This window comes from Typopeltis vanoorti, chromosome 7 (genome assembly GCF_054136105.1).
Source record: "Typopeltis vanoorti isolate ZY-2024b chromosome 7, IOZ_Tvanoo_1.0, whole genome shotgun sequence".
In the NCBI taxonomy this organism is placed as follows: domain Eukaryota; kingdom Metazoa; phylum Arthropoda; class Arachnida; order Uropygi; family Thelyphonidae; genus Typopeltis; species Typopeltis vanoorti.
The window spans coordinates 16,329,762-17,202,273 of NC_143555.1; the positions used below are offsets into that span (position 1 = coordinate 16,329,762).

Sequence of the window (872,512 nt, forward strand, 5' to 3'; positions counted from 1 at the left end):
ACCCAGCCTGCTTGAAATTACATAAACTTGGTTGATCACTTCTGAGAAGAAAACAGGGCAAAAATATCAGAAATGTTCTCTATAGTCAGAAACATTTTCAATGTATAGTTTCTATAATCATTCCCAATATCCTCACATAACGTATAATTGAAAAGTGAATTGTGCCTACAATAAAAAGGATATGAAACTGTAGATTTCTTGTTCAATTCTTTCCATAACCTTTTCAGCTATAGTAAATTGAAAAGAGATTTACAGTATCCTGTTCTAATACAGCAACATAATAGGATGTAAACAAATATAAATATGTTGTGTCTATATTCTAAGTGTTAGAATGCTTCACTTTGATTTAATGCACTATTTCTGAATTCAACAGAACAATGTTTTATGGGTATCTCACTTTTAATAAGTTAAATCATCAGAAAGTAATCGAATATTATTCAAATAGAGGCTATTATTATTCACAACTTTTTTTTTTTTTTTTTAAATAACAGCATACAAACAGTTTCAGATAGTGATAACTTCTTTACAAATGGCATGCTTTTAATTAGATGAATTGTGTACATAATAAATGACTTGTATTAACTACTGGTAAATAATGTTATTTCTTCCAACTTTTGACCTTTTTTGTTTCACGATATACAGCTGGCATCTGAACTAAAAAGAAAAATAATTAATTTGCACACACACAAAATTTCATAAATGTACACCAAATATCCATCCTTTAAAATTATCTGCACTAGTAGATATCAAAACTTGGTTTTAAAGTTGTTTAGATGGGAGTGTTATAAAATTTGCTATCATTTTAGTTGCACATTAGACTGGGCTAAGCTTATATCTCATTCAATGCATCAAACTCAACAAAAAGGAATAGATTATGAAAGTTAACTGAAATGATTCCACTCAGCATTACATATTGGCCTGCCAATACGGTAAAATGAAGTTGTCTAGACAAATAAATCGCTTAACTTTCCTAAAATGCTGCCGAGATAATCAGAAAATCCCGAATTATGTAAAATTCAAGCACCGTTTTGTTTCACAAAAAGCTCTCCGTATCTATAACCATGCCAGCTACGCTTTGCTCTGAGAACAAATTGCCGCCACCCCCCGGTTTCTCTTAACGGACATTAACAAAGCTATTCGTGCTTTTGAAGAAGAGCTTTCGTGCACTTTAAATCATGAGCTTTGGTCAATTTTACATGAGGTCTCGTGTACTGCTGCAGACAAAGAATTTGAAAAAATTCGAACAATTAAAAAAGAATTCTACCGTCAATCTTAAACTTCGTACCAACACTGTAATCAACCTTTCTTCAGTCACCCTGCAGCACTCAACGTGCTATCACGTGGCCAAAACTTCGCCATTGTTCCCAGAAAAATACCTAGTGAGAATATTATGATCCAGATCGAATGTGGAATCCGCCACCTTCCAAATCAAATCGCCAACAGTGTAAGACTGGATGTAGCTTGTGTCCTCTCCAAAGAAGGACTACCAAAAACCAACATATCCAACAAGGAATATAAAGCTCTGCAGGAAATTAGGAATAATAAAGAAATAGTTATCACCAAACCGGATATGGGAAATGCAACTGTAGTACTTAACCAAAAGGACTACACAGGTAATCTTAATGCTCTTCTATTAGATCGGGCTACTTACCTCCCTATCGAATACAATCCCACCAACTCGCAAATCAGAAAACTTCACAGGCTCCTTAAGAAAGTCACTTCTTGGCCTGTAGAAGTTACCAACAGATTAAAGCCGTTTAACTCTATACCCCCCCCCCCCCAGTATTTATGGACTCCCCAAAATACATAAAGAAAATGTGCCATTACATCCCATTGTGGATGGCATTGATTCCCCCACATACAAATTAGCTAAACATTTGGCCAAAGCGCTCACACACTATACTGGCAACACACCATCACACATAAAAAAAAACTCAGCCCACTTCAAAGACAGCATAGAAAACCTTACACTCAAACATACTGACATAATGGTCATTTCAGTTCACAATGAACTGAGGCTATTTCGTTTGGCAGGAAAAATTCTACAAACAGATAGAGGGGACAGCCATGGGTTCACCACTCTCCCAACCCTTGTCCAATTTCTTTATGGAGGCCTTTGAAGAAAAAGCCTTAGCCTCTGCCCCACAAAAACCAACCATATGGCTTCGCTATGTTGATGATGTGTTTGCCATTTGGCCACATGGCTCTGATACACTCCTCTCCTTCTTAACACACTGAAACAACCAACACCCTAGAATCAAGTTCACCCTGGAAAAAGAGGAAAACAACAGCCTCCCTTTCCTAGACAGACTAGTCACCCACCAGCCTGATGGACCCTTGGTTTTCTCAGTTTATAGAAAACCCACCCACACAGGCAGGTACATTAACCAACAATCCCCCCCCCCCCTCACAACAATATGGAGTGGTGAAAATACTATACAACAGGGCTAAACTAATCTGTTCTAACGACATGGCCATAAACACTGAACTAAATCACATCTTCAAGACTTTCTCAGCCAATGGCTACCCCCCCCCCCCAAAAAAAATATTGAAACCTACAAACCACAACCCCCTTCCTCCCCTCCACAACAAGGATTACTCTAAATCCATCACCATTCCCTACATCCGAGGCACCTCAGAAAAAATTACCAAAATCTTAAAAAAAAACGACTTGACCTCCTGTTACAGACCATACAGAAAATTGGCATCCCTTATCTGCTCCACTAAAGACCAACCACTTCCCCTAGGCCTACCTGGTGTATACCAGGTCCCTTGCAGCTGTAAACTGTCTTACTCTGGCCAAACAGGGAGGACAGCGAATATTAGAATTTCGGAATACAAGGACTACATCTGGTTTCACAAGTACAGCCATTCTGGTCTTGCAGACCATGCTCTGGATACACGCCACAGAATATGGTGGAAAAAAGCTACAGTAATACACCGTAGCAAATACAAATTTGAAAGACTATTTATGGAATCAGCCTCAACCCTAAGAAACTCTCCAAACCTCAACAAATTTGGTTGTATGAGACTGCCTTAAATTTGGGAGGCTTACATCAGCAGACCTTCAGCCCAACGGCCAAGAACACCTACTTAGCCTGCCAGGGGGCACCATCAGGACTTTTAGGAGAACAATAGCTTCATCACTTCATTCTCATTACCGTGTTGTAGTGCCTTTTGAAGATGGTAACGTGACACTGCCGAAATATTGGAAATATTTATTAAAGTGTAATTTAATTTATATTCGTATCTACGTTGTCAATTCCTTAAGTGATTTAGTAATGAGAATACAAAGTTGATTTTGTGGCCTGAAAAATTCCAATTCAAACAAAATATGGCCCACATCAACATTTGGGTGTTACACCATAGAATGAGGTATTTCACAGAGCTCTTATGCCTTATATGATATGTTTCATATAATTTCTTATATTAACAAAGATGATAAACTTCAATGAATTTCTATTGTTCAGTCAGTAGCAATATGCCCTTTGATGCAAAGACATTGATTTGGATTATCAGGATGCAAGAAACCATTATAAAAGTTTGTGTTCGAAAAAAAAATACACAAACCAGCAGAGAACACATTAATTAATGAACAGAGCATACCATATATATGGATAGGATTAATTACTCCTATCAGATTAGTTAGGTGCAGTAATAAGGTGCTATATGTAGTAATAAGGTGCTGAGAAAGTAATAACTTTCTCAGCCAATGGCTACCCCCCCCCCCCAAAAAAAATATTGAAACCTACAAACCACAACCCCCTTCCTCCCCTCCACAACAAGGATTACTCTAAATCCATCACCATTCCCTACATCCGAGGCACCTCAGAAAAAATTACCAAAATCTTAAAAAAAAACGACTTGACCTCCTGTTACAGACCATACAGAAAATTGGCATCCCTTATCTGCTCCACTAAAGACCAACCACTTCCCCTAGGCCTACCTGGTGTATACCAGGTCCCTTGCAGCTGTAAACTGTCTTACTCTGGCCAAACAGGGAGGACAGCGAATATTAGAATTTCGGAATACAAGGACTACATCTGGTTTCACAAGTACAGCCATTCTGGTCTTGCAGACCATGCTCTGGATACACGCCACAGAATATGGTGGAAAAAAGCTACAGTAATACACCGTAGCAAATACAAATTTGAAAGACTATTTATGGAATCAGCCTCAACCCTAAGAAACTCTCCAAACCTCAACAAATTTGGTTGTATGAGACTGCCTTAAATTTGGGAGGCTTACATCAGCAGACCTTCAGCCCAACGGCCAAGAACACCTACTTAGCCTGCCAGGGGGCACCATCAGGACTTTTAGGAGAACAATAGCTTCATCACTTCATTCTCATTACCGTGTTGTAGTGCCTTTTGAAGATGGTAACGTGACACTGCCGAAATATTGGAAATATTTATTAAAGTGTAATTTAATTTATATTCGTATCTACGTTGTCAATTCCTTAAGTGATTTAGTAATGAGAATACAAAGTTGATTTTGTGGCCTGAAAAATTCCAATTCAAACAAAATATGGCCCACATCAACATTTGGGTGTTACACCATAGAATGAGGTATTTCACAGAGCTCTTATGCCTTATATGATATGTTTCATATAATTTCTTATATTAACAAAGATGATAAACTTCAATGAATTTCTATTGTTCAGTCAGTAGCAATATGCCCTTTGATGCAAAGACATTGATTTGGATTATCAGGATGCAAGAAACCATTATAAAAGTTTGTGTTCGAAAAAAAAATACACAAACCAGCAGAGAACACATTAATTAATGAACAGAGCATACCATATATATGGATAGGATTAATTACTCCTATCAGATTAGTTAGGTGCAGTAATAAGGTGCCAGAACTACTTGGCTATGATGACAAGCCATAAAACTAAGTGCATCATGGAAAAGAGAAGATGAAAAGAGATGAGACACAAATCCAAGTTAAGTATAACTGTGATACAGCACTCCCGATTATTCTCTTATATGATAACACCCACAAACATCATTAATTTATTTATTACATATTATTTTCTTAACCTCCAAAGAGCAGACTTTTACAAACATCCATGCCCATGGTGAGTTGTGAACCCACAATCTTGGAATGAACCAAGCTGGTTGGCCAGTTGCTAACCACTTGGCCAACCAGCCGAGGGCCAAGGCACTTGGCCTTTTCCCTTTTACTCACTACTTCCTTTTGTAACTTCCAGGGTTACAAAAGTTTTTATCAGTGATAATCTGATAACAACCCATCAACATCCTAAATGTCTCAATCATATGCCTATCCCCTTGTCTTCTATCTGAAACTCTGAAGTCTGTATGCCCCTCAGTCTATCCTCATAATCAACACTGCACAGTCCTAATATCATCCTCGTTATCCAATCGCTGCACCTCTCCAAAGTGACTTCTTCCCCTTAAAATCCCAATGACCATATCTGAGTGCAGATAACCAAGATTTGATTTGATTTGACCAAAGCTTTATACATTGGAACCACCACCTCTCATGGTCAATGTCCTTTTCAATATTGAAGCAATTCTCTGAGATATCTTCACAACCTTTGCAACAGGTCCTTGGAACTTCAAATTTTTATCTCCAATCACCACATTCCACCACTTCTTCCAGTATAACTCTACATTTAGTTGTATTAAATTGACATCCCAATTCATTTGCCCACCATTCCAGTTTATTCAAATCCTTCTGAAGAGCCAAAACATCAGCACTATTACTAATAACACTTCCAAACTTCACATCATCTGCAAATAACTGAATATATATGTGAAAGTAGTCTCGTGACAATATCAGTGACATAAAGATTGAATAGTAATGGTCCCAGTACTGAACTCCATTCATCCCCCCCTCCCCCATATAAAGCACACTGATATCTATCAGAAAGCCAGTTACCAATCCAATACAGTGACCTGATAACCAAATCTATATGCTGAAATTTAAAAACCAACTTGATATGTGGCACCCAGTCAAATGTCTTTTCAAAAAAGACAGTGTATGCCTTGCCCTCATCCACAGCTCTTGTTACTATATTGCAAAAGGTTACTAAATTACTAAAAGATCATCCTTTAACAAATCCATGCTCACCAGCATAAGTAATATTGCACTTATCTACCCAATTCTATAAATAAGTTTTTAGCAATTTCTCCAAAATCTAAACTACAGAAGAAATACAAAGAGGCCTATACTACAGTTCGATATCACCATTCTACACCACCTTTACGCAATTGCTCTGTCTCAGCCCTTTTAACTCTCCAGGAACCATGCAAGGCTTTTATTATACAGCCAAGTCAATGGCAGTCAGTTCCACAGCACATTCCCTTAAAACACATGGTGAAATTTTACCCAGTTCACCTGCCTTTCTGATATTTAGCATATTCAGTATTTAGAATACATCCTCTTCATTCACTTCTTATCCTTCCAGGAATAAAACCTGCTAAAGCAGGATGGATCACTCCGCTATCTCATCTTCATGGTCACTTGAGTCCCTTCTCCATCCAGCAAGGTAATTCATCCACAATTATTGTGGATTGTGGTGCTAGTGTCATCTCTTATTCTAATTTTTCTCTCTTTACAATAAGTCACTTTCCTGGTTTGAGAATGATTCCTCATGCAACTGTTCTCCGCCCCGCTCTCTCTCTCTCTCTCTTTATGTCTTCCATGATCTCTTTTTCATCTGCAATTCCTCTTTAATTTCTCTTGTAATTCATCTGACTACAAATTGCTTTATCCTCTTCACTCAAGGCATGTTGAATATAACAGATACAACTGGATACAATATCCTAATAAAAGACCATGCCAATCATATAAAAAAAAGTCAATTTCAATAGAGCAAACTTAAAAACAAGTATTGGTAATGTAATAAACACAAGCATTAGTAATAAGGAAGGATTTTATTATCTTTTTTTTAACAACAACTGTCAACTAAACAGCATATGCCTTCACATACTATACGTGCAATGGCTATTGATTATACAGATTACATCATGAAATGGTAAACATTAGATTCTATTATATTTCATTAGGTTCTTAACATTGCATTACATTATTTAAGTTAGCAAAGTGAGTTTGCACGAAGTTTTTTTTTTTTTAATATGTCTGTAAAATGGAAATTAACATGTATAACAATTTTTTGATAGTGTTTAAGATCAATAAAGACTAACTCAAAGTTTGTTAGCAAGTTCATTCTCTGTTCTCAAGATTCTATTCATCCCAAACTTTGATATGCAGTCAAATCTTCAGAGCTGTATATTATAAATGTCAGAGGAGATCTAGTAGTTGTGAGAACAGTAAATATGATTGATAATTAAGAATTTTATAAAGGAAAACTGCCAAAGTATTTCTGCTTAGTGAGAAATGTGCAAGCTCCAAGAGGCTTCTGAAGCAAACATTAGAGAAATTCATGTTGGATTTTTTTTTTTTTTTTTTTTCAATTTTATCTGAATATCATTATACTGTCATGTCACTAAGGTCTTGTTTAAATGAAGTATCTTCCAGTTAAACAAAGCCATGGTGCTTTCATAAAGAAACATGGACAAAAAGTGAAGAGTTAACTAGAAAAACTTACTATAAGAAGAAATGAACACAAGCCATAAACATGAGTCACTAGAATAAAAAAAGGGGAACCTGAAAAAGAATCAGAGAACTATCATGGATGTAAAAATTTTACAGTGGCTAACTGCATAGCTCAGAGGGGTCTGATCGGTGAAATTGCAAATGACTGGAGTATAGCTCATAGTTTAAATCCATAAAAAGGGGAATACAGCTGAATATGAGAATTACAGAGGAATTTCTTTACTAAGCGTTCCAGGTCAGATTCATGCAAACATAGTTGAAAGGAAGCTAAGAAAAATTATGGAAGAGAAACTTGGAGAAGAACAAACTAGGTCAGGCCAAATAGAGATTTCAGAGATCAAATCTACTACATGGAAGATGTTCTTCATTGCCTGATGAAACATCACTGCTTGGCTTATTAGAGGTGTGAAGTGACAAATGCCATGTTTGGTCTCTAGAGCAGGGATCTTGGTTTCTGTTATTATTATTCGTGACACCTCCAAGGAGTCCTTAGACCCATTGCGGGAGGACACCCACTGTACAACTCTCTGTCTTCACCACTACACCGAACCTCTGCTACCAATTATCTACATCAACTCCATCTACTGCCCACCACCACCATAACTAGTATTTTTTGTCTGTAAATTGTGTGTGTTCTGAAGGGCCGATTTGTCTGTATGCAGGATGAAAAACCTGAGTTTCCGGGAGAAAAAAAAACCTCCAGCTGATTATGGTTAAACTTATGAAGACTTCTACAAACAATGACAGTAACACTGCAACAAAAATGAATCTCCCTCATCAACCAATCTCATTAAAAAAAGTCGCATCCCAAGCCATAATCTCTTCATTAAAAACTCACTTTCACATCCACTTATCCATGACACTAACACAACCATAAATGATGTTTAGCACCACTCTCAGTCTTTCAGACCAGACATGTTGTTCCTGACAGAAACCCACTTTGCAGCTACATCCACTACTGTAAACATCCAATGTCCACACTACGCTTAATGATTCTTTTCGCTGTAAGGGTGGCACCTGTGCCTTTGTGAATTGACAGCCTGACACAGAATGGCTAATTTAGAATCACCCGTTAGAATCTTCTCTGGTTCAAGTTTTTTTTTGCTCATGTAAATTCATTTGTTGCATTTACAGGTCTCCAAACACTGATAACCATTCAGACTCTTCACATATCCTTTCCATGAAACTCGATAATCAACTACCTAGATTTCTAAATAGTGAGGGCATCTTTCTGAGCAACCTCAGCATCCAACACCACCAACCTTGCTATCAGTAATGACCAAACACATTTGTATATCTATTTACTCTAATTCCTGCTTCATTTTCCGAACACTTTGGATCTCTTTTTGATAAATTCTCCATCTAGATATACCATAGAAGTCACCTCTCCTCTTGGAACTCAGACCACAATCTTGTACAAGCTTCCTCTCTTACAAAACACCCCTCTTCCAATTACTCACAACCTCACATTCTCTGGAACAAAAAAGGAGCCAATTGGGATGACCTCCAGAACTTCTACTCTCCCTTTCTGTGGTTCAACTATTGTTTCTGCTTATCTGACCCTAACACCTGCTGCAAATGAGTTACAGATATTATTCTCACTGACATGAAAACCTTCATCCCCAATTCCATCTATAATCTTCACCTGCTTTCTGAGCCCTGGTTCAACCGAAAGTTTATCAAAGAAAAAAATTTAGCTTGCTCCATGTGGCTCACTTCAAGAACTTCAGCTTCATACTCTCCATATACCAAAGCATGGAACATATGTAAATCACTCATGAGCAGATCCAAATCTGATTTCATAAAGGCAACAGCAAAAATTTGCCTCCTGTCCAAATGGACAAGAAGCAAGGAGCCTTCTAATTCCTCGGTAAAGCCTTTGGAAGCAACTTCTGAGTTCCTGCACTTCTACCTCTCTCTCACTCACTCATCCTGATAAAACCACTGTTACTTCACTCTCAGATAAAGCTGACCTCATTGCTTACATCACCCACCACAGAACACATGCCATGGAAAGGTTTGGCTATTGCCCTTGATATTTCCAAAGCTTTCAAACGTGTGTGGCATTGTAGTGTGCTTAACAAACTGACAGCCTTCAGTTTCCGTCATCCTGTAAAATTGGGTAGCCAGCTTTCTCTCTGGTCATTCTTTGAGAGTAATGGCAGATGGTCCCTCTTTTTGAGCTTCACCATCAATGCTGGAGTGTCTCAAAGCTCCGTTCTATCACTTTCTCTCTTCCTCTTGTTATAACCTATTCACAATCGCCACTAACCTTATCCACAGCTCTGTAGAAGATGGTACTCTTCACTATCCTGCTCATTTAACAAACCATGCAGGACTCTGACATCCCAGACTACAAGATCATCTACAACCAGTGCCTTAAATATTGATCTACATACTATCCTTCAATGGGGTGAGGATAACTTTATGTTTGCTACCAAAACCAAGTCATACCTTTTCTCTCACAAAAGAGATCTCAGCTTACCTACCCTTACCCTCAGTAATACACAAACCTCCAGTCTCTCCTGGCATAAACATGTCATAGCCAACTCAGCATCCAAACCAGGCATTCTATTTCATTCAAGAGGTTGTTTTATAACCAACCAACCAGACTTCTAACTATATACAAATCCCAAATCTGCCCATTCTCAGAATACTGCTCACATGTTTGGTGTGGTCCACCTAAAACTTCCCTTAAAATCTTGATGCTATCCAGAGGCAAACAATCAGGCTCATTGATGATCCATCTCTTACAGATTGACTTCAGTCTCTATCTCTCAGATGCAGTGTTTTTCTTCCCACATCCTCCTGTCTTGGGCTGTAATCACATCCAAGTTCTTCATCCTCAAGTCCTCCTCCATTAGCTCCCTCCATCTCTTCTTTGGATACCCGAGCTTCCTCCTTTCCCACATCCATCTACACGATCTTTCTTCCCACATACTTGTCCTACCTCCTCATCAGCATTGTGTCTATTCTACAGAACTGGCAACTATCATTGATATAAGGGTAGCAGCTGCCTAGTATCCCTTCACTATGCAACTGCAAACACAGTGAATCTGCAACTCCCCTTCCTCTTTTATTCCGTCCACCTGTGTCCTCTCGAACAGCCTTCCTCATGAAGTATTCACAAACAACTGCAACTCTTAACTTCACCACATACAGCACTGATGTGTTTATAGGTATATCGACCTCTCATGTATAGGATCAATATATATATATATATATATATATATATACAGGGTGGTTCAAAATTCCACGTACAAACTTTGAGGGGAGGTAGAAACATCAAAATCAACCATATTCACATAGGAATGCATGACTGGAAACACCACCAGAAGGTACTAACAGGGACACAAAGATACAGAAATAACACAAGGCAGTAAGTAGTGTAAAAAACTTTATTAGGCATAACTGAACATTTTAATAGTAGTTGGATACATAATATGGTTTCACATCAGATGCTCAAAGTTATGACCATCAGCAGTGATGCATGCCTGACACGGACGACGCATCGATTGCCGTACATTTTCGAAAATACCTGGAGTTTCCCTGATATTAGCAATGCCGATGATAATTCTTGCCACGAGATCCATGTCAGAGGCAATAGGTGTTTTGTACACCATGGCTTCAAGGGTCCCCCACAGAAAGAAATCAATGCTCAATAAATCAGGTGAGTGTGGGGGCCATGCAACGGGTCCACCAAGTCCCAAAGGACCTGTTCAAATACTGATGCACAGAAATGCCAAAATGGGCTGGAGCCCCATCGTATTGGAACCACATCTGTCGACGCACAGTCATTGGAACATTGTTCAGTAAATCCAGCGGAACTTCTTCCAGAAAGGTCCAATACTTCTGGGACCCCATACATTAATGATGAAGCGTTGTTGTGCAGCATGTGATCGCAGAGCATGTGGGTTTTCATTGCCCACACACGAGCATTGTGGTGATTGAAGATCCCTTCGCGGGGAAATGAAGCTTTATCCGTGAACAAAACACAAGGTGGGAAAACCCGGGTCTACGGCACTTTTCTGGAGAAACCGCTGCGCAAATTCCACACGTTGAGGATAATCTTCGGCCATCAGTAACTGAACCCGTTGCAGATGAAATGGATGTAAGGAATCAGAGTGAAAAACGCACAATACACTGGATCGAGATACTCCTATAGCAGAGGCAACAGCATGTGTGCTTGTCTCTGGATTATTGTCCATCACATGCAACACCTCCTCTTCCACGGCAGGATTTTGCGTCGATCGTGGCCGCCCACTATCATGCCTGCGATCCCTGAATGATCCATAGTCGCACAAATCCTGATGCAAATGTGCAAACAATTGGTGATGCGGTACATGTCTGTTTGGGTACCTTTTATGATACATTCATACAGCAGCTCGTCCATTACCGTCAGCTAACCCCGCAAACGAGGTGCATGTCTGCCATCTCAGCGTTCATAAAACGATGTATGTTCTTTGTACGACGTCGAAAGTTTGAATGAGGAAGCCCCAATTGCTCACCTGGAGCGCTGGCAAACAGCGCCACCTATCACTTTCAGATGGCATTTCCAGTCATGCTTTCCTATATGAATATGGTTGATTTTGATGTTCTCTACCTCCCCTCAAAGTTTGTACGTGGAATATTGAACCACCCTGTATACATATACACACACACAGTCGGGTCTCTTTTTATGCAGTAGATACGTTCCACAGAAAACCGCATATAAAATTCGCACAAAAAAGGCCTAACTTATGATGAAAAATTAGGGATACTTTACATAATTTTCTAAAACCGAAGCAATGAATTAAAATAAACCTAAAATCACATAAAAAAAGTTTATGAAAATTCAGGAAAATAAGAATGTCTAAGTTTGTTATAAAGCTTTATTCATTTAATTTTATTGAAAAGTAACATTTCTTTTTTTAACATTCTGTCATCAGAATTATCATCACTATTAGACAATATTCGGCAACGTTTGTGAACTGGTGCAAAATCACTTTCATCACCAGAAGAGATAGTCAGCGCATCAGATCTGTATGGTAAAGGCAATGGTTCTTCACAAACAGAATTAGCTTCATCCTCGTTCTGTGCTGATTTTTTTCTTCTGACAATGTAATCAGTGATTAAACTTTGTGATGATGATTTCACTAATTTTTTATACAGCTCATAATATCCAGACATACAGTTCTTCAGCTCACGCTGGAATTTAAAGGCTCGTTCAGAATTCGCGTCATTAACAAGAAAATGATTTTCAAATTTATGCACAGTTCAAGACCTTCTCGAATTATATTTGCAGTGAAGGAGACAGGTTTTTCTTCTGTTTCACTATTGTTTTCCTGGATCTTCAACGATATCTAAAGTTAATTGATATCCAATAATATCATCGTCATTTAAGGCATTATCCACAAGCAATTCGTCTACACCGTTCTGGCTAAATGTATCAAAACCTTCCCCACCAATTTCATGTGCCAAAGTAATGATTTCAGCTGATAATGTAGATGTTTGCATGGTTGCACTGTTTGCAACACATCCAGGCCAAGCTGCTTTCCAGCAGGTATTTACTGTTTGTGGTCTTATTTCAGCAATAGCAGATGCAACATGATTTAAGCAGTCCAAAATAGAAAATTTTTTTCCAAACATCAGTTACTCTTAATGATTCATTTTCTAGTTTATCCAATATAAATTGAAAAGTGTGCTTAACGTAATATTTTTTAAAAGTAGGAATTATGCCTTGATCTAATGGCTGAATAATGCTTGTTGTATTGGGGGGAAAAAACACCACCTGCACATTTGGGTGTTCTAAATGTGGATGACTTGGTGCATTGTCAACAATTAATACAACTTTAAACTCTAGAGCTTTTTGCTTCATATATGTTTCCACTTCTGGTACAAAGCAATTATTGAACCATTCAGTAAATAGAGAGTTGTTACCCAGGGCCTTTGTATTAGCCATTCAATGTACCAGCATTTGTTTTAGATCTTTGCCTTTAGAGTATGTGGTCTTAGAAATTGATTTACTAGGAGGGGTTTCAACATTCGATCTCCTGATGCATTGCAACAAAGTAACAACGTTACTCGATCTTTGCTTGCTTTAAACCCACTTGCTTTTTTCTCAGACTTTGCGATGTAAGTTCGACTAGGCATTTTCTTCCAAAACAATCCTGTTTCGTCAGCGTTAAACACTTGATCAGGACAATATCCACCATCGTCAATAATTCTCGCTAACTTCTCTTGAAAATTTTTGGCTGCTTCTTTATCTGCTGCTGCAACCTCACCTGTAATCTTCAAGTTATGAAGTGCATTCCTTTTTTGAAAACCCAGTTAACCATCCTTTGCTAGTCGAAAAATCTTTATCGGCCTGGGAAGCGGAAGTAGACGGCTCCAATTGTTTCATATGTTCATAAAACCGAAGAGCTTTTTGTTTAATTAAATAACCACTTACAGGAATTCCCCTTTGAGTTAATTCGTCAATCCAAATTACGAGCGCTCGTTCTGTGTTTTCTAATAAAGCATCTCTTGAGTACGGTGATAATTTGGCACTTAGTTTTGTGCCAGAAATGACAGATTTTCTTATTGGGCCTTCATTCTTTTTAATTGCTCTTATAGTAGCTTCAACTAAATTAAAATTTTTACCAATAGCCGTAGATCCCTCTCCTTTTGCTAAGTGATCTAAAATTGCAATTTTCATTTCCAAAGAAATTGCTTTTCTTTCGTGCTTTTTTTTCTTCACTGGGCCAAATTAAATCTTTAAAATAACAATTAGCAAAATTTAGACTTTTGATAATAAAAAGACAAACACTTATTACCATATTATCGGAATGGATTCTCCTTCTGTTGACATGCGCAGAAATGTCGAAAGGTCTCGTATCTGTGGGCGTACTATACTGCATAACTTCAAAACCGCATAAAAAAGATCCACATAAAAAGAGACCCGAGTGTGTGTGTGTGTGTGTGTGTATATATATATATATATATATTTTTTTTTTTATTATATATATAATAAAAAAAAAAAGATTTTTCACTTTACAAAAAATAGCTGAAGAATCATGAAATATGACAAGGATCTGTACTTAAGTTTTGTGGATCTGGAAAAGGCATACGGCAAGGTGTCCAGAGAAAAGCTTTTCAAAACACTACAACTTATGGGGTAAATGGAACATCATGCAGAGTAATCTTCCTCTTCTTCTGCAGCTTGTCCCACTTAAGTGGGGTCGCTGTTTGTAGGTAGTCTCCTCCATATTCTCCTGTCTTGGGCTGTAACCACATCCAAGTTCTTCATCCTCAAGTCCTCCTACACCAGCTCCCTCCATCTCTTCTTTGGCTGCTCACACTTCCTCCTCCCCCTGCACATACATCTGAATGACCTTTCTTCCGTCATACTCATCCTCCCTCCTCATAACATGACCAAGCCATCTCAATCTTGCCTCCTGTATATTCACTCCTAAGTTTGTAACTTTCACCGTTCCCCTAACATAGTCATTTCTCAGAGACTCCTTTCTGGTCACACTGCACATCCACCTAAGCATTCTCATCTCTGCTACCTCCATCCTGCTGATGTTATTTTTCCTTAGGGCCAGTTTCCATAGCATATGTCATAGCTGGTCTCACTACTATCCTGTAGAATTTGCCTTTCTGATCGACCGGCATCCTCTTATTGCATAGCATTCCAGCCATCTCTCTCTCTCCAGTTCCTCCATCCTACTTCCTTCTCAGCCTCTCCATTCTCTTTCAATGTTGAACCTATCTAAAGTCACTGACATTCCTGATGACAATTCCTTCCAGCTCCAGATCTGTCTCTTGGCTGCCATCCACTTTGCAACATATATACTATGTCGTACTTCTGTCTCATACTCTCTCTCTTCCAGTACTTTCAATTTAGCTGCCACTTCTTCTCTTGATTCTGCACACATCACGATGTCATTTGCATACAACATAGTCCAAGACACGTCTTCTCTCACCACCTCCATCACAATATTAAACAGGAATGGACTTAATGCTGACCCTTAATGCAAGCCAACTGTCACTTGACAACTTTCTGTCTCTCCCAGGAAGGTCTGAATTCTGTCTTCACATTTCTGTACATCTCCTGAACGAACCTAACATATTTCTCTGGTACCTTCTTCTCTCTCTCTCAGACATCTCCAGACTTCTTGCCTTGGCACTCTATCGTATGCTTTCTTCAGATCAATAAACACCAGATGTAGCTCCCGTTGTCGTTCTCGAAACTTTTCCATCATCTGCCATAACCCAAAGATAGCATCTGTTGTTGATCGACCAGGCATGAAGCCAAATTGCTCCTTTGCAATCTCCACCTCTTTCCTCAGTCTTCAATTAAGTACCCTTTCTAGGATTTTCATTATGTGGGACATCAACTTTATTCCTCTGTAATTCTTAGTCTTGTGTATCCCCTTTACCCTTGTAGATGGGGACAAGAGTACTTTCCTTCCACTCCTCGGGTATATTTTCCTGTTGACAAACTTTTATGAACAAGTTCCCATAGCAGGTCAATTCCCTCTTCCCCCAGTGCCTTCACTGAGATCCTGTCAAGGGCTCCACCGATTTTCCATTCTTCATCCTCTTTATGGCCTCCTTCACTTCCATTCTACTAATGTTCTGCACATCCCCTCATAAGGCTGCCCATCTTCTCTGTGAGTCCTTGCATTTTCTTCATTCAAAAGCCTTTCAAAGTATATTCTCCATCTGTTTCTTATATCCACATCCCTCCTTAATACCCCTCCTCCAGAGTCTTTGATCTGCCTCACCTGTAAGATGTCTTTTGATGCCTTATTTCTACATTTTGCCAATCGATAAATTTTTCTCTGTCCTTCCTTTGTTTCTAATCGATCATAAAGATCTCGATATGCTATGGCTTTCACCCGCACAACAACTCTCTTGGCTTCTTGCTTTCTCTGTTTGCACTCCTCTCTGTCCTCTTCTACTCTTGACTCATTCCACTTCTGCTTTGCCTTCCTCTTAGCTGTCACAAAAATTGCACAGCTCAGAATTGCTTTTGAATTATGTCTCCACCAATCTTGTACACTTTCTAGTCCATCCAAAATCCTCTCTAACACCCTCTCCATAAAACGGTTCCTCACACTCTCTTCTTTTAAGCAAAACCACTTAATTGTTTTCATCCCATGGCTTCCAAAGGTTCTTAACTTCAACCTTATTTTAAAGTCTGTGCACAGCAGCCAGTGTTGCTGCGCCACTTGATCTGTTGGGATTACCTTACAATTTGTTACTGCCTTAAAATGTTTTCTTCTAGTCAAAATGTAGTACTTCTTGCCACTTCTAAATATTATCAAACGCTCTTTCCTCTCGCAAAAAAACGAATTCACAATTGCCAGATCCAATGCTACCAAAGTCCAAAATCCTCTCACTTTCCTGGTTCATCATACCCACTCCATGGCAGACATGCACCCTTTCACAGTCCCTATTCTGGCTCCCTATGTGTCTGTTCAAGTCTCCTCTGACAATCACCATCTTTCTTCCGGTTCTCTCATTTCTTCATCTAGCATGTTCCAGAACTCATCTTTCTCTCCAACTTGCAGTGTGTATACACATTAGATGACCACTTGCTCTTCTTCAAGACCCAGTTTCATTCGCATGATCCGGTCATTCCTCCTACCTACTTCCAATACTTCGCCCTTCATTCTGCCACACACCATAATTCCGACACCATTTCTTTCCTCTTTATTCACTCCAGAATAGAACAATTTATACCTGTCTCCCAGTTCCTTTGTCTTTTCCCCCTTCCACCTTGTCTCCTGCATGCATAAAATGTCCAACTCCCTCTTCCAGCCATGCTTCCAACATTCAATGTTCCCACTCGACTCCCAACATTTTCTCTGACTGCTGGGCTCGCTTCTTTAACCGCATCCACCCTTGATGCGGTAGCCCTTCTCCAATTCTCACAGCTGTAGGGCGATGTAGCTGCGTGTTGCCTAAGGGATATGCTCTAGCCCTTCCTGACATCAATCCTCACCATTTATCTGGGCTTGGAACGGCACCTACTGGGGGCTAGCTTGCCCCCTTTGGTGGCTGCAAAAGCAAAATGATATAGCAAGATAAGAAAGATTCACTCCTAGCCCTTGAATACTCTAATAGCATTGGGGGAAAGAAGCAAGAAGAGAAGAAAGAGGAGGGACCAGTCTACAGATAATATAACAGATGTATATTACATGAAATGTCCAGCATACATCATATAAAATAATACATAGTCTATATTTAAGTTGTAAGTCAGCAGTTAGAAATGAAAGAAATACAGGATGATGTTTGATGTAAAGTGAGGAGTAAGAGACAAGGACACACATTATGTCCACTACTATTCATCATCTGTATGGATTGCATTACGAAAGAAAGTAGCATTAAACCTGATATTAGAATCAGATATATCAAACTTACATTAGCTGCTTTATGCAATTGATTTACTTCTAAACACATCAAGTACAAGTCTAGAGGATTTCCTAACTAAATTGAATAACAGCTGTAACAAATTTGGCATGGAAATCGGCACTAAAAATACCAATACTATGAAAATAGGTAGGAACAGAACTTCATATATATATATATATATATATATATATATATATAGGAATATAACTTCAACTATATTCTAATTGGAGAACCTATAGAACAAGTAAAAGATTTTAGCTAGTGAATTTCACTAGTTTCTAGTGAATTATAATATGGAACATTTTGAATAACATATTCTTAATGTTTTTTCTCCTAATCCTTCTATTTTTTGGTGTACATACGTTGCTGTCTGGAACTCTTCTTTGTCAGTACTTCATGAATTACTAGAAAAAAAATTCAGTTAACTCCAGAATTAAATTTACCATTCAAACAGAAAAATACAACTGACTCCCATTTATGGATGTTCTTATCTTATGACAACCTAACGGCAGTATATAGTTCTCTGCATATAGAAAACTCATCATTGTGGCATCACATCTTCACCCTTGTCAGAAATATGGCATTATTAAAATTTTGGTTCATCATGTGCATGAACTATGTTCTACTGGTTCACTTTTAAATAAAGAAGTTCTTTTAACAGAGCCTTCATTTTGCTGGAAAGAACTGGAGCGACTTCTTTACCAAATCAACATCTTCAAGTTTTTCTCTCTCCAGTTTTCAGAAATTAAATTCCTTCCTAGACAAGTGAAAAGATAAATATCCTCCACATGCTCATCTTGGAGTTTCCAGAATTCCATGCTCATGCAGCTTTTGTTAATATGGGCAGACAGGTTGCTCAGCTCAGTTATATTTTGTCTAAAAGAACATCAAGATTATATTTTACATCATGAGTCTGGTAAGTCTGGTTTGGTCAGCCACACCTTATCTACTAGGCATAGACTTGTTTGTAATAAAACTAAAATTCACTAAAGTTATTTTTAACTTGAAAGACTATATAAAGAAAGTTGTGAAACCCATATTCACACACTGAACCACCAACAAGAATGCCTTACACTTTCCCAAATTTGGCAAGTCATCTTAAGTAATATTTCTTGTTCCAGGCATCTAATGAATAAATATTTATTATTTCAAGTTATTTCACTGAATTCTAAAAGTTATGGATGGGGTTTAGCTCTTGCAGTTCATAGCATATATTGTTACATGCACTTAGATTTCAAGTGTTATTCTAATTTATTTCTTTTCATCTGATTGCATTGAAAATGGCTATGAAATAGCCAAAAATTCTGTATCCAATAAACAAATATTTTTCTTATTTAAGTATTATTATTTCTTCACTATTTTTATCATTAGATCTCTCATAGTACTCTTCTATAAAAAAAGATATATGAGAATTAGAGGAAATTTCCTACTGAGTGTTTCTGGTGTGTTTGCTTGTTCGCTTTGAATATTTAAGATGGAAAAACAGATATGGTTACACCATGCCAATATCGAGGTAATACATAAAAGGCATAAATAGGTATAAATCAATGTATACAAACAAATGTAAAAGGGAATATAACAATAAGTGTAGAAAAATTCATAAAAATACTCTTAAAAAACTAAGTGTGAAAAACTTATATACATTACATTAAACCAATAAAACAAATATGTTTGTTTTATTAGTTTTATAAAACACTAATAAAACATATGGAATTCTGTTAAGAAAATTAGAAAAAAATGGGGATTGATAATGACATTGGTTATAAGAATAGAAAGTGGTATATGTAGGAGAGGAATCCAGGAGAATGCAGGTGACTAGTGGTGTGCTGAAAGGTTCTGTGCTAGGCCATTACTGTTTAATTTTGAAGGAAATATTCAGTTGTTTGTTGATGATGCAAAACTGGGAAGAGTTTTGCTAATCAGTGAAATACAGAAAGGATGATTTAAAGAGACCATCAATATGGGCAAAAGATAATGAGTATCAGTTTAATGTGGAGAAATATAAAGTTATTCATTTTGGGATAAATCAATTACGAGCTGCGTACCACAATGATGGAACAATACCTCCAGGAAATAGATGAAACTAGAGATTTGGGGATAGTAGCAGTAGATAGAGAGTTGAAATTTAGAGGGCATTTTGCTAAGGTTACCAATGTAGTTCATATAATTAATTATTGAAGAACATACTAACAAGCAGAAATAAGGAGGTTATCATGCCTCTTTATATGACCTTGATATGTCCACATCTAGATTATCATGCTCAGGTTTGGTCACCTAGGGATGAGGAAGTAGTAGAGAGGATCCAGAGGTGTGTGACTAAGATGGTAAAATGGTTCTTCAACCCATAAATCTATAAACCATCAATCTATGAGGATAGATTGAGGGTTTGTGAGTTGCAGAATTGGTTGACAGGCAAAAAAATAGAGGATATGATAGAAATATTTAAGTTACTTAAAGGGTTTTATAGGAATAATATAGGGGAATGTTTCAGCACTTGGCTGAAGTGGGACAAAACAAGAGGTCATCCCTAGGAATTAAGAGTATAGTCAGTGGGGAGAAGTGAGGACTAGATTTATTGCTTGGAGAGTGGTGAAAATGAATGGAATGGGTTGCTAGAGACAGTTGTGAGTGCTTTGTCTGTTAATGGGTTCAAGGAGAGGTAGGATAGTTTTAACTCTTCTGTGATGAGTCTTTGGACTCCATGGAGGTGCCTGTACAATAATAATAATGATTACATATATAATTTATATAAGATGATATACATTGATACTCTGTAAAAATTTAGAAACAGTGGTAACATGATGAATATAATAAAATTGGCCTGAGCCTATCGAGCTCAGACAGATTATGAATATGACTGAAACAGTGACTGTGCTCATTCAATAAATTAAAATATGAATGGTTAGTCCGGTACCACAAAACTCACACATAAGTATGTCATCATCCCCTCAACAGACGAAGTGTGTCAGATGACTATGACCTATGTACAGCCGAGCAAGAACAACTTCCATTTTATAGTTCCTGCATAGACTAGACTGCCACATTTTGATTTGATGGGGCTTATTATTGGTCTCTCTATTCCATGATGACTGCCACTGTGATAAGAGTTTGTGGCCAATGATCTTCCAGTGATCACTGGAAGATCATTGAAACAAAAATCACAGGCAGATGATGAAAGCTTGAGAAACGAGTTGACCTAGCTCCAGTTCCTACAGTCTCGTTTCCTTTATTCCAATTGGGCTTGAAATCCCACAGAAGCATACATCCAAGTATAGCTTATAACTGAGAGAGAGGACACGTTGGATATGACAGAGCAAAGGGTGTTTTGTATGTACGTACGCACACACACACACACACACACACACACACACACACACACACACACACAATGCACCTTTGGTAGCATTGCAGTTTGCTTTGAAATGTAGTTTTAAAGCAAACTCTACCTCATACAGCTCAGCAGTGAAGTTGTTACATTCCAGTGGGATTTGAGCAGACATTATGCCATCTAGGAAGACAGCAGAAGATTCCACTAGATCCTCTGATTTTGAACCATCTGTATAAAAAGGCACAAAGTCTGAGTACACCTTCCTATGTACTTGGAAAAGTTGCTTGCAGACAACATGAGGGGTAGAGTGTTTGGGTAGCCTGCAGAAAGAAAAGCTAGTAGTATGTATGGATGCCATGGCAATAGTGCATTTTAGCAGTGTCTGGATCATGTTGTCAATCCCAAAAATCTAGAGCTTGTAAAGTGTCTTTGTTTAAGTTACTTGTAACTTAAACAAAGTTACAAGTGTTGTTTACTTGTAAAGAGTCTTAGTCTATGGCAGTCTGATGAGTGTTATATAGATTTTCCCATCATGGGCAGAAAATAAAACCCTGAATCTTGGCATCCAGTCTTGATTATTGGTCATGTGGGAAGGTATGGCAGGGAATTTATTTTTGTAGCATATAATAGACACATCTGGTGACAAATGGGGTTCATTTGCCTTGGCATTCAGAGTAAGAATCAGTGATGTTCAGGATGCTTCAGTTACAATTTTGATGGCTTGATGGTGGATAGGGTTCAGCCAACAGGGTACTTTCTCTTGCAGGAGTATATTGAGACCCATAATCAAGACTGGATCTGCTCAATGCAATGTACCATGCACTGATCAAATCAGTGCATGGTACAATCGAAGCAAAGAAAATCTGTCAGCATCCCAAGAGGTGGAAGATAAGGTGTTAAAGATGTTCACTTCTTCATAGCACTATCTTGCAATTGACCTATGTGAGGGAAGAAGCTGAATTTCTTGTCAAATATAAGCCTGAAGAACTAAGCTTCTGGTGCAACAGTTTGTCCTAGTTTGAGTTCAAATGAAGAGCAGGTACATGGCAAACTGTTTCTGCTGGCTTACTGCAGCTGTCTTTCTACAAACCTTATATTACATGAATGACATAAGATAGTAAAGTTATCCACATAGAAAGCATTACTTACAGTTGGAGGAAGTTGTCTGGTTATCAAGTTACCCTTGATTGCAAAAAGTGTGACACTTAGAACTGAATCTCGTGGAATTCCTCTTCTTGAATATACGATTGGGGAGAGAGAACTTCCCACTCAGACTTGGAAAATTCAGTTGGATAAAAAAGTTGCTAATAAAAGAGGCAGATTTCCAATGAGAACAAAGCTATATAGGTCTTGTCTTTCAATATGCCAAATCTCCATATCAAAGAACCAGTACTAAGTTCTCATGTTTTAGGAATGCATCTCAAATGGATTCCAGTCAGGCTATATGATTGGTTGTTGAATAATATTTGTGGAAACCATATTGAGTTCTGGAAAAAAAGGTTCTTTCTCTCCAGAAACCATAAAAGACAAGAGTTAGCCATTTTTTCCAGAATCTTACACAAGCAGCTTGTCAGAGTAATTGACCAATAGTTTATTTTTGATTCTCCCCTGGCCATGGGGAAGACTATGATAAATCACTTTTGGCCAGGTATCCAGAAAAATGTACTCACAAAAAAATTCTGTCAACCAAGCACAATAACTGATCCTTGACAGCTGATGACAGAAGTTTGATAATTTCATTATGGATGTTATCTGGTCCAACAGTAGTTGGATAGCATTTAAGCAAAGCAACTTTCATTTTTCTTCCTTTGTAAACAGCCTATTGCATTCTTCTCTACTGTTTGAAGAAAACAGAATTTGCCATTTTTCTGCTTTGTATTTTTGGGCAGGTATTCCTGGTAAGATTTAAACACATATATTTAAGGAAAGGCTAAGAAAAATGGTGGAAGGAGAAAGTAAGAGCAGAACAAGCTGGGTTCAGACCAAACTGAGGTTGTCACTACAAGATTTCACTTTAACCCGGCATTAGTAAGGTTGGGTGTCACAAATCCCCAAAGATTTTAAATTGATTATAACTTTTTAACAACACATGGTACTGAATCATGCCTCAGTATAGCTTCCCCGCCTGTAACCCGCTACTCGATGCCATAGACGAAAGGCTGTTGCGCGCAAGCAAGTTTAGTGTGCAGAGGTGCGAAGTGTGCTGGAGTCCACCAGATCCCACCTTACCAAAAGTGACTATATTTACTTCCAAAACATAAGTTGTTTTCATGTATATTCTACTAAAATATTATCGTTACTGCTGTGTCTTCTATATTTTTACATATCAACTATAAGCAAATACATTTTTCTAAATATTTAGAGGGTATTTTGAGAATAATATCTTTTTTTTACCAGATGAGTTACGAGCAGGAAGAACGCAGGTTACGTCAACTTATAGATGATGCTAAAAGTTTTAATTAGTAAAGTATTTTTGAGTAATAAAAATTTAATTTTGTGGATCTGCATTTTTATTCTGTAGAATTACAGGACACTTAAACAATACGTAATCTAATATTGATTAAAAAGATATGGATTTCTATAATACACTACATTATTTGGGTGGGTCTGTGGGACCCCCCACCTTACCACTTTTGTTACAATTTCCCACCTCACCTGCACCGGGTTAAGACAAATGGTTGAGAAATCATGGGAATATAAGATATGTATTTAAGTTCTGTTGATCTGGAAAAGGAATATGACAATATTATCACAGGAAAGTTTTTCAAAATGCTACAAATTAAAAGCGCAAATGGGACATTATAATGTTGGAGTCTTCACAGGTAACAGACTGATTTGGAGGAAAATTGTAGATGAAGTTAGTAATGATGTAAATTTTTCATGTAGTACTATCATATCCTATACATCCCTTGAGGGTATATATCAGGAATTTGATGATGATAGGACATTATGAAATATGTCGTATATTATATAAATCAATTAGATATTAAATCCATCATTATTTCAAAGCCTAATGTAGAAACTATGAAAGTTTTGGAATTAATATCCGCTTGATATATATAATTTTGCATTGCCGAACTGAAGCCTTTTGGCTCTTTATTTTAGTAAATGTAGTATATTTTTGAATTGTAAAGTAGCAGTCAAAGTGGAAAAAAGAGCAGAAAGATGGTTTGATGCTAAATTAGATGTGAGACAAGGATGAATATTATACCCACTAATATTCATCATCTATAGGGATTACATTATGAAGGAAAGTTGCATTAGACAATATCAAAATTGGATATGCTAATCTCACTCAGCTCTTCACTATATGCAGATTATGTTACACTCCTAAATAAATGTGATAAAAGACTGCAGGATTCCTAACTAAATTGAATAACTGCTGTAACAGATTTGGTATGAAAATAAGCAATAATTAAAAATATAAACTGCATCCTGAATGATGAAACTACAGAACAAGAAAAAATTTCAGGCACAGTTTCTAGTGGAGATTATTATTATTATTCTTCCGGGCAAATCCAAGGAGTCGACAGACTCATCGAGGGAGGACCTAACATCATGTCAAGAACAACTATTCGACATTCACACAGTATCTATCATACCTTGCCTTGAACTCATTCACGGTCGTAGCACCCACAACAGACTCTGGAAGCTTATTCCACTCATTCACTACTCTCCAAGTAAAAAACCTAGCTCTAACACCCTTGTCAACCACATTCTTGCCCAGCTTCCATGCATCGCCCCTAGTCCTCCTACCACCAGTCATATTTTCAAAAATATCTTCTGGATCAATCTTATAGAAACCCTTCAGTAATTTCAATGTCTCAATCATATCACCCCTCCTTCACCTATCGACCAATTTCTGCAACCCACAAATCTTCAACCTATTCTCATAAGATTCATTCCCCAGACCTACTATCATCTTGGTCACTAGTCTCTGGATCCTGTCCACTTCCTCCCCATCACGAAGAAACCCTGGTGTCCATACCTGGGGACATTAGTCCAGATGGGGTCTTATCAAGTCTCGATACAGAGGAACAACAACTTGTTTGTCTCTGCATGTTAAAGTATTTTTCAGAAGCCAAGTGATTTGGTGAGCTGTTTTAGTCACTTTTGCAATGTGCCCCCTAAACTTCAATTCCCTATCCACCAACACTCCCAAATCCCTGGCCTCATCAATCTCCTGGAGTACAGTTCCACCAACGCGATATACTGCTGCTATTCTTTTCACCCCAAAGTGCATAACCTTACACTTTGGCACATTAAATTGACATCCATTTTTCCTAGCCCAGTCCTCCAAACTATCCAAATCATCCTGTAAAATGTTGACATCCTGTGCACTCATAATTGCTCTACCCAACTTTGCAACATCAGCAAACAAGTGAGCACTTCCTCTCAAATCCTTTCCTATATCATTGATGAACAAATTGAAATGCAGTGGTCCAAGAACAGAGTCCTGTGGCACTCCACTAGTTACAAGCCGTCGTTTAGACTCCACTCCTGAATAAACCACTCTCTGGTATCTCTCCTTCAACCACCCTCCTATCCATCTCATCAACCCTATATCTATCCCCATCTGCTCCAGTTTACTGATTAGGGTTCTATGTGGTATCCTATCAAAAGCCTTGGCAAGGTCCAGTAGTATTACTGTAAACTCATTAACCCTATCCAGTTCAGCCGTCACTGTGTTATAAAACGTGAGCAAGTTACTGAGGCATGATCTACCCTTCACAAAACCATGTTGTCCCCCATACAATATCCCATTTTCATCTATCCAATCCTGTATTCTTTTCTTGACTAATTTCTCTACGACCTTGACAATGATTCCTGATATGTTAATCGGTCGGTAATTTACAACAGCAGTCTTGTAACCACCTTTATGCAGTGGAACAATTTTCCCCTCTTTCAACCCCCTCGGGACTAACCCAGACCCGAGACTCAAATTAAACAAAATGGTCAAGGGTACTGACAATTCTTTAGCTGCTTCTCGTACAACACGAGCTGGTATACCATCCAATCCCACAGATGTATTGACATTGAGGTTATGCAATAGACTACTCACCTCCACTTCATTCACCACAATTCCCGTATAATCTACCGGTACATTCGTTTCTGCAATGTCACCACCTGGATGATATATTCTTGCAAAGTGCTCACTCAGTAACTCAACTATATCAACTGATTCAGTTACCTCCCTACCATCGGCATTCTTTAAAATCATTCTGCCATGTACATTTTTCCTTTTACTTGCTACATATCTAAAAAACTGTTTAGGATTCATTTTCTTTAGCCTGCATGGCCAATGTTCTTTCGTAATCCTTTTTTGCTTTTCTTACCACACTCGTTACCCTTCTGGCCTGTGCTTTATACCGTTCGTGTGCCTGCCGGTCACCTTTCTCCATAGTTGTTTCTTTTCTCAAGCTTAATGGTGTTATTCATCCATTTAACCCCTAGTTGATTTATTATTCGGACTCTAGGTATACAGTCAGCCATTGCTTCATACAAACACTTCTTAACTACCTCCCATGCACTATCGACTTCTAGTCCTTGCAGTTGTACATGCCATGGCACTGAACCAATCAAACTCCTAAGCTCGTCATACTTTCCAGCCCGATAATTCCACATGTACCCTGTCTTAATTGAAAATTCTACACCTTTAGCCACCTCCCAAGTCAAAACCCTATGATCACTCTCACCGATTGGTGGCGATGTGGTCATATTTGTTACAGCCAAATCCTCAGATGTAATTACTAGGTCAAGCACTCTCTGACCCCTAGTATTTTCCATTACATGCTGTCGCAGATAGTTATCTCTTAATAACCGCATAAAATCCAATTCCTTCCTCCTGTGTGTCCTCTCCTCACTCCAATCAATGCGACCATAGTTGAAATCTCCCATAATAATCACCCTCCTTCCATACATTTATTCTATTTACTTGTGCATACTGTCACCACCATCCTTTCCATCACCTGGTCTATAGCAGCACCCAATTGTATATTTAATTCTGCTAGCCACAATCTCACACCAAATGGCCTCAAATGTGCTCTTTTCTCTATCCTGCAATTCAACTTCTATTCTCCTTGGCTGCAGCTCATCAGCTATCATCAACAATACTCCTCCCCCCCATTTTATTCTCCCTCTCATTCCTGAACACACTATACCCATCACATTCAATCCCACTAGCTATATCATCTCACTAATACCAATAACCTATGGTCTGGAAGTGCCAACCATGGCCAAAAACTCTTTCTTCTTGTTCCTAATACTCCTAGCATTAGTGTACATGAATTTAAGACCCCCATTACCCCCAACCCTACCATGATGCCTTATATTAACTATCCCACTTTGATTTGTTGTCCTTATTTGCTTGGGCATATTATATTCATTCTTACATTCAACTGCCTTCCTAAGGACTGTATATCTACTCCCCCCCCCCCTTAATAAATCTAGTTTCCCTGAATTTGCACATCGACCACATTCAGCAACACTTTCTCAAGTCTTCTTACACCGTAACCATTCAAATGCAAGCCATCCATCTTATATAGATCCTTTCGCCCATCGAACTCACTCCACACGTCCACAAATTCCACACCACTTGTCATACATAACCCACGCATAAAGTCATTCGCAATTATGGCCCTCCTTTTAAACATTTCACTGTCATACCGTAGCAAAAGACTAATCATTCTAACTCTCTCACTCTTTTCTTTTGCTACCTCAAACAATTCATTCAGGTCTTCTATCATTTCCATTTTGTCTCCTTTCAAATCATTCGTACCTGCCACAACAATCATTTCTTTCACCCTTTCCTTTTGCTCTCTAATAGACTCAGTACGTCCTTTATGGTCGCACCAGGTTGGTACAATTTTGTCAAATCCTCTACTATCACACCTCGTACTAACGAGTCTCCATACAGCACTCTATCCTTCATTTTGTTCGTGTTCACACTCATAGGTCTATTTTTCCTGTCATACTTTTTATTATTCAACAACGCGATCTCACTCATTGCGTCTATCTCATCTTTTTTTTTTTATTCTCAGTAAAACCATCATTCACACTCTCACAATTCTCTGGTACAACCTCGCCGTTTCTTGTCATATCCCTATTTTCTCATTCTGAAGTTTGACAAAAATATCACACTCACGATCCGAAATACTCTTCAATTTCTCATTCTCCCTACATTTTCTACACACATTCACTCCTTTATTATCATCGAACCACACTCCGACTGCACTCCGCAAAGCGTACATTTCGCAGCTAGTACACTGAATCATCTCTTTTATACTACCGTTTTTTGATAAAGATGGCGAACCATCATTACTGGCCGCCATTTTACTTTGTACTGGAGCCATACTTACTTGCAACGTATTTTATCAAATTATAACACACCAAAAACACACAAAAAGATGCACTAAGTGACGCAAGGCAAACAAAACTACGCAATATTAAATAAATTTATCAACGATAACTGAAAATAATACTTATCTTATCCGGAGCTTTAATGAACACTACACACTACGAATCCCTCTAGCGGCGACAGCCCCAATAAAATATGTTATAAAGACACACAAAATACTCTAAAAACACGAAAATCGTTCTAATATACTATAAAATCAACACAAAAAACACCAAAAATCACCAATTTTACATGAGCGCTAAATTACACCGACCACTCACCATATAACCTCGAACCAAAATCCGAGATGGCAAATTAAATATGGAAACTGACAACAGAAAAAGTAAAGCTGGATGGAAACTGACAACAGAAAAAGTAAAGCTGGGATGGTAGGAAGCTAGTCGAATAAAAATATGAAATAAAAGAGATATCAGCCGAAACATTAAAACAGCAGTATACAATACAGTCTGCAAACCAGTTTTATGTTATGGATCTGAGAGTTGGATTAGAAATGAAGCACTTGATCAAAGATTGGAGACCACAGATATGAGAATTCTGAGAAAAATTAGAGGAGTAAACACATGGCATCAATGGCAGATATTAAAAATGCTGATATTAGAAAGGAATTAGACATTATTAGCATTCAAGAATGTGTGAGCACGGCTGATCTAAGGTGGTATGGTCACTTAAACAGAATGGGGGAGAAATGGTTAGCAAAATTTTTTTTTGTCAGAATGATAAGAATGTCACTAAGACCAAGACGTAGCTCAACTGATACAATAAGAAGTGCCATAATATATGACAATATTGGAGTCCTAACAAATAAAACAATAATAGAAGGAAACTGCTAATAGGAAATCAATGTAATCTTTTCATATTTTACATGAAAAGGTTACATTGTATTCTAGTTTAATCCTTTACCTGAATGCATGCAAAGAAAGTTTCTGCACGAAGTATCTCCACAACTAGGCTACTTGTAAATAGAGGCTATTGACTTCACATCAATTGCCTCAGTATCACATAACACAAAGCACAATCTTCCTTTTGGACAGAGTTGCTAGACATTATGACAAAATAGTGCCAACTTCAAACCACCAAAATGAGATTTCTCAAGAAGGTAAAAGGCAAAAGCAGAAGAGACAAGATAAAAAACAAAACTAAGACAACTTTAGGAGGAAACCACTAAAAACAGTTATCCATAATTCAGATGATTTGGATAAATTCACAAAATGAAAAATTAGAGATATCCAAAGAAAGCCTGGCAAGCAAGACTCCAGGAAAAAGACCCAATCAGACAGGGAGAGGAACATCCAAAACACACTGAAAGAGAGAGGAATAGGTGAGAATGAGGCCAAGATACTAGACAGAAACTGAAAGAAGAGGTGTGCTCTTTGTACTTTGTAGTACATCTACACCATCAGGTAGAAGAGGATCGTCTAAGTAATATGGAAACTTTTTCTAAAAAGCATTAAAAAATACTTCATTAACAATAAATATACTCCTTTTATTTGCATTAAATATATATTACAAAAATACACTTACTAAATGGATCATATCTCATCATTTCAAGCTTATCTTCAAGTTTGTTTCGCAAAAAAAAAATTCTGTGACCACTGACCATGCTTTCTAATGCAACAAGTACAAGCCTGAAATGAAAGACTTATTACAGATGATCAAGGATCAACAGCACACACATTAAATCTATTATAAAATAAAATTTATTTCTTCTTAAAACAGAGGCTAAGTGGAATACAGTAATTACCCTTCATGCAACCTTCAATTAACTGACCCTTGCATGACTACTGACGTCTAGTACAGTATCATGTAATTGTACTTCAGTTAAGCAACCCTTCAATGTGATGAGATTAATGGTAGAGTACTGTACATGATTAGTAATACTAGAATGTAGTAAATATTCCTTTTCTTAAAAAGAGAAATGCTATTAGTGAGACTTGGTTGACAGAGGAAGATAGAAAGAACTCAACCGAGGAGTGATACTGCTAATCACCGCAAAAGACTGTGAATAAAGCCCAGTAGGACAAAATATATAGTTGATTGTTTCTGTAGACCAGGAAGAGAAAAAGGAGATATGGATGGTATGCATCACAAAATTAACTCAATGAGCACAGGGTAAGTAATCATTTTATATATATATTCAACTATGGAAATATATGGGGGGGGGGTTAAGTTTAACTTTAGTAACGACTCTGAGATATAATTACCTAAACCATTGATAGAAGTTATCCAGAATTTAAGAGAGTATTAGATCCATGATAGTATCACTGAATTCGTCCATAACTAAGTATGTGGAAAGTTCAACAATGGAAATCCTCCTTACTTTGAACTACAAAGATGATTACAAAAACTCAGGTGACAATGTGGAGCAGTACATGGCATAAGAAACTGCTAGGTATGGATGTCAGTAATGCATTTAACTTAGTATATATAGGAAAGGCAATATTAGATTGTATACACAGGATCAGAAAAATAAATTAGATAGATGTTAAATAGATGAGTACATAAGTACCATTATTAAACTGGATTTCCAATAACAAACAAAGTTTGTGCATGAAGTAGCAGTATCTTCACGAGTAGGCTACTTATATGTAGTGGCTGATGTCTTCACTACTTCATTTTGGATTAAAACATCACTGCCCAGACCAGTTTCAACATTTATTGAGGATTTAATTGGTTCAATATGTTCATGATTACAAAAAAACTTAGGAGTGACATTAAAAGGTCACTCTCTCACTCAGCTCTAACAAAAAAAAAAATAAAAATAAATAAAAACTGTTAAAAAATTTCATTTCTCTTAAATCTGCCTGAAACACTGTGCCATACCTCAGACCAGCAGTCAGAGTCCACCAAGCTAAGCATCAGCATTGCACAGCAGCAGGCAAAGTCTGCAATGCACAATGGCCTACCACTCTGCTCAGAGAATGGGAGGTACCCTACAGGGCAGCTCTCAGATGAACATTATAGCATGATATCAGTGCAGGCCAGACCGAGGAAGATACCAAGGTTGAATTAGTGAAAAAAGGTATGTCAGCTTATTATTAAAATACTCTGGATCATAGATATGTAAGTTTTGTTACTTGGTTACAAAGTGAATTATTTTGCCAAGAAATTGTTTTCTTGTTTAATCCTCTACCCAATTTGGATCAAGGATTAAACAAGCTTCAAATTATAAGCCAATTTGAGTGTGTCAGGTGTTGAGGTTAAAGTACTAGAGAGACTTATGAGGACCAAAATCCAAAATTGCTCTGACAACAGTGACATTCTCTTTGATGGACAGTATAGATTTTCTAATGGAAGTTCATTTTTGAGCAATCTGCTCACTAATTACAATAAGGTGATAGGTGCATCAGACAAGAGAGATGATTATACAGCTGTATGCTTAGATTTTGCAATGGCTTTTCACACTGCCATCCCATAAGTTGATAGTTCAATTAGAATGGATGGATAGAATTGAATAATAGATTGGTACATTTGATTGGAGATTAGCTCTTTGATAGGTAAGAGAAAGTTATGTATGGAGAAGCAATATCCCTAAAGAGGAAGGTCACTAGTGGTGTATCACCAGGGCCGACTTAACACGGTAAGCAGGCGATGCGTCGCATCTTGTATGGAGAGTGATGAATCATTAGAATGCAATGCCTGAGATTGTGATGACTGGAGAGAATATATTTAAAGCACTGTATGATAAGCTGTGTAACAAAGAGACATTACACAATGAGTCTCTCACTCCATGGAGGTCAGAAGATTATTACCATTATTAATATTTCTTGCCCGCAGAGTCAAAAGAATCATCATGGTAAGTCAAAGCTAATCAACAAAAAAAGTCTACTGTACAACCCCTTAAACTCATCCACCATTTGCACTTTTACCACCCTCTCAGGCAATGCATTCTATGCTCTTATCACTCTCCATGCAAAAAAAAAAAACTTACTTCTAACCATTTTACTCACTATTTCTTTTTGCAACTTCCAGGGATGGCGGCATGTCCTTCTTCCTTCTCCTAATTCTACCATAAGAAAAATCTCCAATAGTGTTACTCCAATAATAACCATTCAACAGCTGAAATGTCTCAATAATGTTCCCCTCCCCTACCCCTTTGTCTTCTATCTACCAAACTCTAATTTGTGTGTCCTAAGTATATCCTCATAACTAATATCGTACAGTCCTGATATAATTTTTGTTATCTGTGTCTGTAAGGTTACTTCATCCCATTCAAATCCTGGTGACCATATCTGAGCACAGAAATCGAGGTGTGGTCTGATCAAAGCTTAATACAATGGGACCACCATCCTTTTATCTCTAATGGTCAATGTCCTCCTCAATATTGCAGCAATTCTCTGAGATGACTTCATAACATGTCATCAGAACTTCAAATTATTTCTATCTACAATCAATGCAAGATCCCTTGCTTCTTTTACTTCAAGTATAACTCCACAAGTGAGCACGAAGCATTCCATCTGTGGATCCCAACTTTCAAAACCTTAGATTTCAGTGGATTAAACTGAAATCACAATTCATTTGCTGACCATTCCGGCTTTCTAATTCTCTTGAAGAGCCAAAACATCACTTCTAAAACTAATTAATAATAGTTCACTAATAACCCTAACAAGCTCCACATCATCTGCAAACAACTGAATATTTCTCAGCAGTCTCATGAGAATATCACTGATGTAAAAACTGAACAGTAATGGTCCCAGTACTAACCCCTGTGGACCTCCACTTGAACCTCCATACTTCCTAATACTGCTTCTCCCATATACCACTCTCAGATATCAGAAAGCTACTTACAAATCCAATCCACTAACCTGATATCCAAACCCAAATGTTGCAATTTAAAAACCAACTTGTCATGTGGCATCCTGTCAAATGCCTTTGCAAAATAAAACGACAATGTATGCCATACCCTCATCTACTGCTTTTGTTACTCAATTGTAAAAGGTAACCAAATTACTAAAACAAGAGCAACCTTTAATAAATCCAAGATGGTGTGCAACCTGACAAGTTATTTGTTTCTTAGAGATAATTAAGATTTCTCTAAAATCTTAACTGCAAAACAAATATAAGTAGGCTTACAGTTTGATACTTCATTCTACCACCAACAAAATTCTAGAATGGAGAGCGAATGGAGTATAAAATAAAGGTGTCCGTCATGAAGGACACCTTTATTTTACACTCCATCCATTCTCCAGAAACTTCTACCATTGCCAGACTTTCATTAAACAGTCAAGTTAATGGCACACTCAGTTCCACAGGACATTCCCTTATTACATGTGGCAGCATTCTATCTAGTCCTCCTGCCTTACTAACAACAATGCTCAGAATTCACAATACATCTCCTTCATTCACTTCCAACACTTAACCCTTTATTCCTCTAGGAACAAAGCCTGCTGAATTAGTATGGAACACTCTAATAAACTGATTGTTAAATAGCTCAACATGTCATTAGCTTTGTATGTATCCAGCAAGATAATTTATGAGCAATCATTCTTACTGCTACTTGCCACATAGCAAAAAAAAACTTCTTGGATTGCAGTAATAGTCTCCTCTCATATTCAAATTTTCCTATTCTACAATTCTTGTTACTTTCCTAGCCTGTACCTTGTATACCTTATGCACCTATTCTCCATACCTCTCCCTTTATATGTCATCAATAATATCTTGTTATCTGCAATTTCTCTTTTATTTCTTTAATTACCATTTGACTCCAAATTGCCTTATCTTCTCAACTCCCAGTATACAATCTGGCATTGCTGTCGACAATTACCTCTCATCCTTAAAGTTCTTTCATTCATTGTACTGCTGCAAGCTGGTTTCAAAGTCTATGATAGTTGCCTGCTTTATAATTACAAATAAATTCCTTCTGCATTGCTACCTGCACATGCACTGTTCATCCTCTAAGCTAGGATTACATGGTCACGCTCACCAATTGGGGAATAAGTATGATATCTCAGTCGCAATCAGACACTTGACCAAATACAAAACTCTTGATCGCAGTGTTCCTGCCACCAAATGTCTAAGACAGTTGTCTCTCAGGAAACCTAAAAATTCAGTTCCCTTAGTAGTGCATGCTGCCTCCTCTGCTCAGTTTATATTGCTATAGTCGAAGTCACCAATAATGATCACTTGCTTTGCAATTTCCGAACTGAACATTTTCTTCTTATCGCCATTTATATTTGTTGGTCTGTTGCAACATCCCACTCAATATTTGGTTCTATAAAGTGCTATCTCACAACATATATTCTTGAAGTCATTAGAGTCATTTCTGCTGATTCTCTCCCCTGAGTGGGCACAATTTAGCTCTTTCTTCACCACTACATTTACCTTCCCTATTCTGCCAAAATATGCTATACCCTTCAATTTCTATCCGGCAGAATATTCTCTTAAGTTAATGAAGTTTTTATTATCTCTCCAAAGACTGTTGATATCAACAGTCTTTGGAGAGAGAGAGTCAATCAATGACACAAACTCATTCCCTTTATTCCTAATGCTCCTACATTGTGTACAGAAAAAACAGTTAATTGCCAGTATTCATATAGTTATTACTTTCCACATACTTAACCTGGCTCTGCAATATGGTATTCATCCTCTCAATTCTCAAGTAACCATCCCCATGAGAGCATTCCTGCTATTTTCTTCCCTTACAATTCTAGTTTTCCTGCCCTAACACACTCTCTTGTGCAGAAAACAAGAGTTTCTTCAAATGCTTGTGTCCTACACTCAAAGGTAATCTATCTGTTGCATAAAACTGTCTTATGTCTTTAAATGTTCTCCAGGCATTCACATGTTCCAGACCTCTCTCTTCTTACTTGTTCTTGCTATCATATTTTTCATTATTGCTGTCCATAGCTCACCAATGGACATGACCATGAACTTTTAACAGCAAAATTAAAATTTAAAATCACAAAATCAGCTCCACAAACTAAAAGAATAGATGTTTTAAAACTAAAATCAGGAAATCATAAAAAAGAATATATCGAACTTTTAGAAGAAAATCTCAATGATAATCAAACAGAAAATATAGAAAAGTTATGGGAAGAAGGAAGAGAAAGTATTTTAAAATTAGCAACTGAGGCCCTTGGTCATTCTGTTAGGACTAATAATGAGTGATTCTGAATCTGATTGATAAAAGAACATAAATGAAACTAAAAATTGCAAAAGAAAACTCAACAGAAAACAGGAATACTTACAGTTTAATTAAAAAGGAAATAGATTTAAAATGTAAAAAACAAAAAGAAAAATACCTTGAAGAAAAAGCCAAGCAATGTATGTTCCTAAAATCACACTAATAGATCTAAATGGAAAAATTACAGGAAACAAAAATGAAACATAAAGAAAATATAGTACAACTATTTCACTGTAAACTTTGGAAACAATAACACAAACCATTTACCAGAGCCTAACGCAAGCCCCATAGAACCACCAAAAATTCTTCATGGAGAAATATATTAAGCACTCAACGAAATGAAAGATGAGAAAACTACTGGTTTTGATAATATTCCCAAAGAATTATGGAAAGAAGGTGGAGAAAGAGCCAAATTACCTAGGAAAACTATTTAAAAAATAATTATTGAAGAGAAATTTCCTAAAGATTGAAAGATAACAAAAATAATTCTCATTGCATAAAAAAGGTGACAAAAGACTATGTGCTAACTATAGGCCTATCTCTTCACTTAATTATGCTTACAAGATTTTCATCCATATTACACAAAACCGAATTAAATCTATCTATGAAGAAATCTCGGAAGAGGAACAAATGGGCTTTAGCAGTGGCAGAGGAACAGCTGAAGCAAATTTTGTAATACAGAATAGATGCAAATTTTATTATATATAGATTAGCACAACTTACAACTGAAAATCAATTCTTTATTGCTGTTTCATCAATTATAAACAGGCTTTCAATACAACAGATAAAAAGCACATGATCAAATTCCTTGAAAAACACCAACACAGAACCAATATTATTAATCTGATTAAATTAAGCAATATTATCAAGGCACAAAAGCAATGGTGAAATTTAATAAAATGGAAACAGAAGAAATACATATCGTAAAAGGAGTTATGCAAGGCTGTCCACTTTCACCATTGAGGATGAAGAGTTCATGCTTAAGGAGTTTTTGGTTTGGCACTGGAGCTTCCCACCAACCACAGAGCCACATGGATGCCCACTGACTGGCAAGCAATGACTGTGCTCAAGAGTGAAATGCCAGGGCTACCCCGGACGCTATAATAGCACAACAGCAAGCCATGGGGTGAGAAACGTACTGCAATCATTGACCCCCCCCCACTAGCTAATTGATCCTGGCTGGCCCATCCAGGACTTCCTGTCTTGCTGAAACAGAGGCCAAAGGAGTGAAACACTACCAGGATCCCCCCCACCCCCAAGATGTTCATGGGTTGCATGGCAAACACAGCAGCAGGGCATTGGATCCCAGTGATGGTGGTCAAGAGCAAGGTTTCCCAAACTTTTTTTCTGTGGCCCGGTTATTTTAATACTTCATCTTTGCGACCGACTAAAATTTTTATGGCCAATAGGTAAAATAAAACAGATTTGAATGTTCATAGAGTTTTCAATTATTATTATTATAATAAAGAAGCATTTATTCTTACAAAAATATAAAGAAATTAAATTATAAAGCCAAGTAATTTATTAATGAGAAGTGTGATGCTGTTGTTTGTTAACTAGAAACATCAGGTTTAGAGGAAAATATGATAACTTTATTCTTAAATCCGGTTCGACTTCCAATTGGTTTCTATATTTATATTTTAGAAAAACCTGTGTTGAAAAGCCTGTTTCACACTTAATAGGTTGTGACAAAAGGCATTAGAAATTTTATCGCTTTTTCTGCTAAAACTGGGTACTCCTGATGGCAAGACAGTCAAAAATCCATCAATGGTATTGTACTGAAGATGAGTGACGTATCACACGACAGTTCAATTATAGATTCAATATCTGAATCCGACAATTCTGTATTAGATTCTGCGTTCACTGTAAAAGGGTTCCTTATCCATGCTTTGTTGCTATTGATTGGGAGGAAATATTCCTTCAGACTAGCCTGCAGTCCTAGCGTATGTTCCTTGAAATGGCGACATGGAAGTGGACAGAGCGCATTTTTCATCTCTATTAATTAAATTATTTATCCATTAGTCCAGATTAAATGCTATTTACTTGTATTTTAGAGTTTCGTGAAAAAAAGAAAACTCAAAAACCTAGGCTTTCGAGAGCTTTTTTTTGGCAACCTGGCATTTAGCTTTTGTGACATGGTGCTGGCTCGTGACCCACCATTTGGGAAATGCTGGTCTAGAAGAAAAGATAGTATAAAAGATACCCAGGAAAAGTTGAGCAAAGAATATGGGAAGTAAAGAAAAACAGGAAGATTGAAAAGGGGGCAGTACCATTGCTGGGAGGTCCCCCTCCACAATGAACAGATACCCCACAGGAAGGGCCATTCAAAGGGAGAAAAAGGAAGAAATAAAATACTGATAAAAAATAAAATATTAGAACAAGTAAATAATTCAGATTGCTGAGATGTGCTCCATCGTATAACGGCTAACAGTGTCATCATGTGTAGCTAAGATGAGTTGTGCGTTGTTGGAAGATTATGTACCAGCGGAGACAGTGAGATGTGTGTGTAGTTGAGTAAGGAGCCCTCCCATCATGAGCCCTCAGATGTGCTGTGCCACATAATAATAGTAATATTAGTTCAGCATAGGAGTACAGAGAATTTGAAACTGGAAGTGGGATTATTTGCTTATTATTTTTAAGTAAGATAAAAATGGATATCATATTGAAAAGAATAATATTTAAGAAAGGTTAGTTACAAAAAGAATTAAAGTTGAGTAGCTTTTCCAGGGGTAAACTGTAGGCTCAACTATACTAACATGCAAGAAAAAAATGAAAGAATGAAATGAAAAACCAAACCTTGCAACAATATCTCTTTTAATTTTTGCAGGCCCATGTGCACATCAAAAACATTTTGTGCATATGTTTCTAGTCTCGGACTTGATGTTTGCAGTAGCCAGTTTATTAAGTTTACAGGTCATCATATTCTTAAAGAATCTGCCCATCATCCTTGTCAAAAAATAGGAATCATAAAATGTCTAATCAGAAGAGCCAAAACTAATTGTTCTACTTCTAATTTTCTACAGAAAGAACTTTTTACTATCCAACAGCACATGAAACTCAATGGCTTTTCTGAAAAGAGTACACAACATCTTCTTGATTCTAATAATCCATCACTAAACAACAAAGATTCAATACGTCGAGTTCCAATTCCATATATCTCCGGGATTTCAGAACCTATTTCAAGAATTCTGAAGAAATATGAGTTAACAGCTACTTATTCACCTATTAACAAATTATCTTCCCATTTTCCTTCTTCTAAAGATAAATGCTCAACTATGTCTCTTCCTGGAATTTATCAAATTCCCTGTGATCTCTCCTATTTTGGACAAACTGGACGCTCTCTAGAAAAAAGAATCCAAGAACATCAATCCTCCATTCATCACAACAAACCCGAAAAATCTGTATTGGCTTAGCATGGGATAGAAACTAACCACAAGATCCTTTGGTCAAAAACTCGCCCGTTACATAGATCCTGCTATAAATTTGAACGTTTATTCAAAGAAAGCGTAGAGTCCTTACTCCATCGCCCTAACCTGAATCGGAATGACTGTATATCTGTATAAATAATCTGGGAAAGTCTAATCAGGATAACTCATTAATTCATATTAATTTTGTCATTTAAAATTATTGAAATTATTAATTAATATTTTTAATTCAATCATGTCTCTGCATAAAAATATTTCTCTTTAATACTTAGTGATATAACATCACGTGGCTTGTTCTACTTATAAATGATCTATTGTTAGTATTCCACCTTGTATTTTTAAAACTGTTCTTGTATTGTCACTGAAGATGTCTGCAATTTTCAGACCGAAATATTTGGCTAATTAAATATCTTTCTTGTGTGTACGTGCTTATATTATACAATCTTTATGTCAGAAGTATCCTTAAAATATCAGTTTATTAAGTGTCGTGGTAGGCTATGTTTAAGAAACTCCGCTTCAAATAAGTAATTTCCTGATTTAAATCTTTGGGACCTGTTGTGTAATTGTATGCATTATGAATTGAGAGAGTGCAATTGATTTTTTTTATGGCGTAGGGATGGTACGAATCAAAGTGTATATAATTCCCTACATTTACTGGTTTATGATAAATTTTTATATTGATATTATTCCCAGATCTAGTGATTTTTAGGTTTAGCAAGTTTATGGAATTATGTCATCTCAATAGTGAAATACAATCTATCACTAAAATTATTATATGTGAATAAATCTGAAATACTTTTATCTATTCCCAATACACAAGATATTGTCAATGTAATTGCCATAAAAAGAAATACCATATGGTACGGTAAGGAACAATAAATTAGACTGCAAGTGGGCCAAAAATAACTTGGCAAGCTGACAGATAATATTCTGGCCCATTGGTAATCCAAAAATTTGTATATTTATAATTTGTATATCTGTGACAATTAATTTTATTAATTCTGGGACATCTAGAGGAGTTAGTTTTTTGTGTAACTCAAGACTTGAGTCATATTATAATAAACTGTAAATGATATCCATTGTTTCGGGGATGTTGACATTGGTATAAAGAGAGGTGGCATTGAAGGATGTAAGAATAATGTTGGAAGAAAGTCAGAGGTTTTTTATTCACCTGAAAAGGTCATCCATATTTTTGATCATGAATCTTGATGTTTTCGCTAATGGGTTAAATAGGTTAGCAATAAATTTTAATAAAGGGGATAATGTGGTGAATATGATAAATCATATCGGATATCCTTCTTTGAGTATCTTAATTTGCATAAATATGGTGGGAAGGAGTTTGTTCAAGATAAGTTTTTAAATTGTGGATTTATTTATGTTTTCTTTAATTTGTGTAGAAGGTTATCTATTTCCTTCAGCAGACTAGAGGTTGGATCAAAATCTATGTTCTGATATGAGTAGGTATCAGAAGAATGGCAGGGAAATCTCTGTTTAAGATACTGTGATAGATGATCTTAAGGTTCAGATAATTCATATGCTTATTTGAGAAAGTGTGGATTGCACTATCATCAGAAAAATTATGAGTATGATTTGAGGACAGTGAGAAGTCAGAGAAGAGGACAAACAGACAAAATCTGAAATAGTATTCATTATTTTATTTCTATAATCCGGTTTATTAATAAGTATCACAAGTCTCCTTTATCAGTTTTTATTACAATTATATCTCTGTTATTTTTTTACAGATTTTATTGCATTTAAAAGATGTATTTGTATTGTGGGGAAATTTGATTTCATGATTAATTTATTGTTAATCTTTTTAGAATAGATGCCTTTGTTAGGATTATTTTCTAAGTTCGCTCGGATTTGTGTAATAATTTCTTCATGGGAGGAGCGTTTTTTTTTGGTATGTGTGTGGGGGGGGGGCAGTAAATATAGGCCTTAAGGTGGTGTTTAGAAAGGTTCACTATTGAGCTAATGTTTTCTTTCAGGAAAGTATTCATAGTGACTATGGTATAGGATAGGAGAGTTATTTGTATTCTGTCTTGGATGATTTGTAATAATATTCCATTTTCTATTCTTTGTTTAAATTTGAACAGTAATAGTGGCAATTTCGATTCACTTTTATTTCATCTTTTCAGTGTTTATCCTTCCTTGTTACTTATAATCAATATGATATCTATTCATTATCGATTTTTTTATTTAATCAATATCATACTCATTCATTATTGATCTATTTATTTAAGCAATATTACACTCATTTATTACTATCACATTCATTCATGACAGATTTATTTTATCCCATTGTCTTTTATCTCAAATTTAATAAATCTCAACTTCTAGGAATGTATCTACATATTTTACTATCAATACAGAAAAGGTATGCAATGATACCGATTTATAATTGCTTTCATTAATGATTTTTAATACTTTCTAAATTGAAAAAGAGTTGTAACAAAAAAAGCATTTTGTATTGTAGGGTGCTCCATAGATTGAAGATTTGCTTACGATTGTATAATATATATATACACACACATACACAGTGGATTCCAGGTAACTGGGACACATCAGGACTAGAAAACTTCGTCCCAATTAAGCAGCTGCCCCAATTATGTGAAATTTTATGGAAAAAGCTAAAATATCACAAAAGTTAAAAATGTTTAAAAATAGACAAACTTTTAGTATCCCTTTGTTAATCATGTTTTCATTTAAAAAAAAAAAAAAAAACTAAATTTACATGTGTCAGTATGCTTAAAGAAGTTAATTATACATAGATATCTATCAAAGAAACATATTTTCCCCTAACAATTATTTTGGAGAAATTATTCGAGTGTAACCTGACGTGTTCCCTTTCTATGCAAGTGAACAAAATCAGCACAGGTATCTAATTCAGATAAAGGACTGCCTTCTTGCATAAAGCAGTGTTGTAATTCAGCAGTAATTTCCTGGCTTCCTTGTTAGTCACTTGCTCAATGTTCTGGTGTGTCATCCTCATTTCTTTCCTTGTCTTCCGAGGTCTTGAGATGTTTTGTTGCAATTTGTTCAACAATAACATCCTAATAATCTTCATTTTAACATTGAAGGCTATTGTCAATGCATAAAAACTCTTGGTAGTTTCAGATGTGTTGCAGTTCCAAAGGGATTTCATTTTCATTATCAGTCATACCTGGCATTTCCTGGTCTGAATTATTATTATTATTATTATTCCACGACCCCATGGGGTCAAAGACTCATCTAGGAGGTCCTTTTGTCATACACACAGCTCATCATACTGCGCCTTTAAACACACATTCAATGCAGACACCACACTATCAGGCAAGGTATTCCAAAACATTTACAACTCTGCATGCAAAAAACCTGATTCTCACTCCCCTATTCACACCCTCCTCATATAGATTCTAGGGAAGACCCCTGGTTCTCCCCTGATCTCCCACCATTTTCTGTAAAACCTGTCCAACATTGATCCTATAACAACCCCTTACTAACTTGTAGGTCTCTATCATATCACTCCTCATTCACTACTCTGTAAACTGCATCTTCTCAACCTTTCCTCATATTCAACATTCCAGAAATCAGAAACTACCTTAATCAATCACCTCTGGAATCTTTCCAATATCCCTTCGCCTTTTGAAAACCAGGTGACCAAATTTGAACAGAATAGTCGATGTGTTGCTTAATCAAAGCCTTATGCAATTGGAACAAGAATCTCCTTACTTCTACAAGTTAGTGCCCTCTGCATTATTCCCAGAAGTCTTTGTGTTGTCCTCACAATTTTGGCAATGTGCCCACTAAATTTTAGATCCTTATCCACTATCACCCCAAGATCCCTTATTTCCTCCACCTCCAACAATATATTCCCACCAAGAATAAATTCTACATCCCACCTTTGTTTCCCAAATTTTAAAATCTTACATTTTGCAACATTGAACTCACATCCCCATATCTGTGCCCATTCACTCAATTTATTCAAGTCTTCTTGTAAGGCCACAACATCTTCTCTGCGCTTCATAGTTCATCCCAATTTAGTATCATCTACAAAAACAACTGAATATCCACATCCAAATCTTCGCCAATATCATTAGCATACAAGTTAAACAGCAATGGCCCTAAAACATACCCCTGAGGCACACCACTAGTGACGTTCCTCTTTCTGGATATTGCTCCCCCACATACAACTTGCTGATACCTATCAGATAGCCAGTCTCCAATCCAATGCACTAAGCTAATATCCAACCCCATCTGTTCTAGTTTGGCTATCAACTTATGTGGTAATCTATCAAAAGCCTTCAAGAGGAGAGGGATACTACTGTGTATCCCTCTCCTCTGTTCAAGGAAGCAATCACTTTATTATAATAAGTAGATTATTAAAACATGACCTCCCTTTAGCAAATCCATGGCATCCATCAAAGATAATAACATTGTTGTCAACCCAATTCTGGATCCTAGTTCTCAACAGCTTCTCGAACAATTTAATCACAACACCTCCCTTATGAAGCTGCACAATCTTGTCCTCCTTCATATCTCAACCCAGTGCAAGATCATATTAAAAAAATATGTCAAAGCAGATGTCAACTCCCTGGCACATTCCTTCAGAATACGTGCCAACATATTATCAAGTCCAACAGCCTTATTAACATCAAGTTTGCTCAATTCCCCATACACCTCTTTCTCACTTACGGTCAATCTCTCCTCCCTATCATCAACTGCTCTCAATCTCTCCATGATCATCATATTCACAAGAATGAAAGACCTTTATGAACTGCTCATTAAGTATCTCCATTATATCTTCTGCAGTAGTTGTCCTTATACCATTTTCTCTAATCACTGTCATCTTTCCATAATCATTCTTTTTTTTTGCTGGCTACAAAAGAACTGCAAAAGAACTCCCTAGGATTCTTTCTGGCTTCATTAGCTCATACATCACTTTTGCTACCCTTGCAAACCAAGTCACCCTCCTTGCCTGGTCTTTGAAATCCTCGTGGAATTGGTTATTACCAGTTCTCTTATGCTGCCTTCATAATGCCTTTTTTCTCTGTATCACATGCTTAATCTCTTCATTCATTCATTTCCCACCTACCTTATTTAACCTTCTGACACTTGTAATACATTTAGACATTGCTTCTACTAGAGTGTTCTTGAATATCCTCCAAGCTGCACTAATCTCTTTTCCTACACCTGTAAGCTGTCTCCTAAGCTCTTCATAATCACCAGCCTCAATAGTTCCACATATACCCTTTTCTCACAGAGGTCTTCACACTGCTGGCAACCACCCAGGTAATCACTTCATGGTTACCCTCACCAACTGGAGGGTGATTTGACATCCTCTGATGAGATGATCAAAATCCAAGACCCTCAATCCTCTTGTGCCCTCTGTTACATACTGTCTGAGGTAGTTGTTCCTCAAAAACTCAAGAAACTCATTTTCTTTACTTCCAGTTGCTATCTCATCATCCCAGTCTATATTGCCATAGCTAAAATTGCCCATAATAATCACCCTTTTTTTATTTGCTTGGCTAATTTGATTATACATTTCATAGTGGCAGATCTATAACAATATCAACTAAGTATTTCATTCTATTCACCTCTATCTTACACCATACTGCCTCAAATCCACATTACCAGATCTATAACAATATCAACTAAGTATTTCATTCTATTCACCTCTATCTTACACCATACTGCCTCAAATCCACATTACCAGATCTATAACAATATCAACTAAGTATTTCATTCTATTCACCTCTATCTTACACCATACTGCCTCAAAACCAATGGCACTATTTCCCTCTTGCATCTCTACTTTGTATGAACATAACTCTTTCACTATCATCAATAGCACTCCTCCTTCCTTTTACCTTTTCTATCCTCACTAAACTCATCATACCCTTCCATCTCTGTTTCTGTCAGGATGTCGTCCTCATCCAACCATGTCTCACTTATTCCAACAATTTTTGGGTAAAGAGACTCAATTAATGCAACCATTTCATTTGCCTTGTTTCTTACACCTCTAGCATTTTTATACAAATACATTTTACATTTGTATAAAAATAATTTTATACAAATACTTAATCCTGGATCCATAGCTAGCTCCACTGACACCACTAATTTGATGTAACTTCTCCATACTTAACTCAAGCCATTTCTTTTTCTCCTTATTCATCTTGAAACCTTTTTCAGATCCAACTGTTTTCCCTTGATCCCAGGTCATCCCCCTTCCCTTTTTGTCTGCACATACATTCACATCATCTTGGAGCATCTATCTTTCTCACGCTGTGTTCCTCTGTCCATCCTGAGCTTCCCCATTTCCCTGTCTGTCTTGCACACCTGTTCTCTCATTCTTTATACTCATGCCGCTCTCTTCTTCATTCCAATTAATTGGGAGACATTGGGACTAGAACACTTTGTTCCAATTAAGCTGCTGCCCCAATTATGTGAAATTTTTATGGAAAAAGCTAAAATATCACAAAAAGTTAAAAATGTTAAAAATAGACAAACTTTTAGTATACCTTTGTTAACAATGTTTTTTATTTAATGAGAGATGTGCTAAATTTACACCTATATATCAATATACCTAAAGAAGTTAATTATATGTAGGTATCTACCCAAGAATTCGTAAAGCTACAATGAAAAAAGCAATTTTTGAATTGTTTGCTGCTAATTTCTCCCCAACTATCTGCAACAAATTGTACTGTTTGTAAAATGGTAACCTTTGTACTGATTTCTTTGGCCGTTGAAGATGATGTCAATAGATTTTCTTCAATTGTCTAAAGGATGTAGTGTACCAACCTTCTGCGATACAATGTGTTCAAATTTTTTATGATTCCCTTGTCCAGTGGCTGTACCAAGGGTGTAGTGTTAGCAGGAAGAAATTCAAGTTCAAACAATCCAATTGAGTATGTGCTGCACAACTGTCTAGAAGCAGAATTTTTCTTGAATTTCATTGCAATAATGCATTCCAACTCGTTAACCATTACTGAAAAATAACAGAAGTCATACATGCATTCTTGTTGGCATAATACTGAACTGACAAACTATCCATTCTAATCCCTTTAAAGCATCGAGGCTTTGGCACTTTTTCCAATAACCAACAGTTTCCATTTGTCACTTCCCAACATGTTACAGCAGCACAACACAGTAACACGATCCATTGCTTTTTTTGAACCTGACGGTGTTGCAAATTTATATCTCAGGGGACCATCTGGTGTGGCACGGTAAAACAGACTGTTTCATCAGCATTATGGATTTCATCAGGACTAAACTTCTGCAGCAATTCGGGTAGTTTAGTTGATTTCCACTGTTCAGCATTCACAGTATCAGCATTGTCCTTCCCTAATGATGAATCCCTAATCTTGTTTAAAGATAGGGATTCATCATATTCTATTCTTCTCTCCCCATAAAATTTCTATCTTTCACCTTCTTCCCAAAAAATTCACCGCCCAACCTTAAAGCCCGGGTTTTAAATTTCACATACCTTGTGTCTTACCTGCAATTCTCCCACATCTATCTCCACATTTCCAACCCTCCCTCCACTTCCTTTCAGCTATAATGCATTAATATTGTAAAATGCTGGATGCCACGAAATAAGATGACAACCAGGAATATCCTACAAAGGTATGTTCAAAATTATTCATTCTTTATATTCTTCATATATCTGTATCTTTAAAACATTAGTAATGCCCTAAAAATTGAGTAAAAAGCCAATGACATCATAAAAGGGATGGTCCTAAGGAAAAATAGCCATAAAAATTAATATTAATTTAGAGGAGTAACATGGAAAATTTTCCAGAAATAATATCTACTATTACAAATTACATTATAAAAATATGTCGAACTTACTTTGCTTTTGACTTCCCCATTTATAACTGCAAAAAAAAAAAAAAAAAAAAAAAAAAAAAAAAAGTATTTTTTATTTTCATCAGGTCATTTTTTTCCCTAAGTAGCAATGTTATTATATGCTACAAATCAATATTAAATTCTGCACTATAATATCCACCTTATCCTAAGAATCAAATGCTTAAAGGCAAAATATGAATAAATAAAATAGTTTAAATAATTTTTTTTTCATCTTCTTTGGAAACCTTAAGAATTCATTTTTAGGTTAATCCAACTAGATATTATTAATTTGCTAACACAACAGTGAAGATTGTTATTCCTATGCATAGCACACATTTATGAGAGATGTGCTAAAAATGTCCAATGAAACATTTGAAGTGAAAAATAAATTAATTAAAAAAAAAATATTGCCTGAAAAGTAATGCATAATCACGCTTATGAAACATTTGAAATTGCAATTCTAAATCCTATCACACCTATGCAAGCCAATTTTAATAAACAGGAATGAAATGAGGATACTCTAAAGCTAGATAGAATGAAAAGAAAATTAAAAAAAAAAAAGGAAGAGAAAGGTGTGAAGTTGCACTGGGAATTGATGCAAAACGACAAACTTGTCATGTTTTTATATGCTTGGAGAAAAAATACAGGCTCAGAGGAAAATTATTATCAACTGATGATTATTCCTCCACTCTTGAAGAATAAATGAAGCCAGTCTAGCAAAAGAGCACTCTCAAAAAAAAAAAAAACCCATAAGATATGTGGCTCAGTGAACTGGCATGAGACAATCATTATTTAATCAGAATGTCCTCTGGAAAGAATCAAGGATTTTTTAACAGAAGTTTTTAGAGTACCATTCTAATTTATATATTTGACGCCTATCTTATTCAGCCTTCTGACATTCAGAATACATTCACACACTGATGCTGTTAAGCAATTCTTTGTCAGTCCCCAAGCATTTATTTCCTTTCCGCTCAACTCCTCATTCCATGCTATAGCTCCAAGCTGTCTCCTAAGCTTGTCATAATCACCAGCCTTATATTTCTTAATTTGCCAAAAATTTGAGAGAATGTTATCTTAAGATCAACTGCTACACAACTATAATACTTCTTTTTAACAACATTAAAGGCACAAATTAAGACTTTAGATCTTTTGTCATTACAATTTGAATTGTTTCACTTACTCATTGTTGCATGTAAACTGTAACATGTTGCTTTTGCTCTAAAGATACTGGTTTGAAACTCAGCAAAATATAAACCAGTTAATAAACATCTTTTTATAATTTAGTTCATTTGATGTTGTAATACCAAATAAGTTATGAATAATGTCCAACACCTAAGCTTGTCTATTAGTGTAATACAACTCGTGCTGTTTGCTTAGACCCTCATGAACTGAAACTAGAACATCCAACCTATTATGCAAAAGAATGGCTTCTCCCCACAGAAGTTTCAATGGATTTTAAACTCTTAAAGACCTATTCCTAAGAACTCTAGACATGTGTGAAAGGTTTCAGTTCATTATGCTGCTGGAATCTCAGAACCAATTTTGAAGGTTCCCAAAAAATATAATCTAGCACCCATGTTTTTTCCTGTCAACAAATTCTTTTCTTTGTCACTTTTCAATTGGTAATGGGTTGGTAACTTAACTTTGTTAAATTTTTTATGTCTATTTCAGTTTTTTTTTTTCAGGAAAGTTATTATTTATTAGTCAGAAGTTATTATCTTGTCTGAAACATTGGATATTATGAGAGGAAATTTGTGATAAACCAAGATCTTTCTTGCAAAGAGGACAGGAATGAGTTTTGACAGAAATGAAGATGAGGAAATTGTTCTCACCTCACAGAAGAAGCATGGAAATCACTGTTTAAAATACTGTGATGGATGATCCTTAATGTTCATATGCTTATTTGAGAAAGAGAAAATGTGGAGTGCACTATCATCAGAAAAATTATGATTATGACTTGAGAACAGTGAGAGGTCAGGGATGAGGACAAACAAAAAGTATGGAAGCCTGTGGTAAACCTACACTGAGAGTGAAATTTGAAGAAAGGAGGCCATTGCCATCATGTAATGACTGACTGTATAACTGGCTGCTTGGAAGGATAAAAGAGAATAGTGTGACAGGAAGGGTAGTCAGTGTGTTGCCTAGGTATGACTGTGGTGAAATGAGATGGAGAGCAAGGATTATGAATGATATGCTGGCTGAAATGTGTGAGGAGATGGGAGTACAGTTTGTTAATGTGTGGAATGAGTTTGAGGGGCAAAGTGAGCTGCATGGGAGTGATGGACTGCATTTGAGTGGTTATGGTGCGAGTCGCTTGGAGAGACTGCTGCTGGAAGGTAGAGAAGTGAATAAAGAGAATGGATCAGATCGAGAGGGGGGAGTGATGTGGAAGAGCAGGAGATGGAAGAGGTGGATATGAATGGGGAAGTGAGTGTTATGAGCAGAGAAAATGAGAGAATGAGTGTGCAAGAAGAGCAGGGAAACTCAGGTTGGACAAGGGTACACAGTGTGAGAAAGGTGGAACATGCATGTGTAGGAAGGGAAGGTATGGGGTGACCAGGGATCAAGAGGAAACAGTTGGAATTGAAAAGGGTTCTGAAATGAAGAAGCAGAAAGGGAAATGGCCCCAGTCGAGCATGGAGGGAGCACATTAAGTGAGTGGTATCAGTGGAACTAGCTGTAGATCCAGAAATGAGCTGTTGTGTTTGTATACAAATTCTATAAGTATAAGAAACAAGGCATATGAAATGGTTGCACTAATTGCATCTGTTCACCCAAAGATTGTCGGAATAAGTGAGATGGTTGGAAGAGGATGACATCCTGACAGGAATAGAGATGGAAGGGTATGATGTGTTTCGTAAGGATAGAAGGGGTAAAAAGGGAGGCGGAGTGCTATTGATGACAGAGAAAGAGTTATATCCATATAAAGTAGAGATGCAAGATGGAAATAGTGCCAGTGGTTCTGAGGCAGTAAGAATGTATGGTGTGAGATAGAGGTGAATGGAATCAAATACTTGATGGGATGTTGTTTTAGACCAGGTAAGTGGATGGTGGTGATAGTGAAATGTATAGCCAATTAGCCAAGCAAATAAGAAAAGGGTGATCATTATTGGTGATTTTAATTATGGCATTATAGACTGGAATGATCAGATAGCAACTGGAAGTAAAGAAAATGAGTTTCTTGAGTTTTTGAGGGATAACTACCTCACAGAGTATGTAACAGAGGGCACACGAGGATTAAGGGTCTTGGATTTGGTCATCTCATCAGAGGATGTAATTATAAATGAGGTGAAAATTATTCACCAATTGGTGAGAATGACCATGAGGTGATTACCTGGGTGGTTGCCAGCAGTGCGAGGACCCCTGTGAGAAAAGGGTATATGTGGAACTACAGGGGGGGAGGATGATTATGAAGAGCTCAAAAGAGATCAATGCAGCTTGGGGGATTTTCAAAAACTATCTAGTAGATGCAATGTCTAAATGCATTCCAAGGATGAGAAGATTAAATAAGGTAGGTGTGAGATGGAAGATTAAGCATGCAATACAGAGAAGAAGGGTATTGTGGAGGCGGCATAAGAGAAGTGGAAATAATCAATTTTATGAGGTCTACAAAGACCAGGCAAGGAGGGTGACATGGTTGGTGAGATTAGCAAAGAGAGGTATGAACAGCAGTTAGCTAACAAAGCCAAAAAGAATCCTAAGAAGTTCTTTCGATATGTAGCCAGCAAAAGAAAGAATGATTATGGAAGGATGACATTGATTGAAGACAATGGTATAAAGACAGCTGTTGCAGAATGTGTGGTGGATATATTAAATGAGCAGTTTATAAAGATCTTTCAGTCTTGCGAATGTGACTTAATGGAGATATTGAGAGCAGTTGATGATGGGAAGGAGAGACTGACTGTAAGTGAGCAAGAGGTGTTTGGGGAGTTGAGTAAACTAGATGTAAATAAGGCTGTGGGACTTGATAATATATCACCGCGTATTCTGAAGGAATGTGCCAGAGAATTGACACCTGCCTTGACATATTTTTTTAATACGAGTCTTGCACTTGTTCAAGTTCCTAAGGAGTGGAAGGAGGGCAAGATTGTGCCACTTCATAAAGGAGGTGATCGAACTTAAGCATCAAACTATAGGCTAAATCTGTGTGTCAGGTGTTGTAGTTAAGTTGTCTGAGAAGCTTGTGAGAACTAGGATCCAGAGTTCGGTTGACAACAATGGTATTATCTTTGATGGACAGCATGGATCTGCTAAAGGGAGGTCATGTTTTAGTAATCTACTTACTTATTACAATAAAGTGACTGCTTCCTTGGACAGAGGAGAAGGATACAGAGTAATATACTTGGATTTTGCAAAGGCTTTTGATAGAGTACCTCATGATAAGTTGACAGTCAAACTAGAGCAGATGGAGTTGGATACTAGATTAGTGCATTGGATTGGAGACTAGCTATTTGATAGGTATCAACAAGTTGTGTACGGTGTTGTGATATCCAGGAAAAGGAAAGTCACTAGTGGAGTGCCTCAGGGGTCTGTTTTAGGGCCATTACTATTTAACTTGTATATTAATGATATTGGTGAAGATTTGGATGGAGATATTCAGTTGTTTGCAGATGATGCAAAGTTGGGACGAACCATAAAGAGTAGCGAAGATGTTGTGGCCTTACAAGAAGACTTGAATAAATTGAGTAACTGGGCACGGAAATGGGGATATGAGTTCAATGTTGCAAAATTTAAGGTTTTAAAATTTGGAAAACAAAGATGGGATGCAGAATTTATGCTTGGTGAGAATATATTGTTGGAGGTAGAGGAAATAAGAGATCTGGGGATGATAGTGGATAAGGATCTAAAATTTAGGGGACACATCGCCAAAATTGTGAAGACAACACAAAGGCTTCTGGGAATGATGCGAAGGACACTGACGTGTAGAAATAGGGAGATTCTTGTTCCGTTGTATAACGCTTTGATCCACACATGGACTATTGTGCCCAGATTTGGTCACCGGGTTTACAGAAGGATGAAGAGATGTTGGAAAGGGTCCAAAGACGACTGACTAAGGTAGTTTCTGACCTCTGGAATGTTGAGTATGAGGAAAGATTGAGAAGATGTAATTTGCTGAGTCTGGTGGACAGGAGGAAGAGGGGGAGATATGATAGAGACCCTACAAGTTGGTAAGGGGTTGTTACAGGATCAATGGTGGAGAAGTTATACAGAGAATAGTGAGAGATCAGGGGAGAACCAGAGGTCATCCCTGGAAACTATATAAAGAGGGGGTGAGTAGGGTAGTGAGAGGCAGGTTTTTTTGGTGCAGAGTTGTGAATGATTGGAATGCTTTGCCTGAGAGTGTGGTGTCTGCATGGAGTTTGAGTGTGTTTAAGACACAGTATGATGATGGTGTGTGTGTGTGTGTGAGAGAGAGAGAGAGAGAGATAAAAGGACCTCCCAGATGAGTCTTTGACTCCATGGGATCTTGGGGTAGTAATAATAATAATAACTTTCCACTACTAAGTAAACTTCTATGCCATATCTGATCAAAAATTTTGGCATTACTAAAAGTGACTACAGTTGTTACTCTACAGCATTTCATGACTTTTGCATATTCACATAGGCTAGGAGATTCACTGTGAACTGAGAAATTAGCATCTACAGTCATGTTTGAGGATTAATAAACAGGCCTCCAGGTGAGAGAACTAAGAAGTCAACAGAGGTGCTCTTTATCCCTCCCCCCCTTTTTTTTGGAATGGGATGAAATGCTTTCAGATAAAAAAAAAAAGAAAAAAAAAAGTCTAACCTTGATCTACATGAAAAAATACAGAGATGACAATGTATGGATAGATTATGCATACAAATCTCAGGAGGAGCAGGGACAATCAACTATGAAGCTAGTATATTTGCCTATTTAATATTTTTAAAGGACTATTTAAGTCCTTTATCATCCATGTTATTTTATTATTATTGTGTGACACCTCCAGGGAGTCCAAAGACTCATCAAGGGAGAGTGTGCCAACAGCAACAAGCGACTGATCCCTTCCAGCTACTAACCACGCTCAAACTTGCTTAACTTTTATCATGAGCCATTAGTAGCAGAGGCTCTACCAATCAACCAACCTTTGCTAACAATTAAAAGAACACAGTTTTGGTTTAACACGTGTTATGTAAAGGTTTGTGAGATTTGATAGCAAATTGTATCTGAGAGATACCGTGAACTCCAATGCTGGTATAATATTTGTTTATTTATTTTTTTTAAATGGCTGGAAAAATATATCGAACAGGATAATGCATCAGATGTTGAAGAGATTCAGTGAATGTTACTCAAGTCCAATAATTATTATTATTATTATTATTCCTGATACCTCCAAGGAGTCCGAAGACTCATCGCGGGAGGACATCTTCAACTGTCTCTACACCTTACCTCTACTACAAATCAACGCCATCTACCGCCCACCTCCAACACCACCACAACTAGTAATTTTTGTCTGTAAATTGCGTGTTCTGAAGGGCCGATTTGTATGTATGCGGGATGAAAAACCCTGCCACCTCCGTATGAGATCGGCTAACTCACCATCGATTGAAATCGACCAGATAAAGATCCCTCCCGTCACGACGAGAATCGAACTTAGGCCTATTCCAATCGAAGGGTGCAATGTACCGTCGTTCTTCCAATTGCGCTACGGAGGCGCTATAATGAGAATGATAGAGTCGAATGCAAACTGAAAGTGATTTAGAAGATGATGATGATTATGTGAAAGTTCATTCAGAAGATTCAGATACCGAAAAAGACATTTCAAGTGAAGAAAGGGAAGATGAATTAAACACAAATGAAGAGTATTTTCTTGGAAAGGATAAATAATCAAAATGGAAGAAAAATTCCAATAAGAAGACAAATTAGAAAACAGCCACAGAATATTTTGTGTCAACTTCTGCCAAAAGCAAAAAATGCCAAAAAAGTTTGAAACCTGGAATTGCTTTATCACAAATGATATTTTAGATTTAATCTTATTATATACAAATAAATACATCGATTCTATTTCGAACCAGTATTCAAGAGAAAGAGATGTTAAACGAATAGACAAAACAGAATTGAAAGCATTTTTAGGCCTCTTATATCTAGCTGGTTTACATCGCAACATTCGGCTAAATTTTTATTCTTTATATTTCTGTTACATGCAACTTAAGCTGCAATTTTTAAGACCACGACCTCCGCAGTGTTCACATGGATGTGTTTAAACCAATCCCAAAATTCCGATACTGTTTCTCCTATTGATGAACTGAGCGGATAGCTCTTCACTCCACTGTGAATTAACTATTCATATGCATTTTGGAGAAAATGTTTAGGTAGCAGATGTTTTAAATTACCTGGTATTAGAATACGGTGCTTAAGGGTCAAAGCTGTATAACTGAGAGGAGGCCTCCACATAGCCTTTAAAGGAATGCAGAAAACCGACCAGGACTTCTGACCTAATGTCCAATCCTCACCTTCTCATGGTGCACCCTGTTGGGTATCTACTGGGATACTGAATGAATGAGGATGGGTTGGCAATTTGGGATTTAGCCGACCAAATTGTATTCTTATTGGCTTAAACCACAATACAAAATGATGGTACAACATGACAAAATTTCATGCCAGCTGGGGCGTCGTCTGGTTAAACAAGGCCCCGTTGTTTTCACCAGGGAACCAAGGCAAAAAGCGAAAAATCAGTTACTGGAACTAACCCTAAAACACACCCCCAACTCAATATCACCAGAGTTGAAGATCGGTACTATCAACATAAGAAGCCTGAATGGTAAAGAAATGGAGTTGGCAGAGGAATTAGATAAGTACAAGATCGATATAATAGGGGTGACTGAAACAAAAAAGACAAAAACTGATGAGACCTTTCTGAGCAATAAATACAAAATGTTATATTCAGGCAATGACAATCAAGGAAAAGAAGGAGCAGCCATAGTATTCAACACTAAATACGAGGCTAATCTTCTTGAATGGCAAGCAGTCTCAAGTAGAGTGATTTTGGCAAATATCAGAATGGGGAACTGGACAATGAGACTTATTTGTGCCTATGGTCCCACAGAAGACTCTACTAAGGTAGAAGTGGAAGAATGTTTTGAGGCTCTAGAGAAAGCTACTGACACAAGGAAAAAGGGAAAGTTGGTCCTTGTTGGGGATCTAAATAGCAGAGTAGGAAGTGATTGTGAGACATACAAAAATATTTTGGGAAAATTTGGAGAAAAGAGCAAGGCTAATAATAATAGCAAATACCTGTTGGATTTCTGCTCACGACATGGACTGGTTATTACTAACACCATGTTCCAACATAAAAATGTGCACAAATTCACATGGAGAGAAGAGGGAAGGAATAAGAAAAGTCTGATTGACTATGTTATTGTTGATAGTGATGTTACAGTGGTGTCCTCCCTTGCGCAGGACACCAGTGTGTACACAGGATTTGAAATTGGAAGTGATCACTATTTAGTCTTGAGCAGGATAAAATTGAATTTCATATTGAAAAGAATAACATATAAGAAAGTTTTAAAGCGAATAAAAGTTGAGCAGCTCTCAGATGTGAACTGTAGACTAAAATACACAAAGATTATTGAAGAAAAAATGAAAGAGTTTGAAAACAGGAACCAAACCTTGAAGAAAACCCTGACTGATTCAGCAGAGGCATGTGGTGAAGTTGTCTGCAAGGATAGAAAAATCAGAACTTCATGGTGGACACAAGAAGTAAAAGAGGTAGTGAAGGAAAAGAAGAAAGCATATCAAAAGTTACTGACAAATAAGTCAGCTTGTGCTCTTAGAGAATACAGAGACAAATATAAGAAAGCTAAACACTGTGTAAAACTAGCTAAACAAAAGTCATAGGAGGACTTTGACAAGAACATAGAAAATAAATATCAAGAAGTTGGCAAAATATTCTGGAGGTTGTTGAAGAAGCTCAGAAATGGAGGAAAGAATGCTGTAAAAGGAATTAGAGATGATAAAGGTGACATGAAAACAGGAGAAAAAGATATCCTTGAAGTATGGAGTAATTATTATTATTATTATTGTTGTTGTTCCGGGAAACTCCAAGGAGTCGACAGACTCATCGATTAATCTCAAAAATTATTACTCAACAATTATTCATCTCAAAAATTATAATTTATTTAAAAATTTTGACATTATATTGAGCAAATTATATTAAATTTCTTACACTGTAATCTTTTTTACGATTCTATTCATAGTATGCACATGGGATGTATTGCCAGATGAGGGGCTCAAAAGAAATTATCATTGTGCGCAAGAACAACTATTCAACATTCACACAATATCTATCATATCTTGCCTTGAACTCATTAACGGTCGTAGCACCCACAGCAGACTCTGGAAGCTTATTCCACTCATTTACCACTCTCCAAGTAAAGAACCTAGCTCTAAAACACCCTTGTCAACCACGCTCTTGCCCAGCTTCCATGCATGGCCCCTAGTCCTCCCACCACCAGTCATATTTTCAAAAATATCTTCTGGATCAATCTTATAAAAACCCTTCAGTAATTTGAATGTCTCAATCATATCACCCCTCCTTCGCCTATCGTCTAATTTCTGCAATCCACAAATCTTCAACCTATTCTCATAAGGTTCATTCCACAGACCTGCTATTATCTTGGTCAATCGTCTCTGGACCCTCTCCACTTCCTCCCCATCACGAAGAAACCCTGGTGCCCATAGCTGGGCACAGAAGTCCAGATGGGGTCTTATCAAGGCTCGATACAGAGGAACAACAACTTGTTCGTCTCTGCATGTTAAAGTATTTTTCAGAAGCCAAGTGATTTGGTGAGCTGTTTTAGTTACTTCTGCAATGTGCCCCCTAAACTTCAACTCCCTATCCACCAACACTCCCAAATCCCTGGCCTCATCAATCTCCTGGAGTACAGTTCCACCAACGCGATATACTGCTGCTATTCTTTTCACCCCAAAGTGCATAACCTTACACTTTGGCACATTAAATTGACATCCATTTTTCCTAGCCCAGTCCTCCAAACTATCCAAATCATCCTGTAAAATGTTGACATCCTGTGCACTCATAATTGCTCTACCCAACTTTGCAACATCAGCAAACAAGTGAGCACTTCCTCTCAGATCCTTTCCAATATCATTGATGAACAAATTGAAAAGCAGTGGTCCAAGAACAGAGCCCTGTGGCACTCCACTAGTCACAAGACGTCTTTTAGACTCCACTCCTGAATAAACCACTCTTTGATATCTCTCCTTCAACCACCCTCCTATCCATCTCACCAACCATATATCTATCCCCATCTGCTCCAGTTTACTGATTAGGGTTCCATGTGGTATCCTATCAAAGGCCTTGGCAAGGTCCAGTAGTATCACTGTCAACCCATTAACCCTATCCAGTTCAGCCATCACTGTGTTATAAAACGTGAGCAAGTTACTGAGGCATGATCTACCCTTCACAAAACCATGTTGTCCCCCATACAATATCCCATTTTCATCTATCCAATCCTGTATTCTTTTCTTGACTAATTTCTCTAAGACCTTGACAATCATTCCTGATATGCTAATCGGTCGGTAATTTACAACAGCAGTCTTGGAACCACCTTTATGCAGTGGAACTATTTTCCCCTCTTTCCACCCACTCGGGACTAACCCAGACTCAAATTAAACAAAATGGTCAAGGGTACTGACAATTCTTTAGCTGCTTCTTGTACAACACGAGCTGGTATACCATCCAATCCCACAGATGTATTGACATTGAGGTTATGCAATAGACTACTCACCTCCACTTTATTAACCACAATTCCGGTCTAATCTACTGGTTTATTCGTTTCCGCAATGTCACCACCTGGATGATATACTCTTGCAAAGTGCTCACTCAGTAACTCAACTATCTCAACTGATTCAGTTACCTCCCTACCATCGGCATTCTTTAAAATCAATCTGCCATGTACATTTTTCCTTTTACTTGCTACATATCTAAAAAACTGTTTAGAATTCTCTTTAGCCTGCATGGCCAATGTTCTTTCGTAATCCTTTTTTGCTTTTCTTACCAAACTCGTTACCCTTCTGGCCTGCGCTTTATACCGTTCATGTGCCTGCTGGTCACCCTTCTCCTTAAATTCCCTCCATAGTTGTTTCTTTTTTTGCAGCTCAAGCTTAATGGTGTTATTCATCCATTTAACCCCTACTTGATTTATTATTCGGACTCTAGGTATACAGTCAGCCATTGCTTCATGCAAGCACTTCTTAACTACCTCCCATGCACTATCAACTTCTAGTCGTTGTAGTTGTACATGCCATGGCACTGAACCAATCAACCTCCTAAGCTTGTCATACTTTCCAGCCCGATAATTCCACATGTACCCTGTCTTAATTGAAAATTCTACACCTTTAGCCACCTCCCAAGTTAAGACCCTATGATCACTCTCACCGATTGGTGGCAATGTGGTCATATTTGTTACAGCCAAATCCTCAGATGTAATTACTAGGTCAAGCACTCTCTGACCCCTAGTATTTTCCATTACATGCTGTCGCATGTAATGGAAAATACTAGGGGTCAGAGAGATAGTTATCTTTTAATAACCGCATAAAATCCAGTTCCTTCCTTCCGTGTGTCCTCTCCTCACTCCAATCAATGCGACCATAGTTGAAATCTCCCATAATAATCACCCTCCTTCCACCCATTTCTTCTATTTGCTTGTGCATACTGTCACCACCATCTTTTCGATAATTACTCTAATAAATTGCTAAATGAATCAAGCAGTGATAGCACAGTGGTAAAAAATACTCAACAGGCAAACAGTCAGGAATACATATCCATACTTGAAGTAGAAAAAGCCATCAAAGGCTTGAAATGTGGAAAGGCAGCAGGGAAGATGATATTCGACCAGAAATGCTGAAGTATGGTGTTATAAAAGTCTTACAGTGGCTGCACTGCATAGTTCAGAAGGCGTGGACAGAGGGACGAATTCCCAACGATTGGAGTAGAGCTCTCATAGTACCCATATATAAAAAGGGAAATAAAACTGAATATGAGAATTACAGAGATATTTCTCTACTGAGTGTTCCTGGTAAGATTTATGCTAGTATACTTGAGAAACGGTTGAGAAGAATTGTGGAAGAAAAGCTTGGTGAAGAACAAGCTCGATTCAGGCCAAATAGAGGCTGTCAGGATCAGATCTTCACTTTACGACAAATTTTGAGAAATCATGGAATTATTTAAGTTTTGTAGATCTGGAAAAGGCATATGACAAGGTGGCAAGAGAGAAGCAATACTTAGTATTTTTGAGTTGTAAATCAGCAGTTAGGATTGAAGGAAGTACTGGAAGATGGTTTAATGTTAAATCTGATGTGAGACAAGGATGCACATTATTTCCTCTTTTATTCATTATCTATATGGATCACATTATGAAGGAAAGTGGTATTAAACCTGATATCAAAATTGGAGATGTTAATGTCAGCTCTTTGCTTTATGCAGACGATGTTATACTTCTAAATAAATCTGTTACAAGTCTGCAAGATTCCCTGACCAAATCGAATAACTGTTGTAATAGATATGGTATGAAGGTCAGCAATAAAAAGACAAAGACAATGAAAATAGGCAGAGTCACTGAAAATGTCAACTGCATTGTTAATGGAGAACCTGTAGGACAAGTAAAAAATTTCAGCTACTTAGGCACGATTTTTAGTGAAGGTGGTAAATTAAATATTGAAATAGACAACAGAATCAACAAAGTTGGTATGATAGGAAGTCAACTGAATAAATTCATATGGAATAAGAGAGAAATTAGTCAGAACACTAAATTAGCTGTATACAAGACCGTGTTCAAACCAGTTTTAACGTATGGATCTGAGAGCTGGGTCAGAAGTAAAACACTTGACCAAAGACTAGAGACCGCAGATATGAGTCCTGAGAAAAATTAGAGGCATGAACAGATGGCATCAATGGCAATATCATTTTAAAAACGAGGATATTAGGAAAGAACTTGACATTGTCAGCATCCAGGAATGTGTTAGCAGAGCTAATCTAAGATGGCATGGACACTTCAACAGAATGGGCGAGGAAAGATTAGAAAAACAAGTGTTCTCCGCCAGGTTGGCAGGAAAACGACTCAGAGGAAGACCAAGATATAGATGGATTGATACGATACAAAGTGCCCTAGACGATGGAAATATAAGATCTAATAATGTTGGAGTCTTGACAAGTTACAGACAGATTTGGAGGAAAATTGTAGATAGGAAGTTAGTAATGATGTAAATTTGTCATGTAGTACTATCATATCCTGTACACCCCTTGAGGGTATATGGCAGGAATTTGATGATGATGATGGTTATTAGAATGCCACCTAGTTTACAGAAATTCTGTAGTGGCCTGAAAAAATTCCATCTGGTCTCTAAGAAAAGGTTTCCAGATTATCTAACCTTTACTCCACCCACAGCACTAAAAAAATGATATAGGTTTCCAACCATTCATGGGTGAGAGTGACATTAAAAAAGAAACAAAAAAAGTAATGATGGATATGGGTATGGAGATTTTGACAATCTTTGCTGATTTCACCAACTGGTAGCTGAGTTAACACCTGATTCATCATTATTCATTTAGTGTCACTCAAGGAGATATCCACATAGCCTTTTGAGAAATGCACAGATGGTTCCAAGAAATTGCTACTGAACATTTAAAAGACAGGGTAATCCAACTAAGCCAGAAAATTGGCAAGCCCATAGAATCAAAGGATATTCAGTCGGTACATAGATTACCTCAAAAAAGGAAAAGAGAAGGGTTTTTTCAAATTGCAGAGGTTGGAGAAACCCCTCCCTTTCTCCATCATGGTAAGACTTACTAACAGCCCAACAAAAGTTAACCTCATGAAAGCTAGCTGGATTAAAAAAACCAGTAGTCAAGGGTCTGAATGGAACTCACGACAATACTTCAATGTACTTGTCCAAATACTTAATGCCATATTATCAGAAATTATTCTATTATACCCAATAATGGAGTGTATTGTGTATTGCAAATTCTTCACATACATTGAAAAATTCCAAATCATCCCACAAACACAATATGGCTTTCAAAAAAATAAAGTAACAGCAACACTCCTGGAAGATTTCACAGACCTAATAAACACTGCATTAGATAAAAACAGAATAGTATTAGTCGTTTTTATTGACCTAACATAAGCATTTGACACACTAACAGACAAAGCCTTGTTGAACAAACTGACACATGTCGGAATCAGAGGTCATCTACTCCAGTGGTTCAAAACATACATGAAAAACAGAAAGGACATCATACATATAGGATCAGCGCAGAGCAAAGAGGTACCAGTAACAGGAGCTGTTCAATCTCCCATTCTTTTTATCATATACACACACACACACACACACACGATATTAGCCATCTTCCCCTAAAAAGTAAAATCTTCCAATATGCAGATGACACGGCCATAGTATCCATTCATAACAATGTAAATATCACTTACACAAATATGCAACAGAACATCAATCAAATTACTAACTGGCTAGCTGAAAATGGCATATATATAAACCCTGAAAAAACAAAGCTAATGATATTCAAAAACCTTCAAACCCCACCTACAGAAACTAAATATCTCACTATCCAACATCCTATACAAAGCACTGATCCTAAAACCACAACCATCACACAAGTGAAATCAACACGTTATCTAGGACTCTTCCCTTCAATGCTGATCAAAGTTGGAATAGCCATACAAATTATCTACACAACAATTTCAGGATAATAGCAAGCAAACCATACCAATTAAAAGACATTGCTCCGACACACAAAAATACCAATTTATAAAGCATTATGTGAAAACATTTTAACATATGCAATTACATCATAAGCATTCTGCACACAGACTACAAACTTAACAGATTGCAAAATAAAATGGTAAAACTGATATTCTGGGAACAAAGTGAACAGCCCACACTTATACTGGCAGCAAGGAGAGAACACAAAATATTTAAGGTGAAACAATTATGCCACTACACAATCATGTTAAAACATTACTTCAGTCCAACCTACAGAGTAACTACAGAGAACAACATATCAGATAACAAGACCACAGTCAATAAACTACATAACATATAAGTATAATAATCACTATAGAAAAGCTACCTAAAACTTCTACATACTTGACATGATAAACAAACTGCCATTCGACGACAGAAACCTAGGGACCTACAGAGAGCTGAAACAGGTGCTATATAAATATTATAGCGAGACTGAAAATTAGAGGGAAAGCTCTCTTATATATACCCCCCCCCTTGCAAAAAAAAGTTAAACTGTGCTCTAGCAGTGGTAGTCTGTGGGCATGTGTACTCGCCTCTACACATTAACTGAAAAAAGCATTCTCTCTCTCAACACACACACACACACACATATATAAGTTTCTAAGCACATACAAAGAGACAGTTAAATTTATATCTGGCTTGCAACGGGTATTGAAACAAAACCAACACCATCTGTTATCTTCCTCGCATAAGCTCTGCAGAAACTTTAAGGATGAAAGCAGAAATGTCACTCAAACAAACATTATTATTATTATTATTCATTCAAAAAAATAGCGATGTTAAAAAGTGAAATGAATCCATTCAGCATTCCCTACTGATAACAAAAATAAACTCTAAATATAATTTGTAAATTAAAATGAACTGCAAATTGAAATATAAATGTAAATAACAAAATGCAGCAAACAATTATGTATATATTTATGTAAAATTATTCCACATCTAATATCGTTATTTTGAAAAATCTCTCTCTCAATACATTAAATGAATCATCATAAACATATAAGGGAAAAAATGTAAAATACATTGTTAGTATTATTATTTACACACATTAAATAAGATATTCACTTAACATTAAGTATGGAATATTTGTAGCGAACAAAAATGTAACAGTAACACTCAAATTGTATATTTGTAAATAATCTGTATATGTGAAGATAACAAACTTTGTCAAAAAAAAAAAAAAATTATTGCACCCTCCATGGAGTTGCCAGACTCACTGTGGGAGGTTCATTCAACTGATAACATTTATCATACCGAATCTTAAAATTTTTAACACTCCTTGCACTAACGATGCAATGCATTCTATCCACTGACAATTCTCCATGTAAAACATCTACTCCTCACACACCCTCTTCACCACATTCTTACATAACTTCCAGGGATGATCTCTGGCTTTTCCCCCTCTCACCTTCTACTCTTTTTATAATCTCATCTGAATAAATCCGATAAAATCCTATCACTAACTTAAATGTCTATCATATCATCTCTTTTCCTCCTATCCGCCCAACTCTGCAATCCACATTTTTTTTATCCTCTCTCTCTCTCCATAGCCAGCAATCCAGTCCTCATATTGTTTTACTCACTCACCTCTGGACCCTCTCCAATGTCTCCACATCACACTGAAAATCAGGTGACCAGATTTGAGCACAATAGTCCAAGTGTGGTCTGACTAGTGCTTTATACAGTGGACACAACTACTTCCTTATCCCTATGTGTCAGAGTACTTATCATAGCATCACTACGATGTGCAGCCTTTGCAACACGCACTCTAAACTCCAGTCTACTGTCAACCATCACAACGAAATCTCTAATCTCATCCACTTCCTGCAGAATGGCACCATTGATATAGTACATAGCCTTATATTTCTGCACTCCAAAATGCAACATCTTGCACTTATTGATATTAAAACTACAACTCCACTCCTTTGTACAAGTAAAAAAAAATGTCTATTCAAATCTTTCTGAAGGGAATTAACATCTGCAGTGTTACTTTTATAAGGAGATAAAAAGAGATTTCAATGACATCCAGCAATGGTGGCAACACAGACACAATCAGGAAATGTGACAAGGAGAAACATCAGACAAGATAAGAGAAAACAAGAAAAGCTGGTGGGGAAAGAAAATGTACAAGCAGCGATGCAAAGGGAGAAAGCAGCAAAGAAAGTTTGGGATGTCTCTCAGAGGGATGAAGATCATGAATTCTAGAGAAAAGAAGAAAGAAGCAAAAAAAAAAGTAGTGGTGCAAAAGCATATAAAAATGTGTATAATGAATTAGAAACAACAGAAGGTTTACAGGTGGGCTAAATATCAGATAAAAGCAATCTTCAAAGTGAAGCAGATGAAATTATAATAAGAAAATCCAAATGTATTCAGATCAGGTGGAAGGAATATTTTGAGGAGTTGTCTGTACCAAATGAAGGAATGACTAGGGGAATTGATTGAGGGGAAGTGGTGAGAGTGATAGCCAAAATGAAGAGTGGAAAGGCTGCTGGACCAGAGGAAATACCAGTAGAGGTCTGGAGAGCATTAGAAGATGAAAGCAATGAATTAATATGGAATGTGTTAATGTGGAATACAATCAACAGATTGTACAGCAGGAGGAAGATAGATATGAAATTGAAGATGTGGTTGCAACAGCACAAGGAGATGAAATGCATAAAGGCAAGGATGAAACAGGTTATAAAAAGAATGGAAATCACAGTCAGGATCAGGGAAACAAGAGTGGTCAAGAGGGGTGTAGTATAGCAGCCAGAATAGAGAATGTTGGTGCTGGTAGGATGGCCTCCAACACACAGTAATTTTGTTATGTTTATACACAAATGTAAAGAATATTAAAAGCAAAAGAGCTGAGTTTGTGGTTGGTTAAGACGACATGTCCAAAAGTAATTGGAATAAGCAAAACTTGGTTGTCTGAGGAGGATGTGATGTCGGGAATAAAATTAGAAGACATATCATTTTCCAGAAGGATAGAAATGTGAAAAGAGGAGGGGGAAGCGTTGTTAATGATTGCAGAGGAATTGTGTTTGCAAAAAGTGGAAGTTGATGGTACATGCACAGATTTTGAATCTGTGTGGTTGAAGTTGAAATAAACAAGTTAGTATAGCTGACAGGATGAGTTATAGGCCAGGGAATGCAGAGAATACCGATTGTGAAATGTTTAGGCAAATTAGTTGGGCATTTAAAAAGAAGGTGATCCTGATGGGTTATGGAGAGAGGTTGAAGAGATGTGGACTGCAGAGTTTGGTGGATAGGAGGAAGAGAGGTGATATGATAGAGACATTTAAGTTGGTGAGAGGATTTTATCAGATTAATCCAGAGGGGATTATAAAAAGAGTAGAAGATGAGAGGGGAAGAACTAGATGTCATTCCTGGAAGTATAATATGTAAAAGTGTGGTGAAGAAGGGTGTGAGGAGTAGATTTTCTACATGGAGAAGTGTCAGTGAATGGAATGCATTACCAGAATGTGTTGTTAATGCAAGGAGTGTTAAGATCTTTAAGATTCTATATGATAAATATGTTATCAGTTGAATGAACCTCCCACAATGAGTTTATCGACTCCATGGAGGATGTAATAATAATAATAATGTGTTGAAGGAGATCTACAGTCGAGGTAATTCCCGAGGAATGGAAAAAGAGTGTGATGGTACCTATATATTAGGGAAAAGGAGATATATAGTACTGTAGTAATTATAGAGGAATTAAACTACGTCTCATATGATAAAGTTATTTGAAAGAATCATAGAAAAAAGGTTGAGAGAAGAAGTTAATATTGTAAAAGAACAGTTTGGTTTTATGCCTCAAAGAGGAACTATGAATACAGTATTTATTCTGAGGGAGATGACTGAAAAATACATGGAAGGACAAAGGCCACTACATGTCATTTTTATAAATGTAGAGAAGGCATATGACACAGTACCTAGAAAAGAGATACCGAGGAGTTTAAAGGAAAGATAGGAAAAATATGTTAGACTGCAGTTATACAGAATGGTCTATAATTGGAAACTTCTGTCCTAGAACCATGTGGAGTGGTACTATTTTGCCTTCTTTCCATTCCTTAGGAAGCCACTGCAAGAATTTAATTAAATAACCAGGTTAAGGGTACATCCAAATGTGGTGCGCATTCTTTAAAAATATGTGGTGATATGCCATCATTCCCACAGCCTTATTCATATCTAATCTAACCCAACCAACATCTGATACACCTCTGTTTCTTTCACTTCCAATTCTCCTAACACTTGTTTCTCTTCTATATATTGTACAGGATCGTTAATACCAGTATGAGATATGCTGATAAAGTGCTCGTTCAATAATTCCACCATATCCTTTGCAGTTAGTCTGCTGCCATGACTATCCACCAATGTTAGTCTGCCATAATTTTTCTCTCTCCTGCTTGCCATATAGCAGAAAAATTCACTTGAATTAACCTTCACCTAACTAGCCAATCTCCTCTCATACTGCACTTATTCTTTCTTTACCATGCTCATCAGCTTTCTAGCCTGCACTTTATACTCTTCATGGATCCAATCACCACCAACTGTCTTGTACAACCTCCATAGCATTTTCTTTCCCAGCACAGCTTACTTGATTTCACTATTCATCCATTTCACTCCTACTTACTTGCTTAAACTTGGTATGCAGTTACACGTTACTTTTGTCAGATATTGCCATGTAGGTTTCCATGCATTGTCAACATCTTTTCTGCTCAGCTCCTCTACTCAACGTCTGATACTCATCTGATACTGACTACAAAACTTCCAATAATCACCTGCTTTGTACTTACACATATACATCCATTTTTGGCAGTAACCTTTTCTTGTTTCATCACTTCCCAAACAAGCACCTCAATGATCACTCTCACGAACTGTGAGCGTCTCACTCTTCACAAGTAGACTCTGATCATTTACAACATTAACTTTTTGACTCTGTGCCTTCTCAGAAAACAATAGCCTTTCTAAATGCCCTACACCAAACCCATTCAAATGCAATCCAATAATGAAAGAATTCACCCAGTCCAATTCTATTTTACCATTTTCTCATGTGTTTCTTAACAGTAGGTGTTCTAGAGAGAGGGGGGGGGAGAGAGAGAGAGATTAATTTTATGGTTTGCTATTTGGTTCAGATGCATTTGGCTTTTCATGGTGTTCAGGATTTTAGCACTTCTTTTTGTGATGCTGTGTATTGGATTTTGAGATCACAAAATCCAAAGTACAGCATAGTTTTCAGTATAATGATACACATAGGCAATGAAATATTATCATTCTGATATTATGACTGATAAATGCTATAGATTATCAATGCAATTTCTTTTTTCTACAAATATCATAGTATGTTCTTAAAGGATGTTTAAACTTCATAAATTTACAGTACAAAGCATTATAATATTTAACAGCTTAAAATGGATCATACTATAAATATTGCATTATTATTATTACTATACATGTATCTGTATAGTCAGAAGATTCATTTTAGAAGACCCATAATAATCATCATCACACAAAACTTATCATACTTCTTAAACACACAAATACCACTTTATTACTTTACTCCATAAATACTTTATTATTCAGGACTTGTATGGGGTCACAATAATCATCTTGAGAATTGCATCTTAGACAACTCAAAGTCAATCATACCACTCCATTAACTCATTCACCGTTCCTGCTCTCATAATCCTATTAAGCAATGCATTCCATGGTCCAGCCACTCTCCATGCAAAAAAAAAAAAAAAAAAGCCACTTCTCACCGCTCATGTTCACTACTTCCATTTGCAACGTCTAGGGATGGTTTTTGTCCTTGCTCGTTCCCCCCTGTTTTACCATACAAAAGATCTCTCAACTGCTTAAATATCTTAATCATCACCTCTTCATCTGCTATTCACCAAACTCAGTGGTCTCCATGCCCTAACTAAGTCAATCTTCATAACTAACTTTGTACATTCCTGATATCGCTCTTTTGTTATATGCTTCTGCAACTTCTCAAAGGCTAATTTATTCCCTTCAAATCTAGTGATCAGATTTGAGTACAGTAATCCAGATGTGGTCTGATCAGTGATTTATACAATGGGAATCGTATCTCTGCTAGTCGGTTTCATTCTAAATATTGAGGTAATCCTCAGGGTTATCTTCACCAACCTGTGTTATGTCCTTCATATTTCTATCAGTCATCATCCCAAGCTCCCTAGTCTCGTCCACTTCCTCTAATACAGTTCTACTAACACAGTACCCTCTATCGGTGGATCTCAAACTTTTATCTAATGTAGTCCCTCAAACTAATATTCCATGTAGCACTCTGCCAAAATTTCACAATGCCTTGGTGAGAAAAAACAAAACAGTATATGCCTTTTCCCTCATTAAATGCTCTTGTTACTTTATTATAAAAGGTGGTCATATTACTAAATCCTAACTACAGAAGAAATACTAACTGATCTATAGTTTGACGAGTGAAAAGCCAGACCAATGGAGATGCAATTCCTTAGCATATTCTCTTAAAAAATGTAGTGAAATCTCTGGATATTAAGGTAGCCAGACTGGATAGTATTTGAAACACACTTTCATCAAGCACTTATAAACCTCGAACTCTTCTCATCCCTATAGTAATAAAACCAACTTTTCCAGGATGAAATAGGTCAATAAAATTATCAATGGATAACTCCATTACATTTTCTGCATCAGTCACTTGTGACTGATGCAGAAAATGATATTAGATGAAAACTCCCATTTTCATCCAATATCATTCTAGCACATTCACTCCTCCTATTTCTTACTATGCTAGTCACTTTCCTGGCCTGAGTGATATTCCTCATACAACTGCTTTCACCCTTCTCCCATAACCTCTTTTTCATCTGCAGTTCTTGTTATATTTTGCTTTATTTATTTTACTTCACTTACTTGACCACTAATATACAGTATACAATAAGATATTAAGAATACTGTATATCATCATTAACCTAATTATTACAAAACACAAATTTTAGTACCACTGGTGGATAACAATATTATTTTTCCTGACCTCCATGCAGTCATAAGACTCACTGTGAGAAGTTAATAGAAAGTCTATCATACCACTCCTTAAACTCATCCACCATCTGTACTTTTGCTAACCTCTCAGGCAATGCATTCCATGCTTCTACTGTTCTACATGTAAAAATCTCTTCAGGATTAAACTGATAATAAATCTTCAACAACTTAAATGTCTCAATCATATCCCCCCCCCCTGTCTTCTATTCACCACATTCTGCATGCCATTACTGTACATTACTGATATCATTTTTGTCATCCATCACAACAAGGTTGCTTCATACCCTTCAAATTACTGTGACCAGATCGAAGCACAAAACTCGATATTGTATTAAAAAAGATACAACCATACTGAATTTGAAATATTTCTTAAAGTTTAAACATACGAAATCTTGAATGATGCTTATGAATATTAATTTAGTTTTTTTGAACTCAAAAATTTGTGTATGTATTCTTTGGCAATAAGAATATTGCAACAAAACTATGTCATTCAATATTAAAGACTTAAGAACAAAGTACAAACAGTTTTACAATATATAATTATGTTATTTTAAGATATCTATCTTTTTTACACATTAGATTCATTTTGTCTAAGCAGGAAAGTGGGCTACACTGTATGCTTGGTAAACTCAAGCAGTCACATTCACTAATAGATAACTCGCCTGACTTCAGTCATTTAAAAGGCGTAGCAAACCAAAATATTTGCCATGCTTATTTAATCTTTTTCGATGATATTAAAAGATAAGGGGTTGTCACGTGAAATTAGTAATAAGAGCCCTTATTTTTTTGTATAAATGAATGAAGTCATTTACGTCAAACCTACGAGTATAATGGACTCAACGTGTACTGTATGAGTGGAGGCTGTCGAAAATATTAATTTTCTGTAAAAAATAATTTAAGTTCTTTAAAATTATTATCCCTACTGAAACAAAACACAGATTTCAAACTGTCGTTTTCTGATTACTTTCCAAAATCCAACTATCAGTGAGAGTACGCTGAACTACCTACCGCTATTCCCTGATAATAAATATATTATACTCTCGTCATCCAAAGTATTGGATTCCTATTAACCGACTATGTGAGTGTTAACACGCAGTTTTCTTCTAAATCAAAATCTACTAAATTATTTGGTATTGTCTTCAGTTTCGAAAAGAGAAACTTAGGTAAGTCAGTACGTGTTCGTCAAATTTTTGTGATTTTCAAATAGCAGATTTGACGAAGCAAAACATCCATATCATTATGTCATATCTGGAAACAAAAACTCAACATATTAACATATTTGCTTAAGAATCAAAAATTCGTCCTTTAATAATGTTAATATTAAATTAACATTAATTAAATCACGAAAGAAATTATAATAATAATATTATTAAAAATTCGGGTAGCCTGTGAACCCCTTTGGAAGTGGTGTATGCCGCCCACGGCACTAAACCGACAGAAGAATATTAAGTTCAATTCCAGTCGCCGAATAGAATTGAAACGGTCCAGAGATCTGGACTGTTTCAATTCTAGTCGGCGACTGGAATTGAACTTACGAGAAGCATATAAGGGATCTGATCAATGCTGAGGACTGACAGGAAGGGAGAAATTGAGGAGTAAACCGTGGAAAAATGTAATATGTGATGAGTTGAGGGGTTTGTGAGTGCATAAAAAAAATCAGCTAACGCCTTTTTATTCCCGTATATAGGGAATAGGCGAGGCCGTTGGCCCTATCTAACTTTTGGAGACTGAGTGGGCAGTTCAATCTCCACTGGTACCCAATAAGAGATAGCTTGCCCAAGGCTATCACTAATTAAGCGGCACGCAGTGAAGAGAGATTGGCTCTGCAAGTCTCGATATCACGTGGTCTCTAACCCTAACTCTTGTATTTAATGTCTGAAATAATGTGGGTTCTAGGTCGATTTTCTAGAGTTTACAGGACGAAAAACCTGAGTTTCCGGGAGAAAAAATCCGCTTGCCAGTGCGAGAGATCGACTAACTCGGAAACCGATCGAAAAAGGCTTAGAAAAATTTCTTCTAGTCCCCGACTAGATGCGAAACCAAGAAGACTTCCTTCGTGCGGTCAAGCGCCGTGGTATGCAAACTCCACATCCTTTGAGCTACACAGGCTGTGCATTATCAGCGAATGAATTTAAAGAGAGTCATGCTAAGTGTTGTGTGAATAATGAGTAGTGTGTGAGTAATGGGTTCCCCAGTTAGTAAGCCTTCTAACTTCATGAGTACAATAGTATTAATTTTTAATAATCCAATCGGTTAATCTTAATCAGCTAACCCCTTTTATTTTCTTATTGGAAGTAGGCGAGACCGTTTTTATACTGTATAAATTTTGGGAACTAAGGGGGAAGTTCAATCCCCACCATTGGCCAAAGATAGCTGGCTCAAAAAGAACAAGAATTATACATGGTATCCAGTGAAGATAGCCGGCTGACAACTGCCGCCATCTTGTGGTCCATAATCCTAATACTATGTTTACTGTCTGAAAATAGTGTGGGTTTTAAGATCGATTTCCTTCAATTTATGGGAATTAAAAACCCTCCCAGAGATCTAGACTGTTTCCCTATATGGAAACAGTCCAGATCTCTGGAAGTGAATTTTCCGAAAGCACCTGAAAGGGAAATGGATTAATTAATGCACCGAATGACGCTGTCCACAATACTGAGAAGCAAAAATCAATCCCGTATCAAAATGAGGAAAAGTAAGTCAATTCTGAACCTCACTGTACTTGATATTGATAATTTAGATTTCTTTAATAACATGCTAAAGGAAATACTTAATTCCCAAACGGAGCAATTCAACCAAAAGTTTAAGGATTACGAACATTATTTACAATACAATAACGAGATCGTCAAAGAAATGTTTGGAACTCTGTGTGTGTGTGTGTGTGTGTGTGTGTGTGTGTGTGTGTGTGTGTGTGTGTGTGTGTGTGTGTGTGTGTGTGTGTGTGTGTGTGTGTGTGTGTGTGTGTGTGTGTGTGTGTGTGTGTGTGTGTGTGTGTGTGTGTGTGTGTACGTGCGTGCGTGCATTAAATTTGATGTGTTAGCTGAATGGAAGAACAGCAAATTCTTAAACGTAAGATCGAAGAGTTTGAGAAAATAAGTGAAACACTCAAATCTCAAATGGAAAAAGTCGTATGGAAAGATTATTACATGATATCATCATGGAGTCCAAGGGCTCATCGCAGGAGGAAACTTTACTCTACTTTTGTAAATATATATCTGACCATCTCCACTACTACTTAATTCTCCTACTACAACACTATTACCATTAATCCCATCTACTAACCATCATCACCAACAACACTATTTTCATTTGTAAATTGTGTGTTCTGAAGGCCGATTTATCTGTATATGGGACGAAAAACCCCAGTTTCCGGGAGAAGATACCTGCTGTCGCCATATGAGATCTGCTAACTCACCTTCAAATTGATATAGCCCATATAAGGATTTCCTTGTCACATCGAGAATCGAACCCCTGTCATTACAATCAGGGGCGCCAGGTTTTCGAAAGGATGATGACATGTTGGATAGAATCAGAAATGATTGGCTAAGTTGCTTTCTGGTCTCTGGAATGTGAAACATGAGGATAGTTTGAGAGAATTCAAATTACAGAGTCTAATGGCAAGAAGGAAGAGGGTAGATGATCGACACATGTAAGTTGGTAAGGGTTAGTAATTACCAGATTAGCGTGGATGAGATATTTCATAGAATACCTGGAGACCGAGAGGCCATCCCTGGTAGTTGTATAAGGTGAGTACGAGAAGTAGATTTTTTTGCATGGAAAGTTGTAAGTGATTGGAATGCATTACCCGACAGTGTGGTGAGTGAAGTCGAGGTATGATGAGCTGTGCATGTGAGAGTGGGAACTCGTATGAGGAGTCTCTTCACACCACTCAGATCTGTTGTTGCTGAAGATAATAATAATAATTATTTATTTATTCTTATGGCAAAATCAGCTATATAATTTCTGGTCAATGTCCAGACAGAAAGCCAATCCAGGGCCTCATCTGTCACCTCGTGGATGTCCTGGAGGCCATCACCATGAAATTGGCTCCTTAAGCAGTCATTCACAGTATGAGTGATCGTTTGGGCCACAGGGGAACAGTCACATTAACGGTGGTCTGACAGTCTCCATTTATGTAGTAGGTAGCCCTCCTGGTTAGTTCTGATTCTGTTGCGAGATGACAAAATCTTCCTAAGAAGGGCAAAACGAGGATGCAGAGCACAGGGAACTTCAATCAGAAAACTATTTGTTGGGAGATTGATGGACCAGTGTTCTCTCCACATGTCAGATGTTGCTGGTAAGGCTGCTGAAGAGAGTTCGTCCATGGACCAGAAAGGATTTCTTGATTTGATTTTAGGCAAAGACTAGGTGGATTTATAAGAGAATGGTGCAGGAGCTAGTTGCTTATTACTTTACTGACGAAAAGTTACATTACTTCACAAGTCTCGATTAAATCCTTTTAATCGAGATTTGTCTTCTCCGTATATATGGTGGAGCAATGATGAGAATTTTCAGAAAGCATTTGACAGTATTGACCAGAAAGTGACATTAGCAGTTCTGGAATCCTATGGAATTGATAAAAAAAACTAATAGCTGTATTAAAAGATGTTTATCAAAATGCGGTTGCAGCAGTTAGAATAGGTGATGATTTGGGGAAATGGTTTAAAACAAGCAGGGGTACTAGACAGGGAGACCGAATATCACCAAACATTTTCATCTCACATTTAGAAAGAACAATGGATAAATTGAAGGAAGATGCCAAAGGAATATCTGTACACGGAATGAGAATTAACAATCTGAGATTTGCAGATGATATTGCTATTATTGAAGAAGACGAAAAAGAACTACAAAAAACATTGAAACTGTTAAATGAGGAAGGAAAGAGATTTGGACTTGTTATGAACGTGGAAAAAACAAAGACAATGGTATTTGGTGAGAAGAACATGAAACAAAAGATACAAGTGGATGGAACTGATATAGAAAATGTAGAACAATTCACGTATTTGGGAAGTAAACTAACATATGACTTGGACTGTAAAAAAGAAATAAAGATCAGGATCGCAAACGGAAGAACAAATTACAAGGCCATGGATAACATCTGGAAAAGTAAAGTGATCATTCTGCAAACAAAACTAAGAGCACTGGAAACATGCATCTTCAGTGGTGTACAATACGGATCTGAAACGTGGGTAATAAATAAAGAAACAAAATAAAGAATTTTGGCATTTGAAAGAACTTGTTACAGGAAGATGAAGGGTACAGAAAATCACCAATGAAGAGAACTATCAGAAGATACAACCAAAACAGAATCTAATGCAGAAGATTATAAAACGAAAGCTGCAATTGTTTGGACACATCTGTAGAATGAGTGCGGACCGGAAGATAAAGACATTTATTTTTGGTATTTTGGATGGTTTAAACAGAAGACCATACAGAGAATGGATAGACGACATAAAAGACTGGTGTGGAATGGGTGTACAAAAACTGCGACACTGTGCACTGGACAAAGAAAAAGTGGAAGAAGATAGTGAAACAGGCATCAGACATCAACGGGCAGTGAACCCATGGTTCGTGATGATGATGATGATGATGATGAATGACAAGAATGGAAAACTAATAACATTAAACCAATATCGGTCAAGAGCGAAGCAAGTTCGTTAATAGTTAATGGCATTAAATTGTTAAATATTGAAATAAAATATTTAGACCTTTCGAAATCGTTAAATCTATCATCAAAAATAGATTTTGAAATGTGACCAAAAGTATGGCCCTTATACAGAGGAAGATATAATAATTACATTTTGTAAAAGAAATAACAGGAATTCACGTATGGCACCATGGTCAATTGAAGTACAGGTAATCCCCGTATAAAGCGGATGTTAGATCCATTGAAATGCCGCGTTATATAAATGCGTTATAAGAGACTTATATCACATACAAAAAGTAGGGTTAGGTTCCGAAATTGTTTTTTTTTAAAATTATATAAACAACAATGACATATCCAACGAAAACAATATTTTTATTTAATTCAGGTAATTCATGTAATTTAAGAAAACATAAACTATGAGACAAATATGTACTATAAAATTATAAAAATCACGAATTATATATAAATTTCATTGTTTTAGACACAATAAAACAAAGGGCATATTTTAATCGTCATCACTGTCTTCAGAAATAACATTTCGTAGATGTTCTTTAAGTGGCCAGAGGACGTCACCACTTAAAATCTCTTGGACATCATTTGTGTAATTCTCATTGCATACTTCAGCTGGTTTAGTCATCAAGAAGTCATTAATAAGACTGTTGCTTTCCACTATGCTGCAATTTTTTATTAAGTTCATAACATGACGCTAAACAAATATCCAATTGTCTCGTGAATTTTCCCGAGCGCTCCATTGAGGGATCATTATCCATAAAATAAGATCCTAACTTTCTTGCCAAGTCCAATCCTTCTGCTAATTTCTTTAAACTGAATTCTGTGTAGCTCAGTGGATGTGGCGTTTGCACACCACCGCGCTAGGCCGCACGAAGGAAGTCTTGGTTTCGAGTCTAGTCGGCGACTAGAGGAAATTTTTCTAAGCCTTTTTTCGACCGGTTCCCGAGTTAGTCGATCTCTGGCACGGGCAAGCAGGTTTTTCCTCCCGGAAACTCGGGTTTTTCGTCCTGTAAACTCAAGAAAATCGACCGTAGAACCCACATTATTTCAGACATTAAATATATTGTGTTAGGGTTAGAGACCACGAGATGGCGGCACATTTGAGCCGTCTCTCTTCACTGCGTACCGCTTAATTAGTGATAGCCTTGGGCCATCTGTCTCTGATTGGGTACCAGTGGAGATTGAACTGCCCACTCAGTCTCCAAAAGTTAGATAGGGCTAAATGGCCTCGCCTACTCCCGTATATACGGGAATAAAAAAAAGGCGTTAGCTGATTTTTTTTTTTTTTTGAATTCTTTAACGGAATTCATCACAATCAGAATCTTTGGCAGAACTTTCTCCGCCATTTGGTTAGACGTCATCTATTAATTGTATCAGTTCCTCCACACTTAAATCTGTTTCTGCATCAATTAATTCACTAATTTCGTTTACAACCATATCGCAATAGCCTTCTCCACCAAAAATGTGTGCGACGTTTATTATACGGCGTAGCGCGGCATCCACAGGAGGTACGAAATTTTGTTCCAGAACGGCTTCAGGCCATATTTTTTTCCAGCAAGCATTGAGAGGGTTGTAATTCCTTAATGGAAAGAGAAATAATTTTTACACAATTCAATATTAAAAACTCTTTTCACGCTTCAGGCAGTGTCATGTTTGGATTAGATTCCATTTTTTCCAAATTTAATTGAAATGTTCGCCGAATATAATATGACTTATATTATTCCTTAAATCTTGTCAACATTACTCAATGTTGATATTATTCCTTGGTCGAGTGGTTGAACAAGTGAAGTAGTCTTAGGCGGCAAAAAAGTTATTTCAATATTCGGATGGCTTAAATCTATTGGGTGGCCTGGTGCGTTATCTAAAATTAGTAGAATTTTGAAGTCCATATTCTTTTTCTTTGTGTAGCTTTCTATATCGGGTACAAAACACTTGAAAAACCAATTTTCAAACATGCTAGCTGTAACCCATGCCTTTTTGTTGGCCCACCAGTAATTAGGTAGGGTGGACTTGTAGAGCCTTTTCATCGCACGAGTATTTGCGGATCGGTTAATAAACATTGGTTTTGTCATGTAATCACCTGATGCATTACTACAAAATAGTAGGGTAAGTCTATATTTGGAAACTTTGAATCCAGGAGCTGATCTTTAATTTTTCAAAATATAAGTACGTTTTGGCATTTTTTCCCAATATAACCCAGATTCTTCCGCAATGAAGACCGGTTTGCATTCTAATCACATTCATTAATGATTTTTAAAAGTTCTTCTGGGTATTTCCAGGAAGCTTCAACGTCTGCGATGCTGATTCTCCCTGGATTTTAAGATTATACAAAGAAAAGTGTTTTTTAAAGTTTTCGAACCAACCCTTACTGGCACAAAATCCATGCTGAGAGATGTCATCTGAAGAATCTTGTTCGAGTTCTATTAAATGTTTATAAACTTTGAGAGCTTTTTGCTAAATAAAGTGTCTATCCAAAGGAATTTTCTTTTGAGTTCAATCGTCTATCCAAATCATTAGAGATTTCTTTATTTTTTTGCTATTAGAATATCGCGAACACGAGCAACGCGCTTTGCACTTATCGTTGACCCAGCAATAAACATTGTTCTTATTGATTCATTTAAATTCAGCATCCTTGCAACAACTCCTGGTGTTTCTCCAATTTTCAAACGATCAAAGATTTTAATTTTTTCTTCGAGAGAAATGAATTTCCGCTTCAATGTTGATTTTCCCCCCCTTTCATTGCAGTTTTAGTGGTTATTACAATAAAAATAAATTTTACATAAAAAAAGCATTAAATATTGTAAGTAACTCACCAGAAAACAAAATGCTCAGCTTGAGAATAACACACTTATGATTTTAAATGCTTTTTCCTGGAAAAACGATGACAATTTTCAACAATAAACACTTTATACAGTAAACCCTAGATGGCGAACCTATGGCTCTCGTGGCAGAGGTGGCACGTCTGTGAATTTTGCTGGCATGTCAACGATTTCCAGGTGATATCCTTTTATACGCTTAAAAATTATTCCAGTTTTTTTTTTTTATTGTTACAATACGTACAAGCTGAATTTTATTTTACACAAGACAGCAGCTATAAAGACTTACATATGATTGGTGCGGTATTAACAGAAGATCGCGACCCAAAGACAAAAGCAACTGACAAATGTTGTGTTGAAATGCTAATTCTCTTCAATCGAATTCCAACATCTGAAACTGTCATAACAAGAGTCACTATTAGTTTTAACACTTTCACAACAGGGTGTTGTTATCATTCCGACGGAAATTCTCATTACTGACTGGCTAAACTCAAACAAATGTTTCAACCCTTGGTTTAATTTTATGACTTCTTGGAAGGCGAACTCACATATTCATTATATGGCATGTTTCAATTCTTGGTAGTCTTTTATTTTAAGTTAGCCTTTGTGATCTGTCATAATGACATCGAGAATTTCAAATGCAATAAAACAAAGACTTATTTCATAATTGAAAAATTGGACAATAATTTTTAGATACTGTTTTGGGTGCAATATATGGTTTTACTTAAGTCTATACAGTATAGTTTCTGTGAGAGGGGACAGTTAGCGTCGTTTTTATTCCATCTGTCTCTAATTGCACTATTGTTGAGAATGACACAGACTGCAAAAGCCTCTGTACAGTACCTATACAGTGATACAAGAAAACTAAATTCGATACTTATAACTACATGCGCGATACCGGCAGACACAAATTTAACGAAGATAAAATTTGATTTTTAAGTCCCTAAGTGAAAAATATGAAAAATAAATAAATAAAGAGTTACTAGAAATTGTATACCACGTTATATCGAAACCGCGTTGAACAAGGGATACTACAATTTGTAGACCGCGTTGTATAAGTACCGTGTTATACGATGGTTACCTGTATAGCAATGTTTTTCTTTTATCTTTCAAACAGTTGGCTGTTAAGGCAAGGATTCAAAAAATTGGTAACATTAAAGTGAGAGAGGAGCTTGTGATATTAATTTTAGAATAAGATTACACTGGATTTTTATTGATCAATAAATTTAGTGATAATTTTGAAAACAAGTTTCACCAACTGGTTCATTGGCTTCTTCAGGTCATACAAATGGTAAAGACAACTCAAAGTCCTTAGTACATAGGACAAACGTATAAAATATAACAAAATTAAAAAGAAGCGTAACATCATACACATGGAGCGTGTGTTTCATTACTTATTGTTGTGTGTGTGCACGCTCTGTAGTTTGCAGCAAAATCAAATTCTTTCAAGCTTAGTGATTGTATTAGGATTTTCCATATGTCAGGCAGGATCATTCCTTTATTTATGTTTAGGCTTCTTTCAGAACGTAGAACCACGTTGCCTTCTTGGATATTGCGACACCCGAAATTTTTTTCTAGATAAGGCTAGGAACGTTTGTCCCATTCAATGGTGTGGCTTCTGTTGAAGAAGTGGAGGGCTAATTCGGAACTATTCTGTTTTTTTTATACTTCCTAATCTATTCTGTTGTTTTTAACATCTCCCCCAGATCTACAGGTTGTAGATCTGTAGACTAACTATTCATATTATGTAATAAATTATTAGTGGCCCCGTGGTTTTTCCATGTAGGGTCTGAGTTTAATATCCGATAAGTTGATGTATCTGAGCCATTTTTCTTATTTTAAGACCTTGATGACTGACGTATGTAGTTTAGACCACAAGAGCATGGGATGTTGTATACTCCAGCGTATTTGAAGAAGACATTGCTGTCTTATGGTGACCTTAATATGTTTCGTATCGTCTTGATCGGTTTTAAAGTAACTCTAATTTCAAAACGTTTGAAAGTGTGTGGCAATCTTTTTTGACACTGTTACCGCATAAGGGATGGCAACTGAGGATTTATATTGAGTCTTAGTAGATTGTTGTTGTGTGGGGTTGCTACCAAGAAGCTTTTTAATTAAATTTCTTGTATAGCCGTTGTTTACCAGGGACTGTGATATGTGAGTTAATTCATCCTGTAGGTCTTTTTCTTCTGATATGATCCTGGTGGCTCTATTTTGAGCATGAGTATGATGCTAAGTTTTTGAGAAATGTGGTGAGTAGATGAGAAATGAAGATAACGTCCAGTATGGTTAGTTTACAGTAGACTTTAAGGCCGATATGTCCATCTGCTTGTTTTTTGATTAGGGTATCCAAAAATGGTAGTAGTCTATCCTTCTCAAGTTCCAAGGTGAATTTGATTTTCTGATGGAAAGAATTTATATTTTCAGACTATTCATATTTGGTCTTTATATACTTAAAGGAAAAATCAGACAATCAGAATCTTATGTAAGGAACTCTCAACACTTTGTTGAGAAACTCAAGAACGTTAAACTGTCAAAAATAGACATAATAGCCAGTTTGGATGTGCTTTCCTTATTCACGAATGTTCCAGTTGAGGAGCTCATAGACATTATAAAAGATCTCTTTCCTAGTGATATCATACAACTTTTCCAACACTGCCTGAATTCCAATTTCTTTAAATTCAACAACATCGTTTATCAACATTTGGCAGGTCTACCACAGGCACCTGTCACCACCATGTGCAGACTTGTTCATAAAGAAATTAGAAAAGGGAATTCTAACCAACATTGTTCCAAAACCATTAGTCTGCTAGAGATTCATAGATGATGTTTTATCATTTGGAAAGAAAAAGTAGAAAGATTACATGTGTTCCTAAATAAAAATGAACTCGGTTCATAACAAAATCAAATTCAGTTTAGAATTGAAAAACAATCAACAACATCCTTTTTTGGATATGCCGGTCAAACAACAAGAGAATGATAATATTAAACTTACTATATATAGAAAACCAACAGATACTGGACGGCAATTGCATTTTACTTCAATCATCATCATACAGCATCATCCATATGTTACGAAATAGAGCCCAAAACATAGTCACACACAAACAAGATGTACGTACAGAACTTTCTGAAATGTCGATATCGCTTTCTCAAATGGGTATCCACTAATAATAATCAACAAATTGCTTTATAAAAATAACCTCCATCAACAACGGATAGCAACTCAGTATGTTTTATCCGTTGTCATCCCGTATTTTGGTTCAGTATCCACTAAAATTGCTTGAATGTTGAAGCCTTACAACATCAGAGTTGTATGTAGATCAACTGCAACCAGTTTTTAACATCCCCTAAAGAGAGAATTCCTTTTTGCAAATATGCAGGGGTTTATAGAATACCATGCACTTATGACTTTTATGCATAGGCAAAACTTTAAGAACGTTGAAATTAGACTGAAAGAACATGTTGGAGATGTAAATCACAACGTGTCAGATACCTGTGGTTTAGTACATCATTTCTCAACTTCTAACCACCCAATAGACTGGGAAAACAGATCAATGCCATATATAGAAGACGATTACCGTTGCCGAATTTTCAAAGGAGCAGCAGTGGTTTTACGAACAGGTAATAAACTGAACAGAAATCAAGGAGCAGTATTGAAAGATACATGGAAAAATCTGATTAATTCATTAAGTATAGCAGAACTACAGTACGACAAAAACTATCTAACGTATATTCATAATAGTGACTGAAGCATCTCGCTTCATGCATACATTGTCACGTGAGCTGTCAAATTTGGTTGCTAACCGTTATTAAGTGTTTACTGTATTCTTTCGTTTTTTGTTTTGCATTTATTATTTTCTTTCACCTTTTTACTCTTGACAAAGCTGGACAGTATGCTAGTGAAAGTAGTCGGCGTTCTTGCACATATGTGTATAAAACCGGTGGTCTTACAATCAAAATAAGCTTTTATGTTTACTTAAGGAATTTATCTTTGTTAGAAAGTCAAAAAGCGCTGTTTTATTGTTTCTCCAAATAATAAAAATGTCATTAACATACCTCCACCATACTAATGGCTTTGGGTCTAATTCGGTAAGGATGTCTTTTTCTAATTTCTCCATGAATAAATATGCACACGGAGACAGGTTACTGTCCATGGTCAAGCCAGTTAGTTATTTGTTGTGCCGTTCTATTTAAAGTGTTTGATTTGAATGAATGACTGAAGAAGTTAGCAGTATCTTAAGGATACAGTTTAAATAAAATTATTATTATTATTACGGGCAACTGCAAGGAGTCCATACATTCATCGAGGGAGGCCCTCACTTAATGTCAAGAACAAATATCCGACATTCACACAGTATCTAACATACTTAGCCTTGAACGTATTTACAGTCATGCCACCCACAACAGAGTCTGGCAGCTTATTCCACTCATTCACCACTCTCCAAGTAAAAAACCTAGCTATAACACCTTTGCTAACCACACTCTTGCCCAGAGTCTATGTATAGCGCCTACTCCTCCCACAACCAGTCCTATTCTCAAAAATATCTTCTGAATTAATCTTATAGAAACAATTCAGCAATTTGATTGTCTCAATCATATCTTCCCTTTTCCGCCTAGCAACCAATTTCTGCAACCCACAAATCTTCAACCTGTTCTCATAAGTCATTCCATAGACCTGCTATAATCTTCGTCACTTGCCACTGGATGCTCTCCATAAACAAGAAACTCTGGCGCCCTGATCTTGGCACAGTACTCAACATGGGGTAATCAATAATCGATACAGAGGAACAATAACCTGTTTGTCTCTGCTTGTTAAAGTATTTTTCAGAAACCAAGTGATTTGATGAACTGACTTAGTCACTTTTGCGATGTGTCCCTTACACTTCAACTCCTGTCCACCAACACTCACAAATCCCTGGACTCGTCAATCTCCTGGAAAACGTTCCACCGATGTGATATACTGCTGTTAATCTTTTCACCCCAAAATGCAAAACCTTACACTTAGCCACACCAAATCGACATCCATTTTCCTTAGCCCAGTCCTCCAAACTATTTAAATCATCCTGAAAATTTTGATATCCTGTGCACTCACTATTGCTCTAACCAACTTTGCATCATCAGCAAACAAATGAACAGTTCCCCCAGATCCTTTCCTGTATCGCTAATGAATAAATTAAACCGTAGTGGTCCAAGAACAGAACTCCGCAGCACAACTCTAGTCACAGGCTGTCTTTTGGACTCTTCTCCTGAATAAACCACTCTCTGATGTCTCTCCATCAACCACCCTCCTATACATCTCACCATCCCTATATACATCCCCATATGCTGCAGTTTATTGATTGGAAATCCATCTGATATCCTGTCCAAGGCATTAACAAGGTACAGTAGAATCACTATAAACCCATTACCCTTATCCAGTTCAGCCGTCACTGTGTTATAAAACGTTAACAAGTTACTGAGGCATTATCTACACTTCACAAAACCATGCAGTCCCCCATATAGTATCGCATTTTCTTCTATCCAATCCTGTATTTTCCTCTTGACCATTTTCTCGAAGACCTTGAGAACGATTCCTGATATGCTGATCGGTCGGTAATTTAAAACAGCAGTCTTGGAGCCTCCTTTATGCAATGGAACTATTTTCCCCTCTTTCCACCCCCTCGAGACTAACCCAGACCCGAGACTCAAATTAAACAAAATGGTTAAAGGGCACTGACAATTCTTTAGCCGCTTCACGTACGACACGAGCTGGCATACCATCCAATCTCAAAGATGTATTGACTTTGAGGTTTTGTAATAGATTATTCACCTCCACTTCATTCACCACAATTCCCATATAAGCTATTAGTTTATTCATTCCAATGTCACCACCTGGATGATATACTCTTGCAAAGTGCCCGCTTATTAATTCAACTATATCAACTGATTCGGTTACCTGCGTTCCATCGGCATTGTTTAAAATCATTCTGCAATATACATTTTTTCTTTTACTTACAATATATCGAAAAAACTGTTTAGGATTCTCTTTGGCCTGCATGGCTAATATTCTTTCATAATCCGCATTTGCTTTTCCTACCACACTTCTTACCCTTCTGGCCTGCGCTTTATACCGTTCATGTGCCTGTCGGTCACCTTTCTCCTTAAATTCCCTCCATAGTTGTTTCTATTTCTTTTTTGCAGCCTAATCTTAATGGTGTTATTCATCAATTTAACCCCTACTTGATTTATTATTCTGACTCTAGGTATACAGTCAGCCATTGCCTCCTGCACTTCATAACTGCCTCCAATGCACTATCAACATCAGCACTTGCAGTTTTACATGCCATGGCACTGAACCAATCAAACTCCTAAGCTTGTCATACTTACCAGCCTGGTAATTCCATATATACCCTGTCTTAATTGTAAATCCCACACCTTTAGCCATCTCCCTTGTCAAGATCCTATGATCACTCTCACCAATCGGTGGTAACGTGGTCATATTCGAATTCTTAGATGCAATTACTAGGTCAAGCACTCTCTGACCCATAGTATTTTCCATTACATGCTGTCACAGATAGTTATCATTTAATAACCACTTAAAATCCAATTACTTCCTCCCATGTGTCCTCTCCTCCTTCCAGTCAATGTTACCATAGCTGAAATCTCCGATAATAATAATAATTAACCTCCTTCTACTCATTTCTTCTATTTGCTTATGCATGCTATCTCCACCATCTATTCCATCACCTGGTCTATAGCAGCATCGAATTGTAAGTTTTGTTCTGCTAGCCTCAAACTCACATCGAATAACCTCAAACGTGTTCTTTTCTCTATTCTGCAGTTAGCCCTGTAGTTGTAGCCCTCTAGCTATTAACATAAAATGATAATAACTTCTTCTATCGGGATGTTGGTGAATAAAGATACAACGTCCAGGCTCGCAAGAATATCTGTTTCAAAAATGGAGATGTATTTCAATTTAGTAATGAAGTGCTTTGAATTCTTTATGCAGGTATCAGAATTTCGAATACGATCCCTTAGGAGACGGGGAAGGTGTTTAGACAATAGGTAGATTGCAGAATTTCTTCCATCTTCTATGGGGCATAGAGGGACTCCACTTTTGTTAACGTAAGGAGAACCGTATAATCTCGGTGTCACTGGGTGCAACGACTTCAATCTCTGTCGTAGAATTGTAGACTAACTATTCATATATTTCATAATAAATTACTAGTGGCCTCGTGGTTTTTCCATGTAGGGTCTGAATTAAATATATCCGATAAGGTGATGTATCTGAGAGTAACTCTTTGATCTTAGCTGTGTAGTCGTTGGTGTTGAGGATAAGCGTCGAATTTCCTTTATCTGCCTTTATAATGATGGTTTTTTGTCCTTCTTGAAGTTTGAGAGAGCTATTTTATTTGAAGGTGCTATATTTTGGTTTGGTGGTCTTGCTGACGAAATGATAACATCGCTCTTTAATCTAAGATCATTGGCTATTGTTTCGGACAAAGGCTAGAATACTGTCTTTATGTTTGAAATAATGTCGACCTTTGGAATATGGTTAGGTGCGATAACAAAATTGAATCCTTTTTTAGTGTGCTGATTTCTGGTTGTGTAAAGGAATGGTCAGAGAGGTTAAAGCTTACAATGTCCTCTTAAATGTGTTAAACACATTCCTATAGCCTTCAGTGATCACGACCTGTTATATGCCAAACTTTAGTTTTCCCAGAAAGAAAAACCAAAAAAAAAAAAAACATTTATTAAACTTAACTTTCCAGTTTGGAAATTCAATCAAAACTTACTGAGAAAAGTGAATTTGATACAGAAATGGAAAAGATAATAACAAAAACAGTAAAACTGGAAAATGAAATATGTGCATGGGAAACGTTTAAATCCAGTATTAAAAAGGCAGCTGTCAGAATAGGAAGCAAAATAAAGCACCAGAGGAAGGGAGAACGAGAAGAATCTATAAAAAAAATATCGAGTCTATTCTACTCAGTCAGCAAACAGGCAAGTAAAAATAGAATTAGATAAAAAAAATCAGCTAACACCTTTTTATTCCCGTATATAGGGAGCAGGCGAGGCCGTTAAGCCCTATCTAACTTTTGGAGACTGAGTGGGCAGTTCAATCTCCACTGGTACCCAATAAGAGATAACTGGCTCAAGGCTATCACTAATTAAGGGGCACGCGGTGAAGAGAGACGGCTCTGCAAGTCCCGCCATCTCGTGGTCTCTAACACTAATACTCGTACTTAATGTCTGAAATAATGTGGATTCTATGGCCGATTTTCTTGAGTTTACCAGACGAATCACCCGAGTTTCCGGGAGAAAAACCCGCTTGCCAGTGCGAGAGATCAACTAACTCGGAAACCGATTGAAAAATGGCTTAGAAAAATTTCTTCTAGTCGCCGACTAGAGTCGAAACCAAGAAGCCTTCCTTCGTGCGGTCAAGTACCGTTGTGTGCAAACGGCACATCCACTGAGCTACACAGGCTGTTAAAAAAAAAATAAAAAAGAACTACAATGCAAGGAAGAGAAGCTCATGGCTATTGACACATTTAACAGTTATAGAAAATGATGAAGTCAAATTATCCACTTTGGCTGTTTGAAAGAAATAACAATGAAAAAAGAAGCATGAATGCATTGTATTATCAAGAGAAAATGTAATAAGAAGATGCAGACTAACTGAAGGTGACTCACGAACACTTTACAATTCTATTCGCATAAAAAGAGAACGAAACCATCGAACGCAGTAATTAATGAGATAGTTACCTAAGCTAAAAGGAAGGAAGGCAGAAGAAATTGACGTCCTCATTAAAATCGCAGAATGCAAGAATTCAAGAAAAGAAGAAACTGCCAGATCAGGTGATCTGACAAGACAATTCGATAAATTTTGAAAACATGTTTATGTGGATCAAAACTTGTTTATAAGGATTGATGGCATGTTAGAAACTCAGGCAAAATTGGGAAATTCGAACACTGGATTCATTACCTTAATAGCAAAACTTTATTATCAAGAAAACTGAAGGGTATTGAAAATGGTGCATTATAACTGTTAAATACAGATTATAAATATTATTTAATTTCAAAAAATTCTGACAAACAGAATACAGAAAAGTATTATTTCTGGAAAAAATTCAATGTTACTCCTCTATATAAATTTCTCCTCATCTCTTCTTCTTTTTTACGCTCTTTTACCTTGCGATGTCGAGGGTTTATTAATCATCAGACCTCAAACTGTTCACAGGATACGGTGGTCACTCCTACGTCCCGGTGTATCCTATGTTCGTAGTTTTGAGTTCTCAAGGCCGTTTGCCTGCTTTGCGAGATGAAAAATCGCAGGATAAACTGGGTAATAAACCCTAATGTCCACGACCGGCTAGCTTAGCTATGGCCGAGGAAAATCCTCCAGCTTCTCACTTCACCGATGGGAATCGAACCTAGGAAAAAAGTGCACAGCCGCTAGGCTAATCGCGAGGACCCTCTAAATAAATATTAATTTTATGGCTATTTATATTTGTTTAGGATAACCCCCAAAATAGACAAAAATAGCCATAAAAATTAATAGAATACAGATATTTCTACAGAAGATTGTATCACCTACACAATAAAAGGAAATATAACTGTAATCATAACATCTGAGATGCATATATGATTACTATCAATCGACAAACAGGCTATGTGTATTACTAAGTAGATATCGAAAGAGCATTGACACTGCGAGTCAAGAGTACATCTTCGAAGTAATAAAGGAAATAGGTTTTGTAGCAAACTTCAATACTGTTTGAAAGTTTCTATGTGAATTGAGAAAGCTGTGCAATATAAAATAAAAATATCTCCGCACCTTTCCAAATAAACTGTTCCATACAACAAATATGCCCCACCCTCTCTCTCTCTCTCTCTCTCTCTCTCTCTCTCTCTCTCTGGCTCCCTTCGTATTATCACTTGAACCATTAAGTAGAGCAATAAACACAAACAAATAAATTCCAGGAAATAATCATGGAGAAAGTGAAGCAAAAGTGGTTGCTTAAGCCGATGATATAACGCTCACCCTTAAAAGGGCCATGGAAGAAGCAATCAAAATTATATTCCTTTGTAAAAGCCTCACTCTTAAATTAACCATGATAAAATCTTACTGTATCATAATTGACAACTTGTAAGAGAACCCCCAAATATCGACAGGAATATCGATAAAAATCAGTTATCTGTAGTAATGAAAATTGTAGTCCAGATCCTTATGCAGATCAGTAGAAAGAGTTGTATGAAGCAACATTTTTTCAAAAACAAGCAATATGAGCAGAAGGCATCTTTCTGTGAGAGTCAAAGCCATGATTCGTAATATGCACTCAGTTTCTCGAGTGTTACAATTAATTCCAATAACAAAGGTTATTGGCATTAGTGAGATATTGTTGACAAAAGATGATAAAGTTAATGGGATAGAATGTGTGCTCAAGGAGAATAGAGAGAAAAGAATGGGGGAAAGGTGTTCTTGATGATAGTCGATGAACTCTAACCAAGGAGAGTAGACGTACAACTGGAGTCCAGTGAAAATTTGAGGATGCTCCTGCAGACTAGCAGATGGAAAAAACGATGGCGATAGTATGCATTAGAAAATAGGCTCAATTTTTGGAGTGCAGGTAATTATTATGGGAGATTTCAGCCATGGGAACATAGATTGGAAGGATGAGAGAATACATGGTTGGAAATGGGATTTATTCAGTTATTAAGGTATAATTGCCGAAGACAACATGTGATGGAATATACTAGTGGTTCAAGAGTGCTCTGTTTAGTATCTGAGAATTTGTAAGTAACCCATATGAAAACTTTGCCCCAATTGGTAAAAGTCATCACATGGTGTTGAACTGGGAAGCGGCTAAGCTCTGGTATATTCCCAAGCAGTGGCGTAGCTAGGGGGGGTGCAGAGGCGGAGATCCGCCCCGGGTTGCACTTTTTTGAACTTTTGCAGTTAATTCTAAAATAGAGTCTCGAGAACTCAGTTCCAAATACTGTATTGTAATACTACTGCAAAATTTCCTCACAATAGTGTAAGTGTTGCTAGTTGTGAGAGGAGTTTTTCTAAATAAAATTGATTAAGAATTACCTACATTACTATGAAATAGACTTCGCCAATGTCATCGACTATTTTGCTGACAGAAAACAAGAAAAATAACATATTAGAATTAAAATTAAAGTTTTACTTCAAAAATAAAAAGTGCTTTAACTTATTTCCCTCTATGTCGTTTTGACTTTTTGTAGTATTTTTGATGTGTATTGAGAGGGGCGGCAAAATCAGGGATCGATCCTGGCGGCAAAAGCCCTAGCTACACCACTGGTCCCAAGGTAGTGGAAAGTGGGCAAAATAGTTCTACTGCATAAAGGAGGTTGATGTTAAAAAGCCATAGAGGCTTTTTGACATCAACCAATCATCATATCAGGAGTTATTGTCAAAGGAAAGAGTTTGTCAAGAGAAAAATACAGGAATATATAGAAGGAAATAAAATACTGTGTGGTAGTATCATGATTTTGGGAAGGGTTCATAATGACTCAGTTGCTTGCCTCCGTTTTATAATACACTGATAAGTGAGTTGAGGGAAGGTAATGGCTTTACAGTTATAGTTCTGGAGTTTGAAAAAGCATTTGACAGGTTACCATATGGAATTCTGATATCAGTAAACTTCAGTTCATAGGGATGGATATAGGGTTGGTGAGTTGGAAAAGAGGGTGGTTCATGGAGAGATATCAGAGTGTAGTTTATTCAGGAGTAGAGTCCAAATGAAGGCATCTCACGAGAGACATGTCACAAGATTCTATTCTTGGACCAACACTATTAATTTGTACATCAACAATATAGGAAAGGATCTGAGAGGACCTGTTCAGTTGTTTGTCAATGATGTATAGTTCGGTAGAACAAGAGTTAATAAAATGATTTTGCCAAAATTTTGCAGGACGACTCGGGTTGATTGGAAGACTGGGCATAGGAAAATGGATATCAGTTTAATGTGGCAAAGTGTACGGTTGTGCATTTTGGGGTGAAAAGATTACTAGCTGTATACCATTTTGATGGAATGTATTCCAGGAAACTGACGAGGCTAGAGATGTGGGAGTGTTAGTGGCTAGAGAGTTAAAGTTTAGGTGGCATATAGCAAAAGGCGCTCAAGCAGCCCACCATATTAGTTGGTTACTGAAGAATACTTTGACGAGCAGATGCAAGCAGGTTATTATTCCTTTTTAATGAGCCTTGATAAGACTACTTCTGTACTGCTGCATGCAGATCACCAGGATTTCTTAGTGATCATGAGGAGATGGAGAGGATCCAGAGGCGATTGACCAAGATGGTAGCAGGGTTATGGAATGAGCCTTTGAAGAACAGGTTGACGATTTGAGGGATGATAAAGTTGGAAATTGATATATACAAATTACTATTACAAGATTAATTCAGAACAAACTTTTCAGAATAGGTCTGGTGGTGGTGGAAAAACTAGGGGCAATTCATGGAAACTCAGTAAGAGTATAGTTACAACTAGGTTTTTTGCTTGGGGAGTAGGAATTAATGCAATAATTTGCAGAGTCCGTTGTGGGTTCTTAACTGTGAATGAGTTCAAAGCAAAGTGTTATATATTTTGCAAATGTTGAGTAGTATTTGACATGACAAGTAACGCCACGGATATGCAATTTCTTTCTACAAAAATATCTTCCTGACAAAGTGATCAGCTCTTTTTCTTCGATAAAACAATGACAACCAAATATCTTTATTGAAATGGCTGAAGGATACTGATTTATAGAAGGAAATTACAGAATGGAGAGGTTATTAAATTCTAGATCACAAGAAATATATATACAAAAATATCTATAGCCAGTTTTCCTATACCGCAGCACCGAGAACAAAGAAAAGCAGAGATTATTCTAAGCCCAGTAGTCCGAATTCATATGAGTCCAATCTACAAATCGTTTACTTGAATGTTCATCGTGCATGTTTCCCTACCGAAATGTTGGTTGTGACAAAAGGTTGATGGCTCCGCAACCTGTCAGTTTTGTAAAAAAAACAAGAAACACCTTACCACATGATGATTTATTGCAATAAACTAGAATAAATCTGGAGTGTTGTGAAGCAATGGATACCACAAATTTCAATTATAAATAAAAATTTATTATTTTCGCTAAATGAAAGAAGGTATTTATGCGGGTGGGTTGAGAAGTTCTGACAAACAACTAGAAACAAAAATGATATTAAATCAACTAATATCACCAAAAAAAATAATAATAACATACTAGTAGCAGAAGCATACTAGTGTAGCTCAGTGGATGTGGCGTTTGCACACCACCGCGCTAGGCCGCATGAAGGAAGTCTTGGTTTTGAGTCTAGTCGGCGACTAGAGGAAATTTTTCTAAGCCTTTTTTCGACCGGTTCCCGAGTTAGTCGATCTCTGGCACGGGCAAGCAGGTTTTTCCTCCCGGAAACTCGGGTTTTTCGTCCTGTAAACTCAAGAAAATCGACCGTAGAACCCACATTATTTCAGACATTAAATATATTGTGTTAGGATTAGAGACCACGAGATGGCGGCACATTTGAGCCGTCTCTCTTCACTGCGTACCGCTTAATTAGTGATAGCCTTGGGCCATCTGTCTCTGATTGGGTACCAGTGGAGATTGAACTGCCCACTCAGTCTCCAAAAGTTAGATAGGGCTAAATGGCCTCGCCTACTCCCGTATATACGGGAATAAAAAGGCGTTAGCTGATTTTTTTTTTTTTTTTTACTAGTAGCAAGGTTTGGAAAATAAGACTGCAGAACCCACATTATTTCAGAGTAACATATTCTGTTAGATACCAATAGATAGCAACATTTGCTGGTCTCTTTATTGTTTCCAGCTTATATTTAGTGATAGTCATAGGACAGCTATCTCTGATTGGATTGTGACGGAGAATTAACTGCCACTCAGTCTCTAAAAGCTAGATAGGATTAACAGTTCTTGCCTACTCCGTATAAGGGAATAAAAGCCGTTAACTGATTTATTTATTTTTACTATTATGTCTTCTCTTTAATATCACTTTTGTTTTAGGTGTTGTTCAGAACTATTTGGTCATAGAGGTATAATGATATGTATATGTATAAATGAAGGCAATCAAAATATTTTGACTAAGTTTCTTCAATACCTTCAAGTTGCCATGAGAAACTCTATCCTTTTGAAAGAGTTCGATGCATAAGAAAGGGAGTCCTTAGGATTTTGTTTACAATTAACCTACCGAAGTCAATCATCTAGATAGTTGAAAAGAATGAACTTTGAAAGAGATAGAGAGATTATTTATAAAAAAAGAATAATCAAAATCACTTACGAATACGATTTCTGGAACTGAAATTTAAGAACACATAATGTGTAATTAAACAGAAGTGAGCTAAACTGATTAACACTGTCTTCTGTGTTAGGCTGCCCTCATATGGGCTTCAAGTCAATTCGCCGAATGGAGGAACTTTTCAAAGCATTTCTTCGACTTGTTCCCGAGATAATCGATCTGCAGCAGGGCAAGGGTTTTTTCTCCCTGATTCTCGAGATTTTCGTCCAGTAAACTGAGGAAAATCAACCGAAGATCCAGATTATTTTAGCCTTTTACGGTTAGGCACAAAGAGATGCAGCATTTGTTTGCTCGTCCTCTTCATTCGAGGACGCTTATAATTAATGAAAATCATGGGCCAGCTCTCTTTTATTCGATACTTCTGGAGAGTGAACTGCACGCTCAGTCTCGAAAAGCTAGCTAGGTCTTTTAAACCTCGCCTATCCTCCTAGTAGGGAATAAAAGGCATTAGCTGATTTTTATTATTATTATTAGTAGTAATCCATATATTTGTACAAAATTGAATGTAACTAGGAATAAATTATTGCTACGTAACTATTTCTTACGTAATTAGAAATAAGTGTGAAAAACGTGCCACAAGTGTAATAAGAAATAAGTCTTAATTTTAAAATAATTAAAGAAAACATTCATCAAACAAAAGCCAGAAAGAACTTTCAAGGAAACCAGAATGATTTTCAGTACTTAGAATTGCGAAAAGCAATTTGACAAAATTAATTAATTGCAAGAAATAGTGATACCCCTGAAGGAAAAAGAAGCTGCATATATTGTCAATGTTTACTATGATGTATATACGTACTTTAATAAATACTTGATAAAATATTCATAGAGGAAGTGGCAAGTGTCTTATTTCTGCTAGGCCGCCTGAAGAAAAATCGTCCTAAAGAAAAAGCGCCCTGCCATGTTGTCCCTCGTTCAGGATAATATTTTTATTTACCCTTTGTTGATTCTCTTTTTGATCGATTTTTCCAGTACTTTTATAATCACTACTGAGATTTGAATCGCTCTATAATTTGCCTCTGCATTATTAGAATGTCTGATATGTAATGGAATTATTTCCAATTTCCCTCTTGGCACTCTGCTAGAGCTGAGACGTAAAGAGCCATTGCCAAAGTCAGATGGACTACAAGTTCCCTTGCACTTACTCGCTAAACGCGAGCTGAAATGTCATCTAATCCCACAACTGTATTTACATTGAAATTTTGAATATCCTAATAACCTTCTATTCAGCCACCTCTCTTTCCACATCAATCATATAACATATGTGACAGCAGAAACCTAATTGGGATGATACACCCTTGCAAACTAGTCACACAGTAACTCAACTATTTTATCTGCTTCTGTCACTTCGTCACCATCAGCACTCATTAGGGTTAATCTTTCTCTTAAGTGCTACTTAAGGAAGAATGCCTTGGCTTACTGGACTAGTTTATTCTCGTAAAATCATTTTATCTTCATTATCATTCTGGTCACCTTTTTCATTATGTGACCTCGACAGCATTTTCTTCTTCTGCATATCATGCTTAACGATGTTGGTCCATCTACCTGCTACAGTGGTGAACCCTCCTTTCGCTAGGTATACGATTCAGTATTCCTTCCAGTAGAGGCCCCTTATTTATCTCCTATGCTCTAAACCATCGTTTCATTGCAGGGTTTTATTCCATGACAAAGAGTCAAGATTCATCCTTGTCGTAATCATCTGCTGTGAAATTCCCAATATGTCCTTTCTTGACAGAATATTCCTCATACTTCGCAATCTCCCAAGTGAAGACTATACGTTCACTTTGCCAATCGAAAGCCATGTGGCTAACTTGGTTATGGATACATATTCCGATCCTATGACCAGGACCAGTACTCTAACACCTGGCGTTTTCTCTATCACATGCTGCCGCGGTTAACTATCTCTTAGTAGTTGTGTAAATTCCATTTCCTTCTTGCTCTATGATCTTTCTTTCTTCAAGTTTATATCTCAATATCCCTAATAATAATCAATCGACTTGCATCATTTTACTCATTTGCCGATTAAAATCTTTCACATCATATCTGGAACCATGTGGCTTATAACAGTAACCAACTGTATATCTCTTACTGGCTTTTATCTCACACCAGACTGCTTCTATTAAACACTCACCCTCTCGAGTATCTCATATTGTTTTTTGGCATTTCATTTGCTATCAGCAGGAATACCCATCTCCCTTCCTATCTTCTCTATCTTCCCTGAAAATACTCAACCATTCATATTCTTACCCTGTAACCAAATCATCTGCTGTTTGCGAAGACTCACTAATACCTATAATATTTGGCGGTGTTACACTAATCGGAGTTACACAATCAATTGAGTCCAACCTAATTACCCCACAATATTCTCCAAGGCCAGTCATTGTCGACCTCCATTCGGGAAAGAAACGATAGCGCGAAGGTAATGCGCTTATTTGTGCTCAATACAAAAAAACGGTAGTTCGTGCTTGTCCACGACTGAACCTATACGGATATTAGTTAAACATTTTCCTTAAGATTTTCCAGACTGTACCATAAGCCATATCAAATTTTCTAGCAATGGCACGAGCGATTGGACCAGTACTGGTCCCTGTAACCCCAATCCGTCGAACACCGCAGTAACAAAGTCTGTTACTGTCTCTGCTTGCATTGCTTTCCGTCCTCTGCCAGGTCTAACTCAAAGTGAACCAGTTTCTTCAAACTTCTTAATCATAGCTCTCAGTGCTACAGCTGACATAGGACCTGCACGCAGGTTATGAAGCCTACTAAATTCTCAAAGGGCAGCTATGGCATTGCACTGTTTAAGGTAAATTAACTTAACAAGTAAAACACGCTAAGGCAAGGTAGGCCGCATATTGAGCACAATTCGTCAGTCATTTGAATAACTGCCCGAACGTCCCCAATCCCTTTTTAAGTGGAATTGGTGGCGCTGCTGTCACGTGAGCACAGTAAATTTTGCATAATCCTTTTTACCTGCGTTTACTGCAAATAGTTGACTCCACCAGCGTCAAAATTTCCCCTATCTGCGACTTTTGCTACTAAATCTTTTTTTTTGCGAAGTCATCTGCCATATCTTCGAAAGTCTCAATATAAAATGTGGTGTCATGTTAGTTTTAGCTACAGATACCTCCAAAGAGCGAAAGTTTCTTTATGGCCTCCCTGTATAATTTCATAAACTTGGTTTTAATCATTTTTCCCAAGTAAGCAAACAAACAGGTAAGTCAAGTTCGCACTTGAAGTATTCTCAGGTCTGAGGCAACTTGGGGTAAAGGTGAAGTAAGCTCTGATCTCTTTCCTTAGATCTCCTAAGGAAGCACATCTCCTTGCGGATATGTATGATGCTATGCATTAATGGAAGGGCTACTATCCAGACCGGTTTCGACCTTTATTGAGGTGTCTTCAGTGGGAGCCAGACCCTAAGATTCCAAGGTTGAAGTAATGCAGACAATTTATAAATTTTACCTATACAAGTTGCCACAAGGTGCTTTGACCTTAATAAATAAAAATCTGAGGATGAGAGAAGGATCTAGAAAGTTTTTTACCTTGGGTATCAGGAGTGGCTCGTGCATAGGCACTGTGGAATTGCAGCACCCCAATATTTCTCGATATATATAAATATATTTACTAATTTATTTATATTTGCTTGTAATATTTAATTTAATCATAAAGAATCCTATACAATTCTCTTATTTTGCGATTTCTACCACAGTGTCATATTGTTACGCGCGCAAGCATATGAACATTATAATGAGATGCGAGCTGGTGGCGTAATACGGCATTGTCCGTCGTGCAGATCCACTGTTGTTTATATGTAGTTTGCGCAAGTAGTAGAGTGTTCGTAGTGCTCGTCGTGTTTACTCCGTCTCTATAAATATTTGGACGTTATAAAAGGCATAACATTTGTTACAGTTTTTATTTTAGAACATTATTGGGGTTATGATAATGGCTTTTATTATTATTATTATTATTCGTGACACCTCCAAGGAATCCGAAGACTCATCGCGGGAGGACACCTACAACTGTCTCAACCACTACACCGAACCTCTACTACGAATCATCTCCATCAATGCCATCTACCGCCCACTCCACCACTACCACAACTAGTATTTTTTGTCTGTAAATTGCGTGTGTTCTGAAGGACCGATTTGTCTCTATGCGGGATGAAAAACCCGAGTTTCCCGAAGAAAAACCCTGCTTCCTCCGTATGAGATCGGCTAACTCACCTTCGATTGAAATCGTTCAGATAAAGATTCCTCCCGTCGCGACGAGAATCGAACTTAGGCCTATTCCAATCGAAGGGCGCAATGTACCGTTGTTCTTGCAATTGCGCTATGGTGGCGCTTATAACGGCTTTTATTTTTAAGTAATACTGAATGATACTAAACTGTATAATTTTATCTATAATAAACAATATTGTTTTATGTTTAATTTTTTAAATTTGGATTTATCTAAACACATATACACTGCACTTATAGTGTGTATGTATATTTCGAAAGTTGCAGCAACCCCACGATTTTAAGCCACGACCCGCCACTGATATTAATGCGTAAGACTGTATTTTTGTGTTGTGTAAAGGTGTACAATGATAACCGATTCTTTCGATAGGTAATACCAGAAGTTCCGAAAGATATGTGATTTTTGAATATGATTGCGATTTTAGTATGTCAAGAAGGTTAGGTAACTTTCTACTAATTTTACCCGGTATATGAAGGAAAGTAAAAATGTAATTTTATTTATTTTAACTCTGAAATAACTTGCTATTTGGCTACTTATATCATATGAAACACTGCAAGTCATAGCAACTTTGTCTACAAATCGCTATTTCTGCTACATAATCGGGATAAAAATTGCAATTTCGCAGTGGACTTCCCTCTTACTGAAATATTCCGTAAGTGGAAATATCGATCAAAAGGCACCGGAGAAGTAGATTATAGTACAGTTGTTGCAATCGCGTGGGTTCTAAATCTAAAATTGTATATTGTTCTCTAAAAAAAATGTCAGTTCTATAATCGATAATCTCGAGCCGAGGTGATAAACACCTCAGTTACTAAGAGAAAAAACCATAGTTGCCCATGCGAAAGATCGACTGATTCGGGATCCAGTTGATCCCAAACCACTTAAGTATTCTGCAATTCATTAGGTTCTTCTTTCAGTAGCAAAACATTCCTTCCACTTTCTTCTCTTCTGAGCCTTCTCTTTCAAGGTTTGGTATCTGTTCCCATTCAACATATAATCTAGCAAGTGCTATTATTATTATTATTATTATTATTATTATTATTATTATTATTATTATTATTATTATTATTATTATTATTATTATTATTATTATTATTATTATTATTCCTGACACCTCCCAGGAGTCCGAAGATTCACCGCGGGAGGAGACCTACAATCAACCTTATAACGATTCTTCCTGCAGCCGCCTCTATATTTGAAATCATTTGCTTCCACGTCTCGAGGCCGGAGAGAATAATGTACACTGAAAATAAAAATAATTTAAAGATGATTAATATTTAATAGAGAAAAAAAAATCAGCTAACGTCTTCTTATTCTGTATATAGGGTGTAGGCGAGTGTGTTTTAATCCTATCTAACTTTTTGGAGCTGAGTGGGCAATTCAATCTCCACCTGTGATTGAATTGCCCACTTGAATAGCTGGCCCAAAACTATCACTAATTAAGCGTCACGCAGTGAAGAGAGATGGCTCAATAAGTGCCGCCATCTCGTGGTCCCTAACCCTAACACTCGTATTAAATGTCTGAAATAATATGAGTTCTACGGTCGATTTCCTTGAGTTTACAGGACAAAAACCCGGGAAGAAAAACCCGCTTGCCCGTGCCAGAGATCGACTAACTCGGGAACCGGTTGAAAAAGGCTTAGAAAAATTTCTTCTAGTCGCCGACTAGATTGGAAACCAACGTCTTCCTTCGTGCGGTCAAGCGCGTGGTGTGCAAATGCCACATCCACTGAGCTACAAAGTTTTAGCATGTTTGATGCCAAGATGGCAGGAAAGAGACCCAGAGGAACACCAAAGTCTAAGTGGATTTATTCGATCAGAATTATCTTAGATATAACAATATAGGAGTGCTCAGTAATAGACTAATTTGGAGGTAAATTGTTGACATGAGATTAACAATAATGTAAACTTAATCATGTAGTGCCGTCATGGTAACCTGAGCACCCCTTGTGGGTGCATAACAAGAAATCGATGAGGATGATGATAAGTATTGAATTTACTGTTCCAGAATGTATTCCGGATGGATAATTCAATTTTTTAAGTTAAATGTCTGTTAAATCGAGAGTTTACTAATACAGTAAACTCTCGATTTAACGTAGCCGGATTCAACTGATTTCGATTTAATAGACATAAGTTGACAAATAAATACAGGTAATGAAATAATTAATAAAAATAAATAAAATAATACGATCGGCAGTGTTTATAAATTGCTTCTTGAGATATATTCGTGGTATTTTTTTTATTTATCTATTTAAATAAATCAATAAATAAACAATAGATAAATAAATATATAAGATATTTATTTATCATATTTGCTTAGTGAGGTGTATAAAGATGACGGTTGCCAAGTGCTTATATATATGATCCGTGATTCTGATATTTGATATAAAATGTGATTCAAGGAAATTAACAAGTATATTTATTGGCAGTGAATAGTCCTACTGGTATAGTCAACCGGTTTGGTTCTCAAACAAGTTCAAATAATCAACTTAGTAGGTAAGTCAACCTTTTTTTCAAAACAACGCTAGGCCTACTGCCATCAGCATCGCCATTGTTTCATTGCGTCACTATTATTATTATTATTATTCCTGACACCTCCAAGGAGTCCGAAGACTCATCGCGGGAGGACACCTACAACTGTCTCACCCACTACAGTGAACCACTACTATGAATCGTCTTAATCAACGCCATCTACCGCCCACCTCCACCACCACCACCACAACTGGTATTCTATGTCTGTAAATTGCGTGTCTTCTGAAGGGCCGATTTGTCTGTATGCGGGATGAAAAACCCGAGTTTCCCGGAGAAAAACCCTGCTACCTCCGTATGAGATCGGCTAACTCACCTTCGATTGAAATCGTCCAGATAAAGATTCCTCCCGTCGCGACGAGAATCGAACTTAGGCCTATTCCAATCGAAGGGCGCAATGTACCGTCGTTCTTCCAATTGCGCTACGGAGGCTATTAGAAAATTTATTATTAGAAAAGGCTATTATTACTGTATTAGAAACTGTCTATTATTACAATACTGTGGAAAAGGAAAGTCATGTCCTGTTCCACAGAACAAAACATGAGTCCAACCATAGATGCATCGTATGAGGAACTTAATTTCAAACAGCTCCTGGCAATTTTCAAGCATATAGGAAATTTGCTTCATACAAAATGCCCAGGTAAGGTAGTAGTTCACGAAATACAAGAAATTGATACAGACGACGCTCAACTTTTAGAACTACTTCAAGACAGCGCTACTGAAAAAGCAGCAACGGCTGAAGATCATTCCCTTACTGACCACATTGATTATCAGGAGGTTCGCTCACGCAAAAAGCGCAAAATTGCGACCTCCGAACCACCAAATGTGGATGTAATGGAAGAAAATGGCTCTGTCCAGGACTCTCCTACCTCCTCAAGGGAAAAGATCCCCCGATTATTCTGCGTGAACAGAATAAATGGATCTCACTAAGGAACACAATGAACAACTTAAAGATCTCTTACCACAATGCAATGCAAAGAATGTCACAGATGGTGTTAATATTCACCCCAAGCTTGTTATGGACTATCGTTGATTAACATCCGAATTAAATACCAAAGGAATTCAGTTTCATACATTCTCACTTGGTTCTGAAAAAAATATCAAAGTAGTGATCAGATGTGTATCTGAGGATGTCTCCACAGACGAAATCACTACAGATCTGCAGCTGAATGATTTACCTCCAATATAGGTCAGCAGAATGATCAGGAGGGACAAGACCCCAATGCCACTAGTGTTGATTGAGATCAGTCAAACCTGTAAACACATATATGACTTGACGACCATCTGTGGATTGAAAATCTCGGTAGAACCGTTAAGGAAGAGAGCTTCAACTGGGTAATGCCATAGATGTCAAAAGTTTGGGCATGCCCAGAAAATGAATTTAAATGCTTGAAGTGTGGGGTCGGTCACCCAACGAAGACATGCTCTAAGCGAAAATCTACTCCGGCCAAATGTGCCATCTGTGGCGGTCCTCACACTGCCAACTACAGAGGATGTTTGCATAATCCACGTAATAGAAAATCTGAAGAAGGAACATTCTTTTCTTCTATTAGCTCACCTACATCAGCGACTACTTCTCAGCCAACTAAAGTTCAAAATAAAGACTCAGAAGCCCATCTGCTGAAAACTGAGGCCCCCCCAAAACAACTCAAAAACCGCAGTCTAGGACATATGTGGATGTAACCCGCCCTAAGCAGACATCCCTAGAACAGTCAGCATCATGCCCAAATTTGACAGCTGTCTTCCTTGGCAAATATGCTATTAGATTATAGCAGATCTAATCCTTCACAAAGTTCTACTAATAGATTTCTAAAAGATTCCCAAGTCATCATTTCAACACTCACTAATGAACAGTAAAAAACTAAAACCAGACTCCCTAGAGATAATAGCCTGGAATGCAAACGGCTTGAGAAATAAGATCCTAGAACTTCAAAATTTTGTCCTCAGACATCAGCCAGATGTCCTTTTACTAAATAAAAGGCACCTAAGACCTGCAGACAATCCCAAAATTTATGGATATCAATCCTACAGAACTGACAGATCAACCCACAGAGGTGGAAGCACGGCAATTTTCATCAAGAATTTTATCTCTCATCACTCCACAAACATCCCTCCTACCTCCAATCTTGAGGTCACTGGCATTGAGATTCTCACGAGTTCTGTCGGCAAATTAAAAATTTTTGCAGCATACCATCCCCCTCAAAAATCATTATTATTTTCGGATTTGAACGCCTTATTTTATCTGAAGCGCCTACCATTGTGGCAGGTGATTTAAATGCCAAGCATTCTACCTGGAATAGCCATTCGACCAACAAAAATGGACAGATACTACAGAACTATGCTGATTTCAACAACCTTCATGTAATAGGTCCTGCTGATCCCACCCATCACAACACTTATGGTAGGGCTGATGTATTGGACATAGTCATACTGCAGCACATCAGACTCCAATACAATTTAAGGACAATCAATCATCAGATCATAACCCAATACGGTTAAAATTAGGAAATCTTGAAAAATTATCCCCACCCCCTCACTCATTTATTCCTTGGGAAAGGCTCTCCAAGGTGCTTCCAAAATATATTGGTCCTGTTTCCATCATTAAATCAAAAGAGGAAATTGAAAAAGCTGTCAAAAATCTAACAGAACAGATTACAGCAGCCTGTGCAGCAGTTACTACCCCTACAACTACTCACAAATCCAACCACTTGCCTGAAGATATTATGAATCTGATTAGAGAAAAAAATAAAGCTAGAAAAAGATACCACAACACCAGGGCGCCACAAGACAAGCGGTCTTAAACAGGTTCAATTCTGCAGTGAGAGATGCACTCGCAGCTCAAAGAACTCAACTCTGGAAAGAAAAACTGACCTCCATCTCCACTGACAATCACTCTGTATGGAATCTTATCCCAAAGATTAAAAACCTCTTCTCCCCCCTCTTCAAACAGATTCAGGTCTCATCCACACTGATGCTGATAAAGCTGAGGCAATAGCAAATCATCTTGAAAAACAATGCAAACCCGCATACGACCACCTTGATATTAATCATATCTACAAGATCCTCCGTAACGTCAGATATTTGCTCAATTCAGCTCTCACATATTCCATTCAAATTGCACCCACCTCACCTGCTGAAATATATGCTATTATTCAGAAATTCAAGAATAAAAGGCTCCTGGACCGGATGGTATCTCCAACAAAGTTTTAAAACTTCTACCACGTAAAGCTATTGCTCATCTAGCAAATATAATCAACTCCAACCTTCACTACAAATATTTCCCTTCCTACTGGAAATTGGCGTATATAATACCAATTCATAAACCTGGAAAAGATCCCACTTTGCCTCAAAATTACAGACCAGTCAGTCTCATCTCTAATCTCAGAATAATTGCTGAGAAGGTAATTATTACTATGCTTCAAGATTCAGTACTCCAATTAAATTTCCTGCCTGAGGAGCAGTTTAGCTTCCGATAGTTGCATAGCACGACACAACAAATACACAGATTGGTGGAGCATATCATCACAGGTTTTAACTGGCGTCAGTGCACTGGGGCTGTTTTCCTAGGCTTAGCCAGTGCTTTGACAAGGTTTGGCATTATGGTTTACTATATAAACTAATATCATCCGGTGTACCAATCGGAATCATTCAACTTATCAAGGCATACCTCTACGATAGGCGCATGCAAGCGAGATTAATTGGAGCAGTCTCTACACAGAATCACATCTTGGCTGGAGTTCCACAATGGTCCTTACTAGCACCAATCCTATTCTCCTTATACTTGTATGATATACCACACAACCCATTATCTTCAATTAAAGCTCTTTACGCTGATGACACAGCGATATTGGCCAGATCATTAATGCATCACCTAGCCATCAAGAAACTGCAAGAAAACCTACTGCAAATTGAACAATATTTTGCCAAATGGCGACTCCTGATGAATCCTCTGAAGAGCGTAGCCGTCCTCTTCTCTAGAAGATCAGTGCTTCCTAAAGAAGATATTCTTCTATTTAACACAAAAATTCAGTGGAAAACAGAGATCAAATATCTTGGTGTAGTACTAGACAGAAAACTGACTTTCACCTCCCATATCAAGACTCTCTGTGCAAACACATCAAAAACCATAGCTCAGCTCTACCCGTTAATTAACAGAAACAGCAAGCTGAGCACCAGAATCAAACTTCTCATATACAAACTGATGGTTCATCCAATACTCACCTACGCCTCACCGGCCTGGAGCCGTACTTCAAACTCGAATATTATCAAATTACAACGCATTCAGAACAAGTGTCTTAGAATGATCCTGGGCGCTCCATGGTTTATCCGAACTGTCCAACTGCACCGGGACACGGAGATCCCCAATATTTATAGTTTCATGCAGACTATAGCAACCAAATTCTTCTCAAAAGCAAGTGTGCACCCTAACAGACTGATCCAACTGGCTACTGACTATGATGCAAAGGACTATTCTAAGCACAAAAGACCTAAAGCCATTCTCAACCCCAACACTGAGGATTAATCTCCTAGCCCACTCAGGGCGAGCAATTAGCTCATAAACTCTCTCAACTCACAGTCTCTATGAAGATAGCCGGGATTATGAAAAGCTTTTGCTTCACCCGTTAAGCCAGTAATGTTAATAGTTATTTGCTTAGTCGAAAACGTTCGCGCGCGCGCATGCGCTTTGGTTCGGCAACATAGCTTCAGTAACGTTGCTAGCGCAAAACAGGTGGTGTTTGGGTGTTGCTGGTGTAATTTTTAATTAATTAAATCATTATTAATATCAATTAATATATCTGGGGTTAAAAGAAAACGAGTATACCCGACAATTGTACAGAAACTTGAGTTAATAAGTAAGTTGGTAAGTGATGCATTTGTTGCACATGTTTGTAAGCTATAGGGAGTGAAAAAGCAAATAGTTTCTGACATAAGCAAAAATAAAGACAAACTTAATAGATTTTTCTTTAAATTATAGCATTGAAAGCTCCAAAAGTGATTTCGCTGTAGCGGAGAAGTAACTTGAAGTTGGTCAAGCAAAAGAATTTATTTAAAAGAAGATGTATACAAGTAGTTCTTTCAATAGCGGTCTAGTGGTGTTGATATTCGTGGTGTTGAACTAAGGTTGGCTGCTGAAAAACTGACACAACAAATGAGCATGCAGTTCCAGGCGAGTGATGAGTAGCTTTGGCGCTTTCACAAAAGCCATGGCATTACGTATAAGCAAACATATGATGAAGCACTGAGCGCCGATATTGAACAAGCTGAGCCCTTCAGAAAATACATCAATGAAGTAATTAAATCTGAGGGTCTTATTTTGTCTCAAGTTTACAATGCAGATGAGTCCGGCCTATTCTATCGTGCTGTTCCCGAAAATATCTTCGCGAACAAACATTACATTAGGACACCTTCCCGCAAATTAAATAAGGAGCGCATTTCAGCCCTACTCTGTGCTAATGCCGATGGCACGCATCGCCTCATGCCTATGGTATTCGGAAGAGCAAGAAGCCTTGATCTTCCGACGCTTTGAAGAATATTATGACCTAGTTGCTTGTCATCTATGCCATCCTAATGCTGAGAAGGTATCACTAGGAGTGGAAGAATAAAACGTATCATCCTTCCTCCAATTCCAGCACTTCTATAATACAGCCTATAGACCAGTGAGTCATTATTGCCTGTAAGAAGTTGTATAAGAAGTTTCTTGAAGAAGTTATGGTTGACATTATAGGAGTCAGGACGCCTTCGAATTTGCGCGCATACAATTTCAAATGCGCCATCTTTAATTTTGCTGCCGCTTGGAAGGAGATAAAGACTACAGCATTGTCTAATGGCTGAACCGATTTACTGAACGGGTGTGAACCAGAATACAGTTTTAGAGGTTTTGAAACCTCTGATTTCTGTAAAACGTTGATGTAAGCTGGTGATAATATCATTCTTCCTATTTCTTGCCGCTTAAGAAAAAAATCTGTTTGTAGATATCCTTTTTCCTGCTCACTTAATTTCTTCTCATAATCTGGTTTTGCCTTCGTTACCATGTTGGTCTCTTATCTTGCCTGATTCTGTACTGGTCTCATGTTTGATTGTCAAATGTCAAATATTTCTTTTGTGAAGTTCATTCTTAATGATACCTCATTCATCTAACTCGTATCAGATTTTTCCTGCTGATCTTGGCCTATAACGCATGATTTTATACCTACATGTACCGCTTAAAGGTTCAGAAAAACTTCCTCTAATCGGTTTGTAGAATGGAATTTTTGTAGCGTTTTTTGACCGACCTAGCTATGTGTATGAGTACGCCCTTTCTTCTGAGCTACCCCGGTTCTTCGGTTAGTCATAACGTAAGCTTTTTATGCAGTACTATCATAGTATTCTTTTCGCCTTTTGACGATATATTTTTAACATATGATTAAGTTGAAAAACATGCATCTCATATATAAATAAACAAAAACAAAATCAAAAATAGTTACCGGTATTAATTTTAATCAAAACGAAATACTTTGTATTCTGCTAGTGTTTTAGTGCCGGTTTAGAATGAAATACAAAGGATACTAACTACTCTATGGAATCATTTACTGAAGGCTATATATATATACCTTTGTCGCTCAGCTGAAAGGAAGTTTAACATACCTGCTGTGGGTATAAAAGATCCTACTTCGATTTTTGTTTTGTAGTGATTAATATCTATGTGAATTTTCCCTCCTTCTTTCATAATTCACTCCCTGAACAGACTCATTGACCAGAATACATACTCACTTAACTGAAGAAATTACATGTGTATGCATATGTGTTTATGAGGGGTCAATTCTCCATATTTGCTGCCCAAGCTCATTAATTGAGAACGAAGTAATAGTTACTTGTTAATAAATGCATGCATTTATAAGCATTCCATTTACGCTTTTATTTTTGAAGACAGAAAACGTCTTAAGGTTGCGGAGCAATAATTGAGCTTTGTTTTGTGTATCGAAGGCCGATGCTTTCTCATGTAGTCTTACTTGGTTGTAGGAGCGTCCAGGTCCTCACTGCAGCACTGTGATTTCATGCGCGCGTATAGCCATTTCCGCTCCCTTCACTTCGTCTTAAGCACAGGCCATATGCAGTCAAAGTAGCTCTAGACAGTGAGCTTCAGCCAGCCTTTACAAGTGTGCGTGTTGCTTGGGAAAATTAAGTTACAACCAACTTTTTATGACGATGTTATTGACCAGTTCATAAAGAAGAACCGTAGGGTAGAATTTGTATTCAAGTAGCTAAATTGAAAAAGATAGAATATCATTTGTAAAATAAATGTTGTGAGCCTGTGTAGCTCAGTGGATGTGGCGTTTGCACACCACCGCGCTTGGCCGCATGAAGAAAGTCTTGGGTTCGAGTATAGTCGGCAACTAGAGGAAATTTTTCTAAGCCTTTTTTCGACCGGTTCCCGAGTTAGTCGATCTCTGGCACGGGCAAGCAGGTTTTGCCTCCCGGAAACTCGGGTTTTTCGTCCTGTAAACTCAAGAAAATCGACCGTAGAACCCACATTATTTTCAGACATTAAAAATATATTGTGTTAGGGTTAGGGACCACGAGATGGCGGCACATTTGAGCCGTCTCTCTTCACTGCGTACCGCTTAATTAGTGATAGCCTTGGGCCATCTGTCTCTGATTGGGTACCAGTGGAGATTGAACTGCCCACTTAGTCTCCAAAAGTTAGATAGGGCTAAATGGCCTCGCCTACTCCCGTATACGGGAATAAAAAGGCGTTAGCTGATTTTTTTTTTTTTTTTTAAAATAAATGTTGTATTTGTATGATTAATGTACATACATTTCTAAATTTATGGTTTGCGTAGTGTAGTTTTTTCTGTGGAATCCTCAGAATTAATATTGGTACCATGTAATAATAATATTACTATTATATATGCATATAGGTGTTACTATTATAAATTATGAATGTACACATATGCATATAAAAATTTTGATTTGTAATTATTGGGCTGTTATCTGGCTAATTCTGTTGAGAGAGAGAGAGGGATAATTTTGAGTTAAGTGTTCTGTTAGGTTGGGTCGTATTTGTGTGGACGGTCGTTCCGAACTTTTATTTAGTGAAGTTTTTAGTGTATTAAGTTGATATGAATAATTTGAGGATAAAAATAATGTTGAATTAAGATCAGTACTATAAATTTTGTGTTGCAGTTTGTATAATAGAACGATACATATTTATATAAGTACGTATCTATTTATTTTTGAATCTTAGCTGTTACCTCTTAACCACGTAATGCGTTCATTACATTTCACATATAAATTTTATGCATTGCTTTTACTTTTGAAAATGTGATTCTGTGATATGTTTGTTATACTTGCATTCTACTTTGTATATATATATTTATGTATATATTTATTTTTATTGAATTTTCATGGTATGTTGTTTCTTAACATTGTGGAGTTGATTTCTAACAGTTATTTTTTTTCCCATTTGATAGTTTATGATAATATTCGAGAGGTGGTTAGATTAATCGACAGAGGTTATAAACTAGTACAGAGGAAAGCCGGATATACAGGGTGTTCGGGATAAATTTGACAGTTTCGTAAGGAAAAAGAAAATCTTCTTTGTATCTATTAAATTTAATGAATTGACAAAAAAACATTACAGGCAGAGTTAATTACAATACTATCAACAAGATTTACTCAAAATAACCACCATTAGCATCGATCACAGCTTCAATTCTGCTTCGGAACCTCGAACAAGCTGATGCTACAGTCTCCCTGGGAAGGGCCGCAAAAACTGTTTTAATTTTATCCATTAACTGGGCTTTTGTATTACTGGAAGTGCGATTGGTGTCTTTTTCAACTGCGCCCCATACAAAATAATCCATGGGGTTAAGGTCTGGGGAGTTTGGAGGCCAAACATTTGGACCTGTGAAGTCGTAGAAATTTTCAGACAACCATTTTTGACTTTTCCCAGAGGTGTGGCAAGGGGCCGAATCCTGCTGCCATACATACGGCCTACCATTGGCTACCCTTGTTATCCAGGGCTTGACTACAGTTAGCAACTCCACGAACAAAGCCCGAATTCCAATGCCAGGGTTCTTCAACACCTGTTCCTGCAGATTTGCGAGGAATTCTGCTGTACGAACGCAATCAGATCGTCTGCTAGGGATCTTTCTTCTTGCTACATCCTCGTAGTCACCATTGCAAGTCTCTAGTTCATGCCTGATTGTTTTTACTGTATTCAGGGAGCATTGGGCAGCAGTCGTAATATCCTTATTTTGATGGCGGGCACGAATCATCATGATACAAGTTATTCTCTTACATGATTCAGGTGGGTTCCAGCTATCCATCCTTTCTGACATCTTGTATATGAATGAAGAAGGGTCCAAACTTTTAAATGAAGAGAAGTGTGTGTTAATACATGTAACTTACGGAAAAATATAATTAATTATAAATATGTCAAATTTATCCCGAACACCCTGTAGGTTGAAATAGAAGACTCTCCTTAGCGACAGGACTGTCCCTTTGAATGATACGTGCATATTCTTAACCCTTTTCTTATATATTTAAGAACCTCGCTGGAAAAAGATTGGGGGGGGGGAGAACAAAAAACGTAGTAAGCTCTTAGTATGATTTTTTTTTCTTCTTCTAGTAATACTATTCCCACTGAAAAAAGTTGAGATGCACAGTTGAAATATTTAGACTGGGAGAGTGTTTATAGATGCCTGTTTTGTTAGCAGTGCTCCTGAAGTGAAGTAAGTGTGAGCTGTTATTTCATTTATTTCTGTTAAGAACTTTACACAAAGTTTTTGGAGATTCGCCTACTGAAGTTGTTAAGGAGTGAAATAACATTGAGAAATAAAATTAGGTACTAAGATTTTTTTTTTTTTTTTTTGAAGCTAATAAAATTTTTCCTATAGTGTATCCTGGAAGGATGGGGATCAGTGCTTGTGTTAATGAAAAGATGCAAATGTCTCTCATTTAATGAGAAACATTGCATTTAAGACAATAAGTATTTCAGTAACTTTTTTTTATCACAAAAAGAGTCTTCTGGGCTTGATTGGATTTCACTAACTCTACTCCAAAGTTAAATTCCACAATCACACATTGTGTGTTATTTTCCTTTTATAATCAGCTGATTTTCCTTTTATAAACACACTTATACCAATATTTATTATTGTACAGGTATCTTTGTGGAGTGATAGACTCATTGCACTTGTCTCAAACTAACCATTATTCACACTGTACTTATCACACCTCACCTCTTTTTAAACTCGTTCACTGTCAGGGTCAACTCCCTGTGGCAATCCATTCCACTCATTCACCACTCTGCATGCAAAAATTCTATTCCACATACGTTTACTAACCACACTCTTACAGAACTTTGAGGGATGACCCATTGTTTTCTCCTTGCCCATCACATGTTAAAAAAATTTGTATAAATTTTATAGAATCTATTTGGTAACTTATAAGTGTCTGTCATGTCCCCCTCTCTTCCAGTGAACTGTTCAATTCACACATCTTCAACTTATCCTCATAGGGAGCATTCCACAAACTGGTCACCAACTTGATCACCACTTCCTGATTCCTAAAGAATCCAGGTGATCAAATTTGTGTACACTAATGAAAATACAGCCAAATGGTAGCCTCATAAAGAGAGAGAGAGAGAATTTTTATCATTACATGTCAATGTATTCTTCAGTATCCAAGTAATTCATCATTGAGCTTTTGCCAATTCTTCAATATGCTTTCTCAACTTTAACTCTGTCTTCCATCATTTCGCATTCCTAGCCTGATCAGTATCCTGTAATCAGGTACCATCAATATGTAATCTTTTCAACCCACAGTGTGTAACCTTATGTTTTGCAAAATTAAATTGACAACATCTCCTGCACTCATGTTCCCAATTTATTTAAATCATCCTGCAGTATATCTACATCACTTTAATGAACTGTTGCGCTCACCAATTTTGCATCCTCAGCAAACAGCTGAATCTCCCTTAAATCACTGCTTATATCATTAATGTACAAATTAAAGCATAGTGTTCCCAGTACAGAACCTCGAGGCACTCTGCTAGTTACTCACATCCTCCTAGATTCCAACCCACCATATTCAACTGTCTGTCTGTCAGCCACCCCATCCATGCTATGAGCTTCATATCCATTCCCATTTGCTCCAATTTATGTAATAGTTTTGCATTTGGTATACTGTCCAACTCTTTAAGTTCAGCACTATTATTGTGTAGCTATTTCCTTTATTCATTTCTGCCATCACTTTATTATAAAATATAAATAAATATTCCTAAGGCAGGACTTACAAGCTGTGCTACCTACCATAGAGTATTATAGAACATCTATGTACATAATGAGGATATTTTAGCCCGTCAGTATACAGATGATCTACAGTATCATATTCATATCCACCCATTCTTGAATTTTAACTTTAATGAACTTTTCCGTTAAGGTCACTTTTATGTAATGGACCAATCCAACGTTCTTTCCACTCCTCTGGAACCTTGCCATAGCTTGAGACTTAGATTAAAAAAAGTTTGTCAGAGACAGTTTTCTTCCACATTGTTATATCACACAGGCTACCATTCCATCCGGTCTGACTACTTTATTCACATTTATGTTTTCAATATACTGAACACTACCAGTTCATCAATCCCAACTCTCACGTCGTTCTCTATCACATCAGCAGCTCCGAAGTCTCCATCACTTTTAGTTCAACTATTTCTTCTGCTAATGGAACTTTCTTATCCATAATCATTCTTTCTCTTAGTCGCTACATAGCATAAAAACTTTTGGATTTACATTACCCTGTTTAGCTAATTTTCTGTCATAATCTGATTTTAACATATCGGTCACCTTTCTTGGCCACTTTTTATTGCCCATCCTTCGAAAGTGTTATTTTTTATTTTTTTTTTTCAGCCCTTGCTTTTTATTGCTACTCATCCATTTAACTCCTCACCCTCAGTATTCATTCTACTGCCACTCTCAAATAATCCCTGACCGCTTCCATTGCACTACTGATATTCTTTCTTTGTAATTTCTCACGTGGTGGCACGCTCCAGGTTTCCTCTTGAGTTTTGTCATAATTGCTAGCTTTGTAGTTTTTCATAAACCCTTCTTGACTGAAAAATTCCACATTTAGTAGCCTCCCAGAACAAGACTGCATCGTCACTTTCCTAATTGAAGGATGAGTTGATACCATAACCTGGTTATGTATAGATCCTTTGATGCTTTTATCAGATCCATCGCTCTCAAACCTTTGGTCCTCTCTATCACATTCCGTTTCTGGCAATTATTTATTAGTAACTATAAATTCCATTTCCATCTTGCAATGTTTCCTTTCAATCTATATCCCCCAAAGTTCCTCCTAATTCTTTGGCTTCCACTCATTGTGCTAATTTGGCAGTGCATGGTATCAGCATCTACCAGACCCCTGGTCTATAGTAGCATTTTGTTCTTTGGCCTCTTCACATATACTCTTAAATGAACCATCTCCCTCAGATCTGAAATCTTCCATTTCTGTTTTTGTAGGTTCATCTAGCATTTGTAATAATCATCCTCTTGTCCCATTTTTCCAAAAACACAATTTTCTCTTACATTCTGTGACTTTATCATTCTGTCAACCAGGTCGTGCTGAAGTTTTTATCTGGTCAAATTAAGCTGATCACTACCAGAAATGCCTTTCCTTTATTTCAGATACTTCATGCATTTGAACATTTCCTTGAGCCAACAGTTACCTTGCATGATATCATTATCAACCCACTCAGATTCAGAACTGGGAAAAAATTGTACACAGCTGTTCATGATCATTTTTATACTTGCACTCATTTGTCCTTCTGGAACGACCTGCAAAAGGATCTACAAAAATGAAGCAATACCTACTGATCGGACCAAATCCGTTATAACTCCTATATACAAAAAAGGAGATAAAACAGAATGCAATAACTACAGAGGCATTAGCCTCCTCAGTATTTCAAGTAAGGTTTTTACAAAAGTACTCCAGAAACAAATTAAGCCATATATAGAACTAGCATTAAGAGAAGAACAAGCAGGTTTCAGACCAGGACAAAGCACAATTGATCAATTATTCACCTTAAGACAGTTAATAGAAAAGATGCTAGAGTACAGCCAAAGTTGCTATATAAATTTCATATGCTTTCTTCAGGCATTTGATTCAATCCGCAGAAGAGAACTATGGGAAACTATGAAAGAATTTGGAATTCCCAATAAGAATAATAAAGAATCTATACAAGAAATCTGAAAGTGCAGTATGAGTAGAGGACACCTTAACTAATTGGTTCCACACAGAGAGTGGAGTAAGATAGGGATGCAGTCTGTCACAGACCTGTTCAATCTTACACTGGAAGAAGCAACCAGTAAGGCCTTAAACAAAGAAGACTCTGGAATCAAAATATTTGGGAAAATTATAACAAACTTAAAATTTGCATACTGCATTTAATTACTTGCAAGCATGGAAGAAGATCTGCAACGAATTTCTGATAAAATGAAGGAAGACTGTATGAAATTTGGATTAAACCTAAATATAGACAAAACAAAAATGATGCAAATAGGAAAAAGAAACACCACTCTGAAAAGTGAAATTGATAGTAACAATCTAGAGCAGGTAGAAAACCTTCACCTATGGTGAACGCTTCAGAGGAGTAATTGAGTGCAACGGTGAAATTACAAAAGATATAAACAGACGAATTAGCCAAGCATTCCAAACTTTTGGATGACTAAATAAAATATGGAAGTCGAGAGACATCAAACAAGTAACAAAAGTAAGAATCTACGAGACAGTGGTCCTCGCAATACTTCTCTATGGAAGTGAATGCTGGAATCTCAAAAAAGCTGAAGAGAAAAAATTATTAACTACTGAAATGGGTTGGCTAAGAAGATTACTTGGAGTATCTCTGCTGGATAGACTAAGAAACAAAGAGTTAAGGAAACGACTAAAACAAGAAATAACGATAATAGACAAAATCCAGACTCCCCAGAGAGATAGACAGAAGTGAGTAGAGTTAATTTGGCCTCATTATCATCTACATAGATGATGGAAGAGAGAGAGGACTCATTTGTCCAGTCATTGCTAAACACATGCTTGCCCCCCCCCCCCAGTACTTGTAGTTTTCCTTAATTTGAGCTTCCTGTACATCTATAAACTGCACACCATTTCTCTTGTACACTGTTCTCATTGATCCTTAGCAATCATGGCCCTTCTTCTCAATTTTGTCTTAACATACTGAGGCAGCTGACTCACAGTCTTTATTTCCTCACTTTTATTTTTGCTTCTTTCAACAACTCCTTTGTATCTTCTCAAATTATATATTCTTGCCTTCCAAATCATTTGTGCATGCTAAGGCAATCAACTCTTTCATCTCATCTTTTGCCCAAATAAGAGTCTCACTAACATTCTTGATCTTTGCGCCTAGGAAGCTTGCTTTTGTCACCTTGTTACGAAATACATCTGTTATCATTGAATCTCCATACAGTACCATTTCCTCACTCCCGGTTTCATGATGTTGAGTTGCATGCCAGATGTTTCTTGTGTCACTTGGACTTAAATTTTTTTCCTGTGAAGGAAACTACATAAGTCTGCTATTTCTCTCCTCATTGCCACTTCATCCATATCACCTTGATCCAGATCTTTCATGCTTTAATTCATATTTCATTCACTATTGCTTTCCATCCACTACATTTTCTTTGACTGTCCTGCCTAACACTTGGAACATTTCATTTTCCAGCTTTTGACATGCATTACTTCTTGCAGTGCTAATGAAACATTTCCTACACATCTCTTTGCACCCACTTTTATAGTGCCAATGGCTTTAGTAGCTAGACAGACAGTTCACTGAAACTGTACCAAGATGCTTCACTACAGTATGTTCAAATATGATTGTCTATTTTTTGAATCGTGTGAAGCCCTATGCGCTGTCCTAATCTTAATCGGACTGACTGTTTGCCTATTTCTAAGTTTTGGGAAGTGATCGCTGTTAATTGTTTATATTTTTATTTAATTGTGATTTTTAAATTAATTATACATCTATTCCCACTTTTGTGAACTCTAATTAAGTTTCCTCTTACTGTACAGCTGCGACTGAGACACATGATATTATATGCATGCTGTATGACTCGTTCTTGTATTCAGAATTTATATGTTACCAGTTTTTCTGTCTTCTCCCTGAAAGAAGCTCATGACATATTAAGCGAAATATATATAGTAGTAATAAATTGTATAGTTTTCTCTTACATGTGCGAAGCCATTATTCAAAGAAATATAGTATGGCCAATGTACATTTCTGTACTATATTTCTTACTTTTGATACACCCAAAACTCCAGTATCTGTAAAAGCAGGTTTCAACTGTCTTGCTGGACTGTTATCCCTAATTTCCTGAGATGCCTTAAATGTTCAGAATACAGGCATGTCCAAACTGTCTCTTGTTGCTCTACTACCTGTGCCTGATGTGACAGTAAAGATCCTAATAATAAATCTAGCTCTGTGAAAAAGCTGAATGTGTTTATAAACTTGTCATCATTTTCTGTTCAAGATGCTACTTTTCTCCTGTCTGGCTATTAACTCTGTACAAATTTCAGTCTCTCCATTAGAATGATGTTCATGCATTTTGGGTAGTGCACCAAAAACTTCACAAAAAATTCTTCTTCATGCTGTCTAATTTGGCTTAATTCCTCTCTCATTGACTGATTTCAGCCACTCTTATAGTTTGCCCACCATTTCTAGGTCCCTGCTTCACGTCTTTCCAAGAATAGTCGATTCATGCTGAAGGGGAGAAAGAAATGAAGGACGTCCGAATTGGTCGCCAACACGCGAAATCACGTGCTTTATAGGTAAAATTTTCCAACTGTTATACAAGCAACCTAGTTAACTACAATGATCATAAAAGAGAAGTTAATTTTCCGACGTATAATAATAAACAACTCATCCCACAATGCGGACTGATTACCCTATTATCGGAATGGATTCTCTTTTTTCTGAGATGCGCAGAAGTGTCGAGGGACCTTTAATCGGTGGGCGAACTATACCAGTGGCTTATTTCATGTTTGTTTCTTCTATAGATACTACTTCTGTGGATACTGCTTCACCAGATTGGTCTCCATCATTGCTCAGCTTTCAGTTGAGCCTTTTAAAATATTAGCAGTAGCTGCTCACCATCCATTTATACTCTTGCAAATGGAAATGTGCAGAACCTGTTTCTGCAGGTTCCATCCACCTCTGTGCTCTCGAACATCTTTCCTCATGAAGTTATTCTCTAACAGCTACAACCTCCAGTTTTCATTAAAATGTCAGTAGGATCCTTCCAAATTCCCAGTCACATCATATATGGCACTCATGTAGTGTAGGTTCTTCTACTTGTTTTGAATTGATGTGTGTGTGTCTGTAAATCAAATGTTTTAATTGTGATCTTATGCTTGTAACACTAAGTTAGTTGTATTTTTATTCTTAAAAACTATTCGTTGTTTTGGCAATAAGGAAAATTTTAATTTATTTGATATCCAAAGGAAAACACATTTTGTTGGATGACTTTAGGTTGGAATCCTAAGTTTGGATCATTACCATTTATTATTATTTTTTTTTTGGAGGGGGAGGATTATTATCTTTCCCTGTTAGTCCTTTTTAAATTGAGTGCACAGCATTTGATATAATACATTTTTAGGAACAGTTATCATTTTAAGTAAATCAACTTTATTCACATTACTGAATTGATCTTTTGACAATCATATCATAATTATCGCATGTGTATACTAAAAACAAAAACTGAAAAAATTAACATTGGATTGTCTGCCCTTTTATATTGAGAGGGGAGGGGCAGGAAGTTTGTACCTTTTCCCAGAGAGAGAGAGAGAGTCAGAGACTTAAATAAGAGATTGCATTTCATTATAAAAGACCTCAAGTCCTGTTGTTAGACTTGAGATCTATACACAGCTTAATGCTACTCACAACTTGTTAATAAACTTGTTTTTAATTAGAAAAACAATCCGTCTGGGTGACTACTTTGGCCAAGGTGATTTAACCAAAAAGAAATGAACTTGCATGAAAATTACATTAAATATCTCAACAAATAAAAGTTGCGCTTGCGACACACGTATTATATCATTGTATCACGCACAGTGATAACTTTATATACTTTTTAGAATTGTCGGTTAGTTTCCCAGTTTTTGTTTCTTTCTATTGCTTACTAGTGTATTCCTTTGAAAATGCTGACATATCAGTCAGTGAAACATTGGATATTAAACTAATATTTACTTGACTAACATACAGAATTAAGTCTTTAATTTATTAAATCTTTATATAGTTTGTATGTTCATTGATATGCTATATTGTAGTTCATTGTTATTAAATAGTATACAGTCTTAGGACCCATTGCTGGTGGTCACTCCACATGACATAGTCTCCCCAAAAATGTATTTTTGTTACTTGCATAAATTTTCTGGCTGTTTTCGTAGTATAAAGCACCCTTCATTTCTGGAGAGAAATCCTGGTTCTGTTTGGTCTCAGCTTGGCTTGGTCTTCCTGTGATGCCCTTGTACTTTGTTTTATTTTCCATTTTGTAATTGAGTACTATGAGAGTTCTACTTTATTTACTTGGATCGGACTTCCTTATTAAGCCTTCTGAATTCTGCATTGTAATTGTAGTGACATAGCTTTTATGCCTCCATATTTGAGTGTTTTTAGTCATATCATCTTCACCTGCTGTTTTCCCACATTTTATATTTCTGATAGCTTCTACTAGCTCCAGTAGTGTAATGTATATATGATTGCATTCTTCCTGGATATTTCCTACCACTATGTAATACTGGGTATTTTCTTTCACTGCTTAGATTTTTTCAAGTAATCTTTTCAGACATATAAAACATTTTCAAAGTTGTTACCCCAAAATGTTCAGTTTTTATGCTACATTTATTACTTTGATTCCTTTTATAGTACATTATGAATCTTTTCAACACACTTAAGAACAAATTCAACACACTCAATTTGTGTGAAAGAGAACCAGATGAACTATGGGAAGAGATTAAAGATATAATTAAAACAGAAGCAAAGAAGAATATTCCAAGAGTTTGTAAGAAGAAGAAGTCCAAATGGCTGTCAGAAGATGCCATCAAAACTGCTCAGGAAAGGAGGAAAATGAAGGCCACATGAAATTTGCAGGAAGGACGGCATTTGAATGCAGAATTTCAACGACAAGCCAGAAGAGACAAGGAAAAATGCTTTAACCAGGAATGCCAACAAATAGAAGTCCAAAACAAGAAAGGAAAAACAAGAGATTTTTTCGAAAAGATCAGAGAACTAACAGAGAAGTTGCCAATGTGACAATATTGAAAAGTAAACACAAAGGATATCTTACAGAAGCCGCAGACATCAAAAAAAGATGGAAAAAGTATACAGAAAGGACTCCAAAATTACTGAGAAGAAGAGCAGGATTATACACAGGAGCCAGTACCACTGGAGAGTGAAGTGAGGTGGGCACTGCAACAGCTATCCAGTAAGAAAGCACCAGGAGGAAATGCAATACCCATTGAGCTGCTCAAACCCTTCGGAGAAGAGGCAGTTAAAATTTTAACAACTATGTCAGCGAATTTGGATCATAACTACATGGCCCAGGGAATGGAAAAAATCAGTTTATATACTTTTATTGAAGAAAGGTGATGCAAGAGAGTGCAAAATTCATGATTTCGAAATCCTGCCAGATGAACAGGCAGGATTTCGAAAAGGCAGAGGAACAAGAGATCAAATCGCCAATGTGAGATGGATAATAGAAAGAGCACAGGAATATCAAAAGAATGCCTGTCTTTGTTTCCTTGACTATAGCAAAGCTTTTGACTCTGTAGATCATGTGAAACTGTGGAATGTGTTAAGAACAATGGGAGTCCCAGAGCATTTCGTTATCCTTCTGAGGAATCTTTATTATGAACAAGAAGCTACTGTCCGGACAGATCTTGGAGAAACTGAGTATTTCACAGTAGGTAAAGGGGTGCGACAAGGATGTATTTTATCTCCATACCTGCTTAACTTGTAGTGCAGATACATTTTTAGAATGGCAGGGCTGGAGGAGTCTTCAGTTGGAATTAAAATTGGTGGAAAAAATATGAATAATTTGAGGTATGCAGATGATACCACCTTGCTAGCAGAATGCAAAGAAGATTTGGAGGAACTTATTATGAAAGGTAAAGAAGAAAGTGCTAAATATGGTCTTAAAAACCTCAAAAAGACAAAAGTTATGGCAACATGTGAACTTAATGATTTTGAAGAAGATGGGGAGAAAATGGAAGCAGTTAACAATTTTGTGCTGCTAGAATCCTGAATTGATAAAGATGGTTATTGTACTGAAGAAGATTATTACTCGGAAAGAAAGCAATGACAAATTTAAGCAAGATCTTTAAAGATGAAGACCTTGCAACAAAAATCAGAATTGTGAAAGCGCAGTGGTATTCCCTGTGGTACTGTATGGATGTGAAAGTTGGACCCTGAGAAAAAGTGAAAGAAGGAAGATAGATGCATTTCAATTATGGGTTTGGAGATGCTTACTAAGAATACCATGGACTGCAAAGCAAACCAATAAATCAGTGATAGGCAGAATAAAGAGAGATTGCATCCTCGAAACTATGATCACCAAGCAAAAATTGTCATACTTCAGATATATGCGAGCAAATGACTGGAGAAGATGATGATGCTTGCTAAAGTTGATGGAAGCAGGAGAAGAGAAAGACCAAGAATTAGATGGGTAGATGGAGTTAAAGAAGCAACTGGAGTGCACTTGGAAATTCTGAAAGACATGGTCAGGGACAGATCTGAATGGAGAATGTATGTTCATGGGATCACCAGGAGTCGAAAACAACTCAATGGAACATAACAAACAACAACGAACCTTTTCATACTTTCATATTTTCCTACATTTTTACCAGTCTTTTTACAATTTGCATGCATTCTCTTCATGTCATAACATATAGTACTGCAGATAAACTAAGGAAGGGAACTGGAACTGAAGGAAGGGAACTGGAAGAAAACGAGATGATGATTGTCGGAGGAGACTTGAACGGACACATAGGGAGACAGAATAGAGACTGTGAAAGGGTGCATGGTGGCCATGGAGTGGGAATGATGAAACACGAAGGAGAGAGGGTTGTGGACTTTGCAGTAGCGTTTCATCTGGCAATTGTGAACTCGTTTTTCTACAAGAGGGAAGAACATTTGATAACATTTAGGAGTGATAACAACAGTTCACAAATTGACTACATTTTGACTAGAAGAAAACATCTTAAGGTTGTGACAAATTGTAAAGTAATTCCAACAGATCAAGTGCACAGCATCACCGACTGCTGTGCGCAGACTTTAAAATAAGATCGAAGATAAGAACCTCTGGAAGCCATGGAATGAAGACAATTAAGTGGTTTTGCTTAAAAGAAGAGAATGTGAGGAATCGTTTTAGGGAGAGGGTGTTAGAGAGGATTTCGGATGGACTGGAAAGTGTACAAGATTGGTGGAAACATAATTCAAAAGTAATCCTGAGCTGTGCAATCGACGTGCTTGGTGAGACATCCGGAAAGAGTAGAGAGCAGAAGGAGGGTTGGTGGTGGAATAATAATGTACAAGTGGCAGTGACAGCTAAGAGAAAGGCAAAGCAGAAGTGGGATGAGTCGAGAGTGGAAGAGGACAGAGAGGTGTACAGAGAGAAAAAGCAAGAAGCCAAGAGAGTTGTGGCACAGGCAAAGGCCATGGCATATCAAGATCTGTATGATCAATTAGAAACAAAGGAAGGACAGAGAAAAATTTACCAACTAGCGAAATGTAGAAATAAAACAGCAAAGGACATCTTACATGTGAGGCAGATCAAATACGCTGAAGGAAGAGTATTATGGAGGGATGTGGACATCAGAAACAGATGGAGAATATACTTTGAGAGACTTTTGAATGAGTAAAATGCAAGGACTCACAGAGAAGATGGGCAGCCTTCTGAGGGGATGGTGCAGAACATCAGTAGAGTGGAAGTGACAGAGGCCATGAAGAGGATGAGGAATGCAAAATTGGTGAGCCCCGACAGGATTCTAGTGGAGGCATGGAAGGCACTGGGGGAAGAGGGAATTGACCTGCTGTGGGACCTGTTCGTGAAAGTTTGCCAACAGGAAAATATACCCAGGGAATGGAGGGAGAGAGTACTCTTGTCCCCATCTACAAGGGTAAAGGGGATGCACAAGACTGTAAAAATTACAGAGGAATAAAGTTGATGTCCAACACAATGAAAATCCTAGAAAGGGTTCTTGATGGAAGATTGAGGAAGGAGGTGGAGATTGCAAAGGAACAATTTAGCTTCATGCCTGGTAGATCAACAACAGATGCTATCTTTGGGTTACGGCAGATGATGGAAAGGTTTCAAGAGAAACAATGGGAGCTACATATGGCATTTATTGATCTGGAGAAAGCATACGATAGAGTGCCAAGGCAAGAAGTCTGGAGGTGTCTGAGGGAGAAGAAGGTTCTGGAGAAATATGTCAGGTTGGTGCAGGAGATGTACAAAAATGTGAAGACAAGTGTTCAGACCTGTCTGGGACAGACAGAAAGTTTTCAAGTAACAGTTGGCTTGCATCAAGGGTCAGCATTAAGTCTGTTTCTGTTTAACATTGTGATGGAGGTGGTGACGGAGGAGGTGAGAGAAGATGCGCCTTAGACAATGTTGTATGCAGATGACATCTTGCTGTGTGCAGATTGAAGAGAAGAAGTGGGAACTAAACTGGAAAGATGGAGAAAAGTAATGGAAGAGAGAGGTATGAGACTGAGCAGAAGTAAGACAGAGTATATGTGTTGCACAGTGGGTGGCAGTCAGGAGACAGATCTGGAGCTGGAAGGAAATGTCATAAGGAAGGGGAAGGACTTTAGATTCAACAGTGGAAGAAGATGGAGGAGCTGAGAAGGAAGTGGGATGCAGGATACAAGCGGGTTGGAGGAACTGGAGGGAGATGGCTGGAGTGTTATGCGATAAGAGGGTGCAGATCAATCTGAAAGGCAAAATCAGTAGTGAGGCCAGCTATGACGTTTGCTATAGAAACTGTGGCCCTGAGGAAAAATAACATCAGCAGGATGGAGGTAGCAGAGATGAGAATGCTTAGGTGGATGGGTGGTGTGACCAGAAAGGATCGTCTGAGAAATGACTATGTGAGGGGAACAGTGAAAGTTATGAACGTAGGAGCGAAGATACAAGAGGCAAGGTTGAGATGGTTTGGTCATGTGATGAGGAGGGAGGACGAATATGTGGGAAGAAGGGTCATGCATATGGATGTGCAAGGTAGGAGGTGTGGGCAGCCAAAGAAGAGATGGAAAGAGCTGGTAGAAGAGGACTTGAGGATGAAGAACTTGGATGTGGTGACAGTCCAACACAGGAGGATGTGGAGGAGACTCATCATCAACAGTGACCCCACTTAAGTGGGAGAAGATGCAGAAGAAGAAGAAGACTGCAGATAAACTAAGGGTTAGACATTCTGAAAACTCTTCTGTAGGACCAAACATGAAATTTTTTTTTCAAACAATTTCAGCATTTAAGCAAGGTGGTAAATCCCAAACTGGTGATTCAATTTATCTTTCACTTAAGATATTTACAAAACATTCATTTCTCAGTGGGATGCAAACCCACAGCTTAATTACTCTGGCAACTTTTTGTTTTGTTTAGCTACTTTTACATAACTTGTCTTACATTTTTTCTCTGTGCTCTGCTGATTAGCTTACCAGGAACTTTTAATAAGATTTCTTCTTTTCCAGAAATGCCTCTTTTATGTCCTGCATCTACCATGAAGTTCTGATTTTTCAATTCTTGCAGACAACTTTACATCTTTCCAGGCTGAATTAGTCAGATTTTGCTGTTGGTCTTTAAGGTATGTTCTTGATTTCAAATTTCATCATTTTTTCTCCATATAATGTAAAGAAATCTGATTCTTTTAAAACTTTTATATGCTTTTCCCGGTTACAGGCAAATTTATCGAAAAATGGTTAATCGAAAGACATTTCATCGGACGACAATTTAACGAATGGCAATTCATCGAATGACCAATTCCTCGAATGGCAATTCATCGAACGGCAATTCATAGAAAAAACAATTCGCCAAAATTTTTTCGACGAATTATGAAAGAATTCATCGAAAGTCATTTTTCTTGCAAACTATTGTTTAGAAAATGTTCAGTAACAAGGCGGAACGTTACTCATGATATAGACAACATATGGAAGCGGTCATTCAAATGTAATAATTATTTTCTTGCATTTTAGAACATTTAATGTAAGTGTACATCCTGCTACATTGTACAGTTAGCGATTTATCTGTAGGGAAGACAAGAGTACCACATGCACTTATCTCCCGAATAACCTCGAAAACATGTAATTGCAGTTAACAAGGGGAGGAATAGGCTAAGAATTTCGTTCTACAAATTGAAATTAAAATTTTCATTAAATTTCATCCAGCCAGAGCGAAATTGCTAATATCATTTAGGAACTTTTTACAGAAATGTCATGATAAAAGTGTTCCATTACGAACTAAAACTGAACCATTCAGACAGCTTCTTGTTCTGAAAACTTCTTCGAAATCTGCTAAGTCTGCGAGTTATTGTAATACATAATTTATACACTTTTCTTTGTAGCCCCAAATACAGCTGAACTGAAAACTGATACGGTTCGACATTTTTTTGTAAAAGTTTCAAATACGGAATCGAAATAAAATTTTTCCATTAATAAATGTAATAAATAAATAAATTTACTGAACGTAAGTTAGTAGGCCTAATACTGAGATGACTAGGCTTTTCCTCCTGGAAATAGGCAAATCGGTCAAGAAAGAAAATAAGAATTCATATTCTGTAATTATTCCTTAGTAAAGCAGCATTGCTATACCAACAATCATATTGAGGAGGAAGAGGGAAAATAGTATTAATCATTAATATTACAACTACTACTAATAATAAATTGATTCTTTGATGTAAATATTTTTCACAATATAATATTAAAATATACAGGAATTCAGTGTAAAAATATTGGAAAACTTGAAAAAGAAATCATTCCTGAAGACAGGAGTGACACATGCACTTATCTCCCGAATAACCTCGAAAGCAAGTAATTGCAGTTAATAAGGGGAGGATTAGGCTAAGAATACTGAGATGTATTCTTAGCCTAATCCTGGATATATTTCTGTGTTTTGAGGAGGTGATCGATGTAGTTTGTTAAAAAAAAACAAACAAAAGTGTAAAATATTCTCTAGGAAAATAATAAAATAGGAATGATGAATAAAGAGTAGTAAAAAACAAACCTATAAACCTTTTTGAAGCATACTCATTTGGTGTTATATTTAGATGAGCAGCGATTGGAAGTCTTAAGGATGCCAGTGGTCGGCGGACTACAGTTAGAAAACACAGTGCTAAAGGAAATTGGAATTGGGTTGAGTTGTTTTGAATTAAGGAAGAAGCAACTGGCCTTAAATCACTGCGCGTTTTTCCTATTTGGTTCACTTGTTTTTCGGCAAGAAAAAAAGTTTCAGAGAGGAAAAACCTTCCTTCCTCGTATGAGACAGGCTAACTCACCTTCAGGTTCAACGCCCTGATAAAGGCTCTTGGCATCCTTGATAAACGTAGGATGCTGAAGCCCTTTTCAGCAGTTTCATTAAATGAGTTGTAGAATTTTTCTCTTCTCCGTTTCTGCAGTTTTGTAGAAAATAAGTTTAGGATTGAGGACTTTTTTTTGTAGTCTTCTATTTTCTAGAGATGAGATGTTTCTTTAAAGTTGATTTTCTGTTTTGGAATTTTAGAGTTAGTTCGAAAAAATTGCTCAACAATGTGATCATGCATGATCACAATGTTGAGCCATTTTTTCCATGAGGAGACGATTACGAGAGTGGCATACCTAAATATGCTAGAGAAATTTGTGTTTCCCCAGATTGAGAATGTGTAGGGCCTCATTTTCCAACATGTCCCGATTTGATTCCGACGGATTTCTTCTTTTGTGTATATTTATATTTGTATATAAATAATTAAGTAAAAGAGTTATTTTCCCAAATGATTACTTTTTCCGATTTCTACATTTGGCTATGTTCGTATCCGGACAATTCATCGCGAGGAAAAATCAGAAAAATTCATCTTGTGAACCATTAATTGCAGAAAAAATTCGCTGAAAATGTTATTCGCTAAAAAATTGAAATGATATTGCATTGATACCGATATGAAAAGTAAATGCAGTGAAGATAAATTTCACAAAACATAATTTTAGTTGGTGCCCTCTCTCGATGAGTCTTTGGACTCCCTGGAGATGGAGATGTCAAATAATAATAATAATTTTATTATGTTTCTGTGTATTGGTTCTCGCAGTTAGCCGAGTAGCTGGTGCTTCGCAACCATATGCCTGGAAAAGGAGTGTCCTGGGTTCGATTCCTGTCACTGATGTGAGAAGCTTACAATCTTTCTCAGACATAGCCAAATTAGCTGGTCCTGGACGAGGACTGTAGGGTTTTCTCTCCAGTTTATGTTGGGTTTTTCCTCCTGCCAGCAGGCAAACCGTCCTTGAGAACAGAACGCTTTTATAGATGTTTACACACTGGGAGACATGGGGCCAACCACCTTATCCTCGTATAACGGCTGCGGTTATAAGGAATGGAAGCCACCGTAAAGGTAAAAGAGGGAAAGAACTATGTATTATTTATTTAGATTTTCATAGGGATATTTTTATCCTTATACAGTGAAAGTAATATTTTATTGATCTTTGAGTTTCCTAATTTCTGTTTCGTCTCAAAAAGGTATAAATATTCTTTCTTTCTTTGATACTACAGGTTTGTTGATGGAATATTAATATTTATGAAATTATAACCGCAACCGTTATAAGAGGATAAGGTGGTTGGCCCCATGCCTTACAGTGTATCTTATGTCTGTAGAAGCGTTATGCTCTCAAGACTGATTTGCCTACTTGCGGGAGGAAAAACCCCACATAAACTGGGGAGAAAAACCCTGCAGTCCTCGCCCAAGGCTAGCTAACTTGGCTATGTTCTGAGAAAGATCGTAAGCTCCTCACGTCAGCAACGGGAATCGAACCCAGGACACTCCTTTCCGAGGCCAGGGTGCGAAGCAACCCGCTACACAGCCAACCACGTGGACTAATACATAGATACATAATAAAATTAAATTTTGTGAAATATATCTTGCAGTGCATTTAGTTTTCACATACCAGTATCAATGCAATATCATTTCAATTTTCTAGCGAATAATTCGCGCGATGATTTTTCCTCTCGATTTCTTCACACGATGAACTGTCCATGCCATGGATTTTCTGGTGATGAATTGACCGTGAACCGGCTATATTTAAAAATCGTATCAAAAAATTCCAATTATCCTTGTCTCACTCTAGTATTTGCCAATGATAATTTGATCTCATCACGAAGTGTAAACCCTCTGTGTTTTCTTTCCGTATTTAAAATTATATTAACACATCACGTTTGCACCTGGGTGTCTGAAGTTCCTTTTTTCCCTGGCGGGTACTAGCTTTTAGCAGATGTATGCAGCCTCTGCGTCCAGCAGTCGCATTTTCACAAAGTTTTTCGGTATATTAGTAGGAACTAGTTTCGGGAGAATTTTATATCCAAAATTAGCATTTAAGTATCTGGATGACATCGAGTTTCTGAAATGCTAGTCAAACTAATTTCAAGTTATACGTTTGCTTTTTATAAATTGAGGCCTTTCTGTATTCACTGATTATTATAAACAACTGTTACACAATTTTTAGCTGCAACTGAAAATTGAAAGTGTATGTTACAAATGCCTTTTACTTAACTATGTATATTGCTACAATAAATGTGTTCTGTTTGTTTGCATGCAGGATATTCTGGGAGTGCAGAGTGTTTTTCCATTTCGTTCGAAATTGTCTCTAATTACACTAATTGTTACTAAATATAGTATTGGGTTTGCATATAAGTTTGTTCGGTTTTTCAGATTGGAATGAAACACATTTAATATATATAATACATACTAGTCGGTTATGTATTGACCCCTCTTTATCAATGACCTCTTGCTATCTGTCCACCAACTTCATCTTCGTTATGTTTATGAAACACCTGAGGTTTACTGGCGAAAAACTACTGATCCAGGTGTCTTTTGACAGCCTCCTCATTGGCGAAGGTTTTCCTGTTCATAGAATTCTTCATGATCGGAATAAGTGGTAATCAGAAGGTGTCAGGTCCAGTGAATACAGAGGATGTGACAAAACATCTCAGCCAAGATGTAACAATTGACTACAGGTTGTTAACGATGTGTGGAGTCTGATGTTGTTGTGGTGAAAGACAACTCCTCTCTGATTTGCCAATTCAGAACGTTTTGTGCTAATTGCACAGGCCACTTGAGTCAATTGTTCTGCCTGACGGTAACACCTCGTAGTGGAGAACACCTTTATAATCTCACCATACAGAGCATGGTCTTCTTTGGGTGCAATCCCGCTTTTGAGGTTGTTTGCGGCAGTTCGCACTTGTGCCCATGATCATTTACATACCACGTTATCGTACATGACCCATTTTTCATCTCCCGTAATCATCTGCATCAAAAATGGGTCATTTTCTTAGTGATTTCGCAGCGAATCACAGACGGATATGGGAGCAGTCATATTGGCCTCAGGCAATTCATGCGGCACCCAAACATTGCATTTTGAAACATATCCCAGCTTGTGCAAATGGTTTTCAATGCTTGTGTGGAATATGTTCAGTACTGCAGCAATCTCCTGCACTGTTTGTGATGGATTTGTTTCGACGATATCCTTCACAACACTCGAATCAACCTCGGTCAGGCGACCGGCCCATCACTGATGTTGAATTCTCCAGAACGGAATTTGGCAAGCCACTTTTGGCATATGCGTTCTGTTAAGGCACCATCCCATATATGCTGCATATTTTTTATGGGCCTCCACAGCTCGTTTGCCTTTTTTGAAATAAAAAAGCAAAATATGCTGGTAATGTACATTATTCCCTTCCATTTTTAAAAATATGTCACACACACATGCAACTGAAGTAGGCCGAACGAAAATTCCCTGAAAGATGTGAAATGTTGCCTTTCAACTGCACAATAACGTGGCGTAAACTTGTACTAACGCATAAACCGAACAAACTTATTTGCCAACCCAATAGACATAAACGTCTTTTTACTGTATTCAGTGTTAAACAAAGCCACCTGTTTTCTGGCTTGTGCATTATAGCATCTGTTGAAGTGAAAGTTTCTTTAATGGTACATGGACATTTTTATTGTAGTCTTCGGACAAAACAGTAGTAGTATAGTTCGCCCACCATTTCTAGATCCCTTCTTGGCTTGGTGCCAAGAATAGTCGATTCATGCTGAAGGATGTACGAATTGATCGCCAACATGTGAAATCACGTGCTTTCTTGTCTGTCGCTGTACTAGTACTAGCTTGATTTTTGTTGTTCTCTTTTTGCATTATTTTTTTATTATTAATTTGTATAATGGATCCAGTACGGTCCACAAGTTCTATTGTTACACGTTTCAGTAGCTCTTGCAAAAGAATATTGAATAATGTGCTGACATTCTGCGAAAAAGAATCGTCAGAAGGCCGTCTTCTTGTTCCCCTTTCTCAAGTAATAAAACGTGCAAGTGTGGGTGTATCGGGGGTGACTGTTAAAAGAATTCGTAGGTAATCAAAAGGTGAAGGTAAGCCAAAATTTAAATTTCCTAAAAAAAAAAGCGCCAGAGAAAGAAAACCATCGAAACCGTAACTTTGAATGATTTTGATGTTGACGTTATAAGAACTATTCACGAATTTTACGTGGTCGAGAAAAGAGTGCCAACTGTTCCGAAATTGATTCCTGTGCTTAAAGAAAAAATTAATTTTCCTTGGAAAAGAGAAACTTTAAGGAAAATACTTCATGAAATCAGATTTTGTTTTAAAAAGTCACAGAATAAAAGGAAACTTATCATGGAGTGAAGTGACAATGTTTTATGTAGAACGCAGTATTTGCACGTATTAACACTCTACGTATACATTTTTCCAACTGTTATACAAGCAAAATAGTTACACTTTAAAAACAGCAATGTTCGTAAAAGAAAAGCTAAATTTTCTGACATGTAATAATAAACAAACTGAGTTTGTTTATTGTTATATCCCAGAAGACAGACTGATTACCCTATTATTGGAATGAATTCTCCTTTTTCTGACATGCGCAGAAGTGTCGAGGGACCTCAAATTTGTGGGTGAACTATAATAATTTATCAATTCCTGAGTAAAAATGAATACTTCTGTGTGTTATAAGAAGTTGATTTACAACAAAATATCAGCATTTTTGAGATATCTTCTATTATTGATAAGACATAAGAGCTGCTGACAGTAAAAAAAAACCTAATGTATCGAGATTAACAAATTGTTCAATGCTAGCAATGTTGAGTTCTTTTCTCATATCGTTGTTTTTAATATGATATTGCCATTGATGCCCTCTATTTACGCTCCTAACCTTTCTCTCTAATATCTGCGGTCTCTAGACTCTGATAGTTTTTTTTTCCCCCCTAAACCAGCTTGCAGATCCATAATTTTTTAAAACTGGTTTGAACACTGTCTTGTATACAGCTAATTTTAGTGTTTTGAATAATTTCTCTAATTCCATGAAACTTTGTTCATTTCCTTCCTACCGTACCAAGTTTGCTAATTCTGTTGTCTATTTCCATATTTAAATTTGCCAACTCTACTAAAAATTGTGTCTAAATAGCTGAAATATAGTTCTCCATTCAGGATGCAGTTCATAATATATATATATATATATATTTTTTTTTTTTTGTAGGATGCTCATTACGATAATATCCAGTGCATAACCACCGCAGATACGTTGAAATTATAATATGAAGGATATCATATACAGAATGATTAAAAATTTATGCTCATTTTGAAAAATTTCTAATGCTTACGCCCCCCTCTCCTGGAATTCAATTACATAACCACTCTAAATTTCTACAGTTTTGAAAAAGTTTCCAGATAATATTCAAAATTAATTACTTCATTTTACCATTTTGACAAAAGAAATAAGGCTTAGCTACTCTTTCTTTGCCTTCTAAAATCAGCTGTTCTACTGTCTGCTGAAATTATTTGAAATTTTAGAAATGCTATGCTATATTTTCAACGTGTAAAACTGCTTACATGCATACCACACAATAGAAAGTTCAGATTTTTGTTTGTTTTTCTTAAAATAATCTAAATATTTTTACTTTTACTTCTGATGCTGGTTGCTATTTCTGAAGTAATCTATGTCTTAGAAAAAAAAAAAAATCCTCTTAGCTGGAGGAAAAGGGTAAAGGCTTAGATTACTCTCGGTGCTATTGAGAAAGAAAAGAGAGAGCACTCAGCCAGAAGGGACACTAAAATGCCTCAAGCTTTAGTGCGAATTACATCAAGAATGTCGTGTTTTGTTTTCATTTGTTGATTAGTAGACATCCTAACATAGAAAAAAATATAGATATTTCTTTCACAGGCTGATACAGTATTTATGCTAAAATAAGTTCTTAATTTGTAATGATCAGTTTCATTTTTATTATCGAAAAATTATAAATTATTTCTCACAATTATCTTGAAAAAGAGGATTTGAATTGTTTTTGAAAGAAAAGGAGCATATGCATAATCTTACTTTTTTGTGGGGCGGGGAGGGTTATAGACTTATTCAGTTTGCAGATATTTCAGAGAATTTATTTTATAAATCATTCGCAAGACAACTGTTATAAACATAAATCACGGGGAAACATGTCCATTTATTTTAGTGTAAATGGTAGGAAAGGTTTAACTACTTTAACAATGCCATGTAAGCTGGAAGAAAAAAATATATATACAAGAGTAATAACATTACCAGATATAAATCTGCTGATGTTAGAACTCTTACATAAATAATTTTTTTCTGCCATGATTTCTCTATTAGTTATAATGTAATCAATCTACAGATTTTTGCCCTCTTGTATTCTACCATCTTATGGGCAGAGATTTCTTCTTTGTACTACAAGGAAAAAAAATCAGATAACACAAGAAAAATATGTAATATTTTCTTTTTCATTGGGTGAATTTACAATGTTCTTTTTTTGTGTTTTGAAAGGAAAGTGTAAATGATTATTTCCTTACTATTTTTGCCATTATAACATCTGATACAATTAGCATATCTGAACTAGCAGAAAATATATACATATCAATTTAAATCATAACCGTTACTTTCATTTTGTAATGACCAATTATACAAGGAAACCAAGAAGATTACAATATAAAGAAAATAAAGAAAAAAAAATTAGTGATATGATTAAAGAATTTCATTTTATTCTCTATAAAGCAGAGTCGCTCAAGCAGGTCTTTCAGGAAATCTGTGAAGTATTCTTCGAAACATGATTTTGAACAAAAATATAACATAATCTTCAACCTCCGCAGCCTGTTTAAATAATTCAAATATTTTAAATAATTATCATGAATTAATTTTTTTCGAGAACAAAGAAAATGTTTTGTGGAGTAAGCGATTAGAAAAAATTAGCAAAAATAAATAAAAATGAAATTAGTGCTCCAAGGTAAGGCAATATTTAAATGAAGAAACTATGCAAGAATCTTTATTTTGTCCAGGCTTTAAAATTGCTGTGTACAATAAAAAGAGAAAATAAAAATAATTTCTATATTTTTAGTTTATCCAATATAACTAAGATTCAGTTATCCAGCATAGAACAAGGAACTGCATTCCTTGTTATAGACAACTGAGATGCGGCTATGAGCGTGAAATAATCCAATTAACTGTTCTCTTCAGCGGGAAGGTTTATCACACCTTCTAATGGACATGCTGGCCGAATTTCACTTCTTATAACTTCAACAGATAGCATGCATCGTATCCAGATTTATCTGGACTTCTATAGATATCCTGACTGGTTGGGGGGGGGTTAAATGAGGAGGAACTGGTACAATTAATAGATGATGTCGAACCAAATGGCGGAGAAAATTCTGCCAAAGATTATGATTGTGATGAATCCGTTAAAGAATTCAGTTTAAAGAAATTAGCAATAGGATTAGACTTGGCAAGAAAGTTATTTTATGGATAATGATCTCTCAATGGTGCTCTCCAGAAAATTTACGAGACAATTGGATATTTGCTTAGTTCCATATTATGAACTTAAAAAATTGTAGCATAGTGGTAAGCAAGGTCTTATTACTGACTTCTTGAATTGATAACTAAACCAGCCGAAGTATGCAATAAGAATTATTGCATATATAAATAAAGAACATCTACGAAGTATACGTACAATTTATAATTTTTATAATTTTTTACTATGTATTTGTTTCATAGTTTATAATTTTTTTAGTTTATAACGTGAATTACCTGAATATGTCATTGTTTATATAATCTTAAAAAAAAGAAAAAAACGATTTCGGAACCTAACCCCACTTTTTCTATGTGATTTGAGTCTCGCATAACGCGATTTATATGACGCACCATTCTTGTGGAACTTAACATCCGCGTTATACAAGGGTTACCTGTACTTCAATTTGTATCTTACCTTCCAAGTCAGCAGACTTCATTCCTGCCCAATGTGGAAGTGTTTAAACTATTTAAGATTATGCAAAAAAATTGACCTCTACTATAAGCCAATGGTTCTAATTTTTTTTTTTTCATTTTTATACAATTTACATAACTGTTTACTATTAATTTACAAGTATACATACACATATCATTTGTAGAGAATTATCCAAGAACTAAAATTAGACAAGATTTTTGCATGTGCATCTTAAATATTTTTTTTATGTTATTTAAATATTTTAGTTATCATCTTTATGTTAAGACCAATATCGTAGATAAAAATTCCTATTACCCACAGATTTATCATTTTTGTCAACAAATTTATTTACCAAGTATTGAAACTAATCGATTTTCAGTAATAATAATAATTGTATGATGATACACGGCCATGAGTCCCCTTTATGGGGAGGTACGGCACCATCTCATGCTCCCCCAAATTTTATCTGGGCTCTGGAACTGGCAAAGCTCACTAATCAGACCTATGGCTGGGTCAGTATTCCTGACTGTAAACAGTGTATGTTCACTGGACCGGTTTGCCTGCTTGTGGGATGAAAAACTCCAGATAAACTGGTGGAAAAAACCCTGCTGTCCATGACCAAGACCGACTAACTTGGCTATGGCAGATCCTTAAGCTCCTCCCGTGATTGACGGGAATCGAACCTAGGACACTCCTTCCCCAGCCATACGGTTGCGAAGCGCTAGGCTAACTGCGTGGACTGATTTTCAATGATGTGATATTACACTGTAAATGGATCATATAGCTTATATGTATGTTATCTGATTTTGCTGAACTTTTTTTTTTCAAATAACTTCCATTTTCATTCAGTTTACGTGACTTATTTTACAGTAGTGCATTATCAGTTTACGTAGTGATGCATTGTTTCTTGCTTTTATAATATGTATAATGTAATAAACTTGCCCTACTTTTATATTCCAGTTATTTTTCATATGTAATTGCAATTACCAGCAACTTTCGTATACTCATAATAAATTAATCATATGAGAATTACTAAGGAAATACAATTATTCAGTGACATATATTATATATATTATTATATGTATTATATTATACATTATGTTACATTTCAATTTTTGCAATAATGTGCATTTATTTTAGAATACTATTCAAAAGTCTGTGGTCATCAGAGGATTATTATCATTGGGGGAGGGGGATACTAAGGGAAAATGATCAGAGCTTACTTCACCTTTAAGACGAGCTGCCTCATACCTGAAAATACCTCAGGCACAAACTTCACTTAACTGTCTGTATGCTTGCTTGCGAAAAAAGGATTAAAACCGAGTTTATAAAATTGCTTGGTATCTTTAACATAGTGTATACCCAAGTTAAAAAAACTTTCCACATATATATTATTATATATATTATATTATATTATATATAATTATACTATATTATACATATTATATTATAAGCTGTTGATTATCCACCATGACAACTGGAAAGTGTAGTTGACATGTTGAAAATGTAGTTTTAATAATTTTACAAATTATTAAAAATCAAATCAAGCTATAAGATCCGTCGCATTAAATAAAACATTCAAGATTTCTGCTTGTGTTAATTATTTTGAGTTTTTGTCTGCAGCTTCGTGATGTGACTTTTTTTGGTTTCTTGTTTTGTTTGTGGTTGATCGCTTTAAAACTGCTATCTTAGGGTATATCTTGGGGTATATTCCTGTACATCTTAGGGTATATTCCTAAACAACTAAATGTTTTCGACGATGCCATATGTGAAGTTTCTTCATTTGAATTTTATGGGTTTCACACTAATGTCTTTCCATATGCAAATATCTGCGGCATAAATATGCTTCGGCCGAATGGTCTAAGGCTTCGATGACTGTGTAATGTCTAAGTGAATATTGAATGTGTTCTTCTGGCTTGCTTGCTTTTGATAGAATAAATAAATAAATAAATATATGGGATGCACTATGGAATCTGTGATGCTTGTAGCTTTCTAGTGAAAGCTCTAAGTGTATTCTACAAAAATTCTGAAGGAACTTCGACAGTGGAAATAACTTCAACCCTGATACTCCATTATGAGATGAAAATTAAATTAAATGTTAAATATATTAAATAATAAATATCTTTGTGATAATTTCAGCTTTCTTTTACTATTTCTTTTAACTGCAGAGAATATGATATGTAGTTGTATCTCATTAAAATCTCAGTCTGAGCTAATTTCATAATTTTTGATTGCATTTCTTTCTTAATTGTGGAGAGGCTCTAGGTTTCCCATTGCTATTGACACTATGGAAACTGTGATGCTTGTAGCTATCCAGTAAAAGTTCTAAGTGCATTCTACAAAAATTCTTTAAAAGATGGGAAAACTTTCCTTCAATAATCACATCTCATATGTTGCTGAAAAAAAGCTTACAAATAGTAAACCTTCTAGCTAAGTCAGCAAGGATTGAGGGATTAGGCCGATGAACGCTGAAAACAATATATACAGGAGCTATACTACCGTTGATAATTGACGGTAAGCTTAACAGCACAATGCAACTTATATCTAAGACTTCTCAACAAAACTAACGGCCCCAAGGGGGCCGCGTCCACAGTTTGGGAAGCGCTGGTCCAAAGTACACCACATCTGTCGCAAATAATCAAAACAACCCATAACGGTCTTCCCAAAGGTCGAAGTTCTCCAGGTAGCCAGTCAGTTAAAATACCTAGGAGTAACAAGAGATGGAAAATTGAGATTGAGGGATTAGGCCAATGAACGCTAAAAACAATATACAGGAGCTATACTACCATTGATAATTGATGGTCAGCTTAACAGCACCATGCGACTTATACCTGAAACCATTAAAACAACTCCTGTTTATTGACTTACAATGCTAAGCAACATAATACCACCAAATCTAAGAAGAATGATACTCTGTCATGAGAATATGACAAAGTACTCAGAAATACTGAATTGCCTATACATAATGACATATCACTATAGCTTAAAAATCAAGAAAGCCCCCTCTTCGTAAAGATAAACATCTGAGAATGACTAATTAAAATACTAAAAATCAATGGTGTGTGGAGAGTGTGGAGCCTAAATACTAATGCCCAACTTGAAATTTAGTTTGATAGTTGCTGCCTCAACATCCCAGCAGGGGCACGCCAGCAGTAGTGTCCAGTGCCTGTGTGCAAAACTGTAGTTGGCACCCCTATCCCCCCCCCCTCCAATAAAAAAATTCACTTTAAAAAAACGTTTTTTTTTTAAAATATTTCCTCCTCTTTGGCGCCTTTACTATCCTGGCGCCTGTGTGCATTGCACATATGGCCAGCGTGCCCATGTATCCTGGTTGTGGAATTGGAAAGACATGGATAACACTGAACAGGATTCATACGCCATAGAAGATGTGCAAGCTTTCTGTACAAGTGGAGGAAAATTCCCTCACTGGAGTGTGACTGTAGCCACCCGAACCAATCAATCCATCATATTTGCATCGAGTGCAGCCTTCACGCATATACGGGTCAAAGGAGCGACTTCCCAGAGGCAATACTGCCTTCTATAGACTGGATCAGAGAACATGATCTTAACTTATAAGTGCTTTGTCCATCAAACATGTAACTGCCTGTTTTACTGTAATTATTTATCATTTACACTTTTTTTATTTTACTTTTTACATATCTGTACCGATTTTTGTAAATGTACTTTTATAACTTAATGTAGATTGCCATATGATAAACAATAAATAACCTCCTGATAGGGTTACTGTTGGGAAGAAAACGAAAACACCACACACACACACTTAGTAATCTATAGTTTATTAGCCATCTGAAACAACTATCGTTCAAAGATTTTAACCGTAGGTCAGCTGACCCCAGAAACTGCACTTTCTCGCGATAGTTTAGGGCTCCTGGGCAGTCAGTCGAAATTATCAATTTATTGTGTTTTTCCTTAACACTAGATATCACTCTTTCTAGAGATGTAGAATGATGCTAAGCTGCAAACTAACTTTAACTAGGCAATATAACTGAAAATATCACAACATTTTCTGCAAAAATGGTATGGCGCCGTAAACGAATTCATTTTTTATATTTAGAAAGACATCCCAACTAATGTAATTCTGATTTATATATGTGGTCTCTTTGAGTTTACTTAGGTAGGGCGATATCGATGTTTATTCTTCTTTTCGTCAATTTACTATTTCAAGCGAAGACTCTCGTTTCATTTTAGTTGCCTAAGAAATATCAATGTTTATTTTAATTTTCTAAATTTAGTAAAAAAAAAAAAAGATTACAAGCATTTATACGTCCAGTCTATTTTTGACATTCGTGCACCATGGTACGTGAAGAAATTTCATATCGAATGCTTGGCTTTCTCTATGTTAAAAATGTGGCTAATATTCCTTTCTTAATTAAGTTCATGTATTTCTCTAATGTAAACTTGAGGCTAAATACATACTGCTCATTTGTCATTTGTGTACTACAGAACTATATATGTATATATATATATATATATATATATATATATAGAACGTTTTTTAACTTGGGTATATTATGTATTCAAGATATCAAATAATTTTATATAAACTTGGTTTTAATCCTATTTCTCAAGTAAGCAAACAGACAAGAAAGTCAAGTTTGCACCTGCAAGTAGTGCAAGTCCAAGGCAACTCTTGGTAGTGGCAGCCGGGGCAACTTGTGGTAAAGGTGGATAAAGTTCTGATCACTTTTCTTAGTGTGTATAATACTAATAACTAACTAATATATAATATATATAATTATATATTATATATAATATATAATATAGCTAACTAATAAAAACTAATATACTAATAAAGTATACTAAGAAAAGTGATTGGAGCTTTATCCACCTTTACCACGAGTTGCCCCGACTGGCACTACCAAGAGTTGTCTCAGACTTGCACTACTTGCAGGTGCAAACTTGACTTTATTGTCTGTTTGCATACTTGGGAAATAGGATTAAAACCAAGTTTATATAAAATTACTTGGTATCTTGAATACATATATTTTTCACATATATATAAATATCTTCTTTCTTAGCATAAACTTTCTCATTTCCTGATAACATGATCAGAAAATGAAACTGTCTATTGGCAATTTATTCTTACAATTCATTTGTAAATATATAGGCTGTGTATTTTTTAATGCCTGGGAAAGAAACTTTTTTCCCCCCCCTGGAATCATTTCATTCATTATTTGGTGCCACAAGTAAACATGTGGAGAGCAATTAATTTTTTTTAAAAATTAACTAGAATCTACACAACTCTTAGTGACTGATCTTCAGGGCTGTTCCATGGGTTTGTGCCACCTGAGTACAAACTTTTTGTGCCCCCCCCCCCTTCTATTAAAAATTAAAAGATTCCAAAGTACAATAACACGTTACGAATCATTTTAATATACTGTACACTAAGAGGAATTGTCTCTCTCTCATTCTCTGTAAAAAATATAGTTTATGATCCTTTTTCATTAATGTATGAATTTTTATTAGCTAATGCTGCTATTTAGAATTTATGATCAGAGATGTTGAAGCCTAGCTTAATATGATGGCTTTTAAGACGTCATTAAAAGAGTTTTTTTAAGGGGAAGGGGCGGAAAAATATGCTACTGCACATAGCGACAAAATTTCTAGGGTCGGCCCTGGGGCCAGTCCTGGCGAATATGGTGTTTGAGGTAGATATTGAAATCCCAAGTCGTATATTGTCTGTTGGATTCCATAAGCAGGTGCATTGTCCTGCAAAAGCAACACGTCTCTGCTTAGTTTCTTGCACCGTTTTTCCTTCAGTACCTCCTTCAATTCCTTCAGAGCTGCTGTAACAGTTTCACCTTTCTTGAGGTATTGGTAAGGATTACACCATCCATATCCTAAAAGACAGTGACGAAGCCATGTTTCATCAACAGTTAGAATATGAGCTAAATTTCAAGAGGATGAAATCCCTTTATGAAATGTTCTTTTAACATCTCAACTATATTCGCCTCAGTGGATATCATTCACTGCAACCAGTATGCCCTGCTAAAAAATCGCTTTCCGAACGAAGTAGGATAAATAGTACTTTACCATATATAAGTGACCTGAAAGATATATACCTCTCAAAATAATCCAAAACAAACAAACAAACAAAAAAATTTGCACACATATCTTCGCCCCCACATGCCTTATAATTCATTTTTTGGTGAACTGTATTTTTGATGAATTGTTGCTTTTCAATCAATTGCGTTTTGATGAATTGTGTTTTCTATTAACTGCTCATCAAGGAATTGCCTTTCGATTAATTGTTGTTTGATAAACTGATTTTCGATGAATTGTTTATTCGGTGAATTGCTTTTTCGATGAATTGTCGTTCGATAAATTGCCTTCAATGAATTGTCTTTCGGTAAACTGTTTTTCGATGAACTCTCCGGATACCATTTTTCCCATCGCAATAGTCATTTTTATCATGCTTAAAACTAAATGGTAATCCTTTTTTGTTTCAAATTCCATGTGTAGATTTATATCCTGAAGGAGTATGGAAATATCACTGTAACGTTTTGGAATTTATTGTTTATTATATTGTTTATGATGTTTCTTCTTTACTCTATATGTTTCTCCCTCTTTCATCATAATTTTCGTGGTTGCTTACTCCAATCTCAAACTCACATACAATACTATTATTTGGCTTTATTCCTTTCGTAATCTACTTAGCTTTACCCCCCCCCCCTTCCTTTCAAGGCTGTAAATATATTCTCACACATGTTAGTATCATAGACTTAGGAAAAGCCTCTGGCTGTGACCAAATCTACTATAATTCAAATGTATTAATTCTTAAAAATTTATTTTTTTAACAACTGCACCATTAAGGATCATGTAAAAGAATTTTCTATCTTTCCCTTAGATACAAAAGAATAATTTAACTAAGCACGTTTAATTAACCATTAAATCAATTTTATCTCAGGCAACTCCGAATTAGTCAGTTGTGGCTGTTACTTTACTTAGGTCACACACAGGTTTGATTTGCTTTTATGAGACAGTGCATTGGCTAACAAAGATCAGGCAAGTTATTAACAAAACCAAACATGTTTATTCTAACTAAGACAATTAATGTACAAAGGAAATATTAAATAAACCATTAAATCAATTTTATCTCAGGCAACTCCGAATTAGTCAGTTGTGGCTGTTACTTTACTTAGGTCACACACAGGTTTGATTTGCTTTTATGAGACAGTGCATTGGCTAACAAAGATCAGGCAAGTTATTAACAAAACCAAACATGTTTATTCTAACTAAGACAATTAATGTACAAAGGAAATAGTGCATATCACATGCTTGATTTTCCACACATTCACTGAAACAATAATAAAAGTAAAAACAATCGTAAAAGAATAATACATGAACATTAATCCAGCAGATATTATTCTTTTCTCTTATAAAAAACAAAAATACTATGTGGTATAAAAACTGAACTAAAACAATTCAATTAGACAAAGAAATTATTCACACTCAACATAATAGACACGTGGATGGATCTTAGCACACATAAACTTGCTCTCATTACAGCTTTCTGACCTCTTCAACACATTATGCATTAGTTACACAGAATCAATTAATAACCATTAAATCAATTTTATCTCAAGCAACTCCGAATTAGTCAGTCGTCACAATCTAGGCTATTAACATAAAGCAATCTACTTCAAGCTCACTATTTCATTGTACAGTCCTGAATCCAAAAGGATTAAGGGTGAATTCCACTGGCTCCTTTCTTTTTCTTGAGCATTGGCTGTGATTGGGCACTATCCAGTGGTTGTCATCTTGCAGATTCCTTCCTCGTAACTTTAATGCATTTTTTTCATCGATGTTAGGAACTTCACCGGCTGCTACAAATCAGCACACACGTCGATCGGTACATTCATCGAAGAATTTCATGGAAGGATATCTTGTAATACTGCCAGCAAACTCCCAATGATCTCCAGAAATTTTGCTTGTGGGACCATGCCTCCTCGAAAAGCTTGCCACAGGAACAAAAATACAAGAGAGCCTTTTCGTCCCTCACTCTCCACCTTTTATATTATTATTATTGTTCCAGGCAACTCCAAGGAGTCAATAGACTCATCGAGGGAGGCCCTAACATCAAGTCAAGAACAACTATTCGACATTCACACAGTATCTATCATACCTTGCCTTGAACTCATTCACAGTCGTAGCACCTACAACAGACTCTGGAAGCTTATTCCACTCATTCACTAATCTCCAAGTAAAAAACCTGGCTCTAACACCCTTATCATCCATGCTCTTGCCCAGCTTCCATTCATGGCCCCTAGGCCTCCCACCACCAGTCATATTTTCAAAAATATCTTCTGGATCAATCTTATAGAAACCCTTCAGTAATTTGAATGTCTCAATCATATCACCCCTCCTTCACCTATCGACCAATTTCTGCAGCCCACAAATCTTCAACCTTCTCATAAGGTTCATTCCCCAGACCTGCTATCATCTTGGTCACTCGTCTCTGGATCCTCTCCACTTCCTCCCCATCACGAAAAAACCCTGATGCCCATAACTGGGAACAGTAGTCCAGATGGAGTCTGATCAAGGCTCGATACAGAGGAACAACAACTTGTTTGGCTCTGCATGTTAAATTATTTTTCAGAAGCCAAGTGATTTGGTGAGGTGTTTTAGTCACTTTTGCAATGTGCCCCCTAAATTTCAATTCCCTATCCACCAACACTCCCAAATCCCTGGCCTCATCAATCTCCTGGAGTACGCTTCCACCAATGCGATATACTGCTGCTATTCTTTTCACCCCAAAGTGCATAACCTTACACTTTGGCACATTAAATTGACATCCATTTTTCCTAGCCCAGTCCTCCAAACTATCCAAATCATCCTGTAAAATTTTGACATCCTGTGCACTCATAATTGCTCTACCCAACTTTGCATCATCAGCAAACAAGTGAACACTTCCTCTCAAATCCTTTCCTATATCATTGATGAACAAATTGAAAAGCAGTGGTCCAAGAACAGAGCCCTGTGGCACTCTACTAGTCACAAGCCGTCTTTTAGATTCCACTCGTGAATAAACCACTCTCTGGTATCTCTCCTTCAACCACCCTCCTATCCATCTTACCAACCCTATATCTATCCCCATCTGCTCCAGTTTACTAATTAGGGTTCTATGTGGTATCCTATCAAAAGCCTTGACAAGGTCCAGTAGTATTACTGTAAACCCATTACCCCTATCCAGTTCAGCCGCCACTGTGTTATAAAACGTGAGCAAGTTACTGAGGCATGATCTACCCTTCACAAAACCATGTTGTCCCCCATACAATATCTCATTTTCATCTATCCAATCCTGTATTCTTTTCTTGACTAATTTCTCTAAGACCTTGACAATGATTCCTGATATGCTAATTGTGCGGTAATTTACAACAGCAGTCTTGGAACCACCTTTATGCAGTGGAACTATTTTCCCCCTCTTTCCACCCGCTCGGGACTAACCCAGACCCGAGAGTCAAATTAAACAAAATGGTCAAGGGTACTGACAATTCTTTAGCTTCTTCTCGTACAACACGAGCTGGTATACTATTCAATCCCACAGATGTATTGACATTGAGGTTATGCAATAGACTACTCACCTCCACTTCATTCACCACAATTCCCATATAATCTACTGGTACATTCGTTTCTGCAATGTCGACACCTGGATGATATATTCTTGCAAAGTGCTCTCTGATTCAGATACCTCCCTACTATCGGCATTCTTTAAAATCATTCTGCCGTGTACATTTTTCCTTTTACTTGCTACATATCTAAAAAACTGTTTAGGATTCATTTTCTTTAGCCTGCATGGCCAATGTTCTTTCGTAATCCTTTTTTGCTTTTCTTACCACACTCGTTACCGTTCGTGTGCCTTCCGGTCACCTTTCTCCTTAAATTCCCTCCATAGTTGTTTCTTTTTTTGCAGCTCAAGCTTAATGGTGTTATTCATTCATTTAACCCCTACTTGATTTATTATTCGGACTCTAGATATACAGTCAGCCATTGCTTCATGCAAACGCTTTTTAACTACCTCCCATGCACTATCGACTTCTAGTCCTTGCAGTTGTACATTCCATGGCACTGAATCAATCAAACTCCTAAGCTTGCCATACTTTCCAGCCCGATAATTCCATATGTACCCTGTCTTAATTGAAAATTCTACACCTTTAGCCACCTCCCAAGTCAAGACCCTATGATCACTCTCACCGATTGGTGCGAATGTGGTCATACTTGTTACAGCCAAATCCTCAGATGTAATTACTAGGTCAAGCACTCTCTGACCCCTAGTATTTTCCATTACATGCTGTCGCAGATAGTTATCCCTTAATAACCGCATAAAATCCAATTCCTTCCTCCTGTGTGTCCTCTCCTCACTCCAATCGATGCGACCATAGTTGAAATCTCCCATAAAAATCACCCTCCTTCCATACATTTCTTCTATTTGCTTGTGCATACTGTCACCACCATCTTTTCCATCACCTGGTCTATAGCACCACCAATTGTTTTATTTAGTTCTGCTAGCCACAATCTCACACCAAATGGCCTCAAATGTGCTTTTTTCTCTATCCTGCAATTCAACTTCTATTCTCCTTGGCTGGAGCTCATCAGCTATCAACAATACTCCTCCCCCCCATTTTATTCTCTCTGTCATTCCTGAACACACTATACCCATCACATTCAATCCCACTAGCTATATCATCTACAGTCAGCCATGTTTCACTAATACCAATAACCTGTGGTCTGGAAGTGCCAACCATGGCCAAAAACTCTTCCTTCTTGTTCCTAATACTCCTAGCATTAGTGTACATGAATTTAAGACCCCCATTAGCCCCAACCCTACCTTGATGCCTTATATTAACTATCCCCTCTGATTTGTTGTCCTTATTTGCTCGGGCATATTATATTCATTCTTACATTCAACTGCCTCCCTAAGGACTGTATATCTACTCCCCCCCCCCTTAATAAATCTAGTTTCCCTGAATTTGCACATCGACCACATTCAGCAACACTTTCTCAAGTCTTCTTACACCGTAACCATTCAAATGCAAGCCATCCATCTTATATAAATCCTTTCGCCCATCAAACTCACTCCATATGTCCGCAAATTCCACACCACTCGTCATACTTAACCCACGCATAAAGTCATTCGCAATTATGGCCCTCCTTTTAAACATTTCACTGTCATACCGTGGCAAAAGACTAATCATTCTAACTCTCTCACTCTTTTCTTTTGCTACCTCAAACAATTCATTCAGGTCTTCTATCATTTCCATTTTGTCTCCTTTCAAATCATTCGTACCTGCCACAACAATCATTTCTTTCACCCTTTCCTTTTGCTCTCTAATAGACTCAGTTACATCCTTTATGGTGGCACCAGGTTGGTACGATTTTGTCAAATCCTCTACTATCGCACCTCGTACTAACAAGTCTCCATACAGCACTCTATCCTTCATTTTGTTCACGTTCACACTCATATGTCTATTTTTCCTGTCATACTTTTTATTATTGGCTGGTTGATTCAGTCGACTTTTGCTCATACGCTGTAGCTGCTGTTTTGCCGTTTGTATCACACCATTCAACAACGCGATCTCACTCACTGCGTCTATCTCATCTTTTTTTTTTTATTCTCAGTAAAACCATCATTCACACTCTCACAATTCTCTGGTACAACCTCGCCATTTTTTGTCATATCCCTATTTTCTTCATTTTGAAGTTTGACAAAAATATCACACACTCACGATCCGAAATACTCTTCAATTTCTCATTCTCCCTACATTTTCTACACATTTACTCCTTTATTATCATCGAACCACACTCCGACTGCACTCCGCAAAGCGTACATTTTGCAGCTAGTACACTGAATCATCTCTTTTATACTACCGTCCTTTGATAAAGATGGCGAACCATCATTACTGGCCACCATTTTCCTTCGGACTGGAGCCATACTTACTTGCAACGTATTTTATCAACTTATAAATTATAACACGCCAATAACACACAAAAAGATGCACTAAGAGATGCAAGGCAAACAAAATCAATCAATATTAAATAAATTTATCAACGATAACTGAAAATAATACTTATCTTATCCGGAGCTTTAACTAACACTACACACTACGAATCCCTCTAGCGGCAACAGCCCAGATGACAATATATCATTTGCATCCCTCCAAACAAATTCCAGGATTTACTGGAAGCACCCTCATCACCCACGTTTACGTTAGGTAAGTGTCAGCGATAAGGCAAAACTCATAATCTGGTGACCTTTGAGGCTATTGTTGACCTTCAGCTTACTAGCCTAATCCTGTCTGAGCTTTTTTAGTTACAATTGCTTGTGGTTCTACATTCAGTTGTTTTAACATTATATTACAAAATTTATTACCTTACAGTAGGTTACATGCATTTCTAATTGTATGTATTTTAATGACCATTGTAAAATCAATATAGGTGAAAAATATTTCTGTTTTTCACCACGAGATTTTACATCACTGTCAACAATAACATAACTTTTCTTATTTCTTTTTTCTCTATTTTATTGCTGTTCATGCATTATTCTCTGAATAATACATGAACATCATTTCAGCAGATATTATTCTTTTCTCTTATAAAAATCAAAAATACTGTGAACAAAACTGTTTCAACATTATTTACCACTGACTTGTTCTATTTTTTTAACTGAGTCTCAAATATCAACTAAACAATCACATATCTTTACTGTCTATTCTATTTTTTGTAATATTTTTTACCACAAGAATGGTACTTGTGCTTTTGTTATTACTCTTGACATTGGATTATCTAATATGGTCTGCTCAGTGAAGTAAGAGAAAAAATACCTAGTAAAGCTATTCTTTGGTTTTACTTTTCACTTTTTATAATTTGGTGGTCAGTCTTTCTTTTTGGTTGATTGCTGCATGTTATAGAGAAAAAAAAGTTCATTTGAAAAAGCTTGCACTGGAAAGTTTTTCAAATGAGCAAGCAAAATGTAGGTGTACATCATACAGCAATGTATGTACACCACACTATGGGAGCCTCAGCAACACATGATGTGAACACGGACTTTCCTGCTATTCAACATAGCACCTTCAATGCTTCCAAAACTCAGCCTTGCCTTTTTTCTTGTAGAGAATCTCAGTTCATCTTCCTTTGCATTTTGATAATACAAATTACTAGACAGTATCACATCTCTCTTCTTGGACTGATGTTTACCTTTTGTTTTTCCTGAGCCTAAGCTCATCAGCCTCTGAAAAATTTGTCTTCTTTTTTCACTCAAATGCTGCTTTTCACATTTCCATCAAGAGACGTCAAATCTTCCCTAACTTAGAATACAGTTTTTGTGTTTGGATGGTGCACAAAAACATCCCTAGTGATTCCGTCAGTCTACTTTACCAGGTATTTGGGTCTGTTTCTGTCTGATATCTTTTTCAAGTACTGTGGATGCTCTTCCACTGAACTGGCATCCGTCATTCCTCTCCTTTCTTATAAGTTGATTATAACATGACCAGTGGCTATCCAGAATCCTTCTAACAGTTTAACTGTAATCTCCTTACTACTGTATCCATATCTTCATGTGTTGTAGTTTCTGTAGCCTGTCATGTGTAGGAGATATATTATTATTTGACACCTCCAGGGAGTTCAAAGACTCATCGAGGGAGGACACCTGTTCTACAACTCCATCTCCACCATTCAATTGCCAACTGGCTGCAACTACACCAACGGCATCTATTGCCAACTACCACTGGTATTTCCACAGACAATCACAAACATCCATGCTCAAGGCAGAATTCTAACCTGCAGCCTTTTGGCTGGAGAGCGGCTACTCTAGCCACTCGGCCAACCAGACCATTTATATATATATATATATATATATATAAATCTTTAAAAAATGAATAAATGAGATGAGTAGTGATACAACAGAAGTTGAAAAGAAGAATGTACTCTTATTATAACACCATAATAACTATAACACCAAATTCTGGTAAAACCAAATGATTTTGCTTTCACCTTAATAATAGACTTGTAAATCAAAAACCAGAGATATATGCTATGGAACATTAATTTCGTTTAATTCGACACCTAAATATCTGGGAATAACTCTGGATCGAACTCTGTCATATAAATAGCATATGATTAATAGTGCTGCCAAAGTTCGCACCAGAAATAACATAGTTCAGAAGCGTTGTGGTACTATATGGGGTTCAATTGCCACAACTTTGAAGTGCACTGGCATGGATTTAGTTTACAGTGCAACAGAGCATGGTGCTCCTGTCTGGCTCAAAAGTTACCATGTCAATAAACTAGATGCTCAACTTAACTCCACTCTGCATTTAATAACGGGTTGCGTTATGAGTACACCCTTACAATGCTCTCCACTTTGAGCCATATTGCTCCTTCGGAACTGCGACGGCAGGAAGCCTTGCTTCGTGAATATAAAAGAATTTTAAACAACCAAAACCTTCCAACACGTGAATTTATCCCAGATGCTTTATCTAATAGACTAAAATCCAGAAGACCTGCCATAAAAACCACTCCTAATCTTCTTAGACAGAATGACAGTATGGTGAGTAGAGGGGATGTATTGTGGTCCCAAGCAGTATTACCTGAAGTTAGTAATTTGTGTTTTTATATTTGTTTTCTAGTGATGACCTTGATATAGAAGTTGAAACATCGTGTTTTTTCCTTAATTGTAAGTAAGTAATTGCTGTAACGTATGTTTTTTCTCCATACATATTGAATTGAATTAGAATCTTTCCAACCAGAATTCAGTAATTAGGTCATTCTATGTGAAAGCATCAAATTAAAAATTTAAAAAATTTGCATTTATTTGGAAATAGAAGTTAAGGTATTATAATCTAGCTACTAAATGCAGAACCTTGTGTTGCCCATGGAAACAGTATATTCACTTTTTTTCCTCATCATGAATGATTTTTAGTATATTTCAGGAGCGATAGTGTAAAGAATAGCTGATCTGATTCCGCAAGGGACTTCACGGACTTCCAAGATCATATTTGTACTTCATAATGAAAATATCAGTGATAATATAATTATTACCAAATGTGTCTTGCTAACTAATGTGTAGTGAGTAAAAATTATGAAATTTCAAATTGGTTTTAAATATAACGTTAATATTTATATTGTTGCTTGATAAAGAAAGCAAGCGCTTTAGAATAATAGTAATCTGTAATTACCACGCAATTTAAAGTCTTTGCTTCCGATGTAACTTCTTTTTGGTTATAAAGACTTGGATACCTTCATAGAGACTTTTCAGTTGAGGGTAATGTAGCAGGGCTTTTCATCACACAAAACGAGTAATCTGCAGAACACACAATTGAGATATACACTGTTGAAAGTTTATTTTTCCCTTGGTTAGAGTATAATAAATTTAGTTTAATCCTTTATCCAAGTGTAAGCAAACAAAGTTTGCGCCTCTGCAAGGAGATGTGCTTTGCATTATGGGAGATACTGAGACAAGGAGTGATGAGAGCTTGGTTCACCTTTGCTCAGAGTTGCCTGGTGTTGCACTACCTTATCCCAGGCCTGAAGATATTTTCAGGCGCAAACTTTATTTGCTTACACTTGTATAAAGGATTAAACTAAATTTATTATAGATATACACTGGCTTTTAAGTTGTAATTCAAATCAATTCAGGATATGTTCATTAGCACAAAGTTTTGATAATAACATGCACATCCAGGTACATGGATGAAAAGAGTGATACTCATTGTCCTACAAAAAAGCGCCATAAGTCGAATTCGCGTAACTCGGGATATAATTTTGCATGCAATTTATATATACAAACATACAATTGGGACCAAAGGTTTACAAAAACACCTATATTTTTAAGAAATATAATCATAATTGTAGTTTCTCGTACATAAAAAAAAAGTTATTTTGATGTCGCTGGTTTCATAAAATCTAATAGATTTGTCTGACGGCATAATGTCTTTTTCTTGTCACGCAAAATTTCTTCATAGCAAGCTAATGATTTTTTTATTCCTTGCCTTGTGGCTACAATTTGTTCCTCGTTAGAATCTATGTCCTACAAAATCTGTGAACCTTTCTTTTTATGATTGTTCTTACTGTGGTCTTAGTGTTATCACATAAAAAAATAATAACGATGACATTATTATTTTTTATGTGATAAAATTTTTATCAAGAACATAACATTAAACACTCGCAAGGTTTGTAGACTTTAAAAATCGTGTATGAATGGAGATCACGCGAAACACGTTGGTGCTTGTTCACAGCATGTTCGACACTGGTGAATGCAGCCAGCGCCTGAAAGATACGACTAGTGGTGAGGCGTGAAGTGGGACGGGAATACGTACATATAAGAAACCGTGTAACTCCGAATTCGCGTAAGTCAGGGTATGACTGTATTATATTGTTAATCTTACTCCGCGACTGACTTTAATATAGAGGTTGGATATAGGTGGGGAATAATAGTTGGAGTAGTCAAGCTTCACATATAACAAATTGGCACAGCCCATTTACAGGATTAAATATAACATAGAGATGTGATGGTTTTCAGAAACAGTGTCTTGGATTTAAATCAACTCCTGTAAGAGTTTCCACCTTCCATTAGATTTGATAATTAAGCATTGGTGGTGATCTACAACAAATCATTGGTTAGAGTGTAGGTACTGGACATTGTTTTATATGCTCATTCACGTGAATGTCGATAGCTATTTTCACTGAAATAGGATGGTTTGTTGATCCCTGATATTCTGTAGAGATGCCTGGATCATGGTTATTGGAGTGAACTTTTTGATATACTATATTTTGTCAAACTTGTGGGTCAAAGAAAAAAAAATGAAAAAAATTATAATAATAATAATTATCTGAGATCTCCAGGGAGTCAAGGACTCATTGAGGGAGCTATAAATCACCCAAACCAGCTATCATACTTCCCTTAAACTCATTCATACTAGATACACTCACTACCCCTAAGGGCAAATTATTCCACTCATTCACTGCTCTCGGGGAAAAAAACCTAGCTCTTACCCCTTTCTTGACTACAAATAAATTTAACTTCCATGGATGCTCCCGTGTTCTCCCCACTTTCCACATAATGAAAAATTTCATCAGCTGATATCGTATAACACACATTCAAAAGTTTATAGACCTGTAACATATCACCCCCTCTTTCTCCTGTTAACCAGTCTGCAATCCACATACTCGCAATCTGTCCTCATGATCTAAATCCCATAATCAAGATATAATTTTTGTAACTCTTCTTTGCACCATTTCCACAGCTTCTTTATCCCTTTGGAACCCAGGAGACCAAATCTGTACACAATAATCCACATCTGGTCTTATCAAAGCCTTATAAAGTGGCAAAATGACTTCCTCATTCTTATATGTCAAGGTTGGCTTTAACATCACAATTATCCACTGAGTTGTATTTGCAACTTTTACTATGTGTAACGTTTGAACTTTAAATTCCTATCCACTAATACGCAAGATCCCTTGCCTCTTGCAACCCTTTGTTTCCAGCTGGTGATAAAATATTTAATCCTCAGAAGTTGGGAATAGTTCAAGTTTTGTTGAATTATTATTGTTTGGTCTGTCATGTGAATTGTAATCTTATGTTGTTTATCTAATTTAAATTTAAAGTGTAGTATACTTCCCATGGTCCATAACAGGACTGTTGAAAAGATATCATTCAACATTCCTCACAGAAATCCTTAGTTCATGATTTACAGTAAGCTTTCAGCTCTCTGTATGAATTTGCCCAATTTGTTATATTATAAATTAAAGATACCAAGAAATTATATATTTTGTTTAATCCTTTATCCAAGTATAAGCAAACAAAGTTTGCACCTGAAGTATTTTCAGGACTGGGGCAATTCATGTATAGAAGCTAATGACTTCATATCACTTAGTATCCCATAATGCAAAGCACATATTCTTACAGATATGTATGATTATTATTACGGGTGACTCCAAGGAGTTCTTAGAATCATCGAGGGAGGCCATAAACATCATGTCCATCACAACTATTCGACATTCACACAGTGTCTATCATACTTTGCCTTGAACTCATTCACTATCATAGCACCCACAACAGACTCTGGAAGCTTATTCCACTTAGTCCAAGAACAGAACCATGCGACACACCACTAGTCATAGACCGTCTTTTGGACTCTACTCCTGAGTAAAATACTCTCTGGTATCTCTCCATCAACAACCCTCGTATCCTCTCACCATCCCACCAACATTCCCATGTGTTGCAGTTTATGGATTAGACTTCCATGTGGTATCCTGTCAAAGGCCTTAGCCACTTCAGCAGTATCACTGTAAACCCATTATCCTTATCCAGTTCAGCCATCACTGTGTTATAAAACCTGAGCAAGTTACCGAGGCATGATCTACCCTTCACAAAACCATGCTGTCCCCCATACAATATCTCATTTTCATCAATCCATTCCTGTATTTTACCCTTGACTACTTTCTCCAAGACCTTGACAACGACTCCTGATATGCTGATCGGTCGGTAATTTGCAACAGTAGTCTTGGATCCTCCTTTATGCAGTGGAACTATTTTCCCCAAACAAAGTTTGCTCCTGAAGTTCAGGCACACACTTTGTTTGCTTACAATTGGATAAAGGATTAAACCAAGTATATATTTCTTGGTATCTTTAATTTATAGTATAATGAAGTGGAAAAACTTCCAACAACTTTCTCTAATCCAGAGTATTTTAATAATAAATTGTGACACCTTTTGTCTACTTGTATATGACAATATGAGTTCTGTATTACTTCAACTTTAGCATCTCCTGGGTGATCAAGCTGCTGCCTCGAAAAGCTATAGTGCATCTGACCAATATAATAAATGCAATCTTAAGACTTCACTATTTTCCTTCCACCTGGAAAATGGCTGATGTGATTCCTATACATAAGCCAGGCAAAGACCCACACTTACCGCAGAATTATCGTCCAATCAGTCTCATCTCCAATCTGGGTAAGGTCGCAGAAAAGGTCATCCTCTCACGACTCCAAACCTCAGTAAATGACCTAGACATCCTCCCTAAAGAACAGTTTGGATTTCGACAACACCATAGTACTACCCAGCAAATCCACAGAATTGTGGAATATATCACCACCAGCTACAACTGGCGCCAGTGCACAGGTGCGGTATTCCTAGACCTATCTAAAGCATTTGACAAAATCTGGCATTTTGGACTCCTGCACAAACTTATCTCAGCCGGTATCTCACTAAAAATGGTTCATCTAATCCGTTCATATCTTCAGAATAGATCAATGCAAGTTAAAATTAACGGTTCTACATCGTCCCAGCGCCATATCTTTGCTGGAGTGCCGCAGGGATCTCTACTGGCTCCATTGCTGTTTTCTGTATACATGTCAGACATCCCACACAATCCGATGACTTCCATTTTAGCACTGTATGCGGACGATACGGCAATACTAACCAGATCTCTCAGACCCCACTTCGTTACCAGAAAGCTTCAAGAAAATCTTCTAAAGCTGGAGGGTTGGTTCTCCAAGTGGAGATTGGAAGTCAATCCCCTGAAAAGCTCAGCGGTTCTCTTCTCAAAAAGGCCAATGTCTCTTGCTGGAGATGTGTTACTATTCAATACTAAAATTCCCTGGCAGAAAGAAACAAATTACCTGGGTGTGATTCTCGACAAAAAGCTATCTTTCAACCAACATATCAAGTCTGCATGTGCAAAAGCATCTAAAGCCATAGCTCAGATCTACCCGCTAATTAATAGAAATAGCAAACTCAGCAACAGAATCAAATTGCAGCTATACCAGATGACGATTCGTCCTATAATCACCTATGCCTCTCCAGCCTGGAGCCACACCTCTAATACTAACATTATTAAGATACAGCGAGTGCAGAACAAGTGCTTGAGAATGATTTTGAATGCCCCGTGGTATGTTAGAAACAGCCAACTCCACAGAGACACAAATATTCCCTATATTCTCTCTTATCTACAATCCTTAGCTTCCAAATTTTTTCTAAAGACGTCCACACATCCCAACGATTTGGTTCAACAAGCTGCAGCATATGAGCCAACGGACATATTTAAATATAGAAGACCAAAAACTATATTAGCCTCCTATAGCGATACATAATCTCCATGCCCATTCAGGACGAGCAAACTGCTCCTAAATTTTACCCTCACTGTAACCACGACAGATAGCAGGGAATATGAAAAGCATCTTGCTTCACCCCTAAAGACATAAATGTCAATTGTCAATTTAGCATCTCCTCTGGGTCTTAGTCTCATTGATGAGACCTTAATAAAAATTCGAAGCCAGTGACCCTTTCCATAATGCATAGTGTTATTTCTGTAAGAATATGTGCTTTGCATTATGGGATACTAAGGCAAGCAATATGAAGTGATTAGCTTCTATATACGAGTTACCCCAGTCCTGAAAATATTTCAGGTGTAAACTTTGTTTGCGTATGCTTCTGGATAAAGGATTAAACCAAGTATATAATTTCTTGATATCTTTAATTTATAAGTATAACCAAGTGGAAAAACATCCAACAATCTATATTGTCTGTCCAATTTTTTCTGGAATTTTATTTTTATTTTTTAATATGTGAAGTAAGTCCTTCAAGGGCTTGTAAGCAGGAGTCTACTGGATCTGCTTATGTGACCAAGCTGGATGAGTTGTTCAGATTGTTGTACAATATTTTTTGAATGGCCAAAAGAACCGATTCTTTGCTCATCTTTAAATTGGTGATATGATCATTGTATAGTATTTTTAGAGGACATCTGTAACACCTCTTTTCATCCATTAAGAGGGGGGGGGGATTCAAGTTTTACTTCCATAGATGATTACTGAATCAGCAAGTGTCATTAAATGTAATGTGTTTGCACTCCTACAGTTTAATGGAATAATTACAGCACAAAGAGAAATAATTAAACAGCAGGTTTAATTGTTTCAATATTTCATTTCTGTCACAGAGACTTCAGGCATACAATGTTAAAACTATAACAAAAACAGACATAAAAACACAGACTACAAAATGACTCTGTTACAGAGATGAAATATTGAAACGTTTAAACCCACTGTTTAATTCTTTCTCTTTATGCTGTAATTATTCATTTAAACTGTATTGTGAATGTAAACAAGCCTAAGTACTCATTTAATCTGTTTGCAGTTGTAAGTTTATGTGTTCCTTTGGAAATATTTGTTCTAATATCTTCCATCTTTATTTAAAAAAATATTGTCTATGTGTTTGAACTTCTCTAAATTTATCTCAAGCAAGGATTTTTTCAGTTTCTGCTACATTTCCTTTTTGATGTGAAGCACAGATACAGGCAAACCATGATTTATGGACCTTACCCTGAAAGAGCTACGGAGTTATCAAAATTTCATGTAATGTGCTCACATGCCATCTTCATCAATTTTTCACGAGTAGGCAGCCAACATGTTTGTCCATAATCACCTTTGTCAGTTTTCCTTTATGTTGAACATGGGTGTGTTGTGTACTTGTATTTATATGCTTAAATAATTCTTAATGTTTGTGTGCACTATCGCAAAGCACAATCCTGCCTGGTAAAAAGAACACAAGTGGAAAAAAGTGAGTCATGTGTAAATGCACTGAAATTGATCCAGAGATAAAAATTATAAAGAAATATAAAGGCGGACCAAAGACGGATCTTAATTCCTTATGGTTCTTCAACGTCTAAAGAGAAATAATTGATGTCTTAACCTCATAAGGAAATGCTGAATGTCAGTTTATGAATTTTTTTATTTTTCAATTTTCTAATACTATTTATACTTTATTATATCACTTTACGTTAACAGTTACATGCTGAAATGTAATTTGTGTGTGCTTCCTGTGAATGCAACCAACAGTAATAACCTTTAAAACTTGTTAATGTTCAACTGCATACATTTACTATAAACATATAAGCACTGCGTAGATTAACAAGTGGGGCCCATTAAATCCAGTTTTGTAACACGTGTATCACATAAAAGTTTGTGAGATGTAACTTACATAAGTTGGGGTTCATCTATAGTTACCATTGTTTTTGATTTTTGGATACTTGGTTAAGCCATATGAGAATATGATCTGGCTTCATAGTGATTAATTTTTTGCTAAGAGGTAGATATCATCAGTGGACTTTAGGTAGCTTATTATTGTCCTTGCTACCAATCAATATCACATTTCTTTAGGCCTTTTTAACTGCTTCTACGACATATTTGAAGAAGCAGTTAAATAACATTGGAGATAGCTTGCAACCACCACACTACATCATAAAGAAAGTGTTATAGTTTCGTTTGATTTCAACTATCATTTCAGAAGTCAGTCATATTATCTTGTTGTTTATCAATAATGCTGTAGATTTTCCAGACAGCATCATGCAAAATAGTCAAAGATTTCTGTGGGTCAATAAAATTATGGTCCATTAAATGTTATTATTAACAATGTTGTAATAATAACAGGTTTACACCACTCTTGCATCCAGATGGTACTGTAGTTACCTCACCAAAAGACAAAGCCAACTTATTTTCACTCTTCTCTTCCTGTTCCTGCATTGATGACCTGGGCAAAGTTCTCTCCACAAAGGACAGCTCCCATCATGTCTTACAATAAAAATAAATCTGAAGAATCCTGAACACAAACAAGGCATCTGGTCCTGATGGTATCCCACCTATTTTGTTACAAAAATTGTCCTCCAGAACTAACACCTATTCTACAGGGTGTTCGGGATAAATTTGACAGTTTCGTAAGGAAAAAGAAAATCTTCTTTGTATCTATTAAATTTAATGAATTGACAAAAAAACATTACAGGCAGAGTTAATTACAATACTATCAACAAGATTTACTCAAAATAACCACCATTAGCATCGATCACAGCTTCAATTCTGCTTCGGAACCTCGAACAAGCTGATGCTACAGTCTCCCTGGGAAGGGCCGCAAAAACTGTTTTAATTTTATCCATTAACTGGGCTTTTGTATTACTGGAAGTGCGATTGGTGTCTTTTTCAACTGCGCCCCATACAAAATAATCCATGGGGTTAAGGTCTGGGGAGTTTGGAGGCCAAACATTTGGACTGGTGAAGTCGTAGAAATTTTCAGACAACCATTTTTGACTTTTCCCAGAGGTGTGGCAAGGGGCCGAATCCTGCTGCCATACATACGGCCTACCATTGGCTACCCTTGTTATCCAGGGCTTGACTACAGTTAGCAACTCCACGAACAAAGCCCGAATTCCAATGCCAGGGTTCTTCAACACCTGTTCCTGCAGATTTGCGAGGAATTCTGCTGTACGAACGCAATCAGATCGTCTGCTAGGGATCTTTCTTCTTGCTACATCCTCGTAGTCACCATTGCAAGTCTCTAGTTCATGCCTGATTGTTTTTACTGTATTCAGGGAGCATTGGGCAGCAGTCGTAATATCCTTATTTTGATGGCGGGCACGAATCATCATGATACAAGTTATTCTCTTCCATGATTCAGGTGGGTTCCAGCTATCCATCCTTTCTGACATCTTGTATATGAATGAAGAAGGGTCCAAACTTTTAAATGAAGAGAAGTGTGTGTTAATACATGTAACTTACGGAAAAATATAATTAATTATAAATATGTCAAATTTATCCCGAACACCCTGTATATCTCCTCTTCGATCTATCATATTCAATTAGCATCTACCTGACAATATGGAAACAGGTCCACATCCAGCCCATCACCCAAGAAAAGTTATAAAAGTCAACCAAAGAACTACCATCTTATTGCTCTCACTTTTGCTCTCTCAAAAATTATAGAGAAGGTCATCAACAACCAACTCTTGAACTATCTAGAGACATACCAACTAATCAGTGACCTGCAGTATGGATTCCTGCACTTGGATCTACATCTGATCTTGCTTTCACCACCCACCAATGAGCTCAAGCCATGGAGAAATTTGGAAAAACTCAAGTGGTTACCCTCGACGCTTCAAAGGCACTCGATCAGGTTTGGCACAGATGCATACTCACCAAACTTCCATCCTCTTGTCTGCCTTATCTACTCTGGAACTGGATTGCCAACTTTCTCACTGGTCGCTCACTACGTGCCATGGTGGACGACTTACTATCCTCACATTTCCCAATCAGTGCAGCAGGAGTACCCGAGGGTTCTGTTCTTTCACCCGCTCTCTTCCTCTTGTATATAAATGACCTGTTCTCACAGACTCCCAATTCTATCCATAGCTCTTTCCTGACGATAGTAAACTTGATTCCTCCTTTTCATTCTACAAATCTGTTAGTGCTCAAGTATTAGAATCCTCAAGATCTACCACGACCAGGGAACCAAACTCATGTCTCCTAGCTGTATCCCAGTGGGGCAAGGACAACATTGTAATGTGACCAAAACTCATTTCGGTTGCATTACAACCCTTGATCTCTCGCAAGAATGAGCTCACATCCCTCTCTCTTACATTCAGTAATACTGAGATATTACTGCATGTATGATCTTTCCTGGCACAACCATATTTCAACTGTAGCTTCTGCAGCCGCTGAAAAACTCGGTGTACTTTTTCACACAAGACACTACTTCACATGCTCACAGCTGCTAAATCTATACATTGCCCAAATCTGCCTAGCGATGGAATATTTCTCTCATATTTGGGGTGGCACACCAAAATCCTCTCTAAGATTGCTTGATTCTATCCAGAAGAGGTTAGTCCGGCTAATTAATGATCCCTCTCTCACAAACCCACTTCAACCTCTCTCTCTCTCATAGACGTTCAGTTTCTCCTTGTGCCCCTTCTACAGATACTTTCATGGACAGTGCTCTGCTGAATTGGCCACTATTATTCCTCCACTTTCCTCCAAAATTATTAAAACAAGAGCCACTGCTTACCAACACCCTTTACAGTCCATAGTAAAGCTCACTGAACCAACTTCACTTTCTCCTATTTTATTTCATCTACTTTTCTCCTTCGGAACAGTCTCCCTCACTCTGCCTTCCCCAAAAATTGAAACCCTCATCTGTTCAAGCAAAATGTGAGGAGACTCCTCCTTTGTTCTATTCCACTTGACCACACACAGCACTAGTGTGCTATAGGTCCTGTGGCCTTTTTGTGTGTGTGGACCATATATATATATATCCCTAAATAAGTATACTGGAACAAAATAAAAAGAACTCAAGAAAACCTTGCAAAAAATTTCTTCGATATTCACCAGCATTTGTAGTTTGTGCGCCCACCTGAATGATATGCACCATCATCTATAGACAACCAGGCCTAATCCCTTGTTTTTGCTGAATTTAAGACAACTGTAGTCTGTCTTAAGTGTCCAAACTTAAGACATGCTGTGGACACACAAGTGTCAAAACTTGTGTGATTCCTTCTGCCACTTGTGCTTATGTGTAAGACGATATTCCTTGGAAGAGGATGCCTAATCTAGAATCTCCTATTTCGTCCTGCGGTTTAAGAATCCTTTCTTTCATTATCTGTGCTGCTCCCATAATTCAGAAAGTTATTCTAACCCCTTTGACTTCTTATCCTTGAAGCTTGATTTCCTGCAACTCCCCCCCCCCCTCCCCTTTTCACACACACAGTAGAAGTCAACTTGCACGCCTCCATCAGGATCCCTTTTTCTCACTGACCTAACTGGAAGAGACACTGAGTATTTGCTGTAAACGATGGCCTAAAGCAAATTGTTGAATCTCCTAACCAGAAATTCCTGGTAATTCTCTCCACTCACCTAACAACACTGGATCTTTTCTTAAAGAATTCTCCTTCTGTTTATGCTGTTCAGGTTACCTCTTTCTTATCTTTGTAATTCAGATCACAATATGATGCAAGTTTCCCTAGTGGATATACCTCCCTCAGCTATTCATACCGTCTTGTCCTTTAGTGCTATATCAATCCTGTGGAAAGATTTCTTTGATTTTGCTCCTGTTCCTATCCTCCCACATATGGCATTGAAATATTTACTAAGCTTTTTGGTCTCATCAGTGTTGGAGTGAAATTAAAATAAAATAATAATTAAAAAGACATGTTCTCCCACTTCGCTTAGTTATTCTAATGGATTATTGTCAAATTTTGTGATATTTCATAATTTTGGGTTTAAAAGATCCCTTTGTACTTCTGAGTATATGATAATATCATTCTCAGTTATTAGAGCATTTCCCTTTAAATTATGTTCATGGAAACTGTCATCATATTAGAATTGTTTACTTGAATGTTCATACAACAAGCTATTCATAATCAGTAATATTTATTCAATCGTCATCTCAGTAGTTCAGCTATTGTGAGCAAGAGGCTTTACTAATTTCTTAATTACAGTGATATCTCACTAATCTTTAGTCCGAACCCTCCAGTAATCCGAACTGCGGATTGAAAGAAAAATTTTTTTATTTATGACGTATTATTATTTTGTGTACTATTTTTTTAAATAATTATTATTTTAATTATTATTATTTATTTTATTATTATTACAGTACAGTATAACTATGGTGATACACAAAAAGAGGAAATTCAAAATGTGCATAATTTGGTTAAAAATATAAATCCAGACGTTGAAATTTCTCAAACAGATGTTATGGAATGGATTAAAGGTAGAACCGAAAGTGAAATCGAAATGAAATCAGATGCTGAAATTATAAATATCACGTTACAGAATGAATTAGATGATGATAAAGAACTTGAAGAAAAAAAGTAAAACGTGAAGGGCAGCTGACAGTTTTAATATGTGTATACAATGGGCTAAGCACAATGATACGCCATTCCACAAAATTTTATTGCTAATGCAGCTCCGAGAAGAAGCATTCGAAAAAGAGTTTAGCTTGCAAGAAGCCAAAGAAAATCAGTGACTTGTTTACAAACAAATCAAAAACCTTTTTTTGTGTTATTTTGTGAAACTTTTTTTTTGTTTGTGTACCAGAAAGTGATATTTTTACGCAAATTAATTTATGTACTGAACTATGCAATTTTATTAAATCGGAATCCTGAACAATACAGATACATACAAACTAAATGTTTTACTAAAATAAACTTGTGTGCTGTATTAATTTTTATTTTTACATTATAGTACAGTAGCTTTTTTTCTATCAGTTACTTCATTTATTTACAGAATTAAATTGATGTACCATTAGAATCTGATTATTTTTGTCTTAAACGCTAGTTATTGTTGTCTCTTGGGGGGAAATTCGTTAATCCGAACAAGCACGGTTTTTATTAGTTCGGATTAGCGAGATACCATTGTATTTGGTGTTCTTTTGTATGGTTATTCCTTCAAAGATCTTCAGTTTCTTTGCATAACCACTTGCCTATTTAAATATCTTTAAATCATAGGCTATTTTTTCCACTTGTTTTTTGAATAATTGTGATCATTAGTAACTGATTCTAGTAACCTTCATTTGTTGCTAGTTATTTGTTCTATCAAACATGAAATTTTTGATGTAGTGACTTTTGTCCTTACTGCATACTTATTAATACATGTTCATGTATTATCAGCATACAGTAAGGATTTTGATTTCTGATCCTTAAGAATTTTTGAGAACTTGATAATGAATTAAATCTAAGACTAATGCAAATGACTTTTCCCCTTTTTTTTAAATAGATATCAAAGATGTCTCATAACCCTCCGTTGCCAGCTGGTGAGTTAAAATTTAACCCTTCTATATAAATTTTATTGGGAAATGGTAATTAATTAATTATTTTTAGAATTAGAAGTAATTATATTCAAGTTTATTTTGAATTCTTTCTTTCATGCTTACACGGTGATCAGAATACATTTTGAAAAATTATGGAGACAACTGCCGTGTTATAGAGTAAAACTTTAGTTTAATATAAACCAAAATCAACACTCGATGTTTTTACCTTATATGCAGAGAAACAAGCTGTACTACAATCTACATGGTTTGCTAAAGTTATTGACCAACCGTTACTACAATTATTGGCCTGACCTCTGGTGAAGGAAAAAAACACCTTTACTATATCAAAGCTAGAGGCTTATTATCTGTTAGGTTAGAAAACTAAGAGTTGGGCTGAAGAGCAACAAGTTTATATATATATTAAAAAAAAAAAAAAAATGCGATTATACACATAAATTTTAACCAATTGCTATGGAATGGTTTCCTAAAGTAGGCTAGATACTAAGTGGGCTGAATATGTGCCATCCAAATTCTTGGAATTTTTATGCCACCGTTATTGTTGAGATTAGGGTGGTTAATCAGAATTTCTTTAAATTTTCTTACATACCAGGTTTTTGTACGATGTAAAGAGCAGGTACTTTTCCAATCAATTTGGTGTAGGGTGTTGAGAGCGTGATCTGAGAGGCCTGCTTCACCAAAATTGTTATATTTAATATGTCTTTTGTGTTCTTTTTTACGTATAGGAATTGTACGTCCAGTTTCACCAATATAAGGTAAGTTATGGGTGCAGTCATGGTTTGACAACATCAAGACATGGACAGGAAAGAGCAGTGCACAACTGCTCAGATTAGCACAAGACCGCAGTTTGTTCGCCAAGATGGTCGCTGACCTTCGATAGAAGATAGCACAATAAGAAGATGGGTGCAGTAGATGCAATAAACTCCAGGATGTGCCAATGGGAGGAGAGGATCCTTAGAGGAGTTGAATATGTTTTTTAATTTTACAGGTGGTTTAAAAGTGGGATTGTGATTATAATGGTGTAGGATCTATTGATTTTTTCTGATAACCGTGTAATGTATGGGATGGCTATGGTTTTACTGTAATCTATATTCTTTTTTGAAGTTTTATGAACAACTTTATTAATAGTATTTTTGTTATATCCATTATTTATAAATGTGTTGCTAATAATTTTTAATTCTTGTTTAAGAGCTTGTTGATTAGAGCAAATTGTTATAGCTCTGTTTTTAAGGGTGTTAATGACTCCAAATTTTTGCGATGGGTGGTGATATGAGTTAGTATGTATATATTGGCCAGTGTGTGTCGGTTTGCCAACTGTGAAGAATAGTTCTCCCAGGCCTCTCAGATCACGCTCTCAACACCCTACACCAAATTGATTGGAAAAGTACCTGCTCTTTACATCGTACAAAAACCTGGTATGTAAGAACCTTACACAATGCAATAAAAAATCATGACTTAATTTTACAAAAAATATGGTCTGCTTTCATCAAAATTTAACTGCCATGGACTTAGGATGTAGCACGCATGATACCACAGAATGTGATTAGCATAATTATATACTTGAACATGGCATGAAGGACAGCAATAAAAAGACAAAAACAATGAAAATAGGCAGAATCATTTGAAATGTCAATTGTGTTGTGAATGGAGAACCTGTGGAGCAAGTGAAACATTTCAGCTACTTAGGCACGATTTTTACTGAAGATGGTAAATTAAATATGGAAATAGACAACAGAATCAACAAAGCTGGTATGGTAGGAAGTCAATTGAATAAATTCATATGGAATAAGAGAGAAATTAGTCGGAACACTAAATTAGCTGTATACAAGACAGTGTTTAAACTGGTTTTAACTTATGGATCTGAGAGCTGGGTCAGAAGTAAAACACTTGACCAATAACTAGAGACTGCAGATATGAAAGTCGTGAGAAAGATTAGAGGTGTGAACAGATGGCATCAATGGCAATATCATATTAAAAACGAGGATATTAGGAAAGAACTAGACACTGTCAGCATCCAGGAATGTGTTAGCAGAGCTAATCTCAGGTGGTACGGTCACTTAAACAGAATGGATGAGGAAAGATTAGCAAAACAAGTGTTCTCTGCCAGGTTGGCAGGAAAACGACCCAGAGGAAGACCAAGATATAGGTGGCTTGATACGGTACAAAGTACCTTAGACGATAGAAATATAAGATCTGATAACATTGGAGTCTTGACAAGTAACAGACTGGTTTGGAGGAAAATTGTAGATAGGAAGTTAGTAATGATGTAGGTTTTTCATGTAGTACTATCATATCCTGTACACCCCTTGAGGGTGCATGTCAGGAATTTGTTGATGATGATGATGATAACTAGCAATGTTCCAGCACACATACACTAAAGAATTTACCATTTCTATTCTGATTTATCAATTATATTTAACAGTTGTGAAGTTATCGAAAACATCTAATATGTGTAATTAATTGTTAATAGGGTTTTATTGTGTAAAACCTTAATGTAACACTACCCCTGATGATATAAGTCGTACAATGTATGAAACTTGTCGGGTTTTAATTGTTTATTTTATTAAACTCCTTATTTATATTATAATGTGATTTCAATACCAAAAACTACCTACAAGACAATTTTTCATTTATTTCATTGAAACAAAATCTTCCAGCCTCTTTTTTAACATGCAGTTGTAATGCGGCATTTCAGCTTATTTTCACAATTCACAAAATGAATTAGCTTAGGATAATTACATACTTGAACATAAATTATGAAAAGATGAAAAGGCTTTTTAATAGTAGTATTTTAAAAAAAAGACTTTCTTGCAAAGACAAGCCAGAGACTGGACCACATTATTGACATTACTTACTTATTTATCCTCTTCACTCTCTGCAGAGCATAGAGCCTCAATCAATGGTTTCCATCTGACTGTTTGCTGCCTCGTTATTGACATTACATCATGAAAAGATAGTGTGGTTCTGTTGATAACATTGACCAGTTTTTTTTTTTTTTTTTGGTTTCCTAACAGAAAATGGATAAGCTTTATAATTTTATGGCTAACTTATAAATTAGCTCTTATTTATGGACAATAAATGAAATGCAAACTACACTTTTTAGTTTTGTCATCATCATCAAATTCCAGAATATGTATCCACAGGGAATCTACAGGATAATTATGGTAGTACTATAGGAAAAAGTTACACCATTACTAACTTTTAATCAACAATTTTCCTCTAAATTAATCTGTTCATTGTCAAAACTCCAATATTATCAGATCTAATATTTCAATCTTTTAAGGCCCTTTTTACTATATCAATCCACCTTTATCTTGGTCTTCCTCTAGGTCTTTTTCCTGCTAACCTGGCATGTTTTGCTAACCTTTCCTTACCCATTCTGTTTTAAGTGACCATACCACCTGAGATTAGCTCTACTAACACATTCCTGAATGTTAAGAATGGCAAGTTCTTTCCTAATATCTTCATTTTTAATGAGAGACGGCCATTGATGGCATCTGTTCACTCCCATAATTTTTATAAGAACACTTTTATCAAGTGTTTTATTTCTAACAAAACTCTCAGATCCATAAGTTAAAATTGCTTTGAACATTGTCTAGTATACAGCTAATTTAGTGTTTTGACTAATTTCTTTCTTATTCCATATAAATTTATTCAGCTGACTTCCTACTATACCAGCTTTACTAATTCTGTTGTTTGTTTCTGTATTTAATTTACCATCTTCACTCAATATTGTGCCTAAGTAGCTCAAATGGTTTACTTCCTCATTGGGTTTACCATTCAGGATACAGTTGATGTTTTCAGTGTTTCTGCCTAATTTCATTGTCTTCGTCTTTTTATTGCTGATTTCTTACTGAATTTATTACACCAGTTATTCAGTATAATCAGGGAATCTTGCAGACTTATACTGGTTTATTCAGAAGTATAACATCATCTACATCAAGTAAAGAGCTAAGATTAACATTACCAATTTTGATATCAGATTTAATACCACTTTCCTTCATAACGTGTTCCATATAGATAATGAATGACAGTGGAGATAATGTGTATCCTTGTTGCACACCAAATTTTACATCAAACTATCTTCCTGTACCTCCTTCAATTCTAATTACTGACTTACAGCTGAAATAGAGACTATGTTTTGCTTGATATTATGTCCAAGTTACACCACATACCTTGTGCATTTTGAATGGTTTCCCTCTTTGCACTTTGGCATATGCCTTTCCCAGATCAACAAAACTTAAAATAAAAATCCTTGTTATATTCCCAAGATTTCTCAACTATTTGTCATAAAGTGAAAATCTGATCCTGACGACCTCTATTTGGCCTGAATCCAGCTTGTTCTTCACCAAGCTTCCCTACCACAATTATTTTAGCCATTTCTCAGGTATAATTGTATAAATCTTACCAGGAACACACAAGTATTTCCCTACTGAATAATTCTCATATCCAGCTTTATTTCTCTTTTTATAAATGTGTACTATGAGAATCTACTCTAATTATCTGGCATTGGACCCTCTGACCAGACCTTCTGAATTATGCAGTGCATCCATTGTAAAACTTTTATACATCCATATCTGAGCATTTTTGGCAGAATTTCATCTGCTCTAGCTGCCTTCCCACATTCCAGGTTTTTGGCTTTTTCTACTTCAGTATGAATATGTATTCCTGACTTGATGCCTGTTGAGAGTTTTATACCATCATGCTGATACTGCTTGTTTCATTTAGCCGTCTTTTAAAGTAATTGCTCCAGACATCTAGAATATTGCTATCTTCAGTATTCATGTCACCTTTATCATCTCCGATTCCTTTTACAGTTCTTTTTCCTCCATTTCTAAGCTTTTTCAATAGCTACTGGAATATTTTCCCACCTTTCTGATATTTATTTTCAGTGTTTTTACAAAAGTTTTTCCAGGACTTTTGTTTAGCTAGTTTTACACAATTTTTTGCTTTCTTACATTTTTCCATTTTTCTCTGTATTCTCTAAGTGCATAAGCTGACTTCCTTGCCAGGAACTTTCGATATGCTTTCTTCCTTTCCTTGACCACCTCTTTAACTTCCTGAGTCCACCATGGAGTTTCGATTTTTCTATCCTTACAGATAACCTCACCATATGCCTCTCAGACTGAATTAATGCTTTCTTCAGGATTTGCCATTGAATCTCCAAGGTTTTATTCTTGTTTTTAAATGCTTTCATTTTTTCTTGAATGATATTTGTGTATTTGAGTCTACAGAGACAAATGCTGTTGCCAATTTTGTCATCTTCCTTATACCCTCTTTTACCTTGCGGTGTCGAGGATCCATTGATCATTGGACCTCACTCCGTTTACAGGATAAGGTGGTCAGCCTTATGCCCCGGTGTATCCTATAGCCTGTAGTGTTGAGTTCTCAAGGCCAGTTTGCCTGCTTTGCGGGATGAAAAACCCCAGAATAAATTGGGGAAAAAAACCCTGCTGTTCACGCCCAAGACTGGCTAACTTGGCTATGGCTGAGGAAGATCCTTCAGCTCCTCACGTCACCGACGGGAATCGAACCTAGGACACTCCTTCCCCAGCATATGGTTGCGAAGCGCATAGCCACTAGGCTAAACCGTGTGTTGCCAATTTTTTCACTGTAAACTTTTTTGAGGACTTCTTGTAATTTTGCTTTTTTTTTTTCTTCTCTATCTTTTGCAACTTTCTGTACTTTTATCTCTATAAGGTCTTCATCCAAGACTTCTTACACAGCTTCCAGCAGTGCACTACATTTTCACTTTCACCCTTCAACTCTTTAGCTAGCAGCTATTTTGTCACCAATCTTTTGTAATGCTTTGTCAAATCCTGTGAATCTATGAACATATATTTTCTGCAGCTTCTTTTAGACATCATTCATATGCTCTGTCACTTCACTCCATGCTGCATCAAAATTCTTTGTACGATACAAGAGGTTATCTTCCCACCAAAAGTCTGATGGGGTTTTTTATCCTCAGTAACAGCAATATTTTGACCAAAAGTATTGTTTAAATAACGTGCCTCAAAGGCATCAGTAACACATGAATTACAGGACTGAGTTCTTAGTGAAGTGAACTGTTAATTGGATCACAGTCATAAGTTGAATATGTTGTAAGTTAAGGATTCACTACTTGTGATGTGCATTTATGATTGGCATAATTAGAAAAACTTATAGGGAGAGGGAAAGAGATTTGATTGCAAAATATAAATAACTAACCAATAATGAACAATGCCTGTATACATTCGTAGCTTAGTAAATGTGTGTAGGGAGGCTTATTCATTGAACTAACAATGTCCATCAGATGATTCAACTAGTCGTGGCATAAAGACATCGATAGAATGCTAAGTGAGCATATAATCTTGCAGATTGTTGTGCTTATGTGTATTTCTATTTTTTTTAAATTTTAGTGTACACTTTTCTTACCTGGTAATATATACTTTAATAACTTCCATTCGTTATGCAGAGTTTTTTTTTTCTCATCTCACGAGATTTACAAGAACCTAGAGCCCATCAGTGCTGTGTGTGAGATGCAAATAAGGATTTAGAAAGAAGAAATCTATTGACATTTTTTAAAGAGCTGAAGTTGTGCAACACATGAAGAAGGCTGTTCCAGAGGACAGGTGTAAATGGGATAAATTGACCGAGGCAAAGCAGGTTTGATGTGATTGCAGTTGTACTGAAAAAGGATGCTGAACAGCATCCTTGTTTTAAACAGGCCAGTAGTAAGTAAAGGAATGAGGTTTACTAATTCACTGGTGTGACCATGGAAGTACCTGTAGAAGAGACAGCTGAAACATTGCGTTCTGTGAGATAAGTTGAAGTTAGCTTGTGAGGGAAGGGTCATCTATGAGTCAAATTGTTCTGGACGGCATCAAGAATTTTTAGGCAGGTTTTAGGTGCACCATCCAAAATGTGTGAACATTATTCTAAGGATGGGTGGATTTAGGATTTATATAGGGTTAATGTGTGTATCAGTTATCCTTAGTGTATTAATGAGGATAACTGAAATCCCTTTTGTGAGAGAAAATGCATTGAAGGTGACCAGGTTATCTTTGCTCCACTGAAGGTTTGTATGGAGATCAGTGTTTAAGATATAGTTGCAGACTTTTGATGTTGGAAACTACATGATTTGTGAAAGGAGTAGGGTAAATGGAGTGTGCTATCATCGTCAAAGCTGTGGACAGGATTGGTGGTGATTGAAATTTGGTCATTTATGTATAAGAGAAAGAGGATAGGTGATAAAAAGGAGTCTTCAGACACTCCTGCATTGGTGGGAAAGCTTAAAGAGAAGGTGCTGTCCCCATGACGTTCAGTGACAATGAAGGGAGGCAGTTTGCAAAACAGTTTTCCATGACAAACACAATTGAAAGCCCTGGAAATTTCAAGGGTGATAGCACTTGGATTTTAGAACCTTTCCATTGCACATGTCCAGTAGTGAGTGATGTAGGCTCTGTGTATTCACAGTATGGATTAGCAAAATCCATATTGGTGGTTGTAGATTAACTGGTAGGCTTCTAGGTAGTGAAAAGTTTACCATTGATAACTTCCTCTTATTTTGGAGAGGATTTAGGTGATGGCAGTTGGTAAGCTTTTATCTCCCTTTTTGGAATGGATTGGATATATGTTTGCTTCCATATGGTTTGGCAGGATAAGTGCCCATTGAATATAGAGGATTGAATATATCATAGAGGTAAGCTTTTATCTTCCTTTTTGGAATGATTGGATATATGTTTGCTTCCATATGGGCATTGAATATAGAGGATTGAATATATCATAGAGGACAGGTGATAGCTCTGGAGCACAGTGTTAGAGTACAATAGGAGAAATGCCATGAGGACCAGAAGAATTTGTAATGTCCAACTTATCTAATATTCTTATGTCTTATTGCTGAAAGACCACTGGAGGCATACGATGCTCAGTTTCTAGCATGGAAGGTGATTTGCTTTTGTCTTTTATGCAGAAGCTAGAGGAAAAGAGTAATGCCAGAAGGTCAGGTTTATCTTTTAGTGCTGTAATAGTTTTTGTGAGGGACCTGAAGGCACTACCTCCATTTGGATAAGAAGCAGTTTTTCTGCTATTGCTATTTATGAAGCTTGGATTCACTCATATTTTTAGATTTATTGCGTGCTTCAGCATAGGCTGAGTATGAAGCTGGGGTTCTTGATGCAAGCCACTTGTGGTAAGCTGAGTTTTTTCCTCAATTGCTTTTATTCATTTTCTGTTGAGCCAGTGCATGGAAAGTGAATGGGAATTTTGGATGGAATGAGAGATGAAGACCATGCTAGCGTGGATGATTTCTGTCACTCACTGAACACAGGTGTCTGGGTCAGAAGAGCGGAAGCAACAGTCATGCCATGGAAAGGAAGAGTAGTAGTAGTTCCAAGTTGTTCCACTTGGCATATCTTTCTCGTGCCAAAAGACATGGGTATGGTTGGAGGAGGGGAACGTTCTGCGTGAATGGAAACTTGCACAAGATTGTCGTCTGAGTTGCTGAGAGGAGAGGTAACCTCTAAGTGTATCTGGAAAAGCTTCCACATGACACCAAGCTTGATTGGTAGTATTGGAGAAGGGGAATCAGTTGGAGGTGTGGACTTCAGGTCATTCAGGAAGATGACTTTCCTATTTGGATGGTTGAATTGAAGATGGTTGAGCTTAATATAAAGGAAGGTGAAGAGATCTGAGTGGTTTTCAGAGTTTGGAGTCTGGTAAACACAGCAAATAAATGTTAACAAGTGGGACAAGGAAACCTTGAATCGGAGGAGGTCAAAAGCAGGGTTTCTAAATTTGGCATTCTGGCAGGCAGTGTCAGAATGCACAAAGGCAGAAGTGCCCAAATTATATTCACTAAGAATATAATTTGGGCATTAAAGATGAACTGTGGTTGATGTAGCTGCAATTTGGATTTCTGGTAAAAGAAGGAAGTCTAGTTTGGATCTCTGTAAGTGGTGATTTATACCATAAATGCTCGTGAAATGGATGTGAAAATGATTTTTAGTGATTCTGGTATCTTTGGAATATTGTGGTAGGTTTGATTTGTTTCGAAGAATTGGTTATTGAGGGAAGTGTAAAAGACTTGTTAATGTCATGTCTGTGCTGATATTTTGCTGGAGATCACCAGACATACTCCTTTTCTTATAAAACATGGGATTCATTTTTATTAACAGGATTCTTGTAGATAAACTTATGCATTGGTTACACATGACTCTAAATTTTTCAGGAAATGACAACATATACTAAAATATGTTTCACCAATACAGCCACTCAGGACTTGCGGACCATTCACTAGATACCCATCACAGAATATGCTGGAAGAAAGCCACTTTACTACACCGTAGCAAATATAAATATGAAAGATTGTTCTTGGAATCAGCTTCAAGCTCTAAAAAACTTCTCAAATCTCAACAAATTTGGGTGCATGAGACTGCCCCAAATTTGGGAAGCATACATCCTTAGAACATGAGCCCAACAGCCAAGACAACCTGATTTAACCCACTGGGGGGCACCTTTAGGACTCTAGGACCAATACCAGTTGCTTTCTTCAGCCTCATTTGCCATTGTTAGTACCTGTGCACATACCATAGTTTTATGTTCCCAGAAGTTGGAAGTTTTTTTCACTTAGTTAGACTAATAAATTTAGTTTAATCCTTTATCCAAGTGCAAGCAAACAAAGTTTGTGCCTCAAGTATCTTCAGGACTGAGGCAACTTGTGGTAAAGGTAGACCAAGCTCTCATCACTACTTGTCTTAGTATCTCCCATAATGCAAAGCACATCTCCTTACGGACATGTATAATGCTATGAATTAAGGGAAGGGCCTTCAGGTGCAAACTTTGTTTGCTTACACTTGGATAAAGGATTAAACAAAATTTATTATAGTCTAACCAAGTGGGAAAAAACTTCCAACATCTTTCTCTAAATCCAGAGTAATTTAATAATAAGGTGAGACACCTTTTGGCAACTAGTATAGGTAAATATGACTTCTCCCTTGCTTCCACCTTAGTATCACCACCTCTGGGTCTGGCTCCCACTGACAAGACCTCAATAAAGGTCGAAACCGGTCTTAGTAGTGGCCCTTCCCTTAATGCATAGCATTATACATGTTCCCAGAAGATAGCAATGTAACATTGCCGAAATATAGAAAGGTATTGATTAAAGTTTTTTAATTAATATTTTACTATACATTGTAATTTCCTGAAAAATTTGAAGTCATTATTAACAGGATTAAACAGATTTTTACTCACTAAATCTGTTTTGTCAAGAGACTGGTATTAAAATGACCTTGTACAAGGATGAACATTCCCTTCTCAACAGACACCATAACAGGATATGCCCCAAAAGAAGTAGCTTTGTTGTATCACTACATACAGTACAGAGACAGAATATGTACTGTACTGTATCTAGTGCCAATTAGTGTAATTAGAAACATGGAATGAAAATGATCCTGATGATGAAAAAGAACTGCCCTCCCACACTGGTGCATATAAGTAAGCAACACAAAGTTTTATTGTAGCGCCAAACACAGTATCTAACTAAATCTGTTGTCCTGTTCATAATGCTGTCATTGGATGTAGAACCACCCAATTTTTCATAAAGCAAATATATATTAATATATCTTGAAATCAGAATTGCATTCAAGATTTTCTATATCATTAAGACAATTCAAAAATACTGATTTTTAAAATTTTAACTGCAAACATTCAAACCAGTATGCCATATATATATATATATATATATATATATATATATATATATATATATATATATATTGAAAACTTTAAAAATGTACCAACCTGATGCAGAAGGACCATAATATTCCACCAAGTGAGTTCCTGCTTGAGTGAAACATGCAGGAAGCCACCTGACATGAACATGTTAAAGCAAGGAGTTTTCATTTGAACTGACTGTAGTACCTGTGATTATAGTGGCTAACTGATTTGTGTAAACCTTAAAAGGATTAACAGAAGGTTTTTACTTTGTTATCAAAATTATTTTTTTTTTAATCTTAAGTTAATTTGTGTGCCAGAAAATATCTCATGAATTATTTTTTAAATCAAAGTTTTTGTAACAGTTATGTAATTTTTTTTATTACATTTCTTATTTCTGATACTAAATGAATGTAATTTAAGATTTTGAGGAAAGTATTATTCTTTTAATATTAATATATTCAGCTACTGGAAAGTAACTAATTCTCGTGGTGTCAGCCTTTTAGGTACAGTAAAACAGAAATTAATAATTTTTTAACAATGGTTTTATTATACTGAATTGTTATATGTTGATTTCAGATTTTTATTTTTTAATCATTATTTTCTGTATACAGCATTTTCTGTACAGAGGATGTCATTTCCACCACCAGGTCCACCTATGCCTATGCCTGGCATGCCACCTGTACCACCAATGATGCCTCCTCCATATGCTGTTCCACCAATGGGTAATGCTTTGATTATTGTGAATTAATAACTATTTTGGTTTACTTTGCATAAGTTTTTCATTTTATCATTTTTGCGCATTTTAGCAGTTGTTACAAACTGAGATGCATGCTTTCTGGTCAGTACCACTTGTGACAGTTTCACTATTGAGATTGCAGTACTGCTTTATTAGTCCTCTTTTAAGCTTTTTTTGCAATGTCGTGCAATATTTGGAATGGGGAAAAATGTCAGCAATGCATGGGAATCTTTGAAAAAGTGCTGGTATCTGAATGTATCCAGAGATAAAAGAATAAATAGGGTGGGAGTGAAATGGATGTGAACCTTATTAAACAAGATATCCACAAGAAGAAGAAGATGATGTTGGGGAAAGAATAACATGAGAATAAGAGTGAGAGGAATTATGAAATAAATCAAGCGTTGGCTAGAAAAGTAACGAATATTGTGTCAAAAGCTAAATCGGAGTATGAAAATAAATTGGTTATTCAGACTAAAGGCAACCTAAAATAATTTTATCATTATGCCGCAAGCAAATGAAAAAATGAATGTAGAAGAATAACTTTACTGAATGCAGATGGTACTCTAGTGTCAGAAGCTAATGAGATTGTTTAATTAATTAGTGCTCACTTTGCTAAGATGTATCAACCAACTGTATGTAACATGGTGCACAGTGGTATTTTTGCATTGGATGAAGGGTTAAAGGCTATGGAAATTTTGGAAGTGATGAGCTATGGAAATTTTAACAAAGGGCTCACATCATCGAGCAAAAAAAAGCCGTATTTCACACAAAAACTTTTATTAATAGTTTCTGTGTGAAAAGTGAATTCACTTTTGAAATAAAAGTGAATTCTTGTGTACAAATGCCAATCAAAAAGTATGAGGGGATAATCAACCTGTAAAGACTATTATTTTAAACAAATATTTCATGATCTGAACATCAAATATTTGCACACAATCATCTGTGTTAATTTATCTTACATAAATTAACACAGATCTTACATTTTTTAACTATCAAAATATAATAAGAAATAAGAAGAAAATCTTTTATAATCACACATATGAAATAGTCCACATTTTTTATAAACAAAATAAATTTCTTTTGTTTGCGATAGACGTTTTTATGACAAACAATCTATAAATAATAAATAAATATTATCTAAACACAATAATATTGAAGTACATTATATTTCTCTTTTGTTTTTATACTTCAAGTGTTAATCAATGGTACCAATCAAGGGGCATTATTTTATAGTCCTATTTATTTATCTGCGATTACCAAAAGTGAATTCTTATTTGTAAAATGGTAGTAACAGTAACTGTAATATTTTATTTAACAAAATCACTTTGTTAGGTTATCGTATGAGTTTGTTGCTTAATATATTTCAAAAAATTGTTTTTTTTTTTTTTTTAAAAAATAAAAAAGTAAACTTGAAGAACAAAGGGCTCACAAATTTGAGAAAAATTTAACAAAGGGCTCGGGCAAGCCCATTATAGCTCACCACTGGTTACAAATACATGAGAATGAGGTTGAAGAGCTGTTCTTTAACCTGGATAAGAATTTGTCAATAGAGACAAACGGAATATCAGCATTTGCTAAAGGAATCTTCATCTGAACTGGCTATGACTAGACCTTTGACATGCTTGTAACTTGAGTCTCACCTTAGTGATGAACTGCAGAATGAAAGGAATGTGTGATAGTTCTATTGTACAAGGGTGGTGCAAAAACTGATGTCTAACTACCAACTTACATCTTTGGTCTATAGATGTATAGTGATGGTGAAGATTTTAGAGAAGATGGTAAGAACTTGCATACAGAAATGGATAGACAAACAACCTTTAGTAAACCTATGCAACAAGGAGCAGCAGCATGGGTTTACTAAAGGAAGGTCATGTTTTAGCAATTTGCTCATATTTTATAACAATGTTATGACTGAGTTTGATTAAGGGATTGCTGTGAAAATTGGATTTTGTTAAGGCATTTCATAGAATGCCACACGAAAGGCTGTTGCATAAATTGGAGAATATGGGATTGGAATATAACCTCTTCACTGGATAAGTGGATGGGTGATAGATATCAAAAAGTGATATACGGTGGCTGTGAATCTTCCAGATTTAAGGTGACCAGAGTTGTACCTCAGGTTTCACTCCTTGCACCATTGTTGTTTAATCTATACATTATTGATATTAGGAAGGGTCTAACAGGAGATGTGCAGTTATTTGCCAATGATTCAAAGATAGGCAGAGCAATCAGGGATGCTACTGATATTCAGTATTTACAGAATGATTTAAATAGGCTGGAAGTTTGGGCAAACAAAAATGGCTGTCAGTTTAATGTTAGTAAATGTAAAGTTATGCATTTTGTTGTGTTGAGATTTCCAGCAGCATGTTATATTAACAGAGTTATGCTACAAGAAACTGATGAAGCTAGGGATCTTAGCATAATAGTGGATAGGAATTTGAAGTTGGAAGATCACATAGCAAAATTTGCAGTTACATCTCAGATGATAATTGTGGATGTTGAAGCGAATCATGACATGTAAGGATAAGGAAGTCATTTCGCCTCTTTATAAGGCCTTGATGAAACTACATCTGGATTATTGGGTGCAGATTTAGTCTCCCAGATTCCAAGGGGATCAAGAAGCTGTTGAAAGGGCACTAAGAAGAGTTACAAAGATTATATCTCGATTATGGAATTTAGATTATGATTATTATTTAGAAAATGAAATAGATTATATACTGTGTAATAATAAAGAAATAGTTCGAGATACTTCAGTACTAAATCAAGTAAACACAGGAAGTGACTACAGACTGGTCAGAGCCAAAATTAAAATAAACCCCAAATTGGAAACAATAAAATGGCTAAACAACAAAAAATCAAGAATTTTTAACCTAAACTCTATCGAAAACAAGAAGAAGGATTACGAAGAAAAACTCGATCAAAAACTAGACTTAATAAATTTGAAAACAACAAAAGACCATTAACTTTCAGAGGAAACCCTACAACTACTAAAAAAGAGACGAAATATGAAACAAAGCAAAAACTTAATTTCTAAAATAGAATATGCAGAACTATGCAAAACAATAAGGAAAAAGATGAGGAAATGAAATAAGATCTTATAACACTAAAAAAAAAAAAGAAAGAAACAATCGGAAATAATAAAAATCTGAAAGTACTAAGAAAATATTTATCAGTTGACAAAATCCAAATAACTGCAATAAAAGATAAGAATGGAACTACCATAAGGAACCAAGAACAAATCCTACGCAGGCTAGAAGAATTTTATAGAGAACTATAGTGATCCTTCAACAGATAAATCAAATATAAATAACTCCTCTCCATCGTATATGGAATTCATCCCCCCATTCACTTCAGATGAAATAAAACAAGCATTAAAACAAATGGAAAATGTCCTGATGAAGACCTAATTCACATAGAATTAATTAAATGCGGAGGAAACAATATAATTCACCATGTCACAAACTTACTAAATTTATGCCTAGAAGAGGGAAAGATACCGGAAAATTGGAAAAATGCTACTCTGATACTGTTATTTAAAAAAAAGGGAACAAAGAAGAAGTAAAGAACTATAGACCAATTAGTATTCTCTCTAATCTGTACAAAATTCTCACAAAAGTGATAACAAACAGGTTAACACCTCTTCTAGACTGAAATCAACCAGTAGAACAAGCAGGATTCTGTAAAGGCTTCAACACAGCTGATCATATTCATGCAGTAAAACAAATAATAGAAAAAGCAGAAGAAAACCAGTTGCCTCTCTGTTTAGCCTTCATTGATTATGAAAAAGCATTTGATCCCATCAAAACTAATGCAATAATCTATGCACTCCATAATCAGGGAGTTCCTGGAGAATATATGGACCACTTCCAGGCAATATACCTCGCTGTAACAACAATCCAACTTCACACAAGTAGCAATAAAATATCAATTGAAAAGGGTGTCCGACAAGGAGACTCTCTATCACCCAAAATCTTTACAGCAGTCCTTCAAGAAATATTTAATAATATAAATTGGACAAACCTTGGTATAAAAATTAATAACAGAAATTTAACACATCTAAGATATGAAGATAGCCTTTAAAGGAATGAGGAGAACCGACCAGGGCTTCTGACCTAATGTACAATCCTCACCTTCTTGTGGTGCACCCTGTTGGGTATCGACTTGGATACTGAACGAACGAGGATGGCCTGGCAATTTGGGATTTAGCCGACCAAATTGTATTCTTATTGGTTAAACCAAAATAAAAAATGATGGTACAACATGACAAAATTTCATGCCGGCTGGGCGTCGCCTGGTTAAACAAGGGCCCCCCCCCCCCATTGTTTTCGACAGGGAACCAGGGCGAACAGCGAAAAGTCAGCTACTGGAACAAATCTGAAAACAAACCCCAACTCAACATCACCAGAGTTAAAGATCAGTACTATCAACATAAGAAGCCTGAATGGCAAAGAAATGGAGCTAGCTGAGGAATTAGATAAGTACCAGATCGACATAATAGGGTTGACTGAAACAAAAAAGACCAAAACTGGTGAGATCTTTATGAGCAATAAATACAAAATGTTATATTCAGGCAATGACAATCAAGGAAAAGAAGGAGTAGCCATAGTATTCAACACAAAATACGAGGCTAATCTTCTTGAATGGCAGTCAGTCTCAAGTAGAGTAATGTGGGCAAATATGAGAATGGGGAACTGGACAATGAGACTTATTTGTGCCTATGGTCCCAAGAAGGTTTTACTAAGGTAGAAGTGGTGGAATTTTTTGAGGCTTTAGAAAAAGCAACTGACACAATGAAAAATGAAAAGTTGGTCCTTGTTGGGGATCTAAATAGTAGAGTAGGAAATGATGGTGAGACATACAAAAATATTTTGGGAAAATTTGGAGAAAAGAGCAAAGCTAATAATAATGGCAAATATCTGTTGTATTTCTGCTCAGGACATGGACTGGTTATTACTAACACCATGTTCCAACATAAAAATGTGCACAAATTCACATGGAGAGAAGAGGCTAGGAATAAGAAAAGTCTCATTGACTATGTTATTGTTGATAGTGATGTTTTCTCCCTGGTGCAGGACACCAGAGTGTACAGAGGATTTGAAATTGGAAGCGATCACTATTTAGTCTTGAGCAGGATAAAATTGAATTTCATATTGAAAAGAATAACATGTAAGAAAGTTTGAAAGCGAATAAAAGTTGAGCAGCTCTCAGATGTGAACTGTAGACTAAAATACACAAAGATTATTGAAGAAAAAATGAAAGAGTTTGAGAACAGGAATCAAACCTAGGAGATTCAGTGGCAAACTCTGAAGAAAACATTGATTGATTCTGCCAGAGAGGCATGTGGTGAGGTTGTCTGCAAGGATAAAAAAATCAGAAAGAGGCAGTGAAAAGAAAAGATGAAAGCATATCAAAATTTCCTGTCAAATAAGTCAGCTTGTGCTCTTAGAGAATACAGAGACAAATGCAAGAATGCTAAACACTGTGTAAAACTAGCTAAACAAAAGTCATGGGAGGACTTTGGCAAGAATATAGAAAATAAATATCAAGAAGGTGGCAAAATATTCTGGAGGTTGTTGAAGAAGCTTAGGAATGGAGGAAAGAGTGCTGCAAAAAAGAGTTAGAGATGATAAAGGTGACATGAAAACGGGAGAAAAAAGATATCCTTGAAGTATGGAGTAATTACTTTGAAAAACTGCTAAATGAAACAAGCAGTGATGACAGCACAGAGGTAAAAAACACTGACCAGGCATGTAGTCAGGAATACATAACCATACTTGAAGTAGAAAAAGCCATCAAAGACTTGAAATCTGGAAAGGCAGCAGGTGTAGATGATCTTTGACCAGAAATGCTAAAGTATGGTGGTATAAGAGTCTTATAGTGGTTGCACTGCATAGTTCAGAAAGCCTGGACAGAGAGACGCATTCTTGATGATTGGAGTAGAGCTCTCATAGTACCCATATACAAAAAGGGAAATAAAACTGAATGTGAGAATTACAGAGGTATATCCCTACTGAGTGTTCCTGGTAAGATATATGCAAGTGTACTTGAGAAATGGTTGAGAAGAATTGCAGAAGAAAAGCTTGGTGAAGAACAAGCTGGATTCAGGTCAAATAGAGGCTGTCAGGATCAGATCTTCACTTTACAACAAATAGTCGAGAAAGCATTGGAATATAACAGAGATCTGTATTTAAGTTTTGTCGATTTGGAAAAGGCTTATGACAAGGTTCCAAGAGAGAAGCTATTTAATATGCTACAGTTATATGGTGTCAATGAGGCATTATATCAAGCAATACTTAGTCTTTATTTGAGTTGTAAGTCAGCAGTTAGAATTGAAAGAAGTACAGGAAGATGGTTTAATGTTAAATCTGGTGTGAGTACATTATCCTCTCTGTTATTCATTATCTATATGGATCACATTATGAAGGAAGTGGTATTAAACATGATATCAAAATTGGAGATGTTAATGTCAGCTCTTTGCTTTATGCGGATGATGTTATATTTCTAAATAAATCCGCTACAAGTCTGCAAGATTCTCTGACTAAATTGAATAGGTGTTTTAATAGATATGGTATGAAGGTCAGCAATAAAAAGACAGACAATGAAAATAGGCAGAGTTGTTGAAAATGTCAACTGTGTTGTGAATTGAGAACCTGTGAAACAAGTGAAACATTTCAGCTACTTAGACACGATTTTTACTGAAGATGGTAAATTAAATATAGAAATTGACAACAGAATCAGCAAAGCTGGTATGGTATGAAGTCAATCGAATAAATTCGTATGGAATAACAGAGAAATTAGTTGGAACCCTAAATTAGGTGTATACAAGACAGTGTTCAAACCAGTTTTAACTTATGGATCTGAGAGCTGGGTCAGAAGTAAAACACTTGACCAAAGACTAGAGACCGCAGTTATGAGAGTTTTGAGAAAGATTATTGGCGTGAACAGATGGCATCAATGGCAATATCATATTAAAAACGAGGATATTAGGAAAGAACTTGACATTGTCAACATCCAGGAATGCGTTAGCAGTGCTAATCTCAGGTGGTATGGTCACTTAAACAGAATGGGCGAAGAAAGATTAGCAAAACAAGTGTTTTCTGCCAGGTTGGCAACAAAACGACCCAGAGGAAGGCCAAGATATAGGTGGATTGATACGGTACAAAGTGCCTTAGATGATAGAAATATAAGATCTGATAATGTTGGAGTCTTGACAAGTAACAGAATGATTTTGAGGAAAATTGTAGATAGGAAGTTAGTAATGATGTAATTTTTTTCATGTGGTTCTATCATATCCTGTACACCCCTTGAGGGTACATGGCAGGAATTTGATGATGATGATGATTTTTGGGCGATTATAGCCATTAGCCAAAGTGTGGTTGATAGTAAGTGAGTTCAGTGGTAAGAGCAATACAGATGGATCTGTGTGTTAGTGTTTTTAGGTTACCATCGTATTAGGATGTAACACTTACATACAATTCTTATATATCTATATTCCAAGAAAAAACATCAATATCACATGTTTACTCACAGTTCTTTCTATATATGCACACTCTTCTTTCATGAGCAAAGCCTCATGAACACAGATACTTGAATCTTTTCTTTTACACAGGATATGTTCTTATCTTGAATGTTTCTGTACTCTATTGTTTCTTCCTCCTCTGGTGGCTACTCATTGACTAGGGATCTTCCTTTCGCAGGGATCGCGTTCAGCTACACTGTGGGCAACATATTCTTGGACACCCTTGGAATTCTTTCCTGAACTTTGAAGAGTTATTGCTGTCTACGTAGTTCTGGTGATGGGTACCAAGCCTCCAGTCACATGCTCTGAGTCATCGCCTCTTCCTCTCTTCCCGTACAGCCAATAAGGGAAGCAAAACACCAGCAGTTGCGGCGGTAGCAATCCTCATAGTAACCCCCTCTCTTTCTCTTCCCCTTTCAGCCCCTTAAATATGCTTCTTTCTCTTTGTTCCTACCCTGGCATGTCTGTGATTACCTGTTGGTGTGGTGACATCACTCCAGTCTTCTCTCCGAAAGTCTTTGTTTCAGGTGCTCAATTTGTTCACAAGTGTTTCGAACTTTTCTGATACACTATTTTTTTGCTGTCTCACTGTGGTAATATCACTTAATCCATTTTCTTTAATTTTAAATACAATATTCAAACAGTAACTAACACATTTCACAAGGTAGTCGTAAGTTTTTTCTCTTGATTAAAGGCTTTATTTAAGCCTTTAATCCTTTATCTAAGACTTCACATCACCCACCTTAGTATCCCATAATGCAAAGCACATCTCCTTGCAGACATGTATAATGCTATGCATTAGGGAAAGGGTTACTACCCACACCATTTTGACCTTTATTGAGGTGAAAAAGTAAAGGGTTGCTCATCATAGGCCTAGAGTAGTTAGTATAGGGGTGCAAGAGAGCCTGATAGTATTAGGAGAAAAAAAGACAGATACATAGCATGAGAGAGAGAGAAAAGACCTCAGCTCTTTTATATTATCATATAGCAAAAAACTATCAGTTTTCCTTTTTCACCAATCTCATATAGATGAACAACCAGAAAACCAATTGAAACCAAAACACAAAGATGACTGACACCTCGGTGGTTTACCCCATCTGGGTTTAACTGCAAAAAAAATAACCTGTTCTGTTGTAAATAGGGACATGCCGAACACATTACTTAATCTGTTCCAAATATGCAGAGTAAGAGGGCAGTTGGAATGCATGTTCTACTGTTTCCAATTAGTAACAGATATCACAGATCGGATCTCTGACCTACCTCCATTTGATGGCATTGACTGGAAGGCAACCATATGCAATTCTCCAAGCAAGATCCTTCCTGTTAGGGTAGCTCTTGGAACTTCATCAAATTATGAAACATATTGTTGTCAGCATCCAACTGTGGAACTTTGAGCGAAAGACATTAAAGCTTTTTTTATACCAAATTTTACTTTTTTTAATGGAAAGAAAGTCAATTCCGGAGTGTTTTAGCAGTCTTAGAGTTAAGCACAGAGTGTTGAAGTATTCAGGAATCTCAGCTTTTGGACCTTTATAATCATTAACTCCAAACAGGAGAAGATGAAAACCCAAGTAGTGCTGGAGAAGGTCTGCACATGTGTGATTAGTTTGCGATATTTTATGGATTTTTGAAACTGTATTGCTTAAATAGCAGAATTTTAAAACTGGAAGTCCAAATCCTCCATGCTTCGTTGATAGTTGAAGAAATCCCTTTTTAACTACTTGTTATTGGCTAGACCAAAAAAATTGCACAGGTTTACTGTATAATTACTTTTCTGTAATATTTATTACGTACAACTGAGCAGGAAAGATTATGGTTTTGAGTACTGTAGCTTTAGAAGAAAAGGAAAGCGGCCCTGTTTTCCACTCCTTGAATATTTCCAAGTTCTTAGACTGATAATATAGGGTAAGTGGAGAAGGAAATTCCAAGTATAATGAGGGGTTCTCTGTTAGGGGTCAGTCCAAAAGGGAATGCCTCCAAGATCCCACTTTCTATAAACTTTTAATTTTGTCTTGTCTGCATTAATAATTAATCCACTGTTTTTGCTGAATTTTTCCGAAATACCAAAAAATATATATATGTAATCATTATCCTTCAAAGTTCCGAATACATCATCGGTATATGCTAATACTTTATTTTCCTTTTTAGTTGAAGGAAATGTTATTCCTCGCACAACACGTGCATTGTTGACTTGTTGTAAGAAAGGTTCAAGAACCAATGCAAAGAGCAGTAGACTGAAAAATTCAAAACAGAGTCAACCTTGCTTGACTCCATTTTGAATTTTTACTGGGTCTGACAGGAACCTATTAATTAGGAGGCAGGTGGGTGAATTGGCATAGGCTCCTTTGATAACAGATAGCAGTTTTTTACCTACACCAATTTGCTGGAGGATGTGGAATAGAAAGGGATGGTGGACATTACCGAATGCTTAAATGAGGTCTACTGCTTTTTTGGCTGCTGCCATCGACTGCTTTTTCGTATTAACTAAGCAGATTAGATCATGTAGCAGAAATAGATTTAATTCTACTGCTTGACCTAGTACTTCATACACCTGTGTGCTTTTAATTATATATTTCATTCTTCTTTGAGCCTGTTAATGCAGAAAAATATCTTGTAGTTAGTATTAGATAGAGAAATAGGTCTCCAGCTGCTGATTAAGGTGTGATCTCTATAGGTTTAGGAATGAGGACAGTATGGCTTGCTACAAATTCACTTGGTATGTGTCCTGATGAGAGAAAGGAATTAAATAGCGTAACTAGAATGGGAAGAATAAAATCCTGGGCTTCACGATAAAGTTCTATCCCTTGCCAATGAGGGCCCTGGGAACGTTCTTGTCTGGCATTCTTTATAGGCTGTGGTAACTTCAGATGCTGTAATGGGGCTGTAAAGCCCTTCTTGGATATGAACAGGAAAGCCATTAATGTTCCATGAGTTATAATTTCCAACAGTACTATTATCTTCAAACAGATTTTTGTAGTGTTTTTGAAAGGAGTCAAGGATGTCTTTAATCGTTGACATGTCTTCTCTATCAACACAGATTTGAGTGATAGTCCTTTCTTTGCAAAATTTTGTAAATTGTCTATTGAAGAATGCAGCTGAAGGGCTGTCTGCAAAGTGCTGTTGTATTCTTATCTTAAAATTTCTTTCTTCTACTTGTTTCTGCCTTTCCAGTTGTATCTCTATGTTAATGTTTCTAATGTTGCTACATCCTATACCATTGCATTGGCTTGTTACAAACCAGCTTCTCTCTTTATACAGATCTTTCAACTTTTTCCATTTGAGGAAAGCCTGTTCCTTTCCCCATTCCATCATATTCTGCTTTACTGTTTGTTTGAATTTTTACCACCTATTCCAATTCCAGATAACATTATTCCAATTCAAATGAGGGTCTGGAATTTAGTTGAAAAGATCAATGGAAAATTTGGTGGAAGTCTCCATGGTCCATAAGAGATCTCTACTTTTCCCATGCAGTGGAACTTAAGTATAACTGGATTATGATCTGAAATGTTATGTTAAGATGTTTTATCTGAATTATCCTATTTATAAGGGAAGAAGAGAGATAAATTCGATCAATACGAGTACTAATACCATTATTCATGTATGTGTATGCCTGGAGATTAGGACTACGAATCCTCCATGTCTACTAGTTGAGCATTGTTAAGATGTTTTTTTAACTGTACATATCCCACTTGTGCATATACTCCTAGGGTGGCCTCCTATTTTTTCTAATGTGGGGTTTTCAATACAATTCCGGTCTCGAACTGCTATGATGTAGTGGGCACCATATCAATATGGCTCCAATTCCTGGAAGAATTTTCGTCTCACTGTTCCATTGGATGGAGCATAAACATTTATAAACCTTATTACACATCCACAGTATTTCCAGTCTCTTGTCAAGATTTTCCTTCTGCATCCCTTTGGATAATACAGAATGACCCAAGGAGGGGGGGCAAGAATAAGAACTCATACTCCAGCCCTGTTAAATCTTTCAAAGCTCCAATAAGAAAGAAGTGGATATCTATCTGTTAAACTTTTTATATCTTTATATCTGCAGAAGTATATTTCTTGGAGAAACAAAAACCTGATATTATGGCATAGCATAAGCAAGAAACTATATTTCCATATAGTTTCTTGTTTAATTTGCCTGTGGAATATTCATACATTTAATGAAGCAATGCAGAAAAAAGATGCTATGATTATTGAACTCTCACTGGTAAGTCTTTAACTTCTAAATTTTGGATGAACCTGATGAGGTCTTCAATCTGTGAAGAAGCAGTTGTGTAACCTGCTTCTTGTAAACTGTTTTCCAGTTTTTTACGGTTTGCTTTCCATTACTTCAATTTCATGGCTATCATTTTTGATTTGGAAGCTAGTTATTTTTTTATTCATAGATGATAACTGTACTGAGAAAACTTTGAATCAGTAAATTTTATTATATTTTCTTTAATTGTATCTCTTGCTTTCTCTCTATTAGCATGAGTTGGCTCTTCATAATCCATGAACTCTTCTGAGCCTGAAGAGTTTTCATTTGATGATCTATAGCCTTCTCCTTCTTTACATTTTTTTATTACTTATTTTTCTTTTAGTTGTAGTTATTTAAAAAAAAAATTTTTTTGTTTATCTTTAATTTTTTTAAAATTCGTCTTTCCTTTTTGATGATCTTGTCTGCATATTAAGTTCTTTCAGTTATCTTACTTGCTTTTTTGTTTCTTCTCCAGATTCTCCTTGTAGAACAGTTGAATGTTTTTGCATTTCATTGTGTACCTGTCCAGTTTTTATTTTAGGTTCATTATTGGTAATTTCAACTGATATTCCATCAGTATTTAACTGGAAAAGTTGCTCCTGCAGATCTGGAATTTTGGGGCTAATTTCTAACTGATTTGGTCGGGAACTTTTTGTGATTTTACCAAGTGTAGTTTGCTTAAAAGTGCCATCTTTACTAGACTAAATTGGAAGATCCGGGAATGCTTCATTATGCCTCTCTGATATATATGGTGTTCTAATTGGCTCTACAGGAGCTCCCACTCTTTCCGTGAAAGTTCTAAAAGGACAGGTGTTTAGCATAGTGTTCAGAACTTTCGCATTTCTAATGCGAAAGTTTGAATCAGAGTTTGAGGCACTGGTTAGAGATATGTCCGATCTCCATGCAGTTGAAACATTTAGATTTGGGACAGTTACCACCTAAGTAATCATATGAACCACAACGCAGGCATTGACATTGTACTCCAGGATAGTTTACCATAACTCGGGTTGTACCGATGTTGACAAAATTTGGTACGGGCGTCTTCATATCCATTGTGAAGGTGGCATCACTAGAAAACCAATTTGGATCTTCTCTTGACAAACCCTTTCGTATATTACTAATCTTATCCCATTTCAAAAATGTCTGTATAAGAATTTCATTACTATTCTCTATATATTCCATCGGAAATCTTTCGATTTTTACTGTTTTTACCTGGATCCTGACCATTATGGGAATAACTGTGCTGCCTTTGAAAGTAAAACTCTATAATAGTTTGTCTCTTGTTTCCACATTTTTAACTACAATTAAATATTTCCCTCCCCGTAAGGGGTAAAAGAGTAAATCTTGTTTGCGCTGACCATCTCTTTTAAAACCTTAGTTACTCATCTTGCTTCTTCACATCCAGGTATTTTAATTCCTAGAGTTCGCACCCTTGGAGGAATTTGTACCATTATCTCAAGTGGGAAAAAGACTATAAGCTCTGCGTTTAATTGGAAGAAAAAACTTTCAGTCATAAGACTGAGAATAAAATAATCCCGTGATACAGAAATAATTCTACACCACCAGCAAATGTTTGTTTGAGCTACTATAAATGGCGGCCGTGATGCCGCTAAAAGTAATCCTGTAATGCAGATACAAACTGCACTACCAGCAATCCTAATATTTATTAAAAGAAACCAGTGCTAGTGGGGACAAAACCACCACTAGCACCAGTAAAATAAATTAAAGTGAAAAACTAACGAAAGAAAACCAAAGTACAGTGGGTGATCGTTTAACGAACAGTTCGGACTGCGAACAAATCGGACAACGAACACTTTCGCGAAAGATTTTTATGTTCGGACAACAGACACCTTGCAGAACAAACACAAGATGAAGCAACGCTGTGTGTAAGATTTGTAGAACTGTATTTTACTGCTATCAATGAACGGTTTCTGGGATGAGACTTTGACAATTGTATACATTACCTTTTTGTGCACTAGTTGATTTCTGTTCTCTGAATTTTTGTAAGTGCTTTTCTGAACTTTCTATTAAAAAAAAAAAAAAAACTGATATTATGCGGCCTAAAAAGAGTGGAGTGTCAAGAACTGTGCTCGCCATAGAAACAAAGCAAGAGATAATAGCCAAGGTAGAGAGTGGGCAGAAGATGTCTGATGTTTCTAGGCAGTGTGGCTTGAACAGGGCTACAGTAGACACAATCTTAGCTAAGAAAGATATAATCAAGAAGACTCAAGCAGCTAAAGGAGTAACGAAAATTACATCTGAGAAACAAAGATGTGCCATCCATGAAAAAATGGAGAGATTGTTTTTAGTTTGGATAAAAGAAAGGGAAATGAAAAGAGATGTAACTAGTATGACTATCATTCAAGAGAAGGCGAGAGAAATTTTTGAAGAACTGAAGAAACAAACTGCACATTCGTCACATGAGGAGATATAATTCAAGGTTACCACTGAATGGCTTGCAGAGTTTAGAAGGAGATCTGGCATTAAACATGTGGTAATGCACAGTGAGTCTGTTAGTGCAGATAAAGAAGCTGAGAAGTTCTGTATCAAATTTCAAGAATTCATTAAAAATGAATGATATTGTCCGCAACAAATTTTCAATTATGATGAAACTGGTTTATTTTGGAAGTGCATGCCGAACTGTACGTATGTAAACTTGTGGTATTTTTTTTTATCTATATTATGTTTCCTTGTTATCCTTCATTTTATTTCAGTATCCTGTCGTTCTTTAATATTCTTATTATCCTTATTTCTTTTATCCTTATTACTTTAATATCCTCTTATTTTTATTTCTATATCTCTCTTCTATATCTTATATATCTTATCGTCAATTCCCAAATCTTTAACCTGTCTCTTTCCCTTATACAACTCTATTAACTTTAAACTTATATCCTCCTGTTCCTTATTTTTACCTCCAGTATTCCTATTTTTATTATACCAAGGATCTCTAGATATTTATTTGAATTAGTGACTGCGCCTCAGGAAATCCTTTTATGGCATTAAATATTTCTATTTTCGGTAGATATCATTCCTTACTCTTATATACAGTCGTGGCTATCCCTTTATCCAATTCTCGTATTAATTATCTGTCTTCCCTGCTCACAAGCTCGGTTTTTTTTTTTTTTTTTTTTGAACAGCGCATCAAAGAACTAAAATCTCAGGCAACACTCTATTAATATTTAAACAACAAAATTTTAATTCACATAAGACAAATTTTACACTGCATTTTCAATAATAAAAAGAAACATCACAATTCAAATCTGCATAAATAGACTAGTTAAGTTCCTGCATTTTCTCACACAAATCATATCACATATTTAACTAATTTTCTTAATATCACATAAATCATTTATACTGAGCAATTGTACTTATTACTTAAATGCTAACTCTTACTCATCGAACACATAAACAATATCTTTTACACACAATTGCTCTTTCCCTTCTATGCTGGGAATATTCTATAGGCAAGTTTTACTAATTCAGCAAACAGTTGCACTATGACTTAATTCAAAATACAAATTCCTGACAAATTTCTTTATAATCTTTAACTGTTAGCTTTGCCTATTTAGATCAGCCTCTACTTACAGTCCATTAATAAGTGTTCTCTTAAAAGCTCAAGGAAATTTAACAAACGGGTCAACTCACTTTATAGCTGCTACCCTCTGTGTGTTTGGCTTTGAACTGGACTTCCGTTCCGTGTCAGGTTTTTCAATCCCTCTTTACGCCGGCGATAGGTCACTGATGCTTCCTTGGGACGCTGTACTGCTGCACTTCGGGCGAAGATTATCGGCTTGTGGAATGCTTGCATGCACGTTGGATTAATGGAGCAATTTCTTCCCTCTGACAACAGCTCCCGACGAAGACTCGTCAATTCGAACTATCAGTTTTGCCTGGCGGATTGGCTCCTCATCATCTTTCTTTCAGATCACTGGCATGATTTTTCCTGACGTTGCGTCCTCGATGGCTTACATCTGCCGGACAACCGTTGGCGATTTCTCGATCGTGACCTCTGGATCACTGACGAAAATTTCTTGAACTGATGATGCGATCTTTTCGCCCACGCATTTTATTCGGTCACTTCCAAATCCTTGTGCGGAGATATGTGAACCCCGAACATTTCGGCGAAATTCCTTGATCCCTTTCTCTGACTGACTCTTCCTTTGTTTTTCTCCTACACTCCCTAAATCCTATTCGTTCTGGTAGCGGACATTCGTTTGAAGCTTTTGTCGGTCCACCTAGCACCGACCTTGAGCTTTCCATGTAGAACACGCATCATAAAGTTTGACGTCTTTACAAAGCTCTAAAATTATACTGTTTACTAATGTCAAGGTATTGCTTTAATACTACACTTTCTAGAATATTCCCTTATTTGGCATAGAGCAATATAAAAATTCCCATTGGGATTATTTACATATAACATACATCTATTTACAAGTTACAATTCTTACTGGGCTTGACCTTGGTAAACTTTATGTAAAAATATTTAGACTTCTTATAGCTACATAAATATTTTTACATGTACATCACGAAAGATCAGAAAAATATTCCTGAGCATAAACCCATGAAAGACCGATTGACGTTATTTTTGGGAGCTAACTCTAGTGGTGATATGAAGCTTAAACCACTTTTTGTCTATCACTCTGAGAACCCTAGAGCATTCAACAAAAATTCCATAATTAAAGAAAGACTGCCAGTGATGTGGATATTGAATGAAAGGGCATGGGTCACACAGGTTCTTTTCAAAGAATGACTGTTTAAAGTTTGTGCCCCAAGCATCAAGGATTACCTTCAGACCAATGAATTGCCATTGAAAGCACTGTTGCTATTGGACAATGCACCAGGACACCCAAAAGACCTTGAAGATAATTTGCTGGAAGAATTTCCTTTGCTGACAGTTCAGTTTCTGCCTCCAAATACCACTTCGTTGATTCAGCCAATCGATCAGGAGGTTATTGCAGGTTTCAAGAAATTGTACACTCGCGTACTGTTTCGTCTGTGTTTTGAAGCATGCCAGTTCTCCTCAACGATGACATTAAAAACGTTTTGGAAAGAAAAATTTGATATTCTTGAAACTATCTGGCTCAACCAAAAGGCATGGTCAGAAGTCACTCAACGACAGCTGAATTCTGCTTGGCGAAAGCTGTGTCCATCCTGCATTCAGGAGACGGAGATGATGTCCCTGAAATTATGGATGAAATTGTGATAACTGCTAGAGATCTGGAATTGGAGGTGAATGAAGATGACATTGAAGAGCTCATAATGGAACATGAAAATGATCTGACGACAGAAGAACTCCAAGAACTCTTGAACGAAGAACACCAAGAAACTCTGCGAGATATGTTTTCTTCTGAAAAAGAGGAAGATGAAAGAGGACCAATGTAGACATCTGCTATTGAAGATCTTTTGAAGAAGTGGGAGGATGTCAGAACAAGTCTTAGAATGGCACCCAAACCAGGTTGAGGTCAAGAGGCTTGGGGATCTCTACAACGACAATGCTATTAATCACTTCCGAAAAATCCCTAAGAAGAGAGAAAAGCAATTGACATTGGACAGATTCTTTAACGCCCCACAAACAAAAAAAAAAACAAAAAATGACTGATGAAAATGCATGACTGTGTATGTATGTATTATTGTTATTATAAATAAACGTAAGAAATTATATAATTATTATTTTTTTTTCTTGGGTCTCCAGAACGAATTAATCAAATTCCCATAAAAATCTATGGTAAATCGATGATCGGTTAACGAACAATTCGGGTAGCCGATATTGTCTTTGAACGAATTATGTTCGTTAACCGATCGTCCTCTGTACTTATCTTATCTTGCCGAAAACTGAGATGTCTTTTCAGTGGGAGCTAGATTCAGAGGTGATACTAAGGTTGAAGTAATGCAGATGTCATATTTTCATAAATAGCCAAAAGATGTCACACCTTGTTATTAAATTACTCTGGATTAGAGAAAGTTGCTGGAAGTTTTTTCACTTGGTTATACTATAAATTAAAGATATCAAGAAATTATATACTTGGTTTAATCGTTCATCCAAGTGTAAGCAAACAAAGTTTGCACCGTAACTATTTTCAGGACTGGGGCAACTCGTATATTGGAGTTAATGACATCACATGACTTCCCTTAGTATCCCATAATGCAAAGCACATAATCTTACGGGTATGTACTTTTGCTAATACTCCTGATTTAAGTCATCTGATGACATCAAATTTGTAGGATTATATTTGTTTATTTTGTTAAACTCAATATTTATCAAAAACGTGGTGTCAATACTGGAAAGCTTTCCACAGATCTGCTAAATCACAGAAACTTATGCATTCAATTTATTTTATTTTCTTCTGGTGAGCTTACTATGATATCCTTTTTATGTTTTAAATATCATAATAAAATAGAAACTTTTTTGATTTAAATGTTTCAGTTATACTAATTGTTTTTTTGTTAGAAATACGGGTTTTTTCCTTCTTTCATGTGTTTATATAAGAGCACATTTATTCTACTAGACAAGACTCAATACATTGTTTAAAAAAAAAAAAAATTCTTTTTACCACATTGCAAAGTCATGTTGTTTTCTCCGTTTTGTTTCAGCTGTTTACTGCTAACATCTCCTCTACTCCCCAAACCAATAATGAGGCAGGGTTTTTATGCATGCTTAGAATAACTTCTAGTCATTACGGTTTCACGTAGCATAAGTAGATGATGAACCTTATTCAAACATAATAATAGTTTTCTTTTTCTTTTGCAAATAGTGAATTCATCAGTCTTTGCTATATTTTATTTATTAGTTTGATTGGGTTTCTCACATTGATTTACAGATGAAGCAATTAAATCACTTCATTTTTTTATATATAATATACTACGGACATAGGACACCCCCCCCTGGAGGCATAGGGCTAACCACCTTATCCTCGAGTGGTAAATGGAGAAGTCCAAGAGTAGTTGGAATTTAATATGTGCTGACCTCTTAAGTGCCTGTTAGGACCACTGATGGATGGATAGTACAGTGTTATTGATCAAATTTACATTTTTATTGTGTGAGACTTACAATATCGGTGTAATTGATTATATTGATAATGGAATTCATGTCAGTTCTTCACATTAGTTCCTAGAATTCATGTGTTATATATATATATAACACAAAATACTAGTTTTTATTTTACCGAGTAACACAATTTACTTACAGCATAAACTTAAAACACCGGCTTTAATTAAAGTCAAATATTTGTAATAAAAATACTTTTTTGTTTGTGTGTATTAAATGCACATGCAGCTCTTAGCAGTTCATGATGTTTCTAGGAATTGAGTGAAACCTGTTTTTTGTTTGATTGATTGTAATTGAACATGATCAGTACAGGTATCTAGTACAGATATAGCACTTCATTCATTGTCTTCCTGTGTGAAATAGTTGTAATCCAGCAATAAATTTTGTAGAGTCCTTGATATTCACTTGTTCAAGCATGGGAATATCTTCTTCATCGCTTGTTCTTCTAATGTCCTTTGACATTTTGTTACAATTTCCAATCCGGTTCACTTCTAATGGAACATTATTTTCAGTGTTGGCTGTATCTGACATATCTATGATTGAATGCTAAAAACAATGAGCAGAACAGTTTTGAAAATAGTCTTGTTGCTCATTTCTTGCCATCAATCAGCCGTAAACTGTATTGACTATAAAAGATTTAATTTGTACTGACCTCTTAGCAGTTTCAAGAACCAGTAAAAAAAAAAAAAAAATTTTTTTTTATTCCCTTCTAATTCTGTCTTGACTCTTAAACCAGTTCTTAAAAATATTCAGATGTCATCCATGCATTTTTGTTGGCATGATACTGAACTGGTAAACTCTCTGTTCTAATCCCTTTAAAGCATCAAAGCCCAGCCCTTTTTCCAATAACTATTGGCTTTTGTTTACCAGTTCCTGACAAATTTGAACAGCGTAACACTGTTACATGATGTTTTGCAAATTCCTTCTCTTAAAAATGATACACTCTAAACAGTGTATCATTGTAAAGAAGGAACCGTTCAGTATGGCATGATAAAATAGCCTCATTTCACCAGCACTAAATTTCTGAAGCAAAATTATTTAATTTTTCTAGCACTCTGTGGGGCAGAGGATACTGATTGCTCACTTACGGTGTTGGTTCAAGTAAATAAAGCAATTCTTGTTATATTCTCATTTTATCCCCAAAAAAACTGCTGCCCCGAGTAACTAGTAGATTAGTTAACCATAATCTATATACAAATGATTACTGAATATATACAGAATTAAACTTAATCAGTTTAAGGCCTTGTAGAACACCATCCAGTGGTCCAAATGCTACGAAATTTTGCAGGATTATGTTGTCATCATGTGGAAGTGATATCTGAGAGGGGAGGGGGGGGTAGTTCCAAAATTCATCACCAGGAGCACTGTAAACACCAAATGCATGGAATTTTTACATCATGCAACTTGGCGGGTGCCAGGAGGGTTTAAAAAGATGGACGTGAGATTTTCCCCCCTCATTTTGGTTGTTAATACTGTCCACAGTGATGTTAATACTGTCCATCACTAACCTTTCCCCGACGGGCTTTGCTTGTGAAGCTGTACTACCTTAACATTTGCAATGCTGTTGCTGCACTGCAAATTTCATTGCATGAATGAATGTCAATGAGGTACGCTATCTCCACATGCTCTGTGATGAATGATTAGTCATTTTGAAGAAATGAGATCGTTGGCAGTTAGACCTGGCAGAGGTTGCAAACCAATCAGTTCACAACAAGTGAATGAAGTTGCTACTGCCATTGTGGAGGATCATGAATAATAGCATTGGTTTCTGCAGTGCAAGTGCTATATGAAGACACATGGATGTGCTTTATTATACAGCTGTTTGGAAAATTCTACAGAAGATTCTGCATTTCTACCCATTCAAGATAACCCTGACACAGGAGTTGCACCTGCAGGACTTTGAAAGTTGACTGACATTCGCTTTAATACTCCTTGCTTCAGTGGAGCCATGGATGATTTAGTGGGGAAATAAGGCTCACTTTCAGCTGTGAATACCCACAACTGCCAGTTATGGGCTATGCAAAACCTGCATGCAATCCACCAAATTCCTTTGCATTCATCTGAAGTTACTGTCTGATTTGAGTTTAATGCTTCATTTATCATTGGACCATTCTTCTTTGAGGACATTTGCCAGTCAGGTCCTGTGACCTATTCAGTTACTGCCAAGAGGTATTGTGATAGGATAAACAATTTTGTTGTGCCACAGCTACAGTAACAGTACATGGGTACATGGATTCAGTCATTTTCATGCAGGATGTGACCCTCCACACATCAGTTGACCTGTATAGGAGGTTCTTCAAGAACATTTCATGGAAACCAGAGTAATTAGTTGTGCATTTCCACTGCATAGCTGCCTCGTTCACCTGAATTGATTTCATGTGACTTCTTGCTCTGGGAATTTCTCAAAGATAGACTTTATCAGGATCATCTTGATAACCTGCCAGCACTGAAGGACAACATAACACGGCATGTGAACAACATCAGCTCTGACCACCTGCATTCTGCTGTTGAAAACATTGCGCAAAGGATGCAGTTTGTGGCCTATTGGGAAGGGCAGCACATTGAACAGTACATCTCATGAATGCATAATGAAAGTGAATAAAATGTGTTATTAATGCTTGTTGCTTTTCTCCTTCTTACAGATAAAGAAAAATTACTACATCTACATTCGGCACAGTATACACCACTACGGTAGTGAATTTTGGAACTACCTTTTTACCCCTCCCTCCTAATATCACTTCCACATGATGTACAATTTATTTCTTCCAAGTTTTGCAGCATATTTGAATCACTTGGACGGCATTCCACAAGACCTTAAAGAACGATATTTTCATTTTGATCACTCTGCACGTGTGTGTGTGTGTGTGTGTCATCATCATTCTCAGCCATTGTCGATCCACTGCTGGATGAAGGCCTTTCCAAGATTACTCCAAAACTGTCTGTCCATGGCTTCCTTTTCCATGTCACTCCTGCAAATCTGATGATATCATCAATCGACCGTGATTTAGGTCAGTGTCATGGTCGTTTTTCCTCTCGTAGAATCCAATCCAGTACTTCTTTTGTCCATCGTTGATGTTGTCTTCGAGCAATATGCCCATTGCCTATTCAGCTGTTTCACTCTTCCTGTGATGTCAGAGACTTTGGTTTGGTGTCTTATCCACGTATTGCTTTTGTGATCCAGTCTTGTGATATCAATCATACTTTTTTTCAATACTAAATTGTGTTGTTCTTAATTTCTGAATTTCCTTTGCATTTAACACGTTCGCTGCCAACTACGAGTATACTCGTAGTAGGTGAACCTGCTTCACAAGCCAGCTACGAGTATACTCGTAGGATGCTTACCGCCGGGAACGAGATTATTGTAGTGACCTTGAAGAAGCCAAAATGCTTGGCTTGTGGGGCTAGCATCAAAACTGTGTATTCTCATAGACCGTATATGCTCCGTACAAGCCAACTACGAGTATACTCGTAGGACGTTTACCTCCGGTAACGAGATTATCGTACTGACCTTGAAGAAGGAAAACTGCTCGGCGTAGGGGAACAGACCAAGCAAAAGTAGCGTGGCAGCGAACGTGTTAATGACCATGTTTCACAGCCATATGTTAATATAGGAAGAATACATTGGTTAAAAACTTTTCTATTCAGGCATAATGGTAGTTGGCTTTTGAATATTGAATGTAATTTTCCAAATGCTTTCCACCCAAGCATCGTGCGCCTTTTAATTTCGCCCGTGGTATTTTGCTCCATTGATATCTGTTGTCCTAAGTATATGTAATGATCTGCTTGTTTAATTTCCTCATTATTAATTTTTATTATTTCTGGTTGGACATAGCTATTGAACATAACTTGGGTTTTCTTTAGGTTTATCTTTAGGCCATCTGTTTTGCTAGCAATTTGGAATTCATGGATGCAAGTCTGTAAATCATATGCAGTTGAAGTAATCTTTGTATTAATTTATTTGTAAAAATAAAGTTGAAGTAATAGTTTATCTTTGCAGATAAATGGCTTAAATATCTTCCATTTATCTTCAGACCTTCCCCTTCGCTTCCCAATCAAGAAGTTTGAATATTTCTTCTAGGCATGTTGTGAATAATTTTGGAGCTACTGTGTCGTCCTGTCTTATACCTTTCTGTATTTCCACAGTAGAGCTGTTCCCACTGAAATGAATTGCTGCTGTGGCATTAGTGTATGCTGATTTGACAGTCCCAATGCATGGCCCCCTCCACTTGTTGATTTCATAATGCTTTAAGTATTGCACAAGTTATAAGTGAATCAAAGGCTTTCTCATAGTCATTAAAACCAAGACATAGTGGTAATTGATATTCATTACACTGTTCAATAATCTGCTGTACAACTTGAACATGGTCCATTGTACTAAAGCCTCTTCAAAAGCCTGCCTGTTCTTCTGGTTGTGCTAGGTTTAGAGTTGCACAAAGCCTATGAGTTAAGACTTTTGTAAACACTTTGTAAACCACTGATAATAGACTGATAGGTCAGTAGTTCATCAAGTCTTCTTCCACCTTTTTTATGTATCAGAATCAGAGTAGCCTTCTTCCATGTTCTTGGTACATCATTTTTTTTTCAGGCATAAAGTAAATAGTTTTGCTAAGAGTTTGTAGATTATTTCTCCACCTATTTTCAGAAGTTAAGCTATAACTTCATCCTCACTTGCAGCTTTCCCATTTTACAAGCTTTAGATGCTCCACATAACTTCTTCTGGTAGAATCTGTGGTATTTCAGCTGTTTCGTAGTTGTCTTCTTCTTCATTTAATTCATCATCCTGATATAATATTGAGTAAAATTCTTCAACTCTTTTTGCAATAGCATATCTATCTCTGGTGATGGTCTCATCTTGTAGTTTGACTGCAGCCATCTGTTTATTGCTGTTCATCGATTGCTGTTTGGCTTTTTGAGACTACGGTTGTTTTCAATTGTTTGTTGTATGAATTTACAATTGAATTTCTTATTTCTTCTGTGATACATTTTCTGATTGTTTTGCACAATTCAATATATTCTATTTTATTCTGTAAGTTAATTGATTGTTTCATTTCTCATCATTTCTTGATAAGATGTTTTGTTTCATCAGAAATTTTGTCTTGTTCTGTTCTGTGGTACCATCTATTTCAAGTGAGCATTGTAAAAGATTTTGGGTAATGATGTCATTACTTTCTGATAGATCAGCATTGTCATCTATAATGAGATGTTAAAATCTGTTGTCTAGTTCGTGTTGGAATATATCTTTTTCAATGTTGATTTTGTGTACATCTTGTTAGATCTTGAATAAGGACTCTTTCAACAAAAGAATCATTTAGTCAAGATTTAACAAGAAACAAAATTCTGAGCTAGAAATACTTATACTATTAGTTAAGAAAGCAAAATATAAAAGAAAACATGTTAGAATTACCTTACAAAGAAGTAAAGAGGAGAAAATTGTATGTCTAAGTAGAATTATATTGTTTAAAGTTATTGATGTCAAAATTATACTCTATCTAAGAATGTATGTCTAAGTGCAAACAAAGGTCCAAAGGTTGCTAACTAGCTGCCTACGATGACATAACGCCTGAAGCGAAAGCGTTCGTGGAAGGCGAACTGAACTCGCATTTGGCGAAAAGAGCACTCTTCAAGGAGCAGAAGTGTGATGCAATCACGTAGGGGCGAATAGGAGAATGCAATGAGAGATCCTCTGATACGGATAGAGGGCGCTACAAAGAAGAATAAAAGGCAAGTTCATGTGAGTTTTGACCCCCTTTTATTCTGTTCCTGTTTCTCGTGTGGACAAGCAGAGTGCTGGCCGATCGATGGTGCCGGAAGTAATCTCCTTCCTGGTTGCTAGCTGAAGGAGTCAAGCATGCTATACGTGAGCTGACGGCAGACATCAACTAGGGCCATCGTTAAGAGTTACCGATGCGAGACAGCAGAAAATCCCCCTCTGAAGGATGGCTGAGAGGATGACAGCGATCCAGTAGACGAGCGTTTGTATGGCAAAAGTGCAAGGAATGGCGATTTGTGTCGATCAGCGTAACCTCCACGTGGACACGACTTGATAAAGCAGAAAAGACGTCTGACTTCAAAGGATGGACGAAAGAAGCACAGTATCCTCTCAGGACACTGGTTATGTACAGAAATTTCCTTATTCATGTAACAATTAGTGGTGGAGCAAAGAGAGAAGAAGAAGATTTCTAATTGAAAGGAGAGAGAACTTTTAAGTGACTTTTGTGCTCAGTAATGTGTTCATATTGGACTAGTAGTCTGAAAGCCTGAACGTGTGCAACACTCAGTTGAATGTGAATTGATCTTTGTTAGTGAGCTTTACTTAGAATTTTGAACTAGTGTTTTATGATGAATGCGTACTTATTTAGCCTAGAGATGAAAATAGAGTATTTGATAATTAGAATGTTCCTTATTGCTTAACTAGTGATTAGAATTTTGATATGACATTCCTTTGATGTTTGGAAGTTCATTTGTATGCAATTTGATATTTAATAAACATGTTTTTTCTATATAAGCTTGTGTTTGTCTGAGCATGAGACTGATTTTACCACTCGCTAAAGTTCGAACCTGTGAATAAGGGGAAATTAAAGAAAGTTTAGGAAGTTTTTAAGCCACGACTGCAATGTTGAATTTTCTATAGGCACTTAATACTTTAACAAGATTAGGTAATACTTGAACTCTGGGAAGGTTTCTTTGTACAAGAATTCTTCTGTACTAGGACTCTGGCTGGCATAGCTATATCAAACAAATTTTGTCAGAGTTCCAAAAGGAGAAGCGGCCCCCAGAGAGATAGGTTAAAGATTTCGAGTTTGGTAGGTGTGACAGGGAATAGGATAGAAAAAATAACAGAAAACCAATGACCTAACAATCTGTACTTTGCTTTGATCTTTGAAACATTTTTCTTCTTCCTTTTTGGCAGTTTATTTGGATTTTACTGCATACTATACGATGGTCACTTCCAATGTTGAAGGTGTTTATAACAGAGCAGGCTTGAAAGATGTTTTTCTTATTGCTGAGGATAAAATCAATTTCACTAGTTTTTTTCATTTGGACTTTTCCATGTCCATTTCTTATGTGGTTTTTTTTTTTTTTTGAAAAAGGAATTCATGATATACAGGTTTTCTTTTTCTGCAAATTCTATTAACCTTTTACCTCTATTGTCTTTCATGCCATATCCAAAATTTCCCATTGAGCTTTCATCTGAATGTAGTATATCAATTCTAGCATTAAAGTCTCCTATTACAATTCAGAAATGATGTTTTCCTTTATTGTAGAATTGAGATACATTATGATAGAAGACTTCAATTTCTTCATCAGTATGACTTATTGTTGGTGCATAGACTTGGATGATCTTAAGAGTGTATCTTTTTGAGATAAAACAATAATACTTGTTATTCGATCAGAAATGCTGTCAAATTTTATTATGCTATTCTTCAGTTTTTTGTTGATCATGAATCCAACTCCATCGATTCTTTCCTTATCTTGGCCTCTATAATATGTCTCTGTTTTTTAATTGAAGAATTTCTTCGATTTAGCTCTTCAGTTAGTTCAGTTAGCCGTGCTTCACTGCTCAGAGTCCGTGCAATAATTCATGCTAAAAATTTGATGCCAACCATTAATTTTTTGAAGTGGTATTTCACTACACAGTGAAGATGATTTACCACCTAGGGATCTGTTTGGCATTTCTTCCATCCAGGAAGTCTGGCCATCAGAGGACCAAAAAGTAAGCAGGTTATGTAGATTGATTTCCTCCTAGTGTCATTATTTTTTGCATGGTAGGAGGTGATTTGCCATAGTCAACATATATAAAAATTTGAAGAATAAAATGCCAAGAGTTGACCTTTATATTGTAGGTAGTGTTGTCAGATACCCATCTGAATTACAAAATAATGGTTTAGTTTATTTATGGTATGAGTATCTCTCTCTCTCACACACACACACACAGTCAAATCAACCAGAAGAACACATGCAATTTTCAGCCATAGGGCAATGTGGATAAGATTAACCTCCCTGTCATAAGTATTATTTAATTTTTGAGAGCCATGTTACTTGTCATTGAGCTACCATGAAAGGGAAAATGTAAAGGGTATCATAATAAAACCATTTTAGACCCTTTTCTGTGTTAATTCTCGAATGAGTAATGTGACAATGGTCAGTCCAGTAAGTATTATTGGAGTAATGTATGCTGACTTGTATTTGGATTGGAAGATCAAAGTAATACAACCTGAGAATGAAACAATCCAAATTAAGGGGAGGTCTAGTGAGTTTGAACATTTTTGATCATATGCACTTAATCTTGACATTCCGATGTTAAAATCCTGTCATAGACTGAAGCATAATCATATTTTTTAATGAAATTGCAATGTAGACTAATTATTATTCTACATTTAATTAATATTTCTGATATTTTGCATAGTCAAATTGCCATTAGGGAACAGTGATAAAATAATGTGGACATAGCCACTTGGTGAGAGAAGCATGGCAACTGAATGTGGACTAGAATTGGTGTTTGTTGTTGGGCAGAAGTTCTGAGGATGGATGCTTTCCAAATTTAAGACAGTGTCATGCAATTAAGCTGCCTCATCCTCTTGGTCATACCCAGGAAAGATACCAAGGTTGAATTAATGCAGAATTCATATATTTCCCATATCCAAGTAATAGTAAGGTGCATCACCACCTTATTTTTAAAATACTCTTGATCAGAGATAGTTGTAGAAAGTTTTCCCACCTGTTTACAAATTTAAATTAAACTCACCAAGAAATTATATTGTTTAATCATTTATCTAAGTGTCAGCAAACAAAGTTTGCACATCTTCACGACTAGGCTACTTGTATATAGAGGCTGTGTAAAAATATTTATGTAGCTATAACAAGTCTAAATATTTTTACATAAAGTTTACCAAGGTCGAGCCCAGTAAGAACTGTAACTTGTAAATAGTTGTATGTTATATGTAAATAATCCCAATGGGAATTTGTATGTGCTCTATGCCAAATAAGGGAATAATCAAATTTAAAGCTTCCTTAATCCAGAGGTATTAAGGCAATACCTTGCCAATAGTAAGCAGTATAATTTTAGATTTTTGTAAAGACGTCAAAATTTGTGTGTACTACATGGGAAGCTCAAGGTCAGTGCTAGGTGGACCGACAAAAGCTTCAAACGAATGTCTGCTGCCAGAACGATTAGGATTTAGGGAGTGTAGGAGAAAAACAAAGGAAGGGTCAGTCAAAGAAAAGGATCAAGCGATTTCGCCGAAATGTTCGGAGTTCACATATCTCCACACAAGGATTTGGAAGTGACCGAATAAAAGGCGTAGGCGAAAAGATCGCATCATCGGTTCAGAAATTTTCGTCAAGGATCCAGAGGTCATAATCGCAAAGGTGCTAGCGATTGTCCGTCAGATGTACGCCATCGGGAACGTGACTTCAAAGGAAAGTATGCCAGAGATCTGAAAGAAAGATGACGAGGAGCCGATCCGCCAGGCAAAACTGATAGTCGATGACGAATTGATGAGTCTTTGCCAGGAGCTGTTGTCAGAGGGAAGAAATTGCTCCGTTGATCCAATGCGCATGCAAGCATTTTACAAGCCGATCATCTTCGCCCGAAGTGCGGCAGGACAGAATATCCTAGAAACATCAGTAGACCTAACGCCGGAATAAAGAGGAATTGAAAAACCTGACATGGAAGTAAAAGGGAAAAGAAGTCCAGCCAAGTATACAGAGGGTTGCAGCTATAAAGTGAGTTGACCACTTTGTTAAATTTTCTTGAGCTTTTAAGAAAACACTTATTAATGGACTGTAAGTAGAAGCTGATCTAAATAGGCAAATCTAACAGTTAAAGATTATAAAGTAACTAAGTGTCAGGAATTTGTAGGTTGAATTAAGTCATAGTGCAACTGTTTGCTGAATTAGTAAAACTTGCCTATAGAATATTCCCAGTATAGAAGGGAAAGAGCAATTGTGTGTAAAATATATTGTTTATGTGTTCAATGAGTAAGAGTTAGCATTTAAGTAATAAGTACAATTGCTCAGTATAAATGATTTATGTGATATTAAGAAAATTAGTTAAATATGTGATATGATTTGTGTGAGAAAATGCAGGAACTTAACTAGTCTATTTATGCAGATTTGAATTGTGATGTTTCTTTTTATTATTGAAAATGCAGTGTAAAATTTGTCTTATGTGAATTAAAATTTTGTTGTTTAAATATTAATAGAGTGTTGCCTGATAATTTAATTCTTTGATGCACTGTTCTAAAAAAAAAAACAACTGAGCTTGTGAGCGGGAAAGATAGATAATTAATACGAGATTTAGATAAAGGGATAGCCACGACTGTATGTAAGAGTAAGGAATGATATCTACCGAAAGTAGTAATATTTAATGCCATAAAAGGATTTCCTGAGGTGCAGTCACTAATTCAAATAAATATCTAGAGATCCTTGGTATAATAAAATAGGAATACTGGAGGTAAAGATAAGATATAAAGAGGATATATATAAAAGAGAAATAAGAGATATAGAAGAGATATATAAGATATATAATAATAGAAGAGATATGCAAGATATAGAAATAAAATATAGAGATAATACAATATAGATAAAGAAAAACCCTAAGATATTAGGAGGATATTAAAGATTTAACCATTCGTTTTAAAAAGTATTAACCATTCATTTACAGATGATGACTTCACATCAGTTCTCTTTGTATCTCATAATGTACAAGAATATAATTTCTTGGTGATTCCCATAAAGTGAATTACACTTATTTCCTGTGCGACTGAAATCCTAACATAAATGATCAAGTTGTGATTACATAAGCTTAACTAGAGGATAACTTGGAGGTACTTGCTGGATACTGTTATGTTGATTATTTTTGAAGTATGTTTCACGAGTTTGGGATTATCACCATTTCTTGTGGAAAATTACATAATTTGGTTTAGGGAAAATAGCAAGGTGAAAAGTTGAAATGTAAATAATCACTTTACATTTTAAAATAGCAGTTACAATTTCCTGTGTTGATTTTTTTGGTGTCTTTCAGTTTAAATTTTTATTAATTTATTTATCTGACATATTCAAATATTTAGTTCCATTTTTAATTACTTTTATATTTTTTTAGGTGGAATGATTCCGATGACTGTAGGAATGATGCCTGCTCCAGTAAGTTGAATGCATTTATGTTAAAACTTCCTGAATATAAAATTACATAAGGTAGTTGTGGCCTATTATTTCATATCAGCAATCCTAAGCATTAAATTAGAATTATTAAATGTTTATAAAGAGAAGAATATTCTACCTTTAAAATCCATGATGCTCTCATTGAAAGTAGGTATTTAAATTTTGTATAAATATAAATGGTCTCATTGAAAGTAGGCAACAAGATTGTTTATACATTAAGAGGAAATTGTGAACTCCAAGAGGTTAGTAGGAAGAACAGAAAGAAGAGGGAAAAAGAAAGGAATTTATGATAGGAGTTTAAGGTAGGATAGGGGCGGTGGCGTTGTGTGCCCATTTAGGTTGGGTGTGCTGTCATGTGGCTTATGCAACTCACGCTACAAAATTCATGTCAATTTGACCGTATGATTGCATTTTTATCGATGTATGAAAGTTAAGAGTGAAAAGTATCACTCATCTTAATTAGTCTATTGCAAGTAATTGTATGATATCTTTGAATACTTTAATTTATCAATTAATATAATTTTAAATATGGATAAAATAAAGGCCAAATGAACAATAACTCTGCTTCACACACAACATTAATGTGAGAAGCACGATGAGTTATGCTTTGCGTTGAGATTAGATTATCATTATTATTCAGAGAGCCCTCCAATGAGCCATGGATTCATCGAGAGAGGCCACATACTACATTGCACCAGCTATCATAATTATTCTTGACTTTATTCATACTGCTTGCTCTCTCAACCAATCACACACCACCCTATTAGAGAAAAATCTAGTCCCCACCCCTTCTTAGCGGCATTCATTTTCAGCTTCCAAGGATGCCGTCTTGTCCTTTCCACACCCTCCATATATTGAAAAATTCTGTCAAATGAAATCCTGTATAACCCTTTCAGAAGTTTGTAAGTCTCAATCATATAACCCCCCCCCCCCCCTTCTCCTGTTTGCTAGTGTCTACAAATTCTCAATCTGTTCATAACCAGTATTTCACAATCCTGATATAATTTTTTACTAAGTAATTTAAGGAAATTACAACGTCAGTAGGATATACATTAAAATAAATTTTAATATACTTCAATATTTCGGCAATGTCACGTTGCCATTTTCAAGAAACTTAAGAACAAGACCCGTGCACGCAGGCACAACAAACAGTAAATGAGGAAAAGCAGGAAGCTATTATTTCTCCTAAAGTCCTGATGGTGCCCCCTAGCAGGCAATGTTGGTATTCATGGACAATTGGGCTGAAGGTCTTCTGATGTAGGTTTCCCAAATTTGAGGCAGTCTCATGCAGCCAAATTTGTTGAGGTTCGGATTGTTTCTTAGGGCTGAAGCTGATTCCATGAAAAGCCTTTCATACTTGTATTTACTATGGTGTACTGTTATTATTTATTATTATTATTATTGTTGTTCTGGGAAACTCCAAGGAGTCGACAGACTCATCGAGGGAGGCCCTAACATCATGTCAAGAACAACTATTCAACATTCACACAGTATCTATCATACCTTGCCTTGAACTCATTCACGGTCGTAGCACCCACAACAGATTCTGGAAGCTTATTCCACTCATTTACCACTCTCCAAGTAAAGAACCTAGCTCTAACACCCTTGTCAACCACGCTCTTGCCCAGCTTCCATGCATGGCCCCTAGTCCTCCCACCACCAGTCATATTTTCAAAAATATCTTCTGGATCAATCTTATAGAACCCCTTCAGTAATTTGAATGTCTCAATCATATCACCCCTCCTTCACCTATCGACCAATTTCTGCAGCCCACAAATCTTCAACCTTCTCATAAGGTTCATTCCCCAGACCTGCTATCATCTTGGTCACTCGTCTCTGGATCCTCTCCACTTCCTCCCCATCACGAAAAAACCCTGATGCCCATAACTGGGAACAGTAGTCCAGATGGAGTCTTATCAAGGCTCGATACAGAGGAACAACAACTTGTTCGTGTCTGCATGTTAAAGTATTTTTCAGAAGCCAAGTGATTTGGTGAGCTGTTTTAGTTACTTTTGCAATGTGCCCACTAAACTTCAACTCCCTATCCACCAACACTCCCAAATCCCTGGCCTCATCAATCTCCTGGAGCACCAATGCGATATACTGCTGCAATTCTTTTCACCCCAAAGTGCATAACCTTACACTTTGGCACATTAAATTGACATCCATTTTTCCTAGCCCAGTCCTCCAAACTATCCAAATCATCCTGTAAAATTTTGACATCCTGTGCACTCACAATTGCTCTACCCAACTTTGCATCATCAGCAAACAAGTGAACACTTCCTCTCAGATCCTTTCCAATATCATTGATGAACAAATTGAAAAGAAGTGGTCCAAGAACAGAGCCCTGTGGTACTCCACTAGTCACAAGACGTCTTTTAGACTCCACTCCTGAATAAACCACTCTTTGATATCTCTCCTTCAACCACCCTCCTATCCATCTCATCAACCCTATATCTATCCCCATCTGCTCCAGTTTACTGATTAGGGTTCCATGTGGTATCCTATCAAAGGCCTTGGCAAGGTCCAGTAGTATCACTGTAAACCCATAACCGCTATCCAGTTCAGCCGTCACTGTGTTATAAAACGTGAGCAAGTTACTGAGGCATGATCTACCCTTCAAAACCATGTTGTCCCCCATACATTATCCCATTTTCATCTATCCAATCCTGTATTCTTTTCTTGACTAATTTCTCTAAGACCTTGACAATGATTCCTGATATGCTAATTGTGCGGTAATTTACAACAGCAGTCTTGGAACCACCTTTATGCAGTGGAACTATTTTCCCCCCCTTTCCACCCGCTCGGGACTAACCCAGACCCGAGACTCAAATTAAACAAAATGGTCAAGGGTACTGACAATTCTTTAGCTGCTTCTCATACAACACGAGCTGGTATACCATCCAATCCCACAGATGTATTGACATTGAGGTTATGCAATAGACTACTCACCTCCACTTCATTCACCACAATTCCCATATAATCTACTGGTTCATTCGTTTCTGCAATGTCACTACCTGGATGATATACTCTTGCAAAGTGCTCACTCAGTAACTCAACTATCTCAACTGATTCAGTTACCTCCCTACCATCGGCATTCTTTAAAATCAATCTGCCATGTACATTTTTCCTTTTACTTGCTACATATCTAAAAAACTGTTTAGGATTCTCTTTAGCCTGCATGGCCAATGTTCTTTCGTAATCCTTTTTTGCTTTTCTTACCACATTCGTCACCCTTCTGGCCTGCGCTTTATACCGTTCATGTGCCTGCCAGTCACCCTTCTCCTTAAATTCCCTCCATAGTTGTTTCTTTTTTTGCAGTTCAAGCTTAATGGTGTTATTCATCCATTTAACCCCTACTTGATTTATTATTCGGACTCTAGGTATACAGTCAGCCATTGCTTCATGCAAGCACTTCTTAACTACCTCCCATGCACTATCAACTTCTAGTCCTTGCAGTTGTACATGCCATGGCACTGAACCAATCAAACTCCTAAGCTTGTCATACTTTCCAGCCCGATAATTCCACCTGTACCCTGTCTTAATTGAAAATTCTACACCTTTAGCCACCTCCCAAGTGAAGACCCTATGATCACTCTCACCGATTGGTGTGAATGTGATCATATTTGTTACAGCCAAATCCTCAGATGTAATTACTAGGTCAGGCACTCTCTGACTCCTAGTATTTTCCATTACATGCTGTCGCAGATAGTTATCCCTTAATAACCACATAAAATCCAGTCCTTCCTTCTGTGTGTCCTCTCCTCATAATAATCACCCTCCTTCCACCCATTTCTTCTATTTGCTTGTGCATACGTTCACCACCATCTTTTCCATCACCTGGTCTATAGCAGCACCCAATTGTATATTTAGTTCTGCTAGCCACAATCTCACACCAAATGGCCTCAAATGTGCTTTTTTCTCTATCCTGCAATTCAACTTCTATTCTCCTTGGCTGGAGCTCATCAGCTATCAACAATACTCCCCCCCCCCCATTTTATTTTCTCTGTCATTCCTGAACACACTATACCCATCTCATTCAATCCCACTAGTTATATCATCTACAGTCAGCCATGTTTCACTAATACCTATATTAACAAATCTAGTTTCCCTGAATTTGCACATCCAAACCTGTGGTCTGGAAGCGCCAACTATGGCCAAAAACTCTTGTTGTTCCTAATACTCCTAGTATTAGTGTACATGAATTTAAGACCCCCATTAGCCCCAACCCTACCTTGATGCCTTATATTAACTATCCAACTCAGATTTGTTGTCCTTATTTGCTCTGGCATATTATATTCATTCTTACATTCAACTGTCTCCATAAGGACTGTATATCTACTCCCCCCCCCCCCCCTTAACAAATCTAGTTTCCCTGAATTTGCACATCCACTACATTCAGCAACACTTTCTCAAGTCTTCTTACACCGTAACCATTCAAATGCAAGCCATCCATCTTATATAGATCCTTTCGCCCATCAAACTCACTCCACACATCCACACATCCACAAATTTCACACCACTCGTCATACATAACCCACGCATAAAGTCATTCGCAATTATGGCCCTCCTTTTAAACATTTCACTGTCATACCCTGGCAAAAGACTAATCATTCTAACTCTCTCACTCTTTTCTTTTGCTACCTCAAACAATTCATTCAGGTCTTCTATCATTTCCATTTTATCTCCTTTCAAATCATTCGTACCTGCCACAACAATCATTTCTTTCACCCTTTCCTTTTGCTCTCTAATAAACTCAGTTACGTCCTTTATGGTCGCACTAGGTTGGTACGATTTTGTCAAATTCTCTACTAACACACCTCGTACTAACGAGTCTCCATACAGCACTCTATCCTTCATTTTGTTCATGTTCACATTCATACGTCTATTTTTCCTGTCATGCCTTCTTTTATTATTGGTTGGTTCATTCAGTCTACTTTTGTTCATGCACTCTAGCTGCTGTTTTGCTCGTTCTATCTCACTATTCAACAACGCGATCCCACTCAATGCATCTTTCTCATCTTTTTTATTCTCTGTGAAACCATTTATACTATCATTCACACTTTCTACATTCACACTCTCACAATTTTCATGTACAACCTTGCCGTTTCTTGTCATATCCCTATTTCCTTCATTCTGAAGGTTGACAAAAATATCACACTCACGATCCGAAATACACTTCAATTCCTCATTCTCCCTACATTTTCTACACACATTCAATCCTTTATTATCATCTAACCACACTCCGACCGCACTCCGCAAAGCGTACATTTCACAGCTAGTACAATGACTCATTTCTTTTATACTACCGTTCTTTGATAAGGCTTTCTTCCACCGTATTCTATGGCAGGTATCCAGTGCATGGTCAGCAACAACAGAGTGGCTGTACTGGTGAAACCGGATGTAGTCCTTGTGTTCTGAAATTCTGATATTGGCTGTCCTGCCTGTTTGGCCAAAGTAGGACAGCTTACAGCTACAAGGGACCTGGTATACACCAGGTAGGTCTGGAAGGGGGGGGGGGGGTCTTTAGTAGAGCGGATAAGGGATGCCAATCTTTTATATGGTCTGTAACAAGAAGTTTTACAAAATATACAGCAGAATCTTAAATAACAAACTAATGAAATATTCTGAAAACTTTATTCTAGAGGTACAAAATGGATTTAGAAAGGGACAATCATGTATAGACCCAGCCTTCTGCCTAAAATTAATAATAGAGAAAAGAAGAGAATATAATTTAGAAACACATATTGCATTTAATAAAGTTAAAAGAAACATATTATTTAACATATTAAAAGAAAGACAAATACCAAATAATATCCTTAAAGCTGTCACAAGTATATATGAAAATAATCAAATACAAATAAGATTAAATCATGAGCTATCATTATACAAGAGAGATAAACCAAGGGGTCCGACAGGGATGTCCCCTCTAAGCAACTCTTTTTAATATCTACTTAAATTAAATAATAATAAAATGGAGTAAAAATTTACATCAAGGAATTAAACTTTCACCTACAGTTAACTTAAACACTCTCCTCTTTGCAGCCGACCAAATAATAATTACAAATTCTGAAGATAACTTACAGAAAGCTGTTTTAAATCTAAATGAGATACCCAAAGATTACGGTATGATAATATCAACGGAAAAATCAAAAACTATGGCATTTAAAGGACAAGATCCAGCAAGAACTAAAATAGTATTAGATAACAAGATCTTAGAACAGGTGAATTCATTTAACTACCTAGGATGTATGATCACTTATGAAAATGAAAAAGATATAAACATAAAAATTGCAAAATATTTAAAAATAACAGGAGTAATTAATGTATGGAAGCGAAATCTGGACAATAAAACAAAAAGACAAACAAAGATTAACAACAGCAGAAGTGAAGTTTATGATAAAAACTGCAAAGTATACCCTATTTGATCACAAAAGAAACGAAGATATTATGTAAGAATTAAACCAAGAACCAGTAATTGAAAAAAATTAAAAAATATAAACATAGATGGATGGAACACATTCAAAGAATGAAAACAGAAAGATTACCAAAACAAGCCTTAAAGTACAAGCCATTAGGAAACAGAAAACCAGGACGTCCTCTTAAACGATTCAACGATGACTTCTAAGGCCGGAACAGGCCATACTAGGCCTAAATCCTTGATACGTATGATGATGATGTAACACGAAGTTAAGTCGTTTTTTTAGGATTTTTATAATTTTTTCCGAGGTGCCTCGGATATAGGGTATGGTGATGGGTTTAGAGTAATCCTTGTTGTGAGGAAGGGAAGGGGGGGTTACTGGTTTCAATATTTTTTGGATTTTTTTTTTTGGGGGGGGGAGGTAGCCATAGGATGAGAAAGTGTTGAGAATGTGGTTTAGTTCCGTGGTTAGGGCATTGTCATTTGAACAAATAAGTTTAGCCCTGTTGTGTAGTGTCTTAATGACTCCATATTGTTGCGAGGAGGGGTGGTGGGATTGTTTTCTATAGACTGAGAAAACCAAGGTTCCATCAGGCTGGCGGGTGACTATTGTGTCTAAGAAAGGAAGGCAGTTGTTTTTTCTTCTTCCAGGGTGAATTTGATTCCGGGGTGTTGGTTGTTTATATGTGTTAGGAAGGAGAGGAGTGCATCGGAGCCATGTGGCCAAATAGCAAACACATCATAGCGAAGCCAAATGGTTGATTTTTGTGGGGCAGAGTTTAAGGCTTTCTCTTCAAAAGTCTCTATAAAAGCTGGCCAAGGGTGGGGAGAGCAGAGAACCCATGACTGTCCCCTCTATTTGTTTGTAGAATTTTCCTTGCCAAACAAAATAGCCCGAGTTCATTGTGAACTGAAAAAGGGCTGTGATATCAGGAGGAAATTTAGCTTGGATTAGCTCTAAGGATTCTTTGAGTGGGACATTTGTAAATAAGGAGGAGACATCAAAACTGACCATATTGTCAGTGTGTTTGAGTGTAAGGTTTTCTATGCTGGCTTTGAAGTGGGCAGAGTTTTTTATGTGTGAAGGTGTGTTGCCAGTATAGTATACAAGGACTATATATATATACAAGGACCACATCTGGTTTCACCAGTACAGCCACTCTGGTCTTGCTGACCATGCACCGGATACCTGCCATAGAATACAGTGGAAGAAAGCCACAATAGTACACCGTAGTAAATACAAGTATGAAAGGCTTTTCATGGAATCAGCTTCAGCCCTAAGAAACAATCCTAACCTCAACAAATTTGGCTGCATGAGACTGCCTCAAATTTGGGAAACCTACATCAGAAGACCTTCAGCCCAATCGTCCATGAATACCAACATTGCCTGCTAGGGGGCACCATCAGGACTTTAGGAGAAATAATAGCTTCCTGCTTCTTCTTCATTTACTGTTTGTTGTGCCTGCGTGCACGGGTCTTGTTCTTAAGTTTCTTGAAAATGGCAATGCGACGTTGCCGAAATATTGAAGTATATTAAAATTTATTTTAATGTATATCCTAGTGATGTTGTAATTTCCTTAAATTACTTAGTAAAAAATGCATAACCAACGTTTAAGACTTTCCACGAGAAAGATATAATTTTTAATGCTCACCTTTGCACTCTCTCTCTCTCTGCTATATCAAAATTAAAATGGTGGATAACCAGGAGACCAGACCTGCATAGAATAGTCCAAGTGAGGTCTTATCAAGGCCTTGTAGAGAGGCAAAAATGACATTCTTATCTTTACATGTAAACATTTATTTTGGCATTGTAATTATTTATTAGGCAATCTTTGTTACATGTCCCCTCATCTTCAACTTCCTGTCTAATAATACTTCAAGATCCCTAGCCTCATCAGTTTCTTCTAGCATAATCCAATCATTATAATACAACATTGGTATCTAATCATGCCAAAGTGAATGACTTTACATTTACTGACATCCATTTTCTCATGCCCACACTTCCAGCCTATTCAAATCATTCTGCAAGTACTGCATATCAGCAGCATTCCTGAATACCCTATCTATATTTGCATAATCAGCAAATAGCTATGTCACCTGTCAGATCCTTCTCAATATCATTAATGTACAGATTGAATAATAGTGGACCAAGCACTGATCCTTGTGGTACACCACTGGTTACCGTAAATCTTGCAGATTCACATCCCCAGTGTACCAGTTTTTGATATGTCAAACAGACATTCTCTTATTCATGCTAATATTTTATAATCCAATACCATATTCTTTAATTTATGCAACAGTCATCCAGGTTGTAATCAATCAAAAGCCTTAGCAAAATCCAAACTATCATGGTATATCCATTCTCCCCCCCCTTTGTCTATCTCAATGGTAAACATTATTATAGAATATGAACAAGTTGCTAAAACATGACATTTCTTAGTAAACCCATACCATTCATTGGAAATGTAGAGATTCACTGTCAACCCATTTCTGAATACAAGCCCTAACCACCGTTCCAAAATCTTCACCACAACTGCTGACATACTAATTGGTCGATAGTTGGATACATCGGTAATTCTATTGCACCTTTGTGCAATGAAATTACCAAACATTCTTTCTGTTCCTACAGAATACTCCCTGTTTAGAGACTCATATTAAACAGCATGGTCAAAGGAATAGCCAGTCCAGCTGAACACTTTTAGCACACGTGCTTATATCCCATTGCTGAATTCTTATTCAGCTTGTGCAATAGCTCTATTACCTCCTCCTCATATGCTTCAGTTTCTTCATCCATTGAAGAGGTACCAGTGAGCTCGATGTTGTGTACACCAGGTTGATAGCTTTTAACAAAATGGGCACTCATTACTTAAACAACCTCTTCTGCATCTGTGACCCTCACACCATCTGCATTTAGAACAGTTATTCTTTCATATTCATCTTTCTTTTACTTGCAGTATATCGATAGGATTCTTGTAGGTTGTCTTTAGCACACAGTGCCACTTACTTTTCATTCTCAGACTTTGCTTTCCATACAACAGTTGTGACTGTTCTAGCCTGCTGCTTATAATTTTCATAACAGGCATCATCCTTATGCACATGGTTTTCCTTCCACATCATCCTTTACTTACAAATCTCTTGCTTAATAAGACTACACATCCATTTGACTTCTCTATTTATTCTTTGACCTCTTGGAACAGCTCATCTGTTTAAATGTTTCCCATGCATTGTTAATATTCTTGCCATCCAGTGCATATCAACCGAACCCATTCAACTCGACTCATTGTACTCCTCAGTTCGTCATAATTTCCTACTTTGTAGTTCAGCATGTAACCTTTTCTGAATGCATTTATAAACTTAGTCATTTCCCAAGCGAGTTCTGCACAATCACTGTCATCAACCAGAGAGAGAATAGTTACATCTTTTACTGAAACACCCTCTGACACTATAATTAAATGTAACACTCTTTGACCTCGAGTTCCTTCTGTCACATGCTGCTTGAGGAATTTGTATCGTAACAGCTCGTAAATGGAAATAAAAATTCATTTTCATTCTACCAATGAATAAAACTAGTCCACTAGGTCTGTAACAACACCACATTATGTAATTGATCTTGTTAGATTCCACCTCACACTAGATGGCTTCAAACTCACCGCCACATGAAACATTGTTAGTAGTGATACTACAATCATAGGTCTCAACTCTAACTGGATTCAAGTCATCTGATATCATTGGCAGCATGTCCCAACTCTGCTCTCTGGCCTTCCTAAAAATACTGTACCCTTTACACTCAATGCCAGTTAATATGTCTGATTTTGATAGCCAGATCTCACTAATTCCTACAATCCGAGGTCCCAACATATTGACCATGGCAACAAACTGTACTCCTTTGTTTCTGATACTCCTAGCATTCATGTACAGACATAATAATCTATGTGCATGTTCTTTTGTATACTTTTTGTCTGCAGTCTACATGACAGTTGGACAACTTGCAGATCTCTATTATTCTGTGGTGCGTTTTTGCACACGTTTGATGGGTCTAATCCTGACGAACTTAAAGTCGAAATCATTCTTTCCTTGTCAGCATATCCATAATAAAGCCCATTCACATCATTAACACAGTTAGATAACATTGTCGCTCTTACCCTCACATTCTCATCATTCCTCTCTTTATAATTTAGTTTCCCTGACTCTGTGTTAGGTCTCATACCAGTTATTAGTTTTTAAATACTCCTGATACCAAACACATTCAGGTGTATGCTATCACTCTTATACAAATCCATTCTTCCGTCATACTCACTCCACACATCCAAAAACTCACATCCATTCTTTCTACTCAGCCTATGCATCAAATCATTTGCCATTATAGCCCTTCTTCTTATTTCATTTTTATTCATATCAATGTAATATACTGATGATTTTCACTTTCTCACTCTTCGATTTCACTTCTTCCAACAACCATTTCATGTCCTCTCTCATACTGAACTTATCGCTAGTTAAGTCATTAGTACTTACTATAATAACGATCTCATTTATTTTTCTTTTTTGTTTTTGAATTGCTTCCTTTATATTCTTAATTTTTGCTTTGGAAAAACTCGAAGATATAACTCACTCATCAATAGCATGCTTTATTATAGAGTCATCATACCAAATAACATCCTTTTTTTTTTACAAACAACATCACTTAACTGATATCCATTACTTCCTGGCTTACCTGTTTCCATGCTTTGTTGTTTCTTATTTTACTGTTTCATTTTATTACCCTACATATGCTCATTTAATGCCTCTAGACTTTTGGTAATTCCTGCATCGTCTCTCTGATGATCTGCTTTAATTTTGCTATTTTAGAGTTTAATTCATTTTCAATAGCCTCCTCCACATCTTCAATAATCTCTTTAGCGAGGCTAGCCTTCTTGTTCTCAACTGTGCTGCTCTTCTTAGTATTATGTTTCTTGTGCGTTTTTGGCACCATTTTAAAGTTATACTTATTATGGAAATATCTTAATAAAAATTCGTTATAAAAACACTAAAATCTACACTAATATACTATAAAACACTGATTTTCTAAGGGAAAAACACAATAAAGCAGACAAAAATCACCAATTTTACACAAGCTCTGAATTCACTGACTAATCACAATGTATCCTCGAATGAATTGCACTGTATCAGAATCACAGCGAAAACCAGGAGACCAGACCTGTGCACAATATGCCAAGTGAGGTCTTCGCAAGGCCTTGTAAAGAGGCAAAATGACATGTTTACATGTGAAAGTTCGTTTCAGCATTGCAATTATCTTTTGAGTTGTATTTGTAATTTTTGCTACATGGACCCTGAACTTCAACTTGCTATCTACTAACATTCCTAGATCCCTAGCCTCATCAGTTTCTTCTAGCATAATCCTACCTATCTAATCATGCTAAAGTGCATGACTTTATGTATACTGACATTGAACTGACATCCATTTTTCCCATTACAATAATTCCAGCCTATTCAAATCATTCTGCAAGTACTGCTTTTAGTCAGCATTCCTGACTACCCCACCTATCTTTGTATTGTCAGCAAATAGCTGTATGTCATCTGTCAAATCCTTCCCAATGTCATTAATGTACAGACTGAATAACGGTGGACCGATTACTGATCATTGTGCTACACCACTGTTACCTTAATTCTTGCAGACTCACATCCCCCTATATACCATGCTGATATTTTATAATCCAATTCCATATTCTCCAATTTATGCAGCAGTCTACCATGTTGTATTCTCTCAAAAGCCTTAGCAAAATCCAAACATATCCTAGTGTATCCATTCCCCTTGTCTAGTTCAATAATGACATTATTATAGAATGTGATCAAGTTGCTAAAACATGATCTTCCAATGAACAGCATGGGAATTGGATTTATAATCCAATTCCCATGCTGTTCATTGCAAAGTTAGAGATTCATTGTTAACCCATTTCTGAATGTGAGCCCAAACCAATTTTTCCAATATCTTCACCACCACTTCTGTGATACTAATTGGTCAATAGTTGTATACACAGGGCTTCGTACCACCCTTGTGCAATGTAATTACTGTATATTCTTCCATTCCCGCAGAATTTTTCATGTTCTGATATTCATATTATATAGCCTGGTCAGAGGAATAGCCAGTCCTGCTGAACACTCTTTTAGCACCCTTCCTGATATCCCAACAGTCCCTATTGCTGAATTCTTATTCAGTTTGTGCAATAGCTCTAATACCTTGTCCTCATACACTAGTTTCTTCATCCAATGAAGAGGTAGCATTGAGGCCAATTTTGCATACATCAGGTTGATAGCTTTTAACAAAATAGGCCCTCATTAGTGAATAATCTCTTCTGCCTCTCTTTCTCTCTCTCTCTCTCTCACCCTCATCCATCTGCATTTAGATGAGTTATTCTTTCATATTCAGTCTTTTACTTGCAGCATATTGATAGAATTCTGATGGTTTTTCTTTAGCTTTCAGAGCCAGTTTCTTTTCATACTCAGACTGCCTTCTACAGCATCCTTTTCTTACAAATATCTTCTTTAATAAGATTGCAAATCCATTTGACTCCTACCCTATTTCTTCTTTGAAATCTCAGGACTCATTCTGATATTGCATCATTGAAGTAATTTTTAAATGCTTCCCATGCATTGTTGTTATTCTTCTTATCTAGCAACCAATCCCATTCCACTGAACTCAGTATACTTTTCAGTAAGTCATAATTACCTGCTTTGTAGTTCATCATATAAACTTTTCTGAATGGAACATTCATAAACTTAGTCACTTCCCAGGTGAGTTCTGCATGATCACTGTCATGAACCAGAGGCAGAATAGTCATCATCATCATCATCATCATCAAATTCCTGCCATGTACCCTCAAGGGGTGTACAGGATATGCCAGTACTACATGAAAAAATTACATCATCACTAACTTCCTATCTACAATTTTCCTCCAAATCAGTCTGTTACTTGTCAAGACTCCAACATTATCAGATCTTATATTTCTATCGTCTAAGGCACTTTGTACCGTATCAATCCACCTATATCTTGGTCTTCCTCTGGGTCGTTTTCCTGCCAACCTGGCAGAGAACACTTGTTTTGCTAATCTTTCCTCTCCCATTCTATTTAAGTGACCATACCATCTGAGATTAGCTCTGCTAACGCATTCCTGGATGCTGACAATGTCAAGTTCTTTCCTAATATCCTCATTTTTAATATGATATTGCCATTGATGCCATCTGTTCACACCTATAATCTTTCTCAGGACTCTCATATCTGCGGTCTCTAGTCTTTGGTCAAGTGTTTTACTTCTGACCCAGCTCTCAGATCCATAAGTTAAAATTGGTTTGAACACAGTCTTGTATACAGCTAATTTAGTGTTCCGACTAATTTCTTTCTTATTCCATATGAATTTATTCAATTGACTTCCCACGATACCAGCTTTGCTGATTCTGTTGTCTATTTCTATATTTAGTTTACCATCTTCAGTAAAAATTGTGCCTAAGTAGCTGAAATGTTTTACTTGTTCCACCGGTTCTCCATTCACAACACAGTTGACATTTTCAATGATTCTGCCTATTTTCATTGTCTTTGTCTTTTTATTGCTGACCTTCATACCATATCTATTACAACAGCTATTCAATTTAGTCAGAGAATCTTGCAGACTTGTAGCGGATTTATTTAGAAGTATAACATCATCCGCATAAAGCAAAGAGCTGACATTAACATCTCCAATTTTGATATCAGGTTTAATACCACATTCCTTCATAATGTGATCCATATAGATAATGAATAACAGAGGGGATAATGTACATCCTTGTCTCACACCAGATTTAACATTAAACCATCTTCCTGTACTTCCTTCAATTCTAACTGCTGACTTACAACTCAAATAAAGACTAAGTATTGCTTGATATAATGCCCCATTGACACCATATAACTGCAGCGTATTGAATAGCTTCTCTCTTGGAACCTTGTCATATGCCTTTTCCAAATCGACAAAACTTAAATACAGATCTTTGTTATATTCCCATGCTTTCTCGACTATTTGTCGTAAAGTGAAGATCTGATCCTCACAGCCTCTATTTGGCCTGAATCCAGCTTGTTCTTCACCAAGCTTTTCTTCCACAATTCTTCTCAACCGTTTCTCAAGTATACTTGCATAGATCTTGCCAGGAACAGTCAGTAGGGAAATACCTCTGTAATTCTCACATTCAGTTTTATTTCCCTTTTTATATATGGGTACTATGAGAGCTCTACTCCAATCATCGGGAATTCGTCCCTCTGTCCAGGCTTTCTGAACTATGCAGTGCAGCCACTGTAAGACTCTTATACCACCATACTTCAGCATTTCTGGTCGAATATCATCTACTCCTGCTGCCTTTCCACATTTCAAGCCTTTGATGGCTTTTTCTACTTCAAGTATGGATATGTATTCCTGACTGCATGCCTGGTCAGTGTTTTTTATCACTGTGCTGTCATCACTACTTGTTTCATTTAGCAATTTTTCGAAGTAATTACTCCATACTTCAAGGATATCTTTTTCTCCTGTTTTCATGTCACCTTTATCATCCCTAACTCCTTTTACAGCACTCTTTCCTCCATTTCTAAGCTTCTTCACCTCCGGAATATCTTACCACCTTCTTGATATTTATTTTCTATATTCTTGCCAAAGTCCTCCCATGACTTTTGTTTAGCTACTTTTACCCAGTGTTTAGCATTCTTGCATTTGTCTCTATAATCTCTAAGAGCACTAGCTGACTTAATTGACAGGAACTTTTGATATGCTTTCTTCTTTTCCTTCACTGCCTCTTTAACTTCCTGTGTCCACCAGGGAGTTCTGATTTTTTTATCCTTGCACACAACCTCACCACATGCCTCTCTGGCAGAATCAATCAATGTTTCCTTCAGAGTTTGCCACTGAATCTCCAAGGCTTGATTCCTGTTCTCAAACTCTTTCATTTTCTTTTCAATAATATTTCTGTATTTTAGTCTACAGTTCACATCTGAGAGCTGCTCAACTTTTATTCGCTTTAAAACTTTCTTACATGTTATTCTTTTCAATATGAAATTCAATTTTATCCTGCTCAAGACTAAATAGTGATCACTTCCAATTTCAAATCCTCTGTACACTCTGGTGTCCTGCACCAGGGAGAAAACATCACTATCAACAATAACATAGTCAATGAGACTTTTCTTATTCCTAGCCTCTTCTCTCCATGTGAATTTGTGCACATTTTTATGTTGGAACATGGTGTTAGTAATAACCAGTCCATGTCCTGAGCAGAAATCCAACAGATATTTGCCATTATTATTAGCTTTGCTCTTTTCTCCAAATTTTCCCAAAATATTTTTGTATGTCTCACAATCATTTCCTACTCTACTATTTAGATCCCCAACAAGGACCAACTTTTCCTTTTTCATTGTGTCAGTTGCTTTTTCTAAAGCCTCAAAAAATTCCTCCACTTCTTCTACCTTAGTAGAACCTTCTGTGGGACCATAGGCACAAATAAGTCTCATTGTCCAGTTCCCCATTCTCATATTTGCCCACATTACTCTACTTGAGACTGACTGCCATTCAAGAAGATTAGCCTCGTATTTTGTGTTGAATACTATGGCTACTCCTTCTTTTCCTTGATTGTCATTGCCTGAATATAACATTTTGTATTTATTGCTCAGAAAGATCTCACCAGTTTTGGTCTTTTTTGTTTCAGTCACCCCTATTATGTCGATCTGGTACTTATCTAATTCCTCAGCTAGCTCCATTTCTTTGCCATTCAGGCTTCTTACATTGATAGTACCGATCTTTAACTCTGGTGATGTTGAGTTGGGGTTTGTTTTCAGATTTGTTCCAGTAGCTGACTTTTCGCTGTTCGCCCTGGTTCCCTGGCGAAAACAACGGGGGCCTTGTTTAACCGGGCGACGCCCCAGCCGGCATGAAATTTTGTCATGTTGTACCATCATTTTTTTTTTTCTCCTATTAATCTGTAATCCACATACTCGCAAATCTATCCGCATAATTTAAATCCCATAATTCCAATTATGGGATTTAAATAATGAGGATAGATTTATAGAATTATGAACAGCAGTCATAATTCCAATTATGGAGCCTCCGTAGCTAAGTCGGTATAGACAAAGCCCCTTTGGTCGGAAAGACCTGGGTTTGATTTCCGTACATGACGTGAGAAACCTTTATCTGGTCTCTTTCAATAAAGGTGAGTTAACCAGTTTCATACGGAGGTGGAGGGACTTTTCATCCCTCAAAACAGTCAAAACCAGTCCCGTGAACATACACAGCTGCAGTCATAAATACTTACGGCAACAAGGAAGGCAAACGGGAAGCCATCTTGCATCATCTCCCTAGTAATCAGCTGCAACCCTCTCAAAGAGAGGAAGCCACAGGATTAGGAATCCCAATTATAATCTTTGTAACTATTCTTTGTACCTTTTCCACAGCTTCTTTATATCCTTTTGGACCCAGGAAACCAAATCTGCACACAAGTCAGGTGTGGTATTATCAAGGGGTTATAAAAAGGCAAGATTAATTCCTGATCCTTACATGTAAAGGTTCGCTTCAACACTGCAATTAATCACTGAGTTGTATTTGCAACTTTTACTATGTGACCTTTGAATTTCAAATTCCTATCCACCATTATGCCAAGATCCCTAGCCCAATCAGTTTCTTGTATATAACCCTGCTAATATAAATATGCTGCTGGAAATCTCATCACGCCAAAGTGCATAACTTTATGCTTGCTAAATTGGCAGCCATTTTTGTTTGCCCAAATTTCCAGCCTATTCAAATCATTCTGTAAGCACTGAATATTAGCCTCCTTGACTGCCCATCAACGCATCATTAGCAAACAATGCATTTCTCATGTTAGATCGTTCCTAGTGTCAATGTATAAACTGAACAACAATGGCCCAAGGACTGAACCCTGAAGTACACTACCAGTCACCTTAAATCTGGCAGATTCACATCCACCATATACCACTTTTTGATATCTGTCTGCCATCCGTCCACTTATTCAAGTGGAGAGTTTATATTCCAATCCCATATTCTTCAGTTTACATAACTGGAGTAGTGAAAAAGAAACAAGAAGCAAGAGAATGGAAATTTGAAAACACAGACCAGATAATGTTGTTTTAAGAAGTTTTTGGAAAACTTAAGCCTGAATTTATTAACAAGATTCTGAACAAAAATCTTAGTAAAGTGAATCCTTTGATTAGAAAAGTTAATACTGTCAACAAGGGAAATATTCAACAGACTTTTTTCAATGTTTAAAAAGATGCTAAATGGAAAGTTTCTTCTGTCTTAACGACACTATTGCTATTGAATTATTTCTCAGAACAAGTGATGGAATTGGAGAAATCTGATACTGTCAAGTGGCATGAATAAGAGCTCTACTTTGATATGTTTTGTTTATAAAATGGTAAAAGAAACCGTTTCTCTGGTAAAGGATTTGTGCTTATAATTAAATTGCCTGAGATAAGAATATTTATACTCAGTGAAACAGCAAGGATGAATGGAACAATATGCTAAATAAGAAAATACTGCATAGTCTCATGGAAGTTAATAAATTTTATATTTTAAGAGGCTTGATAAAGAAGTAATTAGTGAACATTTATTTTTGTAGGAATTTGTTGTGAAAAACAAATTGCACTGATTAAGTATACATTGAACAAACCAATAACAAAATGAGTCGGCCAGTGAATAAATTTATCATCTAAAGATAAAGATCTCTGAAGTATAGACTGAATTTAGAAGTCTTTGGATTCAAATAGTTTTGTGGTTATTAATTTAATTATATTTACCATGTGTATAATTTTTAGGTCAAAGCTGTATAACTGAGAGGAGACCTCCACATAGCCTTTAAAGGAATGCGGAGAACCGACCAGGGCTTCTGACCTAATGTCCAATCCTCACCTTCTCATGGTGCACCCTGTTGGGTATCTACTTTGATACTGAACGAACGAGGATGGGCTGGCAATTTGGGATTTAGCCGACCAAATTGTATTCTTATTGGTTAAACCAAAATAAAAAAAAATGATGGCAGAATAGTTAAGTCTTGTAATTGAAATCCCCTCTGACTCTATAAACAAATCTAACACTCTTTGACCTCATTCCTTCTCTCACATGGTGCTTGAGGATGTTGTCTTGCAACAGCTCAATAAATTCATTTTTGTTCTCATGAGATTTTACTGCTACCCAATTAATCTTTGGATAATTAAAGTTACCCATTATAATTACTCTTTTTGTGATTCCTCTTTTTTATTTGGTGATGCATTTCTTCATCACTAACAACTGATCCACCAGGTCTGTAACAACACCCCACTATGTAATTGATCTTTTTTAGATTTCATCTCGCACCAGATGGCTTCAAACTCACTGCCACATAAAATACTGTTAGTAGTACTACAATCATACGTCTTAAAACTAACTGGATTCAAGAGTCGTCCAATGTTATTTGCAGAACATCCATTCCTCTCCTATCCTCTCTATTCTTCTTAAAAATACTGTACACTTTACACTCAACACCAGTTAATATGCCTGATTCTGATAGCCAGGTCTCACTAATGCCTACAATCTGAGGTCCCAACATATTAGCCAAGGCAACAAACTGTACTCCTTTGTTTCTGATACTCCTAGCATTTGTGTACAGACATAATAATCTCTGTGCATGTTCTTTTGTATACTTTTGTCTGCATGACACAGTTGGACAAGTTCCAAATATCTATTCTTCTGTAGTGCCGTTTTGCACATGTTTGATTGGGGTCTGAACCAGATGAACTCAAAATCGAAATCTTTCTCTCCTCGTAATCATTTCCACGAAAATGCCAATTCCTGTCATCAACATAGTTATATAATATTGTCACTCTTACAATCATGTTCTCACCATTCCTCTCATCATAATTTAGTTTCCCTGATTCTCTGTGTTAGGACTCATACTAGTTATTAATTTTCAAAATATCAGTTCGTGATACCAAATGCATTGAAGTGTAGGCCGTCCCTCTAATACAAATCCAATCTTCTCTCAAATTTATTCCACATACAAACATCCAAAAACTTGCACCATTCCTTTTACACAGCCTATGCATAGAATTGTTTGCCATCGTAGCCCTTCTTCTTAATTTATTTTTATCATATTGAGGTAATATACTTACTATTTTTACTTTCTCACTCTTCAATATTAGATAATGTATTACACATTTTCCCAGAGGAATGGACATTGGTTTCCAAAATATATCACAAATCCAAGCCAATATATTGGAAGTAAGATAAGTCCATAAAGCCAAAGCAATAGGGAAAATTTTTATCATGGAACTATTGTGGATTTCACCAAAATACTGATGTTAAGAAACTTCTGGAGAAACAAAAACATGTTTTTGTCTGTAGGAGACATATTTAAAACCCAGTGAAGGTCAATCTCAGTTACTCAGAATCCAGTGGTAAATAATTGCAACATAAAGAAGTGATCACCATGTAATTCAATATGAAATTGAAACTTCATATTGAAAACAAGAACATGTAAGAAAGTTTTAAAGTGAATAAAAGTTGAGCAGCTCTCAGATATGGACTGTAGACCTAAAATACACAAACATTATTCAAGAAAAAATGAAAGAGCTTTGAGAACAGGAACCAAACCTTTTCAGTGGCAAATCCTGAATAAAACATCGATTGATTCAGCCAGATAGGCATGTGGTAAGGTTATCTGCAAGGATAGAAAAATCAGAACTCCATGGTGGACACAGGAAGTTAAAGAGGTAATGAATGAAAAGAAGAAAGTATATTGAAAATTCCTGGTGAATAAGTCATTTTGTGCTCTTTACAGAGACAAATGTAAGAAAGCTAAACACTGTGCAAAACTTGCTAAACAAAACTCATGGGAAGACTATAGTAAGAACATGGAAAATAAATATCAAGAATGCAGCAAAATATTCTAAAGGTTGTTGAAAAAACTCAGAAATGGAGGAAAAAGTGGTGTAAAAGGAATTAGAGATGATAAAGATGACATGAAAACTGGAGAAAAAGATATCCTTGATGTATGGAGTAATTAATTCAAAAAATATTGTTAAATGAAACAGACTAGTGAGAGCACAGTGGTAAAAGACACTGAACAGGCATGCAATCAGGAATACATATCCATACTTGAAATTGAAATGCTGTCAAATCCTGATATATGAAAAGGCAGCTGGAGTAGATGATATTCGACCAAAATGCTCAAGTATGGAGTTGTAAAAGTCTTACAGTGGCTGCACTGCATAGTTTAGAATGCCTGGACAGTAGGATGATTTCCAGATGGAGTAGAGCTCCCATATACAAAAAAAAAAAAAAGGAAACTTGATGGGAGAATTACAGAGGCATTTTCCTACTGAGTGTTAATTGGTAAGATTTATGCAAGTATACTTACATAAATCTTATGCAACACGGTTAGAAGCATTTTGGAAGAGGAGGAGCTTGGTGAAGAACAAGCTGGATTCATGCCAAATAGAGGCTGTCAGGATCAGATTTTCACTTTATGACAATATTTATGTTTTGTAGATCTGGAAAAGGCATATGACAAGGTATAGGAGAGCCCCCTAGTAATATTATATATTTACTGGGGGGCTCTTCCCCCCTAATGCCTACGCCACCCAACACCCTGTGTTCCGAAATGGTAGGCGGTTCTCCTTGAATTCTGATGACTCAAATTTTTAAGACTCAACACTCAAGGTAGCCCCCTGCGTGTCGATTCTTCAAAAGGGGAATATGGCCCCCCCCCCTGCATCCTATGGCGCCCAACCACCCGTGTTCTGGACTGGTAGGCCGGTTCTCCTTGAATTCCGATGACTCGAATTTTGAAGACTCGACACTCAGGGTAGCCCCTGAGGTTCAAAACGTTTCAAATAACTTGACAAAAATGTTGCACAAAAACATTACAGCCTACATCCGTTTCAAGCCAACCTCACATCCGTTTCCAATTTCAGCTTATCATTTTATAGTATAGAGTAGATATATTTATATATAAATTTTAATATTAAATATTTATATTTTAAATATTATTTATATATATATATAAAATAATAAGTAATAATAAAAATAAAAATACTAAAATATAAGCCAATTGGAAAGAGAAGGCAGGGTAGACCTCAAAAAAGGATATTGGATGGATAATGAGACCGGAACAGACTAATATGGTCTATACCCATAATTAGTATTATGATGATAATAAAAATAAAATCATTGCCTGACCATCTTTTGTGGATTAGTATTTTTTCTTACCATTAGTAACATCAATGTGATACCAATAATGCAAATAAAAGTCTGATGTGTATGTGCGAAAAAAATTATGCAAACTCTTGGCATGAAGGTACTTCATGCCAAGAGTTTGCATGAAGTTTGCAATACATTACTTGCATTGAACATTGTGATTTGTCTTTCCCCCATTGTGATTTGTACTCCAAAGTGATACTTACCAGATAGGAAAGTTGTTCACTACCTTAGCTTTACTATCAGCCCACCTAATACTGTTTAGCGCACAGAATGGTGTACTTTGAGTTGCTTACCTTTCTATACTGAGGGTATTAGTTCTTAGCCTACTGTTGGATGTGGTGCTGTTTTTCCTGACATATTGCAGTGAGGCCATATTTACTGAGCTCTCTGCCATACAACTTCAGCACATGAAAGAAAACAGCTACCAGAAAAGTCTGATTTATATACAGATGGGCTGAGTTCTTTGCAAGCTGTCTGTTCTCATGTGTACAATCCACATCCAGTACTCTGTGATGTTCTACAGTTATTGCATTGAATGAAGGTTCTTACTTTTGATGTTTGCTAAATTTCCAGCCACATAATAAAGAGAAATAAGCCTGCTGATGAAGTTTGTACTTATACAGACTCCAGACAGTTGATAAAAAAGTTCAACTGATTATTGATAGTTATCCAACAGTTAGCACTGAAAAATAACTTGCATAAGATTTAGCCTTTAATTAATCCCTTGCAGTTTAATGTATGTAATAACAAAGGAGAAGTTTTTATTGTATGTACTCTGAAATACGAGTTGCTGAATATGCCCCTACTTCATTTATTTCTAGTGCTAGTAGCATTTGTTTCCTTGTAGCTGTTGCAGGGTATCATTGTATTATACATTGACAAAGTGCTCATTAATTAATTACATTCCACTGCATCTTCTGCATTAGTCAAGTTTTCTCCCCCCCCCCCCCTCTCATTTTTTTTTATGTGCTCACATAGATCCTACGTAAGAATCGGAGCTTAATTTTGCTTCATATTTGGAAACACCTAATCAGATCCTGCAGTATCTGAGATCTTATGGATGCTGCAGGATCTGATTAAGATCTGACTATTCCATCAGTCACAAGCAATTCATGGGAACAAAATAACCGGCAGTGATATAACATATGCAGTATACGAAATCATTCCATTATCAGTGTTTAATGTACTGCATTTATGTATATTAATTCTTCCTTTCACCTGTTTAAAGATGTCTCTTACCCTGAAAGTACTAGATATAAAAACATGAAACATGTTGGAAATCAGATTTGTATTAAATGATTCAGTAGTGGAGAGTGTATTTACAGTCCATCCCCCATGCCTTGCTTGGGTGGACAGCAGATACATTATCTACTGTGGGCTTGGATGTGAATATCTTTAGATGGTAGATAATTTCATATTGTCCATTGTTTACATTTTTTCCCCTTTTCCCCATAATTTTAGATGATGACTCCAGTAGCAATGTCTGTACCACCAGCTATACCACTTCCACCTCATCAGAAAATACCACTGAAGAAACTTACACCTAATCCACCTTTTAGGAAAATGGAGGTAAATTTTGCCTTTTCTTTTTTTCCCTCCCCCCTGTAATAACTTTCAATGTTAGTTTCTTCAAATAATATAAATATAAATTGAACTTGCCTAATAATACAAATTTATAATGTAAGTTGTCCGAATGTGTTTGATAACAGCAAAATCTTGATAACCGTTGATACAATTAATGCAGTTTCTTGCTTTCAATTTTTAAACAATGGGTATTAATATAGTGAGAATATCAATTTCAATTTTGATATCACCTGTGTCCAAAAGTTACCAATAGGATTACTGTAAGTTTTCATAGCAAATATGATTTGCTATGAAAATTTAGATGAGTGTGTCAAAGGGAATATTAAAGAATTCTTTTGCCATGCAGTAATTTAAAAAAGGAATGAAAATAACTTTAAATAGTTGCTTTTTTCACCTGCTTACAAAATAAATTAAACTTGGCAGGAAATTATGTTCTTGTTAATCCTTCTTTATCCAAGTTACAGCTGTCTCTGATGCAGAGTATTTAATTAAGGTGATACATTTTTTCAACTTTTTATTACATAATTCACTATGAATAGTTTATATCAACTTTGAATCATTAACCAGGTTTGACTCATAGATGACTAGATACATGTTTTTATGGCTGACAGCATTCATTTAATAAATAATTAATTAATTAATAATAAATGTTAATAAATTAAATTTATTAATTTAATTAATAAAATAAATTTTATTAATTAAATTTAATAAAATTTTATTAATTTTAATAATTTTATTTTAATAAAATTTTATTAATTTTAAAATTTTAGTTTTTTTTTAAATTTAGTTGGCTAAAAATTTTTTAGTCAACTGAAAAGGTTAGTTGACTAAAAAAAAGTTAGTTGAAAAATACTGGATTAACAGTTGACTCATTCATATCATTAAGCATCATCATGAACAGTAAATATTATGCAAACTCTGTATGTGATTTCTGGCATAGGAGAGTTTCTGTCCTTGGTTTCTGTTTAGTTGATGTATGAGCAAATATCCAAAAGACTTCTTGAACAATCTCATGAAAGTATTCTCTTCTAAGTAAGGAGTGAAGGAAGCTTGCCAAACTACTGTGTGATGTTCTGCTAGGATGTGTTGCTTCTTTCTTTCTTTGTGCTTTTTAGCATTGCTTACATTTTTTTTTTTTTTACGGATTTCAAAACTTCTCTCAGTTTGATCTCCATACACTTTTCTGCAAGTACAAAGAACTTGTATATCCCAGGTTGTTTGTAGATTAGAACATTATGTTTAGGGAAACATAAGAGACTTTGTAAGGTGTTAACTGATTTGAAGGCCATTCTGTAAGGTGTTAACTGATTTGAAGGCCATTCTGAAGTTGACTGACTGTAATAGTCCCCCCCCCCCCATATAAACCCTTGGCCAACCTCATATTGATTTTTAATTTATAGAAATAATTTATGGCTGTTGGAAACATTTGAGTTTTTTCTATGTGTTAAATATCTTACTGAAGATGCTGTCACATAAAAATAATGAGATTGGAGTAACATTCAGTTTTAATTAATAAAAAATCTATGTGTCAAACATGGTTAATCATTCAAAATTTTTTATTACTTTTATGTGGAAAATGTATGACATCATCATCATCATTAAATTCCTACCATGTACCCACAACTGGTGTACAGGATATGATAGTACTACATGAAAAAAATTACATCATTATTCATTTCCTATCTACAATTTTCCTCCAAATCAGTCTGTTACTTGTCAACACTCCAACATTATCGGATCTTATATTTCTATCATCTAAAGCACTTTGTGCCGTATCCACCTATATCTTGGTCTTCCCCTGGGTCGTTTTGCTGCCAACCTGGCAGAGAACACTTGTTTTGCTAATCTTTCCTCGCCCATTCTGTTTAAGTGACCATACCACCTGAGATTAGCTCTGCTAACGCATTCCTGGATGCTGACAATGTCAAGTTCTTTCCTAATATCCTCGTTTTTAATATGATACTGCCATTGATGCCATCTGTTCATGCCTATAATCTTTCTCAGGACTCTCATATCTGTGGTCTCTAGTCTTTGGTCAAGTGTTTTACTTCTGACCCAGCTCTCAGATCCATAAGTTAAAACAGGTTTGAACACTGTCTTGTATACAGCTAACTTAGTGTTTCGACTAATTTCTCTCTTATTCCATATGAATTTATTCAATTGACTTCCCACCATACCAGCTTTGCTGATTCTGTTGTATATTTCCATATTTAATTTACCATCTTCAGTAAAAATCATGCCTAAATAGCTGAAACGTTTTACTTGTTCCACAGGTTCTCCATTCACAACACAGTTGACATTTTCAATGATTCTGCCTATTTTCATTGTCTTTGTCTTTTTATTGCTGACCTTCATACCATATCTATTACAACAGCTATTCAATTTAGTCAGAGAATCTTGCAGACTTGTAGCGGTTTTATTTAGTAGTATAACATCATCCGCATAAAGCAAAGAGCTGACATTAACATCTCCAATTTTGATATCATGTTTAATACCACTTTCCTTCATAATGTGATCCATATAGATAATGAATAACAGAGGGGATAATGTACATCCTTGTCAAACACCAGATTTAACATTAAACCATCTTCCTGTACTTCCTTTAATTCTAACTGCTGACTTACAACTCAAATAAAGACTAAGTATTGCTTGATATAATGCCCCATTGACACCATATAACTGCAGCATATTGAATAGCTTCTCTCTTGGCACCTTGTCATATGCCTTTTCCAGATCGACAAAACTTAAATACAGATCTTTGTTATATTCCCATGCTTTCTCGACTATTTGTCGTAAAGTGAAGATCTGATCCTGACAGCCTCTATTTGGCCTGAATCCAGCTTGTTCTTCACCAAGCTTTTCTTCCACAATTCTTCTCAACCATTTCTCAAGTATACTTGCATAGATCTTGCCAGGAACACTCAGTAGGGAAATACCTCTAATTCTCACATTCAGTTTTATTTCCCTTTTTACATATGGGTACTATGAGAGCTCTACTCCAATCATCGAGAATTCGTCCCTCTGTCCAGGCTTTCTGAACTATGCATTGCAGCCACTGTGAGATTCTTATACCACCATACTTCAGCATTTCTGGTCGAATATCATCTACTCCTGCTGCCTTTCCACATTTCAAGCCTTTGATGGCTTTTTCTACTTCAAGTATGGGTATGTATTCCTGACTGCATGCCTGGTCAGTGTTTTTTTACCACTGCGCTATCATCACTGCTTGTTTCATCTGGCAGTTTTTCAAAGTAATTACTCCATACTTCAAGGATATCTTTTTCTCCCGTTTTCATGTCATCTTTATCATCTCTAATTCCTTTTATAACACTCTTTCCTCCATTCTTAAGCTTCTTCAACAACCTCCAGAATATTTTGCCACCTTCTTGATATTTATTTTCTATATTCTTGCCAAAGTCTTCCCATGACTTTTGTTTAGCTAGTTTTACACAGTGTTTAGCATTCTTGCATTTGTCTCTATATTCTCTAAGAGCACAAGCTGACTTATTTGACAAGAACTTTTGGTATGCTTTCTTCTTTTCCTTCACTGCCTCTTTAACTTCCTGTGTCCACCAGGGAGTTCTGATTTTTTTATCCTAACAGACAACCTCCCCACATGCCTCTCTGGCAGAATCAATGTTTTCTTCAGAGTTTGCCACTGAATCTCCAATGTTTGATTCCTGTTCTCAAACTCTTTCATTTTTTCTTCAATCATGTTTGTGAATTTTAGTCTACAGCTCACATCTGAGAGCTGCTCAACTTTTATTCGCTTTAAAACTTTCTTACATGTTATTCTTTTCAATATTAAATTCAATTTTATCCTGCTCAAGACTAAATAGTGATCACTTCCAATTTCAAATCCTCTGTACACTCTGGTGTCCTGCACCAGGGAGAAAACATCACTATCAACAATAACATAGTCAATGAGACTTTTCTTATTCCTAGCCTCTTCTCTCCATGTGAATTTGTGCACATTTTTATGTTGGAACATGGTGTTAGTAATAACCAGTCCATGTCCTGAGCAGAAATCCAACAGATATTTGCCATTATTATTAGCTTTGCTCATTTCTCCAAATTTTCCCAAAATATTTTTGTATGTCTGACAATCATTTCCTACTCTGCTATTTAGATCCCCCACAAGGACCAACTTTTCATTTTTCATTGTGTCATTGCTTTTTCTAAAGCCTCAAAAAATTGCTCCACTTCTACCTTAGTAGAACCTTCTGTGGGACCATAGGCACAAATAAGTCTCATTGTCCAGTTCCCCATTCTCATATTTGCCCACATTACTCTACTTGAGACTGACTGCCATTCAAAAAGATTAGCCTCGTATTTTGTGTTGAATACTATGGCTACTCCTTCTTTTCCTTGATTGTCATTGCCTGAATATAACATTTTGTATTTATTACTCAGAAAGATCTCACCAGTTTTGGTCTTTTTTGTTTCAGTCACCCCAATTATGTCGATCTGGTACTTATCTAATTCCTCAGCTAGCTCCATTTCTTTGCCATTCAGGCTTCTTACGTTGATAGTACCGATCTTTAACTCTGGTGATGTTGAGTTGGGGTTTATTTTCAGATTTGTTCCAGTAGCTGACTTTTCGCTGTTCGCCCTGGTTTCCTGGCAAAAACAACGGTGGCCTTGTTTAACCGGGGCGACGCCCCAGCTGGTATGAAATTTTGTCATGTTGTACCATCATTCTATATTTTGGTTTAGGCTAAATCCCAAATTGCCAGCCCATCCTCGTCCGTTCAGTATCCAAGTAGATACCCAACAGGGTGCACCACGAGAAGGTGAGGATTGGACATTAGGTCAGAAGCCCTGATCGGTTCTCCGCATTCCTTTAAAGGCTATGTGGAGGTCTCCTCTCAGTTATACAGCTTTGACCCTTAAGCACCCCTGACCCTTGACTTCTGCATTAATTCAATCTTGGTACCTTCTTGAGTCTCACTTCCACTGATGATCTTTTTAAAGGTCAAAACTATTCTGGGTAGTGACCTTCCCTTAATGCATAGCAATATACATATCTGAAAGAAGGTGTACTGCTTTGCATTAGGGGATACTAAGATGTCTCTCTATACAAGTAGCCTAGTTGTGAAGATCACACATAAGCTTTGTTCACTTACACTTGGTTAAAGGATTAAACAAAACTATAATTTCTTTTCAAGTTTTCTTTGTTGTATTCCTTGAAATATTATATTTTTTGTTATGCGATGTCATATTTTTATAATCCTAACTCATGCCATGAGCTTTTTTTTTAGTGAATTTTGGTATATTTTTACATTACCTGAAGGTATGAAATTTAATTTGATAATCCTAAAACAAATACTAATTTTTTTAATAATTATTAATGTTAATTAATATTTTCTTGACAAATATCTTTTTATTGTATGGGGTGTTTTGTCCTCTGGTGAAGCTTTATTCACACAGTGTAATTTGAATGTTGTGTTACTTGGGTAATAAGACCAAGGCAACTCGTGGTAGAAGTTTAGCAATATATTGCAGGTGCAAACTTGACATTTTGTCTGTTTGCTTACTTGGGAAAAATGGAGTAAAACCAGGTTTAAAATTGCTTGGTATCTTTAACATAACTATACCCAAGTTAAAAATACTTTTTACATCCCTTCTATGAGAATTGCCAAGAGGTGTCCTATTAAATTACTAATTATAATGAAGAGCCAAAGGCTTCAATTCGGTGACATGAACATATTTAAGTTAAGGGATTCGGCATGAAACTCTTTGAGTTTCTTATTTGGCTAAGAAACAATATGGGATAATATCCCTTAACTTAAATATGTTCATGTCGCTGAATTGAAGCCTTTGGCTCTTCATTATAATTAACAATAAAACATATTCAGAATATAAATTTATTATTCTACTTCTTAACAAAGAATTGAGTTAATGTAGTTTGGCAGGCATTTTGTTTCTTTTTTTCATACAGCTGACGGTATGGCCCTATTGCCTGTTCTACTCTTCTGCAAATTTTACCGCTTCTCTCTTCATCAGGGTCAGCCTCTAAGCATTGCTGCTTAAAACCTTCGATTGCACGAAAAATATTTTCAATTGTTTCGCTAAAATCTCTTTTAGCTGACTAAATTTTCTTCATATTCTTCGGGATCTTCTCACTGTGCATCTAAATTTAGCCGGTCGGAATCACTCAGTTCTTCAGAATGAGATTTAATTAACTCTTGGACGTTATCATCGAAGAGGAGAAAGGATGTACAAATTGGTCGCCAACACTCGAAATCATGTGCTTTATAGATAAAATTTCCCAGCTGTTATACAAGCAAAATAGTTACCACTGTACAATGAACATAAAAGAGAAGTTAATTTTCCGACGTGTAAGAATAATAAACAACTCATCCCAGAAGACGGATTGATTACCCTATTATCGGAATGGATTCTCCTTTTTTGTGAAATGTGCAGAAGTGTTGAAGGGTCTCGAATCTGTGGTCGTACTATAGCAGACAACATAAATTTTGGATGTAAAAATTCGGAACATAGTACAGTATACATAGTGTACATGGAAGTAGTGTAGTATGCCATTAAAAATAACTTTGTAAAATGTTTTAAATCAGTAACTAAATTATTTCATCCTAGTGAGTGATTTTTTAAAATAGTTAGCCAAAAAAAATGTATAGATCGAAAAGTTTTTAAATTGGTAACATTTATTTTTAATGTGAATATAGGCACACTAATCGAATTTTAGATGCACACTAATTGAATTTGGGTATAATTGGGGGGGGGGGGGAATTAATCGTATTATTGTATTATTACATTTTGTAACTTGTTGTGTAAGCATGGAAAGTTTTATGACAGCACAAACAATTTTTATATTTATTGAGTGATTAGCTCACTGTTTATTAATTTGAGTGTCTCATTCTGTGAACTTGATGAAGAATTTGCATCAGAATATTAACTTCAGTCTTTCGAAATCACAAATCTGACCAGCCAGTGAATATTGGAACAGTATGCATTGACTAAAACCTTTTGGTGGAGGAACAGTTTTGAAAAAGCTATATAAATATGAATACACAAGTAATGAGTAAAGATATAATAATATTAAACTGTTATCATACAGATACAGGTGTCCCTCGCTCTACACGATTAATTGGTTCTCTGAAATAATTGCGTAACATGAAATCGCGTAAAGTGAGTTGAATTTAGCATGGGTGAGATAGGGATAGAGGTTTTTTTCAGAAGGATAAAAAAAATGAAAACTTTATACAAAAGAAATTTTAATGAATGAATTATTTAAACTTATAAACAGAACACACAAATTTCATCGTTTCATCGAGATTGAACACTTGCTGAGACAAATAACCATATTCCTGAATTACACTTAGAAATTTTGCTGGAAAGTTCTCAGCAGCAACAATATCAGCTTACACAGCCTTGCCGGTCAGCTTGAGATTATGGAATCCATGTCAAACCTTCAAACCACCCAGCACTTGTGCCAAAAAATTGCACTTTAGGATCAGGATCTATAGCATTCAGATTATCAAACAAACTTTTCGCTTTAGCATGGATAATCAAGGTGGATAATGGAACAGCACATTGATTTTCATGCTCAATCCATTTGGCCAACATCCTTTCCAATTTCTCCATAATTGGTGCCCTTATCTGTGTTATCTTAGTTGTCGACATTCTCATCGCACTTTTACAACTTTCTTTTATTTTGTCTGCTTGATTTCTTATTGTTCTTAAAGTTGATTCTGAAATTTCTGTAGCTCTGACTATGTCGACTGTGCACTCATTACTTTCATACCTCTTTATAACTTCTAATTTTTCTTCCAGTGTTATAGCTTTTCTCTGTTTTTTAGTCTTAGAAGTACAGTCACACCCCGACTTACGCGAATCCGGAGATACGTGGTTTCTTATATGTACGTATTCCCGTCCCGCTTCATGCCTCACCACTAGTCGTATCTTTCTGGTGCCAGCCGCATTCACCAGTGTCGTACATGCTGTGAACAAGCACTAACGTGTTTCCAGCGGTCTCCATTCATATACGATTTTTATAGTCTACATACCTTGTGATTGTTTAATGTTATGTTCTTGATAAATATTTTATCGCATAAAAAATAATAATGTCGTCCAAAAGAAGCAAGTCCGATTCTTCTACAGCTAGCAAGAAAAGAAAAACTTGACTTTGGAAACAAAACTCAACATTATTAATGATTTTGAAGGCGGAATGAAAATTTGTGAGCTAGCAAAGAAGTTCTACAGGTTCTACAGGAATCCACAGTAAGAACAATCATAAAAGAAAGGTTTACAGATTTTGGAGGACATAGATTCTGATGAGGAACGAATTGTGGCTACAGGGCAAGGAATAAAAAAATCATTAGCTCGCTATGAAGAAATTTTACGTGACATGAAAAAGACATTATGCCATCAGCCGAATCTATTAGATTTTATGAAACCATCGATCAAAATAACTTTTTTATCTACGAAAAACTACAATTATGTTTGTTTCTTAAAAAAATGGTGTAAACCTTTGGTCCCTATTAACTAATATTTTGTATGTTTGTATATATAAATTACATGCAAAATTATACCCTTAGTTATGGCGATTTTGACTTACGCGCTTTTTGTTGGTCCCACCTACCGCGAAACTTCGGGGTATGACTGTGTTTTGATCATAATTACCTCTTTTTTCCATAATGTTTGCATTGCAGAAGACTCTAACAATGGAGCTTACTAGTTCTACACCTTCTGTGAGACTGACATGCAGCACGATGCTGCTTTATCAAACCAATGCACTCACAAAGTCACGTGACCATGCACAGGGTGATTGTGAAATTGCTACTGGTTGCAATTTTTTAAATTAACTTTTCAAAATCACGTTATAGTGAAAACACGTAAAGTGAGATTGCTTATAACGAGGGATACCTGTATTTTGGTTTGTGTATCCTTGTTGAGTTAGTATGATGGTAAATTCAAATAACATTTAAAACTTGTGAAACAACCTCATGGTAGCACACAAGATAACTATTGTTCACGTGCAGTTATGAATGTTGTATTTGAATTTTCCATCGTTATCTTATGTATTAGATTCCCATTAAGAGCGCCTTATATAAAAATGCTTAAATATTAGGCATGCCTAAAATTCCTTGACTCAGTAGAAGAGAGCACTTAGATGATACATCTATTATAAATTCAGTCTATTCTTTACATAGATGTTATTCAATTTTCACTGGGTGTTTTCCTCCACAGATATTTCTCTACTAACTGTTCATGAATGCTACTCCTCTTGCTTTAAATCTGCTTAATCCCACACAGCAGCTAACGAATATCCCTTCATAGTTTAGCTGAACTACCAGGACACGTTTTCTTCCATTTCCCGACGAGTTAAAAATGTTACAATGTATCTTCATTTTCCCTTATATTTCTACTCATTCATAGTATTAATTTAATGCATATTAAATGACCTGTTTATATGGAATTACTATTTAAAAGAAAAAAGCATAGTTTTTAAAGGAAGATGAAAAATTAATTATGGTAATAGAACATAAATAAATTTTATACGGTTGGATTCCATTTGAATAAATTTATATGTTACATGAGAGAATCTAGAACAACACTAAATTCATCAGTATACCAGTGTCTTCATACTGGTTTTTATCAGTGGCTCTGAGAGTGTGTCTGAAATGAAAATGTTCAAACAAAACTAATGTTTTTTAGAAACACCATGTTCTACTAGAAGGATTGCTCATTTCTTCAAAGCTTTGTTATACAAATTTAACCTAATTGAATTGTTTGAAATTTAATAAAGAACTAGCATTCCTTAATTTATTCCTCTCATTATGTATTTAATAATCTCCCACATTATAAATGTAGCTCCCTCTGTTCTCCTTCAAGTCTTGCATCACAAAGAATCAAGAGAATCTCAAACATAGCTTGGATACCAACAACTCGTGATGAATGATATTTTCTGCCTTTATTTATTTATTTATACCAATCCCACACAAATGTAGTATAAGTTAAACAAGAGGTTGTTTGACTTGCATGCATTTTCTCATACATAGTGGACTTATACATAATGCAGTACATTTGTACCAAAGCTGGGCAGAAAGTTTTGATGCAAAAGAAAAAATATCATTAATGTTGAATTTGAAAATGCAGATTATATTCTAAGAAAAAAATGAGAAGGGAAATTTCCAAAGAATGACAGCAGAAGGAATGAAAGAAGATGAAGAAAAGTGTGATTGGTGAGTTTGAAGCAGAATTGTTGAGGAGTTATAGAATACATGCACTAATCAATGCCAAAAACTCATCCCTCTTTTTCCTGGTAATTCTGGCCTTATATAGAAATGGCAACATCTGTTTATTCTCCCACCCACCTTCACTTTCTGAATTGACTACTGTGATCAATATTTTTGCTTGAGAGACTAGATTCCTCACTAGGTCATTCTCACACTCACTCTCTTCATGGTTGTCTTCACACAAACTCACTTGAAGGTTTAAAAGTTTTACAGTGGCTACACTGCTTATGAACTGTAAAACTCCATCTGACATCTACCAATTAACTCAAGATACAGGGAATTGGAAGAGACCATAATTTGCAATATTTAATTTTTAATATAAATCTCATTTCCCTTTTTTGGGTTATATCATATTCTGAATAAACTATGAATGAATGACACTGATTAATTCAGAGGGCCTGGTCAGATGGTTTTAAATTACAGATGACTGGAGTAGTGCTCTCATAGTTCCCATCTATCTATATATATATATATATATATAAGGAAGTAAAGCTGATTGTGGGAATTACAGTGTTACAGGTAAGATTTATGCAAGCATACTTGAAAAGAAGTTGAGAAACTGGGATAATAAGTTGGATTTGGGCCAAATAGTGGTTATCAGTATCAGATTTTCATGTTATGACAAATAGTTGAGAAATCATGAGAATATAACAATGATCTATACTTAACTCCCCCCCCCCAACAACTAGTAGACTATGCTATTCAATCAGTTTCAAATTCTATACCAACATCTAAAAGCAGTGGTGAGCTATGGAAATTTTAACAAAGAGCTCGCACCGTATTTCACACAAAAACGTTTATTAATATAGCTTGTGTACAAATGCCAATCAAAAAGTATGAAGGGATAACCTGTAAAAGCTTGTAAAAGCTATCATTTTTAAACCAACATTTCATGATCTAAACATCAAATATTTGCACACAATCATCTGTGTTATTTTATCTTACATAAGAAAAACATTTTTTTTACTATCAAAATATAACAAGAATAAAATCTTTTATAATTGCACATATGAAATAATCTGCATTTTTTAATAAACAAAATAAATTTCTTTCGTTTACGATAGAAGTTTTTATGACAAACAATCTATAAATAATAAATAATTATTATCTAAACACAATAATATTGAAGTACGTTATATTTCTCTTTGTTTTTATACTTCAAGTGATAATCAAAAGGTACCAATCAAGGGGCATTACTTTATAGTCCTATTTATTTATATGCGATTACTAAAAGTGAATTCTATTTGTAAAATGGTAGTAACAGTAACTATAATATTTTATTTAATAAAATCACTTTGTTAGGTTACCGTATGAGTTTGTCGCTTAATATATTTCAAAAAATTGTTTTTTTTTTTTGGAAAAAATAAAGTAAACAAGGGGCTCTCAAATTTGAGAAAAATGTAACAAAGGGCTCGGGCAAGCTTCCGCACCCTTTGTTACATTTTTAATTAATAAATGGTGTGTTTGTGTGTGTGTGTATATACAGGGTGTCCCAAAATTCACGCAAGAAGTAATTTTGATAGAAAACACAGGTTTTTAATTAAAAATTGTAATTTCTTATTGATTCATAAAGTATACAGTATAGGGTTGTGCATGGAATAGCATATCGGGTAAATGGCCTCCACGGCTTTGCTGGCACATACGCACTCTTTTGTCGAAATTGTCCATGACCGTTTTGCATAAATGTGGCTGAGTTTCGTTGATACAGCGCTCAATTTCCTCCTTCAAAGCGTGGGTGGTCGTGGGCTTGTTGGCATAAACCTTAGACTTCAAAAAAACTCCAAAGAAAAAAGTCCAACGGCGTTAAGTCACATGATCTGGGCAGCCAATTCTGATCACCAAAACAGGAAATTACATGACCAGGAAATGACTCATGCAGTAATTGAATTGTTTCTCTGGCTGTATGGCATGTGGCACCGTCTTGTTGAAACCACGTGTCGTCCACATCCATATCTTGCAATTTAGGCACAAAAAACTGGATTATCATGTCGCGATAGCGAGCACCATTAACTGTTGCTCATTGCCTTACCAGCCGCATTTTCGAAGAAGAATGGACCGATGATGCCTCCAGCCCAAAATCCGCACCAAAGAGTGACACGTTGTGGATGCATTTGTTTCTCAACAATCACTCGTGAGATTTTCTGAACCTTAAATGCGAAAATTTTGTCGATTAACGAAGCCGTCAAGATGAAAATGAGCCTCATCGCTGAAGATGACTTTGTCGAAAAAAGCATCCACTTGTTGTTGTTCCATAATCCATGAAAATACGTTCTTTCGTGTAGCGCTCCATTTTTAATAACCCTGAACTGTCAGCTGTAACGCTGTCTTTTTTTTCTCGTTGGCAACACTTTATCGCACAAATGGCGCTAAATTTAAATCTTGCGTGAATTTTGGGACACCCTGTAGTTGTAAAATTCCTGTAAGTCCATAACATTTATAAAACCATAAAATGTATTTTTAGATATTAAAATAATGAAATTTTCTTCACCACCAGCAACAAACTACAGAATTTATTAAAACACACAACCACAATAGCTCAGACCAACATCTTACTATGCCATCATGTTGTTCACAAGTTTAACTGCCAGTTAGGTTGCAATATTTGTTACATTGGATGCACCATTCATTTCATGAAGTCACACTTAATTGAACATCATCAAGATGTTCAATTAAGTGTGACTATCTATAGGATAGCAATATTCCCATACAGACTACTTACTTCACCAAATAAAAAAAAAAACACCAGCAACAACAAACTTTCCACCACTAAAATATCTTTGCATGCGATACAGTCCAAACATACCCCTGAAATCAAGGTTCACTAGCATTGATTTCCAAGAAAATGAAACTGAATTATGTTGCTCAGAATCTCTAGCAGTCCATTCAGGATGACACGTGTGCATGCGCACGCATGCACGCACACACACACGCGGAGAGAACAAAAACCCACTACTCTCAAACTAACTAAACTCCTTTGTAAGTGGAGGTTTCTGCGGTTTAGAAGTTCATAAGACATATTCTGGTAATTGGACCACATTTTTGAATTAAGCTAAAAGCACAAAGAAATAAAACCTGACAAGTTTTGTAAGTCGTTTGACTTACATCTTCAGGGGTAAAAGTTAACTTAAAGTTTAAAACAACAAAAAAGAGAAATTAATTCAAATATAGTTCATACTATACAGTTGTAGCCATCTGACTGTTCATAAAATTAAAAAATCAGAATGCAGATTCAAAGCAGTGCTAAGTTTAAATAATGCTGGATGATGCCACATTCTATTGTTCACGTTCGTAATGTCTGAGGTCTGACTGAGGTATGTTATACCTCAGTCAGACCTTTAAGTTACATCTTCAGGGGTAAAACCCTGAAGATGTAAGTCAAATGGCTTATGAAATGGTTTTTTTTTTTCTTTATTGTGCTTTTAGCTTAATAAAAAAATGTGGTCCAATTACTGGAATATGCCTTTCATATACTAGTATACTGGTTAGTTTTCTCTGTCCTACATCTGACAACATTTTAAATGAAATGGTTAGCACATCATGTTGGTTGCTGGCTTGCCATGTATGTAACAGGCTATTTCATTCATTTTGCTATTTTCCATTTTTTTTTAAAATTCACAGTTTACTTAATTCATTTGATTTTGTTTTTTTTGCTATTGGTTTCATTTGCATATTTATCTTTTAAATTCATTTCATTTTTATCATTTTTATTTTTAACATTTTTATCTCTGATAATTAATTAATCTGATAAGCATTTCAGTGGTTGGTTATTAGTTCATGTTCAACAATTCTAATTACATACCATCTCAGCTCTGATCAAGTCTCCAAGTACTAAGCCATACATACATACCACCCCCCCCCTTTGTCCTCAAAAAATGTGGACAGCCATGTCATCAACATCATAATGTTAATTATGGATGTAGACCATATTGGTCTATTCTAGTCTCATTATCCATCTAATGTCTTCTTTTGAGGTATACCCAACCTTCTCTTACCAATTGGGTTATATTTTATTATTTGTTTAGGATATTGGATGTTAGCCATTCAGTTGACATGTTTTATCCAATTTTATAAATTAAAGATGCCAAGAAATTATATTCTTGGTTTAATCCTTTATCCAAGTGTAAGCAAACAAAGTTTGCACACGAATTTTCACGACTGGGTAACTAGTATATAGAGGCTAATTGACTTCATACCACTTGCCTTAGTATCCCATAATGCAATGCACATATCCTTACAGACATATATAATGCTATGCATTATGGGATACTAAGGCAAGTGGTATGAAACCAATTAGCCCCTATATACGAGTTGCCCATTCGTGAAGATTCTTTGTGTGCAAACGTTGTTTGCATACACTTGGATAAAGAATTAAACCAAGAATATAATTTCTTGGCATCTTCATGGCATGGAAAACAGTCTTGATCTTTTGAGTTATTTCATTATTGGGAACTAGACTCAGAAATGATACTAAGGTTTTTGGTAATAGAGAAATCATATTTCCATATACAAGTAGCCAAGAGGTGTCACTTTATTACTAAAATACTCTGGATTCGAGAGACGTTTTTATAGCATATAAAAATTTATAATTTATAACATAATTTATAGCATAACCAAGTGGAAAAAGTTTTTCCACTTGGTTATGCTATAAATTAAAGATGCCAAGAAATTATGTTCTTGTTTTAATCGTTTATCCAAGTGTAAGCAAACAAAGTTTATGCATGAAGTTACGTCACAACTGGGTAACTTGTATATAGAGGCTAATGACTTCACATAGAAAACCAAGAATATAATTTCTTGGCATCTTTAATTTATAGTATAACCAAGCAGAAAAACTTTCGACATCCATCTCTAATCCAGAGTATATCTGGGTCTGGCTCCCACTAATGAGACCTCAATAAAGGTCAAAACCATTCATGGGAGTGACTCTTCCCATAATGCATAGCATTATACATATCCGTAAGGATATGTGCTTTGCATTATGGGATACTAAGGCAAGTGATGCGAAGCTGTTAGTCACTATATACAGGTTGTTTAGTCGTGAAGTTATTTCATTCACAAACCTTGTGTTTGCTTACACTTGGATAAAGGATTAAACCAAGAATATAATATATAATCTTGAAATTTTTAATTTATAGTATAACCAAGTGGAAATATTTTCAGCATCTATCTAATGTTGTTTAGTTTGTCTTCTATTGATTTTATTTTTAGTTCTTTTAAAATATCTTCATTCCTTTTTTTTTTTTTTTTTAATTCTTCGTTTATCTTGTTTATGTATTGCCCAGATTTCACTCCATATAATAATGTGGGCACTTCTAAAATATTTTATGTTTTCAAGCATGTTTCTTTTTGTACAATATTGGATTGAGTGTTCTATTTATTAGGTGTATAATTTAATAACTGTTTTACTTGTAACTGGAGTTTTTGCACAAAATATAATTGTTTTAGTTTTATCTATGGATATATTTATTCCAAACTGTTCTACTATAAATGTTTAAATTATATATATTGCTCTTTGTAAATCATCTTTCTTATCTGATGTTATTACCTGATCATCTAGAAATAATAGCATATTTATTTTGTTATTCTGGGAAATTTCTGTACCTGGATTGTTTAAGGTGTTCCATTGTATTAATGATTCATTAATATAAATATTTGGGGATTTTTTTTATTCAATTTTTATTTTATATATTTTTATTTCATTATCTTTATATTAGATATATTTATTCTTTGTAGTATATCAAACAGTATATATCTTTTTACTTTGTCAAATGCTTTTTTAACTTGTATAAACAAATGATGAGAATCTAACTTAAATTCTCTTCTTTTTTCTATAAGTAGTTTTTAAAAAAAAAACTGCATCCGTTGTCCATTTTGACATTCTAATAATATTTTTTCACTGTATATTTTCAATTTTTCATTAAGTATTTTACTATTTATTTTGTAGCGTGTACTCAACAGACTAATACCTACGTAATTAGCAAGTTTTGTTTCATCCCCCTTTTTAAATATAGGTATTACTATATTTGTATTCCATTTTATTGGTATTTGTCCATTTGTATATATTTTATTCAAAAATTTTAATATTCTGTGATGAAATTTTTTTCACCACAGTTTATTAAATGTGGTGCTATATAGAGAGCTCTGAAAATCTCATGGACAGATTAGTGACAAGTACAGATGTCCTACTGAGATGATCATTATTATAGGAAATGATCCAGAGAAAGATGTACTGAGAGGTTCAGCAGGACAGAGGATACTAACATATTTAGAAGGAAGGGGTAAAAAACGAAGGACACAGTTTGAAGATATAAATTCATGGACAGGGCTCAGAGACATGGCTTATAGTTGTTAAGAATGAATAATAAATATATGTACCATGAATACTTTTAAGAATGTACAGCCTAAAATGAATCAGTTGTATGAATTTTCACAACTTTATAAAAGCCTATTAGCAATTAACAGAAAATGAAAGTTGGGTGAAAAAAGGACATGTTGTTAGTAAAAAAAAAAATAAATGGCAGTCTCTACTGATGCCTCAATTTATTCATTATTGAAATCATGTAAAAAAAAAGAACCAATAGTAATATTTTTAATATACAGCACACGAATTATGCACTATGAAATTTCTGCACACATTGACATTCTAATAGATATTTATAGTTGTTTCTTTTGGTTTACAAAGTCAGAATAAATTTACCACTTTATACAGACTCATTTGCTGTCATTCAGCTATGAAATATGTTTGACCTATCTGGTATTATTATTATTATTATGGGTGACTCCAGGGAGTCCTTAGACTCATCGAGGGAGGCCCTAAACATCATGTCCATCACAACTATACGACATTCTCACAGTATCTATCATACCTTGACTTGAACTCACACACACCGTCATAGCACCCACAACAGACTCTGGCAGCTTATTCCACTCATTTACCACTCTAAAAGTAAAGAACCTAGCTCTAACACCCTTGCTAACCACACCCTTGCCCAGCTTCCATAGTTGTCCCCGAGTTCTCACCACCAGTCCTGATCTCAAAAATATCCCCTGAATTAATCCTATAGAAACCCTTTAGCAATTTGAATGTCTCAATCATATCTCCCCTTTTCCACCTATCAACTAATTTCTGCAACCCACAAATCTTCAACCTGTTCTCATAAGGTACATTCCATAGACCTGCTATCATCTTGGTCACTCGCCTCTGGATCCTCTCAAACTCCTCCCAATCAAGAAGAAACCTAGGTGACCAAATCTGGGCACAGTGTTTGAGATGAGGTCTTATCAAGGCTCGGTACAGAGGTACAATAACTTGCTTGTCTCTGCTTGTCAAAGTATTTTTCAACAACTAAATGAGTTGATGAGCTGATTTAGCTACTTTAGCAATGTGCTCCCTAAACTTCATCTCCCTATCCACCAACACTCCCAAATCCCTAGCCTCATCAATCTCCTGGAGTACAGTTCCACCACTGTGGTATACTGTTGCTAATCTTTTCACCCCAAAATGCATAACCTTACATTTTGTCACATTATATTGACATCCATTCTCCTTAGCCCAGAACTCCAATCTGTCCAAGTCATCCTGCAAGATTTTGACATCTTCTGCATTCACTATTGCCCTACCCAACTTTGCATCATCAGCAAACAAATGAATTGTTCCTCTTAGATCTTCCCTATATCGTTAATGAACAAATTAAACAGCAGTGGTCCAAGAACAGAACCCTGCGGCACACCACTAGTCGCAGGCCGTCTTTTGTGAATAAACTACTCTCTGATATCTCTCCATCAACCACCCACCTATCCATCTCACCAACTCTATATCCATTCCCATATGTTGTAGTTTACAGATTAGAATTCCATGTGGTATCCTGTCAAATACCTTAGCCAGGTCCAGCAGTATCACTGTAAATCCATTATCCTTATCCAGTTCAGCAGTCACTGTGTTATAAAACCTGAGCAAGTTATTGAGGCATGATCTACCCTTCACAAAGCCATGCTCCCCCCCCCCCCCCCGTACAGTATCTCATTATCATCAATCCATTCGTGTATTTTTCCCTTGACTACTTTCTCCAAGACCTTGACAACGACTCCTGATATGCTGATTGGTCGGTAATTTGCAACAGTAGCCTTGGATCCACCTTTATGCAGTGGAACTATTTTCCCCTCTTTCCACACCTTCAGGACTAAACCAGACCCGAGACTTAGATTAAACAACATGGTCAAGGGCACTGATAATTCTCTAGCCGCTTCATGTAAGACCCGTGCTGGTATATCATCCAATCCCACAGATGTATTCACATTAAGTTTCTGTAATAGACTATTCACCTCCACTTCGTTCATTACAATTCCCGTATAAACTAATGGTTTGCTTAATTTTTTCAATGTCACCACCTGGATGATATACTCTTGCAAAGAGCTCGCTCAGTAATTCCACTATATCGACTGATTCAGTGACCTCCTTACCATCGTCATTCCTTAAAATCATTCTGCTATGTACAGTTTTTTTCTTGCTTGCAGCATGAAAGAACTGTTTGGGATTCTCTTTAGCTTGCATAGCTAGTTTCCTTTCATAATTCGCTTTTGCTCTTTTTACCACACTCGTTACCCTTCTGGCCTGCACTTTATACCGTTCGTGTGCATGCAGGTCACCTTTCTCTTTAAATTCCCTCCACAATTGTTGCTTTTTTTGCAGCTCAAGCTTAATGGTGTTATTCATCCCATTTAACCCCTACTTGTTTTACTATTTGGACTTTAGGTATACAATCAGCCCCTCCTGTAAATGCTCCTTGACCACTTCCCATGCTCTATCGACATCCAGCCCTTACAGTTTTATATGCCATGGCACTGAACCAAGCAATCTCCTAAGCTTGTCATACTTGCCAGCACGGTAATTCCACATATACCCTGCATAATCGAAAATTCCACACCTTTAGCCACCTCCCAGTGCAAGACCTTATGATCACTCTCACCAATAGGTGGCAACATGGTCATATTCATTACATCAGATTCTCAAATTCTCAGGTCAAATTCTCAGATGCTATTACCAGGTCAAGCACTCTCAAACCCCTAGTATTTTCAATTACATGTTGTTTCAGATAGTATCCCTTAATAATTGAATATAATCCAGTTCCTTCCTCACATGTGTCCTCTCCTCTTTCTAATCAATGTTACCATAGTTTGAAATCCCCCATAATAATTATCCTCCTTCCACTCAGCGCTTCCATTTGCTTATGAATACTATCTCCACCATCTATTCCATCACCTGATCTATAGCAGCACTCAACTATATATTTTGTTCTGCTAGTCTCAATCTCACACCAAATAGCCTCAAATGAGCTCTTTTCACTATCCTGCAATACAACTTCAATTCTCCTTGGCTGCAGTTCATCAGCTATCATCAATAACACTCCCCCCCCCCCCCCATTTTATTCTCTCTGTCCCTCCTAAACACACTATAACCTACACATTCAACTGGGATAGTTAGAATAACGCATCAAGATAGGGGTGGGATAAAGGGACCTCTGCATTTCATGTATACTAATGCCAGGAGTATAAGGAACAAGAAGGAAGAATTTTTGGCTTTGATTGGCTCTTCCTGGCCACAGGTTATTGGCATTAGTGAAACATGGCTGACGGAAGATGATATAGTTAGCATCAGCCATGTTTCACTAATGCAAATAACCTGTGGCCAGGAAGAGCCAATCAAGGCCAAAAATTCTTCCTTGTTCCTAATACTCCTGGCATTAGTATACATGAAATGCAGAGGTCCCTTTGTCCAACCCTATCTTGATGCATTATTCTAACTATCCCACTCCGATTTCTTGTCCTTAGTACTGGCTTGGGTACATTATATACATTCTTACACTCAACTGTCTTACTGATGTCTGCAATACCCCCCCCCCCCTCCTTGGTAGTTCTAGTTTCCCTGGTTCTGCACATCCATTTTCACTTCGTTCAGCAACACTTTTTCCAGTCTCTGCACACCAGATCCATTCAAATGCAGGCCATCCATCTTGTATAAATCCTTTTGCCCATCAAACTCATTCCACACATCCATGAATTTTACACCACACACCGTCTGCATAACCTGCGCATAAAGCCATTTGCGATTATGCCCCTCCTTCTAAACTCCTCTCTGTCGCACTGCGGCAATAGACTCACCATCCTAACTCTGTCACTCTTTTCTTTTGCTACCTTTAACAATACTTTCAGTTCTCTCATAAAAAATTTATCTCCTTTCAATTCATTCATACCCACCACAGCTATCAATTCTTCCACCCTCTGTTTTTGCGCTCTAATACTCTCACTTACATCCTTAAATTTCGCACCCGGTAAGTACGATTTAGTTAAACTCCCATCTATCACTCCTCTTAATAACAAAGTCACCATACAATATTCTTTCCTTCATTTCAGAAACTCTACCACTCTTACACTTATTTTTCCTTTCAAACACTTGTTTATTTCTATTAGCTGAGGCGCTCTGGAAATATACCAAGCTATTTTAAACCTGGTTTTACTCCATTTCCCAAGTAAGCAAATCAAGTTTGCGCCTGCAAGTGTTGCAAGTCTAACTGACCCTGCACGTAGTGCAAGACCTAGGCAATTCATGGTAAAAGTAGTATAAGCTCTGATCACTAATCTTAATATTTATCCTTAATGCAAAGCACATCTCCTGGAGGAGATGTATGATGCTTTGTATTAAAGGCAAGGGGCCACTACCCAGACACGGTTTTGACCTTTATTGAGGTCTCATCAGTGGAAGCCAGGCTAGAAATACAAGATTTTAGTAATACAGAGCTTATAAGTATTTTACCAGAACAAGTTACCATAAGGTGTTTTAACCTTATTAAATTAAAACTCTCAGGAGGAGATATAAATGTAGAAAGTTTAATTAGAACGTTAAGTAGAACATTTAGTATACCCAAGGTAAAATACTTTATTTAAGGGTAAATATTAAGATTAGTGATCAGAGCTTATTCTACTTTTACTATGAGTTGCCTTGGTCTTGCACTACGTGCAGGGTCAGTTAGACTTGCAGGCGCAAACTTGATTTGCTTTCTTGGGAAATGGAGTAAAACCAGGTTTAAAATAGCTTGGTATCTTTAACATTTAGTATACCCAAGGTAAAATACTTTCTTACGTTCTGGAAAGAGTTTTGCAGGTGCTCCAACTGCCGCTGCGCACTGAGTATCACTGCGTGCAACCTAGCGATCTCACTCCCTACAAATAATTCCTGATTTTTTTTTATCATTTAAACCATTTTCTCTCTTCTGTATAGTTGCTTTCACTCTCTTTTTGATCACCGCTCTCATTGCCATCTTGTACAACATCACAATTCCCTATGAAGCCACTATTTTCACTCGCATTCTGACTTTCTTCAGCCATAACCATCTCACGACCTGACACATACTTCATTCCTCACTTTGCTTACACTTTCTGCACATTCTCCCACCACTATTACTTTCCATCCATACTCCAGCCTCCTTTGGGAATACATACATCGCACACACATCACATTGGACAAACTCCCCTCGCATTACAGTTTTTGAACAAAGGCGTCGTATTTTTGGATGCCATTATCTTACGTCGCATTGGCGCCATGTCTATTCTATGAAACATATCGTTAAAATACTAAGTTAAATAAAACGGAACTCACACCAAAATCACACAGACACAACAAGCTACCAAAAATAAACAGTACTACGTTAAGATCAATATTCCAATTTTCACTCAAAATTATACTTAGCTTTCGGGAGCTCTCTGAAAACACTACCATTCATTTCATTAATGAAATGAAAGGTAGTTATATAACTGTGCCATGTATGATGTTATAATGTTCCAAAAATTCATTGGTAAAAACTTACTTGACTATTAAAACTGCCATATATAAATCATATTTTCTAGAGATTTAAATCTATTATGCAGTTTTACAGAAAAAAGTAAAAAACTTTTTCTGTTTACTTTTCTCTTACAGTATTGATAGTTTTGATTTATCATGCATGATTTAATTGAATTATACTTAGTTATTATACTTTAATTGAATTATACAATTACTCATGCTTCAGTGTATAACGATATACTGTTGAGATAATTTTCTTTGATACTTATGCAGATGGAAAGTGATGCAAACAATGTTCCAAAAGGCCCACCAGTGACAGTGTTTGTTGGTAACATAACTGACAGAGCCTCTGACAGTCTTGTTCGTCAGCTGTTACAGGTAATATTTTTCCATTATTGATATCTCATGTCAATTTTTGATGATTTTGGAGGTGAGGAAAGAAGGTATAACATGGTAAACAGCTGAGAAATCATAGCAGTGATCTTATTTATTAACTGCTGTTGTTTGTCTCTTATTATTTATTGGTCAGACAGTTTGGTTTTGGCCGAGGACTCAAACTTGCATAGATAGTCTAGTCTTTAAACACGTTATTATTTATTTTTTTGCATTTGTCACAACTTAATTAATGTACATCCCATCAGTCCATTTATTATTATGGTCTGAATAGTGTCATGTCTAGTGTTTAGGTCATGTGCTGATTTAAACTCATTATTAGGTTTAATGGAATTAGTGCAGCACAGAGAAACATTAAAATAAGTTTATTAGTTCCTATATTTTGTCTCTGTCACAGAGGCATCATCAAGGATATGATCTTAAAATAGTACAACACTCGAAGTCCTATGACGAGCAGCCTCTATGGGAACTGTTGGCAAGCCTTAGCTGTTGGGGAGGAGACCTAAGAATTAAAGTTTCCCAAAATCTTGTCTCTCTGTACTGCTTTCAAAACCTCATCTGAAGTTAGCTGCCCTTATCCACTCCCTCCTTCTCTGTTCCAGATAGTCAAGGTTCCTTGTTCCTGCAAATTATCATACTATGATCAAACTGGGAAATTGCTAACATCTGTCTAGAACATAGGTTCCCAAAGTGGGCGGTACTGCCCCCCCCACTGGGCACTGAAGCCTTCTAGGGGGGGGTATAGTGGGATCAGAAGCATTTGGGGACGGTCTAGGGGGTCAGTGGCTCTTTATAGAAGAAATTAATAATATATATTTAAAAATTAATTATTTTTGTGATTTTGCGATTAGATAATCATTCAAAATTTAAATATTGCATTTTAATTCATCTTATGCTCATCTTATACGATCAATTTTTTTATCAATTTTCTATTTCAATTATTTAATCATTTGAAAATTTACCATGTCAGATAGAAATAGATGTCAATTTTCTATGTCAATGAGAAAATAGAGCATGTATATATGTGTGTATAATAGGTTATGTTTACATAGCAAATATATTCGTTATATTTCATTTCAAAATATATATAACATATATAAAACCACTTTTCTAATTGATTTGTACAAAAATAAACCCAATTTTATATAATTTATATAATGGGGGGGGGGGGGGGCGTTACAAAACAAAATTTGTCTTGCAAAGTGGGTGGTGGCCCGAAAAAGTTTGTGAACCTATGGTCTAGAAGAACACAGAGATGTTGTCAGGGATACAATCTTAAAAGATTGTATCCCTGACATGTATCCCTGACTGTAAAAGTGTGTGGGGGGTGCGTGCGTCAATTTGATTTAGCTGACCATGCTTTTAGATACCATGAACAGACATAAATGGAAAAAAAAAAAACTGCTTCACTGCAGCAAATAAATATATACTTGAAAAACTCTTTTCTTAGAATTAGCAGCAGATTTGTTAAACCAGCCTAATAAACGTGGTTGTGGTAAACTTCCAGAGATTTGGGAAACTAATTGTTAAGCCTACTGCCTAACAACAGCCATAGAGGGTGCCCCTTCATAGGACGTTAAGCTTTTAGTCTAATATTTCAACTAATTGTTTTGAGTTTGTGTGTATGCACACACCCACACACACTTTTACAGTCAGAGATACATGTCAATCTTTTACATGCCAAGGATACAATCTTTTAAGATTGTATCCCAAGGGATACAATTTTAAAAGAATAAAGATTGTATCCCAGGGATACAATCTTTTAAGATTGTATCCCTGACAATGTCTCTGATAAAGACCAAATATAGGATATAATAAATAAACTTGTATTTTATTATTTCTCTGTTTATAATGAGTGTTATTATGTATAATGTTATCTGTTGATTTACTTTTTTTTTTTAGAATCCTAACCAAGTTTCCATCTTTCTCTTCGAAACCCTTTCAGCTCAGTGTCTCCCTTAAAAAAAAAAGTACCATCTCTTACATAATATTCATTATTCAGTAATGAACTATACATATTTTAAAATAACTATTTGCATCTTGGATTCCTGCTTTCCTTTTAAATACCGATTAAATTGGAAATATAGGTAGGCATGAAACAACTCTTCCTAGAACAGATGTGTACGCTTTGTAATTAGAATACAATGTGATTTGCTTAAAAACTATTTTCTGTTATTTCACATAATTTTTTGTTATTTTAATAAGGATTTGATATGATATGATAGAGGTCTATAAACGTTTGAGTAGGTATTATAGGATGTCATCTGATGAAATTTTTCATTATATTGAAGTGGAGAGAGAACACATAGACATCCACGGGAGTTAGTTCACAGTCAAGAAAGGAGTAAGAGCTAGATTTTTCTCTCACAGAGCAGTGAGTGGCTGGAATAGTTTGCCTTTGACAGTAGTGAGTGCATCTGGTATGAATGAATTTAGGGGAATTTTGAGTTAGCAAGTCTGTCTTGCTAACTTTATTATATATATTATATATATATATATATATATGTATATAATAAAAATGAATTTATTACTACGAGATCTAAATACATAGGCCCAACTTGATTATGACCCTACAAAAAGACAGCTCAAGAAACTAAACAAGTTACTAGATGAAACCACTTCCTTAGATCAAGAAACAATAAAAAACTCAGGACATACCATGCTAGGCCTCCTAGAATATGCAGTTTACCTAAACTTCAGATGAATAATGTTCCACTCAGACCTGTTGTGGATTCTATTAGCAGCCCAACTTACAAATTATGAAGATTTTTATCTAATCTTCTCCGTCCTCTCATAGACCACTCAGCGTCATCAATTAAAAATTCCACTGAGTTTCATGCAAAAATAAGACCTTCAACTGTTGTAAACTGACCTGCTAATTAGCCTCAGCATTGTCTCCCCCTTCACTAATACTCCCCATAAGGAAATGATAGACTTGCTAACTCAAAAATTTCCATCCGATATTGTTGAATTATTCAAATTTATTATTACATCTGGATACTTCACTTGGAAAGAGAAAATTTACAAGCAAGAGGAAGGAACAGCAATGCGATCTCCCCCATCACCAAAATTAGCCCACCTTTTTCTAGAACACATCGAAGAAAAAATTTACATGTTTAATCCTAAACCAAAAATCTGGCTGTGATATGTCGATGTGTCTTTGCTGTCTGGGGTCATTCTGAACAAGAACTACACTTGTTTCTAGATAAAATCAACCTTCTTCATCCTTGCATCAAATTCATGCTAGAAAAAGAATCCCCGCAGGGTATCTCTTTCCTAGATGTACACATCCAAAGAAAAGATGATGGTTCTATCTTCACTTCTGTCTATCGTAAGCCAACATTTTCAGGTCACTACATTTGCAATTCTTCGGCTCATCATCCATCTCAAAAATTTGGCATCATTAAATCATTAGTAACTAGAGCACACAGATTCTGTTCCTCCGAAGAATCTTTAAACCAAGAGTTGGAAATAATCAAAAATACAGGATTCCATAGGATTCCCATACCTTATGTCAAAGGCATCTTCGAACGTCTTTCAAAAATTATGAGGAAATATAAATTGGCTGTGGGGTGTTTAAGGGTCAAAGCTGTATAACTGAGAGGAGACCTCCACATAGCCTCTAAAGGAATGCGGAAAACCGACCAGGGCTTCTGACCTAATGTCTAATCCTCACCTTCTCGTGGTGCACCCTGTTGGGTATCTACTTGGATACTGAACGGACGAGGATGGGCTGGCAATTTGGGATTTAGCCGATTAAATTGTATTCTTATTGGTTAAACCAAAATATAGAATGATGGTACAACATGACAAAATTTCATGCCAGCTGGGGCGTCGCTGGGTTAAACAAGGCCCTTGTTGTTTTTGCCAGGGAACCAGGGCGAACAGCGAAAAGTCAGCTACTGGAACAAATCTGAAAATAAACCCCAACTCAACATCACCAGAGTTAAAGATCGGTACTATCAACGTAAGAACCCTGAATGGCAAAAAAATGGAGCTAGCTGAGGAATTAGATAAGTACCAGATAGACATAATAGGGTTGACTGAAACAAAAAAGACCAAAACTGGTGAGATCTTTCTGAGCAATAAATACAAAATGTTATATTCAGCAATGACAATCGAGCAAAAGGAGTAGCCATAGTATTCAACACAAAATACGAGGCTAATCTTCTTGCATGGCAGTCAGTCTCAAGTAGAGTTATGTGGGCAATTATGAGCATGGGGAACTGGACAATGAGACTTATTTGTGCCTATGGTCCTACAGAAGGTTCTACTAAGGTAGAAGTGGAGGAATTTTTTGAGGCTTTAGAAAAAGCAACTGACACAATGAAAAATGAAAAGTTGGTCCTTGTTGGGATTCTAAATAGCAGAGTAGGAAATGATTGTGAGACATACAAAAATATTTTGGGAAAATTTGGAGAAAAGAGCAAAGCTGATAATAATGGCAAATATCTGTTGTATTTCTGCTCAGGACATGGACTGGTTATTACTAACACCATGTCCCAACATAAAAATGTGCACAAATTCACATGGAGAGAAGAGGCAAGGAATAAGAAAAGTCTCATTGACTATGTTATTGTTGATAGTGATGCTTTTTCCCTGGTGCAGGACACCAGAGTGTACAGAGGATTTGAAATTGGAAGCGATCACTATTTAGTCTTGAGCAGGATAAAATTGAATTTCATATTGAAAAGAATAACATGTAAGAAAGTTTGAAAGCGAATAAAAGTTGAGCAGCTCTCAGATGTGAACTGTAGACTAAAATACACAAAGATTATTGAAGAAAAAATGAAAGAGTTTGAGAACAGGAATCAAACCTTGGAGATTCAGTGGCAAACTCTGAAGAAAACATTGATTGATTCTGCCAGAGAGGCATGTGGTGAGGTTGTCTGTAAGGATAAAAAAATCAGAACTCTCTGGTGGACACAGGAAGTTAAAGAGGCAGTGAAGGAAAAGAAGAAAGCATATCAAAAGTTCCTGTCAATTAAGTCAGCTAGTGCTCTTAGAGATTATAGAGACAAATGCAAGAATGCTAAACACTGGGTAAAAGTAGCTAAACAAAAGTCATGGGAGGACTTTGGCAAGAATATAGAAAATAAATATCAAGAAAATCGCAAAATATTCTGGAGATTGTTGAAGAAGCTTAGGAATGGAGGAAAGAGTGCTGTAAAAGGAATTAGAGATGATAAAGATGACATGAAAACGGGAGAAAATGATATCCTTGAAGTATGGAGTAATTACTTTGAAAAACTGCTAAATGAAACAAGCAGTGATGATAACACAGTGGTAAAAAACACTGACCAGGCATGCAGTCAGGAGTACATATCCATACTTGAAGTAGAAAAAGCCTTCAAAGGCTTGAAATGTGGAAAGGCAGCAGGAATAGATGATATTCGACTAGAAATGCTGAAGTATGGTGGTATAAGAGTCTTACAGTGGCTAATAGTTCAGAAAGCCTGGACAGAGGGCCGAATTCCTGATGATTGGAGTAGAGCTCTCATAGTACCCATATATAAAAAGGGAAATAAAACTGAATGTGAGAATTACAGAGGTATTTCCCTCTGAGTGTTCCTGGCAAGATCTATGCAAGTATACTTGAGAAACGGTTGAGAAGAATTGTGGAAGACAAACTTGGTGAAGAACAAGCTGGATTCAGGCCAAATACAGGCTTTCAGGATCAGATCTTCACTTTATGGCAAATAGTCGAGAAAGCATGGGAATATAACCAAGATCTGTATTTATGTTTTGTCGATTTGGAAAAGGCATATGACAAGGTTCCAAGAGAGAAGCTATTCAATACGCTGCAGTTATATGGTGTCAATGGGGCATTATATCAAGCAATACTTAGTCTTTATTTGAGTTGTAAGTCAGCAGTTAGAATTGAAGGAAGTACAGGAAGATGGTTTAATGTTAAATCTGGTGTGAGACAAGGATGTACATTATCTCCTCTGTTATTCATTATCTATATGGATCACGTTATTAAGGAAAGTGGTATTAAACATGATATCAAAATAGGAGATGTTAATATCAGCTCTTTGCTTTATGCGGATGATGTTATACTTCTAAATAAATCCGCTACAAGTCTGCAAGAAAATAGGCAGAATCATTGAAAATGTCAACTGTGTTGTGAATGGAGAACCTGTGGAACAAGTAAAACATTTCAGCTATTTAGGCACGATTTTTACAGAAGATGGTAAATTAAATATGGAAATATACAACAGAATCAGCAAAGCTGGTATGGTGGGAAGTCAATTGAATAAATCATATGGAATAAGAGAGAAATTAGTCGAAACACTAAGTTAGCTGTATACAAGACAGTGTTCAAACCTGTTTTAACTTATGGATCTGAGAGCTGGGTCAGAAGTAAATCACTTGACCAAAGACTAGAGACCACAGATATGAGAGTCCTAAGAAAGATTATAGGCATGAACAGATGGCATCAATGGCAATATCATATTAAAAACGAGGATATTAGGAAAGAACTTGACATTGTCAGCATTCAGGAATGCGTTAGTAGAGCTAATCTCAGGTGGTATGGTCACTTAAACAGAATGGGCGAGGAAAGATTAGCAAAACAAGTGTTCTCTGCCAGGTTGGCAGCAAAATGAACCAGAGGAAGACCAAGATATAGGTGGATTGATATGGTACAAAGTGCCTTAGACAATAGAAATATAAAATCTGATAATGTTGGAGTCTTGACAAGTAACAGACTGATTTGGAGGAAAATTGTAGGTAGGAAATTAATAATGATGTAATTTTTTTTCATGTAGTACTATCATATCCTGTACACCCCTTGAGGGTACATGGCAGGAATTTGATGATGATAAATTGGCTACTACCCACAAACCAATCAACCAGTACCTACAATTGGTTGCCTTCTCCTAAAGACAAACTCTGACTTCTAATGCTACCTGGCACATACGAGGTCCCATGTTCCTGTAAATTGTCCTACAATGGACAGACAGGTAGATCCATTAGTAAATGCATTTCCGAACATCAAGACCATATCTGTATAATCAAACTGCAGAAATCTGGCCTCGCACAACATGGAATTGAAAACCCAAACCATAGGATCCATTGGAAAAAGACCAAACTTCTACCTAGATCTTTATATAAACATGAATGTTTATGTAAAGAAAGTGCTGAAGCCCTGCGTCACAGATCCAATTTGAACTGTAATGACGTTCTTGCCATCCCTAAAGTCTGGGAAATTGTCATCCTAAATTGTGTAAAATAATTAAATATATTATCTCATTTTAATGTAATCTTCTTTAACTTGCACAGATATATTTTAATTTAATTCTATAACACACTACTGCATGCATAGAGGGATTCCATTGTATGCATGTGTCCAAACTGTACGTGATTCCTAGTATGTTTGAATTAACTGTACTGATGATGTCCTATGATACTTAGGACGAAATATTTACTTATTAAAAAATCTTATTACTGTGGTTACGTGTGCATGTTAAGTCATGAATTCCCCACAGGTTTCATTATACAACATAGCTTCTTCTTTCTGTTGGCTGAAATATTATTCTTGCTGAGACATTGCCCAATTAAACAGTCCTACTGGTTTTATCTGGTAACAGGAAAACTGTAAAAAGTCAGTTATGAAACAAACCCAAAGTTAGCAAAATTGATGATTTCCACTTCAACATAGGAAGTAGCAGTGGAAAAGAAGTGTAACTAGTGATTGACATAGATAAGTGCAATGTTAGAATAATTAGTGTTACCTGTTGAATCATGAATTATGATTCAGCAGAATACAAGAAATAGTCCATGATCAGTAGTATATATTCATGGAGAGTCCTCCCAGTTATCTAGGTTTGATCCTTGAGCAAGTAAGGATCAAAGCTATTGAACAATAGCAAAAATTGAAATAATTAATAACAAACATAGCAATTAATAGCAAAATTCATATTATAGGAGATATTTTAGAAGAAAAGATATTTCTCTTAACTTTTGAATTATCTGAGATAGATGTTAATGTAGTGCGAAATACCATTGAAAAAGAATATTTTAGATACTAATAAATAGTTAACAGTTTATAGCATCAAGTTACTATATGGTACAGACTACTTTTATTCATCTTGAATTATCCTTGTATGTCAATCTGTTAACATATTTTTATCCATATTTTAGAGGTGTGGAACAGTAATCAATTGGAAACGTGTTCAAGGAGCCAATGGCAGATTACAAGGTATGGTATCTGAATTTTGTCCATTATGAAAGTTCATGTTTATAAACAAATTTTCTAAAATAATTGAAATACTTCCAGTGAGTCGATTTTATTCTAACAAATATGACAGATATTTTACACTTTCTCTTATGCTTAAGAGATATTAAGGAGGAACTTCTCTCCCTAAAATTTGTATAATAAATATTACTGAAATAGTTCAGATAATTTTAATCATGATCATCAAATTTCTGACATGTACCCTCAAGGGGTGTACATGATATTATGATAGTAGTACATGAAAAACTTACATCATTACTAATTACCTGTTAACAGATTTCCTCCAAATCAATCTGTTATCTGTCAAGAACTCCAACATTATCAAATCTTATATTTCTGAGGCACTTTTTTCTGTATCAATCCACCTATATCTTGATCTTCCTCTCGGTCTCTTGCCTGCCAACTTGGAAGAGAACACATCATTATATTCCTGATATATACCCTCAGGGGGTGTACAGGATATTATGATAATACTATATGAAGAACTTACATCATTTCTAACTTCCTATCAACAATTTTCCTCCAAATCATTCTGTTATCTGTCAAAACGTCCAACATTATCAGATCTTATAATTCTATCTTCTAAGACAATTTTTACTGTATCAAGCAAGCTATGTATTGGTCTTACTCAGGGTCTTTACCCCATCAACTTGGCAGAGAAAACTTGCTTTGCTAATCTTTGATCTCCGATTCTGTTCAAGTGACCATACCACATGAAATTAGCTCTGCTAATACATTCCCAGATGCTAACAATGTCAAGTTCTGATGCCATCTGTTCATGCCCCTAATCTTTCTCAGGACTCTCATATTTGTGGTCTCTAGTCTTTGTTCAAGTGTTTTATTTCTAACCCAGCTCTCAGATCCATAAGTTAAAATTGGATTGAACACCACCTTGTATACAGCTAATTTAATGTTTTGACTAATTTCTCTCTTATTCCATAAAAATTTATTCAGTTGATTTCCTACCATACCAGCTTTGTTAATTCTGTTGTCTATTTCCATATTTAATTCATCATCTTTATTAAAAATCGTATGGAAGTAGCTGAAATATTTTACTTGCTCTATAGGTTCTCCATTCACATTGCCAACTTTCACATATCTATTAGAACAGTTATTCAATTTAGTCAGGGAATCTTTCAGACTTGTAGGAGATTTATTTAGAAGTATAACATCATCTGCATAAAGCAAAGAGCCGAGATTAACATCTCCAATTTTGATATCAGGTTTAATACCACTTTCCTTCATAATGTGATTCATATAGATAATGAATAACGTAGGGGATAATGTACATCCTTGTCTGACACCAGATTTAACATTAAACCATCTTCCCGTACTTCCTTCAATTATAACTGCTGACGTACAACTCAAATAAAGACTAAGTATTGCTTGATATAATGTCCAGTTTTTATTTATGCCATACAACTATCGTTTGAATAGCTTCTCACTTGGCACCTTGAGGAATTAAATAAGTACTAGATCGACATAATAGGGGTAACTGAAACAAAAAAGACAAAAACTGGTGAGATCTTTCTGAACAATAAATACAAAATGTTGTATTCAACACTAACTATGAGGCTAATCTTCTTGAATGGCAGGTAGTCTCAAGTAGAGTGATGTGGACAAATATGGGAATGGGGAACTGGACAATGAGACCTATTTGTGATTAAGGTTCCACAGAAGGTTCTACTAAGGTAGACATGGAGGAATTTTTTGAGGCTTTAGAGAAAGCAACTGACACAATGAAAAAGGAAATGTTGGTCCTTGTTGGGGATCTAAATAGCAGAGTAGGAAATGATTGTGAGACATACAAAAATATTTTGAGAAAATTTGGAGAAAAGAGCAAAGCTAATAATAATGGCAAATACCTGTTGAGTGTCTGCTCAGGACATAGAATGGTTATTATTAACACACTGTTCCAACATAAAAATTTGCACAAATTCACATGGTGTGAAGAGGCAAGTAATAAGAAAAGTCTCATTGACTATGTTATTGTTGATAGTGATGGTTTCCCATTGGTGCAAGACACTAGAGTATACAGAGAATTTGAAATTGGAAGTGATCACTTCCAATTAGTCTTGAGGAGGATAAAATTGAATTTCATATTGAAAAGAAGAGCATGTAGGAAAGTTTGAAAACGAATAAAAGTTGAGCAGTTCTCAGATGTGAACTGTAGATTAAAATACAAAAAGATCATTGAAGAAAAAATGAAAGAGTTTGAGAACAGGAAATAAACTTTGGAGATTCAGTGGCAAGCCCTGAAGAAAAAAGCTGATTGATTCAGCCAGAGAGGCATGTGGTGAGGTTGTCTGCAAGGATAGAAAAATCAGAACTCCATGGTGGACACAGAAAGTTAGAGGCACTGAAGGAAGAGAAGAAGAAAGCATATCAAAAGTTCCTGTCAAATAAGTCAGCTTGTGCTCTTAGAGAATACAGAGACAAATGCAAGAATGCTAAACACTGTGAAAAACTAGCTAAACAAAAGTCATGGGATGAGTTTGGCAAGAATATAGAAAATAAATATCAATAAGGTGGCAAAATATTCTGGAGGTTGTTGAAGAAGCTTAGGAATGGAGGAAAGAGTGCTGTAAAAGGAATTAGAGATCATAAAGATATGAAAATGGGAGAAAAAGATATCCTTGAAGTATGGAGTAATTACTTCCAAAAATTGCTAAATGAAACAAGCAGTGATAAAAAACACTCAACAGGCATGCAGTCAGGAATACATATCCACACTTGAAGTAGTAAAAGCCATCAAAGGCTTGAAATGTGGAAAGGCAGCAGGAGTAGATGATATTCGACCAGAAATGCTGAAGTATGGTGGTATAAGAGACTTACAGTGGCTGCACTGCATAGTTCAGAAAGCCTAGACAGAGGGACGAATTCCCGATGATTGGAGTAGAGCTCTCATAGTACCCATATATAAAAAGGGAAATAAAACTGAATGTGAAAATTACAGAAGTATTTCTGTACTGAGTGTTCCTGGTAAGAGAAGAGAAGAAGCGGAAACTAAACTGGAAAGATGGAGAAAAGTACTGGAAGAGAGAGGTATGAGACTGAGCAGAAGTAAGACAGAGTATATGTGTTGCGCAGTGGGCGGTGGCCAGGAGACAGACCTGGTGCTGGAAGGAAATGTCATCAGGAAGGTGAGAGACTTTAGATACTTAGGTTCAACAGTGGAAGAAGATGGAGGAGGTGAGAAGGAAGTGGGATGCAGGATACAAGCAGGTTGGATGAACTGGAGGGAGATGGCTGGAGTGTTATGTGATAAGAGGGTGCCGATCAATCTGAAAGGCAAAATTTATAGGACAGTAGTGAGGCCAGCTATGACACATGCTATAGAAACTGTGGCCCTGAGGAAAAATAACATTAGCAGGATGGAAGTAGCAGAGATGAGAATGCTTAGGTGGATGTGCGGTGTAACCAGAAAGGATCATCTGAGAAATGACTATGTCAGGGGAACAGTGAAAGTTACGAACTTAGGAGCGAAAATACAGGAGGCAAGGTTGAGATGGTTTTGTCATGTGATGAGGAGGGAGGACGAATATGTGGGAAGAAGGGTCATGCAGATGGATGTGCAAGGAAGGCGGAAGGGTGGGCGGCCAAAGAAGAGATGGAGGGAGCTGGTAGAAGAGGACTTGAAGATGAAGAACTTAGATGTGGTGACAGCCCAAGACAGGAAGGTGTGGAGGAGACTCATAACAAACAGTGACCCAACTTAAGTGGGAGAAGCTGCAGAAGAAGTGTTCCTGGTAAGATTTATGCAACTGTACTTGAGAAGCAGTTGAGAAGAATTGTGGAAGAAAAACTTGGTGAAGACCAAGCTGGATTCAGGCCAAATAGAGGCTTTCAGGATCAGATCTTCACTTTATGACAAATAGTCGAGAAAACATGGGAATGTAACAAAGATCTGTATTTAAGTTTTGTTGATTTGGAAAAGGCATATGACAAGGTGCCAAGAGAGAAGCTATTCAATAGGCTGCAGTTATATGGTGTCAGTGGGGCATTATATCAAGCAATACTTAGTCTTTATTTGAGTTGTGAGTCAGCAGTTAGAATTGAAGGAAGTACAGGAAGATTCTTTAATGTTAAATCTGGTGTGAGACAAGGATGTACATTATCCCCTCTGTTATTCATTATCTATATGGATCACATTATGAAGGAATGTGGTATTAAACCTGATATCAAAATTGGAGATGTTAATATCAGCTCTTTGCTTTATGCGGATGATGTTATACTTCTAAATAAATCCGCTACAAGTCTGCAAGATTCTCTGACTAAATTGAATAGCTGTTGTAATAGATATGGTATGAAGGTCAGCAATAAAAAGACAAAGACAATGAAAATAGGCAGAATCATTGAAAATGTCAACTGTGTTGTGAATGGAGAACCTGTGGAACAAGTAAAACATTTCAGCTTAGGCACAATTTTTACTGAAGATGGTAAACTAAATATAGAAATAGACAACAGAATCAGCAAAGCTGGTATCGTGGGAAGTCAATTGAATAAATCCATATGGAATAAGAAAGAAATTAGTTGGAACACTAAATTAGCTGTATACAAGATTGTGTTCAAACCAATTTTAACTTATGGATCTGAGAGCTGGTTCAGAAGTAAAACACTTGACCAAAGACTAGAGACCGCAGATATGAGAGTCCTGAGAAAGATTAGAGGCGTGAACAGATGGCATCAATGGCAATATCATATTAAAAATGAGGATATTAGGAAAGAACTTGACATTGTCAGCATCCAGGAATGCGTTAGCTGAGCTAATCTCAGATGGTATGGTCACTTAAATAGAATGGGAGAGGAAAGATTAGCAAAACAAGTGTTCTCTGCCAGGTTGGCAGGAAAACGACCCAGAGGAAGACCAAGATATAGGTGGATTGATACGGTACAAAGTGCCTTAGACGATAGAAATATAAGATCTGATAATGTTGGAGTCTTGACAAGTAACAGACTGATTTGGAGGAAAATTGTAGATAGGAAGTTAGTAATGATGTAATTTTTTCATGTAGTACTGTCATATCCTGTACACCCCTTGAGGGTACATGGCAGGAATTTGATGATGATGATGATGATGGGTCTGAGAGCTGGGTCAGAAGTAAAACACTTGACCAAAGACTACAGACCGCAGATAGGATAGTCCTGAGAAAGATTAGAGGCATGAAGAAATGGCATCAGTGGCAATATCATATTAAAACGAGGATATTAGGAAAGAACTTGACATTGTCAGCATCCAGGAATGCATTAACAGAGCTAATCTCAGGTGGTATGGTCACTTAAATAGAATGGGAGAGGAAAGATTAGCAAAACAAGTGTTCTCTGCCAGGTTGGCAGGAAAACGACACAGAGGATGTCCTAGAGGATAGAAATATAAGATATGATAATGCTTGAGTCTTGACAAGTAACAGACTGATTTGGAGGAAAATTGTAGATAATAAGTTGGTAATGATGTAACTTTTTCATGTAGTACTATCATATCCTGTACACCCCTTGAGGATACATTGCAGGAATTTGATATTATATTTCCGCGATTTCTCAACTATTTGTTGTAAAGTGAAAATCTGATCCTGCCAGCCTCTATTTGGCGTGAATCCAGCTTGTTCTTCACCAAACTCCCGTTCCACAATTTTCTCAACCGTTTCTGAAGTATACTTGCATAAATCTTGCCAGGAACAGTCAGTAGAGGAAATACCTCTGTATTTCTCACATTCAATTTTATTACCCTTTTTATGTATGGGCACTACTAAAGCTCTACTCCAGTCATCTGGAATTTGTCTCGCTGTCCAGGCCTTCTGAACTATGCAGTAGCCAATGCAAGACTTTTTTACTTCCATACTTGAAGATTTCTGGTCAATTATCATCTTCTCCATCTGCCTTTCCATATTTCAGGTTTTTGATGGCCTTTTCTACTTCAAATCTGGATATGTATTCCTGATTGCATGTCTGTTGAGTGTTTTTTTTTACCACTGTGCGCTCCCTACTGTTTCATTTAGCAATTTTTTGAAGTAACTACTCCATACATTAAGGATATTTTTTCTCCAGTTTTCATGTTATCATTATCATCTCTAATTCCTTTCATAGCATGCTTTCCTCAATTTCTGAGCTTTTTCAAAACTTCTGGAATATCTTACCACCTTGTCGATGTTTATTTTCTATGTTTTTAACAAAGTCTTCCAATGACTTTCATTTAACTGGTTTTGCACATTGTTTAGCTTTCTTAAATTTGTCTCTGTATTCTTTAAGAAGAACACAAGCTGGCTGATTCGCCAAGAACTTTCGATATGCTTTCTTCTTTTCCTTCACTTCCTGTGTTTAACATGGAGGTCTGATTTTTCTGTCGTTGCAGTTGACCTCACCACATGCCTCTCTGGCTGAATCATTCAGTGTTTTCTTCAGGGCTTGTCTGTGAATCTCCTAGGTTTAGTTTCTATTCCGAAACACCCATATTTTCTTGAATAACGTTTGTGAATTTTAGTCTACAGTTCACATCTGAAAGCTGCTCAACTTTTATTCACTTTAAAACTTTATTACATCATCTTCTTTGCAATATGAAATTCAGTATTATCCTGCTCAATACTAAATGGTGATCACTTCTGATTTCAAATCCTCTCTACACTCTAGTGTCCTGAATGAGATAATAGTCAATGAGACTTTTCTTATTCCTTGCCACTTCTCTCCATGTAAATTTGTGCACATGTTTATGTTGGAACATTGTGTTAGTAATAACCCTTCCAATTCTTGAGCAGAAATCCAACAAGTATTTGCCAATATTATTAGCTTTGCACTTTTCTCCAAATTTTCCCAAAATATTTCTGTATGTATGATTTCCTCCTCTGCTATTTAGATTTCTAACAAAGACCAACTTTTCCTTTTCGTTGTGTCATTTGCTTTCTCTAGAGCCTCAAAAAATCTCCACTTCTACCTTAGTAACATCTTCTCTAGGAGCATAGACACAAATAAGTCTCATTTTACAATTCCCCATTCTGATATTTGCCCACATCACTCTTCTTGATATTTGCCTGCCATTGAAGAAGATTAGCCGTATATTTAGTGTTGAATATTAAAGCTACTACTATTTTTTCATGATTTTTATTGCCCGAATATAACATTTTGTATTTATTTCTTAGAAAGATCTCACCAGTTTTTGTCATTTTTGTTCCAGCTACCTCTATTATGTCTGTCTGGTACTTATCCAGTTCTTCTGCTAGTTCCATTTCTTTGCCATTCAGGCTTCTTATATTGGTAGTACTGAACTTTAACTCTGGTGATGTTGAGTTGGGATGTGTTTCAGGATTTTTTCCAGTAGCTTACATTTTGCTGTTTGCTCTTGTTCCCTGGCAGAAAAACAGGAGATGTTGATTAATCGGGCCACCTGGCATGAAAATCTGTTATGTTGTATCATGCTTTGCCCCAGCCAGCATGGAATTTTGCCATGTTGTACGATTCTCTTTCCCAGTCAGCATAAATTTTGTCATGTACCATGCTATGCCCCAGCCAGCATGAAATTCTCTCATGTTGTTCCATTATTTTACATTGTGATTTAAGCCATTAAAAATACAATTTGGTTGGCTAAATCCCAAATTGCCAGCCCATCCTTGTTTGTTCAGTATTCAGGTAGATACCTAACGTCGTGTGCACTACAGGAAGATGTGGATTGGACATTAGGTCAGAAGCCCTAGTCGGTTCTCCACATTCCTTTAAAGGTTATGTGGATGTCTTCTCTCATTTATACAGCTTTGACCCTTAAGCACCCAGATAAATTTTCATGTAATATTTAATTTAATGTGCTACGGCCTCATCATGTGAAAAAATTGTGGATAATTGTCTAGAGCTCACAAAGAATGGTCATTTTTTATGTGATGTTTTAATGGTCCCGGGGGGGAGGGGTCTCAGTTTATTAGGTACAGTTTCTCTAAGTACATTAGGTACAGTTTATATTAAGTTAAATTTGTAATAATTGCCCCATTAGTTCAGTGAGCAAAGCCTCACATGAAGATAGAGACACACCTGTTCTGTGAGTTAGTAGATCAACTGAGAAAGGGTGTTAAAATTGCTGATACATGTGATTTTGAATTTAGAAGAGTGAGGAAATAATCTGTGCCATTCTGAAGAAAAGGGATGATTGAAATATTTGAAGAAAATGCAAACAGTAGAAACTGAATGATAGTGTTAAAGAATAGAGTAAACGAAAGATGATTCATTAATCAACAGAATTGATCTCTTCTGTACCCACTGAAATGTGAGAGAATAGTATTTAAAATCTGGACCGATTTTAATTCATATAGAATTAATAGGTATTCAGAGATAAAGTAACACTTCCAGCAAATGAGAGAGAGAACCAATTTTCAGATGCTGAGGACAATATTTATAATAAAGTTATCCTTAAGAGATGTGAAATTAGAGTAATCCCAGGAAGAGAGAGAGAAAGAGAGAGAGATACCATCTTGTCTAGACGTGGGTATTGTCAAAAGTAAGACTGAGAGAAAAGAATTCTTTTCTTGTGGTAATTAAAACAGGATTGAATTTTACTAGCACTGAATAATTAACAGGTTTGTGAAAATTCAGTTGAAGAATGGTTGGAGATGAGAATTTAAGATGGTGGAAGCAGAAGTTTTGAGAAATGAGTGTAGTGTGGTGTGCTATCAGCTAAAGTGTGTGTTGTTTGCATAGAAAGAAAAGAATTAGTACATCTTGTAGAATACTCCATCATTAGTTAAAAAGTTTCATGATCCATCCCTCATAGCATGATATCTGTCCAGATACAAAAACTTGTAACACAGTTGCAGAAGTCAGGAATCCTGTTAATTTCCCCCATCATATGGTGGGAATCTTAATTGGCTTTTGTGCTGAAACTGAGCATTTTCATTATAGATATCAAAAGCAAACACTTGAGCTTCTTCAGACTTTTTCATGGAATTTGGCCAAATGTGGTGGCATAAGGCTTGATCGATAGTGGCAGAATTCCCACTTGTAATTGTTTACTAATTGAAAGGCTTAATGGAAGCACAGAAGTTGAGCATCAGTATTATTCTCCATAACGTTTGGAAAAACTGAAATGAGTGAAATGGGATGATTTGATGATAAAGATTTGTTGCTCTTCTCAAGAATAAATTGAATATGGGTTAATTTCTAGGCCTGATGACAAATATCAGTGGAGTAGGAGACAAGCAGAACTAATCTCTTAATCTTCATCAGAACAGTAGGAGAAATATCAGATATAAGAAAATGTTTTCTTATCCTGATTCTCTCAATCTCCTGGCAGAAGATAAAGAATTGCATTGAATATTGTATTTTTATTTATTATATATATATATATATATATATATATATATATGTGGGTGGGTGGGGGGGGGGATGGAAGAGGAATAGAAGAAAGGAAAAGTCTCTTCACATTTTGCTTGAACATCTAAGGGTTATAATTTTTTGCGGAAGGCAGAATGGGGGAGACTGTTGCAAAGGACAGAAATAGATAGAATACAATAGGAGGTACTGAAGTTGGTTTTCACTGAGTTTTAAGGTGCACTGTAAAAGGGTGTTGGTTAGCAGTGGCCCTTGTTTTAATGATTTTGGAGGAGAGTTGAGGAATAATTGTGGCCAATTCAGCAGAGCACTGTCCATGAAAATATCTGTACAAGAGGCAAAGGCAGAAACTGAGAGAAGGATCATTAATTAGCCGCATTGCCCTCTTCTTGATAGAATTGAGCAATTCTAGCGGTTGCTTTATGGGAGCAATAATCCATGGCTGGGCAGATTTGGGCTTTGTATAGAGTTAGCAGCTGTGAAGATGTGAAGTAGTGTCTTGTGCAAGAAAAGTACACCAAGTTTTTTGGTGACTGCAGAAGCTATTGTTAAAATCTGGTTGTGCTCAGAAAGATTGGAGGTGCAAGTCAGTCCAAGAAGACAAATGTGATGATGTTTGGATATTTCAGTATTATAAAACATAAGGAGAAGTGATGCAAGCTCTTGCTTATGAGAGATCACACAGAACTGAGTTTTGATGGCACTACAATGTTGTCATTGCCCTACTGGAATATGGCTACGAGATATGAATTCAGGTCACTTGTCGTGGCAGATATCCTGATGTTGCTGATACTTGAGTGCTAATAGGCTTGTCGAATGAAAAGGAGGACTGAAGTGTGCTGTTGTCAGGAAAGCTATGGATAGGGTTGGAAGTGTGAGAGCAGGTCATTTATATACAAGAGGAAGAGAGCAGGCAAAAAAAAACAGAACACAGGAGTACTCCTGCACTGGTGGGGAAATCTGTGGGGAGTAAGCCTTTCACCATGACACGTGGTGAGTTACCAGTGATAAAGTTGGCGAGACTGTAGGATGGCATTTTGTTAAGTAGCCCCCCCCCCCCCCCCCCCTGCCAAACTCGATCAAGTACCTTTGAAGTGTTGAGGCCAGCTACATAAGTTTCTCCAAATTTCTCATGTCTTGGGTCCATAGGTGGATGGTGAAAGCAAGAAGATCTGCTGTAGATTGCGAGTGGCAGAATTCATATTGCTGTCACTGATTAGTTGGTATGTCTGTAGATGGTTCAAGAGTTGGTTGGTGATGATCTTCTCCATAATTTTTTAGAATACAGAAGTGAGAGTGGTTGGACATGAGTTTATTGGTTGACCTTTATAATGGGATGGATGTGGACTTGTTTCCATGTCAGGTAGATGCCAGTTGAATAGGATAGATTGAAGAAGCGATACAGGATAGGTGTTAGTACTGGGACAAATTTTTTTAACACATTAGGTGGGATACCATCAAGACCAGATGCCTTGTTTGTGTTCAGATTGCTAAGGATTCCTTGGATATCTTTTTGTAATAAGACAATGATGGAACTTTTCTTTGTGCAGTGAGTGGAGAGAAATTGGAAGAGAAGATTAATACAAGTTGGCATTGTCTTTTCGTGAAGTGACTACATTACCATCTGGATGTGAGAGAGTGGTGGGAACCTGGCTGGGCAGAAATTGCACACAATGGCCTTGGCAAAAGACCAGAAGAAGCATTTGGTCAGGAGGTAAGTTTGCAGCATTTGGCCCTTTCAAAGTCTGACTTGGTGATGAATCTTTTACAACTATTGTGGGATGCAGAGAGGGCAGCTGGAGTTTGGGTTGTATCCAATTGCTGGTAAGCAGAGATTTTTTTCTTTTACAGCATTGGCACACTTTTTTTGAGAACCAAGGCTTGGAAAGTGGCTGACAGTTTGGACTGGAATTGGAGATGAAAGCTTCATTCCTGTAAGGATGATTTCTGTTATTTGGTCTGAGCAGGTGATTGGATCAGAAGAACTGAAGCAGTAGTTGGAGCATGAGAAGGAGGAATAGAAGTTACAGAGGTCTTTCCACTTGGCACCCTTGCAGTGCCAAAGAACATGAGACCATGAACTGGTAGGTATAGGTGTTCTGCATTGAAAGAGACTTGTGAGACTGTGATGTGAGTTTCCAAGAGGAATTCCAACAACTACAGTATACCTGGAATGGGAGCTTGTTAGGAAGAGGTTAAGTGTGTTGGCAAATTGGAGGGTTTGTCTGATATTCTGGTGGAAAGATTGAGATAGGTTATTTCTGATGGCAAATAACCTAAGCATCCCTGCCTGCTTGATCAGTGAAACTGGAGAAGTGGAGCCAATATGAGTTGTGGACATTGAAGTACCCAAGCAAGAAGACATCACTTTTGGGGTACTTTGTCTGCAGATAGTTGATCTTTTAGTGAGAGAAAGTTGAATAGGTCAGAGTGGTTGATGGAGATTGATAGAGGCAGCATATGAAAAGGGCAGATTGATTTGGTAGAGAAATTTTGAGGCAAAGCAGATCAAATAGTGGGAATTCAAGGATTTGCAGTATCTGGCATGGCATGTCAGTTCTTATGAATGCACAAGTGCCACCCTTGTGGCCAAAAGGGATGTGTAATGTGTAGTTTGGGCAGTTGATGTGGACGGTGGTTGAGTTGCCTGTTGGGGTTCTGAAAGGAATAATAGTTCTGGTTTAGATGACTATAGGTGGTGGTGCACATCATTTATGTTGCTGTTTAGGCCATTAATGTTGAAGTGGAGATGTGGAAACTTTTTTGATCTTGTGTTTTAAAAATGCTGATGTTAATGGAAAGAATATTGAATCTACAGTTTAATCACATGTATCATTAAACATATCATGCAAAGCATGTACATTGTTGTGCAAAACTTGTACGTGAATGATAACATAACAAATTTCACAAATGTTACGTATACTAATTGATCACTTCTTGTTAAAGAGTATAATACTTTGGTTTCTATTTAATGTGCTGTGTGGCTGAATTACCTCCAAATAAAAGTATTCTTTTGTAAGTAAGGCATAGAGAATGTTTGCCACTCTACATAGTAATATTTGATGTTCTGCAAGGATGTGTGCAGTGAGTGTTACTTTTTTATTTTTATCTGAAAATAACATTTTCTTCAGTAACTTCTTTGGGTAACTATTTTGGAGGAATTGATGAAATAGGATTCGAAGTTATTTTCTTTTAGTTTCATCATTCTTAAGTATATTTAAAGCTCTGTTTTCTAAGCTTCTGATAACTAATTTTTTGTTGCAGATGATGGAAAGAGATTCCATACAAATATCTACCCATATCTGTTTGTTTTGTATTAACCTCTAATGTACTCCTTCGTCATTGTTTTTGTTGATGACCAGAATATCTAGGAATGGTAATTTACCCTCGTTTTCTTTTTTTAATTTGATTTTTGGATGGAGGTTATTCAGGAATTGTACAAAAATCTTCAAGATTTTTGTGGTTTTTTTTCCATATAAGAAACACATTATCAGCATACATCTGTCAGACATATGACTTTAGAATCATCTGCACTATAACTTCTTCCTCAAACTTTTACATATATAAGTTTGTAGTGAAAGATGAAAGAGATGAATCACACTTCCACACTCTGTTATGCTTTTTCTTCATAACAGTGCTCAGTATAAACAACATAAGAAGAAAATAAATGATTAATTTATTGAGTTAATCCTTCACTGGATTTCTAACTAGCATCTGCACAGCCCAAATTACAACTGTGTAAAACACAAAGCAATACAATTAAGTTGTAGTTGAGACAATTGAAATTGTAAATTGAAAAGGAAGTAATATGCTACCGAGGAACTCCCTCTAGGGGTTCCCTAATTATAGAATCTCATTCTAACACCACATTTAGCTATCACGAAAATGATGTTCTCAGCCCCATGTTAGATCAGAAAGCCTATTTCATTAGGGAGACACACTTCAATTCTACCTTGTTTAATTTTTTAGTCTGATTGCTTTTATTGAACTAATTTGACTGGAGAGTAATAATTCCTCACAGGATGGATGTAATTTCAAAAAATTTTTATCTGGAATCTGTTGAAATTTGTCAAGTCTTTTTAATTTTAGTTGCTTTTCAACCTTTTCCAATGGAAAAATTTGCAAAACAAAATTGTTTGCAGTAAATAAATTAACAGGTTTGTTTTGTAAAATGTGTGATTAACTGCTGACACATGTATAGGTTTTTATTAATGTTTTGCCATTCACTCCAAGCATTTGAATATGTCAGGTTTTGAATATGCTGTTTGTTCTCTTGAAACGAACAGTTGGAAGTTTAGTTGCAAACATCAAAATATAATGTATTAAAGCAGTTATAAGTGCTATTGTAGTACATTTATTGTAGTATATTTCATTATCTATATGGATCACATTATGAAGGAAAGTGTTATTAAACATGATATCAAAATTGGAGATGTTAATGTCAGCGCTTTGCTTTATGCGGACGATGTTATACTTCTAAATAAATCCGCTACAGGTCTGCAAGGCTCTCTGACTAAATTGAATAGCTGTTGTAATAGATATGGTATGGAGGTCAGCATTAAAAAGACAGACAATGAAAATAGGCAGAGTTGTTGAAAATGTCAACTGCATTGTGAATGGAGAACCAGTGGAACAGTGAAACATTTCAGCTACTTAGGCACGATTTTTACTGAAGATAGTAAATTAAATATAGAAATAGACAACAGAATCAGCAAAGTTGGTATGGTGAGAAGTCAATTGAATAAATTCATATGGAATAAGAGAGAAATTAGTCGGAACACTAAATTAGCTGTATACATGACATTGTTCAAACCAGTTTTAACTTATGGATCTGAGAGCTGGGTCAGAAGTAAAACACTTGACCAAAGACTAGAGACCGCAGATATGAGAGCCCTAAGAAAGATTAGAGCTGTGAACAGATGGCATCAATGGCAATATCATATTAAAAACGAGGATATTAGGAAAGAACATTGTCAGCATCCAGGAATGCGTTAGCAGAGCTAATCTCAGGTGGTATGGTCACTTGAACAGAATGGGCGAGGAAAGATTAGCAAAACAAGTGTTCTCTGCCAGGTTGTCAGGAAAACGACCCAGAGGAAGACCAAGATATAGGTGGATTGATATGCTACTAAGCGCCTTAGATGATAGAAATATAAGATCTGATAATGTTGGAGTCTTGACAAGTAACAGATTGATTTGGAGGAAAATTGTAGATAAGAAGTTAGTAATGATGTAAATTTTTCATGTAGTACTATCATATCCTGTACACCCCCTTGAAGGTACATGGCAGGAATTTGATGATTGTAGTACATTCAGTACTAGATTACTCTTATATTTAAGTTCAAGACTAGTATATTTTATCTTACAATTGTTTTTAATAGCCAAACAATACAAAATTATAATTCCTCTCTGGTTTCATTAAAACCTATATCAGAATCTCTCTTAAAATTATGAGTAGTTTCAGTTTTGGTTTCTTATTTGATTTTGTCCATTTTAATGGAAGAAATTAACAAAATAAAATTTGCACATATAATATGTTTTGTGAAAAATAGTTCAGTTTCATTATATCAGAATATTGTTAGAAAATTCATCTCTTTGTGATGTGTACAACTTTAATTTATTCATACAGATGTAGATAAAGTGATCTTAATACCCCAAAACCTTTAAGAACTTGGATGGGTGGCATGCTTGCAAATGTTTTCTTTCTGATAAAAAACAGTACACTGGATATCAAAACAGATAATATTAATAGATTTTATTATAAAGTGATGCATTAAGTTTAAGTTATTAAGTGCATTAAGTTAAGATTAAGTTAAATAATCTTATTTAGTTATTTTCTCTTTTTTTTTAATATCACACAAGTCATGAATAGTTATTATTTAGCCATTAAAACACATTCAAACAGTAAGTTTTTTTACTCCCTCTCTTTGTCAGTGCTTTATTAACTTAATTAAGGGCCTCCTACATGTGTTTAATTTATCATTGCTGTAGCATTCGGATTTTGTGAATACGGTGATCCTGAATCAGCACTTCGAGCAATTCGTTTACTTCATGATTGGGAGATTGGAGACAAGAAACTTGTGGTAAGTAATTGTTGATTTTTAGTATTCTGTTTTAATTTTAATTATTTTGAATAACAGGTATTTTCTCAAGAGTGGTGGTGCTATTCCTTTCCCTAGAATTATTTGTCTGTTGTTAAATGCAGACACTTCTGTCAGATTCCTCTGTGCAGTTGGTGAATGCCTGCAGGAAGTAGATGAATTTTCTTGGACCACTATGAGCAACAACCATTATTAAAGGCTTGAAGTAGCTCAGAGAGGATATATATATATATGTATATTGAGAGTTTATTTTCACTTGGTTAGACTATAATAAGTTTAGTTTAATCCTTTATCCAAGTGTGAGCAAACAAAGTTTGCACCTGAAAGTATCTTCGGGACTGGGGTAAGGTAGTACAACACCAGGCAACTCGTTGCAAAGGTGGAGAAAGCTCTCTCATCACTCCTATCTCAGTATCTCCCATAATGCAAAGCACATCTCCTTGTGGATATGTGTAATGCTATGCATTAAGGCAAGGGCCACTACCCATACCAGTTTCGACCTTTATTGAGATCTCGTCAGTGGGAGCCAGGCCCAGTAGTGGAGACGCAAAGGCAGAGGCAATGAGAGGCCATCCTAACCTATAGGAGTTGCAGGTGCAAACTTTGTTTGCGCCTGCAACTCCTATAGGTTAGGATGGTCTCTCATTGCCTCTGCCTTTGGATAAAGGATTAAACTAAACTGGATAAAGGATTAAACTAAACTTAGATAAAGGATTAAACTAAACTTATTATAGTCTAACTAAGTGAAAAATATTAACTCTCAACATCTTTCTCTGAATCCGGAGTAATTTAATAATAAGGTTGTACACCCTTTGGCAACTCCTATAGGTTAGGATGGCCTCTCATTGCCTCTGCCTTTGTGTTTCCACTACTGGGCCTGGCTCCTACTGACGAGACCTCAGTAAAGGTTGAAACCGGTATGGGTAGTGGCCCTTGCCTTAATGCATAGCATTACACATATCTGCAAGGAGATGTGCTTTACATTATGGGAGATACTGAGATAGGAGTGATGAGAGAGCTTTCACCACCTTTGCAACGAGTTTCCCGGTGTTGTACTACCTTACCCCAGTCCTGAAGATACTTTCAGGTGCAAACTTTGTTTGCTCACACTTGGATAAAGGATTAAACTAAACTTATTATATATATATATATATATATATATATATATATATCTTGGGAGGATGCTCCTGGATTATCTAATCCCTAGCCTAGCCACTGTAGCAATGTTCTCTAGGTTTACAATTTCAGCCTTTTGTAAAAATATCACATAATTGCAATTGGCTTATATTTATTTTTTAGTATAATAGAATAGATTTCATAAATAGATTTAAAAATTAAGTTTAGTTACATAACTTTCTGAAATATGTTTGTTCACACTTCTTAATGCAGTTGTATGTATTAGTATTACTGAAATGTGGATGAGCAATGGCAGTATGAAAGAAACTTAAGATATATATTAATCAGTTTGCTTAAATTAATATTATAAGACTTAGAGATTTACATAGAGAGATGTTGTGTATGTAAATTACTCACATCTCTTTATAATAGTTTTCCTTTCTGATATCAATGTAACATATAATTGCAATACTAGTCGCAGTACTAAATTCCACTTTGAATCTTGGTGATGAGCATGCACACTGGTTATGAGACTTGGAACAGCTTTGGCCTGAAAATGGATTTGCTAAGCTAGACGGCTTAGAGGGAATCAGAAAACAGAAACTGCTGATTTGAATTCTGTGATATCGGAAAATTTTTATATGGATCTGTTTCTAATCAAGGAAAAACTGTAAAATTAATATTAAACTAATTTCACAGTTGTTCCTTGGAAATTGCAACGTGTCAAGCCTTCATATGTATATATGTGTGTGTATATATCTATTCTATAATATAAAATGATAAGCTTTTTTTGTAACGTTTTTTTGTCAAGTTATTTGAAACGTTTTGAAACTCAGAGGGCTACTCTGAGTGTCGCGTTATCAGAATTCAAGGCGAAGGTGGCCTACCTGTCCGGAACTCGGTGTGTGAGTGGGGGGGGGGGGGATGTCCTGCGTTTAAATTTAAAGGCAGGACTTTCTGGACAGCAAAATATGATTTCAAAAGTAATAAATAAACCGATATCAGCCACTATTGCCTCTTTGAAAGTGTGTCATTTATTAGCAAAAGCAAAAAAGGCTTTTACTGATGGAGAGTTAATAAAAGAATCATTTCTTGCAACAGCAGTATCTTTATTTTCTAATTTTAAAAATAAAAATGAAATCATTTCGAATATTAAAGATTTACAACTTTCCAGAACAACGATTATGAGAAGAGTTGAAATTTTAAGTGCCAATCTGAATACTCAGTTAATGTCAGACATTCATCAGTGTGTTGCTTTTTCATTACAATTTGATGAATCAAACAACTTCACTGATACTGCTCAGTTAATGGTATTTATTTACATGGTATTTCAAGATTATTCAAGTAAAGAAGAACTTTTGAAAATTGTACCATTATTAGGAAGGACTAGGGGAGGAGACATTTTTTTTGGCATTTGATGAATTTGTGAAACAACACAAACTTCTGCTTTTTAAACGTGTCTTTTACTATTGATGGTTCTCCTGCAATGATAGGTAATAAATCAGGCTTCATTTCATTATGTAAAAACGATGACAAATATCCAGATGTTTTAACATACCACTGTATTATCCACCCACAAGTACTGTGTAGTAAAAGATTAAACACAAAAGATGTTTTGGATATTACATTTAAAATTGTAAATTCTGTTCGAGGAAAAGCCCTGCAACGGCAGTTATTTAAATTACAGGCAGATGATGATAGGGAACTTGTACAATAATGTTCGCTGGCTCAGCAGAAGTAAATTTTTAGAAATATTTCTTATATTAATTAATGATATAAAAATTTTTCTTGATGAAAAAGGAGATATTTATCCACAATTGAGTGATTAAAGATGGTTGTTACACTTATCATTTTTAGTAGATTTCTATACAAAATTAAGCAATTTAAATTTAGAGTTACATAAAGTAGAGATAAAAATTTAATTGACATGTTAAGTTCAATAAAAAGTTTCCAACAATACTTACTTTTATCAAAGAAAAATATAAATGACCGTGAATTTAGACATCTCCCATATTTATTAAAATTTTTTGAACAAAATCAAGAAATGCTTCACTGTGATTTAAAAGAATTTATTCGTGAAATAGAATTAGTTGAGGAAGAAATAAATTCAAGATTTAGAGATTTAAATAAAACTGAAATGATCGTATCTTTTATCAATAATTCATTTCAAGAAAACTTGAACATCACAGAAATTTCAAATAAAATTAGTGGGCTGTTTGATATAAACCAAGCTGAAGTAGAACTTGAGGTAATAAACATTCAGAATAGTTTACATTTAAAATCAATAAACAATGAAGTCATTTGGAAGTATACACATGAAAAATTTCCAATATTAACTGATATTGCGCGAAAAATTCTGTCTTGTTTTGGATCGACATACTTGTCAGAATCTGCTTTTTCAAATATGAACATCATAAAAAATAAATTAAGAAACCAAATTACAAATGATGATTTGGATGATTGTCTGCGATTAGTCACTTCTTCACATCAACTTGATTATAAAAATATTGCGAGGTCCAAACAATGCCAAATTTCACATTAACTTTTTTTTTTTTTTTTAATCAACGAGCATTTCCTGTAACTTGTGAGTTTGTGAGCAATCTGTTGTTTTTGCTAACTTTGGTTTTCCAAAACAGAAATAAATATTTTATTCCAATATATTTGTTTTATTTGTTGTATTAAAATAATTAAAAGTGATAAGTAAATTTTTAAATACATAAAGTTTTTAAGGCTGGGAGAGTGGGTCCTCCAAAGTGAGTGAGCACATTTAACTGCATAGTTGTGCGTAATCAGATATCAGGTTGGGGGAATGTGATCTATATGAGAGTAGATCGCTGAATAACTTAGTATAGAAAAGTAGCTCGCATAGTAAAAAAGGGTGAGGACCATTGCATTATAGCAATACATAATGAAATACAGGAGGACGGTTTGAAATAAAATCAGGGGTAAGACAAGCATGCACGTTATCTCCACTCTTTTTCATCATCTGTACAAGGGGTTCTCAACCTGGTTGAAGTTGTGGGTGCATTCGATATTGGGAAGGGACTGGCAGGTACCAGTATTTTTTTCAATGAAGATTTATACTTTCTTATCATATCAAATGATAACAGTTTACAATTAATTAACTAAGAAAGAATGATAAATGCACATGTAACATTTATTATACAACTAAAGTAAACTATCGCACAATAAGCAAAAACAATTCTCTTTACTCTGGATAAAACAATAGTCTTCTTCCCATTCATTGTTGAATTTATAGGTTCATTTTTTTTATTTGGATTATTCATTTTGGGACAAAATTTTTAAACATGAAACATTGTATGGTCAAAGCATGCTGACAACTCTAGTGAAGTGGTGACACATTCTTCAAGTGCACAGTTGCCGATAGACTAAATACATAAAACATACACACAAAACTGGCGCTGGTACTCAAAGACAGAGGAATTACAAAATGTTTGTAATATAACATAAATGTTAATATTTTTTTACAATTTCAGTAAATATTATTATGAGGAGAAGACATTTTCCAGTTTTAATTTTATTTTTCCTTTTATAATAATTGACAGCTGGTGCATGCAAATAATTCCACGGGCGCATTTGAATAACAGCTGTAACATATTTGACATAAAAATCAACAATAAAAAGACCAAAACTCTGAAAATAGGCAGGAACACAGAAAACTTCAGCTGCATTCTGAATGAAGATCCTATAGAACAAGTAAATATTTCAGCTGTTTAGACAGTTTTAGTGAAAATGGCAGGTTAAATCTGGAAATAGACAACAGAATAAAAAAGACGACAAAGCCGGTATGGTGGATAGCTGGCTGAATAAATTTATATTGAATAAGAGATAAATTAGCCAAACTACCAAACTAGCATTATATAAGACGGTGTTCAACCTGTTTTAAGTTATGGATCCGAGAGTTGGGTTAGAAATAAGCACTTGATCAAAGACTAGAGACCACAGATATGAAGGTTCTGAGAAAAATTAGAGCAGTGTACTGATGGTGTCAATGGCAGAATCATATCAAAAATGAAAATATTAGGAAGGAACTTACACTATTTGTTTTCAAGAATGTTTAAGCAGAGCTAATCTAAGGTAGTATGGTTACTTAAATAGAATGGGTGAGGAAAGGTTAGAAAAACAGGTGTTAGTGCCAAGATGGCAGGAAGCAGATCCAGAGGAAGACCAGGGTCTAGGCAGATTGTTTCAGTCAGAAGTGCCTTAGGTGAACGAAATGTTAGATATGACAATATTGGAGTGCCCACAAGTAATAGACTAATTTGGAGGAAAATTGTGGATAGGAGATTAATAATAATGTAAACTTAATGTACTTCTGATATAATAACTTGAACAACCCTTGGGGGGGTACATATCAGAAATGTGATGATATATATATATATAAAAAAGACGTGACACATTGCAGTTTCAAAAGAACTGTGAAATTAGCTTAAGGGAGGCAAAAATAATACAAGTTGAAATCTACAATGGAATTATTTTACTTGTAATCACCTTTGAGCTGCTAAATTAAATGCTGCACTTTATTTGTGAGAGCTATTATATTTGACCCACATAAACAAATTAAAGAAAGATGCTCTTCATCAACTTGATTGTTAAGAGTATATACCAGGGATGACCACAGCCTGGCTTGCGAGCTGCATGTGGCTCGTGTCCACGCATCATATGGCTCTTCATGATCTACCAGGAAAAAATAAACAAAAAGAGAAGATGAGACAATAAAAAAGAGGAGCAAAATTAAAAAAAAAAAAGGGGAGAAGAGAATGTGTGAAAGAGATAGAGAGAGAGAAGCAGCGTTAATAAAAATTACTGCAATAAAAAAAAAAGTTTAATTCGAAACACATTAAATGAAGTTTGTTTTGAACAATTAGAAGTCGACACACAATAATTTTAGTTCCTTATTTACTAGTAGAGGCCTTCCTTGAATCCGTTTTCTTAGTAAGCTCCTTAAAATTAGGTGTGTAGTTAGTCAAAGCAGTTCTTACAAGCTCGTTACCACCTTGCCATGAGCACACTCACTTACTCTCGTACCATCGCATCAGTCAAAGTTTGCAGCTCTTCTAAGTCTTACCGAAATTATTTTGACTCCAAAACGACGCTTAGTTGGCCACCTCTGGTATAATATACGATCATGACAGTGAAGTAAGATTTTTGTTTTCTTTTATTTTGATCTAAGAACATTGAGAAGTAAGGTAGACTGAAAAATAAATAGGTCCAAAAAAAAAAAAAAAAGAAGATAAAGAGGTTAATGAATGAATGCATTTGATATTTTCTTTATGAAAACATTAATCAGCTAAATCACAATCACCTTTTTCATGTTAATTGTCTGAGTGGAAGAACAGTTGTAAACTATAATCCCATTCCATGAAGGTGTTAAATACCCTATTTTTCATTTTATCCAAACTATTATGTTAATAGTTGTGAAGAGTGAGTTATCTGTCTATATATAATATTTTTTGTTCTAGGATATTTTAGACTTATACTTGTGATCGTGCACTGACTTTATATATAAAAATTAACATTATGAAATTGCAAAGTGTGCAGCTAAAGCAAAATAAGCTAAATATGCATGGATGTACATTGGTGTTGAAGCTTCTGTATATTAAGTAATTCTCTTAACTGACTATACAAATTCTCTGGAAAATTGCAATTAGTAAATAAAAGTTGGATATGTAGAGAACAATAATAATTATTATTCTCTACTAATTCTAACCTTTAGATTCTTATTGAATATAGAGATAGTTATATGGGCTTTTAAAAATTTAAATTCTTAGAAAGAGGCAGTTTACGTCACATTAGTCTCAGTATCCCTAATATAACTATATGCAAGTTGTCATAATTCTATATAGAATTTGCTTAGTTGTGAAGTCATATCTCAATTTAAATCTAAGTTTAACATTTTAAACAAGAATATCATTTCTTGTCAAGTATAGTAAGCTTAGCAACCCAGCAGTAAAACTTTACAATTCTTTCTAATCTGGATTATTTAATAATATTGCAGTACACCATTTTACTGCTAGTATTTAGAAAATATACATACTCATTTATATTTTATATATAAATTTAATATAATTTATGTTTATAGATGAGTATAGATGAGTACTTAGGAAAATAGTTAACAATGAAGAAACAAGGAATCATGGAAGAAGTGAAAAGAATAATAGGAATAGGATGTCATCTTTTGGAAAATTGAAAAGTCACTCCTATTATGTCGATCTGTTACTTATCTAAGTAGCAGATCGACATAATGAGGGTGATTGAAACAAAAAAGACAAAAACTGGTGAAATCTTTCTGAGCGATAAATAAAAAATGTTATATTCAGGCAATGACTTATAACAGGAGGAGAAGGAGTAGTTGTAATTACGAGGCTAATCTTCTTGAACGTCAGGCACTCTCAAGTAGATTGATGTGGGCAAATATGAGAATGGGAAACTGGATAACGAGACTTATTTGTGCATATGGTCCCATAGGCACAAATAACCACAGAAGGTTCTACTAAGGTAGAAGTGGAGGAATTTTTTGAGGCTTTAGAGAAGGCAACTGACACAATGAAAAAGCCAAATTTGGTAGTTTTTGGGGATCTAAATAGCAGAATAGGAAATTATTGCCAGACATACAAAAATATAATAGGAAAATTTGGAGAAAAGAGCAAAGCTAATAATAATGGCAAATACCCGTGGAATTTCTGCACAGGACATGGACTGGTTATTACTAACACAATTTTTCCAACATAAAAATGTGCACAAATTCACATGGAGAGAAGAGGCAAGGAATAAGAAAAGTCTCATTGACTATGTTATTGTTAATAGTGATGTTTTTCCATTGGTGCAAGACACTACAGTGTACAGAGGATTTGAAATTGGAAGTGATCACTTTCAATTAGTCTTGAGCAGGATAAAATAGAATTTCATATTGAAGAGAAGAGCATGTAGGAAAGTTTGAAAGCGAATAAAAGTTGAGCAGCTCTCAGATGTGAACTGTAGACTATAATACAAAAACATGATTGAAGATAAAATGAAAGAGTTCGAGAACAGGAACCAAACCTTGGAAATTCAGTGGCAAGCCCTGAAGAAAACGCTGATTGATTCAGCCAGAGAGGCATGTGGTGAGGTTGTCTGCAAGGATAGAAAAATCAGAACTTCATGGTGGACACAGAAAGTTAGAGGCACTAAAGGAAAAGAAGAAGAAAGCATATCAAAAGTTCCTGGCAAATAAATCAGCTTGTGCTTTTAGAGAATACAAAGCAAATGTAAGAAAGCTAAACACACTGTTATAACTAGCTAAACAAAAGCCATGAGAAGACTTAAGTAAGAACATAGAAAATAAATATCAAGAAGGTAGCAAGATATACTGGAAGTTGTTGAAGAAGCTCAAAAATGGAGGAAAGAGTGCTGTAAAAGGAATTAGAGATCATAAAGATATGAAAATGGGAGAAAAAAAATATCCTTTAAGTATGGGGTAATTACTTCAAAAAATTGCTAAATGAAACAAGCAGTGATGGCATAGTGGTAAAAAACACTCAACAGGCATGCAGTCAAGAATACATATCCATACTCGAAGTTGAAAAAGCCATCAAAGGCTGAAATGTGGATGGGCAGCTGGAATAGATGATATTCAAATAGAAATGCTCATACTGGTGGTATAAAAGTCTTACAGTGACTGCACTGCATAGATTAGAAGGCCTGGGCAGTGGGACGAATTCTTCCGGATGATTGGAGTAGAGCTCATAGTATGCATATATAAAAAGGTAAATAGAAATGAATGTGAGAATTGCAGAAGTATTTCTCTACTGAGTTTTATTAGTAAGATTTATGGAAGTATACTTGAGAAACAGTTGGGAAGGATTGTGGAAGAAAAGCTTGATGCAGAACAAGCTGAATTCAGGCCAAATAGAGGCTGTCAAGATCAGATCTTCTTTATGGAAAATAGTTGAGAAATCATATAACATACATCTGTATTTATGTTTTGTAGATCTGGAAAAGGCATATGACAGGGTGCAAGGAGAGAAGCTATTCAATATGCTACAGTTATGGTATCAGTGGGACATTATATCAAACAATACTTGGTCTTTATTTGAGTTGTAAGTCAGCAGTTAGAATTGAAAGAATACTGGAAGATGGTTTAATGTTAAATCTGGTGTCAGATAAGTTTGTACATTATCCCCTTTGTTATTCATTATCTATATGAATCACATTATGAAGGAAAGTGATAATAAAACTGATATCCAAATTGGAGATGTTAATCTCAGCTCTTTGTGTTGTGCGAACGATGTTATACTTATAAATAAATCTGCTACAAGTTTGCAAGATTCCTTGACTAAATAGAATAACTGTTGTAATAGGTATGGTATAAAAGTCAGCAATAACAAGAAGACAATGAAAATAGGCAGAAACATTGAAAATATCAACTGCATAAACCTATAGAACAAGTGACACATTTCAGCTATTTATGCATGATTTTTAGTGAAGATGGTAAATTAAATATGAAAATAGACAACAGAATCAACAAAGCTGATATGGTATCAAGTCAGCTCAATAAATTTTTATGGAATAAGAGAGAAATAGTCAAAACACTAAATTATCTGTATATAGGGCAGTATTCAAAACAATTTTAACTTATGCATCAGATAGCTGAGTCAGAAGTAAAACACTTGACTAAAGACTAGAGACTGCAGAGATGAGAGTCCTGAGAAAGATTAGGGGCATGAACAAATGGCATCAATGGCAATATCATATTAAAAACGAGGATATTAGGAAAGAACTTGACATTGTCATCATCCAGGAATGCGTTGGCAGAGCTAATATCAGGTGATATGGTCAATTAAAGAGAATGAGCAAGGAAAGATTAGCAAAACAAGTGTTCTCTGCCAGGTTGGCAAGAAAACGACCCAGAGGAAGACCAAGATATAGGTGGACAGATAAGGTACAAAGTGCCTTAGACATTAGAAATATAAGATCTGATAATGTTGGAGTATTGACCTGTAACAGACTGATTTGGAGCAAAATTATAGAAAGGAAGTTAGTAATTAAGTAAATTTTTCATGTAGTACTGTCATATCCTGTACACTCCTTGAGGGTACATGGCAGGAATTTGATGATGATGATGATGATGTGAAGTCATATCTCAATTTAAATCTAAGTTGAAAGGTTTAAAGAAGAATATCATTTCTTGTGAAGTATAGTATGCTTAGCAACCCAGCAGTAAAACTTTCCACCTCTTTCTTATCTGGATTATTTAATAATATGGCTATACACCATTTTACTACTGGTATTTAGAAAATATACATGCTCATTTATATTTTATATATAAATTTAATTTAATATAATTAATATTTATAGATGAGTATGTATACTTAGGAAAATTGTACCAATGAAGAAACAAGGAATCATGGAAGAAGTGAAAGGAATAATAGGAATAGATTGGTCATCTTTTGGAAAATTGAAGATATTTCTAAACATCAAAATAAAACCTCAGAACAGAGCAAAACTGTTTAACCAATGTGCATTGCCTGTTGGGACATATGGAGCAGAAACCTGGCCAATCAAAAAGGAAATAATAGATAAATTTCAAAAAGAAAAAAGAATTCAAAGATGTCAGATAAATTCAAAAATGAAGAAATAAGAGCTGTACAGAATTTTTAGATATTGGAGAAAGCATACTTCCAAAGAAATGAAAATGGGCGAGACAAATTACATGGCTCAAGGACAGTAGATGGACAAAAGTTATACTCGAGTGGCAGGAATATGAAGGTAAAGATCAGCTGGAAGAAGTGAAAGAAGATGGTCCGTCAATATAAGAAAAACAATTGGAGCTCTTTGTCACCAACATGCTCAGGATAGAAACAGATGAAGAGAATTAAGAGATATTTATAGCCAGAATTGGCTATACAAGGGTTGTTTGAAAAGTTTGATAAATTTCCAGTAAATGGTGACACAATTCATTTATTCATACCTGTGTTGCACGTATCATCTTTTTCATGACCTCTGGCAAAATTTTAGCCTCTTGCGATGTGTAGTTCTTGTTTGGCAAACTTTTAAAATGACAGTGTTCACATTTTTCAAAAAATGAAGAAAAACGAGTTTTGTGCAGTGATAAAACACTTATTTGAAGAAGTGGATGGCTGCGCAGATCAAAACCAAGTTAGATGCCGTTCATGGGGATCGTGCATCAGCATTAAAGACTATTTATTTTTTGATAAATGAGTTAAACGTGGTCGTAAGTCCATCAAAAGTGAAGTGCGCTCCAGACGCCTGACTGAGGTCACTACGAAGGAAATGATTGACAAGATCCATGGTATCATTATGGAAGACCACTGAGTGAAAGTGCATGAGATTGATGAGATTGTAGACATCTCAACTGAATGGGTGTATAATATCCTGCACGAAAAATTGCACATGAAAACGCTCTGTGCACAATAGGTGCTGCGTTTGTTGACTGTCGATCAAATATGAATGTGAAAAGACATTCCAATGCAGTGTGTGATGATGTTTAATCGCAATGCGCTGGAATTTTTGTGTCGATTTGTGACTGTAGACGAAACTTGGATCCACCATTACACACCTGATTCCAATCAGCAATTAAAACAGCATGCAATGCTCACTTTCAGTGAGCATTGCATGCTGTTTTAATTTTGATTTTGTTTGTCTTAGTTTTTAATTTGTCTTAGTTTTTAATTTTGAGCATGCAATGCTCACCGATAAAAACTAAGACTGTTTTGTCAGCTGGGAAGGTGATGGCCACTGTTTTTTTGGGTTTCCCAAGGAATTATCATGATAGACTATTTAGAAAAGAGTAAGACAATAACAGGAGTCTATTATGGGTCATTGTTGAACTGTTTAAAAGGAGAACTGAAGACAAAATGACCAAGATTGGCGCACAAAGAAGTGCTCTTTCATCAAGACTGCCATCGCAATGGCAAATTACATGAATTGAGGTTTGAATTGGTTCCACATCTACCTTATTCTGGCCCCATGTGACTTCTTCTTGTTCCCAAACTTCTTGTTCCTTAAAAGTATGACTCAGTTGGAAAAAATTTTCTTCAAACGAGGAGGTCATCAAGGCTGTCAGTGACTATTTTGCACAATTTGACAAATCCTACTTTTTAGATGGGATGAAAAAGTTGGAAACTTGCTGAACCAAATGTGTAGACATCGATGTAGACTGTGTTGAGAAATAAAGGTAATTTTTTCCAAAAAAATGTATTTAACTTATTTTTTTACCCAACTTTTCAAACAACCTTTGTAAAAAAGGTTAAAAGAAACAGAAGATATAGAAAATAAATGTGTTCTGCATTATTTCACTTTGATGTCTTCCTGGGTCTGGTTCTCACTGATGAGACTCCACTACAACTCAAAACTGGCCTGGCCCCTTTCTCTAATGTTCTTGCATAATGTGATACTGAAAGAAATAGATCAGTCATTAAGATACTTTCTTCACAAACTTTGTTTATGCTTGGGCTAACGCATTAAAACAAGAATATATCATCATCATCAATATCATCATCAAATTCCTGCCATGTACCCTCAAGGGGTGTACAGGATATGACAATACTACATGAAAAAAATTACATCATTACTAACTTCCTATCTACAATTTTCCTCTAAATCAGTCTGTTACTTGTCAAGACTCCCACATTATCAGATCTTATATTTCTATCGTCTAAGGCACTTTGTACCGTATCAATCCGCCTATATCTTGGTCTTCCTCTGGGTCGTTTTGCTGCCAACCTGGCAGAGAACACTTGTTTTGCTAATCTTTCTTTGCCCATTCTGTTTAAGTGACCATACCACCTGAGATTAGCTCTGCTAACGCATTCCTGGATGCTGACAATGTCAAGTTCTTTCCTAATATCCTCGTTTTTAATATGATATTGCCATTGATGCAATCTGTTCATGCTATAATCTTTCTCAGGGCTCTCATATCTGCGGTCTCTAGTCTTTAGTCAAGTGTTTTACTTCTGACCCAGCTCTCAGATCCATAAGTTAAAACTGGTTTGAACAATGTCATGTATACAGCTAATTTAGTGTTCCGACTAATTTCTCTCTTATTCCATATGAATTTATTCAATTGACTTCTCACCATACCAACTTTGCTGATTCTGTTGTCTATTTCTATATTTAATTTACCATCTTCAGTAAAAATCGTGCCTAAGTAGCTGAAATGTTTCACTGTTCCACTGGTTCTCCATTCACAATGCAGTTGACATTTTCAACAACTCTGCCTATTTTCATTGTCTGTCTTTTTAATGCTGACCTCCATACCATATCTATTACAACAGCTATTCAATTTAGTCAGAGAGCCTTGCAGACCTGTAGCGGATTTATTTAGAAGTATAACATCGTCCGCATAAAGCAAAGCGCTGACATTAACATCTCCAATTTTGATATCATGTTTAATACCACTTTCTTTCATAATGTGATCCATATAGATAATGAATAACAGAGAGGATAATGTACATCCTTGTCTCACACCAGATTTAACATTAAACCATCTTCCTGTACTTCCTTCAATTCTAACTGCTGACTCACAACTCAAATAAAGACTAAGTATTGCTTGATATAATGCCCCATTGACACCATATAACTGTAGCGTATTGAGTAGCTTCTTTCTTGGCACCTTGTCATATGCCTTTTCCAAATCGACAAAACTTAAATACAGATCTCTGTTATATTCCCATGCTTTCTCGACTATTTGTCGTAAAGTGAAAATCTTATCCTGACAGCCTCTATTTGCCCTGAATCCAGCTTGTTCTTCACCAAGCTTTTCTTCCACAATTCTTCTCAATCGTTTCTCAAATATACTTGCATAGATCTTGGCAGGAACACTTAGTAGAGAAATACTTCTGTAATTCTCACATTGTTTTATTTCCCTTTTTATATATGGGTACTATGAGAGCTATACTTCAATCATCGGGAATTTGTCCCTCTGTCCAGGCTTTCTGAACTATGCAGTGCAGCCACTGTAAGACTTTTATACCACCATGCTTCAGCATTTCTCGTCAAATATCATATACCCCTGCTGCCTTTCCGCATTTCAATAGATATGTATGGATATATATTCCTGACTGCATGCCTGGTCAGTGTTTTTTTACCTCTGTGCTGTCATCACTGCTTGTTTCATTTAGCAGTTTTTCAAAGTAATTACTCCATACTTCAAGGATATCTTTTTCTCCTGCTTTCATGTCACCTTTATCATCTCTAGCTCCTTTTACAGCACTCTTTCCTCCATTCCTAAGCTTCTTCAACAACCTCCAGAATATTTTTGCGATTTTCTTGATATTTATTTTCTATATTCTTACCAAACTCCTCATATGACTTTTGTTTAGCTAGTTTTACACAGTGTTTAGCATTCTTGCATTTGTCTCTGTATTCTCTAAGAGCACAAGCTGACTTACCAACTCCCACTACATCCAAAAGTAGTGGAAGTTGGTCCATAATGCTAATCCTGCATTTACAGCCTGTTTGTAGTTTGCTACACATGGTTTACAGTTGCAAAAATCCTATTTGCCACAATTTTTATGGAAACTTTGTATACCACTACAGTAGACTCTTGGATCAGTATATATATATATGTACACTTTTTTTTTTTTCATTTATGAAAAATCATTATTATTATTATTATTTTTAATGAGATCCATCTTAAGTTGCATCTTTGTACATTAGTCACATGAGTGGTTGGTATAAGTGGTAGATAATATGGAACCCTTGTGCTTCAAACTAAACATGGAGCTGTTTCAAGTCCCTTCATATGTCTAATAGATAGTGTTTTTATGCCATGCTGCATAGCTGTCTCCTAAAATTCATAGACATCCATGCTTTCAGTTGGATTTGAACCTGTGGCATTTTGGCTAGAGAGTGTCAGTGCTATCCACTCTGCCAACCAGGCCAGCAAAGAGCTGGAGATAAAGTAATAAAAATTTTGGAATAAGAATAATATTCCATTCTTACTGTGTGCAAATATCCATTTCTGAAGTGACTGAAATGAATTGCACTTTGCATTTTACTTTATATTATTTTGAGATAAATCATTTTGTTTTTCAGCCCCCCCCCACCCTTTCCTTCAACAGCACTTACATTAGGTTTCAGACATACTTCCTCCCTTCCAGTTTGATGATTTTATCACTCATCTTCACATGCATGCAATGTGCAGAAATAATGTAATCTGCTATTATGAGATTTGTAAAAGAGAATATCTAATATTAAATGTTAAAAACAGTGGTAGAGAAGGATTAGATGAAATTAAAAGTAGATGCAATTCTTTTTTGCATAGTTAATTGAGATTTAAATTTCACTCCATGATCAAATTTCTTCTAAGTTTTGTTAAGGTTCTTTTTAAATTCTTTTTCCACAAAAAGAGTTGAAGGTTTCATTTTGGCGATATATGGGATTTAAGATCTATCCTTATTTCATAGCAAAAAGAAAAAAGAACACTTTGCAAGTGTCTGAAAATTGACCTGATTGCTTATGAGAATACAGTCCTTCACATCAGAGTTGCCTTAGCCTGCACTACTTCAAGCACTGCCCAGGCATCCATATAGTTGTCTTTCTTTAGCACTTTGGATAATGATTTCACTTGCCTGACTCCTGTTTAGAACTTGTTGGTTCTCATCAACCAGGCACCATGTTGGAGGCTTAATTTAATTTAAACAGCACTTGGAAAGGATTAAAAGTCTTATATCGAAATACTTCCGATATTTCGTCTCAGTCACTGAGACATCTTTAAGGATTACAAAAAAAAAAAAAAAAAAAAAAAACTTGTGTAACACACACAAATGCAACACAATACTAAACACTTGGGTGACTCTAAAGTCCTATCTAGGTGGTGCGTCCTCTGTGGGCGATTGTAGGTTGCCTAGAATGTAAGGTGGGATCTCTGATTAATATTTCCCAAATTTTTGGAAGTTTAATGCAACCATATTTATTTAGATTCGGTTGATTTTTTAGTGCTGCTGCAGATTTTAAAAATTTTCTTTTTTTTTCTAAAAACTTTCTTTTTTGAATTTACTGTGGTGGAACATGGCTGTTTTTTCCAGGAGATCCTGTGGGTTGTATCCAAAACATGGTCTGCCAGGCCAGAATGACCATAGTCGTGATTGTAGATGTATGATTTGTGTTCTTCTAAGCGGATGGTTACTGATCTACCTGTCTGTCCAAAGTACACCAGCTTGCAGGATCAGGGTACTTTATAAACTCCAGGCACTGAGAGAGGAGGGAGGTGATCTTTGGTAGAACGGATAAGGATAGCAAGTTTACGGTGGGTCTTAAATGCTGTGTTGAGGTTGTACTTTTTTATGGACTTGGCTATTTTTTCTGATGTACCATGGATGTAGGGTATGGTGATGGCATTTTTGAACTCCTTCTGAGGAGGTGGCCAGGGAATTGGGGAGGAACTGATTAGTTTTTTAATTCTGTAATAGCTGTAGCCATTGGAGAGGAAGGTGTTGTGTATGTGGTTGAGTTCGGTTGAAAGGGCATTTCCACCTGAACAAAGATTGTGGGCTTTCTTGGTTAAAGTTTTAATAATGCCATTTGTTGAGAGGGGTGTGGTGGTTGGAGAGTTTATGATATATCTGCCTGTATGCGTAGATTTTCTATATACAGCGTGTAACTAAGGTGTCTAGGAAGGGTAAACTGTTGTCATCATCATCATCATAACACTAATTACGGGTATAGACCATATTGGTCTGTTCCGGTCTCATTATCCATCCAATATCCTTTTTTGAGGTCTACCCTGCCTCCTTTTTCCAATTGGCTTATAGTTTAGTATTTGTTTAGGATGGCAGGTGTTGGTCATTCGGTTTACATGTTTTTTTTGTTTATAATTGTTTAGTTTTTCTTCTATTGATTTTGTTTTTAGTTCTTTTAAAATGTCTTCATTCCTTTTTTTGATCTAATAATGTATATATTTTGCAGTTCTTCTCATAAATCTCATTTCACTTGTTTTTATTCTTTGTTTATCTTGTTTGTTTATTGTCCAAATTTCACTGCCATATAATAATGTGGGCACTGCTAAAGTATTGTATATTTTCAAGCATGTCTCTTTTTGTACTATATTTGGGTTGAGTGTTCTATTTATCAGGCCTATAATCTGTAAAAATTTTGAAGTTTTTAATTTTGTCTTTTTCCCTTTCATATGATATTTCACATCCAAGATTACTGGATGTCAACTGTTGTTATTTTCCTTTTCCATTGTAAACTGGATTCTTGGATGTAGGCTGTTGAGGTGATGACTGAGTAAGAAGGAGTCTAATGTGTCTATTTGACTTCATGGCCCAGACACATTAGACTCTTTAAAATATTCTTCATTTTTGTGTAATATTGATAAAACAGAACTCAAAAAATTGATCTTATGAAATACTTGTTAGCCAACTCCTATAAATGAAATATCCCAAGCAGCTCTTCTCTTAAATGGCATTGCATTTGACTTACAAATAATGCCTTTTGAGCTTAATTTTACATTACATTGCACACCACAAAGAATAAACATAGCATTAAGATTCATTATGCTCTCTGCATAATGAAATTTTCAAATGGCTCACCAGATCTATGAATAGGTAATTAAAAATAAAAGCAAATATATCATAGTATATTTTTCTTTGAAGACTGGATTATAATTGTTTTTGATTTTTCACACCATGCAAAGAAATTCATCAACTGTGCAAAGACAATCACAAACGTTCGTAGGTGTGTTAAAATTTGAACCCGCAGCCTGTTAGTTGGTGAGTGGGTACTTTAAACACTTTGCCAATCAGGCTATCTAAGTTGAGATGCAGAGCGCAAAGATTATGAAAGACATGCATTAGTTCAAATGCACATCTCTTGAGCTCAGCTGGTGGGATACCATCAGGACCAGAAGCCTGTTTAGTTTCCAGATTGTTCTGATGGATACAAGAGGCATGTTCCAGGAGGAGGATGGATACGGTGTTCAGGTAAAGTTGGAGGTCATTTATCATGGTTTTCTTTTGGATAATAATAATGGTTTCAGGAAGTTGGCTTTATCTATAGGTGATGTTTCAGTACTGCCCTCTGGATGACAGAGAGAAGGTCAGAGACAGGTGAGGAACACAGATATCCATCTGTATTCTCCACCTCTCTGACACCTTTTGCAAGGGACCAGAATGTACAACTCTCATTGACACAGGCAAGTTTTCTACATTTAGCCCTTTCCAAGTCGAACAATTCTGGTAATCAATGTTTTTCAAATGTTTGTGTACTTTGGTGTAGTAAGCTGGAGATTTTTTTTTTTTTTTGTCTCAAGCCACTTAAAATATTATATTTCCTTACACACTTCCTGAAAATCATGTCTTGAATACTGGGTGGGTGTTTTGTACAGAGTTGGAAATGAAGACCCTCATTGCATCGAGGATAATTTCTGTTATGCAGTATCTGAAAGGGGGAAACTGGTTAAGAAAAGATGAAACAACTTTTAGCAGATAGCACAGAATCTTTGAGCTGTGCAATTGGAGAAAGAACCAGTTGGAGTTGTGGACATTAAAATCATCAATGTAGATGACTGTTAGTGTCGTTGGATTTCAGGAAATAAATCTTCAAGAATAAGAACTCAGAGAGGTCAAATTGATTTTCACAGTTGGGAGAGTGATAGAGACAGCAGATGAATGATATATAATGAGGGAAAAAAAAAAAAAAAACTGAAGTTGCTGAAAGAAAAAAAAGAGGAGAGTTTAGATTAGGTCTTCCCTCTCTCTCTCTCTCTCTCTCTCTCTCTCTCTCTTTCAGAAAGTAATCTTGGATTGCAAAGCAGCAGAGGTATCATCCTTGTGGTTGAAAGAATCATACAGGGTTTAGTTAGAATAGTTAAGTTGGACTGTCATTGTTGTTGGCAGTAATTTGAAGTTTGGTAGAAAAAATAGGATTAGGCTTAGATGTCTGTGGGTAATTGTGCGTATCATTAAAATATGTGTTTATGTCATGAATGTTGGCGAAGTAAATGTAGAAGTGATTGTGTGTTTTTTAAGGTTGAGTTTTTGAGGTTTGTTTTCTGTGTTAACCATAGTGATGTTATATGGTTATGTTTAAGAGGTGCAGAGAAAAGAACATGCAGTGAAAGAAAATAGATTGGGAACATACTTAAATGCATTGCCACTTAATCTCTTACACTGTCTATTGGCCAGCATGCAGAACTGCTTTGATGTACCTTTGAAGATGGGGAGAGGGATCCAGATCTCCATAGTATGCCTGCTTGCCATCCCTTGAAGGGTACTACTTGCTCTGTATGTTAGAAGGTTTGGGGATGTGATTGGATGGTTGTTTTGGATTCAGAGCAAATATGGATCACAAGACTACCAAAAATGATAATCCAACCAAGTATGTGAATCATACAGCTTTGCATTCTTATTGTTTTGTAGAACTATAAGAATGCAAATTTTTATAAGAACTAGAAGAATACAGAACTGGCATTCAGTCAATATTTTGCTAACTGAGGAGAACGATATATATATATATATATATATATATATATATACCACAAACCACAAAAAAAAAAAAAAAATATATATATATATATATATATATATATATATATATATATATAAAGTTGTGAAAGATATAGCAGATTAAATAGTACTATCTCTCATAAAGAGGATTAGCATAGACCCATCAGATGTGTTTAAGTTAGGACAGTAGAGTACTGTTTCACATGTTTCTTTATAATTCAGGAATGGGTGGATAAGAATATGATACTCTGTAGGGGGAAGCATGGCTTTGTAAAAGGGAGGTTCTACCTTTGTAAATTATTCACATTTTTTAATAAGGTGACAGCAGAATTGGATAAATTAGATGGCTACACTGTGATTCTATTGGACTTTGTGAAAACAGTTGACAGAATATCACATTGAAACATTATTATGAGTTTGAGCAAATAAGAATGGATATTAGGATGGTGGCTGATAGATATCAGAGGTTAGTGTATGGTTGAGTTGTATCAAGGTGAATGCGGATGACTAGTGGAGTACCCCAGGGCTCTGTACTAGGACCACTACTCTTTAATTTGTACATTAATGATAGAGCGGAAGGTGTGTGGGAGTGGGGCAGAGATATTCAATTGTTTGCTGATGATGCAAAACTGGTGAGGACAATAGTTCATAAAAGCGATATTGATATCTTGCAGGATGATATAAATAAATTGGCAGTGTGGACAGAGGACATCGGTTGTCAATTTAATGTTTCAAAATGTAAGGTGATGTGCACTTTGGAATGAAAAGATTATATGCTTTTTATCGTACTAATGGTACTAAATTCAGGAAATGATGCTAAGGATCTGGGGTTGATGGTGGATAGAGATTTGAAATTCAGAGGACATATTGCAAGAGTTTGCAAAATAGTTCAGAGGTTTATTTTGATGGTGAAAAACACATTGACAAGTAAAGATAGGGAGGTTATTATCCCTTTTATAACGCTATGATTTGACCACATGTTTACTACTGTGCACAGATTTGGTCACCTGCATTTCAAGGGGACTGGGAGGTGGTGGAGAGGATTCAGAGATGAGTGACCAAGCTCGTGACAGGTCTGTGAAATGTTAACTATGAGGATAGATTTAAGATGTGTGGGTTGCAGAGTTTAGCTGATATGCAGAGGAAAGGAGAGAGGATATGATAGAAACTTCCTGTTTGTCGAAAAATAGGATAAGCCACAAGGACAATGAATCTGGTAGATGCCTGGAAAGCCAAGAGGCAGAAGCTTATTCATAGCAGATGTGAGAAAGGCGAATATATTCCTCACAGGGAAAAAAAGGCAACAAAAATGTTTCATTGGTTTTAAAATTCTTTGATTGCCATTCTGTAATTCTGTACTTAAGATGCCTGTGAAAGTTAGGCAAAAATTCGACAAAGAAGTAAGTTTTAATGTGAGTTTTTACCCATAATTATTGTATGGGCACCTCCATGGAGTCTGAAGACTCATTGTGGAAGACCCAAACTATCCACGCAGTCTATGATACCTCTTCTTGAACCTATTAATGAACAAAGCACTCACAACTGATCCTGGTAACCCATTCCATTTATTCACAACTCTCCAAGGGAAAAATCTAGTTCTCACAACCCTACTAACCAGACTTTTACTCAATTCCCAGGGATTACCTCTTGTTCTGTACACTCTAGCCAAGTACTTAAAATTTCCTCTGCACCAATTCTATAAATCCTTTAAGTAACTTAAATGCATCTTATCACATCCCCACTTTTTCACCTATCAACCAACTTCTGCAATCCACACACCCTCAATCTCTCCTCAGGATGCATTCCACAGACCACTCACCATTATAGTTGTTATTCTTGTATGCATTATTTTTTCTGCCACTCGTGTATGCTGTATATTCATTTCCAAGTTTCAGATCAAAATGGCTGAGTTTCAAGTCAGAATGTAATTCTCATATAAGAAAGAAGTTTAATTTAGAAATTTGTTAATTAAATAAATGTTGTAAATCGATCATTGAATTTATAGATAGAATTATTTATTTGCAAAAAGGTAAAAGTGGATGCCAAAACAAAAGAAAAGCTAGATGAATATAAAGCTACTAAATGGGCAAAGCAGCATGAATCTGGCTCAAGCTCTACTGATGGTAATGAAACTGATAAGAATAAAAGTTCTGAAGAAGAAAAAAAAGAGGAAAATGATGATGATGATCCATTGGATGAAGCTACAAAACAGAAAGACGGTTCTATTAAGTCTTCTATTGACGCTCTTCTAAAGGTTCATGAAACAGAACTTGCTCGACCAAATGAAACTAAAGGTAATATATATGAAATTGCTTATTATGATATTGCCAGAAGTTTCTTTAATGTTGTTGATTTCAGTTGAATTAACATTCTGGCCTCTATGTAGTTCAAAAAAATACTTGAAGTGTTGATTAAATATAGATTAATATCACTTCAGGTTGCCTAATTCATGGGGTTATTATTGATTCATAAATTTTGTAAGAGACTTTTACTTTTTTAAATTTATCTCCCTCACATATATTAATTTATATATATATATATATATAAATTAATATATATATATATAATAATAAATTAATATATATATATATATATTTTTTTTTTTTTTTTTTTTGTGGTTTGCTTAAGGGTCAAAGTTATATAACCTGGAGGAGACCTCCATTTACCCATATAAGGAATGTTGTGAACTGACTAGAGTTTCTGAATTAATGTCCAATACTTACCTCCTTAGGGTACCAGGGCAACTATGAAAACTCAACTATTGGAACAAACTCTACCATCTCCAGAATACCTTCAACAGAATTCAACATTGGTACCACACAAAAGTCAGGAATAGAAAAGAAGTGAAACTCACAAAAGAACTAGAAGTAGCAGTAGGTCAGCATAATTTGTATTACCAAAATAAAGAAGACAAAAACTCTTCTAAATAACCATTATAAGATGATGCATTCATGCAATAGTGATTGGGGAAAGGAAGGAAATGGAAAAGGCAGCTAGTGTATACAACACTGTACACAAGGATAAGCTTCTTGAATTGAAATTATATAGAGAATTATGTGGGCAAACATTAAAATGGGTAATTGGAGACTTATTTGCAATTATGATCTGATAGAAAGTTCTACTAATGGAGAAGTGGAAGAGTATTGTTAGTCATTAGAGAAAGCAGCTGATACAAAGTAAAAAAAAAAAAAAAAAAAGAAACATTTTTCATTGTTGTCAGATATCTTAACAGTAGAATAAGAAAGGAATACCTAATTTACAGAAATTTTTGGAAAATTTGGAATATAGTGCAAAGCTAATAATAAGTAACTACCTGCTTGATTTCTATTCTGGACATGGGTACACATCAGGAATTTTATTAAGACGAAACTGATATAAATTTTTTGCCAGTTGATATCATAATACTAATGGAAGGTCAGATATTAATAGTGATATTAATATGTTCCAATATAAAGATGTGTATCAATTACATGGAAATTGATAGTAATATTTTCACATAGATTGAGGAACAGGAGCATACAAGGTTATTTGAAACTGGAAGCGATGACCATTTACTATTGAGCAGCATAAAATTGAATATCATATTGGAAAGGAAAAGTAAGAAAGTGTCAAAAGAGAATCAGTTATGTCACTTTCATAGGTGAATTATAGACTGAGATATACAAATATTAATCATGAAAAAAAAATGAAGGCTTTTGAAGAGGAGGATCAGGCTTTTAAGAACTCGTTACCAAAAAAAAAAAAAAAAAAAAAAAAAAAAAAAAAAAAAAAACATTGATTGATTCAGTCAAGGAAGAATACAGTGAAGTGGTCTGTAAGGACAGAAAAATCAGTACCCCCTATTGTGGACTCAAGAAGTTAGAGGCAATCGTGGAAAAATAAATAACACATCAAACATTCCCACAAGTAAATTAGTATGTGCTCTGAGAGAATAGAGAAAACCTTAAGCAAGTAAAGCAGCATGTAAAAGCAACTGAATAAAACGTATTAGTAAGAGTTCGGTAAGAACACAGAAGATAAATATCAGGAAGATAATTATCTTCTGTTTTCTTAGAAATAGATGAAAGAGTACTATAAAAGGAATCTGAAACGAGGAAGCAATTAAAAAGAATGTGAGGAATCCTTTCTCTAGACTGAATTTCTACCATCATACTGTCACTGCTGCTTTCATTTAGCAATCAGGAGTATATATCAATATTTTTTGTAGACGAAGACACCAGGAACCTGAAATATGGAAAGCATAGCTAGAGTAGATGATATTCAACCAGAAATGCTCAAATATGAGGTGTCAGTTTTTTGCATTGGCTTCACTGCATATGATCTAATCACAAGGTAGAATTCCAGATAATTGGAGTAAATCTCTCATAGAATCCATCAAGAAAAAAGGAAAATACAACCAAATGTGAGAATTATAGAGGACTTTCTCTTCTAAGCATCTCAGTTATTATGCAAGAATACTTGAAAAGTGTCTATGAAAAATTGCAGAAAGAAAACTTAGAAAAGAAAATTTTAGATTCAGGCCTAATAGAGGATGTTAAGATTAGATTTTCACAACAATAAATAGTTGAAAAATCTTGTGAATATAGCAGGGATCTGTATTTTAGTTTCATAGATCTGGAAATGTCATATGACAAGATCCCAAGTCAACAGTTAGAATTTAAGGAGGTACATGAAGATGGTTGGATGATAATTCAGTTGCAAGACATCCTGGTCTCACACCTGAATCACACTCAAAAGAAAATAATTAGGCTTGAGACAAAAATTGGAGCTAATCCTCTTCAGCTGCAGATGATGATATACCATTAAACAAACCCAGTACAAATCTGTAGTATTCCATAACTAAATTGACTAATTGCTGTGATAAATTTGATATGAAAATCAATAAAAAGACGTGTTGAAGAAAATATGCAGGAGTAGTGACAATATCATTTGATGCTGAATAGAGAACCTATAAAACATTTGAAACATTTCAGCTATTTAGTCACAGTTTTTAGTGAACATAGCAAGTTAAATATGGAAATAGACGGTAGAAGTAAACTGAATAAATTTTTATTGAATAAGAAAGAAATTAATCAAACACCAAACTAGCTATATACAAGACAGTGATCAAACTAGTTTTAATTTGTGGATCTTAGAATTTGGTTAGAAGTAAAAGTTTTAATATGCATGGCTTATTTTTAGTGGTATTAACAACATCAAACAAACTATTTTATAAAAAGATCTTTCTTTTTATAAAATAGTTTGGTGTTGTTAATACCATTAAAAATAATTCATGAATAACCATCAACACCTAAGCTTATCTGTTAGATTGAGTTTTAATATGGCAGAACCATATTAAAAATGAGGATATTAGGAAGGAAGTTGACATTATTGGCATTCAGGAATGTGTTAACAGAGCTAATCTTATTTAGTACAGTCACTTAAACAGGATGAGAGAGGAAAGATGGAGGGAAAAGAAGTTTCTAAATTGATTGAAACAGAAAGAAATGTCTTAGAAGTCTGAAATTGTCGATAGGAAGTTGGTATCGATGTAGACATTTCAGGTAGTGCTATCATTATGTCCTGTGTCCCTCCTCCTCAAGGGTACACATCAGGAATTCTATTAAGAGAAACTGATATAAATTTTTTTCCAGTGGATATCATAATACTAATGGAAGGTCAGATAACTATTAGTTCATTGATTGATACAAGGGTTAGATAGATCGTTGAGAAAAAACTTATTACTGTGCTTACCACATTTGCAGCTTGTGTGTGTGTGTGCGCGCGTGCGCATACATGCACATGCTTTTTTTTTTTTTTTTGCAAAAGTTGTGCATACACATGTATTTACTTAAATACTGCATGTCAGTGATCGACTCTGTCATGATAAGATATAAAGGCAAAGGAATGCATACCATAGTAAATGACTTTACTTACATATGGCATCAGAAAGGATTAAGTATGATATTATTGATTAATGGTATTAATCAATAATCGATATCGATATTATCAAAATCAATAATATTGTTGCCATAGTCATCAGTCATTTCATGTGATTAGAGCAGTGATTCTCAACCTTTGGGGCGTGTCCCTTGAAAGGGAGGTATGCAAAGAAAGTGGAAATCAAAGGAAAAACTGAAAACTTCTATTGAAGTTTTCATTGAAACAAAAGCATTTAATGAAACTATTTATTGGCACAGAAACAATATAAAAACAAATACATAAAATACACTCTGAAAATTAAAATGATGAAATTATAAAATCCACTGTATTGAATACACTTACGGGAACATATCAATATTACAAATATACTGAGCAGCTAATTAAAACTAAACAATAACAATGAATTTAAAAATTATGGCTTCCTTGGGCCTGTGTTACGGAGCAAAGCTTTTCATATGATGGTGATACATTGGAAATTGACACTCTTAATTCTCTTTCTGTATTTTGTTTTTAAGGCAGCAACTGTAGAAAACCTGATTTCACAAAGATAAGATGTTGGAAATGTTATAAGTGCACGAAAAGCTCTTGACTTTAGTGCAGAAAATTTATCAACACTGTCCCAAAATTTAAACAGCAATTTAGATGCAAATTGCCTTTTGATTTCATTGCTTGACATGAAGCCTATAAATTGTTCCTCTTCTTCAATTGAGAAACCTTCAGGGGTAATTTGAAATGGGTTTCTAACCCACTCAGACATTGCCATTATGTTGTCATCAGTTATAAAATAGTTAATAAAAAATTCTTTGTCAACATTGTTAAATGATTTTCAATAGTTCCAAATAAAATTTCAATATTTCTCTTCTGCCTTATAGGTTTTGATAAATTCATCCACATTTGCAAACATTTCTAATTTTTGTGACTTTACCTTTTTGTTCCATAACTGTAATTTTTTACAGAAAGCATTAACTTTATCACTCATCTCTAAGATATGTATATTTTTTCTTTGGAGTTGCAGGTTTAATATATTTAGTTTCTTGGATATGTCCACCAAGTAGCCCAATTTCATCACAAATAAATAGTGTCTAAACTCCTCTGCTTCTTTGTGATTTCCCTCTTTCAAGAAGATTGTTATTTTATCTCTTAATTCATAAACAAATTGTAAATATTTTCCCTGTGAGAACCATCTTGTCTTGCAGTAAAATAGTAATACTGAACGTTCCACTCCAGCCATGTCTTTGCGGAGTTCAGAAAACAGTCTTGATTTTAAGGGTCTCATTTTTATATAATTCACCATGGTTATAACTGTTGTTAACACAATGTTTAGACCAGGACTCATTTCCTTTGCAGCAAGAGCTTCTCTATGGATCATGCAATGTGTCCAAATACATTGTGGAAATTTTTTCCTCACCAAGGCTTGTAAACTGTGTTAAACCTCCAGACACAATTAGAGCACCATCAGTGTAAATTCCAACACAATTTTCTACTGTATGTTTGCCTTGCACATAAAATCATCTAATATTTTTTAACAATTCGGGTACTCTTCTTTCTATTGATTTACAAAACAACTCTTCAACTGTTGATAATCAATTGCAAAATCAAACATAAGTAATTAAATGACAATCCTTGTTGCTATCTGTTGCCTTGTCAAGCTGAATTGAAAATAATTGGTCACAAAGCTTTGACAAAAGTTGTTGCTGCATATCTTTACGTATATCACCAATTTGCCAAGAAATAGTATCATTTGATAGAGGTATTTACTGTAGTTGTTTAGTAAAATTTTCTCCAAGCATAGTTTCCACAATATCAATCGCAGCTGGCAGAATTAGGTCTTCTCCGATGGTGTGGGGTTTTTTTGCACCTAGCTATTTTATATACAACTTTGTAAGAAGCTAGTAAAGTTTTTTCATTTATAGACAAAGCTTTTTTAATGCTAGATTTTTTGCTTTTCAAAACATTTCAGTTTGGCAGCAAAGACATCTCGGGGTTTGTTAACATAATCCTTATTAAGTGTTTCCAAATGTCTTTTAAATTTATTCAGCTTCCTGCTATCAGCCACCAAAATTGTAGTCTTTCTTAGTGATTTACTTCAGTCTTTGTAAAACCGAAATATAAATATTCTGCTGCATAATTTCTTGATTTTACTTCATCATCATCATTCCTGCCATGTAGCCTCAAGGGGTGTACAGGATATGATCTACATGAAAAAATTACATCATTACCAACTTCCTATCTACAATTTTGCTCCAAATCAGTCTGTTACTTGTCAAGACTCCAACATTATCAGATCTTTTATTTCTATCGTCTAAGGCACTTTGTATCAATACACCTATATCTTGGTCTTCCCCTGGGTTGTTTTCCTGCCAACCTGGCAAAGAACACTTGTTTTGCTAATCTTTCCTCTCCCATTCTATTTAAATGACCATACCACTTGAGATTAGCTCTGCTAACGCATTCCAGGATGCTGACAATGTCAAGTTCTTTCCTAATATCCTCGTTTTTAATATGATATTGCCATTGATGCCATCTGTTCACACCTCTTATCTTTCTCAGGACTCTCATATCTGCGGTCTCTAGTCTTTGGTCAAGTGCTTTGCTTCTGACCCAGCTCTCAGATCCATAAGTTAAAACTGGTTTGAACACTGTCTTTTATACAGCTAATTTAGTATTCTGGCTAATTTCTCTCTTCATATGAATTTATTCAATTGACTTCCCACCATACCAGTTTTGCTGATTCTGTTGTGTATTTCTATATTGAATTTACCATCTTCACCAAAAATCGTTCCTGAAATGAAAAGTAGCTGAAATGTTTTACTTGTTCCACAGGTTCTCAATTCACAACACAGCTGACATTTTCAATGATTCTGCCTATTTTCATTGTCTTTGCCTTTTTATTGCTGACTTTCATACCATATCTATTACAACAGTTATTCAATTTAGTTAGAGAATCTTGCAGAGCTATAGCGGATTTATTTAGAAGTATAACATCATCCGCATAAAGCAAAGAGCTGACATTAACATATCCAATTTTGATATCATGTTTAATACCACTTTCCTTCATAATGCGATCCATATAGATAATGAATAACAGAGGGGATAATGTACATCCTTGTCTCACACCAGATTTAACATTAAACCATCTTCCTGTACTTCCTTCAATTCTAACTGCTGACTTACAACTCAAATAAAGACTAAGTATTGCTTGATATAATGCCCCATTGACACCATATAACTGCAGCGTATTGAATAGCTTCTCTCTCTCTTGGCACCTTGTCATATGCCTTTTCCAAATCGACAAAACTTAAATACAGATCTTTGTTATATTTCCATGCTTTCTCGACTATTTGTCGTAAAGTGAAGATCTGATTCTGACAGCCTCTATTTGGCCTGAATCCAGCTTATTCTTCACCAAGCTTTTCTTCCACAATTCTTCTCAACCGTTTCTCAAGTATACTTGCATAGATCTTGCCAGGAACACTGAGTAGGGAAATACCTCTGTAATTCTCACATTCAGTTTTATTTCCCTTTTTATATATGGGTACTATGAGAGCTCTACTCCAATCATCGGGAATTCATCCCTCTGTCCAGGCTTTCTGGACTATGCAGTGCAGCCACTGTAAGACTCTTATACCACCATACTTCAGCATTTCTGGTCGAATATCATCTACTCCTGCTGCCTTTCCACATTTCAAGCCTTTGATGGCTTTTTCTATTTCAATTATGGATATGTATTCCTGACTGCATGCCTGGTCAGTGTTTTTTACCACTGTGCTGTCATCACTGCTTGTTTCATTTAGCAGTTTTTTTTCAAAGTAATTACTCCATATTTCTCGGATATCTTTTTCTCCCGTTTTCATGTGACCTTTATCATCTCTAACTTCTTTTACAGCACTCTTTCCTCCATTCCCAAGCTTCTTCAACAACCTCCAGAATATTTTGCCACCTTCTTGATAATTATTTTCTATATTCTTGCCAAAGTCCTCCCATAACTTTTGTTTAGCTAGTTTTACACAGTGTTTAGCATTCTTGCATTTGTCTCTGTATTCTCTAAGAACACAAGCTGACTTATTTGGCAGGAACTTTTGATTTGCTTTCTTTTCTTTCACTGCCTGTTTAACTTCCTGTGTTTACCATGGTGTTCTAATTTTTCTATCCTTGTAGACAACTTCACCACATGCCTCTCTAGCTGAATCAATCAGGGCTTTCTTCAAGGCTTGCTACTGAATCTCCAAGGTTTGATTCCTGTTCTCAAACTCTTTCATTTTTTCTTCAATAATCTTTGTGTATTTTAGTCTACAGTTCACATCTGAGAGCTGCTCCACTTTTATTCGCTTTAAAACTTTCTTACATGTTATTCTTTTGAATATGAAATTCAATTTTATCCTGCTCAAGACTAAATAGTGATCACTTCCAATTTCAAATCCTCAGTACACTCTGGTGTCCTGCACCAGGGAGAAAACATCACTATCAACAATAACATAGTCAATAAGACTTTTCTTATTCCTTGCCTCTTCTCTGCCGCGCAGTTAGCCTAGTGGCTATGCGCTTTGCAACCATATGCCTGGGGAAGGAGTGTCCTAGGTTCGATTCCCGTTGGTGACGTGAGGAACTGAAGGATCTTCCTCAGCCATAGCCAAGTTAGCCATTCTTGGGCGTGGAGAGCAGGGTTTTTTCCCCAGTTTATTCTGGGGTTTTTCATCCCACAATGCAGGCAAACTGGCCTTGAGAACTCAACACTACAGGCCATAGGATACACCGGGGCATAAGGCTGACCACCTTATCCTGTAAACGGAGTGAGGTCCGATGATCAATGGACCCTCGACACCGCAAGGTAAAAAGGGTATAAGGATGATGATGATGCCTCTTCTCTCCATGTGAATTTGTGCTCATTTTTATGTTGGAACATGGTGTTAGTAATAACCATTCCATGTCCTGAGCAGAAATCCAACAAATATTTGCCATTATTATTAGCTTTGCTCTTTTCTCCAGATTTTCCCAAAATATTTTTGTATGTCTCACAATCATTTCCTACTCTGCTATTTAGATCCTCAACAAGGACCAACTTTTCCTTTTTCATTGTGTGAATTGCTTTTCTAAAGCATCAAAAAATCCCTCCACCTCTACCTTAGTAGAACCTTCTGTGGGACCATAGGCACAAATAAGTCTCATTGTCCAGTTCCCTATTCTCATATTTGCCCACATTACTCTACTTGAGACTGCCCGCCATTCAAGAAGATTAGCCTTGTAGTTTGTGTTGAATACTATGGCTACTCCTTCTTTTCCTTGATTGTCATTGCCTTCTGGAGTGATATTCTGTGAACTTGAATTTGTTGATGTCAACCCTCTATAGTTGTCAGATGTTCGCTTATATCCAATTAAAAATTTATCAATTTTCTACACTAGAAAAGATTGTTTTTATACCGTGTATTGCAGTCATTGCGAATAGGAGTAAAATAACGCCTGCCATCGACTTCTCACTGTTGGTCACTGTTGCAGTGTTACTGCCGTCTTGCCATTTCAATCCTTATTTATACTCACAGAAACATTTCCAGAACATTCAAGAATTCCCGTGACGAAATCGTGAATGTTTCTGAAAGGCCGATATGATTCAATGGTTTGTGCAATGATGCCATAATCTATACAATTTTTGAAAGATTTGATGATGTATTTGAATTTGTATGAATACTTAAAAATTTCAATTAATTCCTCAGTTGTTTTGCTAACTTTTCTGGGTTTTCTTAATGTCTCAATGCAAGAATTGCAAGGGGAGAGGTTGGTGAGGGGTGGGGATGGTGCTACAAAAACTAATATTAAAAAATCGGGCAGACATGAAAGAAGGTTGAGAAACACTGGATTAGAGCATATTTATAGCATTAAAGATTAGCTGTGATGGTATTAATAATACAAGAAAACAATAAAAAGAAACATGAGGTAAAACATACAATTTTATTTTATGACCTTGATTACTTACCTTACAAGATTATCTCAGTCAGACTTCATATAATGTGTATACATCTAGAGTTTTGTATGTTTTACATCATGTTTCTTTTTATTGTTTTCTTGTATTATTAATACCATCACAGCTAATCTTTAATGCTATAAATATGCTCTAATCCAGTGTTTCTCAACCTTCTTTCATGTCTGCCCCATTATGACCTTGATTACTTACCTTACAAGATTATCTCAGTCAGATTTCATATAATGTGTACACCTCTAGAGTTTTGTACCAGAATGTACTGAACTCCACGTTCTTAGTTCCTGGAAATTTTTCACCAGAATGTGTGGGAACTAGTTACTTGGAACTAGAACTCAGTGGATGTAGTACCTATAAATATTACACTGACATGTTGAGCAGCTGTTTCTTGTTAATAAAAACTTGTTTCTATTGAAACAACTCAGTTGAGTATCACTGTGATAATACATCATATATTGCAAATACTGTGGCAGTATACTAGGACGTTGGGTACAAAATTAAACTGGTCAGCAGAGTGAATTGTACATAGTATCCCTCATAAGTGTTAAGTGAAACCAAAATGTCACAATTTTCCTTAGCAGCATACTGTGAAAAGTCTAACCAGAAAGTGGTATTAGTAACTGCTATCAAATCAATTCTACACAGGTACTTAACTTATCAATTCATTTATCAAGCATTGGTTAAATCAAAGCAAAGCTTTGCCAACAGGAAGACAAGAATTACCCAAATGTTCGACAGCAGCCATAAGGTAGAACAGTGATTATACTGAAGGCCAGCAAATGTAGTCTGTTAAATAAATGTTTGATTTAAAAACAAGAATACAATGTGCATTAACTTTTGAAATATTCTTCACAGATAAAGCTATCTATAAGAAATGACAGAAATTCTGAGGTGGTTACACTAACAAGAACGAATAATTTAAAACTGGGATTGTTTAAAAATATTGCCAGCCACTGTTTATTAAAAACCTCCCTTCACTGGATATATATATATATATATATATATATATATATATATATATATATATATATATATGAAAAAATTAGTTTGGATGACTATAATACCGAGAATAAAGTTTAATGCTTCAATTTTAGAAGCTCTAAAATACATATTAGAGCTTTAAATTTTCTGATGAGGTTAATTTTATTAGTGTTCTGTGCTTTCGAAGACTTAAGAGCGTTAATGTCTTTTAAATTGTTCCAAGCTGAGAGTGTTCAGAGAATTATTTAAACGGATTTCCAGAGACGTCTTCTTAGAGAAATAAGAGGCTAGACTACGTTTGGTATCAACAGTATGTTCAGATAAAAGCACCAGTTTAGCCTTGTGGTAAATTCTTTGAGCTCTAGCTGTTTTAATGGATTCCTTAAATGTATGCAGGATTGTCCCTCATCCCATCATAATTCTAACTATTTAAAAAAAGTTGTCATAAATATTTCTTCTCATTCCCTTTCATCAGCAGAAGAAACTATACTTGCTAAAGGTCTCAATTTTGTTATCGCTCCTACCTCCATACCTAAAGAACTATTCCTAACTAAGATAGAAAAAAGCAGCATCCTCACTTCCAAACCAAGAAGCAAACCTTCTATGTATGGAGGCTATTTTTTACCATAAATCATACAAGACCCCCAACTGATTACATTTCTTATTCTGAAAGATCAGCTATTAAAAACTTAAAGAAAAATAATGATATTATAATTCTCCCTGCAGACAAAGGGAATGCTACTGTCATCTTAGACAAAACTGATTATCATAATAAAATTTTGGAACTACTAGAAACTGACACTTACTCTGAATTAAATAGTGACCCTACAAGAGAATTACACAATAGGACCAACAATTTACTGAAAAAAACCTCAGAGTTGCCAAGAAACATCCATCTTTCCCTGAGATCGATTCATCCACTAATCCCACGATTGTATGGACTCCCAAATATCCATAAATTGAACTCTCCACTTAGACCAATTGTTGAGGGCATAAACTCCCCTACTTACAGCATATCTTAATACGTTGCTTCTTTCTTGAAAAAACCTATCTGGTGAGTCCTCCTCTCATATAAAAAATTCAGCTGATTTCTTTTCCAAAATCAAATATGTCAAACTCAACAAATTAGATTTAATGACAAGTTTTGATATAGTTTCTCTCTTCACAAATGTACCTACTCAACAGGTCCTCCATCTTCTCAAGAACAAACTATCCAAGAAATTCTTTTCTTTACTCTCTCACTGTGTAAATTCAGGATATTTCAAATTCGAAAATAAGATTTATAAACATATTGGCTATGGGCAGTCTTCTCTCTCCGATTCTTGCTAATATATTCATTAGAGACTTAGAAGAAAAGGCGATTAATTCCTCTACACTGAAACCCAAAATCTGGTACCATTTTATAGATGATGTATTCCTCATTTGGGAACACGGTTTAAATAACCTCAATATTTTTCTAGACCATCTCAACAAGTGTCATGAGAATATCAATTTCACCTACGAACTGGAATCCAACAACTGTCTTTCCTTTTTGGACTTAAAATTCAGAAGATGCACTGATAACATCAAGATCATCTGTACACACAGACAGATACCTTCATGCTTCTTCCCATCACTACCCTCCACAGAAATTTGGAATTATTTCAACCCTGGCACATCGTGCCAGATCTTTACTAACAGATGAAACAGAGATTGAAAATCATGCTAATTTTCAATCTCTGTTTTTAGAAAATTTCAATCTGATTTTCTTAAGAGAGAAACCATTGTTGACAAAAGTACTTTTTAGTAACAATGGTTTCTCTCTTAAGAAAATTGATAAATTTATCTCTCACTGTCGTTCTCCTACTATTGAAGATTCTTCTTCCCCAAGAGCATTCATATCTTTACCATACCCCAAAACTGGCAAAAATTCTTAGGAAATTCAACATTAGAATGTGTTTCATTACGTTTCCAAAATTCGATCAATACTAAGTAAACCTAAAATAAAACATCTACCTCTCCAGTATCCAGGAGTTTACAAGATCTTGTGTGAATGTGGCAAACCATATTATGGTAAGACAGCTAAATCTATCCTTTTACGTATTGAGGAACACAGAAGAGACATATTTTACAATAGGGCCAGCGCTCTCTAAAGCCACATTCTGTTCTCTGTTAACTCGGATGAAGGCCTTCAACACCCCGTAGACTGGCCGCAAACTTCTAATATTCATAGGTGTTATGATGAGCTCGAAAGGAAGATAGTCGAGTCTAAAGAAATATCCCTTGATTCATCCCATATAAACAACAGCCTTAGCTACAATCTTTATGACGCACACATTGCCACTGCCCAGTACTGGCACTCTCGTGACACCTCTCGCATGTCGTCAACTTTAATTGGAATTCCAGCATGGATTCCTGTTTTAAACTGTACTTTGGGTCTTTTATATTAGTTCTGTTGATGTAATTTTATTATGTCTCTGTTATTTTACATAATTCTTTGTCTTTGATACCTGAAGAAGCCGAATTTTGTTCAATGAAACTCAGCATTAAACTATATTCTTTTTATTCTCTGTATTATAGTCATTCAAATTAATTTTTTCATAACATTATCTACTGAGTAAATATGTATGCCAATGTGTGTGTGTGTGTATATATATATATTTAAAAAGATATTTAATGACTAACAAACCAAGAATACGTTAGAAAACTTTAATGATACAACTGGTTTCGGCTTATTATGGCCTTCATCAGATATCTTTGTAGGTAGAAGAAACAATAATAAAAGACTGAAGATATTGAGAAACTGAGAAGCACAGGTTAATTAAAAATAAAATATTAATAAAATAAATTAAAAAAATAAATAAAATATTTAAAAAAAATAAAATAAAATAAAAAAACAAGATAATTAAAAATAAAAAACGTTGTATTAAAATTCCAGATGTTCTATTTACGTGCCATTGTTTATTGTATGTGTGGTAGTAGAGTCTAGAGAATGCCAGTATTGAACAACAGCAGTATGGCTCTCAGGAATGTTATAGCTCAAATTACTATTCAAATACTCAGGATTAAGGTTATATATATATATATAGACACAGACACACAAACATGGAAGTGCTTAAGGGTCAAAGCTGTATAACTGAGAGGAGACCTCCACATAAACTTTAAAAGAATGTGGAGAACCGACCAGGGCTTCTGACCTAATGTGCATTCCTCACCTTCTCATGATGCACCCTGTTAGGTATCTACCTAGATACTGAATGAACGAGGATAGGCTAGCAATTTGGGATTTAGCTGACCAAATTGTATTCTTATTGGCTTAAACCACAATGTAAAATGATGGTACAACATGACAGAATTTCATACAGGCTGGGACATAGCCAGTTAAACAAGGCCCCCTTGTTTTCTCCAGAGAACCAGGGCAAACAGAGAAACATCAGCTATTGGAACAAATCCTGAAACACATTCCAACTCAACATCACCAGAGTTAAGATCAGTACTATCAACATGAAAAGCCTGAATGGCACTAGCAGAATTGGACCAGATAGACATAATAGGGGTGGCCGAAACAAAAAGATAAAAAAAACTGATGAAATCTTATTAAGCAATAATTACAAAATATTATATTTAGGCAATCACAACCAGTGAAAAGTAGTAGCTATGGTATTCAACACTAAATACGAGGTTAATCTTCCATTCAAGAAGATTAGCATGCCGTTAACTTGAAAGTCAGTCAATATCAAGTACAGTGATGTGGGAAAATATCAGAATGGGAAACTGGACAATGAGACTTATTTGTGCCTACGGTCCGACAGAAGGTTCTGCTAAGGTAGAACTGGAGTAGTATTTTTGAGGCTTTAGAGAAAGCATCAGAAAAGTTGATCCTTGTTGGGGATCTAAATAGCAGAGCAGGAAATAAGTGTCAGACATACAGAAATAGTTTGGGAAAATTTGGAGAAAAGAGAATCTAATAATAATGGCAAATACCTGGATTTTCTGCTGAGGTCATGGACTGGTTATTACTAACACAATGTTCCAACATAAAAATGTGCATAAATTAACATGGAGAAAAGAGACAAGGAATGAGGAAGGTCTCATTGACTACGTATTGTTGAGAGTAATGTTTGCTCCGTGGTGCAGGACACTAGAGTGCAGAGAGGATTTGAAATTGGAAGTGATACCATTTAGTCTCGAGCAGGATAATTTTGAATTTCATATTGAAAAGAACATGTAATAAAGTTTTAAAGTGAATAAAAGTTGAGCATCTCACAGATGTGAACTGTGGACTAAAATACGCAAACATTATTCAAGAAAAAATTAAGGAGTTTCCAAACTGGAATCAAACCTTGGAGATTCAGTAGCAAGCCCTTAAGAAAACATTGATTGATTCAACCAGAGAGGCATGGGGAGAGGTTGTGTGCAAGGATATAAAAATTAGAACTCCATGGTGGACACAGGAAGTTGAAGAGGCAGTGAAGGAAAAGAAGAAAGCATATCGAAAGTTCCTGGCAATAAGTTAGTCTGTGTTCTTAAAGAATACAGAGAAAAATGTAAGAAAGCTCAACGAAAGTCATGGGAGGACTATAGTAAGAACATGGAAAATAAATATCAGAAATGGAAAAAATAGTAAAATCGTTTTATGAGAACCTTTACTCATCTAAACAAGTAATCACAGCTCCAGTACCAGACGGAAATTTGGAAAATCTGGAAATACTATCTGTCCTATCTGAAGAAATAAAAATGGCTATCCACCATATGAAAGACCAATCACCAGGAATTGACGGTATAAAATCTGATGAATTAAAAATGGGTGGACAAATACTCTTTAAAGCTCTAGAAGAAAGGTTTACCCGATATATACAATTAAGGAAAGTACCTACTGAATGGAAAACATCAAAGACCATAATTCTGCATAAAAAAAGATAATAAAGAAGACATCAGTAATTACAGACCTATCTGTCTATTAGCACACACACACAAAATATTCGCCAGAATCATCCTAAACCGAATACAAACCTCCATCAATGAAAATAGCTGCAAAGAACAGGCTGGTTTCAAAAAAGGCTTTTCAACAATAGATCACATTCAAACTATTACTCACCTAACAGAAAGATGCAGAGCATACCAGATCCCACTTTGTCTTCTTTTTATAGATTTTAAATTTTAAAAAGGCATTTGACACTGTTGAGCATAACGAAGTATTCCAAGCTTTAATAGAACACGGCATAGAAAAAGCATACATCCAACTCATAAAAGATATCTACTAAGAAAGCACAACAAATATCACCCTTTTCAATTACCCAATTAAAATTAACTCTTAAGTAGAGGAGTACGTCAGGGTGATGTCTTATCACCTAATCTCTTCACATCCCTTCAGACAGCATCATCCGAAAAATTGACATGAAAGATGGGATAAACATCGATGGTGAAATATTAAATATCCTATTATTCGCCGATGATGTGGTATTAATATCACCCTCACCCAAACTCTTAGAATCAATGCTGAATAAGATAAGCCAAAACTGCCAAAAAATTGGATTGGAAATACATCCTGACAAAACAAGATGGATGAAAAACAAATACTGTAAAGATCATACAATCACTCTAGAATTTCACACCTTCGAAAAAGCTGAAGAATGCATCTACCTCGGCCAGTCCATAAAAATGAATAATGATATATCAAATGAAATAGCAAGGAGAAAAAGAGCTGCTTGGATAGCCTTCAACAAAATAAAATCAACAATCACCAACCAAAACATAGATGTAGGCATAAGAGCCCATCTTTTCAATAGTCACATCTTACCAGCATTAACTTATGACAGTGAAACATGGAACACAACTTTAAAAGAAGAACAAAGCTTAATAACAACTCAACGTACAATAGAAAGAGGAATATATAATGTAAACAAAATAGACCATGTAAGACACACAGAAATCAGGACGAAGTCTGGACTCACAGATGTAATAAAAACAATTTACAACAGCAAAAGAAGATGGGCAGGACATCTCGCCAGAATGAGAGACAACAGATGGACAGTCAGAGTTATAAACTGGTATTCAAGAGATACCAAAAGGAAACCTGGAAGACCAGCCTTAAGGTGGGAAGACCCAATGATTAAGAAAGTTGAAAGAAAATGGAGAAGAAAGGCCCAAGACAGGAATAGCTGAACTCTTTACGACCTGCAGTCATGGAGGAATCCTGATTGAAACCACAGGTCCATCAAGATAATCAGGATGGTGGTAAGATTATTCTGGAGGTTGTTGAAATCTAGGAAAGAGTGCTGTAAAAGGAATTAGAGATGATAAAAGCGACATGAAAACTGGAGAAAAAGATATTCTTGATCTATAGAGTAATTACTTTAAAAAATTGTTTAAATAAAATAAGCAGTGATAGCACAGTGGTTAAAAAATTCTGACCAGGCATGTAATCAGGCATACATATCCATACTTGAAGTAGAAAAAGCCATCATAAGCCTGAAATGTGGAAAGGCAGCAGGAGTAGATGATATTATTATTATATGACACCTGCAGGGAGTCCAAAGACTCATCGATGGAGGATACCTGCTCTAATGCTCTTTGTCTCCACTAACTGCAACTACAACAACGGCATCTACTGCCCACTGCTAGTATTTTCGCAGACAATCACAAATCCTTGCACAAAGCGGGATTCAAACCTGCAGACTTTTGGGGAGTGGATACATTAGTCACTCGGTCAACCAGGCTGGCATTTGACCAGAAATGCTCAAGTATGGAAGTATTAAAGTCTTGCAATGGCTGCACTGCATAGTTTAGAAGGCCTGGACAGAGGGATTAAGTGCAGATGAATTGAAGTAGAGCTCTCATAGTATCCATATATAAAGATGGAATAAACATTGATGATGAAATATTAAATATCCTATTATTCTCCATAAAACTGAATGTGAGAATTACAGAGGTATATCTCTACTTAGTGTTCCCAGTAAGATTTATGCAAGTATGCTTGAGAAACAGTCGAGAAGGATTGTGGAAGGGGAGCTTGGTAAAGAACAAGCTGGATTTAGACCAAATAGAGGCTTTTTGAATAGCTTTTCTCTTGGCACCTTGTCATATGCCTTTTCCAGATCTATAAAACTTAAATACAGATCTATATTGTCAGTATTATCAGGAAATACTTTGTCTTTGTTTGAGTTGTAAGTCAGCAGTTACAATTGAAGAAGTACAGGAAGATGGTTTGATATTAAATCTGGTGTCAGACAACATTATCCCCTCTGTTATTCATTATCTATATGGATCACATTATGAAGGAAAGCGGTATTAAACCTGATATCAAAATTGGATATGTTAATCTCAGCTCTTTACTTTATCATTATCATCACACGTATCAAGGATTTAGGCCTAGTATGGCCTGTTCCAGGCCTTAGAAGTCATCGTACAAGATGGGCTCTTAGTATTCTTGCTGTTTGATAAGAAATTGACTTGATGAAAGGTATCACTACAGTAGAAATGTGCTGACAGTGGGATTCTTCTTGTCTGGGGTTGTCATTGTATAGATATTTTTTGATGATGTTTTGAGGATATCCATTTTGTGATAATGTGTTGGCTATTAGTGAGAGTTCATTCTGTGTATCATTCTCTTCTGATATAAACTTTTTGGCTCTATGTTTCAACATGTGGATAATACTCAGTTTGTGTGTCTTGTGATGGTTTGAAGTATAATGAAGATATCTTCCAGTATCTGTGGGCTTTCTGTAAATGGATAATTTGACACTATTAGGTTGTTTTGTTATCAAGATATCTAAAAAATGCAGTTAGTTGTTGTTTTCTACTTCCAGAGTGAATTTTATCTTGCTATGTATTGAGTTGATTTTATCCACAAACCATTTTAGGTTGTCTAAGCTGTCTTGCCATATGATGAATATATCATCCACATATCTCCACGATGTAGATGGTCTTGGAGAGATTGCAGAGAGAATTTCTTTTTCAAGTTTTTCCATGAAAAGGTCTGCACAAGATGGTGATAGTGGGCTTCCACTTGCTAGGCCTTCTAATTGTTGGTATATGGTGTTGTTAACCTTGAAGAAATTAGATTGAAGGCATTGTCTAAACATCTGTGTGATGTCTAGAGGAAAGAGGTCTTGGATGATATTTATTACCTCTTCTACTGGAATATTGGTGAAAAGGGATACAACATCTAGACTGGCTAGCATGTCTGTTGGTGCAATCCTAGGAGTTTATTTACAAAATGTTGACTATTCTTGATATAGGATTCTGTTGATCTTATTTTATTATTTAATAAGTTTGCAAGATGCTTTGCCAAAAGGTAGGTTGGTGATGATCTTACATCAACTATTCCATGGAGAGGTATATCCTGTTTATGTATTTTAGGTGTCCCATATAGTCTTGGAGTGATAGGATGTGAGGATTTTAGTGTTCTCTTCACTCCTTCTGGCCAATTGTTACAATTTCTGATTAGTTGGTTTGTTTCATTATGATTTTTTATTGTGCGGTCTCTGTCTAGGATTTTATAAGTTGTGGTATCTGATAGTAATACGTTTAACTTATCATAATAATCTTTAGAGTTGAGGATAACTGTAGAATTTCCTTTATCAGCTTTTGTAATAATGATATCTTTATTTTTCTTCAAGTTGAGAATTGCCTTTCTGTCATAAGGAGACGTGTTGAGAACAGGTTGTTTGGCTTTGGCTATTGTTCTTATTCATTATCACGCATGCATGATAATGAATTAGAACAATAAGTCATCTCTGTCATGCGAAACGTGTAACCATAGCTACTAGTTTGGTTTACAACGTTTTTAATGTTCCTTTTAATTTGCATTTACTAACTTTCATATCTCCGTAATGCCTTGAAAAAGCCAGACAGTTTGCAGGCATAACTGGTAGGTTTGAATAAATGTTTTTATTGTAAACTGATCTGTATTAATAAAATTGTATTTCTAAAGAGGAGAGTATTTAAGTTTACTGTAGGAGAAAGTTAATTCCTCGATGTAAATTTTTATTCCATTTTATTATTATTTCATTTAAGTAGATATTAAAAAGAGTTGCTGAGAGGGGACATCCCTGTCGGACCCCTTGGTTTATCTCTCTCATATATGATAGCTCGTGATTTAATCTTATTTGTATTTGATTAATTTCATATATACTTGTGATAGCTTTTAGGATATTATTTGGTATTTGTCTTTCTTTTAATGTTAAATAATATGTTTCTTTGACTAACTTTGTCTAATGCTTTTTCAAAGTCAATGAATACAATATGTGTTTCTAAATTGTATTCTCTTCTTTTCTCTGTTATTAATTTTAGGCAAAAGGCCAGGTCTATACATGATCGTTCTTTTCTAAATCTATTCTGTACTTCTAAAATAAAGTTTTTGGAATATTTCATTAGTTTGCTATTTCAGATTCTGCTATATATATATATATTTTGTAAACTATATGCAAATAATGATATATTTTTAAATTAATCCAGTACAAGTCTCCCTGACTAAATGGAATAACTGTTGTAATAAATTTGGTATGAAAATCAGCAGTATGAAGTCAAACACAATGACAATAGGCAGAAACATTGAAATTATCAACTGCATTGTGAATGGAGAACCTGTATAACAAGTAAAACACTTCAGCTACTTAGGAACGATTTTTGGTGAAGATGGTAAATTCAATATGGAAATAGACAACAGAATCAACAAAGCTGGTATAGTTGGAAGTCAACTGAATAAATTTATATGGAATAAGAGAGAAATTAGTCCAAATACTAAATCAGCTGTATACAAGACAGTGTTGAAACCAATTTTAACTTATGGATCTGAGAGCTGTGTTACAAAATAAACTACTTGACCAAAGACTAGAGACCATAGATATGAGAGTCCTGAAAAAGATTAGGGGTGTGAACAGTTGGTATCGAAGAGAGCATCATATTAAAAATAAGATATTAGGAAAGAACTTGACATTGTTAGCATTCAAGAATGTGTTAGCAGAGCTAATCTGAGGTGTTATGGTCACTTAAACAGATGGGCGAGGATAGATTAGCAGAACAAGTGTTCTCTGGCAGGTTGGTAGGAAAATGACCCAGAGGAAGACCGAGATTAATGCAGTCAGTAGACTGTATTTAACATCTGATAATTTTGGAATCTTGACAGATAACTGATTGATTTGGATGAAAATTGTTGATAGGAAGTTAGTAAGGATAAGGATGTAGGTTCTTCATGTACTACTGTCATAATATCCTGTACACTCCCTTGAGGATACATGTGAGGAATTTGCTGCTGCTTCTGATGATATACATACATACACACACACATACATTAGTTCTCCCCCTTATCCATAATACAAAATTCTAAGTCTGAGTATGAAAAGAAACTGGCTCTGCTGATACCATCACACCATATGTATTCTTTCTTTTACTTGCAGCAAGTATAGAATTCTCTGGGGTTGTCTTTAGCTTGCAGAGCCAGTTTCTTTTCATGCTCAGGCTTAGGATTTTGTACAATAGTTGTGACTCTTTGGCCTGCTTCTTATAATTTTCATAATAGACATTCTTATGCACATGGTATTCATTCCAATCATCATCTTCTTCTTACAAATTTCTTCCTTGATAAGATTACACATCCATTTGACTCCTACCCTATTTATTCTTCAATCTATAGGGACACATTCTGGTATTGCATCTTTATATATAAGTATTTTTTAAATGTTTCCTATGCATTGTCCATATCTTTCCCTTCCAGCAATCGATACCATTCAGCTGAACCATGTATACTGCCTAAGTGGTCATAATTTACTGCTTTGGTAGTTCAGCATGTCATCTTTTCTGAATGGAACATTCATCATCTTTGCCACTTCTCAACTGAATACTGCATCATCACTCTCACCGACTGTAGGCAGAATAGTTACGTCTCTAACTGAAACACACTCTGACCTTGAGTTCCTTATGTGACATGCTGCTTGAGGAAGTTGTCTTGCAACAGCCCAGTGCTCAATAATAAATTCGCTTTCATTCTTCTCATGACATTTTACTGCTACCCGATGTGTGTTTGGATAATAAAGGTCACCAATTATGATTACACTTTTTATGCCCATCGTCTTTATTTGGTCATACATTTCTTTGTCACCAGCAACTGATCCACCAGGTGTCTAACAACACCCCACTATGTATTTGATTTTGTTAGAATCCACCTTACACAAGAATGTGTCAAACTCACTGCCACATGAAAAATTTACTAGTATTACAATCACAGGTCTGAACACTAACAGGATTCAAGTGATCCGATATGATTCGCAGCATGTCTGTCCCTTCCTCTCCTATTCTCTCTATCCTTCCAATAAATACTTTATCACTTACACTTGATACCAGTTAGTATGTCTAATTCTGATAGCCATGTCTCACTAATGCCTACAATCTGAACTCTCAACATATTACTAAGGCAATAAACTCCACCAGTTTCTTTTTCATACTACTAGCATTAGTGTATAGACATAATAAGCTACCTGCAGGTTCTATTGTATATTGTTATTTGTGGTCTGCATGACACAGTTGAACAACTTGCAAATCTATGTTCTTCACCAATGCTCTATATATGCATTCATGGAGTCAAAAGACTCATCGCAGGAGACCCACTCTATCCAATAACACAATACCTATCATACTTCTCCTTAAACCCGTTCAGTGTTGGGGGTGCTCACAGCCACCTCTGTCCCATTCAACTCTTTTATTGAAAATGAGTATTGAAAAATTTCTTCTGTGTTAGTCTCATAATATCCCCTTTAATAACTTTAATGCCTAGTGTGGCACTACCATGAGTTGCCTAGAGTGAAACTACCATGAGTTGCCTCAGACTTGCACTACGTGCAGGTGCAAACTTGACTGACTTGTCTGTTTGCTCACTTGGGAAATAGGATAAAAAACCAAGTTTATATAAAATTACTTGGTATCTTGAATCCCTTTAATAACTTATAAGTTTCTATCATATTCCCCTCTTCTCAGCCTGTCAGTTAAACTTTGCAACCCACACACACACTCTGTCTATCCTCAGTGAACATTCCACAGACCCTGTCACCAGTTTGGTCACTCGTCTCTGAATCCTCTCCACCACCTCCCAATCCCCAAGAAATGCACATGACCAAATCTGTGCACAGTAATCAACATATGACAAAATCATAGCCTTATAAAGAGGGATAATAATCTTTCTGTATTTTACTTGGCAATGTACTCTTCAGCATCCAAATAATCCTTTGAGCTATTCAGTGAAACGTATAGTGACATTTCTGTAGAAAACTGAATAAAGTTATTCAGTTGTCAAGTTATGAAGTTATTTTGGATGATGAGAAAATATGCTATTTTCAGTATTTTGTGATTTTGTATGCATGTTGAACTAAATTTATGGTGCTGTTCATATAGGTAGAAGCAATTAACCTTCTAGAAGGAAGGAAGGTACATACGTAGAAGGAAGGTACATTAACCTTCCTTCTACACGAATCCAAAAGAACTAAAGTTCTTTTGGAAGCAAGAAACTAAAACTTATGAAATTTTGCATGTAAAGGTTAATGACTGTTAGCAAATACTGAAAGAAAACTATATAAATAAATTGTTTTTTATGTTTGGAGTTCTGTCTTACATAGTTGTGTAGTTAGTAATTATGTTGGTTGTGTATATTTTTTTGTGAATAAATTGTTTTTTTTTCCCCCTTTTGGTTACTTGTCTGAAGACTCGATCTTTTAATGAGTTAATAGGTAAATTTAGATGAGATGTATGTGTGATATCCTTGGATACGAACCTGTGCACAAGTTTGATTCATAGTTTATTTCAATTATTTTATTTTCATTTTGAAGTTAAGAGTTACACTACTCTGAATTGGAGTAATTTACTTATGGTGCATATGACAGAATTGCATGTACACATACTAAAAAAAAAGAAAACTATAACTACCCCCACCACACACGCAACAACAATAGCAGCGCCACCACCACCTGACTCAAGATTTGGCATTCTGTAACATGGTCTGTTAAACCACAGAAATGCACAAGTGCCATGCCTGTTGCAGAAGGAAGACATATAATCATACAGAGTATAATTTGAGCATTAAGAGATGAAGTTGGTTTGTTGCATTTGCTGTTTATTGTTTGGTTAGAAAGGTCTACATGTCTGTGTTACTGTACATAATTGAAATTAGCATTTATGCTAAAAATATTCAAAAATATGATATGGAAGAAATTTTTTTTGTATTTATCTTTTTATGTTGCCACTTTTGAGGGAGATTTTTAAATTCTGTGACACCATAATCATTTGATTTTCTTCTGCTGGTGTTTGAAGTTAGAATGGGATCACAAAGTTGAGTGTAGGTACTTTTAGACAGAGTTTCTCCAGAGACATCCAGTGTTTATTCCTTAAGGCTCCTGTGAAAATTAAAAGAAAGTTAAATGGTGAAAGAGAGAATTGATTAAGGAGAGAACAAGTTGGAATGTAAGATATAAAAAAAAAATGGAGGAGAATAGAAGTGAATTGGTTGGATTGAGGAAGGAACTACGTAGATGCATACTGATATAGAGATTTTCTAGAAGAGACTGGCTTTAGGAAGTGTAAGATGCCCTTGATAGAAGAGTTGGATGATAGCTGTACAAGGTTAGTATGAAGACGAATTTCTAATGGAACTTGTGCCATTATGAAATTTATTAGACACACATGTATTCACAAAATATAGTAATCTTATTACTGTAAATATTTTGACCAGAAACTAAATCGTCATCATCAGTGCATCACTGTAATCAGGTGAATCTACAACAAGGAGTGCTAATTCTATTTCAATTCTAATTCTAATTTAGCCACAAATTTAAAATTAACTGATTTGAAATCAAATTAAATTGGACAATGAAATGGTACAGCATTATATTAAATTTAATTTAAAAGCTTTAAAAAATAACTAAATATAATAATAAAAATGAGGAAATACAAGTGTCTATTGCATACTATTTATGAAGATGAGACTCTTCCAATCTTGGCAATAGAGAGATAGTCATTCTGATTTAAATTGCTTCGTCACTTTCTATGAATAACCATTCAAACCTAAATCTGCACTGATGTAAAAGACATCCAGGGTTTTTGGTGATGGGCTTGTAAGAGTCCAAGATGCATAAAACTTCCTTGAGGTGAAACCGTTCTGTAGTAAGATGCATTGGATGGTGCTTAATTCTTGTTGGAGAGCTTGGGAATTGGAGCAGGTAACATGTACTATGTTAGGCACAGATTTGATGATGCCTAATTTTTGAGATGGATTATGTGATAAATTTTGCTGTATATGTAGTGGCCTGTGAAGGTAGGTTTACAGTGAATAGAAATAGTGTTTCTGAAGGGGGTAAGGGAAAGGAGGATATCCAGGAAGGCTAATTGTTTATCCTTTTCTTTTCCTATTGTGAAGTTGATCCACTTGTGTAGACTGTTGATTTTGTTTAAAAAGGTAAGTGGAGATTCTTTTGAGTCTGGCCAGATGGCAAACTCATCCTCTACATATCAAACCCAAAAGAAAGGTTGGGATTATATTGAAGAGAATAAGGATTCTTCAAGATTTTCAAAGTAGAAAATAGCAAGTGCAGGTGGCAAACAGCTTCCCCTTGGCATTTCTTTCAATCTGTTTGTAGAATGGTATCTGCAGATGAAATAACCTGAGAGTATGACAAAGTCAGACAGTCAACTATGTCTGAAAATAACTTACCAGTTGGATAGCATCGCCATAGGTACACTAGTAAATAAGAATTGGATACTAGGTAAAATTAGGATGACTGTCTCTCTGTTGCCGAGATTTGGTAAAATCTTATCCTTATAAATGGCAAGCAATAGTGTGCTGAATATTGCTGTATGTAGTCTCCCCATTTCAATTACTATTATATTTTTATTTTATTTATTATTTTTTTTTTAAAGTTTAATTTAATATAATGGTATCATTTCATTATCTAATTAAATTTTATTTTATTTCAAATCACTTAATTTTAAATTTGGGCCTTAATTGTAATTTTATTGTTGCCCCACACCAGGTGGTTACAACAAAACATCTCACCTTTATGATTATGCTGATGCACTGAGACCAGTTATTTTCCAGTAATTACTGCAATTTTTGCAGTAATAATATTATTGTAAAAATGTGTATGTAATAAATATTATAATGGCATAGGTGCTATTAAAAATTCATCTAATTATCCTTCACAAATTAAAAATGACTGAAAAGACTGGTAAACTTGAAAACTTTCTATTCAACAAGGTAAGTTATGAGGGAGGATTTCTGTTTTAAAACAATCCCATGACTCGAAGATAATTCCTAATGTTGTCAAATTCAAAGAAACCTTCAGATCGCCGGTTACTCCTTGCATTTATGTCACCATGAGTTCATACGCAATCAACTACTAGCTGCCAAATGTGATCTAGCCCTGTATGTGTGCAGCATCTCCTCTCTTCAAGAGACAATATCTTTAATCTTAAACACTGATCTTTTTCTCCTTGGTTTTAGACTTAAAAAACAGACTCACGTTTGATTGCAAATTTGACTCACTTATTCAAAAGCAAAAATTAACCAAGGCAAACCCAATATTAAAGACAGATGATGATAATAAACAGATGATATATTATCTGGTAAATCCGATAATTTTGAACAGCCAAGTTATCCGGACATTCCCTCATTCCTAAAGAAACTTCACTTCTCATGAATGGACATGATTTTGGTATAGTGCCTAAAAGAATTCCATATCTGAATTTCCTACATAACATTGAGAGGAACTTAACCACCCTCTCAAGTGATAACACTAATAAACTCCTACTTGAAGCCTCCTCTGTACTACTCAATGCTAAACTCCCTCTCCAAAACTGATCTATAGCTGAAATCAAGATCTTTAAGACATAATAACCATCTCACCATACCAAAAGCACACAAAGGTAAAGCTGTAGTTATCATGGACACCACTTAGTACAATGAAAAAATTCTCTTCTTTTACAAGCTCAGTACACCAGGAGATTTCCCAGAACCTACCAGCACCCAAATTAACATACTTAATTCCTTACTCAACAAAGTAATTAGTTGGGATGAAGACACTATCACAAAATTGAAGACCCATTTTGGTAGAAGTTCATGTTTTGATGGTCTTTCAAAAATCCATAAAGAGTTCCATTCAGACTTGTAGTGGACTGCATAGACTCCCCACCTATCTCTTAGTCAAATTCTTAGCTCGTCTTTTCAGCTCCCGTACTGGCCACACACGATCTCCATGAAGAATTCATCAGATTTTTTGACAAAAATAAAAAACTTAACCCTTTTTACTAGTATACCTTTGGCTGACGCTCTTCAACTGTTATCAGATGAGGTTTCTCCAGATATAGTTGAATGGGTTGATTTTCTGATGCTCTCAGGTGATTTCATATGTAGGAACCAATTCTACAGACAGATTGAAGGAACTGTCATGAGAAGCCTCTTATCATCAGCACATGCTAATTCCTACTGTGAATGAGGTAGCATGGTATTTGAGTACTACAATACTGAATGGGCTAAGGATTTCTTATTTCATTTTTATTAATTTATATATATATATTGCATTTTTTATTGATTTTTTATAGTCTTCAGAAATCCTACTCTAGAGACACATGCTACCATTTCAGGCTTCCAATAAGCAGAGTAGTAGTCTCACACCAGTCGATGAATTCATCTAATATTTGTAGTAATATTACTCCTGATTTTCATGTATTTATAGTATTTGATATATTAAGTGATATTTTGTTGGAATACCATTAATATTAAAGCAGCTCACTGGGGCTTACCCCAGTGAACCGAATCATGCCATTTTAGTAACTAATAATGATATTAAATATGAATTAAGTTTTAAATGTCTAGCAAATTATTAGACAGTAATGAAACATGGTAAGCAGCAAAGGCTGGGGAGAGGCACTGAATTGCGTATGACTTCACATCAAGATAATTGGGTAGGTAATCAATTATATAATATGGTATGGAGATTCAATAATAATATGTGAAGACTGTGTGACTTCTTTAAGTTTTACAGAAGCTCAAGTCAAAAATTTGGCTAAAGTAATTGAAAAGCAGAAAAGTAAAAGCTAGTGCCAAAAATTTGTGAGTCTCTACAGAGACATAAGCCTGACATGCGACTGCAGCCTATAGTGGATAAGAGACTCACCCACTTTTCTTCTTTTCAAATATCTAGCACAGCTAGTTGTTTCCTGTATAATTAAGACAATTTCAGACATCAAAAACTCTACATGATTCATTGGAAATATGAAGGATATATGTTTAGGACCTCCTGACTTGCAGGATTGCATAACATTAATCTACACTAATGTATCCAGAGTAGAAATCATGGGACTATTTAGAACTTTCCACTAGAACACAGCGACAGTATATAGAGGCTGTTATATAGAAATATATAGAAACTGTTGATTTCATGTCAATTGCCTCAGTATCCTGTAATATAAAAGCATTGTGGGAAGACGTTTCAATCTTTATATTAAGTTTAATCAGTGGACACCAGATCTAAGAAAATGCCTTTTCTGGATAGAATTGAGCAATCTTAAAGAGGATTTTGGTGCACCATCCCAAATATGAGGGTAATATTTCATGCATGGCTTGACAGATTTTTACTTTGTATAAAGTTAGCAGCTAAGCTATGAAGATGTGAAGTAGTGTCTTCTGCGAAAAAGCACACCAGGGTAAGGAAATCCAAAGGTAAGGGTCAGGGGTGTGAGCTTTTTCTTGAAAGAGATGAGACAGAATTGAGTTCTGGCATTATTGAAGTTTACAATTTTTTTCTTGCCTTGCTGAAATACACTTAGGAGATTCATTTCCCTGGTCATGGTAGATCTTGAGGATGCTAATACTTTAGCACTGCAAAGTTTGTCAAATGAAAAGGAGGATTGGGGTGTACTGTCTTTGGCAAAACTATGGTTAGGATTGGTAGTCTGCCAGAGCAGGTCATTTATATACAAGAGCAAGAGAGTTGGTGAATGAAAAAAACCTTGGGGTACATCTGCATTGGTAGGTAAATCTGAGGAGAGGAAACTGTCCACCATTACATGTGGTAAGCGACCAGTGAGAAAGTTGCCAATCCAGTTACAGAGTGGGGAAGGCAGACCATGGGATGGCAGTTTGTTGAGTAGGCCCCTGTTCCAAACTCGATCAAATGCCTTTGAAATGTCGATAGAAACCACGTATCTCCAAATTTCTTCATGGCCTGAGTCCAAGGGTGAGTGGTGTAAGTAAGACTGGCAGCTGCAGCTGATCTTCTGTAGATGCCAGTTGAATAGGATAGGTTGAAGAGGCGATACAGGATTGGTGTTAATTCTGGGACACAATTTTTTAACACAATAGATAGGATACCGTTAGTACCAGGTGCCTTGTTTGTGTTTAGGTTTTTAAGGATTCTTTGGATTACTGTTTGTCGGAAGACTTTGGGTGACATGAAGGGAGCTGTTCTTGATAGATTGGAGGGAACTTTGCTCACGTCATCAGTGCAGAAAGAGAAGATTTATTCCAGTAAGTTGGCCTGGTCTTTAGGTGAGGTTACTACAGTACCATCTGGACGTGAGAGCGATGGAGCCTGGATGAGCAAAGGTTGCACCCAGTGGCCTTGGCAAGGGACCAGAAGGAGTGACTGCCATTTGGGTAGGAGGCAAGTTTGCAGTATTTCTTCCTTTCGAAGTTGGTCTTGGACTTGGTCATGATTCTTTTACAACTGTTGCGGGCTGCAGTATAGGCAGAGAGTGCAGCTGCAGTTTTTGTCTTAAGCCAATTATGGTAAACAGAGGTTTTTTCTTTTATAGCATTGGCACACTTTTTTTGAGAACCAAGGCTTGGATGGTGGCTGAGCATTTGGAGTGGAATAAGGGATGATTTCTGTTATTTGGTCTGAGCATGTGTTTGGATCAGAAGAACTGAAGCAGTACTCGGACCATGGGAAGGAGAAATAGAAGTCACGAAGGTCCTCCTAGTTTTCATCCTTGCAGTGTCAAAGGACATGAGACTGTGAACTGATGGTTGAAGGTTGTGCTTTGACAAAAGAGACTTGTGTAAGGTTGTGGTCCGAGTTACCAAGGAAAACTGACATCCATAGTATACTTGGATATAGGAAGATTGATTTTTGAGATCTGAGATATGTCATTGGTGGTGGCAAACTCCTCAGCATCCTTGCCTGCTTAATCGGTGGAACTGGGGAAGGGAAGCCAATATGAGTTGTGGACATTGAAGTCCCCCCATGAAGGACGACCTCACTATTGGGGTATTTCGACTGCAGAAAATTGAGATTTAGAGAGAGAGAGTTAAAGAGGTCAGAGTGGTTGGCAGAGTTTGGAGAGTGACAGAGGGAGTATTTGAAAAAGGCAGGTTGATTTGGTAGAGAAATTTTGAGCCAAAGCAGATCAAACTGGGGATTCAAGCATTTGCTGTCTCTAACATGGTATGTCAGTTCTGATGAATTCACAAGTGCAACCCTTGCGGAAAGAACTGTGTAATGTGTAGTTTGGGCAGTTGATATAGACAATAGTTGTTGCGGTTGCCAGTTGGGATTCTGATAGAAATCATTCTGGTTTAGATGACTGTAGGTAGTGCACAATGTCCATATTGCTGTTTAGGCCATGAATGTTGGTGAAGTGGGTGTGGAAAGTTTTTTTTTTTTTTTGGTAAGAATTAGTGTTGGTGGGTTGTTGGATTAATTTCTATTGTTTTTTATGTTTTTTTCTTTTTCGTTCCTTTTTTTTTTTTTTTTTGTTTTCTTGATCTCAAGAGAATTTTTGAGATCTACAGTAAAATTGTATTTCTTTGTGTTGTAGTTCATTGTGTTTGGTGAGGAAATATATATTAAAGTTTAATTTAATTTATATTCTATTATGCATTGTGAATTCCTTAACTCAATTAATAATTATGAAGCTCTTTAAGCTCTATATTATGTGGTATATTTGAATATTCACATAAAAATTAATTTTTTAAAAAAAATTATATTTGTCTGTCTTAAGGTTTCTGTTAAATGTTTATATATATATATATATATATATATATATATATATATATATATATATATATATATAATGTTATGAATATTAATTTAAATGACTATAACACCGAAAATAAAAAAGAATAAGGTTTAATCATGAGACACTACAAGTTTCGTTGAATAAATCAACTTCAAGTGTCAAATACAAAGAATTATAAAAAATAACAGAAATTGGAACTTCAGCACAGTTTTCCTTTTTTAAACTGTACTACAGTTTTTTATATTAGATCTGTTTGTTATTTTATAATTTTCTGTTATTTTTTATATAATTCTTTGTATTTGACACCTGAAGAAGTTGATTTTTTCAACCAAACTAGTAGTCTCATCATTAAACCTTATTCTTTTTTATTCTTGGTGTTATAGTCATTTAAATTAATATTCATAACATTATTTACCGAGTAAATATGAACTCCGATATGTAATGTGTGTAAGTTTACACATACAATGGCTGAATTATAACAGAGTTCCCTAAAAATTACATTTTGTCTTGAAACTTACCAGAATGAAGTATAAATATTGATATTTATTCAATTAAATTATTAAATTGATATTTATTTACTAGGAAAATGTTCAAATGATAACGTTGTTTAGTTTATTTATGCACATGTTTAAACACTCTTGGTAAATCATAGCATTAGATCTAGTTTTTCACTAGACATATGTATTTCACTCTGAAAGGAATTTCATTGGTCATTCAATAATGAGTGATTAAATAAATCACATATTTATGATTTATGGGGTATCATGTGTTACAGTGTCCTTGGGAGGTATTTTTCTGGGTCCATTTCTTTTCTGTTGATGTTTTTTTGACATTGTGGTTCTCTTAGTCACTCATTCAATTCCTCAAAAAATATAACCCTCTCTTAGCCAGCTGATGTTCTTGCTGGTATAATTGTTTGTTTGATTGTAATACATGTTTTTGTTTCTGCTGTGTTAAATATAATTAAGCTGTCCTTATATATAAATGTTTTTTAAAACTAGCTATGCATTTGAATGACATGTATTATGTAATCACAGTAAATGGGTTATATGATTATATGGCACTAAACTTGGATAAAAAAATGCTGCTTTTTTAAAAAATTATTATGATAAGGTAGTAAACTGTCTGGGTAATATGCATAACAAACACAGCTCCAAATAAGCTTCATTTGAACTACAGTCATCCTTTGACTTACGTCCGGGTTCCATTCCATCCAGCAGGACATAAGTTGATACATTAAATCAACATAATTATAGGGTTAGGGACTTAACTGTGACAATCATACTGTCATTTTAATTTTTAAACCTTATTATAAAACTATACTGTGTGTGACTGCAACTATAAAACAGGAGAATAATCACCCAAATCTTTCTCCACAATCACATCTTCACACCTGTGTGAACGATCAGGCTGTGGCTCTTCTGGTGTAACTTTTTTTTTTCATGAAATGTCCAATGGGCTTCGCTTATTACTCTTCTTCTTTTCATCATAAATTTGTTCATAGCAAGCGAATGCGTAATGTACTTTCATTTCTATTATTAAGTACCGTTCAATATTGGGATCGATGTCTTCAGCCATTTTGAGAGAATCGCTAGCTGTAAACTGTTTAACTACCTGTTCTTGTTTCTCTTTTCCCTCTACCTTTTCTCGTTTTTCCTCTTGTGCAACAGTTGTTCTTCCAATTTGACTAATTCTTCATTGGTCAACTCTTCAGGGGCACTTTCTATGAGTTGAATTATGTTCATCATTCACTTCGAGTTTCAGATTATTTGTTAAGCCCACTGTTACAAACTTCCAAAATCATGCACAAACCTTTTTAATGTATTTTTCCATATGCCACTCATACATTGAGAGGTCATTTCGTCCCAAGCCACAGCAATATTTTTAATAGCATGATAAATATTGGAAGTTTTCCAGAATTGCATGAGAGTCATTTCCTTCAGTAGCAGAAATGGCTTGTGAAAAAGCTCTCCATAGAGAATGAGCCTTAAACACTGCAAGAACTCCCTGATCCATCGGTTGGATCACTGAAGTAGTGTTTGGAGGGAGAAACATAACCTTGACTTATCACCTCTATAAGAAGTATAAGTCAGATGACCTGGAGCATTATCTAAAATTAATAAAATTTTAAATTCTACGTTTTCTTTCACACAATAGCTTTTTATTTCACTTGTAATCAACAGTTATTGATTAAAGCATCCTGAAATAATTTTTGAGTCATCCACGACTTCTTATTGCTCCGATAATGAACTGGGAGTGTATGCTTCCTAATGTTTTGAGGATTCGTGGATTCTCACTGTGCTATATCACTAGTGTTTCAGTTTATATCCAGCCACATTACCCTTAACAGAATCGTAATACAGGCATTAAGAGCTTTGAAACCAGGTATAGATTTTAGATTTTGTGGATGAATGTCCGTCCTGGCATTTTTTTCTGAAAGAAGGAAGTCTTATCCATATTAAATATTTGCTGTGGCAAATAATTTTCTTCTGTAATAATTTTATTCAATTTTTCCGCAAACTCCTTAGCCTTCTATTGGAACTTGCAGATTTATCGTGCATTTTCACTTTATGCAGTGCAAAACGCTGCTTGGATCTTATGAACCAACCGGAAGAATCCTTGAGTTTGTAGTCGTAATCGGATCCTGCTTTCTTCTTCAACATATTGAAGAGATTTAGTCCCTTAGCGGTTATGGTCACAGTGCTAAGGGGTATGTGCTTTTGGTTCAGGTCCTTTATCCATGATGCAAGTAGCTTTTCCATATCACCGATAGGACCTTGTCGTTGCTTCGCCACTATTGCCGATTTAATGGAAGCAGATCTTTTCACAGCCTCTACGATTTTATGCTTATTTTTCAAAATGGGCGTCACTGTATAATGAGACCATCTGAAGTCATGTACGATCACATTGACGGGCTTACCAGCTTCATGTTGCTCTATAACTTGCAACTTTGTTTTAAGGCCCAATTGCTTGCCTCTTTTTCTGTGATTAAATTTCACAATCAAAAAACATAGTGATTCTTCCCTAGGTTTTTTGATTGTGTGTAGGGGCCATGTTGCACAAAACATTGCAAAATATTTAGCGATAAATACACAAAATCAACAGAGGAACTGTTGAAGAAACATGCCGACTGCCGAGGAAGGTTGCCACTGTGCATGCTTTACTTTACTCTCGCTTGCTTCTTGTTCGAAAGTATAGCTGAAAATGTTATTTATTCCCTTATGCGATCACGGACGTATCTTTGAAAGGACTAACTCGAACGGACGTAAGTCGAGGGATGACCGTATTTGTTTTATAATAGATTATTTAATATTTTAGAGGGCTATTTAGAGTAATTTTATTTCATGTAAGTTGTAAGGAAAACTTTTGAGTTTTCATAGAGTGAACATGAAAAAAATATATTTAATTTACTTGCTGTTACTTTCTCTCTCTCTCTTTCAGAGGTTGTAATGAATGTGACACCTACTTTTATTGACAAGACAAAGAAAGTAACTAAACCACAAGAGGGGGTGAGAAGTCATGAAATTGAAAGAGATCCAAAAAATGTATGTATTGATTATTGCATATGGAGATCTTTACAGATTATTTAGGTACAAGTGATTTTGACATCCATGTTTTTTTTATGTATGTGGACAGTCTGAATGTATGAGAGTGTTAGGTAGCAGAAATTGGGGTGGAGATTTACAGTAGATTTGTAGTCTGTGATCAGTTAGTTCAGAAGAATCATTCTTAACCAAACTTAGGTTTGCATGCACATCCAAACCAAGTCATACCAGTTGCCTCAAACTTAACTTTAATTTATCCACACAAATAAATTATTTGTTATTGTATTAATGATATACATTATCAGCATATGAAGCTTACCAGCTTGTCATTCATCTGTAGTGTTGTTCCCCCCCCCCCCCCCCCCCCCCCATTGGAAATTATTCCTCGGTTGTGTTTCTTTCATAATTTTGTTAAAGAAATTTATTGCAAGAGTGAAGCAGAAGTTTCTGAATTTTGCTTTGTGATTACATATTTTTTTTTTAGTGTGTTATAATAAACAATACTATCTTTTCTTATAAGAAATTAAACTTTATAAAATGTATGTTCCTGTGAGGAAAATATGACTCATATTTTAATGCATATAAAAGCATATTTCTTTTGCATCTTCTTAGAATGAGTGGTCAAAATCAAGAACACTTTTTCATATAAGTTTGATAGATATATCACATAAAAGTACTCAGATATTCTGTAAGGTGCAAGTCCAGAATGTTCTGAAAAAGTGCTAACTATATTTCACTGCCTTCTAACATTCATAACCAGCAAAGTACATTTGAATACTAACTCGATATTCATCCTTATTTGAACTTTGCATCAAAATCAACTAAAGCTGTCAAAATGCTTCACAAACTTGACATCTTAATAAGTTCGCTTAATATGAACAAAGAATTAACCAATATTTAGATAAAATAAAACTAAATGAAGAAATAGAATGGCTTAATATAAAAATGCAGCAGCAGCAAATGAAAGCTTAGGAAAGGCCAAAAAATTCAATAAAAGGAAAAAACTGTAGATCTGGGATGATACAATCAAAGAAATAATCAAAAAGAAAAAAGAAGCCTATCACAAATGGTTAAGCAGTAAAAGATTAGAAGATGAAATAGAATATAAAAGAATAAGAGCCATAGCTAAAAGAGAAGTCAGAAAAAGACAGAGAATCATGGAATAAATTTGTTTCTAATTTAGAACATGATTTATATAAAATAAGGCCCAATATATATATAAGATTTTGAAACACCTAAATGCAGATACCAAAGAAAACATAAAATTAAACACTGAATTGAAATTAGAAGAATTTCTAAATTACCACACAGAACTGTGGACAGACAAATATTTAAAAAAAAACAACTGGCGAACAATTAACGAAAATGAAAAGGAAATAACTGAAGAAGAATTAGAAATCAGCTAGAAAGAAACAAGAAACAGAAAATCACCTGGAGAAGATAAACTAGATTCAGAACAATATAAATATGCAGGAACAATACTCAAAGAAAGACTTATTATTTTTAAATAAAATTTACTCAACTGATATGCCCCCAGTAGAATGGGAAAAAAGCAATTGTGAGTCCTATCTTTAAAAAAGGTAATAGAGATGACCCTAAAAGCTATAGAGGTATCGGTATACTAAATTCCTGTTACAAAATATATAGCAGAATCTTAAGTAGCAAACTAATGAAATATTCTGAAAACTTTATTTTAGAAGTACAGAATGGATTTAGAAAAGGACGATCATGTATAGACCCGGCCTTTTGCCTAAAATTAATAATAGAGAAAAGAAGTACAATTTAGAAACATATATTGCATTTATTGACTTTGAAAAAGCATTTGACAAAGTTAAAAGAAAGATATTATTTAACATATTAAAAGAAAGACAAATACCAAATAATATCCTAAAAGCTATCACAAGTACAGGGTGTTCGGGATAAATTTGACATATTTATAATTAATTATATTTTTCCGTAAGTTACATGTATTAACACACACTTCTCTTCATTTAAAAGTTTGGACCCTTCTTCATTCATATACAAGATGTCAGAAAGGATGGATAGCTGGAACCCACCTGAATCATGGAAGAGAATAACTTGTATCATGATGATTCGTGCCTGCCATCAAAATAAGGATATTACGACTGCTGCCCAATGCTCCCTGAATACAGTAAAAACAATCAGGCATGAACTAGAGACTTGCAATGGTGACTACGAGGATGTAGCAAGAAGAAAGATCCCTAGCAGACGATCTGATTGCGTTCGTACAGCAGAATTCCTCGCAAATCTGCAGGAACAGGTGTTGAAGAACCCTGGCATTGGAATTCGGGCTTTGTTCGTGGAGTTGCTAACTGTAGTCAAGCCCTGGATAACAAGGGTAGCCAATGGTAGGCCGTATGTATGGCAGCAGGATTCGGCCCCTTGCCACACCTCTGGGAAAAGTCAAAAATGGTTGTCTGAAAATTTCTACGACTTCACCAGTCCAAATGTTTGGCCTCCAAACTCCCCAGACCTTAACCCCATGGATTATTTTGTATGGGGCGCAGTTGAAAAAGACACCAATCGCACTTCCAGTAATACAAAAGCCCAGTTAATGGATAAAATCAAAACAGTTTTTGCAGCCCTTCCCAGGGAGACTGTAGCATCAGCTTGTTCGAGGTTCCGAAGCAGAATTGAAGCTGTGATCGATGCTAATGGTGGTTATTTTGAGTAAATCTTGTTGATAGTATTGTAATTAACTCTGCCTGTAATGTTTTTTTGTCAATTCATTAAATTTAATAGATACAAAGAAGATTTTCTTTTTCCTTACGAAACTGTCAAATTTATCCCGAACACCCTGTATATATGAAAATAATCAATACAAATAAGATCAAATCATGAGCTATCATATACGAGAGAGATAAACCAAGGGGTCCGACAGGGGTGTCCCCTCTCAGCAACTCTTTTTAATATCTACTTAAATGGAATAAAATTTTTCATCAAGGAATTAACTTTTTCCTATAGTAAACTTAAATACTCTCCTCTTTGCTGACGACCAAATAATAATTACAAATTCTGTTAGATCTAAATGAGATATCCAAAGATTATGATATGATAATATCAACAGAAAGATCGAAAACTATGGCCTTTAAAGGACAAGATCCAGCAAGAACAAAAATAGTAATAGATAACAAGATCTTAGAACAGGTGAGTTCATTTAACTACCTAGGATGTATGATCACACATGAAAATGAAAAAGATATAAATTGTAAAATATTTAAAAATAACATATGTAATTAACTCTATATTTAAACCAAACCTAATTCAAAAACAAACCAGACTAAAAGTATACAATACATTAGCCCTACCAGTCTTAATGTATGGAAGCGAAATCTGGACAAAAAAACAAAAAGACAAACAAAGATTAACAACAGCAGAAATGAAGTTTGAGAAAAGCTGCAAAGTATACCCTATTTGATCACAAAAGAAATGAAGAAATTATGAAAGAATTAAACCAAGAACCAGTAATAGAAAAAATTAAAAAATATAAACATAGATGGATGGAACACGTTCAAAGAATGAAAACAGAAAGATTACCAAAACAAGCCTTAAAGTACAAGCCATTAGGATAAAGAAAACCAGGACATCCTCTTAAACGATTCAACAATGACTTCTAAGGTTGGAACAGGCCATGCTAGGTCTAAATCCTTGATGATGATGCATGATGATAAGTTCACCATTCCAATGTCTATAGAGAATTGTCTCCATAGATTACTCATTGATAGCATGATAGCAATGCCTTTTTTTTCTATAACATTAAGTACTTTTCTGAATATTTTTTTAAATGAATGGCTGGTATCACATGAATGTGGCAGGGTTTCCATCCCAGAAACTTCATTCTGCATGACAGAATGAAGAGAATATGCACATGAGAGATATTGGTGACCATGCATATAGCTTGACTGCTACCCTGTCATGCCATTAATTACATTGTTTCTACTGAGCCAAAGTTACTTTTTTTGCCTTTTTTTTTTTTTTTTTGTATTATGGAGTTAAAAAAAAGTTCCAGAAGTTGAAACCTATCATATGTTAGTATCATGGGTGGGCAGAGGTTGGATAGTCTGATTATTTTTCTTTACAAACCAAACATGGAACTTTTTGAAGCCACTTCAAGCTTGCAGTAAGCAAAATGGTGTCTCATACTGAGCTATGCAATTCATTTACACCTGAATTATTATACTAGATTGCTGGACTCAAGTACTGTTTGAGATAAAACTCTTTAATAATATTAAAATTCTACATTTTGACCTTTATTTATAAATTGTAGTTTGATTATTACTTTATTCTATTTATATTTTGTCCTTTTTTACCATGTATAGTCAGGGTAAGGGGATTAATTAGTTTCAGACATTATATAGTTAACAATGTTGTACTGCTAGTTGCTTTAATGTAGTGTGTATGCAGATGTATATATTCCTGAAGATGACTTTAAGGTCAAAACATAATTTTGATGTTATTAGTTGTTTTTTTTTTAATCTTAAATGGTAATTCAGTCTATAATCATACAATAAGTGCTGTTTGCCATTTATGTTCACTGAATGAAAGAATTTACTATATGAAAGCATTCACAAACATCAGTGCCCATCCATAGTGGAATTCAGACTCATAGCCTGTTGGTTGGATAGGCAGAAAGACTGTACACTTGGGCAGCTAGTCCATTAAACTTAGTTGTGACAAGCTATTGTTGCTAATACATTCAGGGCAAAGTTATAGAAATATTTATTTAAATTTATGCGTTATTTATTTTATTATTATGTTATTTATTGTTAATGGGATCATGTAATACTGAGCGTATTACATAGTGTGTTATTTCAGGAGTCATATTCAGTCATATTCACCTGCAATGAAGTGCATGCATTAGACAGTGATGAAAGGTGTGTATATCACTGTTAATGGCCTAAGAATCTATGATGCTTGAGTTAAACAAGAATTAAAATAGTGAATGCTTTTAGGTAATCAAAAACAGTAGGAAAAAAAGTATAAAAATATGAGGACCAAATTAACACTCAGATTTGGAACTTAATTAGTGACTAACACTTCCCTTTAGAATTTAAATTTTATTTCATTTAGAAATTATCACTGACACCATCATTGATGGAATTGATGCTTCTTAATGTCAAGGCATTGCTTCTTTTACTTTGATGTTATCTTAAAGAAAAATGTAATAAAGTACAAAGAAGGATACTAAGGCAATTAATAAAGTCAACAGCATCTACAAGTTGGGAGGATACCTCACATGCAGTCTTTGTTTGCTTATACTTTAGATATATTAAAACAAGAATATGATTTTTTAATTCGACGTTAAAATTCGAAATTTACACTTAGTAGTTTCATACACCTAGAAAAAACTGGTATCTTCAGTCTTCAACAAAGCTTAATAAACGTTATATATATGTGTGTGTGCGCGTGCATGGAGGTTCATTTACTCAATTGTTAAACATATTTTTAAAGAATTAAATGACGTAAACCGAGAGAATAAATTTTCTCTCGGTTTACGTCATTTAATTCTTTAAAAAAAAAATATATATATATATATACACATACATACATACATACTATGCTTTGCATCATAGGATATTGAACCAACAGTCTCAACATTCTCTGTATATAGGTGCACTAGTTATGAAGATACTTCATATGCAGACTTTTCTTATACTTTGGTAAAGAAGGATTAAAACAATATAAGTGCTTGTCGAGTATAAACTACAATCAGCTCTCAGTAATGCAAACATTATTATAAGAAACTACCCAAAAATATCTCACCTGAAGCCCAATAGATATAGTGGCCTGCCAAATGAAACTGAGTATAGCAGACAATCCACTCTAAATTATTTCTGTAGTCCTTGGAAGTTTGCTATAGTGAAAGTCAGATGTATTTCTTCGGTCCCTATAAGTTCACTATAGTGAGCATATATTGTATATAACAATGATGCTAAATGAACTAAAATCATCATCAGAATCATTTGCTTTTGAACTGTTATTTGTTACTTAAACCTACCAAGTCTGTACCACAGCTGGCATCTTGATGTGTTGCTTTCTAGTTGTGAAGGGCAGCATGTCGTGCTGCTTTGTTTGTTATCACATCATTCTAATTCAGTAACTTCTCAGTTATCCGATATCCTATTGGTAAACTTCTTGCTGGTTGATATAATGAGGATATATAGTTAACTGAATGTAAACTGTAGTTACATAGTGTGTTATTTCAGGAGTCATATAGAATGCTAACCCATTCAAGGATTTGTTAACTGAGGGTTTAGTTATTAGAAGGTTAGATAATTGTGGGATCATTGTAATATGTTAAATTTTTTTTTTTTTTTTTTAAGTAGCTTGCTCTCACTATATCAATCACGATAAGTATAACAAACTAGTGAGTCTACCAGAGTTCCATAAACATATTGAGTTTGCTATAATGAATTTCTAAAAGAAATGTATAATTTTAAACTATCTATTATAAAAAAACTAATCCTGTGATTTCCCTCTGAAATTGGCAGTAAGACTTGGACAGTATTTTAATTTTTTTCCCCCTTATCAGTTTCTTCAATAAGTGACATGCTATTGTTCTTTGTTTACAGATACCTAGGTGATTACAAATATATTAGTTTCTTTATGGTTGTTGGTAAGCATTTCACCTCTTTCATGAGTTCTTTGTGTGTGTGTGTGTGTGTGTGTGTGTGTGTACTGTGGCATTATTTATGAGACTATAGGCATTTCAAAAGAATGTGTAAGATATATTTTGCATGAAGAATTGTAAATGAAAAAAAAAAGTTTCGTCCAAGATGGGTGCCGCACTTGCTCACAGCAGATCAAAAATGCACTCATATGATAATCTATGAACAGTGCTTGGAGCTTTTTAACAAGAATAAAACTGATTTTGTGAGTCAATTTATTACTATGGATGAGATTTGGATCCACCATTACACACCAGAATCCAAACTGCAGTCAAAATAGTGGACAGAAGCCGGTTGTTCGGTGCCAAAGAAGACAAAGTCGGTTCCGCCAGAAGGAAAGGTCATGGCATCGGTGTTTTGGGATGCTAAAGGCATTTTGTTTATTAATTATCTTGAAAAGGGTAAAACAATAACCAGGGAATATTATTCCGATCTTTTAACCAGACTGGACGAAAAAATTCGTGAGACAAGAGACCCGGTTTGCAGAAGAAAAAAATCATCTTTCATCAGGACAATGCACCTGCCCACAAGTGTTTTGACAATGGGAAAATTAAGGGATCTGCACTACGAATTGTTGGAACATCTACCCCATTCCCTAGATTTGACTCCCTCTGACTTTTAACTCTTCCCAAAACTAAAACTCTTCCTCGCTGGTTACCTTTTTTCCTCGAATCAAGAGTTGATTGCAACTGTAGAGGAGTATTTTGCATCTTACTGCAAACCACTACAGGGATGGGATAATGGTTCTGGAGCATCACTAGAATGAATGTATTAGTTTTAAGGGAGATTATGTTGAAAAATAAAAATAATTTTGAAATTATAAATTTGTTTTTTCATTGTTAGGCTGTGAACTTATCAGATATAAGTGCTTTATCTTGATACAACTCGTATATAGTGCTTTATCCTGATACAACTTGAACTGTAGTTAGCAAATACTTTTTGACAGGTTAATATGTCAACTAATTCTTGGACACTTCTATTTAACCACATATTCAATTATCCATATTCTCATTTAATTAAAATTAAATTTATTGGTCCAGGAAATAAATTTTTCCATTTGACTGTATGGTTAAGACATCACTTTATTTATACAGCTTTAGAAGTAGGGTAATGAGTCATACTTATATGGTCTGAAACCGTAAAAACTTAATCATCATTATCATCATCGTCCTGTACATCCCTTGAGGGTATCATATCCTGTACCCTCAAGGGGTGTACAGGATATGATAGTACTACATGAAAAAAATTACATCATTACTAACTTCCTATCTACAATTTTCCTCCAAATCAGTCTGTTACTTGTCAAGACTCCAACATTATCAGATCTTATATTTCTATCGTCTAAGGCACTTTGTACTATATCAATCCACCTATATCTTGGTCTTCCTCTGGGTCGTTTTGCTGCCAACCTAGCAGAGAATGCTTGTTTTGCTAATCTTTCCTTGCCCATTCTGTTTAAGTGACCATACCACCTGAGATTAGCTCTACTAACACATTCCTGGATGCTGACAATGTCAAGTTCTTTCCTAATATCCTCATTTTTAATATGATATTGCCATTGATGCCATCTGTTCACGCCCATAATCTTTCTGAGGACTCTCATATCTGCGGTCTCTAGTCTTTGGTCAAGTCTTTTACTTCTGACCCAGCTCTCAGATCCATAAGTTAACTGGTTTGAACACTGTCTTGTATATACAGCTGTTTTAGTGTTCTGACTAATTTCTCTCTTATTCCAAATGAATTTATTCAATTGACTTCCCACCATACCAGCTTTGCTGATTCTGTTGACTATTTCTATATTTAATTTACCATCTTCAGTAAAAATCGTGCCTAAGTAGCTGAAATGTTTTACTTGTTCCACAGGTTCTCCATTCACAACACAGTTGACATTTTCAATGATTCTGCCTATTTTAATTGTCTTTGTCTTTTTATTGCTGACTTTCATACCATATCTATTACAACAGCTATTCAATTTAGTCAGAGAACCTTGCAGACTTGTAGCGGATTTATTTAGAAGTATAACATCATCCGCATAAAGCAAAGAGCTGACATTAACATCTCCAATTTTGATATCAGGTTTAATACCACATTCCTTCATAATGTGATCCATATAGATAATGAATAACAGAGGGGATAATGTACATCCTTGTCTCACACCAGATTTAACATTAACCATCTTCCTGTACTTCCTTCAATTCTAACTGCTGACTTACAACTCAAATAAAGACTAAGTATTGCTTGATATAATGGCCGATTGACACCATATAACTGCAGCGTATTGAATAGCTTCTCTCTCTTGGCACCTTGTCATATGCCTTTTCCAAATCGACAAAACTTAAATACAGATCTTTGTTATATTCCCATGCTTTCTCGACTATTTGTCGTAAAGTGAAGATCTGATCCTGACAGCCTCTATTTGGCCTGAATCCTGCTTGTTCTTCACCAAGCTTTTCTTCCACAATTCATCTCAATCGTTTCTCAAGTATACTTGCATAGATCTTGCCAGGAACACTCAGTAGGGAAATACATCTGTAATTCTCACATTCAGTTTTATTTCCCTTTTTATATATGGGTACTACGAGAGCTCTACTCCAATCATCGGGAATTCGTCCCTCTGTCCATGTTTTCTGAACTATGCAGTGCAGCTACTGTAAGTCTCTTATACCACCATACTTCAGCATTTCTGGTTGAATATCATCTACTCCTGCTGCCTTTCCGCATTTCAAGCCTTTGATGGCTTTTTCTACTTCAAGTGTGGATATGTATTCCTGACTGCATGGCTGGTCAGGGTTTTTTACCACTGTGCTGTCATCACTGCTCATTTCATTTAGCAGTTTTTCAAAGTAATTACTCCATATTTCAAGGATATCTTTTTCTCCTGTTTTCATATCACCTTTATCATCTCTAACTCCTTTTACAGCACTCTTTCCTCCATTCCTAAGCTTCTTCAACAACCTCCAGAATATTTTGCCACCGTCTTGATATTTATTTTCTATATTCTTGCCAAAGTCCTACCATGACTTTTGTTTAGTTAGTTTTACACAGTGTTTAGCATTCTTGCATTTGTCTCTATATTCTCTAAGAGCACAAGCTGACTTATTTGACAGGAACTTTTGATATGCTTTCTTCTTTTCCTTCACTGCCTCTTTAACTTCCTGTGTCCACCAGGGAGTTCTGATTTTTTTATCCTTGCAGACAACCTCACCACATGCCTCTCTGGTAGAATCAATCAATGTTTTCTTCAGAGTTTGCCACTGAATCTCCAAGGTTTAATTCCTGTTCTCAAACTCTTTCATTTTTTCTTCAATAATCTTTGTGTATTTTAGTCTACAATTCACATCTTAGAGCTGCTCAACTTTTATTTGCTTTAAAACTTTACATGTTATTCTTTTCAATATGAAATTCAATTTTATCCTGCTCAAGACTAAATAGTGATCACTTCCAATTTCAAATCCTCTGTACACTCTGGTGTCCTGCACCAGGGAGAAAACATCACTATCAACAATAACATAGTCAATGAGACTTTTCTTATTCCTCGCCTCTTCTCTCCATGTGAATTTGTGCACATTTTTACGTTGGAACATGGTGTTAGTAATAACCAGTCCATGTCCTGAGCAGAAATCCAACAGATATTTGCCATTATTATTAGCTTTGCTCTTTTCTGCAAATTTTCCCAAAATATTTTTGTATGTCTCACAATCATTTCCTACTCTGCTATTTAGATCCCCAACAAGTATCAACTTTTCCTTTTTCATTGTGTCAGTTGCTTTTTCTAAAGCCTCAAAAAATTCCTCCACTTCTATCTTAGTAGAACCTTCTGTGGGACCATAGGCACAAATAAGTCTCGTTGTCCAATTCCCCGTTCTCATATTTGCCCACATTACTCTACTTGAGACTGACTGCCATTCAAATAGATTAGCCTCGTATTTTGTGTTGAATACTACGGCTACTCCTTCTTTTTCTTGATTGTCATTGCCTGAATATAACATTTTGTATTTATTGCTCAGAAAGATCTCACCAGTTTTGGTCTTTTTTGTTTCAGTCACCCCAATTATGCCGATCTGGTACTTATCTAATTCCTCAGCTAGCTCCATTTCTTTGCCATTCAGGCTTCTTACATTGATAGTACCAATCTTTAACTCTGGTGATGTTGAGTTGGGGTTTTTTCAGATTTGTTCCAGTAGCTGACTTTTCGCTGTTTGCCCTGGTTCCCTGGCGAAAACAATGGGGGCGTTGTTTAACCCGGCGATATCCCAGCTGACATGAAATTTTGTCATGTTGTACCATCATTTTTTATTTGGTTTAACCAATAAGAATACAATTTGGTCGGCTATATCCGAAATTGTCAGCCCATCCTCGTTCGTTCAGTATCCAAGTAGATACCCATCAGGGTGCACCATAAGAAGGTGAGGATTGGACATTAGTTCAGTAGCCCTGGTCGGTTCTCCGCATTCCTTTAAAGGCTATGTGGAGGTCTCCTCTCAGTTATACAGCTTTGACTCTTAAGCACCCCTCTAACTTAAAAACTTACTTTAAATATTTTTATATTTTATCAGAATTAACTATGACAGTTTACTAATTGTTATCTTTGATAACAATTGACCAAGATAATTTGAGGATATGTCATACCACACAGAAATGTTCTGAGTGTTACATGTAGAGATGTGTGGCATCCAGACATTTTATCACATTTCCGACAATAGATTCTGGTATAAAATATATTCACCATATATAATTAAGTATCGTATTCTTTCTTTCTTTCTTTTTTTTTTTAAAAAAAAGAGAAAGTGAATATCAGATAGTAATTATTTTAATAAAAATTAAATTATATTGTTAATTTAATTTTTTAATAATAAAATTAAATTGCGTTATGAAAATTTTTTAAGATTTAGTTTTTTATATTAAATATTCGTTTTTTTTATATAAATTTGGCAAATATATATATGACATAAATTCATCACATTTGGATAGTGGTAATGAATAGACATCAGGAATACAGATCCTCTGGTATGATATTTTCACTTACATACAAACACTATTTACTTGGATGAAAAAGGTCATTGCATTGAGTGACAAATGAAAAGAACCTGAGCAGGTTAGTTGGGATGAGCTTCTTTGGACTTCATAGCATAGTTGTGTGAACGGTGTCTATTCGAGGTAGGTTTGCGTGGGTGTGTGCATGAATAGTATTATTTACTTGACCCTAGAATGCTAGGTCATGTACTGAGTCAAATTTCTTTCACCACAGGCTTTTGAATTAGTGATATCGGACAAAATGCTCCACCTTAATAGGTTTGTGCATTCTATAGCATTTCATGATGGAGTATACATATAAAGCAGTATGTTGTAGTTTGAAGACAATTAAAGATCTTGACTGAAGAGAGATGCTTTATTTAGTAGTCGGCTCGTTTTATAGAAAAAAAACTGGGAGGGGGGGAATGATTCCTGTTATTCATCCTGACAGCCAGTGTGTGCGTGCTTCTTGAGTAGGGACGGGGAGTAGTGCAAAGTATTTTTATTGTTTCATTTCATATATAAACCCTTACCTATTATTGCACAAATTACATATTGACGAGCTTACACTAAAAGAAGTTGAAAGGACAGCGGATATAGGTCAAGAAATGAAATATGTATTTTGATAACTCTTGAGGTCATGGGTGGTTAAAAAAATGCTGTTGTAGGAGAAGAGTTTTGATGAGTATGGATAAGATAGTTACTGTTCTGTTCTCTAATGCTGTGAATGATCCTCATATATTCTGTGTTCAAATTTAGCAATACGATTTTTTTTTTTTTTTTGGAAAAATGAAGCAAGGAAATTTTCACCTTGATCTACCAGAGGATGTGGTAGGGGAAATCCTCCATGCAGCAACATGTTTATGATGGAGGACTTCCTGGGTAATGGAAGTCCTCCATTTCATTATGACTTCCTGCAAATGTTTTCTTCCTGCATTTCTTTTTCTCTTTTACATTTAGTCTATTTTAACTTTCCTGTTATCCAGGCCTTCATTAGTAGGATCCTTTGCCTGGCTGGCATGTTTACCATGTGCTGCAACATGAGATATTCAGGAAAGGGAAATTGGGTGGTGAATCTTACTAACTTCAGTGGTGAATCAAGACTGGGATCCCTGTCTTGATTCACCACTGAAGTTGGTAAGAACTTGCTTACAGAAATGGGTAGACAAGCAAGCTATATCATGCAAGGAGTAGCATGGGTTTACTAAAGGAAGGTCATGTTTTAGCAATTTGCTCATATTTTATAATAATGTTATTGGCCGACTTGGATAAAGGGAATGGATACACTATGATAATGTTGGGTTTTTCTAAGGCATTGATAGGATACCATACAAAAGGTTGTTGCATAAAAGCAGGATATACAGGTGAATATGGGATTGGAATATAAACTCTTGACTTGAATCAGGGGATGGTTGACAGACAGATATCCAAAAGTGGGTGTGAATCTGCCAGATTTAATGTGACCAGTGGTGTACCTCAGGGTTCAGTCCTTGGGCTATTATTATTCAATCTATACAAGGTGTGGCTATTAAATAATGAGATTGGTTGCAAAAATGTGGTTTATTATTACAGTTGTTCAACTTAATTGTTATCTCTTTCAGCATAATCCCCTGCTCTATCTGTACACCCATATAAATTTTCCATTGTTGGAAGCAGTGCTGCAAGTCTTCCAGTGTTATCTGCTTCAGTAGCGCTGCCACTTTCTCCTTTATCTCATCCACTGACTGAAAATGGGTACCCTTCAATGTGGATTTCAACTTAGGAAAAAAGTAAAAGTCGCATGGAGCTAAGTCTGGTGAGTAAGATGGATGGTCCAACACTGGGATCTTCTTATTAGCCAGATACTGCTTTACAGACAGTGCACTATGGGCTGGAGCATTGTCCTGATGGAGAATCCAAGCATTGTTCTTCCACAGATTGGGTCTCTTCTTCTTCCCCACTCGTTCTTTCATCTTAGCCAGAACCTTAAGGTAATAATGTTAGTTAACTGTCTGACCCTCTGGTATCCATTCAAACATTACCGTGCCATTGATATTAAAAAAAAAAAAAGATCAACATTGCCTTCAATTTTGACTGGCTCATTCTTGCTGTTTTCATTCTTGGTGATGTGGGAGTTTTCCAGTGCATTGATTGTTTCTTTGTTTCTGGATCATACTGGAAAATCAAGTTGAAATCTGCACCAAAGGACACTCATTTTCAGTCAGTGTATGAGGAAAAGGAGAAAACGGCAGCACTACTGAATCTGATAACACCTTATGACTTGCAGCACTGCTTCCAACAGTGGAAAATTCGTATACAACGGTGTAATGGGATAATAATTAAGTTGTACAATTTTAATAATAAATGACATTTTTGCAACCATCTCATTATTTAATAGCCACATCTTGCACATTAATGACATCAAGCAGGGTCTAACATCAGAAGTGCAATCGCTTGCCAATGATGTGAAGATAGGCAGAGCAATCAGGGATGCTACTGATATTCAGCACTTACAAAATGATTGGAATAAGCTGGAAATTTGGGCAAACGTATATGCCTATCAGTTTAATGTTAGTAAGTGTAAAGTTATGCATTTTGGTGTGCTGAGATTTCCAACATCGTATTATATTAGCAGGATTAGACTATAAGAAACTGAGGAGGCAAGGGAACTTGGCATATTGGGATAGGAATTTGAAGTTTAAAAGTCACATAGCAAAAGTTGCAAATACAACTCAAAGGATAATTGTGATGTTGAAGTGAAGCCATTTTGCCTCTTTATAAAGCTTTGATAAGACCACACCTGGATTATTTTGCCGGATTTGGTCTCCCGGATTCCTAGGGGATAAAGAAGCAGTGGAAAGGTACGAAGAAGAGTTACAAAGATTATTTCCAGATTATGGGATTTAGATTATGAGGACAGATTGCAAGTATGTGGATTACAGACTTTGGTTAACAGGGAAAAGAGGGCTGGTATGATAGAGGTCTATAAACTTTTGAATGGGTATTATAGGATAGCATCTGATGAATCATCTGATGATTCTCCCCTCACCATGGAAATTAAGTTTGTTCACAGTCAGCAAAGTGGTAAGAGCTAGGTTTTTCTCTCACAGAGCAGTGATGAATGAGTGGAATATTTTGCCTTTAGGAGTAGTGAGTGCATCTAATGTGAATGAATTCAAGGGAAGGCATGACAGCTGGTCTGGATGATTTATAGCCTGTCTCTCGATGAGTCCTTGACTCCTTGGAGGTCTTAGATAATAATAATAATTGTCGTCATTGAGTTTGTAACTTCCACATATAGATGGTTGTAGATCTATGATACATTAGTACTATGGGTTGGGTAAATTTTTTTTTTTTTTAACAAAGTGTAAAAGGTTTTTTCACAAGGTGATATATATATATACACGTATAACGACAACTGAACAATGTACTCAAGAACACGTTCGAGATACCGAATACAATAGAAATGAAACCTCAGCTTTGTCATCACACATGCCCTCTTCAACTGACCTACAAGACTGGAGATAGTTTTTGGTATTGAGACCACATGTTTATTAAACAGTTAAAAATAAAAGAGTAAAAAACCCGACAAGTTTCGTTCGTCATGAGACATATATCATCAGGGATAATGGTATATAAAAGTTGAACACAACAGCCAAATTAAATAGTCAATTAGATGTCTTTTTTAACTTCATAACTGTTCATTAATTGATAATCCAAATACAAAATGATAGATTCATTACTGTATGCTTGTTGGAACAGTGCTAGTTGTGTCACTTTCTGTGGCTCATGGGTGTTATATCCAAGGTCCAAGGCAGTTAAATTTTTGATAAAGGCAGACCTGACTTGATGTAAAATCAAACCTTGATTTTCGTTGCGTTGTGTGGTGATTCTAAGCATTTTTGCAGCTTCTTTAAATTTTCTTGTGAAACAGTTCTTATCAATATATGACATGTTTGTCTGTTGCCAGAGTACTTGATGACAGTAGTTGTGTGGAATGCTAAGCTGATTTGTGTTCCCTTCTTTTTTCTACGTCTTTTATGTTCAACTATGCAGATCTCTCCTCACCTTCCTGTCTGGCCTACGTAACAGATGCCACAAGAACAGTGAATCTGATAAACGCATGGTTTTTTCATGGGATGATGCAGAGGTTTTGGTGGATGTAGGAATCTTGATATTTTTTGTAAAGGAAGAAAAGCCACTTATGTCGTACTTGTGGAGCAATGCAGTGAATTTGTCCATGGCATTCTTGATGTACGGCAGCATGATTGCGTTCTTGAGATCTTGTTTTGATAAGAGAGTTGTAGGAGCTGTATTAAGAATGTTTTTAATTGTCTTGGGTTCAAAACCAAGTGTTGAGGTTCTGTGTCAGGTAGTGTAATTCTTCATTTCGTTTCATCTGATATATTGTATGCTCTGTCTCTCTCAAGGTTTTAATTATGCCTATTTTTTGCAATGGGTGGTGTGAGGCAGCATTAAGAAATCTTCCTGTTGTGGTCGGTTTTCTGTGTACAGAAAATGATAACCTTTTTTCTTCTTCATTTACTTCCATAAAGATATCAAGGAAAGGTAATTTTTTATGTTCTTCTAGTTCTATAGTGAATTTAATATTTGGATGCAAATTGTTTAGATACTCTTTAAAAGCAATTTAACTACCGTTCCTGGCCAAATCTACATAACATAGCCAAACCTTTGGTCTTTTTTGATAATTTTTTAAAGCATTTGTTTCAAAATTTTCCATAAGAAGGTTGGCTAAAGCTTCACTTACATATGACCTACAAGACGGTTCGCAAATGAGACATCAGGTTTTATGCGATAAATCAGAACTGTTACACCTTTTTTATGATACAACAGAAAGACAAATATGGGAATCTTTGGAAATAGCATTAGACCCTAAACATTTAAATATTAACCAAAGTATTAATTAGTCTCAATACATCCTAGCCTCCATTAGTCAAGAACATTAATATGAATGCGTAAATATGCAGAATATTCAGAACAAGTAGAAATAATTTTTAAAAATGTCATCAGGCTCTTTTATGTAACTGCATAACAGTTGTCACCTGTGTTAGCTCTTACTGTTTTGTCTACTAGTTTATTTACACTTGAAGAAATCCTGCACAGTTGGGATGAAATGTCATGGTACTAAATAAATAAATGGTATCAACTAATTCCGGTATTCTGTCTGATAAACTTTAATCAGATATATATATTAATTTTTTGTATTTTTTATATGAATAACTTGCTCCTGTAATTAATTTAATCAATAATTCTTGGACATAACTGGTACTCCAGTTGTCTATGCTTGTCTTTTTTTTTTTTTTTAAATCTCAGGCATTGACTGCATTTCTCCTATATATGTATATACGTGTGTGTGTGTGATTCTCACCCAAGAAAGGTTGTAATTGTATAGTACTTCAGTACCATGGGAGAGGGCTTAAGAATTTTTTTAATCATTTATTATTATTTTATTTATTTTTTGTATTTATTGTTCTTTTACAGTTGGGAAACCCTGCTCTAGATATCAGACATGTTCTCCACAGCAGGGTCGCTGATTTTGAGCTACTTCAGGCTTCCAATAAGTCGGGTGGTAGTTGTCTCACACTAAGCAATAAAATTCATCTCCCATTTTTAGACAAACACCATACCAATGGCAGAATTTGAACATGCAACCTGGGTTGGAGAGCCAATATGTTATTGAATAAATTTTCAAGTTAATTAATCCTTATATTTAGTATTGCTTTTATGATCTTTAATTTCTTTTGAAATCACAGAATGTTTTTTAGCTACTTTTATGCATAACTTGGTTTTTTGTACACTTTCCTGTATAGTCTCTAAAATCATGTGATGACCTTTAATCCAGAATTTTTCTGGACTGGTTCTTAAAATTTCTGTGGTTAGCGGGGAAGGTTTTCTCTCCTCCCAGTCCCTTGCATGCAGCTTTGCTACATCCACTCCAGCTATGAGTGAATGTTTCCTTCCAATTTTGCCATTTTGTCTCTAGCATTTGGTATTTATCTTCTGATGCCTTCACATTTCCCACAGATATTTGCTTGAGTCTGTAGTTTATATCTGAAAGTTTATGACTTTTCAGAAGTTAGGTACATATGTACCTAATCTATCCATAAATACTGTTACAACTTGAATAGTGCATTAACCTTTAATCTGTCAGTAAATCGTTTATTTCAGCACTTACAAACCACATATTTAACGTGCATATAACAACACTTAATGTTCGAAATATCCCCCTTTTGCATTCATACATGCCTGAAGTCTGTGAGGCCATATATTGATGGTGGCACACGCAAACATCAAATGGAAATGCTGTCACTGCTTCCTCCAAATCCCTCTTCAGGTTGCCAGCATCGGTGTCATTTTTTTGTAGGCTACTCTCTCAAGCTCTGACCACAATTTGAAGTTCAATAGATTCAGATTGGGACTTTCAGATGGTGATATGTGGTCAGGCACATTCACCTCCACCCACTGTTATGTGTTCCTAGCCTGGTGTGCAAGGGCTGAGTACTTTTGGATGGTCTACTGCCTACCATGAAAGAAGGTGTTGTTCGGAAGCTTTATCACTGGTTCTAGCATGGTGTCTTGATACACTTTGGAGGAAGTTTTGACCCTTTACTCACAGAAATGCAACTTGGATATTCCCCTGATATGCCAGTTCTCCCCATACTACCAAACCATGACAGACACAGGGCGATGACCTCTCTGAATCTTGGGTGCTATGGCACAAGCTGTGCAATCATCCAGGGTATATGCCTTAAAATTTTGGTAGTTAAATGACTCTTCAGTGGTGAAAATCTCCCTGTCTATAAAGCAGATATCGCTGTGTCTGTTGTTCATGTGCTGCTGGAGAAGTACCTTTGATTTTATCACTCTCTGCTGCATAAGTTGTGGTGTTAGGAAGTGTCCAGTAGAACGATGACAGGCTCTCACCCCCCATATCACCATTCTCTGTGAAATGTTCATCTCTTGCAACATTACTTTCTGCATTCTCACAGGATTAGGTGAAGGTGTGCCTTCACAGCTCTCACAAGCTGTTGCATCCTAATGCAGCCTGTTCTTTGATGGTCAGATACGTATTCTGTATTGTTATAATGGATAATAGCACCATACAAAAACATCCTACTGATCCTGAGTGTTTTTAGTGAGTTGAAAATAACAGGCAGCTGCATTCCAACCTTGTGAAGTGCTAATACAGCTTCACAATTCTCATCATCTCCCCACTGCATGTTAACCCATACAGCTAGACAACGTTCTCTACTGATAAACACATCAATGTATGCTACACACATTGGCAATAATGGAACCATCTCATGCAATTCTGATAGCAGCATGGAGGTGTTCAGCAGTTGTAACAGTATTTATGGCAACTATGTACTTGTTTTTCTGGTTCCATTATGTCAGGGGGTGGGGAAGAGGACACTGTCATATCTCATACCCTCTGTGTATGTCATTGAGGTAAGCATATGAATTCTCATTTTGATAATGAGTTGTCCTGCTAGTTTTTTCACTATTATGTGCTTGTTTATAGATAAAATGTCATCTCTTTTTTTTTTTTCCTAAGGTTCCAAAATGTTATTCTTCAAGAGCTAAATGTTCTGTATTTTCTGTTATATTTATTTTAAACAAAAGTTTATTTTAATTTGTTATATCCTTATTCGTTGATGTACTGGGTGAATTTCTATTTTTACTGTTATGTATTTGGATTTCATTTCGCAAATATTATTAACGTCAGCTCTCATTTTTTATTTTGGAATATAAGGATCTGGATGAAATGGACCTAGAAGAGGACAAAAAATCTCTTATTCATCGAGAGATTGGCAAATTTCGTGATACTTATCAGGTAAACTTCCTAAAGTTTTTTCTCACTCCCATTATCTTCTTTCCCTCCTCCTTTCTCCCCTCGTCTATCCTCCCCCTCCCATTCATATGTACCTGAGTAGGAATAAAATCCTTCCATCCATAAAGGGATAAGCTTTCCATTGGAAGGAATATTGCATTTTGCATAAAAGGAAGGGTATTGTCTTATTTGACAAACTGTTTAAAGATTTCTCCTCTATAAAACAATACAAAGAAATTTTTTTGTTATGTTTTAATGTGTAATAAGCACTTTAAATTTGATAAAATAGCAGCAAAAAAAATTAAATCTTTTCATTGATTTTCCCTAGTAGCTTTCATTAAAAGCAAAGAAAAAATTGAAGATAACTAGTATTTAATACAATCTTAAATATTGCACCAGTTCAGATCTTTTCTAGTGATGATATTCTAAACTGTGTTTTTATTTTTTTGCAATTTTTTAATATTAGTAGGATAAATTTTGTATTCCTGTCAGTGGCACAATGGTAGTAGTTTGATTTGGCAATAATTTAAGGTGTTATGTTAATTGTGCATCTGCCGATTCATTCATTCTTTCATAATACACATGCTCTCTCACTCACACACGCACACACATACAGTATTTAGATACAATTTTAAGTATGTATGCATGTGTATGTGTGGGTGTATGTGTTCATGTAACATACAGTATACATGATAGTCCTTAATTTCTATAAACTCCTTTGGTGTCAGACGATAGTGTTTTTACTAGAAATTTAGAATATGTAGAATCAATTCTTGGTATTTAGAGTGGACTCTCACTAAAGCAAACACCAAACTTACTGTAACAAACTGCTCAAAAGGCCCAGGCCCCAGAGGCATAGTGCTGTGAAATTCACTCAGCAATCTATCAACTATAACAAACTTTTTTTTGGTTGTTGTAGTTTGTTATAGTGAGATTTAACTCTATTTAAAAAGCCATATTTATTTTTTTAAGTATTTATCTTCATCATCCATCATTAAATTAACCAGTAGTTGAATAATTTTGAGGCACAACAGTATATTTTTATTTGTTATAAATGTGTTTTAAAGTGTGCACAGTATCCAATAACCCAGTTATCGTTTAAGTATGAAATTGTTTTAGAGATCGGATGTCACTTTAAGTCATCATACTTTATAGGTGTCCTTAACAGCTGCTAATCTTACTGCTAATTTGTGCTGTATATGTCTGTCTCCAGCAGTTTACATGTGGTTTACATTAATATGGTGTACATTTTTTTTTTTTTTTTGCTAAGTTACTTCTACATTCTGTATTTTCGTTTGCAAGTACAAAATAAGCTTTTTGCAATAATCTTTCATTCTAACATGAAGTAATTATATCATAAAGAATGTTTTAAATTATATTATGAAATATGTTTAAGTATCATCTAAGCTACATTTATTAGATTTTAGTTCAGAAAGTTGTAATATATTTATCCATTAATTTTGTAGTTATTTATCATGTCCATGTATGTAGTGAATTTTTATGATAATGAATTATCATGGCCATGTATGTAGTGAATTTTTGTGATAATGAAAAGAAATTTGATTCGGAGAATACTTACTTAGGTAATAATGTAACAGAAAAATAGAAAAGACTTACTAATCTCATCAAAAAAAGCTAACATTTGTTAGATATTTCTTTTGAAATGCATTAACCGTGGATTTTTGAAATCATAATTTCTACTTCATGGTTTAAATTGTTATTTCATTAAAAAAAGTTAAATTATTTTCTCATTTTAATATTTTTGAATAAAATTTGCAGTTATGCATGTACTGCAATAGTGAAAAAAAAAAAAGACATTTGTCCCTCCATCATCCATCATCTGTTACTGCATTTACCTGAAGGATTGCTATTTTTTATTTTTAGTCATACACTTTTCTTATTAACTATAATTTATAATTATAGTGAGTTTTTCCCACCTGGTTAGAAAGTAAATTATACTTAACAATAAATTATATTTTTGTTTTGATCCTATACTGAAAAATCATCATGAATAGGCTATGCAATTGTATGCAGAAGCTGGGTTAGGACTTCACATCATACTGCTTTACTCTCCTATAATGCATGCCTATCCTACTTCCATGTGTGTATTGCCTTGCATTAATGGCTGTGAGTAGCGATTCTTCCTATAATGCTTAGGTATTGATGCCATGCATTAATATCTCATAGCATGGCAACATAATGGATGTGCTCTGCATTATGGCATGTTGGAGCACTTTAATGCGAAATCAACAGTGCATCCCTTGTATCTAAGTAGCTTAGTCACGAAGATACTTCATGTGCAATGTTTTGTTTTCTTACAATTGACAAAGGATTGAAACAAAAATAATTTTCCTTTTGTTCAAATATACTTTTTAATTGATCTTTGACATCTATTGTACTTTCCTGCATTCTCTTTGTAATGCAATTCATTTTTCTTTTTTTTTCTTTTTTATATTTTATATTGATTATTTGAGACTGAAATTAGATTAACATATTCAGTTATTTATTCCAATACTTAGAGATGTTCTTACACTAGTATTCATTATAGCTTCAAAGGCTGTGATTTCAGTAAAAGTTCCAATTACTCCTGGCTTGTTTTGTAGGACTCCTGAGTATAACTAAAGAAATTTTGAGTATAGTTTTATTCGTCATATATACTGAAATTCCTAATATGCACTGCATTTTGGTCTTGAAAGATCTAGATGCGCATGCATCACATAGAAAATAAAGATTAGATAATTTTAACTTCTCCATGTGAGGTATGTCTATTATAGTTAGAAAAGGATTTAATTTCTTAAAGCAGAAGTATTTATATTAGTATCTGTTGATCTGAATAGTCGGTCTTCATTTAACATAACTAAAATTAAAGGAAACTTGCTAAAGGTTTTTAATGACTGCAACATATGTATATTCACTTAAAACTAAGTTTTACTAGAATTAAAAAGAATAGAACCAGCAAAGTGTTATCTTAGCAGAGGAGATAAAATGACAGAATCAGTTTTTATAGTTGATGATTTCTTAGGAATATATATATATATATATATGTGTGTGTGTGTGTGTGTGTGTGTGTGTGTGTGTGTGTGTGTGTGATCATAGGCTTTTACTCAGTTGTTGTGATACATTTTAAAACATAGATTTAATGACTTAAAAACCTTTAAGTTTTTAAGTCATTAAATCTATGTTAAATATATATATATATATATATATATATAGAGAGAGAGAGAGAGAGAGAGAGCCTAATGTATCTTGGTTTGCAGAAAAAGCCTTTCTTTCTTAGTGCATTTTCTTTTGCATTTCTTCATAGCTCAGTGCCCATAGTAACAGTATCTTTTTGTTGGAAAGTTAAAGTTGAAATTGAATCTAGAACCCAATGGTTAGAAGTTTTTTTTTTTTTTTTTTTCCCTGAAGGTAAGTTAGCTGCTCTTTAATGGAGATGGCAGGGTTTTCCTTCTTGGAAACTCAAGCTTATCATCTTGTAATACATTGCCCTCATACTCGTAATTGCTTGTCTTAATTCACAGAAGTATGACTACTATGTCACATCATCATCATTATCAAATTCCTGATATATATGTACCCTCAAGGGGTGTATAGGATATGATAGTACTACATGAAATATTACATCTTGACTAACTTCCTATCTACAATTTTCCTCCAAATCAGTATGTTACCTGTCAAGACTCCAACATTATCAGATCTTTATATATCTATCTTCTAAGGAACTTTTTACTGTATCAATCCACCTATAACTTGGTCTTCCTCTGGGTTTTTTCCCTGCCAACCTGGCAGAGAACACTTGTTTTGCTAATCTCTCCTCTCCCATTCTGTTTAAGTCTGACCATACCACCTGAGATTAGCTCTGCTAACTCACTCCTGATGTTGACAATGTCAAGTTCTTTCCTAATATCCTTGTTTTTAATATGATAATGCCATTGATGCCATTTGTTCATGCCTATAATCTTTCTCAGGACTCTCATATCTGCGGTCTCTGGTCTTTGGTCAAGTGTTTTACTTCTGACCCAGTTCTTAGATCCATAAGTTGGCTTGAATACTTGTATACAGCTAATTTAGTGTTTTGGCTAATTTCTCTTTTATTCCATATAAATTTATTCAGTTGACTTACTACCATATCAGCTTTGTTCAATCTGTTATCTATTTCTATGTTTAATTTACCATCTTCACTAAAAATCATGCCTAAATAGCTGAAATATTTTACTTGTTTTATAGGTTCTCCATTCATAATGCAGTTGATATTTTCAATGTTTCTGCCTATTTCCATTGTCTTTGTCTTGTTATCGCTGACCTTGCCAAATCTATTACAACAGTGACAATTTAGTCAGTTAATCTTGCAGACTTGTACTGGATTTATTTAATAGTATAACATCATCCACACAAACTATACAGCTGAGATCTTAAATTTTAATATTGGGTTCAATACCACTTACCTTCATAATGTGATCCATATAGATAATAAATAACAGAGGGGATAATGTACATCCTTGTCTGACACTAAATTTAACATTAAACCACCTTCCTGTACTTCCTTCAATTCTAACTGCGGACTTACAACTGAAATAAAGACTAAGTATTGCTTGATATAAAGCCCCATTGACACCATATAACTGCAGCGTATTGAATAGCTTCTGTCTCTCTTGGCACCTTGTCATATGCCTTTTCCAGATCTACAAACTTAAATATTAATCTTTGTTATATTCCCATGATTTCTCAACTGTCTGTCGTAAAGTGAAAATCTGATCCTGACAGCTTTTATTTGTTCTGAATCCAGCTTGTTCTTCACCAAGCTTCTCTTCCACAATCCTTCTCAACCGTTTCTCAAGTATACTTGCACATATCTTACCAGGAACACATTAGAGAAATACCTCTATAATTTTTACATTCAGTTTTATTTCTCTTTTTATTTTATATATGGGTACTATGAGAGCTCTACTCCAATCATCTGGAATTGATCCCTCTGTCCAGGCTTTCTGAACTATGCATTGCATTTCTCATGCTTATGCTGCCTTTCCACATTTCAGGCTTTTGATGGCTTTTTCTACTTCAAGTATGGATATGTATTCCTGACTGCAGCCTAGTCAGTGTTTTTTACCACTGAGCTGTCATCACTGCTTGTTTCATTTAACAATTTTTGGAAGTAATTATTCCATACTTCAAGGATATCTTTTTCTCCTGTTTTTATGTTACATTTATCATCTTTAATTTAATTTTATGTTACATTTGTCACTCTTTCCTCCATTTCTGCGCTTCAACAACCTCCTGAATATCTTGCCACCTTCTTGATATTTATTTTCTATGTTCTTACCGAAGTCCTCCCATGACTTGTTTAGCTAGTTTTACGCAGTGTTTAGTTTTCTTACATTTGTCTCTGTATTCTCTAAGAGCACAAGCTGACTTATTTACCAGGAACTTTTGATATGCTTTTTTCTTTTCCTTCACTGCCTCTTTAACTTCCTGTGTCCACCATGGAGTTCTGATTTTTCTATCCTTGCAGACCACCTCACCACATGCCTCTCTGGCTGAATCAATCAGTGTTTTCTTCATGGTTTGCAACTGCTTGGTTCCTGTTCTCAAACTCTTTGATTTTTTCTTGAATAATAATTGTGTATTTTAGTCTACAGGTCACATCTGAGAGCTGCTCATCTTTTATGTGCTTTAAAACTTTCTTACATGTTCTTCTTTTCAATATGAATTCAATATTATCCTGCTCAAGACTAAACGGTGATCACTTCCAATTTCAAATCCTCTGTACACTTTGTCCTGTACCAGGGAGAAAACATCATTATCAATAATAACATAGTCAATGAGACATTTCTTATTCCTTGCCTCTTTTCTCAAATGTGAATTTGTGTACATTTTTATGTTGGAACATTGTGTTAGTTATAACCAATCCATGTCCTGAGCAGAAATCCAACAGGTATTTGTCATTATTATTAGCTTTGTTCTTTTCTCCAAATTTTCCTGATATATTTTTGTATGTCTGACAATCATTTCCTACTCTGCTATTTAGATCTTCAACAAGGACCAACTTTTCCTTTTTCTTTGTGTCAATTGCTTTATTTAAAGTCTCAAAAAATTCCTCCACTTCTACCTTAGTAGAACCCTCTGTGGGACCATAAGCACAAATAAGTCTCATTGTCCAATTCCCCATTCTCATATTTGCCCACATCACTCTACTTGATACTGCCTGCCATTCAAGAAGATTAGCCTCATATTTAGTGTTGACTACTATGACTACTCCTTTTCCTTGATTGTATTTGCCTGAATGTAGCATTTTGTATTTATTGCTCTGTATTTATCTTATGTCACATAATGAAATATTTACAGAAATTTTACTGTGACACATTTGTTAGATGGTATGACATTTTACAATGTCATTCTGGCTGGGAGTTCACATTATCTTACCTGGTAATGTAAACAGATTTCAAAAAGTTAAATTAGACAGTGAGGCTTATTTGTGTCTGTCATCCCACAGAAGTTTCTGTTAAGTGGAAGAATTTTTGAATCATTAGAGAAAGCATCTAACATACTACAGATCTAAAAAGCAGAGTAGGAAATGAATTTAAAACATGCAGAGATATTTTGAGAAAATTTTCCTATTAAAGTCATGGACTAGTCATTTTAGGACCATGTTCCTTACAAAGATGTGCACAAATTCACACGGAGATAAGATGTACAAGAAATAAGAAACATCATCAGTGATTACCATTTAGATTTCTATGTGAGTTTCATATTGAAAAGAAAAGTATAAAAGTCTTAACAAGAGTGAGTTAATTGTTAAAAAAAATCATTAAAAGGTCAAGGCCTTAATATACAAAGGATTACTGGAGGCAGAAAAACTGAAAGGATTTGAAAATGAGAATCAAACTCTGGAGATTCAGTGAATTGTGATTCAATTAGAAGAGCATTGGTGAAGTTGTTTGTGAAGATAAAAAAAAATTGAACTTCATAGTGGACTGGAGAAGGTAAAAAGCAGTTGGGAAAAAAAAGCATACAAAAATATTTTAGCAAGTAAGTCAGCATAGGTTCTGAGAGAATATGCATAGAATGATAAGTTAGAAATCAATGCAGTGTGTCAAAGTAACTAACAAAAGTCATAAAAATATGAAAGACAGTATTCAGTCTCTCTTCAAGAGGAGTATTAACAGATTACTTTGCTTTTGACTTTGATACATAGCATTTATTTTCTATAGTCCTTGCAGCCTCTCCTATGTGGGAACAACAAACACATAGGCAGTAAATTGTTCTGGGGGATTTTGGAGAAGTTTTAGAAAGTACATTGTAAAGTGTTGGAAAGAATATTGTAAATAAAGGTGTCAGTGATGATAAAAATATTATATATAAAGGCATTTTTGGGTGGCTGTGGTAATTACTTTGAAGGATTATTAAATGAGATAAGCCATTACCAAACTGATAAAAAACATTAAAGAGAATGCAACCTGAAATATCACACACAAAGCTGGATTTGATGATACTGGACCAGAAATGCACGCGCGGGCGCACACACACACACACACACACACACACACACACATATCAATTAGTAATAAATTAATAAAGATGCCATCTTTTCTATCTTTGTTAAGAGTTGTTCTTTAGGTATGAAGGTAGGAGCAGTGACAAAATTGAGACCTTTAGCAAATATACTTTCTTATGCCGAAGACAGTTGATGGGAAGAATTATTGATAACTTTTTTTCAAAAAGGTAGAGTCATATGAAGATAGAAAAGGCGGCACCTTTATTATCAAACAAAGAAGCCCCCACCTTCATACGGAAGCCATTTTCACCATAAATCATGCTAGACCGCCTCCAGACAACATTTCTTACTCTGAAAGAGCAGCTATTAAGTCCTGAAAAAATAATAATTACATCGTTATTCTACCTGCTGAAAAAGAAAATGCGACTGTCATCTTAGACAAGTCTGATTACCATAATGAAATTTTGGAACTTTTAAACAGTGATACTTACTCTGAACTAAATAATGACCCTACAATTGAATTGCACAATAGGACTAATAATTGACTAAAAACCACCTTGAAGTTACCAAGAAACATCTGCCTTTCACTTAGTTTCACTTAGGTCACTTCATCCTTTAATCCCATGATTATATGGTCTCTCCATGATACACAAGACAAACTGCCTGCTCAGACCAATAGTTGAAGGCATACACTTACCTGCCTACAACCTTTCTAAATACCTCGCAACTTTTTAAAGAAATCTTTCTGGAATTTCCTCTTCTCATATTAAAAACTCTGCTGATTTTGTATCAAAAAAACTAGCCATTAAATCTGTTTAAAAAAAACAGATTTAATGGCTTAATTGGTAATTAATTTACGGAATTGACAACGCATATAAAGTAAATTAATTAAAGATAACTTTAATGAATCACTTCTATATTTCGGCAATGTCACATTGCCATCTTCGGGAACATAAAGATATGGTATGTGCACTAAGGAACTAACAAAGCAAATGAGGAAGAAAATAAGAACTAATTTTGTTCCTAAAGTCCTAATAGTGCCCTCTTGCGGGCTAATTTGGTAGTCTTGGCAGTTGGGCTGAAGTTCTCAAAATGAAAGTCTCCCAAATTTGGGGCAGTTTCATGCACCCAAATTTGTTGAGGTTAGGAACGTTTTTTAGAGCTGCTGAAGATTCTTTGAATAGTCTTTCGTACTTAAATACGAAATTTCATGCCAGCTGGGGCTTCGCCCGGTTAAACAAGGCCCCCATTGTTTTCACCAGAGAACCAGGGCGAACAGCGAAAAGTCAGCTACTGGAACAAATCTGAAAACAAACCCCAACTCATTATCACCAGAGTTAAAGATCGGTACTATCAACGTAAGAAGCCTGAATGGCAAAGAAATGGAGCTAGCTGAGGAAAGTACCAGATCGACATAACAGGGGTGACTGAAACAAAAAAGACCAAAACTGGTGAGATCTTTCTGTGCAATAAATACAAAATGTTATATTCAGGCAATGACAATCAAGGAAAAGAAATAGTAGCCATAGTATTCAACACAAAATACGAGGCTAATCTTCTTGAATGGCAGTCAGTCTCAAGTAGAGTAATGTGGGCAAATATGAGAATGGGGAACTGGACAATGAGACTTATTTGTGCCTATGGTCCCACAGAAGGTTCTACTAAGGTAGAAGTGGAGGAATTTTTTGAGGGTTTAGAAAAAGCAACTGACACAATGAAAAAGAAAAAGTTGGTCCTTGTTGGGGATCTAAATAGCAGAGTAGGAAATGATTGTGAGACATACAAAAATATTTTGGGAAAATCTGGAGAAAAGAGCAAAGCTAATAATAATGGCAAATATCTGTTGTATTTCTGCTCAGGACATGGACTGGTTATTACTAACACCATGTCCCAACATAAAAATGTGCACAAATTCACATGGAGAGAAGAGGCAAGGAATATGAAAAGTCTCATTGACTATGTTATTGTTGATAGTGATGCTTTTTCCCTTTTGCAGGACACCAGAGTGTACAGAGGATTTGAAATTGGAAGCGATCACTATTTAGTCTTGAGCAGGATAAAATTGAATTTCATATTGAAAAGAATAACATGTAAGAAAGTTTGAAAGCGAATGAAAGTTGAGCAGCTCTCAGATGTGAACTGTAGACTAAAATACACAAAGATTATTGAAAAGAAAATGAAAGAGTTTGAGAACAGGAATCAAACCTTGGAGATTCAGTGGCAAACTCTGAAGAAAACATTGATTGATTCTGCCAGAGAGGCATGTGGTGAGGTTGTCTGTAAGGATAAAAAAATCAGAACTCTCTGGTGGACACAGGAAATTAAAGAGGCAGTGAAGGAAAAGAAGAAAGCATATCAAAAGTTCCTGTCAATTAAGTCAGCTAGTGCTCTTAGAGATTATAGAGACAAATGCAAGAATGCTAAACACTGGGTAAAACTAGCTAAACAAAAGTCATGGGAGGACTTTGGCAAGAATATAGAAAATAAATATCAAGAAGGTGGCAAAATATTCTGGAGGTTGTTGAAGAAGCTAAGGAATGGAGGAAAGAGTGCTGTAAAAGGAATTAGAGATGATAAAGGTGACATGAAAACAGGAGAAAAAGATATCCTTGAAGTATGGAGTAATTACTTTGAAAAACTGCTAAATGAAACAAGCAGTGATGACAGCACAGTGATAAAAAAACACTGAATAGGCATGCAGTCAGCAATACATATCCATACTTGAAGTAGAAAAAGCCATCAAAGGCTTGAAATGTGGAAAGGCAGCAGGAGTAGATGATATTCGACCAGAAATGCTGAAGTATGGTGGTATAAGAGTCTTACAGTGGCTGCACTGCATAGTTCAGAAAGCCTGGTTAGAGGGACGAATTCCCGATGATTGGAGTAGAGCTCTCATAGTACCCATATATAAAAAGGGAAATAAAACTGAATGTGAGAATTACAGAGGTATTTCCCTACTGAGTGTTCCTGGCAAGATCTATGCAAGTATACTTGAGAAACGGTTGAGAAGAATTGTGGAAGAAAAGCTTGGTGAAGAACAAGCTGGATTCAGCCCAAATAGAGTCTGTCAGGATCAGATCTTCACTTTACGACAAATAGTCGAGAAAGCATGGGAATATAACAAAGATCTGTATTTAAGTTTTGTCGATTTGGAAAAGGCATATGACAAGGTGCCAAGAGAGAGAGAAGCTATTCAATACGCTGCAATTATATGGTGTCAATGGGGCATTATATCAAGCAATACTTAGTCTTTATTTGAGTTGTAAGTCAGCAGTTAGAATTGAAGGAAGTACAGGAAGATGGTTTAATGTTAAATCTGGTGTGAGACAAGGATGTACATTATCCCCTCTGTTATTCATTATCTATATGGATCACATTATGAAGGAATGTGGTATTAAACCTGATATCAAAATTGGAGATGTTAATGTCAGCTCTTTGCTTTATGCGGATGATGTTATACTTCTAAATAAATCCGCTACAAGTCTGCAAGATTCTCTGACTAAATTGAATAGCTGTTGTAATAGATATGGTATGAAGGTCAGCAATAAAAAGACAAAGACAATGAAAATAGGCAGAATCATTGAAAATGTCAACTGTGTTGTGAATGGAGAACCTGTGGAACAAGTAAAACATTTCAGCTACTTAGGCACGATTTTTACTGAAGATGGTAAATTAAATATAGAAATAGACAACAGAATCAGCAAATCTGGTATGGTGGGAAGTCAATTGAATAAATTCATATGGAATAAGAGAGAAATTAGTCGGAACACTAAATTAGCTGTATACAAGACAGTGTTCAAACCTGTTTTAACTTATGGATCTGAGAGCTGGGTCAGAAGTAAAACACTTGACCAAAGACTAGAGACCACAGATATGAGAGTCCTAAGAAAGATTATAGGCATGAACAGATGGCATCAATGGCAATATCATATTAAAAACGAGGATATTAGGAAAGAACTTGACATTGTCAGCATTCAGGAATGCGTTAGTAGAGCTAATCTCAGGTGGTATGGTCACTTAAACAGAATGGGCAAGGAAAGATTAGCAAAACAAGCATTCTCTGCTAGGTTGGCAGCAAAATGACCCAGAGGAAGACCAAGATATAGGTGTATTGATACGGTACAAAGTGCCTTAGACGATAGAAATGTAAGATCTGATAATGTTGGAGTCTTGACAAGTGGCAGACTGATTTGGAGGAAAATTGTAGATAGGAAGTTAGTAATGATGTAATTTTTTCATGTAGTACTGTCATATCCTGTACACCCCTTGAGGGTACATGGCAGGAATTTGATGATGATGAGGGCAAAAATTTAGCAAAATTAATGAATTTATGATAATACTGTAAGATTAAATGGTACTGTATCATCATTATAATTTTTTATAAATGAATATAAAAATTCATGCATGAGAGGGTTAAATCCATAAGTCAGTCAGTAATAATACTTGTGGTTAGAGTAACATGGATTCAAATCCTGTCTAGGACTCGACCATTTTTGTTAAAAAGCTTTCTAGCCAAAGATGAATTACTTATCTCTTTCTCTCTTTCTCTTGCAGATGGTAGGATTGCTTTATTTTCATCTTATCAGATAGATAAACCCACCAGAGAAGAGAATATGTGCAATTGACAGATATAATAGATTACATACATAGAATTAACTGCTCTCTCATAGTTAGTTTTTATATCAAGTTATTTGTCCTTGAAAATCTGCTGGCCCTAACACATAAATCAAGATGCATGTATTTATTTAAGATCGCTACTAAATGTTTTAAGGCCATCTCAGTTGTAGTTTTACCATTCCAGATGTGAATGCAATTAAATGGGACACATTTTAGTTGGATAAGAAAAATTATGAAGGAGAATGATAGACGATCACCATAGACAAATAACTAGATATAAGATTTTTATTGATTTATTCTCTTTTAATGCACAAGCGATTTTTATTTGTGTGCCAAGCTTTCATGGTTGGTTAACTAAATGGTGCACCCACTCTCTAGCCAGCAGGCTGTGGGATTCATATCTGAACTGCTGACACGAATGTTAGTGAATATCTTTAGATGGTAACCAGTTTTTATTGCCTGGTGTGACACATCACCACTTATTGAAGGCCTTAAGTAGCTTGGAAAAAAAGTACCATGATTAGTTTCTACAGCAGGATTCCAGATAGTATCTGCTCCCCCATAAAAGCTCAACCACTTAATACAGGTTTACGGCTTTTTTTTCATATTTTTCATCTTGTATTACTTTCCCCCACTCTGAAGAAAGAAAATGGCCTCTGAGATCTGCAAACCTAGAAATTGCAGGTTTTAAGTTATGCATAGATGTTGATCAATAGTTTCTTTTGTTCTTACAGTTTTGGAGGGAAGTGGTGGAATGATAGTAGCCGATTTAGCACAGCACTGACCGTGAAAGTACCCTTAGAAGAGGCATAGGGTAGAAACTGAACATCTGTGCACTATGCCATAGAAGCAAAGTCATATATGTAATGATTTAATCTTCCAACAAGCATTGCTGTAGCTTTATTACACCAAAATTGAGTTTGTGCATGAAATATCTTCATAATTAAGCTTTTTGCATATAGAGACAACTGACTTCACCTTAAGTTCTACTGTCCTTGGTTGTGAAGATATTTCTTATATAAACTACTGTTTATGGATGGCTAAATTAAATATGGTGAAAATAGCAATATAGCAATGAAAATATGCAAATATAATTTACTTTCCTTCCTGGTGGAAAGTAACTTACTACCAACATGAGGAGTGAATGGAAAACAAAGGGACCAGTAGTGTAAATTGATAGGTATTAACACCTATCAATTTACACTACTGGTCCCTTTGTTTTCCATTCACTCCTCATGTTCCTTTTTTATATTAAGAAAGGTACATGTTTATTTAGAGCAGCTGGTGTTGGATATTAAATGGATGAATTGGATCAGAGTATTTTCTGTGTTTAAATTCTCTTGTTTCATTTTTATTTGAATTATATCATGGATTTGCAACATTAATTTCAAGGCAGTTTCATAATATTTACTAGCTAATTTCAAATGCAGGGACATTTGAAGAAAATGAGTTTCAAAATAGTTGAGAAATCATGGGAATATACAGCAAGCATCTGTATTTAAGTTTTGTTGATATGGAAAAGGCATATGACAAGGTGGCAAGAGAAAATTGTTCTCAGAATTATGATGTAAATGGGACATTATATTAAGAAATACATTTAAATAAGATAACTGAAATTGGGTTTTTATTGGTCAGAATTTGATACAACTAGTAACCAACTAGTTTTGCCACATTAACTGGTGGCTTCTTCTGGGTTAGAGGAATATACATATAGCAGCTTTAAACAAACGAGCTATGTGGAACGTGAATGCTATCACTTGGTCAATCATTGTCAAGCAGGTGCATCCTATAGTTAGCTGCAAAATTAAAGTCTGATGTGTGGAGATAGCTTAGGAGCGATTTTCATATATCACAAAGGATCATCTCTTGGTTTCTGTTTCAGGATAAAACAAGTAAAACATTTCACCTATTTAGGAATGATTTGGAGTGGAATAAGAAATGAAGGCTTTCATGCTGGTGAGGATAATTCCTCTGACTTCCTCAGAACATCCATTTGGATTAGAAGAGGGGATAGAGGAATCTAATTGTGCAAAGGAAGAGTAGAAGTATGAGAAATTGTCTCACTATAGCAAATTCTAGTGCAATGATAATAGCGTTGGCAGTGATTGGAAACTTGTGTCCCATTAATGAGAGGATATACTTGGAATAATATATATATATATCATCATACGTATCAAGGATTTAGGCCTAGCATGGCCTGTTCTTAGAAGTCATCGTTGAATCGTTTAAGAGGACGTCCTGGTTTTCTTTTTCCTAATGGCTTGTGCTTTAAGGCGTGCTTTGGTAATCTTTCATTCTTTGAACGTGTTCCATCCATTTATGTTTATATTTTTTAATTTTTTTTATTACTGGTTCTTGGTTTAATTCTTTCATAATATCTTCGTTTCTTTTGTGATCAAATAGGGTATACTTTGCAGTTTTTCTCATAAACTTCATTTCTGCTGTTGTTAATCTTTGTTTGTCTTTTTGTTTTATTGTCCAAATTTCGCTTCCATACATTAAGATCGGTAAGGCTAATGTATTGTATACCTTTAGCCTGGTTTGTTTTTTGAACTAGGTTTGGTTTAAATATAGAGTTAATTACACCTGTTATTTTTAAATATTTTGCAATTTTTACTTTTATATCTTTTTAATTTTCATATGTGATCATACATCCTAGGTAGTTGAATGAATTCACCTGTTCTTGTTATCTATTACTATTTAGTTCTTGCTGGATCTTGTCCTTTAAAGACCATAGTTTTTGATTTTTCTGTTGATATTATCATACCATAATCTTTGGATATCTCATTTAGATTTAAAATAGCTTTCTGTAAGTTATCTTCAGAATTTGTAATTATTATTTGGTCGTCTGCAAAGAGGAGAGTGTTTAAGTTAACTGTAGGTGAAAGTTAATTCCTTGGTGTAAATTTTTACTCCATTTTATTATTATTTCATTTAAGTAGATATTAAAAAGAGTTGCTGAGAGGGGACATCCCTGTCGGACCCCTTGGTTTATCTCTCTTGTATATGATAGCTCATGATTTAATCTTATTTGTATTTGATTATTTTCATATATACTTGTGATAGCTTTTAGGATATTATTTGGTATTTGTCTTTCTTTTAATAAGTTAAATAATTTGTTTTTTTTAACTTTGTCAAATGCTTTTTCAAAGTCAATAAATACAATATGTGTTTCCAAATTATATTCTCTTCTTTTCTCTACTATTAATTTTAGGCAAAAGGCTGGGTGTATACATGCTCGTCCTTTTCTAAATCCATTCTGTACCTCTAGAATAAAGTTTTTGGAATATTTCGTTAGTTTGTTATTTAAGATTCTGCTATATATTTTGTAACAGGAATTTAGTATACTGATACCACTATAGTTTTTAGAGTCATCTCTGTTACCTATCTTAAAGATAGGAATCAAATTGCTTTTTTCCATTCTATTGGGGAGATACCAGTTGAGTAAATTTTATTTAAAAATAATGAGTCTTTTTTTGAATCTTGTTCCTGCGTATTTATATAGTTCTGAACCTAGCTTATCTTTTCCAGGTGATTTTCCATTTCTTGTTTCTTTCAGGCTGATTTCTAATTCTTCTTCAGTTATTTCCTTTTCATTTTCGTTAGTTGTTTTTTTTTTAAATATTTGTCTGTCCACAGTTCTGTGTGGTAATTTAGAAATTCTTCTAATTTCAATTCAGTGTTTAATTTTATGTTTTCTTTGGTATCTGCATTTAGGTGTTTCAAAATCTTATATATATTGGGCCTTATTTTATATAAATCATGTTCTAAATTAGAAACAAATTTATTCCATGATTCTCTGTCTTTTTCTGACTTCTCTTTTAGCTATGGCTCTTATTCTTTTATATTCTATTTCATCTTCTAATCTTTTACTGCTTAACGATTTGTGATAGGTTTCTTTTTTCTTTTTAATTATTTCTTTGATTGTATCATCCCAGATCTTCAGTTTTTTTCTTTTATTGAATTTTTTGGTCTTTCCTAAGCTTTCATTTGCTGCTGCATTTAGTATCGTTTTTATATTAAGCCATTCTATTTCTTCATTTTGTTTTATTTTATCTAGATATTGGTTAATTCTTTGTTCATATAGTCATTGTACATTTGTGTCATTCAGTAGTTAGTTTTATAAACAAATGTTTACAAATGTTTCAATTTTTCTTTCTGCTCTTGTTACTTGTAGCCATTTAGGTGGTAATCTTAATTATATTTTATATTAGGTAGTAATCTTAATTATATATATATATATATATATATATATATATATATACACATACAGGGTGTTCGGGATAAATTTGACAGTTTCGTAAGGAAAAAGAAAATCTTCTTTGTATCTATTAAATTTAATGAATTGACAAAAAAACATTACAGGCAGAGTTAATTACAATACTATCAACAAGATTTACTCAAAATAACCACCATTAGCATCGATCTCAGCTTCAATTCTGCTTCGGAACCTCGAACAAGCTGATGCTACAGTCTCCCTGGGAAGGGCCGCAAAAACTGTTTTAATTTTATCTTTTTCAACTGCGCCCCATACAAAATAATCCATGGGGTTAAGGTCTGGGGAGTTTGGAGGCCAAACATTTGGACTGGTGAAGTCGTAGAAATTTTCAGACAACCATTTTTGACTTTTCCCAGAGGTGTGGCAAGGGGCCGAATCCTGCTGCCATACATACGGCCTACCATTGGCTACCCTTGTTATCCAGGGCTTGACTACAGTTAGCAACTCCACGAACAAAGCCCGAATTCCAATGCCAGGGTTCTTCAACACCTGTTCCTGCAGATTTGCGAGGAATTCTGCTGTACGAACGCAATCAGATCGTCTGCTAGGGATCTTTCTTCTTGCTACATCCTCGTAGTCACCATTGCAAGTCTCTAGTTCATGCCTGATTGTTTTTACTGTATTCAGGGAGCATTGGGCAGCAGTCGTAATATCCTTATTTTGATGGCGGGCACGAATCATCATGATACAAGTTATTCTCTTCCATGATTCAGGTGGGTTCCAGCTATCCATCCTTTCTGACATCTTGTATATGAATGAAGAAGGGTCCAAACTTTTAAATGAAGAGAAGTGTGTGTTAATACATGTAACTTACGGAAAAATATAATTAATTATAAATATGTCAAATTTATCCCGAACACCCTGTATAATAAATTGGAATAATAAAATATAATTATATATTTTATTATTCCAATAATATATATATATATATATTATTGGAATAATAAAATAATATACTTTGAAGGAGAACTACTTAAGAAAAGACTGAGGTTACTGGGAAAGTGCATAGGATGGTTATTAGCATCAGATCTCCATGGAGTCAGACTTGTTGCAGGAGGTCCCACAAACACTCACCTACCCACCCAGCCTGTCACACCATGACTTAAATACATTCAAACTCTCTTAACTCACCATACTCTTGGACCATGATAACTGTGACAGACACAGCACTAAACCAAATACTTGTAGAAACAATATAAAATTGTAACTGACACCAAATGTCCTTACGTGGCACTCTCTAAGGGGCAGATAACTACGAAGTTAGTCTACTTTGAACAGACTGTTAACGTCAGTTAACATACACCTTAAAGAAACAAATTACATCAGAGATCATTCATATGGCAATTCATTATAGAATTCAAACACTATTTTATAATTTTAATATTATTGGAGGTTTTTAATATAAAAAAACCAACCAGATCTTTTATTTCAGTTCCAGATTTGTGACAGGGATGTTTGTTTTATGATGCAACCTATGCTGAGAATGTTTTTCGAAATGTGCCTATTTCCAGGAACAGTGCAACCTTGGTAAATTTGCAGTTATGGATGCAGTGACTGAATTTACTAAAGATTTTCCAGTTCTAGAAGTGTTAACTGTTTCTTGGATTTCTTAGGATATGCATAAATGGGATATAATCTGTATGGTTCATAGATTGTTTAATAACCAAATTTAATAACATGCTTCATTTCTGTGTAATAAATAAAATCCCATTTAATCTTACACCTTTTACCAATTTAGTTTTGTCTTCTATTTTTTCATTCTCTACTTTTCTCACCTGCTGTTATTAAAGGATTGATAATTATCACTTCAATCAACTCCTCAGTTTTCAGTAGGAGCACTGTCATCATTCAGTATGTATTCATTTCGGTTGTCAGGAAGTCCATTTTGCTATGTCTGAAGCAGTTTGCTATGTCTGAAGTCAAATTCTGCTTCATGCATACTCTGATGTTAGCAGAAATTTCATGCAAAATTCCTACAAATGCATGGAATGTTTTTTACTTTTCCATAGTGCATACAGGTACGTTGGGAAAATGTTAAGCGCTGCATGTGAATGCCTTTAATCTGTTCATTTGTATAAATTAATAGAATAGTTTATAAAAGAAGGGTCAACATCGATAATTCTATACAGATAATGGCAACTCAAACTTTATATTTTATAATAATCTGAAATTCTGAGCAGAAAGAAATTGCAAATTTAATTATGATTAGTTTCATAAAAAGTAACTGGCTTTTATGAAATTTTATTTTATTGTTTATGTTATAATAGATATGCAATCGACATTGGTTAGAAGAAAACATGAGGAAAATCAGTTTATAAGATTTTTTTATCCACATTGTGATGATTTTTGTTCATTCATATTATCCATTTTGTATTTCACAAAATGCATAGGATAGGTTTTGCATACTTATGTGTGGAAAGTATTAACAAATACAGGGTGTTTCAAAAAAGAATGACCCGATTTCAAATAATTATATTTAATAATGAAAATGTGGTACAGCTACAAAATAAATTACCAAGTATGAAGTAAGGCCTAAAGTTTTACTCACCACAATTACAAATGCTCAACGTGCCCTCCACCTGCTGCATGGACAACATCAAGCTGATAGCTGAATTCATCCCAAATGAGTCTGAGAGTGTCTTCTGTCACAGAATTTACTGCAGCCGTGATTCTGGTTCTGAGCTTATCCAAGTCAGCGGGTAATGGAGGAACATAAACACAGTCTTTTACGTATCCCCATAAAAAGAAGGTCACAAGGTGTGATGCCTGGAGATCTTGTAGTGCCAAGTTGTGGGGTCCTGTGCATCCAATCGAATACCGAGGCAATGTTTCGTTCAGAAAACGACAAACTTGGAGGTTCCAATGTGGCGGTGCTCTGTCTTGCTGAAAAATGTAATCTTCAGATTCTTCATTCAGCTGTGGAAGCAGACAGTCCTGCATATTTCAAGATAGGAGTTTCCCGTAACAGTGTTTTCCCCAAAAAAGAAAGGGCCATAAACCTTTCTAACAGAAACTGCACAAAAAGCATTTAATTTTAGTGAATCACGTTCATGTTGTATAATTTCATGTGGATTTTTAGATGAAAAGTTGCTTCATCACTAAAAATCAACCTTTGTAGGAAGGTGTCATCCTCCATGTCCTCTAACAGATTAGCACAAAAATCTGTTCTTTTTTTTTTTTTTTTTGTCACCTACGCGAAGAACTTGCACCTGTTGCAATCTGTATGGTTTCATAAGCAAACATCGTTGTAACACAAGCCAAACAGTCACATGAGGGATGGTAAGTTCTCGGCTAGCACAACGAGCAGACTTGCATGGGCTTCGCTGAAAAGCCTCTTGATTCGTTGCACATTCCCCTCTGAGGTGCGTGGTCGTCCAGGACTCTTTCCCTTACATAAATACCCTGTTTCTCAAAATCGTCAGTACCAACGACGAATGTTTTTGTCCAGTGGTGGATCAATTCCGTAACATCGTCTAAACGCACGCTGCACCATAATCATGGACTCAGTCTTGCTAAATTTGAGAACACAAAATGCCTTCTGTTGACTACACGTCATCTTCTCATTAACCAAGCGTAACGGCTATTTGGGCACTAGTAGTGGCATCTAGCGGTCGTCATATCAAACTCTGGGCCAAGGCCGTTCATATGGTACAAGTCGCATTCATTTGTGGTTCATGGTTGCAGAGATATACAATTTTCAAATCGGGACATTCTTTTTGAAACACCCTGTATTTAAAAAGTTATAATGAATGATGAGTGAGATTCCAGAAGCTATTTGTAGAATAAGAAGAAATTCGTGTCAGTTCCTTACATTCACACATTTGCGTATTTTTGGACTAAGGATTTTCAGCCTAGCACATGGAAAATTTCCAAAGTATTTTTGTGCTGACCCCATTTAAAACCAGTGAAATAAGACATATTCATAGCTAAACTTCTTAGGTAAAATTTATTAACTTTTGTTGTTTAGTATTAGACATAACTAATTAACTTTTTTTAAAGTTTTCAAAAGACTTCATATTAATAGATTTCGTTAAAGGACATGAATTTGGTGTCATTAAGAGAGACTTACTGATAATTCTTGACACTTACTGAAGTTATCACTAAAAGAAATGTGCTGTGCCTTATTCTTCTTATTGCAGTGATATAATCTTATTATATAAAACATTTTATCATATTAATGTGTATCATATTCTGCATTAATGTTTTAATTAGTAAAGTGAAATGAAATGAAAATTTGTCATGGTACTGCAAAGAATATAAGTAGAAAAAAAAATTATTTGAAATTTTCTGTCAGTATGAAGTTACTAAAACCAGTGCTTACCATGTACCATGTTGTTCAGAAAGATAGACTAGGTGGGGGATGGAAGAAGTATTACCAGAATTACTCAGGTTCATTCCTTATGTTTAAAGTTATAGACATAAAATGACTTACTTTTTTGTTTTTTATGTACAGTAAATACCATTCCATTATGTGAAACCTGTGAATTTGAATTCAGATATTGACAAGAGAAGTAGGGTATTTAATACAGATAGAACATGATGGAAGTTAACTTCATTGGTGATAGAAATTCTCTGATGGTTAATGTCAGTGAATTTATAATCGTCCACAGTACTGTACTATGAATGCTGCAATTACAGAATTTCGGTGTTCTGCTTTTGTATTATTACAGCTTGTCAATAGAAGCAGGCTAGGAATTTAATTAAATTATTTGGAGTAACATATGTGACTGATGTTAATGTTTGCTGTTGTTTATATTCCTTAGCAGAACATTTCTAAAACAAAAAGTTAATTTCTTTTTACTTGTGTATTTATTTGTTCTGCCAAATGTTGAATGAACTATTTTCTGAAATAAATGTTTTATCTCCAAGCATTTTTCTAGTTTTTGCAATTATAAGAGTTCGTATTTTTGAGAGTTAGTGATATTGATAAAGAACAAAACGGTAATCTATATCTACTGAATAGTATTGGGTTTGGTAAATGTGATAAGTTATATAAAAAAACTTATTTTAGATAAGTTTTAGATAATAAGTTAACTAAAATATAAGTTTTTGAAAGATTTCTCTGAATTCTTCTGCAGTTTAAAAATTAAACTTCTTGTTTCTCTTCACTAATTGTGGTTGTTTGAGGTTCCCCCTACTATGTTATAGAGGTCTCAAGAGTTAATAGTAATTATACTATTGCAGTAGAAAATGGTCTTTCAGAATTAAGAAACTGTATAGAGGAAACAGCACCAGAAGAACTTTGGTGTAAAACAAGAGCAATAATTCTTGAAGCAGCAAAGAATATAATCCCCAAAAGAACAAAAATAAACAATTCATGGATCTCTAATGAAAGAGATATACAAAAGTATTCTGAATTATCAAAATGTATCAAAAAACTCTGCACGAAAAACAAGGACAATTTTTTACAAAAACAGTGTGAAGAAATTGAAGAACATTCTAATCAAACCAAAGATCTATTCAAGAAAATCAAACTCATAACTAGAAACTTTAAATACATCTAGCATAGCTGATTCAAACAACCGAATCTTAACTGATACAAATGATGTACTCATGAGATGGAAAAACTGCTGTGAATATCTTTTTATAAAGATACTACTATCTCATTTGAAAAAAGACAAGAGGAACTCATACAAAAAGAACCAAATATTTTAAAGGATGAAATTGAATGGGCTTTGAAAAACTCAAGAAAGGTAAAACACCAGGGCTCGATCAAATACCAAGTGAACTAACTACTCACAACCCTGGGGCCTAATGGAACTGGAATTATCTTTAGAATATGCAACAACATATTTTTGGCCAGAAGATAGGGTAAGATCTGTATTTATACCATTACACAAGAAAGGAAATATTGACGATTGCAACAACTACAGGACCATTGCACTGATTTCACATGCAAGCGAAATTCTGCCATATGTGATTAAAAAGACTGAAAAACGTACTTTGGATGACAAATTCCAAATGAACAGGCTGGTTTCAGGTCTGATAGAGTTATCAGAGACCAAATTGCAAACCTAAGGCCGCTAATAGAAAAAAAACAACCATGAATTCAGTATCCCAATGTATCTTTGTTTTGTGGATTATACACAGGCATTTGACTGTGTCATTTGGGAGGTACTCCAGAAATGTTCTGAATGAAATGGCAATTCCAAAATACTGGATCAACTTAATAAAACAACTATGTGACAGGAACTCAGCAACAGTGATGATATGCCAAAATATCTCAGAATGGTTTAAGATAGAAAAGGGGGATTAGGCAGGAATGTAGCCTATCTCCTGACCTGTTCAACTTCTATAGTGAATTCATAATAAGAAAATCTCTTGATGGATGGAAAGGTGGTATCTCAATGCAGGTAAGAAGATAAACCACCTCAGGTACGCAGATGATACTGTGCTTATAGCCAGTAATAAAAGAGAACTGATGTCACTTATTGGCAGAGTAGAATGGGAGAGCATTAAATATGGATTTAAAATTAATAGAAATAAGACCAAGTATATGAGGATAGGATAGGAAAAGAAGAAACAGCTACTCATGACATCAACTTAGAAAAAGTGAAAGAGTTCAGATATCTTGGAGCCCTGATATATAATAAAGGCGGTTGTCATATGGAAATAAAAAGAATTCCAATGGGAATGAATGCCATGACACAACTAAAAAAAAGATACGGAAAGATAGAAATATTTAACACTACCAAATATAAACTAGTGAATACCCTTGTTTTCTCAATTGTTCTCCATGGTGCAGAATCATGGACACTTGGTAAGAGAGACAAAGAGACAGACACTCGACATCTTTGAAATGTGGTGCTGGAGAAGGATGTTGAATGTCTCATGGATGGATAAAAAAAACCAATGTCAGTATTCTCAATCAATTAAACATCAAAAAGAGATTGAGTGACATAGTCAACAAGAAGATATTCTAATATTTTGGTCATATATCACGACAACATGGTGATGACATCAAGAAAGAAATAATGCAAAGAAAAGTAGGAGGAAAACACAGGAAAGGAAGACCAAGAGCAAGATGGATAGATTAAATCCAAAGGATCTCAAGACTTACCTTGGAAGAAGCAACTGCCATATCAAGAGATACATGTTGCAAGGTATACACGGAATTCAGGAAACTTTTGAGGGATAGTATTTGGATGAAAAGGGAGAGGAGAAAGCAAGTACATACTCATTACTGCATATATACTCATAAACAATAGAGAAATTAATTGTTGTGTGTGTGTGGGGGGGGTTGAACTTTGGGTGGGATATGAAATACTGAATTATAGGTGGCATACCATTCACAAATGATGTACAAATAGGAAAGAAACAAATTAAATCCATTGAAAAATAACATTTATAACAATGACTATATTAAAATAATAAATATATACACCTTTGAATACTTAAAAAAAAAATAGTAGTCTAAAGGAATTAATCATGAATTTGTACTTATTATGATACTAAACTGGCTAGTGTGATGGTGATGCAGAGATCCTGCAGGAAGACTGACTTGCAGTGTTTTCAAAGGTAAAATTTAAATAAAGTCCTTAAACTGGACAGAGGTCCAGTTTAAGGCCAGGTGTAAGATTATGCACTTTGGGATGAAGAGATCCCAAGCTGTGTATGGAATTGATGGAACTGAACTGCAGGAAACTGATGAGGTCATAGACTTGGAGGTGATTGTCAATAGGGAGTTGAAGTTTAGAAATAATAATAATACAAAGGTAGGTGTATTTATTTCTCATACAAGAAATAGAAGAATATCAGGAAAATTGGCTACACCACATAGAAAGGATGAATAACAATAGGATTCCCAAACTAGCATATAAATATAAACCTACAGGAAGAAGTGACTGTGGACGTCCAAGACTAAGATGGAAAGACCAATTTCATCTGCAGAGTAGGAACAGGACATAAAAAGCGTACACCTGAATTGCTCAGATGACGACGACAAAGGTAGCCAAAACAGCACATAAGATTACATGGTTTTGAAGAACATAACAAGCAGGGATAGCGAGGTTATTGTTCTCCTATATAAAGCTTTCATAAGGCCACATCTGGGCTACTTCACATGGATGTGGATACCCTGATTTTGTGGGGATGAAGAACTTGTGGAGAGGATCCAGAGGAAGGTCTATGGAATGCTTCATATGATAATAGATGGATAGTCTGTGGGCTTCAAAAACTTGCTGATAGGTTAAAAAAGAGGAGACATTTATGGAAGGGAAGGGATCACCCATGGAAATTGGTTAAGAGTGTGTTTGCAAGGGTGTTGGATTTTTTGCTTGGAGGATGGTAAATGTGTTGCCATAGGTGGTTGTAAATGCTTTGTCAGTGAATGAGTTTAAGGAAAGGTATGATAAGTATCGAGTCCTCTAACTCTGGAGATATCTGTATAATACTAATAATAATTATGCTCGTAAACAATTAACAGGAAATGAAAAGTATGTGTTAAAAAACAAGATATTTCTGTCACTTCACACATCTAGAAGAAATTGGGAGTAAGTATTGATGCCTCATCCTGTGCATTATTGTTGAAATCTTTTATTAGAAAGGATGAATAAATAACAAGGTTTTTAACATGCGCTATGAACAGGGGCAGCTCGTGCATAGGTACTGTGAAACTGCAGCACCCCCAATTTTTCTCGATATATAAATATATTTATTAATTTCTTTATATTTGCTTGTAATATTTAATTTTATCATCGACAATCCTATACAATTCTCTTATTTTGTATAAAAAATAATAAATATCCATCTTGTAGCACTTAGGAAGGCAAAGGACACTAGCAGCACAGTGTCATATTGCTATGTGCGCAAGCATTTGCACGTCATAGCGAGATGTGAGCTATTAGCATAATGCGGCCCAGTCCATCGCGCAGTTCCGCTGTTGTTTATATGCAGTTTGCACCAAGCAGTAGAATTTTCATAGTGCTTATCGTGTTTACACTGTCTCTTTAAATATTTGGATATTATTGTTAAAGACATAACATTTATTATAGTTTTTATTTTAGAACATTATTGCGGTTATAATAATGGATTTTATTTTTAAGTAAATTTGAATTATACTAAACTGTATAATTTTATTGATAATAAACAATAATTTTTCATGAAACAAAACGAAGAATATATTTTATTTTTAAGTAATTTCTAATTATACCAAGCTGTATAATTTTATCAATAATAAACAATATTGTTTTACGTTTAATTTTTAAAAAATTTTTTACCATAATTTTGATATTTTATCCAAACACCTATACACTGCACTTACAGTGTGTATGGTATATTTCGAAAGTTGCAACACCCCAATGATTTCAGGCCACAAGCCGCCACTGGCTATGAAATTTCATGTGACATTGCAGAAGTGGCAAAAAGTTTGATAAACATCCACATTTCATAGTTGGCTAACAGCAAATGTGAGGTTCTGCACTAAATATCCATAAATTAAATATAGAAAAGAATTAACATTGATATTGCTTAACTGAGTAAGTACAAATCAGAGTTTCTGCTATATAGCTGTGGCATGTATGATACTATAAACGATCAACCTTACAAAAATTAATTGATAAAAGTTTGTTTTATAATTAATTTCCATATATAAATCACTTTGCTTCAGAATTATACCCACTAGTATGTCATACTGAAGAAAAGTGATGCATTTTTTTAAGGTGCTTTTAAGGGTGGAAGGGGAAAGAAAGAAAGGAAAGGGTAATAAAATTGAGTCCAACTGCTGAGGATCACTTATGGATCAGGCGAAAATGCAGTTTCATGGGTCGCCTGATTTACAGGTTGAAACTATGAAGGATCACTATTTTGAAGGTCAGATAAATGATATATTACTGTATTTATATACATATTTTTTGTGTTGTTTTATTAGCAGCTTGTGATATATTTAGTTTCTTAGTCATCATTTTTGCCTAATGATCTTGTAAGTGATGCACATTTGATTAAACTGTTCATGGTAACATTGAAAGTGTTGGTTTGATGAATAATAAACAAAAGCTAAACATTTTAATATAAAAAATACTTTATTAGTTAATTTATTAAATAGTAGGTATTTACTTGTGGATTTTACTTTAGTGATACTATATGAAAATTCAGTATGGGTATTATATATCCTTTCACATGCTTTGCATAAAAGAACATTAAGTCAAGCCCCCTCCCCCCCCCTAAAATTAACAATGTACATTAAGATTTGAATTGTATATTGAATTGTAGTGCTAGTATTTAACTGTATTGGACAATTCAGTAGTAAAAGAATATATTTATTCAGGCATTTGACTAATTTTAGAAAATAACTACTTCACATTGTCAGGAGTAGTGAATTAAAAAAAAATTAAGTTGAAAGCAGATAAAGATCACGATATAAATATTTAAAAAAAAAAAAAAAAGAGAGTAACAATGGTATTTGTGCATGTGCTGTGTGGACACTTGGTGGTTGAACATATTATGCATGCCACTGACATATGCATGTATTAGATGTGTTATGACCAAGATCCAGACTTAGTGTAACATCATGCCTTATTTCTTGTAAATTTTTAATTTTATTAATTATTTTATAAATAATTTCCCCCTCCACAAGGGGAAAGAAGGCAACTTTGATACCCTGTTGACATTGTGTCTGTGACTGACTGAATATAGGGGAGAATTTATGAAAATATATATAATTAAATAATTTTATAAATTATTTTTATAAATTTAATTTTGTAAATTGTAGATTCTTGTAAATGCTCTGAAATTATAATTGTATTCCCTTTTTTTTTTCCCCTCCACATGCTTGACTTGTGCTTGCGAATCTCTCCTGACCTGTCTGCTTTTCCTGTGTAACACATCCTACATGCTTAGGTGATCTTATACATGCCAGATTTCTTACGTAGTGGATGGAGAGACTTAAGGAGAAATCTTGTTAAGGGGAAAGAAGGCAGCTTTGATACCCTGTTGACATTGTGTCTGTGACTGACTGAATATAGGAGAGAATTACCACTCCTCTGAAAACTTCTTTTTCATGTTCATCTGGTTGTCTAGTGGGTTTGACTGGTGTTCTGTTCATTCCATTTTTAGTCTCTCTTTTTTCAAATATACATATTGTGATTTTTACCTTCTTTTAGCTATTTTTATTCTCTAAGACTAGTATTTCACTGAATCAAATAGTAAGTTGAATGGAATAAGCTGCCAGTAGATGTTGTGAGTGCATGAACAATGAATTTTTTTTGGGGATAGATATGAAAGATTATCAAACAGTTAAACCTTCTTTGAGTCCCCAAGTCCCTGGATGGAGGTTCCTATATATAATGATAATTCCATTGTTTGAGTGATGACTTTGTACCAGTAATTTGTTTGTAAAATAAATAAAGGAGAAAAATCATCCAGCAGCTTTTATTTTCTGAAGTGAATTTGGAGAACTCTTTTTTTTAAATCTGTAAGCAGCTTTTCCCTACCCATAGTCATCACTGATAATTGAATTTATGGCAATTGACATTCAGAAGACTTACTAGTGGGAGTAGGTAGAACCCAGTGCTATTTCGTGTTCCTAAATCTTAATTGGTTCTTAATTGGTATGTTAATTCTCTGAAATAGAGTTTTGTGGTAATTGTTCTTTCGAGTTGTGGTGTTAAAATCCAAGTTTCTGGAAGATCAGCCCTACTTCTAGGTGCCAAACATCAACTCTTGAACTGTTTGGAAAGGGGGCAAGGTTGGAAAAAGTTTGTTTAGTTAGTAAATTGAAGTGAACTTATTAAGGATTTTCTTCTTGTCATTTTACATTGGTCAAGCACATTTTTGGATGCACTGGACTATTTTAATTTATTTGGTTTTCTTTGTATTTACTTCACATTTTCATATTACCTTTGTATTACTATTAATGATTTTTCTATTTGCTTTGTATTAAGCATTTGCATTAACTATTTCAGTTGTAATGATGTTTAAATGTTTGTCATCACCTTAATTGTTTATATATATACATATATAGATAGATAGATAAACTGGTTAAACTTTACTGATAAGCACCCACTGTCATTAGCTAATGTTTTAGACGCACACATGACCAAATATGTGAGATTGCAAAACCTGCAGCATGCAACAGAATATGTGGACAAGTGACTACATGTCAGTTAATGGAAGAAAAGCAACCTATGGATGTGTTTTTCATGAACGGTAGAAAGTTTTTCTTGTGGAAAACAGTGTAAGGAAAACAATTTCAAATAAAAGGAGATGAATAAAAAAAAGGATAAAAAGTTAATTTGATAATTTTGAAGAGAATGAAGAGATCTACTTGTTGTTTTTTACACACTTAGAGGAAAGTAGAATGAGGTTGAACAGAACAGTATCCTTGAAAATAGCAGTAGGAATGGCACTAAGATAGAAATGGGACATTTCTGCCTTTTTTATTTTCAGCAGATGTGATTGGAGTGAGTCTGCTAGAAGAATGCCATTTTCTGAATTGCATCAAGAATCTTTAGGGAAGCTTTTGATACACCACCCCCATATCTGAAAACAGTATTTTAAAGTTGGATGGAGTAGTCAGTAGTATTGCTGGTTGAAAAGTGTGCCAGTCATGGAATAGTTAAATTAAAGAGGCTATATATGTAGACCACTGTAAGGTTAATTATGGGAAGCATTATAGTTAACTGACACGAAGAAGAATTACAGAAGAATTGCATTGATAGATAGTGATGGTAGCAAAGTGAACTAATCATATGAGGATGTAGATCAATTATTAAATGAGCATGTAATTTATGATATATCATAGTGTCAACACCTGGAATGCAAGAGGCACTAGAAGTGAAAAGAACTAGAGGTGTATTGCAGTGTTGTGTAGTTGATGACTCTTCTAAATGCCACCATCACCGTAATGTTATTATTGGTCTGTGGGATGGATGACATATCACGTTTTTTTAGGCATTTGCAAGACTATTTGACTGTGCTTTCATCTGTTTCTTTAAGAAATGAGAGATGCAAAGAAGGGAAAGAAGGCAAAATTGGACTGCATGAAAGTTGTAACAAGCCATATTTCCAGTTGTAAATTAATCTGTATATCTGCAGATTAATTCAATCACTTAATGTGATTAAGTGATTGAAGTGATTGGTTAAGAATAAATGACAGCACATAATAATATTCTTGGCCTTTACAAAAGCATTTCATAGACTGCATGGCAAGTTGATGTAGAAGATGGAAATTTGTAATGCATAAGTAAGGAAAGAATGGCCATCTGAACACTACTAGAATCTTGTTATAGGAGAGGAATCCCCTGGAAAGGAAGCGGCATTGGCTCCTTATTGTCTATAAATTATTTGTTAATGATATTTCATGTGGATTGATATAAAATATTTATTTGTGTTTTGCTGATGTCAATTCACTTCAGGAAGAAGCAGTTTTAGCCCAGAAGAATGAGTAGGATTGCAGTTTTTATGTTAATAAGTTCAGGGTGTAGTACTGTGGTCTGCCTCAGTGAGGAGCATATGATATTGGGAACTGTGGTATACATCAGTACAATGGTGCACTATATTCGGTTCTTCAGGAAGTGGCTGAATATCAAGGATCTGGGATTGATGTTCGACAAAAGTTTACAAAAGAACATGCATGTAGATTATTATGTCTGTACACAAATGCTAGGAGTATGAGAAACAAAGGAGTACAGTTTGTTGCCTTGGTCAATACGTTGGTACCTCAGATTGTAAGCATTAGTGAGATCTGGCTATCAGAATCAGACACACTAACTGGTAGAGAATGTAAATGGTACAGTATTCTTAAGAAGGATAGAGAGGATAGGAGAGGAAGGGACATGCTGATAATCATGTCAGATGACTTGAATCTAGTTAGAATTGAGACCTATGATTGTAGTACTACTAGCAGTATTTCATGTGGCAGTGAGTTTGAAGCCATCTGGCGTGAGGTGGAATCTAACAAGATCAGTTATATATAGTGGGGTGTTGTTACAGACCTGGTGAATTGGTTGCTAGTGATGAAGAAATGCATCACCAAATAGAAAAGATGAGCACGAAAAGAGTAATCAGAATGGGAGACTTTAATTATTCAAAGATTGATTTTGTAGCATTTGACTAGTAGAATCTCATGAGAAGAATGAAAATGAATTTATTGAGCTGTTGTGGGACAACTTCCTCAAGCAACATGCGACAGAAGGAACTTGAGGTCAAGGAGTGTTAGATTTGATTATAGAGTCAGAACGTGTTTAAGTTAAAGACGTAACTATTCTGCCTCGGTTTGTGATAGTGATCATGCAGAACTCACTTGGGAAGTGACTAAGTTTATGACTAGTCACAAACTTAGTCACGTCAGAAAAGGTTACATGCTGAACTACAAAGCAGATAATTATGACCTACTGAATTCAGTGGAATGAGATTGGTTGCTAGATGGGAAGAATAATGACAGTGCATAAGAAGCATTTAAAAAATACTTCAGTGATGCAATATCAGAATGTACCGAAATTTCAAAGAAGAAATAGGGGAATCAAATGGACGTGCAGTCTTATTGAGCAAGAGATTTGTAAGAAAAGGATGCCTTGGGAAGAAGTCTGAGTATGAAAAGAAACTGGATTCTTTCCATATGTTGCAAGTAAAAGAATGAATATGAAAGAATAACTTATCTAAATGCAGATGGTGAGAGATAGAGAAGAGGTTATTCAACTAATGAGTGCCCATTTTGTTAAAAGCTGTCAACCTGGTGTATGCAACATTGACCTCAATGCTACCTCTTCACTGGATGAAGAAACTAGTGTATGAGGACGACGTATTAGAGCTGTTGCACAAACTGAATAAGAATTCAGCAATAGGGACTGTTGGGATATCAGCTAGGGTGCTAAAAGAGTGTTCAGCTGATTGATTCATTGCACAAGGGTAGTCAAAACCTGATATATTCAACTATCGACCAGTTAGTATGTGAGGTGTGGTGGTGAAGATAGTAGAAAAATTGGTTAGGGCTCATATTCAGAAATGGGTTGACAGTAAATCTCTACTTTGCAATGAAGAGCTTGGGGAAGGTCATGTTTTACTAAGGGAAGGTCATGTTTTAGTAACTTGCTCACATTCTATAATAATGTCATTATTGAACTAGACAAGGGTTCAAAGAATAAATAGGGTAGGAGTCAAATGAATGTGTAATCCTAGTAAGCAAGAGATTCGTAAGAAAAGGATGATGTAGAAGGAATATCGTGTGCATAAGGATGATGTCCATCATGAAAATTATAAGCAGAAGGCCAGTATAGTCACAACTGTTGTACAGAAAGCAAAGTCTGAGTATGAAAAGATACTGGCTCTTCATGCTTGACAATCCACAAGAATTCTGTTCATATGCTGCATGTAAAAGAAAGAAAGAATATGAAAGAATAACTCTTCTAAATGCAGATGGCGTGAGGGTAACAAATGTGGAAGAGATTGTTCAACTAATGAGTGTCCATTTTGTTAAAAGCTATCAACCTGGTGTATACAACATTGAGCTCACTGGATGAAGAAATTAAAGTCTATGAGGATGAGATATTCTGCAATAGGAACTGATGGAATATCAGCACGTGCTAAAAGTGTGTTCAGCTGAACTGGCTATTCCTTTGACCACACTATTTAATATGAGTCTCAGAACAGGGAAGATTCTGCAGGAATCAGGAATGGAAAGAATGTATGGTAATTCCATTGCACAAGTGTGGTGCAAAGACCAGTGCATCCATCTGTCAACCAATTAGTATCTCAGGAGTGGTGGTGAAGATTTTGGAAAAATTAGTTAGGGCTCGCATTCAGAAATGGGTTAGCAGTAAATCTCTACTTTGCAGTGAACAACATGGGTTTACTATGGGATGGTCATGTTTTAGCAACTTGCTCACATTCTATAACAATGATACCATTGAGCTAGACAAAGGGAACGGATACACCATGATACTTCTGGATTTTGCTAAGACTTTTGATAGAATACAGCATGATAAACTGTTGCATAAATTGGAGAATATGGGTTTGAATTATAGAATATTAGTGTGACTAAGGGATGGTTGACTGACATATCAAAAAGTGGTAAATTTTTGAGGATGTGATGTGAGTCTGCAAGATTTAAGGTAGCCAGTTGTGTACCACAAGGATCAATACTTGGTCCACTGTTATTTAATCTGTACATTAATGATATTGGGAAGAATTTGACAAGCGACATAAAACTATTTGGTGATGATGCAAAGATAGGTAGAGTAATCAGGAATGCTGCTGACATGCAGTGCATGTAGAATGATTTGAATAGGCTGGATTTGTGATCATGGGAAAATGGATGTCAGTTCAATGTCAGTAAATGTAAAGTCATTCAGTTTGGCGTGATTTGATATCCAATGTTGTATTGTATTATATTGGTGGGATTATACTTGAAGAAACTAGTGAGACTAGTGATCTTGGAGTGTTAGTAGATAGAAAGTTGAAGTTCAGGGGCCATGTAGCAAAGATTGTAATGTTGAAACGAACATTCGCATGTAAAGGTAAGGATGTCATTTTGCTTCTTTACAAGGCCTTGATAAGACCTCACTTGGACTATTATGTGTAAGCCTGGATTCCTGATTTCTGTTGTGATTCTGATCTAGTGGCTCGAGTTCAAACCAGTGGTAAAATAGTGGTTCAAACTAGTATTATGGAATACTGATTATCAAGACTGTTTGAGAATTTGTAGACTGCAGACACTAGCAAACAGGAGAAAGAGGGGCGATATGATTGAGACTTACAAACTTCTGAAAGGGTCATAGAGGATTTCAATTGATGGAATTTTTCAATTTATGGAGGATGGGGAAAGGACATGAGGGCATCCTTGGAAGCTGTGAATGAATGCCGCTAAGGAGGTGGTGAGGGATAGAATTTTCTCTCAAAGGATGGTGCATGATTGGAATGGATTGCCATTGGATGTTGTGAGTGCAAGCAGTGTGAATGAATTCAAGAATAAATATGATAACTGGTGCATGTAGTATGTGGGCTCCCTCTATGAGTTTATCTCCCTTTAGGTCTCTCTTAATATTAATAATAATACAGAATTCTAGCAACCCTTCGCATCAGTGTATAAGGTTAAAGAAGTATTTACAAAGAGTACACCTTTATGATTCAAGACTTTTTTTTTTTTTTTTTAACAGAAACAGTTCTGTCTTTTTCTAGTCTAATATGATGGCATGTATGTCAATTACAATGTTAGTAATTAATTTGTATCTGTGGTCTACTATTTCTGAGACCTGTATTATTGGATTAGTAAGAAATCATAAGATGATGCTGATAAGTGCAATGAAACATGGGTTAATTAAACTTGTTGTTCATGTGTTTATCTTCTTCATAAGTTTCATTAGGCCAATGTATTAACACATGAGCTACAAGTGAGGTATCCATTGAATATGTTAATATGTGGGATTGAGGTTGAAAACAATGAGTACGCTTAATTTACTATTTCTGCAACCTGCAGTAGTAAAATGCTCAGATGAAGTATAATGATTTGAAAATGTCTTCTATACATCTGATGAACTAAATGAGGCCATCTGGAGATTTTCACATTAATCCATTTTTACCGAAGAATCAGGTTTTCATCTGATCCATCAGTAATACAGGTATCCCTCGATTAACGCAGTTAATTAATCCCTCTATATTACTGCGTATATCAAAATGGTGTTAATCAAATCTAATGATCAATGGTAAAAATTACAATTCATCCATGATCGATTACTGTATTAATAATTCGTTTTATATGGTACTCTTTTAGGAAAGATAAAAAATGAATGCAAAGTAAATGTTTAATAAATACTTGTACCCCATTATTTACTGCAATTTGTTTATCAAAAGAATTTATCAAGAGTCTTTTGAACAGTTTTAGTTTTTTTCTTATCACCATAAATTCTACAATAACAAGCAAAATGACTTTCCAGACCTTGGCAATAAAACATAAAGAAAAAACACTGTAAATATAATACATGATGGTACAAATTAAGTGGATATTGAATCCAACGTTCTTTCATAGCCGAATATAGAAACTACAAGAGTTTCGTGCCAAATATATAGAAACTTAAAGTTTTGGCAGATGCAAGCATAAGCAACCTTATGGGCAACTCGTAGTAATGGTGGAGTAAGCTCCAGATCACTTTCCTTAGTATTTTCCATAATGTGTAGCACATCTCCTAGAGGACATGTATGATACATAAGCCTTTGGCTCTCTATTTTAGTAATACATGATTGTTTATTTATTTTCAATTACAATATAGAAATTATTGAACAAAGAATAAAAAAAAAACCAAGAACTAAACATACTATACTGACATCGGAGGTCACAGTATCTCTCATATACGGTTTACTATCAAATATCACAAACCATTACATAACATGTGTTAAACCAAACTGACAGCAAAAAAACAATACGGAATATCACTCATAACATATGAATGCACAGCTATACACTGAATTGTGTAAATATTTATATTAAACATCTTGCATGTATCTGTTAGATCAGCTGCGAGCTCTGCAGGATTAAAGGCGCGTTAATCAAAACTCTTGCCGCGTATATCAAGGGATTGTCGCAATTAATTTAGACACATTAATCAAATCCCGCGTTAAGCAATGGATACCTGTATATTGAGAAAGTAGTTTAAAAACCACCAGAGTCATAAATGCAGATGCATATAATAAAGTGCATGTAGGTATAAATAGTCTGCAATTACTTAACTATTTTTAAGCTTATTATTAAGTTCACATGGAGAAGCTGTCATTTTTATCAAGTTAAACCTAATCTCATCAAAATGATTTATAAAATTAGAATTTCTCAATCTTGTCGTATTTTAAAGAATAGTGAAATAAGGCATATATGATTCTTCAACTGGAAAATTGGTTTGTGTCTATGAGAGCAGTTTTTTAATTAAGAACAATTTGAAGTAGATATACCTCACCACTGCATTTGCCATTCCTTATGTTCTTAATTTCTTGTCAATACTACACTCAATGGACAAAACATTAGAGACAGCAGTGATGGGAAGTTAACAGTGGCATCCCCTGCACAGAATGAAACGCTCAAACCATATGCAGATGGTAAATAAGCAGACATCGGAGCTTCCTAACAGTATATAGCAATTGATGAACATGGGTAAATGTGGCAGTCTTAGCGACTTTGATCTTGAACATATTATTGGCGCAAGACAGATGAGTTTATCACCCAAGTGGTAAGAATCCTAGAGTTCTTGAGGGAAACTGTATCAGTGGTCTACTGGTACATCAATGGATGTACCAGCACCCAGTGAGCAAGTGGTGGCCGACCACACACATCATTGATGACCATAGTCGATGTAGACTCCAGGCTCATATAGACCAACTACAGGTTATTGGTGATGCAAGCAGCATCAGCAAGCGAATGGTATGGCATACCATGGGCGACAGTAGCCAATGCCCTAATCTACCACTGTTGTCAGCTTGTTATTGGACATTGCACCTCACTTGGTGTTGGAAACATGAAACTGGACCTCTGCAGAGTGGACCAGAGTTGTGTGATCTAATAAATCCCATTATTAGTTGTACCAAACTGAGGGGAGGGTGCCAGTGTGGCATGAACAGCATGATTGCTTGGCCCCCTCTTTTCAGGTTGGCTCTGCTCAAGGAAGTGGTGGCTCTGTGATGATTTGGGAAGCCTTTTCATGTGACATTAGGTCCCTTAGTGTGTCCGGAGAAGTTCTTAAATGCTGCGAGCTACCAAAATGTACTGACTGATCACCCACACACTTTCATGGCCTTTGTGTATCCTGCAGCTGATGGTCTGTTCTTGTAGGATGATGCGCTGTCCACCACAGTCATCTGAGGTTGGGATCATCCATTGGTCCCCAAGGTCCCCAGACTTAATTCCGATCATATCTCTCTGGGATACCATAGGGTGAGACATCAGTTCTATGTATCAGGGACTGACGCCTAAGGGGCAGTTGTGGACAGTGCTGCAACAGGCATGGCTGGAATCACCCCTGGCAACCCTCCAGCTGGTGGAGTTAATGCCCCGGAGAGTACAGGCTATTATTCGTGCCAGCAGAGGACCGAAATGCTATTAAGCAGATATCTCTAATGTTTTATCCATTTGGTGTATGTCATCATGACATGAAAATGTAGATAAAGTGCAATTATTAGAATGAAAAAGAAAAGTGTTCTATTTTTCATTCTGATAAACGTACTTTGTTTTATAATGTTAGAATAGAGTGCTACCCAAAAGTTTGGGAAATTTGAATAGAGTGTGCGAACTGGTGTGGTGCTGTCTTCCTCCGCTATAAGCGGCAGATAGTATCCTGTGTGAAGCAGTGTGCCAAAACCAGCAAGCTGAGAGGCTGCTTTCTTGACTTACATGCAGTTTAGTAATGTCATGTTTTAGTTATCTGGACATTTTCTTCTCCAACTGAAATGCTCTATTTTAACAGGCAAGGAGTCTGCATCAAATTTTGCAAATTTTTTCTTCAATGTAAAAAAAAAAAAAAAATGTTTAAGCAAGCCTTCAGCAGGGCTTGTTTCGAGGTAGAAAAAACCCATTGACACTGTATGAGAATATCTTGCTCCACCTTTGATTGAAAAGCCCTGATAATTGTTCTTCACATCATAGACAGGATTTGAATCTAGGTCTTTCCAACCAAAGGGCTTCATCAAAACCACCTCAGTAAATAAGCTTTTATAATCAAGATAATTATAGTTTTCCTGCTTGGTTATTTTGTAACATTATACAGATTTCTAGCATAGTCATATTAGTGGATCCTACAAATTTGAAGACATTCTGTAAATGTCTGGCATATTTATATAAGACAAGAAATTGTATTCTAGTTTTAACTCTTTACCAAAACACAAACAAATAAAGTTTGTGCATAAAGTATTTGCACGACTAGTCTACCTCTAAGTTACCATATCATTAGTCTTCCCTATGAGTTGCTTTTATATTCCATAATACAAGGTACATTTCCTCCTGGTTATACAAAAATAAAGCTTGCTATACGGAGCAAGGAGCAGTTTATAGATCCCCACATTAATGCATCTTTTGAATAAGGTAATATGAATATTATATGAACATAAAAGGTAATGTCAAGAATGAATTTAGGGTCCTGATTAATTGTAGCTATATCTTGAGCATAAAGTTTTTCAATTTCAGATAATCAAATAGTCTACTTCCCGTTGGCTTACACTTTTCATCTTCAATTTTTCTTTTCTTGTTAGGTATGGTTGTTTGATAATAAGTTGTAATAAAATTTATTAAATAGAAGTAGATTACTAAAGATAACACTGAAATAAATCACAATGCATATATAGTAAATTGGTGAGCAGCAGCAGTGACACAACCACGATAGGTGAACAAGCAAACAACACTAATTGTGCACTAAACGCACGCTCACATTCCCCATGAGCGCTCGGAGCATGCAGGTTGGAACAAAACAGTGTAAGAATGCTTCTTTGACACATCTAATATTTGAAAACCACGTGGGTATATTATTATTATTCAGACTACATTATTATTCTTATTCAGGCAGAGGTGCTGAAAGGGCAAAGCTATATAACTGAAAGGAGACCTCCACATAGCCTTTTAAAAGAATGCAGAGAACCAATGAGGTCTTCTGACCTAATGTCTAATCCTCACCTTCTTGTGGTGCACCCGGTTGGGTATCTACCTGGATACTGAACAAATGAGGATGGGCTGGCAATTTGGTATTTAGCCGACCAAATTGTATTCTTATTTGCTTAAACAAATATACAAAATGATGGTACAGCATGACAAAATTTCATGCCAGATAGGGGGCCCCCGGTTAAACAAGGCCCTGTTGTTTTCGCCAGGGAACCAGGGCGAACAGCAAAAAGTCAGCTACTGGAACAAATCTGAAAACCCACCCCAGCTCAACATCACCAGAGTTCAAGATCAGTACTATCAACATAAAAAGCCTGAATGGTAAAGAAATGTAGCTAGCTGAGGAATTGGATAAGTACCAGATCGACATAATAGGGGTGACTGAAACAAAAAAGACAAAAAATTGGTGAGATCTTTCTGAGCAATAAATACAAAATTTTATATTCAAGCAATCACAATCAAGGAAAAGAAGGAGTAGCCATTGTATTCAACACTAAATAAGAGATTAATCTTCTTGAATGGCAGGCAGCCTCAGATAGAATGATGTGGGCAAATATGAGAATGGGTAACTGTACAATATGACTTATTTGTGCCTATGGTCCCATAGAAGTGGGGGAATTTTTTTATGCTTTAGAGAAAGCAACCGACACAATGAAAAAGGAAAAGTTGGTCCTTGTTGGGAATCTAAATAACAGAGTAGGAAGTGATTGACAGACATACAAAAATGCTTTGGGAAAATTTGGAGAAAAGAGTAAAGCTAATAATAATGGCAAATACCTATTGGATTTCTGTCCAGGACATGGACTGGTTATTACTAACACAATGTTCCAACATAAAAATGTACACAAATTCACATGGAGAGAAGAGGCGAGGAATAAGAAAAGTCTCATTGACTACGTTATTGTTGATAATGATGTTTTCTCCCTGGTACAGGACAGAGTGTACAGAGGATTTGAAATTGGAAGTGATTAACATTTAGTCTTGAGCAGGATAAAATTGAATTCATATTGGAAAGAAGAACATGTAAGAAAGTTTTAAAGCAAATAAAAGCTGAGCAGCTCTCAGATGTAAACTGTAGACTAAAATACACAAACATGATTGAAGAAAAAATGAGAGTTTGAGAACAGGAACCAAACTTGGAGATTCAGTGGCAAGCTATGAAGAAAACACTGATTAATTCAGCTAGAGGCATGTGGTGAGGTTGTCTGTAAGGATAGAAAAATCAGAATTCCATGGTGAACACAGGAAGTTAAAGAGGCAGTGAAAGAAAAGAAGAAAGCATATCAAAAGTTCCTGATAAATAAGTCAGCTTGTGCTCTTAGAGAATACAGAGACAAATGTAAGAAAGCTAAACACTGTGTAAAACTAGCTAAACAAAAGTCATGGGAGGACTTTGGCAAGAATATAGAAAATAAATATCAAGAAGATAGTAAGATATTCTGGAGCTTGTTGAAGAATCTTAGAAATGGAGGAAAGAGTGCTGTAAAAGGAACTAGGGATGATAAAGGTGATATGAAAACAGGAGAAAGAAATATCTTTGAAGTATGGGGTAATTACTTTGAAAAATTGCTAAATGAAACAAGCAGCGATGACAGCACAGTGGTAAAAAACACCGACTAGGATGCAGTCAGGAATACATATCCATACTTGAAGTAGAAAAAAACCATCAAACGCCTGAAATGTGGAAAGGCAGCAGGAGTAGATGATATTCGACCAGAAATGCTCAAGTATAGAGGTATAAAAGTCTTGCAGTAGCTGCACTGCAGAAATCCTGGACAGAAGGACGAATTCAGATGATTGGAGTAGAGCTCTCATAGTACCGATATATAAAAAGGGAAATAAAACTGAATGTAAGAATTATAGAGGTATATCTTTACTGAGTGTTCCTGGTAAGATATATGTGGAATAGAAGCTTGGTGAAGAACAAGCTGGATTCCCGCCAAATTGAGACTGTCAGGATCAGATTTTCACTTTACGACAGATAGTTGAGAAATCATGGGAATATAACAAAGATCTGTATTTAAGTTTTGTAGATCTGGAAAAGGCATATGACATGGTGCAAAATAGAGAAGCTGGGTCGGCAGTAAAACACTTGACCAAAGGCTTGACTGCAGATATGAGAGTCCTGAGGAAGATTAGTGGCATTAACAGATGGCATCAATGGCAATATCATAATAAAAACAAGGATATTAGGAAAGAACTTGACATTTCTCACCATCTAGGAATGCATTAGCAGAGCTAATCTCAGGTGGTATGATCACTTAAACAGAATGGGAGAGGAAAAGTTAGCAAAACAAGTGTTCTCTGCCAGGTTGGTAGGAAAAAGACCAAGATATAGGTGGCTTGATACAGTAAAAAGTGCCTTAGAAGATAAAAATATAAGATCTGATAATATTGGAGTCTTTACAGGCAGACCGATTTGGAGGAAAATTGTAGATAGGAAGTTAGTAATGATGTAATTTTTCATGTTGTACTGTCATATCCTGTACACCCCTAGAGGGTATGTGTTAGGAATTTGATGATGATGATGATTCAAGCTTCCATGGAGTCAAAACACACATCGTGGGAGGTCCTTCTTAGGAAACACAAAGTCTATCATACTACTCCTTGAACGCATTGACTGTTTTTGCTCTACCCACTTCCTCAGGCAATGCATCCCACGATTCAACCACCCTTGACGCAAAGAAACCACTCCTCACCTTCTTGCTCTCACCTTCCTTTCATAACTTCCAGGGATGGCCCCTTGTCATCGTTTCTTCCTGCTGTTCCACCAAGCAAAAGAACTCCCCGATGTCTACCCTGACTGCCTCTCAACATATTAAAAGTCTCAATCATATCACCTCTCCTTCTATCTACGAAACTCTGCAGTTCACATTCCCTCAGTCGATCCTCATAACTAACAGCGTACAGTCCTGAAACCATTTTTGTTATCTGCCTCTGTACCCTTTCCACAATTAATTTATCCCTTTGAAATCTTGGGGATCAAATTTGAGAACAATAGTGTAAGTGTGGTCTCATCACGGTCTTATACAACGGAATGATAACTCTTATCTCTACAGGTCAGCATCCTTCTCAGTATTGCAGCAATCCTTTGGGTTACCTTCGCCACCTTTGCAATATGCTCCCTGAATTTCAGTTTTCTATCAATCATCACCCCCTGAACTCTTGTCTCCCCTACTTCATCCAGTATAGGAATACTGGAGTAAGTATTCCTATACTTTATTTAAATCCTCTTGCAGGGCTCTCACATCTGCACTATTACTGATAACCCTTCCCAGTTTCACATCATCTGCAAACAACTGAATATCCCCTTGCAATCCATTGACAATGTCATTGATATAAAGGTTCAACTATACAGGTCCCAGTACTGAGCCCTGTGGAACCACACTTGTAAACTTCTGCTTCCTTGATATTTCTCCACCATACACAACTATCTGATACCTATCAGTCAGCCAATCCTGAATCCATTTGACTAACCTGACTCATGTGCTGCAACTTAAATATCTGCTTATCATGTGGCACCCTGTCAAACACCTTTGCAAAATCCAAAAAAAAAAGGCAGTATATACCTTTCCCTCATCAACTGCTCTTGTCACGTTATTATATAAGGTGATCATATTACTCATTGACCGTTCTTGCTCTCACCACTTTCTCACAGATAACATTACCCTAATCTGCCCAGCGCGGTATTCTCTCACTAATTTCTCCAAGACCTTAACAGCTACTAATGACACACAAACTTTCCTATAATTAGACACTTCCAGTCTACTAACGCCCTTGTGCAACAGCACTATCTTACCTTCCTTCCATTCCTTGGGTACCTTTCCCAGAGTTTCCCATAGCCAGACTTTTATTTGACAAGCCAGGTCAATGGAGCTGTCAGTTCTTTAGCACATTCTCTCAAAACCTGTGGTGAAATACCATTCACTCCCACAACTTTACTGATATCCAGAGTACTCAGTATTTGGAACACACTCCTCTTGCACCTTTAAACCCTGAACCTTCCCTAACCCTCTAATATTAAAACCTCCTTCTCCAGTATGAAATACTCCAACAAAGTGCTCAATGAACAACTCCACTATGTCCTTTGCATCAGTCACTCTATTCCCATTTTTATCCTGCAATGTCATTCTTCCACAATCATTACACCTTCTACTGGCTATATAGCTAAAAAATTCTTTTGGATTTTCTTTGGATCTTAGTGCCAATTTCTTCTCATATTCCAGTTTTGCATTCCTCACCATACTGGTCACTCTCCTGACCTGCGTCTTATATTCTTTGTGTATCTGCCCTCCACCTCTCTCCTTATATCTCTTCCATAATCTATTGTTCATCTGCAGTTCCTGTTTGATATTGTTTCTCATCCACTTTACACCAAATTGTGTCTGCTTCTTCACTCGTGGAATTGCTTCCAACAAATATTCCTTCACAATTTCCCAAGCACTAATGATATCTCATCCAATTCTGCCCTTCATGGAACTGCCCCTAGTTGATACCTAAGACTATTATAATCACCTGCCTTATAATTCCAAATATGTTCCCTTTTCTTTGATACACCTGCATGTCTATTCATCTTCCAAGTCAAAACCACATGGTCACTCTCTCCTACTAGTGGGAGAGATGTCATCTCACTTATTATCAGCTCTTCTGACACTATGACCAAATTCAAAACTCTTGAACCTCTTGTTCCCTTTATTACATGTTGCCTAAGACATTTGTTTCTCAAGAATTCTAGAAATTCCATCCCCTTATTACTACATGCATTTTCTTCTTCCCAGCTTATACTGCTGTAGTTAAAATTTCCCATAACAGTCATTCTTCTTGTGCTTGCCAAGCTCAGCTGCTTAAACATCTCCTGCTCCCCACCCTCTGTGCTCCTTAGTTTGTAGTAACTTCCCTGCTAAATATCCTGTCTTGGCCACTTCTACCTCACACAATATGCTTTCAAAACCATTAGTATCACTGCTTTCCAAAGCCTCCACTGTTAGAGGACATAAGTCATCACTTATCATGAGCAGTACTCCACCATCACGTTTTCCTTTCCTATCCTGCTGAAAAATGCTGTACCCTGCTACTTCAGTTCTTGTTATTATATCGTCGTCCCTCAACCACGTTTCAGAGATCCCAATAATCTTTGGCCAGGCTGATGCTATCAGCACCACGAATTGATCTCCTTTATTTTGGATACTCCTGGCATCAGTATAAAACATAAAAATGTCATTGCTTCTATATCTATCATTATTCTCTCTAGATCCCCACTGGACTCAGCATTACCTGATGTCATACCCTTCTTCTCCCAAGCACCCATTCCCACAACAGGCCACCCCTACTACCCTCCACCCTGGGAATTCTAGTTTTCCTGCATTGACACACTGACTCGTTCAGAAAACATCAATCTCTCCAGATGCCTTCGTCCTTCCTCATTCAAATGCAAGCAGCCTCTCGCATACAGTTCTCTTCTATCCTCAAATGCCCTCCAAGCATCTGCATATTCCAATCCTCTCTTCTGACACATTCTGGCTATTATGCTATTCATTATTACTGCTCTTCTGCTCAGCTCGTCACTATCATACTTGGGCAACACACACAATCTTTCCTCTCTGCGTTTTCTGTTGCACAACCTCAAGCAAGAATCTCAGATCTCTCTCGCTGCCTGATTTATATTGCCTGTCAAATCATTCGTGCCCACCATCACAATCATTTCATCCATCCTTTCACCCCTATTAATTGCCATAGCCACACTTTCTGTCGTCCCTCCAGGCACACACTCCTTTGGCATCCTGTCTTGTTCACCACGGATCATCGAGTCTCCATAAATCACACATCTTACCACTCTGTTCCTTGATTGCTCACCTGAATTCCTCACTCTCTCTCCTCTAACCTTTTCTCTCTGTGTTCCCCTACTTTCCTGCTGTCCTGGCATCCCTGGTTCCAGCACTCCCTCACATTCTTCTCATTTCCTCTCTCTGACTGTTTCCCTTCTCCTTTCTTCTATCATTCCCATAACTCTTTCTCCCTCTTTTCTACTGTTTCTGTTCTCTCCTCTTCTATCATTCCCTCTCTTTTACTGCTCCTATTCTCTCCTCTCCTAGCATTCCCATACCTCTCTCTCATTCCTCTCTCCCACTGTTTCTATTCTCTCCTCTTCTATCATTCCCAAAACTCTCTCTCACTCTTTCTCTGATTCACTTTGCATTCATCTATTCCATTCTCCTAAACTCATCTTGCATACTTCTCATCTCGTTCACATGGCATTTCACTTCCTCTTTCAGCTCATCTATCCCTCTCTACAAGTTAGTCTCTTACTTACCATTCATTCTCCCAATCAAGACCATCTCCGAAAACTTCACAGTCGTTCAAGACTTTCACACTCCCAACCCTTATTTTCTCATTCATAATTCATATTTCTTATTCTCGACATTAATTTCCCATGAATGTCTCAACTAGGTCGGTTATCGAAATATCTAATTCATTGAATTCCTCCCATTCCCATATAGTGATGTAAAAACACCAAATAACATTACCAACATCAAGATTATCAATTAGTGATAGAATTAAAATATCTAATATGCATTCGATTCAAATTGTTAATTAATTTTTTTGTTTGTGAAAATTAAAACCCACAGACAGACTGCACAAAATCGCACTGTGGGCCGCATCCGCAGCTGTGTTTGGGACTGCCCAGACCTATATAATACATTGTTGGACTCTTTTAAAGATTATAATATGTAATGAGATAAAATACAAAAGGGATATAGGATGCCTGATGGACTGAATTGAATTGGTTGGAAAATAGTTGTACAGTCTCAAATATCTGACCACTTCAGGGAAACCAGTTTGGTGATCTGAAATTGAAGGGTCAATTAAACGAAGTTACATGGTGCAACAAGTCACTTTTCACACTTTTCCATTCAAGGAGCAAATAATTGAAGGTTAGACAATTGAAAGATTGCTATTGCTATATTTTACTTTATTTAGCAAGGCTGATGTGGTAATGTAGGTTCTATGAGGATTTATTGCACTGAGACTAGTTTTATGGATAGTTTCTAAAAGGTTTAATTTTCGATGCTGGCCTGGTTGGCCAAGTAGTTAGCATATCCTCTCTCCAGCCAAGAGGCTGCAGGTTTGAATCTCACCTAGGCATGGATGTTTGGGATTGTTTTCCACCTTCATACAAGTGAATAAACAACTGATCATCATCATACTTTTTTAATATCTCATGTAATGCTATATTCAATTTTGGAAATGTTCACATTATGATGTTTATCACAATGTGAAAACTGTCACATTGTGATATTTCCATTATTGGATTTTTTTTCCCTCCTTAGTAATTAAAAATGAGGACATGCAATCATAATACTCAGATGAGTATTCAAAAAACCTAAATTGTTGTGGATCTTATATAAGTAGTGTTAAAGTGGATTAACAGCAAAAGCTGTAAACATAATTGTAGTATTAGAATATATTGAATTTAATGTGAGGGACAGTTTTGAAGATCACTTTGCACTCTGAAAATCCAAAGGTGTTAAATTTTCTTTCTTATCCATCAGATGGTGTTATATCTTTGCCTTCCAGCTCTATCTTTGGCCATTTCTGTCATCTCTCTGAAGCTCGAAAATTATGACCTTTCCTTCAAAGATTGTAGCAGAATTGTTTTTAGTCTCTCTCTTGATTGTCTTTTTCCAATGATTTCATTCAAGACTAGGTTTAGACATCTGAAGATTCTCTGGAGGTTTGACTTGCTCGTTTTTTCTCTGCTCTGACCAGTGAGTCGCATTTATTTTTCTTAAGCATTTCATTTTGAATGCTCTGATTTTCTGTATTGTTTCTGATTTGAGTCTCCACATGTCTTGGCTCCATATATTGCCATAGGTATAATATTTTTATAGATCTTTCATTTGCAGCTTTTTGAAATGCTATTATTATTCATATCTTATGTTATGTCTGTATTCTACTGTTTATTATATCTACTAGTACTACTACAATATCTGCTGTATATTACTTATTGTTACTGTTTCTGCGTTATCACGGTTATGAGTAATGAAAGTGCTAAGGTATGTAAATTTCTTTACCTGTTCAAGCATATGATTTTCTTAGTTTATTGAAATTTTTTCTTCATCTCTTCTTAGTTTCATTATTTTTGTTTTTCTTGAATTGATTTTTATTCCAAACGTTTTACATTCTTTATTTAAAATTTTTGTTTTTTTCCAATTGTGCTCTAGATAGTATTATTCTTGTAGAATGACTATCAGCCTATTTAATGTAGTTGATATTTGTGTCATTATTTGTAAACCTGGTTCTTCATCTGTGGTTTTGCATACTATCTTATAGATAGTAAATAAATCTGGTGAGAGTAGGCAACCATGCATGAACCTCTTTTTTTTCTGTTTTGAATTTCTGTTTTTATTTTATTACATTTGATGATTACTTTGGTCCTCTGAATCAAAAAATTGGAATAATCAAAGAAAACGTATTGAATAATTTGCAATTCTAATTTATTGCATAGAAAATGATTAATACCAAATATGAATTAGCATAATCTAAATCTATGTACTTTGTAGATTATATAATCATCTAAACACATAGAAATGTAATATGAATTAAAGAGAACTGTTATATGAAAACATTCACAAAATTGGAATAATTTTTAATGTGGTTCAAAATATTAGAAAACTGTGAAAATAAATGCACAAAAATTAGTCAAAGGGAAAGAACTTGATAATTAGTACTTTGTTGCATCCTCCTTAGCTTTTATGACCGTAAACAATTGGGCATGATATTTACTGGCAGTTCACAGTCTTTTTTTTTATCAAAACATGCCCATATGGTCTGCAGACTAGAAACTAGTTAATTTTTGTCTCTTGGGGCAACTTCTTGAAGATGTTTCTTCATAATACTCCAGAAATTCTTAGTGTGGTTTAAATCTGGTGAGTTTGCCAACCAAGGAATTGCATTGATTTGCCTTTCTTTGAGCCATCTAGTAGTGGTGTTGGAAGTGTGACAAGAAGCTGAATCTTGCTGAAAAACGAAATCACCATCACATAAATCTTCTGATGCTGCTAACATAGTGCTCAAGAATTTCTTGGTACACCTTGGAATTGACTCTTTTATACACAATACACAGCCTACCTGGACCCTATGCAATCATATAAGCCCATACCATGACAGAGGTTTCGAATTTGAATGTTTTATGCTTTCTTTATCAAATGCTTCTTACTTAAGGTGCCAAACACATATCCCTTGAGGAAGCACAAAACATACTTTTATCGCATAAAAAAAAGTACTTCTTTCCAGTTTTCTTGACCCCCACAGCAGTCTTTGTTTACACCATTGCACTTTAGCTGCTGTTTGCTTGGAAGCGGCTTCATCTTAGTCACACCTGATTTAAACCCAATTTGTGAAGTCGTCCCATTGTCATAGATTTAAACACACTCACACCTTCACACCTAGTTCTTTCCATCTCCTGTGAAAATACCTTACACTTTGGAAGTAGTTTTTTTTTCTTTCACGATATTCTTCAATCTCCTCTCCTGTCTATTACCTTTTGACCAATATTTCAGTGATTATTTTGAAAACTGCAATTATTAGAATACTGTCTCAATACTCTACTCATGCTTGTTTGCTTGAGAACATTTCATTTTCTTAGCTATAAAATGTTGCATTTGTCCTTCTTTGTGTAGACACACCATGCGACACTTCTTAGCTTCTGATATGTCACTTGTTTGTCCCATGTTTAGCAAATGATTAACTGAAATCCATGCCAAACACAAGTAAGTCCCACAGCTACTAAAATATATGCTATTTCTATGTCTTCCTCTAAACCAATCAGAAAAATTTGAAGTATTCTAATATTTTGAACCACATTAAAAATTATTCTTATTTTGTGAATGTTTCCAAATAACAGTTTTCTTGTAATTTATATTATATTTTTATGTGTTTACATGGTTATCTTATCTAAAAAGTATGTAGATTTAGATTATGCTAATTCATATTTGGTAATAATTATTTTCTATGCAATAAATTAGAATTGCAAATCATTCAACACATTTTCTTTGTTTATACTAATTTTTTGATTTGAAGTGTGTAATAATTCATAATAAATGTATTTTAGAATGTATTGTTATTTTATGATGTTTATTGTTTTGTTCCTGTTGATTGACTCAAATGCTTTGTTGAATTCAATAAAACTGCAGTGTACAGGTATTACATTTAAGTAGCTTTCAGCCAGACTACGAATTGTAAAAATATTGTCTATAATAGGTTTCCTGGGTCTGAAGCCTGCTTGATCTTCTCCTTTTATTTCATTCCTAGAAGTTTGGATTCTGTTTTGTATATTGCAGTGAGAAAATTTTGTTAGCTATGACTTAGCAAAGTTATTGTTCTATAATTTTCACATCTTCGTTTATCTCCATTTTTGGAAATTGGTATTATGATGCCTGTCTTTCAGTTATCTGATATTTCATCAATATACAGTATTTGGTTAAAAAGTTCAAGCAGGAAATTGTTAGCTGCTATGCCTCCACTTTATTCAACATTTCTCTTTTATTATAGCTGGTGTTATTTCTCTTTCTGGCTTTTCATTTTTATTTTATCAGTCTTTCACTCTGAAAAGTATATTCTGAATACAAGCATACCCATGTATCAAGGCAATGTTTCCAGACCATTGTTCTATAATTAATCATTGCTTTTTTTCCTCTCACTCCTTGTAGATGCATTTAATGGTTTAATATTTTTAAGCAGTGATATGCGTATGTAAACAATGTAAATAAAGGATTTACGGGATTTATGTCATGTACTCAAATGGATAATTTAGAATATTTTGCAAATGAAAAAGTTATTCTGAATAGCTTAGTTTAAGTAAACATGCTAAAATAGCTGCTTTGGTCATCAATCTACACCATTAAATGTTTTTCTATTTTGGCCATAAGATTGTCACAATTATGAATGACTGTGGTATTAAATCGTGTACCACTTTTCACTTCACTGAGAACTTGATCTCTGTAACCACTGTAGCAACTTACTCGGAGAAAAGTTTAATCTTCAGTCTCAGTGTTTCTTATGCCATCGTCACTAAATTTAATCATTTTAACTTTAGTATCTAATGTAATTTGAGCCTCCATATCTCAGTCAGTATAGATGAAGTCCTTTGGTTGGAAAGGCCTGGGTTCGATTCCCATTCATGACCTGAGGAACCTTTGTCTGGTCTTTTTTGACTAAGGTTAACTAGCTGGTCTCATATGGAGTTGAAGGATTTTTTTTCACTCATAAACTTGGGTTTTTCATCTCTCAGAACAGGCAAATCATCCCCATGAACACACATGAATTTACAGCTATGCATACTTACGACAATATTTGGGAGAGATAGGGTCCTCACTGAATGTTGTTATGTCTGTAGGTAAGTTAACCATGAGTCACATCATTGTAGTTAACCTCCTTGATAGAAGATGACTTATTACATTAGATTCCATCAGTGGAATCTAATGTAATAAGTATGCATCTTCTTTTCACTGAAAGCTACAATACTCTTACTTTGAATTTTATCTGCATTATTAAACAATAAAATAAAATAATAGTTATAAACAGTTTATAATGCAGAGTGAGGTACCAAAGTATAGAGAGTGAACAGTAGGTGGCAACCACATTGTAAACAGTTTGTAAAATCTGCACATTGGTCGATTCATGCAAGTGTCATGTCTAAAATCATCATATGAACGAATGCAGCATCATATAAATGGCATTGGTTATAATTGCAAAGTGTCGCATGAGTGATCATTGTAAAGTAAAGCATTGTAAGTTACAGTAGTGCTCTATAAGGAAAATTTAGTATTTTGGATTGGAATGTCTGATTTTGGTAGGAGGATGGGTAGTTTTTTTTTACTAAATATGTTGTAATCAATTATTTTTGGACATATTATCGGTTTTGAAAAACTAAGAATGTGATTTCTTGATTGATTACTGATGATGAATATATGTAGATGTGAATAAACTGTATCAATAACTTCTTTATAATCTGTTATGTTAATGATGACAGTAATATTTTCTTTGTACTTATGTCACAGTTATGCTCTGGTTATTTCTTAATAGTCCACCTCATGATCATAAAGGACTTCCTTTGCTTATTATTTTATGTTTTATTCTTCAAAATGGCTCTCTCTCAGCCATTTTGCAGGTTATGCAGGTTTTTAATTTTAAATTTCGATGTTATGTTCATTTCTTTATTTACACACATAGTGTATGATTTCTATTCAAGTATGTTCTACAGCTCTCTCTCTCTCTCTTTCGTCTTTTCAAATTAATCTACACTGTATACCTGCTGGTCTCAGTTTGTTTCTAGTTTCAGGCAATTTAGATTTATTTTCAATTAATGAGCACCCTAAACTTATGGTTTTCATTGCTTTGTGCGCTAAATTACTTATTACATAATTTTGGAATATGGTTTCATGCTAGATGAGCTGCTCTGTAAAACATACTTTGCTAACAAATTGTCATTATTTTCAACAATGAAGCTCATAAATTTTAGTTACCAAAATCCCCTTAGTTTATAGGTTTATAAAAGTGATTCCATATTTAAGCAAATCTAGGCTTTTCTAACTAAAAGATATAATCCTTGTGATACAGCTACAAATGGCTTACTTTCAGTTTTCAGCTTATTTAGAAATTAATATTTAAATAAAGTACTTTCCTATATTTGCTAAATGAAACAAATGCATGAACACAAACTTACATCTGTTCTGATAGTCTTATATTTCATTAATCACTTTAGGCTAATGTTTTTAGGTAGTCTAGCCTGTAGAGACTGTAGCCTGTAGTCACTGCTGTAGAGACCAAACATGGAATTTTTTGAAACCACTTCTGGCCTGTAGTAAGCAGAGCAGTGGTCTCACACACAGCAATGAAATTCATCTCTCACCTAAAGCTGATTAAGGCATTTGACCTGTTCTACTGTTTATTAAAATAGAGCAAATGAAAGGAATCATAAATTGCTTTCAAATACTATTTCTGTTTATTACATATTTCATTTCCCTAATCAGATACTGTTATCCAGTTGACAGCCACTTTAATATTATCACATATTAACTAATTGCACCTGCAACTTTCTTTATGTTGCTGCCACATTTGAAAACTGATGTGTTCAATATTACCTTTGCTACCAATTCATGGTAGCAAAGGTAATATGAACACATCAGTTTTTAATCCAGTGAAATTAAACAGCAAATATTATTATTATGTGACACCTCCAGGGAGTCCAAAGACTCATCGAGGGAGAGCGTGCCAACAGCATCGAACGATTGAGCCCTTCCAACTACTAACTGCGCTCAAACTTGCTTAACTTTTTGCGAGCCATTAGTAGCAGAGGCTCTACCAATCTACCAACCTTTGGTGATTAAGCAAGAGATTCGTAAGAAAAAGATTGTGTAAAGAATGCACGCTGCATTCTTTGCATTTTATTTTCCACTTGGTTAGACTATAATAAATTTAGTTTGTCTGCAAGGAGATGTGCTTTGCATTTTGTGAGATACTGAGACAGGGAGTGATGAGAGCTTGGTCTACCTTTACTATGAGTTGCCTCAGTCCTGAAGATATTTCAGGTGCAAACTTTGTTTGCATCCACTTGGATAAAGGATTAAACTAAATTTATTATAGTCTAACCAAGTGGAAAATAAACTTCCATCAACTGAATAAATTTTTATGGAATAAGAGAGAAATTAGTCAAAACACTAAATTTGCTGTATACAAGAGTGATCAAAACAAGTTTAATTTATGGGGTTGAGAACTGGGTTAGAAATAAAACACTTATTTAAAGATTGGAGAACTCTGATATAAGAGTTCTGAGAAAGGATTAGTGGAGTGAACAGATGGCACCAGTTGCACTATCATATTAAAAATGAGGATATTATGAAAGAATTTGACATGTTAGCATTCAAGAATGTTGCCGAGCTAATCTCAGGTGGTAAGGCCACGGATTGAGAGGTGAAAGATTAGCTAAACAAGTGTTCTTTGCCAGGATGACAGGAAGAAGATGCAGAAGAATACTGTTATATCGATGGTTCTATATGAGATTTATACTTAATTTAGTTGTTTACTTAAATCTATCCTTTCTTACCTAAACCTTATACAATCAAAATCCTACCGGCTGCTCTATTGTTAAATATTAATCTTTTGTGATTTACTCTCTTTATTAACTTACTTTAATCTTATTCTTATATCTAGGATTGTTTCCTCTTCGGATACTGGTGAATTTATATTTTGCTGCGCCAGCTAGTATCCTATAGTAGAAAAGATCCTTACTCAGGGAGACAACACTAGATTCTTAGCTTTCTTACACAATATCTTATTTAAACTGCTGTATAGATTCAGATTATTGCAGTCGTGACCTAAATCTATTATTATATTCACTCTCTAAATCCTTCCTGCCAAAATAGGTTCTATTTTCATAAGTGGTAAGTTGGAATTGTAATCAGGCATGACTCAGGTTCAGGTAAATATGACATATTTATTGGAATATCTAAAACACAATACAATATTCATACACTCAGTTATGCTCAATACTAAATAAAACTCGAATTAAGAGGTTAACACTTTCTAAATTAATTAAATCTTATAAAGCATGCTAAACACAGTAACTGCATATTGGGATAGATAGCAAATGATATGAAGTTAAGTTAAATAACTTTTCAGTAGTATTACTCGCAAGAGTAAACTAACGAACATTCTAATGTTACTGAGATACTAAATTCTACTATTCTTATTGCATCAAGTTAATCCTATCACATACAAAATTACAAAAGATCTTTTCCAAAGAATTCTTCTTACTCTCAAAAGAAGTTAACTTTCTAAATAGAGACTGTCCACAGAGTTCTTTAGAATACAGTTCTTAATTTCATGTTCGTGAACAATCTTCTCTCTTCTAATGAACTTTCACACAAAATTAGAGTAATTGCACCTTACCGAGCTTTTTCCACATCGTTCTGCACCACGTGTATGTCTGGATACTTCTCATCTATTGGCTGTCCATACAGCAACGTAGGGGTTACGCTATCTTCGTTCCTTCTGCCGAAAACGGACTCAAATCTTTGCGTTTCAGGAACAACTGAATGAGACTTTTCAGCGATGGCTTGATTCAGCTAGGACTGGAATTTTTATCTTCAGCTTTGCATAGAATCCTGCTTCATTTTAAGAACGCTCGCAGTCCGACATCTTATCACAGACTTCACCCCCCCCCCCCCTTACGCGAAACTGGCTGCAAACTTCCGAACTACCAAAACAGGAAAACGTTAACACCAGAGAGAGTCAGAGTATTCCGATACAGGCTCAACCCCCTTATATTCTTCTGTAGAGCGCCCTCTTTTTCTCAGTCTCCTTTTTGCACATGGCCCTTATCTTTTCACTCCTTTGGGTTCATCCTTTGCTTTTACAACGCTGTTATACTTGGATTCACAGAATACATGGCAACATAATTTTCCGAGTAAGCTATAGCCGCTAGCGTTACGCTGTACACGTGTAGCTTTATGCCTTCCAGGAATTATTACTTAGCAACTTATTAGTAAATTCAGTAAATTTTACATAGCTTAGTGAGGCTTAAATTTAAATCATTATCTCTATTTTTAGACATTCTTAAAAATGAAATCTTAATATAATCACATCAGCTTCAATATAATGCACTTGAAATAAAGAATACAAATTTTACATAAAGTGAAGAAGTTTCACTTTTAATTACAGCTGATGTGCAGGTATTTCTCTTTGTCAGCAAGTTTAATATGTTAGATTCCAAATGAATGATTTCTTTCCAAGATTCCTTGATTTAGGATCTAACAATACCAAGATGTAGGTGGATTGCCACAGTAGAGAGCACCTTAGAAGATAGAAATATAAAATCTGATGATATTGAAATGTTGATAGATAACAGGCTAATTTGGAGGAAAGTTGTTGAGAAGTTAGTAATGATGTAACTTTTTCATATAGGACCACCATAAAATCCTGTATATCCCCTGAGAGTATGTTTCAGATACTTAAGGCCTTCCTGGTTGAAAAAAAAATATTTCAACCTTCACATTAAGGTCATCTGTAGAAATATATACATCTATATACAACTAATATATAATAGCAACTAGCAACATAAGGCAGTAAGCAAACATCACATCTAAAACTATTTAACCTGCCTAGAATGATTTCTTGTGGTAAAAATAAAGAAATAAGAGGTAAAATTAAATTGAGTGAGTAATAGCTAACTATATATATCCAAGTAAGATTGATAATTAATTAGCCATTGAGAATATTATTATGAGATCTGGTTCTTATACCTTAGTTTTAGTCTCGATACTTTAAATTACTGTATTCTTTCATATGTTGGACCTATGGCATTTAACTAGTTCTTTTTATATATTGGGCCACATCAGAATAACATACAGGTAGGTCTCGATTAGTGCAAATAATAGCTTTTAATTTTTTCAGGAAATGACAATGTATACTAGAATCCTTTCCTAGAATCTAATGTATACTAGTATCCTAGAACTTATCTTTTACCCTTAATCCTGAAGTAATCAGCACACTGGTGCTTGGCCACAACTTCGCTATATCACCAAAAAGATCCCCGCAGAAGAAATTATGATACAGGTAGAATGAGGTATCTGCAATATGCCCAACTATATTGTCAACAATATCAGACTGGACGTAGCCAGTATTTTTACACAATCTAAATCACCAAAAAGTAACCTATTAAAAGAAGAATTCAAAGCTCTGCAAGAAATGAAAAACAACAGTAAACTAATAATTCAAGTGGATAAGGGAAATGCCACTGTGGTTCAAAACCAAACAAACTACACAAGTAAGCTTGCCTCTTTACTATTGGATCAGTCTACCTATCCTCCCTATAGAATATGATCCCACCAGCTCCCATATTAGAACACTCCATAGGCTCCTTAAGAAGGTTACCTCTTGGCATGTGGAAGTCACAGACTTAAACCGCATAACTCTAGACCCCCCCCCCAAATATGTGCATTACCAAAAATCCATTCATCAATTGACCATAAACTCAGGCTATTTTGTTTAGCAAGGAAAATTCTACAGAGAGATAAAGGGGATAGCCATGGGTTCTCCACTTTCTCCACCCCTGGTCAACTTCTTCATGAAGACCTTTGAAGAAAAACCCTTAAACTCTGCCCCCCACATAAATCCAATGTCTGGCTTCACTCGATGGATGTGTTCTCCATTTGGCCACATGGCCTAGATACACTCCACAATTTCTTATACACCTAAACAATAAACACCCTAGATCCTTACCATGTAAAAGGAAAACCACAACAGTCTTCCATTCCTAGACATGCCAGCCTGATGGATCCCTGGCATTATTCATTTACAGACACCCCACACATGCAAGTAGATACATTCACCAGTAGCCCACCCCAACAATATGAGATTATAAAAACCCTATATAACAGGTCAAAATTAATTGGTTGTTAACAATGCCCTACCTATTGTACGCCCACAGTTCATAGAACTGGGGCTTGCAGATTGCAAAGAATAGTCAATTCATGCTGAAAGGGGAGAAAGAAATAAAGCACATACGAATTGGTCGCCAACATGTGAAATCACAGGCTTTATACGTTAAATTTGCCAACTGTTATATAAGCAAAATAGTTACCACTTTAAAAACTACAGTGTTCATATGAGTGCACATATCAAAAGTTAATTTTCTGACATGTAATAATAAAACAACTCATCCCACAAGACGGATTGATTACCCTATTATTGGAATGAATTCTCCTTCTTCTGACATGCGCAGAAGTGTCTTGTATCTGTCGCCATACAGTTCTGAACTTAACCATATTTTTAAACACCTTCTTACCTGTACATTTACATGACTACAACCCCCCCCCCCCAATATTAAAACCAGTTAGCCACCCTTCTTCCTTCCTAACAGAGATTACTCTAAATCTATCACCATTCCTTATATCTGGGATACACCTGAAAAACTAACGAAGATTCTAAGAAAATATGACCTCAAAACTACTTACAAACCACATAAAAAAAAAAAATTGGCATCTCTTATCTGCTCAACCAAAGACCAGCCACTTCCTCTAGACTTATCTGGAGTATGCCAGGTCCCTTGCGGTTGCAAACTGTCCTACTATGGCCAAACAGGCAGGACAGCCAATATCATGATACCCGAACACAAGGACTGCATTCAGTTTCACAAATACAGCCGGTCAGGACTTGCTGACCATGCATTGGACACCCACCACAGAATGTGCTGGAAGAAGGCTACTTTATTACACCGCAGCAAGTACAATATGAAAGATCGATTGAATCAGCCTCATCTCTAAAAAAACTTCTCAAACCTCAACAAATTTGGGTGCATGAGACCGCTCCAAATTTGGGAAGCTTGCATTCTAAGACCTCAACCCAACAGCCAACTTAACCCAATTTAGCTCATTAGAGGGTACCTTGACTCTAGGACCGACTGCAGTTGCCTTTCTTCAGCCTCATTTGCTTAGTGTTAGTGCCTGAGTGCACATATCATTGTTTTGTGATCCCTGAAGATGGCAGTGTAACATTGCTGAAATATAGGAAGGTATTGATTAAAGTTTTTAATTAATATTCTAGTATAAATTGTCATTTCCTGAATAAATTAAAAGCTATGTATAACCAATGTATAAGTGTATCTACAAGACGTAGTGTGGATAATCTTATGAAGTGGTCATATTATTTGAATTCACACTATTCGAAGTTATAATTGCATGCAAAATATGATAATTGATTCTTCCAGCTCGATGGGAATAGACAATGGAAAATTTTAACAAGTTTTTATATATCTATTAATGAAATACTGCATAACAGATAAAAAGAATATACTTAATTTATTATTATTTATTAATTTATTATTAACAAAATCAGAAATTAGTCATAGAGAGCAAAATGATAAATATCGTTCTTGAAGGTAAGCTTACGCTGATGAAAAGATCATTATTTTCTTTCAAAATATTTTAGCAGTTTACACTAAACTTTTCCCCCCCCAGAAATATAAGTTCTGGAAGACATATTTTTTCAGTTAAACTGGGTTCATCCACATTAAATATTTGTTGATCAGTGTATCCACCATCTTCAATTATTATTATTATTTTTTTTAAATCAGGATATCTAGATTCTGCATTCTCATTTACACTGGACACCTCACTGGTTATTTTAACAGTATGCAGCTGAACTTGCTTTTTAAATTGACCAAACCAACTCTTGCATTATTTATTTATTATTTATTTTTTCTTTCACTTTCTTAAACAAATTTAAAGCATTTGTCTGAATGGCTGCTCTGCTAAGTGGAATGCATTTTTGATTGTGCAATCCCACAATCATACAGTTAAAAGACATGCTATATCTATCATTATATCATGTCTATTTCTTGTTTGCAAATCAAAAATATTAATGCAACTTTATTTTTTTCTTTTATTTCTCCTTTATGTTTTAAAATATTCAGTACCGTAAATTCAGGCATTCCAACATGTTCTATTTTAGAGTTGCTCTGACCATTTTGACGTAATTCAATCACATCAAATTTTTGCTCTAATGTAATTACAAACTTCTTTTTTTTTTAATGCTATAGTATGTTTATTTCAAACAATCTTCTGTGTGCCTGTATTGTCAAGCGTACTACTTAAAACCAGTTAAAATAAATTATGAAAGCTAACGTGCAGTCTGAAGTAGCAGCATCTAAAACCCTAATGGTAACTGTAACCTGAACTGTTAATGTGCAAGCCTCATAGTAATTGAATTTTGATTTGCATTAAATGCAACCTGGTATGATTGTACAATTCACACTAAATCGAACATCACATTTTTTGAACTGACATTAATCACGACCTAGTTTTAATTTACCCAATTAAATCAAGTTGCACGTCCAGAGTATAAAAGGTATAATAAAAGGTAATACAAAATACGAGCTTTTTTTGTTCATTGCATAGCAGAATTACTGACTTATAGAAATTATAGATCGACTTAAGCAATTGGCTTTAATTAAAGTAAAATATTTGCTAATTATTTTTTAATTTTAATTTTGCTAAATAATTTCATTTATAGAGATATTAAACATACATGCAGTTCTTAGCAGCTAATGATTGTAGGAATTGATTGAGCATAGTCTGTCAGGTTTTTTGATTTATTTCATTTAAACAAATCCAATGCAGGGCAAGTGTTTTGCGCAGATTTGTCTTCCTGCTTGAAATAATCATTATTTCAATAATAAATTTTCTGGCAGCCTGGGTAAGTCACTCATATAATTTTTTTCTTCTTATGCCCACTGATGTTTTGCTTCAATTTCCTCTTCAAAATCTTCATTTTTATTATAGTATTGAAGACAACTGTCAATGAATGCAAATGCTGCATAGTTTATTGTGGTTCACCTATAATGGGATGTTTTTTTCACTATTGGCATATCTGTGATTTCCATTATTGAATACTTAAAACACCAGTGAGAAAAACAGTATTGAATGGTCTTGTTTCTTATACCTTGCCAACTATCGGACACAAACTGTATTTCTTGTAAATGATTAACTTTTCCACTGACCTCCTTAGCAGTTATCAAGGACGAACAAAAATTTTCTTGATTTCTGTTCTAATTCCATGTCTCACCTCATTAGCCAATTCTTAAAAATTTCATGTATCATCCACACGTTTTTTGTTCTCAGTGGTGCCGAACTAGTAAAAACTCTCCATTCTAACCCCTTTTCAAGCATCAAGAACTGGCTTTTTTTTCTCCCTCCTCCAATAACCGGCCTGGCTGGCAGAGTGGTTAGCGTATCCACTCTCCACCCAAAAGGCTGCGGGTTTGAATCCTGCCATGGGCATGGATGTTTGTGATTGTCTGTGGAAATACTAGTGGTGGTGGTGCTGGTTGGCGGTAGATGGCATTGGTGTAGTTGTGGTCAGTTGATGGAGTCAGAGCTGTAGAGCACGTGCCCTCCTTCGATGAGTCCTTGGACTCCCTGGAGGTGTCAAATAATAATAACTAACAGTTTTTGTTTACTAGTTCCTGACATACTTGAACAACATAACACTGTTACTGGCTGGCACAGTTAAATGACCCAAGAGTATTACTATGATATATGACATTTGATGTGAAGAGAAGCAGACAGGTGACAAGATCTTGTGGTCCTGAACTCTAATACAGGGTTATTGTTTAACTGAAATAGTGTGGGTTCCATTGTCGATTTTCTTCATTGTATAAGATGAAAAGTCCATGCTTCTAGAAGAAAAAAACCTGCTTGCCTGTGATTGACTAAATCTGGAACTGCTTGAAGACTGCAGTGCATTGTCAGAAAGGAAGTTAGTAATAGTGTAAGTTTTTCGTGTAGTAATATCATATCCTCCACACCCCTTGAGGGTACATCTTAGAAGAGAGCTTGGAGCTATAACATGGAACAAGTTGAGCAGTAAGGAAATAAATGCTGCATGGGAACTGACAAAGAAATACGTAACAGCGTCAGTGTGTGAATACATTCACGCATTGACGCTGTTACGTATTTTTTTGTCGGTATTGAGAATACATCAAAGTCTTTGATGTATACATTGACGTATACATCAAAGAGGTATACGTCAATACATCAAAGAAATGTTACGCATTTCTTTGATGTATTGACCCAAGCCAAAAGGCTGAATAAGGTAGGTGCAAAATGGATGAATGTGGAGCTTAAGCATGAAATCTGAAAAAAGAAAGTACTTTAGAGGAAGTACCAGATTAATAATGTTAATAATCAGTATGAAGAGTATAAAGAACAAGCCAGGAGAGTGACTCAATAAGGAAAACAGAAGTAGAGTATCAGCAGAATTGGCAAATCAGGCAAAGAAAAACCCTAGAGAGGTTTTTAGATATGTGGCAAGTGGAAGGAAGAATGATCATGGTATGATGAAGTTAATGGATGAAAGTGGTAGAATGGTAAACTGCTGCAGAAGACATTGTTGAGGTATTCAGTGATCACTTTATCGGTGTTTCATCCTGATCAGGGTGCAGAATCATTAGGAATTTAAGTGTAGAGAGGATGGCTTAATTGTAAGTGACAGGAGGTATTTGAGGAAATGAATAAACTCAATGTCAATAAGGTGATAGGATTTGATGACATATCACCACACATCTTAAGGGTATGTTCTAGGGAATTTGCTGTTCTGTTCTGGGGGGGGGGGGGGGAGGTGCCAGTGGGTAGAACCCCCTTTCAACTTTTCAAAATTTGAGTCATCAGAATTCAAGGAGAACCGGCCTACCAGTCCGGAACTTGGGGGGGGGGCACCGCAGGCATGGGGGGCAGAGTCCCCCTAGTTTTATATCTAATATAACTAGTGATTACTGTCCTGCATTGCTTATTTATTTTTGTGGTATTATTCTGCCTGCCAAAGATTGTAAACTTTTAAAACATTGGTACTGTGGAAGATTAAGAATTGAATAATCTAGGAATTCTGCTTTAGAGAGAGAGACCAAATAATACTTCAGTGTAGTTAGTGAGACCATTTACTGTACTCAGCTGTACAATGAAAAGCATCTATTGCATTCGCCAGTATCCACAATGCATTGGGATTTGATGCAGCATTTTGGTTTTATAGGTAGGAAGATGTCATCTATTTGGTCATTCTTGTGTAGACAAACCTCTCGTCCAAAAGGCTCAACGATGATGCCGTCAGCGCCCTTTGCCTCGGCCGTAATTTTGCCGTTGCCCCGAAAGAAGTGCCGGTGCTCGATGTAATGGTTAACGTCGAACGGGTGATCGGTCGCTTACCGTCGGAGGTAGCCAACAACATCAGACTCGACGTAGCCAACATCCTCGTTCACTCCTCGCCTCCAAAAAGTAACTTATCTTATTCCCAACGCATGGCTCTCCAGAAACTACGCAAAGAAAAAAGTATCGTCATCACCAGAGCGGATAAAGGTAATGCCACAGTTGTCCTTAATACCAGCGAATACAATCGTAAAATGAACATTATCCTCCGCGATCGCACTACCTACATCCCGCTAGAACACGACCCCACAAAAACGCAAGTTAAGAAATTAAAAATCTTACTTAAAAAAGTAACCTCCTGGTCCCCTGACGTCACGAAAAAACTTAAACCTTTCCGCTCCCCCCCCCCCCCCCGAATATACAGTTTACCAAAAATCCACAAACCTAATTCCCCGCTCAGGCCTATAGTAGATGCCACCAATGCACCTTGTTACAGACTGTCTAAACAGCTGGCCAACTCTCTGTCCCCCCTCACCGGAAAGTCAGCTTCCTATATAAAAAACTCGACCCACTTTAAAGCCCTCACAGAAAATTTAACCTTGAATAATACAGACATATTAGTAAGCTTTGATATCTCCTCCTTGTTTACCAATATTCCCTTAACTGACACTTTATCTCTCTTAGAAAACGTTTTTCCCTCTGACATCTTAGATCTCTTTTCCTTCGCCATCAACTCTGGGTATTTCTCTTGGAATAACAAAATCTACAAGCAGATAGAGGGAACCGCCATGGGTTCCCCCCTCTCACCCCCCTTGCCAATTTCTATATGGAAGATTTCAAAAAATGAGCCATAGACTCAGCCCCACTCAAACCTTCTATCTGGCTAAGATATGTAGATGATGTGTTCTCTATTTGGCCTCATGGCCCAGACACGTTAGACTCCTTCCTCGGTCATCTCAATAGCCTACATCCAAGAATCCAGTTTACTATGGAAAAGGAAAAGAACAATCGTTTACCCTTCCTAGACACCTTAGTCACACGCCTGCCTAATGATACACTTGCCTTCACTGTATACAGAAAACCCACACACACAGGCAGATACATTCACAAACTCTCCCACCACCACCCCTCACAACAATATGGCATCATTAAAACCCTTACCAAGAGAGCCCACAATCTTTGTTCCAGTGGAACCGCCCTCACTACTGAGCTTAACCACATACACAGAACTTTCCTCTCCAATGGCTACAGCGAACACAGCATCAAAAAAATAATCAAATCCTCCCCCATTCCCCGTCCCTCTCGTCAACAAGATTTTAAAAATGCCATCACCATACCCTACATCCGTGGCACTTCGGAAAAAAATAGCCAGGATACTAAAAAAAGTATAACCTACACACAGCATATAAGCCCTACCGCAAACTGGCTACCCTTATCCGTTCTACGAAAGATCAGCTCCCTCCTCTCTCTCTGCCTGGAGTTTACAAAGTACCCTATTCCTGTAAGCTTGTGTACTTTGAACAGACAGGCAGATCAGCATCCATCCGCCTGGAGGAACACAAGTTGTACATCGTTAAACACAACTATGGCCATTCAGGCTTGGCTGACCATGTTTTGGACACCACCCACAGAGTATCATGGAAGAAAACCACCATGCTCCACCACAGCAAATTCAAGAAAGAGAGACTTTTCTTAGAAGAAGCAGCAGCTCTCAGAAACCAACCAAATCTTAACAAATACGGTTGCATTAAGCTTCCGAAGATTTGGGAAACAGTCATCACCAGAGGTCCCACCTTGCATTCCAGGCCGCCTACTACTGCCCTTAGAGGGCGCTCCACTTAGATAGGACTTTAGTGTCACCCACGTGGTTGGGCTTAGTATTGTAAGTTTTTGTGTGCATGTTACATTAATTGTAATCCACGTAGATGTCCTAGTGACTAGGACGAAATATAGGAAGTATTAAATTCTATTTTAATTCTTTTTGAGTGTTGTAAAAAATCCATTAAACCTCCAACATAAAATCTATTTGGTCAGAAAGACCAGCATGAAACTGCTTTGCTTCTGTTTATTGTAAATAGTAAACAATCCACAAATGTTTATTTAATAGTTTGCTAATTTGTTAATACCAAGAAATGGTATCACTTTCATTGGCTCTCCACAAAGCTACGTAACTTTTTTATGGTGTATGTTATTTAATGGCAATATATTGAGCGTTATATCGCGCTGCATTACATTAGCAGACAATTATGAACTGTGCATAGCCTTTAGGCCACAAGTTTGACAGTCATGTTTTTGTTAATAGTTTAAAATTGTTAGTATAATCTTGTTGCAGCTTGAACACCCTTTAGTATAAATTGGGATGGTTTGAAGAATCATATGGGTCAGAACTTATGACTAGAATTCTAATCATTCAGTAATTTTGCATTTGTCATTATTTTGTGAATTATTTGCTTATCTGCATTGCTTAAAAATATAATATCATTCTGTCTTGAGTTATTTACGGCAGAATACATATGTAACTGCACTATGATTAAAATGTCATAATTTCTGGAACATTGTATACTTTGATATCAGGCTTGGATGTTTGTGCCATCAAAGATTTTCAGACTTATATCTATCCTGTTATCTATTTTAGAGCAGAAATGGCAGACATTCATACATGACTTTCCCTATCTTTAAATTTATCTCTTTCTCTCTCTCACTCACCAACCTGCTTGTATGTAACACACAAGCTTGTCTGTGGCTGAGTTTATCCACTGAACTTCATCTCCCGTTATGTCTCCATTCCCAGATCTCTTATTCTTTAGTTTTACGATTATTTTTGACATTGTGAGAGTAATATTTTCCTAGTGTTGCTAACTAGCTCTTTTATGAAACTCTTTTTGGTGATATGAAGAATGCGGAAGCATTCATTACTTTGCTGACTTATTTATGTATTTCTCTGTTAGTGTTTCTGTACACATAAGATTGCTACTATCACAAGATAAGTTCTGATGAAATTTGGCATTTGTAATATGAACAAAATTTGTTGAGCTGTTGAGATTTTAGTCTTGGTAGGAAGTATGCAAAATAATAAGGTGAAATTTGTTCCTATTATTATGGAATCATTTCCATTCTTAATTTTAATAGATAAGAAAGTTAGTTGTCCTCTGATTATATGCAATGCTTTAATTTTAAAATTTTTGTTTATTAATATACGATTTAAATTAAGTTAGAGGGTATGGTAGGTACTGCTTAGATTTATATCAACCCATTTTTTGTCATAAAATAATCTAAATGGCATCAAAGGAGTTCAATAATTCAAACCATACTTTCACACAAAATTGTAGAAAAAGAACAGGATGCATACACAAGTAAAGTTTATTTTGAAGAATGTGACATTTGTTTTTACTAATTTCATTTGTTCTTGTAATGCATACATTATTTGTGTTTATGCATCTGTGTAAATGCATGTGCAAATGTGTGCATGAGTGAGTTAAGAGATATAACAGAGCCTCTACTGGATTCAGCTAAGATTATTGTAATTCCCCAAAAACCAGGAATAAACCTTGTTGAGGCAAAACAAGTGACATCATCGAACTCACTATCAGGCATTGCTGTTTAGTTTTGTCTAGGAGCTGGTGAGTAGCATTCTGCACATTGATCTATATCTGTGAATTGTTCAGTCACTTTTTTTTTACTCCCATTTCTACAAAGTTTTACTACTAGGTGTTACCTTACCTTGTCCTCTTTAGAGGTTCCATTCTAGGTAAGTATTGTTAGGTTTCTTCTTACTCTAAACATAATTTTGCATGTCACTCGTTAAATGAATATAACTAAATCTAAGCTGAAGGTAGTTTTTATTTATGACTTAGATGTATATAATCTTATATTTGTATAGCAAAGATCATTTTGCATTCTAAATTCTGAAAGAAACCGATTTGTATCTTTTTTAAAGGGAGAGATTTTATTCTCCAAGAATATTTTTTGCACAATAAAAAATACTGACGCATAGCAATGCAATGATCTGTTTATAGCATATAAACAAGTTATGGGTGTGAGCTGCCTTTTAAAAGGCTAAGTGCCAAAATGTTGAAGCATTATTGGAATAATATATTGTGTCCAATATATATATATATATATATATATATATATATATATATATATATATATATATATATATATATATATATATATATATATATATATATATATATATATAGTCATAATAATTAAATAGGCTTTGACTGAAGATGTTAGTCATTTTGAACAGCTTTCAAACATCTTGTAATACATGCTAGTAAAAAAAAAAAAAATCAGATCACAGACAGTAAGGATGGGATCCTAAGTGAAATATAAGCTAAGAAATAAGTTATGTATATTCTTTCCAATTAATGCATTGCTTTTAAGTTACCAGAAAAATATTTCCCATCTGTGTTTTCAGATACACATGCTTTGAATCCTGTGTAAAAATAAAATAAAATAAAATAAATTGAGAGGTACATGATACTTTTAACAGACTGTAAATATCATGCAGTAGCAACTACTAAATTCATCAGAGCACAAGAACAGTGAGCACTATGTGATCTAGGCTTAAATTGTTTTTTGCAGTTTTAAATATATAGGATAATCAAAATGAAATGTCCCTGTATAAGGCCTTGTGGAGCACCACCCACCCATCCAAATGCTGCAAAGGTAATACTTTGTGCATAATGTAGAAGCAATATCTGAAGAAGAAAAAAAATCCAAAATTCATCACAATGGATGCTGTATGATGTACAGAATATAGGTGTAGTAATTTTTCTGTGTGTGTGTGTGTGTGTGTGTGTGTGTGTGTGTATAAGGAGAAAAGCAGCACAAGCATAAATAATAACACGTTTTTATTCACTTGTATTAGTCATTCACAAGCTTTACTGTTCATTATGCTACCCTTCCTGGTATACCACGAAGTGCATCCTTTGAAAATGAGTGAATCCATGTACAGGTGCTGCTGTAGCTGTGGCACAACAAATTTGTTTATCATATTGTGATACCTCTCGGCAGTAATTGAGCAGATCACAGGACCCAAATGTCCTCAAAGAAGAATGGTCCAATTATAAACGAAGCTGTGAACCTGCACCAGACAGTGATTTTGGATGAATGTAAAGGAATTTGTTGGATGGCATGTGGATTTTGCGGAACCCATACTTGACAGTTGTGGGTATTCATAGCCCGGTTCTGGTGAAAGTGAGCCACAATTCCCCACAGAATCATCCACGGCCACACAGTATCCAACTCCACTTGAGCATGAAATGTTAAAGTAAATGTCAATCGACTTTCAAAGTCCAGGGAGTGCAATTCCTGTATCAGTGTTATCCTGAATGGGTAGAAATGCAGAATATTCCATACAATTTTCTTGTACAGCACGTGCACTGCAGGAACAAATGCTGTTATTCATGGCTTGCTCCATGAATAACAGCATTTGTTTTGTGTTTAACTTAACTTGTTTTGTGTTGATTTGTTTGCACCTTTACCAGGTCTAACTCCCAGTGATCCCATTTTTTTTAAAACGACTGATCATTCGTTGCAGAGCACACAGAGTTCGTTCAGGCAACAAAATTTGCGGGGTACCTCACAGCATTACAATTATTTATGTAGTACAGTCACAAGCATAGCACATTGGGGCAAGGTTAGTGCCACCACTGTGGAAAGTATTAATGACCGAATGAAGGGGGGAAATCCTATATCCATCTTTTTAAGCCCTCCTGGCACCTGCCAAGTTGCGTGATATTCCAATTCCAACATATTGTGTTTATGCCTCCTGGTGCTGAATTTTAGAACCTTCCTATGTAGATATCATTTCCACATGACATGCAATGTATTTCTGCAAAATTATATAGCATTTGAATCACTCCACAAGGCCTTAATTGGAGAACAAATGGAGAATAACTGTAAATAGGGAATGGCATTTTACTAACTTCATCTCTGAAAGAGAGTGAGAGAGCCATTTAGAAATTCATGTTCTGTTAATGATGAGATTCAAAATTTTTATTTTGAATCTCATCATTAGCAGAACATGAATATTTTCCTGTCATATGCAGATAAAATATAAGGTTGGAGCACTATTGATTAAGCATAATCCTTATAATGTTCTATTTTTTAAATAACTGGCCTAAATAAATGAAAAACAAAGAACTCTCTTCTAGCATGGTGCACCTTTCTAAAATATTTGGTGCACATGGGAATATTCATATATGTAAAAAAAATAAATTGAAAATACAAATTGAAAAAGAGAAATTATTAGCAAGACTGAATAGGATTTAACATCAGTAAGTTCATTTATGAAAATAAGCAAGAGGATGGGTGTTGTTTTTTTTTTTTATGTTCTTCCCACAAATAAGATGTTATTTGCAAACCTATAGTATGTTTTGTACTCAGTCGGCTAAGGATATTTTTTTCTATTTATGTCCATTTTATATATATATATAAAATGGACATAAATAGAAAAACTATCCTTAGCCCACTGAGTACAAAACATACTATAGGTTGAATAGCTTGACTAGAGAGAGAGAGAGAAATTATTAGACCACTGAATAGGGTTTAACATCAGTAAGTTCATTTATGAAAATAAGGAAGAGGATGGGTGATATTTTTTTTTTAATGCTCTTCCCACAAATAAGATGTTATTTGCAAACCTATAGTATGTTTTGTACTCAGTGGGCTAAGGATATTTTTTTCTATTTATGTCAATTTTATATATATATGTATAAAATTGACATAAATAAAAAAAAATATCCTTAGCCCACTGAGTACAAAACATACTATAGGTTTGCAAATAACTTTTTGTTATTTGTGGGAAGAACATAAAAAAATATCATCCATCCTCTTCCTTATTTTCATAAATGAACTTACTGATGTTAAACCCTATTCAGTGGTCCGATAATTTCTCTCTCTCCCTACCTCTAGTCAAGCTATTCATATGATAAACCGTGCACTATTCAAACATTGCAATCTTCAAAGATCATCTACTTTAGGTGCCCTAAACACTCCACACCATCCTTTAATGCGGTGATCATAACCTAGTCCACTCCTCAGTCAAATGATGATGCTTCTAGAAAAGACCTTTCATTCGGTCTCATAGTTTGTATGTTGCCTCCCTTCCACAAATATTCCCATGGACACTGTTCAACAGAAGTGGCATCCACTAGCCCCCCCCACACACACTACCACTTTTTTTGCTGATCTTATAGAATCTTGAACAACACCTGCTCAACATCCTTTTATAGTTGTTTTTTAAAGCCAAAATTGCTGCTCTCAGTCATCTTTCATGCCACTTACATCATTTCTGTGGAATAGGCTTCCTAATGAAGTATTCCCAAAGCTCTACAACCTGTAAACTTTAAAGAGGAATACCAGCAGATAACTTTGCTGAAGCTCTCCCGTGCAAATGCACTCCCTCACAGTATAGGCTGAAATGACTATTTTATTTGTAGTGGAGGGAGAGAGATGCTAGAAGAAGAGGGGAAGAAGCATCATAAAAGGCTAGTTATTTAAGTTTTTTTTTCTAAAATTTAAGCATGTGGTTTTACAGACTGGAGATGGAAATGAGTGTTAACTTCTGAGGTTTAGTCCTGATTCTACAACTATATGGTCTATCTTGGCTGTGACAAAAAAAAAATGTCTTCACCCCCCTTTCCCCCCTCCCATTTATTTGTTTTTTCATATTTGTGGTGTTGTTTAATACCATTAAAATAATTTACCCTGTAGTTTCCCTGAAACTACAGGTAAACTTCTACTTACAAACTTTCAGGGAAAAATCAATTTATATTTCCAAACACTGTAGACTAACAAATTTCAACTCCCATTTCATTAGGAACATTTTAAGATGTGTGGACATGATGGATATTTTACAGTGTCCAATGGAAAGTGTTAATTGGAGTAATTTCTTCCCTTTTCTGTACCAAGATGTGTTATTGGATATTCTATAAGTGCATAACAGATTCTACATGTTAATGTGGAAAGGCAAAAAAAAAAAAAAAAAAAAAAAAAAGTTGTTTTCAATGGAAACTAAAATGGGCATAATTAAGTGATATGAAAATGACTAATCACTTCTTTATATTGATAGTTTATAACCTTAATAATTCTATCAGCTAGAACTATTTTAAAAGAAACAAAAAATTGTAAACATGCTTGCAATGCAAGCTCTGTTCAATTTGTATTTCTTTAAAATTATTTCTTTAAAAAAAAAAAAAAAAAGTCATCCAAGTTAATATTTAGCAACTTGGATGTAGGATAAGAACACATGTATATATTCTGATCTTGTCTTCCACCCTGCTTATCAGTGGCCTGAAATGACTTGAAAATATTTCAAGTTCCATGGTCTCTAGAGCAGGAGTTCCAGATTGTAAAAATATATATAAAATCAGTGTAAAAATATGAAAAGGATTCTTAGCTCATTCACTGTATGAATGTACTATAGGTTTACAAACAAATTTTCCTGTAAAGGAGTCTCTTTCTCGTACACATGCATGCATGCACCTAGAAATGTAAAAATAGATGGAAAATTTACCTTCAATAAGCACCCAATGAAAAAAAGAATTTATAATTTCAAAATTATTTTTATTTTTCAACATAATTTCACTTAAGACTGATACATTTATTCCAGCGATGCTCCAGCACCATTATCCCGTCCCTGTGGTGGTTCTCAGTAAGATCTCATATTTTGTCAAAAAAAGCTTAAGTAGTAAACCTTTAGCTAAGTCGGCAAGGATTAAGTGGGGGGATTAGGCCAACGAGCACCGAAAACAATATATATACCAGGGCTATACTACTATTGCTATCTTATGCTGCACCTGTCTGGAAACATACACTATAATCAAAGAAAAACCAACAAAAGCTAAACAGAGTTCAGTGCCTTATAGCCATACATATAATTAAAGGACACAGGACAACATCTTTTGAGGCAGCTTGCATTATTGCAGCTCTAACACCGATCTTCCTGATAATACAAGAATTATCTCTTATATATGTGAAGTCACTTCCGGAAGATATAACGAAAATTACAACATTGATCCAAATTCTACAAACGTCCGGTTCACTACAGTAGGTGGCCTCACCTAGCAAAGAGAACATATATTAAGGAGAAGGAAAGCTCTGAAAGCGACAATTTCCAAATTGACACTGACAGAAGCAAAACCGAAGAGAATGTCGGTTGTTCTTTCTTTGCACATAACAGACAGTCCATTATACAAGAACGCTGCATCCTCTCTGTTCCAACAACCAAGCAGAACAACTTGCTATAGTTCATTCACTTAGATATCTCTGGGAATTAGAACGCAATACTTCTTATCAGAAGACAGTAACAATTTACAGTGACAGTAGAAGCACTATAGACGGCTTAAAAAACCAGAACAGCCATATTACATTAATAGAACACAAGAAATCTGGTTTGGAATCTCACTCTAGAGGGATGGGAAATCAAGTTCTGTTGGGTGAACATGCATACTTGGTTAGCAGGAAATGAGAGAGCAGATCAGCTGGCTAAAGAAGTGGCTAAAACGAATGGCTAGAAACAAGTTACCAAAATCTGCTATAAAAACACTTGCAGAAGAAAGAAGCTTAAACTTTTTGGAAGCATAATGGAAAACATCAACACATGGATCATCAACAGAGTTTTTTCCAAATATCATGAGCAGATTCTGGTTGAAAAAACAAGATTTCTCCAAGTTTTTTACCATGATACTAACGAGACATGGAAAACAACTTGTGTAGATTCCTTATCCAGGAATCAACATCATGCATTTGTAGTCCACGTCTTCAACAAACTGTTGACCCCATACTTGACGGCTGTCAGCTATTGGACTCCATCCAGATGCCCCTAATACAACACATCATCACTTCTGGAAACAAGTATCTGGAGTCAAAGCAGAGACCTATCCAGAAGCACTACACAGAATTAATTAAATTTGCCAATAAGATCAACTTCCATTCATTGTAGTGTAATATAAATTACTGATATTGGGTGAATTATATAGTGTTAACATATGTACGAGGGTGGTCTGAAAAGTTCTTGGCCTAACAATGAAAAAACGAATTTATAATTTCCAACTTATTTTTATTTTTCAACATAATTTCACTTAAGACTAATACATTTATTCCAGCGATGCTCCAGCACCATTATCCTGTCCCTGTAGTGGTTCTCAGTAAGATCTGCAAAATACCCGCCACACCTGCCATTACCTCTTGATTCGAATAAAACCAACGAGGAAGAGTTTTAGTTCTGGGAAGAGATAGAAGTCAGAGAGAGACAAATCTGGGGAATAGGGTGGATGTTCTAACAATTCATAGTGCAGATCCCTTAATTTTCCCATTGCGAAAACATCTTTGTGGGCAGGTGCATTATCCTGATGAAAGATGATTTTTTTTCTTCTGCAAACCAAGTCTTTTCTCGCGAATTTTTTAGTCTAGTCTGGTTAAAAGATCGGATGGAACTTTTAACCAGACTATGTTAAAATAGAACCGACTTTGTCTTCTTTGGCACTGAACAACTGGCTTCTGTCCATTTGTTTTGACTGCTGTTTGGATTCTGGTGTGTAATCCAAGTCTCATCCATAGTAATAAATCAGTTTTATTCTTGTTAAAATGCTCCCAGCACTGTTCAGAGATTTTCATCCGAGTGCGTTTTTGATCTGCTGTGAGCAAGCGTGGCACCCATCTTGCATAAATCTTTTTCATATGCAAATCTTCATGCAAAATATAACCTACACATTCTTCTGAAATACCTATAGTCTTAGTAATTTCACACTTTGACTCACCCATCATCTAATACCATACCATGCACTCGATCGGTGATTTCTGGTGTTGGTACACTTTTTGGACGTCCTTCACTTGGCGGATCATCTTTAAGCTGGTATAGCCATAGTTGAACTCGGCAGGCCATTTTTTAATTGTCGAAAACGAAGGAGAAGAGTGCCCATAAACTTTTATGGACTTCAAATGAATTTCTTTTGGCATTAAACGTCTTTTACAAAGAATTTTTTAACTGCAGGATACTCATTTTTATCCATTTCAAGGGATACAGACAACACTTTTGCTTCAGACAGCTGTATAAAACAAACTACTCTATAGAATGACTTGCAATTTCACATGGATGCTTATGACAGATGTACCAACTTAGAAAAAAAAAATCTTGGCGATAGTGTTGCCATCTGTGATCAAGGCCGAGAACTTTTCAGACCGCCCTTGTATATATAAAAATATGAATATGGATGTAAAGGTTGGAATATGTATATATAGATGTAAAAATATAAATGTTAATCAGTACTTGTAAGCTACATATAATATAAGCATTGTATGCTGTGAAGCATGTAGGAATAAATTACCTCCTTGTAGGGTTACTATTGGGAGGAAAACACACACAGTAGCTCTAGCTGTTAGAACAATTGAGGTTATAAACTACCAATCATCTTCATCTCACTTAATTATGCCCATGTAGTTTCTATTTAAAACAATCAACTTTTTGTGCGTGTGTTTGTGTGCGCGCAGTCTGTTATGCAACTATAGAATGTTCAGTATTGTAACTTGGCATAGAAAAGGGAAGAAATTATTCCAATTAACATTTTCCATTGGACACCGTCAAATTTCCATCAAGTTCACACATGATAAAATGTTCCTAATGAAATTGGGGGTGCAATTTGTTAGTCTGTACAGTGTTTGGAAGTATGAAAACACAGTTTCAAATAGCCTCCTGATAAAAGCACTTAAAAGTCACTTTCACCAAAATACAAAAACACAGAAGATGGATCGCATTTAACTAAAACATACCTTATAGGATTACACACATTCTATCTCTCTCTCTTTAGATGTATCTGAATGAAAACATAACTCTTTTTGTGTGATACTTGTATGGGCTTTCTCTTCTCACACATCATGGAATAGTAAACTTGAATATTTAGGCTTTCTAATTAGTAACTCCTCCACTTTTAGTTTTTCTGGTAATAGGAGGTATGTATTAATGATTAATTAGAATATTTGTTAAACAATATTTTATGAATAAGTTATTTCTTGCTATCTATAATAATAATAGTAAAAACTTTTGGTATTTGTTATTGTTAATTCTTTATTGTTAAGTGTCCACAGTTAAGGTAAAACGAATCTTGCATTTAAGTAGCTTAAACTGAATATTAGTAATAATTTTGGTCTGCAGTAAAATGTCGCTGAACAAGTGAGTGGTAAGTCGCTGTTTTTGTTTTCTTTTTCATTTTTATTAATTGTAATTATAGTGTGGGTATTAAAATTTAGTGGGTAAAGTGGATAAATTATTTAGAACTTTCATCAGAATTTTTAATGTAAAAAATTATATTAAAATACTGATGATGGTTTCTCTAATAAAATAACCACCAATTGAAGTCAGTAGCATTTAAGTGGTCAGTTTAGTTCTTTTTATGCTCCCTGAAGAGAAAAGAGAAGGTAAGTCTTATTATCCGACTTCAAGCAGCACTTCAGACTTGCAAGAGGTAAGCCCATGAACTTTATATTCTTTTAACTAAAATAAAATATTTTCACATGCATATGTACCATACATAACCAACAGTGGTTTACTAGTTTTCATCATGTGAATAAATAATTGTTGTGCTTCAACTATGAAAAATGTCAATAGACTACGATGATCATCTGAAGCATGCATTTTTAAGTCAAATTCTTATACAAAAAAAAAAAAAAAAAAAAAAAAAAAAAAAAAAAAAACAGTTAATTCTAAACTTGGTGTCTTGAAAATTCAGTAATAAAATTCTATAACCCAAATTTGTGTTTACATTTTGTAAGTGCTTTTTCCTGATTTATCTTCATTGTCATCTGGTGATAAAATCATTTCCAATGATGAGCTTTCCTCATCATTCAGATGTATTCATTGTTCTTTGTTGTCATTTTTGATCTGCATCATATGTGTACTATTTAAAATTTGTTCAAATTTCTATGTTTAAATATTGCTTTATAACAATAAATGCACTGCAAAACTTTTCTCTTTTTAATCTATATTGGGAAGGTAGGTGCTGATTGCCAAGTTGATTGGAGAAAACTTAACAATTCATGATATGATAGTGATCTTCAAATACAAATAAAATTAATCTCATAATTTGATGCTAATGGTATCGTTGGTTTGTAATATCATGTGTTAGAAACAGCTGTGTTATAAAAATGTAGCATTGTAGAAAGCAGCAATATACTTTTCATTTCTCAGTGCCACAAATATGCTTTATTGTTGACTGAAGTCAGTCATGAAGGAATTGCTTTTGTCTGTATAGATAAGTGAATTTCGTGTAAGTCATATGTCAGAACTAGGGTGTTAACATACACACCGAAAGGCTTATTTTTTTGATGGAGATTTTTTAAAAGTAAATTATTGCTATGTCAAGATTCTTTAATGATTTTACACAAAAGTGCTCATCGAATATTCAAATTTTTTCACTCTCCTTACAATTTTTCTGCTATATACTGTCTGCTTTTAAAAATGCAGAAGTGCTATTCAAATGTATACTAGCAGAAAATGCCAATTTAAAACTGGCTCTGAAATCATCATATTAAATTAGTTGCTGAACTGGAATGAGTGTTAAAATAATTAAACCTGTCGAATAACTGAAAACTGCTGCAGGTTTAAATGCATCATACAAGTTAACATTTGTTGTATTGCTAGTGAAAGAACAAACTTTGCTTGTATGTTTCTTCAGAGATCTAAGTAGAACAAACCCACCAAATTCAAACTGTAAATATCAGAACGTCGCACAGAATTAGTATTTCTATAGTTTATACATGTGCCTATGCATAAACATGTCAATACTAATTACTAATGCATAAGCACACATTAGATAAATAAAACAGATTTGCCTCTTTGGTTTTATATATATATATATATATATATATATATATATATATATATATATATATATATATATATATATATATAGTTACTGGTATTTACTCGGATTGTAAACATTTTAAATCAGAATTTTACTGACTAGGAACACAGAGATAAGAAAAAAACTTGAATTAGAACACAACTAATTTCATTGGAATGCCGACTTCTTCAGGTGTACATATTATCAAAAAAACTGGAAAAGCAAGATAAAAAATGAACTTCTCATATAAACAAGTTAGGAACAGCAACAGTCAAGTTGTTGTTAGACCTCATGTTAGACCTGCCTCATGAACTGGCGTCCATGAGGCAGGTCTAACATGAGGCGTTAGTGAGTGGGAACTATCTCGAACACCAAAACTGAATTACTGTGCTGTGTGAATCAGGTAAGCTACAACTTAAATTACTGTTCATGTGTGAGGGATTCAGAACTATTTCTGGACCCCTCACACATGAACAGTAATTTAAGTTATAGCTTAGATTCACACAGCGTAGTAATTCAGTTTTGGCATTCTTGAGATAGTTCCCAATCACTAACACCTCATGCTAGACCTGCCAAATGGAATCCAGTGTGGCAGACTTTTTTTTTTGCTAACCAAGTGAATTCCAGTCTAGTTTTAAGCCAAAAGTGAAATAAGGAACAGTTTACTTTTTATTTGAAATATCATCAGATTATTTCAATTATTCACTATAAAAGTTTTTGAAACATTTATTTTTAAGAATCCTTTATGGTTTTAAGCACTAATCTCATCCAGCTGGAAAATTTTTTGCAACTTAAATGTGTTAAGTAATGTTTGATTCAATACACACTACCTGGAACCATTTAAAGTTGAGTAATGTAGTGAATGATTTTAGCAGTCTTTTTATATGATATGATCTCATAATCTGCTGTTCTTTCATATTGAAGGTACAACAAACATCTTCGATATGCAACATTAATAAATGTTTAGATATAATTAATTTCTTATAAAAATAAGAATTGGTTAAGAAAATGTTGAGAGCATGTCAAAAGTTTCAGATGTTTGTGTCTATAGTGAGACAGCAATGGGTTGAATATTTGTGCCCCCCTCACCCCCCCCAAATGTGCAAAAATGTGAAACTTGTAGAGAATGAGGTGATGAATGCAGGAATGAGTGAAGATGAATTGAAGTAAAAATGATGAGTGTGGAAAATGAGGAGAATTGATATAGAGATTTGATGAAAAAATAATGTGCTTATGTGGAGTTCACATGACCAGATCTGAACTAGAGCAACTGGAGGAGTATCTGGCTAGTGGAACAGCAGAGAAGAGAGAAAAAAAGGAAGAGGTGAGAGGAAACAAAGAGTAAGGGAAGTAGTAACAAGTGGAGAAAGATAGACTAAGGAGACAGTAATGTGTGTAGTGACCCTGTGAAGTGAGATATGCTTGATGAACATGTAATAGAATTATGCTTTCCTGGTGCAAAGATGAAAGATCCTAGAAATGCTATTAAAATGTAGAGAGGAAAAGTGAAAGATCAAATAATTTTGGTGTGAACAAATTATTAAAAGGCGATAAATGTGGAATACATTTCAGTAGAAAGATTTACTGGAGGAAGTCGTGTGAACAAGTAACATTTATAAATCTCTTTGCTAAAGTATGATATGAGCCAGTTTAGAAGAGCAGTGATTGCAAATAAATCATTATGTCAGTTGTGTAGGAGGAATGGTGTTCAATGTTTCGATGTATAGAGTGAAATGGATGAAAGGACTTGTATATAATTGGCAGATTACATTCATATGGATTTGTAACACCAGAAAAAGATTTGTCATCTTTATCAATTTCCTGATAGTACCTTTAAGAGGAATATAGGATACTGTGACAGTACTACATGAGTAAGTTCAATCAACAATTTTCTTTCCAATTACTCAGCACTCCAATATTGTCCTATCTAATATTTCAGTTTCTGTGACACTTCTGATTGAATCACTCCACCTAGACCATGGTCTTCCTCTGAGTTCCCCCCCCCCTCCTCCTCTTGGTGTGTTTTTATAATCTATATTTTCCCATTCTGTTACACATTTTTGTTATCCCTGTCCACACATTCTTGAATGCCAACGTCAAGTAATGCGATGTCCTCATTTTTAATATGATTCTGCCATTGATGCCATTTATTCAAGCCCTTAATATTTCTCAGAACTCATATCTGTGGTTTCTATTCTTTGAACAAGTGCTTTATTTCTAACTCAACTCTCAGATCCATAACTTAAAACTGGTTTAAACACTGGCTTGTATAATGCTAGTTCAGCGTTTTGGCTACTTCTATCTTATTTCATACAAATTTTTTCAGCTGGCTACTCACCATACTAGTTTTACTTATTCTGTTGTCTATTTCCAGATTTAACTTGGCATCTTAAGTAAAAACTGTTCCTAAATAGCATAAATATTTTATTTGTTTTATAGTCTCTTCATTTAGAATGCAGCCGATGTTTTCTGTGTTCCTGCCTGTAGGTTTAAAGGCCTCGTCTACTCCCTATAAGGGAATAAAAGGCATTAACTTATTATTATTATTATTGTCTTTTCATGTCAAAATTGTTACAGCTGTTACTCAGTTTGATTGGATAGCATCCTGGCTGAAATTTGGCTGAAACATCCTGGAGACCTCACTGGATGAGTTTAGAAGTACATTATCTACATAAGCAAAGAGCCAAGTTTGATTTCTGATTCTAATATCAGGTTTAATGCCACTTTATTTCATAATGTGATTTGTATGGATTATTAATAAGAGTTGAGAAAGCATGCAGCTTTTTCTTACACTTCATTTTACATCAAACCATCATCTTTATTTCCTTCAATTCTGACCTACAACTTAAATAGAGATAACATGTTGCTTGAAGAACTGTGTGTGCGGGTGTGTGTGTGTGAGAGAGAGAGAGAGAGAGAGATGGTAGCAATTCAGCAGTGCATGGGGGCTAGTGAAGAAATCTTTGCCAACACAATAGCAATTGTCATTCCTGAAGTGAGAAAGATAATGATTTGGTGTAAAGTGGATAACTAATGAATTCGAACATGAACTATATATGAAAAAGAAGTGGCAAAGTTTAAAAATAGAATTGGAGAGTAGCTGCTGGAGGAATATAAGATTCAGGCCAGAAAAGTGACTAGTACAGTAAGGAAGACATAAATGGAATATGAAATCAGCTCTGTAGTCCAAAGTAAATCCCAAAGAATTCTTTTGTTATGTGACCTGTAGGAGATCAAATTATTGTGGATGAATTTCTCTATTAGATGGAAAAATATATAAAATACAGATAATGATCAGTTTTTTGGAGCAGTCCATCCTGGAAAAGCAGATTTTATTCCCAGAGGAATGCGAATGAGCAAAGGTTTAGAAGTGCATGAGGAGAATGTGTTTCAAATAGTACATACTTGGAAGGCTGAAACTGGATGAAACTTTACCTCATGTTTTGAGAGAATGTGCTGAGGAATTCACAGCTCCATTAGCTTGTTCTTTTTTATGTTGCACCATACACGAGAGGTTGATCAACCTATAGTATATTAGTACCGTGTATTGGTAAAAGTGTTCAGTGAAAGCTTAGCTCCTGGGAAAGTGCCCAATGAATAGAAGGAAATTAAGCTACTGCCATTATTGCATAAAATGATAATGGAATGCAGACATGAATCTATATACTACTTTGTATTACTTCATTCAAGTTTTTAAGGTTAGGTTGTTAATGATTAAGGTTTTGGAGAAATTAGTAAGGTATTGTATACAAAATTGGATGGATTGGGTGAATTCTGGCTTTCACAGATAATATCTGTGAAAGCCCGCATTCATTTGTTAAAGGGCACTCTTGTTTCATAATTTGCTTGCCTTTTATAATAAAGCGATCAGTGGTTGATGAAGGAAAGGCATATCTTGCCTTTTTTGGATTTTGCAAAGGAATTTGGTAGGGTGCCATATAAGTTACATTAAAGTTCCAACACATGGAGCTTGATATCAGTTTAGTGAAGTAGATTTTAAATTGGCTATCTGATAGATAACAAAGGGTTCTGTTTTGGGGGGAGCTTCATTATCCCCATGCAGTGTTGTAAAGTCAGAAGTGGGGTTACACTGAGATCAGTACTTGGATCTTTGCTTTTTAACTGACCTTTGAAACTTGAAAACTGGAGATTAGATGGTGATGAATGAATATGATATTAATGACAAGTAGAATATGAAGATGGAGCTCCATTGAATCTTGAAATTTAAATTCTGAGATATAAGTTCTCACAATTCTCACATTCAGTTTTATTTCCCTTTTTGTATATGGGTGCTATGAGAGCTCTACTCCCATAGTACCCATATATAAAAAACGGAAATAAAACTGAATGTGAGAATTACAGAGGTATTTCCCTACTGAGTGTTTCTGGTAAGATTTATACAAATATAAATCTTACCAGGCAAGTATACTTGAGAAATAGTTGAAAAGGATCGTGGAAGGATAACTTGGTGAAGAACAAGCTGCATTCAGGCCAAATAGAGGCTGTCAGGATCAGATATTTACTTTACGACAAATAATTGAGAAATCGTGGGAATAAAACAAAGATCTATATTCAAGTTTTGTAGATCTGCACAAGGCATATAACAAAGTACCAAGAGAAAAGCTATTCAAAACACTACAGTTGTATGATGTCAGTGGGGCATTATATTAAGCAATACTTTGTCTTTATTTGAGTTGCAAGTCAGCAGTGAGAATTGAAGGAAGTACAGGAAAATGGTTTCATATTAAATCTGGTGTCAGACAGGGATGTACATCCCTCATTATCTGCATGGATCACATTATGAAGTAAAGCAGTATTAAACCTGATATAAAAATTGGAGATGTTGATTTCAGCACTTTACTTTATGCAGATGATGTTATACTTTTAAATAAATCCAGTACAAGTCTGAAAGATTCCCTGACTAAATTCAATAACTGTTGGAATAGATATGGTATGAATGTCATTAGTAACAAGACAAAGACAATGAAAATATGCAGAAGCATTGAAAATATCAATTGCATTGTGAATGGAGAACTTATAGAAAAAGAATAACATTTCAGCTACTTAGGCACAATTTTTGGTGAAGACAGCAAATTAAATATGGAAATAGACAACAGAATCAACAATACCGGTGTGGCAGAAAGTCAACTGAATAAATTTATATGGAATAAGAGAGAAATCAGTCAACACACTAAATTAGCTTATACAAGACAGTGTTTCAAACCAATTTCAAGGATCTGAGAGCTGGGTTAGAAATAAAACACTTGACCAAAGACTAGAGACAGCAGATATGAGAGTCTTGAGAAAGATAAGAGAGTCCTGAGAGGCGTTAACAGATGGCATTAATATTAAAAATGAAGATATTAGGAAAAACTTGACATTGTTAGCATCCAGAAATGTGTTAGCAGAGCTAATCTCAGGTGGTATGGTCACTTAAACAAAATGAGAGAGGAAAGATTAGCAAAACAAGTGTTCTCTGTTAGGTTGGCAGGAAAAAGAGCCAAAGGAAGATCAAGATATCCGGACTTTTTCTTTTACAGATGCATCCCTCTTCTTGAAATTTTTGTAGCGTGAGTAAATCTGCTTATAACGAGGTTCTTTCTTAAATCGAGTTGCAGAATTTATGTTGAACCGTAATTACAGAATTACATTTGGCAAATTCGATAACACAAAATGCTTTATCTTGCAGAGCATACCTTCCTCTGTTTACTCATCAAATTCTTCAATTTCTGTATCATCTTCAGATATGGTTGGTGTGTAACTCTGTAAAATTATCAGTGCTTTTGGTTTCGTTTCTATTTAAATTGATTATTATTCTTTCAGATTTACCTAGCAAAATAATTCTAATATACTCTTGTGTATTAGAATTACTTTACTTTCTTTCTACTCATTGCCACAGTTGTATTGCTTTGACTTTATGGAGGATGATGACTGCTAACCCTGTTGTACATTTCTTCAGTTCCCGTTCCGATGTAACATCCAAATGCTGTATATAAGTCATTTTCTCATAATTGCTTTAATACCTGTTCCACCTCAAATTTTTCATTCAGTTTTCCTTCAACATTCATAGAGCTAATGGGTCTGATTGAAAGATATACATTGGCAGGAAAGTGACACGATCTGTCACTTTCCTGCGAATAATTAAATAGTGATGGGAATTTATTATAATTCCTTAAGATGGCATCACTTTGGGGTTGCTTAAGGGTCAAACTAGATAACTGGAAGGAGACCTCCACATGTCTTTTACCGAATGTTTAGAACTCACTGAAAGCTTCTGGTGTGGAGGTCTCCTCTCAGTTATCTATCTAGCTTTAGATTTTGCCCCTTTACATGATGCACCCCATTAAGTGGGTATCTACCTGCATGCCACACAAATGAGAATGAGCCGAATGAAAATGAGAAGAGAGCAAACATGGCAATAATCATGCTAAGTACATGGTTGATCTCTGATTAAGACATGAGCTAGTCCTTACTAATACCATGTTCATCCAACATAAAAATACATGCAAATTCATGTGGAGAGAAGACAGCTCTATCATTGTTGTGTTACTGTTAATATCCGTGTTTTCTTGCTGCTTCAGAACATTGAGTATATAGAGGATTCAAAAAAGAAGTATCACTACTTAATCATAAGTCGGATAAAAAAATCGAATATCAATAGAAAAGTAAGAAAGCTTTAAAAGGAATCAATCAGCTTTCAGAGGCAAACTATGAAAACAAGGTTCAAGAAAAACTGATAAAAACAAGTACCAAATCTTGGACATTGTTTTGGAGACTGAAATTTGCATTCCAGAATTTCATTGTGGACTTAGAAAGTTAAAGAGGCAATCAAGGAAAAAAAGAAAGTGCTGTGAAAGCATTTGGCAAGTAAGATACTATGTGCTCTTAGGCACAGAGAAATATCTTAAGAAAGTGTAGCATTGTGCAAAATTAGCTAAATCAATATAATAGGGAAGTCTTGGATAAATATATAGAGAAGATAAACATCAGGCAGGTGGTAAAATATTCTGGAAGCCATTAAAAAAAGATTAGATTAGAAATACAAGAAAGAGTGCTATAGAAAGAATCTGCTGATAAACTGAAAATAAAGATTCTCTCAATGTCTCTGGAGTAATTATTATTATTATTTTGCGACATCTCCAGGGTGTCCAGAGACTCATTATGGGCGACCCAAATCAACTATTATACTTACAAATCCTATCATACCTCTCCTCGAATCTGTTCACCATCAAGGAACTCGCAACTAATTCTGGCAATCCATTCCACTCTCCACGCAGACAATCTGGTCCACACACCCATACTATCCACACTCTTACACAACTCCATGGATTGTCTCTAGTTATCTCTTTGTCGTATATTGAAAAATTTCACATGCATCAATTTTATTAAACTACTTCCTTCATGGTCACGTGGTGATCAGAATTCATTGTAAAAATTATGGAAACAGCTACCATTCATGACTTATTTTTCACGGTGTTAACAACATCACACAATTTTATCAAAGAGATGTTTTATTAACTGCTTATATTTCGCTGATTTTCAACTCGGCATCATCAGAGCACAACACACTTGATGATGTTGAGTTGAAAATCAGCGAAATATAAGCAGTTAATAAAATACCTCTTTGATAAAAATGTGTGGTGTTGTTAATACCATGAAAAATAAGTCATGAATAACAGTCAACACCTAAGCTTATCTGTTAAGTTAAACAACTACCATGTTAGAGAGAAAAACTTCAGTTTGATATAAACTAAACCAATCACTCAACATTTCAACCTTCACATTAAGGTCCTTATATATATCTATATATATATATATATAGACACACACACACACACAAAGAAACAAGCTGCACTACAATCTACATGGTATGCTAACATTATATTGATTTAGTCAACTGTTAAAACTACTGGCCTAACCTGTGGTGAAAAAAAAAAACATTACTACATCAATGCTAGAGTCTTGTTGTTGTTATTATTATCATCTATTTGGGTTACAAAAATAATCTAAGCTAGAGAGTAACTTTCACACAAAGTTACTCATATAAGTATACATATAAATGAAACCAGACAGTATGGATGGTGGCCAATAAAAGCTGAAATAATTGCTTAGAGTCCTAATGTCAGGGTTTGATAGAAAACTCGAAGGACTAAGTGGGCTGAATGTAATGATTGTAATGTAATGTAATAATGGTGAACTTTCTCTACTTAATAAAGGCTTAAACTTCACATTAGCACCTAGAACAGTTAATAAACTGGATGTTATATACCACGTAGAAAGAGGCATTAAGTTTCCAATTAATATAGCTGATAAAATTTGTATAAGCAACCAGCAATATTTTGAATAAAACGAAAGGCATATGTAGCAATCATACAAAAAAACAGAACTAGCAGCAGTCAAGTCATTAAATGCTAATCAGGATATAATTTACAAAATCAGGAAAATGTAATGCCATGGTCGTCCTTAACAGATCACAACTTACATTTATCAGATGAATCAACTAGTCTCTGATAACAGCACTTATCAACTTGTGAACTATAATCCGACTAACGGGATTATGAAAAAAAAACTGTGAAATTACTTAAATCTCTCATTTCTTGGCCATCAGACACTATTAAAAAACTATTATCCCATTACACCCATTCTCCCAGATATATATTGTTCCCAAGGTACACAAACATAACGTTCTGATGTGGCCGATAGGTGAAGGCATAGAAGGTGTATACTCCAGATGATGACCTTCATGTGAAGGTCGAAACTTAGAGTGATTATTTTAGTTTATATTAAACTGAAGTTTTTCTCTAACATGGTAGTTGTTTCCATAATTTTTACAATGAATTTATAAAATCCCTTATAATATCTTTCAATGTTTCGATCATGTCCCCTCTTTAATCTATCCTCCTAGGGAGTATTCCACAGACTGTCACCATCTTGGTCACTTGTCTCTGAATCCTCTCTGCCACTTCCTCAAGAAATCCAGGTGACCAAATCTCTAATGATGGGGGCCGAATCATAGCTTTATGAAGAGGAGTAATAACTTCTTTATCTTTACTTGTTAGTATGTCTTTTAACATCCAAGTAATCCTTTGGGCTATTTTACTAACTTTTGCAATATGCCCTCTAAACTTCAACTCTTTGTCCACCATGTCCCTAGCCTCATCAATTTCTTGCAGTCCAATACTATCAATACGATACATATACAATATGCAACCTTTTCAACCCAAAGTGAGTAACTTTTACAATATTAAATTGACAATCATTATCCTTTGCACACAATGGCAATTTATTTGAATCATCCTGTAGGATATCTAGATCATGTTTATCAACTATTATTCTTCCCAGTTTTGCATCATCAGCAAACAGCTAAATATCCCCTCCTAATTATTTTGAAAGATTGCTGAATGAAACAAGGGACAACACCATGTTGGTAGAAAACATTCAAGATATATATATATATATGTATATAGTCAGAAGTATACATCAATAATTATTCTTGAAAAAGCTACTAAAAATGAGTATTGGGGAAAAGTAGTTGGAATAGATGATATTTGACCAGAAGTACTCAAATACCATCATCAAATTTTTGATATATACGTAGGCTGTTCAATAAGTAATAAGACTATATTTATACAGAAAACAGATTACCTTTAATCGTGATCATTTACATGGTCTTTTTCGAAGTAACTACTGTGAGATGCGATGCATTTGTCCCAACGTTGCATCCACTTCTTAAACACATGTGAGAGTCCGTTTTTTTGAGAGTTCTTTCAAACCGCCTCTGCATCTTTTACACATACTTTGTTGCTTTCGAAATGGCGGCCTCTTCTTAGCGGTTTCTTTAGCTGAGGAAACAGCCAGAAATCACACGGTGCGAGATCAGGACTGTATGGAGGGTGTGGTAGGATATCTGTGTTGTTCTTCTGCAAAACGTCCACTACACAACCAGCAATATGTGGCCTTGCATTATCATGATGCAATAAGAAGCCATTCTTCAGCAATGGACGCTTCCTTTTGATGTGCTTGATGATAATCGCTGCTGTGTTGATCATTGTCTCTGTGATGGACGTTGAAGGTCTTCCCTCACGTTCAAGATCTTCCACATTTTGCCTTCCTTCCTTAAAAGTTTTATGCCAGCGAAAAACACTTGCCCTCGACATTGCTTCCTCGTGGAAAGCTTCGCGTATCATGTTAAAAGTATCCGATGCTGATATTTGCAAACGCACACAAAATTTAATTGCATAACGCTGTTCCAAGGACGCTTCCATTTCGAAGACTGGTCACACCTCGTAGGCGTGCCGATGAGCACTTGAGTTTAGTCACGTGACACTCTGGCACATCAGCCCATATACGCCATCTATCAACCCATATCAGCCCATATACGCCATTAACAACATATGTTAATACAGACAGCAACATTTCTTTATTCCACAGAAATTAATATTGTGATGAGTGGTTTCGCCACAGTAAAATTAGTCTTATTACTTATTGAACAGTCCACGTACATTCATGGGGAGTGTAGAGGATATTATGGCAGTACTACATGAAAATTTATATCATTACTGACTTCCTGTTATAACAGTATTCCCACCCAAGTTGCTCTCTTATCACTCAAGACTTCAAATTGTCATATCTTATATTTTGGTCTTATAAAGTATTTTTTACTGTATCATTCCATCTCTGGCCTTGTTTATTCTCAGGTGTTTTTCCCGTCTTCCTGGAGGTTGGGGGGGGGGAAACCTTATTTTAATTGCTTGTCCTATTCCATACTGTTTAAGTGACCATATCACCTGAGATTAGCTCTGCTAATACATTCTTGAATGCTACAGATGTCCAGTTCCTTCATAATGTTCTGCTTTTTAATATAATTCTGGAATTGATGCCATCTGTTCAATCTCCAGTATTTGATGAACTATTTTATTCCTCACCCATCTCTCATATCCATAATTTTGAATATGCAATGGTAAAATTTCTAGAATAAAAACTTGGTAGAAACAATGAAAATATTTAATTTACTAATTAAATTACATATGTATGATTATACCATCAAATGTATTGCAGTTCACTGCATTCTCAAGCACATGAGCAGCTTCCAGGAACAGTCCCACTGATTTAAACGCATCTGTATAATAGCCTGGCTTTCTTCAACCCAATGAAATGGTGGGCTAGTCTATTTTTGGTTGTCCATACTAAATGTACTTTTTATGTTCTTTTCTTCTTCTTGCCATGGTGGTCCATCTTGTAATGTCCGGTCTTTGCAAAGTACTGGGTCCCACATTGATGGAGCAGTTTGTAGATAGTGTGACATCTCTGAAGGAGAGTGGATCCTGACATTTCTTGATTTGTCTGAGACTGTTCTGATTTTGTGTTGCTTTAATAGTAAGCCCAGTTTATCTGTTGTACGTGTACGTTTAACGTCAAGTAGCTATATGGTGTATGTGCATATATAGTCTGATTTGGAAAGGAGAGGATTATTGTTCTTTTTTAATAAGTTTACCAAGTGTTTTTAAAAGTCACTTAAAAAGACCCCCCCCCCCCACACACACACGCGATCTCTGCTTCAACCAGAAAATTGAAGGAGGTGCAGGAAGGTGGTCAATGATAAATCTGCTATGACTTGAGTCTCAGCTCTGGAATGATATCACAGGAATGAAAGGAATGTATGATAGTTCCATTGCACAAGGGTGGTGCAAAAACTGATGTGTCTGACTACCGACCTATTAGTATCTCTGATGTTGGTAGTGACGATTTTAGAGAAGTTGGTAAGAACTTGCACACAGAAATGAGTAGACAAGCATTCTATACTCTGCAGGGAACAGCATGGGTTTACTAAAGGAAGGTCATGTTTTAGCAATCTACTCATATTTTATAACAATGTTACTGCCAAGTTGGATATACTATGATAATGTTGGATTTTTCTAAGGCATTTGATAGGATACCACACAATAGGTTGTTGCACAAACTGGAGAATATGGGATTGGAATATAATCAATTGACTTGGATCTGGGGATGGCTGACAGACAGATATCAAAAAGTGGTATACAGTGGAAGTGAATCTGTCAGATTTAAGGCGACCAGTGGTGTACCTCGGGGTTCAGTCCTTGGGCCATTATTGTTCAATCTATACATTAATGACATCAAGCAGGATCTATCATCAGATTTGCAATTGTTTGCAGATGATGTTACTGATAGGCAGGGCTATCAGGGATGCTACTGATATTCAGCAATTACAAAATGATTTGAATAGACTGGAAATCTGGACAAACGAAAATGGCTGTCAGTTTAATGTTAGTAAGTGTAAAGTTATGCACTTTGGCGTGATTAGAGTTCCAGCGGGGTTATGCTACAAGAAACTGAAGAGGCAAGAGATCTTGGTGGATAAGAATTTAAAGTTCAAAGGTCACATAGCAAAAGTTGCAAATAGAACTCAGAGGATAATTGCTTGAAGCAAAGCTTGATGTCTAAGGATAAGGAAGTAATTTTGCCTCTTTATAAGGCTTTGATAAGATCACACCTGGATTACTGTGTGTGCAGATTTGGTCTCCCGGTTTCCAAGGGAATAAAGAAACTGTGGAAAGGGTGCAAAGAAGAGTTACAAAGATTATATCTGGATTATGGGATTTAGATTATGAGGACAGATTGCGAGTATGTGGATTGCAGAGTCTGGTTAACAGGAGAAAGAGGGGGTGATATGATAGAGGTCTATAAACTTTTGAGTGGGTGTTATAGCACTTCAAATGATGAAATTTTTCGTTATATGGAAGGCAGGGAGAGAACATGGGGGGGCATCCATGGGAGTTAAGGTTGTTCTCAGTCAAGAAAGGGGTAAGAGCTAGATTTTTCTCCCAGATAGTAGTGAGTGGAATAATTTGCCCTTAATGATAGGAGTGCATCTAGTGTAAATGAATTTAAGGGAAGGCATGATAGCTGGGTTTGGTAATTTACAGCCTCCCTCGATGAGTCATTGACTCCCTAGAGGTCTCAGATAATAATAATATAAGTGTGCGTATTATCTCTACTGTTATTCATCATCACTATGGTTTGCATTGTGAAGGAAAGTGGTATCAGGCCTGATATGAAAATTGGAGATATTCTGTTCTGGTCTTTATGCAGATGATATTATGCTTTGAAAGAAATTCAGTATAAGTCTGCAGAATTTGTTAACTGAATTGAATAACTGCTGTAATAAGTTTAGTATGAAAATCAGCATTTAAAAACAGACTACGAAAATACACAGGAAAATATTGAAAACATGAACTGCATCCTGAAATTCTATAAATTAAGTAAAACATTTCAACTATTTAGGCATGCCTTTTATTGAAGACGTATGATTATTAAAAATATACAACAGAATTGCACTAATCTAAGGTGGTATGGTCACTTAAACAGAATGACCATATGTTAGTATATGGATTTTTTTTTTTTTCCTTTGATGGTAGGGCGGAGGGAAAAACAGAATAATCAAGATCTAACTGGATAGATATAGCGATAAGTGCATTGGAAGACCACAATATAAAATTAACAATTTGGAGGCCTGCGAATCATTGATCAGTTTGCAGGAAAATTGTCAATAAGAAGTTATTATGCTTTTCTTCTAGTACTATTAATATCCAGTACAATCACTAATAATAACATATCAGACATTTGAGATGAAGATAATTTCACTTCAGAGATGAAACCATTTCAGTTCATTCGTTAATGTTATATATATTTTCCTGTTTCATAATTTTTGGCTTTTATTAGCTTTTATTGGGCATTGCTGAACTTTAGTCTTTTGTTGGTCCATCTTTAAAGTTGTAGATGTTCTGGGTTTTTGTTTTTACTGGTGTGTTAGCATTTTATTTTGTAATGTGTATATGTTTTTAATCCCTTTAATCATAAAAAAACTTTAACCATTGTTTTCAGAATTTATCCAAAGAGAACTTAGTATTATCTTTAGATCAATGCACTGGCGCGCGCGCGCGCGCACACACACACATTCTTACCTTTAAAAAAAAAATCTAAGCAAGAAAGAAAAACAAACCTAGTGTTCTCCTGTGTTGCACTTAAAAGTTTGCAGGTTGGCCTTACAAATTGTGGTAGTTTTTGATACAGCCAGATTGAAGATGCAATAGCACTTCACAATAGAAACTGAGTCTGGATGTATTCTTTGTGAAAGATAGTGATGCTGGATGTCATTTACCTGTTATGCCAGTCTGGCTGTGATAAGCAAGTTCATCTGTATAACACTAGTAAACCCTTTCTGTATACACATGCCTATTAAATTTTCTGGATCTGTTGTTGTTCTTTTTGATAATTAAGGTATTTGTTTAGTTTTGGAACCAAGGACTCTTAGGTAAGCCAAATCTTATTGCTTGTCCTCTAGAACTGGGCTACAGCTATTGCAGAAACATCATAGGTTACCAACCTTTATATACTTTAGTATATAAAGGTTGGTAACCTTTATAAACTAAATATATTTTATACTTTAGTCTTATTAATTCTGTTATGTATTATTTAAAGATAGGACATGTACACTCAATCAGCTATAGATGCTTGTCCGGGGCCAAGGTAGGCTTAAAAATGTAGCCAGCCTTATGGGGGTGTTGATGCAGCCTTTCCTGTAGATTTTAGTGCTTCGTAGTACTTCTTCACCAGCAGATCTACTGAGGCAGGTGTTTAAACAACGGGGTTTAAGATATTTTGCCAATATATATAGATATGCTGTTGGCACATTCTTTCTTGATAAGTCTTTGGACTCCCTGGAGGTGTCACATAATAATAATAATAATAATAATAATAATAATAATAATAATAATAATATATAGTCAGCTTCGTTGGCGGAGTGGTTAGCGCATCCGCTCTCCAGCCAAAAGGCTGTGGGTTCAAATCCCTCTGTGGCCATGGATGTTTGTGATTGTCTTGAAAATATTAGTGGTGTTGGTGGACGGTAGATGGCGTTGGTGTAGTTGCAGTTTGTTTTAGTTGGCAGACTGTGAGCTGTGGAGACCGAGAGTTGTAGAGTAGGTATCCTCCCTCGATGAGTCTTTGGACTCCTTGGAGGTGTCATGTAATAATAATATTTCATGGTACCTCATCAGTGACATGTCATGTTAAGCCTATGTGCAGTGCCACTGTTGCCTGATATATCATAGTCAGTGCAATTCCAGACTTGTTCATTTTATAAGCATATTTACCCTACTAAATATTACTATGTTTGAAGCAAATGTGTTGATTGCTTAGTCTGAAGAGACTTGAAGTGAAACGTACATTTTATTAGTAATAGCGTACCATAAGCAGTAACGAAGTAACTGAGAAAACTTACATAATTTTATGGAGGGGGGGGGTGTATAATAATCCTCAACATTCCAAGTTTTCATTTCTACAATAATGATACATATTTTGCATATGCTATTAGTAGGTACAAAATAGCCCAAGTGCTGATCTCTACTGCATGCATGTTTTAGAGGTTATTTCACACTATGCCTGAGCACAGTGTGAAATAACCTCTAAACCTGTCATTAACAATGACCTGCATTCCCAAATAGTTGCAATAAGCAAAATAAATATCCAAATGATTTACAACATGAATCATGCCACATAACACATTACATAAATAAAACTGACAATTAAAATAAAACCCTTGTTTGGATTTCATTACCTGTCAGCTGAAGTGCTTTTTTCAAGTCTTCTGTGTGTATGTATGTTTCAACAGCCTTCGTCAGTTGACAAGAAATCCAACTCTGGTTTTGCCAATGAGAATATTTGGCACTGGACATATGAACAAAAATTAAACATTCACCTTTACTGATCTTAATGATTCTTACTAATCTTAATTATTTATTTAGCTTATATCCACAAAAGGTTTTTTGTATATGTACATTTATACTTTATACATTAATATATTTATACATTATAGGCTCTATAATAACTAAAGATAATAAGATCCAAACAGAAATAAAGATAGAATCCAAGCAGGTAATAAATCCTATTTCTCACTTCACACCTCCTCTCATCTAAAAATCTGTCATATGAATCTAAAATAAATACCTACAGAATGCTAATTAGACCAGTCGTATTATATGGTGCAGAGATATGGAATATAACAAAAGCTGATGAAGATCAATTACAATGCTTCGAAAACAAAATCTTAAGAAAAATATTTGGTCTGGTGAAAGATCCTGTGACAGATGAATGGAGAAGGCAAACGAATAAAGAACTCTATGAACTTTATAAGAAGCAACTAATAATAAATGAAATCAGAGCTAGTCGCCTTAGATGGTTAGGTCACCTGGAAAGAATGGAGGATAATAGGCTAGTGAGGAGAGCCTTTCTACATCACCCAAATGGAAGACATCCTAGAGGAAGACCCCACAGAAGATGGATGGATAACATTGAAATGGACATGAAAGAGCTGAAGCTGCAAAACTGTAAGGAGTTGGCTAAAGATAGGAAAAAATTGAGGACTGTGGTGCTTGCAGTTAAGAACCTTAAGGGTTTGTGAAGCTCAAGAAGAAGTACATTTATACCATGTGTGGCCTTAGGAATTTTTCCCTATTTTTATTAATTTTGCATATATTTCTTTGCATTTTTTTTTTAATTAATTTTTAGCATAGATTTTGAAACCTTTACTGTAGAGATTGAACATGGCTTTTTCAAGCCTCTTCAGACTTTGAACAAGGAGGTGCACTCATATTGGATGATGAAATTCATCTTCCATTTGAATAGCATTATAAACATCTATGCCCATGGTAGGATTAGAACCTGTTAATTGAAGAGCAGATACCCTAACCACTCAGCCAACTAGATGCAAAATAGCAAGTTTTTTTGCTTTTTTGATACTCTTTCAAGCCACTTCAAGCTTCTAATAAACAGGGCAGGCCTGTTAGTCACTTAGGCTAACCAGACTGGCAAAAGAGCCAGTTCCCCTGCTCTAGAGGCTAAATATGGTACTCCTTCAGGCTGCTTCAAGCTTCTAATAAACAGGGTGCTGGTCTTCTCTCTCATTGGATGATGATAAATCATCTTCCAACTAAAATCTGCTGAGATTTTCTTTAACTTATTTCACTAGAAATCTGATAATCATAATTTGAATTCTCAGAAATTATTCTTACATAGTTTTTTTGTCATTATTTTTTTAATACCATTACATGACAACAAATTTTACTGGAAATGGAAAGGTCTTTATATAATCAGCCCATAAGGCTAAACAATCAGATGTTTAAAATTATTTTAAAAAAGAGTATTAACCAAAACACAAACCTTGAAGGGAAAATTTATAGAATCTTCAAATGTAGTTATTTAAAGATTGGTCATATTAACACAGTTTATTAATACTTATACATACTCATCAACTGCAATCTCGTATTGCTAGAAAGTATGAAATCACATGCTTTAAAGATATTTTCTGTCTTTGTCATTGGTCTTGACAACTAAAAATGAGGTTTACTATCTGTTTTTACCTGAAATCATGATCTCAATGAAACATCACTCAATATACAATCTTAAAATTCCCAGATAAGCACAATATCTACAAAGCTATCAAATATATCTTCAGACTTTCTTATTAGAAAATAGTCTTTCCTCCCAATAATAAAATACACAATTTAATGTTAATTAAAAGCCAAAGTTGGCCTTTAATGGGCAGGCGATGCACAATGTACAGCTGCTTTGTCAAATCAGCCCTGCCTTAGCATTGTGTGGTGCCTTTCCACAAAAGTGTGGCACTGGCAAAACCAACGAGTATTCTGCTAAACTAAGGGATGCTTTTTTAGTTGGAGGAAATGCCAACTAGACCACTAGGTGATAGATCACCCAGTGAAACTCTGCCTTGTGGTTTAAGTAGCATATGACATGTTTAGTTTCCACAGCAGAATTCCTATTTCTTTCATCCCCATTCCATCTAACCACTTCCTTCCAGGTGGGACATATCTGGAATAAATTTATCTCTCTCTCTCTGTCTCTCACTCACACACACACATGCAAATGCACGCATGCACACACACCATTTGGTTTCTGCCATATAAATTTATACTAGGTAGAATTTCATAAAATTTGGTATTTATGCTAGAATATGCCCACATAATTCAATTTCACTTTTAATCAAATCATTCTGATTTAAAGTAACTTGAATTTGATAGTAATGATTCTATGCTTGCTGCATGGCATGCAGTGTAATTTTGTATTTAGTATATATAGTAAACTTTATCTAATTTCTAGTTTCTCTCTTCTGATTCGCAGATTTCAATGATAGAAATCATTCTGTACTGTCTGGATGTAAGTTAATTTTATGTAAATATTTTTCTTATGCATGAGAAGTTTGAGTGAGGATGTGTTAAAGAAGAAACCTGTTGACATATTTCCTGAATATCTGGACGTCGTTATTGTAGTGTTAGTGTCTATGGTCCAAAGGAGATTGTTTTTAAAGAAGAGAGGTAGATAAACTACAAGAGTAGGACAAGAAGTTACAGTAAAACGTGTGTGCATATTTAAAAAAAAAGTAATAAATTATAATTAATTACAAATATATTTCGCTATCTTTAAGTTTCTTTAACCATCATCACTGTTACATAGTGAATAAAGGGTAATTCATAAACAACAGTGCAACAGTTGTTTCGGAAATTGTATTATTTTGGGTGTGTTTATAAGGGTGCCAGATTAATATTAATCTGGAGATCACTATCAGTTAATTAAAAATGCAAAAAACAGTTCATCTTTATGTTTAACAGAATGAAAACAGCATATTGAAATAATTATACAGGCTTTATAGTTCAAGTATTTGTGTATCTCTCACAGAGACATCATCCAGATACAGTATAAAAATTAGAATAACACACACAAACAATAAATGGATCTAAAATTCTAAAGTATGGTGACTTCTACTAGTGCTGCTTGTTTGCTTTCCAGTTCTAAGAATTACTTTCCCAAATCTCGGAAAGTTTCACACAACTATATTTATTTTCAAGTAGTTAGTTTGTTAAATGTTCTAGTGATTTATTGGGGGGGGGGGACAATCAGCTGTCTTTATTACTATTATTACGGGCAACTCCAGGGAGTCATTAGACTCATTGAGGGAGGCCCCAAATCATATTCATCACAACTATTTGACATTCATACAGTATCTATCATACCTCGCCTTAAACTCATTCACTGTCACAGCATCCACTACAGACTCAGGGAGCGCATTCCACTCATTCACTACTCTAAAAGTAAAGAACCCAGCTCTAACACCTTTACTAACCACACTTTTGCCCAGTTTCCATGGATGTCCCCTAGTCCTCCCACAACCAGCCCTGTTCTCAAAAATATCTTCTGAATTAATTTTATAGAAACCCTTCAGTAATTTGAATGTCTCAATCCTATCTCCCCTCCTCCGCTTATCAACCAATTTTTGCAACTCACAAATCCTCAACCTGTTCTCATACGGTTCATTCCACAGACCTGCTATCATCTTGGTCACTCGCCTCTGGATCCTCTCCACCTCCTCCCCATCAAGAAGAAACCTAGGTGACCAAATCTGAGCACAATAGTCTAGATGGGGTCTTATCAAGGCTCGATACAGAGGAACAATAACCTGCTTGTCTCTGCTTGTCAATGTATTTTTCAGCAACCAAGTGATTTGATGAGCTGATTTAGCCACTTTTGCAATGTGCCCCCTAAACTTCAACTCCTTTTACTGCATTGGTGGAGCACGGTTCCACCAATGCAGTAAACTGCCGCCAATCTTTTCACCCCAAAATGCATAACCTTACATTTTGCCACATTAAACTGACATCCATTCTCCTTAGCCCAGACCTCCAATCTATTCAAATCATCCTGCAAAATTTTGACGTCATCTGCATTCACTATTGCCCTACCCAACTTCGCATCATCCGCAAACAAATGAACTGTTCCTCTCAGATCCTTTCCTATATCATTTATGAACAAATTAAACAGCAGTGGTCCAAGAACAGATCCTTGTGGTACACCACTAGTCACAGGCCGTCTTGTGGACTCTACTCCTGAGTAAACCACTCTCTGATATCTCTCCGTCAACCACCCTCCTATCCATCTCACCAACCCTATGTCCATCCCCATATGCCCCAATTTACTGATTAGAATTCCATGTGGTATCCTGTCAAAGGCCTTGGCAAGGTCCAGTAGAATCACCGTAAACCCATTATCCTTATCCAGTTCAGCTGTCACTGTGTTATAATACGTGAGCAAGTTACTGAGGCATGACCTACCCTTCACAAAACCATGCTGTCCCCGATACAGTATCCTATTTTCTTCTATCCAATCTTGTATTTTCCTCTTGACTATTTTCTCTAAGACCTTGATAATGATTCCTGTTATGCTGATTGGCCGGTAATTTTCAACAGCAGCCTTGGAACCACCTTTGTGCAGTGGAACTATTTTACCCTCTTTCCACCCCCTTGGGACTGACCCAGTCCTGAGACTCAAATTAAACAAAATGGTCAAGGGCACTGACAATTCTTTGGCCGCTTCACGTACGACACGAGCTGGTATACCATCCAATCCCACAGATGTATTGACATTGAGGTTCTGTAATAGACTAGTTACCTCTACTTCATTCATCACAATTCCAGTATAAGCTGTTGGTTCTTCCATTCCTGCAAAGTCTCCACCTGGATGATATACTCTTGCAAAGTGCTCGCTCAGTAATTCCACAATATCGACTGATTCAGTTACCTCCCTACCCTCAGCATTTTTTAAGATCATTCTACCATGAGCATTTTTCCTTTTACTTGCAACATATTGAAAAAACTGTTTGGGATTCTCTTTAGCCTGCGTGGCCAATTTCCTTTCGTAATCTGCTTTTGCTTTTCTTACCACCCTTGTTACCATCCTGGCCTGAGCTTTATACTGTTCCTGCGCCTGATGGTCACCCTTCTCCTTAAAATTCCTCCACAATTGTTTATTTTTTTGCAGCTCAACTTAATAGTGTTATTCATCCATTTAACCCCTAATTGATTTATTATTCGGACTCTTGGTATACAGTCAACCATTGCCTCCTGCAAACAGTTCTTAACCACCTCCCATGCACTATCAACATCCAGCCCTTGCAGTTTTACATGCCATGGCATTGAGCCAAGCACACACCTAAGCTTGTCATACTTACCAGCCCGGTAATTCCACATGTACCCTGTCTTAATTGTAAATTCGACTCCTTTAGCCACCTCCCAAGTCATGACTTTATGGTCACTCTCACCAATTGGTGGCAACATGGTCATGTTCCTTACAGCCACATTCTCGGTTGCAATTACTAGGTCCAGCACTCTCTGCCCCCTGGTATTTTCCAATACATATTGCCGTAGATAGTTGTCCCTTAATAACCGCATAAAATCCAATTCCTTCCTCCCATGTGCCCTCTCCTCTTTCCAGTCAATATTACCATAATTGAAATCACCCATAATAATTACCCTCCTTCCACTCATTTCTTCTATTTGCTTATGCATACTATCCCCACCATCCACTCCATCACCCGGTCTATAGCAGCACCCAATTGTATATTTTGTTCTGCTGGATTGTATCTCACACCAAACAGCCTCAAATGTGCTTTTTTCTCCATCATGCAGTTCAACTTCTATACTCCTTGGCTGAAGATCATCAGCTATCATCAATAACACTCCTCCCCCCTTTTTATTCACCCTGTCATTCCTGAACACGCTATACCCGTCGCATTCAATCCCACTAGCTTTATCATCTTCTGTCAGCCATGTTTCACTAATACCGACAACCTCTGGCCTGGAAGTGCCAACCATGGCCAGAAACTCTTCCTTCTTGTTCCTAATACTCCTGGCATTAGTGTACATGAATCGCAGAAGCCCATTTGTCCCATCCTTACTTTGATGCCTTATACTAACTATCCCATTTTGATTTGTTGTCCGTCGTACTCGCTCGGGCATAATATACTCATTCATACACTTAACTGCCCCCCCTAAAGTCAGCATATCTACTCCTCCTCCCCCTCTTAATAAATCTAGTTTCCCTGAGTCTGTACATCCACTTCCACATCATTCATCAACACTCTTTCAAGTCTCCGTACACCAACTCCATTCAAATGCAATCCATCCATCTTATATAAGTCCTTTCGCCCATCGAACTCATTCCACACATCCACAAATTCCACACCACTCTCCATGCATAACCCACGCATAAAGTCATTGGCAATTATGGCCCTCCTTCTAAACACTTCACTGTCATACCGCGGTAAGATACTCACCATCCTAACTCTCTCACTCTTCTCTTTTGCTACCTCAAACAACTCCCTCACATCCTCTATCATTTCCATTTTGTCCTGTTTCAAATCATTCGTTCCTGCTACGATTATCATCTCTTTCACCCTCTGTCTTTCCTAGAAGTTCTAGTCATACAGCTTCCCAGTGCCACTCTTTCTCAGTGTTCTCAGAGAAACCTATAGAACCTATCGATTCTGGTAGACACAAACTTTCTTATACCCCTCCCTTTTACTCACACTTACTTCCTGTTCAATGACTAGAATGCCAAAAATGATACAATTATTTATCCTGCCACATTGCATCCCACTCAGCATACAGATTATTGTAATGATATTACCATTCCCTACATCTGGGGTAACTCAGAAAAAATAGCCAGTACTTGAAAGACATGATCTGCACTGATTTCAAATTTTATATGAAGCTGCCTGTCCTTATCTGCTCTCCTGAGGATTGCCTCCCAGTTTTCTCTGTTTCAGATACGTACAAGGTCCTTTGTTCTTGTAACTTCACCACAACAAATACAAACATGGAATTTTTTGGTGGTGGTGGTGGTGGGGGGACAGGTAGCACATTTAAAAAGCCAAAACATAAATTTAAATAAATGTAGTTTGTGAAACTTCTGAATTTTTGGAAACAAAGTCTCTCTTGAGACTTCAGGCTTCTAGTTTAACATCTTCCACTTTATTGTGTGTGTGTGTGTGTGTGTGTGTTTTTGTGTATATTACAATTTTTATATTTTATCTGAGATGGTGTGTCTGACAGATACAGAATATTGGAACTACTAATCCTTCTCAGTGTGATATTTATTTCAATGTGTTTAATAGTTCCAGTTTTCATTTTATTTGTGCTGTTTTCATTCCATTAAACCTTAAAATGAGCTAGAATCAGCACCTAAGCATATATATTTATTTACGAAAAATATTGGTGCTTGCCAAATCAGTATCAGATATAAGAGCTGAAATTATTGCTCAGAATTCTGGGGAAATGAAAAGAAAAAATTAACTGCAATAATTATTCAGTTTAGTTAATCATGAAGACTTATACTGGATATAGTTAGGAGCATAATACAATCTGCATAAAGTAAAGAGCAGAGTTTTGCATTTCTTATTTTGATATCAGGTTTAAAATTGCTTTTCTTCATAATGTTTATCAGTATAGTTTATGAATACCTCTGGAGATCAACCCGTATTGATTTGTGCATTGCCAGTGTGCAAAAACTGAGGTAATGCATGCTGTGAGCTATTAAAAAAGATATGCAATCTGCAAGGAAAGATATGTTTATTTCATTGCCAATAGTGGTTTTTAAGTTTGTGGTATTCAAAGTGATTTTTAAAAATTTTTAATTATCATTTGTGGTATATTGTTAGGATTTTATTATCTTGGTGTTGTGTCCATCTGTATCAGAGTATTCAACATGGTGGCTGCCACATTCATAGGGCTCAGGCTATGAAAGTGTGTAGTTTTGTAAGGAGAGAAAAATTAGAATATGAGCAGAGATTGGCCCTGCAATCCGAGGAGAATCCCAAGGAATTTTTTTCATTATGAAGCAAGTAGCAGATTACCTAGGTGTATGGAGATGGGAATCAGGTGACTAAAACATATGACATAGTTGACCTGTTTAATGATTTCACTCTATCAGTGTACAGTCCTAGAGTAGCAGGCTTTATTCTTAGACGTATAATGAGTGATGAAGTGTTAGAAGTGAAGGAAGAGAATGTATTCTGAATACTGAGTATGCTAATAAAGCAAGGGGTGATAGGTGGAATTTTACCATGTGTTTTCAGGAAATGTGCTGTGGAACTGACTGTGTCATTAACTTGGATGAATTAATGAAAATTAAATTGAAACTTGAAAAACAAAAATTAAAGTCTTGCAGTGAACAGGTTCCTAGAGAGTGATAGAAGGGTAAGATAGTATCAATGCATAAGGATCGCAGTAGAATATCGGTATCAAAGTATAAACCTGTTTGTATTTTTTCTGTAATTGTTAAAATTTTGAAGAAATCGGTAAGTACTCGTATACAGAATTAGTCAGATGAGAGCAGTATTATGCATGTAGGCCAGCATGGATTTGTTAAATGGTGCTCTTTTTTTTGTAATCTAGTACCCTTTTATAATAGAGTAACAAGAGCAATGAATGAGGCTAAGGTAAATGCTGTCATTTTTTTGGATTTTTCGAAGGTATTTGACTGGGTGCGACATGATAAATTGATTTTTAAGTTGCAACATATGGGTTTGGATATCAGGTTAGTGGATTGGAATAATGATTAGCTCTCTGGTAGATATCAGGGATTGGTATATGGGGGAGCAATATCAGGGAGTAGGAAGGTTGCAAGTGGAGTTTCACAGGATTTAGTACTGGGACTATTGCTGTTCATTCTTTATATCAATGAAATCATCATGGGACTATGGTCAGCTATTCTGTTGTTTTCCGATGATGTGAAGCTTGGGAGTGTTATTAGTGACAGCTCTGATGTTTTAACTCTTCAAGGGGATTTGAGTAAGTTGGAAAGGTGTGTAAACGATTGAGGATATCAGTTTAATGCAACTGAATGTTAGGTTTTAAAATTTGGGATCCATAGATAGGATTCTTCATACTCACTTAGTGGGGGTTATACTGGAAGAAATGGAGGAAGCAAGGAATCTTGGGTTGATTGTGTATAGAGAGAGAGAGAGAGAGATTTGAATTTATGAGAACATATTGCAAAGGCTGTAAAAACACCTAAGAGAATTGGTGCAATGTTGAGGAGGACATTGACCATAAGAGATAAATAAAAGTGTGGTAGTCCCATTGTATTAATATGATTGAAGAATTAAGCTGTTGGTTATTATTATGTTAACACTGAATAGTTTTTTCATATGGTAGAATGAGGGGTTGGAGCAAGGACCTGGAAGTTGCAAAAGGGAATGGTAAGTAAAAAGGGTAAGAAGAAGTAAGTTTTTTGCACGGATAGTGGTAGGAGCATGGAATGCATTTCCTGAGAGAATGGTGAATGTGCAGCCAGTGGATTGATTTAAAGAGTGGTATGATAGGCTTTGTGCTAACCTCCCACAATAAGTCTTGTGAATCCATGGAGGTCAGAATATAATGATAATAATTTACAGCACACTGTCTTTCTGTACTTCATTTCTGAACTAGATTTACAACTTATCTTTATGCTATATATTGCCTGTGTAATAAACCAGATCCTTATGCTTTCACATTTTCCTTGAATGATGGGTCATCATCGTTGTCATCATCAAATTCCTGCCATGTACCCTCAAGGGATGTACAGGATGTGATAGTATTCATGAAAAATTTACATCATTACTAACTTCCTATCTACAGTTTTCCTCCAGATCAGTCTGTTGCCTATCAAGACTCCAACATTTATCAGATCTTATATTTCTATCTTTGAAGGCTTCTTAAAGTTAAAATCTGGTCCTGACTATTCCTTTCTAGCCTGAACTCATTTATACTTCTCCCATATTCTAAAATATGATTGCATAAATCTTACCTTATCAGCAGAGAAACCCCTCTATACTTCTCACATTGTTTTAGTCCAATTTATGTAGATACTATGAGCTTAGCTCATACTTTTCCTTTCTGGTCAGGCCTTTTGGATTGCAGTGCAGCTACTGTAAAATTTTAACTCTTCCTATTTGAGCATTTCGGGTTGAATATCACCTATCTGAGCTCCCTTTTTTCATACAGGTTTCTCATGAATTTTTCTTCAACTATTATTATATATATTCCTGATGCTATTCATTCTTCTTCTTGAATGATTTCTGCCACTGTTTTTGCATGTAATAATTTTTCAGTTTCTTTACAGTTTCTTTACCTTTAAATAAAAATTTTAGAGTACTCCTTCCTCCATTTTTACAAGATTATAGAAGATCTTATTGAAATCTTTCCATGGTTTCTGTTTAGCAATTTTTACATATAACTTGTGTGTATTCCTGTATTTTTATGTATTCCTTGAGGGTACTTGCTGCCCTTTTTTGTCAGGAACTTTTGATATAATTTTTTTTAACCAGTATTTCCTTTTAACTTCTTGAATCTATGAAGTTTAAATTTTTCTATCCGTGCAGTTCACTTCACCATATGTTTTCCAAATGTGTATTGATGAATATTTTTTTTTTCAGATGTGTCTTTGGTCTCCCAAAATTGATGTTTTGCTATCAGTCATAACTTTCTTATGATTGTTTGATAGACTGCTGAATAGGATTGACATTAAAAAAATAAAATAGAATAAATACAAAATGAAAAAGTGCAACCTTATAATTTACTTGCTATATATTGTGGATCTGTTCACAGAAATGTTTGATATATGGAGAAACCTCACGTTCATTACATATTATTACTTCAAAACTACAAATCATTTTCTGACTTCATTCTTCCTTACATCAGATAAGACAGGGCCCAGCAAGCTGGTAATTGAAATAAAATCCAGATGGAGGTAAATGGCTCCATCTGGATTGGAAATGGCAAACACCCTATACCAGAAGAAACTGAGGTGGGAATATTGAATAAATTAATGCTTACATGTAAAGATGAAGGTTTAGTGGATGTTATGATGGTAAGCAAATTAGATGTTCTTCTAGGTATGAATGAAATAAAATGGAACAAACAAAGGAAAATTATATAAGAGACTTATTTTGGAAGAAGCACATTGCCATTTAAAAAAATGTTTTATCATCGGTAGAGAAGTAAATGACGTATAAAATGTGCTCAAAAGTAGATATGATATTGAGGTATTAGAATTTAGTGGAAAAAACAAATTCGCTTATCTATATATTTACTCTACAAGTTTAAGAAAACAGAAGTAGTAAAGATGATGGGCCATTTGGTTTTGGTCAAAGAAATGGGGAACAACAGGTTATTAGATTTTTGAATTAGAAATGATATAAATATCAGAAACACCTGGTTCCTAATGTCTTTCTAAAGAAGAGATAAAGCCACAGAATCACGAAGTATAGTTGCTACGGTAGGAAAAAATCAATAATAGATTATTTCATCCTTGATGCAGTAGGGAGGTTGGGGATATCAAAGTTTTGTCAGTTGTTGCCTTAAATGATGGTCTTAGGCATCTTATAGCAATCTTTGAAGTGAATTCGTGTATGGGAAATAAATGTGGAAATTAAAAAATTTAAAGAAAAAAAGTTGAAGCTGTGGTTGGTGAAACAGAGACTGAAGTAAAACAAGAATTTGAGACTGAGATCATATCCAAGGCCAGACTTATGAGTTTGATATAAATAAATGTGGATGAGGAATAGAAAAAATTTCAAGATGTAATGGCAAAAACAACAGAAGACAGTGTATGGAAGAACAAGAGAAAGCAGAAAAGGAGAAGAATAAAAAGTGGTGGAATAATTGATAAAGACAATGATAATAGGCATGTTTATAATCAGAGAGAGCCAGTAAAAAATATATAAGAAAATATAAAAAAGCTTGATAGAATACATGCAACTTTCAAGAACATTATTAAGAACAAGAAAATGTTACGTGGGTGAATGAAAACTATGTGACAACTGGAAGAGAGATTATGATGATTTGCAAAATTACTTTACAGTTCTGTTAAGGTTGAAATCCATAGATGAAAGAACTTCTAGTTCTTTGGCAGAGCTAGAAGAAGATGAAGAACTGAAACCTCCTGGGATAGATTATTTGCATTTTGAATCAATTAGCACTTCTGCTAATTCAGGATTGAAATGACATGTGACATCTTTAGACTGATCTGGAGAAAGAAGGTGGTACATGATGAGAGGACCAAAGTGATTTTTATTCTGATAAATAAAAGGAGGCTCAAAGAAAGGGTTGTAGTAACTAAAGGGGAATAATTCTGTAACTCTACAAAGATTTATGACAGATGAATAAGAACAGGAGATAACATATACCAGCATTCCCCAAACTGTGTTCTGTGAGATGTAAATGACCATTCCATGAAAAATCATAATACATGCAGTCCCCGGGTTACGAAAGAGATACGTTCCTGAGAACGTCTTTAAGTCAGATTTGTACATAACTCGGATTCCTGATGAACAGCTACGGTAATAATAATAATACTATAATGGCTCATATGTGGCAATAATAATAGTGTAGCAGTAATAATAATAATAATACCCTTGTACTCTAATAATAAGTTACCGAAACTATTGTGCTCTTTCTTTTAATTCAAACAAAGAGAAACTCATACATGTGGGTTTGTTTACATGTTCAGAAGAAACTAGTTCTCGAATTATTAATTTAATTATTTAATTCAGTAGTTCCCAAACTTTTTTGGTTCATGGCACCCTTAGTATATTAGGATTTTTTCAAGGCCTTGAAATGTCAGAACATAGGCCTACCTAATAGTTGGAGCGGTTATTTCAATGAAAATATTGGAATATTTCGCGCCATACAGTTTGGGAACCACAGATTATCCTTATGGGGAGCCTGTTCGTAAGTACAGAATGCCATAAGTCGGGGACTCTCTGTAATTAAAAAATACCTTTTTTTAAAGTATTTTTAGGCATAACGCTGAAAAGCATTATACCTGATACTGGAAAGACCCCCAAATCTGTGGATTATGATAGATTTCTGTAGCACCATGTTATCATATATGCAGTTGCTGAACTCCTGTATATTCTGAGTCAGCTCATAATTCTGCTTATGCAACTCTCAACAATAAAAGGTTGTAAACATAGAAATAGGTAGGCTAAAGATTGTCTATTTCTTGTATTAATTTTTATTTTTGTATTTTTTTTAAAATTAGTTTTTTACATGGCTCTAGTCTGAAAAGCATTTAGTTATCATTAAGTAGTAGTGGAGAGGATGAAATGTATTTAGCAAAGTAGAGTAGTCTGCCCTCCCACGATGAGTCATTGGACTCCCTGGAGGTGTCACGTAATAATAATAATAATAATAATTATCATGTATGTTATGGGTAGTCCAGCATTGATGTTTTCTACATTCCAAATTTTGGCCATGACTCAGGAATTATCAGAGTTGGGCCATGCACGAGAGTTTTAAATAATTCTTACATTTTTGAAGTATTAATAGTGCTTTTGGAGTATTAATAGTGCTTAAAGAAGAGAAATGTTTCTTTATTAATTATGTTTTATTTACTATTCACTTTACAATATCTGTATTGATGACACCATGAAAAGTTGCAAATAGCATTGAACTTAATAAGGTGTTAACATCACTGGTAAGTACTTAAACTGTATTAAACTTGACTGACTATTGTTCTGAGGATGCATGATCAATCTCAACTCTGAATACTAATATTATGTGAAAATAATAATAATATAACAATAATTACCATTTATCTGACCTTCAAAATAATAATCCCAACCATTCAATTAACTGATCAGCATTCAACTGGCTTCTTGTAGCACTATGTAAATGCACTTCAGTTATCCAATCCTGCATATCATTATCGATGTGGTTGAATAAATGGTATATTGATGTTACCTTGCTATTGTATTAATGCTGCCTGATTGGTGGAATGATGGTGTGCCTGATCTCCATCCTGTATGCTTTGAGATTGAATCCCACCGTTGCTCGGTTGTTTGTGACTGTCTTTAGGTGGTAGATAAATTTCATTGTCCACTGTCAAATGTCTCCATGCTTACTGAATTGGCATGAATAAACACATTTTGGTTCCAGGTTATCTAATGCTTAACTTGCTGAGTACTAATGTTCTTTTGGTTTCAATCCTTTTGTGGAATAGTTTGTTAAAAACATTAATATTATTATCCTTTATAATATTAGCAGATCCAATCTGGATATATTTTTTTATAACCATGTGCCCAAGAATTCTTCCTTGTAGATTGGTGGTTTATTAATAAATCATTAATAAGATAATGAATTCCTGGTGACTGGTGTAAGGAGATTCACAATTAATGCAGTTCTGTTTAGTTAGTATTGTTATTAATGATGAAAACCATCTGGAGTTAGTTTATAGGGATGTTTTTTTTTTTGTTACTACCCGAATTATTTCATCAACATGTATGGCAAGGTGCATATTAAAACATAGTTAATTTTCTTTAGGCATTTATAATATCCAGAATTATGTCTCACTGTTCAGCCACATATAAAAGCAGTGCCCTAGAATATCTTTTTAATCAGATAGTTAATTTGTCAAGCATGGTATGAATAGCATGAATTATGTAAGTCATTAGTTGGTTAGCTTGTTATCTGTTGGGTAGAGCATAATCTGAAAGAATGAATTGTTGAATAATCAGAGTCACGTGCTCTTTCAGTGAAATAAGAAGAAAACGCAATAATAATGATTACATGATTTAGTTGGAAGGAAAAACTGAGAAAACTGACATGTACAGTACGAATCATTATAGTTCTTACTAATATTTTACATTTTCACAAAGGCCTTTTTAAGACATAGTCTGTCAGAGAAATGTAATGCAGATAGAAAACTGAAAATTGTCAAAAGAAAATGTAGTTTTCTAATAACGTGGATGACATATGAATTTTAAGATATTAGAAACTCAGTTTTCTTATATTTGCAATTTTCTTTTCTTTTAAATTGCAATTTAAATTACAATTTAAATTGTTTCTACAATTACTTAGTTTAGTGCTGTGTGTCTGTCACAGTTTCATTGTGCTCTGATGATGATGATGGGTAGAAAACCAGTAAAATATTAGTGAGTTGAGTAAATGTATTTTTTCCTCTTGGTGTTAGTTATACCATTAAGTTTTATTGTGGATAATGAACAACACCTAAGCCTTTCTTTACATATTCTGTTTGTGATCATTCTCTGCATGCACACACACACCTAGACATACAGAATTGATTTGGTTCCTGGAATTGTATTCTGAGCCAACCTTAATTGTAACATATTAGTGGAGCCACTGATTTATAGTGTATACATACTCCTGGAGTGGATAATATAGTTGATATAATTTTAAATCTCTTTACTCACCAAGAAGAGCCTCATCTGTAGCTCAGTTGGTATAGGCCCTTTGGTCAGAAAGACCTGGGTTCAATTCCTGTCCATGATGTGGGGAACCTTCATGTGGTCTCTTTTGACTAAAGGTAGCTAGCCAGTCCCACTCTCATACAGAGGTAGAGGATTTTTTCACCCGAAAACTTGGGTTATTTGTCCCTCAGAACAGCCAAACCGGCCCCATGAACACACACATCTCCAGACACTCCTGGAATAAGGATTAACCAACCTATTCCATAGGATTTCAAATCCTATGGAATAGGTTGGTTAATCCTTATTCCTATGGAATTGGTCTCGAATGCCTACATGGTGAAGTGTGGGTATATGCGTGAGCGTAAAATCATCATCATCACTCACCAAAAATTAGAATTTTCCAAGTACAGATAGTACAGATATGATTGCCTTCTGCCATGAATCTGCCTTACCTGAGGTTGTTGAAGGAACCTCAGATAATTCATTTCTGACTTGCTGTTTATTCATTCCATTTCCATCTATGCACAGTACTGTTATTCTGCAGGTTGCAGATTCTTCATTCCCACTGATGTTTTGTAAATATTATGCATTCCTGCAGAATTTTGTAATTCAAAAATTTGATGTGGCTATTGATTATCATATATTTATTTTCTGATTCATCCAAATGATCTTCTGTTGTTTCATAGACCTCCTTCCCCCCACCCCCCTCTATCCATCCATACATACAAAGTAACAATCTGTACTACAATCCAAATGGTATGCTGAAGTTACATTGATTTAGTCAACCGTTAAAACTACTGGCCTGACCTCTGGTGGAAAAAAAACACTTACTACATCAAAGCTAGAGTTCTGTTATTATCTATTAGGTTACAAAATTAAATTAAGCTAGAGAGCAATATGTTCACACAGAAAAATTTTTACTTATATAACTATACATATAAATTAAAACAAATCAGTACAGATGGTGGCCAATAAAAGCTGAAAAATTGCTTAGAGTCATGGTTTGCTGGAAAACTTAAACTAAGTGGGCTGAATGTGTGCCATCCAAATACTTGGGATTTTTAAGCCACCATTATTATTAAGATTAGGTCGTTTAATCAAAATTTTGAAATTTTGATTAACACACCAAGAATTAGGATAGCACACATTCAGCCCACTTAGTTCAAGTTTTCCAGCAAACCCTAACTCTAAGCAATTGTTCAGTTTTTATTGGCCACTATCAATACTGGTTTGTTCTAATTTGTATGTATAGTTATATAAGTAAACATTATTTGGTGTGAACATGTTGCTCTCTAGCTTAATTTAATTTAATTTTGTAACCTAATAGATAATAACAGAACTCTATCTTTGAGTAGTAGTAAGGGATTTTTTTTCCACCAGAGGTCAGGCCAGTAGTTTTAACGGTTGACTAAGTCAGTGTAACTTCAGCATAACCATGTAGATTGTAGTATAGCTTGTTTCTTTGTGTGTGTGTATGTGTTTGTGTATATATATATATATATATGTATATATGCTCCAGATAATGACCTTATTGTGAAGGTCGAAACATCAAGTGATTATTTTGGTTTATATTAAACTGAAGATGTATTCTGATCACAAAGGAAAGGATGCATGAAGGCAAGGAAAAACAATATTTCTCATGTTAATGTTGCCCTTTTTTTTTTATCTAGCTACATGTAATATGCAAGTAATAAATTAATTCACTTAAATCTGTGTAGGTACAAAACTCCATCGCTGTTTGCACAAGTTCAAATGACTGTACTGTCTAGATAGACACTGAAAACAAATATGTCTCTGCAACTTGCTGATGTCAGTTCTCCGATACTCCACAGGCTAAAAGTAACTAATTAGATTCCAACTTAATGTTGCAATGAATTAAAGTAGAGCCATTGGAGAATTTACTAAATAAAATGAATGAATGACAAGTAGGATTTATCACATAATTTGTTTTTAGAGGACATTCAAAAACTATTGACTAAATTAGAAATTCTGAAATTAAATATTTCGTGTACACATTTACTAGGCTTGTGTGCATGCACAGAGCTTAGAGATAACATTAAATGATTAACATTAACATAAACTTTCATCAGCTTTTTTATGATTTGAAATAACTACTTGATAAAGCACCTTAAGACCACAAAAAATGTGCTATACCTTTTTAAATTTCTTCTCCCATGAGAGAAAATCTAGATAAAGTTGGGATAGTGATCTTCATTTATTCAATTTAGAGAGGTTTAAAATGAATGTTTCATTTCCTGACATAAAGCATATAATAGTAATTTTATTTATGGCCAGATAGCTCTCTATGATAAATTATTAATGCCCATGTAACAAGAATCTTGTGACCACATTGGCAATAGAAGGTAGTCCTAGATTTGCGTTAAAGACAGTCATAATAGTTGATATTTCAGTGATGTCTTAAATAAATTTCAGAAATTTATTTAAACTGAGCTTCATGTTGATTACACTTTTCAGTATTGGTTTGTTATTATAATGTATCTACACCATATTTATACATTTCATCAAGCCTGATGTAACCTTGGTCTTAATGTCCTGTTTTTGCTGGCCATAAAATAGCTGGAACAGGGAATTTTTTTTTGCTCTTCATATAGTTCAGCATTTCCCAAACTTTATATAGCAGGAGATGTTTTTTTTGTTAAGTAATTTTTTGTAGTTCATCATGTCGTGTTTGCTGTTAGTTTGCTAAGTACATAAGTAGATTATTACCAGTAAAAATATTATTTTACGTTACACCTCCAAGGAGTCCAAGTACTCACCAAGGGAGACTTCTCTATTCTACTCCAATATATGCCTCTCACCATCTTTCCTATTACTTAATTCTCCAACCACACATACAACAGCACAATTACCATCAACTATCTTTTTGTTTGTAAATTAAATATGATCTCATGGCTCATTTGTTTGTATGTGGGATAAAAAACCCGAGTTTCCAGGAGAAAAAACTCCGCTACTGCTGTATGAGATTGTTTAACTCGCCTTCAATTGAAAAAGCCCATATAAAGATTCCTCTTGTCACAATGAAACTACTCCTCAATTTATCTTTGAGGAGTAGCTTGCTGGTTATATTAATAGATGTGAACTTGGCTTTGAGAGTCTCCATAGGTGAGTCAGCCAGTTTCATACTGTAGTGTGTTTTTCTCCTGCAAACTCGGGTTTTCGTCCCTCAGAGCAGACAAACCAGCCAGTAGAACACATGCAATTTTCAGACAAGAATACTTAGAGGCATAGGGGTAACCACCTTATCCTCGCACTGTGGGTATTGTGGTTGGGAAGTCCAAGTGCCTGTTAAAGCCACTGATGATGATGAACATGACTTTGAAACTGAGATTTTTAAGAATGCAATCAGCACCATCAAAAACACCTTTAGCATGTGGAATTAGAATTCTTACTACATCAAAGTAGTAGGAGTTTGAAACGAAGTAATTTTAGTAACGTTGAAGTAATGTTTTGTAAAAATATATGTAAAGACCTTTTATCTCAGATGGTAATGATTCTTTCCACATATACAAAGGGCAATGGTGGGCACGAACTGGATTAGAATTATACCTAGAATGCCGAAAAACCTTTATAAGATCTTTTCATCTTATTATGAGTTATGTGTCTGATATGTTGTTAACTGGTTTTTCCTCCCACGAACTTGGGTATTTCACTACATAAATATTGTTACCAGTTCTGAGAACATGCATAATTGACAAACATGGACATACTTTGTAGGATTACTACCCTGTCTCAACATTAATTAAGTTTATATAAAGTTAATTGCCCATTAGGCCAATTAACTTCATATAAACCATTGGGCTTGATAAGTTAAGCAAAGCAGGAGTTGATAATCTACTAAGGACCTTGGACACAAGTTTTGAAAGTATTTTAGAAAAGGGGGGGGGTTATGAGTTTTTCAAGTTAGATTTATCAGGAAAGGGTAATACATCTCTGAATTTCATTCGAATTTTGAAAATAAATGCGATAAATGGATGAAACCACTTCATTTTACAGAGAAACCTAGTTTCTCTTGTGCAGACAATTTTGAGATGAAATGATGCTGATCTATTTTTCCTGTCTTAGATATCTAAGACTGAGAAATTATAGCATTAAAACGTACTATGTTGTCCATTTTTCAGTGCTCTTTCCCCAGATCTCAGTTATGTTAACACCGCATTCAGCATTACATTTAGGTAGAATGGTATTCATTCATCTTTCCAGCACTGTTAAAACAGTAATCCTACTTATTGGTCCAGGATGCTAGTTGGTGATGTTGACCCCCCCCCCCCTTCTCAACTTTGCATCAACAAACAGCTTTTCTGAAATATTATTAATTAATAAGCTCATAGATCAATGTGGCATATGAGCATTTTACTTTTGTGGAACACATCTCCTCCCTTTGTCCCTTGAAATGCATATCTTGCCATGCAGCTATCTGTTGAATCCCTTTACCAAGTTTGAAAACATCACTTTGTCGAATGTCTGTTATCTCGTTTGTTCGTTATTTCCTAAAATGGCAATTTTATTTTTATTTTTTCAAATTTTTTTAGTAACTTCAGGACATACAGGAGATTTCCTATACCTCATGCATTATATGAAACTTTTTCTCTTCTCTCATAATGAGGTATGCAGAAACTTTTGAATTTTAATAAGCATTAATTAATGAACCATTTTAGACAGGAGTTCAGGCTTTATAAATATACTTTATGCCTAGTCAGTTTTTGCACATGCTGAACTGAAAGCTTCAGTGATAGTAAATACTGTCTTGATATTTTTTGTATATAGGTTTAATTTGGAGCTAATTCCATAGAGTGCCATTAATTCATCATCATAAAATTTCTGTGACAAACATTAAATTGTACATATTACCATATGTGATGTGAAGATTAGCAAATTAAAACTTCAGATTACTGGAAAGCTCTTATTCAGTATCATCAAATACAAATAGATTAATGGATTTTTCTCAGAAAGTTAGCTCAGAATAATTCACCATACCATACCAATAGTAATCTGTGTATAAGTCTGTTAACTTTTCTTTTGGTATATTGTTGGTTATTTAAATATTTTTCTTCTCCTTCTTTTTTGACCCCTCCCCATTCCATTTCACTTTTCATAATACTTTTTAATACTTTTAGAAAACACTGAAAGTAAGCTGCATATTTCTGTTTATCCATGTCATTAAAGTATTTCTGTGTTTTATATTATTTGTGAATATTATAATTTATCCAGGTGTATTAAAAAGCATAACCAACCAACCAACAGAAGATTGCAATTTTATAATGTTTCAAATTTTATTAATATTTTAAATGTAACAGATGAAATCAATCTTCTGAAAAAATGGTTTTTAAAATTTTTAGTGTTTTGAGAGTGCACAATCAGTGTAAAAAATGAAGTTGCTCTTTTCTGTTTCATATATTTGTAGTTTGCTCTTTACTAGAATACCTGATTATTTTGTTTCTTTAGCCTGTATTTGAAGATTCCTAAACCATTTATCTTAATATGAGCATATCATCTTCTGTTGTACCTTAGCATCCATGAAAAACGGGAACTGCTCTTATGTCACACATTATTTCATCATTGTTTCATTAATTCCCATTTTGTTATGCATAGGGCACACATCTAGTAATCACTAATAACATAATGAGTTAATTATGCAATGTGGTCCATAAATTTGTCTACTAAAAAGGTGAGTATTATTACTAAATAGGAAATACTCGCATTATTTCAAATACATTATCATTCCACCGAAGCAGCTGAGTAAATAATCCGATTATATATTAAATTACAGTTTTTCCATAAATATTGTTATATACTTGTTGTGGGTGATTATAGTATTGGAGTGCAGCACCATGAATTAATATGGTAATTCATATTTATATGAGCTGATTGTTTATTTTCTCTGAAAAATTGATAGTTCTGTGATGTTTGTAGTATATAAAGAGATGCAGTATTGCTTACTTAGAATTCACAAATTCATACTTCTATATTATGTAAAGGCTTCTTCATTAACTGAGGTCATAAGTAAACTGTTGTGGGCAAGGCATTATATGTTGATGCTCTGTAGACAGACTCTGATACCTTCTTTAGAATAAGCTTGTTTTGAAATGCTGTTATAGTGTGGATTTAATTTATTCATTGTACCATCAACACCTAATGATCCAACTGTATTATTATTAAAAAAAAAAAACATTTTTGCCACATTATATATGGAGGAGGAAACTATTTTAGAGATTATTTCACATTCATGTAAAATAGATATGTAAAGATAAATTTGAATGCCAAGCCAAAATGTAAAATTATTTTATTTGGTTTTTTATTAATATAATCTATTATAGAATTTAAATGCTTCAGAAAATTATTAACCAAAAAAATTACCAACTTTATATGAACTTGGCTATTTTTGGATAACAGCAATATCTCTATCTAGATTAAAAAGAGAGTAATAATTTATAATTTTTATTAACTGCTGGTATATATTATTATATTAGCATATAGGTTAAAACTAATAAGAAGAAAGCTGCTGAATAATCTTTTGCTTAATAAGTTGGTGTCCCAGTGGCATCACCGTTTTTTTTTTTTTCTTTTTTCTTTTTTTTTCTTTTTTTTGAGCCTGTGTAGCTCAGTGGATGTGGCATTTGCCACCCACGGCGCTTGGCCGCACGAAGGAAGACTTGGTTTCGAGTCTAGTCTGCGACTAGAGGAAATTTTTCTAAGCCTTTTTTCGACCGGTTCCCGAGTTAGTCGATCTCTGGCACGGGCAAGCAGGTTTTTCCTCCCGGAAACTCGGGTTTTTCGTCCTGTAAACTCAAGAAAATCGACCGTAGAACCCACATTATTTCAGACATTAAATATATTGTGTTAGGTCTAGGGACCACGAGATGGCGGCACATTTGAGCCGTCTCTCTTCACTGCGTACCACTTAATTAGTGATAGCTTTGGGCCATCTGTCTCTGATTGGGTACCAGTGGGGATTGAACTGCCCACTCAGTCTCCAAAAGTTAGATAGGGCTAAATGGCCTCGCCTACTCCCCGTATACGGGAGTAAAAAGGCGTTAGCTGATTTTTTTTTCTTCTTTTTTTTTTTTTTCTGCATGTTGTTATTTTATTAGCTCCTGCAGTTTAGTCCCAAAACTAACTAGTTCTTTTTTTTTGGGGGGGGGGTCTAGTGTTTGAAGCTATTTGAGATGTTAATTTTATGATCATTTTTCCCAGATGCAAAAAAATAAATAAATAAAAATAAATTTCTCTGAAATTCTCCATAATTTATTTGCATATTTGCACATCAATATTGTGGCCTGATTATCAGCACTCACAGGATATTGTACTGCATTTTCAAGCTTAGTTTCTGCTGCTGCTGGAAAAATTTGTCTCTTGTAAAATTATATATGATTTACATTTTGCAATAATTGAAATTGCGACCTAACCAAAATGTTGAATATTTTTTGACCACTTGTTTAAGTGTTCATTCCCATCATGTTGAAAAAGAATGATCTTCTGAATTTCCTAGTAAGTAACCTGAAAATATTCAAGGACAGTTGTAATGTAAATCATACTTTTGCTCATTGTCAGTTTTTATTTCGATGTATGGTCTACAGCTTGATGTTTCCATTCCCTCTACCACAGTGATTTAAGGATGAGGTTGAAGATTTCAAAGAAAAATTATCACCATCAACTAATTTTGAACGATTTCACATTAGAGAAATATCACATATATTGATGCTACATAAAATAAGGACTTCATGGCAAATGTGGAATGTTAAAGAAGAAATTATTCAGAAACTCTGATCTTGTGTTCTTAGGTAATATAGAAAAATGTTGCAAGGATGTGTGTGTGTTTGAAAACTGTCTTAAGAATACATATTATGAAGGTTGCAAAATGCTTTGGAATCTACCAAGAAAGATGATAATTGTACAAAAAAAACTTATAGAAGACATCAAGGGTTATCATGTTGATATCAGAATTGAAAATAAGAATTTTGGAGTAATTGCTTTGATAAGCTTTTAAATGAAATAAGAAATGGTAGAGAAGTGATTAAATATATCCAGCTAAGACAAATGCATTCAGGAAAATGTATGAATGACTTTAGCTAGGGGAAAAAACCGATTAAAATTCATGATTTAAAATGAAGCTACTTAGTTGGATACATCCAGTCTATTAATCATGCATGTCTTGATGAATTTTGCCTGCAGTAATTTATTAAGAGGCTACTTGCATTAAACTAAGAAATGGCTCATTTTTAAATAATGCCCAAATTAAGTTGCTTGAAAACAACTTAAACATTCTCGTTTGAGTATATTTTTAATTAATCTCTAGAATTTTGTTAACCTCATACAAAAGAGCTATTTCATATTGGAGGAAAAAAACCACAATAATATTAAGCCTTTAACCACATCTACTCAGGAGTGGTTTATAAATTTAACAGATAGGCTGTTTATACATGAACTAAATATCTTTTCAGAAGGGTCTGGTTTTGCCTTAATCCCTCGATGAATACCTTACTTAGAAATTATGGTATGCATAGAAATAGTAATCTGCAAATTGCACATAGAGGAAGCAAGCAAACAAACTTTGAACTGCTCAGCTTTTGTACACAGCAGAAAATAATTTTCATTCTTTGCACCACATCAATACTAGTTAGCTCCTGTGATAAATTGTCATTTCTGATGAATACTACAGGGTATAATTATAAGCTTGTACTATGCTTATATTGACCTGTAGTGTAATCAGCAAGAGATCTGACTTCAAGCCAATTACTCTATTAACTCCTGGAATGTAACTACTATTGATAAATTGCAAATTTATCATGCTGAACTCATGCATCTTCTTGCTAAATATTTTATAGTCTCTCTCTCAAAACCAAGCAATCCTTTCTAGTGCTTATTAAATAAAGCCTTGATTTCAAAGACAAAATTAATTACTTGTATTTGGTTGAACAATGATTTCTTTTGATGTAGTTTCTCCATTCTCAGTATACTTCAAGAAACTTTTCATTTCTTATGAGTTGATTTCATCAATAAACATTACTTATGTTTGCTGATGGCAAACATAAGTAATGTTTGCCATCAGCACAAGCATTTCCATTTCCCCTGCCAAAATAAGTTATACAAATATTGATGGAAAGCTATGGCTGCTCCATCCCACCAGCTTTGGCAAACTATTTTATGGAATATCTGAAAAACCTGCTCTTGAATTTTCTTCCATTTGCCTTCCCCTTCGTATTTTGCTTTACCTAATCAATGATATTTTTGCAGTTGGTCACACTCAGAGATTGAATTACTACAATTTCTATATAAAATAAATTTCATGTACTCCAGTATCAAGTTTTCTGTTGACCATGAATCGAACAACAACCTTCTGTTTCTAAACATATAGAAAACCCACACTGATAATATTCAAATTTTCGGTTTATCAAAGCCTTCTGTTACTGGCAGATACATTCATCCTTTATAAGTACCATCATCTATTTCAAAAAACGGGGATTATACACAGAGATTCACTTGTCTATTCTGCTGGTCCCCCCCCCCCTTCTTTTAGCAGAATTAAGCAAAATAAAATTCACCATTACTGCTAATTGATATTACTAGGCTTCCAGCCATAAAATTGTTGATACATGTCATCTCTTAACTAGACTACAGTCAAATTAAAAAGAGTTGCTATACCCACTCTTAAAGGATTATCAGAACAAACAGTACAGGTTCTTCATGATTTTACTACCTTCAAACAGTTTAGGAAATTGCCTTCTTTGCTACCATCCACCAAAGATGAATCTTCTTGAGCAGCATTGATTGAGTACTTTGTTCCTTTTGCCAGTGTTATTTCAGACACACAGATGCATCGGTTTCTGCTGGAACTAGGAACACTAGGACTGAATTAAATATTTAGTATTTCATAAGTGGTCTTACCACTTACGAGATACTTGCCGGCCTGGTTGACTGAGTGGTTAGCGTATCCATTCTCCAGCCAAACAGCTGTGGATTCGAATCCCACTGTGGCCATGGATGTTTGTGATTGTCTGTGAAAATTTTAGTGGTGGTGGCCTGCAGTAGATGGTATTGGTGTGGATGAAGGTAGTTGCGGTTTTTTGTAGTTGTTCGATTGAGTGGTGGAGACGGAGAATGGTGGAGTAGGTGCCCTGCCTCGATGAGTTTTTGGGCTCCCTGGAGGTGTCACATAATAATTACCATACCATACCATTGACATTAATCACAGATTTGTTTTTAATCAAACCCAGATCCTATGTGTAAATTTAAAGATTTAAATTTAGCATCTGTTCTTTGAAATCTAAAACTCTGACACTGTCTGAATCTCAGCTGCTTTGATTATGATTAACTTTTCATTTTTTTAAATGATTATTGTAACCCTGTATTAAATTACATAAATGAAACCATTGTTTTCTTTTTCTCTCTACACAGCTGTTACTGACATGAATAAACTCATGCTACACAACATGCCAGTTATGAATGAATGTTTTTGGCTTATCTTTAATTATCTCCCTGATGATGTTCTTGTGATATATATATATATATATATATAAGTAAAACGTGTGTGCGTAACTGTATAATGTGTGTGTGTTGACATCATAATGGCAAGTGACATTACACTGAAATAGAAACTAGTGAGTTTTGTTCTTTGCACTCTACTTCAAACTTAATCTTTAGCCAAATCAAGCAACTTTCATGGCAAATTTGATTTTAAAAAATCAGGAGTTAATAAACCTCTGAAAAAGGGGGGAAACAGATAGTATCAACTTCATTCTGAGTGATAATCTTATAGGAACAAATAACAGATTTTAGTTAATTATCTCAGTTTGTATTGAAGATGGAAATAATCAGTAAAGCTGAGATGTTCAGCTTTAGTTATTATTTCCATCTTCAATACTAACTGAGATAATTAACTAAAATCTGTTATTTGTTCCTACAAGATAGTTGAATACATTAATGTAAAACATTGGAAAAAACTTATGTAACACCAATACCAGGTAGTGGTTAATAGATAGGTTACAAATGAGACAGATAAATCAGAGCTGGACATACAATTATTATGTAGAAGATTATAGAGGATGAAATATATGACTTGAGTTGGTGAAACAAACTAAAGATGTCTGAAAAATTCTCAGTGTTATTGGTATTCAAGACCCTGAAACCAGAGAAAGTTCAAGTTGCTGTTATGGAATGAGAGATTAATGATAGCAAGCCCAGTTGGTTGAAGCAAAATTGGCTGAAAAAGATCCAGGGAATAATAACATAATAGGTTTGATGCACTTGGAGGGGTTTAGCAGATATATTAAGAGATTTTTTATTTATTTGTATGCCTCCCCTCGATTCCTTCACCATCCTTTAGGACTGGTTGAGTCCTCCTATGTATTTTTAATGATTGTAGATCCATGTGTGTTCATGGGCTAGTTTGCTTGTTCTGAGGAATGGAAAACCCAAGTTTCCAGATGAAAATACTCTCTACCTCTATATGAGACCGGCTAACTCACCTTTAGTCAAAAGAGACGAGATGAAGTTTCCTCACTTCATTGATAAGAATCAAACTCAGGTTTTTCTGACCAAAGGGCTTTGTCTATACTGACTGAATAATGGAGGCTCTATATTAAGAGATGATCAAATCAGACATGACAAATATCAGACCTGTTTATTATATATATATATATATTTATAGGAAAAGAGTAAAACATAGTATTAAATTGGCATAATTCCTAGAACACCATTTTGAGGCTTTCACAAGAAAATTATGATTTGGTCTTTTTCTGCCATAAGCCATTTGTCTGTGGGTTTTTTGTATACTTTAGGTTGGCACTACGCTACACTACTTGAGAGTGGGTGCTCTCCTTAAACTTTGTCCCTGTAATCCTAATGTGCTGGTAATATCACTGTCTGTTGTTTAGTCAGAAATTATTTATATATGAGTTCTTTGTATAAGGTTGATTATTAAGACTGTTAGATCAAAATTTTAAACAGTTCTCTTGAATATATGATCAGCGTTTTCTTGCCAAATACATTATAAAGATCTGACGTTCTCATATATTCATGCTTATCGCTTGTTTAAGCTCATCTTTAGATTTAATGGGAAGAAACTCAGTTTAATGAATCCAGTATTTTGTTTCTGTCAGAAAGGTATTATCTCGAATATAGTATAAGAATCATAATGACACACAAATTTTAACCAATAATTGGAAGAGATAAGACTGTAATCCTGAGGTTGAACCCTCTCTGGATCTAGTAATTACTGTTTCCGAAGTCTTGATAAGTTTAACAACCGTTTCATTAAAATTTGGTTGAGTTTTTTTAAATCTGCTACTGATTCAAAAATAATTTTTTTTTTTTTTTGATGTTTTCATATTTGTATTGCTGTATTAAAGCATAGTTTTTTTTCCTATTTGATTCTGTTGAAGATGTCCAAGGCATGACTGACAGTAATTGTTGCAGTGGATAGATTTCTTTATTCAGATCAATGTTGACTGATCTTTCAGTTTGTCCTCAAGATCAGCTTCTTTTCAAAGTAGATAAAATCAAACTGCATATGAGATTTGAAGGCAGTGCATATGAGGTATTTCTTTCAAGTTTTTGATTGTCAATGCAAATTGCACATGGAGCTTGTTCTTCTGTTTCATTATTTACTAGTATATCCACTTTAATGCACAGCTTCAAAAAAATAAATAAAATAAAAAAAAAAAACAGGCAAAAGTCCACGTAGTGTTTCTCATCAAAAATATTATACAAATCTGAAATTTTCATAGATTATTATAATTATTGTTATTATTATTATTGAGTCAGCAACTCATCGAGCAAGACTACATTCTATTTGCACGCACAACATCCAATGGCAATCCATTCCAGTCACACACCACTCTGAGAGAAAAACCTAGATCTCACCCCCTTCTTAGAGACATTCTCAGCTTCCAAGGATGCCCTCTTGTCCTTTTCCCATCCTCCATGAAATAAAAAAAGCTCCAACTAAAATCCTGTATGATCCTTTCAGAAGTTTGTAAGTTTTGATCATATCACTCCTCTTTCTTCTGTTTGCCTGTGTCTGCAGATCACAAATTCTCAATCTGTTTTCATGATAGTATTCCACAATCCTGATATCATTTTAACACTCCTTTGAACCGTCTCCACTGTTTAAGAATCATAATGGAAACCAGGAGACTAAACCTGCGTGCAATAGTTCAAGTGAGGTCCTTGTAAAGAGGCAAAATGATATCCTTATCTTTACATATGAATTTGTTTTAGCATTATAATTATCCTTTGAATTGTATATGCAATCTTTGCTACAAGCCCTTGAAGTTCATCTTCCTATCTGCTAGCACTCCAAGATCTCTAGCCTGATCAGTTTCTTCTTGCATAATCCCACCAAAATTGAAAGTCTCGTAACACCATGACTTTACATTTATTAACATTTAATTGATAGCCATTTTCACATGTTAATAATTCTAGCCTATTCAAATCATTCTTCAAGTGCTTCATATCAGCTACATTCTGGATTACCCTACTTATATTTGTATCTTCAGCAAGCAACTGTGTATCACCTGTCAAATCCTTCCCAATGTTATTAATGTACAGATTGAATAACAGTGGGCCAAGGACTGATCTTTATGTTTCACCACCGGTCACGTTAAATCTTGCAGACTTGCATCCCCAATATACCAATTTTTGATATCTGTCAGTCGGCCATCTTCTTATCCATGCCAATATTTTATAATTCAAACCGTATCCAATTTATACAACAGTCTTCCATGCTGTATTCTGTCAAAAGCCTTAACAAATTCCAAAAGTATGATGGTGTATCTATTTCCCTTTCTAGCTCATTGGTAACATCATTATAAACTGTGAACAAGTAGCTAAAAGATGACCTTCCCTTCATTACAAAGTAGAGATTCTTTGTCACTCCATTTCTGAGTGCAAGCTCTAACCAAGTTTTCCAAAATCTTCACCACACTCCTGGGATACTTATTGGTCTTTGCACCACCCTTGTGCAATGGGATTACAATACATTCTTTCCATTCCTGTGGAATCATCCCTGTTCTGAGACTCAAATTATAGCTAATTAAAGGAATATCAACTTCATCTGAACACTCTTTTAGCACCCGTGCTGATATTCCATTAGTCCCTATTGTTGAATTCTTATTCAGCAATTCAAAGTTTTTTTTTCTTTCGTTGAAGAGGTAATAGTGAAGTTAGTGTTGCATACACCAGGTTGGTAGCTTTTTTTATCTGATGGACAAAAGCAAAATAGTTTGGTTGTGGTCATCAGTGATGTTACTATAAAAGGAACATTTGAAATGCATTTTCAAAGATTTTGTCATTTTCCTTAAATGTTTCTACAAAATAATTCATATTTTTAAAATTGCTCTGACCCTTTTGTTGGTAATATCTTCAGGCAAGTGTGCTCATCTGAAAACTGATATATAATTGTCTGTATGTATTTTGAGAGACTCCCATGTTGTTAATAGTCTTGGGACTTATTGTTTTGCTGAAAATTTTTTAGGCTTTTCTAGCATTCTTATAACCGGGAGAACTTTATTTATCCCTTTTACAACTTAATTATTCTGCTGTATGTTTGCTTGTATTGCCTGCCAGTTTCTGAAATATGTTTCTTCATCCATTGTCAATCCACTGCTGGATGAAGTCCTTTCCATTGTTACTCCAAAGCTGTGTGTCAGTGACTTTTCTTCCCCATGTCATTCCTACAAATATCATCATTTCACCATGATAATTTTTACTTTCATTGAATCCAATCCAGTACTTCTTTTGTATGCTATTGCTCTTGTCTTTGAGTAACATGCCCAGCCTGAGATGTTTCACTTTTTCTGTGATGTCAGAGACTTTGGTTTGTTTTCTTATCCACATATTCCTCTTGCAATCTAATTTTGTGATACTCGGCACTCTCTTCTTTCTTTCCATACTAAATTGTATTGTTCTTAACTTTTGAATTTCCTTTACATTTAATGTCCATGTTTCACAGCCATATGTCAGTACAGGAAGACTACATTGGTTAAAAACTTTTGGTTTAAAAATTAAATATATATATATATATATATATGAACAAAGAGCCTGTGGCGTTTGCCACCCACGGCGCTTGGCCGCACGAAGGAAGACTTGGTTTCGAGTCTAGTCAGCGACTAGAGGAAATTTTTCTAAGCCTTTTTTCGACCAGTTCCTGAGTTAGTCAATCTCTGGCACAGGCAAGCGGGTTTTTCCTCCTGGAAACTCGGGTTTTTCGTCCTGTAAACTCAAGAAAATCGACCGTAGAACCCACATTATTTCAGACATTAAATATATTGTGTTAGGGACCACGAGATGGCGGCACATTTGAGCCGTCTCTCTTCACTGTGTACCGCTTAATTGGTGATACCCTTGGGCCATCTGTCTCTGATTGGTACCAGTGGAGACTGAACTGCCCACTCAAGTCTCCAAAAGTTAGATAGGGCTAAATGGCCTTGCCTACTCCCTGTATAGGGGAATAAAAAGGCATTAGTTGATTTTTTTTTTGATATATGAACAATTACCATCATCTGCATATTTCTACATGTGATTTCACATAATCAATAATAAAATCTGCAAAATGCAGAAATCCAGAATAGTCATTTTGAAATATATTGCATATTTTTTATATTGTAATTTCAATTCATATTCCACATAGGTTTACTTGAGTGCCAGTTTTGCTTTATAACTGTGTGTGTGTGTGTGTGTGTGTGTGTGTTAGTGAGATTACAGCCGTGCCTATTGGAAGAGTAAAGTAACTTGATAAATCCCCTATTTGCTGCTTTGTTCAGTAAGATTCTTAGCTTACCTAATTCTTAGCCTATGCCATAGATTATGAACCTTTATGGGTTAGAGTGGCTTACAAATAAATAAAGAAAAAACATATAAGAGAAATAAATTTAAATCTTTCTAATAGTTGCTGTACCATTGATATAACTTTTTATATTTTTATGACATATTCAGATACATCTGTGTGGTTAGTTATTTGCACTCAAAAAGTTTTTGTAGTGTATGACTTGTCAAATGATAGAATTTGCTTTCGTATGCCGGGATGATAACTTGCAGCATTTGATGAGTAAAAGCAGTAATCAAGTAACACAAGCACTTTTTATTCCTGAGAATGACTAAATGTGCTTTCTTGCACAAAGTAACACTCATTATCATTGAATGAGTATGTATCTAATGCTATACTTCAAATACAGATATTCTAAAAATTTAGACTGTGGTGTATGTGTATAAAATTGCATTACGTAAAGATGGCAATAACTGCACATTTCCTTGTTTAAGAAATTGTCTCAAAATTGGGAATCATTTTTAGAATTTATATTCAGAAAGGCTGATGATAGATGTAACATTTTTATGGGAAACCGACAATCTTTCTTGCAGAGACGTTATTGATTCAAGTGTTTTTTATCCCCCCCCCCCAAAAAAAAGAAGTGATCCCAATAGTGTTTTGTGCAAAGTCAAGCAAGAGTACAAGTTATTTATGAAACGTTAAAAAGTGAATGTTTGTGACACAAGCATTTCAAAGTATGCAGGAAAATGAGAGAGATTTTGTGGGAATTTGACATCCATAAACTTGTAGAACTACTTGAGAAAGGTATACATTATTTTTTTTTCAGGCAAAGAGATGTTTAAGTATATATATATTGCAATGGTAGAAGAATTATATGTACATAGATGAACTGCCAGGAAAGTTTTGTCATATGTCTACTTTTATCGCTCAGGCACATCTATGGAGTCTGAGGACACCTAAAAATAGGGGTAAAAATTATTCCTGTTTTAAGGCATGACACACCTAACCTGAGGCATGTTGTGGTCAAAATATCAATAATTAAACTGGTTGCACTTAATCTGCAGATTAGACTCCTGCTGATATGATCTATTCAAAAAATTAAAGCTAATTTAAAGAGCTTTTAGTTTTTCAGACATTAGATGTTTCAAGTGACGTGGTGACTCTAAATGAGATAGGGTTTCTTCAGTGATTCTGAAAACTCAATTGGTACACTCTGTAGAGTCAGTATATGCAGAAACATTTTACCTCAGGAAGTACTTGCAAATTTTTTTAAAACACTTTTCTTCTATTGCATACCAATATGCCATAAAAATATAATCGAAAATGAGTAAAATTGTGAAATTTGTCAGTTATAGTATCAATAGATCGTAATTTTAGTTAAATGATTCTTATGTAGATCATTTTCTGTTGAGTGTTTTCTTTACTTACATCCCTGTCATCTGTGGAATCCACCCATTTCAAAGATAGTGTCACAGGTCCATGGGTTACTTTTATTTATTTCACGCACAAGTCTATAACACATCAGTGTCATATGGTGGATGCAGGTATGGATTTAGAAAGAAATCTGTTGCCATTTTTTTTTTTTTTTTGAAGAGCTGAATGTTGTAGTTGTTAGAAAATACATTATGAGGAAGAGGTACATGGACAACTGACAAAGAGGGGAAGCAGGTTGAATATTTTTTTTTTTTTTAGTTGTACTATAAAGGGAAGTTGGTCAGGCCCAAGAGAAAGCAGAGGAATAATGTTTGCCAGTTACTGAAGTAGTGGTCATGAGAGTATCTATGGAAGAGACACAGGGCCAAAACAGTATGTTTTTGAAATAGAGATTGAGAGTCTTTATGAGGAAATCATCAGATATGAACTGAAGTGTTCTCTTCTGGACAGCATGAAGAATTTTTTTTGCATGAAGAGCTTTAAGTGCACTATCTCAAATGTGTGTGAACAGTAATCTAAGATTGGGTGGATTTGGAATTTGTATAGGATATTGAGCAGAAAATATTCTGCTCAATATTGCATATTGAGCAGATAAGAATGCTTGGTTTTTTAAAGGCTGAAGAAGCCTTTAAAAATGTGATGGGTTTAGGAGAGGCTTTACTTAAATGTTAGCCCAAGGAGAGAAATCTAATTGTCTAGTGATTTGTATATTACTAAGGATAAGGGAAGGTGAACTGAAATCTGTTTTGTCTGAGAAAAAGCATGACTATTTGTTGTGACTTTGAAGGTGACAAGGTTATCCTTTCCCCACCGAAGGATAGTAAGGAGATAAATGTTTGAGACATTGGTCGCAGATAATCTTGTGGATAGAATAAGTCATAGAACTGATGCCTGAAACTATCCTGCATTGGTTGCAAAGCACGAAGAGAAGGAGCCTTCCACCATGACACACAGTGAAAAATTATAGAGAAAGCTAGCTGACCAAGTCCTGGAAACGTTAAGGTAGCAGCACTGTTTCTTCAACCTTTCTACGACATGTATCCATTGGTGGGTGATGTAGGCTGAGATCAGCTATGGATCTGAATTGGTGGAATTCATACTGGTGGTCACTGACTAACCAGTGGGTATCTATTTAAAGCATGTATTGATAAATATTTTGTGTGTGTGTAGTTCAATATGATCTAAGCAACTTTAAATATAGTGTGATAGTTGGCACTGAGTGCTGGTTCATGCAAAAAATGTCTATAGTGCAGTGGGAATGGTGCATTGACCAAGATACATACAGCCATTGGTAGTAATGTGGTCTGAGAATACTTGTTATGAAAGACCAACCAAGCTATAAGAATTGTGGAGTTATAAATACATTTCCTCTTAATGTGCAGTATAATAAAATGATTCATAACGTGTTATTGTACTTCGGGATCTTGGGGGCACAAATATTTTGCACTCGGGCTGTGTAAACCCACGGAATGGCCCTGAACATCAATCCACTCTCCAACCAAAGGGCTGTGGGTTTGAATCCCACCATGGGCATGGATGTTTGTGATTGTATGTGGAAATACTAGTGGTGGTGGTCTGCATTAGATGGCGTTGGTGTAGTTGCGGTCAGTTGGTGGATTGTGAGTGGTGGAGATAGAGTTGTAGAGTAGATGCCCTCCCTCGATGAGCCTTTGGACTCCCTGAAGGTGACTAATAATAATAATAATAATAATATAATAATAATAATATGGCAGCTCACTAGAGGAATATAGCAGAAATCAACCTCAACAAGTTCTTTATTCCTGATTTGCTCTTTCTTATACCAGCATGTATGTGGAAAGTAGACATAGATACATTGACACTAGACATTTGAGGAGTGGGAAATTACATAACATGTTGTGATTCCATTTACTACACTTTGAAACCAATGCTATACTATTGTGATAATAGCATAAAGCAGTGATCTTATTACACCAGTGAACCCATCATTTTTTCAATGGCAACATTGCTAGCTTATGTCTATTCATAACTTAATACTCCTTTGTTTACTACTTGCTAACTTACCCTGATTCAATTAATCACTGGAATGACGGGATTACATTGAATCCCCTGATTCTTAGTACAATAACATGTCAGTGCCTCGGCCTATTTGAGCATTCTTGCTTATCCCTTATTCACTCAATAACAACTTTAAGCTAGACAGTCATGTCAAGTTGTACAGGAATGGTTTTGACAATTACAAGTTACTTTATAATTACTTTATTATGCTTCTTTGGCTTGCCTCACTACTAAATCTCAAACTCAGTTGATCAGTTGAGTATCTCTTAATGTGGGGTGGAAGGAACATTTTGTTAAAATGTACATTCAGTCCATTGGTATGATTGGGTACATTCACATGTGCATGAACCAATATCCCTGTTGAATGGACACTGTTCTGAGGTAGAGTATTATATAGATTGCACCCTAAAAAAAATACAAGGTGTTTCAAAATTGTGAGCACATTTAAAGAATTTTTTCAAGTGATAAAAGAAACTGTTTAGACATATAACCAACATTCTTAGTAGTCTTTTTTTTTGTAAACACATGACCAAATAAAAAATTTTGTGCATGCATCAAGTATTGAGTGACCACTAGTGTTGTTTAAAAAAAAATGTTAAAAAAATAACAGCATATCTAACCACTCAGAAGTTGAAACTTTACTGTGTTTCTCATTATCCTGATTCTGAATATTAATCGAGCAGTAGTTTAATTTTTAAGAATCTAGTTTTTAATACAAACAGTTCTATCTCCATACTTGTTTATTATTGGAGATATTGACATGTTTTTGTAAATACTGATTTCTAGGTAATTGATTTTGATGCTTTGAAAGAGGGAGAGTTCACACAAATTTTAAAAAGATTCAGATTCATTTTATTACTCATCAGGCTTTTAAATTTTCCTTTATCTTATTGATCTTATTGTGAGGAGGGATATTCTGGAATGCAATAAAAATAATGAAATCATTCATTCTTACATTCGGATATTACTATTATTCCAGGTAATCAAACATTCAATGTGGGAGGAAGTGCTCCAGGTCACATATGGCAAAAACATTTCTGGTAGCACTATCCCTCATAATACATGCTTTGCATTGTTGAAATTGATTATTATCATCTAGACCATAGGTTCCCAAACTTTTTCAGGCCACTGCTCACTTTGCAAGACATAAATTTTGTAATGCCCCCCACCATAATAACAGTTATGGTGGAGGGCATTACATTACATTACATTCCACGTTTAAGCAGTTTGATATTTTTGATGTAAATAGCAACTAATGATACATTACTGCTTATGCCGTTAAATTTTAAAAAAGAAGTGGCCAATATGTGCTTTATCTTGAACACAGTTACTGCTATACCGATTTTGGTGAAACGTAGCCCATATGTAAAGATTGTAAAATGTATGCTCGAATAACATTATGCACAGTTTCATACAATGGTTTAAATATGAAAATGTGGAGATTGCATTGCATTAGTAAGAATCTTATTGTAATAATTAAAACACCATTAAATATATTACAAAATTGTTTATTTCTAACTTATAAGGTAAATATACAAAGCAAAAATAGCAAATTAATGTGAAATTTCATATAATGGTTTAAATACGAAAATTCGGAATATATATTAAGAGATTGCATTACATCAGTAAGAATCTTATTGTAATAATTAAAACACCATGAAATGTATTAGATGATTTATTTCGAACTTATAAAGTATAAATACAAAGAAAAAATAACAAATTAATGTGAAGGATGAGCCTGGTGCATTTTTAAAAGTTTGTTAATATCGAGTTCAACTTTCGTTAAAACAGTCGTAAATCGCCACGCTCATTTATATGCAATTGGTTCCTTTTCTTAGATAGTAAATTCACTACAGCACTAAACCCACGCTCAGCCAAATAAGAAGATGGAAATGCAATTAAAAATTTCTGTACTATTTCCCATAATCCAGGGTACAGTATCGGTATTGATTTTTGAAGCCAGAACTCTTGGGATCCAGTTTTGAATTTTATTTTTAGTTCTTCATTTGTTTTGAGTTCCACTTCTAAATTTGATGATCCTGCTGTGCTTACATGTGAGAAAGGATCTAGAACCCAATTTGGTATATTCATATTTAGAATATTCTTGAATCACTCATTGAAATCAGCATGGAGAATCTCCAAGTGTTGGCAGTATGTAAGTAAATCTTCCTTTTTTGAGAGACACTGCTGATAAATTTGAAAAGTGGCTATATTCCCCTCGGCCCATATTCCGCTTGAACAGAAGAAGTTTCACTACCAAAGCGGCAATAACTTTTTTTTAAATTCAATTCAATTCATCACCTTGTAGTTGTAGATTGACTTCATTAAATATTTTATAGAGGTATGTCAAATAAGCGGTGTAATTTTTGGATGTAATCAGGTTGGCCCGCAATCCGTCAGCTCTGTTTTCTAGGAACTCTAGTACTGAATCAAAGAAATTGTAAAATTGCAATGTATTGCGAGTACATTTGGTACTGCTTGTTTCAAATGCGTTGTGAAACCTTGTGGCGTCCTGTCATTGCTGGAGCATCATCAGTAGCAGCAGAAAAAATATTACAAATAGGAATGTCTTTCTCTTGAAAAAACTTATTCATGATATTAAACATGAAATTTTGATTTCCCTTTGTATCTGCTTCCCAGTTTTTAGCAAAATAATAATTCTTGACAAACTTTTTCTTCTTTTATGAATCGTACATATGATAAGATAGTGGTTCATTATTTGAAAGATTTGATTCATCGAGTTGAATGGAAAATTGGCATGTCTTCAAATAATCGCACAATGATTTTTCAATGTCTTCAGCCACATCGATTCTTCTTTGCACTGAATTATTGCTCAAAGGAATTTTCCCGATGATATCTGACATTGGCTTATGAAGCACAGTGTTTATTACTTCTTTTACTGCCAGCAAGATTAATTTCTCACCAATTGTGTGTGGTTTTCCTTCATTTGCGATTAATAATGAACTATTATAAGAAGCTTGTAATCCGTCATTATCTTGTTTAGTGGACGACGTAAAAAGTTTTGATATAGTTAGATGTTTAAAATATTTTTCTTCTAGTGCTTGAAAATAGGACAAATCTTTATCCTTTTTTGTCAGCATGCATTTTAGTCAAATGCTCTTTTAGCCTAGAAGGCTTCATTGCTTCATTTGTTTTTGGCAAATCAAGCACATGGGTAATAATTGGTTCGTAGGAGACTGAATAAAACCATATTTCAAATACTCAATACTGTACTGTCAACATTTCTTCTTATATTTAGGCATAATGAAGTAATAAAATTTGCAAAAATATTCACAAAATAAAAGATTTAATTTACACTTTGTATGACTCCACTTATCTACCACACTTTCGACTGATGATTGTTGGCAAAGCACACAAAAAATAATGAAACTTATTCCTAAACCACTGGTATTTATAGATTTGAAATCTAGCCCGAATTGACTTGCATGCATTGACTTGTTTGCGATCCCATCGTACTCGTGCCATGAACAAGTCACTGCAAGCACCCATATTCCTGTCAAAACATGCTGAATTGAGTGAATTACCTACGTAATAGTTGACCGACATAATACTAGTTAGGACTCATCTGCTGCGTGGATAGACTAAAGCCTGTATGGCATGATCAATTTTTACAATAGCAAAAAATGAATAAATTTTTTAAGTATATAAAAATAGAAGTTAAAATATCCTGTATGACACGTTCAATTTTTTATTTTGCACGCAAGCGCATTTTGTTCGTCCAACCACGGCATTGTCTGAAAATTATAAATAATAATTAATAAATAAATAATTTCACAAGATATAAATAACAAACCTACAAAACACACCACAGAAAACAGTATCATAAATTTTGAATGATATTTGCTTATTATTCAAAAGTTATCTAGTTAGCAATATAAGTTAGTACTAACTACGCTAACTAAAATTTATGATTTTATTTCTTTCTTGCCATTATTATTTTTAATATTAATACCCGTAATATTAAATTATATAAAATTGGGTTTATTTTTGTACATATCAATTAGAAAAGTAGTTTTATATATTTTGAAATGAAATATAACAAATATATTTGCTACTGTAAACATAACCTATTATACACACATATATACATGCTCTATTTTCTCATTGGTATAGAAAATTGACATCTATTTCTATCTGACATGGTAAATTTTCAAATGATTAAATAATTGAAACAGAAAATTGATAAAAAAAAATTGATCGTGTAAGACTGGCATAAGATGAATTAAAATGCAATATTTAAATTTTAAATGATTATCTAATCTCAAAATCACGAAAATAATTAATTTTTAAATATATATTATTAATTTCTTCTATAAAGAGCCACCGACCCTTGACCGCCTGAATGCCCCCAAATGCTTCTGATCCCACTGTAGCTCCCACCTAGAAGGCTTCAGCACCCACTTGGGGGGGGGGAGGAGATAGGTTCCGCCCACTTTCGGAACCTATGATCTAGACTAATGCCATTATTATGAAAATACAAATTAGCAACAGTGGACTAATTACAGAACTGTGTGATATCTCACCCCTTACCCTCCTCCCTTTAAACTCAGCACACCCATACACTCTTATACCTGCCTGTCACTTTTTAACCATGTCACAATGTTAAATAACCATCATTGCAGAATACTCAGATTTCCTTCCACGTGTTAGAAATTATGCTCATGTTACGACTCAAGTCGAAATACCAAGTCAGAGCACTACTAATTCTTTTGCATGTTCCTTTAGCACTCTTGCTAATTCCCACACATTCCCATCAATATATCCCATCATAGCACTCTTGCTAATTCCCACCAATTCATCCACCTTATGTCATCATCTGGTATTATCTAGCATATGATATTTTCATACTTCCTCTATTCACTAAATTTTTTATTCGATGGTCATTTTACTTACTGAATAGAATTATCTCATATTTTCATTTGTAAGGTAAAATGCTTTTCATAATCTGATTTTGCTTTCTCCATGGCTGTCAGTCTCTTACCCTGCTTTGTATACTCTTCCTAGACGTGGTTATTATGTTGCTCTCATATTGGATCCACAGCATGGTTTTTTTTTTTTTTTTTTTTTTTTTTTTCTTTTTTTTCAGCCTTGACTTCAAAATCTTATTCATTCATTTAACTCTGTTTCTCTAAAGATATAATCAGATATTGAATCCCTTTGACCAATTCCCATGTATTGCTGTTTTCTTTATCATGCAGTTTTTCATGCCAGGGCACTACTTTTAACTGCATTGTCAACCTGTCAAAAGAATAATAACCTGTTATTATTCTTTTTTTTACATTGCTGTTTCTCAAATCAAAATAGCGATGTCATATACATACAGATTCTGAGATGCTTTTAATAGATAAAGTCTATTCTTTATCTATCAAAAACTTCTTCCATCACATGTTGCTCTATCTCTCAGTAACTCTACCTCTATAACTTCTTTTCTTTCCTTGGTATATTCTGTTTTCATTCTTTCTATTCTTTTTCCACTTGCCTTCCGCAGTTTTCTTGTGATCTCCAATTCTCATTTTGTATTATGAAGTACATGAAGCAGTAAGAATTTTTCTATCATTCTTCAGATTGATTTTGCTGTATCATGCAAAATTACCCATCTCTCTCACATCTATTTCTCTGCCACTTCTATTTTTGCACCACATTTACCTCTCATATCAACTCACTTGATCCTTCATTGAAATTACACTTTTATTCTCAACCTCACATCTATTGTCTTTGTAATTAGCACACTTCTTCTTCTCATCCATCTGGTGACAGTTTAAGTTCCCTTTGTACAATCTGTCTCCGAATGGTTCTACTTCTAGTCTTTTCAAACATAGTAATGAAGTTGGGGATCCAAAGTTTTTACATGATTCATTTAAAAGGTGGGTTTGTTTCTTCTAATTGTAGCTTGGATACTGCCAGGATTACTATATCATCTGCGTATTTGATGTGGTTGATGTTCCTTCCATTTATATTTATACCTGTTTCATTGGATATTTCTTTGCTTTCTTCTAGGTATATTGAATGAGTTTGGTGAAAGTGGGCCACCTTGCATGACTCCTTTTTCTATCTTAAATTCTTCTGTTTTATATTATTAAATTTGATGAGTCCTTTTGTCTTTGTAAAAGTTTGAAATGAAGGGCAGCAATTCGGAGTCTATTGATTTAGAATTTAAGATGTTGACCAGTTTTTCTCTGTGTATGGAATCAAAGGCTTGTTTAAAGCCAGTGAAGCCACAGTGGTAGATTATGTTCCCAGCACATTTCTGCTATAGTATTAAGTGTGAAGATTTGATCAATTGTAAATCTCATGGGTCTGAACAGCATGTCCCTCCTTGATGATTTCTTCAATTAATTTATACATGTGGTTTTGTATAATTTGAACGAATATCTTGTAGCTATGATTTAAAAGGGTGATAGGGCAATTGTTTTCACATTTTTGTTTGTCACCCTTTTTATGGATGGGTATTATGATCCCCATTTTCCAATCTTTAGGTATTTCTCTGAAAATAAAAGTGGTCCTCTACTTTTTGTACTTGCATTTGTCTATCAAATATATCTCACACATGCTACATGCCTTTATGTCACTAAACATATGCCTGACCTAAACATTAAATATAAAAATATATTTTGAAGTACATATTCATCTGTGCTTGCATTTAAATAAATTTCTCAGACTCAGTATCATAAATAAATATAAACTCTAAAATTAATACAGGTGGTTCCTGGGTTATGGATGACTCAACTTACGGCGTTCCGTACTTACGAACGGGCTCCCAAGACTTCCCATAAGGATAATTAAATTAATAATACGGGGACTAGTTTCTTTCATGCATGTATACAAACCCACACTTTGCCACATTATTAAAATAGCTCTTCCCGTTATTTGGAAGTCAAATTTAAGGGCTTGCTCACACTTGTCATGTTTGAAGATTGATTCTTGAACTGTTTTATTCCCTCTGTGGAATGTTATTGTTGGTAAAAGAAAATTCCCTTTAAAATTCTGCTTGTGCTGGGCAATGCTCCTCGATCTCTAAAACATCTTTAGATGACCTTTGCCCTAATGTAAAGGTCATATTTTTACCAAACAGCACTAATCGTTACTACAGCGAATGAACGGGGGGGGGGTCATTTCTGCACTCAAGGCTTATTACTTACGCCGTATATTCTCGGGCAGTCAGAGCTATGGAAGATGATGTGATGACCTTGAGAGAGTTATGAAAGAATTATAACATCTGTGATGCCATCAAAAACATTGCTGATTCCTGGGAGGAAGTGAAGCAATCAACAATTAAAGGGGTGTAAAGGGCCCTCAATTCTGTGATGATTTTTGTGGCTTCACAGAACACGTTGCTGAAGCCAGAAAAACTGCGGTGGATAGTGGCAATGCACTGCAATTGGACATCAATGAAAATGACACCATTAACTTACTAAAGTCCCATTCACAATAATTAACCAGTTGAAGACCTTATGAATATAGAGAAGCAGCTGATAGAAACACAAGAACACGAAGAATCTGAAGATCCAGAGTCAAAAAGGTTTACAACAAAAGAATTAGCTGAAGCCTTTCATCTCATTGAAGCAGGATTTGCTAAGCTTGAGTAAGATCCTAACATTCAGCGGTTTACAAAGGTTTACTGTGCAGTTAGTGAGAAAATCAACTGCTGCTACAAGGCAATTTATGATGAAAATATGAAAAAGGCTGTGCAAATAACCCTAAATACCTTTTTCAAGAAACTGACTTCAGTGCTAAGCTCCCCTCCTCCAGAAACAGAATCAAATCCTGATTCTCCAGTACCAGGGCCAACCTCTCTAGCACCATTTCCATCACCATCATCTTCCGCTTAATGTTAGCCTTCCTTCTCTCCTCAGAAATGCCTCTTCTAGTAAGCAAGACATTGATGCAACAAGCTTTAATATTCTTGTTTGAAATTTCTCCTATCTCCTGTCTAAACATTTTGTATGATTTTGTTTTTATGTTCTGTTTGTTTGAATTAAAAGTAAGAGCACAATAGTTTCTGTAACTTATTGTTACGGTACAGGGGTATTATTATTATTACCACAGCATATACGCTGTTCATCAAGGATCTGAGTTACAAATCTGACTTAAAGACGTTCTCAGGAATGTATCTTGTTCGTAACCCGGGGACTGCCTGTAATAAAAAAAACTTATCACTTTTCAACAGCAATTGCACATCTTATCACAGAGCACACTCATGAATCCAGTTCTAGTCCACAATATTAATGATTTTCATTATTCGAGAGTTAATATTTTTCATGAATGTTAATGAGGATTCTTATTCATACGTTTTTAAGTGGCACCCCCCCCCCCCACAAAAGGCTTACAGCCTTTTGTGGGGGGGGGGGGTTAGGTGCCACTTAAAAAATACATTAGTGCCACAGGTGGGCTAACTTTTTAAAAATATTTATTATTTATTTTTAATTATATGGTCTGTTTGTACATATACATTCATAGATTTATCAAGGTGTGCAAGAGAATATATTACAAGTATGTTTTTATAAGAAATTTTCACCTTAATATTTAATTCAATTTTAATTATGCTTGTTTTCGTGTATTCAGAATTGGGTTCACTTTTATAACAATGTCTTTCTTTTTTTTCTGTTACATTTGCAATGTTTAATATTTATTATTATAATTTTGGTAGCTGATTACTAAATTAACACAGTGTTTGTTTCTTCAGAGAGCTGAAGAAGAAAAAGAGAAAGAGAAAGAACGCAAATCAAAGAAACGTGATCGCAGTTCACCTGATGCTAGAGAACGAAGTAGGAGTGGTAGAAGATCTCGAGAGAGAGTACTTCCAAGAAGCCGAGAAGACAGAAAGCATAGAAGTAGAGAAAGAGACCGAGATCGTAAATCACCACGAGAGTCACCTGCAAACAGAGATAGAGAAACAAGAGATAGATCACGAGACAGACATTCAGAACATTCTCGTTCAAGGTCGCGTGATAGAGAATGGTCAAGGGAGCGAGATTATTCTGTGGAAAGGTAATTTTTGCTAAAAATTGCCATGTATTTCATTTAAAATTATAAACATATGTTCATAAATATCAAGCTCAATTTTTATAAGTTTCTGGGTAACAATTTCAAGTGTGTGTTTGTGTCTCTGTGTGTGCTTGCACTGGAATATTTGACTGACAAGTGAAAGGGAACAGGTTTATCACAAAAAAAAAAAAAAAAAAATTATTTCCTTTCATTTGGTTAGGCATCACCTTATGTGACTTCGGTATTTAATGGGATTAATCAGAGTAGCTTAGTTGATAAATCTCTGAGACTAGAGGGATTATAGAAATATTCTTAATTGAAGACTTCCTAAAGCAAGTTTTTTGTTTAGGAAGTCTTTTGTACCAATGGTCCGCAGGCTGCTTGCGGCCCTCTCAGGTTTTTTGTGAGGTCCATGGTGTTCGTTTTGTACGGCAGAATTAGTATATTTTAATTAGAAATCTATTTTATGAATGTTAATTTTTACATGTGGATTTATTTTTGCAGGTTAAAAAATTAAAATATACCTTAATAATGGAAAATAAATTAATATTTTCTTATCAAAGAAAAAGAAAATATTCTTTATGCGGATCGACCCGAGTATTTGATTTACTATTTAATTGCTCATCACTGCTTTAAATTTAGAAACTACGTTGAAAAATATTATAATTAAATTATTTATTCAGTTTTTTTTGTACAGTAACACGTTATCATACTTGAAAAACACAGGGGCGGCATGTCAGACGAAATTATATGATATTTTTAAATATTAAATAATAAAACAAAGATTTCCTCTTCCTTACAAAAACATGTATATAAAATCCAATAACATACCTATTTCTTTAATTTTTTTTAATTTAAAATATCTTCTTAGTGCGACTTTTGCTGCTGAACTTCTTGGGATAGTTTCTTACTATGCGGCGAATACACAGTAATTTTCATTTTCAAACATGACGAAAGACTCGCATTATTTATTTGGTTTCTCAACTTACTGACAAGTGAAAGGGAACAGGTTTATCACAAAAAAAAAAAAAAAAATTATTTCCTTTCACTTGGTTAGGCATCACCTTATGTGACTTCGGTATTTAATGGGATTAATTAGAGTTGCTTAGTTGATAAATCTCTGAGACTAGAGGGATTATAGAAATATTCTTAATTGAAGACTTCCTAAAGCAAGTTTTTTGTTTAGGAAGTCTTTTGCACTTCTGCACACAGCTTAGCACTCTTATATATTTCTCTGTATTTTTTTACGGCATATTCCGACTTACTTGATAAGAACTTTTGATGTGCTTTGTTTTTTTCCAGGGCTGCTGCTTGAACTTCTTATGTCCTCTGTACTTCTTTCAAATCCTCTGTACACTCTTGTATCCTGAACCATGAAAATATTACTATCAACAATGACATAGTCAATGAGGCTTTTCTTATTTCTCATGTCTTCTCTCCATGTGAACTTGTTCACCTCTTTATGTTGAAATGTGGTGTCAGTAATGACTAGTCTTTGTCCTGAGCAGGTCTAGTAAATACTTAACATTTTTATTAGCTTTGCCCTTTTCTTCAATTTTTCCCAAAATGTTCCTATATGCCTTGTGGGATTCATTTCCTACTTTATCTGGATTATCATACACACCTAAATAAATTCATGACACATCATCATATCTCCTTAACTAAGTTGAATAACTGCTGTAACAGATTTCGTAAGTAAATCACCAATAAAAAAGAGAGCTGTGAGAACATGGAAGAATATGGACAACATGAAACATCGTAATAATTGAGAACCTATAGAAACATAACGTATTTCAGCTATTTGGACCCAATTTTAGTCTCTTTCTGTTTTCTAATTTTTATTACCTTGCTACTCTACTCACTTCTTAGCTTGAGCCTTATATTCCTCCTGCAACTCCTCCACCTCTCCATTATGTCTTCCATAGGCTCGTTTTCATCGATATTAAATTTTTACAGTGAAAATTTTTGAACAGATGCCAATGTATACAATGCAGTGTAAATTTTCTTTCTTATTCATGAATAGTTTTTATTTACTAAAAGTGATAAATAATTCGCATAATGAAATTTTTTGAACAGGTGACAGGATGTACAGTAGCAGTGTAAATTTTTTCCTTATTTGTGGAGAATTTTTTTGTGAAAATATCGAATCGAAAGAGATAATATAATATGCAAACATATTATGATAGAAAGCCATTTCAAGAAATGTACTTCAAACAGTCCATCTTCTATGTTTTATCCTGCAAGAAGGATTAAACTATATCTACTATCTACGAACAAATGATCAACTGCCTTCTAATAATATTTTTTTGTTTGTAAATGTGTTCTCCAACCGATTTGCATCTATGCAAAATGAAAAAACCTGATTTCTGGGACAAAAAGCCTGCTACTTCCATATGAAATTGGCTAATTCACTTTCAATTGTAAAACCTCATATAACACTTACTCTCATCATGATGAGAGTGGAACTCAGGTTATCTTCAAATTGAAGGGTAGAATGTCCCCTTGTTTTTCTAATTTGAAATGAGAGAGAAATTATCCAAAGCATTAAGGATAATGTTTAATCATATTTTATCTTGTGGATCTGAAAATCAGATGAGAAGTAAAAGATTATGATGAAAGGCTGCAGACCAGCTGTATGATGTTTGAGGAAAATTATGGAGGTGATAAGATGTCATGAAGCATGGAATTTTATTGAAATTGATGGCATTACAACAAAAGTTCATACCATTAGCTTTTCAGAAGCAGCCCTATCCAATATGATTTGGTAAGTTAAACAGGATAAGAGATTAGCAAAACAGTTAGTTCATGCCAACATGGCTGGAAAAAGATAGAGAGGAAAAACAATTATTGGTGGGATAATGTTAATAGGAAAATAAGCTTAATTATGTAATGCTATCACAGATATTCTATATATCTTGAAAGTATATATATCAGGAAACATGGATATTGAAATGTTACTCACCTGTGACTTAGACTTTGTTGGTGAAATACAGAGTTCGTTAGTAGGTTATTTATATGAAGAATTATCAACAAAATGAAAAGAGAAGGAGGTATGGCAAAGCGACATGGAAATGCTAAAGAAGTTTGAAATGCCCTTTGGCCTTTTCAAGCTTCAAATAGACCTAGAACAATCAAAAAATAAGATTATTATAGCAAAAGCAGAGAGAACTAGAATCATTATTGTGGATAAAAATATGAAACAACTGAGAATTACTCAAATTTCTACTTTTTATTATATCATTGTTTATAATGTTACTATCAAATGGGTTGGTAGCATTAAGATTACTGGACATGATAGTGTTAACCATCTTACCGGCAATTATGGATCAAATACGTATCCTCATACGCTTCATATCCATCATATATTTCAATGTAATGTCAATGGTGTTACATTTTAATATGCACTTCACATCCATGATAGTCTATAGACATCTTTGCCGATAGCGTGGTTAAATGTGAGTGGCACCTTAAGGAAAACCTGTACCTTAACCACAGTTTGAGAGTGACAAACTCCAATTAATTAATTTTAATTCTTGAAATTTATATGTATTTTCAACACTAATGAAGTATTCTGAATCATAATGGATTCTTTAAAATGAATAAATAAATTAAAAAATATATATATATATTTAAATGTATTTTTTCATATAACAAAAATATATAACTCATGATTTCAGCAGCAGTTAAAAACATGAATGATAATCATTTGCATAATTTTGAAGTGCAATTTGAATGAAATAGTCGAATTAGGGTATGCCTATTTTACAGTTCTATAACTAGATAGCCAGCTTTTTTTTTTTTTTTTTTTTTTGTTTGGTTGTACATTTTACATGTCATGGTTGGATCTCCATTTGCAATTAATGCTTAACACCCCACAAGACTCTTGTTCTACAGTTCTCTTTCTTCTAACTTTCTGTAGTTGACCACAAATCCAGTACATGGTTTTGGGGATAACAATACACTGAACTCTTCCTCATTTCCAGTCTGTGACAACCTTGTTCATTTCATTCTGAGTGAAACCATCATGATTCATATCTCACAATAGAGGATCCTTTTCTCCTAGTCTTAATTTTATAAACACTGAAATCTCTAGACAAGATGAGATTGAGTCTTCTCTTAGCAGAAAGATATTACAGGTGTTGCCTCCTCCTCATTCCCCACCTGCCCGCCGCCTTCCCATTTCTCTCAGAGCACAGATCTTTAAATTCAATGTTAACAAGTGTCCTCTTTTTTTTGCAATTGCAGCTACTAATGTATTACAGGTTGCATAACCATCCGCTTTACACAAAATTTCAGTTACTGCATTTGACTCTCGGAGCCAGGTTTCACTAATGCCAACCATTTTAAGTCAAAACGTAATAGCAAGAGCAACACACTCAACCATTTATCAACTTAAATCCACAGACTGCTAGGTCCTAGAGAAAGTTATTGTTTTGTTTGTTAATAACTTGCCTGATTCTGACTTGCCAATGCACTGTCTCATAAAACATAGAACCTGTGTGTCCTGAAGATAAAATAGCCACAACTGACTGTATTTAAGTTTAAAGCGTAGCTTGAATAAGAATTAAATTTTAGAGATATTTCCGTGTTAAGCTACATGCTTCTCTTGCATGTAATGGAAAGACATAAAATTCCTCTACGCAATCTTTAATGGCACAGTCGAAAAAACAAATTTTTAAAGATCAGTGCAAGAGAAAGTCAGCAAGATAGACAAAGAAATTGGTTCCAGTCCGAAGCACTTCCCAAGTCTAGACTACATACACGTGAAAAATAGCATACTTGCGACCTTGAGAGGTTGGGGGGGGGGGATTATAGCCAGAGAGGATTAAAGGTGATTGACCTAGCTCAAGCAACGACTATATACTCGGTGTTACGACTGTTAAGGAAAAGAAAATATAACGGCGCAGTTCAAAGATTTTAATAATAAATGATTAAATCAAAAAATAACGAAATATAATAAATAAATAAATAAAAGAGGAGATAATATTACAATAGCCATTCCTTCAGTGGATTCATATCGTTACTCATTGACATTTATATCACTATTACTTCTGCACACCCTAGTTCAACTATCACACACATCTTCAGAGTTCCTCCCAGGCATTTTTTTTAATATTTACATAAATCTTTCCTGTATTAGTCAATCTGAAAATTCCTCTGTAATTTTACATTCTGTTTCATTTGTTATAAACTGATACACTGAAAGCTCCAATCCTCTGTGATTCAACCAAGCACCTGTTGAATTTCATGATGTTGATTGTAATAGATTAATATTCCATATTTCAAATTGAAATGCTGACGACTTTTTCTGGTTCTGCTTTTTGCTTTTTTTTCTATCTCACATCTTATGTATTCCTCATTGCATTATCCATGGATATTTTCTAGTTCTTCTATCGTAGTTAATTTAATTAACAATTTTTCAGACATTTGAAATATTATAGTAGACATCCAGAATAAATTTTCCCTTGGTTTTTATCAGATTTATGATGTTTGGTCAATTTGTAGACTTCATTACAGATCATCTTTGTTACTCTCAATCTGTTTCACAGAATCCAGCATTCCTGTTGTGAATGGATATAGTGCTTGTAGTTATTTTGCAACTCTTAACAGCACTTCTCATGCTTCAGTCTAAAAGGTCTTCTTATCTTTGTTTTTAAGCAGCAGTTTCATAATGGAGAATAAACAAAGGTAGAGAAGAAATAGTAAGAAGATCATGTAGGATGCAGGTTATATTGTTCCTGGCTAAACATTATTGCATGAACAGTTAAGTATGCATCTTAGTATTATCACAATGTCATAAAGTTATGTGAATAGTTTATGTGAAGTCTTCTGTCTATTAGAGTTGCAAGCCTGTCGCATATTTAGTAACATGGGTAGGCTAGGGAAAAGATAATCCAGTTCTCTTTTCCTTTTTTTTTAAAAAAAAAAAAGCATCCAGAAATCATGCCCTACAAACTGAAATTCTTTTGAGTTAATTCATATTTCCACTAAGCAGTATAAATTAAAGATGCTAAGAAATTATATTCTTGGTTTAATCCTTTATCTAAGTATAAGCAAACAAAGTTTGCACCTGAAGTATTTCCAGGACTGTGCAACTCGTATATAGAGGCTAATGACTTCGCGTTAGTATCCCATAATACTATGCACATATCCTTACAGACATGTATAATGCTATGCATTATGCAAAGGACCACTACCCAGACCGGTTTCCACCTTTATTGAGGTCTTATCAGTGGGAACCAGACCCAGAAGTGATTCCAAGCCTGAAGTAATGTAGAAGTTATATTTTCATATATGAAAAGGTCTTATATAGCATAACCAAGTGGTTATGCTATATAAATTAAATTAAATTTTTAATTCAATAAGGCTACTTCTAGTGGAAAGGCTTAGACGTTGGTTATGCATTATTACTAAATAGTTTAGGGAAATAACAACATAGACTAAGATATACATTAAAATAACTTTTTAATACAAATCCAATATTTCGGTAACGTCACGTTGCCATTTTCAACAGGAACTTGTGAGCAAGACACGTGCACGCAGGCACAGCAAACAGTAAATGAGGATAAAGCAGGAAGCTATTCTTTCTCCTAAAGTCCTACTGGTGCCCCCTAGCAGGCAATGTTGGTATTCTTGGGCGATTGGGAGAAAGAATTTAAAAAAGTATGAGATCGACACATAAAAAAATTTGAAAATTTAATGAAGAACGCGAACTCAAAACCGCAACTTCCTACCGAAACGGTAGTGGGCCTTTCGTCGTGTAATGTGAAACCTGAAGCACTTGACGCCTTCTCACGTGGCCACAACTTTGCCATTGCACCCAGAAGAATACCTGCAGAGGATATTATGATACAAGTTGAACGCGGGATACGACACCTTCCTAACCACATCGCCAACGATATCAGACTGGATGTGGCTTGTGTTCTGACCAAAGCAAAACCACCTAAAGCCAACATGCCCATTAAAGAAATTAAATCTCTACTGGAATTAAAGAAAAACAAGGAAATAATAATCACCAAAGCGGATAAAGGGAACGCCACTGTATTGCTTAACCAAAAGGATTATACAGGTAAGCTGAAAATTCTATTCTTAGATCGGGCTACTTACCTCCCTATCGAGGTACAATCCCACCAACTCACAAATTAGAAAACTCCACAGGCTCCTTAAGAAGGTCACTTCTTGACCTGTGGAAGTCACTAACAAATTAAAACCATTTAACTCCATCCCCCCCCCCCCCCATATTTATGGACTCCCAAAAATACATACGGAAAATGTGTCATTACGTCCCATAGTGGATGGCATTGATTCCCCCACATACAAACTAGCTAAACATTTGGAAGCTCTCACACACTATACTGGCAACACACCTTCATACATAAAAAAACTCAGCCCACTTCAAAGCTAGCATAGAAAACCTTGCTCAAACACACCGACGTAATGCATGTCTCCTCCTTATTCACAAATGTCTCGCTCAAAGAATCCTTAGAACTAATCCAAGCTAAATTTCCTCCCGATATCTCAGCCCTATTTCAGTTCACAATGAACTCAGGCTATTTTGTTTGGCAAGGAAAATTCTACAAACAAATAGAGGGGAGGACAGCCATGGGTTCTCCACTCTCCCCACACTTGGCCAACTTTTATATGGAGACTTTTGAAAAGAAAGCCTTAAACTCTGCATCACAAAAAACCATTTGGCTTCGATATGTAGATGATGTGTTTCGCTATTTGGCCACATGGATACGATGCACTCCTCTCCTTCCTAACACACTTAAACAACCAACACCCCAGAATCAAATTCACCTTGGAAGAAGATAAAAACACTTGCCTTCCTTTCTTAGACACACTAGTCACCCGCCAGCCTGATGGAACCTTGGTTTTCTCAGTCCATAGAAAACCCACCCATACAGGTAGATACATTCACCAACAATTCCACCACCCGTCCTCACAACAATATGGTGTCATTAAGACACCATATTGTTGCACAACAGGGCCAAACTTATCTGTTCAAATGACAATGCCCTAACCTAAACCACATTCCCAACACTTTCTTAGCCAATGGCTACCCTCCCAAAACAATCCAAAAAATATTGAAACCAATAAACACCCCCCCCCCCCTCACAACAAGGATTACACTAAATCCATCACCATACCCTATATCAGAGGCACCTCGGAAAAAATTACAAAAATCCTGAAAAAAACACGGCTTAACTTCTTGTTACAGACCATATAAGAAATTGGCATCCCTTATCTGCTCCACTAAAGACCCCCCCCCCCCAGACCTACCTGGTGTATACCAGGTCCCTTGCAGCTGTAAGCTGTCCTACTTTGGCCAAACAGGCAGGACAGCCAATATCAGAATTACTGAACACAAGGACTACATCCTATTCCACCAATACAGCCACTCTGGTCTTACAGACCATGCTCTGGATACCCGCCATAGAATATGGTGGAAGAAAGCCACGATCATTCACCATAGTAAATACAAGTACGAAAGGCTTTTCATGGAATCTGCCTCAGCCCTAAGAAACAATCCAAACCTCAACAAGTTCGGCTGCATGAGACTGCCTCAAATTTGGGAAACCTAAATCAGAAGACCTCAGCCCAATCACCCAAGAATACCAACATTGCCTGCTAGGGGGCACCAGTAGGATTTTAGGAGAAAGAATAGCTTCCTGTTTTGTCCTCATTTACTGTTTGCTGTGCCTGCATGCACGTGTCTTGCTCACAAGTTCCTGTTGAAAATTGCCGAAATATTGGATTTGTATTAAAAAGTTATTTTAATGTATATCCTAGTCTACGTTGTTATTTCCCTAAACTGTTTAGTAATAAGGCTACTGTAGAGATTTGAAATGAATCTTACAGCATTTGGAGTTGAGGCAAATTGAAAAACCAATACTGAATTAATTCTGTGTATGCAACAACAATATGGAAATACGACTTCTGTATTACTTCAAGCTTGGAATCACTTCTTGGTCTCAATCAATCCCAGGCAGAGAAACCCAACTCAAGGCCGCTAACTCAGATAAGAGTAACCACCTGGGTATCAGTCATCTTTTTGCTTTAGTTTAAATTGGTCTTTTCGTTCTTCATCTGCATGGGATTGGTGCAAAAGGAAAACTGATAGCCTTTGGCTATATGATGATATAAAACAGTTGAGGTGTTTTATCTATCTCTCATACTTTCTACCTGTCTTTTCTTTTTCCTAATACTATCAGGCTCTCTTGCACGCCTATATTAACTACTCTAGGCCTACGATGAGCACCCCTTTACTTTTTCACCTCAATAAAGGTCAAAATCAGTCTGGGTAACGGCTCTTAGCATTATACATGTCCATATGGATATGTGCATTGCATTATGGAATATTAAGGCAATTGATGCGAACTCATTAGCCGCTATATACAAGTAACCCAGTAATGAAGTAACTGGGTTACTTGTATATAGTAATGAAGTAACATGCAATCTTTGTTTGCTGACACTTTGATAAAGGATGAAACCGAGAATATAATTTCTTGGAATCCTTAATTTATAGTATAACCAAATGAAAGAACTTTCACCATCCACTAAGCAGATCTGCTGCCCGAGTATTTTCAACATCTGTGCCACCCGTATGACTCTAACTTATAGCAAACTCTTCAACTAATATTGGAGAATGCGTATGCTAATCACTTCTGCCCAACAAGGCTAAAAGTGATGTGTATGTGCATGCATACACAGAATTAATTCAGTATTGTTTTTTCCATTTGCCTCAACTACAAATGCTGTAAGAGTCATTTCAAATCTCTACAGTAGCCTTACTGAATTAAAAATTAAATTTTATGCAAACTCTTTGTTCTTTAATGTTATCTATTTTCAAAATCAGACAACATAGTTAAGCTGCAATTTCTAATGACCGCAATCACAAGCAGATGAATTCATAATTAAGTAGTACTAAAATAACCAGTATAGAAAAGCTGTTCTTTGCTTCATTCATTGTGGCAAGTCTGTACATTTCTGAGGCACTCCTTTACTTAAGTAGGATGAAGAATCACTTTCAATTTACCTAGTCTCTTTTTGTATTTCACTCTTAATAATTAAAAAAAAGGCTGATATCAAGGATGCTGCTCTCTTCATGTGTGTGTGGGGGGGGTGATACATTTCGTACATAGTAGTGGTGGTAAATGAAAAACTATTGTTCCAATAACTTTTTATGTTTTATATAAATCCTTCTGAAACTTTGTTTTTACCAGCCTAGTTGACCATGTGGTTAGCGAAATCCACTCTCCAACCAATAGTTTGCATGTTTAAATCACATTATAGCCATAAATGTTTGTGAATGTCATTAGGTGGGAGATGAATTTCATTACTTGCCGTGAGACAACTGCCCTGTTTCTTAGAGGTGTGAAGTGGCTTGAAAAAGTTCCATGTTTGATCTCTAGAGTAAGGTTTCTGGACTCTATAAAAAATAATACAAAAGGTAGGAAAAAAATCACACCCACAGTACAAATGTAACAGCAGTTAACTAGAACCTTTCGTGGGCGAGAGCTGCATATTAAAAAAGTGGGAGACATCAATGGGTTTTTTTCATATGTGACACTTTGAAACACCAACTGATTATTCTTTTATGGTTGAGGTTTGTATTCTGCTTTCATAAGAGCGTAATATATATACAGGGTTTACAACTCATAATATCAGCAATATATTATTTATCTTTTATTGTAAATATTATTTTATTCATAGATCAAGGGACAAAGATTGGGATAAAGAAGAGGAAGAAGCTGAAACATATGAAAGAAAAAAATTGGAACGAAAGTTGAAAGAAAAAGAAGCTGCTTACCAGGAGGTGATTTTTTGTTATTGACTTTATTTATTTATTGATACTACTTGTAGCAGAATTAAGTCTCGTTCTTGAAGTTCATTCTCTAACATGCTGAACACAGGTTCATTTTGTCCATTAGTTATTTCTTAGATCTAGCTTGCATGATTTTTAAATGCAAAATTTGCTGAAAAGACTCATGACAAAATTATGTTAAAAATGACAGTAAATGAACTTCTACAACGTATTAGCTTTATAAATCTATTTGTTAACTGTGTAACAAGTGTTGACTTGGATTATTTTCATATTTAGTTAAGAAAGACAGTAATAAATGAAAGAAAGTAAAGAAAGCTCATGTATAACCAGTTCCTTAAAAAAGATAAATATTTACCATCAAGCTATCAACATGTTGCTCTTATATCAGTTTTGTCTGGAGAAGGTTATCAACAGTCAGCTTCTTCAACACCTTGAGAACTGCTATCTAATTAGTGATCGCCAGTATGGATTTTGCCACTCCAGATTCATAAGAGATCTTCTGGCCTACATCACTTATCATTCCATGGAAAGGTTTGGAGGAACATGTGCTGTTGTTCTGACTTCTGCAAGACTTTTGATTAGGATCTGGCATCGAGGACTTTTTAACAAGTTACCATCATTTGAACTGCCTTTGTCCTTGTGAAAATGGATCGCCAATTTTCTCTCAGATCCATCCCTGTGTGTAATGGTGGATGGTGTTCTCTTCTCAGACTTGTCTGTCAATGCCAGTTTTCACCCACCCTCTTCCTCATTTATATAAATGATCTGTTTTCATTGACTGCAAGCTGTATTCATGGTTTTGCAGATAATAGCACACTCTACTCATCCTACTTATATGACAGGCCTTGCAGCGCTCTGTCTCATGGTTCAAGATCATCAATAATAATAATTGCCTTGAACATGGATCTTCACAGCATCCTGAATACTTCCAGAACACAGTTTTGTTTGTTTATCTGTATAAAAGATCTTGGATCTTCTTCTTACTTTTGATAATGCTGAGCTAATCCAAACCTCTTTTTTCAGACTGACTCTTACTCGAAACCTTTCCTGGCACAATATCAGTTCTACTGCTTCCAGAAAAGTTGGCATCATTTTCTGGTCAAGATGGTACTTCACTGCTAAACAGTTACCTATTCTGTACAAATCCCAAATCCAATCAACATTGGAATACTGTATGGGGTGGTGTACCCCAAGATCTTTATAAAAATTCATGATGCTGTTCAGAAAAGGGCAGTCCTATTGATAAATGATATTTTTCTTGCAGACTCTCTTCAGCCATTATCCCACAGAAGATCAATTCCTGCATTGTGTCTCTTCTACAGGTGTTTTCATGGTCATTGTTCAGCAGAATTAGCATTCATTATTCCTCACATTTCTGCAAAATATACAGCAGTATCTCATGATTACGTGACTATGGTAAACAAGAAAAAAACCATAATCAACAAAGAAAGAAACAGTAAATTAAACTGACATCAGATACTCACTGATATCTTCACTAGATGTTTGACACGAAGACTTAATTCATTCTTGTTAATGAAGGTGTCTAACCTGGTCAACAAACAATGCATACAGCATAATTTCTCCCTATGAACATCTTCATAATACTAGTTTTGAGGGAAATTTGTGCCATAGTATTATAAATTATCCACAAGGAAAAGTATTATTTATTAAATATACTGCCAAATATTTCAGTTTGAAATTAAAAAAAACTATCAAATGATAGTTTGATTTGAATAAATCAGACGATAGTTTGATTTATTCAAATTAGTACAAGCCGTGAGATGTTAAATCGCTAATATCATTATTGCTTAACTGAAGAAAAAGTTAATCATAAAAGTGTAAAATAAATTGCATAAATAATTATATAATTTATATTATCATCCAAAAAAAAAAAAATTAATGTGCGTTATTAGGATCAAACTTTCCCATATTTTTGACAAGGATAAGCAGTCATTCCGATTCAATTTAGGGTGATGGAGTAAGGCCTCAACACGCTCTTTAAATAATCTTTTAAAGTTTTACCAACATCTGTGTAGAAGGTGGATTTTAGACCAGAGAATGTTGTGATCTGCCTCTATTCCATGTTGTTACCAATCCAGACTTATCGAATTTGTTGTGAAGAATATAAGTTTGATGTTTGTGTGTTCTTTTTTCAATTGAATGTCCAGTTTGTCCAAAGTAGGAAAGCTCATAGTTACATGGAACTCGATGTACACCAGGAAGAGACATAGTTGAGTTTTTATCTTTAGATGTTGGGAAATATGTAGATAGTTTATTATTAGGAATATAAGTAGCTATTAAATCATATTTCCTCAGAATTCTTGAAATAGGCTCTGAAATGCCAGAGATGTGTGGGATTGTAACTCAACGTATTGATTGTTTCTTCTTTTGGTTGGGTTTGTAGGAATCAAGCAGCTCTTGTGTAGTTCTTTTAGAGAAGCCATTTAGTTTCATATACTGTTTGAAGTAGAGAGTTCTTCCTGTAAATTATGGAGAGTTGAACATTTAGCTCTAGCTCATTGAATTAAACATTTTATGATTCTGATCTTTTGATAAGGATGATATGCGGATTGTTGGAGAATGTATCGTCCACTAAAAGTAGTTTTTTTTTATAAACTGATGTTGTTAAATTACCTGAGGGGGAGTGGATGAGAATAATGTCTAAAAACAATAATTTATTGTCTCTGTCAATTTCTATAGTGAATTTGATACGAGGGTGTAACGTATTGATTTTGGCTAAAAAAGCAAGTAAGGAATCTTTATTGTGAGGCCATACAGCAAAAATGTTGTCTATATATCTAACCCAAAATGAAGGCTGAGGGTGAATAGAGGAAAAAAGGATGACTCCTAAATTTTCTAAATAAAAGTTGGCCAAAGCAGGGATTGTGAACTTCCCGTTGTAGGTTCCTTCTTCCTTCCAACAAGTGGAAACAAATTCTACTTGTTGTAGAATTTGTTTTGACACAAGAAATATCTGGAATGAATCACAAATTCAAACAATTGTACTATATCTTGTGAGAAAATATCAGTAAGTAGTTGTAAAGTCTTTGTGAGAGGTACGCTGGTGAATAGGGATTCTACATCAAAGCTCACCATAAGATCAGAAGGTTGTATGGTGAGATTTTTTTGATTTGTCTAAGAAATCTGACAATTTTTTTTAAAAAAGAATGTGATTTGCTTATATGTAATTTCAATAGGTTTGCTAAATATTTGGTTATGTATTTATTTAAAGTAAAGAGCCAATAGGTTTCATTTCGGCAATGTAAAACATTATTTAAATTAAGGGGATATTAAATCCCATAATGTTTTACATCGCCGAAATGAAGGATATTGGCTCTTTACTTTAAATAATTTATGGGTGACCTTTTTGACAACTTGTATAGCAGAGTATATAAGTTCTTTTCGCTATATCCTTAGTATTATGCTTAGGTCTAGCTACTCACTGATGAGATCTCAATAAAGATCGAAACCGGTCTGGGTAGTGACCTCCCAGCATAATGTATAACATCATACATCTCCTAGGAGATGGGTTTTACATTATGGAAAATACTAAGAATAGCGATCAGAACTTTCTCCACCTTTGCAACGAGTTGCCCTAGTTTGTACTACGTGCTTTAGCTTACGCTAGTAGTCGCCAATATGTTTATAGTTACTATATTCGGCATGAAACTCTTTAATTCCAATCTTCGAGTTTCTTATTCGGTTTTAAAACAATGTGGGATTTAATATCCCCTTAATTTAAATAATAATTTGGTTATGTGTTAAGTAGGTGAATCAGTACAGTCTACAATCGGATGGAGAGGAATGTCTTTCTTATGGATCTTAGGTAGACCATAACACCTAGGAGTTCTTGCAAAGTGTGTTTTTAACTTTTCTTTGGTGTCTGTATCTAAACTTATAACTTCGTCTAGAAGTATTCATATTTAATAAATAATACTTTTTCTTGTTTATATGTGGATAATTTATAATCTTCATAATATTTCTTTTTATCATTTATTATTATATGTTATAAATGCATACTCAAGGACTCATCAAGGAGAGGATGTGAAATTTCAGATAACATACTTATTTATTCATTAATTTCTTCAATGTCTCCATAATAAATAAAACCCCTTCCAACTTAATACACTCCAGTTACTTTTGGCCTGTGCCATATGAGTGAACTGATGCTATCATCAGCAAGTTGCAGAGGAATATTTGTCTAGGCCAGCGGTCGACAACCTTTTTGGAGTGAAGAGCCATTTTTAAAATTATATCTGTTAAAAAAAATTTAGGGAGCCTCACACAGTAATGAGCAACCAATGGTCCGCAGGCTGCTTGCGGCCCTCTCAGGTTTTTTGTGGGGTCCATGGTGTTCGTTTTGTACAGCAGAATTAGTATATTTTAATTAGAAATCTATTTTATGAATGTTAATTTTTACATGCGGATTTATTTGTGCAGGTTAAAAAATTAAAATATACCTTAATAATGGAAAATAAATTAATATTTTCTTATCAAAGAAAAAGAAAATATTCTTTATGCGGATCAACCCGAGTATTTGATTTACTATTTAATTGCTCATCACTGCTTTAAATTTAGAAACTACGTTGAAAAATATTATAATTAAATTATTTATTCAGTTTTTTTTTGTACAGTAACACGTTATCATACTTGAAAAACACAGGGGCGGCATGTCAGACGAAATTATATGATATTTTTAAATATTAAATAATAAAACAAAGATTTCCTCTTCCTTACAAAAACATGTATATAAAATCCAATAACATACCTATTTCTTTAATTTTTTTTAATTTAAAATATCTTCTTAGTGCGACTTTTGCTGCTGAACTTCTTGGGATAGTTTCTTACTATGCGGCGAATACACAGTAATTTTCATTTTGAAACGTGACGAAAGACTCGCATTATTTATTTGGTTTCTCAACTTACTTTTAATAAAATTCATATTAGAAAATATTTGCTCAGAGAAATATGTCGATCCGAAAATCGATAGAAGTCCAAATGCATATGTTTTTAACTGATTGTAAGTGTCTGGTAAACAATTCCACGTGTCGAACATAATCTGATCTTGCTTTTTAAGATCTTTTATTTCAGACCATTTGTGTTTTATTGCAAGGATACATTTTTGTCTTTCCAATTTCTCCAGGTCAGCTTCAAGATTTCTAAATTTTGAATTCCACAAATCCTTGGTTTTCAGGTCCTCTAACTCAAGTTGAAATGCAGCCTCATCAATTTCAGCAAAAGGTGAAAAATTTAATTTGGCAGGATTAATTTCAAGTGGTCGCAATAAAAATGACATGGTTGCCTTGTTCTTTCTAAACTCCTCAAATCGCCCATTAAATTCAGATCGCATATTTACCACAATTTCTTTGAAAAAGGTTAAATTTATGGAATTATTATCAGCTTGTTCTTGTTGATATTTCTTCAACGTAGGAAAATGTAATAATGTGCCTTTCTCTAAGTCTGTCGCAAACAAATATAATTTTTGTTCAAACGAAATCACTTCTTCTAAAAGCAAAACTGCTGTATTTCCCTTTTCCTGTAGTTTCTTATTTAGTGTGTTTAAATGGGAAGTCATATCCATCATAATGTAGAATTTTTCTAACCAATGAGTACTAACAACTTCTAACTGTGCATTCAAGGTCTTTTTGTCTTGGAAACAACTTAACCTCTCCGAGGCAGGTGCCAAATCACATCAGCACCTCACCTCTGGAAAGCCATCTTATTCTGTTAGGCAAAAGAACATTTGCGATTGATTTCTTTAAGAAGTTCACAAAATTGCCGATGATGTAGCAGTCTTGTCATTCTACAACCAGATCCATCGCTACTGTTATCTCTTTTGGAGAAGTTTGTGCACAATTGATGGATTATACAGTGAAAGGAAAACATGTCATGCAGAATTTGTTTTTTAAATAAAGAAACAAAACCTTTTTTTGTACCTTTCATGCTCGGCACTCCATCGGCCGAAATAGATATTATTTTGTTAATATTAATACCCTTACTTTTCAAGCAAGTGGCAGTATATCGAGTAACTCTTCCTGAGGTCCTTGAGAGTTTACGTATCTACAAATAAGTACAATCTGTGCAGTGTCATCCATATCGCATGAATTGTCACAGGCAAAGGAGAATCCTGGTGTTGAATATAGATCTGTAACCTGCTGATTTGTTATATCTTTGACCATTCGTATAGTTCTATCCCTTACAATCTTATCAGATAATGGCATGTCTTTTATTTTTGTAATTATTTTCGGTTTGTTTTTAAAATCGCAGAAGAGAAATTCAGACATTTTAATAAAACATTCTTTCACATATTCACTGTCCGTAAAAGGTTTTCCTCATTTAACTTCTTGATAGGCCACAAAACTAGCAATAGTTTTATTTCTTGGCTTTTATCCATTTGGAAAATGAACATTTAATTAGGTTTACTTTGCGTTGTAGCTCTTCTATTGCCTTTTTTCTTTCATCTCCCCTGTGAAATGTATCGTGTTTATTTAAAAAATGTCTTTCTATATTTGATTTTTTATTGTTTGAAAGCTTTTCATGGCATATTAAACAAATTGGAAATCCTGCTGCATTTGCTACAAATGCGTAGGTTTCATTGCATTCACTTTTAAACTCCCGACTTCCTTGTTCTATCTTTCTCTTCTTTGCTGACATTTTAAATACTATAAAAATATTTTTATTTTGTTAATATTTAATTTAATGTTACAATATTCATGTTACCTAACACAATCACCAGTAAATGAAAGCACTGCAATGTCCACTACAAAACTTTTACTTATTTTAACAAAGTGAGCAGATTTACAGACCACACCTGCACTATATGCGAAGACAGTGAGCACGTGCAGACAGGTAAACGCTACCGTAGCGCTACATGTGCTAGCCTAGAGTGATGTATTTGGTTTAATAAATTAAAACAACATAAAACATAACTTAAATTTAATTATTTAATTAAAACTGATGATTTTGTATTGCAAGTGTTATGTTTCTCATCATATTTATAAAATAATTAACACAGTCCATTGTAGTAATTCTTACTACCGCATCATGAATCAAATCAGGAAGATTATTTCTTTCCATTCCCGAAGACAAAATCTCTCTCACATAAGATTTTATATTCGAAAAAAAATGTTTTCTATGGGATTAAGCATGTACGAATATGGTGAAAGTAATTTAAATTGGCATGAATAATTAAAACATATTTGACACATCAATGGGTTTATGAATTCTTGCATTATCCATGATAATCCAAGACGAATGTAAAGAAGGATTATCACATTCAAAGAGTTCAAACATGAAAGTATTAAATTTTTCAGCATCACATGTACTATTTTCAATTGTAAAGTATCCTTGATGAAATGTAAAATGTCCTTAATTTATTGCAAATGCTATAGTTAAGGTATTTTTAGTTTCTAATTTAATAAATAACATTCCTTTTGCATTATTCATAAATAGATTGTTTAATAACAAAAAGAGCCGCAATTATTCATTCAAAGAGCCGTATGCGGCTCTGGAGCCGCAGGTTGCCGACCCCTGGTCTAGACAGTACAATCATTTCAACTCGTACAAATGGTGGTTGCATTTTTGTAGTTAGGCAGATTTAAATGAGTTAATTTGATGCTCACAATTTTACAGGTTATATTTAGATGAAAAAAAAAGGGCATTGTTAATATGAGAAATATTACATCAGTGGTTTTAGTGCAGAAAACCCTCAAAATGTTCACTGTCAAAATTAAAGTGGAAAAGAAATGCATATTCATTTAATATTGAATGGCTAAAGAGATTGAACTGCATACATACAGTATTTAAGTATCTGAGGGAGTGAAAGCATTCAGGGCTCTTATAGAAACATTTAGCATGTAACATATAAGATCTTTTAACAAATATGTCACCAATTTTGGGCATATCAAATTAAGAGTTTGTGGCTTTTGACTTTCACTGTTGTTGCTGCTGCTGCATACACATTGAAGCTGAGACTGGAAACTTGTTCACAAAATATTTGTGATGTGCACATGGACTGGCAACAATTAGAGGGAATATTGTTCTTGAGTTTCACCATTAGGATTGACAAGAACCCAGAGCATGCGGACCATGCTCTGGATACATGCCACAGAATACGGTGGAAGAAAGCAACAGTAATACACCGTAGCAAATACAAATTCGAAAGAGCATGGTCCGCCAGACCAGAATGGCTGTACTTTCACAAGTACAGCCATTCAACAAGAACCCAGAGCATGCGGATCATGCTCTGGATACATGCCACAGATCTTTCTGGATTATCTTTTTTTTTTTTTTTTTTTTTTTTTTTTTTTTTTTTTTTTTTTTTTTGGCACATGTTTACACATAGTATCTGCTATTTTTCTTTATATTCATCTCTTATATCAAGGCATTTTTCATATCTGGGCAAACTGTTTCTCCCCCCCCCCCCCCCCACTCAAAATAACTGCCACAAGTGTTTTGATGTAATCTTTCACAGCAGTCTTAATTCCACTGTCACTGTTGAATTGTTAAGCTGCTAAAAATCTCTTCAGGTGGAGAAAAAGATAGAAGTCACTGGGTGCAAGAGCAGGACTATGTTTTGGACAACTTCCCAGTTGAATTGTTGAAGCAGTTGGCATCTTTGAGCAATAGGGGGGTCCTACGTTATTAATTAAAACAACTCCACTGAGGGGGCTTTGTCTTTTGTTTCAAAGATTTAGACTGCCACAGGTTTTTTTTTAATTTAGTTTTATTGTATATATATATCCACATTTGTTGTTAATTGAGGCTTAAGAGTGGATGAGCAAAACATTGCAGCTGTTCCAAATCATGGTGCACATGATCTTCCTGTGACAAAGCATCTGCTTCAATTGCTTTGTCCTCCACCCAGATCACCCTATGCTGCCAATGCGCTGATTTCTGCTTAACCTCTGATGTCATTTGAGAAATCCAGATTTCATCTGCTGTCAGAGTGGGATTCAAAAATGAGTTACTTGTCATTTTACCATCCCAAAACTTTTGCTTCCACCATTCATTTTATTTCCTGATCAGTAAGCATTTTGGCACCCATCTTGCACATAATTTGTGAAAATGTGATTCATGATGATTTTGTGTAATAAAGAATGAAAAATGTGCACTCAGTTCTGAAATAGTGAATCTTCTGTTTTTTTCTAAACTTCTCATTCACCTGCTCAATCAGATTGGTAGTGATTAAAGATAGGTGGTCTGTTCACTCGTATGTCATACCCATTCTTATTTCCCTCTCCAAATATCCTACGCTATCTTCTGATTCATAACACTTTCTCCATATACTTTGCTAACTTGCAATAAATTTCAGCTTGCAGGCATTTTTAAAGCTTATTTTATGGCACAAACTGACAATATGTCCATTTATTTTTTGACTCCAAATAAAATTGTGCATCTCTATTGCATCACACACACACACACACACACACACTGATTTATAGATACATGAGCGAGAATGAAGCTGTAAAAAAAAAATGGCAAAATATAGTCCTAAAAGAATATTCCAGTAATTGGACCACATTTTTTTTATTAAGCTAAAAGCACAATAAAATTCCTAATATCATGATAATGTGAAAAAATCAGAATGCAGATTCAAAGCAGTGCTAAGTTTGAATCTGCATTCTGATTTTTTAATTTTATAAACAGTCAGACGGCTACAACTGTATAGTATGAACTATTAATTTCTCTTTTTTGTTGTTTTTAACTTTCAGTTACCTTTTACCCCTGAAGATGGAAGTCAAATGACTTACGAAACTTGTTGGGTTTTATTTCTTTATTGAGCTTCTAGCTTAATAATAAAAAAAAAAAAAATGTGCTCCAATTACCGGAATATGCCTTATGAACTTCTAAATCACAGAAATCTCCATTTAAAAGAAGCTCCATAATAGGGATGAGCTTTGTGCATCTGTATTTCTTGAGGTTAGTTCCTTGAAGCTTTTTTGATGTTAGAATGAGTCTTTTATTCTTAAATACACTTCTGTGAAGCAAAGTGATTCTTTTTCTTGGAAACTGGATTTTCATCCCAAAAAAAACTTCAGAAAAATGGACTTGAGACAAATCACACAATTAGCTTACGTTTTACTCCTAAGTTGCATCAACCATAAATTGAAATAACCCTTTATAATTCAACATATTCTGCTACAGATATTCATCACATTTCCAGAAAGACCCGAGCAACCATAATGCTAAGTGACTGTCTTCCCTGCTTGAGCATTTCAACTTGCACAGTACTGCTCCCATCAATTGAATGATAATTTTGTTACAAGCTGGGTAATTCCTTAATGTTAATAGCAAATGATTTCATATTTTCTTCTGCCTTCTTGAAATTTCGTTTGACAGATTGTTTTACTTAATACTAGATTTCAGTATGTTTTTAATTAATATATTTTTAATGAGTTTGTTTTGTATTAAAATTCTACATTATAACTATACTTTTTGATTTTCTTACTTTAACTTTTTATATTATAATTATTTCTTTCTTTGTATAAAAGGTATTTTTTGTTTTATAACATGATTCTAGTAGCAAGACTTATACGTTGGTTAGACATAACTGGTAATTAGTTTACGGAATTAACAACGCATATAAAGTATATTAATTAAAGGTAACTTTAATGAATAACTTCTATATTTCGGCAATGTCACATTGCCATCCTCAGGAACATAAAGATATGGTATGTGCACTCAGGAACTAACACAAAGCAAATGAGGAAGAAAGCAAGAAACTAATATTGTTCCTAAAGTCCTAATGGTGCCCTCTTGCGGGCTAATTTGGTAGTCTTGGCAGTTGGGCTGAAGTTCTCATAATGAAAGTCTCCCAAATTTGGGGCAGTTTCATGCACCCAAATTTGTTGAGGTTAGGAACGTTTTTTAGAGCTGCTGAAGATTCTTTGAATAATCTTTCGTATTTAAACTTGCTGCGATGAATTATTTTTGTTTGCTGCGATGAATTATTTTTGTTTGCTGGTACAGCTGAAGGTTGATTAATCAAAGTTGTTCATTCAATTTAGAACATAGAGTGGTGCAGTATGATACAAATTTTCTTTATGTTCGGATGATATATCAGCCTATAACTAGTTAAATACTAACGAGAGAGAACTATAACACGATAAAACTTGATTGAGCAGAAGCTACGATCCAACATAGAGAGCAGAGGAATAGTTTGTTATGCTATGGTGAACTTCTTTTAGCATGATATTGTACTAATGTACAATATCATGATAATGTTGTAGAATTCAGCAATTTTGCTGAATTCTACAACTATAAGCAGTAGTGGGGGGGGGGGGTACTTAGGGGTCAAAGCTGTATAACTGACAGGAGACCTCCACATAGCCTTAAGGAATGCCGGGGATCGACCAGTGCTTCTGACCTGATGTCCAACCCTCACCCTCTCGTGGTGCATCCTGTTAGGTATCTACCTGGATACTGAACGAATGAGGATGGGCTGGCAATTTGGAATTTCACTCAACAAATTGTATTCTTATTGGCTTAAACCAAAATATAAAATGATGGTACAAAATGACAGAATTTCATGCTGGCTGGGGCGTCGCGTGGAAAACAACAAAGCCTCCATTGTTTTCAGGGAACCAGGGCAAACAGCGAAAAGTCAGCTACTGGAACAAACTTTAAAATGCACTCCAACTCAACATCACCAGAATTCAAGATCAGTACTATCAACATAAGAAGCCTGAATTACAAAGTAATGGAGCTAGATGAGGAATTGAATAAGTACCTGAACGACATAATAGGGGTGACTGAAACAAAAAAGACAAAAACTGGTGAGATTTTTCTAAGCAACAAATAAAAAATTTTATATTCAGGCAAAGATAATCAAGGAAAAGGAGTAGCCATTGTATTCAACATTAAATACGAGGCTAATCCTCTTGAATGGTAGGCAGTCTCAAGTAGAATGATATGCGCAAATATGAGAATGGCGAACTGGAAAATGAGACTTATTTGTGTCTATGGTCCCACAGAAAGTTCTACCGAGGTAAAAGTGGAGAAATTTTTTAATGCTTTAGAGAAAGCATCTGACACATTGAAAAAGGAAAAGTTGGTCCTTGTTGGGGATCTAAATAGAGTAAGAAATGATTGTCAGACATACAAAAATATATTGGGAAAATTTGGAGAAAAGAGCAAAGCTAATAATAATCACAAATACCTGTTGGATTTCTGCTCAGGACTTGGACTGGTTATTACTAATACAATGTTCCAAAATAAAAATGTGCACAAATTCACATGGAGAGAAGAGGCAAGGAATAAGAAAATTCTCATTGACTATGTTATTGTTGATAGTGACATGTTCTCTCCCTGGTGCAGGACACCAGAGTGTACAGAGGATTTGAAATTGGAAGTGATTACTATTTAGTCTTGAACAGGATAAAAGTGAATTTCATATTGAAATTCACTTTTATCCTGAAATAAAAGTGAATTTCAATATGTCTACAGTTTTAGTCTACAGTTCACATCGGCTCTCAGATGTGAACTGTAGACTAAAATACACAAACATGATAGGGAAAAAAAATGAAAGAGTTTGAGAACAGGAACCAAACCTTGGAGATTCAGTGGCAAGCCATGAAGAAAACTGATTGATTCAGCCAGAGAGGCATGTAGTGAGGTTCGCAAAGATAGAAAAATCAGAACTCTGTGGTGGACACAGGAAGTTAAAGAGGCAGTGAAGGAAAAGAAGAAAGCATATCAAAAGTTCCTGGCAAATAAGTCAGATTGTGTTCTTAGAAAATACATAGACAAATGTAAAAAAGATAAACACTGTGTAAAACTAGCTAAACAGAAGTCATCGAAAGACTTTGGTAAGAGCATTGAAAATAAATATCAAGAAGGTGGCAAGGTATTCTGGAGGTTGTTGAAGAAGTTTAGAAATGGAGAAAGAGTTAAAAGGAATTAAAGATGATAGAAGTAACATGAAAACTGGAGAAAAAGATATCCTTGAAGTATGGAATAATTACTTCGAAAAATTGCTAAATGAAACAAGCAGTGATAGCACAGTGGTAAAAAACACTGACCAGGCATGCAGTCAGGAATAAATATCCATACTTGAATTAGAAAGAGCCATCAAAGGCTTAAAATGTGGAAAGGCAGCAGGAGTAGATGATATTCGACCAGAAATGCTGAAGCATGGTGGTATAAAAATTCTTAAACTGTCTGCACTTTATAGTTCAGAAGGCCTGGACAGAGGGACAAATTCTGGAGGACTGGAGGGAGCTCTCATAGTACCCATATATAAAAAGGGAAATAAAACTGAATCCAAAAATTACAGAGGTATTTCTCAACTGAGTGTTCCTGATAAGATTTATGCAAGTATACTTTAGAAACAGTTGAGAAGGATTCTGGAAGAAAAACTTGATGAAGAACAATCTAGATTCAGGCCAAATAGAGGTTGTCAGGATCAGATTTTCACTTTATGACAAATAGTTGAGAAATCATGGGAGTATAACAGATCTGTATTTAAGTTTTCTAGATCTGGAAAAGGCATATGACTAGGGGCCAAGAGAGAAGCTATTCAGAATGCTACAGTTATGTTGTATCAATGGGGCATTATATCAAGCAATACTTAGTCTTTATTTGAGTTGTAAGTCAGCAGTTAGAATTGAAGGAAGTACAGAAAGATGGTTTATTGTAAAATCTGGTGTCAGGCAAAGATGTACATTATCCCCTCTTTTATTCCATTATCTATATGTATCACATTATGAAGAAAAGTGGTATTAAACCCAATATCAAAATTGGAGATGTTAATGTCAGCTCTTTGCTTTATGTGGATGATGTTATACTTCTAAATAAATCCGCTACAAGTCTGCAAGATTCTCTGACTAAATTGAATAGCTGTTGTAATAGATATGGTATGAAGGTCAGTATTAACAAAGACAATGAAAATAGGCAGAAGCATTGAATGGAGAACCTATAGAGCAAGTAAAACATTTCAGCTACTTAGGTACGATTTTTACTGAAGACGGTAAATTAAATATGGAAATAGACAACAGAATCAACAAAGCTGGTATGGTAGGAAGTCAACTGAATAAATTTATATGGAATAGGAGAGAAATTAGTCAAAACCCTAAATTAGCTGTATACAATGCAGTGTTCAAGCCAGTTTTAACTTATGGATCTGAGAGCTGGGTCAGAAGTAAAACACTCGACCCAAACACTAGAGACCACAGATATGAGAGTCCTGAGAAAGATTAGGGGCAAGAACAGATGCATCAATGGCAATATCATATTAAAAACGAGGATATTAGGAAAGAACTTGACATTGTCAGCATCCAGGAATGCATTAGCAGAGTTAATCTCATTGGTATGGTCACTTAAACAGAATGGGAGAGGAAAGATTAGCAAAACAAGTGTTCTCTGCCAGGTTGGCAGCAAAACGACCCAGAGGAAGACCAAGATATAGGTGGATTGATATGGTACAAAGTGCCTTAGAAGATAGAAATATAAGATTTGATAATGTTGGAGTCTTGACAGGTAACAGACTGATTTGGAGGAAAATTGTAGATAGAAAGTTAGTAATGATGTAAAGTTTTCACGTAGTACTATCATATCCTGTACACCCCCTTGAGGTACATGGCAAGCATTTGATGACGATGATGACAAGCAGCAATTTTACAAACAGTAGGTGGATCTACTAACACCTTAGGTGTAATGACCACCTTTCACATCCATTTGCCAGGAAATGCAGTTTTATTTGATAGTTTTAGTATTAGTTCAAATTAGGAATGTATTCTTCAGATGAGTACTTTTGTTTTGTTAACGTTGATGTAATGAAGTTTTAACCATTCAGCTTAAATAATATTGAGTTAAAATGTCATTGGGCTAAATGACTTAATTAGATCATGTCATTCCATTATTTCATAGTTCACTGTAGTGGTTGGGTACTATAGCAGAGTTCCACAACATAGATTACATACCTGTGGATTTCTATACCTATGAATTAAAATATAAAATAACTTTAATATATCACTGATTTATTATTATTAATTATACATTTTATGTTTTTTTATCTACCTTACACTTATTTGCTGAAAGGATTACAGTATTTTAATTTTTACAGAGAGTTAAAAATTGGGAAGCACGAGAAAAAAGAAGAGCAAAAGAATATGAAAAAGAGAGAAGCAAATTAGATGAACAAAAACGTGATGAGGTAATTATTATGTCTGGTTACAATTTAAGTGAGGAATCAATAAGTGAAATGTACCATTTATCATCTTCATATTTTATGCTTAATATAACTAATTATTTATGTTGGAATTAATGTGATGCATGCTAATGTTTTTCTTTTACTACTTGCTTATGGATCAAAGCTAGATAAATAAGCAGGAACAGTCACATAACCTGTAAGGATTGCAGAGAAACAACGCAGAGTTTGACACATGTTCAATCTCTTGGTGCACCTGTTGAATGTTGAACAAATGAGCATAGGTTGGCAATTCAAGACTTAGTTGACAATACTCTAAAACTAATTAGACATCATCATCATGTTGATGATGATGTCTAATCAGTTTTAGATTATAATTAGTTTTCCATATAGACATATTGCTTGTCTATATGGAAAACACTGTTTTGTTCAGGAATCAGTCGAACAGAAAAAAAGTGAGCTTCTGGAACAAAGCAAAGAAATATCATCAAATAAGTTAATAATTATTATTTTCTTATCATTCTGTGTTGTCATCAATACCGTGAAAATAAATATCAAGAAAATACTTTTTGATAATGCTGATGTTGATTGTGATGGGTTCAGTTCAAATTATAAGAGAGTGTAGTTGATTAGAACAGTCACACTTAGTGTTCCAGAGGAGAAAAATGAATATCGCATTGAAAAGATTGTACTATAGGTTTGAAAACTATGAATTGAATAACTGTCAGATGGGAACTTATGAAACTTTATTACAAATATTATTTAGGAAAAAATACAGGAATTTATACAAGTCCAAGAAAAATCTGATGGATTCATGTGGGAAAGATAGAAAAACAAGACAGGCATAATAGACACTAATTTAAAGAAGTTCGTGCATGGTACCAATGCATGATGTATAGTCTAATCTTTTTTAAAGATACTATAGGTTGACCAAATCAATGGTGTATGACCCACCATAAAATATAAAAATAAATGAAAAGAAGATATATAACTGGCTAGTAAATCAGTATGTTCTCTCTGGGAATAAAGAGAAAATTACAAAAAAAAAATTTCTTTCCTTGTTGGCTAAATGGAGAGTATACCCACTTTCTAACTAACAGGCTATGAATTTGAATTCCATGTGGCATTGATGTTTGTGAATGTCTTTAGGTGACTGATGAATTGCATCACCTTGTGTCAGATCACTCTTTACTGGATGCATAAAATGGCTTGAATAAGTTCCATGATTTGTCTTTAGTATAGAGTTTACAGATTATCTAGTCCTTAGCCCACAGCCATTTGTGATGGGATTCACATAAGAAAGGAAAGGCTAGTCGTATGTTTATATATTAATATGGGAGGATAAATGTGAGAATGCATAAGTTAAATATCTTCAAGTTAAAAAATATTTTGGAGAGTCTAATACAAATTGTTAGAAATGTAGGAATGAGTACCACAACATGAATGAAATGTAAATTTAATATTTATATTTCATTTCAAGGATAAGGATAGTCTGAATAGTTAGAATAACTACTTTAAAAATAGTCTAATGCGATAACAAGCAATGGATAATACGCCCAAAGAATTTGTGAAGAAGACAATCAGGAGTAAGAGTGTATGTCGGTAATTTGAGCTAAAGGGAACCTAGAAATATGGTTAAGAAGAGAAAAGATTTGCATTGTTTATACTGTAATCCTTGGACCTTTGATTGTAAGGTGGTATTGGTATCACAGAAGATTAGAATATAACTCTTAATGTACCAATTTCTGAAAAAAGAGAACTAAACAATATGAGAAGTGTAACTTCTAATTCAGAATTCCATTCTCTGTGTAGCATGCAAAATTTATGTAAAACATGCTTCAGAAATAGCTAAGAGAAATTCATAGTGGAAAATTGAACAAACTTGAATTTTGCCTGATAATTATTATTATTATTATTATTAAGAAAAATTTTTATCTTACTGCTTCATGACACTGTATTGAGATTTTCTTTAAATTTTGTTGATCTCAAAAAGCATATATGAAGTTGCTGAGGGGAAAACTGTTTACATCTGTTTAATGTAATTTAAATCTGACAGTGAGATGTATATAGCTAATGTTGTTATCAGTATGTATTATCTTACTCCTGGGATAAAAGGGCCTCTCAATTTTTATTATTCTTCCTTCTTATGGTTCATCTTCTGTCTTCCCCTGACATGTTTTGGGGGAATCCAAATTGTATTATAGTAAGTACTATTCATCTTTTAACTTCCATCCTGTCTTCAAGGCCAGTCCAGTTCCACTTTGTTTGGCTTTGTGAATAATAGCAATAGTTTCTGTGATCTATCTAATGTATTTTTCTTCTATGTTTGTTCTGTGCCCTTCTAATTTCCAGAATGCTTCCTTCCATTATCTTTATGTCCTAAGCTTTTGTTCTTATTCTTTTTTAGGGATCATGTTTGGTACCATATATTGATGTGCAAAATTTAAAAGAATTCATCAGCTTCTTTAAGAGATGGGCAAGTCATCATTCATCTATGGGCTGAGTCTTCATTAATTATTCCTTTTTTTTTTTTGTTATAGATCATACATAAGTCCAAATAATGAGAATTAAAAAAAAAAAAAAATGTACAGGAAGGTGATTGATTTTAAAACAGATATAGAGTGTTGTATGCAAATTCCTCTGTTATTTATAATCTCAGTGGACCACATTATTAATGAAAGTGATATTAAACGTAATATTACTACTTTACTTTGGGCAGTTTGCACTATCCTCTTAAATCAATCTGATGCAGCCTTCGTGAATTGTTAGCTAAATTTAATAATTGCAATGCTAAATTTGGTAGGAAAATGAGCAAAAAAAAATGAAAAGTATGAAAATAAGCATAAAAACAGAAAACATAACCCTCACCTTCTAATGATGTTTATGGAAAATAATGAATAACACATTATTTATTATTACTAACTTATAATAGAATAATTAATCCTTTAACCTAATACTTGAAAGATTGGAATTAGTTGAGTGAGCAGGTGACTGACAGAACTGTATTAAAAATGAAGATATTGAACAGCTTAACATTAATGTCTACTCTATGATGGTATGGTTATTTAAATATTATTATTATTATTATTATTATTATTATTATTATAAAAACCTCCATGGAGTCAAAGACTCATCGTGGGAGGTCCACTATTATACACACAGTTTATCATACTGTGCCTTAAATATATTCATTGTCTCTGCACACACCACACTCTCGGGCAAGGCATTCCAATCACTCGCCACTCTCCATGCAAACAACCTGCTCCTCACTCCCTTGCTCACACTCTCCTTATACAGCTTCCAGGAATGACCTTTTGTTCTCCTGCTATCCTCACCCATTCTGTGCAAAACCTCCCCAACGTTAATCTGGTAATAACCACTTAACAGCTTATATGTCTCAATCATATCCCCCCCCCCCCTCCTCCTTCTATCCACCAATTTTTGCAAATTGCATTTGGTCAATCTGACTTCATACTCTACATTCCAGATACCAGAAACCACCTTAGTCAATTGCCTCTGAATTTTTTCCAACGCAGTTTCATCTTTTTGAAAACCAGGTGGCCAGATCTGTGCACAGTAATCCATATGTGGCCTGTTCAAAACCTTATACAAAGGAACCATAACATCCTTACTTCTATAAGTCAATGTCCTCCGCATCATTCCCATTATCCACTTTGTTGTCTCACTATTTTAGTAACAAGTCCCCGAAATTTTAGGTCCTTGTCTACAATCACTCCCAGATCTCTCATCTCCTCTGCCTCTTCCAAGATATTCACATAGATTGTGTACTTTACATCCCATCTCTGCTTCCCAAATTTCAAAACCTTACACTTTGAAACATTGAATTGACATTCCCACTTATTTACATGTTCAGACAGTGTATTCAAGTCCTCTTGCAAAGCTACAGCATCCACACTACTCCTGATAGCTCTGCCCAACTTTGCATCATCTGCAAACAACTGCACATCACCATTCAGACCTCTCCAGATATCATTTACATACAAATTAAACAGCAATGGACCCAAAACAGACCCTTGAAGTACACTACTAGTAACTTTCCTCTTCTGGGATATCGCTCCTCCATAGACAATTCGCTGATACCTATCAGACTACCAATCTCCAATCCAGTGAACCAATCTACTGTTCAGCCCCATCCGTTCCAATTTAATTACCAGCTTGTCATGTTGCAATTTATCAAACGCCTTTGAAAAATTGAAATATGCCACTGTATATGCAACACCCTATCCAATGCATTTGTCACTTTATTATAAAAGTAAGCAGTTTGCTGAAGCACGATCTTCCTTTAGTAAATCCATGTGGCTGTCAAAGAGTATTTTTCTGTTGTCAACCCAATTCTGAATCTTATTCCTAACTAACTCTCTAATACCTTGACCACAACTCCAGACACACAGACTGGTCTATAATTCAAAGCTTTACTCTTATCACCTCCCTTATGAATTGGAACAATTTTACCCTCTTTCCACTCTTTTGGAACTTGATCCAGTGAGAGACTCATGTTGAAAAGATATACAAAAGCTGTTAACTCTCTGGCACATTCCCTCAAGACACGTGGTGAAATAGCATCAAGTCCCACAGCCTTATTTACATAAAGTCTATTCAATTCCTCGTATACCTCCTGTTCGCTTACTAACAGTTCCTCCTCCTTTCCCACTGCTTTCAAGTTCTGCATGATGCCACATTCACAAGAATGAAATACCTTTAGAAATTGCTCACTAAAATATCTCAACTATATCCTCCGCAGTGGTTATCATTCCTCCGTTTTCACCAATCAATCCCATCCTACCATCATCATTCTTTCTTCTACTGGCGACATATCGAAAAAAACTCCTTAGGATTTTTTTTGGCCGCTTTAGCTAACTGCTGCTCATACTGCATTTTTGCTACCCTTATCAAGCTAGTCACCTTCCTCGCCTGCTCTTTGTACTTCTCATGCAACTGGTTGTTATATGTACTCATTTTGTGTTTCTTCCATAATACCTTCTTCTTCCAGATTGCATACCTTATCTGTTGATGCATCCATTTTACACCCACTCTGTTTACCCTCTTGACCCTTGGAATACACTCTGATATTGCCTCCACCAATAGTTCTTGAGTATGGCCCAAGCAGTATTGATATCCTTTCCATCCAGTTCCTCTTTCCAATTTATTATCGCAAGCTGTTTCCTGAGCTTTCCGTAATTACCAGTCTTATAATTCCACATATATCCCTTTCTAACAGACATCCTCGAATGACTGGTCCCCCTGCACGTGATCACCTCGTGGTCACTCTCACCAACTGGTGGAAGATTTGACACCTCATTTATAATAACATCATCTGATGAGATGATCAAATCCAATACTCTTGATCCTCGTGTACTCTCCGTTACGTGCTGCCTAAGGTTAGAATCTTTCAAAAACTCCAAAAATTCATTTTCTTTACCCCCAGATGCAGTCTCTTGCTTCCAGTCTATATTACCATAATTAAAGTTGCCCATAATGATAACTCCGCGCGGTTAGCCTAGTGGCTTTGCGCTTCGCAACCATATGCTGGGGAAGGAGTGTCCTAGGTTCGATTCCCGTCGGAGACGTGAGGAGCTGAAGGATCTTCCTCAGTCATAGCCAAGTTAGCCGGTCTTGGGCGCGGGCAGTAGGGTTTTTTCCGCCAGTTTATCTGGTGTTTTTCATCCCGCAAGCAGGCAAACCGGCCCCTTGAACACACAGGGATACAGCCAAGAATACCTTTAGGCATAGGAGTGACCATTCTATCCTCGTATTTCGGTTATGAAATCCAAGCATGCTTGGAAGGTTGTGGGCCTTAAAGGCCTGTTAAAACCATTGGGATTGGGGATAATGATAACTCTTTTCTTGCTAGCTAGGCCAATTTGCCTATACATTTCCTTCTCATTACCCTCCATATTACCAGGTCTATAGCAACACCCAACTAAATATTTCATCCTGTTTACTTCTACCTCACACCATAGGGGCCTCAAAACCGTGACCACTATTTGCACCTTGCAATTCCACCTTAGATTGGCACAACTCATCTGCTACCATTAACAATACTCCTCCTCCCTTTCTTCCCTGTCTATCTTTATGAAAAATATCATATCCGTTCATCTCTATTCCTGTCAGGATATCATCGTCATCTAACCACGTATCACTTATACCAACAATTTTGGGACGAACAGACTCAAGCAAAGCAACAATTTCGTTCCCCTTATTTCGAATACTTCTAGCATTAGTGAATAAACATAAAAAATCATTACTGCTTCTACAAGTCCTAAGAACATCACTCCTGCGATGTGACTCTTCAATACCTTCCCCTGTCACTTCCTCTATATTACCACCAATTCTACAACTTTCTTCAATACAAGGAGGATTATGAGTAGGTATAAGATCAAAAATTGAATCAAAAAAGTTGATAATTGGAAAATAGTTATGAAATATCATCTGTTAGACCGTTATGATATTTAGCATATCTATTCAGGGTATTTATCAGAAAATGTTGACGGTGAATTTTATGTGAACAAACCATATGATTTATTTTATTTTTTCCATAGGCTAAAGAAACAAGAAGGCTAAAAGAATTTCTTGAAGATTATGATGATGAAAGAGATGACCTAAAATATTTCAAGTAAGATTAGTCAATACTTCTGCCTATATAGATAATAATTACACTTATGTGTGTGTTTTTAATTTTGATTAATATGTACACATACATCAGAACCATTACAACCAAGTTAGCAAAAATTCTCAAGAAATATAAGATCTGAACCACGTGAAGCAACATGAGGGTGTATGAAGCAAAGAACAAAGTTCCTTGCTTTATCTTTAGTGTGATTGCAATCCCTTATCATGATTAAACAAGAAATTCCATAAATTTCATGTGTAGAAATATTGTTGAGATATCGCATGTGAAAAATCTGGACCTCAGCTCTATCGAATTATGTTCGTAACTGCTGATCCAGCCAACGATTGATCCATCACACATCCAGTAAATTGCGATAGATTAGAAATGATATATAGTTACTATGGTGAGCTTGAGAGAAATATTGGAATCAACAGAAATTGTTCTTATTCCTTTTCACCTTGATGTAAATTTTGGCTACAACCTATTGAATTACTACTCCTCTTCTACTCACCTGCGGCAAAAAAACTAGATCACCGCTATGCTCACACTCAATACAGATAGATTTGGATATCATTCTTTTGTCAAATGACATCAATCTGTTTATAATCTAATGTCAGTTATATTCTTGTGATGGTTAATGTGTTACTCTGATTTTTTTTCTCTTCTGTCTTTATGCAGCTGATGAAGTCTTCCAGGAAGGCAGAGCTAGTTATCTGATACCTTGGCAGTCATAAAACATACTTCCAAATGTGTGACAGCTAAGAAAGTATTTATCATTTGTATCTTTTACTTCAAATTCCTGATGTGTACCACATGAGAAGTTTACATCATTACCAACTTCCCATCAACAGTTTCCTCCAAATTAATGTTACCTTCCTGGACTCTAGTATCATCTTTTCTTATATTTCAGCTTACAAGGCACTTCTTTCTATATCAATCTACCTAAATCTTGGTCTTCTTCTGGGTCTTTTTTTCATGCTTGCCATCCTGGCTAAAAACACTTCTTTTGCTAACTTTTTTCCTCCCATTCTGGGTTAGTGACCACACCACCTTAAATTAGCTCTGGTTGCTGATTCCTGGATGCTAACACTTCACATAATTTCCTTATATCATCATTTTTAATATGGTCCTACCATTGATGTCATCTGTTCACTCCTCTAAAAACACTACTTTTACTAACCTTCTCTCTCCCATTCTGGGTAAGTGACCAATTTTTCTGAGAACTCTAATTTATGGTCTTAAGTCTTTATCAAAATGTTTTATTGACCATACATATCTAGTGATGCCAAAGGTGAATAACTATGTCCATATTTTTATTTATGTATTCATTGTTTTAATGACTCACACAGGAGAGGTAACAGAACTCATAACACAGCAATATCATGTGCGAGTGATAAGAACAAAGGCAAATCTGTTGATACGCTTCTTAAAAAGTTGGAAATTGTGTTCTTTGGGAAAAAACAGTATGGGGTGTGATTGTTCTAAAGAACAGATAGAGGGAATGCAGGAAAAGGATGTGAAATTCATTTGGAATTTTTAGATTTGGACAGTAGATGGAAGTTGATCAATGGCTGATCTAATTCTTATATGATTAGAAGCAATTGAAAGGATGGTGTTGGCCAGTTCAACTAAGCAATGCCTAATAGTCAAGACTGAAGGAAAGTCTGCTGTGAATGAGGAATCACCTATGAAATGTACACCCTCTTGTGTATATTACTAAAATTCTTAATTAGATTTGGACATACTACCCCAAATCTGATTGGATCTGAGTCTGATAAAGCATTAGAAATTGAGCAGGAGAGAAGTAATCTTTGAATGAAAAAGTTTTTTTTAGAGGCTGAGGAGTAGATTTGATTTAATATGTTGGTGAAACAATAAGCAGGGTGGGATGGTCAGCCCAGAAGGGGGGAACTGATCTTGAAAGGATATCAGAACATTATCAAAAGTAAGTGGAATTGAACTAAGTCTCTCTCTTGCGAATTATTTGCCATCTTACACTAAAAGTTAATTGCTTAATTTTTTTTACATGTTCTGTTGGATCTCCATTCAGGATGCTGCTTTCATTATTACTGCCTATTGCATTCCATATAAATTTATTCAGTTGACTCCCTACCATATCAACTTTTCTAATTTTGTTGTCGCTTTTCATATTTAAATTGCCATATTCTAAAAACTTATACCTAAAGAGCTGGAATATTTTGTGTTCTACAAGTTTTCTTCATTTAGGATGCAGTTGATATTTTCCTTGACCCTTACCATTTTAACAATTTTGATCTTTTATGGCTGATTTCCATTCCATTTTTATTACATCTGTTATTCAGTTTAGTTAGGGAATCCTGAAGACTACTGCTAGATTTTTTAGAAGCATAAATTCATCTGCATAAAGTAAAGAATTGATTTTAATACCTTCAATTTTGACATCAGGTGTAATAACACTTTCGGGGATAGTAAGAACGTCAGTACAATTCAAATTGGGTCTGTGACATAGGGCTTCAGCACTTTCTTTATATAAATGTTCATGTTTATATAAAGATCTATGTAGAAGTTTGGTCTTTTTCTAATGGATCCTATGATTTGGATTTTCATAGATGACCATATAGATCCATATAGATGACAATAGTGGAGTTAATGTGCCTCCCTGTATCCAACCTGGTGGAAGTTTAACTGCTAATTTGCCACTCAAATATAGACTGTTTATAGCTTAATATAATGTCCTACCCGCACCATATAACTGCAGCATTTTGAACAGCTTTTTAATCCCTACCTTATCATATGCCTTTTCCATATGTACAAAACTTGTGTGCAGATCCTTGTTATATTATCATTATTTCTCAACTATTTGTCTTATAGTGAATATCTGATCCTGACAACCTCTATTTGACTTTAACCTACCTTGTTCTTCTCCTATTTTTCCCTTACAATTTTTCTTAGCCTTTCCTCAAGTATACTTTTAGATATCTCACCAGAAACACTCAGTAGGACAATTCCTCTGTAAATCTCAATTCAGTTTTATTTAACTTTTTATGCATGGTTATTATGAGGGCCCTACTTCATAGACGTGGAATTTGTCTTTCTGACTTATGAATTCTGAATTATGCAGTGAAGCCACTACTAGATAACAAGATCCTATAAGAACTAAAATAGTAATAGATAACAAGATTTTAGAACAGATGAATTCATTTATCTACCTAGGATGTATGATTATATATGAAAATGAAAAGATATAAACTTAAAAATTTGTGAAATATTTAAAAAGTAACTAAACAACTTCATACTTCCATATTTGAGCATTTCAAATATCATCTATTCCTGCTGCCTTTCCACATTTCAGGTTTTTGATGACATTTTTCTACCTCAAGTATTGATACGTACTCCTATCATCATTTCTCTTGAATGTTTTCTACTACCATGTTGTCACACCTTCTTTCATTTTGCAATATTTCAAAGTAATTAATCGAGACATCTAAAATATCTTCAATTTTCAAGTCACATTTATTAACTCTTTTTCTTTACAGTTATTATACTTTATTATATTTTTTCAATAAGTACCCTTTTCTCCATTTATAAGCTTTAACGAAAGCCTCCAGAACATTTTCAGGCATGTCCCCTTTCAGCAACTCTTTTTTAATCATTATCTAAATGAAATAATAATAAAATGGATGCTGATGACCAAATAATAATTACAATTCTGAAGATAACTTACAGGAAGATATTTTAAATTTAAATGAAATAGCCAAAGATTATGGAATGATAATATCAACAGAAAAATCAAAAACAATGGCCTTTAAAGAATAAGATCCAATAAGAACTAAATAGTAATAGATAACAAGATTTTAGAACAGGTGAATTCATTTATCTACCTAGGATGTATGATTACATATGAAAATGAAAAGATATAAAATTGTGAAATATTTAAAAAGTAATAGGTGTAATTAACTATATTTAAATCTAACTTAGTTCAAAAACAAACCAGACTAAAACTATACAATATGTTAGCCCTACCAGTCCTATTGTATGGAAGTGAAACCTGGAGAATAAATCAAAAAGACAAACAAAGATTAATAACAGCTTAAATGAAGTTTATTAGAAAAACTACAAAATATACTCTATTTGATCACAAAAGAAATGAACAAAATTATGAAAGAATTAAACCAGGAATCAATAATACATAAAATTAAAAAATATAAATATAAATAGATGGAACATGTTGAAAGAATGAAAACAAAAAGATTACCAAGACAAGCCTTAAATTACAAACATTAGGAAAAAGAAACTAGGATGTCCTCTAAAGACATTCAACGATGACTTCTAAGGCTGGAAGGCCATTCTAGGCCTAAATCTTTGAAAAGCATGATGATGAGGATGATTCTTGCCAGTCTTTCAATGACTTTTGTTTAATAGATGTTTTTACACATAGCTTTGCTTTATCTTTTTTCTGTATTCTCTTAGGGCACATGGTGATTGACTTGATTGGTGCCAGTACCTTTTGATATTCTTTCTTCTTTCCCATGACTGTCACTTCCTGAAGCTATCATGGAGTTCTGATTTTTCTCTGTTTGCATATCCAATGCTTTTCTGGCTGAATCTATGAAAATGCTTCTTTCATAGATTGCCATCTGTGGGTTTAATTTTTGTCTTCAAACCTTTTCATTTTTTCATAAATTCTTATGTATATTTCAGTCTAGTATTATAATGTTCTTTATGTAATGCCTAATTGAAAAATGTTGAATGTTTTTAGATATTTGTCACTCTTTCCTGACTTCTTATTGGTTTTAGAAGAAATTATTCTTCTTGGGATGACTCTGATCTTCACTTTCTACTTCACATATTTAACACTGAGTAGTGTTCTCAAAAAAATGCGATGAAGTCCAGAAAAGATGCCTAGAAATCTGTCACTTGCATATATTTCCTACAGATATATTAATAGTCATTGTTCATCAGACTTAGTCGTGATATAGAAAGTTTTTTACCTTGGATAAAGATGACAAGAAATTCTATACTTGGTTTTAATTCTTTTCTCAAGGAAGCAAAACAATGTTTTGTGTGTGAAATATATTCACGTCTGAGCTACTTGTATATAGAGGCTAATGACTTCATATCACTTGCCTTAGTATGTATGTATCCCATAATGCAAAGCACACCTCCTCTCAGATGTGTGTAATGCTATGCATAATGGGAAGGGCCACTACCCAGGCTGGTTTTGACTTTTGAGGCCTCATCAGTAGGATCTATTCCCTGGAGAGATACCAAGGTCATTATAGTCCTTATAAGGACTAGCTTAAAGGGGTGAAGCAAGAATGCTTTTAATCTTCCCCGTTATCTGTAGAGGACAGTGTAGGGATAAGGTGTTATTGAGCAATTAAAGCTCTGATCATGGCAAGAGGGTAACAGCAATAGCCGAGCCTCAGAACTTCATTAGTTGCAGCATTGCCATCCATTACCCTCCAAGGGTATTGGGATTGTAGAAGTCATATATATCTCATATACAAGTAGCCAAAAGGTGCTTGACCTTTTTTATTAAAAATCTCTGGATTAGAGAAAGATATAGAAAGTTTTCCACCTTGGTTTTATTATATATTAAAGGTACCAAGAAATTACATACTTGGTTTTACTCATTTTTCCAAGAAAGCAAAACAATGTTTTGCACGTGAAATATGTTCATGTCTGAGCTACTTGTATATAGAGGCTGAAGAATTCATATCACTTCATATAGCTCAGATGTGAATATATTTCACAAACAAAACATTGCATTGCATCATTGGGAAAAAGATTAAAACCAAGTATATAATTTCTTGGTATCTTTAGCACTTACTCTTAGTAATTTCTGCTGTTCTCCTCTGAAGCTGTTGAAACATATATTAGCACCTAGTCCCCACTCACCCATCTATCTAAACTTCATCTGTAAACCCCTGAACAAATTTTCATTAACCTTTTTTTTCTCTTATTAATATAATTAACGGCTATTTTAGCCTGTTTTTGTCCCTTATATTTAATACATTGGCTAACATAACTCAAAAGGGGTATATATATATATAAATTAGGACATTATGGGCGAGTGTAGAAGGCAATTATGGCAGAATAAAAAATGTTGAAAAATTATGTACATACCTTGATTTTGGTTTAAAGATGCCTTCTAAATCCAAGCTCTTGTGGAAGGGGGGGGAAAGAGAGGAAAAGAACAAAGGGATGTACTTGGGACACGGGGAATAAGTTTGGGAACCCGGGTTACTATTAATAATATATATATATAATTATATATATATATTATTTTGTTGTGGGGAGAGGGGGGAAGGAAGGGGAAGGGTATCCTTATGTGGAAACTGGGGCAAGGGTTTACGGGGTGTGGACCATTTCGGTCATCGTCGGAACTTTGTGGGAATGACTGTAGGGCTATGTCAAGGCTGCAAGATGAATCTGCCAAATTTGGGCATTTGTTTTCACTAAATGGCCGGAGGCGTGGCTTAATTTGTAAGTTTTGGAACGTCCAACATTCGGAAATTAGGTAGGGGCGGTGGACGTTGATAGAATTACCATCACATTTTATGGCAATAGTTTCGGATATTCTAAGCATCATTTCGTTTTCTTGTTTGTCAATGATTATGGCTTTGTCAATTTGGGGAATGCGTTTTAATTCAAGGGCATGAGCTGCAATTTCAGTCTACCCTGTATTCTGTGGTTTGTTTTTCTTTTTGATGTTGCGATGTTTTTTCGTGTTCAGATATTCTGGAATGGGAATATTGCAATCCATGAAGTGCTCTTGTAGTCTAGTCCATAACGACCTAATTGTAGAGCCCGTGTAGGTGACGTCACAGTCTTGCGTTTTTTGAGTTATGTTAGCCAATGTATTAAATATAAGGGACACTCCTAAATAAAAACAGGCTAAAATAGCCGTTAATTATATTAATAGTGTTTTAGAGGAGTAGCATGGGAATTTCCCAGAAATTATACTTAACTTTTTTTTCTCTTTAAAAGCAACTTTTTGTAATTTTGATAAATTTTAAACTTCAGATTTAACATTTACAGATTTTTACCTCATTTTTCTTTTCAGTTCATAGTTGTAGTAGTGAACTATATGATATGGAGTATACAGTTAGCTTGAATAATCTTTTGTCTGGGATTGCACACATGCAGAGTCATATACATTAATTATTAGGTGTATATGTATTGGTAATGTTTTTATCAATTATGTATTTTTGGCAGTTTTCATTTTTACATTTATCTAGATTTAAGTATTCATTATTATTTGATAAATGTTTTTTTATTGCCTGGTATGTAATCTATGTCTAAATAATGTCTCTAAAAACAGGTTTTCAAGAATATATTAATGGGTTTGCAAGTTTGGCCTACAGATACAAATTGGCTAAATTGTCTTGATAGTTGTAATGCTATCTCATCAGACAGATTCCTGATCCTCTCCTTTTTCCTTTGTCAGCCTACAAAACTTTGGCATAACACTTAAGTAGTTAATTGATTGTTGTATTCTGCCTTATTTGAATTTCTTGTATTACTGAATACTCACTCTCCCAAACCAAAAAATGCATGATTACTCTATCATAAAATAAAGGTTATTTTATTTATAAACTCTCAGCCACTAGTATTCATCATCCACTCATTCTCGTATATTGATTTCTTTCTCCTATTCACCATCATCCCTAAGCATCTGGCTTCATGAGGACTTGCAGCAAATTTCCATGTACACTCCCTGATGGTATATATCAGGAATTTGATGATGATTACAATATCGATTGAGTCATGCCATGAAACTTCACACCTGAGCAACACTTCCATTGTAGTATCATCCAGTGCTCCTGTCATCATAAAACTACTGTATGTTGCTATAGGCTTTTTCTTGTCCATGTCTGCTTTTTCGAACCTTCCTTTACTTTTTTTAAATTTTCATGTGTTTTGTTTCCATTTCTATTTGCCAAGTGCTTTTTTAGTCTCTCCAGCTCTCATGTAGTATTGTGCATTACTCTTTAAGTGTGAGAAATTTCCATTATTGTGCTGGAGGATGCTTTTTTTTCTATTTCTTTAATATCTTCTTTCTCATACGTACTCCTCTTTCACACCACTATCACTACATTGCATTCTAACACACGTTCTTGCTCACCTTCATCTTAACTTGTGTCGCATTATCTTTTTTTGCTGCTTCATTTGAATTTATGTTCACATTCACCATTTCATGCTCCTCGCCTGCCTAATTATTACACATTTCAAAAATTCTAGCACAGTTGCCTTTTACTTTGCATAAATTATTCACATTTGCAATTAAATGCTTTCCACACATGCAATATGAAGTGAAATTTTTAAAGTTAGAGTTAAGTTAAAGGTAATATTTATAATGCATTTTTCATCTTGATTGGTTTAGCCTTTCCATATTGATAGACTAAATTGTAACATAGCGACTAGGAAAAATAGTACATAAATAATTATGAAAGACATTCCTGAAGCTAAAAAGGAAAAATAAAATGAGAATGAAATAAAAGAATTAAATGTGTAAAACATTCAAAACGTCAAAACTAAGTTCGAGTTTAGCCAAAGAGTTGATTGAGGAATGTTTGGAAAGGTTTAGAAAGAGTAAATTAATCATCTCACTATAAAGGGAAGAATAAAAGCATCGACAACAGCCAGATGCAAAGTGTAGCTGGAGAAGGAAAATGATTTATCATGAAATAGATAAATTGAGAAATAAAGTGAGAAAACAGAATCTCTTAAAAAATATCACTTCATATTGCATGTGTGGAATGCATTTATTTGCAAATCTACCTAGAAATGTTCATAGACATGTTTGATGACACTTCTTAATAGTATCTATAAGGAGACTACAGGTTTACTGATTTTAATTTAAAAAAAAAAATTTAAAAATTAACTGTTGTTTTGTACACATCCATAGTGTCGTAGATGTTATTTTCCTTCCCCTTTCCCAATTTGTTCAAAATTGAGGAAATGGTAATTTATCCCTGCTGTTTGGTGTGTGTTCTAAAACACTAGGAATTGCAATTAATAAATTTGGGTGTAAATATGTTCAGCATTTCTTTGTTTTGAAGATATGATAACTGCTATACTATACCAATATTGTTCGTATACTGTACAATATTTATACTAATTAAAGGCTTTGTATTTATTTCAATAATTAAGTACTGTCAGTAGGCATATTTAAAATAATTATAATACCGGAGTAATATGCAAAGTGCCCACAAGTAAGGCTCATAGTATCGTATCCAAGGTAGTACCTACATGACCATATCAGTTTGTACACTGTCCAACCTGATGAAGGTAATTTGACTTTGTCAGAATATCAGTAATATTTATTAAATTTGTCCATGTCATTTTCTAACAAATATATCAGCCAATATATAATACAGAAATATTTTGGGAAGATTTGGATAAAAGAGCAAAGCTAATAATAATGGCAAATGCTTGTTGGATTTTTGCTCAGGACATGGACTGGTTATTACTACTACAATGTTCCAACATAAAAATGTGCATAAATTCATAGAGAAGAGGCAAGGAATAAGAAATTGTTGATAGTGATGTTTTCTACCTGGTGCAGGACACCAGAGTGTACAGAGGATTTGAAATTGGAAGTGATCACCATTTAGTATTGATCAGGATAAAATTGAATTTCATATTGAAAAGAAGCACATGAAAGAAAGTTTTAAAGCGAATAAAAGTTGAGCAGCTCTCAGATTTGAACTCTAGACTAAAATACACAAACAGTATTCTAGAAAAAAATGAAAGAGTTTGAGAACAGGAACCAAATCTTGGAGATTCTATGGCCAAGTCCTGAAGAAAACATTGATTCAGACTGAGAGGCACGTGGTCTTCAGGGATAGAAAAAATCAGAAGTCCATGGTGGACACAGAAAGTTAAAGAGTAAATGAAAGAAAAGAAGAAAGCATATCGAAAACTGGAGAAAAAAGATACCCTTGATGTATGGAGTAATTACTTCGAAAAATTGCTAAATGAAACAAGCAGTGAAGTATAAAAGTCTTAAAGTTGCTGCACTGCCTAGTTCAGAAGGCCTGGACAGAGGGACAAATTCCAGATGATAGGAGTAGAGCTCTCATAATACCCATATAAGAGGGTGGTCTGAAAAATTCTTGGCCTAACAATGAAAAAATGAATTTATAATTTCAAAGTTATTTCTATTTTTCAACATAATCTTCCTTAACACTAATACATTTATTCCAGCGATGCTCCAGCGCCATTATCCCGCCCCTGTAGCGGTTCTCAGTAAGATCTGCAAAATACCCATCTACAGCTACAATCACCTCTTGATTCGAAGAAAAACACTGACCAGTCAATAAGAGTTTTAGTTTATGGAAGAGACAGAAGTCAGATGGTGCCAAATCTGAGGAATATGGTGGATATTCCAACAACCCATAGTGCAGATCCCTTAATTTTCCCATTGCCAAAACAACTTTGTGGGCAGGTGCATTGTCCTGATGAAAGATGATTTTTTTATTCTGCAAACCCGGTCTTTTCTCATGAATTTTTTCGTCTATTCTGGTTAAAAGATCGGAATAATATTCCCTGGTTATTGTTTTACTCTTTTTCAACATAATTAATAAACGAAATGCCTTTAGCATCCCGAAACACCGATTCCATGACCTTTCTTGCTGATGGAACCGACTGTCTTCTTTGGTGCTGAACAACCGGCTTCTGTTCACTGTTTTGACAGCTATTTGGATTCTGGTGTGTAATGTGAATCCAAGTCTCGTACATAGTAATAAATTGATTCACAAAATCAGTTCTATTCTTGTTAAAACGCTCCAAGCACTGTTCATAGATTTTCATGTGAGTGTGTTTATGATCTGCTATGAGTAAGCGCGGCACCCATCTTGCACAAAGCTTTTTCATATGCAATTCTTCATGCAAAATATATCCTTCACGCACTTTGACTCGCTGGTCTTTCAATACCATATCATCACTTGATCAATGATTTCTGTTATTGTTACACTTTTTGGATGTCCTTCACGTGAATCATCTTCAAGGCTGGTACGGTCATGTTTAAACTCGACAGCCCATTTTTTAATAGTCGAAAACGAAGGAGAAGAGTGCCCATAAACTTTTACGAGCTTCGAATGAATTTCTTTTTGTGTTAAGCCTTCTTTAACAAAGAATTTTATAATCGTATGATACTCAGTTTTATTCATTTCAAGGGATACAGACAACACTTTTGCTTCAGACAACTGTATAAAACAAACTACTTGATAAAATGACTTCACAGAATTTCACATGGATGCTTATAACAGATGTATCAACTTAGAAGAAAAAAAAAAAAAATTGCCGATAGTGTTGCCATCTGTTGTCGAGGCTGAGAACGTTTCGGACCACCCTCCTATAAAAAGGGAAATAGAACTAAATGTGAAAATTCAGTAGAGAGGTATTTCTCTACTGAGCGTTCATGGTAAGATTTACGCAAGTATACTTGAGAAACGGTTGAGGAGGATTGTGGATGAAAAGCTTAGTGAAGAACAAGCTGGATTCATGCCAAATAGAAGTTGTCAGATCAGATTTCACTTTACAACAAATAGTTGAGAAATTATGGTTATATAACAGAGATCTGTAGGTATGTTTTGTAGATCTGGAAAAGGCATATGACAAGGTAGATACCAAGAGAAAAGCTATTCAAAATGCTATAGTTATATGGTGTCAGTGGGACATTATATCAAGCAATACTAATCTTTATCTGAGTTGTAAGTTACCAGTTAGAATTGAAGGAAGTACAGGAAGATGGTTTAATGTAAAATCTGGTGTCAAACAAAGATGTACATTATCTCCCCTTTTATTCATTATCGATATGGATCACATTATGAAGGAAAGTGGTATTAAACCTGATATCAAAATTGGAAATGATAATCTTAGCTCTTTGCTTTATGCAGATGATGTTATACTTCTAAATAAATCTGCTACAAGTGTGCAAGATTGCCTTACTAAATTGAATACCTATTGTAATACATATGGTATGAAGGTCAGTAATAACAAGACAAAGACAATGAAAATAGGTAGAAGCATTGAAAATATCAACTGCGTTTGTGAATGGAGAACCTATAGAACAAGTAAAACATTTCAGCTACTTAGTCACTATTTTTAATGAAGATGGTAAATTAATTATGGAAATAGACAACAATCAACAAAGCTGGTATGGTAGGAAGTCAACTGAATAAATGTATATGGAATAAGAGAGAAATTAGATAAAACACTAAATTAGCTGTATACCATACAGTGGTCAAACCAGTTTTAACTTATGGATCTGAGAGCTAGGTCAGAAGTAAAACACTTGACCAAAAACTAGAGACCACAGATATGAGAGTCCTGAGACAGATCAGGTGTGAACAGAGAACATCAATTGATATATCATATTAAAAATGAGGATATTAGGAAAGAACTTGACATTGTTAGCATCCAGGAATGTGCTAGTAAAACTAATCTTAATTGATATTGTTATGTTTCTGTATTTCTTTCTTATTTTACAACTCTTTTTACTGTTTGTCTGTTTTACTGACGATGAACCTCATGTGGTGGTGGATCCAGGTAAGATAAAGTGAAAACCCTAAGACAAAGTTCTTCTCAAAGCTTCACCTTATAAAGGCCCGGACTTCTGTTGTATGTATGCGTGTTTCACAAAACTTCCATATATGGTCACGTATTGATATCCAACCATCATACTTTTCATGTCTTTTGAAAAAATGCCACATATGGACATGAGTTAACAGTGTTACATAATGATGTCATATGCCAAATTATTTTAACAAAGGTCCATGATTAATCTATTACAAATACAAGATTTTTACAGACAAAACTGACATTTCTTTAATAAGTGCAATCTCATTAGAAAAACATAAAAATGAACATGATAAATTATATATCATGAGAGATTTTACAGTATGGTTACCCAAACAGAATGGGAGATGAAAGATTAGCAAAACAAGTTTCTCTGCCAGGTTGGCAGTTAAAAAGATCCAGATGAAGACCAAGAGATATAGGTGGATTAGTACAGTAAAAATTATTTTAGAAGACAGAAATATGAGATCTGATAATGTTGGAGTCTTGACAGATAGATTGATTTGTAGGAAAATTGTTGATAGGAAGTTAATAATGATGTTAGTTCTTCATGTGGTTCTATCATATTATCCTCTACACCCTTTGAGGGTGCATGTGAGGAATTTGATGATGATATATAATCCTGACTCCACATACTTAAATAATTTTGGCACTGTTTTTATTCATCTTTTTTTCTGTTTTTTTTGTTATCTGTGTTAATAATTATATTAAACTATGATGATTATTATTCATTTTGAACAGAGGAAGTGCTCTAGTTAGAAGAATGAAAGATCGAGAAAAAGAAATAGAAGCAGACAACTATGATCGTCAAAAAGAGAAAGAAGAACTTGAAGAACTAAGAAAGAAACTAGCAGAAGAGGGTCACCCTGATCCAGAAGGAGAAGTGAAGCGAGTAAGAATATAATTCAGAGTAATTTTGAGTGTATATTTGCTGATTATTATATTTAATGTCTCATTATATATATAAATATTGTGTTAGAGCTTCCATAGCTCATTCGGTATAAACGAAGTCCTTTGGTCAGAAAGACCTGGGCTTCATTACTGTCCATGACATGAGGAACCTCTATCTGGTCTCTTTCGACCAAAGGTGAGTTAGCCAGTCTCATACAGAGGTGGAGGGGTAGCCCCCCCCCCTTTCCGGAAACTCTGTTTTTTTCATTCCTAGCCAAACTGTTCCCATGAACACACACTTCAACGGACAAAATTACCCCCCCCCCATGTCAGGCTCTGCAACAAATCGGTTGGGATCACATGCATAAGGCTGCATCGTGTAAAAAGGCCAACCCCAAATAGATGGGAAAAAGAGAAAGAAGATAACAGTAAGTTTATTTTGACTATTATTATTACTTGAAATCTATCTCTCTTCAGATTTCAGATACAAGTCACCATGACGGACCACTTCATTTTTAACTAGACCAATAATTAATTTATGAGATCCTTTATGCAAAAATGTCTCATTATATATATATAAATATTGTGTTAGAGCTTCCATAGCTCATTCGGTATAAACGAAGTCCTTTGGTCAGAAAGACCTGGGCTTCATTACTGTCCATGACATGAGGAACCTCTATCTGGTCTCTTTCGACCAAAGGTGAGTTAGCCAGTCTCATACAGAGGTGGAGGGGTAGCCCCTTCCGGAAACTCTGTTTTTTTCATTCCTAGCCAAACTGTTCCCATGAACACACACTTCAATGGACAAAATTACCCCCCCCCCCCCATGTCAGGCTCTGCAACAAATCGGTTGGGATCACATGCATAAGGCTGCATCGTGTAAAAAGGCCAACCCCAAATAGATGGGAAAAAGAGAAAGAAGATAACAGTAAGTTTATTTTGACTATTATTATTACTTGAAATCTATCTCTCTTCAGATTTCAGATACAAGTCACCATGACGGACCACTTCATTTTTAACTAGACCAATAATTAATTTATGAGATCCTTTATGCAAAAATGTAAAGTGCGATTGACAGGGGAAAACAGTGAGAGATACAGAAAAAGTAAGATTACCAAATAATATTAATCATAAGGAACAAAGGGATAAAACAACATAATGGATTAATAGGATTATACAGAAACACAAGAAATATTATCATTACCTTGATTAATTTCCTTTTGCATTAAATTTAAATAACATTGTTACTCCACTATTCGAGTTAAGAGATAAATTTAAACAGAAACTACCATCACAAATGAAACAACACACGTGAGACTGTTACATGTTCGGGAAACTTAAACCCATGTTACTAAATTAAATATCATTTATCGTATTTAGTAAGGATGCAAATTATATATACATTACTCAGATAAAATAAAGATTAAAAGACATTCTATTGATTGCTTGCTTGCACAAATTAAATCCAGTATTATGATTTAATGCTCTCTTTCTCACACACACACACATTTGGAATTTGCTGCAGATAACTCACAAATAATTAAAGATTCACATGTCGATCAGGAAGTCTACAGATTTTCAATCATCAGTAAATATTAAATGAGTATAGAACAGTGCAATTCTCTTAAACAGTGAACAGATTATTCTCCTTTATGCTATACTGAGATAGCAGTCATCATGGATCTCCTGTGTAACAAAATATACTCAGATCACAGCAAGAGTGATTTTTCTGCATGAGTACTTCAGTTGAAACTAAAATAGGACAACAATACATGATGCTAAATGTTGTATCATTAAGTTTAAAGTTGCTTAGATAAAAACTTTAATATTATCTCCTAATTTACTCTCAAACTTCATGTATGAGGTCACCAGACCTAAAACACATATACTGTCAAGGTGGTTAATGAAAAAGACTGAACTTGTGCTTCTCAGACAGATGGCATTTACAGTTCCTTATGGAAAATATACAAAGAAAGCTATTTCAAAGAATAGAGGCATATATAATGAAAAAAAAAAGAATGCAAAGTTAATTCCATTAAGTTTGAAGTTGAATCGTGTATGAATGATGAGCAGCATATGTTTATGTTTTTATAAGCTTAGATGAAAGTGGAAACACATGTTGACTAGCTAAAAGTATCATCCATTAAAATAATCACAGAAAAGAGGCACAAGGTCGAAAAAAAATCTGTAGGAAAGTGTATTAATTTATTCTATAAATGTGTTTGTTTGTGTGTGTGCATGAGTGAGAGAGAGAGAGAGAGATGGGGAAGTTATTTATTAATCCAGTGGACTATCTATTTCATGAAAATTTGGCATTTTGTGGCTATTTGAAATAAGGAAGGACATACAGTAATATTGAATGATGCGATTAATTTTACATGGTGAAATTTTTCCATAAAATGGTGTCCTTAACACTTCCCTCCACATACACTGCACTTATTTCCTGCAGACATATACTTGGCTAAATAGTGGGCTAGAGAACTTAGCCGCTAGCTGAATGAAAGAATCCTAATTTATTACCATTTGTATTCTGTTCACTAAATAGATATACTGTCTAGTAGAAATTTTGCAGAAAAAAACTATTTTAAGGCTATGAAATTCTTAGATAGATTTTCTGTCTTTGAGTTTCTTATTCGGCTAAGAAATAATGTTAGATTCAATATCCACTTAATTTGAATAAATTTACTTCGCCGAAGTGAAGCCTATTGGCTCTTTATCTCAGTAATTTATTAGTGCACCTTTTGGTGACTCGTACAGTAAAGAAATAAGCTTTGTATTACTGCAACCTCAGTATTTTACATCTAGGTCTACCTACTCACCGACGAGACCTCAAAAAAGGTCATGTTATGGTAGTGACCTTCTCCCATAACATATAACAGGATACATCTCCTAGGAGTTGTGTTTTACATTATGGGAAAATACTAAGGACAGTGATCGGAGCTTATTCCACGTTTACTACGAAATGCCCCAGCATGTACCACCTGTTGGCTTATGCTTGGGCTCGCCAAACTATTATATTTTCTATATTCGGCATGAAACTCTTAGATAGATTTTCTATCTTTCAGTTTCTTATTTGGCTAAGAAATAATGTTGGATTCAATATCCACTTAATTTGAATATATTTTAAAGCTGCATGTTCAAAGAGAAGAAATGACAAGACTCAAGCACACTTTCCAACAGCAGATTGAAAATTATTTTTTTATGTAATTTCTTGCAAAGAAATTTTGCAAAAGAAAGGCTTTTACTTAGTCATTCAACAGGATTTTAAATACCTCATATGATAAGTGGTATTAAACCAGATAATGAAATTCTCCTATAGTCTGAACTAATTAAAATGTAAGTCTTTCCCTTTTCTTCTAATGAAGAGTGCAAGCGTAAAGCCCTATCATTCTTTAGTTAGCCTCCTCCCTGGATTGTGAATTTAAACTATTACCGGACGATACTAACAGATTCCTCAACTTGAAGATATATTCTAAATGTATCAACAATTTTACCTGTTGCTGACCTAGTTGGCTGAGTGATTAGCATAGCCACTCTCCAACAAACTAGCTGTGGGTTCAAATACTGCACTAGGCATGGATATTTGTAATTGTTTATAAGGGGGAGATGAATTTTAATGCCTGGTGTGAGACCACCACCACTACCATCCCACTTAATGGAGGCCTGAAGTGGCTTGAAAAAGTTTCATGTTTGGTTTCTAGAGTAGGTTTCCAGACCATGTAAAAAAAATACCAAAAAATATATATAAAATTGATTAAAAAAAAAAAAATAGGGGGAAAAATATGCTTAGCCCACCCACAGTACAAAATGCACTACAGATTTGCAAGTAACCTTTTGTAGGTGGGAACAACATAAAATATATATTCTTCTTCCTCTTGTGTCTTATCCCATCTATTTGGAGTAGGCCTTTTTTTACATGATGCAACCTTATATGCAATTCTAATAAAATTATTGTTATAAATATCTAAAAATGAAAATTTGGTAAAAATGAATTTGATATAATTATTAATCATGGAACTTGAGCCTAACCACATTAGAAAAAGTAAACAAATTTCATAGCATTGTAGATGTTTACAAGTCTTTAGGTAATGAATGCTTTTTGTTGTCTGACATCCTCTTCACTGGATGGATAAAGTCTCAAAAATGTTCCATGTTGGATAGCATTCTGATAATATAACCCTAGCCATGGTACTGAATGTACAGTAGATTTATAACCTTTTGTGAGTGTGATTCCCATATAAAATAAATAAATAAATAATATAATTTTTAATGTTTGATTAAAAATGATACATTTACCTTACTGTCCACATTTTTTGGCTTTTGCTAAAACAATAACTAGCAAAAACTCTAGCCTTACAAATATTGAACAGTGGCAGTAAGTAAGAAGTTTGCAGAAGTGCCAGTTGAGAAGCACATAATATCTGAAATTTAACAAAAATGTGACCTACTTGTTACCCACTGAACAGGACATGGTAACATTGGCAACAGATGACAGCATGATGCAAGTGCCTTTGGGAAGATGCTACAGACATTCAGTATATTGTTACATGTTAAACAATTAGTATACAGCTTGCAGTTGCTACAAGCGTTATACTATTGTTTGCTGCAAATGACGTTTTATTTTACATTCTGAGAGAAATGTGCATTTTCTCTCCTGGTCACTGGAAAAATATAAGCAAAAGTTTGAATAATTTGGTAGTAGTAGTAGTAGTAGTATTGAATCACCTAAATTATTATCATGAAATCAATATATAACCATATATTATGCTTGTGTGCACACACACACACATGAATGCAAGAATGAAAAGTAATATTCATTAAATATTATGCTTGTGCACACACACACACATATGAATGCAAGAATGAAAAGTGATATTCATTAAACAGCAGTACTAAATTGTATTATCATGGCCTGCATCCGGCAAAGGTTGGTCGATTGGTAGAGCCTCTGTTACTAATGGCTCAGTTAAGTAAGTTTGAGCGCGGTTAGTAGCTGAAAGGGGACCAATCGTTCGATGCTGTTGGCACACTCTCCCTTGATGAGTCTTTGGACTCCCTGGAGGTGTCAAATAATAATAATGAAGCCAGTATGGATATTATAAGCAATCTGATTTTCAACATACTATGGAGATGGGCCATAATAAAAGCAAAAGCTGAGTCATTGAAATTATGAGGAAACTTGTGTTAATTAATGAAATGATTAGCAATTTGGCTACTTGGTATTGCTTCAGTTTTTGTAATTAAACAAAGATAAAGATAGAGATTCAACTTTTTTGTGGATAAGTAACACTCAAAATATAAATAATTAAAAAAAAACTTACTTTTATTCACAACTTGGACATCCCTGCCTAATGCCGAGAGTCAAAATACTAATCCTAACTTTTTTTACCAAAAGGGCATAGTTCATTAGTTCTTTTCCTCATCATCCATTGCTAGTAAAAAGGTTTGGCAGTTCATGTTTTGCTTATTTTAATGATTTTACAACTCTGAATCAAATAAGAATAATCAAAGAAAATGTGTTGTAATCCATGTACTTTGTAGATTATATAACCATGTAAACACATAAAAGTGTAATAGAAATTATAAGAAAACTGTTATTTGAAAGCATTCACAAATTTAGAATAATTTTTAACATGGTTCAAAATATTAGAATAATGTGAAAATAAATGCACAAAAATTACAGTCAAAGGGAAACAATGTGATAATTAGTAATTTGTTATATCCCCCTTAGCTCTTATGACCATTCATAAAGGATTGGGCATATTATTTACTAACAGTTCACAGTCTTTTTTTTATTATAACATGCCCATACAGTCTGCAGATTAGAAACAAATTCATTTTTCTCTCTTGGGGAAACTTCTTGAAGACGTTTTTTCATAATTCTCCACAAATTCTCAGTGGGGTTTAAATCTGGTTTGCCAGCCAAGGAATTACATTGATTTGCCTTTCTTTGAGCTCTAGTAGTCTTGGAAGTGTGACAAGAAGCTGAATCTTGCTGAAAAAGGAAATCATCATCACATAAATCTTCTGATGCCAGTAACATAAAGTGCTTAAGAATTTCTTGGTACACTTTGGACTCGACTCTCTTTTGTACACAATACACGGCCTACCAGTCATACAAGCCCATATCATGATGGAGGTTGCAAATTTCACCGAATGTTTCATGCATTCTTTATCAAATGCTTCTTGCTTGTGATGCTCATCAAGGGGATATGTGTTTGCCATCTTGCCAAGCAGAAAACAAGGGACACACAAAACATTTTCATCACTAAAAAGTACCTTTTTCCAGTCCCCTTGACCCCACAGCAGTCTTTGCTTACACCATTACACTATAGCTACCTTTTGCTTGGAAGACATAAACAGCTTCATTTTAGTTATATATGATTTATAACCTCTATGTCATAGATTTAGATACATTCACACCTGGTTCTTACTGAAAATACACTATACTTCAGAAGCAGTTTTTCTTCATGGTATTTTTCAATCTCCTCTCACTTCTTGATGTAGTTATTACCATTCGACCACTATTGGCCGAGTGGTTAGCGTATCCACTCTGCAGCAAAAAGGCTGCAGGTTTGAATCCCGCCATGGGCATGGATGTTTGTGATTGTCGGTGAAAATACTAGTGGTGGTGGGCAGTAAGTGGCGTTGTGCAGATCAGCGCTTTCCAAACTGTGGGCCGCGTCCCCCTTCGGGGCCTTTAGTTTCGTTGAGAGAGGGGCATGAAATAATGAAAAAAATTTTAAATGTTTTAAGACTAAGTGTGCCATGTCAAATGTGTATGTAAGATGCTAAAAAATATAATATTTGCTGTGTATGTTTTGTATTGAATATAAATACAATAAATATAATAATATAAGTCTGTATTACTGTTTTTTTTTTTTTTTTTTTTTTTTTGATGGGGCCGTGAAATATTTAAATTTTTCCAAGGGTTACATTCATAAGTTTGGGAAGCACTGGTGTAGATGATGATGATGGTAGTTGCGGATTGAGTCGAGAAGACAGAGTTGTAGAGTGGGTGCCCTCCCTCGATAAGTCTTTGGACTCCCTGGAGGTGTCGCATAATAATAATAATAAAATATTGCAGCGATTATTTGAATACTGTCTCAAGAGAACATTTCAATTCCTTAGCTATAAACTTTCGAGTTTGGCCTTTGTGTAGAGACACCATACAAAACTTCTTAGCTTCTGATATGTTACTTGTTTGACCCATGTTTAACAAATGACTAACTGAAATCCATGTGGAACCGATTCCTCACACACGAGTCGGTCCTGCAGCTACTGAAGTATATGCTATTTCTATTCTCTCTTCAAAACTAATCAGAAAAATTTGAAATATTCTAATATTTTGTGATTGTTTTCAAATATCAGTTTTCTTATAATTTATATTACATTTTTATGTGTTTACCTGGTTATATAATCTACAAAGTAAAAGTATGTGGATTTAGATGATTCTAATTCATGTTTGGTAATAATTATTTTCTATGTAATAAATTAGAATTGCAAATCATTCAACGCATTTTTCTTTCATTATTCTAATTTTTTGATTTGGAGATGTAATTCGCAAACAAGAGAATAATAAAAAATAATTATTAGTTATTTATTTAACTTATTTGCTAATGCGATATTTCACTGGTTTTATACCCACTATCTTCATAGTGCAAAGAACAGTTTATCACAGTCTGCAAACAGCACCAGTTATTAACAATGAGGGCTTATTTGAAAATTGTAATGGACAACACAAGAAACTAAAGTCCTAATTGGCACCATCTATTGTTAGATAAAGAGAGAAAAAAGTTATCAAATGTTACTTTGATCTTAAAACAAGTCTTCCAGATTCTTGGTAAATTGAATGCTTTAAAGTTGCTGCTGCTGATTCCAAAAACAGCCTCTCTGACTTAACTTTGACATTCTGTGTAGCACTTTAGTTTTTTTCCATCTAATCCTGTGTGAATGAGTGTTCATAGCATGGTTTGCCAGTCACAAGTACAGGACACTTCAGATACTCCTGGATGTGATAAAGGAGATAGTGTTTGTCCTTAGGTGAATGGATGACTGTTACCAGTTTGGTATATGGTTTAAATGTGGTGAGGAGCTGATATTTATTAAGCACTCTTGATATGTTTTCCAATGTATCCTGATTGTATGGAATGGTATGTTTTTGCTGTGGCCTCATTCAACAGGTGATAAATATGATTTGAGGGAATGTTTAGTATTTTTTAGGGATTATAGTCATTGGCTAAAAATGTGGTGTGGTGCAAGTGAGTGAGTCCAATGGTAAGAACATTATCACTGGAATTGATAGCCCGATCTGTTAGTTAGTGTTTTTAGGATACCATATTATTGAGCTGGATGATGGAATGATTCCACAAATATCTTCCAATGTATGTAGGTTTTCTATAAACAGAAAAAGATAATGAACCTTTAGGAATAAGTTATTAGAAAGTGAATGGAAGTGAACTGTTATAGTTCGCCCACCATTTGTAGATCTCTGCTTGGCATTTTGCCAAAAATAGTCGATTCATGCTGAAGGGGGAGAAAGAAATGAAGGATGTACGAATTAGTCACCAATGCGAAATCACGTGCTTTCTTGTCTGTTGCTGTACTACCATTAGCTTGATTTTTGTTGTCGCTTTTTTGCATTATTTTTTTATTATTAATTTGTATGATGGATCCAGTACAGTCAACAAGTTCTGTTGTTAAACGTTTCAGTAGCTCTTGCAAAAGAATATCGAATAATGTGCTGACATTCTGTGAAAAAGCATCATCTCCTTGTTCCCTTTTGTCAAGTCATAAAACGTGCAATTGCGGGTATATCAGGGTCGACTGTTAAAAGAATTTATAGGGAATCAAAAGGTGAAGGTAAGCCAAAATTTAAATCTCCTAAAAAAAGCGCCAGAGTAAAGAAAACCATTGAAACTGTAGCTTTGAATGATCTTGATTTGGACGTTATAAGAAGAACTATTCACGAATTTTACGGTCGAGAAAAGAGTGCCAACTGTTCCGAAATTGATTCCTGTGCTCAAAGAAAAAATTAATTTTTCTTGGAAAAGAGAAACTTTAAGGAAAATATTATTAAAACACTTAAGGAATTGAACAAACGTAGTTAAGAATATAAATTAAATTATACTTTAATAAATATTTCCGATATTTCGGCATCTTCTAAAGGAACTTACAAAAAAAGGCACGTGCATGTAGGCACTACAACACAGTAACTGGGAATGAAGAGATGAGGCTATTGTTCTCTAAAAGTCCTGATGGTGCCTTCTAGTGGATTAAGTAGGTGTTCTTGGCCATTGGGCTGAAGGTCTGCTCATGTAAGCCTCCCAAATTTGGGGCAGTCACACACAACCAGATTTGTTGAGGTTTAGAGAGTTTCTTAGGGAAAAAGTTTCTTAGAGTCTCTTTAAGGAAAATACTTCATGAAATCGAATTTTGTTTTAAAAAGTCCCAGAATAAAAGGAAACTTATCATGGAGCGAAGTGACATTGTTTTATCTAGAACGCAGTATTTGAGAGCAATAAGGATTTTTTAATTAATTAATTTTTTTTTCAGGGAGGAAAAAAAAACGATTGTGTATCTAGATGAAACTTGGATTGATAGTAATTTAAATTATGGAAAATGTGGCAGTCTAAAGAAGAAGAATGTGGAGTGCTACAAACCGGAAATGCCTCATGGTGCATAATAATTTTGTGTGCGAGTGGAGAAATGGGTTTTTTACTGAATTCAAACTTACTATACAAGCCAATTACCATAGGCAAATGAATTCTACGATCTTCAAAAAGTGAGCAGAAGAAAAACTGATTCCAATCCTTCCTAAAAATGCTGTTGTTATAATTGATAATGCTTCATATCACTCTATTCGATCAAACAAAGTTCCAAATTGGTCTAATAAGAAGCAAGTTCTTATGGATTGGCTCTCTGCAAATAATATTTCTCATTCCCCTGATATGCTGAAAATTGAATTGCTTAATTTGGTCAAAAGAAACTCGCCCACAACTAAACTATTTAAATTCGACACGATGCTCAAAGAGCATGGATTTCTAGCTTTGAGACTACCACCATATCATTGCGATATTAATACTATTGAGTGTGTTTGGGCAGAAGTGAAAAGTTTCATTCGCCATCGCAACGTAACTGGAGATATTGACATGTCGAAACTTTTTAAGCTTTCAGAACAGGCGATTGAAAGTATTACAGTTCAAAACTGGGGGAAATATTGCTTTCATGTCACCTCATTGGAAAATATGTATTGGGACAGAAACGGAATTATTGAATAATTATGCGTACCTTTGGTGATCAGTTTAAGAGTGATGGTGATTCGGACACCGATTTAGATGACTATGAAGATTAAAAGGATTTGATAATGGTATTTTTTTCCAACCTTTTTTTGGATGGATTTGTTTAAAGAGTCACAAGAAGTCATGAATAATTAATCGTTTTAGGACATTAAAGTGTCTCAGTTCTCTCAACTGTAAGTTTAGAATATCTAAGTTCATTTGAAAAAATTTCTGTTTTTCTGTATAATTATTTTTATTTTATAGAAAACTTTCTTAAAAATAAACTTAGTTAAATTTTTGTTTTATGCTATACCTTTTTTAATTTTGTTAATACTCTTATGTACATTTTTCCAACTGTTATATAGCAAAATAGTTACACTTTAAAAACTACAATGTTCATAAAAGATAAGCTAAATTTTCCAACCTGTAATAATAAACAAACACTTCCCAGAAGACAGATTGATTACCCTATTATTGGAATGGATTCTCCTTTTTCTGACATGCACAGAAGTGCCGAGGGACCTCTAATTGGTGGGCGAAGTATAATTGATGTATAATTAATTAATTATACATCTATTCTCACATTTTTGAACTCTAATAGTGTTTATTCCTACTGTGCATCTGCAGCTGATATGTGATGTTATATGCTGTAGAATTGTTCTTGTATTGAGAATTTAAATGTTACCAGTTCTTCTGCCTTCACCTTGAATGAAGCTTATGACATATTTAGGCAAATATATAAGAGTAATGAATTATATTTAGTTTTCTGTTACATGTGTAAAGCTGTTATTTAAAAATTATATTATGAACCATTAGAAAGTTGTGTGACTAATATATTAAGGAGAGCAGACAGTCATTAGATTCCATTGTGAGGTGGATTTTAGAGCATTATCTATTTAAATGCACTAAAAATTTATCCAGTGTGTCTGGACCGTGTGGCCATATAGCAAATACTTTATCAATATAGTGAAGCTAAACTTGGTTTTGAGAGTGTCAGTATCGATTGTTTTGCTCTCTAAGTGTTCTATAAAAAAATTAACTAAAGAGGGCAGGGAGCCCATGGTTGTCCCATCTAGCTGTTTGTATACATTCCCTTTCTCTGTGAAATATCTATCACATATTGTAAATTTGAATACTTCAAATGTCTTTTTTTGGGGGGGGGGAAGGATGTGTGTTTAACTGAACTTCTTAAAAATAAATCTTTTATTATGTTTTTTTAGACGAACAGAATTTTTTATAAATGATTAAAAATCTAGCAAAATGTTTAGCAGGTTTGAATGTAAGGCTGTTTTTACTATCTACAATTGGGCATAAGGTGTATCTTGTTTATGAATTTTGGTTGTCAAGATATTCTGGAAGGCTCTAATCGAAAAGGCTTGAGTTTGTTTACAGTTCACTTTCTTGGCCTAAAGAAAATATGAAAAAAAAAAAAAAAAAACAAGCTGAAAGTTTTTTGTTGTTGTTGTTTGTTTTATTGCTTTTCATATACTGTTCTTTGTGCTTGGAAGATGCTAGGTATGACACCAGTGAAATATCAGCAAATAAGTTAAAATAAATATTATTTTCTTATTATTTTTGTATTGTGAATTAAAACCATTAAAATAAACAAAATTTTTCATTGCATTTTGACTTAAAAGATTATCAGGTTTACTTTAATTTGGTGTCTCTTACACAAATCGGCATTCTTGGCTATAAATATTTATACTTTAGCAGTAGTGAGCCAATAAAGATAATTTGGCCAACATCTGCTCATTACTTTCTTGTCAGTAGGACTGACATTTGTTTTATCACTTTATATTAAGAACTTCATGTGAGATGCAAGTTAAAAGTGTTTTTTACAGTGTTCTTTAATATTGTTGTAGATAAATTGGAACATAAGTAACAGTATATGCCAGTATATACTGTTATTTCAATGTTCCAATTTATCTCCAAATGACTCCCAAAATTATTTTTCAAGATGTTTATTTTGTACTATACTCTCCATATAAGATGAACAAATTTTACACTTATTACTGACTGCTTCTTGCCCATTACGTTTACTTTAAGTAGTTTGGAAAGCATAAGTGTGAAGTAACTTTAAGGTGATATATCTTTTTCCTACTTGTGTCTGGAAGTTATATGATTTCTACAGTGATTTTATCTTGGCATCTTGAACCTGGATAGTCACCCTTCCCATATTGATACTAAGCAATTGATGTGAAGTGAACAGCCTCTATGTATAAGCAGACTCGTTGTAAAGTTACTTTTTATGTAAACTCCCTTCACAAAATGTTTCTCTGTAAACCTATAGTACATTTTCACCTGAGTGGGCTAAGGATTTTTTTCCTACTTTCTATTAATTTTTTTATATATATATACATTGAATATAAGTAAGTATAGTGTGCAAATATAAAACACAAATCATGTTCATTCTGGTTCAAATCATTCTGGTATAAACAAACAAATGTGTTTATACCAGTCTTCAGTTTATATATTGTAATTCGTGTGATCATGCTAGTAAGTTTCCATGATTTAAATGTAAAAATAAATAAATAAAAAACTGCATGCTTACTGTGTGAAAAACTTTATTAAATACAGATATTTATATACAAAATATATTAATATATTAACATGCTAATTGACATAATATAGTGGCAAAATGAAGAGCCCATATAGCTCACTAGAAGTGCCATTTGCACTCTACAGCGTTTGACTGTACGACGAAAGGTGTTCGAATCTACGAATCTAATCGCCAACTAGAGGAACTTTTTCTAAGCCTTTTTTCAACCAGTTTCAGAGTTAGTCGATCTCTGGCACAGGCTAGCGAGTTTTTCCTCCCGGAAACTCAAGAAAATCGGCCGTCGAACCCACACTATTTTCAGACATTAAATATATTGTGTTAGGGTTCAGGACACCAGATGGCGGCACTTACTAGCCGCCTTCTTCACTGCGTGTTGATTAATTAGTGGTAGCCTTGGGCCAGCTATCTCTCATTGGCTACCAATGGAGATTGAACTGCCCACTCAGTCTCCAAAAGTTAGATAGGGCTTAAAAACGGCCTCGCCTACTCCCTATATGGGAACAAAAAGGCATTAGCTGAGCATATTTTAATAAAATGTTAAGACACAAGTATTAAAAACTTTCACTTTGCATCTGAAACCCTAGCTTCTTCATTCTTATCCTTCTGCAACATTTCAGTGTTTCGCACATTTTATTCCTGGATTGCAAGACAACCACTTATTTGTTTGTTTTTTTTAACTTCAAATATTATCTTATATGCTGATATATAGTGATATATATCATTTAACACATCTTATATTTTAATATATGTTACTCTTCAACATGTTCTAAAATTATTAATTTATTTCTTTTTTCAAGCTACTCTGGACTGACAATGCCGTAAGTTTGTGTATTATGTTTATAGTTAAGTTTTTATAAGTGTATGTGTTAATTGTTATTTTGTTAAATTTAATTAATGAATATCATTTAATAGCTATCTATGTACCAAAATAATTTGGGGAAACCCTCATTTTTAAGATGAATTCCAATCTAACAGCTGTAAGCTTACTTTTATCTAACATCAGAGGGGTTTCTAACATAGGACAATAAGTTAAATTTGAAGTACTTCATCTGTTGCTTGATAGTTAATATAATACATACTGTAATACTTTTTTTGTGCTCTTGAGGTGTAGGTTGAAATACAGTAAAATATTATTTTGTTTATTTAATTTTAGTTTTGCTTATAGCCCAGACATTTGCTTATTGGCCTTAGGGCCTCATGTATGGTAGGGGTGGGGCTATTAAACACGAAGAGTTTAATAGCCCCACAAATTGGCAATTTTGCACACTTAAGTGCAAAATTGCCAATTTGCACTTAAGTTTTCAACCTTCAACTGGTGCCTGTGGCAAGATTTTACAATCTCATTATCAGATCTTACACATTCTTCTGTGTAAGTTTATAACTGACATGTCTTATTAAAAAGACCTGCATAATATTAGTATAATGATCTAAATTTTCATGGGATCAAAAAGTACAATTTTCAATTACTTTTTTCTCTTAACAGACCTGGCTCACTAAAACATAAATCCCATATCTTCAGTTAATGAAGTGTTAGCAAAGAAAATTTGGCAATGAAAAATTGGCATTCCTGCTGAACTGACATGATTATACTATCTCTCATTATTTTCCTGATAGTTATAGACAATTTTTCATTACTCAATATGGGGTGGGGGGGATGGGATTACCTATTTGTTTTGGGGGCAGAAGTCTGTGATGAGAATTTATATACTTGATAAAGTATATAAATTATACTTTATCTGTATATGGTTAAAACTCTCCCCCAACAGTCATAGACTTATCTAAAATCTGGAAGAATAGATCTATTTCCATAGGTACAGAGTTGATTCTGGATGCAGCTGTTTTTCCAACAGCAATTTATGGATGTGCTACTTGGAACCTAAAGAAGTCTGATTACAGCTTTTGAGATGTGCTGCTATAGAAGACTGTTGAGGATATATAGTGGAATATGGACAAATAGATGGTTGCTAGTAAGGATTAGAACTTTAAAGCCCTTAAGGATATTGACAGAAAAAAGCTGGAATATGTTGGACACGTTGAAAGGATGGAAGGAGGACTTCTCGAAAGATTGAGAGAAACCTAATGTTCCTGGAAAACGAGGAAGGTTAGACCCTCAAAGATATGGATGGATGGTGTGTGTGAAATGACTGATCTCGAAAGAGTTCCTGAAAAGCATAAGACTCACTGGAACATGAAGTTTCCTTCCTGTGTCATCCTCATAATCTTAGCAAAATATCCACAATATTTCAAGTCTCTATCCACCACAACCCACAAATCCTTCATCTCTGAAACATTCCCACCAATCAGCAGTATTGCACTCATAAGAAACAGTACAGGAAATAATATTATCATCAACAGATCAATATGGAGTCAAGAGACTCATTGTGGTAGTTCCCACTCTCACATGCACAGCTCATCATATCTTAACTTAAATGCATCCACTGTCCCTGCACTCACTACGCTCTCATGCAATGCATTCCAATCACCCACCACCCATGCAAAAAATTTATTCCTCACGCTTACCTTATACATCTTCCAGGGATGACCTCTTGTTGTCCCCCGTCTGCAGATATTCTATGAAAAATCTCATCCACGCTTATCTGCTAATTACCCCTTACCAACTTATATGTCTCAACCATGTCTCCCTTCTTCCTTTAATTCACTAGGCTCTGTAATATGCATTCTCTCAATTTCTCCTCATATTCCACTCCAGAGACCAGAAAACCAACTTAGTCATTTGTCTCTGGACTCTCTCCAATATCTCATCATCCTTTTGAAAGCCTGGCAACCAAATCAATGCACAGTAATCCATATATGGCCTGATCAAAGTCTTGTACAATGGAATCAAAACATCCTCACTTCTACATGTCAGTGTTCTCTGCATGATAATCTGCTGTGTCATCCTCACAATCATAGCAAAATGTCCACAAAATTTCAGGTCTTTATCCACCACAAATCCTTCATCTCTGAAATATTCCCACCAATCCTATACTCTGCATCCCATCTTTGCTACCCAAATTTTAAAACCTTACACTTTGCAACATTAAACTGAAGTCCCCCACACATTCACCCATTCAGACAGTCTATTAAGGTGCCCTTGCAAAGCTACATCATCTGCTCTACTTCTCATAACTCTCCGTAACTTTGCATCATCTGCAAACAACTATATATATTTGTACTTTCTGATGTCATTTACATACAAATTAAATGACAGTGGTCCCAAAACAGATTCCTGGGACATGCCACTAGTGACTTTCTTCTTCTAGGATATAACTCCTCATACACCATCTGTTGATACCTAGCCAATCTCTCGAACTCGAGAAACTACTATCCAGCCACATCTGTTCTAATTTAACTACTAGTTTGTCATGTGGTAATCTGTCGAAAGTCTTTGCACTATCTAAATATACTACTGTATGTGCATTCCCCTTTTCTGATGTATTTGTCACCTTGTTATAATCAGTAAGCAGATTGCTAAAACATGATCTTCCTTTAGCAAACATATGCTGTCCAGTAAAGAGAATTCTACTGCTGTCTGCCCAGTTCAAATCCTTGTCCTCTCTATCTTCTCAAACACCTTGACCACAACTTCAGACAAGCACATTGGCTTATAATTCGAAGCCTTGGTTGTATCACCTCCTTTATGAAGTGGAACAATTTTGCCATCTTCTCACTCCTTTGGGATCTGGGCTAATCTAAGATTCATGTGAAACATGTACCTTAAAGCTGTTGTTAACTCCCTGGAACATTCCCTCAAGACACACAGTGATATATCATCCCTGATGATATATCACTGTGTGTCTTGATATCATACTTGATGTCAACAAGTCCCATGGTCTTGTTGACATCAAGCTAACTAGATTCCTCGTATACCACCTGCTCACTCGCCATCAGTGCTACCCAATTCCCACTATTATGTTTCTCTGCTAAGTGTGAATTTGTCAAACCAAATTGTTTGTACACACCTCTCACAAAATTGTTTCCCAAAATGCTTTTGTTCTTTCACTCACCATACAGATTTTTGCTTTTGAATAACTAGCCAAAATTAATAATTTTTTTCCCCTTATCCATATGAAAGAGCATACATGTTAAATGAGAATGCATATTTTTGAAGTTTTTTCCAATATGCAAGTACTAAGTATTAGTGGAACTTGTTCAGCTGTGTAAAGATATTGCTGTCTAACTATATACCATACTGTATTTATATGTGAGTTTGTCACTTCATTTACTAAATTTCATGCATGAAAACAAAGCATTTTATAGGTATGTTCACAAATCGAATTATATTTGTTGTTAATGCATCAGATCTGAAGAACAATCAGCAATAATATACAGTCATAGCCCGACTTACGCGAATCCGGAGTTACGCGGTTTCTTATATGTACGTATTCCCATCCCGCTTCATGTCTCACCACTAGCCGCATTCACCAGTGTTGCACATGCTGTGAACAAGCACTGACGTGTTTCGTGCAGCCTCCATTCATACAAGATTTTTATAGTCTACAAACCTTGTGATCGTTTAATGTTATGTTCTTGATAAAAATTTTATCACATAAAAAATAATAATGTCATCCAAAAGAAGCAAGTCCTATTCTTCTGCTGCTAGCAAGAAAAGAAAAACATTGACTTTGGAAACAAAACTCAACATTATTAAGGATTTTAAAAGTAGAATGAAAATTTGTGAGCTAGCAAAGAAGTTCGATCTACAGGAATCCACAGTAAGAACAATCATAAAAGAAAGGTTTACAGATTTTGGAGGACATAGATTCTAATGAGGAACGAATTCTAGCCACAAAGCAAGGAATAAAAAAATCATTAGCTTGCTATGAAGAAATTTTGCGTGACAAGAAAAAGACACTATGCCGTAAGACGAATCTATTAGATTTTATGTAACCATCGACATCGAAATAACTTTATTTTTTTATGTATGAAAAACTACAATTATGATTATATTTCTTAAAAAAAATAGGTATTTTTGTAAACCTTTAGTCCCAATTGAATGTTTGTATATATAAATTACATGCAAAATTATATCCCGAGTTACGCGAATTCGACTTAGGCGGTTTTTGTTGGTCCCACCTACCGCTTATCTTCGGGGTTTTACTCTATATCCTTTGCTTTATTTAAAAGCACTATCAAGTAATTTTCACTATAATATAAAATACTTTTGTTTGAGACAAATGTGATCTAACATCTTCCACGGAAGCCACGGTTTTTCTTTTTTTGTTAGAGAATTCACTATATATTTATTGTTAGTAAGTGAGGTATTGCAGTACAGTTACAGTGCTAATATTTGTGTTATTCTTTCAAATGTTTTGTCATTGAATCAGACTTGCAACTTACATCACAGATAGGTGAACTCATAAGCCCTACAAACAAAATATGAGTCCCCTAACAAGAACCATATTATGATGTCCACTGTCCAAATTCTATTATGGACAAAATGATACTTTGGATTTATTTAAGAAACTAGCTCCCAGCCTTGTGGTAGTGTCTAAAATCATGTTACAACTTTGTTCATCATGTCAATCTGATCTGACTGCCCAGAAGCGAACAGCTTGGATCTTAGTATAGATAAAATAATTCCACTTGAAAAATGCTATTTCCATTCATTTAAAATCTAAGATTTTTCTATGTTATTTAGCATAGTCTTTTAGTTTCTCTATGTTGTTGAATAAATCAGTTTCTCAGTTACACCGTTCATGGAAGACAGGTCTACTTTTTTTGTTGACCTGTCTTCTATGAACTGTTAATGTAAAAGCTTGGAAATATACTAGAATGAAACATTTTGGTATTCCTTTAATTAATTTAATAAAATTATTAAATTATCTCTGCTTTGGTTAATATATTTGGACCTCATATTTTAGGCATTATTGAAACCTGATGATTTAAACCCTTTAGAATTTTCATAGTATTATTACTGTTTGTATTATTTTATGTTTGGAAAACATATGTTTCTGTTTAAGAATAAAGAGCACTTTAAATGTTATATTAGCTTCTTCAAGATGAACCAAAATGTTTGCCACAGAAGGTTAAGCAGGAACCTCAAGAGTCTGATCCAGAGACTGAACATGAATCCAAATTGAAACCCATCAGCAAACCAGTTTCACCCCCTCCTAAAGAACCAGAAGAAACCAAAGTTGTGAAACAATCTTTGGAAGAAGAGAGCACTGAAAATAGCTTTTCTGGCTTTTCTGACATAATCACTATTCAAGAAGAAGTTAAGCCAATGGGTTTTACTTCTCTTCGTTTGGGTATGTATTTGATTCAGAATATTTAGTAACCTGTCATATTTTGTGAAAAAAATTGAGACAGAAAAGAAAACTTACATAAAAATTAATTTTAATGATTTAAAATTTTCACTTTAGTATTGAAGGTATCTTCAGTAAATGGCAATGTAAAACAAATTTTGTATAACAGAAATATTTTAAAAAAAAAGTGACATCATAGCATAAGTAAGAGAATACATAATAAATTTTAATTAATTTAATAAAATTATTAAATTATCTCTGCTTTGGTTAATATATTGGGACCCATATTGTAGGCATTATTGAAATCTGGTAATCAGAACAAGGCATATTAACTGGTATCGAGTGCAAAGGGTACAGTTTTTTTTAGGAAGGATAGACAAAATAGGAGAGGAGGGGGCATGTTGCTAATGATAACAAATAGCTTGAATCCTCTTCTGGCCTGCTGCTTATAATTATAACTGACATCAACCTTATGCACACAATATTCCTTCCACATCATCTTTTTCTTACAAATCTTTTGCTTAATTAGATTACACATCCATTTCACTCTTACTCTATTTATCCTTCAAATAAAAATTTGAAATAAATCCATCCGACAACAGATACCATGATGCAGAACCCAGCATTCACCTCATGTGGTCATAACATCCTACTTTCCATTTCAGCATGTAACCTCTTCTGAATGGAACATTCATAAACTTTCATTTCCCAAGTGAGTGAACACATTGTCACAAACCGGAGGCAGAAATGCCCCCCCCCCCCCCGACACTACAACCAGAACTAACACTCTTTGACCACGAATTCCTTCTGTCACATACTGTTTAAGGAGGTTGTCTCGTAACAGCTCAATAAATTCAGTTTCATTCTTCTCGTGCAATTTCACAGCTCCCCAATTAATGCTTGGATAATTAATGTCCCCATTATGATTCCTCTTTTTACACCCATTGTATTTATTTGGAGAGATGCATTTCCAATTCACCAGGTCTGTAACAACACGTCAGTCCATATTTGATCTTGTTAGACTCCACCTCACACCAGAGGGCTTGAAATTCACTGCTACATAAAAAAAAAAAAAAAAAAAAAAAAAAAAAACTGTTAATAATATTGTAGTCATTGGTCTCAACTCTATGACTAATGGTGAAAGTGATCATGCATTACTCACTTGGAAAGTGGCTAACTTTATGAATGTTCCATTCAGAAAAGGTTACATGCTGAAATAGAAAGTAGGAAGTTATGACCACATGAGGAGGATGCTGGATTCTGCATCATAGGATCAGTTGTTGGATGGGAAGTATATCGACAGCACATGGGAAGTGTTTAAAAAATATTTAAATGATGCATGCAATATCAGTCTGTCCCTACAATTTGAAGGATAAATAGAGTAGGAATGAAATGGATGTGCAGTCTGATTAAGCAAGAGATTTGTAAGAAAAAGATGATGTGGAAGGAATATCATGTGCAGAAGGATGATGTCAGTTATAATTATAAGCAGCAGGCCAGAAGAGAATTCAAGCCATTTGTCATCATTAGCAACATGCCCCCCCCCCCTCCTCTCCTATCCTTCTTAAAAATACTATTCTGTCTATCCTTCTTAAAAATACTGAATCCTTTGCACTCGATACCAGTTGTAACATATATGTGCCAAGAGCTCAGCCAGATTTCTCAGGTTCAGGAACATAAGATATATGTTCTTCACAATAGACAGCTGCAGATCTATTCACCTGACTGTCTGAAGGTACAACAATCCACAAGAGCAAGGCATCTGGTAGGTGCCTGGAAGGTTCAGTGGAGGAAGCCCTCTTTAGGTGAAGAAAGGAAGGTTGAAATTGTCCTGATAGGCTGAAAGGACACCACAGTCTTGAGATGCCTTAGAACTTTAGCTTGCTGGGGAAAGGAAGGCAGGGTCATGTATTCTGAAATATCATGTAAACCAGAAGTCTAGCTTCTAATGTTGATGGTGCCTATCTTCAAATCTGACATTGTTCATCTATCTGATATTTCACTGCTCTCTTGACAACAGGAAACAATCAATTACTTGAGAAACCTCAGATTTGGTTGCTTTTAGAAATTTTTTTTGCACTTCATCTCAGTTGCATATCATATTTATTAAGTTAAAAGCTTCTGACAACTTATTAACATTCTATATGTTATGCATATAGAATGTTAAAAAACAGAATAGCAGCAACAACAATTCTAGTGTTCTGTTCATTATTTTATCATGTTTTTTAAGATGATCCAAAATCCGATCTTTAAAAAATACAGAAATAGTTTCTTTTGAGTGGTACCTTTTTATTCACATTAAGCAAAATGTAGGGCTGGAATTTAATTTACAACTAAGAAATTATTCCTGTACAGTTCTTAAATACCCACAATAATTTATAGATGATCACTTACAAAACCTTAAAAGTCATCATCAAATTCCTGCCATGTACCCTCAAGGTGTGTACAGGATATGACAGTACCACATGAAAAAATTACATCATTACTAACTTCCAATCTACAATTTTCCTCCAAATCAATCTGTTACTTGTCAAGACTCCAACATTATCAGATCTTATATTTCTATCGTCTAAGGCACTTTGTACCGTATCAATCCACCAATATCTTGGTCTTCCTCTGGGTCGTTTTCTTGCCAACCTGGCAGAGAACACTTGTTTTGCTAATCTTTCCTCGCCCATTCTGTTTAGGTGACCATACCACCTGAGATTAGCTCTGCTAACGCATTCCTGGATGCTGACAATGTCAAGTTCTTTCCTAATATCCTCGTTTTTAATATGATATTGCCATTGATGCCATCTGTTCACGCCTCTAATCTTTCTCAGGACTCTCATATCTGCGGTCTCTAGTCTTTGGTCAAGTGTTTTACTTCTGACCCAGCTATCAGATCCATAAGTTAAAACTGGTTTGAACACTGTCTTGTATACAGCTAATTTAGTGTTCTGACTAATTTCTCTCTTATTCCATATGAATTTATTCAATTGACTTCCCACCATACCAGCTTTGCTGATTCTGTTGTCTATTTCTATATTTAATTTACCATCTTCAGTAAAAATTGTGCCTAAGTAGCTGAAATGTTTTACTTGTTCCACAGGTTCTCCGTTCACAACACAGTTGACATTTTCAATGATTCTGCCAATTTTCATTGTCTTTGTCTTTTTATTGCTGACCTTCATACCATATCTATTACAACAGCTATTCAATTTAGTCAGAGAATCTTGCAGACTTGTAGCGGATTTATTTAGAAGTATAACATCATCTGCATAAAGCAAAGAGCTGACATTAACATCTCCAATTTTAATATCAGGTTTAATACTACTTTCCTTCATAATGTGATCCATATAGATAATGAATAACAGAAGGGATAATGTACATCCTTGTCTCACACCAGATTTAACATTAAACCATCTTCCTGTACTTCCTTCAATTCCAACTGCTGACTTACAACTCAAATAAAGACTAAGTATTGCTTGATATAATGCCCCATTGACACCATATAACTTCAGTGTATTGAATAGCTTCTCTCTTGGCACCTTGTCATATGTCTTTTCCAAATTGACAAAACTTAAATACAGATCTTTGTTATATTCCCATGCTTTCTCGACTATTTGTCGTAAAGTGAAGATCTGATCTTGACAGCCTCTATTTGGCCTGAATCCAGCTTGTTCTTCAACAAGCTTTTCTTCCACAATTCTTCTCAACCGTTTCTCAAGTATACTTGCATAGATCTTGCCAGGAACACTCAGTAGGGAAATACCTCTGTAATTCTCACATTCAGTTTTATTTCATTTTTATATATGGGTACTCATCAGGAATTTGTCCCTCTGTCCAGGCTTTCTGAACTATGCAGTGCAGCCACTGTAAGACTTTTATATCACCATACTTCAGCATTTCTGGTCGAATATCATCTACTCCTGCTGCCTTTCCACATTTCAAGCCTTTGATGGCTTTTTCTACTTCAAGTATGGATATGTATTTCCTGACTGCATGCCTGGTCAGTGTTTTTTATCACTGTGCTGTAATCACTGCTTGTTTCATTTAGCAGTTTTTCAAAGTAATTACTCGATACTTCAAGGATATCTTTTTTCTCCTGTTTTCATGTCACCTTTATCATCTCTAACTCCTTTTACAGCACTCTTTCCTCCATTTCTAAGCTTCTTCAACAACCTTCAGAATATTTTGCCACCTTCTTGATATTTATTTTCTATATTCTTGCCAAAGTCCTCACATGACTTTTGTTTAGCTAGTTTTACACACTCTTTAGCTTTCTTACATTTGTCTCTGTATTCTGTAAGAGTAAAAGCTGACTTATTTGCCAGGAACTTTTGATATGCTTTCTTCTTTTCCTTCACTGCCTCTTTAACTTCCTGTGTCCACCAGGGAGTTCTGATTTTTTTATCCTTGCACACAACCTCACCACATGCCTCTCTGGCTGAATCAATCAGGGCTTTCTTCAAGGCTTGCCACTGAATCTCCAAGGTTTGATTCCTGTTTGCAAACTCTTTCATTTTCTTTTCAATAATCTTTCTGTATTTTAGTCTACAGTTAAAATCTGAGAGCTGCTCAACTTTTATTCGCTTTAAAACTTTCTTACATCTTATTCTTTTCAATATGAAATTCAATTTTATCCTGCTCAAGACTAAATAGTGATCACTTCCAATTTCAAATCCTCTGTACACTCTGGTGTCCTGCACCAGGGAGAAAACATCACTATCAACAATAACATAGTCAATGAGACTTTTCTTATTCCTAGCCTCTTCTCTCCATGTGAATTTGTGCACATTTTTATGTTGGAACATGGTGTTAGTAATAACCAGTCCATGTCTTGAGCAGAAATCCAACAGATATTTGCCATTATTATTAGCTTTGCTCTTTTCTCCAAATTTTCCCAAAATATTTTTGTATGTCTCACAATGATTTCCTACTCTGCTATTTAGATCCACCAACAAGGACCAACTTTTCCTTTTACATTGTGTCAGTTGCTTTTTCTAGAGCATCAAAAAATTCCTCCACTTCTATCTTAGTAGAACCTTCTGTGGGACCATAGGCACAAATAAGTCTCATTGTCCAGTTCCCCATTCTCATATTTGCCCACATTATTCTACTTGAGACTGATTGCCATTCAAGAAGATTAGCCTCGTATTTTGTGTTGAATACTATGGCTACTCCTTCTTTTCCTTGATTGTCATTGCCTGAATATAACATTTTGTATTGATTGCTCAGAAAGATCTCACCAGTTTTCGTCTTTTCTGTTTCAAGTCACTCCTATAATGTCGATCTGGTACTTATCTAATTCCTCAGCTAGCTCCATTTCTTTACCATTCAGGCTTCTTACATTTGATAGTACCGATCTTTAACTCTGGTGATGTAGAGTTGGGGTTTGTTTTCAGATTTGTTCCAGTAGCTGACTTTTTGCTGTTCACCCTGGTTCCCTGGCGAAAACAACGGGGGCCTTGTTTAACCGGGCGACGCCCCAGCCGCCATGAAATTTTGTCATGTTGTACCATCATTTTTTATTTTGGTTTAACCAATAAGAATACAATTTGATCGGCTAAATCCCAAATTGCCAGCCCATTCTCGTTCGTTCAGTATCCAAGTAGATATCTAACAGGGTGCATCACGAGAAGGTGAGGATTGGACATTAGGTCAGAAGGCCTGGTAGGTTCTCCGCATTGCTTTAAAGGCTATGTGGAGGTCTCCTCTCAGTTATACAGCTTTGATCCTTAATCACCCCAACCTTAAAAGTTACAATTGTTAATAATCTCAAACAAGTACAAGATAGTTCAGTTGCACAGAACCTAACATGCAGATATCCCAGCAGTTATTTTTTGCATAACACCTAGCAGATGAACAATGGGGAATCACAGTTTTCCCTGCACAAAAGCTAGAATGGTTAATTTGAGGTCTGTCACCATTCTCTACTGTGTTAGTGCGAAACAGTTTGGTGGAAATATCGTGTTATGCAAAGTTTACTGCAGATCTCTACCACATTAGAGTAAAACCATGTTGTAGAAGTGCTGTTATATGAGTTTTGCCTGTATTTTATTTTATATGTAAACACAAGGTTTTAATTTTATTTAAAGTGGCATCATCAAGATGATGTATCTAGCAAATAGAATTGTAAAATTGAGCTGACTAAAGCAGTGTTTTTGAAACACACAACAATTTTCAGAGCTGAGAGCATCTTACACAAGTAATGTCATCATTATCGTCTCTTGTCTCATAGTCTGGGGGTTGGATATAACAACAGTATTAAATGGAAAGTTTACAACATTACTAACATCATATTGAAAATGTTCCTCCAAATGAATCTGCTATCTGTCAGGACAATATCGGAAATGACACCAGGTTTGATATTTCAGTCTTCTAATGCTCTACATATCAGTCCACTTAGATCTTGTTCTTTCTCTGGGATTGGGAGTGATCTTTTTCCTGTCATCCTGGCAAAAAGCACTTACTTAGCTGATTTTCTTCTCCCATTATGTTTTAAGTGACCATATCATCTTGGATTACCTTGCCTCACAATGTCAGGTTCCTTCCTAATATCCTCATTTTTAATATTATTATTATTATTCATGCCTCCATGGAGTCAAAAGGCTCATCGTGGGAGGTCCTTCCTAAGAACATAAAGTCTGTCAAGACTCATCGAATGGAGGTTCCCCCCCCTAAGAGACACACACAGTCTATCATACCACTCCTTAAACTCATTGACCGTTCTTGCTCTCACCACTCCATCAGGCAATGCATTCCACGGTTCATCCACCCTCCATGCCAAGAAACCACTCTTCACCCTCTTGCTCACCGTTTCCTTTCGTAACTTCCACGGATTGCCTCTTGTCATCACTCATTCCTGCTGTTCAACCAAGCGAAAGAACTCCCCAGTGTCAACCCTGTAACCACCTCTTAAAAGTTTCAATCATATCACCTCTCCTTCTTCTATCCACCAAACTCTGTAGTCCACATTCCCTCAGCCGATCCTCATAACTATCCTTGTACAGTCCTGAAACCATCTTTGTCATCCGTCTTTGTATCCTTTCCACAGTTAATTTATCCTCTTCAAATCCTGGGGACCAAATCTGAGAACAATGGTCTAAGTGTGGTCTGATCAGAGACTTATACAACAGAATGATAACCCTTTTATCTCTGCAGGTCAGTGTCATTCTCATAATTGCAGCAATCCTCTGTGTTACCTTCACCATCTTTGCAATATGTCCCCTAAATTTCAGGTTTCTATCAATCATCAACCCCAGATCTCTTGTCTCCCCTGCTTACTCCAGTATAACTCCTCCCATAGAGTATGCAACATCCCATTGATGTTTCCCAAACCTCAAGATCATACATTTTGCTGCATTAAACTGACACCCCCATTCATTTGCCCATCTATCTAGCTTATTCAAATCCTCTTGCAGGGCTACCATATCTGCACTATTACTAATAATCCTTCCTGGCTTCGCATCATCTGCAAACAACTGAATATCCCCTTGCAATCCACTATCAATGCCATTGATATAAAGGTTAAACAATATAGGTCCTAGTACGAGCCCTGTGGGACCCCACTTGTAACCCTATGCCTCCTTGAAACTGCTACACCATACACAACTCTCTGATACCTATCAGACAGCCAATCCTGAATCCAGTTGACCAATCTGACATCCAGACCCATGTGCTGCAACTTAAATATCAGCTTATCATGTGGCACCCTGTCAAATGTCTTCGTTAAGTCTAAGAAAATTGCAGTATATGCCTTTCCCTCATCTAATGCTCTTGTAACTTTATCATAAAAGGCTAGCATATTGCTAAAACAAGAGCGCCCTTTCATAAATCCATGTTGACTCTCACAGATAACATTACCCTCATCTGCCCAATGCTGTATACGGTCCCTCACTACTTTCTCCAAGATCTTAACAACTACTGATGACACACAGATTGGCCTATAATTAGACACTTCCAATCTGTTACCTTCCTTGTGCAATCGTACTATCTTACCTTCCTTCCATTCCCTGGGCACCTTTGCTGAAGCCAGACTTTCATTGAAAAGCCAGGTTAAAGGCACTAGGGAACTGTCAGTTCCCTAGCACATTCTCTCAAAACTCGTGGTGAAATACCATCCAGTCCCAAAGCTTTACTGACATCCAGAGTACTCAGTATCTGAAACACACTCTCTTCCTGTACCTCTAAACCTCGAACCTGCCCTATCCCTCTAGCATTAAAACTGACTCCTTTAGGATGAAATACTCCAATAAAGTGTTCATTGAACAATTTCACTATGTCCTCTGCATCAGTCACTCTATTCCCATTTTTATCCTACAATATCATTCTTCCACAGTCATTTCTTCTCCTTCTGGCCACATAGCTAAAAAATTCCCTATGATTTTGCTAATTGATGTTATTTATTCACTCTTCTAATTTTTTTGAGAATCCTGATATCTGTAGGCTCTAATCCAGCTCTCAGATCTCTCAGTTAAAATTGGTTTGAACACTGTCTTGTATACTACTCTTGTGTGTTTTATCTAATTTCTCTCTTATTCCATGTAAATTAATTCAATTAACTTCCTACCATACAATAGCAGCTTTGTTAATTCTGTTATCTATTCTACACCTCTTTTGCCATCTAAACTAAAAGTTGTACCTAAGTAGCCGAATTACTTTTTCTATAGGTTCTCCATTCAAAATGCAGGTGATGTGTTCTTCTATTTTCATAATCTTTGTCTTCATATTGCTGATTGCCATACTGATATTTCAGCTGCTATTCAATTTAGTTAGGGAATCCTGAATATTCTGCTAGATTTATTTTGGAGTATAACATTATGTGTAAAGCCCTTTTGAATATCTCTCGTTTTTATATTACCCATAATACTACTTTCTTTCATAATGTGATCTATAGAGAAGATGCACTACAGTGGAAATGATGTGCACCCTTTCTTCACACCTGATTTAGCATCAAACTAACTTCTTGTACCTCCTTCAATTCTAACTACTGGCTTATGGCTCAGATGTAGACTATGCATCTAACACATTTCTTGTAATGTGTTAGATGTATTAGTTTGATCATGTGGGGGGGGGTCATTTCACATGCTTTGATATTTCATATAACTTGTAGTTGGTTATTGGTGCAGTAAGATCATCATGTGTTGCATGATGATGGTTGTATGACTTCTAGATATCATGCAGAGTAAGACCAGCTCTTACTACAGCTGCCCTTTGAATGAGCAACTTACTTCATGATACTCCTTGAAGATATGAGACAGTAGCTTATTTTACAGATAAGACATTAAAACTGAGATTCATTTTATTAATTTTCTGCACATGCATGCTAAGCAAGTTTTGATTTTCTCTTTGAGTGCATTGCTAAACTGTTCTCTGTCCCAAATTTCATAACTTCTCCTGAGCTGTTCTGTGTTAGTCTCCAAGTTCCAGATGTGTTGAGTGTATTTGGCTGTAAAATTTGTGTGTGAGTGAAAATTTCATGTGCCAGCATGATCATTTAATGATTGATATTTTTGAAAATACTCTTAGATAGAAATTGAAAATAAAATAAAAACTTATACTGTATTTGAATTTTAACATAACATGTTCTTTAAGAACAGTAAGTAAGTATCATTAAATGTGAGAGATGTTTTTCAAGGTATTGATTTCTTCTTAAAAATTCACCTATTTTAGGAAACAGCCCAACTCAACAGTTAACAAGTCCGTCGACATCTCAAAATTCTGTAGCTCATACAGGTCAAAAAAGAAAACTGACAGTTGATGAGGTTTTTAGTACTAATGATGATGAGTCTGATCAAAAAAAGAAAAGAAAGTTAATTCTGCTTGATGATTCTCAAGAAGATCCTAAAACATCAACTACAACTTTACAAATGAACTCAGAAGAGAAGAGGAAGTATGTCAAAAATTTAATTGATCAAATTCCAACTGCTAAAAATGAACTTTTTGCATATAATTTGGAATGGAATTATGTCGACAAAGTAAGATGCTTTACATTATTTATTTATTTTGAGATAATATAGCCTTATGATTATACTGGATAAAAATTTCTTTCCTCGCACCTTGGATGACACATTTTTTAAATTAAAGAAAAAATGCTCCATCTATTAAGTGTTATTATTATTGTATGGACAACTTCAGGGAGTTCAAAGACTTATCTTTGGAGACTCAGGCCATCCACACAATATCTGTCGTATCTATCCTTCAGCTTTTTGATAGACACATTACTCACAACTAACTCTGGCCACTCATTCCACTCATTTTTTGCCATCCTCCAAGTAAAAAATCTAGTCCTCATCCTTGATAATCACATTCATAGTTTCCAGGGATAACCTTGTGTTCTGCTGCCTTCCAAATTTGTAATGCCTTTTCTGTTGCTTCTGATTTACAAGCTAGATGTTAAGGTGTTCTTCTTGTCTGTTACAATAAGATAAATTTCTAGTGCAGTACATTATATGATCTGAGTATAACTTTATATAGTAAAGTGATACTATACTATACTATAGTATAGATGATGTAATATCCATAATTTCAGGGATATTACATCATCTCAATTCTACATGGAAAACCCATACAACTAAAATATTTTCAAAAATGTTTAATTCTTTTCACAACTGTGTCTTTGATTATCCATATTTTTAATCATATGTCTTCCCCTTGCATATATATTTTTTTTTTGAAAATATTTTTGTTGTTGTATGGGTTTTCCAGTTAGAATATAGACGATGTTTTTATATTCCCATCTGTTTTCATGGTTTTTGTTTTATTGCTGATTTTCATTACAGTTTTTTGTTTACTATAGCACTCTTCTGCATAAAGTAAAGAGCAGATCTTAGCGTTGCCAATTTTGATATCAGGTTTTATACAACTATGCTTCATAACGTGATTTTACAACAGAACCGTTTTCCGATATAATCTTCACTTCTAATGACTGGCTCACATCATAAGTTTAGGCTATATATATATGTTGCTTGGAATAATACATCATTTACCATATAATTATAGTATTTTGAATAGTTTTTTGTCTTGAGACTTAATGATATGTTCCAGATCTATAGCACTTAGCGATTCCTGTTTTTTTTCCTTGATTTCTTAACTTGTTTTGTTCAAGTCCTATTATGCAACATACATTAGGCCTGTTTCCGGCTTGTTCTTCTTGAAATTTCTCCTCCAGAATTTTTCCCTCTGTTTCATAGCAGTAATTTTGGTCGTCTTTAAACCAATGGAGGACTCAACTATTTTGTGATGTGGTTTTGTTACAATTCCATTTTTATGATTTTTAAAAAAATTTTTCCCTCTCTCCTTCAATGCCACTATAAAAGGGTCCATTTTAATTCCAAAATTAAGGAGAGGAAAATGTATATAAATTGGTAAAGACACCTTGTTAGGCTTTCTTCTTTAAATCTATATCAGTCATTCTGTGGTTATGAGGGTTGTTTAAAAAGTTTGGTAAAAAATAAGTTAAACATATTTTTTTGGAAAAAATCACCTTTATTTCTCAATATAGTCTCCATCGAAGTCTGCACATTTAATCCAGTGAGTTCGCAATTTTATCATCCCATCTAAAAAGCAGGATTTGTCAAATTGTGCAAAATAGTCATTGACAGCCTTGATGACATCCTCGTTCGAAGAAATGTTTTCCCACCGAGTCAGATTTTTAAGTTTGGGAACAAGTGGTCACACTGGGCCAAGTCCGGAGAATACGGTGGATGTGGAATAAATTCGTACCTTAATTTGTGCAATTTTGCCATTGCGATGGCTGGTGTGTGGGATGGTGCATTGTCTTGATGAAAGAGCACTTTTCTTATGCTCTAATCTTGGCAGTTTTTCCTTCAGTTCTTCTTTTAAACGGTCCAGCAATGACCCTTTTCCAAATACTCTATCATGATAATTCCTTGGGAATCCCCAAAAACAGTGGCTATCACCTTCCCAGCTGACAAAACGGTCTTCGCTTTTTCTGGTGCTCTTTCACCAGGCATTATCCACTGTTTTGACTACTGCTTGGACTCAGTGGTGGATCCAAGTTTCATCCACAGTCACAAATTGACACAAAAAATCCTGCGAATTGCAATTAAACATCACCAATCACTGCATTGAAATGTCTTTTTGCATAGTTTTTCATCGACAGTCAACAATGGCAGCACCCATCGCACAGCTTTTTCATGTGCAATTTTTCATGCAGGATATTATACACCTTTCAGTTGAGATGCTTACAATCTCACACACTTTCACTCGGCGATCTTCCATAACGATACATTGGATTTTGTCAATCATTTCCTTTGTAGTGCCCTCAATTGGGCATCTGGAGCATGCTTCATCTTCGGTGGACTTATGACCACGTTTAAATTCATTTATCCAAAAATAAATAGTCTTTAATGCTGGTGCAGAGTCCCTATGAACTTCATTTAATTCGACTTTGATCTGTGCAGCCATACACTTCTTCAAATAAAAGTGTTTTATTACTGCACGAAACTCGTTTTTCTCCATTTTTATGAAAAATGCAAACATGGTCATTTTAAATGTTTGCCAAATGAGAACTACGCATCGCATTTGGCTAAAATTTTGCCATGGGTCATGAAAAGATGATACGTGCCGACACTGGTATGAATGAATGAATTGTGTCATCATCTATTAGAAATTTATCAAGCTTTTCAAACAACCCTCGTATATGCAGTGTAAAATACTTTTTTGCAAATTATTGCCAGTAGGTTAAGTATAAGTTGGTCCTTTTACCCCATAAGTTACCTGCCACTAGTATATTCTTTGTTGTGGTTATATATCAGTTGCTTTAAATATCATTTTTGTCTAGGTGTTTATCAGAACTTTCTAGTTCTGATAAACTGATTTATCAGACCCCCTCCCCCTCTCATAGACATTTTCAGCCTGAAATGAGCTAATTTCCTAATATACTAACAATAATTCTTTTCTCGGGGTGCTTAAGGTTCAGAGCTGTATAACTGAGAGAAGATCTCTACATAGCCTTTAAAGGAATGCGGAGACCCGACCAGGTCTTCTGACCTAATGTCCAATCCTCACCTTCTTGTAGTGCACCCTGTTGGGTATCTACCTGGATACTGAATGAACGAGGATGGGCTGGCAATTTGGGATTTAGCCGATCAAATTGTATTCTTATTAGTTAAACCAAAATAAAAAATGATGGTACAACATGACAAAATTTCATACCGGCTAGGGTGTCGACCGGATAAACAAGGCCGCCGTTGTTTTCGCCAGGGATCCAGGCCAAACAGCGAAAAGTCAGCTACTGGAACAAATCTGAAAGCACACCCCAACTCAACATCACCAGAGTTAAAGATCGGTACTATCAAATGTAAGAAGCCTGAATAGCAAAGAAATGGAGCTAGCTGAGGAATTAGATAAGTACCAGATCGACATTATAGGAGTGACTTGAAACAGAAAAGACGAAAACTGGTGAGATCTTTCTGAGCAATCAATACAAAATGTTATATTCAGGCAATGACAATCAAGGAAAAGAAGGAGTAGCCATAGTATTCAACACAAAATACGAGGCTAATCTTCTTGAATGGCAGTCAGTCTCAAGTAGAGTAATGTAGGCAAATATGAGAATGGGGAACTTGACAATGAGACTTATTTATGCCTATAGTCCCACAGAAGGTTCTACTAAGGTAGAAGTGGAGGAATATTTTGATGCTTTAGAAAAAGCAACTGACACAATGAAAAAGGAAAAGTTGGTCCTTGTTGGGGATCTAATTAGCAGAGTAGGAAATCATTGTGAGACATAGAAAAATATATTGGGAAAATTTGGAGAAAAGAGCAAAGCTAATACTAATGGCAAATATCTGTTGGATTTCTGCTCAGGACATGGAATAGTTATTACTAACACCATGTTCCAACATAAAAATGTTGGAACATGGTATTAGTAATAACCACAAATTCACATGGAGAGAAGAGGCTAGGAATAAGAAAAGTCTCATTGACTATGTTATTGTTGATAGTGATGTTTTCTCCCTGGTGCAGGACACCAGAGTGTACAGAGGATTTGAAATTGGAAGTGATCACTATTTAGTCTTGAGCAGGATAAAATTGAATTTCATATTGAAAAGAATAACATGTAAGAAAGTTCTAAAGCGAATAAAAGTTGAGCAGCTGTCAGATGTGAACTGTAGACTAAAATACACAAAGATTATTGAAGAAAAAATAAAAGAGTTTGATAACAGAAATCAAACCTTGGAGATTCAGTGGCAAGCCTTGAAGAAAGCCCTGATTGATTCAGCCAGAGAGACATGTGGTGAGGTTGTCTGCAAGGATAGAAAAATTAGAACTCCATGGTGGACACAGGAAGTTAAAAAGGCAGTGATGGAAAAGAAGAAAGCACATCAAAAGTGCGTGGCAAATAAGTCAGCTTGTGCTCTTAGAGAATACTGAAACAAATGCAAGAATGCTAAACACTGTGTAAAACTAGCTAAACAAAAGTCATGGGAAGACTTTAGCAAGAATATAGAAAATAAATATCAAGAAGGTGGCAAAATATTCTGGTGGTTGTTGAAGAAGCTTAGGAAAGAGTAATGTAAAAGGGATTAGAGATGACAAAGGTGACATGAAAACGATGGAAAAAGATATCCTTGACGTATGAAGCAATTACTTTGAAAAACTGCTAAATGAAACAAGCAGTGAAGACAGCACAGTGGTAAAAAAACACTGACTAGGCATGCAGTCAGGAATACATATATATACTTGAAGTAGAAAAAGCCATCAAAGGCTTGAAACGTGGACAGGCAGCAGGAGTAGATGATATTCGACCAGAAATTCTGAAGTATGGTGGTATAAGAGTCTTACAGTGGCTGCACTGCATAGTTCAGAAAGCCTGGACAGAGGGACGAATTCCCGATGATTGGAGTAGAGCTCTCGTAGTACCCATATATAAAAAGGGAAATAAAACCGAATGTGAGAATTACAGAGGTATTTCCCTGGTGAGTGTTCCTGGTAAGATATATGCAGGTATACTTGAGAAACGGTTGAGAAGAATTGTAGAAGAAAAGCTGGGTGAAGAACAAGCTGGATTCAGGCCAAATAGAGGCTGTCAGGATCTGATCTTCACTTTACGACAAATAGTCGAGAAAGCATGGGAATATAACAAAGATCTGTATTTAAGTTTTGTCGATTTGGAAAAGGCATATGACAAGGTGCCAAGAGAGAAGCTATTCAATACGCTACAGTTATATGGTGTCAATGGGGCATTATATCAAGCAATACTTAGTCTTTATTTGAGTTGTAAGTCAGCAGTTAGAATTGAAGGAAGTACAGGAAGATGGTTTAATATTAAATTTGGTGTGAGACAAGGATGTACATTATCCCTTCTGTTAATCATTATCTATATGGATCACATTATGAAGGAAAGTAGTATTAAACATGATATCAAAATTGGAGATGTTAATGTCAGCTCTTTGCTTTATGCAGATGATGTTATACTTCTAAATAAATCTGCTACAAGTCTGCAAGATTCTCTGACTAAATTGAATAACAGTTGCAATGGATATGGTATGAAGGTCAGCAATAAAAAGACAAAGACAATGAAAATAGGCCAAATCATTGAAAATGTCAAGTGTATTGTGAATGGAAAACCTGTGGTTCAAGTAAAACATTTCACCTACTTAGGCACGATTTTTACTGAAGATGGTAAATTAAATATAGAAATAGACAACAGAATCAGTAAAGCTTATATAGTGGGAAGTCAACTGAATAAATTCATATGGAATAAGAGAGAAATTAGTCGGAACACTAAATTAGCTGTATACAAAACAGTGTTCAAACCAGTTTTAACTTATGTATCTGAGAGCTGGGTCAGAAATAAAACACTTGACCAAAGAGTAGAGACTGCAGATACGAGAGTCCTGAGAAAGATTATAGACGTGAACAGATGGTATCAATGGCAATATCATATTAAAAATGTGGATATTAGGAAAGAACTTGACATTGTCAGCATCCAGGAATGCGTTAGCAGAGCTAATCTCAAGTGGTATGGTCACTTAAACAGAATGGGCGAAGAAAGATTAGCAAAACAAGTGTTCTCTGCCAGGTTGGCAGCAAAACGACCCAGAGGAAGACCGAAATATAGGTGGATTGATATGCAGTCTCTAGTTGTTGCCTTAGACGTTAGAAATATAAGCTCTGATAATGTTGGAGTCTTGACAGGTAACAGACTGATTTGGAGAATTGTAAATAGGAAGTTAGTAATGATGTAATTTTTTTCATGTAGTACTATCATATCATGTACACCCTTTGAGGGTATATGGAGAATTTGATGATGATGTTAATTCTTGTCTCCTCTCCAAAAATAGAATGAATTATGTGCCACTGATTTACTAGGTTTCCAGTAATAATGTATATGCTAAGTCTAGAATTAAGTGATACTTATACATTGTAACACCACTAACTAAGAACTGACATTTTTAAAACTTCTTTAAATTTTTGTTGGGTGATATCATCATAAAGGTTTTCATAATCAGGTATGAAAAAAATGATGGCAGGCAACAACTAAATGATAGAAATATAAGTTACTAAGGGTATTTTATACGTTTGATGCAGAAAAATAATTTTTTAAAACATGAAAAGTAGGAAGAGTGCACAGGATTATTCTGGAAGTTCTACAAGAAGAGTCTAGAGTGTCAACACCAGAGAGAGAGAGAGAGAGAAAAAATGAAAGTGTTGTGAGTTTAGCAAATTTAGGCATGTGTGACAATATTTGGGTTGTGTGAATAGTATACCATATAACTGTAGCATATTGAATAACTTCTCTCTTGGCACCTTATCATATGGCTCTTCCAGATCTACAAAACTCAAATAGAGACCTTTGTTATATTCCCATGATTTCTCCACTATTTGTCGTAAAGTGAAGATATGATCCTGACAGCTTCTATTTTCCCTGAATCCAGCTTGTTCTTCACGAAGCTTTTCTTCTACAATTCTTCTCAACCGTTTTTCAAGTATACTTGCATATATCTTACCAGGAACACTCAGCAGGGAAATACCTCTGTAATTCTCGCATTCTGTTTTATTTTCCTTTTTATATATGGGTACTATGAGAGATCTACTGCAGTCATCAGGAATTCGTCCCTCTGTCCAGGTTTTCTGAACTATGCAGTGCAGACACTACAAGACTTTTATACCACCATACTTCAGCATTTCTGGTCGAATATCATCTACTCCTGCTGCCTTTGCCCATTTTAAGCCTTTGATGGCTTTTTCTTCTTCAAGAATGGACATGTATTCCTGACTGTATGCCTGTTGAATGTTTTTTTATCACTGTGCTATCACTGCTTGTTTCATTTAGCAATTTCTCGAAGTAATTACTCCGTACTTCAAGGATATCTTTTTCTCTTTTCATGTCTTTTTTATAATCTCTACCTTCTTTTACAGTACTCTTTCCTCCATTTCTAAGCTTCTTCAGTAACCTCCAAAATATTTTGCCACCTTTTTGATATTTATTTTCTATATTCTTGTCAAAGTCCTCCCATGACTTTTGTTTAGCTAGTTTTACACACTCTTTAGCTTTCTTACATTTGTCTCTGTATTCTCCAAGAGCATAAGCTGACTTATTTGCCAGGAACTTTTGATATGCTTTCTTCTTTTACTTCACTGCCTCTTTAACTTCCTGTGTCCACCAGGGAGTTCTGATTTTTCTATGCTTGCAGACATCCTCACCACATGCGTCTCTGGCTGAATCAATCAAGGTTTTCTTCAAGGCTTGCCACTGAATCTCTAAAGTTTGATTCCTGTTTTCAAATTCTTTCATTTTTTCTTCAATAATCTTTGTGTATTTTAGTCTACAGTTCACATCTGAGAGCTGCTCAACTTTTATTCACTTTAAAACTTTCTTACATGTTATTCTTTTCAATATGAAATTCAGTTTTATCCTGCTCAAGACTAAATAGTGATCACTGCCAATTTCAAATCCTTTGTACACTCGGGTGTCCTGCACAAAGGAGAAAACATCACTATCAACAATAACATAGTCAATGAGACTTTTCTTATTACTTGCCTCTTCTCTCCATGTGAATTAGTGCACATTTTTATGTTGGAACATAGTGTTAGTAATAACCAGTCCATGTCCTGAGCAGAAATCCAACAAATATTTGCCATTATTATTACCTTTGCTCTTTTCTCCAAATTTTCCCAATATATTTTTGTATGTCTGACAATCATTTCCTGCTCTGCTAATTAGATCCCCAACAAGGACCAACTTTTCCTTTTTCATTGTGTCAGTTGCTTTTTCTAAAGCATTAAAAAATTCCTCTACCTTAGTAGAACCTTCTGTGGGATCATAGGCACAAATAAGTCTCATTGTCCAGTTCCCCATTCTGATATTTGCCCACATCACTCTACTTGAGTCTGCCTGCTATTCAAGAAGTTTAGCCTCGTATTTAGTGTTGAATACAATGGCTACTCCTTCTTTTCCTTGATTGTTATTGCCTGAATATAACATTTTGTATTTATTGCTCAGAAAGATCTCACCAGTTTTTGTCTTTTCTGTTTCAAGTCACTCCTATCATGTCGATCTGGTACTTATCTAATTCCTCAGCTCCATTTTTTTGCCATTCAGGCTTCTTATGTTGATAGTACCGATCTTTATCTATGGTGATGTTGAGTTGGGGTTGTTTTTCTGGATTTGTTCCAGTAGCTGACTTTTTGCTGTTCACTCTGGTTCCCTGGTGAAAACAATGGGGGGGGGGGGGGGGCTTGTTTAACCAGGCGCTGCCCCAGCCGGCATGAAATTTTGTCATTTTGTACGTCATTTTATAATTTGGTTTAAGCCGGTGATGGCGAACCTAAGACACGCGTATGAGCACTGGCACACTTGAGGGTTTTGGGGTGACACACCTTGGATGTTGAAAAGTATTGATATTCTGATGAAAAAACTAATTTCAGTAATTTCAGTTTATTAAATTAATTGTATAATATGAATTCATAGATTGTCTATCAATGTCCTATCAAATAAATAGCCTAATATGATATGTATATGTCACCATCTATGATTAAGTAGTTAAATTTATAATGCATGTGGCACATCAACAACGTCAATATTTAAAAAAAAAAAAATGTTTGATACACCTGGATAAAAAGATTCACCATCACTGGTTTAAGTCAATAAGAATTACAATTTGGTTGGTTAAATCCCAAATTGCCAGCCCATCCTCGTTCGTTCAGTTTCTAGGTAGATATCCAACAGGGTACACCACGAGAAGGTGAGGATTGGACATTAGGTCAGAAGCACTGGTCGGCTCTCCGCATTCTTTTAAAGGCGATGTGGAGGTCCCATCTCAGTTATACAGTTTTGACCCTTGATACCTCTATGCAGCCTGACTTATCACTAAAAACAGTCTGTGCTACACAATTTCCCGTAAACATGTCACATTTCACTATCTAACCAACAACATAGTATTTTACTTATTTTGCAGAAAGAAACTTGATTTTTCTAAATGAAATTGGTTAACTTGCCTTCACTTGAAAAGTTCCAAATAAAGTTTACTCTCATCATGATGGGAATTAAAATTAATTGAACTAGGTCTTTTCCATTCAGAAGATGCTTATTCCGTTAGTTTTTCAGCTTTGCTATGGTTACGCTATAAAAACAGCAATACCTTTTGCAAAATTGGATTAAACATGGTTTTTTACTAGCCTAGTTGGCAGAGTGATTAATCAATCTTTTCTCCAACCAACAGGTGTGAGTTCGAATCCCATGATATTATGGTTGTTTGTAATTGTTTTCAGGTGGAGATGAACTTTATCACATGGTATGCAACCACTGCCTGGCTTATGGGATGCCTGAAAAGGTTCCTTGTTTAGTCTATATCAAAGAATTTCTGGATTATTTTATTATTATTATTATTATTATTATTATTATGTGACACCTCCAGGGAGTCAGAAGACTCATTGAGGGCATCTACTCTACAACTCTCTCTACCACTCAATCAACTAACTGCAACTACACCAACACCATCTCTTCCACCATCACTACTGTTTCCACAGACAATCACTAACATCCATGCCCATGGCGGGATTTGAACCTGCAGCCTTTTGGCTAGAGCGGATACGCTAACTGCTAGGCCAACCAAGCTTATTTTTCTATGTAAAAAATAGATGAAAAAATCCTTAGCTCACCCATGATACTAATGTCAATATGTTTACAACCTTTCAGCAGTGAGAGTCACATTAACATAAAAGTTCCAATTTTCAGCTACTTTAGTCAAGATCAGTAACATTAGCAGACATTGATATTTATTTATTTCTCTTTTTCTTAGACGTCAGAAACATTAAACAGAAAACTGTGATATTTAATGTGCAAATAATCCAAAAAATTATTTTTTAAATAACAATAACAAAAAACAGATATTTTCTTGATTAGTAAATGTTGTTACATCCTGAATGAAGCACTTTATTAAAGAAACAATTCATTCAGGATTTAACAAGTCAGAAAAATCAGCTGAGAGAAAAAACTTGTACTCGAGCAGAAGAAATAAAGTACTAACTGTAAATAAAAATAGAATTACCTCCTTTTAGTAAAGAACCGTGTAAAGAACTTCGTGTAGAAATTAGTATTATATGAAATGCATCATGTATACAATGAATGAGTAAATTAGATGTAAACATTAGTCCAAAGGTCACGAGCAGGCCTGAGACATTGGCAATCTCGGAAAGCGATGCACATTTGTTTCCCGGAAGATGCTGCTATGATCTCGCGATATGCCGAAGTTGGAGAAAGTAGCAGGGCGGGTAAAGATCGCAGAAAGTAGTAAGAGGGTGCTAAAAAGGGGGGAAGTGAAGAGAGAATAAAAAGAGTTTGCACCCCTTTCTCACGGCTTTTTTTTTTTTCACCTATTTTGCTGGATGATGATTTGACTTCTCTCGTGGACCGGTAGTTCCTGATGGTGTTTCTTGGCGATTGTTCGATATCGGGAGGTGCGCCTTTCCCTTCGATGTCTGAATTTCTGCCAGTACTAAAGTGTGAGATGTCGGCACATGCTGCCTTTGCTGAAAGTTTCGACAGAATACTATCGCGGACATATATTATGAACTGGCAGCTGGAAACGAGGATGGCCCGAAACAGATCGAGAATAGACGAGGGAAAAAATGTCAGGTGTAGAGCATAGTGTAATCTGATGACAATAGTGCCCCACCATGTGGACGCAGGCCTATGGAAGAATCGAAAGGTAATTCAAACAAAGAAGGACAGTTCAGACGGACCTGGAGATCCTGCCCCAAGAAATGGTAAAGTTCAGATTTTGTTGTATAATTATCCAGTCGGAAAAAGGGAAAGATCATTGTAATGTATTAATCGAGTATGGACAGTATTTGAGAACTTTAAGTGATTATTTAGCAGTGACTGATATTCATAAGACAAATTGTTAGGAATGATTATAGATGATTGTGATTAGCTTAAAATGCAAGTCTAAAATAGTAGGTAGAAAATTGAGTAGAAGTGTATATTAGCACACATAATATAATGTGTATATTATGTGTGTTAAGTCTCTAACTCAAAAGATGGATTTATTGTTCATGTATTAGAGTATTAATCAGTTTGATTTACCATGTCCTTGAACTGATTGAAAGTGAGACTGGTCTAAGTGTATATTATGTCTTTAGATTCCAATAAATATGTTTTTTCTTTTATACCTGAGTTTTGCCTGTGATATGAACCAGAACTACCACTCATTAATCTGAACCATAACGGGGGGGAATTGAAAGAAAGGCATAACATGTTATAGAGGTTACGACTACAAATCAAAATTTACTTAGCCACAGTAGAGCATTTAATTTATGAGTTTAAGCACTAAATTTATTCACCTCTGTGCACCAAAGGTCTGGAAAAGTCTCCCTGAATAAGAGTCCATTCTATTCTAAGGTATTGGCTGGCGCAGCTTTAAAAAATAAATTTGTCAATATCTGAAGAGGAGACGGCCCCAGAAAGAAATTAGAGGATTCGTTTCTTTTAGCAAGGAATGACCTTTAACAGTCAGGGTAAGCACGTGAGTAAAATTAGGAATCGACTACAGATAAAGAATTTGCTTTCCTTATAGAATGAATACGTAAGAAGTGATACAGATATTAGAGTCAGGGAAATTTTATAAGTCTTGTAGTTAATGTAGAGAGGTAAATTCATAAAGGAAAAGCAACGACATAAAATGGCTCCCACGGCAATATATAACAATGTATATAAGATCTAAGATAATTCTTTTACACACTGTATTCACCCATGCATATAATATGTTTAATTCATATTGACTGACATATCTGATATGATGTAAATTAAATATAATTATAACACTGCAAACTTAAGATATGTAGTGTAAACCTATTATGGACAGTCAGGAAGAGAAAAGAAAAAAATTGAGATGAGAACAAAACTCTGTGATAAAAAGCAATATGGGGAAAGTCAGCTAGTAAACCATGTTGCTTGATACACTTCATTTCATGAAATGAAGTAAAAGTGCAACGCACAAAAAAAAAAAACAAAAAAAAAACACAATATTGAAAAGTGAGAGAATATTTTGGAGATTGATCCTGGATAGAGGTCCTAATCAAAACAATTGGGCATTAACTTATGTTATATATAGGAGTACTCAGCCTCATTGACTGGTATTCATAGTATAATGAATAAGCTATAGAAATTATGGAATATACTATCTGATCAAAATTATCTGGATGTCTGCTTATTCCACCTCTCACTCGAATATGAAAGGCATTAATATGAAGTTCATCCATCCTTTGCACTTTTTGTTTCCATACACTGCCTCCAGTCTTCTAGGAAGGCTTTTGAATAGATTTTGCTGTGTTCTGCAATAATTTCCCTTCCATTCTTAAAGAAGAGCATTACTAAGGTTGGTCACTAATGTCAGACAATTCAGCCTGGCTCACAGTTTGCATTCCAATTCTTCTCTCTGAAATCTAGATTAGATTTCACTTATTCATTGTTGTGTGTAAACTATAGCATTCTGCTTTGTGCTCCTAAGATGCAGGTTTGAAATTTAGCAAAATATAACCCAATTAATAAATATCTTTTTTTTATAAAATAGTTCTTTTGGTGGTGTTATGAATGCGGTATTTATTCATAATACCGTTATGAATAAATAAGGTATGAATCAACATCAATTCATACACAAACCTTTCCTGTACAGACCTTAATTTGTGAATGGGGTATTGTCATGTTGATACAGTAAGGGGATTTACTGAATTGTTGGCATAAAGTTGGAGGCACAATATTGTTATTTCTCATCACCAGGGGTTCCAGCCACAACTATGAAAAACAGCTCCACACCCATCAAACTTCACAGTTGTCATAAAATCCTGGCTATGGTGTTATAGCATAATTAATTAGTTATTGTGGGCATTATGAACTGTGAAAGTATAACTAATTTTTTTTTAAGTTAAAGTGTAAATCATTGCCAAAATGCATAGATTTGGAAAATATTTTATTTCAGTGTGCTTCTAGTTAGAATTAGATTAAGGAAATTGATGGAATTGGTTAGCTCTAATTCTGTGGTAAAATTCAGTCTCTTGCTAAAGTTGGTAAATAAACTTTATAATGAAGATATACATTTTGAATCTCTAATACACATGATATCATCTACATAGCAACCATGAAATGTAATGCCTGGATGGAGGAAGATTATTAATATTCCAAATGTGCAAAGAACAGCTTGGCTAATTGGTCTCTGATGCACTGGGAGTTCAAAAGTTTGAATATATAAATTGTTACTAAATATGAAAAAAATTAGCCAAACTATCAGATCGACGATGATTAAAATATCAGTAAGGATTAAGTTAGCATGGTAGCTTAATGAAGAATCATTCAGGAGTAATGTGTGTGGATGAAGTCTAGTATTTGAGGGGGAGAGGAGACAGTGTGGTCACATCTCGGGGGTATTAGGATGTCATTTTAAGATAAAGTTATTGGAAATATAGATGTTCACAAACCTTGCTTCAGCAATTGATTGAATGTACTGGCTGATTGTGTTGTGGGAGGATTAAGTAATGTATGTTTGCACATTTATGGAGCACTGTATAAAATTTATCATTGCATACTTACCATGAGGCAACAGATTGTTGCATTTGCTTTATAGATAAATATCTATGTATAAGGGAGAAGATTGTTGCTTTCAAGATATATAAGTAACCGATAATTATGAGAATTTCTGATTGGTTGTTATGTTTACATTTCTAAGAGGTATATAGGTGATTATATTTCATCATGCATTAATCAGATATGAACTATTTGCCTATGACGGACATATATCTAAGGAAAAGAACAAGCATGGATACCAATAGATTTTGCACAGATAAATATCTAATTTACGGTAATGTTGTTATGAGGTGTAGTAAATTACAATGATAGAGAACAAATTGCATCATGTTATATATAAACTCTAGTTATACATATCCACATTTATGAAGAATCAGTTGAGCAGTTAATGACATTATAGGAATTGATTATAGCTGTCTTTTTTTTTTTTAATAGTTTTATTGATTGCAATTAAACAAAATCGGACAGATGTAACACTGCCTTCATTGCCTTCCTACATGATATAATTGTAATCCAGTAATAAATTTTCTAGTGTTCTAGGTAGTCACTCGTTCAAGCTCCTAACTCTCAATCTCATCATATTCTTGTTCTAATCCTCTAATGCTTTGTTGAAATTTCCTCCACAAAACCTTCATTTTCATTATAATATTGAAGACTGCTGTCAATGGATGCAAACTCTTTATAGTTTCTGATGTGATTCACATCTATTGGGATGTCATTTTCGCTATCGGCCATATCCAGGATATCCATGATTGAATGCTTAAAGCCATAGTGAGCAAAACAGTTTTGAATGGTCTTGCTTATAGCTCACCAACTCTCTGCCATAAACTGTATTTCTTATAAAAGATTGACTTTTACACTTGCCTCCTTAAGCAATTATCAAGAACCAATAAAATTTTCTTGATTTCCATTGCAATTCCATGTCCCAACTTATCTTTAAATAATTCAGATGTCATCCACACATCTTTGGTCATGTTGTACCGAACTGGTAAACTCTCCATCCTAATTCCTTTCAACTATCAAGGCTTGGCTGGCCCTACATCCAATGACTAGCAGCTTTCATTTAATAGTTCTTGATATAGCATAATTCATGTTCATGAGCCATTGCTTTCATTGATGCAAGTATGGCATGTTTATCACACAGGGAACTATTTGATCTGGCACAATAAAATAGTCATGTTTTGTCAACATTGCATGTCATCAGCACTAAATTTTTGATGCAAGATTATGTAATTTCCATAATACCCAGTGCAGTAGAGGTTACTGGCTGGTCCATTAAATGGCATTCTATCCCAAATAAATGAAGCATATTCTTGTTATATTTTCATTTTGTTTTTGGTTTTTGTTCTTCCAGACTTGTCCCAATAAAATGACTTACTTGGTTAACCAGTTGACTAATTAATCAGAATCCACTGTGTTCTCATTAAGAAATTGCAAAACTGGTGGGGTGCAAGATTTAAAAAAAAAAAAAAAAAAAATGCTTGAAAAAATTATAACTTGGACATTGGTTTTTGAAAAATGCATACTGTTTTTGAAGTAACAAATCAGATTATAAACTATTTGAACAAGAAAGTTATATTTTGTTTCTCAGTAAATATATTCTTTAATGCTTTGAATATTTCAAATTAAGTAATTATAGTATTTCATTATGCACTTAGATTAAAAATGAATCATTTTACTGATGCCAGACATGACAGTTATCTGAGTTGACTTAATTAGTTTTACTGCACTACACACAGACATCAACTGACATGATTTCTTTTTATAGCACTTAATGGAAAAGCGCATACGACCTTGGATTAATAAGAAGATCATAGAATATATAGGAGAAGAAGAACCAACATTAGTGGATTTCATTTGTTCTAAAGTATTAGCTAGAAGTGCTCCCCAGAGTATTCTTGATGACGTATCAATGGTAATATATCTAGTTTTTTTCATTTAACTATAAAAGTATAGTTTTGTTGCTTTTAAGTTAATGCACTTTTGTACTGATTTAAAAACAAAAACCTATGGCAGATAATTGTAAGAAACTTTTACTTTTGCATGCACTTTTTTCACAAGAATCTGAGGAGAGGTAAACGTTTTAATTTTTCAGTTTCATTAAAGTCTAATGAGTAGGTAATAATTTTTAAGAAATTCAGATGACGGAAAGTGGTTTAGAAGAATAGTACCAAATTTTAATAAAGAAGAATAGGGTTAAAACATTTTGCTGTTAATAACTCCTAAAAGTGGAAGACTAGAAGCTTCCATATTAGAAAATTTAGTAACATTTTATTACTTATGCCTTGCTATTTCCCCCTCCCTGTGGGGCATGTGTTCATGGTGGAGAGGACCTCTCAGTGATGGTATTGGCCCTTTTCATTCTTCCTCCATTCTTCACTCTACTTCTCCAGAGTCTTTTTTACTCTCCTTTCTTTCAGACTCATCACTGGGATGTGATGCCCTGCCACCATGTTTGCCATTCAGTACTACTCATGGACATGTGGAAAGGGGGATCCTGGTAGTTCTGCACTACACTACTTTGGCCTCTGTTTTGGCAAGATGGGCAGCGGTCCTGGATGGAATCAGTCAGTCAGTGGACTTGCCTGCACATGTCGCTGGTGTTGCAGTAAGTCTCACACCCCATGGTCCAGAGTCGGGACCCAAGTTTTGCTGTGGTGCTGATATAACTTCCAGGGCAATCCTGGCATTCCACTCTTGAGAACAGTCATTGCTTGCCAGTCAGTAGGCATCCACGTGTGCTCTGTGGTGGTTGGGGAGCTGTGGTACTGAACAAAAAAAGCCTTTAGCATGAATTGTTCATCCTCAAGTGTTTCATGGACCATAATAAGGTCCCAAACAAGTACTGATTCTGAAAATCATCACAGAATAAGAAACAAATGACGTGATACCACTATAAATGTACCCGTTTTTCTGATCAGCTATGCAGCAAGTGAAAAACCCCAATAGGGAAAATGCCACCCGTCATTATTCAAAATGATTTAGAAAGACTGTCAGGTTTTCTGAAAACAGTTAAACTGCATTCTGGTGATATCCTTGTGGAAACATTATATCAGCAACATTCTGAAAAATTACTGAGAGAAACATCAGTTTGTGGAATACCAGTTACGGTAGCACCTCTTAAAACGTATGAGTACAACTCTGATGCACTGCTGAGTGCATCAATTGAATTACCTACAGCCTCAATTCAACTCTAAAAATGGTTCGATTTGATCACAACCCACGTAACAAAAAAATTATGGCAAGGATATCACTTAAAGATAAACTGCCAGAAACCACACACACACACACAAAAGAATTGGATACTTAGGTATCCACTGAAAGTAAACTTACCATCTGATCCTAACACATCAGATGATGTATTGAATTTTTTTTCCAAAAGAAGAGATGGACACTGGCTGTCCATTCTTCCTCAAAATCAGTTGATAGATATAAATCTGGTAAAGGTAAGCCCTCAACCTCCTGGAAATCAGACAATTCTGCGATGCCAAACCAATTGGATAATATTTGCAATGGAACTATTGTTTTCACCAGAATATCGATGATATTAAGATTTTGCTACAGAAACACAAGACTTCATGTTTTTGTTTGAAGGAAGCATATGTAAAACCTACACTGGTATCCAAAAACCTAAGGACAAACACTATTTTTTCTGAAAATGACAACTGTAAATTCATACGAATTATTATTACGATAAAGAGCCAAGAGGCTATATTTTCCGGCAGCGTAAATTAAGTTAAGGAGATAATACATCCATCATTATTTTAAAGCCGGATACGAAACTCGGAGATCGAAATATTTTCAGTTATCGTTGATAAAATTACTTAATATTGCGTAGTTTTGTTTGCCTTGCGTATTTTAGTGCGTCTGTTTCTGTGTTTTGGTGTGTTATAACTTATAATTTGATAAAACACGTTGCAAATAAATATGGCACCTGTACGAAGGAAAATGGCGGCCAGTAATGATGGTTCGCCATCTTTATCAAAGAATGGTAGTATGAAAGAAATGAGTCAGTGTACTAGCTGTGAAATGTACGCTTTGCAGAGTGCAGTCGGAGTGTGGTTAGAAGATAATAAAGGATTGAATGTGTGTGTAGAAAATGTAGGGAGAATGAGGAATTGAAATGTATTTCGGATTGTGAGTGTGATATTTTTGTCAAACTTCAGAATGAAGAAAATAGGGATATGACAAGAAACAGCAAGGTTGTTCATGAGAATTGTGAGAGTGTGAATATAGAAAGTGTGAATGATAGTATTAATGATTTCTCAGAGAATAAAAACGATGAGATAGATGCATTGAGTGAGATCGCGTTGTTGAATGGTGCGATAGAAAGGGCAAAACAGCAGCTAGAGTGCATGAACAAAAGTCGACTGAATGAACCAACCAATAATAAAAGGTATGACAGGAAAAATAGACGTATGAATGTGAACATGAACAAAATGAAGGATAGAGTGCTGTATGGAGACTCGTTAGTACGAGGTGTGTTAGTAGAGGGTTTGACAAAATCGTACCAACTTGGTGCAACCATAAAGGATGTAACTGAGTGTATTAGAGAGCAACAGGAAAGGGTGAAAGAAATATTGTTGTGGCAGGTACGAATGATTTGAAAGGAGATAAAATGGAAATGATAGAAGACCTGAATGAATTGTTTGAGGTAGCAAAAGAAAAAAGTGAGAGAGTTAGAATGATTAGTCTTTTGCCACGGTATGACAGTGAAATGTTTAAAAGGAGGGCCATAATTGCAAATGACTATGCGTGGGTTATGTATGACGAGTGGTGTGGAATTTGTGGACGTGTGGAGTGAGTTTGATGGGCGAAAGGATCTGTATAAGATGGATGGCTTGCATTTGAATGGTTACGGTGTAAGAAGACTTGAGAAAGTGTTGCTGAATGTAGTGGATGTGCCATTTCAGGGAAACTAGATTTGTTGGGGGGGGGGGGTAGATATACAGTCCTTAGGGAGGCAGTTGAATGTAAGAATGAATATAATATGCCAGAGCAAATAAGGACAACAAATCAGAGTGGGATAGTTAATATAAGGCATCAAGGTAGGGTTGGAGCTAATGGGGGTCTTAAATTCATGTACACTAATACTAGGAGTATTAGGAACAAGAAGGAAGAGTTTTTGGCCATGGTTGTCACTTCCAGACCACAGGTTATTGGTATTAGTGAGACATGGCTGACTGTAGATGATATAGCCAGTGGGATTGAATGTGATGGGTATAGTGTGTTCAGGAATGACAGAGAGCATAAAATGGGGGGAGCAGTATTGTTGATGATAGCTGATGAGCTATAGCCAAGGAGAATAGAAGTTGAATTGCAGGATAGAGAAAAGAGCACATTTGAGGCCATTTGGTGTGAGATTGTGGCTAGCAGAACTAAATATACAATTGGGTGCTGCTATAGACCAGGTGATGAAAAAGATGGTGGTGACAGTATGCACAAGCAAATAGAAGAAATGAGTAGAAGGAGGGTGATTATTATGGGAGATTTCAACTATGGTCGCATTGATTGGAGTGAGGAGAGGACACACGGGAGGAAGGAATTGGATTTTATGCAGTTATTAAGGGATAACTATCTGCGACAGCATGTAATGGAAAATACTAGGGGTCAGAGAGTGCTTGACCTAGTAATTACATCTGAGGATTTGGCTGTAACAAATATGACCATATTGCCACCAATTGGTGATAGTGATCATAGGGTCTTGACTTGGGACGTGGCTAAAGGTGTAGAATTTTCAATTAAGATAGGGTACATGTGGAATTATCTGGCTGGAAAGTATGACAAGCTTAGGACTTTGATTGGTTCAGTGCCATGGCATGTACAACTGCAAGGACTAGAAGTTGATAGTGCATGGGAGGTAGTTAAGAAGTGCTTGCATGAAGCAATGGCTGACCTAGAGTCCGAATAATAAATCAAGTAGGGGTTAAATGGATGAATAACACCATTAAGTGAATAACACCGTCAAGCACTCTCTGACCACCACTAGGTCAGAGAGTGCTTGACCTAGTAATTACATCTGAGGATTTGGCTGTAACAAATATGACCATATTGCCACCAATTGGTGATAGTGATCATAGGGTCTTGACTTGGGACGTGGCTAAAGGTGTAGAATTTTCAATTAAGATAGGGTACATGTGGAATTATCTGGCTGGAAAGTATGACAAGCTTAGGACTTTGATTGGTTCAGTGCCATGGCATGTACAACTGCAAGGACTAGAAGTTGATAGTGCATGGGAGGTAGTTAAGAAGTGCTTGCATGAAGCAATGGCTGACCTAGAGTCCGAATAATAAATCAAGTAGGGGTTAAATGGATGAATAACACCATTAAGCTTGAGCTGCAAAAAAAGAAACAACTATGCAGGGAATTTAAGGAGAAAGGTGACTGGCAGGCACATGAACGGTATAAAGCACAGGCCAGAAGGGTGACGAGTGTGGTAAGAAAAGCAAAAAAGGATTACTAAAGAACATTGGCCATGCAGGCTAAAGAGAATCCTAAACAGTTTTTTAGATATGTAGCAAGTAAAAGGAAAAATGTACATGGCAGAATGATTTTAAAGAATGCCGATGGTAGGGAGGTAACTGAATCAGTTGAGATAGTTGAGTTACTGAGTGAGCACTTTGCAAGAATATATCATCCAGGTGGTGACATTGCAGAAACGAATGTACCAGTAGATTATACGGGAATTGTGGTGAACGAAGTGGAGGTGAGTAGTCTATTGCATAACCTCAATGTCAATACATCTGTGGGATTGGATGGTATACCAGCTCGTGTTGTACAAGAAGCAGCTAAAGAATTGTCAGTACCCTTGACCATTTTGTTTAATTTGAGTCTCATGTCTGGGTTAGTCCCGAGGGGGTGGAAAGAGGGGGAAAATAGTCCCACTGCATAAAAATTGTGGCAAAGTGTAAGGTTATGCACTTTGGGGTGAAAAGAATAGCAGTAGAATAGGTGGTTCCAAGACTGCTGTTGTAAATTACCGACCGATTAGCATATCAGGAATCATTGTCAAGGGCTTAGAGAAATTAGTCAAGAAAAGAATACAGGATTGGATAGATGAAAATGGGATATTGTATGGGGGACAACATGGTTTTGTGAAGGGTAGATCATGCCTCAGTAACTTGCTCACGTTTTATAACACAGTGACGGCTGAACTGGATAGGGGTTATGGGTTTACAGTGATACTACTGGACCTTGCCAAGGCCTTTGATAGGATACCACATGGAACCCTAATCAGTAAACTGGAGCAGATGAGGATAGATATAGGGTTGGTGAGATGGATAGGAGGGTGGTTGAAGGAGAGATACCAGAGAGTGGTTTATTCAGGAGGGGAATCTAAAAGATGTCTTGTGACTAGTGGAGTGCCGCAGGGCTTTGTTCTTGGACCACTGCTTTTCAATTTGTTCATCAATGATAATGGAAAGGATTTGAGAGGAAGTGTTCACTTGTTTGCTGATGATGCAAAGTTGGGTAGAGCAATTGTGAGTGCACAGGATGTCAAAATTTTACAGGATGATTTGGATAGTTTGGAGGACTGGGCTAGGAAAAATGGATGTCAATTTAATGTGGCAAAGTGTAAGGTTATGCACTTTGGGGTGAAAAGAATAGCAGTAGTATATCGCATTGGTGGAACTGTACTCCAGGAGATTGATGAGGCCAGGGATTTGGGGGTGTTGGTGGATATGGAGTTGAAGTTTAGGGGGCACATTGCAAAAGTGACTAAAACAGCTCACCAAATCACTTGGCTTCTGAAAAATACTTTAACATGCAGAGACAAACAAGTTGTTGTTCCTCTGTATCGATTGGGATAAGATCCCATCTGGACTTCTGTGCCCAGTTATGGGCACCAGGGTTTCTTTGTGATGGGGAGGAAGTGGAGAGGGTCCAGAGACGCATGACCAAGATGATAGCAGGTCTGTGGAATGAACCTTATGAGAATAGGTTGAGGATTTGTGGGTTGCAGAAATTGGACGATAGGCGAAGGAGGGGTGATATGATTGAGACATTAAAATTACTGAAGGGTTTTTAAAAGATTGATCCAGAAGATATTTTTGAAAATATGACTGGTGGTGGGAGGACTAGGGGACCATGCATGGAAGCTGGGCAAGAGCGTGGTTGACAAGGGTGTTAGAGCCAGGTTTTTTACTTGAAGAGTGGTGAATGAGTGGAATAAGCTTCCATAGTCTGTTGTGGGTGCTACAACCGTGAATGAGTTCAAGGCAAGGTATGATTGATACTGTGTGAATGTCGAATAGTTGTTCTTGACATGATGTTAGGGCCTCCCTCGATGAGCCTGTCGACTCATTGGAGTTTCCTGGAACAATAATAATAATAATATAAGAGTTTCATGCCGGAGAACTATCGGCAAGTCCAGGCGTAAGTCATCACTTCGGTAGTACAACACTATGGCAACTCATGTCAAAGGTGGAGCAAGCTCCGTCACTATCCTTAATATTATCTCATAATGTAAAACGCAGCTCTTAGGAGATGTATTACTGTTTTACATTCCAAGAAGAGGTCACTACCCAGACCGGTTTCGACCTTTATTTGAGGTCTTATCAGTGAGTAGGTAGACCTGGAATACTAAGGTTTAAGTGAGCCGAACTTACATATATACCCCTCTTAACGAATTGCCAGACCGGTGTACCCATATATTATTATTACTACGATAAAGAGCTACGAGGCTATTTTTTCCAGTGGCATAAATTAAGTTAAGGGGTTAATAAATCCCTTGTTATTTTAAAGCTGGATACGAAACTCAGCGATATTCTAATGATATTCAAATGATAACTTTTTCTTGGACTCACCAATAGTTCTTCGGCATGAAACGCTTAGATTTCGATCTCCGGGTTTCGTATCCTGCTTTAAAATAATAAGGGCTTTATTATCCCCTTAACTTAATTTACGCCGCCGGAAAAAAATAGCCTCTTGGCTCTTTATCGTATTAAGTCAAGTAATAATAAGGTATTATTATTATTACTTGACACCTCCAGGGAGGGAGGGCATCTGTTTTACAATTCTATCTGCACCACCCACAATCCACCAACTACAATGAACCACAACTACACCAACACCATCAACCGCCCACCTGTACCACTAGTATTTTCACAGACAATCACAAACATCCAAGGTCACGGCAGAATTTGGACCCGCAATCTTTTGGCCGGAGAGCAGATATGCGAACAACTCAGCCAACCAGGCTGGTAAAAAAAAAAAAAAAAATTAGCTTGTGGTAATTTGTATAACTGACAATTTTGAGTAGAAAGTGGGTGCACATTCATATTTTTGAATCTTGTGCAAAGGGGTCATGTGGCAGCACTCAACAGCATAAAAGGCAAAAGGCTGCACTAAGCGAAAAGGTCTCATCTAGTTGATTTCATAAGAGGAAGAGTTATTGGAAATCTTGAAAAAGACTGTAGAATTACTGACATTGCCAGAGAGTTTGGAATCTCACATAGTTTTCCATCTAGGCGCTGGGCAGCATTTCAAACCAATGGAATGTATTCCAGACTCAACAGGATAAAAGCATGGCCGGAAAATTTGCCATAAGATGTTTTCACTGTATAAATTTAAACTAATAATCTGGTGACCTTATCAACCGACTAGTTAGGGGAAGTAATTTTTTTAAAATTAAGCTTTCTAATTGACAGTCTGCTTGTGTGATTCCTTTGATAAATATTTCTGTGCACTAACTCCATTATGTAAAACATTTGGTGAGCATTGCCACCCTTCTCAATCCTGGAAATCTAAAGTTTATCAAGCAATGGCAAACTTAAAATCATTAGATACTAGTTCACATATCTCTTCTCAGTCTTTATTTGCTCATATTTAATCAGATTTAAATAATGACACTTCATCTCTGATGTCATCTTTAGAAAATTTGTATCGTAATATTAGATGGAGGCAAAAGAAAGACCAAGCACCCCCTATCCCAACTGAAAGAAGTGGATATATAATTCCAGATGAGTTTACATTTATAGAAAATGGTGAGCAGTTTTTTATTATACGATAGTGGTGAAGATGATGAAGAGAGAATTTTAGTGCTTGTTACACAAGCTGGATTAAATGACCTTGAAAATACTAAGCATTGGGCATGTGACAATACTTTTAAATGCAGCCCAAATATATATTATCAGTTATTCAGGCTACATATAGTAATAGGAAGTATTAGCATTCCACGTCTTTTTGCTTTTATAATCATCACAAACCATGGGCTCACTGCCCGTTGGTGTCCAATGCCTCCTTCACCATCTTCTTCCACCTTTCTTTGTCCAGTGCACAGTGTCGCAGTTTCTGTACACCCATTCCACACCATTCCTTTATGTCGTCTCTCCATTCTCTGTATGGTCTACCTTTTCTGTTTACACCATCCGTAATACCAAGCATAAATATCTTTATCTTCCGGTCCTCACTCATTCTACAGATGTGTCCAAGTAATTGCAGCTTACATTTTATAATCTTCTGCATTAGATTCTCTTTTGGTTGTATCTTCCGATAGAGTTCTTCATTTGTGATTTTCTGTACCCATCGTATTCTTAGAATCCTCCTGTAACAAGTTGTTTCAAATGCCAAAATTCTTTTTCTTGATTCCTTATTTATTACCCACATTTCAGATCCATACAGTACATCGCCAAAGATGCATGTTTCCAGTATCTTAGTTTTGTTTGCAGGCTGATCACTTTACTTTTCTAGATGTTGTCCATGGCCTTCAGATTTGTTCTTTCCTTTGCAATCCTGATCTTTATTTCTTTTTTACATTCCAAATTGTACATCATTTTACTTACCAAATATGTGAATTGCTCTACATTTTCTTTCATTTCCATCCACTTGTATCTTTTGTTTCATGTTCTTCTCACCAAATACCATTGCCTTCATTTTTTTTCAAGTCCATAACAAGTTCAAATCTCTTCCCTTCCTCATTTAACAGTTTCAGTGTTTTTTGTAGTTCTCTTTCGTCTTCTTCAATAATAACAGTGTCATCTGCAGATTGTTAATTCTCATCCATGCACTGATATTCCTTTTGCATCTTCCTTCATTTTATCCATTGCTCTTTCTAAATGTGCGATGAAAATGTTTGGTGATATTGGGTCCCCTTGTCTAGTACCTCTGCTTGTTCTAAACCAGGCATTCCCAACCCTATGCCCGCAGGCACCATGACGCCCGTCGACCAATTTGTGTGTGCCCGCCGCTGTTCAACCGTGTGCCATATATATAGTTTGAAATAATCACGTGCACATCACGCAACAATTCAGGGCATGTGTTAATGACACATGACGAGTATTAAACACATACAATGTAAAGTAGATGCGCATTCGAAATTTTTGAAATATTTTGATTTTTAATCTTAAAATGAGTGAATCAAGTAAAAGACAACGAACCTATAATTTTAACACTGACTGGGAAGGAACATATTGTTTCGTTAATTTTAAAGATAATTGTGTTTGTTTGTTGTGCAACAGTAGTGTTGCAATTCCGAAAAAACATAATGTTGAACGTCACTTCCAGACAATGCATGCCAATTTTAATACGAATTATCCACTTAAATCTGAAATAAGAATGAAAAAAATAAATCAACAAAATCGAACCTATCTGCCCAACAGTCGGTTTTCACTAGACATGTGGTAACATCTAAAAATGCCACCATTGATTCTTTAAAAATTTCTCACATGCTTGCAAAGAAGAAAAAAACGTTCCAAGATGGCGAGTTGTGAAAAGAAGCATTTTTGACTGGTGCCGATTGTTTATTTGAGGGATTTTCTAACAAACGTGAGATTATGTCAGCAATACAAGATTTACAATTGTCAAATAACACTGTCACAAGAAAAATACTTGTAATTTCAATGGTCATACAAACTCAGTTATAAAGTGACTTGGAAATATGTAACTGATTCTCTTTACAATTTGACGAGTCAACAGATGTATCAGACACAGCACAGTTAGCAATTATGGTGAGAATGGTATTTAGTAACTTCACTGTAAAAGGAGATCTACTGAAAATATTACCCATGAAAGGACGAACAACGGGTGAATATATTTATAATGCATTCAGAATATACGCCAAGTCAATAGATATGCCTTTGCACAAGCTGTCTGCAATAACTACTGATGGGGCACCAGCAATGGTTGGCAATATCAATGAATTTATTGCACTCTGCAAGAAAGATCATTCATTTCTAAACTTTATGTCCTAACACTGTATTATCCACCAGGAAGCTTTCTGCAGTAAAATACTGCCCTACATGTTATGAAAGTTGTTACAAAAATAATCAACTTTATTCAAGCAGCACCGACTTTTCAAGGCTCTATTGCAAGACATTGAAGATAAAGAACCTGATCTCATCCTGCATACTGAAGTACGTTGGCTCAATAAAGGTCAAGTCCTTACAAGATTTTTAAGCTTAATTGAAGAAATAAAAAAATATCTTCATGTCAAAAATGAAAATTTTGATGAACTAAATTACTTTTGCTGGCTGTTGGATTTTTGTTTTCTCACAGACATCATGGAAAAATTGAATTCTTTAAATTTGGGGTTGCAAGGAAAAGATAGACATGTCTCTAAAATGATAGGCTCTGTAAACTCATTTAAAGCAAAACTAGATTTGTGGATATCACATCTGCAGATGGGATCTCCCGCATTTCCCAAATAGTTTTAGTTTTTTTTTTTATCAATTCCATACGATTCTAGAAGATGTTCTCCAAAAGATGTGCCAAGACTGTAGAAATGAAAAATCAGGCATACCAAACCTGGCTCAAATCAAGAACTCCATTCTCCTTCACTGCCTATACTGAAGCCGAAAACAGATGCAAGAAAATTATCAATGCTTCCAAAACAGAATTTGAATTGGCAAAAAGCCGGAAACTTGCAGCCTGTCAAAATGGCAGCCACGCCTTTTGGTCTCTTGCCAAAGCAACTGGTCGTAACTTTTGCCCTACACTATTCCCACCCCTATCATACCCAGATGGTTCAATTGCAACATCACCTACAGAAAAAGCTAATCTCCTGGCTTCACACTTTGCCTCCAGTGCACACATAACTGACGGGTACACGACAACTGGGCGATTGCCAAATGGGCAATGGAATAAAAGATCAAACATGCAATTCTATTCTGTCGATCTATTACCAGGTAAATTTAAATAATTTTTTTTTGTGAAATGAGTTAAAAGAATGCTATAAACATGAAATTTGAAAAATCTCACTTATAATTAAGTTTATTTTTATTATGTAGAATTACGAATTGTATAGAAGTTATATTGAAATTTCCCGTGCAAAAAAATGAGTCAGCTAGTTAATAAATATTTATATTATATATTTTCGTTTATATCATATATCAAAATTTGTAGGATCGTTTAAGAAAGAGATGGTTAAAAAGAGTGGTCCGAAAATGATTTAAAAATGAAAAGGTATAATTGCACAGTATTAAAATAAAGAAAAAATAGTTTTTTTTTAATTCATTTCTTAATATTATTTTGTAATTAATAAACATATTTACAAATGTTACATTATACTAAAACAAAAAAAGTATATGAAATTCAAAACAATTTTTTTCAATTTATTAATTCATATTATAGTTATATACAATACCATGTAAATATTCTATTATATTTTCCCTATCGTAATTAATAACTTTTTTCAAAATTCTTTGGTCAGCTGCATCGTAACGTCTACGTTTGTGCTCATGTTGAAAACCTGCTACTGCTCTTTCATAATCAACATCATATATTTTTTGAATTTTTTGTAGTCCATTTATAAAAATCCATAAATTTGGATGACTTGTGCTGCTGCCAAAGCTCAATTGCAGTTTTCGATGACAGGCTTCTGCAAAATTATTTGTCCTATCGGTTCCATTTATCGTTCTTTGGTACACAGACCAAACGTTTGAGGGAAAAATTCCTTAGACGACCTATGTATGTGTTCTTAAGCCATTCTAAAATTCGTTCAAATTCATTGGATAAATGATTCTCAAGTTCAGAAATAGCGTAAATAATATCTTGTTCTGGAACGAAAGCAAGCGAAGTGAATTTGAATTTAAAGCGAATTGCACATCAGAATTATATCTGTTTAAAAGACTGCATGAAGCTAAATGCTTATGAAGATTTTGTACAAGATGAAAAAAGCAACCATTTATGTTAAGCTTGTGTTAAATACTATACGTAACGCTTGATGAATGGCAATTTCAAAATCAACATTTATATTTTCGGGATCTAGTAATAGCCACGTTTCATGTATCATATAAAATAATTTTTGTGTATGTTTCAAGAGTCTTATTAGGTAATAAACAATATAAACAGGGAAAACAGGACCTCCATCCTTTCTAGCCAAAATAACAAAAATTTGAGCAAAAAGGGGGGAAGAAAGTAAAAATGTGCCATCCATAAATAATTCATTCATGCTTTGGCTCCACACTGCATGGCTTTCACGACCAAAAATTAATATTCTCATGGGGTTGACCTGTTCTGATCCAGAATCAGCCAATAAAAAATTGTGATGGACTGAATTCATAATTTAAGTATACTTCAGGAATAATTATTGTTTCCCTAGAATCAGGATTAATTGGGGCTTTTAAATTTTTTAATCTTCTTTGAATATTTCTGCACAGACTGCTATGATTTGGAAGCATTCCTTCTACTGAAAACAAACATTTTGTAGAACTTGAGTTCTGATTTGTGATGGGTTGCTCATTGTCATATCCGCTAATTTTTTGGCCTGTTGTACTAATTTCTTGCGTTATTACTCTGGCCGCATTTCCAGAACTGCTACATGTGTGTTCCTGTTTTTCAGAAATTAGTGATCCATCACTACATTTGTCCAGATTCTACCTTTGCATCCTTTGTTTTTTTATTTTCACATCTGCATTTCCAGAACTGCTACATGTGTGTTCCTGTTTTTCAGAAATTAGTGATCCATCACTACATTTGTCCAGATTCTACCTTTGCATCCTTTGTTTTTATTTTCACATTGCCAAAATTGAATTGAACCTTTCTTATCAGTCTTGTCTTTAACATAAAGATACCCATTCCAAGCATATTTTTCCTTGTCTCTTTGACTTAATATTCTTGAATTATCCATTTCTGAAGAATAGAAACAAGAAATATAAAAATAAAATTAAAAAAAAGTTTTCACTATTGATATAATTAAGAATTTTTTCAGTACTATTTGAAAAATAGTACTGAAAAAATTCTTAATTATATCAATAGTGAAATATTCCTATACTTCTATATATAATTGTACTTAGCAATTTGTTTCATTTGAGAGATAATCAAGAGTATGAAATTTATTTAAATTAATTTAGATGTCACATATACAATTTAGTATACGATTAAGATTATAAATTTTGAATACATACCTTTTATTTACTGAAACTTGTTCTTTGCACGTGGTAACTGTAACGTTGACACAAATATCGGAAACGATGTAATAAACAAACAAACAAGTAGTCTTACTATAAAACTTAAGATATTTTAAGTCTTACTTAATTCGCAAGATATTTTAAGTCTTATGTAAAATATCTTGCGAATGCGTATTAAACTAAATAACCGCACACAAAACGCCCAAATGATAAATTGCCAAACAAGACACCTTATGCAGCGAAATTTTTTTTGTTTGGCAATTTATCATTTGGGCATTTTGTGTGCGGTTATTTTGTTTAATACACATTCGCAAGATGTTTTAACTAGTCTTACTGTTTAATAGAAGTCAAAATATCTTACGAATGCGTATTAAACTAAATAACCGCACACAAAACGCCCAAATGATAAATTGCCAAACAAGACACCTTATGCAGTGAAGCTCAGAAATAAAAATTATAAGCAAGATTTTTCAATTTTTTTTGTTTATATCGTTCTTTTAACTCATTTTTACCTGGTAATAGATCAACAGAACAGAATTGCATATTTCATCTTTTATTCTGTCGCCCAGTTGACCGTGTCCCTAACTGACAATGGCAAAGCCCCTCCAGTCATTCCAACTGCCCAACATACAATGCTCCCTGTATCCTTTTGCCAGAAAGAGATCATTAACCTGTTGTCTAAATTAAACATAAAAAAGTCTCCTGGCCCTGATTCCTCCAATTGTGATGAAGGTCTATGCACTAGAACTGACTCTTGTCCTTTGCTATCTGGTATATACATACTCTCTTACTCCATTGGTATATATCCCAAAGCCTGGAAAATGGCCTATATTCAACCCATTCCTAAAAAAGGGTGACAAATTGCTGCCATCTAACTATTGCCCTATCTCACTCACCTCAGTACTATCTAAAGTGATGGAGAAAACCACCAATTCTCAATTCCTACCCTACCTTGAAAGTGACCACCATTATGGATTCCGTTAATGCCAATCAACAGGAGATCTACTCTCATATATCACCCGTCTCTGGACAAATGCCATGGAGAAATTTGGCAAATCCCAAGTGGTCGCATTTGATATCTCTAAAGCCTTTGGCTAGGTCTGACACAAAGGCTTACTAAGGAAACTCCCATTATTTAGATTGTCTCAAGACTTCTGCAGATGGATTGCCAGCTTTCTGTCTGGGTGCACACTATATGTGATGATAGATGGCTCCCTATCCTCTCCATCCAACTAATGCTGGGATCCCACAAGGTTCAGTTCTCTCACCGAACGTCTTCCTTCTGTATATCAATGACCTACTTGAGTTGACCTCAAACCCAATGCACAGTTTTGCAGATGACAGCACATTGCACCCCACTCCTCCCTTTCATTTCACAAACCTTACTCTACACAACTCACTTCAACCCACAGAATATCAACCAACACTGCCCTGCAAGCCACCCTCCAATGGGGCTCAGATAACCTTGTTAATTTCAATGCTAATAAAACACAGTTCTGTCTTATTTCTCACCAAAAAGAACCATTTTCCCCCAGTATTATTTTTGATAACACCCAAATTTCCAGACAAGATGAGATTTCTCTTCTCTTCCTGGAATTACCCTGACATCAGGCCTCTCCTGGCATAAACTCATCACAACCACTGCATCCTCAGCTTCCAAAACCTAGGATTCTTTCACTCAAGATGTTACTTCACCTCTAAACAGCTGTTAACCTTATACAAATCACAAACCTTCCCAGCTATTGAATCCTGTTCTCACATTTGGAGTGGAGCTCCTAAAAGCTCCCTCAAAATACTAGACTCAACACAGAGGAGAGTAATTAGACTGATAAATGATCCATCTCTTACCAACTCACTCCCCTCACTTTCACATAGATGTTTGGTCTCCGCAATTTGTATATTCTGTAAATATTTCCATGGGAAATGTTCATCTGAAACAGCACCAATAATTCCTCTACTCTGTACTAAGCCCATTATAACGCATACAGCTGCCACCCAACATCCTTTCACAAGTACACTTTGAAACCCACAGAACAAGTTTCTTTTCCTCCTCCTTCATTCTTGTTACTACTGTACAGTGGAACAGTCTTCCCCCCCTGATGTATTTCCCAAGGAATACAATATACAGCCTTTTAAATCAAATGTAAAGAAGTTTCTCCTTTCCCAACCCACTACCCATATATGGTACTAGCATATAGGTTGATCAGCCAACCTCTCATGTATGGGGCCCAACATAAAAAAAAAAAAATAAAATATAAAACCTGTGACAAGTAGGCCTGTGTCTGTCTCCCTTTATTCACAGCTTATTGTAGAGCACATTTTCACTGATGTTGTATCCATAAAATTGGACAAGACAGCAATGGGCTAATGAACTCTACAAATGAGTCATTTTAGTCTTTCTTTCGATTCTAGAATGATATTTCACCTGGTGCGTAAGTGGTATTGCTTACCATCACGAGAATGTTTTTGAAATGGGTAGATAATGGCAGTGTTGGGGTCATGGTGTGGGGAGCCATTATGCTTAATGCATGCACCGAGCTACAAATGCTGGAAAAAAGGGACTATGACTGTTGAATGTTATTGCAGCGAAGCTCTTCAACATTATGTTCATTTTTATGGATGACAGTACCACATCACATTATACATGAGCAGTGGAGATACTTCTGGAGACTGAGGATATTAATTAAATTGAGTGGGCAGCATGCTCTCCACATCTCAACCCTATAGAACATGTTTGGAATGCAATATTTTGGGATCCAGAAAACAGACAAGGCCGTATCCTTACTCTGAATGAGTAGTGGGCCAGTTTGCCTCAATCACTTAATGCTGAGCATGGTACAACGTGAGAGTTGCATTGCAGTTCAGGGTAGACATGTTCCATACTGAAATATTTCTCTGCATAGTTTTTTGTAAGTACTATACATTAACTCCCTAACTACATCCTTAAGGAATTTTTAACTGCTGCCAAACATATTACAATTTAATTTGTACGAAATTTATAACACATTTTTTGTGTAATATAATTTATTAGTATACTGGTAATAAATTTGTCTGTAGTCATGAATATTTTTTCACATGCAGTTAAAAATGTAGTTCTCCTTGGACACCAGTGTAGTTAGTACCCTACCTTAGGGAATTTCATTCTATGCAAAGACAGACCTTGAGATTGTCCTAATCATGATGGAGTAGCTATTCTTGTGGGCTGTCATACTACTTTCCATTATGTCCAATACTGCTCTGGAAGCAGTAGCGATTTGTTTATCTTTGGGAAGTCTTATTATGGTATGTTCAATTTATTTACCAGTGTGTTATGAGTTAATGAGTAGGAACTTGAAAATCTTATATTGTAATTGCCTCAACCCATATTTTTCATGGGCAACTTTAATGGACATAACATTCCATAGAGAATGTTGAAAATCTTTCTAAGAAACAAATACAAAATCTTATTTTCTGGCAATAACAATCGGAGAAAAGAGGGAGTAGCCATAGTATTCAACACTAAATATGACGAAAATCTTCTTGAATGCCAGGCAATATATATCAAGTAGAGTAGTGTGGGCAAATATCAGAATGGAGAAGTAGACAACAATGAGACTTATTTGTGTTTACTGTCTCACAGCAGGTTGCACCAAGGAAGAAATGGAGCCATTTTTGAGGTTAGAGAAGGCTGCTGGCTTAATGAAAAAGAAAACGTTGTTCTTTGTTGGAGATCTAAACAGTAGAGTAAAAAATGATTCCCAGGCATATAGAAATGTTTTGGCAAAATTTGGAGAAAAGTGCAAAGCTAATAATAATGGTAAATGCCTGCTAGATTTCTGTTCAGGACATGTATTAGTTATTACTAGCACCATGTTCCAACATAAAATTGTGCCCAAATTCACATGGAGAGAAGAAGCAAGAAATAAATAGTCTCATTGATTATCAGGTTCAGGACACAACAGTATACAGGGGATTTGAAATAGGAAGTGATCACTATTTAGTTTTGAACAGGATAAAGGTTAATTTGATATTGAAAAGAAGAGTGTGTAAGAACGCAACAAGGTTGAGCAAATCTCAGAGATAAACTGTAGACTGAAACACACAGACATCATTGAAGAAAAAATGAAAGAGTTTGAAAACAAGAACCAAACCTTGGAGATTCAATAGCAAATCCTGAAGAAAACATTGATTGATTCAACCAAGGCATCGAAAGGTAGGATAGGTGAGGAGAAAGGTAACGATAGCTGTAAGCCCTAAAAATAAAGTTTCTTTCAGAACATTCTATGTAGACTAGTCTCTTTTCTTGGTGTTGGGAAACCCAATATCACATATATCAGACTGTAATATGGCCTTTTGGTATGCATGTTTAAAAGATTATGGAAGCTATTAGTATGAATGCTGACAATATAACAGCATTCCACCATGACGGGTTTGTACTCCATCCTCCAATCCTCTCACTTTGTCAGCTACAACAGTCTCATACGCCATCATATGTCTACCTGCAATTGTTTAATGCATGCAAATCAACTCACTCTGATTTCTTACCAATCTATACTGATGGTTCAAGATCCAGAGAGTTGTGCTGCTGTGTTTCCTGATTCTACTCTCTCCAGCCAGATAACACTTATCCCAGTAATCCCAATAATTATACAGCAGAGTTGCATGCCATTCAGCTTTCACATGTGCATGTAAAAGAAAAGCTCTAACAAAAGTGTGTAATTTATACAGGCTATCTCCTCTCCTATGTATAATCTACATCCAGTTATTTGTTAAGTTTCAGAACATACAAAATGAAGTCCCTTAATTTCGATCTTCAGTTCTGCCGGATTTCCAGCCACATTGGAATTAAGAGCAACGAGACTGCAGATGCAGCTGCTAGATCAGATTATACTTTTTTTTGACATACCGTTTGACACATGTATACAGACTATAGACATTTTATAAGACCAAAGCTAATTTCTCAGTGGCAGTCTTCATGGCAGGAAGACACTGACAAACAAGTTGTATGATATTTAAATCTGAAATTAAGCATTGGGAACTTTGGTTTGATTTCTTATCCACATATTCCTCTTGTGATCCAATCTTGTGATACCAAGCATACTTCTTTCCATACTAAATTGTGTTGTTCTTAATTTTTGAATTTCCTTTGCATTCAGTGTCCATGTTTCACAGCCATATGTCAGTATAGGAAGAATACACTGGTTAAAAACTTTTCTCCTCAGGCATAATGGTAGTTGGATTTTGAATATTGAATGTAATTTTCTAAATGCTTTCCACCCAAGCATCGTGCATCTTTTAATTTCATCCATGATATTTTGTTCCATTGATATCTGTTGTCCTAAGTGTATGTAATGATCTACTTGTTTATTTCTGCATTATTGATTTTTATTATTTCTGGTTGGACATAGCTATTGAACATAACTTGGGTCTTCGTTAGGTTTATCTTTAGGCCTGCTGTTCTGCTAGCAATTTGGAGCTCATGGTCTGTAATTCATGTGCAGTTGAAGTAAAGATAACTGTCATCTGCAAAGCATAAATGGCTTAAATATCTTCCATTTATCTTCAGACCTTTCCTTTCCCAATCAAGAAGTTTGAATATTTCTTTTAGGCATGCTGCGAATAATTTTGGAGATATTGTGTCACCCTGTCTTATACCTTTCTGTATTCCCACTGAAATGAATTGCTGCTGTGGCATTGGTGTATGCTGATTTGATGGTTCTGATGTAGGGCTCCTCCACTTGTTGGTTTCGTAATGCTTTAAGTATTGCACAAGTTTTAAGTGAATCAAAGGCTTTCTCATAGTCAATAAAACCAAGACATAGTGGTAATTGATATTCATTACACTGTTCAATAATCTGCTGTACAACTTGAACATGGTCCATTGTATTAAAGCCCCTTCGAAAGCCTGCCTGTTCTTTTGGTTGTGCTAGGTCCAGAGTCGCACAAAGCCTATGAGCTAAGACTTTTGTAAACACTTGGTAGACCACTGATAGGTCGGTAGTTCATCAAGTCTTCTATCTCACCTTTTTCATGTATCAGAATGAGGGTAGCCTTCTTCCATGTTGTTGGTACATCATTTATCTTCAGGCATAAAGTGAATAGTTTTGTTTGATATATATATATATATATAAAAGGCAGTATTACTTAACACAATTTAGAATGAACAGTTTTCTAGATTTTGGATATAAAAAGTGAAATGATACTGAGGCTAATGTATGTATGATAATACTTAGGAACTTTTTTTGAATAAACTTGCATATTTGAATGCACACCTGTATAGTCTCTTGGATGTTAAATCAGGATCAGATGACTTGCTATGTTATGTTGTGCAAGACCATATGTGTTAAGCCTGATACTATCATGGTATTCTGTAAATCTCTCCTCTTCTAACAGACCAGTCTGTCCAAAATGTTATTATTTTAATTAATAGATACCTCCAGGGAGTAAGACTCATCAAGGTAGGCCACATACTACACGCATCAGATGTTGTACTTGATCTTGAATTCAATTACACTGTATGAGAGAAAAATCTAGAGCTCACCCCCTTCTTGGCAGCATTCATTCTCAGCTTCCAAGGATTCTCTCTTGTCTTTTCTGCACCCTCCATAAAATGAAAAATTTCATCAACTGAAACTCTGTATGAACCTTTCAGAAGTTTGTGAGCCTCGATCACATCATCTCTCTTTCTCCTGTCTGCAGTCTATGAATTCTCAATTCTGTCTTAATAATCAGTATTCCACAATCCTGATATCATTTTTAATACTCTCCATTGCAGTCCCTCCACTATATCAGAATCATAATAGAAACTAGGAGACCAGACCTGCAGACAGTAGTTCAAGTAAGTTCTTATCAAGACCTTCTAAAGAGGCGAAATGACATCCTTATTTTTACATATGAAAGTTCATTTCAGCATTGCAATTATCTTTTTGGTTTTATTTGCAATCTTTGCTACATGGCCCTTGAACTTCAACTATCTATCTACTAACACTCCAAGATCTCTCGCCTGATCAGTTTCTTCTTGCATAATCCAACCAATATAATATGACATGGATATGTAATCACACCAAAGTGTATGACTTTATATTTACTGAAATTGAACCGATAGCCATTTTCCCACGCCCACAGCCTATTCAAATTATTCTACAAATGTTACATATCAGCTGCATTGTTGGTTACCCTACCTGTCTTTGTAACTTCAGCAAGCAAGTGTATGCCACCTGTCAAATCTTTCCCAATGTCATTAATGTACAGATTGAATAACAGTAGACCAAGGACTGATCCTTGTGATACACCACTTAAATTTGCAGACTCACATTCCCCATATACCACTGTTTGATATCTGTCAGTCATCTTATCCACACTAATATGTACTTTCAATATTCTTCCCATCCAGCAACTGATAGTATTGCATTGATTCCAGTATACTACTCAGTTAGGCAAAATTTCCTGCTTTGTAGTTATCTTTTCTGAATGGAACATTCATAAACTTAGCCACTTCCCAAGTGAGTAACACATGATCACTGTCACCAACCACAAGCAGAATAGTTGCATCTTTAACTGAAACACCCTCTGACACTGTAATCAAATCTGTCACTCTCTCACCTCGAGTTCCTTCTGTCACATGCTGCTTGAGGAAATTGTCTTGCAACAGCTTAAAAAAAATTCTGTTTCATTCTTTATATGATGACAAATAGAATGAGCACAGAACTTGGTAAAACTCTTGGTAGAGAAAGTGGGATTAGTTTGCATTTCATATAGCTTTTCCAAAGTTAAATTGATTCTGAAATGGGATTAGTTGATATAACTAAGCTGCATGTAAAAGCTAAGAAATGAGTGGTCTAATAAATGTTTTACCAAGTGTTGAAAAGGAGCAATTGGCCCAAGAGGGAGATTGTCAGCTGTCCATTGCAGTTACTTTAAATTGTTGGATTTTGTTTTTCATCATGTTGGAGGCTTAATAGATTGTATACAGCAGTCAGAAAGGATTAAAACCAGAATTTAATTCTTCTTATATTTTGTCTCAGTCAATGAGACATCTTCAGGGATTACAAAAAAACTAATGTAACATAAAAACAAATAACAAACAATACTAAGTCCAACCACGTGGGTGATACTGAAGTCTTTGAGTTTTAAAGGTTTGAGTTTTTTCGTGATTTCCAGGGGCCAGGAAGACACTTTTTTAAAGTAAAATATCATATCACCAGAGCTGGTAAGGTTAATTCCGTGGCATTAACCTTACCAGCTCTGGTGATATGATATTTTTTTCTTTTCGTAATTTCATGAGAGCAGTGCGTTGGGAGGATGATAAATTACTTTTTGGAGGCGAAGACTGGGTGAGGATGTTGCGACGTCAAGTTTGTTCAACATGTTGTTTGCTATCTCCGGCGCTAAGCGACAGATCCTGTGTTCGACGTTGAACATCACATTAAGCATCGGCACCTCTTTCGGAGCAACCGCGAAATTGTGGTAGGCTTAGGGCACTGATGCCATCGTCATTGAACCTTTTGGATGATAAGTTAACTTCTGTCTGGAGCAGTTGAATTTGCAGTTATGGCTTGGCTTTACAAAGGTTGTTAAATTTTTTTATATCTTTATTTTTTATTCCAGTTCACAATGGAAAAGGAAAAGAACAATTGCTTACCCTTCCTTAGACACCTTAGTTACACGCCTTCCCAGCGGTACACTTTCCTTCACGGTATATAGAAAACCCACGCACGCAGGCAGATACATCCACAAATGCTCCCACTACCACCACCCTGCTCAACAATATATCATTATTAAAACTCTTACCAGGAGAGCCCATAATCTTTGTTCAGTTGAACTGCCCTTACAACTGAACTTGACCACATACACAACACTTTCCTCTCCAATGGCTACAGCGATCACAGCATTAAAAAAATAATCAGGTCCTCCCCCATTCCCCGGTCTTCTCTTCAAAAAGAGTTTAGAAATGCCATCACCATACTCTACATCCGTGACACATCAGAAAAAATAGCCAAGATTTTAAAAAAGTACAACCTACACACAGCATTTAAGCCCACTGCAAACTTGCTACCCTTATCCACTCTACAAAAGATCAGCTCCCTCCTCTCTCAGTGCCTGGAGTCTATAAAGTACCCTGTTCCTGTAAACTGGCATACTTTGGACAGACAGGCAGATCAGCTACTATCCGCCTGGAGGAACGTAAGTCATACATCTGCAAGCACGACTATGATCAGTCAGGCCTGGCTGACCATGTCTTGGATACAACCCACAGGATCTCATGGGAAAAAAACCACCATGCTCCACCACAGCAAATTCAAAAGAGAAAGACTATTCTTAGAATCAACAGCTCTCAGGAATCAACCAAATCTTAACAAATATGGTTGCATTAAGCTGCCTAAGATTTGGGAAACGCTTATCACCAGAGGTCCCACTTTGCATTCCAGGCCACCTACAACTGCCCTTAGAGGGCGCTCCACATAGATAGGACTTTAGTGTCACCCATGTGGTTGGGCTTAGTATTGTTTGTTTTTTGTTTTTATGTTACATTAGTTTTTTTGTAATCCCTGAAGATGTCTCATTGACTGAGACAAAATATAAGAATTAAATTCTGTTTTTAATCCTTTCTGAGTGCTGTATACAATCCATTAAGCCTCCAACATGATGTACTCACAGCACTTAAGCCTCTACACGTGGATTTGTTTTTCATGTGCTGGCCTGGTTGGCTGAGTGGATAGCATACCCTCCTTAACCAACAGATTGTCGGTTTAAATCCCACCTTGGGCATGGATGTTTGTAAAAGCCTATTCTGGATGAGCTTGTATAGCTCCTTGAGTTTCTAATATTTTTAATGACCCAATGGTATGACAAACTTGAAATAATAAATTATTTTAGGAGGCTTTAAGGCATCATCATCAACATTTCATGATATGTATGTCTAATGGGTGTACTGTCTATGATAGTAGTACAGGAGAAAGTTTACTTTACCAGTATCTTATTACCAGTTTCATTTTAATGTGTTCCTTGTGAGGTCTCCATTATTACTAAATTATTATTACTATTCTTATTCCATCGTTACTATATCCATCTAGATCTTGGTCTTCGTCTTTTGTCCCCTGCTGTTCTGGGATCAAACAATGTGCTTTTTACTAACCTTTCTCCGCCCATTATTCAAGGTGATATATGGTCACTATTCAGTGACCATATATCATCTTAGACAAGCTCTATGCTGCTTACATAGTTTGAATTTTTTTCTCCTATAAACAAACACAAATCTAACTAAAATCATGTTTAATCATTTTGTAACACAAAAAAACATAATAATAGAAAACAATTTCTTGGAAAGTGTCTCTTCATATACATATTAAGTCATCTCATTGATCTAAACTGTGGACTCCAAAAGGAAATAAATAGAAGCGTTCAACTTGCCTGGACTGCATCCAGAAAATAAAAGCATTTTTCAAAGCAATGATGTCCCATTCTGTTTAAAAAGGAAGACATTTAACCAGTGTATACTTCCAATCATCACATATGGTTGTGCAACTTGGTCTCTAACAAAAACACTAACAAATAAACTAGCAACAACTCAAAGAAAAATGGAGAGGCATCATATTAAAAGATAAGAAGGAAAACTCCTAGATAAGAAGCCAGACTCGTACCACTGACATCATTCTTCACCAGCCATAACCAGCAACTAAAATGGAAATGGCTGGCCATCTATCCAGAAGAGAAGATGAGCAATGGACCACCATGCTAACCAACTGGATTCCAAAAGAAGGGAAACGAGGACATCCTAAAAGAAAGTGGAGTGATGAATTGTCAAATTTTGTTGGGAAAAATTGGTTAGCCATTGTCAAGAACAGAGAAAGGTGGAAGGAACTGGAAGAGGGCTTCATTCAGCAGTGGACAGAAAATGGATGAAAAGAAGAAGGAAATGCACAAGAAGTCACAAATCCTATAATCTGAGAGAGAACCTATTAGAAGAAGACCAAGCATCAGTTTTTTTATCTGATTTGATAAAATCAGATAAAAAAACTGATGCTTGGTCTTAACTTTTACCCCACCCTCCACCCCTCTCTCTCTTTCTCATCCAAGACTATATCAGTTTCCTTTCTTGTGTGGTCTTTCATATTATGGATAAAGGCCTAGCTATGTGATAGTTTACGTAAAAGAGCATCAGGTTTATACATATATATATACGAGGTGGTATCAAAAAGTTTCGAGACTAGCTCTGTTTACGATAAATTACTTTATTTGTCTACGTTTACACACCATCACCTTCAAAATAGTTACCTTATCAATACAGCACTCCCAGCGTTCTTGCCACTTCTGGAATGTGTCCTGGAAGTCTTCTTTTCGAAGCATGTCAAGCACGTTCTGCGATTCGCGCTGGATCTCCACAATGGTGTCAAAACGGTGAACCTTTGAGCTCGATCGTCATCTTCGGGAAGAGGGCGAAGTCTGCAGGAGCCAAATCTGGTGAGTAGGATGGGTGCGGAAGTGAGATCATGTTGCTTTGGCGAGAAACTCATGTTTGAGGAGAGCTCAGTGACAGGGTGTATTGTCATCGTGGAGCATCCAGTTTTTCGCGCTCCACAGATCTGGTCCCTTTTGCTGAATGTCCTCCCTCAGACACCTTAAAACCTAGCAGTAGAACTCGTAATTGATGGTCTGGCCCCTTTACTTTACCTAGGTTCAAATCCCATTGTGCATATGGATATGTTATTTTGTGCCAGGTGAATTTTAGTGCATAACATGAAATAACCACTGTGTCATGGTTACCCTGAGGACGAATTCTCGATGCACAATGCCGCAAATGACAAAAAAGACGATGAGCATGCACTTGGTCGAGCTGCGGACCTGCCTCGCCTTTTTCGGTCGTGGAGATGATGGGCTCTTACACTGTGAAGACTGTTGCTTCGTCTCTGGGTCGTACCTGTACACCCAAGTTTTGTCACCGGTAATGATCCTGTGGCAGATTTGCCCAGTTTAATGCAGAATTTCACGTTTGTTCTTTGTTCTAACTTCAGTTGCACAGCTCCCGATGTACACAGAACGATGTCTTTTGGCACACTGACTTATGAAGGTAGGTGCTCCCTGTGACTGTGCATGCAGCCTTGTGCTGCCATCTGTTGGCGTGTTATAAACCTAGTCTCAGAAATTTTTGATACCACCTCGTATATATATAGATATATATATATATATATATATATATATATATATATATATTTTTTTTTTTTTTTTTTTTTTTTTTTTTTTGAGTTAGATAAATCTGATCTGGCAAATTATTCTGTATCTTAGATAAACCTCCATTTAAAACTGACTTAAATGCTATATAAAAGATTTCTTTTTTTAGAAAGGTTGTATAAAGAGAGACATTAAACTGACTCATAAGCTGAATTTAAATAAAAATAAGTTTTTTTTTTCTACTTAAGACTGTCTTCCATACTTTGAATGCTGAAATGTACCCTGGATATTTTCTCTCAGTTTTTTTTTTTTTTTACTGTTCATTTCGTTATATAATATTTCAAAGTAACTGCCTTTCTGAGTAGATAGTGTAGCCATAGCCCACTCTAAAATCAACAGGTTCTAAGTTCAAATCCCATTGTGCATATGGATAGGTTATTTTGTGCCAGGTGAATTTTAGTGCATGACATAAAATAACCACTGTGTTATAATTACCAGAAGCTTAAACTGGTGTGTTTAAGTTCATGTTAAATAAACATTACTCCAGACATACAGAATATCCTTAATCTTTCAGGTCACTGTTATCATCTTCAATTCCTTTTGCAGTAGTTATTTCTTCATTTCTGAAGAAATAACTACTGCAAGCTTAAACTGGTGTGTTTAAGTTCATGTTAAATAAACATTACTCCAGACATACAGATATCCTTAATCTTTCAGGTCACTGTTATCATCTTCAATTCCTTTTGCAGTAGTTATTTCTTCATTTCTGAGCTTTTGTGCCTCCAGTACATTTTATTAATCTGCAATATTTATTCATATTTTTACTAGGTACTATTTTTACACATAAATTAGTTTTCTCACATTATCTCTACGTTCTGTAGGAGTGCACTATGCCTTAATTGCCATGAACTTTCAATATGATCAATATGATTTCTTCTGTAACAAGACCTGCAACTTTAATTTAATTTCTTGAGTTATTTTTTACTTTACGTTACTTTCCTATGATTCTTTCCTGGCTGTATTAGTTGATATCCCCTTTGGAATTTGTGACTGGATATGAGGTTTAGTTCTTCTTTCGCCCAATAGCAGCATCCAATTCCTGATAGGTACATCCTCATAGGGGATGTACATGATAGTATAATCCACATGACTAATTTACATAATTACCTACTTCCTTTCAATAATTTTCCTCCAAATTAATCTATCTGTCAGAACAAAATTGGAATGATATTAGATCTCATATTTCAGTCTTCTAAAGTGCTATTAATCTACCTAGATCTTGGTATTCTTCTGGGTGTTTTTCCTGCCATAATGGCAAAAAATCTCTTCTTTTCTAACCTTTCCTGTCCTGTTTAAGTGATTATACCACTTCAGCTTAGCTCTGTTTACACATTCCAAAATGTTAAAAGGTCCCATCCTAATATCCTCATTTTGATATGGTTTTTCCATTGATACCATTTATTCACTCCCCTGATCTTTCTCAAAACCTGAGGTCTCCAGTCTGATCAGGTATTTCATTTCTAACCCAGCTTTCAGATCCATAAGGTAAAACAGATTTGAACACTATTTTATGTAGAACAAGCTTATTGTTTTGATTAATTTCTCTCTTATTCAATATAAATTAATTCATTTAACTTCCTATCATACCACAGCAGCTTTGCTAATTATTTTGTCTATTTAATATTTAAATTTTAATATTTAGTTTGCCATCTTCTAAAAGTTGTGCCTAAAGAGCTGAAATTGTTTCACTTGTTCTACAGGTTCTCTGGAATGAAAATTATGGCAAATTTTCATTCCAAATTTATTACAGTTGCTACTCAATTTAGTTAGAGATTCCTGCAGGCTTCTGCTGGATTTGTTTGAGTTCATCATTTGTATAAAATAAAGAACAGATTTTGAATATCTACAATTTTGATAACAGGCTTAATTCTACTCTCCTTCATTATATGATCCATATAGATGGAGAATAACAGTGGAGATAATGTGTACCCTTGTTCTTGCATCTGATTTAACACCAAACTCCAGTACCTCCTTCAATTCTAACTGCTGACTCAAATATAGCTTATATATATTTCTGGATGTAATGAACCATATAATTGCAATTTTTGATCAGCTTTTCTCTTCATACCTTGTCATATGCCTTTTCCAGATCTGCAAAACTTAAATACAAATCCTTGTTATATTTCTTTGATTTCTCTACTATTTGTCATCATCATCATCATGTACAACTATTTGTCTTAAAGTGAAAATCTGATCCTGAGAATCTTTTTATAGATTAGTTCTGTGACATGTCTGCTTCGGTCATTTATTATTCGACTCTCTAACAAGGCTTTCTGAATTAATGAGGATATCCATTGTAAAACTTATACCTCCATAGTTGAGCATTTCTTGTTAAATACCATCAATTCCAGCTTCTTTTTCACAAGTGTTTTTATGATGACCTCACACATTGAAAGGTTTCAAGACTTATAACACTACATTGTCATGTGTGGGCAAATGATTAAGGAGGAAAATGTAATGTGGTGCTCTGTTTCTTAAAGGGTGACAGGAGATTGTACTCAGTGGAAAAGCAGTATGAGAAAGATTGTTCCAAATAATAAAGTTGGATGGAATTACTGAAGCTGATGAGAAGTTAGTTCGGTGTGTTTGGAGCTAGAGAGTGTTGGCCAGTGGCTGCTCTAGTTCTTGTGTTATTACAAGAAAGCAGAAGAATGGTAGCAGCCAATTCAGAGGAGCAATATCCTTGAAAATACCTACAGAAATGGCACAGTGCTGAAATAGAGTGCCTGTGATAAAGTGACTGAAGGGAGTCTGTGAGCAAAGTGTCATCTATTAAGCAGATTGTCCTCTTCTGAATATCATGAAGAATTCTTAGATCTTGGGTTCTCCACACCATTTGTGGGAACAGTAATCCAAGGTTGGTTGGATCTCAGACTTATAAAGTGTTAGGAGTTGAAAGGAAGAGAAGTAATATTTATAATGGAAAAGAACACCAAGCACTTTAGAGGTTAAGGAGGCTATAAGTGATATGTTTGTGCCAGGATAAACCAGATGTGACAGTCAACCCAACAAGAGAAAGATGGATCTTGAAAGGAAACTGAAACATTCTCAAACTTGAGAGGAGATGAATTATGATTTTTCTTGTGAAGAATAGGACAGGCTTGTATTTTTTTGTTATTGATATTTACTAAGTTGTCTTCACTCCATTTGAGGAGGTCACTGGTTATGGAAGATCTTAAGGCATCTAACATTAGAGTACTACAGGGTTTATTGAAGGAAGAGGAATGAAGAGTGTTGTCATCAGTGAAGCTGCGAATAGGATTTAAAGTCATAGAAAGGAGGTCATTGATGTAAAGGAGGAAAAGTGTGGATGTGAGCACAGAACCCTGGGGCACTCCATAATTGATGGAGAAATCTAATGAGAGTAAGCTATCAATCATGACACACAGTGAATGGCCAGTGAGGAAGCTGGCCAAAGAACAATAGTGGCAGAATCCATATTGGTGATCACAAACTATTGAGTATTAAGGTAGTGAAGCTGGTTGTTGATAACTTTCTCCATCTCTTTTGAAAGTACTGAGATGAGAACAATGGGTCAATAGATAGATGGATTTGTCTCTCTCTCTTATTGGGTACAGGCTGGATGTAGGCTTGCTTACATGCTGTTGGGTAGATGCCAGTAGATTATGATAAAGTATGTAGACGATACAATGTGGGTGTCAGTTCTAGAGCACAACTGTAGGAATACCATCTGGACTAGGAGCCTTATAAGATATTAAGCCAAACCAAGGCTTTCATCACCAAACCAAAGCACATCATCAACATAGCTATGCTATGTTGATGATGTGCTTGCTATTTGGCCACATGGCCAAGACACAGGATACGTTCTTAGCACATTTAGTTAGCTAACCCCCAAAAAATCCACTTTACAATGGAACTGGAAGCTAATGACTGTCTGCCCTTCCTGGATACACTACTCACACATCTTTCAGATGGTTTCTTATCATTCTTGGTTTATAGAAAACCCACATATACAGGGATATATTTACACAAACAGTCACATCATCACCCATCTCAACAATATGGTATCCTAAAACCACTAACCCACAGAGCTAGAGTGATTTGTTTCAATGACATTGCTCTCACTGCTGAACTCACTCACATATGTCACACCTTCTTGGCCAATGGCTATAATCCCCATAAGAAAGACAAAATATTAAATGCACTCTAGACATCCCCCCCCCCCCTGCCAGTCTACCACAGAAGATTACAACAAAACTGTCACCATCTCATACGTTAAAGGCACATCGGAAAAGATATCAAGAGTACTTAATAAACATCAGCTATGCACAGTATTTAAACCAGTTTTGAAAATTGGAAAAGAAAAAAAGCTGACATCACTAGTACAGCAGTCAACATAAATACAGTATCAAGAAGAACTCTCAGAAAAGCAAAATGATGAGTCTATTAGAAATTTATTTAACATAAAAGGAACAATGGCATGGCTTTCTGATGAGAAACAGAAACAAAATTCAACTAGTTTTGCAACAAAAAACACTGTTGCCCTTCTCATCGTCATATTTAGTTGAATATGGCTTTAGTGCTGTAAATAACTTGCTACTGAAAAAAAAGAAATCATCTGGATATCACAAACCATGCGGATTTGAGATTGAAAATGACTAAATTAGTACCTCAAATAAAAACTCTTTGCAGCAGACATCAAGCTGAAGGATCGCATCAACTTGGATTTTATCCCCCCCCCCCCCCCCGGAGTTCAATTTGATTTATGTTTTATAATATACCAAGTGTAATATAAAATTTATATTCATTAAAGAAAGTCAAATTAAAAACAGTTTTACCTATGTTCTTTTAAAGTACATATTCATATTATACTTTTTTTTAGAACTTGGCTGACTATTATGCTAGAGGGAGGGTGGGCATCAAAATCTTCGAGGCATTTTGAGGTGGGGCATGATCCAAAAAGCATTGGGAAACACTGATTTTAACCGTATGTGAAATTGGCAATGCTCATCTGTTCACCCAAAGACAGAATCTCTCCTTTATCACATCCAGAAGTCTATGAAGTGCCCTGTTCATGTGATCGAGCTTACTATGGTCAGACAGGAAGAACTGTGGGCATTTGCCTTAGTGAACATAAGGAATACATCCAGCACTATCGCTATGGCAAGTCGAGTCTAGCAGACCATGCTTTAGATATCCTTGCACACAGGATCAATTGGAAAAAAACAAAATTGCTGCAGAGAGATAACTGTTCTAAAATCAACAGAAGCCTTGAAACATACTCCAAACCTCAACAAGTATGGCTGTGTAAATTTGCCAAAGATTCGGGAGACTGTCATCTTAAGACCTAATTAATACCTGCTTTCTCTCTCTCTTTCTCCCCCCCCCCCACTCTCAACATAGATGGTGCCTAATTAGGACTTCAGTCTTTGTGTTATTACAATTGTTCAAACTAGTCCCGTTGTTATTGTCTTGCATAGCATTATGAGACACAGCATTCAGGCTTTCTGAAGCACAATTTGATGCATTCTCATTCTTTGTTCCTGAAAATATGCCATTTTAGTTAGAGAAGAAAACTGCCACTAAAATATGTCATTCCAAAAATGCATGTAACCTAAGAATGCAGCCTCTCAGTATAGCAGCAAATGGCTGTATACAAGCAGTTTGTGCATGCTATTCAAATTTCCCAAACTTTAGGATAGTGTCTCGAAATGCTAATTAACTCGCTTGTTTTTGTATAAATTCGGTCCATTTATAGTTTTTACCATTCTTGTTCTACAACCAACCTCCTAGTTAATCTCGTCTACCTTTGGACTCAGGCCATGGAAAGATTTGGTGAAACTCAGTTATTTTTCTCAATATTTGTAAAGCATTTGATTGTGTCTAGCAGCAAGACCTGAACAAACTGCCATGTTATGACCTCCATTCCATATTCTGTGATTGGATTGCCAGCTTCCCCACTGGTCATTCACTATGTGTCATGGTGGATGGCTTTCTCTCATGAGATTTCCCAATCAGCGCTGGAGTACCTCAGGGTTTTGTGCTCACACCCACACTCTTCCTCTTTTACATCAATGACTTTCCTTACTCTGACTTTAAATCCTATTCACAGATAACACTCTTCATTCCTGTTCTTCATTCAATAAACCCTGTAATGTCAGATGCCTCAAGATTTTCCACAACCAGTGACTTTAACAGCGACCTCCTAAACATCATCAAATGGGTGAAGACAACTTAGTAAATTTCATTGCCAAAAAACACAATCCTGCCTTATTATCCACGAGAAAAATCCTACCTCATCCCCTCTCAAGTTTGATAATGTTCCAGTTTCCTTTCAAGATCAGTTTTCTTTACTTGGGTTGACTGTCACATCCAGTTTAACCTAACACAAACATATTGCTCACATAGCCTTTAAAAAGCTTGGTATTCTAAACATTACTTCTTCTTTCAACTCTTAACATGTCTCAGATCCTCTTAAGAATATTTAATGATATGCAGAAGAGAGCAATCCACTTAATGGACGGCCCATCCCTCACCGCCTCTCTTCAGTCACTTTATGATATGTAATTTATTTCAGAGCTGTGCCTTTTTCTGTAGGTACTTTCATGGGCATTGCACCTCTCTTCACTTTCTCTAACCATACAAAAACTAGAGCAACTGCTGGCCAACAGTGTCCAGCTACGAACATGCCTTATGAGCTTCCTTCATTCCATCCACCTCTATTCTTTGGAACAATCTCCCCCATACTGTTTTTCTCGCTGAGTACAATCTTCCATTCTTTAAGAAACATATCAACATGCTATATTTCCTCCTTAGTCACTTGCCCAGACATGGTACTGTAGCATTATAAGTCTTGTGATCTCTGATGTGTATGAATATTAGATTTAGAAATCATGGTAGATATGATTTTGAGCATGTTAATCATTTGGATAACCCAGTGTCATTCAAAATATTATCATTAGCAACCACATTTAATGAAGTTCAACAAAAAAATGCAATGTTTGTTCTTAAATGCTATTATTTTTATTTATTTTTTATTAATGGGAGATTTTTATGGTACTACATTTTTTTAGGTACTGGATGAAGAAGCCGAGGTATTTGTTGTAAAAATGTGGCGCCTCCTTATTTATGAAATAGAAGCCAAGAGATTAGGATTGATGAGGTAGCACAAAAATTGTATTTTAAATTATTAAGACACATCAGGACTGTGCATGTATAATCTACTTGCAGTTTACTCTGTTACATAGAGTAATGTTCAAAGACTGTTAAAAGAATTTCTGCACCTAGAGGCCTAAAAGTGTCTCAGAATACTGTGCCGATTTATCATCCTGAAATTCTGTATTCTCATTTTTCATTTCATATTGTGAACACCTCCATCATTTCTTTATGTTGTTGTCTCAGATTGTGTAGGTATAATAAAAAGATTGTTCATAAAATCCTATATTTGTTTTATTAACTCAAAAATGACTTCACTCTCTCTGCAAGCTTGGTTAGGTAAACATATGCAAATACAATTAGAAATTTCAATCAGTGATTTTGCTTATATGTTCTTCTCTGTTAAATGATCTTTTAGGTACTTTTATTTTCAGGATTAATATTGGAAAGCATTGTGTAATTTATTAAATTTGTTTATGAATAGATTCATGCTGCAGTTTGCGATAAGTTTATTTATTTTTTAATGTGAATTCCACTAATAAAAGGTGTAAGACTATAGTATGGTGAGCTAAAGATTAGGCAAATCTAGAAATCTGGCTTGAAAGTATTATATGTAGAAATTTTGATATATCAGTATAGAGATAATATCAGATACTTATCTGAATATATCTCTATAATACATCAAACGAGTTGGCCTGGCAAAGGGAAACCCTAGTTGAAATCCCATCCTATAAGGAGAGGAATTTGATGTAGGCAAGCAGTGCTAAATAAGATTTACAATAAGTATTCTGGTGGTATTCCACCAAGAACAAAAAATCATCTGTAACCTGATGACATTAACCAAAATTCCTTCCACAGTGAGATTTTATTCCACTGATTGTTTGTGCTGTTTATATCCTGCCTCTCATTCACTCAGCAGACCAGGCTAGTTGAAATAAATTTTCAACCAGATCTCTAGCTCAAAATATCATGGTAAGTAATCATTCCACAGCATTAGAATTGGGAAGTGATATTTTTAAAGTAATGTGATAGTTATGGAAAATATAAAAAAATAAACAAAAAATATATGTAAAAAATTAGGTTTATTAATTCAGCTCTTGGCAGGTGACACTGGTTATATGATCGGAATGCCACTTAATTTATAATTTTTGCTTATGAAGTTTCTCAACTGTAACCTCTATTTTGGATACATCTTAAAAAATTATGGAAACAACTACCATGTTAGAGTAAAACTTTAGTTTAATATAAACCAAAATAATCACTTGATGCTTCAACTTTCATATGAAGGTTGAAGCATCTGGAGTATATGGACATGCAAAGAAACAAGCTGCACTACAGTCTACATGGTATGGCTGAAACTACATTGATTTGGTCAACTGTTAAAACTTCTCACCTGACCTCTGGTGGAAAAAAAAAACTTACTACATCAAAGCTAGTCCTGTTATTATTTTATTATTATCCTATTACATTACAAAATTAAATTAAGCTAGAGAGCAACATGTTCACAGAAAAAATTATACATAAGTATATACAGGGTGTTCGGGATAAATTTGACATATTTATAATTAATTATATTTTTCCGTAAGTTACATGTATTAACACACACTTCTCTTCATTTAAAAGTTTGGACCCTTCTTCATTCATATACAAGATGTCAGAAAGGATGGATAGCTGGAACCCACCTGAATCATGGAAGAGAATAACTTGTATCATGATGATTCGTGCCCGCCATCAAAATAAGGATATTACGACTGCTGCCCAATGCTCCCTGAATACAGTAAAAACAATCAGGCATGAACTAGAGACTTGCAATGGTGAGTACGAGGATGTAGCAAGAAGAAAGATCCCTAGCAGACGATCTGATTGCGTTCGTACAGCAGAATTCCTCGCAAATCTGCAGGAACAGGTGTTGAAGAACCCTGGCATTGGAATTCGGGCTTTGTTCGTGGAGTTGCTAACTGTAGTCAAGCCCTGGATAACAAGGGTAGCCAATGGTAGGCCGTATGTATGGCAGCAGGATTCGGCCCCTTGCCACACCTCTGGGAAAAGTCAAAAATGGTTGTCTGAAAATTTCTATGACTTCACCAGTCCAAATGTTTGGCCTCCAAACTCCCCAGACCTTAACCCCATGGATTATTTTGTATGGGGCGCAGTTGAAAAAGACACCAATCGCACTTCCAGTAATACAAAAGCCCAGTTAATGGATAAAATTAAAACAGTTTTTGCGGCCCTTCCCAGGGAGACTGTAGCATCAGCTTGTTCGAGGTTCCGAAGCAGAATTGAAGCTGTTATCGATGCTAATGGTGGTTATTTTGAGTAAATCTTGTTTGAGTAAATTTTGAGTAAATTTATCCCGAACACCCTGTATATATACAGGGTGTTCGGGATAAATTTGACAGTTTCGTAAGGAAAAAGAAAATCTTCTTTGTATCTATTAAATTTAATGAATTGACAAAAAAACATTACAGGCAGAGTTAATTACAATACTATCAACAAGATTTACTCAAAATAACCACCATTAGCATCGATCACAGCTTCAATTCTGCTTCGGAACCTCGAACAAGCTGATGCTACAGTCTCCCTGGGAAGGGCCGCAAAAACTGTTTTAATTTTATCCATTAACTGGGCTTTTGTATTACTGGAAGTGCGATTGGTGTCTTTTTCAACTGCGCCCCATACAAAATAATCCATGGGGTTAAGGTCTGGGGAGTTTGGAGGCCAAACATTTCGACTGGTGAAGTCATAGAAATTTTCAGACAACCATTTTTGACTTTTCCCAGAGGTGTGGCAAGGGGCCGAATCCTGCTGCCATACATACGGCCTACCATTGGCTACCCTTGTTATCCAGGGCTTGACTACGGTTAGCAACTCCACGAACAAAGCCCGAATTCCAATGCCAGGGTTCTTCAACACCTGTTCCTGCAGATTTGCGAGGAATTCTGCTGTACGAACGCAATCAGATCGTCTGCTAGGGATCTTTCTTCTTGCTACATCCTCGTAGTCACCATTGCAAGTCTCTAGTTCATGCCTGATTGTTTTTACTGTATTCAGGGAGCATTGGGCAGCAGTCGTAATATCCTTATTTTGATGGCGGGCACGAATCATCATGATACAAGTTATTCTCTTCCATGATTCAGGTGGGTTCCAGCTATCCATCCTTTCTGACATCTTGTATATGAATGAAGAAGGGTCCAAACTTTTAAATGAAGAGAAGTGTGTGTTAATACATGTAACTTACGGAAAAATATAATTAATTATAAATATGTCAAATTTATCCCGAACACCCTGTATATATATATATATATATAAAAATTAAAACAAACCAGTATGGATGATGGCCAATAAAAACTGAAAAATTGCTTAGAATCCTAAAACTTGAACTAAGTGGGCTGAATGTGTGCCATCCATATTCTTGGGATTTTTATGCCACCATTATTGTTAAGATTAGGTCGGTTAATCCAAATTTCACAGGCTTGTTTAAATTTCCGTTCATACCAATCAATTTGGTGTAGGATGTTAAGAGAGTGATCTGAGAGGCCTGTTCACCAAGATTAATTTTAATGTTTCGTTTGTGTTCTTTTTTACGTATAGTGATTGTACGTCCAGTTTTCAATATAAGGTAAGTTACAGGTGCAGTAGATACAATAAACTCCAGGATGAGCCAGTTGGGGGGGGGGGGGAGTCCTTAGAGGAGTTGAATATGTTTTTTAGTTTTATAGGTGGTTTAAAAGTGGCATTAAGATTATAATGGTGTAGAAGTCCATTAATTTTTTTCTGATAACCCTTTAGTGTATGGGATAGTTATGGTTTTACTGTAATCTGTATTATTTTTATAAATGTATTGCTAATAGTTTGTAAATCTTGTTCACTAGAGCAAATTGATATAGCTCTGTGTTTGAGGGTGTTATGAGCCCAAGTTATTGCAAAGGGTAGTTATATGAGTTAGCATGTATATATTGGCCTGTATGTATAGTATAGGCTTGCAGTAAACAGTGAAGGATAGACTGCCTGAGGGAAGATGTGTGACTGGTGAAGCAAGTTCTGATTTTCAATTTCAATAGTAAATTGTATGTACTCATGTTGTTTGTTCAGGTGGCTAAGGAATGCTTAACGTTTGGCGGCTGTGTGGTCAGATAACAAAAACATTAGTCACCGTCAAGAAAAATTAATCTCCTTCTCCAGCACCATGATCTCTATAATTTTGCTAATCATGCTTGCTCCATAACTTAGAATGAAAAAATATACAAAGAGATAGAGAGCACAGCTATGGGTTCTAACCCCCCTCAGCTCCCCAGGCCAATATTTAAATGGAACATTTTGAAAAACATGCCCTTGATAGTACCAACCATTATCTGATTAAGATACATCGACTATGTGATTTTCATTTTTTGGACTCATGGCTCAGCAAACTCTCCTACCTCAATAGCCAGCACATAAAAAATCAGCTTGATATGGGAAAAGAAAATAAGTCTAGTGTTTCTAAACATGTTAATTACATCTTCCTAATGTTACTCACTTTCTTTCACAGTTTATGGAAACCCAATGGAAGGTATTTCTGAGTGCATAATCTGAAAGTTCTTTTTCTCAATGATGGATTAGGTGTATATGGTTATGGTGTTCTATTTTTTGCATGGTACATCTGAGTTTAAAAAATATATGCAAGGTTACATGTACATTTAATTTGGTATACTTCTGGACATGATGAGGAGAATCTTTAGATGCACTGAATAGCTATTTTAGTTAGTAAATGGAGGTTTAAAGATAGTTTTTATTTGTATTTCTTTAGGTTTCTAATTAATTTTTTTCTGATATATATCTCTCATATATGAGATGGAAATAGGTGAAATCTTTGGGTTTGGGTCTGTTATCTGTTTTTAACAAAGGTGGTTCTGACTCATCGCAGTTTTTTGAGGGTATTTTCAAGGGCAATCTGAAATGTTCTCGGCCTCGACCATAGATGGCAACACTATTGTGTTGCCATCTATGGTCGAGCTATTGTGTGCGTTTTCCTCCCAATAGTAATCCTACCAGGAGGTAATTTATTCCTACATGCTTCACTCCATACAATGCTTATATTACATGTAGCTTACAAGTACTGATTAACATTTATATTCGTATATCTATATATACATATTCCAACCTTTACATCCATATTCATATTTATATTTTTATATATACAAGGGCGGTCTGAAAAGTTCTCGGCCTCAACCATAGATGGCAACACTATCGGCAAGGTTTTTTTTCCTTCTAAGTTGGTACATGTCATAAGCATCCACGTGAAATTGCAAGTCAGTCTATCGAGTAGTTTGTTTTATACAGCTGTCTGAAGCAAAAGTGTTGTCTGTATCCTTTGAAATGGATAAAATTGAGTATCGTGCAGTTAAAAATTCTTTATAAAAGAAGTTTTAATGCCAAAAGAAATTCATTTGAATTTCATAAAAGTTTATGCATACTCTTCTCCTTCATTTTCAACAATTAAGAAATGCGCTGCCAAGTATAAACATGGTTGTATCAGCTTGAAGATGATCCAAGTGAAGGACGTGCACACCAGAATTCATTGATCAAGTGCATGATATGGAATTGGATGACCAGCCAGTCAAAATGCATGAAATTGCTGAGACTATAGGCATTTCAAAAGATCGCATAGGATATATTTTGCTCGAAGAATTGCATATGAAAAAGCTTTGCGCAAGATGGGTGCAGCACTTGCTCACAGCAGATCAAAAACACACTCGTATGAAAATCTCTGAACAGTGCTTGGAGCATTTTAACAAGAATAAAACTGATTTATTTAATATGGATGATTCAACATTACACACCAGAATCCAAACAGTGGACAGATATTGAAAGATAACTTTAATGGGCACTGATTGGAGGGAACCGACAGACATAACTGCCCCCCCCCCCCCCCAAAATAAATTTTTTCCTCTATATAAAGAAATTCTTATGCACCATAATAAAAGTCATGTTGGAAGTTTTTTCCACTTGGTTAGACTATAAATTATATATTTAGTTTAATCCTTTATCTAAGTGTAAGCAAACAAAGTTTGCGCTTTTCATTTCAGGTGCAAACTTTGTTTGCTTACATTTGGATAAATGATTAAACAAAATATATAATTTAAAAGTACATGCTGTTTTCAGAACAATTTTCTCACCTCTGCTCGGACTATTTCACCATTTTCAAAATACAAATCATTGAGATTTCTTCAGTTTAGAAAATTACCAGACTGTCAGGATAATATTTCAGAACTTAGTGAAAAATTGTCCCTACAGTCCAATAGTGCACACTGACTGTTTACTCAAACATGATTACCCAAAGGCCATTATGGATAGAATGTAATTTATGCTTGATATCTACGATATTTTAGTAGTGCTCAAATGTTATTTCAATTGACACTTCACTGTTTCAACTTTCTTGAGGTCTTAATACAAAATTGTGAACTTGTCATTCCTTTGTTCAATACAGTCCTAGTGAATGAAACCTATGCTGCCCCAAAAGACAGTCAGCATGCACTATCTAGAAGTCAGTGAGGTAAGTTGGCAATATTCCATAGAATAACATGTTTTTAATGGCACTTGTGACCTAGTAAAGATTATTACACACACACACACACACATAATCACAAAAATAAAGAAAAATGTTATTATTGTAAATATAATCAGGAAATTGATATAGTAACCTATGTTTACCTAGGACATTATTACATAAAATTCAACTTTGGAAAACACCATGAAATACTGAAAGGAACATCCAGTCAGCCTTAAAAGAAAAATATTCGACAGTTCTTCTGATCATGACATACAGAAGAGAAACATAGGCTTTGACTAAAAAATTGAGGATTTCCCATAGGAAAATGGAAAGATAATTACTCAGTATTACTATTCTAGATAGAAATTGCAATATCAGAGCTCAGATGAGGGTGAGAGAGACATTATAACAGCCATTAAAAGATCCAAATGACAATGGGCATGTCATATGTGCAAAAAAGTAAAACTCAAAAATGGATGATGCTGACATCAGAACTGTATCATAGAGATGGCAGGAGCTCAGTGGCACAGAATGGCTCAAGACAGGAAATTGAAAGACTTTGAGGGGGTGGGGGATGCCTTCACCCAGCAATGGACAGAAAATGATGATGAATATAATCAGTTCCCTGATATCTAAGGGGATGTACAGGCTACTATAACAGCACTACATGTTTGCATTAATACTCATCTTCTACAAAGTTTTCCTTCAGATTAGTCAATTACTGTCAACACTCCAATACTGTCATTTAATTTTAGTTCTTCTATAACACTTCTGACTAAATCAATTCCACATATATCCTGTCTTCCTCTGGATCTTTTTCTTGCCATTTTGGCTTCATACACCTGTTTTGCTAACCTTTCTTCTCCCATTTTATTTAAGTGACTGTACCACCTTATCATGTCATGTTCCTTCCTAATGTCTTCATTTTTAATTTTATTGTTCAGGCCTTTAATTTTTCTACGAACTTTTACATTTGTGGTCTCCTGAAAACTGTGCTTAAATAGCTGAAATATTTTATTTGTTCTATAGGTTCTCCATTGAGAATGCAGCTTAAGTTTTCTACATTTCTGTTTGCTGATTTTCATACCAAATTTGTTACAGCTGCTTTTTTTATTTATTTATCTAGAAAATCCTAGAGATTTGTACTGGATGTACACTAGTGTCCAAAACCTAAGGACGAACACTATTTCTGAAAATGACAGCCGTAAATTCAGATGGATCAGTTTGTGGCAATTTGTATAACTGGTGATTTCGAGTATTTTAATGATCTTGTGAGCTATACTGGTTGTAGCATTGCTACCAACAGGACGCCCAAGCCAGACAGGACACAGGTGAGGGATCAGACAAAGAGGGGTCACCCTGGTCCTCCATGTTGGGGATTGAGCATGTGACCAACAATCCCCATCGTAAAAAATCAACTAGTCACAAAACATGTACCAGTCTTCACTGGACAGACTTAAATGGATACAGAGCTTGTACATTTCAAGAAATCATACATTAATTAAATAGATATAAAATGGATATAGTAGCAATACAAGAGACACAATGTATAGGAGAAAGACAACCTTTTGCTACATTATGATGGAAACAACTCTGATAAACATGAATTTGGAACAGGTTTCATTATTAGGAAAAAATTGTGGCCATTTCTGATTGAATTTGCAGTCTTCAATAAAAGAATAAGCAAGCTAAAAGTAAAATGGTTTAAGATAAACTTTATTAATGCATACTCACCTACAGAAGATGCAGAGTGGTCAATAAAAGATTAATTCTAAAAAACTGGAATTAATCCTTGGAAAAATTCCCCCAGCAGTATACTATAATTTTATTAGATTTCAATGCAAAAATTGGAAAAGAAAAACTTTATTGGAAACCAAAGCCTTCCTGAAGAGACAAATATTAATTAATTTAGACACATCAAGAAATTTAATAACAAGCAGCACTATGCTTACAAGGAAGAATTTAGAGTAATAAACATGGAAATCTTGTGATGATCATATATTCAATCAAATAGACCATATCATAATAAGTAAAATACAGAAATTGCATTCAGAATATCCGGAGCTTCAGAGGAGCGGTGTGTGATAGTGACCGTTTTCTAGTTGGTGCCATACTTAAGATTGAAATAAATAATAAACATTTTTCAGCACATGTAAATCAACTGAGAAACAATATTAACAAACTAGATATAACAGAAGAGAGAGAGAGAGAAGAAAATATGAGTGTGAATTAAAACAGAAATTGAAAAATATGCAACCAGAACAGAATGAAAACATCTGGAATCATATGAAGGATAGCATAAAAGTGTTAGCAGAAATCTCAATTTGAATTCAAAGTAAAATACAGCATAAAAACGGTTAAATGAAAATGTGAATGGGCAGTAAGGAAAAAGAAAAAAGATTGAAGTAATGCAACTGATATTCATGTTGCTCTGAGATACAAAGAGCAGCAAGAAAGCCAATAAAATAATAAGACAACAGAAAAGCAAATTTTGCCATGGAACTAAATATCAAAAACAGGCCCACATATGAAAACAACTCAACAATAGCAGTGGACAAATACCAGCCACTAGAGATGAAATAAGCAAACAGGTATTTTTGTAATAGATTTCACGGTTTGATATGAACATAGATGATTAAGAAAATAACTATTTATTTACTTAAAAGCTAATATTTCGCTGGTGTGCTCTGAAGATGCTGGATATAATACCAGTGAAATATTAGCTTTTAAGTTAATAAATAGTTATTTTCTTAATCATCTGTGTTCATATCAAACCATGAAATCAATTACAAAAATGTCTGACGAACACATAAGCCTATCCACGCGTATAAGCAAACAGGTAGAGAGAGCACTTGAACAAATTTCTAAATTATGATTGAACCTACTGTGCCATTCAAACAGAATACTTATCATCACTGGTGTCATGTGTCAATAACAGGTTGGGTGTGCTGTTGTGTTGCTCATAGAAAATGCACATCAATTTGACTGTATGATTGCATTTTTATTGATGTCTGAAAGTTTTAAGAGTGCATAGCACATCAGCACTCATCTTAATTGGTCCAATGCAATTAATTATGGGATAAATTTGAATACTTTAATTTATCAATTAATATAATTTTAAATATAGAAAGCATAAAGATTTCGTTTATGTTTCGTGGTGAGATTAGATTATCATTGGCAAATACTAGATTGAGACAAGGATAATTTGAATTTTTATAAAATTTTTAAATACAGTTATATAATATGCACAGAAATCGGAAAAAGTATTCACTTGGGAAATTATTCTTTCGGACTGAACCAAAGAAAGGCTGAAATAACTCATTTTACTTACTTATTATACACAAGTCCAACCTCATTCGACTATAATCATACAATCTGCAAAAGCTCTGGCAGAAAATGGTACATTCAGAAGATCACTATTTCCAATTATAAATATGCAAAAAATTTATAAATTATAGAAATTATAAATATGTCTTAAAAACTTATCTATATCGGTGTCATAAAACGTCACTTCACACATGTAAAACAGGTGAAAGTAAGAAAAAAATAGCAACTCATAATAAATGACAACATTCAATTTGATTGCCTCACGTAATAACCGATCATAGCCACTAACAACTTCTGGGTGCTATTTTCTCAGCGCACACACACACACACACCCTGCCTCGCTTTTTGGGCCATTTAAAACCACTGGAACGCTAAGAATTTGATATGCTGTGCCATCTGCACATCTGTTTAAAGGACTCATATTTGTCAGTATTTGCGATGCACACCTGGCTATTAATGTGATGCAATCTTTATGCATGGAAAAAGCAAACATTAATACATTGTATTTAATTTTAGTAATCACGCAAAACCAGGAAACAATTATGAGTCTCTAACAGTAATAAATGCAAAATATAATATCGGTGATATTGCTATTCTGTGGGTGCACACCACACACACCTGAAATATTCATCCTGCTTATCATACTTTTATTATTATGTGACATCTCCGAGTAGTCCAAAGACTCATCGAGGGAAGGCACCTACTCTACAACTCGGTCTCCATCAAACAACCAACTATGCCAGTGGTCACTGAAGTGGTTGATATCGACCCCCAGGGGTCAATAGAAAAATATAAGACATAATTGTACGGGTAATATTTAATTCGGTTAACTTGGATTACCTCCATCCTGATTGACAATTAAGAGTGAATCGTGGAAGCAGTGACATGAATAGGACCTGTAAGATGGAGCAAGGTCATGAAAATAGTTACGGAGGCCAATCATGTAGGCCAATAAACGGATGTCGGTGGTTCCCGCCCGGCGGCGCGGTTGGAGCGAGATTCCAACACGTGCGTGGTTGCTTATTTACTTATACTTACACGTATTCAATCCCAGTCTCATTTTTGCGCATCGACATACAAGTGAGCGTTAATGTTCTAAAATTCATCAACATACATATTATAATTCAATCGTTATTCATTCACGAACTAAATTTCAATATGTTGAAGAGTTGAGCAGGGCTGGTAGTTTTGTACATCCTCTATATATCTATAGGAAGATTGTATTATTATTATTTTGTTATCTAAATTAAATTTTATATTTTATTTATCCCTCCTATCAAATATGCAATGTTAAGAAGGACGTCAAAAACAAAAACGTATCCCTTTGACATTAAGCCAATATAATAATACAGTATATACTATATTATACATACAAGAAACACTAACTATAAATTAAACAATCTAAAAACTCACATAAGCGTCTTTTTTGCTTGTCCTATTGTAATTACGTAACAGTAAAATAGAGGTGGTCGATAAAATGTCAAGAAACTCTTGAAGAGGTCGACGGTCAAAGAAATTTGGCGACCCCTGATCTACACCAATATCATCTACTGCCCAAGCAATCACAAACATCCATGGTGGGATTTGAACCTGCAGTCTTTTAGCTGGAGAGCAGATACGCTGACCACTTGGCCAACTAGGCCAGCAAACTTGTCACCCAGAAATGTTTAAACTCTCACTAGCTGAAGTAGAGGAAAGTATAAAGCATCTGAAAGAACAATTACGTATATGGAATAGTAGCAGAACTCGGTGAATATGGGGAGGTAGTGAATTAACTACTCGTATATACATAAGCTGTTAAATTTCATATGGGGAAAAGAAGAGATACCTGCAGAATGGATAGAATCGCTAATCATTCCAGTGTATAAGAAGGGAAACAAAAATGAATGTGTAAATTACAGGGGAATATCACTGCTATCAGCAGGCTACTACAAAATCTTATGCTTAAGAAAATATTGATGAACATCGAGCAGTATTCCAAAGAAATGGATCAACACTTGACCAAATGTTTACACTTAAAGAGAAAGTAGAAAAAAAAATGGGAATATAATATGTAGGTTCATATTTTATTTGTAGGCTTGAGAAAAGCAAATGATAGCATTTGTAGAGAAGACTTTTTGGGGAATATTAGATGAACGAGGAATACCTCATGATAATATGTTTAATCAAAATTTGCACCACTATGGTATTAGCAAATGAAATTAGATCTGAACCTTTTGATATATTAAGACAAGATTGAAAAGAGATGCCCTTCTGCCCATCCTTTTTTAATTTAGCATTAGAAAACTGTGTTCGAGAAATTGTAAAAGATAATATTAGGATATGCAGATGATATATGCCTAGTTGGAGAAAATGCTTGAATACATATAGAAACCTCTAAATTGCTGCTGAAAAACTAGGATTAAACAATGTTTAAATGTATATGTTCTTCATATTTACAGATAGAAACATTAACATAAGCAGAGTGGGTGGAGGTAGAAAATTAGGCACAACCTTATCCAACAACCATGGATTGGAAACAGCAGTTATGTACTGAAATGAAACCTCGGATAATAAAAGCATGTATAATGAGAATTACCTGTAGTGTTTGGAATAGTCTTTTAAGAACATCTAATTGAACTGCATGTAGAAGCCAATTGGGATGTAAGGGATGAAAGTTTTGAATCATGAACATGGTTTAGAAACTAACAAAAAAAAAAAAAAAAAAAAACCATCTTTAAAAACTAAACTACACAGACAGATCAGAAATTTCTGTTCTGTCTGTGTAGAATTCTCTTAATTGCCAAACTTAAAGCAAGCCAGTCTTTTAAACCCCCAACCGACCATGATGTCCATTGACATTTAAATCAGGATACGATTCTGTAACACCTGTTGAATAACGTGGATAAGAGGTACAATTTGGTCTATTCCATCCACCTCAGCCAGTAGGGAGTTTAACAGCATTTTATAAATAATCCATGCATTCGTGTTCTGCTGGCCAGTGCTAATAGCAGTAATTTCTATATTGCTTTTTTTCCCCTCCCCAATTTCATCTGGTACACTGTAGTTAAGGAAGGTGCATTGTGCCATGTGTCTGTAGCCAGTATAAATTGGAGGAATGCAATGCTCCCAAGTCAGTGCAACTGTGTCTAGATGAAATGACTGTGAGAAAGGAGCTGGTGGAGTTTGAAAGAGGCATTGTGATAGGATGCCATGTTGCAGGAAGCGCAGCAAATTTCGGCATCCCAGGTCCAATCAGAGATACCATGCTGAGAAGGAAGCACAGGGAGTCAAGTGCTACCCACAGTAGATGATACAAAGGATAATAATAAGCAACATCCACTTCGTCAGATGAGACATTAAACGTAGGGCTCTGGGCATCGACTGGATCATGAACCTGCACAAAAAAAAAAAAAAAAAAAAAAACCAAAGCTTCCATGGCAGGACCACACTATGTAAGTCCCCACATTAACCAAACCTACATGCACAGCTGTCTCCAGTGGGAGCTGCGTTATGGAGACACATAATGTTACACCCTATACCCAGTGGATGAATGGATGGATGGATTGCTGTCACAGATGTCTGGTGAATGTCTCTTACTGGAGTGCATAACCCCGATTATGAAATTTGAAGGTGGCAGTGTGATGGTATGGCCCTGTTTTTCATCATCATTGTCAAATTCCTGCCATGTACCTTCAAGGGGTGTACATCATATGATAGTACTACATGAAAAATTTACATCATTACTAACTTCCTATCTACAATTTTCCTCCAAATCAGTCTGTTACTTTTCAAGACTCCAACATTATCAGATCTTATATTTCTATCGTCTAAGGCACTTTGTACCATATCAATCCACCTATATCTTGGTCTTCCTCTGGGTCGTTTTCTTGCCAACCTGGCAGAGAACACTTGTTTTGCTAATCTTTCCTCGCCCATTCTGTTTAGGTGACCATACCACTTGAGATTAGCTCTGCTAACGCATTCATGGATGCTGACAATGTCAAGGTCTTTCCTAATATCCTCATTTTTAATATTATATTGCCATCTGTTCATGCCTATAATCTTTCTCAGGACTCTCATATCTGCGGTCTCTAGTATTTGGTCAAGTGTTTTACTTATGACCCAGTTCTCAGATCCATAAGTTAAAACTGGTTTGAACACTGTATTGTATACAGCTAATTTAGTGTTCCGGCTAATTTCTCACTTATTCCTTATGAATTTATTCAATTGACTTCCCACCATACCAGCTTTGCTGATTCTGTTGTCTATTTCTATATTTAATTTACCATCGTCGCTAAAAATCATGCCTAAGTAGCTGAAATGTTTTACTTGTTCCACAGGTTCTCCATTCACAACACAGTTGACATTTTCAATGATTCTGCCTATTTTCATTGTCTTTGTCTTTTTATTGCTGACCTTCACACCATATCCAATACAACAGTTATTCAATTTAGTCAGAGAATCTTGCAGACTCGTAGCAGATTTGTTTAGAAATATAACATCATCCACATAAAGCAAAGAGCTGACATTAACATCTCCAATTTCGATATCATGTTTAATACCACTTTCCTTCATAATGTGATCCATATAGATAATGTACATCCTTGTCTCACACCAGATTTAACATTAAACCATCCTCCTGTCTTCCTTCAAATCTAACTGCTGATCTAATCAAATCTAACATCTCCAATTTCGATATCATGTTTAATACCACTTTCCTTCATAATGTACATCCTTGTCTCACACCAGATTTAACATTAAACCATCCTCCTGTCTTCCTTCAAATCTAATTTACAACTCAAATAAAGACTAAGTATTGCTTGATATAATGACTCATTGACACCATATAACTGTAGCGTATTGAATAGCTTCTCTCTTGGCACCTTGTCATATGCCTTTTCCAAATCGACAAAACTTAAATACAGATCTTTGTTATATTCCCATGATTTCTCCACTATTTGTCGTAAAGTGAAGATCTGATCCTGACAGCCACTATTTGACCTGAATCTAGCTTGTTCTTCACCAAATTCTTCTCAATCGTTTCTCAAGTATACTTGCATATATCTTACCAGGAATACTCAGTAGGGGATATACCTCTGTAATTCTCACATTCAGTTTTATTTCCCTTTTTATATATGGGTACTATGAGAGCTCTACTCCAATCATCAGGAATTCGTCCCTCTGATCAGGCATTCTGAACTATGCAGTGCAGCCACTGTAACACTTTTATACCACCATACTTCAGCATTTCTGGTCGAATATCATCTACTCCTGCTGCCTTTCCACATTTCAAGCCTTTGATGGCTTTTTCTACTTCAAGTATGGATATGTATTCCTGACTGCATGCCTTGTCAGTGCTTTTTATCACTGTGCTGTCATCACTGCTTGTTTTATTTAGCAGTTTTTCAAAGTAATTACTCCATACTTCAAGCATATCTTTTTCTCATGCTTTCATGTCACCTTTATCATCTTTAACTCCTTTTACAACAATCTTTCCTCCATTCCTAAGCTTCTTCAACAACCTCCAGAATATATTCCCACCTTTTTTGATATTTATTTTCTATGTTCTTGCCCAATCCTCCCATGACTTTTGTTTAGCTAGTTTTACACAGTGTAAAAAACTTAAATTCAATCAGTCTTTTTTACCCTTCAGATGACATCAACTAGAAAAAGAATATACCAGGAAGAGTTCTTCAATTATGGGTTTACACAAATAGAAGACAAAGGAATAATTAAACCACAGTGTGTTGTCTGTTTGAAAGTACTTTCTTACATTTGTCTCTGTATGCTCTAAAAGCACAAGCTGATTTATTTGCAAGAATTTTTGATATGCTTTCTTCTTTTTCTTCACTGCCTCTTTAACTTCCTGTGTCCACCAGGGAGTTCTAATTTTTCTATCCTTCCAGACAACTTCACCACATGCCTCTCTGGCTGAATCAATCAGAGTTTTCTTCAAGGCTTGCCACTGAATCTCCAAGGTTTGGTTCCTGTTCTCAAACTCGTTCATTTTTTCTTCAGTAATCTTTGTGTATTTTAGTCTACAGTTCACATCTGAGAGATGTTCAACTTTTATTCATTTAAAACTTTCTTACATGTTATTCTTTTCAATATGAATTCAATTTTATCCTGCTCAAGACTAAATAGTGATCACTTTCAATTTCAAATCCTCTGTGCTCTCTGGTGTCCTGCACCAGGGAGAAAACATCACTATTAACAATAACATAGTCAGTGAGCCTTTTCTCTCCATGTGAATTTGTGCACATTTTTATGTTGGAACATGGTGTTAGTAATAACAATCCATGTCCTGAGCAGAAATCCAACAGATATTTGCCATTATTATTATCTTTGCTCTTTTCTCCAAATTTTCCCAAAATATTTTTGTGTCTGACAATCATTTCCTACTCTGCTATTTACATCCCCATCAAGGACCAACTTTTCCTTTTTCATTGTCAGTTGCTTTTTCTAAAACCTCAAAAAATTCTTCTACTTCTACCTTAGTAGAACCTTCTGTAGGACCATAGACACAAATAAGTCTCATTGTCCTGTTCCCCATTCTCATATTTGCCCACATTACTCTACTTAAGACTGCCTGCCATTCAAGAAGATTAGCCTTGTATTTAGTGTTGAATACTATGGCTACTCCTTCTTTTCCTTGATTGTCATTGGCTGAATATATCATTTTGTATTTATTGCTCAGAAAGATCTCACCAGTTTTTGTCTTTTTTGTTTCCATCACCCCTATTATGTCGATCTGGTACTTACCTAATTCCTCAGCTAGGTCCATTTCTTTGCCTTTCAGGATTCTTATGTTGATAGTACCAATCTTTAACTCTGGTGATGTTGAGTTGGGGTGGGTTTTCAGATTTGTTCCAGTGGCTGACTTTTCACTGTTCGCCCTGGCAAAAACAACGGGGGCCTTGTTTAACCGAGCGACGCCCCAGCCAGCATGAAATTTTGTCATGTTGTACCATCATTTTAAGGGTAAAAGCTGTGTAACTGAGCGGAGAACCGACCAGGGCTTCTGACCTAATGTCCAATCCTCACCTTCTCGTGGGGCACCCTGTTGGGTATCTCCTGGATACTGAACGAATGAGGATGGGCTGGCAATTTGGGATTTAGCCGACCAATTTGTATTCTTATTGGTTTAACCAAAATACAAAATGATGGCCCTGTTTTTTTGTATCACAAATACCCCATAGTTGTTTGTTCCTCACATTATGGTGTCCATTGACTTCTTTCCAAGGAGTGTATATCTATTTATCACTGTTACTATTTTCTCACCCACTGAATCTTCACAAAATAGGAAATAAGCTCTGCTCTGCATAAAAAACATCGTCTTGGAAACAAACGTATTTCCCAAAGTACCTTGAAAACAATAAAATTATGGTAGAAAGATAATAAATTCTTGTTTAGAGCAAGCCTTTGTTCTAAACATTTGCTGGTATCTAACAATATCACTTAAATATAACTTGAAAAATCCACAGTAGTATGATCTTTAACAAATAGTTCTACTCTACAAACCGAACTTCTCTACATCTCTACCAGTACCAAACTAAGCTGCATGAAGATTTGTAGCATATTCAGTATTTTCCATTGAACCTTGAAGAATATTAAGTCATGGCTCAACTTACAAATACAAAATTAAAATATTTAACTGCTATACTAATCTATTTAACATGAAGTGCACATTCTCTGGCTACAAAGCTATTCCAAATAAATAGCATTATCACAAAAATAAATCTGTGATATTTATATCCACAAAAGTGTATATCTATTATAACACTGACTACCATGTCAACTAAATATTCTTATGCTGTTAAAAATTTCTTGCAAATATAGAGACTGACATTTTTTAAGTCACGGAACTGTATTATACTTTGATAGTTCATTTTCGATGAAGTAATTATCCTATTATTTTATTCTGCAAGAAGATGAAATAGGAATCAAAGCCAGCATTTTTTGAAACTTCATTTTAGTGTGTGTTTATAACTTTTGATTTTTTACATGCAATCCTAATTTAAGCTATTGCCTGCATCACTTTACATAATATTTCTAATTCCTCCCTATACGATAGGGGTGGGGAAGAAACATATCCCCCTGCTTCTGCCAAAAATTAACTTAAAAAGTTACGCCAAAACTAAATGCTTTAAATAGTTCAGTTGCAACATTCAAAGTGAAGAGATATCCCACAATTTGAGGTAAGAATTGGTTATATACATTAAACAGAGTATGACAAATTTTATTTTAATAAAAGTCAAATTTATTGTTATTTTGTTTTACAGAATTTTAACAGAGATCCATTTCTATTTTACTGTACAAGAAGCAGTTTGATTTAAAAATAACAGTATTCACAAAAAAAGACAATTATAAAAAGTGGTGTTTCAGTCGGTCCTTTAGCAATATGCCAAAGTTTAAATAAAGATAATGAATGTATTTTATAATATAAACACTGTCAGAAAATAACATGACGATGATGATGAACACATAGATGGCAGACAATGATATCAAATATCAATACTCTAATGTCACCTGCAATAAAACAAAATCATTTTTTAAACTCACTACAAATTTTATAAAAAATATTTACTTATGTACATTGACAATTTTTTCTCAATATTATCACTACAAAAATTAAAAGCTTACATTCATGCAATAAACTGACTGATTATTGCAACATAACAAAACTGGATTGCTCCATATGTAATGTTCATTTATCACGTGTAACTTTTCTCTTATCCCCCCCCCCCGATCCTCAAGATTTTCCCATTAAGTGAAAATCTATCTGATTTTAAAAACCATCAGTTCCCCACCCCTGTTGTTTTTGAGAAGTCTAACACATTTCTTGTTGGAATGCTCTACTCCATCTACCTTTCACATTTCATTCTTTTGATAAATATGAATCAGTGAGAAAATCAAACTTTTAGAACATTCTGCCATCTTCTATATTATTACATGACTTTTATACATAGCTTAACTTTCTTAATGCTTTCTTTAGAGTATGCCAATGAAACTCAAAGATTTGGTTATTTTAATTGAGATTTGATAATTATGAAAGTAGAATAATACAATAACACTGAATTTTTTTCATATTCACTAATGTTATTAGACAACATATGATTTTAAAGTGCTATATATAATAATTCTGTATGGCAAAAGTTGGCAGGACTGAGTTATGAGTCGGTTCATGATATGCAGGGATTATGTGCAGATCTAACCTCTAAAAATAATGTTCGTTTCTTGGAGGGTTAGATTTACCTATATGCCTTTGCATTCACTTTATCTCAACTGGTATTGTACATCTGAAGTGATTTAAAGTAGTATGTGAAATAAGCACTAACTCTGATAGCATATGTGTATCAGGTCACTAGGTGATCTGCATGAAGATTTCTATCCCAATGATAAGAATGAGATAGACCATGAAATTAATTGCTATTTCTATTATTAAACATCTCTGGCATTTCTGCAATGGGTTTTTTGCAGGGCCTGAGAAACCTCTCCCTCCAACATACTGACATAATGGTCAGTTTTGTTTCCTCCCTTTTCGCAAATGTCCCAATCAAGGAAACCTTAGAGAGCTCATCTAAGCCAAATTTCTTCCCGATATATCAGCCCTATTTCAGTTCACAATGAACTCAGACTATTTCGTTTGGCAAGGAAAATTCTACAAACAGATACAGGAGACAGCAGCTCACCCTGGCCAACTTCTTTATTGAGACTTTTGAAGAGAAAGCCTTAAACTCAGCCCCACAAAAACCCACTGTTTGGCTTCGCTATGTTGATGTGTTTGCTATTTGGCCATATGGCTCAGAAACATCCAACACCCCAGAATAAAGAGGAAAACAACAGTCTCCCTTTCCTAGACACTCTAATCACTCGCCAGCCCGATGAATCCTTGCTTCTCTCAATTTACAGAAAACCCACCCATACAGGCAGATACGTTCACCAGCAATCCCCCCCCCCCCCTCACAACAATACGGGGTTATAAAAACACTATATAAAACAGGGCAAAATTAATCTGTTCAGGTGACAATGCGCTAACCACTGAACTAAACCACATCCTTAGTGCTTTCTTAGCCAATGGCTACAACCCCCCCCCCCCAAAAAATATTGAAACCAGTTAACCACCCACCCCTTCATAACAAAGATTACACTAAATCCATCACCATTCCCTATATCATGGGCACCTTGGAAAATTCTCATCCTAATCTTAAAAAAATATGAACTGTAGGAAAATGAATGACTACTATTTGGGTTTTTTTTTTTTGGTCAAATTTATTTTAATTTATTCAGTTCATTTTATGGTTTAAGTGTTCTTCTTTTACCCTGATGAAGCCAACATCCACGGTTGGCAAAACTAGTTGGTATAACTTAGTTTTAAAATAAATTTGACCAAAAAAAAAAAAAACCCAAAAATAGTAGTTATTCATTTTCCTATAGTTCTTGTGGTCAAAAATAACTGTTTTATCATCAAAAATATGACCTGACTTCTTGTTACAATCCATATAAAACATTGGCATCCCTTCCTGCTCCACCAAAGACCTATCTGGGGTATACCAGGTCCCTTGCAGCTCTAAACTGTTCTACTTTGGCCAAACAGGCAGGACAGCAAGTGTCAGGATTTCAGAACACAAATACTACATCCGGTTTCACCAGTACAGCCGCTCTGGATACCTGCCACACAATACTTTGGAAGAAAGCCACGTTAATACACCGCAAATTTAAAAATGAAAGATTGTTCATGGAATCAGCCTCAGCTCTAAAAAAAGTTCCAAACCTCAACAAATTTGGGAAGCTTGCATCTCAAGAACTTCAGCTCAACAGCCAAGACAACCCAAGTATAGCCTGCTGGGGGGGGGGGGGGGGGGGGGTCACCTTTAGGACTCTAGGAACAACACTAATTTTCTCTATTCTGCTTCATTTGCTTTTTGTAATGCCTGCAGGCACGTATCATAGTTATATATTCCCATGAAGATGGCAACCTGCATTGTCGAAATATAGGAGGTATTTATTAAAGTTTCTTTTAATTAATATTCCAGTATATGTTGTAAATTCCTTAAATAATTTAATAGTCATGTTATGAAAGATTTCTTAAGGATCAAAGCTGTATAACTGAGAGGAGACCTCCACATAGCCTTTAAAGGAATGCAGAGAACAGACAAGTGCTTCTAACTTAATGACCAATCCTCACTTCTCATGGTGCACCCTGTTGAGTATCTACTGGGATACTGAATGAACGAGTATGGGCTGACAATTTGTGATTTAGCAGACCAAATTGTATTCTTATTGGCTTAAACCAAAATACAAAATGACGTTACAACATGACACAATTTCATGCCAGCTGGGGCATCGCTCGGTTAAACAAGGTCCCCATGGTTTTCGCCATGGAATCAGGGTGAACAGTGAAAAGTCAGCTACTAGAACAAATCTGAAAACACACCCCAACTCAACATCAGAGTTAAAAATCGGTACTATCAACATAAAAAGCCTGAATGGCAAAGAAATTGAGCTAGCTGAGTAATTAGATAAGTACCAGATTGTCTCAAGGCAGTCTCAAGTAGAGTGATGTCGGTAAATATGAGAATAGGGAACTGGACAATGAGACTTATTTGTGCCTATGGTCCCACAGAAGGTTCTACTAAGGTAGAAGTGGGGGAATTTTTTGAGGCTTTAGAAAAAGCAACTGACACAATGAAAAATTGGTCCTTGTTGGGGATCTAAATAGCAGAGTAGGAAATGATTTTGAAACACAAAAATATTTTGGGAAATTTTGAGAAAAGAGCAAAGCTAATAATAATGGCAAATATCCGTTGGATTTCTACTCAGGACATGAACTGGTTATTACTAACACCATGTTCCAACATAAAAATGTGCACAAATTCACATGGAGAGAAGAGGCTAGGATAAGAAAAGTCTCATTGACTATGTTATTGTTGATAGTGATGTCTTCTCCCTGGTGCAGGACACCAGAGTGTACAGAGGACTTGAAATTGGAAGTGATCATTATTTAGTCTTGAGCAGGATAAAATTGAATTTCATATTGAAAAGAATAACATGTAAGAAAGTTTTAAACGAATAAAAGTTGAGCAACTCTTAGATGTGAACTGTAGACTAAAATGCATAAAGATTATTGAAGAAAAAATGAAAGAGTTTGAAAACAGGAACCAAACCTTGGAGATAACTCTGATTGATTCAGCCAGAGACATGTGGTGAGGTTGTCTGCAAGGATAGAAAAATTAGAACTCCATGGTGGACACAGTTTACACCATGGAGGTTGTGAAGGAAAAGAAGAAAGCATATCAAAAGTTCCTGGCAAATAAGTCAGCTTGTGCTCTTAGAATACAGAGACAAATGTAAAGAAGCTAAACAAAAGTCATGGGAGGACTTTGGTAAGAACACAGAAAATAAATATCAAGAATGTGGCAAAATATTCTGGAGGTTGTTGAAGAAGCTTAGAAATGGAGGAAACAGAGCTGTAAAAGGAATTAGAGATGATAAAGGTGACATGAACACGGGAGAAAAAGATATCCTTGAAGTATGGAGTAAGTATTTTGAAAAATTGCTAAATGAAACCAGCATTGATGACAGCACAGTGGTAAAAAACACTGACCATGCATGCAGTCAGGAATACATATCTATACTTGAAGTAGAAAAAGCCATCCAAGTTTTAAGAGAACACATCCAATGATGTGTTCTCTTAAAACTGAAAATTAAAGAAATATTGCAGTATAGAGAGTATTTCTTCAATTCATAGTTTAAAAGTTATAGAATGCATGCGGATCTGTGCTTTGTCTTCGATGAGTGATTTTCTTTGTCTGCTCGGAGGAAATTCTATGTTAAAGCCCACACTTCGTAGAGCAGACCTTGGCTTTGTGCCAAGAATAGTCAATTCATGCTGAAGGGAAGAAAGAAATGAAGGATGTACGAATTGGTTACTAACACGTGAAATCATGTGCTTTATACATACATTTTCCAACTGTTGTACAAGTAAAAGTTACCACTTTAAGAATTAGAATTTTCTGACATATCATAAAAAACAATCATCACAGAAAACGCACTGATTACCCTCTTATTGGAATGGATTCTCCTTCTGTGCATGTCAAAAGAAGTGTCGAAGGGTCTTGCATCTGTGGGTGTACAGTACCAAGAAATTTTATACTTGGTTTTTAATCCTATTCCCATGGAAGCAAAACAATTTTTGCATGTGAAATATATATATATAAACCCAAGGTAAAAAACTTTCTACAGCTGGGAAATTCTGTTTTCTAGTTCTAAGTGTTGTTCACTATTCATATGACAAAATCTTATGAGAACATGACTTTGCTTCTTAAATACGATGAATATATAGGCAGAATTTACAGTAACCTAAAAACGATGGCATTTTCACAAAATATAAACTTGGTTTTTATGTGACTGAAATAGTCAAATACTGAAGACTAGTAGTGTGGTTTGCTCTTCCTATAGAACAGGGATCACAAAAATCGTGAGTAAAATTTTGGCTTACTTTATGAAAGAGAATTAAAAGTTAAATTATAATACAGGGGGTCCTCGAGTTATGTCGGAGATCCGTTCCTACGGACCGACGTAAGGCAATTTTCGATGCAAGTCGGAATTACCATAGCCTAAGTTACTTACCCAACCTAAAATATCCTGAAGTCGTAAGTATATATCAAGAAACAGATCTAGATCATAGGAAAATGAAAGGGAGAACGTAATTACTGTATAGTACAGAAAAATGGCAAAAATGAAACTGTAATAAAAAATAAAAATGAGAACAATCTGCAAAATGACAAATGAAACTGTACATTCTGTACAGGTGATTAAAAAAAACAAAAATGAAAACAATTCTTTACCTTTTATCCTGTGGTTGAAGAGACAGTTGAGGTACCAGCACCTGCTGCAAGCCTCTCTACCTTCGTAAAAAGATGTTCCAGGCTAGTCTGGAATGATACTATCCTCTTCTCCTTGTATATCTCCCTATAACACTGCAGGCAATCCATAACCCCTAGGAAGACCTTTGTGTACCTAGCAGTGTTGGGATCCTCAGCCTCAAACTTGGCCAGCCTCAACTTGGGTTCAGGGGGTTAGAACCGTTTCCTCCTCCTCAATCAGCTGCTTCTCTAATTGCTGACAACTCCTCCCCATGAGATGCCAGAAGCTATGTGACATCTTCGGCCTCCACTTCCAAATTCATTTGCTTCCCCAGGGCAACAACCTTCTCTGTGACAGCCTCAACTGTCTCCTCATAGCCATGGAAATCATTCACAAACTGGGGACACAGTTTTTTTCACACACCATTCAAATTAAACACTTGTTGAGCACTGTAGCCCTCTCCTCTCCTTTATTATTTCAGCCAATCCCTCAGGAAACTCCCCAGCTGCTTTATCATCACCACTAGCAGCTTCACCTTGCATCTTAAAGTTATGTAAATTGTCATGAGCCTTAAACTGCATAAACCAACCTTTACTAGCATTAAACTCTCCACCTGCACTCGTTTTCCCCCTTTCACTTTTCAATGCCCGCAAACAATCTTTTCGCCTTTTCTTGAGTTAACATGAGGCTAATTGGGATATGGTGTTGATGCTGGTCTTCCAGCCAAAGAACTAGAAGCCTTTCCATCTCAATCATGAGCCTACTACGTTTTTTCGTAATCACAGTCTATTTCATGGGCGCCAATCCTTTCGCGTGTTCAAGGATGCGAACTTTATCCTTGCTAATAGTCCGGACTGAGGTACGTAATAAGTTCAACGTGTGGCCAATGTTCGTTGGTGTTTCTCCCTTTTAGTAACGTCTAATTTCACTTCTAATGTAATGGCTTTCCTTTTCTTCGACACACTGCCATCGGAAGAGTCTGCCTTACGTTTGGGAGCCATATTGAAGGGTAAAAAGTCACAAAAAAACACAAAAGTGAGAGAGTGGATGAAAACAAAGCACGCGGTACCCAAGCGACGCCATCTCTCCCAAACATATGCCACATAACGGCGTATTCTTCCACCGCACTCACAAACAAGTTCTCCTGCGACGTTTGAATTTTACGTCGCACTGCTTCAAGTCGAAATTTAGTTTTTAAATTATTTATGGGATTACTGCTGTAAAGTCGAAACGACGCAGGTCGAGGACCCCCTGTAAGGGGTGTTTCAAAAAGAATGACCCGATTTCAAATAATTATATTTAATAATGAAAATGTGGTACAGTTACAAAATAAATTACCAAGTATGAAGTAAGGCCTAAAGTTTCACTCACCACAATTACAAATGCTCAATGTGCCCTCCACCTGCTGCACGGACAACATCAAGCCGATAGCTGAATTCATCGGGACATTCTTTTTGAAACACCCTGTACAATTAATCAAAACAAAACTATTAATGCACAATAAATGATGATTCATTATTGATTTGACAATTTAGACGTATATTTACCCTTTTCCTTCAGATTTATCTCCAGATCCATCAATTTTTCTATCTTCTTTTTCTGAAATAAATATGATGAATTTAAATATTTTTCATAAAATACTCACTGCAAAATCAACTCCTCAAATGCATCGTTAAATTTCATTATGCATCATCCTTACTTTTCAATTCTAGGCAGTAAACACATATACTTGATGTGTTTACTGCCTAGATGCTACTTCTGTCACCACACCAGAGCAAATTACAGATCAATTAGTATCTTTGGAGCGATGGATAGGAATATAATACTCAATTTTTTTTTTTTTGGGGGGGGGGGGCATGGCTTTGTAAAAGGTAGGTCAAGCTCATTAATTTATTCACATTTTATAATAAGATGGCAGCAGAATCGGATGAAGGAAATGGCTACACGATGATACTGCTAAACTTTGCAAAGGCATTTGACAGAATACCACATGAACCATATGAGGATGGATGGGGGTGGTGTATGGTGGACTGGGATCAAGGCAAATTAGGGTGATTAGTGGAATACCCCATGGCTCTGTATTAGGATCACTACTCTTCAATTTGTACATTAACGATATAACAGATGATTTTGAGGAGGATGGGATATTCATTTGTTTGCTGATGTTGAGAAACTGGGGACGGAAATAGTTGATAAAGGTGATTGATGTAGATATCCTACAGGATGATTTAAGTAAATGGCCGAAGTGTGGGCAAAAGACAACTGAATGTCGTAAAATGTAAGGTTCACTTCAGGGTGAATGCGTGAAGTATCATGGTGTGTCCGCCGTGCTCCTGTCGGCCCTTGAAAATCTGAGGGGGGGGGGGATTTTCATGCCGGACCTTACCCATATCAACAGCATGTCTCCAAGGTGTACAACCTCTAGTCCATGGAATAATGTAGATGAGGGAAGTCAGCAGGACGGATCTGTAACCTCGGGACAAGGATTGAGTCTGAGAACTAGGTTGGGGTCCGAAAAGGTATGGCACTGCACTGGGAGAAACTGTCCAGTGATGAGCAGGGACCAGCGTTGGGGCCTTCCTGTGGAATGCCTCAGCTGCGTGGCATGCCGGATGGCCCATCTGGCACCACCGTTTCAGCCTGCAACTAACAGCCCACTCAGAACTGGCATGGACCAGGGGTATCTAATTAAAGCAAAGCAATTTGGTGGTTACCGCCAATATGCTTTCTGCCCAATGGTTTGAATGTTTAAGTGAAAGAATATCAATCAAGGTCGCTGGTAATTGGCAGGAGTAAACATGACTCTCATTGAAGTGGACACAGATAGGTGTGGTGAATTACTGTGCCCCTACACAAGAAAATTGTATGGAGGATCTATTCTGACTCTCTGGCATTGATATGCTCATTAGATTGGGTCTGGTGGACTTGATGGGACAATCCCACCCTTAATGAATTACTCTGTGAGATGAATCAAAATATATTAAAGCTCCATTATAGGAGTAGTCTTTGATTTAGCTACTAGTGTTAAGTTAGATTTAAGTTAGGTTAAGATGGAGCAAGAACAAGTTATGTGCTTGGTCAAATATTTAATGAAAGATATAGAAAAGGTGCAAGTTCAACTGGCCAAATCTGAGGCAGCCCTGGCCTTAACGAGGTGCAGGACTCCATCACTGCCTTTATGACCGAAAATTATAGTAACAGAGTTGGCTAGTGCATGGCATGCTTCATGCACATCTCCAACTGAATGCCATTAGGTCCAGACTTCCTCAATAAGAACTGAATGTCTTTAGGTTATTAGAGCTCAGTGGTAGCAGATTGCCCATTTAGTCATGAGTATCATGAGAGTCCAGTCTGCTGATGACTAGTTGTTGCGATAGTAATCCTGGTCATTACAAGAGGAACTACAGGTTCGAACACTTGGTACATGTGCTTGGTTGAGTGACCAGTGGTGCGAAGCTACCATCTGTGGGATTATGACTGAACGCCACCAAGTCAGAATCCCATCTAGCCACTGCAATGATATCATTCATGCCTCGCATGTTGAAAGGCATAAGGTTGTCGGAGTTGCTTTCTTACTATTATGGTGAATTGGTGTGGGGATGAGGCCATTAGAACGGAAGCATGAAGGCCAGCCGTTGAGACTATTGGGCCACTACTTCCTACACTGCACCATTCAGGTGTGGTGTGCAGGCACCAAATCATTCGCAGATGACCTAGGTACTGGTCTGGGTGCTGTGCTCAGAAGAGCAGTCACCATACTGCAATCTATTGAGACTCATCCTCTGACTGAAAGATTACATTCTGTATCATACTGATGAGGCTAGGGATTTGGGGGGGGTGATTGTGGATTAAGATTTAAATTCAGGGAACATACTGCAATGGTTGGCAAAATAGCTCAGAGGATAACTTGGATATTGAAGAACACATTGACAAGTAAAGATAGGAAGGTTTATTATCCATCTTGGTGGAGAGGATTCAGAGACGAGTGATCAAGCTGGTGACAGGTCTGTGGAATGAAGACTGATTGCAGAGGAGAGGGGATATGATAGATGCTATAAGACTGACACAAAAGAAATTTTTTAATAGACGAGAAGTAGGGGAGAACAAGGGAATTGTCTACAAGTGTGGTTAGTAAGGGTGTGCAGACTATGTTTTTATGTGGAGAGTAGTGAATGAGTAGTACGGATTGCCAGAGGTGGTTATGAGCACACCAACAGTAAATAAGTTTAAGGACATGTATGATAGGTAGTATGGGTCTCTTGTGATGAATCTTTTGACTCCATGCAGATACCTGTCTAATAATAATAATAAAATTCATTCTAGAACTGAAAATCGAGAAACAGTGCATCATTGATTTGGTTACCCTAGATGCTACTTCCCATCACCATCCATCTCAAAATGGCACTAGCCAAACCGATTACTATATCTCTTTTGCAACAGGCACTCTTATCTCTAAAGGGCATAATTTGGATTTCATTTCTAAGAAAATAAGGAACCTTCAACCTCGTTTTCCTTAATAATGATAGGTAGTGTGGGTCTCTTGTGATGAATCTTTTGACTCCATGCAGATACCTGTCTAATAATAATAATAAAATTCATTCTAGAACTGAAAATCGAGAAACAGTGCATCATTGATTTGGTTACCCTAGATGCTACTTCCCATCACCATCCATCTCAAAATGGCACTAGCCAAACCGATTACTATATCACTTTTGCAACAGGCACAATTTGGATTTCATTTCTAAGAAAATAAGGAACCTTCAACCTCGTTTTCCTTAATAAGGACAATTTAGAATTTCTATTTCTATTGTGAAAGGTTTATTGGACAAACTTTTCAAGCTTCTGTGTATTGTAAATACAAGAGTATCTGGTTCTTTCATGCTATGAGCAGACAGGTAAATCTCTGACAATACGTTTAGAAGAGCAAAGAGATCAAAAATGGTTCAGCGTGTCACTTCTGTCCTTTATGATTGGATTGCTAGTCTCCTTCCTGATTGTTCACTGTGTGTTACGGTAGATGGTTTCCTCTCACCAGATTTCTTTATCAATACTGGAGTGTGCTAGGGGATACTGTGCTCTCGTCCATGCTCCTAAATAGATCACAGTATGGTGGCTCTAAACACGATACTCAGACAATTTGGTACCTGCACATCACAGCTGAATGGTGCATCATAGGAAGCAGCAGTCTCCTGGTCTCGATGGCTGCCTTGATGCTTCCATTCTTGTGCCTCGTTGATAGAGTGGTCGTACCGTAATAGTACAAAAGCAAGTCTGGCTAGAGCTGCATTTCAACGCAAGGCACGAACAGTGTTTTTGCAGTCGCTAGACTGGTCGATGGATTCGGCCAAAATGGCAATATCTGAACCAATTCAGACCAGTTACTATATAGCAGTCAAACTGTGCATCTTTATCTGATTGTGCCTACCATTAGCTATTTTACTATTAGCAAGCCTATTAAGAATCTGTAATTAGGCTTATTTATTAGGTGGAGACAAATTCCCCCACTCAGATGATGAACCTAAATAGATCTCCATAGGCTGCTCTCGTGGTGTAGCTATTTCCTGTATCCGATTAAACTGTCACTTTTTTACAGTATTAGTCCAAAAACCCTGCACTAAAGACCAAACATGGAACTTTTTCAAGTCACTTCAGGCATCCACTAACAGGGCAGTGGTCTCTGAAATCTATATCACCCCTTACACATCAACAAATGCAGTATCCCCAAAAGAGTTCCATAATACTGGCTATAATAACTTGTATTTCCTTTGGTCTGTGTGGCTAATTTTTTCTCATAATCTGATTTTTACCTCTTGCTCTGCTGGTTGCCCTTCTGGCCTGAGCTTTATACTGCTAATGAGCAGACTACTCATGATTATGCAGTACTGTGTCCTTCAAGCATTCCTTCCTTTGCAGTTTTTTAGGCACTGTCACAAGCTTTCTCCTAAGTTTGCTGGATCTCCTATTCTGCAATTCTATATATACACTGCTCAATAAAATTAATGAAACATTTAAAGAAGCATGACAAAACTTCGTTTGGTCATGTACAATAGAATAACAATATGTAGAAACAGCAAGAAAAGTGAGAAGTTGGCATAATATGCTTGAAAATATGATTGCATAATATAAGTATGATATGATCCTCTCTAATTGCTAACTGCTTAGGGGGGGGGGGGGGTGTCTGTGGCAAGAAATCCCATTCTTCCACCAGAGCAGGCTTTCACCAAGTAACTGAAGCAGTGACTGTCAGTGTACAATGCAATGCCAAAAGTTGTCCTACAGATATCTGATCAGATGTAAGTCTGGTAATCATGCTGGCCATGACAGTTGTGATACAAGAAGTCAACATGCCACTTTTGCCTGCAACAGTCTGCCATATCAAAGTATTACCACCTCAATGATCACTTGCCATAACTCAAGGTGTGACTAACCAACTACTAAAGCCAAAAAAATGGGAACGAAAGTGATTTGGCTGCAACCCATATTTTTATAGGCATAAGAAATTTTTATTGTGCGCAAACCTGTTGAGCGATAGAACAATTCTATTGGATACTCAGAATCTGCATGCCTATTATAATGGAATATTCACAAGAAACATTTTATTCTGTTAATTTTGTCAAGGATATAACTTCTACAATTCATTTCTGAAAATTCCATTCATTTAGTAACCTTCCAGAACAACTCCATGATTACTTTCCCCAGTGTGAGGCAAAGTTCGATTAAAGAAAAATCCTCTGATCCTATAACAAGATCGAGCAGCAAAACCCCAAGTCCTTTCCATTACTTGCTGTTTCAGATAATTCTCTTAGTAGCTGCATAATCCACTTCCTTCCTACCAATCTGTGACTCCATAATAATTAATCACTTCCACTCACTGAACCAATCTCCTAATGCAGGCCATCCACATCTTTCTTATATAGTGAAACCTGTGGAGTATTCATAACTAAAAATTCACACATATGCCACAGTAATTAACTTTTTAATATTTTGTCCTACAGATATCTGATCAAATGTAAGTCTGGTAATCATGCTGGCCATGACAGTTGTGATACAAGAAGTCAACATGCCACTTTTGCCTGCAACGCAACATCAAAGTATTATCACCTCAATGATCACTTGCCAAGTATCACAAGTATCATAAGACATCACCAGTACAGTTAATAAACAATAGGAATTAACATTCAAAAAAAAAAAAAAACAACATTAATGCGCATGCTTACATTGGAATCCCTCTATGTAGACAGTAGCATGTTTAAGGATTAAAAACTATTGGGCTGTAATTAAATTAAATTAAAATATAACTGGAAAAATTTATTTTATACAATTGCAGATAACAGTTTCCCAGATTTCCCTGAAGCTTTACTATCATGTAAGGCTTCAGCAGTTTCTTTATACAAACACTCATACTTTTATATGCTATGTATTAGCTTGGTGTTTTGCTACTGGATCCTGTGGTTAGCATTTCCAACTCCATGTTGTGTGAGGCCAGATTTTAGAGGTTTGATAAGATGGAAGTGGTCTTGATGTTCAGAGCTGTGTTTATTTACAGATCTTCCTGTTTGTCCATAATAAGACAAGTTACAAGAATGGGCACTTCATATATGCCAGATAGCATCATCTACATCTATCTTCTTACCATCTACAACTGGGTAGCCTTATATGCACTGCCATCCAAAATCATGCTCCCTGCCGAACTATGATTATTAGTTTCAAATCTCACTAATGCCAAAAATCTACCCTTATTTCCTGATGCTTCTGATATTTACATATATGAGTGTGTGTGTGTGTGATATACATTTGTCCATTGAGTACACACACACACACACACACACACACACACACACACACACACACACACACACACACACACACACACACACACTCAATGGACAAAACATTAGATACCAACCTAATAGCATGTTAATCCTCTAGTGCAGTGTTTCTCAAAGTGTGGTACGCATACCCCTGGGGGGGTATGTGAAAAGTCTTCAGGGGGAATACATGTCAATTTTCGGCTATGCATCATTAACGCACGGAATCATTATTAAGAAAAAAAGAATTAATTTAAACGTATATTTCTTAATGAATTATATATTGAGGAAAATATATTAAATTATATTATGTATGAATTCTCCTACTCAAATTGCGAGTTACTATTGCCCTGACATGAACGTAAGGGCAATAGTAACTCATTCCCTGCGGTAAATAACATGCCTTCTACAACAGCTACTACACTGCAGATGCACGAAAAACAATTAGTTTTATTGTGTCCCTGAATAAGGTACAGACATTTGCAGGCTGTATAATATTTTTTCTCCACAAATAGTGCAATTAGAGATAACTGGGATAAAAACAGCACTAACTAATGAATCACATGTCCTGTCCAACAGAAACTGCTGTATAGACTCAAGCAAAACCATATGTTGCACTGGCAACATATGGTTTTGTTTGACACCACCTCGTCGTAAACGTGTTAAAACTAAGAAATATATTTCTTAAAACAAAGAAAGTTCTGAAGCCCTACTACACAGACCAAACTTAAACCGCAACGACGTTCTTACTATTCCAAAAGTATGGGAAATTATCATACAAAATTGTGTTAAATCCTTTTTTTTTTTTTTTTTTTTTGTAACACGTTATGCATGTTTAATGAGATTCTATTGTAATCGTGCACCCTAACTGTATGTTATTCCTATTATTGTTTTAAACTACTGTATTGATGATGTCCTAAAATACTTAGGATGAAATATTTACAATTAAATAATTTTCACTGTGGTTAATACATGTGTTTCTTTTAATTAAGAAATATATAGTGAATGTGTTTCAAATATTATGAATTTCGGTTGAAGAGAATTAGCATTTCAACTCAATTGTTGAAATGAGAGCCAATTCACTTGTCAGCTTGCTTTTTTCATTGGGTCGCACAATCTTTTGTTAATACTGCACCAATCACATGCAAGTCTTCATAGCTGCTCTATCTCTACTGGCCTACAAATCGACAAACTTTTGTTTCCATATAGAAATGAAGTCTTTCATGCTCTGCTTTCCCTTCTCAGTCATTTGTGGAGGATTGTTCATTACGTATCTCAAGTCTTGTAAATTACTGGTAAGTTTTGCTTGAAATAATGGGAAAGAAGATGAAGCTATTTGCGTATTATCAAAGTATGCACACAAGGAAACTGTTATTGATGCCAAAAGTAGCGATAGCGAATAGGAGCTTCTTGGTAAGTCATACCATTTTCAGTTTTTTCCTGAAAACTTTTGTTTCCGAAAATCCCCACATATATCCTGCACCACGATTGTTTTGCTTTAATTTTGGGGAGAAAATGGAAATGCAAGTTATATTCGAGTAAATACAGTAATTTTTTTAGCTTTTAAATGCATAAGTATGGATCATAGGTTAAAGATTGGATTTATAAAACACACAAAAGAGAGCAATATAGCAGATACAAGTAGCTTTAAGCAACAAGAAAATGGTTGATATTGTATCCCTCTTATTGATGATAATTATTTAAATTAAGTAAACATTTATAGTATCTTTATAAATTTTGTTCTATTAATATAAATCATATTTTTTTGTTTACATGTACATCTAAATTCAAATAAAATAGACCTTTACAATGAAAAATACTTTTTATTTATTATTATTATTTTGATAAGGGGGGTACATGGATATCTGAAGTTTGAGAAACACTGCTCTAGTGTGAATAAACCTGTACTCTCTGTAGCATTTACACTGCCGGAGGTCATTCCAGCTATGCCTGTTGCAGCATTGTCCATAACTGCACCTTAGACATCAGTCCCAATGAGTGTTCCTTGAACCATGCCTGGGTAGTTGTGGCTCAGTGGGGTAGTGCACTGTCCTATTGAAACATACCATCAGCTGCAGGATGTGCAAAGGCCATAAGTGATCAGCCAGCACATTCTGGTAGCTCACAGCATTTAAGTACCTCTCTAGACACACTAAGGGATCTAATGTGTCACATGAGAAGACTCCCCCAACCATCACAGAGCCACACCTCTTAATTTAATTTCCAGCTTAAACTAGGAGGAGCTTGTTATTAATCTCCCTATTCCATGATGTTGACACTGGTAATATAGTAATATTTCCTTTATAATCTACTTATAATAAGTGTAAGGACTGGCCATATGATGGTATCTTAGGGGAATGAAACAAAGAAGACAAAAACAGATGAGACCTTTCTGAGTAACAAATACAAAATGTTATAATCAGGAAAAAACAGGACTAGTATTCAACACAAAACATCAGCAATATCTATTTGATATTGCTTAAGGATCAAAGCTGTATAACTGAGAGACTTCCACATTGCCTTTAAAGGAATGTAGAGAACACACCAGGGCTTCTGACCTAATGTGCAATCCTCACCTTTGCATGGTGCTCCCTGTTAGGTATCTACCTGGATACTGAATGAAAGGGGGATGGACTAGCAATTTGGGATTTAGCCAACCACAATATAAAATGATGATACAGTATGACAGGATTTCATACCAGTTGGGGTGTCGCCTGGTTAAACAAGGCCCATATTGTTTTCGCAAGGGGACACCGGGCGAACAGTAACTGGTGAGATATTTCTGAGCAATAAATACAAAATGTTATATTCAGCAATAATAAAAATCAGGGAAAAGAAGGAGTAGCCATAGTATTCAACACTAAATACGGGGCTAATATTCTTGAATGGCAGGCAATATTAAGTAGAGTGATGTGGGCAAATATCAGAATGGGGAACTAGACAATGAGACTTATTTGTGCCTATGGTCCCATAGAAGGTTCTACTAAGGAAGAAGTGGAGGAATTTTTTTAAGGCTTTAGAGAAAGCAACTGACACAATGAAAAAGGAAAAATTGGTCTCTGTTGGGAATCAATAGCAGAGTAGGAAATGATTGTCAGACATGCAAAAATATTTTTGGAAAATCAGGAGAAAAGAGCAAAGCTAATAATAATGGCAATTACCTGTTGGATTTCTGCTCAAGACATGGACTGGTTTATTAGTAACACAATGTTACAACATAAAAATGTGCAAAAATTCACATGAAGAGAAGAGGCAAGAAATAAGAAGTCTCATTGACCATGTTATTATTGATAGTCATGTTTTCTCACTGGTGCAGAACACTAGAGTGTACCGAGAATTTGAAATTGGAAGTGATTGCCATTTACTCTTGAGCAGCTCTCAGATGTAAACTGTAGAGTAAAATACACAAACATTATTCAAGAAAAAATGAAAGAGTTTGAGAACAGGAGCCAAACCTTGGAGATTCAAATCCTGAAGAAAACACTGACAGATTCAGCCAAGACACATGGGGTGACATTATCTGCAAGGATAGAAAAATCAGAACTCCATGGTAGACACAGGAAGTACAACAGTTACTGAAGGAAAAGAAAAACATATCAAAATTTGCTGGCAAATAAGTCAGCTTGTGCTCTTAGAGAATACAGACAAATGTAAGAATGCTAAACACTGTAAAACTAACTAAACAAAAGTCATGGGAAGCCTTTGGTAAGATCATAGAAAATAAATATCAAGAAGATGGCAAAATATTCTGTAAAAGGAATTAGAGATGGTAAAGGTGACCTGGTGAAAAAGATACCATGAATATGGAGTAATTACTTTGAAAAATTGCTAAATGAAACAATCAGTAACAGCAGCACAGTAATACAAAAAACACTCAACAGGTAAGCATATCCATACTTGAAGGCATCAAAAGACTGAAATGTGGAAAGGCAGCGAGAGTAGATGATATTCGACCAAAAATACTCAAGTACGGAGGTTTAAAAGTTTTACAGTGGCTGCAATGCATAGTTTAGAAGACCTAGACAGGTGAAAAAATTCCAGATGACAGGAGTAAAGCTCTCGTAGTATCCAAACATAAAAAGGAAAATAAAACTGAAGGTGAGAATTACAAGGGTATTTCCCTACTGAGTGTTCCTGGTAAGATTTATGCGTGTGTACTTGAGAAACAGATCAGAAGGAATGTGGAAATGGAAGCTTGGTGAAGAACAAACTGGATTCAGGCCAAATAGAGGCTGTCAGGATCAGATTTTCACTTTATGACAATAGCTAAGAAATCACTGGAATATAAAAAAGATCTGTATTTAAGTTTTGTAGATCTGGAAAAGGCATATGACAAGTTGCCAAGAAAAAAGCTATTCAAAATACTACAGGTTGTATGGTATCAATGGAGCATTATATCAAGCAATAGTTAGTCTTTATTTGAGTTGTAAGTCAGCAGTTAGAATTGAAGGAAGTACAGGAATATGGTTTTATGTTAAATCTGGTGTTGTAATAGATATATTATGAACACTAGCAATAAGGCAGAAGCATTAAAAATATCAACTGCATTGTGAATGGAGAACCTATAGAACAAGTGAAACATTTCAGCTACTTAGGCACGATTTTAGGCAATTTTTCGTGAAGCTATGTTAATAAACAACAAAATCAACAAAGCTGGTATGGTAGGAAATCAAATGAATAAGAGAGAAATTAGTTAAAACACTTAAGTAGCTGTATTCAAGACAGTGTTCAAACACATTTTAACTTACATATGAGAGCTGGGTTAGAAATAAAACACTTGACTAAAGAGTCATGAGAAAAATTAGAGGCGTGAACAGATGGCATCGGTGGCAATATCATATTAAAAACAAGATTATGATTAGGAAAGAACTCTTAACATTGTTAGCATCCAGTAATGTTTTAGCAGAGCTAATCTCAGATGGTATTAAACAGAACGGGAGAGGAAAGATTAGAAAAACAAGTGTTCTCTGCCAGATTGGCAGGAAAAAGACCCAGAGGAAGAAAAGCACCTTAGAAGATAAAAATATAAGATTTGATAATGTTGGAGTCTTGACAGGTAACAGATTGATTTGGAAAAAAATTGTAGATAGGAAGTTAGCAATGATGTAAGTTTTTCATGTAGTACTATCATATCCTGTACATATCAGGAATTTGATATCAAATAGTGATGTGGGCAAATATCAGAAGGGTGAACTGCATAATGAGACACTTTTAGTCCCACAGAAGTTCTTTACTAAGGAATAAATGGAGGAATTTTTTGAGGCATAAGAGAAGGCAGCTGGCATAATGCAAAAGGAAATGCTAGTCCTTGTAGAAAATGATTACCAGATATATAATAATGTTCTAGTAAAATTTGGAGAAAAGACAAAAGCTAATATTAATGGTAAGTACCTGTTGGATTTCTGTTCAGTACATGGACTAGTTATTACTAACTTATGCTTCAACATAAAAATGTGCACAAAGTCACTTGGAGAGAAGATGTAAAACTAAAAAAAGTCTAAACGACTATGTTATTATTGATAACGATGTCTTCCCACTGGTTCATGACATGAAAATTCATGAGGATTTGAAATTGGAAGTGATCACTATTTAGTTTTGAGCAGGATAAAGTTGAATTTCATATTGAAAAGAAGAGTGTGTAAGAAAGTATTAAAACGAATCAAGGCAGAACGGCTTTCAAAGTTGAACTGTAAACTTAAATACACAAACATCATTAAAAAAATAGACCTTGGGGATTCAGAGGCAAACCCTAAAGAAAGCGTTGACTGTTTCAGCTAGATTGGCATGTACAGAGTTTGTTAGTGAGGATAGAAAAATCAGAACTCCATATTGGACTCAGGAAGTTAGTCAGTCCAGAAAAAGAAGAAAGCATATGAAAACATATTGAAAGTTCATGGCAAGCAAGTCAACTTGTGCTCTTCTAGAATATACACAAAAATGCAATAACACTATGTGATAAGAACTTAGAAAATAAATACCAGGAAGGTGGGAAAATATTCTGGAACATATTGAAAAAGCTTATAGAGGAAACAATACTATAAAGGAGACATGAAGATAAAGATATTCTAAATGTCTGAATAATTATTTTGAAAGATTGGTATATGAAATAAGCAGTGTCAGCATGATGGCAGAAAATTCCAAACAGGAATGCAGTCAGAAATATATATCCATACTTGAAGTGTGGAAAAAGTCATCAAAAACCTGAAACGGAAAGACAGCTGGAGTAAATGCTCAAATATGGAGGTATAAAAGTTTGACAGTGGCTGCATTGCATAATTCAAAAGGTCAAATTCCAGATGGTGAAGAACAATCTGGATTTAGGTCAAATAGAGGTTGTCAGGATCAGATTTTCACTGTAAGACAAATCTTGGTGAATATAACAAGGTGCCAAGAGGAATTGAGTGAGCAGTTGTGTGTGACAAGGTTGTTAAACATTATGATGGAAAGTGGTATTAAATATGATATCAACAATGGCAATGTTAATCTTAGCTCTTTACTTTATGCAAATGACATCATCTGTTATACTTTTGAATAAATACAATACAAGTCTGTAAAATTCGCTGAATAAATTTGGCATGGAAATCAGCAATATATAAAGACAAAACATTGAAAACATGAACTGTATCCTGAATGGAGAACTCATAAAACATTTCAGCTATCCAGGCACAATTTTAGTGAAGAGCTAAATTTAGTATGGAAATAGCCAACAGAATTAGTAAAGATGGTATGATAGGAAGTCAGATGAATAAATTTATATTAAAGAAGAAAAACAAGTCCATATTTTGTGTCCAAATTCAATTCATTAACTTTCATGAATTGAATGTTAGATATAGGTCATAAATAGATAAATGCATAATTTATGTAAGGTATATAAATGATAGCAGTATCTATCTTCTGGCTGTTGCTTCCTTGGAAAATAGTACTACTAGGGTACCTAGACAGTCTTGACAAAGAAATGAGAAAGATACACTTGGATTGGAGAAGTGAAAAACCTTATGTTTTGCTAGCAACAGATGGAGCCTTTTCTGTGACTGGAGGTGTTAATGATTTGGCAATAAAAATTGTTGACCGTGTAAACCACGTCATAACTGATTTCATAATATGTGAGACTGAAGTTCTACAACTTCAGTAAAGTAACAGAGAAAGGGATAGAGGCATACAGAAAAAAATTTTGAGAAAAGTTACAGATGAACTGACAGGATTTGATACATTCATTTGGCCAAATATGCCTTAGAACATTCTGGTAATCAGGGAACGGCAATTCTTCTCTATTACTCTACGAGCCTTCTGCAAATCATACCAAAGAAGACATGAGCTTAATTTGAGAAACAAATTCAGATGAGGGGCATCAGTTAAATGTGTTCTAAAGTGTTAATTTTAAATGATTTATGGGCAAAAACAGTGTCCCAAATAACTCAAAGCTCCTGAAATTTATCAGTGTATCTGGTACAGCTAGATGTGTGTGGAAATTCAGTCAGAATAATGTGATAAAAAACAGACTTTGGTCATCCATTAAAAAAGTGCAAGTTTGAATAAACATGTCGATTACACTACCGCTGTGCAATCTAAACTATACCTGTCCATAGTTTCTCCTAGCCACAAACAGATATAGTTCATGGACAAAACCTCTAATACAAATTCAAGCACATAAGCATCATGCTTCTAAAAGTGGTGTGTTTATATAGAAGAAAAATGTTTGTATGATATAAGTATAATAGTTACTACTTCTCTTTATAAAGAGACTTCTGTGCAACCATTATATAGTATGCTAGATGAATCTGTTCAAATCAAGATGTCATTCATCTTAGTATGTCAATGATAATCCTTGTATTATCACTGTACTTTATGCATCCACCAAATTACATATTTTGTGTTAAATTTTATGAATTGAATGAGCCTATTTATTGCTTCATTTACACAAAGTACTTAACTTATTTGCTTCAACACTGGTAACTACATGGAGTAAAAATTAGCCATGGTATATTTGTTAACAAAAACTTATAAACTGACCAGGCCGAGAACTGAACACGATTACAATAAATCAGGCAACCATGTTATTCCGCTCGTGGTGACACCTGACTAGTGAGACAGCACAAAATGTTTCAAGCCCTAGGTATAGTAAAACTTAAGCGCAATCAATTCTCACCAAATTTAGCAAACAGTGTTATTAAAACACAAGAACTCCAACCAAGGCACAATTTTATTCTAAAGGAAATTTACTATAGGAAACCAGTCACGCTAATAAACAATTTGTGTGGTCTCTATGAATTTGGCATGGTGAGAATCAACTGTAAACTTCATAAATTGCTACTGTCATCACCTTTACTATCTTCGTCTCTTTTACTGGATTCTTTTTCTGGCTTTTCGACATCATCAATTTTCTGTTTCTTCTTTGGGCGATGGGATTTAATATCTCTTCTTCCATCCTCATCATCACTGTCAGAGAATTCTTCTTCACATGCAATTCTTTTTTCTGATGCTCGTATACTTATTCTTTCATCGGGATCTTGCTTATCTTCATCTTCACTCTCTTGATCGATGGAATCTTCAGGAATAGCTAAAAAAAGAAAATGAATAATTAGCGCATTCATCCCAAATAGAGCTAGCTTGGGATCATAGCAATTAGAAATAAGATAGATTTAATGTCAGTTAGGTTAAGGAGGGGATGAAGAATCACATGCCTGGCAAATCAATCAAGGGTCAGGAAAAGGTGGCAGTTGTAACCTGGCATTAGCAAGGTGTCGGACTCCGTAACTGCACCTATAATACTCCAGAAGCCATAGATATTATGTCATGGCTAGATATTACGTCATGCTTCACATGCATCAATAACTGAATGCCTTTAGCTTCTTGCTATAGGAATGATGATGACAACTCTAAGTCAGATTCCCATCTAGCCACTGCAATGATACCATTCACACCTAATGCAGTGCTGGCTGGAGTTGCTTTTGTACTGTTATGTTGCAATTGCCCTAGCAATTGCAACATAACAGTACAACATAACAGGCCACTAGAACAGAAGCATCAAGTCAGCTGTGATGTGTGGGCACCAAATCATTCACAGACAACCTAGGTACTGGTTGGGTGTTGTGCTTAGAAGAGCGGCCAACATACTGCAATCTGTTGGAACTCATCCATTGACTCCTTAACTTCTGTATTCTTTAATTTTATTTCTTCTTCTTAGCAAATAATAGTCACAAGGTAAAGCAAAATGTCTAAAGGAATTACACACATTACACCAGTGGTAGAAGAGGAGATGGCCTGTCTATCGTGTTAATATAATGCTCGTTAAACAAGAAATCATGTTATCTCAACGTTACAAAGTTGCAATGTTGTTTCATGATTACAATGTTAAACTGACTTTCTGCTGATGTATAAGAGTTCCAAGTTATTACATCTACCAAAACCATCACATCCTGTGAAAAGCCAAGAGTTTAAGAAATTCACTGCTCTTGCAGCATTTGTTGGTCAGATGGTTTGAAAGTCTGGGGAAATTTGCATGTCTGAACACACACACACACAAAAAAAAAAATGTTGAAAAAAGAAGAGCACATAAATCAGGATTAGCCTTCCATACAACAAACACAGGCCACCAAGTAGTTTAACAAGAAACAGAATGTCATATATTATATTGATCATAATTGTTTTAAAAGAAAGTTTTAAGAAGCCTCTGAAATGCTCCAGATCTCCTAACAATGTAATAAAACCAAGGCCTACACAAAGTTTGGTGTGCTTTCATCAAAAATCTAACAACTGCTCACCTGGGATACGACATGCATCATGCCACAGAATATGATGGCAACAAATAGCATTACTCCAACATGTATAGAGCAATTAATGTAACATTTTTTGTCTGGTAACATCTGCTATATATAGTTAATACAGGTAACCCTCGTATAACGCAGATGTTAGGTTCCATAGAAATGACGCGTTATATAAATCGCGTTATGCGAGACTCAGATCACAGAAAAAGTAAGGTTAGGTTCCGAAAGCGTTTTTTTTTTTAAAGATTATATAAACAATGACATATCCAACAAAAAATATTTTTTTATTTAATTCAGGTAATTCATGTAAGTTAAGAAAACATAAACTTATAAAAATACAAATTGTACATAAACTTCATTGCACATAATACATAAATGTTTTAGGCAAAATAAAATAAAGTGCACATTTTAATTGTCATCACCGTCTTCAAAACTAATATTTCATAGATGTTCTTTATTTACGAGTGGCCGGACGTCATCATCACTTGAAATCTCATTGCATACTTCGGCTGGTTTAATTATCAAGAAGTCAGTAATAAGACCTTGCTTACCACTGTACTGCAATTTTTATTAAGTTCATAATATGGAGCTAAACAAATATCCAATTGTCTCGTGAATTTTCTGGAGCGATGCATTGAGAGATCATTATCAGTAAAATAACTTTCTTGCCAAGCTCAATCCTTCTGCTAATTTCTTTAAACTGAATTCTTTAACGGATTCATCACAATCAGAATCTTCAGCATAACTTTCTCTGCCATTTGGTTCGACGTTGTCAATTAATTCACTAATTTAATTTCCAACCATATCGCAAAAGCTCTCTAAGTGGCCATTACTATAAAAATACTTTTTTTACATAAAAAAAAAACATTACATATTGTAACTCAGCTGGAGATAAACACAGTTATGATTTTTAATGCACTTTCCTGGCAGAAAACGAAGACAATAAGCACTTTATATGGTAAACAATTGATGTAAATGTGTGCTAAAGGGTATTTCCCCTAATATAAATCCACTACTCATAACTACATGCATGATACGGTCAGACGCAAATAAAATTTGATTTTTAAGTCAAGCTTTGAAAAAATAAAGGGTTTCAACAATTTGTAGAATGCATTATATCGAAACCACGTTGTATAAGGGTTACCTGTATTTTATAAGTTTTTGCATCCAGTGGTGATGTCCAAGCTTCATAAGTCCAACGACTTATGAAACTTGGGGTGATGTTGTTTTTAACGTTACTCTTGTTATTGTTATTAGTATATGAACTCATCTCAAATGGATCAAAGGCTTATTCAGGGAGGACTCTTTGTAAGGGTAATAAAATGACTAGATACCCAAATACCTTGCAATTCCTAATGATACATTTGCAAGATCCACTAGCAGCTAATTCCAATCACCCACCATGCACCTGAGAAGATCCCACGTACTTTCTGACCAAGCATTTCTCACTCCACCTGCTATGAGCTGCAAAATTTCCCTTGGCTATGCTACCAATTATATATATATTTGGTTTAATCCTTTACCCAAGTGTAAGCAAAAAAAATTTGCACCTGAAGTATTTTCAGAACTGGGGCAACTCGTGGTAAAGGTGGAGTAAGTTCTGATCACTTAGTATCTCCCATAATGCAAAGCACATCACCTCGTGGACATGTAAGGTCCCTGTTATTTTCGCCATGGAACCAGGGTGAACACTACCCAAACCGGTTTCGACCTTTATTGAGGTCTCATCAGTGTGAGCCAGACGCAGAGGTGGTGATAGTAAGGTGGAAGTAATGCAGAAGTCATATCACCATATACCAGTTGCCAAAAGGTGTCAACACCTTATTAAAATTCTCTGGATTAGAGATAGTTGATAGAAGTTTTTTTCACTTGGCTATGCTACCAATTATATATAGCTGGTTTAATCCTTTATCCAAGTGTAAGCAAACAAAGTTTGCACCTGAAGTAATTTCGGGACTGAGGCAACTCGTGGTAAAGGTGGAGTAAGTTCTGATCACTTGCATATCTCCCATAATGTAAAGCACATCTTCCTGCTATGTATTAAGGGAAGGGACACTACTCAGACTGGTTTTGACCTTTATTGAGGTCTCATCAGTGTGAGCCAGATCCAGAGGTGGAAGTAATGCAGAAGTCATATCAGCATACACATATCACCTTTACCACGAGTTGCCCCAGATCTGAAAATACTTCAGGGTCAAACTATATGGATTTCAACTTTGGAAAATGGTAAAAGTCACATGGAGCTAAGTCTAGCGAGTAAGGTGGATGCAGTGGAAAACTCCCACTTTACTGAGAATGAAAAAAGAAAGAATGAGCAAGTCAAAATTGAAGGCAATGCTGATAGTCTTTTTTTATATCAATGGCCTGGTAATGGTTGAATGGGTACCAGAGGGTCAGACAGTTAACCAACATTATTACCTTGAGGTTCTGGCCAAACTTAGAGAATGAGAGAAGAAACCGATCTGTGGAAGAACAATGCTTGGATTCTCCATCAGGACAATGCTCCAGCCCACAGTGCACTGTCTGTAAAGCAGTATCTGGCTGATAAGAAGATTCCAGTGTTGGACTTACTCCATGTGACCTTTTTTCCAAAGTTGAAATCCACATTGAAGAGCACCCATTTTCAGTCAGTAGATGAGGTAAGGGAGAAAACAGCAGCACTACTGAAGCAGATAACACCTGATGACTTGCAGCACTATTTCCAACAATGGAAAATTCGTATGCCACAGTGTATAGATAGAGGAGGAGAGTATGTTGAAGGGGATAACAATTAAGTTGTACAATTGTAATAATAAACCACATTTTTGCAACCAGTCTCGTTATTTAATAGCCATGCATCGTATATAAATGATAAATAAGAGTGGAGATAATATGCATCCCTGTCTTACCCCCAATTTTTTAAGTATCGCTGTCACTTTCACTATTTTGAAGTTTGTCCATATTACTCAACTACTGTCTTCAAATCAAGAAGATTGGTACTTTTTCAGTTCTCTGAAGTTTGATTTCCATCCATTAATACTCCTTATACCGATGGTTGCTATCTTCAGTTCTTCTATTATTGGGTTTCTTCTTCCTTTTCTAGATGTTGAGTTGGATCTTGTTCCAGTAGCTCCGCTTTTCACTGGCTCCCTGGCATAAACAGTAGGGGTCATTGTCTAACTGGGTGATGCCCCAGCCAGCATGAAATCTTATCCCATTGTATCATCATATGCATTTGTGCTTTAAGTCAATAGAGTACGAATGGGTGGCTAAATTCCAAATTGCCAGCTCCTCCTCATTTGTTAAGTAGATACCTATTAACAGGGATGTAACACATGAAGGTCAGAATTGGACATTAGGTCAGAAGCCCCAGTCAGTTCTCTGCATTCCTGAAAGATTTTTTGGAGGTCTTGTCCCACTTATCTGGCTTTGACCTTTAAAGCAACCCCTTTGTCTTTTTAAAATAATCATGGCTTCAGCTTAATTATCCAAAAATTATAAATAACCTTGATAAAATAATTGTGGGGCCAGGCAAAAAGAACAACAAAAAACAAGTGGTTATTTTACATACATATATATCAATTTTTTGAGCAGAGGAGGGGGCATTTAACTGAAAGGGGTGGTTAAGGATCAAAGCTGTATAACTGAGAGGAGACCTCCACATAGCCTATAAAGGAATGTGAAAAATCGACCATGTCTTCTGACCTAATGTCCAATCCTCACTTTCTCATGGTGCACCGTGTTAGGTATCTACCTGAATACTGAACAAACGAGGATGGGCTAGAAATTTGGGATTTGGCTGACAAAATCGTATTCTTACTGGCTTAAACCACAATATAAAATGATGGTACAAATCATCGCCTAGTTAAATAAGGTCCCTGTTCTTTTCGCCATGAAACCAGGGTGAACAGTGAAAAGTCAGCTACTGGAACAAATCCTGAAGCACACACCAACTCAATATCACCAGAGGTAAAGGTGACATGAAAATGGTGAAAAAGATACCATAGATGTATGGAGTAATTACTTTGAAAAACTGATAAACGAAACAATCAGTGACAGCACAGTAATAAAAAAACACTCAACAGGTATGCAATCAGGAATACATATCCATACTTGAAGTAGAAAAGCCATCAAAAATCTGAAATGTGGAAGAGCAGTGGGATTAGATGATATTCGACCAGAAATGCTCAAGTATGGAGGTATAAAAGTCTTATACATCCATAGGTATAAGACTGAACTATGCGGGTGGCTGCACTGCATAGTTCAGAAGGCCTGAACAGATGAAGAAATTCCAGATGATTGGAGTAAAGCTCTCATAGTATCCATACATAAAACTAAAGGTGAGAATACAGTGGTACTTCCCTACTGAGTATTTGTGGTAAGATTTATGCAAGTATACTTGAGAAAGATTGTGGAATGGAAACTTGGTTAAGAACAAGTGGATTCAAGCCAAATAGAGACTGTCAGGATCAGATTTTCACTTTACGACAAATAGTTGAGAAATCATGTGAATATAACAAAGACCTGTATTTAATTTTGTAGATTGGAAAAGGCATATGACAAGGTGCAGAGAGAGAGAGAGAGAGAGAGAGAGAGAGAGAGAGAGAGAGGTTATTCAAAACTACAGTTGTATAGAGTCAATGGGGCATTATATCAAGCAATACTTCGTCCTTATTTGAATAGTAAGTCAACAGTTAGAACTGAAGGAAGTACAGGAATATGGTTTTATGTTAAATCTGGTGTGAGACAAGGTACATTATACCCTCTGTTATTCATTATTTATATTGAACACATTATGAAGTGTTGGACTGTGATAGAGTGGAATTTTATGAACTCCTATCTTATCACAATCTAACATGGGTTTCCAAACAAAAAAGGGAAATAAATACAGTAAATTGCCTTTAAGTGTAATATAAGTAATATGTATATATATATATATATATGTGTGTGTCAAGCATGTTCTGTTATGAAAGGGTAAATAAGTATATATTTTGTGCCATTCGCGAATGAGGTTAAATTAATATTGAAAGTGTAAAACATTACCAGAGCTTTATAAAATAACATGTATAAAAGAATTATGGAATGTAAGCACAAATTCAACAGTTGGGGGGGGGGGGGGGGGTGAAGCCCAAAGGTCATGGAGCTGTACGCGAGGGAGCGGCTCGCCCCAAGCAAACAACGTGACTTCAGCGTACGTGCGATAGTGGGGGAGAGGATGGACGACATGATGTAATAACACGTGAGAGTTGGCTGGACATCGAAAAGGGCGAGAAACGCCGCAAAGAAAAGAGGGAAATATAAGGGTCATGCGACCCTGAAACAAGGCTCTTTTTTGTTCCTGGATCTCCTGTGTGTTCGTCTCTCATGGTGGTGAAGGGTGCCAGTGCCCCGTACTGGAGGTATTCCGATTAAGGCAGTCATGGGTCTCGGCGGCAGTATCTCTGCGGAAAAAAGCAAGTCCGGCTGTCCACAGAAGGCCAGTTTCCTGTGAACCTATGATGTAACAAAGAACCATAGGGGAAGATAAGCAGACTTTGTTTGTGTTTCACTGAATACGAATGAAAGATTTGTGCTACGTTAATATGTTATAAAAGGGAACATTAATGATATAGGATAAGGTTGTATTGCTTTCACTTTAAAAGGATATTGAATTTATTTTTATTGTCTGTCGATGTGTTAAAGTTCGCTTTTATACTGAATGAAATTAAGGATATGTTTAGAGTAAAGAATTGACAAATTATAAAGAGATTGTGAAAGATATGAATGTTATCTTGAGTAGTCTGACAGAGCTACGGAGTTTTGGAATAACTGTGATAATAATACATTAGAGAGTGTTAATATAGTTCTTACTTTAGATAGCTGCTACATAATATGTTATGAGTATAATAGTAGTGTTTGAATGTTTTATGCTTTGTGTGGATCTCCCTTAAGATGGGATTTGAATTAATGTTATTAAGTGTATCTATTTTTGAGAATTAATAAACCTTGCTTTTGATTCTAACAAAGACTTTTTGTGATTTCTGGAATCCGATGCACTGCTTATAAAATATTAATGTGAACCTGTGCAGGATATTAGGAAAGGGTATATTTTGGCCACGTCTGCAGAGTTGATAGGTATCATTAAGTACTATCCAGAGATTACCTCTTGGTTGTTAATATTAATAATCTAATAGCGCTAAGTGGCGCAGCGAAACAAATAAATTTCTTGGCGTTTGACGAGGGGTAAATCTCGGACACTCTGATACTGCCTCGATCTCGAGGAAATTCCATTGTCCCTCAGAGGTACCACGTGTTACCCGATAAAGTGTATTACGGAGATATAGCACAAAGGTTGAAAATAGTTGTAATAAAGAAGAAGGCGACACAACAGAAGGAAAGTGGTATTAAACCTGATATGAAAATTCGAGATGTTAATCTCAGCTCTTTACTTTATACAGATGATGTTATATTTCTAAATAAATCTGCTACACATCTGCAAGATTCCCTGACTAATTGAATAACTGTTGTAATAGATATGGTATGAAGGTCAGCAATAACAAGACAAAGACAATAAAAATAGGCAGAAGCACTGAAAATATCAACTGCATTGTGAATGGAAATCCTATAGAACAAATAAAACATTTCAGGTACTCAGGCATGATTTTTAATGAAGATGGTAAATTAATTATGGAAATAGACAACAATCAACAAAGCTGGTATGGTAGGAAGTCAACTGAATAAATTTATATGGAATAAGAGAGAAATCAGTAAAAACACTAAATTAGCTGTATACAAGACAGTGTTCAAACAAATTTTAACTTATGGATCTGAGAGAGCTGGATTAGAAATAAAACACTTGACCAAAGACTAGTGGCTGTAGTTATGAGAGTCCTGAGAAAGACTAGGGGTGAACAGATTGCATCAATGGCAATATCATATTAAAAATGAGGATATTAGGAAAGAACTTGACATTGTTTGCATCCCAGGAATGTGTTAGCAAAGCTAATCTCAGGTAGTATGTCGCATGGAATGGGATAGATTAGCAAAACAAGTATTCTCTGCCAGGTTGGCAGATAAAAGACACAGAGGAAGACCAAGATATAGGTGGATTAATACAGTAAAAAGTACCTTAGAAGACAGAAATATAATATCTAATAATGTGGATGTCTTGACAGGTAACAGATTGATTTGGAAGAAATTGTAAATAGGAAGTTAGTATTGATGTGACTTTTTCATGTAGTACCATCATATCCTGTACACCCCTTGATGGTAGATGTCAGGAATTTGATGATGAGTTCCATTTCTGTTTCTAGCTACTGAACAAATGCCAATTTAACAGCCTATCAAAATTAATAGTAAGTTTTTAAAAAAAAATAAATAAATAATATATATATATATATATATATTTTATAATCTGACTCAAAATCCGAGAATTATAACAAATTGAGATTTATTTGATACGCAACATGTTTCGTCGGGATCAACGTCATCAGGTGTTAAGAACATAGAAAGCTATTAAAAGACACTGAAAAAAACATTGAGACACTCTAAAGCTATAAAATCAACTTACAGTTATTATGAACTTGAGCTATTGAGTGTTAAAGTTCTTTTGTTATACACCTGTGCATGTGTGGTTCCCCGAGATCTCCGGTATCGGATAGTAGAGCTGATAGAGTCAGACAAATTATAGCTGAGATTATTGTTCATATGAAGAGGGTCCAAGGTAATTTCCTTTGACTCGACAATGCGGCGTTCTACCTCATCGTGGCAAATGTGCAGGTTTGAAGTTGTTGTCCAATTTACTTCATGCTGGTGGCTTTCGTTATTTGTGTTTATTGAAAACAGGACATGGCCTAATAGGGCAGTAGCCGTGGTTCTCTTGTAAGCAATCTCTCTCTGGTGTTTCTTGAGACGTAGGAGGATAGATTTCTCCGTTTGGCCGTAGTAAGGTTTTCTGCACTCACATGCGATTTTGTATACGCCTGGGAATTGTAGAAGGTTGTGAGTTTGTATGTAATTGCTGAAACTTGATATTATTTTTGGAAGAGTCGAGAAGCATGTTTGTATGTTAAACTTCTTTAAGATTCTACTCAGTTTTTTGGATAGTGTGCTGATATATGGCAAGGAGATATAACCTTTGGAGTCGTCCTGTGTATCTACGTTGACTGGAATAATTGTTTTAATATTTTTTAAAGAGTAGCCATTGCTTTTAAAGGTCCATTTAAGATGTTGTAGTTCTTTTTTTAGTTCTTCATCTGACAGTACAGCTCTTGCACAATTCGCTAGAGTTGATATAATACCCAACTTCTGCGCTGGATGGTGATGTGAGGACGCATGCAGATACCTGTCCGTGTGTGTCGGCTTTTTAAATATAGAGACTTTTATTGACTCAGGCATCTTGGTGAGTTTAATATCTAGGAAACTATTTTCTTCAATCTCCATGGTCAATTTGATATCTTGATGGAGGTTGTTTAAGTGGTTGAGAAAACTGTGAAGATTTTCAACATGTTCCCATATGAGGAATACATCGTCCACATATCTAAGCCAAATTCTTGGTTTTAAACTAGAAGAGGAGATTGCCCCTTTTGTTCAAAATCCTCAAAAAAAATTTGGCTAATATAGGAGAGAGGGGGGCTTCCCATTGCTAATCCTCTGACCTGTTTATAAAGTTTACTTTCAAATTCAAAATAGCCAGAGTTTACACAGTGAGATAGTAGGGAGAACATTTTATTTGAAATTTTGTTCTTTAAAATATGGAGAACTTCTTGTGTTGGAATGTTGGTGCTACCACATCAAAGCTCACCATGATGTCAGAAGACTTGAGTTTTAAGTCCTTGATTTTAGAGACAAAATCTGTTGAGTTTTTAATATAAGATTTTCCCGCATAAGCTTTTAACGATGACGCCAGATATTTAAATAACCTGTAGGTGGGTGGGTCAATGCTGTCTACTATAGGTCTCAGTGGGTAGTTTTCTTTATGTACCTTAGGCAGACCATATAGCCTTAGTGTAAAGAACGGATGGAAAGCCGTGTATTTCGTGGCATTTCTGTGGTCTTTTGTAGGAGATTATTGGTTCTATGTGTATTTTGCTTGCTGGATCCCTCTCAATTTCTGAATAACTATCCGACTCTAACAATGTTAAGATTTTTTCTCGATAGTCTATTTTATCTTTAACTACAGTTGCATTCCCCTTATCAGCTTTTAAGATGCCGATGTCCTTGTTATTCCTTAGATTTTTAATTGCTAGTCTCTCGCCAGGGGATATATTATCAGAAGGAGGTTTTGCATTGTTGATTGCAAGAATTGTTTCTATGTGAAGTAAACTCTCGTCTGCGGTAGGAAGTAGCGAAGCTGCTTTCTCCATCTTAGCTAAAATTAGTTCTTTGGGAATGCATAAACATAATACTTTCACAATCGTATCTTTTTTACAACCATATTCTTTCATCCTTCTCCCCCTAAAAAAGTATACATGGTTACTGTCTTACAATTTCTGTCAAAAGATTATAAAAAATAATTAAATGCCACTGCTGTAGTTGTATATTATGAAAAGGTTTATATAATTCATAACAGTTTCGATTTGTAATAAGCAACTGAATAGGATGGGGGGGAGGCAAACAGCATCATCAATTTCCTGATATGTATGTTCAAGGGGGTGTACACAGCTATATGATTAAGTTTACATTATTACTAAACTCTTATCAACAATTATTCCTCCATCAATCTATTACTTGTTAGAACTCCTACATTGTAATATCTAATATTTCAGTCTTCTAGAACATTCCTCTCTGAATCAATCCACCCAGATCTTGTCTTCCTTTGGGTCTTCTTCTTCTTCCCCTCAAACACCTGTTTTGCTAACTTTTCTCTCCCATTCTTCTGTTTAAATAACCATACCACCTTAGATTATCTCTGCTCACACATTGCTGAATACTAACAATGTCAAGTTCCATCTTAATATGATTCTACCACTTATGCCATATGTTCTCGCTACTAATTTTTCCCAGAACTCTTATATTTGTAGTCTCTAGTCCTTGATCATCTAACCCAGCTCTGAGATCTCTAACTCAAAACTGGTTTCAACATTTTCTTGTATACTAGTCTAGTGTTTAGGATAATTTCTCTCCTATTTCAGTGAACTAACATTTCGTGTCAAAGACTGGAAAACCTTGAATCCTCCCGACTCTCATTTGATCTGCTTTGCCTCAAATTTTCTTTACTAAACTATGCTAGATATTCTGGGGACTTCAACATTCACAATTCAACCTGGCATTTCTGCCTGCTTGATGACAAGGTATCTGACCTTAGAAACAACATAACAAGAATACCTCATAGTCTCTTCCAATATGCCAACACACTTCATCTCTTCTTAACAAACTCCTCCTCCAAATTGTTGTTGAAATCAATTCTTCTCTTAGTAACTCACACCACAACTTTATACAAGTCTCTTTTGCCATGGAACCCTTATAATGCCAAAGAACAGTTCTGTTCTTTGGCATTATAAGGGTGCCAAATGGGATAACTCCATGACATCTTCTCCTTTCCATGAACTGACTACTACGTCAGTTCACCTGATCCAAATACCTGCTAAGATTGAATAAAGAAATCATCCTCCCAGGATTGAAGGTCTTCGTCTCCCCCCCCCCCCCCCCAAAATCCATAAAAAACCACCACTCAAGCTTTCGGTTCTCAAAAGGAAAAAAAACTCAGCACACCATGAGTGGCTCAGGATCAAAACCTGCAGATTCTCGCTCCACCTGTATTGCAGCTTGCAACAGATGTAAAAGAACCATTAAATCAGGTTTTGAATGGACCAAATACTGCAAATTTGCCTCCTGTGCAAATGGCAGGAGTCTTCTAGTCAAGTTGCCCCCAGTTCAAAGGTCACAACTTTTGTCCATCCATCCATGTTTCCACTACTATTCTCCTCTTCCAATTCTGTATCTGTGGCAAGGACAAACTTCCTCCATTTTATCAAACCACTCACTCCATTCAACCCACAGTCTTATGCATGAAAGAAATCTGAGGAATCCCTATTAACCTGAATCTGGTCCTGATGGCATCCCATTTGTTGTTCCTTGTGGATACAACTTGCACACTGGAAATACCCAGTATTCAAATGTAGCTTCAACAGTGCTCACTAGCTATTATACTCAGATCCTCCAAGCACATATTCTCCAATATGTGCTTGGTGGATCTGAGAACAAGCACATATAGCAGAATTAATTCTTCACCAGTTGAATAGTAAGCTTCAATGTTATCAGAAGGTTTGATCCTGTGTCCTATCTGATAGCTGGCATGCAGAAACTAGTTTGCTATTGTGCTCCTCAGTTCAAAAATTACTGTGTTGAGAGCATGTCCAGCAAGGCCATCACTTGCATTGCACACTTCACACCTCCAAAAAGCAGGGTAGTGGTGTTTCATTGGTAATGAATTAAAGTCATACCACCTAGTGGTCTAATTATCATATCCTACAACTAGAAAAGGTATGCTTTTAAGATGAAAAGCTACCAAATTATAAAAATTATCATTAATTTATCTGCATGACAACTTTCCATAGTCTAACTAGACTGGAAAGACTTCTTCATCCCTTCTAATTTAGTTATGTTTTAGGTAGGAGATGAATTTTGCATAGTGTGAGACTTAAAGTGGCTTAAAATAGTTCCATGTTTGGTTTCTGGATTATATAAAAAATAAATAAAAATACAAAGAATATTCATAAAGTTAAAGATCTTATAAGCCAATGTACTCTTGGTGTGTGTGTGTGTGCTTGCATACACACACACAAGGGTGGCAGCATTGGCTGTTTGGTTATTAAGACCATTAAAAAAAACTATTAAATTATCATTACCAGATATCCTTGTTACAAGGCTGGAGGATTAACATTAGAAGTTTACAAGAAACAAACCCACATGGACAGGTATTTACCTGGAAGCTCTTTCCATCACCCTCAACAAAATTAAGTATTATCAGAACCCTAAAAAAACAGAGCTCTAAATATACTCAAGAATGATGAAATTAAAAGAAAATAAGAACTTCAAATCCTATTTGGTCAGTAGCTTCACAATGGCTACTCTTAATAAGTTACTGAAGAAACTTATTTTCTGATGAACCATTCCATTGTTGCCAACACACCAATTATTAAAATCAGTTAACATCACAATCACCTTCAAACCAATTAAATGTTAATGCATGCTTCCTCCATGCCTTGCTTAGAAGAGAATACTTCCTTCAGATTGTTCAAGGAGGCTTCCGAGGCATATACTCCGAAAGCACACAAAACAGAAACCAAGGATTTATACTTCATGACATCTGAAAGCCATTAATTACTGTATGTAACATTAATGACCTATTTTATGCCATCAATCATATATAAAGTTTACACACCAGTTTTCAGTTTATAGAAATAATTGGCTGTTTTTTGTGTTAAATATTTTCCTAAAGATTTAAACTAGGTGGTTAAGAAAGCTACGTCCATCAAGATCACTGTGAAAACATTTTAATATTTAAGGATTAAATTTAAAAATTATGTGTAAAAATAGTGAAAATTAGTTATTTAAATATTGTTGTGTGATAGCGTGATGATTGGTAGGTAACATAGTAAGGTTCTATATACATTAAATTTCTCTTTGTATGCAGCTTTAAGTGTGAGTAAAATGGTGGTAAACTGTAGCAAAAGACAAGTGCAAGTGCCATGGATTTTTCGAAAATGGTGAGATGCCATCAGTATGTATGTTTGCGAAGAGATTTCAGATATTCATGTGGAGAGGATTAATAAGAGAGATGAGAGACTTTGGGTGTGTAAGAAGTGTGGCATACTTATGAATTATATGATATCATTGTACAGAAGGAGCCTCCATAGCTCAGTGGGTATAGACAAAGCCCTTTGGTCGGAAAGACCTGTGCTTGATTCCCAACCGAAGATTTTTTTTTGGTCTCATAAAAAAATGAGACCAACACCCCCCCCCATCTGGAAACTCTGGTTTTTCGTCCTTCAGAACACCGGTCCCATGAACAAACACAGATCTACAGTCATAAAATACATTTATAATCCATCATTAGGAGGGTTCAACCTGTCCTAAAGGACAGGCAAGGAAAGAAGGACCCATACAAAATAAATAAATTGAATGGAAGCATCAAGGCAGCTGTTGAGATTATGCAGCCACTGCTTCCTACACTGCACCATTCGGGTGTGATGTGCGGGTACCAAATCAACCGCAGATGACCTAGGTATTAGTCTGGGTGTCATGCTTAGAAGAGCAGCCACCATACTGCAATCTACTGAGGCTCATCCATGGACGTAGCTACGGGAGTAAGAGGAGTTGGCGGTGCAGCTGAGCGCTGAAACTATAATAAAACAGCAGGCAAAAGTACCAGTGAATTAGTGATGTTGATTGGAAAGACAGTGTTTGTGAATGGCGTTGAGTTAGTAGCAGTAAGCAGTAAGACACGCAAGATAGTGAAAATGCGATTTGCTTGAATGGCACTGAGAAAGTAATAGAAGAGATGAAAGTAGAGTTGGTAAAGATGAGGCAATAATTAAATATATGATAAACTGGGGAGAATTACAGATTTGCATGGGAATGTGAGAAAGCATGGGACAAAAGATTTGAAAGAAATATCATATGATTTGAGAGTGGCAATGTGCAGGTATTCGTTGACAAGAGGTTTGGTGAGTGAAAAGGTGCAAAACGTCTGTTTTCTGGGAGGTAGGATGAGCAGGGTGAAGCATTGGATAAGAGGAGTATGCAAGCAAAAGAGATGATAAGTGACAGTGGGAATGAATGATTTGACTTGTAACAAGAAGAGCGTAAGGATGATGTCATGAGGCCTTTATCGAGAGTGAAAGATAACAGCCTGGTAGGTAAGGTAGTCATATTACCTTGATATTGCCTCATTCCATGATATCGTGCAGCTATATTATAGAATGACGAATTGGGTCTTTACTCAGGAAGTATCTGGCAGAGGCAATGACTGAGTGTATTCCAAATCAAGTGATTATAAGGTAGGTGTAAAATAGATGAAGAGGTGTAGCAAAAGGCATTGTGCAGGCAGCACAAGATGAGTGGAGATACTTAGTTGCATGAGGAGTACAAGGAAGGTAGCACTTTTGCTACACTTATGAAGTGTAGCACTTTTCGATGTGGCCAATAGAAGGAAGAATGATTATGGAAGGGTGATGTTAGTCAGTGATAATAGGAGGATATAGTAGAGGTGTTTAATGAGCAGTTCATTTAAGTATTCCATCCTTGTGACTATAATATAATGCAGAACTCGAGAGCATGGGAATTGGGGAGGAACCAATGATGGTGAGTAAATAGGAGATATATGAGGAATTAAGTAAATATGATGTCAAAAAGCAATAGGACTTGATGGTATATCACTGCATGCCTTGAGGGAATGTTACAGGGGTTAACAGTAGTTTTAACATGAGTCTTAGATCTGCCCAAGTTTCAAAGGAGTGGAAGGATGGCAAAATAGTTCCACTACATAAAGGGGGTGATAAGACTAAGAGTAAGACTTCAAATTATAGGCCATTCAGCTTGTTTGGAGTTATAGTCAAGGTGTTAGAGAAGCTAGTGAGAACAAGTATTGAGAACTGAGTTGACAGCAGTGAAATTTTATTTAATGAACAGCTAAAGGAAGATCATATTTTAGCATTTCTGCTTACAACTAGGTGACAAATACACTGGACAAGGGGGATGCACATACCGTAGTATTAGATTTCACAAAGGCTGTCAATAGATTGCCACATAACTAACTAACAGTTAACTTGTAGACCCAGAGGAAGAACAAGATACACATGGATTGATATAGTAAAAAATGCCTTAAAAGACAGAAATATAAGATCTCATACTGTTGGAGTCTTGACAAATAACAGATTAATTTGTAGGAAAATTACTGATCAGAAGTTAGCAATGGTGTAGCTTTTTCTTGTAGTACTATCATAATATCCTGTATATCCCCTGAGGATACATATCAGGAATTTAATGATGACCTATTCCTAGAGTAAAAATAGTAATTCTTGTTCAGCCATCTTTTATTATATTATTAAAAGAAAAGTTGCCTGTAAACACTAGGATGTAATGCATTACAGAAGAAAACAATATTAGTGAAAGAAATGCAACATTTCAGCATTTTGCACAGAAAAGTCAGAGGATGTCTCAATAGATCGCAGTATGGTTGTTGTTCTTCTAAACACCCAGACCTAGGTCACCTGCAGACAATTTGGTACCTGCACGTCACACCTGAATGGTGCGGCATAGGAAGCAGCGGCCACATAGTCTCAACGGTTGGCCGAGTGATTGCACTGTAACAGTATGAAAGCAACTCCGGCTAGCATTGCCTTTCAATGTGCAAGACATGAATGGTATCATTGCAGTGGCTAGATGGGATTCTGATGTAGAGTCACTCAGTCATCATCGTCCCACATCTCATCTCAAACCTAAAAGCATTCATTTCCAGATGTACGTGAAGAATGACATGGCCATGCATCAATCCAACTATGGCAACGCTGGAATCTGACATCCCGTTAACGCCAGGTCAGGGCTGCTGTCAATTAGGCCAGTCGAACTTGCATCTTTTCTGTTACTTATTAATGTGCCAAGTACATGATTATGATCCTTTTTATAACCAAGCTTACATGCTAACTTAATCTATCTTATTCCTATTAGCTATGACTCCATTGCTCCTAAGGAATGATCTTATTTTCATCTTTCTATATAGATTTTAGAGTAATTCATTATTGGTGGACTTGATGGGATGATCCCACCACTAATGAATTACTCTGAATTCATTAGTGGTGGGAAAGAAAAAAACAAAATCACCACCATCTTTCCAATGGTGGTGATTTTGTTTCATCCCACAGAGACTGTGGAAAGAGGAATGTACTTGAAGTACAGCACATGTACCCTTACAAAACTAATATTGCACAAAAAAAGTGATTTTGTCCAATAAGCAATATGAGCAATACAGATGTTGAACTATATCTGTATTATAGCTAGGCTATATGTAAATAACTGGAATTCACAGGAAGTCATTTTGGGGTGTTTCGATATTATATATTTAGTAAATATTGCATACTTCATAAATAATATTTATTAAGTTCATATTCTGTGAATTTACTTTGCAGAATATGCATGCAGTGCTCTAGACAATGGTGAGCCTATGAAAACAAGTAAGATTAAGATCACCAAGGTTATGATCCTAGTAAGGATAAGGCCAGCAAAGGTTGGTCGATTGGTAGAGTGCTACTAATGGCTCGTGCAAAAAGTTAAGCAAGTCTGAGCACAGTTAGTAGTTGGAAGAGGTTCAATTGTACTGTGCAGCTGTCACTCTGCTGGGGACTAGCCATTCTCACAGGGTTAACTTCGGCCTGTAAACTGACATTTGTCAGACCTCTGTGCACGTGTGGATACAACACTGAGATTTTCACTTTCCTGCATGCCCCTTAGGGGTACATGGCAGGAATTTGATGACGATGATTTGTGAAAGATGACAATGGCTTTCTAAATGCTGACTATAGATAGAAACTTAAATATAGACTATGCATTGCTACGTATAATATTCCATTTTAGCCTGTTTAACTATGGTGTTATGAAAATCTTTTCTCTTAGCACAATGCCATATACCTTTTTACAGATCCTAGTTATATTCCTATTTGTCTTAAAGTGAAAGCCTGAACTCAGCATGTCCGCCCCCTCCCTTCTTCCACAATTTTTCATAGCCTCTTCTCAGGTAGGATTGCATAAATCTTACCTGAAACACTAATTAGGAAAATTCCTCGGATATTCTCACATTGTTTTATAGATGGCGGGACAATGAGCTATTCCAATCATGGAGAATTCAACCTTCACAATGTTGCACTGTGCCAGCATCAATCTTTTACAACTCCAGCTGCTTTTCCGGATTTCAGGTTTGTGATAGCATTTACTACATAAAGGATTGTTACGTACTCCTGATTGTATTTATCTTGAACATTCTCAACCCAGTTCTTCCACTGCTTATTTCATTTAATAACCTTTTGAACTAATTACTCCATACATCAAAAATATCATTATCTTCATTTTTTTATACAACTTTATCATTTTCACAGCACGCTTTCCTCGATTATGAGCTTTTTCAACAGCCTGCAATAAATAATAATCATCATCAAATACCTGGGGAGGGTATTTGATGATGATTATTATGATAATACATGGAAGGTACTAACAGTACTAACTTCTTATTGACAGTATTCCTCCAAATTAATCTTACCAGACCTTCCTTTATCTGCTAACTGTGGGTCTTTTTCCTGCCATCCTGGGAAAACACTTGCATTGCTAACCTTTATTCTTCCATTCTGTTTAAGTGACCATATCACCTTAGATTAGCTCTGCTAACACATTCCTGAATGCTAACAATGCCAAGTTCTTTCCTGATATGATTGGTTTTTAATCATACTGTCACTGATGTCATCAAATATATACAGCTAATTCAGAGTTTGACCAATTTCTTTCTGATTCCACATAAATTAATCAGTTAACTTTCCACCATACCAGCTTTGCTAATTCTGCTGTCTATTTCCATATTCATTAAAAATTGTGCCTAAATAGGTGAAATGTATTACTTGTTCTAAAAGCTTGCATTCAGGATGCAGTTGATATTTTTCGTGTTCCTACCTATTTTCACAGTGTTTCTTTGTATTTTTAGTGCTGGATCCTTTGACTTGTATTCTTAATCTGTTTATCGCTACTTTTTTTTCTTTTTTTTTTTACTTGGATAACTGTGGTAAATAATAATGCACCATAATCGTGTTATTGAAATGATGAATTGTTTTGTTTTTCAGTGTCATTTATTAAATGATTTCATATGTACAATCTTGATTTTGTGTCATTTAATAAACATATATTTAATGTATATTTTGCCTAACTCATAGCTGTATATAAATGAACATAAGTTAACACTTACGCTGCATTTGAACTCCAGGTGCATGAGGAAGCATCCTTAGATTTTCGAACAAGCGGGTCCTAGAAATAAATTAAAAATACATTTTAGAAACAAAAGGCAGTTTTGCAGCATAGTCAGTGTAAAGTCAGAGTAATGATGCATCTATGAACAACTTATTTTTGTAGTATTAGGCCTACTGGTGTGTTCTGGCATCACACCTTTTCCTCTATTTCTCCCCCACCCCTTGGTTTATACAGTAGTTTGGTATTCTTTTTAATAGTATATTAAATGACATTCTAATGGTGTCTAATTCTTGTAAATGCAATTAATTACACAATTATACATAATGAATCTATTGTTTGCAAACATAAGTTTCTCTGGTTTAGGAATTCTATGGGAAGTTTTTGGTATTGAGACCACATTATGTAAATAAAGAGTTCACTAAAAATAAGCAATTAAAACCCGACAAGTTTCATAAGTTGCAAGACTTCAGGGAATATTTGCTAGTTGTTGCCGTCACGTTCAGTTATATCAAGCGTGTTATATCCTAATGTTCGTGGAAGTTAAATTTTTGATGAAAGCAGACCATACCTGGTGTAAGATTTTTATTCTGTTGTGTAGGGATCCTAAGCATTTGCTTAGATGTGCAATACAAATGATATCAGATGATTTGGATCCAGTTAGGGAACATAGCTATGAATGCAATAATAGTAACAGTTTTCAATTTAGCAGTGAGATTGAGGTTATTTGGTGTGAGATGAAGTCTAACAAAATCAAATACATGGTGGGGTGTTGTTAAAGAGCTAATGAATTAGTTGATAGCAATGATGAAATGCATCACCATGGGTTAATTACCATGGGTGACTAATTATCAAAACACTGGTTGGAATCTTATGAAAAGAATGAGGCTGAATTTATAGAGCTTTGCAACTTCTAGCATGTCACAGAAGGAATTCAAGTTCAAAGTTATTAGATCTAAATTATGGTTGGGGTGGAGGTAAGTAAAAGACATGACTGTTCTTGCCTCTAATTGGTGATAGTAATTATGCTGTAGTAACCTGAGAAACTGCTAAGTATATGGATATTTCATTCAGAAAGGTTACATGCCAAACTACAAAGCAGGAAATTATGACCAACTGAGAAGAATACTAGGTACAATCCCATGGTATTAGTTACTGGTTTTGAAAAATATTGGCAGTGCATGAGACTTTTAAAAAATATTTAAATGATGCAATATCAGAATATCTCCTTAGTTCAAAGAATAAACAGTGTGGACATGAAATGGAAGCGAAATCTTATCAAGTAAGAGATTCTTAAGAGAAAGGATTACCATGTGCTAGGAAAATTATAAGGTGCAGACAACTATCGCATGGAAGGTTGATTATCAAAAGAAACTTGCTCTCAAAGTTAAAGAAAGAACGAACATAAAAGAATAACTCACCTGAGAGTTCTTCAGGTGAGTTATTATTAAAACGTACTTATTAATCATTATATTAAACTAATAAGGGGTGCTTAAGGGTCAAAGCTGTATAACTGAGAGGAGACCTCCACATAGCCTTTAAAGCAATGCGGAGAACCTACCAGGCCTTCTGACCTAATGTCCAATCCTCACCTTCTTGTAGTACACCCTGTTGGGTGTACATGGATACTGAACGAACGAGGATGGGCTGACAATTTGGGATTTAGACGACCAAATTGTATTCTTATTGGTTAAACCAAAATAAAAAATGATGGTACAACATGACAAAATTTCATGCCGGCTGGGGCGTCGCCCGGTTAAACAAGGCCCCCGTTGTTTTCGCCAGGGAACCAGGGCGAACAGCGAAAAGTCAGCTACTGGAACAAATCTGAAAACAAACCCCAACTCAACATCGCCAGAATTAAAGATTGGTACTATCAACGTAAGAAGCCTGAATGGCAAAGAAATGGAGCTAGCTGAGGAATTAGATAAGTACCAGATCGACGTAATAGGGGTGACGGAAACAAAAAAAGACTGAAACTGGTGAGATCTTTTTGAGCAATAAATACAAAATGTTATATGCAGGCAATGACAATCAAGGAAAAGAAGGAATAGCAATAGCATTCAACACTAAATATGACACTAATCTTCTCGAATGGCAGGCAGTCTCAAGTAGAGTGATGTCGGTAAATATGAGAATAGGGAACTGGACAATGAGACTTATTTGTGCCTATGGTCCCACAGAAGGTTCTACTAAGGTAGAAGTAGGGGAATTTTTTGAGGCTTTAGAAAAAGCAACTGACACAATGAAAAATTGGTCCTTGTTGGGGATCTAAATAGCAGAGTAGGAAATGATTTTGAAACACAAAAATATTTTGGGAAATTTTGAGAAAAGAGCAAAGCTAATAATAATGGCAAATATCCGTTGGATTTCTACTCAGGACATGAACTGGTTATTACTAACACCATGTTCCAACATAAAAATGTGCACAAATTCACATGGAGAGAAGAGGCTAGGATAAGAAAAGTCTCATTGACTATGTTATTGTTGATAGTGATGTCTTCTCCCTGGTGCAGGACACCAGAGTGTACAGAGGATTTGAAATTGGAAGTGATCACTAATTAGTCTTGAGCAGGATAAAATTGAATTTCATATTGAAAAGAATGACATGTAAGAAAGTTTTAAAGCGAATAAAAGTTGAGCAGCTCTCAGATGTGAATTGTAGACTAAAATACAGAAAGATTATTGAAAAGAAAATGAAAGAGTTTGAGAACAGGAATCAAACCTTGGAGATTCAGTGGCAAACTCTGAAGAAAACATTGATTGATTCTGCCAGAGAGGCATGTGGGGAGGTTGTCTGCAAGGATAAAAAAAATCAGAACTCCCTGGTGGACACAGGAAGTTAAAGAGGCAGTGAAGGAAAAGAAGAAAGCATTTCAAAAGTTTCTGTCAAATAAGTCAGCTTGTGCTCTTAGAGAATATAGAGGCAAATGCAAGAATGCTAAACACTGAGTAAAACTAGCTAAACAAAAGTCATGGGAAGACTTTGGCAAGAATATAGAAAATAAATATCAAGAAGGTGGCAAAATATTCTGGAGGTTGTTGAAGAAGCTTAGGAATGGAGGAAAGAGTGCTGTAAAAGGGGTTAGAGATGATAAAGGTGACATGAAAACTGGAGAAAAAGATATCCTTAAAGTACTTTGAAAAACTGCTAAATGAAACAAGCAGTGATGATAGCACAGTGGTAAAAAACACTGACCAGGCATGCAGTCAGGAATACATATCCATACTTGAAGTAGAAAAAGCCATCAAAGGCTTGAAATGTGGAAAGGCAGCAGGAGTAGATGATATTCGACCAGAAATGCTGAAGTATGGTGGTATTAGAGTCTTACAGTGGCAACACTGCCTAGTTCAGAAAACCTGGACAGAGGGACGAATTATCGAACGAAATTCCTGTCGTATCCTCAAGGGGTGTACAGGATATGAGTACTACTTGAAAAATTTACACCATTACTAACTTCCTATCTACAATTTTCCTCCAAATCAGTCTGTTACTTTTCAAGACACCAACATTACCAGATCATATATTTCTATCGTCTAAGGCACTTTTGTACCATATCAATCCACCTATATCTTGGTCTTCCTCTGGGTCGTTTTCCTGTCAACCTGGCAGAGAATACTTGTTTTGCTAATCTTTCCTTGCCCATTCTGTTTAAGTGATCATACCACCTGAGATTAGCTCTGCTAACACATTCCTGGATGCTGATAATGTCAAGTTCTTTCCTAATATCATCATTTTTAATATGATACTGCCATTGATGTGATCTATTTACGCCTCTAATCTTTATCAGGACTCTCATTTCTGCGATCTATAGTCTTTGGTCAAGTGTTTTTTACTTCTGACTCAGCTCTCAGATCCATAAGTTAAGACTGGTTTGAACACTGTCTCGTATACAGCTAACTTAGTATTCTGACTAATTTCTCTCTTATTCCATATAAATTTATTCAATTGACTTCCTACCATACCAACTTTGTTGATTCTGTTGTCTATTTCCATATTTAATTTACCATCTTCACTAAACATCGTGCCTAAGTAGCTGAAATGTTTTACTTGTTCCACAGGTTCTGCATTCACAACGCAGTCGACATTTTCAATGATTCTGCCTATTTTTTGTCTTTGTCTTTTTATTGCTGACCTTCATACCATATCTATTATAACAGCTATTCAATTTAGTCAAGAAATCTTGCAAACTTGTAGCGGATTTATTTAGAAGTATAACATCGTCCACATAAAGCAAAGAGCCAACATTAACATCTCCAATTCTGATATCACGTTTAATACCGGTTTCCTTCATAACGTGATCCATATAGATAATGAATAACAGAGGGGATAATGTACATCCTTGTCTCACACCAGATTTAACATTAAACCATCTTCCTGTACTTCCTTTAATTTTCTAACTGCTGACTTACAACTCAAATAAAGACTAAGTATTGCTTGATGTAATGTGCCATTGACACCATATAACTGTAGCGTATTGAATAGCTTCTCTCTTGGCACCTTGTCATATGCCTTTTCCAGATCTACAAAACTCAAATAGAGATCTTTGTTATATTCCCATGATTTCTCCACTATTTGTCATAAAGTGAAGATCTGATCCTGACAGCCTCTATTTGACTTGAATCTAGCTTGTTCTTCGCCAAGCTTTTCTTCCACAATTCTTCTCAACCGTTTCTTAACTATACTTGCATATATCTTACCAGGAACACTCAGTAGGGATATACCTCTGAAATTCTCACATTCAGTTTTATTTCCCTTTTTATATATCGGTACTATGAGAGCTCTACTCCAATCGTCGGGAATTGTTCCCTCTGTACAGGCATTCTGAACTATGCAGTGCAGCCACTGTAACACTTTTATACCACCATACTTCAGCATTTCTTGGTCGAATATCATCTACTCCTGCTGCCTTTCCACATTTCAAGCCCTTGATGGCTTTTTCTACTTCAAGTATGGATATGTATTCCTGTGGAGTGTTTTTTACCACTGTGCTATCATTGCTTGTTTCATTTAGCAGTTTTTCAAGGTAATTACTCCATACTTCAAGGATATCTTTTTCTCCTGTTTTCATGTAACCTTTATTATCTCTAACTCCTTATACAGCACTCTTTCCTCCATTTCTAAGCTTCTTCAACAACCTCCAGAATATCTTACCACCTTCTTGATATTTATTTTCTATGTTCTTGCCAAAGTCCTCCCATGACTTTTGTTTAGCTAGTTTTACACAGTGTTTAGCTTTCTTACATTTGTCTCTGTATTCTCTAAAAGCAAAAGCTGACTTATTTGCCAAGAACTTTTGATATGTTGTCTTCTTTTCCTTCACTGCCTCTTTCATTTCCTGTGTTGACCATGGAGTTCTGATTTTTCTATCCTGTAGACAACCTCACCACATGCCTTTCTGGCTGAATCAATCAAGGTTTTCTTCAAGGCTTGCCACTTAATCTCCAAGGTTTGGTTCCTGTTCTCAAACTCTTTCATTTTTTCTTCAATAATCTTTGTGTATTTTAGTCCCTTGATTATTCTCAAAATTGATGCAGCAGGTGATCAACAACTTGATCTTCACTACCTAGAAACCACACATTAATTATTATTATGTGACACCCTCCAAGGAGTTCAATGACTCATTGAGGGAGGACACCTACTCTACATCTCTCTGTCTCCACAACTCAATCCACTAACTACAACTAAACGCAACTACACCAACGCCATCTACCACCACCACTAGTCTTTCCACAGACAATTACAAACATCCATGCCCACGGTGGGATTCGAACCTGTAGCCTTTTGGCTGGAGAGCATACAATTTCTCAAACACATTTTTCTAGTGTTAAATTAAAAGGATGGGTGGAGGGGCATCCCCTTCTTTCAATCCTGTCTTAATATCAAAAGGTTCAGATCTAATTTTATTCGCTAATACCATGCTTTGGCTGTCAGTGGTGCAATTTTGATTAAACATATTATCATACGAGGTATTCCTAGTTCATCTAATATTCCCCAAAAGTCATGATGAATGCTATCATTTGCTTTTCTCATGTCTACAAATAAAATATGAACCTGCATATTATATTCCCATTTTTTTCCCTACTCTCTGTCTAAGTGTAGACATTTGGTCAACAGTTGATCTATTTCTTCAAAATCCTGCTTGATATTCATCAATATTTTCTTCAGCATAAGATAAGATTCTTTTTAGTACGATATTAGTTAAATTTTGTAGACTGCTAACAGCAGTGATATTCCCATGTAATTTATACATTCATTTTTGTTTCCGTTCCATTCTTTTCCCCCATATGAAATTTAACAGCTTATGTATATGAGTGGTTAATTCACTACCTCCATATTTAATGAGTTCAGCTACTATTCCAACAGTACCTGGTGTCTTTCAGATGCTTAATACTTTTCTATACTTCAGCTAGTGAAGGTTGAAACATTTCTGGGTGACAAGTTTGCCAGCCTGGTTAGCCAAGTTGTCAGTGTATCTGCTCTCCAGGCTGCAGGTTTGAATCCCACCATCACAGACAATCACAAACATTCATAGGCATGAATGTTTGTGATTATCTGTGAAAATACTAGTGGTAGTGATGGACAGTAGATAGTATTGGTGTAGATGATACAGTTTGCTGTATCATCTACTAGAGAGTTGATACAGTTTGCTGTATCAACTCTCTGTCTCCATCAAACTTTTGATGGAGACAGAGAGTTGCAGAGTACGTGCCCTCCCTAGACGAGTCTTTGGACTCCTCAGAGGTGTAACAATAATAGTATGATAGGCAGGGTGAATATTCCAGGTATGCTAGGGTGCAGGCTCAAATCCCACTGTAGGCATAAATCTTTGTGATTGTCTGTGAAAATACTAGTGGTGGTGGTGGACAGTAGATGGTATTCGTGTAGATGATGGGGTTCTCTGTAGTTGGTGGTTTGATGGAGACAGAGTTGTAGAGTCTGTGTCCTCCCTCGATGAGTCTTTGAACTCCTCGGAGGTGTCACATAATAATAATAGTATGATAAGCAGATGAATATTCCAGGTGTGCGTTGTACACCCACAGAATAGCAATATCACCAATATCACATTTTTGTATTTATTTCTGTTAAAGACTCTCCTAATTGTTTTCTGGCTTCGCATAATTCCTAAAATTAACTTGGCGTTAGTAAGGTGGGGTGTCACAGACCCCAAAAATGTTTAATTGACTATAACTTTTTAACAACACATGGCAGTGAGTCATGTCTGAGTATAGCTTCTCCTCCCATAACCCTCTACTCGATGCCATAGACGACAGGCTGTTGCGCACAAGCAAGTTTAGTGTGCAGAGGTGTAAAGTGTGCTGGGGGTCCACCATACCCCACCTTACCAAAAGTGTGACTATGTTTACTTCGAAACGTAAGTTGTTTTCATGTATATTCTACTAAAATATTATCTTTACTGCTGTGTCTTCTTATTTTTACATACCAACTATAAGCAAACATGTTTTCATAAATATTTTTAGGGTATTTTGAGAATAACATTTTTTTTTTTTTTTTTTTTTTAACCAGATGAGTTAAGAGCACGAAGAACACAGAGGTTACGTCAACTTATAGGTGATTCTTTGACAGACGAGGAGCCATTTAGTGGAGATGATGATAGCAAAATTGATTTAGAATTAGTCAGTAACAATGAGTCTGGTACAAAACAAGACTGTGAGGAAGAATCTACAGAGAATCCACTAATGTTGATTAAAAAGATATGGATTTCTATAATACACTATATTATTTGGGTGAATCTGTGTGACCCTACCTTACCACTTTTGTTACATTTTTCCATCTCAACAGTGCTGGGTTAAATACAGTATATTAATGTTTAATGAAGAGGACACTTTTCTATATATAAAGATTGATCACATTCACGTTTATAGCCCAGGTGTGCAACACAAATACTGACAAATTTGAGTCCTTTAAACAGGCATGCAGATGCCGCAACATATCACATTCTTAGCGTTCCAGTGGTTGTTTTAAATGGCCTAGAAGGCAAGGCAGTGTGTGCACTGAGACAATAGCAATCAGAAGTCATTAATGGCTGTGATTGGTTATTACGTGAAGCAATCCAATTGAACGTTGTCATTTTTCATGAGTTGCTGTTTTTGTTTTCTGAGTTTCACCTGTTTTACATGTGTGAAGTGATGTGTTTATGACACCGATATAGACAAGTTTTTAATACATATTTATAATTTCTATAAATAATTTATAACTTTTTTGCCCATATTTACAATGGGAAACAGTGTTGAAAAAATGATCTACTGAATGTCCCATTTTCTGCCAGAGCTTTTGCAGATTGTATGACTATAGTCAAATGAGGTTGGACTTGTATAATAAGTAAAATGGCTACAAACACGCGATTCGTTACATGGCACAATGCACCTTGTCCATGTGGGTGTCCACTAGTATGATTTTGATTAAAGCATATTACTTTAATCAAAAAACATGCTTTTTTGATTTAAAAAAATAAATAAATAAAAAAGCAGCTAACGCCTTTTTATTCCCATATAGGAAGTAGGCGAGGCAGCTTTTTTGATTGAAGTACTTATTAATATCTTATTCAAGTTTACTGCCTATGAACTTTTATTTAATTATGAACTTTGCCATGAAATGGCAAAGTCTGCATGCTAACACACACGCAGAGTGCTCCAAAAGTCACACCCCCAGATGCCAATCACAAATTGTTTTCTTGATTAATATTTTTGTTTGGATTGTAGTACCATGGAATCTAAATTAATAAAAGAAGAGAAATTAGAGATTGTTTCTTATGTGTGCCAAAGACTGTGCCACACAATTCTGACAGGCCTCCAATTGATCATAGAACTGTTTGGAAAATATTTGTTCGTTTGAAAGAAGCAGAGTATTGGCAACCGAGACCCGTGAAGAAATATCTTCATGGGTCTGGAAAACAGTGCTAGTAAATCATTGAGAAAGTTTTCACAAGGATCGAATGTTACAATGAGTTTTATTAGACACATTCTTTCATCTAATCCTGTTTACTAATACAAAATCCAACTACACAGTGAAGACCAAGACGTCTAGAGTATTGTGAGTGGTTTGTGTACACAATCAGCAGGAAGATCGTATCATGTTCAATGAGGAAGCAGTGTTTCACCTTAATGGTCACTAATATAAAAATAAATAAATATCAGTCAACAGATATAATACAATATTGGTCCAATGAAAATCGATACTACATAAGATGATCTAATAAGGAAGTGTATAGAAATGGCAATCAATTCAAACATTAATGTAATTTATATGATAAATTGCCCTTGAGTGCCTGACTTTTGATACACCCTGTGTGTATGTAAGTGTGGAGAATGCATGCGTGTACGAGAGAGAAATAATGCAGAATTAATGAGTGGCTAACCTTTATTAGTTGAACAAATATTGATATCTCTCTTAAATGGCTGTTACCATTTTTTAACCCTCATCCAACAAGATTAATGGCATAGAAATTACTGTAAATAGCAACAGTGCAACTTAAAAACACAAGTTGCAGAGATAATGAGATATGGCACCTGACTACAAAACCAAATTCTATTCCATCCGCAGTGCACATGTCAATGACACCAATATTAAATTTATATTTATATTTCATTTAATGTACTAAAAATTTAAAATTCTAATTGCAATATAATATAAATCTAACAAGTCAACTGCCAAATACAGTAACATTAAATAAATTTTAACATTTAAGAATATATCATAATTTAAAGATTACCTTATTTTCTCTAAGTATTCTGGAGTATTTTGATTTGCCATATTGGATGGACTAATGTGAAGCTTAAAATCAGGACCAAAATATTCAAAATAATCATTATAAGGTAGTTCTGCAAAGAAAGAAAGTTATTTTTTATTTTATTTTTTATAACATTCTGGATGCTTTATAAAACACTGATAGATATGTATGATATATAATAATCAATCTGCATTTTAAAGTCAAACAACTTTTTTCATCCCATTCACAAGATGGGGGCCAATAATACCATTATTTTCCAAAAATGAATTTATAAAATTTACTTTATCAATATGCAATATCAACAGTGTATTGAGTGGGCACACTACTAACTATGGCACATGTACTAGTGAAACCATTACTAGGTAAAGAGTTTACTGCTTTTAGAATGCATAAGTAACCAAAAATAACAGAATTTCCATATTTGGATATTACACAATATATATAACCAAAGCATGAAATGAATTATATAAACAGACATAAATTAGATGTGAATATGTAGCATGTTGAAGTTGAAAAGAGAAAAGTTACACACACATATATAAACAGAGAGTGAGAGAAAGCATAAACAGAAAAAAAAAAAAAAAAATAGCAAAATGAAAGCAGATCATCAGAGAGACGATGCAGGAATTACAAAAAAGTTGAGAGGCATTTAAATGATCATAGGGAAAAAAGGAAAATTAATCTGCAAAATAAGAAACAATAAAGCATGGAAACAGGTAAGTCAGGAAGTAATAGAAACCAGGTAAGTGTTTGTAAAAAGAAAGATGTTAATTGGTATGGTGACTATAATAAAACATGCTATTGATGAGCGAGTAATAACTTCGAGTTATTACTCGCTCATCAATAGCGAGTTTTCCTGGAGCGAAAATTAAGAATATAAAGGAAGTAAACAAGATCATAATTGTAGTAGGTACTAACGACTTAACTAGAGATATTGGAAGTTTATTTTGCACTTGGTTAGACTATAATAAATTCAGTTTAATCCTTTATCCAAGTGTAAGCAAACAAAGTTTCACCTGAAAATATCTTCAGGACTGAGGTAAGGTGGTACATCCCTTGGCAAATCGTAGCAAAGGTGGACCAAGCTCTTCGCTCCTTGTCTCAGTATCTCCCATAATGCAAAGCACATCTCCTTGCGGACAAGTATACTGCCATGGATTAAGGGAATGGCCACTACTCAGATCGGTTTCGACCTTTATTGAGGTCTGGGTAGTGGCCCTTCCCTTAATGCATGTCTACAAGGAGATGTGCTTTGCATTATGGGAGATACTGAAACAAGGAGTGATGAGAGCTTTGTCCACCTTTGCTATGAGTTGCCAAGGGATGTACCATCTTACCTCAGTCCTGAAGATATTTTCAGGCGCAAACTTTGTTTGCTTACACTTGGATAAAGGATTAAACTAAATTTATTATTAACGAGAAATAAGTTCAGTATGAGAGAGGACATGAAAGGATTCTTGGAAGAGGCGAGAAAATGAAAATTGTCAGTACAGTCATACCCCGACTTATGCGAATTTGGAGTTATGCGGTTTCTCATATGTACGTATTCCCGTCCCGCTTCATGCCTCACCACTAGTCGTATCTTTCAGGCGCCGGCCGCATTCGCCAGTGTCTCACATGCTGCGAACAAGCACTGACGTGTTTCGTGCGGCCTCCATTCAAACACGATTTTTATAGTCTACAAACCTTGCGAATGTTTAATGTTATGTTCTTGATAAAAATTTTTCACATAAAAAATAATAATGTCATCCAAAAGAAGCAAGTCTGATTCTCCTACAGCTAGCAAGAAAAGAAAAACATTGACTTTGGAAACAAAACTCAACATTATTAAGGATTTTGAAGGCGGAATGAAAATTTGTGAGCTAGCAAATGTTGGATTCTGAATGAAGAGAAATTAAAGTTATTGGTATTTCTTTCAGAATCTAACATGATCTTCCATAACATAAGCAGGACTTTTAAATATTGTTTATTGTTTGCCTCTTGCTTAAACTGTATTACTCATATAACTGCTCTGTATTTTGTCAGTTATTAATTAATTATATAATTTTAGGATATGTCATAATAATGAAAGGACTCTGTAGTAAATGCCATTTATTTTATTACTTTATAATTCTTATAATTATTCCTTCAATAATATTATAAGAAATTGTATGTACGTAACTTTATAAGCCTTATGTGAACTGTAATATGTTTTTTTTTTGTTATTGTGAATGAAGGTTAAGGTAAATTTAAGTAACTATAATATTTTTTTTTATTAATTTTCAATACCAGTATGTAAAGCGAGAGTATACAGGGGATCAGTAGATCAAAAGCATTCATGATAGTGCGGTGAAGAGAGAGATGGGGGGGGGGGGGGGAAGCACTCACGACAGTGCAGAGAGGCGGGAAGCAGGGAGCACTCATGGCAGCATGGAGTAAAATAAGAGGCTGTAGTAATAGGAATTAGTTGCTCTAATTAGATTAAAAAGAGATAGCTTATTAGCAGCACGGAGTAAAGTAAGAGGCTGTAGTAATAGGAATTAGGTGCTGTAATTAGATTAAGAAGAAATGAGGAGATAGCTATTTAGCAACACAGAGTAAAGTAAGAGGCTATAATAATAGGAATTAAGTGCTGTAATTAGACGAAGGATCGGGATGTAAATTGGCAACTCCAAATATTGATAAGGAATTCTAACGTTATGACGAATTCCAGAGCTTTTAAGGAAGATTAGTGAAAAGCTGATTTTATTCAAGGTAGTAAATGAGGAACAAGTGAATTTTCTAGTGAAAGTGTGTCTACATTTGTGATGTGCAGAGATTAATGATTAAGTTAGTTTAAAGAAGATTACTTTTGAATGTATAGCTCTAGTGTGATAGTTAACTAAAGTTTTAAGTGTGCCTCAGTGAATACCACGAGCAAAGGATGTATCCGGTAAGAACTGTCCAATTTTATATTACTTCAGTGCAGAGATATATGTGTAATTCCTCCTCTTATTCTCCACATTAACTATAACGTTTTTTGCTGAAATAAGCCGGAGTATGAAGTATGAGAGTGTATACTCATGAAGCAGTTGTTGCCACCATTAATGTATTGAGACTTTACTGACTGTGTGATAATAGTAAAATTTGTTACTAAGAGATTTTGTGATATTGAACTCTATTAAAAGTTATTTTAATATTGTAAAAGCTATAAATCTGATAGCAGAATGCCCATAGACCGAATTTGTAAGATATTATGACCAGTTAAGCTAAGACATTTATATTATCTTGTTCTCAGAATTGAGTTTATATGTATAATATATTACTCAGAATTAAATGTTTTGTTTTGATAATTTTAAAATTGTGTTTGCCTGAATCTCTTTTACTGCACCGTTCATGAAATTATTGGACCTAGTTGGAGCTTCAAAAATAAGAGATAAACTCGGTCTACGTAAGAAATAATATTGATATAAAATCAGTTGATGTTTGGTTTCACTACATTTCATTAGACTAATCTAGATATGGAGTGGCACAGTCTAAAAATATAAATTTCTCTATATTTAAATTAGTAATCAACCAGCAACTTATTACTTGTTTAAGAACAGAGTTAATACATGATGGCGGATCAAAAACAAGGAAGTACGATCCAACACAAAGAAGTTCGATCTACAGGAATCCACAGTAAGAACAATCATAAAAGAAAGGTTTACAGATTATCGATGACACAGATTCTAACGAGGAATGAATTGTAGCCACAAGGCAAGGAATAAAAAAATCATTAGCTTGTTATGAAGAAATTCTGCATGACAAGATAAAGACATTATGCCGTCAGACGAATCTATTAGATTTTATGAAACCATCGACATCGAAATAACTTTCTTTTTTTATTTACGAAAAACTACAATTATGATTATATTTCTTAAAAAATATGTGTTTTTGTAAACCTTTGGTCACAATTGTATGTTTGTATATATAAATTACATGCAAAATTATACCACGAGTTACACGAATTCGACTTATGCGTTTTTTGTTGGTGTCACCTACCGTGTAACTTTGGGGTTTTACTATATTTTACCTCGATATGATAAAAAAACTAATCAAGAAGAAAGGCTATGATGGCAAACAATTCGATGCATAGGCTGGATAGAAGGAATTGGTGGGTGTTTTTGAATGTGTGGATTGAGTTTGTGGGAAGATTGGATTTGTAAAAGTGGGAAAGCCTACACCTAGATGTGTTTGGTATCAGAAGTCAACAAAAACTATTAACTGGTACAAGACCTAACACAGAGTCACAGAAACTAAATTATAAAGGGAGGAATGGTGAGAATGTGTGTGTGTGTGTAAGAGCGACAATGTTATATAACTGTGTTAATGACAGGAATGGACTTAGTCACAGAAATGTTGACGAGGAGAGAACGATTTCGGCTTTGTGTTCGTGTAGTTTGGACCCATCAAAACGTGTGCAAAGATGTCTTCATTTATAAGGCATTAGAGAAGAACAGAGATCTGCAAGTTGTCCAACCGTGTCAGCAGACAAGACCATACAAAAGAACAAACAGGAAGATTATTATGTGTGTACACAAATGCTAGGAGTATCAGAAACAAAGGGATACAGTTTGTTGCCTTAGTCAATATGTTGCGACCTCAGATTGTAGGTATTAGTGAGACCTGGCTATCAGAATCAGACATACTAACTGGTATCGAGTGTAAAGGGTACAGTATTTATAGGAAGGATAGATGGGATAGGAGAGGGGGGGGGAAGCATGCTGCTAATGATATCGGAAAAATTGAATCCTGCCAGAGTTGAGACCTATGATTGTAGTACTACTACTAACAGTATTTCATTGACAGTGAGTTTGAAGCCATCTGATGTGAGGTGGAATCTAACGAGATCAATTACATAGTGATGTGCTGTTATAGACCTGGTGGATCGGTTGCTAGTGATGAAGAAATGCATCACCAAATAGAAAAGATGAGCGTGTAAAGAGTAATCATATGGGAGACTTTAATTGTCCAACTATTGATTGGGTAGCATCTCATGAGAAGCATGAAGCCGCATTTATTGAGCTGTTGCAGGACAATTTCCTCAAGTGGCATTGCAACACAAGGAACTCGAGGTCAAAGAATGTTAGATTTGATTATAGTGTTAGAGGGCATTTCAGTTAAAGATGTAACTATTCTGCCTCCAGTTCATGGCAGTGATCATGCAGCAGTCACTTGAGAAGTGAAAGTTTATGAATGTTCCATTCAGAAAAGGTTACAACTGCTGAACTAGAAAGCAGGAAATTATGACCACCTGAGGAGTATAGTAAGTTCAATGGAATGGGATCGGTTGCTGGATGGGAAGAATAGCGATAGAGCATGGAAGCATTTAAACAATACTTAAATGATGCAATATCACGTGTCCCGAGAGTTCGAAGAATAAATAGGGTATGAGGCAAATGGATGTGTAATCTTATTAAGTGAGAGATTCATAAGAAAAGGATGATGTGGAAGGTATACAGTGTGCATAATGATGTCCATTACGAAAATTACAAGCAGCAGGCTAGAATAGTCATAACTGTTGTATGGAAAGCAAAGTCTGAGCATGAAAAAATCTGCCTCTGCGTGCTAAAGACAACCCACAAGAATTCTTTCGATATGCTGCCAGTAAAAGAAAAAATTATTATGAAGGAATAACTTCTAAATGCAGATGGCTTGAGGGTTACAGATGCAGAAGAGGTTGTTCAACTAATGATTGCCCATTTTGGAGACTGCAGACGCTATCAAGCAGGAGAAAGAGGGTTGATATGATTGAGACTTACAATTAAACGCAGGTGTATGATGACGAGGTATTAGAGCTGTTGCACAAACTGAATAAGAATTCATCAATACAAACTGATGGGATATCAGCACGTGTGCTAAAAGAGAACTTGAATTCAGCTGAACTGGATATTCCTTTGACCAGGCTGTTTATAATATGAGTCAGAACAGGGATTCCATTGCACAAGTGTGCAGTGGAATTACCAATGCATCCAACTATTGACCAATCTGTATCTCAACAGTGGTAGTGAAGATTTTGGAACAGCTGGTTAGGATGCGTATTCAGAAATGGGTTGACAGTGAATCTCTACTTTGCAATGAACAGCATGGGTTTACTAAGAAATGTCAAATTTTAGAAACTTGCTCATATTTTCTAATAATGTTTACCATTGAACTAGACATGGGGAAAGGATACAGCATGATACTTGTGGATTTGCTACGGTTTTTAAAAGAATACAGCATGCTAGACTGTTGCATAAATTGCAGAATATGAGTTTGGTTTATAGAATATTAGTGTGGTGGCTGACTGACAGATATCAAAAAGTGGTATACTGGGGATGCGAGTCTGCAAGATTTAAGGTAACCAATGGTGTACCACAAGGATCAGTGCTTGATCCACTGTTATTCAATCTGTACATTAATGATATTGGGAAGGATTTGACAAGCGACATACTGCTATTTGCTAATGATGCATAGATAGGTAGGATAATCAGGAATGCTGCTGATATGCAGTACCTGCAAAATGATTTGATTCGGTTGGAATTGTGGGCATATGAAAATGGATGTCAGTTCAATGTCAGTAAATGTAAAGTCATTCACTTCAGCATGATTAGATATCCAATGGCATATTATATTCATGGGATTATGCTAGAAGAAACTGATGAGGCTAGGGATCTTGGAGTGTTAGTAGATAGGAAGTTGAAGGTCAGGGGCCATGTAGCAAAGATTGCAAATACAACCCAAAAGATAATTGCAATGCTAAAACAAATGTTCACGTATAAAGATAAGGATGTCATTTTGCCTCTTTACAAGGCCTTGATAAGCCCTCACTTGGAATACAGGTATCCCTTGATATATGCAGTTAATTAATCCTCAATGGACACCGCATATAACAGGTCCTTATTCAATATTAACAATTAATGGGAATAATTATGATGAATCCTTTATACTACAGAAAAACCCTCAAAATCATGGGTCATCTTATATGGTGAGTATAAAAAGGGAAGCTTATTTTTGGATCAACATTTAGGTAGTTACAATACATCATTATATAAGAAAATGGGCAGTGTTTATAAACAAATCAGATTAATTTTTTGTTACATAAATTTATTTAAAATATTACAATAGATGTAAGTCTTAAAAAACAAATAATAATTATTAACCTCGATTTGTGATCTTTAAACAGTTTAAAGATCAACCACTAGATCTGTTCAAGCAGACATCTAGTGGTTGCAATATAGAAGTTAAACCACCTGGTATAACAGCAATTTTTGTGTTATTTTTTTCTAGAAGACTTTTAGTATTCTCAGTTAAATGACTACACCTGAAGGAAATTTTATCCTATGTTTAGTTTTACGTTTGAAGATGATCACTGGTTTTAACTTGGTTCCATCGGACAAACATGAAAACACAACCGTAAACCTTGTTTTTCATGAGCTGTACTTTGAATAAGCAGACTTTTATTGCATTTAGACTGCACTATTTTATTGCTTATCATATCAAAGCTCATAGGAGTTTCATCTATTTTGACAATAGAAATTTATGTTGTTGTCTCAACTGAATAATAAATTTATGGAAAGTGGTAAGTTTGTGGTAAAGATCTGCTGGTAGTTTTTAACGTTTTTAGCAATTTTCGTTTTTTGTCGTATTACCAGATTGTGTCGTTCATAAAATGATTACACCATCCTGAAGTAGCTTGAAATTCTATACTTTCATCCAGATTCAATCTTGACCATTTTAGTGCATATACTCTAATCATATTTCTTGTAACAAGATAACCATTTTGCCTTTGTTCGAATATCCATTCTGCAACATGATTTTCCAAGTTGCGACCATTGGGTGATCTCTGTTCTCACTGCACATTTTTTCTTTGGCAATTTTTTAAAAATATCTTCTTTCTTCCTCCATTCTCTTACCCTTCTTTTAAATTGAGCTTCATACTTTCTTCGTTCTGTTGCTGATTTCATGATTTTAAATGATAACAATTTTAATAATCCTAAAATTAAAAAAATGCAAAATTAATACAGTAGAACTCGGTTATAACGATCACAGTTACAGCGAATAATACATTTAATGAGTGATGCTTGGAATTTGGTGTCATCATCTACGATACAAAACTATTTTAAGAAAGCCGGTCTTGCGGAATACGAGTGCGAATCTGAAGAAGATGAAGAGGATGACTTACCGTTATCAGCATGGTTAAAAGCGTGAAACTTGAACAATTTTGAAACGTGCGCAGAGATTGATAATTTTATAGACATTGATAATCGCGTTGCAACTTCGGGTATACCGACAGACGCTGACATCTTAAAACAACCTCTCATACACCAGAAGAAGATAATAGTAGTAGTTACTCAAAGGAAAAAAATAGCAATGATGAGAAAATTGTTACCTGGTGTGAAGCAGAAAGTGCTTTACATATTTTAACAAGATTTATGGAATCGCGATCTGTAAGTTCAGACGACATATTCAAGCATCTTAGTGGTATAAAGAACAATTTCAAACGTATGAAATATGCGTCTTGTGCAAAGCACACTTGATAATTTTTAATGTAAAAATGTGAAGTTTTAAAAATAAATTTTTGTTCTTTATATGTATGTATGCACATATGTATTTATGTTATCCAATATACCTATGCTGAGAAAAAAATGAAAACATTTTTAATTTGCTCAAATTATGACCTTCTTGGATATAACGAATAACGGTTATTACGAACAAATATATGTGGTCCTGTGGAATTCGTTATAACCGAGTTCTACTGTAATTAATTAAAATTGGGCTAATCACTTTTAATTAGGATAATTCACGTAAATACTAAATCTATGCTATGAAAAAAATAATAACGGATATATATGCATAGATATAAAAATAACGGATATAACAACAATATACCTAATGTTGCATTAATACAAGAAAGAAGAAATTGTATATGTCGTCTTATACAACCAAATGAATAACTGTGATGAGATTTCCACATAGCATTTTAAAGAATGCAAAGAGCAGACCAGCACTTCTGCTAATGTCCAACACTCACCTTCCTATGGTGCACCATAGCTATCTATCTGGATACTGACGAGGATGGGCTGGCAATTTCAAATTTAGCCAACCAAACTGTATTCTTATTGGCTCAAACTATAATGAAAAATGACAGTGCAGCATGACAGAAATTCATGCCAGTGGTCACCATTTGGTTAAACACAGTCCCTGTTGTTTTCATATGAAGGAACCAAGGCAAACAAAAAAAAAAGTCAACTACTGCAACAAATCCCAACACAACATTAGCAGAGTTTAAAATTGGCATCATTAACATAAAAACAAATGAAAATCATAATAAAAAATTTTAAAAGATGAGTACATAAAAATAAATTAAACTAATAATAATAATTAAAAAACATTAAGAACAATTAATAGTAATCACTTCTCAAAACTTACAGATCACCAGACTTCCAGCACCTTTCAATTGACAATACCCAAATCTATAAATACAATGACATTTATCTTCATAGGATAACACTAACCTCAAATCTCTCTTGGTACAAACACATTACAAACAAGGAATCCTATGAATCCAAAAAGTTCAGTTTTCTTTTTCTGCTGAAGGCATTATTTCAACTCAAAACATGTTCAACTTTATCATCATCAATTTCCTGATATGTGCTACTGAGGGATGTTCAGGTTATTATGATAGCACTACATGAACAACTTTACATTATTATTAGTCTCCTATCAACAATTATCCTCCAGATTAGTCTATTACTTGTCAGCATTGAAATATTAGTCTCCTATCAACAATTATCCTCCAGATTAGTCTATTACTTGTCAGCATTGAAATATTGTCATATCTAACATTTCATTATTCTAAGGCATTTCTGACTGAATCAATCCACCTAGACCTTGGTATTCCTCTGGATCATTTTCCTGTCATCTTGGCATCAAACAGGTGTTTGATACCAAGACGACAGGCAATCTTTCCTTTCCCTTTCTATTTAAGTGACCATACCACTTCAGATTAGCCTTGCTCACACATCCTTCCTAATGTCTTCACTTTTAACATGATTAATGCCATCTGTTCAGTCCCCTAATTTTTCTAAGGACTTTCATATCTGTTTGATCAAATGCTTTACTTCTAACCCAAATCTCTGATCCATAACTAAAAACCGGTTTTGAACACTGTCTTGTATACTGCTAGTTTCGTGTTTTGGAATTTCTCTCTTATTTCATATAAATTTATTCACTGGCACCCTACCATACCAGATTTTCTTATTCTATTGTCAGAATAAGCAATTCTCTCTCTTTTTAAATGTGACTAGTCAGTATGTGCTTTGATGGCAATGCTCGCCTTATCTGACAGTCATACTCCAATTTAACTGACCACCTTCACTAAAAACTGTGCCTGATTGGCTGGAATATTTTACTTGTTTTGTGGACATCCTTTCAGAATGCAGCTAAAGTTTTCTATGCCCTGCCAAGTTTCGCAATTTTAGTCTTTTTATTGCTGATTTTCATGCCAAATTTGTTACTGCTCTTATTCAATTTAGTTAGAGAATTCTGGAGACTTGCACAGGATGTGGTTAGGAGTACAACATCACCTAGACAGCTAAGTTTGATATCTCCAATTCTAATATGAGACCTAATGCCACTTTCTTTCATAATGTGCTCCATATAAATGATGAATAAGAGTGGAGATAATGTGCTTCCATGCCTTACACCTGATTTTACCTCAAACCATCATCCTGTATTTCCTTCAATTCTAACTACTGATTGACAATTTATGTACAGATATGTGTTACTCTGTATATTCATTCACCCCATACGATTCAAGTGTTTTGAAAAGTTTTTCTGTGGGAAACTTGTCTTTTCTAGATCTACAAACCTTAAGTACAGATCCTTGTCATATTCCCATGATTTCTCAACTATTTGTCTTACATTGAAAATCGAATGTTGACATCTTCTAGCCTGAACCCAGCTTATTCTTCTCCACGTTTCTCTTCCACAATCTTTCTCAACCTGTTTTCAAGTATGCTTGCATAAATCTTACCTGAACAATTAGTAGAGAAATTCCTCTCTAACTCTCACATTGCTTTATCCCCTTTGTTATAGATGGTAGCTTTGACCAGACGCTCTGAATTATTCAGTGTAGCCACTGCAAAACTTCCATACTTGAGCATTTCTGGTCGAATATCATCTACTCCAGCTGCCTTTCCACATTTCAAGCTTTTTACAGCCTCAAGTACTGATATGTACTTCAATTTGCATTTCTCCTAAAAATTTTCTACTATAATTCTCAAACTTGTTTGAGAATTGACACTTTAACATTTAACAACAGTCTTTGAAAGTAATTACTTTAGACATCTAGGATTTCCTTATCTTCAGTTTTCATGTCACTTTTATCATCTTTCATTCCTTTTACAATACTCCCTCCTCCATTACTAAGCTTTCTCAATAGCTTCCAGAACATTTTCCCACCCTCCTGATATTTACTTTCTATATTCTTAACAAAGTCTTCCCACGACTTTTGTTGAGCTTCTTTTTTCAGCTTGAAAAATGGATATATAAAATATCTTCAACACTATCTCCCATTGTCATGAAGGGGAAGGGGTAAGGGATGTTAATTTAAAAATAAATAAATGAACAGTTATCTAACAGAAAACCACAAGGAATAACTAACTGTACTGCACTTCTCAGCTGCAGGTAATCTACTGAGCAGAACTAAACTTTCAGTTCTGCTGTGAATTTGCATGCCTTTAAGTTCCATGCAAATTTTAGCCGACGAGCATGTGCCAATGTATGCACTGCATAATCGCTGCTTGCCTTAAGCTGTTAAACATGCACATCTATGCATTGCCACACATACTGTGATTCCCTATGATTCATATAAGGAATTGCACTACTCTTCTCTTCATATATGACTAGTCAATGTGTGCTTTGATGGCAATGCTCGCCTTATCTGAATTACAATCATACTCAAAATGTCTTGATATTTGTAACAGTTCATGTCTATTTGTTTAAAGCAAATAACTGTTTAAAAATTATCTCTTCACGAATTTTTCGGGGAAATGGTATATGCCTAACATATCTTGAATATATACTCCTATTATCTACCAGAAAATTATGACAATAATGTCTACATTCATAGGTGGGAGTAGTAAAATATGCTAACACATTATGCTAGCTTAGGTGGCAGAGTAAAAAGCATATCTACACTCCAAACAGGCTGTGGATTTGACTCCAACAATGAACATGAATATTTGTGAACTGCCAAAATGGGAGATGAATTCCATCACACAGTAATAAGACCACTGCTCTACTTATTGAAGGCCTAAAATAGTTTTTAAAAGTTCCATGTTTCATCTGTAGGGAGAGGTTTCCAGGTTATGTAAATATATATATACAGTAAGATCTAATTAACAGGCCACTGGTTTATTGGGATAGTCATTTGTGACAAATCTTAAAAAAGAACAAAACCAAATTAAGAAAATTTGCCCGAGTTTTCTTCACTTATTTGGAACAGCGTGTAGTTTAATTGAGACAAGAGACTGTAGCACTTCAGATTACCACTCTGAGGTAATAGTTTGTAAATGGCTGGTTGGTTTAAGGTTTACTGGCACAAGGAAAACAAAGGTCATACTATGCAAAATCATACCATATTTACTTGAATATAACTCGCCCTTATGTATAATTCGCACCCTTGATTTTATTTACAAAAAAAAAAAAAAAAAAAAAAAATTAAAAACTTTCATATATACCTTGCACATGAAAAAAAGTTTAAACACATTCATGCTGGGGAAACAGTAACTTGCTCACCGTGATAAACAACATGCCTTCCCGAACAGCCATTATACTGCAGAGGCAAGAAAAACATCATCATCATCAAATTCCTGGTATATACCCTCAAGTGGTTTACTGGATATGATAGTACTACATGAAAAAAATTACATCATTACTAACTTCCTATCTACAATTGTCCTCCAAATCAGTCTGTTATTTGTCAAGACTCCAATATTATCAGATCTTATATTTCTATCTTCTAAGACACTTTTTACTGTATCAATCCACCTATGTGTTCCTCTGGGTCTTTTTCCTGCCAACCTGACAGAGAAAACTTGTTTTGCAAATCTTAACTCTCCAATTCTGTTTAAGTGACCATACCACCTGAGATTAGCTCTGATAATGCATTCCTGGATGCTGACAATGTCAAGTTCTTTTCTAACATTCTCGTTTTTAATATCATCATCATCATCATCAAATTCCTGCAATGTACCCTCAAGGGGTGTACAGGATATGACAGTACTACATGAAAAAATTACATCATTACTAACTTCCTATCTACAATTTTCCTCCAAATCAGTCTGTTACTTGTCAAGACTCCAACATTATCAGATCTTATATTTCTATCGTCTAAGGCACTTTGTACCATATCAATTCACCTATATCTTGGTCTTCCTCTGGGTCGTTTTCTTGCCAACCTGGCAGAGAACCCTTGTTTTGCTAATCTTTCCTCGCCCATTCTGTTTAGGTGACCATACCACCTGAGATTAGCTCTGCTAACGCATTCCTGGATGCTGACAATGTCAAATTATTTCCTAATATCCTCGTTTTTAATATGATATTGCCATTGATGCCATCTGTTTACACCTCTAATCTTTCTCAGGACTCATATGTGCGGTCTCTAGTCTTTGGTCAAGTGTTTTACTTCTGACCCAGCTCTCAGATCCATAAGTTAAAATTGGTTTGAACACTGTCTTGTATACAGCTAATTTAGTGTTCCGACTAATTTCTCTCTTATTCCATATGAATTTATTCGATTGACTTCCCACCATACCAGCTTTGCTGATTCTGTTGTCTATTTCTATATTTAATTTACCATCTTCAGTAAAAATTGTGCCTAAGTAGCTGAAATGTTTTACTTGTTCCACAGGCTCTCCATTCACAACACAGTTGACATTTTCAATGATTCTGCCTATTTTCATTGTCTTTGTCTTTTTATTACTGACCTTCATACCATATCTATTACAACAGTTATTCAATTTAGTCAGGAAAGATTACAGATTTGTAGCGGATTTATTTAGAAGTATAACATCATCCGCATAAAGCAAACAGCTGACATTAACATCTCCAATTTTGATATCAGGTTTAATACCACTTTCCTTCATAATGTGATCCATATAGATAATGAATAACAGAGGAGATAATGTACATCCTTGTCTCACACCAGATTTAACATTAAACCATCTTCCTGTACTTCCTTCAATTTTAACTGCTGACTTACAACTCAAATAAAGACTAAGTATTGCTTGATATAATGCCCCATTGACACCATATAACTGCAGCGTTTTGAATAGCTTCTCTCTTGGGACCTTGTCATATGCCTTTTCCAAATCGACAAAACTTAAATACAGATCTTTGTTATATTCCCATGCTTTCTCGACTATTTGTCGTAAAGTGAAGATCTGATCCTGACAGCCTCTATTTGGCCTGAATCCAGCTTGTTCTTCACCAAGCTTTTCTTCCACAATTCTTCTCAACCGTTTCCCAAGTATACTGGCATAGATCTTGCCAGGAACACTCAGTAGGGAAATAGCTCTGTAATTCTGACATTCAGTTTTATTTCCCTTTTTATATATGGGTACTATGAGAGCTCTACTCCAATCATCGGGAATTCGTTCCTCTGTCCAGGCTTTCTGAACTATGCAGTGCAGCCACTGTAAGACTTTCATACCACCATACTTCAGCATTTCTGGTCGAATATCATCTACTCCTGCTGCCTTTCCACATTTCAAGCCTTTGATGGCTTTTTCTACTTCAAGTATGGATATGTATTCCTAACTGCATGCCTCGTCAGTGTTTATCACTGTGCTATCATCACTGCTTGTTTCATTTAGCAGTTTTTCAAAGTACTTTAAGGATATCTTTTTCTCCAGTTTTCATGTCACCTTTATCATCTCTAACTCCTTTTACAGCACTCTTTCCTCCATTCCTAAGCTTCTTCAACAACCTCCAGAATATTTTGCCACCTTCTTGATATTTATTTTCTATATTCTTGCCAAAGTCTTCCCATGACTTTTGTTTAGCTAGTTTTACTCAGTGTTTAGCATTCTTGCATTTGCCTCTATATTCTCTAAGAGCACAAGCTGACTAATTTGACAGAAACTTTTGAAATGCTTTCTTCTTTTCCTTCACTGCCTCTTTAACTTCCTGTGTCCACCAGGGAGTTCTGATTTTTTTTATCCTTGCAGACAACCTCACCACATTCCTCTCTGGCAGAATCAATCAATGTTTTCTTCAGAGTTTGCCACTGAATCTCCAAGGTTTGATTCCTGTTCTCAAACTCTTTCATTTTCTTTTCAATAATCTTTCTGTATTTTAGTCTACAATTCACATCTGAAAGCTGCTCAACTTTTATTCGCTTTAAAACTTTCTTACATGTCATTCTTTTCAATAAGAAATTCAATTTTATCCTGCTCAAGACTAAATAGTGATCACTTCCAATTTCAAATCCTCTGTACACTCTGGTGTCCTGCACCAGGGAGAAGCCATCACTCTCAACAATAACATAGTCAATGATTATCCTAGCCTCTTCTCTCCATGTGAATTTGTGCACATTTTTATGTTGGAACATGGTGTTAGTAATAACCAGTCCATGTCCTGAGCAGAAATCCAAGATATTTGCCATTATTATTAGCTCTGCTCTTTTCTCCAAATTTTCCCAAAATATTTTTGTATGTCTCGCAATCATTTCCTACTCTGCTATTTAGATCCCCACCAAGGACCACCTTTTCCTTTTTCATTGGGTCAGTTGCTTTTTCTAGAGCCTCAAAAAATTCCTCCACTTCTACTTTGTAGAACCTTCTGTGGGACCATAGGCACAAATAAGTCTCATTGTCCAGTTCCCCATTCTCATATTTGCCCACATTACTCTACTTGAGACTGACTGCCATTCAAGAAGATTAGCCTCGTATTTTGTGTTGAATACTATGGCTACTTCTTCTTTTCCTTGATTGTCATTGCCTGCATATAACATTTTGTATTTATTGCTCAGAAAGATGTCGCCAGTTTTGGTCTTCTTTTGTTTCAGTCACCCCTATTACGTCGATCTGGTACTTATCTAATTCCTCAGCTAGCTCCATTTCTTTGCCATTCAGGCTTCTTACGTTGATAGTACCGATCTTTAACTCTGGTGATGTTGAGTTGGGGTTTGTTTTCAGATTTGTTCCAGTAGCTGACTTTTCGCTGTTCGCCCTGGTTCCCTGGCGAAAACAACGGGGGCCTTGTTTAACCGGGCGACGCCCCAGCTGGCATGAAATTTTGTCATGTTGTACCATCATTTTTTATTTTGGTTTAACCAATAAGAATACAATTTGGTCGGCTAAATCCCAAATTGCCAGCCCATCCTCGTTCGTTCAGTATCAAAGTAGATACCCAACAGGGTGCACCACGAGAAGGTGAGGATTGGACATTAGGTCAGAAGCCCTGGTTGGTTCTCTGCATTCCTTTAAAGGCTATGTGGAGGTCTCCTCTCAGTTATACAGCTTTGACCCTTAAGCACCCCCGTTTTTAATATGATTATTTATTTATGCTCCTAAAAAAAAAATTTTTTTTAGGAGCATAAACAGATGCCATCTGTTTATGCCCCTAATCTTTCTCAGGACCCTCATATCTGCGGTCTCTGGTCTTTGGTCAAGTGCTTTACTTCTGACCCAGCGCTCAGATGAATAAGTTAAAATTAGTTTGAACACTGTCTTGTATACAGCTAATTTAGTGTTTTGGCTAATTTCTCTCTTATTCCATATAAATTTATTCAGTTAACTTCCTACCATACCAGCTCATGCCTGAGTAGTTGAAATGTTTTACTTGTTCTCCATTCACAATGCAGTTGATATTTTCAAGGTTTCTGCCTATTTTCGTTGTCTTTTCGTTGAATGCGGACCTTCATACCATATCTATTACAACAGTTATTCAATTTAGTCAGGAAAGCTTGCAGACTTGTAGCGGATTTATTTAGAAGTATAACATCATCCACATAAAGCAAAGAGCTGACATTAACATCTTCAATTTTGATATCAGTTTTAATACCACTTTTCTTCATAACGTTATCTATATAGATAATGAATAACAGAGGGCATATGACTCCAGATTTAACATTAAAGCACCTTCCTGTACTTTCTTTAATTCTAACTGCTGACTTATAATTCAAATAAAGACTGAGTATTGCTTGATATAATGCTCCATTGACACCATACAACTAAGTAAATATTAAGTAAATATTTACATATTAAGTAAATGAATGAAAAGACTGCTAACTAACTTTAAATTGATCTTACTATTTCATACAGACTTATCTAATGATATAGTGGCGCAGTATAATAGAAATTTCTCTACCCTTGGATTAGTGATCAATTTACAATTAGTTGTGTTTTATTTTATGAAAGTGACTAGTAACAAGATGGCGGATTAGAACACAACATGAAAATAGAACGTCACGACAAATGGCGCAATCGGCAGGATGTGATTTAATTGATAGAAAGTAATTTAACAGCTGTAAATTAACAGATTTAATTTAACTTGGTAATAATAATTGTGGAATTGCTCCCTGAAAATTTAGAAAGTAAATTGAATAGATCACAATGAACTGGTTGTAATCAGAAATCAGGCAAAGATAAAGTTTTTTTTAAATTAAAGGATTATATTATTTAAATTAATACTCCTTTTATCACAATGGCTGTTACTTCAAATTCAGAGATGAAAGACAGTGAATTTTTTAGAAGTATGAATCCTCAACAAGTAGTTCCCCAATTTTCAGGAGAAAACTCTGATGATGTATTATCTTTTTTTACTTATGTTGAGAAACAGCAGGTTGGACAGACTTTCAGTTGTTGGTATTACTTAGAAACAAGCTAATTGGTAAAGCTAAAACATATTTTTTCTCATCTCCTATTCTTAGAGAAACGTTTGAGTACAAGAAATTTAAAGAAGCCTTACTATCTCAATTTTGTAAACGGAGGAGGAGTGTTGGACCAAATTTATGGAAGCTGCAGAGGATTACACAGAAGGACAAAGAAAGTGTTGCTGATTTCTACAATCGTTTACTAACTCTCTCTAATAGTTTAAATGTATCCAATGAAGACAAACCTCATTTGGATTGGACAGTTTATCAACAATTTAGACAAGGTGTTAGGCAAGAACTGAGGGAGACAGCCTACAAGAAGAAGATAACCTCACTAGAAGAATGTCTTGTAGCTGTCAAAGAAAAAGAACAAATGTTAGGAGACCTTTATCCCTCATCCAATGTAGGTCTTGTTATTGTTGTAAATAAGACTGGTTGTTCCTTGAACCAATCAGAAGTTGAAAAGAAAAATAAGGATGATAAAGGGAACGGAAAGAATATTGGAGAAAGTCCAAATAGTATTAATTGCATAACTGAAAGTAAGGAACAATTTGACAAAAGGCTGATGACAGAAGTGAAAACCCTAATTCACCAGGAAGTAAATAAGTTAAATCAGCCAATAATGGATATAATGAGGTTGTGAGACAATTATCAGCTATTACTTTGAAGTCTCAAGAAAACCAAAACCCCTTAATGAATTAGTTAAACATGAAGTGGAAAAACAAAATCAACCCATTTTAGTTAGTCTAGATAAGGTAATTCAAGGACTAGATAATGTCAAACAACAGATGTCTGTTATCTCTCAATCTAAGACAGAGACAAAACAAAGAAATCCTCCAAAATGTTATAATTGCAAGAAAGTTGGACATTATGCCAGGAATTGTTTCTATAACAAAGGAAACTACTCTAATAGCAAATGGGACTCGAAGTTTGGATACAAACCCCACAGAAGAAATAATGGAATTCAGAAACACCAAGCACCTAATGAAAGAATGATGAGAGTTAGAGGAGAAATCCTAGGTTCTAAATGTAATATTTTGTTTGATACAGGATGTAATGCTTCAACTATTAGAAAGGACTATCTCCAAGGTATAAGACATAAGTTAAGGAATAATATTGCCAAACTTAGACAACCTGTAAAAATTACTACTCTTTCAGATCCAAACTTCGTAGCGTATGAAAAGATTCGAGCAAGAATCTACCTACCAGAATTTAAGCTAAGTGTCTGGCAGGACTTACTTATCATCCCCTCAACTGCTGACATAAGCTCCCACATCATATTGGGAACAAATTTCTTAGAAAGATATCAGTTCTCCTGTGATTTTTTTAAAAGGGAAGTATGCCTAATGGGCAGGAAAATAAGTGTCAGAACAAATGGCAATTATATGCATAATAGAACAAGGAGGCAGAGAGAAAGGTTTCATGTACTTGAGAAAGGATTTGCCCCAAATAAAGTGGAGCTGTTTGTAATTGAACCAACTGTGGAGAATAGTAATACACAGTCTGTTATTCCTTATCTACCAAAATCAAAATGTAATACTGATGAACATTCTCAACAACTAATAGCCAAACCTAACCTGAAGTTATCAATAAAGAACAATTAACAGTTGAGGTAAATTGTGCCAGGGTGACTAGTCTATATAACAGAACTAGGCCAAAAGAAACAAATTACCAAAATGATAGACAACTGAGGATAAAAGTTAGTAACAGAGAACAGAACGTCTACCCTGAAAGGACAATATCACATTATAAGTGTAGCAATCAAAATTCTCCCTATGATAAAAACAACAAGAACTTAAGTGGAGAAGTGCAGAAAGGTAAATACATAGACTGTAATAAAAAATTTAATCATGTTCAAACTAAGTGCTATTTAAGATCTTGGAAGGGAGATAAGAAGTCAGTTTTCTCCACTCGTGAGTCTAGTGTGAAAAATTTTTCTTTAAAGAAAAATTTTTTAAAGGAAGAGTAAGCCTTTGTTGGATTCTGATTATGTAGAGATTAGAGTAATTATTATTTGCTTCAGAATCCAACATGATCTTCCATCACAAAGGCTAGACTTGTAAATATTATTTAATGTATATAACTTATTTTAAAACTTAATATTCATATAACTACCTTAATTTTGTCAAATATTTAATTGTTTAATCAAAGGAATGTGTTAATGATAATAAGATTCTGTATTAAATATTAATAAGTTATTTTATTTATTGTTATATTAATATTATAAGAACTTGTATTTGTAATTTAACTACGCATTTATTGAAATGCAAATATTCTATTTATTCTTGTTTGTGAAAGTTTAACGTTATGTAATAACTGAATGTAGTATGTATAGCCTAATGTAACATTCACGAGAATGTTTACGTTTATCGGTTGTCATAGAGACGCATGAAATAAACGAGCGTGAGTGGAACAGAGCGTGGACTAAATAAAGAGGAGAAAATATATATGTAGTAGATAAGTCGGAACGGAATTTTGGAAGTAAAAAGTAGCAAGGAGATAAACCACAGAAGTTGAAGTAAATAAAAGGTTCTTAAGGGCAGGAGTTAAGTGGATTTTTTTTTTTATAAGTGAGCAAGGATGAAATGAGCTTTATAGTTAGCTGAAAGTATAATCAGCAGTAATAATGAAAAGGAAATTAATACTACAATCGGATAAAATAAAAAGCTGGATGTTTAAGGAAGAATTCTGAATGAACCTGGCTATTCTAGAATTGTGGCTTATTTCCGATTTGCCCTAAAAAGAACCTCACGGTGTTTAATTAGTTTATGAGTGGTAACGACGATAGTTGAAGTACCCTGTAATTGAAGTCTAGAATTCTGAAGTGCGTTTGATAGTGCTTTAAGTATAACTGTGGATTAGTCTTGTAGATGTGTTTTTATTAAGTAAGATAAATAAGTTCCAAAGGTTTGCTCACAACATAATTGATGTGTTAGGAACTATTTCCGGTAAGGTTTATCATAGTGTATTATTTCATTGCTTGAAGAATTGTGTGTTAATTACGCTATGCTTAACCTAACTTTAACTGTGGAAACTCTTCGTGATTGAGAGTTGGAGATAAGAATTGTTTGAAAGATATTTTTCAGCTATTAGTGCCTGTGATACTTTGAACTTATAGCATGACTGAGAAACATGTGAAAACTGATTAGATTGGATGTTCTATTATAGTTATTCAAGTGTAGAAACTTTGTAATCCAGAAGCTGAGAAAGTGCATGTGAAGACTTGGAAGATTGTGCTAATGTGATTAACTTGACTTAATGTTTGACTTGTTACTACTATTAAAAATTAGAAGTAAAATTTATGTATGTGTTATATGACCTATATTAAATGCTTCATTTGTTAATCTAACTATTGTGTTTGCCTGAATTTCTTTTTACTGCACCGTTCACAAAAATTCGAATCTAGCAGGAATCCCAGAAAGAAAATAAATACTTCGGCCTGAATGAATGAAAAGACTGCTAACTAACTTTAAATTGATCCTACTATTTCGTATAGAGTGGCACAGTATAATAGAAATTTCTCTACCCTTGGATTAGTGATCAATTTACAATTAGTTGTGTTTTATTTTATGAAAGTGACTAGTAACAAGATGGCGGATTAGAACACAACACGAAAATAAAACGTCGCGACAGTAGCGTTTTGAATAGCTTCTCTCTTGGCACCTTGTCATATGCCTTTTCCAGATCTACAAAACTTAAATACAGATCTTTGTTATATTCCCATGATTTCTCAACTATCTGTCGTAAAGTGAAAATCTGATCCTGACAGCCTCTATTTGGCCTGAATCCTGCTTCCCTTCCACAACCCTTCTCAACTGTTTCTCAATTATACTTGCATATATCTTACCAGGAGCACTCAGTGATGAAATCCCTCTGTAATTCTCACATTTAGTTTCATTTCCCTTTTTATATATGGGTACTATGAGAGCTCTACTCCAATCATCTGAATAAGGTACATAGACATTTGCAGACTGTGTAATATATTTCTCAACAAATAGTGCAATTAGAGACTGGGATAAAAACGGCACGAACTAAAATCACATGTCCCGTTCCACAGAAACTATGCTGTATAGACTCAAGCAAAGCCATATGTTGTACTGCCAAACACAGTACCTAACTAAAAACTATTGTCCAAACATTTGACCAAAATTTCAGTTACATTAAAAAAGTGTTTATTTGATTTCATTTGAAATTTTCGATGTCATTAAGACAGATCATAAAGGCTAACTTCAAATAAAATATAACTGCAAATTGTAACTAACATGCCGATAATGTGTGTGTTCTCTCAGCTTGATGCAGAAGCGGCATACAAACAAGCAGCAATAAAATTCAACCGAATGGTTGAAACTTTGTGCTAGTTGAGCTTGCCCACGTGACACTGTACATAAATGGTAATGAGAAGTTCCATTGGAACAATAAACAGGCAAAACAAAACACCACTCCGTCGCAAATGTTTTAAAACTAAGACATATATAGTGAATGTTATTATGGCAGTGTCAGATATTATGGAATTCGGTTGAAGAGAATTAGCATTTCAAGTCAATAACTGTCAGCATGCCTTTGTCGTTGGGTTGCGTGATCTTCACATGCATGTCTTCACAGCTGCTCTATTTCTAATGGCCTACCATTGTTGTCTGTTTAGCACTCTGCTTTCACTTCTCATTAGTCATTCATGAAGGAATGTTCATTACATATCTCAAGTCTTGTAAATTACTGGTAATTTTTGCTTGAAATAATGCAAAAGAAGATGATGCTATTTGGGTAGATGACTAACGCTGTAAACAAGGGAACCGCTCTCGAGGTCAGAAGTAGTGACAGTGAATAGGAGATTCTTGGTAAATCATACCTATTTTTAGTTTTTTTCCTGAAAACGTTAGTTTCCGAAAATCCCCACATATATCTCGCATCCCGATTTTTTAGCTCTAATTTTGGGAAAAAAGTACAAGTTATATTTGAGCAAATACAGTATCTAGTAAATGATACAACAACTTTGCTCTCCCAGATGTTTTAGATGATGTTATTAAGAAATTTAAATGTTTTTCTCTTTCAGGATATTAAATACCTATTTCGCTATTGTACTTCATTTGAGTAAATGATTTGTTGTTCAGTGAAATGTTAGTGTGCCTTTTTCTATCTTTTTAACAATTAACATGAACCTTTAAGTATTGATGAAGCCACTTAATTGGGCCAAAATGTTCTACTCCCGATGGGTTGACAAACTGGGTCATTAAAGGTCAATAATTCATGATACCGTTGTGTTCCAATTTACAATTGTTAGGTTTTCAACTATCCTTACATGTGAAACTCTACTTGTCTTTATCCAAATCTTATTTATATACGAGATATCACCCAAATAAAAATATTCAAGCTTCTTCTTCTCCCCTTAGTGTCCCTAAATATTTATTTTATATTGCACCTTTCAGGACATTTAGTTTAAGATATAAAATTCAAAAACAAGGAGCAATTACCAAAATATGTCTGAGTGTGAAACTAATATGCAATCATGACCTTTATCTCGTAACTTAACAAATCCCCCCCCCACGTGATTAGGTTCATACGTTGTTACAAGTGGTGCATTGAGCGGCAATCTCAGACAACTGTATTTTCAATGAACAAAAGTTTACTGAACTCTTAAACATGGCACAATTCATTCTTTATCAAATAAAACTCAATTCAATACTAAGAAAATATATTACAAATTTTCACTAGCTAAACACAATTATTAGGTTAAGATTCTACATGAGAATCGTGATCATATCACCATAACAGATTCTATACATATAAACATGTATAATTCTAGAACTAGCTGATCCTTTTCTAACCCCTTACTGGTTTGATCACGCTATAATTCTGTATTTTCTAGGACATATATAATCAGTTACTCTAATTTTCTCACTAAGACAATATGGATTAAATTTATCCTTTCGCTAAGCTAATACACACTTTTGATCTTTAAAACTCTCTTAATTAAAATACAATGTACATGCATAAATCTCTAGGCACATGAATTACGTATTAATTAATAATAACAAGCTCATTTTTATTCTAGTTTGACATATGCTCAAGTCCTAGTATAATTCTCATTAATCCTTTCAACTGTTCAGTAATTGAACAATGAATACAGTTACATATGATATGAATTGACACGAGATTTTACAGTACCTTTTCACTTGGGTATTCTACACTGGTCTCTACCTTTTTCCGATATTTTACCTTCCTAGGAAGAACTCTTCTATAACTTATCACTCCTAAGTTCTTTTGGCACTAAGATGGGCTTTCACAATCTTCAATCAAGGACATACATAGGATCATCTATTCTATGGCTGTGAAATTCATCATGTGGGCACTGACTCCTTTATAGAATTTTCTTTCTCTCATTATGATCACTGGATGATGAGACACACTGACATTATCTTCTCTCTTTTTAACTGAACGGCATCCCTCATTTCTTACAATAGGAACACGGAATCGAAATCCTGCACACTTTGTTTCCTTATTGTATCAGACGGAGAAAACTCCTAACCCGTCACTCAGGAAAACCGCGTGAGACCTATACAAAGACTCATGAAGAAAAACTCTAAGGAAAAAGCCACGTGGGGGGGGGGGTTTCCTAACCCTTTTATATGATGCATTAGCAGGTCATCTCTACCTATAGGAGTTGCCAAATGGTGTGCCACCCTTTTTTAATAAATTACTCTGGATTTAGAGAAAGATGTTGAAAGTTTATTTTTCACTTGATTAGAGTATAATAAATTTAGTTTAATCCTTTATCGAAGTGTGAGCAAACAAAGTTTGCGCCTGAAAGTATCTTCAGGACTGGGGTAAGGTGATACAACACCAGGGCACTCCTTGCAAAGGTGGAGCAAGCTACCAACACTCCTCTCTCAGTATTTCCCATAATGCAAAATATAGGTAGAGATGACCTGCTAATGCTTCTGCCTGGTATCTTCACTTGGGCCTGCCTCCCACTGAAGAGACCTTAATAAAGGTCGAAACTGGTCTGGGTTGTGGCCCTTCCCTTAATGCATAACATTAGACATATCCGCAAGGAGATGTGTTTTGCATTATGGGAGATACTGAGATAGGAGTGTTGGTAGCTTGCTCCACCTTTGCAAGGAGTGCCCTGGTGTTGTACCACCTTACGCCAGTCCTGAAGATACTTTCAGGCGCAAACTTCGTTTGCTCACACTTGGATAAAGGATTAAACTAAATTTATTATACATTCAAGGTTGGCAGTGGCATCCTCAGCACTTGCTTTTTTCTTCAAGCAAAACTCTTATGTTTTGTTTCAATTTCCTCCTCAAAATCTTCAGTTTCATTTTAATATTGAAGATGACTGTCAATGGATGCAAATGCTTCCTACTTTCCGACGTGGTTCATGTCTAATGGGACATCATTTTCACTACTGGCTATATCCATAATCGAATACTTAAAACCACATTGAGCAAAAAAAGTTATGAATAGTCTTGTAGTATATTCCTTGCCAACTATCAACCATAAACTTTTGGGCTTGGTCTCCTTAGCAATTTTAAAGAACCAGTAAAATCTTTCTTGATTTCTGTTGTAATTCCATATCCCAACTTCTAAGCCAATTCTTAAAAAATTTGGATATCATCCATGCATATTTTTTAACATGGTATTGAACTGGTAAAACTCCATTCTAATTTCTTTAAAACTTCAAGGCTTCATCCTTTTTCGAATAACTAACATCTTTCGTTTATTAGTTCCTGACATACTTGAATGGCCTAACACTGTTATCCGATTGATTTCACTAATCCAAACAGTGTAGTGTTTTATAACTCAAGGAACCATCTGTTGTGGTACAATAATATAACACTGTTTAGTCAAAGGTAGAAGTTATTGGCTGGCCCAATTAAACAGTATTGTGTATACTCATTATATATTGTGCTAGAAAAAATCATGTATCAGAACATATAACAGCCAAAAAATAGACCTATTTCATTTTTCAAGTCCCCCCCCCCACACACACACAGCACAAATTGTGAGCTACTTACACGATCTATCTTTTCAGATTTTTCTTCTCAGATGTTCACTACAAGGTTTCCTTATGCTTATGCAAAAAAGCAATCCAAAATGCATTTTGAATAAGCCATCCAAAACCCAAAAATCCTAAACAAAACTGGGTTCGAATGGGGAAAAATATATAAATATATATAAATAAATAGTTCAAAACAATTTAAACTTCTGTTTTAAATTAATTTCTGTTCTGATCAGAAACATACTACTACTTTCAATTTATTCTATTATTATATAAAATAATCAATATAATCAATACTCAAAATTTTCACAATACCATTGGCAATTTCTACTCCCAGAGCTACTGATGTCTCATGAGTCCAGCAACGAGCCACATTACGAATCGTATAACCACCACCTCCTAATAACAAGAGAGGCAAATTATACTTTTTAACAAAATCCACACATTTTCCATGTCCCTTCAGAGTAAGATTGAAGCAGCCTAGGCGATCTCCAGATAGAGAATCTGCTCCACACTGTAGAACTATGGCACTGGGCTGATACATTTCCATCACTTTTGATATGAGCTGTAACATACAGATTACACAGAACTTAATATGAGCAAATTTATAAGCAAGCAAACCAGTAACCAATATCATAAAACTAAGTAGTTTCTTTAAAATATGTAACTGGCTTGATCACCAGCAAACCATTACCACTTCCTATGTGATATTTGATCAATTAATCAAATCAGTTGGATCTTACTACAGCAAACTAGTGGGGACGGGACCAGAGGAATAGTTTGTTATAGCAAATTTTCCTCATTTGTGTCTATTTGAATTTGTTTGGGACTTTTTCAAAAGCTAGTTTCAGTGAGTGAGTTTAGTAGTGTTTGGTATAGTGAGTTGACTATATTCAAATATAGACAACTCACTATAAAAAACTTTCAATAAAAAAAACAACAACTTAGGATTAAAAATCTGCTAAAATTAAAAATTAGCTTTTACTAACATATTATACATCATTTACAGTGGATGGGCTAAGAATTTTCTCCCCATTTTTATTTTTTTATATATATATATAGGTCCGTGCGGTTAGCCTAGTGGCTATGCGCTTTGCAATCATATGCCTGGGGAAGGATTGTCCTAGGTTCAATTCCCATCGAAGACATGAGGAGCTTAAGGATCTTTCTCAGTCATAGCCAAGTTAGCTGGTCTTGGGCGTGGACAGCAGGGTTTTTCATCCTGCAAGCAGGCAAACCGGCCCCGTGAATACACACGGATTACAGTCAGGAATATCACCCTTAGGGGATGCAGCAGAGGAGTGGCGAACCGGCTGCATTAATACGCCAGTAACCCCTCATTAGAAGGGGACTCAACCCATCCTAGGATGGACGAGAAGGATAGATAGATATATCTGGTATTTTTTCTGTAGTCTGGAAAACCTGCTCTAGACACCAAACATGGAACTTTTTAAGCACCTTATTAACATCTTGCCAAATTACTAGTCCCCCTCAAAGGTAATTCTTCCTCTTTTGTTAAAAATGCTGATCACCTAAAAAAAAGTATATTAAAAGACCATATTTTAAAACATTCAGACATAGTGATTTGCTTCAATATTACTTTGCTATTTACCAACATACCATTAAATTCAGACCCTTGAATTGTTAGTCAACTCCCCCCCCAAACAACACAGCATAGTCAAACAAGTGGTTTCACTATGCTGAGTTGATTGTCTATTTGGAATTTGACCACATGGTCTAGATAAATTAGATACTGTACATTTTTAGTGCATTTAAATAGCCAATAACCCCCAAAATCCACAATGGAACAGGAAGTTAATGACTGTCTGCCTTTCCTAGGTACACTAGTTTCACACCTTCCCAATGATTTATTATCTTTTTGTTTATAGAAAACTTACACAAAAGGAGATATTTGCAAACAATCATGCCATCATCCAGTTCAACAATATGGTATCCTAAAAACACTAACTCACTGAGCTAGAGCCATCTGTTCCAGTGACAATGCTCTTACCACTGAACTCATTTATTGTGTCAAACTTTTTTTAGCCAATGACTATAATGCTCAGAGAATAGACAAAATACTAAGACACAAGACTACAACAAAACTGTTACCATCCCATGCATTCAAAATACATCTGAAAAGTATATCTAGAGTGCTTAATAAATATCAGTTCCTCACCACATTCAAACCAAACATAAAATTGAAGGAAACTCTCATCCATTCACCTAAGGACAAACTCCAATTTATCACATCCAGGAGTGTATGAAGTGCTCTGCACTTGTGACCTGTTTTACTATTGAGAGACAGGAAAAACTGTTGACATCTGCCTGGGAGAACATAAAAAAATACATTCGGCACTATCATTATGGCAAGTAAGGAAAAGTAGACTGCCTTGGATAATCTTTCACATAGGATCAAATTGAAGAAAACAAAAGTGCTACAAAGAAGGCATTATAAGTCAGTGAGATTGTTTTATTAAATCAACAGCAGCTTTAAAACATTCACCAAGCATCAACAAGTATGGCTATATCAATTTACCAAAAATCTGGGGACAGGCATTTTAAGATCAAATCTATACTTGTTTTTTTTTTCCTCTCTCTTTATTGAACAACAGATTGCAGCAGTTAGGACTCTAGTTCCTTGTGTTGTCCACTGCAATTTTTTAAACTGGTCCCACTGTTAACTGAATTGTTTGCTGTTTGTGTGACAAACTAGATTTGGTACCCTGAAAACGCTAGATATAATACCAGAGAATATCACCAAATAAGTTAAATAAATATAATAAATTTAGTTTAATCCTTTATCCAAGTGTGAGCAAACAAAGTTTGCACCTGAAAGTATCTTCAGGACTGGGGTAAGGTGGTACAACATCAGGGCACTCCTTGCAAAGGTAGAGATGACCTGCTAATGCTTCTGCCTGGTATCTCCACTTGGGCCTGGCTCCCACTGAAGAGACCTCAATAAAGGTCGAAACTAGTCTGGGTTGTGGCCCTTCCCTTAATGCATAACATTAGACATATCCGCAAGGTGATGTGTTTTGCATTATGGGAGATACTGAGATAGGAGTGTTGGTAGCTTGCTCCACCTTTGCAAGGAGTGGTGTTGTACCACCTTACCCCAGTCCTGAAGATACTTTCAGGTGCAAACTTTGTTTGCTCACACTTGGATAAAGGATTAAACTAAATTTATTATACTCTAACCAAGTGAAAAATAAACTTTCTTCATCAAGTTAAATAAATATTAATTAATTTTCATATTATTCTTGTGTTGTGAATCAATGCTGTTAAGAAAATTGACATGTATAATCTTGAACATCACTGTATATAAATGTACACTGATATATAAAGTTCCATGTGCCAAAAGTTTAGGACAGTTTTGGATTGGCTGACCATGCTCACTGGATACTTCTTCACATAGTATTATTACATGGAGGGAAACATCTATACTGCACAGAAATTGTTAGAGGCATGAGAGACTATTTTTAAAATTAACAACAGCTATGACGCACTCTCCTAACTTCAACAAGTATTGTTGCATTAATTTGCCAAAGATCTGGGAAACCATTTTGAGACCTGATAGCCAAACTTCCCCAAATTTGGCTCACAGAAGGTTCCATGTAATGACATCGGTTCAGTTTCAGTTACAATTTGAATTGTTTTCCATATTTATTTAGTTCAGTGCTATGTGCTTGTCAGAGTTATAATTATGCTCTGAAGATGTTGAGTAGAAAACCAGCAAAATATTACTCAGATTAATAAATATATTTTTTGTTCTTTTGGTACTGTTTATACCGGGAAGCTATATTATGAATAATTTATGGCACCTAAGTCTTTCCTTCAATGTGGATTTTAACAGATATCACAGTTATTGCTATCCCATATATATATATATATATATATATATATATATATACACACACATATGTAGAAAGTTTTTTATCTTGGGTATAATATACATTAAAGATACCAAGAAATTTTATATACACTTGGTTTTAATCCTTTTTCCCAAGTAAGCAAAACAAAGTTTTGCGCGTGAAATATATTCACGTCTGAGCTACTTATATATAGAGGCTAATGACTAGCCGTGCTTTGCATTATGGGATACATACTAAGGCAAGTGATATGAAGTGATTAGCCTCTATATACAAGTAGCTCAGACATGAATTTTCAAGCAAAAAAACTTTGTTTTGCTTACTTGGGGGAAAAATGATTAAAACCAAGTATATAAAATTTCTTGGTATCTTTCACACACACATTACAATATGACTTGGCGTGCTTTGCATTATGGGATACATACTAAAGCAAGTGATATGAAGTCATTAGCCTCTATATACAAGCAACTCAGACGTGAATTTTCAAGCAAAAAACTTTGTTTTGCTTACTTGGGAAAAAAAGGATTAAAACCAAGTATATAAAATTTCTTGGTATCTTTAACACACACACACATTACAGTATGGAAAGGCTTAGGTCCCATTGTAAAACTATATCCCTTATCAGCAAGTCATGAATGGCAAACCAAACTCTGGATATTCCTTCATAGAAGATTAAATGGAAGAAGACAAATGTGCTGAATAGTAGTAGTAGTCACTAGTTCTAAGAGACTATTTTTGGAATAAGAATCAGTTATGAAATACTGCCTAACCTCAGAAATTATGGCTGCATTAATCTGCCAAAGATCAAGTAAATATTCATTCTGAGACTACATTTAAGCCTATGTTCTAGGCAAATAAATTACATTAACCTCAAAGGAATGAACAGGATGGATACCATGCCAGTGCTACATGAAAAATTTATATTATTACTAACTCAACATCTTTCATTTTCCTCCAAATTAATCTTTGCAGGAATCCAAAACTGTCAGATCTTATAATTTAGCCTTTGAAATCTCTACTTATAGCAATAAGCCATGTGGATCTTGGTCTCCCAGTTTTCCTACCATCAAACACCTGAGGTGCAAATCTTTCTTCTCCTGTTTTATATAAGTAGGATAACCATATAATTTATCATCCAAACTGGGATAATTCTGAGAGTGAAGGAAGAGGGCTAATAATTAAAATTATATAAAATTTTAAAAAATACATTTATTGATAAGCATGTTGGTGGATCTATAAAACAGATTAATAAAATAAGTGAACACGTGTAAAAACGTGTCCACGTATATTAAAGCAAAATAAAAAAACTTCATTAGATTGATTATCTAAACATTAAAAATTAACAAAAGTAAGACTGTTCAGTCTCTATTTCATGTATATCCAAACAATCTCCAATATTTTCCAGTAACACTGACAACTGTCGGCATGGCGGCCACATGTATCTCACAGGATGTGACACAGGGTGCATTTGTAAGTGGTAGCGACTGGCTGGTGCACTAAGTGGATGGCAGGGTGGTAGCATTGAATACTTTACCCACCACCATTACCTAAACATTAGGCAGCTATCCCCCAGCTGCTTATATCTGAGTACACTTTATTTTATCAGTGAGCACTCTGCATGCTGTCCTTAAAATGAAAAGTTAAGTTACCTTGAACTGGGAAAAGGCAAGAAAAAAAAATAGAATATAAAATATTCTGGGACAAACACTAAACCAGATGGGATGCTGGGACATATGGTTAACCTATGGAAAAGTGACCGTATTTTCTGAGATTAGCTATGCTTACACATTTCTGAATGCCAACAGTATTAAGTAGTTCCTTCCTCATATCTTCATTTTTAACATGATGGTGCCACTGATGCCATCTGTGCTATCCTAATTAAGTTCTCCATTTACAATGCACTTGATATTTTCAATGTTTCTGCCTATTTTCATTGTCTTTGTCTTTTTAATGCTGACCTTCATACCATATCTATTTATTCAATTTAGTCAGAGAATCTTGCATACTTGTAGCAGATTTATTTAGAAGTATTGGGTGGGCAAATAAGTTCGTACGGTTTTTCAGAGTAGAATGAAACACATTTTATTTAATATATATAATACATATACTAGTCAGTTATATATTGACCCTCTCGATCAATGACCTCTTGCCATCTGTCCACCAACTTCATTATGCCGCTTTCTTAAAACTACTGAGGTTTACTGGCGAAAAACTGATCCAGGTGTTTTTTGACAGCCTCCTCATTAGCGAAGGTTTTCCCGTTCAGAGAATTCTGCAACGATCGGAATAAGTGGTAATCAGAAGGTGCCAGATCCGGTGAATACGGAGGATGCGACAAAACATCCCAGCCAAGACGTAACAATTTACTCTGGGTTGTTAACGATGTGTGGGGTATGTCGTTGTCGTGGTAAAAGACAACACTTTTCCAATTTGCCAATTCAGGATGTTTTGTGCTAATTGCATGGGCCAGTCGCGTTAAATGTGAGCAATAGACAGTTCTGCCTGACGGTAACACCTCGTAGTGGATAACACTTTTATAATCCCACCAAACAGAGAGAGTCATCTTCTTTGGGTGCAATCCCACTTTTGAGGTTGTTTGCGGAGGTTTGCTCTTGTGCCCCCCCCATGATCTTTTACATACCACGTTATCATACACGACCCATTTTTCATCTCCTGTAATCATCCGCTTCAAAAATGGGTCGTTTTCTTGGTGACATTGCAGTGAATCACAGATGGATATGCGAGCAGTCATATTAGCCTCAGTCAATTCATGCAGCACCCAAACGTAGAGTTTTGAAACATATCCCAGCTTGTGCAAATGGATTACAACGTTTGTTCAGTACTGCAATAACGTTCGCAGAAATCTTCTGCACTGTTTGTGACAGATTTTTGTCAACGATATCCTTCAGAATACTCAAATCAACCTTGGTTGGACAACTGGCGCGAGGTGCATCACTAACGTCAAAATCTCCAGAATGGAATTTAGCCACTTTTGGCATACGCGTTCTGTTAAGGCACCATCCCCATATACGCTGCATGTTTTTTTTATGGGCCTCCGCAGCTCGTTTGCCTTTTTTGAAATAAAAAAGGAAAAAACGCCGGTAATATACATTATTTCCTTCCATGTCTAAAAATATGTTACACACACAACTGAAGTAGGACAAACAAAAATTCACTGAAAGTTTATGTGAAATGTCGCCTTTCAACTGTGCAATAGTGTTTGCAAAGTAGCGTAATATTGTACTAACGCATAAACTGAACGACCTTATTTGCCAACCCAATATAACATCATCTGCATAAAGCAAAGAGCTGAGATTAACATCTCCAATTTTGATATCAGGTTTAATACCACTTTCCTTCATAATGTGATCCATACAGATAATGAATAACAGAGCGCATAATGTACATCCCTGTCTGACACCAGATTTAACATTAAAGCACCTTCCTGTACTTCCTTCAATTCTAACTGCTGACTTATAACTCAAATAAAGACTTAGTATTGCTTGATATAACACTTCCTTGAAAATTCTGTAACCGTAATCATCATCCAAATATGGCATAGAGCTATTTTCCCAGTCAATTGCATGGTTGGAAGTTTCAAGATGATGTGCTAAGCCTGAGGAGACTGTCCTGTTGTGATTGACATCCCCAACATGCTCCTTCTGTCTGATTTCCAGGCTTCTTGAAGTTTGCCCAATATATGAAAGGCCGCACATACATGGAATTCTATAAACACCCGGATATTTGAAAAACGGTACGCTGTCTTAAGGAGATCTTAATACCTGTCCGATGGTAGTGTTAGGCTTAAATACCACTCTGATGTTGGGAGATTTTAACATTCTCGCTAATCTTGAAGAGACTGAATCTACATAACGGATGACTACTGTTGAAGCGTACTGGGTGACTGTTCCTTGTTGTTGGAACAACAATGGCAAACTTCAAGAAGCCTGGAAATCAGACAGAAGGAGCATGTTGGGGATGTCAATCACAACAGGACAGTCTCCTCAGGCTTAGCACATCACTTTGCAACTTCCAACTATGCAACTGACTGGGAAAATAGCTCTATGCCGTATTTGGATGATGATTAAGGTTACATAATTTTCAAGGAGGCGGCAGTGGTATTAAGAATGGGTAACAACCTCAACAGAAATCAGGGTGCCATACTGAAAGATATATGGAAAAACTTAATCAACTTACTCAGTTTCACAGAACTACAATACGCAAAAAAAAAATCATGTAACACGTGTGCATACAACATGTATCCATGATACTGACTGAAGCTTCTCAACACATGCAAGCATTGTCATGCATAGCTTCAAACTTAACTGCCTAACAGTTAGCAACGTTTCTGTATTCTCTCATATTTTTTGTGTGTGTGATGTTCAGCCTTGATAAAGCTAGACAGTTGCTAGCGAAACTAGTAGGCGGGATTATACTAATATATGTATTAATAAAGTACCTATGGTGTCATAACCACAAAAAGTCTCGGTTTTAAGTATTTTATGACCAAATATGTATAATTTAAAAAAAACATCAATAAACCCAAAGCAAACTTTGGGTGCAACCACTTCTCTTTCATGCTTCCCCCCCCCCCCCCCAACAATCTCTTAGCATCCGTCTTCTCCACCAACTCTTAGTTTACACATCTAAGGAAAATTATCTCCCACTTTACCATAAACAACTTACAGCATCAAATAAAGAGTTATGTCTACTTGAAGAACTTTTCTTCAAATAGACTTAACTGTCTAATAAGACATCTGGAAGTGTACTTAGAAAGTAATGATAAATGTTTGGGAAGGAAGCATATGAAGCAGAAGTAGAAATTATAAATAACATGAAATTTATAGAGGAATTTTAATACTGAGTTCTGGAGAAAGTTTTATGCAAGCAAACTTGAGAAGGAATAATAAGTGATGAATCACTGGCTTTAAATAAGCTTTTTTTTTCCTCATTTTTTTTAAAATAATGATCACAGTCAGATAGCCTAAAATAACTTCTCAGGATTTTTTTAAGCCATTTCAAGCTTCTAATAAGCAGGATGGCCATCTCTTACTGGGCAATAAAAGTTATCTACCTCCTCAAAAAAACTGTCAAAACAACATTTTTAATTCATGATTAATAGTCGTGTCATCATGGTACATAACAGGTCTTTTATTAGACGCTTTACAGAAAAGTGTGATAGACAATGTATATTTTAAAAAATGATTAGCACATGTAAAGGACATTAGAATTTATTCACAACTCCTACATATTTTGCTTACTATAACGAATAATTTACACTGCAGTATTTTTTTATTTTATTTATTTTAATTTTTTGATGCCAATGTTTAGTAATATTTTCCCTATTTGTTTGTTAATATTATTACTCCAAAAATACTACTTTTTCTGGTTTTCTGTCTTTGATATGTAATGACAATGCTAGTTATTTCAAATTTTCAAGATTTGCTGCAAAAGTATTTCATTAATTTAGATGTAATAAGACATTAAGATTACATGAAATAAAAGCAGGTGGTATAAAACATTATTCTGAGTTTTTTGCAACTTGTAGGATTTATGGCAAATTATTAGATAATAAGAAAATATACATTTTATATTTATATTTTATCACCAGTGAAAACTTGTTACTAGAGAAGGCTGAATTGTCAGTTGCTGCTGCTGCATGCACCAGTATTTATTGCAGTATGGTAAATGATGTACTATAACAAATTGTTCCATTGATCCTAAGCATTGTTATAGTAAGTATCTAATACAAGAGAATCTCTAAAGATAACTAGAAAGCAAAATCATAAAATGTCAGAAATAAATATTTATTTTCTACCTCCACACAGCTTCAATGATAAAACTAAAAATTGAAGTAGAAAGAATTAACATATACATAACAGAGGAAGAGCAAACTAGCCATTCAATAGTAATAGTACTTGCTTCTTAGTTTACCCATATGGTAACAAAGTAGGAGATTCAATGGTGCTGTTAGTTACTGCTAAATTGTATATTTGCTATAGCAGAAAGCTGCTTAATTAAAGAGACATACTTCTTAATTCTAAACACTTTCATGCCCTGTCCTTATCTCTAAAGTCTTAATAAATTGCATTACTGAATATGTGATTAACAGAAGTCCTTCAAAATGCAAATGATATTATGAAAGAAATCAAAGAAAAAAGGAGCATGAAGAAATTTTAGGCAAAATCTATTTTAAAAAAATAATTAAAATACTCAAAACAATAAGCATTTAACAAGGAAAATCAACTGCTTACAGGTTGAAACACTCCTTGTTCATAAGATTCATCATCAATACCATCACGTAAAGGAAAATTCACAGCATAGTATTTGCCTTTTCCTGCACCTATGTCCTGGAATTTAAAAAACACTAGTAATAATAAGATAGTGAAGGACACTTCATAAAATAATACACAACCAAGTAAATTTCATAACATCAAAACAGTAATTAAGACAGTAGTATACTACATAGATAACTTGACAAATTGGAAAGTAACATGAAAAAATAAATAAAATAATTAAAATAAATCAAGATTAAATGAAATCCAAAACTTGTGTAGAACTATTTCCCATAAAAGGGATAATTTAAGTCCATCATTTAGATTCAGTCGATGTATCAAGATTTCACAACCACCTTTGTATAGACGTTCTAAGTGATTACTACTTTTATTGAGAACCTTAATTTTTTTTCCAAAGGATTTGTAGTCTGGTGATGAGAGCATCTTCCACAAGTCCCTACTGTTCTGGCTTGTGAAAACTTAACGGTCTAAATCAGAGGTTGACAAAATGGTCGATATCGACTCTTGGGGGTCAATGTGGCTATCCAAGGGATTGATAAATGTCTAGGGGAGTCAAAAGGTAGTCAATAAACACCTAAAATGATTTTGAGTAACACCTAGTAAACATGCAACGCCAACTGGCTGATCGCTTGAGGCAACAAGGGAGAAGTGAATGCAAATTCTCTTTTAACGAAGAAGAGGAACAGAATGAACCTGGAAGAGTGTGGTGACTTAAGACTAAAACTCAGTATATGGCTGCGCCACATACTGAGTGTATATGGCTCAGCCAGATACGTAAAAATTTCATTCATTTGTCTTGTACAATGTGCTAGCACTGCACTAGAATATGACATATAGTCAGGCATGAGTTGCATTTTATGCACATAGGCGTGTCATCAGCTTTCAGCAGAATAAGATGATTGTGACCTATGAAGAGCCTAGAAAGAACAACTTCCTCTTTTCTGCTTCTATGTTGACTAGACTGCAATACTTAATGTTATGCTTAATCTCATGCAAAGGGTTTGTCATTGCTTCCTGCCATGATGACTGCCACTGAGCAATTAGCTTTGATTTTATAAACTGTCTCTATAAGATACTGTCAAACAGTATGTAGAATATGTATAAGCTAACCAAGCAGCTGCAGTCTCATTTCCCTAAATTCCAATGTGCCTGGGAGTCCAGAAGAACCAAGCATCAATCAGCAGAACAAAACATCAACAGTTGTAAAACCTCACAAAGCACTGGATGTGGATTATAAACAGGAGACAAGAGAGCTTTTAAGGAACTCAATGAGTCTGTATAAATTTCCGCTTTTAATAGTGGGTTTGTTTTCAATTTCCACAAATGCAAGCTGAATGATATACAATGATATGCAACTCTGCTGTATAAACACTGCAATCAAGTGGGATCTGGTTGGAAGAGGAATGTCAGGAAACACACCACAGCCAACACAGGTCTCAGAACTTGAATCATCAGTAACAATGGGCAAAAAATCAGAATGGCATGCTCTGTGAGCATTAAACAATTGTAGGTAGACAGATGGAATATGAGACTTCTGTAGTTAAAAAAAGAGAGGTTGCAGGAAGGAGTGAAAATCTGTCATAAAAGAATGCTTTATGTTTGCTGCAAGGGTAATGCTATCAACATTCATGCAAAAGTTTCCTAAACTCAAACATGCTTTCCAAAAGGAGACATGGAAGTTTGATGTGCATTATACTGAGCCTACCAACACACAGAAAAGAGACTTGCCCACATACAATGCTCTGAAAAAGACTATTTTTAGAACATAGTTAAGAAACAACTAACAGAGCTGGCTCATTTGCTGCAAACAGAAAGACTTTGTGTGGGAGATGGTGAAAGGCAGCAGCTATTCATATACCCTGATCACAAATGGGATCCAGCAATCGAAGACCTGCCTTGCAGAAGCATAGACTTGAGACCCATAATTCAGCTTTGAATGTATGAATGCACAATAAAGACGAAGCAATAAGATTGATCAGCACTGCAATTCAGTACCGGATACAGTGTGAAGGAGATACCATGATCTCTTGCACTTTTCTCTCAGTTGACAAACATGTACAAGGAATGTAAGTTTTCTGTCAAAGATGAGTCTCAAGAACTTGCCTTCTGTTGCTACTGGAATAAGAGTTTGCCCCATTCTTAATTCAGGATCTGGTGTGAAGGGTGCATTTTTGGCAGAAGTATACCCCGACACTTTATTCTGCTGAAAACACTTCATTCTAATAATAGCCCATTACTAAGAGCCCATGGAGAACACTATCAATTGCTTGCTGAAGTTGTCCTTCAACTATCCTCATGTACGAGAGTGACAATAAACTGTGAAGTCATCAACATATAGAGCATTACCTAGTGGGAGGAAGCTGTTCAATGACTGAGTTAACTGTGATAGCAAAGTGTCACACTTAAGACAGGGCCTTGAGGAATATCATGTTCTTGATGATAAGGCCAAGATACAATACTATCTGCTCTCACTTGGAAAGCTCACCTGAACAGAAAGTTTTAAATAACTACTAAGAATGTTCTCTGAAAACTAGGTTACAGAGATCTTTTAATGCTATATTTTCAGACTGTGTCATGGGCTCTTTTGTGTCAAAGAGCACTGAAATTTTTTTGGCTTATGGCTCAAGCCCATTAGCCAAAAAAATTTGCATTTCTCTTGTTCCACTTTCAATATTAAAAAAATTCAGGACAACATGAAGGTGTTGCTCTGATTCTGGCAAAATTATCTCCCAAAGTGCCTGCAATAGTTTATGGAGGATCAGCAATAACACATCCATTATGGTCGAAGGTAGATAAATGGTGTATTCTTTATCTTTCATTTTCTGGATTTTATCCCATGCAATTTTAGCACTGGTTGTTTGATTAATCAATGATGTAAATTAAATACAAGATTGTTTTTGACTGATTTCTCATATAATGTTCTATGCCCCAAGCGTGTTAAATTTAAGTTTGCTATGGTGAGGTATCTATGAAATATACATGATCTGTCTTGATCTTTTTTGGCTGGCTAGTGCACTGGGTTCTGTACAAGACTTTGGATAGAGCAGAAATTGAGATGATATTTTTGGAATAGAGCTGTTGTGCCTGGAAAACAGAATCTGTTACTTTACTGCTTCATTAATAGATGTTTGACTGACTGCATCAGCATTCAATTTTGCAAGATGGGAAAAAGTATTCCAGTCAGCATGATCCATTTTCCACACAAGTATCTATGTAGAACACAGTTCCAATGAAGCAATAAAGTAACAGATTCTGTTTCTAAATTCTTAAATTTCTGTCTTCTAAGGCACTTTTTACTGTATCAATCCACCTATATCTTGTTCTTCCTCTGGGTCATTTTCCTTCCAACTTCACAGTGAACACTTATTTTGCTAATCTTTCCTCTCCCATTCTGTTTAAGTGACCATAACACCTGACATTAGCCATGCTAACACATTCCTGGATGCTAACAATGTCAAGTTCTTTCCTAACATCCTCGTTTTTAATAGGATATTGCTATTGATGCAATCTGTTCACACCCCTAATCTTTCTCATAGGTCTCTAGTCTTTGGTGAAGTGTTTTATTTCTAACCCAGCTCTCAGATCCATAAGTTATTGATTTGAACACTGTCTTGTATACAGCTGCTTTAGTGTTTTGACTAATTTCTCTCTTATTCCATATGAATTTATTCAGTTGACTTCCTACCATACCAGCTATGTTGATTCTGTTGTCCATTTCCATATCTAATTTATCATCTTCACTAAAAATTGTGCCCAAGTAGCTGAAATCATTCACAATGCAGTTGATATTTTCAATGCTTTTGCCTATTTTCATTGTCTTTGTCTTGTGACTGCTGATGTTCATACCAAATTTATTACAACAGTCATTCAATTTGGTCAGGGAATATTAAAGACTTGTATCGGATTTATTTAAAATTATAACATCATCTGCATAAAGTAAAGAGTTGAGATTAACATCTCCAATTTTCATATCAGGTTTAATAGTGCTTTCCTTCATAATATGATCCATATAAATAATGTATATCCTTGTCTGGCACCAGATTTAACATTAAACCATCTTCCTGTACTTCTTTCGTTCTAACTGCTGACTTACAATTCATTTTACACAAATTATGGACTCTACAACCGTGCTATAAATAATTATTTTAATTTCCCGACATTTCGACATTCATATTAAGGTCATCATCATCTTGAGTATTATACACATATATATACAGAGACAAGCAAATTACATTTCACATAGTATGCTGAAGAGACAATGATTTGATCAATGGGTTATTCTACTGGCCTGACCTATAGTGAAAAATAAAATAAAATTACAATAAATAAATGAAATGAAATAAAATAAATTAACTACATCAAAGCTATATTCTATTTAAGACAACCAGGGAAACATTCTTTTCTATAGATAGTTTTGTTACAGTGAAAATGATGTCCTAATTTAACATGACAAGGGAGAAAGGTTAAGTGGGTAGAATATGTGCCTTCCATATGTTTGGGATTTTTAGAACATCATTATTGTTAAGATTAAGGTGATCGATAAGAATCTTACAGGCCTCCTTAAATTTATGTTCATACCATGGTTTGGTGCAATGTAAACAACAGGTGCTTTTCCAGTCAATTTTTTGTAAAATTGTTCAGGGCATGATCAGAAAGACCAGCTTGACCATAGTTATTATATTTAATGTATCATTTATGTCCCTTTTTTCTGTTAGGAATTGTGCATCCTGTTTCCCCTATATAGGGGAAATTACAGGTGCAATGAATACGGTATACCCCAGGGTGGGCCAGTGGATCCTTGGATGTGTTGAGTAAGTTCTTTAATTTTGCAGGAGGTTAGAGGTAGCTTTGAGGTTGTATTTTTCTAGTATTCTGTTTATTTTGTCCAATATCCCTTTAATGTATGGAATGGTTACAGTTTTCTTACAGTCTTCTTTATAGTCTTTTTCTGCCAACCTGGAAGAGAACACTTGTTTTGCTAATGTTTCCCTCTTCTATTCTGTTGAAGTAACATACTACCTGAGATTAGTTCTATTAATACATTCCTGGATGATAACAATGTCAATTCTTCCTAATATCCTCATTTTTAATATGATACTGCTATTGATGGCATCTGTTCACTCCACTAATTCTTTCTTAGAACGCTCATATCAGAGTTTTCCAATCTTTGATTAGCGTTTTATTTTTTACCGAGCTCTCAGATCCATAAGTTAAAATTGGTTTGAACACTGTCTTATATACAGCCAATTTAGTGTTTTGACTAATTTCTCTCTTATTCCATATAAATTTATTCAGTTGACTTCAGGATTTGTTCCAGTAGCTGACTTTTTGCTGTTGCCCTGGTTCACTGGCAAAAGCAATGCCCCAGCTAGCATTAAATTCGATCACGTTGTACCATCATATTGATCTATGCTTTACGTCAATAAGAATACAATTTGTCATCTAAATCCCAAATTACCAGCCTATATTTGTTCATTAGTTATCCAGGTAGATACCTGAATACTGAAGCTGGATTCAGCCCAAATAGAAGCTGGATGAGATTTTCACTTTATGACACATAGTTGAGAAATTGTAGGAATATAAAAAAGATAGCTATTTAAGTTTTATATATACCTGCAAAAGGCATATGACATGGTGCCACGAGGAAAGCTATTCAAAATGCTACAGTTATATGTGTCAATGGGGCATTATATCAAGTAATTCTTAGTCTTTATTTGAGTTGTAATTCCTTTTCTTTAGTGTTACACGATGATCAGCATTCATTTTAAGCAAATTATGAACTCTACAACTGTGTTATAACTAATTATTTTAATTTCCCGGCGTTTCAACATTCTATTAAGGTCATCATCTGGAGTACACACACACACACACACACACACACACATATATATATATATATATATATACAGAGACAAGCTAAATTACATTTCACATAATATGCTGAAGAGACAATGTGATCAATGGTTATTCTACTGGCCTGATCAAATCATTGTCTCTTCAGCATACTATGTGAAATGTAATTTAGCTTGTCTCTGTATATATATGTGTGTATACTCCAGATGATGACCTTAATAGAATGTCGAAACGCTGGGAAATTAAAATAATTAGTTATAACATAGTTGTAGAGTTCATAAATTGCTTATGAACATAAAATAAGACCCAGAGGAAGACCAATATGTAGGTGAATTGATACAGTAAAAAGTTCCTTAGAAGACCTGAATATAAAACCTGATGTTGTGGAGTGTTGACAGATAACAGATTGTTTTGGAGGAAAATTGTTGATAGGAAGTTAGCAATGATGCAAGTTTTTTCATACAATAAATTATAATAGCCTCTTCACTCTTAAGGGGTGAAGGGGTGTACAGAATATCACATGTCAGGAATTTGATGAATTTTTTAGAATTCTTTAGCTTTGGAAGTTTTTTTTTTTTTTTTTTAAATCAATTCTCACCAGTGAAAGGGTGGAAACCTATAGCCCATCTTAGTACTGCTGGTGGGAGGCAATAGTTATACATTTTAAAAATTCTCCATAATATTCATGCATGTACAGTGGGATAATGTAATAATTCCATTTTATATATACAGGGTGGTTCAAAATTCCATGTACAAACTTTCAGGAGAGGTAGAGAATATCAAAATTAACCATATTCACATAGGAAAGCATGACCAGACATGCCACCGGAAGGTACTAACAGGGACACAAAGATACAGAAATAACACAAGGCAGTAAGTAGTGTAAAAAACTTTATTAGGTGTAACTGAACAGTTCAATAGTAGTTGGATACATAATATGATTTCACATTAGATGCTCAAAGTTACAACATTAGCAGTGATGCATGCCTGACACCGCCGACGAATTGATTGCTGTACATTTTCGAAAATACATGGAGTTTCCTGGATATTAGCAGCAGGGGATGGCAATTCTTGCCACGAGGTACATGTCAGAGGCAACTAGTGTTTCGTATACTATGGCTTTAAGGTTCCCCCCCAGAGAAAGAAATCAATACTCGATAAATCAGGTGAGCATGAGAGCCATGCGACAGGTCCACCATGCCTAATCCATCGAGCCCCAAAGGACCTGTCCAAATACTTAAGCACAGAAATGCCAAAATGGGCTGGAGCCCCGTCGTGTTGGAACCACATCCGCCAGTGTATAGTCATTGGAACATTGTTCAGTAAATCTGGCAGAACTTCTTCCAGAAAGGTCCGATACTTCTGGGAGTCCAGTCAGAGCAGTAACAAGTATGGGCTGACTAAACAGTCAGCGACGATACCTGCCCATACATTAATGGCAAAGCATTGTTGAGCAGCATGTCGATTTTCATGGGCCCACACATGAGCATTGTGGTGATTGAAGACCCCCTTCAAGGATAAATGAAGCTTCATCCATGAACAAAACACAATTTGGAAAATCCAGGTCTATGGCACTTTTCTGCAGAAACCATTGCGCAAATTCCACATGTCGAGGATAATCTTCGGCCATCAGTAACTAGACCTGTTGCAGATGAAATGGATGTAAGGACTCAGAGTGCAAAACGCACAATACACTACATCAAGATATTCCTATAGCAGAGGCAACGGCACATGTGCTTGTCTCTGGATTATTGTCCATCGCATGCAACACCTCCTCCTCCATGGCGGGATTTTGCGTCAATCGTGGCCGCCCACTATCATGCCTGCGATCCCTGAATGATCCATAGTCACACACATTCTGATGCAAATGAGCAAACGTTTGGTGATGCAGTACACGTCTGTTTGGGTACCTTTCGCAATACATTTGTACAGCGGCTCGTCCATTACCATCAGCTAACCCGTAAACGAGGTGCACGTCTGCCATCTTAGCGTTCACAAAACGACACATGTTCTTCATATGACATCGAAAGCTTGAATGAGGAGGCCCCAATTGCTCACCTGGAGCGCTGGCGAACAGTGCCACCTATCACTTCAGGTGGCATTTCCAGTCATGCTTTTCTATATAATATGGTTGATTTTGATGTTCTCTACCTCCCCCTCAAAGTTTGTACCTGGAATTTTGGACCATCCTGTATATTACTTTATTTACAGATCTTTGGACGGATAATTACTGGCATCAAAAATAATTACACCAGAAACTTACAAAATACCTTAAATGATATGATAACAATGAAAGAATTAAAGTACAACCTAAATAAAATAAAGAATGGCAAATCAGCAGGAGAAGATGGGATAAACTCCGAACTGTATAAATTTTCTGAGAAAAAATTTCATCAAAGATAACTAACATTTTTAAATAAAATATATACAAATGGACAAATACCAATAGAACGAAATACAAGCATAGTAATACCTATATTTAAAAAAGGGAATAAAATAAAACCTACTAACTATAGAGGTATTAGTTTATTGAATACATGCTACAAAATATATAGCAGAATACTTAATGAAAAACTAAAAACACAGTGAAAAAATATATTATAATGTCAAAATGGATTTAAAAAAGGACACTCTACAATGGATGCAGTTTTCTGTTTAAAACTACTTATAGAAAAAAAAAGAAGAGAATTTAATTTGGAAACTCATCTTTTGTTTATAGATTACGAAAAAGCATTTGACAAAGTAAAAAGATATATACTGTTTGATATATTACAAAGAATAAATATACCTAATATTTTACTACATGCAATAATGAATATATATATATAAAGATAATGAAATAAAAATAAAAAATAAATGAAAAGTTGTCTGAAAAACAATCTATAAACCAAGGAGTAAGACAGGGATGTCCTCTGTCTCCAACACTTTTCAATATTTACATTAATGAAATAATAATACAGTGGAACACCTTAAACAATCAAGGTATAGAAATTTCCCAGTATAACAAAATAAATATGCTATTACTTGCAGATGATCAGGTAATAATATCATATAAGGAAGACAATTTACAAAGAGCAATATATAATTTAAACATTATAGTAGAACAGTTTGGAATGAAAATTTCCACAGATAAAACTAAAACAATGACATTTTGTGGACAAACTCCAGTTAGAAGCAAAATAATTATTAATAATAAAATAATAGAAGAGATAAATACTTTCAGTTATCTTGGATGTAAAATGTCATATGAATGAGAAAAAGACAAAATTATAAAATTATAAACGTCAAAATTTTTACAGATTATAGGCCTGATAAATAGAACACTCAACCTAAATATAGTACAAAAAGAAACACGCTTCAAAATATACAATACTTTAGAAGTGCTCACTTTATTATATGGCAGTGAAATATGGGCAATAATAAAAACAAGTGAAATGAGATTTATAAGAACTGCAAAATACACATTATTAGATCAAAAAAGGAACGAAGACATATTTTAAAAGAAATAAAAACAAATTCAATAGAAGAAAAACTAAACAATTATAAACAAAAATGGATTGAACATGTAAACTGAATGGCCAACACCAACATCCTAAACAAATACTAAAATATAAGCCAACTGGAAAGAGAAGGCACGGTAGACCTCAAAAAAGGATATTGGATGGATAATGAGACTGGAACAGACTAATATGGTCTATACCCGTAATTAGTGTTATGATGATGATGATATATATATACAGGAATACCTTGTATAGCACGGTTTTGAACAACATGGATTTTAGTCTAACCCGGTTTTTATTATTACACTAACATTGTCAACACTGACCGGCGACTCCAGGTGCGACAAGTGACAGTCGAGAGCCACGTTTATGCAGTAGTTATTCGATTGGTATATTAATATTAGTATTTAATATATTTTTATTATGTAAGTATGAGTGAAAAGGGACAAAACAAAGAGGACACTGTTGGAGTAACAAAAAAACTCAAGTGGTTGAGAATGAACACCGCTTCTTATATGTCAAAAGTGATCACGAGAAATCGATCTTCTACAATGGAAAATATGGAACGCCTTCTAATGATCTGGATTGAAGATTGTAATCAGAAAAAGATTCCTTTGAGTCAAATGATAATCCAAGCAAAAGCAACAAGTCTATATGACAAAATAAAAGAAAATGAAAGCGAAAATGAAGGAGGTACAACCAGTGAAACTTTTATAGCAAGTCGTGGGTGGTTCTACAATTTCAAAAAGCGTATGGGACTCCATAACGTAAGAATCCGAGGTGAAAGCGCAAGTTCTGACACTAAAACTGCAGAATTATTTCAAAATGAATTGTAGGAGCTTATTGAGAATGAAAGCTACACAGATGATCAAATTTTTAATGCTGACAAGACTGGCTTGTTCTGGAAAAGAATGCCATCGCGTACATTTCTAGCAGAGAAGAAAAAAACACAATCTGCATATAAAGTGTCAAAAGACCGATTGACACTTTTACTAGGAGGTAATGCATCAGGTGATTTAAAATTGAAGCCGCTGTTAGTGTACAGAGAGGAAAACCCAAGAGCTCTTAAGGGTTCTTTACAAAGAACAATTTACCTGTTCATTGGCGTTCGAATAAAAAAGCATGGGTGACTCATTCAATTTTCGAAGAATGGTTTAAAACTTGTTTTTGCCCTGAAGTTAAAAGCTATTGTAAAAAGAATGATATTCCTTTCAAAATTTTGCTTTTATTAGACAATGTGCCAGGCCATCCAACTCTATTGACTGACTTAGATGAAAATGTCAAGATTCATTTTTTCTCTCCAAACACAACATCAATTCTGCAGCCGATGGATTTTGGAAGAAATTTAACATAAAAGATGCCATTCAAAATATTTATGAATCTTTGCAAGAGGTGACTCAAAGCAACATGTGAGCTGTATGACATACTATCTTGCCGCATTGTTCAAAGGACTTTGTTGCCTTTGCAACACAGAAAGAAGAAATCTCAACAGAAATTGTGCAGATGGGCAAAGATCTTGGTTTTACAAGTTTAGATTTCAACAATGTGAACAAATGTATTGATTCTCATTCAAATAATCTGGATGATGAAACCCTTTTGGAGTTGGAACAACAACGAGCCTATGAAGAAGAAGAAGAAGACGAAGATAATCCCACTGATGTCTTGATTGAAGAATTTTCCTTTGCTGACCTTTCAACTTTTGTGAGAAAAATTGACGAGGCTTCCGACTTTCTCATAAATGCCGACCCGAATTTGGAAAGAAGCATCAAAGTGAGACAACATCTCAGTAATGCCATCAAATGCAACAGAGATCTAGACTTGAAGAGACAAAGAAGACAAGGATGGTTCAACAAATCGCTAAAAGACTACTTTAGTAAAAATGTAAATTGCTGTATGCTATAATTGAAGCAATATTTGTTTTGTTTTCTACAACTTTTATATCAGTTTAAAAGGATTTTATTTGTTATTTAGTTAATAAAAATAAAAATTTTTTCATTTGTAAACATTTTTATTATTCTAAATTTTTGTAATAAACAAATTAAATTGAAAACCTTTATAAATAGAAATCGAACGCGGTTTTGCATAGCGCAGACGCTTCTTGGAACCAATTAACCGCACTATACTAGGTATTCCTGTATATATATATATATATATATATATATATATATATATATAATTATATACAGGGTGTTCGGGATAAATTTGACATATTTATAATTAATTATATTTTTCCGTAAGTTACATGTATTAACACACACTTCTCTTCATTTAAAAGTTTGGACCCTTCTTCATTCATATACAAGATGTCAGAAAGGATGGATAGCTGGAACCCACCTGAATCATGGAAGAGAATAACTTGTATCATGATGATTCGTGCCCGCCATCAAAATAAGGATATTACGACTGCTGCCCAATGCTCCCTGAATACAGTAAAAACAATCAGGCATGAACTAGAGACTTGCAATGGTGACTACGAGGATGTAGCAAGAAGAAAGATCCCTAGCAGACGATCTGATTGCGTTCGTACAGCAGAATTCCTCGCAAATCTGCAGGAACAGGTGTTGAAGAACCCTGGCATTGGAATTCGGGCTTTGTTCGTGGAGTTGCTAACTGTAGTCAAGCCCTGGATAACAAGGGTAGCCAATGGTAGGCCGTATGTATGGCAGCAGGATTCGGCCCCTTGCCACACCTCTGGGAAAAGTCAAAAATGGTTGTCTGAAAATTTCTACGACTTCACCAGTCCAAATGTTTGGCCTCCAAACTCCCCAGACCTTAACCCCATGGATTATTTTGTATGGGGCGCAGTTGAAAAAGACACCAATCGCACTTCCAGTAATACAAAAGCCCAGTTAATGGATAAAATTAAAACAGTTTTTGCGGCCCTTCCCAGGGAGACTGTAGCATCAGCTTGTTCGAGGTTCCGAAGCAGAATTGAAGCTGTGATCGATGCTAATGGTGGTTATTTTGAGTAAATCTTGTTGATAGTATTGTAATTAACTCTGCCTGTAATGTTTTTTTGTCAATTCATTAAATTTAATAGATACAAAGAAGATTTTCTTTTTCCTTACGAAACTGTCAAATTTATCCCGAACACCCTGTATGTATATACCGAATCCGTGAAAAAAAACGTATACACACTTTAACAGATGTTGCCTATGGACTTTTTTTTGTTGTTGGATTTAATTTTGGTAGCAATGTGTAGCATGATGTTCTCTCAAAAGATGTCATTACTCAGATGAATACTAGAGTCGACACGTGACCAGTATGACAGTCAAACAAAATGGCCAAGGCATGATTGTCATTGGAGGAATACAAGACCATTTTAAAGTGGTATTTCAAATTTGAGAATGTTGGTGAAGTTCCACGACAATGGAAGTCGTTGAATTTCTTCGTGAAGAAGAAGGTATGGTCTGATGAAGCACAATTTAAGCTTAATGGAACAGTGAATCGGCAGTATTGTATTTACTGGGCTCAAGAAAATCCGGGATTCATATGGGCAAGGCAGTCAATTTACCGGAGCTCAATGTCTGGTGTGGATTGTCATCTAAGGGTTGAATAGGACCATTCTTCTTTGAAGGTACTGTTACTGGTCAAATGTATATATTCACAAATATCTATGCTGCATAGGGATTAAAACCCATCTCCTATACGTTGGAAAGAAGAAGAGATGCTATCCTCTCAGTCAACCAGGCTGATATTAATACTACTGCAATAAATTCTTTAATATGGAACTTACCCTTAGATCACCAGTTCCTGGAAAGTATTCTCCATATTTGTGGAAAGACACTGTCATAACTCTATCTGTAGTATAAAAAGCTTCTTCAACACCATCTCCATGATGTATATCAATATCTATATATAAAACTCTCTGGTGATATCTAAAATGAATCAGCATATACACAATCAAAAACTGGAGTAACCTATTAGAGCATTATGTAATGCAGCAGTATTCATAAAATTAAATCTCATTCAAATACTATGAAATTGATATCAAATTTTTATTTCTCAAAGAATTTTAAATTTTAAAACAGTTATCATGATGCTGATACAATTAGACTATGATTTAAGCAAACACCAAAGTAATACTGAGGAATCCTGCTATTTCTGATATATATATATTTTTTCATACTAATATATGCACATACTAGAATTAGTTATCTAGTATGTGCATCAAGGTTGCTAGATGAAAATTAATTAAAATTATATTTTAATTTAACAAGAAATATTTTAATTTAACTTTAATTTAAGGTGTAAGCAAACAAAGTTTGCACATGAAATTTCTTCACGACTAGACTACTTGTATACAGAAGCCAATGACTTCACATTAATTGCCTCTGTATCCCATAATGCAAAGCCCACATCCTTTCCGATATGTATAACACTAGAATAATGGCCACTACTCAGACCAGTTTTGACCTTTACTGAAGTCTCATCAGTGGTAACCAAACCCAGAAGAAATATCAAGGTTGGACTGTTAACTGTTCTGACAAGATGGATTGATTGGAACTGTTGTTTATAACTCTGATGGATTTGTAATAAAATTTCTGAATTATGGAATATTATTGAGCACTTGGATCACCAATTACATGCTTGACCAAGTAAGCTTTTTTTTTATTCCTTCTCCACCCACCTCCCAAAAAACTACATGTTCAGTATGTTTTTTTTTTTTTTTTGGATATTCATTTGTTTTAGTCTGCCACTAGGTGGTAGACTGTAATGGGCCTGGAATATTATCGAGCCTTTGGTTCATAATTTGGAGCTTCTGCCAATGGGTTTTAAAAAACTTACCTATTCAGTATGGTTTTGGGATGTTTATGTTTTGGAGAATCATGCTCACCATAGTCTACCACTTGGCAGATTAGTCAGTAAGGATTTGTAGCCTTTTTGCATAGGAAAGTTTTGATCTCCAGGATATCATGTTTTCAGTGAACTACATGTTACTTATGAACCATGGTGCATTAAATGTTATTCGTAAACATTTCTTTTGGATTATATGTAGTTTTCTGTTTGAATCTGCTGTGTACTGGTCTGACCAGCATCTTGTATAGTAGCAGTTCAAGTTCCGTGCTTAGATGGCTACAATAATTCAATAATGGGTATAATTGGTATTCAATTAGAGGAATTCGCCACACAGAATCAAGCAGACATCATCTTTATCAACAAAACTCTTCTCTGCCCAGTCAACAAACCCAGAATCAGAAACTATATCCCTTACCCAAAGGACAGACTGGGTGCCAGTGGTGGTGGTGGTAGTAGAAGGGGAGCGACTGCCATAATCATATCAGAAGAGGCATAATCTCTATAACGAAATTGCTGTCCTTCCCCTCACCAAATCCCTCAACCACTAAGGTAAAAATTTATATAGCAAACTCATGCAGTCTGAAAATCTTCTCTGCATATAACCCTCCAAACAAAAAGCTTTTTGACTCTGATCTAGAGGAAGTACTACACTCAGGGAAAACAGTAATACCCATCAGTGGCAATATAAATGAATGGCAAACACAAAACCTGGACCAGTAGATTTCCAAAGAACAATGGCAAAATTCTCAACACATTTGCCCTCATGAGGAACATCGTAATGATTGGTACTACAGAACCAACTCACTACAGTGGAAGCAGAGGCTGCCCTGCCATATTACATATAGCAGTATTGAAATATGTAGTGCATGACTACCAAACACAAGCAAGTCACTGACCTCAGTTCAGACCATAATCCCATTATATCCCATCCCAGCTAGGCATCACATCTAATTTCACCACAGACAACACGATATTACATATAGCAGTATTGAAATATGCAGTGCATGACTACCATTGACTTGCTTGTGTTTGGTAGTCATGCACTGCATGACTACCAAACACAAGCAAGTCAATGACCTCAGTTCAGACCATAATCCCATTATATCCCATCCCAGCTAGGCACCACATCTAATTTCACCACAGACAACACTATCACCATCAACTGGAACCAACTCCCTGCAGCTTTCCAAAATAACCTCAGACCAATCCTGTGCACTACTACGATTGAAGAAACAATGGGATTTTCTTCAATTGTAGTATCTACAATATCTGTTAATACCTGAGTATCTAAAGTTCTTTAGATATTCAGGTACTTACAGCACTAAATTACATCGCTGCTACTATCACATGCATCCCCCCCCAGAAGAAATAAAACATTTCATCTGAGAGAAAAACCAACTAAGACACTGATACCAAAAAACTGTGGCCCCAGCTGATTGCCAAGCATTCAACAAGGCTACAAATCTGATTTGCTACATACTAAAGTACTACCACAATTGGGATGCGAAACTCCGAGACCTAAGTACTGAAGACTAGTCTCTCTGGAGAACAATGAAAGTGCTCCAAATTAGCTGCAAGTCACTTCCACCAATCAGCAGAGAATAAGGAATTGCCCAATGATGCTGATAAAACTGAAGCCTTGATATATAGCCAAGAAAGGCAGTGGTGTAGTGCAATCATAAAGATATAATTTTATAGGAATGATACAAAGATGTATACGCAGAGCAATCAGAAATTCCTATCTTCAAAACAACACCAGACCCATGTCACCAGAAAGAAAATAAATACAAAACATGCCAGATCCAAATGGCATCTCTAACAAACTGCTGAAATTCCTCTCCCACAAAGCATCAAGTATCTTGACCATTATAAATTCAGTACTACAATTTAAAATCACTTCCCTACATACTGGAACCTAGCAGATTTATTCCTAATTCCCAAGTCAAGAAAAGAAATGCAATTCCCTCAAAACTACTGCCCCATTAGCCTACTTTCTTGCATAGGCAAAGTCATCATCAAACATGGAATCCTCTTACAGCTTCAAGAAGCAGCAGAAACCACTCAAATCATTCTAGATGAGTAGTTTGGAATCAGGAAAGTATATTACCCAACACAACACATTTAGAAAATTGTTGAACACATCAAACAAGGATTCAAATGGTGACAACATTCTGGTGCAATCTTCTTGGACGTGGCCAAAGCAGTTGACAAGATCTGCAACTGCGGTCTACTTCACAAACTATTCCAAACAAAATTCCCAACACCTCTCATCCTACTCATCAAATCCTATCTCATCAAGTGCAAATTCAGGGTTAAAAATAAATGAAATTAGATCTACAGTGAGAAGAAGAATCACAGTGGGAGTCCCCTGCTAACCTCCCCCTGCTTTTCTCCATTGATATGGCAGACCTTCCTAAAATGCTCCCTATACCAATCTCCATGTGGATGATACAATCATCATAGACAGATCACTTTGTCCAGAACTAGTCATCAATAAACTCCAAATCACAGCCAGAAAATCTCCATAAACCCAGAAAAGAAGCTCTGCAGTACTCTTCACAAGAAGATGAACAAACCCAATAAAAGTTGTACACGTTTGGAAACCTATACCTGGCAAACCATCGCCAAACACCTAGGAATACACTATCAGATCATCCCAAAAGTAATGTTGTTTTCAGCATTAAGTTTTGAAAGAGTATAAAAGATAAATCACTTGCTAATTTAATCAAGTATATATTCTCCATTTGAATCAATAATGCTCTTCCAACATTGTAAAAGCTTCATAATGCCATTTCTATAGAATTCAGGAGGTTTGGAGGCAAAGAAGCCACATAAACTCAATTTCAGTGCCCCTAATGTATCATATTGCTTTTTATTAAATAAATGTTGCAAACTTCAAAATAAGTGGTAATCTGAAGGTGTAAGATCAGGAGAATATGGAGGATGTGGGAGCTTTTCCCAGCTAAGTTCTTCAATCTTGGTACAGGTGATTCTTGCACAATGAGGGAATGGTTAATCATGTTGAAAATCAACATCCTTTCGATTGACCAGCACTTGTTTTCTTTCAGTTTTTCATTCAATCAATCAAGTTGTTCACAGTATACTTCAGCTGTGTTTGTTTGGTTTTGTGACAAGAGTTCAAAGTGTATAATACCAGCCATATCTCACCAAAGACTTAACAAAACCTTCTGAGGGTGAAGATTTTGTTTTAGCTGAGGCTTAGCCTGTTTCTCTGAACCCACTGCCTTCAGTGTTTAACATACAATAGAGTATCCACTTTTCATCACCAGTGACTACACGGCTTAAAAACTAAGACTGAACCTCTCAAGAATGAAGGGCAGTGAAGATGTTGACGTACTCTCTTTGAATGTTGTTGTGTCAGTTCATGAAGAACCCACTTACTGAGCTTAGATACTATTCCAAGTTCTTGCAAATGGCGATGGATGGTTGATGACGATCAATTAAGATCTTTTGCTAAATCTTCAACAGTTCCATTGGCATTTCTTGCAATAGTGGCTTCCAGCATATCACTATCGAGAGAGACAGGGCACCCAGAGCAAGGGGAGTCTTTCAAGCCGAAGTCCCTTGTCAAAATTTTTGGAACCATCTCTGACATTTTTGCACATTCAAAACATACACATCTTGCATATTTTTTTTACAGTGTTAGCAAGATAGTTGCCATTTTTTGAACTCATAAAGCATGATGTGCCTAATGTTCTTTTCAGTGACTTCCGTAGTAATAAAGAATTATATTATGAGGCCACCTCAGCTTAGCAGTACTTATAAAGCTTGAAAAACTCATGCTTAAAGCTGAGACGTGTGTGAACAAGTACAGTATAAAAAAAAACATCACTTTTGAAAGGACCTGAAAAATAAAGGCCTGCTCTTTCAGGATGCACGCAGATTTCATCACCACAATGGCCAACTCTATTCCCTCATAAATAGGAATAGTCACCTAAACATGAACAACAAAATTCTACTTTCAAAACAATGATAAGACCTCTCCTAACCTGTGCCTCACCAGCCTGAGGAATATCAAGAAGCTATAAATAATTCAAAATAAATGCCTGTGGATGGCACTAAATGCTCCCTGGTTTGTCAGGAATCATCAGTTCCCTCGCAATGCCAAGATACCACACATAGGTTTCTTTCTACAAACTACCAACAACCATCCCCAACTAACTAATCCATAATGCTGCCAACTACAGTCCCCAAGACCTCAAAATACAGAGGAACAAAATCCATTGTAGCAAGCATACCTTCAGCAACTGTTAAAAACTCACGAGGAGAAGGCAGATAGAGAAGGCAGGCAGAAGAGATAGCAAGAAACCTTGCTATCTCTTTTGTGTCTGGCTCCCACTGATAACATCTCAAACAGTGACCCTTCTTATAATGCATAGCATCATATAGAAAAGAGCACATTTGAGGCCATTTGGTGTGAGATTGTGGCTAGCAGAACTAAATATACAATTGGGTGCTGCTATAGACCAGGTGATGGAAAAGATGGTGGTGACAGTATGCACAAGCAAATAGAAGAAATGGGTGGAAGGAGGGTGATTATTATGGGAGATTTCAACTATGGTCGCATTGACTGGAGTGAGGAGAGGACACATGGGAGGAAGGAACTGGATTTTATGCGGTTATTAAGGGATAACTATCTGCGACAGCATGTAATGGAAAATACTAGGGGTCAGAGAGTGCTTGACCTAGTAATTACATCTGAGGATTTGGCTGTAACAAATATAACCACATTACCACCAATCGGTGAGAGTGATCATAGGGTCTTAAATTGGGAGGTGGCTAAAGGTGTAGAATTTTCAATTAAGACAGGGTACATGTGGAATTATCGGGCGGGAAAGTATGACAAGCTTAGGAGTTTGATTGGTTCAGTGCCATGGCATGTACAACTGCAATGACTAGAAGTTGATAGTGCATGGGAGGTAGTTAAGAAGTGCTTGCATGAAGCAATGGCTGACTGTATACCTAGAGTCCGAATAATAAATCAAGTAGGGGTTAAATGGATGAATAACACCATTAAGCTTGAGTTGCAAAAAAAGAAACAACTATGGAGGGAATTTAAGGAGAAGGGTGACCGGCAGGCACATGAACGGTATAAAGCGCAGGCCAGAAGGGTGACGAGTGTGGTAAGAAAAGCAAAAAAGGATTACGAAAGAACATTGATCATGCAGGCTAAAGAGAATCCTAAACAGTTTTTTAGATATGTAGCAAGTAAAAGGAAAAATGTACATGGCAGATTGATTTTAAAGAATGCCGATGGTAGGGAGGTAACTGAATCAGTTGAGATAGTTGAGTTACTGAGTGAGCACTTTGCAAAAGTATATCATCAAGGTGGTGACATTGCAGAAACGAATAAACCAGTAGATTATACGGGAATTGTGGTTAATGAAGTGGAGGTGAGTAGTCTATTGCATAACCTCAATGTCAATACATCTGTGGGATTGGATGGTATACCAGCTCGTGTTGTACGAGAAGCAGCTAAAGAATTGTCAGTACCCTTGACCATTTTGTTTAATTTGAGTCTCGGGTCTGGGTTAGTCCCGAGCGGGTGGAAAGAGGGGAAAATAGTTCCACTGCATAAAGGTGGTTCCAAGACTGCTGTTGTAAATTACCGACCGATTAGCATATCAGGAATCATTGTAAAGGTCTTAGAGAAAATAGTCAAAAGGAAAATACAAGATTGGATTGAAGAAAATGGGATACTGTATCGGGGACAGCATGGTTTTGTGAAGGGTAGGTCATGCCTCAGTAACTTGCTCACGTATTATAACACAGTGACGGCTGAACTGGATAAGGGTAATGGGTTTACGGTGATTCTACTGGACCTTGCCAAGGCCTTTGACAGGATTCCACATGGAATTCTAATCAGTAAATTGCAGCATATGGGAATGGACATAGGGTTGGTGAGATGGATAGGAGGGTGGTTGACGGAGAGATATCAGAGAGTGGTTTACTCGGGAGTAGAGTCCACAAGGCGGCCTGTGACTAGTGGTGTGCCACAAGGATCTGTTCTTGGACCAATGCTGTTTAATTTGTTCATAAATGATATAGGAAATGATCTGAGAGGAACAGTTCATTTGTTTGCGGATGATGCGAAGTTGGGTAGGGCAATAGTGAATGCAGATGACATCAAAATTTTGCAGGATGATTTGGATAGATTGGAGGTCTGGGCTAAGGAGAATGGATGTCAGTTTAATGTGGCAAAATGTAAGGTTATGCATTTTGGGGTGAAAAGATTGGAGGCAGTTTACTGCATTGGTGGAACCCTGCTCCAGGAAATTGATGAGGCACGAGATTTAGGAGTGTTGGTGGATAGGGAATTGAAATTTAGGGGACACATTGCAAAAGTGATGACCAAAACAGCTCATCAAATCACTTGGTTGCTGAAGAATACGTTGACAAGCAGAGACAAGCAGGTTATTGTTCCTCTCTATCGAGCCTTGATAAGACCCCATCTAGACTACTGTGCTCAGATTTGGTCACCTAGGTTTCTTCTTGATGGGGAGGATGTGGAGAGGATCCAGAGGCGAGTGACCAAGATGATAGCAGGTCTGTGGAATGAACCGTATGAGAACAGGTTGAGGATTTGTGGGTTGCAAAAATTGGTTGATAGGCGGAGGAGGGGAGATATGATTGAGACATTCAAATTACCGAAGGGTTTCTATAAAATTAATTCAGAAGATATTTTTGAGAACAGGGCTGGTTGTGGGAGGACTAGGGGACATCCATGGAAACTGGGCAAAAGTGTGGTTAGTAAAGGTGTTAGAGCTGGGTTCTTTACTTTTAGAGTAGTGAATGAGTGGAATGCGCTCCCTGAGTCTGTAGTGGATGCTGTGACAGTGAATGAGTTTAAGGCGAGGTATGATAGATACTGTATGAATGTCAGATAGTTGTGATGAATATGATTTGGGGCCTCCCTCGATGAGTCTAATGACTCCCTGGAGTTGCCCGTAATAATAGTAATAATAGTAATAATAGACCCAAAAGGTTGTGTGCTTTGCATTATGGGATACAAAGGCAATTAATGTGAAGTCACTACCTTCTATATACAAGTAGCCTAGTTGTGAAGAACTTCATGCCAAACTTTGCTTACACTTGATAAAGGATTAAAGAAGAATTTCTTGGCCTTTTTAATTTAATTTACAACCAAAAGAGAAAACTTTCAACAAATAGATGAAACTATCTTTCTTAATGAAATCAGAAATAATTTATTTTCAAAATGTTTGTGTGCATTCAAATGATTCTGTTTAAAAATAAATAAAAGACTGAAGGAAAATAAAGTGATGCAAAATAAAAAAAAAGGTCTTATCATTGTTTTGAAAGTAGAATTTTATTCTCCATGTTTAGGTGACTATTCCTATTTATGAGGGAATAGAGTTGGCCATTGTGGTGATGATAAACATTTCATATCAGCAGCAAAAATTCAAACTAGTTTTTTCTATTACTGTGACATGTATTCTACAAAACATACTATAACTCATTCAAGTAGCCAGCCAAAACAAAGTAAAACAGCAGGTTTTCCACTATAACATCAATCAAATACTGTCATGAGTCAACAATGATTTGACTCATGACAGAACATATCATTGTGAAAAGTCCTAATAAAATCCCCATAGGCCCACACTAAAAATTCAAACTAGTTTTTTCTATTACTGTGACATGTATTCTACAAAACATACTATAACTCATTCAAGTAGCCAGCCAAAACAAAGTAAAACAGCAGGTTTTCCACTATAACATCAATCAAATACTGTCATGAGTCAACAATGATTTGACTCATGACAGAACATATCATTGTGAAAAGTCCTAATAAAATCCCCATAGGCCCACACTAAATGGAATTCATTATAGTAAACTACTATGTACGAGGGTAATCTGAAAAGTTTTCAGCTTAACAATGAAAAAACGAATTTATAATTTCAAAGGGGTGCTTAAGGCTCAAAAGCTGTATAACTAAGAGGAGACCTCCACACAGCCTTTAAAGAAATGTGGAGAACCGAACAGGGCTTCGGACCTAATGTCCAATCCTCACCTTCTCGAGGTGCACCCTGTTGGGTATCTACCTGGATACTGAACGAACAAGGATGTGCTGGCAATTTGGGATTTAGCCGACCAAACTACATTCTTATTGGCTTAAACCAAAATACAAAATGATGGTACAACATGACAAAATTTCATACCGGCTAGGGCGTCGCCTGGTTAAACAAGCCCCCCCCCCCCCCCCATTGTTTTCATTAGGAACCAGGATGAACTGTATAAGACAGTGTTCAAACCAGTTTTAACTTATGGATCTGAGAGCTGGGGTCAGAAGTAAAACATTTGACCAAAGACTAGAAACTGCAGATATGAGAATCCTGAGAAAGATTAGAGGTGTGAATAGATGGCATCAATGGCAATTTCATATTAAAAACGAGGATATTAGGAAAGAACTTGACATAGTCAGCAACCAGGAATGCGTTAGCAGAGCTAATCTCACGTAGTATGGTCATTTAAACAGAATGGGCGAGGAAAGATTAGCAAAACACGTGTTCTCCGCCAGTTTGGCAGGAAAAAGACCCAGAGGAAAACCAAGATATAGGTGAATTGATACGGTACAAAGGTGCCTTAGACCAGTGCTTCCCAAACTTCTGGATGTCAGGGTCCCCTTTGCAAAATTAAAATATTTCAACCCCCCCTCGAAAAAAAATCGTAATAAAGAGATATATTATTGTAATATTTATTGTATTTATATTCAATACAAAACATACACAGCGAATATTGCAAAAATCAAATGCATATATTACATTTTTTGCCTCTTACCATTTGGTTCTGAAGACGATGCAGGCTGTTCTGGTAAAATATGAAATACTGTCCTTTTTTGAGTCTGTTTCTGCTTCTTCTGATTGTTCGAGGGATTTTTTTTTTTTTTTTTTTTTTTTTTTTAATCAGCCACTTATCCATCTCAGGGTTAAATTTTTTAATCTAGAACAGATCAAATAATATCACCACTTACCGATATTGGCACACCACAGACTGATAACATGAAATTAGTGAATATTACCTGAATAAGGGAATCCCCGAACCAGGAACATTTTTCTATTTTGTGACTTTTCTCCCTTTACGGTAATTAAGCCTAACGCGAAACAGACAGCAAAGGCAGGTTATTAAAACAATGCATATGATTGGTGCAGTATTAACAAAAGATCGCGCAACCGAAAGATAAAAGCATAGCTGACAATTGAGTTGAAATGCGAACTCTCTTCAACCGAATTCCATATGTGAAACTGCCATAACATTCTTTATATATATATTACTTAGTTTTAAACTTTTACGAATTTTAACACGTCTGGTTGAATTTTATTGCTGCCTTGGGAAATCGAACTCACACACATCTAATTAATAACAACAGTTTTTAGTTAGATACTGTGTTTGCCCATGCAACATATGGTTTTGTTTCAGTCTATATATACAGCATAGTTTCTGTATGAGGGGACATGTGATTCGTTAATTAGTGTGTTTTTATCCCAGTTGTGTCTAATTGCACTATTTGTTGAGAAATATATTACACAGACTCCTCATACCTTATTCACTAGCATAATAAAAGTACTTGTTTTTATTGCCTCTGCAGTAGTGGCTGTTAGAGAGGGGTGTTGTTTACCACTGCAAGGGAGTTACTATCTCCCCACATGAATTTCTTTAAGCTTCTTTTCATGTGTGAGGTATATGCGAAACTTTTATTGGTGACAGAAAACTAGCTCGGATGACAGTGATAATAGAAAATGAGTTTTGATATGTATATAAAGTCAATATCAACACTTCCTGATTACGAACGTGTGATGAAAGGGACAGGAAGATTTGGAGCTTCCCTGGAGAGCATTTGAAGTAAATACAATTAACCACTGCTTTGAAATGAAACATATCAATAAGCAATATTTACTAATATTCATTAAGCGCCGAAATACGAAGGAAGCAAAGTTTGTGAACCAACACCAATGTGTGAATTTTTCCATTAAAATATAAAAAATAACAAAAAAGAAATAATAAATAATAAAAGTTAAATACGTTTCTTTTAAAATAAAAAAAAAAAATCTACTTAGTCTTAAAACATTTTAAATTTGTTTTCATTATTTCACGGCCCCCCTCAACAAAACCTATGGCCCCCAAGGGGGCCGTGGCCCACTTTTTGGGAAGCGCTGCCTTAGACGACAGAAATATAAGATCTGATAATATTGGAGTCTTGACAAGTTACAGACTGATCTGCAGGAAAATTGTAGATAGGAAGTTAGTAATGATGTAAATTTTTCATGTAGTACTATCATATCCTGTACGCTCCTTGAGGGTACATTTGATGATAATTTCAAAATCCTATACCAATCGACCAACCTTTGCCAGTGAAGGGTGGTTGATTGATACAACCTATGCTACTAATGGCTAGCAAAAAGTTAAGCAAGTTTGAGCATGGTTAGTTGTTGGAAGGAGTATATCGTTCGATGCTGTTGGCACATTCTCCCTCGATGAGTCTTTGGACTCCCTGGAGGTGTCACATAATAATAATAATTATCATTATTTTTATTTTTCAACATAATCTCCTTCAAGACCAATACATTTATTTCAGCGATGCTCCAGCACCATTATCCTGTCCCTGTAGTGGTTCTCAGCAAGATCTGCAAAATACCCTTCTACAGTTGCAATCACCTCTTGATTCGAAGAAAAAAGGTGATCAGCGAAGAAGAGTTTTAATTTTTCTAAGACACAGAAGTCAGAGGGAGTCAAATCTGGGGAATAGGGTAGATGTTCCAACAATTCATAGTGCAGATCCCTTAAATTTTACATTGCCAAAACACCTTTGTGAGCAGGATGCATTGTCCTGATGAAAGATGATTTTTTTCTTCTGCAAACCGGGATGTATGCACTTCAGGAATTTTTTTGTCTAGTCTGGTTAAAAGATATTCCCGTTACTGTTTTACCCTTTTCAAGATAATTAAACAAAATGCCTTTAGCATCTCAAAACACCGATGCCATGACTTTCCTGCTGATGGAACCAATTTTGTCATCTTTGACACTGAACAACCAGCTTCTGTCTGCTGCTTGGATTCTGGTGTGTGAATCTAAGTCTCATCCATAGTAATAAATTGACAGACAGAATCAGTTCTAATCTTCTTTAAACGTCCAAGCACTGTTCAGAGATTTTCATGCGAGTGCGTTTTTGATCTGCTGTGAGCAATTGCAGCACCCATCTTACGCAAAGCTTTTTCATTTGCAATTCTTCATGCAAAATATATCCTACACGTTCTTTTGAAATGCCTATAGTCTCAGCAATTTCATGCACTTTGACTCGCCAGTCATCCAATACCATATCATACACTTGATCAATGATTTCTGGTGGTTACACTTTTGGATGTCCTTCAAGTGGATCATCTTCAAGGCTCATACAGCCACGTTTGAACTAGGTAGCCCATTTCTTAATTGTCAAAAATGGAGGAGAAGAGTGCCCATAAACTTTTATGAACTTCAAATGAATTTGGTGTTAAACCTTCTTTTACAAAGAATTTTATAACTGCATGATACTCAATTTTATCCATTTCAAGGGATACAGACAACACTTTTGCTTCAGACAGCTGTATAAAATAAACTACTTGATAGAATGACTTGCAATTTCACATGGATGCTTATGACAGATGTACCAACTTAGGAAAAAAAAAAAAAGTCTTGCCGATAGTGTTGCCATCTACGGTCGAGGTTGAGAACGTTTCAGACCACCCTCGTAGTTCATATAAACTAAAACAATATCTTCAGCAACACAGGATATAAGGAGAGTCCAATGAAGATTTCGTTAAGAGTTAACTATCCCAACTGTCTGATTGATTAGTTGTTAACTCACCACTAATCTGGTGACCTTGCTATCTGACAGACTTGTTTTGTACTGTAAAAATTTGAAATGCAAAAATTAAAAATTTAAAAAAAAGAGAAAAATGTGCAATGAAAATGAACTCATCCAAATTCATATGACTCAACTAATACATCACAGTAATGCTCACATATCTTCCAAGACCGTCCATGATATTTCCAAGTTTGTTTGGATAATCACACCACATCCAACCAATACAAATGACTAACTATAGCAAATGAGTGAATCCACTAACTAATAACAAAATAGCCTCTGCAGCTCAGTTCCGATCCACAATGCCCCTTGGTTGGAGAGACCTGTGCTTGAATCCCATCCAGGCAATGAACCTTTATTAGGACTTTTCAATTAAAGAGTTAGCCAGTCTCACACAAAGATGGTAGGATTTTTCCCTCCCAGGAATGAAGATTTTTCATCTCTCTAAACAGGCAAAATGGCCAGAAAAATAAATGTAATTTACAGCCAGTGTTCTATGGATTGACTGCCTGCATACCCAAGGTCAAGAGGATAAACCAAGTTGGAATTAAGTGGATGTAAAAAAAGAAAACATTGCGAAGGAATATGAAGAAAAAAGTGCTCTGCATACTCATGAGCAGTACAAATGCTAGAAGGATGACTAGTATGGCAAGAAAGTCCAAATCAGACTATGAGAGAGAGAGAGAGAGTTAGCTAAACATGCCAAAGTAAACTCAAAAGAGTTTTTTCATTATGTAGCAAGTAAGAGGGAAAATGATTATGGTGGGTAGGAAGATGAATGAGCCAAAAGAAATAGTTGAGTTGCTGAGAGAGATCATTTTGCAAAGGTGTATCATCCAGGTGGAGATTTTATCATTGCTGATGTTAGAGATACGTAACCAAATTGAAGTAGATGAACAGGAGGTGTTAAGCATATTAAAAAATATCAATGTGAACATAGCAGTCGGACTGGATGGCATATCAGCCTGTGTACTATGTGAATATGCAAGAGAATTAGCATTGCCTCTGATGAAGTTGTTCAATCTGAATCTCAGCTCTGGCATAGCTCCAAAGGAGTGAAAAGAGGGTAAAATAGTACCACTGCATAACGGTTGCTCCAAGAAAGAGGTAGAAACAGGCTAATTAATATTATCAGGAGTGGTTGTTAAAATATTGGAAAAGTTAGTGAAAGGTAAAATACAACAGTGGATGGATAGGGATGAGTTACTCTATAGTGAGCAGCATGGCTTTGTAAAGATTAGTCCTGTCTTAGTAACTTATTCACATTTTATAATAAAGTAACAATAGAATTGGATAAAGAAATGGATACTCCATGTTGCTCTATCTTTTGAAAACTATTACAAAAGATGGAGCAAATGGGAATGGATGTGAGACTAGTAGAATGGATATGGAGGTGGCTGACAGACAGACACCAGAGAGCAGCATATGGTAGAGTGGAATCTAGGGGAATGATGTGACTAGATTGGTTCAGTACTAGGGCTACTACTCATTAATTTGTATATCAGTGACATATGGAAAGATTTAAGAGGAAATATTCAGTTGTTTGATGATGCAAAACTGGGGAGAGCAATAGTCGATAAAGTTGATGTAGATATCCTGCAGGATGATTTAAATAAATTGGTATTGTGAGCAAAGGATAATGATTCTCAACTTAATTTTGCAAAATGTAAGATTATGCACTCCAGGTTGAAAGGTTGCATATGATGTATCATATTGATGGCACTGAATTGCAGAAAAGTGATGAGGCTAGGTACTTAATAATAATTGTGGACAAAGGTTGAAGTTCAGTGGGTATACTGCAAAAGTTGGTAAAACAGCTCAAAGGATTACTTGCATGTTGAAAAACATTCTAACAAGGCTATGATTCAGCCACATCTTCGCTACTCAGCACAGATTTAGTCACTTGGGTTTCTTGGGAACCAGGAGGCAGTAGAGAGGATTCAGAGATGAGTGACCACGATGGTGACAGGTCAGTGGAATACGAGGATTCAGGGTAAGTAGTTGGGACAGAATACATGATAAATATCTGGAAGGTGGCCAAAATATTTTCAAGTAATTACTTGGAAAGATTGGTAAATAAAACAAGCAGTGACAGAACACATTAAATAATTGATAACTATTATTCAAGAGAAATGCAATCAGAAACCTAAAATGTAGAAAGGCAGTGGATGATGTCTAACCAAAAATGCTCAAATGTGGAGGTATAAAAGTTTTACAGTGGTACTATACTGCATAATTCAGAATGACTGGTCAGGCAGCCAATTCCTACATTTGGAGTACAACTCTCATGATGATGATAATATCCATCTGTAGAATTCCACTTCTGGCCAATGGCCTCTCCTCAGTTTCTCTATTCTTCACTCTCTCTCACACAGACCATCTTCATCTAGTTGTTTCCTCTATCACCTCATCTCATGTCTTTACCTCATCCTCTGAATCTGTATCTATGGGAATGCAAAAAAGAACTGCCAGGATGAAAGGTGACTATTTCTCATCTTTCATACACGGACAGCCTAGTCCAACTTTAATTGTTTGGCTTTTTGAATAACATCAATTTTTGTGACCTGCCAATTCTCTTAATTTTTTAACATTTTCTTTTTTTTTTAATTACCAAGATACTTCTTTCCCTTGTGCAACGGCATGCGTACAACACATTATGTCAATGTGGGCAATACAATGGCTTCTTCCAGCAGCTTCATTGAGAGAGAGAGAGAGAGAGAGAGAGAGAGAGAGAGAGAACCCTTCATCCACTGTCCAAATCTTCAGTAATTAAATGATATTTAGTTTACTCTGGACTATATTTCTGGGGGGAAGGGGCTTAAGGGTCAAAGCTGTACAACTGAAAGAGACCTCCACATAGCCTTTTAAGCGATGCAGAGAACCAACCAGGGCTTCTGACCTCATGTCCAATCCTCACTTTCTAGTGGTGCACCCTGTTAGGCATCAACCCAGATACTGAACAGACACGGATGGGCTGGCAATATTGGATTTAGCCAATCAAACTATATTTTATTGGCTTAAACCACAATGTAAAATGATGGTACAACATGACAGGATTTCATGCTGGTTGGGTCCTCATCTGGATAAACAAGGTTCCCATTGTTTTCATCAGGAAACCAGGGCGAACATTGCAAAGTCGGCTACAAGAACAAATCCCAAGATTGGTACTATTCTCACTGATGTTAAGAACCATCAATGAAAAAGAAATGGATCTAGCAGCAGAAGATTGGATAAGAACCAGATCAACATAATAGGCATGATTGAAAGAAGACAAAAAAGAAGACATGGCAGAAGCTGGTAGAAGAGGACTTGAGGATGAAGAACTTGGATGTGGTGACAGCCCAAGACAGGAAGATGTGGAGGAGACTCATCATCAACAGTGACCCCACTTAAGTGGGAGAAGCTGCAGAAGAAGACTGAAAGAAGACAAAAATAGATAATATCTTTCTAAGCAACAAATACAAAATGTTATATTCAAGCAATAACAAACAGAGAAAACAGGACAAGAAATAGAATTCAACACTAAATGTGAGGATAATCTTCTTGAATGGAAGGCAATATCAAATAGAGTGATGTGGACAAATATCAGAATGGAGAACTGCACAATGAGACTTATTTGTGCTTAGGGTCCCACAGACGGTTCTACCAAGGAAGAAATGGAGGAAGTTTTTGAGGCATTAGAGAAGGCAGCTGGCACAGTGATAAAAGAAAAGTCGGTCTTATTGGAGATCTAAACAGCAGAGTAGGAAATGATTACCAGACATACACAAATGCTTTGGGAAAATTTGGAGAAAAGCACAAAGCTAATAATAATGGTAACTGCCTGCTGGATTTCTGTTGAAGACAGAGTTGCAACATAAAAATGTGCACAAATTCACATGGAGAGAAGATGCGACAAATAAGCAAAGTTTCATTGATTATCTTATAGTTGATAGTGATGTTTTCCAACTGGTTCAGAACAGAAGAGTACAGGGAGGATTTAAAATAGGAAGTGATACATGCCATCAACACCAGACATAGAGTTAAGTGGAACAAGACAAAAGTCATTCACAAAAGTCGGTTCCTAATGGAACGGCTATACAAAGAAATTTGTGAAACATTACTTCACTCCCCTAACCTAAACAGATCCGATGGTCTACGTCTTTCCCCCTTGTGGGAGATAGTACTTTATAAAGCAGCAAATCTTTCCTAACATATAACTGTATACACATATATATATTAAAAATAAATAAAAAAATAATTAAATAATAATAATAATTATTATGATAATTGAATAATTAAATAACTAAATAATTAAAATTTAAAAAAAAAATAAATCATCATCATCATCATTATTATACGTATCAAGGATTTAGGCCTAGTATGCCCTGTTCCGGCCTTAGAAGTCATCGTTGAATCATTTAAGAGGACGTCCTGGTTTTCTTTTTCCTAATGGCTTGTACTTTAAGGCTTGTTTTGGTAATCTTTCTGTTTTCATTCTTTGAACGTGTTCCATCCATCTATGTTTATATTTTTTAATTTTTTCAATTACTGGTTCTTGGTTTAATTCTTTCATAATATCTTCGTTTCTTTTGTGATCAAATAGGGTATACTTTGCAGTTTTTCTCATAACTTCATTTCTGCTGTTGTTAATCTTTGTTTTTCTTTTTGTTTTATTGTCCAGATTTCGCTTTCATACATTAAGACCGGTAGGGCTAATGTGTACTTTTAGTCTTATATACTTTTAGCCTGGTTTGTTTTTGAACTAGGTTTGGCTTAAATATAGAGTTAATTACTCCTGTTATTTTTAAATATTTTGCAATTTTTATGTTTATATCTTTTTCATTTTCATATGTGATCATACATCCTAGATAGTTAAATGAATTCACCTGTTCTAAGATCTTGTTATCTAATACTATTTTAGTTCTTGCTGGATCTTGTCCTTTAAAGGCCATAGTTTTTGATTTTTCCGTTGATATTATCATACCATAATCTTTGGATATCTCATTTAGATTTAAAATAGCTTTCTGTAAGTTATCTTCAGAATTTGTAATTATTATTTGGTCGTCTGCAAAGAGGAGAGTGTTTAAGTTAACTGTAGGTGAAAGTTTAATTCCTTGATGTAAATTTTTACTCCATTTTATTATTATTTCATTTAAGTAGATATTAAAAAGAGTTGCTGAGAGGGGTTTATCTCTCTTGTATATGATAGCTCATGATTTAATCTTATTTGTATTTGATTATTTTCATATATACTTGTGACAGCTTTTAGGATATTATTTGGTATTTGTCTTTCTTTTAATATGTTAAATAATATGTTTCTTTTAACTTTGTCAAATGCTTTTTCAAAGTCAATAAATGCAATATGTGTTTCTAAATTATATTCTCTTCTTTTCTCTATTATTAATTTTAGGCAGAAGGCTGGGTCTATACATGATCATCCTTTTCTAAATCCATTTTGTACCTCAAGAATAAAGTTTTCGGAATATTTCATTAGTTTGTTATTTAAGATTCTGCTGTATATTTTGTAACATGAATTTAGTATACTGATACCTCTATAGTTTTTAGGGTCATCTCTATTACCTTTCTTAAAGATAGGAATCACAATTGCTTTTTTCCATTCTATTGGGGGGATACCAGTTGAGTAAATTTTATTTAAAAATAATAAGTCTTCCTTTGAATCTTGTTCCTGCGTATTTATATAGTTCTGAACCTAGCTTATCTTCTCCAGGTGATTTTCCGTTTCTTGTTTCTTTCAGCCTGACTTCTAATTCTTCTTCAGTTATTTCCTTTTCATTTTCGTTAAATGGTTGCCAGTTGTCTTTTTTAAAATATTTGTCTGTCCACAGTTCTGTGTAGTAATTTAGAAATTCTTTTAATTTCAATTCAGTGTTTAATTTTATGTTTTCTTTGGTATCTGCATTTAGGTGTTTCAAAATCTTATATACATTGGGTCTTATTTTATATAAATCATGTTCTAAATTAGAAACAAATTTATTCCATGATTCTCTATGTCTTTTTCTGACTTCTCTTTTAGCTATGGCTCTTATTCTTTTATATTCTATTTCATCTTCTAATCTTTTACTGCTTAACCATTTATGATAGGCTTCTTTTTTCCTTTTGATTATTTCTTTGCTTGTATCATCCCAGATCTTCGGTTTTTTTCTTTTATTGAATTTTTTGGTCTTTCCTAAGCTTTCATTTGCTGCTGCATTTAGTATCGTTTTTATATTAAGCCATTCTACTTCTATTTCTTCATTTTGTTTTATTTTATCTAGATACTGGTTAATTCTTTGTTCATATAGCCATTGTACATTTGTGTCATTCAATAGTCTAGTTTTATAAACAAATGTTTCAATTTTTCTTTCTGTTCTTGTTACTTGTAGCCATTTAGGTGGTAATCTTAATTTTATTTTAACAAGGAAGTGGTCACTGCTTATTTCATATCCTCTGTGAACTCTAACATCTAGTGAAAATTTTAATGTCTTTTCATTTAATATGAAGTAATCAATATTGATTTCCATCCTCTTGCTGCCCAAGTATATTTATGTATGTCTTTATGTTTATAGAAGGAATTCATTATTTTTAGGTTATTATAAACTACAAAGTCAATCAATTTTTTACCATTTCTGCTTAGAGTGTGTTCTCCATGCATTCCTATATTATTATTAATTTTCGTGTTTCCAATTCTTGCATTTAAGTCTCCTGCTAAAATTACGTAATCATTTTTATTTTTTTATTATATATGTTTTGTTGCTGATTATAAAAATTAATATTATCCTGTTCTCTTCCTTCTTCTGGGGCATATAAACCAATTATTGTTAAATAGCCTCTATCTATTTTTATTCTAGCTTCTATTATTCTTTCATTCCATAATTTATAATGTTTTAACTGTTTTGAAAGGGAGTTATGAATCCAAATCATGACTCCTGCTTGTGCTCTTTGGTCTCTGTCGATCCCACTGTATATCACATTAAAATTTTCAGCTCTCATAGTTCCTTTTAATTTCTTTTTTGTTTCAGTGATTACTGCTATTTTAAAATTTCTTTCATTTAATAACTGGTCTAATTCTATTTCTTTATATGCTATTCCTCTTACATTCCAGTTTGCTATGTGTATTATGTTTTGTCGTTTCCATTTTCGTTTTCCCTTTTCCATTCCAGGGTCGTTTCCCATAGATTCAATCCGATTATCTTTTTCTGTTAGCTTACAAGTATAGTTATGTTCTCCATAATAATAAATAAATTTAGGAAATTTAACCTTAGCTGCTTAGGTGGCGCTTTGTGAATATAACAGATATTGTTTAATTAGCCTTGTACCTGTACTGATGATGCCCGTGATACTCAGGTGAAAATTCTACGAATTGTTAAATAATTGACGTGAGTTAATTCCGTTATTATAATAGTTAGTAATGATATCACTATCTTGTTAAAACTGAATTCACACTGAAAAGAAGAGTGCGCAAGAAAGTTTTAAAACGAATCAAAGTTGAGCAGCTTTCAGTCATGAACTGTAGACTCAAATAGACAAACATCATTAAAGAAAAATAAAAGATTGAAAATAAGAACCAAACTTTGGAGTTTTAATGGCAAACCCTGAAGAAAACATAGATTGTTGAGCCAGAGAGAGAGAGAGAGAGAGGCACGTGGTGAGTTGTCTGTAAGGATAGAAAAATCAGAACGACATGAAGTTAAAGAGGCAGTTAAGCAAAAGAAGAAAGCCTATGGAAGGTTCCTGGCAAGTAAGTCAGCTTGTGCTCTTAGAAAATACAGAGAAATATGTAAGAAAGCAAAGTAATGGGAAGACTTTGGTAAGAACAAAGAAAATAAATATCAGAAAGGTTGCAAAACATTCTGGAAGCAATTGAAAACACTTACAAATGGAGGAAGAAGTACTGTAAAGGAGTCAGCACGGTAGTAGAAAACTCCCAACAGGAATGCAGTCAGGAAAATATATATATCCATACTTGAAGTAGAAAAGTCATCAAAAACATGAAATGTGGAAAGGCAATGGAATAGATGAAATTCGATCAGAAATGATGAAATATGGATTTATAAAAGTATCCCGGTGGCTGCATTGCATAATTCAGAAGGCCTGATCAAAGAATTGAATTCCAGATGATTGAAACAGAGCTCTCATAATACAAATCTATAAAAAGGAAAATAAAACTGAATGTGGGAATTACAGAGCTATTTCCCTACTGAGTGTTCCAGGCAGGTATACTTGAGAAATGGCTAAGAACAATTGTGGAAGGGAAGCTCAGTGTAGAACAATCTGGATTCAGGGCAAACAGAGGTTACAATGTTCAGATTGTAATTTTAAGACAAACAAGTGATAAATCTTGGGAATATAAGAAGGATTTGTATTTGTAAGTTTTGTTGATTTGGAAAAGGGATATGGTAAGGTGCCAAGAGGAAAGTTCTTCAAAATGCTACGGTTATATGGTGTAAATGGGACATTATATTGAGCAATACACAGTCTCTATTTAAGCTGTAAATCGGCAGTTTGAATTCAAAGAGGTACAAGAAGATAGTTTGATGTTAAATCAGGTGTGCGACAAGGGTGCACATTATCTGCACTGCTATTTATTATCTAGATCGATCACATTATGAAGGAAAGTGGTATTAAATCTATTATCAAAATTGGTGAAGTTAATTAATCTTAGCTCTTTACTTTACGCAGTCGATGTTATACTTCTGAATAAATTCGGCATCTGAACGATTCACTGAAAGAGTACTGTAAAAGGAATCACTGATGATAAATGCGACATAAAAACTAATGAAAAGGATATTTTAGATGTCTGGAGTAATTACTTTGAACGAATGTTAAGTGAACCAAATAGTGACAGAACTATACTAGAAAATTTTCAAGTAATGCAATGTGCACTTCTCATTGCAAAGAGAAGTACACATCAATACTTGAGGTAGAAAAGGCCGGAAAAACTTGAAATCTGGAATGGCAGCTGGAATAGATGATGCTCGACCAGAAATGATTAAGTATGGAGGTATAAAAGTTTTGAAATTGGCTACACCATTCCACAAAATATTGGTAAATTATTTTCTAATAAATTAATTTCTGATATTTGTCGACTGTGAATTCCACTTATGACTGCTTAACTAGATTTACAGAAGGCTTTTGACAATATCTCCCTTACTGCTATTCTTCAAGTGCTTTCAGGGATTGGTTGTCTTGTTCTTTTTAAAGATTATATTTCTGAGTTACATAGTAAGTCATCCAATACAATTAGTACTGGAGATTAGGAAAAAAAAAAAATCATCAATTCATTCTATATGTGGCATTAGACAAGGAAATCCCTTATCACCATTTATCTTTAGTATTGTTATTGATGATTTCTTTTATCTATGCCACCATATATTGGTTTTAATTTGAACTGATGATACAAAATAAATGCACTGTTGTTTGCAGATGATTTGATGCTTGTTGCTGAAACTAAAATGGGTCTTCAGGAGTTGTTAGACAACACTGCTCATTATTTTACTCCCAGAGTTCTTGCTATTAATTAAGACAAGTGTTTTATCATCACCCTAATACCATCAGGTCACGAGAGGAAAATGATTACATCTTTAAAGTTTCCAATTTCCCTCTTAAGCCTTTCAACATTTTGGATGATTGGCAGTATTTGGGATTAATGTTTTCAGCTGCCAGACAACGATCTTGGTCGAGTCAACTTTCAACATTTCTGGATAAGCTTCGTAGAGCTCCAGTGAAGCCTCAGCAATGGATTGCATTACTGAATCAATTTGTAGTACCTAAATTATTCCATTCTTCAGTATTAGAAAAAACCAACTTTGAATATCCCAATCAGACCAGATAAACAAGTACGTCAACCATTTAGATCTTGGCTGAGACTACCACATGATGTTCCAGTTGGTTAACTTCATGCAGCTGTTGAATCTGGTGCATTAGGAATTCATGCAATGAGATGGATGGTTCCTTGTTTAAAATATCTAAGGTTAAATAAACTCCAAAATTCATCCCCACCTTTTAGTATAGCTGCCTTTAGAATCCCTTTGACTCAATGAAATTAAAACATTACATTAGACCTAATAATGGAATGCATATTGTATTCTGTATCTCGTAGTTGACAGGAAGTCCTTCAGTGGCTCAGAGGGGTTTATATCTTAATATCTTTGGGTCTGTGAAGGAACAAGAATGTTGCCTGAAAGGGAGTATATGGATCTCGTCATGGCTAGAATAAATGCCCTTCTTATCCAGGCTCATATAGCCTGCACTAGGCATAATACAGATACTACATGTTTGGTTGGATGTAGGTTCAGACAGACTATGACACATGAAATTACTTCATGTGCAAACTTTGTTGGCTTACACTTGGATAAAGAACTTGAAACCAAGAATATAATTTCTTGGCATTTTTAATTTACAGTATCACCCAGTGGAAAAACTTTCAACATCTATTGCTAATCCACAGTAATTCAGTAATAAGGTGTGACACCTTTTGACTACTTGTATATTGAAATATGACTTGTGCATTACTTCAATCTTGGTATTACTTTTGGGTCTGGCTGTTACAGATGAGACTTCAATAAAAGTTGAAACTGGTCTGATTTAGATCTTTATTGAGGTCTGTAAGGATGTGTGTGTTGCATTATGGGATACAATGGCAAATGATGTGTAGTAATTAGCCTCTATATGTAATTAGTCCATTGTGAAATTACTTCATGTGCAAACTGATGAGACCTCGATAAAGGTTGAAATCAGTCTGGGTAGTGGCCCTTCCCATAATGCACAGCATTATACAAGTCTGTAAGGATATGCATGTTGCATTATAGTATACTAAGGCAATCAATGTGAAGTCGTAATTCATTAGCCTCTATATACAAGTAGCCCAGCCGTGAATTTGTTTGTTTACACTTGGATAAAAGATGAAACCAAGAATATAATTTCATGGCATCTTTAATTTATAGTATAACCAAGTGAAAAATTTCTCAACATTATTTCATAGTTTTGGTCTTTTTATTGATGATTATCATGCCAAATTTGTTACAGCTGTTAATCAATTTAGTTAGAGAATCCTGGAGTCTTGCACAGGATGTGTTTATGACTACAACATCATCTGCATAAAGCAAAGAGCTGAATTTGACATCTCCAATTCTGATATCAAGCCTAATGCCACTTTCTTTCATAATGTAATCCATATAGATGATAAATAAGACTGGAGATAATGTGCATCCTTCTCTTACCCCTGATTTCACATCGAACATCTTCCTGTGTTTCCTTCAGTTTTAATTGCTTACTGATAACTTAAATATAGATGATGTATTGCTTTGTATAATGTTCCATTCCTCTCATATAATTGTAGTGTTTCGAAATTCTTTTCTCTAGGCACCTTGTTGTGTGCCTTTTTCGAGATCTACAAAACTTAAGTAAAGAATCTTGTCATATTCCAAAGATTTCTCAACTATTTGTTTTAATAGTGAAAATCGATCTTGAAAACCTCAATTTGGCTTGAATCCGGTTGATTCTTTTTCAAGTTTCTCTTCCAGAATCTTTCTCAACCTCTTTTCAAATAGGCTTCCATAAATCTTATCTGGAATACTCAGCAGAAAAATTCCCCTGCAATTCTCACATTCAACTATATTCCATTTTTTTAATAGATGGGTAAGTACTATGAGAGCTCTACTACAATCATTGAGAATTCAACCTTCTGTCCAGGCTCTCTGAATTATGCAGTGTAGCCACTGCAAAACTTTATACCTCCATACTTAAGCATTTCTGGTCAAATATCATCTACTTCAACTGCCTTTCCACATTTCAAGTTTTTGACAGCTTTTTTCTAACTCAAGTATTGATATGTACTTCTGTTTGCATTCCTTATCTGCAATTTTTACCTTTATCATCTTTAATTCCATTTACAGTACTCTTTCCTCAATATCTAAGGTTTTTCAATATTTCCTCCTGTCCTTGCATTTACATTCTATATTCTTACTGAAGTCTTCCCATGACTTTTGTTTAACTATTTTCACACATAGCTCAGCTCTCTTATATTTTTTCTCTTTCTTTTTTTACAGTACTCTTTCCTCCATTTCTAAGATTTTTCAATAGCCTCCACAATATTTTGCACCTTCTTTGATATTTACATTCTATACATTCGACACTTTGATATATTCTATATTCCTACTGAAGTCTTCCCATAACTTTTGCTTACCTCTCACATAGCTTAGAACTCTTATATTTTCACTGGATTCTTTTAGGGCATCTGCTGACTTATTGGCTAGGAACTTTGAGTATGGTTTCTTCTTTTCCAGAACTGCTTATTTAATTTCTTGTGTACACTTTGGTGTTCTTATTTTTCTATCCTTGCAATAAGTTCACAATATGCCTCTCTAGTTGAATCATTCAATGTTTTTATCAGAGTTTGCATGGAGACGCCAAGGTTTGGTTCTTGTTTTCAAAACTGCTTCATTCTTTCTTCAATAATGTTTGCATAGTCGCATCTACAGTTTACCTATAAAAGCTGTTCATCTTTAATTAATTTAAATAATTGATTCAAATTAAATAATAATTTAATGTGATATTCAGTTTCCTACTTAAAACTAAGTGACGTTCACTTCCAATCTGAAATCCTTTGTACACTCTTGTATCCTGAACCACCACGAAGATATCACTATCAACAACGATGTAGTGAATGAGGCTTTTCTTATTTCTTGTGTCTTCTCAACAAGTGAACTTGTACACATCTTTATGCTGAAACATGGTGTTAGTAATGACTAGTCCATGCCCTGAACAGAAGTCCATAAATACTTACCATTATTATTAGCTTTCCTTTATCTACATTCTGTACTCTTTATATTTACTATTTTAATGGTTATTTTCTCAGTAATCTCTCAGTATCCTTAATTAGGGAGAGTTTATTTCACACTTTAGTGTCTGAAGTTCTAACACTGGTGTGGCTCTATCTATACATCCACATAAAACTAAATTATATCTTTTTTTTATTCATTCACTCTTCTGTACAGCTTGAATTAATTCATATCCTAGTTTCATAATTATACCAAAAACTAATCTGGTTAGACTAAAGACTTATCATGTGAAGGAGAATAAGGAAACCAAGGCTAAAATTAATATAATTAATACTATTCTTGAAGTCTATTTTTAATGGCAAGGAGGAGGGTGGAAGTACTATAATAATAGTAATTTACTTTATTAACCACGCTACCGGCCAAGAAGTCTATAGATGTTCAAGTTATCATGGATGCGAAGTGCAAATTAAATTTGTAATACCATTGATATTACATTGAAATATATGATGGATACGAAGCGTATTTGATCCATAATGGCCGGTAAGGTGGTTAATAGAGTTACATCGGGAGGATAACTTTATGGATAATTTATACTAAGTGAATAGGATAACCTATTCTGTTAGTATAAATACACTAAGCATAACACATTAAATGAGAAAAATAAAACGAACAATATGTTTGGTACAATACAAATAGAGTATGAACTTGTTATAGGTTTTGCAACCTTTCTCCTTTTTCATACAATGCATTAAAATTTTTACAAAATTCTGGATACTATGAAAAACTGATATCAAATTCAACGAAAATATGAAAATAATAAGCAGTCTTAGAAAAGCCTGATTTCTCTTATATTAGCAACAGATTTACTCTTGCTAATATAAGATTGGTATTCTTTATAAAGGGATTAATTATTTTCATCATTTTTATTGGTGCTTAGGATATTAATTATACTCTGTAGAACAGCTTACCTGATTTTTTGAGTATAATAAAAATGACAGCTAAACAATGTAACTGCAGAAAACAAACATTAATTTTCAATATTTCATTTATACAGAAAATACATATTTACTTACTTTAATAACTCTAATATGGCTAAAACAATATCATTTACATAGCAAAATCCTGAGGCTTCAGATTTCTTAGCATGATGCAAACCACCTGCCCAGTTTACTGCAATGTCAGCAGCTTGCTTATTTAACTTCACTGCTCCAGCTTAAAAAACAGCGAGAAAGAAATACTTTTTAGTAATTGTGAAGATGAGTATACAGATATATAAATTTAAGTTGCAGAGTAGTATCTATATCCAAAATCATAACACTTTTTTGTTTTTCATGAGGATAGGAAGGACAAGAAGGAAGGAAGTTAAGTGGTGCTGATGATAGTGGAGTAAGGTGAACACAATATGAAGAGAAAATGGTGGCTGTGGCTTAGAAGCAGTGATGTGGAGATTGATGTGATGAAACATTTAGCTGGATGCTGCTATAGTCTGGGGAATGTGGAGGATGGTGACAAAAATAAGAGAAGAGTATTTTTCTAATTAACACAAGAAAAACACAAGATCAGCTTTGATAAAGTATGCTATATTGATTTAAGCTATCTTTTTCTGGTCATTAATACTATTTATTTAATGTCACATATTTCAGCCTGAATATTACAGGCCATCATCAATGACGATAATAGTTAATTACAAAGTTAAATGTGAATGATTGGTTGATTTGAAAAAGTAAGAGATGCATGATGTTATACATAAAACAATGCAATGGTATAACTGTGGAAATATTGCAATATTAATTATCATCATCATCAAATTCTTGCCATGTGCCCTCAAGGGGGTGTTACAGAATATGATAGTACTACATGAAAAAAATTACATCATTACTAACTTCCTATCTACAATTTTCCTCCAAATCAGTCTGTTACTTGTCAAGACTCCAACATTATCAGATCTTATATTTCTATCGTCCACCTATATCTTGGTCTTCCTCTGGGTCATTTTCCTGCCAACCTGGCCGAGAACACTTATTTTGCTAATCTTTCCTTGCCCATTCTGTTCAAGTGACCATACCAATTGAGATTAGCTCTGTTAATGCATTCCTGGATGCTGACAATGTCAAGTTTTTTTCTAATATCCTCGTTTTTAATATGATATTGCCATTGATGCCACCTGTTCATGCCTATAATCTTTCTCGGGACTCTCATATCTGCGGTCTCTAGTCTTTGGTCAAGTGTTTTACTTCTGACCCAACTCTCAGATCCATAAGTTAAAACTGGTTTGAACACTGTCTTGTATACAGCTAATTTAGTGTTCTGACTAATTTCTCTCTTATTCCATATGAATTTATTCAATTGACTTCCCACCATACCAGCTTTGTTGATTCTGTTGTCTATTTCCATATTTAATTTACCATCTTCACTAAAAATCGTGCCTTAAGTAGCTGAAATGTTTTACTTGTTCCACAGGTTCTCCATTCACAACACAGTTGACATTTTCAATGATTCTGCCTATTTTCATCGTCTTTGTCTTTTTAATGCTGACCTTCATACTATATCTATTACAACAGTTATTCAATTTAGTCAGAGAATCTTGCAGACTTGTAGCGGATTTATTTAGAAGTATAACATCATCCGCATAAAGCAAAGAGCTCACATTAACATCTCCAATTCTGATATGTTTAATACCACTTTCCTTCATAATGTGATCCATATGAATAATGAATAACAGAGGGGATAATGTACATCCTTGTCTCACACCAGATTTAACATTAAACCGTCTTTTTCCTGTACTTCCTTCAATTCTAACTGCAGACTTACAACTCAAATAAAGACTAAGTATTGCTTGATATAATGCCCCATTGACACCATATAACTGTAGCGTATTGAATAGCTTCTCTCTTCGCAACTTGTCATATGCCTTTTCCAGATCGACAAAACTTAAATACAAATCTTTGTTATATTCCCATGCTTTCTCGACTATTTGTTGTAAAGTGAAGATCTGATTCTGACAGCCTCTATTTGGCCTGAATCCAGCTTGTTCTTCACCAAGCTTTTCTTCCACAATTCTTCTCAACCATTTCTCAAGTATACTTGCATAAATCTTACCAGGAACACTCAGTAGACAAATACTTCTGTAATTCTCACATTCAGTTTTATTTCCCTTTTTATATATGGGTACTATGAGAGCTCTACTCCAATCATCGGGAATTCGTCCCTCTGTCCGGGCTTTCTGAACTATGCAACCACTGTAAGACTTTTATACCACCATACTTCAGCATTTCTGGTCGATATCATCTACTCCTGCTGCCTTTCCACATTTCAAGCCTTTGATGGCTTTTTCTACTTCAAGTATGGATATGTATTCCTGACTGCATGCCTGGTCAGTGTTTTTTACCACTGTGCTGTAATCACTGCTTGTTGCATTTAGCAGTTTTTCAAGGTAATTACTCCATATTTCAAGGATATCTTTTTCTCCCGTTTTCATGTCACCTTTATCATCTCTAACTCCTTTTACAGCACTCTTTCCTCCATTCTTAAGCTTCTTCAACAACCTCCAGAATATTTTGCCACCTTCTTGATATTTATTTTCTATATTCTTGCCAAAGTCCTCCCATGACTTTTGTTTAGCAAGTTTTACACAGTTTTTAGCTTTCTTACATTTGTCTCTGTATTCTCTAAGACCACAACCTGACTTATTTGCCAGGAACTTTTGATATGCTTTTTTCTTTTCGTTCACTGCCTCTTTAACTTCCTGTGTCCATAAGAGAGTTCTAATTTTTCTATCCTTGCAGACTACTTCACTACATGCCTCTCTAGCTGAATCAATCAGGGCTTTCTTCAAGGTTTGCCAATGAATCTCCAAGGTTTGATTCCTGTTCTCAAACTCTTTCATTTTTTCTTCAATAATCTTTGTGTATTTTAGTCTACAGTTCACATCTGAGAGCTGCTCAACTTTTATTCGCTTTAAAACTTTCTTACATGTTATTCTTTTCAATATGAAATTCAATTTTATCCTGCTCAAGACTAAATAGTGATCACTGCCAATTTCAAATCCTCTGTACATTCTGGTGTCCTGCACCAGGGAGAAAACATCACTATCGACAATAACATTGTCAATGACACTTTTCTTATTCCTTGCCTCTTCTCTCCATGTGAATTTGTGCACATTTTTAGGCTGGAACATGGTGTTAGTAATAACCAGTCCATGTCCTGAGCAGAAATCCAAGAGATATTTGCCATTATTATTAGCTTTGCTCTTTGCTCCAAATTTTCCCAAAATATTTCTGTGTCTCTCACAATCATTTCCTGCTCTGCTATTTAGATCCCCAACAAAGACCAACTTTTCCTTTTTCATTGTGTCAGTTGCTTTTTCTAAAGCCTCAAAAAATTACCCCACTTCTACCTTAGTAGAACCTTCTGTGGGACCCTAGTCACAAATAAGTCTCATTGTCCAGTTCCCCATTCTCATATTTGCCCACATTTCTCTACTTAAGACTGCCTGCCATTCAAGAAGATTAGCCTCATATTTTGTGTTGAATACCATGGCTACTCCTTCTTTTCCTTGATGGTCATTGCCTGAATATAACATTGTGTATTTATTGCTCAGAAAGATCTCACTAGTTTTTGTCTTTTTTGTTTCAGTCACCCCTATTATGTCAATCTGGTACTTATCTAATTCCTCAGCTAACTCCATTTCTTTGCTATTCAGGCTTCTTATGTTGTTAGTACCGATCTTTAACTCTGGTGATGTTGAGTTGGGGTTTGTTTTCAGATTTGTTCCAGTAGCTGACTTTTCGCTGTTGGCCCTGGTTCCCTGGCGAAAATGACGGGGACCTTGTTTAACCGGGCGACGCCCCAGCCAGCATGAAATTTTGTCATGTCGTACCATCATTTTTTATTTTGGTTTAACCAATAAGAATACAATTTGGTCGGCTAAATCCCAAATTGCCAGCCCATCCTCGTTCGTTCAGTATCCAAGTAGATATCTAACAGGGTGCATCACGAGAAGGTGAGGATTGGACATTAGGTCAGAAGCCTGGTCAGTTCTCCGCATTCCTTTAAAGGCTATGTGGTGGTCTCCTCTCAGTTATACAGCTTTGACCCTATAGCACCCAGCAATATTAATTATTCATTAGCTATTAAAAAAATGACTGATGTGTGATTAAAATAAGACTAACATATGTTAGATAGAGAGGGGTAATCATTCTGATTTAAGTAAGGATGGTGAAGTAAGGCCTCAGTGCTTTCTTTAAACAAGCGTTCAATTTATATGACATTGATGAAGTGTATGTCAGACCATAGGATGTTGTGGTCTCTATCTATTATATGATGTGCCAAATCAGATTTTTTTAGATTTACTGTCACTAATATATGATTGGTGTTCTTTTATTTTCTTTTCTATATATCATCCAGTGTGTCCAATTTAGAAGAATGATAGACACCAGGCAGGAGACCATGCTGATAATTAGTTGATGGGGGGGGGGGGGGGAAGTAGTCACTAAATTGTATTTCTTTAAGAATTCTGGAAATTGGTTTTGAGATGCCAGAAATGTAAAGGATTGAAACTCGACATACTTTTTCCTTGTTATTCGAGCAAGTATTATAGGAATTAAAATACTGTTGTGGTCCTTTCTGAGAAGCCATGGAGTTTCCTATATCATCAGATGCGTTCCTTCTGTAATAATTTGAGGTGTAGAACAAATGGCATGAGCACATCACAATAAAGTTTTATTATTGCAGTCTTCTGTGGTGAGCAGCCAACTGCTGTTGAATGTAGCGTCCAGTGAAAGTAGGCTTTAGATAAACTGAAGTAATTAATTCACCTGATGGAGAACGAAGGAAGAATATCTATAAAGGACAATTTGTTGTCTTTTTTCCATTTCCACTGTAAATTTAATTTGTGGACGTAGACGGCTTATATTAGATAAAAAAAAAAGTAGATAATGGATCTTCATTATGGGACCAGATAGCAAAAATGTCATCTATATAGAAACCCAAAATGAAAGCTGACAATGTATGGATGAGAAGGGGATGTCTTTTCTTTGTCAAAATAAGTTTTAGAGTCAAGTTGAAGGAAGTACAATGGAAAGTCTTCTCTTCACCACACTTACTTTTATTTAAAACAAAAGTGTAGTAAAAGAAGAAAACAGCCAATCAAGACAAGAAAAATCCTAACAAATTCTTTCAACATATGGCAATTGAAGAAATAATAACTATGGGAAGATTATGTTAGTTGATGATAATGATAGATTGGTAATGAGCAGCCTATCAGGTTATTTCACCCTTGTAAAGGCGAGATCATGGAGTGTAGAGGGTATGTGGAGGAGAGACCAATGGTGGGTGAGCAACAGGTATGAGAATCAAACTTGATGTTAATAAGGAGCAGGACATTTTTTTTTTTTTTTTAAATGTTGGTCCCACACACGAGAGGTTGGTTGATCAACCTACAGTACATTAGTACTGTATGTGGGTAGTGGGTTGGGAAAGGAGAAACTTGTTTACATATGATTTAAAAGCCTGTATATTGTATTCCTGGGGAAATACATCAGGGAGAAGACTGTTCCACACTGGGTTTCAAGGTGTACTGTGAAAGGATGTTGGGAAGCAGCTTTACGTGTTCCAATGGGCTTAGTACTGAGTGAGGAATTATTGATGCTAATTCAGATAAACATTCACATGGAAATATTTGTATAATATACAAATTGCAGAGACCAAATGTTTATGTGAAAGTGAGAAGGGTGAGTTAGTAAGAGATGGGTCATTTATTAACCCTAATTGCTCTCCTCTGTACTGAGTCAAGCATTTTGAGGGAGCGTTTAAGAAATCCACTCCAAATGTGAGAGCAGTGTTCGATAGCTGGGTGGATTTGTGACTTGTGTAAGGTTAACAGCTGTTTAGAGGTGAAGTAACATCTTGAGCAAAAGAGAAATCCTAGTTTTTTGGAAGCTGAATCACAACCTTGATGCAATGGTTGTGATGTGTTTATGCCAGGAAAGGTCTGATGTCAGGGTAATTCCAAGAAGAGAAATCTCATCTTGTCTGGAAATTTGAGTGTTATCAAAAATAATAATGGAGGGGAAAATGGTTCTTTTTTTTTATGAAAAATAAGACAGAACTGGGTTTTATTAGCATTGAAGTTGATGAAGTTATCTGAGCCCCATTGGAGGATGGCTTGGAGGTCAGAATTGAGGACAGTGGTGGTTGATGTTCTGTGGGTTGAAGTGAGTTGTATAGAGTACGGTTTGTCAAATGAAAGGGTAGACTGCAATGTGCTGTCATCTGCAGAACTGTGTATTGGGTTGGAGGGTCAACTGAAGTAGGTCACTGATATACATGAAAGCCTTGTGGGATCCCAGCATTAGTTGGATGGTGAGAGGATAGGGAGCTGTCTACCATCATTCATAGTGTGTGTGTGTGTGTGTGTGTCCAGGCAGAAAGCTGGCAATCCATCTGCAGGAGTTTGCTTAGTAAGCCTTTTGTGCCAGACCTGGTCAAAGGCTTTATAGATATCAAGTGCAACCACTTGGGATTCACAAATTAAAGATACCAAGAAATTATATACTTGTTTTAATCCTTTATCCAAGTAAAAGCAAACAAAATTTGCACCTGAAGTATTTTCAGGACTGGGGCAACTCGAGGTAAAGGTGTGACTTCACAACAATTGCCTTAATATCCCATAATGCAAAGCACATCTCCTTGTGGACATAATGCTATGCATTATGGGAAGGGTCACTACCCAGACCAGTTTTAACCTCCTCTATTGAGGTCTCGTCGGTGAGAGTCAGATCCAGAGATGGTGATACCAGGGTTGAAATAATGCAGAAGTCATATTTTCCTATACCAGTTGCCAAAAGGTGTCTCACCTTTTGTTTGGTTGTTGGAAGTTTAAACCTTTTACCTAATGGGGGAAGGTGTCACAGGCTTGTGACACCTTCTTGTGAGATTTTCTTGTGTATGTACACTTGGATAAAGGATTAAACCAAGTATATAATTTCTTGGTATCTTTAATTTATGGGATTCACCAAATTTCTCCATGGCATTTGTTCACAGATGGGTGATATATGAGAGTAAATCTCCTGTTGATCGGCATCAATGGAATCCATACTGGTGGTCACTTAATAGCTAGGTACCTTCAAGATAGAGTAAAAGTTGATGGTTTTCTCCATCACTTTAGATAGGACTGAGGTGAGTGAGCTAGGGCTGTAGTTAGATGGTAGCGATTTGTCACCCTTTTTAGGAATAGGTTGAATATAGGCCAATTTCCAGGCTTTGGGATATATATATATATATATATATATATATATATATATATATACACACCAGTGGAGTAAGAGAGTATATACAGATGGCATAGGATAGGAGTCAGTCCTGGTGCACAGACCTTCAGGACAATTGGAGGAATGCCATCAGGGCCAGGAGATTTTCTTGTGTCAAATTTAGACAATAGGTTTCTGATCTCTTTCTGGCAAAAAGATAGGGGGGACATTGTATGATGGGTAGTTGAAATGACTTGGGGGGCATTTGCCATTGTCAGTTATGTGTGCATTGGAGGCAAAGTGTGAAGACAGGAGAGTAGCTTTTTCCACCCCATCATACCCACAGAGCCATATAGGTATGATGGGGTGGGAATAGTGGGCAAAAGATACGACCAATTGCTTTGGAAAGAGACCAAAAGGAACGGCTGCCAATTTCCTGTTTTTTGCCCATTCAAATTCTGTTTCGGAAGTATTGATAGTTTTCTTGCATCGTTTTCGGGCATCAGTATAAGCTGAAAGTGAATGGAGTTCTTGATTTGAGTCAGTTGTGGTATGCATGATTTTTCATTTGTGCAGCCTTGGCACATGTTTTGAAGAACCAGGGTTTAGATTAGGGAATGGCAATTCAGAGTAGTGTGTGTGGGGGGGGGATGTATGTTTCCATGCCAGTGAGGATTACTTTGGTTATACGTTTGGAGCATATGTTTGGATTGAAAGACTGGAAACAACAGTCCAACCGTGGAAATGAAGCATAGTAGTCTCGGAGGCTGTCCCACTTGGCACTGTTATAATGCCAAACTACTCTTGTGTTAGAGTGTCTGTGTAAGCCTTGTTGCATGGGGGAGGAAATGGGCATTAGGGTGTGGTCAGAATTACCTAGGGGGCTCACTACATTCACTGTGTATTTAGAAGGAAGAGATCTAGGGTGTTTGGGGAGTGGTTTAGGTTATCTGGTATTCCGGTCGGCTTGTGAACTATTTGTGTAAGATCATTAGTGACGGTAAATTTTTCAGCATCTCTGCCTGCAAGATTCACACAACTGGAGGAGGAAAGCCAGTTGGTGTTATGGAAATTAAAATCTCCTAGGAGAATGATTTCACTGTTAGGAGAGTGGAACTGGATAAAATCATTTTTTAAGAAGAAAAAATTAAAGAGCTCAGAGTGGTTGGGGGCATTAGGAGAGCGATAGAGACAGCAGATGAATTTGACTATGTGGAGAAGGGATATTTTCAACACCAGGTCAAAGTTGGGCAATTCTAGGTTAGGTGCTCTCTGGCAGGTTATGTCAGAGCGAATATATGCACAGATACCACCCTTGGGTCGAAAGTCACTAAACAGCGTATAGTTTGGAATGTTGAGATGGATAGTGCTAGGGGAAGGTGAGATTTGAGTTTCTGCTAAAAAGAGTAAGTAAGGTTTGGTGGGCTGCAGATGGTAGCGGACACTATCAAGGTTGGAGCTGAGGTCATGGATGTTGGTGAAGTAGATATGCAAGGTTTGTGCATGTTTCCTATGCAGTGCCTGCATACTAGTCTCCTTGGTGGCTACTAGTGGCATCACTTGATTTTTGAACTAGTTTGGCTGGTTTGTAGTCTATGATCCAACTGTTGTCTCTATTTTGGCGTTTTTGTTCCCTCTAGGCAAACGTTAAGTCAGGTCGAGCAGGTATGTGCAAATGGGGGTAATTGTCCTTTAACTTGTTGTTTATCGCTGTTATTAATTTGGATTCGCTTATTGGTGTGTCACTTTCAGGAGACGTCGAAAGTTCGTTCCATCCTTTCTTTTGTTTTATGGGTGCAAAAATGATGGCATTTGATGATGTTTCTGGGATCGAGGTTGCATTCTCCTGCTAATTTGCAGACATCTTCTTTTAATGATTTATGTTTTACATCAGAACATGGTTTATACCATGTGTGATAGATAAACTATGTTATTCATGATGCTGATGCAAACGAAAATAATGACATACAAGACATCAATGTGCAGGGAGTTTCATGAGGGATTTTGTGAAATGTATTGTATGTGTGTGTGTGTGGTATGTATTTGTTGCCAAAAAGAAAATGGACTATAATATGAGAGTGGCAGTGGAGAGAGAGTCATAGATGTTTTACAAGCCAGAAATGGAAGTGTTGTTGGAAGCAAGAGAATGAAGCAGCGGAAGTGACTACTGAAAGTATTAAAGTGAATGGAGTTCTGGGATTAAACGATGGTAGAAAAAATAGCAAAGAGAATATAAATGAGGTGACTGAAAGTAGTAATAAGATAGCATATACGAAAGTTGTGGTGGCTGAAGTATAGAACAATATAGAAGACCTGAATAGCGAAATATCTTGCTTGAGGCAAAGCTATTTCTCTATTTTTTATACAACTAAATATATTAATTTAGTTGTATAAAAAGAGTTCTTTAAAAAAGTTGTTTCTTCACAGAATGGCTTTATAAAGAAAGCTGTTAAACTTTAATTCACTGTCCTAACTTAAACAGATTCAATGGTTTATGCCTATACCCTTGGTGGGAGATAGTACATTTTAAATCAGGGAAATTTATATATTTCCCTTCCCCAAATAAGTTAAGAAATTATTGACCTGTTTATATTTATCTTACATTAGCTACTTACGTGATGCTTTTTTATAATGGTCTGTTATTCTTTAATTGCCATTCTGTGATCTTGTACTGATGATACCTATGATATTTAGGCAAAAATTCTACATCAATAAAGTTTTTATGTGAGTTTCGTTCGTTTTATTATTCTTTTCATTATGACAACGCATGGTATTTCATTGCTGAAACAAATTGTTTAATCTAATGTTCAAGTCATTTTGTCTCTTTAGAAGACCTAGATACAATCAAGCCTGGATTACTGCATGCAGATTTAATCTCCTGGGTTCAAGAGAGTTAAAGAAGCTTTGGAAAGGCTGCAAAGAAGAGTTACAAAGAAACTGCAGATGAAGTAGAAAAAATGGCTGCAACATCAAGTGATACCACAGATTTCTATCTTTTTAAAACCATCCAAAAAAGAAAACAAAAAAAGAACAGTTCTTCAGGACATGACTAACCCCTGGTAGTCAGCAGAAAATCCAGGAGCTACCATCAACTCCCAAGTTTAATTGCAGTGCCACTACCATGATCTCTCGCTTCAAGACTGGCCACACAAGACCAATCAAGTTTAGCAATGGCATAAGTCTTCCCCACCTGTAAAATCTGTAACATCGAGGAAGCATCACCAATGCATTTGCTAAACTGTATGAATATTTCCAAATGTGAACTCAGAAAACACAACCCAGAAAAGGTGCTGTAGAAAATAGATGAACTGATCTGATCTCTATGATCTGATGTAATAATACCATAGGATAATAAAATAAAAAAAATCATTCAGGCAGTGAGAGGTGTGATTGAAGTCTAATTAGAAAATAATGAATTACTGACCATTTAAAACTGATATTTAGAAATTTATGTACATTTAATCATACAAATACAACATTTATTTTACAAATGATGTTCTATCTTTTTCAATTAACTGACCAACTTGAATACAAATTCTACCCTACCGTTCGTCTTTATGAACTGGTCAATAACATCGTCATAAAAAGTTGGTTGTAATCTAATTTTCCCAAGCAACATGCACACTTGTAAAGGCTGGCTGAAGCTCACTAGCTAGAGCTACACTGACTGCATATGGCCTGTGTTTAAGTAACAGAGTGAGATGATGTGAAGGAAGCGGAAATGGCTATGCGCACAAATGAAATCACAGTGCTGCAGCGAGGACCTGGAAGCTCCCACAACTGAGCAAGCAAAGGTAGCTTTGACTAGACAAGCAAACATCGGCCTTCGATACACAACACAAAGCTCAATTCTTGCCACACAAGCTTAAGACGTCTTCTGTCTACAAAAATAAAGGCCTAATGGAATGCTTATAAATGCATGCATTTATTAACAAATAAATATTACTTCTTTCTCAAGTAATGAGAAAGTTTCAAGATCAATTACTCGCCTCTATTTCTGTGATTCTTCACTAGGTTTTTTGATCAGTCGTGTAGGGGCCATGTTGCACAAAATGTCACCAAATATTTAATGATGGTTGAATACACAAATAACCTATTTCTCAAACACAAAATTGATAGAGGACCTGTTGAAGACAGGTGCCAATTGCCAAGGGAGGTTGCTGCTGCTCATGATGAATTGTTGCTAAATAAAAACCTTTTTACTTTACGCTCGATGGTGTCATGTTCGAAAGTATAGCCGAAAATGTTTATTCCCTTATGGAATATGCATGTATCTTTGAGAGGACATAACTAGAGCAGACGTAAGTCGAGGAATGACTGTATTCAAAATAAAGGAAATGAAACTGTAGGATTAATAGAGTATATTCACTCAAACATTGTTGAAATAAGTGAGAGATGGTTGGGTGAGGATGACATTCTGAAAGTAATAGAGAGAGGGAGGCAATGTTTTTTTGTGAGGAGAAGCAAGATAAAATGGGGGGGGGGGGGGTACTGTTGATAGTAGCAAAGGAGTTATTTCCATCTAAAGTGGAGATGAAAGGAGTGAACAGTAGCACAGTAGCAGTGGTTTTGAAGCAGTAAAGTGTGAGATGGAGGTCAAAAGAGTGAAATATCTAGTTGGTGTTGCTACAGACCTGGTAATGTCGAGGATAGTAAAAGTGAAATGTATAGGCAAATGGGTCTGGCTAATAAGAAAAGGGTGATCATTATGGGTTATTTTAATTCTGGTAATATAAACTGGAATAAAGAGACAGCATCTGGAGACAAAGAGAATGAATTTCTTTTTGAGGGACAACTACTACCTTAGGCAGTACATAATAGAAGGTAGATGCAGATCAATGGTCTTGGATTTGATTATTATTGCATTTACAATGATAATAATAATCAATGGTACTGAATCCTCCTCTAGTTGGTGAGAGTGACTATGAGGTGATTACTTGGGTGGTGGTCAGCAATATGAAGGCGTGTGTGAGAACGGGACATATGTGGAACTATGCTGGTGATTGTGACAAGCTCAGGAATCCATGATATAGATTGCAGCTATATCATGGAATGAAGAATTCAAAGTAAAGGAGATTAATGCTGCTAGGAACCTGTTCAGGAACCATCTAGCAGAGGCAATATCTGAATGCATTCCAAAGGCCAAGAGATCAAATAAGGTGGGTGTGAAATGATGAACGAAGAGGTGAAGCATACAATTTGGAAGAAGAAGAAAAAGGCATTATGGAGGAGCATAAGATGAGTGGTGGTAATAGTTGCACAAGAAGTACAAAGAGCAAGTAAGAGAAATAACTAACCTGGTCACCTGGTAAGAGTAGAAAAAGTGCAGAATGAGCACTCTTAGTTAATGAGGACAAAAGAAATCCTAGGGAGTTTTTTTTTTTTTTCCCCTGATACATGGTCAGTAGAAGAAAGAATGATTATAGAAAGATGATACTGGTTACAGAGAATGGTAGAATGATAACCAGTGAGGAGGATATAGCAGGTGATCAATGAGCAGGTCATAAAAGTATTTCATCTTTCTGAAAGTAATATCATGTAGAATGTGATAGCAGTGGGAAGGTAGGAGCCAATAATGTCAATAAAGCCATAGGACTTAATGGTATGTCACTGCATGTCTTGAGGGAATGTTTCAGGGAGTTAAGAAAAGCTTTAACTTGAATTTTAGATTTGCCTCAGTTCCAAAAAAACAGGAAGAGGGCAAAATTGTTCCACTTCATAAATACAAGACTTAGGCTTTGAATTACAGACCAATCTGGTTTGTGTGGAGTTGTTGTAAAGATGTTAGAGAGATTAGTGAGGACCATGATTCAGAATTGGGTTGATAACAACATCCTCTCTGATGGATGGGTTTGCCAAAGGAAGATTGTGTTTTAGCAATCTGCTTACTATAACAAAGTGACAGGTGTATTGGATGAAGGAGAAGCATACACAGTGGTATATTTAGACTTTGATAGATTGCCACATGACAGGCTTGTAATTAAACTGGAACAGATGGGGGTTGGATATAAGTTTGTGCACTGGATTGGAAATTGGCTGACTGATAAGTATCAGGAAGTTGTGTATGGGGAAGCGATATCTTGGAGGAAGAAAGTCACCTCAAGGAATCTGTTTTGGGTCCACTATTTAATTTTTATGTAATTGATAGTGGGAAGGGCTTGAATGGTGATATACAGTTGTTTGCAGATGATGCAAAGTTGGGAAGAACTATAAGGAGCACAACGGATGTTGTATCCTTGCAAGGGAACTTGAATAGACTCTCTGAATGGACAAATGAATGGGGCTACCAGTTCAACATGGCAAAGTGAAAAGTTTTAAAGTTTGGGAAGCACAGGTGAAATAAGATCATATGCTGAGTATAAGATTGTGGGGATATCTTAGAGGAGGTGGAGGAGATAAGAGATCTTTCAGGTCCCTAAGAGATAGGGACCTGAAATTTATGGGACATTTTGCTAAAATTGTGAGGAGACCACAAAGCATTATGGAAATGATTCAGAGAACATTGACATGTAGAAGAAAGGATGTTGATTTCGCTGTACAGTTGCCCCTTGAACAATGCGGAATTAGGGGCAATGCTCCTCCACATTGTTCAAAAATCCGGGTATAACTTTTGACTGCCCAAAATCTTAACTACTAATAGCCTACTGTTGATCGATTAACACATTTTGTATGGTATGTATGTATGTATGTATTATATACTATATCCTTACAATAAAGTAAGCTAGAGAAAAGGAAATGTTATTAAAGAAAATCATAAGGAAATGAAATACATTTACAATACTGTACTGTATTTACCAATACCATAAGCTTACGTCATCTGTTTACAAGAAGAATCTCGTGTCTGTTAGTACCCACATCAATATTGTCTTATACAATACAAAACACTGTAGTTGTTATACGTATTACTAATAGCAGACATCAAAAATGAAAAGACAATGTGAAAAGGAATTCATATTTATTTACAGGTATAACAAATCATGTATTGATAACAATATGATTGCTTTATGGTAAAATAGTGCAATCGACTGCTTCGCAGTAGCCTAGCCTATACACTAATGAATGAATCGTTATAAAAGTTTTATTTTATGCTAATTAGTTTAACTAATTAATAACTGCTAATTTTATGCAATTATCTGATTTAATACTGCATCTTTATGTTTGTTTACATTTATCTCAGCTGCAAATGGCCATGTACAGCCTATAAGTGTTTGTGTGCATAGTTTTTGATAAATTTTAACTTTTTAAAACAGATTTGAGTAAACTTTATGGTAGTAAATGATAAACTAGTATCTACATATATTTTATGCAATCATGACATATCTAACTTTTTCTTAATTTTTTTGATATTTCTAGTCTACGAGGTTCGTCTGTGAGTTTTTTTAAATTGTCATAAATCACCAAAAAATTTTCCAATCTATTTATTCAAAAAAAAAGAATAAGCATATAAGTGAAACCGTGCCGTTCAAACCCACATTTTTCAAGGGCCAACTGTATAACATTTTGATCAGACCACATATAGATTACTGTGCACAGATTTGGTAACTGGATTTTCAAAAGGATGAAGAGATGTTGGAACTGGTTCAGAGATGATTGACTAAGGTAGTTTCTAGTCTCTGGAACGCAGAGTATTAAGGCAGATTGGGAGAACGCAAACTGCATTCCCAAAATCTAGAGTTCTAGTATATAGAAGTACGAGGAGGGGAGGGGGCATGATCAAGGCATATCAGTCGGTAAGGGATTGTTACCGAATTAATAAGGAAGTGGGATGCAGGATACAAGCAAGATGGAGGAACTGGAGAGAGATGGCTGGAGTGCTATGCGATAATAGAGTGCAAATCAACCTAAAAGGCAAAATTTTCAGGACAGTAGCGAGACCAGCTATGACGTATGCTATGGAAACCGTGGCCCCTGAGGAAAAATAACATCAAGATGGAGGTAGCGAAGATGAGAATGCTTAGGTGGTGTGCGGTGTGACCAGAGAGGATCATCTGAGAAGGGAATGGTGAAAGTTATGAACTTAGGAGCAAAGATACAGGAGGCAAGGTTGAGATGGTTTGGTCATGTGATAAGGAGGGAGGACGAGTATGTGGAAAGAAAAGTCATGCAGATGGATGTGCAGGGGGAGGAGGAAGCACAGGTGGCCAAAGAAGAGATAGAGGGAAATGGAGGATAACTTGAGGATGAAGAACTTGGATGTGGTTACAGCCCAAGACAGGAAGAGACTCACTACAAACAGCGATCCTACTTAAGTGGGACAAGCTGCAGAAGAAGAAGAAATTTTTTATAGGATGGGTGAGGACAGTAGGAGAATGAAAGGCCATCCCAGGAAACTGTATAAGGAGGATGTGAGCAGGGGGGGGGGGTTGTTTGTGCAGGGAGTAATGGGTGGTTAGAAAGCACGTGTGTGTGTGTGTGTCATAGGTTATTCACAGTCCTATGAGATCCTGTCTAAAGTTTAGTGTAATCTAAATAAAAAAACGACTACATATCTAATCCAGAGGTTCAGGAATCTTCGGAATAGACATATTTAATGAACCAATCATAACATTTAGAACTCATTTCTTATATAATTCTGAGTTTATGATTTAACTTAAAGAATTTATTTGAATTTTGATATGACTGTCTGTTCTGGGTAATGAAGACCATTTCTTAACCCCTTAACAAATTTTATTAGTTCCAGTGAAGTCTTTCCCAACATTATTAAATGAAAAACTTTCATGATTGTTAATAAGAATAAGTTAATGGTTAACATATCTGTGTTAATAGTCAAATAATACTATGTAAAAGCTATAACATAAAAATCTAAGTAAAAACATATATTTATTTATATTTGCTACCTTGAAAGTTTAAAATTTATATATATCAAACTGATATTATTATAAATATCCAGTCTTAAACCTTAAAAATGATGTAAGGGATGCTTTTCAAATTTAAGACAATAAAGCTGACATGCTAAAATACACTCACCTACAGAACCTCCAGTAGATAACTGACAGAATTCATATAGCCCATCAAACACAGGACAATCCTCTCCAACATTGACTATAGGGAAAGGGCAATAAAAAGTATTTCTAAAGACTATATATATATATATATATATATATCTTTCTTTTAAATAAAAAGATCTCATTAATGTTGACTAAAATATAATTAGATACAATGTATTATATTGAATAATTATAAATTCTTCTATTAATATACTAATGAAGAGACTGATATTTTGTCATTCATGACAAAGTGGAATGATACGATAATCTAATAAGTGTAATCTTAAAAGAATAATTTTTAGCACAACTGAATGATATGAATATACTGTTTTACTACAGTACTTATAAGCCCATAAATGGGCTGCTTGTTTTAAAGAGTGTGAATGATTCTCGCCTTCCTCTTTCTGCCTTCTTTATTTTTTTGTTGCCTGTCCTCATAACAAGATTCTGTGCTATGCACTGTATTAAATATTTGCTTTTCACTTCAAAAAAAAAAAAAAAATCAGTTTTGCACAAGTAACTAGGTTTAGGTAAGAAAACTAGATACATACAGTTTAATGACTGGAACTATTGCATTATATAAAACTGTCCAGAAGACGTGGGTTTATGACTAAACAAACATGCGTAATAACCGCAGTAATAAGTTTTAATAAGTAAATATTTCATCCTAAGTATCTTAGGATCGTCAGTACAGTTAAGAAGTGGATTTGTAGGTGAGCTAATCTGGAATTTGCACAGGGTTGACCCACAGATGAAATATAGCAACTTGAACATGACAAGATCTTTCAACTAGTAAAGAAGCAATTTTTATCTGATGTGTTTGTGCCAGGAAAGGCTAGAGATAAGTGGTAATCCAAAAAGAGGAGTCTGATCACACCTAATCATATGGATAAGACAAGGAAAGGTGAAATAAAATCTGTTTACTGGGAGGAGTGCAGGAATTTTTTTTTCATAGCATATAAAATGAAACCTCACTTAAGTGAAGAATGATATAAAAATTATGTTTGATACACTGGTTGTGGAACTTGAAGGATGATATATTTGTGGAATGCAAGTTGTCAAATGAATAGGAGGAATGAATTGAGTTATCATCAAAACTATAGATACAGTAAAAGATCAGTGAAAAAAAATGTGAGAGAACACAACTCTGGAGTACACCTGCATTATTGTGAACCCCTCTGAAGAGAGGACTATGTCCTCCCTAGGAGCTTTTGAATGGACAAACCGCCCGGCTAATTAATGTTGTGAATTGACATGGCTAAATAAAGAGCAAGAATGAAAAAATAATTGAAGACATTTTTTAGTTAACAGTGATGAGAAATCGAACCAGAGAGTCTCGATACTCATGAGACCAGCTCAGTTTCTTGCATTGCAAGCCAATCTTGAGAGCTTCGGATATTCACTTTGATATACATCAATCCATACGCAGAAGAAGACAAAAATCGGGATCTCAAATACAACAGTATCGGTTGCAAAGAAGATCTTTTATGAAAGAGACATAATTTTGATGTTTGAAAGAAATAAATTGTGAAAATTGAGCAAATTCGAATCGAAGGCAAAAATCGATGTTAAAAATCTACATTTCTTTTTTTTTAATAATAGTTTTTGTTCAAAGAAAGTGAGTCAAGTATTTAATATTTTATTTTGTAAAAGAAAATAGGCCTGCACATCAAATATAGTTATGATCTCGGATAATTCTCAAAACTCTCAAGGACTATGACATCAGTCTCGAGTGATACCAATTCCCATTCCTAGTAATTAATATTTATAAATAGTAAAATTGTGACATAATGTGCGTTATGTGTCTCAGGTATTACTATCGGTGCACAATTCAGGGATTTATTCTGATTAATTTAATACACTGATATTTTGTATTTATTAAATTACCCCATAATGAGTAAAAAGTCAAGTCAGAAAACCACACTCTTAAGTTATTTTAAGAAAGATGAAACAGATAAGCATAGTAGCGAAGACACCAAACCAACAACGGAATCGTCGATTTCTGCAGAGTCTTCAAATGCAAAACATGCATCTAAACACTGCTTATCAGGTATTAACAGTGAATGGTTTAAAAAATGGGGTGCTTAAGGGTCAAAGCTGTATAACTGAGGAGACCTCCACATAGCCTTTAAAGGAATGCGGAGAACCGACCAGGGCTTCTGACCTAATGTCCAACCCTCACCTTCTCGTGGTGCACCCTGTTGGGTATCTACTTTGATACTGAACGAACGAGGATGGGCTGGCAATTTGGGATTTAGCCGACCAAATTGTATTCTTATTGGTTAAACCAAAATAAAAAAAATGATGGTAAAACATGACAAAATTTCATGCCGGCTGGGGCGTCGCCCGGTTAAACAAGGCCCCCGTTGTTTTCGCCAGGGAACCAGGGCGAACAGCGAAAAGTCAGCTACTGGAACAAATCTGAAAACAAACCCCAACTCAACATCACCAGAGTTAAAGATCGGTACTATCAACGTAAGAAGCCTGAATGGCAAAGAAATGGAGCTAGCTGAGGAATTAGATAAGTACCAGATCGACATAATAGGGGTGACTGAAACAAAAAAGACCAAAACTGGTGAGATCTTTCTGAGCAATAAATACAAAATGTTATTTTCAGGCAATAACAATCAAGGAAAAGAAGTAGTAGCCATAGTATTCAACACAAAATACGAGGCTAATCTTCTTGAATGGCAGTCAGTCTCAAGTAGAGTAATGTGGGCAAATATGAGAATGGGGAACTGGACAATGAGACTTATTTGTGCCTATGGTCCCACAGAAGGTTCTACTAAGGTAGAAGTGGAGGAATTTTTTGAGGCTTTAGAAAAAGCAACTGACACAATGAAAAAGGAAAAGTTGGTCCTTGTTGGGGATCTAAATAGCAGAGTAGGAAATGATTGTGAGACATACAAAAATATTTTGGGAAAATTTGGAGAAAAGAGCAAAGCTAATAATAATGGCAAATATCTGTTGGATTTCTGCTCAGGACATGGACTGGTTATTACTAACACCATGTTCCAACATAAAAATGTGCACAAATTCACATGGAGACAAGAGACTAGGAATAAGAAAAGTCTCATTGACTATGTTATTGTTGATAGTGTTTTCTCCCTGGTGCAGGACACCAGAGTGTACAGAGGATTTGAAATTGGAAGTGATCACTATTTAGTCTTGAGCAGGATAAAATTGAATTTCATATTGAAAAGAATGACATGTAAGAAAGTTTTAAAGCGAATAAAAGTTGAGCAGCTCTCAGATGTAAACTGTAGACTAAAATACAGAAATATTATTGAAAAGAAAATGAAAGAGTTTGAGAACAGGAATCAAACCTTGGAGATTCAGTGGCAAACTCTGAAGGAAACATTGATTGATTCTGCCAGAGAGGCATGTGGGGAGGTTGTCTGCAAGGATAAAAAAAATCAGAACTCCCTGGTGGACACAGGAAGTTAAAGAGGCAGTGAAGGAAAAGAAGAAAGCATATCAAAAGTTCCTGGCAAATAAGTCAGCTTTTACTCTTACAGAATACAGAGACAAATGTAAGAAAGCTAAAGAGTGTGTAAAACTAGCTAAACAAAAGTCATGGGAGGACTTTGGCAAGAATATAGAAAATAAATATCAAGAAGGTGGCAAAATATTCTGGAGGTTGTTGAAGAAGCTTAGGAATGGAGGAAAGAGTGCTGTAAAAGGAATTAGAGATGATAAAGGTGAAATGAAAACAGGAGAAAAAGATATCGTTGAAGTATGGAGTAATTACTTTGAAAAACTGCTAAATGAAACAAGCAGTGATGACAGCATAGTGATAAAAAACACTGACCAGGCATGCAGTCAGGAATACATATCCATACTTGAAGTAGAAAAAGCCATCAAAGGCTTGAAATGTGGAAAGGCAGCAGGAGTAGATGATATTCGACCAGAAATGCTGAAGTATGGTGGTATAAGAGTCTTACAGTGGCTGCACTGCATAGTTCAGAAAGCCTGGACAGAGGGACGAATTCCCGATGATTGGAGTAGAGCTCTCATAGTACCCATATATAAAAAGGGAAATAAAACTAAATGTGAGAATTACAGAGGTATTTCCCTACTGAGTGTTCCTGGCAAGATCTATGCAAGTATACTTGAGTAACGGTTGAGAAGAATTGTGGAAGAAAAGCTTGGTGAAGAACAAGCTGGATTCAGGCCAAATAGAGGCTGTCAGGATCAGATCTTCACTTTACGACAAATAGTCGAGAAAGCATGGGAATATAACAAAGATCTGTATTTAAGTTTTGTCGATTTGGAAAAGGCATATGACAAGGTGCCAAGAGAGAAGCTATTCAATACGCTGCAGTTATATGGTGTCAATGGGGCATTATATCAAGCAATACTTAGTCTTTATTTGAGTTGTGAGTCAGCAGTTAGAATTGAAGGAAGTACAGGAAGATGGTTTAATGTTAAATCTGGTGTGAGACAAGGATGTACATTATCCCCTCTGTTATTCATTATCTATATGGATCACATTATGAAGGAATGTGGTATTAAACCTGATATCAAAATTGGAGATGTTAATGTCAGCTCTTTGCTTTATGCGGATGATGTTATACTTCTAAATAAATCCGCTACAAGTCTGCAAGATTCTCTGACTAAATTGAATAGCTGTTGTAATAGATATGGTATGAAGGTCAGCAATAAAAAGACAAAGACAATGAAAATAGGCAGAATCATTGAAAATGTCAACTGTGTTGTGAATGGAGAGCCTGTGGAACAAGTAAAACATTTCAGCTACTTAGGCACAATTTTTACTGAAGATGGTAAACTAAATATAGAAATAGACAACAGAATCAGCAAAGCTGGTATCGTGGGAAGTCAATTGAATAAATTCATATGGAATAAGAAAGAAATTAGTCGGAACACTAAATTAGCTGTATACAAGACTGTGTTCAAACCAATTTTAACTTATGGATCTGAGAGCTGGGTCAGAAGTAAAACACTTGACCAAAGACTAGAGACCGCAGATATGAGAGTCCTGAGAAAGATTAGAGGCGTGAACAGATGGCATCAATGGCAATATCATATTAAAAATGAGGATATTAGGAAAGAACTTGACATTGTCAGCATCCAGGAATGCGTTAGCAGAGCTAATCTCAGATGGTATGGTCACTTGAATAGAATGGGAGAGGAAAGATTAGCAAAACAAGTGTTCTCTGCCAGGTTGGCAGGAAAACGACCCAGAGGAAGACCAAGATATAGGTGGATTGATACGGTACAAAGTGCCTTAGACGATAGAAATATAAGATCTGATAATGTTGGAGTCTTGACAAGTAACAGACTGATTTGGAGGAAAATTGTAGATAGGAAGTTAGTAATGATGTAATTTTTTCATGTAGTACTGTCATATCCTGTACACCCCTTGAGGGTACATGGCAGGAATTTGATGATGATGATGATGATGATGATGGTTTAAAAAATTCCATTGGTTAGTGGTGAAAGATAATGGACTGATGTGTTCCACATGTATGAAATACGGAAAGAGACAAACAAGGAAGTGACTTAGGTAACTATGACATGCACAAGACTTTGAAACTAAAGCTTGGTAACCATGAACAAAGCAAGTTACACACTGATTCTTGTTCAGATATAATTGAAAAATGTATACTAGAAGAAACTGGAATAGGGCAAATTGAAAAATCAATTTCAATTTTGAATAACTTGCAGAGAGCTTTAAGATCTATGTACTGGTTAGCGAAAAATGAGTTATCACATACTACATTATTTGAAAAATTTCTTGAGCATTGCAAGGCTATGGGCTGTTCCTACTTCGAACATCTTAAGATTGGTAAAAATGCACATTATATCTCAGAAAGAATAAGGCAAGAGTTGATTGATATTTTAGCATCACAAATTACATCTGAAATACTGAAAAATATACATTCTTCAGATTATTTCAGTGTTTTATGTGATGAAACTACAAACATCTCGGTTTTAAAACAGCTGATTGTGTACATTAAATATGTTTGTCACCTTAGAAAAGAGGTCAGGGTTAGTTTTGTATCAACTTGCAATATCATTGATGGTAAAGCTGAGACTATAACAAAGTAATTGAAACCCTTGACAGTCTAGGCTTAAAAACTTGTAATCTGGTGGGCCTAGGATCTCATGGAGCAGCTGTCATGATTGGAAAGCAAAAGGGAGTTGCAAAACTGTACAAAGATAAAACAGATGGATTCATGGTCAACTGTCATTGTGTAAACCACCAACTGGCTCTTGCTAGTACCCAAGCAGCTGCTGAGGTGCCTTATTTAGTCATGTTTAATGATATCTTAAGGCAATTGTTTTTCTTCTTCCAAAATTCCTCAGTCAGGCTGGTTTAACCCAAATCCAAAATATACTGAACATTCCTCAGATTAAACTTAAAATGGCTAGTGACACTAGATAGCTGTCTCATGATTCTGCAATACAGTCTCTAAGAGAATGCATGGTGAGTGTTATAGCGGCATTGGAAAGAGAGGCCACCGAACGAAATGATATCACAGCTGAAGGTTTAAGTAAATGTATCAGAACATACAATTCCGTAGCTTCACTAATGATGCTTTCAGATGTGTTACTGCATTTATCTAACTTGTTAGATCATGGCAAAGGCAAGATGTTGACTTAACTGAAATAGAACTAGTCTTAGAAGCCAGAAAACTATCCATCATGGAATTGAAAGACAATCCTGGCAGTCATTTTCAATCTTCATCAGCATCTTTCAGGCGAATGGTCAGACCTTCACATTGATTATTCAGATTCTAATGTTATTACGTTTAAGACAATATATGATAAATACATATGCACAGTTATTCAACACCTACAAGCAAGATTTCCAGATATGCTGATCATTTCCTGCTTTTTCAATGCAATAAGTCATGATTCAACGTGAGGCTTCTGAGATTCTTTTTGATTATTATTCTTGAAATGGAAGTCCTGCAGTTTTAAACTATGAAAGTACTAAACTGTGAATGGGCAGTTGCATCAAAAATGATTAACGGACAGTGATACAAAAATCTAGATCCAAGACAAATACTGCTGAAATTAGCAATAACATCTGAACTCAAAGGGTCTTTTCAAAATTTAGCAAAACTAGCTGCTGTTGGACTGGCCATACCTGTGAGCAGAGCTGAATGTGAAAGGGGTTTCTCTGCATTAAAAAGGATAAAAACCTGTATGAGGAATCAGAACACTCTAAATAATCTGATGCTGATTTCACTGGAGGGACCAGATCCAACAGATTTTAATTACGAAAAAGCTGCTGATAACTGAGCTTCTAAGAAGAAGAAGAAGAAGAAGAGAAGAATTAATGTATAAAATTTTAAGCTGTGAACATTACAAGGTTTTTCATTACTTAATGAGAAAATAAGAAAAATCCTGGTCTTGTTTGTTATAATTACTATATAAAACATTATCCTTGTTTGAAGTAATTTCTAATAAAATTACTATTTTAATTTGTTATGATAAAGGGTCTTTCTTAACTCATTCAAAATTTTTGTACGCTCGGCTAATGCTTCATTCCACCCAGCTGGTAAAAATTTCTGGGGAGAACAGTGGAGGAGGCTGCCACCCATGATACAGTGAACAAATAGAGAGAAATTGGGAACCCAATTATAGGGAATCTCAATGCTGGACTATCGAATACCATGAAATATCAAGGGCAGCAACACGCATTTCTCCAAACCTTTTCACTGCATATGTACAAAGGTGGGCAACAAAAGCTTGGAGACCTGCTGTGGCAGGCTCCCATAAAGATCTTGATTATCTACCATCCCATAGATGGTAGATAATCAAGATCACGAGGTGAACTTCATTATCTATGATCAGATCTGTGAAGAAGTTGAGTGTTAAACATAATCTTCATCATTGTTTTAGAGAAGACTGATGCAACATCAAATGTTTGATCTCACTTTTATATCGCTTTAAAAGTGATATAAGTGTAAAGAGAATGGAGACAATATTATAAATCTGGTCAGAGGGGGGGGGGGGGAATCTACAAAAACTACAATGAGAGTATGTTGCTAAATTTCCATCTAAGGACATTTAGCAACATACTCTGTAGCTTAGAATCAACGTCTTTTCTTTGAAAGACTTGGGATCAAATCCCATCCAGGACAAATACTTCTATCAGAACTTTTCAATACCAGTTTCATATGGAAGCAGCATGATTTTCACCTCCCAGAAACTTGGCCTTTTTTTTTTTTTCAAAAACCAGGTAAACTTGCCAGGAGAATACAAGAAATTTACACACAAATATATATCTGTATTTAATCGAATAACTCATCTTCGCATATATCTTGCACCACTCATTGATTTTACTTTACGAAAAAAGAAATTAAAAAGTTTCATACATGAAAAAAGTTTAAACAGCAATGCACAATCATGCTTGCAATTACTGCAGATGGAAGAAAGTTGCCTCCTAATGTAAAGTTCAAAAGGAAAACAATGCCAAAGGGGAAATTTCTCCATGGAATTCAAGTAAGAGTTCAAGAAAAAGGGTGAATGCACACTACAATGGTTCAAGATTGGATTAGAACAGTTCAGGACAAATGGCCAGAGGCCTTATTTCGACACTCGGCTCTCCTCATGTGGGATAGTTTCTGCAGGCATTTAGGACCTGAAATAGTAAAGCAACTTTTGGATGTGAAGACCGACATGGCCATTATTCCTGGTGGTCTTATATCTTGTCTACAGCTTTTGGATGTATCAGCTAACAGGCCACTCAAGGACTACATATGGAAATTCTACACAGAGGGGGATGGCAGCTAGCAGCTACAACCTGACTCCAGCAGGGAGGATTAAGACACCATCATTAGAACTGTTGTGGAATTGAATTTTGGGAGCTTGGAGACATGGTTTTGGCAAAAATAACTGCCAAGGGTTTTTAAAAACTCCATCTCTAATGCACTGGATGGGAACAAAGATGGCACTATTTGGGTAGATGACCTTGACAGTGCACACGAAGAAACTGCTCTCGAGACTGGAAGTAGTGACAGCAAATAGGAGATTCTTGATAAGTCAAACCAATTTTCAGTTTTCATGGTGATCTTATGATTCCAATATGATAAAAGGGCAAGTAATAATGAAACTGTTTCATTTAATTTAATTACAGAAGCATTGTCGCTAAAGATTCAAATATATCGCGTGATGAAGGTGAGCAACCAATCACGTAAATACGTGATCGGTTGATAATTAAAATTTAAATGCATTTTATAAATGAGAGCAATTATAAATTATAATGAATATTCAAAATTTAATTATAAATGCCAATTTAGTTTTTCCCGAAAAACCCTTCATATATCTCACACCACGATTTTTTAACTTTAATTTTGGAGAAAAAAGTGCAAGTTATGTTCAAGTAAATACGGTATATATAGGATTAAGGCTAAAACCATCTTATATTTAAATTATTGTGGTGAAAGCCATTCTGAGCAAGCATTAGACCTTAAGGGCCTATAAATACCACACATCATTATTATCTGACATATTTATCATTAAAGACATCAGATAATAATAATAATATTCCCATAACTAAGTAAACACTAGAGAAACACACGCTGACAAAAAAAGAATATATATTTAGGCATAAGGCTAACCACCTTATCTTAAATTTATAGCAATGAAAGACATTCTAAGCAAGCATTTAACCTTAATGGCCTGTGAGCACTACAGATTATTATCTAATCATTTGTTTCTGGCAATGCAAATTTTATGCAGGAGTTGCAGAATAACAGGATGTTGGGAGCCCAGCTTTCTCTTTAGGTGGTACTTTTGCAATAACTTTTCAAAAGACCAGACAGCCATTTACGCATGCTGTAAAGGTTTTTTTTTTTTGTCACTGGATTGTTAAGGTTTGTTTTTCATTTGTTACATGCTTCTAGTATAGAATGAAGCTACAGTTCTCATATGGCACTTGCTGATTCGGATTTAATCCACTTTTACTTTAAACAAAAGATAAAGTGTTGTGGTGTAGATATGGTGAAATTTTCAAAATTCTAAAAATGTTTTTAGAATTTTGAAGAAAAAAAAAACCAAGTAGCTTGGTTTAATAACATATTTTTCACATAAGAGCAGATTTTGGAAACCTTAACTGTGTGTGTGGGGGGTGGGAGGGGGGAATTGTACAATGGGCAAAAGCCCTAGCAAATAATTCCCCTTCACTCTTGTTGATTCCATTCATTGAAAAAGGTCATATCAATATTTGAAACATTTTTGTCATATGTGATATAATGACCAAAAGCACAAATGAAATTAATGTTGATGAAACACAAAACATACTGTAATAAATCATCAGTTTAATCCTTTATCCAAGTGTAGGCAAACAAAGTTTGTGCCTGAAAATATCTTCAGGACTGAGGCAAGATGGTACATCTGTTGGCATCTCGTAGCAAAGGTGGACCAAGCTTTCATGTGATGAAAGCTTGTTCCTTGTTTTAATATCTCCCATAATGCAAAGTACATCTCCTTGCAGACATGTATAATGCTATGCATTAAGGGAAGGGCCACTACCCAGACCGGTTTCGACCTTTATTTAGGTCTCATCAGTGGGAGGCAGACCCAGAAGTGGTGATACTAAGGCAGAAGCAATGGAGAAGTCATATTTCCCTATATGAGTTGCCAAAGGGTGTACCACCTTATTATTAAATTACTCTGGATTTGGAGAAAGATGTTGGAAGTTTATTTTGCACTTGGTTAGACTATAATAAAGGATTAAACTAAATTTATTATAGTCTAACCAAGTGCAAAATAAACTTCCAACATAATTCTCTAAATCCAGAGTAATTTAATAATAAGGTGGTACACTCTTCAGCAACTCGTATAGGTAAATATGACCACTCCATGCTTCTGCCTTAGTGTCACCATGTCTGGGTCTGCCTCCCACTGACAAGACCTAAATAAAGGTCGAAACCAGTCTGGGTAGTGGCCATAGAAGACAAGGCATGATGAAAGCTTGGTCCACCTTTGCTACGAGTTGCCAACAGATGTACCACCTTGCCTCAGTCCTGAAGATATTTTCAAGTGCAAACTTTGTTTGCCTACACTTGGATAAAGGATTAAACTAAATTCATTATAGTCTAACCAAGTGCAAAATAAACTTCCAACAAAACACTGAGAAACCATGAAGAAGATATACTTCTATATATTTACAACTGTTGAAATTTACTGCCTCTGATCCAAGATATATGCTCAACTAATGTATCAGCTTTATTTTAAGAAGTAAAACGATTTAAAAACAATCAAAATTAAAAGAGCCAAAAGGAATAGTCTGAAGTCAGAAGCAGCTCACAATGCAACGTATACTTCTCACAAGAGCCAATTTTGAAAACATAAGTGATCTAATGGCAAAGCTCTAGCAATCTAATTTACTTTAATCGTGCATTACATGAAAGCTGAAGTGACACAGATTTGCATAATATCAAAAATTTAGTAGAAACTATGTGTTGTGTTATGATCCATCGAGTCGTTTCCAACTCCTGGCGACTCCACGAACATACACTCTCCATTCCGATCTGTCCCTGACCATGTCTTTCTTAACCTCCAAGCACACTCCAGTTGCTTCTTTAACTCCATCCACCCATCTATTTCTTGATCTTCCTCTTCTCCTGCTTCCATCAACTTCAGCAAGCATCATCATCTTCTCCAGACTGTCATTTGCTTGCATAATATATCTGAAGTATGACAATTTATGCTTGATGATCATAGCTTCAAGAGAGCAATCTGGCTTTATTCTGTCTATCACTGATTTATTGGTTTTTTTACAGTCCATGGTATTCTTAGTAAGCGTCTCCAAACCCATAATTCAAATGAATCTATCTTCCTTCTTTCACTTTTTCTCAGGGTCCAACTTTCACATCCATACAGGGAATACCGTTGCTTTCATGATTCTGATTTTTGTTGTGAGGCTAATATCTTTAAAGATCCTGCTTAAATTTGTCATTGCTTTTTTTTCGAGTATAATCTTCTTCTAACTTCTTTGGTACAATATCCATCTTTATCAATTCGGGATCCTAGGAACACAAAATTGTTAACTGCTTCTATTTTCTTCCCAACTACTTCAAAATCATTAAGTTCACATGTTGCCATAACTTTTGTCCTTTTGAGGTTAAGTTTAGGACCATTTAGCACTTTCTTCTTTAACTTTCATAATAAGTTCCTTCAATTTTCTTTGCATTCTGCTAGCAAGGTGATCTGAATACCTCAAATTATTAATATTTTTTCCACCAATTATAATTCCAACTGAAGACTCCTCCAGTCCTGCCATTCTTAAAATGTATTCGCTGTACAAGTTAAACAGGTATGGAGATAAAATACATCCTTGTCACACCCCTTTACCTATTGTGAAATACTCAGTTTCTCCAAGATCTGTTTGGACAGTAGCTTCTTGTTCATAATAAAGATTCCCCAGAAGGATAATGAAATGCTCTGGGACTCCCATTGTTCTTAACACATTCCACAGTTTCACATGATCTACAGAGTCAAAAGCCTTGCTATAGTAAAGGAAACAAAGGTAGACATTCTTGTGATATTCCTGTGTTCTTTTTATTATCCATCTCATATTGGCAATTCGATCTCTTGTTCCTCTGCCTTTTCATCTGGCATTTCTCTCTTCATGAATGGCTTCAGTCTTTTCTGGGTGATCTTAAGTAAGACTTACTTGCGTGAGAAATCAATGCTATAGTTCTGTAATTTTCGCACTCTCTTGCATCACATTCCTTCATTAAAGGTATATAAACTGATTTTTTCCATTCTCTAGGCCACATATGGGCAATCCCCAGCCTGCAGGCCGGATCCGGCCCTAATCTATTTCAGCAAAGTTTGTCTGATTCATGGTGAGAGAAAACATGGTGTGTTCTACTAACTCACATTAGGCTGACATCTCTTTCTCACTTTGACTAGCAGTGTGTGTTAAAGTGTTACAACGTGTCAGTTCAGTACTTTGTCAGTTGGTGTTGTGCTTTGTTCAGTGCCTGCATTGATGTTATGTTCTGTTCGGTGCCTGTGTTGATGTTGTGTTCTGTTCAGTGTCTGCGATGTAGAAGACAGTTTTGTTTGACAGTTCTGAATATCGCTTATAAATTTGGGACAATGTCAGGGGTTATTGCAAAAAAAAAGAAAAGTAGATGCAGAGAATCGTCAATTTCAAGACAACTGGACAGAAGATTATTATTTTATTCTGAATAAAGGTTTGCCTGTATGTTTGCTGTGCAACGAATCTGTATCTGTCAACAAAGAATACAACTGGAAGAGACACTTTACTTCGAGACATGTGGATTACCCAAAAATTGATGGACAACTATGAAAAGATGAAATACAGAAGTTGAAGAACTTGGATACCCAGCAGCAAATGTTCAACAAGCAAAGACTACAGCATTGTCAAAGCCAGCTTTGTGGTAAACGAAAAAATCACTAAGCATTCTAAGTCATATGGTGAAGGAGAATTTATCAAAGAATGTCTGCTGGATCTTGCAAGTATAATATTTCCTGAAAAGAAAAAAGACTTCGAGAATATTCGTTTGTCGAGACGTACTGTTGTCCGACGGATAGAAATTATGGCTGATGATATCAAAAAAAGTTTAATAGAGAAGACTGCTAGATTGGAAGCATTTTCAATTGCTCTGGATGACAGCACCGATACAGCACAACTAGCAATATTTATTCGAGGAGTTGATGCGGATTTCAACATCACAGAAGAATTATTGGCGTTTTGGCCGTTAAAAGGAACAATTACTGGTGAAGATATATTTGAAACAGTCAACACAGTCTTCGAGAGATTTGGGTTTAAATGGAGTTCACCATTTGGCATGTGCACTGTGGAGTCCCTGCAATGGTTGGTGCACAGAAGAGATTTATTGGAATAGTTCATGAAAGAGCAATAGAACTAAAGATCCATCCGAAAATTTAACTAATTTTCACTGCACTATCCACCAACAAAATCTGTGTGCAAAATCGATTAAATTCACAAATGTTATGGAAGTTGTAGTAGCCAGTGTTAACTTTATTAAGTCGGTTTAAATGGAGTTCACCATTTGGCATGTGCACTGTGGAGTCCCTGCAATGGTTGGTGCGCAGAAGAGATTTATTGGAATAGTTCATGAAAGAGCAATAGAACTACAGATCCATCCGAAAATTTAACTAATTTTCACTGCACTATCCACCAACAAAATCTGTGTGCAAAATCGATTAAATTCACAAATGTTATGGAAGTTGTAGTAGCCAGTGTTAACTTTATTAAGTCACGTGCACTTAATCACCACCAATTTAAGGAGTATTTGGCATACCATTTTCGGATTATGAAGATGTGCCTTATTATTGTGAAGTGAGCTGGTTGAATAAAGGTAAAATGTTAAAACGATTTTATGATCTGAAACAAGACATTGCAGATTTTATGGACATAAAAGGAAACACAATTAACCAAGTAAAAGATGATGAGTGGGTGTGTGATTTAGCATTCCTTGTAGATGTCACAGGATACCTAAACGAACTGAATCTTAAATTGCAAAAACAAGGACAATTGGTTCATGAGCTGCATGGACATGTCAAAGCTTTTTGTAATAAACTAAGATTGTTGGAAAGTCAGATAACAGCTAAAAATTGTTATCATTTTCCTACTCTAGCAACTCATAAAAATATCCCTCATAATTGTTATGGAGATGAACTGAAGGCACTAATAGCGCAATTTGATACGCGGTTTTCTGACTTCAAAAACAAAAGACTCCACATTCACTATATTTGCTCATCCGATGGATGCTGAGGTAAATAATGTGCCAGAAAACTTACAGATCGAACTTACTGAGCTTCAGGCAGATTTAGTGCTAAAATCACAATTTAACAACATTGCTTTGACTGATTTTCATAAATTTTATTTGGTGGAAGAAAAATATACAAATTAACATGCCTTTTCAAGAAAAATCATTTGTCTTTTCGGCAGCACATATATGTGTCAACAGTTTTTTTTTAGGATGAAATACAATAAATCAAAAATTTGGACAAGAATACCGGACGAAAACCTTGAAAATTCTATGTGATTATCCTTAAGTAATATTAACGTCGATATTGATAGTCTCATAGTTGGAGTACAAGGCCAATCTTCACATTAAATTGTTATGTCGTTCATTATATTATAAAATTTATGTAGAGCTTTATACCAAAGCATTATATTATAAATAAATGAAATATGAAGTAGCAACTTGTTTTAATTCATTTAATATTAATTTATTTTATTTAATAATTTGGTTCGGCCCTTGACTTGGAGACAGAATGATAATTCGGCCCCCAAACTAGGAAAGGTTGCCCATGCCCATGCCTGCTCTAGGCCATGTAGCTGTGATCCAAATTTGCTGACACAGAGCTGTTAAAATTTTAACTGCCTCTTCTCCCAGGGCTTTAAGCAGCTCAATGGATATTCCATCTCCTCCGGGTGCTTTCTTACTGGATATCTGTTGCAGTGCCCACCACACTTCACTCCCCACTGGTACTGGTTCCTGTGTATAATTCTGCTCGTCAAATTTCTCAGTAATTTTGGAGAAACTATACAGGGTCACAAAAAAGAATCAACTAGGTTCACAGAAAACTTCTACAATTTCATTTCCTACATCAAAATACAGGCAGCCTTCGGTATACATCGCACTTCCGTTCCTGAAAAAACGGGCGTAAACTGAATCGGTGTAAAATGAACCCAATTTTAATGGAAATTATGAAGCTATGTTCCATGCAGTTAAAAAATATGCACATGAAGTATGTGTAACATTATTATATTTAAAGCTTTGATAATACATACATATATATTTGTTAAAATAAAATTATTAATAATTTAAAAACAAAACAAAATTATATACAAAAAATATGAAACTTCGCAAAGATATTACATATTTCTATGCTGAAGTTCCTGGTTTCTGATCACCTGCATTTTAAAAAAAAAAAAGTATCCACTGTTAACTGCCTAGGTTTTCTTTTTCTTTCTTTAAGGAGTTCAGTGTAAGGTCGAATAGATGCGTTTACACTACTTTTTATGTTCACGCTCCGTTCCTAATCATGGTCCATTTCACAGAGTTCATCAGTCAACGTGTCTATGCTTGCAAGGATATGCTGTAAATCGGCCGTTTTCATATCTCTCAGAGGACCTTCTTCGTTTTCTTTTCTTTCTCCTCCTTTGGATGTCAACTTAATTGTTCAGCTAATTCTTTTAAGTCTTCATTGGAAAGCAGTTTATCACAGCTCTCTAAGACTTCTGTCACATCTTCAGCTGTAATATCGTACAATCCCACCTCGTGCAAGCTTGGTAACATCTTCAATAACATTCTCCTCTTGCTCTAATTCCTCGAAGGCATGAATAAATGCTGGAAGAAGTTTTCGCCATGCTCCTTTTAAACACTTTGCTGACATGTCGTTCCAAGCTGCCTCAATGTTGTTAATGCCCTTCAAAATACCAAATGACTGCCAATAGTCTAATAGTTTTTCCTGAAGTGTCCAAGACTCTTACTATTTCCATAAATGTTATACGGAGGTAATAGGCTTTGAAGATTGATATAATCCCCTGATCCATCGGTTGCAAAAGCGATGTTGTGTTTGGGGGCATGTAAACAACCTTGACATCCAATGGTGTTCTTACTTCAGCAAGGTTTTGAGGATATTCAGGACATTATACAAGAGAAGCAATGCCTTGGCTGGCAAATCATTTTCTTTACAGAAGTGAAGCACGGTAGGACAAAAATAATTTGTGTACAAATCTATAAAAATGTCTTGTGTAACCCAAGCTTTCTTGTTCCATTTCCAATAGACTGGCAGCATGACTTTTAGACCCTTGAAGGCACGTGGTATCTGTGGTACACCAACATTGGTTTAAGCTTCAAAGTCCCGGAGACATTTGCACCCAACAAAAGCGTAAGTCTATCTTTTGCAGCTTAAAACCTGGAGCGGAACGTCCTTCACAGGAAATGAAGGTGCATGATGGCAATTTTTTTTCAGTAGAGTCCAGTCTCATCAACATTAAGAATGAAATCAGGAGGATAACTTCCTTGTTGTACACAGTCTTGAAATTCTTTAGGAAAAGCAGCTGCTGCCGCAACATCTGCTCTTGTCGCCTCACCACATAATTTGACACCGTGGCACTTACTTTGAGACTTAAATCTTATGAACCAACCTTTGCTTCCTAAAAATGTATCTCGCCTCCATCTGTCTTTTTAAGATCCTCAAAAATTGTTTTTGCTTTCTCAGTTATAACAGCCTGCATCAGAGGAATGTTTTTCTGATTCATGTCATCCACCCATAATGATAATCATTTTTCCATTTTTTCATGAAGTTCATTTACCCCTGCTATAATGTATATGTTTTGCATTTAGTGCTGCAATATATTGTTGCACAGACTGGTTTATTCTATCTGCATTTTTCATAATTGTAGTAACAGTCGATGGAGGTAAGTTCATACTTCTACAGACATTAGAACGTGTCTGCCCATCTTCCATTCTTTGAATCACCTCCATCTTCTTTTCCAGTGTGATTGATTTCTGCACCTTCTTAACACCAAGTTCTGCTAATTTTTCTGCACTTCTATTATCAGGCATGGTATGTAATTACGTACTTTATCAATTTAAATACGTATGTATGTAAAAAAAATTAAATAAAACAATTAGATAGATTCAACATTAAAACTAGGTTTGATACATATACATCGTAGTAGCTCGGTAAACACTCAAACACTAGAGAGTGCCTGCTAGTGCTGTTTTTCTCAGTGAATCACACTACAGTAAGAAAGCACGTGCAGGCAACCGGCGTTATTGTGAATCGGCATAAACTGAGGGCTGCCTGTATACAAATAATTGATAATTGTTGACAAATAAAAAGTAATTTCTTTTTCTCTGTGTTGGTCCATTTTGTGAGGAAAGATGTATTAGCACTTCAAACATTTCTGTTCTGTGGAATTTTTCCAATCTCATTATACTGAATAGAGAGTGATAGCTATAATTTTAATCAACAAATATCAAGGTACATAGACTTTCTAATAAGATGCAAACTAATTTTTTTTCCCTCCAGCTATTATCATTTATTCCCCAAAGTTCTTGCTGGACAAAGTCCAAACAGTGTTGTTGGACATAAGTCTGCATTAAACATTTTATTGCTTTTAAATTACCATAAGTAGACTATCACATTTTCTGACACTAACTATTTACTGGGGGATAGGGGTTTGCAGGTATTATCATAGTTCTACATGAAAGGCATACACCATTACCAACCTCCTATTGATGATTTTCCTCCAAATTAATCTGTTATATGTATCAGATCTTATATTTCAGTCTTTTTAGACACTTCTTAATGTATCAATCCAATGTATCGATCCTGGTCTTCCTGTGTAGTCCTACCAACCTGGCAAAAAAAAACTTGATTACTGAACATTTCCTCTCCATTCTCTTTAACTGACCATGTCACGTTAGATCAACTCTGCTCACAATGTCCGAATATCTTCATGTTTGATATGGTTCTGCCATTGATGCTACCTGTTCACTCCCCTAATTTTTCTCAGAACTCTCAAATCTGTCATCTCCAATCTTCCCGCTGATTTAGTGTTTTCACTAATTTCACTCTTAGTCAATATACATTTATTCAGCTGATCCCTACCATACCAGTTTTGTTAATTCTGTTGTCTATTTCCATATTTAGCATTCTATCTTCACCAAATATTACCTAAATATCTGAAATGTTTTAGTTGATGATTTCTTAAGTCTATTTCCTATTTTCATAGTCTGTCTTTTTATTGCTGATTTTCATACTGAATCTCTTTCAGCTGTTATTTAATTTAGTTAAGGATTCTTGCAGACTTCACTTCTGATGGAGTTGTTTAGCAGAATATCATCATCTACATAAAGTAAAGAGACAAGATGAATATCTCCAACTGCTACTTTGCATCATAATGAGATCAATATAAATGATGAATAGAGGGGGGGGGGGGAGTGCACCCTTGTCTCAAACCTGATTTAACATCAAACAATATTTCCTGTACCTCCAATTCTAACCATTGTCCTACAACTAAAACACAAATTATGTATTGCTCAATATAATATACTATTTACATATTATGTATTGCTCAATATAATATGCTATTTACACAATCTAATTGCAGCATTTTGAATGGCTTTTCTCTTGGTACCTCGTCATATGCCTTTTTCCAGATCTGCAAAACTCAAATACAGATACTTGTTTTTTCCCCCAGATTTTTCAACTGTCTTATAACAAAATTGTGATCCTGGCAACTTCTATTTGGTGTGAACCCAACTTATTCTTTTCCAAGTTTCCCTTTCACTAATTTTCTCAGCCTCAAGTATGCTTACATAAATCTTGCATGGAATATTCTGTAAGGAAATTTCTCTGTAATTCCCACATTGTTTCATTTCCCTTTTATAGATGACAACTATGAGCTTTACATTAATCATCAGTAATTCACATATCATCCACTTCTGCTACTTTTTCACATTTCTGAATGTTTTTACTACCTTTGTATTGGTATGTATTCCTTATAGTTTTCTTCTTGACTATTTTCTATCACTTTTATGCTATTTATTTCATTTAATAAACTTTCAAAATAACTTTTCCAGTCATCTTTTCATTTCACCTTTATCATCTCTGATTGCTTTTAGAGTACTCTAAAAGCAATCAGAGATTATCGCTTTTAGAGTACTCTTCTCACTATTTCTAAGAGCTTTTTCAACAGCCTTCGGAGTATTGGACACCTTCCTGATATTTATTTTCTATGTTCTTACAAAAGTCTTTTCATCACATTTATTTAGCTGATTTTACACACAGCTTTGCTTTTTTACATTTTCTCTGAGTACATGCTCACTTACCTGCTAGGATCTGTCAACAGATACCAAATTAGAAATACAATTTTATTAATACAAACCAGTATTTTACAATAAAAACATTTATTCAAACCTACCAGTTTCGCCAGCAAACTGTCTGGCTTTTTCAAGGCATTACGGAAATATGAAAGTTAGTAAATGCAAATTAAAAGGAACATAAAAAACGTTGTAAACCAAACCAGTATCTATGGTTACATGCTTTGCGTGACAGAGATGACTTATTGTTCTTATTCATTATCACGCATGCGTGTTTGTTGTAGACTTGTAATGTGATTACTGGCTAGCTGTAGTTCAGATTGATTGAGAGAGAGGATCAAGTTTTTCCACGAACTGTTTAGAATTACACCCTGATTTCTGTTGAGGTTTCTGCTGGTTATTAGTACTATTGTGGCTTCCTTAAATACACGATGCCTGTAGTCGTCATCGAGATATGGCATCAAATTTTTTTAGATACCAAATTAATGTATATTTCTGAATTAGTACTCAACATTTTCATTAAAAACTGCTAATATTAGAAAGTGAAATTAATTTACATTACTATAGATGGTATTCTGCCAAGAGACAAATCCATCTACAAGGATATGGTACAAAAACCACAGAGTTCATGTTCAGAGGTAGTTGATGTAGTTAGAAGATCTCGTGTGATCTAGAATAGTAGAATTCTTACTGGTGGATTAATTCCCATTTTTTTGAAATGGACTAAATATAGGTATCCATGCTGTAAAATAGATGCCCTCCTGTATAAACCAGTTCATTCATTCATTCGTATGGTGATTCAACAGCCTCCCCTTTTACAGGGAGGTATGGCACCACCTCAATTTACCCCTATTTTTATCTGGGCTCAAGACCGGCACAGCTGACAATTCAGACCTATGGCTGGAGGGATTGTTTTAAATATTCCTAACTGTATCAGTGTGTGTGTTCATGGGGCCGGTTTGCCTGCTTGCAGGATGAAAAACTCCAGATAAACTGGGGAAAAACCCTGCTGTTCACGGCAAAGACTGACTAACTTGGCTATGGCTGAGGAAGATCCTTAAGCTGCTCATGTCGTCGATAGGAATTGAACCTAGGACACTCCTTCTCCAGGCATATGGTTGTGAAGCACATAGCCACTAGGCTAACTGCATGTTAACCTTAAAGTCCAACTTAGAGAACAAATGGGTTAATACCAAAGGACTTTCCTGTTTTTATATCAAGTTATTTAAGATTCTTCTGATGAATTTCCGGAAAAATAATTGCAAGGCAAGTTTGAATTATTAAGCTTGAAAAAAACTTAATAAATCACACATATAAGGAAGTGCATTAGAAGTGGAAGAAAGGATTGATGCTTTGAAGTAAATTTTTCTTTTATCCTCCTTTAGATGGCATTAAAGTGTTATTTGGATGAAATAGTAAGAAAGAAAGCAGCATATGTAAATAGAAGTCACATCAATGCTATTTTCAAGACAATAAAACATCAGCTGTTTGTAGAAGTAAAAATAATGAGAAGCATTTAAAAAATACTTAAATGATGCAATATCAGATTGTCCTGAGAGTTCAAAGAATAAATAGGGTAGAAGTCAAATGGATGTGTAATCTTATTAAGCAAAAGATTCTTAAGTAACGGATGATGTCCATTATGAAAATTATAAGCAGCAGGCTAGAATAGTCACAAATTAACTAAAAATTATTTACAATCTGATATTCAGCAGTTGGCTTTATTAAAGGCACTTTAATGATATACACTCTCTGAAGACTGAGAATGATAAATGTATTTGGATCTGCAGAGGGGAAAACAGCAGTCTGAGCATGAAAAGAAAAAACATCCTAGAGGTCATCCCATATGGCACTCGCTGCAGTGTCAAAGGAAATGAGAGTTATTGAAACATGCCATAAGAGAAATTAATTTGAACAAGAATTATGGAGTTACTGAGAAGAGAAGTGACTATTATTATATAGAAAAGTGGTTAAGAAAACATCAACAGCATGAAGTATTCTTATGCATAAATAAGCCAGATTCTTATGTGGCAATAAGTAGGAGGTTCGTTTGTGACAGAAAGAGACAGCGCAATATTTTCTGTGAAAATATTGCGCTCTCTCTTCCAGCCTGGTCAGTAGAATTAGTAAATAGAAGATTAGAAAATAGGTTGTCGATATTAACAATCACTAAATTAGGTGACTTTACTATACAGAAATAATCAGCTTCATGGATAAAAAGCCAAAGAGGTTAGGATGGTTTTCGGAATGGGGCAAGGAAGTTCTTGCAAAAGAAAGCCAAAAAGAGAGAGTTTGCCATGGAAAATGGCCGCCCAGGGCAGTCCCTGAGTTTGTCGCCTCTCTCAATAAACACCAAAAATACTACAAAAAGTCAAAACAAAGTAGAGGGAAATCAATTAAAACACCATGTTTATTTTTGAAGTAAAACTTTAATTTCAACATTCTAAAATGTTATTTTTCTTGCATTTCTGTTAGCAAAATTGTTGATAACATTGCCAAAGTCTATGTCATAGTAATGTAGATAATTCTTAACCAATTTTATTTAGAAAAACTCCTCTCACAACTAGCAACGCTTACAGCAATTGTGAGGAAAATTCGCAGTAGTATTATAATATTTGGGAATGAGTTCTCGAGACTGTATTTTAGAATTAACTGCAAAAGTTCAAAAAGGTTCAAAGTGCCCCCCCCCCTCCGCTCCTCCCTAGCTACAACTCTGGACATGAATGCATAAGTATCACACTTACCCTGTGGCAGAAGGAATCAAATTGTTGTTGCAAGAGTCAAGATACGTATATCTACACTGGTTGTTGTACTTGCATCTGGAAGTAAAATAGAAATGCCAGGTCTGGATGTCTCAGAGATGGCATGTATCATTTATGATTATGTCATAAATGTTGGCAAATTTGTTTTAATGATGAAATACTACAAGTTGGTCTTTTGAAAAGAATTATAACAGCAGGCAAAAACTCCTGTAAAAAACTTTATTAGCATAGAATTTTTTCCTAAGTATCACAGGCATTGTCAGTGCAAGATCATAGAATAGCAATTATACATTAAGAGAGAATTCTAAAAAGCACCATCAAAGTAGCTAATGTAGGATAACTATAAAAGGTCAGTAATTTCTTAATTTATTTAAAAATAAATAAATAAATAAAAAATATATATATATATATATATATATATCATCATCCTAGCCATTGTCAATCCACTGATGGATGAAGGCCTTTCCAAGATCACTCCAGAACTGTCTATCCATGACTCTCCTTTCCCATGTCACTCCTGCAAATCTGATGATATCATCAATCCACCGTGATTTTGGTCAGCATCGTGGTCATTTTTCCTCTCATGGAATCCAATCAAGTACTTCTTTTGTCTGCCACTGATCTTGTCTTTGAGCAATATGCCCAGCCCATTGCCACTTCAGATGTTTAACTCTTCCTATGATGTCAAATACATTGGACATATTCCTTTCGTGATACAGTCTTGTGATACCAAGCATACTTTTTTCCATACTAAATTGTGTTGTTCTTAATTTTTGAATTTCCTTTGCATTTAGTATCCATGTTTCACAACCATATGTCAACATAGAAAGAATACAATGGTTTAAAACTTTACTCTTCGGGCATAATGGTAGTTGGCTTTTCAATACTGACTGTAATATTCCAAATGCTTCCACCCAAACATCGTGTGTCTTTTAATTTCATCCATGATATTTTGTTTCATTGATATCTGTTGTCTTGAGTACATATAATGATCTACTTGTTTAATTTCATTATTACTGATTTTTATTATTTCTGGTTGGACATAGCTGTTGAACATAATTTCAATAGACTTGAGTCTTTTGACTCAAGACATATTTAAAAAAGACATTCAAGTCTCAATTTGGAGTTCATGGATATGAGTCTGTAATTCATGCACAGTTGAAGTAAAGATAACTATGTCATCTGCAAAGCATAAATGACTTAAATATATTCCATTTATCTTCAGACCTTTTCCTTTCCATTAAGAAGTTTGAATATTCTTCTAGGCATACTCTGAATAATTTTGGAAATCTTGTATCACCCTATCTTACACTTCTCTGTATTTCCAAAGTAGAGATGTTTCCATTGAAATGAACTGCTGCTGTTGCAGATTTGATGGTCATGACATATGGCTCCTCCACTTGTTGGTTTCACAATACTTTAACCACGTCGCCGTCAATATGGATAAAATACATGACTCCTCTACACTTCGTATCCATCATATATTTCAATGTAATATCAATGGTATTACAATTTTAATATGCACTTCCCATCTATGGTAACCTGGACGTATATATATATATGTCTTGGCCGGTTAAGTATTGCACAAACTTTTACTGAATCAAAGGCTTTCTTATAATCAATAAAATCAAGACATAATGGTAACTGATATTCATTACACCGTTCGATAATCTGTTGTACAACTTGAATATGGCCCATTGCATTAAAGCCACTTTGAAAGCTTGCCTGTTCTTTTGCATGTACTACGCCAACAGTCGTATAAAGCCTATGAGCCAAGACTTTTGTAAACACTTTGTAAACCATCGATTGTAGACTGATGTGTCAGCAGTTCATCAAATCTTCTACTTCACTTTTTTATGAATCGGAATTAAGGTAGCTTTCTTTCATGTTACTGGTAGATCATTTGCCACCAGACAATAAGTTAAATAAATATATATATATATATATACAGGGTGTCTCAAAAAAATGTATACACACACATTTCAACAGCTGATAACTCACTTAAATTTCATTATTTTGCAGGTTTAACAGATTTGAAATATTGGCTGAAACCAGACTAAGCTTTGAGAAAAGAAAATTTATCCCAAAATGCTACTGGAAGTATGAAAACGTAGTGGAAGTGCAAAGACAGTTTAGAAGAGAATTTCAACGCGATCACCTACAAGACTTACTATCACTAATTAGATAAATTTGAAGAAGATGGAACTGTTCAAAATGTCCATAAGCAATGTTCAGGAAGACCACGAACAGCTACTAGGCTCACAACAGAAGAAAGGTTGATTGAAACGTATCGTCAAAGTTCAAGAAAATCTGTGCGACAAGCGTCACGTGAGATAAGAGTATCAAAATCAAGTGTCCCTCGCATGCTGAAGCGCAGTCACTGGAAAAGTTACATTCTAAGAAGAGTACACGCTCTCAACGAAGATGATCTGGATAGGAGAATGAAGTTTTGTGAGTGGTACTTGGAAAAATGTGACGAGGATTACAATTTCCAAGACGAATTCTGTGGAGTGATGAGGCCACATTTAAATTAAATGGGTCAATTAACCGGCACAATTGCACTTACTGGGCTCCTGAGAATCTGCATGTTATGCAGGAACATCATGTAAATTTATCAGGAATGACGGTGTGGTGCGGCTTATCAGCACACGGATTAATTGGACCATTTTTTTTTGATGGTACTGTAACTGGTGCCAATTACTTGAACTTACTGCATGAAGCTGTCATGCCATGTATTCAAGAGGACTTTGAGGATGAGGACTTTTATTTACAACAAGATGGGGCACCCTCACACTACCATCAAGATGTGAGGACCTATCTTGTTGAAACTCTACCCAACAGATGAATTGGAAGAAGAGGTTCTGTAGGATACCACCTGCGTTCACCAGACCTCAAGCCAATGGACTTCTTCTTATGGGATTTATCAAGGATAAAGTTTACACTTCAAAACTGAAAACAGTTGATGATTTGAAAGCAGCAATCGAAAGAGAATGCACCCAGCTACAAGACGAAATGATTCTCAGTGTTTGCAATTCCATTGCTGCACATTATCAGCGATGCCTGGACCAGAACGGTCATCAATTTGAATACAGACATTGAGGGATGAAAAGTACATTTATGTAGTGTACTTTACAATGTGAAAGTTAACTTTCACGTTGTATTTATTTCACATTAAATTTATTATAATAAATACCAACTTTATGATCGTTCAAAGTGTGTATACATTTTTTTGAGACACCCTGTATAGACAATATAAAGTTAGGAAAGATTAGCTGATTTTAAAAGTACTATCTCCCACAAAATGGATAGATGCACTGGATCTGTTTAAGTTAGGAGAGTGAAGTAATAAGGTTTTATATGCTTCTTTATAATGCCGTTCTATGAGGAAACAACTTTTATGAAGAACTTATCTTGTTCCAATAAACTCTAGTGTTCACAGCATGCTCTACGAATCCAAACCGTTCAGGGTCATGGTATTAATATAAGACTTGTGTTCTTCTAGCCAAATAAAAGAAGATATTCCTGTTTGTCCATCAACGGAATCATATTTCTAAAATGCTGTAAGATGTAAAATAAAAGAAGTTTATAGGTCTCATAAAGCTCACCAGATTTATTTAAAGGCTAGTAGGTCACTTTTATATTATCAGCTCTACGAAGCTAAAATATCTCTAGCCCTCTTAAATAGAGAAATTGCTACATCAAGAACGCTTAAGAATCTGTATTAGCGGCCGAAATTTTTAACACTATTTGGTGCATTTCATCTAATTCATATCTACATGTTTTTAATACTTCTCATGATAAAGCATATGTTTGATTCACTTGTAAGCCACTCTAGAACCAGTAGTCATAACGTCTGTAATACAGATAGACTAGTCATCAATGTTTCCAGCCATCCACTAACAGAGAATGAACTTTTGTTTTATCAAAAGGCTATGATATCGGCATCTCTCCCAATCAGGTACCCTGTATGGACTTTTTTCATAGCACAGATAGAGGTCTTCGATTCTTCTCTCAAAAAAAGCTAATAGGACTCATTTTGAATGTGAACAAATTATTCTTTTTAGTGTCAAGCCTGTGCATCCTAATTCCTCTCTCTTTCTCTGAATTTAAAAGCAATGAAATTATTGAAGTACAACAACAATTTAAGATTGCCTGTGTAGCTTAGTGGAAGTGGTGTTTGCACTCCTCAGTACTAAACTGCCTGAAGATAGACTTTGAGTTCAAGTCTAGAGGAACTTTTACTAAGCCTTTTTTTTAACCGGGTCCCAAGTTAGTTGATCTCTGGCATTGGCAAGCGGGTTTTTCTTCTGAAAACTCTGGTTTTTCATCCTATAAACTCGAGTTTTTTCTCCAGGAAACTCTGGTTTTTTGTCCCATAAACTCAAGAAAATCGACCGTAGAACCCACACTATTTTTCAGACATTAAAAATATTGTGTTAGGGACCACGAGATGGCAGCACTTGTTGAGCCATATATTCACTGTGGCTGGGACAGCTATCTCTGATTGGTTACCAGTGGAGATTGAACTGCCCACTCAGTCTCCAAAAGTTACATAGGGCTAAAATGACCTTGCCTGCTCCCTATATGGGGGGGGGTTAGCTGCTTTTTTCCTCCAACAATTTAATTATTATCAAGGCTCACAAGGAAAGGCTGTTGTTGTTCAAGACAGAAAAAGAATACAAGAGAAAAATGTCTATCACTTCAAGACTATTACAGACCCCTCACATCTGATCCTATTTGTAGTCAACTAAACAGACTTAATTATCTTATCAAAAATGTTTCTATTTGGGATGAAGATCAAAAGGAAAAGCTTAAAGCCTTCTTTCACCATCCAACTAGATTGTATGTGGCTTCCGAAAGTTCATAAACCAGGTATTCCATTAAGACCAGTCGTAGCCTGTATGGGACATCCCACTTATAAAATTTCTAAATTCTTACTACTAAAAATACTACTTTAATAATTTAAATATAAAAATGCTTTGTATTTTAAAAGTAAAATTTCTGATTTTCATTTGGATGCTTCAAATATTATGTTTAGTTTAGATGTTGTATCCTTGTTTACTAATGTTTCTTTATTGACACCACTCAATTACTTTAACAAGAATTTCCTTCAGATATTGTTAAACTATTTGATTTTGTAATACATTCTGGTTATTTCTCCTTAAAAACAATTATATCAACAAAGTGAAGGAACAGCCATAGGCAATTCTAATTCTGCTACTATTGCCAGCTTCATAGAGAACTTTGAGCAATGTATTTTTGATAACATTTCACCTAGAAATTCTCAATGGTTCTGATATGTAGAAGATATTTTTGCAATTTGAAATGGTTTTCCTCTGAGTTACAGCACTTTCTTTCTAAATTAAATGCACTTCATCCTAGGATCCAATTCACCTTAGAAGAAGTAAATAAGCGATTAGCCTCTTTAGATCTTTTAATTCTTCATCAACCATATGGTAGCCTGCATTTTTTAGTTTTTTGGAGGACGCCTCATATAGGCAATTATATGCACTCTGAATCTTATCACCATCCTAGTCAAAAGGCTGGAACCATTAAAATAGTACATCATGCCCATTCTTTACATTCTTCAGACAAACTGTTACAGAAAGAATTACAAATTATTAATTTCACCTTTTTATCTAATAGTTTTAAGGATTCTTTCATTCAAAAGAGCTTTTAACAGCTATGGTATTTCTACCTCTTCAAGTATAGAAGAAATAACTCACATTCCTATCCCTTATGTGCAAGGCTTTAGTGAACACATAGCAAAAAAACCACTGAATATTTTTGTTGCTTTTTGCCTTATCAGAAAAATCACACCTTTCTCGCTTCTCCTATGGACAAGCTTCCACCTCTCAATTACCAGGATTCTACCAGATTCCTTGCTCTTATGGGTTATCTTCTTTTGGACAAACAGGAATCTCCTTTTATTCTGCTAGAAGCACTCAAGTCTTATATTAAATACCATAAGCCTGAACAGTCTGGACTTGCAGAGCATGCTATGAACACTAGAGTTCATTGCAATAAGACAACCGTTCATAAAATTCATTTCCTCACAGAATGGCTTTATAAAGAAATGTGTGAAACCTTACTTCACTGTCCAAACTTAAACAGATCCAATGGTCTACATGTATCCCCTTTGTGGGAGATAGTACTTTTTAAATTAGATAATCTTTCCTAATTTTATACTGTCTAAATATATATTTTTTTCTTAAATAAGTTAGAAAATTACTGACCTTTTATAGTTATCTTACATTAGCCACTTAGAGGGCACTTTTTAGAATTGTCTGTTTATAATTGCCATTCTGTGATACTGACAATGCCTATGATACTTCTAAACTAATAAAGATTTTTACACGAGTTTTCCTCCCATGTTATAATTCTTTTTAATGTTAGAAAATATTTTACTTTTCGTGGTTGGTTGATCTTGAACAAAATAGTTCCACTTCATAAGGTAAGCAATAAAACTAGGGCTTCAAATTATAGCCCAATCTTTGTGTCTGGTATCGTGGTTAAAATATTAGAAAGGTTAATGATGACACGATTCAGAACTAGATGAACAACAACAGTAGCAGCATTCTCTTAGATGAACAGCATGGATTTGCTAAGGAAGATCAAGTTTTAGCAAGTTACTTATTATTAACAAGGTGACAAATGCATTGGACAAAGGAGATGCATACACAATAGTATATTTAGATTTTTCAAAAGCCTTTGATAGACTGCCACATGCAAGCTTAACTTATAAGCTTGCATGTGGCAAGTAAACCTTAAACAATAAGGTTAGATAGTAAATTAGTGCACTGAATTGAAGACTGGCTTATCTGAGAGCATCAGCAAATTATAAGGGGGAGAGCGGCAATATCGTGCCCCAAAATAGACCTTTACTGTACACTACCGCTAATGGTGTGCACAAACAGTCTGTTTTAGTTCCATTAAAATTCATCTGAAACTGTTCACTGAAAGACAGTATACTGAATGGTAATTCATCAAAACAGCAATTCCCTAAATAAACAATTTGCTGAATGACAATTCACCACAAATGCAATTGATTAAGAAAGCAATTCACTGATAATTTTTTGATAGGTTGTTGCATAATTCATCGAAACATGAATATTTTTTGAAACTATTGATTTAAAGTGCTTGGTAAGAATATACCTAACTTCACCCAAGATTTAGACAAATATATGTAGGTGGTCACTGAGATGTTATAATTATTCTATTTTTTTTTTTTAAATATTATTTTGTAAGTGTATCTGATACTTAATCATGTAGATAGATCTATCTCTAGACAAAAAAGTTCATTCTACATAATTTTTTCAAAACAATGACAATCAGATTGAAATCAAAAGTGACAAATTTTAATATAGATCTTGTAAGATGATCTATAAAATTTCATCTAGCTAGAGCAGAATTATTAATATCACTTAGAAACTTATTTACCAAAATTTTCTGAGAAAAGTGATCCTATCAGAACTAAAACTGAACCAAATAGTCTTTTTGTATATTTTACAAATTCCAACATTTGCACATATTCCACTAAATCAGAGAGTTATTGCAATTTAAAATGTTGGCATTTTGTCCCTTTGTAGCACTGCATATAGTTGAACTGAAAACTGGAACGCTTCAACAAATTTTTGTAAAAGGCTTTCAAATACCAAATTAGAGTAAAATTCATCCCATATAACTGGTGTGTGCAAATGTTACCATACTAATACTACTATTACTAATAATAATGGAGCCTCCACAGTTGAGTCGGTATAAACGAAGCCCTTTAGCTAGAAGGACTAGAGTTCTGTGAATGATGCAAAGAATTTTTATCATTCCTCTTCAACTGAAGATAAGTTATCTGGTCTCATATAGAGATGGCAGGGTTTTACTCTCGGAAACTCACGAGTTTCATTCCGCAAACTGGTCCCGATGAACACACATATCTATGACCATAAAAACACATACACACACACTGGATAAAGACGACAATGGGAAACCATCTTGTTCTATAATTATTCCCTAGTAAAACAGCATTGCTATCCTACTATAAAATAATAATTAAGGTTTTTACATAATCTTTTCTAGATTGTGTAAAATGCAATAAAATACACGAAATGCATATACTCAGCGAAAAAAAAATCTCGAAGCCACACGTCTACATAACATATATAAAGGAATATCATGCTAAGCTTCAATTGCATCACAAGTTAATCGAATAAAAACTTCAGTTCTTCTTGATAAATATATTTTGTTTCACGTCTTATAATTAATTTTTCGATAAACTGATTTGATGATTGATAGTTTTGGCAAATTATGATTTTTTCAATGAATTGATGGTTTTTGACGAACTGCATTTCGATAAATCATTTTTGAATATTGCCATTCGATGAATTGCTATTTCGAGGAACTTCCTTTCGATTAATTTTCAATTAACTATTTTGCGATTGATTCTTTATTCAATGAATTGTTTCAATGCATTTTATGGATACCTTTGGGACTATTGCTGTTTAACTTATGTTAATGATGTTGGGAATAGTTCGAATGGTTGATATGCAGTTGTTTAAAGATAATGCAAAATGGGAAAGGGCTATGAGAAGTAGAACAAATGTTTAGTGAATGGGGCTTGCTAGTTCAATGGAGGTAAAGTTTTTAAAATTCAAGAAGCAAAGATAGGATGCAGAGTACAACTGGCAGATCTCAGAGGAAGTGGAGAGACAGATGTGAGATCAGGAGATGATGGTGGACAGGGACCTGAAAATTTCAGAGACACAGTTCTAAAATTACATTGATAGTACAGATGTTTATGTCAATGATGCACACAACACTGAAATGTAGAGGTAAGTATGTTATGGTTCTGTTTTATAAGGCTTTGATCAGGCTGCATATGGATTATTGCAGAGATTTGGCCACTTAGTTTGTAAAATGATGAAGAAATACCAGAATGGATCCAGAGATGAGCGAGTAGGGTGATTTCTGGTCAGTATGTTGAGTATGAAGACATATTGAGGTAATACAATATAGGCATACTTCAGTCATACGATACGTTAGGTTTCAGGACACTGTCGTATAGTGAATTTTGTCATATAGCAAATCACACTTCCTCCACACACACACACACACAATTGCAGATGCATGTAGTGAATGACTGCTTGAGCAGCGATCCATTATACCTGAGAAACAGCTGAGAAAAATTGTGAAAGGATTCATGCCAAATAGAGGATGTCGATATCAGATTCACTTTAAAACTAGTTAGGAAATCATGGGACTATAACAAAGATATGTATTAAGTTTTGTAGTTCTGGAAAAGGCATATCCAAGCTACAAAGAGAAAAGTTGTTCAAAACACTACAGCTATATGGTGTAAATAGGACATTATATCAAATAATATTTAGTCTATATTTGAATTGTAAGTCAATAGTTAGAATTGAAGAGAATATAGAAAGATGGTTTGATGTTAAATGAGATGTGAGAGTACGGCTGTACATTACTCCCACTGTTATTTATAATCTATATGGGTTACATTAAGAAGAAATGTGGTATTACACCTGATATTCAAAATTAGATACGTTAATTTCGTTCAGCTCTTTGCTTAATGCAATGATAATATACTTCTAATTAAATGCAATACAAGTCTGCATGATTCCCTGACTAAATTGAATAACATCATCATCATCAAATTCCTGACATGTATCCTCAAGGGGTGTACAGGATATGATAGTACTACATGAAAAAAATTACATCATTACTAACTTCCTATCTACAATTTTCCTCCAAATCAGTCTGTTACTTGTCAAGACTCCAACATTATCAGATCTTATATTTCTATCATCTAAGGCACTTTGTACCGTATCAATCCACCTATATCTTGGTCTTCCTCTGGGTCATTTTCCTTCCAGCCTGGCAGAGAACACTTGTTTTGCTAATCTTTCCTTGCCCATTCTATTTAAGTGACCATACCACCTGAGATTAGCTCTGCTAACGCATTCCTGGATGCTGACAATGTCAAGTTCTTTCCTAATATCCTCGTTTTTAATATGATATTGCCATTGATGCCATCTGTTCACGCCTCTAATCTTTCTCAGGACTCTTATATCTGCGGTCTCTACTCTTTGGTCAAGTGTTTTACTTCTGAGCCAGCTCTCAGATCCATAAATTAAAACTGGTTTGAACACTGTCTTGTATACAACTAATTTAGTGTTCTGACTAATTTCCCTCTTATTTCATATGAAATTATTCAATTGACTTCCTATCATACCAGCTTTGCTGATTCTACTGTCTACTTCCATATTTAATTTACCATCTTCAGTAAAAATCGTGCCTAAGTAGCTGAAATGTTTTACTTGTTCCACAGGTTCTCCATTCACAACACAGTTGACATTTTCAATGATTCCGCCTATTTTCATTGTCTTTGACTTTTTTATTGCTGATTTTCATACCATATCTATTACAACAGTTATTCAATTTAGCCCGAGAATCTTGTAGACTTGTAGCAGATTTATTTAGAAGCATAATATCGTCCTCATAAAGCAAAGAGCTGACATTAACAACTCCAATTTTGATATCACATTTAATACCACTTTCCTTCATAATGTGATCCATATAGATAATGAATAACAGAGGAGATAACGTACATCCTTGTCTCACACAGATTTAACATTAAATCATCATTCTGTACTTCCTTCAATTCTAACTGCTGACTTACAACTCAAATAAAGACCAAGTATTGCTTGATATAATGCCCCACTGACACATATAACTGTAGTGTATTGAATAGCTTCTCTCTTCGCAACTTGTCATATGCCTTTTCCAGATCGACAAAACTTAAATACAGATCTTTGTTATATTCCCATGATTTCTCAACTATTTGTCGTAAAGTGAAGATCTGATCCTGACAGCCTGTATTTGGCCTGAATCCAGCTTGTTCTTCACCAAGCTTTTCTTCCACAATTCTTCTCAACCGTTTCTCAAGTATACTTACATAAATCTTACCAGGAGCACTCAGCAGGGAAATACCTCTTTAATTCTCACATTCAGTTTTATTTCTATTTTTATATATGGGTACTATGAGAGCTCTACTCCAATCATTGGGAATTCGTCCCTCTGTCCAGGCTTTCTGAACTATGCAGTGCAGCCACTGTAAGACTCTTATACCACCATACTTAAGCATTTCTGGTCGAATATATTTATTTTCTGTGTTCTTGCCGAAGTCCTCCCATCTCTTTTGTTTAGCCAGTTTTACACAGTGTTTAGATTTCTTGCATTTGTCTCTGTATTCTCTAAGAGCACAAGCTGACTTATTTGCCAGGAACTTTTAATATGCTTTCTTCTTTTCCTTCACTGCCTCTTTAACTTCCTGTGTCCACCATGGAGTTCTGATTTTTCTATTATTGCACACAACCTCACCACATGCCTCTCTGGCTGAATCAATCAGGGTTTTCTTCAAGGCTTGCCACTGAATCTGCAAGGTTTGGTTCCTGTTCTCAAACTCGTTCATTTTTTCTACAATAATCTTTGGGTATTTTAGTCTACAGCTCACCTCTGAGAGATGCTCAACTTTTATTCACTTTAAAACTTTCTTACATCTTATTCTTTTCAATATGAAATTCAATTTTATCCTGCTCAAGACTAAATAGTGATCACTTCCAATTTCAAATCCTCTGTACACTCTGGTGCCCTGCACCAGGGTAAAACAACACTATTAATAATAACATAGTCAATGAAACTTCTTATTTCTTGCCTCTTCTCTCCATGTGAATTTGTGCACATTCTTATGTTGGAACATGGTATTAGTAATAACCAGTCCATGTCCTGAGCAGAAATCCAACATGTATTTGCCATTATTATTAGTTTTGCTCTTTTCTCCAAATTTTCCCAAAATATTTCTGTGTCTCTCACAGTCATTTCCTACTCTGCTATTTATATCCCCAACGAGGACCAACTTTTCCTTTTTCATTGTGTTAGTTGCTTTCTCTAAAGCCTCAAAAAATTCCTCCACTTCTTCCTTAGTAGAACCTTCTGTGGGACCATAGTCACAAATAAGTCTCATTGTCCAGTTCCGCATTCTCATATTTGCCGACATCACTCTACTTGAGACTGCCTGCCATTCGAGAAGATTAGTGTCATATTTAGTGTTGAATGCTATTGCTACTCCTTCTATTCCTTGATTGTCATTGCCTGAATATAACATTTTGTATTTATTGCTCAGAAAGATATCAGTAGTTTTTGTCTTTTTTATTTCAATCACTCCTATTATGTCAATCTGGTACTTATCTAATTCCTCAGCTAGCTCCATTTATTTGCCATTCAGGCTTCTTCTGTTGATAGTACTGATCTTTAACTCTGGTGATGTTGAGGTGTGTTTTCAGGTTTGTTCCAGTAGCTGACGTTTCGTTGTTTGCCCTGGAAAACAACAGGGGAACTTGTTTATCAGGGGATTGCCCAAGCCGGCATTAAATTTTGTCATGCTGTACCGCCATTTTGTATTTTGGTTTAAGTTAATAATACAATTTGTTTGGCTAAATCCCAAATTGCCAGCCCATCCTCGTTCAGTTCGTTTAGATACCTAACAGGGTGCACCAAGTGAAGGTGAGGATTGGACATTAGGTCAGAAAGCCTGGTCACAGTTCTCTGCATTCCTTTAAAGGCTATGTGGTCTCCTCTCAGTTATACAGCTTTGACCCTTAAGCACCCCTAGATATTAGCAGTTAATTATAATTTTGGATAAGCTGTCAAAGATTTTATGATGTTTGTGCTGTTTGTATATAAACATAATGTTGTTTACAACATTTTGTCAATAGCTAGAGAAGCAAAAGTAAACTTACCTCAGTGCATAGAAGATTGAGAAATGACCAAATGTTATAAATTTTGGGTGTTTCATTGTGAAGCTGTTATTGAATAAACTTTTCTTCACTGCAAAGAAAGAGCTTTGTCATGTGAAGCTCTATGCTATAAGGAAGTAATGGTGGCAGTAATCCATGATGTACTTGAGTGGAAGTTTCTCAGTTGCATTTCCGAGCATGCGTGGAAGCAAACTGAACATTATTGAACGTTGCTAGGCCTTCAGCTGTCCATAGAGTAGAAAAAAATAACATAGCAGGAGAATGCTGTAAAGTTTGTATCTTCAATATATATGAAGACTGGACAGAAATTAAAGAAGAATTGTTAGAAATGGAAGACTGGTGAGAACATACTTGTGTAAAGAGATAAGGCTGAAGCTAAGTTTATTGTAGTCATTAATCAATACAGGATTTATTTAAGTAAAAGGAACCTCGTTGTTTGCTAGTTCACATAGAAATGGGCCCTGTAGAGTATGTTTTATTTAGGATTCTCAGTCTGATAAGTGATTTCTAACTGTGGATATGGTTTTAGTTTTTCTTCAGACACTTTCATATAGAAGACAGTTGTTCTGATGTAACAAAACTGTTCATAAAGTTTCAAGAAGAATGTTGAAACTTTAAAAGAGAGCATTTTATTTTGCATTAGTTTTTCTCCTGTGTGAACTCAAAAAGTAATAAAAGTTCTGTAGGAGGCAAGAGACTAAGGAGATATTTCCATATTGGACAATAACTGTTGGTTTATATGATTGTAAAGAAGTTGTGTAGTTATTGCATTGTTGTGATTTGAAGAAAATACACTGGTGTTTGCATAGTAATTAAGTAGTTGATTTCATGATGTACAGATTTTTTTTTTTTTTGTAAATTAGAGATTTTATTTTGGTTATGAGGTGTTTGAAGGTGTTAGCCGACCAAATTGTATTCTTATTGGTTGAACCAAAATAAAAAATGATGGTACAACACGACAAATTTTCATGCCGCCTGGGTGGTCGCCCGGTTAAACAAGGCCCCCGTCGTCTTCGCCAGGGAACCAGGACCAACAGCGAAGTCAGCCACTGGAACAAATCTGAAAACAAATCCCAACTCAACATCACCAGAGTTAAAGATCGGTACTATCAACATAAGAAGCCTGAATGGCAAATAAATGGAGCTAGCTGAGGAATTAGATAAGTACCAGATTGACATAATAGGAGTGACTGAAATAAAAAAGACAAAAACTAGTGAGATCTTTTTGAGCAATAAATATAAAATGTTATATTCAGGCAATGACAATCAAGGAAAAGAAGGAGTAGCCATAGTATTCAATACAAAATACGAGACTAATCTTCTTGAATGGCAGTCAGTCTCAAGTAGAATAATGTGGGCAAATATGAGAATGGGAAACTGGACAATGAGACTTATTTGTGACTAGGGTCCCACAGAAGGTTCTATTAAGGAAGAAGTGGAGGAATTTTTTGAGGCTTTAGAGAAAGCAACTAACACAATGAAAAAGGAAAAGTTGGTCCTCGTTGGGGATATAAATAGCAGAGTAGGAAATGACTGTCAGACATACAAAAATATTTTGGGAAAATTTGGAGAAAAGAACAAAGCTAATAATAATGGCAAATATCTGTTGGATTTCTGCTCAGAACATGCACTGGTTATTACTAACACCATGTTCCAGTATAAAAATGTGAACAAATTCACATGGAGAGAAGAGGCTAGGATTAAGAAAAGTCGCATTGACTATGTTATTGTGGATAGTGATATTTTCTCCCTGATGCAGGACACCAGAGTGTACAGAGGATTTGAAATTGGAAGTGATCACTATTTAGTCTTGAGCAGGATAAAATTGAATTTCATATTGAAAAGAATAACATGTAAGAAAGTTTTAAAGCGAATAAAAGTTGAGCAACACTCAGAAGTGAACTGTAGACTAAAATACACAAAGATTATTAAAGAAAAAATGAAAGAGTTTGAGAACAGGAATCAAACCTTGTAGATTCAGTAGCAAACTCTGAAGAAAACATTGATTGATTCTGCCAGAGAGACATGTGGCGAGGTTGTGTGCAAGGATAAAAAAAATCAGAACTCCATGGTGGACACAGGAAGTTAAAGAGGCAGTGAAGGAAAAGAAGAAGGCATATCAAAAGTTCCTGGCAAATAAGTCAGCTTGTGCTCTTAGAGAATATAGAGACAAATGTAAGAAAGCTAATCAGTGTGTAAAACTGGCTAAACAAAAGAGATGGGAGGACTTCGGCAAGAACACAGAAAATAAATATTAAGAAGGTGGTAAGATATTCTGGAGGTTGTTGAAGAAGCTTAGAAATAAAGCAAAGAGTGCTGTAAAAGGAATTAGAGATGATAAAGGTGACATGAAAATGGGAGAAAAAGACATCTTTGCAGTATGGAGTAATTACTTCAAAAAATTGCTAAATGAAACAAGCAGTGATAGTACAGTGATAAAAAACACTCAACAGGCATACAGTCAAGAATACGTATCCATACTTGAAATAGAAAAAGCCATCAAAGGGGCTTGAAATGTGGAAAGGCAGCAGGAGTAGATGATATTCGACCAGAAATGCTGAAGTATGGTGGCATAAGTCTTACAGTGGCTGCACTGCATAGTTCAGAAAGCCTGGACAGAGGGACAAATTCCCGATGATTGGAGTAGAGCTCTCATAGTATCCATATATAAAAAGAGAAATAAAACTGAATGTGAGAATTACAGAAGTATTTCCCTACTGAGTATTCCTGGCAAAATCTATGCAAGTATACTTGAGAAACGGTTGAGAAGAATTGTGGAAGAAAAGCTGTGAAGAACAAGCTGGATTCAGGACAAACAGAGGCTGTCAGAATCAGATCTTCACTTTACGACAAATAGTCGAGAAATCATGGTAATATAACAAAGATCTGTATTTAAGTTTTGTCTATCTGGAAAAGGCATATGACAAGTTGCGAAGAGAGAAGCTATTCAATACGCTACAGTTATATAGTGTCAATGGGGCATTATATCAAGCAATACTTAGTCTTTATTTGAGTTGTAAGTCAGCAGTCAGAATTGAAGGAAGTACAGAATGATGATTTAATGTTAAATCTGGTGTGAGACAAGGATGTACATTATCTCCTCTGTTATTCATTATCTATATGGATCACATTATGAAGGAAACTGGTATTAAACATGATATCAAAATTGGAGATGTTAATATCAGCTCTTTGCTTTATGCAGATGATGTTATACTTCTAAATAAATCCGCTATGAGTCTGCAAGATTCTCTGACTAAATTGAATAACTGTTGTAATAGATATGGTATGAACGTCAGCAATAAAAAGACAAAGACAATGAAAATAGGCGGAATCATTGAAAATGTCAACTGTGTTGTGAATGGAGAACCTGTGGAACAAGTAAAACATTTCAGCTACTTAGGTACGATTTTTACTGAAGATGGTAAATTAAATATAGAAATAGACAACAGAATCAGGAAAGCTGGTATGGTGGTAAGTCAACTGAAATGAATATTCATATGGAATAAGAGAGAAATTAGTCGAAACACTAAATTAGCTGTATACAATACAGTGTTCAAACCAGTTTTAACTTATGGATCTGAGAGCTGGGTCAGAAGTAAAACACTTGACCAAAGACTAGAGACAGCTGATATGAGAGTCCTGAGAAAGATTATAGGGGTGAACAGATGGCATAAATGGCAATATCATATTAAAAACGAGGATATTAGGAAAGAACTTGACATTGTCAGCAGTCAGGATTCAGGAATGATTTAGCAGAGCTAATCTCAGGTGGTATGGTCACTTAAACAGAATGGACGAAGAAAGATTAGCAAAACAAGTGTTCTCTGCAGGTTGGCAGGAAAACGACCCAGAGGAAGACCAAGATATAAGTGGATTGATACGGTACAAAGTGCCTTAGATGATAGAAATATAAGATCTGATAATGTTGGAGTCTTGACAAGTAACAGACTGATTTGGAGGAAAATTGTAGATAGGAAGTTAGTAATGATGTAATTTTTTTCATGTAGTACTATCATATCCTGTACACCCCTTGAGGGTACATGGCAGGAATTTGATGATGATGATGGTGTTTGAAAACTCATCTCTTAGTGGGGTGTAATGGAATATTAAATAGCTTAATTTAAGAGGTTGGGTTACACTGTACATTACATTCCCTGAGGGTATATATATATATCAGGAATTTGTTTATGGGTTACATGTGAGATATCGTGGGATACGAACCTGTGTGCAAGCTAGATTTAGGAGTTTTCTTTTGAAGTTGAGAGTTTATCTGGTTGGAGTGTGTGTGTGAGTGAGGGCAGAAAAGTAAAAATATACATCCAGAAGACAGTGTTTAAACCAATTTTAACTTATGGAGAATTGAGTTAAATATAAAACATTTGATCAAAGATGGGAGATCTCATATTTGAAAGTCCTGAGGAAAATTAAGAGAGTGAACAGATGGCATCAATTGCAATTTCATGTTAAAAATGAGGATATTAGGAAAGAACTTGATATTTTTAGGATTCTGAAATGTGTTAGCAGAGTTAATCGCATATGATATAGCATAATGAGAGAGGAAAGGTAAGCAAAATAAGTGTTCTTTGCCATTATAGCAGGAAAAAGACCTAGAGAAAGTGCCTTAGAAGACAGAAATATAAGACCCGATAATGTTGGAGTCCTTACAGATAAGATTAATTTGGAGGAAAATTTCAACAGGTAGTTAGTTGATGTAACTTTGTTGCATAAGTACTATCATAATATGCTGTATACCACCTAAGAGTACATGTCAGAAATTTGAGGATGACAATATGATTGAGAAAATTATATCTGTAAGACAAGAATTTATCTAACAGTCCTATTTTCCAACAAAGCTGAAGTACAGCCCCCCCCCCCCCTTTCAATAGTGAGTTTCTGACATACCAAGACCCATTCTTCAAACTTCTTCCCATAACTCTTCAACTTGTCCCTCTTCTTTTTAGCAAAATCTATAACAAGCAGCTCCCATTTACAGAAATAAATATTTCGAAGCAATTACATTTTTATTTATGAAAAGTGTATATATATTTTTCTTTATATTATATAATTCCTTGTCAATCAAAAAATATATCATCGTGAAATTCTAAGCATTGTATGCTACTTCTCTAACTAATATTTATGTTTATTTATAAATTATGTTTGATTCAGACTTTCACTTAATGCATTGTTTTTCTGTATCACATTGAATGAGGAGTTACATAATTACATAGTATATGTAATAACTATATCGCACCTTCAGCATAATATCTCACGTTCGATGGCCTACCACAGTTGTAACATTACAAAAACCTGTTAATGCTCTGATAAGGTGGTTAATCTGCATGCTAGGTCTGTCAATTGCATAATTCTCTGGTTTGTTTGTTTGCAAGATGAAAGACCTGAGTTTCCAGGAGGGAAGACTAACTCACCTTCAGCTGCAGTTTTTAGACAAGATTCAAACCACTACAGAGGTACTAAGGGGACTGCAACTATCAGCTTGGTCTATGGACCTGCCGAACATTTTGTACCTATGTGTTGAATACCATGCACGCACACACACACACATCTCAAAAATTGATGTCCAACTCAACACCAGTATGAGAATTTTGACAGGAAGAATCAAACCAATCCCAGTACACCAGCTATAAGCAATATTGAGCCACCACACCTATGCAGGAAGCACTTCCTTCAAAGAGAATATAAAAAAATTATGACCCCCCCCCATTCACATTAATCTGGAAGTGGATTGTAGGGGACTGCAACTATCAGCTTGGACATGACAGATCATCTGGCTTTGATCTCCCTTCTTGCGCCTGGAAACTTAACCACCTTCGAACCGGACAAAGCAAAAGTGTGGCATGCTTGCACTCAAGCGTCAATTCAAACAAAGTAATGTGGGTCATTGCTTGGAGCATCAATTCAAATAATGACCCATTACGTATGAATGCAGCTTATAAGCCTTCCCTGGCAGCCCATCAGATCTACTTAGCATATCAAGTAAGGCAGCTCAGTGGATGATGAATTTGTGTAATAGTTTACACTCTTATATTTTATATATTGTTCTGTTCTGTAAGATTGTTTTTAATTTTAATTAAACCTGCTCTGTACCCATATAATAAATAAAACATAATAAATTTTTCTCTAAATCTAGAGTAATTTAATAATAAGGTGAGACACCTTGGCAACTCATACAGGTAAATATGACTTCTCCATTGCTCCCACCTTAGTATCACCACCTCTGGGTCTGGTTCCCACTGACGAGACCTTAATAAAGGTCGAAACCGGTCTGGGTAGTGGCCATTCCCTTAATGTATAGCATTTACATGTCCGCAAGGAGATGTGCCTTGCATTATGGGAAATGCTAAGACAAGTAGTAATGAGAGCTTGGTTCACCTTTACTACGAGTTGCCTCAGTCCTGAAGATACTTCAGATGCAAACTTTGTTTACTTACACTTGGATAAAGGATTCAACTAAATTTATTACAGTCTAACTAAGTGGGAAAAAAAAAAGAAAACTTCCAAGAAATCCCAGTGTTCCCAGCTGAAGGGCATCATCATACTGAGCAACATAGGTTCCATATATTAAACTTGACAAATTGCATTTTTGTTTTAATCCATATTTTATCCAAAAATAAGAGTGAAAAAATAAAAGTTTGCACATGACTAGACCTTGTCTTTTTATATCGAATTATGCACAGTACAATCTGTTCTCAGGAGTAAGTCATATTTTGCATAACAAACTTTTGTTTGCTAACACCTGGATAAAATAAGGATGGAAACAAAAATACAATTTCTTGTCAAGCATAATATAATGCTCACTCTTCTTCAATGCTTGTTGATATTAAATATTTTTTAAAAAAATGCTGGGTTATATGGATTTTCAGTTAACTTAATCCAAGATAGATCAATTGGGGGGTGACATTTTTCAGATTATAATGGCAAGAATAAAAATTACCTCTGATTGTGAGTGCAATAAGTAATAGCTGTGTACATGTATAGAATACAGTTCATACATGAATAGTAAACTAGAGAAGCTAGAAGAAAATTTTTTAAAGATCACTACTCACACCTCTGCATCTGTTTGTTATATTCAGACATGTTATCTGGCCTTATGCTCCTTAAAAATCTGATATAATCATCACTATGGTATTTTGTCATTTCTTCTTGGGTGGCTTTATGTGGCCGCTATTGAAAATATTCAATTTTATAAATATTTAAGTATACAGAATATAAATATTAAAAAGAATGGTAAAACAGAACTCAAAAAATAATTTTTTTTATTGCAAGAGGGAGGCTCAAAAGCCACAAAAGGGTTTAAAAATATGAACTTTTTTGATTATTAATTTTTCAAATTAATTTGAGAAATTAATCATGGAAAAGTTCATTGTTGTCAACAACAACCAAAATGGTGTAATTTTGCAATTATCTGCAATTAATGCCATCACATACTCCAGATCTGATGGCTCCCAACTTCTTCCTAGGTTACCTGAAGGAAGGGGTATATGTAAAAGCCCCAGACAATTCAACAACTGAAAGAGAACATTCGTACAGAAATTAGGATGATGCAGCCAGAAAGATTAACAGCTGTCATGGAACATGCCAGAGAAATGGCACATCTTTGAAGTCAAAAATGGAAGATATTTACGTGATATGGTTTTTCATTAACTAATAACAAAAAATCTCCAGGTTTTGTATTTCATTATAACAAAAAAGAATAAAAATAATAAAATAAAATTTAATCATTTATTTATTAATAAATAAATAAATTATTAAATGTCTACACTTATTCATGACTTATGGGTCACTGTGTATAATTTTAGATTACTAAACAAGGCTACATTTAAGAAGTCCAACTCACTGATCTTGAAAAGTTATACACCATATTAAAAGTCATAAAGAAAATAAAATCAGATGACATGAGCTTTAAAAAGTACCCTTATTTGATACCAATCAAAATTTTTTAATACATCAAATATCCCACAAGGAATCTGAATAATTAAATATACACAGAAACAGCGAATACTTAAATTTTTGTGTTTAGATAGCAATCTCAATAAATGCATCAATAATTTCATGATAAAAGTTTAATGGAGTGAAACAGCACTTACAAAATGATTAAAAGAAGTATTTAATGCTTCCAATATTTTTTCTCAATTACAGAGACATCAGAAATTACTAGTAATATGGAGTACAAAATGAGACTTGTAACACACATAAAGGCAATACAAAACTAACTGAAACACGTGAAAGACTACAGTCCTAATTAGGTGGGGTGTCCTCTATGGATAGCAATCAGAGGCCTAGGAAGTAAACTGCGGTCTCCAAGAATTAGTGTTTCCCAAATTTTGGGAAGTTTTATGCAACTGTATTTATTGAAATTAGGCTGATTTTTAAGAGCAGCAGCAGATTCTAAAAACCATCTTTCTCTTCTAAATTTACTGTGATGGAGCATGATGGTCTCTTTCCAATTGATTCTGTGAGCTGTGTCCAAAGCATGGTCTACAAGGCCAGATTGACCATAGTCATGACTGCAGACATATTTTTTATGTTTTCCATTCAGATGGTAGCTGATCTTTCTGTTCGTCCATTGTACGCAAACTTCCAGGAAAGGAATTCTATATGCACCTGGAACTGAGAGGGGAGGGAATTTGTCTTTAATGAAGGAGTGAATAAGATTAAAGGAAAACCTCACTTAACACGAATTTGATATGAGCGATAATCAGTTAGCGCGATTGAGTGAAATGATACAATTTCCCTGTTTAAGAGAGTGATTAATCAGTTAACGCAATTTTTTTAAGTTATGCAAAATTCTTTGTCACCAATCTGCAACGAGTGGTGGCATTTGTCAATATGTAACCAACAAAAATTGCCAGTAATGGAAATCAAATAAGAAGGTTGGGGTGACCAAAACTCTTTTCGAAGAGTAGTTCAGCTGTTATTTTTTGGTTGCAGATTACTGCAATAAAAATCTTACCTTTAAAGCCCTTTTGTTATTGGATAATGCTCACGGACATCCTAGGGGACTTGACGAACTTAATGAAAATGTGAAGATTGTTTTATTTGCCCCAAAATATATCATTTTTTTCACTTCAGCCAATGGACCAAGGGGTCATATCATCATTTAAAGCATACTACCTTTGTAGAACCTTTGTCCAGGCCCTTGAAGCAACGAGTAAAGAGAATGCAATTTCTTTATCTGAGTTTTCATATTTTGGAAAAAAATATGATATCAAGCAAGCAGTAGAAAATATTTATTTAGCATGGGAAGAAGTCATTGGCAACAATATGAGAGCCGTGTGGCAGAAGGTCTTACCTCACTGTGCAAATGATTTCACTGGTTTTAATAACCCAGTTGACAATATTATTGAAGAAATCAGCATAATTGGAAAAGAACTTGGATTTAATGAACTGGATAATGAAAATGTGAGAAACTTGCTCGATTCCCATTCAGAACAGCTAAGCAAGAATGATCTCCTTCAACTAGAAGAACAGCGCACATTTGAAGAAGAAAGAGTGCGAACAAGAAGAGAATATTAAGATTAAGAAGCTAAGTGCAAAAGAACATGAGCTAGTTTTCAATCACATTGAGCATACTAAGAAAATTTTGTTTGATACTGATCCTGATATGGAACGAAGCTTCTAAGTCTGCCGAAATCTTGATAAAGCAATCACCAGCTACTGCAAATTGCATGACAAGATGAAAAAGTCGAGAGCACTATTCAAACATCTTTACTTAATTTTTTTTGTAAAAAAAAAAAATAGCTCAAACCAAATATTCTAACATTAAATAAAAATTTAAGCAATCAATTTTTATTAACAATGATGATTTTATCCTCCAATATAGCTTTATAATATTTTTTTTTTTCAAATTTATGTTAACTGATAGATGAATTATAATTATTCCTATTGTTCATTGTATTTGCTTAACACAATTTCACTTAGAGCAAATTAATTGATGGATTAATTAATCGCATTAAGCGAGGTTTTCCTGTAGCTAGTTTTAAGTGGGCTTGAAAGTGGTACAAAGATTTTGGATATTTTTTCTTATATGCCTCAGACATAGAGGATGGTGATAACCCTACTAATATCTTGGATTGGTGGAATGACTGATAATTTTTTTGATATGGTGGGAACTGTAACCATTAGAAAAGTGTGGATTACGTGATTGAGTGCTGATGCAAGAAAGGTCTCATTGGAACAAATGTTTTAGGTTATTATTATTATTATTATTACGGGTATCTCCATGGAGTCAGTAGACTCATCGCGGGAGACCCAAGCTAGCAAAACAATATCTGTCATATCTCTTCTTGAATTCATTTACAGATGAAGAGCTCACAACAAAGTCAGGCAATGAATTCCACTCATTCACCACCCTCCAGGCAAAAAACCTTGTTCTGACACCTTTGTTAACCACACTCTTCTTTAATTTCCAGAGATGACCTCTTGTTCTTCCATCACTATCACACAGCTGAAACATTTCCCCTGCATCAATCCTATAAAAACCTTTTAGTAATTTGAATGTTTCTATCATATCCCCTCTTCTTCGCCTATCAACCAATCTCTGCAATCCACAAGCTCTCAATCTATCAATGTAGGGAGCATTTTTTATATCACTCACCAACTTGGTCACTCTTCTCTGAACCCTCTCCACAGCCTCCTCATCTCCAAGGAATCCAGGTGACCAGACCTGAGCACAGTAATCCAAATGTGGAAGTATCAATGCTTTATAAAGGGGAATAATAACCTCTTTATCTCTGGATGTCAGTGTGTTCCTCAACAACCAAGTAATCCTATGTGCAATCTTGGACACCTTAGCAATGTGTCCTCTGAACTTCATCTCCTTATCTACCAATACCCCTAAGTCCCTAGCCTCATCAATCTCTTGGAGTACCTTTCCATCGATGTAGTACACAGCTGGTAATCTTTTAATCCCAAAATGCAAGACTTTACACTTTTCCACATTGAACTGACATCCATTTTCTTTTGCCCATTTTACCAGCTTATTTAAATCCTCCTGCAAACTTTCAACATCAGCTTGATTTTTTATTGCACTACACAACTTTGCATCATCAGCAAACAACTGAATATCTCCCTTTAAGCCGTTTCCTATATCATTTATATACAAATTAAACAACATTGGCCCAAGCACAGAGCCCTGAGGCACACCACTGGTCACCTGCCTCATTCTGGACTCGGCTCCTCCATACACCACCTTATGGTATCTCTCCCTGAGCCATTCTCCTATCCATATCACCAATTTAATATCCATTCCCATCTGCTCCAATTTGCGTAACAGTGTTCTATGGGGTATCCTGTCAAAAGCCTTAGCAAAATCCAGAAGTACCACTGTGTAGCCAGTTCCTTTGTCCAACTCTGATGTTATTCTATTATGGATAGTTAATAGATTGCTAAGGCAGGATCTACCTTTAACAAAACCATGTTGGCCTCTATAGAGTATCATATCCTGATCCACCCATTCTTGAATTTTGTCTTTAACCAACTTTTCCAATACTTTTACCACTACTCCTGAGATGGTGATTGGTCTGTAATTCAATACTGCAGTTTTAGAGCCACCCTTATGCAAAGGAACCACTTTGCCTAACTTCCACTCCCTAGGGACCATACCAGAGTTCAAACAAATTAAATATCCAGGTAAGAGGGGTTGACAATTCATTTGCACATTCACGCAACACCCGAGCTGATATTCCATCTAAGCCTACCGCAGTGTTTGCATTTAAGTTTCGCAATATATTTAATACCTCTGATTCTTTAGCTTCAATTCTCACATTAGGTATTGCTATAGGTATAGAGATATCCTCACTTGGGTGATAGACTTTTGAGAAGTGATCACTCAGTAACTCGACTATTACATCTGATTTTGTCACCTCAATACCATCAGCACCCACTAAGGTTATCCTTACGAAGTCATTCTTCCTCTTACTTGCCACATAGCGGAAGAACTCTTTGGGATTACCCTTGATCTCTTTGGCTAAGGTCTTCTCATAATCTGATTTAGCTTTTCTTACTATGCTGGTAACCTTCCTAGCTTGAGCCTTGTACTGCTCATGGGTGTCCTGATCGCCCTTCTCCTTGTAAATTCTCCATAACATTTTCTTTTTTTGTAGTTCAAGCTTGATACTACTGCTCATCCATCTAATGCCTGCCTTGTTTGACCTCCTGACCATGGGGCCACAATCTGATATTGCTTTCCTCAGATACCCGCTGATTTTATCCCAAGCACTGCTAACATCTTTCCCTTGCAATATGTTCTGCCATGGGATGGCTGCAAGCTCACTCCGAAGCTTGTTATAATTGCCTAACCTGTAGTTTCGTACATACCCCTTCTTAATAGAAAAATCCACAGATTTTGCAACCTCCCAAGTCAATACCACATGATCGCTTTCACCAACTGGAGGTAACGAGGTCACCTTACTTAAGCATATAACCTCTGAACCAATAACCAGGTCCAACACTCTCACACCACGTGTCCCTTCAGTTACGTGCTGTTTCAAGTAATTATCTCGTAGCAGATGTATGAACTCCATTTCCTTTTTGCTACGTGATATTTCCTCCTTCCAATTGATATCACCATAATTAAAATCCCCCATAATAATCACTAAGCCTTCACTCATTGCACTAAGTTGCTGATGCATGAATTCAATATCTCCCCCTGTACTCCCTGGCCTATAGCGGCATCCAACTGTATATTTGGTTGCGTTGGTCACTATTTCGCACCAGACTGCCTCAAATGAACTCTCATTCACATGTCTATCATCATGATATACTACTTTCTTTGGCTGCAACACATCAGCTATCATCAACAGTACTCCTCCTCCTGTTCTATCTTCTCTATCCTCCCTGAAAATACTGTACCCATCACATTCAATTCCAGTGACCACATCTTCTGCTGACAGCCAAGTTTCACTAATGCCTACAACTTTTGGTGAGATTTCACTGACTAATGCCAAAAATTCTTCTCTCTTATTTCTAATGCTTCTAGCATTGGTATACAAAAATTGCAGATTCCCTCTAGATCTTGTACCAGCTTTAGAACTGATATATAAGTCACTAACTACCGTAGTCCTATGCCGATTTTTTCCCCCTCTTTTCTGCAATTTATTCTGCCTATAAGGATCAATAAATACACAATCAGTGCTAAAGTTTCTCTCTCTTACACTCAACCTTTTCAATATTAGTTTCCCTGCCCAATAACTTCAACCTGTTCAGAAAACAATAACTTCTTCAATCTCTTATGTCCTTCCATGTTAAGATGCAGTCCATCTCTAGCATACAACTGCCTTTTTCCTTCAAACACACTCCAAACATCAACAAACTCCAGACCTCTTTTTCTGCACATTCTTGCAATCATATCATTCATTATCATTGCTCGTCTACTTAACTCGTAATTGTCAAAACGAGGCAGCACACACACTATTCTCCCATTGACACTTTTCCTCTTCACAATATCTAATAATGTTCTTAAATCTTTTCCTACCCGATTTATACTACCTCTCAGGTCATTCGTACCCACCATAACTATCATCTTGTCTGTTTCATGCCCTCTCTTTATTGCTAAAGCCACTCTTTCTATTGTACCATCAGCCAAGCACTCCTCATGCATACCACTCTCCATACCCTTAATCATAGAATCACCATATATTTTACCACTATTAACTTCATTCAAGTTCACACTCATGGACTCATTCTCTACACTATTCAGCATGACTCTCCCAGCTTCATTACTCAACTCTCTATTACTTACCCCCCCACTCTCACTACATCTCATTTCTTCTTGGCTACTTGTGGTTTTATTATGTTGACTCCCAATCACTCCCATACTATTTATTACTGAATCATTCACCAAAGACTCACCCATATGTAATCCTGTTCTAGTTACTTCAGCTAAAGTAATCTCTATAGTCCTAATTTCTCTGTTTAACACATTAAACTCAGCTTTAACTTCCAGTATCTCCTTACCGATCACTTCCACTTCCTTTTGGTAAGTTCTATTGGTAAGTGTTATGACACCATATTATTGAGAGGAGGGCAGATGAAAAAGTTTGTGAATGTATCGGCATGTGTAAGTGGGTTTCCTATATGTTGAAAAGCACAGGTTACCATTAGGTATGCAAGTGACCAAGGTGTCTAAGGAAGGCCAGACTGCTATTAGTTTCCTTTTCTATACTAAATTGGATTCTAGGGTGATGAAGGCTATTGAAGTGACATGGAAAAGTATCTAATGTGTCTGGACCATGAGACCAAATAGAAAATACATCATCGACATATCTCAACCAAATATAAGGTTTGAGATAGGCTGAGTCAAGAGCTTGTTTTTTTAAAATCTTCCATAAAAAAATCTGCAAGGAGGGTGAGATCCTATCTATCTGTTTATAAATTTTGTTCTTCCAATAGAAATAACCAGAATGGACAGCAAAGGAAAAGGTCAATGATATCAAGGGGGGGGGCTTTTTTTTTTTTTTTTTTTTTTTGTAATAAAGTGTCATTTAAAGGAACGTTAATGAACAATAAGGTGATGTCAAAACTCACTAGGATATCAGTATCATTAACAATTATATTTTGAATGGAACTTTTAAAATAGAAATAATTTTTTATGTATGATGTGATATGACTAGTAGGGGAGGGGGGGTGAAAGATTTTGCTAACTGTTTGGATAATTTATAGCAGGGCGAATCAGTGGTATCCACAATGGGTCATGGGGGAAATTTGGGTTTATGTATCATGGGCAAGCCTATATCTGGGGGGGGGGGGGGGGGAGCAACCAAAGGGTTTGAGTTTTTTGTGATATCAGACCACGAAGAAACTTTTTTTGAGTAGACTTTTTAGTTTCTTGATTTGTGATTTTGTAGGATCATAACAACTTACTTTTTGTAGGATCATGAGACCTAATATACCAAATACATGTTAGAAAAATAAACAGCCATTTCTGAAAGCTTCCATGAGAATAATTCATTTTAAACAGATAAACAAGGAATGTAATTTATTTAATAACAGTAGGGTTATAAACCTTAGTTTGTTTCATTAAATGTTATTAACTTCATCAGAATTATAACTAAGCTAAGAGAGCAAATTAAATGTATAATATATAGCACTGAATAAATTCATTTTTTTAACCCCCATGAAAGGTCAAAAACCTATAGCCCAACTAGTACTGAAAGTAGGCTTAGGGTTACATAATATGAATTCCCTAATCCAGATACCAGTACTTTTTTCAAGCTACTTCAAACTGCCAGTATGCAAGATGGTGGTCTCACACTGAGCAATGATATTCATCTACACCTAAAGACACAAGCATCTATGCCTGCATTCAAATTCACAGTTCACTAGTTGGTGAGTGAGTATGCTTTTCAAAACCTTGTGGATAACATCAATTTAAAACAAAAAATAACAGCAAAGTGAGGAGGGGTAAGCTTGTAGTACAGGTGCTAGTGAAGAATACTGCTATAAATGAATTTCAAGCCAAAAAAAAAAAAAACCCAAAAAAGAATGTTCAGTACTGTCTGTTTAAGAACATTTTGAAATCATGGGTATTAAATTCTATGCATAACCCTATTTGTAAGAGCATGGCTTACCAAATATCTCTAAGAACAGATTATAAAATATAACATGAAATTACAATTACACATTTCTTATTAGGGATCATAATACAGATTAAATGATGGGTCGCTCAAGAACTACTCAAAAATTAAACAAAAACTAATCAACTTTTAATTTCATATATCTTATTAAAACTGCAGTGCACCAAAATGAATACAGCATATCTCAATTATCAGACACATCTTTTCACAAGAATAAAGAATACTAATTTTATTATTGCAGATATTTTGGCCAGAAACTAATGGACCACACTAGGCAAAGCCAGATTTTTCAGGTTTACTGTAGTCATCTTTCAAATGAATTCTGTTTGTCCAAAGTACAAGCAGGGCAATCACTCATGAACCTCCTAAATACCAGGAAAGAAGGGGGGGGGGGGGGATCTCTTGTAGAGATAACCAAGAGGAGATTTTGTTCATGGGGAAGAACATATGGACTAAATTGTATCTTTTCAGGATCTTTGCAATTGCTTCTGTGATGCCCATAATGTATGGAATTGGGACTCACCATATAGGTGCAAACTGTCCAGGGTGCTGTTGGAAGTTTTTACTTGGCTTAATCCTTTATCCAAGTGTAAGCAAACAAACAAAGTTTGTGCAAACTATTTTCATATTTAAGCAAACTATTTTCAGGACTGGAGCAACTCATATATAGAAGCAAATAACTTTGCATCACTTGCCTTAGTATCCCATAATGCAAAGACATGTCCTTGCAAACATGTATAATGCTATGTGCTATGGGAAGGGTCACTATCCAGACCAGTTTCGATGTCACATCTTATTATTAAAATACTCTGGATTAGAGATAGTTGTTGGAAGTTTTTCCTTGGATAAACTTGCTTACACTTGGATAAAGGATTAAACCAAGTAAACTTATTGGTATCTTTAATTTATAGCATAACAAAGTTATGCTATAAATTATACAAACTATTGCCCTATCTCACTCAGTGCTATATAAAGTAATGGAGAGAACCATCAATTCACAACTCCTACACTAACTCAAAAATATCCAGCTAATAAACAACCACCAGTATGGATTCTGTCGGGCCAATCAACAGGAGATCTGTTCGCATATATCACCCATCTCCAATGCTTTCCACTGGGTCTCGCATGAAGGCTTACTAAACAAACTCCAATCATTTGGCCTATCTCAGGACTTCTGCAGTTGTAATGCTATTTTTCTGTCTGGATGCACATTATGTGATGGTAGATGGTTCATTATCCTTTCACCATTCAACTAATTCTGGTTCCACAAGATTCTGTTCTCTCACAACTCTCTTATTTCTATACATCAATGACCTACTTCAGTTGACCTCCAACCTGATACACAGCTTTACAGATGACAGCACATTGCACTCCTCCCTTTCATTTGATAAACCTCACCCTATAGAACATCAACCACCACTGCTCTCAATCTGATCTCTAAGCCATCCTCCAATGGGGTTCAGTTAACCTCATCAATTTTAATGCTAGTAAAACCCAGTTCTGTCTTATTTCTCACAAAAAAGAACCATTTTCCCCCCATTATTATTTTTGATAACACTAAATTCCCGACATGAGATTTCTCTTCTTGGAATCACCTTGACATCAAGCCTCTCTTGGCATAAACACATCATAATCATTGCATCCTCAGCTTCTAAAAAACTAGGGTTTCTCTTTCACTCAAGACATTACTTCACCTCTGAACAGCTGTTAATATCTCCAAGAAAGCATTCAGAAATATGTACTCTTTCTCAGCCCATATCCAAGCCTCAAAGACAAATTGCCAAGGAGTGTGCTGGGTGTTGGTTTAGGTTCTGTTACCTTTAAACAAGTTTAGGGAGACAGGTAGCTTTTCTTCTGACAGAAAAGGTAAATGCGGCAAAAAAGGAAACTACGCTTATTCAAGATCATTTATTAGTTAGGAAAAGCAAAATGAATCCAAGATTGTCTGCTGTAGACTTAAATAGAGACTTGGCAGCTAGTGGGATTAATATTTCTGACATGACAGTCTGCTGAAGATTGTTGGAAGCAGGGAGAACTGCAAAAGAACAAAAAAGAAACACCTGCTGATGAAGGCTATGCAGAAAAAGAGGCTCAGTAGTCAAAAGTGTACAAAGATTGCACTGTAGAGAAGTGAAAAAAGGTCATATTCTTAGATGAGAGCCATTTTTTTGTCCAAGGAGAGCGAGTATCCTATGTTCGTAAATCAGTGGCTGAGAAGACTTCTCTTGTCCACCTTCAACAAGCTCTAAACACCTAGCTAAAAATAAGTACTGGGGTTGTTTTACACATCACAGTCCAGGATCATTTGTGCCTGTTGAGGGTATGATGAAAAGTGATCAATATATAAAAATATTGGAGAAAATAGTGGTCCCACAAACCCAGAAAGACGAAGAACTCATCTTTCAACAAGATCTTGCTCCATGCCACACTTCAAAAAAAGTGAAAGAGTTCCTCACAATCAAAACATCCAATTACTTCAGTGGCCAGATAACTCTCCTGACATTAACCCAATAAAAAATTTGTGGGCCATAGTGCAAAAGACTTGGAAAATTAAATTGTGATACAAAGGATAACTTAATACAATCCATTATAAAAGTATGGTTTTGAGATGCAGAAATAAGAAAAATGTGTTCTACATCAGTAGAATCCATGCCTAAGTGAATTAATGAACTTATTAGGAACAGAGGAGCACAGATAAATTATTAGGTAAAGTTGGAGTTTAATTTTTGCTTATTTTCTTAATAAATTAAAATTTTTCATTAAAATGCGAGTGTTCGGATTAATTTGTTTGCTACTGTAGTTATACCAGAAGAGTGAAATTTTGCATTAGCTATTCTGTTATTAAAATTAAGTATACATTCATCAAAATGTTTAACTGAATTATCTCCTTGAAACAAAGGAACACTTAAATTTCTAAATGCATAATCCAAGGTTTCAGTAATACATGAACTGTTATCACTATGAATTTTTGTAGTCTTTATATCTAACACAAGATTTCCTTTTATACTTTTTAATCTGTTTAATTCTTCTCTTATTGAAGTGTTTCCCAACATGGGGCGTATATGCCCCACAGGGAACAATTTGAATATTTTGGGGGACAATTAGAAAATGATGTTGCATTCGTCACCTCATCACCAATATACTCAAAAAATCACTATTGTTGGCGATAAATTATCGATGATACAATCCTGACTTTCCAAGAAAAAAAAAAAGCTGTACATGACTTACTACTGAAAAAAAGAAATCATCTTGATATCGCAAACCATGTGGTTTTGTAATTGAAACTGACTAAATTAGTATCTCAAATAAAAACTCTTTGCAGCAGACATCAAGCTCAAGGATCATATTAATTTGAATTTTATTTTCCCGAGTTGAGTTCGATTTGTTTCATAATATACAAAGTGTAATATAAAATTTATATTCATTGAAGAAAGTCAAATTAAAAACAGTTTTAACTATGTTCCTTTTTTATTTGAAGTACCTATTTGTATTATACTTTTTCAGAACTTAATTGACTATTATGCTAGAGGGGGCATCAAAATCTTTGAGGTGTTGCGGTGGGACATGACCCAAATAAGGTTGGGAAACACTGTCTTATTGTATTGATAATCTTTTTTGCTATTATTTTCTAAATATTCTGTAACATCAACATATTCATTTTCATTATCTATTCTAAAAGTTCTTAATCTAGTAATGAGAAATTGCTAATACCTCTGATAATAAAGAATATGTTAATGAAGACATTAGTCTTATCTTCATTAACAGATTCTTTATTATCAGAGGTATTAGCAATTTCTCATGACTATTAGGTATTGCTATAACATCATTAGGTTCAAATATATCACAGAATTCACAAAATTGCTTAGCAAATTTTAGCCACATTGTGAATATCATATATTAATTTTGTTAATTCTTCTTTCTAAGTTTTGAATATTCTTTTAAATCAAATCTGTAATAATAAAAACATAAAATTAGTAAACACTATGTACAAAAGGCAAATTTTTAAAAATTATGTTAAGCAGAGCAGTATTTACAAATAAACAGAATTCATAAACAAATGTTTGTATAAATTAATTCTTTGTAAAAAGTAAAAAACTTCATGCAAACTGTCTAAATCTGACTATTAAATTATTTAAGGAATTTACAATGTATACTGGAATATTAATTAAAAGAAACTTTAATAAATACTTCCTATATTTCGGCAAAGTCACATTGCCATCTTCAATGGGAACATATAACTATGACACGTGCATGCAGGCACTACAAAAAGCAAATGAGGCAGAAGAGAGAAACTACTGTTGTTCCTAGAGTCCTAATGGTGCCCCCTAGCAGGCTATATTGGATTGTCTTACTGTTGGGCTGATGTTCTCGTGATGCAAGCTTCCAAAATTTGGGGCAGTCTCATGCACCCAAATTTGTTGAGGTTTGGAAAGTTTTTTTTTAGAGCTGAGGCTGATTCTATGAACAATCTTTCATATTTAAACTTGCTGAGATGTATTAGGAAGTTTAAATATGTGCTATTTAAACTTTTGTTGGAGATCTAAACAGCAAAATAGAAAATTAATCCCACCAGGCATATAGGAACATGTTGGGGAAATTTGGAGTAAAAAAGGGTAAACATAATAATAGTAATGAGTATTTCTGAATTTGGACTCTGGACACAGACTAGTCATTACTCTATTCCAAAATAAAAATTTGCATAAGTTCACATGAAGAGAAAACACAAGAAATAAGAAAAGCCTAATCGACTACGTCATCGGTGATAGTGATATCATCAAGATGGTTCAAGATACAAACGTGCACGGACAATTTGTAATTGAAAGTGACCATTAAACAGTACTGAGCAGGATAAAAATGGATACCAAACTGAAAAGAACAATATATAAGAAAGTTTTAAAAATAATTAAAAGTTCGTCATCAAATTCCAGACATGTACCATCAAAGGGTGTACAGAATATGATAGTACTACATGAAAGCCTTACATCATTATTAACTTCCTATTTACAATTTTCCTCCAAATCAATCGGTTATCTGTCATGACTCCATCATTATTAGATCTTATATTTCTGCCCGTTCTATGGTACTATTTACTCTATCAATCCACCTATATATTGGTCTTCCTCTGGGTCTTTTTCCTGCCAACCTGGAAAAGGACACTTGTTTTGTTAATCTTTTCTCTCCCATTCTGTTTAAGTGACCACACCAATTGAGATTAGCTCTGCTAACACATTCCTAGATGCTAACAATGTCAAGTTCTTTCCTAATATCCTCATTTTTAATATGATATTAACATTGATGCCATCTGTTCACGTCCCTAATCTTCCTCAGGACTCACATGTCTGCAGTCTCCAGTCTTTGGTAAGTGTTTTATTTCTAACCCAGCTCTCAGATTCATAAGTTAAAATTGATTTGAACACTGTCTTGTATACAGTGGTATCTCTTTAATCCGAACCCTCCAATAATCCAAACTGCAGTTTGAAAGAAAAAAGTTTTATTTATTATTATTTTGTGTGCTATTATTTTTAATTAATAATTATTATTTAACTATTATTATTTATTTTATTATTATTACAGTACAATATTTTTTTCCATACTGTCGATTACACAGTTATACTGGAAGCCTATTTTTATTTATTGTGTGTTCATGTTTGCTTTTTTATACTGTACTGTATTGTCGGCATGAATCACAAATATACACAAAAAGAGGAAATTCAAAACGTGCATAATTTGGTTAAAAATATAAATCCAGATGTTATGGAATGGATTACAGGTAGAACTGAATGCGAATTCGAAATCAAATCAGATGCTGAAATTATAAATATGACGCTACAGAATGAATTAGAAGACGATGAAGAATTCCAAGAAAAAAAAGTAAAACATGAAGAGGCAATTGACAGTTTTAATATATGTATAGAATATGTTAAGCAGAATGATATGCCATTCCACAAAATTTTGTTGTTAATGCATACAATAACACTATGGGTGGAGTCGATAGGTGCGATCAGTAGCTATCATTCTGCTCTGTAATGAGGAAACAGCATAAAAATATTACAAAAAAGTGTTTGGACATATATTGGATTTTGTTATTTGGTACAGTTTCCTCCTGCACAAAAAGAAATGTTTGTCTATCATAACATATCTAGATTACAGAATAGAAATCGCGTAAGCATTGCAACATGCACATGCGCCTTCTTCAGCAAGCAGGAAAGCAGGCAATCCTTCGAGACCTCTGAGGTTGAACGCTGCTAACTCCAACCATTATCCCGAGAATCTGCCAGGGCTAATAAAAAAAACCTCAACGCAAATGCCATGTATACAAAAAAAAAAAAAAAAAAAAAAAAAAAAAAAAAAAAAAAAACAATATCTCAGAAGAGAGACAACAATCTGGTGCCCTGAATGTAAAACTGTTTTCTGTGTTTAACCTTGCTTTAGGGTATTCCATTAGGGTTTGGCCCCACCATAGGCACGGGGGGGGGGGGGGGGGGGGGACGACCTTTCGAGACTTCAAAATTCGAGTCATCAGAATTCAAGGAGAACTGGCCTACCAGTCCGTAACTTGGGGAGTTGGGCACCGTAGGCTTCGGGGGGGGGGTTCAAGTAAAACACTTGACCAAAGACTAGAGACCACAGATATGAGAGTCCTGAGAAAGATTATAGGCGTGAACAGATGGCATCAATGGCAATATCATATTAAAAACGAGGATATTATGAAAGAACTTGACATTGTCAGCATCCAGGAATGCGTTAGCAGAGCTAATCTCAGGTGGTATGGTCACTTAAACAGAATGAGCGAAGAAAGATTAGCAAAACAAGTGTTCTCTGCCAGGTTGGCAGCAAAACGACCCAGAAGAAGACAAAGATATAGGTGGATTGATACGGTACAAAGTGCCTTAGACGATAGAAATATAAGATCTGATAATGTTGGAGTCTTGAAAAGTAACAGACTGATTTGGAGGAAAATTATAGATAGGAAATTAATAATGATGTAATTTTTTTCATGTAGTACTATCATATCCTGTACACCCCTTGAGGGTACATGGCAGGAATTTGATGATGATGATGATGATAATATTTGACAATATTTTAAATGTAAACAAACATTTGAAAATTCGCGAGAAAGAATCTATATTGTCAGTAAAGTGAAGGAAATTAACTATTGTTAAAGTATATTATTACAAAGGCTGATCTGTGGTCATTTCATGATTGATTATTTATTTGGCAAATGAAAAACTTCTATTTTTGGAAGGAGGCACAATAAATAAATTGTGCAGTAAAAAAAAGGTTAAATATATTATTACAGTGAAGAATATTCCAAGTAACTCAAAAGTCGCTCGACCACAGTTCATCTGATAATGGCTCTAAAATCACCGTTAAGGGATTAACAGCAGAGGAGGGTAAAAGATAGAATGCCGATGAAGTTTTGATCCATGAAAAATTCTGAGGTTATCTTGCTATTTCATCCACCTCAGCTGGTAGGAGGGTTTCCTGCTAGCGGGACATCCTTTCCCCATCCTTGGAATGGCTGGACCTAGGAACCGTCTTCGAAACGACACCAGAACAAGTCAGAAACAGAGAGCCAGAGCCAAAAGCCTAAAAGCCAGGAGCAGAGCACCCGCCTCCTTTTTATTCTCCCTTGACAGCCTTGGAACTTCTTTAGATTGAGTTCCCAAGATGTTATACCAAGGGTACCTTCCCCCCTATAAAATTGCTGAGTCATGGTGGGAAAATCCCGTAACTCACTGACCTTTGCACCTGGCGATAGCCTCGGGTCTACATTCTAATTCTGTCTGGGCAATCTCTTCGTTTGTACAATGAAATAATTGACAGTCAAATAATTTAGCAATTTATTACCAGATTACATATTGGTGGTTAAATAACTTAACAATTCATTCTAATATTCTAAAAGATTACATAAAACACTTATGAAAAATTGTTAATTTAACTACAAGTATTTTTTATTGACTTTCTTTCTCAAGTAAAATTGGTATATAAGAATTTTATACAAAATTCTTTCTATACAAGATTTTACAATGAGTGTTGAATGTTTTTTACCACTCTGCTGTCATCGATTGTTTCATTTAGTAATTTTTCAAAGTAATTGCTCCATATACATCAAGGATATCTTTTTCTTCAGTTTTCATGCTACCCTTACCATCTTTAATTCCTTTTACGGCACTCTTTCCTCAATTTCTGAGCTTATTCAACAACCTCCAGAATATCTTGCCACATTCTTGATATTTATTTATTCAAGCAATATGTAGTCTTTACTTGAGTTGTAAGTCAGCAGTTAGAATTGAAGGAAGTACAGGAAGATGGTTTAATGTTAAATCTGGTGTCAGACAAGGATGTACATTATCCCCTCTGTTATTCATTATCTATATGGATTACATTATGAGGGAATGTGGCATTAAACCTGATATCAAAACTGGATATGTAATCTCAGCTCTTTGCTTTATGCAGATGATGTTATACTTTTAAAAAAATCCAGTACAAGTCCGCAAGATTCCCTAACTAATTTGAATAACTGTTGTAATAAATTTGGTATGAAAATCAGCAATAACAAGATGATGAAATTATGCAGAAACATTGAAAATATCAACTGCATTGTGAATAAAGAACTCATAGAACAAGTAAAACACAAGTAAAAGCTACTTAGGCACAATTTTTAGTGAAGATGATAAATTAGATATGGAAATAGACAACCAAATCAACAAAGCTTGTATGGTAGAAGGAAGTTAAATGTATAAATTTATATGGATAAGAGAAAAATTAGTCAAAACACTAAATTAGCTGTATACAAGACTGTGTTCAAACCAGTTTTAGCTTATGGATCTGAGAGCTGGGTCAGAAGTAAAACACTTGACCAAAGACTAGAGAATGCAGATATGAGTCCTGAGAAAGATTAGGGGCATGAACAGACGGCATCAATGTTAATATCATATTGAAAACGAGGATATTAGGAAAGAAATTGACATTGTTAGCATCCAAAAATGCATTAGCAGAGCTAATCTCAGGTGTTATGGTCACTTAAACAGAATGGAAGATGAACAATTAACAAAACAAGTGTTCTCTACTAGGTTGGCAGGAAAAAGTCCCAAATGAAGACCAAGATATAGGTGAATTGATACAGTAAAAAGTGCCTTAGAAGAAGCCAGAAAAATAGATTCTAATGTTTGTGTCTTCACAGATAACAGATTGATTTGGAGGAAAATTAATGATAGGAAGTCAGTAATGATATAAGTTTTACATGTAGTACTATCATAATATCCTGTACACCCCTTGAGTGTACATGTCAGGAATTTGATGATGATGATGAGATGAGTGGAGTTATAATTTCAATATTAATAAATGTAAGATGTTACACTTTGGGGTTCAGTGATATATATATATATACTGTAGCGGTGGAGCTATCCTTCAGGAAGTGGATAATATTTTGGATCTTGGGGTGATTTAGTCAGTGAACTAAAGTTCCGAGGGGTATATAACACTCCACATCTTATTGCTCTGACAATAAAAAGTAATGTAAGGATAAGGAGTTACTGGTATCTGCATATAAGGCATTGATCCAATCACACTTGGACTACTGTGGTCAAATTTGAATCAATGTGGAAACACTAGAAAGGACCAAAGATGAATGACCAAAGTAATATCAGGACTATGGAGTGTTGATTATGCAGAGTGGTTGAGGTAATGTTAATTCCAGTGTTTGGTGGATAAGAGGAAAAAAGAAGATATGATAGAAACCTTCAATTTAGTTAAGGGATTTCACAAAATTAAAACAGAAGGAATCATAAAAAGTGGACTTTAAGATGAAAAAAAATGAGAGGGCCATGCCTGGAATATGTATAAAGATGTGGTGAAGAAGGTGAGGAGTAGATTTTTTTATGTGGAAAGACGTTGGTGAGCAGAGTGAACTGCTAGAGTGCATTATGAATGAAGAGTGTAAATAACTTCCAAGTTCATTATGATAGATATGTTGCTGGTTGAGTGGACCTCCCACAATGAATCTATTGGTTCCATGTAGATTACTGTAATAATAATAAGTGTAGGACTGTCAGTTAACAAAGTGCAAAAGTTGGTTATCACTGTGATAAACATAAAAATATACTGAAATAAGTGATAGTCTATATTCCTTAAAGGTCAACCTCCATACTAGCAAGCTCAATACTGTTAGCTGAAGCTCATTTTAATTAATAAGCAAAATAATGTTATTTTATGTAATAATGTAATGTTAATGCTGAGATTAACAAATGGATAAATACATCTAATAATTTCTTTTAATTAATGCTAAAGGGAGATATTGCCCAGTGACAGCAAGAAAGTCAACTTCCACATGTTCCCTTCAACTTATATTAGATACCTTTATATAGAATGAGATTCTGTTTCAGTAGAAGCTATATAAATGAGAACACTTACATATATTTCCATCTTTCGATACAGTCCATAATTTAGAATCAGATTGTGTGTCATACGAATACGATGTGGTTTCATTGGATGTCCTTGTCCATAATAGTAATTCCCAATATCTCCTGAAATAAAACAAACATAACTTTAATACAATTATTAATTGTAGTTATTTTTTTTACATATTTTACCCATCCAGCATGTATGCAAATGCACAGTTAAGTGGTATCAAAGAAACAATTGCCGGCCTGGTTGGCCGAGTGGATAACGTATCCACTCTCCAGCCTAAAGGCTGTGGGTTCGAATCCCACCATTGGCATGGATGTTTGTGATTCTCTGTGGAAATACCAGTGGTGGTCAGCAGTAGATGCCGTTGGTGTAGTTTGGATCAGTTGGTGATTGAATGGTGGAGACGGAGTTGTAAAGTAGGTGCCCTCCCATGATGAGTCCTTGGACACCCTGGAGGTGTCAAATAATAAAATATATATATATAAACAGTTTGTACAGTCTAGAATAGTAAAGAAAGAGAATTCCAATCTGTATATATGCCTGTTCAGCACAATGCAGTGCAAGTCAAAAGAAGCATTTCATAGCAGTCAAAAACAGGAGCATCACTATCAACCATCCTAAACAATATATCTAATAACAAGTAAGCCATAAAACTGTCGTAATCAGAAAAAAAAAAGTTGAATAAGACAGCGAATCGTGTCGATGCATATGCGTTCATGTGCAGTGCAAATGCTGCCTCTCACAAGGCTAATATATCAAAGAACTGCAAACACTAGGTTCTTGCACTGCATTCTAAACTGCTTTTCCAACATTTTTTTTTCTCCAGAAGGTGTATATATATATATATATATATATATATAGCATGCCGTTAAGAATCAACACCAACTTGCTGCTTGCTATATAACAGCATACCTTGATATATCACCAAAATTTATTCCAGTGAAACATATACAGAAACAACCTAAGGCACTTGAGAACTTTTTTTTTTGTTTCATATGCGAATCTCCAGAATGTATAGCAGACACTAGTGGCATGGGTGAGCAAGAAGTCAGGAGAAAGAAACAACTTTCTTTTCTTTAAGAGCTGGATGATATAGTCTGCTGCGAACTCCAGGAGTGGCCTGCAATAATAATAAACACCATTTTTAGAATCTACAGCTACTCCCCAAAATCAACCTAATCTAAATAAAATAAATATAAACAACAATATAAGATGATGGTACAACATGACAGAATTTCGTGCCAGCAGGGGGTCGCCCGGCTAAACAAGATCCCCATTGTTTTTGTCAGGTACTGATAAGTTTTTGGAGAGTCAAAAGTCATATGCGGATTTTAGAGTGCATGGGGGTTGGCGGCCTTAACCTCTGCATTGTTCAAGGATCAACGGTATATATATTTCTCAACTGTTACTGAAGTTTTTTGAGAAAATAATTTTCCCACTGAAAGGTTATTGAAGGAAGATAAAATTTGGTATAAGAGAATTTCAGTAAATAAAAAACATGCATAACTTGATAATGGCTAATTATTAGGATATAATGGAATTGACATTTTGCATAAACTCTGCAAGAGTCTCCATAGCTCAGTCAGTATAGATGAAGTCCTTTGGTCAGAAAGATTTGTTCTGGGTTTGATTCCTGTTAGTGACATGAGGAACCTTAATCTGGTCTCTTTCAATGAAAGGTGAGTTAGCCAGTCTCATACAGAGGTAGGGGGTTTTTCACAAAGAAACTTGGGTTTTTCATCCCACAGAACACACATGGACTACAGTCATCAATACTACCCTTATGGGGACCCAGTTGCATTAATTAGCTGTAAAAGTCTTGGTAGGTAGTGGGACTCAACCCGTCCTAGGATAAGATAGATGAGTAGATATGATGATGATAAACTAAGCAACAAAATTTGGGAAACAGCAGAATGGCTTGAAAACTTGGACAGATCTATATTTATGTCACAACACAAAAAAAGGGAGCACCAGTTACTGCAACAAATATAGAACTATTTCATTGTTCACTCACACACAAGAATTAGAGATAGATGTTAGAAGTTTTCCACTTGGTTTCTAACATCTACATCATGTATAATGCTATGCAAGAAGGGCCACTACTCAGACTGGTTTCGACCTTAATTGCGGTCTCATCAGTGGGAGCCAGACCCAGAAGTTATACCAAGGTTGAAGTAATACAAAAGTCATATTTCTATGCACAAGTAGCCAAAAGGTGTCATACATTATTAAAATACTATGGATTAGAGATAGATGTTGAAATTTTTTCCACTTCGTTATATTATAAATTAAAGATGCCAAGAAATGATGATATCCTTTATTCTTTATGGATAAAGGATATGAGTGATGCCCTAGCTGACATGAAATTCTGTCATGTACCATCATTTTACATTGTGGTTTAAGCCAATAAATATACAATCTGGTCAGCTAAATCCCAAACTGCCAGCCCATCCTCATTCATTCAGTATCCAGGTTACTGAAGTTTCTGGGTAGAATAATTTTTATGCCAAAGACTATGGAAGGAAGCTGAAATTTAGTATAAGAGAATTTCAGTGAATAACAAACATGCATAACTTGATAATACAAAAGTTTTACTTTTAAACGGCCCCAAAAAAATGTAAATTAAATGGCTAACTCTTGAGTCACCCTTGCACATCAAGACTGGTGGCAACAACATCCAAGGTTGCTAATATGAGTTATCATTTCGGTAGAGATTAAAATGCTACCACAAAGGACCATTGTTCAGGATTTTTCTTTCTCTAACATACATATATTTAATCAAGAAAAACAGTAATTTCTTAATTTCTTAAGAAGGATTACAATAAAATACCATTAATGCATTATACCAAAGTTGGTGATCTTTCTACAGACCAGATGGAATTGCAACATAGACCTGATCTATATTCTCCCCAAGACCTTTTCAATGGGCAAACTGCTCATCTAATTAATGTTGTGAATTGACATAGCTAAATAATGAGCAAGAATAGAAAAATTATTTAAGACATTTTTTATTTAATAGTGATGAGAAATTGAACCGGAGTGTCTTGATATTCGCGAGACTAGCCTAATTTCTTGCACTGCAAGCCAATCTCGAGAACTTCGAATAATCACTTTGATGCACACTAATCCGTAAGCGGAAGAAGACAAAAATCAAGATCTCAAATATACAACGGTATTGGTTGCAAAGAAGATCTTTTACAAAAGAGACATAATTGTGATGTTTGAAAGAAATAAACTGTGAAAATTGAGTGAATTCGAATCGAAGGCAAAAATTGATGTTAAAAATCTACATTTATTTTTATTAATAACGGTTTTTGAACAAGAGTCTCAATATTCGCGAGACCAGCTCAATTTCTTGCATTGCAAGACAATCTCGAGAACTTCGAATATTCACTTTGATGCACACCAATCCGTACACGAAAGAAGACAAAAATCAAGATCTCGAATATACAACGGTATCAGTTGCAAAGAAGATCGTTTACAAAAGAGACATAATTGTGATGTTTGAAAGAAATAAACTGTGAAAATTGAGTGAATTCGAATGGAAGGCAAAAGCTGATGTTAAAAATCTACATTTATTTTTATTAATAATGGTTTTTGTCCGAAGATCATGAGTCAAGTATTTAATACGTATTTTATTTTATAAAAGAAAATAGGCCTGTGCATCAAATATAGTTGTGATCTCAGGGAATTCTCAAAACTCAAGAGGACTATGGCGTCAGTCTTGAGTGATACCAATTCCCATTCCTAGTAATTAATACTTATAAATAGTAAAATTTATAAATATTTATAATATAAATATTTAAAAATTCTCTCAGGGGACCCTATAACCCCTAGAGAGTGTGTCCCCTGGGTGGCGGATAGGGGAGCCCACCATGTGTGTGTGTGTACATGTGCATGCATGTGTGTGTATAAATATATATGGTGGAGTGGTCCGAATATACTGAATAAGGACTCGTGGACCAACAGGGCCATAAGGGGCAATCATCTTGATTGTAAGGGAAGCGGCACTCCCATGGACCCTAGCTGGATTTATCCTCTCCTTCTTCTACTTTGCGGAAGACCCACTTACTTTAATCTTTCCTATAAGGCCTTATCAGCCAACTCTTCTTACTTTATGACCCTTGTGCTATTAGAGTACTCGAGGGCCATGGGGGTCTTTTCATTTCTGGACTTACAACTATGTCCTCTCTATAAACCTTACTATATTTCTTCTATAATCTACCCTATTCCTCCTATGGGTTTAAATTCGGAAGAAGGCGAGTTCAGAAGCCTTAAGGTAACAGCCCTACCACTGAATTATTCCATCGTCAGGCTAGTCCCCTGACATGGAGAACATAACCATACTTGTAAGCTGACAGAAAAAGATAATCGGATTGAATCTATGGGAAACGACCCTGGAATGGAAAAGGGAAAACGAAAATGGAAACGAAAAAATATAATACACATAGCAAACTGGAATGTAAGAGGAATAACATATAAAGAAATAGAATTAGACCAGTTATTAAATGAAAGAAATTTTAAAATAGCAGTAATCACTGAAACAAAAAAGAAATTAAAAGAAACTATGAGAGCTGAAAATTTTAATGTGATATACAGTGGAGTCGAAAGAGACCAAAGAGCACAAGCAGGAGTCATGATTTGGATTCATAACTCCCTTTCAAAACAGTTAAAACATTATAAATTATGGAATGAAAGAATAATAGAAGCTAGAATAAAAATAGATAGAGGCTATTTAACAATAATTGGTTTATATGCCCCAGAAGAAGGAAGAGAACAGGATAATATTGATTTTGATAATCAGCTACAAAACATATATGATAAAATAAATAAAAAGGATTACGTAATTTTAGCAGGAGACTTAAATGCAAGAATTGGAAACACGAAAATTAATAATAATATAGGAATACATGGAGAACACACTCTAAGCAGAAATGGTAAAAAATTGATTGACTTTGTAGTTTATAATAACCTAAAAATAATGAATTCCTTCTATAAACATAAAGATATACATAAATATACTTGGGCAGCAAGAGGATGGAAATCAATATTGATTACTTCATATTAAATGAAAAGACATTAAAATTTTCACTATATGTTAGAGTTCACAGAGGATATGAAATAAGCAGTGACCACTTCCTTGTTAAAATAAAATTAAGATTACCACCTAAATGGCTACAAGTAACAAGAACAGAAAGAAAAATTGAAACATTTGTTTATAAAACTAGACTATTGAATGACACAAATGTACAATGGCTATATGAACAAAGAATTAACCAGTATCTAGATAAAATAAAACAAAATGAAGAAATAGAAGTAGAATGGCTTAATATAAAAACGATACTAAATGCAGCAGCAAATGAAAGCTTAGGAAAGACCAAAAAATTCAATAAAAGAAAAAACCTGAAGATCTGGGATGATACAATCAAAGAAATAATCAAAAAGAAAAAAGAAGCCTATCATAAATGGTTAAGCAGTAAAAGATTAGAAGGTGAAATAGAATATAAACGAATAAGAGCCATAGCTAAAAGAGAAGTCAGAAAAAGACATAGAGAATCATGGAATAAATTTGTTTCTAATTTAGAACATGATTTATATAAAATAAGACCCAATGTATATAAGATTTTGAAACACCTAAATGCAGATACCAAAGAAAACATAAAATTAAACACTGAATTGAAATCAGAAGAATTTCTAAATTACTACACAGAACTGTGGACAGACAAATATTTTAAAAAAGACAACTGGCAAACAATTAACGAAAATGAAAAGGAAATAACTGAAGAAGAATTAGAAGTCAGCCTGAAAGAAACAAGAAACGGAAAATCACCTGGAGAAGATAAGCTAGGTTCAGAACTATATAAATACGCAGGAACAAGATTCAAAGGAAGACTTATTATTTTTAAATAAAATTTACTCAACTGGTATCCCCCAATAGAATGGAAAAAAGCAATTGTGATTCCTATCTTTAAGAAAGGTAATAGAGATGACCCTAAAAACTATAGAGGTATCAGTATACTAAATTCATGTTACAAAATATACAGCAGAATCTTAAATAACAAACTAATGAAATATTCTGAAAACTTTATTCTAGAGATACAAAATGGATTTAGAAAAGGACGATCATATATAGACCCAGCCTTCTGCCTAAAATTAATAATAGAGAAAAGAAGAGAATATAATTTAGAAACACATATTGCATTTATTGACTTTGAAAAAGCATTTGACAAAGTTAAAAGAAACATATTATTTAACATATTAAAAGAAAGACAAATACCAAATAATATCCTAAAAGCTGTCACAAGTATATATGAAAATAATCAAATACAAATAAGATTAAATCATGAGCTATCATATACAAGAGAGATAAACCCCTCTCAGCAACTCTTTTTAATATCTACTTAAATGAAATAATAATAAAATGGAGTAAAAATTTACATCAAGGAATTAAACTTTCACCTACAGTTAACCTAAACACTCTCCTCTTTGCAGACGACCAAATAATAATTACAAATTCTGAAGATAACTTACAGAAAGCTATTTTAAATCTAAATGAGATGTCCAAAGATTATGGTATGATAATATCAACGGAAAAATTAAAAACTATGGCCTTTAAAAGACAAGATCCAGCAAGAACTAAAATAGTATTAGATAACAAATCTTAGAACAGGTGAATTCATTTAACTACCTAGGATGTATGATCACTTATGAAAATGAAAAAGATATAAACATAAAAATTGCAAAATATTTAAAAATAACAGGAGTAATTAACTCTATATTTAAACCAAACCTAGTTCAAAAACAAACCAGGCTAAAAGTATATAAGACTAAAAGTACACATTAGCCCTACCGGTCTTAATGTATGAAAGTGAAATCTGGACAATAAAACAAAAAGAAAAACAAATATTAACAACAGCAGAAATGAAGTTTATGAGAAAAACTGCAAAGTATACCCTATTTGATCACAAAAGAAACGAAGATATTATGAAAGAATTAAACCAAGAACCAGTAATTGAAAAAATTAAAAAATATAAACACAGATGGATGGAACACGTTCAAAGAATGAAAACAGAAAGATTACCAAAACAAGCCTTAAAGCCATTAAGAAAACCAGGACGTCCTCTTAAACGATGATTTCTAAGGCCGGAACAGGCCATACTATGCCTAAATCCTTGATACGTATGATGATGATGAAATAGTAAAATTGCGACATAACATGCTTTATGTGTAGAAAATATGAGGATAAACATCCTTTGTTTGATTTATAGCCAGTAAGCGAAACTAAAGATCGATAACTACGATCTATAAGTTTCATGCCGAAAAACTATCAGCGAAGGCAATTCGAAGTAAAGGTGGAGCAAGCTCCCTCACTATTCTTGATATTTTCTCATAATGTAAAACACAGCTCCTAGGGGATGTAATACTGTCATTACATTATGAGGAGAGGTCACTACCCAGACCGGTTTCAACCTTTTTTGAGGTCTCATCAGTGAGTAGGTACAATTGGAAGATATCAAAGCTTAGTGAAAAGAACTTACATACCTTCACTATATGAATGCGATAAAGGTGAAATTATATTTTAGTTAAGATAAAAAGCCAAATGGCTAGTTTTCTGGAACCTTAATATAGAAAATAAGGGGATAAACATCCTTTGTTATTTTATAGCCAGTAAGCGAAACTAAACATCGATAACTACAATATATAAGTTTCATGCCGAAAAACTATCAGCGAAGGCAATAGTTCGTATTTCGGCATGAAACTTATAGATCCTAGTTATCGATCTTTAGTTTCGCTTACTGGCTATAAAACAACAAAGGATGTTTATCCCCTTATTTTCTATATTAAGGTGCCAGAAAACTAGCCATTTGGCATTTTATCTTAACTAAAATGTGTTATGTGTCTCGGGTATTACTGTCAGTGTGCAATTCAGTGATTTGTTCTGATTAATTTAATAACAATGATATTTTATATTTATTAAATTACCCCATAATGAGTAAAAAGTCAAGTCAGAAAACCACACTCTTAAGTTATTTTAAGAAAAATGAAACAGATAAGCAGTAGCAAAGACACCAAAATCAGCAACAGAATCATCGATTTCGGCAGATCCCTTTCAAATGTAAAAATTGCATCTAAACACCGCTTATCAGGTGTTACCAGTGAATGGTTTAAAAAATTCCATTGATTAGCGGTGAAAGATAATGGAATGATGTGCTACAACATGTATGAAATACAGAAAGGGAAGACCCACAAACAAGGAAGTGACTTGGATAACTATGACATGCACAAGACTTCAAAAAGAAAGCTTGGTTGACCATGAACAAAGAAGTTACACACTGATTCTTGTTCAGATATAACTAAAAAATGTATTCTAGAAGAAACTGGAATAGGGCAAATTGAAAAATCAATTTCAATTTTGAATAACTTGCAGAGAGATGCTTTTCTGGGAGCTTTAAGATCTATGTATTGGTTAGTGAAAAATGAGTTACCATACTACATTATTGGAAAAATTGCTTTAGCATTGCAAGACTATGGGCTGTTCCTACTTAGAACATCTTAATGTTGGTAAAAATGCAAGAGTTGATTGATATTTTAGCATCACAAATTAGATCTGAAATACTGAAAAATATACATTCTTCAGATTATTTCAGTGTTTTATGTGATGAAATTACAAACATCTCAGCTTTAAAACAGCTGATTATGTACATTAAATATGTTTGTCACCTTAGAAAAGAGGTCAGGGTTAGTTTTATATCAACTTGCAATATCATTGATGGCAAAGCTGAGACTACAGCTAACAAAGTAATTGAAACCCTTGACAGTCTAGGCTTAAAAACTTGTAATCTGGTGGGCCTAGGATCTCATGGAGCAGCTGTCATTATTGGAAAGCAAAAGGGAGTTGAAAAACTGTACAAATATAAAACAGATGGACTCATGGTCAACTGTCATTGTGTAAACCACCAACTGGCTCTTGCTAGTACCCAAGCAGCTGCTGAGGTGCCTTATTTAGTCATGTTTAATGATATCTTAAGGCAATTGTTTTTCTTCTTCCAAAATTCCTCAGTCAGGCTGGTTTAACCCAAATCCAAAATATACTGAACATTCCTCAGATTAAACTTAAAATGGCTAGTGACACTAGATGGCTGTCTCATGATTGTGCAATACAGTCTCTAAGAGAATGCATGGTGAGTGTTATAGCGGCATTGGAAAGAGAGGCCACCGAACGAAATGATATCACAGCTGAAGGTTTAAGTAAATGTATCAGAACATACAATTCTGTAGCTTCACTAATGATGCTTTCAGATGTGTTACTGCATTTATCTAACTTGTTAGATCATGGCAAAGGCAAGATGTTGACTTAACTGAAATAAAACTAGTCTTAGAAGCCAGAAAACTATCCATCATGGAATTGAAAGACACTCCTGGCAGTCATTTTCATAATCTTCATCAGCATCTTTCAGGCAAATGGTCAGACCTTCACAGTGATTATTCAGATTCTAATGTTATTACGTTTAAGACTACAATATATGATAAATACATAGGCACAGTTATTAAAAGCAAGATTTCCAGATATGCCAATCATTTCCTGCTTTTCAAGACTTTTCAATGCAGAAAGTCATGATCAACATGGGGCTTCTGAGATTCTTTTTGATTATTATTCTATAAATGGAAGTCCTGCAGTTTTAAACTATGAAAGTACGAAGCTAGAATGGGCAGTTGCATCAGAAATGATTAATGGACAATGATACAAAATTCTAGATCCAAGACAAATACTGCTGAAATTAGCAACAACATCTGAGCTCAAAGAATCTTTTCCGAATTTAGCAAAACTAGGTGCTGTTGGACTGGCCATACTCTGAGCAAAGCTGAATGTGAAAGGGGTTTCTCTGCATTAAAAAGGATAAAAACCTGTATGAGGAATCGCATCAGTCAGAACACTAAATAATCTGATGCTGATTTCACTGGAGGAACCAGATCAAACAGATTTTAATTAATTACGAAAAAGCTGCTGACAACTGAGCTTCTAAGAAGAAGAGAAGATTAATGTATAGAATTTTAAGCTGTTTGCATTATCAGGTTTTTCATTACTTAATGAGAAAATAAGAAAAATCCTAGTCTTGTTTGTTATAATTACTATATAAAATATTATCCTTGTTTGAAATAATTTCTAATAAAATTACTATTTTAATTTGTTATGAAAAAGGGTCCTTCTTAACTCATTCAAAATTTTTGTATGCCTGGCTAATGCTTCATTCCACCTGGCTGGTAAAAATTTCTGGGGAGAACACTGCTGATTTTGCCAAAGATGCCAGTTTAATATTTTTAATATCCTTTTTATTCTCTTGTACTACTTCCTCTTTCATTGCAGAAGCATACTGCTCAAAAATTATATGCTTCTGCAGTCCACAAGTTACAAAACAAGGCACTAGGTTTACATACTGTTCAAAAAGGCAACAGAGTGGAAATTACTAATGGATTTCAAGTTAGAACATGAAATATAAAAACTCTCTGTAAAGCTGGATCTTTTCAACAGAAAATGACAGTATTCAAATATTAGCTATTTTTAAAATCTGTTAATTTTATTATTATCTTATTAAAATATGTTATCAAACCTTCAATTATATCTTGTCTTCTTTGCCTTTGTAAAAAACTATAGTTATCTCGTTTAAAGCTTATCTTCTTGACCTTTATTATACTTCTGATGCAAATAATAAAGCTCATGTGTGCAAAACTTACAGAAGAAAGAAATTGCCTCAGGCTGGAGCCAATCTCTTTGTCTGATCTACTGGTGTTTATTCTCAACTGAATTTTGAAAATTTATTTAGTTTCTAGCTGTGCCACCAAATTCGTGTGTAGGAGTTGAATCTCCCTTCAAAAGAATAACACACAGCAAAACACACGGAACCTCTCTCTCTCTTAATTCTAATTAAATCTAGCAACTTAAATTTTCTGTTATGCAGTCGTTACAATATCTACCTTAAGACTCACACAGATTCGAGTTTCATGAGTTTGGACTCAGAAATCATGCAAGTTATTTAAACAAGAAAACAAATATTTAACATCACTGAAATGTACAATGGGTCAATTTTAAGTTCTAAGTAAATTAGCTTCTATGCTTCAAATTACAACTAATGACTACGTCTACAATTTAGTTCCTCGTCATATTCAATTCTAGTAAGACCACATGTCTATAATTTTCTCTCGTTAAACTTGGTTATACTCAGATTAATCTTACATAATATTCTGCAGGCTTAGGCAATAGCTATAACATTGAATACATGATATTTCACCTTAAATTTTTAACCAGACCTTCTTTCACATAAAACAAAATATCTCAACTATCAGCATAAGGCTTATGGTCCTCAAGTATCACTATAAAACGAGTCCCTTGATTAAATCACAGTCACAATCTTTTTCTCTAGTTAAACAATGGAAAGATCTTACTTGAACATCTGTACTTCTCTGAATGATCCTGAAATCATCTCGTTCGGTTATCGTTCGACCTTAGCATTGAACTCGGGTAACTCTTCTGGGACTTGTGAAATCCTTCTTTAATATCAGCGAATATCAGGAACATGCCGGCACGGAAAATCAGCATCTAATTTCTTCTAGAATAGCTTATCTTAGTCACGTCAGTCCCTCGGAAAATTTCTATCTGGAACGCAGGTCTCCGATGGTGATTACAAATTATCTCCCACGCTGTTAGCAAAACTCCGCTGTCGTAGCGTACATCGTAACCCCACGTGACCTCGAAACTTCTCGCTGACCCGGGAACGGGACTGGATGAACTCGAACTTCACGAACTGCCTTGCCAGGAACAAAACTGAATCGCCGCACTGAACTCCTTTTTTCACCATCGCAACCTGCTATTTATCTGGCTGTGATGACCTTGGGGTTTGCTTACATCATCGCCCCTTGGTACATCAGTGGTTTTCACCGCCACCCTTTTCAGTCGTTATGTTCAGAAGGGAAATCCCTGCGCACTGTTGACTCTCAAGGTTGCAGTTGCCCTAGGTCATTTGTTAATACTTTAATCCGTCTGGAATTACTGGTGACTAAGAGATTTCTTTAGACACAATCAATCTTACATGTTTTTCTGTTCTTTTACAAAACCTTTTGTGGTGACAATATTCAGTAATATATAAAAAATATTTCCAAATTAAAAATATGAAAATTTCTCTATTTATCCACGAGTATTTTTTAGTGAATTTTGCTTACCAGTAAAATCAGTATACAAGAGGTTTTTGAATTAAGTTCCTTGAATACATGATTTTACGTTATACAAGAAACTAAATGGCCAAGTCATGGAAACCTACACACATAATTTTCTACAGTGGAACATATAATGACAGACACGAAATTGTGTAGATTTTATGGTTTATTTATTTATTTATTTCGTATGGTGATTCAACAGCCGTGAGCCCCTTTTACGAGGAGGTATGGCACAACCTCAACCCCCCCCCCCCCCCCGAATTTTTATCCAGGCTCGGACATCTCGCATTGAAATTGAGAACATTATTCAAGTATTAAAAATAATAAGACAGCTGGTGAAAATAAAATTAGAGCACTTGTAAAAACGAAATAAAATTAAAGACATTCTAAAGGAGGGGCATGCTTAACAACCAAGATTTATGAACTCATCAAGCTTATACCAAAAAGAATAAATTCCAGTTGAGTGGAATACTGTGGTCATACTGTTTTAAAACGCGAGATCCTATGATAGCCAATAACTATGGAGATATCTTTCTCTTGGACACTTGCTACAAAATAATGTCTACAGTGGTTTGGTAAAGAATTAATGTATATGCATCAAACATCACAGGACTCATCTAGATGGCTTCTGCAACAGAAAGTGAACAACTGATCATATTTCCATCTAGTATTCATAGATGTATAAGCAAGCGTATGACAATACATATCACACTATGGGAAGAAATAAGACTTAGAATTCCACAAAAATATATAAACACAATATGACTTTGTAATCATCTCACCCTCTGCATGGTAAATTTCTTCCAGGAACATTCATCAAATTCTGAAATAAAATCTAAAGGAGCTCTCTCTCTTTTTCCAATGCTCAATCTAGCAATGGAAAAAGTCATTAGAGACTTAAGTGAACAAAGGAGGATAGAAATGAATGGGAGCATCCTACAAGCTTATGCAATAAGCTTGTAGGATGATATTATTCAAATGATGTCTACTTTAATCAAGACAAGTAAGTCTAATTAAAAATACAAATTATATTCTTGTTTAATCCTTTATCCAAGTGTAATCAAGCAGAGTGTGCACATAAAGTTTCTTCACAACTAGACTACTTATATATAGAAACCAATGACTTCACATTAATTGCCATTGTATCCCATGCTGCAAAGCACACATTCTTTTAGGTATATACAATACTATGCATTATGGCAGGAGCCACTGGTTTCGACCTTTACCGAGGTCTCATCAGTGGCAGCCAGTGCAGAAATTAATGGGAAATTATTAGCATCTATATACAAGTAGCCAACCTACTAGTGAAGAAACTTCATATGCAGACTTTGTTTGTTTACACTTGGATAAAGGATTAAACAATTTAATTTCTTGGTATTTTTCATTTAATTTTTAACAAAGTACACACATTAGTTGTAAACTTTCTATAACTAGCTCAAAACCAGAGTATTTTAATAATAAAGTGTTGTACTTTTTCAAAACTAGTAGGTGGGATATATATATATGACTTGGTGATGACATTTAATAATATTGGAATTTGTACTTCTTTCTGAAGAGTAGAGTGGCTCTACCTAGTGTGTGCTTTTGCATGTCAATGAGTGGGGGCTTCTTCTGAGTTTTCCTGTCTTGGAACGATGAGTTCAGTAATGATCGTATAGGGTGACTCAGTGATTACAGGAAAAGTGGATACTAGATCCAACATTATTTCAAAGCCTAAAATTTTGTATGTCTAAAGGTGTATATAATACTAATGCATAGTATTATACACACCTAAAAGGATGTGTGTGTTGCATTATGAGATCCTAAGGCAGTTAATGTGAAGTCCAGTAGTGGCTTGTACATGAGCACTGCAACACTCTCAAAGAAAAAATGAAAGAATTAAATTTTGTTTGTGTTATAAATATGTTAAAGGTTACATCTTATGTTTCGACATTGAGTGAATAGTTAATAATTTGAATTGCTTGATTGATGCTTTAGATTACAGAACAAATGCACTGTGATCTAATGCAATGTCAGAATTATCACATTCGATCAGTTGCGGCTGGATTCGCTGCAACGCACGTAACAAGTGAATCAGACACTGCTCTATGAGCAGCGCTGCTACAGATAAATTGTATGCTTGTGCGCATTATTTCTGTGAAATACAAAACTTTCATTACTGGTGTATGTTCATAGTGAGGGTGAAATATTTTTGGCAAAAATATTTTGTTGATATGTTGATAGTACCGATCTTGAACTCTGGTGATATTGAGTTGGGGTGTGTTTTAGGATTTGTTCCAGCAGTAGCTGACTTTTCGCTGTTTGCCTTGGTGAAAACAATAGGGGCCTTCTTTAACCGGGCAACGCCCCAGCCAGCATAAAATTCTCTCATGTTGTACCATCATTTCTTTCAGTTCTTTCACATTGCAAAACAGTACAAAGAATTAAAACAATTCCTCTGACTCTTGTCACGTCTTCGACAAAATGACTGTCAGTTATTTAATCTGAATGTTAACATCAGTGCAAATACTGCTTATTGTAGAATAGCATTTACTAACTTTCCCTGATGTCATACTTTAAATAAGTTACCTCAGGGCATTAATCCACCAGCACTAACTCTTCTCTTTATTTGTACTGTTGTTCTCTTGAAAGAAATCTGAATACTGTATGTAATAAATGAGCTAGCCAATCTCATAAGAATAGTATGTTTTTTTTCACTCTGAAAATTAAAGTTTCTTCTCTTGCAAAACATGCAAACTAGTCAAAGTATATACAATTAACACACAAAAATACAAAACGCAGATTAGTGTAATGTGGAGTCACCACAATAAATTAGTGTAGGAGCCTCCTGCAATGAGTCCTGGCATATAACAACATTAGTATGGTTAGATGATAATAAAGGAGTGAATGTGTGTAGAAAATGTAAGGAGAATGAGGAATTAAAGTGTATTTCAGGTAGTGAGTGTGATATTTTTGTCAAACTTCAGAATGAAGAAAATAGTGATATCACAAGAAATGGTGAGGTTGTACCAGAGAACTGTGTGGGCGTGAATGCAGAAAATGTGAATGATGGTATTAATTCAGAGCAAATTAATGGTATTACAGAGAATAAAAAAGATGAGATAGATGCAATGAGTGAGATCGCGTTATTGAGCGGAGCGATACAAAGGGTAAAGCGGCAGCTAGAGCGTATAAACAAAAGTCGACTGAGTGTACCAGCCAATAATAAAAAAGTATAATAGGAAAAATAAGCGTATGAGTGTGAATGTAAACAAAATGAAGGAGAGAGAGCTGTATGGAGACTCGTTAGTACGAGGTGTGTTAGTAGAGGATTTGACAAAATCGTACCAACCTTGTGCGATCATAAAGGATGTAACTGAGTCTATTAGAGAGCAAAACGAAAGGGTGAAAGAAATAATTGTTGTGGCAGGTACGAATGATTTGAAAGGAGATAAAATGGAAATGATAGAGGACCTGAATGAATTGTTTGAGGTAGCAAAAGAAAAGAGTGAGAGAGTTAGGATGATTAGTCTTTTGCTGCGGTATGACAGTGAAGTGTTTAAAAGGAGGGCCATAATTGCAAATGACTTTATGCATGGGTTATGTATGACGAGTGGTGTGGAATTTGTGGAGTGAGTTCGATGGGCGAAAGGGTCTATATAAGACGGATGGCTAGCATTTGAATGGATACGGTGTAAGGAGACTTGAAAAAGTGTTGCTAAATGTAGTGGATGGAAACTAGATTTATTAAGGGGGGGGGAGTAGATATACAGACCTTAGGGAGGCAGTTGAATGTATGAATAAGTATAATATGCCCGAGCGAATAAGGACAACAAATCAGAATAGGATAGTTAATATAAGGCATCAGGGTAGGGATGGGGCTAATGGGGGATCTTAAATTCATGTACACTAATGCTGGGAGTATTAGGAACAAGAAGGAAGAATTTTTGGCCATGGTTGGCACTTCCAGACCACAGGTTATTGGCATTAGTGAATCATGGCTAACATCAGATGATATAGCTAGTGGGATTGAATGTGATGGGTATAGTGTGTTCAGAAATGAGAGGGAGAATAAAATGGGGGGAGGAGTATTGTTGATGATAGCTGATGAGCTGCAGCCAAGGAGAATAGAAGTTGAATTGCAGGATAGAGAAAAGAGCACATTTGAGGCCATTTGGTGTGAAATCATGGCTAGCAGAACAAAATATACAATTGGATACTGCTATAGACCAGGTGATGGAAAAGATGGTGGAGACAGTATGCACAAGCAAATAGAAGAAATGAGTGGAAGGAGGGTGATTATTATGGGAGATTTCAACTATGGTCGCATCGATTGGAGTGAGGAGAGGACACACGGGAGGAAGGAATTGGATTTTATACTGTTATTAAGGGATAACTATCTGCGACAGCATGTAATGGAAAATACTAGAGGTCAGAGAGCCATGACCTAGTAATTGCATCTGAGAATTTGACTGTTACAAATATGACCACATTGCCACCAATCGGTGAGAGTGATCATAGGGTCTTGACTTGGGAGGTGGCTAAAGGTGTGGAATTTTCAATTAACAGGGTACATGTGGAATTATCGGGCTGGAAAGTATGGCAAGCTTAGGAGTTTGATTGGTTCAGTGCCATGGCATGTACAACTGCAAAGACTAGAAGTTGATAGTGCATGGGAGACAGTTAAGAAGTGTTTGCATGACGCAATGGCTGACTGTATACCTAGAGTCCGAATAATAAATCAAGTAGGGGTTAAATGGATGAATAACACCATTAAGCTTGAGTTGCAAAAAAAGAAACAACTATGGAGGGAATTTAAGGAGAAAGGTGACTGGCAGGCACATGAACAGTATAAAGCGCAGGCCAAAAGGGTAATAACGAGTGTGGTAAGAAAAGCATAAAAGGATTGCGAAAGAACATTGGCCATGCAGGCTAAAGAGAATCCTAAACAGTTTTTTCAATATGTTGCAAGTAAAAGGAAAAATGTATATGGCAGAATGATTTTAAAGAATGCCAATGGTAGGGAGGTAACTGAATCAGTTGATATAGATGAGTTACTGAGTGAGCACTTTGCAAGAATATATCATCCAGGTGGTGATTGCAGAAATGAATGAACCAGTAGATTATACGGGAATTGTGGTTAATGAAGTGGAGGTGAGTAGTCTATTGCATAACCTCAATGTCAATACATCTGTGGGATTGGATGGTATACCAGCTCGTGTCGTATGACAAGCGGCTAAAGAATTGTCAGTACCCTTGACCATTTTGTTTAATTTGAGTCTCGGGTCTGGGTTAGTCCCGAGGGGGGGGAGGGGTGAAAGAGGAGAAAATAGTTCCACTGCATAAACGTGGTTCCAAGACTGCTGTTATAAATTACCGACCGATTAGCATTTCAGGAATCGTTGTCAAGGTCTTAGAGAAAGTAGTCAAGAAAAGAATACTGGATTGGAAAGATGAAAATGGGATATTGTATGGGGGACAACATGGTTTTGTGAAGGGTAGATCATGCCTCAGTAACTTACTCACATTTTATAACACAGTGACGGCTGAACTGGATAAGGGTAATGGGTTTACAGTGATTCTACTGGACCTTGCCAAGGCCTCTGACAGGATACCACATGGAATCCTAATCAGTAAACTGGAGCAGATGGGGATGGATATAGGGTTGGTGAGATGGATAGGAGGGTAGTTGATGGAGAGATACCAGAGTGGTTTATTCAGGAGTTGAGTCTAAAAGACGGCTTGTGACTAATGGTGTGCCGCAGGGTTCTGTTCTTGGACCACTGCTTTTCAATTTGTTCATCAATGATATAGGAAAGGATTTGAGAGGAAATGTTCACTTGTTTGCTGATGATGCAAAGTTGGGTAGAGCAATTGTGAGTGCACAGGATGTCAAAATTTTACAGGATGATTTGGATAGTTTGGAGGACTGGGCTAGGAAAAATGGATGTCAATTTAATGTGGCAAAGTGTAAGGTTATGCATTTTGGGGTGAAAAGATTAGCAGCAGTATACCACATCGGGGGAACCGTACTCCAGGATATAGACGAGGTCAGGGATTTGGGAGTGTTGGTGGATAGGGAGTTGAAGTTTAGGGGGCACATTGCAAAAGTGGCTAAATCAGCTCATCAAATCGGTTGGTTACTGAAGAATACTTTGACGAGCAGAGACAAGCAAGTTATTGTTCCTCTGTATCTTGATAAGACCCCATCTCGACTACTGTGCCCAGATCTGGGCGCCAGGATTTCTTCTTGATGGGGAGGAAGTGGAGAGGATCCAGAGGCGAGTGACCAAGATGATAGCAGGTCTATGGAATGAACCTTATGAAAAGAGGCTGAAGATTTGTAGGTTGCAGAAATTGGTTGAAGGCGGAAAAGAGGAGATATGATTGAGACATTCAAATTACTGAAGGGTTTCTATAAAATTAATTCAGAGGATATTTTTCAGAACAGGACTAGGTTTTTTACTTGGAGAGTGGTGAATGAGTGGAATAAGCTGCCAGAGTCTGTTGTGGGTGCCATGACTATGAATGAGTTCAAGGCAAAGTATGATAGATACTGTGTGGATGTTGAATAGTTGTTCTTGACATGATGTTTAGGACCTCCGATGAGTCTGAGGACTCCTTGGAGTTGCCCGTAATAATAATAATAATCTCCGGTGGTTTAGTCACTTAAACAGAATGGGAGAAGAAAGATTAGCAAAACAAGTGTTTTCTGCCAGGTAGGAAAATGACCCAGAGGAAGACCAAGATATAGGTGGATTGATACAGTAAAAAGTGCTTTAGAAGATAGATATATAAGAACTGATAATGTTGGAGACTTGACAGGTAACAGATTGATTTGGAGGAAAATTGTAGATAGGAAGTTAGTAATGATGTAATTTTTCATGTCGTACTACCATTTCTTAGCCTCTTGAGGGTATATATCAGGAATTTGATGATGATGATGATCATTTGAAGAGCACACAACTGACTCTGGCAATCTATTTCTCTCATTCAACACTCTGCAAGCAAAAATCTAGTCCTCACTCCCTTACTAACTACATTCTTATTCACTTTACATGGTTGACTTCTAGTTTTCCTCACATTATTCATGTACTGAAATGTGAGCTAACTTATATATCGCTATCGTATTTCCTCTTATCTGCTGATCAACCATCCCCAGAAAACTTCAATCTCTCCTCATATGGAGCATCATACAGCCTACCACCATCTTAGTTATTTGTCTCTGAATTTGTTCCACGTCATCCAGATCTCAAAGAACTCCAAGCGACCACATTTGTGTGTAATCATCCAGATGAGGCCTTATCAAAGCCTTATAAAGAGGAATAATAACCTTATCTCTTCAAGTAAGGATGTTCCTCAATAACCATATATCCTATGAGCTGTTTTAGCCACTTTTGCAATATGCCCTCTAAATTTCAAGTTCCTATCCACTAACACCACCAAATCCCTGGCTTCAAGAGTTCCTGGAGTATGGTCCCATCAATATAGATACATCATGACAGTTGAATTTTGCTAAGACTTTTGACAGAATACAGCATGGAAGACTGTTGGATAATTTAGAGAATATGGGATTGGATTATGGACTATTGGCATGGATAAGAGAATGGCTGACTGACAGATATCAAAGAAGTAATGTATGTGGGGAGTATGAATCTGCAAGATTCAAGGTAACCAATGATGCGCCTCAAGGATCATTCCTTTGTCTACTGATATTCAATCTGTACATTAATGCCATTGTGAAGGATTTGACATGTGACATACAGTCATTTGCTGATGGCACAAAGATAGGCAGGGTAATCAGGAGTGCTTCTGATATGAACTTACAGAATTATCTGAAGAGACTGGAATTGTGTGCATGTGAAAATGGATATCATTACAATGTTAATAAATGTAAAGTTGTGCACTTTGGTAGGATTAGATATCCAAAATCACATTATATTGAAGAAACTGATCAAGCTAAGGAGTTTTAGTAGACAGGAAGTTGAAGTTCAAGGGTCATATAACAAAAATTGTAAATACAACTCAGAGAATAATTGCAGTGCTAAAATAAACCTTGACATGTAAAGGAAGTCATTTTTGCCTCTTTACAAGTTCCACATAAGACCTCACTTGTATACTGCATGCAGGTCTGGTCTCTGGTTTCCATGGTGATTCTGATACAAAGGAGAGTATCAAAAATGATAACAGGCATGTGGAATACTGATTATGAAGACAGAATGAGGATTTGTAGGTTGCAGACAACAGCAAACAGGAGTGATATGATTGAGAGTTATAAATTTCTGAAAGAGTTATACAGGATTTCAATAAATGGAATTTTTTTATTTTATGGAAGGTGGGTAAAGGTTGCAATAGCATCCTTGGAAGTTGAGAGTGAATGCTGTCACGAAGGGAGTGAGGGCAAGATTTTTTCTCTCATAGAATGGTGCATGATTGGAATGGATTGCTGATAGAAGTGTGCAAATAATCTTTTCACTCTGAAAATATTACCATAAGCTTATACTTTATCACATTAAATTAGCATTTGAAAATTCTGTGATGTACCATCATTTTATGTTTTTTCATGTAGTACTATCATATGCTGTACACCCCTTGATAATATATATATCAGGAATTTGATGATGATGAATTAGCATTTGTTCTCCTTTGACCATACTGCCAGTCTATTTTAATCATCCTGTTAAATATCAACATCGTTTTTGTTAACCATTGCTCTACCTAATTTTGTTCCAATTGCAAACAACTGAATATTTTCCCTCAAATTATTTCCTATATCATTAATGAACAAATTATACAGTAGTGATCCGAGTTCAGAGCCCTGTAGGGGCATACCACTAGTCACAGGCCATCTACAGGACTCTGCATATGCATAAACTGTCTGATATCTCTCCATCAACCATGCTCTTATCCACAATAGCAACTTCATATTCATATCCATTTGATGAAATTTATGTATCAGGATTCCTTGTGGTATCCTATCAAATGCCTTTGTGAAGTCCAACAGTATGACTGTGTAACTATTACTTTATCTAACTCGTGTGTATTAATACAAAAAAAAAGTCTTCTTCTTCCTATCCAGGTGTTCTAGGCTAAGTGGCCTGTTCTGGACTCAGTCCATCATCTGCTATTCCTTGTTCTTCTAGGCTTATAGCATAAGCCTATACTGAGCTAAGTATGGCCTCCTTCACTCTTAATCATACTTCTTTCCTATATTGTTCTTCATCTTGATCCCTTTTACATCTCCTCTATTAACATCTATAGAAGAGGACACGATATTATAATCTTTACTATTCTAACTTCTTCCAACTCTGGAGGGGTTCCTCCACTCTCTTCTGAAGCTATTAGAGTAATCGAGGGCTAAGGAGAATTTCATTTTCCTTTAATAACCACTAACCAAGGCAAGCTTGAGGACCTTAAGGTGGCAGCCCCGCCATCAAGCTAGACTGTAGATGGCCAGTAACACTCTAAGTGAACCGAAACCCAAAATTTAATTCATGTTGTTTTATTTGTATGTAAATGACAGTTGGAAAGGGCTTAAATGATGCAAAGTTGGGGAAAGTTATGAGAAGTAGAGCTGATGATGTAACTTTGCAAGAGGATCAAAACAGATTGTCTGAATGTACAAGTGTGTGGGGATGTCAGTTTAATGTTTCAAAGTGTAAAGTTTTAAAATTTGGGAAGCAAAGATGGGATGCAGAGTACAGGACTGGTGGGGATATTTCAGAGGAGGTGAAGGAAATAAAAGAGGTGCAGGGTGATGGTGGATAGACTTGAAATTTTGCTAAAATTGTGAGGACAACACAGATTATGAATATAATGTGGAGAACACGTGTAGACCATCTCCCCGCATCATTCAAAATTCCACATATAACTTTTGAGTACCCAAAAACTTACCTACTAATAGCCTACTGTTGACCAGAAGCCTTACCAATAATATAAACATTCGATTAACAAATATTTTATACGTACATATGTATATAAACTATATTCTTACAATAAAGTAAGCTAGAGAAAAGAAAATGTTATTAAAGTAAATCATAAGGAAGAGAAAATACATTTACAGTACTATAGTGTATTTATCGATACTGTAAGTTTACATCATCCATTGACAAGATGAATCACGTCTGTTAGTACCTACATCAATATTGTCTTACATGATACAAAACACTGTAGATGCTTTATGTATTACTAACACTAGACATCAAAAATGAAAAGATAACATGAAAAAGAAATTCATATTTATTTATATGTGTAACAATTCATGCACTGATAACAAGAAGTAGCAATATGATTGCTTTATGGTACCTAGTGTAATCAATATGATTGTTTGGTGGTAGCCTAGCCTATACACTAATGAATGAATTGCCATAAAATTTTAATTTTATGCTAATTAGTTTAACCAACTGACTAATTAATAACTGTTAATTTTATGCAAATTTTCGATTTAATACTGCATCTTTACGTTTCTTTACATTTTTCTCGACTGGCGCCATGAACGGTCTGCCAGTGTATATAATTGCTGATAAATCTTAACTTTTTATAATAGATTTGTGTATATTTTATGGTAGTAAATGATCTACATATATTTCATGAATTTATAACATACTTAACTCTTTCATATCTTCGATATTTTTATTCTACGCGGTTCCAAAATGCGTATAAGTGGATCCGCGGAGTTCAAACCAGCGTTGTTCAAGGATCAACTGTGTGTGTGTGTGTGTGTGTGTGTGTGTGTGTGTGTGTGTGTGTGTGTACACCGGTATATGACTTTGTGTGTGTGTTAAAGATACCAAGCTATTAACGTGGAATGATGTTTCACAAAGCAAGTGTGCATGTTTTGTATGTGTACAAAAGGTTATATATATATATATATATGTTAAAAATACCAAGCAATTTTAAACCTGGTTTTACTCCATTTCCCAAGTAAGCAAACAGAAAAATAAGTCAAGTTTGCGCCTGCAAGTGATGCAAGTCTAGCTGATCCTACAGGTAGTGCAAGACCAAGGCAACTCGTGGTAAAGGTGGCATAAGCTCTGATCACTAATCTTAATATTTACCCTTAATGCCAAAACACATCTCCAAGAAGGGGATGCATGATGTTTTGTATTAAAGGCAAGGGGCCACTACCCAGACCGGTTTCGACCTTTATTGAGGTCTCGTCAGTGGGAGCTAGGCAGAAATACCAAGATTTAGTAATACAGAGCTTATAAGTATTTTACCAGAACAAGATTGCTTACGTGGGAAATGAGTAAAACCAGGTTTAAAATTGCTTGGTATTTTTAACATTTATTCTACCAAAGGTAAAATACCTTCTACATCTATATCTCCTCCAGAGATTTTTATTTAATAAGGTTAAAACACCTTATGGCAACTTGTTCTGATAAAATACTTATAAGCTCTGTATTACTAAATCTTGGTATTTCTGCCTAGCTCCCAGTGACGAGACCTCAATAAAGGTCGAAACCGGTCTGGGTAGTGGCCCCTTGCCTTTAATACAAAACATCACGCATCCCCTTCTTGGAGATGTGTTTTGGCATTAAGGGTAAATATTACGATTAGTGATCAGAGCTTATGCCACCTTTACCACGAGTTGCCCTGGTCTTGCACTACCTGTAGGATCAGCTAGATTTGCATCACTTGCAGGTGCAAACTTGACTTATTTGTCTGTTTGCTTACTTGGGAAATGGAGTAAAACCAGGTTTAAAATTGCTTGGTATTTTTAACATTTATTCTACCCAAGGTAAAATACCTTCTACATATATATATATATATATACACACACACTTTTTTATATATATACTTCTATATATATATATATATATATATATATATATATATATATACACACTTTTTTAATACCCGATTGCTTGCCACATTACCTCTGGCAGTTAAATAATATAATAAATTAATAAATAAATATATAAATAAATATATATATATATATATATATATATATATATATATATATATATATATATATATATATACACACACTTTTTTAATACCGATAGCTTGCGCCATTACTTCTGGAAGTTAAATAATATATATGAACACAGAGTTCAATATATTTACATATTTTTTTTTATATTTATTACGATTTTAATATATAATATTAATTATTTTATATCCTCCGAACCGATTACTCTCATTTTTCAGCAATGATTTCAAATAACACTATTATTAGTAGTAGTATTACAAACACCTACTGGAGTCAAAACTCGTCGAGGAATACAGAAATAACAAGAACTTTATAACATCGTAAATATAAATTTTAATACATTCCTTTTTCATATAAAAGAGTACAGAAATGCACACCGTATTACTTTACTTTTTAAAAAAAGTCACAAACCAACACTTACCATCATAATAATAACAAACCCTCTTTTTTGAATGACCAGACGCCGCCATTTTCAACACACAAAAATTCTAACTCTCGTTCTAAATATTCATTTCAGTATCTGAAATGCTGGTATCCAGAATTAAATCTGCTGGTATCCAGAATTAAACGTTATTTTTCATACAGATATTAAACTAATTTTATCCTGTATGTATCACCGAATGTCGTTACTCAATTGATTACTACATACGATTCACACTTCGTAATCCCAAGAGTATGAGAAAAGTTGTGCGTTCTCAATAACACGGCAACACAACACAACGCTAGCAGACAAGAGTGAAGTCGAGGAGCATATTCTATACCATTTTTCTATATTCTTGTGGGCTACATGTGTAAAATGAACATTCTATAGCATTCTAAGCCAACTCGTGAATGCCGGGGATTGCATTCCCGTAACCTCTCTAGTCAACTTTACGAAACTTTCATAGCTTCTACAATTAGCTTTGACATAATGCTGGAGCTAATATCCACTTGATTTATATAATTATATCATATGTTTTCTGAATAAAATAGGTAGCTTTTATTGTCTTTTTAGGATTTCCTGCTACGGGAAATGTACATAGCAACTAATTATATGAAGAGCCAAAAGCTTCAATTTGGCGACATGAACTTATTTAAGTTAAGGGATATTATATCCCTTAACGATATTATAATCGCCGAACTTTATATAGTTTCTATATTCGGCATGAATCTTTGAGTTTCTTATTCGGCTATGAAACAATATAGGATGTAATAACCCTTAACTTAAATATGTACATAGCAAGTCTAAAATGTAACTTGTTGCTTTATAAAATGTAAATGTCGTACCTGCTAGCCTGATGTTTTAGTGTAAAAAAAAATCACCCTTCTTATCTATAAATATATATTTAATATTTTTGTTCGCAGGTTAAAAACCTGTGATGACTAATCCAACAGATGTCCCCATGCCGCAGTGGGTTATTATTATTATTATTATTATTATTATTATTATCATCATCATCATCATCATCATCATCATCATCATCATCATTATTATTATTATTATTATTATTATTAGTAGTAGTAGTAGTAGTAGTAGTAGTAGTAGTAGTAGTAGTAGTAGCCTGTGTAGCTCAGTGGATGTGGCGTTTGCCAACCACCGCGCTTGGCCGCACGAAGGAAGACTTGATTTCGAGTCTAGTCGGCGACTAGAGGAAATTTTTCTAAGCCTTTTTTCGACCGGTTCCCGAGTTAGTCGATCTCTGGCACGGGCAAGCAGGTTTTTCCTCCCGGAAACTCGGGTTTTTCGTCCTGTAAACTCAAGAAAATCGACCGTAGAAGCCACATTATTTCAGACATTAAATATATTGTGTTAGGGTTAGGGACCACGAGATGGTGGCATATTTGAGCCGTCTCTCTTCACTGAGTACCGCTTAATTAGTGATAGCCTTGAATTGCCCACTCAGTCTCCAAAAGTTAGATAGGGCTAAATGGCCTCGCCTACTCCCCGTATACGGGGAATAAAAAGGCGTTAGCTGATTTTTTATTATTATTATTATTATTCCTGACACCTCCAAGGAGTCCGAAGACTCATCGTGGGAGGACACCTACTATACAACTATCTTCACCACTACACCGAAATATCAGGAAAGGAAACCTGGTGAAAATAGATCAAAGCGATTCATTGTGTATGTTTTATTTAATTCACTCATCTGCGATATCAAGAGTACCATCTAATAAGCATACACCGGATTAGATCATGCAGACCATTGAATAATGCAAATGATAAAAATGAAGATGAACTCATTCGTCCCACAAGAGGGTGACTGATAAAAAGCTTTCTTTAAAGTTCAAGTGCTTTAAGTATTAGGTTCTAGGTAATAACAGATGAAATAAAATACACGAAGAATTAATGGACAGCACAGCTACTTAGAGCGAGAGAGAGAGACATGGGAGATAAATTCATTTAGAGGCCAGCTACAAAAAAAAAAGTTATATTTCATAGCTCTTCTTACTGTTCATTAGAGATGGATCTATGAGCTGTTAAATAGCGATGGGTCCACTCAGTCTCCAAAAAAAAAAAAAAAGAAGTTAAATAGGCCCAAGACGGCCTGGCCTACACCCTGTAAAAGGAGTTATAAAATAAAAAAAAAATCAGCTAATGCCTTTTATTTCCTTATAGGGAGTAGGCGAGGCCTTTTAACCCTATATAGCTTTTGAAGACTGAGTGGGCAGTTCAATCTCCACCGGTAGCCAATCAGAGATAGCTGGTCCATGTCTATCACTAATTATAGCAGCCACCAATGAAGAGGCTGGCAAACAAGTGCTGCCATCTCTTGGTACCTAACCCTAACAAGATATGTTACTGTCTGACATAACGTGGGTACTACGGTCGATTTTCTTGAGTTTACGGGATGAAAAACCCGAGTTTCCAGGAGAAAAAAAACCCGTTTGCCCGTGCCAGAGATCGATTAACTCGGAAATCGGTCGAAGAAAGGCTTAGAGAAAGTTCCCCCATTCGAAGACTAGACTTGAACTTAAGTTTGACTTCAAGCGACCAAGCGCAGAGGACGCAAGCGCCACTTCCACTGAGCTACACAGGGTTTGTAAAAGGAGTTACAGGATTGATTTATTTGCATTTTAGTGTTAGGCTTATCAGCTGTTATTACTGTTGATTAGAGTTTTGTCTATCCGTAAAAACCAGAAAATCTGGTATAAAGGCCTCGCCTACTCCCTATAAAGGGAATAAAAGGTGTTAGCTGATTTTTTTTTTATTTTTATACTTTAACTTTCTAGAACATCAGTAGGTTACATCTGTTAACTACCTTTTGGAACTTAGCTACAATTCTCTGATTTAATTGTAATTAGTTGTACTGTATTTCTCCTGATCGATATTTTTAAGATCAGAAACTGAAATACAACATTAGTGATTTCTAACTATGTGGAAATAACGGTGGACAGAAAAAGAGCATGAAAAGATGGAAAACACTTTATAGAACTTCTGTGGGGTCACTGCCTCATTCAGTATAGGATGACAGGGATACCATGAAGCAAGTTGGGTTTGGTAATATCATCTCACAAAAGTGATTAAAAATTAGATGAACTAGCAAATTTACTTTTATGTGCCTTAATGCTTTATAGGAACACGCATATGTATACAACGATAGACTACCAGAAAAAGGACCATTGTACATTCGATTCTAATCGCTGAGTGGCAGAAGTCATTACCGAGTTTATCAACCAGTTATTATTATTATTATTATTATTATTATTATTCCTGATACCTCCAAGGAGTCCGAAGACTCATCGCGGGAGGACATCTTCAACTGTCTCTACACCTTACCTCTACTACGAATCAACGCCATCTACCGCCAATTTTATCTTCTAACAAGAAGATAAAATTCGAATATTTAGCAACGCATCTCGGAAAAAATCGATCATAAGATATACGCTGTATAAGGTAGTAATATACCAGTTAGGTTTCAAGAACAGCATATCACAGCACTTGCTATGATCTCTTCCCAAAACCTCAAAACTTTCTGAAGCACTAAAATCATTGACTCGAGATGAATAAGAATAGAAACCGGCTACTAACTATTTCTAAAATATAGTAAAGCTAAAATAGTTCATCCACCGGTTCCCGAGTTAGTCGACTTCTGGCACGGCCAAGCGGGACTTCTTTTCTCCGGGAAAGTCGGGTTTTTTGTTTCGTAAACTCAAGAAAGTCGACCGTAGAACCCACGCTATTTCAGACATTAAAAATATTGTTAGGGTTAGGGACCATGAGATGTCAGCACTTATTGTGCCATCTCTTCACTACAGGCTCCATAGATTAGTGAGAACATTGGGATAGCTATCTATGATTAGCTACCAGTGAAGATTGAACTGTCTACTCAGTCTCCAAAAGTTGGACAGTGATAAAACGGCTTCGCCTACTCCCTATTCGGGAATAAAACGGCATTGGCTGATTTTTTTAAAAATAGTTCAACATGCTCTTTGTTGAAAATAAATGTCATTAAAGGACTAGTTTTCTCTTTCGAATATTTAAGGTTCCTGTGTGGCCGTGTAACAATGGCAATTACATCCCAATAATAGGCATCCCAAAAGAGACTTGCCAACTAGAGAAAATTTTTTCTACGCTTTACTTATTAGACTAGTAACCGATTATGACGAGCCTGGGCATGGGCAAGTACCGATTCTTCATGCAAATAAACTTTGATTAAACCCGTTATCTTAAAATTAAAAAAAAATAATAATAATAAATCAAACATACAACTCACAGTATAACAAACAGAAATATGAATACTAGCGTTTAAGGTCACAAGCTCGCAGCAGTTTTTTTATTGTATTCTATATCCTAAATGGTTTTATTGGTATCCAACAAAACGATATCCATAAATTTTCAATGTTGTGCATCTCTTCCATAGATTCACAACATTCAAAGGAACATCAGCCATTTGTCTAGTGATGAAGCTAACACATTATATTATACAAAGTAAATCCAAAAGTTTTTTGCAAGGTAGCAAGTAAGAGAATGAATAATTATGTAAAGATAATATTACTCAGTGCTGATGGTAGGAAAGTGACAGAAGAAATAGTACAGTTATTAAGTGATCACTTTGCAAGGGTATATCATCTAAGTGGTGGTTGCGCAGTTACTGAGATGACAAAAGCTGATGTGAGCATTCAGGTAGATAACTTGGAGATACTCAGTATACTGAAAAATATCAATGTGAATATAGCAGTAGGTCTGTACGGAATGTCAGCTTGTTTGCTACGAGAATGCGCAAGTGAACTGACAATGCCACTCATGAAGTTATTCAATATGTCTCAGCTCCAGCAAGGTTCCAAGGAAGTGGAAAGGGGTAAGATGGTTCAATTACATAAAGGTGGCTCCAAAACAGAAGTAGCAAATTATAAACCAATTAGTATCTCTGAAAGCCTGTGTAGCTCAGTGAAAGTGATGCTTACATCCTCTGTGCTAGACCACCCGAAGATAAAGTTATAGTTCAAGTCTAGTCGCCCACTGAAAGAACTTTTTCTAAGTCGTTCTTCGACCGGTTCCCGTGTTAGTCGATCTCTGGCATGGTCACGCGGTTTTTTTCTCCTGGATACTCGGGTTTTTCGTCCTGTAAACTCAAGAATATCGACAGTAGAACCCACATTATCTCAGACAGTAACATATCCTGTTAGGTAACAACTGATGGCAGTCTCTTCATCGATTGCCGCCACTAATTGTTGATACTCATGGGCCAGATATCTCTGATTGGCTAACGGTGGAGATTGAACTATCCACTCAGTCTCCAAAAGCTAGATAAGGTTTAAAGGCCACGCCTACTCTCTATAGGGGAATAAAAGGCATTAGCTTATTATAAGTAGTATCTCTAGAGTGATTACAGTATTGGAAAAGTTGGTTAAAGTAAAATTCAGGTAAGGATGGATAGGAATATGTTACATTATAGTCAAAAATGTATACATTTTCGCCTGAGGCAGGACCTATCTTTGCGAAAGGTAGGTTCTTCCCCAGTAATGTATACACATTTTATGATGTGAAAGCAGATTTGGATAATGGAAGTGGCTACACTATACTGCTGGACATTGCAAAGCCTTTGACAGAATACCACAGGAAAAGCTATTACCTTTTCTGGAACAAATGGGAATGGATATGAGACTGACATGTGGCATGGATAGCATCTGGTTGATAGAAAGTCATCAGAGGATTGTGTATGGAGGAGTGGAAGTCAATGAGGTGACTAGTGGAGTGTCCCAGGGCTCTGCACTAGGACCACTACTCTTCAATTTATATATTAAGCATGTAGAAGAATATTTGAATGGGATATTCAGTTGTTTGCCAATGATGTAAAATTAGGAAAGGCAATAATTAATAAAGGTGATGTAGATATCTTACAACATGAATTAAATAAATTGGCATTGTGGGAAAAGAACAATAGTTATCAATTCAATCTTGTAAAAGGTAATAAATGCACTTTGGGATGAAAAGTTAACACATTGGTATCATTTTGCTGGTAATACGTTACAGGAAATTTATGAGGTTAGGGATCTGATTCTGAATTGGTGCTGATTTTCAGGGGACGTATTGCAAGAGTTGGCAGAATAGATCAAAATTACTCCTGTGCTCAAGAGCATATTGACAATAAACTTTGGGATGAAATGTTAACCCAATTTCTTATCATTTTGCTGGAAATACGTTACAGTATATTGATGAGGTTAGGGATCTGGTGGTAATTTTCAAAGGACATATTACAAGAGTTGATAAAATAGATCAGAGAATTACTTGTGTGCTGAAAGCATATTGACAAGTAGATATAGGGAGGTTATAATCCTTTTTAGGGCTATGATCCAGCCTGATGTTGACTATGCACAGATTTGTTCATCTGTGATTCTTGGGGATCAGAAGGTAGTGTAGAGAATTAAGAGACGAGTAACCCAGCTGGTGAGAGGTTTGTGGAATGTTCTTTATGAGGGTAGATTGAGAGTGTGTGGGTCATAGAGTTTAGATGATAGGCTGAGGAGACGGAAATATGACAGAAACTTATACATTACTAAAGAGACACTATAAGATTGACACAAGAAATTTTTCAATTCATGGGAACTAGTGCAATACAAGGAGTAACAATGGAAAGCCATCTAAGAATGTGGTTAGGAAGGGTGTGCAGACTAAGTTTTTTTTTTTTTTTTTTGAGAGTGGTGAACGAGTGGAATGGGTTGCCAGAGGCGATTGTGAGCGCCCCAACAGTGAATAGGTTTAAGGAGGTGTATGATAAGTATTTAGTTAATGGGTAGAGTGGGCCTCTCTGGGTGAGTCTTTTGACTCCATGGAGTACCCATATAAAAAATAATGATAATACTTTTTTAGTAGTCAAAGTGATCTATGATGCACAGCTATCGGAACTGAATATTCTGCCTTCAGAACTAAAAGCTCTGCAATCTTTAAAATGCAGTAATAACAGTTAGTATCAAAGTTCGCAAAACGAACAGCATTGAAGCCTTAGAGTCCAAATTTTATGATTCAATAATGAAACTTATTAATAATTGGAAAAGGTTATATTATCGTAATATGAATACTACCAAACGCCAGCACAAGCTATTGGATAAAACCATATCCATATATCAAGAATCCATCAAAAGACTCAGAAATACCATGCGAGACTTTCTAGAGTATATATCTCGCCAAATTTACATAAAAGTAACTACTTACTTAGACCTGTTTTGGATTCCATAGGTATTACCAAGAATAAAATTTGAAGATTTCTGTATAACCTTCTGTTCTCCTAAATCCACCACTCAGCTTTGTCTATTAATAAATTCCATTCAATTTCTTGCATAAATAAAAGATATGAAACTGGCATCTACAGACGGTGAGCTTGGTTATTGGCTCTCTATTCACTCATATCACTCACAAGGAGATAATAGCATTTCTAGCTGAAAATTTTAGCTACAAAGAACAGTGGACATTATACAAATTATCAATCGCATCTGGTTACTTAATTTGCAAGAATAAAATATGCATGCAGGTGGAAGGTGCAGGAATGGGCTCGCAGCTATCACCTAATCTATCTGACTTTTAATTTGGACACCTGGGAGAAAGATTCTTCTCTCTCTCTCAATCCGAACCATTAATTTGGCTGGGATACATAGATGATATCTTTGCTGTTTGGAGTCGCACACAGCCTAGACTCCAGTCTTTTCTACATAAAATCAATACCCTACATCTTCGTATTAATTTCAAGTTAGAAAAATATCGTCAAAAGGAATTACTTTTCTAAATATACATATCCAGGGACTCTGTGTAGCTCAGTGGATGTGGCGTTTGCACCCCTCGGCGCTTGACCGCACGAAGGAAGACTTTGTATCGAATCTAGTCGACGACTAGAGGAAATTTATCTAAGCCTTTTTTCGACCAGTTTCAGAGTTAGTCGATCTCTGGCACGGACAAGCGGGTTTTTTATCCCGGAAACTCGGGTTTTTCTTCCCGTAAACTCAAGAAAATCGGCCACAGAACCCACACTATTTTCAGAGATTAAACCTTATTGTGTTAGGGTTATTTGGCCAACGAGATGTCGGCATTTGTTAAGCCGTCTCTCTTCCTGAGTGCTGCTAATTAGTGATAACCTTGGGCCAGCTGTCTCTGATTGGGTACCAGTGGAGATTGAACTGCTCACTCAGTCTCAAAAAGTTAGACAGGACTAAAACGGCCTCGCCTACTCCTTATACGGGAATAATATGGGTTAGCTTAATTTTTTTTCCTGATATACATATCCAATGGAAACAAAACAAATCCATTTTAACTCATGTCTACAGAAAACCAACTTTTATAGAACACTTACTGAATCAGTTACTAAATATACCCATTTACGAAAGATGAGCAATGAATGGAAATCTTTGAAAAAGTGCTTAAATGAGTCATTATCCAAATAAATAAGTTAGAAGTGAAATTTATGTTTAACTCATTAAGCGAAAAAAGATCAATAAGTAGAAGATCATGTGGAATATCGTGAGAATAGGAGTGGGTGGAGTTATGAAATACATTAAGTGCAGGTCAAGAAAGTAAAGAGTATTGTGCAGAACTAAATCGCACTCTGAAGGGAAATTGACTATGCAGGCTGAAGGCAAACCAAAACAAATATGTCATTATGCTGCAAATAAAGATGCAGATTGCTCCCTAGGGTGAGAGCTAATGATATCAATTAATGAGTGTTCACTTTGCTAAGATATGTCACAAAGGTATATGGCATAGTACTACTGCATTGGATGAAGAGTTAGAGGTGCACGAGAATGAAGTTGAAGAACTGTTGCATAACCTGGATAAGAATTCGACAATGGCGACAGATGGAATATCAGCATGAACGTTAAAGTCATGTTCAGATGAACTGGCTAGGCCTTTGACATTTTCGTGTAATATAAATTTCAGCTTAGGAGAGATACTACAGGAATGGAAGGAATGTATGAAAGTTCCATTATAGAAGGATCGTGCAAAAACTGTGCATCTAACAAGCGACCTCTCAGTATCTCTGGTGTGGCAGGGAAGATTTTAGACAAGTTGATAAGAATTCACATACAGAAATAAGTAAATAGACAAGCCATACAGTGCGAGGAACAGCATGGCTCCCATACAGGCAGGTCATGTTTTAGCAAATTGCTCACATTTAAAACAATGTTTTGGCAAATTTGAATAAAGGAAATGGATACAATACGATACTGTTGGATTTTGCTAAGGCATTTGATAGGATACCACATGCAAGGATATTGCATAAAATGGAGAATATGGGTTTAGTATATAAACTCTTGACTTTGATAAGCAAAATGGTTGAGAGTCAGATAACAAAAAGTGGTATATGTTACTAACATATTGTTCCCTAAACTCAAGAAAGTTGACAGTCGTACCCACATAATTTTCGGTCATTAAAAATATTGTGTTAATGTTAGGGCCCATGAGATGGTAGCACTTGTTAGCCATCTCTTCACTGCCTGCCGATTAAGTTAGCTATACCCTTGGGCCAGCTATCTCTGATTGGCTATCATTGGAGATTAGACTGCCCACTCAGTCTCCAAAAGTTAGATAGGGCAAAAATAAAATACAATAGGCATCACCTATTCCCTATACGAGAATGAAAAATACGTTAACTTAGTGAAACGATATTTGAATAGACTAAAAATTTTGGCAAATGAATGTGCTATCACTTCAATGTTAGTAACTGTGTCCTGATGAAATTTCCAATGGCATATATTAGTGGGTTATGCTCAGTGGTGAGCTATAAGGGGCTCGTGCGAGCCCTTTGTTAAATTTTTTTCAAATTTGCGAGCCCCTTGTTCTTCTTTACTTTTTATTTTTTCAAAAAAAAAAATTTTTTTGAAACATGTTAAGCGACAAACTCATACGGTAACCTAACAAAAATTAGTCTATTTGGCAGTTTATAGATTATTTGGAATTATTGTTTCAACTCCTCTATAACGAATGCATCCAAGTTTGAAAATAAAATAAGCACATGCGCTATCTTAACCCTTCTGGAAACCAATCGTATGGTAAAATCAGTAGCCAATCAAATGTTTTATAAGAGATTATAAAAGATTTCATTCTTATTATATTTGAAGGGAGAGCCTGTGTAGCTCAGTGGATGTGGCATTTGCACACCACGGTGCTTGGCCGCACGAAGAAAGACTTGGTTTCGAGTCTAGTCGGCGACTAGAGGAAATTTTTCTAAGCCTTTTTTCGACCGGTTCCCGAGTTAGTTGATCTCTGACACAGGTAAGCAGGTTTTTCCTCCTGGAAACTCAGGTTTTTTGTCACGTAAACTCAAGAAAATCGACCGTAGAACCCACATTATTTCAGACATAAATATATTGTATTAGGGTTAGGGACCACGAGATGGCGGCACATTTGAGCCGTCTCTCTCTTCACTGTGTACCGCTTAATTAGTGATAGCCTTGGGCCATCTATCTCTGTTTGGTACCAGTGGAGATCAAACTGCCCACTCAGTCTCTAAAAGTTAGATAGGGCTAAATGGCCTCACCTACTCCCATATATGGGATAAAAAAGGCGTTAGATTAATTTTTTTTTATTTATATATTTGAAGGCCTGTGTAGCTCAGTGGAAGTGGCGCTTGCATCCTCTGTGCTTGACTGCTTAGAGTCGCTGACTGGAGGACCTTTTTCTAAGCCTATCTTCGACCGATTCCTGAGTTAGTCGATCTCTGGCACAGGCAAGCGGGTTTTTCCTCCTGGAAACTCGGGTTTTTCGTCCCGTAAACTCAAGAAAATAGACCGTAGTACCCACATTATTTCAGACAGTGACATATCTTGTTAGGGTTAGGTACCAAGCGATGGCAGCACTTGTTTGCCAGCCTCTTCATCACTGGCTGCTATAATTAGTGATAGACATGGGCCAGCACTCTCTGATTGGCTACCGGTGGAGACTGAACTGCCCACTCAGTCTCCAATAGCTAGATAGGGTATAAAGGCCTCGCCTACTCCCTATTAGAGAATAAAAGGCGTTAGTTGATTTTTTTCATAGAACGGATTTGTTCTACGAAAAATCAGCTCCCTACTCTCTTTGCCTGGAGTTTAAAAAGTACCCTGTTCCTGTAAGCTGGCGTACTTTGGACAGACAGCCAGATCAGCATCCATCTGCCTGGAGGAACACAAGTCTTACATCTGTAAACACAACTATGGTCATTCAGGCTTGGCTGACCATGTCTTGGACATCACCTACAGGGTATCCTGGAAGAAAATCACCATGCTCGACCACAGAAAATTCAAGAAAGAGAGAGACTATTCTTAGAAGCAGCAGCAGTTCTCAGAAATCAACCAAATCTTAATAAATGCGGCTGCATTAAGCTTCCGAAGATTAGGGAAACACTCATTGCCAGAGGTCCTACCTTACATTCCAGGCCACCTACAACCGGCTACAACCGCCCTTAGAGGGTGCTCCACCTAGATAGGCCTTTAGTGTCACCCGCGTGGTTGGGGGGCTTAGTATTGTATGATAATTTGTGTTCATGTTACATTAGTTGTTTTTGTAATCCCCGTAGATGTCATAGTGATTAGGATGAAATATAGGAAGTATTAAATTCTGTTTTAATCCTTTCTAAGTGTTATAAAAAATCCATTAAGCCTCCAACATGATGTCGTCACAGCACTTAAGCCTCTACACACAACATTTACCTTTGATGCTACCTGGTAAATACAAGTAGCATATTAGTGCAATTAATCTTACTACAGACAAACAAAAAGATCTGTTAATAAATGTATCTCTAAACATCAAGGCCAGATGCAGCTTATCAAATCTGGCAAATCTGGCCTAGCAAAACACAGGATAGGATATGGGCAAGCATGAAACTATTATTACACAGATCTATGCTATGGCACAAAAAAAAAAAAAAAAAAAAAAAAGAAAAAAAAACAGCACTAAACTTTCATTCATACGGAGTTGGTAGAGAAATGGTCCAAGCCTACAAGTTTGTAAGCAGTTTGTTTGTCTTTTCTGTAAGCGTATCCAAAACATTAGTGTCATCAGTGCCTTAATCGAGTGTTCCTGACATACTGGGAGTGTTCTGCCACAATGCAAAGGACATTTGGGGAGAAGACAAAACACATATCAGAATCACACGCATGTGTTAGAGGAAGTGTTACTGTCTCCAAAACACAGTCTAATCCGAACAGCGTTAAAACTTGGGATACTAAGGTCACTACAGAGAATCATCAAGGCTGGGTGCTTTTTCATATGTCATTCACATGGGTAAGTGTTTAACAGCGACGAATTACGCTGCATGGTGGGAGTACTGTTTACGCATGCTAGCTAATGCCTATCAAGATCTGCCCTTCCTCTATGTCTGGTTCTTGGCAAAGAGCATTTTCATCTAAGCGGTAATGTAACCGCTTAGATGACAAACCCACAGGTCTCTTGGTTTCTCAAGACCTGAATTTGTCAAAGAGAAACCTCTTCATAGCAAGAAGGTCACTGTATGATGATGTGTGGTTTCTGGCCATGGAATAATTGGGTCCCTACTTCATTGAAGAGAGTGGGGTAACCATGATCTTGAATAGCAAGTTCCATATAGAGAATGTGTTGGTTCCGTTCACCCAAGATTTGCATAGGATGTACTGTGCAAAAAAACATTCCATTTTGTGCACGGATATTCCAACTGGATGGTGCAACTTGTTGCACAACACGTGCGATAGGTTGCCAGAGCCTATTTATCAGAACACTTCTCTGGGAGGCTCATTTCAAGGTTCACAGAATTTTCGTACCCTTGACATTCTCATCTCACACCACTTTATGAAGTATTGGATAAAATTGTATGATATGTCTAGCAGATGTCCCAATTCTTGTTCTCCAAGATGACAGAGACCCTTTGCATGTGCTATGAAATCTGTAGAGTAAGACAAGTTGCCCATTTCAAGCACGTAATCTACCATCATTAATGCTTTATTCAACCAAGATTCCACCAATAGTTGTGTATGCACATATAACCATGTGTAAGCATATATTTCTTTGTTAATAAACCATTTACCCCATAACATATATCGTAGTTATTCAGTACTGTTTTTTTTTTCCCTTTTCCCCACCATACTGTATTTATACACATGAACATTTACACAAGGGATGAATTCCAGATGATTAGAGTAGCACACTCAAGTGCCCATATATAAAAAGAGAAATAAAACTGAATGAGAATTACAGAGGTATTTCTCTACTGAGTGTTCCTGGTAAGATTTATGCAAGTATGCTTGAGAAATGGATCAGGATCAGATTTTTACTTTACGACAAATAGTTGAGAAATCATGGGAATATAACAGAGATCTGTATTTGGGTTTTGTAGATCTGGAAAAGACATATGACAAGGTACCAAGAGAGATGCTATTCAAAACACTACAATGGGGCATTATATCAAGCAATACTCAGCTTTTATTTGAGTTGTAAGTCAGCAGTTAGAATTGAAGGAAGTAGAGGAAGATTGTTTGATGTTAAATCTGGTGTCAGACAAGGATGTATATTATCTCTTCTATTATTCATTATCTATATGGATTACATAATGAAGGAAAGTGGTATTAAACCTGATATCAAAATTGGAGATGTTAATCTCAGCTCTTTGCTTTATGCAGATGATGTTATACTTCTAAATAAATCTGCTACAAGCCTGCAAGATTCCTTGACTAAATTGAATAATTGTTGTAATAGATATGGTATGCAGGTCAGCAATAACAAGTCAAAGACAATGAAAATAGGCAAAAGCACTGAAAATATCAACTTGAATGGAGAACCTATAGAACAAGTAAAACATTTCAGTTACTTAAGCACGCTTTTTAATAAAGATGGTACATTAAATATGGAAATAGACAACAGAATCAACAAAGCTGGTATGGTAGGAGCAAGTCAAATGCATAAATTTATATGGATAAGAGAAAATTAGTCAAAACACTAAATTAGTTGTATACGAGACTGTGTTCAAACCAGTTTTAGTTTATGGAGCTGAGAGCTGGGTAAGAAATAAAACACTTGACCAAAGACTAGAGACCGCAGATATGAGAGTCCTGAGAAATATTAGAGGCATGTAACAGATGGCATCAATGGCAATATCATATTAAAAACAAGAATATTAGGAAAGAACTTGACATTGTCAGCATCCAGAAATGTGTTAGCAGAGCTAATCTCAGGTGGTATGGTGACTTAAAGAGAATGGGAGAGGAAAGTTTAGCAAAACAAGTGTTCTCTGCCAGGTCTGATATCCAGGAAAAAGACCAAGAGGAAGACCAAGATATAGAGTGGAAGGAGGGCAAGATTGTGCCACTTCATAAAGGAGGTGATCAAACTCAAGCATCAAACTATAGGCCTATCTGTGTGTCAGGTGTTGTGGTTAAGTTGTTGGAGAAGCTTTTGAGAACTAGGATCCAGAGTTGGGTTGACAAAAATGGTATAATCTTTGATGGACAGCATGGATTTGCTAAAGGGAGGTCGTGTTTTAGTAATCTACTTACTTATTACAATAAAGTGACTGCTTCCTTGGGCAGAGGAGAAGGATACACAGTAATATACTTGGATTTCGCAAAAGCTTTTGATAGAGTACCTCATGATAAGTTGACAGTCAAACTAGAGCAGATGGGGTTGGATATTAGATTAGTGCATTGGATTGGAGACTGGCTATCTGATAGGTATCAACAAGTTGTGTATGGGGGTGCAATATCCAGGAAAAGGAAAGTCACTAGTGGAGTGCCTCAGGGATCTGTTTTAGGGCCATTACTGTTTAACTTGTATATTAATGATATTGGCGAAGATTTGGATGGAGATATTCAGTTGTTTGCAGATGATGCAAAGTTGGGACGAACCATAACGAGTAGTGAAGATGTTGTGGCCTTGCAAGAAGACTTGAATAAATTGAGTGATTGGGCAAGAAAATAGGCATGTGAGTTCAATGTTGCAAAATGTAAGGTTTTAAAATTTGGAAAACAAAGATGGGATGCAGAATTTATGCTTGGTGAGAATATATTGTTGGAAGTAGAGGAAATAAGAGATCTGGGGGTGATAGTGGATAAGGATCTAAAATTTAGGGGACACATCGCCAAAATTGTGAAGACAACACAAAGACTTCTGGGAATGATGAGGAGGACACTGACGTGTAGAAGTAGGGAGATTCTTGTTCCATTGTATAAGGCTTTGATTAGGCCACACATGGACTATTGTGTCCAGATTTGGTCACCAGGTTTTCAGAAGGATGAAGAGATGTTGGAAAGGGTCCAAAGGCGACTGACTAAGGTAGTTTCTGACTTCTGGAATGTCGAGTATGAGGAAAGATTGAAAAGATGCAATTTGCAGAGTCTAGTGGAGAGAAGGAAGAGGGGAGATATGATAGAGACCTACAAGTTGGTAAGTGGTTGTTATAGGATCAATGGTGGAGAAGTTCTACAGAGAATAGTGGGAGATCAGGGGAGAACCAGAGGTCATCCCTGGAAACTGTATAAAGAGGGTGTGAGTAGGGGAGTGAGAGGCAGGTTTTTTTCGTGCAGAGTTGTGAATGATTGGAATGCCTTGCCTGAGAGTGTGGTGTCTGCAAGGAGTTTGAATGTGTTTAAGGCCCAGTATGATGAGATGTGTGTGAGATAAAAGGACCTCCTAGATGAGTCTTTGACTCCATGAGGTCTTGTTTAATAATAATAATAATAATAGGTGGATTGATCAGAGTGGGATCTGAAAAGTTCTGACAAACACCTAGAAGAAAAATTCTTTTTCATATAAAATATTATTATTATTATTGTTATTACGGGCAACTCCAACGAGTCCTCAGACTCATCAAGGGAGGCCCTAAACATCATGTCCATCACAACTATTCAACATTCACACAAGTATCTATCATCATTTACCACAAGAGACGCTGGCAGCTTATTCCACTCATTCACCACTCAGAAAGTAAAAAACCCAGCTCTAACACCCTTACTAATCACACTCTTGCTCAGCTTCCATGGATGTCCCCTAGTCCTCCTACAACCAGTCCTGTTCTCAAAAATATCCTCTGAATTAATCCTATAGAAACCCTTCAGCAATTTGAATATCTCAATCATATCTCCCCTTTTCCGCCTATCAACCAATTTCTGCAATCCACAAATCTTCAACCTGTTTTCATAAGGTTCATTCCATAGACCTACTATCATCTTGGTCACTAGCCTCTGGATCCTCTCCACCTCCTCCCCATCAAGAAGAAACCCTGGCACCCATATCTGGGCACAATAGTCTAGATGGGGTCTTATCAAGGCTTGATACAGAGGAACAATAACTTGCTTATCTCTGCTCGTCAAAGTATTTTTCAGCATCCAAGTGATTTAATGAGCTGATTTAGCCACTTTTGCAATGTATCCCCTAAACTTCAACTCCCTATCCACCAACACTCCCAAGTCCCTGGTCTCATCAAGCTCCTGGAGTACAGTTCCACCAATGTGATATACTGCTGCTAATCTTTTCACCCCAAAATGCATAACTTTATATTTTGCCACATTTTAATTGACATCCATTCTCCTTAGCAAAGACCTCCAATCTATCCAAATCATCCTGCAAAATAATGGCATCTACATTCACTATTGCCCTACCCAACTTTGCATCATCAGCAAACAAACGAACCATTCCACTCAGTTCCTTCCCTATATTGTTAATGAACAAATTAAATAATTGTGGTCCAAGAACAGAACCCTGCGGCACAACACTAGTCACAGGCCGTCTTTTGGACTCTGCTCCTGAGTAAACCACTCTCTGGTATCTCTCCATCAACCGCCCTCCTATCCATCTCATCAACCCTATATCCATTCCCATATGTTGCAGTTTACAGATTAGAATTCGGGAGAAATGAATGTCGGGAGACGAGCAGTGTGATGGGAGAGAATGACGAGCAAAATATGAATGAGAATATAAGAGATGGGAGTATGAAAGGCTGGAATGACTGTGAATATGATTTTTCAAAAAATATATTTTCTTTTAGGATATATAAAAAGACAAAATTAATTAATTTTTGTTCTAAAATTTTATCAGAACTTTCCACACGTAAAAGGCCAATTAAAGCATTTTATGAATCTTATATTCTTTAAAGAAAGGTTCAAATCTGGCCTGTGAAATGCTACCTCCAGATTTCATTTGGAAATTAAAATCAATTTAACTCTCTTCATAAGATTAATGAAATTTATGTAAGAAAAAGTTGAAACTATAATAAGAAAAAGGGTTCAAAACTCATTTTCTTTTACTCATAAAAAAAAATAAATCTTGTTTTCCCATATAGGAAATAGGCAAGGCCATTTTAGCGATATGTAACTTTCGGAGACTGAGTGGATAGTTCAATCTGCAGCAGTAGCCAGTCAGACATACTTGGCCCTAGTCCGTCACTAATTATAAGCAGATGATGAAGAAATAACTGACATATGTCTCCATCTCATGATTCGTAACCCTTAATGAATATGTTATTGTTTGTGGTTAATGCAAGGATGTTAGCATGAGATAGCACTAGGTAATATTACAGATCTGCAAGTTGTCCAACTCTGTACGCAGACTACAGAAATGATATACAAAAAATTATACAGGTAACCAGTGATATCTGTACACATATGCCAAGAGCATCAGAAACAAAGAGGTAGATTTTGTTGCCTTCGTGAATACACTGGTGGTCTCAGAATGTATGCATTTTTTAGACCTCGATGTCAGAGGCAGATACTAACTGGTATATGACTGTTTTGCTTCTGGTTGGTGACAGTGATCATGGTGTACTACAAAGAAGGAAATTATTGGAGTAAGGAATGATAGCAGCTGCAGCTGCAATCACAAATGGCATGTCACCAAGTCCTTCGCCATTTAAGAACTCTATTATACATAACATAATAAAGGACTTTGTTGCATGCAGTGCTTGCGGCATGTATGCGGCCCGGGAGTTGGACATGTGGTGGGTGAGAGAATGTGGAGTGCATACATGTGCAAAATGTAGGCAATGGGAGGAATTCAATGAATTACATATTTCAATAACCAACCTAGCTGCATGAGGGACGGGAAATGAATGTCGGGAGAGGAGCAGTGTGATAGGAGAGAATGACGAGCAAAATATGAATGAGAATATAAGAGATGGGAGTATGGAAGGCTTGAATGACTGTGAAGTTTTTGGAGATGGTCTTGATTGGGAGAATGAATGGTGAGTAAGAGTGATAACTTGAAGAGAGGGATAGATGAGCTGAAAGAGGAGGTGGAATGTCTTGTGAACGAGATGAGGATGACAAGCATGAAAGATGAGATTAGGAGAATGGAAGAGATGAATGCAAGGTGAATCAGAGTAGGATATAATCTTGATAGTGAGGGAGAGTTTTGGGAATGATAGAAGAGGGGAGGATAGAAACAGTAGGAGAGAGGGAATGAGAGAGAGGTTTGGGAATAACAGAAGAGGTGAGAATAGAAACAGTAGAAGAGAGAAGTGAGAGAGAGTTATGGGAATGATAAGAGAAGGGGAGAATGGAAACAGTCAGAGAGAGGAAATGAGAAGAATGCAAGGGAGTGCTGGAACCAGGGATAGAGTGATGCCAGGACAGCAGGTAAGTAGGGGAACACAGAGAGAAAGGGTTAAGGGACAGAGAGAGGGGGAGAGGGATGCAGGTGAGCAATCAAGGTACAGAGTGGTAAGAGGTGAGATGTATGGAGACTCGATAATCTGTGGTGTGCAAGATAGGATGTCAGAGGTGTGTTTGCCTGGAGGAATGATAGAAAATGTGGATAGAAAATGCAATTAAGAGGGGTGAAAGGATGGATGAAATGATTGTGGTGGTGGACATGAATGACTTGAGAGGCAATGTAAATTGGGCAGCAAGAGATCAGATTCTTGCTTGAGGTTGTGCAAAAGAAAATGCAGAGAGGAAAGAATGTGTGTGTGTGTTGTCCAGGTATGATAGTGACGACCTGAGCAGAAGAGAAGTAATACTGAATAGCATAATAGCCAGGATGTGTCAGAAGAGAGGATTGGAATATATGGATTCTTGGAGGGTGTTTGAGGACAGAAGGGAACTGCATGCGAGAGGCTGTTTGCATTTGAATGAGGAAGGACGAAGGCATCTGGAGAGATTGCTGTTTTCTGAACGAGTCAGTATGTCAATGCAGGGAAAACAGAATTCCCTGAGTGGTTGTAGCAGGGATGGCCTCTTGTGGGATGGGTGCTTGGGAGGAAGGAGGACGACATCAGGTAACACTGAGTCCAGTGGGGTCGAGAGGGGGGACAATGATAGGTATAGAAGCAGTGATATTTTTATGCTTTATACTAATGCTAGGAGTATCCGAAATAAAGGAGATGAATTGGTGGCGCTGATAGTATCAGCCTGGCCAAAGATTATTGGGATCTCTGAGATGTCGTTGACAGAGGATGATATAATAACAGGAAGTAGCAGGGTACAGCATATTTCGGCAGGATAGGAAAGGAAAAAGTGGTGGTGGAGTACTGCTTATGATAAGTGATGACTTATGTCCTCTAAGAGTGAAGGCTTTTGGAAGGCAGTGACACTAATGGTTTTGAATTTCTCGAGTTCTCAAGAACTCGAGAAATTCATTTTCCTTATTCCCAAATGCTATCTCTTCATTCCAATCTATACCATCATAATTAGAGTCACCCATAATAATTACCTTACTTTGTTCACTAATCCAAGTTGTTTATACATTTCTTCATCACCACCCTCCACATTACCTTGCATATAGCAATATCCAACTAAATATGTCTTCCTGTCAGCCACCACCTCACAACCATTGCCACTATTTGACTCTTTCATGTCAATCTTATGTGGACATAATTCTCCTGTTATCATCAGCAACATTCTTCCTTCTTCCCCCTTCATTTCTATTCCCTTTAGGATATCATCTTCATTCAACCATGTTTCACCTATTCCTATGCTTTTGGGGCAAATAAACTCAATCAGTGAAACTATTTCATCTCCCTTATTTCTGATACTTCTGGCATTTATAAATAAACACAAACAGTTCATTTTTAGCCAGTTCATCTACAGTCAGTCCTATCCTAGCCACCTGTTCGTTGTGATTTCCTCACTACAGTACCCTTATCCATTCACCTTTATCACTGCTTACCATATATATCCATTCAGTCTCAACTTCCCCACCATCATTGCAATATACTCCATCTCCATACATACATTCACTGCTGCTTTCAACATCCATTCTCTCTATGCCATGTGTCCCTGTTCACATCCCCCTCTCCTGTTTCCCTGTTCTTCTTGCATTCTCGTTCTCTCTTCATCTCACACTACTACTATTTCCACTGCCAAGCACTTCTGCCTCTTCAGTACCACTCTCCTGATCTATCACTTCATCTCTTACTTCTGATCTCTTGCTTGTATCACACACTGTATTTCCATCTAGCAACAATTTGTCAAGTGAATTCACTCCAGAGCCATTCAAATGTAACCCATCACACCTGTATAATTCCATTCTTCCCTCAAACGCATGCCATAGATCCACTAACTGTACTCCTTTCTCCTCATATAACTTTGCAAGCATACCATTCTGTCTCAACTCATCACTGTCACACCTCGGCAACACACTAACAACCATTCCCACTCCATTGTTATCTTTCATTCTTCTCAATAATCTCCTGATGTTCGCTCTCACATGCTCCTTTTGTCCACTTAGATCATTTGTCTCCGCAACCACCACTAATTCTCTTGCTCATTTCTTCCTCATATCTAATGCCTGAATTATCCTACTCATTCCCCCCTCTTGGAGAGCAGACATGGACTCTCTCATTAACTAATCCTCTAAAGATGAAATCTCCATACACTGCTATTCTGGAATCATTCTTTTACCCTTTTTTTTTTTTCTTTCATTCTATTCTTTTGCACACTTTCATTAGTTTCTACTAAATGTCTAATATTACTCCACATATTTCTCATTTCCTTTTTCATTTTCAATAACTGATTCATCAAATCTTGTATCCTGACAATTTTACTCTCTGTCGCACCCATAGTCTCGCTACCTCTTGTATAAAAACCACAGTAATCATCAATAGTAATGGACAAATACTAGCCACTAGAGATGAAACAGCAAACAGATGGAGAGAGAGTACTTTAACAAACTCCTAAATTGTGATGAACCTAGTGTGTCTTTCAAACAGAATACTTATCATACTTGTCACCCAGAAATAATTAAAACTTCCCAAAAACAACAAGGCACCAGGTACTGATGGAATAGTAGCCAAACTCATTAAATATGAGGATAGTGAATTAACCATTCATATACATATGCTGGTAAATTTAATGTGGAAAAAAGAAGAGATACCTGCAGAATGGAAAGAATCACTAATCATTCCAGTTTATAAAAAAGGGAAACAAATATGAATGTGAAAATTACAGGGGAATATTGCTACTATCAGCAGGATACAAATTTTATCTATACTAAAAAGAATCTTACTTTATGTTGAAGAAAATATTGGTGAATATCAAGCAGAGTTCCAAAGAAATAGATCAACAGTTAGTCAAATATTTACATTTAGACATATACCAGAAAAAGAAAATGGGAATACAATCTGCAGGTCCATATTTTGTTTGTATACTTTAGAAAAGCATATGATAGCATTCATAGAGAAGGACTTTGGTGAATATTAGATAAACTAAGAATACCTCATAAGATAATACCTCTAATCAAAATTTGCACCACTGACAGCTGAAGCATGGTATTAGATAATAGAAAGAGATCTGACCCTTTTGATATTATGACAGGATTGAAACAAAGAGATGCCCTTTTGCCCATCTTTTTTAATTTTGCATTAGAAAAATGCATTCAAGAAATTGTAACTGGGATCGGCATCTCCAAGGCTTTGGACAGGGTATGGTATCAATAGCTTCTTAACACGTTACCATCATTTGAATTGATTTTGTAATTATGTAAATGGATTGCCAGTTTTTTCTCAGATCGATCCCTATGTGTAATGATGGATAATGGTCTCTGCTCAGACTTTCCTGTCAATGCAGATAGCTGTCAGGGCATTGTCCTTTCATCCACCCTCTTCCTGATTTATATAAACAACCTGCTCTCATTAACTGTAAACTCTATTCATATCATGTTGGAGGTTTAATGGAGTATTGACAGCACTAGGAAAGGATTTAAAACTAATTTAATGCTTCCAATATTTCGTCTCAGTCACTGAGACATCTTTAGGGAGTACAAATAACACTTGTAACACACACACACACACACACAATACTAAACGAAACATGTGGGTGACTCTAAAGTCCTATCAGGACGCACCACCTAATTTTTTTAGGTGGTGCGCCCTGTATGAGCATTTGTAGGGAGCCTAGGATTTAAACTTTGACCTCTTACTATTATTATTTCCCAAATTTTGGAAAGTTTTATGCATTTGTATTTGTTGAGATTATGTTGATTTCTGAGTGCTGCTGAAAATTGCAAAAATAGTCTTTCTTTTTTAAATTTACTATGATGGAGTATGGTGGTTTTCTTCCAGAAGATCCAATGAGTTGCGTTCAATACATGGTCTGCAAGGTCAGATTGACCATAGTCCTGATTGCTGATGTAAGATTTGTGTTGATCTAAACAGACAGTGGCTGATCTACCATTTAGATGAACACAAATCTTACATCCTTCTTATATAGTGAAACCTATGGAGGATTCATAACTAAAAAATCACAAGTATGCCATAGCAATTAACTTTTTAATATGTAAATATTTCATCTTAAGTATCATAAGACATCATCAGTACATTATTAAACACCAAAAGGAATTACATAGAGGGCTTAAATAGAATTAAATTAAAATTAAAAATTAAATTAAAAAGAGGGATTCCAATGTAAGCATATGCACTAATGTTTTTTTAAATGTAATTCCTATTGTTGTTAAATAACTGTACTAATGATGCCTTATGACACTTAAGACAAAATATTTACATATTAAAAAGTTCATTACTGTGGCATACAT

The 872,512-nt window shown here is 35.5% G+C and overlaps 3 protein-coding genes across 12 annotated transcripts; 1 reads left to right on the forward strand and 2 right to left on the reverse strand.

The window, feature by feature from the left end:
• Positions 1 to 451: 451 nt before the first annotated feature.
• On the reverse strand, positions 452 to 69,968 carry mRpL33 (mitochondrial ribosomal protein L33). 3 transcript variants are annotated; one of them, XM_090395691.1, is made up of 4 exons: positions 69,913 to 69,968; positions 47,091 to 47,116; positions 30,234 to 30,337; positions 452 to 654 (listed from the first exon to the last, which is right to left on the reverse strand). In XM_090395691.1, the coding sequence occupies exons 2-4, from the start codon at positions 47,108 to 47,110 to the stop codon at positions 599 to 601; spliced, it is 180 nt and encodes a 59-aa protein (XP_090251817.1). In that variant the 5' UTR covers positions 47,111 to 47,116; positions 69,913 to 69,968; the 3' UTR covers positions 452 to 598. The 3 variants fall into 3 exon arrangements, with proteins under 3 accessions (XP_090251817.1, XP_090251815.1, XP_090251816.1); XM_090395689.1 differs by lacking the exon at positions 69,913 to 69,968 and adding an exon at positions 69,728 to 69,874; XM_090395690.1 differs by lacking the exon at positions 69,913 to 69,968 and adding an exon at positions 69,477 to 69,580.
• Positions 69,969 to 106,513: 36,545 nt separating this feature from the next.
• LOC150104513 (RNA-binding protein 25-like) lies at positions 106,514 to 602,875 on the forward strand. Of its 7 annotated transcripts, XM_090395192.1 has the most exons (23): positions 106,514 to 106,659; positions 108,075 to 108,177; positions 121,200 to 121,312; positions 158,495 to 158,531; positions 169,853 to 169,963; positions 199,889 to 199,929; positions 223,081 to 223,188; positions 245,575 to 245,679; positions 253,840 to 253,897; positions 269,228 to 269,319; positions 290,953 to 291,217; positions 325,219 to 325,322; positions 344,778 to 344,858; positions 478,429 to 478,733; positions 489,447 to 489,549; positions 504,623 to 504,712; positions 511,267 to 511,340; positions 524,649 to 524,799; positions 538,436 to 538,456; positions 543,631 to 543,889; positions 553,544 to 553,848; positions 569,692 to 569,838; positions 602,513 to 602,875. In XM_090395192.1, the coding sequence occupies exons 4-23, from the start codon at positions 158,504 to 158,506 to the stop codon at positions 602,603 to 602,605; spliced, it is 2,541 nt and encodes an 846-aa protein (XP_090251318.1). In that variant the 5' UTR covers positions 106,514 to 106,659; positions 108,075 to 108,177; positions 121,200 to 121,312; positions 158,495 to 158,503; the 3' UTR covers positions 602,606 to 602,875. The 7 variants fall into 7 exon arrangements, with proteins under 7 accessions (XP_090251318.1, XP_090251320.1, XP_090251317.1 ...); XM_090395194.1 differs by lacking the exon at positions 121,200 to 121,312; XM_090395191.1 differs by lacking the exon at positions 108,075 to 108,177.
• A 17,780-nt stretch (positions 602,876 to 620,655) lies between these two features.
• On the reverse strand, positions 620,656 to 849,876 carry HDAC1 (histone deacetylase 1). Of its 2 annotated transcripts, XM_090395692.1 has the most exons (14): positions 849,557 to 849,876; positions 825,012 to 825,124; positions 806,067 to 806,184; positions 763,568 to 763,642; positions 747,425 to 747,563; positions 720,649 to 720,790; positions 707,518 to 707,613; positions 697,707 to 697,956; positions 671,512 to 671,620; positions 661,779 to 661,837; positions 642,430 to 642,666; positions 627,849 to 627,900; positions 627,673 to 627,765; positions 620,656 to 620,961 (listed from the first exon to the last, which is right to left on the reverse strand). In XM_090395692.1, exons 1-13 carry the CDS (start codon positions 849,603 to 849,605, stop codon positions 627,678 to 627,680), a joined length of 1,527 nt encoding a protein of 508 aa, XP_090251818.1. In that variant the 5' UTR covers positions 849,606 to 849,876; the 3' UTR covers positions 620,656 to 620,961; positions 627,673 to 627,677. The 2 variants fall into 2 exon arrangements, with proteins under 2 accessions (XP_090251818.1, XP_090251820.1); XM_090395694.1 differs by lacking the exon at positions 627,673 to 627,765 and having other exon boundaries at positions 849,557 to 849,871.
• Positions 849,877 to 872,512: the final 22,636 nt, after the last annotated feature.

Excerpts from the sequence above, each read along its gene's own strand:
- mRpL33 (XM_090395691.1), bottom strand. The coding sequence starts at position 47,110 with ATGGGGAAGTCAAAAGCAAA. Across the intron at positions 30,338-47,090 it reads ATGGGGAAGTCAAAAGCAAA|GCTTGTACTTGTTGCATTAG; the intron begins GTAAGTTCGACA and ends CTTTCATTTCAG. Across the intron at positions 655-30,233 it reads GATGAGATATGATCCATTTA|TTCAGATGCCAGCTGTATAT; the intron begins GTAAGTGTATTT and ends TTTTCTTTTTAG.
- LOC150104513 (XM_090395192.1), top strand. The coding sequence starts at position 158,504 with ATGTCTCATAACCCTCCGTTGCCAGCTG. Across the intron at positions 325,323-344,777 it reads TTGAAAGAGATCCAAAAAAT|GATCTGGATGAAATGGACCT; the intron begins GTATGTATTGAT and ends TTGGAATATAAG. Across the intron at positions 344,859-478,428 it reads AATTTCGTGATACTTATCAG|AGAGCTGAAGAAGAAAAAGA; the intron begins GTAAACTTCCTA and ends TTGTTTCTTCAG.
- HDAC1 (XM_090395692.1), bottom strand. The coding sequence starts at position 849,605 with ATGGCGGCGTCTGGTCATTCAAAAAAGAGGGTTTGTTATTATTATGAT. Across the intron at positions 661,838-671,511 it reads GAATACTTAGAGAAAATAAG|GACCCGCTTGTTCGAAAATC; the intron begins GTAATCTTTAAA and ends ATTTATTTCTAG. Across the intron at positions 627,766-627,848 it reads GATAAATCTGAAGGAAAAGG|GGTGTTTCAAAAAGAATGTC; the intron begins GTAAATATACGT and ends TTAATTGTACAG.